Source organism: Diabrotica virgifera, chromosome 5 (genome assembly GCF_917563875.1).
Source record: "Diabrotica virgifera virgifera chromosome 5, PGI_DIABVI_V3a".
Taxonomy (NCBI): domain Eukaryota; kingdom Metazoa; phylum Arthropoda; class Insecta; order Coleoptera; family Chrysomelidae; genus Diabrotica; species Diabrotica virgifera.
This window is the reverse complement of record NC_065447.1, coordinates 245,326,272-246,479,704: the sequence shown is the minus strand read 5'-3', so window position 1 is coordinate 246,479,704 and position 1,153,433 is coordinate 245,326,272. Positions and strand designations below refer to the sequence as shown.

The window sequence follows — 1,153,433 nt, the reverse complement described above, 5'->3', positions numbered from 1 at the left end:
TTTTAGTTCGTATACTTTGGTTCAGGAAAATTAAGTAAAACATTTTTAGTTGTAACGTACGGTGATCGTTATTTAACAATCGAAACCATGCTTGGGTTCTTCCCACGAAAAGCTAAAATATGGTGTCAATATTTAAATTTCGACCAAAAATGGACTCTGATTGTTCTTTCCCTTGTCCCTTCGTATAGAAACTAGAACACACAATATTATAGTTTGTCCAATTTTGACATCCGTTTTCAAATGCATTTTCTAACTAGACTATTTCAATACTCAAATATACAGCCAGCGTTTGCGTTATTTCTTTCTTTACGGGTACAAAATACAAGAAATATGAAAACAGAAAACAGTTGTTAATAATAACCGAGCAATATTCTTTACGTGCCAATTTTATAAATGGCTTTTGTAAAACGGACTTACAAACTCAGAAACTCAAGCGAGAGAGAGGCGAGCTTTCGGTTTTTTATTTGACATTTTTTAAAAGTAGCATGAACGAAACGTAGTTTCCGTCATAAATATACGCTGAAATATTTGAAAAGTGACTTTCCAGAAAAATCTTTTGTTCTGCTTGTTTGACAATATTTTATGGCTAGAACATTATATAGGGGAGTGCAATTAGAAAGAAAACATGCATTGTTTCGGAAAAATTCAAACAAGCTTATATTTTTTTAAAACTTTTTTTGTTTGTTTATATAAATACATGTTAAAGTAAAAAGTTCTACTCGTAGATTTGGCCGCTAATTGTTTATTAATTGTTTAAACAATAACAATTGTTTTGTATAAATAATTTTAAAAATATCGTTAAATTCATCATTTTACTTTGATCACATATATTTCTATTTTGTTTTTGATTATACTGAATCCGAATATGGCATTGCAATTTAAAAATTCTTATACAGAAGCTCTTATACAGTATGTCTGCGTAGCTAGGAACCACATGGAAAATTTATTTATTATCAATTTTACGAAAAAAAGTTATTCTTCATAAAATGCTCTGGATAGTCAAAAGTTTAAAACTCAACCATCAAATATCAAATTTTATCAATTTTTTACGAGTTATGTCAAAAATATAAATTTCGTTAAAGAGTAAAGTTCCTTTATATTTCAGAATATCAAAAAATGCTATTATGAAAAGTTGTTCGAAATTAAAACTATGTTTAAATAAACAATTACATTATTCTAATCGAAATTTTTTTTTCAATTTTTTCTCAAATTATGGATACTCATCATCATTTTATTACAATTATGATAACTATTTTATTATCACTTTACGAAAAAAAATTATTCTTCATATAATGCTCTCCTTGGTCTAAAATATAAGATACAACCCTCAGATATTAAACTTTTTTCATTTTATACGAGGCATGTAAAAAATATGAATTTTTCTTAAGAGTTAAGTGCCTTTATTATTCACAATATTTTAATTAGAAGAATGTAATTGAACACTAAAACAAATTTTTTAATTCCAAACAACTGTTCTTAATAAAATTTTCGATATTGTGAAATTTAACGATACTTTACTCTTGAGTGAAATTCATATTTTTGACATACCTCTTATAAAATTCATTAAATTTGATATTTGATGACTGCATATTAGATTAGATATGATGCAGAGTATTTTATAAAAAATAACTTTTTTTCGTAAAACTGATAATAAAAAAGTTATCAATAGGTTCCAAGTTACGCAGACATATTGTATAAGGGCTAAAAAAATTTTTTTTGCTGAACATTTACTATTGTTGAGGTTTATTATTAAATGTATTTAAGGTAAGTTTTACAGAAAAAAGTTTTGATCACTTTAAACATGATCGGTGATTTTCGGTTTTTGTATTACATTTTTGTTAACTTTCTTAATTTTCTCAAAAAGAAATAGTCTTTTCGAAAGTGAAATAATTTAGTGCATTTTAAAGACTACATCCTAAGCTTCAAAAACGCACTTATAAAACTGTAATAGATCTGCTCAAACTTGAGTAATACCGTCTTAAAGTGGTGGTAATTCTATAAAACTACGAAGATTTCAAAAATTACATTTTTTAAGACGTCATATCATTTGAATTAAATTTTTAAGATTTTTTTTAATGAAACATCATTTGGTACGATGCTTGAAAAGTAAGTTGTGCAAAATTGAGGGTATTATAAGAAAAATTGTATTAGTTACACATTTTAAATCATTTTTAAACAAAATTCATGTAAGGCTCATTTTCCGCCCCCACCGTACTTATGCCCATACATTTTATTTTTTTTATTATAACCATAAGATAGCTTAATTATTTTTCTTTTAGATTCAATTTGTAAAATTTCATTTGATCCATTAGTTAAAGAATTACTTTAAAAAAACTCAACCGTGCACTTCGTCGTACGCTAGTTTACAGTGCGCCAATGTTTGTGAGAAGGGTGACTTTAGCATTATAAATAAAAAATTATAGAAGATACAGATTTAATTTTAGAAAATTCTTTATATAAGGTTTTTTTTGTAAAATTTTCTGAATTTTTCAATGGTCAAGTCAGTTTTGTTCTAAAATTTATATTTTCGGAGTTATTTAAAAAAACATCAAACTTCGTAGTTCATTTGTTTAATAAAAAATGAAGCACCCACTTCTCGAGTAGAACTTTTTGATATGTTGTTTATTAAACATTTCTTAATGAAATTACAAAAAGTTCTATCTTGTTTGTTTTTTTCCGAAGTGAAAATCTATATGCACTCCCCTAATAGTACGGGATCCGAATGGGAGGTCGAAATGTACCCATCTGCTTGCCGGATGAAACATTTTTTTTATTAAATTTCATACATAGACAAACACGACCAGCATGGGTTGCCTATCAAAATCGTGTCATAGCTATCCTTAAGGGCAACGGTGGCAAATTTTTTAAAACACCTCAAAAAAACAATGAATTTTGCAGTGGACATCTGAATTTATCATTGGATCATGGTAAATAAAAAATTCAAAAAGATTTTATTAGCTTATGAGTTTCTCGAGGTAACGCTGTTAAATTTCTTTTAGTTTTAATGATCTTTGACTTTTTAGTATCACTCAGAAGTCAAAACAACGAAATTTTTTACAGAACAAAAGGTGAAATTCAACATATTTATTATTGTTAAACAAAATATAAGGATAAAACAAAAAATATCTCGACAGTATTACCTCAAGGAATGTCTAAAGAAAATATATACAAAATTCCAGATGAGCTGTTCAAGAAGTTTTTGAGTTACAATGTCTACAGGCTTTGAAAAAAACAGTTTTAAGAAAAACGCTTTTAAAGTATTATCAACTTTTATTTTCAATTTTTTTTGTCTGTCAAACCGTAAAGTGATACACACCGGAATATGTTTTTGAATCGCAGGGTAATTTACAAAAGAAAATGAGAACAGCTGTTGACCGTTTCTCACTACGCTCAAGCGCGCTGGCGCGAAGATGCTGCAAAGCGAGTAGAAGGTAGGGAGATAGTGTTGAATATCCCTATCTTCGACTCGCTTTGCAGCAGGTTCTCATTTTCTTTTGTAAATTGTTTCGCGATTCAAAAATATATTCCGGTGTGCATCATTTTACGATTTGACAGACAAAAAAGAAATTGAAAATAAAAGTTGACAATACTTTAAACGCTTTTTCCTTAAAACTGCTTTTTTCAAAGGCTGTAGACATTGTAACTCAAAAACTACTTGACCGACCCACCAGGAATTTTGTATATATTTTCTTTAGACATTACTTGAGGTAACATTGTCTATATATTTTTCGTTTTATGCTTATTTTTTATTTAACAATAATAAATATGTTGATTTTCGCCCTTTTTGTGTATAAAATTTCAGTGATAACAAAAAGTCAAAAATCGTTATAACTAAAAAAACTCGACAAAGTTATCTCTATAAACATAATATAGGCTAATAAAATCCTTTTGAATTTTTTTGTTTACCATAATCCAATGATAAGTTCGGATGTTATTTTTCAATTGTTTTCCTTGGTTTTTTTCGAGTATTCTTTGAATTATACTGAATACGCTTATTTAATTTAAAAATAAAATAATTTTACCATACTTTCAAAAAAAAATTCACAAAAATGTGCTTGAAATGTTGATTTCAACTCCTACGGCCCCCCTTAAGGATAGCTATGACACGATTTTGATAAGTAACTAGGGATGGGAAAAACCTACCGGTTTTAACCTAAAACTGGTTTTTTACTTCGCAATAACCGGTTTTACCGGTTGTTTTTTGTCCCGGTTATAACCGTTTTTTTCTTTTTAAAGTAAAAACCGGTTATTAGGTTTTTACGGTGGTTAGGATTAGGTTAGGTATTATTTTGGATCCCAATTATAATTATTATTCTCAAGTAATTATTCAAAACAAAACCATAATTCAAATTTTATTTTATAAATTGAGAAGCAAACTGAAAGTGCAAACTCACATCAGCCAGAAACAATTAAGTTTTATTATAATATTTCGTTGAAAAGGTACCTATTTGTAATCATAATATTTACATAAGAAGTGATCTGGTTGAAGTAGACGCAAACATCATCTATTTTTCACACTTGACTCTTGATATTGAAAGTGGGTGACTGACTTTTTCTGATTACCAAAAATAATGTTCTGACTATGAATATCGAATTACCGATTACGAATACGAATCTCCAAGGATTTCTCTACGTTTTCAAAACGATACACCCATACAGGAAGTATTAAATGAGTTAAAATATACGTATTATACAAATATATAAACGTGTTAAAAGAAATACATGATAAATTTTTTTTGATGGTAGTAAAAATAAAAGATAAATTGCATTATCCAATTTAGTTTTAAGTAAAATATTTATGTTGATATTATTTTTTTTTAAATCCCATTTGAAAGAGTCTGGGAATTTTTTTTTAAGTTAAAATGGTTGGGTTAAATTGTATATTATTGCAATATGTATATATTAATCTTACGCTATATTATATTTAATAATAATCTATAAATATATAATAATAATAAAATAATAAATAAATATAATAATTAATAGAATAAAATGGTTTTATTGAAAATTGTGTTGTATTTATATTGATATTGATGTTCTTTCGATAGTACTAATTTTGATCATAATGATATCGAGTATCGAGTCGAGTAGTCTAGGCGCCAAATAGAGGTCACCGTGTCACTTTCAATTCTGATGGACAAACTCAACGGTTTCTTATGGATTTTGGGCTGCTGATTACGAATTTCAAAGGGGGATTTCGATCCGAGTGGTCAAAAAATTGTTATAAACAATTTAATTGTTTATGAATTGTTTATAAGGCTCTGGCTCATAAACTAAAAGAGGTAAAAAAAATGTTTCAAGTAAAATTTGTTCCCTAATAAAAAACGAGGGAACAACCGTTTACTAAACTTAATCCGACAATTAGAACTCAAGATATTGTAAAATTAGTGTACAATGCAAATCGCAAATTGCAAAATAAGTATTTTTTCGAAGCTTCACCGATCGTAACTCGGCTTCTACGCATGCAAATGAGCCATATAAGGTGTCCTTTTAAAGCTTAATTTAGAGGCTTCCAAACAAAGTTTGTTAAATTATTTGGTCTTCATTTGTTTTAAAGTTATACCCGTTTGAAATTATAATTTTCTTAAAAAAATTGTACATTAATTTGTTTATAAAGGTTTCAAGCAAACTTGAGCTATAAACATTTATACTTTAAAAATGTATAAACATTCTCAATTTCTTTGCAAAACGAAAATGCAGCAGCTGCATAATACTCTGGTTAAAGCGGAGAGTGCAGGAAGAGTCTATACCGGTTTCGGAGATCTTTTTCCCCTCATCAGTAAACCCATATCCTCTTCTCTCCGCTTTAACCATTTACCATAGCTTAGGGCCTTCCCGAATTGCAAAGAAAGAAATGTCACGGATGAACTAGGGCCATCTACCGGAAAACAAACTAAGTTATCAATCGAAGCAGCGCAGAAAACGACAATAAATATCGCCTCCGTACCACCAGATTGACAACAGGTGGAATACTTTCTTTGGTTACACCTCCTGAGACTTTTACAATTTATAAGTCATACAGGTGCCGAGAAAATTAAGATGAGAGAATTTTAAATAATTCACAACTCATCTACTCAGCATGGTAAAGCTCCAACAAGAAAGATTCCTTAATACTCAAAAGAGTAAATGAATTAAAAATGTATAAACATTCTCAATTTCTTTGCAAAACGAAAATGCAGCAGCTGCATAATACTCTGGTTAAAGCGGAGAGTGCAGGAAGAGTCTATACCGGTTTCGGAGATCTTTTTCCCCTCATCAGTAAACCCATATCCTCTTCTCTCCGCTTTAACCATTTACCATAGCTTAGGGCCTTCCCGAATTGCAAAGAAAGAAATGTCACGGATGAACTAGGGCCATCTACCGGAAAACAAACTAAGTTATCAATCGAAGCAGCGCAGAAAACGACAATAAATATCGCCTCCGTACCATCAGATTGACAACAGGTGGAATACTTTCTTTGGTTACACCTCCTGAGACTTTTACAATTTATAAGTCATACAGGTGCCGAGAAAATTAAGATGAGAGAATTTTAAATAATTCACAACTCATCTACTCAGCATGGTAAAGCTCCAACAAGAAAGATTCCTTAATACTCAAAAGAGTAAATGAATTAAAAATGTATAAACATTCTCAATTTCTTTGCAAAACGAAAATGCAGCAGCTGCATAATACTCTGGTTAAAGCTGCATAATACTCAGTTATACTCAGCTAATTATTTTGCAGGTGTAACTGTTTGACATACATTTTTATGGTGTCAATAACCTAGATTACTAACAGTTCTTGTACAGTGATGCCAAATTTTTAAATTTTATTAAAATAAAAGTTCGCTTATATGGCGAACAATGTAATTTATCCCTTAATCCATACCTTAAAGGAACGCACTATTTTCGGGGACACCCTGTATAATAGTGCAAAGGAAAGAGAGCACGGTTAGCACTCCTTGTTACTGTGCAGTTAATAAATATTTATTTTTTGATAAAATCGGTCCGATCCAGAGTAAGGACCATACACTACCAATGTGGGCGATAGAATTTTTATTAAGTTGGTTAATTCATAAAATGATTAAAATTTTAACACAACGTTGTTAGACCACTACATAGTAAACTTACCACGGCACTGATGCGTCACATTATTCGTTTTCCAGAAGTCGAAAAAAAAAACGTTTTAAAATTATAATAATGGTACATTTATTTATACATTTTAGGGGTTAGTATACAAAATTCAATAATCTGAGACACAACTGTCTAGTGATTTTAGTAATTTTTTTTTTGGAAATTAGTTTGCTAGACGTGACTTTTACTTCTACTTCTACTACACAACCAAACATACGTGCTCATAGCCAATATTATTAATAGTAAACAGATATAAATAACATAAATTTTACGCCAATCACTAATTATTTATTTACACCATAATATAATATATTGATAACAAATGAGAAAATTATTTATTGTATAAAATAAAAATATTTTGAAGAAATAAATTCCACAAAATTTTATGAGTTTAGTATACACTCCCATTATTTCCAATAATTATTTTTTTTAATGAATGAGTAAGTTTATTTGAGCAGTTAATAGTATGAGGTAGGAATTTTTGTGTTTTATTTTTCCTAATACTCTGAATGTGTCAAAATGGATCTCGGTTGAGCGAATTTAGTTTAACACAATTATTAAATAAAAAAATATGAAAAAAATTATTTTAAGAAACGCTTTTATTTAGTTACGAGTTACTAAAATTAAAAATATTATAAAAAAATCAACTAAAAAGCAAAAAATAAAAAAATTGAAAAAATCTAACACATTCGTCAAAGAAAAGCGTTATTTCATCGAATAAACGGTTTTCGCCCCAGGCTTTTATTTAACGAATGCGTTAGATTTTTTCATTTTTTTTAAATTTTTTGCCTTTTAGTTGATTTTTTTATAATATTTTTCATTTTAGTCAATCGTAACTAAAGAAAACCGTTTCTTAAAATTTTTTAAAATTTTTGCCTCTTTGTCTTACACTTTTCAAACATTAAAATATATCGTCATGTTTATTAAAATATGTATAAAACATTTGAAACTTTATTGTTTATCTATGAAGCATAACGTAAACAATTAACGTAAAAAGTGAGCTACAATCTGTAAAATTTCAAGTTTCTTCATTGTAAAAAACAACAGAATTTAAGCATTTTCCGTTAAAATCGTTTTTTATTTAAACAATTAATAAACATAAAATTTTTTTTATTGACTATTCGTGTATTGTTTCCGCGGATTCATATGTCTGCAAATTTTTAGTCATTTGCATTGAAGAAAAGACAGTCAAATTAACGTCCAAAGATTTGACCCAAACGATTAAACTAAAGAAAAGCGTTTAATCAATTAATACGCCAAAACGAATTCTGATGTTAATTGTAGCACAAAACGTCTCTACCGGTGGTTTTTCTAAGACTACGATAAAAACACGAATTTTTTGAATTCGAGTTTTGGTTGAAGTTTTGTTTCGTATCATATTGAAATTTGACACGAATAAGCGCCGATTTTTATATAAACAAATATATGCGCGTTTAAAATTTGAAACTTTATTGTTTATTTATGAAGCATAAGCGTAACGTAAACAATTAACGTAAAAAGTGAAATTATGTATAGTTCATATCATTATAGCTAAAATCCGTAAAAGTTTCAAGTTGCTACATTGTAAAAAACAAGAGAATTTAAGCATTTTCCATTAAAATCGTTTTTTTTATTTAAACAATTAATCATAAAAATTTTTTTTATTGACTATTCGTGTATTGTTCCCGCGAATGCATATGTCTGCAAATTTTCATTCATTTGCATTGAAGAAAAGGCAGTCAAATTAACGTCTAAAGATTTGACGCAAACTATTGAACTAAAGAAAAGCATTTAATAAAAATAGTTACAAATTAAAAGCTTCTTAAAATGTATAAATCTACCGTTATTATTTATGTAATAATGTGGCGCTTACAAATCGCATATTCCAACCAAAAAAATATTTCCCTAATACAACTGTCTAATATTTTCTGTTGAAGTACTCTCAGAGCCTTTCATATTTATTATTTTCCCGTATTTTATCCACGATACTGTCGCTGTCGCCAAGATTAAAGACTTGTTATTACCGGTAACAAAAATTCATTAGTATAATTTCCATAAAAGACCAATTACCTAAATATCCCTCCGAGGCCCTAATTTTATACAACGGTTATTAAGATAAACCTGCGGCATGCAATAAAAATTTATGACAATTTCATGTTTTATTAAAAGTAAGTTTGATGTCTTTGGTCGAAAGTTGCAAAAATGTTCTTGTAAAACGGCCTGAAGGGTTGGATAACAGTTAACAGACAGCTAAACTTTTTCAGTATTGGGGGAAGGATATTAAACCATTGTCATTGTAGCTATTTAAAAGTATACAATTTTTAAGAATAAGAGGGCAATAATATGATGGATGGTTTTTCTGATAGAACTTCAAGACCTTGAAGATATTATAACACATCGAGGATATATAATTTATATTCTAAAATAACATGTACATATAAAATCAGAGTTTGATGTTAATTTTGAGAGTAAACTAAATATAAGTTTATGAGGTTTTTTCCTGTTTTTTAAAATGTTTTTATATACTTGGCTTGGTCGGTGTCACGGACTCCGCAAATTTTGAAATCCATTTTAAAAATAGTTCTAGGCTACCTAGGCACCTGAAATTTTCAGAATAGCTTTGAACTAGTTAAAAATGCAATATTGAACTGCTATTATACAGGGTGATTGATTAGTAGGGTAAAGCTCCGTAGATCCGTTATAGTAATGGATAGCGATAAAAGTTAATAACAAAAATTGTAGCCAACTTTGAGCTTCACATTACAAAATTAGTTAGAATTTTACAGGGTGTTCGATAACATGGTGGCAGATCAAACTTATGTTTTTTTAAATAGAACACCCTATATTTTATTTTATATTCGAAATCTTCTTAACTTCTCCATTAAAAAAATATAAAGGTCTGGTATGTTATACAGGATATTTACAAAGTTATAACAAATTTTATATGAAAATCATAACAAGTTCAACTCCCTGTATAAATAAAAATAAGCACAACGGCAATGGTTTATTGATGCCATATTTTTTACTTATTGTCAAAATTGTCATAAATGACTGATATTCCTGATTTTCTTTATATTGAATACAGGGTGAGTCAAAACGCAAGTACATTATTTTCTCAGTAATTTTTTCTGGAGTATGTACTCTTGTTTGGGTATTATTATATAAACACTGATAATTTTCAATCAGTTGGACAAATTTTAATATTTGATCCGCCATTCTCATAAAATTCCGTCAAAAAAGGTGTTCTAACACTCAAGCGTACTACAAGCGACTGACATCGTTGTACGCCTGGCGCGGCGCGCGGCGGCTTGAAGCTTGTCTGCGTTGACGATTCCGCGCCGCTTACGCTTCGTGTACAGTACATAGATAAATAATATAGTATTACCGGATAGATAGGCAACTCACTTTAAAAATTTGGTTCCTTACGCCATTTGCGTCCGATGTGGTAACTAATCACCATTTGACGGGAAATTCAAATGGACAAGCATTAATTTTATCCGTTTAGCGCCCCCTTGCGGTCAATTTCGTTACTAATGAAAATATCTTCTTATTTTACAAGAAATAATCTCACCTATATTATTGAAATGAAATACCAGAACTTACTACTACTAATTGCCGATATAAATGAGTCAAATTAAATAAATTATTAGAAGAATTTTTTTACTAAGCAACAACATTTTTGTTTATGTTAGTAGTATTTTGTATTTTGACAACGGCACCCGATTTGGGCGTCGAAACGTTAATAAAAATAATTTTTTAATAATATTAAAAATGACAAATAGTTAAAATTGTAAAAATGCCACAAGAAAATAGCTTCAGAACAACATTACTAAGCTTGTTAAAGTATTTTATTTAAATAATATCTAAGTAATACTCATAAATTATTTGGAATTCTCAAGTTAAAAAATATGTTATTTTTGCTGTCAAATTTAGTAAGGAAAAGGGATATAAAAAAGTTAGACGATGTTTTTCTAAATATAGGTACGTGTATTTATTTGTTGTTTCAGATAAAACAGTTATAAACTAATTACTATTTACCTATGCATTTTTCTAACTTTTCTATGATTTGTACACAACAATAATAAACCATGTTTAGTTTTTTTATTAACACAACACCAAAGTTCTTTCGTAACTAAAACAAAACTACACTTTATAAACGAAGGATAAGGAACCAACTTAAATTGAAATTACTAAGAATAAATCGTTAAAGATAATACAATAAAAACTGTAAACTAATAGAAAATTATTTTCACTAACTCTAACTGTCATTACTTTTGACAGTATTGACATTGCCGAGTTAAGCCTCGTTTGATTATTTTATTTGTGACATTCAGGTATGGTGTTAACATAAATGATTGGTTAAAGTCTTCGTGAGCGAGATAGGCTATCATTTCTCTTTATTTAGCTGATCGGTGTGGAAGTGGTGGGGGAAATTCCCCAATTTTTCCATTTAAGATTCCAGGCCATGGTACAGTATTCCATAAAGACACAAGTGAGCAGCACGAAAGCGTATGCTTTTCGTACGTCGCATCTAATACGCGTCTATTAGGATACGCTTCGTGTGCATTATGCCTGAGATATCAAGAAAAAACCACAACTCTACAGTCAGTAAGATCTGGCGTACCTCAGGGGAGTGTACTTGTTCCGATCCTGTATTTTATATCATTTACTCAGCTGATCTTCCTACTAGCAAAAAAAAATTACCATGCAACATATGCAGGTAATACTAAATTGATAATAATAATAATGTCATTGTACAGTTTTCCCAACTCTTTTGTTATTATCAATAAGGTTAACTATTGCAAAATTTACAGACTGAAAATTAAATGGAATATTTATTCAAAAATAAAAAAAATAATATAATAAATATACGCCAGTCAATGGCAGCAAGAATACGATATTACCTCCGAATTCTATCCTACTGCATGGATTTTAATGAAATTTTGGAAATAGCCTATGCTTATCTCCTAATTCAAAGTCTACCCCATGCAAATGTGCGTTTTTATCTTGGGGGTGGTTCCCACCCCTTCTCGGGGGTGGAAAATTTCTGGTTAAAATAACCACGGAAGTGGCTAGAGAACATAATTCTTAGCAAAAACTGTTCTATAATTTTTTTTTGAAAACTCAATACTTTTTGAGTTATTCGTGATTGAAAATTGGCCATTTTCATTGAAACGTAACACCTTTTCGAACGGTTTTTTCCGAGTACCTTAAAAAATATACATCTAACTAAAAAAACTATATAAAACAATTTTGTAGCTTATAAAAAATAAAGAGAATTGTTACTTGTAAATCTTCTAGTTATAATACAAAAAGAGATATAGTAGGTGAAGAGAGTTTGTTTTTTTGCTGCATGCTCAAATCGGTGTATTCAACTTAAAATAACAGAGAAACGGTCGATTTTAGGTGTATAATGCTATCAACATCTTTTGTAGTGCTTGAAAAGATATTTAAAATGAGCGAGTAATATTAAATGTCGATTGCATTCAAACTAAGTGAGATTTGCTACAAAAAAATTTATGACTAATGTATTTTAAGAAAAAAATGAGAAGTATATTTGACTCCTCATCAACCAGAATTTAAATGCATCATTTTTCTTCTACAATACCTTTTATTATAGTGTTATTTCTATGTTCAAAAAGTTGGACGGGTTTAAAATGAATGGTTTTTGTAAAAAATAAGATCAAATTATAGAGCGCATTTTTAAATTTTCTTAAAAATCTTAATTTTTCTCCATGTAACTTGAAAATAATAAGAGATAAAATAATGAAAATCCAAAACAAAATTTTTGCCTAAAAAAGCCAACACTTTTGTTCAGTATCCTTTTTCGTATCTCTTTTTATTTTCGAGTTACATGGAGAAAAAGAAAGATTGTTAGGAAAATTTAAAAATGCGCTCTATAATTTGATCTTATTTTTTTTTCAAAAACCATTAGTTTTAAACCAGTCCAACTTTTTGAACATAGAAACAACACTTTAATAAACAGTATTGTAGAAGGAAAACGATGCATTTAAATTCTGATGGATAAGGGGTTAAATATACTTCTCATTTTTTCTTAAAATACATTAGTCATCAATTTTGTTTGCAGCATATCTCGCTTAGTTTGAACGTAATCAACATTTAATATTGCTCATTTTAAAGGTTTTTTAAGCACTACAAACGGTATTAATAGCATTATACATCAAAAAACAAACTCTTCTTACCTACCATATCCCTCTTTCTATCTTAACTAGAAGATTTATGAAGGAATGAATCTCTTTGTTTTTTTATAACCTACAGAAATATTTTATAGTTTTTTTGTTAGATGAATAGTTTTTAAGGTATTCACAAAAATCCGTCCGAAAAGGTGTCATTTTTCAATGAAAATGGCCAATTTCCAACCACGAATAACTCCAAAAGTATTGAGTAGTCAAAAAATAATTATAGAACAGTTGCTTATAATTAGGATCTCTAGCCACTTCCTTGGTTATTTTAACCAAAAAATTTTCCACCCCCGAGAAGGGGTGGGAACCACCCCCAAGATAAAAGCGCATATCGGTATAGGGTAGACTTTGTTTCTTGAGATCTTCCCTACTTACTTTGAAAATATCAAATAAATCGATGTAGTAGGATGGAATTCGGAACCAAATACCCTCATTGACTGCCCTAATATACCTACTTTCAAATTCATCGTGTGTTTTGTTCAGTCTTATGTTAAATTTTTCAGCATATTATTGAAAAAAGAAATCAATTTTTTTGCATTTTATTGGCAAAAGTTTATAAATTATTTACATAAATTTTTGTATATATTTATGCGCTTATTTAAATGTGCATATTATGTGCTTAACTCTTGTTATTTATTACCTGTTTAAAAAATCGTGTTCTTTTTTTTCAATGTATTATCAAAAATAAAAACATAAGAAAGTAATTCATGCAATATCCAAATTTATTCTCTAACTCAGTTACATTGGATTTATTGTTCTTTTGTCCAAAGCCTGCTCTGTTGAAATTAGAATTAAAAACAGATATGTCCTCCAAAACTCTCTAAAAATAAACAAATGAGCCCCATCAAACACAGAAACAAGTTAATTTGACAGAAGATTTAACATCAGAATGTTGGCAGCACGTACAAATATTTGTAATATCAATTTAATTTCATAGAAATGATCTCAATGTATAATCGCTCGTTTATTCACATCAACTCCGACTGTCATTCAAACTCTGACAATGTTGAACAAGAGGTTTATTACTGAATTGAGCTGAAGCTCTATATTGCGTCGAATACCAACTAACATGGCCGTACGTGCCTCTTTTCACAATGCTTTAGGTATTGTTGTTACGAATCTCATGGCTCTTAGTTCAAATCCCAATTACATGAGAACAGACGAGAGCAGGGTGGATGGACGGAAACAGCGGGAAAGATGGTTATGTATTTATTTGTTATGGCGTTTATACTATACAGGCTGTCACTTCTCGATGTTTCTGCTATAAATTTAGATGCCGCTATATCTAAATACAATACGAGAGGTTTATTACTGAATTGAGCCGAATCTCTACATTGTATCGAATACAAAGCAACATGGCTGCACCTGCCTCTTTTCACAATGTTTTAGGTATTGCTGTTATGAATCTAATGGCTCTTAATTCAAATCCCATATGTTTAATTTTAACATGTGACAAATAATCTTATATTTTTCGCTATATTACTTCGATACATTTCACCCATAATTTTAAATATTTCTTAAGCCAACCCTGAACAATAATATCTAGTACTGTGGTGTATGTGGTATCTATACTGATGATGAATGTGGTGATTTTTAAATCACGCCGTGATCAGTGACCGTGATTTTTAGATAACGGTGATTTTAAACAGTGACCGCGACTAGATGGTTGACTTATATATATTTACAATACCACCAATAAAGTAATCCATTTAAAAAGCAATACAAAACTTTCTTAACAACGCTTTCTCTTTAAATAAAACTAAAAATAACTCTAAAATATCAAGTGAATTTTTGTATGTACTTTTTAAGGATGTTTTTATGAAAGAAAAAAAAATCGTCTGCAATAACATACGTCGTATTTCACAGTTTCTAATTTGACTGTTGGTAAATCCGCATGTTAATAATCGCTGTTCCTCAAATCGCGATCACCGAGAATATCGAAATATTTATTATAACTATTTACTCCATCGTTCTTTAAAATTCGCTGTTCCTAATAATCGCTAGATGTTACGTCACGGTCGTCGTTAATATCATAATATTATATTCTATAAATTAACACATTTTGCGAGGCAGTGAATGCGAACTTGATATCTGATATTTGGTCAGTAGTCACCGTTATTGAAGTTACTAAGGAACGGTCGTTACCAGTGATTTTTAATTCACCGTGCATAAATCACCATTAGTAAGATCACGTACCATTACTAGTATCTAGTTTTACCCCTATCTAGTTTCATTCTTAAGCCGCATCCTCATTGAGTTGACATTGTCGATCGACTCTGTCTATCGACATTGTCGACCGACAAATCGAAAAAGCTTGGCATGTCCACACCAGGTAGGCAGAATATTTGTCGACAGTCGAAACGAAAATGTGTGACGAAGATGACGCCATTATTGTTTGTGCCGCATTTGTTATTATCACAACTAAAAAACGTAAATCATCGCGTAAAAGAAGATTTTGGGTTCGACCAAGTCTTCAAAGTAGAAATCGGTATAGCGGTAGTAATCTGATGGAAGATTTGAAAAAGGATGATATCGATATATTGAATCTTGAATACAGATGTAACGGAGGTTTCAGAAATTTTTTTCGAATGTCGGAAAGTGAATTTGAATATTTGTTGCAAAAAATCGGTCTAAAAATGTGCAAGCAAGACACCAATTGTAGACCTGTGACATTACGATTTTTATCTAGTTCAGATTCGTATCACTCACTGAAGTATCTCTCCAAAATTTTAAAACAAGTGATGACAAGCTTCAATAAATGTAATCACTTTTTCTTTTTCCCATTCCATTTTGCCAACAAGTACAAAACACGAGACTTTAGATAAGGCATACTACGCCGCACGCTGAATTATTTTTACTGTATTTTTAAATGTCGAAGGTCGAAGGTCGAATGCACGTCCACACTTCGGATTCGACTCGACTACCCTTTGATTTTACCGACAGAGCATGGAAAACCAGTCGACACGTCGATCGACATCTTTTGTCGATCGACAAAGTCGATTGCCGCGTACACACTCAGTCGAGAGTGTCGATAGACAGAGTAGATCGACAACGTCGACTCAATGAGGACGCGCCTTTACTTCTCTCTTGACTGTCAATCGCCACAGGCGACAGTTCTCCTCTCTGCCTTCTCCGCTCGAAGGCACTAGACGCGTGGTAAAAAGTACCGCAACTCTCTCTCCTCAGTAGTTAACACGCAAAAATACGGCGAACTTCTCTCTGGGATCAACTATCGCTGAATAAACGCTTTTTTCCTTTGTGAGATAATTTAAAACGCAAAAAGTGACGTGTACACATGTATCCGCTTCAAATATTAGTTAATTAAAAATGTAATTTTTATTACGCTCAATCCCATCTCAACATAATACTTAAAATAAATCAAATTGTTGAAGATAGGTACAAAATTGATAAAATGTATTAAAACAATAATATTATAAACAACACGTGTTTCAATATTATTACTCAATTTTTTTTTGTTTTAGGATATGTCCATGAAGCCAGAGAAAAAAGTAAGTCTAGCTTTTCTGTTTTTAATTTTTATTGTAAGGTTATCTCAGCCTGACCGACCAATTTTTTATGATTATAACGAACATTTTTTTCAATTTAATTTTTTTTGAAAGATTTAATATAAAACTATATTAATATAAAATAAAATTATAAACATAATGAGCATTTTTGGATTAGGATAGGGGCCACACATTTCTCGCCGGAATATTACTCACTATAAAGATTGTTTTAATTTACTTTAAAGATTACAATAAATACTAAGAGAAGAACACTTGAATGTTCATTTTAGATTGATATTGTGTTTTTTTAGTATTGACTTCCAGACCCCATTTTCTATATTCCTCTGTTAGTTTCTTTGCCATATATTCAACATCTTCTTTCTCCTGTGCAATTACAATTTGATAATCTGCATAGTAATATACAGGGCGTCCCGAAAAGATTGGTCATAAATTATACCACACATTCTGGGGTCAAAAATAGTTTGATTGAACCTAACTTACCTTAGTACAAATGTGCTCATAAAAAAAGTTACAGCTCTTTGAAGTTACAAAATGAAAATCAATTTTTTTCAATATATCGAAAACTGTTAGAGATTTTTTATTGAAAATATATATGTATCATTCTTATGGCAGGAACATCTTAAAACAAAATTATAGTGAAATTTGTACACCCCATAAAAATTTTATGGTGGTTTTGTTCATTTAAACCCCCCCAAACTTTTGTGTACGTTCCAATTAATTCATTATTGTGGTACCATTAGTTAAACACAACATTTTTAAAATTCTTTTGTCTCTTAGTATTTTTTCGATAAGCCAGTTTTTATCGAGATGCGGCTTCTTTTTTAATATATTTACATAAAAATATTATGGGGGTCTTGTTCCTTTAAACCCCCCGGATGTTTGTGTACGTTCCAATAAAACTATTATTGTGATACCATTAATTAAACACAGTGTTTTTAAAACTTTTTTGCCTCTTAGTATTTTTTTGATAAGTCACGTTTTCACGAGATGTGGCTTCTTTTTCAAAATATACCTAAAAATGTAAGTTATAAATAAATTTTCAGATTATTAATGTCTCTATAATCGTACTTAACCATATACAAATATGTGGTGGATTCGACAAATATTTAAAATATCTCGATAAACACTGGCTTATCGAAAAAGTACTAGGAGGCAAAAAAGTTTTAAAAATATTGTGTTTAACTAATGGTGCCACAATAATAATTTAATTGGAACGTACACAAAAGTTTGGGGGGGTTTAAGGGAACAAAACCCCCATAAAATTTGTATGGGGTCTACAAAGTTCACTTTAATTTTTTTTAAGATGATACTGCGATAAGAATGCCACATGTCTATTTTCAATAAAAAATCTCTAAGAGTTTTCGATATATGAAAAAAAAAATCGATTTTCATTTTGTAACTTCAAAGGGCTGTAACTTTTTTGTGTGCACTATTATATATAGGTAAGTGAGGTTCAATCAACCTATTTTTGACCCCAGAATCTGTGGTATAATTTATGACCAATCTTTTCAGGACACCCTGTATAATACTGGCGATACACAGTACCCTTGCTTATTAGTCCTTTAGAGCTTAGGAAACCTTTTGATACTCTATTTCCTGTTGTAATTTTGGATGTCGAGTTTCCATATACCTACCTACTTTTTTCAGTACTTGTTTTTTTCTAGTATTTCCCATAGTCAATTAATGGGTATGCTTTTTCTCATGAGGATCTTTCAGTGCGTCACAGTTTTTCGATTTCTTTCTAACGCATTAAATTGTATGTGACAGAAAAAAACGCACGTCGGTGATTACATTTCGTCGGTGACATTTTTATAACATTTATTCTAGTTGTCAATAGATGGCGCTATAATCGAAAATAAAATAATTTGAGAATTATATAATATATCTACGAATATAATCTGAACAATTTATAGGACTATACAAATGAAAGAAAATACCATTTTATAAATGCAATAAACTCAATTGATTTGTTTTTATGCCAAATTGCAAATTAAATGTGACAACTGTCAGATTTAACTAAAATGTCATATCAATAAAATGTATATTATTACGGACTTACCTTTTTTTTCTATCATTTGTGATGCACTGAAAAATGTTCATGAAAAGAAGCATACCAAGTCATATGCCTTCGTTATATCGACCAGACATAAATGGAATGCTTGGGCTCTTGACAGGCTTTTTCTATTACTTGTGTTATACAGAAAACGTTGTCTATTGTGGATCTACCTAATACGTATGGATGGTACTCTTCACATTGAGAGGTCTCTTAATATTCTTCCGCACAGTTGAGTTAGTGTGCTAGTTACGGTAATACCTCTATAGTTTACTGTTATTTTATTGTAAGGTACTAATCATTGACAGTGAGGGATAGTGGGATAAATAAGTCCGGAACTTTTTTCTACAAGTTCACTAATCCCTGGCGTATGCTGATGATGTGGTTCTAATTGCAAGAAGTGGAGAAGAACTGACAAGTACGGCAAAAAGACTGTTTCGGTTTATCGCTAAGATTGGACTCAAAGTGAATATACATAAATCCAAGTACATAAATCCAGTCAAACTGACCAAGAGTAATAGAAGCTGGGGCTATGAACAAAATAATTAAGGCTAAAGAAATATCGCATAATACAAACATAAAAGTATACAAAACGACAATTAGACCCACATAACAATGCTATACTGGGCTGAGACATGGACTATGAATTAATCGATACAGAATAGAGATTGGAAGCCTGTGAACGAAAGGTACTTCGTATAAATTTGGCGGAAAACTAGTTGAGGTAGTGTAAAGAAGACGAACGAACGAAGAACTGTACGAATTGTATGCTAACCCGTCGATATCAAAAATAGTAAGAAAACGCAGACTAGAATGGCTCGGTCATCTAGAAAGAATGCAGGAGGTAGACAAGTTTGGTTGGAGAACACCTGATGGTAAAAAAATGAGAGGAATACCAAGAAAGAAATGGAGTTGGGAATTATAGGTTAGAAGCTGACAGATAATAACACAAAACGATGGAAATAATTCATCCAGCAATGGGCCGAAAAGACCAGTTAGCGCTATAGATGCATATGTTACCGGCAGTGGCGGCTCGTGAGTTTTACAATAGGGGAGGCTCTAACTATAAAAAATGTAGACAAATTTGCACTAGCAAAAAAAATGCACCAAAAAAAGTAATTTAAGGCTCCATTTGTTTCTGACCATTTTTATTTACATTTCACCTTACGGGGACCCTCCCTCTTAGGAAGCGTTCAAGTATTACGTAACGCGATTTTTGAAGATTTTTGACCCCCCTCCCCCCTACGTAAAGCACTCTAATGGGTGTTTAACTATTGCGTAACGCAATTTTTGAAGATTTTTAAACTACGTTTGAACCATTTTTGTTACGTAATACTTGAACGGTCCCTTACCGCATGCTTGCATTGATAACTGAGATGTAGAATAGCTTTTGTAACTAATAATAATATTATTGTTACTAAAAGAACTTTATAAAAACAGGATTAAATCTAAAATTAACGAAATTTTTCGAATTTTAATTCATAATTACCCCACAACGATAGAAGTTCCTTGTAATTGCCGCGATTAATGGAATAATCATCACTTTCATCGTGACTGCGAAAAGCTAATTCTTGCGAAGCCAAATATAGTGTTATATCGATAAGCCTTTTTAAATTCATCCTATTCTCCAAAACCTGATTATTGTAAGTAATTATGGCCTCTTTTTGAGCTGTATCTAAAGCAGTTACTATATTTTGTTTAGCAAAAAGTTTTAATTTACACAAAAAACTTTTTCCTCTTAATAGACCCGGTTAACCAGTCCCATTTATTATACCAGTTAATATTAAAGGCACGATTTTGACGATTACCTGAGGATTTAATAATAGTTAAATTTGGCTGTGGTCTTCCTAAGGTTTTAATAATATAAGCTTTATTATAATATACTAAGGGCCGGTTGTTCGAACGCTAATCAACAATGATCATTATCAAATATTTAATTGCTGTCACCAAAACTGTCAATGTCAACTTTGTTTGGGTTGCTGAAAACATAATTAATTACAATTATGAGATTTATTATTAATTATGTTAATAATTATTGTTATATTAATTGATTATAGACTCCACAGACTTTTTAACAATCCAAACAAAGTTGACATTGACAGTAATTAATTATTTGATAATGATCATTGTTGATTAGCGTTCGAACAACCGGCCCTTAAAGTATTAAAATTATTCATTTATATACATTTTAAATAAACAAACAACGGTACGTAAATTGTAAAAATAACCTTACCAAGCCAATAACAACACAAATAAAAATATATGAAATACAAAAATTCACCAAACACTAATTAAAAGAAATAAAATGATAAAATCACACCAAGAAATACCCTGACTATTAACTTCCTTATAGAATATAGAATATAAGTAAAACCACAAGTGAGCCTAATTCTGGTTTTGCCTCCCTTGGCATATATTTCTGGGTAGTTTGACGTGAAGCGATGTACTATTACGTTTCTCTATCGAGTATTAATGTACGCATAGGAAACTATATCGCTGGTTTCGAGACGTTTGTCGTAACTTAGAACACAACGGAGTCGAGTCTGGCTTCTACCTCCCTTGGTAGGGATATAAGGAGCTCCTCACATCATACAGGTGGGCATATTGATGCATTCCAGATGCGTTTAGTTATAAAAGTGTGCAATAATTTACACTTTCTATTAGTACGAGCGCTTGTTGTTTCTCGTGATTCAAAATAAACAAAACAGTGACATTTCACCAATAATTCTAGAAATATTATGTCCCAGATATGACACAAAATGTGTAAAAAAATTATGGGGAGGCAAAGCCTCCGTTGCCTCCTCTGACGAGCCGCCACTGGTTACCGGCCAAACCCGATTTCAGAAAGAACTAGTTTGGCCTAGGCCAAACTAGTTTGTCCTAGGCCAAACTAGTTTATCGTGATATAAATACACACACTTCAGGCCAAACTAGTTTATCCTGATATAATAAAGACTCACACTTCAGGATAAACTAGTACGGCCTAGTCTAAACCAATTTAGCCGAGTCGAAAGTAATTTAGCGAACATGTAAGGACTTTTACATGCAGATAATTCCCAAATCACGTCCAAACAGGGATGGCAAAAAAGTTATACATCGATATATTGTATCATATGATACATCGAATGAAGATATTGGTACATGCTATAAATCAATTTATTCTTGTATAATTAAATAATATAAAAAATAATAAATAAAAGGATGAGGTTTTATCCAAAAATTGAAAGAAAAGATACACTTACGAATAAAAGAGTACGAATTAATATTGTTTTCACCAATTTTAAAAAATGTGAAAACGTTGAACTATCCACGTCCGTGTGTCCGTCCGTCCGTCTGTCTGTCTGTTCGTGAACTCAACCCCTCCGGCATTATACCAGGTAGAATGACAAATGAGGTGTCAAATGAAAGCTTATAATCCAAGGATGGTACTAAAGGTGAGAACTTTTACCTAGGCTGTCTGTCCGTTCGACCGCGAATATAACTCAATATTATTGTTTGTTTGTTAGGAATAATTATAATTTTAATAAAAATGATTATTTTTCCGAGAAAAAAGTATTTTAGTCAATTTATTATTTATATTAATCCGTACTAGTTCGCTGAATTACTTTCTTGTGACATTTTTTCGTGTTCTCAAAGGAACTTTATAGAAGTAGCTATTGAGTATCTGAAATAAGCACTAATTTTTTTTATTAATTTATTTTCTTTTTCTGTTTGACTAATTTATATTAATTTTTGTCTAACTTGTATTATTAATGTTATTTTTTTGTACTACTGCTTAAAGTTTTATCTTACTTATAGGTGTTATAAATTATGTAATATTTTTATCATTGTACTGTAACTGGGAAACTGTTGGGCAATAAAGCTATTATTATGATTATTATTATTATGAGTTTGCCGTTTTCGTCTTCCATAGCACTCTATTCTCCCAGTCGCCATCTCTGAGGTCTCTATCCATCATATAATTTCCTATGTGAATTTTCCATCTCACAGCAGGTCTTTGTCTCCCTCTTCCTCCCCGCGGGTTCCAGTCCAGTAATCTTTTCGGCCATCTGTGCTCCGGCATTCTTTGTAAATGCCCGTGCCATTTCAGGGCTCTACTTTTACTACCACAACTTTTTTGTAATTGAGCATTCTACTTCTGTTTCGTTTCATATTTCCTCTGTTCTTATTCTATCCTACCTGGTGATTTGTAAACACCTCATAAACTCCAATTCAACTGTTCGTATTTTATTTCGTATTATTGTTATCACTGGCCATTCTTCCGCTCTTGTAGGGTAATATTCAGCATTATGCCCAGGAAAACCTGTTTTTGTTTTCTTTAGTTAGAGTGTTCTTCCATATCACTCCATGGAGTGCTTTCGTTGCTTGTTTTCCCCGTACTATTTTCATTTCTATATCTTTCATACAAGTGCCATCTCGGTTTATCCTTTACCCTAAATACTTTACAACTCTTGAAAGTGTCTTCTAAACTCTACATCAGCAACCGTCTGTAATCAATTATTTTCGACTAGGCTAAACTAGTTTATTCTGATATAAAAACATACACTTCAGGATAAACTTGTTTGGACTGAATTGTGCGTCTTTATATCAGGATAAACTAGTTTGGCCTAGGACAAACTAGTGTGGCCTAGGCCATACTAGTTTATTCTAATGCGCTCAAGACAAACTAGTTTGGACTAGGCTAAACCAGTTTGTCTTGAAATCGGGTTTGGCCGGTAACACACACATACATACTTATTATTTACAATAAATAGTTGACACATTGTATGCAAAAAGGGGGTAAACTAATTGCCGTTAAAACTCAAACCCTCTCTGTACGGAGGGTTAATTTATTCCGCAAAAGTGGAAATATCGTTTTTTTCGTTCTAATAATGGACCGCCGCGCCGCCGAGGTAACGGTTCGCATTCGCCTATTTACCGAAGGCGATAAAGGATAATTTTTTAAAGGATGCGTTCACAAAGCGATGACAAAGAGGCTTAAACATTCGAGTTTAAGCCTCCGTATACTGACTCCCAATCGTATGTGAAGCTGTGGGGCGGAAAATGCGTCTGTCAGGCGTGAGCTGACCCGGTTAGTTCAGCCGATTGATAATTCAGAAGCAACAGGACAGGAATCGGCTGGATAAATACCGGTAAGCGACATAATTTTGCTGATCGAATTACTGGGTATAATAATTTTGTGCAAAATTTAATTCAGGTTTAACTCTAGAAAACAACGTTCTACGTTCAGCATGCAAATCAAAAATGAAACAAAAGAAAATTGTGCGGTCATCGTTATCAGCTTATAAAAAATTACGAACACAAGAAGCTTAACTTTATAGAGAAGTAGTTGAACAAGGAAAGCAGTATAGTTGTTTGTACACTATAGATTGTAGTATAAGGATGTAAGGCAGGTACAGATTGATTTTTTAAGTGGGCTAGGTTAGCAAATGTTACATTTGCTAACCCCTTCTCCATTTATCGTTTAAGAATACATAAGTCTACAGGACGTACTAGTCTAATTTAACATTTATACATTTAGAATTTATACTGGAGAGCAAGACCAATTCGTCAAGTCCCACGATAAGGTTACCATTTGCTAAACAAAAAGATGTTTAAAATCTAATAAAAGACATGATAAATTTTCATATCATCGAAGAGGCTTCGGGCCCCTGGTGTTCACCAGTAGTCTTAGTAACAAAGAAAGACAGATCTACTCTCTTTTGTGTAGACTACAGAAGATTAAACCAGGTTACACAAAAATACATTCATTGCCAATAGATGATAAACAAATAGATTTAAAAAGCTGCTACTAGAAAATAGAAGTATATCCTGATAATGGAGTCAAAACAGCTTTTTCAACTGGCTGTGGTCTTTACAGGTTCTTTCAGATCCTACCATTTTGTCTTTGTAGTTCTCCTTGTGACATCCGATGGAGATGGTTTTAAGGGGACTTACCTGGAAAACATGTTTAGTATATTTTGATGATATAATGATTGTATACAAAACCTTTCATAAGCATCTGAAAAACTTAAGCTAGGTATTTGTCAGATTGAGAAATGCCAATTTAAAATTAAATTATAAGAAATGTTCAATATTTCAAAAAGAGGCGTACTATTTAGGACATATCGTTTCAATACAATGAATTAAAACAAACTCAAACTATTTTTATCTAGAATTGGTGGAACATGTTCAAAAATCAAATTTTATGCAATAATGAAAAAAAAATTCAATTTTGACGATTTTTCAAATTTACATTTCTGTATCTTTGGTCCCTGTAAATATTTCCTTTTGAAAATTTTACTGTATCATCTTTGAAGTATTTAGATAACAATGAGATTTGTCCAAAATGTGTAGACAAATTAAAAGACGAGTTGTTAATTTTTCAACATTTTGGCGTCAGATTTCGTTAGTTTCATGTTTACTTAAAAAAGTTGAGTGTAGAAGTTTTCTGGAAAATTTTAATTCAAAATAAGCAATTGTAATAAGTTATGTGACTTTATAGACGAGCGGCACACCCCAAAAAACGCTTATTTCTCGAGATACTGATCACGGTGTGGTGAATGGCTAATTTTGATCATACTTTATGTTTTTGATGGTGCTGAAAACGAATTTTAGGTTGATTTTGAAGTTTACATGGGGAAACATTGTCAAAATCGCAAATTTATGTAAAATTAAAAAAAATGAAATCATGTTTTTTTGCGTTTGACTTGCTACAACTCTGTTATATTTTAATATTTTTTTCTGAAATTTTTATAGTATATATTTCTTACCTTTCTGAAGACAACGTTTCAATCTTTCTGTCGTATTATCATAAAAGTTATGAATTGCTTAAAGTAAAAGGCGCAGATTCCTGAATTGCAACGTTTAATATTAAAAGTTAAGTGACAAAATTTAAAATTTAGCTTTTTAATCAAGTTTATGTTAAAACATAGAGTACAAAGAACAACATTTTTTATAGAAAAAAATAGTGCAATTTTTATTTTAAAAAAACGTGATTTAATTTTTTTTTATTTTTAGGGTATAATTGCGATTTTGACAATGTTTCCCCATATAAAAATCAAAATAAACCTCATTTTTGTTTTCAGCACCGTCAAAAACATAAAACATGAACAAAATTAGCCATTCACCACACCGTGGCCAGTATCTCGAAAAATAATCGTTTTTTGGGGGAGTGCCACTCGTTTCTAAAGTCACATAACTTTTTTCCTATTTCACATTTTGACTTGAAAGTTTCCAGAAAACTTCTTCATGACCTTTGTTTTAATGCTGTGTTGATTAAAATTATAAACTAACAAGTTTGTCACCCAATTTTTTTAAGTAAACATGAAACTAACGAAATCTGACAACAAATTATTTAGAAATGAACAACTCCTTTTTTAATTTGTTTAAACATCTCGGACAAATCTCATTGTTATCTAAATTCTTCAAAGATGACGCAGTAAAATTTTCAAAAGAAAATATTTACAACCACCAAAGATACAGCGAGGTAAATATGAAAAATTATCAAATTTGATTTTTCACATTTTTGCATAAAATTTAATTTTTGAACATATTCCACTAATTCTAGATAAACATAAACTTCATATTCGGATTCAGCGACCTCGAAAACATAAAGAATGACCGAAATTTGCCATTCACCTATCATGATCGGTTTTTCGATTTCTAAGCCTCAAATTAGGGGTGTGCCGCTCGCCTAATATTCTAGTTCCAATTTCTATTCCCAGTCTTCCATTGGATAATAGTGTTCTCATCTTATTGAAAGCGCTTCTGGCAATCTCTATGCGTGCCGCTTTATTTCAAGGCTGCGGACCCGTTGTTCATTTAGTTCACATTCCAAATAATTGTATCTAGGTACTTTTTCTATAACTTTTCCTTTAACGTAGTATGTTTCTTCTTCAATCTGTTCTTACTGAGAATCACGATTTTTGTTTTCTTGTGTTCAGAGCCATTCCATACGTCTCACAGTAGTAGTCCGATCAACCAAAATTTTGCAGCCCTTCTCTGCTGTCCGCAAGTAGTATTGTATCGTCTGCATATCTGAGATTATTCACTACTATTCCGTTAATTGATATGCCTTCATTGTTGTCTTCTAGCGCCTCTTTAGAGTATATTATAGAGAACGTACAGTTAAAAAATCAATACTGCTAAAATAAAAAATAGTGTGTTGCAAGAACTTCATAGGAGCCTTATGGAGGACATTTTGGGATCAAAAGAACACTTGGCAAGTTTTGAGACAGATTTTACTAGATCAATTGTCGCCGAGATGTCGAACATTAGTGTAAGAAATATAGGGCCGGTTGTTCGAACGCTAATCAACAATGATCACTATCAAATATTTAATTACTGTCACCAACTGTCAATGTCAACTTTTATTGGGTTGCTGAAAACATAATTGATTATAATTATGAGATTAGTTAATCAATTAATATAACAATTATTAACATAATTGATTAACTAATTTCATAATTGTAATCCATAATTATGTTTTCAGCAACCCAAACAAAGTTGACATTGACAGTTGGTGACAGTAATTAAATATTTGATAATGATCATTTTTGATTAACGTTCGAACAACCGGCCCGTAATCTATGTAACGGTAGATAAGATTCTAGAACAAGAAGTCGTGGTAAAATGGCAAATTATCTTTCCAGAGAGCCTTTTGAACGACTTGCAGTGGATAGATATTCTCGGTCCACTTCTCATGACAGAGAGAGGAAACAAGTACTTAGTGCTGTCGCAATATTTTAATGGCCTGAAATTGCACCCCTTTCTAGTTAAGAAGCGACTACACTAGCAGACTCATTCATAACAGACGCCGTATTAAGACATAGAATTCCTTTGGCGTTACATTCTCATCAAGGACGAAATTTTGAATTAGAATCAAACTAAGATCTTATTTTTAAAAATTGCCCCTCCATTGAAGAAGTTACAAATTCTATACTTAACACACTTTTTAATTATTTTACCCTCTTTCTAAACCTTTCTCCATCGATAAGTTTTGTATATGTATTAAAAAATAATGTGAGTAAGAAGTGTATAATGATTAATTATTCTCACCAATTAAAACAAAGGGTCCTTTCTTTTTATCGCATTTAATTATTTTCTGAAGTGGCACAGGGGCTTTTTATTACATACAATGCTTTCACCTTTTGATGTCAAGTATTTTCTAAGCAAGAGCAGCAGTTTTATATCAGGCTTAACGGTGAAATTGTTTTTAGATTTTGTAAAATTTTATATACAGAGTGGGTTTTATGTATGGAAACACTCAATTATCTCGTAAACGGCTTGCACGATTTTTATAGGTTTTGGTAAGTAAGGGTTTTCTGAGGTGGCCGATATTAGAGTGTCAATTACATTGGTGTCAGATTTTTCGTTTTTCTGGAAATCTAATAAACTTTCTTATTTCAAATGGAACACCCTGTATATTTTTTGTGTTTTGAAGTCCTAAAGAAATATTGACTATTTTTTATGTTATATTCCCTATACCTAAATGCCATAATTTCGGAGTTATTGCTACATTTATTAAAAAAAAAAATTTTACACAAATCATAAAAATCAATTTTTTCGGCTCGGATAAATATTACTTTAGATTCTTTGGATCATTGTGAACAAAAAAGATATTTTGTAATTTTTCTATAAAATTAATCGTTTCCGAGTTATAAACCATTTAAAACTGAAAAATCGAATAATAACGATTTCAAGGTTCAAAAATATAAATAAAAATTATTAGTTTTGAAACTGCGTAGTACCCAAATTCAAGTTCAAGCCTTATTTTACCAGATATCGATAAGTAATTTGACCTTGTTGTATACTAAAATATTTTTTTTAGTTGTTAATGAAGCCCGATCGCCCGTCCTCTCACATTGCGCTTTATTAACAAATTAAAAAGCGATGTTTTAGAATAAAACGTACCAAAAACTCCTATGGCCAGCTCCTAGAAAAAAAATAGAGCTTGAATTTAGGTACTTCGTAATTTCTAAAATTATATTTTTTTATTTGTGTTTTTGAACCTTGAAAATCGTCATTATTCGATTTTTTTCAGTTTTAAAGTGTTTATAACATGGAAACGACTGATTTTATAGAAAAATTACAAAAGATCTTTTTTGTTCCCAATGATCCAAAGAACCTAAAGTAATACTTTACCCGAACCGAAAAAATCGATTTTTAAAATTTGTTTAAAATAGTTTTTTAAAATAAATATAGCAATAACTCCGAAACTATGGCATTTAGGTATAGGGAATATAACATGAAAAATAGTCAGTATTTCTTTATATAAAATATAAATAAGAAAGTTCATTAAATTTTCAGAAAAACGGAAAATCTGACAACAATGTAATTGCCACTATAATATCGGTCGCCTCAGAAAACCCTTACCCACCAGAATCTATAAAAATCGTTCAAGCCGTTTCCGAGATAATTGAGTGTTTCCATACATAAAACTCACTCTGTATAAACTAAAAGTCAAACAAAAAGGAATGCACGTCATAGATTTAATGACATCATAATCCACTCTATACATAGATATATATATATATATATATATATATATATATGTATATATATATACAGGTTGTTAGTAAATAAGTATGAAAAATTTTAAGGGGTAATTCTACATGAAAAATTAATACGTTTGCTCTATAAACATAAAATATGTCCGCAAATGCTTAGTTTCGGAGCAAATTTTTATTTCAAACTGCCAATTTATTTATTGCTCTAAGACCAGTTGAACTATGAAAATAAAATTTGGTGACAAATTGTCGAAACCAAAAGACTCCATCTTTTAACAAATAAATGTTTAAAAATTTAATAAAATCTTTGGATTTCTTAGTTCGGAAACAGATTCTCTCTTATACCTATGCCCCATCCTTCTACAATTTACAAGGAATAAAGGGTGATGAATGCGGATACGTGGGGGTCTAAATAGTTGCACTCCACTACACGTCAATTCATCGAGGCAAAGATCAACGAAACTGTCTCCTAATACTCAAAACTTGAGTAAGAACGTAGGTAGAAGAAGGCATTATTTTTATTTTCAATTCAGAGACCATTACCCCCTTTCTATGGCCATTTCGAACCCTTTAGTTCTCATCAGGAAAGTTATCGTAATGATGCTCTGAGCATCATTACGATAACTTTCCTGATGAGAACTAAAGGGTTCGAAATGGCCATAGAAAGGGGGTAATGGTCTCTGAATTGAAAATAAAAATAATGCCTTCTTCTACATAAAATTTGGTGAGTTTTAGGAGGTAGTTATTACGAATTTTTTGACATACAATTTAGAATTTTGTATTCATCATTGGCGCGCTTACGGGCAATGGTCTGAATTTTTTTAAAGAAAAAAATAGTACGCCACTGAGATATTTCGAATTAAAAATTATTTTTAAATTCCACGTCTAATTTATGATAAAAAACCTTTCTTGCCTTTTTTTCATATGATGCACCGTTTTTATGCAGAAAAATAAAACATATAGGCGCGTATTTTTCGTTTCTTAATACATCATCAAGAACTATCCAATATAATAATACTAATCTAGAACAATAGCAGAAAATATTACTAATAAGATTTCAACTAGGTGCAAAGCTGCAAGAAATTTTTAAAATGGCCTCCTTTACAGATAACAGAAGAATTTTATATTCATCATTGGCGCGCGTACGGGTAATGGTCTGAATTTTTTGAAGAAAAAAATAGTACGCCACTGAGATATGTCAAACTAAAAATCATTTTTGAATTTCTCGTTCAATTTACGACACAAAATCTTTCCTGCCTTTTTTTCATACGAGATGCCATTTTTATACAAAAAAAAAAAAATAAATAAAACATCTTAACGCTTACCAAGTGTTTGAGGTAGTATCCATATGAATAGAAACTTAGTTCAAATTCTATGTAAACGTTAAGATGTTTAATGTTTTTGTATAAAAACGGCGCCGCATATGAAAAAAAGGGAAGAAAGATTTTTTGTTGTAAATTGAACGAGGAATTCAAAAATGATTTTTAGTTTGACATATCACAGTGGCGTACTATTTTTTTCTTCAAAAAATTCAGACCATTACACGTACGCGCGCCAATGATGAATATAAAATTCTCCTGTTACCTGTAAAAGAGATCATTTTAAACATTTCTTGCAGCTTTGCACCTAGTTGAAATGGTATTAGTAATATTTTCTGTTATTGTTCTAGTTTAGTATTATTATATTGGATAGTTCCTGATGATGTATTAAGAAATGAAAAATATGCGCCAAGATGTTTTATTTTTCTGCATAAAAACGGCGCATCATATGAAAATATGGCAAGAAAGGTTTTTTATCGTAAATTAGACGTGAAATTTAAAAATAATTTCTAATTCGAAATATCTCAGTGACGTACTATTTTTTTCTTTAAAATAATTCAGACACCCCGTATCTCCGAAACTAAGCATTTACGGACATATGTTTATCAAGCAAACTGGCATTAATTTTTCATGTTGAATTAGCCCTTAAAAATTTTCATACTTATTTACTAACACTCTGTATATACACGGTGTCCCGAAAATTGTTCATAAATTATACCATAGATTCTGGGGTCAAAAGTATGTTGATTGAACCTAACTTACCTTAGTACAAATGTGCACAGAAAAAAAGTTATAGCCCTTTAAAATTACAAAATGAAAATCAATTTTTTCCAATATTTCGAAAAATATTAGAGATTTTTTATTGAAAATAGGCATGTGTCATTCTTATGGTAGGAGCATCTTAACAAAAAATTATAGTGAAATTTGTGGATCCCATAAAAATTTTATGGGGTTTTGTTCCCTTAAACCCCTCCCAAACTTTTGTGTACGTTCCAATTAAATTGTTATGGTGATATTAATAGTTAGACACAATATTTTTAAAACTTTTTTGCCTCTTAGCCATTTTTTGATAAACCAGTTTTTATGGAGATGCGGCTTCTTTTTTAATATGTTTACATAAAAATTGTATGGGGTTTCGTTCCTTTAAACCCCCTAAATGTTTGTGTACGTTCCAATTAATCTTTTATTGCGGTACCATTAGTTAAACATAGTATTTTAAAACTTTTTTCCTCTTAGTATATTTTATATTATAAAAATATAAATTATAGATTTTTCATATTATTACCAGGTCTCTATAATCGTACTTAACCATATACAAATAAGTGGTGGATTTGACAAATATTCAAAATATCTCGAAACAACTGGCTTTTCGAGAAAGTAATAAGAGGCAAATTTTTTTAAAAACACTGTGTTTAACTAATAATACTTTAACAATAATTAAATACGAACATACACAAAAGTTTAGGGGGTTTTAAGGTAACAAAACCCCCAAAAAACTTTTATGGGGTGTACAAATTTCACTATAATTTTGTGTTAAAATGTACCTGCCATAAAAATGCCACACGTCTATTTTCAATAACAAATCTCTAATAGTTTTCGAAATATTGAAAACATTTGATTTTTATTTTGTAACTTCAAAGGGCTATAACTTTTTTTATGTGCACATTTGTACTAAGGTAAGTTAAGTTCGATCAACATATTTTTGACCCCAGAATCTGTGGTATAATTTATGACCAATCTTTTCGGGACACCCTGTAGATATGTATAGTATAACCCAATAAAGTGATCGTACCCCATAAAATACCGCCACGTCAAAGTGGACGAGAGAACTTTCCGAGCTCCGTTATTTTGTTTAGAATGGTACTTCAAGTTGAAGCACGCTTGAAAAATTTGCAATAACTTGCCTTCTGTGGCACACCGAACATTCATTTTTTTAAATCTAGGGTAGCTGGAGAAAATAATAAGACCTGGGCTACTTTCACCTCGCGAAAAAACAATAAATAATTTTCCTATAGACAAGTTATTGAATTTTATTATTATGTAATATACACTCACCGGCACAAAATTCCGCCACCCAAAATTTTTGATTAAGTTTGATTATTTCATTCATAGGAGATTCTGACCAATAAAAAGCTACAGAAATCTGAATTAAATCGATAATTTTTGATAATCTCCCGTCGTTAAGTATATTAAATCAGATGCCCTTCGTTGCTACGAAAAAATACATTCAGTGACATTAATGACAACTAATGTTTTAAAAATTATAAAAGTGATGACTTTCAATCGTCAAATACTTATAAAAACTGTGTGTTTAATGGTACTTACATAAATAAATTACAATAAAATTTTGGTTTTAAACAGTTTTATTCATGAAATAATCGCAACAAATTGCACTCGACCTCTGAAATTAATATAGAATTTCAGAGCTCTTGTGCAGTTATTACTGATAATTTATAACTTTATTATTTGTACTCCGATTTTCAAGATTCTTGCACCAGTTTGTGGGTACATGTATTGATATCGTTTGGTATTATTCCGGTAACTCAAAAATTTTGCTTGGGGCTGGTTTTGTTTCTTAGTCCTGTCATATTATCCGGAGGCATCACTAAAATTTTGTTTTGTGAATTATCCGAATATCTCTTATCTTGTAAGAGCTGTACCATTTTTTGTAAATAAAAACACTGATTGACTCATAAAATAGAGGTTGGATTGATAAGATTAGAATGGCCCGCATGCAGCCCAGATTTCAATTCTATAGAGTATTTATGGGATGAATTAAAAAAAGCTATTCGGCGTCATCCTAGGCCTCCAGAAAATTTGGTACAGCTATGGCCCTGGTAGAGGAATATCGGGCTATTTCCGAGGCAAGGATAACACATCTTTTTTCGATGCCCAACAGATTGCGAGCAGTCGTTGCTGCAAGAGGTGGACATACCTGCTATTGAATTGTTTGGTTTTGTTGTTAATTTTGTTTTGTTTTGTTAATTTTAGTGAGTTTGATATTTTTAATTAAAAAAACCTTCAAAGCAGTGTTTTTATTTACCGCTCTTACAAGAAAAGAGATATTTGAATAATTCAAAAAACAAAACCTTAGTGATACTTCCAGGATAATACAAAATAGCCCGATCAGAGAACGCAAAATTTTACGAAAACCTCCAAAAAAAATAAAGGAAGGATGAAAATTTGGGAATAGGTAGTTGAAATTGTCTATTATTATATGTATAAGAAAAAGTTTACAATTCTACATCCCCTCCATTTTACAAAAATTGGGAAATACGGGGTGAAAATTTTTTTCTCGGGGGTGAAAAAATATACGTTCAAAATAAGTCCGGAATTGGATAAAATGATTAATTCTAAGTAACTTTTGTTCTATAGAGTTTTTTCACTAAGTCAATACTTTTCGAGTTACTTGCGAGTGAATGTGTTCATTTTTAACCAAAAAAAAAAATGTTTTTGGACGGTTTTTCGGAGATAACTCAAAAAGTAAGTATTTTAGCGAAAAAAATATTCTTAGTAAAAATATAGCTTATAAAAAATTGAAAAAAATGGTGTATGCGTGACGTCTGCAGACCCAGTAGAAGCAGAGTTGCAGCTAATGAAATGTAGGTTCTTCTTCGTCAAATTCCAAATCGATGAAATTTCAATGTGAAATAACCAAAAAACGGAGCACTTTTCGGGGAAAATTAATTAAAACTTTTTTAAAGTGTTTAAAAAAGGTTTATTTTTGTTTTTTTAAAAAAAACTTCTTACATTAAAAGTAAGTGAGTTACGCTCAAAATATTGTTGGTCCCTTTTATTTTTTGGTAAAAAAATAGCGAAAATCACCCCTTAATTAGCTTCTCAAATAAAATTAATCGTTACCGCTTTACAAGTTACTTTACTTATGTATTGTTTATATTATCTATAAGTTTTATTGGTTCAAAGTGCTCAGTTTTGAAAAAAATTGGGTTAAAATAAAACATTTTTTTTATTTTGAAAAAAATCGTAATTGTTTATGGAATTAACTTAAAAACAATTAGGAATACCAAAAATCCCAAAGAGTAATAAAATGTACGTTTTGCTTTTCTAAATATTTCTGATTTTTTGTTTTCTTGTTGGACAAAAATTGGTTATGCTATGGCTGTTCAAAATGTGCATAAACTCGTGATTAGTTACTCGTTCAAGCCATTTTAACTACAGCTTTTTCAAAACGAAGCACTTTGAACCGATGAAACTTACAGATCATATAAATAATACATAGACAAAGTAGCTGGTGAAGTGGTAATGTTAAAATTTATATGTGATGTTAATGAGGGGGTGATTTTCGCGATTTTTTTACAAAAAAATAAAAGGGACCAACAATATTTTGAGCGTAATTCACTTACACTTAATATAACAAGTCTTTTTAAAAAACAAAAGTAAACCTTTTTTTAAACACTTTAAAAAAGTTAAAATGAATTTTCCCCTAAAATTGCTCCGTTTTTGGGTTATTTCACATTAAAATATTCGATTTGGAATTTGACGAAGAAGAACCTACATTTCATTAGGTGCAACTCTGCTTCTACTGGATCTACATACCTCATGTGTACACCATTTTCTTCAATTTTTTATGGGCTATATTTTTGTGAAGAATATTTTTTTTGCTAAAATACTTACTTTTTGAGTTATCTCCGAAAAACCGTCCAAAAATAGAAGAAAAGTTGTTTAGAATTAGTCATTTTATCCAATTCCGTTCTTATTTTGAATGTATTTTTTTCATCTTTGAGAGAGGGGTATTCCCCTCCATTTTTTACAATGGAGGGGATGTAGAATTGTAAACTTTTTCTTGTATAATAATAGACAATTTCAACTACCTATTCCCAAATTTTCATCCTTCCTTTATTTTTTTTGGGGTCAGATTGTTCTTTGATCGGGCTAAAAGGAGTATGAAACAAAATCAGCCCTCAAAATTTTTCCACAGAATTTTTTAAAATTAAGAGAAAATACAACGCTTTCATTCACCCCCGTATAATGCCATCTAAGCAAAAATTTTTTGTTACCGGAATAATAAAAAACGGCTACAATACGTGTACCTACAAGCTGCCGTTTGGGTGGCCAAATTTTGTGCCGGTGAGTGTATTAATTATAAATACTCCAAATGTGTTCATGTAAGTTAAAATATGAAACTACGTATTTTTGATGTTTTTGCACTTTCCAAATAAATGTTTGTAAAATCAATATTTAAACAAATCTTTTTGTATTTTACAAAAAGAATTAATAATAATTATTAAATATTTATATAAAAAATATACATTAATTAATAACAGTTAAATAGTTCTTACAAAATAATAGTAAAATTAGACATCCATGGAAAAATTTTACGAGTGAATTTTTACAGGATTTTCCGATTTTTCCGGGAGGTGAAAATAGCACAGTTCCTATTATTTTATCGAGCTGTTGTAATTAAAAAAAAAAGCTTCTGCGTGCCAAAGAATCAGGCATATTGCAAAATTTTTTATGCAAGTTCATCCAAATGTTTAAATGGAAAAACTATTTACAATTTTTGTTTATAACTAAAACCATTAAATTCTATTAAAAAACTAAAAAATAAGTTACTTTATTGACATGCCTTTAAAATGAACTATGGTAAAATTGTTTGGTGAATTTATTTATAAATAAACGTTAAAAAGAGGTAAACATTTTAAAATAGAAATAAAACAACTTTTGCAAAAATGCTTTTACAATTTTCAGTTTTACGTCAAAACAATATGTGATACAATTTCAAAATGGTGCATTGAATATTTTCTAAACAATTCTGTTTGTCTATACCAAATTTGCGAAAATGAAAATGAAAAAATTTTTGCAACGGAAAATACAGAAGGAAACAAAATAATATAATTAGAAGGATATAATCCTTCTCCCAGTATGTAAAAAATAATAATGATTTTATTACACTTTTATAAAAAATTACTTTTTATAATACCACGTTTTTATTATTATTTACAATTATTTTTCAAATAAAAATGCCAATTTTAAAAACAAATAGGATACCGGGAATCGAACCTGGGTCTGCTGGGTGAAAACCAGGTATCCTAGCCACTAGACCATATTGGATGTTAGGTATGGAGATACATACTTGGCATATACGTTCTAGTGCAACAGTATTAAAATAACTATGATTTTTTGGAATAATAAATCGCAATGTATCCATGTAAAAGTATCCAATGTATCTATTGAATATTGCATTGTCATCGAGTTCTTCTGAGCTATTCTGAAAATTTCAGATCTCTAGCTAGTCGGGAAGTATGTTTAAAACCGATTACAAGATTTTTCCCGGACAAAGTGACAAAGAACAAGTGGAGTATAAAACGTTTTAAAAGAGTGTGTGTTCTTTGTTCGCATATAAGAAGGTATACTTCTATTTTATGATTTTAACGAAATAAATATATTTTAAACAGTTTAGTTGTATTTTATTTAAATATTAAATTAATTTTAATACTTACTACTTTCCTTAAAATAATACCACACATTAAAAAAAAAAAAAGAATGTGTGTGTATTTTGTACCACTGGCGAAGCGTCCATGTAACCACTGTTACCGTTGGTACCAGTTAAAAATCTTGCAAATAAATATTTTATGACGATGAATAATTCCATTTATCTATATTTTTACCAATAGAAATATATTATTATATTATGTGTTAATAGTACCTAATTCAGTAAATAGCCAACTACTCGTAGACACACGAAAATATTGGCGAGTTTATGTGACTCAGTTGCACTTTATTATATTCTGTTACCAGTCTCATTTGTGGTCACAATGAATGGTTATCTAGCTGTCGCTCGGGCGGCTCGGGACCGGCTAGTGTCTGAAAATTTTGAAGGAGCGACGGGCGTAAGCGCGCTGTGTATATCAGTAGGGCTGTTACCAGATTTAAATTTGGTTACAGTACCTATAAAAAGTGTGCGTGCAGTTCACCATGGATAAGTGTCGCTGCGTAATAGATCAACTACTTGAAAAGTAATTCTGATTGAAGAAAAGAAAATGAGATTATTGAAAATGAAAGACCTATTTTAAACAATTTAAAAAAGGAATCAAAAAAGTAGTCCGATATTTTAAATTTAATTGGTACAGTGAAAATCCTTGGTTATGTGGTTGCAAGACATTGGCCATGTCTTCTGGTTTCTACACAAAAATGGGTGGACCAGGTTCACGATTTAAATAGTTTTAGAGTTTAAAAAAAGAGACATGAAATGTCTCCGTTACCTACATGTAAGATGTATACCCAATTTGATTCAGTTTGGCAAAACAAGAATCGAAAGTTCTCTTAACCAAGCTTTTAAAGCAAATATTGCTGAACATAATGAGTTTGTTAAAAAAATAGATAGGTATGTCCTTAGCTCACTTATAATAGATACCGTATGTTTTTTGGCCAAACAAGAATTAGCGTTTCGTGGTAATTTTGAGGGCGACGGCTCTGACATTCGAGGCAATTACAGGGAATTGTTAACATTAATTGACAAAAAAGATCAAAAATTTTGCCAATATCTAGAAATATCAACTGTTTATTTTTCGAGAGTTTCAAGTGATATACAAAATGATATTATTGAAGCTACATAAACATTTAGCCATATCTTCATAAAATGTCACACGTCGCCACTGCTTTGTACGCACGTAAAAAATTATACTTCTATTAAATTTAAAATTAAACATTTGTGTAGAAAATCTGACGTTTTTTATATTTTCTAAGATTCCTCAAGAGAAAAGCAATTGCGGAAAAGCTCCAGTTAATAAAAAATGACTTATTACCTTTATTTTTAATTTTTGGTATTATTTTAAGTATTAAAACTAGTTAATATTTAAATAAAAATACAATTAAAATATTTAAAATATATTTGTTTCATTGAAATCCTAATAATAGAAGTAAAACTTCTTATATGCGTACAAAGTACACACACTCTTTTTTTCTATATTAATAAGTCCAAAAATATATATAAAAACTATTTAAAAAGTCAGTACAACTATAAACTCACTTTTGTCTCTGTTCTCACAACTTTTAAAACACAACTTAACAACCATAACCATAAATAAAAATGACAACAACACATTCTTTAGCCACAGTCGCCATATTGAATAATTTTTGACATGTAACTGAAATGCCCAATCAGAGCGAAACTATAACGTATTTGCGCGTAGCGATAATAATTTTTGATGAATTCGCGCACATTTACATTAACTCCCAATCGCGCCTACAGAAGTATAACTTCAAAAAAGTAAAGCAACAACATGAGGTGTTCGACAGGCACGAAGTTCCCAAGCGGTCACCCATCCCAAGGCTTAACCGCGCTCGACACTGCTACGATAAATAGTGGGACATCTTGGAAATTAAAGCACCCTATATAACGCACAGCTGAATGTGGTTGAATTTTTATGTTTGTGGGTCACAGTGTTGCCATGCTGTTTTCTATATATTTCTTTTATAATTTCAATCAATGTTAAATGTACCTACAAGAATAATAGAATAATAACGTTTACTTCTCCGTCATTATACTAGGTAAAATGACAAATGAGGTGTCAAATGAAAGCTTATAATCCAAGGATAGTACTAAATGTGAGAAATTAGACCTAGATTGTCTGTCTCTCAAAAAATAAGCGTTATATTGGGGATTTCTAATGTTGACATTAAAAGTTGCACTATTTTTTTTCTATAAAACATTTTTATCTAAAACTTACCAGAAAACTTCTTTGTACTCTTTACTTTAAAATAAACGTGATTGAGAAGCTAAATTTTAAACTTCGTCAAACAACTTTTGCGATTAAACTTTGCAATGCACAAATCCGCACCTTTTTCATTGAAAAATTCATAACCTTTATCATGATAAGAATAAAAACTTGAGGCAGATACCTTTGTCTTTAGAAATGTTACAGCTATATAGTGTAAAAATTTCAGAAAAAAATATTAAAATGGAACAGAGTTGTAGCGAGGTAAACGCAAAAAACGTGATTTCTTGTTTTTTTTTATTTTTAGGTTAAAATTGCGATTTTGACAATGTTCCCCCACATAAAATTCAAAATAAACTTCATTTTCGTTTTCAGCACCCTCGAAAATATAAAGTATGAATAAAATTAGCCATTCATCCCTCTGTGGTCAGTATCTCGAAAACTAAGCGCTTTTTTGAGGGTGTCACGCTCGTGTATAATATCACAAAAATTGTAACGTGATAATATGAAAAAATAGAGGATACGGCAACGATGTCACAAGTGATGGTCGGATCGAACGCCAAAATCTACACAGACATATTAAGGTGCTTTAATATCTAAGATGTCCAAATAGTGTTACTCCGTCATTTTTTGATACCAAAATGAACTATTTTGACAGACTGCTTTATAATCTTCTTTTCATCATATTTTAATATTTATTATCCTATTCCTATTTATATTATAATAAACATATTTACTAAAATCACCGATATATTTTTTTCACACTTTATTTGCACTGATACATACTTAACTTAAAATATTTAGCAACTAACTTCAAACTAGTAGTAGCGGTAGCGGGTAGATTCTCTTTTATGTTCCCGGAAGATAGATCTACTTCAGGGATGCGACCCTGCCCACGTGAGCCATAATTATCTCCCAATCTCCTGGTACCTGGGAGAAATTATGTCCTAAACCCATTCCCCCACCTAATTACCAAAGTTTCACTTTCCATAGCCTACTCTGTCAGACAGCAGTATCAGAACCAAAATAGAGCGTAAGGGAAATGATCCTGGATCGGTCTATTATTGGATACTGGAGCTGTTAAAATAACCGAACGATTGCCGGTATAAGTAATCGCCCACTTGTTGGTCAACAGCTACGGGTGGAAGAACCGACACGTGGTAGGGCACTTCATTGCCCTGGAGTCGAGAAATAAACTCCGAAGGCGGAAGAGCTAAATTAGTCAACGGCATTGAGATGTGGAAAGCCACGGGATGACTACCACATTAAAGATCCGCGTGGATATCCTTAGTAAAAATCATCATGGACCCACTAGTTGATAATTTACTTAATGATCATGGATCTCGGAATCCAAGATCCGGCAGGGGAGGACAATCAGATTTAGACGACAGGGCCTCTCAGGTCGCCATCAAGGTAAATCCCTGTCAAACAAATAAGAATAACTCTATAGCATTGAAAATTGGAACATGGAACGTAAGAAGTTTATACCAATCAGGAAAACTCGATAACGCTGTGTCGGAAATGTGCAGAATGAAGATTAACATACTGGGCCTTAGCGATATACAATGGCCTGGATCAGGAAAATGTAACACCAGAAATGGAACACTGTATTATTCCGGAAACAACGACCCCAGTCACAAACAGGGAGTTGGAATTATAGTTGATAACAATTCTCGGAAAGCCGTTTGTAACTTTGTTTCCTACTCTGATCGAGTATTAATGCTGTCTCTCAACTCTCATTTAAATCGTAAAATAAATATAATCCAAGTCTATGCACCCACTGCAGACAAGGATGAAAACACCATTGAGACCTTCTATGAACAAATTGGCAATGTCTTAAAGCTAACTAAAAGACATGACATAAATATTACAATGGGCGATTTGAACGCTAAAGTCGGTCAAGGAGAAGTGGATAATTATGTGGGGCGATATGGACTCGGGGAAAGAAATGAACGTGGCGATAAGCTTGTTGATTTCTGTATCAATGAGGAACTCATAATTGCAAATACCTTGTTCAAACTTCCTAAACGTAGACTATATACATGACTATATACAGAAATCAAATAGATTATATTATCGTCAACAGAACATATAGAAATTCTATAATATCATCTAAAACTTATCCAGGAGCGGACATATCCTCCGATCACAACCCGGTTGTTTTGTCTATGAGAGTGAAACTAAAGAAGGTAAAGAGCTCTAGCTCCAATAAAATCATGGATACAAGGCGGCTCAAACAAGACAAGACCTATGCGGAAACGAAATTTTAAATAAACGAGAACTTTAAGGAAAGTCAAAGAAGATAGTGCGGAAACGCTGACTATTGACCAAAAATGGGGAAAAATTCAACATGCCTTAGTATCAGTTGGAAAAGAAACACTCAAACCACTTGGAGAAAAAACAAAATCTTGGATGACAGCAGAAATTCTTGAACTTATGGAGGAACGAAGAAAACATAAAACAAAAGACCCGAATAAATACAAAGAAATTCAGAGAAACATCAGAAAGAAAATTCGAGAGGCAAAAGAGAGTGGCTCTCCGACAGATGCAAAGAAATAGAAGACCTGGATAAAAAGTATGACAGCTTTAATTTACACAAAAAAATCAAAGAAATGACAGGTTCTAGAAAAAGCACAAGAACGAATACCCTTAAAAATGATAAAGGGGATATTATTACTGACGTGAAGGAGAGATTGTGTCAATGGACCAATTACATCCAACAACTCTTTAATGATGAAAGAGGAGAGCTGTCATTAGAAATCACAGAGGATACCGGACCACCAATATTAAGAGACGAAGTCATCTATGCCATTAAAAACACGAAAGAGGGTAAAGCTACTGGACCAGATGATGTGCCCATCGAATTATTAAAACTTATTGATGAAGATGGTATTGATGTAATGGTTGAACTCTTTAATCTAATATATCAGACTGTCACAATCCCCAGACAATGGCTGCAATCGACCTTTGTAGCAATTCCCAAAAAGTCAAGTGCAACAACCTTCTCGGATCACAGAACAATATCTTTAATGAGTCACACACTTAAAACATTTTTGAAAATAATACACAGTAGAATTGTTAAAACTCTCGAATATGAAATCAGTGACACACAATTTGGCTTTAGAAATGGTATGAGCATACGAGATGCTTTGTTCGGCTTGAATGTGCTGGCCCAGAGATGCATGGACATGAATCAGGATATGTACTTATGTTTTGTAGACTTTGAAAAGGCATTTGATAAAGTTCAACATAAAAAACTTGTAGATATATTAAAAAGCAAAAATATTGACAGTCGTGACATGAAAATTATATCTAATATACAGGGTGTAACAAAAATACAGGTCATAAATTTAATCACATATTCTGGGACAAAAAATAATTCGATTGAACCTAACTTACCTTAGTACAAATGTGCACATACAAAAAGTTACAGCCCTTTTAAATTACAAAATGAAAATAGATTTTTTCGAATGTATCGAAAACTGTTGGAGATTTTTTATTGAAAATGGACGTGTGGCATTCTTATGGCAGTAGCATCTTAAGAAAAAATTATAGTGAAATTTGGACACCCCATAAAAATTTTATGGGGGTTTTGTTCCTTTAAACCCCCCAAACTTTTGTGTACGTTCCAATTAAATTATCATTGTCGTACCATTAGTTAAACACAATGTTTTTAAAACGTTTTTGCCTCTTAATACTTTTTCTAAAAGTCAGTTTTTATCGAGATATTTCGAATATTTCTCAAATCCACCACATATTTGTATATGGTTAAGTACGATTATGGAGACTTTGTAATAATATGAACATTTATTTATGATTTAGATTTCTAGGGATATTTTGAACCATATTAAAAAGAAGTCACATCTCGATAAAAGGTGTCTTTTCGAAAAAATACAAAGAGGCAAAAAAGTTTTAAAAACACTGTGTTTAACTAATGGTATCGCAGTAATATTTTAATTGGAACGTACACAAACATTTGGGGGTTTAAAAGAACAAAACCCCCATAAAACTGTTATGTAAACATATTGAAAAATAAGCCTCAACTCGATAAAAACTGCCTTATCTAAAAAATACTGAGAGGCAAAAAAGTTTTAGTAATATTGAATTTAACTAATGGTACCACAATAATAATTTAAATTGAGACGTACACAAAAGTTTGGGGGGGTTTACGGGAACAAAATCCCCATAAATTTTTAAGGGGTCCACAAATTTCACTATAATTTTTCTTTAAGATGTTCCTGCCATAAGAATGCCACATGTCCATTTTCAATAAAAAATCTCCAATAGTTTTCAATATATTCAAAAAAATCGATTTTCATTTTGTAACTTCAAAGGGCTGTAACTTTTTTTATGTGCATATCTGTACAAAGGTAAGTTAGGTTCATTCGAACTATTTTTGGTCCCAGAATATGTGATTTAATTTATGACCTGTATTTTTGTTACACCCTGTATATTGGAATCAAACTGCCAAGGTTAGAGTTGACAACCAGGACACCCAAGATATCAAAATACAGAGAGGAGTCCGTCAGGGTTGCGTGCTGTCTCCACTACTTTTCAATGTCTACAGTGAAGCGGTATTTCAAGAAGCGCTCTCAGATTCAATAGAAGGTATATCTATCAATGGAGAAGTTTTGAACAACTTACGTTTTGCAGACGATACAGTAATAATAACAGATAACAACAATGATTTACAGAACGTAATGCAACGCCTTAATGAACGCTGTCATGAGTACGGACTGAAGATGAATTTAAAGAAAACTAAATGCATGATCATAACTAAATCAGCACACGTAAACATCTAATTAACTATTGAAGATACTGTGATTGAGAGTGTTTATAACTACAAATACTTAGGAACATGGATAACATAAAATGTAGACCAAACCAAAGAAATTAAGACAAAGAAATAGCACATGCATCATTCATTAAACTTAAAAAGTTTCTTTGTTGTCGGGATATAAGGTTAGAACTACGCCTAAGGATGCTTCGATGTTACGTTTTCTCTACTCTTCTTTATGGCTTGGAAGCGTGGACGTTGAAACAAGTCCATTTGAATAAGTTGGCCGCCTTTGAATTTTGGTGTTACAGAAGAATCCTACGAATATCATGGATTCAAAGAATGTCGAACGTGGAAGTAACTAGAAGGATAGGAAATCAACCGGAAATAATACTAACTATCAAAAGACGAAAACTTGAGTACTTAGGACATGTGATGAGAGGGCAAAAATACTCATTATTATAGTATTTTTACTACAAAAACGTTATTACGTAGGTCAAAATTTTTGACGTAAGAGAACTGTCAAAACATTAGAATGTGACTTTTCATTATTGCCGTGTTTATAATAAACATAGCAATAATGAAAAGTCACATTCTAATGTTTTGACAGTTCTCTTACGTCAAAAATTTTGACCTACGTAATAACGTTTTTGTAGTAAAAATACTATACAACTTATTATGCAAGGCAAAATCCGAGGAAAGCGAAATGTGGGAAGACGAAGAACATCCTGGCTTAAGAACTTACGGGAATGGTTTGAATGCAGTAGTGCAGAGCTATTTAGAGCGGCAGTCAACAGGGTCCGCATTGCCATGATGATTTCCAACCTTCGACAGAAGATGGAACTTAAAGAAGAAGAAGAACTTCAAACTGTCGTGTGCGCGTACTTCATACTGTCGTTTTTATAACAATTCACTCTCAACAATTTTCTCAATCGCGCCTAAATAAGTATAACTTCAAAAGGTTACTGAAATTTAATTACATAATCTAACAACACCCGGTTTTTCCTTTTATCAGGATAACTAGCTTTAATGACAGTGAGTCGATTTCTGACATAAGAAATTCTTTGTTTGAGTGTTTTAAAGAGAGTAGAAACAACACAGCAGATCTGGTTTGTTTTTCTTTAATTCTATTGAAGTAATAGTAAGTTAAACTTCATAAAGTAAATAAAGTCGTATTTCAGTAGATAAAAGAAGCATCTGGAACTCCCTGAGGGAGTTTTAAGTCCCAGCGGCTACCAATTGAAGTAATTACAACCTTATATAAAACGATTAGAGCACAAGTAGGGATTAAGTAAAAGAAAAGAAGTATGAAAAATACTTTAATTTTTATTATTTATCCGTAGTCAAGTATCATTTATCTATTCTGACGATGTTATAATTCGTAGCGCTAGATATTTTATAAGTGACTTGGTAAAAGTATGTAGGATTACAAAATTCTAGACCATTCTTGGTAGTTTTTTGCAACTAAATAGAAATAAGACACAAAATTCGATAATAACTAAGCATAAGTAATTTAAAAACGATAAAATTTATGTATTCTTCTTCTTCTTCTTCTTCTTCTTCTTCTTCTTCTTCTTCTTTTTCTTCTTCTTTTTGTATGGTCATGACTCTGTCTGTTTTTCAATGTGCCTCTAGTAAGTTGTCGTCCCATAGTTCTCTTGGTGTTCCCACTGATCGTCTTCCTATTGGGGAACCGTCTCTCGCTGTCCTGACTACCCTATTTGTTGTCATTCGGTTTATGTGGTCATTCCATTCTATTCTTCTGTTTCTTACCCAGTTATTAATGTTATCCACCTTGCGTCACCGTCGTATATCTGTACTTCCAGCTCTGTCCCATAGAGTCTTACCATCGATTTTTCGAAGGGTTTTCATCTCCGCTGTTTCGAGCAATCGTTTTGTCCCCTCTGTGTCGGGTAGTGTTTCTGCCGCGTATGTCATTATTGATCTGATGACTGTTTTCATTCTGCCTTTCATTTCTTTTCCGATATTTTTATTTCTCCATATTGTGTCATTCAGGCAACCTGCTGCTCTGTTTGATCTGTTCACTTGATCTTCCACTTCTGTTTCGAGCCTTCCCCTAGCTAGATAGTGTGATGCCTAGGTATTTAAACGCCATCACTTGTTCTATAATCTGACTTTCCAGCTCCAATTTACGTCTTATTGGATCTGCTGTTATAACCTTGCATTTTGCCTTTTTTGAGGAAATTAACATGTTAAATTGTCTGACGGTTATGTTAAATTGGTGCAGCATACGTTGTAAATCATCTTCACTTTGAGAAATTAGTATTGCATCGTCTGCATAGCAGATTATTTTAAGTTGTTTTTCTCCCATTTGGTATGCTTTTTTAGTTCTTACTTTTGTTATTATTTCGTCCATGATCATATTGATCAATAAATGACTCAAGGAATCCCCCTGCCTTATTTCATTGCCGGCTTCAATTGCGTCAGTTAGTTCATCTTCCACTTTTACTTTTATTGTGTTTTTCTGGTAGATGTTTTCGATCGTTTTAATTATTCCTAGATATACCTCTCTCTAGTATAACAAATGGATAACGTCCTTTAATTTGACCCTGTCAAATGCTTTCTTAAGGTCCACGAAACATAAATATGCCGGCTTGTTGTATTCCAACGATTTCTCTTGAACTTGCCTCATTACAAATATAGCGTCAGTGCATGACCTTCTTGACCTAAAACCTTGTTGTTCTTCTGCTAATGGTATAATTTCATTCAATTTGTTTGATATCACTTCGGTTGTTAATTTTATTGTTGTGTTTAATAAGTTAATTCGTCTGTAATTCTCCGGGTCCGATTTGTCTCCTTTCCGAGATTGGCTTCATGGAGACGATTTCTTACAGTATTATAGCCATGGTTACTTGGTGTGCTCTCTACAATTTTCTTACCAATTTATGTGCTGTAATTATTGGTTGTCGTCTAGCGCTTAACTCTAAAAATCGGTCTTGAGCTGCACTTGTACCGCGCTCACTTCCTAGATAACGTTAGGCTGGACTTTCAATGGGTCTATTGAATAAAAAGAAGTATTTGCTTTTACTTACAAGTATTTAAGTATTTACTTAATACTAATTGAATAAAGTCATTTCTTTAATGCTTTGTTCAATTACTATTAAGTAAATACTTAAATACGAGGAAATAAAAGCAAATACTTCTTTTTATTCAATATACCCAATATACTTAAATACTTGTAAGTAAAAGCAAATACTTCTTTTTTATTCAATAGACCCATTTTGTCACAAAAACGCCGCTACAATTGACTTACATTACTTTGGGATACTCCCATGCGCTCAGATTTTTATCCTGCCAGCCTGCAGCCCTATTTATTTCATCCAAAGTTAAATGACGTCGTTCCATGATAAAAAAAAAACAATACTTTCAATGCAGTAAGGAAACAAGAACTTTATAGCATGAACAAAATCGAACCTAGCAGACTATTTACTGTAGTATAAAACCTATAGTTTGTCCTCTCCTGTTAAAAACTTTGTCAAATCTTCGTTATCACTTTTGCCGATATGTTTTACTCACAAAAATCTACAGGATGAGCAACTATATAAATTTAGTTGAAATAAAATGATCACGTAAATTTATTTTTATTAATTTTATTATGGTATAAAATATCCCTAAACTTTTCCTATGTGTGTATGTAATTATGTATTTGAAACTATTATTAGTGTGCATATTCCGTTATTTGAATAATTTGGCATGTTACAGCAGCCTTTCCTATACCTTACGAAACTCTCCCGAAACAGGTGTTGTATAAGTCCACCCCTGCTTACATAAGCGTTATCTGCCATCATGCGTTCCGCCACGTGTTTGCACCACCTTTGACCAACAGCAGTCTCTATTCTGGATAATCTGATTTCATTAACAAACACACAAAACTTTGATGTTATTCCAGGCGTATAGTTTTTAGTGCCTAGTCTTCCATGCTTTGACCTGCCATCCGTGAGATATCGGCTTATAATATATCGCAAGCGATTGGCTCGAACGGACAATATTAGTCTTTGAGCGACGGATTTTAACGCCTTTTTTGCCCCCGTTGCGGGTCCAACTGACCGTTCCAGTTTGCGTGTCCACTCGCTTATTATTTAGTTAAATTTTCATTCTTAGGTTTGCGTGTAATCAAAGGACTAGCGTCCATCTGGGTAGCTCTTCGACCATGATGCTCGATCGGGCGCAAATGTGCTTAGCAGGGTGGACGGAGAAGTATGACGGGATTTTTACACGGATGGAGGATGTTTCAACATTGAAACTAATCAGGCGATATGTAAAAGGTGGCTTGGGTTTGTTATATTCCGAGCAGAAAGAGTTTGTGGTTATTATACGCAATTTTTTAACACCGTGTTAATTCAAGGGATGTTTATAATAATTCTAGTTTTAAATTATTATTTAAACTTTTTCAGTTTAATATTGTCTTGAATATATTTTACATTAACAATTCTTACTTCGGGAAAATTTTTTTCTGACAGTTTATTATAAACAAGCTGAAAATAAAGCACTATCATAAAGAAAACTTTGTTTATTTACGTATTTTAATTCATAATATGGAAAATTGCTATTATGAAAAGTTGTTTAGAATTAATAATTATGTTTTAATGTTCAATTATATCATTATATTTTAAATGTTATGAACTATAAAGGTAGGTACTTTATTCTTGATCGAAATTTATATTTTTTATATACCTCGTATAAAATTAATAAAATTTTATATATGATGGCTGCATCATGAATCTTAGAAAATGAAGAGCTTTTTATGAAGAATAACTTTTCTTCGTCAAATTAAAAATAAAAGAGTTATAAATGAAAATGTTGTTGGTATCCATAATTTGAGAAAAATCTTCATATATTTTTTTTCATTAGAAGGATGTAATTGCACATATCAGACCATATTTTTTTATTCCAAACAATATTATTTCATATAGTCGGTTCGCTAAACTCGGACACAACTGGCTAGTGATTTTAGTCAATAATTTTGCCAATTTGGCAAAAAACATAATTACTAAATATGTAGTTAATAATTACTAAATAATTAGTAATTTTGTCAATTTTGGCAAAATTCGCAAAAAACAAAAAAATTACCTACTAAAATTAATAGCCAGTTGTGTCGAGTTTAGCGAACCGACTATAATAACAATTTTCATTTCATAACAAATGGAACAGTCCATTTATCATTAGGTACTCCCAGTAGGGGAGGCCGTATACTCGTATAAACCTTTTTAAAGCTGTTAATAAATTATTGCTTTTAAAATATACTCAAATTGTATTTTTGCATCTTATTTATTTTATATAATAATTAAATTCACTATCAAATGTCATTGATATTTTATTATTACTTAATTTAAAATTTAGTTTGACATTCACGAAGTGTCGAACTGAAATGTAAATAACCTATGCTTTGCTTAACAAATCTAGATTAAAAAACTAGCCAACTTACTAGCAACGATTTCAGCTGACGTTTAGTGCGTCGGCAGAAAATAAAAGGATTGTGACGTCACATTTTAGACTTTGAGGTCGATTATCTCGAAGATGGTTAGAGATATCGAAATGCAGTTTTCAGATTTGGATTGAGAAGAAAAAGTACTACATAAGAATCCATCGATAAATCTGATCTGAGTATTGCAGGAGCGGCAACGCAATAACACACAGATTTTGCGAATTTATAAACAAAAACAAGTTTTCGTTGAAAATATCTTATCCTTTAACAGGGGTCTCGAAACACACTTAAACTCTTTTACATTTTGATGCGTTGATTGTATCTGCATAAAGAAAAATAAAAAATGATTTAGGAGGTATGTATTTTTATACAAAAATATTTAAATATATTAAAACCACCATTACTTAGTGTTTACTTAATGTTTTCTGGGTGGTCTGAAAAGACGGAAGTTTACTTCAGCTAACGGCACATTTTTCGCCTTTTTTGCCACCGTTGCGGGTCCAACTGACCGTTCCAGTTTGCGTGTCCACTCGCTTATTATTTAGTTAAAGTTTCATTCTTAGGTTTGCGTGTAATCAAAGGACTAGCGTCCATCTGGGTAGCTCTTCGACCATGATGCCCAATCGGGCGCAAATGTGCTTAGCAGGGTGGACGGAGAAGTATGACGGGATTTTTACACGGATGGAGGATGTTTCAACATTGAAACTAATCAGGCGGTATGTAAAAGGTGGCTTGGGTTTGTTATATTCCGAGCAAAAATTTCTTTTAAACAGTTCGTGGTCATTATACGCAATTTTTTAACACCGTGTTGGTTCAAAGGATGTTCTAGCAATTCTAGTTTCAAACCATAATTCAAAAGTTCTTTGTTTAACTAAGTACTTAATCTTTTATATCCAACAAACACAGAAATTATTAATCATTTTTGCGTTGTCGAGAGAAATGAGAAGGCAATGGCGCAAAGACAAAGCAGTTTACATCTCCCATATATGCAGAGAAATAGAAGGACATGGTTTTCTGGATTAACCGAGAGATTTGTTTCAAAGTAACAAAACTCCAGCAGAAAATCTACTACCTACTACCCTAGAGAACCTACTCTTTTGCTCTCTGAAGCAAAATATGCAATAAAAGAGCTAAAGAGAAATAAATTTCCAGGAATTGACAAAATGCCAGGAGAAATGTTGCAGTCCCTAGATCACAAAGGTTTACATACCATCCACTATATCTGTGTACCGTTTGGAATTCGGGAAAATGGTCATCAAGATGGAGCAACAAGTGGAAAATAACAAAGCAGCTGATCGTATCCAAAAGCTATGTTAAAAAAATATGGTGATGATCAAGAAAATAATAGATAGAATTTAGATAGAAAAAAGGAGGAAAATAGATATGGATATGGTGGAAATAGAATAAATTAAAGAAAACATATCAACAGATAAATGGATTGAAATTTGGAAGAACGGGAAAACACACAAAAGAGAAACAAAATAAAAATTGAAATGAGTGAAATGAATGTCGACAATGAATCAAGTAATCTGTTAACTCAGTTACTAAAATACCAACGGGCGACGCTAGGAAAATATTCCAACAATGCATCTCAGATTACCCATATGAAACGTTATCATTTTTGTACTCTAATAAATACAGAGTATAGTATAAAACAAAATGAAAATAAACGGTTTCGTTTTGATCCAAATCGGGTCTCTTTTCATCCCACGGCACGTGCTTCTAGGTCTACCCGTTATCAAGAGGGCTTTGGAAGAAGACCAATCTGAATCAAAACGTCCGTTATGCTCGGTATAAATAATGATTTTGTTTCAGATTTGAATCAAAAATAAACCGTTTATTAAACGCCTTTCTTTACTTCAATAGTTTGCATCAAATCTTTAGACGTTAATTTGACTGACTTTTCTTTAATGCAAATGAATGGAAATTTGCAGACCTATGCATTCGCAGGAACAATACACGAATGGTCAATAATTTTTTTTATGTTTATTAATTGTTTAAATAAAAAAAGACGATTTTATTGGAAAATGCTTAAATTCTCTTGTTTTTTACAATGTAGAAACTTGAAACTTTTACGGATTGTAGCTAATGATATGAACTACACATAATTTCACTTTTTACGTTAATTGTTTACGTTATTCTTCATAAATAAACAGTAAAGTTCCAAATTTTGAACACTCATATATTTGTTTATATATAAATCGGCGTTTATTCGTGTCAAATTTCAATACGATACGAAACAAAACTTCAACCAAAACTCGAATTCAAAAAATTCGTGTTTTTATCGTAGTCTTAGAAAAACCACCGGTAGAGACGTTTTGTGCTACAATTAACATTAGAATTTGTTTTGTCGTAATAATTAATTAAAGGTTTTGCTTTAGTTCAATCGTTTGGGTCAAATATTTGGACGTTAATTTGACTGCCTTTTCTTCAATGCAAATGACTAAAAATTTACAGACATATGCATTCGCGGGAACAATACACGAATAGTCAATAACAATTTTTTTGTTTATTAATTGTTTAAATAAAAAAAAACGATTTTAACGGAAAATGCTTAAATTCTCTTGTTTTTTACAATGAAGAAACTTGAAACTTTTACAGATTGTAGCTAATTATGAACTATACATAATTTCACTTTTTACGTTAATTGTTTACGTTATGCTTCATAAATAAACAATAAAGTTTCAATTTTTTTGCCGATTCCGACTACTTTTCATGTTTGTACATCATATGTTTTATACGTATTTTAATAAACATGACGATATATTTTAATGTTTGAAAAGTGTAAGACTAAAAAGTAAAAAATAAAAAAATATGAAAAAAATATTTTAAGAAACGCTTTCTTTAGTTACGAGTGACTAAAATTAAACATAGGTATTATAAAAAAATCAACTAAAAAGCAAAAAATTAATTTTTTTTTTAAATCTAACAAATTCGGTAAAGAAAAGCGTAGTGCGAAAACCGTTTATTCTATGAAGACGCGCCAGGCTTTTCTTTGACGAATGCGTTAGATTTTTTTCAATTTTTTGGTTTTTAGTTGATTTTTTTATAATATGTTTAATTTTAGTCACTCGTAACTAAAGAAAAGCGTTTCTTAAAAATATTTATTTCTTATTTTTTTTATTTATTTTCATTTTATTTTAAAATAAAAACTGCCCCGTTGAGGACCCTGAAGTGTATAAGGAGTTTCAAGAATAGTGATACGTCTCATTGGATTAGTTTTGTCACACGATACGCATTAAATTTTAGTACTAAAACAGGATAAGCCTTTGTTGTTTTTATGATAATAGTCCAACTACAAATTTTCTTTATGCCACTGTAGAAACACGTACCGTTCCAATGCTCAAATAAAGCGCATAATATCCGGACAAATAGAAATAAATCCCGGCTAAGTATTCTCCCAATTATCTTAATAGTTCGACAAATAGAGAATATAGCATTGTACCAGAAAATAATGTATTTATATTTGTTTATCTCTTTCTGCCATATGTTCGTCGTTAACGAAACAAACTTATTAAAGTTCGGATTTATCGATTTCGTTGTAACTCGGTGATAATAGCGAAAAGGTTCTTTTTCCATTCAAAAAATGGGTCAAAGTGCTTTGTTACTGGGAAAAATTGTTTTACGTGTAGCAATAAAAGTGTATACTAGGTTTGTTTCAATACATCTGTACGATATAATAAATCACCACTAAATCAATAACACATTGAAACACTGTTAGTCCGTTGAAATGCTACATTCTTTAGGCCATACCTTGAATTTGTTAGAGGAGTCAATTTTATTTTTTTAATGTGTAGGGAAGATCAGTAGAAGCTTAAGTTCAAGTTTTTGGGGTCGTCACCCTTGTCCCCCGGCCGCCATCTTGGAAAAGGTGTGCAAAGGGCTTTTGCGCTATATCTTGTAAACTACCAACCCTACGGAAAATCTAGTAAAACATAAAATGTAGCAAATTAAATTTTCTACAATTTAGTTTTTATGGTTAACGAGTAAGAACTCCTTAGGAGTCCCTTGGATTCTATTGGTTAGTCCTATCAGGAAAAGTGAATCAATCCCTGCCCCCTGCAGATTCCATGAGCTTCCTGACCCGGGAAGCTAGCACCTGCTAAGGGTCCCTTGTCCAGGGTCACGGTTGAAGTCCAGAACGGCATCCAAGGCGACGAAGAATACTTTCGGTACGGCGAAGATGGCGGAGCTGGCAACCCTTGATTTTAGGGATGCCATTACCCCCCCTATTTTTATCATGGCGAATAATAAAACAAACGGAAATGGTCCCCAGGTGGGTAAGAAAATTTCTAAATCCCACACCTCAAAGGTCTGCCTCACTCAGTCTGGGGGAGGCAACAATTCGCTCTCGATAGATTAAATCAAAAACCCACTAAGAAGAACACAACAGAAACCAAAAAAATCTATCAATCTGTCAATAGGGACAAACAATATTAAATCAATGTCCACGAATGAAAAAGTACATGAACTGGAGGAAGAACTAAAAAATATAAAATGGAATATCATAGGCCTATCAGAAACTCGACGAAAAGAAGAAAACCGAATACATATAGCTAAACTCTGGGAATCTACTGTATTATAAAGGAAATGAAAAGAATAGTAATTTTGGAGTATGATTCATAATAAATAAAACCATAAGTAAGCATGTTCAAATTATCAAAGGTATATCAGATCGTGTCGCCTATGTCATACTCAAAATAAGAAGAACATCAATTAAAATTATCCAGGTATATGCCCCCTCGACAGCTTATGATGACGAAGACATCGAACTATTTTATGAAGAAATTTCAAAGGCTATGATATTCTATATAAAGATATTCTATTTGTTTATAAGCCAAAAAATTGTTTATAATTTTAAAATATTCCTGAGGCCGATTAAATAGTCCAATTTCAATTATGTAAAATATATTAGCTAGGTACAGTATCTTTTTATACAAAAATCGTAGTTATTCTTATGTATCATAATTATTGTGGTTATTATAGCGACCGTAAATTTTTAATTAACAATTCGATTGTTGCTAAACTGTTAATTCAATTTCCATCTGCTTCTGGAACTATAATCTATACGAAAAGAGATTTTATATTACCAAGTTATTTAATAATTAATAAACAATTACTTATCTGAAATTTTAGTTGAAAATTAAAGATTTTGTTGGAAAAACCCGCAATTTCCGGGGAAAATTTTCGCCGAAGTAAATCGGGAAAAACACACACGTCCCTATGCAGAATTTAATTACGGTGAATTTTTATTTGGGTGTTTTTGATATAAAGTTAAAATCTTTGGAGTTATAGAGCAACAATTGAAAAAAACACGATTTTCGGGCGCCATTTTGTGTATAAAAAAAGTAGCACACTATCTTTGCATACCTATATTATTAATATGTATATACAATCATAAGATTCGATTCCAGTAATAAAATTGCTGGTAAATATCTTTTCCTTTTATTTTGCTAATTAGCCCAGAGTATTATGTAATTAAATATTTAAGTGTTTTAACAAATAAACGATATTTTCAAATTGTGATAAGAATAAATTATCAAATGCTGCTCAAAATTTTCAAATTAAAAACTTATGGTTTCTATTTGAGTAAAATATAAATACTTCTCTCAACATCAACTGTCCAATATGTATTATTTTTAACGTTTTGACACAATGATTCAAATTATTTTATTAAAAATGTACTGTCTAACAATGATAATTTGGAGAATTCTAATTGGGAAATATTTTTCTGAAAAAAAACTACAGTTTGATTTTATGAATGACACTGAACTGTTTATTTTCGGAATTTTCAAAGTACAATAATTATTCACAAAATTGCAAAGACACGTTTTCACGGTTTATTTTACAACAAAAGTGAAATGGAACGTCATAATAAAAATTTTTACCTGGAGATATAAACTGGCAGATTTTGGAACCATTGCGTCAAAGACAAAACGTGACAAAACTATGTATAAGCCGCTATCTTTTATTAGTTACTGCATTCATATTTATACCAAAATTTTTGAATTTTAAGAGATTATAAAACAAAATTAAATAATGAGATTTCCAAGCTACTTATTTGTTACATGAATATCAAAATATATATATGTATAGTTACAACCAAAATTTCAAACTATATGCACTTTATGCACACTATTATAAAAATATGCAAAATTGGACATTTTTGCATTTTTATGCATAATATACAAAATATGCAATTTGCATATTTGCCTAAGTCTACTTATAGGGCACAAATTGCAGCAACTATCACTTGGTAACACCACTCAAAATCATAACAGAAAATACTTGGAGGATTCCGCATCAGTAAAAGACGCGAAAGAGATTCATCAATAATATTAAAAATTTTGTTCTATATTTTTATGCTAAAATTTTTACGAATTGATGCACAAGAGACACTTTTTAAAACAGTCGTATAAAATCAAATATTACGTACGGTATATGCTTCATATTTCTCCGAAATATCTTTCTCATTCTTATCGTAAGGCCTTACCCTTATAGACATTATTAGCCATTTCCTCCCAACCCTCTAATCCAGCTAATAATCCCCCGTGCAATTTCCGAAAGAACGTCTAGCTTCATTCATAATTGAGTTCCAATACCAAAATCAATTATGAGACGGTTTTCAGTTTCTGGCTTAACATCCCCGAAATAATGCTACAAAATTACGCTACTATAGTATATTTGAGAGTATTTGACAGAAGCAAATATAAGAAATAAATAAATATAGAGTAATTTTACAGGTTATTAAAGTAGCGGAATATACAGGTTGAGGAAATGGTGTGTTGAAGCACGACATATCTGTACATTAAAAAATTTATTATTTATTATCTGCTCACATTTAAGTTATTGTTGTACAGACAAGTTAATTAGGAAAAAGGAAGATTACAAAGGAAGAGGATATAGAATGGGAAACAAAGAAGTAAAAATACTCTGCTACACAGACCACGCAATATTGATAGCCCAAGATGAAGATAGTCTGCAAAGATTAGTCCACAGATTTAACATAAGAACAAAAGAATTCAATATGACAATTTCATCTCAGAAAACTAAAACAATAGTAATCAGTAAAGACCAATCAGATGTAAAATAGAAACTGATGGTATCAGTATTGAACAAGTAATGGAAGTAAAATACCTTGGAATTACATTGTCAAGTTACGGAGACCTGGACAAAGAAGTGAGAAATCAAGTACAAAAAGCAAATAGACTAGCAGGATGCCTTAATAACACTATATGGCGAAACGGACATATTAACACTAAGATGAAGTCAAGAATTTATAAAGCCAGTGTAAGACCAATAATGACATATGCATCAGAAACAAGACCCGATACAGCCACAACACAAAGTGTGATGGTACACGACAACCCTCACGGAATTTTCCTAATTTATTTGTTATAAGAATAAGGTCAATATTATAGTTGCAATTTGTATAATTTATTACGATAGTAGCAAAGTTCAAAGTATTCAACTCATTCGCAAGACTGCAAACACAGCACACGTCATTATTGAAATACGTATAGCATAACCATATATGGTAATACATATGGGCATTGTTTTTAATATAATAAGATATAAGTGGGAAGGTCGAGTACCTGAGACATTCATTGTTGTATCAGTGTGTTCGCTGAACTCTGCTGGCGCGTGGTCAGGGGATATAGTTACCGAGATATGGGTCACCTTGACCTATCCTAACTATAATGTCGGTCGACGTAGTTGTAACTGTACCTTTAACCTTGTAAGAATAAAGATATGTAGAAAGTTTAAGTTTGTTTGTTCGGGAGTGTCTTCGTCCAGCAACCCCCAACATCACATGGCGACCCTGCCAGGATTAAAGAATGGAGTTTTCTGGTTCGCATATAGATTGAGGTATGCAGCTCTACACGTAAGATGGGAAACAACCAGAATAAAGAAAAAGAGGAACAGATCTTCATAAACCAAGCAGGCAACAGCGGAGGTGTGACAGCTGAAACCGGCGAAAACGAGAAGCTATCAATCCCGGGAGTTTTGGGAATTGTATCGTTCAGCCTGGCCATAATCATCGTCGGATGGCTACTGTATCGACGATGGAAGAAGCAGCTTCGACGCCACATCCGACAGGAAGTATCTAAATCAATGGAGATGCTGAGGTTAGACGCCCAGAATCCAGGACCAAATGCATAGACACATGAACCCATATTCGTGAGTAATTTTTCTTTTTAATACAATACAGTTTAACTGCTTATGAAGTAAGTTTGATGACTATTTTTTTTATTTTCATATTGAAATTTTGATTTTTTTTTTATTATATAATTACTCACTTACTTATTTACTGACACTTTAAATATTGACGGTTATCCAATATTATTGATCCTTTTATTTTACTTACATTTATGTTTTATTATATTATTTTATATGTTACATTTTGTTATATTTGATAAACTTAACGGCAATGATAAGCTTTACGAAGTAATTGAGACTTCGAGACACTAGGCCATATACTATTGAGTAACGTAGGCAGGCCAAGCCGAATTTATGTTCGAGGAAAGATTTCAACGTATTCTGGAAGATATAACTATATTAAATAGGAATCTCACAAAAGACACTATAGAACGAAGGAAAAATAAGCTAATCACAGATAAATGGGTGGAAAAACTCAGGACTATCACGGAACAGTTTAGGACGGTGCATAAAATATACAAAGGTGACAGCTGTAAGGCAGCAGAAGACAAATTCATTGCAGATATTATTGCAAAAATTGGAGAAAAGATCGGAAAAGTCCCAACAGAACTACGGAAAAGACAAGTTGAACATAACAACGACAAGATGGGAGAGAAATTCGAACTGAAAACAGCAGGGAACCTGATCCCTCACATAGGAAACACCGAAGAATCAATTAGAGCATTCATAGACGCAATTGAACTGTACGATGAATTTTTAGATGATGAAGGAAAACCGCAACTAACAAAGTACCTGTTGAAGGTGAAACTAACGCAAGCAGCAAAATTACGACTGAAGACCACTTACAACTCAAACGCGGCACTAATAACCGATATTAAAGAAAAGTTTCTAGTAAAACAATCTATCCCTGTTCTGTCAGCGGAGATCAACTCAGCGAAACAAGAGAATAGGTCAATAGAAAAATTTGGAAGAAGTTTAGAGGAGCTCATGGCTAAATTAACAATAGCACAAGCAGAGGGAAACAGAGATGCAGAAGAAGTGCTGGCCAAAGTAAACGAAAAAATTGCAATAAGCGTGTTTACTAACGGTTTAAAAAATGACAAGATAAAGACAATTTTGAAAGCCAAGAACTTTAGCACTTTAGCGGAAGCGATAACAAGCGCAAAGAACGAAGAATCGCGAACTCGAACGGAAACTGCAGGAATGTACCACATGAATAAAACATATAGAGGCGGAAGAAGAAATACAACAAACGGATACAAAAATAGTTTTGACAGGAGAAAAGAAGGTAACAAGACATATAATAATAGAAATACAAATGGAAACGAAGTAAGACAATATCATAACAGAGGTAGGTCTCAAAGAAACAGAGGAGCAGGACATGGTCATCGAGGGAGAAATAATAATTGGTCGCAAGGTAGAAACCCCAGCAACAGAAATTCACCAGGAGCATATTTCGCAACAGAGGAGCAGCCCCGCCAAGAGCAACCACACACAAGCACAATACAAGAAGTAGATTTTTTTCGTGGCCCATCAAATGGAGGCAGATAATTCCACAGCAAGTGGATTAAATTATATTAATGTTTATTACAGAGGAAAACGCAAAAAACTATTAATTGACACTGGCGCAACAGTCAGCGTTTTATTTGAAGAATGTTTAGATAAAAACTACACCGACATAAACAAAACCCGACGTATTAGCTTGCGAGGTGTTACCGGAAAAACTATATATACAAGGGGAACCTTATTGTGTGACCTTGAAATATTAGATAACTCAGAGAAGATAACGTTGACACAGAAATTTGCAGTTATGAAGAGTTTCACAAATAAAGTCGATGGGGTTATTGGTAGCGATTTTTTATACCAATATTTTGCTACAATAGATTACGAATCCTTAAAATTATCGTTACATGTAGAAGGAATGAGAAGAGATTTTAAAATGCTATCTATGGGAGAAATTTATACGATAATAATACCTAGGAGATGTGAAAAATTATTTTTTTTCGAGATCGGGACACACTACGGAGATTTTGTAACTATACCACAGGAGATAGCGGAAGGAATTTTCTCGGCAGGAACAGTCTCAAAACCAGTCGACGGAAAAATACCAATAAGGATATTAAATATCAATGATAGAGAAATAATTGTTAAGAATTTTAGACCGAAGGTCGAAAGATTAGACAAGTTCGACGTTTTCCACATGGGAGAATCAAAACAATCGGTGAGTCGTGCCGAAAGACTTTTGAATATAATAAACACAAAAAATTTATCGCTAGAGGAAAAAAGAGCAATAGAAAAAATATGTGTAAAATATTCCGATGTGTTTTTCTTAGAAAACGATCCATGCACAACGACGGACGTATACAAAGCAAAAATAAAATTGCAAAAAGGAGTATCACCTGCTTATACAAAACCGTATAGATTACCACACGGACAAAAAACGGAAATAAATAGACAAGTAGACAAAATGTTAAAAGACGGGATTATTGAAAATGCAATATCAGAATTCTCATCTCCACTACTTATAGTGCCAAAGAAAAACGATGAAAATGGAAACAAGAAATGGAGAGTTGTGATAGATTACAGACAACTAAACAACAAAATTGAGAATGACAGATTTCCATTACCATGCATAGAAGAGATCCTAGACGCTTTATCAGGAGCAACATATTTTTCACATTTAGATTTATACCAAGGATATTACCAAATAGAACTCGATTCTAAGTCCAGACCGTACACAGCATTCGCAACCGATAGAGGTCAATATCAAATGACACGACTTCCGATGGGGTTAAAGACAAGCCCAGGATGTTTCTCACGAGCCATGACTATGGCAATGTCAGGTTTAAATTATGAAAACATGTTTATATATCTTGATGATTTGATAGTCTTTGGCAACAGTCTACAACAGCATAATCAGAATTTAGTGAAGGTATTAGAGAGACTAAGGAAAGTAAATCTGAAATTAAATCCAATTAAATGCGAGTTTATGAAAAAAGAACTATTATATTTAGGACACAAGATTTCGAATAAAGGTGTAGCACCAGATCCGGAAAAGATCACCGCATTGGAACAATATCCAATACCACAAAATGCAAAAGAAGCAAAAAGATTCGTAGCCTTTGCAAATTATTACAGAAAACATATCAATCATTTTGCAGAAATAGCCGCACCTCTAAATAGACTATCAAGGAAAAATGTAAAATTTGAGTGGACAACAGAATGCCAAAAAGCTTTTGAAAGCCTCAAGACGTCATTATCAAACCCCCCCGTAATGGAATTCCCAGATTTATCGGAGGAGAACACGTTTATTCTACGGACAGATGCATCTGGCATCGCACTAGGAGCAACTTTGTCAAACGGGAATGACAAACCGGTAGCATATGCCAGTAGAACACTTAATAAAGCGGAAATGAATTATCCTACGATAGAAAAAGAATTACTGGCAATAGTATGGAGCATTGCTAAATGGAGACATTACCTTCTACAGAAAGAATTTATTATTTTGACAGACCACCGACCATTGGTGTACCTATTTGGTATGACAAACCCTTCCAGCAGATTAACCAAATTTAGATTGAAGTTAGAAGAATACGACTTTACAATTAAATACGTGAAAGGAGCTGAAAATGTAACAGCTGACGCCTTATCACGAATAGAAGTTACATCAGAAGAACTAAAGCAACTAAATAAGGACTCAGAGAAAAGTATATTAGTGATGACGAGAGCACAAACGAAAAAGCAGGAGGAAATCACCGATTCGAAGAACGAATGGACTGATCAACCAGACGTAGTCGAATTGTTGAAATTCCCGAAAAGTGCGGTAGAGGTAAAACTGATAGACAAGGACGATTGCAAAACAATGAAGCTAGATTCGGCTGAAGAAAATACAAATAGTAGTATATTGTACAATGAAGAAGACGATATTATTTATCTGATTCGAGATTTTCGATCAACGTCTGCACTACGAGCGTCGTTGAGAAACTCGACATATCAAGAACCTCGATCAACGTCTGCGCTACGAGCATCGTTGAGAGCCTTGATTCAAATGTGCGCACAAAAGAATATAAAGGAACTAGTACTAGTAAAGAATAATAAGAATCAGCCAATTATTGAAGAGATAAGAAAGGATCCTAAAATATTTAAAGAAAGAGATATCAAAATATGTATAGTACAAGACAAACAGAATATAGCAGATGAAAAATTAAGAAGAATTATAATTAATGATTTTCACATGTTACCAACAGGAGGGCATGCCGGAATAAATAGAATGTACAAAAATATAAGGAAATATTATTTTTGGAATAGTTTACGAAAAGATATCGAGGAATTTGTGAAGAGATGCGACGATTGTCAAAGACATAAGCATTCTATCATAACCAAACAACCTCTAACTATCACATCGACTGCCACCTGCGCATTCGACACAATATTTATAGATCTAGTAGGACCATTTGAGATGGATGACAGTGGGAATAGATATATATTGACACTGCAATGTGAGCTAAGTAAATACATAGAAGGATATGTAATAAAGAACAAAGAAGCCGAAACAGTAGCCAAGGCATTGGTAGAAAATTTTATTCTGAGGTATGGAGTACCCAGAAAAATAGTCACAGACCAAGGCTCAGAGTTTATGGCAAGAACATTTAAGGAAACATGCTCATTATTGCAAATAGAGAAACTAAACTCAACAGCATATCACCACGAAACAATAGGAGCTTTAGAAAATACTCACAAACATTTAAATGCGTACCTTAGGATACAACTATCAAAATTCCCTACAAATTGGAGTACATGGGTGCAATATTTCTGTTTTTCGTATAACATTTCAGTACACTCAGCAACGGGTTATACTCCGTTCGAATTAGTGTTCGGAAAAATATGTAGACTGCCGACAAATGTTCAAAACGAAATAGAACCCCTGTATAATTTTGACGACTATCCCATGGAACTGAAATACAGACTACAAGTAGCCGCAAAGGAGGCCAGAGAAACACTAACACATACAAAACACAGCAAAAAAAAAATATATGATGCCAAAACGAGTAAAATAACTTATAAACCAGGAGATAAGGTATTAATAAAAAAGGAGCCAAACACAAAACTTAACTGTTTGTTTTCGGGTCCATATACCGTAATTAAAGATGAAACGCCTAACGTAATTATTGAGAAAAAGGGTAAACAAGTAGTCATACATAAGAATAACGTTAAGCTGTATAATATATAAAAAGAATAAGTACTGAAAAGTGTTATAGTGTAAAAGTGTAATAATAGTCCACCATAAGACTTTTACTAGTACTTAAGGTTCAGTGTAAATATTTATATATCTCATTTTTTTTCTTTTCTCATTTTCTTTAATATGTTTGTTTAATTTTCTTATAAAGGAGAGACGTCAGTCAGCATAAATAATATAAAATAGAGATGAAAGGAAATTGTTACTGAAATTCCCTTTCATCTTTTCCCCGCCCAGAGAGATGTGATGGTACACGACAACCCTCACGGAATTTTCCTAATTTATTTGTTATAAGAATAAGGTCAATATTATAGTTGCAATTTGTATAATTTATTACGATAGTAGCAAAGTTCAAAGTATTCAACTCATTCGCAAGACTGCAAACACAGCACACGTCATTATTGAAATACGTATAGCATAACCATATATGGTAATACATATGGGCATTGTTTTTAATATAATAAGATATAAGTGGGAAGGTCGAGTACCTGAGACATTCATTGTTGTATCAGTGTGTTCGCTGAACTCTGCTGGCGCGTGGTCAGGGGATATAGTTACCGAGATATGGGTCACCTTGACCTATCCTAACTATAATGTCGGTCGACGTAGTTGTAACTGTACCTTTAACCTTGTAAGAATAAAGATATGTAGAAAGTTTAAGTTTGTTTGTTCGGGAGTGTCTTCGTCCAGCAACCCCCAACATCACAAAAGACTACTGGAAATGGCAGAGATGAGTAGATGAGAGTACTGAGAAGAATTACAAGAAATACGCTGAGAGATCGAAAGAGGAGCGAAGACATTATAAGACAATGTAACGTACAGTGTATAAACGAATGGACACTAAATAGAAAAAAAAGAATGGAATAACCATATAATCAGAATGGGCGAGGCACTTGTGGTCAAAATAGCAAGAGATAAAAGAATGGGTTGACCGCGCAAAACATGGAGTGACAACCTTCCATAGTTAGATCAATCCGCCAATGAACCAGCAGAATTGCTTATAAAGAGGAAGAAGAAGAAAAAGAAGACAAATTAAGTTTGTAAAAGTGGAAATGAATAAACTAAGTGAACTATGAATAGGTATTTAAAATGAATACAAAAAAACTGACAAGAAATATTGTATATTGACTTTTGAATAAAAAAAAGTTTAATAGATTATTTAGATTAGGACTTTAAACAAAATTATTTCAAAAGCAGTTAGAAAAGGCATAAGAAACTTTAACACTAAACTAATACACTAAACTAATACAAAAATGAATAACCATTTTCAATTTCGTTGCAAAACGAAAATACAGCCGAACCATATTCCAGTCCAATCAGAGAGTGCTGCAAGCACCTCTACCGGTTTCGAAACTTATTAGTCTCTCATCAGGAGGCACATATGCTGCTCTCCCTGATCCAACCAAAACAAACCCCAGCGTGCAGTCCCGGATTGCAACGAACGAAATGGCATAGATGCCCTAGCGGCAACTGCTAGCAAAAGACTAAGTTTTCACTCTAATGGCATATAACATATCCCACCAGAATGAAAACAATGGGAACCTTCTCTGGTTACACCTCCGAGGCTTCTACAATTTGCAAGCCATACGGATGCTGAGACTAAGGAAGATGAGGGAATTCTACAATTTACAATTCACGTCACATCTGCTCAGCGCGGTAAAGTTCCAACGATAAACTAATACACTTCTCCAAGAAATTAACGCACTACCTTAAAAAGGGGTCATTTTGGGTCATATTCTTTAACAATATCGCTGTAGAATAGAGAGGTAAATTGTCATTGTATACCGGGTGTCCCAATCAAACTGTGATTTTTTTTTCAAAGTTCGTGTTACCCTGTGGAATATTCTAGCATTTATAAAATACTGAAATTAAAACCCAACTATAGGCTCATGTTTTCTTAAGATTCTGTTTTTTGATTCATTCGTATATGTTGGATAATAAAAAAGTTAGGTACTTTAACAACTAGCCTTATTTTTCGTCAATACTGGGTGTTTTTAAATAAGTATGGCAAACTTTAAAGGGTAATTCTGTATGAAAAAAAGAATGTGTGTGTACTTTGTACGCACATAAGAAGTTATACTTCTATTAGATGATTCCAACGAAATTAATATGTACCTTAAACAGTTTTTTTATATTTTATTTAAATATTAAACTAATTTTAATACTTACTACTTTCCAAAATTTTTTATTAAAACAATACCAAAAATTAAAATAATAAAAGAATAAAACACACACAAAAACATTGAAAAATGCCACAAAGAAATGATTTCTGAACAATAATTGTTAGCAAACATTTTAACTAAATACGCATTTTCTGAAAAAAATATATAACAAGTGTACTATTGTAAAATTTTTATGGGAAAATTTTAGAAAATAAATTTATATCAGAGACCAAGAGATCATAAAAAGTCACTACAATTATAAACTTGCTTTTTTCTCTGTCCTCACAACAATAAAAACTAATATACACCACATTTGTTTACCCATACCCAACATATTGAACAATTGTTGACAGGTCATTTTAGTTACTCAATCAGAGCCCGCATAACGTTTGAGCTGCGTTCAGGGCCAAGACTTTTGATGAATTCGCGCACATATAAATTTACTCCAAACGCGCCTAAAGACGTATAACTTCAAAAATAATGAAAGTTTGCTTTATAAACGTATGTCCGCAAATTCTTTGTTTCCGAGGTAAGGGGTGAAATTATTCTTACAAACTGACGACTTATATTGCTCTACAACCTGTTAAGATATGCAAATAAAAATTGGTGAGTTTGAAAAGGTAGTTATTGTGCATTTTTGTTGCAATGGTGAACATACAATTCTTAATTGTATGTTAACATATTCACAATAACTACCACCTAAAACCCACCAAATTTCATTTGCATATCTCAACTGGTTTTAGAGTAATAAATAAATCGTCAGTTTGTAAGAAAAATTTCAACACCCCCTATCTCGGAAACGAAGCATTTGCGGAATTACGTTTATAAAGCAAACTGTCAATATTTTTTCATGCACTCCTTATAGTTTACCATACTTATTTAAAAACACCCTGTATTGAAGAAAAACAAGGCTAGTTGTTACAGTACCTAACTTTTTATTATCCAACATAAGTCAATAAATCAAAAAACAGTATGTTAAGAAAACATGAGGCTATAGTTCGGTTTTAATTTCAGTATTTTATAAACACCAGAATATTTCACAGGGTGACGCAAGCTTTGAGAAATAATCACAGTTTTATTGGTACACCCGGTATACAATGACAATTTACCTGTCTAGCAACGATATTATTACAGCGATATTGTTAAAGAATAAGGCTATAACATGTTAAAAAAATCACTTAACCTTTAACTACACGCGCTGGCGTACTTTGTACGCCAGATATAAGAATTCTACTGGAAATATTCCATGATTCCAGTTATAAATCCCAATTGGCTTACTGAAAAGGAACTCCAAGTATTCACTGATGCCGAATAAGGTTTATAACAAACAACTAAGTGTATTTTTTCAAAAAAAAATTAAACAAATCCGCTGTTTTTAAGTGTATTTTCTTGTGGCGTACAAAGTACGCCACGCGTGTAGTTATGTTATAACTTGATGCGCGGGTAGTTAAAGGTTAAATGGGACAACAGGTTTAGAAAATTCAAAACATTAAAAATGACCAATTTTTAAGGTGGTTCGTTAATTTCTTGGAGAAGTGTATTACATTAACTAATATTATAGAACACAACAAAAGCCTAAAATATCTAAAACAAAAGTTGTGGACAGGAATAAGAAATAAATTAAGAAATAAACACGAACATGCCATATATAAACAAGAAATCTTGAAAAACATTGAAGTGTGCTATAGATACTATAGAATATAGAACATTATACAGTTATGAGCGCGCTAATAACCGGCAAAATAACGGAAAAGATGGAAAACATAATACATTGTGGAATAAAAAGAGATAAAACTAGTAGAGGTGGAATTTATCGATATAAACGTATAAATTAACATTGCATTACTTAGTTTCCCACCTTTACACGTTCGTGATAGAATTATTTCATAAAATTCTCCTGTCACAGTGACAGCTGCCATACTCCTCCGACACGTCTAAAAGTGGGAAACTATGTAATGTAATGTTAATTTATACGTTTATATCGATAATTTCCACCTCTACTAGTTTCATCCCTTTTTATTTCACAATGTATTATGTTTTACATCTTTTGCGTTATTTGGCCGGTTATTAGCGCGCTCATCACTGTATAGTCGAGATGATCACATTCCAGAGGTAGAAATCTCAGCAATACAAAATCAGAACAATTTACAGGTGTAACCGAAGAGGTGTAAAAATAACAAAACCTGGAGAAGATGGCACTGTAAGTGAAATGATAAAACTAGGAAGCTAATTTGTAATTTCTAATTGGACGCGAAACAGCCAGAAACAGTGATAGTCATCAACCAAGTACATATCTACTTATTGGTTACTAATGGCGGCACCACACAGTGGCGGATCTAGAAATTTTTTTGGGGGGGGCTCATGGGTCTTAAGGGTAATTTAATTACTTTTCTCTGATGCAATGTCACTTAGTCTTACCAACCCTAGGATAAGTGGTTTTACAATTTTACAATTCGACACCCCTATCGAACAAGGTTGTAACTCAGTTTTAGCGATTTTACAAGAGAGGCAAAAAACGAAAACATGACTTTTTAAAAATTTGTAGCGAAATGATTAGACTGTTTTACACTAATGTGATATGATATTTATATCATAATAAGGGATTACTGTGAGATTTATGTTTTGTAATTTTAATAACTATTTAAAATCTTGAGTTTGATTGAGATACAGATACAACCTTGAGATTTAACATGAGTATTCGTAGAAAAAGGTTGTAAGTCGCGTAACAACCATTTTACACTCTCTGTGTTAAATATTTTTCCCGTTTAACTATTAAAAGGTTGTATGTTTTGAGTTATTTGTAGTATAGCTAGGAGAAAATGAGTTTTTAAGGGATAAATTTAAACAAAATATCAACTAACAGTTTTCACAATTTTAATTGGAAATTATAAAAACAATAACAATAATATTCTATCATTATGAAAAAATCATGGTATAAAATATCTCAAATTTTTCGCATTTTTATTGCGTATCTGTAAATATTTAATTCTAGACCATTTTACTTGATTATTATAGTCTCTTACTATTAATATCTACTTCAAAATTAACATGTGTGTCCTTAAATAGGTTAAAATTTAGAATTTGGTTCTGATTTAATTCAGTTACGGATTTAGGCTTGCCTGATGCTTTGGCATATCGTATCATGGTTATCCATTGGTCTGGAGCATATACGACTTAATGTTTTTTCCTTTTTTCTATAAGGGCATGCATTGAATCACCCTCGTTTTGTGAATGTGCCATTTCGAAAAATACATGTTAATGTTAATATTACACTGTTTCACTATATAGAAGTATGCAGCAAAAACTATTCCATATTTATTTTGTTCACCGCAACTATCAAAATGGAAAAAAGTTTTTAAATCCTTTTTTTTTTCATTTCGATAAATTGACTTATGAGATACACCATATGTTTAAATAATTAATAAATTAAACATACGTGCAACAAAGTTGTAACTCATTTAACAACCTTGTTAATCGTCAAGTATAAAGAAAGTAAATATTTAACATAGGGAGTATCCAGTGTTACTGCCTTTTTCAAAATGGCACACGTAAGTTAAAATACAACTTTTTTCAATGGAGTATTAGCCAAACTATTGAGAATTAAACTATGTCGTTTATATTGACGTGTGCGCAATTTTTTTCTGAATTCGCCTGTGTTGAAATCTGAAAATAGATGTAACTTGAGTTACAACCTTGTTCGATGGGGGTGTCGAATTATGGGGGGTCATGACCCCCGTGACACCCCCCCTGCATCCGCCAGTGGCTACACACTTCACTATGTGCTATTCGTTATGCGGCTACGCTGTATGCGCAAAAAAAATTTGTCCTTTAAAGTGTGTAAAAACTGACAACGGGACGGATAGGCGTATTTGCTATGCGTGCTTACTCGCTATGCGCGCGCATCAAGCGAATATTAACGAACGAACCCTCCATACTTCGTCCTATGCGGTCGAATAAAGCGCATAACAAATAACACATAACGAAGTGTGGTGTCGCCGTTAGGATCCTATATGAAGAAAGGCACATACCATGGATGGCTAGTGACTACTGCCAACAAAACAAGCGAAGAAATTAAAAGACGATAAACCTTACAAATTGGGCATATTATGGACTCAAAAAACAATTCCACTTAAGGAACATCCAAAGAAGAACTAAAATTATTGTAATCAAAACATTGCTGAGGTCGGTCCTCACATATGAGGCAGAAACATGGAAACTAAAGTGGAAGGAACAAAGACTTTTGGGAAAATTGAGCGTAAAATACTCAGCAAAGTATTAGGAGATATCAAGAACAGTGGCGTAAAAGATATCATGAACCAGACGTAATGTTCGTTAAAATACAGCGAGTTAAACACAGAAACACAGGCTGGACACCACATAATACGAATGCCAGATAGTGTTGTCCAAATGCAAGACCAAGACGAGACTTAGAGAGTCTTGGTCTTGGTCTTGCGACAGTACTACTGGTCTTGTTCTTGCAAGTCTCGCAGTTGCCCATTAGCCTATTACATATCTTAGAACAACGTAACAGAGTAGGTCAGTTTTAAGCTTTAATATCACAGCCATAGTAAAAACCAACCAAATTAATAAATATCTAAACATCTGACACCGGGTGGGGTTTGAACCTACGTTCTAAGCGATCCGTGTCTATGTTCCAACTAACGAAAGTTTATTAGGAACTTACGTATTTTTTTCGAGTATTTGCCATTGACAACGTGTGATTTGAAAAGCATTCAATTCGGTGAGAACCCCCTCTGTGGCTCAGTGGTGAGAGCGCCTACCTTTGGATCTAAAGGCCCGAATGGTCGTGAGTTCGAATCTCACCAGGGTCAGAAATTTTTCGTTTATTATAAATTAATAAATGACAATAGTTTCTGTCCTTGTAGGATCGGTACTCACCGGAGGGACCGCAGACGTTCGGATACAATTAGCGTCTCTTTGCAAAGACAATGACGTCGACTTTGCAAAGTAACAAGACACTTACTCAACACACACACTACAGTTGACACTAGGTACCTAAAATTCACCGTACCTACCATGCCAATGGCCATTAGTTGTCGAGGCATTAGCTAAATAAAAAAAAAAAAATCGGTGACAGATGTGCACAATATGAAGGGTCAGAGGGAAAAAGGATGAATGTCAATTTTTGGTCATTTCGAGATTTTTGTGCAATCTGTTAGAAAGAGTACTATCAACCTGTTAATGGACAAGGGGAAATAAATATGATAATCGTCTTAAAATCACGTCACAAGGTTGGACGCAAGGGGTAAAAACAATAAATATGTAACTTTGTTTCTCATTTTACCGAAAATGCTTGCAGATAGACATTCATCGTTCTTTCCCCTGGCCCTTCATATGTTATGCCAGTTATCTTTTTGGTACCGAATACCAAACCGAGAATTATACACTTCTCCAAGAAATTAAGCCACCTCCTCAAAAATGGGTCATTTTGATGTCTCGAATTTCCTAAACCTGTTGTCTGATTTAAGCGATTTTTTAATATTATATAGCCTTATTCGTTAACAATATCGCTGTAATAATATTGTTGCTAGAAGTTAAATTGTCGTTGTATAGGTACCGCATACCTTTTCGGTACTAATGAGTGTACCAATCAAACTGTGTTTTTTTCTCAAAGTTGGCATCATCCTGTGGAATATTCTAGCATTTATAAAATACTGAAATTAAAACCCAACTACAGTCTGATATTTTTTTTAACATTTTGTTTTTTTCATTCTCTTATGTTGGATAACAGTAAAATTAGGTATTTTAACAACTAGCCATGTTTTTCATCAATACAGGGTATTTTTAAATAAGTATGGCAAATCTTAAGGGGCAATTCTTAACAAACGGGTCATGTTACCCGTGAATATTAAATTCTTAATTGTATGTCAAAAATGCGTAATAACTACATCTTAAAATCCACCAAATTTCATGTGCATATCTCAACCGGTTTTAGAGCAATAAATAAATCATCAGTTTGTAAGAAAAATTTTAACACCCCCTATTCCGGAAACGAAGCATTTGCGAACATACATTTATAAAGCAAACTGTCAAATTATTTTTCGTGCATATTACCCCTTAAAGTTTGCCATACTTATTTAAAAACACCCTGTATTGATGAAAAACATGGCTAGTTAAAAATGTACGTAACTTTTTATTATCCAACATAAGCTAATGAATCAAAAAACAAAATGTTAAGAAAATATGAGACTATAGTTGGTTTTAATGGTTATATAGATGATTTTAATTTCAATATTTTATAAATGCTAGAATATTCCACAGGGTGATGCGAACTTTGAGAAAAAAAATACAGTTTGATTGGTACACTCGGTATACAATGACAATTTACCTGTCTAGAAACAAAATTATTACAGCGATATTTATACAGGCTATATTATTAAAATCAAATAAATAAAAAATTAGATTATCAACCACTTAAATCGTACAAGTTTAGGAAATTCGAGACACCAAAAATGACCCGTTTTTGAGGTGGTGCGTTAATTTCTTGGAGTAGTGTATATCAACCAAAGAGTAATAAAATAACAGTCGATTGATAAAACAAATGACCAATTTAATTTAGCTACCTACAGAAAAAAACTGCTATAAATGTCCTTTTGTTTTCCATGTAAATATTTGTTTGTTGAATGCCTCGTAGACAGTATATCGTTACTAAATATTTGGGTATTTGGTTACACGGTATAGCCGGCACGGAATTATCTGTTATTAATCTGTCTCGTTATCGTAATCACACTCAGCATATACATAATAGTCTTATTATTCTATATATATCGATATGATTTGTGGTTTCTAAATTCCTAGAAAACTAATTAAGGAAAAAAATGAACTACTTATTAGCTGGGTATATTGTTTATCAGCATATGAAATATTTTTAAAAAGTTTCGATACATTAATTTATGAATAGAGGGCGGCCATTCTCAAAACCTGGACAATTGATTTCAGAGCGAAGAATGTATGTTTGTTTATGGTATTGTTCGTAAGGCACATAACTCCAATTTTACAATTTTTTTTTTCTTCTCATAGAGTACTTAAGAATGTCAGTTAGACAGGCGTCAAGAAAACAGTATCACAATCTTGTTTATTTGACTAGAAATCATTCATTTCCTCTCATAACTGCTGATACAAAACTAACAACTTGCAATACATTTGAAGAAAATAAACAAAGCATTTTCATTAGGAGCAAAGTTTGGTTGAAATACATATGATATCTTTGACCAATAAATTATATTAGCACCTAACATGGTATAAGAATACTATGCGGCATTGCATATTTTTGTAAATTTTACATGTGTGATATGCAAAACTAATAAACACAGATTAGGTTATTATGACGAATTTAAACCACATTTAAAAAATTAATTTTTCTATTTTAGTATTTTGCATAACACCAGCAGAAAAAAAGCTCATTCTGGCGCCCCCCAAACAGGGGCGCCCGCCTGCATTGCATCCCTTGCAGGCCCGTTATCGGCGGCCCTGCCTAAGAATATACCCGAACTAATATACTTCATAAAACGACCCTCAGTTCTACCTACAAGACGCAAGAATCTTGCAGGCTTAGTCTTGTTCTTGCTCAAATCTTGCACGTTAAGTCTTGGTCTTGGTCTTGCTCAAATTAGGCGGTCTTGGTCTTGGTCTTGGTCTTGCGAAAACGCAAGAACAAGACCAAGACTGCAAGACCAAGACTGATTTTGGGCAACACTAATGCCAGACATGATTGCTAAAAGCTAACCAGAGGAATGCCTGCGGTTACCTTTTCCTACACTCATTCTTTTCCTTAAACAGTTTCCGTTTTTAATTACACCTTGGAATATTCCCAAATATTAAACATCGCCCAACTCTACACTTCTCTTAGTTCTATCCCAAGAGACTCACTTTCGATTGGACATTGGCACATTATTTTTATTACAGCAGCGCTATATACCTGAAAACCCTTTCTATCTTATATCATAAATATTCCTTGAGCTACATGAGTAAGGCGGTCTAGTTTCTTACTACGTATCCTACGTACGTTAAAAAGTATTAGATAGCGTAACGTTGGAAACGTCGTTTTGCTTTTTATAGTTGTTTTTATCGAGTGATGGGTTACTCTACGCCAAAATGTGGTGCTGAAGGTATTTCCTTTTATTACTTCTTTATTTTTGGTTATAAGAACATCGTAGTTTTCTTTCGTAGTTCACCCCGAATACGAATATTTGTTAATGATTTCTGTTAAACTTAATATGAAAAAAAACTATAACATATTATTTACCTTGTTATGTAAAATTAATAATTATTTATTTATTCCTTTTATATATACAGTGTGTTTATTTCATATTTCGAAATAAAAATGGTCAGAATTCGTTAAATATTCTATATTTTAGTGTCAAATCCCATGTTGTAAGAACACGGATTATGAGGGAAATCTAAATATGAGAAACTACCTATATAGGGTGTCCTATTTAACAATTGTGTATTTGATTTACCACGTAGTTATTAATCACTTTGTAGAATTGCGGATACTATCCAATCCTGGAGAATATTATGCCCTACATTTTGTCTAAATACCTTTTTTGCATATTCTGTACCACAATGGAGTTATTGACCAATATCTCAGTAAAAACTCGCCCTGTATATTTACTCTGGGCTAATTAGCAAAATTCATGGAAAAGTTATTTACCAGCAATTTTATTGCTGGAATCGAATTATAAGATCCTATATATTAATAATATAGGTATGCAAAGTCCGCAGATAGTGTGCTACTTTTTTTTATAAACAAAATGGCGCCCGAAAATCGTGTTTTTTTCAATTTTTGCTCTATAACTCCAAAGATTTTAACTTTACACCAAAAACACCCAAATAAAAATTCACCGCAATTAAATTCTGCATAGAGATATGTTTTTTCCGATTTGCTCCGAAGAAAATTTTCCTTGGAAAATGCGGGTTTTCCCAACAAAATCTCTAATTTTCAAATAAAGTTTTAGGTAAGTAATTATTAATCAATAATTAAATAACTTAGTGAGATCAAAGCTTTCTTGGTATAGATTGTAATTCCAGAAGCCGGTGAAAATTAAACGAATATTTTAGCAACAATGCAATTGTTAATTAACAATTTACGATCGCAATAATAACCAAAATAATCATGATACATTGATCAAACTTATAAAGATTATAAAGATGAGATGCTTATTTAATATTTTATCGACAAAATATAAATTTTTCGTTTTTTTGCATAATCTTTAAATTTTGAAAAAAAAAATAGTTATAATACGCTGGTCTAATTAGTAAAGTACAAAGAAAGGTTATTTACCAGCAATTTCATTGCTGGAGTCGAATATTATGATCCTATATATTAATAATATAGCTATGCAAAGTCCGCAGATAGTGTGCTACTTTTTTTATTAACAAAATGGCGCCCCCAAATCGTGTTGTTTTCCATTATTGGTCTATAACTCCGAAGATTTTAACTTTACACCAAAAGCACTAAAATAAAAATTCACCCCAATGTAATTCTACATAGAGGCATGTTTTTCCCGATTTGCTCCGACGAAAATTTTCCTCGGAAAATGTGGGTTTTCCCAACAAAATCTCGAATTTTCAAACAAATTTTTTGGGCAAGTAATTATGTATCAATAATTAAATAACTTGGTGAAATAAAAGCTTTCTTGGTGTAGATTATAACTGCAAAAGCCGGTGAAAATTAAACAAATATGTTAGCAACAATTCAATTGTTAATTAACAATTTACAGTCGCAATAACAACTAAAATAATCATGAAACATTGATTAAACTTAGAAAGATTATAAATATGTGATGCCTATTTAATATTTTGTCGACAAATTATAAATTTTTCATTTTTTTGCATAATCTTTAAATGTTTAACAAAAATAGTTATAAACAAATTAACATTTCTCAGAAATTGTTTATTATATTATAATTTTAAAAAAATGCTTAAAATGCGTATTTCAAAGGTCTTGAAAACGAATGCTTTAATATTTTTTTCCAACCATTTGCAAAAAAGTTATGAAACAGCAAAGTAAACATACGATTACTCCGTTTTTTATAATTTGTTTTAATTGTTTCAAAGCTTAAAAATTAGTTTATGGTACAAACTAATTACTCTAAAAAAATATCAAACATTAGTTCAATGGTTATATATTAATCAAAGATTAAAAATGTTTTTTTTTTGTAATTTTTAGCGCGAAAATAGGCTTGATACAGAGCCGAAGCTTAATTTTATTTATTAACTACTGTACGTCGCGGGCGGTTGTCGCTTCGAGTGAAAATGTTATTAGCTACGGTACTGTATTAGTCTGCTTTCGCGCGTGTAAATTACAAAAAAAATATTTATAATCTTTAATTAAAATGTAACCATTAAACTAATAATCTATATTTTTTGTAAGTAATTAGCTTGTACTATAAACTAACTTTTACGCTTTGAAAAAATTAAAAAAATATATAAACAACATAGTAATCGTATGTTTACTTTGCTATTTCATAACTTTTTTGAAAATGGTTGCAAAAAAGTTTTAAAGTATTCATTTTCAAGATCCTTAAAATACGCGTTTTACCTATTTTCTAAAATTAGAATATAATAAAAACTTTCTGAGACACGTTAATTTGTTTATAACTATTTTTTTTAAACATTTAAAGATTATTCAAAAAAATTAAAAATTTATATTTTGTTGACAAAATATTAAATAGGCATCTTATATTTATAAGATTTCAAAGTTTGATCAATGTATCATAATTATTTTGGTTATTATTGCGACCGTAAATTATTAATTAACAATTGAATTGTTGCTAAAATATTCGTTTCATTTTCACCGGCTTCTGAAACTATAATCTAAACCAAGAAAACTTTTATGTCACAGAGTTATTTAACTATTGGTAGAAAATTTCTTATCTAAAACTTTATTTGAAATTTAAAGATTTTGTTGGGAAAACCCGCATTTTCCGAGGAAAATTTTTGTCGGAGCAGATCGGGAAAAACATGTCTATATGCAGAATTTAATTTCGGTGAATTTTTATTAGGGTGTTTTTGGTGTAGAGTTAAAATGTTCGGAGTTATGGAGCAAAAATTGAAAAAAAACACGATTTGGGGGCGCCATTTTGTTAATAAAAAAAGTAGCACACTATCTGCGGACTTTGCATACCTATATTATTAATATATATAATCATAAGCTTCGATTCCAGCAATAAAATTGCTGGTAAATAACTTTTCCCAAAAATGGCCTGTTCTCCGATAATCAGCCCAGACTAATTATACAAATTCATTCTCGGTGTGAACATTGCAAAATATCCAAATTGCGTAGTATTTTATTCCAACAGTGGCCGACGAGAAAATCCAGAATGCGTTGTGGGTAAACATAAACATATTTGCTCAATCGCCGAGGTAAACATGTTCTTTGGAGATTGAGCAAAACCATAATATTCATAGCCCGACGTGCATAATAGTGATTGCCTGTACATATCGGCTTGTGGGGTATTTAGTCTGCCAAAGCGCCGAAACCTACAATACATACATTATTCAATATTCTGCAAATACAGTGAGTAGCTTACCGAAAATGGCAAAGAAAAACCAAAGAAAAAACATATATGAAAAAGACTTATTAAAAGTACACAGGTAATAATATAATTATATCTTTTACACAGTTCGTGCCACTTATTTACTTTTTTTGTTATCACAATATGAACTACCGCTACGTTTGCAAGCAAATGTGGCTAAAAAAGTCTAACAGTTATTCTTGCAACTACATCTCATATACCCTTGTCTATACCCGGATGACTTCATTGCTTCTTTAGGGACGTTTAGTTGCTCGTCGATGCTATCAATAAATATACTAGGAGATAGTTGCAACTGATTTCTAAAATTACTATTGCTGGAAACATTAATGACAGCTGGATTGGATGACAGACTTACCAATAATTACAAATTTATACTGTAATCAAATGGAAAGAGTCAGAGTTGAACAAGAACTATCGGATGCAATAAATATAACAAGAGTAGTAAGACAATCTATCTCTTACCTCTTACCTCTACTCTCTAATTCGCAATCAGAGAAAATATTTATGGAAATCTTAATGGATGCAACAATCCGCATTGTAGTGCAAAGCGTAACAACATTAGATATGCTCACGACACCTTAGGCAGGATCGCCATATGGTGTTGGAAACTAGCTTGCTAGGACTCTCTTTCATCTATATTCTAGTACCTATATACAAATTGTTGAGTAGGTCTGACACCTGCCCGACTGAATAAATCTAACTATATTTGCTCGCTGTTCGTGTCTGTATGTGTTCGAGTTTAGAGACCAGAAAAGAAGATGCAGGTTTGCATGGCGGTGCATGCACCTAGATAAACAATAGAAATAATAATTAAGTTTACCAAGATAATAATTAATCAAGTTTAACAACCCACCTGTTATCCAAATTAATGGACATCAAATTAATTATAAACCACAAGTGAAATACGTTGGAATAACATTCCAGCAACACCTCAAATAGGATACACACATAAAAAATAATATCACAAAAGCAAAAAATCTCTCAATGTACTAAGAGCCATAAGCAGAGTATGGTGGGGAGCTGACCCGTGCACCCTTTTGATGGCATTTCAGGGACTTGTGAGATCCCACTTAGACTTGATTTATTTATTTATTCACGGGCAAGCCCTATTCCGATATAAATTTTACAGTGTTCTAAATTATATAACATAATTATACAATTATATAACATTAATGTTAACCAATTATATAACATAAACTATCGTAATATAACATATAACCAAGTGGTTTTATAAAAAATAACTCGTATGAGTAATACAGTTACAAAAAAGAAAAAAAAAAGAATAAGATAACATTAGGTCAGTACAATTACAAACAAAAGATATCACCTAAATCAATTCGGAAATGTTGTAAGGTATAACGGTTTTAAGTTATCTAATACATACAGGTCATGTAACACTAATCACAATACAAAAGCTCTGGCCGAAAATATTAAAAAGTTAAAAAGTTAGGGAAGAAATTAGGTTTTTAAAGCGGGAAACTGATATATTAAAAATTTCGAGGTTATTTAATGAGTTAGCTAATCGAAGAGTTCTAGGAATAAATGTGTTGTAAGAATAATTGAATCTATGAAAAGAGACATAAAAGGTTTGCACCTGCCTAGTCGAACGACTGGGGACAAATAGAGATATTTTGGAGAGAAGTTCGGGGCAGTTACACAGCCCGTTGATAATTTTAAATAAAATAATTAAGTCTCTTTGTTTTCTGCGTACCTCAAGAGGAGGTAAGTTCAGTATGCGCTCTAATACAGAATAGTCATAGTATACATGCAACTTACTGGCAGTATATCTCAGAAAATTGTGTTGGACAGCCTCAATCTTCAGTTTATGAGTAAAGTAATAGGGGGACCAAATTGTGGAACAGTAATCGAAATGAGATCTAACCAGGGAGAAATAAAGAGATTTAATAGCTGAGATGTTTGTAAAGTCTCTAGTGGTTCTTTTTATAAAGCCAAGCATCTTCATAGACTTCTGTATTGTACTGTAAATGTGTGATTTATAGCTAAGGGCGGAGTCAAGGATCACACCTAGATCCCTAGTTTCAGAGGCAGAATGTGAGGTCAGATTATTTATACTATATTCGAAGATGATTGGATGATGAGTTCGGTGGAAACGAAGAATATGGCATTTGGATGCATTCAAACACATACCATTTTGCATACACCAGTTAGATAGGCGATCAATATCACCTTGTAGACTAAGTGAATCAGCCTCACATGTGATTATTTTAAAACATTTTAAATCATCAGCGAATAACAAAGTTTCACTTACTTAGAAACAGGGTATTAGATCATTGATAAATATATTAAACAACAGAGGTCCCAAGTGTGATCCCTGTGGTACACCTGAGTTAACAGAGATGGTATGAGAATAGTGATGATTAACCCTGACAATTTGCGATCTTTGCGTAAGATAGCTCTTGAGCCACTTCAATATAAGGCCATCAACTCCGTATAAATAAAGTTTATGAATCAAGAGCTCATGATTAACTTTGTCGAAAGCTTTGGAAAAGTCAGTATACACAGAGTCAACTTGTAAACCCCTCTCAAGAGCATCTGTCAAAAAATCAACATATGTTATGAGACCCAATTCTGCTGATTTTTTGGATGTAAATCCAAATTGTTGGGCCCCTATAATTGGCGAGAAGTCATAACTTAAATAATCGGAAATAATGCTCTCAAAAACTTTAGGAATAGCACTAAGAATACAAATGGGACGATAGTTACCTATATCCGATTTTCGACCTGATTTATATATTGGAGTGACATAAGAGTTTTTCCAGTAGTCTGGAAATTCCCCTGTTGATAAAGACTTATTAAATATATAAAAAAGTGGGCGCGATAGAATGAAGCTGAATGTTTTAAGGAAAGTGGGGGGAATTCCATCAGGACCAGGACCTTTGTTGGTATTGAGTTCAGACAGTTTTTCGTAGATTTTTGAAATTTCAATGTGATAATTAGACACATTAACCAAAGGTGAAATCTGGGTTACATGCGGATGTAAGGATTGGTTAGTATAGACGGAAGAGAATTGGTTAGCAAAAAATTAGCAATATCAGTTCCATTGAAGGCAGTACGATCTCCAAGAGTCATTGTATTAGGTATAGCGTTATTTTCCCTTTTACTACTTACAAATTTCCAAAAGGATTTAACGTTATTAACAATAGAATGTTCGGTACGTTGAATGTAATCAGCATAACACTGTCTTGATAAAAATTTACATCTAGTTCTTAAGTTACTAAATGCTGCATAACTTTCTGGACACCTTGTGCTCTTATATATCTTGTGCACTGATTTCTTCTCGTGAAGCAACTTCTTCAGCTCAGAGGAGTACCAGCATGGATATTTCTTATCACAGATTTTTTTTAGCGGAACAAAACAATCAATGATGGAATAAAAAATGTCGTAAAATACAGAAACCATGTCAGAGAGTACTTTTCCTTGAAGTGCACCATCCCAATTAATTGCTTGAAGGGATGAACGAATTGCTGCATAGTCAGCATGAACAAAGTCATAATAATACTCTTCACCAGATAAATGATCATTTGTGATTTTGAGTGGCAAACTGCATTCAAGCGGAGGATGATGTGTGTCCACTGGAATTAAAGTGTCGATAGCCTTCAATACATCAATACCCAATGGAGATAAAATGAGATCAAGCGTAACTCCTCTATCGTTGGTTATTTCGTTGGTCTGGAAGAGATTGAAAAAAGCACAGATATTGGATATAGTTTCAATAGAATCAGCTTCAGATTGTGTAGCTGTAGGCTGAGGAGAAGCAACGGAACAATAATCATCGACATCCCAAACTGCAGATGGAAGATTAAAATCACCCAATAGAAAAAGATTTGCTCTATCATATTGGATTCTTCTTCGGTGGATTCTTTATAAAACCAGCCAATAGATCAATCCTAAATAAACTGGATTCAATCTTTTTTGAAGGTGTTAGAATAGCTCTTGGTTGTATGAAGTCAACTCCACATGCAGCACTATTAGCAGAGGCAATCTTATTAGAACCATAACATAGAAGGAACTATTAACCATAGGGTTCTTGAAGAAAATTATATGTATACTGAATATGTTATATCCACCCTCTAACTGAATTAATTTCAAGTACCAGAAGAATATTAATAAATAAACCAGCCTTTTGGAGAGATGACAACACACCCTATTTGATAGCTGGTTTAGCTGAATTCCTGCCATATCTCAAGGACATTTAAGGACATAAGTCAAACAACTTTTCATGCTACGAAGTCCCTTATAATACACTGTGTAGAATAGTGAAGACAGTCCCATTGAATCTAAAAAAAAGATCCTATGATCAAAAAACAATTTTTTATAAACACAGAAAAATATAAAGTAACCCATACCTTTATATTCACTGATGCATTGAAGAAAGATCTTACAACACGGTTTGAAATCAGTATACCAGATATCAACATCGAATACTGCTCAAAGTTACCAAATCATCTCTCCATATGTAAGGTGGAGGTCATAGGAATCTATGAGGCAATTAAATTAGCACTTAGGAAAAACTTATTCAGAATAATCATTTTTTCTGATTCAAGCAGTGCAATTGAAAAAAATTGTGCAGTCAAAAATGTATCAGAGTTTTGGCCTATTGAAACAAAAAGACTTATAGTTCATGCAACTGAAAATGGCTTTGACATCAGATTAGCATGGATACCAGAACATTCAAATATCCCGGGTAACGAAGAAGCTGACACCCTAGCTAATATAGGAAGAAATTTGAACATACCAATGGCCATGCCCTCGATGTCCAAGACATATATATATACACTGTACCCTGTATACTGACATTAAGTCTAAAGTGTATGGTGAACTCAGAAATAAATGGAACAACCTAATCAGAATCAAAGACTATCAATACCGAAAAGTACAACCTACCTTTCCTAAAAATAAATGGTTTGCCATTCTTCCATTCATAGATCGAAGACAATATCACTACAATTATTAGGTTACGTACAGGGCACTGTCTAACAAAAGAAAACATGCATAGGATGAACCTGACTGACAATCCCTATTGCGAATGTGGGTCCATAGAAAATCTTAATCACATATTTTTTGAATGGGATAAACAATTAGAATAACTCTTAAACTAATTAATGGATCGGTCTCAAATTTTGATGGTTTGTTAAGTACCCCAATACCCAATTTTGGGTGAAACACTAAAGTTCTAAAGTAGTTTTAGTAAAAGTTATTAACAAATAACGATTTTCACTTATTTTGCAGTTTGCGTAGACACAAATTAACTTTTTAACTTTCAAAAATCGGCACTTTGAAGGTTTTTTAATGTTCTAAAAAATTAAATTTTGTAATTTCATGTCAACTATTTAGCTTTTGAATAGGGTGCAAAAAATCGAAAAAATCGCGATTTTTGCACTAAATTGTTAATAATTAAAAAACGGACGCGAACTCTAGCCAGGAAACAGGTAGGTTTTCTTCATATAGGTCTACAATAACAAAAAAAGTAGTCAGCTACCTGGATCTTTGAGTGTCCCGAGCATGGTCTATTTCTAGCTTATTACCCTGGAGTAATTTATAATGTCTTACGTTTGTCAACATTCATAACGTCCTTCACCTCTCTTTGCCATTTCTTTACTACATCGTGTATCGTGTCTTTTGATTACTTAGCAAATTCAAAAATTACTTTTTGTTCAACTACAAAAATTAAATACCTTAGTTTAAAATGTTATTTACCGAATCTTAAAGTTTAAATATTTAAACTTAGTGTTTTGGATTTTGATTTATGCCTCGAATATTATAGAATTTGCCGCTTTACTGCCTTGTGTAGTCAGAAGGGCGAAAAAACATTGTCTTGTCTTTGTCAGAGGCGGGGAATTTCTGCCACCTGCAGGTTAGACAACTAAATTTTAAAAATAAAAATGTATACCATTTTTATTCATTCAGTTGCGGTGCGAAACCAAAACTGTCTTAATTTTTACTCAGATCAGAGAGTGCAGCCAGCACTCTTATCGACGATTTCACCTCTTGTTAGAGGTTCATCAGAGACTGCATAGGCTGCTTTTCTCTGGCCCAGGCAAAAATTTTCGACATATCCACCTCCCACCGCAACTGACGAGATGGTAGTAGGTGCCTAGCGGCATCTGCTAAATAAAAGACTAAGTTTTTCAACCTAATAAAAATATTTGTAAATTAAATATTTTTAAAAGATTTTTAATTGAAAAACTTTATTGGCCCATTTCTCTCTTATATGCAGTCTCTGATGAACCTCTAACAAGAGGTGAAATCGTCGATAAGAGTGCTGGCTGCACTCTCTGATCTGAGTAAAAATTAAGACAGTTTTGGTTTCGCACCGCAACTGAATGAATAAAAATGGTATACATTTTTATTTTTATATTAGTATTACTCCTATAGAGTAACTAGGTCCATTTTCCGTTGGAACTTTACCATGCTGCAGACGGGGGTTGTGAATTGCATAGTGTAGAATTCCTTCCCTTTAGTCTTCACTGCAGCATCCATGTGCTTGCATATTGTAGAAGCCTTGGAGGTTGTCACCAGGAAATGGGCCAATAAAGTTTTTCAATTAAAAATCTTTTAAAAATATTTAATTTACAAATATTTTTATTAGGTTGAAAAACTGACGTCTTTTATTTAGCAGATGCCGCTAGGCACCTACTACCATCTCGTCAGTTGCGGTGGGAGGTGGATATGTCGAAAATTTTTGCCTGGGCCAGAGAAAAGCAGCCTATGCAGTCTCTGATGAACCTCTAACAAGAGGTGAAATCGTCGATAAGAGTGCTGGCTGCACTCTCTGATCTGAGTAAAAGTTAAGACAGTTTTGGTTTCGCACCGCAACTGAATGAATAAAAATGGTATACATTTTTATTTTTATATTAGTATTACTCCTATAGAGTAACTAGGTCCATTTTCCGTTGGAACTTTACCATGCTGCAGACGGGGGTTGTGAATTGCATAGTGTAGAATTCCTTCCCTTTAGTATTCACTGCAGCATCCATGTGCTTGCATATTGTAGAAGCCTTGGAGGTTGTCACCAGGAAATGGGCAAATAAAGTTTTTCAATTAAAAATCTTTTAAAAATATTTAATTTACAAATATTTTTATTAGGTTGAAAAACTTAGTCTTTTAAACTTAGTCTTTTAGTCTTTTAGTCTTTTAACTAAATTTTAGTTAACCTGTTTCCACGTCACAAGGTGGAAATATTTTCTAAAAATTTGCTAAGAATATGTGATGAAACAAATCAAACAAGAATATAAATCAAAAACTAATCTGTGATTCATCTCCTGGCCAAAACTCTCACGAAATATCGGTTCGTAATAATTTGCAGTCACTGTAAACAGTTGAAAGAGTGCATTTACACGACGAGGAGAGTCCGTTATACAACATGAAAACTTTTTGAACTTTATTAAAATCTTTAAAATAATAATTAAAGAGTAAACACAGTAAACAGTTGAAAGAGTGCATTTACACGATGAGAGGAGTCCGTTATACAACATGAAAACTTTTTAAATTTTATTAAAATCTATAAAATGATAATAACTATATAAAAACATTACCTTATTCAATCTTAAAAATATTATTTAAATTTTAAAAATACAGGAAGCTTCGCACTTGTCTCCAATAAGGCTTGTTCTCACTTGTCAGTTTCGCTGACGCAGTCTGACTGATTCATTAATATAAAAAGCGACGTTTTTATTCACACGTGTCATGTTTTGCTACATTCAGTATGCAGCGTATGCAGTTAGTCCAAACATTTTTTATCATGGTGATGAAAATGGTTAAAAAAATTTGAGACCAGCTGTTCGCGAAGTATGTATGTTTACAATTAGTAAATGAATTACAGAATATTCTAGTGAATCAAAAGAAAAGAAACCGTCGTAGATAGTGGGTCAGGCCCTGGATATTGCGCAGAAATAAATGGGGTGCTAGTGAAACTACACTAAGCATCAAAATTAACGCACCACCTTAAAAATGGGACATTTTTGATGGCTCGTATTTCCTAAACCTGTTATCCGATTTTAGTGATTTTTTAGTATATTATAGCTTTATTCTTCAAGAATATCGATGTAATAATATTATTGCTAAACAGGTAAGTGTCACTGTATACCGAGTGTAAAAATGATAGTTTGTTTTTTCCTCAAAGTTTGGAACACCCTGTGGAATATTGTAGCGTATACAAAATATTGAAATTAAAACTCAACTGTAGCTTTAGGCTTTCTTAATATTTTGCTTTTTTATTCATTCGCTTATGTGGGATAATAAAAAGTTAGGTACTTTAACATCTAGCCATGTTATTCATAAATACAGGGTGTTTATAAATAAGTGCGGCAAACTTTAATGGGTAATTCTGCGTGAAAAAATAATGACCGATTGCTTTATAATCATATGTCCGCAAATGCTTTGTTTCCGAAATACGGGATGTTGAATTTTTCTTACAAACTGACGATTTATTTATTGCTCTAAAACTGATTAAGATATGCAAATGAAATTTGGTAGGTTTTAAGGAGTAGTTATTGCGCATTTTTTGACATACAATCAAGAGTTTTATATTCACCATTGACGTGCATAAGGGATGTATCTAAAATGTTTATACCCGTATGCACGCCAATGGTGGATATAAAATTCTTAATTGTATGTCAAAAAATGTGCAATAACTACCCCTTAAAACCTACCAAATTTCATTGGCATATCTCAACCAGTTTTATAGCAATAAATAAATCGTCAGTTTGTAAGAAAAAATTCAACATCCCGTATCTCGGAAACAAAGCATTTGCGAACATGTGTTTATAAAGCAAACGGTCATTATTTTTTCATGCAGAATTTCTCCGCACTTTCTCCGCACAGTTTGTCGCACTTATTTAGAAACACCCTGCATTGATGAATAACATTGCTAGTTGTTAAAGTACCTAACTTTTTTATTATCCAACATAATCGAATGAATCAGAAAGCAAAATGTTAAGAAAGCCTAAGGCTATAGTTGAGTTTTAATTTCAATATTTTATATGCGCTACAATATTCCACAGGGTGTTCCAAACTTTGAGGAAAAAACACATTATCATTGTTACACCCGGTATACAATGACACTTATCTATTTAGCAATAATATTTACATCGATATTTTTGAAGAATAAAGATATTTTATAATATACTAAAAAAATCACTCAAATCGGACGACAAATTTAGGAAATATGAAACGTCAAAATTGTCCCATTTTTAAGGTGGTGAATTAATTTTGATGCTTAGTGTATATTGAAGGAATTAGCTTTGGTAGACTGTGATTCATATTATACAAACCACTTAAGAATGAAGGAAGACAAATTTTAAGAGATTCTGCAAAAAATTGCTCCAAAAATACAAAAAACCAATACCATCATGAGAAAATGATCAGTCAAAATGATAAAAAGTAGAAAAATGTGTTCTCATGTTCATTATTTGTTCAGTATCACTGAATCAGTTAGACTGCGTCAGCGAAACTGACAAGTGAGAACCCGCCTATAGCGCCTACTGTATCACTTTCTTTATTGTAGACGTATTACGTATTTCTCTATGCTTCTTGCTGGATTTACACTATAAAATTTTGCTAGTACTTAGTCCTAAAGTAAATTGACTTGATTTGCTCCTGAAAAATTTATCTTTTCGAACATACGTGTTTTTCTACAGCCACAATAAGCTAAAGATGCACTCACTGATCCTTCTATATGAGTTTGACAAAGGTTTTGCTCCTATATGTAACAACTAGGAAATGAAGTAATTTATATACCATAACTGATTCAATCAACGAATAAGTTATAGGGCTTTTCATCGATTGTCATTTGTTTCGAGCTTCTGTCATGTGTCACATAGTATTAATATATCTACGCCATACGTCTTTGGTTTGTATCATTGTTATATACAGTGGAACCCCGATAAGTCGGCCCCCGATAACCCAGAAGTCCGGCTAACCCGGACCGATTTTCATCAGATAAACATTTTGATTTTCAATATTTTGTATTTTTCAATTTAATTGTGGCTTATTTCCCATCAAAATAGTTAATTAATTATCAGACAAACCTTTCAACAATAAAAATGTATGTAATATAATATTTGAGAGATAATGTGTATGTATGTAATTTGAACTATACGATATTAAAAATGACTCATAGCACACGCCGCAGAAACAACAGCCACCTGTCTGTAGTACCAATTCCTTTTTATTTCAAACTGTCTGAGCATTGTTTATGAAAGACTATTTAAAAAATTCTTTTATAAAAAATGGTCTTTAGTTTTCACTGTTCTTAAATAACATTACATCGTTGTGACTGTATTGTGTGTCTTGTATTGTTCGCTTCCGTTTGCTTACGTTTGTATTTGGTGTTTTCTTTAGTAATTTTAATGAGTAGGTACTGTGCATATTTATAAATATATTTCATGTTATTTCAATTCTAACGGAGTTTATCTGTAAGTATACCGTATTTTATTAATTTTTACCATATTCTCCGGCTGTCTCGGATTTTCGATAACCCGGATCGGCCGCGGTCCCGATTAATCCGAGTTATCGAGGTTCCACTGTACCAATAGCGTATGACGTAGATATATTAATATTATGTGACACATGACAGAAGCTCGAAACAAATGACTGTGAATGAAAAGCCCTATTAATCATTTATATTATCCGGAGGCAAGAATCATTTACGATCAAGGAAACTCTGTACCCGATTTTCGCTTGCGAACAATAACATAAGACTAATTATTATTCCTTTATTCCCACGAATTATAGAACAATATTATTAACATATGGGATGAAAGGTTTGTAGGCCGACACATTTATGGCACTACTGATATTAAATCCATATGAATTTTAGCCAGCCCTAACCTTATATACTCATAAAAATATGCGTATATAAATTTAACACTTGTCGAACTATAGAGATATAACATTTTAAGTGAAACAACTTGTATTAGTTTAAAAAAATGGATAAAAATGAATTTGGGTCTTACTAAAGCATTGCTTATTGACGAAAAAAAAATATTCTTGAAGCCAAGGCTTGGCTTAATAAACATTATTTGGACTATACACCAGGAAAATCAACTAATGAGGAGTGGTTGGTTAAGTTTAAACAAGGTAAAATGAGCACCGAGGACGATGCATGCAGTGGACGCCTCAAAGAGGCTGTTACTGACGAAAACGTCAAAAAAGTCCACAGAATAATTGTTGATGACTGTAAAGATATATCAAAGGAACGTGTTGGATATATTGTGCATGAATATTTGGGTATGCGAAAGCTCTGTGCAAAGTGGGTGTCGCGAGAGCTCACAATCGATCAAAAACAATAACGAATTGATGATTCTGAGAAGTGTTTGAAGCTGTTCAATCGTAAGAAAACCGAATTTTTGCGTCGATATGTTACAACGAATGAAACAAGGCTCCGTCATTTCACACTGGAGTCTAATCGACAGTCAGCCAGGTGGACTGCACGTAATGAACCGACTCCAAAGCGTGGAAAGACGCAACAGTCGGTTGGCAAGGTTTTGGCATCAGTATTTTGGGATGCGCATGGTATAATATTCATCGACTATTTTGCTTTATTGGACCGTTTGAAGGACGATATCGCGAAATTAGTTTAATAAATCTCCCATTTAAAGAAAAAGACAGTTATTTCATCAAGACAACGTACTGTGTCACAAATCAATAAAAACAATTTCATAATTTTATCAATTGGGCTTTGAATTGCTTCCGCAGCCAGCGTATTCACCAGATATGGTTCCCAGCGACTACCACCTGTTCGCTGACTTCAAGAGAATGCTCTCTGGAAAGAAAATTAGCTCCAATAAAGAGGTAATGGCCGAAACTGAGGCTTATTTTGAGCCTAAAGGTAAATTGTATTATAGAAATGGTTTTAAAAAATTGTATGACCGCTACAATCGTTGTATCTTCTATCGTCCTCGACGGTAACTATATTGAATGATAAAATCAAATTTCATCAATTCTGTTAGCCGTAGAACTTCAATATCTGTCAGCCCAATTATTTATTTCTATGAAAAAAAAACCATACTAACTCTCAAATTAACGAAAATGCTCCTCTACAAGAGCTGTTAAGCCCTTGAGATAGAACTTTCGATCCTTTGGCCAGTGGGGAGTAGAAGAGATATAAAAATAAATAACAGAACCGTAATACCGCGATTTATCAGGCCCATGAATCTGCGGCAACTTGGAGCGATTGGTAATTGGTCGATGTGGTTGGAATAACCAATGGGGAGATTGATTGCCGGTCGCACTGCAGCTTTTCAGCTTATTGTGCTTTCTTCCATTTGTTCTTATGACACCCACTCCAATATAGTAGTGCCCTTCACTAGCCTGTCAAAGTCCATTGGGTTAGTCCCATACACTGTCGGACTTGGTCGGCAGTCTCCATTATATTGCTTGTTTCTTGCGGCCCGAGAGCCTCGCAATTGCACAATAAATGTTTGGTCTCTCTATTGCATAGTCTGCAACTTTGATCTCCGTTATATAGTCCTATCGTGTGTAGGTGTCCTTTTACTGGAAAGTGTCCAGTTAGGAAACATGTAGTGATTTTGAGCTGATTCCTGTTCATTTTGAACATTTCTTCTACTCTTTTTGCGCATGTCTGAGGTATAAATCTCTTCGCATGCTTTTGCGTGGGCATTTCTTCCCAGTATTCTTTGTGCTGTCTTCGTATCCAGCCTCTTAATCGGTCTCTGATTGTGCTTTTGGGCACTCCCAGTGCCGGTTCTGGACCGAAGTATCTTGTTGCTGATCCTCGTCTAGCAAGTACAGATGCGTACGGTGCATAGCTTAAAACGTAAAGTACCTAGTGATCTAGTAAGCAAACAAAAAGTGTAGTGGTAATCACGTTTTTTCCAGACCCAATAATAGTTTAATAGACTTACATTAAGAGCGGCATATTAATAAATATGGTCGCCACATGTCATCAGTTTAACCGATAGGGGAGTGCATATAGATTTCCACATCGGAAAAAATCAAACAAGATAGAACTTTTTGTAATTTCATTAAGAAATGTTTAATAAACAACATATCAAAAAGTTCTACTCGAGAAGTGGGTGCTTCATTTTTTATTAAACAAATGAACTGCGAAATTAGATGTTTTTTTAAATAACTCCGAAAATATAAATTGTAGAAAAAAACTGACTTAACCGTTGAAAAATTCAGAAAATTTTACAAAAAAACCCTCTATAAAGATTTTTCTAAAATGAAATCTGTAGCTTCTATAATTTTTTATTTATAACTCTAAAGTCACCCTTCTCACTAACATTGGCGCCCTGTAAACTAGCGTACGGCAAAGTGCACGGTTGAGTTATTTTAATGTAATTCTTTAACTAATGGATCAAATGAAATTTTATAAATTGGTCATGAAAAAAGAATAATTTAGCTATTTTATGGCTGTAATAAAAAGAAATAAAATGTATGGGCATAAGTATGGTGTGGGCGGAAATTGAGACTTACATGAATTTGGTTTAAAAATGATTTAAAAATGTGTAACTAATACAATTTTTCTTATAAAACTCTTAATTTTGCACAGCTTACTTTTCAGACGTCTTACTAAACGATGTTTCTCTCAAAAAAAATCTCAATAATTTAATTAAATGATACGACGCGACGTCTCAAAAAATGTAATTTTTGAAAACTTCGTAGTTTTACAAAATTACCACCATTTTAAGACGGTATTACTCAAGTCTGAACAGATTTATTACTGTTTTATAGGTGCTTTTTTAAATCTTAGGATGTATTCTTTAAAATGCACTAAATTATTTTACTTTAGAAATGAAATAAACTATTTCTTTTTGAGAAAAGAAAAATGTAATACAAAAACCGAAAATTACCAGTTAAAAAAATGTTTATACAAAGTGATCAAAACTTTTTTCTATAAAACTTACCTAAAATACATTTAATAATAAGCTTTAACAATAATAAGTGTTCAACAAAAAAATTTTTTTTAGACATCTTACTAATTTTTTTTTTAGCTCTTATACAGTATGTCTGCGTAACTTGAAACCTACTGATAACTTTTTTATTATCAGTTTTACGAAAAAGAGTTATTCTTTATAAAATACTCCGCATCATATATAATCTAAGACGCAACCATCAAATGTCAAATTTTATTAATTTTATACGAGGTATGTCAAAAAATATGAATTTCACTCAAGAGTAAAGCACCTTTATATTTCACAATATCGAAAATTGTTATTAAGAAAAGTTGTTTGGAATTAAAAAATATGTTTCAGTGTTCAATTACATCCTTCTAATTAAACTATTGTGAATAATAAAGGCACTTAACTCTCAAGTAAAATTCATATTTTTTACATACCTCGTATAAAATTGCAACAGTTTGATATATGTTAGTTGTATCGTAGATTTTAGATCAGGTAGAGCATTTTATGAAGAATAACTGTTTTTCGTAAAATTGATAATAAACTAGTTATCATAATTGTAATAATATGATGATGAGTATCCGTAATTTGAGAAAAAATTTAACATTGTTTTTCGATTAGAATGATGTAATTGCATATTAAAACATAGTTTTTAATTTCAAACAACTTTTCATAATAGCATTTTTTGATATTCTGGAATATGAAGGTACTTTACTCTTTAGCGAAATTTATATTTTTGACATAACTCGTATAAAATTGATAAAATTTGATATATGACGGTTGAGTTTTAAATTGTTGACTATCCAGAGCATTTTATAAAGAATAACTTTTTTTCGTAAAATTGATAATAAAATAGTTTTGCATGTGGTTCCTAGCTACGCAGACATACTGTATAAGAGCTTCTGTATAAGAATTTTCAAATTGTAATGCCATATTCGGATTTAGCATAATCAAAAACAAAATAGAAACATATTTGATCAAAGTAAAATGATGAATTCAACGATATTTTTAAAATTATTTATACAAAACAATTGTTATTGTTTAAACAATTAACAAACAATTAGCGGCCAAATCCGCGAGTATCATAGAACTTTTTACTTTAACATGTACATAAACTAACAAAAACAGTTTTAGAAAAATATAAGCTTGTTTGAAATTTTCCGAAACAATGCATATTTTCGTTCTAATTGCACTCCCATACACATGAATATTAGTTTCTTACTTTTATTTTGCAAAAAATGCAGACTGTTATAAATTGGGATGTCAATAAAAAAATGTTAAAATAACCATACTATAACTCTCAAATTAACGAAAATGCTCCTCTCCAAGAGCTGTTAAGTCCTTGAGATAGAACTTTCGATCCTTTGGCCAGTGGGGAGTAGAAGAGATATAAAAATAAATAACAGAACCGTAATACCGCGATTTATCAGGCCCATGAATCTGCGGCAACTTGGAGCGGTTGGTAATTGGTCGATGTGGTTGGAATAATCAATGGGGAGATTGATTTAGAATGGGGGGAACAGCGCCAAGAGATAAAAAGAAAATATGCGCTCCACGTTTTTTTTTTTGAATTGTAAAAGTATTTTCGAAGGTATTAAAATTCAATTAATTTTTTTAGGACGATTTATATGAGATTATGAGTCTGTATATACTATATATAAAAAGAATGTGTGTGTACTTTGTACGCACGTAATTTGTGTTTTATTTAAAGATTAAATTAATTTTTACCTACTATTTTCCAAAAATTTTTATTAAAACAATACCAAAAATTAAAAAAAGATTAGGAAACACCAGGATTTGAACCGGCGACCTCTTGATCTCCAGTCCAACCCTCTACCGCTGAGCTATACCCTTTTGTTTATACGGGCTACAAGATTTCTCAGACATAGTGACAAACATACGAAGTGAATTATAAAATACTTTAAATATTACTCATTATCTTATTCCCGAGGTAGACAAGTCCAAATACACAAAAATTATAATAATAGTTATTTATGATATAAATGTTAAAAGCACAATTTTAAGGCACGTATGTGGAAGTTTCGTGTGAAAGATTCGCTTCGCTCATTCTGCAATTCACATGAGTGCCTTAAAAATGTACTTTTTAACACCTACATCATACAATATTTTTTCTACAAACGTCTTATACATCAACAATTATAATTTATTCATTCTCAATTACAGGACAATACCTACAAAAACTTTTACTTGAACTTGACTGACATTCCATTTTTATATTTTTCTTGACATTACATCAAAACTGCCTATACTGTCAATACGTAAATCATAACAACTATAGAATAACATCTACTTTTATTTTTGTATATTCTAACAAATTTTAATAATTTCTTTCTACAAACGTGTTAAAAATGCAATAATACAGTTTAAATTAAATTTAAAAAACCTTTTAAACCACCTTTTTCAAATTACGCAAGTTGTATTATTAATATTAATGTTAATAAATGAAATATAAATATTTTGACGTTTTACAATTTGACAATTCACTTTTAACTGCAGTGCCTTAAAATTTTTAAAGCACTGGTGCTTTAAAGTAGCAATTTTAACGCTCCTATGGAGTGCTATGAATTGCATTTTTAACACGTTTATAGAAAAATATATTTAAAAACACTAATATATCCTTTCCAAACCTTTTCTGGACTGATACATACATAAATTAAAACATTTAGTAACGAACTCCATACTGTCTGTGTGCGCATCATAGAGTTATATATTAGCATAGAGAGAGTGTCATTCAGAGCGAAGTGACGACAACAGCTTTTTTATTTGGATTAGTGCTGTTTCACTCTTACGCATAGTAAAGCTGCTACAGTTGTCCTCCTCTTCCGTGCCTATATTCACACTGAATGTCATCATAGATTTTCGATACAATGTGTTAGAAAGATATGCAGCAAACCAGTCCATGAGATCTTGTCGTCAGGAAGCGCGGAAGGTAGGCTCCCTCTATGTTAATATATACCTCTATGGTGCGCATGCGCGCAGATTAATAAAATTTCACCCTCAATCGCGCCTAAAGAAGTATAACATCAAAAATTATTTATATATTTATTGGTACGTTTTAAAAACGCGTTAAATATTTTACTATTTTTTGTGGAAATAAACCACCATTTTACTTTAAAATAAGTTTATTTGACCTATCTATTTTCACTTTCTTTTTGTATATTCATTTTCCCATGCTGTAACGATACACACGATTCCTGCAGCCCGGCGTTCGGCAGATCAACAGCAGAGAATCGAACGCATTTCCATATCGGCACAACCCCCCCACGTACCACCTCCCCGACGACACCAAGGAATGATGGCTACCGAGAGTGTATTTAAGACGAAGAAGGAGAATCATGAAATCAGTTCCTCTCGGTTTACTGAACCGGGAAGAACTGAAACGGCAGATATGCAATGGAGTGAATTGTAACTCTGCCGAGGTGGACGCGCTCTGTAGTGAAGAGGCGTTCCGCCGGAACTGTCGATCCTCTGGCCAGTGGGGAGTAGAAGAGATATAAAAATAAATAACAGAACCGTAATACCGCGATTTATCAGGACCATGAATCTGCGGTAACTTGGAGCGGCTGGTAATTGGTTGATGTGGTCGGAAAAATCAATGAGGAGATTGATTTAGAACGGGGGGAACAGCGCCAAGAGATAAAAGGACGTTTTTTATTTTTTAAAGTATTTTCGTAGGTATTAAAATTCAATTAATTTTTTAGGACGATTTATATGAGATCTGCATGGGTTGTATAACTCAATATATCTATATAATCTGGAAATTATTTATAGTTACTTTTAGTCCATTTTAAAGTCCAACTCGTTAAAAAATTTATTATTTTAATTGGGAATAAGCCACAATTTTACTTTAAAATAAGTTTATTTGACCTTTCTATTTTCACTTTCTTTTTGTATATTCATTTTCCCATGCGTGTTTACTTATTTGAGATGTGTCAAATTCTCTATTTTTGAAGTTATACTTCTTTAGTCGCGATTGGGAAAATTGTTTTCCCAGAGTGAGGGCATTTTGATATTCATAAAGGGGACACCAGGGGCGTAACAGAAGCCCCCGTAGCGTAAAGCTTGCGGGGGGCCCCAATCGATCAGGGGCCCCATCTTGTCGTCTGATATTATGTAAAAATCTGTTATAGGTATATGATTTTACTTTGTGTGTTTAAATTTAAAAACGTAAATTTCGAAATAGGCGTATTCGGCAAGTGTATCATCTCATATCTAGAAACTTAATCCTTTCCGGTCTCACGAACTTTTATGGTGACGACCATAATCTATAATGCTTTGTAGGTGATTATTGAAAGATTTGAGAATTGCAATTTGCCGAATTTTAGAACAATATTTCTATATTCTATATTTTCCCCTATAATAAATAGGGGAGATTTTCACAATTTTTTACCAAAAAATGGGATTAACTGTATTTTGAGCGTAATTGGCTTAGTTTTGATGCTAGAAAGTTTTGTAAAAAATAAAGCTTCTTTTAAGCACTTTAAAAAAGTTCTAATGAGTTTCTCCGAAAAGTATTTAATTTTTTGGTTATTTTACGTTGAAATATTCGATTTGGAATTTGATAAATAAGAAAAACTTTTCATGAGTTACAACTTTTCTTTTACTGGGTAGAGAGACTTCATTTTTGTTTCATTGTTTTATAAGCTAGGGACATTTTGCTAACAATATTCTGTTCGATCAAATACTTACTCTTGGAACTATTTGCAAAAGATCGCCTAAAAACATGTTTTTTTGTTGAACAATAATAGCTATTTGTATAACAAGGGAGGAAAGTGCTACTTTTCCTCCCGAGAATAAAGTTTACTGCCCGACGCGTAGCGGAGGGCAGTAATCATTCAAGGAAGGAAAAGTCACTTTACTCCCATGTTATACATATGGTTTTTCCACCTTCCTCAAATTATTAACAAGTCTTTTTTCATTTTTACTTAATTTATTTATGTAACTAACCAACAAAATTTATTAAAACTAAAACTAACAAGTAGGTACAAATACAACTGTCAACTGTCAGATATAAGTCAAATTATTAGTGTAAACATTGTTAAACCAAAATAACAATTTACTGTTTTTTACCATTCTGCAGAATACAGGGTGTTTTATAAATAAACGTTAAAATGTATAGATACTTACGTAATAGAAAATAGATATATGGTCGTCAATAAGTTATATTTCATATACGAAAGACCATGACGTCACTTTTACTTTTCCTTCCTAGGGAGGAAAAGTTCAACTTTGCTCCCTACAATCAGGTCCGGAAAAGTATATTTTCGGAGAGGTAGGTGGAAAACATTTTTACTCATAGATAACTCAAAAAGTCTTGAGCTGACCACTTCGGCGGTGACACTGAAAATTACTCGGTATCGCCATATTTTACGTTCATTTACTGGGCTGTAAAACATATAGGTATTTGTAACACATGTCGCATTTAGTAATTTTTTAAAGGGGGCCCATTTAAAATTCTGTGGGGGGCCCGACGGAGTTTGTTACGCCACTGGGGGGCACCCTTTGTATATGTAATAAGTATATAATATAAATTAATAAAATAATACAGAATAGAGATAATAATAACATTGCACTAGGGTTATGTGTTAATGTTACTCTATCTTAGTTGTTATTTACTGCAGTGTTTTGTTTTGCTTAATACAGCATATACTGTTGTTTTCCTCTGTTTTAGTCACTTCAAAGTTATGAATATAATATAGCTAATATGTCTCTAACCGGTACATTGTCAACCTCCGCGGACAAAGCCCGTCAATTTAGTTTATTTAACAAGGAATAATTACGCGAGGGACATATCGACCGCTCCTATGGTACTCTACTAAATGGCAATTCGTCCTGTGTAAACTGCAATACCGGAAGCATTTCAATCTTTCCAGAGCAATTCAACGCTTAATAAAACCCTTGCATATAAGAATAACGGCGACGGGAAAGAAAAAGATTCACGTTTCTCTTCTCATGGGAACGCTATGATGGACGAGAAGATAGAGGCGCGACGCAGTGCGTTACTGAGGAACGGAAATAAACACGAATCAATAGCTTTATACCAATGCTATAGCATTTTATTTTTCTCAAGTTAAAAATTTTAGTCAGATCTATATATTTTTTTTTATTTAATAAAACTCAAACAGGAATCTTATAATTATTGCTATCTGATCAATCAATGATCAATACGCAAGTTAGTTCTAACTACAAAATATTACAAAAAACATAGCTAAGGTCATATTCAGCAATAATCCTTAGGCTTTAATACATACTTAATAGTACTACTAACTAACGTGTACACTATAGCCGCACTTTGCTCTGCTTTTTCACTTAACGCACTTATTTAACTTAGCACTAACTCAAACGGCTTCGTTCTCTTAAGTCTTCTTATCTGGTTGGCGCTGTCTAGGAGATTGATGGCCTCGATATTCACATGGTTGGAGAGTCTTTGTTTATGACTCTTGGCAAACTTACTTATTATCTGACTAACCGTATCCATCTGGAGGTCTCGATGAAGATCACAGTTTCTGAAGTACCATGGAGCGTTGACGATGTTCCGTAACACTTTATTCTGGTATCGTTGTATGATTTGGATGTTACTTTCTTTTGTACAGCCCCATAGCTGTATTCCATATGTCCATGTTGGTTTAAGGACTTGCTTATACAATAACAATTTGTTATAAGTAGACAGAGTGGATTTTTCCCCATTAACCAGTACATCTTTCTGAACTTAATTTCTAATTCTTCCTTTTTTTCCTTGATATGCGCTTTCCAAAGGAAGCTTTGAATCTAATGTCATACCCAAATATTTTGCCGTATTTGCATAAGGTATATGGTTTCTATTTATACTGACTGGGATATGTTGTTCTCTTTTGTTAGTAAAATTGACATGAACAGATTTTGTTTCATTCAATTTGATACGCCATCGTCTGGTCCAGATGTTAATTTGTTCAACAGAGTTTTGTAGCATAGTTGCTGCTTCCTTGTGGTTTTGTCCAACTGCTAGAATGCATGTGTCGTCTGCAAATGTCGCAATTGTGTTTGGTTCTAATGATGGGATATCGCTGGTATAGAGCAGGTATAGCACTGGCCTTAGGACACTTCCTTGTGGAACTCCAGCTTTAACTTCTATTAGTCAGATATATATGTAGCTGAAATATTCTTTGAGTTTAATGTTTAGTCTAGTTGGAAGAATGTGTGTACTTACGCCCGATAACCACTTTTTTCTCAATTACATAGACAGTTTTTATTGCCTAGACTACACAATTTTTTCAAATCTCTCCCTTATAATTAAAAACATCTGGGTAATTATGTCAAACTACAATCCTTTCTTTTAATTATCCCTTCGATTGTTCGTAATGCTTTTCGATTACTAGCTGAAACTATAAATAGGCAAATACCTACGATATCATTTCATACAAAATGAGAGATTATGGATACAGCGGGGCCATGACGAAACTCATCTCCTCGTACCTAAGCGACCGGAAGTTCAGGGTCCGGATAGGACCAGTTCTATCAGAACACGGAATGCCGGAAGCTGGAGTACCACAGGGGGCAGTTTTATCACCCCTTCTGTATACCATATATACAGCAGATGTTCCAAGAACACCCGGAACATTGATCAGCCTTTATGCAGACGACACTGCAATTGCTGCAAAACACATGAACCTAGATATAGCTGTAAGAAATCTACAGACGGCATTGGATACAATAGAAGAATGGAGTATCCAATGGAAAATAGCAATAAATCCAGATAAGACCCAAGCGGTTATCTTCAAAAAGAGAAGAGATAACCCAGAAGAACAGCTAACATTGCAAGACAGACCCATCGAATGGCAAAACGAAGTTAAATATTTAGGAGTCACAATGGACCAAGGTCTTACATTCACATCACATGTCAACGCAACAGTCCAGAAAACAGCAGCGGCCAGATCGGCAATAAGAGGACTCACAGGAAGAAGAAGCAAATTAGCTATGAAAACAAAATTAAGACTGATAAATAGCATTATACTGCCAATAATTACATACGCATCTCTTGCATGGGGTCACATAAGTCAAAGTAACAAAAAGAAGATACAAGCGGCACACAACAACTGCCTCAGAGAAGCTGCAAACGTGCCCAGATACGTCGCCGAACGGTTCTTATTTAGAGACCTAAAACAAATAAGAGTACTGGATATTATGGAGGAAAAAGCCAGAACAAAATTTGCTGAGCTAGAAGACCACCCAAACCGGATCTTGCAAGAGATATTAAGGTATGATGTGTACCATAGATGGAAACATAGGAGACCCAAACAACAAATATTATTAAATATATAATAAAGGCTAGATAATCGTAGCTCTATCAAAAGAAGACAACTTGCTCACCTTTGGCATCTCATTATATTTATTAATGTTGATTTTTATAATTTTCAGACATCCCTCAAAAAAAATATACAAAAAACTTCAAAACGGCTTCAGCCACTAAACAAATCAATAAAATATTAACAATAGGCGAAAGCCACAAAAAAAATATTAGTAACAAAACCCAAAAAAGGGCATGAGGGGCCCACATCCTCGAGCGCCGAGTCGCCGAACTGGACATAGCCCAGAGCGGGGACTCGGCGCCCGAGCAAGCAAAACAGATCGAAGATAAGTCACTAGAGATAGCGGGAATAGAGCGCCTCACGCTGGCCTGCATTGATCGGGGTAGGATTTCATATGGGAGTCCGTGTACCCAAGACTCCCATATGATAAGCACTTTGCTGATTGAGAGCCCCTATAGCGCATCAGAGTGCTATCGGGGGGTAAGTGGATGGTCTGGAGCATTGAAGCGGGGTGGAGTGATTCCTGCTTACGGGAGTTAATCCTCCTCGCCCCAATGAATTGTATCACCCGAATGTCATTCTCTAGGGGTGAGCAAGTCTCTCAGGCTGGGTTAAATCACTATGCTTGCTTGCTTGCTTGCGATATCATTTCATTTCATAGTTTAGTGTCACGATGTCTGCTGATGTTAATTTAAGTTTTTTGAGTAGTGAAAAAACCCACGCTGTGGCAAGTATTGATTTATTCTTTTAATTCATTTAAACATTCTATCATCAATATTTTTCTTTTGTTAAAGGGTTTTCTACGGCTGATCTTTCTTCGTTGGATCTCCACTCTCTACCTGAGACCATAGCATCCTTGTCTTTTTGGTGTCAGCCTTTCAAGAACTGCTCCCTTACCGTATGCTTTTTTGAGAATCCGTTGACTCTTAATAATTAGGGATTTGAAAAAAATATTTCTGACAAACAAAGGATTTTATTTAGTCAGCAAACTTAATACGCAATTGCCGAAATTATTGTTTACGATTTGCAATTAGTTAACGAAATTAGTAGCCCGCACATGCGTAAATATAATAACAAATTGCGTTAGTGTGATATACGGGGTGACAAAACGATTGATTAATATCGGACATGAAAATTAAATATTTGAGATTAAACATCCTCCATATTTTAACACTTCTGTGGTTATTGTGTCGCATTTTGGTGACCCGTTATTTTTCATTTTTTTATTACATCTTTTATTTCTTTTTTGTTTGGTGTATTTATATTGTTCTTTATCATCTCCGAATAATCTTAGCGCTTCTATTTCGTAACGCTGATTCTGTTTATTTAGCAGTTTCTCGAAATATTCGTCATTAGTTCAGAGAAATAAGGAAAAAATATCCTATTGGTGACACATCCTCCTCCAGGCCGAAACCAAATTTTTGAGTAGTATGGACATCTATAATAATAACCTATATGTTTCCTGCAGCCGATTTTGATGATATAAATAGTTAATACAAATGAAGTTCAAAAAACAGTAAATTTTCGATTTTTTCGTCTATTAACAAAAAGTTAAGCATTTTAAACAAATGTAAGAGTAATAAACTCATAAATCGTATAAAAAACTTCAAAAACTTCAATACTAAGCAACTTGGTTGCTTAGAAAATTGCAAAATAAATCATAAATTTTGAGTTTTTATAAATATTCATAACTTATGTAAAAATTAACTTAGAACCTTCTTATTACATGAAATTTTGAGAATTCTGGTGCTTAAATTATACCCTAAATTTCAAAGCAATTGGTGAAATACTTTAAAGTTATTTAATTTGTTTTGCCGAAATTAATATTTTTTGCAACACTATAAGTCAGAAAATGATGAAGTTACAGTAATACTTTGGATAGTTTATGAAAGAAGAAGATTTACACTATTAATTTAATTAAAAAAAAATCCAAAAAATATAATTCTAAATATTGCAAAATTATTTTGCAAGAACATGTGAGTTAAAAAAAGGGCTAACTTCGTCCCTAATTGTCCCAGGACAACTGTTTTTCTTTCTAAAGGTGTATAAAAATTCAGTCTTTCTAAATATGAAAAAATAATTTTTCTACGGGTAACGGTTAAAAAGTTATTCTAATTATTTATAAGTAAGCAAAAAATCGATATGTTTTTGCAAAATAATTTTACACTGTTTAAAATTACTTTTTGTCATTTTTTAAATTAAGTTAAGAGTATAAATGTTCTTCTTTCATAAACTGTCCGAAGTATTACTGTAACCTCATAATTTTATGACTTGTAGTGTTGCAAAAAAAAAATGAATTTGGGATAACCAAATTAAATACCTTTTAAACTATTTGACCAATTGCTTTGAAATTTAAAATGTAATTTAAGCACAACAAGTCTCAGCATTACGTGTAATAAGAAGGTTCTAACATAATTTTTACATAAGTTATGAATATTTATAAAAGGTTTGTTCCAACTCGATACAAAACCGTTCTTGAATCGTTACGCGCATGCGCAATAACGAATAATTATGCGCAGTAACACATTTTTTGTTACTGCGCGGTTCACGAACCGTTCAAGAACGGTCTTGTATCGAGTTGGAACAAACCTATAATCTCAAAATTGATAATTTATTTTGCAATTTTCTAAGCAACAAATAAGGATAGACATATTTAGCGAACGCCATATTGAAGTTTTATACAGTGAGCACGTAAAGGTTGGAATAAATTCATTTTCTCGAGAATGGAAGATTTGGGAAAAAAATCCCGAAACAGGTCAATTTTTATTTTTATATTATGACTTTTTGGCATATATATCATACTAGTGACGTCACCCATCTGGGCGTGATGACGTCATCGATGATTTTTTTAAATGAGAATAGGGGTCGTGTAGTAGCTCATTTGAAAGGTAATTCAATTCTCTATTCAGTAATATAAACATTTACATAACTATTTATACAGGGTGTCTATTTTTTTTAAATTAAATTTATTGATATAAAAAGAAGAATGCATGTAATTTATTTAGTCCAAAATACATTTTACTGTTCTTAGAAAACAGAAAAAAATGTTTATTTGAAAAATAATCATTGCTTTTCCCTTAAATTAAATGTTCAAACTGTCAGGAGGAAGGTGAGTGGCGCTTGAATATTGAATTTAAGCGAAAAACGATACTTATTTTTTAATAAACATTATTTCGTGTTTTCTTATAGCAGTAAAATGTATTTTGAGTTAAATAAGTTACACACATTCTTCTTTTTATGTCAATAAATTTAATTAAAAAAATTTTTTTTGGACACCCTGTATAAATAATTATGTTAATGTTTACATTGCTAAATAGAGAATTGAATTACCTTTTAAATAAACTATCACAGGACCACTATTCTCATTTAAAAAAATTATAGATGACGTCATCACGCCCAGATGGGTGACGTCACTAGTGTGACACATATGTCAAAAAGTCGCAATTTAAAAATAAAAATGGACCTGTTTCGGGATTTTTTTCCAAAATCGTCCATTCTCGAGAAAATGAATTTATTCCAACCTTTACGTGCTCACTGTATATGATTTATGAGTTTGTTATTCTCAAATTTGTTTCGAATGCCTAACTTTTTAGCAATAGACGAAAAGAGCGAAAATATACCGTTTTTTATCTTCATTTGTTTATAACTATATATATCATCAAAATCGGCTGCAGAAAACATATAGGTTATTAATGTAGATGTCCATACTACTCAAAAAATTTTTTTTCGGCCTGGAGGGAGATGTGTCACGGGAAAAATCTTATTTCTCTGGACTATATATGTAGAACGTAATAACTGCTGAGTTAATTATTGTAGGTATTGTTTCTTTAAATAAATACTTCAAGAGAAATTTGCATAAAGTTCATTGACAGCAAGCACATTGAATAGAACCGGGAACAGAAACAATCAAAAAGTTTCTTCGTCTAGAACGCCCCCAACTACCTTATCAAAACACTTTTGGGAAAAAAGTGGCGGTAATTGAATCCCATGTTCACCTTTTCCGCTCTTTCGCATTCGGAGACGGTTTGCGAGATCGGCGGTACGATATCTGGTCCCCCGTCACAAAATGCGATCATTTACCGAGAAAGATCTCTAATGGAACGGGAACGGTCCCAACAATTTCGGGAATAGATTAACTGTAAATACCTTTTCTTGTTATATTACGAAAGTAACAAAAAAGGAAAGTGGTGATAAATTTTGTGTACCGCTTAGTTACAGTGAGTAATTGGTGAAATTGAGCCCTTACGTCCTTAACCAGTATTCATTTGTTTTATTTTAAAGTATTTTTTTAAGACCGACCAGAAAATGTATACTTTCTGGATAATTTTTTAAAAAATCCACGAGGAAAAAAATTTCCTGTAGTTGGGTATATACCATTTATTACAAAAAACCATGAAATCCTTTATAAAAGGTATATTTGTCAAAATCCCTATACAGGGCTACATCATAAAACAAACAGAACTAGTTTTCAATCAGTTGACCGATCATCATCAGTGTTTTCCTAAAATGTGTATAACCTGATAAAATGATGTAAAGTATTTAAAATTTTGACTACGATTTTAAAAAGTTATAGGTAGGGAGCGGATTTTATGCTAAATGCATATTGCATGCATATTTCGCATATTTGAGCACTTTACTAAATTTTGCATATTTTTAAAGAAACATGCATATTTTGTGCATATTTAAAAACATTTAAGTCAAAAAAAAATTAATTTTTTAATTCGACACAAAATATTTCCCCACACAGGCTGTCGTATCTATTAATTCGAGAAAACTACCTGAAGAGAGACGGTTCATTCACTGCCTTTTCATTTTTTCTTAGAAAATACCCGATCTTTACACAAAGTACTTATAGTGCTTATAGAACGCCGTTATAAAATGATTGTAGGATGTTAAAATGATGAAGGATGGTTTACCGGGAAATCCGAATTTTATTTACTTTTATTATATTTAGTACAATTTGTATCCCAATTTAGTAGGTACCTATAATTCTGGTGATTCTTTTAAATCCCCTATTGTTAAGAGAACTTACACATTTAACAATAGATTTACGATTTTCTAACGGAAATTGAAATATTCATGCTTTAGATCAGATCCCGTCTTTAAACGGCTTTAAAACTTTGGAGGACATAATGCGAAATTTTTAATGGAAATTTTGAAATTGATTTTGGTGCAGAATTTTCGTCTTTAACAAGTTATTTTAATGCGCCCCAATTACTTTTGTTGATATTGAAAGGAGTTTTTCAAGTTATAAAAATATTTTATCTGATCAAAGAAAATGTTTCCTCGTGAAAAATTTGGAAAACACATTGTAGTGAATTATAATCGAAGATATATATATATATATATATATATATATATATATATATATATATATATATATATATATATATATATATATATATATATATATATATATAATCAAACAGATGAAATAGAGAATGTGGAAAAATCCCCTTACGAACAATTCACACATCCACCATTTCGGGTTGGGAAAAATTTTTCGAATAGAATCAAAGATCCAAACACCAGTTCTTAGAAATGTGTTTCGCCCTCTTATAAAATGATAAGCCCAGAGAGGTTGAAGAGGGCGAAACACATTTCTAAGAACTGGTGTTTGGATCTTTGATTCTATTCGAAAAATTTTTCCCAACCCGAAATGGTGGATGTGTGAATTGTTCGTAAGGGGATTTTTCCACATTCTCTATTTCATCTGTTTGATTTCGTACGAGTGGTCGTCAAACCATTAACCTTGGATCCTTTGATCACTGAGTGTGTTTCAAGGATCTACATCTCATGTTTTTATATATATATATATATATATATATATATATATATATATATATATATATAATGATATTGTTGTTTTATTTTAAATAGGTAACTATTGGTATCAGTTTTTGTAAAAAATGTGAATAAATTGCATTGTATAAAAAATAACGATTTTATTTGAAAGATAATAAATAAGATTGCCGCCCCCCTGTAAAAGAACCCCCTAGAATAGAATAGAACAGAAAATTTGAGGTTTCTCGAAATGCGCATTTTTTGAATTTTTCTGCATATCTTGCGCATATTTCGTAATTTTTACTGCATATATATGCGCATATTTCATCAAAATTGATCGCATATAAATCCGTTCCCTAGTTATAGGTTATACTCACTTGAATCGAACATGCTAACCACCAAAGTAAAAAATATTTGGGCAAAAACCCTTTAAAATTAATCCGTCGTAGGAACATATAAAAATGATGTGAATATACACATGGATGTTTAAAATATCCAATGTTTCACGCTCGAGGTACCATTGAGCTAAATTTGACTTGTTCATATCATGGCTGTGTGGAAGCAAGTGGCTTTGATAGCGGAAATTCTGAATGGTAATATGACAGAAATGACAGTTCCACAGGAAGTTAAAATTTCACTGTTGGTTTTGTGATATTTATTGTAAAGTTTGTTAAATTATTAACAATAAAAACAGTCACTCCCACTATGGTAAATAATCTGTTAAAATGAAAATGAACTTGATGTAAAAGTTAGAATATTTGTAATGAAAGAGATAGGCAAACCACATTACACGTTGGAACGAAAACTTAATAAACGTTATCAAGCCCTCTTATGTGAACATCTAGGGCTTAGAAAAGTAATTTTATGTTGATATCAAGTTATCGATTTTATTCGAATGATTGGAAGTTGTTATAGTATGTGGAAGTACCATAAAAGATCACAATGGGGGAGACAGAGATGTAGAAATGTCTCATAATCTGGGAGGGACGTATAAGACAAGCTCGAATTCATGCGACTATTTCCCAAGGTCCCTGCAGGCTGCCCAATCAGAACTCTAAGGGTTCGACAGAACAGACCGTCATATGATATAGTTAACCATAGGAGAGAGGCTTGAGTGTTAGAGGTTTATGAGATTATAATGGAAATGTGACATGAACGGGACCCAGAAAGAGTAGTGAGACTATTAAATTTAGTTATAATGCGAATAGATTGGGTGAAGATAGTCATAGAGAAATTATGGATGAAAATTTAGAGATGGAGATGCATGTGGGTGATAATAGCAGATGTTAGTTTGTGTGTGTATCACTGGATAGATGATAATGGTTAATGGGTAGAGATGAATAAGGAAAGAAAATCATTATGGATTGTGCCAAATCAACTGTAGATGTGACTGTAGGAAAGTGATGGAAGTAATAAAGAGGTGGAAGTAATATTGTAATTAAGAAAGAAGATAAGAAAAGAGTTGTCGATGAAGTGGGTGGAAGTCCTGGTTGAACGAAACATGGCGGTTGACACAATTTGTACTTTTTTGTTTTTCTTTGACTATTTCTAGGTCCTCGTACAAGTCCAACTTCAAGAAGTCTCTCTGTGTCTATCTTCGTGGAAAGGTATGGAAGCATAGTAGGTTTGGTTGTCAAATCTCCAGGGAACGCAGCATGTCGTAAGACCTTATGCTGTCTTTTATGAATGAGTTTGCTTATGATGTGTGAATCGTATCCGTTATTGTAAGCTATTTGACGTAGTATATTTAATTCTTTCTTGTAGTTGGATTGTGATAAGGGGATGGATTCAAGACGGTGTATGTAACTGTGAAAAGCAGCAAGTTTGTGTGACATAGGATGGTTGGAAGATGATGGAATAACATGGTCGGTCTGTGTTGGCTTCCTATAGATACTGAATTCGAAGTGGTCTTTTAATCTGGTAATAGTAAGGTCGAGAAAATTTATTGATTGGGAAGACTCTAATTCCATGGTAAATTTAATATTGGGGTGGATTTATATTGGGGTATAGTGTGTTCGACCGTTGAACAGCGAGTATGTGTGACAGTGCTCTCTCCCAAAAATATTGAAACGAGGTATGTACAAGCTACTTTTAATTTAAAGAATCTTTGAATGCGATACTAATAACTACATTGAAGAGATTGAGTTTAATAAATCATCGCAGATATATTAAATGTGCATTAAACAATTCCAGAAATTCTAAAAAATATAAAAATTTTAACATTGATTGTTTAATAATTAAAACAGTAAGTAGCACAATAACCTTGTACAAAGTAAACAACGATTTTTATAACCAAAACATTAACTACTAATAATTTCAATAAAGGTGGACCATACACTAAAAACATTTAATAAAATAAATAATATTATAATGGGAGAAAGTGCAACGGTACAAGATATACTAAATGAGATAAAAATAAACAGAACAGAGATAAAGAATGCTATAGAAGCATCTGAAGCGAGATTACTTATGGAGATAGCAGATCTAAAAAAGAGAAATAGCAAACTTGAACAAGAAAATCAGAAATTAAAACAAGAAATAGAACAGATAAAACGAGATAACAATAAAAATAGTATTGTAGTTTTTGGACTACAAATAACTAAAAAAAAACTTACAGTGGAAGAGATCTGTGCACATATATTTTCATTAGTGGAAATCGAACTCCAACCGGTAGATATAAAAGATTACTATACCTTAGGAAACAAACCTAATAGTCCATTAAAAATAGAATTTCTACACTACTGGATGAAGAGCGAAATCTTACAAAACTGTTATAAACTAAAAGGAAAAGAGGTTTCCATCTCACCAGTTTTAACTAAGACACAGCAATTGGAATCAAAAACGTTAAGAAAACACTTATTTTTGGCTAAACAACAAAATAAAGAAAATTGCTATATAAAAAACAGTAGACTGTATATAAATAATAAAGCCTATACAGTAAAAGATTTAACGGAAGAGGAGGAAGAAAACAACGAGAGACGTTCAAACAGTGCTCCGCCATCCCCATTACCAGAAACAACCGACGCCGACGGTGTGGAGCTCACACACCCATTACAAACAACTACTTGGAAAGAAATTTCTAAACCAGAAGGTAAGGCTGACATAAAAGGGACACCAACTACTTCGAAAAACATAACTAAGCCTTATACTCGTCTTCAAGATCAAAGAATACGAAACAATTCAACTTCTTCTCAGTCCAGGAAATAATTACATATAGGTACTTACTGCTAGTAATAACCTTGTAATTTGTAAAACAGTTTTGCCCTTTGTTATCGTTGTTTAAATATACTTTTTAAATATCGTATCTATAGATTATATATTGTTAATTTTAATATTTTTTTATATATTATTATCTTATATTATATTTAATAGTTGGTAATCCATTATAATGGATCAATTTATAAGAGATGTAGATTTTGAGCCTTTTGATACTCACGAAATAAATGAAATAGTGCAACTAAGTGAATTTATCAAACCGGAAAATAATCAAAATAACTTAAAAATTATTCACCAAAATATTAGAAGCATAACAAAAAATATTGATGAGTTTAGCACAGTGTTAAGTCAACTAAATTCAGACTTTGATTTGATAGTACTTACTGAAACTTTTAAACTATGTGATGTACAATATTACGATAATAATGAATACATATTCTTGTATAGTGATTCAAACTTCAATAGGAATGACGGGGTGGCAGTATATATAAAGAAAACCATTACATTTTCGCATAAAAAGGTAATGATTGGGCATTCTCAAGCAATCGAATTACTTATTCAATTAGAAAATAATAACAAAATCCTAGTTACTTGTCTTTATCGTTCACCATCTGGTGATGTGGAAGAATTCCTTCAATACTTAAAACAATATTTAGAACAACAAAAACAAGAACGGGTAACGAATCATATACTACTCGGGGACATTAATATTAATATTAAGGATACAAATAACGAACATGCTTACGAATATCTTAACTTAATGTATGAATACCAATTTGAATCTATGGTCAACAAATATACAAGAATACAAGGAAAATCTAAAAGTTGCATTGATCATATTTTTTTAAAAGCACAGGGAATTCATGGACAATCTAAGTCAGCAGTAGTGGAAACTTACGTTACTGATCATAAAGCGACTGTTATTTGTTTACCATTTAACCTAAAAAATAGTTATAAAATACTAGTCAGAGAACAACACGTAATCAATCACAAAGAACTAAAAAAAGACTTAGAAAGTTATGATTGGTGCGAATATAATGCCTCTAAAAATGTTAATATTAAATGCAATCTATTATGTGAAATTCTAAATAAACTTATAGAAAAAAACAGTTATATAAAAAAACACAAAAGACGGGAAATGAAGCGTCAAAGTTGGATAACTGCAGGACTGGTTAAATCCATAAACACAAAAAATCTTTTGTATCGTAAACATGTCAAAGATCTTGACAACGTTAACAAAAAAAATGAGTATTTAAATTATAGAAAACACCTGAATATATTAATAAAAAATGCCAAGAAAAATTACTTAGAAATGAAATTGAAAAAAACAAGAATGTTTCCAAAAACTTGTGGAATATTGTTAAAACTTTGACAGGTAAAGAAACTGAAAAAAATATTACAAAAATAATTACACAAGAAGGAACTACTGTAACAGATGGTGGAGCTATCTCTAATTCTTTTGCTCGTTATTTTACAGAAATTGGAGAATCTTATGCTAAAAAAATAATACCACCGACATCGTATCTCCCTAAATATAATAACGTGATGCATTCTATGTATTTAAGACCGGTCTCGGAAAGCGAAATTGAGGGAATTATTAAAACACTTAAAACGAACAAATCACCCGGTATTGACAACATTAGAACAGAAACAATAAGAACTATAGATAAACAAATCACCAAACCGTTGATGGATCTAATAAATTTAATATTTAAAACTGGTGAATGCCCAGACAAATTTAAAGAAACGGTAGTAATTCCTATACACAAGAAAGGAGATAAACTAAGTTTGTCAAATTACAGACCAATTTCATTAATTACTACTTTAACAAAAATCTTTGAAAAATGTCTTAAAATCAGATTAACATCATTTCTTGACAAACACAACATATTATCGTCTTCACAGTTTGGATTCCGTGAAGGTTTTTCAACAAACGACGCAATTATAGAACTCACCAATGAAATATATAATCGAATTGACAATAGCCAACCTACTGCTTGTGTGTTTCTAGATCTCGCAAAAGCTTTCGATACTGTAAGCCATCCAAAACTACTAGAGGCACTAGAAAATAGTGGAATACGCGGCACTGCTTATAATCTACTGAAATCTTACTTGGACAATAGACAACAAATTGTTAGGATAAATAATATCAATAGTAAAAAACTTCACGTAAGATGCGGGGTGCCTCAAGGTACAGTATTAGGGCCACTATTATTCAATATCCATGTCAACGATTTATATAACCTTAATACTGAGGGAAAGATAATCAGTTTTGCCGATGACACTGCAATTTTATATAGCGCAGACAGTTGGGAACATTTAAGGGATAAAATTAATGTAGATATGCACAAACTAATAAAATGGTTTAATTATAAAGGTTTAACAATTAATTATGAAAAAACCTTTTTTGTTCCGTTTTGCAGTTACAAAGTATCACTACCTTCTTATAGTGCTATAACAATTAAAAACACGAAAGGAAATATAATTATAAAATCAAGTAACAATATAAAGTATCTTGGAGTAAAAATCGACTCTCATTTAAGATGGGATGCCCACATAGATCAAATAACAAAGTGTTTGAGAGCCTTGGTTCCAAAGTTCAAATTTCTCAAATCTAAAATAGATGTAAAATATTTAAAAATATTATATTATGCAATAGTTGAATCTAGAATTAGATATGGAATACTTGGGTGGGGCGGTGTACAAATAACTTATTTAAAGAAAGTCGACATCTTACAAAAAAAAATATTGAAAATAATAATTAACAAAAAAATGACATACCCGTCTCATTTATTATTCTGTGATACTAACGTAATGGATACGAGGCAACTTTATATGTATTCCCTGGTATTATACACATACAACCATAAACATATCCTTCATATATTACCTCATCACTATGAGACTCGCACTAAAACCAACCAACACGTACAATTGGGAAATATTAAAAAATCAATAGGACAGAGATCTGCCATGTATTTTGCTCCAAAATTATTTAATCACTTGCCGAACATATACAAGATATATTTTAATACTCTTAATTCATTAAGTATGGTAAAATCTATATTCAAAAAGTATGTATTGAACCTTGATCGTAATATTGTACATAAGTTATTTGATTGACTTAACAAGTGAATGAAATTTAAAAAAAAAAATAAAAAAAAATGATAAAAAAAAGAATGTTTGCAATACAGTGGTTTGTTAAATTTACCCAGTTCCTTTATTTATAATATAAAAAAATAAAAGAAAATAAATAAATACATGTAAGATAATAGAATGTTTGTACCTTGGCATTTAGTATACACATATTATATTCAATAACTAAACATTGTCACACACTATCCCCGTGTTCGACCAATAGGTTTTAACGGGTAGTGAGTAAATGTTTCTTTATTTTCCAGGATTAACATGTAAAGTTAAAATGTAGAATGTAATAATGTAAAACGTAGAATATAAAATTAAAATGTATGTATTTAATTCTTGTACTGTGAAATTAATAAACATTATTATTATTATTTATTATTATTATTTGGTTGATTTTAGAAAGTAATACTTAAGCTGTATTTGAGTTACCTGAGATGATGAGAAAACAATCATCAACGTAACGATACCAATGGAGAATTTAAGGATTTTTCATGATATGTACGGATTCTTAAATGATCCATAAAAATGTCAGCTAGGAGAGGAGATAGGCAACTACCCACGGCTAAGCCATCAGGTTGTCTGTAATATTTATTGTCGAATACGAAGAAGTCTTGAGCTAGACAAAATTGTAGTAATTGAATAATTGAATTGGTGGTAGAAATGGTAATAGAACTTGCTCTTAGAAAATAATGTACCAGATTAATAGTTTCTTGTTTTGGGACTGAAGTAAAAAGATTGCTAACATCAAAAGATAGCATGGTAATGTTTGGACGAAGCTGAATTTGTTGGAGACTGTTGACAAGGTGACTTGTGTTTTTGACTGGGAATCGAGGGGTGAAGTTCGTCATGTTGTTAATAAGATTGAGTATAAATTTTGAAAGAATGGAAACAGGAGTGTTTATGAAGCTAACAACTGGACGAATGGGAATTCCCTTTTTATGTATCTTAGGTAAACCATACAGTCTGGGTGTTAGAGGATTGCTGGGATAATTTTTTGTCCAGAAAATACCGTTTCACCGGTCAAGACTGGTAAATAAATGTTTGAGTGTGGAGTAAAAATATGGTTTTATTGACAGCTACTGATAATTACATTATAGTTGTTGGGTAGGTAACTTTCTATAATAGACTGCCCTTAATGACAGCTACTGATAATTACACTCTAGTGACGTAACTTCAAACAATGACTTACGCACTTGTTGACGAGGTAACTATTTTAAATAGACTGCGACTCAAAATAGTCCCTTTGGCTAATTTATAATCTCATTAAAATATACAAATCATCAATAACTTGCGTGGAAACAAGAACAATGAACTTGCAAACTACAGTTTAATCAAGCTATTGCAAAATTTAGGAAGTTCAAAGGGAACTTCCGGGATTTGGCAATTCATTTAGGTTGCAAAAGGTTCACTGGTCTCTAATAATTAATTATACTTTTATATTTAATAAACTCTAACATGAAGTAAAAACCACTTCTATGTAATTGGTATATTTATTAAAAATTTAAAAATTCCCAATGGATTGAAAAAATGTGTCCAATTCAGAACGTTTTCGGACCTATCAGTCCATCATCAGTGAATCTAAAATAGAATAAGTAATCCCACTATTAAAATTGAAAGATGGTTGAAATTTTGATTAAAAAATGTGGTTCTGATTACTTACTCAAATACTGTTCATCCGTTATAACTTTTTCCATGCGTCACGATTTATTTTCAAACGAATTAAGTCAAAACATAAAGTGAAACGAACGTCGATGTTTATATACATTTTGTATACTGTATACTATATACTACACACATCGGCGTACGTTTTACTTTATGTTTTGATTTAATTTCTTTGAAAATGAATCGTGACGCATGGGAAAGGTTACAGCGGACGAAATATACTTGCTAAATAGCCCCAGAACCAAACAATGGTTAAAATTATAATTCAATCTACATTAGGTTGTAATAAAATTGAACAGGCTAAAAGCCGATGTTAAAAGATATAACCTCCGGGAGCATGGTGAAACTCTAAAAAGAAACTCAATCAACCATCTTAGACCAACGTTGACTACCAAGTGTCAAAAGTTTGTAAAGAACTGTTTAGAGTGACATTGACAGTAGAGAAGAAGATAGTCGATTTTCAAAGGTGTTAAGAAAAGGTCATGATCTAAAACAATGATAATATGACAAAGATTTTAATATCTGAAAATGTCTGACATTTAAATCTATTGTTTTTTAAAAAAGGAAATTGTGTTTTACAAAATTTTAGAATATAAAATTCTTTCACTTTGACTGTTTACTATAAAATTAAACTGATCAAATTGATTAAAAAGGAAGTATTAGCTGCTAGTAATAATGATAAACAAAAAGATAAAAACAGATGATGGCGAGAGAGGAGAAAGAATAAATTTTAAATTGGAATGCTATTATACAAAGAAATTAACATGTTGGAAAAATTATTTATATGATAAATAATACATATAAATAATTTTGCCAACACGTTTATTTCTTTGTATAATAGCATTCCAATTTAAAATTTATTCTTTCTCTTCTCTCACATCATCTGTTTTATCTTTTTGTTTATCATTATTACTAGCAGCTCATACTTTCTTTTTAATCAATTTGATCAGTTTAATTTTATAGTAAACAGTCAAAGTAAAATAATTTTATATTCTAAAATTTTGTAAAACACAATTTTCTTTTTCAAAAAATAATATATTTATATGTTAGACATTTTCAGATATTAAAATCTTTATCATATTATCATTGTTTTGGATCATAACCATTTGTTAAAACCTTTGAAAATCGACTACCTTCTTCTCTACTGTCAATGTCACTCTAAACAGTTCCTTACAGACTTTTGACACTTGCTAGTCAACGTTGGTCTAAGATGGTTGATTGAGTTTCTTGGTAGAGTTTCACCATGTTCCCGGAGGTTATATCTTTTAACATCGGCGTTAAGCCTGTTCAATTTTACTACAACATAATGTAGATTGAATTATAATTTTAACCATTGTTTGGTTCTGGGGCTATTTGGCAAGTATTTGAGTAAGTAACCAAAACCACATTTTTTTAACTTTCAAAATTTCAACCATCTTTCAATGTTAATAGTGGGATTACTTATTCTATTTTAGATTCACTGATGATGGACTGACTGATAGGTCCGAAAACGTTCTGAATTGGACACATTTTTTCAATCCATTGGGATTTTTAATAGTATTAGTAAATATACCAATTACATAGAAGTGGTTTTTTACTTCATGTTAGAGTTTTTGAACTATATGGTATACAGCCAACCTAGGAAACTACGCTTTTTAGTTTATATTTAATAAATAATTATACACGGTGAAACTATAAAAGGTTAGGAAGTTAAGAATATTGTGAGATTACAAATTAAGGGAATAATTTGAGATTGAACATATTGGCCACTGGAAAATAGGAACCGGAAGGCGAAAGATGCTATAAACCGGTGTTATATAATATTATGTAAAGCCTTTTTAATTAATTTTTTGTAATAATATTAATAATTTATACGTAATTCTACTTTGAAGCGTTTTATCCTAATACTCGAACTAAGAAATACTTTAAATTTTCCTTTAAAATATCCATTATCCCTTAATATTCATTGCAGCCGAAAGGCACGAACCGGTTCATTTCCCAAACAATCGAGCACCAACAAAATTTGCAACGGCGAGCACAAACTCAAACTCGAGTTTGGAATTCAAATGAACCGTCTGGATTATTTATACAATCGAATCGATAGTTTATAAAAGATGCAGAAAGGTGCACGGTAATCTAGAATATTCACTATTCCAGTCTTTTTATTCAGTGACTTTAACACTTAATTTAACTTGAAAGAATGAATGAATGCACTTTTTGCTTTAAATGCAATAGAGATAATTCGGAAAAGCAAAAGTTGGATTTTTATAAAAATTATCACTTTTCAGTCATTGCCACTGTGAACCAAAAATTAGGAATATCCAAAATCGTGGGGATAATAAAAAAAAATGGAATATAAGTAAACTGGACAGCGAATCTAAAAGTCGAAAAACAAACCCTGTAGTCTGCTATTGCAGGAATAGCTACCGCTATTCTCTATGCCAGGGGTCACCAATTATATTTCCTGAGGGTCCGTTTCGAAAACCTATGACATCTTCGGGGCCCGGAGTTAACACTACCTGTCTGGTTGTTCCAATGGGTCTAGGACGTTTCATCGCCGCCGTTTCGATGCCGCCAGTTCGATGCTGATGCCGGCCGATTCATCGCCAGTCAATTAATCGCTATCTGATATATTTCCAAATTTTCGACAGTCACAATTATTAGTTATTTTTAGTATTAATTAGGAATTCTAGGAAATGCGAGATATGACGGCGATTAAATGGACTGGCGATGAACCGGCGGCATCGAAACGGCCGGCGATGAACCGGCGACATCGAAACGTCCCATTCCGGTTCCAATTCGGTAAACAAATCAGAAGGGTGCAGTGCTAAATTTTCAGGCAGAAATTGTTTTCAACAGTTTTTTAATAAATCCAAAACATCACCTTTTTTGCACCCGAAAATATGTTTTTAGCATTATTGGGTCATCTGAAACAAAAAAAATTTCTGTAATTTTTCTCAAAACTTGATAGTTTTCAAGTTTTAAACGATTTATAAACTGAAAAATGCGAAAATCTTCATTTTCGAAGCTTGAAAATAAACATTTAATTTCAAGATTCTGTTGAGTTATCGAGGTTTATTTAAATTTCGACCAGTTGTTTTTATTGGCGTATTTAATTAGCACATTGGTAATAATTAATTGAATAAATAAATAAATCATTAAGAAAAAATATGATAATAATAAATTATAAAATTTTAATAAATGTGGAGTATAAAAGTCGAATGGACTCGCATAATTAACAATTAAAAAACAACGGTCTATATTGAAGTAAGTCTCGATTACTCGTTAGAATCTTGAAATTGAATTTATAAACTTTAATTTAGGCACTTGGCAACCTGAAAACTAATAATTTACATATGCGTTTTCAAATCTCGAAAATGCGTAGGTATTTTCACATTTTTCAGATTTTAAATCGCGTATAACTCGAAAACCATGAACTTTGGAAAAAATGACAATCGACTTTTTTTAATACAGTTTTCGGGGCTAAAAGGTAATTTTGAATTTTTATAAAAATATTGTTTTGCCCGGCATCCCGGGCCGCTTTTGATTTGTTTAAGAGGACATTTTTGAACAGGAATCCACAAAAAAAAAACCGAATCAGAAAATTTGTCATTCTTTACAAAATTAAATTATCGTATATAATATCACAAGAGAGAAAATTTTGCCGGCAATATTTTCGACTGGTATGAAAGTTTGTTGCCTGGCAATTTTCGCGAATTAAATTTTGACTTAAATCACGAGACGTCAGTCGAGTGATTTTGTCAAAATTTCATAAGCGAAAATTACCAAATGGCAACGAACTTGAATGAAACCAGGAGAAAATATTGCCGGTAAATAATTTTCTCTCGAATGATATTCGACAAGACTATTTCACGAGACAATTAATGCACCATATCAACGAACTATAATATTTATTTATTTGTTATGACCAGACACTTTCGTGACGGATCTGTCATAATTTTGTCGCTGAGAAATCACGTCGCTAAGGAGTTTTGTCAGTAGGAAATTATCCGTTGCTATGAAGTTTTATCAGTTAAAAACAGTCTACTGAAATAGTCAGTGAGAAAAATTTCATTTTTTATTATGTACAACCTGTCTGAAGTTTTGAGCGAGTTTGGGGCAATTGATTCTCATTGGGGAGTTGAGATATTCATCTGTTAGCTGAGATCTGTACCGAGTTTTAATAAAGTTATACAATAAATAATATACAATTTTATGGCCAAACATTTTCAAAATTGCCAAACGCTATATTCTGAATTTAATCACGGTCCGCCCAATAATTGGTGACCCCTGCTCTATGCAGTAATATAAACATTAAGATCATTATTTATACAGTATGTCCAAAATTTTTTTTTGAATAATTAATTAAACAATTAATTTATTTAAAAATTTTTTTGGACACCCTGTATAAACAATCATTTTAATGTTTATATTACTGCATATGGAATTGAATAACCTTTCAAATGAGCTGGCACACGACTCTTTTTCTCATTTAAAAAATAGTCGATTACGTCATCACCCTCAGATGGATGACGTCACTAACGATATATATGCCAAAAAATCATAATTAAAAAATCGAACAACCACATTTTCACATTTACATTTTTTTCTAATTCTGTAAATAAAGCAGTTTAGAGGGGGGGTCAAAATATAGTGAATACCATTGTACATTCATTGGGGCCGACCGACCGGCTCTGTCCCGTCATATAGCTGACCGACTATAATAACTTTTATTTATATTCAATTTAGAATGTGTGTACTGATTTTCAGCCTTAGTAAATGGATTTAATTACCTCCGCAGGTAAGCAACTTTGACAAGCTGTCAGTACCAACTGTTCTACGTTTCGCTTGACCGACCGCAGTATGTTTCTCTACACAATCACGGTAATCAAGTGTGAAATAACCTTTAGTAAATTCAGAGAAATTTTTCGGCGCTGCCTCTTGGACTATCATCTGTTCACTTTAATTTTACCTGTCATGTCGTGAAGTTTCACAGTTGTGGCTGCATTGTTGTATATGTATTTTATCACCCACGTTTATCTACACTCTACCACTCTACATTGTTTCATTTTTGCTATTATTGATGTTAATTCCACTGACTTAAACGCCTTATAAAAATCAACAAATACCAAGGCTAGGGGTTTGTAGTACAGTACTTAATACTAGCAAATAAGAAGAATAAATGGCCCACTTTGACATTTGATTGTAAGGATCGTAATAAAATTGTTTATTTCATTTCTTTTTTTTCTCTCCAACATGTTCTCTGAGAAATATGATTTGTGTGTTTCTGTGCAAGAGAGAAACCCATTACTTAATCCCGATGCTGGAGCTGCTCTAATTAAACTGTAATAGGCAATATCGGAAGCGCGGTTATTAAGATAATGATTTAGGGCTTTAGGTAAATGAAGGATAACATGTAGTTACCTGATAATCAACTAAAGTCCATGCGCTTGGCTGACTCTCAGTAAATCCTCGACATTTATTTTTGTGTTTGAGTCAATTTTAACATCCATGGGAGGGTTTTGTTATATCTTAATATGTTGAATCTTCGACTAATGAAAGTAAGTTAGCTTGATGAAGTCACAAAATTTGTGACTTCATTTAATGAAGAAGTACTGCGTAAAATGAAAAGAAAACCCGAAATAATTCTAAATATAAAAAAATGAAATATTTACGCCATCTAATAAGGGCACCAAAATATTTATTTGTACAACATATAATGCAAGATAATATTGAAGTACGAAGGGATTTGGGACGCAGTAGATTGCAGAGATGTTGAAAAAGTATCTATTTGTAACAAAGTACTCGTTACTTAGGAATACCGAAAGTAACGATTACTATACAGAGAGGCAAATCGTTACTTTGATTACTGTGATTTCTTCTTACCAATCATATCAGAGCGAGTAACGACTATTGTATCTACAACTTGATTACTTTCTACCAATCGTATCCCAGCGAGTAACGGATGGGACCGGTATTTTACGAGTGTTATCGAATATCGTTATCGGTAAGAAGCTTTTTTAAGGGTGTGAGGGTGAGGAGAAGATAGAAGATGAAACAGAGGGATGTATAATGAAGGTAAAATATGTAATGTATGTCATTAACAAAAATCGAATGCGAGAACCCTATATTTTTATCTAGATCTATATCTATACCTATACAAAATACAAAATACCTACCTACTGAGAAATACGATTCTCGATATGATTACCGGTACTCAAATACAAAAGTAACAAAAGTTATCATAGTAATCAAATCATTTTTATCCCTTAAACAAATCGGTGAAGGTCGTTGTTATATCGGAATACCTATACAAAATACCTACCTACTGAGAAATAAGAAATACGATTTCCGATATGATTACCGGTACTCAAATACAAAAGTAATCATAGTAATCAAAGTAACGAATACTGTAAATGATTACTTTATACAAAAGTAACGATTTGTAACGAATACTCGAAAGTAACTATAATCAAAATCACTAGTAGATTGCTCTGGGCCTAGATTCCGTGCACTGTAGATATCTACAGTCGCTTTCTGTCGATGGCAATTGTCATGAAAATATTTGAATTTTTAGTTTGAATTCAAATATTTTCTTGTTTTACTAAGTGTCACTTCAGCATCAATTAGAGTATAACCTAGCAAAACTAGAAAATAATTCAATTAAAGCTAAAAATTCAAATATTTTCATGACACGTGACATCGATAGAAGGCGACTGTAGATATCTACAGTGCACGGAATCCAGGCCCTGGATGAGAAATTTGAGAGAGTAGTTGGTTTTATGACAAATAAACTATTTACGCCAGCTTTCTCGGCCATAAAAATATGTGAGATGTAAAGGAAAATGCGTCGGAAAATAGAAATCAGGAAAGTGACACTTCTAAGATCAAATTACCCCTTAGATGTCAAAATAAGGATCTAGGCCAGGGGTCGCCAATTATGTTCGCTTAGGGTCCGTTTCGAAAACCTATGACACTTCCGGGGTCCGGATTTAATGCTACCTGTGTCTGGTTGTTCTGATCAGGTTTCTTTGCGGATTCTTGTTAAAAATATCCTCTATAAACAAATCTGAAGAATGATGGGCGAAATTTTTGGTCAGAAATTGTTTAACAATTTTGTTTTAACAAATTCAAAACATTACCTTTTTTGCCCCCGAAAATACACACACCGGCAAAATTAGCCGAACACGTTAAAAATGGGACATGTTTGATGTCTCGTATTTCATAAACCAGTGGTCCGATTTGAGTGATTCTTTTAGTATGTTATAGCCTTATTATTTAAGAATATCAGTGTAATAATATTGTTGCTAAACACGTAAATGTCATTTTATACCGGGTGTAACAAGCATACTGTGTTTTTTTCTTAAAGTTCGGAACACCCTGTGGAATATTCCAGCATATATAAAATATTAAAATTAAAACTCGATTGTAGAATTATGCTTTCTTAACATTTTCTTTTTTGATTCATTTGCTTATGTTGGAAAATAAAAAAGTTATGTGCTTTAACAACTAGCCATGTTTTTTATCAATAAATCCTCATAGTAGGGGAGAAAAGTATGCTAAATTTGCAATTACTCGAGCGTTCTTGTGACCTGGAGTGGATTGTGAAAAGTGGGTGCTACAACCAAAAAAAAGTTAAGTTAAGTTTTCCATAAAGTGTGGGACTCTCCATTTTTCAATTTAATTTTCCATTTCCACCAATCGTTTTTTCCGATTATAGCGCTATTGGGACCATTCTATAGAAATCAAATGTAGGATAGAGAAAGCAAGATCTGCATTTCAAAAAATGGCAAAGTTGTTCAAATGTCATGATTTGTCGATACCCATAAAAGTCAGATTACTACGATGTTATATATTTCCTGTACTGTTGTACGGAGTTGAGTCGTGGACTCTCACAGACGCCACCTGCAAGAAAATTGAGGCTTTTGAGATGTGGCTTTATCGTCGAATCCTGAAGATATCTTATACCGACCACATTACTAATGAGGGTGTTTTGCTGAGAATGAAAAAAGAAAAAGAGCTGTTAATCAAAATAAAAACAGCCAAAATCGAATACCTCGGTCACATCATGAGGAACAGTGAGAGATATGGACTGCTGCAACTGGTCTTGCAGGGAAAAGTAGAGGGAAAGCGAGGACCAGGAAGGCGAAGGATTTCCTGGCTGAAAAATCTACGAACGTGGTTCAACACAACCACTACAAATCTTTTCAGAGCAGCAGTGCGCAAAGTGCAGATTGCCATGATGATCACCAACATTCGAAACGGATAGGCACTACAAGAAGAAGAAGATAGCGCTATTTATCCATAATAGGAAAAACTGTTGCGAATAAAAGTTGCTTATTTTTACGTCAAGGATCCAAATCTTCAATAAAAATTGGGGGCTCCTATTTAATATTTTAATGTAACCCCCCACCTGGTGGGTCGTGTTTGGTGCCATTCGGTAGATTTTTGAAAAATATTGAATAGGTGTATTTTGCAGTTTTACGATCTGATGTCCATTTTGCAAAATATCGCAGGGTTCGTATTTATAATTTTTAATTTACCCCCCACCCCACCTCCGTGGGGTGTCACGAGCCCCCACGGAGGTGGGGTGGGGGATTTAATTTAAAATCTTAAATAGGAGCTCCCAATTTTTATTGCAGATTTGGATTCTTTACGTAAAAATAAGCAACTTTTATTCGACATATTTTTTCCAATTATGGATAGATAGCGCTATAATCGGAGAAAAATGTTTCGAATGGAAAATTAAATTAAAAAATGAAAAGTCCCCCACTTTATGGAAAACTTAACTTAACCTTTTTCTGATATTAGCACATACTCTTCACAATCCAATAGGTTCCCATAACGCTCGAGTAACTGCAAATTTAGTATACTTTCCTCCCCTACTATGAGGATTTATTGATGAAAAACATGGATATTTGTTAACGCACATAACTTTTTTATTATCGCACATAAGTAAATGAATCGAAAAGGAAAATGTTAAGCAATCCTAAGTCTACAATCGAGTATTAATTCTAATATTTTACATATGCTAGAATATTCCACAGGGTGTTCCAAACTTTAGGAAAAAAACACAATATGATTTGTACACCCGGTATAAAATGGTATTTACCTGTCTAGCAACAATATTATTACAACGATATTCATAAATAATAATTCTATAACATACTAAAAGAATCACTCAAATCGGACCACTGGTTTATGAAATACGAGACATCAAACATGTCCCATTTTTAACGTGTTCGGCTAATTTTGCCGGTGTGTGTATGTTTTTAGCGTTTTTGGATCATCTTAAACAGAAAAATTTTGAAAACTCATGTAAATTATGTATTAGTTTTCTGGTTACCAAGTACACCTGGTTCCAAAAAAAACTGATACGACTCTTGACGCGTATTTTGTAGAAAATTGAGCAGTGTATTTTGAAGGATAAATACTTAATATTTACATACTGTCAATGTCACTGCCAAATCTTAAAATTTGTCAGATAGCTTATTCTGTTCCACGGTTATTAGACTTTATTATTAATCTTTATTATTAATACTTTCTCCGCAACTGAGGGTATCTTATCAACTGTATTGTTTTTAAACAATAGATGATAAAATAAAAATATTGACAGTTCAAAAATGTGAACATTATTGCATTGTGTGTGGCCTAAGTTTGGGCTGAAAACTGAAATGTATTACATTTTTACAAAATTTTGGAATATGTTTAATTACGTAGACCAATTTTAACAGTTGCTTTCAATACAGATTTCAATCATCTACAAAAATAGTTTCTAATGTCTTTTGATGTCAAATAATTAGGGAAGCTGGAATTCAACAGTTAAGAATTTTACATTGAGTTAATGCAAAATTGTGACGCATGTCAAAATTCTCAATGTATTTTAATTGTATTCATTTTTTTTCGAATCCTGAGAAAACTAATAAATATTTTTGAAAAATTTAAACTCAGAATGAAAGACTACATTATTACCGAGGGCTGAAAGTCCCTGAAAACTTCTATAATATTTATTTTAATAAGTTACAGGGCTGAAAATAAAAAAAGTGTGATATTTAATTTCAAATATTTCATTCAACAGAAACTGCTTGTTTATTCTAAGGGGCCTTCCGCCCTCGGTAATAATGTAATCTTTCATCCTGCGTTTAAATTTTTCTAAAATACTTATTAGTTTTTTCATGAATTAGTTGTTTGTTGTTGGTTTATTTTATTAATTGTCTGTCATAATCAATATAATGTCAGATCAATCAAATACACTGCTCAACATGGTCAAATCTTACTAAGAGTCGTATCAGTTTTTTTAGGAACCGGCTGTACCTAAATTGAAGTTTAAACATTCAATTTCAAGATTCTGATGAGTAATCGGGGCTTATTTCAATTTAGACTGTTGTTTTTAATTGTTAATTATGCGCTTCCACTCGACTCGTTCCCACCGCGGCGGCGCGTCTCACTATATGGTGCGTATCGCACTATAAGCTTGGGGTATTTAATTAGCATATTGGAAATAATTAATTGAATAAATAAATTATTAAAACAAGAATGTGTGTGTACTTTGTACGCACGTAAGAAGTTATACTTCTACTACATATTATGTGATTTTTAAGACTATACCAAAAATTTAAAAAAATAAAAGAATAAAACGCACACAAACACATTGAAAAATGCCACAAAGAAAAAATGATTTCTGGACGATAATAATTGTTGGCAAAAATTTTAAATACGCATTTGCTGAAAAAAAAAATTATATAACAAATATACTTACAATCATAATATGCATAAAAAAATAAAAAAATAAAACTTGCATCGGGAATTGAACCCTTGAATTTCGTGCCGCTTTGACTCGTAATCGAAGCGTAGACTCACTCGTCCAATCGCACATTATTTATCATGTGGAAAAATACGGTAACTGAACGTTTTACTGTTTGACACTTGTTTTGAAAATTATGTAGTTTAAATTTTGTGGAAGAAAATATAAAAATATAACAAAACAGTAAGAAAACAATATATTAGATGAAGATTGGTAGAACTTTTGTTGGTAATCAAATTAAGTATGTAAATCAAAGCATTACATACCTACTAGATAAATAAATCTACTCCAAAAAATCATAATTTAAAAATAAAAATCGAACCTAATTTGGGATTTCTCTTTAAAATCCGCATTCTTGAGAAAATAAATGTATGTATTTCAACCTAATCCAAATGTATAATTACAATATGATTATAATAAAAACTAGGTACTTCCCAAGAAGCAATTGGACGTAATATTACGACGTCTTAACGTTGGATTAAATGCCCCAACGTTAATACGCGACGTTGCGACGACGGTCAGAAAACCGCTATTTGCACCTAAGTGGGGAATAGAAATACGGGTTGCCTCGACGTCCCACGTCCCCCTCTCGACTTCTCAGCTCGAGAAATTTTATCGTCAAATTACGTTGGTTTTTTAGGACTTTGGTCTTGAAAAGTAATAGTATAATATTCTCTACCACAGAAGTACGGCCGACACACCTAATTGTTACCAAATAGGTTAATAATCTTGGAGGATATTAAATCATCACAAACTAAGATTCATGACGGCCTGTTGATACTTATTTAAGTAGGTTCCTACTCTATTCAGAATATAACCTAAGTGACTTGTATAATTATTTTATTAATCATCTGCCTCATTGCATAATGCGGTCGAAAATTTACAAACGCAAGGAAGTGTACTGTTAAACTAGGTATAAAAATTGCTAAAAACTGAAAGCGCCTCAGAAATTTACAGGTTAAATCGAACAAAACGGTAAAAATAGAAATAACCATCGTAATTATAAAAACCTATTATTATGTCGAGACTCATACAAAATTATCCTTGATTTATATATAAACAAAATTCCTTAATTAAAATCAAATATTCATTAAAATCTAGCAAAAAATTTGCCAAACATTATGTTTCAAAAAATGGCTGAACCATGGGGATCTTTCATTAATGGCGGATTTGACTCGCGACCAAAATTGCACTACATTTTAACTGATTTGGACAAGGACACCCCCTGCCGACCTTTAGTATAACCTATTTTTACGTTGCACACCTCGAATTTACCTATTGGTATACCTAATACGTCCTAAAGTAAGTGCAAACAACCTGGTCTTGACGACAGACTCCCGACGACCGGTCGTCGTCGTGAACACGCCTTAATCTGGTGGTAGATGCTTGTGTATGTACATCAGGCAGCACCAAAGGGTTTTATGAATGCATTTATTAATCTACTTATAGTTGGTTATTTTTATTTGTTGCATATGTTTACCTCATGAAAATCTTTAGTCCCATTTTGAGTAATTAGCTGTTCAGGTTCTGTATGTGCCATTTTCAAAAGTTTAGCTTTTTGTCTGTAAAAGGATGTTGAATGTCTAAAAGCTTTTGATTTCTTTTTTCCATGCATTTCCCCTTCATTTTGAGACATTCTTTTTCTCAAATAACAACTATATATTGTTTAACTATATAGGTTTTTCATTCAATAAATTGTTATTGTTAATATACTGTTTATAGAAAAACTAGAAAAACCAAGTGTAAAAAAGTAAGGTTATGTTATGCAATGTAATATCTGTCATATTATAGTCATACAAGTCAAGTCAGATAGGCCCTAATCAGCAAGAGCAAATTTTTACGTCGTTTTTTAGTTGGAAACTAAACAACCAATTGTCGAAAATTTACTTTACGACGTTGGAAGTCGTCGACGTTTTTTAGTAAATTACAGGTATCTTATAAAAAAACTTTGACTCAGGTTAACGTATACAACTTTACTTAAGTATTACGTTGTTATTACCTACGTTGTATTGTCGTTCTCACCTTCCCGCAAGTACACGCAGCAATCTACCATATACCTACTGAGAAAACACCCGACGTCTCCTGAACGTTGGGTTCGATACTAATAAATACTCTGTAATCCCCGACGTTGAGCAGTCGTTAAATGTCTTCCAGTAAATTACATTGTAGTATAGAGGTTATACCCGACGTCAGCTTAACGTTAAACCTTAACCTAATAATTAACGTTGGTATTCTCAACGTTGGATTGTCGTTGTCGTCTTCCCGAAAAATACCTCTACCATACTCGATAAAACACCAACGTCCTGTGAACGTTGGCATCTATCCTAAAAAATACGTTGTAATTCCCGACGTTGAGTAGTCGTTGATGTATGCCACTTAATTGCACTTATAGTACAGATAGGTTAAGACCGACGTCAGCTTAACGTCAAACCTTATCCTAATAATTGACGTCGTTATTCCCGATGTCGGTTGGTCATCAGATTATATGACTTATTAGCAGCAACGTTGGTCCATAGGAAAAACAGACGTTGTCCTTGGTTAAGGCTTATTCTGAACCAATTTTGTCCTTAAATTTAACGTCCCATTAAGACAAAATTGGTTGCAGGTCGTAAAATTGCTACTTGGGTTACCAAATTAGAATGAGTTTTCCTTGTCCAAAATAGTCCAAAAGTCCAAAAATATAGGTATATGAAAACTATTTAAAAAGGCAGTATAACTATTAACTAACTTTTGTTTGTTGTTTCTTTTCACACAAATTTTAAAACGCAACAACCATAAATAATCTAACTACAGCTGTGCCACAGCCACCATATTGAATAATTTTTGACATGTCATTTGAACATCCAATCAGAACAAAGTTATAATGCGCATGCGCCCGGTCGCTAGGTTTTCCGATATAAAAATTTACCCTCTATCGCCGGTAAAGAAGTATAACTTCAAAAACTACGTTAATCATAAATTATAAAATTTTTATAAATGCCAAATATTTATTGGGAATTCTTCGCATAAGTACGTATAATATGTATAAGTGCGACAGAGACGCACCATGAGGCGGATAATTAACAATTAAAAACAACGGTCTATATTGAAATAAGCGCCGATTACTCGTTAGAATCTTTAAATTGAATGTATATACTTCAATTTGGGTACTTGGCAACATGAAAATTAATAATATACATATGAGTTTTCAAGCCTCGAAAATGCGTATTTTCGCATTTTTCAGATTTTAAATCGTTTAAAACTCGAAATCTATCAACTTTTGAGAAAAATTACAGATCTTTTTTGAATGAAGAAGATGAATTTATTTATTGTGTATTGTTTTGGTATTATTATACAGGGTGTCCCGAAAATATTGATCATAAATAATACCACAGATTCTGGGGTCAAAAATAGGTTGATTGAACCTCACTTACCTATATACAGTAGTGCACACAAAAAAAGTTACAGCCCTTTGAAGTTACAAAATGAAAATCGATTTTCTTTCATATATCGAAAACTCTTAGAGATTTTTTATTGAAAATTAACATGTGGCATTCTTATCGCAGCAACATCTTAAAAAATAATTAAAGTGAAATTTGTGCGCCCCATAAAAATTTTATGGGGGTTTTGTTCCCTTAAACCCCCCAAACTTTGTGTACGTTGCAATTAAATTATTTTTGTGGCACCACTAGTTAAACACAGTGTTTTTAAAACTTTTTTGCCTCTTAGTACTTTTTCGATAAGCCAGTGTTTACCGAGATATTTTGAATATTTGTCGAATCCACCAAATATTTGTATATGGTTAAATACGATTATAGAGACCTGTTAGAATCTGAAAATTTATTTGTAATGTTCATTTTTGGGTATATTTTGAAAAAGAAGCCACATCTCGATAAAAGGTGACTTATCAAAAAAAGACTAAGAGGCAAAAAAATTTTAAAAACACTGTGTTTAACTAATGGTACCACAATAATAGTTTAATTGGAAAGTACACAAAAATTTGGAGGGTTTAAAGGAACAAAACCCCCATAAAATTTATATGTAAATATATTAAAAAAGAAGCCGCATCTCGATAAAAACTCGCTTATAGAAAAAATACTAAGAGGCAAAAAAGTTTTAAAAACGTTGTGTTTAACTAATGGTATCACAATAATGAATTAATTGGAACGTACATAAAAGTTTGGGGGGTTTAAGGGAACAAAACCTCCACAAAATTTTTATGGGGAGGACAATTCTCACTATAATTTTGTTTTAAGATGCTCCTCCCATAAGAATGAGATACATGTCTATTTTCAATAAAAAATCTCATGCACTCTAAAATGCACAGCATTTTACATTACAGTTTAAGTATAAGGGAAAAACTCTTTACAAAATTAAATTATCGGTAAGAAAAATGACATTTTTTATTATGTACAACTTGTCTGAAGTTTGGAGTGAGTTTAGTGCAACTAAACTCATTAGGGGGTTGAGATATACACCGGTTAGCTGAGATCTGTAACGATTTTTAATAAAGTTTATTCTTGAAAAGACGGCTTCGCACACATAAGTTGCGCCAAACATAGTACACAATTTCATGGCCAAACATTTTCAAAATAATTGTCAAACACTATATTCTGAATTTAATGGCGGTCTACACAAAAATAGCCTACAGTCCGAATGCGGACCGCGGTCCGCCAATTGGTGACCTCTAGGGAATGCCGAGTCATACATGCTGTTAAGTGGATTGTGTCTGATAGAAGCACTCCCAAGGAAAAATGAACAAAAAAAAGCCAGCGCTGTTGCTGCTTCTTCTAAAGGGTTTAACGGCAACCACAAAGATGCTCTTACTTTAATAAAGACAGCACTCATTCCCTAAGAATACCCAGACATATCTGTGTCTCATAATGACGTTGGGACAGTAAAATAGGCCCTAAGTAAACTTACAAGGCTTCTTGCGCAACTCTTTACGATGGTAGCTGACTCATGGATGCGCAATAGGGCTTGATATGTGCTGACGAAGAGTCCTTTAAGACTACAAACAACTTTTTGGAAAAAAAGACGGAGTGGAAGGTCGTTAAGACTGAAGAACTCCCAGTTCCATGCGCGTGCTGATATATTTTCCAGAGGCTAAAAATGAGGCTAAAAATGTTTCTTACTCTTCTTCACCACTCTTCTCTGTCCATCGTGTTGTCTGCACCTAAACTTTTCTTTTTCAAGTCCTCTGTACATCAATTTCTAATAGCTACACTCAAAAAAAATTAGTTCGTAATATTGATTAACAGTGATTACTGAATAGTATTTCGTTGTCACAACAATTTAATTTGTTGTTTCAATGAACTTTTAGACATTGACGAATGTATTTGGTTATTGTCACAATGATTGAATAATAATTGTGAGAATAGCTAGAGTACATTAATCAATAACACTCAATTTATTCAGCCAATAACTTAGTTTCGTATATTTAATAAATACTGTTAATTCTGGCAGCAACTCACGTTCTTGATTTCGTAGATGACAAGCAATTACCTTGGTTTATCGTGACAACGTACAGATTTCATTAAAACAATGTACAAATGTTGTTAATATAGAGTAATATATGATTATTGAATATATGTAAATTTATTGTTGTGACAACGAATGCATTAATCAATCTACTACTGCATTTAATACCGACAATCAATGCGTGCATTGTGACAATAATCGTAGTTGTTGAGACAATAAATGTTTTGGTTGACCATTTGAAAGTTAACGGCTTTTCCTTATCATGATACCCCTAGATTCTCTGTGTTACCGAAGTGCCGAATAATAATTGCATTTCGTTTTCAAGTGTAGTCCGTATTAGAAGGAAGTTTTTGTGTGTCTATTATCGTGAAAATTCGGTAGAATCCTGAGAAAGCTAATTATTATTTTTGAAAATTTAAATGCAAAATAAAATATTACCGTATTATCGAGGGTCTGAAGTCCCTGAGAACCTCTATAATGATTATTTTAATAAGTCATAGGGGTGAAAAGGAGAAAATCTAGTATGATTCTTAATTTCAAATAGGCATACCATTTAACAGAAACTTTTTGTTTATTCTAAGGGACTTTCTGCCCTCGGTAATAATGTAATATTTTATTACACATAGTTTTAATTTCTATGTCTGACGTGACCAAACCATCGGAAGGATCTGAATATCCCATTGGCACCCTCCGGGTTGATAAGGAGTCAAAGGAAGAGCTCAAAAGGTCGCAACAGCAGCCTTATTATCTTTTCAAGCAACATTATCTCGTTGGAAGAGGGCAAAACAAAAGAGGTGGGGAATATTGGGGATCCAAAGCCTGCAACCATTACTTCCAAACAGCAAGAGGCCGAAGGGCAGTCTAAACTATACAGGTGGGAGAAATTACAAAAATCCCCGACGGAGGATTGCATGGTAGTCTCCGGGTTGACAAGGAGTCAGAGGAAGAGCTCAAAAGGCTTCAACGGAAGCCTTACTACCTTTTCAGCGAGCTAGCAGGAATCATGGATAAGTGATGGAAAGATACGGTTACTAAATGTTAACGGAAATAAACTAATTTTGACTCAAAATTTAGGTTTCATCAGTTAACCATGGCTTACGGTTTGTGGACATCGGTGTCTTATAGTCTTACGTAGGCTAGATTTTGTCCCGATTTTTTGTCTTTGATATAGATCCAGTAATTTTAGGATCACTATTCTTCTAGAGGAACTCTTCTGTAATTTTATATTTGTACATTTTTTTTACTTTTTGCGCGTTTTAGAAAGCAGATTCCATTTATACGTGGCAACTGATAGTGGGTGTTTCTTTTTCTAGTTCTTTGTAGTCTTGCTTGCTTTTTTCAGTATATCCTTTTTAAAGTTAAACCAAGTGATTCTGTGTTTTTGATACATACAAATTAAAGAAATAAATATAAACAATCAGTCTAGTGTTTGAATGCAACAATTTTAGCATAATATGCATTAGTATGCATTTTACTTCTAACAAACTAATCTACATTGTACATTGTTGACATAGTCTTACGATGCTCAACCGTAAATTCCTATTATCATTGTATACAGTGCAGTTAAAGGAAGTTGAATGGATGTTAATTTATATCTCGAATTGCTTGTATAATTCGGTATTTCCTCTAGAGTTTACGGGAATTCAAAGGTATGTATAGTTTGTTATCAAAATGGTAGTGAATTGTTGGCGTTACCTTCCATTATCATCTGAAGTAGTGTCTGAATATGTGCTCCAAGTTATCTACTGAAAACTTTGTCTTCGTTGGTCATGCTGTTTCATAATTATTATCTTTAGGAAAATTTTAAAACTTTACACTATGATTTTGTAATTTATGAGACACGAAAATTGGATATAAAGTTACTCAATAATGTTTACTCAATGTGAAGGCATATCTTCAATTAAATATACCAATAAAAATATACTCTTCTTCTTTTTAATAATAATAATAATAATAATACTTTATTCATCCTTACAGATTATTTACATAATATAGGACATGTCAAAGTAAAGAATATAGACATTTAAAAAATAGAAAAGTTAAAGACTACCTATACAATATAAACATACACATAAACATAGAAACAACATACTAAGACATAAATTCCGAGACACTATAAAAACATGACTCAATGAGGTAAGTCTTCAATTTATTCTTAAATATTCTAACATCATCTGCCTCACTTTTTATTTTGGATGGGAGCTGATTAAAAAACCTTATGCCGCTATATTCAGGGCTTTTTTCAAACATGGAAGTGTAATGTTTAGGAGCCCTAAAGAAATCTTTTTGTCTAGTACGATAATTGTGTACATCTGAATTTGATGTCAATGAATTAATATTAGCTTTTGTGTACAGAATACATCTGTATATAAAAATTGAGGGAACAGTAAGTATTTGGTATTTTCTAAAATGGTCTCTACACGTATGTCCATATGGTAAATTAAAAATCAAGCGGATTATGCGTTTTTGGGCTATAAAAACTTTTGAGACATTTGTTGCACTGCCCCATAGAACAATATTGTATGACAAATGTGAATAGATGATAGCGTAATAAACATTAAGTATCTGTTCCGTTGTGAATAAGTATTTAAGTTGCAAAAGAGCATAGTATCCAGAACTAATTTTCCAACATACATGATTAATATGTGCCTCCCAGCTCATATTACTGTTAAGATGTAGTCCTAAAAACTTTGTAGTATCAGATAAAGTGATAAAATCGTTGTCGACTTTGATAGAGAAGTTTTCCTTAATTGGAGTTTTTATATAAAATTGCATACATACTGTTTTACTCGAATTTACTATTAAGGAGTTTTTTTCGCACCAAGACGTAAACTCATGGGCTAAGGTATTGAGTTTTAACCTCAATTCCTCAGCATTTTCTGCAGATGTCGCTAAAGTCGTGTCATCAGCATATAAAAAAATATTTTCCGTACTCATATATTTGGGCATATCATTGATATAACAAAGAAATAACAAAGGACCCAGTATTGATCCTTGTGGAACGCCAAGATCAACGTCATACAAATCTGATTGATAATGTCCAATTTTGACATACATCTGTCGACATTCTAGATATGATTGTAACCACTTTAAAAAATTACCTCGAAATCCAAGGCTGTTTAGTTTACAAATTGCTACATTTAAATTTATAGAGTCAAAAGCTTTAGTTAAATCAAAAAAGAGGGCTCCAACAAACTTCTTCTGATCTAATGAATTATAAATGAATTTAAAAAATGTTGTTGATGCACTCTCAGTTGATTTACCCGGAAGAAACCCATTTTGATATGAACTTATTATGTTATATTTACTAAGAAATGACAACATCCTTTTATGAATGCATTTTTCAATAACCTTACACAAGACAGTTGGTACGGTAATTGGTCTATAATTTTCTAACATAGTTGTGTTTCCTTTTTTAAATATTGGGGAAACTATACCAACTTTTAAATCAGTGGGAAAAACACCCATCTCCACAGATTTATTTATTAAATCAGTTAACGGTTGAATAATGTATACGCTCATATGTTTAATTAGCTTTGTGGAAATGCAATCAATACCCACTGAATTTACATTTTTTAAGGATGAAACAGCTTCAGCAACATCGCTGTAGTCTATAGGATAGAAGTAGAATGTTTGGCCAACATTTAAAGTCGTATAGTTTTTAAATTGTGAATCCCCATATTTGGTATTTAATGCATTTTTTGAAAATGATGTAAAGAATACGCCGAAAGCATTTGCCATCTCTTTTTTATCGTTTATAAAACTTCCTGAGTGCTCGATTTTTTCTATGTTGTTATACTGTCCTTTTTTTCCAGTTTTTATATTAACTGTTTTCCAAATAAATTTTTGCTTTTGATGGTTATTTTTGTTATGAAAAACATTCTGGAACCAGTGCTTTTTTGCTTCCTGAATTTTATGAGTATATTTCTTTTTGTCTTCTTTATATTTTAAATGTACATCAGGGTCTGTCGAATTCTTTGTCAACCAGAAAAGGTTTTTTAAATCAACTCCCATCTTCAAGATCTTTATGTAGACATGACTCTGTGTATTTTTTCAATGTGCCTCCAGTAAGTTACAATGTTTTTGTGATCTTTCCACTGATTGTCTTCCTATTGTGGAACCTTCTCCCGCCGCACTGTGGTTCCAAATGCCGAAAAGGTGGTCAGAAAACTTTAAAAAGCATATATATATTGTTCATACACTTCGGAACTACTTTAGTACTGAAGGGCTTTTGGCATCGCTAATTACGAATTTGACTTCTTTTATGGGAATTGAAAATCAAAATGCCGGATCCAGCATGGTCAAATTTGTAAGTTTAAGGTCGCTGAGTACAAATCTACTATTATTTTTTTGAAAAACAAAGGGCCGAAAAAAATTTTATTTTAAACGCAAATTTTTTTGAAATTTTATATTATAAGGGACTTTTGATGTTGTTGATTAATAATAGGTACTTTTCTTTTTTAAATACACTTAGAACCTATTATTTAGGTACAACCGCCCATAAATACGCAACAATCGCCAAAGTCATGTAATATGCGACATTTCACACTTCTGTATTCAAACCACTGCAAGCAATGCATAGGCAGTTAAAGGCAGCTAAACCAAAATGATTCTGTATGTTCTGACTGTACATTTTAAGAATAATATATTTAAATCGCAGAACTATGTACTTTTGAACGTATTTTTGATTATTTCAAGTACAGTCGAACCCGCTTATTGGAATAGCCTTCGTGCCAAGCAAAAATATTTTTATAACCGGGATATTCTAATAACTGATCATTGGTGGCTAGCCGTAATAAGTGTACCTACCGAATATACGTAATAATAGTACATAAGTACTATGTTAATATTATGTATATGTATATATTTTTTGGTCTTTTAATGTCAATAATAGAATAGCGTAACGTATTTATTAAAAAACCAAATTACATTATATTGTGTGGATGCATACAGTAATTAATATGAAACGTATGCAATATATAGATTATGTAAATATTTTCTTATTAATAGTATATTATTCAACGAGCATGTAATGATGGCTATTACTCACGATGATGAAGTTTGCGACACGAGCCGTAGGCGAGTGTCGTAATTCATCAGAGTGAGTAATAGCCTTTACATGCGAGTAGAATACTATACTTTTTCTACGACCATTTTTTTATTTTAATTAGTAAAAAATTTAATTATCAACTACTCGAGATTTAAATTATAATAATTTAAAAAAATACCTAAATGCTATTTACCCCTAGTACGTGGCTGAATAATTGGTTGCCTACTATTACTAAATTCTTATTTATTGTAAAAATACAACTAGAAATAGTCAATATTTGTTCTATTCGTTTCCGAAAAATTATAAGCTTAAATTTTTACCTACTGTCAGTGAATCTAATAAATAGGAAATGGCTGTTGTCGGTGGACCTATTTCATATATATTATACCTAAGTAGTTATAATGTCTATTTACATTTAACCATATATAATATAATAATATAACTATACATAATATGTTATAACGTATTTAACACAATATAACTTGAAAAACAAAAACAATATTATAAGTTATAAATTCCAATTAACATAAACAAAATTCGCTAATGTCATTGTCACTGGGGTGGCGATTGGGCTATGCTGGTCTATTACGCAATCGAATTTAAAGCGGACTGTATGGAAATAATAACAAAAAAATTCTTACCTTATTTTAACTGGTAGGTCGAGAAGTCTTCAGTTATTAGTAAGGTGAAGGAAGGAGGGAGAAAGGGTTAATTTATTTTTTACTATAACTGAAACCGGCGTTTTTTGGCGACACTTGATAACTACAGGAAACGACTTAACAATTCAATTTGTTCTTACTTACTGACGACCACGACTAGTTAGTACTAACGAAAGGTAATTAAAGAGAAAACAAAAAATTTAGTACAATATCTGGGCAAGAAAATAGGCCAGGTACTTCGAATGAAATAAATTTAATGAGGCCAAAACATCCTGCCCCCCCGAGTTTATTTTTAAAATAAACGAAAAATCAACGAAAACTAATTTAATTTTAATATGCTAAGTCTGCACATGAACCCATCACCCTAAACTAAAATTTTAACTATCAAATAAAATAAAAAAATCCTCTCCAGTTTATTGACTGGATAGAGGACACAGTTTAACGACTGGGCGCATGTAACTACCGTGCTTGGTTCGCACTTTTACGATTCGAACAATCCCATCTTTTCCAGGATACAAAGTCTCTATGACTGCCAGAGGCCACTGTAAAGGTGGGATAGTTTCATTTTTTATTATAACTACTATTCCCTCTTTGGGAGGGTTCGAGTTAGTGTTCCATTTTAAACGAGACTGCATAGAAGACAAATATTCTGAATGCCATCTTTTCCAATAATGTTGAACAATGCAATCTAATAATTTATATCTTTTCAAAGTACTCATATTTTTATCAAGATCAATATCCATCGAGGGTAATGACACTAAAGGTTCTGTACATAAAAAATGCGATGGAGTCAGCGCGACTGGATTTTCAGGGTCGTTACTTTGAACACAAAGAGGACGCGAATTCAAAAGACATTCGATTTGTGTCAGAACAGTTAAAAATTCTTCGTAAGTAAGGATTTGATTCCCCACAACTCTATTTAAATGAAGTTTTACACTTTTTATATTGCTTTCCCAAATACCACCGAAGTGACTGCCATCAGGTACGTTCATTTTCCAAGAAATTTTGGTATTATTAAGTTCCTGTTGGAATGCATCTTTATAAGTTTTTGAAGTAGTTAATTGATATATTTCATCGAGGACTCTCTTGGCACCCACAAAATTTGTGCCATTATCTGAATATAAAACCTTACAATTTCCACGACGAGATAAAAATCTTTTGAAAGTGGCTAAGAAACAATCTGTAGAGAGCGAGGAGGCTAATTCAAGATGTATGGCTTTCGTACTTAGACAAACAAACAAACATACGTAAGCCTTTTGAGTTTTTACGCCACGATATTTTCCTATAGTAATGGAAAACGCACCAGTATAATCTACACCAGTGTGTAAAAAGGCTTTTGCCTGATTGACTCTTACGGCGGGTAAGTCAGCCATCATAGGATAGGTAGGTTTAGGATTAAGACGAAAACAACGATTACATCTCCAAATTCTATTTCTGATGGCCTGACGACTAGATAGTATCCAATAATTTGTTCTCAGAAGATTTTGCAACAAATACGCTCCAGCATGTAAATGCAATTTATGGAAATAATCTATTAACAAAATGGTTAAAGGATCGGCTTTGGGCAACAAAATCGGATGTTTTTGTTCAAAACTACATTGGGAGTTGGACAAACGTCCACCTACTCTAATTATTCCATTTTCAATAAATGGATTCAAACGACGTATGGAAGATTTTACAACGAGATTTTGAGAAAGGGCTTTATATTCTTCAGAAAAATGCTTTTGCTGGACAGCTCGAATTAATTCAATTTCTGCAATTTTTAAATCAAATAGAGATATCCGTTTATTTAAAGACAATTTTCTAAGAAATCTCAATACGTATACTGTGGAATTTAAAAGTTTCGACCAACTGGAAAAATATTCAATAAGAGTATACAGCGGAGAAATTACACGAGTGACATTACCAAAGAAGGTTTGTGATCTATATTCAGAATCACAAATCATAATTTCCTGTCCGTTGACAGACTGAATAGGCCAATATTCTGGCTCCAACAGTAACCAATTTGGACCAGTAAACCATGTGGAATGGTTGACTAACGAAGAAGGAAACAAACCTCGAGAGGCGCAATCAACAACATTTTCCTTTCCAGGAACAAAAAACCAATACTCTGACGGAACCATCTTATGAATTGTAACAACTCTATTTTGAACAAATATTTTGAGATTTTTCTCTGAGGACTTTATCCAATTTAATACAATCATGGAATCACTTAAGGCAAAAATTTTATCAATATTATGTCTAGGAGAATAAGTTTCAATAGCATGTGAAAGAAGCTTTGAGAGAAGAAGCGCTCCACAAAGCTCTAATCGAGGAAGAGTTATTTTAGACATTGGAGATACTTTAGATTGAGAGTACAGTAAAGTAATTTTAACTTGACCTGTACAATTAACAACCCTGGAATAAACAATGGCTGCGTATCCAGCAGCACTTGCGTCTGAAAATCCTACAAAAGACAACGACGAATTAGGTGTAACTGCTATATGGCGTGGAATTTGTATTTTGTATAGGACATGAAATTCATTTTGAAACTTTTCCCATGCTATTTCGATTTCTTTTGGTACGGTACTATCCCAATCTACCTTTAGAGTCCAAAGTTTCTTTATCCAAATTTTAAGCAAGAGGGTTATAGGAGATAGGAATCCCAAGGGATCAAACATACGAGCAACAAGTGAGAGCATGTTTCTTTTTGTACAACGGGTCGATGAGGGTATTTCTAACCCAAAACTAAAATTGTCACATTTTTCTTCCCATTGCAATCCTAACACTTTGGAGACTGACTTATCAAATTGTTTGGTTTTGACCAATTGAAGGGGTTCGGGGATTGTCGATAGTAGATCGTTCGAGTTCGACATCCATTTGGTTAATTTAAAACCACCTTTTTGAAACAAATTCACTAACTGAGTGTGTGTAACTATAGCTTCAGAAACATTTGGAAAACTGCTAATAAAATCGTCTACATACATATCTCTTAAAATTGGGATGATAGCACCAGGAAAACTTTTAGATTCGTCATTACATAATTGTTTTATTACCCTGAGACTAAGATATGGTGAGGCTTTTACTCCAAAAGTTAAAGTATTTAATTGGAAAATAGAAATAGGATCATTGGTATCGAATCTCCACAAAACTCTTTGAAACGAACAATGAGATTCAACCACTTTAACCTGCCTATACATTTGTTTCAAATCAGCGACAATTGCGATTGGAAAAAGACGAAAATTCAACAATATTGTGGTAGGATTATTTTGTAATTTTGGACCTTTATAAAGAATTTCATTTAATGACGGTCCTTTACTAGTTTTCATAGAGGCATCAAAGACTATTCTACAAGGAGTGGAAGGGCTATCTGATTTAAAAACACAATGATGGGGAATATAATACGACAACGAATCAATGGTTTGAATGGGAACTAAACTCATGTGCTTTTGGTCTAAATAGTCTTGAAAGATATCACAGTAAAGTTTTCTAAGTTCTGGGTTTGGTGCTAGGCGATTTTCTAAGGACAACAATCTATTTTTAGCAAGAACAAAAGAATCACCCAGTACATTAGGATCATTTTGGAACGGCAATGAAACTGTGTATCTACCATCTGCATCTCTACATACATTTTCTAAAAATAAATTTTCACAAATTTCATCTTCTGATGAACTATTAGTAACAGTGGGCAAATCCTCTAATTCATACATTCTTTCGACCAAGGAATCTAAATTCAACAAAGGGTTACAGACGAAAGACAAATATGTGTGGATTTTTTCAAAATTTGGTGCAGCTGAGCCCATGACTACATAACCTAAACTAGTCTCAATAGCTGATAGAGAATCTTCGCATGACACTCTATTACAACCAATGATATTTGAAAAGACAGATAAGCCTAAAATACCATCTATCTTGCCAGGAAAAAAGAAATTCGGGTCAGCTAATTTCAAGTGTTCTATACTGTTAATACAGTCTTTGTCAACTGGTTGATCTGGCAACTTATTAGAGATTGTGTCTATAAGCAACACTTCTATAGGATATTGTATTTTTTTATCAAAATGGGAAAAGATAACAATGTTGGTTTTACCTACTATCGGGGTGGTTGATCCTCCTATACCAGAAACTGTCAAATTTAATTTCGAATAACTTAGGCCTAATTTTCGGGAACAATCAAAAGTAAGAAAATTAGCAGAAGAACCACTATCTAACAAAAATCTAACCTTGTGAGCACTACCCCATTTATCAACAACTTTAACCATTATTGTCCCAAACAGACTAACAGAACTCGATTCTGATTCATTTGGGATATTTTTAGAATGGCGGACATGTAAACTAGAAGGATTATCAGAAGAACCAGAGGTAGGCTCAGTACTAGTGGAGGGAAATGGAACATTCTCATTAGGCCGAGTAGTATTTGGCTTATGCAACTTGGAATGGTGCCTAGCTTTGCACACAACACAAGAAAATTTTGACGGACAATTGGATACTCGATGCTTTGAAGAAAAACAATTTAAACATAAATTATTTTCCTTCACTAATTTAAATCTGGATTCAAATGGTAGCCCTAAAAAGTGCTTACAGTCTTTAATTAAATGTGGGCCTTTTTTACAAACAACACAATCTATGGAGGAATACGTATTCTGTTCTTGCAAATGAAACGATTTGTTCGGTTTTTGAAACGAAAAATTATTTTTGGAATTCCTTGATCTATCATTTTTAATAAGAGATTTACTACGTTGGCGTAAAAATTTCAATAAATCATCATAAGCGGGTAAATCATTATTATTTCTTATTAAATCAAATGAATCTATGGTATCTTGTGGTAATTTTAACATAGCTAAATAAGTTAAAATATGATCATCTAAATTATCGAGATTTAATCGTTTTAGTGCAGAAACATTAGTATCAAACTTTTCCAAAAATATTTCCAAATATGATGGATTATTAGATTGCAAACCGCGAAAATTAACAATTCGATCCATATAGAGATTAAACAAATATTTTTATCATTATATCTTTCAACAAGCATATTCCAAATAATGTCATAATTATTAGGAATGGGTTCTATTGAGCTACAGCTTTTCAAGGCTTTCCCGGAAATACAACTCAACAAATACTGTAGCTTATCGGACTTGGGATATTCTATTTTGTTATGAACAAATTGTTTGAAATTTTCATAGAAAACAGGCCACAGAGATATATCTTCACCATCAAACTTAACTAATTCAAATTTGGGCATTTTAATAGTAGAATTATTAGTACTATTGGGATTATTACTCAAAACAGCAGGTTTATTTATTAATAATGAAGCTAAATATTCAATATTGGAGTAGAGATCATAAAATGCATCTAAATGCGTATGGTATGCAACGCCAGCATCTGGCTCCATCTCTTGTTTTAATATAACGATATCTTGAACAATTTCCTCATATTCTGATAGAGTTTTTTCGAAAGTACTATATCTAACTGCAAAGTTACGCATTTTTGAGGCATTTTCTGGATCTTTTTCTAAGGCCGACCCGGCATCGTAACATAATTGAGCCCTACGAAAGATAGTTTCACGTTTAGAGCATAATCGCTCCAATTTTAGTTCGTTTTGACTTTTAGGCATGTTTAATAATAAATATTGAAATTCTTTCAAAAAATTATCAATGATGAAGAAATAAAATGGAACAAAACCCAAAATATGTCAAGAATAGTAGTTAGGTGTATATATTTTTTCAACAATTACTAAAATTTTATTAAACTAAATCCAAACAAATTATTTTTAGGTTTGCAAAATATCCAAATCAAATATATTTACTTAATCAAAATCGATTTCACTAAGCGATGGGTTCAGAAGCAAAAACACGAATTCAATGTTCCAACTATAGTCGACCGAAGAACAAGGTTTTTCGATACACGACAAAAAGAGGGTACACTACGATTTAATTAGATTTTAACACGACAAATATACTATACCGATTACAATTATAATTTTAAATAAATTTATCCAATGCGAAAAATACGATAGATCAGATCTTGAACCGGCAAAGCAACAACGAAATTGATTCAAGACGATCCGGCTAGAAGGCCAAACTTATGGGGTGGCGATTGGGCTATGCTGGTCTATTACGCAATCGAATTTAAAGCGGACTGTATGGAAATAATAACAAAAAAATTCTTACCTTATTTTAACTGGTAGGTCGAGAAGTCTTCAGTTATTAGTAAGGTGAAGGAAGGAGGGAGAAAGGGTTAATTTATTTTTTACTATAACTGAAACCGGCGTTTTTTGGCGACACTTGATAACTACAGGAAACGACTTAACAATTCAATTTGTTCTTACTTACTGACGACCACGACTAGTTAGTACTAACGAAAGGTAATTAAAGAGAAAACAAAAAAATTAGTACAATATCTGGGCAAGAAAATAGGCCAGGTACTTCGAATGAAATAAATTTAATGAGGCCAAAACAGTCACTAAATTAAATGATAAACGTCAAAATTTTTAGTAAACAAGATATAAACGTAAAAAATATACTGACATTGTTACAGTTAAAATTCTTTAAAAATTTTTCGAAGTTAATTATTGCATTAAATAAACAAGTTTAAGTAATTTTACTTGCAGTTTATATACGATTAATATTAAAAGTGGCATGCGCCACTTGAATCTAACTTCAGCCCGTGAGTAATGACCAGTGAGTAACTTCAGCCCGTGAGTAATGAATTATTACTCACGGGTACAGTAATGGGTGTTATTATCTATGAAAAAATAGCGAATAATGAGCATGTTATTAAACGGTCGTAGAAAAAATACATAATATACTTAATAAGAAAATTACTTATTTATTCTTGAAAAATAATCGGTAATTGTAGCTTGTTTTTTTGTTACATAAAATACTAGTCACTTTTGCTCCTCTGAATTAAATAAATTATAAAAATTTACAATGGTTTGGCCATTCTGAAAACGTTTTATAACTTTACAAGCGATTAGGATAGCCGAACTGTTTCTTAAAAATTTTATAACATGTAACTGGGTGGCAATATGTATAGTTTCTAGACAAAGGAAATTATTTTACAACTGGATTTGTTGGTAAACGATTGAATTGGTAGTCATAACAACGCGATAAAATATTTATTACCTATCTGACAAACCCAAATAATATAAATAAAACAGCACTACAGGCCTTCGAAGCCCTTGGCGAGAAACCATATATAATAGAATACGTTGTCGTATTCTGGAGATGAACCTCGCTAGGGGTAGGAATACACTAAGTACTCATAATATGTTTATTTAATCACTATTACGCTAGTAACTAGTTGGTGTGCTTAAAGTAAAACCATCTGCGAGTGCATCTGGATTAAGAATGATATTTAATTAACGAATCAATTAGAAAATCACGATGCCTTCGTATATAAGTATATAAACAAATATATTGCCGACTCAGCTTGACCACGACATACGAAACTGGTGCTTCTAACAAATCTAGGTCACCTACTAAAATGTAAACAAATGTGTATGTTTTGGTTTTGTTTCTAGTACATTTAAGAATTAAATGAATATGTCTTGATCTCAATATTGGATGTTGATAAACCTTTACATCCATCCCCTTCGGGAAATTTTCTGACTACATGCAAGGAAGAAAATATTGTTGTGCTCCACCAACTGGTTACTTTAAAAGATTTATAGAAATATATACAAATACAAAATACAAATATAATATATACAAATATGCAGCTTATTACCCTATAAAAAAATTGCCATCAAACATCGTCTATTCTTACTTATTACTTCCTTATATCTCGCGAAATTCTACCCTCAGAAATTGTAATGTATATTTTACCTTTTCCCGATCTAAAATAAAATTATAACTTTAATTCTTACATTTGAACTTACTTTTTAATTATACTTCTTTCACTTTTAAAATAATTATTTGACTTTCTGACCTTTTATATATTCTTCAATTAAAAAAAAATTCTCCGTTTTCTTCCTCTTCTTCTTGACTGGTACTTTACTAATACATATTTTCATTTTCTTTATACTTAGTACTTTCTTCATAGTGTACTATTAAACATATTTATTTATTAAACTCGTATTTACGTCACATATTCTTCCTTTTCTAACCCTTACCTACTTGGCGGGTTTTTCGCAGCTTTAAATCCTTGTATTTGCTTCCGGTTCTTTCTCCACGTCCTTAGTCATGGGAAGGTTTGTTCCAAAAAGACAAAATGGATAGTTGTGCGCTTAAAAAATCTACATTTTGCATCCCTAAATTCCTGTCTGATCCGAACTGCTCAGTCTTGATGAGAGTCGGTTAGCTTCAAAACATGAAATAAGCATGTTAAAATCTTCTGATGTTATTTTGTACCTTTTTCCTTGACAAGAGTTGGTTTTTTATTGTTTGTATTGTTAATTAACTTTGCTTCTAATATATTAAAAATCATTTGTCTCCTTAATTAACCATAAAACATAAATATTATATTTATACCAAAATTCACTCGATATTAAAAAATTGAAATCAAAACTTAAAACAAAATCAAAAACAAAAAGAATTATTATCTAAAAACTTCAGTGTTCAATAATGAAAAAAAATCTAAAGAAAGTGTTAATAAAAATAGACTATATTCTGTTGAAAAATATAATGAAAATTCTCTAAGAAAATCTTAATCCTAACACTAAATCTGATTCTGGGCTAACAATAATTAATCCTACTGTTTCTGGGCAAAAATAATTAATCCTAATATTTCTGGGCTAAAAATTGAAATCCTAATACTAAATGAGTTTCGGGGCCGCGGACCCATAAAATATTTACAAAAAAAAAGGATTAGGAACGAAAACTTGTAAATATACGCTAAATAAATAATATGAGTTTGTGCTATCTACTAAATAATAGTTTTTTCTCACTTATTCGCGCAATTAGTCACTTTATATTATACCGTCACAATGAAAAAGTCTCTATTTCTCTGATTGAAATACAGTCTTACATGACTTGTCAAGTATTCATTCAAAACATATTAACATTATAGAAAATTAGAGTTAGTTTATATTACAAAAAATTTAAAGTAACTTTATATTATACTAATTATCTATATTTTACTTGAAGCAATACCAAGTATTTTTCTTAAATAGTACTTTTTACTGTACAAAAGTCTCTTCAATTATTCGGTTTTCCGTATCATTGTCATTAAATCTTCTTTACATTAATCTTAATAACATGTCCATCATTATGATATTATGATAAGTCTTATATTTACCAATCTTTTTTTTTCTTTTTTCCCTCCAATGGGATTTACTTGTTAATGTATAAACTTCCTTACGTCATTATAGGTAACTTATATGTCTTTATTTTTCTTCTTACATCATTACTTTTACATCATTTTCTTACATCATTTCTTCATAAATTCATTGTATAAAAATTCTTGTATATCCTTGTATATAAATAATTTAATTTCTTTTCCGTAGTCATATTTTAAATTTTTTCGTCTTATGTTTCTTAATCGTTAATGTTTCTTTATCTTGTCATTGGTAAAAAAAAATCTCTAAATCCTGATTCTTTTTTCGTTAGTCTTCGTTATTTCGGAACTCACATTTTCCGTGGAAATTATTTCAATAAAATATTCCTTTCATGTTTAACTTTCATGATTCATGTTCAATTAAAATATTTTGACTCATCGCAAAAAGTTTTTCTACACATTTCCTTGTATATAATTTCAATTGTCCATTTAAATTTTTGCTTTTTCAGCAGATTCCTTCATAATCATAACTCATGCTTTCACGGTCAATCGAACGTAAATATAAATATCATACGCACAATAAAGTCATTATCTTGCATTTTTTTTTCCTCGCTTCTACATGTAAATAAATAGTATATTCATGTAACTAGACACTTATATGCATATTATGTAATTGTAGACAGTTTTAAAAATACTTTTAATTGTTTTATGTGCTGACGCATTGCAAAAAAAATCTTGTTTTATCCTTAAAAATATAAACTTCTATAGATAATCTCTATTTGTAGTTAAGAAAGCTTAGTTAGTCTTTGTAGAAAAAGTAATTTAACTTATTCAATACTCTACTTTACCATTTACTCTACATAGAAATATTAAAAACTTTACCTAATTAATATGTATTTAAATTTAAAAAAATAATTAATCCTAATTTATCCCAAAATTTTATGTATTTACATTATATTTAATAAAAGAAAATTATACGTGTATGTGAGACTGTATGCAATGAAAAAAATAGCTTAAGAGTTACTCACATTCACTATTGACCATTATCCATCGTTTCCATGGTTCCTCTTGCAGCTGGGCGTGGACCCAAGACTCCAACCTTCGTCCTTGTCGACGTCTGCTACTGCGTGGCTGCTCTCCAACTCCATATTGTCCATATAGTCATATATTAATATGTTAATATGGGGATTGGTACTTTACCCCAAATTTCCTCCGTTTTTTCCAATTCTCCATCGCCATTCTTCCTGTTCTCTACCTCAGAAGTCCAGTTCGTCTCTCTCAGGTCGCCATATAATAGAATACGTTGTCGTATTCTGGAGATGAACCTCGCTAGGGGTAGGAATACACTAAGTACTCATAATATGTTTATTTAATCACTATTACGCTAGTAACTAGTTGGTGTGCTTAAAGTAAAACCATCTGCGAGTGCATCTGGATTAAGAATGATATTTAATTAACGAATCAATTAGAAAATCACGATGCCTTCGTATATAAGTATATAAACAAATATATTGCCGACTCAGCTTGACCACGACATACGAAACTGGTGCTTCTAACAAATCTAGGTCACCTACTAAAATGTAAACAAATGTGTATGTTTTGGTTTTGTTTCTAGTACATTTAAGAATTAAATGAATATGTCTTGATCTCAATATTGGATGTTGATAAACCTTTACACATAGTACAAGACATAATTTGAACTTTTAGGAAATTCGAAATTGTAGGTAAAAATTTATTCGTCGATCTGAAAAATATTATTCTAATAAGTGGTATTGTTTTATGGATACGTATTTCAATAAACGGATAAATTTATTAAGGAGTAAATGGAAACGTTTTGGGACCTCGAATTTATATTCCATAAACCGGGATATTTCTATAACCGGTACTCTAATAAGCGGGTCCGACTGTATATTTTTACTGTTTATTCATTAACAAATTTTATGCATTTATTGTTATCAAATTTTTAGTCAACTTTTATCTTACATTAATACTTACTTGAAAAAGAAGAATCTGCTTTACAGCAATAAAATTGATAAACTACAAAACGGTTTACAGCGTTTTCAATATACGCGTTTTTTAGTTTCACTGCTGGTCAAAATAAGGTCGTATTCTTTTCGTCAAGATATAAGAAATCTGACCTGACGCTGGTGGGATGTCCCTACCGGTTTAGTATCATAATAAATAGTTGACGTTACTAATCCCTCAATTGTCTTTGCGACGGGTGGCAATAGTTTTGGAACAGCTACTAGGGCCGTACTTTATATTATTTACAGAACTGACTCGTTACCTATCAATGCAAATAAATTATTAAAATTAAAATTTCTAGACAATGTATTAAAAATTTTGTTTACTGTAGAAGAATTCGTTTAGTCATCTGAAATTAACTTGCTTGGAATCAATTACAAACGATCACAAACAATTTTTATGTCCAATGCGCTCATTACGTGAATTTTATGGAGTTAGATTATAATGTGTTTTATATCGTTTTCACTTTAAACAAAATGGACTTCCGATAATGCAGCTTTCTATCTTTAAATAAAAAAATTAAAGAATCATTATAAAGAGCATTAGTTAAAGATAAGATATACCTCTAATTATTATTCTATAGCTTTACACATAATTCTCGTGCTTATAGGTATTTAGGTAAAATTAAGTATCATTTATTTATCCAGAAAACATACATTATGGAACATTATGAAAGGGGGGCAAACATATTTAAGTTTGACATTTGCACATTCAGGCAGTTATTTTCTTGCATTTAGATAGAAGGTTAGATCGTGAGTATTCAAGTAAAATGTCTGAAGTCGGTGAAGCTAGTGCTAAGTGTAAAACACGTGTGCATTTATCTGATGATATCAAAGAAATTATTAGGAATGTTTATCAAACTGTGAAAGAAGATAATCCAAATCCAGAAGACGGTAAATTCCTCGACTGGCAAATCAAGACAACATCTCGACTGACAAGGATGCCATATACAACAGTGGGAAAATTGTTACGAATAGAATTCAACCTCGTAAAAAGCGGAGTGACTTTTCTACACATAAAGCAGTAAATGAAAAAGACGCTGAGGTAATTAGAAGAGCAATTTACAATTTCTATTCAAAGAACCTAGTTCCAACGCTTAGTATGATCTACGATCAACTTGTTAAAGATTATTCCATTACGTATTCGCCTTCAACTTTATCAAGATTTTTGAATCACATTGGTTTTCGATACAAGAAAATTAATAAGCGATCATCAATAATGGATTCTCCTCGTCTAATTAAATGGAGAAATGAATACTTGGATGCTATATCTAAATTTAGAGATGAAGGAAGACCGATATCTTATCTAGATGAAACATGGTTCGATACCCACGATACTGCTCAAAAAGGTTGGACAGACGATTCTATTAAATGTGCACCCAATTATCCAATTAATAGAGGTCAGCGAATAATTATTCTGAACATTGGATCCAAAAATGGCTGGCTTGGAGGGGAAAGTTTTTTACTATCGGCAAAAAACATTAAAGATTCAAAGCTGGACTACCATGAAAATATGACGAGTAGCTTGTTTAAGGAATGGTTTGAAAAGAAGGTGTTGCCCAATTTGCCTCCAAAAAGTGTAAATGTAATGGATAACGCAACGTATCACATCGAACAAATTAGAAAAATCCCGGTGTAGGTTCGACAAAAAAACAGATATCTGATTTTTTGTATGACAATGATTTGTACTTTGAAGAAACATATACACAAAAAGAAATGTTGGAAGTTCTTCACACAAAAGTGTTTGAGAAACAATTTGTTATAGACGAATTAGCCAAACGTGATGGTCATAATGTATTGCGATTACCTCCTTACTACTGTGTCTTCAACCCCATTGAATTAATCTGGAGCCAACTTAAGGAAAGTTTACGCCGAAACAACTGCTGTCCCAAATTTAATAGCGAATCGGTGTCACATGTTGTAGAAGAAATAAAAAAGATTTCCCCAACACTGTGGCAAAATTGTGTTTCACATGTTATAAAAACGGAAGATCATTACAGAACATTAACCTCACATATTAAACCAATAATTATAACATTAGATAACGATTCTAGTGAAGATGACAGCGATAGTGACATAGAGTTGTAATTTGTATTTATTTTTTTCCGTCTAAACTTCAAATTTTATTTTTCTATATTATTTTCTATGTTATTTTTTATTATGTTATCTTTTTAATTCTGATTTTTGCTACCACTCTTTTAATCTTTTATTGTTATTATCATTAATTTCCTTAATTTCTTTAATTTGTTCATTTCTCTTATTTCATTGTACATAATAATATACATACCTATAACCACTTAGATATAAATACGTAATAAATATAATGATATGATATTTAAATTTATATTTATTATTCCAACCCCATTAAAATATTATATCTACTTGAAGACTTGAATTTTTTTTTGTTAAGGGGATGGGTACGAACTTTCGGCTTTAAGCCGTTACGTTATTACCGAGGGCCGAAAGTCCCTGAAAACTTCTAAAATGTTTATTTTAATTAGTTACAGAGGTGAAAAACTAAGAGAAAATTTAGTGTGATTTTTAATTTCAAATATCTCATTCAAAAGAAACTTTTAATTTATTCCAAGGGACTTTCGGCCCTCGGTAATAAAGTAATTTTTCATTCTGCGCTTAAATTTTTCAAAAATACTTACACATTAGTTTTCTCAGGATTCGAAAAAAATGATTACATTTAAAACACATTGAAAATTTTGACAGGAGTCAAAATTTTGCATTTGTTCCTTTCCCCTTAATTTTAGCGAATCCGCTCCTGGAGAGTTTGTTGTTTGTTATTATGATACTAAATCGGTAGGGACATCCCACCAGCGCCAGGCCAGATTTCTTATATCTTGACGCAAAGAATACATGGCTCACTTGCAGGGTTGTTAACTCTACGGATTTTTCCGTAGATCTACGGATTTTCGAAATTATTTCGGATTTTCAGATATCGACCACATTTCTACGGATTTTTCAGCTTCAGCCATCAAGAAGCTAAAATGAGGATTTTTTTACTCTTAAGGTGTCATTCTTCTTCTTTTTTGGTCTATCAAGTACCATTCTTCTTCTTTTTTGGTCTGTCAAGTGCCATTCTTCCTCTTATTTGGCCTATCAAGTGTCATTCTTCTTCTTTTTGGTCTGTCAAGTGCCATTCTTCTTCTTTTTTGGCCTATCAAGTGTCATTCTTCTTTTTGGTCTGTCAAGTGTCATTATTCTTCTTCTTTGGTCTGTCAAGTGTCATTCTTCTTCTTTTTTGTTTGTCAAGTGTCATTCTTCTTCTTTTTTTGGTCTGCCAAGTGTCATTTTCTGTCAGATTTTTGCACTACGGATTTCTACGGATTTTTGAAGCGCCCTCTACGGAAATATTCAGTTGCGTTGTTAACAACCCTGCTCACTTGTCCCGGAGTTATGAATAAGAATAGGTCCAGTCTGATCCTCATACCTACGTATTAGGACTCTACGATAGTATGAGACAACAACTGTAAACATGAAAATCCTTAAATAGGGACTTTTTTTTACCTCATGACCACGTTTTCAGCATTTGGAACCATCATGCACCGTCCTTATTACCCTATTTGTTGTCATTCGGCTTATGTGATCATTTCATTCTACTCTTCTCTTTCTTACCCTGTCATTAATGTTCTCCACCTTGCATCTCCGTCTTATATTTTTCGAAGGGTTTTCATCTCCGCTGTTTCGGGCAATCTTTTTGTCCTCTCTGTGTCGGGTCGTGTTTCTGCCGCCTATGTCATTATTGATCTGATTATCTGATGAGTGTTTTGTAAATTCTGCCTTTCATTTCTCTTATTTCCCCAAATTGTTTAATTCAGCAACCTGCCGCTCTATCCTCTTAAGAGCGCAGGCGCAAAATTTCTTCCGAAAAATGCGTTTTAAATACATACATTTTTTTCAAATCCTAAAAAAATTAATAAATATTTTTGAAAAATTTAATAGCAGAATGAAAGATTATATTATTATAGGGGGCCGAAAGTCCCTTTGAATAAAAGAAGTTTCTTTTGAATGAGATATTTGAAAATAAAAATCACCCTCAATTTGGTCTCCTTTTTCACCTCCGTAATTTATTAAAATCAATATTATAGAAGTTTTCAGGGACTTTTGGCCCTCGGTAATAATGTAATCTTTTATTTTTTCATTCTAAACAAATTTTGTTTGGTCAGATTTTGTCCTCCGTACTTTAGGGGTTCATTCGATATTCTGATGTAATAAAAATATATTTAAGTCACTAATATAAGAGGGGTGTAGAGTCAAAATTCGCTTTCTCCAAACTTTTCGTTTATCACAAAATGCTAAAAATAAGCCATTAGAGTTATCACACGGATTTAAGTTTCATATTATACAATTAGACCATAGAAATGATTGGTATTACATAATGAATGAAATCCAACTTTCGTCAATAATTAAATTATTGGCTTTCATGCTTGGAGAAAGGGAGTTTTAAAGCAAACTTTTGAACAAAGCAAGTTTTGAAATAAACTCGTTTGGGAACGAGTTTTGGAAAGCAAGTTTTGGAACAATTTCCTTTTTTTGGCGATGAAATTTGTCAGCTTTTGTGTTTTGGTGATAATAACACAACAGTAATTAGCTTGATAGTGGTACAATAGATCTTATAGTTTGCACTGGTATAATAGTTCTTGAAAAATCATGATGTTACAGTAATAATTTTTATGCAAACGCAACTGTTACAGTATAAATATTTTACTTTACTAAAAATGCAAAGGATCGGCTAAGCTAAGAAATATTAAATTTTATTCAAAACCCTTAATCTCCAAGGGGAGTATTCTCCTAGGAAAATGGCTTCTTCCTTCAAATGCTCAAAAAAGTGAATCCATTCACTCATAAATAATATTCTGTAACATAAGGGAACGAAATAAAAACTATTAAAGACAAATTAAACAACAATAATTATAGAAATATCTATAATTTTGAATTAAAATTAGCTTGGTGCAAAAAATGCATAACTTTTTTCAATATTTCTTTGTTTTGATAAAAAGTAAGACGTTTTGTTTTAGAAAATTTTGTTGCAAAAATAGAAAACAACCTCCACAAGGAAAATACATAATTTTTCCTGTAGCTGGCTGTATACCATCAATCACAAAAAATTAATGAAGAATCCTTTGTAAATGGTATAAAACTTTTTTATTAAAATCCCTTTAAGGGCTACGTCACAGAACGTTTTCGATTTTTAACAAAATAATCATCATTGTTAAGAAGAGATTATATAAGCTGAGTCATCAAAGAAATTCCAGGGTGAGATCCCTTTAAATACAGTAGAACCCCGCAAATCCGAACCCCGCTAATCCGAACGTTCGGCAAATCCGAACTAACGGAAAGTGAAAAAAATTTAAAAAATCAAGACAAAAACTTAGAAACATGTTTATTATACAGAGTAAAACCAGGAAATTAAACAATGTAGGATTATTAGTACTTTGATATTTAAAATTTCTTAAAAATAAATAAGTAAGTACTTACTAATTTAGATTTTAGTTGCCATCTAACAGTCGTCACGTAGAGACACATCAACTCGCTTTGCAACCCACGTGATGGGAGTGTCATACTGTGCCCAAGGGCCTAATTCTTTATAAATATTATCCGTCCTATGGAATTTTAAGCAAATATGCGATTATAACATAATTTTATACCATTTAAAGGGTTCTCACCCTGGTATTTCTTTGGTGGCTCAGCTTGCAACTAACCTGTTCTTGACACAGATGATGATTTTGTTAAAAATCGAAAACGTTCTGTGTAGTAACCCTTAAAACTATTTTAATAAAAAAAATTTATACTGTTGTTCTGAAGCTATTTCCTTGTAGTTCAGAGAAATAAGGAAAAAAAATATCATGTTGGTGACACAACCCCCTCCAGGCCGAAACCAAATTTTTCGAGTAGTATAGACGTCTATATTAATAACCTATATGTTTCCTGCAGCCGATTTTGATGATATACATAGTTATAAACAAATGAAAATAAAAAAACGGTAAATTTTCGCTTTTTTCGTCTATAACCAAAAAGTTAAGTACTTTAAACAAATTTGAGAGTGAGAAACTCATAAATCGTATAAAAAACTTCAATATGGCGTTTGCTGAATATGTCTATCCTTATTGTTTGCTTAGGAAATTGCAAAATAAATAATAACTTTTGAGTTTTTATATATATTCATAACTTACGTAAAAATTAACGTAAAACGTTCTTATTACACTGAATGCTGAGACTCCTGATGCTTAAATCATAACCTAAATTTCAAAGCAATTGGTCAAATAGTTTAAAAGGTATTTAATTTGTTTATCCCAAATTAATTCTTTTTGCAACGCTATAAGTCAGAAAATGATGAAGTTACACTAATACTTTGGATAGTTTATGAAAGAAGAAGATTTATAATATTAATTTAATTTAAAAAAAATGACAAAAAATAATTCTAAATACTGTAAAATTATTTTGCAAAAACATGTTAATTAAAAAAAGGGGGGGCTAACTTCGTCCCTAATTGTGCTAGGACAATTGTTTTCCTTTCTAAATGTGCATAAAAATTCATTCTTTCCAAATATGAAAAAATAATTTTTCTACGGGTTACGGTTAAAAAGTTATTCTAATTGTTTATAAGTAAATAAAAAATTCAACGTGTTTTTGCAATATAATTTTACACTGTTTAAAATTACTTTTTGTCATTTTTTTTAATTAAGTCAATAGTATAAATGTTCTTCCATAAACTGTCAGAAGTCTTATTGTAACCTCATAATTTTCTGACTTATAGTGTTGCAAAAAAAATTAATTTGGGATAAACAAATTAAATAACTTTTAAACTATTTGACCAATTACTTTGAAATTTAAAATATAATTTAAGCACCAGAAGTCTCAGAAATTCGTGAGATAAGAAGGTTCTTAGTTAATTTTTACAGAAGTTATGAATATTTATAAAAACTCAAAATTTATTATTTATTTTGCAATTTTCTAAGCAACCAATAAGGATAGACATATTCAGCGACCGCCATAATCTTTTAGACGATTTATGAGTTTCTTACTCTCAAATTTGTTTAAAATGCTTAACTTTTTGGTTATAGAAGAAAAAAGCGAAAATTTACCGTTTTTTGATCTTCATTTGTTTATAACTATGTATATCATCAAAATCGGCTGCAGGAAACATAAAGGTTATTAATATAGATGTCCATACTACTCAAAAAATTTGGTTTCGGCCTGGAGGGGGATGTGTCACGAGAAAAATCTTATTTCTCTGGACTATTGTGGCATTTTTATGATTAACTATTTAGATGGAAAATAAGCCACAATTAAATTGAAAACTAATTTTATTAACGTTTCGAAGCCCAAATCGGGTTTCGTTGTCAAAATACAAAATACTACTAAAATAAACAAAAATGTTGTTGCTAAGTAAAAAAATTCTTCTAATAATTTATTTAATCTGACTCATTTATATTGGCAATTCAGCCGTATGTTATACATTTTAAAGTAGAAGACTTTAAAATGATATGGCCAATATTTATGAGTTGCGTTCCTGGGACGACTTTACTAAAAGATAGTTCATTCGATTACATGAAATCAATCCCAACTCAAGAATATCCGTCACAAAAGAATCATAGCATGTGATCTGTCTTTAAAAAGACAACCAAATGCAACGAATACAGTAAAATTCTCGCGTTAGAGATTCCATAGTAAAAATAAACCTAACAATGAACAAGAAAGAACAAATAATTGCATTTATGAAATACCTTGTGAATGCGAACAATTTTATTTAGGTGAAACATCAAGACCATTACGTTAGAATAAGTGAACATCAGTCTTATATTAAAAATAGAGAATTTGATAGATCTCAAATATGTCAACACGCATGGGATAATGAACATAGAGTTCAGTGGAGAGATTCAAGTATAGTCCTGAAAGAATCAGATAGTAAAAAGAGAAAAATCAAAGAAGCGGCTCTAATTATGCTAAATTAAACCAATTGTGTCGCAAATTCTTCGTTAGAATGCAGTAGGATGTGGTTACCCATACTGAAAGAGGAAGTCAATAGAAAGAAAATACCACGATTAGTAAGTCAATAACATATCGAGTTAGTACAAATTTTATATTTTAGTATTACTTATTGTATATCTATGTATTATTAATATTATTTATTTAAACATATTAAAGTCAGAATTTGGTATTAGTTTTTTGAAAGTAAATTAAATGTAAGACCAAATACTTACGATGTCGGGATAGTATCACGAGGTTTTTTCCTGGTTTTCCCTCGTAATTTACTATGGAATCTCTAACGCGTGAATTTTACTGTCATCGTTGCATTTGGTTGTCTTTTTAAAGACAGACCACATGCTCTGATTTTTTTGTGACGGATATTCTTTGAGTTGGGATTGATTTCATGTAATCGAATGAACTACCTTTTAGTAAAGTCGTCACAGGAACGCAACTCATAAATATTGGCGATATCATTTTAAAGTCTTCTACTTTATAATGTACATCTAATATACGTCTGAATTGCCAATATAAATATGTCAGATTAAATAAATTATTAAAATAATTTTTTTTACTTAGCAAAAACATTTTTGTTTATTTTAGTAGTATTTTGTATTTTGACAACGAAACCCGATATGGGCTTTAAAACGTTAATAAAACTATGTTTTCAATTTAATTGTGGCTTATTTCCCATCTAAATAGTTAATAAAAAATGTATATCTTGTACAAAAGATTTTTCATTACATTTTTTCATTTAAATTTTATTTATTCTTTACCAGTAAATCAATTGTCTTCTCTCATGTATGCATACCATCGCTTTTATTTACCTTTTTATTGTATTGTCTTTCGCAAATGTCGTTATTAGATTGACCCAGCAGGTAGGCCACCGCAATAAACTGGGGCAAAACAGCAATTCATCAATTTGTCTTTATAAAAACGGGAGAGATTTTGCTCTCTTTTGGAGTTAACCGTCAACTCTCCCGGTCGGCGGATATTTTCCGAGAAGGTTAGATAAAAAATATCAAACGTTTAACCTCACATAATTTTTTTGTAGATTAAATCTGCGTAATCAACGTAATTGGGATATTTTTCACGAAACTTCGAAAGCCGTTAATCACACATAGTCCAAGTAATGAAACAAAGAATGGATCGATTTGCATGAAAATTTAAGAATAAGCAGTGGATAGTCCAAGGATCAAAATCTATATGAAGCCGAAAGGTGCTTTTACCATGGGGGTGGTTGCCACTCTATCTCGGGGGTGGAAATTTTTTATTATATTTTAATCGCAAAAGTTGGTAAAAACGTTCATTTTAAGAAAAAAACGTTCTATACATTTTTTTTGATAAAATTGATAGTTTTCTATTTATTCGCTATCGAAAGTGTTAGTTTTATATCGAAAAAATCAATGTTTTTAATAAGTTTTCTGCTAATAACTCCAAAAGTTTCTTTTAGTCAAAACAACTTTACTTAACAAAAATGAACCTTTTGAAAAAATAAACAAAACCGTTTTTTTTTAATTTCTTTAAGACCAATCGTAATCGAGCTATACTTTTTTATATGTTGGCTCTTCTTCGTCAAATGCTAAATATTGTAGACTTAAAGTCAAAAGACGGGAAAACTATGCAATTTTCGAAGACAACTTGTTCACCACCCTAATTAAAATTGGTCATTAACCTTATTTGGTCTTTTTTATTTATGTATTATAGGTTCTAGAATTTGACCGGCTTAGAATTATTAGTTTAAAAAAAATGGAATTAAAAGCGAATAACGAATTTTTGTAGTTTGGAAAAAATGGCATTTTTTTCAGAATAGCAAGATTAGCATCAGATATGCGAAAAAATGTTTAAATATTATATGAAATTGTAGCTTATTTAATTTCCAAGAACCTGGTTTGCAAAAATTTTTTTTAGGGCAAAAATTGAGTGGAGCTATTGAAAATTAAAACTTGTAATAACATGCAAAAACCATCTTCACCAACCCTTTCAAAGTCACCTCTTTTTTGACTGAGGATTTTAAAAAGTTTTAATATTAATAGGCTTATAGATCTTGTAAAAACCTACACAATTATTTTTTAGCAAACTTTCTAAGACAAAAAATAAAAAATGTTACGGTTAAAAAATCAATACATTTTTTTGAAAAGAAAAGGAGAAATCCAATTGGAAGTATAATAATGTAAGTTAGCAGTGTTTTTAGTCATTGGCCTTATTCATTCCTTATTATATTAATTTACTTTAATTTATTATTAATTTAATTTAGGCTAATGAATTTACTTATGTATTATTAATAGACTCTAGAAGTTTGACTGGCTTAGAATTTTCAAAAACTGGAGTTAAAAGCGAATAACGAATTTTTGTAGTTTTGTAGAAAATGCCATTTTCTTCAGAGATACGAAAAAATGTTTCAATATAAAATTGTAGGTTATTTAATTTCTAAGAACTTGGTTTGAAAAAATTTTTCTACGGCAAAAATTGAGTGAATCGTAAATGAGTATATCGAAAAACATTGATTTTTTCTATACAAAACTAACACTTTCGAATTTTATCAAAAAAATGTATAGAACATTTTTTGCTTAGAACGAATGTTTTTATCAACTTTTGCGGTCAAAATATAATAAAAAATTTTCACCCCCGAGGTGGGCAACCACCCCAATGGTAAAAGTGCCTTTCGGAATCATTTAGATTTTGCTTGGACTATCCACTACTTGTTCTCAAATTTTCAAGCAAATCGAACCATTCTATAAAAACTGCGAGGTGAAAAGCTTCGGTTCCTGGCCTAACATATTTGTGGGTCTTTTCTTCCAGCCGCATATTTAGTGCAGTCAATGAGGGAATTTGGCTCCGAATTCCATCCTACTAAATCGATTTACTTGATATTTTCACAGTAAGGTATAGCTCAAGAAATAAATTCAAAATATGCCAAATATTCTAAAATATGATTTTATGTTGGGGGTGGTTCCGTTCTGGAGGTAGAAAATTTTTTGGTCAAAATAACCCCGGTAGTCATTAGACTACCTAATTCTAAGCAAAAAATTTTTTTTTGATGATTCAATACTTTTTGACTTATTCGTGATTAAAAATTTGCAAGTTTCGATGAAAAATTAACACCTTTTAATGACGGTTTTTATTGCAAATAACTTAAAAACTATGCATCTGATGAAAAACAAAATGTAGGTGACATTTTTGTAGATTATGACAAACAAAAAAACAAAGAGATTCGTTTTTACGAAAATTTTCTAGTTGCAATACAAAGCCAAATATGGGAGGGGAAACTAGACTTTTTTTGTGAATGCCCGAATCGGTGCATTCCACTTGATCGATTTTACGGGTGTAATGCTGACAACAGTTTTTGTAGTGCTTGGAAAACCCTTTAAAATGAGTACTGTAGTACTGTCAAATGTCAATTGCATTCAAACTAAGCGAGATACGGTCAAAAAAATTGATCACTCTTATATTTTAAGAAAAAAAAAGAGAAGTATATTTAATCCCGCATCCACAATAATTTAAATTCATCGTTTTCCTTCTATAATAACTTTTATTTTAATGTTATTTCTATGCTAAAAAAGTTGGACTTGTTGGTGCATGGTTTTTGAAAAAAATAAGATCAAATTATAGAACGCATTTTTAAATTTCCTTAAAAACCTTCCTTTTTCTCCGTGTAACTCGAAAATGATGAGATACGAAAAAATGATTGACTACAAAAACGTAGTGTTTTGTTTGACAAAATTTTAATGTTTTTCATTATTGTAGCATAAAAACTGTCACTACTTTAACACTAGACACTAAATAGCACTTTAGAGATATCACTACTTTAAATTAGCTCGAGTATAACCTTTCATACGTCTTTTAAAAACTAAAGATTTTAAATATTATGCCATTAATATGGTTTGATAGTCCATTAAATTTCATTTAAAATAATTTTTGAATGGATAGGGTATCTTTAAAATGAACGAATTTATAATAAAAAACCAAACAACTTTTTTTCAATTTTGAAGCTTACACGAATTTTATTTTGGAGCAGATGTGAATGAGATCTCGGTATACCGACTACTTACTTTTCTTAGCTGCTGTAGAATTGGCATCACTCATACCTACATTAGATACCTTGGACGAGCACATTGGATATTTGCAGCCCACAAAAATACAAAAATCACAGAAGGATGGAAGCCAGATGTATCTGTTGACACTACAGACACACTCTTCTCAACCTTCTTATTAAAGGTCACCTCACATGCTTACTTGTGACATTTCCTTCTTTACTTCTTTTAACAAACATAATCCCTAAACCTGGAACGTATTTTTACAGATCAATGCTACTATGTTACTAAAATGCTACTATGTTACTTGTGACAGTAAGCTCAATTCGTGTAAGTAAAAATGGGCAATATGTAAGTGATTTATCCATGTATCCTTCAGCTATTCAACTACTGGCTAGCCTTTAAAATTGTTAATCAATTAACGTCTAATTTTCCTATTGTATGAACTCATTCCAGCCTAAAAACCGAAATCCAAAAACTGAGAAAACTCGGTCAAGGTTAGCGAAAACAGAGAACATGAAAATAATAAGGGTTAAATATAGGGTTGAAAGTTTCTTCAAATTAGAATGATTTGTTTCGCTGTTTTTGATGCCAACGCAAAGTAATTAAGTTTAATTATATGAAATTCCATTGTCTTATTTCTTATGGTGTCTCATTTGATGTTAGTTTGAGTGCGTGTACGCGCCACCTACAGGGATCGTGTTGTATTTATTCTGTTAGATGGAAGATGCGCGAAAAATCCTAAGACGAATATATGGAGGCATAAATGAACAAGGTTTGTGGCGCAGGCGTTACAACTTTGAGTTGTATCAAAGTTTTGGAGAACCTGGCGTTGCAAAATTCATTAAGTTAGCACGCCTTAGATCGATAGGTCATGTAATCAGACGAGAGGAAGATGCCATAGTCAGAAAAGTTTTTGACCGAAGAGGGCCGATAGGACAACGAGCAAGAGAAAGACCGAGACTGTGCCGAGACTTAGGTACCAAGACAACCTAGAAAATGATCTAAAATCTATAGTAATTAAAGCATAGAGAAGAGTTTCCAGAGACAAAGGCGAATGAAGGATTGTTCTGAAGAAGGCTTTGGCTCATAAAGAGCTGTATCGTCACTGATGATGACAGGATAGTATGTTTCAACACAAGTTTTAATTAATAATATAATTAAATAAATAATCGTTTCGTTGTACAAAGAAAAAAGAGCCCTCTTATTATTTTTCGGTTCGTTCAGAGAGTATCATAAGCATCCTAACCGGTTTCAAACCTTATTAGGTTATCATGAATGAGAGCATAATATATGATTATCTCTGAAAAAACAAAAAATCGGGCTGCCAGTATCGATTCACAACGAAATAACATAATGGTATGGATGTCGTGGCGATATCTGCTTAAGACAAGCGAAAGTTTTATTTTTAATAAAATTAAAATAACATCAAAAATAAGATTTTATTGAGACCAATTTTCTGGTAGCCTTCCTGGTTTTAAAAATGTGTAAACCCACGAAGTGCCGGAGCAAACACGGCTGAAGGAGTTGCATCTCGCCTGTTCAGCGCGCTAAAATTTCAACGAAAAATGGTCCTGCATACTTAGGAGTAAAACTAATATAAATAAATAATAGGGTGGTGCGAAAAAAGTCAAGTCGATAATCCAGTATCGCTATAGTGCGGAAAAGTTGCGATTGATAATTACAAGAAAAAAAAAACAAAAATTATTCAAATCGGGCTTTATCTTCCGATCCCGCAACTGGTCTAAGGATTATGAAAAAATGAAATTTACCTTTTTTTCAGAAATTTTTATTTATTCTCCATGAACATTTTATTTATCGCTATACTAAAATTTATTTACAGTTTGCATGGTTGAGTAATAAAAACAATAGTTTTACGCACTTAACGAGTATCTTCCGATCCCGCAAGGTTAATCAAAAACTATAAAAATTTGAAATTGTTGATGATTTTGATAAATTAAAAAACATTTAATTATCTGATTTTTCTGTTAGATTGTGAAGCTCTTCGCTTGTTTAGATATTGTATAATAATATTTAAACGACCCAGAACTCACAACAAGAAGGTGGTTGCACTTTTTACTCCACCCACACCCTTCTCTCCATACAACCAATGAGTGTATGTTTTTTACATTATTTACATTATTTACATAGTACATTTCTTTTTCATTTGTTTGTGTCCAGCTTTTAAACGTCAACTTTGAATTTTGATATGGTGGTAAAATCTGGCAGCATGGACCTTGATTTAAGTGTTGCCTTGATGAATCCATCTCTTGATTGGGCCCCACATACATTAGACGATACTTCCGTGACCAACTCTACGTACCGCTAGACAGCTTGTGTATGACAGGGATGGTGTTGTACATTCCAGTCTGGCGTGTTGCATGATATAATGTAGGAACTTATATCTTCATTTGAAATGCTTTGAACAACTGGTGGAGAAGATAGTTTTGCAACATTCCAATCTAATATTTCAGTGCAGTCCTAAGCTTTAAAATTTAAAGTAGGAGGGATGAAATTTCTAATACGTTTGCCCTTGGCTTTAGTCTGTCCGGCTTTTAACACTCTCCTTAGCCCTAGCTCTCTAATGTGTTTCCTTTCTCCCTAGAACTTGAAATTTTGAAGCACGGGACTAAACTGAAATAATAGACTGGAATATAATGTTGCAAAACTATTGCAGACTGTTGCAAAACTATCTTCTCCACCACTTCTTCGAAGTGTCAAATGAAGATATAAGGTTTTGCATTACATCGGGCGACATACCAGACTGGAACGTACAAAACTATCCCTGACACACGTAAGCTGATGAGAGGTGCCTAAAGTTGGTCACGGAAGCATCGTCTAATGCAGGTGAGGCAAACCCGTCGGTCGCGACCCCTAGGTCAGTCGATCGATGGCAAGAAAAAATTATCTACCTACCTACCTATTCCCGTCCTAAATATTACGAAAATTCTCAGTCGGTAGATCGCAGAGAATTAGACAGATAAGGCAGACAGTAGATCTCGAGTCCGATTAGGTTGGTCACCCCTGGTCTAATGTAAGTGGGTCTCAATCAAGAGATGGATTCATAAGGGCAACACTTAAAACAAGGTCCATGCTGCCAGATTCTACCACCAAATCACAATACAAAGTTGACGTTTAAAAGCTGGATACAAACATGAAAAAGAAATTTACTATGTAAATAATGTAAAAATCACACTCATTGGCTGGTTGGAGAGAAGGGTGTGTGTGGAGCTAAAAGTGCAACCACCTCCTCGTTGTGAGTTCTGGGTTGTTTAAGTATTGTCATACAAAATATAAATAAGCGAAAAACTTCACAATGTAGGAGAAAAATGAGATATCTAAATGTTTTTTAATCAATCAAAATCATCGAAAATTTCAAATTTTTATAGAATTTGATTGACCTTGCGGGATCGGAAGAGATTCGTTAGATGCGTAAAACTGTTGTTTTTATGACTAAACCATGCAAACTGTAAATAAATTTTACTACAGCGATAAATAAAACGTACATGGAGGATAAATACAAATTTCCGAAAAAAAGGTAAAATTTCATTTTTTTCATAATCTTTAGGGCCGTTGCGGGATCGGAAGGTAATGTCCGATTTTAATAATTTTTATTTTGTTTTTCTTGTAATTACCAATCGCAACTTTTCCGCACTATAGCGATACGGGACTATCAACTTGACTTTTTTCGCACCACCCTAATAAATAATCGTTTCGTTGAAAACCGAAACAAAAGCCGTCTTATTTTTCAGTTCGTTCAGAGAGCATCATATGCACCCTAATCTATTTCAAACCTTATTAGGTTACCATCAGAGAGAGAGAGAGAGAGAGAGAGAGAGAGAGAGAGAGAGAGAGAGAGAGAGAGAGAGAGAGAGAGAGAGAGAGAGAGAGAGAGAGAGAGAGAGAGAGAGAGAGAGCATATATATGATTATCTCTGAACAAACTAAAAATCGGGCAGCCAGTCTCGATTCACAACGAAATAACATGATGGTATGGATGTCGTGGCGATATCTGCTTAAGACAAGCGAAAGTTTTATTTTTAATAAAACTAAAATAACATTAAAAATAAGATTTTGTTGGGACCAATTTTCTGGTAGCTCCTTCTTGCTTTAAAAATTTGCAAACCAACGAATTGCCGGAGCAAACAAGGCTGAAGGAGTTGCATCTCTCTTCTCGCCTGTTCAGCGCGCTAAAATTTCAACGAAAAATGGTCCTGCATACTTAGTTAGGAGTAAAACTAATATAAATAGTATTCGTTTCGTTGTAAAAGGAAACAAGAGCCGTCTTATTTTTCAGTTCGTTCAGAGAGCATCATAAGCACCCTAATCTGTTTCAAACCTTATTAGGTTACCATCAGAGAAAGAGCATATATATGATTATTTCTGAACAAACTAAAAATCGGGCAGCCAGTATCGATTCACAACGAAATAACATGATGGTATGGATGTCGTGGCGACATCTGCTTAGAAAAAGAGAAAGACATTTTTCGTGGAATTTGACCAGGCCGGACAGGCGAGAAGTGAGATGCAACTTTTACATCTCCATCAGCTATCTTTGCTCCAGCACTTCGTTGGTTTGCAAATTTTAGAAACCACGATGGTGTTACCAGAACATTGGTCCCAATAAAGTTTTATTCTTGATATTATTTTGATTTTATTAAAAACAAAACTTTCACTTGTAATGATATAATTGTTTATACGATAAGTTAAATAGGTTACATATGTAAGTTCATGTTGAATGAAATAGCATCATCAGTAGACTTAGGCAAATATGCAAATAAAAAAGGATGAAATATGCGCATAAATATACAGTATTTTATGCAAAAATATGCAGTATTTTATGCAAAATATGCATATGTATCTAGAAAATATGCATGTAATAAAAAATATTTACAATATTTTTTTATTTACAAAAATACTTACAATATTATAAATAAATAACATAAACTTATGTTAACTAGTGGAAATATTTTTCTTACTTCCTCCGCAACTCTGTTTATTCCATGCGCCAAAAAGTGACATGTATTAAGTTTTTATAAAATAGTTTTAAATTTTATCCTGCTTTCACCATATATGGTGCGGCATCGGATAAAATAAGCAAGAATTTATCATTAGGCACAGCAGCAACAAGGAAAAAGTTTGCTAATGCTTCTTGTAGAAACCGTGATATTGTTAGAGCTTTGGTTTTTTCCACTTGCTTACAGGAAATTAAATACGATTTTGGAAAGGTTTCATCGCTAAGTACACCAATCAATAAGTGGACAATGTATCTTCCTGACGAGTCAGTGGTCTCGTTCATACATATGTAAAAGTAATTATTATGGGCCATTCCACGAACATACGCCTGTCTTGGATTCTTTCGACAACGAATATTTTACTGTGCAACATAAGAAGTACGAAAGTAAATGCTGCTAATAATTATTCCAATAAACAACAATGTAATTTGCAATTTACTTGCATTCTTCTTATTTTGCATAGTAAAATATTCGTTGTCGAAGTAATCCAAAACAGGCGTATGTTCGTGGAATAGGGTATACCTACCTATTTCGGCTTTTATGTTGTGGATAACTGAGGAGTATAACAAATTGACATTATTTCTCATTAGAGTTCGTTCACTGGGAATGTTTTGTTTGCAATATTTTTTTAAAAAAGAACTATAGTTTTCATTAGATAATTTTGAAAGCAGTATATTAGAAGATACTAATGCACGACACAAGTCTTCGTTAAAAGTTTCTTGTTAGGTTTGTTTTTTGGAACTTGACTGAAAGCACTTGAACACTGAAGTTTGATATTTTTCACCGAATGTGGTTTTTACTTTTTTAGCTAAATGTTTCGCGGTTCTGACATGCTGATCTGCTTGAATTTTTTTTTAGATGAAATCTAAAAAAGAATATACATATTCTATAGTTGTACCCATTTTTAAAATATTTTTTTTTTATTTTAATGCTCCACTCGGAGTAACATTACAATCTGTTCACTATTGGACCAATGAGTAACTTACTTCTAACCTAACCTAACTACATTTTTCTAAGCTAAAGTCTTACTAATCAGTATTTCTTTAGGTTATATTACCATATCGCCTATTTGCACTGCAATTAACGTGTACACTACCGCACTATGCGCACTACACTATCTCATATGGTTTAGTACCGCACTATGCGCACTACACTAGCTCATATGGTTTGGTTCTTTTGAGTCGTCTGGTCTGGTTCGTGTTGTCAAGTAGATGGAGGGCCTCAATATTCACGTGATGATGGAGCCTATCTTCGTGGTTCCGGGCAAGTCTAGATATAGTCTGTCTAACGGTGTCGATCCCCAGATCATTGTGTATGATACTGTTTCTAATATACCAGGGGGCATCTACGATGTTCCTTAGTACTTTTTTTTGGAAGCGTTGAATTATTTGTATATTACTTTCGCTGGCACACCCCCATAGTTGTATGCCATAACATTTTTAAAATATAAGACTGTAGAAATAAACTAAAAATGAACCGTTTTTGCGTAGCAATTAAAATATCTAAATTAAATCAAATAAAAATTGGTGCAGTAATCTTGAAAATGTCAAAAAATGACTGTGCAAGAAGGAAGAACCCCTAAATATTTACAAGAGGCTCTTGGTCTTTTTTAAAGAAAAAATACTGTGAGCATAACTTAAGGGCACTTAATTAATTAAGTCCAATATATGATATATGATATGTTTTTGTTTTTAGCAAAATTAAAGCAAACCACGCAATTGTTAGAAAAAAATGTTAGCGACCTTTCAGTAGACTATTGAATGATTTGAATTTTAAATAGGTATCCTTTATATTGCAAGGAGTTATCGCAAGGAGTTTAAAAAATGCTTGAAAAAAGAAAAAATACATCGATTTATTGCGAACTAGCCTTGTGTCGGTACTTTTCTTAAACATAATCTCCAATTTTAAAATTTTTGTTTGTACCACCGTGTAAATTTTTAAAACAAAATAAAAAATAATACGTATGTACTTACGGTTTTGCCACAACATGAGCAATAAACTTTATCCATATCCATAGATAGCTCTTTGTAAGGTTTTATCCAAGTTGAAACATTGCTTATTTTCGGCATTTTTAAAGCAAAATAATTATTCACAATTAGAAATACACGTTGTTTACGCCTCCAATTTTACAACAAAAGTCAAACCAAGTGAAACTGACCGTCAAAATAAAAATTTTTACCTAGAGACATAAACTGGCAAACACAAACCCTTAATTCCAGGACAAAACGTGACAAAACTATAAGCCGCTGTCTTTTATTAGTTACTATACCAAGAATTTGAATACCAAGTGATTATAAAACAAAATTAAATATTGGCATTTTCATGCTATCTGTAAGTTTGAATATAAAAATATATAGTTAACATCAAATTTTCAAATTATATGCACTTTATGCTCATTTTTATAAAAATATGCAAAATTTTACATTTTTGCATTTTTTATGCATTATATGCAAAATATGCAATTTGCATATTTGCCTAAGTCTAATCATCAGGACTCGGTAACAGTAAACCAAATGGTACCGATGCAAGGAATGATTTTTAAAGTCTGCACATACATCTTTCCTCAATTTTTGCTAATAGGGCGATGGAAAGAATGAAATATGCTGCATTGATTAGCACATATTTGGGAAGGTTCTGAAGGGTTAAAGTGAAGAATGACAGCCAACAATTCCGTGTTTGATAACTTTTGTTTGTTTGTTTTAAGGAATAAAGATTGTGACGTTATACAGTGATTGATGAGCGAGTTAATAACCGGCAAAATAACGCAAAAGAGAAAACGTATTAAGTTGTGAGATAAAAAGAGATGAAACAAGCAGAGGTCGGAAATTTTGCGATAGAAATCGATAAATTTACATGTTATTGATTGTTTCTCACCTTTAGACGTATCAGAGGAGTATGTCAACTAAAACTGTCACTGTCACAGTGTAATTGCCAAACTCGTTCGATACGTCTAAAGGTGAGAAACAATCAATATAATGTAAATTTCTATCGCTAAAATTCGCACCTCTACTAGTTTCATCTCTTTTTATCTCACAACTTAATGTTTTCCACCTTTTGCGTTATTTTGACGGTTATTAGCTCGCTCATCACTGTATACTTAACGTTTTTATTTAATGTATTAAACAGTTATATTTATTATTACATGTTAATATTTGTTAAATTATTTTTAGTTATTGTGAAACAGACGTTTTGGATGACAAAAGGAAGCATAAATTTCCTGTCTCTTTCAATATCGTTTTTGTTCTGTAAAGACTGTTACATTAAGTTTAAATCTCTAATGCCCGGTTGCACCAACAGATCTTAAGCTTAAGTCGAGAATATCATAAGAATTAATATAATATAATTATAATATATTACAATAAGAATACCATAATATAATAATAGATATAATTAATAATAAGCTAAGAATATAAAATTATGATGCAACGTAAGTGATACTCAAGGAGGCCCTATCTATAAGTAGAGCTTAGCTAAGCTGGAGCTTAAGATCTATTGGTGCAACCGGGCATTAATTTCTGTCAACACCTCATCCAGCTTAGTTCGAATACCTACCTTGTACATGTACATTCCATGTTCCAAAACTCATTAACCTTTTTGGTAAGCTGGGTCGTGAGATTACTATCCTTATTTTATTCCTGTAACCTTCAATTACATTTTCTATCAGATACGAAAGAAATTAAAAACGAAAGAATACTTAGTTTTTAGGAAAAATAAAAAACTGACTAGTTTAGAATCTGGAAAATCTATCAAATTTTGTTCTAATTTTAAATATGACAAGTAGAAAGAAATTAGTAGAGTGAAATGTGATACAGTAACTTTGGATTTGAAAACTATTACGGCCAAAAGGACGTTTTTAAGGACTGAGACTTGTTTTCTATAAGTATCTAAAACTTTCCTATAACTATAAATTGAATGCTGCTGCTCTACTGGTAATAATTTATTAATTTATTTATAAAAATATGTTTATTTTTACAAACAAGACCCCAATTACATTTGTCAAGGCTTATAACTTACAAAAAAAACTATCATATTCGTCATTGGTCGTCGGCAGCCCATGTAAAACACTCAAGACTGCGTCCAGCTCAACGGTATCAAAGGCCTTATGGAAGTCCACAAAGGCAAGGACAAGTGTAAAGGTTTAAAACAAAAACCGAATAAATCCACTAAAAACGATTTTTGGGAAAATATGATTTTTCTGGGACGCAAAGAGTAATTATGTTCTGTTTACCTTGTTCGCAAATACTATTAGAGAAGTCATAATAAAACTTTTCCTACAATATAAATTTAAAAAAGTGATATTTAGTACAAAAGAAAATTTAAACAAAAGTGGATTTATTTGGTTTTGCTTGAAATTACTGGATTTATTTCATTTTGCTCACAACTTTATTAGCAAGAATTAACAAAAGTACTATTTTTATTACTAATACATATGTTGGAAATTCCATACAATTGATTTGTTGTGTAAATAGTTCGAAATCATGTCCCTTTTTTTACCCTTGTCGACGCACGTGTTGTGTCTCGCTCGCATTTTTTCGAAATCCACCTGTGACGAAGAAAGGGACGTTTCAACCACTTTAGGTCCAAAGAATACTTCCCCCGATGAGAAACATTGAGACGGCCCACGCGTAAAGACGTAAAATAGTGACTTCGTCGACGATGTCCCGATTGTAAGTACATACCTAGTATTTTTACCTTATATTTTGTTGTTACCTATATTATTTATCCTGTTATCGTTTTGAGCTATTTAACCACCAATTGATTTGAACATGGGTGTATTAGTAATATGTTTATTGCTCCTATGAGAATTTCCAATAATCTCTACCAATAGAAGCTATTCGAATACACATAGTAAATGGCAGGTGTTGTAATTGTATTGTTTATTGTTTGTTTTGATTTTATTACTCGTTTCGTTCAATACCTGCTAATAACCAATAACATAAATCAAAAGCATATTATGGCGTTTCGTAGACTAACAGCAAATCCAATAGTGCATTTAAAAATGAAGTGCAAACTCTTCTTCTAGACAGTCACACTCCTTTCTTAGCCCTTCTTCTTCCTGAGGTACACATTACTTCCACATAAAAGATTCGTGTACCACAAAAAAGTTTCGTCACTTTTCCACTCCTTTCCAAATTGTTTTTCCATAAGTTGTTGAACACTTTTTGGTGGAATGGTAATTCGCAGGTTGACTTCGGATAGCAAAAATAAAAGACTTTCCCTTTTTGTAAATTGCGCGCCTAAGTTCAGATTGGGCTTCAAATCGATAATGCTGAAAGCATGAAATTAAAATTTTAATTTCTTTAGTTTTTTTAATCTGTTTATTTTCCAAACAGCTTCTTTTTAAGTCTGATATTCCAACAATCTTGTTAAGGTAATTTTGCAGAGGCGAATCAATCAACGACAAAATATCTGACCACAAATATTACATCGTCGCATCTCTAATAACTCCCTAGTACCATCTATTTGTCAAATGAAATATTTGCATAAGAAGATAAAGTAAAAAATACGTATTTTTGGATTTATTTGGTTTTGAACAAAAAGTGGATTTATTCGGTTTTGCATGAAAACATTAATATCACCATTAAAATTCAGTAGGATGTATTCATTTTTGCACATATTATATTTTTATACAGTCCGTCTAATTTACTTACCGTTGCACGTCATTATCTACGTTAGAGATCTAAGTTGACATTGTTGCCCAATTACAAAAAATTCTCGAATTCATTTTAAACCAAATACATCACACAATTTTTGCGGAAGTGGATTATACAGCAAAACAAATTAATATTCAATGTAAATAAATAAAAAATTTAGAAATAGAAAACAAGAATTAAGTTATAATCTTACGTTAAAGGACATAATAAAACCAGTAAATATAATGAAACAAATACTTATAGTAAAGAATATAAACAAATATGAAGTGTCATCACCGCAACTGTTTAATAAATGATACCAATTTATGCCAAAATATCAGCTTCGTTCGATTATATAGTTACAGTGTATTCCGAACAAATGTGCTTCATAAAAACGCTTTATAATCCATTTATCGAAATTAAATGGAACATATTATTGTGCATTTCTTTCAGTTAACATTAATAGAAATCTTTAGATATTATTTCTACGCGTATATAATAAAACATGTCTAGCGGCTGTAATGCCAGTGTACTCGGCAAAGTGATTCTAAAAAAGAACACACCTACCGCCTAAATATTTCGTGTTGGTATCATGTGACGTCACGGGCTATGACGCGGATGACGTGTAACGGTAAGTAAATTAGATCGAGTATACATGTTACTCAATCGATTTTTTAATTACCATCTTAACACTTTGAAGATGGTCATTTTTGTTCCGAATCCACTACGAAAACCGCCCTGTTCTTTATACAATAAGCGATTCAATTACATTTTCTATTGGATAAGAAAGAAATTACATAAAAACGAGGGATAAGATACATATTTCGACATATTATATTAGAGAAGTTTAATATTAGACTATTTCGATTTTCAAATTATGATATGGTTGGAGTCTCAAAGCAAAGCAAAGCAAAGCCTTACGGATACTTATTGGATGTATGCTCGTGCAGTGCGGTTTCCGAATCGTGCGCATCCACACATGCATACGACCATGGGAACGTCTCTTGACAACTGTATAAACGGCGTAATTCCTTTCTGAATCCTTCGGAGATATTATAAGCCACAAGCGTACTTAAGGAGATATAAGAGGTACGGTGTATTTTTTTTTCAGTGAAAACGTTTTACTTAAAAATTTTTAATACAAGTCCACACGTCAAAGTTTATGGTACGGGATCCGAATATAGGTCGATCTGTACACATCTGCTTGCCGGATGAAACATTTTTTTTTATTAAATTTCATACATAGACAAATATTTCGAGCATAGGTTGCCTATCAAAATCATAGATAGATAGATAGTTTATTTAGCTATAAGTTACATAATAATGTTTATAGCAAGTCAGTTAATAGTTATATAGAAATATAGAACAAACAAAATTAAGTATTTAAAACATTAAAATTACATATAAAAACATACAATATAAACAGAAAACGTAATACAAATTAAAATAATTAAAGTAATTGTGGTCATTGTGTTACAGCTTGGGCATTCACACCATCATAATACTCACCCAGTGTATACGGACACATGGTCACTAGATAATCTTTAACTTTGGTTTTAAACCCCGTAGTTGAATTTATAATTTTTAATTTTTGAGGTAATTTATTTAACAATTGTAAACCACAAACAATGGATGATTTCCTGCTTAATTCTAGATGTCGGTATGGTACAACATATTGTCTTATTTCGTGTATTATGTGAATGAATATCGCTGTTACATAAAAAAGTTGTTTTATCGTTATGAATCAGTAGCAGTAACTCGAAAATGTAGATTCCATACACTGTTAATATATTTAACTCCTTAAATAGGCCTCTGCATGAACAACCGTACGAAACACCCGCAAGACATCTGACAATACGCTTTTGGGCTTTGAAAACATCCTTTATACTAGGAGAGCCACCCCAGACAGTTATACCATAACTCATTGTGGACTGTATTTCAGCAAAATAAAAAAGACGAAGATGGTGCTAAGTGTTCTACTCAAATCTCTCAATTGATAACACTTAGAGTTGAGTTTTTTACATACATTCCAACAATGAGTCTTAAACGATAAATGAGAGTCAAAGGTCACTCCCAAAAACTTCACATCACTACAACTTAAAATACTCTCACCATTGATGGCAACACTTAGATCAGGTTTAGTAGAGTTTGCACGGCATATAAATGATACAAATTTAGTTTTTTGAACATTAAACAGAAGCTTCTGATTACTGGACCAGTCAGAGAAGGTCTTCAGTGAATTTGTTATTTTATCTTGCAAAAAATGTATGTCCTTATTACGATATAGCATTGTAGAGTCATCCGCATAAAGTGATACAAATGCATCAGACATTACATATGGTAGTTCATTAATATAAAAGATAAATAATATCGGGCCCATTATGGAACTCTGTGGTACACCATTTTTAGTGACAATCGGATCAGACATTGAAATTTTGGAGTCATGTCTTATTTTAACTATTTGGTGTTGGTCTTTCAGATAGGATTCAAACCAACTATGGGCAACTCCCCTAACGCCATATCTGTACAATTTATCGAGGAGTACATCATGTTGTACATAATCAAAAGCACGACTGAGGTCACAAAAAATGGCAGTCGGATTTTCACTTTTTCAATTGAAATTAAAACTTCCTCATAGAAATTGTTAATGGCTGTGGAAGTAGAAAATTTATTTAGAAATCCATGTTGATGTTTTGTGATAACTTGGTTGATATCTAAAAACGACAAAAGTTGGTTTAGCATCGCATATTCAATAATCTTAGATAGCACTGATGGAACAGATAATGGTCGATAATTTGACATTAACTCAGAATCCCCTTGTTTAATACCGGTGAAATAATGGACGTTTTCAGCATACTAGGAAAAACACCAGTACTGAAAGAAGCATTTTTAATGTGAGCAAGTGGAGTCAAAATGTGAAAAGCAATTTTCTTTATTACTATACCTGATATTTCATCAAAACCACACGATGATTTATTTTTAATTTTATATTTAATTATGTCTTAGATTTCTTCCTCTGTTATATAAGATAGGAATAAACTATTTTGAACAAACTCATTGGATAACTGAAAATTAAAATTTGGTTTAATTATTTTACTAATTAAATCTTCTGGTGTATTTATAAAATAATTATTAAATTTATTTGATATTATATCCGAATCTGTGATTTTAGTATCCTCTATTTTTAGACAGATATTTTTGTGAGATTTTTGTTTGCCATTAAGTTCATTTATGACAGCCCATGTGGTTTTGTTTTTGGTAGAAGATTCATAGATCTTATTAAAATAAAACTGACTTTTTGTTGTCTCAACAAGAATTTTGTGCTGATATTTTTTTGTCTATATAGGGGTTTTAGCTCAGGGTATGATTTACTCAAACTATACAAATCCTTTAGACTATTTGAAGAAGATGTTACTTCTTCTGTGACCCATGTTTTTTTGTTTTTGTAAAGTTTGGTTGTTTTCATAGGACAACTAATATTGAAATAGAACTGTAATTTATCATGAAAGGCATTAAATTTACTCTCAACATCAGTTGCATGATAAACATCTTGCCATATCTCTTTACTTAAGAGATTGTTGAATGTATTTATAGCGCCCTCATGTGTTACTCTGAAAGTATTTTGCACTGATGTCATAGTTAGTTCAATAAATTTTAACCTCAAAAGAAATATATCGTGATCCGATTCAGTATATACATTTACAGCACCTGTACAATCATCACAATTTGTATATCATATCATAGCTATCCTTAAGGAAGGGCCGCAGGGGTTGAAATCAATATTTCAAGCACATTTTTTTTTGAAAATATGGCAGAAATATTTTATTTTTAAATGAAATAGGCATATTCAGTACAATTCATTACCAGAGAACAGCAGTTCTCGTCCGTGGCGAACAACCCCAACAACAATACCCCTACAAGCGACACTATTATATAGACGAAATTTTCGATTTTCTAAATCTCACTGAATTGAAAATTACACCAAATTCCATCTTAAAGTTTAGGAAAAGACTCACCAATCCATATGTCAACTCTCCATTTTGGTCCAAGGGTGTGGATTTAACGGCCCTTCCCATTTAGGGTCTGTTTTTCGTTCTCGTTCCCAAAATTCCCAAAAATTTCAAAAATTTAAGTCCGACCTTTACGGCTTCTGATAGACTGATCATTACATTTTCAACGGATGTCTAATCTCAATTTTTATTTAAAAAGGGGAAAATGTTTGTGAATTTTTATGTATGTATACGATATGTGTGTGGAAAAGTTACACCGATCTGAATTTTTTTTCTGTATTTCAAGAGGGTGTGAGGGCCAATTCAGAACCGGTGTAATTTTTAACTTCTGACTACCCATAAGCCAGCTAGAGGGCTAGGGAGATACAAAATAACATATTTTTTGGGCGTATATATCTTAGGTTCAAGGAGAGACAGGAAAACCGCAAATACACCAAATTAATAGAATTGAGTTAAACTTTCAAATGGTGCTTAAGCTATCAAGCTGAGACATAAACACTGCTCACCATAGCCGAAAAACTGAAAAATTATACTTTGAAAATTTTGGTTTTTCGACAATTACTCAAAATTTCAACCTACGAATTGCGCCAATAACTAAGAGTTTGTAGGAGGTCTCTAGTCGCGTCTAACGGTGTATACCTTATATCTGGAAAAATTTGAATTTTTAAATTATAGGCTTCAAAAATATGATCAAATATATTTCTTATGAGAAAAACGGTTTTTCAAGCTCAATAATTCCTGTAATACGTTCAGTTATCATACTTGATGTTGGATGCATCAGATACTACTTGTCAATAAGTTTCAAATTCATGTTTATTGATCAAAATCAGTTAAGCCGTTCAGAAGTTATAGAGCTCCAAAAGTATAATTAGTCCAGGGAGTGAAACTTTTCACTTCGCAATTTTTACAGAATGGATCGATTTGCTTGAAAATTTGACAATAAGTAGTGGATAGTGCAAGGATCAAAACCTATATGATGCCGAAAGACGCTTTTACCATGAAGTGGTTGCCACCCCATCTCGGGGGTGGAATTTTTTTATTATATTTTGACCGCAAAAGTTGATAAAAACATTCATTCTAAGCAAAAAATGTTCTATACATTTTTTTGATAAAATTAATAGTTTTTGATTAATTGGTTATCGAAAGTGTTAGTTTTATATCGAAAAACTCAATGTTACTATTCAGTTTTCTGCTAATAACTCAAAAATTTTTGTTTTATCAAAACAAATTTACTTAACGAATATACAGCGTGTCTACTTGAGTTGGAAACATATGGGAAACTTTTTTATTATTAATTTTACGAAAAAAAGTTATTCTTTATAAAAAGTTCTGCATGCCCCAAAACCTAAGATTCAATTATCAGATATCAAATTTTCTCAATAATATACGAGGTATGTCAAAAAATATGAATTTCGGCTAAGGGTAAAGTACCTTTATTTCTCTCAACATCGAAAATTCTTATGATAAAAAGTTGTTTGGAATTAAAAACTAAGATGAAATATGCAATTACATGCTTCTTATTGAAAAAAAAAAAAAAATATTTTTCTCAAATTTATGGATACCCAACATCGTTTTTAATTATTACAAATACCAAAACTCGTTTATTATTCATTTTACGAAAAAAAGTTATTCTTCATAAAAAACTTGGCATGGTCTAAAATCTAAGACACAACCATGATATATCAACTTTTATTAATTTTATACGAGGTGTGTCAAAAAATATGAAATTCGCTCAATATTATAGCACCTTTATATTTCACAGTATTTCAATTAGAAGGATGTAATTGCATATTGACACATAGTTTTTAATTCTAAACAACTTTTTTATTAACCGTTTTCAATATTGTGAAAAATAAAGGTACTTTACTCTTGAGTGAAATTCATATTTTTTGACATAACTCGTATAAAATTAATAAAATGTTATATCTGTTGGTTGAATCTTCGGTCTTAGGACATACAGAGATTTTTATAAAGAATACCTTTTTTTCTTAAAAGTAATAATAAAAGAGTTATCGTATGTGTAATGAATAAAAACGAAGTTAGTATCAATAAATTTGAGAAACATTTGGAAAATATTTTTTTCCAATTAGAAGCATGTAATTACATATTTGAGCTTGGTTTTTATTTCCAAACAACTTTTCATAATAAGAATTTTCGATATTGAGAGAAATAAAGGTATTTTACCCTTGGCCGAAATTCATATTTTTTGACATACCTCGTATAATATTGAGAAAATTTGATATCTGATAATTGAATCTTAGGTTTTGGGGCATGCAGAACTTTTTATAAAGAATAACTTTTTTTCGCAAAATTAATAATAAAAAAGTTTCCCATATGTTTCCAACTCAAGTAGACACGCTGTATATCTTTTAAAAAAGAAACAATTTTTTTTAAATCTTTTTTAAGATCAATAGTAATCGAGCTGTACTTTATTATATGTTAGCTTTTCTTCGTCAAATACTAAATAGTTTCAAAGTCAACAGACGGAAAAACTATGCATTTTTCGAGGATAACTTATAGAAACTAATTTTAAATATTTAAAAAGATCTATCTACAGAAATGAAAAATAAAGTCTGTAGCTTAAAAACTAAGTGACTTACAATGAAAAGAATGTCAGTCCCTATTTTTTCAGTCAGAAAGTTATGAGAAACAACCCCCTAATTACCACCCTAATTAAAATTAGTCATCGACCTTATTCCGTATGTTTTATTTATGTATTTTTAATAGATTACAGAAGTGTGACCGGCTTAAAACAATTAGTTTTAAAAAAACTGGAGTTAAAAGCAAATAACGAATTTTTGTAGTTTGGTAAAACATGCCCTTTTCTTCAAAATAGAAAGATTAGCATCAGAGATGCGAAAAAATGTTTCCCATGAAAATGTAGCTTGATTAATTCTTAAGAACTTGGTTTACCAAAATTTTTTCTACGACAAAAATTGAGTGAGCTACAGACAATTAGAACTTGTAATAACATGCAAAAACACCTTTACCAACCCTTTCAGTCACCTGTATTTGCGACTGAGGACTTAAAAAGGATTTAATATTAATAGTCTTATAGATCTTATAAAAACCTACAAAAAAAAATGTTTAACAAACTTTCTAATATAAAAAATAAAAAAGGTAAGGTTAAAAAACCAATAAATTTTTTTGAAAAAAAAAAAAGGAAAAATCCAATTGGAAGCATAATAATGTAAGTTAGCGGTGTTTTTTGTATGGTGTACGTTAAAAACTTATTACCAGAGAACGGAAGTTCTCGCCAGTGGCGCATAATATCCCTACATGCGACACTATTTATAAAGCTTAACGTGTATTCGATAAACATTGCATTCAACTTCATACATTTAATTTATAAATAACTTTGAAAAACTTCTGATACAAGAGTAAAGAACCGCTATACGCCGTAAAAATGAGTGGCGCACACAATATTGCAGCTACAAAAGAGCTGATATGAATATTACGTGGAGCGATAATGTATTTTCATTTTGATGGAAATAAAATTCTAGTTTTATTTTAAAATATGTTACATAATATTTCATAAATTTGAAGTTAAACGCGCCACAAAAGGTAACTTTGACACAATTTGCATTTCAACCTCTTTTGTGGCGCGTTTTACTTCAAATTTAGCAAATAATATGGAAAAATCTTTTAAAATAAAACTAGAATTTTATTTTTCATCAAAATAAAAATACATTATCGCGCCACGTAATATTCATAACTCTTGCTTGGGCAGCCTACGGAGCTCTGAGAGACATATTTAGGAGCAGTATACCGATCGGTTTAAAAAGACAAGTGTTTGACCAATGTGTGCTACCGGTAATGACATATGGAGCAGAGACACTGACTCTAACCAAGGCAACACCGTCGAAAATGCGGGTTGCTCAAAGGCGCATGGAAAGATCCATGCTGGGCGTAACTCTACGGGATAAAATAAGAAATGAAGATCTCAGACAAACAACCGGTATCGCAGATGTTGTAGAACGTATCACCAGGCTCAAATGGAACTGGGCAGGACACGTCGCCAGGCTGAAAGATTCAAGATGGGCACGAAGGCTGATGGAGTGGAGACCAAGAGAAGATAAACGAAGTAGAGGAAGGCCGCCTACACGATGGACAGATGATATCAGGCGGATTAGTAAAAACTGGCAAAAATCAGCACAAAACCGTGAAGTGTGGAAACAATTGGGGGAGACCTATGTCCAGCAGTGGACGTAAATTGGTTGGATGATGATGTAATATTCATATAAGCTCTTTTGTAGCTGGAATATTGTGTGCTTATTCAAGGAAAAATTCAAGGAAAAATATTAAAAAATAAGCCAACGGTGTCAAATTTTTTAGGTGACACCTCAAGATATAATGAATTTTGCGGTGGGCATCAGAACTCATCATTGGATCATAGTAAGCAAAAATTCAAAAAGATTTTATTAACTTATGAGTTTTTCGAAGTAACGCTGTCCAGTTTTTTAGTTTTCCTCAAGGAATGTCTAAAGAAAATATATACAAAATTCCAGGTGGGTCGGTCAAGTAGTTTTTGAGTTTGAGTCAAGTATTGACAACTTTTATTTTAAATTTCTCTTTTGTCTGTCAAATCGTAGAGTAATTCACACCGGAATATATTTTTGAATCGCGGAGTAATTCACCAAAGAAAATGAGAACAGCTGTTGACCGTTTCTCACTACGCTCAAGCACGCTGGCGCTAACTTGCTGCAAAGCGAGTCGAAGGTAGGGAGGTAGGAAGATAGTGTTGAAAATCCCTACCTTCGACTCGCTTTGCAGCAGGTTCGCGCCAGCACGCTTGAAAGTAGTTAACAACGGTCAAAAGTTCTCATTTTCTTTTTAAATTACTTCGCGATTGAAAAAGATATTCCGGTGTGCATTATTTTACGATTTAACAGACAAAACAGAAATTGAAAATAAATGTTGACAATACTTTAAACGCTTTTTCCTCAAAACTGCTTTTTTCAAAGGCTGTAGACTTTGTAACTTAAAAACTACTTGACCGACCCACATGGAATTTTGTATATATTTTCTTTAGACATTACTTGAGCTATCGCTGTCAAAATATTTTTTGTTTTATGCTTATTTTTTGTTTAACAACTATAAATAAGTTGATTTTCACCCTTTTTGCAAAAAAATCGTTGTTTTGACTTCTGAGTGACATCAAAAAGTCAAAAGTCTATAAAACTAAAAAAACTGGACAGCGTTATCTCGAAAAACTCATAAGCTAATAAAATCATTTGAATTTTTTGTTTACTGTGATTAAATAATAAGTTCTGATGTCCACCGCAAAATTCATTATATTTTGAGGTGTCACCTCAAATATTTGCCACCGTTTGGCTTATTTGTCAATATTTTTTCATTAATTTTTTTTTAATAATCTATGAATTGTACTGAATATGCCTATTTAATTTAAAAATAAAATAATTATGCCATACTTAAAAAAAATGTGCTTGAAATATTGATTTCAACCCCTACGTCCCCCCTTAAGGATAGCTATGACACGATTTTTACGGGCAACCCATGCTAGAAATATTTGTCTATGCATGAAATTTAATAAAAACAATGTTTCATCCGGCAAGCAGATGGTTACAGATCGACCTATATTCGGATCTTAGACTATTATACAAACTGACGTCACTGGTAGTTAAAATTTCCATAACATCAACCTTAGAGTTGAAAGTTCCCTAACACAGCTAATAATACGACACCCATACCGAACTGCTTGATTTTTCATAGGCTATAACAGGCTCACAGTTGACGGTGAACACACCGAATATGTGAAAATCAGGCGTGGAGTGAGGCAAGGCTGCATTTTGTCCCCCCTAATTTTCAATCTTTACTCTGAAAGAATATTTATAGAAGTTTTGCGCGAAACTGAAAAAGGTATTCTACTAAACGGGTACCGGCTATATAACAGCAGATATGCAGATGACACCATAGTATTTGGGGACAATCTAGAAGACCTACAAGTCCTCATGAACAAAATCACGTATTACAGTCAAAAATCAACAATATGGACTCAATATAAACGTAAAGAACACAAAGCTTATGATCATCAGCAAGAAAAAGATAACAGGTCAACTCTACATAAACCAAACCTCTGTAGAGAGAGTGAGGCACTACAACTACTTCGACACCATAAGAAATAAAGAATGGACCAACAAACAAGAGATAAGAGCGCTCATCGGAAAAGCTAGATCAACCTTCAACCGTATGGGGGCCTTTTGGTCTCTTGGTAAAAAAGTAAGAATGCTGAGATACTTCGTCTTCTCTGTCCTTTTTTATAGTGTTGAATCGTAGACCTTGAACGGAGCTATGTGCCGAAAATTTTAAGAATTTGAGACGTGGCTATATCGGAGAATTATTCTTAAAATCCCATGAACTGATCGGGTCACAAATGAGGAGGTCCTTAGAAGAATGGGGAAGAACCGAGAGGTATTAACCATCATTAAATCTCGAAAGTTGGAATACTTTGGACACATTATGCGAAATAAATCCAGATATGCCCTCCTACAAGCCATCCTGCAAGGAAAAATATTTGGAAAGCGAGGTCTAGGAGGAAGCACATCCTGGTTAAAGAACCTCAGAACCTGGTTCAACACAACATCTGTGCAACTTTTCTACGTTGCTGCAGATAAAGTGAAGATTGTCATGATCATCGCCAACATTCGTCATGCATAGGCACATCAAAAAGAAGCAGTAACATGCTATTACAATAAGAAAAATGTAATTGTGATTACATTGAGAATTTTAGAATAATGTTGGTTAAATAATCAAAAACATTATAAGAGCCTAGGTGCAATATTTCTGGCCAATGCTTTTAAATGCATTCATTTTTTTCGATTCCTGAAAAAACTAATGAATATTTTTCAAAAATAAGGCAGAATGGAAGATCACGTTATTGCCGAGGGCCGAAAGTCCCATACAATAACCAATAAGTTTCTTTTGGATGTGATATTTAAAAATAAAAATCACACTCCATGTTAATTCTTTTTTCACCCCTGTAACTTATTAAAATAAACAATATAGAAGTTTTAAAAGACTTTCAGGCCTCGGTAATAATGTAATCTTTCATTCTGTGTTTAAATTTTTCAAAAATACTTATTAGTTTACTCAGGATTCGAAAAAAAATATGCATTTAAAAACATTGGGTTCGCTAAACTCAAACACAACTGGCTAGTGATTTTAGTAGGTAATTTTTTTGTTTTTGGGCAATTTTGCCAAAATTGGCAAAATTACTAACTATTTAGTAATTATTAACTAATTAGTAATTATGTTTTTGTCAATTTTACCAAATTGGCAGAATTACTTACTAAAATAACTAGCCAATTATGCCCGAGTTTAGCGAACCGACTATATCTCTATTTTCGTGATTGCTTTGTATACTTCTTTCCTTGTCACGGTGTCATATTCTTATATTGTTGATATTCTTATCATAACGAAATTCCATAAGCTTCCGGTCTAATCTTTTATACAAGTTTCTTATGGAGTCGTCCTGAAGAAGTACATATATCTTCAGTCTTTTATCTGTTGGTGATTTTTTAGGTAGTTCTTGATTACTTTGTAAACGTTGGTATGTCTATGGTAGTTCTAATGCCTATAAACTGGCTCACACTTCTGTGAATCAGTTATATATTAAAAAAATCGTTAACTTAAAAGAAGAAGATGAGTTAGATGATTCTGAATAAAAGAAGACAAAAATTGATAGTCACATATAGAGAACTGACTTTTTATGTTTACTATATATTTTGTATTATTATTGTTTATACGTACATGTATCTTATAAACAATATTCTTTTGCTGAGCAAACTTTGGTAACCTCTGGAAAACAATTTCAGTTACGCAACTGTCTGCGGTAACCTACAAACTCCCTCCGCAGATTTGTGAACGCTTTCAGGACATTATTCGGCTGAGTAAGCACATACAGGAGGCTTCGCTGTAATTGCCATCACACACACACACACACCGTCTAATACTTCAAAAAGGACCAATCATCCGTCTAGAAAATATACATCAATTATGCTCGCACACTTTGTTCAACTATCTGTGCAGAATGATGCCTAAATGCCTAATATAGTTTGCCTTGGATAGTGCTTTCCGATTATTTGCATCAATAAAGCCATGGCGGAATTATTTTTCGCATTAGTGGTTATAATACAAAGGGCCGAATTATACTTATTATGCAAAATACTTTATGCTACTTATACTTTTTACTTATATACGGTCCTTTACTTTTTCTTTTCAGTCAACCTCTTCTTTCTCTTGTTGTGATGCTTGCAGAACTTTTCGGACGTTTCTTTTTTTTTGGCATTCGTAACATATGTGCATTCGTAAGACATTCTAACACTCTGTGCCCTGATTTTTTGTTATTTTGAATCTTTCATAAAACTTCGTTAGCTTCTGGTTTGTTCTTCGGTGCCATTCCTCGTTAGCCTTGTTTATTCCACCAAAAACTCTTCTCAATATCTCCCTCTCCCAAATCTCTCCTTTTTCTTTTTTCTGATTCATTGTCCAAATTTCACATTCATACAACACTGTTAGCCTCATTATTATTTCATAAGTTAGAATATTGGTTGCCCAGGACATGTTTTTTGCCTTCAACACTGTGTTCAATGATCTATTTCTCTATCTTTGCCTCATCTATTTGTAACTGTTACTCCAAGGTACTCAAATTCTGAAAGCTTCTCAAATTTATACTCCCTCTAATTTGTCTTTAGAGCGATCCATTTATTTTCTTCTGTATTTCCTCCCTCATTTCCATATTTTTGGTTTTTTGTTGGTTTATAATCAGGTCATATTTTTTAGCTTCTTCTTCAAAATTTGTGAAAATTTTTCGCCGTTCTATTCTTGAACGTGAACAAATACCAAGTACCTATATGCGAAACCTATGCACTGTTCTCTTTTGTTCAGAATAGAGCCGCTTGTCTGGATCTCACTGTTTGAATCCTTTATTGACGTTAAACTGATTTGAAAGACTTACTTCTATCATGACTTTATTTATCAGATAGCGTCATTTTAACTAATTATATCAGTTTCTCTGATATTAATGTACTCTGTCTTTAAATCAGGAGTACTCAAATTAAACGAGAGATTCACACACAAAATATCATTAGAAAATCACAAAATAATGTTATTTTTTGGTTGATCATATTAGCCTTCGTCGATAATCCATAAATATTATATTATACTGATACGTCGCTAAAGAGTTCTAAAAACAACTGTCGTTTAATAAAAGCAGACTAAAAATACAAAAATTAAAGGAATAACGCAGAAAACACAAAAAATCACCGATATAACTTAATTAACCTATTATATGCAATGCCAATAGTATCAAAATTTCATAAATGTCAATAGTGTCACAATTTCATAATAGTGGCGTAAACTTGCCTGCGGTTGGATAAATTACAAACAAACATTACGGCGCGGTAAATTTGAATTACCCGTCCTAGTTTAAAAACTAGTGCCGAATGGGAAAACAAATAGAAATCTCTTTCACAATTAATACAAATATGATATATTATATCGTAAGCTCTAACTTCTACAGGGTAAAATCTATCTAATACAGGGTAAAATATAGAGCAATCGCGAACCCGGAAGAAGAAGGCACTCATGGCTTCAAAACTTACGCCAATATTTTGGACCAACATCGATCGAGTTATTTCTTGATCAAACTTAATATGATAGCCAATTTCCGCAACGGACAAGGCACATGAAGGAGAAGAAGATAGTATTGCATGTAACTGTTTTTGTATTGTAAAACTATAAAAATCCTTTTAACCACTTAAAGTCCCGTGTTTTGGCGATATGTGGGCAAATTTTCAGTCAAATCGAAGATGATGTATTTTGGGAATGGAGATCATCAGCATTCTCTTTGCCTTATCGCTATGGGGGGTCGGCTTCCCTAATTCCATTTCTAAACACAATTCTATCTTGTATCATAATATCAATGTTAATCCCTTTTACCAACATGTCCTGCCTTATCCTCTCCCCCCAGGTCTTCTTTGGTCTTCCTCTCCTACTCCTTCCAGGAATCTGCACTTCAGCTATTCTTCGTATTGGGTGATTAACGTCTCGACGTTAAACATGACCAAACCATCTTAACCTATGCTCTCTCATTTTGGCATCAATTGGTGCCACATCTAGACTTCCCCTAATATACTCATTTCTAATTTTATCCTTCTTTGTCACTCCACTCATCCATCTAAGCATTCTTACTTCCGCCACATGCATTCGTTGTTCCTCTTTCTTTTTTTACTGCCCAACATTCAGTTCCGTACGTCATAGCCGGTCTTATGGCTGTTTTATAGAATTTTCCCTTCAGCTTCATTGGAATTTTTCTGTCACACAACACACCACTCGCTTCTTTCTACTTCATCCATCCAGCCCTAATAGGGAACTTGCACATTTTTTTTTATTACATCATAATAATGTTCAGTTTTGTATAAAAATGAGATTTCCAAAATTGCACGCTTCAAAAACTCTTAATAAATTAGAAGTACAAATTTAAAGTCTTCTTTATCTTAAAATAGTTCAAACAGCCCGTGACGTCACAGAGTTTAACTATGTGGTTCAGTTTATGGTTATATTTACGTATATTCTTCTTCTTCTTCTTTAGTTTATTGGCCTCCACCTACTTGGGTATTTAGCCAGATCGTCGTCGGGGAATAAAGGAAAAATATTTATATTCTAATGACATTTATCGTATGTCATTGTAATAAAATATACCAGTTTGTTGAGATTGCAGTTTGATACAATTTTTGAAGGAAAGGAAAGAAGGTTTACTATTGAAAATAAAACCATTTTGTAAAAGTACAAATTTTCTATGAATAGTTCAAACGATCAAAAACGTTTGTTACGTCACATAACTGTATTTTCTACTGACGTTTATAATGTCTAATTTAAAATTATATATACAATTGGTGTAGAATGTAAACATACAACCCCGTGACGTCACGATGCGTTTTGGGGTGGCTGGTTGTCTAATAACAAATATTCAGAATTCATATCCGATATTGAACAGAATAATTATACCACCCAGTAGATTGCACGAATTTATTTGTTTTTATATTCACACACGTAGATTATTAGTTTAGATCCAAATTGGTCAATTATCAACAATATAATTTGGAAATGACACGAAAGTGCTGACAAAAGTAGAATTATTTACCTTAATTAAATATACAAATCACGCGGGCATCGTGTCACCAATGACCCAATTTAAGCTTCTATAAAACCAAGATATCTGGCCTAGAGAAAGAGGATTCATCAGTCTACATCAGTCTTTAGCTAATCGCGTATCAGTAATTATTCAGTGTTCGGAAGTACTCCCGGGGTAGAATTACCCTAGTGTCGGTTCTATCAATAAATACCTTTATCGCTATTCGGTGTTTATATCCTTATCTTTATACACTGGTATAAGTTGAATTTTTAGTCGTCTTTAGGGGCCAAACGAAAGACAAACACAACTTTTTTATTTTTGATATAGGTTCTAAATTATGTTCTATTGTGATTTATACCATTTTTTTTAATTTAAAATTTTATGCAAGTTCCCTATTCTACTGCATGCATCTCCATCTATTTCTCCATTTAATTACTCTGTAATTCCGATCCTAGGTACTTAAAATTATTGCTTTTGGGAATGGAGGTAAATGTAAAAAACGTTTGGATTGGAAAAACTTGTTTTGGATCAAAATCGTAATGAAATGTTTGAATGAATAGAATTAAATTCTATTCAAACATTATTTTTTTACACTCCCCAGAAGTTGTATACCAAGTTTCAGACAAATCGAAGATCCAAAAGTTTTTTAGATCAAACATTGAGGGGTTTAAAATGGAATCACCCATACATATAATTTTTATATATTTCTAATATATTATATATATTAGAAAAGGGTTGACTGACACGGTCATGCAATACACTCCTTGGTGGCGTGCCAGAAAAAGTTGAATTTTTAACAGCTCTCTTACGATGCAGGAGAGAGATTTCAAACTACACCAATATCGCGTGCATTCCGGAATTTGTGAAGTTTCCAGTCCCGTTATTTAACGAACCTTCAAACAAAGACAGTTATTCCTTTATGAGATCTTCGACCTGAAAAAACGCGATAACTGTTTATTTAAAAGTCATCAATTTACAAAAACAAGGGGTGGGATATTGATGCTTATTTTAAAAGTTGTTAAAGAAATAAATAGTAGGGATAATATTGTTCTACTCGTAAAACTGTATGTGGCATCTCGGCTTTGTAAAAATTGACTTAAAAAGAAACTACATATACTATAATGTGAAGAGTAAAAATCTACTTTTGTGACTTGTTATACATGTAGAGAAAGAAAACATGCAATATTATTTTATATATTCGTATTAAAAGTACCTTAGCAATAATAATTATAGTAGTAGAATATCTTACAGTAATGGAACATCTTACAGGGGCTACCAGTCATTTGCTTCAACTAAATACAAGAAACCGCATGACTTAGTAGGAAAGATCCTTCATCACTATCAACCTGGGACTTCTCCAAACGGACCGTCTCTCATTATCAATAGGTTCTTGAGAGTATGCTTGAGAATGACAACTACAAGCTATACTAGAACCGCACTGTACTGACAGTGCAAACAGTGGTACACAATAGACCAGATCTCGTAGTAGTGTTAATAAATTAACAAGACAAACAACACTAATTGATGTGGCGATACCTAACAACAATATAATCTACGTGCTAAATTTACTGAAAAGATCGCCAAGTACATAGATCAGGAAATTAAAATACGAAGACAATGGAATGCAAAGTACCAAGACATTACCCATTATTTTGTCTACTATTGAAGTCATTCCGAAGAACCTCCTCGAAAACATAAAAAAGCTGGGTCTGAATGAACATCTCTATAAGATCATGCAGAAAGCTGTACTGCTCTTAACGGGCAATGTGTACGAAATTTTTTGGGAGATACTCCAGCATACCAAGTTACCTAGGACTTATAATATGGAAAGAGTCCCACCAGAGCTCAATTCTTGTGATACCGTAGGTATTTGAAATAAGTAATTTTTTCCCTTAGAGGGAGTGAGAGCCATATGGCTAAATCTGAATAAAATAAAATACAGAATAAAATAAAACAAAAACACAGTCTTAAAATCATAACAAGAACCGATTACAATTTTGACCCGAAATCTACTACATTGATCGCATTTGCTGTGGCTGTTATCTTCTATATGATGTTATACGAAAATGAAAAAGGTCCTATGTAGCAAAGATAAGCTCTTAAAGTACGCCTAACAAAATGTTACGTATACAGTGTACTGTACTATGGACTGGAATCATGGACGTTAAATGTAGAGACGACTTAACGCCTTTGAAATGTGGACCTATAGAAGAATTATGAGGGTCTCCTGAGTAGATAGAGTTACGAACAATGAAGTACTGAGAAGAATAGGTAAAGAGAAGGAAGTTGAATTTACAATTAAAGAAAGAAAACTACAGTATCTCGGACATTTGATGCGGGGCGAGAAGTATGGCATCCTGCGACTCATAATGCAAGGAAAGATAGATGGCAGAAGAAGCATCGGAAAAAGACGAATTTCATGGCTGAAGAACCTAAGAGAATGGTTTGGATGCAGCTTAAAACAACTATTTAGAGCTACTGCCTCAAAAATTAAAATAGCTATGATGATTGCCAACCTCCGTAGCGGAGATGGCACCTGAAGAAGAAGTTATCTTCTATCGTGCATTTCCAAGAGTGTAGATTATATTGATGCAAGTGTCTACTGCCTTTACCCATAAAAACAGCGTCAATGTCCTTGGAAGTTATTACCTTTTGGATTCTGTTTTATCTCGCCTCCTTCACAGTTTTCTCCACTGACAGTTTTCCTTTCACAACATCCAAGCTGATCGAATCTTGGATTTGACAAAACATTATGTCAATGGCTGTGGCTACTGACCGATTTGCTTGCTTCATTGCTGAGATAACTTGCACAATAATTCCATGTTCCTCAATTATTCCTCCCGCTGCTCACATAAAGTATAGGCACACTTACTACACTAGCTTCATTCAAAAAATGAAAAGGTCATGGACTCAAAGTCGCTTTTTAGATAAAATGGACGGCAAGCACAAGTTATTTCCTGTAAAACAATTTCAATGTTTCCGTCAAATGGGTTTATTGATTCTTGGTTTGAATCTGGTGATTCGATTATTCAATAAGATTCTTGAGCTCATAAAGAATTAATATGCCACACCCTTCAAGTTTAACTTGAAGAGACTGTTACTGAATCAAGTCCAGTAGAGTTGCCATCTAGTGTCCGTTATGTGAGGCTCTACCCTCTGGGCATTTCAACCAAAGTGGGGAGAGTCTTTTAAACATCACATCTTTTTAATAACATGTAATCAATTTTAAAACTTTATAACATTTAAAAGGGATTTTGGCTCAGGCATTTACATTAACTTTAATTAACACTGATGATGGAATATTGATTCCGAAAACGTTCTGTTCTGTGATGTAATCCTTTTTTAGGGATTTTAAATGCAATACAATTATTATAATATTTTAGAGAAGGGTGGAGAATTGAAGAAAAATGAAGGTTACTCCCTGCTAAATATTAAAATCGAAATAATAATTTTATGATGGTTGAGACAGCTCGCTTTTTTGTACTAAATTTTTAAAAGATTATATTGCACTACCTGAAATGTAAAACATTTTAGGGTACCTATAAATGGTATTCCAAAAATGTAAGGCATAATAATTTATACAGGGTGTCCCGAAAATATTGGTCATAAATTATACCACAGATTCTGTGGTCAAAAATAGGTTGGTTGAACCTCACTTACCTATACAGTGATGAGCGCGCTAATAACCGGTAAATAGCGCAAAAGATGGAAAACATAATACATTGCGAAACAAAAAGAGATAAAACTCGTGGAGATGGAAATGATCGTTATAAACTTATAAATTAACATTACATTACGCAGTTTCCCACCTTTAGACGTATCAGAGGAGTATGACAACTGTCACTTTGACATTAGAATTTTATAAAATATTCCTGTCACAGACGTCTAAAGGTGGAAAACTGTGTAATATAATGTTAATTTATACGTTTATAACGATCATTTCCACCTCCACTAGTTTTATCTCTTTTTGTTTCGCAATTTATTATGTTTTCCATCTTTTGCGCTATTTTGCCGGTTATTAGCGCGCTCATCACTGTATACAATAATGCAAACAAAAAAAGGCTACAGCCCTTTGAAGTTTCAAAATAAAAATCGATTTTTTTTCATATATCGAAAACTTTTAGAGATTTTTTATTAAAAATGGACATGTGGTTTTCTCATGGCAACAGCATCTTAAAAAAAATTAAAGTGAAATTTGTGCACCCCATGAAAATTTTATGGGGCTTTTGTTCACTTACCCCCCCCCCCCCCCCCCACACCAAACTATTGTGTACGTTCCAATTAAATAAACACAATGTTTTTCAAATATTTTTGCCTCTTAGTACTTTTTCGATAAGCCAGTGTTTATATACCACATATTTTTATATGGTTAAGTACGATTATAGAGACCTGTTAATAATCTGAAAATTTATTTGTAATTTACATTTTCAGGTATATTTTAAAAAAGAAACCACATCTCGATAAAAGGTGACTTATCAAAAAAAGACTAAGAGGCAAAAAAGTTTTAAAAACACTGTGTTTAACTAATGGTACCACAATAATAGTTGAATTGGAACGTACATAAACATTTGGGGGGTTTAAAGAACAAAACCCCTATAAAATTTTTATGCAAATGTATTAAAAAAGAAGCCGCATCTCGATAAAAACTGGCTTATCGAAAAAATACTGAGACGCTAAAACGTTTTAAAAACGTTGTGTTTAACTGACGGTACTACAATAATGAATTACTTGGAACGTACACACAAGTTTGGGGGGGGGGGTTTAAGGGAACAAAACCCCCAAAAATTTTTATGGGATGGACAAATTTCACTATAATTTTGTTTTAAGATGTTCCTGCCATAAGAAAGATACGTGTCCATTTTCAATAAAAAATCTCTAATAGTTTTCGATATATTAAAAAAATCGATTTTTATTTTGTAATTTCAAACGGCTGTAACTTTTTTTATGAACACATTTGTACTGAGGTAAGTTAGGTTCAATCGAATTATTTTTGACCCCAGAATGTGTGGTATAATTTATGACCAATCTTTTCGGGACACCCTGTATTTTAAGATTTTATTATAATTTTATATCGTATCAATATGGTATATTTGGATGAAAATAGTTTCTGTCCTTGTGTGACCGGTACTCACCGGAGGGACCGCAGACGTTGGGATACAATTAGTGTCTCTTTGCAAAGACAATGACGTCGACTTTGCAAAGTAACAAGACACTTACTCAACACACACACACACTACACATGGCACTAGGTACCTAACTGTAAAAATTTACCGTACCTACCATGTCAATGGCCATTAGTTGTCGAGGCATTAGCTAAATAAAAAAAAATATGGTATATTAATTCAGTGTGGATGATACACTGAATCTCAAATATAGACATATGTTTCTATATATCGAAAATTGAATATCGATGATATTTTAAAATATATCGATATATTTAATATATCGATACATCGTTGCCATCCCTCATCGTTACAGTAAACCCAACAAACACATTCCTCGTAACAACTCCCGCACTACTTTTAGTTCAGAGAAATAAGGAAAAAAAATATCCTGTTGGTGACACAACCCCTCCAGGCTGAAACCAAATTTTTCGAGTAATATGGTCATCTACAATAATAACCTATATGTTTCCTGCAGCCGATTTTGATGATATACATAGTTATAAACAAATGAAGATCAAAAAACGGTAAATTTTCGCTTTTTTCGACTCTTACTAAAAAATTGGGCATTTTAAACAAATTTGAGAGTAATAAACTCATAAACCGTATAAAAAACTTCAATATGGCGTTCGCTGAATATGTCTATCCTTATTGGTTACTTAGAAAATTGCCAAATAAATCATAAATTTTGAGTTTTTATAAATATTCATAACTTATGTAAAAATTAACTTAGAACCTTCTTATTACATGGAATGCTGAGACTTATGGTGCTTAAATTACACCCTAAATTCCAAAGCAATTGGTCAAATAGTTTAAAAGTTATTTCATTTGTTTATCCAAAATTAATTTTTTTTGCAACACTGTAAGTCAGAAAATGTTGAAGTTACAGTAATATTTTGGATAGTTTATGAAAGAAGAAAATTTACAGTATTAATTTAATTTAAAAAAAATGACAAAAAATAATTATAGATATTGCAAAATAATTTTGCAAAAACATGTGAATTAAAAAAATGGGGGGGCTAACTTTGTCCCTAAATGTCCTAGAACAGTTGTTTTTCTTTCTAAATGTGTATAAAAATTCAGTCTTTCTAAATATGAAAAAATAATTTTTCTGCGGGTAACGGTTAAAAAGTTATTCTAATTGTTTATAAGTAACCAAAAAATGGACATGTTTTTGCAAAATAATTTTACACTGTTTAAAATTATTTTTTATCATTTATTTTTAATTAAGGTAATAGTATAAATGTTCTTCTTTCATAAACTGTCCGAAGTATTATTGTAACCTCATAATTTTCTGACTTATAGTGTTGCAAAAAAAAATGAATTTGGGAAAAATAAATTAAATAACTTTTAAACTATTTGACCAATTGCTTTGAAATTTAAAATATAATTTAAGTACAAGAAGTCTCGGCATTCCGCGTAATAAGAAGATTCTAAGTTAATTTTTACCTAAGTTACGAATATTTATAAAAACTCAATATTTATGATTTATTTTGCAATTTTCTAAGCAACCAATAAGGTTGGACATATTCAGCGAATGCCATATTGAAGTTTTTTATACGATTTATGAGTTTCTTACTCTCAAATTTGTTTAAAGTGCTTAAATTTTTGGTAATAGACGAAAAAAGCGATAATTTACCGTTTTTCGATCTTCATTTGTTTATAACTATGTATATCATCAAAATCGGCTGCAGGAAACATATAGGTTAATAATATAGATGTCCATACTACTCAAAAAATTTGGTTTCGGCCTGGAGGGGGATGTGTCACGAGAAAAACCTTATTTCTCTGGACTATTTACCTAATCAGGAACTTTAACTGTCGATTCAACATTGCATAACGACACACCACGGCTGTTTAGCGCTCATTATTCCTGTGTTGTCCTGTCATTCTGGCGACCTTGACCTAATATCGATACTTACTTAATTATGGCGCTAACGCTAAACACATAGTTGAGTGATGCAATTGGGTCAACATGTTTACAGCAACTGGGACTACGGACAAAGGACGATGAGGATTACAGAATACACGGTTTCATCAGATCTCTCGTTGGGGGTTGTTCTAGTTCTTACGACTATATTAATTATTAGGTTAAGGCTTTTGTTTTTTTATGTTGTGTCTGTATTTTTTAAATTAATTCAATTTTGTTCATTCAATAGAAATATCCAATACTGTAAGATATGAGAAAAAGCAAATTTATGATTGCTTTTAATATTTACCTTAGTAGAAAAATAATTCTTAAAAGACATTAAGATTATTAAGTGATTTAGAAGACGAGCGAGCTGCAGACCCCCCAAAAATGCATCAAAAACTAAGTACAGTAAAACCTCCATATAACGGACTAATTGGGGGGACGGGATGTCCGTTAAAACCGAAAGTCCGTTCTAAAAATAGGTTTAAAATAAATCAAATTTTTTTATGTAGGTACTGTATTTAGACACAGTGTACAAATTTATAAGTTAAAAAAGGAAAAAAGTTTTGGTGGCTACTTTTTTACTTTTCTACTTCATCTAAAAACTTTCTGCAATACCTATACTCATTTGGTTGACAAAATTATTCACTGATTCATGGGTTGAATAAGCGATGTATTTTTTGGCAAAGCATACAATTATAAATGTATAAACATTCTCAATTTCTTTGCAAAACGAAAATGCAGCAGCTGCATAATACTCTGGTTAAAGCGGAGAGTGCAGGAAGAGTCTATACCGGTTTCGGAGATCTTTTTCCCCTCATCAGTAAACCCATATCCTCTTCTCTCCGCTTTAACCATTTACCATAGCTTAGAGCCTTCCCGAATTGCAAAGAAAGAAATGTCACGGATGAACTAGGGCCATCTATCGGAAAACAAACTAAGTTATCAATCGAAGCAGCGCAGAAAACGACAATAAATATCGCCTCCGTACCACCAGATTGACAACAGGTGGAATACTTTCTTTGGTTACACCAAACCATACAATTATAGTTGCCATCTTCTGAATTTAGAATACTTTCAGGGGGACTAACAGGAGCTTTGTCTAAAATCAATAAACATTTCATCTCTTTAGGCGGTATTACCAGTTTCTTCTCTTGAAATTTTCTCACTGCAGGTACAAAACCAATTTTTGAAAATATCTCTGTTGAACGCCCTATTAGAGCTATAATATGAAACGGGCAGATGATGCCTTTTGATGATTATATCTTTGACAATAAGTACTAGGTTTACGAGATTTACCAACAATAATTATAGAAGTCAATCCATACAATCCATCTGCCTTGGCACAAAGCAGTACCAAGATCGTCATTGTTGTTTTTCCTTCGAGAATTCGATTTTTCATATTTTTTGCATTCAATTTTTTTTACATTTGATCTTATTTTTTGTCCGTTATATCCGAAGTCAGTTAATTAGAGGTCCGTTCTATCGAGATTTTACTGTAACTCCAAAACTCCCCAATAAAGGACTGCTGATCCAAACCAATGGTCCAAGTAATGAAGCTTAAAATAGGACAAAACCTCGCAATTTTTACAGAATGTAACGATTTGCTTGAAAATTTGAGAATAAGTAGTGGAAAGTCCAATGATCAAAATCTATATTATGCCGAAAGGCGCTTTTACCATGGGGGTGGTTGCCACCCCATCTCGATGGTGGAAATTTTTTATTATCTTTTGATCGCAAGTGTTGGTAAAAACATTTATTCTAAGCAAAAAACGTTCTATACATTTTTTTAATAAAATTAATATTTTTCGATTTATTCGCTATCGAAAGTGTTGGTTTTATATCGAAAAAATCAATGTTTTTAATAAGTTTTCTGCTCATAACTCCAAAAGTTTTCGTTTTATCAAAACAACTTTACTTAACAAAAATGTACCTTTTGAAAAAAATAAACAAAAACTTTTTTTAAATATTCTTTAAGACCAATAGTAATCGAGCTATACTTTATTATATGTTGGCTCTTCTTCGTCAAATGCTAAATATTGTAGTTTCAAAGTCAAAAGACGGGAAAACTATGCATTTTTCGAGGACAACTTGTTAAAACTAATTTAAAGTATTTAAAAATATGTATCTCCAGAACTAAAAAAAAACTTCCTATCTCAAAAATTAAGTGACTTATAACGAAAAGAATGTCAGTCCCTATTTTTTTCATCGAAAAAGTGATCGGAAACAGCCCCCTAATCATCACCCTAATTAAAATTATTCATTGACCTTATTAGATATTCTTTAATTATGTATTATTAATAGATTCTAGAAGATTGACTAGCTTAGAAGGATTAGTTTAAAAAAAATGCAGTTAAAAGCGAATAACGAATTTTTGTAGTTTGGTAAAAAATGCTTTTTTCTTCAGAATAGATAGATTAACATCAGAGATACGAAAAAATATTTAAATGTGAAATTGTAGCTTATTTAATTCCCAAGAAAATAGTTTACAAACATTTTTTTTACGGCAAAAATTAAGCGAGCTATTGACAATTAAATCTTGTAATAACATGAAAAAACCACCTTTACCAACCCTTTCAAAGTCACCTCTTTTTGCGACTGAGAATTTTAAAAGGATATAATATTAATATCCTTATAGACCTTGTAAAAACCTATAAAATCATTTTTTATAAAACTTTTTAAGATAAAAAATAAAAAAGTTACGGTTAAGAAATCAATGTATTTTTTCGAAAAAAAAAATGAGAAATCCAATTGGAAGCATAATAATGTAAGTTAGCGGTGTTTTTAGTCATTGGCCTTATTTATTCTTCTTTATTTATGTATTATTAATAGATTCTAGAAGTTTAATTGGCTTAGAATGATTAGTATTTAAAAAAACTGGAGTTAAAAGCCAATAACGAATTCTGGTAATTTGATTAGCATCAGAGATACGAAAAAATGTTTAAAAATAAAATTGTAAGTTATTTAATTCCCAAGAACGAGGTTTGAAAAATTTTTTTCTACGGTTAAAATTGAGTAAATCGTAAATGATTGAATTAAAAAAACATTGATTTTTCGATATAAAACTAACACTTTCGATAGCGAATAAATCGAAAACTATTAATTTGATCAATAAAAGGTATGGAACATTTTTCGCTTAGAATTAACGATTTTATCAACTTTTGCGGTCAAAATATAATAAAAAATTTCCACCCGCGAGATGGGGTGGCAATCACCCCCATGGTAAAAGCGCCTTTCGGCATCGTATAGATTTTGATCCTTGGACTATACACTACTTATTCTAAAATTTTCAAGCAAATCGATCCATTCTGTGAAAATTGCGAGGTGAAAAGCTTCGGTTCCTGGACTACAAGTGTTATCGATTCTTTATATCAATTGAAACAAAAACCTAAATATTTTTTTACGCTAAGCTTTTATATAAATGTTTCTCTATAATAAAACCGTAGAAAAAGGGGAGTCTATTCTACAAATGTAAATATTTCATTTAATTCCACAATTCCAGAATGTCAGATGGTGGATCGGTCTCTCCTCCTCAGCATTCCACTTGTATACGACTTAGATCTACAGACCGAGCAAGCTTTGTAAATTCCACGGCTTCGCGCAATCGTACTTGCGACTGCGTCAGGTGTTTGGTTGTTGATTCTGTTTGAATATTGGTACTGATTCTGTGGTGTGAATTTCTAAAACTTTTAAGTGTGGTTTTTGACCGTTGTGGAATTTAAACTCTTGTTTTATTTTCAAAGTGTTTTTGCTGTACCTAAGTAGAAAATGAATAATAATATTTTGTATTATACTTAAATAAAAAATACAGTATTTTCTGAAATGCTGTTTTCCAAATAGCTTATAAAATGGCTTAGTCAAAATTATAAAGGCTCAGTAAATAATAACAAACAATTACTTGTATTAATAACAAAATATTTTGTAATGATGTTACCTATTTTAAAAAAATCTCCATGAAAAAAAAATAGAATTAATTTCATCATTTTCGTGTCTCATGTGGCGTAGCTACTTTTGCTACTACCCAACGCTTAGCTACTCTACATACAATTTTTATTATTTTATTTAAAAAAACCAATAAGCATTTACTCTGCAAATTGTATATATTTTGCATTGCATTTTCATATAAAAAAACTGCGGTATAAAATAATAATTATTATAATATAATATAATATGTATAATATATTAAAGTTTTTAATATTGCTAATCCAGATTTAGCCATATCACACTCCATCTAAGGGTAAAATTGACTCATCCCAGATACCTGTAGGTATTAAAAGGATTGAGCTCTGATGGGACTCTTTCCATGTTATCGATTCCTAGGTGACTTGGTATGTACATACTTAATTGTAAATAAAAAACAATGTTAAAAACTTAAATAATTATTTTATAATAATAATTATTATATTATAATATAATATACAGCTTTTAATATTGCTATTACACATTATTAAAGTTTTTTTTATTAATAATTATATTAGATACCTAATTATTATGTAACAAGAGAAACAATTATTTACTTAAATTTGACAAATTCTACAAGTAAGTAAGTACGGTTGAGTGAAGCATGGCGCGAAGCCGTGGAATTTATAGGACTAGCTCGGTCTGTAGATCCTTGTTGGCCCTGTGCAGGTTGCCCCGTCCTGCTGAAACCATTGTTAATTTTAAGCTTGTATTGATTTCGAGACCTTTTCCGAATGATATAAAATAGCACTCCATGATAAAAATCTTTTCTACGAAACTGAAAACCACCCTGAAATACCTACCATTAGAGAGTTATCAAGTAAAATTCTATCCATCCGTTATTTTGACACGTAAACGCTATTTTTTACGGTATAAGTTTTAACGTATATGTAATTTTAGAGTTATCAAGTGCTTCACCTTAAAAGTTGGTAGCTGTCAGTCAAATGTTGTATTTGACAGCAATATAAATATAATTCAATTTGTTTAAATTTTTTTCTATTTTTGGTTTCTTTCACCCATAATATCTTGTAATTTTGCCTGGTTTTGTACAATTTGGTACTTGAGGCCAATGACGAAGATTTAGAAAAAAAAATTTGAAAATAAAATGTTTTCCACCAACTTTCCACTAACTCCAAATGTTAGCAGATGGTCAATCAACCAAGAAAACAAAGACAAAACACCTTATTAATGTACAGAAATAAAATTTCATAACAAAGAACAGATTACATAACCACACATAACAGAACTTAAATGTCCGAGTCTTGCCGAATTGGTGCGATTCGCTTCTAACGTTACCGTATTTCAAGCCCGCTATTCGACGTACCGTAACGGAGCCCGTAACGTTAAAATCATTTCCGTGATTCAATCTTCATAATGCGCATGCTCCATTTCTAAAATAACGTTACCGTATTCTCCTAGAAGTACTTGATAACTCTCTATTAACACGATATTCACATACGTTATAACGACGACGTTTCGAAACCACTGAGTACGCATCCGCATTTCAGTACTGCTATATTTCTACTAACCATATTTCTTCTAACCTTTTTAGCGTCAGTTGTAAATAAATTCTTGTTAAACTATACTCAAATTGTATTTTGGAACATCTTACTTATAGTAGGGGAGGAAAGTATGCTAAATGTGCACTCACTCGAGCGTTATGCGGACCTATTAGGTTGTGAAGACTAGGTCCTAAAACCAAAAAAAGTGAAGTAAAGTTTTCCATTTTAGTGGGGACTTTCCATTTTTTTAATATAATTTTCCATTTCCAACAGTCGTTTTTTTCGATTATAGCGCATCTATTATATATAATTCGAAAAAATGCCTCAAATAAAAGTTACTTATTTTTACGTAAGGAATCCAAATCTGCAATAAAAAAGGGGGCTCCCATTTAATATTTTAAAGTAACCCCCTACCCCAGCTCCGTGGAGTTTCGTGTTTGGTGCCATTCGGTAGATTTTTCAAAAATATTGAATAAGTGTATTTTTCAGTTTTTCGATCTGATGTTCATTTCGCGAAATATCGCGGGATTCGTATTTAAAATTTTAAATTTACCCCCCACCCCTCTCCGTGGGTAGTCGTGTTTGGTATCGTTCGATAGATTTTTGAAAAATATTGAGCACATATTTTTTAGTTTTTGGATCTGTCCTTCATTTCGCGAAATATTTGCTTTTTTCTTGTTAAACTTTGTGACTCACTCATTTCCTTACGCCCCTCTCAAATCGTCAGATATATTTTTTTTTCGGGCCCCCCTTAACGAACTCAATTACAGGGTACAAGGTTTCTCCCCATGTGATAATCTGACGCGCTCGAGTAACTGCACAAATCCCCGCTTGGGCGCCCCTACCATTACTTTATATAATAATTAAATCTAGGGTATAAAGTTGGTCAATGGACATGGACTTTAAATAAACAATGTCTCAATAAATTTGAAGCATTTGAAATGTGGAAATATCGAAGAATGCTAAGGGTCTCCTGGACAGACAGAATAATCAATGAAAAAGTACTAAGAAAAATAGAGGACAACAGGGAGATACTGGATTCCATCAAAATAAGAAAACTACAATATCTGGGTCATATAACACGTGGTGAATGATAAGAATTCCTAAAATTAATAAAGCAGGGAAAGATTCAAGGAAGGCTCAGAGAATGGTTTGAATGCAGCTCAACTGAACTCTTTCGGGCTGTAGTGTCAAAAGTTAGACTAGCAATGATGATTGCAAACTTCGTCGCGGTGGTCGCACGTAAAGAATAAGATAGTTGGTCAAGTTGGTCTTCAGAATTATACAGTGCGCCGGAATAAGTGTTACCTCTACCTATTAACTTATTTATTTTTAGCACATAAGCAAAGCGCTCGGACAGGTCGAATTTTAAAATAATCATAGTATATTATAGCGTCAACGTTTCGAACTTTCCGCAATCCCTCTTCAGGTGACAGGCGTAACTTTGATTTTTTCTAATGGGAAAGTACATATGAAAGCTCATTTAAAAGCTCTTGAAATACTGGTTACAAAAATGTATAAAACTTTAATACTTTTACTTCAAAGTCCAAAGTCTACATAAATAAACCGGCTACGATTGAGGCATTGGAGGCCAGTATTACTCGAGTCACTGGCCAAATACCAATCGAAAATCTCGAACGCGTCATCGAGAATTAGACCTTCAAAATGGACCGTCTTAACCGCAGTCATGGTCAACATTTGACAGAAACTATCTTTAAGAAGTAATTGTAAAGAATGAGTCGATTTTACGACAATAAAGATTTTTAAATAAAATTAATTTTTTTCATTGTTATTTCTTTTTTAAAAAAGTACCTCTAAATGAATCACCATTTACATTGTAAATTATGACTCGGGAGTCCTCCTAGTAACATTTAACGTGTCTTGGTTTGTTTATTTCTACTGCATCTTGATTGTAAATTTAGTATAAGCATTTTGTTAATAGAGTCCATTCTTTCACGGTTTTTGCTCTAAATTTTAAAGAACCGCTTGGATTGACATGAAATTTGGCATGCGTATAGCTTACATGTCAAAGAAAAAAAGTGATATTGTGCCGATGTGTGCTTTTGCCCTGGGGGTTACTTTCACCCCCTCTTGTGGGTGAAAATATATATGTCCAAAATTATTTCGGAAATGGTTAAACTGACTAATTTTAAGTAACTTTTGTTCTATAGAGCTTTTTCGCCAAGTCAACACTTTTCGAGTTATTTGCGAGTGAATATGTTCATTTTTCTACAAAATAACCACATTTTTAGACGGATTTTCGCAAATAACTCAAAAAGTAAGTATTTAGTCGAAAAAAACGTTCTTAACAAAAAAAAAAAAAAAAGTAAAAAAAAAATGGTGTACGTGTTAGGTCTCTGGATCTCGTAGAACCAGAGTTATAGCCAATGAAAAATAGATTCATATTCACCAAATTTCAAATAGAATATTTCGACGTGAAATATCCAAAAAATTAAGCACTTTTTGGGGAAAACCCATTATAACTTTTTTAAAGTTTTTAAAAAAGCTTTATTTCTGTTTTTACAAAAAGTCCCTAGCAATAAATTTAAGCAAGTTACTCTCAAAATAAAGTTGGTCCCTTTTGTTTTTGCAAAAAAAATCGGGAACACCAACCCCTAATTAGCAACTTAAATGAAATTAATCCTTACCGCTCCACAAATGATTTTACTTATGTTGTGTTTATATGATCTGTAAGTTTCATCGATTCAAAGTGCTTATTTTTGAAAAAATTTGGTTTTAAAGTAAAATTTTTAAAAAGTTAAATTTTGAAAAATATGTTTTTTTTCAAAATAACTTAAAAATTGTTAGAGATACCAAAAATCTCGAAAAACAAAAAAAGTCAGATTTGCTTTTCTGAATATCATGTATTTTTTTTGTTTTTCTGTTGGACAAAAATTGATTAAGATGTGGTGTTTCTAAATTTGTATACATTCGTGATCAGTGACTCGTTCAACCCCTTTTAACTACAGCCCTTTCAATAATAAGGACTTTGAACCGATGAAACTTACAGATCATATAAACAATACAGGGTGTCCCGAAAAATAGTGCGTTCCTTTAAAGTATGGATAGAATATACAATTTAGAACAAAAAAGTCCTGTACCATTTTTTTCTAAAGTTAACTGTTTCCAAAAAAAAGATTACATTGTTTTCCATATACCTGTATTTTAATGTTCAGAAATTTAGATCACCTGGCAACATCGTACGCGCTACGGAATAATAACAGATAAAGATAAATAGAAGTCGTTTGTGATTTCCAGTATTTAAAATAATCCAACCTAATAGTATGTACTTATGTACTTACTATTTGTTTACTAAAATTATTTTTTGTTAAATGTATTGAAATACCTATTCCGTAATTTTAAACGAATTATACGTCTTTTAACATAAAAACACATCCTTTTAACTGAACTAGTATTATGTATTTAGTAAGCTTTAAATGCGTTGAATGGCGAGGGCTTTAACTGAATTTCATTGGAGTTTACAGTGGAAATTAAATACATCAGATAATGTATCAGTAATTTGTTTATTTATTTGTGAACTAAAATAACTAAATTGTACTTACTTGAAAATAATTGTTATACCTGTAAAGTAACCCACTTTCAAGAACACACGTATTCATACCACGATAAATACAGGAGAGCATTTTTAAAGAAATAATAATAGTATGCCTCTCCATTTAGTGATCTGCCATAAGTAATCAACATAATAACATAATAGGTAATGCACTCACGATTTGAAAACATTGTCGGCATTGACACTAAACAGGATTCTTCCAAACTATCTGTTTACTACACTTGGGACTGTCTACGTTTAAATTTTCGTACCTCACATAGTTGCCACATTTTAATTTGCATACCAAAATGTATTTTAATTTTTTGGTCAAACGGTTGCATTTAGAAAAAAATGTTATAAGAGTTTTTTGTCCTATATGGTGTCCTCTACCTATACCTTTAAGGAACGCACTATTTTCCGGGACACCCTGTATATACACGAGTCAAGAAACTTGTGAAGTCGTAACGATTAAGTTCATTTAAGATACTAATTAGGGGGTGATTTTCTCGATTTTTTTACCAAAACCAAAAGGGACTAACTTTATTTTGAGCGTAACTTGTTTAATTTTGATGCTAAAAATTTTTTTATAAAACAAAAATGAAGCTTTTTTTAAACACTTTAAATAAGTTGTATTGAGTTTTTCCCGAAATGTGCTTGTTTTTTGGTTATTTCACGTTAAAGTATTTCATTTGGAATTTGACGAATATGAACCTATTTTTCATTAGCTACAACTCTGCTTCTACTAGGTATAGAAACGTGATATAGACACCATTTTTTAAAATTTTTTACAAGCTATATTTTTGCTAAGAATGTTTTTTCGACAAAATAATTACTATTTGAGTTATTTGCGAAAAACCGTATAAAAGCGTGGTTATTTTGTTGAAAAAATGAACATATTCACTGCCAAATTACTCGAAAAGTATTGACTTAATGAAAAAACTCTATAGGACAAAATTTACTTAAAATTAGCCAGTTTATCCATTTCCTGACTTTCTTTGGACGAATATTTTTTCACCCCCAAGCGGGGGTGAAAATCACCCCCAGGGCAAAAGCACATATCGGCACAATATCACTTTTTTCTTTGACTTGTTAGCTATGTGTATGCCAAATTTCATGTCAATCCAAGCGGTTTTTTAAAATTTAGAGGTTTTGCAATATTTTGCCGTTAAAGAACGGACTATAATGTTTCTGCATTATCACAAATTTCTTTCTCATTAATTAACTGGAAATACCGTCGAAATGTATTTGCGCGATAGTATCTTCGTTTGTTTACCTCTATAGGTAACATAAGCATGTAGGGATTAGAGTCAAATCAGAATCGGCAAATCCACAGCGTACCTCATTGTATTATGACCATAAAGGCAAATTCCATATGGAAACGCCCGAAACTATTCCTGTCGTTATCGGTAATTGCATTCAGTTGTCAAAATGGTTTGAGGATTCGCTTTGGCATTGTGTCGAATTAGACCACAATTAACCCACGCCACGTGTACATGCAGCTAAAGAAAATTTGTGTACACCGAGAAAAGTTGTTGGGCTTGAAAAAATGGTCGTTAATACAGTTCAGGAAGAAACGTCGATGTTGTGAATGAAGAAACTTGTTATGGATGTCTGAAAATTTGTTCAAAAATGTATAAAGAAATAAAAGAAGGAGAAATATGACCACTAATTGGGATGATGATTTTACTTCTAATTTAGAGTGTATGTAATAAAAGTAAAGTCTGGATTATAAGCATTTTGATTTTTTTTGCTTTTTTTTTGTTTATAATTAGGATTTTTAGTAAAAATGCTTATTCTAAAGATATTTTGCATATCTTTCTTTATTTTACTTCTTATGATAAACAATAGTTAAATTGCATGTATACTTTCTGTCTAGCAAAATTCTATGAAGTATACAGAGCTATAAAACTCTAATAATTCAATAAACCATGAGAATTTCAATCACTTACTTAGGCTTAGGAGATAAACGGGAACAACCATCGTTATGACTGTCCATGTAATAAAGTAATATTTGTCTGCAGTAAATTTATTATATTGTTGTAATAGTTATTTTCCTAACAAGTGCAGAAAGTCATTCTTTTCCGCACGTGACTGCAGTTTGCCGAACGACGCGAAGCGGGAGTTCGGCAAGCAGTCGAGTGCGGAAAAGAGACTTTCTGCAAGAGTTAGGAACAATATTTTTTCTAAGAGTCTTTAAAAAATTACCAAAATCTTAATCAATTAATTTAATTAATATGAAAATATATACACAAATTAATTCTTTGACAAGGTTGTCAAAACCAAACTTTCAATATAATTAGTTAGCATGACGACGATCTTGGTTTCCATGACGATGATTCAAAACGACTGTTATTGTCTACCGATTTGACTTTCGAATATTATGTCAAACCGGAACACAATAAGATATATTTGAAATAAATTAGTAAATAATATCTAAATATTAGTTTATTGCATGTATTATAATTACTTTAAAGCCATATTAACATATCTAAAATAAACCCGCGTGCGGAAAATTAAAAACCGCGTGCGGAAAAGTAACACGCGTGCGGAAAAGTGAAACTTTATAAACTAAAATGCGTGCGCGAAAGTAGACATTTTGCACGCTCGTAGAAAAAATACTTTTCTCAGAAAACATTCTCGGAGAATATTCTAAATAATTCTAATAATATTCTAAATAATTCTAACTTGATACTAACTCTAAACTAATATAGGCGGTATCCAGACCTCGCTGGAATCTCTATCGAGACTAGCAATACTAAATACAATACATTAAGAGCATACAGTAGCGCGCCATCAATATAACTTCGGGAGATTGTACCATACCTTTTTTCGTAAGGTCTGCGAAACTTTGGCAGCAGTGGTAATCTTTGACATTATCTACGATCAATATTTTGATAATTATACTCATAGGCGCGCTAAATGTAAGGAATATAAAACAATTTTGTTATTAGTAAATAAATATGTATAAAAATAAACCAAAATGGGTGAAAATTTTATGTTAACATAGGTATCTGCACGAAATAATAATAATAATAATCATTTCGTTGTGAAGCGAAACAATTTCATTTTCATGGAAAAACAACATTTTATACTTTTTTTATTTAGGTACACAACAGGAGATTACTTCTTATAGGTACTTATATTATTAAAATTTGTGATGGCTTCAATTTCGATGTTCTCATAATTTTGGCACGGTTTTTAATGGAGTTTTTCTTGGAAGCTTGGAAGGTTTCACTTTATTTTGATTAGTTAACTTTTGATTAGTTGACTAGTTAATTAGTTTGATTAACTTTTCCCATTTTGTTAAACTATTTATAATATTTTTAGAATAAAAAATCGTCCTAAAACTTTATATACTCGCATTAGAATTCGAAATATTTTTACGTAAAATATACTTACCTACCTACATTTATCTAAAACTCACAATTAACAATAATCTATTTTTTCAAATAGGCCAACAACTTAATTCTATTACACAAAAATATATAAAAAATAACTATAAATAAACGCTACTTTTCTATGGAACAACAATAACGAGTTCTTAAAATAATACACAACTGCTCTAAACAGATATCCATAAAGATAACAGAACAGATAAGAGAAAATCTGACGCAGGTTTCTCAAAATGACAGTGACAACTTCGCTATGTCACCTAATTAGTTATTAGTTATATGTTCGATTTCTTGTTAGAAAAAAAAATTTAGTAGGTCCAAAATGACACAAAATCTAGGCATGGGATAAAAACGTTTATTTGAAGAAAGTGTATTTTTCGTTCTTCTTAATGGCGGTATAGGCTCGTTTTTTAATATTGTATTTAATTACAGAGTAATTTCCACATACTAATATATTTCTCAAATTGGACTCTGTACCGCCATTGTTTATTATATTACTAATATGTGTGCCAAATACCTCGACAAAATATTCAAAATTACAGCCGCATCTTGGACCCCCTTTGTTGCAACCTGTTAATCGCTACTGTTGCCTCTTAATGCAACATTGGTCATAAATACAAGAAAATTCATATCAGTTGATATTCCATATAAATAGAAACGCACCAGAAAAATAATCGAAAAAACAAAAAGCTGACCTTTAAAAACGATCGGTTGGCAACGAATTAAAATTTGCATCGTGTGTCTTTATCCCTTTGCTGCTAAATAGGCTACCTACCATCTAGGATCCTTAAGAGGATAAGGGTCAAACGAGAAACCGTCGACTAATTGGAGTGAAACCGTGATTAGAAAACTTTTAAACAGCCTCATGAAATATTAACTGACTCTATGGATGACCCTCGTGACACTGCCATGTCTCGTAATAAAGTTACGGGGAGCCAGTAGGGGGAGGTTTTAATCAACTTTGGAGAAGGGAATACAACTTTCAAGTATAAATTATTTCTTGGCGCTAAAAAGTTGCAGCTTGAATAATATATTTATGTACAGTATTCCGAGGTTAAGTGCTATCTATAATTGCATTTCTCAGAGTGAACTTCTTAAACTATATCTACATTAAATGAAAATTTACTATACCCTGTTTTTAAACCTGGAGGAGTAAGCTTAAAAGACAAATTCACACTCAATAATGTCGCTAGAAAAATCACGATATTCATCTTCTTTTTTGGTTGATCATTCTTCAACGGTAATCCATAAATATTATATTACACTAATACGTATCTAAAGAGTTCTAAAAACAACTGTTTTTTTATATAAAAGAAGAATAAAAATCTAGAAATTAAAGGAATAACGCATAAAACACCAAAAATCGCCGATATAACTTAATTAACCTATGAAATGTCAATAGTGTCATCAATTAATATCAGTGGTGTAAACTTGCCTGAGGTTGGACCAATCACGTTTTAATAAAAAGTTTTTAAAAGTGGTAGGTAAAGAAAGTTAGTTTAATATTTAAATAAAATACAAATAACCTGTTAAGTATATTAATTTCATTCAAATCATAATAATAGAAGTATAACTTCTTACGTGTGTACAAAGTACACACACACATATTCTTTTTTTTTGTTACCAGAATAATAAAAAACGACATCAAAATACACGTACCTACCAATTAATGCAATAATCTAAAAAATCGGAGTACAAATAATGAATTTATAGATTGTCAAATTTAATCAAAAATTTTGGGTGGCGGAATTTTGTGCCGGTGAGTGTAAATTAATAAAAATATGACGTTTATAACGTTGCAGTATAATTCATTGTAGATTTTAAACACTAAAATTTCTACAAAAACATTTTAAAAATTATTCCAATGTATTGCTTAGAATATATATACCGATATTAATTTAAATATTATGCATTCAACTCAATTTCAAATTTCTTGGAGCCAAAATCGATAAACCTATTTTGCTTATGGATTGGAAATACCTTTCGGGAAAATTTAAATATGCAAATATTTGCCTAAGAGGTTACAAGTATCCAATGATTCTGTTAAGATCGCACACGTTTCACAATTTTGTTCTCAGGCGATGTTTATACCGTATAAAATATGAATTTGTATGTAACGTTTTCAGTTTAAGCTAAAAGGCATTTTTGTTGCACAAAAGCAACATTTTTATAATACATACATCTATTATCCTAGAATAGTAATAAAGCAAATCCGTGGTAGTAGAAATATTATGCCGAGATCAGATTCTCAGAATTTTTCTTTTTAAGCTTCCTTGTTAAATACTGAACGTTGGCTATCATTACAAGGGCGGATCCAGGGAGGGGGCCATGGGGCCATGGCCACTCCGAGAATTGTATTAGTTTGAAATTGGTTCTTCGGTATTTTAACTCGTTGGATTCGTAGGTTCCCCCTAGTAACCGTTTGAACTACAATTTTGAAAAATCGTAGAGGGTTCTGTGAAGATACAATGTTTATGCAAATGTTTTATAAAGAAATACAGATTCCATTACGGCATCAATGAAATTCCTTAATTATTATAAACAAATTGGCTGTGAATTAAAAAAAAACACATGCCTAACTTTGTCCCTAATGAACCCAGGCTAAATTTTTTATTTGAAAAATTGTGTTAAAATACTAGCTTTTCGAATATATAAAAAGATTGTTCCTGCGGACAATATTTGTAAAGTTATTGTAAATGTTTATAAACTACCAAATTTCAAAAATTTGGCATTAGGATTTTTGATTATATTGATTAATTTTAATTAATACATTTTGATAATATTTCTTCTATTTTTATTTGGAATACTCAGAATTGCCCAATGTTCATTATTTTCTGTCTTATGTTATTGCAAAATAAATGTCTCTGGGATAAATAAATAAAATAACTTTTAAACTAATTAATGGATCGGTCTCAAATTTTAAAGGATTGTTAAGTACTAAAATAACTTTGGGCGAAACCCTAAAATTCTAAGTTAAATTTAGAAAAAAGTTATTAACAAATATCGATTTTCATTTATTTTGCAATTAGTGAAGCAACAAATTAACTTTTTAACGTTCAAAAATTGTTATTTTAAAGGTTTTTCAATGTTCTAAGAAATTAAATTTTGTAGTTTTATGTCAACTATTTAGCTTTTGAATAGAGTGCCAAAAATCGAAAAAATTGCGGCTTTTGCACTAAATTGATATTAATTAAAAAACGGACGCGAACTCTAGGCAGTAGAACTAAAAAAGTAGTCAGCTACCTGAATCTTTAAGTGTCCTGAGAAAATCTTTATTACTCTAGAATTTAGAGAAAGTTAGACCTCGATATTATTAGCGAAACACAGTTGAGATTCAGAAAAGGACTAGACACTAGAGAAGCTCTGTTTGCTGGTAAGCTAGAGATACACGCCTGTTTTATAAATTTCGAAAAGGCTTTTAACATGGTACGTCTTGATTTACTTAAAGATAATCTTGAGAGCAAAGACGTAATATATGGTAGAGATCTGAGCACAATCCTGAATTTATACTGGAATCAGCTAACGAATATGAAAATGGAATACGAAGTTTCAGACGCAATAGGAGTAACACGTGGAGTGAGGCAGGCATGTATACGCCATTACTGTTCAACGTCTATAGTGAAAACATTTGCCAGGAAGTTTTATCAAGCGCCAATTAAGGAATTATATTCAATGGGGAAGTAAGAAAGAATATAAGATATACAGCCGATAGTGCATTATTGTCAAGAACATCGGAAGACCTTCAACTTTTACTTAAGAATATGAAGAGATAATGGAATAAGTACGGTATACAGAGTAATAACAAGAAAAAAAATACATATCTATCTACAAAAACCTTCATTATCTTTCCTCGTTCTCCAACTATCGATTAATTGCAAAGTAAATTTATGCCGAATGGAAAACAACCATGTCAGTTTCTTACTGTTCGCTACCCACTCTTCTTCAACCCACGTATATATTGTGTACTTTAGTGTTCCGTTCCGGTAATGTTGTAAATCAGTCCGAGGGATGTGGAGGATTCCTACACGTCCCTTAATTATTGATTGTTCAAACTCAGGTTTAAACTATCCCTTGACGAATAGTTGTAGATAACTTTAAGTACCTACACAAAAAAAATTGAAGTTAATAATAATTTCGACATATAAAAAAAAACAGAAATTCTAAAAAATGGAAAAAATTTAAAGGGCACTGGTATATTTCTTTTTTAAATTCCATCTTCTATCGAAGGTTGGAAATCATCATGGCAATGCGGACCCTGTTGACTGCCGCTCTAAATATCTCTGCACTACTGGTATATTTATATCATCTGATTTAACAAAAAGTCAGCAGGAAGATCTGAAGATCTTAAAAACACACTTAAAAATTGTAAGAAAAGAAGAACCAGGAAAAAACAGCTATATACGGGGCAACAAACTGTTTATAGACCATCAAAGTTATACGCCTAAAGAACTTGAAGAAAACCCAACTTTTCCGGAGGAAGAGGATATATTTGTCGCCTCAATTGGACAGAAGACCGAAGAAAAGATAGAAAACAAGATAAACCGAAAAATACCCACGGCTAATGAAAAAGAGCCAACGCCAAAAAACATCCATCTGTGTCTGCTGTTACTGGATTAACCAAGCCGCAAAAGTCATCCACTACATCAAATCCTTCATTTGAAGAAAAGAAAAAAATGAAAACCAGGTCAAACGAACACCATTAAATGTGTGTACTATTACATCTACATATGTAATGTAAATTGTGCGGAAATAATTAGTGTGTGCTAGTTAAAAAAAATGGATAATTATGTTAGAGACTACGAAGAAGAAAAAGTGGACACCAAATGTGTAAGTAGTGATAGTTTTAATAAGGATTACGCAGTGACGATAAAAAATGACTTAAAAATAATTCATTGTAATGTTAGCAGTATAGGTAAGATTTTGATAATTTTTGTTTGTTTTTGTCAACTCTACATGTTAACTTTAATATACTAGTTCTTACGGAGACATACATTTAAGATGATATTGATAAAACCCCATTTTTGTTAAAAAATTACGATTTATTATACAATTATGGTGATTTAAACAAAAATGATGGAGTTATTATTTACATTAAATCCTCTATAAAATATGAATATTCTGTTGTACCATTGGGGAACATCAAGTTACTTGAAGTCATTTTAAATTATAATAAAACAAAAATCTGTTTGAGCGCTCTCTATAAATCACCGACAGTAAACATAAATAGTTTTGATCAAGATTTGCATCAATAACTTATAAGTAAAAAACGAATGTGCTTTCATATATTAGTTGGTGATATTAATATTAATATGCTTGAGGATCTAGATCACACTGAAGGATACCAAAATATTCTAGCTTCACAAAATCTCTTATCTTATATAAATAAAACAACTAGACCTAGAAGTCAAATTTGTATAGACCATTTCTTTATAAAAAGACCTGCTGATTACACTAACATAACTTCATTTGTATTTGAAAATAATACTACTTCAGATCATTATCCAATCGCAGTTTCCATCCCTAGTCTAACCAAAACCAAAGAAAACAAAATAATAATAAAGAAGTACATCAACTACAAAAATCTAAAAAAAAAATTTGAAGCAGGAAAGGTGGTTGGATATTTACAATAAAACAAATAAAAATGAAGCGGTTAAACTTTTCATCGACAAAATTTTAAATTTAATAAACAAGAATACAATTATTTTAAAAAGAAATGATCTAAAAACCATTTTTAAAAAGATTGGATGACAGAGGGACTTTTAAAGTCTGTACATGAAAAACATAGATTGTATGATCAGCTAATCCAAGATCCCTCAGATAACTTAAAAAAACAACGATATACAGACTATAAAAATAAATTAAGACTTTTAGTTAAAACTGCAAAAAGAAATTATACAAATAAACGAATTGAAAAAAATAAGACCTCTTCTTCATCACTTTGGAATGTAATAAATTCATTGTGCGGAATAATAAAAGGAAATACAAAAATTGAATCGGTTAAAACCAAAACAGGAGAAATAATAACAGACAGAAAAGAAATAGCAAATGAATTTAATACACATTACAGCACATTAGGACAAAAATATGCACAAAAAATACCCGTTTGTAATGACCAGACTGAGGAAATAGATAGGATAGAAAGCAGCATGTACTTGTATCTCGTTGACCAAACAGAAGTGGTAAATGCAATACAATCTTTAAAAAACAAAAAATCTCCTGGCTGGGATGAGATCAAGACAGAAACCATCAAACAAATTAAGGAAGAAATTATTACTCCTTTAACTTTTCTCATTAATGCATGTTTTCAGGATGGTTGCTTTCCAGAATGTCTGAACATAGGCACAATCAAACCTCTGTTTAAAGAAGGAAATAAAGAAGACGTGATTAACTACAGACCAGTCTCTTTGTTGTCTGTTTTTTCCAAAATATTTGAAAAAATTTTAAAGAATAGATTAGTAAGTTTTTTTGATAGGTTTAGTATAATATCGGATTGCCAATACGGTTTTAGAGAAAGAAAATCGACACAAGATGCGATTTGTAAACTAACATCACAAATATCAGAAGCTTTTGAGTCTAATAAACGTAGTTTATGCATATTCGTCGATCTCTCTAAGGCGTTTGACACGATATCTCACGAGATCTTGTTTAAAAAATTTGAGAAGTATGGTCTGAGAGGAAGGGTTTTGACATTAATAAAAAGTTACTTAACTGACAGAAAACAATTTGTAGAAATTGATGGTGTCAAAAGTGATCCTGAAGTAATTAATTATGGCGTACCGCAAGGGACCGTTTTAGGCCCTCTACTTTTTACACTCTATGTTAATGACATGCTCAAACTAAAAACTGTTGGAAACATAATTAGTTTTGCTGATGACACTGCCATTTTTTATAAGGCAGATAATTGGGAAGATCTTAAAATTATAGCAGAACAAGACTTTAAAATTATAAAAACATGGTTGCAAATAAACAAACTCACATTAAACTATGAAAAAACTAAATATATACCTTTTGCAATATATAAAAATTCTCTGCTAACTTTTAATTCATTAAAAATAAATAAAAAACAACAAATATCTAAAGCAGAGTACATAAAATATTTTGGAGTTTTAATTGACAGGCACCTTAAATTGGACTTCCGCTATTTAAAATTCCGCTATTTAAAAGAGTTTTTGGATGTTGAACAGCTTAAAATGCTTTACCTGTCTCTAGTACAATCTCATCTTGTATATGGGATTTTGGGATGGGGTGGAGTAGCTGATTGCCATCTGGTGACCCTTCAAAATACTCAGAAATGGTTTCTTAAACTAATATATGGAAAACGAAAAACATATCCCTCAGACCAACTTTTTCATGAAACTCAGGTTCTCGATGTTCGGCAATTGTACTGCTTAGAGTTACTTAAAAATATTTATAAAGATAAAATTCCTCTTAAAGTAAAAGTGTCAAATTATGAAACAAGAAGAAAATTGAATGTCGAATGTCTTCACACTTTAAAAACAATCACACAACGGTCAATTAAATATTTTGCTCCAAGAATATACAATCAATTGCCCATAAATTTTAAAAATATCAAAAATTTTTGTTTGTATAAAAAATTAGTTACTGCTTGGGTAAAAGAAAACAGGGAGTTGTGTAACAATTTAATAAATTTAAATTATACTAGATAAAAAAAAACATAGAAATTAGATTAGAAACTGTAAAATAAAATAATGATTTGAAAAAAAAAACAATAAACATAAACTTGTCAGTATTAGACAGATTAAGTCAACAAGCATGTTTATGCTTTTAAGACTTTTTTACGTTTATTTTAGTGTAAGTAAACCGAAATTGTAAATTATTGTACTAACTATTAATTTGAATAAACGTATATTATATAGGGTGAGGCAGATAACTGGCCTATTAGAAATATTTAGAGAACTAAAGGCAACAGAATCATGAAAATTGGAATGAAGGGGTTTTGAACGGTGATCTATTTAATGAAAATATTTTCATCAATTTTCCACTTCCGGTTATACCGGAAGTTGCTTAAAACTTCGTTTTTTTAAATGGAACACCCTGTATATTTTTACATTCTTAGATTCTACTCGATGTCATCTTTCTTAAAATATGCAGTTTTGTAACGCTATACAGGGTAGTTTACAAGATAATTACGTTTTTTTATTAATTTCGTAGCAATTTTCACACCCTGTAGAATTGTAGTAGTTGGATATCAAAAACTCTATTTATGTTAAAATGATTTTTAATATAGTCTACTATTATTAAAAATTATTAGTATAGCTAAATGTTAAATTTTAGTATACAGGGTTGGTCGAAACTCGGAATGAGGATTTTCTGAATTTTCTTAAATAGAACACCCTATATTTTAGTATTGCAATGAAAAGACATTTTATGGTACTTTTTTATTTCTTAAGCATTGCCTATACCTAAATGCTTTAGTTTGTGCTTAATTGTTAATCGGGCCAAGAATGTTAACTAACTAGGGATTTTGATAGCTCAACCATTATTGGCAATTTTAAAGATCAGTCTAGATTTATATGTATTTATTTTCGAAAAATTATTTGTGATTGAATATTTTCACGGCCAACCTAATAAAATTTTACGTATTTTTTGTTGAAATTAATGTTTGGCTTGAATCACCAATAACTCACAAACTAAAGCAGTTAGGTATAGGGAATGCTTAAGAAATAAAAAAGTAGCATAAAATATCATTTCACTACAACAATAAAATATAGGGTGTTCCATTTAAGAAAACTCAGAAAATACTCTTTCCGAGTTTCGACCAACCCTGTAAAGTACAATTCAACATTTAGCTATACTAACAATTTTTAACAATAGTAGACTATATTAAAAATCATTTGAACATAAATAGAGCTTTTAATGTGAAACTACTACAATTCTACAGGGTGTGAATGTTGCTAGGAAATTCAGTAAAAAAACGTAATTATCTTTCAAACTACCCTGTATAACATTACAAAACCTCATATTTTAAGAAAGTAGACATCCAGGAGAATACAAAAATGTAAAAATATACAGGATGTTCCATTTAAAAAAACGAAGTTATAAGCCACTTCCGGTATAACCGGAAGTAGGAAATCGATGAAAATATTTTCATTAAAGAGATCACTCTTCAAAACCCCTTCATACCAATTTTCATAATTCTGTTTCCTTTAGTTCTCGAGATATTTCTAATATTTGCCTCACCCTGTATATATTATATGTACAGTACGTAAATCGTTCTGCTGGACATAGGGAATATACATTGAGAGCATTGTGGCAACTGAGCTAACCTGTGTTTTGAAACTTCTGTTCGAGTACGAGTTTCTGGTGCAATAGAGCTGTTAGAACGAATATAATGAGTGATTTTGAATGCAAGGCAGTCCATAAATAAATCAAAAACAAAGATTATGACTGATACATTAATAATTTTACTTTAATTTTTAAAATATCTTTTATTTAAAAATTAATTTCCAAATTAAACAGACACAGTTTTCCCATTAGATCAAAAATAGTTCTACTACAATATCATGTGTTGACGTTTATTTGTGTCACCCGAAATTAATTGTCAATTTTGAGGTTAATGCCCCTTAATGCTAACAACTATATTGTCATTGAGAGAGCGAAGTTGCCACAATTATCTTAATATAATACAATTTATGTATTTATGTATCTAAATATATACAATGTAGGTTCCCTATGTCCAGCTGAACGATTTACGCACTGTATATTTACTCTATATCTTATTTTATACAATAGAAGGTGAACATTGGTAAGCTCAAATGGGAAAATCAAAAACGAAATCGATTAGATATTAGCTAATCTGAGATATACACATAGGTTTGTTCCAATACAACGAGAAACCGTCCATGTAACGATCACCGTCCTGCGCAGTAAACAAAATAACCCATGGAACGCACGGAATACAGACACAGAACGCATGTAACGTATTATTTTATAGTAACGTGATCGTTACATGACGGTTCTCGTTTGTGTTGGAACAAACCTCTATAGTTTATTTTTAACCTTCTTCTTCTTCTTCTTCTTCTTCTTCTTTCTCTTCTTCTTCTTCCTCTTCTTCTTCTTCTTCTTCTTCTTCTTCTTCTTCTTCTTCTTCTTCTTCTTCTTCCTCTTTATTAGCAATTCTGCTTGTTCATTGGCGGATTGATACCTCTATGGAAGGTTGTCGCTCCATCTTTTGCGCGGTCGGCCGATACTTCTTCTGCCGATTGGTGATTTATCTCGTGCTATTTTGACGACACGTGTCTCCCCCATTCTGGTTATGTGGTTCTTCCATTCTTTTTTTCTATTTAGTGTCCATTCGTTTATACACTGTACGTTACATTGTCTTCCAATATCTTCGTTCCTCTTTCGATCTCTCAGTGTACTTCCTGTAATTATTCTCAGTACTCTCATCTCTGCCGTTTCCAGTAGTCTTTGTATTGTAGCTGTATCGGGTCTTGTTTCTGATGCATATGTCATTATTGGTCTTACACTGGCTTTATAAATTCTTGACTTCATCTCAGTGTTAATATGTCGGTTTCGCCATATAGTGTTATTAAGGCATCCTGCCAATCTATTTGCTTTTTGTACTTGATTTCTCACTTCTTTGTCTAGGTCTCCGTAACTTGACAATGTAATTCCAAGTTATTTTACTTTCAATACTTGTTCAATACTGATACCATCAATTTCTATTTTGCATCTGATTGGTTCTTTACTGATTACTATTGTTTTGGTTTTCTGAGATGAAATTGTCATATTGAATTCTTTTGCTATTCTGTTAAATCTGTGGACTAATCTTTGCAGACTATCTTCATCTTGGGCTATCAATATTGCGTCGTCTGCGTAGCAGAGTATTTTTACTTATTTGTTTCTTATTCTATATCCTCTTCCTTTGTTGACGTTTTTGATGATTTCATCCATGATTAAATTGAAAAGCATAGGACTAAATGAGTCTCCCTGTCTTATTCCGCTGCCTATATCTATAGGTTCTGTAAGTTGTCCATCTATTCTGACTTCCATTTTGTTGTTTTGGTAGATGTTCTCAGTAGTTTTTATGATATCTAGAGGGACTTCTCTATTATACAGAAGATGGATTACATCTTTTAGTCTTACTCTGTCAAATGCTTTCTTTAAGTCAATCAGACATAGAAATGCTGGTCTATTATACTCTAGTGATTTCTCAGTATTTTGCTTTATGACGAATATTGCATGTGTACACGATTTTCCAGTACGAAAACCCTGTTCTTCATCTGCCAAACTTATCCCTCTGATTCATTACGTCTTGTAAGATTTTAGTTGTAAGTTTTAGGGTACTATTTAACAAGTTGATACCTCTGTAGTTTTTTGGCTGCTTTTTATCTCCTTTTTTGAATAGTAGAATTAGTTCGCTCGTTCTCCACTCTTCTGGTATTTTATTGTATTTTATGATTTTGTTAATTAATGTTGCTAGTTGTTCTGTCATTGCTGCTCCACAATATTTCAGTAATTCGTTTGGTATTCCATCCTTACCTGCAGCTTTTCTGTTCTTCAGCTTTTCGAGTGTTTTTCGTACTTCCTGTGCACTTATATTAACATCTTCATTTGTGGTAATTTCTGGTGTTTCCGGTTCTAGCATGATTTGTTCTTCCTCTGCATAGAGCTTTTTTAGATAGTCAATCCATGTATCCTTTTATTTTTTAACCAAGAGGAGTAAACTAAAAAGACAGATTCACGCCCGAGAAAGTCACTAGAAAAGTCAACAAATACATCCTCTTTTTTGGTTGATCATGTAGGCGGCAATCCATAAATCTTATATTATAGGAATATGTCGCTAAAGAGTTCGAAAAAATTATTTTTGAAGATATTCTTCTTTAGCGGCGAATCGATTGAGGGTAAAATTGTACATCAACCACGCGCCTGCGCACACTGACAGTATGTAGTTCATTGCTAATCTTTCAAGATAGGTATGTATGTATCTGTAACCGTGCAAATAAGTCATTAAAAGAATATATTAGTGGTTTTAGGAAATGTATTATTTATTATAATTCTTGTGTTTTTGGATTTGTGTTTCCCTGTAGTAAAATAATAAAATATGTAGGCATAACATTTTTACAGTTTGTCGCCGTGTTGTGTAATTATATCCGAAACTTACGCGTCAATTCAAGTGGCTCGATGGCGTAGTTGGCAGAGCGGTGGGACAGAGAACGGAAGCACACGGAAGGTTGCGGGTTCTAATCCTGGACGATTCATACTTTTTTTTATTTTTCGTTATTTTAATAAAAATTTTTTGAAAGTGGTAGATAAGAAAGTTAGTTTAATTTTTAAATAAAATACAAATAACCTGTTAAGTATATTTACTTCGTTTAAATTACCTATATAATAGAAGAATATCTTCTTACGTGCGTACAAAGTACACACACATTCTTTTTTTTATATAAAAGCAGATTGAAAATTTAAAAATTAAAGGAATAACGCAGAAAACACAAAAATCGCCGATATAACTTAATTAACCTATAAAGTGCCAGAAGTGTCAAAATTTCATAAATGTCATTAGTGTCAAAATTACAAACAGTGGTGTAAAATTGCCTGGGGTTGGACCAATTACAAACAAGCATCACGGCGCGGTAAATTTGAATTACTCCTCCTAGTTCAAAAACAAACCATAGTAACAGATGTATCGGTAAACAGTATATTCAGTCTAGGAAGTGACCACAAGTTAATAAGAGCAAAAATAGTAATCAATAGAAAATTAGAAGGAAATAAACTAATTTTGCAAATACCCAACTACTAAAGAACTTATGCAAAAGAGTACCAATCACCAGGAGTATCTTCAATTAAAAGAAAAAGGCATAAATGCTTTGGAAGAAACGATAAGCACGAGCATAATCACTGCGACAAAAAAAAGCTCATACGAAGCCGAAACCGAAAAATAATAAATTAAAGACTTAATTTAATAAGGTAATCAGAAAGGTAGGTAAATATAGGAAACTTAATAAGGTAATAAGAAAGAGAATAACAAAAGGTATCTGGAACAACAATACCGAAAAATTTGAAAATACCATGGAGAAAAAGATGTGCATGATAGTGTTAAAATCCCTAAATAGCAAAGGCCGACCATAAACACACCAGATAGAAGATAAAACTGGAATCACTATAAATGACAAAACCTAGATAATAAATATTGTTGAAGAGATCTGAAATTAGAAAACACAACAAAAAGATATATGATTACAGCTGGAGGTCAATCTTTTTTGGAGGCAGTTTATAATTTTTTTCTGCAAAACTGAGGAAATAATATTTTACATAAGGCATACTAAATTAAATTTGGACCATAATTTATTTAAATAATTGTAAGTACAAATTGAAAAACAAATTTCTAAAAAATATTATTTGCATTATAAATAACCACTCTAAAACATTTTGTTTTGCAGAAAAAGTTGTGCTCTGGTACCAGTATAAATTAAAAAAAACTTGGTTGATAAATATTAAGTAGTTTATGAGATATTTAATATGTTTATAAAAAATAACCATCTTTTCAATTGCAAAAACGCGGTTGTTGCCGATAGAGTATACAAGCTTTTAAGGTTTCATTTTTTTGCATTTATATATATTTTCAAAAAATGTATTGACAAATCGAAATGTCAATTAAACATTCCTCCAAATGGCGATTGAAAATTCATGTAATTTGTTTAAAATTTGTTTTTTTTAATAACATTGCCGGGATTAAAGCTTTTGAAATTATTTTTCGATATTAGTATTCCTGGTAATTTTTGACACATTCACAAAAGAGAAATGAGTTTCTAGAGCCATTTTTTGCCGAGATAACTTTTCCAAGTTTTAAAATTCATAATGTGTTTATTTATCAATAGTAACATTTAAAAGTACGCAAGTACATCTATTAATCCTACTACTTAACAATGCCATTTATACATAATATGTATTATATTATAATAAAAATTGTAGAATATTTTGAAAATAATGATTTTCATATCACCTTAAATTAAAACTTTTTGCCTGAAAATTGGCGAAGGAGTTGTTTGCAATATATCCGTTAATATCGAGTACTCCATTAAAATGTTACATTTTTTAAGCCGTACCTTGCATTTGTTAGAGGAGTCAATTTTATTTCTTTAATGTGTAGGGAGGATCAGTAGAAGCTTAAGTTCAAGTTTTTGGGGTCGCCACCCTTGTCCCCCGGCCGCCATCTTGGAAATGGTGTGCAAAGGGGTTTCCCTCTATATCTCGTAAACTACCAGCCCTACGGAAAATCTATTTAAACGTAAAATGTAGCAAATTAAATTTTCTACAATTTTATTTCTATTACTTTTTATCGTCAAGTGATCAACAAAAAAGATATAAACAAAAACATGTAAAAAAATTTTAACAAGTTTCTTTTTGGAGGTTATAACTTTTTTTCAGTTCATTTTAAAGTAAAATTACATTATAGCAATTTTGTAGAGGGTTTTTCAGCGAACAATTTCCACTATAAATTTGTTTAATTCTATTTATTTATATAGGTTTTACAGCGCTCCAAACTTGACCAGATTCTCGAATGCTCATAGGGATATAATAAAAACAAAAGTTAGGCTTACTTTTCTATCTATATATATTTTTTATTCATACAATTTATTATGATTTTAACATTCCTATGCTATTATTAATCTGTTTTTGACCTGTCTCCTCACTATAAAACTTATAACCCTAAGCATATGTAGAAACGGCCCAAGAAGTTGTTTGACGACAAATTCGCCGGTTCAGAAGTAGAATGACGCAACCGCATATTGCAAATTTCTTAAGAAGAGCAAAAAATGAATTTTTTATATCAAAATCATAAAGTATGATTAAAATTAGCCATTAACCACACCGTGGTCAGGATCTCGAGATATAAGCGTTTTTTTGGGGTGTGCCGCTTGTTTATGAAGTAACATAACTTTTTTCCTATTGTATATTTTGACTTAAAATTTTCCAAAAAACTTCTTCATGAATTATATTTTATTGCTGTGTTCGTTAAAATTATAAACTAAAAAGTTTGTCACTCAACTTTTTTAAGTAAACATGAAACTAACGAAATATAATGACATAATGTTTAAAAACTAACAACTCCTTTTTTAATGTGTTTAAATATTTAGGATAAATTCCATTGCTATCTACATGCTTGAAAGATTACACAGTAAAATTTTCAAAAGGAAATATTTACAGCAAATAAAGATACAGCGAGGTAAATTTGAAAAATCATCAAAATTGATTTTCGGCATTTTTGTATAAAATTTGATTTTTGAACATGTTCCACCAAATCTAGATAAAAATAAACTTCATATTCGGATTCAGCGACCTCTAAAACATAAAAATAGACCAAAATTGGTCATTCACCTTAAATTTGACTTTCGTGTTCGGCATAACGATTGCTGCCGCTCGACTAATATATAGATAGAAAAGTATTTTTTTTATTGTATTCCTATTAGTATTTTTTTTATTGTATTATATGAGAATTCGAGAATCTGGTCAAGATTGGAGCGCTGTAAAACCTAGATAGTAAATAAAATTAAACAACTTTATAGCTAAAATTGTTCGTTGAAAAATCCTCTACAAAATCACTATGATGTTATTTTATTGTGAAATGAACGGAAAAAAGTTATAACGTCCAAAAGGAAACTTCTTACAAAATTTTCTCATATTTTTATTTATAACTTTTTTGTTGGTCACTTGACGATAAAAAGTAATAGATATAAAATTGTAGAAAATTTAATTTGCTACATTTTATGTGTAATCAAATTTTCTGTAGGATTGATAGTTTAGAAGATAAAGGCGAAAACCCTTTGCACCACTTTTTCCAATATGGCGGCCGGGGGACAAGGGTGGCGACCCCAAAAACTTGAACTTAAGCTTCTACTGAACCCTCCTACACATTAAAAAAATAAAATTGACTCCTCTAAGAAATGCAAACTAAATGTAACATTTTAATGGACTAGAGCTAATTCCAATATTTTAATAATTTCATAATGTTAATTTGGGGTAGTATACTTATAAAGATAATAACATTTGCATGACCATTCTTGCAATACATATTCATTAGTTTGTTATAAACAATATTTTTTTCAAAAAAAAAAATTTTCTCTAATATTGTGATAAATAAAATTTGGCACCAAATATTACCACAAAATAGTAATAAAACAAATTTTTATTTTAGAAATTTAACAAAACAGTAAAATTTTGTTAAAAAAACATAAAAACTTTTTTCTTTGTACAAATCATTGGCAAAATCTCGCAAAGTTAATGTGAATACAAACGAAAATATATAAAAAATGGAGGACAACCTCTTTATAAATATATGTATAAAAGTGAATAAAAATTAACAAATATATAAACAATGTTTAGTGTACTACCTGTTATAAAGATTATAAAATTAAATGTAAAATACACAGGTATATATTTTAATATTGTACAAAGAAAAAACTCTTTAACAAATTTTTAATGCTAATTCAGTATTTTTTGTTAATTTTTTTATAAAAAATCTTTTGTGTCAATTTATATTTATCACATCTAGAGAAAAACGAATTTAAAAAAGAATTGTTTATAACAAATTGACGAATATTTATTGTAAAATTGTCACTTGGATGTTAATATTTCTAAGCATATAAAAGAAAAAAAAAATATTTAAAGAGGTCCATTATTAACGAACATATTGCAAAGTACTACTGCACCACTCTTCATGCAAAAAGTTTCATTGAATGAAAATCATTATTTTTTAAAATTTTCTAAAATGTTAACTCTATGTATAAATGACATTATTGAGTAGAAGAGTTGATAGATGTAATCAGGCACTTCAAAATTTTAGTATTGATACTATTGATAAGTAAACCAATTATGAATAAATTTGGAAAAGCTATCTCGGCAAAAAATGGATCTAGAAAAATTTTTTTTTTTTGGTAAGAGAGTCAAAAACTACCAGGAACACGAATATCGAAAAATATTTTAAAAATTTTTAATTCCGGCGATGGTATTAAAAAAACAAGTTTTAAACAAATTACACCAATTTTTAAACACCATTTTGGAGGGGTGTTTAATTAAAATTTTGATTTGTTAAAAATATACAAAAAAGCAAAAAAAATAAAACCCTAAAAACTTGTATAAGCTGTCGGCAACAACCGCGTTTTTGCAATTAAAAAAATGGTAATTTTTTATAAACAAATTAAATATCTCATAAACTACTTAATATTTGTCAATTATTTTTTTTCAGTTTATACTGGTACTATAACGCAACTTTTTCTCTAAAACTAAATGTTTTATAGTGCTTATTTTGAATGCAAATAATATTTTTTGGAAATTTGATTTTTAGTTTTGATTTACAATTATTTAAATGGGTCAATTTAATTTAGTAAGTCTTACATAAAAGACTGTTTCTTCAGCTTTGCAGAAAAACATTGTAAAAACCTTAATAAAACCATGAATTACCGCATCAGTTAAAAAAGTAAATTTTGTGCAAAAATTACCAATTTTTAATTATTTAAACAATACCCCCTCATATGAATCATATGCTTTCTTAAAAATATCTTTTGTTTGGATCTAAACTTTGGTAAAAAATTTATTCCAACCTGTACGGAATTACATTTTGATTTTATTTTATTTTATTGGGCTAGATACGTGGCACGACAAGACAACAAAACATAGACAAGAAACATTGTTCACTGGAGGCCATGCGAACACACTCGTAGTAGAAGAAGAGCACAAAGACTGTGGCTAGACGACATTAAAGCAAAAGGGGGGAGAAAGTAGCACCAAATATCACAAAACAAAGGAGAACTCATGGGGAGGCCTTTGTCCAGGAGTGGATGCAAACAGGCTAAAGACGAAGAGGAAGACTGAGTGTCGTCTGTTGGAGAAACTGGGCAAGACTCTATTTTAAACACAATTGAATTGTTTGAACTGGGCACGTAAAATACAATAAAGTAGGTTTAATATTTTTAACAGTGTACGAGAAACACGGTCATTAAATCTTGCGCGAGTGTTAACTTTTCTCGTGCTCGAATTGACGAAGGAAACTCCATTATTTGAGAGCTCCGAAGAAGGCTTTTGATGACTTTCCTCTTGTGACTGGACTGGGAAAACTAAAGAACTGAGTTCTAACAAATGTTTGGGATTTCTGAGGATTAATTGTGCGTAATTTGTTTTTTGTGGAAAGGAATCAGCTCGAGCCGCCGTCGTGGAGCGGTTTCTGAGGAGTTGGAATTTCTTCGAAACAACGTTGGTATAATACGGGATAAACGAGGTATGAAATATGTTTTCCTTTTCAAAGGAAAATGAATGTTTTAATGAAATATTCAGTGAAAGCGATTTAATTATTAACATTCTCATTGAAAGTTTAAAATATTTATAAATAACTCAATTAATTATTGCATTAATTACCTGTGATATTTGATAATTTTGGATTTCTATCGTTATTTTATGTATTATATCAAAAAATTTATATAGCGCAGTCAATGAGGGTATTTGGCTCCGAATTCCATCCTACTACATCGATTTACTTGATATTTTCACAGTAAGTAGGGAATACCTAGTTAAAGAAACAAAGTCTACCCTATGCCGATGTGCGCTTTTATCTTGGGGGTGGCTCCCACTCCTTCTAGGGGGTGAAAAATGTTTTGGCTAAAATAGCCACGTTTATTGCATTTGCAATATTTGCAAGCAAAAACTATAATTATTTTTTGAAAACTCAATACTTTTTGAGTTATTCGTGGTTGAAAATTGGCCATTTTCATTGAAAAATTACACCTTTTCAGACAGATTTTTGCGAATACCTTAAAAACTAGGCATCTAACAAAAAAACTATATAAAATATTTCTGTAGATTATAAAAAAACAAAGAGATTTGTTCCTTCATAAATCTTCTAGTTAAAATACAAAGAGGGGTATGGTAGGTAAGAAGAGTTGGTGTTTTGCTGCATGCTCAAATCGGTTTATTCTACTTGAAATAGCAGAGAAACGGTCGATTTAAGGTGCACAATACTACCAATACCTTTTAGAGTGCTTGAAAAGAAATTTAAAATGAATTTAAAATGAGCAATACTAAATGTTGATTACATTCAAACTAAGCGAGATATTCTGCAAAAAAGTTGATGACTAATGTATTTTAAGAAGAAATGAGAAGTATACTTAACCCCTCATCCATCAGAATTTAAATACATCGTTTTCTTTCTACAATACTTTTTATTATAGTGTTATTTCTATGTTCAAAAAGTTGGACTGGATTAAAACAAATGGTCTTTGAAGAAAATGAGATCAAATTATGGAGCGCATTGTTAAATTTTCTTAAAAATTTTCCTTTTCCTCCATGTAACTTGAAAAATATAAGAGATACGAAAAAAAAATACCACACAAAAATGTAGGGCTTTTTCGGATATAAATTTCCTTTTTAGGTTTCATTACTGTATCTCTTATCATTTTCAACTTACATGAAGAAAAAGGAAGATTTTTAAGAAAATTTAAAAATGCGCTCTATAATATGTTATTATAACTGTTAAATAATTAATAAATTATAATTGTTGGAATATCTCTAAATATATTTTATATATTCATTATTCTATTAATAACAAATAAATTATCTATTGGTGATTGTTTTAATAAAAAAAATATACATATCTGCTACCAAATACTACACAAGCAACCCTTTACAAACACTTGATTTACTCTATTTCAGACTTTCGTGCATCCTAAAAAAAATTAATTATTTTTTAAACTCATATTACGAATTTTCTTTCAAAGACATCTTTCACCCTTACAGTGCATCCCCTATATCTGCTTACGAATTTGGAATACTAACTAGCACACCTATCGATTTTATTTTAATTTTATTTTTTGTTTAGGTAACTCTTTTCTTTCTTCGTTTCAAATTGGAGAATTCTCCAGGGATGGAGTTCTAAATCTGGTGCAGCTGAATGGAATAAGAAATCCCTAACCCCGCTGTCATTATTGAAAGTGGATTCCTCCTCTAGACACTTTGTAAAGTAATGTAGACATTTTTATAGTAAAGGAAACGATATTCCAGTGGAAAGCAAAGAAGTCGGCTACTTTTGGATGTGATGGTATTATACGGAATGATGATGATATATGAGATAGAAACATTATAGAGTAGAGTCGCTTAATATTCAATACATTTTTTGTCAACCGCTACTTTTTACAAAAAAATAATTCTAATTTTCTAAAAAAAATTTCTAGTACATTCTTTCACGGTTTTTGCTGTAAATTTTAAAAAACCGCTTGGATTGACATGAAATTTTTGGTATAGGCATAGCTAACATGTCAAAGAAAAAAAGTGATATGGTGCCGATGTGTGCTTTTGCCCGAGGGGTGAGTTTTACCCCATCTCGTGGGTGAAAAATAGATGTCCAAGATAAGTACCGAAATGGATAAACTGACTAATTTTAAGCAACTTTTGTTCTATAGAGTTTTTTCACCAAATCAATACTTATCGAGTTATTTGCAAGTGAATATGTTCATTTTTAAACAAAATAACCACGTTTTTAGAGGGTTTTTCGCAAATAACTCAAAACGTAGGCATTTGGTCGAAATAAATATTCTTACCAAAACTATAGCCTATAAAAAAACGAAGCAAACAGTGTATATATTAGGTCTCTATACCTAGCAAAAGCAGAGTTATAGCTAATGAAAAATAGGTTCATATTCGAAAAATTCCAAATAGAATAGTTCAATGTGAAATATCCAAATATTGAAGCAAGCCCGTACTTGGGGAAAACACATTACAACTTTTTTAAAGTGTTTAAAATAAGCTTTATTTTTGTTTTTATAAAAAATTTCTAGCATCAAATGTAACCAAGTTACGCTCAAAATAAAGTTGGTCCCTTTTGTTTTGGCAAAAAAAATCAGGAGATAACCCCCCAATTAGCAACTTAAATGAAATTAATCTTTACCGCTGCACAAGTTACTTTACTTATGTTGTGTTTATATGATCTGTAAGTTTCATCGATTCAAAGTGCTTATTTTTGAAAAAATTTAGTTTTAAAATAAAATTTTTTAAAATTTAAATTAAAAAAAAAAATGCTTTTTTTCAAAATAACTTAAAAATTGTTAGAGATACCAAAAATCTTAAACAATAAAAAGTCGGCTTTACTTTTCTGAATATTCTGTATTTTTTTGTTTTTCTGTAAGACAAAAATTGGTTAAGATTCGGTGTTTCTAAATTTGCACACACTCGTGATAAGTGACTCGTTCAAGCCCTTTTAACTACAGCTCTTTCAAAAATAAGGACTTTAAACCGATGAAACTAACACATCATATGATCAATACATACGTAAGTAAAAAACTTGTGAAGTGGTAACAATTAAGTTTATTTGAAATGCTAATTAAGGGGTGATTTTTCCGATTTCTTACCAAAAAAAAAGGGACCAACTTTATTTTGAGCGTAACTTGTTTACTTTTGATGCTAAACAATTTTTTTTAAAAACAAAAATAGGAATTTTTTAAATACTTTAAAAAGTTAAAATGAGTTTTGCCCAAGAAAGTGCTTCGTTTTTTGGTTATGGCACGTTAAAATTTTCGATTTGGAATTTGAAGAATATGAACCTATTTTTCATGAGGTATAACTCTGCTTCTACTAGGTATAGTGACCTAATATATAGACCATGTTTTTCACTTTTTTACGTGCCATATTTTTGATAAGAATTTTTTCGATCAAATACTTACTTTTTGAGTTATTTGCGAAAAACCGTCTGAAAACGTGGTTATTTTGTAAAAAAATTAACATATTCACTCGCAAATAACTCAAAAAGTATTCACTTGGTGAAAAAACTTTATAGAACAAAAGTGGCTTAGAATTAGTCATTTTATCTATTTCCGGACTTATTTCGAACATATATTTTTCATCCCCGAGAGGGGGTGAAAGTCACCCCTACGGCAAAAGCACACATCGGCACAATATCACTTTTTTTCTTTGACTTGTTAGCTATGTGTATGCCAAATTTCATGTCAATCCAAGCAGTTCTTTAAAATTTAGAGGTTTTGCAATATTTTACCTTTAAAGAACTTACTATGAGGGAATGTAATGTCCACTGGCATTCATACATATTGCAACTGTGAAAAACGAACCTCTTTCCGAAGTTGTTAATGCTTCAATCTGCTTTTTTCCTTTTAAGCCTATAATTTTAGTATGCTTGTGTTGAACTGCTGTTATCTCGGACTCGTCAACATTATAAACCCTGCTTGGATTAAATTTTATCTTTTATGTTGTTAATGCTCCAATCTGATTTTTTTCCTTTCAAGCCTATAACTTTAAATAACCATGTCCATGAAAATAATAAAGCTGCTGGTCCAGATGAAACACCAAGCGAGTTGGTCAAAGAAAAAAATATATATCTCTTAGTCCAGCTATTTAACACAATCTATTCCACAGGAATCAATCGTGAAATGCTGATATCAACATTTACTTTTTTACCAAAGAAAGTAAATGTCAAAGAATATAGTGATTATCGAACGATCAGAGTAATGTCACATACTTTAAAAATCCTGCTAAAAACCATCTAAAATAGAATACACGCTAAGCTGAAGATGGATATTAGTGATTTCCAGTTTGAATTTCGGAATGGAGTGGCACAAGAGAGGCACTATTTCTTTTTAACGTGTTGACCCAAAGATGCTTGGATGCTAACCGAGATCTTTATCTATGCTTTATAGACTACAACAAAGCATTCGATAAGGTAAACATGACCGACTTATAATAGAAGTACTCAAAAACAAGAACAACTAGGCAACTGTTCAGAGCAGCTAACTGCCTCGAAGGTGGGAACAGCCATGATGATTGCTAACCTTCGTTGCGGAGATGGCACTTAAAGAAGAAGAAGTATCTCAATTTCAGTTCTTACCAAGAAGTGGCCAATTTTTGCATCAAAACTTGCACCTTTGCCTTTGCTTAATCTTTCATTACTTACAATATCCTTATTTTAAGGGTCAATACTGTACACTTTATTGTACCATATTGTACTTTTTGCGAGTTGTCGTATCTAAGCGTAACAAAATTAATTTAAGAGTCATTTAAAGCATACGTACACATACTATCGGAAGTTAAAATTACCGTTTTGATTAAAACATGTTGATTTTCTTTGAAACTCATATTATGCAGATATAAACAAGCAGCGTGCTGGACAATATCAACACTATTAGCTTGGGATCTCTCGGAATATACATAAACAATGAAACTCCTATTGGTATGTAAATGTATTGCAGCTGACGCTTTGTTATTCAATGCAAAACTTTCCGCCCGCGGCAAGCATTTTAGTAAACGTGTCTGCTTTTCTTAAATCTTAATAGAAAATCAGGGTTTGTTTATAATATATACAGGGTGTCCCGAAAAGATTGGTCATAAGTTATACCACACATTCTGGGGTCAAAAATAGTTCGATTGAACCTAACTTACCTTAGTACAAATATGCTCATAAAAAAAGTTACAGCCCTTTAAAATTACAAAATGAAAATCGATTTTTTTCAATATATCGAAAACTATTATAGATTTTTTATTGAAAATGGACATGTATTATTCTTGTGGCAGGAACATTTCAAAACAAAATTATAGTGAAGTTTGTACACCCCATACAAATTTTATGGGGGTTTGGTTCCCTTAAACCCCCCTAAACTTTTGTGTACGTTCCAATTAATTCATTATTGTGATACCATTAGTTAAACACAACGGTTTTAAAACTTATTTGCCTCTTAATATTTTTTCGATAATCCAGTTTTTATCGAGATGCGGCTTCTTTTTTAATATATTTACATAAAAATTTTATGGGGGTTTTGTTCTTTTAAAGCCCCCAAACGTTTGTGTACGTTCCAATTAAACTATTATTGTGGTACCATTAGTTAAACACAGTGTTTTTAAAACTTTTTTGACTCTTAGTCTTTTTTTGACAAGTCACCTTTTATCGAGATGTGGCTTCTTTTTCAAAATATACCTAAAAATGCAAATTATAAATAAATTATCAGATTATTAACAGGTCTCTATAATCGTACTTAACCATTAGGGTGGTGCGAAAAAAGTCAAGTTGATAATTCCGCATCGCTATAGTGCGCAAAAGTTGCGATTGGTAATTATAAGAGAAACAAATAAAAAATATTCAAATCGTACTTTATCTTCCGATCCCGCAAGGGAACTAAAGATTATGAAAAAATGAAATCATACCATTTTTTCAAAAATTTTTATTGACCTTCCGTGTACGTTTTATTTATCGCTATAGTAAAATTTATTTACAGTTTGCATGGTTGAATAATAAAAAAATAGTTTTGCGTATTTAACGAATATCTTCCGATCCCGCAAGGTCAATCAAAATCTATAAAAACTTGACATTTTTTATAGATTTTGATAAATTAAAAAATATTTAGTTATCACATTTTCCTGTTACAATATGAAGTTCTTCACTTGTTTAGATATTGTATGACAATATTTAAACAACCCAGAACTCAAAACGACGGGGTGGTTGCACTTCTAGCTCCACACGCACCCCCTTCTCTCCAAAGAACCAATGACTGTGTGTCTTTTACATTATTTGCATATATACATTTCTTTTTCATCTATTTGTGTCCAGCTTTTAAACGGCAACTTTGTATTGTGATTTCTTGGTAAAATCTGGCAGCATGGGCCTTGATTTAAGTGTTGTCCTGAATGAATCCATCTCTTGATTGGAGCCCACATATACTAGCATTAGATGATGCTTCCGTGACCAACTTTAGGCACCGCTCATCAGCTTGCATGTAGCAGGGATAGTTTTGTCCATTCCAGTCTGGCATGTGCCCGATGTAACGCAAGAAGGATATCTTTATTTGAAACTCTTCAAGGAAGTGGTGAAAAAGATAGTTTTACAACATTCCAGTCGATTATTTTAGTTTAGTCCTATGCTTCAAAATTTCAAGTTGTAGATTGAAAGGAAACGCATTAGAGAGCTAGGGAGAGTGTTAAAAGCTAGACAGACAAAAGCTAATGGCAAAAGTATTAGAAATTTCATCCAATTAAATTTTCAAGCACAGGACTACACTGAAATAATAGACTGGAATGTTACAAATCTTCTCCACTAGGTCTTCGAAGAGTTTCAAATGAAGATATAAGTTCCTGCATTACATCAGGCGACATTTCAGACAGGAATGTACAAAACTATCTTTACCACACGAAAGTTGTCGAGCGGTCCGTAAAGTTGGGCAAGGAAGCATCGTCTGCTAATGTCTAATGTATGTGGGCCCCAATAGAGGTATGGATTAATTCAGGACAACACTTAAATCAAGGCCCATGCTGCCAGATTTTACCAAGAAATCACAATACAAAGTTGGCGTTTAAAAGCTGGACATAAATAGATAAAAAAGAAATGTGCATATGCAAATAATGTAAAAAACACACACTCATTGGTTCTTTGGAGAGAAGGGTGCGTGTGGAGCTAGAGTGCAATCACCCCCTTGTTTTGAGTTCTTGGTTGTTCAAATATTGTCATACAATATCAAAACAAGCAAAGAACTTCTTATTGTAACAGGAAAATGAGATAACTTAATATTTTTTAATTTATCAAAATCATAAAAAATTTCAAATTTTTATAGATTTTGATTTACCTTGCGGGATCGGAAGATCTTCGTTCAATGCGCAAAACTATTTTTTTTTTATTACTCAACCATGCAAACTGTAAATAAATTTTATTATAGCGATAAATAAAACGTACTCGAGGATCAATAAAAATTTTTGAAAAAAGGTAAAATTTCATTTTTTTCATAATATTTAGGTACATTGCGGGATCATAAGATTAAGTCCGATTTGAATAATTTTTTTTGTTTTTCTCATAATTATCAATCGCAACTTTTCCGCACTATAGCGATGCGGAATTATCAACTTGACTGTTTTCGCACCACCCTATTAACCATATACAAATATGTGGTGGATTCGAGAAATATTCAAAATATGTCGATAAACACTGGCTTATCGAAAAAGTACTAAGAGGCAAAAAAGTTTTAAAAACATTGTGTTTAACTAATGGTGCCACAATAATAATTTAATTGGAACGCACACAAAAGTTTACAGGGGGGTTTACAGGAACAAAACCCCCATAAAATTTTTATGGGGTGCACAAATTTCACTTTAATTTTTTTATAAGATGTTGCTGCCATAAGAATGCCACATGTCCACCTTCAATATGAAATCTATAAGAGTTTTCGATTTATGAAAAAAAAGTCGATTTTCATTTTGTAACTTCAAAGGGCTGTAACTTTTTTTGTGTGCACTATTGTATATAAGTAAGTGAGGTTCAATCAACTTATTTGTGACCCCAGAATCTGTGGTATAATTTATGACCAATCTTTTCTGGACACCCTGTATATTAAATACATATATTTATATATACAGGGTGTAACAAAAATACAGGTCATAAATTAAATCACATATTCTGGGACCAAAAATAGTTCGATTGAACCTAACTTACCTTAGTACAAATGTGCACATAAAAAAAGTTACAACCCTTTGAAGTTACAAACTAAAAATCGTTTTTTTCCAATATATCGAAAACTTTTTAAGATATTTTATTAATAATGGACATGTGGCATTCTTATGGCAGTAGTATCTTAAGAAAAAAATATAGTGAATTTTAGACACCCCATAAAAGTTTTATGGGGGTTTTGTTCCTTTAAACCCCCCCAAACTGTTGTGTACGTTCCAATTTAATTATTATTGTAGTACCATTAGTTAAACACAATGTTTTAAAAACTTTTTTACCTCTGTGTACTTTTTCGAAAAGTCGAGTTTTTATCGAGATATTTTGAATATTCGTCAAATCCACCACATATTTGTATATGGTTAAGTACGATTATAGAGACTTGGTAATAATATGAAAATTTATTTATGATTTATATTTTTAGGTATATTTTGAACCATATTAAAAAAGAAGCCACATCTCGATAAAAGGTGCCTTATCGTAAAAATACAAAGAGGCAAAAAAGTTTTAAAAACACTGTGTTTAACTAATGGTATCACAGTAATAGTTTAATTGGAACGTACACAAACATTTGGGGGGTTTAAAGGAACAAAATGCTCATAAAATTTTTATGTAAACATATTAAAGAAGAAGCCGCAACTCGATAAAAACTGCCTTATCGAAAAAATACTAAGAAGCAAAAAAGTTTTAGAAATATTTAATTTAACTAATTATACCACAATAATAATTTAATTGGAACGTACACAAAAGTTTGGGGGGTTTTAAGGGAACAAAACCCCCATAAAATTTTTATGGGGTGCACAAATTTCACTATAATTATTTTTTAACATGTTCCTGTCATAAGAATGCCACATGTCCATTTTCAATGAAAAATCTTTAACGGTTTTCGATATATTCGAAAAAATCAATTTTTATTTTGTAACTTCAAAGGGCTGTAACTTTTTTTATGTGCATATTTGTACTAAGGTAAATTAGGTTCATTCGAACTATTTTTGGTCTCAGAATATGTGATTTAATTTATGACCTGTATTTCCGTTACACCCTGTATATAATGATGTTCAATAAGCGAGTAGAAATATAAATATAGATAAGCAAAATTATTGGCCATAACTCGCAAAGTGAATGGGAATATAAAATGAAATACATATATAAAATGATGAAGGGTCATCATTCTATATATTTCTGGGCAACTATATACACGTGTTTCGGACTACTTGGTCCTCATCAGTATATAGTGTAGCCAAGTTAAAATAGTTGTATGTTAACTTAAGAAAGGATCATTACAGGAGAAAGTATCATTTTTTTTCATATTGTTAGAAGACACTGTCATCGCAAGGCTATAACTATCACTGCCAAGGAGGTAAGGCTACCTGAGGAAATGAAAAGCCCTAACGTTATTAAATAAAATGATGTTGAATAAGCGAGTACAAATATAAATATAGCAAAATTATTGGCTATAGCTCGCAAAGTGAATGTAAATATTAAAGGAAATATGTACAGGGTGAGGCAGATATAGGGCCTATTAGAAATATCTCGAGAACTAAAGACAAGAAAACCATGAAAATTGTTATACAGGGGTTTTGAGGTGTGAACTATTTAATGAAAATATTTTGGTGTCTTTGCTACTTCCGGTTATACCGGAAGTTGATTGTAACTTCGTTTTTTTAAATGGGACACCCTATATATTTTTAAATTTTTGGATTCTCCTCGATTTTTTCTTTCTTTAAATATAAGGTTCTGTAATATTATACAGGGTAGGTTAAAAGATAATTACGTTTTCTTATTAATTTCGTAGCAATATTCACACCCTGTAGGCTTGTAGTAGCTTGACATAATAAACTCTATTTATGTTCAAATGATTTTTAATATAGTCTACTATTGTTAGGAATTATTGGTACAGTTAAATTTTTCGTTTTAGTATACAGGGTTGGTCGAAACTCGGAATGAGTATTTTCTGAGTTTTCTTAAATGGAAACCCTGTATTTTAGTATTGTAGTGAAATGTTCTTTTATGGTACATTTTAATTACTTAAGCACTCCCTATACCTAACTGCTTTAATTTGTGAGTTATTGGTAATTCAAGCAAAACATTAATTGCAACACAAAATATGTGAAATTGTATTAGGTTGTCTATGAAAATATTCAATCACAAATAATTTTTTGGAAATAAATACATATTAATCTAGACTGATACTTAAAATTGCCAATAATGGTTGAACTGTCAAAATACCATCGAAGTTAAGATTGTTGGTGCGATTAACAATTAAGCACAAATTAAAGCAGTTAGGTATAGGGAATGCTTAAGAAATAAAAAAGTACCATGAAATATCATTTCATTAAAATACTAAAATATAGGGTGTTCCATTTAAGAAAACTCAGAAAATACTCATTCCGAGTTTAGATCCACCCTGTATACTAAAATTAAAAATTTAGCTATACTAATAACTGTTAACAATAGTAGACTATATTAAAAATCATTTGAACGTAAATAGAGTTTATTATGTCAAACTACTACAATCCTACAGGGTGTGAATTTTGCTACGAAATTAATAAGCAAACGTAATTATCTTTTAACCTACCCTGTATAATGTTACAAAACATTATATTTTAAGAAAGAAGAAATCGAGGAGAATCTAAAAATGTCAAAATATACAGGGTATCCCATTTAAAAAAACGAAGTTATAAGCAACTTCCGGTATAACCGGAAGTACCAAGTAGATGAAAATATTTTCATTAAATAGATCAGTCTTCAAAACCTCATTATTCCAATTTTCATAATTCAGTTACCTTTAGTTCTCGAGATATTTCTAATAGGCCCTTTATCTGCCTCACCCTATATATACAATGATGAATGGTGATCATTCCCTACATTTCTGGGCAACTATATACACGGCAACTATATACACGGCAACTATATATATTTGGACTACTTGGTCCTTATCAGTATAGTGCAGTGGCGTGCTGGAACTTGTCAAGCGGCCCGGTGATTTTATATAAAAGCGGCCTCCCATCCTCATTTTACCTTCTATTATAAGGATGTTTTACTCGTTATTTATAAAATCAAATAAACAAAAATATAAATGATTTTGAAATCAAACATAAAATATAACTTTGAATTCAATGATTTTTTTTTACTTTGCTATATTTTTTTATTTAAGAATAAGCAATCTTACAAATAGTAAATGACATGTATGACAATATTGTATGTAGTAAGGCAGAAATCATAATTTCCTGAAAAAATATAATATGAATTTGATGTAATTAAGATAAAAGTAAAATAAAATTTTGAGAATTTTTCAGTTATGTGTTAAGTTGGAGTTTAGTAAATCAATTATACAAGAGAGTACAAATACAAGTACAGTGCAAATACTTTCATGTAACAATATTTAAAATGTTAATACAACACAATAATCTAAACATTACTTTATAATTTCCGCATTAAAGTAAATTTTTGAGCAAATTCATAGATTATTTCATCTTTTTTAAGCTCATTCAAAGCTTCTTTTTTCTATAGCCATTAGCATACATGTTTCCAAGCGATCTTGTGTTAAAGTACTTCTTACCCGATTTTTTTATGTATTTGAACGTTGAAAAGCTTCTTTCGCAAGATACTTATGTCACTGAAAAACTTAATAAATGCTTATAATATACTATTTAAATTTGGATAAACACACTGAAGCAAAACAGCGTAACAGTAAGCTATACAATCTTTACACTTTTTAGTACCACATGGAGGTGAAGTTTTCACGATATCAACAACATTGTCATTTGTTACTTCATGTTCATTATCACTTAGATTAATAATCCTTTATATTTTCTGTAGACTGAACATATTCATCATTAACTCGATCTTCTATAATTTCAGTATTTTGCAAAATCCTATTTTTTAATACAATCGATTTATCAGCAAAATCCACGAATTCTTCTATAATTGCAGTCCCAAGTCCCAGATATGGCAGGATAACAATTTCTGAATTTTTCAGTAAATGATTTAAATGCCGTTAAAGGTATACCATTTTTTATTGTATCAAAATTTCTAGGATGTAGAGTGATTGTATCATCATAAAACGATTTGTCTTGATCAAATCGTTTTTTGATACTTCCAATAATTTCGTCAAAATTGTGCAAAACTTTTTTCCTTTTTTTATTCTGCACAGTAGGTACATACATCATACATGTTTGAAGAAAATTTTACAACCATAAATATACTTGTAGGCATGAAAATAAATATTATCTGTAGCAATCTATTTATGTATATAGTCTTATTCAATTATCTACTTAACTTGTATTTTACAATTAAAAAAAATTTAATTTTTTTGAAATGTTTTTTAATAGATACTATTAACCAAATTAGCATTCGATTAGAAACTTAAAAAATATTTTTTTAGTTATATCTAAAATTTTTTGTGAACCTCTTTGACCGGCCTCAAGAGGCCGCGGCCTCTCGGTGATTGCACCGATTCATTTATATGACCAGCACGCCACTGGTATAGTGTAGCCAAGTTAAAAAAGTTGTATGTTAACTTGGGAAATGATCACTAAAGGAGCAATAATTACTATAAAGAAGACACAACTTGAGTTGATACCGCTATCCTAGCCGAAAAATTACAGTTGTCAATAAATAATAAAATACATAATTGGACTAAAAAATTAAAAATCAAACTAAATTAATCTAAATCAATTCACGTTAATTTTACAAATAAAAAAATCCACAGCATTCCAATTAAGTAGAATAAATGATGCCCAAATAACATATGCATCTTGCGCAAAATACTTAGGTTAGGTATCACACTTGATGCAAGACTTCGCTGAAAAGTCCATATTTAAAATAAAAGGTAAGAACTAGGTATCCGTTGCAAAAATGTAACGTTTGTATTAACTGATGAGATAGACCAGTGGTTCCCAACCTTTTAAGTCTGGCGACCCACCTTCTGATGTATATCATATTCACGACCCATCCTTCATCGATTGTAAGCCCGACACATTGGGACCAATTAGTTCCATTTTCGCGAATAAAACTATCCAAGGAATCGAAAATGTTTTGGCCAGTTGTAGTGGTGTTTAGTATGTGGCAAAATAACACTTCTTCTTCAACTGATCCATTGATATTAAACCTTACTAAGCATAATAACTTTGTCAGCAATCTCTACTTTCGTCAGTTGTAAAGAATAAAAGTCAGTTTTTTCATAGCAGATATTAAACGCTCCTTTACTTTAACAGTTCTTTGAAAAAACATCAAAGGTTTATTTACGGTTTCTGGATGTTTAGTTGAAATGTGGTTGAAATGAAGTTTTGAAGGCTTCATACTTTCATTAGCCAATTTCATTCACAAGGTTTAGAAACAAAGGGATACATTGAGGTATAGGTTCTTTTTCCATATCTATGAACGTGAATCCGTATTGAAGGTATTCAGGACAATATTTTCGTAACAGTATCTTCCCTTTCTTAACATTTGAAAATACTTGAGGTACTTTAGTGTCATTGCAAGTAGATGGACGATTAGGCTCACCTTCGCCAGTAGATTTCAGTTTTCTCTTCACACAAGACCCACTTTTCAGCCAGTTTTCCATTGTTAAATAGTAAGTATAAAAAGTAGTGAAAACTTTACTACTTTTTTTAAACAAAAACAACGCTAAAAAGTGTATCAGATCACTGTCGTATATTATTATCGGGCCAATACTAGAGCCACACTGAGAACGAGAACAAGAACAGAGTTTTGGGTCCGAGTAATGTGGAATGTGGGAAAAACCGGTCTGTATGCTACTCAGCTACTGTAAGAGCCACGCCGCGACCCACCTAAAATCCTCCCGCGACTCACTAGTGGGTCGCGACCCACCGGTTGGGAAACGCTGAGATAGACTAAGAGCCGCTATAGGTGAAAATTCTTAATCATTTTAGGCACGACGGGACCCTATAACTTAAATAGTAGAACCTAAAAGAAAACGTTTGAGCACTGTGCCGTCACTTTTCAGTGGCACATGCGTCTACAGTGGCGCATCAAACTTTCCACTTATGGACGGGATACATAAATTAAAAAATACCCTCCCTCATTACCAGAATTTAATTTTTTTCATTTTTTTAAGTTTTATATGATTAAGACATAAGATTCATCGTAATTTTAACCGACCACCCCCTTCTCCCTGCCCCCACCATCAAAAAATTTATTTTTCGATTTTATTTTTTTTTTGGTGGGATGCAATCAATTTTAAAATTTTAAAAAATGTACACGCATAGTTAAGGCTTTTATAAAACACGTCTATTTTTTATAGACCTGTAGGTTGAATGTACATAACCTCAAAAAAATTTTAAATTTTTTTTTTTGAAAAAAAGTATATAACTTTTTTTTGAGGATAGCTGAAGACCTAATTTTTTCTTATTCTTGTGTATTTTATCAAACACTATATTTATAATTTTTTTCAGATTTTTCTGTAACGCTAGTCACCTTCAAAAATCCAAAAAACTGTTTTTTAAGGGGGTTTTGGGGGGTTTAAACGTGTTTTTCTGATTTCTAAATATTCTAAAGAACTCAGTTACTTCAAGTTATATATAACCTATAAAAACAAAATTGATTTGATATATTATGAAGTCTATAAAATAGGGAAAATCCCCCAAAACCCCTCAAAAAACAGTTTTTCGGATTTTTGAAGGTGGGGAGGCTTACGGAAAAAATCTGAAAAAAATTAAAAATATAGTGTTTGATAAAACACACAAGATTAAGAAACAATTAGACCTGCAGCTATTCCTCAAAAAAAGTTATACGCTTTTTTGAAAAAAAAAATTCTTTTAATTTTTTGAGGTTATGTACACTCTACCTATGGGTCTATAAAAAATAGGCATGTTTTATAAAAGCCTCAACTATGCGTGTGAATTTTTTTAAATTTTAAAATTGATTGCATCCCACCAAAAAAAAAAAAATAAAAAACGAAAAATGAAGTTTTTGATGGTGGGGGCAGGGGGAAGGGGGTGGTGGGTTAAAATCATGATTAATCCTATGTGTTAATCACATAGAACTTAAAAAAGTAAAAAAAAATAATTCTGTTGGTAAGTTCTGTTAACTTTTAATTTATTTATCCCGTCCATAAGTGGAAAGTTTGATGCGCCACTGTCGACGCATGTGCCACTGAAAAGTGACGGCACAGTGTGCAAACGTTTTCTTTTAGGTTCTACTATTTAAGTTATAGGGTCCCATCGTGCCTAAAATGATTAAGAAATTTCACCTATAGCGGCTCTTAGTCTAAGAAGACACTCAGCATTGTCCATACATAACAAACAACTGCGCTCGTTGATGCTCCTTGATATATCAGCAATGTCGCCTTCGCAAGGATCTTGAAATGGAAGATGTAGATAAAATTATCAAGAAAGTGGCAGGTAGTCACTAACAATGGCTCCATATGTCATGTAAACATCGAGGATCCAGCTTCTTTATAATACTGGGTTGGAAAGAATGCTTAAACGAAGGCTTAAAACAACCCTTTGAGTAAGTGTCAAGTGTTAACTAGTAGTAAAAGCAGAGAATAATGCTGTGTTGTGTTAGCTAGCTTACAATCAAACGGCCAAACTCAAAATAGAAGACCAGTTAACTGATACAATTGTAATATAACGAAAAATACGACAGGGATGTATTTTATCTCCACTGCTATTCAATATTTATTCTGAATGGGTATCTAAAGAAGCTTTAGACGGTTGTGGGAAAGGAATATTAATAAACGGTGAATGGCTGAAAAACATTAGATATGCAGATGACGTCATAGTTTTTGCCGATAATCTGAATGATTTACAGATATTAACTAATTGCATAACATAAGTCAGTAACAGATACGGACTAGCTCTTTATAGAAAGAAGACCAAATTTATGACAATTAGTAAAAAAACAATACTAAACGCTCTACTTACAATCAACCAAGAGAATATCGAAAGATTTGAGCAATATACATATCTGGGCACGAATTTAAATAGCCAATGGGATCACTCAACAGAAATTAAACTGCGAATAATAAAAGCAAAAGCGGCATTCGTCAGAATGAGACCCATTTTCAACAGTTGAGACATATCATTAAAAACAAAATACTGTCTGTTGACATGCTACATATTCACAGTTCTGATCTACGGAATGGAAGCGTGAACACTAACTGTTGCATCTATGAATTGAGTCGAAGCTTTCGAAATGTGGTGTTATAGGCGCATCTTACATATATCCTGGGTTGACCGAAATAATAATGTGGAAGTCCTGCGTAGAATGGGGAAAGAGTGTGAAATTCTCATGACCATCAAAACTAAAAAATTAGAATATCTAGGACATCTAATGAGAAATCAAGAACGTTACGGCCTTCTCCAACTGATTCTCCAAAGGAAGGTAAACGGTAAAAGAGAACCGGGAACAAGGCGAATTTCCTGACACCAAAATTTACGAAAGTCGTATAACACGACCACCACTGAACTGTTTCGCGCTGCGGAAAACAAAGTCAAGATAGCCATGATGATCGCCAACAAACAGAACGGATAGGCACTTAAAAAAAAAGAAGTGTGTTAACTGTAGCACCTACTTGTTAGATAAAAATACGAGGACACCATAGGGTTAAGCTCTTAGAATTTATGTATGTTTTAGTGATTAAGTCAAAGAAGAATAAATTGATAATTGGTCAACTATCACCAGATTTCAGAAGTGTAAACTTAGCTTGGGTCTTTAATAAAAAAACTATTGTTATAAATAATATATAAATATTAATAAACGGAAACGGGTCTTCATCCCTTCGGTGGAAAGGGCCAACGTCGCGACGCGCACTCTCGCGCATCGGTCCGCTCCGCCGCGACGCCGTACCGTCGACCAGGAAGGGATGCCATCGCCACAGTAGGGAGTTTATCTGTAGCAGCGTCAAGTGCGAAAGCAGTCAGTTTTCCCGAGCGCGTCGTCACAACAGCAAGCCAGATCTTCTTGCCAATAACAGATTTGATCACACAAAGTGTTTAGTTTTGCGCAACATGTGCTATCCATAGTCGCGGCGACTATGGAAGAGTTTTGAGAGTTGAGGCGCGCCCATTTTGTAAGTTTTTAAGTGTTATTTTTGCCCTTGTACCTCTATTTGTTGTATGTTTTCGGTTATTTTTGTGATGTTTTTAAGTGTTTTGGTTTTTTGTTTTGTGTCTGTGTTTTTTTTACAACAGAGTTTTGCTTGCAGGGTGAGATTTTTTTATTTTTTCCTTTTTTGATTATTTTTATATATTTTTAATTTTAAGTAATTTTCTACTTCTATATTTAAAATATACTCTCAAGAACTGTGTTTTTATAAATTTTATTATAGCAAATTTATAATAATTCAAATTTTTAACCAATATGATAAAATTCTGATGGGACGTCATTTTGACATTAGGTAAAACAAATTTTTAATGTGCAGCTGCGATCACTGAATAGTTTACACCTTCCCTTTTTACTTTGTAATATTGTAAAAAAGCAGTGTCGTATGGATTTGATAAATGTCAAAGTGCTTGTCAAAAATTTCGCGCGTATTAAAAAATAACCTAAAAAGCTATTAAACAAATGACTAAGATCCTTTATAAAAGGTATATTTTTAAAAATCCCTAAAAAGGGCTACATCACAGAAATAGTTTTCGATTGGATGACCAATCATCATCAGTGCTTACGTGATCTAACATGCTAACCACCAAAAAGTACAATATTATAAAAATATATGGGCAAAAACCCGTTTAAAATTGATCCGCCATGGAAACATAGATGAAATATGTGATTATCTATGTCATGCAAACATAGATGTTTCCATGGCGTGTCAATTTTAAAGGGTTTTTACCCATATATTTTTATAATATTGTATTTTGCTGGTTAGCATGTTAGATCACGTAAATACTGATGATGATTGGTCATCCAATCGAAAACTAGTTCGGTGATTTAGCCCTTTTTAGGGATTTTTAAAAATATACCTTTTTTTGTAATATATGGTATACAGCCAACTACAAAAAAACTTTTTCCTTTTAGATTTTAAAAAAAGCTATTAATTAAACGCGTCCAAAATGTGTAGAATGCATTTAAATGACGCGCAAAAAAATAAAAAAATCCAAACTCAATAATTTTAGCTTAATTTTATTCAAAAAAACTTCATTCTATTTATAATTTCCATTTTGTGACATTTTGTAAAATAGACTTATTTTATTTTGACATTTTAATTTAAATCAACTTATTCTGGTAACGTCACTTTAACGTAAGATGTGCGTTTAAACGAGGTAAACATTAAAAAAATTGACAACCAAATATGTAAGGGTGTAACTATTCAATGGCCGCAGCTCTACATAGCGCAAATTATGCGTTGTTGGGATTTTGGAGCCCAAAAATACGTATTTTTGAACAAGTATTTTTAAATTTAACATCATAATAAATTGTTGAACAATTTGGGGGAACTAAATTTTACTGAATTTGGGGAAATTTTACTAAATCAAACACTTTATTTAAATTTGTCAAATAAATTACTAGAATAGAAAATATACAATCAGGAATTTTAGCAAAATTGAAAAATAGGTAGTGATTTTTCTAAATCTCGCAAACCTTGATGAAGGGACACTGTGTGAAAAACCAATATGCTAGTTATTAGACAACAATTATTGCCAGTTTTATTGAAAAGCTATATATTTATAGTACTACCATCTATCTTAGAGGCTCATTAATATTCAGCTCAATGAGGTGTTACTGTTCGAGATGTAAAATTCCATAAACAAGGAACCTACCTGTTTTATGAAATGATCCTTTGTTTATGTAATTTCCCACCTCGATCAGTAGCACCCTGCTGAGCTGAATATTAATGAGTGTCTTAGTAAGATGGCAGTACTTTAATTGACATTGCCCTATAATATTTATATTATGAGTAATACTACTCGATAATATTATTTCTGTGTTTCCATTTATCTGTGTTTCGTTTGTCTTTCCCAACTTGGACCTGCCGTCTATTGATCCCTTTGAAGTATGTGGTATCTAACGTTATATTACTGGTAGCTGAAGAGAAGATAAGTAAAACCGTCTTCTTTTTGGCATTCTTTCGTCCAGTTTTGGACCATCTTTGGCCTCTCCCAACTTCATCGATCTCTATCTTGATCGACATACTTCCAATTTGTTTCGGCTATTTTTTTAATGTCATCTACCCATCTGTGGTCTTCTTCGTCTTAGCTCAGGCGAGACTCGATAATCTCTAGAACTTGATCATAAGACCTTTATACCAAACCCTGTTCTTCACTTAAACTCCTGTGGCCTCAACGAAGGCCAACAGTTTTCTTATCGGTAGTTTTAGGATTTCTGGTTCAAATCTCATTTGACCAGTGAAGTCCTGCCTTACATCATCTAGCACACTGCAATGGCTTAGTATGTGAATGGCAGTCTCTTCTTCCATTTCGCACTTTCTTCACCATGGTTCATTCACCTTACCTAGTTTTTATAGGTGATTTCTTAAACGACAATGTCCAGTCACCATTTCAGTGACCGTTTTGATCTCTCGTTTATTGAAGTTCATCAAACTGTTCGAGAGTTTTTTATCAATAATCTTGATTATTTTTTTAGTCTGGATTTGCTCTTGAGTGGTCTCCATTTATTTTGATGATTCCTGATCAACCATTTCTGAACCTCGTTTTTCGTAGCATCTTTAGTGATGCCACAGATCTGTGGTCTTTTTCTTGGCCGTTTACATTTGTAAGGTCTAAAATATTGTATTTTGGTGTTTCAACGTTGGTCTGTTAGTCTAGCAGTGTGTAGGGGTTGCCAACTTCTTGAAAATTTCAAGATCAAGACAAGAAGTAATTTTAGATTTCAAGACAAGACAAAAATTTTATCTCAATACTAATATTTCTTGTCAAGAAAACAAGAAATCTTGAAATATCTTGACTAATAATGAAAACTCTAAAACGTATTTATTTGTGAAAAAGATAATATTATTTTAACATAACATATTCTAGTTTATTGAACACTTTTTTTGCTAAAACGATTTACAAAAATGTAAATTAAAAATAATAATTAATGATACTTACTTAATCCTGTTGAAAGTAAAATTGCAAACTAGATTTTATTGTAAATAACAAATTTAGTACATTTTTAAATCGGAATTGATAAGCCATGAATTAAGGCAGATAACACTTCTCATGGAGTCAACGCCTAGCCTATTTCTTGGCTTCTTTATTGTTAAAGCTGCTCTTGAAAATAGCATTTTCGCAGGTACAGATGCTGATGGCGTTTCGAGAAAATCCTTGGCCATTTTCGTTAATGACGGGTAGATATTTTCGTGTCTTCTTCACCAATCAAGTATATTTTTAGACCAGTATATTCTGACCTAGGCTCATTTATGTATTTTTCAATTTTATACTTCCAATATTGTAAGTTATCATTGTCAGCGTTCTTAAATAGGTAAGTAATATCTAAATCAAATTCGTTATCTTCTTTTTCAGACTAAGTGCTGGCTCTGGTATTGGATTTTGTAGATCATTCTGGGATTTATTAAAATAGTAAGCTTTAAATATTTCTTAAAATTTTTGTACTGGCTCCGCTTGTAGAAGCTTTCTCCAAGATGAACAGGAAAATGCCTCTACTTTATGCCGATGATCCAAAATAAGAACTATACAGTATATCCAATTAGTTTTGTTATAGTGTTTTAGTATTTTATCTCTCGCAGCTTGAATGAAGTAAATTAATTACTCGTCGGTAGTGTCTCTATCAAGTTAATGAGCCCAATATTTCCAGTTTGTCTACAAGTAAGTTTACTCCAATTATCATCAATGGGAGTGTACAATATTTCCCCCTTCGAGCCTTCGAGTATTGAAGAAAGTGTTTTAAAATTTCTCAGATACTGACAAAATTTTCTGATCAGACCCTATTCTTTATCTAATATTTTGCATTTATTTAGATTTTTGATCGGGACTCCCCCCAGTGGCCGTGTTAGCATGCAAAGCAATAAAGAGGTCGCCGGGTAATCACCGGACCGGGTAACCAAGAAATTTCAAGATCTTGAAATTTCTTGAGTCAAGACAAGATATAAAATGTCAAAAAAACGCCAAGACAAGATTTTTTTAAATTTCTTGTTTTTTTTCTCAGGAGAAGACAATAAGTTGTTGTCAAAACAAGAATTCTTGTCTTGTCGACCCCTAGCAGTGTGACCTGCGAGGCTTCATTTGAGTTTGGTAATTGTTGTTATGATATCCTTGAATTTGGTTTTTAAACTTATCCAGTCGTTTATCCTTTCTATCTGACTGTCGTGTACCTAATATTGCCCTTTCTGTTGTGGCTAATTTATCCATAATATTATCCTTGGTTAGTGTCCAGGTTTGACATCCATATATCATGATTAAAAATCCATATACCATGTTAAATTGTAACGCAGAATGTCACGGCAAAAGTAGATCTAGGATAAAGCAAGCCAGAGCCGCTTTTAGAAGGATGTCCAGTCCAAGATATTATGTAACAGAGACCTAGAAACGGCATGGAGGATCCACCTACTTCGCTGATACGTGTTATATCGGCCTTACTTTATGGTATCGAGTCTTGTACTGCGAATAAGATCAATCTAAATCACTTTGAGGTTTTCGAAATGTGGTGCTATAGAAGAATTTTAAAAGTTTCTTGTGTAGAGAAGATCCATGTAGAGAAAACTCCACAATACTAGAACGTCTCAGCAAGACAACTGAGATTATACAAAGCATCAAGAAGAGAAAGCTGGAGTATTTCAGACATGTAATGAAAGGTCCCAAATATAGGTTGCTACAAAATATAATGAAAGGGAAAATAGCAAGCAAACGCAGTCCAGGACGAAGAAGAACGTCATGGTTGAAGAACTTGCGAGATTGGTATGGTGTTGACAGTGGCGGCCGGTCAGGGTCGGCAGTGCCGACCCACACATTTATAGATATAGATTTTTTAAATATTTGTATCTGTGAAATAAAAAAAATCTATCAGATAATACAGACTAAATTTTATTCATGGTTTTTAAAAGAATTTGATCAATCCGAGCGTTAGGTGATCCCTGCGCATAACAGACTTCTCAAAAAATGAATGATCCGAGCCATTTATCTGACTTTTCGGCTAGCCGTCCCTAACTCATCCGTAGCTTGACAATTTACACGTAAAACTCAACGAAATAACAAGTCGATGAGCAAGCGAACATTACTTCTCTCCGTGGGCAATAGCAGATACGGCATGGCAAGTTAAGCGGCAAGTACGGCACATTTCGGTCTGCCGGTCGGTGTTTCATTTGGAAGCATGCATCGGTAGAAATTGTCAAAAATAATCACGCCGTTTTACGTCGTTTAATTGATATTGTAATTTTTTTAAGTTGTCAGGAATTGTCATTTAGTGGACATGATGGATCGAAGCATTTGTTAAAAATAAAAGTAATTATAGAGAATTAATAAAATTGTTTTAGAAATACCTATTTACTTTCTGATTCGAAGTGTATTCGTAATACAGAATGAACTAATACATATAATCAAATAGTTACATTTTGAATAACGTTGTTGAATCTGAGATTTAGAAAACCATTTGCTTTTCACTGAAAGTAGATGAAACTTCTGATTATCATGTCATTCACAATTATCAATTATTGTTGTTCGATACGCATTACGTGGTAATATTTATGAGAGGTTTTTAGGTTTTAGAGATGTGAGTAAAAGCAATAAGGCAAAATATATTTTTGGTGTTTTAAAGAAGAGATTTAAATTTTTTGATACCAAAAATAAATTGGTAGGGCAAACTGGGGCAATCTTATGACGGCGTTGCTGTGATGAGTGGTGGATTGAATAGTCTCCAGGCAAAAGTTAAAACTATTGCATCACAAGCTTTATTTACTCACTATTATGCGCATATAATGAATTTAGTTTTACATGATACGTGTAAAAAAAATAAAGAATATCGTCTTTTCTTGCCAGTTTAGCTCACCTAAACGGATTACTGCTTTAGAACAAATTCGAAAAAAAGCGAACAGTTTGTCAGACGCAATGAAATTTTAAATCTCGGTTAGTTTTATCTAAGCAGAATAGCTCTTATAGTTTTAGTATCTGTAGCAGATTTTCGTGAACAGCTTTTGGAAGTTTTTGATTTTATTATTGAAGGCGATCATTTTGAAAGTAGCGATACCTCGATCCGTGAAGCAATCGGTTTGAGAACTTCTGTACTAATGACTCTTTCAATATTTTTTAAAATATTTTTAAGACAGAGTTTGCCCAAGATATTCCTTGTTGTTCAAAATCAGTCAATTGACATTATTTATTCTAAAAATAGAATACGAAAGCTGGTGCAAAATCTCAGAGATTTTCGTAATGATAGTAGTTTCCAATATATACGCAGTGACATTTTGGATTCGCTTGATATTTCCGAACTACCCCAAAAAAGACAACGACATGATACATATCTCGAAAAACGAGTAAGTATATCTTGAAATTTTGGATACCTACTATTATATGCAAATAGATACTCGTTTTTCGAATTTCGAAGGTTTGCAAATTTTTGACCTCTTTGACGATTTAAATTTAAAAGTTACCTTCGCCAAAGAATTTCCAAGATATTTATTATTACAAGTTAAGTACTTAAAAATTATGCTGGTCCAAATATTTTCAGAAAGTGGGATAAGTTCCACAATATGTATGTATAATTCTATGTAGTAAGTACTGCAATTCATTACAACAAACTGTTTATCACTTTTCTTATTACCACTAATTTCTGCCTAAAAAAAACGGGATTTACCTTGTGTCAAAAGAATCAACACGTATTGTCGAAATACCATGAAACAAGAGAGAATGTCAAGTACATCAAATAAAAAAAAAGCAAAAAACAACAAAATCTCCTATGATGAATTAAGCCTTTTAGTTTGATGGTATACCTATATGAGGAGACAAAAAAACCTTGCCGACCCTGTGGCAGTGAATTAAATTAGGATAGCTATGATGGTAATCAACGTTCTGATAGAACATGGTACATAAAGAGAATAAATATGTCATGAGTTTTTTCAAGTGAGTTTTCCAAATCCTGACACAAGTATATGAACCCACACTAAAAAAAGCTTGCCACGCCTGTGTACAATAAGCAGATACTTAACTCCATAATTAATAATATAATAAAAAAGATATAAAACTAATCTAGTACGATAATGAAGCTAAAGGCGAATTGGAACTTCCGGTCTTCGTTATATGAATTTGATTGCATCTTAACGATCTAGAAAGAGCAGTCTGAGAAACAAATTTGTGCTTATCTACACCAAGTGTCATTTAAAAACTATTATTTGTATGTGCTCCAATGTAAAATATCAGTATGTATACAAATTCTATTAAGAAATTACATAGTGTTTAAAAACAAACAATTAGTTTTCATTAAATAACCAGTTTGAACTATTTTTCACAAAAATTATGACTGTTCTTAGTATACATAGGCGTAACCAGGATGATCCTAAGGGGGGGTTACAGCTACTGGAAAGGGGGGGGTTACAACTACTGGAAGGTCTCTGAAGGGTATGGTGTTATAACCTATGGGGGGGTTATAACCCCCAAAACCCCCCCTGGTTACGCCTATGTTAGTATAAATTATCGTGTTGGGATACCAAGAAATTGTTACCATTTGTTTTTATCACTATTAATCCAGGGTAATAAGACCGTTCGTGACACTTCAACAGCCAGGATACTGAAGTATTTTTTTTACAGGTAATACCTATAAGCATAGGCGGCCATACACACGGGCAGGGGGGGCCGTGGCCCCCCTGGCTTTTCGGGAAAGAAAAAAATTAAATTTATATTAAATAAACGTATTTTTGTCAAAACAATATTGGATAATTTTGAGAGATAAATTGGAAACAACATATTTATTAATAAAAAAAATTCACATATTGGGTAGTTATTAATAGTTTAACAGAAAATCTTTGTGTCTGCGACAGTGGTCTGTATGGAATGTGCATAATACACATTTCCCACAATCACGGTATGCTACTAACGAAAACATTGAAAGAGATTAGAGGCGTGGGAAACATATACACTGTAATTGACACCCAAAATTACAAATTAAATGAATCATTTATAATACTACAAAAAAACCATATCAGCAAGAAATCCGATCTCTGATCGATAATCACTAATGAGCCATTTGTCTTTAACAACTGGTATAAAATAGTAATTATATTTTATATTTTGAAAAAATTCATACTGAAAAATAATTTTTAAAATTCATTGAGCATAGTCAAATTTTAGTTTGCAAAAGTATTTTTTTAGTAAGTAGATTATTTTTAAAGTGTTCATTATGATGAACAAAACAATTTTATTTAAATGAAAAACAGGCGATTTTTCATGATGAATGAGTGTTATATACAGGGTGTCCCAAAAGTAGCGGAAAGGCCGAATAATTCGCGAAATGAACATCGGATCGAAAAACTGAAAAATACATGTTCAATAATTTTCAAAAATCTATGCGATGACACTAAACAAGTCCACCACTTCAACCCCTGGGTGTGGAGCGGGGGGTAACTTTAAAATCTTAAATGGAACCCCTAATTTTTGTTGCAGATTTGGATTTCCCTTGTAAAAATAAGCAAATTTTATTCGAGCCATTTTGCTAATTGTGGATAGATAGCGCTATAATCGGAAAAAACGGTATATTGTGATACCACAGCAAAATTATAGAAACGGTCTAATATGTCTAGAAATATACTTCCAAATAAAAACTAAAAAACACGTGTTTAATATTTTTCAAAAATCTATAGAATGACACCAAACAGGATTTTTCATTCCACACTCCGGAGGTGGGGTGAAAGTTAACTTTAAAATCTTAAATAGGAACCCCCGTTTTTTCTTGCAGATTGAGTTTCCTCCTCAAAAAATCAGTAATATTTATTCGAACTTTTTTAGAATTGTTGACTTGACGGATGGCGCTATATTCGGAAAATGCGATTTATTTGCGCCATCTATCAACAATTCTAAAAATGTTTGAAATATGTGTGCCTTATTTTTCATAAGGATTCTATATCTGCAAAAATAAAGGGGGCTCCTTTTTAAGATTTTAAAGTAAAAACTTGGTTCGACACATACTCATGGTTAGTCTGCTCGCCAAAGTTGAAGGGAAGGCTTTGCAAGCATTGTATTCTTTTCAAACGGGTTTTAAAGAGAGGCCCAACTTTTGTGGTACCCATGACATTTCCATTTAAAAACTTGGTCTAGTGTTTAAATGTATGAATAATTCCTCACAACAGGGTTCAAACTAGGTTTTTTAGGTGGTTTAAACTACAGTAGACTCCCTCTATAACGAGAACTGAAATGGTGAATTAATTATCTCGTTATAAGCGGATCTCGTTATATCAAACAATAATAATAATGAAATTTTTTGATGCCTCTTACGTAGTTTAGTATGTGTCGATGGTCAACCTGAACAGTGAACAATGAGACTTCGCCGCCATAGATTGTAAATTTCCTATAGTATTCAATATCGGTCGATAAACAGGCAGATGTTTATTACAGGTGGCCGAGTTTATTATAGCACTGGCCTCGATAATAAGACAGACGTTGGGCATTTCTATGTACAGGTAGTTAAGGCATTTATTTATTTATCACCATTACAACGCTAAAAACAGGTAAAGACAAGTATTCTTCGATTTAAATTTTCCTCGTTATAACCAAATATGCCTCGTTATAGAGCGTTATAGTTCAATAGGGATTTCATGGGACACCTAATGTACCTCGTTATAAGCGAAACCTCGTTATATCCGTGTTTGTTATAGAGAGAGTCTACTGTATATATTGTCATCCGAAATATACAAAATGTAATGTGCAACATCTTCACGTTTGCTCCCCCCCCTAAAAATTTTTATATGGGCGCCCTTGCCTATAAGAACAAATTGTAACTATTTCCTGCGTAGGATCTGGCGGCAATTTTTATTTATAAACAATTTAGTGTCAAAAAGCGGCTTTTTTCCTTTTTTTTTTCAAATCAATGGAAAACAGTAAGACTTATGGTTTTCTTAGTGTAGTCGGTTCGCTAAACACAGACACAACTAGCTAGTGATTTTAGTAAGTAATTTTGCCAATTTGGTAAAATTGGCAAAAAAAATAATTACTAAATAGTTAGTAATTTTGCCAATTTTGGCAAAATTGGCCAACAACAAAAGGAATACCAACTAAAATCACTAGCCAGTTGTGCCTGAGTTTAGCGAACCGACTATACAGACATCTCCGAGAGAGTGAAAAAAGCTTTAAAATGGCGTATTACAAAGTTTAATACACCCATTCTTTGTTAATATAATTGCGAAAAAATTTGAAATTTCAAAAAAAATAATTTTGCAATAACTATTGTAAAAATAAGTGTACAGCTTTCAAGTTTTTGTCAAATGAGGGTTCTTTGGTGCTAAATATGTGACAAAAATTTCAAAGCGATTCATTGAATTGTTTAAATTTTATTCAAATTGTTTTTCCCAGAGAGCATTCCACAGGTGTTAAATGAAAGAGCATGAGCTATATTTTCAAATATAGCTCATGATATAGATATATATCTGCAAAAGTATCGTCAATTTTTCCTTATAAACTTTTTGAATAACTTTTTCCAAAAAAATCTATTTTCCCGTTTTTACGTGCACAACTATCAAGTAATGTTATGTATATGATAATTGACGAAAAATTGTAATAAATATATATCATTTATTATATAAAAAAATAAAAAAAAGTTTATAAGGAAAAATTGAACATACTTTTGCATAATTATTTATTACTAATAAATGCATTTTTAATTCACTTTTTTTAAACCAATTTGAAAGTTTAGCTCATGCTCTTTTATTTGACACCTGTAGAATGGTTCTAACGTTATTTTTTTCTGACTTATGTTATTGCAAAAAAAAGCTATCTGGGATAAACAATTTGAATAAAATTTAAAATATTGAATGAATCGCTTTGACATTTTTGTCACATATTAAGCACCAAAGAATCCTCATTTGACTAAAATTTGGAAGCTGTACACTTATTTTACAATAGTTATTGCGAAATAAACTTTTTGAAATTTCGATCTTTTTTCGCAATTAAAAACCTTAAATTTTGCATTTTCTTGCACTGATCCCATTTGATACCATAACCTTGATCCAATCAATTGATTCTTAGATTTTCAAAGCTTTAAATCTCGAACAGGGTTATTATTCAAATTGGATCCAAGTGAAGTGCCTTTGTTACGAGGAAGTAATCTTTTTGCAGATGAGTTGTTCAGATATACAATTTTAGCATTATTTTTTCTCAAGAAATCGTGTAACAAGTATTCTCATGTTGATGTCATGCAAAAGTATGTTTCATTTTCATGAATTCAAGGTCCACTCTAATTCATTGATAAGGTATAGACTTGTTGATGCGATGCCTTTGATTGTCCAACATTCTGATGCATAAGGGAAAATTGGAAGGACTAACCATCTGATCAGTCTAATTTTAGTGCCTACACTGATTTTAATGGAATTCTGATAAATACAATCAGATATGCAGACGATACAGTTATTTTAAGTGATGATATAAATGGATTACAACACCTTTTAAATGCCATTGACACAGTGGGAAGAGAGTTTGGCCTAAATATAAACTGTTCAAAAACAAAATACATGGTATTTAGCCGTTTGGCCCATCAAGATTCACGGTTATATGTTGATGGTCATATAATTCAAAGAGTGCCCAGTTTTAAATATCTTGGTTGCCATATTACTGAACAACTAGATCCAGATAAAGAGATAAAATGTAGAATGGAGATAGCCCGCACGACATTTTTAAAAATGAGGTCATTCTTCTGTAATGATATCTTGCGACTTCAACTTCGAAAGCGCATGATTAAATGCTACATTTGGTCAGTCCTCTTGTATGGTGTCGAAGCATGGACATTAAAAATATCCACCATTAACCGTTTGGAGGCCTTTGAAATGTGGCTGCACTGACGTATACTGAAAATACCATGGACGGCTATGCTGACAAATGTGGTAGTCCTTAAGAGAGCAAATGCTACCCGCGAGCTGCTTGATAATATCAAATATAGAAAGATGGCCTATTTTGGTCACGTAGTAAGGGGAGACCGGTATAATATTCTTCAACTTATTATGATGGGTAAAATCGAAGGACGCAGAGGAATTGGTAGAAAGCAGGCCTCTTGGTTGAAGAATATCCGGGAGTGGACAGGAATAAAGAAAGCAGAACACCTATTTAGAATAGCTTGAGACAGAGACAGTTTCGCCATGTTAATCGCCAACGTCAAGGGGACTTGATAGGGCACGTTAAGAAAAAGACACTGATTTTATGACTTCTCATGTTTAGTCAGCTTAGCCATTGCATTTTTTGTTAGTACCTAAATAGTGTCCTATTTTTGGTCACTGTAAGCTCCTGTATTAGTTATAGGGAACATTAGGTGGCTTAAAAAATTGTTGATAATTATTTGTGTTAGATTCTTTTTGGTTGTTGTTGGCTCCATCTATTACCATGATCCTGTACCTGTTTACCTCATTACCTTTTCTCTGTTTATTTTGAGATTTGCCTTAATAGAGATACGTTCTATTCTCTCCGGTAGTTGCTATAAATCCATTGCTGATTTGGACAAAATAGTTGTGTCATCTCATTATCATCATCATCATCATCACATCATCCTCATTATCCAGGCTTCTGCATCCACAGTTGAACATATACCTTCCCTATTTTCTTTCATTTTGCAATCCTTTTGACGTCGTGTGTCCATAGTGTGGACAGATCAAGATGTCTTGCTGAAGATGGGGAAGAAATATCTAGGAGTATCTAGGCCACATTATGAGAGGAGAAAAGTACTCTCTGCTAAGACTAATAATCCAAGGAAAAATCTCGGGAAAAAGAAATGTGCGACGTAGGAGGATTTCCTGGTTGCGAAATTTAAGGGAGTGGTATGGGTGCAGTTCAATACAGTTGTTCAGAGCTGCAGCCAACAAAGTTAAGATTGCTGTGATGGTGGCCAACCTCCGATAGGAGACGGTACTACAAGAAGAAGAAGTCCATCGTGCAGGTGGTCTGCCTCTACTTCTTCTGTCTTCTCTTGATCTCCACACTGTAATGTTTTGGGTCCACCTCCCATCCTTTATTCTGGCTACATGGCCGGCCCAATGCCACTGCAGCCATGTTACTCGCTCTATAACATCTGTGACGCCTCGCCTTCTGATTTCCTCGTATCTGAACCTGTCTCTGTGAGTCATTCCAAGTAGTGACCATTCCGTTTTTCTTTGGGCCACTCTAAGTTTGTTGCTGTGGCCTGAGTTAACAGTAATGTTTCGGCTCCGTAAGTCATGACTGGAAGCACACATTGGTCGAACGTCTTCTTTTCCAAATAATTTGGCAAGTTGCTCTTGAAGATAAACTCTTGGTAAAACTCCATTTGCGGCCCATGCTAAGGTTTCTTTGTAATTCTGCAGTTTGATTGTTCTTGGCACTTTAGATTTCATGCCCTAAGTATTTATATTTATGGACCAATACTATGCTGTTGCGTCATCTGCATATCGTGACTTAATGTTTTTTTTCAGTCTATAGTGACCACCATTTACACTCATCAGTGGCCTTCCGCATATATCCTAAATAATATGTTAAATAGGATTGGAGTTAGTATGTGGTTTGCCGACTTAGGGACACAGAAACTTTCAGTTACTGCCCTATTTACTTATAATATTGTTTTGACAACAGCCTCTGTAATTTTGCAAATTACGAGATACAAGCTATTCCATACGTTGTAGTGGCCTATTAAAACTAATAGGTGTACAACAAAGTTTTAGTACACAGTAATTGCTTTATATGGTCTTTTGCCCTCACGTTTACCCACGAGTCAAGCATTTTCCTGTAAATTATACCTTGCCGACCCCTCGTTCTAACCCTTTACGTCCACAAAATTATCTATAATTTCAAGCAATTCAACCAAAGAAATTCGAAATTGTCGTTTTATGCATAATAATACTTTAAAGCCGTATGTTGGGTAAAGTTTGTGCACAAAAATGACACATATAAATGTATACATTGTCAAAATACAAAATAATACAGTATTATTTTGTATTTTGACAACGGCACCCGACTTGGACACTCGAAACGGTTATAAAATAATTTTTTTGGTAAAATTGTGGCTTATTTCCATTGAAAATAGTTGATTATAAAAATGCCACAAGGAAATACCTTCAGAACAACAATGTGGAGTAATTTTTCATTCTGCGTTTAATTTTTTCTAAAATATTTATTAGTTTTTTCAGGATTCGAAAAAAAAAATAAACACCATGTCCGTGGTGATATTTTCCCAATCGAACATTAGCTATCTTTGTCATACAACACACTCAGTCTAACAGAATGGGTTGGCAAGACAGTGACAATTTTAAATATTCGACACGATTTCAGGAATATTTTGAGTTGTTTATTAAATAATATTGAGAGTGTATTTGATAAATATCCCATCCATAAAAGTATTGTATTGTTCACTTGTGAGACCTCACCTAGATTACTCTTCATGTGTTTGGTCTCCACACTATAACACCCATATTCTAGCTATTGAGAGAGTTCAGCACAAGTTCTTAAGATTTGTTGCATTTAAGCAAAACCAGAGGGTTGATGAAATTAACTATTCTAATATAGAAAAGTCTCTCAGCATAACCTCTCTCCAAATCCGATGCATGCATAAGGATCTAACAATGTTTTATAATATACTACACTCCAATAATTTTGGTCCTCAACTATTGGAGAAAATTAGGCTCCATGTTCTTAGTAGACAAACGAGGCTAAATCAACCTTTTTACATTAGACCCCATCGCACTAACTACGGACACAACTCATTCATGTCCAGAACACATAGGTTTGCTAACCAATATTCGGAGGATTTAGATTGTTATAGTTTTCCAAATGAATTTAAAGCTCAGCTTAAAAACTGTATGTGATAACTTGATGTCCTTGTGTTTTGTAGATTTTTTGTTAATGCTTTTTTATTTATTTAATGTTCCTAGTTGGTATGATAAAAATTTTTAAATTTACTTTAGTTTAGGTTATAAATCTCCTGTGATTAATGTTTAAACTGTATTTTAATTGGGTGATTGCCCGTTGATAAATAAAATAAATAAATAATTAATTTAGACGTAAAATTAGTTATTTATTGTTTATTATTTATGGAAGATCATAGCAGAGAATGCAACAGGATATACTCTGTGCTCCAAGTACTTTGTTTTTAAAGATGTTCAAAATTTATCTAAGCGTTCCATAGTAACAATATATTATTAAAAAATAACTTTATCACTTTTCCTCTTTTCCCGATTTAGTATTAGTTTTTATTGTATAGTATATAAATTATTATAATCACTGAATACATACATAGTGAAAAAATTATCAGTAGTAATTGCACAAGAGCTCTAAAATTCTTTATTAATTTTAGAGATCGAGTGCAATTTGTTGCGATTATTTCATGAATAAAACTGTTCAAAACCAAAATTTTATTGTAATTTATTTATGTAAGTACAAATTAATACTGTTAAACACACAGTTGATATAAAATATTTTAGGGTTGGGAGTCATCACTTTTATAACTTTTAAAACATTAATTGTCATTAATGTCACTGAATGTATTTTTTCGTAGCAACGAAGGGCACCAGACGTAATATACTTGACGACGGGATATTATCAAAAATTATCACCTTAATTTGCATTTCTGTAGCTTTCTATTGGTGAGAATCTCCTATGAATGAAATAATCATATTAATTAACTGAATTAATAATTTAAGCGATTATACAAGTAGGTAACGGTTATCCAAGAACATTCAAAACTATCTCCGAGTTAATGGTGACAATGTCATTGTCAAGAAGTAATGTTTACATCTCCATACCAGTGAGAATTTTACTACTCATAATTTGCCGTGTACAGAAAGAAAAGTAGGGATAGCCGTAAAATATTTGTACCTACGCTCTTAATCGACAAAATATTGATAAATAATTTTCTAATTTAAGAATTTTCTGAATGAATTAGATATAGTACAAATATCCCAAAAATACCTTCCAACGGATGCGGGTGCATTATTTTGTCGCAAATATTTATTCAAACGCCTAAAAATGAGGTAATTTTCCTGCATCTCTATTTAAATTTATTTCTAGTGTGACCTTTGGAGAACGTCCAATATTTCCACGAAACGGAGTCAAAACTCAGTGCCCATTCAATCATAACAAATAATATTATAAATACCGTATTGTCTAAACGGTTTACTTAGATGGTACACAATCAAGGCTTAACAAAATATACTTAACGCTTTAATAACTAAGAGCGATTACAGAGTATCGAACTTGTTTTATTGTGCTGATTTTGTTTTTTTTTTCTACGAGAGTGCAAAAAAGTCTACTTTTCCGCACGCGTTTTAGTTTGGAAAGTTTTACTTTTCCGCATTACTTTTCCGTACTGAGTATTGACAACGTCAATAATAGATGGGGGTAGTTCTTCGTCACTTGATGCCATCTAAATCACTGAATTATTTTAAGATTCATAAGTAAAGAAGCGTGGAAATTTTAAAGTGTGTGACGTGCTTTTTGACAATAATTGCTTTGTTTGACATCGTTGCTATGACTTTAAAATATTAAAACCTGTATTGATATACACCATTCATGACTGCCTAACAGGTATTTAGGCACCCAATTTACTTTAATTCGGGATTATTATAACTTATTAGCGTTATTTTTTAATTAAATTAATTGATTAAGATTTGGTTATTTCTTAAACGCTCGTAGAAACAATATTGTTTTTAACTCTTGCGGAAAGTTTCTTTTCCGCACTCGACTGCTTGCCGAACTCCGCTTCGCGTCGTTCGGCAAACTGCAATCGCGATTTGCTATAATACAGATATTGAAATTGTAATTTATATACATATTAAGGTATGAGAGTAGAAAATCAAAATATAATAGCTTTTGTGCTATTTGGTTACCAACAACGAGGAATATATCCAAGGAAAAAATAAAAGAGTATGTGTACTTTGTGCGCACGTAAGAAGTTCTACGTTCGTTGTTCTCTGGTTATACTTCTATTATTATGATTTCAACGAAATAAATATATTTTATACACTTTAATTGCATTTTTATTTGAATATTAAACTAATTTTAATATTTAAAATAATACCAAACAATAAAAATAATGTCGTCATTTTTTATGAATTGTAGCCTCCCCGTAATTACTACTTTTTCCTTGATGAATCGTAGAAAATCTAAAAAACGACAGATTTTTTTACACAAATTTTTAATTTTCTTTTCATCATACTTTAACAGGTACTAATTATCCTATTCGCAACGAAGACACAAAAATTATAATAAATATATATATTTACTAAATTACCAATATATTTTTTCACGCTTTATTTGCATTGTAGTCTAGGCGCCAAATAGAGGTCACCGTGTCCTTTTCAATTCTGATGGACAGACTCAACGGTTTCTTATGGATTTTTGGCTGCTGATTACGAATTTCGAGGGTGGAATTCGATCCGAGTGGTCAAAAAATTATTAGAAACAATTTAATTGTTTATACATTGTTTATCCCTTTCAGCACGTAGCCACACGATTGTGTGGGTTTGTTTTGAAACGATATAAAACTGCTTAATCGTAAAATCTAGCGTTCATTACGAATGACGATGGTCGTGTAGGTTCAGTATTGTGCTTTGCGCTACCCGACGCGATTGTTAAGTTTATTTTGTTTCGACAGTCACAGCTTGTCTTGCAAAAATGGCGGGTCGTCAGTTCCGTAAGAAATGTAAGTAGGTTTTTGTTATTAAAAAATGTCAATAATAAAATGTAAATGCATGTAGACTACTAACACATGTCTGTAGAAAACACCTATACATGCATATTTTAAAAAATGAATATTAATAACCTTAGAATATCTAATTACATTACTACTAACACGATTGTGTGGGTTGGGTGATCGTTATTGAATTTCTCTTTTTTTGAAGATTTTGACTTTAACAAACCAGAAGATGTCGAGGCATTAATGAACATTATAAATTATGATTCAGAACTAGAAGACCTTAGTGATGACTCAGATTCTGATCTGACGTGGTGTAAGGAGCTAAATAGCCTTCCCAAAAGCCTCGGAGACAGTGATTTCTCGGATTCTGACCAAGAAGAAGATACTCGTGAGAATTCCCTAATTCCAAATAAAAACCCGCCTTTTCAAAATGACACTGAGGTTACTGGTCCTTCCGGTATAAGTGCAGCTCCCGTATTAGATCAACCACAAACTACTGAAGACCTTAGTCAGCCTTAACTACAGCCAGATTTTGCAAAAGATCGGGTTGTAAAAGCAGAACCCGTGCTCGATGTCTTAAGTGCAATGTTTATCTATGTCTCACCAAAGACCAGAACTGTTTTTTGAAATTCCATACAAAATAATAATGTGTTGTAATGTATTAGATTTTTATACCATTTGCTTAAAATGAAACCCAGCCTACACAATTGTGTGGGTATGTTATTTCTAGACACCCTGTATAAAGAATTATTTTATTATTTTTCCTGTATTACTTTACACATAAGAACATAGAGTACAAAGTTTCGAAATATTTGTTGAACATTTTTTGTTACCGTGCTGAAAGGGATGGCTCTGGCTCATAAACTAAAGGAGATAAAAAAAATGTTTCAAATGAAATTTGTTCGTTATTAAAAAACGAGGAAAAAAAAACTTTCACGAAACTTAAATCCACCAATTAGAACTCAAGATATTGTAAAATTAGTGCACAATGAAAATTGCAAATTGCAAAATAAGTATTTTTTGAAGCTTTATCGATCGTAACTCGGCTTCTACTCATGCAAAGGAGCCTTAGAAGGTCTCGTTTTAAAGTTTAATGAATATGCTTCCAAACAAAGTTTGTTAAATTACTTTGTTTTCATTTGTTTTAAAGTTATATCCTTTTAAATTTAAAATTTTCTTTAAAAAATTGTACATTAATTTGTTTATAAGGGTTTCCTGCAAATTTGAGCTATAAAGATTTATAATTTAATTAATAATAAAGATAGAAGAGCTCAAAAGGAACATTTTGAGCTTAAGAAAATGTTCGTATATTTATTTTTGGTCAAGATATCGATATTTTAATAGTGCGCTCTGAGGTGCGAGATTAGTTCACGCGCTAACTTCTCGATGCAAATTATAATTTCTATGTATATATACGTTATCTTCATTTTTCATTTTTGAAGATCCTAATAAAATTTTATCACAATATTAATATAATTAAATTATCATACTGTACCTCGTATCACCTTTCATTCTATTTACTTTGTCTTCTATTTTTTGTACTAAATGAGAAAAAAAAACATTAAAAACTAATATTTCAGAAATAAAACTAAAAAGTAAGTTGATATTATTAATTAATACTATTTTTACAAACATTATCTTTCATGCATCTGCATCGAGGTATTCAGAGAATCTCAGCTTTTTTACATCTGCATAATAAGTTCTTAGAGCAATTTTTACAGTTTCATGGTGGTACTAAGTCTGTTCTTGTAGGCAGTAAAACTAAAACTTTCTGGGGCTTCAGAGTCTAATTTATCTATATGATATCCATATAAAGTGGATCTAGTTCTTTTTCTTTTGCAACATCATCAAGGCACGTTAATTGTGTGTATGCCTGCACAACATAAATGCTCGTCTTATATGCAATGATGATGCTGTAAAAGAACTCGATTCATTTTTATTGGATATCACATATTGGCTCATTTGCATGCGTAGAAGCCGAGTTACCATCGATAAAGCGTCGAAAAATACTTACATACTTGACTGTGAGCCGATGGGCTTCATAGCGCGCCATTAAAATATCGATATCTTGACCAAAAATAAACTTACGAACATTTTAAAAAGCTCAAAATGTTCCTTTTGAGTTTTTCTATCATTATTGTTAATTAAAGTATAAATGTTTACAGCTCAAATGTACTTGAAACCCTTATAAACAAATTAATGTACAATATTTTAACGAAAATTATAACTTCAAACGGGTATAACTTTAAAACAAATGAAGATAAAGTAATTTAACAAACTTTGTTTGGAAGCGTATTAATTATGCTTTAAAATGAGACCTCTAGGGCTTATTTGCATGCGTAGAAGCTTAGTTACGATCGATAAAGCTTCGAAAAATACTTATTTTGCAATTTGCATTGTGCACTAATTTTACAATATCTTGAGTTCTAACTGTTGGATTTAAGTTTAGTAAAAGTTTTCTTTTTCGTCTTTTATTAACGAACAAATTTTATTTGGAACATTCTTTCTTATCTCTTTTAGTTTATGAGCCAGAGCCTTATAAACAATTTATAAACAATTAAATTGTTTATAACAATTTTTTGACCACTTGGATTGAAATCCACCCTCGAAGTTCGTAATCAGCAGCCAAAAATCCATAAGAAACCGTTGAGTTTGTCCATCAGAATTGAAAAGGACACGGTGACCCCTCTGGCGCCTAGACTATTGATACATAAGTAACTTGAAAGATTTAGCGACTAACTTCATACTGTCGGCATGCTCGTACTTCCTACTGTTATTTTTATATAAATTCACTCAACAATTTTCCCAAGTATAACTTCAAAATATATTTATAAATAATACATTATTGATCAAAACTGTCTCCGTAAATAAAGAAAACTCGTATTAAAAATGCACCCCGACCCGACCGTGAAGTGTCACACACTTGACGATCGACCGTGAGATTCCTGGACAGGCCGTGGCCGCGGCAGGCCGGTATCTCCCCTTTAAAATCACATTACCACCCTCTCGGGATATTCGTTACCAGCGAGATTTTCCCGTGTTTATAGAGGAAAACGCCTTTCAAACTTCTAATTATTGTCGAGCTTTTTTAATTAAAGGGATAGCATCCTTGAGACTGACGTCATCTGAAACGCAATCAAATAAATGTGCAAAACGTGGAACGAAAATGTCATTTTCTAATTTGATGAGACTCAAATATGTCAATATTGAGATGTCCTATTACATAAGTGTTTTTTATTATTGTATCACTCTTGGAATGTAATGGCTTAAGTTTGTTTTTATCTTTTTATAGCAATTCCGTAGAAGCATCGGGCAAAAAAATGCAACGAATAGAGATTAATTAAATTAACCACGGTTTCAGATTTAATTTTGTTTCAGAGACCATTAAATCTTAAACTGTGTTTCATTTACCTTTGTTTTACTCACAAATTGAGTATTATTAATCAAAATTCGTTTGATGTTTACCAATAAAAAATCACAATAAAGATGTACTAGAAATAAACAAACCAAGACACGTTAAATGTTACAAGGAGCACTCATAAATCATGATTTACAATATGCAGGGTGATTGATTAGTGGGGTAAAACTCAATATATTCGCTATAGTAATAGATAGCAATAAAAGTTAATAACAAAAATTTTAGCCAACTTTGAGCTTCAAATTTTAAAATTATTTAGAATGTTACAGGTTGTTCGATAACACAGTGGCAGACCAAACTTATGTTTTTTAAATGGAATACCCTATTAACTTCTCTATCACAAAAATATAAAAGTTTGTTATGTTAGACAGGGTATTTACAAAGTTATAACCAATTTTATATGAAAATCGTAACAAGTTCAACTCCCTGTATAAATAAAAATAAGCACAACAGCAATGGTTTATTAATGCCAAATTTTTTTATTTATTGACAAAAGTTTTCAAGAATTGTTGACATTGCTAATTTTCTGTATATCAAATACAAAGTGAGTTAAAACGCAAGTACATTACTTTCTCAGTAATTTTAAATGGAACACCCTTTATTTTATATATCATTATTGAAAAGTAACATTACCGTACTTTAATTTTTATGTAACATTCCCTATGCCCAAATTTATTAGTTTTCGAGATATTTTAATTTTTCAGAGCAAATTTATTTTAGGTGCCTAAATTTATCTAAATTTTAAGTAAGCCATGACTGAATTGACAATTGATTATTACTGATTATTATCAATCCGGTAATCAATGTAACAATGTAGCAAATTAATAAAGAAATAAAGATAATTTATAGTAATACATTTTACAAAAAAAAAACACAACCACAATATGCAACATTTTTGAAACAAATAAAAAATACTTTTTTTATGTAAATGTAACAAATAAAGAAAAAAAATAGTAATAAATTTTACAAAAAATCACACAAACACAAAATACAACATTTTGTGAAGACAATTAAACACTACTTTTGTATCTAAATGTAACAATGTAACAAATAAAGAACGAAAAATAATTTATCAGTAATACATTTTGCAAAAAAAACACGTTTGAAAAAATTAGAAGCTACTTTTAATAAAATATTTTTACTATTTAATTACATAAGGTGTTCAAAATTACCTTCTAACACATTTATGCACGCCTAAAAACGATCATTGAATGAGCAACTTACTCTACGAAGCATTTGTAAATTAACACATCGAAATACACTTTATATTCTATTTTTCATTTCATCCCTTGTTGTTGGAAGTATTTTATAAACTTTATTATTAACGTAACCCCAAAAAAATCAGTCCAGTTTATTAAATTCTGGTGATTTGGGTGGCCACGCTACTGGTCCATTGAAAAATGAAAATATCTCGAAAACTAATAAATTTAGACATAGTTATATAATAATTAAAGTACGGTAATTTTACTTTTCAATAATGATATAAAATACAGTGTGTTCCAGTTAAAATTACTGAGAAAATAATGTACTTGAATTTTGACTCACCATGTATTTGATATAAAGAAAATTAGCAATATCAATCATTCTTGAAAATTTTGACAATACGTAAAAAACTACGGCATTAATAATCCAGTGCTGTTTTGCTAATTTTTAATTATACAGGGAGTTGAACTTGTTACGATTTTCATATAAAATTGGTTATAACTTTGTAAATACCCTGTATAACGTAACATACCTTTATATTTTTGTAATGGAGAAGTTAACAGGATTTTGAATTTAAAATAAAATATAGGGTGTTCCTTTTAAAAAAACATAAGTTTGGTCTGCCACTCTGTTATCGAACACCCTGTAACATTCTAAATAATTTTGTAATGTGAAGCTCAAAGGTGGCTAAAATTTTTGTTATGAACTTTTATTGCTCTCTATTACTATAGCGGATCTACTGAGCTTTACCCCACTAATTAATCACCCTGTATATAAATTGTAATTCGCAAATCATGATTTACAAAGTTTATACATTGTAAATCATGATTCGGGACTGCTCCTTGTAACATTCAACCTGTCTTGGTTTGTTTATTTCTAGTACATCTTTGTTGTGATTTTAGCATAGATACATTTACATCATCATCATCATTCTCTTTGCCTTATCCCTATGCGGGGTCGGCTTCCCTAATTGCATTTCTCCACACAACTCTATGTGTGTGAAATGCATATGATAGATTCCCCATGCCTATTCATTTATCGTCCGTTTTTCTGATGTGGTGGTCCGTTTTCCAGATTTTTCAAATGTTTCCTACTATTTCCAAATATTTTCCTAATATTTTAGTTAGAATTGGTCAAAATATTTGTAAATAATTTACATCACTGGTATTAGAAATAATAATTATATTTCTGAACCTATTTCTTTGTGGCATTTCTGTAATTAACTATTCTAATTGGGAAATAAGCCACAATTTAACTTGAAAAAAATAATTTTATTAACCTTTCGACTTCCACTTCGGACGTCGTTGTCAAAATACAAAATATTAATAAACTACAAAATATACAAAAAACTTATCGCATCTGATGGATATTCTTGAGTTAAAGTTAATTTCATGTAATCTAATGAACTATTTTTCAATAAACTCATCCCATGAACGCAAGTCATAAATATTGGCAATATCATTTTAAAGGCTTCTACTTTAAAATTTATAAATACATATATCGCACTTCCTCTCAAAGAGTGCCTTAATTCAAAAAAATTTAAAATCGGTTTTATTGCACCAACAGTTTAATGAAATTATAAACTCCTATCTCACAAAGTGTCACGTCTATGAGTCAAGCATTTATCGTTAGATGACACTAGTGTCATTATACGATTATCCAAAATCAACGACGTACCGAACACAAACAATGTCACATATCGACTTGTGCAAAGTATTTGTCCATCTAAGATGTGTATATAAAGCGTCGTTTGTCGCGTAACACAGTATATGTGATTACTTTATTCAAAACAATCTGCGTATGTGCTCAAGAAAAGTGACACATTTATCACTTATTTATCTTTCTTTTTGCAGTATTTTGTGTTTAATGTTATTACTTGTAATTTAAGTTACATTATTAAAATATAAGGCTGTTAACCAGATAATAATAATGATATTATATTCTGTATTGCAAGTGTCACTTTTGATAAATAATATTTTGTAAATTTTTCGTTATTTTATCTGTATAGTGTCACAACTCAAAAAAAAAAGAATGTGTGTGTACTTTGTACGCACGTAAGAAGTTATACTTCTATTACGTAATAATATGTACATATTATGTGATTTTAACGAAATTGATATAATGTACTTTAAACAGTTGATTTATATTTCATTTAAATATTAAACGAAATTTAATACTTACTACTCTCCAAAAACGTTTATTAAAACAATACCAAAAATTTTAAAAAATAAAAGAATAAAACGCACACATTGAAAAATGCCACAAAGAAAAAATGATTTCTGAACGATAATAATTGTTGGCACAAATTTTAAATACGCATTTTCTGAAAAAAATTATACATATAACAAATATACTTACAATCATAAAATGCATAAAAAAAATAAAAACTTGCATCAGGATTCGAACCCGCGAATTTGGGGACGCTTTGATTCGTAATCGAAGCCTAGACTCACTCATACAATTACACATTATTTGTCATGTGGAAAAATAGGACAACTGAACGTTTTACTGTTTGACAGTTGTTCTGAATTTACCTAATCAAATTATGTAGTTTAATTTTTGTGGAACAAAATATTAAAATATGACAAAGCAGTAAGAAAACAATATATTAGATGAAGATTGGTAGAACTTTTGTTGGTAATCAAATTAAGTATGTAAATCAAAGCATTACATACCTACTAGATAAATAAATCTACGCCAAAAAATCATAATTTAAAAATAAAAATCGGACCTAATTTCGGATTTCTCTCTAAAATCCCCATTCTTGAGAAAATAAATGTATTCCAACCTAATCCAAATGTATAATTACAATATGATTATAATAAAAACTACTTACCAAATTAGAATGAGTTTTCCTTGTCCAAAAGTCCAAAAATATATATGAAAACTATTTAAAAAGGCAGTAGCACTAGTAACTAACTTTCGTTTGTTGTTTCTTTTCCCACAAATTTCAAAACGCAACAACCATAAATAATCAAACCACACATAGAGAAATAAAAACAAAATTCTTTTTATTTCTCTATGAAACCACAGCTGTGCCACAGCCGCCATATTGAATAATTTTTGACATGTCATTTGAACATCCAATCAGAATAAAGTTATAATGCGCATGCGCCCAAATCGTAGGTTTTAACCTATAAAAATTCACCCTCATATCGCGCGTAAAGGAGTATAACTTCAAAAAAACAAATTTTTTTAAATATTTTTAATACAGGTACTTAATGTCCGACTGGTATATTATTTGACAAATAATGACATGATTTCGAAGTCAGTTGTTAAGTATGATATAATGCCCATTAATTTTTCAAAATATAGCCCTAGAACATGAAAAATAAATAAAGGGTATTAAATTTAAATAACTGGTTAAATACTGCCAAGTTGACAAATAACAACCTAAGTAAAACTATGGTTACCACACTTACGTTACGACTATTGCTGATAAATGTACTTATTTAAAAAATTAATTAACTCATAATTTAAAAATAAAAATTGGACCTAATTTCGGATTTATCTCTAAAATCCCCATTCTTGAGAAAATAAATTTATTCCAACCTAATCCAAATATATAATTACAATATGATTATAATAAAAACTACTTAACAAATTAGAATGAGTTTTCCTTGTCCAAAAGTCCAAAAATATATTTATATGAAAACTATTTTAAAAGGCAGTAGAACTATTAACTAACTTTTGTTTGTTGTTTCTTTTCCCACAAATTTCAAAACGCAACAACCATAAATAATCAAACCACACATAGAGAAATAAAAACAACATTCTTTTTATTTCTCTATGAAACCACAGCTGTGCCACAGCCGCCATATTGAATAATTTTTGACATGTCATTTGAACATCCAATCAGAACAAAGTTATAATGCGCATGCGCCCGGATCGTAGGTTTTAACATATAAAAATTCACCGTCATATCGCACATAAAGAAGTATAACTTCAAAAAAAGAAATTTTTTTAAATATTTTTGATACAGGTACTTAATGTCCGACTGGTATATTATTTGACAAATAATGACATGATTTCGAAGTCAGTTGTTAAGTATGATATAATGCCCATTAATTTTTCAAAATAACGCTTTACCCTAGAACAGGTAAAATAAATAAAGGGTATTAAATTTAAATAACTGGTTAAATACTGCCAAGTTGACAAATAACAACCTAAGTAAAACTATGGTTACCACACTTAGGTTACGACTATTGCTGATAAATGTACTTATTTAAAAAATTAATTAACTCAAAATTCATTTTTTTGCATATACAAAATAATTTAGTCGGACATTAAACGTTGAAGGCACCACGGGTATTATAGATAATAACGCTTTAGGTCAACGTATATCCCTCGGGCCAAAGTCCCTCGGTATATACACCATTGACATCAAGCGTTATTATCCTTATAATACCTTTGGTACCTTAACATCTATAATACGCTATATTATAGAGCTTCAAAAACCATTGTAACCAATTAAAATTGTTTTATTCTAATTTTAAAAGTTTTTGAATTAAACCCGAAAATGTTGTAGGACAAACTTAAACGTTTATGACACTCTTTGAGTGAAGGTGCGATATGTCTGAATTGCCGATATAAACGAGTCAGATTAAATTAAATTATTAGATTTTTTTTTTACTAAGCAACAACATTTTTGTTTAATTTATTAATATTTTGTATTTTTACAACGACGTCCGAAGTGGGGGTAGAAACGTTAAAACATTATTTTTTAAAGTTAAATTGTGGCTTATTTCCCAATTAGAATAGTTAATAATTATTTATTGAAAAGCGAAAAGTCCCAGATAAAAAATTTATTAAAATAATAATAAATAATTATCTAAATCTGAAAACTTTTCTTGTTAAAACTTCTTTCTTATCTCTGATTTTTACAATTTATAAGACAAGAGACGACGAATAAAGAAAGCTAAAGTGCTCTACAATATATGCTCTTATTTATTGATTGTCACATTCCGCTTTCATTCGTCTAGAAAACATGGAACAAATTTAATTAATACTCTTTTAATGATTAGTCCAGAGAAATAAGATTTTTTTCGTGACACATCCCCCTCCAGGCCGAAACCAAATTTTTTGAGTAGTATTGACATCTATATTAATAACCTTTATGTTTCCTGAAGCCTAAAGTATCAGCATTACGTGTAATAAGAACGTTCTAAGTTAATTTTTACATAAGTTATGAATATTTATAAAAACTCAAAATTTATGAATTATTTTGTAATTTTCTAAGCAACCAAGAAGGATATACATTTTCAGCGAACGCCATATTGAAGTATTTTAAAAAATTTATGAGTTTCTCACTCTCAAATTTGTTTAAAATACTTAACTTTTTGGTAATAGACGAAAAAAGCGAAAATTTACCATTATTTGATCTTCATTTGTTTATAACTATGTATATCATCAAAATCGGCTGCAGGAAACATATAGGTTATTAATAGTCCATACTACTCAAAAAATTTGGTTTCGGCCTGGAGGGGGTTGTGTCACCAACAGGATGTTTTTTTCTTATTTCTCTGAACTAGATGTAGATTGTAAATAAACATAATTATATAAAAAAAATTCGTCTCGAAAAAACGGTCAGAAAGAAAGTTCCTAGTACCTACTCAAATCTGAGTAAAGATAGTCTTTAGTCAGATACTCAGATCAAAATTATTACTCAGATCTAAAGTCTTTCCGACCGTTTTTTCTAGACTCTAGACAAATGAAAGAGGAATGTGACTGCATATTGCAGAGTCCTTTTCGCTTTCTTTATTCGTCGTCTCTTGTCTTATAAATTGTAAAAGTCAGAGATTAAGGATGTACCAGAAAGAAGTTCCGACAAGAAAAGTTTTCAGGTTTAAATAATTATTTTAATAAAGTTTTGTATCTGGAACTTTTCGCTTTTCTTTAAGAGATGTCGCTACAGCGTCCTAAAGGTAAAATTTAAACTATTTTTGAAATTCCACTTAGAGGCAGTTTGTTTTCGTTTTGATGCAGAGGTGTGCACGCAGCTCCACTGAGGACGTCGTAAGACAGAAACAGCTGTCTGGAGATTGTGCATCGCCTCTAAATCGAAAGGAAATATAAACTGAATTATATAGGGTGAGGCAGAAAAAGGGCCTATGAGAAATATCTCGAGAACGAAAGGTAAGAGAATCATAAAAATTGGAATACAGGGGTATTGAGGTATGAACTATTTAATGAAAATATTTTGGTCTCTTTGCTACTTCCGGTTATACCGGAAGTTGATTGTAACTTCGTTTTTGAAGTTATACCTCTTTAGGCGCGATTGAGGGTGAATTTATATTGATCTGCGCGCATGCGCACTCCGACAGTATGGTATTAGTCGTTATACGGGCTCTGGGTGTTGAAATGATCTGTCAATAATAAATAATTGTTCAATATGAAGGTAAACAAATGTATAATATATTAGTTTTATTGTTGTGAGGACAGAAACAAAAACGTTTATAATTGTAGTGACATTTAAATAGTTTTTAAAAGCAACAGGTACGTAATAATTGTAAATGTATCATAGGTACCTACCTATTTGAACCTACCAAAATACATAGTATGTAATACTGTTATTTACATAATTTGATTACTATCAAAATTTCTATCAATGTTCACCTAATATATTGTTTTCTTACGTTATGTTTTGTTGTATTTTTTCAATTCTAAATCATTTCAGTTCAAAATCAAAATAATTTAATTGAATTCAAAAATGTCAAAAGCTTAATCCGTTAAGTTAGTCGATCTTCGCACATAATGACACATTGCCTCCGTGGCGAAGCGTTTAAGGCGAATGAACCCCAATATACCAACCGCGCTGATAGCTGGTTCGAATCCCAATAAAAACTTTTATTTTTTTATTTTTTTTATACATTTTATGATTGTAAGTATATTTATTATATAATTTTATTTTCAGAAAATACGTATTTAGTTAAAAAAATTTCCGATAATTAATGTTCAGAAATCATTTGTGGCATTTTTAATGTGTTTTTGTGTGTTTTATTCTTTTATTATTTTAATTTTTGGCACTGTTTTAATAAAAATGTTTGAGAAGTAGTAAGTATAAATTAGTTTAATATTTAAATAAAATATAAATAAAAAGTAAATTAATTTCGTTTAAATCATATAATAGAAGTATAACTTCTTACGTGTGTACAAAGTACACACACATTCTTTTTTTTTAAATTGGACACCCTGTATATTTTTATATTTTTGGATTCTACTCGATGTCTTGTTTCTTAAAATATGAGGTTTTGTAATATTATACAGGGTAGTTTAAAACATAATTACGGTTTTTTATAAATTTTGTAGCAAACTTCACAACCTGTAGAATTGTACTGATTTGATATCAAAAACTTCATTTATGTTCAAGTGATTTATAATATAGTCTGTTATGATTAGAAATTAACAATACATCGAAATGTTTAATTTTAGTATACAGGGTTGCTCGAAACTCGGAATGGTTCTCGAGATATTTTTAATAGGCCCTTTATCTGCCTCACCCTGTATATTGATTGTAACTTACTCATATCACTCTACCCTTCGATATTTCTTTTTTATTTTTCTTTTTGTGCCACATCGACCAAAAAGTATGCCTTTGATAAATTATCAATCCGGTATAAGTCATGTTCAATGGCTTGTCACAAATACCATTTTCCACAATGAAAATAAATCCTTTTATTAGTCGGAATCAATCATTGGACAATTCATTTAATAAATGCTTGACAAACGTATCAGATACAGATGATCGATATTGCGTAGGGTGGGGACAGAAATCGAATAATATCGCTGTATGAAAATACAAATATGATAGGATGTATTGTACAATGAATTTTTTAGTATTATTAGCGTGATTGTGTGGATTAGATTTGGAAATTTAATCAAAAAGGCTTTGGCATATTCAGTAATATGCAATGAGGATGAAATGACGAAGAAGAATGATATAAATAATTAAAAACCTATTTAAAAATCCATCTAAAAATAGAACATTTTAATCAAATTTCTGCAGATTTTGACCTAAATTATAATAAAGCAAATACTAAAAATTCAAGCAAAAGCACATTCAATAGATGGCGCTAGGGTTATTTCTCCCTTTTTTACAAATTAATTTCAGTTAAAAGTTTATTCATATATTATAATAATAAAATCAAGTATTTTATGGAACATTACCAACCTGACCAAGAGATCAAAATAATGTTAGGGGATATAAACGCAAAAATAGGCAGAGAAAAGTACGTAATACCGGTGGCAGGATAGTCCATATGCCGTTACAAATGACAAAGGATCACAATTAATCGATTTTGCGACAGGCTTCAACTTATTTAGTCATTAAGAACGCCCATTTTGATAGAAAACAGGATCCACAAGGCAACATGAAGATCAAACAACAGAACATATTTAGTCAAATAGATCATATTGATTTATGGAAGATATTTCAGCACCATAAGGAAGTGTAAGAACTATGAGAGCACCAGCTAGCGACAAAAAACATTTTCTCATGAAGCCCAAGCTCAGAACAAGAAATTTCAACACAAACAATAGATAAACAGTCGAGGATCCAAAGGTCAAATATGTCGAAGCTGGAAGAAGAAGATAGGGAAAGACAATGAGTGGAATGCATAAAACGTAGTAGATGCTATTGCTTCAGCAAAAATTATCTACTTTGTAGCATTTTCTTTTACATAAAAATATGTACTTTTGTTGAGAAGACCATACTGCACAACAGAAGTACCTACTACTGACTTGAAGTATCTACTACTAAGCGTAGCGCCAGCCGTGTCTGCATTTGGTGCCGCCCAAAATCCCGACAGCCAAAATCCCGACAGCCAAAATCCCGACGGCGAAAACACCGACACGCCAGAATCCCGACAGGCCAAAATCCCGACATGTAAATTATTATGTATTTTAAAAGAAAAAATTATTTAAACACTTCATTTTATAATATAAAAGCTATACTTACTGAAATGGAAGGTTGTAAGTGACAAGATAATCTCTATTATATGAAAGTAAACTTGAATTCACGATTTGATTATACATTATTGGACTATATATTGGCAAAAAAAATAATTTATTTCATATACTTATGTTAGAAATTTTATTTAGAGAATTAGTTCATATATTAAATGGTAAATACTTTAGTTTAATAACAAAAAATAAAAAACAGATGGCCATAAACAAAAAACAAAAAATAAATGTAATTATATATTAAAAAGAAACTTATCAAACCTGTCGGGATTCTGGCCTGTGGGGATTTTGGCCTGTCGGGATTCTGGCGTGTCGGGACTTTGGCCGTCGGGATTTTGGCTGTCGGGATTTTGGCTGTCGGGATTTTGGCTGTCGGGATTTTGGGGTAGACCCGTCTGCATTACACCAATCGTGATGGAACTAGTTTTCCATGTGCTTGTGATTTGTGAATTCACATTTTTACGTACCTAATTATTAGAATTGTAGGTACATGAGTAAAAATGAGTGATTCAGATTCCGAAGCGACAAAAGAGTTACGCGAGGATAAAAATGAACAATTGTTATTTGTTAATCTTCTTGAGAATTAATAAATTTTATTTGATAAAAGAATGACCCCAAAAATTAAATATCTTCTTCCTAGCTTGTAGATTTTTCTACGACGCACATTCATAAGTGCTGCCATGTTGTAACAAAAAACATCTACGCCGAAGTCGTCCATCCGCCAACTTCACCTAAACTGAAGCAAATACTACGAAACTAGCAAATACTTCAAGAGCGTAGTACATTCTTCTATGTATCTGGTAAATAGTAGCATATGCTACGGAGGAAAGTAAATGCGTTGTAAGTGTAGTAAAAACTTCAAAAATGCAGTACATACTTGAAGCATTAGCAGATACTACGTATGCATTCCACCCAATATTTACTAGAAACAGGAAATAGGTTTGAGGTTTTGAAAATCAATAAAACTGAAGATATAATTCGAATGCTGGTCTTGGTACCCATAAAAATGTGTTTGTAATAATCAAGTTCTGCTCTTGACAAAATTGTAATAGACTTTCTCGTTGCGATTTCCCAGACCATACTTTCCCTCATACTTTCCACTTTGCCTTTTTCCAATTTTTAGATCACCTAGGCCTATCGTGATTTCTCTAATTTTCTCTATTTTTAGTGCAACTTCGATACAGTAAAATAATTCCACTCCTTCTTCGTAGGCATTTGCGGTAGAAGCATACACTTGTATCAGGTTTAGTTTAGATTAAAAGCACAGAAAAAACAAAAAAATACAGGTTCCAGGAACATGTTAGTGTGAAAAACTATCCTTGCAGACATCAGGAAACAAAGATGACTGAAATTATCTACTAAATACAGTATGTAATGGCACAATAACAGTTCAAACACACTTTAAAAAAATTGGAAATACCATCAGGTGTTTATAATATTAAAAAAATATTTTTGAAACAATTTGAGAATATTGCAGAACAATTTTAATCATTCCTTTGTTCTTGGACTAAAAAGTTTAACTTCAAATTAAAATAAATATAAAAATACAAGCAAACAATTTCAAACCCTTCCTGTATTTTTGTTTGACTGTTTTATTACTTTCTAAATTAACTTCACTTCCAAACCTGTGTATATCAAATGAAAAGTAGCTTTTGTTAATGAAAAAAGTTGTATTATTACGTTTTGTATTTTTTTTGGCGGCCCACTCAATAATGAATCGAGTTTTAAGAGCTCAAACTCACGCTCATATAGAAAATACCGAGAAAATCGCTTAAGGCCCAAATAAGCCAAAATGAAACTGAATAAATTATTTTAGAGCGAGTATAAACACATCAGTCAAACTCCCCCAAGCTTGACTTTATGCTAAATTCAAAATAATCTTAATAATCTTTAGTTGGGTGTTATGTATCACTTTACGCCATATTTTAAATTTGGAAACATGATCAAATATCAGAGTTCATTCATTTTTTTACATTTCAATAGATAGCAGAGTGCAAAAATCTACGTTTCGTCCAAATAAACAAATAAAGCGTGTCATTTTTTAAAATCATTATAGTTTGTTAAAACTCGATTTTTTGTGAACTACACTAGATTTTTTACACAAGGTTTTTCTATTATCTTCCCTTTTGTGAATAAGTTTAATCTGAAAATTCTCCAGAAATTTACCCTGGAAATTTCGAATGTATCTCTCTTTTTATTTTTTTAACATCGTTTCTACAGAAACATGTTCTTTATTTTCACTTATTTTATATGTACATTATAATGTCTCGAATTTTAAACTTACAATCCTAGAAGATCTTCAGCCTTAGGATGTGGTCTAGATATACATTGTGAGACCTTTACTTCATTATACAGGGTGTATCATTAAGAATGTCCAATCTCTGAATTGTAGATTTTAGACCTCAAAATATTAAGATTTAACCCAAATCACTTAAATCAAAATATGGCTCCTTACTGAGTTACACGGTGTTTTATTTAAAAATTTAAAAACTATTTTTACCCAGTACTTTAAAACAATTGAAGTATCCTTATCATACTTGACATAAAGTGTGGCTACTGTACACCCTAATTAATTGTGATAAATAAACATTTCTAGCTACTACCAGAGGTATACGACAGGGAGTAGTGTCAACGACAATACTTTCTATGTAAATAATATACTCTTAATTGGTAACGATAAAGTCATTAGTTTTAGAGATATTTGAAGTTAAATATGAAACGGCACAGTTATTTTGATTAATGTATTTTGTGGCTTCATTTTTAACTTCAAATATCTCGAAGACTAATGATTTTATCGTTACAAATGGAGAGTATGTTATTTATATAAAAAATATTGGTAAATCTAAAAGTTACACTAAAATAGCTATTCCGTCAGTGTCGTAGAATTTGGGAAAGGTCAACTAGTCAATTTCCCCTGTCGTACGGCTCTGAAGTCAGAAAGGACTATTTAACATAATTTAGTAGGGTGTACAGTAGCTACACTTTCTACCAAGTACTATAAGGATATGTCAAATGGTTTTAAAGTACTGGGTACAAATAATTTTTAAATATTAATCACATGAATCATATCATAAATTAATTAAAATGACTGTGCCGTTTCATGTTTAACTTCAAATATATCGAAAACTAATTACTTTAGCGTTACCAATCAAGAGTATACTATTAACATAGAAAGTATTGGAGAATCGAAAAATTGCGCTAACATAGTAATTCCCTTAATGGCGTAGCATTTTGGAGGGGTCAACTATTCACTATCACCTGTTGTACGCCTCTGGTAGTAGCTAGGAACGTTAATTTATTACAATTTAATAGTGTGTGTAGCAGCCACACTTTCTGCCAAGTATGATAGAGATACGTTAAATAGTTTTAAAATAGTGGGTAAAAACACTTTTTAAATTAAAAAAAAAACACCCTGTAACCGTTGATTGAAATATTAATCTGTAACTCAGTAAGGAGCCATATTTTATTGAAGTGATTCGGGTTAAATCTTAATATTTTGAGGTCTAGAATCTACAATTCAGAGATTGGACATTCTTAACGATACACCCTGTATAAACTTTTTCTGTTTTTGAAATTTGACTTGATTTTTGTCTCACTAATACACAATGCGTCACACACACATTTATATATAATAATAGGGGTTGACCTGTTCGCAAAGGAACTCACCATCTAAGTCTCTGTGCCTTTATCACTCCTATTATATTTATTTGGTTGTATAATCCATTTAACTCATCATTTGATCTTCTTGTTCATAAATTATCCTTTACTATTCTTCCATATTACATCTTCCTCAGGATTTTCCTTTACCAGATTTTCTACCTCAGTAAATTTTGTTTATTTTTTGCCATGTCTTACTGTAGTATGTTACTATTGGTTCTATAGTTGTTTTGAATAACTGTGTTTTTCCTTTCCTGATAAAAACTTGCTTTTCAAAATTCCATTAAGCGCATGTACATTTCTATTGCTTTTCATTATTCTAGCTTATATTTCTTCCTTAATGTGAGGTTTACGTGATATTATTATTCCTAGGGGCGTAAATCTTTCTACCATTTCGAATTTGTATGCTTTTTCTTCTTCTACTTCTAATTAACTTTTTCTCTATTTATGAACTGACATCTGTCCATACCATACATTTTGCTTTAGCTTAATTTGTGTAAGTATAGCCCTATTTTCTTCGCAGCTTTTACTATTCTCTGTACTATCTCCTGTAGTTCTTTTTTTCGTTTTGCCAGCAACACCACAACTGAATATTTGCAGGGAAATTTATTCGATTTGAATCCTAAAGATTATTTTTCTTGGGTTACTTGAAAAGTATAATTTATAAAACAAAACCAGCAAGTCTTGCAATATAAGGTAGATAATTATCGATGAATTCATATTAATTTCTAGAGAAACATGGAGACATGTAATAGTCAGCACTCCACCATCGTTTATAATACTGCCAAATTAACAACGAAGGACATTTTGATCAAGTGATTAGGTAGATATTATTTTAGCAATGTATACAAGTTAGTTCAAACCGTTTCTCAAATAATCTTTTCTCTACTGAAATCAATAACATCAAGTGAACTAAAGTCCTAATACCGGGCAAAATAAATGAAATAAGGAAGTCCCATCTTAGCTGCCCAGATAAAATTTATTACGTAATAAAGTCGAGATAAAATCTTAACTAACTCATGATAATATGAAACTATATTTGTCAGGATTCCCTCTTCCATTCTCCTTCTACAGCCGCCTCCATTCACCAAAAGACAATAAGATTAATTCCTAATTTCGTGCTATTCAGTAAATTCTAATTAAAAAAATCCTCCAGTTGCGCCATCTATTATGTGGGAGGAACAAACCCCCACATAATACTTGACAAATTATAAGAGGTTTGTGTAGGTAGTCGCAATTTGCGGATTTGATCGACGTGTTTACCGCAATAGCAAAATAATTATCCACTCGATGAGCCACTCTACTATGCGGCAGAAATATAAAACAACCAAAATTTAACAAGGAAGTCGCTGTAGTTGGCTGTATACCATAGTTGTAAAAACTTACTATTGAAGAACTTCGAATGTAGAATGAAATATTATATGTTTATTAAAAATTTTGAAACTATTCAAACAGATTAATAAACTACATAAGAACGTTTTTGATCCTATCAGATCATCATCAATGAGAACGTCTAAGTACATCAGTATATGGAACTAACTACAGAAATGGATCAAGAGACCGTTAAATTTAATGATTTATGTATTTAAAATAATGAACATAACGACATTAGGTCGATCTTAAAATAATTAAAATTATTAAGGGGATATACATAATACATATCCCATCTCGAAAAATGCGTGGCATTATGGTGAGAGGTGAGTACCAATCACCCAACCCAACCCTCTTACCATAGTGTTACGCGTTTTTAGAGCAGGGATGTGTATATATATACCCTTAATATTTTGTTGACTACTCTTAGGTTTATCTATCGGATATTACCTCCCCTACATATGTGCTGGATTTTAATATACCTGGTATATGTTTCCATTCTTCATTCAACATTATTTTCAGCTCTTGAATTGTGTCTGGCAATGCTTGCCTCTATTTAATAGTTTTTCCTAAAATGTCCCGTGAATGGTGTAATTGATTCATGTCAGGACTCCCTCCAAAAACGGGAATTCCGAGAGTATTTAGGTAGTCCACGACGATTCGCGCAGTGAATGGTCGTGCATTATCCTGCATACAAAAGAAATTATCCCCAACGAATGAGAAGTAGGAGACCACATTGCCTCCAGACATTATCGTATTTATCTGTCTGTTGTTATGGTTCCATGTTCGATGAAACTTAATTCGGTGCGTCCCTTGAAAGAAATGCCCACCCATACCATAACACCTCCAAAATATAGACGATCGAAACATACTCACTGCTGAGAAATATCACGTAAGGAAACATAAAGGAAAAACTAAAGTTATACCAGCTATTACAATATTCACAAGAACAAATATTACGTACCAAGAAAAATTTCTGACCTTCACGAGCTCCACTCGCGTCTTTACCCCCCGTAGTATCAAATTTTTTGTTGACGATATCCAAAGCAGTTTCAATTTATACAACAAACACGGCGTCATTTACATGAATCCGTTTAAAATTTCACGCCAAGAAAATTTGTTCTTCGCACCATATTGTGCTGCAAATTGTTTCTGGATTCCATTTATTACAGCTCCCCGGTTATTCCTACCGACATCATAAATATTTACATACCAAATTCAGTTAATGTTGAATACGCAATGTTCATATGGACAGGGTCTGATCTACGATTTTTATTTTTGTACACTTCTGTTATTTACCTACCAGTTAAAAAATAATTAGCAAAGATCATAGGGACCGTTTATGACGCTGCTTTTTGTTCTATGGATTGGAAGCATAGACCTTCACTGAAACAATGTGAAAGAGGATTGAGGCTTGAGTAATGTGGGCTTACCGCAAAATATTGAGGATATCGTGGATGAACAGAGTAACAAATCAAGCGGTAATGCAGCGGCTAAACAAAGAAAGAGAAGTACCGAATATCATAAAAAGAAGAAAACTAGAGCAGAATAAAAAAGTATACCATTTTTATTCAGTTGCAATTCGAAGGCAGAACTAATATTTTTCAATATTTTAATATTTCTTATAGGTTGAAAACTTTGACTTTCAGTTGCCAGAAGTCGCTAGACACCTACTCAATTAACGTCTGTTGCAATGCGGGGATAAGCTCTCGGAGTTTCGTCACTTGGCGCAGAGAGAAACAAACCTACTCCTCTCTGATGATGACTCCAAATAGAGTCGAAAATCGTCAATTTATAGTGCTGGTTTGCGCTCTCTGTTCCAAGTGAAAAATAAGACAGTTTTGCCTTCGTATTGCAACTGAATAAAAATGGTATACATTTTAAAACCTTTTTATATACTTGGCTTGGTTGGTGTCACGGACTCCGCTAATTTTGTAATCCATTTTAAAAATAGTTCTAGGCTACCTAGACACCTGAAATTTTCAGGATAGTTTAGAACTAGCTAACAATGCAATATTTAACTGCTATTATACAGGGTGATTAATTATATAGTGGGGTGAAGCTCCGGAGATCCGTTATAGTAATGTATAGCGATAAAACTTAATAACAAAAATTGTAGCGAACTTTGAGCTTCATATTAAAAAATTAGTAAGAATGTTACAGGGTGTTCGATAACATAGTAGCAGACCAAACTTATGTTTTTTTTTTAAATAGAACACCCTATATTTTATTTTATATTCGAAATCCTGTTAACTTCTCCATCACAAAAATATTAAGGTTTTTTATGTTATACGGGGTATTTACAAAGTTATAACCAATTTTATATTAAAATCGTAACAAGTTTAACTACCTGTATTAATAAAAGCAAGCACAAGATCAATAGTTTATTGACGTCATAATTTTTTATTTATTGTCAAAATTTTCGTAAATGTTTGTTTTGCCAATTTTCTTTATATTGAATACAGGGTGAGTCAAAACGCAAGTACCTTATTTTCTCAGTAATTTTAAATAGAACACCCTGTATTTTACATCATTATCGAAAAGTACCCTTACCATACTATGTATAATTTTTGTATATTCCCTATGTGTAAATTTATTAGTTTTCGAGATGTTTTGATTTCTCAAAGCAAAATTATTAATAATTACGGGTCTAAACCTTTTCAAATTTTAAGTAAGCCATGGCTGAATAATTGTCTAAAACTTACAATTTACGATTACTGATTATCAATCTGTAATTAAAGTTAACTACAATTTTTGTTATTAACTTTTATTACTATCTATTACTTACATCTATCTATCTATCTAGTTAGCCTTCTTCGGTCCATCTTTGGACATAGGCCTCCCCAATCCTTTTCCATTCTTCTCTGTCTGTCGCTACAGTTATCCACCTAGAGCCCACGTGCTTCTTGACATCATCTGCCCATCTCATTTGTGGTCTTCCTCTGCTTCGTTTATATTGCCACGGTCTCCAATTTATGAGAATTTTGTTCCATCGGTCTTCCTTTTGTCTTATAGTGTATCCGGCAAATCTCCATTTCAACTTTGCAACTTCTTGTCTAACATCCCTAACTTTGGTTTTCACAAAGAAGCTTATGGATAAAAGAAGAAAGCTTGTCGAAGAAGGCAAAAGGAAATCTATAGAATATGTAGAAATCAATAAGACAATAAGCAAAATGATAAAAGAAACTAAGAGAAAAGAACAAGAAATAAAAATAGAAGAAGTAATACAGAACAACAAGAATATGAAATGCTTAAGACCGAAACTCGGCAGATTTGAAATAAACAAAATAAAAGACGTAAACGGAGTAGAAACAAACATTAAAGACGACATCATAAATATAATCCAACATTTCTACTCAGAGTTATATAAAACAAAAAAGGAACCATCAGAAGAAATAAAAACCCAACTTAACTCGAAAATAAAAAATGTCAATTCAGAATTACAGCCAGAAATAAGCAAATCAGAAATAAAGAAGGCATTGAAAGAAATGAAAAACAACAAATCGCCTGGAAAAGATGGAAAAGCTACAGAGATGCTGAAATATGGTGGAAAAGTGGTAATTAATACTCTCTATTCCCTTTTTAACAAAATATTAAAAGAAAAAAGAATCCCAAATAACTGGAAGGAATCCGTAACCATTATCTTATACAAGAAAGGGGACAAAGCAGATATAAAAAACTACCGTCCTATAACACTCCTCAATGTAATGTATAAGCTCCTAACAAAAATTTTAACCAACAGATTGACGACAAAATTCGACGGATACCAATCGAAAGAACAAGCTGGTTTTAGAAAGGGATTGAGCACAAGTGATCATTTATTAAGTATGAAAATCCTTATAGAACGAGCAAATGAATACAACATCCCTCTATATGTAGCGTTCATAGATTTCGAAAAGGCTTTTGACAGTGTCGAACATTGGGCAGTGAAAAGTTCTTTGATTAACAGCAGAATTGACCACAGATATACAGACCTAATAGCCAATATATATAAAGATGCCACAACAACAATTAAAGTATACGAAAGAACACAATCAATTCAAATAAATAGAGGCGTAAGACAGGGTGACACAATATCACCGAAACTTTTCAATCAGGTTCTGGAAGATATCTTTAAAAGATTAGAATGGGAAGAAAAAGGTATAAAAATTTGTGGACAACGCTTGAACCATCTAAGGTACGCCGATGACATCGTATTGATAACCGATAAAAAAGAAGAATTGTTTGAAATGATGAAAGAACTGGACATAGAAGCCGGAAAGATAGGCCTTAATATGAATTACAGCAAGACCAAAATCATAACAAATACAGATGAGGACATCACAATGAGGATCGGACAAGATGAAATAGAACAAGTTCATGATTATATATATCTGGGTCAAATTATAAAACTTAACAAGGAAAACCAAACAGCAGAGATCAAAAGACGAGTTAGACTGGCATGGGCGGCATTTGGAAAACTAAGCTACATCCTTAAAAACAAAAGATATCCACAACATCTTAAGACCAAGGTATACAATCAATGCGTACTCCCTGTTCTCACTTACGGTTCCCAAACGTGGACGTTTACAAAAGCAAACATGGACAAGATCATAAAGACGCAAAGAGCAATGGAAAGGCAAATGTTGCACATAAAACTATTGGATAAAAAGAGAAACGAGTGGATAAGAGAGAATTACTTACATAACGGATTTAAAAAGCTTTACCCCACTGACCAATCACACTGTATGGATAAATCGTTTTTTTTTTAAATTTCAAACTATTTTAAAAAATGTGACTAATGCAATGATATTTTAAAGTACGTTAATAAGTCGATATCTACAAATTAATGGTGCCTCAGTGGTATTTGACTGCAAATCGAGAGGTCTCCAGTTGGAACCCGGCTGTTGCCTATCTTTTTTTAATTGTTTTAATAGATAATTAAAAGTTTATATACTTAAAATTATATTGTACCATTTTAAATAACCGTGGTATTATAAAAAATGCTATTTTATACTAGTGTAATTTTTGGAATGATAATTATAAATAACAGTTAATACACCTACTAAAAATTCATATTTTATAAGTTAACTATTCTTTCCAAACATGTTGTGTCCTACATAATAATTATGTACATGTACAATAACAAAACCGTGATATTATAAAAAGTACTTTTTATTAGAGTGTAACTTTTGGATTATCAAGCATTTTATCGTTAAATCGTTTATCGTTAAATTATTTTATATTCATTCCTATAAATAATAAAAAGGTTTTATTATAAAAAAGTTCTTTTTCATAAAAGTGTAATTATTTATTTTATTTTATATTAGTTTTACTACTTTGAGTAACTAGGTTCATTTTCCGTTGGAATTTACCAGCTGGACACACGGGGTCGTGAAAAGTTTTTGAATTCCCTCTTGTCTTCTTCGCTTCAGCATCCATCTGGCTTGCAATTTTTAGAAGCTATGGAGGTGTTACCAGGATAATGGTCCAATAAGTTTTCAATTAAATTTCTTTTAGGAATATTTTTAATATTTTTCAATATTTTAATATTTCTATTAGGTTGAAAACTTTGACTTAAAACTAGAATACTTTGTCCACGTGTACGACTCCTGCTGGATAGTTGTCTACAGAATGGGATAGTTCACCTGTCAAGGAGAGAGGAAGACGGCAATGGGTGAGTTCAACTATCGAGAAGAGTGAAGACGATCCGAGGATAGATGCAACAAAAATGTATCATCAACTCAACGTAAATACGGGATATTTAGGCGTTCCATCAATCAGTTTGTCACCCTACCTTAATAGAACAATGTCGGTTTCTTATTATGATTCTGAAACTATTATATTTCTTTCTTTAATCCAATGAATTGCACCCACTTTTTGTTAAAGAAATTTATTAATGCAAACGAAGAACTTTGCGTTAAAAGTAGTTGGTTCGATGTTTTTCTTCTTTTTGCGCAAAAAGAATTGAATACTGTCCTGGTGTCTAGATCGCTATGTCCATACGGTAACAGCTGAAGTTGGAATCCAATTTGAAAAGTGAATTAGGACCTGCCCGGGATAGGTAACCTAATATATTCAACAAACAAGATATTTGATAGCAGTTTTACAAACTTTATCGATCGGCGAACATGCCGTAGATTGTTTGGCAGAAAACAATTTTGGAAGCAACAAAAATTTAAATTAGTAACTCCAAATTCCGGGGACACGAGGGGAGGTTTTTGTGAAACAACATATTAGCGGTTGGAGCGAGGTTTACAGCATGTTATGATTATAAAATAATAAACCACTAAATGTATAAACGCGGTCGATAAAGCCGCTGATGGTGTATGAAATTAGGTTTATCGTTAAAGTGATATTTTTGCTATAATAACAAAACATGTTGAATTAGCTTGTGACATATTACGACGAGCCAACCAAGATTATGGATTGGTTTACAATATTCGTTAATATTCGTGAGATACAGTTCATCTGGTTTGCAAAAGATTTTTGACATTCTAACTTGGATCATTCTTTGGAAATGTCATAAACATATAAGCCTTTGTTGTGCTGTTACTACTGCATTCTTCTAACCCTTTATTTGTTCTTCGTATGCACTGCTTGTTTATCATCCCCTCCCCCTCAAATGAATAATTTCAAGTAGTTGGTGTCCTGTATTTCTATATCATCTTTTTCTAGTACCGACTCCACTAATGAAGGTTGACTGTAATCATTGCAAATCCGTCTTTCTTAATCTTCTGCTTTCTTAAAAGCGTGTTTGTGTTTAACCCGGTCCAGTCACCAATGATTTTCAACCAGTGTAACGGTATGTCTTTCAGGAAGACATACTCAGTAAACCACAAGTTAAAAACAAAGTCAATATGTTTAAGATATTTATGTACAGTTCAAAATAAATAAAATAAAATATAATTCTATCTTCTGCAAAGGAAAAATAACGTTATACTTATTACTGTCATCGAAACATAATAGTAATATTAAAACGATACAATACCCAACACAATATCGAGTATACATATATAATAACAATCTCGCTACATGGAATCAACCTATCTACACAATCATACCTGGAGACATCGCATTTCAATCCAATGCATAACATATAACAGCGACATACAGTCACCTGTCCATCGTTACTACCGCTCACTGCGGTAACGGTTCCGGAGGAACGCCACGTCAATACTGAGGCGCCTATCCAGGAAAAGTACCACCTCAAACCGGTGCATCTCTGCCATTGAGCTATTCCTAATTCAATACGTTAAGAATAACTGATCCTATGATTCTCCTCATCGTCTTAAATACGCTCTCCGTGCCACTTCTCCTTCAGTTTCGTCTAGTAAATTTCTTCATTTTCAAAAAGTCTGGTCTTGATTGCCCTATTCTTGATCCAATTTCTGATTTTGGATTTAGATCTTCCGTAATCCAGACACCTCAGTATTTCATTTTGTCAACTCATTCAATATCTTCATTTTTTATCTGGATCCTTGTAATGACCTTGCCCCTCTTACTGATAACCATGGTCTTTGTTTTCTTTATGTTTATTGTTAAACCAAACTGTTCCCCAGTATCGCAAACTGTGTTTAGTAGCGTCTGTACGTGTGCCCTGCGATATATTATCATGCGATAATGACTGTATCGTCAGTATAACAAATGTTATTTATAAACTTACGTGCATAGAAATCGGCCCACTTAAAAATTAAGTCATTTTTGGTGTCTCGTATTTCCTAAACCTGTTGGCCTATTTAAATGATTTTTTGAACGTAATATAGCCTGATTCTTTAACAATACCACTGCAATAATATTGTTGCTAAACAGGTAAATTTTCATTGCATACCGGGTGTACCAATCAAACTGTGTTTTTTTCTCAAAGTTCGCATCACCCTGTGGAATATTCTAGCATTTATAAAATACTGAAATTATAACCTAACTATAGCCTCAGGTTTTCTTAACGTTGTGTTTTTTATTCATTCGTTTATGTTGGATAATAAAAAAGTTAGGTACTTTAACAACTAGACATGTTCTTCATCAATACACGGTATTTTTAAATAAGTGCGACAAACTTTAAGGGATAATTCTGTATGAAAAAATAATGACAGTCGGCTTGATAAACGTATGTCCGCAAATGTTTCGTTTCCGAGATACGGGATGTTGAATGTTTTCTTACAAACTGACGATTTATTTATTGCTTTAAAACCAGTTAAGATATGCAAATGAAATTTATTAGGTTTTAAGAGATAGTTATTACATCCCGTATCTCGGAAACAAAGCATTTGCAGACATACGTTTATAAAGCCAACTGTCATTATTTTTTCATGCAGAATTATTTCATAAAGTTTGTCGCACTTATTTAAAAATACCGTGTATTGATGAAGAACATGTCTAGTTGTTAAATTACCTAACTTTTTTATTTTCCAACATAAACCAATGAATCAAAAAGCAGAATGTTAAGAAAATCTGAGGCTATAGTTGGGTTTTAATTTCAGTATTTTATAAATGCTAGAATATTCCACAGGGTGATGCGAACTTTGAGAAGAAAACACAGTTTGATTGGTACACCCGGTATACAAAGAAAATTTACCTTTTTATCAGAAAAAGAATCAGGCTATAACATGTTCAAAAGATCACTTAAATCGGCCAACAAGTTTAGGAAATATGAGACATCAAAAATGACCAAATGTTTAAGTGGGCCGATTTCTATGCACGTAAGTGTATATTCACCATTTATCTTCACCCTTCTGTACAGTTTTCAAGTACATGTGTAAATAACTCTTCGGTGTATATATTAAACAATAATGGTAAAAGTACATAGCCCTGTCTCACTCCTCACATCCTCGCATTTGTTGCGCATCCGTGCTATTTCTATCTAATGTTACCAAACCCTGTTGGTTCCAGTAGAATTTTATATCATGTCTTATTAAATTATACAATTATTCATTGAAGCTATTTACTGACATCAATTCACGTAAATTCTTAGATATTTAATAAATACAAATTGTTTTTCTCTATCAGTGTTATCAGTATCAACACAATATTAAGCCTAACGATCGTTGATTCATGATACTTGAATTTTAACGTAATATATTAAGGAGCGCAACGTTGCCAGCTGAATTTGCTTTTTTGTGAACTAATCAAATTGATTAAAATTAATATTGAAATTGAAAACGGTTGACTTTAAAAAAATTTTAGCAGATGTTTTTGTTTTAAATGGTGCACTCAGCCCATACGTTTAAGGATTGCACTATTTTTCGGGACACCCTATACATATATCTATAAAAACCAGAATGAAAAAATATACAGAACCTACCCCCCAAAAAAAACTAATTGTACCTACAATGTAGGAGCAACTGTCGGACATAACAAACTGTAATAAAATTTGAATTCGCATTGCAAGACCCTCGTAAACTTATCACATTTAATGTATGTGAAGAAGTACATTATGAATTATGCACTTGAGCAGTCCTACAATGGTTAATAAAGGGTTAATATTTAAAACCAAATAAAAAATGCATCCGACAGAAAAGCTACCGAAATCAAACGACTAAACAAAACAATCAACTATGATAAATTATTCGTTCTTTAACCACAATCAAAACGGCCAACTAACGTTCAAAAGGATATTCGCTTTCTGCTAAACTTGTTGCGGACAAATCCCGAAACTACATAATTCGAAAAGGTCAACCTGGGACATAAGTTCAGTCCACGATTCTCGATGATAAATCATTACTGGCTGACTTTTCCCTCGGCGATACAGAGGTAAAAATTTTCCATTTCCAACATAACTCATTTCTAATTTGATTGCCATTATTTCGAGGTCGTTTTAATGTCTGGGTAATTTTGTTATTGACAGTTATTCGTTTACGTTTATGGCAATTATTATCTTTGCATCTGGAAGACATGAATGCCTTGTCTATTCGATTTAAAAGGCTACCTCGGTAAGATAGGCAATTTTGTTAATTTTTTTATCTAGGTCAGCGTTTCTCAACCTTTTTGAGTGATGTACCACCTACAGTTATTTTTATTATTTTTGGTACCACCTATATTTTTAAATTGTATTATCAATAATTACTAAGTACTAATATTTTAATTTTTTCTGTGTTTTGTGTACCACCGCCAATAATGATATGTACCACCAGTGGTACATGTACCACAGATTGAGAACCTTTGATCTAGGTGATTAAAAAATAAGACTCAGCGCAATTTTATCTAGCCACACTCTCCTCCAATACCTACCACCAAAACAAAAACAAATTTCAAAAATCGATTTTTTTAGGGGTATTTGGGAACTTTCCCTTTTATAAAGGGTGTCCCGAAAATATTGGTCATAAATTATACCACAGACTCTGGGGTCAAAATAGGTTGATTGAACCTCACTTAAATATATACAATAGTGCACACAAAAAAAGTTATAGCCCTTTGAAGTTACAAAATGAAAATCGATTTTTTTCATATATCGAAAACTCTTAGAGATTTTTTATTGAAAATGGACGTGTGGCATTCTTATGGCAGAAACATCTCTTAAAAAAACAACAGTGAAATTTGTACACTCCATAAAAATTTTATGGGGTTTTGTTCCCTTAAACCTCCCCAAACTTTTGTGTACGTTCCAATTAAATTATTGTTGTGGTACCATTAGTTAAATGCAATATTTTTAAAACTTTTTTGCCTCTTAGTATTATTTCGATAAGCCAGTGTTTATCGAGATGCGGTTTCTTTTTTAATATGTTTATATACAAATTTTATGGCGGTTTCGTTCCTCCCCAAATGCTTGTGTACATTCCAATTAAACTATTATTGCGGTACCATTAGTTATACACAGTGTTTTTAAAACTTTTCTGCCTTTTATGATGTTTTTGATAAGGCACCTTTTATCGAGATGTGGCTTCTTGTTTAATATGGTTTAAAATATACCTTAAAAATGTAAATTATAAATAAATTTTCATAATATTATTACCAGGTCTCTGTAATCGTACTTAACAACATACAAAATATGTGGTAGATTTGTCAAATATTCAAAATATCTCAATAAAAACCGGCTTTTCGAGAAAGTACTAAAAGGCAGAAAAGTTTTAAAAACATCGTGTTTAACTAATGGTAACACAATAATAATTTAATTGGAACGTACACAAAAGTTTGGGAGGTTTAAAGGAACAAAACCCTCATACAATTTTTATGGGGTGCACAAATTTAACTATATTTTTTTTAAGATTTTCCTGCCATAGGAATGCCACCTGTCCATTTTCAATACAAAACTGTAATAGTTTTCGATATATTGGAAATAGTTATTTTTCTACAACCACTATTCAAAGTGCACTTTTCTGCACGGTTTTATGTTAGCAAACTTGATATTTTCTCACAGTATAAGATATTTGACACTAGTGTGCAGAAAAGTGACGTTTCTGTGCCGCAAAGTGACGTTTCTGTGCCGCAAAGTTCTTTTCTGCACAGTTGACTACCTCATTCTGAGTAACGTTATATTCTGTTTACATCCGTGGACTACCGCATTCTGAGTAACGTTATATTCTGTTTACATCCGTGGTTAAACTTTAGACAAATATATAACCTATAAGACAATTATTATATTTAACTATAGCATAGAAACTAAATTATGGATGTTACAACTGTTTTATTTTACAAGTATATTCTTATTAAACATTTTATAATTATCAAATAACCAATAAGGATTTAGCAACCTGTGCAAGAGACGTCGAATGAAGAAGGTTTTGTGTAAATCCGTGACTGCATAAATATAATGTCAATAATGTGTAATAATTGTTTAAATTTAAACAAATTAAGGCAGTGTATTAATTTTTTAACTGATTTCTGTGCAATTTATTTAGGTATAAGGAATTTAAATTGATTAGTAGGTATTAATTAAATACAGTTTAAAATTTATCACATAGGTACCTATTATAATTAATCGTCGTTTGGAAATTGTGATTTTTATTTTTAGGAAAAACTGTGCTTGTAGAAAAAGTATAGTGTGAAACACGTGCAGAAAGGTAATTTCTCACTCGTTTGAATTGCGGCACTCGCTTGCGCTCGTACCGCAACTTTTCAAACTCGTGAGAAATTAGTACCTTTCTGCACTTGTTGCACAATATACTATTTCCTAACAAGTGCAGAAAGTCATTCTTTTCCGCACGCGACTGGAGTTTGCCGAACGACGCGAAGCGGGAGTTCGGCAAGCAGTCGAGTGCGGAAAAGAGACTTTCTGTAAGAGTTAGGAACAATATTTTTTCTAAGAGTCTTTAAAAAATTACCAAATCTTAATCAATTAATTTAATTAATATGGAAATACATACACAAATTAATTCTTTGACAAGGTTGTCAAAACCAAACTTTCAATATAATTAGTTAGCATGACGACGATCTTGGTTTCCATGACGATGATTCAAAACGACTGTTATTGTCTACCGATTTGACTTCCGAATATTATGTCAAAATAATTTTATTTCATCGAATTGTCGCGTTAATTTCATTAAAACAGGAACACAATAAGATATATTTGAAATAAATTAGTAAATAATACCTAAATATTAGTTTATTGCATGTATTATAATTACTTTAAGGCCATATTTACATATCTAAATTAACACGCGTGCGGGAAAGTAACACGCGTGCGGAAAAGTGAAACTTTCTAAACTAAAAAAATGAGTTTTTTTCGTTTAAATCGCTACAGGTAAAAATAGGGCAATTAAATATGTTATTTATAGTGTCCTTCTTTTAGTAGATGAGCAAATATTTAAAATGGCAGTTTTTGAATTTTAGTCCGATCCTTTGTTGCTTCGGAATTTTCAAAATAAAATTAAAATCTCGAAAATAAAAAAATTGCTATAACTTTTGCGAAGATGACCTTAAGACTTTCATATTGCATAAAAAGTTGAGTTAAATAGTCCATATAATGCACAAAAATTTTTAAGACGATTCGTGAATTAGTTTAAATATTATTCAATTTGTTTATCCCAAAGAGCTTTTTTTGCAATGTTATTGTTCAGAAAATAATAACGATATAGCAATTCTGTGGAAACCGCGTGAAAGAAGAATAGTTATGCTTTCAACGGATTTAAAGAAAATCATTAAAAAGTCATTTTTATCATTCCGAAAACATTTTTTTAAAGTAGGGTCATTTTTGGCTTATAAACAATTTGAATAACTTTGTCATTATTGATTCTAGACTAAATCTATTTTGGGACTTGAAAATCTGGTATTTTTACACGAATTTAAAAAAAAACCTTTTCGCTTAGGTTAATCAGGGTCAAAGTTAGCCACTTTTGTTATTTAATTCACAGCTACTTTTTTTATAACAATTAAGCAACCTAACTAGTGCCATTTTGAAGTTCAAGATATATAGTTTATGAGCAAAGTTTGACTAAACTTTGAATGTCAATAAAGTGGTTAATAAAGCTTTAAAAATTACGTCCTAACGAAATCGATTCTTGGTCGGAGGAGGGGAATAATTATTAAAATTCGTACACTCAACAAATGAAACTGATTCTTCAAACATCCTCCAATTAATATTTTATGAGCTTGTTGATGGATTTTGATCATAATTTTTTAAATTTGTATGTACTCGTAGTCTTGTAGAGTACGTTATGTACACATATCCCCACCTAACATCCCAAAACATCCCCTTCTCACTCAGGGATATGAAAAATAGATTACGACCGATTCTAAGACCTACCGAATATACATGTATAATTTCATAATAATCGGTTAAGCGGTCTCGGAGAAGTATCGCAACTAACAGTGTGACAGGAGAATTTTATAGATGCAAATATATAGATGGCTATTAAAAAATAGGGGTTGGTGATAGAAGAGTGAAAATTAAGGGTTGTATGTATTTTTAATTCTACACCATAGAAAATTAAAGTAGACAATTTTGTCCAAAAAAATAAAAAAAATAGTAAGGGGGCAACACCCCTTATAATTTATGGTCACGAAAAATAAATTAGAACCTATTCAACTGTGAATTAAATAATAAAAGTGGCTAACTTTGACCGCAATTAACCTAGGCAAAAAGATTTTTTTTTGAAAATTCGTTTAAAAATACCAGCTTTTGAAATCCCAAAGTAGTTTTAGTCTACAGTCAATATTAAAAAAGGTTTTCAAATTGTTTTTAAGCCAAAAATGAATCTAATTTAGTAAAATGTTTTCGGAATGATAAAAATGACTTTTTATAGATTTTTTTAAATGATTGGAAAATATAAGTGTTCTTCTTTAATATGCTTTTCACAGAAATGCTGTATCGTTATTATTTTCTAAACAATAACATTGCAAAGAAAAGCTCTTTTGGAAAAACAAATTGAATAAAATTTAAACTAATTGACGAATCGCCTTGAAATTTTTTATACATGATATGTACTCGTTGCCTCAACTTTCCATGCAATATTAAAGTCTTAAGTTATTTTTCGCAAAAGTTATAGCAAATTTTTTATTTTCGAAATTTTAGTTTTATTTTGCAATTAGCGAAGCCACAAATGATCGGACTAAAATTCAAAACCTGCCATTTTGAACCCGTGCTCATCTACTAAAAGATGAATACTCTAAATAAGATATTTAATTACTCTATTTTTACCTGTAGCGATTTAAACGAGAAAACTGCAATTTCTGACCTTTATTTGTTAAGGCTATGGGTACATAATTCGCAAATATTTTACGTGTATCCCTACTTTTTCTGTCTTTACACGGCAAATTACGTGTAGTAAAATTCACACTGGTGTGGATATGTAAACATTACTAGAATGTCATTCTACTTGAAAATGTCATAATTAATTTAAAGAGATGGCTTTTGAATGTTCTTTGATAACTGTTATTTTTATAATTGCAAATTATTAATTCAGTTAATAAATGTGATAATTTTTTCACTAACTATGTTTTCAGTGATTGTAATAATTTATTTGTACAACAAAAACTAATAATCAATCGAGAAAAGAGGAAAAGTGTTAAAGTGATTTTTTAATAATATGTTGTTATTTTGGAACGCTTACAATTTTGAACATCTCTAACAACAAAATACTTGGATCACAGGATATATCTGATGTATTCTCTGCTTGGATCTTCCACAAATAATACACAATAAATAACTTTTTATTAAGTTCACGTCTTAAATCAATTATTTATCAAATACACTATATATCAATAATATTTAATCAATTTCTCAAAATATTCCCGATGCAATGTCAAATATTTAAAATTGTCACTGATTGTCAGTGTCTGACTCTGACTGACAATATATGCTGCCAATATTATATTCGGTTGAGTGCGTTGTAAGACAAAGACAGATATGGAAAATACGGCATTGTGTTCATTTTTTTCAAATCCTGAAAAAACCAATAAATATTTTTGAAAAATTTAAACGCAGAATGAAAGACTAATTATTATTGAGGGCCGAAAGTCCCTTAGAATAAATAAAAAGTTTATTTTGAATGAGATATTTGAAATTAAGAATCACACTAAATTTTCTCTTAGTTTTTTCACCCCTGTAACTTATTAAAATAAACATTATAGAAGTTCTCAGGGACTTTCGGCCCTCGCTAATAACGTAATCTTTCATTCTGCGTTTACATTTTTCAAAAATACTTATTAGTTTTCTCAGGATTTGAAAAAAATGAATCCTCATTTGAATAGCATTGCAGCCGAAAATACGTACCGATCCTCTTAATAAAGGTTAAAAATAAAATAATATAAACATGTGAACGTCGGTCGAGACTATTAGGATCCTGGACAACCTGGATATAGTGAGAAACCTCAAAAGAACAAAGCCTTTTGAACTGGTGAATTAAGCGACAGTGCAAAGCAGAGTAATGTGTGGGAAATAAGCTACATATTAGTTTTAATGAACCTAGTTAAAGTATTAGAGCCTAAGGGAAACTAGTGAGTAAAACCTTAAATTTAGGAAAAACTTTAATTCAAGAACAAAATTACTCATTTATTAAACTGTTTATCAAATTTTAATAGTATGTAAATAAAAATAATTGTTTCATTTTCTTTTACAATGGGTTCGACGCTCTTACTTTTTTTTTCACTTTTTACCATTTTCAAATGCTTTGGTCCTGTAGTCCAGGGCCCATCTGTTTTGAGATGGACGTTGAGAGGTGACTCAAGTTTTTTTGCAGAAATTGCTTGAAAATAACTCAAATAATAATTATTTGAGTTATCCTCCCTCTCAAAAAGGTCCGGAACATTGTTTAAATAATCAAAATGTCAAAAAATTAAGGAAAAATTCGATTTTTTTATTCGTTTTTGATTATAACTTTAAAAGTATTCACTTCCGAGAAAAAATGTACTGACATAATAGTTGCGTAATTAAATTACCTATAATATAGAATTGGTTATAAATTTAAAAAGTAGTCACCCTTGTTGCAAAATAGCAATAATTGCAAGAAAACCATTCAAAAATAAGTATCCGCATTTTACGTTTTTCAACCGTGTATGCTACATTTAGGACCTTCATATTTCACCCAGAAAAACTTTATAATACAGTAAAATAATTCTGTAAATTTTATTAAGATCGGTTCTATAGATTTTGTAAAATAAATTTTCAATCCAGCTTTCGCAAAAAAAATTCATTTTTTCAAAATGTTACAGGACTGAAAATAAAGTAGATAGCAAGTTGAAATTTTTTTTGCTTATAGAAGTGTACTGTAACTTTCATTTGCAATTTGCAAAATTAAAATCGATGAACCACCACGGCGTCAGGAATTTTTTTAAATAAACATTAATTATTGGTGCTACGCGCAGGACAGCAGTGTTCGATTCACACAAGTTGATTTCCACCAAAATTTCTTCCAATCTTTATCTAATATATTATTTTCTTACCCTATATTTTGTTGTATTTTAATATTTTAATTCCACAAAAATTAAACTAATTTTATTATTGTTTGTAAAATATTGTTTAAACAATTGCATATGTTTAAAAATAATAAACTTTTATTCTCCAAGTTTTTTTTTTTTTTAACTAAGTTAATGGCACTGGCGTAGCCAAAAGGCCAGTCATGTTTTCTTATAGTTTTATCAACCATTGCTTACTTATACTTACATTTATATACGTGATACATTGAGTAACAATAATTTGTATACAATACAATATTGGTATGTTAGTAAATGCCTAATGATTTTGTTTGCATATTTTTATTATTTTTTTGTATGTATTTTTTTTGTTTTTTTTTTGGTTTTTTTTTAAATTTTTTTATTTCTTTTCGTTTTATTAGGATTTATGTATTTTTTATTGTTTTGTTTTTTTATATTATTATTATTATTTTTTTATTTTTTAGTACATATTTTATTTTGTTGTTTGTCTTTTTTATTTATTTTTTTAATTATTTCTTCGGTTTAGGCTTACAATGAAAAAATTTTTTTTGTCTGTCGCAATACTGCTTACAATGTAATGTTAGTAGATTTTATATACTGATATATAATATTATAAATACTATTATCCTCTAATGTCAATAGATTTGAAACTGCAGAGGTTATAATGATACCAAAAGTAGGACAAGATAACCATGAATTAACATCATACAGGCCAATCTCCTTACTATCCATAATCTCAAAGGTGTTTGAAAAATTACTACTACGAAGAATGAACCATATAATTGAACAAAAAAATATTATTCCAACTCATCAATTTGGATTTCGTGATAAACACTCCACAATTGACCAGATCCATCGAATAGTAACTGAAATAGAAAAAGCACTGGAAGGGGACAAAATTTGTTCGGCAGTATTCCTGGATATCGCAAAAGCATTTGACAAAGTATGGCACGACGGTCTGTTAATCACAAACCATACATACTTATAGACGTTTCACGACCATGTTAATCTTTCGGATCGAATTAACGCCATCTCTTGATTGGAATGGGAACTAAATTGACAAATTTTAGTTACGTGAGAATTTCAAATTATAAATTTTGCAGGATTTTTGATGAAATTTCGCAGGAAATTAAAACAACAGAAAGACAATTCAATGTTTTATTCCATATTTTACTGAAAACTTCAAATATTCCAATTTGTTTTCAAAATGCTAAGGTGTTAAACACTACTGCTATGTGTCACGTGAAAGCACTGATGTGTATCGAGTTGAATGAAAATTTTTGAAAGAATCTTGTACATAGGATGATTGTTTAGATAAATATTACCTTATAATCTTTTACAAACTTCCAAAAATATATAGGTCCGAAATGTTGATGACACTATTGGAAACTGTTTCAGGATCTATTATATTGTTTTTTTTTTAATGTGGAGAAACACAACACGCGATGGTCAATGTAAACTAAAAATTCTACTCATAAAAACGGAGAGGAGGTTAATACAAATGACTAAAATTGTGATTAAATCTAATTAAAAACGTAACACCACTATAATAAAATAATTAAGCCACAAACTGTAAAATAAAAAGTAAATAACAAATTAATTTAATTGTCAACTGTCAGTTGTTACATATGACAAGAGAATTGACTCACAGCGACATCTCTGGATTGGAATGGTAACTAATTTGCTGTCTTGACCTTGACAATTTACGTGAAGCGTCTATGAGTATGTATGGTTTGTGCTGTTAATGAAGCTAAAGAAAATATTTCCTATGCAACTCGTTGAAATATTGAAGTCATACCTACACCAGCGAACATTTAGAGTTAAAATGGAAAACGAGTACTCTGAGTTAAAGCAAATAAATGCAGGGGTTCCACAAGGTAGCGTTCTTGGACCAATACTATACCTTTTGTACACATCTGACATTCCGGAGAAGGAAAACATCCAACTGGCCACATTTGCTGATGATACAGCAGTCATGACAATAGGAGCAACTATAGAGGAATCTACGATTAACTTACAAAATGCAATTAATGGTATAGAAGGCTGGTCCAAAAAATGGCGTATAAAGTTTAATGAACAGAAGTCAGTTCATATTAACTTCACTAACAAGAAAATCAATAATCTTCCAATTATCCTAAACAACACCGTTGTTCCTAATAAAAAAACAGCGAAATACCTGGGTTTAAATCTCGACGTCAAACTAAAATGGAAGGAGCACGTTAAAAAGAAAACTGAACAGATGAAGATAAAGTACATAAATATGTATTGGCTAATTGGTAGGTACTCTCAACTTTCCATCCAGAACAAAGTACAAATTTACAAACAGATATTGAAACCGGTGTGGACCTATGGCCTACAATTATGGGGCTGTACCAAAAAAAGTAATTACCGAAATTTAGAAACGCTCCAGAACCGAATATTAAGGAATATTGTATGTGCTCCTTGGTATGTTCGGAACGACGATTTGCGTAGAGATCTTAAAATCGAATCTATTCCAAATGAAATCAAGAAAGTCGCCAGGAGACATGAAGACAGGCTCCATAAGCATCCCAACCATGAAGCACTTCAGCTTCTTGTCAACGAACCCCAGATGCGAAGGCTCAAGAGGACTAAACCGTTCGAGCTCGTGTAATGTGTGAAGTTGTGCCGGGCTTAGTTAGTGTTGTGCATTGTATTGTAGCCACAACAAATACGTGAGCAATTAGTGAAAAGCAGAGTCAGTGCTGTGCTGTGTAGCCACAACAAAGAAGTGGACATTTCATGTAAAAAAAAAAGCTAGGATGGACCAGGTGACATCTAGTTTACAAACATTTTTTAGGGAAATTAGGTTAAAGAAAAAAATACTGATTAATCTTGTAGATTAGGTGTATTTATATTGTTTAAATAAAAAAAAAAAAAAAATACTATTATCCTCTAATGTCAATAGATTTGAAACATTTATTGGAAATTTCATATTGTAAGATATTAAATTTTGATAAAGCTTGTCAATTTCTAATTTTTTTAAAGGACATTCTAAAATAATATGTTGTAAATCGGCAAGTTCATCACAAAGACATTTATTATTATCTAACAAACCTATTTTACATTTATACACGGGAAATAAGGCATGATTACAGCGCATTCGACTTATAATCCGAATAATTGAACGATTACATATATTCTCAAACCATGGTTTGTCCCTTATTTTTGGTTGTATATTCTTAAAAAACTGTCCCTTCTCTCCTAATTCATATTTTAGCTGCCAATTTTCCTTTAGTTCCTTTCGAAAAATTGGAATAAAGTCAGACTCTGGTATTTTTGATCCGAGTATTCTTCCATTTTTCGCACCATTTTTTGCTAAAGAATCCACTTCTTCATTTTCTTCTATTCTCCAAGTTAAAATATATGAACAAAGAAAGTTTTTGCTAAAAAAGTGTTATTTCAAAGGATAGAGTATGTGTTTTATTTTGCAATAAACAAATTTATTTATTTATATCGAAATGTAATAAAACTTAAAATGTATCAATCATTATCAAAGGTTATTGGAATGCCCAATCAGAGCAAACTATCCGCTGTCCTGCGCGCAGCACCAATAATTAATGTTTATTTAAAAAAATTCCTGACGCCGTGGTAGTTAATCGATTTTAATTTTGCAAATTGAAAATGAAAGGTACAGTACACTTCTATAAGCAAAAAAAATTTCAACTTGCTATCTGCTTTATTTTCAGTGCTATAACATTTTGAAAAAATGAATTTATTTTGCAAAATCTATTAAACCGATCTTAATAAAATTTACAGTATTGTTTTACCGTATCATAAAGTTTTTCTGCGTGAAATATGATGGTCTTAAGTCTAGCATAAATGGTTGAGAAACGTAAAATGCGAATAATTGTTTTTGTATGTTTTTTTTCGCAATTATTGCTATCTTGCAACAAGGGTGACTATTTTTTAAAATTTTAACCCATTCTATATTGTAGGAAATTTAATTACGCAACTTTTATGTTAATACAACTTTTCTCGAAAGTGAATACTTTTAAAGTTATAATCAAAAAACGAAGAAAAAAATCGAATTTTTCCTTCATTTTTTGACATTTTAAATATTTAAACAATGTTCCGGACCTTTTTGAGAGGGAGGATAACTGAAGTATTATTATTTAAGTTATTTTCAAGCAATTTCTGCAAAAAAATTTGAGTCACCTCTCAACCAATTATTAGTCCAACCATATTAGTCCAAATGTACTAATATTTTTACAGATGCGCCCTGGTCTACTGGTCTAGATACATTATATCTGTATGAAAAGTGTGTTACAACATTTTTATATTCTCAAATTTACAAAAATCCTCAAATTTATTGGTTTTACTTCGAATAAAAACTCTTGTTATCATCTGTTATTTTCAGCACAAACCCATCGTGCTTATTATACTAACTGCCTCTATGTAGAACTAATTTATGGCTATGACATGTCGTATATGCCTTTTTGTTTTATGCCGTAGATCATAAATTAGGAGGGAAAATACAGGAAAACCGAGAGAAAACGCTTTGTCCTATTGTATTAGCTGGAATATATATGTTGCGCAGTGCATTTTATTTGCTGAAGTGACCGATTTATGATCTGAGGGTTCATTTTTTGAGTAGTTACGAATAAATAAATCGAAGAATGAGTATCAAATAGAAAGAAACAACGAAAATCAGATTTTGAGCACCATTGGAAATAGTCTTGTTTTATAAGTTGTAATATTTTTTAAAACCTTTTTATATACTTGGCTTGGTTGGTGTCACGGACTCCGCAAATTTTGTAATCCATTTTAAAAATAGTTCTAGGCTACCTAGACACCTGAAATTTTCAGGATAGCTTAGAACTAGCTAACAATGCAATATTTAACTGCTATTATACAGGGTGATTAATTATATAGTGGGGTGAAGCTCCGTAGATCCGTTATAGTAATGTATAGCGATAAAACTTAATAACAAAAATTGTAGCGAACTTTGAGCTTCATATTACTTCAACTTTGAACTTCAATTAGTTAGAATATTACAGGGTGTTCGATAACATAGTGGCAGACCAGACTTATGTTTTTTTTTTAAATAGAATACCCTGTATTTTATTTTATATTCGAAATTTTAGTAACTTTTCGATTACAACAATATAAAAGTTTGCTATGTTATACGGGGTATTTACAAAGTTATAACCAATTTTATATGAAAATCGTAACAAGTCTAACTACCTGTTTAAATAAAAGCAAGCACAAGGTCAATGGTTTATTGACGTCATACTTTTTTATTTATTGTCAACATTTTCATAAATGTTTGTTTTGCTAATTTTTTTATATTGAATACAGGGTGAGTCAAAACGCAAGTACATTATTTTTTCAGTAATTTTAAATAGAACACCCTATATTTTATATCATTATCGAGAAGTACCATTACCATACTAATTTTTGTATAAAATTCCCTCCCTATGTGTAAATTTATTAGTTTTCGAGATATTTTCATTTTTCAGAGCAAAATTATTAATAATTACGGGTCTAAATCTTTCCAAATTTTAAGTAAGCCATGGCTGAATAATTGTCTAAAACTTACAATTTACAATTACTGATTATCAATCTGTAATCAAAGTTGGCTACAATTTTTGTTATTAACTTTTATTACTATCTATTACTTATAACGGATCTACAAAGCTTTACCCCACTGACCAATCACACTCTATGGATAAATCGATTTTTTTTTTAAATTTCAAAACTATTTTAAACTATTTTATAAAAAACTATTTTAAAAATGTGACTAATGCAATGATATTTTAAAGTACGTTAATAAATCGATATCTGCAAATTGATGGTGCCTCAGTGGCATTATACTGCAGATCGAGAGGTTCCCAGTTGGAACCCGGCTGTTGCGTATCTTTTTTTAATTGTTTTAATAAATAATTAAAAGTTTATATACTTAAAATTATATATACCATTTTAAACAACCGTGGTATTATAAAAAATACTATTTTATACTAGTGTAATTTTTGGAATCATAATTATAAATAACAGTTAATAAACCTACTAAAAATTCATATTTTATAAGTTAATTATTCTTTCCAAACATGTTGTGTCCTACATATGTACATGTACAATAACAAAACCGTGATATTATTAAAAGTACTTTATCTACTCTATGTCATTTTATGTATAAGTTTTTAGTTTGTGAAAACTGTCATTATTAATAGCAGTGCGTGAAGAGTTTAAAGTGTGCGTGAAGTAACAATGTATTTTAAATGGGATTTACTTTTTCGCACATTTTCAATGGGTTTTTTGGCACACTTTCATATAATCAAATATCCTTAACTTTCGCCTTGTCATGGTGAGGACAATATGAGCAATGACTTACAACAAAATTTTTGACAGTTTTGTGGTTTGAAAGTATGATAGTTAGGATTTTTAAATGTCAAAGTTCTAAAAATTGTAGAATAGAAATGAATTCCAGTGACGAAGAGTTACAGTTGTTTTATTTGTTTATCGTGGATAAAATATTGTATGAAACTGTGCGTGAAGTACTTTTGCGAACTTACGCGATGTATATCACTCGCTCCGTTGTCGCTCGTGCTCTAAAAATCGCGTGCGTTTGCAAAAAGCATACTTCACGAACTGTTTCATAAACACCTATTTTTATTAGAGTGTAATTTTTGGAATTTTAAGCATTTTATCGTTAACTCGTTTATCGTTAAATTATTTTATATTCTTTCCTATGAACAATAAAAAGGTTTTATTATAAAAAAGTTGTTTTTCATAAAAATGTAATTATTATACAGGGTGTAACAAAAATACAGGTCATAAATTAAATCACATATTCTGGGACCAAAAATAGTTCGAACGAACCTAACTTACCTTAGTACAAATATGCACAGAAAAAAAGTTATAGCCCTTTGAAGTTACAAAATGAAAATTGATTTTTTCGAATATATCGAAAACTATTGGAGATTTTTTATTGAAAATAGATATGTGGCATTCTTATGACAGGTGCATCTTAAAGAAAAATTATAGTGAAATTTGTGCTCCCCATAAAAATTTTATGGGGGTTTTGTTCCCTTAAACCCCCCTAAACTTTTCTGTACGTTCCAATTAAATTATTATTGTGATACCATTAGTTAAATTCAATATTTTTAAAACTTTTTTGGTTCTTAGTATTTTTTCTGTAAGGCAGTTTTTATCGAGTTGCGGCTTCTTTTTTAATATGTTTACATAAAAATTTTATGGGGATTTTGTTCCTTTAAACCCCCCAAATGTTTGTGTACGCTCCAATTAAACTATCACTGCGATACCACTAGTTAAACAAAATGTTTTTAAAACTTTTTGCCTCTTTGTATTTTTTCGAGAAGGCACCTTTTATCGAGTAATGGCTTCTTTTTTAATACGGTTCAAAATATACCTAAAAATGTAAATCATACATAAATTTTCATATTATTACCAAGTCTCCATAATCGTACTTAACCATATACAAATATGTGATGGATTTGACAAATATTCAAAATATCTCGATAAAAACTGACTTTTCGAAAAAGTACTAAGAGCCAAAAAAGTTTTATAAATATTGTGTTTAAGTAATGGTACTACAATAATAATTTAATTGGAACGTACACAAAAGTTTGGGGGGGTTTAAAGGAACTAAACCCCCATAAAATTTTTATAGGTTGTCCAAATTTCACTATAATTTTTTCTTAAGATGCTACTGTCATGAGAATGCCATATGTCCATTTTCAATAAAAAAATCTTTAATAGTTTTCGATATATTGAAAAAAATCGATTTTCATTTTGTAACTTCAAAGGGTTGTAACTTTTTTTATATATGCACATTTGTACTAAGGTAAGTTAGGTTCAATCCAACTATTTTTGGCCCCAGAATATGTGATTAAATTTATGACCTGTATTTTCGTTACACCCTGTATATTCCAACTTATAAAAAAATAGAGGAATAAAAATAGATCAGATGGGGAAATGCTCAATCATCTGTGTTTTGCCGACGATGTAGTACTTATTACCGAAGATCTTAATGAAGCACAACAAATGCTACAAGAACTAGAAAACGTATCCTCAATAATAGGTCTAAAAATGAACATCAGTAAGACCAAATTTATGACAAATTTAGTTCCCAGCGAACACCTAACCATCCAAAATCAAGCACTAGAATTGACAGAAAAGTACATATATCTCGGTCATGAAATCAGAATAAGCAAGGACCTGCAAGCAATCAGACCTGCGAATTTCAACTACAAATAACACTTGCTTGGGCGGTCTATGGTACACTAAGAGATATCTTTAAGAACAACATCCCGATAGCTATGAAACGGAAGACATTTGACCAATGCGTTCTTCCTATTATGACATACGGAGCAGAAACTCTCACGCTCACAAAAACAACAGCACTAAAAATACGAGTAAAAATAAAAATAGATGGGGAAATGCAATCATCTGCGTTTTGCCGATGATACATTACTTATTACATTACCGAAGATCTGGGTGAAGCACAACAAATGCTACAAGAACTAGAAAACGTATCTTCAACAATAGGTCTAAAAATGGACATCAGTAAGACCAAATTTATGACAGATTTAGTTCCCAGCGAACACAGCACCATCCAAAATCAAGTGGTAGAAGACGCATAAAACAACATCAAAAAATGTTACTCTACATCCTACCAGATTGAAAGCAATGGGAACCTTCTCTGGTAACACATTAGAGGCTTCTACAATTTGCAAGCCATATGGATGCTGAGACTAAAGAAGATGAGGAGATTTTACAATTTATAATTCACGTCCCATCTGCTCAGAGCGGTAAATTTCCAACGAGAATGGTTCCCTTCGTACTCCAATCAGAGTAAAAATGTAAATCAAAAATGAATAACCATTTTCAATTTTGTTGCAATACGAAACTACAGCCTCATCATTATTCTAGTTCAATCAGAGAGTGCAGCAAGCACCTCTACCGGCTTCGAAACTTGTTAGTCTCTCATCAGGAGGCACATATGCTGCTCTCTCTGACCCAACTAGGACAAAACCCCGACGTGCAGGAGGCTCGAACCGTCGATCGCAAATCCACTAAACTTGTCGATTGCCTGCGCCTCAGCGAACTGGACCGTCTAGACCGACACTCTACATTCTACCAGATTGAAGACAATGGGAACCTTTTCTGGTAACACCTCCGAGGCTTCTACAATTTGCAAGCCATAGCGGATGCTGAGACTAAGGAAGATGAGGGAATTTTACAATTATAATAATGCGGCTGTAGTTTTGTCCTAGTTGGGTGCAATCCGTGACTGCACGCCGGGATTATGTCCTAGTTGGGTCAGAGAGAGCAGAATATGTGCCTCTTGATGAGAGAATAATAAGTTTCGAAACCGGTAGAGGTGCTTGCTGCACTCTCTGATTGAACTAGAAAAATGATGTGGCTGTAGTTTCGTGTTGCAACCAAATTGAAAATGGTTATTCATTTTTGATTTAAATTTTTACTATGATTGGAGTACGAAAGGAACCATTCTCGTTGGAACTTTATCGCGCTGAGCAGATGGGACGTGAATTATAAATTGTAAAATTCCCCGATCTTCCTTAGTCTCAGCATCCGTTATGTCTTGCAAATTGTAGAAGCCTCGAAAGTGTTACCAGAGAAGGTTCCCATTGTTTTCAATCTGGTAGGATGTAGAGTAACATTTTTTGATATTGTTTTATGTGCTATTAGATTGAAAACTTAGTCTTTTGCTAGCAGTTGCCGCTATGGCATCTCTGCCATTTTGTTCGTTGCAATCCGTGACTGCATGCTGGGGTTTTGTACTAGTTGGGTCAGAGAGAGCAGCATATGTGCCTCGTGATGAGAGACTAATAAGTTTCGAAACCGGTAGAGGTGCTTACTGCACTCTCTGATTGAACTAGAATAATGAAGCGGCTGTAGTTTCGTGTTGCAACGAAATTGAAAATGGTTGTTCATTTTTGATCAAGTGGTAGAATTGACAGAAAAGTACATATGTATATCTCGGTTATGAAATCAGAATAAGCAAGAATACTCAGACCTGCGAATTTCAACGACGAATAACACTTGCTTGGGCGGCGTATGGTTCACTAAAAGACATCTTTAAGAGCAACATCCCGATAGCTATGAAACGGAAGATATTTGACCAACGCGTTCTTCCTATTATGACATACGGAGCAGAAACTCACGCTCACAAAAAACAAAGCACTAAAAATGCAAATGGCACAAAGGCGCATGGACAGATCGATTCTCGGCGTGACAAAAAAAAGACAAAATAAGGAACCAAGTGCTAAGGAAAAGAACATGTATCACTGATGTCGTCGAACGTATAGCCAAGCTGAAATGGAATTGGGCAGGTCACATAGCGAGACTAAAAGACTCAAGATGGACCAGAAAACTAATTGGCTGGTGCCCAAGAGAAGATAAACGCAGCAGAGGACGACCGCCAACACGCTGGATGGACGACATTAAACGAAAGTCCAAGAAATGTCAACAAGACGCACATAACCGTGGAGAGTGGCGAAAAATGGGAGAGACCTATGTCCAGCAGTGGACAGAAGAGGTTGCATGATGATGATGATAAGTTGTAAGAGATAATTCAGTAAATTAGATAAATCATTCGGTAGATTGTAAAAACAGACCTCTGCGGAATTTTTTATTAAAGCTTTATTTTCAACACTTATAAGATTGAGTTTCGTTATTTTTTGACATAGAATGGCACGGAGTAGTTTGCAGATTAATTCTTGTTTCCAGACGGTATCGTATAGAGCTGATAGGTCAATGAAAGCAACGGTTTTTTAGCCTTTTCTGAAAAACTCATTAGTATGTATTCTTAGGGATAGGATCGGATCTGTGCAACTACAGTTAGCCTGCTTAGTTACTGGGTATCAATTTAAATATATTTAAATTAAAACGGGATAGTTCCCGGGTTTTAGTTAATTAGCTTTTTTGGCAGACGTAAGTAGACCAAACAGTTGTTTGAATATCTTCGTGTGGGGATTCTTCATGTTCCTGGAAGTTATCCATGAAAATAGGGTATAAGCCGTTTCAATTTTACAATTTAACAATGTAAATTGCCTTTTAAATCCAACCACTGTTTGATTCTTCGAGTATTAAGCAAATATAAGAGTTCACTGAGGATGGACAGACAATTGCCATCGCGTCCTATCATTACAATCATCCTCTGTCAATCCTCGTTCGCTCATTGATCTTCGAACTCCTTCCATCCACGATTTCTTTAGTCTTCCTCGTTTCCTGTGTTCCGGTGGTATCCCTTTTGCTACTTTCTTTGGTAGTTTTTCTTCTAGCATTCTTGAACATGCCCATATCATATAAGCTGTTTTCTATCTATGCAGTCGGTCACAGTTTCTTTTAGATCCATTTCTTCCATAATTGTGTTGTTTCGAACCCTATCAAGTTTCGTTTTTCTAGCTGCTCTTCTTAGTGCATCCATTTCTGTGGCTTCTATTTTCCTTATTTAATGTTCTTTCAGACGCCATGTTTCATATCCGTACAGCAGTGTGCTTTTTATCATTGTGTCATATATTCTCAATTTTCTTTGTTTTCCTATTTCAGTACTTCATAATATTCCATTCAGAGATTTGATTATTTTTCTAGCTTTATTTATTCTACTGTTTATCTCTGCATCATCCGTGCCTTCTTTGTTAAAATTTATTCCCAGGTATTTACATTCTTCACATCGTTTTATTGTTTTATTGTTTTCCAGTTGCAGGTCAGTAGTTTCCGTTCTTACGCAGAGGTACACCATCTTTTCCATGTTCATTATCCAACCCCATTTTTCAAATTTCTCATTCAATTTTCGTGTCATGTACTCGAGATTTCCTTTGCATTTCGATTTCCACTGGTGGAGAGCTTTACCAATATAGATTTTAAAAAGTGTCGGTGATATGCAGCACCCCTGTCGTAGTCCTTTATTGACTCTGAATGGTTCCGATATTCTGTTGCCTAATTTTATCTGGGCTTCCATGTTGTTGTATATATTCTGAATAGCCTTTGTGAGTGTATGATTGATTGAAGTTTCCTGGAGTACCTGCCATAGTTTGGAGATAGGTATGTTATCATATGTTTTTTCTAAATCTATGAATGTAAGGTGTGTTGATCTATTCCGTGCTAGGTGGTTAATGTTGGTAAAGGGTCTTGAAGACGAGATGGGTTGTCGAGACCCAGATTGTATTAAAACTCTAAGCAATGCCCACTGTCTCCTGACAAATAATTCAGGATGTTCTAGGAATACAACTCAGCTCTGCCAAAAAATCCTACTTTCACGCCCTCGAAGACACAAATGTGTCGTATAACCACTGGGTACATGGCGCACAATGGATGCGCGTTATCGAGCAGACGAGAGGGGGTGAAAGGCGAGTCTCCGGCGCCTGAAAACTGGAACTGCTCGACTATGGGAATAAACCCAGGCAGAAAATTCTGGTCCTCTAGGTTGGGGGGTTGTGACGATGGGGTTGCTCCTATTCCGGTGGTGATGTTGACGGAATTGATTGAAATGAATGTAACAAAACGAACGGTAAATATTTTATTTATGTTGGTACAAAAAGGTATTGCGCTTGGTTTAGGAAAAGGGCCGAACGATTGGTGTGTGAATCGTTCACCAGCTGTGTCGTGACTAAAAAGAAAACCACAACGATAATCTGTTTATGTTCCTTCCCTCTCACCAGATGACAATAAATCATTTAGGTCTGGTGTATACTTTTGCAGTTTTAAGAAAACGCCCTTGAATGCATTAGTGAGTTGTTGACACAGTTGTCTGATATAGTACTTAATTTATGAGGGTGCAGTTTGTTACACCGCACAAACGAAAAACAGATGGTGAAGGATACATTCCGTTTTTATTTACATGTGGATTTTAAATGACTAACGTCGTTTCGATTTTGAGAAAAAATAATTAAAAATTAAGAAAAAAATAAAATTAGCAGAAATAGTAATTATAGCGTAATGCTATATACCCCCTTCCGAGTGACCAAGACGATAGATAATACATAGTATATACATATTATAATGAAAATTGAAAAATGAAAAAAAAAACAATGCAAAGTTTATTCGAGGAGAAGGAAAAATTACTTAATTCACTGTGAACCGACATTTTCTTGGTAACTTCCGGTAAATCTTGCTTTTCTCCCCGGTCTGTTGTTTGTTTTGCTGGATACTGTCATTTTTTCTGTCTCGTGATGGGTACTTTCGTGAAGCTTCTAACGCTCTTGAAAGCAACATTGATAAATTGACAGCCGATTTAGCTAACATGCAAATCCAGCTAGCTAGCTTGTCGCAGGCTCACGTCAAAAAGACAAGGGCAAAAAAGCCCAAGGGCAGCCTCGGAAATACAGATGATTTGATTTCCTGATTTTAATATGGCTTTAATATGCATTTTACAATGCATTTTAATACGGCTACGATATCTCGACAGACATCAGCCAGACATTTCTTAGCATATTTGCCAAAGCGAAGTAAATATTCTGTACCTATCATTTTTATCGGAACCCGGTGCCTTTCTGGTCTTTATTTCGATATTGGTAAAATGATATTTTTTGGGTTAAATAAAAGCAATAAAAGGGATAGCAGAGGATACCTCCAATAATTATTTGCACAAGTTGTATGAAAATTAGGGCAAACACGTGGTTCAAATTTACCTGAAATTAAATCAAACTGTAGGATATACAACGACCACAACCATGCATTTCATAAATTATTGATAACATTTAAAATATAGTAAAATTAATACAAAACAATAATTTATCTATATTATATAAATATTTACAATATAACATTTTATTATAATTTATCAAGCTGCCCCCAAACCGTTACAACAATTTAGCTATAGGTACACATCAACTGATTACACAAAATATATTTTATTTGCCCACAGCAAAATATTTAGACGGTATTGAGTAATGTATATAAATAATTGCGATCTGTGTGTTCTGATTTATCTGATGGCTATTCATGGATAAATTTCCATTGTTGATGTCATTTTCCACTATGCATAAATCAAAAGCGTCATATTTTATAAGTTGATGAGTAATGTTCAAGCTGATAATTCAATACGCAGTAGCATATCGACGAAAACAAACAAATAATGTTGCAGTGGAAAGCTTAAGGTTTCGATGATACCACGGGGTGATATTGGATTTGTGCGGTGATTGATGGAAGGATTATATTAAAAAATATGCGGAGCGGTTATAATATATTTAACTAAACGCTATATTTATGAGTTTAAGATTGAACATTATGTATGTATCGGTGGTACCGACTGTTTTAAATTATGCAAACATTTTAAATTATTACCATAAACTTGATAGACGATGTTATAACGTGTAAGACGACTTCGTCTTCATTCCAGGGTTTACGGTTGGGTCTAACCCTAATAACACCAAACATTACATGTATGTTCCTAGAATGTACACATAGGATATTGAAAACATTCCTGGAATATCTTCAAAAGCGCAGGAATATCCCCTAAATGTCCCAGGAAAGTCCTCTGTCGTTAATATATTCTGCATTTTAAACATTCCTTGAATGTCTTGGTGGAACATTCCATGAATGTCTACGAATGTTCTTTGGACATTCACAGTATATTTTTTATACATTCCCTGGATATAGTCGCTGATGTGGCATAATACCTCCGATTTGTTTTTTCATGAGTTTTGTAAGAGACTAAAAACTTTTTTACAGACACCTCGTATTTTCATATTTATATTTTTTGACATGTTTTGTAGTAAATTCAACTATCTATTTACTACAAAACATGTCAAAATTTACATGTGAAAACTGGAGATGACCCTAAAAATGGTTTTTCGTCTCCTACAAAATTCATGAAAAAGCAGATAGGAGGTATTGTCACATCACCGACGATATACCAGAAGTATATGTAGCCATACCAAATAATACATCATTGATAAATATAAACATTTTTATTGCACAAAATCTTGTCATATATTTTTTCCCATAATCATCACTACGATGATGATTCATTGTATTGAATTGTACATTACAATTACAATCTGGTAATAACTGACCAATGGCGGTTTAACCAGGCGGTTATAACTGGTCAAAAAAATCGGTTATTCCAAAAACCGGTTTTCGGTTTTTTAGTCAATAGCCAATAGCTTATATTTATATTGAGCTTTAGTTTGCGATACTACATTATAATCGATGCCAATCCATATCGGTATAGAAATCAGTCATCAATGTTCAAGTCAAGATCTTGCACTGGAATGATCAGGATAAGTGAGTTGATTAAAATTATAGCTACATGTCTTGGTCACGTAATGAGTCAGGAAATATTTCACTTCTTTCAACCCATAATATAGGGTAATATCGAGGGTAGACGAATAACAGTACATTAAAAGTGCTCTTGGTTTGGGAACATTCGAGATTTGATTTGATAGCTTGGCCCGTCAAACGAATTGTCGAGGAAAACCCAAGAGGAAGACAAATTTGCTATAGGTTTTGTCGATCTTCGATTGATAAAGGCAGTTGAAGTAGAATAATGAAAGATTACATGGGGTCCGCACAAATAATCCCCGGACAAATAATCCCGGACAAGAAATCCCCACAAATTATCCCTGGACAAAAAATCCCCGGACAAAAAATCCCCGGACAAATAATCCCCGGACAAAAAATCCCAACAAATAATCTCGGACAAATAATCCTCACCAATTTTTTTGGACAAGATATCCCCACAAAAAATCCCGGACAAAAAATCCCCAAGAAATATTTGCTGCCGAATAGTTCCCTGAAAGTTTTCCCCAAATTTTACCAAATTTCGAATTCTCGTTGCATGCTGAAAACTTCAAAATTTACATGACAAAAGAGTGTGAGTTTTTTCAAAAATCGTGGAAGATATGGGGAATGAGCTAAGGCCCCGTTCTCTTGACAGGCGCTTGAAAACGCGCGATTTAATAACGTCCGATTACAATTACGTAGGTACATTTTACTTAAGACCGTTCACATGCTAACGCGCGTTTTAGGTCATTAACACGCGCGTTGGCATGTGAACCGTCTCAAGTAAAATGTACGTAGTTGTTGTAATCGCGCGTTATCAAAACGCACGTTAAGTGCCTGTCATGAGAACGGGGCCTTAGCTTATTCCCCATATCTTCCACGATTTTTGAAAAAACTCTCACTCCTTTGTCATGTAAAATTTGAAGTTTTCAGCATGGAATTGGAAATCGAAATTTGGTAAAATTTCGGGAAAACTTTTAAAGAACTATTCGGCAGCAAATATTTCTTGGGGATTGTTTTGTCCGGGATTTATTGTGGGGATATTTTGTGCAAAAAAAATTGTGGGGATTATTTGTCCGGGATTTTTTGTGGGGATTTTTTGTCCGAGAATTATTTGTCTGGGTATTTTTTGTCCGGGAATTTTTTGTCCGGGGATAATTTGTGGGAATTTTTTGTCCGGGATTATTTTTGTCCTAGCTTCGATTTACACCCACTTATTTACTAGGATGGCACTTCGCGCTCCCTGCAACTGCTTCAATCGATACATATAAAGCGCCACTGATTGGAGCACCGAGGCGGAGCGCGCTCTGTTGCACGGTCCGGAAGCGCCAACGTGTCCACTATGTGGAGCAGTTGCAGGAGCGCCAACATAGTGGATACTTGCCTTAAGACATAATACAGTTTCTAAACAAATCATAAATATGACTGACCCTTGTATTATGCAGTAATCGAAAATTTCATCTAAATAATTTTTTTTATCAAGAACATTTTATTCATATAAGATGTTTAGCAATAAAATCAATAATAACTAATAGAATTATACAGGGTGTTTGGTAAAGAATGGGCCATAGCTTAACCTTAGATTCCTAAGGTTAAAATAGGTCGATTAGGGCTAACTTACCTTTGTACAAAAGTTGATAATAACCGAAATACAGGGTGTCAAAGTTAAACTTTTATTTTATTTATTTTTGAATATTTCCTGACAGGCATGGGACAACAACACGAAATTTGGTAGGTGGTGCTGGTATTTTACAGCCTACTAAATTATGCTAAACGAACGTTTCTGGCTACTACCAGAGGCCTACGACGGGGGAACGTGAATGGTTGACCCTTTCCAAATTCTACGCCACTGGCGTAGAATTTCTACTTTAGTGCCATTTTTTTATTCTCCATACTTTCTATGTAAATAACGTACTGTTTATTCGTAACGATAAAGCCATTAATTTTCGAGATATTTGAAGCTCAAAACGAAGGAGCATAATACATTAGTCAAAATAAGTGTGCCTTTTCATTTTTAACTTCAAATATCTCGAAAACTGATGACTTTATCGTTACGAATGAAGAGTATATTATTTGCATAGAAAGTATTGGAGAATCTAAAAATTATGCTAAAATAGCAGTTTCCTCAGTGGCGTAGAATTTGGGAAGTGTCAACCATTCACTTTCCTCTGTCGTACGCCTCTGGTATTAACCAGAAACGATTATTTAATATAATTTAGTAGGGTGTACACAGTGTAGAGTACCTACACTTTCTGCCAAGTATCATAAGGATATGTCAAATAGTTTTATAGTACCGGGCACACATAGTTCTTAAAGTTTTAAATAAAGAATAAATTTTATTAAAAAAAGAATACTTTAAAATACATTGACATATCCATGTCATACTTGGCAGAAAATGTAGGCACTGTACATCCTACTAAATTATGTTAAATAATCGTTGCTGGCTACTGCCAGAGGCGTACGACAGGGGAAAATGAATGGTGACCCTTCCCAAATTCTACGTTACTGATGAAACTGCTATTTTAGCATAATTTTTAGGTTCTCCAATCCTTTCTATCCAAATAATATACTCTTGATTCGTAACGATAAAGTCATCAGTTTTCGAGATATTTGAAGTTAAAAATGAAAAGGCACACTTATTTTGACTAATGTATTATGCTCCTTCGTTTTGAGCTTCAAATATCTCGAAAACTAATGGCTTTATCTTTACGAATAAACAGTACGTTATTTACATAGAAAGTATGGAGAATCAAAAAAATTGCACTAAAGTAGAAATTTCGCCAGTGGCGTAGAATTTGAGAAGGGTAAACCATTCACGTTCCCTTGTCGTACGCCCCTGGTAGTAGCCAGAAACGTTTGTTTAACATAATTTAGTAGGGTGTATAGTACCAGCACCACTTACCAAATTTCGTGTTGTTGTCCCATGCCTGTCAGGAAATATTCAAAAATAAACAAAATAAAAGTGTAACTTTGACACCCTGTATTTCGGTTATCATCAACTTTTGTACTAAGGTAAATTAGCTTAAATCGACCTATTGTATTCTCAGGAATCTAAGGTTAAGCTATGACCTATTCTTTACCAAACACCTTGTATAAACATGGGCATTTAAAACACTGTTCATCATATATGATGACTGATCCTTGTATTATGTATTAATCGAAAATTTCATTTAAATAATTTTTTTTATCAAGAACATTTTATTCATATAAGATTTTTAGCTATAAAATCAATAATAACTAATAGAGTTATATAAACATGGGCATTTAAAACACTGTTAAAGATCACGCCATCGTACACTTCGGCCACTGGCATTAAAGGCCTTTTTAGATACAAATTAGATATCAGTTCTTTAGAGAAACGATCGGAGATAAGAGGTTTGCGTTGCGTTCGACTGTACGCTTTTGTTTGCTTGTTTCAAATGTACAATTTCCTGTTTCACTCCCATTATTTTGTAGCAGATGACTATCACGAACTAGGAATACAATCAACACGAACAGGTCCGGCACTCGATAAGTCTATAAGTCTATTGTCTATTTTATGTGTTCAGAAAAATGGTTTACTTCTTTATGACGGATAAATGCGACTTTGTTTATTTTTGAAGTTATACTGCTTTAGGCGGGTTGGGAGTAAATTTATATGTGCGCGAAATCATCAAAATCTTGGTACCCGGCGCAGCTTAAACGTTCTACGTCCTCTGATTGGGTAATTACAATGACCTGTCAACAATTGTTCAATATATCGGTTATTTTATTAATACGTCAATGGTTATGGGTAAACAAATTGTATGTAGTCTATTAGTTTTTATTGTTGTGAGGACAGACACAAAAAGCAAGTTTATAATTGTAGTGACTTTTTAAATAGTTTTTAAAAGCAATAGGTACGTAATTTTAAATGTTTCAGTATTGTAATTAAATATTAGGACCTACATACCTATTTGGAAAATGTAGGTACCTAGCTAGTATTTACCTAGTACCTAGCTATTTGATTACCAATACAATTTCTACCAATCTTCATATCTAATAAATTGTGTTTGCGTGTGTTTTATTCTTTTATTTTTTTTTAATTTTTGGTATTGTTTTAATAAAATTTTTTGGAAAGTAGTGAGTATTAAAATTAGTTTAATATTTAAATAAAATATAAATAAACTGTTTAAAGTTTAAAGATTTCGTTGAAATCATATAATAGAAGTATAACTTCTTACTTGCTTACAAAGTACACACACATCCTTTTTTTAATTTGGCGTACACAAAAATGAAGATAGTTCTGGAGACACATCGTACCTTTAGTCTAGAGGCAGGGCTGTTTCGTCTTTGATCAAAGTCTACGAAGTTTCAGTGTCTTCTTCTTCTTCTTCTTCTTCTTCTTCTTCTTCTTCTTCTTCTTCTTCTTCTTCTTCTTCTTCTTCTAATGGCGCTACAACCCTTTGTGAGTCTTGGCCTGGTTAACGATGTTTTTCCATTCTGCTCTGTCGGATACTTTCCTTCGTCACTGCCTGATATTCATGGTTTTAGTGTATTCTTATGTACCTGTTTTGACCTGCTAAAACTTTTGACGAAGTTTCAGTGTATTTTTATGTATTTTGACCTGCTAAATTCGAATTTAATTTAATTCTAAACTTTTTCGTCAGAAATAACGGGAATTTGTTATAAATAATTTAGTGTCTCTTTACCGGAGAAACCATGTCCAAACCCAAAGCATTCCCATCTCTACCCTTTACTCCCTCCACACCTAACCAACTCGCCAACACGTACTAGCCAAACGTGGCGTTTTAATGGCTAAAGCCCGAAAGGCAAATTTCCATGAAAGACGAAACTACTGAACGGCCCTCAGTCTCCGGTGGCTCCAACACCCCCAGCCAAGTTAGCGGGTGGAAAAGGGTTGGGGCAGAGGGTGCTAAGAATCCCCGGAAAAAACAGGCTACCACAAAGAACGACGAATGCATATCACCTCATACAATGTTAGAACTCTTATATCGGACCAGAAGATGATGAAACTGGAGGAAGAGCTAAAAACAATAAAATGGGACATCATCGGCTTCAGCGAAATCAGACGAAGAAGAGAAACCCAAATTACTCCTAAAGGTGGAGTAGGACACTCCAAATGGTGGAGTAGGATTCATTATACATAGAAAGCACGGCCAAGATATAACTAAAATTAATAGCGAAAGTCCCAGAATTGTGTACCTCATCTTCACACTAAATGCAAGATATAACCTTAAGATAATTCAGACATATGCTCCAACGACTAGCCACTCGTATGAAGAAATTGAAAAATTTTATGATGACCTACAAACAGCATTACATACTACACCAGCATATTACACAATAATTATTATGGGCGACTTTAATGCGAAAATGGGCTTTAAACAAGATGATGCAGAAGTAGCAATGGGCAAGTATGGGTACGGCGAAAGAAATGAAAGAGGGCAAAGACTGCTTAACTTCTTAAAAATTTATCCAGGATGAACTCTTTCTTCGATAAAAAGCCTCAGAGTAAATGGACATGGATAAACCCAGATGGCAGTGTCAAAAATGAGATAGATTTTATCATAACGAATAGAAAAGAAATAATTAAAGATGTTGAAGTACTTAACACATTTTCGATAGGAAGCGACCACAGATTAATCCGAGCAAGGATACAATTAAATGTCAACTTGGAAAGAACAAAGATGATCTTCAAAACACGAAAGAAGAATTGGATTCCCCCAGAAAACAACGACCTCTATGAAGATATACTAACCAGACGTATACAAGACGTAGTAGAGAAAACGAAATAGAAGACATCGAACTAGCAAATAATCTCATAACGAAGGCACTAAAAGGAACCGAAAGGGAGTGCTGCCCGACGGTGGTGACCCATAAAGAAAAATTAAGCCAAAATAGCAAAGAGTTACTAAGTAAAAGAAGACAACTGACGAAAAAATACGACTCCAACTACACAACACTAAAGAAATTAAATAAAGATATCCAACAGTACAAGAGAAATAACTCAAATAATTCAAGAAAACTAAAGTTTAAAAGTTTTGCGGCGAAATACGAATAACATTGGCAACAAAAATATGTACAGAATAAGTAAGAAAGACAACAACATTGTTACGGATAGAGCCGAAATCCTTAAGGTTGTCGAATCGTTTTATCGCGAAATGTATGAGAGCACCAACGCAAGGCAAGATCAGGCCCTGCCCAAAATGACAAATCAGGGATCAGAATTAATCCCAGAAGTAACACCATACGAAATTAAAAAGACACTTTCAGAAATGAAAAATAATGAATCCCCTGGCGATGACGAAGTAGTGATCGAGGCAATCAAACAAGGTGGAAATAAAATTATCCAGGTTTTGGTCAAACATTTCAATGAATGCATTTACCAAGGAAAAACCAAAAAAAAACCAAGGAAAAACCAGACGTGCGAGCTCCCACGTCGCATAGGATTAGCCTGGACAGCGTTTGGTAAACTGAGCTATGTATTTAAATCGGACTTACCCATATGCCTGAAAAGGAAAATCTTTGACGAGTGTGTATTGCCTGTACTCACTTATGGAGCGGAAACATTAACACTCACAAAAAAGGTAGTGAACAAGATTCGCATAACTCAGAGGGCTATGGAGCGCCAGATGTTGGGTGTCTCCCTGAGGGACCGAATCCCAAACGAAGAAATACATCGTAGAACAAAAACAACGGACGTCGTCGAAAGAATCGCGTCCCTCAAGTGGAATTGGGTAGGACCACGCGTGTCATGCCACGTTCTCTTGGATCCCAGCTTTACTAATTCGAATAATATTTGTTGAAGTTGTTGTTAGGTACTTTCGGCAAGACAAAACTATGTAAATATTCTGCTGATTAGCATATCCTACACGCCGATCCTGGTGCTTTACAAAATATAACAAGCCATATATTACATGATGCTAAACCGGATAAGAACTACCACTAATTCATTAACTAATGGAAAATACTAATAAACACATTAAGAAATTATAGTAGCTTGCAAATGAGACGGGACTTTAAATTTATTGTGCCGGGTTTAGCCTTTATTGTGCCTTTCGAATATACAGTCAATTAAATTCAGCGATAGAGCCTTTTAAATGGAATATTAAAACCGTCGATGTGTATTGATCATTTTAATTAATTAGCCAATGGACCTGTTAATAGAATTATTTGCATACGATAAATTGTTTAAAAATAAAGAATGGTGAATTATGGAGCGAGTGCATTAAATGGTATTTGACAGCGCGAGCCTTTTGAGCGTCAATTCGATAAATAATAATCAAATAATACATAGCATAATAGAATATTTATAATAATTATAAATCTAATTTAACTAATAATATTCTAATAACTAAAAAATCGTAAAAAATACAAAATTACAAAAGTTTTGACAAAAAAGTTAGTTCCTTCTCTTATCATATCCAGTTCATTCGCCATTTAATACCATTGCCAAATCAAGGGGACGATCTAATATTCCGTCAAAGATTTGGTACAGTTTTTGAAGTGAAAACTTCTTTAGCGGCGTTGTGTACTTTTTGGATGGGGAAAAGCATGGAATTCGCGACCGTTATCGCATCGCAGAAATAAATTCTGTACGTATTACGTATATACAATACATTATGTGTATGTTTATATAAATAGTATAAGACGCACGCAATGCTTATACAGGGTGTAACAAAAATACAGGTCATAAATTTAATCGCGTATTCTGGGACCTAAAATAGTTCGATTGAACATAACTTACCTTAGTACAAATGTGCACGGAAAAAAAGTTACAGCCCTTTGAATTTACAAAATGAAAATCGATTTTTTCCAATATATCGAAAACTATTAGAGATTTTTTATTAAAAACGGACATGTGGTATTGTTATGGCGGTAGTATTTTAAGAAAAAATTATAATGAAATTTAGACACCCCATAAAAATTTTATGGGGGTTTGGTTCCTTTAAACCCCCCCAAACTTTTGTGTACGTTTCAATTTAATTATTATTGTAGCGCCATTAGTTAAACACAAGTTTTTAAAAACTTTTTTGTTTCTTAGTACTTTTTCCAAAAGTCAGTTTTTATCGAGATATTTGAATATTTGTCAAATCCACCACATATTTGTATATGGTAAAGTAGGATTATGGAGACTTTGTAATAATATGAAAATTTATTTATGATTTACCTTTTTAGGTATATTTTGAACCATATTAAAAAAGAAGCCACATCTCGATAAAATATGCTTTATCAAAAAAATACAAAGAGGCAAAAAAGTTTTAAAAACACTGTGTTTAACTAATGGTACCGCAGTAATAGTTTAATTGGAACGTACACAAACATTTGGGGGGTTTAAAGGAACAAAACCCTCATACAATTTTTATGTAAACATATTAAAAAAGAAGCCGCAACTCGATAAAAACTGCCTTATCGAAAAAAATACTAAGAGGCAAAAAAGTTTTAAACATATTTAATTTAACTAATGGCACCAGAATAATAATTTATTTGAAACGGACATAAAAGTTTGGGGGGTTTAAGGGAACAAAACCCCCATAAAATTTTTATGGGGTGCACAAATTTCACTATAATTTTTCTTTAAGATGTTCTTGCCATAAGAATGCCACACGTCCATTTTCAACAAAAAATCTCTAATAGTTTTCGATATATTCGAAAAAATCGATTTTCATTTTGTAACTTCAAAGGGCTGTAACTTTTTTTGTGTGCATATTTGTACTAAGGTAAGTTAGGTTCATTCGAACTATTCTTGGTCCCAGAATATGTGGTTTAATTTATGACCTGTATTTTTGTTACACCCTGTATAATGTAGGTATAGCACTTCTTTTGAAGAGTATGTATTATACCCTCGGAGATCGCTGGAAAAATTTACACTCAAAATAACAAAATTTAGTTTGGCAACACTGTTAATGTTGATAGTAACATATCTCTTTTGAGATAAACAGAACTGTAATTTAGTCCAGACAAATTAATATATTTTTTTGCCAACAAAAATCAGATTTTTCAACCAAATAATCTTTCAAATATGATGTGCAAAATACTTTTTAATTGGGTTCTGCTAATGAGCTTGCTTTTTTTGTCATTAAAGTAGAAAAAACTTATAGCAATAGTAGCAATATTTAGATCGCATTGTTCATCTGATTTTCCTCTTCATTGTTATTGTCATTCTCTTCTTCAATGTTATCTTCCAATACTTCACTTTGTTGAAGTTTACTGTAAAATTGGTGATGGCATGGTTGTACGAATTGCAAAAGTGATCTAATATTAAGTTTTGCTTGACTTAATTTTCTTCGTTCAGTGTAAAGAATGCCTAAGTTTAAAGAAGCTAGGTTTACACGTCGACCTTTCAATCTCTTATTTATATTTACTGAATAAAGTTGCATCAATTTGTTATGTGTGTATTTGAATTCCACAGCTCCTGGATGGTTTTCAGTTTTATTTTTAACCACTCTTCTTTTTCTTCATCTTTTTTACGTCTTACCAGATTTTGTTCTAATGCATCCATACTGTTGAAGTCCTCATGAAGTCCTTTTCTTAGGATCAGATTGTCTCTTCTTGTTTTGAGACTCTTCCTGTCCTCTGGTATTTTCTTCATCTGTAAAAGACACAAAATATTAATATTTTTTATAAGTAAATATTTTACAAATAACATTACTTTTTATGTTATAATCCATAAAAAACACTTTTAAACACACATTCACTATGCATAAGACAGACAATTTTCATTCTCTTTTGCTAAAGTGAACTATGTGATTTTATATTTTTTTACAATTGCCATACAAAAATGATGAGATATATTGCTTCATTCTAATATAGGTAGGTAAAAACTATGTTCTTACGTTGGTACAACTGCTCATATTTCACAAGCGCTCCCAGCGGACACCGCAAGAGATAAATTCGCACATGGTTCACTTTGGCAACAGAAACATTCCAAAACATGACCATACTTTTATAATGATTTATATTAATAAATATTATTATCTTACTCTACCTGATTCCGTAATATCCGAATCAGAACTTGGATGGTAATCATCTGAAGACCCACTACTGAAATAAGCCACTTCATCTTCACTAGAATTTCCATCAACAATGTGATGACGAAATGAACTATGTGCACGGAAAGCCATCTTGGACTGGATGATGGTTCACTGTGGCATATGACTACCAGTACTACCAATCTTTTGCTAAATAGAATTTTTTAGTTTCCAGCTGATGTTTGCTTTTATTCACATAGTTCATTTTGGCAAAAGTTTAAAATAATAATTGGTCTTATAATGACAATGAAAAATTAAAAACAAATAAAATGGACATAGTTCACTCTGGTATAAGACCCTCCAAAATATATCAATATTATTTAATCAACAACTCAAAATATTCCCGATGCCATGTCAAATATTTAAAATTGTCACTGATTGTCACTGTGTGACTGACAATATGCTGACAATATTCTATTAGACTGAGTACGTTGTAAGACAAAGATAGATTTGGAAAATATTACCACGGACATTGTGTTCATTTTTTTTTAATCCTGAAAAAACCAATAAATATTTTGAAAAATTTAAACGCAGAATGGAACACTAAATTATTACCGAGGGCCGAAAGTCCCTTAGAATAAATAGAAAGTTTATTTTGAATGAGATATTTGAAATTAAAAATCACACTAAATTTTCTCTTAGCTTTTGACCCCTGTAACTTATTAAAATAAACATTATAGAAGTTCTCAGGGACTTTCGGCCCTCGCTAATAACGTAATCTCTCATTCTGCCTTTAAATTTTTCAAAAATACTTACTAGTTTTCTCAGGATTTGAAAAAAAAAATGAATCCCCATTTGAATAGTATTGCAGCAGAAAATACGTACCCATCCCCTTAAAAACTCATGGCGTCCTCGAATTTAAACTGCTGGTCGTTAACTAAGACAAAGTGAGGTCAACCACAGTCTTGTTCTGTAAACGTAACTTCCAACACATTCTGAAAGTGCACAGGGTTAACAATCTGGTTACGACTCCCATTGGGTAGAAACCGCTATCTTCAGAATATACACGACGAAGTAGCTTGACGGCTGAGATCGAATAGGGAAAGAGGGGAGCTGATGATGCATGCCCGGAAATATCTGAAAATTAGCTGCAAGTATAAAACCTAAGGTGTTTGTAGAGAAGACTTAATTTATAAAAGATACCTTTTCTTTGTTCGTTATTGATTCAATCTTGGGTTTATTGATGTATAGACTGGTTTATGAATATACTGGTTTTTAAATAGAAACCAACTTGTATGAAATGTATTTTATCCATAATTAATATATAAAAACAGGTGTAGGAGCAACTCATAATTTTTTTTTCCATCACTTTTTAATCACTTTATAAAAGATATAGTCCGTCCGCTGTAACTTTTCCCATGCGGTACGATTCATTTTCCATCAAATTAAGTCAAAACATAAATTGAAACGAACGTCGATGTGTATATACATTTTGTATACTGTATACTATACATATACTACACACATCGGTGTACGTTTCACTTTCTGTTTTGACTTATAAATTTGATTGAAAATGAATCGTGCCGCATGGGAAAAGTTATAGCGGACGGACTATATCTTTATAGATAATATGTATTTTGCACGAGTGCATTATCCAACTCCACTGATTTAAAAAAAGGGGAATATTCATTCCAAGAATTTACTTACTTAGTAAAAAAAAGCTTAATCGTACATTCAAACCGTCTGCAAGTTATCGACAAATATGGGATAAATGTAGAGGAAAATAGCGAGTGAGCAAATCCTAATGGAGAGATAAATCTCTGGGAGGGCGATTTATTTTTACATTCTTGTTGATTGATGAACAGTAATAAACTTAAAAACCAACCGTTGTCAATTTGTTTCCGCACTTATTCTTTTTTAAAATTGTTTTCGACGTTCTAAAAGGGCTTGAAAAACGGTCAGTCGGTATGTGAAGGCAAATATTAGTCGAAGGGTTGATTGAGGTTGAATTATAATTGGATTGTGTGCGTGTGATTGGGGTAAATTCTTTGACATTTGTGGCGAACGAAAATTTCAACGAAAAAAAAAAAAAATAAAAAGCTAGGATCTCATTGGACGTGGTTTAATATCGCTTATTACCCTGTTGCTTTAATCGATCTTATTTAATTGAAATGATAAAGTTGTTGCTGATGTTACTCCATACTGACTATATCGGTAAATGTGGAGATGTGTACTTCATCATCATCCAACCAATTTACGTACACTGCTGGACATAGGTTTCCTCCAATTTTTGAAGTTATACTTCTTTACGATCGAGAGTGAAATTGTATAATGCCGGGCGCATGCGCACACAGACAGTATGTAGTTCGTTGCTTATCTTTCAAAATATGTATGTATCAGCGCTGTCAGCGCAAATAAGTCATTAAAAGGATATACATATTAGTGTTTTTAGTAAATGTATTATTTATTATAATTTTTGTGTCTTTGGATTTGTCTGCCTCGGGAATAAGATATTTTATAATAATAGTAAGTATATTTAAAGTATTTTTGTATACTTCACTTGGTCTAATAAATTTGTCAGTATGTATGAGAAATCTTGTAACCTGTCAAAGAAACCTTCTTAAACATCAGTAAGAAAGCAGAACTAATTTAACTGACAATGGCTAGTGTGATTTTGCCGAAACCTCACAAAAACCAAAATTAGTTAACAAAACCTGGAAAACCACAGAAACACAATTTAACTCCTGCGTAAACTTAACTCAAAAAGTATTTGATACCTTTCCTCTCATTTTCACTGTATTTATACCTCTGTAACTACATTTTAATATTATTGTTATCATTTCTATGAGAAGTGTTTATTCCTTTTTTTTTCAGTCCTAGATCTTTTAGTGCCTTATACCTAACGTACTTCTTTCAGAGCTTTCATATATTCGTTTTATTTAATAAAAATTAATAGACCTCCTTTTCATGTTGATAATTCTTTGCTTGCAGCTCATTTGAGACAAAAATATTTGCTCCTTGTATAGATCTAATCGATTTTAAAATTATTTTTTCCTTTTACTTACATCAATTTTTTACTGATTCGTGATAACGCATCATATGTCTCCGTCATTCTGATTTTTCATACACCAAATTATCTAATGCTTTGTCACACCCTCGTTTTCCAGCCATTTCGGCTAAACAAACAAATTATGGGTTGAAGCCGCCTACAGCGCCCTCTGCGAACCCCTCAGAATACACACAGTCACCTTCGTAATCGTCCCATCTGTCAAATAAGTCAAAACAAACAAAGACGGGGCCTTAGGACGACGGGCACTCCTTATTACCCACCCCAATTAACCTGAAAATGGGGTAAGATATCTCGGACTGTGGCTGTAATGGACTTGTCGCATTTGTAGAATTTCAAACACTTGTAGTTGTACAGAGATTATCCAAATGTTATCTAGATTGTTTAATTTCGTACAAAATAATAGAAAGAAATAATACAGATTTGTAAATAAAATATCTTTGAACTTTAATTATAAGTTTCATTGTTTCTTTTTTATGTGTCATGTTCCTTTTTTAGCTTTAGTTTCTTGTTTAGTGTTGTTTAAACTGCTATATTATCTTCTTCTTCTTAGCCTTATATCTTCCATTTTTGGAGATTGGTATCTACCAACTCCTTCCATCGATCCTTAGCAAGATACTTCCAATTTGTTTCTGCTATTTTTTTGATGTCATCTACCCATTTTTTTGATGTCATCTGTGGTCTTCCTCTTGATCGTCTACATTATTTGTAAGGTGTCCAATTTTGTATTTTGGCGCTGTAATGATTTTTTTGTCTAGCAGTGTGGTCTCCTAAACTCTATTTGAGTTTGGTAATTTTTGTTGTGATATCCTCAACTTTTGTTTTTGATCTTAGCCAGTCGTTCTTCTTTCTATCTTATAGTCTTATATCTAACATTGCTTTTTCCATTTGCCCTTTCTGTTTTGGCTAGTTTATTCATCTTTGCCTTAGTCAGTGTCTAGGTTTGACACCTCTGTCATAATAGGAAGAATGCACTGGTTGAAAATTTTGCTCCTCAAATATTGAGGTATTTTGGGATTCTTATGTATCCAAATGCTAGTTTTTGCTCTTGATTTCCGCAGTGTGGTTTTCTTTGTCAAGTTATAGAACTTGGCCAAGGTAGATATATTCTTGGACTCATCTATCTCATTGCCGTATATAGTTATATGTCAAGGATTGTCTGTGTTTGTCATTGTGTTGTTTTTGTCATACTCATTTTTAAACCGTTATTGGGAACTGTCTGCGAGTTCTTCCACCATAGTTTGGAGTTCTTTGAATATGTTCACTATAATCACCATGTCGTCAGCGAATCTGAGGTGATCTATTTGTTGTCATTAATGTTGATGCCATATGTGAACCAACGTATATTTTGATGCCATCTTCTAAAGTATCTGAAAATAATATGGCCAAGAGGTTTAGAATTTTTTTGTTGGATAGTGGGTCATATTAAAAAAGATGTCACTACTTGAGCTATTCAATGAACTATTTGAAATTATGTAGAATCCGCTACAATAATAACTTAAGTATTTTTTTCTACAACCGTGTTAAAAATGCAATTTTTAGCACTCCATACGAGCGTTAAAAATGCTACTTTAAGGCACTAGTGCTTTAAAATTTCTTTAAGGCACTGCAGTTTGTATTGACCATATAGGCAATTTTGATGTAATGTCAAAAAAATATAAAAATGGAATGTCAGTCAAGTTCAAGTAAAAGTTTTTGTAGATATTGTCCTGTAATTACGTTTGTAGAAAAAATATTGTGTGATATGCGTGTTAAAAAGTACATTTTTAAGGCACTCATGTGAATTGCGGAACTCGCTATCGCTCATTCTGCAAACTTTCACATACGTGCCTTAAACGTGTACTTTTAACACTTGTATCATAAATAACTATTACACATTTACTGGGCAATTTAAAAAAAATGGCGGTATTTCCAACCCTTGTTGGCAAAATCGCCAACCTATTATTTGGAATACAATACGGTCTAACAATCGAACATTATACTTCAAAATTATATATTTGCTGAAAAATAACAATAAGTAAGTATTTAAGAACAATAAGGACAAATATCGCACCATCAATGCAAAACTATCACAACTCAAAAATTTCCATTTTTTGTTTTTTTATGAATCTGTAATGGTAATGGTTAGTCTAACATAATGCAAGAGTATTATAACTCAAAATTTAATATAAGACATTATTAAGCAATATTAATTTTGAGTTATAATACTCTTGCATTATGTTAGATTAACCGCTACCATTACAGATTCATAAAAAACAAAAAATGGCAATTTTTGAGTTATGATAGTCTTGCATTGATGGTACGATATATAATTGAACATATTTTGATAGTCCAAGGCAGTTCTCATGTAAGTATCACAAACAAACGCTACATAATCTTATATCGGCTACTCTATCCTCGTTACACGCCTTGCAAAGCCAGTTTTCCTTGGTAGGTACTCGAAGAACCTTTCTTGGATACATTAGGTAAATTGGGTTTCTTACGGGTGGTATTGGTTTTATCGGTGTCGAACAGGGCCCGGATTACGAACACTCGATACGAATCGTATCCGCCATGTTTTCCCATAAGGCGCTACGGTAAAACATGGCGGATACGATGCGTATCGAGTGTACGTAATCCGGGCCCAGATCTTTTGTCACAACCTGCGCTCTACTATTAACAGCGGCTTTACTTTTTGCTCGTGTAGATTTTTGTACCATATCTGGAGTGGTTAGCATATCTGAAAATGAAGTGTTATGTTTTTTTTCATCTGATGTTTTCATCTCACTTAACTCTATATCCTTCTTCTTACCAAGGCATCCTTCTCCAAGTACGGATGGTAATAACGCCAACGCGTTATTACCATCCATTGAACTTGGCGATATTACTGACATGCACATAAATTGTCTGTAATTTGGTTTTCGAAGATAAGCAAAACTACCTTAAAGCTCTGAAAGAAAGCATAATGTTATTCCTTAGGAAGCATCAATTATATTACTCATCAATAACGTCGCTCCAATCTAATAAACACAAACGATGTAAAATTATAAACGGTACTCTTTCTACACCGAACACTGATACTCAACTGTCCTAAATCCTAAACATCGCTGGCGAATCTAAGGTCATCTCAAACATGATCACGTGATTTATAATACTGTGAGGAACATATTCATGTTGCCATTTATTATTTAGCAAACGTACTTTCTGAGAAATCACGAGTTGGCGATATTACCAAGCTGGCGTTGGCGTTATTCCCTGCACATACCTTATAGTTCATTCGTTTTCGAGATGAATAACGACGCCTGATTCGTGGGTTTTTCGTGTCGTCGCAGTTTGTCGTTTGTCATAAATTAATTTATTCTATAATATAAATTAATTTTTAACCAATAACAAGCTAAAACGACACGAAAAACCCACGAATCAGGCGTCTGAAACTGGCGTCGTTACTCATCTTGAAAGCGAACGAACTATATTAGCTGATTTTCCTGGAGCTACACTTACAAACCTAAGTGGACCAATCATGGTATTAAGCGTATGCGTCAGTATTAGTACATCCACTCGCTCATCTCCCAACTATAGAGGACTGAATTCATTCTCTCAGCAAAAGATACGTCTTGCGCACGATAGACAGTTCCAAAATCAGAGCTAAATTGGCCCTGAAAACTGCTTGTCCGATTCCTTGTCAGACGTCCTAAAAAACGTTCCATTGCCTCTAGCTAAACTTATACACGTGACCGATAACCGACTTCTAGTTAAGTATTACGACGTCCTAGAAGAAACTCGCCTAAGATATCGCAGATAACATAAGCTGCAAGCCAAAATGAGGTGCTTTCTTCTCAAGGTTTGATCGGCATCTCATACTTTCACAAAGTTACTTGACTCTTACCCTCTAAGTTATTTCATACCACATTCTGCCACTCCACCATTAGCAAATGACGTTGCTCGTCCCCGTCCTAAACTGTCGTAACAAAAAAGGTAGCAGACCTACCTTTTTACCTACCTGTTTACATTTTTTGTATAACGGACTCCCCTTGTTAAGTAAATTTTACTCTTCCATCTATTTCACGTATCGTGATGACAATATTTATCATTTTACTATAGAGAAAAATTAATACAACGCCAGTATAATTTGTACAATTTGATCAAAATAAAATTCTGTTATCAAGCTCTTTATTAGATTATCTTTTATTGCTTTAACTATTACAGATACAATTTATTTAAAAGCTTATAATCTAGGTGCGTGAATTTCTGTCAAAATTTTAAATTTTTATTCGCCTTGGCTGTACAAAAATCCTCCCTTATTTATATATTTTTCTTTTGTGCTTAAAAACGCCATTTTTCCATTTTTATCCTCTTAACATTTTTTATCTCCCTGCTGCAGTCAGGCCAACTCTCAACAAATAGAGCACAAACTTTGACGAAACAAACGCGAAGCGCCCGACGTTTATCGTGGAATGACCCTCATATATTTTTTTGCACAAAAAGGTTTTTATCTTTCTTTTATTATCAGATCTTAATAATGGGGGTGTTGAATGTGTCAAAGAGGAAAAGGTGAGAATTTAAAAGAACGGAGTTCTTGTCTTCAGAATGGGAGGGTGTTGTATTTTGTGAAATTGCGAAGGTTTTTTGTTTTAGTTGGGAAGTTATTTTAAAATTTGCTAAAGATTTTTCTGAATTCATTACTTTGAATTAATGCTTGCTCAAACTATGTCTAACCATATTAGATCAACATGCATGTGCGAAAAAACGTCTACACTTGGATGTGAGAGGTGGCATCCTGATTTTTGCAGAGAAAGTTCGACGATAACTTCAATACTAATAAGTCAAGATGAGGTTGGAACTAAAATTAGAATAATTATTTATCCGATGCGCTTTTTAAGATGGAAGAATAAAGCAGCAGTACGATAACTTCAATACTAATAAGTCAAGATGAGGTAGGAACTAAAATTAGAATAATTATTTATCCGATGCGCTTTTTAAGATGGAAATACTCTACAGGGAATCTATAATTTCATTCACGACTTGTCGTTCACCGTGATAATAATCCTTAGCGAACTAGCTTCTTTTATATCCACAAAAGTGAATATAGTGCTTCTACACAGGTGCTCTGATGAGAATAAGTTGAATTCGAAATACGTATATGCCCTATTCTGTAATCACTCATGCACTCAGGTCGTCTCAGGTTGCACTTGGGACCTGCATAATTCGCTTAGACAAACTTTACAGTATAGTAAAATAGTTATGTCTATTTAGTAGTAGATTCTGCTTAATAATTTTGCAATATATTTTTTTAAATAGTAATTTTTTACAATCTTGCACAACAAAAACTACACCATTATAACTTTAGCAATTTTTTACATATATAAAAAACTCTATGTATCTAACCTACCCATAGTATTGCGCAATAGTTATTTATGGAACAGTTCGTGAAGTATGCTTTTTGCGAACGCACGCGATTTTTAGAACACGAGCGACAACGGAGCGAGTGCTATAAATCGCGTAAGTTCGCAAAATGTACTTCACGCACAGTTTCATACATTATTTTTTTATCTACGATAAACAAATAAAAAAACTGTAACTCTTCGTCACTGGAATTCATATCTATTCTACAATTTTTAGAACTTTGACATTTAAAAATTCTAACTACTTTCAAACCACAAAACTCTTTCAAAACTTTTGTTGTAATTCATTACTCATATTGTTATCACCATGACAACGCGAAAGTTAAGGATTGTCACCATGACAACGCGAAAGTTAAAAACAGTGCGAAAAAGTAAGTCCCATTTAAAATACATTGTTACTTCACGCACACTTTAAACACTTCTCACGCACTGCTATCTATAATGAGAGTTTTCACAAACTAAAAACTTATACATAATATGACATAGAGTAGATAAAATTATTTTTCACACACTTCGCAATATTTATTGTGTTGCACAATAAAAATCAAAATCAAAAATGATTGACACAATATATTGCGCAACCATTCAATGTGCTGTACAGACTATTAATATATTGTACAATGTCAATTATTGTGCAATATATTGACATTAATATTGACCATCTCGACCGTCTAGGAGGCGCTTTAGAGCTATTTAAAAAAACGTTCTAATGGCAGTCCCCCTTTAAGACGAGATCCCATGGAATTCCATGGAATTTGGCATGGCACGCTTCGCAAGTTTACGTCGCCAAAGATAAATGGAGAAAAGATAATAGTGAAAAGAATAGAGAGTACAGTTGGCTCCCCATGTTACTGTCAAATTAATAAATATTTACTTTTTGATAAATTCGGTCGGACTATTTCGATGTAATGGTAATGTGTCCATTCGAGTATCAAAAGAACACCACCATAGTCGTAAACGATGGATTGGTAGGTACCTAGTCTGTATCAGCTATTTTCTGTCTGTATTTGCTATTACATATTTTCTACTTTTCTTGGCAGGCCACGCCACGTCCCATAGGAGCTCAGCTTTAGACGATCGATGTTCACAAGAAATTTAGTGCGCCAATTTTTATAATACTCGTACTTTTATACACATTTTTTTGTATTAACGAATATCAACTAGAGACCGAAAAAAACTATATACCTACTACAAAATTGACTACACAATTTGCAATAATAGTTCACCCAGAAGTTCCGTAGTCGGATGAAATCCGCTCGGGGGCCCAATTAAAAGAATTCCAGATGCGTTTTCTTTGTTTCTTCTATTATATGGAATCTGCGGAATTTCCCCAGCGTGGAGGAACACAAGCGATGGCAATTATGGGACTGGAAAGCTGTTTGGCTGTCTAGGATTTTAACGTTTTTAAAACTCAGCTCGGCCGCAAATTACTCGGCTCACAAACGAATAACAGTGTTTGATTGTTAGTAACAAAGAAAGTTTAGAAATCTTTGAATCTGAAAGGAAGGGACTAAAAATGTAATGTCTATATATGTTTAATAACTAATAGTGATAGTGTCCCTTTGTTTAATAACTTTCTACTTTGATGGATTTATTAGATATATCGTATAATTCGTCAATATTTCGTTTACTGACACCTAACTACTATCGAACAATAGAATTTTTGTGGATACAATATTGTCGAACAAATAACAATAGCGTAACAAGTGTCTTTGGTTGAAATTCTAAATACCTTGGGCAATAAAATTATACACCCATGCATCACATCATACTCGATAAACAATTTTTTAACCAACCACCGAGACAATACCAAAAGTAAATTTGTTGCTGATCTGTTGAGAAGACGGTGGTGTCTTTCGCTACGTGGTAGGAGCCTCTATACTCCACATCCCACGAGGAGACTCAAGGTTTGAGTAAACATTATTTCATTTTTAGAGCAGTCCATGTTGCTTTAACGTCAATCTGTACCAAGTTCTCTACCGTTTCTATTTTCTTTTCAACCTTAATACTATTCCTTTTTTCTGTTGAGAGTTTTTCTTTTGTAAGGTATCTACTTTTCTTATCACTTTTTATCTTTAGGTATAATTTTCAGAAATATTTTTAATCCATTCAATGGATTTTAGATTAAAAAGAAAAAAAAATTAACTGGATTCTGATCGCTGTGAATGTTGGCTTCATAATATGTTGTAGTAGAATTTATGTAGTTCTTAAAGTATCAATCGAGCAATATGAAAAAATCAATTTGATTTCCAACAATTCTATCTTCTCTGTCTGCAGGTGATTTCCAAGTCTACTTCTTCCTTCTAGGATGTTGTTTGAAGAAGGTGTTGTGTATTAAAATATTTTTCTCTACGCAGAATTGTACAAGTTCATCTCTCCTTTTGTTTCTGGTACCGAGATCGTATGCTTCTATATTGTCTCCTTCAGCACCACGACCAATTTTGGTTTAAAATCACCCATGATCATTGTTATCTCGCCTCTTTTTGCCAGTAGCACTATTTCATATATTATGTTGTTATACAATTTTTCGATTCCTTGCTCTGCCGTATCACTTGTTAGAGCATAGACTTGAATAATATTTAGCTTTCTATGGGTTGTTCGTAATTTTAACATTGATAGTTTCTTATTTAGAGTGATCACGTTTGACTGACTGCGCAATCTTTTCTGATAATGATTTAGTCCAGTCGGGTTAGACGAATAACAGGCTTAACATTGCATTAAGAGCTAACCCAAATTTTATTTTTCTAATCTTTAGGGGGGGTCAATAGTAGTGCAAATTTAAAATCTCGACTGAATTCCGCCGTTCCGTTAGCTGCCATCTTGATTTTAAACGATAACCGTTTTGGCTCAATATCTCCGCCATTTTCGACAAAAAGCATAACAACCAACCAAAATTGTTGAAAATGTGATTTTCTATCATTTCGTGTTATGGCGGAAAATAGTGACATTTAGAGCATAATTATTGAATTATCTGGTTTATTATTAGTTTTACGACAAAAATGTTCCTATACAAAAATAGAGAGAATTAAATTCTACACAATTTTATTTTTTTTTTTTTAAATTTTTTTGCTAAAGTTAATATTTAAGGTAGTACGTATGCGATAATGGCGCGAGCGTAAGACCTGATTGATTTTGTAGCAATTGTTTTAGTTCAATATCTACGCCATTTTCAACTAAAATTGTTCCAAATATGATTTCCTGCAATTTCTTTTTAACAATTTTTTCATGCAGTTGATATTTTCTGAGGTTAGTGGGAAAATAGTAAAAAGTGGTGGGAGGAGCATAATTACTGAATTGAATCTTGTTTCCGAGCTGCCCCAAATTTTATAATTCTATCCTTTAGGGAAGATCAATAGTAGTGTAAATTTAAAATCTCGACTGAATTCCGCGGTTGCATTAGCCGCCATATTGATTTTATAGGAGAACCGTTGTTGCTTAATATCTCCGCCATTTTCAACTTTTCAACAAAAACGGTAGGAACTAAAATTGTTGGAAACACAATTTCCTACAATCTCTTTCCAACAACTTTTTTATGCGATAATATTCTCTGAGTTAAGGGGGAAAATGGTGGAAGAGGAGGGGAAGCATAATTATTGAATTGTCTCATTTATTATTAATTTTACGACATAATTGTACATAAAGAAAAATAAAGAGAATTATATTTTATACAATTTTTGAAACCTCCAATGAAACACCAACCAAACTAAGTACATAAAAACATAAAAAATAACTTATATGCATTAAGTTCACTTAATTTTATTAACTATCGGGTTTTATTGGTTAAACTTGTCTGTCGATAATTAAGTTTCATGTCAGCTAACATATTTTAATAATTCAACACTTATTTAAAAATTTTGGAGCCTGTTGGGGAGAATTTTTTCATTCTCCCCCCTCATAGAACCGCCACTGATTCTCTCGAAAAATTGTAGTAAATCGTAATTGCAACAATTTCAGTCCTTACACTTTTTGTCGAAAATGGCGGAGATATTGAACAAAAACAATTGCTAGAAAATCAATCAGGTCTTACGCTCGCGCCTTTACCGCATACGTACTACCTTAGGCAGCTAACGTAATGGTCAAAGGACATCGCACACATCTTATGGAGAATATAATGTCACTCAAATTCAATAAAATTTATACGATTAGATTCGTTTTAATATAACGATCAATTCTTATCATTGCGCCAACTCCTAATTATGATTAATTACGGCGCAAATTGCAATTAAAGTTTATCGAAATCACATTTTTGGAGTCCATAAAATGTTAGTTTACAATCATTATTGCTCTGATAGGCTATTGATTATGTTCAAAATAAGAGAGTTAAAAGGAACTACAACGTTAACGGGATTTTATTGTCTCATATGGTCAACGGACCTCTATATTTGAAAAAATTGCGGAGTGCTACCATTTAAATGGGTGCGTTTTTGAGAAAGGGGTGAATTAGTCCCTAGGCACAGGGTGAATTAGGGTAAGTTCTAATCACTTTTGGTACAATCACGTCTACAGTAAAATGGTTCCGGGTTAAATTTACTATCGTAATATCACATTTTAAAGTAAAAAATATTTTTATTTACAAAAAGATATTCAAAAGAAAAGCAAGAAAAAAACACGAAAGAAAGCAATTTTCTTTTTTGCCCCATAACTTTTTTCCACAGCGATATAGGTATAGGCATTGCTTCAGTGAAAAAGAATTTCAATCCTTCCTCTATAAAATGAAGTTTGGTAAAAGTCTTTAGGATTTAAAGTTTCTGAGATAGGATTTTTCAAAGTTCGCCGCTCACAATATTTTTGGGCCATTTTCCCTATTATTTCTCAAACATTGTTCTATAACTTTTTTCTACGCATTTCTAGGTATATGCAATGGTACATTTAGTAGAAAGAGAGGTCAATTACCTTTAGAACGGTCTCCAGTATAAGGTCGTAGGCCTATTTTTAAACCAGTTATGATTTTTCAAGATTTTATACTTTTATTGATTTTTGATATTTTTTATGATTATTTTTAAATTTCTCATTATGACTTTTTTCTTGTACATTTAGGTATATACATTCTGGAATAAAAAAAGCTTATTTTCTTTACTTTAAAATGGTGTATTGCAATCACCTCTAGGACTATTTTTAAACAAGATATCCGTAGGATATCCAAGGGTATCCGTAATTTGAGAAAAATTTTTTATTTTTTTATTTTTTTTTTTTTAGTTAGAAGAATATAATTGCATATTGTAACATAATTTTTAATTCCAAATAAATTTTCTTAATAACACTTTTCGATATTGTGAAATATAAAGGTACTTTACTCTTGAGCGATTACACTCTCTCGCTCTCTCTCTCTTGGACTCTCGTACACTATTGATAAAATATTATATCTGATGATTACATCTTAGCTTTTAGACTATGCAGAGCATTTTATAAAGGATAATTTTTTTCATAAAGTTAATAATAAAAAGTTTTCCCTATGGTTCCAACTTAGTGGGACCTATTGCATGTGTGTGTATATGTCAAACTTTGAAAAGCATATCTTGTTTAAAAATAGACCAAGAATTTTTTACAATACACCATTTTAAAGTAAAGAAAATAAGCTTTCCTTTTTATTGCACAATGTATATACCCAAATATACAATAAAAAAAGTTATAATGAGAAATTTATTTAAAAATAATCGTAAAATATATCAAAAATCATTAAAAGTATAAAATTTTAAAAAACCATATCTTACTAAAAAATAGTCATACAGCCTTCTACAATAGACCATTTTAAAGGTAATTGCCTTTTCTTCCTACTAAATGTAATATTGCACATACCTAAAGCTGCGTAAAAAAAGTTACAGAACAATGTTTGCGAAGTAACAAGGAAAAAGGCCCAAAATTGTTGTGAGTGGCAAAATTTGAAAAATCATATTTTGGAAACTATAAATTATACAGACTTACACCAAACTTCATTTTAAAGAGGAAGGATGGAAGTTTTTTTTCTGTGAAGCAATGCCTATACCTATATCCCCGTGGAAAAAAGCTATAGGACAAGAAACAAAAATCCTACCTTTCGTGTTTTTTTCTTGCACTTCTCTTGAATATATTTTTGTAAAAAAAAATATTTTTGACTTTAAAATACGATATTTCGATAGTAAATTTAACCTGGAAAATTTTTCCTGTAGACGTGTTTGTACAAAACGTGCATATAACTCACCCTAATTCGCCCTGTGCCTAGGGACTAATTCACCCCTTTCTCAAAAACGCACCCCTTTAAATGGTAGCACTCCGCAGTTTTTTCATATCTAGACGTCCATTGACTATATGAAACAATAAAACCCCGTTAACGTTGTAGTTCCTTTCTAAAATACATAATCAATAGCCTATGAGTGCCATTCATAACAGCTTAAATCCCGCTGGGCCTAAGCGGATTGGTGAAACTAATCCGCTGATTTATGGAGTACCGAAAATCTGGGTATTTTAAAATATTTTTTCTCTCTCTAACTTATGTACCTACCCATTTGATTTCAGATTTATTTATATCAATTTCTGCTCTTATTTTTGAAAATAGAGAGTTGGCGCAATGATAAGATTTGATCGTTAATTTAAAACGAATCTATTAGTATAAATTTTATTGAATTTGAGTGACATTATATTTTCCATAAGATGTGTGCGATGTCCTTTAGTCAAGATTTTAAATTTATACTACTATTGACCCCCCCCCCCTAAAAATTATAAAAATAAAATTTGGGGCAGCTCGTAATGCAAGGTCAAATGATATCACGACTGGGCTAACTTTGTCGATCCATATCTATGTTCTGAGTCAGTTCCTCCTGAATAATAGATGTATCTATCTTTTGATTTTTGTTGTTCTAAACCAGGCCATCTCACTTCACTCATCCCCAAAATCTGTATTCTCATTCTTTTTTTATTCCCCATGTTACCTACGGATAATTTTAATTTGTCGTTTGAGCGTATTTCTTTACGTCAAGGTTTGAATTTTACACCTCAGCGACCCCCCAAAAGAATAAAGAAAACAGAAATTCGGCCTTAAAAGTTTGGCAAAAATACAAGCCCCTCAAAAGCTTATTATTTTCACAACAAAGCGTCCGGTCCAAACAAATTATGGGTTTTCCGAACAGTTGAATGTGTACGGTAAAAAATTTCAAGGATGAAAATCTCCATTTCAAAGACGAAAATCGTTTTTCGCTGAAACGAAGGCCCGTGCATTCTTCTAGTTTTCTTTTGTGGGATATCAAATACGTAGTTCTTGTTCAGGAGGCAAAAGATGGAGTATTTTTGAAGTCTCTGCAGTCGTATTATTTTATTTCTGCTCTACCTACTTACTCGCATACTTTATGAGAGAAGTATCTAGTCAGTGGCGGCACAATTTTCTACATTAAACATCGAAATTGATACTCTCTTTATCTACGATTATCTCTCCATTGTCATTAACAAGTTTGCTTATTCTAAAAACAGAAGAATAAGTAAACTTGTTAATGACAATGGAGAAATAATCGTGGACAAAGAGAGTATCAATGATACCTGGAAAAATTACATACGAAATTTATTTTTGATGAGAGGGAAAACCAGTCCCCAATACTTACGGAAACAGGACCACCTATACCAGTGGCAGAAATAAGAACAGCCATAATATCACTAAAAGAAGGTAGAGCTCCAGGACTAGACGGAGTACAATCTGAATTTCTTAAACTTCTTGATGATCAATCTTTAAGAATACTATGTAAAATCTTCAATAATATCTATGGCACAGACAATATCCCAAAAGATTGGCTAGTTTCAGAATTTATTACCTTACCAAAGAAACAGGGAGCAAAAAAGTGCGGAGAATATAGGCTAAAAAGTCTAATGAGCCATACATTAAAACTTTTTCTTAAAATTATATATCGTAGAATATACAAGCTATGCGAAGAGAGAATACAAGACACACAGTTTGGATTCATGAAAGGTGTCGGTACACGAGATGCACTGTTTAGTCTACAGGTATTATTTCAAAGATGCAGAGATATGAGTTGTGATATTTACACCTGCTTTGTGGACTACCAAAAAGCATTTGATACAGTTCAACACCGAAAAATAATGGATGTTCTAACAAAAGCCCAAATGGATGATAAAGATCGGCGTATAATAAAAAATTTATACTGGAACCAATCAGCAACAATAAGAACGCATTTTGGAGGTCAACCAACGGAAGCGATCTAGATTCTACGAGGCTTTAGACAAGGTTGTATACTTTCACCTATATTATTTAATCTATATTCAGAGGAAATATTTAGTGAAGCCTTGGAAAATTTCGAACATGGAATACTTCTAAATGGAGAACGCCTAAACATCATCCGCTATGTAGACGACACCGTTATTTTTGCAGACAGTTTGAACAGTTTACAGCAACTAATAAACAAAGTAAATGAAGTAAGTGAAAGATTTGGACTTCAAGTAAATATAACAAAAACTAAATTTATGATCAATAGCAAAAATAAAATTAGGGACGCCCAACTACTTATCAATAATACTCCAGAGGACCGAGTAAGGCCGATGTCACATTATGCGTTTTGACCGGATGCGGTGAAAACGCATCCGTTTCTAATGCAACCGGACCGACCTGTCACACTATGCGTTTAGTCTGGTGCAGTTTGTAAGCGCGTACCGATGATTCAAAACGCATCCGTTTCCAACGCAACCGGACCGAGCTGTCACACTATGCGTTTTCACCGGGTGCGGCGAAAACGCATCCGGTCAAAACGCATAATGTGGCATCGGCCTAACAGTATACCTATCTTGGAACAATAGTAAATGAACAATGGGATCACTCACAGGAAATAAAATATAGAATAGAGAAGGCTAGGAGTGCATTCGATAAGGCCGATGTCAGATTATGCGTTTTGACCGGATGCGTTTCCGCCGCAGCCGGTGAAAACGCATAGTATGACAGATCGGTCCGGTTGCGTTGGAAACGGATATGTTTTGAGTCATCGGTACGCCCTTACAAACTGCACCAGACTAAACGCATAGTGTGACAAGTCGGTCCGGTTGCGTTGGAAACGGATGCGTTTTCACCGCATCCGGTCAAAACGCATAATGTGGCATCGGCCTAACATGGCCAAACTCTTTAAAAGCCACAACCTTAATCTGGAGATAAAAGTAAGGCTCCTACGATGTTATATCTTCTCAATATTGTATTACGGAGTTGAATCCTGGACACTAACTGAAGCAATGGGGAAAAAACTTGAAGCCTTCGAGATGTGGCTATACAGGCGAATCCTAAGGATATCATGGACGGACAAGATAACCAACGAGACCGTATTACGAAGAGTGGCAAAGAAAGAGAGGTGATGTATACCATTAAAAGGAGAAAGTTAGAATATCTCGGACACATAATGAGAAACGACACCAAATACAGATTACTGAAGGTAATCCTTCAAGGTAAAGTATTCGGAAAGCGAGGAATTGGGAGAAGAAGAATATCATGGTTAAAGAACCTGAGGAAATGGTTCTCCACAACAACAACTAATCTATTTAAAGCATCAGTTAATAAAATAATTATAGCCAGAATGATCGCCAATATTCGAAACGAATAGGCACTAAAAGAAAAAGAAACATCGAAAATCCCCTTTTTTTTAAACAATCATCGTGAATATATCAACACGAAACCCCAGCCGCATTATATTCTAGTTCAATCAGAGAGTGCAGCAAGCACCTCTACTGGTTTCGAAACTTATTAGTCTCTTATCAGGAAGCATATATGCTGCTCTCTCTGACCCAACCAACCCCGGCGTGCAGTTACGGATTGCAACGAGCGAAATGGCAGGGATGCCCTAGCGGCAACTGCTAGCAAAAGACTAAGTTTTCAATCTCATAGCAGATAAAACAACAATAAAAATATTACTCTACATCCCACCAGACTGAAAACAATGGGAACCTTCTCTGGTTACATCTCCGAGGCTTCTAAAATTTGCAAGCCATAACGGATACTGGACTAATGGGAACCTTCTCTGGTTACACATACAAGTCTCTGGTTACACCTTTTAGTCTGGTGGGATGTAGAATAATATTTTTGGTCTTGTTTTATGTGATATTGAAAACGGTTATGCATTTCTGATTTACATGTTTACTCTGATTGGAGTACGGAGGGAACCATTCTCGTTGGAACTTTACCGCGCTGAGCAGATGTTACGTGAATTATAAATTGTAAAATTCGTTATGGCTTGCAAGTTTTAGAAGCCTCGGAAGTGTAACCAGAGAAGGTTCCCATTGTTTTCAATCTGGTGGGATGTAGAGTAATATTTTAGGTGTTGTTTTATGTGCCATTAGATTGAAAACTTAGTCTTTTTCAGGATTATACTTTAATCTTTCCACTGACCTCTGTGTTCATTGCCCCATGCGTGTTGACATTTATTTGAGATCTATCAAATTCTCTCTTTTTAATATAAGACCGATGTTCACTTATTCTTACGTTTAATGAATGGTCTTGATGTTTCACCTAAATAAAAATATTCTGGTATTTTTATATATACAATAATTATTCTTTGTTCTTCCTTGTTCATTGTTAGGTTTAGTTTTAGATAAAATACTTAGATCTCAATGTGTTTGTTGTTTTGAATATTATCCATATAATTTTCCATATTTATTATCCATATAACATTTACATCGTAAATTTTTCTGTTGGTTACATTTTAAATTTTTAGTACAAACTGTAATTAACAAACACTGACATTGATAATTTAATATAATATGGCGCTTTCTACACCACTGTGTAATTTTAAGACGCAAAGCCTACTCATGTTATAATACCAACGAAAACTCATAAGAGCCTTTATGAAGTGAGGAATTACCTGAGAGCCAAAGAGACCTGAAAGCTTTTTAAGTTTTGTAGTCTTTCTATTTTACTAAGTTACCAAGCTACTGCTTATTTTTGTAATAGTAAATAAATAGTAAATATGAGAAATACTGCAATGCATTAAATAAAATAAAAATATTTTTATGTATAGTCTTTCTATTATGCTCTTCAAAATACAAACTTTTGTGAAACTAAACAAATCAGTCATACATAAATATTTTTTATATAAATATAATACAAAGTGTATTTCGATGTGTTAATTTACAAATGCTTCGTAGATTAAGTAGCTCATTCAATGATCCTTTTTAGGCGTGCATAAATGTGTTAGGAGGTAATTTTGAACCCCTTATGTAATTAAATATTAAAAATATTTTATTAAAAGTAGCTTCTAATTTTTTCAAACATGTTTTTTTTTGCAAAATGTGTAACCGAAAAATTATATTTTGTTCTTTATTTGTTACATTTTTACATTTATATACAAACGTAGTGTTTAATTTTCTTTAATGTTGTATTTTGTGTTTTTGTGTTTTTTGTAAAATTTATCACTAATTTTTTTTTGTTTATTTGTTCATGTTGTGGTTGTGTTTTTTTTTGTAAAATGTATTACTAATAAATTATTTTTATTTCTTTATTTGCTACATTGTTACATTGATTACCTGATTGATAATCAGTAATCGTCAATTGTCAATTCAGTCATGGCTTACTTAAAATTTAGATAAATTTAGACACCTAAAATAATTTGCTCTGGAAAATGAAATTATCTCGAAAACTAATAAATTTGAACATAGGGAATGTTATAAAAAAATTAAAGTAGGGTAATGTTACTTTTCAATAAGATATAAAATACAGGGTGTTCCATTTAACATTACTGAGAAAATAATGTACTTGCGTTTTGAATCACCCTGTATTTGATATAAAGAAAATTAGCAATGTCAATTATTGTTGAAAATTTTGGCAATAAATAAAAAAATATGGCATGAATAAACCATTGCTGTTGTGTTTATTTTTCTTTATACAGGGAGTTGAACTTGTTACGATTTTCATTCAAAATTGGTTATAACTTTGTAAATACCCTGTATAACATAACAAACCTTTATATTTTTGTGATGGAAGAGTTAACAGGATTTCGAATATAGAATAAAATATAGGGTGTTCCATTAAAAAAAAAAACATAAGTTTGGTCTGCCACTGTGTTATCGAACACCCTGTAACATTCTAACTAATTTTGTAATGTGAAGCTCAAAGGTGGCTAAAATTTTTGTTATTAACTTTTATTGCTATCTCTATTACTATAGCGGAGGTATTGAGCTTTACCCCACTAATCAATCACCCTGTATACTTGACGACGGGAAATTATCAAAAATTATCAGTTTAATTTAGATTTCTGTAGCTTTCTATTGGTGAGAATCTCCTATGAATGAAATAATCGTAAAATTAACTTTCTTATAGTTGAAAACTTTACAAATCATTATTGGAAAAGAAAACTCTCCGCCTTTGGCAGATGCATTTATTAATACGAACTTATTTCAAACCGATATTGTTCAACTTAATAAAATGCCATTGTATAGATAAAATTTCGATTCTATAATTGAAAAATCTACCACCATATTCCCTCAGTATTCAGATTGTAATATTCTGAATGTCCTCGGGTCGAACTTTACTACAATATATACATATGAAAAAATCGGAGCGATATACAGCTTTGGCATTTTTGTTTCAAGCATTAATCATATTAAATGTACAGAATCTAAAATTACTGTTCCATTTTTACCGCCGATTCCTTTGCCATCGAAAAGGCATTAAAATGGTCTGCCACTCAAACATGCACGAATGTAGCAATAATAATTTCAGACTCAAAGTCAGCATTACAGGCTATTAGGGGTCACGCATTAAATCAATTCCGAAAGGCCTAAATTTTGAACATAAAAAAATTAAATATTGACATTAAACTATTTCAGTTTATTAAGAGACCTTATTGTTTATTTGGACGACAGAACATTGGGCATTAAACACATATATTTAATTTAAAAGATTTAAATGATGCTTTCAAATTTAATATCAGTTTTAAATGGGAAGCTGATTACAAAAGAAATGCAAATAAATCTACAAATCATTATTGCAGCATTCACCCTAAACTGAAAATAATGCAAAAACTGCAAGTCTCAAAGTGCTGTATTTAGAAATCTATTTATTCGGGTGTTTTTAGTGCTAAATGCCCTGATTTATTTATACTTCGGGTATTGTTATGTATGTAAAAATATCCGTTACTTGACGTTACATTACATGAGTTACACTACATGATAATTTAATGATTTATGCACATGTTCATACAATTATATCAACTTTTTAAATTTTTGGATTGACCATTTGCAATAGTTGTTCAAATTATTCGGTATTTATTTTTAAATGGTTTTTATATGTTATATATCTTAATCTTCATTTTTATTACTTCACTTAGAAAATTAGACGAAGCTCCAAACGCCTCATGTATCAAATTAAGAATCCAAATTTTCCTTTTTTTTCTTTTTTATTTCTTTTTTCTGGATCTCAAGCTCATGTATTAACATTATCAGCAGTCAGCAACCACTTGAATACCCTCCATAATCACTTTAGCCATCTTTGCAATGGTTATTTGTTATTTTATTTGACGTCTAAGTAATTTACACGATAAAAGTAGCTTCCAAGTAGCGCGCGCAGCGTCCAAGTTGACTTGGACTAAGTACACTTGGATGCAACTTGGATCGTGTCACCCCGTCTTAAGAAAAATTTTTAGTATTATTGTTATTAGTTTATCAGTAAATACTTACAACTAAAATTTACAATCACTGAAATTTGTAATTTTCTTCTATTTTTGTACTAATAATTGTATATTTCTCTAAAGGTAAAATTTAAAATACATTATCATTGACTTTCTATGCACCAAAATACTGGTAGATTCGTAAAATATACTATATTCTCGTTGAGTATACCTAGTATACATCCGCCATATTAAAAACTCTTAAAATAATTCCCAGAAAACCGATGTGCTTGATCATGTTTTTGAATATCGATACTCTCTACCTTGTTTTCATTTTTATCAATTCTGTTGACACTCCCAAAATGTTAATTGAAAAATGGAAAACTTGTTTACAAATTAGTCGAAAAGCAGCTGCGCGTTATTTGACATTACAAACTCTAATTCAATTTGTTTAATCAAATAATAATCGAATTAAATGAAGTACGCCCTATTGGAAGCCAGGATAGGCCTTATAGCATCCGCAGTTTATGTTGCAAATTTTTATTCAATTATAGCTCTTGCAAAAACTATATTATACAGAGTGTCCAGAACTCGCCTGACAAACGAAGGCAAGAGACTCCTTTGAAAATTTTAAGACAATTTAACCCAAATCACCTAGTCCGAAAATGCTTCCTTAGGGAACTAGAGCTCTTTGAGTGTTAGTTTTTTTAAAAACCTCTAGAACGCTTCTGTTTAGAAAAGCAAATTTATCGCTTATTTATCTTCCAGAGATAAATCGATTCCATCAATTTCGAATTTCTAGTACCGATCATAGGCGTCAGTTTTGGGTAGGGCAAGGGTTTTTTATCGCATAAGTTTTTTGTCTTTAACTTTTAAGCATTTTTGACACTGGGCTATTAAATTGTGAGGTGTTCTAGTACTAAAGGTGTAGTACTAAAAGCTATTCTTGTTTTAGGTCGGTAGGATGCACCATTTTCTAGAAAAATCGATTTTAAAGTTTTTCATTTTTTGATTTTGAAAAAAATTAGAAAAAAAAACTATTTTGAAAAACGAAAACTGGTACGTTTATTTATCTTCCAGAGATGAATCGATTTCATCAATCTCGAATTTCTAGTACCCGTCATAATATGCGTCGGTTTGGGTAGGTCAACGGTTATTTTATCGCATCTTGAGGTATTCTAGTACTAAAAGTTATTCTTGTTTTAAGTTGGTAAAATACACCGTTTAAAAAAAAATTAAATTCAAAAAGAAAAAAAATTTGAATCAATTTTTCTAGAAAACGGTGTATCTTACCGACTCAAATAAAGAGTACCATTTAGTACTAGAATACCTAAAAATGCGATAAAAATAACCTTTGACCTACCTAAACCGACGCAAATTGATGCCTTTGAGATGTGCTGTCGGAGAAAAATGCTGCGCATATCTTCGATGGCTCATAGACAAACCTTTCCATTCTTAACCAACTCGACATTAGCTTTGTTCGCGCTGGACAACCCGAATGTACCCAGAGGGAGAACGCCTGCGCATTACAAAATCGAGCGTTCGCGGAGGTCGAATTTTTCCCTCTGAACACCCTCCGGATTTTTAATTCGGTGTTCGCGCAGTACAGAAAAAAGATCCTGAACGTGTCCTGGATACCCTCTCGACGTTCGAGGATTTTGTTTCGGATTTTAAGTTCGCACAGGCGCACAAAATATTTGGGAAGAATTTCTTGACATTCTGACCATTATGTGCCATTATTCTGTTTTTACTCCGTCAAATTCTTAACCTAAAATATTGTTTTGTTAAACAACTTGTAGATGTAGATTCTGATTTTTAAAGTTTTTAAATTATGTAACGTGTTGTATCATTTCAATATTCTTCAAACAAATTTTAATATTTTTTATATCAAAGCTTTTTTAGTTGTTTTTGTCAATGTTTTCCATTTAGTACGTTTATAAATAAGTAGGTACCTTTTCTAGTATTATTATCTTATTACTTTTCATTGGATATTCGATAATTATCTATTACGGTAGTATTACAATAAATTGTACTCTGTTTTTACTTAATTTCTTTTATCTAGATGAGCTTATAAGTACCTACATATTCTTGTGGTTTATTTATCAGTTTAATTTATGAGATAAAGTAGTCTCTTATTGAATAATGAATCATAAACAACACATCAAACTTATTCTGAAACTATTTCTTGTGTCTTGTTATATTTCATTATTTTTGTGATGTAATAAACCACAACCCAATGCCACAACCTATAAAATTCAATATATCAAAATTGGAAATGATTGCTTTACTAAATTATTCCTTCCTTCAGATAATGCTCAACCGCCAGGAAGTTAAAGGTAATTTTTATATCTAAATAACAAGCTGCAATTTCCAAGTATCTCAACAATCTGTTACTCTCTACAAAAATTTAAGATGGATTTCGGCGTGGAAATACCATATTATATTGTCGAAATAATAAAGACGCTAATCAACTTTCTAACTTCAAGAAAGGCATTGAATAGAAAGTTAATCCTTTGCCTGTTGCTGTTATTCTCTTTCTCCTTGTTGAAATACAAATTTGTTGCATTTGCATTTTTTGTTGACATTGATTTCGAAATAAGAAAGGGACAAGAAAAGGCTTCCTTCTCTAACCTTAATGTATGCAACCCGTCATTACATTACGAATCCGAAAATTGTTCCCGGAGCGAAAAATCCTGAACATGTCCAGGATAAGTTTACGTTGACGCCTGCCCATTGGATACTCTGAATACGTTCGGGTTGCACAGCGCGAACACTGCTATTAAAAACAAGCTGTCTCCAATATATCTGCAGCGAATTTAATAGATCTTTGGCCACGTGGTTCGCAGAGGTGACGATAATTTAGAGAGATTGTTTCTAGATTCCTGGAAACATTTCGGGTAGAAGACCCATAGAATGGCTACAATCAGATGGTGCTCCTAAATTCACAATTCGCGGGTCACTCAGAGCAGAAATACTTAGAGCAGCTGAAGATAGATGCCAATGGAAAAAATTTGTTAGGAAAATTAGAGGAAATCACTATCGTCAGTAATATCAAAACGATAAAAGCAACACTCAACGAAAAAGGTACGTAATATCAATAAAAATGTTAATTCAGACAACAAACGCAATACTTAAAATTTGTCCAATTCTTGGTTTTATTGTAACAACAAAACGATGTTCATCAATTCATTATTTTCGTTAGTTGAGCCAATGTATTACGTTTATTGAATGGACGAACATTCATTATGTATACCATAATATCATTTTATTGATATTACGAACTCAGTTCATTGAGTCAACGAACACTATTTATTGAAACAACAACGTCGTTAATTGACCGACGAAGACAATTCGTTGTGCCAATAACAGTGTTATTTCTCCTAACGTATTTCGTTTATTTCTACAATTATTTCCGTTTATTGTTACAATTAATTCCGTTCATTGGCACAATAAATACGGTTATTCTTACAAGCAATTCTATTCATTCTTACAATCAGTTTCGTTCATTCCTACTATGAACGTATTTTATATTAATAATTACTGAATGCATTAGCCCAATGTATCATATTAATTGATTAATAATAATTTTTTAAATCCCCTTTTTTGTCCTTAACCTTTAGGACTTTCCACTGTGTGATTTCTCATAATTATTATATCGCTTATACAGTGCACTGGAATAAGTGTTACACTCCCCCCCCCCCTTATTAACTTATTTATTTTTAGTACATAAGCAAAACGCTCAGACAGGTCGATTTTTAAAATTATCAAAGTATATTATAACATCAATGTTTCGAACTTTACACGATCCCTCTTCAGGTGACAGGCGTAACTTTGATTTTTTTAATGGGAAAGTACATCATGTGACAGCTCATTTAAAAGTGTTTGACATGGTGATTTCAAAAATGTATAACACTTTAATCATTTTTGAGAGCGCAGGGGCAAAATTTCGATCGAATTATTTTTAAACGCATTCATTTTTTTGGAATCCTGAGAAAACTAATAAGTATTTTTGAAAAATTTAACGGCAGAATAAAAGACTACATTATTACTGAGGGCTGAAAGTCCCTTAGAATAAACAAAAAGTTTCTTTTGAATAGTATATTTGAAATAAAAAAATCATACTAAATTTTCTATTTTTCACCCCTGTGACTTATTAAAATAATCATTATAGAAGTTCTCAGGGACGTCAGACCCCCGATAATACTGTAATATTTTATTCTGCGTTTATATTTTCAAAAATACTAATTATTTTTTTTCATTCAGGATTCGAAAATTCATTTTCAGTTCATCTTATAAATAACATCACAAGACAATATTAAAAGTAAACACTTACAAACATAAGACACTGACAAGTTTATTTTTAATTAGAATGTTCTCCCGTATTTACCTTATCAGAAAAAACTTACTTTTATTCAAATATAAAAAATAAGTAATATCTTATCCTTATCTTCCTTCTACTACGGACTACACTTGGAAACAAAATGCAATTATTATTCGGCACTTTCAAGAAAAAGCCGTTACATTTCAAATGGTCAAACAAAACATTTATTGTCTCAACAACCACGATTATTGTCACAATTAACGCATTGATTGTGGGAATTAAAGGCAGTAGTAGATTAATTAATGCATTCGTTGGCACAACAATCAGTGTACATCTATTCAATAATCATATATTACTCTATATTAACAACATTTGTACATTGTTTTAATGAAATCTGTACGTTGTCACGATAAACCAAGGTAATTGCTTGTCATCTACGAAATCAAGAACGTGAGTTGCTGCCACAATTAACAGTATTTATTAAATATACGAAACTAAGTTATTGGCTGAATAAATTGAGTGTTATTGATTAATGTACTCTAGTTATTCTCACAATTATTATTCAATCATTGTGACAATAACCAAGTACATTCGTCAATGTCTAAAAGTTCGTTGAAACAACAAATTAAATTGTTGTGAGAACGAAATACTATTCAATAATCACTGTTAATCAATATTACGAACTAAATTTTTTGAGTGAAGAGAGGGAGGGAGAGGAAGAAGAAAATTTAATATGATAATATCAATAAACAAGACAAAAAGTATGGTTTATTTATGTATGGAGTAGAGTTGCACAAGTTTGACTTGAATGTTTGAACTTGACTTGAGTTTGACTTAATTTCAAGTCAAACTCAAGTCAATCCTTCTGACAAATATTTCAAGTCAAGTCAAACTGGTCAATTGTGCAGGTTTGAAAATTCAAACTGTTTGTCAAACTAGTTTGAAAGAGTTTGAAAAATAATTTATTTAGTAGATATACTTTTTTGTCGAGATAGACATGTTAGTTGCCAATTAAGATAAGAAAATTAATAATACAATGAGTGACACACAAAAGCCAAAATTTTTAATATGTTTTAATTTAAAACTTTTAAATGTAGATATTTATTTTTTTCGAATCCTAAAAAAAAATAAGTATTTTTGAAAAATTTAAACGCAGAATGAAAGATTACGTTATTACCGAGGGCCGAAAGTCTCTTAGAATAAATAAAAAGTTTCTTTTGAATGAAATATTTGCAATTAATAATAACACTAAATTTTCCTTTTTATGTTCACCCCTGTAACTTATTAAAATAAACATTATAGAAGTTTTCAGGGATGTTCGTCCCTCAGAAATAATGTAATCTTTCATGCTGCGTTTATTTTTTTTTAAATTCTTATTAGTTTACTCAGAATTTGAAAAAAATTAATACATTTAAAACACATTGAACATTTTGATAAGCGACATGTTACGCCTATGTCTATAAAATGATTTGGAATTTTTATGACTTTCTTTTATTAAACAAGGCATTTATTTATCTTAGGGCTAGTTCGAAAAAAATATGTACCACAATACAAAAATATTCGTTGATATTTCTTTAAAATTCAAAACTAACCATAGGCTTATTAGACCTGGATCCCGCGTACCAAAAAATAGTTGATTAATAGCAAGCTGAAAATTTGTTAATAGCTTAGCGGTGTCTAGTCGGACAAACTTTGATGTACGGGAACACTGGAACAGGGGAAATTTTAATTGTGGAACAGTTTAAAAATTTGGAACGTCAGATTTCGAAAATGTCCCATGTATTTTGTCGGTAAGAACATCCGATTGATTTGTTACCCTTTCATTAAACTCTCATGTAAAATCAGACTGGTATTACTAACCAACATGATTCCTGTCATTTGACATGTTCTTCGTGTTCCACTCATTAAAATGCCCAGTTGGTGATAAACACCAGTCTGATTTTTGCATGATAGTTTAATGAAATGGTAACAAATCAATTTGAAGTTCTGTCCGACAAAATATATGGAACGTTTACGTAGTCTGACGTTCCAAATTTTTAACCTTTTCCACAATTAAAACTTCTTCTGTTCCAGTGTTCCCATACATTAAAGTTTGTCTGACTAGACACCGTTAAGCTATTAACAAATTTTCAGCTTGCTATTAATCAACTTTTTTTTGGTACGCGGGATCCAGGTCTATATGGTTTTATATCTACAATTTAAATTTTTTTCGGATACAGGTTACAAATGTTGGGTTTAAATTTAAAAAAAATTAATGTATAAATATGCATTAAGCTTTCTTAATAATTATCCTAACTGGCGCGTTTATTGGGTTTTATTTGTCTGTCTGCGGTTTAAATATCATATCAGCCAATACATTTCAATGTTTATTGAAATTTGTCAAAATAATTGTTTTGGACCTTGTTGGGAGGGGGATGTCCCCTACCGCTCCCCCCACCCCGTTGATCCGCCACTGAACAAATAAAAGCGTAGGCGGTCTCATAGTCTCATTTAAAATTGAAAATAAACACGTTGCGTAATATTCAAACTTCTCAAACTGTTTGAAGATGTTGGAATTCAAGTCAAACCTAAAGATATCGAAATCAAGTCAAGTCAAACTTTTTTATACAAAAAGTTTGATTTTCAAGTCAAGTCAAGTTTGTTTAGTAAAATCAAACTAGTTTGACTTGATGCATCTTTAGTATGGAGGGGTATTCCTAGGATTGTTAATCATCCAATTACATTTTAAATCATAAGAAAAAAAATTAGGAAAAACTTATGTACTTAAACAGATAAAACCTGTACAACAGCCACAGCCACAAGAGTCAGATGGTAGGAACCAGAATACTATAAATACCACAAAATAAACCAGTAGAGTACCGAAGAATGCTATTATAACCTCGATATTCAATAAGAAGACATCCACAGTGTATAAGGTCCAATCTTCTGTTCTGTTCCATTTCTGCCCCACTATTTAAGGTTCCTAGGATTGTAATTTACGTTAAAAAAATCCCTAGATCGTTTAACTCCTGGATACAACCCTGTACTCAAACTAGCGTATTTTTAGCGTGAACAGTTCATCTAGTGTCAAATTAGCGCGTCGTATATACATACATTATTTTTGATTAGATTATTTTGTTTCAGGAATTTCCCGACTACTTTTAAAGCCGTAATGGAAAATTCGGTAAGTCCATTATATTCACTAATAAATATTCAAAATAATAAAGTCACTATTTCTTTGCATCTTTATAATGAAAAGTGATAGTTTAGAGCTTGAAGATAGCAGTTATTTGAGTTTTATTTAGAAATATAGAATTTAAAAAAATATAATATATGTGAGTCGGTCATTCAAAAACGACATATATCCACATTTTGCCAAAAATAACTTCATAACATATTCATAAAACTGGTACCAGCCTCTACTATTTTGTGAAAAAAATCACACTATAGGCGTTGCATATACAGTAGAGCGTCGATTATCCGAACTAATTGGGGGACATGGGTGTTCGGAAAACCGATTTGTTCGGATAATCGAACTAGATTGATATAGTCATACATTTTTATCTACAAGTGACTAAAAGCCATATTTATATACCTACATATTTATTTATATCTTGATAATGACAAATAGCAATTAAACAAAAAAGTGCAGTCTTTGCAACAACATATTTTTGGATACAATATTGATGAAAATTGAAGATATTTTAAGCGTTAATTACTAACGCTTGCTCGGCACTCGAGTGCGGGGCGCGGGAGTCGACAGTTCGGATAACCGGTCGTTCGGTTGATCGACGTTCGGATAATCGACGCTCTACTGTATGTATTATATAAGTAAGTACCAAACCAAAATAATTGCCCCCTCAAACAATATATTGCATTTAGAATGGGTTTTCTTAAAAGTACTTCAGCGTGAGAAGTTCGCTTTAATTATTGTTTGTTTTGGAGTGGCCATTGGCGCCAACGAAATATTATGTATATCATCTTTTCTTATATCTGGTAGGGTTTGCTGATATATGAGGAAATAAAATTTATATTTAAGGTTTTTAACAAACGTCAAATTTTTTGTCGATACGACGTAAACATTGTACCTATATAAACCACTGATGTGGGCACATCACTGAAAGAAACATAGTAAATACACATAGTAAATACATAGTAAGACGTCTTTAATGAAGATATATGTTTGTCGATAAAGAAATATATGTATCCAGAGCAGTATTAAGAAAGAAATATGCTTTGCCGATACGATATAAAGGCTGTAAGAGTTACCAAATTACTTAAACAACAAAGAAGATACTGAAAATAATCAAACGTGTTATCTAAATTTGTCATTACGAAGTTGTAAGAATGGTATGATTTAAATAAATGACTGTATGTAGAAGAATATTAGATCAAATTTATTAGATTCCCTGTATAATTTAATTTATTTACTTAATCAAGAACAAATTCATTGTCCCACTTTCGTAGTGTATGTCAATAAAATTCCCCGTTAGCGCTAATGAAGTATTCACTTTAAAACTGAACATATCAACCCCTAGGCCTATAGGACTTAAAACCACCCCAAAACCAGCCAAACATAAATAATTTGGAATCTATATTTAGTTTTACTATAAAAACATGTGTCGCACTTTATTGTTTGGAAAACTGAAAAAACTAACCCTACGGGTCAGAAAACCGCCCCCAGCCCAATTAATAGTAAAAAATTCGGAATCTGTACTTAGTTTTACAATAAAAGCATATAAAGTCAAAATTTGGTGTTAGTTTTGAGAGTAATCTAAATGTAAGACCAAATACTTACAATGTCGGGATAGTATCACGAGGTTTTTTTTCTAGTTTTTCCTCGTGATTTACTATGGAATCACTAACACGAGAATTTTAGTGTTACCGTTGCATGTGGTTGTCTTTTTAAAGACATATCACATGCTATGACTTTTTGTGACGGATATTCTTGAGTTAAAGTTGATTTCATGTAATCGACTGAACTATTTGTCAATAAAGTCGTCCCAGGAACGCAACTCATAAATATTGGCAATATTATTTTAAAGTCTTCTACTTTAAAATTTAAAATCTATGTCTGAGTTGCCGATATATTTTTTACTAAGCAAAAACAATTTTATTTAATTTATTAATATTTTGTATTTTGACAACCACGTTGAAGTGGAAGTTTGTGGCTTATTTCCCAATTAGAATAGTTAATTACAAAAGTGCCACAAATAAATAGCTTCAGAACAATATAAAAACCTTTGTCGTACTATATTTTTTGGACAAACTGAACAAATCAACCCTTACGGGATTGACACCACTTCTAAACCAGTCAAGTATAGAAAATTCGGAATCAGTATTTAGTTTTTACTATAAAAACTATATTTTTTCGAAAAACTGAACAAATCAACTATCAAAGGGATGAAATCACCTTAAAATCTGTCAAAAAGTAGAAAATTTGGAATCTTTACCTAGTTTACAAAGAACGTTAAAATAAGTGTATATATGTATGTATATTATTACTGTATACCACCAGGTTACCGCAGGCATGTCGATTTTTCGAATGACGCTAAAGAGGATTTCGGACCCATACCGAGCGATAAGAAGTGTTCTCTTCAAAAGATACTTCAAAAGCATCAAAATTATTATCTACATTTGTTATTACGAACCTCTAAGGATGGTATGACTTAAATAAATGACCCTAGCAGAATATTAGATTAAATTTAGATTCCCTGTATAATTTAATTTATCCACTTAATCAAGAACAACTTCATTGTTCCACTTTCGCAGTTATGTCAATAAAATTCCCCGTTAACGCTAATGAATTCAAATTTATCACCCAAAAGCACATAAAAACAAGCCCTAACAAAAGATTCCTTGTAATTCGCGGGGCCCTAAAAAATTGGGATATTAATTAAGACAAAATCTCAATTAAAAACTTCAATTAAGTTTTGGTACGGATATAATGCCCGGACAAAATGAAACTTGGCGCAACTTTAATTTGTAAAAATTAAAGCAGTCTTCAAAGTTCCTCTGCCAACAAATAACAATCCTGCTTGTTTTTTCGATTGAGATGAAAGCTTAAACAAAATTTTAATTAGTAACAAAAGCATATCCAGTGGACAATTCAAACCCTCGCGACAGGGTTGTCGTAGGCCTAAAATAAAATTCGCCTTTTTAGAGACATCGAAATATAACTTGGTAACAATTTTTAACTGGCAACCATTTTGACAGCTGTCAACTGATTTATGTCAAATTTGTCCACGCAAATTAAAGCGCGTATATGGGCTAGCAAAAAACAATTGACACAGTATTCGCTTTACATTGAAATTTTTTACGCTATTGACTTTATATTGCTATTGACTTATATTTATGCTATTGAATTATACTTTCAATTTGTTGTTTTAAGGCTCTATTTTACTTTTTATTTATTGGTTATTAAATTGCTTTAATAGTTATTTATGTATAAGGGCATTAAATAGATGTTTATACCCTAAGGGCGACAATTTTCTAAACTCGAGGGCCTCTGGCCCGAGTTTATATGTCGCCCGAGGATATAAACATCTAATAATGCACGTGGTGCATACAAAACTTTATGTCATACCGGTTCATTGCATCAATTAAAGTTTTAATTTTATTTTATATTAATTAGAAGTAATATTGTATCGCAGCAGGTATTTAGTACCGTTGCTAGGAAAGTGATGTTGGTTAGCAATTTATTATTAACGCAAACAAAGTTTTTCTATGTGACATTGTCAAAAAAAAGTCAGAAGGCAAGGGAATTTCGATATTTCTTAGGAAATATTTAAAAAAAAGCCAAAAAAGCGACTGAGAATCTGTTACCGAAAAATCCAAAGAAACGTACGACAAGGTATAAGCTAAATTTCAACAATGGATGGCAGAAAATAACACTGAATGCGTAAATGTTTGATTTTTGTTGTTTCCTATTGCAATAATTCCTTTTTCTACAATCACTTGATAAAGAAGACTTTTTCGCTTGTCAATGGCAACGAAAAGTTGACGTTTACTGATTACCGTCACTTTATCGCTCTAGCGCGTTAAATTTTAAAAAACGCGCGTCGTCCGTAGCAACCATACAATACAAACAAATTGAACATTCATACTGATAAACAGTCCGTGGCAACCATAGATCGATACAATACAAACAAATTGAATATTTAAACTCATAAAGTTAATGATTTAAAAACAGTTTCATTTTATTATAGGTTTGTTCCAACTCGATACAAAACCGTTCTTGAATCGTTACGCGCATGCGCAATAATGAATAATTATGCGCAGTAACAAATTTTTCGTTACTGCGCATACTCGTAACCGTTCAAGAACGGTTTTTTATCGAGTTGGAACAAACCTTAAATGATTGTAGAAAAAATGTTGTATGTACTACAAGCAAAAAGTGACATTATTACTTTCGATTAATTACACGTCGCTCATTACTCTCAAGCAATAATATATCACTTTTCGCTCTTAAGAGGAAAGGAACATTTTGACGCTTGTCAAAATTTTCAATGTATTTTAAATGTAATAATTTTTTTCGAATCCTGAGAAAACTAATAAAAGTGTTTTTGAAAAATTTAAACGCAGAATGAAAGATTCCTTTATTACTGAGGACCAAAAGTCTCTTAGAATGAATACAATGTTTCTTTTAAATGAAATATTTGAAATTACGTATTTTTTATGGGAAATAAGCCACAATTTTACTAAAAAATGAATTTATTAACGTTTCGAAGCCCAAATCGGGCTTCGTTGTCAAAATACAAAATACTATTAAAATAAAACAAACATGTTGTTGCTAAGTAAAAAAATTCTTCTATAATTTATTTAATCTGACTCATTTATATTGGCAATTCAGACGTATATTATACATTTTAAAGTAGAAGACTTTAAAATGATATCGCCAATATTTATGAGTTGCGTTCCTGGGACGACTTTACTAAAAGATAGTTCATTCGATTACATGAAATCAATCCCAACTCAAGAATATCCGTCGCAAAAAAATCATAGCATGTGATCTGTCTTTAAAAAGACAACCAAATGCAACGATGACAGTGAAATTCTCGCGTTAGAGATTCCATAGTAAATCACGAGGGAAAACCAGGAAAAAACCTCGTGATACTATCCCGACATCGTAAGTATTTGGTCTTACATTTAATCTACCTTCAAAAAAATTAATACCAAATTCTGACTTTAATATGTTTAAATTATAAATAATATTAATATTACATAGATATACAATAAGTAATACTAAAATATAAAACTTGTACTAACTCGATATGTTATTGACTTACTAATCGTGGTATTTTCTTTCTATTGACTTCCTCTTTCAGTATGGGTAACCACATCCTACTGCATTCTACCGAGGAATTTGCGACACAATTGGTTTCATTTAGCATAATTAGAGCCGCTTCTTTGATTTTTCTCTTTTTACTGATCTCTCTCTTTGATCTGATTCTTTCAGGACTATACTTGAATCTCTCCACTGAAATAATTAATATTAACGAAACGTTAATAAATTCATTTTTTAGTAAAATTGTGGCTTATTTCCCATAAAAAATACGTAATTATAAAAATGCCACAAGGAAATAGCTTCAGAACAACATTAAGAAATATTTGAAATTAAAAATCACACTAAATTTTCTTTTAGTTTTTCACCCCTGTAACTTATTAAAATAAACATTATAGAAGTTTTCAAGGACTTTCGGCCCTCGGTAATGACGTAATCTTTCATTATGCGTTTAATTTCAAAAATACTTATTAGTTTTCTCAGGATTCGAAAAAAATGAATCCCGTTTAAATAGAATTAAAGCCGAAAGTTCGTACCCATCACCTTAATACATAAATAACTATTATGCCCGCGCGGGCATAAAGTATAACATTATGTGGTTCGTAACTAAGTGTAGTACGTTCTTTGAAGGTAAAATACAGCAAAACCTCTAAATTTTAAAGAACCGCTTGGATTGACATGAAATTTGGCATACACATAGCTAATAAGTCAAAAAAAGTGATTTTGTGCCGATGTGTGCTTTTGCCCTAGGGGTGAATTTCACCCCCTTTTGGGGGTGAAAAATATATGTTCGGAATAATTCCGGAAATGGATAAAATGACTAATTCTAAGCAACTTTTGTTCTATAAAGTTTTTTCACCAAGTTAATACTTTTCGAGTTATTTGCGAGTGAATAATGTTAATTTTTCTACAAAATAACCACGTTTTCAGACGGTTTTTCGCAAATAACTCAAAAAGTAAGTATTTGGCCGAAAAAAAATTCTTATCAAAAATATAGCACGTAAAAAAGTGAAAAACATGGTGTATATATTAGGTTACTATACCTAGTAGAAACAGAGTTATAGTTAATGAAAAATAGGTTCATATTCGTCAAATTCGAATCGAATATTTTAACGTGTCATAACCAAAAAACGAAGCACTTTTTTGGTAAAAACTAATTTTAACTTTTTAAAAGTGTTTAAAAAATGCTTATTTTTGTTTTCAAAAAAAAATTTTTAGCTTCAAAAGTAAACAAGTTACGCTCAAAATAAAGTTGGTCCTTTTTTTTGGTAAGAAATCGGGAAAATCACCCCCTTATTAGCATTTCAAATGAATTTAATTGTTACCACTTCACAAATTTTTTACTCGCATATGTATTGGTCATATGATCTGTAAGTCTCATCGGTTCAAAGTCCTTATTTTTGAAAGAGCTGTAGTTAAAAGGGCTTGAACGAGTCACTTATCACGAGTGTATGCAAATTTCGAAACACCGAATCTTACCCAATTTTTGTCTTATAGAAAAACAAAAAATACAAAATATTCACAAAAGTATGTAAAGCCAACTTTTTTTATTGTTCAAAGTTTTTGGTATCTCTAACAGTTTTTAAGTTATTTTGAAAAAAGGAATTTTTTTCAAAATTAAAATTTTTAAAAATTTTATTTTAAAACCATTTTTTTTTCAAAAATAAGCACTTTGAATCGATGAAACTTACAGATCATATAAACACAATATAAGTAAAATAACTTGTGAAACGGTAACGATTAATTTCATTTAGGTTGCTAATTGGTGGGTGATCTTCCTGATTTTTTTTGCCAAAACAAAAAGGACCAACTTTATTTTGAGCGTAACTTGCTTACATTTGATGCTAGAAATTTTTTTTATAAAAACATAAATAAAGCTTTTTTAAACACTTTAAAAAAGTTGTAATGTGTTTTCCGCCAAAATGCTTCGTTATTTGGATATTTCACATTGAATTATTCTATTTGGAATTTTTCGAATATGAACCTATTTTTCATTAGCTATAACTCTGCTTCTGCTAGGTATAGAGACCTACTATATACACCGTTTTTTTCACTTTTTTATAGGCTATAGTTTTTCTAAGAATATTTGTTTCGGCAAAATGCTTACGTTTTGAGTTATTTGCGAAAAACCGTCTAAAAACGTGGTTATTTTGTTGAAAAATGAACATATTCACTTGCAAATAACTCGAAAAACATTGATTTGGTGAAAAAAGTCTATAGAACAAAAGTTGCTTAGAATTGGTCAGTTTATCCATTTCGGGACTTACCTTGGACATATATTTTTTCACCCCCGAGATGCGGTGAAACTCACCTCCAGGGCAAAAGCACACATTGGCACCATATTATTTTTTTTCTTTGACATGTTATCTATGCCTATGCCACATTTAATGTCGATCCAAGGGGTTCTTTAAAATTTACAGCAAAAACCGTGAAATAATGTACTAGTAATAAATACACAATATTAAACCGGTGCGGTGTGACATAAAATAAACGGTGCCACTTCGGTATGCGGTCTACCGTCTAATATATGGTCTACGGCAATTTAGCTGATTCGGCATGCGGTCTACGTACAAAAACAAATTAGAGAAACTATTACAAACATTACTATTTTATTATTACTAACAGCTTCACTGTTCAATTGGTAATTATACAAAGAGTCTATATTCTACCACATCCAATACTATTACTTTATCGTACTATATACGTAGTATAGTATAATAGATAAAGTTATAGGATCGTGCAAAAAAATTTTTTTCAGATTTCACTTTTTTTCGACGTTTTGAGTCCCCCTGAGTCTAAAAAGCAAATAAAAAAAAACATGTCGGAAGTATGTACGTACGTACGTACGTATGTCGCCACCGCCCAGCAAAAACTGCTGGACCGATTTTGATGAAATTCAGTATGAGTAAGTTTAAGAGAATTTTGTCGAGAAACTAAGCTTTTAAAAAAAATCTCTCAAAGGGGGGCCGAAATAGGGGGGTTATTTAGGGCCCATTTTTGCAAATTTTGACAGAAATAAATGAAATTCAACTCAAAGTAAGCTCATCGATAGGTAAATAAAAGTACGGAATTAGGGATTCCAATGAACTGTCAGTGGTGGCCAGTGGATGGCTAAACTGACATGGCCATAGACATAGATAAGGGGGGTGGTCATCGCGTATCTAATGTTTACATTAAATATTGACAAATTTGTAAAGAATATCCTGTTTGGTTTTGTTTTTTTGTTAATTGTGTAGCGAAATCTGTGAAATTGTGATAGCAAATTAAATATGAAGTGGTTTAATAATTGGATACGCCTATGGATGACAGTTTTGCCATCCAGCAGCCATATTATATCACGTGATTTGGAATGCCTAATTTGACATTTCCAAATTCAAAATGGCGGCCAAAATGGCCGACCGCCCACCCGACACATTTCCCTATCTATCTAAAAAGTTTTTGAAGATAAGTTTAATTTGAAAAAGTCGTTATATAGCCTAAAGATGGGGCTATAAGAAAGATGTTATCGTTTTTCAGAAAAAGTTACGGGTTGCCTATATTTAAGGGGTCAAATTTTGACATAAATTTGAACTAGATTTTCTCAAAAATGGCTCCAAGGAATTTTTTTATTTTTTGATATATTTTGATATCCTATCAGTAAATTGAATGACATTAGCCATATATCTTAACTCCCCATAGGAGGGGAGTTATGAATTTTTTATAAAAAAATATTCGAGTGCCCGTAACTTCCTTCTTAATAGAAACTAAAATTTGAAATTTTGCAGACATATATGGTATTTTATTATCTATTATCACAATAAATTTTACCAAAAACATGGCTTCCGGTTGAACCGGAAATGAATAAAACATCTTAATTTTTTTGATACGCCCTGTATATTTTAACACATTTTGAAAGAATGCAAAATTACCTTTCCAATGACATAAAATTTATTGCTGTAGCTCAAAAACTCGAAAAGTTACGGTAAATAGAAATTTTGCTATAATCTTATGTGTGTCCTCTCTCACGCGTTCATAGCAGAGCATTATTGTAGGGCAGTCAATGAGGGTATTAGGCTCCGAATTCCATCCTACTACATTGATGTACTAGATATTTTCACAGTAAGTAGGGAATAGCTCAAGAAACAAAATCTACCCTATATACTATGGCGCTTTTATCTTGGGGCGGTTCCCACTTCTTCAAGGGGGTGGAAAATTTGTTGGTCAAAATAAGCACGGAAGTGGCTGAAGAACCTATTTCTAAGCAAAAACTGGTCTATACTTTTTTTTGAGAACTCAATACTTTTTGAGTTATGCGTAGTTGAAAATTGGCCATTTTCATTGAAAAATGACACCTTTTCGGACGGATTTTTTGTGAATACCTTAAAAACTATGCATCGAACTAAAAACTCTATATAAAACATTTTTTAGATTATAAATAATAAAGAGATTCGTTCCTTCGTAAATGTTCTATTTATAATACAAAAAGAGATATGGTAGGTGAAAATAGTTTGTTTTTTGGTGCATGCTCAAATTGGTGTATTCAACTTGAAATAACAGAGGAACGGTAGGTTTTAGGTGTATAATGCTACCAACACCTTTTGTAGTGTTTGATAAGGCCTTTAAAACGAGCACCGTTAAATGTCGGTTACTTACAAACTAAGCGAGATATGGTGCAAAAAATATAATGACTAATGTACTTTAAGGAAAAATGAAAAGTATATACATTTAACTCCCCATCCACCATAATTTAAATGCATTGTTTTTCTTCTCAATACCTTTTAATATAGTGTTATTTCTACTTTCAAAAAGTTAAACGGGTTTAAAATGAATGGTTTTTTTAAAAAATGTGATCAAATTATAGAATGAATTTTTAAATTTTCTTAAAAATCTTCCTTTTTCTCCATGTAATTCGAAAATAAAAATATTTCACCCCTGAGAAGTGGTGGGAACTTCCCCCATGATAAAAGCGCCATAGTATATAGGATAGACTTTGAATTAGGAGATTGGGCTACTCCCAAAATTTCATTAAAATCCATGCAGTAGGATAGAATTTGGAGATAATATCTTGTTCTTAATCTCGCGCATTGACTGGCGTTATCGAAATAGAATGAAATGCAAATATTGTAAACTATTAATTTCTCAGAAAAATGAACTAATTTGAAATGAAAGTATGACTATAATATTCTATTGATTTATGCAATAATCTATACATCTATAGTGTGTCCCCGAAATATGGCATCGAACATTTTCTCAAATGCAGGAATTAATGATGCGTAGAACCATAAAATACTTTTAAGTACAGTAGGTGTTTCTAAAATATCAAAATAACGAGTAACTTTGTTATTTTTATAGAATGCCAATATCTAGTACCATAACGATAATAGATCGGCACGATAAAGTTCTCGGGCGGCCCTTCCGTCCAGCGTTTTTTAATATTAAATATCATGCAACCGCAGCGCAGTAAATATCGGTTTTTGCCTGAAAGGAGGAAGACCTAACTCTTCGGTCTAAACCCAACTTACGGGTATTAGAGTGAGAGAACCGCAGGGCAGGAGGTATTTGACCGCTGCGCGCAATCACAACCCACCCTTTTTATTATCACTAAACGGTCTTTTCAGCGTTTTAAATTAACACTCAAGGCCCATTTCGTTGATTCAAGTTTATATAGGCAACCCAAATTACACGCCGCTAATCCTCGGTTCGGGATTTAGACAGAATAACACGTGAAGTGTGAAGTAAAGCACAAGTATGACAAGTAAAGTAAAGTATAAATATAAATAATAAATAAAAAGTTTGTAATAGTTTCTCTAATTTGTTTTTGTACGTAGACCGCATGCGGAATCAGCTAAACTGCCGTAGATCGCATATCAGACGGTAGACCGCATACCAAACTAGAAACTCTGCCGTAGACCGCATACCGAAGTAGCACCAAATAAACATTGTTTCAGTTCCTATGTTGTTTTTTTTAATTCGCTTAAAATGATAAGAAATATCATATGCTTCCATATAAGTTCTGTTGTGTGTACTTCGTGTACAACAAAGCTATGCTGTAATAAATCTATTTAACATTTCTTTTTATTTTTGAAATGAAACTCCAGGCTCTTATTCCCAAGCGATTCCTAGAAATCAAACCAATCAATATTCTTTGTTTGTGGACAGCAAAACTTGCTCTGTCTTTCCACTGCGTTCCCAGATGATTACAAATCGTATCAGCGAATGTCAGTTTGGAAAGCAGATAACTGGTTTGTAAGTGGCATCTTAATAAATATATGATAATGTAATTCAAAAACTCACAAGTTTTGTAATGGAAAGTTATAACGGATTAAGCCACAATTGATTTTAATGGAAATTGCATTTTTCTACGGCCGTGCTAAAACAGTCACTTTCTCGCACGCATTTTGTTTCCGAAAGTTGCACTTTCCCGCACGGCGTGCGTAAAAGTAAATTTTCCAGCACGGCGTGCAGGAAAGTAGAATACCTTGTAATACGGCATTATAATATATTATACTACTTGTAATAAACTAATGTTGTTCTGAAGCTATTTCCTTGTGGCATTTTTATAATCAACTATTTTCAATTTTGTTTATTTTAGTAGTATTTTGTATTTTGACAACGAAACCCGATTTGGGCTTCGAACCGTTAAGAAAATCATTTTTTTGGTAAAATTGTGGCTTATTTCCCATTGAAAATAGTTGATAATAAACTAATATTTAGATATTATTTACTAATTTATTTCAAATTTATCTTATTTTGTTCATGTTTTAATGAAATTAACGCGATTATTTCATTCATAGGAGATTCTGACCAATAGAAACCTACAGAAATCTGAACTAAATCGATAATTTTTGATAATCTCCCGTCGTTAAGTATATTACGTCAGATGCCCTTCGTTGCTACGAAAAAATACATTCAGTGACATTAATGACAATTATTAATGTTTTAAAAATTATAAAAGTGATGACTTTCAATCGTCAAATATTTATAAAAACTGTGTGTTTAATGGTACTTACATAAATAAATTACAATAAAATTTTGGTTTTGAACAGTTTTATTCATGAAATAATCGCAACAAATTGCACTCGACCTCTGAAATTAATATAGAATTTTTGCTCTCGTGACACTTTGACATAATTTCACTCGCCTTCGGCTCGTAAAATTAAAACTGTCAAAGTGTCACTCGGGAAAAATTCAATAATTTCAGAGCTCTTGTGCAATTACTACTGATAATTCGTTGAAATAGAATTATTTTGACATAATATTCAAAAGTAAAATCAGTAGACAATAACAATGGTTTTGAATCGCCGTCAATGAAAATCGTCATGGAAACCAATATCTTCTTCATGGTAACCAATTTGAAAGTTTGGTTATGACAAATTTGTCAAATAATTAATTTGTGTATTTTCACTTCTAAATAAAAATTGATATTACACTATTTTTTGGGGCTTTTTTCTAAACGTACGGCCCTAGAAAAAATATTGTTCCTAACTGACCGTTTACCTGAACGACGCGATAGCGGAGTTCGGGCAAGCAGTCGAGTGCGGGGAAAACACTTTCCGCATGAGTTAGGAACAATATTTTTTCTAGGGCCGTACGTTTGAAAAAAACCAAAAAATAGAGTTATATCAATTTTTATTTAGAAGTGAAAATACACAAATTAATTCTTTGACTAGATTGTCAAAACCAAACTTTCAATATAATGGGTTACCACGCCGACGATATTGGTTTCCATGACGACGATTCAAAAACCATTTTAATTGTCTACTGATCTGACTTTTAAATATTATGTCAAAATAATTTTATTTCATCGAATTATCAGTAGTAATTGCACAAGAGCTCTAAAATTATCGAACTTTTCCCCGAGTGATACTTTGACAGTTTTAATTTCACGACCCGAAGGGGAGTGGAATCATGTCAAAGTGTCACGAGGCCAAAAATTCGATAATAATTTTAGAGATCGAGTGCAATTTGTTGCGATTATTTCATGAATTAAACTGTTGAAAGCGAAAATTTTATTGTAATTTATTTATGTAAGTAAAAATTAGTACAATTAAACACACAGTTGTTATAAATATTTGACGGTTGAAAGTCACCATTTTATAATTTTTAAGACATTAATTATTGTCACTAATGTCACTGAATGTATTTTTTCGTAGCAACGAAGGGCATCTGTCGTAATATACTTGACGACGGGATATTATCAAAAATTATCAGTTTAATTTTTATTTCTGTAGCTTTCTATTGGTCAGAATCTCCTATGAATGAAATAATCGCGCTAATTTCGTTAAAACATGAACATAATAAGATAAATTTGAAATAAATTAGTAAATATTATCTAAATATTAGTTTATTGCATGTATTATAATACAGTGCGTCCATAAAGTAAAGCATAAATTCGTTATTTCGTAAACCAGCGACGTAAAAGAAAAATCCCGGAACAGGTCGATTTTTATTTTTAATTTCCGATTTTTTGGAATATATATCATACTAGTGACGTCATCCATCTGGGGGTGATGACGTAAGCGATGATTTTTTTAAATGAGAATATGGGTCATGTGATAGCTCATTTGAAAGGGTATTCAATTCTCTATTCAATAATGTAAACATTAACATAATTATTTATACAAGGTGTTCAAAAAAACATTTTTTAAATTAAAATAATTGAGACAAAAAGAAGAATGTATGTAATTTATCTAATTCAAAATACGTTTTAATGTTGCCAGAAAACAGGAAAAAATGTTTTTTTTTGACAAAAAAAATATTGTTTTTCGCTTAAATTCAATGTTAAAGCTGCCACCCACCTGCCTCTTGCCAGTTTGAACATTTCGTTTAAGCGAAAATCAATGTTTATTTGTCAAATAAAATTTTTTTCTGTTTTCTGACAGTAGTAAAACGCATTTTGAATTAAATAAATTACATACATTCTGCTTTCCGTCTCAATTATTTTAATTAAAAAAATGTTTTTTTGCACACCCTGTATAAATAATTATGTTAATGTTTACATTAGTGAATAGAGAATTGAATACCCTTTTAAATGAGCTATCACATGACCCATATTCTTATTTAAAAAAATCATCGATTACGTCATTACGCCCAGATGGATGACGTCACTAGTATGATATGTATGCCAAAAAATCGGAAATTAAAAATAAAAATCGACCTGTTTCGGGATTTTTCGCGAAGGTCGCCGGCTTATGAAATAATGAATTTATGCGTTACTTTATGGACGCACTGTATATTATAATGCCATATTGCAAGGCCGTGCGGGAAAGTCCAACTTTAGGAAACGAAATGCGTGCATGAAAGTGGCTGTTTTAGCACGGTCGTAGAAAACTAACTAATTTAACTGATGTTTGAAGTTTAGATTTCCACTCTGGAAATGGTTTTTAAAAAGGATTATCTTAAAAATTGTGCGAAAAATGTAACAAAGAAATTGTTAAGACTAAAATTTTTAACCAATTTGTAACAGCATCAGTTCTTCTTGAAACAGACTCTCAAAGTTGCTCCTAGAGATAATACTACTTTTCCCATGTTTTGCTTACCAATTGTAATTTAGTTGTTGATCGTTTCAGCGTATCCTTCTTTGTTGAAACTTTATTTTTTTGTTTTGTTACTTTTGTGAGTTTGATTGTTTCTGTTCAACTTGAATACTAGCTTGTCTTCTAGTATCCATCATGGTTCCACTTTCCATAATCGATAGTGAAGGAAAACTGTTATTTTGGCTTGTGATCTCATTCTTTAGTCGGCTCTCTCCTCTCCTTTTTGTCGTTTCCTCATTACTGTGAATCGTGATTTCCTTCGATACTCCTAACCAATTTTCTCCATTGGCCTCTGTCTTGTAATACTTTGAACTTTTTTGCAGTATATAGGTAAACATGTCAATTTTAGTAATTTTGCCTATGAAATTCTTTGATATGTTTATAGATGATTTAGAGTTCTTTATAAATCTCTGGTTAGGACTTATTGGTGCCCTTTTTGAAGTTTCCTAGAATTTAGTAGATCTTGTTTCCTTTTTATCTTGCTGTCATCTATCTATTATTTGTATTCATACCCACCCCTAATAAAGCTCACGAGAATGAGATTTTTATCCACGTACGGATAGCTATCATTATGATCTTTATAAATTATCATCATCATCATCAGTGGCGTTACAACTCTTTATGAGCCAAAGCCTTCTTCAGAACAATACTCCATTCATCCCTGTCTTTGGCAACTCTTCTTCATGCTCTAATTCCAATAGATTTTAAATCCTTTTCTAAGTTGTCTTGGTACACCTAAGTCTCGGTCTTCCTCTTACTCGTTGTCCTATCGGCCCTCTTCGGTCAAAAACTTTTCTGACTATGGCATCTTCCTCTAGCCTGATTATATGACCTATCCATCTAAGGCGTGCTACCTTAATGAATTTTACTTCCAAACTTCCAAACAACTATAAAACTTCTATACAACTCAAAGTTGTAACGCCTTAGGATTTTTCGCTCAAAACGTTTAAGTAGTTCTTGGTCAAACTGTGTAAGTGATCAAGTTTCTGAACTATATGTTAGCACTGGCCTTATTAGTGTTTTGTAGACAGTCAACTTAATTTTTCTAGGTATTTTTGAGGCCATCTGTCTTCTTAAGCCATAGTAACACTTATTGGCGAGCACTATTCTTCTTTTAATTTCTTCACTGACATTGTTATGTTTAGTTAGTAGCGAGTCTAAGTATATGAAGGTGTCGACATCTTCCAGTTCTAGGTCGTCAATTATTATTCTTGCAGGTTTCGGTTTGCTTGGCCTACTGCAACACACTCTTTATAAATTATATTACATATATTAACATTTTTAAATACTTTCTCATTTTTAAATACTTTCTCAAAAGTCGTCAACATTCCCATTGTGATTATTATTTTTTTAATGAATAATTTTATGTCACCTGAAATTAAAATAGATTTTTATGAAACCGTTCGTGAAGTATGCTTTTTGTGAACGCACGCGATGTTTGGAGCACGAGCGACAGCGAAGCGAGTGCTATACATCGCGTAAGTTCGCAAAAAGTACTTCACGCACAGTTTCATACAATATTTTATCTACGATAAACAAATAAAAAAACTGTAACTCTTCGTTACTGGAATTCATTTCTGTTCTAAAATTTTTAGAACTTTGACATTTAAAAATTCAAACTTCTTTTAAACCACACAACTGTCAAAACTGTTGTTGTAATTTATTGCTCACATGTCATCGCCATGACAACGCGAAAGTTAAGGATATTTGATTATATGAAAGTGTGCCAAAAAACAGTGCGAAAAAGTAAATACCTTATAAAATATATTCTTACTTCACGCACACTTTAAATCCTTCACGCACTGCTATCTATAATGACAGATTTCACAAACCAAAAACTTATACATAATATGAGATAGAGTAGATAAAAATTGTTATCCAATTAATTATCATTTCTACTCGTTATAGAACATAATTAGGTATTATTAAACGCATTTAATTATTTTGCCTTAAGGCTGTTCTAACTATTTCGAGAACAACCCTGTCTTCAAGAATTCTCAAACTCTAATTGACGAGTACATCCCGAAATTGCTGACAAAAAGTTTTTGTTTGTTTCGAACAAAATGGTGGATTGTCAAAGTTTCAGGGTAATTATCTCTAATACAAAATAAACTACCATAATAAATTATACTACTTACTTTTGCGAAGCAAATTAGAGAATTTTTTGTACGTACGTAATAAAATATGGATAATATTTTTGAAACGTTTGCACTAGCAGAGACAGCTTTTTTTTTCATCTTTAAAGGGAGGGGGTCTGGAATCTTCAGAAGACATCTCAGTCCAGAACGCCACCTGACTGACCTACACCTACTTACAGTGCAGGATTCATTCTTCGTAGCCCCAGCGATAGTTCCTGAGGTACTTTAAAATCACACTCTCGTCGTCGAGGCTGCGCCGAATGCCTACCTACTAAACCAGACCCTCCTCTGTCATCCAGCGCTCCGAAAGCTGAATAGCCGCTGCAAGGTCGACATCGCTTCCGAAGCACTTTATCTTCATTTTTCCACATACTGTAACCAAGTAGGCCCTTCCTTTTCCCCGTTTCCCTCTTTTTTGGTCCCAAAATTGGGTTTTTTGTTTGTATGGTTTTTTTTTATTTTTCTAAGAGCTTCTTTACCACAGTCTGTTTCATACAATCTAACTCACCTATTCGCCTCTCATCAAAACTTATTCCCTCTACCTTCTACTTACAATATATTTCCCTCTCACCCCTATCGTTGGTACACCTATCGTTGGTACAGCTGTTTTTCCTCCTCTTCTTTCTTCTTGATCACCACACGGATATAGTTGTGTATACTAGTCCAACCAGATTTATTTTCAGTCATTCTCTCAATCATTTCTCGCACTGTCACAAAATTCACACCTGTCTCTCTTTCCATTATGTTCCTTTTTATTATCCATCTGTTGCACTCTAGCATCGTATGTGTAACGGTGTCCGGGTGTCCGCAGTATAGACATTCATCAGTGTCGGCCTTTCCAAACCTAGAGAGGTAGGCTCTAAAACACCCGTGTTCTGTGAGCACCTGCGTCAGGAAATAATCCAGTCGCCTGTGACCACAGTTCATCTAATATTTCTAGTTAGGGAGCAGCATCTTTGTCCACTGTGCCACATGCACCGTGTTGTTCCATTCTTTCTGCCATCTTTCAATTGAGACAGCTGGATCCCAGAGACAGCTAGAGTGCTATTGTAGAATAATACTCCAACTAACTATAGTCTACGCTTCGCCTAGCTCAATCTCTCAGGTGTAGGTTCGTATTGTCTTAACCAAAGATATGAACAATGGAAGTAAAACAAATCATATTGTATTATCATCATCATTCAACCCGGATCTATCCACTGCTGGATATCGGTCTCCCTCAGTCTTTTCCATGTATTTATGTTTTGTGCTGTTTGCATCCAATTTTTGTCGATCCGTTTTATATCATCAGACCATCTGGTTGGCGGACGACCTTTACTCCGATATGCTTCTTGTCTTGGTCTCCAGTATATTATTCGTTGTGCCCATCTGTTATCCGACATTCTAGGTATGTGTCCAGCCCAGTTCCACTTTACGGTCATAATTCTTTGTATGGCATATGTCACTCCTGTTCTTCGTCTTATTTCCTTGTTCGTAATTCGATCCCTACGAGAAATGCCTAACATTGGGCGTTCTATGGCTCTTTGGGTAACACAAATTTTATTTCTTACTTTCTTGCTTATTGTTAAAGTTTCTGCACCATATATGAGTACTGGCCACATACTCAAAAACTTTTCTTTTGAGACACATAAGCAGTTCTGACTTAAGGACATAGCTCAGTTTGCCGAATGCCACCCAAGTGAGTCCTATGCGGCGGCTTAGTTTACACGTTTGATTATTTCTTCCTATGCGTATCTCATGTCCCAAGTACTTATAAGAGGTGGTTTCTTCAATGGGCATGCCATTTACTGAAATCTTTTCGCTTAACACAAGATTTGTTATGATTTGTGTTTTGTATGTTTGATTTTTAATCCAACTTGTAAGGAGGCTAGATATAGTTTCTCCAGGTGCGATACTGTATCATCGATGCTATCAGCAAAAAGAGCAATATGGTCAGCGAATCTCAAATCACTGAGTATTTCTCTGTTGATATTAATTCCTTTTTCACTTAGATTTGCGTTTTCAAACATATGCTCTAATAATATTGTAAACAATTGTGGGGAAATTGTGTTTTCCCGTCGCACTCCCGATTTTATTTTAAATGCGTTGGTCTATTTATCTGCCAGTTTCAAGCTTGCTGTCGAATTTTGATAGATGTATTTGATCATAATTATATAGCGATGATCTATACGACACTCTGTTAAGGCTTTTAACATTTTTTTACGACTTATGGGGTCAAAAGCTTTTCGTAGTCAACAAATATCAGGACTAATGGTTTGTTATATTCAACACTATTTTCTATGAAGTTCTTAATCACTTGTAAATGATCATTCGTGCCATATCCTGCTCTAAAACCTGCTTGCTCTTTTGGCTGATAGAAATCCAACTTACTGTCTAGTCTGTTGGTAATAACTCTTGTGAATAACTTATATACTTGTGACAGCAAGCTAATGGGTCGGTAGTTTCTAAGGTCGCTGATATCTCCCTTCTTATGGAGTAAGATGATTTCTGCGTTGTTCCACTGTGTCGGTGTTATCGCACAGACATTTATTGAACAATTTAGCAAGTGACAGTAAAAGTTTATTCTCTCCTAGTTTTATGCTTTCAGTCATTATTTTGTTTTGACCTGGGGATTTATTGTTCTTCGTCTTTTGAAGCGCATTTAAAAACCATAGTAAAGTGATGATATTCTATGTTTGCAAGTAAACCCTGCCTATAACTTCACAAATTTATGTTTTACGTTGGCCCCCGACTTGGCGCAATGTCTAACGATAGGCGTCTTCCAACATTAAATAACCTGTTGGGTGCCACTGTGTAACGTTAGCACTACCAGAAACAGTTAGGGCATTATTGTAGAATAATACTCCAACTAACTATGGAAGCCTACCGTCTACGCTTCGCCTAGCTCAATCTCTCAGGTGTAAGTTCGTCTTGTCTTAATCGAAGGTATGAACAGTGAAAATTCAGAATGGGGCAAAGAAAGTAAAAAAACTACCTAATAATATTTATGTACCGTAAAAAATATAGTAAAGTGATGATATTTTGTGTTTGCAAGTAAATAGTCCTGTCGCCAGGGGGGGTACAACGGCCTCCTGTATTCAGATGGACTTACCCAAGTTTTTATTATGTATTTTGGCCCGTAGAACACGAATTTTTTGGGTAACAGTTGATCCGGATGTCGATAAGATTGTTATAAACAAAGAAGTTGAGGAATTACATAACAGCGATTTCTCGCTAAACAAAACATGTTTTTGTATTTTTTGGGCCATTCTAACCAAAAAATGTTCCTACAAGTTTTTTCGTAGGATGCATAGTTTTCGAGATAAAAGCGGTTGAACTTTCAAAAAATCGAAAAATTGCAATTTTTGAACCCGAATAACTTTTGATTAAAAAATAAAATAGCAATTCTGCTTACCGCATTTGAAAGTTCAAGTCAAATTCTATCGGCTTCGAATATATACATTGCTAAAAATTTATGTGTTTATTGCTAAAAAAAGCTATAAACACATAGTGTTTCCCGTGCCTAATACATGCGTTTACATGCATGCTATGTAGAAATAGCCTCGCTTGCACTTGTACCTACTCTACCTACTCGTTCGATTTTAAATGAGAAATCATTGAAAACATCACTCCAGCACTAGGTGTTTATACTTTTGTTTAACAATAAAATAATAAATTTTTAGCAATGCAAATAACTAAAACCGATATACTTTGACTTGTACTTTCAAATGCGGTAAGCAGAATTGCTATTTTATTTTTTAATCAAAAGTTATTCGGGTACAAAAATTGCAATTTTTCGATTTTTTGAACGTTCCACCGCGTTTATCTCGAAAACTATGCATCCTACGAAAAAATTTGTAGGAACACTTTTTGGTTAGAATGGCCCAAAAAATACAAAAACATGTTTTGTTTTGCGAGAAATCGCTGTTATATAATTCCTCAACTTCTTTGTTTATAACAATCTTATCGACATCCGGATCAACTGTTACCCAAAAAATTCGTGTTCTACGGGTCAAAATACATAAAAAAAACTTGGGTAAGTCCATCTGAATACAGGAGGCCGTTGTACCCCCCCTGGCGACAGGACTAAAACCCTGCCCATTAGTGCCCATAGCTTAACAAAATTATATTTTACATTGGCGCCCAACGTGGCGACAAGTGTAACGATAGGCGTCTTACAACCTGTAATAACCTGTTGAATGCCAATGTGTAACGTCAGCACTACCAGAGATAGTTAGAGTGTAATTGTAGAATAATACTCCAACTAACTATAAGAGCTTCCGTCTACGCTTCACCTAGTTCAATCTCTCAGACGTAAGTTTGTCTTATCTTAGTCGAACATATCAACAGTGGAAATTAAGATTGGGACAAATGAAGCAAAAAATTAACCAATCATATTTATTTATCATAAAAATCATAGTCAAGTGATGATAGTTAGTTATGGTATAGATAGATTGCTTGCTTCTCTCAATGATGAAGATGGCTGTTGTTGGCTCCAGATGAGGTGTGTAGGCCTTAGATATTGACCATGTTAGTATCTTGAACAGGCCATTAAGTTTTTAAAAGTAGCTGCAGGTTTAGTTCATCGTCGACGATGATGTTCAATTTCTAATGTGGTACCACGATGATGTTCAATTTCTTATGTGGTACCACGATTCTCAGGAAACTCCACTCATGTAGATAGGGCATATACCACCAAAGGGTGAACAACAAAAAATTGAGAGGCGGGTAGAAGATGTTTCGTAAAAATACATTATTATCTACCAACTAGATCTCGTTTTCCTTATTTAAACTCTGTATAACTCATAAAAATCTATTCATTCCTAAGTTTTATCTACACATAACGACTTGTCAAGAACTTTCAAAGTTATTGGCTCAAAAAGAAGTTTCATTTATTTTCAAAAGGTACATGGAAAGATGTCGATAACGCAAAAGTGATCTCCCGATATTTCACTATTATCGCATTTTCAGAAGCTTTTACTGGGGTATCGAGGATACTAGGTATTACCAAAGTTGAGCAACTTGTTAGAAGTTTCTCAATGACATCGGGTAAAACACAAAGAGGCAACTTTCTTGGTAAACTCGAGACATTGGCGTATCCTTGAGAACTTTGTAATATATGCTACATGAAATGATCAACTCCGATATTTTAAAAAGCTTTAGTATTCACAGAATTATAAAAGAGTTTGTTATAGCCCAATAAATGACCGTTTTGGAGTGTAATTTCCAGGGGCAACTCCGAATTGCATGAAAATTTGGATTTAGGTTCTATTTACCCTAAACTTCAAAGTTGAATTTGTGCCGTTGGTTGCTTTAACTGGGGGGGGGGGGTGACATTTACCCCTTCTCGGAGGGTGAAAAACGCGTGTTTAAAATGAGGTCGGAAATGGATAAATTGACTTATTTTAAGCACCTTTTGTTCCATAAAGTTTTTTACGTAAGTCAATACTTTTCGAGTTATTCGTGATTTAAAATGTTGATTTTTCGACAAAAAAACTACGTTTTCAGACCGTTTTTCCAAATAACTCAAAAAGTAAATATTTTATAAAAAAAAATGTTTTTAGCAAAAGTGTAGCCTATAAAAAAACGAAAAAAATGGTGTACCAGTAAAGTCTACAAATTGAGTAGAAGCAAAGTTATAGCTCATGAAAAATACGTTCTTATTCGTCTAATTCCAAATCGAATAATTCAACGCGAAATCACCGAAGAAAAAAGCGTTTTTTCGGGAAAATCTATTAACATTTTTGAAGTATCGACAAAAAGCTTATTATTTTTTTTTACAAAAGTTTACAGCATCAAAAATAAATGAGTTACACTGAAAAAAAAGTTAACCCCTTTTTTTTGGTAACAAAAATCGAGAAAACGTCCCTCTATTTAGCACCCTAAATGAAATTAATCGTTTGGCTTTACCATCTATTTTAATTTTATGTGTATTGTTTATATGATCTGTAAGTTTGATTGGTTTGAAGTGCTTATTTTTGAAAACATTTTGTTTTATAGTAAAAAAAAAATCTAAAAATTTTTGAAAAATTTCATTTTTTCAAAATAACTTAAAAAGTATTAGTGATAAGAAAAATATTAAAGAGTAAAAAAATGTAGGTTTTGCTATTATAAATATGCTAGTTTCATTTTGTTTTGCCGTAAGACAAAAATTGGTTAAGATATGGATGTTCAAAATTTGCATACACTCATGATTGGTAACCCATTTAAGCTTTTTCAATTATAACCCTTTCAACAATAAACACTTTAAACCGGTGAAACTGACAGATCATATAAAAAATAGATAGGTAAGTAAATTGTTTGTAAAGCGGTAGCGATTAATTTCATTTGGGGAGCTAAACACGATGAGATTTTTATTATTTTTTACAAAAAAAAAGAGAGCCAACTTTATTTTGTGCGTAACTCGCTTATTTTTAATGCTAAAACTTTTGTTACCAATTAAAACAAAGCTTTTTATAAACATTTTAAAAAAGTTTAAATGGGGTTTTCCCGAAAAGTGCTTCATTTTTCGGTGATTTCACCTTGAAATATTCGATTTGAAATTAGACGAATAAGAACGTATTTTTCAAGAGCTACAACTTTGTTTTTATTTGATTGATAGACTTTACTAAAACACCATTTTTTTGGGTTTTTTTATAAGCTACACTTTTACTAAGGATATTTTTTTCGATAAAATATTTACTTTTTGAGTTATTTGCGAAAAACCGTCTGAAAACGTAGTTTTTTTGTTGAAAAATCAACATTTTCAATGGCAAATAACTAGAAAAGTATTGACTTACGTAAAAAACTCTATAGAACAAAAGTTGCTTAAAATCAGTCAATTTATCCATTTCAGGTCTTATCTTGAACGTATGTTTTTTCACTGTCACCCCCTAAGTAAAAGCAACCAACGGCACAATTTCAACTTTGAAGTGGAGGGCAATTAGAACCTAAATCCAAATTTTCATGCAATTCGGAATTGCCCCTGAAAATTACACGGTATCGCCGAATTTTCCGTTCATTTACTGGGCTATTACTAAAGAATGATAAATTGCAACTCAGATTTAAATACCTTTCCAAAATTTCAGAACACTTCATTTAGAACGGACTTAGGTATAGGGAATGCTTAAGAAATAAAAAGGTACCATAAAATACCATTTCATTACAATACTAAAATACAGGGTGTTTCATTTAAGAAAACTCAGAAAATACTCATTCCGAGTTTCGACCAACCCTGTATATTAAAATAAAACATTTCGCTATAATAATAATGTTAAACAATAGTAGACTATATCAAAAATCGTTTGAACATAAATAGAAGTTTTGATGTCAAATCACTACAATTGTACAGGATGTGAATATTGGTACGAAATTAACAAAAAAACGTAATAATTATCTTGTAAACTACCTCGTATAACATTAGAAAACCCTATATTAAAAAAAAAGACATCGAGGAGAATCCAATTATAATCTAAAAATATACAGGGTGTTCTATTTAAAAAAAAAACATAAGTTTGTGCCCCTCTGTCATTACGGGTGGTCCTGTATATTTGAGAGTATTTTTAAATTATGGTCCTATCTGTTCTCCAAATTTTACCTAAATAACTTTTTTTCGTATCTCTTACGACAAACGAGTAATTGGACTTTGTCACACTAATGCCCCAACCTGTATATGGTCTGCCCAATTTCCATAATATATTTTTGTTTCTTGTTCCTACATCCTCAGTCCATACTGCTTAGACTTCTTCCAGTTCTTGCCATTAGCACTACATCGTCCGCAAAAGCCAGAATCTGGCTTCTGTTGCTCTATCTCCTTTCTTACGGCAAGCGAAATTAAAGATAAATTACCCGGGATCTGTCAAAACGAATGACATCAACAAAGTATTGTCAGCTTAAAGTTCTATACCTCCAAAAAAGATTACCTTATATTAGTTAGTTTATACCGCAATAGTTTGGTCACTTCGTTATAATATAATAATTTGCTCCATTATACTCACATACACTTTAACAGGCTCTATTGTTAGAGTTTCCGCAACAACCCCAATATAAGACCCTAATATAAGACCAACAAGGACCGATGATGGGAAAGTTTACAACTTGCGAACAATCAAACAAAAACTGCGTCCCTTTGTGAATTGTATTTAAACGACTTAAACGTTTCTTTACTTTAAGAAGATTAATTAACCCTAAAGGAGTATTTCAATACAATTTGCCTTGGCCCGCGCTGATACAGGATTGTTAATTAATAATTGTGTAGGAAGGGAATGTTTTGCTACTTATAAAGTGTAATACCATAATCGATTTGCTAGACATACACCTTCCAGATATACAAGAAAGGGACCAGAAATTAATCCAGAATCAAAATTTAGATAATATTCTAATAAATAAGATAAAACAGAGTGTCAACAGAAAAATGACATGTTCTAGTGCACATACTGGTTCAGACCACACTCCTCCAATAGCTGGGATCAAAGTAAAGCTAAACAAATTTCAAAATGTTACAAAATAGCAAAAGTAAACATAACATAATATGATATATTATAGATATATTCAAAGGGGTGGCCTTTTGGCCTATACCACTACGGCCTTTTTTATCTATAGTGATCCTCTAGTCCTCGATTATAGTCTCTAGCCTGACCCTTTGTAAAAAATCTAATAGCTTCGGGACTGAACCTTCCATGTATCTTGTTGACGGCAGATCTTCTCCTAATGCAAAGAACCGCACATTTGCCAGGCTGTCATACTGACAGACAATGTGCCCTGCTGTATCTTCTTCCAGGTGACAGAATGACTTTCTTCCAGCTGACTGCACACTGCACAGGTCATCATCTGACAATCTCATCAGCTTCAACTGCTTATTCAACTTACACTGCCCAGTTAGCACACCTACTATGGTTTTGACTGTTTCCTCTTTGCTTATTAGGTCTACCGTGAATTTTGGCGAATGTCCTGTAATGAACTGTTTCGCCTGTCTTTATCCTGATGATTTTCTCCACCATTTCAAAGATTTGTGAGCTACCTACTTTCTTGTAGCTGTTCTGGTTACTGCCTTGGCAACGCTGCAGAAGGGTTCAGGTCCAACGAATGGCATTGATGAGCCTTATTTGGCCGTTTCATCTGATTTTTCATTGCCCTTATCAACCTCGTGTCCCGGTTTCCAGGCTACCGTAACCTAGCTACTGTTTCTACTGTCTCCTAGTTTATTTAAGGCACCCACACACTCCTATACTACCTTAGACTTGGCCTTTACATAATTGAGTGCCTTAAGCACTGCCTGGCTATCTGTGAAGATGGCAATTGAACGGAACGTTCTTTTCTGCCTTGCTATTTCTTTCACGCAGTGATGAATTGCTGTTATTACTTTAAGAAGATTAATTGGCCCTTTAAAGGAGTATTTCAATACAATTTGCCTTGGACCGTGCTGACACAGGATTATTCATTAATAATGGTGTAGGAAGGGAATGTTTTGCTACTTTTAAAAAAGTGTAATACCATAATCGATTTGCTAGACATATACCTTCCAGATATACATGGAACGTTCATGGTTTTAAGATCCCTCTTTACGTCGTCGTCTATCCATCTATCTTTTCAGGGGCCTTCCTCTTGTTCTGTTTGCTGCGGACTTCCATTAATGGATTACTTTACAACAATCTGACATTATTTCTAGTTGACCAAGCCAGTTTAGTCTTTGTGACTCTACAAATCTAACAATATCTGCGCTCTGCATTAGTTTCACATCCATATGTGACCACTGGTCTAATTACTATTTTGTAGATTCTAAGCTTAAATTCACGATTTAGTAACTTATTTTCATTAAGTCTTTATATGCATAAAAGCACTTATTACCGCTAAGAATCCATGATTGTATTTCTTGACTGATGTTGTTGTTGTCATTTATTATTGAATTTTAAAACTCAAAAGGCAGATATCGAGCACTGAATTTATTAAATCTTGCCCAAGTATACTTTCGCTATCTAGAGCATGCTCAGGGGCATTTGAAATAAGTAAAGAAAACGCCATTGTAGAAGAGGAAAAAGTTAGACACTTCGACAAAAAATCGAAGGTGATGTGATAAAAAGTACAAAAACGTTTCTAGACTTACTTCGTCAATAAAAGAAGGTATCCTCGAATGTCATTTAATTAAAATAAATAATTTGTTGGCAAACTTAAATTAACATCTAACTAAACACTGTATAAGGGACAAAACAGATAAATTAAAGTGTCAGTAGGTACTACATTTTGCAATATGGAGGCAGAATGAAGTATGAAGTAATGGAGTACTTCATACTTCATTCTGCCTCCATATTGCAAAATGTAGTACCTACTGGCACTTTAATTTATCTGTTTTGTCCCTTATACAGTGTTTAGTTAGATGTTGATTTAAGTTTGCCAACAAATTATTTATTTTAATTAAATGACATTCGAGGATACCTTCTTTTATTGACGAAGTAAGTCTAGAAACGTTTTTGTACTTTTTATCACATCACCTTCGATTTTTTGTCGAAGTGTCTAACTTTTTCCTCTTCTACAATGGCGTTTTCTTTACTTATTTCAGATGCCCCTGAGGATGCTCTAGATAGCGAAAGTATACTTGGGCAAGATTTAATAAATTCAGTGCTCGATATCTGCCTTTTGACTTTTAAAATTCATATATTCGAGCATTCAACCATTTCCTATTTTTTATTGAGCCTAGGTAGGGAAAAGTGAAGGCGTATTCGTAGGTATGGTTATCTACCTTCAGATTCTGATGTTGATTCGACTTGGTGCACTACATATATTTGGTTTTGCTTTCATTTATATAATATACCAAATGTAGCAGCTTCTCGTTTCCTTTTTATAGCTTTTTCGCTTAAAACCCTTTTGTTGCGGCTTATTATGGCGACATCATCCACATATGCGCATATTTGCATTGATCTTATATTAATACAGCCGTTTACATCCAATTTTCTAACAGCTTCTAAAGTTAGATTAAAAAGTGTTGTTGATAAGACATCACCTCACTGTGTACTTAATGTCTATCAACATGATATTTTCAATATCAAATGCTTCCGTCATATCTTTATCTATTCTCACCATAGCTTTGGAACCCTCAAAAGTCATTCGTCTAAGTTTAACTGACTTATTGGGTATCCTTAACATATATAGTTGCTTTAGCATCTTTTGTCGATCTACTCCATCAAACGCCTTTTTGAAATCGATATACAAGTTGTAAATAGGTATGTTATATTCAACACATTTCATGTATACCTCTCAACATATATGTATTTGTATATATATCTTAAGATATTATGGATGGACAAAATAAAGTGGCGGTAAAAATATTAGTAGGTTGGTTAATTCTCACAATGATAAAAATTAAATTAAAACGTAGTTTGACCATAAAATTACCACGACACTGATCGTAACCTCGGTTGGACAGTTGACAGATCTTGAAGCGTGTCTCTTTTCACAGGACAATAACTTTTAGCATTTGGTGTTATCTTAATATCTTAAGGGTAATAAATACCAAATTTTGACAGAAATTTCTCTATTTCACGTTGCGTTTAATCTTTTTTACGTTGGGTTGAATCCCGTCTTCAGTTTATATCTTGAGCGCCACGTTCCGTCAGTTTTCTGCTTGAGACGGTTTTGGTTTCGTTTTGCAACTAAATAAAAATGTTTATTCATTGTTATAGTTCTTTACTTTATGATCATCTTATAGTACTCGCAATAGCCATAAAAAAATCTTGCGACCCCTATTCATGCACATAAAAGCATTTCGCACCAAACCAAAAACCAACAATGAGTAATCTCTCATAAACCGAAATAAACATTCGAATTTGCAATTCCGTTTCAACACTAATTTAAACACTTTCGACTATTGGTATTTTATTATTCATAAAGCTAAATGAACGATTGTAAACGAAATTCAAGCTAAACATATAAAACTGTAAAACTATTACATAAAACGCTTGATGAGTTCTAAAATCTAAATGTAAATGCCGAAAAATTAAATTTCGCTGTAAAAGCTTTGTAAATGTTAACAAAATACTTTTCAAAAGCTTAATGTAGCCTTTTTCGTGCAATAAAAACTCATGCAACATGTTGCATTATCACTCAATTTTTACTGTTATTAAAATAATATATTATGCACTTTCTACATACCAACTTCTCATGCGAAGACTACCTATATAGAGAGATAAAACATTCTTTATAAAAGGTATAATATGCATTTATAGTTATTTTGAGAGTTTAAATGAAACTCAAAAATGATTGAAGAACTAAAACAGGTAATAGAACAAGTAGGCATGAACAGAAACTTTCAAAAAACCAAATACATGAGATACGAGGTAGTTTTTAGCTGTATATATTTAGGGCATGAAATTAGAATAGGAAAAGATAATCAAACTTGTGAGATCCAGCGTCGTATAGACTTGGGATGGGCAGCATTTGGCAAGATGAAACATATTCTAAAAGGAACGCTACCGATTTGCTTGAAGAAAAAAGTTTACAACTAGTGCATACTCCCTGGTGTTAGTTTTTACTGAATCTCACCCCACCATGGCGAAAAGGGTTTAATTATTATCTTTTGCCTGATTGGACATAGGTGAATATTTTTGGACCACCCGCGTATGTCCGAAAGCAGAGAGATGTCCTTTGATATTAACAAATTTAGGGCAGCTGGTTCTAAGATTTATTTGGTCTGGTTTTATAGTTACTAATAAACACGATATGAAGGGTTATGTAAATGAGAAATAAAAGTGTTAAGCGAACAAAACTTTTATTAACAACGAGTTTAACAAATGCACGGCATTAACGATTAATTGTCTTAGTAGCGAAAGAGAGAGTCTTTATTATACACATTAGGTACCGTCTTAAAATTTAGCGTGCGAGGTAATTATATCGAGCGGGAGAACAACAGAGCAACACACGAACTAGTCGCCTTGTACCTTGAGAATGTACTGCCAAAATTCTATTCAAAATCACTGCATTAATATCTTAATTTACACTTTTCTGCCTGAAAAAGGGCGACACACATGCTTTTCTTAGTTCGCAATACTAGATGCCTTTTCTAATAGCAACCACATGTGCATTATCTTGTATGCCTACATAACACAAACTTTTAAGAGAACTAAAATATATTTTCAACCCACATACAGATTGTCCCAAAAATTTACAAGAAAGATTTACATTAAGCGAATTAATTTAACTGTTGTTTTCACAACACTGCCGGTAATAACATATGGTTCCGAAACCATAACTTTGACTAAACATTCATCAAATAAATTGAGAATAACCCAAAGAAAAATTGAAAGAGCAATGTTGGAAATACCAAGATTAAGGTATGGTACCAAATAGTATAGTGAGAGAGTGATCAAAGTGACAGATGTCATAAAAAAATTACACAAGCCAAATGGAGATGGGCTGGACATGTAGCACGTTTAAATGATAATAGGTGGACCTACTCATAGAATGGAGACCTAGAGAAAATAAAAGATACCGAGTAGATCACCAAAAAGATGGATGGATGACTTGAGAAAAACAGTTGGAAATTGGATACAGAAGGCACAAGGTAGAGAAAAATGGAAGAATATGGAGGAGAACTATATCCAACAGTGGATGCAAGATGTTGAGGAATGATGATGATGGTGATGATATTTATTTAAAAAGAGCCTCGTTCTAAATCACAGGAAGGTTTTCGGAATAAATATTCCATCTCAAGTGCACCTACAAAGGTAAACATGTTTAAAGCTACGGAATACATGGGGAAAACCATTTAAATGTTACTAAAGTGATATTAGATTACAAGATTGCTACTAATTTTATAGGATGTTAGAATTTTAACAGATTCACTTCATGGCAATCCACGTGAGTTACTGGTTCGAAGACGTGTTCTCCAATCGGACCTCAGGTGGCAACTCAAGGTAGTTATTTATGTGTAAATTTTCCGGTGTTAAACAGTCTTCCTTTAATTTGGTTCATGCTTGACATTTTTAGGGTCCACACTTCTTCTCCATACATGTGTCCGAGGTTGGTAATACAACTTAATGACTTCAGAGCTTTTAGAGCAGTAGTCAATAGTTAGGATAGCCATGCTGGTAGCCAACATCCGTAACGGATATGCACTGCAAGAAGAAAACATTATCAACAAATAAATAGTCTTTTTTTTTTTTTTTTTTTTTTTTTTTTTTGGCTTTAAGGTAAAACCCACACAGCCAGATACAAATTTTGTAATAAAAGAGAGGGCAAGGATTTGACACAAGGATTACACTCTTCTCGCCCAGGGGCCGATCAGGGCATTTTATAAACAATCAAAGGTAGGCCTCGGATAGATAAGGTACATATACATTAAGGAAAGACATAAGGTAGCAGCAAAAGGTATTATTAAATTTGTATTTTTGTTATTCTGACGAAATACAACAGACAATCGTAAATTTCTTTTCTGTTTAAAGCAAGAAGATGCATTATGTTAAATGGGCTTTCAATGTTCAATTTTAGAAGTTTTCTGAACAGCTCATTGGATTGAGCCCTATATTTTTGGCAATCAAAAAATATGTGGTCCAGGTCACCGATTTTATTACAAAATTCACAAAGATCACTCTCAAGTATTTTGATTTTATGTAAGTGTGCTGGATAACACGCATGACCAAACTTCATTCTACTAATAGTGGTTATGCTTTTGCGATTGTAATCGAACTTATTGTACCAAGGTTTTTTCCTCAATTTGGTTTCTATTCTGGTGTAACGTGTTGGATTTGTAAATGTGTATTCTTGCCACAAGTAGGACCATTTTCTCATCATTTTATGTTTTGATATGTTTATTTGTTCATCCGTAGTTAATTGGCAATTTATCTGTTCCCCCATTTCTATGCTTTCTTTGGCAATTTTGTCTGCAATTTCATTGTTTGTTATTCCTACGTGTGCTTTAACCCAGAAGAATTTTATAAATTTATTTTGATCTTGTAATTTTTTAATAATTGTTTGAATGTTAAAGATAATATCATTTGTTGTGTTTGAGTTGGATTTTAGAATTTTAAGAACTGAAAGTGAATCGGAGAAGATAATGGCATTCTGTTCCTCTTCCTGTTGTACATATTCTAGTGCTTTTAGAATTGCTATTGCCTCGGCTGTGTAGATAGATGTATTTTTATGTAGCTTATAGTGTTTTTGTATACGTTTAGGTATTACGAAGGCACAACCTGTGCCGTCAGTGTTTTTTGATCCATCAGTGTATATTGTGACATAGTTTGGATGTTGGTCTAAAATTTGATTAATAACTATGTTATTAGATGATGCTAATTCAGAGTAATGGGGTATATTCACATCACATACAACAAAGTGAACAAAGTAATCGATCTCTACCTTTGTTTGTGGTTGTAGGGTCGCGTTTCTTAATGCTTCACAAATAGGAGGAGAGTTCTTATGTATCCAAAAAGGCTTAGTTAAGTCGTATTCGTTTAACTTGTATATGCTACTAATGAATGGTGAATTTTTCTTTAGTGATTTAATAATCATTTTTTCAGCTAAAAATGATCTTCTCAATTCTAATGGAGGTTCGATTGCTTCAGCTCTTAATGGTTCAACTGGTGTAGATTTCATTGCTCCCAGACATATTCTAAGTGCTTTGTTTTGTATTATGTCCAGCTTACGTAGATTGGTTTTATTGGCCGTTCCATAAAGTGTACAACCATAATCAATTATTGATCTTATGTAAGCTCTATAGAAAATTAGTGCTGTTTGAGGTTCTGCTCCCCACCAAGTTCGCATGATGGATTTTAGGAAGTTTAGTCCTTTGTTACATTTTATCTCTATTTGTTCAATGTGTGGTTTCCAGGTCAGTTTTCTGTCTAATATAACTCCTAAGTATTTGGCATTGGTATCCACTGGAAATTCTATTTTATTTATTTTAATTTTCTGCATTGGTTTCACATTATGCCTGGTGAAGATAACGACTTTGGATTTTTCAGCGGAGATTTGTAGTCCTAAATCATTTATGGATCTTAAAAAGAGTTCTGTGCTGGAGTTTAAACGATTGATGCATTCATCGAGGTGTTTGCTACGTGTATAAACAACAAAATCATCGGCATATTGTATCATAGTTGCTGTAGATATGGAGGAGTGTAAATTAGTGGTGTATATATTGAAGAGTAGTGGTGCAAGAACAGATCCTTGTGGCAAACCTAAATTTGCAGTTTGGTATTTCACTTGACAGCCATCACATCCTCTGAGTCCTACTTGCCTGTTTATATACAATTTGCATATGGTGTTAGCAACTTCTTGAGGTATTTGTAATTGTATCATTTTTTCCCGTAGAATGAACCAGTTGACATTGTCATATGCACCTTTAACATCTAGAAACATCGTGCTATTGTAATCATTTTCAGTTAAACATATTTGTATGTCTGTAACTAAGTGTGTCACCGCATCAATGGTGCCAAACCCTTTTTTAAAACCGTATTGTGTGGTTGGCAGAGAGCCAGTTGTATTTAACCACCATTCCAGTCGGTTTTTAATTATTCTTTCAAAAATCTTGAGTATACATGGCATAAGTGCAATAGGTCTATATGAATCGCATAAGTGGGGGTTTTTGTTTGGTTTGTGTATGGGTATTACAATAGTCTTTTTCCATTCTTCTATACATTCCCCATTAATCCAGATGTCATTTAGGATTTTGATTAGAAACATCTTGGCATTGTTTGGTAGTTGGTATATCATAGGATATCTAATATTATCATAACCAGGTGATGTATTCTTTCTATTTTTTATGTTGTAGTTTAATTCTGGCAGACTGATAGGTTCACAGAAGATTTTATGATTGGTATTATTTTGTTCTTGTTTTGTGAAAATGTGTGATGTATCATTCAAGGCATTAGCTGGCGAAATTTTATCTAGAAATTGTTCTTGCCATTCATAATTCCCCGATGTATTAACTTCCCCAGATCTTCTATTCATTTTTCTGGCCTGTGTCCATATAGTTGTCAATGGTGTATTTTTATTTAAGTCTTCACACCAGTGCTGCCAATATAATTTGGCTTTATATTTTAAAAACTTCTTGGTTTTTGAATTTTCGTTTTTACATTTCATATAGTTTTCCATGGTGCTTTGTTGCTTATATGTTTTGAGCATTTGTTTTCTTTTTTTAATGGCATCTTCGCAGCTTTGATCCCACCATGGTGGAAGAGAGGTTTTTTTGCTCATTTTAAAAGGTTGGTAGATGGGTATGGAGGCATTGGCTGCCTTATTTATCCCTTCAACTAATAAGTTGTACTTATGTTCTACGCTGTTGTTATTTTTAATGTGTTGTGAGAAGTATGTATCTGCAATTTCTTGATATAAGCTCCAATCTGCTTTATTTAGGTTCCATTTTGTTTTAGGTTGTATTATGATGTCTCTACTTTCCATTCCTTTATTAATTTCTATAATAATTGGAAAATGGTCTGAGCCCAGTACATCAGGAAAGGTTTCCCATGCACAATTAATTGCTATGTCTGGAGTTGCAAAAGTTAAATCCACGACTGAATTATTCCCATTATTTGTGAACCTTGTGGGGTCTCCGGTATTTAAAAGTACTAATTCTGTGTTGTCTGAAGCGGTTATTATTTGCGTGCCTTTGCTGTTATTTTTGTAAGATCCCCATGTTTGATGATGCGCATTGAAATCTCCTCCAAAAATGCTATTAGACTTGGTACAGTTAAGAATTGCCTCCCAGTCTGCAACTGTTGTTCGTATATCTGGTGGGCAATATATCGAGAAACATGTTAGTGTTATTTCACTGTTGTCCAATATCTGTATTCCACACATCAAAATATTTTTGTTAAAATTTTTTGTAATTGAAATTTCTTCAAAACGAAATACATTTCTGACAAGGATTGCGACACCAGCATAACCATCATGGCGATCTTTACGTATAATTTTATAGCCTTTGAAATTATATTGTTTATTTGGCTTAAACCATGTCTCTGAAATTAAGGCAATATCGATGATATTTTCATTTAAACATTTAACTAAACTCAATTTATTAGCTACAGCCGATTGCGCATTCCATTGTAAAATCTTTATCTTATTTTTTATTTTATTAGCCATTATTTAAGTTTGTTATATTTAATAATTTTATCATATATGTAAGCTCTATCTAATCTTTCTAAATCGTTAAAAGAATCAAACTCTTTGAGTACACTTTTTAAAAAATTGAAAAACATATTAATAAATTCATCTGTGTTAGGATCAGAATCGGAACTGTGTAAAACATTTGGTGGCAGAGGGTTTTTTGGTCCAAACTGAAAAGGGAACATTTCTTCAGCTAAAGGAGATTGGGCTTTCCTCTTTTTATATTGAGAAGAAGTTTCAGGTTGACTTGGCATTACTTTTTGTGTTTGTTGTTGGATACTGGATGTGGATGGTTTGGAAATATTATGTCTGACATTGTTTTGCCTTGGAAGGGGTGGAAAACTTTCATTATTTATCGTACCTAATGCTTCAAACCTATTCGTTGTAGTAACAGCAGATGTATATGATCTTTTAAGACTGTCCTTTGCTTCCAAAAAAGTTAAATTGTTTTCTGCCATGTGTCTTTTAATTTCGTATTGTTCTTTAAATTTTGGACACTGTTTGGATATGGATTTGTGCTCAAAGTTTTTACAGTGTATACAATAACTGTCTTGCGGGTCTCTACAGTTATGATCATCGTTTTTCTCTTGTGAGCAGTTAATACATCTCGTTTTTGTACTGTTGCAATTACGAAAAATGTGTCCGTGATGCAAGCACCGGTAACATTGAACAACTCTATGCACATACGGTTCTACGGAACAGGCCACGCTGTTTATATATACATATCTAGGTAAAATATTGCCTTCAAAAGTAAGTAATACCATTTGTCTAGGTATATATGCTTTTTCTCCGTTTATATCAACTTTCCTTTTGAGTCGAGTAACTTGTGTTACTGATATATTGGATATTATATTTTCGAAAAGATATTCCTCACTGAAAGCAGTATCTACGTTTCTTATAATTGCTTTTCTTTGTAGCAGGTTATTTGGAATGTATGCTTTTAGTTGTTCCTCTTTTAAATTCTCATTCTTAACTAGATAATTTGCATCTTTGGGGCTTTTAAGTTGTACTCTTACCCTATTTTTTCCTACTCGGTCGATGCTAAGAATGTTTTTAATTCCTAATTTTTTATGAAAAAGGTGACCTACCTGCATAGGGTGAATTTTTCCAATCTGCTCCTCATTTATTTTCTCAATGAATACATATACCTTATCTGTATAGAGATATCCTTTTTGTAGATTGAACAGCTTGATTTCTTTTTCTGGATCTTTGGTCTTTTCGCGTTCTTCCTCCTGGTCCATGTTTTGGGTTCCCCCTTTATCAGGGGGAGAGTTTTCATCCATTATTGTAAACTCCCACCATAAACACACAAAACAAAAACAATAACAATAAACACTTCACAACACTGGGTTTTTTATTAATTTAGCCCGGTATGAAATTAGTTTATTATTAATTGTCACAAAAAACTTGTCTTAATCACTACTTAAGCACCTGTAATTATACGTGTACTCGATATGAATGATCGTACGAGACTGTTGAAAATAAATAGTCTTACTAATTTTTAAGTGTGTTGTGGCGTAGTTCTTTATATGTTCCGATTTTTTTGCCCTAAACACCATTTTACTTCAATTATTATAAATCGATATGATTATCTATAAAAATTGGATCGACTATCCATAAAAATTTTCTCAAATCTCCCAGACAATGTGTTGGGAGTCCTCATCTCTCTAATAAATGATTATTTTGAGAAAGGTAAATTTCCAGAGTGCCTAAAGACGGCCATCATTATTCCTCTTCATAAGGGTGGTAAAAATCTATTGCCTGCAATTATAGACCTATTGCATTACTACCGGTACTCTCCAAAATTATTGAAAGACTCATAAAAGCCCGACTTATGTCCTTTCTCGTTGATAACAAGATTTTATCACAAAATCAGTTCGGCTTTTTAAATAATAAATGTACCACCGATGCCATGTTTTCTGTACTACATGAGGTTTATCAAGCATTAAACAATAATCTCCACACTTCCACTGTTTTTTGTGATTATGCCAAAGCTTTTGATTGTGTGAATCACGATATTTTGATAAAAAAACTAGATTTCTATGGAATTCGAGGTATTTCTTTGAACTGGTTTCAATCTTACTTGGAAAATAGGAAACAACTGGTTAGAGCAAATGATACAGACTCTAGTCTCAGAAATGTTGTATGTGGGGTACCACAAGGTTCAGTATTGGGTCCTTTACTTTTCCTTATCTTTATTAATGACATCACTAGTTTAAAAATCGATGGAAAAGTTTTTCTTTTTGCTGACGATACCAGTATCACTTGGAGCAACTCAAATATCGCAACTCTTCATGCTACTATAACTTCTGATCTACTCACAATAAAATCCTGGTCAGATTCTAATTTACTCTCTTTTAACGTAGATAAAAGAGTCGCATTACCCTATAAAGGAACTCTTCAACCCTTACCTCTTCATAACAGCCAGATCAGTATCGTTGATTCTGTTAAGTTTCTTGGTATTTTTTTAGATAGCAACCTTAAATGGTCCCTTCATATCGATGTGTTAAGCAAGAAACTATCCTCAACTTGCTTTGCAATAAGATCTGTCTCGAAGGAAATGGATTTAGCCTCTTCCAAAATAACATACTTTTCATTGTTCGAGTCCCATCTTCGATATGGTCTGCCTTTTTGGGGTTTTGGTACAGCTGCCCAATCCGATGTTATTTTTAAATTACAAAAAAGAGCAATCAGATATCTGTTTGGCCTCAGAAGAACAACACATTGCAGAAGCTACTTTAAAGATCACGGAATTCTAACATTACCTTCTTTATATATTTTAGAAACTGTTTGCTTAATTCGTAAACATCTACATGTCTTTCCAGAAAGACCTAGACATGACTATTCCACCAGAAATTCTACTTTTGACATCTATTTACCGATCCCGTCCAGTGAGTTAGTAAAGAAATCTATATTATATTCTGCAAAAAAACTATACAACCATCACCCTCTACAACTTAAATCTGCAACATCTTTCCCCAAGTTCCGTAAAATGACAAAAGCCTATTTATCTGAAAGACCATATTATTCAATAGCAGAGTTTCTTAACCAATAACTAAGAAATTACAGTATTCTTATGTATAAGTAGAATCTTAATCTATATTTGAGTGTCATATGCAGCAGCATAACTTATTAAATCACTTATAGTATTTTTACTACAAAAACGTTATTACGTAGGTCAAAATTTTTGACGTAAGAGAACTGTCAAAACATTAGAATGTGACTTTTCATTATTGGCATGTTTATAATAAACATGGCGATAATGAAAAGTCACATTCTAATGTTTTGACAGTTCTCTTACGTCAAAAATTTTGACCTACGTAATAACGTTTTTGTAGTAAAAATATTATATTAAATTTCTTAAGGTAGATTACGCAATTTGCAATTTTCTTTTAAATTTTGCAATAGATTGTTACTGATTTTTATTTGACTTTATTATGTTTTATTTATATTGACGATTTGTATAATTTTAGTAAATTGTATTTGTTATTGTTTTTATTTATGATTCTTTTAAGCTTTGTCTATAAAATTGTTAAATTTTTCATGACAATAAAGCATATTTCTATTCTATTCTATTCTATATATTTCTTTGTTTTCCCCTGTATTGTTTTAAAAATATCCTTTCCCAGTTTGCAACGTGCTCATATACAGAGTGGGCCAAAGAAAAGAGCCCACGTCGATATTTGGCAATATTTATTAGATTTTAAGAAAAGGACGAAGCAGGTCGATTTTTGATCTAAGGGGGCACATTTTTACGGTACATACATCTGTCATTTGTCAACCCCCTCCTTTCCACTTCCTCCACCCTTATTTTTAAATACGGAATATGGGTCGTGTGCTAACTCATTTGAAAGGTTATTCAATTCTTTATTCAGTAATATAAACATTAACATAATCATTTATACAGGGTGTCCAAGAATTTTTTTTAATTAAATTAATTGACACAAAAAGAAGAATGTCTGTAATTTATTTAATTCAAAATACATTCTACTGCTGTCACAAAACAGAATAAAATGTTTTTTGATCAATAAACATTGCTTTTTTCTTAATTTCAATGTTCAAGCTGCCACCCATCTGCCTCTTGGTAGGTTGAATATTGAATTTAAGCAACAAAGCAATGTTCATTTTTTTTTGTTTTCTGTCAGCAGTAGAATGTATTTTGAGTTAACTAAATTACATACATTCTTCTTTTTGTGTCAATTAATTTAATTCAAAATAATTTTTCTTGGACACCCTGTATAAATAAATATATCAACGTTAATATTGCTGAATAGAGAATTGAACAACCATTCAAATGAGCTAGCACACGACCCCTATTTCCTATTTAAAAATAACGGTGGGGATGTGGAAGGGAGGGGATTGACAAATGACAGATGTATGTACCGCAAAAATGTGTCCTCCTTAGATCAAAAATCGACCTGTTTCGTCATTTCCCTAAAATCTAATAAATACTGGCAAATATCGAGGCGGACTCTTTTCTTTGGCCCACTCTATACATATATACGTATACTGATTGTGAAATAATTTAACCTTATGTATGCGCCTTCAATGGGAGCAACAGGGAGCAACATGGGAGAGACGTATTTAATACGTATTGAAAACGGTATAGAAGATAATATGGAAACACCGGGCCACCAAACCAATTCGTTTCGTACATAGGTTGGAAAAGCGTTGCCAAAGTAGAAAATTAACAGAAGAAATTAACAAAGTAGAAAAAATAATATATTTAATTTTTTGTAAATGAACGTAATAAACAAATTATTTAAAAGATGCTTATGCAGATCTGCTTATACAGATTTCCTAATATATATAAGCAGGGTGAATAATAAATCAGGTTATTAATTATTTTCGCACAAAAAGTATAATAAGTCTCCCTTAAAGAAAATACAAGAAAGAAAAAAAAAACAGTTCAAATTTCTAAACCTCCCTATAAATTTGCTCCCGAATGTAATAAATTAGGCGACTCATACCTGAACCACCCCATTTTTTCTCGTCGAAGAAGGCTTCCTATTATTCTCGTAATATAGTCAATTAGAGGCCTATGTCTGAGAGTCCGATTTACTCCGTGGTGTGTGTTCTTCCACAATTTGGGGGCTATCAGAGCCGAGCGTGGAGTGGGAATTTACGTAATAGATCTTGGGGTTGGTAGAGCAGAAAAAACTCGTGGATCAAGTAATTAATTGGAGCAGATCGATTGTGAGTGATGGGGATCCGTTTTGACGTAATTCCCGTGGGGTGTATGGATCTTTTACTGATTACAATGGGAGATTATTACACAGTGTTTTCATCAGGAGCTGTATACTGAGTGATGTTCATGGTAAAAAAATACAAGGATTGTAAAATACAGGCATGTATGAAATTATTAATATAATTTTAGAGTCGTGGTAGAGAGGGATTATAATAAACAAAGAATATTATATGGTGATAAAATCTTACCAAGTCCTGTTCTGCAACTGTTCATTGTTCGCGTTTTGATCAACACATTTGCCGCTTTCACACGCAGATTAATTGGTTTATGTTGTGCACGATTTTAATGGGTTTTAAAGAATTCGCGATTATTTTATGTCAAATTACATTCTTAGACTATTGCAAAGAGAGTAAGAACGTTTGTTAAACGATATATAGATGTGTTACATAGCGGAGCTAACACAAGATCGATCTTTACGCTTGGGCTGGTAGCACCAGAAGGATTGATGTGTCTTCAGCGCGCGGTGAGTGTCACTTCGACGGACAAGAAAGAGAAAGAAGAGGAAGTGGAAGACATCCTTAGTAGGATATTAGTAAGGGATGGATTAAGGGATAGTATAAAATTGAGGATGAAAATTACTGAAATCATACAGCAAAAATAATGTAAGAAAATTTTGCATGTGAAAAACTGAACAAGCATCATTTGTTGCATTTCCATTGATCTTGAGAAATAAAAGGACTAATACAGCACTTGTTTCCTGTAAATTTTAATAAATAGCTGAGGCTTCTTTTGTCTTAATACATTACTCAACTTTTCGGAATATACCATGGCCATAAATAACCTGTTTAATGACTTCTTGAGGAACTGAGCTCCAAGCAAGTGAATTACATGTCTTGGAGACACGGATCTATTAAATTTGACACAAACCTTCCACCCTACACATCCCATACAGGGTGTCCCAAAAAATAGTGCGTTCCTTAAAATTGTGGGTAAATGCACCATTTAAAAGAAAACTTTTTTATAATTTTTTTTTCTAAAGTCATCTGTTACCCCAAAAAATTAAAATAATGTCTTTTACTAAAATTTACATTTGGCAACACCGCTCTTTTATTTATTTTGACACAGCGAAGATAAAAATATACAATAATTGTAAACACAAACAGTCATACCATAATCACCTGTAACCCCAGAATAGGTACATCGTACTGTTGTGATATTGTCATGACTTCGATCGCGAGTATCATGATATTATGTTAATTATGTTTAGTGCAAGATTTACAGCAAGGCTATTTACCTCAAAAAAAAAAACAAAATCTTCAGAGAACCCGAATTTCTGCGTAAAGTGTTGTATGCCGATAAAGTTTATTTTACGAATGGTGTGTTTAACTTTCATGATTGCCAAAAGTATGAATTTGTGGGCTGGGATTATTTATAATCATATGATTGAACCATTCGAACTTCCCAGAAGATTGAATGGGGAAATGTATTCAAATGTTTTGCAACATGATCTATCGATACTTCTTGAAGACGTAGCTTTATTGTAATAAAAAATTTTCATGTAAGTTAAAACACTATACAAACCTTATTTATTAGATATTTAATAAACACAAGTATTCAAGTATTTTATCAATACATATTATGCCTATGGTCGATGATTCATTATAGTTACTTACAGTAAAATTATTTTAATACAGAAGAAGGAACGCAGCGTTGCCGACTGTATTTGCTTTTCTGTGGACATTAATCAAATGCATTAAAATTAATAAATTTTTTTTTGAAAACTTTTGAAAAATTTATCAGACTTTTTTGCTCTAAATGGTGCACTTAGCCCATACCTTGAAGAAACGCACTATTTTCCGGGACACCCTGTATAATATAATATTCAATGGATGAGAGATAATATTCATTCCTATTAATTTTTATACCTGATTTTCAGCTTGTATAAAGCCTTTTTCCATTTGTACTCTTCTTCTTTTAGTGCTATCTCCACTAGGGTTGTTGGCAATCACTTTGTTACTATAAATTAGGAATAAACTGTTATAAAGATTTGTTTTAAGTTGATACCATTCTCTTAGTCATGTGTCACTGTCCTAACTAAGAGTTGTACCTACTAAAGTAAATTGCCACATAAAACATTGATGTTTTAAAATGGTGGTATACCATTGAGCACTATCAAATTTCTATACATTTCGAGGAGAACCAGGTTAGCAAAAAAAGTTTAGATTGGTTGTAGTATTTCACTACTTTATTTAACTGATCTTGAACCCTTTCGAATACGATTCCTCAATGGCTGATAAGTGGTACTTATGGAGAAAAGTGCTGTAAAGTCAGCATATAGAAGGATGGATTCTGATCTGTTAGTAGAATGACGTAGATGTGATGTTAGATGTAGAATGGTAGACAATTGGTATTACAATTGAGCTCTGGGGGACTGTTTGCAGAGTAAAGAATGTGGAGAATGTGGAATTGTGTGAGACTTTAACTTGGATCATCCTATTGGAGAGATAGGAATCAATGATGTTTAGAAAGGAGATTGACAGTCCAGATTGATGGAGTTTGTCAATTAAGCCTATGTACATACCTTCTAGAGGTCTAGAAAAATGCTGCTGGGTTGCTAAAATTGTCTAGGTTGCTGCTTCAATTCATTCAGTATGTGTGGAGCGTCCAGCTTTGAATCCAAATTGGAAATCTTGGATGATGTGGTGTTTTTCTAGGAATTCTACGAGTCTCTGGGTCTGTTTAGGAGAGAAATTGGTCTATAGAATTCTGTGCTGCTTAGGAGCTTCCCTGGTTTATAAATCATGAATATGCTAGCCTTTTCAGGATTTAGGAAAGTTATCCAGCAAGAGGCAAGCATTGATTATGTTAACTAGCAGCGGAAGTATACTCTCAGAACGTTTTTTAATGTCATATGGGTGTCATGGAATATGTTTTAACCGAAATTACACATCTGTCTGATGGTGTCCTTTTGTAATGAGACCACTATCGGGAGATCTTCTTCCTTTGGTGCCTATTTGTTTCGAATATTGGCGATTATTTTTGCTATAATTATTTTATTAATTGATGCTTTAAATAGATTAGTTGTAGTTGTGAAGAATAATTTCCTCAGGTTCTTTAACCATGATATTATTCTTATCCCTATACCTCGCTTTCCGAGGTACCACTTTTGCCTCTCGGGATAGTCGAGGGTTAGTGAGTAGTGTCTTTACTCTCAGTTCGGTTTCCCGTCTAAATTGCTGTTTGAAGTTTTGGTTTTCGGGGGTAATGAAAGCAGCCTGGAGTACGCTTTTAAAATTATCTTGTGGATTGTTAAGAATTATGTTGTTTACTCGGAGATTCTGAGTGTTTTTGAGGTTTTGGTGTAGTTAATGCTAGAAGAACCTCGCGTCCATTGTCCTTGTTTTAGCTTTTCAACCTCCAGCCTGATTGACGTCGAGAGTCAGTTGTCTGCTGTTTTTAATCCAACAGGAGCTCAGATTTTATTGATAATTTCTGATTATTAATTTATAAAATTGGCAAATTCTTTATATTATATTTAGTTTTGAATAATTTTTAATTTGTAATAAGTACATTTAAGATTACTTTGACGTTGATTGATATTATAAGAAATAAAATTACCCTCTCATAATATTTTTTGCACAAGATTCCACCAATACGCTAAAGTAAGCAAAAAAGCAGTTTTAATCAACTTAATAACATAATCCAGTCGGATCCTGCCCATCTTTCTCCCGATATAAATAAACTGGTAGAGTCGATGGCAAAACGAAAAGCTATTTTATATATTGGGACTCGAGATGTATTGAAAAGCTCTCCAGGCTTTGGCTGCAGTTTCTAGCGAACATGGCGTTTTTACTGGGATCTGAATTTTTTAAAGACTACAATAGATAAAAGAACTATTCGTCTATTTAGAATCTATACTGGAGTTTTACGGACATTAAATATTGATATTAAGAATTTACTTGCTTTTTAAAGTTTAGTGAGTCTAGAATTGACAAACGATATAGAATTTTTTCCTCGATAAAATGCAAAATAACTCCGGAATATACTAAATTTGCCTCTTGAAAATATAATGTTATATTGTCTTCAATAAATGGCATTTTTGAATTAAATACTTCTTATCGCTCGGTATGGAATTTTAACTGAACTAAAATCGTATTTGGCGTCATTAAAAGTCGTGACGCGAGTGGTAACCGTGCGGTACACCATACTATACACACATATACACTTATTATTTATTTATTTATTATTTATATTGTCAACAATTATATAGGTACGTTATCATCATCATTCTCTTTGCCTTATCCCTATGCGGGGTCGGCTTCCCTAATTGCATTTCTCCACACAATTCTATCTTGGGTCCTATCAATGTTAATCCCCTTTACCAACATGTCCTGCCTTATGGTCTCCCCCCAGGTTTTCTTTGGTCTTCCTCTCCTACTCCTTCCAGGAATCTGCACTTCAGCTATTCTTCGTATTGGGCGATTAACGTCTCGACGTTGAACATGACCAAACCATCTTAACCTATGCTCTCTCATTTTGGCATCAATTGGTGCCACACCTAGACTTCCCCTAATATACTCATTTCTAATTTTATCCTTCTTTGTCACTTTACTCATCCATATAAGCATTCTCATTTCCGCCACATGCATTCGTTGTTCCTCTTTCTTTTTCACTGCCCAACATTCAGTTCCGTGCATCATAGCCGCTCTTATGGCTGTTTTATAGAATTTTCCCTTCAGCTTCATTGGAATTTTTCTGTCACACAACACACCACTCGCTTCTTTCCACTTCATCCATCCAGCCCTAATTCTACTGCATGCATCTCCATCTATTTCTCCATTACTCTGTAATACCGATCCTAGGTACTTAAAACTATTGCTTTTCACAATCATTTCACCATCCAAAGATACCATTTTATTTGTAGTAACTCCATCTTAAATGAACGTTCCAAATACTCTCTTTTTGTCCTACTAACTTTTAAACCTTTTTCCTCCAGAGCTTGTCTCCACTGTTCCAGTTTTTGTTCTAAGTCTCTTTCACTATTTCCTATTAACACTACATCATCAGCATACATTAGGCACCATGGAATACTACCCTGTAGTTTCGCTGTTATCTGGTCCAAAACTAATGAGAATAAATAAGGACTAAGCACCGAGCCTTGGTGCAATCCTACTTTCACCTGAAATTTATCAGTCTCTCCCACACCTGTTCTAACACTAGTCGTTACTCCCTCATACATATCTCTCACAATCTTTACATATTCGCCAGGGACTCCTTTCTTATTGAGTGCCCACCACAGAATCTCTCGAGGAACTCTATCATATGCTTTCTCAAGATCAATGAATACCATATGAGCGCTGGTCTCTTTATTCCTGTATTTTTCCATCAGTTGCCTTACAATGAAAATTGCATCTGTTGTTGATCTGCCCTGCATAAAGCCAAATTGATTATCAGATATTTCGGTTTCTTCACGTATCCGTCTATCAATTACTCTCTCCCATATTTTCATGGTGTGGCTAAGTAGTTTTATAGCCCTGTAATTTGTGCATTGTTGTATGTCTCCCTTGTTTTTGTAGACAGGTACTAATATACTGCTTCTCCATTCGTCTGGCATTTGTCCAACTTCCATAATTCTATTAAATATACCTGCTAGCAAACTTATTCCTGTCTCTCCCAATGCTCTCCATACTTCCCCAGGAATATCATCTGGTCCGACTGCTTTTCCTTTCTTTATTTTTTGAAGCGCTTGGACCACTTCCTCGTTTGTTATCCTGGTAACCATTGCTGTTACTGTCTCCGTTAACTCCACAGGCTGTCTGTCAAATTCTTCATTTAATAAACTGTCAAAATACTTTCTCCATCTCTTTTTGACATCCTTTTCGTGAATTAGTATTTTATTATTTTCATCTCGGATGAATCACATCTAATCTGATTAAAATCTCTTGCTTTCTTTGCTCTCTGTTTGGCTATTTTATATATCTTTGCTTCGCCTTCCCTGGTATCAAGTTGATCGTATAGGTTTGAATACGCTTCTGCTTTAGCTTTTGCTACCGCTACTTTCGCTTCCTTTTTGGCGACCATATAGTTTTGAAAATCTATGTCCTATCTGGTTTCCTGCTACTTTTTATATAATTTTCTCTTCTCTTTTATTTTTCCTTGTACTTCATTTGACCACCACCAAGTCTTTTTATCCTCAAACTTCTTTTCTGACGTTTTCCCAAGTATTTCAATAGCCGTCTCTCTAATAATATTGGCCATTTTTCTGCAAATTGTGTTAGGGCTTCCTATCATGTTCCAACATATTTTCTCTACTATTCTTTTCCTGAATAGACCTTCCTTCTCATCTTTTAGCTTCCACCACTTGATTTTTTGTGGTCTTCTCCGATATTTTTGTTTAGTTTCGCTTTTTTACTTCGATATCCAGAACAAGCAGCTTATGTTGTTGGCTTACTGTCTCACTAACTATTACCTTGCAGTCCTTGCATTCACGTATGTCTTCTTTCCTTATCATGAAGTAGTCTATTTGGGATTGATGTTGTCCACTTTTGTAGGTAATAAGTTGAGTTTCTCTCTTTTTAAAGAATGTGTTAACAATCGCCATATCCAATGCTGTTGCTAATTCTAGCATGTCATCTCCAGCTTCATTTCTAGTTCCAAAGCCTAATCCCCCATGTATTGTTTCATATCCTGTCTTGGCTTGGCCCACATGTGCATTGAAATCACCTCCCATTATAACTTTCTCCTCTGCTGGAATATCACTCAGTACGTCTCCTAATTGGTCATAGAAAGCTCTTCTTTCATTCTCACCCTCAAATTTCACTGACATCATTCTATCACTCGTTCTTACAACTTATACTACGTTATCTTTCCTTTCACTATCAGCAATTATACCAACTCCATTTCTAGTGTTACTACTCCCTACATACCACAATTTATATCCATCACCTAGTTCTTTCGCCCTTTGTCATCTCCACCTAGTTTCTTGAATACAAGCAATTTGAACTCTTCTTCGTTTGAGCGCATCCACTAACTCCAGACTCTTACCTGTAAGACTACCCAGATTCCAAGACTTTATCCTGATTTTTCTAACCTGCAATGGTGTTCCTCCTGAGATAGTCCTTACCCGGAGATCCGAATGGAGGCTCATTTTACTTCCGGAATATTTTACCTCAGGAGATGCCATCATTTCAGTATAAGTTTTTATTGCGTTTGGAGAAGGTCTTTTCATTATTATGGCCTGAAAAGGTTTTTGGATATTTGATGCCTGAATGCTTTTTCTATCAGCACCATACCCTGCCCTATCCTGCACGTTTAGCCAATACACCACCAATGCAACCAAAGTGCAGTATTACCCCACACCCGCCTGCATTTTTCTGTATAGGCCAGGATCCCTACTGTAAGGACTGCCCTATAAGCCAATGTATTGTTGCCCGTATCCCGCCACTAGGAGGCACGTACTTCATTCGGGATACTATATAGGTACGTTATATTACAATAATATTTTTAAAACTAAATTTTATATAATTATTATATATAATTAATATTATATAGAATTATATAAAATATTAATTTTGTATGTATCAACAAAGTATAATACTAATAATTTACATTTGAGTTTCACTCACGGGAGTAAAATTAACTCTACCATCATCGTTGGAATCGAATTAAATCGAATCGAATAGAATCGAATCGGATTGAATCGAATCCAATATAATCGAATATATAAGAAATATCCAATTCTGTCGGCACTACGCCACGCTCTTTTTTTTCTAATAATCTGTTACTAAAATGAATGTTATAGTCCAGGCTGTATCTTCGCTAACTATTCTGATTCGTTTTTTTGCACAAACCTTTTGCGTTTTCGAAAAAGAGGTCCTTATAACAAATCCACAGGGTTCCAGGCGGACCCGTGCTGGAAAAATTGTTTAAATATTTATTATTATTTATATTTAAATAATTACACTGGGGAACAATTTGAAACTTAATTTCTGTTGAGTTAGATTTTTTAGCTGTTTTCTATAGAATTAGGCATGCTGATTTCAAAACTGTTTTTAGTTTTCTTCTATCACGTCACGTTCTTTTTCTATGTGGGTGGGGCGCCTGGTGGGGGTAATGACGCTCTGATAACTGCAATTTGTCTAGACTTGCCTGTTAAATTCAGTTATATCTGTTATACTGTGGTGAAACGTTGTGTGTCGGTTAGCAGTATTTAGTATTTTGTTACTGAAGTATATAGAACTGCTTAGTGTGTTTGAACTGAAACGTTTCCTCATGGTTACCTCTGATCCTATACGTCGTAAGTGCGAAAACAGCCCCGATTCGTTTTGTTATATATGTGGCAGTTTTACCATTCCCAGTCAAAAGACAAACATTAGTACATTTGTCAGACAAGCATATTTTGCCTATTTTAAAGTGAAACTTGGTGATCAAGATAAAGTATGGGCGCACCTCATAAAGTGCATTTTTCCGGGTTTACGGATGTGGACCAAGGGAGAACGTGCTAAACTTCCATTTGGTATACCTATGATTTGGCGTGAGCCCATAAGGTCATTCAAGTGATGTTACTTTTGTATAGTGAAAACATCAGGATATAACAAGAAGAACAAATGTAAAATAGAGTATCCTAGTTTACTGTCAGCTATACGCCCAGTGCCGCATTCAGCCGAAAACCCCGTGCCAGTTTTCAATGAATTTCCCTCTTTGGAAGAAAAGGAATACGGATATGGTGCAGATGAAAGCGACTCCAACGATGAAGATTTCGAAATTGAAGATGACTCCGTACGTAAGGGATTCGAACAACAAGAGCTAAATGATTTGTTACAATATTTGGGACTATCCAAAAAAGCTTCAGAGCTCTTAGCATCACGACTCAATGAGAAAAACTTGCTTGAAAAGGGAGCCAAGGTATCCAATTTTCGAACACAAGAAAGGGCATTTCTGGAATATATTCAAACTGAAGGTGGATTTGTGTTTTGCCATAATGTAAGTGGTTTAATGGAAGAATTGGGAATTTCAAACTATAACGCATCTGACTGGCGACTGTTTATAGATAGCTCAAAACGAAGCTTGAAATGTGTTCTCCTCCATAATGGAAATTTATTTGGTTCTGTTGCATCATGGAAGCACGGTACTCAGGTAGATAGGATGTACATATGATGGCTGACTATTGTTGGAGCATCAAGCGCGAATGTACACAAACTGAACACTCCAGAAAAAGCCATAAACGCAATTTTTTTTCTTAATTTGTAAGTAATGTTCATTAATTAAACAATTTTATTTGTATGAACTCGATTCAACTTAAATTAAATGATTTGTAAACTGTATAATTGGTACGTTTTTATTTTATGTTCCTTTATATGCATGATTTTTGAGAAAATCTTTATGATTTTTGAGAAAATCCTTTAGTTTTAAAAGTTGACGTGATAGAGAAAATCTGAGGTTATTCTCAGATTCAGACGCCAAAAATTAGTGCAAAACAAGTGTCAGATCTAACTCAACAAAAAATGTGTTCCCCAGTGTTATTAATAGCACCCCATACGAGCGTTAAAAATGCTACCACAGCATAATAAACGAAACCAGCAAGGACACTCCCTGATGCCGCCTTTGAAGTTGAAAAGTACAGGGTCGCCATTTTTCGCGTAGTACATCTCAGTGGTGATGTGATGTGTTGGTTCATCAGTGTTGCCGATGTCACCAACTTTATTACCCGTAAGAGATTCTTTTTGAATAATTTCTGGAATTTATGCAAAAAATTAACAATACAATCGCCATTCATCGTCAATATTTTGTGTTATGTCCCAATTATTGACATAATTCCCACAGGCATACGTATAAAATTATGTTAAAAAATATGAATGTCATAAAAGTTGAGTAAATCTGATAATTATGTACAAATCGGCAACACTGTCGATTTTCTACATTGTCTGGTACTACGCACAAAATGGCCGACGATCTGCGCAGTAATAGTGCGCGAACTTTTCCCGCCTACTAGTGTGTCACTGCTGTTGCGTTTTCTATGCTGTGATGCTACTTTACGGCACTAGTGCTTTAAAATTTTTAAGGCACTGCAGTTAAAAGTGAATTGTCAAATTGTGAAACGTCAAAATATTTATATTTCATTTATTAACATTAATATTAATAGTACAACTTGCGCAATTTGAAAAAGGTGGTTTAAAAGGTTTTTTTTTTAAATTTAATTTAAACTATATTATTACATTTTTAACACGTTTGTAGAAAAAACTATTAAAATTTGTTAGAATATACAACAGTAAAAGTAAGATGTTATTCTATAGTTGTTATGATTTACGTATTGACAGTATAGGCAGTTTTGATGTAATGTCAAGAAAAATATAAAAATGGAATGTCAGTCAAGTTCAAGTAAAAGTTTTTGTAGATATTGTCCTGTAATTGAGAATGAATAAATTATAACTGTTGATATATAAGACGTTTGTAGAAAAAATATTCTATGATATATGTGTCAAAATAGTTATTTATGAAACAGTTCGTGAAGTATGCTTTTTGCGAACGCACGCGAAGTTTAGAGCACGAGCGACAACGGAGCGAGTGCTATACATCGCGTAAGTTTGCAAAAAGTACTTCACGCACAGTTTCATACAATATTTTATCTATGATTAACCCGCGAGTAGTCGCGCGGTGAGATAGAATCTCAATTTTTATCCTTTTTCGCGATAACTTGATGAAAAATTTTGCAATTTTGAAAAAATTTCGTAAGTGCCTCGAGGAAGGGTGTAGTAATGCGTAGGATTTTTTTTTTCTTCTTCTTCTTCTTTTTGTGGAATGTATGGCTTTGGGGAGAGCCAATTAGCTTTAACCCGCGAGTAGTCGCGCCGTTAAATAGAATCTCACATTTCATCCTTTTTCATAATACAGTAAAACCTGTCAGTAACGGCCACTAAAAATGAAAGAACTATTGGCCGATATAGAAAGGTGGCCGCTATTGCCAGTTTTTGTTGTCTACATATAATTGGTTTGGGAAATTTTTAAACTGGCCGTTAGGATAGGTGGCCGATGTTGGCAGGTGGCCGTTAACACAGGTTTTACTGTACAGTAAAATTTGTCAGTAACGGCCACTAAAAATGAAAGAACTATTGGCCGATATAGAAAGGTGGACGGTATTGCCAGTTTTTGTAGTCTACATATAATTAATTTGGAAAATTCTTAAACTGGCCGTTAGGACAGGTGACCGATGTTGTCAGGTGCCCGTTAACACAGGTTTTTTTAATAAAATTGTTAGAAATATATATTTTCAATATAAAAAGTAGATAAAAATAGTAAAATATAAAAATTTGTTTTAAATTCGTATTTTGAGATAGAATCTCACACGCGACTATCGACGTTACAGAAGTGAGCGCGACTACTCCCGGGTTAACAAATAAAAAAACCGTAACTCTTCGTCACTGGAATTTATTTCTATTCTACAATTTTTAGAACTTTGACTTTTAAAAATTCTAACTTCTTTCAAACCACAAAACTGTCAAAACTTTTGTCGTAATTTATTGCTCAATATGTCATCACCATGACAACGCGAAAGTTAAGGATATTTGATTATATGAAAGTGTGTCAAAAACAGTGCGAAAAAGTAGGTAAGTCCCATTTAAAATACATTGTTACTTCACGCACACTTTAAACACTTCACGCACTGCTATCTATAATGACAGTTTTCACAAACTAAAAACTTATACATAATATGACATAGAGTAGATAAAATAGTTTTTGTGAAACAGTTCGTAAAGGATGATTTTCTTTAACAGGATTGTGTTTTATAAATCAAATTTGCTATTTCAGTGGCCGATGGTATGTTAGTAATAAGCCCTCGAAGAAACGTCAACCTCACCACTCAAAATCATCATCAATTGCCCAAAAATATAAAAAGTATCGAAAACCTCCACTTTTCACCCTCCGTAACTCTGGAACCGTTGATTTTATAACAATTATGTATAGGACCTTTTTTGTTTTAAATTTTATGTAGAACATTTTTGTATAGAACATTGTTTACGCTAAAGTATAATTTTAGAAGTATTGACGAGAAACTTAAAAAAACTACTAATTTACCGACTTCTCTCCCATCTCCCCCCCAAACCGGACGCTCAAAATGGTGTAACTTCTTACTGAACCATATGTGGACCATATAGAACAATTTGGTGTAGGAGGAAATCTTTTATTTTGGATGTCTGGGTTAGGCCTTTTTTTGGACCAATTATACTATAATTTTAGAATTATATATTAAATTATACTATAATTTATAATTACTCCGTAACTTTGGAACCGTTCATTTTAGAAGGATTATGCATGGGACCTTTTTTATTTCAAATTTAATGTAGAACATTTTTGTATGGATAGTTGTTCATGCTGAACCGCACAGTTTTAGAAATATTGACGAAAAACCTAAAAAAACTACGAATTTACCGATTTCTCCCCCCTCTCCCCCCAAAACCGACGCTCAAAATAGTGTAATTTTTGTCTGAACATTATGTGGATCATATATAACAATTTGGTGTTGGAGGATAACTTTCACTTTGGATGTCTGGGTTATGCCATCTTTTGGATCAATTCTATCATACTATTATTTCTAATTATTAACAATGAGCATTAAGTGCGTATTAGGCGGCCGTCAATGGTGAGTGCGAAAGAGATGCACCATTCCGGCCGTTCAGGGCGCTCTTTTTGAGTAAGTTTGTGCAAAAAAATCGAATCGGAACAATTTACATAACGGGGACGGCGACAGAGCCTGGACTATTAAGTATTTATTTTATTCGTATAGGTACTTGTAAATGCCGGTCCTCGAATGAACATCTTCATGAGTAATATTGGTTTTTGAAAAGAACTTTATTCTTTTAGTGCTTTTCTATCTCTCGGAACACCGTCTTTTTCCATAGCGGACCGAAATGTCTTAACACGACTGATTTTTATTGAATTATTGTCCACTTAGAAGAAAACTGAGAAGTTTTCTAATTCGGTTATATTCCCTACATCGAATAAACTTGATGAAAAAAAAAAAAGGGATAAAATTGAATTATTTTTGTGACATAATAACGAATATAATCACTAGGAACCTATAATATAAACAAGGAATACATGATAGTAGGGGAGGAAGGTATGCTAAATGTAGAGTCACTTGAGCGCTTTGGGGACCTATTGGGTTGTGAAGAGTAGGTTCTAAAACCAAAAAAAGTTAAGTAAAGTTTTCCATTTTAGTGGGGACTTTCCATTTTTAATTTAATTTTTCATTTCCAACAATCGTTTTTTCCGATTATAGCGCCATCTATCCATAATTCGAAAAAATGTTTTAAATAAAAGTAACTTATTTTTACGTAAGGACTCCGAATCTGCAATAAAAAAATGGGGGTTCCTATTTAAAATTTTAAAGTAACCCCCCACCCCACCTCCGTTTGGTGCCATTCGATAGATTTTTCAAACATATTGAATAAGTGTATTTTTCAGTTTTTCGATCTGATGCTCATTTCGCGAAATATCGCGGGATTCGTATTTAAAATTTTGAATTTACCCCCCACCCCTCTCCGTGGGCAGTCGTGTTTGGTATCATTCGATAGATTTTTGAGAAATATTGAGCACGTATTTTTTAGTTTTTAGATCTATCGTTTATTTCGCGAAATATTCGCTTTTGTCTTGTGAAACTTTGTGACTCACCCATTTCCTTACGCCCCGCCCAAATCGTGAGATTTTTTAAATATACACTGTTTTGCATGTACTAACTTACCTTATCTTAGTCTGATGATTTCGAGTTTTTCTAAGGATAGATTTTTTTTCGGCACCCCTTAACGAACTCCCCTGTGTTTAGAGCCAATATATGGTAGAGGTACATCTACAGGGTACCAGGGTTCTCCCCATATGATAATCTGGCGCGCTCGAGTTACTGCAAAAATCCCTGCTTGGGCTCCCCTATCAAAAATAATTATTAATTTTACATAATAATATGCTAATATGACTATACTCAGTGGCGTAGCGTGAGTGTCGGCTGCCCGGGGCGGAGGACAATTTTGCCGTCCTCTTATTTAGGTATTTTAATTTAATGTATATTATACATTACATACATTAATTATAGAGAACTTTTCGGCGAGAACAGTCATCATTATTTTGCATTATACAGGTTAGATTTTAAATACAAAAGTTTATCTAAATTTTACAATCACGTTTATTAATTCTCTGTCAATATTATCTGCAAAGCATTTACTTTCTGGGCGCACAATCTTATGTCAGTCCCCTTGTTTGTAAATAATTTTTGTGCATCATTCACTTCATGTAGCACCGGTTGCCACAGGCCCAAAAAACAAAGAAAGGAAAATGACTGCATCGAAACTAGTAAAGCACCTGCATCTCTGTACTAGTGTTTAAGCTTTCACCTGCCTCTGTCAGTTTTTCCAAAGTGACAAAAATATCTTTGTAATTATGCCATGTCACATTTACGGCATCGTCTCTTGCACTCCTCCGCGTGTCTTGAACACTTTTCAAGAAGATTTTGCCTGTAGCTTCTATCTGAAATTCCTAACGATGTGTCGATGAGGAAAAAAAAAGAATAGCAAAGTTCTAAAGTGCCGAAAAAAGTTACTGGATTCACCTCAACTGAGGCAGCGTGTAAACAAACCAGATTTAACGAATGCTTTGAGCAAGGTTCGAATTCAGCTTTAGAGTTTATTTCTTGAATTCTTTGCTGAACTCCTGAATACTTTCCAGCCGTAACAGCAGCATTATCATATGCTTGGCCTCTACAGTTGTTTATATCTAGGCCATCAGCTTGAATCGTGTCCAAAATCATCTTTGAAATTCCTTCAGCAGTTTTGTCTTTAGTTTCAATGATATCTATAAAAGATTCCATTACTTTTACTTCCTGATTTTCAATTACTACGTATCTTAATACCTGACTTGTTTGATCTTTATGAGAAAGATCTGGAGTGCTGTAGTACCTCGAGTAAACTTTTTTATTTGTCCGATGATATGTTGGCGAACATTATTTCCCAAAATGGCAATAAATTCGTTTTGTATTTTTGGTGACATATAAGTGATTGAAATTTTGCTACACATTTTAGAACTTACAAGATGTTCACGAAGTACAGGATCGTATTTTGCAATTAAATTAACCAATTCTAAAAAGTTTTCTCTATTGGTACTGGTGTCGTTTTCTATATGTCCACGTAAAGCTAAATTTCGTCTGGCAAGAAATCTTATAATATCAAATATTCTGGATCAGAATTTCCTGCCATTTCTTTATTTCTTTTACCACTGTCTTGCTCTTTTTTGTCAATAGTCCGTCCTTTTTGTCCGCTCTCCAACTCCTTCCATTTGCAATAATTTTGGATGTATAGTGCACTTGATTCATGACTTGAAAGCTTAGGATTTAATTTCCACCAAGTAAAATCCATCAGTTGAGCAAACTTTAGATCCATTCAGTGTATTTACGTTCTCAAATAAACGACAACAAAAGCAAAATAATGATGCTTTAGATTTAGATGGAGAATAAGCCATCCAAGTACGTAAAACTTTTTCGCCGTTAATCAATGTACGGTAAAACCATTCCTCAGTAAGCCGTCTTGTATCTCTTTTTGATTTTAAAGATTCCGTGCTCCTTTCAATCGGTCCGAATTTATAGTTGCGATAAAAATATAAAATGGTTCAAATATTTACAAAATATTTTTATTATTTATTGTTAAATTTGGCCACCCCCTAAAAAGTGCCGCCCGGGGCGGACCGCCCCTGCCGCCTGCACTACGCTACGCCACTGACTATACTTACTAGAAATAAACAAACCAAAACACGTTGAATATTACGAGGAGCACTTCCGAATCATGATTCAACCTGTATATTCAACGTGTCTTGGTTTGTTTATTTCTAGCGCATCTTTATTGTGATTTTAGTAAGTATAGTCATATTGTTTAGCACATTATTACAGTCGAAAAAATGAAAGAATACCCATGAACGATCACATCAATCACTTATTTTGTAAATGAAGTAAAAGTCAGACTTACTCTCAATCTTTATTATAACTTCCGACGATCGGTTTCGCTCTTTAAAATTTGTAGAGCATCTTCAGGTCAAAGGTAACAAGTTACAAAATACTACAAACAAAAACCAGAGTTAGGACATTGTCTGGTTGTAAAAGATGCTAAAGATCCATAAGATCAAGCCAATGTTGAATAACATACATACAAGTAGCGAAATAGCATACCAATGCACATGCATGCAATCATGGGGGGGTGGTAAAACTTCCCCCAAGCGCACAAACATGTGCAGAAGTATGCTATAATCATGCAATCATAACGTGTCGTACTTACATTCGGATACAAGGTGCTAACCAACTCAGTATTCATTATCATGATGTTTCTGTTGAAGTTATGTTAACGGGATATGGTGGAATAGACGGAGGATGCAGCAAAGGTAAACAAATTTATGGGATTTAGGAATTCTTGAGGGTGATGAGATAGTTGGTGTAAGTCAACCAACAAATCTGTGCCTGTTATAATGTTTGTGTAGATCAAATTAGTGAATGACATATATACAATTTTAATGTGTGTTGATTTTAAAGATTTTGTTTTAATTTTATTTATATTTATATATATTAAATAATTCTATTTATTAGTAGATGTAAGTTGACAACGTTTGGATCACAAATGTAGCGAGTATTTATTGTGTATGTAAGAACTGGATGTGCAGTTGCAAACTGAATATTTAAGGTCCTTACTTTATCTTTGACGAGTACTGCTCATGTAGGATTATTGTTCGCCTAAGAGTAGGTAGATCGAAAGCTTCAAATTGTAGTTAAAATGCTATATTAGCCGTCATTTAATAAAAAGCAATAAAAGTAAAAATGTGAATGTGAATTAAAATATGAATTAAAACAACAATGTAGGTAAATAAAACATTATAAATTAAAGGGTGGAGAATTGGAATAGAAAGTAAATAGGAATATAAATGTAGTAAGAAATAATTGGTTGTGAATGGCAACTATGTTTTAAGTGATATAAGCTATGGATAGATATTAATAATCTATTGAACCAGATAAAGGAAAACAAAAATAAATAACAAACGTTTGTTATAGAAAAAGATAGCAAATACAAAATAAGTGATTGATGTGATCGTTCATGGGTATTCTTTAATTTTTCCGACTGTATGTAAATTTACCTCTCTTTACTGCGAGGTACGTGACTTCACCTGGCCCGGTGGCAATTTTACAAAATATACCCGCCCTCAGCACAAGCTCCACCTCCTACGCATTCGTCATCCAGAACTGTAAGAATCCTACCTGCTCTCAACACATCGTACTAAATACCCGATTCCAGCACATTTCGACACCCCCATCGAACAAGGTTGTAACTTAAGTTACAATTATCTTTTTTCAGATTTCAACACAGGCGAATTCAGCAAAAAATGGCGCACACGTCAATATAAACGACATACCCGTGTTGAGCTGGCCCCCCCCACTTGCAAAAATTAAAAAACAAAGAGCCCTGATTTATGAGCTATTTATGAGCTCTCATATTCCGCAAACTAAAAATTTTGAGCTCGTTCCACTGAGCAGGAATTTAATACCCTAGTGGGGGGGGCTGAGTCAGCCCCCCCACTACTTAAAAATAGGAATCTTGAATCGGTTTTTGCGGCAGAATTACGAGCTATTTATGAGCTCTTGAAATTATATACTTTCGATTTTTGAGCTCATCCCCTTCACCCCCAAACAACCCTTTAATTGATTTAACTTAAGAGAAAGATGCTGAGAAAACTTAAAATATATCGTATTGCGGATATAATTCATATAGCTTATATACTCTAAGAATAAACTATTAAATCAAGAGCATTTCGATTATTCAGCTACAACCCCTTCGCAAGAAAACCACCCTATCTTCCCGGCTTAAGAGAAAGTTGTACTTAAAATGCATTAAACTAATTATTTGGCGACTACATATCATTTAATAATTTATAACCTTCCAAATTACGCGCATTTAGATCAGTAAATTGCAATTTATTTTGTATAGTGCAGTCACTGAAGGTAAAAATCAACGATTACCTTCAATTTCGGTGAACCTTCATCGATTTTCACGAAAATTGGTCAGTAGTTAGAGGATACGTCAAGAAACAAAGGTGACATGGTACCACCTTGCGCCTTTACCCTGAGGGTGGATACCGCCCCTTCTCGGGGGTGAAAATTATTTTATAAAAAATAAATGCACAAATCAATAAAAGAACAAATTAAAAGCAAAATTCATTATATAAGTTAATAAAATAAGTCAATACTTTTTAAGTTATTAAAGATCAAAGATTTTAATTATTTGTGAAAAAAATGCATGTTTTGGAGAGGTTTTTTGTAAATCACTGAAAAACTTTAAGTTTTTACAAAAAAGTTAATAGTAGTTTAATTCGTATAGCTTATATTCTAAGAATAAACTCTTAAATCACGCGTCTTTCGATTATAGAGCTACAACCCCTTCGCAAGAAAACGACCCCATATTCCCGGCTTAAGAGAGAGTTGTTCTTAAAATAATTTAAATTAATTATTTGGCGACTACATATCGTTTAATAATTTATGAGCTTGCAAAATATACGCATCTCAATTATTGAATTGCCATTTTCTTTCCATAGTGCAGTCACTGAAGGTAAAAATCAAATATTACCTTCGATTTCGGTAAATCGCCATTTATTTTCACGAATTGACAATAACAACTTGGGGTTTTAGCCTGGGGTATATGTCACCCCTTCTCGGGAGTGAAAATAACTTTATTAAAGATAACCCCACAAATCGAGAGAGGGACAAATTGTAAGCAAAATTTGTAAGCAAAATTTGTTATATAATGTGATTAAAATAAATCAATACTTTTTGAGTTATTAAAGATCAAATATTTTAATTTTTGGAAAGAAAATGCATGCTTTAGAGCGATTTTTCATAAATGACTCAAAAACTGTAAGTTTTTACAAAAAAGTTTTCATCACTAAAATTGAAGCTAATAAAAAATATAATAAATTGCTTACTTGAAAAACCCTTTAATGTTAATTTAAAGTAAGTTATTGGTAATTAAATGTATATTTTTTTCCGCGACTGTTCAAATCTAAGGGTTCAAGCTTAAATAACGGGAAAGAGATGCATTTTATAACACTTAGGTACTAAATACTTGTCAAAGTACTTAGAAATACCTATGAAAAATAAGATCCAGAAAAAGTTGATAGTATCAAAATCCGCTCACCAATTTTCGTGAAAATGAATGGAAATTTACCGAAATCGAAGGTCATAGTTGATTTTTACCTTCAGTGACTGCACTATAGAAAGAAAATGGCAATTCAATAATTGAGATGCGTATATTTTGCGAGCTCATAAATTATTAAACAATATATAGTCGACAAATAATTAATTTAAATTATTTTAAGTACAACCCTCTCTTAAGCCGGGAATATGGGATGGTTTTCTTGCGAAGGGGTTGTAGTTCAATAATCGAAAGGCGCGTGATTTTAGAGTTTATTTTTAGAATATAAGCTATACGAATTAAACTACTATTTACTTTTTTGTAAAAACTTGCAGTTTTTTAGTGATTTACAAAAAACCTCTTCAAAACATGCATTTTTTTCACAAATAATTAAAATCTTTGATCTTTAATAACTTAAAAAGTATTTACTTATTTTATTAACTTTATATAATAAATTTTGCTTTTAATTTGTTCTTTTATTGATTTGTGCAGTTATTTTTTATAAAATAATTTTCACCCCCGAGAAGGGGCGGTATCCACCCTCAGGGTAAAGGCGCAAGGTGGTACCATGTCACCTTTGTTTCTTGACGTATCCTCTAACCACTGACCAATTTTCGTGAAAATCGATGAAGGTCCACCGAAATTGAAGGTAATCGTTTATTTTTACCTTCAGTGACTGCACTATACAAAATAAATTGCAATTTACTGATCTAAATGCGCGTAATTTGGAAGCTTATAAATTATTAAATGATATGTAGTCGCCAAATAATTAGTTTAACGCATTTTAAGTACAACTTTCTCTTAAGCCGGGAAAATAGGGTGGTTTTCTGGCGAAGGGGTTGTAGCTCAATAATCGAAATGCTCTTGATTTAATAGTTTATTCTTAGAGTATATAAGCTATAGGAATTATATTCGCAATACGATATATTTTAAGTTTTCTCAGCATCTTTCTCTTCAGTTAAATCAATTAAAGGGTTGTTTGGGGGTGAAGGGGATGAGCTCAAAAATCGAAACTATATAATTTCAAGAGCTCATAAATAGCTCGTAATTCTGCCGCAAAAACCGATTCAATATTCCTATTTTTAAGTGGTGGGGGGGGGGGCTGACTCAGCCCCCCCCACTAGGGTATTAAATTCCTGCTCAGTGGAACGAGCTCAAAATTTTTAATTCGCGGAATATGAGAGCTCATAAATAGCTCATAAATCAGGGCTATTTGTTTTTTAATTTTTGCAAGTGGGGGGGGGCCAGCTCAACACGGGTAAACGACCCAGTTTAATTCTCAATAGTTTGGCTATAGTCCGTTCTTTAACGGTAAAATATTGCAAAACCTCTAAATTTTAAAGAACCGCTTGGATTGACATGAAATTTGGCATACACATAGCTAGCAAGTCAAAGAAAAAAAGTGATATTGTGCCGATGTGTGCTTTTGTCCCGGGGGTGCTTTTCACCCCCTCTTGGGGGTGAAAAAGGATTCGTCCAAAGTAAGTCCGGAAATTGATAAACTGACTAATTTTAAGTAACTTTTGTTCTATAGAGTTTTTTCACTAAGTCAATACTTTTCGAGTTATTTGCCAGTGAATATGTTCATTTTTTCAACAAAATAACCACACTTTTAGACGGTTTTTAGCAAATAACTCAAATAGTACGTATTTTGTCGAAAAAACATTCCTAGCAAAAATATAGCCTGTAAGAAATTTTAAAAAATAGTGTATATATCAAGTTTCTATACCTAGCAGAAGCAGAGTTATAGCTAATTAAAAATAGGTTCATATTCGTCAAATTCCAAATGGACTACTTTAACGTGAAATAACCAAAAATGAAGCACATTTCGGGGAAAACTCATTACAACTTATTTAAAGTGTTTAAAAAAAGCTTCATTTTTGTTTTATAAAAAAAAATTCTAGCATCAAAAGCAAACAAGTTACGCTCAAAATAAAGTTAGTCCCTTTTTTTTGGTAAAAAAATCGGGAAAATCACCCCCTAATTAGTATCTCAAATGAACTTAATCGTTACGACTTCACAAGTTTCTTGACCCGTGTATGTATTGTTTATATGATCTGTAAGTTTCATCGGTTCAAAGTCCTTATTTTTGAAAGGGCTGTAGTTAAAAAGGGTTGAACGAGTCACTCATCACGAATGTATGCAAATTTAGAAACACCAAATCTCAATCAATTTTTGTCTAACAGAAAAACAAAAAAATACATGATAATCAGAAAAGCAATGCTGACTTTTTTTGTTTTTCGAGATTTTTGGTATCTCTAACAATTTTTAAGTTATTTTGAAAAAAAGCATATTTTTCAAAATTAAAATTTTTAAAAATTTTACTTACAGATCATATAAACACAACATAAGTAAAATAATTTGTGGAGCGGTAACGATTAATTTCATTTAAGTTGCTAATTAGGGGGTGGTCTTCCCGATTTTTTTTGCCAAAACAAAAGCAACCAACTTTATTTTGAGCGTAACTTGCTTAAATTTAATGCTAGAAACTTTTTATAAAAACGGAAATAAAGATTTTTTTAAACAGTTTAAAAAAGTTATAATGGGTTTTCCCCAAAAAGTGCTTAATTTTTTGGATATTTCACTTCGAATTATTCTATTTGAAATTTGGTGAATATGAATATATTTTTCATTGGCTATAACTCTGGTTTTACGAGGTCCAAAGACCTAACGCGTACACCATTTTTTTTACTTTTTTACATGCTATATTTTTGCTAAGAACATTTTTTCGACAAAATACTTACTTTTTGAGTTATTTGCGAAAAACCGTCTAAAAATGTAGTTATTTGTTGAAAAATGAACATATTCACTCGCAAGTAACTCGAAAAGTGTTGACTTGGCGAAAAAGCTCTATAGAACAAAAGTTAATTAAAATTAGTCAGTTTATCCATTTCCGGACTTATTTTAGACTTATATTTTTTCACCCCCAAAAGGGGGTGAAAGTCACCACAAGGCAAAAGCACACATCGGCACAATATCACTTTTTTTCTTTGACATGTAAGCTATGCGTATGCCAAATTTCATGTCAATCCAAGCGGTTCTTTAAAATTTAGAGCAAAAACCATGAACTAATGGACTACTAATAAGAAGTTGTGTTTTAAGTTACGTATGCCATTTTACTCCATTTTAGCTTGAAGAAGGCAGTAACACTGGATACTCCTTATGTAAAATATTTACTTTCTTTTTACTTGACGATCAACAAGGTTTTTAAATGAGAGTCAACTTTGTTGCACGTATGTTTAATTTATAACGTATTCAAACATGGTGCATCTCATAAATCAAATTATCGAAATAAAAGTAAAAACGGATTTATGGAGTTTTTTTTTCTTTTTGGTAGTTGCGGTGGACAAAATAAGTATTGTACGGAATGTTGAAGGGTTGGTATACAATTAACCCTTATAGTCCTTATTTAAATAATTACTGCTTCATCTGCTACAACATACTTTATTTACAAGTCTTTGAAGTGTATTATAAACAATAACATTATATCAGCCAAACCATTTCGCAATTCTACGTACAATAATATAATTCCTTCTCTCGTGTTTTGTCGTCTATTTTATATTTTATTCTTAACTCAAAACAACACGTCTTATGGGTTCACCTGAGTTCAATGTCACTTCACTAATACATATCTTATAAGGTTATTTAAAATTAACTTAAAACATATTATCTATATAGATTGTCCTAATGATATTACAGTATCGAATAGTGTTTGCTACTAGAGATGCATCAAGTCAAACTAGTTTGATTTTATTCAACAAACTTGACTTGACTTGAAAATCAAACTTTTTTTGTAAAAAAGTTTGACTTGACTTGATTTCGATATCTTTAGGTTTGACTTGAAATCAAACTTCTTCAAACAGTTTGAAGTTTGAATATCATATTGGCTGTTTATTTCCAATTCTATGTAATTGAGAGCGTACGGATTTTGTTGTGACTTATTTGGATAGGTCTGAATCTGTACTCTGCTGCTCCGCAAATTAGTTTGTAGTTGATATTTAGACGTCCATGTTTGGCTTTTTCATTACGTTCGTTTTGAAGTGTGTGGCTTTGGGAGATAATATCTGAATTTGGATATTTTTCGGTTTAGAATAAGTACCAGAACAAATTGAGTCTGATATTAAAGGTATTCCCACTGCAAAAATTAAGAGAAAAAATCTGTAGTCAAAGTAATATTAATTAAGAAAAATAAATATACTGATTTATTTGATGTTGCAGCAGGTGATTTCAAAACACTGAAAATTGCAAAGTGCATACATATAGTCCGTCCGCTATAACTTGTCCCATGCGGTACGATTCATTTTCAATCAAATTAAGTCAAAACAGAAAGTGAAACGTACGCCGATGTGTGTAGTATATAGTATACAGTATACAAAATGTATATACACATCGACGTTCGTTTCAATTTATGTTTTGACTTAATTTGATTGAAAATGAATCGTACCGCATGGGAAAACTTATAGCGGACGAACTATACTTCAATTATCTAAAAATAAAAAACACCATGTTATTGTCATGTTAACAGTTATTAAGAAACACAAAAATAAACCAAGCGACATTTTGTCTATTAAGGGTTTTCAGTTTTGCATAACAAGACTATATTCATAACTGCCATTCATAACTGCCATAATATATTCATAACTGCCATTCATAACAGTTTCGCAATTTTGTAGACTAAGCGCCGACTAACCGTCTTTGAACACAATAATTTAGAAGTTTCGGTCAAAAAATTATGGAATTTTTTTAAAGTGAAAATGTTGTGTTTGTATATAATTAATGTTGTTCGGAAGCTATTTTCTTGTGGCATTTTTATAATAAATTACTTTTAATGGGAAATAAGCCACAATTTTACCAAAAAAATGATTTTATTAACGTTTCGAAGCCCAAATCGGGTTTCGTTGTCAAAATACAAAATACTACGTTAATGAAATCATTTTTTTGGTAAAATTATGGCTTATTTCCCATTAAAAGTAATTAGTATATATTATTAAATTGGAAAATACAAATAATCTATATAAAATCTCTATATTATATCTAACGTGCTATGTACTAAGAGTATAGTATAAGCGTTGATTGAAATATTGATATTACCTCAATCAACAGTCAGAAAATGGACCTTTCGGGATTCTTCTATATTTTGAATTTTGAATGTTTATTAATTATTTCTGTACTAAGAGTATAAGTCATTAGCCTGTTTTTCATGTATAAATATTGATTTTATTCCAAAAGTACAACATTTCAAAAGTCTGCTTTGTATTAAGAGTGCAAGTCAACGTATACTGTTAGTACCTTCCGCTTTCACTTACGCAGCTTGACTTTGACTATACTTCTTCACACCACATGTTATGAGATTCTGGGTCGTTTGTATTGAAAAAATGTAGATAATCCAAATTTGACCATAAAATTTCTAGGAATTAACATGCTTAAAAAGGGGTTGGTACGAAAACAGATTTTTGAGGTTCTTTGTTTTCTTCCTTTTGAACTCCTAAACCTTTTTTTATGACTTTCGTTCTGTCGTTGAGGATGGTGCCCATGTTTATTGTTATCGGTTATAAAAGCAGAAAATTATAAAAATAGCTAGATCCCATTTAAACCAAAAACTGTTCATTTAACTAAAAAGTAGGTACAATATAACTGTCAACTGTCAAATACTTGTAAGTCAAATTATTAATGTAAACATTGTTAAATCAAAATAACAATTTACTGTTTTTTACCATTCTGCAAAATACAGAGTGTTTTATAAATAAACGTTAAAATGTATAGATACTTACGTTATAGAAAATAGATATTGTACAGGGCGTCAATAAGTTATATTTCATGAATGAAATACCATGATGTCACTTTTACTTTTCCTCCCTAGGGAGGAAAAGTACAACTTTGCTTTTCATAATCAGGTCCGGAAAAGTATACTTTCGGTAGAGGTAGGTGGAAAAATAGTTTACTGTGAAAGTGTCAGTGTTCTATTTTACATAATTTTTAAAAATGAGTAGAGGGAAATTATTGGAACTAAAGGATGATTTATATGGCACTCAATGTATTATTAAATTTCTTATCTTAATTGGCAACTGACATGTCTATCTCAACAAAGAAAATATCTACGAAATAAATTATTTTTCCACCTACCTCTACCGAAAGTATTCATTTCCGGACCTGATTGTAGGGAGCCAAGTTGTACTAGGGAGGAAAAGTAAAAGTGACGTCATTGTATTTCATTCATTATTGACGCCCTGTACAATATCTATTTCCTATTACGTAAATACGTAATATCTATACATTTTAACGTTTATTTGTAGAACACCCTGTATTTTGCAGAATGGTAAAAAACAGTAAATTGTTATTTGGATTTAGTAATGTTTACATTAATAATTTGACTTATATTTGACAGTTGACAGTTATATGTATCTACTTGTTAGTTTTAGTTCTAATAAGTTTTGTTGGTTAGTTACATAAATAAATTAAGTAAAAATGAAAAATGACTTGTTATTTGAGGAAGGTGGAAAAACCATATGTATAACATGGGAGTAAAGTGCCTTTTCCTCCCTTGAATGATTACTGCCCTCCGCTACGCGTCGGGCAGTAAACTTCATTCTCGGGAGGAAAAGTAGCACTTTCCTCCCTTGTTATACAAATAGCTATTTCAAACTCTTTCAAACTAGTTTGACAATCAGTTTGAATTTTCAAACCTGTACGATTGACCAGTTTGACTTGACTTGAATTATTTGTTAAAGGGATTGACTTGAGTTTGACTTGAAATTAAGTCAAACTCAAGTCAAGTTCAAACATTCAAGTCAAACTTGTGCAACTCTATTTGCTACGTACTTATATGTAGCGAAAAAGTTTAATATTAACAGTACACATGTATTTTTAGAAATAGCACATTCACAAAACGAGGGTGATTCAATGCATGCCCTTATAGAAAAACAGAAAAATCATTGAGTCGTATATGCTCCACACCAATGGTTATTGTCCAAGTAAAAAATACTGTAGAATAGCTTTAAGCCGGTGAAATATGATATTCTTCAAATATAGATGTTAGGTCAAACGTTTAAGAAGCGGCCCTTTGTGAAAGCATCTGTGTTTTTACGGCCAGACCTCCCGCATATCTATTCACAAGTTTCGTGCAAAAGATTAGTTTTAGTTCGGTAGCCTAGCAGTGTATTAGTACTGGAGTGTACGTGTGTTAAGTGATACGAGTGTTTTGTTTGCTGTAATTATTTTGAATATTGGTTTAGTATTTCGTTTGGAGAGTGTCAAGTGTTGATTATTGTAATTTAATTAATGTGAATAGTGATGTGGCGCCCGTGGGATAATGTAAATATCGCGTACGATAACGCTGATATTGTAGAAATTGCCAGTGCTAGTGTGAATGTAATTACTAAAAAAAAAGAGATCGTAAAGAAGATTCGAATGCATTTAAATGCAGAAACACAGCAAGTATGTTTGAATGTATACAAAAATCTACGTACGAAATTCGGCTTCGATGAAACACTATTGGCACAAGCCACCTCTGATTTAACAGAAATTCCACTTTCTACTGTATATAAAATAGTTAAAAATGAACCCTATCATCGCAAGAAACGATGTGACTACAAATTTTCAAGACCTTTAAATCCTTCACTTGTAAAACTATTGAAAACCACAATATACGACTGCTACAAAAGCAATGAAATACCTACAATAGAAATAATAAGAAAGAAATTGGAAACAACCGGTCGAAATATGAACTGCTGTGAGAAAACTCTTCAAAATTGGATAAAAAAAATGGGCTTTAAGTTCAAAAAAATAAATAAACGTCAAGCAATTATGGAAAGCCAAAGAATAGTCAACAGACGTAATATGTACCTAGAAGAAATTACTAAATATAGGCAAGAAAATAGGAGAATTTATTATTTAGATGAAACTTGGTATGATACCCACGATACAGTAAAGAAAGGATGGACAGATGGTTCAAGCATGTGCATACCAGAAATGCCTGCAAATAAAGGCTCGCGACTAATTATTGTACATTGCGGAGGAAGTGAGGGATGGGTTCCGAATGCTTTAAAATTATGTGGGAAGAAAATGGAAGATTGTAACGTTGACTACCACAAGAATATGGAAGCTGACATTTTTGAAGATTGGTTTGAAAACTCGCTGATCCCAAACTTGGAGAAAAACAGCGTAATAGTGCTTGACAACGCTTCCTATCATTCCCGACAACTCACTAAAATACCAAATACATCTTCAAAGAAAGCTGACCTACAAAATTTTTTAATGGAAAATGATTTGTATTTCGAAGATTTTTACACAAAAAAACAACTTATTGAAGTTCTACACACAAAGCAATTTAGAAAATTATACGCTCTAGAGAGTATTGCCGAAAAGCATGGACACACTATATTGAGACTTCCCCCCTACTTTTGTGTTTTCAATCCTATTGAGTTAATTTGGGGACAATTAAAACCAAGTATAAGGCGTTCAAATAAATTTCCTAAATTTGACAAAAAGGTAATTGAGATCATTAAAAAAGAAGTAGCCAATATTACCAAAGTAGACTGGCAGAAAAGAATCGCTAAAGTGATCAAAGTGGAAGAATATTATAAGAAGATTGGGCACTTCCACATTAATGGTGGAAATAAATTTATTATTGAATTGGGCGATGATAGTGACGAAGAAAATACGGAAGAAGGAGAAAATGAGTTAAGTGTATCAGTATTTTAATTGTTGTGTTGTGCAATTCATTTTCCAAGCATAAGTGTACTAATGAAAAGACTCGGTTAAAAAAATATTTTTAGATTTTGTATTTTTAATAAAAAAAAGAGCGGGGACATGCTTGCATTTTGTGCTGAATTTTAAAGTTTTGAACTGTATACCTAAAGTAATTTTAGATCTAACTGTGTTTTTATAAAGTTCTTTTAGTATCAGTAATTCTAACAATAACAAGATTAATTATAAAAGCTATTCTACATCAGTTATTAATGCAAGCGTGCGGTAAGAGGGAGGTCCCTGTGAGGTTAAATGTTATTAAAAAATTGATAAAATTAATTTTAACACATACAATATTATGTCCTGCTTTAACGGTATTTACCTAAGTATAAATAAATATTTTTAACTACATATTTAATTACCAGAAAACACCAGCTGCCGGCCTAATATTAAAGAAGAACAACCCAAAGAAAGCTACAAATCTTACCTATTACACTATATAGATTGCTTGAACTATAACCATGATACGATATGCCAAAGCATCAGGCAAGCCTAAATCCGTAAATGAAATAAATCAGAAGCAAATTCTAAATTTTGACCCATTTAAGGGCAAACATGTTAATTTTGAAGTAGATATTAATAGTAAAAGTATAAAGTAATAAACTAAAATGGTTTAAAATTAAATATTTACAGATACGCAATAAAAATTCGAAAAATTTGAGATATTTTATACCATGATTTTTTCATAGTGATAGAAGTTGTGTTGAATATTATTGTTATTGTAAAATTTATAATTTCCAATTAAAATTGTGTAAACTGTAAGTTGATATTTTGTTTAAATATACCATAAAAACTAATTTTCTCCTAGCTATATTGCAAATAACTCAAAACATACAACCTTTTACTAGTTAAACGGGAAAAATAATTAACACGGAAAGTGTAAAATGGTTGTTAGGCGAGTTACAACCTTTTTCTACGAATACTCATGATTAATGTCAAGGTTGTATCCCAATCAAACTCAAGATTCTCAATAGCTAATAAAATTACAAAGCATATATCTCACAGTAATCTCTTATTATGTTATAAATATCATATCACATTAGTGTAAAAGGGTCTAATCATTTCGCTACAAATTTTTAAAAATTCTTGTTTTCGTTTTTTGCCTCTCCTGTAAAATCGCTAAAAATGAGTTACAACCTTGTTCGATGGGGGTGTCGATTTGGTGACATTCTAACCTTTTAACAAACTATTATGCAGTAATTCTGAGTGTGGTCGTCAGTTTATTGGTGGTCATCGTTTCACCTAAATACGTACGAAAAATGTATTTTGATGTTATTTTGAATAAGATAGGTATTTGAAATTAAAAATTACACTAAATTTTCCCTTTTTTTACCCCTGTAACTTATTAAAATAAACATTATAGAATTTTTCAGGGACTTTCGGCCCTCGGTAATAATGTAATATTTTACTCTGCGTTTAAATTTTTCTAAAATACTAATTAGTTTTCTCAGGATTCGAAAAAAAAAGAATGCATTTAAAGAGCATTGCAAGCAAATTTTGCGACTACCCACTAAAATTATGTTTTATCTGTAAGTTTTAGTGCACGTTTTAATGCAGGTTAAAGAATAAAAAATTTATCAAAACATCAAACTGCATTATTATTTCCTCTGAGATTTCCTCTCTGGGTAAATTTAGTAAAATGTGTTGATATCGGTTAGGGATACTTACGGTTCTGCATGACGTATGCGTAGTATAGCCCAGTAAATGAACGGGAACTTCGGCGATACCGTGTAATTTTCAGGGGCAACTCCGAATTGCATGAACATTTGGATTTAGGTTCTACTTACCCTCCACTTCAAAGTTGAAATTGTGCCGTTGGTTGCTTTTACTTGGGGGGTGACAGTCACCCCTTTTCGAGGGTGAAAAACATACGTTCAAGATAAGACCGGAAATGGATAAATTGACTGATTTTAAGCAACTTTTGTTCTATAGAGTTTTTTACGTGTCAATACTTTTCGAGTTATTTGCCATTGAAAATATTGATTTTTCGACAAAAAAACTACGTTTTCAGACGGTTTTTCGCAAATAACTCAAAAAGTAAATATTTTATCGAAGAAAATATCCTTAGCAAAAGTTTAGCTTATAAAAACCCAAAAAAATGGTGTATAAGTAAAATCTATCAATCAAATAAAAACAAAGTTGTAGCTCATGAAAAATACGTTCTTATTCTAACAATAAAACACTGAAAACGTTTGTTTTCTATACTTCCACAAAATTTATTACAACTATGTGACTACAGCTTTTTCGGCAAAGTGCCTTTCTCAAGTGATATAGTTTACAATGTGTTTGCCTTTTTAAGTCTTCAACTGAAGAGGTTGATGAGTGGGGAGCTGTTTGTCTCGAGTTGGTCATTCAGAATTATATCTGTATTTTTCAGTTTATTAATTTCCATAGATTCTAAAAAAGATAGCTTAAGGCCTTTATTTTGAATATGCAGAATTTGAAACTCTTCATTGAAAGAATGATTATGATCTAGAAGGTGAAGTGCGTATGTAGAAGTGTCTGTTTTTCTATTGTTGAGAGCCTTTTTGTGTTCTGCTATCCGTTTGTCAAAAGTTCTGCCAGTTTGACCGATGTACGTTTTCGGACAGTCACCACAAGTTAGTTTGTACACACCACTCTGTAGTTGCTTTCTCTTTCGGCTTTTATTGTTCTTAATATATTTGCTTAAGTTGTTGTTAGTTCTGAAAGCTGGTGTTATGCCTTTCTTTTTTATGTATCTGGCTATTTTTGTTGTTATCTTGCCAGTATATATGAGAGAGCAGAAGGTATTACTGGGTTCTTTCTGTGGTGGTGGATACACTAATTTCAGGGCTTTCTTATGGAGTTTTTGGTTTAAAATGTTGTTAACTGTTTGTTCGTTATAGCCGTTGTTTACTGCTATTTGTTTAATGATGTTTAGTTCTATCTCGAAGTTATTTTTTGTCATGGGAATTTATGTCAGTCTATGTATGCTATGGTAGGCTGCTAATTTGTGTTGTGTAGGATGGGATGATGAATTGTGTATAGTTGTGTCAGTATGGGTATTCAGTATGGGTATGGATATTCAGAACGTATGACGTTCTTATTCGTCTAATTCCAAATCGAATACTTCAAGGTGAAATTACCGAAAAATTGAGCACTTTTCGGGAAAAACCCATTTAAACTTTTTTAAAGTGTTTATAAAAAGCTTTGTTTTAATTGTTAATAAAAGTTTTAGCATTAAAAATAGGCGAGTTACGCTCAAAATAAAGTTGGCCCTCTTAGGTCTGAATCCCGCGTATGAAAAAAAAGTTGATTAATAGCAAGCTGAAAATTTGTTAATAGCTTAATGGTCTAGTCGGATAAACTTTGATATATGGGAACACTGGAACAGGGGCAGTTTTAATTGTGGAACAGGTTAAAAATTTGGACCGGTCAGACCACGAAAACGGCACATTTATTTTGTCCGACAGAATAGACTTAAACTCTCCGAACAGAGATTAAACTCTCATGCAAAAATCAGACTGTTATTTATCACCTGTCATAATTCCTGTCATTTGACATATTCTACATGTTCCACTCATTAAAACGCCCATTTGGTGATAAACAGCAGTCTGATTTTTGTATGAGAATTTAATCTCTGTTCGGAGAGTTTAAGTCTGTTCTGTCGGACAAAACAAATGTGCCGTTTTCGTGGTGTGACCGTTCCATATTTTTAACCTGTTCCACAATTAAAACTGCCCCTGTTCCAGTGTTCCCATATATCAAAGTTTGTCCGACTAGACACCCTTAAGCTATTAACAAATTTTCAGCTTGCTATTAATCAACTTTTTTTTCATACGCGAGATCCAGACCTATCTTTTTTTTTTGTAAAAAATCATGAAAATCTCGCCGTGTTTAGCTCCCTAAATGAAATTAATCGCTACCGCTTTACAAACAATTTACTTACCTATCTATTTTTTATATGATCTGACAGTCTCACCGGTTTAAAGTGTTTATTTTTGAAAGGGTTATAATTGAGAAAACTTGAACGGGTCACTAATCACGAGTGTATGCAAATTCTGAACAGCCATATCTTAACCAATTTTTGTCTTATGGAGAAACAAAATAAACTAACATAATTATAATAGCAAAGCCTACATTTTTTTACTCCTTAAGATTTTTCTTATCACTAATACTTTTTAAGTTATTTTGAAAAAATGAAATTTTTCAAAAATTTTTATAAATTTTTTTTAATTTAAAACCAAATGTTTTCAAAAATAAGCACTTCAAACCAATCAAACTTACAGATCATATAAACAATACACATACAGTTAAAATAGATGGTAAAGCCAAACGATTAATTTCATTTAGGGTGCTAAATAGAGGGAGGTTTTCACGATTTTTTTTTACCAAAAAAAGGGGCCAACTTTTTTTTCAGTGTATCTCGTTTATTTTTGATGCTGTAAACTTTTGTAAAAAACAAATAATAAGTTTTTTTTCGATATTTTAAAAATGTTAATAGGGTTTTCCCGAAAAACGCTTCTTTCTTCGGTGATTTCGTGTTGAATTATTCGATTTGGAATTAGACGAATAAGAACGTATTTCTCATGAGCTACAACTTTGCTTCTACTCAATTTGTAGACTTTACTGGTACACCATTTTTTTCGTTTTTTCATAGGCTACACTTTTGGTAAAAATATTTTTTTCGATAAAATATTTACTTTTTGAGTTATTTGGGAAAAACTTTCTGAAAACGTAGTTTTCTTGTCGAACAATCGACATTTTAAATCGCGAATAACTCGAAAAGTATTGACTTACGTAAAAAACTTTATAGAACAAAAAGTGCTTAAAATAAGTCAGTTTATCCATTTCCGGCCTTATTTTAAACACGCGTTTTTCACCCCTCGAGAAGGGGTGACTGTCACCCCCCAAGTAAAATCAACCAACGGCACAATTTCAACTTTGAAGTGGAGGGTAAGTAAAACCTACATCAAAATTTTCATGCAATTCGGAGTTGCCCCTGGAAATTACACTCTAAAACGGTCATTTATTGGGCTAGTAGGCGGAGTTTGTGCTGAGAGCGGGTTTGTTTTGTAAAATCGCGGCCCCGTGAACGGAAAAACAAAAAAGCTAACGCAGCAGTTTAAAATTCTAATATGATGAGACTTAGACTGGAATAAGCTGGTGTCTGATCTTCCTTGATTGCATTTTTGACTTCCTTGTCTACAGCTGTTTACCTTCCAGTGTCAGTTGTGAGTGGTCAGGAGCTTTATATTTGGTTTTATTTGTATTCATTTGCACTGTCTTTTTTTGCTTTCATTGTTAGTTATTTCCAAAAGGACTTGAATTTCTTATGGCTAGTAGTATTCCTGCATTTTGTCGCCAACATTGCTCAATGTTTACTCGGACCAGTTATTTAAAAAGGCACTTGAGAGACAGCCATATAGAATAAAAATCAACGGGAACTACTTAATGTGATTAGATATGCAGACGATACAGTAATTCTGTCAGATAATATCTAAGATCTCCAAATTCTGCTTGATCGTATTCACGAGGTAGGAGAGGAAATGGGCATTAAAATAAACTCAAACAAAACCAAATTTTTTAGTATTTAGTCGTGACTCACATCCCGATGCAAAGCTTCAATTAAATGGAGTCCAAGTTGAGAAAGTTCACAAAATGACATATTTGGGAACTGTGGAAACGGACTAACTATATGCAGACATAGAAATAAAACGTAGAATAGCAATGACTAAAACTACTTTTATGAAAATGAAGTCATTTCTTTGCAATAATCATCTCAGTTTAGAACTAAGACAAAGAATGGTCAAGTGCTATGTTTGGTCCGTACTTTTGTATAGTGCAGAAGTGTGGACGCTAAAAGTATCGATCATGAACAGAATTGAAGAATTGGAAATGTGGATTGTGCAGGAAACTAGTTGTGGACTGTAGAAGATATTTATTTTAACATAGGTCGAATGATTCATTCTTTAATTACGCTACAAGTAAAAACTAGACAAAATAGATAATTCTAAAAAAATGTCTCTCATTAATTAATTAATAGGGCATTTAGATTTTCACTTCGGAAAAAATCAAACAAGATAAAACTTTTTGTAATTTTATTAAGAAATGTTTAATAAACAACATATCAAAAAGTTCTACTCGAGAAGTGGGTGCTTCATTTTTTATTAAACAAATGAACAGCGAAGTTAGATGCTTTTTTAAATAACTCCGAAAATATAATTTTCAGAAAAAAACTGACTTGACCATTGAAAAATTCAGAAAATTTTACAAAAAAAACCTTATATAAAGATTTTTCTAAAATTAAATCTCTAGCTTCTGTAATTTTTTATTTATAACGCTAAAGTCACCATTCTCACACACATTGGCGCACTGTAAACTAGCGTTGGAAGAAGTGCACGATTGAGTTTTTTTAATGTAATTCTTTAACTAATGGATCAGAAGAAATTTTACAAATTGGACATGAAAGAAGATGAAATAAGCTATCTTATGGTTGTAATAAATAGAAATAAAATCTATGGACATAAGAACGGTGTGGGCGAAAAGTGAGCCTTACATGAATTTTGTTTAAAAATGATTTAAAAATGTGTAACTAATACAATTTTACTTATGAAACTCTTAAATTTGCACAACTTAACCCTCAATAATCTTACTAAACGATGTTGTATTCAAAAAAAATCTCAAAAATTTTATTCAAATAATACGATGTCTCAAAAAATGCAATTTTTGAAAACTTCGTAGTTTGACAGAACTCCCACCATTTTAAGACGGTATTATTCAAGTTTGAATAAATCTAATACAATTTTTTTGCTATTTTTTTTAAAGCCTGGGATGTAGTCTTAAAAAAACACTGAATTATTTTAGTTTAAAAATGAAATAAACAATTTATTTTTGAGAAAATTAAGAAAGATAACAAAAATGTAATACAAAAACCGAAAATTACCGGCTGAAAAAATGTATATACAGAGTGATCAAAACTTTTTTCTGTAAAACTTACCTAAAATACATTTAAAAATAAGCTTCAACAATAATAAATGTTCAACAAAAAAATTTTTTTTTAGCTCTTATTCAGTATGTCTGCGTAACTTGGAACCTATTGATAACTTTTTTAATATCAGTTTTACGAAAAAAAGTTATTCTTTATAAAATACTCTGCATTGTATATAACATAAGATTCAACCATCAAATATCAAATTTTTTTAATTTTGTACGAGGTATGTCAAAAAATATGAATTTCACTCAAGAGTAAAGTACCTTTATATTTCACAATATCGAAAATGTTTATAAAGAAAAGTTGTTGGGAATTAAAAACTATGTTCCAATATGTAATTATATCCTTCTAATCGAAAATTTGTTTTTTTTTAAATATTCTTTCCAATACATTTTAATTTTTAATATTATTGTGAAAATTTTTGTTTATCTTTTTTTTTAAGAATGAAATTCCATATTTGTTTGATTGGATTCTACTTGTTTTTCATTTAAATATCCGTCATTTTGGATCCGGCATTTTGGAATTTAAATTTTTAATCTTTAATTCAGATTCAAAAACCTGTTGAAAATATAGACAATAAATGTTTTAGAAAAATGTTCTTTTTTATGTTTTTTCATAAAATCCGAATTTTAGATCCGCCATTTTATAGTTTATAATGTTAACATTTAAGTTAGGTTTATCAAAGCACTCAAAAATAAATATATGTAGAAATAAATACATTTTGTAAAGAAATTATGATTTTACAACTATTTTTAAGTTATTCGCCATTTTGGATCTGCCATTTTATAATTTAAATTATCAAAATTTGATTCAGGTTCAGCAAGCTCTCAAAAATATCCACATATATGCAAACAAACACGTTTAATCTAAAAATTCGGATTTTACAACTACTTTTTAAGGATTTTTAGGAAAAAATCCGCCATTTTGAATCCGCCATTTTGAATTTGCAAATTGTAATGTCAGATTCGGGTTCAGCATAATCAAAACTAAAATAAAAACATTTTTTATCAAAATAAAATGTTGAATTCACCCATATTCTTAACATTATTTATACAAAAAAAATTGTTATTGTTTAAACAATTAATAAACAATTAGCGGCGAAATTTGTGAGTAGAACTTTTTACTTTAACATATTTATAAACTAACAAAAAAAGTTTTAGAAAAATATAACCTTGTTTGATTTTTTCCGAAACATTGTATCTTTTCGTTCTAATTGCACTCCCCTATAATATTGTTTCGGATAGCAACCCGATAGATCCATTTATCGTCGGCTGTAATCACCGCTTCACATTCTAAATGAATCCACACGTTTATGAACGGGATTGGACACTAATGAAATTCTTAACATGGATTCATAGACGGATGCTGAAGATACCCTGGACAGCACGAAAAACTAATGACGAAGTACTAAGGAGGGTCAACAAAGATAGAGAACTTCTAAAGACTGTTTTTCGAAAAATGTCTTATCTGGGACATATAGTCAAGGGAAGTCGATATAAAATATATTACAACTGATCCTTAAAGGCAAAATAGAGAGCCGTAGAGGTGTAGGAGGAAAACAGGTTTCTTGGTTAAAAAGCATTCGTGAATGGACTCAGATATAAAACGCAGGACAATTATTCCATATTGCCAGAAGATCGAGAAGCCTTCGCAATGGTGATCGCGAACGTCAGATAATTCTGATATGGCACGAGAAGAAGTAGTAGTATTCCTATTCCTGTATTACTAGTATTTTATTTTTGAACTTATACTTCTTTACGCCCGATATGAGGGTGAATTTTTATATGTTAAAACCTACGATCCCGGCGCATGCGCATTATAACTTTGTTCTGATTGGATGTTCAAATGACATGTCAAAAATTATCCAATATGGCAGCTGTGGTTTGGACGGTTGACGGTTTGGTTATGTATGGTTGTTGCGTTTTAAAATTTGTGGGAAAAGAAACAACAAAGGTTAGTTAATAGTTATACTGCCTTTTTAAATAGTTTTCATATTATATTTTTGAAGTTATACTTCAAAATGTTTTAATTTATGTATGTATCAGTCCAGAAAAGGTGTGGAAAGAATATATTAGTGTTTTTAAATATATTTTTCTACAAACGTGTTAAAAATGCAATTTTTAGGACTCCATAGGAGCGTTAAAAATGCTACTTTAAGGCACTAGTGCTTTAAAATTTTTAAGACACTGCAGTTAAAAGTGAATTGTCAAATTGTGAAACGTCAAAATATTTATATTTCGTTTATTAACATTAATATTAATAATACTTCTTCTTCTTCTTGACTGGCTTTACAACTCGGGGTGAGTCTTCGCCGCATCCACTATGGCCCTCCATCGTCTGCGATCTTGCGCTTCAATTTGCCATTGTTGTACCCCAATACTAGATAGATCGGTTTCAACATCATCCTTCCATCTTTTTCTGGGACGGCCCACTGATCTTCTACCGTCTGGTCTCTCGAAGAACACTATCTTTAGCACTTTGTCTTCCTCTGATCTTACTACATGACCTGCCCATCTTATCCGATTAGCTTTTATATGTCTGACGATGTTTTCAGTACCATATAGAGTCACCAATTCAGCATTGCGGCGTTTTCTCCACTCTCCTGTCAATTCATCTCTTTGAGGACCAAATATCATTCTGAGGACTTTCCTTTCAAATATCAGCAATTTATTTATTTCTCGCTGATGTAGAGTCCATGTTTCACTCCCATATGTAACAACTGGGCGAATAATTGACATGTACACTCTTAATTTAGATTGTCTTTTCAGCAGCTTAGATCTTAATAATGATGATAGGGAGTATAATGCTCTATTTCCCGCAGCTATTCTTGCTGAGACCTCTTTTTCGATGTGATTGTCCTCTGTGATTACTGCTCCCAGATATTTAAACTCTTTTACTACTTCAAAGTTGTGGTCATTAATAGTTACGTTCTGCCTAACTGTTGGTCTTGGATTTTTGGTCACCAGCATATATTTCGTCTTCTCTTCATTTATTCGAAGGCCCAGGTTACCTGTTTCCACCTCGAGCTGTGAAAACACCTCTCTTACGTCTCTTGTAGAATGAGCGACTGCATCTAGATCATCGGCAAAGGCCAACAACAGTTTTGATCCTCGATTTGCGAATCCCCCTGTTAGTTTAGACGATATTTTACTTATTGCGTATTCTAAAGCCAAATTGAATAGCAATGGTGATAAAGGGTCTCCTTGTCTAAGCCCTGATGTTATACTAAATGGCATCGATGTTCAGTTTCCTATCTTTACCTGTGCATATGAGTCTGCCACGCACATTTGAGTGAGCTGCACTAATTTTCTTGGTATTCCCATTTCTAGCATTGTTGACCTTCCACTTCGAAAGCCGCATTGGTAGTCGCCTAGAATATCTTCCGAATACGGAGTGAGTCTCTTTAGTAAGATAATTGATATAATCTTATACGCTGTACTAATAAGCGATATGCCTCTGTAGTTTCTGAATTGCTCTTTATTTCCCTTCTTATGTATGGGTATTATAACGCTTCCATTCCATTCTCTAGGTATTTTCTGCTGTTGCCATACTCTGAGAATGTCATACAATTTTTGATGTAAAACGTTTCCTCCTTTTTTTTATCAATAATACAACTTGCGCAATTTGAAAAAGGTGGTTTAAAAGGTTTTTTATTATAATTTTGTGTCTTTGGATTTGTCTTCCTTGGGCGTAAAATAATAAAACATCTATTTTTATATTTCACTTGTCACCGTGATGTATAATTATGTATATCTAAAAGGTAAGTAGCGTGCGGCTTGATGGCCTTGTTGGTAGAGAATTGGACCAGAGATCAAAAAATCGCGAGATTGTGGGTTCAAATCCCGGACGATTCATATTTTTTTCTTTTTTTTTTTAATATTTGGCATTGTTAAGTTTTGGTTCATTTTTGGTAATTATTGTTAATTTTTTGTATTGTAACTGTTAAGTAGATATATTTATTTCGTTGAAATTATATTATAATAAAAGTATAACTTCTTACGTGCGTACAAAGTACACACACATTCTTTTTTTATCTATAAAATCTATAAAACAGAAATCTATAAACTAATGTAGTATTTTCTCGCTTACGAAGGAGCTTAAAAATTTGCCCACCTTCCTCCCACCTTTGTATGAATTAATAACTAAGGGCTTATTTGAAATATATTCACTGAATGGAAGAACGGCAAATAGCCGAGGGTTGTTGTTTAGAGTTAAGGAAAATAATTAATATTTTACTCCTCGTCGCACGCACCACTCAACGCTTAAATAAAAGAAAAAGGCGGTTTAACAATATTTTCACTAAACGCACGTAACCGCTGTTTGTTTACGCTGTTGAGTGTTGTTTTATACAATAACCGAAGAGCCAAGGTGTTACAAAACGACAAATTATTCATTCCTTTATCCAACAAACAATTTATCGCTTTTATTGTACATGGAAACATGGACAGAGATGGATTAACCACATAGGTATACATAAATATACAGTTACTGACTTGAATCTGTTATTCCCAAGGTTTTGTGCATTACACTATATGTATACAGGGTGAGTTTTTAGGGCTAAATTGGTCGATAATTCCATTATAGTACAGAATACCCAAATAATAAAAAAATACAAGTAAGAACTGAAAAAGGAGTTGAAACAAATAAAAAATGGAAAAACAAATGGACGTGGAGACATTCCCATCGAGTTGGTGAAACATGGACAGGATGCTCTTTTGGAAATCTTAGTGAATATTTTTAATAAATGCTTAATTGAAGGTCAAACGATTCCAGACCATTGGAATCTGGTCCACGATAACCCCAATTAAAAAAAGGGAGACAGAAAAGAGGGCGGCAATTTGCGAGCCATTAGCGAATCTAACTCGCTTGGAACGTTAGGTCGTATATTAAAAAGACGAATAGAAGAGGAGTATAAAGAAACGGAAGAACAAAGTGGCTTCAGAGCAGGAAGATTGTGCGTGGACAACACATTTACCCTTCAACAAGTAATTGAAAAACAAACAGCTCGAAACCTCCCTACGCATGTGGTATTTATAGATCTAGAGAAGGCTTATGATACTGTCCCTTTAAAACTTTTATTTAGTGTCTTGACGAAAATGAACCTTAGTAAAACATATCTAAAAGCACTACTGAATATCTATAAAAGTCCTCAAAGCACGGTAAAAACAAAAAATACTTTCTCAGGGGTAATTACAATAACGAAAGATTTGAGACAAGGATGCTGTCTTTCCTCTACCCTATTCAAAATATACATCCAAGAAGCACAACAACCACAAGTCTTTTTAGAGCAGCAGTGTGCAAAGTACAGATTGCCATGATGGTCGCCAACATCAGAAGCGGATAGGCACTACAAGAAGAAGAAAAAGCACTGCAAAAGTGAGACAAAAATGTGCGGGAATGGGGTTGAAGCTTAACAACCATTATCTGACAACGCTGTTCTTTGCATATGCTCAAAAGTACTAATTGCGAGCTGTGAAGAAGATACAGATAATATGCTTAGAAAGATCAAATATGAATACTAAACATGGAGGATGATTATGAATATGTCAAAAACAGAATATATGCGAATAGGCAGTGAAGACGAAGGCCGGATTTGGAAATTAGACAAATGAAAAGGTGCCAAGAATACAAATATTTGGAAAGTATTATCTGCAGTAAAGCAGTGTGAAACAAGGCAGAAAGAGTGTTCAGATTCTGAATTCGATAACATTGGTCCAGCAGAGCTACTTTGAAAACTAAAACGACAATTTACAAAGTAATTGTAGAGCCCACTTCTAGATATGGAGCAGAATTTTGGCAAACGACAGAAAAAAGAAAGAAAAAGTTGACACGGTTGAAATAGACTATCTGAAAAGAGCTTGTCTTTTATCAAGAGCAGAACGTATGCCGTATACTGAAATTAGAAGAAAACCAGAAAGAGTCCATAAAACTTCGGAAATAATAGAAACTAGACAGCTAATAAGGTATGGACACGTGCAACGAAGAGACGACAACAGATGGCCAAAAAACGCTATGGAATATAATCAAAGTAATAGAAGGAAACGAGGAAGATCAGCCAAGTCTTGGATACAAGATGTTATGGAAACCATGAAAGACAGAGTCATTGATAAAGACACCTAGCCCGGCCGCACACCAAAGAAACATGAAACGTAAATTACGTTTCATGGAAATAAACCACTGCTAAACAAATATATATCCGGCCATTTATGAGACTCTCCGAAAATAAAAATGTGTCATGAGCATGAATCACACTCGTTTCATTAGTAGGCGGACTTTGAGATTTTTTTAGCAGTGTTTTCTTTTCATGAAACATGTTTTTCGTTTCATGTTTCTTTGGTGTGCGGCTTGGCTTAGAGAGGTAGAAATAGATGGCGATCGAAATGCAGGAAGCTGCAGTCCCTGTACGATCGTGTGTGTAGACGCTTATATTGTACCAGTGGCGACGCGTGACTTTTTCTAAAGTGTTACCAAAACCAGACGCAAAAAATTTTATTTAAAAAATGAAGATAAGACTAAATGTATATATAGCTTCAATAATATCATTTTGTATATCACTTGAAACTCTCGAAAAAACAGTTGATGTTTCTAGGTGTTGGCAAAATTTTTGATCTTTTTTGGCAATTAATGTTAACAATTCCCTGTAATTGCCTCGAATGTCAGAGCCGTCGCCCTCAAAATGACCACGAAACGCTAATGTTTGTTTGGCCAAAGAACATACGGTATCTATTATAAGTGTGCTAAGGATATACCTATCTATATTCTTTAACAAACTCATTATGTTTAGCAATATTTGCTTTAAAAGCTTGGTTAAGAGAACTTTCGATTCTTGTTTTGCCAAACTGAAACAAATTGGGTATACATCTTACATGTAGGTAACGGAGAAATTTCATGTCTCTTTTTTAAAACTCTAAAACTATTTAAATCGTGAACCTGGTCCACCCATTTTTCTGTAGAAACCAGAAGACATGGTCAACAATACAGTCTATTTCACTTACAACCACATAACCATGGACTTTCACTGTACCAACTAAATTTAAAATATCGAACTACCTTTATTGATTCCTTTTTAAATTGTTTAAAATAGGTCTTTCATTTTCAATAATCTCATTTTTTTTCTTCAATCAGAATTACTTTTCAAGTAGTTAATCCATTACGCAGCGACACTCATCCATGGTGAACTGCACGCACACTTTTTATAGGTACTGTAACCAAATTTAAAGCTGGTAACAGCCCTACTGATATACACAGCGCGCTTACGCCCGTTGCTTCTTCAAAATTTTCAGACACTAGCCGGTCCCGAGCCGACCGAGCGACAGCGAGATAACCATTCATTGTATGCAGTATAACCATTCACAAATGAGACTGGTAACAGAATATAATAAAGTGCAACTGAGTCACATAAACTCGCCAATATTTTCGTGTGTCTACGAGTAGTTGGCTATTTACTGAATTAGGTACTATTAACACATAATATAATAATATATTTCTATTGGTAAAAATATAGATAAATGAAATTATTCATCATCATAAAACATAAAATATTTATTTGCAAGATTTTTAACTGTTACCAATGGTAACAGTGGTTACATGGACGCTTCGCCAGTGTATTGTACAAACATAGAAAAAGAGGATAAATCAAAAACTTTCTACAGGCCCTTTTATCATGCTTCTTATAACTGCCATGATTTTATAACCAAAACGCGAAAGAAAGACAACGCAAGAAACCAGTGGTAACGCGTGACTTTTTATAAAGTGTTACCAAAACCAGATGCAAAATATCTTATTTAAAAAAATGAAGATATGGCTAAATGTATGTATATATAGCTTCAATAATATCATTTTGTATATCACTTTAAACTCTCGAAAAAACAGTTGATGTTTCTAGATGTTGGCAAAATTTTTAATCTTTTTTGGAAATTAATGTTAACAATTCCCTGTAATTGCCACAATTGTCAGAGTCGTCGCCCTTAAAATGACCACGAAACGCTAATTCTTGTTTGGCCAAAAAACATACGGTATCTACTATAAGTGTGCTAAGGATATAAGTACCTATCTATTTTTTAAACAAACTCATTATGTTTAGCAATATTTGCTTTAAAAGCTTGGTTAAGAGAACGTTCGATTCTTGTTTTGCCAAACTGAATCAAATTGGGTATAGTATTTTTACTACAAAAACGTTATTACGTAGGTCAAAATTTTTGACGTAAGAGAACTGTCAAAACATTAGAATGTGACTTTTCATTATTGCCGTATTGATAATAAACATAGCAATAATGAAAAGTCACATTCTAATGTTTTGACAGTTCTCTTACGTCAAAAATTTTGACCTACGTAATAACGTTTTTGTAGTAAAAATACTATATACACTTACATGTAGGTAACGGAGAAATTTCATGTCTCCTTTTTAAAACTCTAAAACTATTTAAATCGTAAACCTGGTCAACCAATTTTTCTGTAGAAACCAGAAGACATGGCCAACAATACAGTCTATTTTTCTTGCAACCACATAACCAAGGATTTTCACTGTACCAACTAAATTTAAAATATCGAACTACTTTTTCTGATTCCTTTTTTAAATTGTTTAAAATAGGTCTTTCATTTTCAATAATCTCATTTTTTTCTTCAAAACTATACAAGGAGAATTACTTTTCAAGTAGTTGATCGATTACGCAGCGACACTCATCCATGATTAACTGCACGCACACTTTTTATAGGTACTGTAACCAAATTTAAATCTGGTAACAGGGTTACTGATATACGCAGCGCGCTTACGGGCTTACGCCGTCGCTCCTTCAAAATTTTAAGACACTAGCCGGTCCCGAGCGACAGCGAGGATATAACCATTGTAACCACAAATGAGACTGGTAACAGAGTATAATAAAGTGCAACTGAGTCACATAAACTCGCCAATATTTTCGCGTGTCTAGTAGAATTAAGTACTATTAACACATAATATAATAATATATTTCTATTGGTAAAATTATTGGTAAATGGATTTATTCATCGTCATAAAAGATTTATTTGCAAGATTTTTAACTGTTACCAATGGTAACAGTGGTTACATGGACGCTTCGCCAGTGCAAGAAACAAACCATAGATCCCGAAAATACAATAAGAAGTTTTCGTTACATAAACTTTCAATTAGATTGTTGAAAGCACAAATCTGTAAGTTCTGCTAATAATAACAGGCCTAGGCTATTATCCCTTTTATTGTATACCTCTAGGCAAACGTAACAGCTGTTAGTTTTCCGAATTGGCTCGGGTTCGGTGTTCTAATCCAGATTATATTGGTAGGGGAATCTGACGCAAAACCAAGAGTGTGGTTTTTCATAAAGTCAACTGGAGTAATGATGATTTCTACATAATTTAGGCCTTGTTTAAATAGGACGGTTTGCCAACGTAAACGTCGCGATTAACCTGTTTAAACGTTGGTAAACCGCGAAAAAATCATCGCGGTTGCATATGTACGATGATGAGCGGTTGCATTTGTTCCTATGGTAACTTGAACCGCGGCGGTTGGGTTTTTCAGGTAAACCGCGACGTCGACGTTGGCTAACCGCCTGCATATAAACAAGCCCTTACTATACAAGGCTTTTTTTATTACACACTTATTCCGCAGTGTCCTATTTATAGACCACTGATTCTATTGATAGAAGAATCTGACGCAAATATAAAGTACGGTTTTTGACAAAGTCAACTAGAGTAATAACGATTTGTACGTAATTTACTATACACGGTTTTTATTAGCTTTACCTTTACATACTTATAATCCGCTTTAGGCCAGTGTCCTATTTATAGGTCGCCGTACTATTTATAGATCATTGATTATATTTGTAGAGGAGTCTGTAGTAAGACCAAAAGTGCGGCTTTTCATAAAGTCAACTACAGTAATGACGAATTGAATATAATTTAATATTTCTAGATCAGCGGTTCTTAAACTTTTTGAGTCATGTACCACCTACAGTTATTTTTATTATTTTTGGTACCACATATACAGGGTGTAACAAAAATACAGGTCATAAATTAAATCACATATTCTGGAACCAAAAATAGTTCGATTGAACCTAACTTACCCTAGTACAAATATGCACACAAAAAAAAGTTACAGCCCTTTGAAGTTACAAAATGAAAATCGATTTTTCCGATATATCGAACTATTGGAGATTTTTTAATCAAAATGGACATGTGGCATGACTACGGCAGGAACATCTTAAAAATAAATTATAGTGAAATTTGTGCACCCCATAAAAAATTTATGGGGGTTTTATTCCTTTAAACCCCCCCAAACTTTTATGTACGTTCCAATTAAATTATTATTGTGGTACCGTTAGTTAAATACAATGTTTTTGAAACTTTTTTGCCTCTTATTATTTTTTAGATATAACAGTTTTAATCGAGATGCGGCTTCTTTTTTAATATGTTAACATAACAATTTTATGGAGAATTTGTGCCTTTACACCCCCCAAATGTTTGTGTACGTTCCAATTAAACTATTATTGCGGTACCATTAGTTGAAAACAGTGTCTTTAAAACTTTTTTGTCTCGTTAGTATTTTTCCGATAAGGCACCTTATATCGAGATGTGGCTTCTTTTTTAATATGGTTCAAAATATACTTATAAAAATCTGTAATTTATAAATAAATTTTCATATTATTATAGGGTCTCTATAATCGTACTTAACAGTATACCAATATGTGGTGGATTTGACAAATATTCAAAATATTTCGATAAAAACTAGTTAGAAAAATCACTAAGAGACAAAAAAGTTTTAAAAACATTGTGTTTAACTAATGGTGCCACAATGATAATTTAATTGGAACGTACACAAAAGTTTGGGGGGTTTAAAGGAACAAAACCCCCATACAATTTTTATGAGGTGCAGAATTTTTTTTTAAGATTTTCCTGTCATAATAATGCCACATGTCCGTTTTCAATAAGAAAACTCAAATAGTTTTCGATATACATATTGGAAAAAATCGATTTTTATTTTGTAATTTCAAAGGGCTGTAACTTTTTCTGTGGGCATATTTGTACTAGGGTAAGTTAGGTTCAATCGAACTATTTTTGGTTCCAGAATATGTGACTTAATTTATGACCTGTATTTTTGTTACACCCTGTATTTTTAGAGTGTATTCTGAAGACTTACTAAGTACTACTATTTTAAAAAAAATTTCTGTTTTGTGTACCACCGCAAGTAATGAATTGTACCACCAGTGGTACATGTACCACAGATTGAGAATCGCTGTTCTAGATCATTGAGGATTATAAAATTCGCTAACTGCAAAATTAATTAACTTTTTTAAACTCATCGTGATATACTGTAACGTTATAAAACACACATGTTTATTATTTTTCTTTAAATAATTATTTTATTCCAATTTCTGTCGACTTTATACATTTGTTGACTCTTTGTTTTATTGTACCATTTTCCTTCTAAAAATAGTTACCACTCAACTTTTCTATGACCTAAATTTCCTCTTTAATCTTTATTCTTTAATTTTAATTTATGTCAGTTCTATTTCCATTTACTCTTGTATTGATACCTTCTTCTTCTTTTTCTTCTTCTTGTATTAGGCCTCTTGGCCTGTTCTTAACCGATTTTGAGCTTGTATTCGTAGCTGTGATGTTGACTGCCAGCTACCTCGCCACCTTTTAAAGGGCCTTCCTATTGCTCTCTTGCCTGTTAGCTTCGAATCCCTGGTTATACGGGCTATTCTCTCGCTGTCCATTCTCGTCACATGCTGATTCCACTCTCGTCGTCTCTGTCTTCCCCACCGTACTGTATCTTGTATGCTACAGAGATCTCTTATTCTGTAGTTCGGTATTCTGTCTCTCAGTGTTTTCCCTGTTATTGACCTCAACGTTCTCATTTGTGATGTTCTCAGTATACTCTTGGTTTCTGCTGTGTCACATCTCGTTTCTATCGCGTTCGTCATGATCGGTCTTACACACATGATTTGTATATGCGTACTTTCCCTTCCAGCCTCATATCTTTGTTTGACATCCCTCAGACATCCTGACACGTAATTGGCTTTATTTGCTCGCTTTCGGACGCTCTCTTTAACATCTCCATAACTACATATTTCGACTCCCAGATATTGGAATCTCGAGACTTGTTCAATCAGTTCGTTGTTAATTACTAATTTGCATCTTAAGGGTTCTCTTGAGACTACCACGGATTTTGTCTTAGCTGTTGATATTTTCATGTTGTAGTTCTTCGCCATTCGCCAGTTGAAAGTTTGTGCCATTCGTTGTAGGTTATCCTCGTTATCGGAGAAAGATTGCGGCGTCACCATAACAAATGATTTTTATTTTGTTTTTCTGCCATCTTATATCCTTTTCCAGTACCTTTAATGGTTTCTATGATTTTGTCAATTACTAAATTAAAAAGCAATATGGGCTCAAGCTATCTTTTTGTCTGATTCCCGAGTTGATTTCTACTTCCGATGTTAGTTCATTCTCGACGTTTATTCTGGTTTTGTTCTTCGTATTAATGTCTTTAATTATCCTTATCATCTTGTTGGGCTGATTTTTCTCCTTTAGCAATCTTAGCACATCTTTCAATCTTATACAATCGAAGGCCTTAGTCAGATCTATAAAGCACATAAATGCAGGTTTATTATATTCCAGTGCTTTCTCAGCAATTTGTCTGGCTATGAATATGACGTCTATTGTCGACCTATTTTTTTTCGAAAACCTTGTTTTTCCTCACTAATTGTGTATTCTTCATTTATTTTATTGGCAAGTATTTTTGTTAAAAGTTTAGCAGTTGTGCTCAGCAAGGTGATGGTACGGTAGTTGCTAGATTCATACCCCGTACATTATACAGGGTGTCCAGAAACGCTACCGACAAACGAAGACAGGAGATTCCTCAGATAATTTTAAGACAATTTAACCCAATTCACCTAGTCCGAAAATGCTTCTTAAGGGAGCTATAGCTCTTTGAAGATGGCGTCATGAAATTAGTTTTTCTTAAATACCTCCAGAACGCTTCTATTTAGAAAAACGAAAATTGGTATGCTTATTTACTTTTTAGAGATGAATCGATTCCATCCAATGCAAATTTCTAGTACCGGTCATAGGCGTCCGTTTTGGGTAGAGCAACGGGTATTTTATCGCATAACTTTTTTGTCCTTTACTTTTGTGCATTTTTGACACCGGATTATTAAATTGTGAGGTATTCTAGTACTAAAAGGTACTCTGGCTTTAAGTCGGTAGGACACACCGTTTTCTAGAAAAATCGATTTAAAAGTTTTTCGTTTTTGGAATTTGAAAAAAAATTGAAAGAACTTTTCAACAAAAAACGAAGTATTTTACCAACATAAAGTTTTTTTTTTTTTTTTTTTTTTACCATAATCATCACTACGATGATGATTATTACAATTACAATCTGGTCATACTTGACCAATGAGCAATTTTAATCTAACCTAAATTATTACTGTTCCTTAAAATTAAGAGCTTGCCCTATAGCGTCTCTTAATCTAACCTAACAAGATAGTGCACTATTCTAGCATACACACTAACGCGCACAAGCACTATGCTCTGCTTTTCACTATCACCTATCACTTAAACTAGTTCATAAGGTTTTGTCCTCTTCAGTCTTCTAACTTGCCCAGTAGTATCGAGGAGCTGGATTGCCTCAATATTCTCGTGCATGTGAAGTCGTTGCTCGTGACTTCCTGCCATCTTCTTGATGATTATTTCCACAGTTTCCATTCCTAGGTCCTTATGGAGATCACTGTTTGTAACATACCAAGGAGCATCTACAATATTTCTTAGTATTTTGTTCTGGAATCTTTGTATTACTGTTATATTACTTGGTCTAGTACACCCCCATAGTGGGCATCCATAAGTCCATACAGGTCTCAATATTTGTTTGTAAATTAGTAACTTATTATGCATCGACAGTGTGGAGTTTCTTCCAATTAGCCAATACATTTTTTTATATCTTATATTTAGTTCTTCCCTTTTTTTCTTAACGTGCACCTTCCAGCGTAGTTTTGCATCTAATGTTATACCCAAATACTTAGCAGTATCTGCATATGGTACTTGGATATTGCTGATTATAACTGGTATATATTGTATTTTTTTGTTGGTGAAATTAACATGGACAGATTTAGCTTCATTTAGCCTGATTCTCCATTTTTGTGTCCACTTATAGATTTGGTTAACTGCTATTTGGACCTTGTTGGTCGCCTCTTCACTTGTCGTCCCTACTGCTTGAATAGCTGTATCATCAGCAAAGGTGGCAACTGTGTTGTTTTCCAGTACAGGTATATCACACGTGTATAGTAGGTATAGGACCGGACCCAACACACTGCCTTGTGGAACACCTGCTCTAATTTCTTTTAAGTCTGAAAAACAGTCTTCTTGCTTAATTCTAAAATGTCGTCCTTTTATGTATGACTGTAAAAGTTTTGAGTACTGTATAGGTAAAAAACATTTTAGTTTGTATGTTAAACCTTCATGCCAGACTTTATCAAAAGCCTGTGCAGCATCAAGAAATACAGTTGAACAGACTTTCTTTTCTTCTAGGGATCTTTCGATAATATTTGTGATTCTGTGCACCTGGTCAATTGTTGAATGCTTATTTCTAAATCCGAATTGATGTGTCGGTATCAAATTCCTTGCTTCAATAATTGGTTTTATTCGCTTAAGGAGCAGTTTCTCAAACAGCTTCGATATTACAGGAAGCAGAGATATCGGTCTGTATGACGAAACCTCATGTGCTGGTTTTCCTGGTTTAAGAATCATAATGACTTCCGCCATCTTCCATATCATTGGTACATATTTTCCAACATAAAGTAAGAGTAACTTTTAGTACTCGAATACCTCATAATTTAATAATCTAGTGTCAAAAATGCTCAAAAATTCAAGAAAAAAAAAGTTATGCTATAAATTAACTGTTGCCTTACCCAAAACGGACGCCTATGACCAGTACTAGAAATTCGCAATTAATGAAATCGATTTATCTCTGGAATATAAATAAATGTACCAGTTTTCGTCTTTCTAAACAGTTTTTTTTTTGAAATTTTTTTTTAATTCAAAAAGCGAAAAATTTTCAAATCGATTTTTCTAGAAAACGGTGTGTCCTACACATTTAAAGTAAGAGTACCTTTTAGTACTAGAATACTTCACAATTTAATAAAACAGTGTCAGAAATGTATAAAAGTTAAAGATAAAAAGTCATGCGATAAAATAACCGTTGCCCTACCCAAAACGGACGCTTATGATCGGCACTAGAAATTTGCAATGAACGGATTAGATTTATATCTTGAAGATAAATAGGCGTACTAATTTTTGTTTTTCTAAATAGAAGCGTTCTGGAGGTATTTAAGAAAAACTAATTACCAAGACGCCATCTTCAAAGAGCTCTAGCTCCCTTAGGAAGCATTTTCGGACCAAGTGAATTGGGTTAAATTATCTTAAAATTATCTGAAGAATCTCGTGTCTTCGTTTGTCGGTAGAGTTTCTGGATATTATTTCTGCTATTTACATTAAGTCATTTAAAATTCTTTGTATTGACAACTCCGATTTCTGTCATATCAGTTTCGCTTCGAAGTGATGAAAGTAATAATGTTTATTCTGCAGCTTTTCTGTATTTAAAGTGGAGATTTAGCTCATAAACCGATGAATCTTGGGTTTTTGTTCTATATTTGAATCCGTCTTGTTCCCCTTTTTGGTGGGATAACGAAACCACTCAGTGCACCTCACCTGTAGCAAGCTACAATCCAATACCATAGCTGCTATCATGATGAAGCCAACATCTACATTAAAACATCAAAATTGCTACGGCTTCAGCTTACATTCAGAAGTGACAAGGGCACAGTAACGACTGCATAAGTACCATTTTGAGATTTTAATTTTTGTAAAGCTTTAGACAAGATTTGCTTTCTATTAATGGCGTACAGTCCGTCTAATATACTTACCGTTGCACGTCATTATCTATGTCAGAGATCTAAGTTGACATAGTTGCCAAAGTATAAAAAAATCCTGAATCCATTTTAAATCAAATAGATCACATAATTATTGCAAACGTGGATTATACAACAAAACAAATTAATATCGAATGTAAATAAATAGAACGAAAACAAGAATTAAAAAATAATCTTATGTTAAAGTAAATAATAAAAACAGTAAATATAATAAAACAAATACTTATAGTAAAAAATAAAAACAAATATGAAGTGTCATCACCGCAACTGTCAAATAAATGTTACCAATTTATGCCAAAATGTCACCTTCGTTCGATTACAGTTACAGTGTGTTTCGAACAAATGTGCTTCATAAAAACGCTTTATAATCCATTTATATAAATTAAATGAAACATATAATTGTGTATTTCTTTAAGTTAACATTAATAGAAATCTTCAAATATTATTTCTACGCGTATATAATAAAATATGTCTAGTGGCTGTAATTCCAGGGTATTCGGCAAATTGATTCTAAAAAAGAACACACCTACCGCCTAAATATTTCGTGTTGGTATCATGTGACGTCACGGGCTATGACGCGGATGACGTGCAACGGTAAGTAAATTAGACGGAGTATACATACACCTGAGACACAAAGCTAGCCGTAGCCTCAACAACAAAGTTGTTATCTCAATTGTCTTTTTATATTTTTATGACTAACGTTGATAGGTCGGTAGGTACCTATCAGCTTAAACAGAAGAGCCTTTAATCAATGTGTCCTGGCTGTTCTTACATATGACGTAGAGACACTTACTCTAACAAGGATATATGCACGAAAACTATAAGTGACGCAACGTAGAATGGAAAGATCATTGTTGGGCATAACGTTGAGAAATAGGGTAAGAAACGAAGAAATTCGTGGAAGAAGTAGAGTAGAAAACATTATAAAACACATAACCAAAATTAAATGGAAGTGGGCAGGACACGTCGTTAGAATGATAGGTAGACCAAAAAATGTTGGAGTGGAGACCGAGAGCGGATAGACGAAACCCGGGAAGACCACCTACAAGATGGACTGACGACATAAAGAGGATTTGCACCAGCTGGATTGCAGCAACGCCAGATAGATCTGAATGGAAGTTTTTCGAGGAGGCCTATGTTCAGCCGTGGACGATTATGGGCTGATGATGATGACTAAAGTACCATTTTATTGTTGAATAATTAGCACCCAATGATACAGATAGTGACTGCACTGTTATACATCGGTTATTTTATTAGATTGGTACAATAAATTCAATTTTTGTTAGGTAGATATCTATATTTCAGAGGGAGTGAGTATTTATATTAGAGTTAACACATTTAGTATTAAGTTCACCACACTTTTCTGGTTAAAGAAATAAAATACAGTTTTTGATTTTTTAACATGAAGTTGTATAGTTTCTATCTGTAAATATCTCTATCAATAGTTTATTAACAAGTTTTTTTTTTGTTGCAGGTTTCCCATAAAAAAGATTCGTTCTAGGTAAGTGCGACAATAAAATTTTAAAAAATTTAAAGGAAAGAAATAATTAATATTAGATCATCCACCCTATAGTCCTGATTTAACGCCTTGTGATTTTCACATGTTTGGGCCACTGAAAAAGGGGTCAAAATGTCGCAACAGAATTCTTTAAGCAAGAGCCGTAAGATTTGTTTAAATAGGTTATACATAAGTTTGTGTAACATTGGGATATCTGTCTTAATTGTAGTATTAATTATTTGTAGAATATTGTTTATTAATTTTAATAACAATTAATAAACAATTAGATCTACGTACGCTTACAGATTAAAAAATTTTAATGTATGTATACGAGTATGCATGCATCACCCACATTATCGACAAAACCAAAAGCTCTAAGCTCAGTTGGAAATATGCCAGATTAAAACCTCATCACTTTTCCCAATAAATTGATGAATGCGAGATTTTTTAGTACACGTTGAGCTTCTGTCGCTAGTTTCGTTGGAGGATTCTTTAATATTACACCACGCCAGTGAATAAATAAAGAGTTGATCTATGCTGAGGGATTTTCAGTTATAAATAGGTGCAGAATGTTTTGAAAACGTGGAAGGACTACGAGAATAGGATTTTGGATTATTATGGTTGATGTATTTTTAATAAAGTGAGCCATTTATAGAAGATGCAATGTATATTTACTCTTCTATAAAATCGTGCCAGGAAATTTTCGTCAAAATACTAACAATATCAATTTCTACTTTAAAAGGAAACAATTTATAGTTAGTATAACAAAATTAGTGAGAGATACTAACATCGTGTTCCACTTAATAGACATATATCAAAATCATATTGGTTTTTTGCGGGCCATTTTGTACAAGAAACCATTATTAATTTATTTATTACTCTCAAAAGTACAAGGCACTACTAGACCAGGGCGCATCTGTAAAAGTATTAGTACATTTGCACGTTGAGAGGTGACTCAAATTTTTTTGCAGAAATTGTTTGAAAATAACTCAAATAATATTTGAGTTATCCTCCCACTCAAAAAGGTCCGGAACATTGTTTAAATCATCAAAATGTCAAAAAATGAAGGAAAAATTCGATTTTTTTCTTCGTTTTTTTGATTATAACTTTAAAAGTGTTCATTTCCGAGAAAACTTGTACAAACATAAAAGTTGCATAATTAAATTTTCTACAATACAGAGCTGGTTAAAAATTTTAAAAATAGTCACCCTTGTTGCAAAATAGCAATAATTGCGAAAAAAACATTAAATAACAAGTATCCGAATTTTACGTTTTTCAACCATTTATGCTACAATTAGGACCTTCATATTTTACACAGAAAAACTTTATGATATAATAAAATAACACTGTTAATTTCATTAAGATCGGATCAATAGATTTTGCAAAATAAATTTTGCAATCCAGCTTTTGCAAAAAAAATCGTTTTTTCAAAATGTTACAGAACTGAAAATAAAGCAGACAGCAAGTTAAATTTTCTTTTGCATAAAAGAATACTGTACCTTTTATTTTCAATTTTCAAAATTAAAATCGGTTAACTACCACGGCGTCAGAAATTTTTTAAATAAACATTAATTTGGTGCTACGCGCAGGACAGCGGATATTTTGCTCTGATTGGGCAGTCCAATGACCTTTGATAATTATTGATACATTTTAATTTTTAGTACATTTCGATATAAATAAATAAATTTGTTTATTGTAAAATAAAAACACATACTCTGTCCTTTGAAATAACACTTTTTTTAGCAAAAACTTTTTTGTTCATATATTTTAACTTGAGAATAAAAGTTTATTATTTTTAAACATACGAAATTGTTTAAACAATATTTCACAAACAATAATAAAATTAGTTTGATTTTGTGGAATTAAAATATTAAACTACAACAAAATATAGAGTAAGAAGATAATATATTAGATAAAGATTGGAAGAAATTTTGGTGGAAATCAACTTGTATGAATCGAACACCGCTGACTTGCGCGTAGCACCGAAAATAATGTTTATTTAAAAAAATTCCCGACTCCGTGGTAGTTAATCGATTTTAGTTTTGCAAATTGCAAATGAAAGGTACAGTACTCTTTTATACGCAAAAAAAATTAACTTGCTATCTGCTTTATTTTCAGTCTTGCAACTTTTTGAAAAAATGTTTTTTTTTGCGAAAGCTGGATTGCATAATTTATTTTGCAAAAATTATTGAACCCATCTTAATGCAATTTACGGTGTTGTTTTACTACATCACAAAGTTTTTCTGTGTAAAATATAAAGGTAAAAATATAAAATGTAAAGTTTAGCACAAATGGTTGAAAAACGTAAAATGCGAATACTTCTTTTTTTTATGGGTTTTTCGCAGTTATTGCTATTTTTCAACAAGGGTGACTATTTTTATAATATTTAACCAATTATATATTGTAGAAAATTTAATTACGCAACTTTTATGTCAGTACAATTTTTCTCGAAAATGAATACTTTTAAAGTTATAATCAAAACACAAAGAAAAAAGTCGAATTTTTCCTTCATATTTTGACATTTTGATTATTTAAACAATGTTCCGGACCTTTTTGAGTGGGAGAATAACTCACATATTATTATTTGAGTCATTTTCAAGCAATTTCTGCAAAAAAATTTGAGTCACCTCTCAACGTCCATCTCAATACAGATGCGCCCTGGACTATACGTGAAATGGGAATTAGTGAAAAATTAGTAATAATATAATAATAAAAATAATATAGCTAATAATAATAACTAGCCATTCAGGATCAGGTTATACCAACCAAAAATTACCTATAATAATACCTTTGCCAAGCAAAAGTATTCCTATAACCGGGATATTCTAGTAATCGATCATTAGTGCGTAGTAAAATTTGGGGACCTTAAATTTGTATTCCTTAAACCGGAATATTCCTATAACCGGTATTATAATAAGCGATTTCGACTGTATATGGAATGAGTAGAACAAGAATACATACAAGGACAATACCTGACATTAATCACAGAAGAAAAATATTTATTCGAAGTAGAAAGAAATCCTAGCCAGGACTATAGAGATTATGAAGATCGAGAACAGGATAGGCCAAAAATCTTTCCAAATAATCAAATGTCTTGTGCGAAGATGCAGGTGTTGTTGTCCTTACACTTTTCGTCCTGGTGCCTTTGTCTCGCGCACCAGTCATAGTTCGGTGGTTTTCCCCTTGGGAAACTGAATTGTCTTTCCTTAGGGAAATGGTTTAACTTTTTATATACTTATACGAAGGACCACCCCAAAAGCTTTGGGACAAATGAAATATACAAAAAAAAAAGGTTTTCACTAAGTCTATTTACTAAAGAACAATTACAATAACGAAATTTTGGACGCCGATGGCTTGCTTGCGATAGCTCAATAAACGCACTATGAGCACAAAAACATAAAAAAATTGATACTAGTTACTCAACACTTATTAAGAGTCCGGTTTGCGCGGAACCGAGAGCGTTGAGCTCACTCCAACTGTATGACTGTTCCGTCTGGCTCTTTCAACTGTACTGTCTTGGTCTTGTCCGAACACAGGAGCAGCCCCATCCCCATTTCCTCGCAAAGGTCTTCCTTGACCTTCAGATTTTCCTTTTTTGGTTAAAATTTACGTCAGCCTTCTTTCTTGTGAATCGGGCTGCTTGGGAATTTTGGATAACAAAAACTGATATATAAGAATTTCTAAATACTGTCATTGTTATAATTCTTAAGAACGCATTAGGATTATATTTGGAAAGTTAGTTTGCAAGCAGTTACCGGCATCTGTATGTATAGATTATTGAATTTTAGGAAAAAAATTTATAAGTACCGGGTGATCAGTTAAGGGTAGCGAGCGGCCATATCTCATAAGATATTGGTCGTATAGAATTGAGAAAAAAAAATCATGGTAAAAGTCGCCAAGAGAAATTGCTGGAAATTATTTTCGTCCGCTAGAGGGCGTAACAACCAACACAAAGTAGAAAAATGGGATTTTTATAGAATTTTGTCCAATGAAAGTTTATCGATGATATCATTTTCATATTAACAGACCATTTCCCTACATTTTTTGTCTAAAACGTTTTGTTCTATCTATTAAAATAAAGCGGTGGGGGAAGTTCAATTGTTTTTTTAAACAAACCAAGATTTCTTCCGTTTCTTTTGACCGATTTTAGAAAACTTAGGCTCATATGAAAGAGCATAATTTGCACTACAAAACTCTTATTTGGTTTTTAATTTTTGACGTTTTCTGTCGCCGCTAGATGGCGTTAACTGAAATGGTAGCAAATTTTTGAGTTTTTTTCAAAAAAAAACAAATGTAATGATATATTAATTTTTATATATTTTAAAAGAGGATAAATTTCTCTATAATTTAATGAAAATAATTTATTATCTACCTTTTTTTGAACCGTTGATATTGACCAAAATATAATTTTATTACATTAAAAAATGGCACGCCACTGTTTTTTATCAAAATAAAAATCAGTTTTGTAATCTCTTATTAGTTGCTAACAAAAAGAACCTCTTGACTTTTTTTCGTTAGACAAACGGTTTTGGATTGAAAAAATAAAATAGGTTTACATACTGATAATTATAAGGTTCAAAATTATTTTTAAATATTACATCTCACAATAATAAAATTATTACCTATTATTTTTATCATTAATAATTATTTAATTAGCGAGAGAATGCATTAGTTCATAATTTATTAATAATAATTATTATTATTTCATAAATTAAATTAAAAATCAAACTTAACTAACATCGCATTTAAGCGAAGCAGGCCATGATCTACGAAACTGAAAATAAAATGAAAGAAAACACCAAATTGTCAATCACGCTGATATTTATTTTGACAGTTCCTGCCATTGACATCTAATTTAATGTTATGTAAAAAGTATTTTTACAACAAATCATGCCTTTTACGAATGAAGAAGCCTTTGATATGTTGAGAATTTATTTTCAATGTTTTGTAAATGCGGCGATTGCTTCTAGGCAGTATGCACTGCGTTATCCCCTCGGAAATTGAGGCAGCTGTCAACTCCACCCAGAAGAGATTGGACCAGTGCATTCAAAATAACGGACAAGATTTTGAACATTTACGACAAAATTATTAATTTAGTTTTAACGTTTATTTTTAAAGTTCTGTGTTCTTGTTTTTAGTGTTACTGCTCTTGCTGTTGTTGGACAGTTTTATTAAGATTTTTTTCCAAATATGTAAATTAGTATGTTTCGAGATATGGGCGCCCCATGTAAACATATCTTATTTTTTCAATCCAAAACCGTTTGTCTAACGAAAAAAAGTCAAGAGGTTCTTTTTGTTAGCAACTCATAAGAGATTATGAAACTGATTTTTATTTTGATAAAAAACAGTGGCGTGACATTTTTTAATGTAATAAAATTATATTTTGGTCAATATCAACGGTTCAAAAAAAGGTAGAAAATAAATTATTTTCATTAAATTATAGAGAAATTTATCCTCTTTTAAAATATATAAAAATTAATATATCATTACATTTGTTTTTTTTTGAAAAAAGCTCAAAAATTTGCTACCATTTCAGTTAACGCCATCTAGCGGCGACAGCAAACGTCAAAAATTAAAAACCAAATAAGCGTTTTGTAGTGCAAATTATGCTCTTTTATATGAGCCTAAGTTTGCTAAAATCGGTCAAAAGAAACGGAAGAAATCTTGGTTTGTTTAAAAAAAACAATTGAACTTCTCCCACCGCTTTATTTTGATAGATAGAACAAAACGTTTTAGACAAAAAATGTAGGGAAATGGTCTGTTAATATGAAAATGATATCATCGATAAACTTTCATTAGACAAAATTCTATGAAAATCGCATTTTTCTACTATGTGTTGGTTGTTACGCCCTCTAGCGGACGTTTGACAAACTCTAAAATAATTTCCAGCAATTTCTCTTGGCGACTTTTATCATGATTTTTTTTTCTCAATTCTATACGACCAATATCTTATGAGATATGGCCGCTCGCTACCCTTAACTGATCACCCGGTATATATCTTAAAACTAATATACCGTGTGATACAAATTTAAACTAATATTAGACAAAGACATTGTTGTTTAGCAACAAGTCTGGGACGTGATTCTCGAATAAAACACGAAATTCGACTACATTTATCAAAATGCTACGTCTGGTGGACTCTTCTCTATGCAGTTGAGACATGGACCCTTAAAATATCAGCCCTAAATAAATTGGATGCCTTTGAAATGTGCATCCTGCCGAGAATCCTCAATTTTCATGAACATCGCATACTCAAACGAAGAAATGCTACATAGAATAAGTAGAGAACGAGAACTTTTCAACACAGCAAAATGCTAAAGATTTCATAGACATCGCGCATAACTCAAACGAAGAAGTGCTACATAGAATAGGTAGGGAACGAGAACTTTTCAACACAGTGGAAGTTAGATAAACATCATATCTATGCCACATACTGGGAAATTGTTATGATATTTTACTTATTACATATTCTAAGGCCAAATTGAATAGCAACGGTGATAAGGAGTCTGGGAAATAATAAGTATCTACCAATAGGCTCACCTAATAGCGAAAGGAAAGATTGAGGGAAAGAGAATTAAGAAGAAAAATACTATCGTGGCTTAGAAACATACGACAATAGACAGGGCTAAATTATGAGCAGCAGCAGCAAATAAGAATAGCTGAAGATAGAGAAGAGTTTGGAACTGTATTGGCCAACTTCCATTGAGGCTTTAAGAAGAAGAAGAAGAACGTGTAGACTACAGTTTTTCCTGTTGTTCAACGATTAATACACAATTTACTAAAATTTCAAATATTATTCGCCTTTCATTTTATTTGAATAAATGACTGTGCCTATTCACCACAGATACACGCACACAAATGCGACAACCTCTATTCAAATATTAACACCCTGTCAAAGCCTCAAAGGATGTATTAAAGTTTTGCGTCGTCCCAACTGCGGAGGTATTATTTTTAAATAAATTAGGGAACTTTTGGAGCTATCTGCAGAAACCCATCGCCTGAAAAGATATTCCAGTTTTGTACGTGAGGATTAAGTGTTTGAAACACGCTTTTTAGCAGGTTTTACGTCACCGAGCCTTGTTGGAGGAGAATTTACGGCACAAAGACGGTTTTTGTGCGAAAAACTTCCGAGGATCTGTAAGGTATTTGGCGGATGTATAATATTGTAAAAACGACGTAATTCCTGGATAAAACATTGCTTTATATTTGTTCGCGAATTATCTTTCGCGTAGATATTTAGATTTTCTATTAGTTTGTTCTGGTTATAATTCCCGAAGAGATAGTATTAAGATAATAATACTATCAGAACATGACACTAGGACCTAGGACGTTCATAAAGAACGTCCTAAAAAAAGAGAGAGCGACTGTATCTGTCATAAGATGCTGGTTACAAACAAAATCTGAGGGTATTTACCCTATTTACCTGTAATAAAAGTGGGAGAGGGTTTACACACTATGATTTAAAGGAGATTTTACGAAGGATAATAAAACAATTTATTGAAGAAAGACACATACACATATAGCACAAACAAACCATACTGAAAGAGGAAGTCAATAAAAAGAAAATACCACGATTAGTAAGTCAATAACATATCGAGTTAGTACATATTTTATATTTTAGTATTACTTATATATCTATGTATTATTAATATTATTTATAATTTAATCAACATATATATTTATATTAAAGTCAAAATTTGGTATTAGTTTTGAGAGTATATTAAATGTAAGAACAAATACTTCCGATGTCGGGATAGTAGGAAGGTTTTCCCTCGTGATTTACTATGGAATCTCTAACGCGAGAATTTTACTGTCATCGTTGTATTTGGTTGTCTTTTTAAAGCCAGATCACATGCTATGATTTTTTTTTTGTGGCGCATATTCTTGAGTTGGGGTTGATTTCATGTAATCGAATGAACTATCTTTCAGTAAAGTCGTCCGAGGAACGCAACTCATAAATATTGGCAATATCATTTTAAAGTCTTCTACTTATATATGTCTGAATTGCCGATATAAATGAGTCAGATTAAATAAATTATTAGAAGAATTTTTTACTAAGCAACAACATTTTTGTTTAATTTAATAGTATGTATTTTGTATTTTGACAACGACCCCCGATTTGGGCGTCGAAACGTTAATACAATTATTTTTTTCAATTTAATTGTGACTTATTTCCCATCAAAATAGTTAATTATAAAGATGACACAAGGAAATAGCTTCAGATAAACATTATTAGATAGAGAACAAAACATACATAAATAAAATGTGTAGATGGAACACTAGTGTTGATCGAGAGAAACAAAACTACTATAACAAAGTACTTACAAAGAGAAGTCATTCGCGATGTCTGTGTATGTGCACTGTATTGTCTGTCCAAATTCACACTACGCTACGATCCAGGCTGCGGAGGCGATGTGGTAACGGTGGGTTTTACTGATACAAGGGTTGTACCAGCAAAACGAAGCGAGCTTCTAACACTTTGGTACACAGAGGGCACTATACTTGTGATTGTATAACACGTGGTGACAGATATGAACTCCTAAAATTGATTATGCAGGGAAAGATTCAAGGAAGGCAGGCGCGGATCCAAGGGGGGGTCAATGGGGTCAATTGCCCCTCCTTGAGACTTTGCCTGGTGTCGCCTTTTTTAAAGAAAGAGGTAATTACGATTGAAAATAAATAGTGAGTTTTGTGTCCTGTTGACAACTGAATAACGGAATGAAACATAAAACAGAATTCCTTCTCCAAAGTACGTGTTCTCGGTCTTATTGTGTGGTGTCGAGTCTTGGACTGTGAATAAAATCGATCTACTTACCTAAATCGCCTTGAGGCTTTCGAAATGTGGTTCTATAGAAGAATTTTAAAAGTATCTTGGGTGAAGAAGATTCGAAACTCCACAATACTAGAACGTCTCAGCAAGACTACTGAGATTATAGAAGGCATCAAGAAGAGAAAAGTGGAGTATTTTGGACATGTAATGAGAAGTTTCAAATATAGGTTGCTACAAAATATTATGCAAGTGAAAATAGAAGGCAGACGCAGCCCAGGACGAAAAAGCACTTCGTGGTTGATTTAGGGTGGCAGTGAATAAAATTAAGATAGCTATGATAGTAACCAACGTTCTGAGAGGTCATGGTACATGAAGAAAAATAAAGTAACAGCCCATACCGAAAAAGAATCCTGAGTACGCGAGTGAGGAGAAATTTTTTATTTCATTGCCCCCTCCTTGCAAGGTTGCTGGATCCGCCGTTGAAGGAAGGCGCAGCATAGCTAGGAGAAAAATGTCCTGGCTGAGAAATCTCAGAGAATGGTTTGGATGCAGCTCAACTGAACTCTTTCGGGCTGTAGCGTCAAAAGTGAGAATAACAATGATGATTGCCAACCTTCGTCGCGGAGATGGCACGTAAAGAAGAAGACTTGTTGTGATTGATTGCTCTTCTGGACTTTACTGAAGCACCATGGAACGGTTGAGTCAAACAGCGGGGACGCAGGAGGGAGGTTGACCGTCCTTATCTTACACTTTTGAGAGGCGTAAAATTCGTTGGTGGAATTTTTGAGGGAGCAACAAGCGTGTTGCAACCACCTCGTATTGAAGCACACTTGACACTGAGCTTAAAAGGGCGAGTTGCTGGTACTTGGGGAGTGGAGCGGGTGGTACCGGGATAGAAAGTTATTTCAGAAACCACATGTTTTTTAGGCACATCACATTAAAACTAAATGTATAACTTTATTATTTGTATTCCGATTTTCAAGATTCTTGCATCAGTTTGTAGGTAATACATGTTTTCATGTCGTTTGTTATTATTTCGGTAACAACAATTGTTTGCTTAGACGACATTATACGGGGGTGAATGAAAGTGTTGTATTTCCTCCTAACTTTAAAAAATTCTGTGGAAAAATTGGAAGGCTGATTTTGTTACATATTATTTTTGTATTATCCTGGAGGTACCCCCAAGATTTTGTTTTTTGAATTATCCGAATATCTCTTTTCTTTTAAAAGCTGTAAATAAAAACACTGCTTTGAACTTTTACTTAATTAAAAATATCAAACGCACTAAAATTAACAACACAAAACAAAATTAACAACAAACCAAAACAATTCAATAGCGGGTATGTCCACCTCTCGCAGCAGCGACTACTCGCAATGGGTTTGGCATCGAATTAATAAGATGTGTTATCCTTGCTTGGGGAATAGTCCGATATTCCTCTACCAGGGCCATAACTGTACCAAATTTTCTGGAGGCCTAGGAGACAGACATTTTTAATTCATCCCATACACGCTTAATAGGATTGAGATCTGGGCTGCATGCGGGCCACTCTAATCTTATCAATCCAACCTCTATTTAAGATATTTATTTTTATGAGTCAATCAGTGTTTTTATTTACAAAAAATTGTACAGCTCTTACAAGAAAATAGCTATTCGAACAATTCAAAAAGCAAAATCTTAAAAATATCTCCAGAATAATATAAAAGGAGTTTTATTTATTTATTTATTTATTTATAGTACTATACAATTGACCTGGCCTCTTGTGACTAATCCAGGTCGTTTCCTGATGGGATTACAGTAGTTTATTACAATATTATTACTTTAAGAATTTTTTCTATTTGACTAATTAACAATAGCCCTAATCTACTACTAATTATGAAAACTAAAAATTGTAAACAATTCTAATAAACAATTCTAATGAACAAATAATAACAACTAAACAAAAACTAATAAACAAAAGGTAAATTATTACTTTTTTTTTGAACATATAATTTTTATAAAAGTGCTCCCATTTCTCATTCTCAGATGAGAAATGCCAGCACTATTCATCTAAAAATAGTCACGAATAATTTTAAGTGCAGGTCTAATCGACTTTATGGTATTCTCAATGGTATTTCGGTGAGCCTCAGACCATTGAGTTTTAAAATTTCAGGTTTTTAGTTTAATTTTTTTTTGTTTGATTAATATTTTTTTTTGATTTTTGATTTATTTTATTTTATTTTATATTTGATATTAATTTTTAATTATTTATTATATAAATATTTATTTAATTATTCCAATATTTTATTTTATATTTTTATATGTAATTTTAATTATTTTTTTTTGTATAATTTCTTATTCAAATTCATAGAGGTTGAATATTATTTACTTGATTTCTTCTTCGTCTAATATTATATAATTCTCATTGTTTCTTTGATATTATGTCCGCTAAATTATTTAGTGTATTAAATAATCCTTCATTTTGTATTATATTTTCTATATTTATGCCAACAAGGTCCCTTCTCATTCTTTGTAGTTCTTGTGTATTTGTTTGTCTTTCGCAAATAAATACTATGTGTTCTGGTGTGCCTATTTCTCCACATTCACAATATTTATTGTCTTTTAAGTTAAATCTATGTAGGTGTGTAGGGTACGGACCGTGCCCTGTAAGAAAATGGATTAATCCTTTTTTTGGGTTAAAATAATTTGGTATATTATTTAAATTTGGAATAAAATTCTTCTAATTCTCTTTTTGTTCTGATTTCTATTCCCATTAATTGTATTATTTTTTCATAATTTTCTTTTCTTTGCCAATATCTACATGCACGTTTTTGTGTTTCCAAGTGCATGGACATTACACCAGTCAATACTGTTAAAGCTGATGTTGCTGTAGTACTGAAGGCTCCTGTCATTCTAACAAGGAAACCTCTTTGTGCTTTATTCAGGTTTTCAATATTTGTATTATTTGTTAGTCTGTGTGCCCATACACTTGCACCGTACCCTACAATTGAGGCAAGTATCGTACTCAGGTATACACGCATATGCTGGAACGGAATTCTATACTCCCTTTGTGCTAGGCTTGCAATGCAATGCATGATTTTCGCTGCCTTCTCACAGACGCTATTTATATGGTTTGTAAAGAGTCTTGGTTCATCGATTATGATACCAAGATATGTAGTTATTTTTGTTCTTTTTATTGTTTTCCCCCTTATTTGTATACTTGGATTTCTTTCAAGTCTTCCCTTTATAAGGCTATATGTTGCTTTTGTTTCTGATATAGTTAGTTTAACTTTTTTCATCCATTCATTTATATTTTCAAGTACTCCATTTGATTTTATTTCTAGTTCTCTTCTTGAATTAGCATAAGATAGAATAAGCATTCATTAGAATAAGCAGCAAATCATCCGCATACGCTATGCTCCCTAGAACTTCAGGATCCACAGCTAACCGTTCCAGCAGTTCTTCTAACATTATGTCCCAAAAAATAGGTCCACGCACTGAACCTTGTGGACAACCTTTAGTTATATGTCTCGTCTTTTTATCCATTGGACAACTTAAGCTGGCATATCGGTCCTGACAATAGTTTCTGAAACTTCCGTACAAGTTTCTGGGGCAATGCAATATAAAAGGAGTAACAAATTCACAGCCGTCCAATTTTTTCAGAGCATTTTTTTAAAGTTAGGTGAAAATACCAGGCTTCCATTCACCCCCGTATAATGCCATCAAAGCAAAATTTTTTTTACCGAAATAATAACAAACGACACCAAAATATGATATATAAATTGTCAAACTTAATCAAACATTTTGGGTGGCGGAATTTTGTGCCGGTGAGTGTATATAAATAACTAAACAGAAAGGAAACTCATTTATAAGGTCCAAACTTTACAGTTTGGGTTTAATTTATCCACAAAATCCAATTTATTTTTTAAAATAACAAAATAAACGACTTAAAAACCCAATATGCACAGAAACAAACTTCTGCTACATTAGAAATAATAATGACAAATGGTTCATCTTGTCTGTGGTATTTTTCCACTCACTCTAATAATAAATCTGGTCGTTCTCGGTCAAGTAAGTTCAAGATCACTCGGAAATGAAATTTATTCCGATGCAAGCGATAATGTGTATTTGGATTTTGTATAAATATTTAGACTGTCACGAGTCACGAGCTGCACTTTTGCAGTGTAAAGTGTCTGCTACAGGAATTTAAATAGACTATTGGAATTATTCTCTCTAGGGCGATGATATACAGGGATTGCAATGATCTATGAAATCTCTCATGAGCGCCCATATAAAAATTTTTCAGGGAAGGGGGACCAGACGTGAAGATGCTGCACATTAATTAAGCTTTGTCCATAAAATTTGTATTTTCATTGACAATAAAGCATATTTCTATTCTATTCTATTCTATTACATTTTGTATACATTGGATGACAATATGTATATAATTTCAAGCACCCGAAAAGCTAAGGGGCAACGGCTCCCCTGCCTATGGGTATGGGTGCCTGTGAAATCTCTTGAACATTTAATTTAAGCCATAAAAATTATTTTGAGGAGTTTTGATTAGACGTTTTGAAACCATGTCCTATTACCATTTTAGTTATTTTGTAAGTATTTTAAGTTGAATTCATGAAGAGGATAAGATGAAATTATTGTTATCCATATTTGTCATTCTTTAAGAGAAAAAAAATCTTCTCTAGAGTGTTAAAATTTAGCGATACTATAAAGCTATTTATAAGAATGGATGGTTCTTCATCCGTTTTAAATATTTAATGTCACTATCACTATCTGGGAAGGCAAAAATAATTTTTTTCTGAGGAAGCACCCTTCTTTTTCAATATCGGCAAAATTGCAGATAGAGAAGGATCCAATATCTGCAAAACTGGGTCTACAGATCTTACACCTCTAGATTTTTCCTATGGGGTTTCCTAAGCGACCGGAGGTTTAGGGTCCAGTATTGAGGAATTATATCTAAACACGAAGCTCCAGAAGCTGGAGTACCAGAGGTAACGGTTCTATCACCGATGGCATATATACAGACGACCTTCCAAGAGCACTTGGAATACTACCCAACCTATATGAAGGTGACACTCTTACCGTGCCAAAACACAGAAACATGGATATAGCTGTAAGAAATCTTCAGGCAGCACTGCATACCGTAGAAGAATGGAGTATACAATGAAAAATAGCGATAAATCCAGATCTGACTCGGGGTTATCTTAAAATAAAAAGATAACCCAGAAGAGCAGCTCACAGTGCAAGAAAGATCCATCGAATGGCAGAATGAAGCTAAATACCTAGGAGTCATAATGGACCAAGGGGTAACGTTCATACCAAACGTAAATGCGACAGTCTCAAAATATTAGGGTATGATGAAATGATGAGTCTTCGATAGATGAAAGCACAGAAGACCAAAACAAAAAACGTTGGCAAATATCTTAATTTTAAATGATATTGTAGCTCTATTAGAAGAAGACATCACACTAGCCTTGCGAGATCATACCTTTCATAACATGATTTTTCTTTCAGGCATCCCTCAAAAAATGCTGCGAGTACCAAAAAAATTACTAACAAAAGACGCAAGACAAAAAAATACTAAATGAAACCTAGAAAACGCTCAAGGGGGGCTCATACACTCGAGCTCTGAGTGGATGAACTGAGCCTGGCCCGGAGTGGGGATTCGGTTCCGGAGCAAGCAATGCAAGCAATGAGGAGCACACAGTCACGCAGATGCACTTTGGACAGGCCCGTTTAATAAAGGGAAGCATCCACCCACAGGTCCGCATCGTACGCATCTGATTAATTTTTCATATTGCGTCCACTGTATCGGCAGCGATCGCATTACCGATGCCACTACCTGCTAGGGTAGACAAATTACTAAGGTAGACTTTAAAATTGGTTGTTTATTGAATTTAATAATTAATTTATGCATATTAACCATATTTATTAGTATGGTAAATATGATGTTTTAATGTATCTGTTTAGTAATAAGAAATCCTCAAAAACGTAAAATATATATAGTTTTCTTTTTTAAATATCTACAAAACGAAACATACTAGGTACATACAACCTGATATCAAAAGAAAGCCTTTTAATATTTACTACAAAATGCAATACTAATATACAGGGTGTCCATTTAAAAAATGAAAAAAAATTGTATTTGCAAATAGTGATCACATTGTATATTATATTGATATATCTATGTCAAAGATATTAAATTATTTAAAAATAACACTATACTGGTAAGACTCTCATATATCATTTTAAATATTTGGAAAATTATTAACTTTAGACCTATAAAACCTTATACAAACTCTACATATTAAAAAAAAACATTCAAAAATGATTTGTAAACATTCTTTATCGGCATAGTAATAGGTTTGTTCTAGCAAACAGCCAAACTAGTCAGAAACCGTCAGCAAACAGTTGGTCAGTGAGAAAACATAATACAGTCACCAGTGCTATCCGCTCTACTCGCGCTGGTCCACTATTCGGTGATGGTTTCAAACCGTTTGAAACTGATGCTAGAACAAACCTATTATTACAGCTTACACACCAATTCTCTCGGTAGACCGCCAGCTATAGCAGAAACACGACGGTAGACCGCATAGTAGCACCCACTTTCTAACTAATTATACATTTGGATATAAAGGAATGCACAAAGCTGTTACAATTTGATTTAAATGGAAAATAGTAACTATATCAGTGAAAGTTTCTTTAAAGATTAATTAAAGTTGCCTTTCTGAAATCGGTAAAATACTTTCTGTGTTTTTAAACTGTACTTGTAACACACTTTGCTTGCTTTTTCATCTTTTGTGAGGGACAATCAAGTCTTGCATCTTTGCAAAATAAAAGTTAAAACTGAGTTTACTTGTTTCATTACGAAGAAAACGATCGTCAAAAATGAAAATTAGCCGTAGATTAGCTCCCACTGGGCCAAGCGAAATTCCGAACAAAGTGCGTGGGGTGCGTCCACTAATAGTCGACATTCCGAATGATTCATCGGCACGCATCGCAAAAGTTGCCTCTCGAAGTAACCCTTCGGCATTACCGGTGATGCGATCCGTACGATGCGGATCAGTGGACGCAGTTACATAAGTTTTTGTACAAGGCAAACCAAAATCCGTTGCGTACGATGCGGGTCTGTGGACGCTTGCATTAAATACGAAGGATTATTTGCACACGGACTCGGCGCTGATTTCGGAAACCAGCGTCAACTATGGGCGCGCCCTTACGTTGTACCACATAACTCGAGTATCCCATTCCTTTTCATCTAAGCTTTGATTTTGAAAGAGTTTTAATTTGAAACCTCTTCCGATATCATTTTTTAAATCTTGACTGGATTAAAAGTACAGTATTATACTGCAGCTGCTTCTGTTTTTTATACAGGTCAGGATCCTTATTGCAAGGACCCTCATATATAACTTTATTGTTGCCTGTATTCCCCCGACAAACTAACAGGTGCTAAACCGAGGGTTTTAATAACTTTTTCTTCTACTTGCTTTTTATGGCCCTTATTTTCTCATCCTTATTGTACGGTCTAAAAATTAGGCTTGTTTAAATTTTGTCCTACTAAATAAAGGAATCCTGTCTGCAATTTAAAAGAGCGAGTTGGAAGATATCCAAAAACTTTTTAAAAAATTGCAACGACACGGCAAAGTAAATCCCACCCTCAAATAAATCTTCCTCTGAACTTTTCGTTGTCATTTGGGAGACCCCTTTAACACCTCGTTAAATCTGAGTCTCTCCCACGGGAGTCAAATTCCACAATTTAAAAAAACTTAAGAAAAAAGCGAAAAATTACTTTTTAATTTGAAAAGTTCGCCGTTATATTTCAAAGGGAATCTAACCTGATAACCGAGAACAACCCATTTACTTTTCAATAGATAAAACTCTTTGTGAGATTCAGCCGGAAAAGTTATAAATGATTCTCGCAAATATATAAAAGTATTCCCATGTTTCCGAAATGGCCGACGATATACAGGGTAATGGTTTAGAGATTTCATAAAAATAGAGGATGTAGTGGAGTTTATATCTGACCACTCCCCAATTCTACTAACTAATGAGCAAATTGCTGCCATTGAAGTGAAACCCACGTTGACCAATAAATTTACGGACTGGATAAACTTCCAATCAGGAATTCTTGAGAAAATTGAGTTCAATGGATTTATTCAAACCAAAGAACAATTGGACCGCGTTATGTAATAGCGGATTAAGCGCCAAAATGTAGTTTTGAGATAAATCGGTTTAAAGATTTTAAATTTGTTTTTGATACTATTTCTAAAATATAGTACTGATATGTTTCATATTTAATATATTAATGAAAATGTAAATAGACTTTTACATGTGTTTAAAATTTTTTAAAAATAATTTATATTTTAAAAGTTATTCGATCAAATGTCGCTTAATACGTTAATGATTTTTTAAGATATGCATGAGTTAAGATCCGAATACCGGATTAAGAGACATATTTGGCGCTTAATCTGATGTTGCCTAACAAAGGATGTCTTTTAATTCGATATCTTAAACGTTAGTAAATATGTTATGTTTTGTAATAAAGAATTAACCGACTATTCATGGCGCTTGATTCGTTATTACACTTACAAAGATGCGGATTTTTGTTTATGAGAATGGATTATGTACCATTATTGGCGTTTAGTTCGATATTACAAATCCTAGTGTGGATTTTTTTAATAAAATAAAAAATGTCGCTTCATACAGGCAATTAAAAACAGCTTTTTTTAAAATTATTTTACAAAAAACATATTTTTATACATAGATTTGCACCCTAGCTTCAAGATGGCACTCTTATCTCGATTTTGGACTTTTGGCGGTTAATCCGTTATTACATAACGCGGTCCAATTGGAACGAGAAACTGAGCTGTTTATGATAAATATACAACAGGCTGAACGGAACAAGACTCTTAATCCTAAGGAAAACAGTAGCAAACAATTACCCCAAAGAAATTAGAGAGTTGATTCAGGAAAAAAGAAAGTATATGAAGGTATACAGAGGACGCGATAACTACTACAAAGAAGTTCAGAAATTAATGAGGAACATCGATACAAAAAAAACGCATATATTAATTTGACCTCATCAACGGTGGGATACTAAAAAAATTACCTAGAAATGCATCTTTTAGACGTAGATATGTTCCCATTCTTTGAATATCTGCAGAGGTTATAATGATACCCAAAGTAGAACAAGATATCCATGAATTAATATTATACATGTCAATGTCCATACCTACTATTCATAATCTCAAAGGTGTTTGAAAAATTGCTACTACGAATAATGAACCACATATTTGAAAAAAAAAAATACTATTCCGAAAAATCATTGGAAGGGGATAAAATTTGTTTAGCAGTATTCCTGAATACTACAAAAGCATTTGACTGAGTATGGCATGGCGCCCTCTTAATGAAGCTAAGGAAAATATTTCCTATGCAGCTTGTTGAAAAATTGCGGTCATACCTACACCAGCCAACATTTAAGAATTAAAATGGAAAACAAGTACTCTGAGTTAAAGCCAATAAACGCAGAGGTTTCAAATTGAAGAGTTCTTGGACCAGTGCTATACCTTTTGTATACATATAATATTCCGGAGAGAGAAAACATTCAATTGGCCACATTTGCTGATGATATAGCAGTCCTGACAATAGGAGCAACTATAGATGAATCTACGGTAAACCTATAAAATGCAATTAAAGGCATAGAGCGCTGGTCAAGAAATGGCGTATAAAGTATAATGAACAGAAATCAGTTCATATTAACTTTACTAATAAGCCAATCAATTATCTTCCAATTATCTTAAGCAACAGCATTGTTCCACGAGAAAACAGTGAAATACCTGGGTTTAAATCTGAACGTCAATCAAATGGAAGGAATGTGTTAAAAAAATGAACAGTTGAAGATAGAGTACAAAAATATGTATTGGCTGATAGGTACTCGTAAGTTGATACTCTCAATTTTCCATCCAGAACAAAGTACTGATTTACAAACAGATATTAAAAAATGGGGCTGTACCAAAAGTAGGGGTCTCCAACTTCTTGAAAATTTCAAGATCTTGTCTTGATCTTGTCTTGATTTCAAGACAAGACAAGAAGTTTTATGTCAATACCAAGATTTCTTGTCAAGAAAACAAGAAATCTTAAAATATCTTGACTAATAATGAAAACTCTAAAATGTATTTTTTGGTGAAAAAGATAAGGTTATTTTAACATAACAAAATATATTTTAATTTATTGAACACTTTATTTTATTTTATCTCTCGCAGAAAGAGCAATGGGAGTGTGCAATATTTCTCCCCTGCAGGGGATTGTGCAAGAGTATTGAAGCAAGTGTTTTAAAGCTTCTCAGATACTGACAAAATTTACAAATCAGAACCCATTCTTTATCTAATATTTTGCAATTATTTAGATTTTCGTTGTCCCACAATGTAGTTAAAGCATTTTTTACACTTAAACCCCATGTTAGCATCTCGAAAGTTTAATGCCATTTTGTAGGTACATCTAATTTTGGCATAGTCATCTTACAATAATTTATAGCCTCGCAAGCAGTGTTAAGTTTAAGTTGCATTTGCTCTGAGTGTTTGATCTTTTTTGAAGAAGAATTTAATTTTACTTACAGAAGAATTGAAATCTAGAGCAGAATCATTTCTATCATTTTACACTTCGATCTCATCCTCCAAATAATCAAAATCCTTTTCGATGTCTAACTGTTTCAATTTGGTTCAATAATTTTTATGAAATCCTGGACAGCTAAGTTTAGAACAGGTATGTGCGAACCATGATACTATGACAGGACCTTGTCATAGTATGACAGGTCTTGTCATAGTATCATGTGTGCGAACCATACAAAATGCTTATTTTAAGCATGCAAGTACACATCAATTTTTCGTTAGTCAGGAAACAAATGCAGTTCGGGGACTCCCCCCAGTGACAGTCGAGGCCGTGTCAGGGAAAACACCGGATAGGGTAATCAAGAAATTTCAAGATCTTGAAATTTCTTGAATTTTTCTCAAGACAAGACAAGAAGTTGTTGTCAAGACAAGAATTCTTGTCTTGTCGACCCCTACCAAAAAGAATAGTAGGAACGCTCCAGAACTGACCACCAAGGAATACTGTAGGTGCTCCTGGGTATGTTCGAAATGACGATTTCGTAGAGACCTTAAAGTCGAATCCAAATGAAATTAAGGAAGTCGCCAGGAGACATGAAGACTAATGAAGAGGGGCTCCAGAAACATCCTAACCATGAAGTACTTCAGCTTTTTGTCAACCAACCCCAGATGCGAAGGCTCAAGAGGACTAAACCGTTCAGCTTGTGTAATGTGAGAAGTTGTGCAAGCCTTGGTTAGTGTTGTGCATTGTAGCCACAACAAGGACGTGAGAAGTTAGTGAAGAGTAGAGTCAGTGCTGTGCTGTGTGGTCAAAATAAAGAAGTGGGCACTTTTCATGCCAAAAAAGCTAGGATGGACCAGGTGACATCTAGATTACAAATAATTTTAGGAAAATTAGGTTAAAAAAAATGTCGATTAATCTTGTGGATTAGGAGTATCCTTATTGTTTAAAATAAAAAAGGAAAATATTTCAAAGGGAATCTAACCTGATACTGTTAGAACAACCCATTTACTTTTCAATAGATAAAGTTTCATCCGGAAAAGTTATAAATGATTTCCGCAAATATATAAAAGTATTCCCATGTTTCGTTTGTCGGCCCATTTCATTCCGAAATGGCCGACGATATACAAGATAATGGCTTAGTGTCAAGATAAAGCTCTGGAAATTGTTTCGTACCATTTTTTTCGAATCCCTAAATAAAAACACGCGATTTTTCCTAAAAGTAGAAAGGCAACGGGGTGTAAAGTCAGAGAAATAGTGAGCCATTATTGAAATTGTAAACTGTAAATTTCGCCTTTTAAACGAAACAAAGCGCAAACCGAAATTGGAACACAAAAGTAGCAATTTTTATGCAAGTATTGGTTTTATCGTCAAAAGTAATAGGTGCTGGCAAATATTTTGGAATATTTTTATATTCCAGACAAGGTGGCCGGATAAAAATTAAACAGAGGCATTATCAGGAACTGCGACAACTTCTTCTTCTTTTAGTGCCTATCCGTTTCGGATATTGGCGACCATCATGGCAAACTGTACTTTGCATACTGCTTATCTGAAAAGATTTGTGGTTGTTATGTTGAACCACGTACGTATATCTTTTTTATTTAAACAATATAAATACACCTAATCTACAAAATTAATCAGTATTTTTTCTTTAACATAATTTCCCTAAAAATGTTTGTAAACTAGATGTTACCTGGTCCATCCTAGCTTTTTTTTTACATGAAATGCCCACTTCTTTGTTGTGGCTACACAGCACAGCACTGACTCTGCTTTTCACTAATTGCTCACGTCTTTGTTCTGGCTACGATACAATGCACAACACTAACTAAGCCCGGTACAACTTCACACATTACACGAGCTCGAACGGTTTAGTCCTCTTGAGCCTTCGCATCTGGGGTTCGTTGACAAGAAGCTGAAGTGCTTCATGGTTGGGATGCTTGTGGAGCCTCTCTTCATGTCTCCGGGCGATTTTCTTAGGCTAAGGCTCCACGGGCGAGAAATTCACGCTAGCAGTAGCCGTAAAACGAACTTAAGGTTCCACGGAACGGAATAGGAATAGCCGAACTAAACCGACTACGCACAAGTCCTGTAGTCGGTACAGTTCGGCTATTCCTATTCCGTTCTGCGGAACCTTAAGTTCGTTTTGCGGCTACTGCTAGCGTCAATTTCCAGCCCGTGGAGCCGTAGCCTTATAATTTCATTTGGAATAGATTCATTTTTAAGATCTCTACACAAATCGTCATTCCGAACATACCAAGGAGTACATACAATATTCCTTAATATTCGGTTCTGGAGCGTTTCTAAATTTCGGTAATTGCTTTTTTTGGTATAGCCCCATAATTGTAGGCCATAGGTCCACACCGGTTTCAACATCTGTTGGTAAATTAGTACTTTGTTCTGGATGGAAAGTTAAGAGTACCTGTCTATTAGCCAACACATATTTTTGTATTTTATCTTCAACTGTTCAATTTTCTTTTTAACGTGCTCCTTCCATTTTAGTTTGACGTCGAGATTTAAACCCAGGTATTTCGCTGTTTTCTTATTAGGAACAACGTTGTTGTTTAAGATAATTGGAAGATTATTGATTTTCTTGTTAGTGAAGTTAATATAAACTGACTTCTGTTCATTAAACTTTATACGCAATTTTTTGGACCAGCCTTCTATGCCATTAATTGCATTTTGTAACTTAATCGTAGATTCCATTATAGTTGCTCCTATTGTCAGGACTGCTGTATCATCAGCAAATGTGGCCAGTTTGATGTTTTCCCTCTCCGGAATGTTAGATGTGTACAAAATGTATAGTATTGGTCCAAGAACGCTACCTTGTGGAACCCCTGCATTTATTTGCTTTAACTCAGAGTACTTGTTTTCCATTTTAACCCTAAATGTTCGCTGGTGTAGATATGACTGCAATATTTCAACGAGTTGCATAGGAAATATTTTCTTTAGCTTCATCAACAGACCGTCGTGCCATACTTTGTCAAATGCTTTTGCGATATCCAGGAATACTGCTGAACAGATTTTGTCCCCTTCCAATGATTTCTCTATTTCAGTTACTATTCGATGGATCTGGTCAATTGTGGAGTGTTTATCACGAAATCCAAATTGGTGTGTTGAAATAATATTTTTTTGTTCAATTACGAACTTGTTCGATTCAATTACGAACATTGTTACGATTTTTGTTCATTCTTCGTAGTAGTAATTTTTCAAACACCTTTGAGATTATGGATAGTAAGGAGATTGACCTGTATGATGTTAATTCATGGTTATCTTGTCCTACTTTGGGTATCATTATAACCTCTGCTGTTTTCCAAAGGATGGGAACATATATAAGCCTAAGGGATGCATTTATTAGGCTTTTTTAGGTAATTTTTTTAGTATCTTACCATTGATCAGATCAAACGCGCTTTTTTTGTATTGATGTTCTTGATTAATTTTTGAAAATTTGAATGGTGAAAATATCCACCATTAACCGTTTGGAGGCCTTTGAAATGTGGCTGCACAGACGTATTCTGAAAATACCATGGACGGCTATGCTGACAAATGTGGCAGTCCTTAAGAGAGCAAATGCTACCCGCGAGCTGCTTGATAACATCAAATATAGAAAGATGGCCTATTTTGGACACGTAGTAAGGGGAGACCGGTATAATATTCTTCAACTTATTATGATGGGTAAAATCGAAGGACGCAGAGGAATTGGTAGAAAGCAGGCCTCTTGGTTGAAGAATATCCGGGAGTGGACAGGAATAAAGAAAGCAGAACACCTATTTAGAAGAGCTCGAGACAGAGACAGTTTCGCCATGTTAATCGCCAACGTCAAGGGGACTTGATAGGGCACGTTAAGAAGAAGAAGATTAATTTTTGAACTTCTTTTGTAGTAATCAGTTGTATGTTAACAGAATCATTAGCTACTCGTTCATCGTCTACATGAGTTTCCCCAGGGTTTGGGTGAAATATGTTTTCTAAATAATCAGCAAACGCGTCCACTTTCTCTTTGGGATTTCTTGCCCATGTTCTGTTTTCTTTTGGTAAAGGAGGTATATGCTGAACTGGCTTATTTATCTTTTTGGCTGCATTCCAGAGGGAGTAATCGGTGCATTCATCATCAGTTAGTTCTCCCAGGTACTTTCCTAATTGTTTCCTACTGTTTTTTTTTAGGATTATAGGTGTCTGGTTCCACGCTGTTTGCTGGATTTTTATCATAAATAGTTCGGTTTCTCGTTCCAATTGTTCTATCGTTTGAATAAATCAATTGAACTCAATTTTCTCATTAATTTTTCTGATTGGAAGTTTACCCAGTCCGTAAACTTATTGGTCAACGCGGGTTTCATTTTAGCGGTAACAATTTGCTCACTAATTGTTAGTAGAATTGAAGAGTGATCAGATATAAGCTCCTCTAGATCCTCTACTTTTATAAAATTTGTTGCTACCCCTCTGGATATAAAAAAAATGTAGGAGGTCCGGGATTCTGTTTGCATCACTTGGCCAGTAAGTGGGTTTCCCAGTAGAGTGCCATCTACAATTGTGTCGGGTCACAACATGCTGCAATTCTTTACCTTTAGGTGTTGAGAGTCTGGAGCCCCAACAGGTATTTTTGCATTAAAGTCTGCGCCAATTATGTGTTTTTCACCCAAGGTTGATAAGAAGTTAGCATAGTCTTCTCTTTTGAGGTTATGTCTAGGAGGGAAATATGCAGCTGCAATGTTAAGTGTGTATTTCTTAGTTAACGCATATTTTTTAACCAGGAAATCCTTTACCTTCCTGGTTCTCGTTTTTCTTCTACTTTTCCCTGTAAAATTAGTTGCAGCAGTTCATATCTCTCCATATTCCTCATGATGTGACACAGGTATTTCCACCCACGGCACCAGGTATCTCGAACACCATTGCCGTCATGAAATTCGTGCTCAGTGACCCCCAAAATCGCCGGGTAGTGGTTATTGACTGATTTTGAATGATTATAACATAAAACTCTAGGCGACGAGTTTCACTTTGGGCACCAGGTACCTGGGAGACCATCGCCGACATGAAATTCGTATTCAGCAACCCCCAAAACCTCCGAGTATAAAAGTTGAACTCATTTCCGACAATATTTCCCGAGTTCTAAATTTTTCATTTTCCATCTCTTTGAGATGCACTTTGAAAATTCATTTTTCTTATGCCTAAAATGCAATTCTCATCTCCCGGAGATCTAATTATTTTACAAAATTTCCTGATACTCTCCCGAATCGAATGCAAAAAGTTGCATGATGATTCATCTTCTTCTTCTTCTCCTTAAAGTGCCTATCTGTTCCGGATGTTGGCGATCATCATGGCTATCTTGACTTTGTTTACCGCAGCGCGGAACAGTTCAGTGGTAGTGGTGTTATACCACTTTCGTAAATTTTGAAGCCAGGAAATGCGTCGTCTTCCCGGTCCTCTTTTACCATTTACCCATGATTCATCTTACTGCACAAAATTCCTAGGTTTAATGCTTCGTTGCTTACCCTAATTTGATTTTGGCTATTTTTATTGTGGCTCATTTTCTTTTTTGTATTCTTAATAAAACACTATGATTAGTGACATGGTTATTGATGGATTCGACCGTTACTTGATGGAAGTTCATTTTATCTCACAATAAAACACTGAAAAACGTTTGTTTTTCTATACTTCCACAAAATTTATTACAACTATGTTATTACTACAGCTGTTTCGGCAAAGTGCCTTTCTCAAGTGATATATTTAACTACTACTATCATTGTTTGATTTGCGTGTATAGATATAATGCTATGTGGAAATGCGATCAATGATTGTCCCCGTTTAGGATTTTGTCCTCTTCAGGGTTTGTAGTGAATGTATAGTGTTGGCAGCAAAAGCAAACAGTCCGAAAAACACACTGGGACAAGCGCCGTGTCCTGGTGTTTTTGGATCCTGGGTTATGCCGGACGGTGGTGTCCAGAAGGCTAAGAAGTCAACAGAGAAGAAAGTTTGATGGATTGTTGTTGGTTCCATAGACATTTACGTGTACTGTCCGTGCTTTGCTCTCGACCAGTCTCCCTAGAAACCATATATATTTAACAATGTGTTTGCCTTTTTAAGTCTTTAACTGAAGAGGTTGAGGAGTGGGGAGCTGTTTGTCTCGAGTTGGTCATTCAGAATTATATCTGTATTTTTCAATTTATTAATTTCCATTGATTCTAAAAGTGATAGCTTAAGGCCTTTATTTTGAATATGTAGAATTTGAAACTCTTCATTGAAAGAATGATTATGATCTAGAAGGTGAAGTGCGTATGTAGAAGTGTCGTTTTTTCTATTGTTGAAAGCCCTTTTGTGTTCTGCTATCCGTTTGTCAAAAGTTCTGCCAGTTTGACCGATGTAAGTTTTCGGACAGTCACCACAAGTTTGTACACACCACTCTGTAGTTGCTTTCTCTTTCGGCTTTTATTGTTTTTAATATGTTTGCTTAGGTTGTTGTTAGTTCTGAAAGCTGGTGTTATTCCTTTCTTTTTTATGTATCTGGCTATTTTTGTTGTTATTTTGCCAGTATATGTGAGAGAGCAGAAGGTACTGGGTTCTTTCTGTGGTGGTGGATACACTAATTTCAAGGCTTTCTTATGGAGTTTTTGGTTTAAAATGTTGTTAACGAACAAACGAACAAACAGTTAACAACATTTTAAACCAAAAACTCCATAAGAAAGCCTTGAAATTAGTGTATCCACCACCACAGAAAGAACCCAGTACCTTCTGCTCTCTCACATATACTGGCAAAATAACAACAAAAATAGCCAGATACATAAAAAAGAAAGGAATAACACCAGCTTTCAGAACTAACAACAACTTTAGCAAACATATTAAAAACAATAAAAGCCGAAAGAGAAAGCAACTACAGAGTGGTGTGTACAAACTAACTTGTGGTGACTGTCCGAAAACTTACATCGGTCAAACTGGCAGAACTTTTGACAAACGGATAGCAGAACACAAAACGGCTTTTAACAATAGAAAAACCGAAACTTCTACATACGCACTTCACCTTCTAGATCATAATCATTCTTTCAATGGAGAGTTTCAAATTCTACATATTCAAAATAAAGGCCTTAAGCTATCACTTTTAGAATCAATGGAAATTAATAAATTGAAAAATACAGATATAATTCTGAATGACCAACTCGAGACAAACAGCTCCCCACTCCTCAACCTCTTCAGTTAAAGACTTAAAAAGGCAAACACATTGTTAAATATATCACTTGAGAAAGGCACTTTGCCGAAACAGCTGTAGTAATAACATAGTTGTAATAAATTTTGTGGAAGTATAGAAAAACAAACGTTTTTCAGTGTTTTATTGTGAGACATGGTTATTGTTAGATATCTTCAGGATTCAACGATAAAGCCACATTTGGAAACCCAAATTTTCTTGCAGGTGGCATCTGTGAGAGTTTACGACTAACTCAGTACAACAGTATAGGAAAGATATAACATCGTAGTAACCTGATTTTTATGGGTATTTATAAATCATGACATTTGAATCAGGGTTGGCAAAAATCATGGTTTTTCCAAAAAAAAAACAAAAAAAAAACAAGTTTTTTGTTTAAACCAGGTTTATTTGATACAAAGTATAATAAGTCTAAATACTTTAAAAAAGAATAAATTAATTTATAAGATAATATGTAGTAATATACAATGAAAAAATAATTAACACAACATTTATTTTCATTTACATAAACACAACATTAGTGTAACAAAAAAAAATATCTTTGAACGTAATAGTGTTCAAAATATCTGAATTCGAAAGTAAAAAAATACAATTTATTTATTTTAATTTTCTTCATTTGCCGCAGTTGTATTAAAAACTTTAAACAAAAATACCAGTTTGGAGGCTCAGTAAAAAAACCAGTATTTTTGAAGTTATACTTCTTTACCGGCGATAGAGGGTGCTTTTTTTATATGTTAAAACCTATCAGCCCGGCGCATGCGCATTATAACTTTGTTCTGATTGGATGTTCAAATGACATGTCAAAAATTATCCGATATGGCAGCTGTGGTTTGGAGGTAAAGGTAAAGGTAAACAAATGTATAATATATTAGTTTTATTGTTGTGAGGACAGAAACAAAAAAGTTTATAATATTGTAGTGACTTTTAAATAGTTTTTAAAAGCAACAGGTACGTAATAATTGTAAATGTATCATGGGTATAAACCTACCTATTTGATCTGCCAAAATACATAGTATGTAATACTTTTATTTATATAATTTTATTACCATCAAAATTTCTATCAATATTCACCTAATATATTGATTTTTTACTCTATGTTTTGTTGTATTTTTTCAATTCTAAATCATTTCAATTCAAAATTAAAATAATTTGATCAATTTTCAAAATATCAAAATATCACAAGTTTAATCCGTTTAGTTAGTCGATCTTCGTAAATAATGTCACATAGTGTCCATGGCTAAGCGGAGAAGGCGAATGAATTCCAATACCAACCGCTCTTATCAGCGCTGGTTCGAGTCCCAATAGAAACTTTCTTTTTTGTTTTTTTTAATACATTTTATGATTGTAAGTATATTTATTATATAATTGTATTTTCAGAAAATACGTATTTAGTTAAAAAAATTTTCGACAATTAATGTTCAGACATCATTTGTGGCTTGTTTAATGTGTTTGTGTGTGTTTTATTCTTTTATTATTTTAATTTTTGGCACTGTTCTAATAAAAATGTTTGAGAAGTAGTAAGTATAAATTAGTTTAATATTTAAACAAAATATAAATAAAAAGTATATTAATTTCGTTTAAATCATATAATAGAAGTATAACTTCTTACGTGCGTACAAAGTACACACACATTCTTTTTTTTTAAACAAGTTGGTTTTAACCTGCCAACCCTGATTTTGAATAGCTTAGCCATTTTTTCAAATACAGATCTTGCTTTCTCTATCCTACATTTGATTTCTAGGTAATTAAAAGGGTAGTGTATGTTTTTACTCTTTATATTTTTTCATATTTCACACTGATTCGCCGTCCAAATTACTGTTCCTTCTTAGGGTGCGTTCACTACGGAGATTAAAGGATGGTATCCTAGCCTAGACCATGGTATCCTACTCTTCATATTTGTGAATTCTCGCATTTAAAATAATGCATTTATTTTACATAGCGATCAGTAATATAGTTTTGATCGCCAGGTAAAATAAATGCATTATTTTAAATGCGAGAATTCACGAATATGAAGAGTACGATACCATGCTCTAGGCTAGGATACCATCCTTTGGTCTCCGTAGTGAACGCACCCTTAGAGGTCATCATCCATTTTGATTTCTTAATGTTTAGTGAAAGTCCATATCTCTGTGAATCTATTCATTAACCCCTGGAGAGTTTAAGAACTGTCAGCGAATACCACTGTTGTATTGGTGAAGCAGAGGTGTTGGTACTTAATCTTCTTTTTTGGTCCGTATTAAATAAAACTGTATTTCAATTATAATTACATTATATTTACTATTGTGTTTTCAATTTTATCAATCAAAAGCAAAATAAAAATTAAATTAAATTTTTTTTTAAATAACGCGGGCACATAAATTTGATACACCCTGTATATTGAGCTGTAGATATTTCTTAAAATGTAGTTTGGAGGTAAGTAGATTTCTCTTTTAATGAGCTTTCCGATGAACCATTAAAGACTTTTGTGAATAATTAAAGTGAAAATAACGATGTATTTAGATTTAAAATGGAAAAAGATTGTTTAGGGTATAGTTAATTATAAATTTCTCGAAATTGATAATTGAAAAGAAAGTTGGAATTTTAATATCTTTATTTCAACGCGAGTATATGTTGGAGAGTTTCTCCGAAAGTAATTAGGATTGTCGGAATAATTTTGAAAATGACTGTTTTGTTTGTCGAATGGAAAAGTCGAGGTTTCTGATTCTTAGAATGTGGAAGGGGAAAAATGGATTGGATGATTGAGAGAGTTTGAAAAAGAAGTCATTATGTTTTTGGCATCGCTAAGGAGCGGTTCGACGGGTTAAGTGGATAGATAGTTAGCAGATACCAGTGGCTGTTTGAGAGTGGAGAATAGTGTTGAAAAGTGGAACGAGAGACAGATCAAATTGAGACGAAATACCTCTTTGATTCTGTATTATTGTGAGAAGGAGAGCAGAGAATTTTTGGAGTTTTGTTTGAATCGAGTACGTGTCAAAAGAGACCCGGCTTGTTTGGAGAATTGGTGCTGGTATGCTGATAGTTTTGAAGCTGGACAACGGAGAGAGACTTTGATGAGTAGCCTTTAACATAGTCAACGAGGGAGAGCTGTTTGGGGTCACGAGAAGACATCCGAGTGAGTGAAGCAAAAGGTCAGTCAATTTATGTGAAAGAGATTTTTATGTTCGGGAACTAAATTTTTGAGTAAAAAGCGTATGAATTAAAATTCCAATATTTCAAAATATAAATAGTAAATATAGGTAATCTTGCGAAGACATAAATTTGTTTTGTTTAGTTTGTTTTACCAAAGTCATCGGGAACAAACCGATAAATTGTTTTTTGTTAACTATAATAAATTTAAGTGGTAAAAATTTCATTCGGATATCTGTGTCCACAGGTTTTTAGATTCGATAGATTTCAGAGTATTGATTTTGATAAATAAAAGACAATTCTGTATTTTTATCTTAATATTTTGCTTTATTTCTTTTCCCTATTTTATCCCGATTAGGATCAACTGAGAGATACTGAACCCACGAGAGAAGATAAGTATAACGTGAGATAATTTGGATTTTTTTTTAATAGTATAAAAAGGCACCCTGAGATTTTTTATTCAATTTTTATGTATGATTTGCGACAATTAAATAATTAATCAAATAAATAATAATTAATATAAATTTAATAAGAAGCAGATCATAACATTACATATCACACAGGGTGGCGAACCACAACCGTCAGCAATTAACAATATGGATATATTCACCATATTTCGCCATATTCACGTCTTATAATAAATACGAATAATGATGTCTTTACACCTTAGTCTGTTTTTATACACAACAAACTATAACAATACCACGCAGAGTTCAATCTCGTGTTTATTTATTTTTCGTGGGTGTTTATAAGGTTAATATATACCTAAGTTAATAACAATGATAACATTATTCAGAATTTAGGTGTAAAACATTTTGTCTCAAAGTTGGATTTCTGACGATCAGCTGCTTGTTTCACCTTTTCATTCATGTTAAACATATCATGTTTTGTTGCAATAACATTTTTGAAAAACCCAGTAAAATCCTTTGATAGATATGCTAATATTTTGGTATCATTTTCTAATTTTCTCCTTACTTTTTCGATATGAAAAAGAATAGTTATCTTTTCACTCCTATAAAAAAATCTTTGTTTTAGTTTGCATCACGAGCACATTTTTATTCATTGTATACCTTTCCTTCCAACTACAGTAAATATTTGTAGTAATGAAAAATTCATCACAATCATAACCGTGAACAAGATACCAGCACAGGTTTATCAGCACGGTTTTCGTTAAGTCAATAGCAAATATTTGTGTGGCTTTATTTTTAGGATATTAGGTAAAACAGAATTTCATATATACCTATTGATTGCTGAAATCACAAATATCAGCTCAATATAGATTACATAAACAAAGATTGAGTATTTCGGTTTATGTATACGAGTCGATATGTTTGTAATGTATTAATTATGATCTCTAACATGAGTTTAAATGGTACATCTATTCTTCTTCTTCTTTAAGTACCTTGTCCTCCCAGAACATTGACGATCAGTCCCATGATTTTTAGTTTGTCCACAGCTGACCTAAATATTGTCATAGTACCTACTCACTCCGTATAGTCCTGTCACCAGGGGGGGTACAAAGGCCTCCTTAATTTAGATGGACTTACCCAAGTTTTGTATGCATTTTGACCCGTAGAACACGAATTTTTTGGGTAACAGTTGATCCGGATGTCGATAAGATTGTTATAAACAAAGAACTTGAGGAATTACATAACAGCGATTTTTCGCAAAACATAATATTTTTTTGTATTTTTTGGGTGATTCTCAGCAAAAAATGTTCTTACAAGTTTTTTCGTAGGATGTATAGTTTTAGAGACAAATGCGGTTGAATTTTAAAAAAATCGCAAAAGTGCAATTTTTGAACCCGAATAACTTTTGATTAAAAAATAAAATAGCAATTCTGCTTACTGCACTTGAAAGTTCAAGTCAAATTCTAACGGTTTTGATTATTTGCATTGCTAAAAATTAAGTTTTTATTTGTTAAGGAGGGGGTATGGTTTGAAATCAACATATCAAGCACATTTTTGTGAATTTTTTTCGAAACTATGGTAGAATTATTTTATTTTTAAATTAAATAAACACATTAAGTACAATTCAAACAACATTTAAGAAAAAATTAAATCCAAAATATTGAAAAATAAGCCATTGGCGACAAATTTTGGCAGGCAGCTAAAAAAAATTGATTTTGCGGTGGACATCAGAACTCATCGCTGGATCATACGAAACAAAAAATTCAAAAAGATTTAATTAGCTTATGAGTTTCACGAGGTAACAACGTCTTTTTTTATTTTTAATGATTTTTGAATTTTTAGTATCACTCAAAAGTCAAAAATACGAAATTTTTGATAAAAATTTTGTGAAAACCAACAGATTTAATATTGTTGAACAAAAAATATGCACAAAACGAAAAATATCTCGACGTTGTTACCTCACGAAATGTCTAAAGAAAACCTATGCAAAATTTCAGGTAGATCGGTCAAGTGGTTTTTCAGTTACAATGTCCACCGCATTTGAAAAAGCAGTTTTGAGAAAAATGCGTTTAAAGTTTTGACAACTGCATCTTCATCTTCTTATTTGTCTGCCAAATCGTAAAGTGATGAACATTAAAATATGTTTTTTAAATTGCGGAGTAATCTACAAAAGAAAAGGCAAACAGTTGTTTAACGTTTCTCACTACGCTCAAGCGTGCTGGCGCGAAGCCGCGGCAGAGCGAGTCGAAGGTAGGGATATTCAACACCCTGTATCTCTGGTAATTTTACTCCGATTATTTTGAAATTTTCAGAGAGTATTTTTAAAAGTATGCACTTTTATTTGAAATAATAAAAAAATTAAACATTTCAAACCATACCCCCCCCCCCCCTTAAACAAAGCCATAAGCACATAGTGTTTCCCGTGCCCAATGCATGCGTTAAAAATGTACGTAATCTACGTAGAAATTGTCTGTATGCGCGCCTACTCGTTCGATTTCAAATCAGAAATGCATTGAAAACATCATTCAATCATTATGTGTTTATAGCTTTGTTTACCAATAAAAAAATTAATTTTTAGCAATGAAATTAATCAAAACCGATAGAATTTGACTTGAACTTTCAAATGTGGTAAGCAGAATTGCTATTTTATTTTTCAGTCAAAAATTATTCGGGTTCAAATATTGCAATTTTTCGATTTTTTGAAAGTTCAACCGCGCTTATGTTGGAAACTATGCATCCTACGAAAAAACTTGTAAAAACATTTTTTGCTTAGAATGACCCAAAAAATACAAAAAAATGTTTTGTTTTGCGAAAAATCGCTGTTATGTGATTCCTCAAGTTCTTTGTTTATAACAATCTTATCGATATTCGGATCGACTGTTACCCCAAAAATTCGTGTTCTACGGGTCAAAATACATAAAAAAACTTGGGTAAGTCCATCTGAATTAAGGAGGCTGTTGTACCCCCACTGGCGACAGGACTAATACCACTGGTGGATGTTCCTAAGCCTGGATGTTTTTCTGAGTCCGGGGCCGCGCTTTCCCGCTATCTTTCTCTATCTACGTGGGCAAAGTACTCTAGCTTTCTTCTATTTATGATATTCAGTACATCTCTTTCTTCGTTTAGCCGGTGCAGGACTGCTTGATCCGTTATCCACGAATCAATTATCGTTATCCACGATATCCTCGATATTCTGCGGTAAGCCTATATTTCAAAAGCCTCAATCCTCTTAAGCATTGTTTTCGCGAGGGTCCATACTTCTATTCTATAGAACGAAGTTTTGAACACATATCAGAGTAATAAGCGTGATTAGCGTGATTTCTCTCTGTTGGTTAGTACCTTTTGCATTTTACTAAATGATGTTCTCGCTTGTTCTATTCTGCATTTGATTTCGTGTGATAAGTGTTGGAATTTACTTTATACTCAACTATAATATATTTTTGTTTAAGTGTTAGAATGAACACGTGAAATCTTTCTTCATGGGTGGCTCATTTCTCCGAATTCATAAAGGTCAGGCCGATACCCTCTTACGTAAAATTGCATAAAAGTATCATGTTACAACACATGTGAATGGGAGAACTGTGTTTTAGTTCGGTTTTGTATTTTAGTCTGTAAGAATATTGTGAAGGAGAAACATCTTAATTTCTTTCTTTGAATATTATTTATAATACGGTTCGGTTAAAATAAATAGTTTTTACTTTTATTTGTACCTTTTATTATCTTCTATTTCTAATAATAAGTCCCATTATTCTTTCATCCAGACCCAGCAGCCTCAATACTTGTATGCATGTACTCTGTGCACCATATCTTCATTTATTGTAATATCTGTAAATCATCCCTGTCCGTTGCTAGCAGAGCTGTATTATCAGTGTATCTCAGATTGTTGATGACTATTCCATTGGCAATTATACCCTCTGTTCTGTCTTATTCCTTCTCTGAAGACCTGTACTGCATACAAATTAAACAGAAGCGGGGAGAGCACGCAACCTTATTAGCATGTCACAAGCATGTCTGGTTGTTAATTCTGATGTCAGCTGTTTGATTCCAGTACAAATTGGCTATTATCCGAGTGTCTCGTCCATTGAGGCCTATCTTCTTTAGTAGTCCTTATTCTTATCTAGGGGCACAGTTGGATATTATTTGTTTAACTACCTTCAACTTTAGACATCAGTCTATTCTGAAATTTCTTTACTACTTCAATGTTGTTTTCTACTGGTCTCGTTTGTTTTCAATTGGTAGCGTATAATTTCTTCAAAGCATCCAGTTCATCATTTTAAATATTATGTTGAGTTTTTTTTTATTTTTGTAATATCCAATTGTTTTTACCTCCTAACTGTGACCTGTTTGTTTATCTAATTTGTCTAAATATAATGTCTTGATAAGTCCCCAAACTTGACGCGAATGAGGACATCTATATCCTCCCTGTAATAATATTTACTTTATTTTTTTACTGCAATAATACTCTTTTTTCTTTCTATTAATAAAAATGTTGAGACCGTCTGAGTGGCTAACGCCTAACCTAAGAAAATAAAACTTCAACATAAAAAAAAAATAAAATATTTAAGACCTTGTTTTAATATCATTTAAAACGTTTAGTACTACCAAAAACCGCCCAGATTTTACGCCTTGCAGTTTATTTTTACTAGAAAATCCAATAAAAGTTTCAAAAGCTTTTACCTGAGATATCACTTAGCATCCCCTGATATTTAAAAAATGGAGCAGAGAGTCTTTGGGGGAAACGTATGGATTAGTATTCATGATAAAATATATGAATAAAAAATGTTGAAATGTTGCTGTATTCTAAACTTAATATTCAGGAAAACCATCGCATTTTGCATATCATTCCTTTTTTTTAAATATTAATGGAAAGTTACCCTGAAATAACAACGGGAATGGGGAAACAATTTCAAATTTTGTTTTACTTAAATTAATAAATTTGCTTTAAGGGCATGGGCGCAAATATTTTACGGCTATCCTTACTTTTTCTGTCTTTACACGACAAATTACGTGTAGTAAAATTCTCACTGGTCTTCTTCTTTACGTGTCATCATCGCGACGAAGGTTGGCAATCATCATTGCTATTCTCACTTTTGACACTATAGCCCGAAAGAGTTCAGTTGAACTGCATCCAAACCATTCTCTGAGATTTCTCAGCCAGGACATTTTTCTCCTACCTATGCTGCGCCTTGAATCTTTCCCTACATAATTAATTTTAGAAGTTCATATCTGTCACCACGTGTTATATGACCCAAGTATTGACGTTTTCTTATTTTGATGGAATCCAGTATCTCCCTGCTGTTCTGTATTCTCCTTAGTATGTACTTCCTCATTGGTTATTCTGTCTGTCCAGAAGATTCTCAGCCTTCTTCGATACGTCCACATCTCAAATGCTTTCAATCTATCGAGGCATTGTTTATTGAGAGTCCATGTCTCCACACCATAGAAAAGAACAGAAAATACATAACATTTTAGTACTAGCTTTCTAAGATTTGGGCTGAGGTCTTTACTACATAATATTTGTTTCATATTAGTGAATGCACTTCTAGCCTTTTCTATTCTAATTCGGATTTCTTTGGTATAATCGTTTGTTTCACTAATGTTTGTCCCTAAATAGTTATTGTCTCACTGGTATGGATATGTAAACATTACTTGACAAATGTCATCATTAACTTTAAAGAGATGGCTTTTGAATGTGCTTGTATAACTGTTACTTGTATAATTGCATCATTAATTCAGTTAATTAATATGATAATTTTTTCATTAACTATGTATTCAATGATTGTAATAATTTATATACTGTACAATAAAAACTAAGACTTAATCGAGAAAAGAGGAAAAGTGTTAAAGAGATTTTTTAATAATATATTGTTACTATGGAACGCTTACAATTTTGAATATCTTTAACAACAAAATACTTGGATCACAGTATATATCCTGGTGAATTCTGTGCTTGGGATCTTCCATAAATAATAAACAATAGAAAACTTTTTATTAATTTTACGTCTTAAATGAATTATTTATCAAATACACTATCGATATTATTTAATAAACAACTCAAAATATTCCTGTATGGTGCCTTGTATGACAAAGATGGATTTGGAAAATATTGCCACGGACATTGTGTTCATTTTTTTCAAATCCTGAAAAAACTAATAAATATTTTTGAAAAATGTAAACGCAGAATGAAATACTAAATTATTACCGAGGACTGTAAGTCCCTTATTAGGATAATTAAAAAAAATATTTTGAATGAGATATTTGAAATTAAAAATCATACTAAATTTTCTCTGAGTTTTTCACCCCTGTATCTTATTAAAATAAACATTATAGAAGTTCCTAGGGACTTTCGGCCCTCGCCAATAACGTAATCTTTCATTCTGCATTTACATTTTTCAAAAATACTTATTAGTTTTCTCAGGATTAAAAAAAAATGAATCCCATTTGAATAGCACTGGAGCAGAAACTATGTACCGATCCTCTTAAGTGAAAGCGTAATTAAGGACTTCACTTCACATAAGGTGCCCAAAGCATTCCAACTTTTTAGATTTGATGGTGAATTAAGGACGGATATATAAAAACAGTAAGTATTCTAAAAAGGAAGAAAAGAGAAGATTAAAAACAGTAATAACGGAATCTGCTGAGGAAACTGTCTAAACAGCCAAAAGATAAAGAGATGCTAAATGATATGATGATAAATGCAGAACTGCAGTAGAGGAAAAAATGGAAGGTCCTACTTCAAAGAGACACAAGAAATAACTGGGAAATTTATAACGAGAAGATAATAAAAGCGAAAGAAAGAGCTTTGAAAAAACAACTATAAGAAATCCTAGAACATAACATTTTCTATAAAAGAATAATAGAAAGCACACAGTTATTTAGACAAAAATTGACGATATGTAAACACAAAGAAGGAGAACTAATAACAGAGATGCAAAAAATTGTAAGGAGCCGGAAAGAATGTTCTTCTTTCACCAAAACACCTCGGCATTCGTGACTCTATCCACTCAACTTATTCTTAATATCCTTGTGTTAGCCCATAACTCTAAGGAAGGCTTCTAATCTGTCCGGAACATCTTTCTTTAATGTCCAAGCCTCCAACCGTAGCATCTCAGAACAAAACGAGACAACATATTTTACTGCGGAGCAGCACATTGTAAATTCGAGTTATAAGGTTTAGGTTCAGGTTAAATGGTTCAGTTAATAAAGAAGCTAAAACACAATAATGCTCCAGCAATGGGTATGGTCGTAATCTAGCGGGAATTATTCAAACATGGAGGATCCGAACTGTGGGGAAGAATTTATTAACTAATAACAATAATATGGACCAAAGAATTGAAAAAGAACTAGAGGGAAGATAACTCCCTCCAGGTCTATGGTTAAACAGAGAAGAACGGCGATTAGGAGTCGGAAGGCGTCGGAGAACGTTGTAAACCGGTAGTAAAAAAAAAGAATGTGTGTTGTGTACTTTGTACGCACGTAAGAAGTTATACTTCTATTATATGATTTTAGCGAAATAAATATACTTTTTTGCACGATTGATCATTTTTGACTGTTTACCGTGACAGATTTTACGTCAGTAGGTGACATTTACTAGCAACTCGACGGTAAGTAATCCAACTCGACGGTAAGTACTCCAACTCGACGGTAAGTAATTCACTTACCGTCGAGTTAAAAAATCTCTTAATTTTAATTTATTTTTTGAAAGAATAAAGAAAACTAACGAATTATTTATTAATATTGAAACTTATGGTACAATTTGTTAAATTATTTAATGAAATCCCACTTGTTTGGGCTGTGGTTTCACTTCTAACAGAAACTCCTGCAGAATCGCATACATGAGTAGTATTACTAGTATTGCACAATATTTTTTCGGCAAAATCTATTTTATTTTGAAGAGAATCTTCTACATAGCTTTCTGCCACTGTCGATGAACGCCAACCTCCATGACGCTTTAATCCGAGGACATCAACACCTTTATTAGCCAAAAGCGTTGCTGATATCCTCCTGAACGAATGGCCAGTATAGTTCTCGGGATTAGGCATTAAGAATTTGGCAATTTGAGAAGGCCAGCCCCCGATTGTCCCTTTCCCTATTACTTGAGCACAACATTTTCCTTTGGCGTATCTTAAGAACAAATGATTTGATTTTACATGTAATGGACGAAGTTTTATATACTTTTGCAGAATTTCTAAATATGGAATTTTATCGTCTGGTTTATTAACGACTGTAAAAGTACGCTAAATGTTCGTTTTTGTATTGGGTACTTTTACAATCATTAAACCATCGGTTTGTTGGATGTCATTCATAGAAATATTATATAATTCTTCTCTTCTACAGGCACCAGATATTCCCAATATCATTGCAACCTACAAATTATGAAAAAATCTTCATTAGAGTATTTCTTTTACCTAAACTAGCTTATATTACCTTGTGATCTAGAAATTCTTCATCCGGTGCTTCCATCTGAAATTTTTCAAATTGCTCCCGTGTAAAAATGCTCGCTTTCTTAGGCCTATAGCCAACATTTTTTCTCTTCAAATACGCGATCAAAGTTGAAAACTTGGAAATATCAATGCCATCATAGAGAAAAACGGTGGATTTAATCATTGAATATTCTGCCCAGAGCCTTCCAGGAGCTTTCAACTGCATATGTCTTTGAACGAAATATGCCAATAGAGTCTTTTCTTCGATTCTTAAATTCTTGCCTTCGCACCATTTTTTAAAACTTTGGTAGGTATTTTGATAACGGATTTTGGATTTTTCGGGAGTAATTGCGGAACACCCTTCTTCCCAAGCCCGTTCAATTTCTTCAAATTCACTTTCGCTCATATTTTAATTTATAATAATCAAAATTGTACTTAAAATTATTGACAACTAAATAAAAACTCAATTCTCCATTGTTGTTATGCACCCTAGTTACTACCTAACAACCAAAGTATCTATCTTGATAAAATGAATGAAACTAGTCAATATGACAAAAATGTTTAATTTTATAATTTATAATGATATCAATCGTGCAAAAAACGTTATAAGCATGTCGAACGTTAAGGGTAACCGATCTCAGACAATAATTGGAGTCGTCGCTCCGGTCCTCCTCCAAACAATTGTCTTCGATCGGTATAAAACCCTTACCGTTCTCCATACTTAATATACTATTTTGCACGATTGATCATTTTTGACTGTTTACCGTGAAAGATTTTACGTCAGTAGGTGCCATTTACTAGCAACTCGACGGTAAGTAATCCATTTCGACGGTAAGTACTCCAACTCGACGGTAAGTAATACACTTACCGTCGAGTTAAAAAATCTCTTAATTTTAATTTATTTTTTGAAAGAATAAAGAAAACTAACGAATTATTTATTAATATTGAAACTTCTTAGGCCTATAGCCAACCTTTTTTCTCTTCAAATACGCGATCAAAGTTGAAAACTTGGAAATATCAATGCCATCATAAAGAAAAACGGTGGATTTAATCGTTGAATATTCTGCCCAGAGCCTTCCAGGAGCTTTCAACTGCATATGTCTTTGAACGAAATATGCCAATAGAGTCTTTTCTTCGATTCTTAAATTCTTGCCTTCGCACTATTTTTTAAAACTTTGGTAGGTATTTTGATAACGGATTTTGGATTTTTCGGGAATAATTGCGGAACACCCTTCTTCCCAAGCCCGTTCAATTTCTTCAAATACACTTTCGCTCATATTTTAATTTATAATAATCAAAATTGTACTTAAAATTATTGACAACTAAATAAAAACTCAATTCTCCATTGTTGTTATGCACCCTAGTTACTACCTAACAACCAAAGTATCTATCTTGATAAAATGAATGAAACTAGTCAATATGACGAAAATATTTAATTTTATAATTTATAATGGTATCAATCGTGCAAGAAACGTTATAAGCATGTCGAACGTCAAGGGTAACCGATCTCAGACAAATATTTGGAGTCGTCGCTCCGCTCCTCCTCCAAACAATTGTCTTCGATCGGTATAAAACCCTTACCGTTCTCCATACTTAATATACTATAAACAATTTATTTTAATTTTATTTAAATACTAAACTAATTTTACTGCTTACCACTTTCCAAAAATAAAAAAAAATAGGAATGGTCCGGGATTTGAACTCAAGACCTCTCGATCTCTAGCCGAATGCTATACCAATCAGGCTACGAGACCTGTGTTTGTATCGTTTCGGACATAATTACAATTCTAGTTTTATTTTAAAAGATGTTTTCATAATATTTGCTAAATTTGAAGTAAACGCGCTACTAAAGAGTTTCAAAATATAAACTCTATCAAAGTTACTTTTTGTCACGCGTTTTATTTCAAATTTAGCAAATATTATGGAAACATCTTTTAAAATAAAACTAGAATTTTATTTTCCACCAAAATGAAAGTACATTTTCGCGCCACGTAATATTCATATCAGCTCTTTTGTAGCTGGAATATTGTGTGCGCCACTCATTTTTACGGCGTTTAGCGGGTTTTTTTATTCTTGCATCAGGAGTTTTTCAAAGTTATTTATAAATTAAATGTATAAAGTTGAATTTAGTGTTTCTCGATTCCATGTTAAGCGTTATAAATGGTCGCCTTTCTAGCATTATCTCTCAAATGATGTAGTGTCCATCAAATGTACACTAGATTTCTTTTTTATTTGAAATAAATTGAAAAAAAATATTGGGATGGCCGGTAAATGAACTCGGATTGCCCCATCAAATTTACCGTCGTAACTACTTAAACCATTTCCGTGATAATGGTTTTATAATATTGTGATTATATTTTGAAGCTTGATAATTTCGAAACGGCTTAACTGATTTTGATCACTAAACATGAGTTTGAAACATATTAACAAGTAGTAGGATATCTGATGCATCCAAGGTCAAGTATGATAACTGATGGTATTTCAGGAACTATTGAACTTGAAAAACCGTTTATCCCATAGAAAATATATTTGATCACAATTATGAAGCCCATAACTTAAAAAATTTGAATTTTTCCAGATATGAGGTATACACCGTTAGATCCGTTTAGAGTCCTCCTACAAACGCTCAGTTACTGGCGCAATTCGTAGTTTGAAATTTTGAGTAATTGTCGAAAAACCAAAATTTTTGAAGTTCTACTTCTTTACGCGCGATATGAGGGTGAATTTTTATATGTTAAAACCTACGATCCCGGCGCATGCGCATTATAACTTTGTTCTGATTGGATGTTCAAATGACATGTCAAAAATTATCCAATATGGCAGCTGTAGCGCAGCTGTGGTTTGGACGGTTGACAGTTTGGTTATGTATGGTTGTTGCGTTTTAAAATTTGTGGGAAGAGAAACAACAAAGGTTAGTTAATAGTTATACTGCCTTTTTAAATAGTTTTCATATTATATTTTTGAAGTTATGCTTCAAAATGTTTTAATTTATGTATGTATAAATATATTAGTGTTTTTAAATATATTTTTCTGCAAACGTGTTAAAAATGCAATTTTTAGGACTCCATAGGAGCGTTAAAAATTCTACTTTAAGGCACTAGTGCTTTAAAATTTTTAAGGCACTGCAGTTAAAAGTGAATTGTCAAATTGTGAAACGTCAAAATATTTATATTTCATTTATTAACATTAATATTAATAATACAACTTGCGCAATTTGAAAAAGGTGGTTTAAAAGGTTTTTTATTATAATTTTGTGTCTTTTGATTTGTCTTCCTTGGGCGTAAAATAATAAAACATCTATTTTTATATTTCACTTGTCACCGTGATGTATAATTATGTATATCTGAAAGGTAACTAGCATGCGGCTTGATGGCCTTGTTGGTAGAGCATTGGACCAGATATCAAAAAATCGCGAGAATGCGGGTTCAAATCCCGGACGATTCATATTTTTTTCTTTTTTTTTTTATATTTGGCATTGTTAAGTTTTGGTTCATTTTTGGTAATTATTGTTAATTTTTTGTATTGTAACTGTTAAGTAGGTATATTTATTTCATTGAAATTATATTATAATAGAAGTATAACTTCTTACGTGCGTACAAAGTACACACACATTCTTTTTTTAAAGTTTAGTTTTTTAGTTTTCAGCTATACTGAGCCGTGTGTATGTCTGCTCCTAACCGCTTAGGCACCATTTGAAAGCTTAACTCAACGCTATTGATTTGGTGTATTTGCGGTTTTCCTGCCTCTCCTTGAACCTAAGATATATACCCCCAAAATATGCCGTTTTGTACCTATCCAGTACTATAGCTGGCTTATGGGTGGTCGATAGTCAAAAATACACCGGTTCTGAATCGACTCTTACCCCTCTTAACACAGAAAAAAATTCAGATCGGTGTAACTTTTCCACAAACATACATACACACGTACATACAAACATTTTCCCCTTTTTAAATAGAAATTGAATAAAATTTCTTAGGTCGGTAACTTTTGAATGGTATAACCGATGTTCAAAATTAAACATGCGTTAGAAAGGCAATGATCAGTACTATTAGAAGCCGCAAAGGTCGGACTTAAAGTTTATAAATTTTTGGGAGTTTTGGGGACGAGAACGAAAAACAGACCCTAAATGGGAAGGGCCGTAAAATCCACACCCTTGGACCAAAATGGATGATTGATATATGGATGGGCGAGTCTTTTCCTATAAATTAAGATGGGATTTGGCCCAATTTTCAATGCAGTCAGATTTTCAATGCAGCCAGAAAATTGAAAATTTCGTTTATATATAGTGTCGCATGTACACAAGGCTTGTGCGCCACTGGCGAGAACTACCGTTCTTTGAGATGCATAACTTAAAAGATTTAGCAAGTAAACGCCACACTGTCTGTGTGCGCATGTGCGCAGAATAATGAAAATTCACTCCCAATCGCGCCTAAAGAAGTATAACTTCAAAAATAGTCATTTCTCATTAATTTCTCCTTCTTTAATTTCTTTCGGGATTTCTGCTAAATAATGTTCATTATTTGCGTAATTTGTGAATCGATCAAGAAATCATCTTCAGAAATTATAAGAATGCCGCCGCCCGAGTGTATTTATGACGTATTTGAGTATATCATAAGCATAATTATTATGCAATTACTATAATAAGCAGAAATCAGAATCACAACAGAACCATATTCGCAGCAATAAAATTACCTAGTACACAGCCATTTATCTGGCTGGCATACCACAGTCATTTTAATGAATTTAGTATCTCAAACGGAAGTGTAATAATGCACTAAGAATCTCTAACGCCGGAGAATAATAAAGGCAGATTCCCTTTGACTCGAGTATTGTACAAAAGGAATTCTTTTCACTTTGGGTAGACATAAACGTCGAGGGCTTTTTCTGTTTGTGAGTTAAGAAAAAGAACTGGCTTGTGGCACTTGGGACCTCAATTATTGCAAAGGGAACTGAAGGGCGAATATTGCCTTCAGGCGATCATTCCAAATTACACACATCTCGACAAATGCCCCAAGTTAATCTTGGTTTAAGGTGAGTGGTGTTCGAGAAATAAATGCAATTAATATGGGGTTAAGTTGAGCATATACAGAGAGGGGCAAAATTATGGAATATATTCATTTTTTCGAGAATAGGCGACTTTGGAGAAAAATCCCGAAGCAGGTCGATTTTTATTTTTAAATTATTATTTTTTAGCATAGGTATCATACTAGTAACGTCATCCATTTGGGCGTGATGACGTAATCGATAATTTTTTTAAATGAGAATGGGGGTCATTTGAAAGAATATTCCATTCTCTATTCAGTAATATAAACATTAATATAATTATTTATAAGGATGTCAAAAAAATATATACTTACTTACTTAAGCCGTCCTCTTGTATGTACCTTACGGTGTCGAGGTAAGTGGAGAAATCAGACGTCTCCATGCCTTTCGGTCAGTAGCTAGTCTTTCTGTTCTCTCCACCCAATATTTCTTTTTACGCAAGCCTTTCCAATATTTGCGTTCCACGCTCTTGCTGGCCTGCCTCTTCGTCGTTTGTTGTCAGATACCGCTTTCCATACCTTCTTTACAGTTCTACCTTCACTTATTCTCGCCATATGTTCGAACCACGATAACTGTTTCGTTTCAAGTCTGTCTATGGTCCTTCCAACACCGCACCTTTCACGTATGTCTTCATTTCTTATACGATCACGTCTGGTCACCCCGGATACCGCATGTAAATACCGCATTTCGCATGCTTGAATTTTACTACGGATGTTGTCGTTCACTGTCCACTTTTCACTACCGTAGAGTAGCACCGGCTCGTATACAGTTTGAAATACTTTCATTTTTGTTTTCAGGCTTATTCCTTTCTTCCTAATAAAACTTTTATTTAGTGCATAGCATAATTTTGTTGCACTCATTACCCTGCTGTTTATTTCTGGTTCTATATTTCCTTGCCCATTCATTATTGATCCTAGATACTTGAAGTCCTCTACTTGTGTAATGGTCTCATTATTCAGCTTTACATTTATATTTTCTTGAGTTTTCGATATTACTAAAGCGTCTGTTTTTTCAATAGTTATTTTCATCCCAAATTTCTTAAAGGCTTCATTCCAAACATTCATATTCATTTGCAAGTATTTTTCTGATTTTGCCACAATTACCAGGTCATCGGCATATATCAACTCTGACACGTAAACTTGTTGAAGTTTATACACCCCAACCCTAGTTCTTTTTACCTTACTCCTGCATTCTTTTGCAATTTCGTCCATAAGAGTGATGAATAACAAAGGACTCATAACTCAACCTTGTCTTACACCTGTCCTTGTGTAGAATTCTAGAGATGAGCGATTGTTGGTTCTTACATTATTACGTATACATTTATAAATAATATATACTTTTTATTGCTTGGATTTACTTCGGTTTCACATTTCTACGGTTTAATATTTCCCAGATCTTGTTACGTGGCGCCCGATCAAATGCTTTTTCCAAGTCCACAAAACAGAGAAACAACTTACTGTTATGCTCTAGGGCTTTTTCTGATAACTGTCTCACCGTGAATATGAGATCATATCCCGCGTAAAGCCGCATTGGCTGTCATCCAGTGTTGCCTCGATATTTTCTCGCAGCTTTTTCTCTAGTATTATTTCGTAGATTTTACTAGCAAGTACCAACAATGATATGCCGCTGTAGTTAGAACACTTATGTTTATCACCTTTTTTGTGTAATGGTAGAATAGCTGCGGATGTAAGGGATAGTGATGCGCAATACATAGCCTCTCCTATTCAAATGTCAACCTCACCTGCCCGTGAGATGATCTCGATCATGATCATCCGGTACATCCTGCTACATAACAAACGAGGCGCTGACGTCCGAGTGATTGCCGGTATAAGCAATCCCCCACTTACTGACCAACAGCTTCGGGTGGAAGAGTCGGTAAGTGGAAGGGCACCTTCTTGTCCTAGAAATGAGAAATCATTTCTAAAGGCGGACGAACCAGGCATGGTCAACGGCGTGAAGATGCATAAGGCAACGGGAAACCAATGCATTAAAGGCTCATAGAGCATCCCTAGTTAATCATCATGACTAACAACATAACCAAACACTCTACTGATCATGAAACTCGGAAAACAAGATCCGGCAGAGGAGGAAACTCACAAGACTGCAAGGCCTCCCCGGTCGTCAACATACGAAAACCTTGCAAAGTAGCGACGTGGAATGTTAGAAGTCTACATCAAGCTGGAAAAGTACATAGTGCCGTTAATGAAATGGAAAGGCTGAATGTAGACATTTTAGGAATCAGCGATGTCCAATGGCCCGACTCAGGAAAGATGAAAATCAACAATAAAACAATATACTATTCAGGAAGTCAAGACGGTTCACACAGATATGGTGTCGGGATAATACTAAACAAACACATGGATAAAGCTGTAGTAAATTTCATTCCATACTCCAACAGAATTATCCTCTTACAATTAAATCAGAATAAACCCAAATTAAACATAATACAAGTTTATGCTCCGACTGCGGACAAACCAGAGAGCGATATTGAAACTTTCTACGAAGACCTAGACAATATTTTAAAATCCATTAAAACGCAGGATGTTACAATTATAATGGGAGATTTTAACGCAAAGGTTGGAGACGAAAAAGTAGAAGAATGTACAGGAGGATATGGTCTGGGCAACAGAAACGAAAGAGGTGACAGGCTTATCGAATTTTGCCAAAACAATAATTTTGTCATAACTAATACATTGTTTAAAATGCCAAAGAGAAGACTATATACCTGGAAGTCACCAGCAGATCAAGAAGGGAGAATTGTAAGAAACCAAATAGAATATGTATTGATTAGACAAAGATACAAGAACGCAATTATATCTTCAAAAACCTATCCAGGTGCCGACATAGGATCAGATCACAACCCAGTAGTGACCAAAATTAGGCTCAAAATGAAAATAATAAAACGCAGAACAACAGATGTAAAAATCGATACAAGTAAACTAAGAAACCCACTCATAAAACAACGCCTGACAGATGAAATTAATAACCGTTTAATGAATGTTAAAGAACAAATCCAGCAAAATACTGAAACAGAGACAAAATGGTTATTAATAAAGACAGAAATAGATAAATGTCAAAAAGAAATTCTTACACCAACCAGATACAAAAAGAAACAATGGATGACGGAGGAAATCTTAGATTTAATGGAAGAAAGACGTCAGCATAAAAACAAAGATAATCAGATGTACAAAAATGTGGATAAACAAATAAAATCCAAAATTAAACAGGCTAAAGAACAATGGTTAAAAGAACAATGCGCAGAAATAGAAGAACACCAGAAAAGACATGATAATTTTAACACACATAAAAAAATTAAGGAATTAACGCAGATCAACAGAAAAAGAAAACCGGGATTACTAAAAGTTATAGATGGGAAACTTGTGTTGAGTACTAACGAAAAATTAAAGAGATGGACAGAATACATAAATGAATTGTTCAAAGACAATAGAACAGAGCAGATGGAAGTCGAAGTAGAAGATGATACGGTTTTGAAGATATTAAAAGAAGAAATTAAATCGGCATTAAAAAACAGCAAAAATGGTAAAGCAGTAGGTCCAGACCAAATCCCAGTAGAAAGCTTAAAATGTATAAATGATGAAACCTTAGACATTATCGTAGACTTGTTTAACACAGTGTACATAACAGGAAACATACCAAAACAATGGTTACTCTCAACCTTTTGTGCTATCCCTAAAAATACAAACGCTAAAGATTGCAGTGAATACAGAACAATATCATTAATAAGTCACATTCTCAAATTATTCTTGAAAATAATACATGGTCGTATAAACAAAAAACTAGAAGAAGGAATAGATGATAGTCAGTTTGGGTTCAGAAACGGACTAGGAACCAGAGAGGCGTTATTTGCTTTTAATGTGTTAGCTCAAAGATGCATGGACATGAATGTGGATGTGCATGTTTGTTACGTTGATTTTGAGAAGGCTTTTGACAAAGTAAGACATGAAAAATTAGTCCAAATTCTAAAGACAAAAAACATAGACAAAAGGGACTTACGAATAATAACAAACCTTTACTGGAATCAAAGAGCACAAATTGTAATAGATAACGAACCCAGTCCAGAAATTGAAATCAGGAGAGGAGTTCGGCAGGGATGTATTATGTCTCCATTACTCTTTAATGCATATAGTGAAGCCATTTTTGAAGAAGCATTGCTATCTCAAAGTGAAGGAATAATAATTAACGGAAGATCTATTAACAACATAAGATATGCAGATGACACCGTGATTATAGCAAGCTCTGCTGAACAACTCCAACTACTACTGAACAAAACAAACAATTTCTGTAAAGAATATGGACTAAAAATGAATATAAAAAAGACCAAATACATGATAATAACTAAGAAAACAAACATACAAACAAGCATACATTTGGGAAATGTACCGATAGAAAGGGTTGATAAATACAAATACCTAGGAACCTAGATTTCAGAGAAAAATGATCAAACAACAGAAATAAGGACCAGGATAGAAATAGCAAGAAATGCGTTTGTAAAAATGAAAACAGTTCTCTGCAACAAAGACCTTAGCTTAGAACTGAGAGCAAGAGCTTTGAGATGCTACGTGTTCTCGATACTACAATATGGACTTGAAAGCTGGACATTAAAGCAAGAACACATAAATAAGCTACAGTCATTTGAAATGTGGTGTTACAGAAGAATGCTTAGAATAGCATGGACACAGAGGAAAACGAACACGGAAGTACTGCGAGAAATGGGTAAAGAATGCGAAATAATAAACACAATAAAAATAAGAAAGTTACAATATCTGGGACACGTAATGAGGGGACCGCGATATGAAATGCTAAGACTGATAATACAGGGAAAGATAAGAGGAGGAAGGAGTATAGGAAGAAGGAGAGTGTCATGGTTAAAGAATTTAAGGGACTGGTTTAGATGCAGTTCTATAGAACTCTTTAGAGCAGCGGTGGATAGAGTAAAGATAGTGATGATGATATCCAACCTCCGATTAGGAGACGGCACTTGAAGAAGAAGAAGAATAGCTGCAAGAGTCCAATCTCTAGGTATGCATCCGGTACGCCAACAGCTCCTTATGATCTTCCATAGTAATTGTAATCCTTCTCCTTCCATATATTTAATTAGTTCAGCCTTTATATTTTAGTGTCCTGCAGCCTTGCCATTTTTTTATTTTAAAATTGCTTTCCTGTATTCTTCATATGTTATGTCATCCTCATCTTGTTGTTCGTTTAAATTGTACTCCTCCCTGTCATTATCTATTTCGTTGTTATCTCCCATTAATAATTCCATAAAATGTTCTCGCCATCTTTCGGTAATCTCTTTATTTTGTAATAATATGTTACCATCTTTGTCCTATAAACCTGTTACTCCGTTTGATTTCTTTTTTTTTATTTAGATTTTTTAGGGTCCTATAGAGCAACTTCGCATTACCCTTACTATCACTTTCCATTTTATTTCCAAATTCTTCCCATTGACAATTCTTAGCTTCTTTAATTTTATTTTTAACCAGTATTCTTTGTTCCTTATATTCTTGATCATTACTTTCACTTTTATTGTTTATATACTTTTTCCACAATTTTTTCTTCTTCGAAACTTCCCCATTTTATGTCATTATTCCACCAAGCTGTACCTTTCAGATATCTTCCTTTCGTTACACTACATACTTTACTCCCAGTTGCATACACCAGCTCCTTAAAAATATTCCACAATATTTCTATATCCTCCTCATTTTTCCAATTTGTTTTTCGTATTTCTTCATTTAATTTACGACAGTATTCTTTCCTAATATCTTCAGACTGAAGTTTGTATACTTTAATACTTGGTTGTTCGTAGCGATTTTCTTCATTTTTAATATTAAGTGTCTGTTCTCTCCTTGTCTTTATTTTAGCTTCAACGAGAAAATGATCCGACCTGATCTCATAACCTCTTTTAACACGGACATACGCTACTTCATTTTTATATCTGTTCTGTACTAATACTAGGTCAATAACGGATTTTTCGTTCCGCGAATCCATCACTCGTGTGAATTTATGAATCTCCTTGTGTTGAAAAAATGTGTTACTAACTTGCATATCATTCATGATGCAAAACTCGATGACTCTTTGTCCATTATTATTCCTGACTATTTCATCATAAGGTCCTATAGGGTAGTCAAATATTTAATAAAATATATATTTTAAATTAAAATAATTGACTCGAAAAGAAGAATTTATTTAATTTATTTAATTAAAAATACATTTTACTCTTGTCAGAAGACAGAAAAATGTTTATTTGATAAATAAACATTATTAGTCGCTTGAATTAAATGTTTAAAGTCAGATAAGAAGACTTAAACAAAAGGCTAACAACAAAAATTGCCGAACTTAAATGGAGCTTCGCAGGCCACACTGCTAGACAAAAAGACCAACGTTGGAATGCAACAATACAACACTGGAGACCTTACGAAAGTAAACGACCAAGAGGAAAACCACAAATGAGATGGGTTGATCATATTAAAAGAGTAGCCGAAATAAATTGGAAATGTTGCTCAGGATAGAGACCGATGGAAGGATTTAATAGGGACTATGTCCAAACGTGGACGGTAGAAGGCTAAGAAGAAGAAGAAAACTTAAGAGAATGAAGCCGTTCGAGTTAGTGGGATAAGTTAAATAATAAGTAAAAAAGCAGATCAAAATGCGGCTAAAGTATACTCGTTAGTTGGTAGTGTTATTATGAATTAGGATTATTGGTGAATATTACCTTAGAACAGTCTCCTGTGGTATCTATTAAATTAAGATAGAAATAACGTGCTTATTGATAGTAATTTAATAGTGATCAGATAGTAGTAATCCTAAGATTCCTGCTGAAGTTTTACTAAATTTTTTTTAGCTCCATTTAATTTACAATCTGTTATCAATCGTAATATTAAGTAAATTTTTTGACAATAATTAGAAGAAAAATGACTTGCAGGAATTCTCTCCAGTGAGAGGCTTCCTTTAGCATATAGTTAACAAACAAAGTTAATAATGTTAACTAAATAATGTAAATGTTAACTAATTTTATTTAAATCTGTTTATTGAGTCTGTAGGCTTAAAACGCTTTAGTCGACGCACTTCATCGTTGACATTAAACAGTTCGCGCACTAAGTCATTAGAGTGAGCACTAGTTTTGTTTTTGTATTTTTCACTGTACTTTGTGACTTCAGTTTTTATGGATTGAACTTGGAGGTCTTTTTCTATTATGTTGTTCGAAACATACCACGGAGCATTGGTTATAATTCGAAGAACTTTGTTCTGGAATCTTTGTAAGATTTCTAGGTTTGAATTGCTAGCAAAACTCCATAATTGAATTCTATACGTCCATATTGGCTTCAATACGGCTTTATAAATTAAGATCTTATTTGTGAGATTTAATTAGATCCGGCCAATAAGCCAGTCAAGTTAATCCTCCATGTTAATCTTCTGTCAAGATGTAAACCTAAATATTTTACTTCAAATCTCTGAGTAAACATTCGATTATTTAATAACACTGCTGAGCATATACCTCTTCTTAGTGTCAAGGTAAAATGGATTGATTTGGTCTCATTAACTCGAATTTTCCATTTTTTAACCATGCTTGGATATTATTAAGGCTGGCTTGTAAGTTTCTTGAGGCAGTTACTGGATCATGATGTGAGGCGAGTATTACAGTGTCATCTGCGAAGGTTGCTGTTATTGTAGTTCTTGAAGTTAGTAGATCTGCAGTAAAAAGCTGGTACAACATTGGTCCTAACACGCTGCCTTGCGGTACTCCTGATTTTATTTGGTATAATTCTGAATATTCTGAATGGCATTTAACTGAATAGAATCTGTCACATAAGTAAGACTTTAGAAGTTCATAATATGGATGAGGCAATAGGTTTTTTAGTTTATAGAGTAGACCTTTGTGCCAGACTTTATCGAATGCTTGGTTTATGTCAAGAAACGCTGCTGAGCAATGTCGCTTATTTTCAAAATCATTGCTGATATGTTTTACTAATCTATGGACTTGCTCTAGGTTCCATGTTCTTGTCTAAACCCAAGCTGATGTTCTGGTATGAGATTTTTGCTATCTAGTATTGGCTTGATGCTTTTCATTATTAATTTTTCCAGCACTTTGGAAAGCACAGTCAGTAAACTTATTGGCCTATATGATGTTAATTCCTCTAGTTTTTTTTTCTGGTTTTAAGATCATAATTATAACTGCCATTTTCAGTTCTTGCGGAAAATAATTTGATCTTATTATTGCATTAAAAATTTAACATATTGCCGTTATTCCTTTCTTTGTTAATTTTTGAAGTATCCTACCCGTTATCAGATCATAACCAGGAGCTTTTTTAGGATTAATTTCTTTCATTATTACATCCTTAACTTCATTGTACTTACATTTCGGTATATGCAGCTCCATTTGGTAAGGTTCATTTAGTACTCTATTTATTTCCTCCAATTTTTTAGGTGTTGACTCCAAGCTGTTTGGTTGAAAGACTTGTGACCATGTTATTTCTTCCCCATTTACCATTGTTTTTTCTTATTGGTGGTATTGGTGTCTGAGGACTTTTTAGTTTCCTTGTGGCTTTCCATAGTGAGTAGTCGGTGGCTTCTGTTGGTGTAAGCTCTTCTAAGTATCTTTGTATAGAATCATTTTTTTACTTCAAGTATTATTTTTTAGTTCCCTTGCTGCTTTATTAAATTTATTTGTTTTACTAAATAAAAAAAAATAAAAAAAGACAATCGAGAGAAAAATGTTCTCGTTCCCAGAATAAATCGTACTCCTAAAACTAACATCCGATACACTCTAATAATACCCCTTGTCACTCCAAACAGCTACAAATTGCGCATCCAAAATTGAAAACACTTCTCAACTTCAATTTTTAATCCTGTTTACACTTAATGAACGTTTTTCCTCGACTTTCGGAGTCGCGTTTTTCGAGTTTAAATATTTGATTCGGCTGCCAGGATTAACAACCTAACCTAAAAGGTTTTAGAAGTAAAACACGTTAATTCTGTTCTATTTTTGCCGTTAGTTGAATGTCATTAAAGCTACAATCAATCAATAAAGCTATTAGCTAGCCGCGTTTAAATAATTAAAAATCTTATCTAAAATTCTATCAGTTTGTACTGTTAATAAAAAGGAAAACTAGTTGTACAAATTTAGACAATACCCAACAATGAATATTAATTTTTCTTTGGTATTTTCTACTGATAAATGATACGATTCGTGAGATTAGCGGTAATTACACGAGTGCTCTAAAATTATCGATTTGTATCGCGAGTGATACTTTGACAGTTTTACCTAATTATGTCAAAGTGTCACGAGGGCAAAACAAATCCATAATTTAAGAGCTCGAGAGAAATTCGGTAAGATTATTTCATGAATAAAACTGTCTTTTTAAATGATTTTAACTAATATTTTATTGATATCTTCACCTGAATATTTGCTAAATCTGTTTTTTGGTGTTCTCTGTGACAAGTTATAAAACGTTAATTGTCATTAATATCACTAAATGTATTTTTGCGTAGCAACGAAGGGCATCTGACGTAATACATGACGACAGAAAACTATCGAAAAAACTTATCAGTAATAATACGAAGCAAGTTTTCAATCCTAATAGCAAATAATTAATATTGAAAAATATCAAAAATTACTAAAAGATTTTTAAATTGAAAACTTACTGGTACATCCCCATGTATACGCCTCCAAGACTTCTACAATTTGCAAGTCATATGGATGCTGCAGTAAAGACGATAGGGAAGGAATTCTAAACCTTGCAATTCAAATCCCCCGTCTGCAGCTGGCTAGGAACTGAAAGATGCACCATAGTTACTCTACTGAGTAATAAGAAAATAAAATAAAAATGTGTGTACCATTTTTATATATTCGGCTGCAATACGAAGGAAAAACAATCTTACTTTTTAATTAGAATAAGGAGTGCAGCCAGTCCCTTTAACTGCAGTTTTCTGCTCTTACTGGAGCGTCATCAGAAGGAACGTAGGCACTGTTCTCCTTAATCCAATCAAATCGCATCGAAATGTTTTCCCAAATATTGCAGCCAAAATGATGGTAATGGGTGGCTAGCGCCATCTGGCCGTAAAAATACGAAGCAAGTTTTCAATCCAAATAGCAAATAATTAATATTGAAAAATATCAAAAATTACTAAAAGATTTTTAAATTGAAAACTTACTGGTACATCCCCATGTATACGCCTCCAAGACTTCTACAATTTGCAAGTCATATGGATGCTGCAGTAAAGACGATAGGGAAGGAATTCTAAACCTTGCAATTCAAATCCCCCGTCTGCAGCTGGCTAGGAACTGAAAGATGCACCATAGTTACTCTACTGAGTAATAAGAAAATAAAATAAAAATGTGTGTACCATTTTTATATATTCGGCTGCAATACGAAGGAAAAACAATCTTACTTTTTAATTAGAATAAGGAGTGCAGCCAGTCCCTTTAACTGCAGTTTTCTGCTCTTATTGGAGCGTCATCAGAAGGAACGTAGGCACTGTTCTCCTTAATCCAATCAAATCGCATCGAAATGTTTTCCCAAATATTGCAGCCAAAATGATGGTAATGGGTGGCTAGCGCCATCTGGCCGTAAAAATACGAAGCAAGTTTTCAATCCTAATAGCAAATAATTAATATTGAAAAATATCAAAAATTACTAAAAGATTTTTAAATTGAAAACTTACTGGTACATCCCCATGTATACGCCTCCAAGACTTCTACAATTTGCAAGTCATATGGATGCTGCAGTAAAGACGATAGGGAAGGAATTCTAAACCTTGCAATTCAAATCCCCCGTCTGCAGCTGGCTAGGAACTGAAAGATGCACCATAGTTACTCTACTGAGTAATAAGAAAATAAAATAAAAATGTGTGTACCATTTTTATATATTCGGCTGCAATACGAAGGAAAAACAATCTTACTTTTTAATTAGAATAAGGAGTGCAGCCAGTCCCTTTAACTGCAGTTTTCTGCTCTTATTGGAGCGTCATCAGAAGGAACGTAGGCACTGTTCTCCTTAATCCAATCAAATCGCATCGAAATGTTTTCCCAAATATTGCAGCCAAAATGATGGTAATGGGTGGCTAGCGCCATCTGGCCGTAAAAATACGAAGCAAGTTTTCAATCCTAATAGCAAATAATTAATATTGAAAAATATCAAAAATTACTAAAAGATTTTTAAATTGAAAACTTACTGGTACATCCCCATGTATACGCCTCCAAGACTTCTACAATTTGCAAGTCATATGGATGCTGCAGTAAAGACGATAGGGAAGGAATTCTAAACCTTGCAATTCAAATCCCCCGTCTGCAGCTGGCTAGGAACTGAAAGATGCACCATAGTTACTCTACTGAGTAATAAGAAAATAAAATAAAAATGTGTGTACCATTTTTATATATTCGGCTGCAATACGAAGGAAAAACAATCTTACTTTTTAATTAGAATAAGGAGTGCAGCCAGTCCCTTTAACTGCAGTTTTCTGCTCTTATTGGAGCGTCATCAGAAGGAACGTAGGCACTGTTCTCCTTAATCCAATCAAATCGCATCGAAATGTTTTCCCAAATATTGCAGCCAAAATGATGGTAATGGGTGGCTAGCGCCATCTGGCCGTAAAAATACGAAGCAAGTTTTCAATCCTAATAGCAAATAATTAATATTGAAAAATATCAAAAATTACTAAAAGATTTTTAAATTGAAAACTTACTGGTACATCCCCATGTATACGCCTCCAAGACTGGAGGATGTACCAGGGGGTACATGTATACATGTGTACATATACATGGGGATGTACCAGTAAGTTTTCAATTTAAAAATCTTTTAGTAATTTTTGATATTTTTCAATATTAATTATTTGCTATTAGGATTGAAAACTTGCTTCGTATTTTTACGGCCAGATGGCGCTAGCCACCCATTACCATCATTTTGGCTGCAATATTTGGGAAAACATTTCGATGCGATTTGATTGGATTAAGGAGAACAGTGCCTACGTTCCTTCTGATGACGCTCCAATAAGAGCAGAAAACTGCAGTTAAAGGGACTGGCTGCACTCCTTATTCTAATTAAAAAGTAAGATTGTTTTTCCTTCGTATTGCAGCCGAATATATAAAAATGGTACACACATTTTTATTTTATCAGTAATAATTACACGAGAGCTCTAAAAGTATCGATTTGTATCTAGAGTGATAAAGTCTCAGATAAAATCCCAGAAAAGTTAATAGTTTTTAAGTTATAAGCGATTTAAAATCCGAACATGCGTTTTTTGTCATTTTTCGGATTTTCAATCGCTTATAACTTAAAAACTATTAACTTTTGAGAAAAATGACAAGAAACTTATTTTATTTAGAATGTCCCAAAGAATCTAGAAAAAATATTTTTCGGAGGAAAATAGGATATTTTTGAAACGGAGCGCACCGCACCGGCAAAAAAATCGGATAAACACGCATATTTTACAATTAAAAAACAACGGTATAAATTAAAGTTAGACGCGGTCACTCTTCAGAATCTTGAAGCTGAATGTTCAGTCTTCCATCTAAGTATCTGGCAACCTCAAAAATACTAATTTAAATATGAGTTTTTAAGCCCCGAAAATGCGTATTTTCGCATTTTTCAGATTTTAAATCGCCTATAACTCCAAAACTATCAATTTCTGAGAAAAATTACAAGATACCTTTCTTGTTTAGATTGACCCAAAAAATCTAAAAATATATGTTCTAGAGCAAAAAAACATGATCTTTTTTATTTGTTTAAAAAAATTGTTTAAACAATTTTTGCCCAAAAATTCCGCCCGGCACCCTTCAGATTTGTTTAAAGGGGACATTTTTGAATAGGAATCCACAAAGAAACCGAATCAGAAATTTTTTTCAGACGGGAGCGGTCTCACCACATGGACTGTAGTAACTATTGTGTTTTTATATCGTCAGCCATTTTGGTTTAATGCACTGTGTTTATTAATTACGTTTTTACCAAACTTATTTACGATCTCGGTAAGTTCTTGTGCACAGGAATAAGTCTAGAAATTTAGGTTTTATACTTAATGATTGGTTTGATATTTATTGTGTAATATTACTTGCTGGTTTCCCAAATATTTTATTGTTTATTCACTTTATTTAATTTGTTCGGTTAATCTAGGTCGTTGGTTAGGTATTTATCGTAACTTCAATTTATTTCACTTTCATTGGTATATTTAGCTTTGATTAATTCATTGTATTTTCTGTTAGTCAGGCTTATGCCTATTTATTTGTATTATTTTCATCTTTGACGGTTTCAATTTAGTGGTACGTAGCAAGCGTACTATAATAATTTGGTAGAAGTCTCATGTAAGTTGTACCAATCATTTGGTAGAAGTCCCATGTAAGTAACATTGTTGTCTCATGTAAGTAAGAGATACTTATATAATTTTGTAACCGGTAACATTATTGTTGTTATCTTAGATGCAACTTTTGTATAACTTTGTCATGTTAGAGTTACAATATATTCAATTTGGTTTAACTCAGAAATTGTTAAAATCTAGTAGTTATTGTTAATAAATGTTGATTCATTTTGTATATCATTTATTCTTATTTCCTTTATATTTTCGTATACTTATTTATTTAATATTTGACAGCAGCGTAAGATACCTGGGAGAATGATCGAAGATCATTTTCTTGGCGCCCATGATTTCTTAGTGTTATTTCTTCTTCTTCTACGGCACTACAGCCCAAATTGAGCCTTGGCCTCCTCTATTTTTTGCTTCCACCCTTGCCTGTCTGTGGCTGCTCTTCTCCATACACGGGCTCCTAAAAGGGCTTGTGCGTCGCAGTTTATTGTGTCTTCCCAGCGCTTTCGTGGTTTCCCAACCGGTCTCTTTCCTTGCATTCTAGCATTCAGTGCTCGTTTTGGTAGACTATCCTCTCCCATTCTTATCACATGTCCGGCCCATTGCAATCTTTGTATTCTAATGAAGTCTGACAGGGGCGTTTCCTTATAAAGTTGATAAAGCTCGTTGTTGTATCGACTTCTGAAGATTCCGTTTTTAACTTCTTTCCGTTTCCTGAAGTGTTATTTAATTTGTTCTTCTTTAGCAATTATTCTTCTTTATTTATTTTCAGAACATTATTCTGATCTTAGTATATACCTTTTCTAGTCATCATTATCTACTTTGAGCTACCGTCTTCGACAGGCATGCAAATGAGCCGTATCCATCCTTGAGTGTCAAGTAGTCGTTCTCTTGCATCTCTAGCTAGCCCAACTCCATTCAGTTTGCCTCTGTCTATTCATACTTTTATTATTTAAGTCCATCTGTTCTACATCTCATCATTTTCCCCATACACTAATACCACTGAAAAAGTAGTATTTTCTTTCTATCCTCAGTATTTTCATTACTTCAGCTTCTCCAACGAGAAGCTATTTTCTGTTTATTTTCATTTTTGTTCTATTAGCTAACATTTAAGTTTCGTTTAGTTTCTTTTTTCTGTTTCAATATTATTTCATGAATAAAACTGTTTTTGAAATCATTTTAACTAATCTTTGATTGATATCTTCGCCTGAATATTTGCTAAACCTGTTCATGGTGTTCTATTTGACAAGTTGTAAAACATTCATTAATTGTCAGTAATGTCACTGAATGTTCATTTTTGCATAGCAACGAAGGGCATCTGACGTAATAGTTGACGGGAAATTATCGAAAAAAATTATTGCTGTAATTTTTATTCTTGTAGGTTTCTATTGGACACAATCTCTATGAATGAAATAATCCTCTAAATATTCCAAAACATTTTTATAATATACGCAAAAAGCATACGCAACGTTTTAACTGTAAAGAGAGTGATATTAATAAACAACTATTCTAAATGGAAAATAAGCCACAATTTAACTAAAAAAGTTGTGACAACTGCATCCGGATGGACGTCGAAACGTTAATAAAATCATTTTTTAGTTAAATTGTGGCTTATTTCCCATTTAGAATAGTTGATTACAAAAATGCCACAAGGAGATAGCTTCAGAACAACACACAATGTTAATACATTTCTAATCCTATATAGTGTAATCCGATGAAAGACAAATAATATTAGGTTCCAGTAAAACAATCCAAAAATCCTTACCACCTAATTCGTCCCTGTTATTATAGGTGCACCCCATGTGGCACATACATAACTGAATGACCCTTCAGAATGAATAAATTAGTAGGTCTTAACAATAAAAAGGATAATAAGGAATACATGAAGCTCTCACGGATTTGACAGCCTCGTTACGTGGATTTGATTGCATAAACTCCATATAATAAACGCGCGGTTGACTAATACGTGTAATATTCTTTTTTACTATGTATTTGCGAAATGGTTTCGCAATAAACTTTTATACTTCAATAGCTGCGAAGTTAATAAAAAAGTCGGGTCGACGGTGTTTGGGTTATTTTTAAGGAGCAAATAAAACACTGTCTGGATGAATGTGTCGGGGCTTGCAACTTTGTTATATTTCTGTAAACTGCAGGAAGTTTTTAAGATAGTACAATTTTAGAGAACGTAAATGTATTTCGTAATTTTGTAATCCCATAAAGCATTATTTTAATGTATTTATTTGTTATTTTAAAATTATGTATTACAGCCAAACACATAAAAAGGAAAGTACTTTTCAGAGGTTTCTTATTAGTCCATGTGGTGAGACCGCTCCCGTCTGAAAAAATTTCTGATTCGGTTTCTTTGTGCATTCCTATTCAAAAATGCCCCCTTTAAAAAAACCTGAAGGGTACCGGTAAACAAATACAAAAGATCACCTATTTTGCTCTGGAGTACGTTTTTAGGTTTTTTGGGCCATTCTAAACCAGAAAGTTATCTTTTGATTTTTCTCACAAATTGATAGTTTTAGAGTTATAGGCGATTAAAAATCTAAAAAATGCGAAAATATGCATTTTCTAGGCTTAAAAACTCATATTTAAAATAGTATTTTTGAGGTTGCCAAGTACTTATATTATAGTTTAAACACTTATTTTTAAGATTCTGCAGAGTAATCGGGACTATCTTTAATTTACACCGTTGTTATTTAATTGGTAAATATGCGTCTCCATCCTATTTTTTTACCGGTGCGGCGCGCTCTATTTCAGCAATCTCCCTATTTTCCTCTGAAAAATTTTATTGTTCAAATCTTTAGAAGTGGTCAATAGTAAAATTGTATGAACTTAAATAGTTGGAAAAGCTATTCCCTACAATTGTTTGCAAATTTTTTCGTGCGGTTGATATTTTCCGAGTTAAGGGAAAAAATAGTGACAAAGCATAATCGTTAAATTATCTCATTTATTATAAAATTTACGACAGTACAAAAGTGTACAAAATCAAATATAGAGAGAATTGTATTTTATATAATTTTTATTTTTAATTTTTTTTAAAATCAATATTTAAGATCGTAGGTTCATTTCTGTTTATGGTCTGCTATTGATAACATCAGCTTCTAAGCTTAACTAACCTTAACTGTTGTTTGTAGCATAACAATTAAAGAAATCACAATTGTATAAAATATGTTTCTCTTCATTTTTGTTAGGGTACGTTTCAGTCGTAAAGTTAATAATTGTATTTAGTCGCTATTTCTCCCCTTAACTAAAAATATTGACCACACGAACAAATTTCCGCACCATTTTTGTCGAAAAGTTGAAAAAGTGGAGATATTAAGCAAAAATGATTCTTCTTTAAATTCAAGATGGCGGCTAACGCGGCAGCGGAATTTAGTCGCGAGTTTAAATTTACATTATCCTTGTTAAAATAATAAAAATTTTGGTAGCTTGCCATGTAAGGTTAGGCCTTTTTTTCGTCTATTTTTCGTCTAACTCGACTGGACTATTTTTATTTTTTTACCACATGTATTTTTTAACGTATTAGTTTTAATCGTCTGTACTTTAAAATCCGGTCCTATTTAATTAAACATCTCCATCCTGAGCTTGAGATCTAAATGTTTGCATAATGTAACATCATAACACTAAATTTTGAACTATATTGAACTTGTTTTACGTTTGAACAACATTAAAACAACGTCGAACTTAATATTTAACGACAACAGTCACCGTTAAACTTAAATAGAAAGGAGGAACACATATAATAATTTAAAGCATTATTACAAAAGTTACATAAAACAATTAAAACTATCTCATCCATCCGACTGTGTACATTTTCTTATTAAAGAAAATTGGGGTGGAACTCATTGCTGTCTGGGGGGATTCCATTTTCTCCGCGAATCTTACGTATTAGTATGGGGGTTACCGTGACTTTTCAATTCTCATGGGCCCACATAAGTTTTTTTTATGTATTTTTGGTTGCTGATTACGAATTTCGAGGGTAAATTTCTATCCGAGTGGACAAAAAATTATTATAAACAATTTAATTGTTTATAAATTACTAATGATTTTGCCCATTTAAAATCAATTGCGTTCTACCGTCATTGCACTCAATTTTTTGTGACATTCTTCTATTTTATCGTATCCCCTTTCAATTTTTTCTGACTTTCTCCATTTTTTTCTGATTTCCTCAATTTTTCTGGCACCCTCTAATATTATCTGATACCCTCCATTTTTTCTTACTCTTATTTTTTTATTTTATAACTCGAGAAGGGATGGATTGATTTGGCTACTCTTGATTTAGAAATATTTGTATAAGTCTAAGGAAGATCTTTACAATCCCATCAGATATCAAATTTTATTAGTTGTATAGGAAGTGTGTAAGAAACTGTTCTCCTTGCTAAAGAATTTCTCTATTTTTGACAATATCGAAAATAATATACAGAAAATATGTATATAATTAAAAATAATTTTAAAAGATTCTTTACTTTGAAACGAAATACGACGATGACTACCCCAGCTAATTGAAATCTTCTTCTTAAAGTGCCTATCCGTTCCGGATGTTGGCGATCATCATGGCTATCTTGACTTTGTCTACCGCAGCGCGGAACAGTTCAGTGGTAGTCGTGTTATACCACTTACGTAAATTTGAAGCCAGGAAATGCGTCTTCTTCCTGGTCCTCTTTTACCATTTACCTTCCCTTGGAGAATCAGTTGGAGAAGGCCGTAACGTTCTTGATTTCTCATTACATGTCCTAGATATTCTAATTTTTTTGTTTTTATGGTTATGAGAATTTCACACTCTTTCCCCATTCTACGCAGGACTTCCACATTGGTAATTCGGTCAACCCAGGATATACGTAAGATGCGCCTATAACACCACATTTCGAAAGCCTCGAGCCGATTCATAGATGCAATAGTTAGTGTCCACGCTTCCATTCCGTAGAGCAGAACTGTGAAGATGTAGCATTTCAACAGACGGTATTTTGTTTTTAATGCTATGTCTCGACTGTTGAAAATGGGTCTCATTCTAACGTATGCTGCTTTCGCCCTTATTATTCGCTGTTTAATTTCTGTTGAGTGGTCCCATTGGCTATTTAAATTCGTACCCAGATATGTATATTGCTCAACTCTTTCGATATTCTGTTGGTTGATTGTAAGTTGAGCGTTTAGTATTGGTTTCTTACTAATTGTCATAAATTTGGTCTTCTTTATGTTAAGAGCTAGTCCGTATCTGTTGCTGACTTCTGTTATACGATTTGTTAATATCTGTAAATCATTGAGATTATTGGCAAAAACTATGGTGTCATCTGCATATCTAATGTTATTCAATCATTCACCATTTATTAATACTCCTTTGGCACCACCGTCTAAAGCTTCCTTAAATACCCATTCAGAGTAAATATTGAATAGTAGTGGAGATAAAATACAGCCCTGTCGTAATCCTCGATCTATTGCAATTTTATCTGTTAACTGGTCTTCTATTTTGATTTTGGCCGTTTGATTGTAATAAATGTTCTGACCAATAGAAAGCTACATAAATCTAAATTAAATCGATAATTTTTAATAATTTCCCGTCGTCAAATATATTACGTCAGATGCCCTTCGTTGCTACGAAAAAATACATTCAGTGACTTTAATGACAATTAATGTTATAAAAATTATAAAAGTGATCACTTTCAACGGTAAAATATTTATAACAACTGTGTGTTTATTTGTACTTATATAAATAAATTACAATAAAATTTTGGTTTTGAACAGTTTTATTCATGAAATAATCGCAACAAATTGCACTCGATCTCTAAAATTAATATAGAATTTTTGCCCTCGTGACACTTTGACATAATTTCAGTCGCCTTCGGCTCGTGAAATTAAAACTGTCAAAGTGTCACTCGGGAAAAATTCAATAATTTTAGAGCTCTTGTGCAATTACTACTGATAATTTTTAGATCTTTGTTGTCAATTCCAATTTCTTGCATTAGAGTTATTAATTTGTCATGTTTTACTCTGTCAAATGCTTTCTGGTAATCTATAAAGCATACGTATATATCACAATTTACATCCCTGTATCTCTGAAATAGCACTTGTACAGCAAAAAGGGCCTCCCGTGTTCCCAGAGCATCACGAAATCCGAATTGTGTTCTTGTTAGGTGTTCCTCGCACTTTGTATATATTCGTTTGTGAATGACCTTTACAAAAGAAATGTTTTAAGTAAGTGGCTCATAAGGCTTATAATTCTATAGTCTTCGCACTTTCTCGCATTGGGTTTTTTGGAAGATTTATAAAAGTTGATTCTAGCCATTTTTGGGGAATTATGCCTGTGTCATATATATTGTTAAATATTTTTGTCAACCATTTTATGCCGTCGTAGTCCATAAGTTTTAATATATTTGAACACTCAAAGATCCAGGTAGCTGACTACTTTTTTAGTTACTGTAGACCTATAGGAAGAAAACCTACCTGTTTCCTGCCTAAAGTTCGTGTAAGTTTTTTAATTATTATCTAACAATTTAGTGCAAAAATCGCAATTTTTTCGACCTTTAGACAGGTAGACAGGTACAGTATCCACGGCACAGTTTTTATCCATCAGAGGCCTAGCCCTGCATCAATTTTAAATTTAATATATTATGTTGTTTGTCAACAGTAGCTCTTCTATGAGGTGTTTACACCTGTAAGACGAAGCTCTGATGATGGAATTTGGTATGCCGAAAGTACTTATAAATACTTTACACACTATCAGTTTTTGAAAACCTACACCTGTTACCGTTTTGACTTTTAAAAAGGCTAGAGAATATAATCTAGGACCAGAGTACCACAATAAATCCGAAATGGTCGCAATGTAATATGCCATAATGCCACCTCTCTAAATATATCTATCTATCTATACGTCAAAGCCTAGTTACGTTTGAAAAAGCTTCGAAGAATACTTACGTTGCAAATATTTTGCACTAATTTTACAATATCTCGAGTTCTAATTATTTAATTAAAGTTTAACGAAGGCCATTTTTTTTGTTTTTTTTTTCAAGAACCAATTTTATTTGAAAAAAATTTTTATCTCTTTTAGTTTACGTGCTAGAATCTTATAAACAATTAAATTGTTTATTACGATTTGTTTGACCACTCGGATCGAAATCCACCCTCGGAATTCGTAATTAGCAGCCAATAATATATAAAAAAACTTAGGTGCACCCATTACGGTAACCCCAATTTTGCCCCTCAACTAATTCACTTATTAAAGAAAATTGGGGTGGAACTCATTGCCGTTTGGGGGACTCGATCTTCCCCGCTTATCTTACGTATGCAAATTACGTCTTTCTCATGTTTACTTGATAAAAGTGCGATACTCAAATGGGCGGTTAGTGAGTTGTTTGTACCGCAAATTAACGGACCGCGATACTGTTTTTCTGGCCGTGGAATTGTCCTCCCACTTCGGTCGGCGAAAATCCGGGGGTGGTTTTAATTTAAATACGAAACGCTTAGTTTTATGCATATATTATGAATAAATCATCAATGAATATGGCACCTTCCTTCAAATAGTGTCACAACTAAAAAAACCGGTTTTATTGCACCAACAGTTTAATACAACTACAAAATCTTATCTCAAAAAGTGTTACGTTTATAGTTAAAGTATTTGTCGTTAGATGACACTAGAGTCATTATAATATGATTAACCAAAATCAACGGTACACCGAACATAAACAGTGTCACATATCGACTTGCGCAAGGCATTTGTCCATCTAAGATGTGTATAAAGTGTCGCTTGTCGAGTTAAGACAGTATAATATGTGATTACTTTATTTAAAACAATCTGCGTATATGCTCAAGAAAAGTGACACATTTATCATTTATTTATCTTTCTTTTTGCAGTATTTTTTGTTTAATGTTGTTCCTTGTATTTAAAGTTACACAATTAAAAAGTATAAGTCTGTTAAGCAGATAATAATAATAATAATATTATATGTACACTGTACTACAAGAGTCACTTTTGATAAATAATATTTCGTAAATTTTTCGTTCTTTTATCTATATAGTCTCACTATAATCACAAAAAAATTTGTTTTTAAATATTTTTAGCAGAATTAATACTCTATTTTGTAGGGCTTCAAAAACCTTTGTAACTGACTAAAATGGTTATTATTATAATTTTAACAGTTTTTGAATTAAACCCGGAATAGTACTAGCACAAATCTTAAACGTCATTTTTACGATTGTTTGCTTTTTTGACTTATTATGACACTGTTTGAGCGAAGGTGTGATATGTATTCTCTTCTCAAGAGCTTAAAATATCTTTTAAAAAAATAAAACTATGAGGGCTTTTTTATATGTTAAGAATAAGCCTCTAAGCCCATTACTATCAGATATATTTATGAACCAACTTGAAACAACAATTTCTAAACACCCCGTATTTAAACAGTTCTTATATTGGTGGAGATACGTGGATGACATACTAGCCTGCTTTACAGGAACTAACAGACAACTTGACCAATTTCTATCATACATTAATTCACTTCATAGTAATATTGAGTTCACAATAGAAACAGAACAGAATAATTCCATAAACTTTCTAGATGTAACTATTACCAGACTACACAACATACATGAGTTCTCCGTATATCATAAACCTACCCATACTGACAAAACTATACACAATTCATCATCCCATCCTACACAACACAAATTAGCAGCCTACCATAGCATGATACATAGACTGACAGAAATTCCTATGACAAAAAATAACTTCGAGACAGAACTAAATATCATTAGACAAATAGCAGTAAACAATGGCTATAACGAACAAACAGTTAACAAAATTTTAAACCAAAAACTCCATAAGAAAGCCTTGAAATTAGTGTATCCACCACCACAGAAAAAACCCAGTACCTTCTGCTCTCTCACATATACTGGCAAAATAACAACAAAAATAGCCAGATACATAAAAAAGAAAGGAATAACACCAGCTTTCAGAACTAACAACAACTAGCAATACATATTAAAGAAGCAAACATATTAAAAACAATAAAAGCCGAAAGAGAAAGCAACTACAGAGTGGTGTGTACAAACTAACTTGTAGTGACTGTCCGAAAACTTACATCGGTCAAACTGGCAGAACTTTTGACAAACGGATAGCAGAACACAAAAGGACTTTCAACAATAGAAAAACAGACACTTCTACATACGCACTTCACCTTCTAGATCATAATCATTCTTTCAAAGAAGAGTTTCAAATTCTACATGTTCAAAATAAAGGCCTTAAGCTATCACTTTTAGAATCGATGGAAATTAATAAATTGAAAAATACAGATATAATTCTGAATGACCAACTCGAGACAAACAGCTCCCCACTCCTCAACCTCTTCAGTTAAAGACTTAAAAAGACAAACACATTGTAAAATATATCACTTGAGAAAGGCACTTTGCCGAAACAGCTTTAGTAATAACATAGTTGTAATAAATTTTGTGGAAGTATAGAAAACAAACGTTTTTCAGTGTTTTATTGTGAGATATGAGGGCTTTGTTGAACTTTAACTTTAAATGCTGTGTTTTATTTCTTTCCCTATATTCATTTTCTACTTGCCTTTTTCTTCATCGTTGGACTCTTGTATATGTCTGAATTCTTCTTTGTGTTGCTCCTACACACTCTTCCTCGTAACAGTGTGACCATCCTTCTGGTTTAAAATAACTACTGTTGCTACCTGATTTAATATAGTTTTTCAGTTTCCTAAAAACACATAAGACGAAGACCGCCAAAGATGTCACAATTTCAATAAAAGCTATAAAAGCTGATGCTCCCAAGGAGAAGTCATCCTCCTTACAAAATCTACATTCACACTTTCTCTCAGTCCGATTTTGTTCATGTGCCCTTTAGGCGACAGTGTCCTGTTAGAAGACCTACTATAATTCGAATATTATTCCTATATGGCACATCTCTATAGTATAAATTTCTGGTTGGAAGATGGTAGAGTAATTAGCTAGGCTTTCACTAAGGCTTAGCCTTGGTTTTCCTTGGTATACCCCAGCTCCAACTTCTTTAACTACTTTTAGAGCCGTCAGTATACCAGAATTGACCTGCCATTATGGGATTCATTTTATTTGACTCTCAGTCGACTCTTTCTAGAAAAAGGACGGTAAACAGCTTTTTGAAGTTATATTTAGGTTGCATGGCATCTGGTGCAATTTCCATCTTTATGTGATCTTTAATTATCTCTTCAGAGTTGACCCTGGTATCCTTTTGCCTGGCTTCCGACGTCTTATCCGCCTTTTGTATGCTCCGACCTTCCTCAGCGGTAAAAAATTGTAAAACCGTGGCATTTTGAGAATCAACACCGGTATTAATGAAAATTTGGATTTAAGCTCGGTTACCCTCTTCATTAAAATCTACCATATGCCGAATCGGGCTTTTGACCTGGGGGTGAAAACAACCCCATATAGGGGATGAAATTTTTTCAATCAAAATAACTATGGAAGTCGATATATTGATCAATTCTGAGTAAATTTTGTTCTATAAACCTTTTTTGCAAAGTTGATATTTTCCAAGTTATTAGCGATTGAAACTATGTATTTTTCATTGAAAAAACTAACGTTTTATAACCGTTTTTCACGATTAACTTAAAAAAATTTAATTTTATAAAAAAGTCATTAAGAACAAAATTGTGGCTAATAAAAAAACAAAAGAGATTCGCGTCGGAAAGACCTAGGTAAACCCAATAACAAGTTATTGCTCTTTAAAGGATGGTTATTTTCGAAGAATCTTGAAATGGAAATCCTTCAATCTCAAATAACTCGAATGTGGTGCAATTTTTTGGGCAAACTTAACAGACATTTTTTAAAGTTCAATAAAAACCCTTTTAAATGAGCTCTGATAAAAAGTTTTTTTTTTGCTTAAGAACTGACTGATTTATGACGTAAATAAAGTAGCTCCCTGCCTTTTTTTTTGAAATGTAACAATTAAACCCTCGCCATTACAATTCTAATAGAAATAAAGAGCTTCCCACTTGAATTTAAATTTATTTAGATATAATTGGTACGATCCATGTGATTTGATCGGTTTGAAATGCTTAGTTTAGAGAAAATAGTTGATTAAATCAAAAATAACATTTTTAAAATACAAAAAAATACGTTTTAAACCTAAAAGTATTCATGATACAAAAACAACAAAATTTTCACATTTCACATTTTCACACGACAAAATTTTCATCAAAAAAATCCTACAATTAATACTTGAGACACGTTTTCATATTATGAATACTCTTAGGTTTATTTAAGGAAAATGCACTTTTTTTAATTATAAAAATGTAATTTTCGATTTAATCAACTATTTTTTCTAAACTAAGAATTCCAAACTGGTCAAATCACTTGGATCGTCAATTATACCTAAATAAAGTTAATTTCAGGTGTTATGCATTCAGTTCTTATGCAAAAAAAAAACTTTCATTAGAGCTCATTAGAAAGGTTTTTTTAATGAACTAAAGGATGTCTGTTAAGCTTGTCCAAAAAAATGCACTACATTCGAGTTATTTGAGATTGAAAACCTTCTTCAAAAGTAACCATCCTTAAAGAGCAATAACTCAGTCGTTATTGGGTTTACATAAGTCTTTCCGGCGTGAATTTCTTTGTGTTTTTAAAAGCTACAATAATTTTGTTCTTTAATTCAAATTATCAAAATTCCACGAAAAAATGACTGTTGATTGGACTACTTGTAACAATTTTCAACATTAAAGATATTAACGCATTAACTAGCCAATAAAAACCAATAGATTCTCCTATAATGTCAAATATTTTATCAAAATTTCCAACATACTACATGTTTATTACCCCAAAACATCAACATACATAAATTCCACAATTAAAGGAATTTATGGCCTATAATACTCGATTTGTTCGTCCAAAATTCAATTCAAACTAAAATTTGAAAGATTGCCATGATTCTGTACGTCAACTGCTGTCTAAATAATGAATGACTGTGGTCGTCTATGCAATCTATTTTTGTAGAGCTTCCTTGAAATACCTGATAGACTAGCAATTAAAAGTAACATTGGATGTTTTTCAATGTTTCACCACAAAAATGAAATGTTTATTGTACAGAGTGATTCAAAAGAACGGATTACGGTGCTGTAAAAATAATTCAAAAACTATTACATATTTACACTTAGGTATTTGATTATTTAATTGTTTTTTATTTAATATCAGTCTGTAACGTTGTCGTTGTATTTGATGCTCCAGGTAACAAAATACAGTCGAAGACAAGGGTTCGCTTTTTAAGACATTTTTATTTAGAATCAAAACATACAAAAGATAAGATAATATTAGCCTTAATTACTCGTTAATTTCGTTAATAAAATATATTTTTCTACAAACGTGTTAAAAATGCAACTTTTTCCACTCCATAGGAGTGTTAAACATGTTACTTTAACGCACTAGTGCTTTAAAATTTTTAAGGTACTGCAGTTAAAAGTGAATTGTCAAATTGTGAAACGTCAAAATATTTATATTTCATTTATTAACATTAATATTAATAGTACAACTTGCGAAATTTGAAAAAGGTGGTTTAAAAGGTTTTTTAAAATTTAATTTAAACTGTATTATTGCATTTTAACACGTTTGTAGAAAAAAACTATTAAAATTTGTTAGAATATATAAAAATAAAAGTAAGATGTTATTATATAGTTGTTATGATTTACGTATTGACAGTATAGGCAGTTTTGATGTAATGCCAAAAAAAATATAAAAATGGAATGTCAGTCAAGTTCAAATAAAAGTTTTTGTAGGTAGTGTCCTGTAATTCAGAATGAATAAATTATAATTGTTGATATATAAGACGTTTGTAGAAAAAATATTGTATGATATACACACCCAAACTTATATGGAATCACCATGTGTTGTAAAGTAATATTTATTTCTCTTGAAAAAACTTGTTATTGTTGCGAAGAATAAAGGTTTTTATTAAAAATAAACAAATATATAAGACAATCAGATAGTACAGCTCGGTACGGTATAGATTATTTGCTTGAGTTGCAAATTAAACGAAAATAAATAAACTAACTTTTGCGTCCAAAAACGAAAATATGCCTGATGTGGGGTTATAGAACTTACAACGAGGAAAGATTGAGAAAGTAATGTTCTCAGAGGGACATAGCTGTAGAGCTAGGCGTAATAGAGGGCGTTCTGTCCAAATCCTATGCTAGGCAACAGGAACTAGGAAAGCTCAAAAATAAAGCAAAGGAAAGTCGCCAAAAGTAATAACGGCTCTCCAAGATCGTTTAATTATCCAATCAGCTGGAAGACACCCAACCATTTCTCATCTGCAGCTCCAAAGGCAGCTTTTGGATGCTACAGGTGTAACTGTTTCAGTTGAAACGATAAGAAGAAGAGTTCGTACCAAGAAGTATACAGCAGGAGACAGTTATGGGTTCCCGAGTTATCCAGGCATTACAAGATTGATCGCCTAAATTGGTGTCTTCACCACCAAAACTGGAACATTGGAAATTGACAAAATGTGCTATTTTCGAAAAAAGTCAGGATGTGTGTAAAATCAGATGACCCATGAAATCGTGTACTTAGAGGCCAAGGAAGACAAACAAAAAGAAGAACTGTCAGATCTGTTCATAAATATACAAGGGGAAGTGTAATGTTCTGAAGAGGAATTGTGATCCGTAAAAAAACTCCGGTAATTTTCATCCAATCAACTTTAACTGCTCACAGATATGTTGATAACTTGTAGTCAGACTCTGGAGAGGTGCAACAGGAGAAAATTTATTTTATTTACAGACATCATTGAAGCAGAAGTTATCCCTTGTTTTGAGTGGCCCGGCTTGCTCACCCGAGCTTAATCCTATAGAGTATTTGTGGGATATGCTTAAAAGAAAAATTAGAGCTTGCCGGGATAATCCACAAAACACCACACGGCTAGTACAAGCTGCTCTTAAAGGATGGAGCAACCTACCACAACAAAATGTCGATAATTTGATTAGGAGCTTGCCCACACAAACTGAAGCTTGCATAAGGACTAGAGGTGATAACACTGACTACCACAAAATACAAAAAAAAAAAAATAAAAACAATTTAAACATTATTCGTTTTACATTGAAATTTGTTATGCTATTGACTTTAAAAAAACTACTTTCAATTTGTTTGTTAAATACTTTATTGTTTTATTTAATTGTTATGTATTTGTTATTAAATTGCTTTAAAATAAATATTGTTTACCTTTATAATATAAAAGGGGCTTATAAGGAGAGGACATCTCGCTCAACTCGCCAGGGGGAAGACATGTAAGGAAATACGATCAATGATCGTATAGGATAGGTAAAAGGAAAAACCGTCGGATTCGCTCAACGCACCAAAACGAAGGGGAAAATGGTCGGGATAACTCACCTCTTATACCTTTTTGTTGTTTATTATTCTTCGATCAACGCTCCAAGATTACTAATCCAACTAGGCTTTTCGTTCCGTCTTTTATATCGTCCAAGACGGTATAAAAACACGTTTTGCTTAAATCATTGGCGTACTCTAGACGATAAAATTATTTTATCGTCACAAGTCGTTTATATACTCTGTGCATTAGTAAGACATAGGTGACATGAACAGTAGAATCTCGATTATCCGTCAGGGCACCGGACCAAGGGTATGACAGATAACCGAAAAGACGGTTAATAGAACAAATTAGAAATTTATAGTACAACTCTCAAATTTCATTTGTATGGTTTGTTTGACAATATAAGAGTGATTTGTATTCGTACAATCGAATCAATCTAAAATATTCTGAAATCTTTTTTTGTTTTACTGTTGCTTCACATTTTGCGACGGCTGAATTTCTTAATCCGTATAAGATCATGCAATCTACTTTATTGGCTTCTTTCTTGTTGAGAATACCACTCGATGAATTATTGCATATTCGATGGAGCTTCTCTAGATTATTTACGCAAACCTTTGTCAGTTACAATAGGTTCATCAACATAGCTGCAGTCAAATTCCAAGTCTGTGTCAACTTCTGAATCTGTTTGGTCCGCCTGTGTTGCCATTTCAACGATTTCTTTATCTGTCAGCAATGGATAGCCGTTTGTGTCCTCACCACAAATCAAATTAACTTTTTTTTTATTATTTCACATTAAAATTTTTGCTTATGTAGTCAATACAACTTCTGTATGTACCCTGACGGTTAACAGAGCTGACGGTTAATGGAGAGACGGATAATCGAGGTTCCACTGTATTTTAATATTTTAAACCTCTGATAAACTAAAAATATCTAACATATGGTTCGATAAAAAAACTATTTGGCCCTAATGTTATGTCTGAAAAAAATGACCGAAATTAGTTCTGGTTCGGACGCTTGCAGAACAGCAAGAATAAATGAAAAATAAACAATCAACGAAATATCAAACTTCCGAAATAAATGTAGTTTAAATTAAAGTCGTAGACGACTACTAATGCCTATTTAAATTCAGGCATATTAATGCTAGATCGTCCGGTAATTTATATTTTTTAATCTGAATGGCAGTTTTAGTTTATGTAAAAACGAATAAAATTTATTCAAAATTATTCGGATTCTACATTATGGAAATATCGAAGATGTCGTACAGTATACGGACAGTGAATAATATATGAGTAGTAAAAGCTTGTGTTTCTATATTTACTTCTTGAAAAAAGATTAATTCATAATCAATACTACCACTTTACGTGGATATAACGATAAAGAAAGAAATGTTGTGCAATACTGGAATAAACTACTGATATTTTATTTCAATTAAATAGACTAACAGCCTTTTTGTTAAAAAGGTTTACTTCTTTGTGTACCGTGCTCGTATTCAACCGTTGGCTATCGTCGTATTAACAACGGCAACAAAAAATGATCAACAAAAATTTCGAAACTTTGTACTCTATGTTCTTATGTCTAAATTAATACAGAAAAAATAATAAAATAAATATTTATACAGGGTGTCTCGAAATTCGATACCCACACAATTGTGTAGGTTGGGTTTTATTTTACGCAAACTGTGCAAAATACTAATACATTAGAACACATATATTATTTGGTATCAAATTTCCAAAAAGAGTTCTGGTCTGTGTTGAGACATAGGTAAATATCACATTTAAGGTATCTACATGGGTTCCGCCTTTACAGCCTGACCTGCAAAATTTTGCTGTAGTTATGTAAGTGGTCAATATTTGGCCAATCTTCGTACCCACATAATCTTTCATCTTCAGCTGGTTGTGCAGCTCGATCATTTTATGGCCTGATTTATGTTTCGTTTTGTGTTTTTTCTTCCTGTTCGACCTATTCTTCCACTTCTTAATCTGATCTTTTTCTTTTAGGGACGCTAGTAAACTCTCGCCGACTTCCATTCTAAATGCAAGAAGATCTCGTATTTTTGATTTCGGCATATTATTTGCTCTGCAATCTTCGGGTATTCCATCCAAGCATTTACTATGGCTAAATCTTAAAAATCAAGTCTGACTTTTAATGTCAACTTTTGGTTTTTATCCAGATTCTATAATATTCCTATAAGTTCCTGGTCGCAGATATCTACTCCACCCATATTATTATTGTAAGTTTTTATGGGAGCTGCAGTTACACCGGAAGTACCAGGAACCTCAATATCATTTCAGGAAGATGGGTTTTTGTTGTGAATTAGGGAATTCTCACAAGTATCTTCTCCTTATTGGTCAAAATGCGAGAAATAGCTGTATCAGAGGCTTTTGCGAATGCTATTTGGCTCCTTATTCCACGTCGTATCAGAATCTGAGTCATTACTAAAGCCTTTTAGTTCCAAATCTTCAATAGTAGTGTTCAGTACCTCCTCGATATCTTCTGGTTTGTTAAAGTCAAAATCTGCAAACAGAGGGAACGACAATAACGACCACCCGATCCACACAATTGTGTTGGTAGTGATGTAATTGGATATTTGAAAATTATTAATATCATTTTTAAAAATATCCATGTACAGGTGCTTTAAATAAACATGTGTTAGTAATCTACAGCCATTTACATTTTATTATTGACATTTTTTAATAACAAAAATCTATTTACATTTCTTACTGAATTGACGACCCCCTTTAGTTGCAAGACAAGTTGTGATTGTTGAACCAAATAAAATTCAAAAATCGTGTAAGGTAGCGCAAAACACAACACTGAACCTACACAACCATCGTCGTTCGTACTGAACGCTAAATTTTACTAGGTAGCAGTTTTACGTCAGTTCAAAACAAACCCACACAATTGTGTGGGTACGTGCTGAATGGGATATGAAAAAATTCCTCGACCGTTCGACCTGTTAGTCCAGAAAGCCACTGCGCATCCGCTAGGAAAAATATTTCGATTCGGATTTTTTGCACAATCTTACTCAAAAAGGACCCGTTTTAACAAATTTGCATGTTGCCAGGACCAAAAGTGGGTCAAAAATTTTTTAAACGTTTTTCTTTTGTTTTTTTCCTAAAATTATTTTTTTTTGCATGGAACAAAGTTTTTCTAGGTTTTTGAATCATTCCAAACAGAAAAGGTCTTTAGTGACTTTTCTCTGAAGTTGATAGTTTTTGACATATAAGCGATTAAAAATTGAAAAATTGCGAAATCGGCCATTTTTAACCTTCAAAAACTATGTGAAAAACTTAAAATTTGAATGTTGCCAAGGTAGGTAGATATTCTTTAAACATAGATTGATGATATCCCGAAGAGTTTTTTGCAATACAGTATTCAGAACTCCTATGTTTTTTAATTTCTAATCACGCGTGCGCGACACTATTTTTCACCGTTGCATGTGTATACAGTATGGTGCAAATGAAAGGAATGAAAAAACCCGAAACAGGTCGATTTTTATTTTTAAGTTAAGATATTGTGGCATATATGGTATACTAGTGACGTCATCTGTCTGGGCGTGATGACGTAACCGATGATTTTTTTAAATGAGAATAGGGGTCGTGTGGTAGCTCATTTGAAAGGTTCTTCAATTCTCTATTCAGTAATGTAAACATTTACATAATTATTTATACAGGGTGTCCAAAAAATTTTTATTAAATTAAATTATTTGACAAAAAAAGAAGTAGAAGGACACCCTGTATAAATAATTATATAAATGTTTATATTATTGAATAGAGAACTGAAGACCCTTTCAAATGAGCTAGCACACGACCCCTATTCTCATTTAAAAAAATCATCGATTACGTCATCACGCCCAGATGGATGACGTCAATAGTATACCATATATGCCACAATATCATATCTTAAAAATAAAAAACGACCTATTTCGGGATTTTTCCTTAAAGTTGGCGGTTTACGAAATAACGAATTTATTCCTTTCATTTGCACCATACTGTCGGTGGAAAATAGTGTCGCGCACGCTTGATTAGCAATTAAAAAACAAAGGAGTTTTGAATATTGTATTGCAAAAAACTCTTCGAGATTTCATCAATAGATGTTTAAAGAATATCTACCTACTTGGCAACATTAAAATTTTCAGTTTTTCACATAGTTTTTGAGGGTTACAAATGGCCAATTTCGCAATTTTTCAATTTTTAATCGCTTATATGTCAAAAACTATCAACTTTAGAGAAATGTCACTAAAGACCTTTTCTGTTTGGAATGATCTAAAAAACATAAAAAAACTTTGTTTCATGCAAAAAAAATATTTTTTGGAAGAAAACAAAAAAAAACGTTTAAAAATTTTTGACCCACTTTTGGTCCTGGCAACATGCAAATTTGTTAAAAGGTATCCTTTTTGAGTAAGATTGTGCAAAAAATCCAAATCGGAATATTTTTCCTAGCGGATGCGCAGTGGCTTTCTGGACTATGTCCATTGTCTAATATTACGCAGCCAGGATAATTATTTTCTTCCAACCCTGCGTTTTCCTTCGATTTTGCCTTGAATGATCAACCGTAGTAGCGATATTTAGGTCCTCTCATGATATGCGCGAAGTATTGAACCTTTTGCATTTTTATGACTGATCAATTCTCGCTTTTTGTGTATGGTCTCCAACACACGTTCGTTGGATATGTGTGCTGTCCATGGGATTCTGAGCATGCCACGGTAACACCACAACTCGAACGCTTTTAATTTGTTGAGATTCTTTACTTTTGTTGTCCAAGTTTCACATCCATAAAACAAAAGGGACCAGATGTAGCCCTTCAATACTCTTAGACGTGTGGTCAATGAAATACTTCTACTGCACAATATAGAACTCCAGTTAAAAAAAGTGGGAAAGTACAAACACAAAATCGATGAATTTTGGAGGTTTAATCTTGTATTGTATTTACTGATTTTCCTGGTTTAGAGAATCTTAGATATTTAGGAATTATAGATATATATTGGACATTGAGTGCTGAATTTATGAGATTAGTTTAGCTTTGTTTGCGATGCTGTTTTAGGCTTTATAAATGTAATTTCTCTAGTCTTTTCTCAGTGGTAAATCAAATCCCATCGGCTTTTTAGAACTAACACTATTTTAAATTAGTTTGGTGACTTCATGGTCTACACATATGTAAAATTAGATATGCTGATGATACAGTATTAACAGCAGAAAATTTTGCAGATCTACAAAGAATTTTAGATAAGGTTATTGCAACTAGTGAATAATTTGGTCTGTGACTAAACATAAAGAAATAGTTATTTTCCTAACTAGTGCGGAAAGTGATACTTTCACGCACGAGACTGCCGTTGGCCCAAACGACGCGATAGCGGAGTTCGGGCAAGCAGTCGAGTGCGGGGAAGATACTTTCCGCATGAGTTAGGAACAATATTTTTTCTAAGGCCGTAGGTACGTTTGGAAAAAAGCCACAAAAAATAGAGTTATATCAATTTTTATTTAGAAGTGAAAATACAAAACTTAATTCTTTGACAAGGTTGTCAAAACCAAACTTTCAATATAATGGGTTACCACGATGACGATATTGGTTTCCATGACGACCATTCAAAACCATTGTAATTGTCTACTGGTCTGACTTTTAAATATTATTGTCAAAATAATTATATGTCAAAATAATTTTATTTCATCGAATTATCAATTTCATTAAAACATGAACACAAAAGATAAATTTGAAATAAATTAGTAAATAATATCTAAATCTTAGTTTATTGCATGTATTATAATATATTATAATGCCATATTACAAGGTATTTTACTTTCCCGCACGCCGTGCGGGAAAATTTACTTTCACGCACGCCGTGGGGGACTTTCGGAAACGAAATGCGTGCGTAAAAGTGGCTCTTTTAGCACGGCCGTAGAAAAATAAAATTTATGGTAATATCAAAGAAAAATATTAGAAACATCAATCTACACGAAAATAATAATACGATAGAATGAGTACCAAAGAAATCAGAGTTAGAATAGAAGTGCATTTAATAATATGAAACAAATATTATGTAGTAGAATCCTCAGCCTAAATCTTAGAAAACAAGTACTAATGTGTTACGTATTTTCTCTTCTTGTGTATGGTGTGGAGAAATTTACTTTTAATAAACAATGTCTCAATAGATTTGAAGCATTTGAAATGTAGACATATCGAAGAATGCTGAGAATCTCTTGGGCAGACAGAATAACCAATGAAGAAGTACTAATAAGAATAGAAAACAGCAGGGAGATACTGGATTTCATCAAAATAAGAAAACTAACATATTCGGGTCAGAAAGATGCAGAGAAAGATTCAAGAAAGGCGTAGCATAGGCAGAAGAAAAATATCCTGGCTGAGAAACCTCAGAGAATAATTTGGATGCAGCTCAACTGAACTCTTTCGGGCTGTAATGTCAAAAGTTAGAATGATAATTGCCAAATTTCGTTGCGGAGATGACACGTAAACAAGAAGGTGACTTCATTGGATTATTACTATCCACTTCTTAGTTCATATCCTTTTCTTCGTCATTTTTGATTTAATAAATGTTAATAAGTGTACTGATTAACTCAATAAACAATATCCGTAATTTGATTGCTGACTATTGAATTTTATCCACCTTTATATTATCTGTTGTTATAAAAACTTCACGAATATCTGTCTCAAACTCTTACAAACTTCTCCAATTCTTCCCCGAAACTCAGAAATTCGTTTACCTTCTTAAAATACGAGGACAGGAAAGTTTAATCCGGCACATAGAAGCGGCATATGTTAAAAATTTATGTAAAAACATTCCACCCCGAGGCTATAAAACTGTAAAGGGCCAACGCGTTACAACACGCTGCCTCCAACTTCAGCTCCGAAATTTTTCAGCCTCATTCCGCCCTCGCGTCTAATCAGCTTGCGTGTAAATTACGAAAAAAACGTACGAAAGGAGCGGGAACGAAAAGGGTTTTCAACAGTGCTGTCCTTAAAAATTACAGAAAATAAAATAATTTAAATCGAATAATATAATTTGTTTTGGATCGCCCAATAAAAACAAAATTTCCGAACATATATTTTTATACAGAGTATTCCAAAGAAAAATTGACCCCCCTCCCAGTTACTCATAAACCAAGAGTTTCTTCAGAATTAAAAAAAAAACTTGTCAAATTGTATCGCAAGGGGGACGAATTTTCATGTAAAATTCGTCCCCCTTTCCATACCCCGCATCAACTCTAAGTTTTTTTTAATAGCAGGTATAGTCGAGTGGCATATCATTTGAAAGGTTTTTTTTTCTCTACAGGACCCTCTAGTTGTTTTTTAATTTGCGGAATAAATGTAGCTATGACTTTACGACTGGTCGTTCTTTAAAACTCCTTTATTGTTCTTTGGTTAGACCACATTTAGATTATGCATCATGTGTTTGGTCACCTCAATATAATTGTCACATTAATAAAATCGAACAAGTTCAGCGTAAATTCTTACGTTATTATGCTTATAAGATGCATCTCACTGGTCAAAGTTATGAGTCTTTACTGCAAATTATTCAACTTGAGTCATTACAGAGTCGTCGTCAACATAACGATCTTTGCTTCTTATATAACTTAATTTATGGTCATACATTCTGTATCTCACTCTTAAATAAAATTGGTCTACGTGTACCTTCAAGAACCACCCGTTCTGTGACCACCTTCCACGAAGTCATTAACCGTACAAACTATGGCTCAAGTTCCTATCTCTGTAAAACTATAAATTAGCAAACACATTATCTTCGCATGTTGATTTCTTTATGAACGATTTTACTGCGTTTTCTACACAATTACATTTATATTTAACTTAATGTTCTAATTTCATGGCTGATTTGTCAATTACTATTATTGTGTTTGTTCTAAGATAAATTGTATTTATTAATTGCAAAATGTTTTAGATATTTAGATTTTTTACTTTATATTATAGGACTAGCTCTCAATTGTTAAATGAGAGCAAGTAATTTGTTTGTTGTTGTTTATTATGTATTTAGAGTATTAATTGGGTTGATTTGTCTTTCTGTGCTTTCGGTTTCACGTCACGGCTAATATATATTTATGTTTAAACAATTTTTTTTTCGTTAATTTTGGACCTTATTAGTGGGGAAATTTCCTCATTTTCCCTCCCTGAAAATCTGCCACTGGCCAGAGAACATTTTTAACATCTGTTTTATCGGGAACATCGTCGTGAATAATGTTTGCAAGGCTATAATCATATATATTAGATATATAAATAATCATAAACATTTCAATATTCATTTCAGTACTGTTTATTTTGTCGCATACTGTATATTATACGCTATTATTTGCCATATAATTTCAAATCACGACTATTGTATTAAGTTAAAATATCATCGTGAACGATGTGTTTTCTTTTGCTAAAAGGGACTCATGTTTTTCAGTATTATTGAACCATTTAATAAATTCCCAAACACGTAGAAAAAAAGATGTACCTGAGGACACACGCTACTGACCTAAAAAGACAAAACAGAGGATGAAAAACTGTTCCGGCGTACGTAACTTTTCCCTTCGTTTTCTTTATACATAAACGTAAAAACGAGATTACCTTTACGACCATTTCCAACAAAAAGGCCATTCTTGTAGCTAAGCACGTTGTCCAGTCTGATATCAGATACTGATCTCCTTTTTTGTAAGACACACGGACGATATAAAATGAATGTAATTTTATTAATAGTAGAATCAATATAGTTTTTGGCTGGAACTTTTCATAATTTCATAAATAATTATTTTTCGTGCATTTTTTCGGTTCTTTTGATTTGCGAGGTTAGATTTGCCATTTTCTCTCCGGAATATCCTCAATATTAAACAAAATCCCATTTTTTTGTATTTCTCCCACGATTTTGGCACATAAATTCAACTGCAGGTCAATACATATCGATTTTTAATAATTTTTTTTAATAATAATTTTTTAATATTAATTTCTAATACCGGGATCAGGTTTGTCATTTTCAGACCAGAACTTGTTCAAAATACGACAAATGATCTTCTTTTATATTTCTTCCCATGATTTTAGTAGATACATAATCTCTATTGCATGTAAATAGAGAACGATTTTTCATCTATTTTTTCGTTTTTTCTACTAGCAGAGTCATGGTGGCCATTTTCAAACCGATACATACTCTAAATTCGAAAAAAATTGAATTTTTTGGGCGATTTGTTTCATATTTTAAGCATATTATCTCATCTAAATGTGACAAATAACGATTTCCGTTTCCCTTCCCTTTTATTCGAGTGATGGTTACCATTTAAATATTTCATTTATTTAAAAGTTATACGATAATCATATGTTTAATTTCTTGTTATTACCGGAGGGACCGCAGACGTTTGGATACAATAAGCGTATCTTTGTAAAGACAACAAAATCGACTTTATTAAATAACAAGGCAAGTAATCTGATTGCCAAATCAACTGCACCATGTCAATTTCGTTAGTTGTCGAGGTATTTAAGATAAATAAAAAAAATCATATTTGATCTTTGTCGATCTAGACGGTCCAGTTAGCTGAGGCGCAGTCGATCGACAAGTTTAGAGGATTTGCGATTTGCGATCGCTGGTTCGAGCCTCAGCTAGGTCATGAAGTTAATTAAACGCCAACGCCATAGTATAAAACTCAATAGAGTCTAGGGCTTGGTCTGGAATATACTGGCGTCTGATCGGCCTATGGAGGAGCGGTAAGGCAAGGGATAAGGGCTTGCGGCTTGGTGATACTCCTCCATAGATCCCTACCGAAGAGCGTGACGCCTAAGAACGGTGTATATATATATATATATATATATATATATATATATATATATATATATATATATATATATATATATAGTAGTGACATAAAAGTTAACAAAATAAATGCATGTGCACTAACAGAACATGCTATAACATTGAAACATGAGTTCAATTTCGAGGGTTCCTGTATTTTGGCAAGGGAAACAAACCACTGTAAACGCGTTTTTGTGGAAATGTGTTGCATAAAATCTAGCAACTCATGTATAAATAAAAAATCAGATATAGAAAAACTTAGCAACATATATTGTTATCTACTTGCGCAACACTAAAAACCAAAACATAAAAATACTTGTTTGTTTTACAAAACACACATGGACGTATAATGAGTTGCATACTCTTAAGTACAGTTAGTGAATTTGAACACACCTTGTATGGGCCTCTGATGTTTTAAAAAGAACCACAATAATCATAACACTTAATTACTTTTTTATTTGATACTTTTTAATTTGATTGTTTCTTCTTTCTGTTCTCTATGTGTCAGAGTTTTTGACTTACATTATCAGTAGGTTAACATGACAGAATAATTATTGTATTTCTGCTAATTATTCAAAAATTTTAAAATGTATTGTGTCCTTTGTTTTCTGTTTTCAATATTTGTGTTAATTTGAAATGTTGAGCATCATCAAGCTTCTCTTTAATAATCTCAACGACTAGTAGGTTTACTAAAACAATGTAATATTTTAAAATACTTACATTTTTGTTTTATATTACAGAGTCTTGATAAAGGGGTCAAACAACCCCGAAAGCTAGACAAAAAGTCAAAAGAGTGTTTCTTTGATATCCTGGCCAAACTTCTGACTGCAACCCTAATAAACCACTTGTTTGTTATATATATATACATATATATATATATATATATATATATATATATATATATATATATATATATATATATATATATTTCATCTTTTATTTTAAATTTTTATTAATAATAAATAAATTTTATAACCCCCTCTGTGGCTCAGTGGTAAGAGCGCCTACCTTTGGATCGAAAGGTCCGAATGGTCGTGAGTTCGAATCTCACCAGAGGCAGTAATTTTTCGTTTATTATAAATTAACAAATGAAAATAGTTTTTGTTCTTTTGGGATCGGTACTCACCGGAGGGACCGCAGACGTTCGGATACAATTATTAGCGTCTCTTTGCAAAGACAATGACGTCGACTTTGCAAAGTACCAAGACACTTACTCAGCACACACACACTACACATGACACTGGGTACCTGACTGCAAAAATTCACCGTAGATACCATGCCACTGGCCATTAGTTGTCGAGGCATTAGCTAAATGAAAAACAAATAATAAATTTTATAAAATTAGAAAATAAAATATTTTCAAAATCAGATAACAATAATTTAGATTTTACTATCTTATCTCGCTATAGCATATATACCTACATTTTGTAGTTTAGGCTAGTTTTATACTTTATGGTTAAGGCTGATAATTGAAGATAGAAAATAACTTCAGAATTCAAGCTTACAAAAGAGCTTTTTAGAATAATTAAAGTGAAACAATAAAAAAATAGAAAACAACACAAAAAAATTAATTTAAATTGATTTTGTAAACATATAATTAAATAATTAAATATAATTGCCAATATGAAGCAAAACATTCCTAAGTCCTAAAATAAAGAAAATATATTTATTTTATCTCTTTATATATTTATCTACTATTTTATTTCTTCTTTCTTTTGAAACACACCAAATTTTTAAAAAAGAGTTTTCATTACATACATGCTCTTCCATTATCTCTATGACAAGTTTGTGTAATTGTAAGTACGTCCCCTATTTATTCCTTTGGTCTCTAAGTAAAACACACAGTCCTGAAATTATTTAAAACCCTTAAATATCTCTTATCTGTTCTTCAAATTTCTAACTTAGAACTGTGTGCTTTTCAGTTCATAATCAAGACAGTAATTTAATTTAACTTGTTAAATTACTAATTGTCCCATTTACTATAGCAAAATGATTTAAAATATTTAACACAGTCACAAGAGTAGCACAATAATTAAAGACTTGCAATTTAGCACAGCATTCTTATACAAACGTCTTAAAATTTTAAAAATGCCTTTTGGCAAGTGAATAGTACCTTGTTCTAGCATTTATTTTTTCTATTAGTGATCATTTTCATGAAACCTGATACTTAATATAATCTCTATTATAGTATAAAACCGTTGAGGATTTCCCAGGGAAACAAATGTAAAAATTGGTGGAGGTAAAAGTGCCGCCACCAATATTTGAAATAATAGAATTATCAAACTGCCTTCTTTCCTTCTTTCCAAAACCGTTTTCATAATTTAATTTAATTTAATATTTGCCGAGATACTATGTGTTTATAAGCAAAATTTTTTTTTTTTATTTTAAATTATTCCTGATGCCGCTTAAATAGTCCAATTTAAATTCTGTAAAATACATCAGATAGGTATAGTGCTTTTTATACAAAAATCTTATTTATTCTTATGCATCATAATTATTGTAGTTACTATAGCGACCGCAAATTTTTAATTAACAATTTTATTGTTGCTAAACTGTTTGTTAAATTTCAATCGGCTTCTGTAAATATAATTTACACAAAAGTTGCTTTAATATCACCAAGTTATTTAATGATTGATAAATAATTACTTACCTAAAATTTTAGTTGAAAATTAAAGATTTTGTTGGAAAAACCCGCATTTTCCGGGGAAATTTTTCGTCAAAGTAAATCGGGAAAAACATGTCTCTATGCAGAATTTAATTACGGTGAATTTTGATTTGGGCGTTTTTGGTGTAAAGTTAAAATCTTTGGAGTTATAGAGCAAAAATTGAAAAAAACACGATTTTTGGGCGCCATTTTGTTTAAAAAAAAGTAGCACTTTATGTGTGGACTTTGCATATCTATATTATTATATAGAATCACAAGATACGATTTCAGCAATAAAATTGCTGGTAAATAACTTTTCCTTGTATTTTGCTAATTAAGAGTATATTTATCTAATTTAACATTTCATACGACCAATTTAACATTTTACAGGCTACCAAATTATACAATTTATGGTAGTTTTTTAGCAATATCGGTAATGTGTTTTATTTATAGAATTTACATCGGTTTGCATTCAATTTTGTAATATATTCCGTGAAATTTTCCGTCGTAAATCACTCCTTGCATTCCAGCTGAACCTATTCGGCTTCGGCTGAAGCATACTCGAAAGACTGTCTAATATTAAATTGGCGGATCCCTTATTTCCACTTTAGATACACAGTCAAAATAGAGCATTCATAGAGTTCCTGGCTACCAGATCTTAATTTCAGATTAAGTGGTCTTCTCTAAAGGACTAACAAGTTACATAATGTTGTCTATTTATAAGGGTGTTTATAAGGGATTATAAATTAATGTCTAGGAGATTATGCATATTCGCATAATACTGGAATGTTTGTGAAACATCTCAATTTTCATTTGAAAAATCTCTTGGTGAAAAACCAAAATGGATAAATTTCTAGGATTTGGTTGTTAAAGGGCAAGTATGACTTAACTTTCGCCATTATTTATCAAGTTCTCTCAAATTATCTGCAGAAGTAAACAATTATTTGAGAAAAAGTAAAGCATGTCAGCAATAGAAGGAATAGTGTTTTTCATTTTGAGGTCAAGAATTACTTCATATTTTAGCATCCTTATACACTTAAATGCTTCTCTACCATTAAAAGGAAATCTTTGTTACACTTGTTTAATCGCAACCATATAAAACTATAACAAAGGATTCAAATAAAGTAAAAATAAAATTTATTGACTAATTTTAATCAGACTACAGACCAAAGGAAAAAAACAAGCATTCAGCAATAGAAGGAATAGTCTTTTTCAATTTGAGGTCAAGAATTACTCCATATTTTAGAATTCTCATACACTTTAATGCTTCTCTGCCATTAAAAGTAAATCTTCGTTTCATTTGTTTTACCGCAACCATATAAAACTATAACAAAGGATTCAAATAAAGTAAAAATAAAATTTCTTGGCTAAGTTTAATCAGACTTCAGACCAAAGGAAAAAACAAATTTAAAATGGCAAAAGTTTAGTCAAATAAACTAAAGTTTCAAAAAACCAAAATATTTCCATATACTAATGAGAAAAGCCCAATACAAGCAATAATATGCACAAATCATCACCAACCTTCATCAGAAAAGCGATAAGAAGTCTTCTAAAGAAGAGCAGATGCTGAAAATAGATCAAAACATCAGAAGAACGGTGTATACAATCATTGAGGACTCAAATAAAGGAAATATGATATCCTTAGCCTTGGCTAAGTTTAATCAGAATACAGCATAAAGAAATAAATAAGTATAAAATGGTCAAAGGTTGACCAAAAAAGTATAAAAAAAGTTTCAGAAAACGAAAAAAATCATCAAGATATAGTTTGAGAAAAATGAGAGTAACAAAATTAATGAAACCTGAGAAGAGAATAAAAATACCACAATTCATTTCTTAATTATTATAAATGATGAACAGTTAAAAGAACAGTGAGCAGAAAATACAGCTACTTTAGGGAAACAATGGCAAAACTCTAGAAATACTGTAAAAAAACTAATATACAGGCTGTCCCCGAAAATAGTGCGTTTCTTAAAGGTATTGTAAAATGCACTATTTAAAAGAAAAGTTTCTTTTACATTTTTTTTCTAAGGTCATCTGTTGCCTCAAAATAAACAAACGAATAAAAATAAAAAAATATGAGAAAAATATTTTTAAGAAACGCTTTCCTTTAGTTACGAGTGACTAAAATTAAGCATATCATAAAAAAATCAACTAAAAAGCGAAAAATAAAAAAAAATTGAAACACATTCGTCAAAGAAAAGCGTGGCGGGTCTTCATCGAATAAACGGTTTTCGCCCTAAGCTTTTCTTTAACGAATGTGTTAGATTTTTTCAATTTTTTGTATTTTTTGCTTTTTGGTTGATTTTTTTATATGTTTAATTTTAGTCACTCGTAATAAAGAAAAGCGTTTCTTAAAAATATTTTTTTCATATTTTTTTATTTTTTACTTTTTGGTCTTACACTTTTCAAACATTAAAATATATCGTCATGTATATTAATATATGTATAACACATATTATTATGATGTACAAACATGAAAAGTAGTCGGAATCGGCAAAAAATTTGCAACTTTATTGTTTATTTATGAAGCATAACGTAAACAATTAACATAATGCATAATATATATAATCAAATTCCCTTCTACCTATTGGTGTCGGGATTACAATAATAACTTAGATATTGTGTACAAATTTACGCCACTGTCTTCTATTTTGTGCCAATACTTTTGCTTCTTTCCAGGATTTGCCTCTCTTTTGTAGAACTTTTCCAATAGCTTGGTCCCATGTTTCTCTTGGTCTTCCTCTCTTCCTCTTGATATTTACTTTCGCTTCCCAAATCATTTTTACCGGTCTTCTATCGTCTAGTCTTTGTAAATGTCCCCACCAGCTGATTTGTCTTTTTTCTATGAATTCTAAGATTGATTCCACCTCCAGATCCTCCCTTATCTGCTCATTTCTTACCCTGTCAAGTCTTGTAACTCCTCTCGCTCTTCTTAGGTACTTCATTTCCGTCGCTTGTATTCTGCACTTCTGCCTCTCTGTTAATGTCCACGATTCACAACCGAAGGTGAGTATGGGTCTATATATTGCCTTAAAAACTTTCAATAATGCATCATACATAATTCAATTAGCATAAAAGTGAAATTATGTATAGTTCATATAATTAGCTACAATCTGTAAAAGTTTCAAGTTTCTTCATTGTAAAAAACAAGAGAATTTAAGCATTTTCCGTTAAAATCATTTTTTATTTAAACAATTAATAAACAAAATATTTTTTATTGACTATTCGTGTATTGTTCCCACGAATGCATATGTCTGCAAATTTTTAGTCATTTGCATTGAAGAAAAAGCAGTCAAATTAAAGTCCAAAGATTTGACCCAAAAGATTGAACTAAAGAAAAGCGTTTAATTAATTAATACGACAAAACGAATTCTAATGTTAATTGTAGCACAAAACGTCTCTAGCGGTGGTTTTTCTAAGACTACGATAAAAACACGAATTTTTTGAATTTGGTTGAAGTTTTGTTTCGTATCGTATTGAAATTTGACACGAATAAATGCAAAATATACAGGGTGTTAGTAAATAAGTATGAAAAATTTTAAGGGCTAATTCTACATGAAAAAATAATACCGGTTTGTTCTATAAACATATGTCAGCAAATGCTTCGTTTGCGAGATACGGGGTGTTGAAAGTTTTATTTCAAACTGCCAATCTATTTATTGCTCTAAAACCAGTTGAGGTATGAAAATACAATTTGGCGTGTTTTAGGAGGTAGCTATTGCGCATTTTTTGAAATATAATTAAGAATTTTGTATTCATCATTGGCGCGCATACGGGTAATAGTCTGAATTTTTTTAAAGAAAAAAATAGTACGCCACTGGGATATTTCAAATTAAAAATTATTTTTAAATTCCACGTTTAATTTTTCATAAAAAACTTTTCTTGCCTTTTTTCATATAATGCACCGTTTCTATGCAGAAAAATATAACCTCTTGGCGCGTATTTTTCATTTCTTAATACATCATCAAGATAACTATCCAATATAATAATACTAAACTACAACAATAACAGAAAATATACTAATAATATTTCAACTAGGTGCAAAGCTGCAAAAAATGTTTAAAATGATCTCCTTTACAGGTAACAGAAGAATTTTATATTCATCATTGGCGCGCGTACGGGTAATGGTCTGAATTTTTTGAAGAAAAAAATAGTACGCTACTGAGATATGTCAAACTAAAAATCATTTTTGAATTCCTCGTTCAATTTACGACAAAAAATCTTTCTTACCTTTTTTTCATATGATGCGCAGTTTTTATACAAAAAAATAAAACATCTTAACACTTACAAAGTATTTGAGATAGTTTCCATATGCATAGAAACTTAGTTCAAATACTTTGTAAACGTTAAGATGTTTTATTTTTTTACATAAAAACGGCGCCGAATATGAAAAAAAGGCAAGAAAGATTTTTTGTCGTAAATTGAACCAGCAATTCAAAAATAATTTTTAATTTGACATATCTCAGTGGCGTACTATTTTTCTCTTAAAAAAATTTAGACCATTACCCGTATGCGCGCCAATGATGAATATAAAATTCTTCTATAACCTCTAAAGGAGGTCTTTTTAACATTTGTTGTAGCTCTGCACCTAGTTAAAATCTTATTAGTAATATTTTCTGTTACTGTTCCAGTTTAGTATTATTATTGGATATTTCTTGATAATGTATTCAAAAAATGAAAAATACGCATCAAGGTGTTTTATTTTTCTGCATAAAAACTGTGCACCATATGCAAAAAAGGCAAGAAAGGTTTTAATCATAAATTAGACGTGAAATTTAAAAATAATTTTTAATTCAAAATATCTCAGTGGCGTACTATTTTTTTCTTTAAAAAAATTCAGACCATTACCCGTAGGCGCGCCAATGATGAATACAAAATACTTAATTGTATGTCAAAAAATGCGTAATAACTACCTCCTAAAACTCACCAAATTTCATTTTCATAGCTCAACTGGTCTTAGAGCAATAAATAAATTGGCAGTTTGAAATAAAAATTTCAACACCCCGTATCTCGGAAACTAAGCATTTGCGGACATATGTTTATAAAGCAAACCGGCATTAATTTTGCATGTAGAATTAGCCATTAAAATTTTTCATACTTATTTACTAACACCCTGTATAAACAAATATATGAGCGTTCAAAATTTTAAACTTTATTGTTTATTTATGAAGCATAACGTAAACAATTAACGTAAAAAGTGAAATTATGTATAGTTTAAATCATTAGCTACAATCCGTAAAAGTTTCAAGTTTCTACATTGTAAAAAAACAAGAGAATTTAAGTATTATCCATTAAAAACGTTTTTCTTTTACTTAAACTATTAATAAACATTAAAAAAAAGTTTTATTGACTATTCGTATATTGTTCCCGCGAATGCATAGGTCTGCAAATTTTCATTCATTTGCATTGAAGAAAAGTCAGTCAAATTAACGTCTAAAAATTTGATGCAAACTATTGAAGTAAAGAAAAGCGTTTAATAAAAAAAGGAAACAATCGACATAGAGAGTATTAAAAATAAACTTTTGTTTTTTTTTGTTTAGAAAACTAACGATATATCGTTGGTAAAATTTAAAAACAAAAATAATAATTTTCAAAAACAAAATTCATGTCTCCAACCCTTGAGGACATCACTCGTATCCAAACAGATATTTTTGCAGTGTACTTGAAGTGACTAATTTGATCATATATCACTTTACTAGAGCAATTTTAGAACGCCGGGCCAGGAATAACGTTATAGCATACTCTTTGACGTTATTTATTGGCAATTGTTTTCAGCACTAGAGGAACATACCACAATTTTTGTAGAACTGGAATATATACGTCCCCCAGATATCTCTGTGACAGCTATCGCGAAATCGTTTCAACACTTTTTAATAATTTATGTGCTGCTGTTATCAATATTTCAGTGTTTTGTTTTTTGTAAGTTTTTAATATTAATAGATTCGTTTTTGTTTCAGATTTAATGATTGATATCATTAAGTGATTTGGTAAGTACTGTCGTTATATTTTAAAAAATAATAATAACAGTTAAATTAGAGGAATCGTGATTATATCAGTTAATTAAAGAAAAATAAAGGAAATAATAAAAATTATTGGATAGTTCGCAAAGAAATATCAAATAGCAATACTTTATATTGATAGACCACAGATATGCAATCGTGGCTGGAAAAAATGGCAAGGTGCATCATTAGTCATTAAAGAAAAAGAAATCAAAAAGAGGAAAAACAACGAAGCATCCTCATCTTACTTCACGAAAAAATGTGTCCCCAACTCATTAAAACAATTTAGTAGGCTCTGGTTACTAATACTAAGAGAAGAAGTCAGTAACAAGAATATACCAATATTATTGAATAAATAAAAGGGCAGACACACAAGGGCAAAAATCAGAGTTTGATATCAACCAAAAGGGTCAAAATACCAGGATCAGATTGGCTAACTCAAAACATGGTTGTTTTCCTGCAAGTGCAAGGCAAAGTAAGACACTTGTCAAACTAGTATAATATTGCGCCAATTAATAAATATCAATAGGTTAAAAGGACCTCCCTATTTTTTAAATAATCTTTTTTGAAAACGGTTATCAGAATGGGAACTCAAAACCAACGAAAAATATAACTTTTTTTGCTGATATATAGCAATAATTGAGCTGATATATAGCTATCAGAATTTCATTTGGTTTTTTGAAAATTTTTCATTTGCGAGCGAAAGAGTAATTGCCTTTGAGGGCGTGGTTGAAATTTGCTTAAATCTTTTTTATTCGTTTTGAAATGATGAGTGGAAATTGACTAATTTTTTGATTGGTAAAACTGGACTTGGTTGAGTAGGATGGAAAAATGGGGAGAGGGAATGAGTTTTGGGTTGTGAGAGAGTTCGGAGTAGTCTAGAGGAGAGATCAGTTCTGGTAGTCTAGATTAAGAAGCTGGTGCCTTTCCGTCAGCAGGCTCTTTGCCTTGCGCAATCTTGATCTGCGCGCATGCGCACATCTACAGTATGGTATTGTCGTTATACGGGCTCTGAATGGGTGTTGAAATGATCTGTCAATAATTGTTCAATATGGAAGTTATCGGTAAACAAAAATATTGTATATATTAGTTCTTATTGTCGTGAGGACAGAAATAAAATCAAATTTATAATTATAGTGACTTTTTAAATAGTTTTTAAAAGCCGCAGGTACGTAATTATAAATGTTTCAGTTGTATTTCAATAAAAAATTATCTTCATACCTATCTATTTGGAAAATGTAAATAAAAATAATGTAGTTACCTATTAGTAGGCAATGCTTTAATTTACATAATCTGATTACGAACAAACTTTCTACAAATCTTCATCTAATATATCGTTTTCTTACTATATATTTTGCTGTATTTTAATTCGACAAAAATCAAACTAATAATTTAATTCATATAAATAAACAAAATGTCAAAAAGTTTATGTTGTAAACGTTTAGGTTGTGTATATTCCCACATGACGTATACACGAATGTGGTGTAGTGGGAAATCCCTTCAACTCTCGTACGGCGCGGTAGACGTGAAGTGGGTTCAAGCCCCAAGCAAGTTGATACTTTTTTATTTTTTTTTATATATTTTATGATTGTAAGTACATTATTATATGATTTTTTTCAGAAAATACGTATTTAATTAAAATTTTTAGCAACAATTATTGTTCAGAAATCATTTGTGTCATTTTTCAATGTGTTTGTGTGTGTTTTATTCTTTTATTTTTTGAATTTTTGGTATTGTTTTAATAAAAATTTTTGGAAAGTAGTAGAGAAACTGTTCAAAGTATATTGATTTCTTTGAAATCATATAATAGAAGTATAACTTCTTACGTGCGTACAAAGTACACACATTCTTTTTTTCATAAGTTTAATCAATAATAATAGTACATATACAAGTATTGCATACAATAAACGAACAATGGAATTTCATCTCTAATTGATATAATTGTTATAATATAATTATTATATTAGAGATGAAATTCCATTGTTCGTTTATTGTATGCAATACTTGTATCTGTACTATTATTATTGATTAAACTTATGAAAAAAAAAAAAGAATGTGTGTACTTTGTACGCACGTAAGAAGTTATACTTCTATTATATGATTTCAACGAAATCAATATACTTTAAACAGTTTCTCTACTACTTTCCAAAAATTTTTATTAAAATAATACCAAAAATTAAAAAAATAAAAGATGTCACGACACATAACGACACTCATTTTGACAGATAAAGTACAGCTATTAATTATGAATAGCTGTACTTTATCTGTCAAAATGAGTGTCGTTATGTACCGTGACAACAAATGTGCTGTAACATCAGGACACTGTTTAACACTTTAACTGCCGCATGGATGGCTATGGATCACCCACGGATAAAGAACACAACAAGGTACTTTCGCTATTTTTATTTGTTGAACTCTTACGTTTTCTCACCAATCGGTAAAATGATTAAAGACTTTTTTAACAACTTTGCTAAATTTTTATGTTTCAATAAAGTAAGAATTGTGTTTAGTTATTAAATTTTCTTTACCAATCTCTATCCTTATAAAGTAATCACCCATGAACGTAGCATACGGTAAGTTCAAATATTTCAAGTAACCGGCATTCTTAGTTTTATATTTTTTTTTTCATGAATAAGCATATATTATTTTTTCTTTTTGAAGTTACACTTCTTTACACGCGATATAAGGGTGAATTTTTATAAGTTAAAACCTACGATCCCGGCGCATGCGCATTATAACTTTGTTCTGATTGGATGTTCAAATGACATGTCAAAAATTATTCAATATGTCGGCTGTGGCAAAGCTGTGGTTTGATTATTTATGGTTGTTGCGTTTTGAAATTTGTGTGAAAAGAAACAACAAACAAAAGTTAGTTAATAGTTATACTACCCTTTTAAATAGTTTTCATATACATTTTTGGACTTTTGGACTATTTTGGACAAGGACTCATTCTAATTTGTTAAGTAGTTTTTATTATAATCATATTGTAATTATACATTTGGATTAGGTGGGAATAAATTTATTTCCTCAAGAATGGGGATTTTAGAGAGAAATCCGAAATTAGGTCCGATTTTTATTTTTAAATTATGATTTTTTGGCGTAGATTTATTTATCTAGTAGGTATGTAATGCTTTGATTTACATGCTTAATTTGATTACCAACAAAAGTTCTACCAATCTTCATCTAATATATTGTTTTCTTACTGTTTTGTTATATTTTAATATTTTCTTCCACAAAAATCAAACTACATAATTTGATTTAAATTCAGAATAACTGTCAAACAGTAAAACGTTCAGTTGACCTATTTTTCCACATGACAAATAATGAGTAATTGGATGAGTGAGTCTAGGATTCGATTACGAATCAAAGCGTCCCCAAATTCGCGGGTTCGAATCCCGATGCAAGTTTTTATTTTTTATTTTTTTATGCATTTTATGATTGTAATTATATTTATTATATAATTTTTTTTCAGAAAATGCGTATTTAAAATTTTTGTCAACAACTATTATCGTTCAGAAATCATTTTTTCTTTGTGGCATTTTTCGATGTGTTTGTGTGCGTTTTATTTTTTTAAATTTTTGGTATTGTCTTAATAAAAATTTTTGGAAAGTAGTAAGTATTAAAATTAGTTTAATATTTAAATAAAATATAAATAAACTGTTTAAAGTACATTATATCAATTTCGTTAAAATCACATAACATGTAATAGAAATATAACTTCTTACGTGCGTACAAAGTACACACGCATTCTTTTTTTAATTATGGCGCTCCCTGAGCAATTAAGTTTCAATTTTATTTAACATTTATTAACAATTCACACCCCTAGATCTCTGAAGACTTAGAGCTACCGAGGTACATCAAAAAGTTAAGTAGCACCACCAAGTATATTTTTATATTTTGTTAAATTTGTCATTTTACATATTATTTGTTTTGCCTTTGTTATCCATAGGCGTGCTACATATAAATGTCGCACATTCGTGGGACTGCTATAACATCTATACCATTCTATTAGGTTTATAAGCCAGGAAATTTTTTGTTTTCCTTTGGATCTTTTACCCTTAAATTTACCTTGCATTATGAGCGTTAGAATTTTATATTTCGCACCTCTGGTAATGTGGCCTAAATAAGCTTTTTTGATGTTTTTAATAACGTTGCAATCCTTTTGTAGCCTTTTTAACACAGCATTAGTAACTCGTTGGATCCATGGTATTTTCAAAATCTGTCTATAGAACCACATCACAAATTAATAGTATGTAAGTAATTTTTCTAACAATGGTCTTTATTTTACTGCAGATATTTGCAATTGTATTTGTTTTTACCCCTCCGTTCCTTAAGTTCTTAATTAATATGAAATTAATATATAAACAGTAAAATACAATATATCAAAACATTATTTATTTTTCACCCATTTGCAATCATCCCGATCAACTGGCTGTAGGGTAAATAACAAATAGCATCATTAGAGTTATTTGAATAGTCATAAACGAAAATTTACGTTCATATTATTATTCTATTTATTTCAGAGTGGTAATGTATTTGGAATTTCACAATTTCAGTTATTTAATTCAAAGGTATTTTAAACTAAACGAACCAATTTACGCAAATGTCGAGTTTTGTCATTGAAATTCAAACATCGCTGACCACATTGATTCTTATTTCATTAAATAGTAAAATCAACAAATCAAGCAAATAAAAGGGAACATATTGTTGTTTATTTGGATTTATGTGAGTACCTATGACTGCGGACGCTAAATCCATTTATAGGTAGTGGAATTTCTAAAACGATATGACCTTGAAAATATCTACGCGTCGGCTCCTCCAAAATTATTAAAATTTGTACAGTCGAAACCTAAATTTGTACTCTGCGCATGGATGAGTCATAGCCTTTTAGACAATCAACTGTCTACAAATATTACTATAGTCTAGCAAATAAACAAACAACAAACAAATTAATGTAACTGGCCAAAAGTAACCGCAATCACGTCTTCTTCTTCTTTTGGTGCTGTGTCTGTATCATCATGTGTACAATTTTCTGAAACTTTTCTCTATCGGCTGCTGCAAGAAATAATTCTTCTATTGTGGAGCCACACCATTGTCTAATATTACACAGCCAAGTTTCTTTCGACGAATCCATCTCTTTCCCCTTCACTTTTTCTTGTATTATAATGCGAAGCAGATGGTATTTAGGTCCTCGAATTATATAGCCGAAGTATTCTGTTTTTCTCCTGTTTATGATGCTTATGAGCAGACGTTCTGAATTCATCATTTGAAGAACGTCCATGTCTCACAACCATGCAATTGGATAGACCACACATAACATTTCAGGACCTTCTTGAGTATATTCATCGACAGGTTTCTGTTACATAGAACTGATTTCCAGGTCATAAAAGCCTTACGTGATATTTCTATAACATACAATTTATTTATAACTCAGAGAAAACTAAATCATACTGACCATATTATACGCATCCTTTTTTCCCTACTGATACTCTTCCTGGCAAAAGTCATAGCGATATCTATACCATACGATTTACGTATGTGATCACGCTTATGGCTCATTTATAATATCAGTATTTATCTCTGATAAACAGTCTTTTTGTTTCAATAATCTTTGGCGAATGTTTGCGATCATCATGTCGCGGAGTTGTGGGTCATGAAGAAGACCCCCATACGGTTGACGGTTGATCTAGCTGGGTTATGTCAACCTTAATTTCAAAAAAGACAACCTCCTTAACGCCTTAGCGGTTATACATTATATTTTAACACAATTTATTTAATAATAATCTTTTTTAAACTAAAAAGGGGTAGTTCCCTAGGTTGGCTGTATACCATATAGTTAAAAAACTCGTAACATGAAGTAAAAACCACTTCTATGTAATAGGTATATTTATTAAAGATTTAAAAAAATCCCAATGGATCGAATAGAATATGTCCAGTTAAGAATATTTTCGGACCTATCAGTCCATCATCAGTGAATTCAAATACTTGCTAAATAGCCCCAGAACCAAACAATGCTTGAAATTATAATTCAATCTACATTATGTTGAAGTAATATTGATCAGGCTAAACGCCGATGATAAGAGATATAACCTCCGGGAACATGGTAAAACTCTATCAAGAAACTGGATCAACCATCTTAGGTCAACGTTGACTACCAAGTCTTTTTTAAAATGATTTCCATAAGGGAAATCGAAACGTCAAATTTTTTCGGTAAAAATGTATTTGTCATTACAATCGACTGTGGTCAATGCCATATAAACACAATATTTAACCCAATAAAAAGCAAAAACCTCTGTTAGCTTTATTTAATCTCACCATAAAACACTTTTTCTTTCTTTTTGTTGATATTGTGGAAAAATATTTTTTATCGCTTAGAGAATCAGATCCATCAATCTCGCATTATATCTTTGACATATTTAATATTCCACCCATAATATCCGTTGCAGGTGCTCGTACAGGAAATACAAGCTTTAAAAAGTGTGATGGATTAAATTGTGCATGGAAGTTTGTAAAGGGTGTCGCCTTTTGGCGACGTTACAACTTTTTTCAATATAAAATATGAATATAGAAGCGTATTAGTTCGATGTTGTGCTATATATACGATATATTGGAAGGTATCGAATATATCGAATATATCAAGTGTATAAAACTGGTTCAAAGCGTACGGTGAGGATTTTTGTTAACATTCAACTGACAAGGTTGGTTCTAAATTTGAATGAGATTTTCCTTACAATTGAAGTGGTTAACATTAGTAAATTATTTAATAACTATTTAAGGTAACTAACTTTATCCATTTTTTACATAGACTTCAGATAGCCATAGATTGATAAAGAATTTGGTGGTCATCTGGCAGAAAACACAAAGATGCTGAGGAAAAGGAGGACGAAGTAGTGGAAAGCTTACCTAAAAATCTTATCTGGGATAACGAGAAATAAATTGAGGGAGTAGTAAATGGAATCAGAGCAGGAAAAGGAAAAGCATGTGGAGAAATGATAAAGTATCTAGGACAAAAGGGAAAGAAATGCGTATGAACAATTTACAAAAAAGCTTGGAAAAATAAAATAATCGCTCGTGGAATGGAAAACTGATTTAATTGTACCAATACATAAAAAAGGAAAAGAGACCCAATGCGAAACATGTGGATATTAAATTTTTATTATTCCTAATGGAGAAATAATCATAGTTGAAACATATTTAATAAAAGTTTATGTACCTGAAATATTCACAGTGGCAAAAAATGGCTATGGTATAAGGGAAACAATATCCTACAGACTGCGCCAATTATATTTAATATATTTATTTTGAAATTATGAAATCATAAAAACAGAAATGTTATGGACAAACTTACAATAAAAGTACAAGCTAAAAATTATAATTAGGGCTACATGATAATTGGGGCTTACAACACCGGAATTCCGGGATCCCAAATACCAAGATCCCAGATGATTTTTGTCCGGTATTCGATACCGGTATTTATAATAAAAATACCGGTATTTCGGTATTAGCTTAATTTATACAAAGTGAATTGATGCACAATAAATTTTCTTCTAAGATATTTTTTGCTATTACAAGAAATTATTTTTAAAGATAAACAACCAATATCATTGTAAAAAATATTTATTAAACACGTTTATTACACATACAAGTCAAGTATAGGGTCTTTCTAAAATCGTGAATGTCGTTAATTTAAGGCGAAGGGTTATATCAACTTCTACAACCAAACTATTAAATCTCGTATCTCGTCTATACAAATACATAAAATGAGTTATATAAAAATTCTTAAATATATAAAATTAGATTACTTTATTTTATAAATAAGCCATAAGATTTATTAATCAGAATTGTTTATACATTTTCAGATCTATTTTTCATTTTTTTGTGTATTGTGGTGTATAAATTAGGCTCACTTATTTTCTGAATTATTAATAATAATTGAAAATATATAGCGGTATAAATACAGAGTAATCTATATAAAATATTTGTCACAGTAAGTTAATCTTTGTATTAATATATTTTACAGTTAAATTAATTTACAAATAGCAAATTTCATAAGTAAAAGTACTATCCTATTATATGCAAAATTTATCCTAGAATCAAATATATAGTTTTTCTATTTGCACATTTTTGTGTCTATCTATTCCTACTCTCTATGTAATGTTATAAACAACATCTACTCATTCCAATACAAAATTTAATAGGTTTCATAATTATTTAATAACAAGTCGATATAACAACTGAGGATGGTAGGTATAAAAATATAACGTGTATATTTTTTATTAATAATACCGGTTTTAACACCGGGATCCAGGTATTTGAAATTTTAAATACAGTCGAACCCGCTTATTGGAATAGCCTTCGTGTCAAGCAAAAATATTCCTATAACCGGGATATTCTAATACCCGATCATTGATGGCTGGTAGAAATAAGTGTACCTACTAAATAGACCTACATAATAATAGTACATACTGTGTATGCACCTACATTTACAGTATATTTATATGGTTTTAGGTCCTTATATGTCAATGATACAGCAGTGTAACTTATTTTATTAAAAAACCAAATTACATTTTCTGTGCATAAATCCATTAATAAGCATGAAATGTGTGCAATATGTAAACATGTATTAGTCCTGTCGCCAAGAGACGTAAAACGGCCTCCTTAATTCAGATGGACTTACCCAAGTTTTTTTTATGTATTTTGACCCGTAGTACACGAATTTTTTGGGTAACAGTTGATCCGGATGTCGATAAGTTTGTTATAAACAAAGAACTTGAGGAATTACATAACAGCGCTTTTTCGCAAAACAAAACATTTTTTTGAATTTTTTGGGTGATTCTCAGCAAAAAATGATTCTACAAGTTTTTTCGTAGGATGCATAGTTTTACAGATAAACGTGGTTGAACTTTCAAAAAATCGAAATAGTGCAATTTTTGAGCCCGAATAACTTTTGATTAAAAAATAAAATAGTAATTCTGCTTACTGCATTTGAAAGTTCAAGTCAAATTCTATCGGTTTTGATTATTTGCATTGCTAAAAATTAAGCTTTTATTTGTTAAACAAAGCCATAAACACATAGTGTTTACCGTGCCCAATGCATGCGTTTTAATGTACCTAATCTACGTAGAAATTGTCTGTATGCCCGCCTACCCGTTCGATTTCAAATGGGAAATGCATTGAAAACATCAGTCAATCACTATGTGTTTATAGCCTTGTTTAACAATAAAAACATTAATTTTTAGCAATGAAAGTAATCAAAACCGATATAATTTGACTTGAATTTTCAAATGCGGTAAGCAGAATTGCTATTTTATTTTTCAATCAAAAGTTATTCGGGTTTAAAAATTGCAATTTTTCGATTTTTTGAAAGTTCAACCGCGTTTATGTCGAAAACTATGCATCCTACGAAAAAACTTGTAAAAACATTTTTTGCTTAGAATGACCCAAAAAATACAAAACAATGTTTTGTTTTGCGAAAAATCGCTGTTATGTGATTCCTCAAGTTCTTTGTTTATAACAATCTTATCGAAATCCGGATCGACTGTTACCCAAAAAATTCGTGTTCTACAGGTCAAAATACATAAAAAAACTTGGGTAAGTCCATCTGAATTAAGGAGGCCGTTGTACCCCCACTGGCGACAGGACTATATACAGTGATGAGCGCGCTAATAACCGGCAAAATAGCGCAAAAGATGGAAAATATATTAAACTGTGAGATAAAAAGAAATAAAACTAGTATAGGTCTTAATTTTAGCGACAGTAACATATAAATTGACATTATGTTGATTGTTTCCCACCTTTAGACGTATCAGAACAATATGCCAACTCAAAATGTCACGGCGACAGTGTCACTTCTCAAACTTGTCCGATACGTCTAAAGGTGGGAAACAATCAATATAATGGCATTCTATAAGTTACTATCGCTAAATTTAACACCTCCACTAGGTTCATCTCTTTTTATCTCACAACTTAATATGTTTTCCATCTTTTGCGTTATTTTGCCGGTTATTAGTGCGCTCATCACTGTATATTATCTTATTTAAAACGCATACGCCAAAATTACCTCTCATTTTTTTTGAAAAATCTTTAAGTTATACAAATTAGAAAAAATTACATTGAATTGGCCCTCCAGAAATCTTCTTATAATATTACAAACGGTTACTACTTGGCAAATTGGATGGAATATCCACAAAATCGAAAAAATCTTCATCTTTTGCCTCATCTTTCGCTTTAATATTGAGTTGGGTGGTTTCATTGTTTAGTTCTGAATCTTCAGTATCTTCGAAAACCGATATATTATCGTCAAAAGAAACAACTCTTAAAATATTCGTCCTTTATTTTGTCGAATTCTGTGTTTTGATGAATTGGCAGGCAAAAAACGGATTGTTAAAATATTCAAACTCATGTCGGGTTTATGGACAGGGCAGTTATCAATAAAAGAGAACATTTCTATTCTTGTCTGCCATTGTATTGTCGAAGTCAATAAACCATTAACCAATAAAATTTATAACTGCAATGAGGTGGGTCGCAATATAAATTTTTACAAGTTTTGTGCGACAAGTAAAAGTAGGTATTTTATGGCCTGTTGTATTTCGTAAAAGGGTCCAACTGGTGCATCATAAAGTATTTAATATTTGAAAAATATAATAAGTAAGACATAATTTTAATTTTTTTGGAAAATATAAATAAAAGTTGTTCGTCCACTTGAATAATATTCGATTAAGCGATAATAATTCATTAAGACGTATTCCTATAAGCGGATAAATTTATTAAGAAGTAAATAGAAACGCTTCGGGACCTCAAATTTCTATTCCTTAAACCGGGATATTCCTATAACCGGTACTCTAATAAGCGGGTTCGACTGTACCAAATACCGGTATTGAGATTTTGGCTCGGTATTGTAAGCCCTAATGATGGTGAACCCATGAAACTCGCTTCTAAAGTTTAATACACACTAGTACTAGATGGTTTTACTTTGCTAAAAAGAATAATTTAAATGAGATTAAATGAGAGGAAGTGATATTATGATGACTAAATGATGACTTTAAAGCAATCTCAAAAATACAACAAATAAAGCCCGGTTATGGTATAATTCATGAAGCAATTATCTAGCTAGATAAACAAACATTTTATTTTGGTAATTGTAGAAATGGCTCAACAAATTGAGCCATTTTTGTCATTTACATCTACACCATAAACTAGCATAATAACATATAATTTCAAACGTACAAATACTATATTACAATACATATTTCGACCCACATTGGACAATTTCTTGTCAAAGATACGGACACGCAAGTATCAATTATAATACATTAAGAGAAAGTTGCTACGTAGCTATAAAGCTGAATTCCTCAATATAAAAGCCGGAAATGGATCCGAAAGCGATTTAGGACCCTCACGCACCTTTGAATAATGTACAAGATGGATGTACCTCCGACAATGAAAAAGGTTAGGTAGTAGTCGATAGATGTTAGTCTATTCTTGGAGTAATTTGTGTTTAAATTAAAGCGTGTGAGGTTTATTGTGTAGATTTTGTGGCAATGGGACTGATCGTGTTTTAATAATTGAATGTGTAGGTATCATTTTATTGAGGAAAATAAGTGGAATAAAAGCTTTATTACCCTTTGAAATAACTTTTTCCGTTATTTTTTAATTTGCGGTTTCCTTGTTTTCTTCGTCTTATTTTACTAGTACTTTTACTTGTACTTTACAACAACTTTTACTTGTTGTTTTTATTATTTTATGGTCGTATTCTTAAAAAAAAACGAAAGATCATTGTAAAATAGAATAAATACAATAAGATTTAGAACTATACCTTGAGTTAGGCCTTGTACCATACCCAGCATTCTAGATAATGAAAAATTTATCTTAGCACATCGGTACACAAAAGGTTCGAAGCCTCTGTTGTTAAGTACTGGTAGATTATGGGCGGGGTCGTTCTTAGAGGTGATAAACACAACAAGGAATATACAAAAACAACATAAAAGAAACAGGGGAGAGAACGACTCTTCGAAAGAAAAAGGGCGCCACTGATTTTAAATATTTGCCCCACGTTGGGCGCCACTGTTACAGAAAATTAATTTTATCTTACGGAAAAATAAATGTAAACGCTACTATTACAGAAAAATATCAACTTTACTATACTCTTTTTAAACCAGGAGAGTAATTCAAATTTACCTCGCCATAATGCTTGTTTGTAATTGGTCCAATTATGATTAAGTTACATTGTGCAATTGAAAGTGCTTCAGAGTTTTGAGTCTTGTTTCAAGGATTTTGTGTTCTATTTGTTAGAACCGACCTGAAGTAATCTTTAACAATTTCACTTTTCAATTGTATTTTTAAGAATGTTGTGATTCCTAGTGTTGTTTATGGATGCAAAGAGATGGTTTTTTCTTTTTAATATCCTCTGTATCTGTATCTACTTATATCTGGTCTACCTAGTTGACCTAACCATATTAACTGTTTCTTCTTGACTTCATCTCTAGGATGTCATTTTTTGCCCCATTTTCGGTTTATCTCTTCATTGCGGATAAGCAAAGTAAAAATAAGGCTTGTTTTGATTTTTTTTGAATTGTAAGAAAAAGATGAGTACGTTGCAATATTCTATTCTTTAGAAAGATATTTTAGTTTCTAATTTCTTAGAGTACTTTTTTTCTAAAAATTTTTTTCGGTTAAGTTGCAAAAGATTATTTTGGATCTATATATTTTATTTTTTACAATCTACCACGTATTTTTGGAACCCGCTGGTAAAAACTTTTTTTGTGTTTTGCATTTATGTCGGTTTGATTTCACGACGACGTCATTATTACAGTTTTTATTAAAATATAATACAGTGATGAGCGCACTAATAACCGGCAAAATAGCGCCAAAGCTAGAAAACATAATACATTGCGAACCAAAAAGAGATGAAACTAATGTATATGGAAATGATCTTTATAAACGTATAAATTAACATTCCATTACATAGTTTTCCACCTTTAGACGTATCAGAGGAATATGACAACTCTCACTGTGACAGTAGAATTTTATAAAATACTCCTGTCACAGACGTCTAAAGGTGGGAAACTATGTAATGTAATGTTAATTTATACGTTTTTAACGATCTATTCCACCTCCACTAGTTTCATCTCTTTTTGTTTCACAATCAAATATGTTTTCCATCTTTTGTGCTATTTTGCCAGTTATTAGCGCGCTCATCATTGTATACAAATCATACGGATAATGTCCATACCGATTTCATCATTCCCAAAGCTCGTCAACAAAGTTTTCCGAACATAATTACTTCTTATTTACACATTTTTATCGCGTTAATCACTCCAAGCTACCTTAAAAGCATCTTATACAAGAACTAACCATTAATTTTAGTTTTCGTCGACTCCAATTCATTTCCGTACCTAATGATTTAAGTCTTCTTCTTAAAACGTACACTTCTCATTCCCTAATGAGACTAAATTATGTGTCGCGGTTAGAATGGGCAACACCTAGTTCGTCGTTTGTTTTTATTAGAGAGATAAGTCACATCTGCAGGCGACAGATCGTTCGAAAGATAGAGGTGTGGATTCAGCTCTTTTGAGTCAGTTTTTTTAATATTCAGAGACGTGTTAAATACCTTTATTCCACAAAACAGTACTAACAGTATACAGTAAAGGTAATTAGAAAAATTAAAACAGAAAATATGAAAAGCATAGTGTGGATATAGGAGCAATGATGCCGAAAAACTGTGGCAACAAATGGCAAAATCATGCAGAGACAGCAGAAACTAGACAGCTAAAAAACTACAAGATAGACAGAAAAAGCGAAATATTACGAGTCAACCAGAAAAAACAGAAAGTAAAGAAAACTATACATCACGACGATAAAATATGGAAATATGGAAAATTTTTATTATGAAAAGTTGTGTTCAGAATTAAAAATTATGTTTTAGTGTGAAATTACATCATTCTAATTTAAATGTTGTGAATTATAAAGGTACTTTACTCTTGATTGAAATTCATATTTTTTTATATACTTCGTATAAAATTAATAAAATTTGATATATGATGGTTTCATCATAAATCTTAGACCATGAAGAGCTTTTTATGAAGAATAACTTTTCTTCGTCAAATTAAAAATAAAAGAGTTATAAATGAAAATCTTAATATCCATAATTTGAGAAAAATCTTCAAATATTTTTTTCCATTAGAAGGATGTAATTGCACATAATAATATATTATAAGACCATAATTTTTTATTCCAAACAACATTTTATATATTCGGTTCGCTAAACTCAGACACAATTGGCTAGTGATTTTAGTCAGTAATTTTGCCAATTCGACAAAAAAATAATTACTAAATAGTTAATAATTACTAAATAATCAGTAATTTTGCCAATTTCGGCAAAATTAGCAAATAACAAAAAACTTACCAACTAAAATCACTAGCCAGTTTTGTCTGAGTTTAGCGAACCGACTATAATAACAATCTTCATTTCATAACAAATGGAACAGTCCATTTATCATTAGGTAGCCCTATTAAAGGGGAGGCCGTATACTCCTATAAACCTTTTTAAAGTTAATAAATTATTGCTTTCAAGATATGTACACTCAAATTGTATTTTTGAACATCTTATTTATTTTATATAATAATTTAATTTACTATCAAATGTTATTGATATTTTATTAATACTTAATTTAAAATTTAGTTTGACATTCACGAAATGTCAAACTCAAATGTAAATAACCTACGCTTTGCTTAACAAATTCAGATTAAAAAAACTAACCTACTTACTATAAACGATTTAAGCTGACGTTTAGTGTGTCGGCGGAAAATAAAAGGATTGTGACGTCACATTTCAGATTTTAGGTCGATTATCTCGAAGACTGTTAGAGATATCGAAATGCCGTTTTCAGATTCGGATTCAAAAGACAAAACTACATAAGAATCCATTGATAAATCTGCTTTAAGTATTGTAGGAACGGCGACGCAATAACACAGACTTTGCGAATTTATAAACGAAAAGTTTCGTTGAAAAAAGGAAATACGAACAACAGCAATATGAAGAAACATTTAACAAATCGGTGTCAAATGAAAAGAGAGGCTTCAGACCTAAGGCCGATGCCACATTATGCGTTTTGACCGGATGCGGTGAAAACGCATCCGTTTCCAACGCAACCGGACCGACCTGTCACACTATGCGTTTAGTCTGGTGCAGTTTGTAAGCGCGTACCGATGACTCAAAACGCATCCGTTTCCAACGTAACCGGACCGATCTGTCACACTATGCGTTTTCACCGGATGCGGCGGAAACGCATCCGGTCAAAACGCATAATGTGGCATCGGCCTAACTGCGTATCTGTACTCAGAGCAGGTAATGTACATTAATAATCGACGAAGGGGAGCTGCTACAAACGTGGCAAGAATATTTCAAAAATTTATAAACATACACCAATCCTTTTATCAAGAGGAAGACCATGGGCACATGGATGGACGTACTGGTAGAGAATCCAAACACAGACGAAACATTGGCAACAATTAAGAAATTGAAGAATGCAAGATCTCCAGACTCCGACACTATATCGGTTGAATTTCTTAAGTACGGAGGATAAACTTAACATAGACAAAATTACACAAACTAATAACACTTGACAGGGAATGAAGAGAAAATACCAACAAAATGGCACGAAAGTGTAATAATGTCCATCCATAAAAAGAGAGACAAAATCAATTGCTCTAGTTATAGAGGTATGGTGTATTCCACGAATATACGACTGTTTTGGATTATCGCGACAACGAATATTTTAGTGTGCAACATAAGAAGTACGGAAGTATTTTGCTCTAATAATTACTCCAATAAACAATAATGTAATTTGCAATTTACTTTCGTTCTTCATATTTCGCACAGTAACATATTCGTTGTCGCGATGATCCAAGAGGGTCGTATATTCGTGGAATGGGGTATACCTCCCTAACATCCTGTAAGTAGGCTATTTTGCCAAAAAATATTAAACAGCTAAGCTGTAACAATTTCGAAAAAGTTATGAAAAAATATATGCTAAAACATTGCTTTTACTGCTCAAAAGAATATATGACTCATTGCAGAAGATCCACTGAACTGCTTACTGTGACTCTGCCACAAAATATTTTATGTTAATCTGTGTTCGGGTTTGTGATATTTTTTAAAAGTTACTTTTTATATTACTTTGTTATATACCATGTATTTTTGACTTATATTTAAAAACATCTATATGTAATCTAACCATTGACTTCAAAATCATGGACGACCCATTGTCGAAATGGAAGCTGGTTGCGTACTCCGCAAAAACCCTCACCGAATTAACCACAATTTCAATTTAAATATGTTGATTGTGACGTTTTGATTTCCATTTCTGAAATTAATCGTTCATCATCATCACACAGCCAAATTTGTCCACTGTCGGACATAGGCCTCCTCAAGATGTCTCCACCCTTCTGTCCTGTGCAGCTGCAATCCAGTTCGCTATTCTTTTAATGTCGTCGTTCCATCTGGTAGGTGGTCTTCCACAACTTCGCTTGTCTGCCCTTGGCCGCCACTCTAAAATCTTCTTTGTTCATCTGTTGTCTCTCTGTCTTGTGACGTGTCCTGACCATTTCCACTTCAACTTCGTAATGCGTTTTATGATGTCCTCCACTCCAGTTCTTCGGCGTAACTCATCATTTCGTATTTTGTCTCTCAAAGTTAGGCCAAGCATGGATCTTTCCATTTTGTTGTGCCACTTGTAATTTTTTTATTGATACTTTAGTCAATGTCAGTGTTTTAGCTCTATAAGTAAGCACCGGAAGTACGCACTGGTTAAATGCTTTCCTTTTTAGCTTTATTGGGATGTTTTTCTTGAACACGTCTCTTAGTTTGCCATACGCTGTCCACCCTAAAGCTATTCTTCTAGATAATTCGCATGTTAAGTTGTCTCTACGTGGTTGTTCTCTCTAACATAGACGAAACGTGGAAAGAAATAAAAGGTCACATTTCGATAGCAGCAGAAAAAGTAATAGGATACAAAGAAATAAAAAGGCAAAAATAATGGTATGACGAAGACTGCGAAACAGCAACCAAGGAAAAAAACCTAGCTCGAAAGAAATGGCTGAAGACAGGTAGAGAAGAAAATCTGGAAGAGTATAGAAGGAAAAGAAAGACTCAGATACTTGCTGTACAAATAAAAAAAGACATGGATTGATGAAGTAATAGAAGAGTTGGAAGTAAATAACAAGAATAATGTAAAGCTTTACAAATGTATAAAATCACAAAACAAGAAGAAACCAACAGTTAAGATTGATGCCAAAATATGGGAGAAATACTACGAAGAGTTATGTAAGGCGAGAGAAAGTTCTCTCGAATATACAGAAGAAACAGACCTTGATGATAAAATCGAAATCGAAAAGCCGTCATATGAGGACTTTTTATGTGTAATAAGAAATCTAAAACAAAAGAGAGCAACAGGCCCAGACGGAATCCCAAATAAGCTAATAAAACGAGGCGAAGAAGAACTACAACGGAAAATATACGACCTAATAATAAGGATTTGGGAAGAAGAAAGAATTCCCGAAGAATGGAAAACTGGTTGGACATTTCCGATTCTTAAGAAAGGGGACACCACAAAATGTAACAACTATAGAGGAGTAACACTGTTAAACATCTGCTGCAAAATATTGACATCATTAATCAGACAAAAACTCTCAAAACACATTGAAACTAAAATAGGAGACTACCAGCACGGATTTAGAGAGGTATGGTCAACAATAAACGCAGTTCACATAATCACACAGTCAATTGAGAAATGTTACGAACATGATATCGACTTGCATATCCTTTTCATAAGGTCTTTTCCAACCAACAGTCAAACTGGTCAGAAATCGTCAGCAAACAGTTGGCCAGTGCGAGAACATAATGCAGTCATAAGTGCTATCCCCTCTACTCGTATTGGTCGACTATTCGCTGATAGTTTCTGACTGGTTTGACCGCTAGTTGGAACAAGCCTATAGACTCCAAGCAAGCCTTTGACAGCTTAACAAGACCCGACCTAATAAAAGACATGAAAAACCTAGATATACCAATGAAACTTATAAAGCTTACGAAAATGACAATGAAAGGATCGACTGCAGCAATAATTACAGATAACGGAATCACCAAAAATATAAAAATAGCAAGTAGAGTACGACAGGGCGACTCTCTATCAACGTCACTATTTAATGTCGCTATAGAAGAAACAATAAGAGCTACAGAAATAAAAGGTACGATTATAACATCGACTTCGCAACTTGTGGCGTATGCTGACGACATAGCATTAATTAGCAGAAACCTAAACAGTTTAAAGGAAGAATTTATGAATTTATGCAAAAAGCATCCAAAAGGAGTTTAGAAATAAATCAAAACAAAACAAAATACCTAATATGCTCAAGAAAAAACCCATTTAATATGATAAGCTTAAATATTGGTGAATATGAATTTGAAAAGGTAGAACATTTTAAGTATCTTGGAGTCTCAGTTAATGGAACTAATGACAGAAGTATCGAAATTAATGAAAGAATTCAGGCAGGAAACAGAACCTACTGGAAATACAGTAACTTCCTTAAAGATAAGAAGCTTACTCAGAATACAAAACTGAAAATTTACAAAGCAGCAATTAGACCAGTAATCACATATGGTGCTGAAGTAATGTGTCTGACACAAAAAGAGGAAGAAAGATTGAGGATCCTTGACAGGAAAATAATTCGGAGGATAGCAGGACCACTAAACTTAGGTAATAATGAATTTAGGAAACTCATTAACCACGAAGTAAGAAAACTTCTGAAAGGAGAAGACATCGTCAATTCCGAAACCGGGCAAATCAAACGATAAGCCAGAAAACTACCGCCCCATAGCTCTACTCAGCATGGTATATAAACTATTAGAAAAGCTTCTCCTCAACAGAATTAGTCACAGGATACTAGAAACTGTCCCCATTGAACAAGCTGGCTTCCGCCCTCATCGAAGCTGTACGGACCAAGTGCTGTCATTAACAACTTTTATAGAAGCTAGTTTTCAAAAGACAGCAACAGTATTTATAGATCTAACAGCAGCATATGATACTGTTTGGAGACAGGGATTAATATATAAACTGGCCCGCATTATCCCCTGCAGAAAGATAATTAACCTCATTGACAACATGCTGACCAACAGAGCCTTCCAGGTTATAATGGGAAAGGAGACGAGTAGACAGATGAAACTTAACAATGGTCTTCCACAGGGTTCTGTCCTTGCCCCTTTACTTTTCAGCCTCTATATTGCTGACATGCCTGAAACCGAATCTCGGAAGTTTGGATATGCTGACGACTGGACCCTTGCAACAAGCCACCAATCTTTAGAAACTACAGAAATCACTCTCACGAATGACTTATCCATCCTCAGCGAATACCTTAAGAAATGGAGACTACAGCCAAGTACTACAAAAACTGAAGTATCAGCTTTTCATCTAAACAACAAGTTAGCAAACAGAGAATTACGAGTGTATTTTAATAACAAGCTGTTAAAACACAATAAATATCCGAAATACCTTAGGGTTACTCTAGACAGAACGCTCACATTCAGAGAACACCTGACGAAAACAGCAGCAAAATTGAAAACACGCAACAATATAATACAGAAACTCTGCGGCACTACATGGGGGTCCACAGCATCAACATTAAGATCCTCTGCTCTTGGCCTGATTTATCCGGTGGCAGAATACTGTGCTCCAGTGTGGCTAAATAGCAGGCATACCCACCTGGTCGACACCCAACTAAACCGTACTATGCGTATGATAACAGGCACAATTAAGCCCACCCCTACAATGTGGCTACCTACCCTTAGTAATATAGCACCACCCAACCTACGCCGCGAACATGCATTGGTTAAAGAATATAACAAAATAATGGACAGTCGCCAGCTTCTAGTCCACAACGACATCCCCGATATTCTTGGAAACCGTCTCCGATCCAGGTTACCCCCTCTACAATCTGCTCAAGCGCTGCAGCAATCCAACTTTGACTTAAATACCCGATGGAGAGAAGATTGGGAAAGTAGGACAGATCCGCATTACCATAGTCTACCGGACATCATAGGGAAACCTGGCGAATTTGAACGTCCCCGTAAGATTTGGGCAGCCCTTAATCGAATTCGAACAAACTGTGGAAGATGCGCCGATTCCCTCCACAGATGGGGTAAACTCCCCTCGCCTTCTTGTGACTGCGGCGCTGCAAGACAGACGATCAGTCACATTGTTCAGGACTGCCCACGCAGAGCATACACAGGCGACCCTATAGACTTTGTAATGGCAACCGAAGGGTCAATCGAATATATAAAAAAATTGGACATCTGTTTGTGATGCATTGTATAATGCATAAATCTAAATATATTCTGTGATATACTTAAGCCATACGCTAAATAAAAAAAATAAATAAATCGTCAGATTTATCAAGGCAGAGAGACTCAGATGGATGGGACATATAGAAAGGAGGAATCCAGAAGCCGTTATCAAGAAAATTTCCAAATGGAGACCTGTATCAGGCAGACCACGAGGAAGACCCAAAACTAGATGGGAGAACCAGATAGTGGAGGACCTTAAGAAGATGGGAGTCAGAGAATGGGTAACCAGAAGCAAAAACAGGAACGAATGGAGGAAAATTGTAGAAGATTTACCGCGACAAACGAATCGGAAGAACCCAAAGAGGGCGGCAATCACTCCGCTATGAGTGTAGATGCCATGATGATGATAATGATGGTTGTCTCTACTTACAGTCGGAAAAATCAAAGAATACCCATGAACGAACATATAAAACACGCTGTATTTTCCTGTCAACATGTCGCAAAGAAAACTGCCCAGCGCAATTACATGTAATAATAATTATTACATGTACCTGTGCTGGCCAATTTTTTGTGTGACACGGTGACAGGAAAATACAGCGTGTTTTATATGTTCGTTCATGGGTATTCTTTCATTTTTTCTACTGTATTTGTATTTCATGGCCCAGATAGACGTATTTGTCAACTGTTTGGACATGGCAGTTTTCTAGTTTTAATGGTTCGCTAGGTACTAAATTGGTCATCATTTTAGTTTTCTCAAAATTTATTTCCAACCCTACTTTTTGAGAAACTCGTTGTAGTTCTTGCAGCATTTCGTGGGCTTCCTTTAAGTCGTCGGTTTTTAGAACTGAAATTATTCTTTGGTGAAGGATAAATTATAACTATCTTTCTATTATTTTTGAGAAGTGTGTTTTTCTAAAAGATTTTGTTATTTTTCCAAGTTTTTTTTTATGCAAGTTGTTCAGCAAAAGCAGTTGTTCAGTTTACTCGCAGTTGTTACCAATCCCTGATCTCCCCACCCATCTCTATAGGCGTCGCTCCAAGACTGTTATCATTTTTACAGCGAGGCGTTAAATTCGTCATTTTCCTGTAGACTAGACGGCGAATTTATGATGAATATAGAGATAGCAGAGACCGTATTTTACAATATTATAGCGGGAGCAAATGATTTGGGGCCGAGGGATTAGATGTCTAAGTAACGTCTGGATGAAAGCAAGCAGGTGTTTCGTTAGGAGCAATCTTTTCAAGTATATATCGATTGGTGCTGGCTGGGTTATTGATATAAAAGTGTATCAGTTATTTACAAGAACACGTGTCAATATACGTTTTTATTTATTACAGGTCGTGCCTTGTACACATAGCTATAAAAAACGACCGCTGTCAAATGTAAGCATATAGATAACTTTTCTACGAGGCTTATTCAGTTAAAACCTATCTTTTCTCAAAAAAATGTTTGTCAAATATATCTGCAAATATTTACCACCACAATTATATCATAGATAGATAGATAGATAGAATTTATTCACCCACAAAGTTTACACAATTCTTACAAAAAAAAATGTATAAATCTTATCGGACTATTCAAAATTTTAGTACAATAGAGTATAAAATATAGTAAAAGTGCACATGATTAAAATAAAACAGTGATTACAATAAAATAAATAAGAAATAAATAAAAGTTACAAATAAAAATTTTAGAAAAACTATTGTTGCAAAAATGTTAAAAATTTAAAAATCCATCAATACTGTAAAATGTGTTGTCCATTAGAAATGAATACACAGTTTGGCGAAAACCTTTATGTGAAGAATTACTGAGAGTTAATAAATTTTATTGTAAACTTTTATTCCAATATATTTAGGTGCATGTTGGGATACACCTAATCTAGAGAAAGGTTGTTGAAAATTTGATTTACCTCTAGTATCATGTGAGTGAATGTCCTCATTTCTGTCAAACTTGAGCTTGTTTTCCTCAATGTGCAATATTAATTGGAAAATTAAAATGCTAGTTAGTGTTAAAATATTAGACTTCTTAAATAATAGCTTGCAACTATCCGAAAATGGAACGCCATACATACTTCTTAAAACTTTCTTTTGAGTTATAAATGCCCGTTCAAAATGAGATGAGCAACCCCAAAATATTAAGCCATACTGAAGTACAGACTGGATTAAACTGAAGTAAATCATTTGCAATATATCAAATGAGGCAGCTTCTCTTAAATTACGCATTATATAGCTACATAGATTTACGTGAGTTTCCCATGTAAGTTTATGATCTAGGTTTACCCCCAAAAATTTCGTTGTAGTATAACTTTATACTGATTTGCCATCCACATGTAAATAAAAGTCAGAATTTGGAGTTAAGTTTTTTGGTAAGAAACGCATAAAATGTGTTTTTGTTTCGTTGAACTTGAGTCCATTAACTTTACAATATGTACTAAATTCAGCAGACGCAACATTGGTATTTTGCACCAGTTGTGTGGGTTCACTGTGAGTTATGAGAATATTGGTATCATCAGCATACTGAACAATTTTATCTGGCATTGAACAAAACGTGTTTAGGTCACTTACAAATATAATGAAAAATAAAGGCCCCAGTATTGAGCCTTGAGGTATACCCATCGTACACTGAAGTGGCCTCGACGTTACATTATCCACTGTGACTACTTGAGTTCTATTACTTAGATAAGAAAGGGCCCAATGGCACCTATGTACGCCGTTGCTCCCGCCTGGCGGCGCTAGTGTAGTTGGAGGTCAAAGTTTTGACTATTCGTGAAGTTTGTATATGGTGTTTTTGATTACGATTTAATAAATAATAAATTATGGCCGAAATATACGGATCTTGGAGACTGTGCGTTGAAAAACGAATTGAGAAGGGATGCGAGAGTTACTGGAAAAAGGAAACACTTATCGAATGATAAACTATATTAATCATCGTCTCAATGTTTTATTTCTATAGCTCAGAAGGTATTTATTTGGTATTGATTAACTCCCCACACGAGTCTGACAACTGTGTATAATATGATATGTGCGATCTGCCTTACTTTTTTTATCAATTTAAGTCACAATTAAGTGCGCTCAGTATTAATTTTTGTGTTTATCTTATTTAAAAATGTGATATTTTCAAAATATGGCTGCCATGACAGTTGCGCATTTGGTGTAAATTTGGTTTAAGCATGGGGTGAGCGCAGTTGATTCTGCAATGTTGTCTTATTTAAAAAAAATATAATTCCTTATGGAAATATAGAATGTGTTAATTTAATTAAGTATAATTATTTGGGTGTTTGTCTACGTGAAAGGCGACCTTAAATTTAAGGTGAAATTAGAAAAAATTAGGGTTAGATTTGATCAGGTTATGTTTTAGTCACTAAAGAATATTTGAATGGTACTAGGTCACTTTAATTTTCAGTTATTAACTTATTTATATTATTTTCGATTAAATTAGGTTTGCTCAGGTTATGTTTTAGTCATTTTAAAGCATATTTTAAATTTAATATAAGTATCGCTAAAATGTTCAGTTATTAACTTTTTTATATTATTTTCGATGACGCTAGGTTAGGTTTGGTCAGGTTATGTTTTAGTCACTAAAAATATTGAGAACTTGAGAAATATTTAAAATTAGTAAGTATTTCAAATTTTTCTATATTATTACTTCAAATATAATTTTTTTTACACGTTCACTCCATAAAAAACGATTGTAGATGTGGCAACAGTGTGAATGTATATAAAATTGCATATCTTAATCCGTGCGTCTATAATAAATTTTGATCTGAATTTTATAGTGAAGTATTCTATTTTTTACAGTCGAATCTGGGGGCAATACTTAATCTGTTTCAACAAAATGTTTATTGCAGACACGTGCATTTATTCTCGGCACATATTTATCCCTTCTTATTGCTACAATCCACTTTTTTCTCATCAGAATATCTTTGGGAAACCTGTGTACTGATGTTCTCGATGAGCACAAATGCACAGCACAACATTGAGGGATTTTATTTTCTCAAGTTTAATTCACACAGCGAAACAAATATGCAATGTTTACTTGGAAATAGATTGATTTGAAGTATTGACGTAAGTTGACATGACCTCCAACTACACGAGAGCCACCTACGTTGAGCTTTCCAGATTAGCTGCCATTGTATGGTATACCACGTACTCCAATAACCTGCAATTTTTGCAATAAGAGTTCACGATCAACCGTGTCAATGCACGACTAAGGTCATAAAAAAAATTTAATACATTTAATTTATCATTTAATGCTTTATAAATAAATTGAAGACAGTCAGAAATAGAAGTATGTGTAGATTTCTTTTTTCTAAACCCGTTTTGAATAACAGGAAGAATTTTAAAATGTTCTAAATAATCTGTTAATCTATTTGCATAGGCTGTTTCAAATATTTTAGAGAACTGACTTGACACACAAATCAGCCTATAGTTTGCAATATCCGTTGCAGATCCTTTATTTTTAAAAACTACATATATCACAACTACAATCATATCAAGCACATATTCCATTGTTTCACCAACCAATTTACACCTGGCTCAAAGAAAGCCTGTGACTGTTGCCCGAATTCATTTAGGGCATTTTGTATTTCTTCGTCCAGCTGGAAACGATTACTTTTTAATAAGAAACTTATTAGTCTCTCATCAGAAGGCACATATGCTGCTCTCTCTGACCCAACTAGGACAAAACCCGGCGTGCAGTCACGGATTTATTTTTATTCCTTAGGGAAAAGAAAAATAAATGTGATTTTGACAAAACTAAAATCCTAAAAAGTACAATACAATACAATGCAATACAATAGAAAAAGAGGGAACTGCTGAAGTCTATAAATTAAATAAAACAATAACGCAATACCTAAATGATAAAAAAGATGTCAAAAATTTATACAAAATATACTTTAATTTATTCTAAAATAAACAAAAGAATAATATTATTACGTGATGCCATATTCTGCGAATTTTATAAAACTGTATTTTGCTGTTTGCCAATTTCAGTTTTGTAAAAAATCAGATATTCTGATGTAGACTCATAAACAAAACAAAACCAGTGTTTTATCCTATTTTCCCAAATATGATCCATCAAAACTTCCGAAATAAATCAATCGTGGTAGGCTGCGTGTACGTGTTCAATAGAACATTATTTACCGAATGAAAAGGAAAAAATCCGCAAAAAATATGACTGAATTCATTGTTGTTCTTTATTGTTGCAAAATGTATTTACACCACCGGAGGTGATTTTATTTGAAAATCAATTAACTGACTGAGACTGCGAAAAACGGGAAATATAGATTGAAAAGATTGAATGTATAGAACTGCATGCAGAGCTGGGGTTGTTGGGTATTTAATTAGGGCAATTTCTATCATATGAGATTATTGATCATAGAAAAATATTCTTCTTTTTCCTCTTTATAAGCAATTTTGCTTGTTCATTGGCGGATTGATACCTCTATCAGGTACTCGGAAGGTTGTCACTCCGTCTTTTGCGCGGTCGGCCGATACTTCTTCTACCGATTGGTGATTTATCTCGTGCTATTTTGACCACTCGTGTCTCCCCTATTCCGGTTATGTGGTTACTCCATTATTTTTTTTTATTTAATGTCCATGCGTTTATACACTGTACGTTACATTTTCTTCTAATGTCTTCACTCCTCTTTCGATCTCTCGACGTATTTCCTGTAATTATTCTCAGTACTCTCGTCTCTGCCGTTTCCACTAGTCTTTGTGTTGTTGTAAAGCCTTACACTGGCTTCATAAATTGTTGACTTCATCTCAGTGTTAATATGTCGGTTTCGCCATATAGTGTTATTAACGCATCCTGTGAGTCTATTTGCTTTTTGTACTTGATTTTTCACTTCTTTGTCCAGGTCTTTGTAACTTGACAATGTAATACCAATACGCCAGAGTAATAAGACAAAAATATACCCTGTTCGTGACACTTCAGCAGCCAGGGCACTGAAGCGTTTTTTCGACAAGTAATACCTACAGGAACAAATTGTAACTATTTCCTGCGTAGGATCTGGCGGCCATTTTTATTTATAAACAATTAACTGTCAAAAACTGGCATTTCTCTCTTTTTTTTTCAAATCAATGGAAAACAGTGAAACCTGTAATTTTTTTATTACAAATACCTTTGAGATTATGGAAAAGCTTTAAAATGACATATTACAAAGGTTAATATACTCATTTATTGTTAATATAATCGCGAAAAAAGGTCGGAATTGCAAAAAAAATATTTTTGCAATAACTGTTGTAAAAATTAGTGTACAGGTTTGAAATTTTTGTCAATTAAGGGTTCTTTGGTGCTTAATATGTGATAAAAATTTCAAAGCGATTCATTCAATTGTTTAAATTTTATTCGAATTGTTTACCTCAGAGAGTATTTTTTTTGCAATAACATAAGTCAGAAAAAAATGACAGTAGAACCATTCCACAGGTGTCAAATGGAAGAGCATGAGCTATATCTTCAACTTGGTTTAAAAAAGCGAGAAAAAAAATGCATTTATTAATAATAAATAATTATGCAAAAGTATCGTAAATCTTTCCTTATTAGCTTTTTAAATAACTTTTTCCATAAAAATTAACTTTTTTACCCTGTTTTAGGTGCACAACTACCAAGTAATGTTATTTATATCATAATTGGTCAAATATTGTAATAAATATAAATAATTTCTTATATAACAAAATAAAAAGTTTATAAGGAAAGATTTACGATTCTTTTGCATAATTATTTATTACTAATAAATGCATTTTTTATTCGCTTTTTTTAAACCAAGTTGAAAATATAGCTCATGCTCTTCAATTTGACACCTGTGGAATGGTTCTAATGTCATTTTTTTCTGACTTATGTTATTGCAAAAAAATGCTCTCTGAGATAAACAATTCGAATAAAATTTAAACAATTGAATGAATCGCTTTGAAATTTTTATCACATATTAAGCACCAAAGAACCCTTATATGACAAAAATTTCAAAGCTATACACTAATTTTTACAATAGATATTGCGAAATTATTTTTTTTTGCAGTTCCAAAATTTTTGGCAATTATATTAACAATAAATGAGTGTATCAAACTTTGTAATACGTCATTTTAAAGATTTTTCCATAATCTCAAAGATATTTGTACTAAAAAACCATAAGTTTCACTATTTGCCATTGATTTGAAAAAAAAGGGAAAAATGCCATTTTTTGACACTTAATTGTTTATAAATAAAAATGGCCGCCATATCCTACGTAGGAAATAGTTACAATTTGCTGTTATATTATTACCTGTCGAAAAAACGCTTCAGTTCCCTGGTTGCTCGAGTGTCATGCAAAAAACCTTATTACCCTGGACTACAAGGTATTTTACTTCCATTACTTGTTCCAATACTGATACCTTCAATTTCTATTTTACATCTGATTGGTTCTTTACTGATTACTATTGTTTTAGTTTGCTGAGATGAAATTGTCATATTGAATTCTTTTGCTGTTATGTTAAAGCTGTGGACTAATTATTTGCAGACTATCTTCATTTTGGTTATCAATATTGCGTTGTCTGCGTAGCAGAGTATTTTTATTCCTTTGTTTCCCGTTCTATACAGGGTGTTTCATTGGGAAAGTAAGATACGTTAACTGTAGAAAGAGGACACTTGGGCGGTGTCAAAAATACCATACTTAATGGGTCTTACTCCATTAATAACAAAGATACTGGGTGTTTTATCCATTTTGCCATTTTCGTAATTGGTTCATAAATTTTTAACCACACTGTATATTTATTTTATATTTGGCACGCAAATATCATTTAAGGCGTACAATAAATTAATTTATTTACAATTGTAAAAAATCCAGGTCCGGATTAAAAAATATTGGAAAAATATTCCGACCCCAAAACAACACCCTGTACATTAAATTTTTTTAAAATGGATTTCTCAGTTGAAAATAGGATAAAAAACTAAATTCAGTGGTATACTTTGAATTTTCGGCAAAATGATTTTTCTGGTGAAATTTGGAATTTGAATTCTGAAATTAAGTGAAATGCGAGAGCTCTAAGTAGAAAAAAATTGAAATACAGCTTATAACTTGTCAACCACACTGTATATTGATTTTATTTTTAACACGCGAATATTCTTTTAGGTGACCACTCAATTAATTTATTTACAATTATAAAAAATCCAGGTCCGGATTAAAAAATATTGTGTAAATATTCCGACCCAAAAAAACACCTTGTATATTAATTTTTTTTAAAATGGATTTTGCATTTGAAAAGAGGATGAAAAACAAAATTAGTGGTATACTTTGAATTTTCGGCAAAATGATTTTTCTGATAAAATTTTGAATTTGAATTCTAAAATTATGTGAATTGAGAAGCTCAAAGTAAAATAAATTAAAATATGACTTAATTTTAATTAATACCTTTATTTAATCTAAATTGGTAAAATATTAACATTTGCACACATAAAAATAATTTTTGATGACCCCCTCTGTGGCTCAGTGGTAAGAGCGCCTACCTTTGGATCGAAAGGTCCGAATGGTCGTGAGTTCGAATCTCACCAGGGTCAGAAATTTTTCGTTTATTATAAATTAATAAATGAAAATAGTTTCTGTCCTTGTGAGATCGGTACTCACCGGAGGGACCGCAGACGTTCGTATACAATTAGCGTCTCTTTGCAAAGACAATGACGTTGCGTTTGCAAAGTAACAAGACACTTACTTAACACACACAGTACACATGACACTAGGTATCTAACTATAAAAATTTACCGTACCTACGTATAAAAAAATAATTTTTGATGATGGTAATTTTGAATAAGTAATTTAGTTTTGAATAGTTGTTATGCTGCAAATTTTCGCTGTTTTGTTATAATTTTTAGCTATTTTGTTGATTAAAGTGATGTATTCTTTATTGACCCTTTATTATTTATTCATTATTTAAAGATGCATATTCGCCAAAAGCTATTTTTCACACATAATAAAAAAACACTAAAATATTAGCATTTTACCAATTTAGATTAAATAATTTTATTAATTAAAATTAAGTCGCATTTTAATTCTTTCTACTTAGAGCTCTCGCAACTGACATAATTTCAGAATTCAAATTCAAAATTTTACGAGAAAAATCTTGTTTTTCATCCCCTTTTCAAATGCAAAATCTATTTTAAAAAAATTTAATATACAAGGTGTTTTTTTTGGGTCGGAATATTTACACAATATTTTTTAATCCGGACCTGGATTTTTTATAACTGTAAATAAATTTATTGATTGGACACCTAAAAGAATATTCGGGTGTTAAATATAAAATCAATATACAGTGTGTTTGACAAGTTGTAAGTTGTATTTCAGTTTTTTTCTACTTAGAGCTCTCGCAATTCACTTAATTTCAGAATTCAAATTCAAAATTTCACCAGAAAAAGTTTTTTATCATCTTTTCAACTGAAACATCCATTTTAAAAAAATTTAATGTACAGGGTGTTGTTTTGGGGTCGGAATATTTTTCCAATATTTTTTAATCCGGACCTGGATTTTTTAAAATTGTAAATAAATTAATTTATTGTACACCTTAAATGATATTTGCGTGCCAAATATAAAATACATTATACAGTGTGGTTAAAAAGATGAACCAATTAAAGAAAGGGCAAAATAGATAAAACACCCAGTATCTTTGTTATTAATGGAGTAAGACCCATTAAGTGTGGTATTTTTGAGACCGCCTAAGTGTCCTCTTTCTACAGTTAACGTATGTTACTTTCCCAATGAAACACCCTGTATCCTCTTCCTTTGTTGACGTTTTTGACGATTTTATCCATGATTAAATTGAAGAGCATAGGACTCAATTAGTCTCCCTGTCTTATCCCGCTGCCTATATCTCTAGGTTCTGTAAGTTGTCCATCTATTCTGACTTCCAATTTGTTGTTTTCTTAGATGTTTTCAACAGATTTTATGATCAAATCCACAAGAAAAAGAAAGAATATTCCCGAGTTGGCTGTACAAAATCAATCACAAAAATTTTATTGAAAAAATCCTTTGTAAAAGGTACAAAACTTTTAATAAAATCTCTTTAAAGCTTAAGGGCTACATCACAACAAAATGTTTTCGATTTTCTTACAAAATCATCATCAGTTTTATAATAAACAGGTTGAATGCTAGCTGAGCTACCAAAGAAATACCAGGATGAGAACACTTTAAATGGTATGTAGTTATATTACAAATACATATCTGTTTAAAATTCCATAGGATGGATATATTAATAAAGAATTATGCCCTTAGGTAAGGTATGAACCTTCCCATCACGTGGGATGTAAATTGAGTTGTTGTCTTTACATTACGACAATTTGACGGCAACTCATGTCTTTGCACAGGCCACAAAATTGATTTTTAAAACTGTAGAACCATTGCTCCCATAACTTCGTTTCCAAAGAGCAAGAATTATTCGAGAAGCGAGAGAGATTGCAAAACCACCGAACTGTCTTAATAAAAAGGATTACGTCACCAGTTTGCCTTCGATATGGAGACCTCTTCTGAAGAAAACATCGACCGCTTCACCTTTAAGTAAAATTTCCCGTGTTAATAGTCTTCGCACATTAAACACAACATTAAAACATTGTAACGGGTAGCTGTTTCAGGACGACCGACTCAGTAAAACACAGGTTAAAAATAAAGTAAATATATTTAAGATAATTATATACAGTTTAAAACAAATAAAATAAAATATAATTCCGTCTTCTGCATAGGAAAAACAATATTAAACTTTATTACAGTCATTTAATCATAATAGCAACATTAAAATGATACAATAAACAGCACAATATATACAATAACAATCTCCCTACGTTAAATCAACATAGCCATATATTCTGTTCCGGATATAACGCATTTCACTTCAATGCGGCACGTAGTCACTCGTTCCTAGCTACTACCGCCCACTGCGATAACGGCCATGGCAAGACTCTACTTCACCACGGTAGCGTTCGCATAGGCATAGTTTCACCTCACAAACGGTGCACTTTTGCCCATCCAGCTAGTGCTAGTTCAACACGCTAGCAATAGTTGTCGAGCCATTGCTAGTTCAACACGCTAGCAATGACTGATCTTCTCATTCTCCTGGCTCCCCTTAAATATGCTCTCGATGCCACTACTCCTTCTGTTTCCCCCAGCGGTGCTATGCGCCAACACGGCTGCTCCTACGGTTGTCTCTGGTAGACCGGCCCATCGCTGGCATCATATCATTACAACATTATTAAACACAATATTATAATTAACAACCAAAGTGATAACAAACAAACTGAATGAAATTATAACTTTAGCAGAAGAACAACAAGGTTTTATGTCAGTTTATAATGAGGCAAGTTCAAGAGAAATTGTTAGAATATAACACACGGGCATATTTATGTTTCGTGGACCTAAAGAAAACATTTGACAGGGTCAAATTAAAAAACGTTATCCATTTGTTATACTTAAGGGAGGTACCTCTAGGAATAATTAAAACGATCGAAAACGTCTACCAGAACAACATGTCATAATAAAAGTAAAAGTAGAACATAAAATGACTGACCCAATTAAAGCTGACAATGGGATAAAACAAGGTAATTCCTTGAGTCCTTTATAGTTCAACTTGATCATGGATGAAATAATAAAAAAGTAAGAACTAAAAAAGGATACCAAATGGGAGAAAAACAACTTAAAATAATCTGCTATGTAGACGATGCAATACAAATCTCTCAAAGTGAAGATGATTTACAACTTATGCTGCGCCAATTTAACATAACTGCCAGAAAATTTAACATGTTAATTTCCCAAAAAAAATGCGTGGTTATAACAGCAAATCCAATAAGATGCAAATTGGAGCTGGATGGTCAGATAATAGAAGTGATGGGGTTCCAATATCTAGGCATCACACTATCTAGCTACACAAGGCTCGAAACAGAAGTGGAAGATCAAGTGAATAAAGCAAACAGAGCCGCAGGTTACCTGAATGGCACATGAGAAATAAAAATATCGGAAAAAAATGAAAGACAGAATTTACAAAACAGTTATCAGACCAATAATGACATACGCGGCAGAAGCACTACCTGACACAGAGAGGATAAAAAGATTGCTCGAAACAGCGGAGATGAAAACCTTTCGACAAATCGATAGTAAGACTCTATGGGACAGAGCTAGAAATACAGATATATGACGGATATGCAAGGTGGACAACATTAATAACTGGGTAAGAAACAGAAGAATAAAATGGAATGACCACGTAAGCCGAATGACAACAAATAGAGTAGTCAGGACAGACAGAGACGGTTCCCCAATAGGAAGACGATCAGTGGGAAGGCCACGAAAACGATGGAACGACAACTTACTAGAGGCACATTGAAAAAACAGAGAGTCATGTCTATAAATAATTACACCTTTATAAAAAAAGAACTTTTTACAATAAAACTTTTTTATTATTTATAGGAAAGAATATAAAATAATTTAACGATAAAATGCTTAAAATTCCAAAAATTACACTCTAATAAAAATACTTATTTATGAAACAGTTCGTGAAATATTAGATATTTAGAGCACGAGCGACAACGGAGCGAGTGCTATAAATCGCGTAAGTTCCCAAAAAGTACTTTACGCACAGTTTCATACAATATTTTATTTATGATAAACAAATACCTACCAAAATCCTAACTACTTTCAAACCACAAAACTGTCAAAAATTTTGTTGTAAGTCATTGCTGATATTGTCATCATCATGACAAAGCGAAAGTTAAGAATATTTGATTATATGAAAGTGTGCCAAAAAACCCATTGAAAGTGCGAAAAAGTAAATCCCATTTAAAATACATTGTTACTTTACGCACACTTTAAACTCTTCACGCACTGCTATCTATAACGACAGTTTTCACAAACTAAACACTTATACATAATATGACATAGAGTAAATAAAATACTTTATAAAGTAACTCTCTATGTCGTATTATGTATAAGTTTTTAGTTTGTGAAAACTGTCATTATAGATAGCAGTGAGTGAAGGATTTAAAGTGTGCGTGAAGTAACAATGTGTTTTAAATGGGATTTACTTTTTCGTACTGTTTTTAACTTTCGAGTTGTCATGGTGACAATCCTTAACTTTCGCGTTGTCATGGTGATGACAATATAAGCAATGAATTACAACAAAAGTTTTAACAGTTTTGTGGTTTGACAGTAGTTAGAATTTTTAAATGTCAAAGTTCTAAAAATTGTAGAATAGAAACGAATTCCATTGACGAAGAGTTAAAGCTTTTTTTATTTGTTTATCGTAGATAAAATATTGTATGAAACTGTGCGTGAGGTACTTTTTGCGAACTTACGCAATTTATAGTACTCGCTCCGTTGTCGCTCGTGCTCTAAAAATTGCGCCCGTTCGCAAAAAGCATACTTCACGAACTGTTTCATAAATAAATATTTTATAATATCAAGGTTTTGTTATTGTACATGTACATATGTAGGACACAACATGACAAAATATGAATTTTTATTGGATGTTATTATGGTGAATTAACTGTTATTTATAATTTTATGATTCTAAAAATTACACTAGTATAAAATAGTATTTTTTATCATGACACGGTTGTTTAAAATGGTATATATAATTTTAAGTATATAAACTTTTAATTATTTATTAAAACAATTTAAAACAAGATACGCAACAGCCGGGTTCCAACTGGGGACCTTTCGATGTGCAGTCTAATGCCACTGCGGCACCATCAATTTGTAGATATCGATTTATTAACGTACTTTAAAATATCATTGCATTCGTCACATTTTTAAAATAGTTTGAAATTAAAAAAAAAAATCGATTTATCCATACAGTGTGATTGGTCAGTGGGGTAAAGCTTTGTAGATCCGTTATAAGTAATAGATAGTAATAAAAGTTAATAACAAAAATTGTGGCCAACTTTGATTACAGATTGATAATCAGTAATCGTAAATTGTAAGTTTTAGACAATTATTCAGAAATGGCTTACTTAAAATTTGGAAAGATTTAGACCCGTAATTATTAATAATTTTGCTCTGAAAAATGAAAATATCTCGAAAACTAATAAATTTACACATAGGGAATGTTAAACAAAAATTATAGTACAGTAATGGTACTTTTCTATAATGATATGAAATACAGGGTAATCTATTTAAAATTACTGAGTAAATAATGTAATATAAAGAAAATTAGCAAAACAAACATTTACGAAAATTTTGACAATAAATAAAAAAATATGACGTCAATAAACCATTGAAATTGTGCTTGCTTTTATTTATACATGTAGTTAAACTTGTTACGATTTTCATAGAAAATTGGTTATAACTTTGTAAATACCCCGTATAATATACCAAACCTTTATATTTTTGTAATCGAAAAGTTACAAAGATTTCGAATATAAAATAAAATACAGGGTGTTCTATTTAAAAAAAAAAACATAAATTTGGTCTGCCACTATGTTATCGAACACCCTGTAACATTCTAACTAATTTTGTAATTTGAAGCTCAAAGTTCGCTACAATTTTTGTTATTAAGTTTTATCGCTATATATTACTATACCGGATCTACGGAGCTTGACCCCACTATATAATTAATCACCCTGTATAATAGCAGTTAAATATTGCATTGTTAGCTAGTTCTAAGCTATCCTGAAAATTTCAGGTGTCTAGGTAGCCTAGGACTATTTTTAAAATGGATTACAAAATTTGCGGAGTCCGTGACACCAACCAAGCCAAGTATATAAAAAGATTTAAAAAAGAAGAAGAAGAAGAAGAAAAATCTAATAAATTAATTATAAATAAACACTACTTCCCTATGGATCAAAAATACATAATATGTATGTTTCCGTGATAAGTCCTGCTCTAATACGTTGCGGCATTTCCTTCCTTGGTATCCCTTACCCGCTGCCTCTGGTATTTGCACGAAGTCAATTCAGGTCGAAATACACGTTTAATCGAAACAAATGAAGCAAGTGAAATGGCGCTTTTCATTCAGTAGAAATGCAATTAAAAATGTCCCGGACGCTAGAGAATCGCTGATTAGGTTTACAAACGTATACATCCGGGCGACTAGCTTTAGCCATTTCCCATTTGAAAAGTGCAACAAAATTTGCATCTGCTGCGACATTTTTGAGGAAATTGGGATATTGGATGGGTTGATGTCTCTTTTGGCTTGTGGGTAATGCGATTTTTAACGTTTGGTTAGTGTGTTTTTCTCTGTTGCTGTTAGTGTTTTAGTTAGGTTTCAGTTAATTTGATTCTTTAAAATGTAATTATGTAAAATGTTGACTGTGCGATGTTTAAAAGCTGTTTAAAAAAGTTTTAATTAAGATGCCACAGTAGCGCGTCATCAATATTAAAAATCCACAAGGAAAAAGTTTTCCTGTAGTTGGTTGTATACCATGTAATACAAAAAAATAGTAAAATCCTTTATAAAAGGTATATTTAAAATCCCTAAAAAGGGCTACATCACAATCACATAACTAGTTTTCAACTGGTTTACCAGTCTTCATCAGTGCTTACGTGAAGTTTACATGCTAACCATCAAGATATAATTTACAAAAATATTAGGATCAAAGCCCTGTAAAACACAGCTCAGATGTTACCTGGGGCATATTAGCAAATATTTCAAACATTCATGCTTAAGTCAGTATTTTTAATCGATGTTTCTTTGACGGATTAGTTTAACAGTGGGCCATATAGATCATCGCTATATAAACATCCTCCCTACATAGCCTCCCTAAATAGCCTCCCTACAAGTTGGATTAACAATCAACCACGCAAAAACACATCGTGACAAATCTTGTGTTAAGCTAAAAGATTTCAGTAAATGGCATGCATATTGAAGAAACTACCTCTTTTACACTTGAGTCCTCGAGTCTTTACCCGTACGTCATTAATACCTGGCGAGATAAAACACATATTGTTTATCTAGCATCATTCTCTTTCACGCATAAAACTAATGAAAAACCAGCTACCGCCTGTTATTAAGTAAAAACACATGATATTTTTATGAACGATCTAGACTCAGTACATTGAAAATAGATAAGTACAAAAAAGACGATTGGGGATGTTTTCACATTTTAAGTACAATTTCTAACGTTTTGGTTTGTTTACTTTTGTGGCTGTCAGTTTGTTGAATTTTTGGTGTTATTTTGTCGAAGTTTTGCATTTTGAAGTTTTTTGTAGTATACAAACAGTTGTTTTTACAACTAATTTTATATTGGAGTTTTGAAATTTTATCGTAAGTTTATGTTATTTTACGATTAATTTTGACAACGTACAAAGCTAACCTCATTGACACAGTTAAGGAATGCTTGTGTTTACTGTTCCGCCAAAGTGAATAAAATAACAACAAAAAATATGTTATTGAATTTTTTTATAAATTATTTATTTATTTATTTATTAATGATAATAAAATAATTTATTAAGCTACTTCAAATGTAGCTGTAATTATGCACCAACATTTTAAAGCAGAACTTAAATTTGACAGTCTATTTATTTGATAACGTCAAATTTTATACTGTAATCCGTGATCGGAGTAATACCCACTTTCTGTCACTTACTGTTGCGTTTAGTAAATTTCCGACTTATTTCGTATGCTTTAAATGATGACGCACGGGTAAAGACTCGTGGACTCAACTGTAAGTAATTAGGTCATCAGATATGCATAGGAAGAGATAATTAAACGTGCGAACTAAGCCGCCGCATAGGACTCACTTGGGTGGCATTCGGCAAGCTGAGCTATGTGTGTAAGTCACAACTGCCTATGAGTCTCAAAAGAAAACTCTTTGATCAGTGCGTGTTGCCAGTACTTATATATTATGGTGCAGAAACTTTAACAGTAAGCAAGAAAATAAGAAATAAAATTTGTTTTACACAAAGAGCCATGGAACACTCGATGTTAGGCATTTCTTGTAGGGATACGGATACGAAGAACAGGAGTGAAAGAGATGCCATAAAAAGAACTATGGACCTTAAGTGGAACTAGGCAGGGCACATAGCTAGAATGTCGGATAACAGATGGACACAGCGAATAATACACTAGAGACTACGACAAGAAGCATATCGGAGTAGAGTTCGCCCGCCAACAAGATGGTCTGATGACATAAAACAGATCGACAAAAATTGGATGCAAACAGCACAAAATAGGATACATGGAAAACACTGAGGGAGACCAAAAGTGAATAACCATTTTCAATTTCGTTGCAACACGAAACTACAGCCGCATCATTATTCCAGTTCAATCAGAGAGTGCAGCAAGCACCTCTACCGGTTTCGAAACTTATTAGTCTCTCATCAGGAGGCACATATGCTGCTCTCTCTGACCCAACTAGGACAAACCCCAGCGTGCAGTCACGGATTGCAACGAACGAAATGGCAGGGATGCCCTAGCGGCAACTGCTATCAAAAAACTAAGTTTTCAATCTAATAGCACATAAAACAACATCCAATAATGTTATTCTACATCCTACCAGACTGAATACAATGGGAACCTTCTCTGGTGACACCTCCGAGGCTTCTATAATTTGCAAGCCATAACGGATGCTAAGACTAAGGAAGATGAGGGAATTCTACAATTTATAATTCACGTCCCATCTGCTCAGCGCGGTGAAGTTTTTTTTACTGATGGAGACCTATATCCAGCAGTGGATAGACCCTGGTTGAATGATGATAATGATTACTTTACTTCCATTAAATATCAGTTCACATTATATTATTAGCTTGTATTTCTTATTCAAGATAAAGTTCGTCCCTGTAATAATCACATTAAATTTCCTTTGGTTTGTGTTTGCTTAAAACAATGCATACACAAACTGAAAACGAACCTTCTTCCAGCCACCATCCGAAAAATAAAGTGTAGTCTTCAAACAGCATTAAACAAACACTTCAAAGTAATTCCCCAGACCTTTTAAGTTGGGTTAGTTGTTCGAAGCGTGGGCGTATCGTTAAAGACAGAACGCCAGGTACAAAAGAGGTTTGCTAAATTGAATTGGACATCCAGAATTGTGAGGGTGAGTAGTTTCAGCTCGATGCACAACTTACGGGCTTTATTCAGTCGTGGTCGACCACGCTTTTCAAAGTTTTTGAACTCATACTACGATGGAAGGCGATGAGGGTATTGCTCTTTCTCTCAACATTTTTACCTAGCTATAGAAAGTGATCTGGCATGATGAAGATTGATTCTAATAAAAGTTGCCGAGTTAGAGAAAAGTACGAAGTTTTATCCAATAGGTGTTAAAGGCTAGTGTATTATGTCGTTTTATGCAGGGTGTAACACAAAGGCAACACAAAAAAAACAAACTTATGGAGATAAATACGGAAAGAAAAATCTGGAAATTCATAGGAGAAGAAGCAGAAAATGTACAGAAGTTTTGCTATCTGGAAATAATGATTGACGCTAATGGAGGAATAGAAGAAAAAATTAATGGAAGAACAACTAAAGCCCAGAATGCGATATATTTGCTGAAGAAAACAATGGAGTCCAATAAATTAACAATCAAAGCCAAAATCAGGATATTTAATACAAAAATGTAAAGAGAATTTTGCTATATGCAGCAGAAACTGTGAAATTAGAGAAAAAGATTACGTACAAAAGGTTTAAACATTTGTAAATAGATGCCTCAGACGAGTATTGAAAATATATTAGCCAAATCGGATAAGTAGTAAGGAACGTTGGAGAGAAACTAATCAAGAGACGACGATAAATAGACGCAAATGAAAGTTTATTGGACATCATCATTATTATAAGTGGCTCGATAATCCGCTGTGGATCTTGGCCTGCTCGCAAAGAAGTCACCACTCCTGTCGATTCCTGGCAACTTCCCTCCATCTTCTAACCCTTAGAATCTTTAAATTTCTTGTGCCCTCTAGTTTTAAAAAATGTCAATATCTTTGTGTACTCACCAGTTGTTATCTGACATCCTAGCAATATGTCCAGCCCATCTAAGTCACTGTACTTTAATTTCACAATATCTGGATCGGTGTATAACTGACATAGTTAGTTTATTGGACATACATTAAAGAAAAATTAAGATGATATAACCAAACAAATCTTGGATTACCAACCAACTGGAAAAAGAAAACAAAGCAGACCAATTACATCCTGGAAAAGAAATATTACCAAAGAGCTAGAAGACAACAATTGAGGGGGACAGACGTAAAAGGGTTTAAGTGCAGTTTTGATAGTTCTGAGATAATCAGTTTCTTGAGTTTTATAAATTCTAGGAGTCATTTAACTAAAATAAAGTGCAGATGTTAACTACATATTAGTAATCTTTTTATCCCAGTTATTATCCATAGTGTAACTACAACTGGCACGTTGCATAATACTTAATTAGTCTTCAAAATTAGTCACAAATCTAATATTTATTCACTTGATATTAATCCTGTATTAACATGTGTTTACACATTACAGAATACTAAAAGTATTTTTGTGGTAAAATGGTTCAAGCGCACTTAAACCCGTTTATTACTATTTGATTTTACGGAATACTAAAAATAGTTTTGTGGTAAAACGGTTCAAGCGCACGGTTAAACCTGTTTACTACCAAAACAAATTGCAATTGTTTTCAGTTAACTAAGTGTAATGGCGATAGATGGAGACTGTAGGGCGAAATATGCTTAAATCGTTTTACCACCAAGTTCTAATACCATTTAAGTATGCGAATCTGTACTTAGAGTGAAATTTAAAAAAAGTGCACTTAAACCCTTTTACTTCTAACCCCCTCAATTAATATGGATAGAGGTGAAAACTCTAGCCAAAAACAGAGATAAATTGAGGGGGACTGTAGAGGACCTATTTTTCAAACGAAACCAAGAGAAGTAAAGTACAATTAATAGTTCTGGATCCCGCGTATGAAAAAAAAGTTGATTAATAGCAAGCTCAAAATTTGTTAATAGCTTAAGGGTGTCTAGTCGGACAAACTTTGATATATAGGAACACTGGAACAGTGTGACAGGTGATAAATAGCAGTCTGATTTTTGCTTGAGAGTTTAATCTCTGTTCGGAGAGTTTAAGTCTGTTCTGTCGGACAAAATAAATGTGCCGTTTTCGTGGTCTGACCGTTCCAAATTTTTAACCTGTTCCACAATTAAAACTGCCCCTGTTCCAGTGTTCCCATATATCAAAGTTTGTCCGACTAGACACCCTTAAACTATTAACAAATTTTCAGCTTGCTATTAATCAACTTTTTTTTCATACGCGGGATCCAGACCTATTACTTACTTACTTTACTTCTCTTTGTTCCGTTTTTAAAATAGGTCCTCTATATTCCCCCTCCATTTATCTCTCTTTTTGGCTAGAGTTTTCACCCCTATCCATATTAATTGAGGGGGTTAGAAGTAAAAGGGTTTAAGTGCACTTTTTTTTTTAATTTCACACATATATCAAAGTTTGTCCGACTAGACACCATTAAGCTATTAACAAATTTTCAGCTTGCTATTAATCAACTTTTTTTTCATGCGCGGGATCCAGACCTATAAGTAACAAAAAGGAAGGTCATAAATTAAATCACGTACAGTGGAACCTCGATAACTCGGATTAATCGGGACCGCGGCCGATCCGGGTTATCGAAAATCCGGGTTAGCCGGAGAGCATGGTAAAAATTAATAAAATACGGTATACTTATAGATAAAGTCCCTTATAAGCAAAATAATATGAAATATATATGCACAGTTACCTATGGTTGTATAGAGTTTAGTATAGATAATATAGAGTATTATTAATTTCTAGGTAAAAAAACTCAGTCAGTTTGGTTGTGTCAATAATTTCGTCTGGTCCGCTTATGTAATTTAAGAACAGTGACTATTTCATTGTTTAAAAAACAATTTTTTAAAAGACAGTTGAAAATAAATAAAGGAATAACAGGTGCCTGTTGTTTGCGATAATGAATGTCGCTCTGCCGCCGTGTGCATGAGTCATTTTTACTATCATATAGTTCAAATTACACAGATACCCATTATCTCCCAAATATTATATTATGATTGAAGGGAAGTTTTACCAATGAAATTCGATATTTTTAAGACATTCCAGAAGCGGCTGCAGATAAAATGTGTTAACATAATACATACATTTTTATTGTTGAAATGTTTGTCCGATGAAAATCGGTCCGAGTTAGCCGGACTTCCGGGTTATCGGGGGCCGACTTATCGAGGTTCCACTGTATTCTGGGACCAAAAATGTTTTGATTGAACCTAATTTACCTTAGTACAGATATGTACTTTTATAAAAATTCACATATTATTTTGAAGTTACAAAATATAAATCAATTTTTTCCAATATAGGTATCGAAAACTATTAAAGATTTTATATTGAAAATTGACATGTAGCATTCTTATGGCAGGAACATCTTAAAAAAACAGTGAAATTTGTCTACCCCATAAAAATTTTATGAGGGTTTTGTTCTATAAACCCCCCAAACTTTTGTGTAAGTTCCAGTTAGATTATTATTGTAGTACCATTAGTTAAACACTATATTTTTAAAACTTTTTCGCCTCTTAGTACTTTTTTGATAAGCCAGTTTTGTCGAGATATTTTGGTATTCCATAATGTTGTTAGCATATTCCTCTGGATTTTTGGGTCGCATTTTTTTTACTTATAGGCAGTTAATACCCCTTGTTGGAGACCCACGTTTCTTTATGTATTTTCTTCTGTTCGAACGTTGTTGATTTTATTAGTAGGTTGTTGCATGTTATAAAGTCTACACTAAATTACAATAAGACATGCACTGCATGTAAACAACGATTTTACTTGTTATGTAAAGCTGTTCCAAATCTAACTACTTGTTCCATAGTAACAGTATATTATTAAAATAATTTTTCTCTTTTCTCGATTATTAGTTTTTATTATATAGTATATAAATTATTGTAATCACTGAATACATAGATAGCGAAAAAATAATCATATTAATTAAATTAATGAATAATTTACGCCATTATAGAAGTAACTGTTATCCAAAAATATTTAAACACTTAGCCAAATAGCCATCTTGTTCGTTTCTGGTGACGACATCGCTGTCAATTACTGTTTAGATCCAGTGCATAAAGCGGCAGTTTCACATAGCAGTTCACTGTTATCACAGCGACTGTTAGGTAGGCGTGGTTTGACTGTCACCTTTTCTTCGTTGTGAATCATACTACTTCGATCGCAGTAGATTGCTACAAGAATTACTGCGATAAGTAGAAATAATTCTAGTTTTGCTATCGCAGAAAATTCATGATAGCCAACCAACGGGAATGATTACAGATGATATTTATTGTCCAACAGTGCCATGGTTTTAATGATTCGGTTAAAAAATTATTTTCCACGTCAAAGGGAAGTCTGTTAACGGTGTTTTCATCCAATATCTTTTTTACTGTATATTCGTTTCGCCAACGAGGATACCGTTTTTCCATAATATTTTTTTCTTCAATAATAATAAATAAGTAGGGGAGATCGGGTACAATTGTAACGCGGTACAAATGTAACATTGCTTCAAAACATCTTGTTTCTGGTCGACTAGAGCTGGCAACGCTGCATGTGAGAAAGTATTTAGTGGTGTAATGTTGACCGTAGTTTGGCGATGTTAAGTGAGGGGGTTACGTTGTTAGACGAAAATATTGGTTTTTACGCCAGGCGAGTAAAATTAATTAAATTTTGTTTTTTGGATAATCGCTCTAGTTTTAGAGTTATTGTTTAGAAAGGGTGGCATAAGAATTCAGTCATATTCTACATTTACCAATATTTTTATTAAATTGAGATTAGATTTCGTGATCTGTTATAAAATTCTGGCAAACCATTGGCATGTCGTTGTGGTACAATTGTACCACTTAATCAAACAAATGAAATAGAGAATGTGGAAAAATCCCCTAACGAATAATTCACACATCCACCATTTCGGGCTGGGAAAAATTTTTTGAATAGAATCAAAGATCCAAACACCAGTTCTTAGAAATGTGTTTCGCCCTCTTCAACCTCTCTGGGCTCATCAGTGAAGATGAGAGGTTGAATATCTTCAGACACATTCCAATCAAAAAACAACATTCGAGTCCTAGACATAGCAGGAGCGTAAATGTACGCCCAACCTGACAATGAGAGTCTCAAGTTTTAATTCCCCAATTACTTAAAGTAAGATAATGTTTTTTTTTTTTCATAAACATTAGCTTACTTTAAGTAATTAGGGAATTAAAATTGAGACTGTCATTGTCAGGTTGGGCGTAGATTTACGCTCCTGCTATGTCTAGGACTCGAATGTTGTTTATTGATTGGAATGTGTCTGAAGATATTCAACCTCTCATCTTCACTGATGAGCCCAGAGAGGTTGAAGAGGGCGAAACACATTTCTAAGAACTGGTGTTTGGATCTTTGATTCTATTCAAAAAATTTTTCCCAGCCCGAAATGGTGGATGTGTGAATTATTCGTTAGAGGATTTTTCCACATTCTCTATTTCATTTGTTTGATTTTGTACGAGTGGTCGTTAAACCAGTACCTGTGGATCTTTTGATCACTGAGTGTGTTTCAAAGATCTACGTCTTTTGTTTTTTCGTAAACATTAATTGTACCACTAGTAACGGGTACATTTGCAACGTGTATTTCCCATACCGGTATATTCATACACATTACATAATGTATGTATCACTATGTATGTGTGTGTATATATAAATAAATATATAAATAAATATAATTATTAATAACGTAGGTATACAGGGTGTTTCATTAATAATTGTCCATATAGTAACTGGAGAAACCTTAGCACAAAATACGAAGATTTAACCTAAAACACTTAAATAAAATGTGGTTCCTTACTGAGTTACAGGGTGATTTATCTAAAAATTTAAAAATTATTTTTGCTCAGCATTTTAAAACTATTCGACTTATCCTTTTCATACTTGGGAGAAAGTGCGACTACTAGACACACTAATAAATTAAGATAGACAAACGTTTCTACCTACTACCAGAGGCGTACGACAGGGGATGGTGAATGGTTGACCCTTCTCAAATTCTACGCCACTGGAGGAATTACTATTTTAGTGCCATTTTTAGATTCTCCAATACTTTCTACGTAAATAACTTACTCTTGATTGGTAAAGATAAAGTCATTAGTTTTCGAGATATTTGAAGTTAAATATGAAACGGCACAGTTATTTTGATTAATTTATGATATGATTCATATGATTAAAATTTAAAAATTATTTATACCCAGTACTTTAAAACTATTTGGCGTATCCTTATCATACTTGGTAGAAAGTGTAGGTACTATACACCGTACTAAATTAAGATAAATAAACGTTTCTAGCTACTGCCAGAGGCGTACGACAGGGGAGAGTGGCTGGTTGACCCTTCCCAAATTCTACACCACTGACGAAATTGCTATTTTAGTGCAATTTTTTGATTTTGCAATACTTTTTATGTAGATAATATACTCTTCATTCGTAACGATAAAATGATTAGTTTTCGAGATATTTGAAATTAAAATGAAGCGACACAATACACTGATCAAAATAACCGTGTCGTTTCATTTATTAACTTCAAATATCTCGAAAACTAATGAGTTTAGAGTTACGAGTGAAGAGTATATTATTTTTATAGAAAGTATTGCAGAATCCAAAAATTGAACTAAAATGGCAATTTCGCCAGTGCCGTAGAATTTGGAAAGGGTCAACCATTCACTTTCCCCCGTCGTACGGCTCTGGTAATAGCTAGGAACGTTTGTTTAACATAATTTAGTAGTTGGTACCGTAACTATACTTACTGCCAAGTATGAAAAGGATACGTCGAATAGTTTTAAAATTCTGAGCAAAAATAATTTTTAAATTTTTAGATAAAACACCCTGTAACTCAGTAAGGAACCACATTTTATTTAAGTGTTTTAGGTTAAATCTTCGTATTTTGTGCTAAGGTTTCTCCAGTTACTATATGGACAATTATTAATGAAACACCCTGTATATTGTAAATGTATGTGTCTGTTTTGGAAAACATTTTTGATTTATATGTTTGATTTTATTTCAAGTAGTAGTAACTAGGTCTTTATATAATATTTAATTCTTTATTGGTTTACAAGACACCTGTTTATAATAAATATTTATTTTGAGAATAAGTTGGATAAAATTCCATGATTTTGACATTGTTACGTTTGTCCCCTTTATGTGTTACAATTGTCCCTTGAATGGGTACAGATGTAACACCTGTTGTTAAGTTAAAATTCTGCATTTTTCTAGTTACCTGATCAATAAAACTTAAAAAATAAAATTGGAGATTGAAGTCAAATGTTCAACCTAGAGTCCTCTATGTTTATATCCCACTTATATAGAACCCATTTTTAAATAAAAAAAAAAACAAGTAAAAATTGCTACAATTGTACCCGACCTCCCCTAGTTACACCATCTACAATTTTTTTTATTCGGCGCCATCTTTAAAAACTGACTGTTTCATTTGGACATACGGGTAGTGAATCAGTAGGTAGCAGTAAAACTCATCGCAGTAGATATTTCCCCACCGCTAAAAACCGCTGTAATAACAGTGAACTGCTATGTGAAACTGCCGCTTTAGCCAGGCGAATAAACTGTAGTAACCTTGTTTCCTTATCGTTACTGATATGAAAACTGGTTACGTTTATAATGTTGGCACATGTTGGTCTGTATTGCTCCCAACCTTTGCGTTGAAATCTGCTGAAAATCTCAAAAGTTATTTTAACTTAAAATGTAAGATTTGTAAGCAGTGTAGTCTTCTTCTTCTTCTTTAGCATGTTTGTATCCACTACTAGACAAAGGCCACCCCATGAGTTCTCTACTCTTGAAGTTCGTACACGAAATAAACAAATTTACTGATTTTTCTAAGAAAAGTTAAAACTTCGGCAGTTTGTATCTGATTTTCAATAACAGTATCTGTCTAATCGTTTTTATTATAGAAAAGGTATACTATTTAAAATAATTAAGTTATTAAGTCATTGAAAAAATCCTAACATTAAAAAGTGCTGTTCAAAGTGACTATTTACCATTTGAAGCAAAAGCTTCGAAACCTCAAAAAAAAAAACAATAAAGAAAAATGAAATTCTACACATCCCTGGCCGATGGCTATTTTATCTGGTGCTTAAAGTAGTGTTTTAATAATGAATCTCCACAGGCTTTAGTTTAATCGATATACACGGCCAACCAAGCGTTTTTGATAGATCGTCAGGTTTTCAATATGTTCTCGTCGATTTTATATGTATAAAAAAACAAGTAGTGCTCTGCAGAAGCGTGTATTGTTGAGAGCTTTTTGAAAAAACATTTTCACCTAAAAAGCTCCATTTTAAAATTTTATGAACTGCTGTTGAAACGATGTTTTATTAAAACGCAAAAAACACCTTTATTTATTTATTGTTTTTTCTTTTCAGATCATTACAAGTGAACCGATAGGTAAGCATTTTTTATTAACGAGTATATTAACCACATATTAGTATTTATATAGGTATTTAAATAATTTAATGCAAACAAGTATACAGTGAGTGCGCTACTAACCGACAAAATAACGGAAAAGATGGAAAACATAATACGTTGTGAAGTAAAAAAAGATAAAACTAGTAGAGGTTGGAAATTATCAATAGAAACCTGTAAATTTACAATTATTTATATTGATAGTTTCCCCCCTTTAGATGTATCGGAGTCTAACTGTCACAAAATTCTGTTGTTTTAACAAAATTCTCTTGTCACAGTGGCAGTTACCAAACTCCTCCGATACATCTACAAGTGGGAAACTATCAATGTAAGTAAATTTATAGGTTTCTATTGATAATTTCCCACATCTACTAGTTCCATCGCTTTTTATTTTACAACGTATTATGTTTTAATGTTTTCCGTCTTTTGCGTTATTTTGCCGGTTATTAGCGCACTCATCACTGTGTTTCACCTTTTTTTTTATCCGGGTTTTAATGTTTCTCTAATAGAATATTACACATGCTATTTAAATACACTTTTCTTCAAATGCTACAGTTTATCTTTCGCTGCTACATTCAAAATTGCGGAATAATCTTCTTCTTCGTTAAGTATCAGGTTCTTTTAGAACGTTGCAATTATTTCATGATCTTTATTTTGTCTATCTCGAAATAGTAATCTGGTGCTAATCTGCTATCATTAACGTATATTTTTAAGGAACAAAATTGATAGCAAACATAAACAAAATTGAAGGAAATGTATTAACTAAATAATCATTCAATTGCCAAAACAAAGAAAAAGTGTAAAACGCCCTTTTAAAGAATGAAGCAAAAGTTTAAGCCCGAACAGGCAGCAGAAATACTTAACGCTGTAATGAAGGATCAGACGTGGAGTGAGACAGGGATGCGTGTTGTCGCCAATTCTTTTTAATGCCTACTCGGAAGAGATCTTGAAAAAAGCTCTTGGGGGTGAAACAGCTGGAATAAAGGTAAATGGAGTTCCCATTAATAACATTAGGTATGCGGATGACACTGTCATCTTAGCTGAAAATATTGGGGATCTTCAGAGGCTGGTGACCAGAATAGCAGAGTTGGGACAAGAATACGGGCTAACAATGAATGTCAAGAAGACAAAGTTTATGAGAATATCGAAAACTCAAAGAAATAACGAAAATCTCTTCATAAACGGATCCAATATCGAACGAGTCGACCAATATGCATACCTTGGAACAATGATCAACTCCACAGGAGATTACTTACAGGAAATCAAAATCAGAATAGAAAGGGCTAGAATAAATTTTAACATGAGAAAAGTGCTCGGCACAAGAGATTTGAAGTTCAAGCTAAGAGTTACGTTGTCTAGGTGCTACGTTTTCTCGACTTTGTTTTATGGAATGGAAGCTTGGACCTTGAATGCTGCATGAATGAAAAAACTAGAATCATTTGAGATGTGGGTGTACAGAAGAATTCTGAAAATATCGTGGACAGAACACGTCACAAACAAAGAGGTCCTGAGAAAGATGAATAAAGGAATGGAAATCCTAAATACCATCAAAACAATAAAATGGGAATATCTCGGACATATTACACGTGGAGAGAGATACAGCTTGCTCCAATTGATTATGCAGGGAATGATTCAAGGAAAGAGAAGCATAGGGAGACGCAGAATATCGTGGCTGCGCAACCTGAGAGAGTGGTACGGATGTACATCAAATGAACTTTTCAGAGCAGCCGTCTCTAAAATACGAATAGCTATGATGATTGCCGACCTCCGCCGCGGAGATGGCACTTAAAGAAGAAGTAATGAAGAAACTGAAGATTTTCGTAATCAAGTATTTTTATCAATTTTTGTTTTATGTGTTCATCAATGTTCTCCCAGCATTGTTTTGTCTTTTCGATCGCTCAATCTTCGAACTTTTAGATCATCATCTGAATCATTTCGTCATGCATATAGTTTTTTACTTAGCTATTTTTCATTATAAATTAATAAAATATATTTTATGGATAGCACATTATGAGAAGAGTGCTTGAAGAATGGGAAAAGGCATCTCAATAAATGGCTGAAAAATAAACCACCTGCGGTTCGGTTTTCAGATGACACATCCTTTCTTGCAAAGAGTAAAAAAAAGTTAACTGATCTCATAAGACTAAGAGAAAATGAAAGTCAAATATTTGGTTTGCAGTAAAACATATCAAAGACCATGATCATGATAGTGGATAGGGTACATAACCACAATGTACCGGTTGTGAGCTCATAGATCTAGGATTATTGATCACAAACACAGAGTCACTACTAAAAGAAATAAAACGTAATGTGATCTAGCAAAAGTAACGCGAAGGAAATATGGCCAAAATATGTGAGGATTATTGTTGTTTATTTGGGTTTATATGACTGCAAACACTAAATCCATTCGCCAATTTTACTATTTTTTATTTTATTAGTCATTTTTTCGTATCTTATCCTAAAACTAATACAAATGTTAATCTCTAATAAACAATTCTACTAATAAATAATTATTTTTTTATTTATTTTTTTTTAATAATTTTTTGTAATATATTTTTTTTATTTTTTTTTTCTAAATGATGTTCTCAGAGTTCCCCAGCAAAAGCTGCAATATTCTTCTTTCGCCCTCTACTTAATTCGAAAGCTTTTTACTATGGACTGTCCAAGTTCGTCATTCATTTTTACTTATATTTTTTTATTATATTTTTTTTATTATATTTATTTTTTAATAATTTTTTTATATATTTAAAAAAAAAAATTTTATGTATTTTTTTATTTTTTATTTTTTTTATTTTTTTATTTTTTTATTTATATTTTTTTTCTTTCCTTTTTTTTTAGTATATAACAATTTACAAGAAATACTTAGTCTATATTTTACAATTACAATTTAAGTTTGATATCTAAAATATGTGAGGATTCTCAAAGGGCCTAGTCGGATAAGATGATGAAAACTGCCCCCAACTCGATTCGAATTCCATATAGGTCACCGTTTAGCATATATAGTGAAACTCACTTTCTGAAATATTTAGCCCCCTAGGTGGTCATGTGACCCACCTAGAACCTAATTAAGGTTCTTAGGTTTTTATTTTTCATCTCAGTTGCATCGAGAACTAGCGAAAAACTTTAAATAAAAAAGTTGTAAGCTTTAAAAAGTTCTGTCTGAAAAAAATTTTTCTTTTAATTTTTGGCGGGAAATTTAAATTTTAGAACGATTTTAAAATTTTAAATGAGTATAAAAAAATAACTAAGACATTCGTTTTCACGAAAAAAATATATAACGTGTATTTTTGGATAATGTTTCATCTTGAATTTTTTCAAATTTTTAAAATTGGTGAAACGCACCTTTAAAAATAAAAAACCGCATTTTTTTCGGTTTTTTTTTTCGTTTTTTGATACAATTTTATACATATTTTTCAAAAAAGGTAACACCGTCACTAGAATAGGTAAAAAACTGAAAAATAATTGGAGTTTGCTTATTAAACATTTTTTGTAACGCCATCCATTTTTAAGATACAGGGCGTTGAGAAAACAAAATTTTACACAGTTTTTACGATTTTGCCGAAACTACTGGCAACATTGTAATACAACTTGGCGGGTTTTAAGAGGTAGGTATTGTGCATGTTTTGACATACATTTAAGGATTTGATATTCATCATTGGCGCGCATAGGGGTAATGGTCTGAACATTTCAAAGAAAAAAAAGATAGTACGCCACTGACATATTTCAAATTAACAATCATTTTTGAATTCCTCGTTCAATTTGCGATAAAAAACTATGTTCTCATTTTTTCATACGACGCACCGCTTTGCTGCAAAAAATAAAATATCTTAACGCTTCCAAATTATTCGAATTAGCTTTTAGGGTGCGCCAAACCTCTGGTCTTCTTTGATTACGGCTAAACTATGAGATATACAAAAAAATGTTTATTACAAAACTAATGTGTATCAAAGAGGTCTATAATTTAAAATTATTTTCAATTATACATGGTGAGTCAGAACGACGGTATGAACCAAAGTTGTATTTTTTTAAATGGAACACCCTGTATATTAAATCATTTTTAAATATATTATTTAAAAATATGAAAAATTTGTATAAGGTCTTATAGGCCTAAAGTTAATAATTTTCGAAATATTTACATTTTTATTGAGAAAAATGGTAATATTTATAGGGTTGTGGATTATGTTTCCAAGGAAATAAAAATTTAGGTGATAGATCAAAGTTTTTAAAATATAGTGTTATTTTTAAATAATTTAATATTTTTTACTTTTAGCCATAAAATATACAGTGTGATCACTATTTGCAAATACAAAATTTTCTCATTTTTTTTAAATGGGACACCCTGTATATTAGTTTTGCGTTTTGTAGTAAATATTACAAACTTTCTTTTGGTATGAGTTTGTATGTACCTAGCATGTTTTGTTTTGTAGATATTTTAAAAAAACTATAGATTTTACGTTTTTGCGGATTTTTTCTTTAAAAATTTTTTTGCAAAAAAAAATAATTATAATCTGGTTTTAGAAACATACACTAAAATATAAAATATGAAAATAAAAACGTAATTAAAGATTAAAATAAATCATATGCTAGTACAATTCAATTGAATTTAATAACTTTAAATTATTTTACAAAAAATATTTTATCATATTAATGAATACATAAATTAGTTACTAAATTAAATAAACAACCAAATTTTAAATCAATCGTAGTAATTCTTCTACCGCAGCAACTTTCCTGTACCAAATTAATTGTTAGTTATATTGTATTTACGAGTAAGATCAGTTAATAACTTTTTAATTTACCTACATCTTGAGAACGTATAAAGTATGCTTTGAAACAAATGAACGTTATGGAAGTATATTAAGAAGTAAATAATATCTATGTACCTACTCGTGTCAAAAAAGCTGGTAATAATTTCTAATGGTTTCGCTCAAAACAAATGTCATATCCAAAAATTTTTCGGTTAAAAAATTAAAATTTAACATATAAAAAATTGTTACAAAAATTTCAACTACAAAAGTATTACCAGTTTTTGTGACACCAGTAAATACTATTTATATTAATAAATAATTTGGCTGATACATTTAACATTCATTTGTTTCAAAGCATACTTTATAATAATTTTTATATTCTCAAGATGTATGTAAGTAAATTTAAAAGGTAAATTAAAAGTTTAACTAAATACAATTTAACTAGCAATTAATTTGGTACAGGAAAGTTGCTGTAGTAGAAAAATTACTACGGTTGATTTAAAATTTGGTTGTTTATTTAATTTAGTAACTAATTTATGCATTCATTAATATGGTAAAATATTTTTTGTAAAATAATATAAAGTTATTAAATTCAATTGAATTGTACTAGCATACGATTTATTTTAATCTTTAATTACGTTTTTATTTTCATATTTTATATTTTAGTGTATGTTTCTAAAACCAGATTATGATTATTTTTTTTGCAAAAAAATTTTTAAATAAAAAATCCGCAAAAACGTAAAATCTATAGTTTTTTTAAAATATCTACAAAACGAAACATACTAGGTACATACAACCTTATACCAAAAGAAAGGTTGTCATATTTACTACAAAACGCAAAATTAATATACAGGGTGTCCCATTTAAAAAAAATGAGAAAATTTTGTATTTGCAAATAATGATCACACTGTATATTTTACGGCTAAAAGTAAAAAATATTAAATTATTTAAAAATAACACTATATTTTAAAAACTTTGACCTATTACCTAAATTTTTATTTCCTTGGAAACATAATCCACAGCCCTATAAATATTACCATTTTTCTCAATACAAATGTAAATATTTCGAAAATTATTAACTTTAGGCCTATAAGACCTTATACACATTTTTCATATTTTTAAATAATATATTCAAAAATGATTTAATATACAGGGTGTTCCATTAAAAAAAATAAAAGTTGGGTTCATACCGTCGTTCTGACTCACCCTGTATAATTGAAAATAATTTTAAATTATAGACCTCTTTGATACATATTAGTTTTGTTATAAACATTTTTTTGTATATCTCATAGTTTAGCCGTAATCAAAGAAGACCAGAGGTTTGGCGCACCCTGTAATGGATTTATGTAGATGTAGAAACTACTAGAAGTTCGAATACTTTGTAAGGGTTAAGATGTTTTATTTTTTGAATAAAAATGGCGCGTCGTATGAAAACATAGGAAGATAGATTTTTTGTCACAAATTGAACGAGGAATTAAAAAACGATTGTTAATTTGAAATATGTCAAATATTAAAACTTAATTTATGTCAAAAATGCCGTGACCCGTCAAAATAGCCCGGTCAAAACAGCCCCGTCAAAAAAGCCCCGTCAAAATAGCCCGGCCACAAAATAGCCTCGACAAAATAGCCCGCAAACAAAATAGCCCCGACAAAATAGATCGCACACAAAATAGCCCCGGTCAAAACAGCCCCGGCTAAAATAGCCCCGGCTAAAAGAGCCTCTTAGAAAACACCTCCAATAAAAAGTTTTACCTTTTAACGGAGTACCATTTATTTTAGATCACTATTCTAATTGGGAAATAAGCCACAATTTACTTAAAAAAATTATTTTATTAACGTTTCGACTTCCACTTCGGACGTCGTTGTCAAAATACAATATGTTAATAAATTAAACAAAAATGTTGGTGCTCAGTAAAAAAATTCTTCTGATAATTTAATTTAATCTGACTCATTCATATCGGCCATTCAGACGTACAGTATGGTGCCAGAGTCGGCCCGTGGGTAATATTTCTCCCGTGCGAATTACTATTATGGCGCCCCCCTAGGGGGCAACTGGTTTTCAAAAGTTCCACTTTATAGGAAAATCATGGTTGTAAAAGTAAAGTAGGTAGTATATAACATGTTTTATTTGAACTTAAGTTGACAAGTTATACAATTAGATTTTATTTAAAAGTCCTGAATACAGTTTGGAAAATGGTTATACAAATTTAATGACTATGGTTATTTATCAAACGTAATAATGAAAAAATAGTTTTAAATTAATAAGAATTGAACTTGAAATTGAATTAAACTTGAAGATGACAATGTTGAGCTTTGGAAATACAGTGGTAGGCCTTGTAAAGCAATGAGACATGACATTGTGTTTTTATGGTTTAAGTTTAACAAAGTTAACTTTCCTAAATTTTCTCTGGGCAAATTCATTTACAATTGCATTAACATCAATATTCTCGAGCACTGCAAACTCAATTGATATCAAAGCTAGTCACACCAATCTGTCTTGCGACATGGAAGACCTCAGATAATTTTTTACTATTTTCAACTTGGAGAAACTACTTTCTCCACTCGCGGCAGACACTGGGAGAGTAAGAAGGATTCGTAGTGCTACACACAGGTTAGGAAAGCTCTCCACAAATCCGTTGTCTGCTAAGTAGCTCAACATGTCAACTGGGCCTTTGATTTTGCCTTTGTCTTCTTTTTCGACATTCTGAATCATGCTGTTGACAAGTTTTAATTCAGAATATAGTTAAAAGACCATCAATGTCACTGTGCTGGCCATCAGTGAGAGCAGTGTGTAGGTCCTTGCAGCATTTTAATAAGGTTTTGTCATTACTTGTGGTCTTTGAATGTAGAAACCCAAATAGTTGGTGATAGTTTTGAAGCTGCTAAAATCTGTCTCCTAGAGAAGAGATACACTGATCCAAGACCGCGTAGAAGAATTTAGTTTTGAACAAGATATCAAGATCAAGAACTGTTTCTTCACTTGATTCATAAGAAATCATTTTCTTCTTTTTCTCGGCCGCTGTTCACTTTCTTTAGGGAATGCTGGGTCAACTTCAATCATTTCGGCCACTTCCCTGCAATCGACTAATATTCTGTTGAATCCTGCATAACTCCTTGTTTCTTGAAAAAATTGCTTCGTTGAAGAAATCAAAGCAAGAGAGTTTGCTATGTCCATGTCAACCTCTTGAAGTTTCTTGCTTATGAGGTTTATCTTAAACAAAAGCATATGACACGTTACTAAGCAGCAGATGAATCGGAAATCTTTCAGCTTTTTGGCCAAACTTCTAGCTGTATTTCTTGCATATGCGTCTAGCCTTTTTTGGTCTTGACTACATTCAAAAAGCGCGTCATAGATTTCCTTAAGCTGATATCTCAGTGGCACAACCGCATTAATTCGAGTCTCCCACCTAGTCTCACTCAAAGGTTTCAGGATCAAGTTTGTTACGTGTTGTTTCAGAACATTCCAACGATGTGGTGATGCTGCGAAGAAATTTTAGACCTCCTGGATGATTCTGAACATTGAAATTATTTGTCTATAATAAAATTAAAACTTACTAAGGCTTTCTGAAATATTACAAATTCATCATAAATGAATGAATAATTTGCAAAAAAATTGACACAATTTAAATAATTTATCGCATTTTAATTTTTTTTGGGGAGGGGGAAATTCGCCCCAAACCCTTGGCGCCCTGTGCGGGCGCACGGCTCGCACGGCCCTCGGGCCGGCTCTGTATGGTGCAAATGAAAGGAATAAATTCGTTATTTCGTAAACCCGCGACGTTAGGAAACATGCTGAAATAGATCGATTTTTATTTTTAAATTACGATACTCTGTTATATATGTCGTACTAGTGACGTCATCCATCTGGGCGTGATGATGTAATCGATGATTTTTTAAAATGAGAGTAGAGGTCGTGTGCTAGCTCATTTGAAAGGTTATTTAATTCTCTATTTAGTAATATAAACAATTACATAATTATTTATACAAGGTGTTAAAAAAAATTTTTAATTTAAATTATTTGACAAAAAAAGAAGAATGTATGTAATTTATTTAATTTAAAATGCATTTTACTGTTGCCCGAAAACAGAAAAAATGTTTATATCACAAATAAACATTGATTTTCGCTTAAACTAAATGTTCAAACTTCCAAGAGGCAGAGAAGACAGGACTCGAGTTCTCTGAAAAGACCATTTTTATTTAATGTGGTTAAGATTTAGTTAAGATGTGAATAGAGAATAATTACCATTTTCGAAAAACGTATTTTTAAGGGATTATTTCATGATGAATTCTGAAGGGCGCTTTTTTGACGGGGCTATTTGGTCGGGGCTATTTTGACGGGGCTATTTGGTCGGGGCTATTTTGTCGGGGCTATTTTGTCGGCGGGCTATTATTCCGCGGCTTTTTTGTCTGCAGGCTATTTTGTCGGAGCTATTTTGTGTGCGGGATATTTTGTCGGAGCTTTTTTGACGGGGCTATTTTGACGGGGTACCCAAAAATTCACAACAACTACCTCTTAAAACTCGCCAAATTTTATTACAATGTTGCCAGTAGTTTCGGCAAAATCGTAACAAATGTGTAAAATTTTGTTTTCTTCAACTTTCTTGAAAATGGATGATTACAAAATTTTTTTATTAAACAAACCCCAATTGATTTTCAATTTTTTACCTATTCTAGTGACGGTGTTACCTTTTTTGAAAAAAATGTATAAAATTGTATCAAAAAACGAAAAAAAAAAACCGAAAAAATGCGGTTTTTTATTTTTAAAGGTGCGTTTCACCAATTTTAAAAATTTTAAAAAATTCAGGGTGAAATATTATGCAAAAATACACGTTATATATTTTTTTCGTGAAAACAAATGTCTTAGTTATTTTTTTATAATCATTTAAAATTTTAATATCGTTCTAAAATTTAAATATCCCGCCAAAAATTAAAAAAAAAATTTTCGGACAGAACTTTTTAAAGCTTACAAATTTTTTATTTAAAGTTTTTCGCTAGTTTTTGATGCGGCTGAGATAAAAAATTAAAACATAAAAAACCCTAATTAGGCTCTAGGTGGGTCACATGACCACCTAGGGGGCTAAAAATTTCAGAAAGTTAGTTTCGATATACATTGTATATGCTAAACGGTGACCTATATGGAATTCGAATCGAGTTGGGGGCAGTTTTCATCATCTTACCCGGTTAGGCCCTTTCACGAACTATAGAAATAAAGTTAATCAACTGCTTAATATGCCAATGCTCATACAGGAATGTGAATCTTGGAACCTTAAAAAGATAGACGCCACTGAAATGTTCTGTTGGAGAAGAATAATTCAATCAATCAATTTTACAAAAGATAAAGATAAGCAAACGGCTTTCTAGCAAAGTTCATCTTAAAATTAAAATAATTTGGACATGATTTGAGAGCAGACACAGAAAGCATTGAAATACTTATTATTTAAGAACATCTAGAAGGCCGAAGATCACGAGGAAGATCCTCAAGGAGATGAATCGAACAGATTACAGAAATTATGTAAAAGACCTATGCATGAGTTAAAATAAATGATCAGAGAGAGAGAGATCTTTGGAAACGGTCAGTACATGACATTATCATCATCATCATCATCATCATTTGGTTCTACAACTCTATGTGAGTCTTGGCCGCGTTTACTATTTCCCTCCATTGTTGTCGGTCCTGAGCAGCTATTTCCCATTGCTGTACTCCCATTTTGCGTAGATCACTGGCTACTGCGTCCTTCCATCTCTTTCTTGGGCGATCAACTGAGCTTTTTCCATCGGGCCTTTCCCAGAATGTGGCGTTCAGAAGTCTTTCGTCACTTGATCTTAGCACGTGACCCGCCCATTGTATTCTGTTTGCTTTAATGTAGCGTACTATGTTTTGATCTCCATATATTGTCTGGAGTTCATCATTGTGTCTTCTTCTCCATTCTCCTGTTGTCTCGTCTCTGCAAGGCCCATAGATAGTCCGCAGTATCTTTCTTTCAAGTACCAGTAATTTTGTCGTTTCCCGCTGATTCAGAGTCCATGTTTCGCTTCTATACGTTATTGTGGAACGAATTATTGTCTTATATATTCTTAGTTTTACTGGTCTTGAGAATATTTTTGATTTAAGTAGGGTCATTAATGAGTAATATGCCCTGTTTCCTGACTGAAGTTATGCCTTAATATGCCTTGACCTGTCAAGACTGAAGAATGAGAGAGAGAGAGAGAGAGAGAGAGAGAGATTCACTACCACTCTCAATTTTTATTATAATTCATGTTATTTTTTATATATACAAACGGGTTCCGCGGCTTCACATTGTTTCTTTGAGCACTTTGAGCAGTACTTGTTTTTATGATTGGTAGGTTGGTTACCTTACCAATCACGCTCTTGATTTTATCTACTCCGCAGTTACCCGAATTGAACGACACATGAGCCGAATGACAACAAATATAGTGGGAAGGACGGCGACAGACGGTTCTCCAATAGGAAGATGATCAGTGGGAAGACCACGAAAACTAAGGAACTACAACTTACTGTAGTCATATTGAAAAAACAGACAGGGTCCTATCTACACAAAAAGAAGAAGTTTTTTTCTGCATTTATCTAAATGACAGTGGCATTTTCAGTAACGTGCCATATTCAAGCTGGGAAATGAAATTTCCAGCGGACTGGGAAAGTAAAAGTAGGCAAAAAGTCGATTTTTCACTGTTTTAAATATTATAAACCCGTGTAACTAATCGATTATAATGTAGCTCATGGGGTGGCTAGTAGAGGATACAAACATGCTAAAGAAGAAGAAGACTACATTGCTTACAAATTTTACATTTTAAGTTAAAATAACTTTTTAGATTCTCAGCAGAATTCAACGCAAAGTTTGGGAGCGAAGCAGTATATAAGTATAATTGAATTAAACTTACGCATTCGTTTTGTATACAAAGTTCACAATACTCTATTAGAAATACTAAATTTCCCAGAAGATACAAGCTTCGATTTTCCCAATTGGTAGATTTCCCCTTTAGCGTAGCTTCGATTCTAATCCATAAAGTTTACATTGAAAAGCTCTCTCAAGTTTTCCAGCGGTTTACTTACTTGTCAGAAGTGTCGTTCGTATCCATTATGATTAACTTGTTAAAAAAGTTGTACAAGTACTTACACAGAAGTAAGCATAACACGATTAAAACAAATGTTTTACCACGGCTATATTTTGTTATAAAAGTTAACTTGGGATAATGTTGTGACTGGTGTTTTAAATCGTTGGATGGAAAAAAGAAAATATTATATCTAAATTAATTAAGCACGTCGATTAAATGTATTTCTAAGATAATTTAAAGAACTAATTAAGAAATAACGAGAATCTCTTCATAAACAGAACCAATGTCGAACCAATATGCATATCTTGGAACAATGATCAACTCCACAAATGAGTAATTCCAGGAGATTAAAATTAGAATACAAAAGGCTAAAGCGAGTTTAAAAAAAATGAGAAAAGTGCTCTGCACAAGAGATCTGAAGTTAAAGCTAAGGCCGGTCGCCCATTGGAAGCGTAGTCGCGCGACTCGTAGGTAGCGCGTATACGTCCGTGTATGTGCGATCATGCGACTGAGCGACTGGTATCATTCACTGCAGACGACTGTATACTACTTAGTTCGACGACTACTTAGACGAAGGTCAACTAATACGATGGACAGAATATATAAAGGAATTATTCGATGATGAAAGAAGCGAACTAGAAACCCTAGATGACATGAGCGGTCCTCCAATAACTAGAAAGAAGTGCAATAAGCTATAAAGAACGCAAAAAACGGCAAGGTAATTGGACCAGATGGGATTTACGTAGAAACGCTAAAGCTTTTAGGTACCGAGGGCATTAAGATATTTACGAAATTATTCAACTTAATCTACGAAAGTGGAAAAATTACTAAAGATTGGCTTAAATCCTCATTTGTTGTACTACCAAAAAAACACAGAGCCACAAAATGCAGCGACTATCGCACCATCAGCATAATGAGTCATGTATTGAAAACTTTTTTCAGAATAATTCATCAAAGAACATATAGAAAAATTGAGGAAAGGATCTCAAGTACTCAATTCGGTTTACGCTGTGGCCTTGGAAGGCGTGATGCACTATTCGCAACCCAAGTTTCAATTCAAAGATGCAGAGATGTAAATCATGACGTTTTCATATGCGCGATTGATTTTGAAAAGGCCTTTGATAAAGTTCGCCATGAAAAAATGCTACATATTCTCAAAACTACTGGTCTGGACGGTAGGGATATTAGAATGATCGCAAATTTGTATTGGGGCCAGGCTGCATGTGTTAGGGTTGGGAATCAGTGCTCGGAAGAAGTAAAAATCAAGCGTGGAGTTCGACAAGGCTGTATATTGTCACCAATGTTGTTTAATCTTTACGCTGAAACAATCTTAAATGAAGTGTTGGAAAACCCAAAAGAGGGAATACTCATTAATGGTATGCTTATGAAAAATATCAGATATGCAGATGACACCTTGTTGCTGACAGGATCAATTGAACTTCTTCAAGCGTTATTGAACCGAATGGTGGCATTCTGCGCGATATATGGACTCAAACTCAACGCAAGAAAAACAAAGTTTATGTTTATTAGTAAACAGGCAGCCGTAAATAATAATAACTATAACGTAACAATCGGTAATGACTCAATTGAACGAGTAAGTAATATTGTATATCTGGGTGCTCATATTAATGAAAGCTGGAACCCTAGTACAGAAATAAAAAGTATAATTGCCAAAGCAAGAACAAGTTTAATGAAATTTAAGAAAATCCTGTGCAGTCATGATCTAAATTTGGAACTTCGCATAAGAATGGTTCGATGTTATATATTCCCAGTACTTCTTTACGGAATTGAATCATGGACCCTGACAGAATCGCTTTTAAAAAACCTAGAAGCATTTGAGATGTGGGTCTACCGCCGTATTCTGAAGATCAGTTGGGTAGAAAGAGTCACAAACGAAAGGGTTTTGCAACGTTTGAATAAAAGTTGCGAAGTAGTGAACACCGTTAAAAGGCGCAAATTGGAATACTTTGGTCATGTAATGCGTCACCCAGAAAAATATGACATACTTCACCTTGTCATGCAAGGTAAAATAATGGGAAAAAAAAGTGTGGGCCGCCGTACAACTTCTTGGCATAAAAACCTACGCCAATGGTTTGGGAAAACTAGCACTGAACTATTTCGTGCGGCTGTAAATAAGACAATGATTGTTAATATGCAACATGAGAGCCAACGATCGACAAACGGTCTCGGTACCTTAAGAAGAAGAACATAATAGATGCTTCATTTTCACAAATTTTGCCCTCTATTTCTATACGGCTTTTAATATCTTGTGTTTGTTCTGCGTTTTGAATAACCAATGTCCCTAGATATTTTTATTTGCCAAACCTTTCTATCCGGATATTATTAATATGGCGTGCCTCGTTGTCTTTTGGATGTTTTATAATGACCATGAATTTTGTTTTCGTTAAGTTTATAATACCATACACTTTTCGTTTAGCTCGTCCAGTATGTTTGTAAGACTTTGTAGTCTGAAAAATATACTAAAATTTGTAATTTGCTTCTTATAAATCTGGAAAGAGAAATACTTTTAAAATTGCAACCCAAAACCTTCGAAGAGAATAAACAAAATCCAAAGGTTTATTTTGATTGATATTATTGCCAAAATACACTAGTTTGTGAAAATATACTTTTTTAAAAACGATTTCAGGAGTGGAAATCTAAACTTCAAACAGCAGTTAAAACTTTAATTTTTATTACAATTATTTTTTAGTGGTTTAATTCCATATAAACATAATGTTTAATTTAAACATACCACAACAACACAGTTTTAGAACATTTGTAAAACTGTTAGTATAAATTACTAATTGATATTGAAATTTCGCTAATATTATTAACACAATAGCACACTACAGATGTAATCTCCCTGTTATTTCTCTTCGTCAAAATACGCCTACACCGTTGGCTTTAAATCCCTCTGTTACATTACCGTATTTACAGTAACATAAAACACGTACATTATTAATTAAAAAACATTCTCTCCCGATCCATAACACCGTTCCCCTTTTTTGTATTATTTACATTTACATTCATCAATAGTCCAGGGCGCATCATTTTTGAGATGGATATTTTGAATAAATTGCTTGGAAATAACTCATATAATAATAGTTGAGTTATCCTCCCACTCAAAAAGGTCTGGAACATTGTTTAATTAATCAAAATGTCAAAAAAAAGGAAAAATTCGATATTTTTCTTCATTTTTTAATTATAACGTTAAAAGTACCTATCCATTTCTGAGAAAAGTTGAACTAACGTAAAATTGCGTAATTAAATTTTCTACAAGATATGATTTTTTAAAAATTGTCACCCTTGTTGCAAAATAGCAATAATTGCGAAAAAAAAAACCATAAAAAACGTAAAAAAATAAAAAAAAATATTTGCATTTTACTTTTTTCAACCATTTATGCTACGTTTGGGACCTTCATATTACACCCAGAGAAATATGATGATATAATAAAACAATACTGTAAATTTCACTAAGATCGGTTCAACAGATTTTGCCAAAAAAATTTTAGAAATACAGCTTTCGCGAAAAAATATGCAATTTTTCAAAATTTTACATGACTGAAAATAAAGCAGATATGGTCCTTTTCATGAGCATTTTTAAGTGCGTCACAAATGATAGAAAAAAAGGAAAGTCCGTGATAATACACATTTATAACATTTATTCTAACATGACATTTTAGTTAAATCTGACAGTTGCCACATTTTATTTGCAATTTGGCATAAATACAAATTAATTGTGTTTATTGCATTTATAAAATGGCGTTTTCTTTGATTTTTATAGTCTTATAAATTGTACAGATTATATTCGTAGATATATTATATAATTCGTAAATATTTTTTTTGATTATAGCGCCATCTATGGACAATTAGAATAAATGTTATAAATATCTGTAATCACCGACGTGCTTTTTTTCTGTCACATAAAATTTAATGCGTTAGAAAGAAATCGAAAAACTCTGACGCACTGAAAGATGCTCATGAGAAATATTATAGCAAGTTGAATTTTTCTACATAATAGTGAAAGGTACACTGCAATTTGTAAAACTAAAATAAAATCGGTTAATTAGAACGGATTCAGAAATTTTTTAAATAAACATTAATTTTTTGTGCTACGCGCAGGACAGCGAATACGTTTGCTTTGATTGGTCATTCCAATGACCTGTCAAAAATTATCAAATATTGCGGTTGTGGACAAACAAGTGTGTTGTTGCTAATAATTGTTATTTTGTTTAGTTTTTATTGTTGTGAGAACAGAGTCAAAAGTAAGTTTTTATTTGTAGTGACTTTTTAAATAGTTTTTAAAAGCAACAGGTACCAAGTAATTTTTGCAAAAAAATATGAGTCATCTCTCGACATTCAAATGTACTCATATTTTTACAGATGCGCCCTGGACTACAAAGCATAAAAAACGCAACAATATTTTTACGACGCCCCCAACCGACATTTTTTATACATGAAAAACAGTACACATGAACAGTGTGTCGTTATCGGACCCCAATTTCCAATAATTTATAGCACAGAATTCAGCATGCACAGCACGTGATGCCCGACTCTAATTTTAATTGAGTTCTTGGAAAAACGGAAGCAGTTTGGTGTTTTATTAGATTAGTTACGGATACACATATATGCGGTAGTTTTTTAATAATGGTTATCAGATAGTGCAAATACCTAGGTATCAATATTTCGCACGATGGAACATTAGACAAAGCCATGTGTAAAGTATCTTAACAATACAATATACATATATGTATATCAGATAATTAACAATAAAATATATATTAGTGCAGTCACTGAGGGTTTTCACCTCCGATTTCGTTGAACCTCCATCGATTTTTATGAAAATTGGTGAGTAGTTAGAGGATACCTCAAGGAGCAAAGGTGATATAATGCCAACTTGCGCTTTTACCCTGGGGGTGGATGCCACCCCTTCTCGTGGGTGAAAATTATTTCATTAAAAATAATACCAAAAATAGATAGAGGGACAAATTCTAAGCAAAATTTGTTATACAAAGTTATATTAATATAAATCAATACTTTTTGAGTTATTAAAGGTCAAAGATTTTATTTTTTCGTAAAAAAATGCATGTTTTAAAGCTGTTTCTCACGTATAACTCAAAAACTATAAGCTTTTACAAAAAAGTTGTTCTTACCAAAATTAAAGATAATAAAAAATTGAATACATTTCTCATTTAAAAAACTACACTTTTGGTAATTCAAAGTAAGTTATGGGTAATTGAAGGTATATTTTTTTCGACGAGTACGCAAATCTAAGTATTCAAGCTTAAATAACGGGAAAACGATGCATTTTATAAAATATACCTACTAAACACTTGTCAAAGTACTTCGGAATACCTATCAAATGAGCTCCATAAGAAGTTAATATCATCAAAATTAAGCAAGTTATGGTGAAAATAAGAGAACCCTTTGGATTTTTTTTGGAAAAAGTGAAAAATAAAACATTGCCATTTCCATAAAAATTAAAATTTATAGAAATTCTTACAAGAGTTTCTTTATATTAGCATAAGTAATGATTTTGACAATTTTGACCGGTTTAGAATACATATTTTTGAAAAAAAGATATAATTTAAAAAAATCAGAATTTTTCAGATTATCGTTATTTTCATTATCTTTCAATAATAACTCCAAAAATACTCAATATACGAAAAAATGATATATAATCAAACTTTAGTTTTTTCTGTATCAAATATTTTACCCGTTTTAGTATTTCTGTAAGGTACAAAATAACCGAGATAGAAACGTTTTAAGCTTAAATATTGCCTGCGAGAACCATGTAACCGGGCAATTTAACCTTTTATTTTTAAAAAAGTAAGGGGTCTCAAAGATTAAGTTCAACTTGGTTTAAAAGCCCTTAGTTTTTACTTTCAAATAGTTTTTAGGCGAGTCTCATGTCTAAAAATTAACTGAGTTATTTAAAAAAAAGACAATAATATTTTTGGAAAAAATTTTAAAAGATAACTTTTGAAAAAATTTTGGAGCATAAGCTCATCTGATAGATATTTTTAAATACTTTGACAAATGCTCAATAAGTTTGTGTCATAAAATGCATAATTTTCCCGTTATTTAAGCTTGAATACTTAGATTTGGGTAGTCGCCGAAAGAAATATACATTCAATTACCTATAACTCACTTTTAGTTAACACTAAAAGGTTTTCTAGTAAGGAATTTATTTCATTTTTTATTATCTTCAATTTTGGTAATAATAACTTTTTTGTAAAAACTTATAGTTTTTGAGTTATTTATGAAAAATCGTTTAAAAACATGCAAATTTCTAACGAATAATTAAAATCTTTGATCTTTAATAACTCAAAAACTTTTAATTTATTTTAATAATTTTATATAACAAATTTTGCTTATAATTTGTCCCTCTACCGCATTATGGGGCTATTTTTAAAAAAATAATTTTCACCCCCGAGAAGGGGTGGCATCCGCCCCCAGGGTAAAAGCGCAAGTTGGCACCATGTCACCTTTGATCCTTGAGATATCCTCTAACCACTCACCAATTTTCATCCAAATCGATGGAGGTTCAACGAAATCGGAGGTAACAGCTCATATCCACCTTCAGTGACTCCACTATATGTATATCAGATAATCTATCAGTACAATGTATATCAGATAATTTTAAAAATCCGAAATTAAACCATTTTACTTACTTATTCCTCTTCAGTCCATGCAAAGCATAGGGCGTCAACTGTCTGCCTCCATTCGGTCCTATCCTTTGCACTGATCTTTATTTCTACCCAGATTTTCCCCATAGTATTAATTTCTTTCTCGACACTTCCTTTCCACGTTTCTACGGGTTTACCTGATCTTCTCTTTCCATGTGGTGTGTATTCTAGAGTGAGCTTCCTCGCTATGTCTGTGTCAGGTGTCCTTAGTGTGTGACCCATCCAACTCAACTTCCTTTTGCATATTGTCTTAGATATAGGTTCCTGGTTAGTTCTTGTCCATAACTCTTGGTTTGATATGTTGTTTGGCCAGTAAATGTTAAAAATCTTCTTTAGGCATTTATTTATGAACACGTGCATCTGTCCAATATATTTTCTTGTCACTTTCTAAGCTTCTGCTTCTTATAGTAGCATAGTGTTCACGTTGCTGTTAAACAATCGTACAGGGCCCCCGTAACCGGGCGTGCAGCGCGTGCGGCGCACGCGGGCGTAACCCCGAAGGGGCGCCAAACCAAAGGTTTGGTAAATAAGAAATATTTATTTTAAATGAGATAATCATTTTTTATGTACAATTTTATTTATTTCATGAACAGCTAGAGAAATCTCAAAAATCAAAAGTTGTGTTATTAGGTAAAAAATAATTATTACTTTTCCTGACCTGACTGTAGGGAGCAAAGTCGTACTTTTCCTTCCTAGGGAGGGAAATACGTCGTGGTATGTCATTGATGAAATAACTTATTGACGTCCTATACAATATTTTATCTATTACGTAAGTATCTATACGTTTTACCGTTTATTTATAGAGCACCCTGTATTTTGCAGAATGGTAAAAACAGTAAATTGTTATTTTGATTTAACAATGTTTACATTAATAACTTGACTTATATTTGACAGTTGATAGTTATACAGTACGTACTTGTTAGTTTTAGTGCTCTAATAAATTTTGTCAGTTAGTTACATAAATAAATTATAAATTATATAAAGATTCCTAAAATTTGATATTTGATGGTTGTATTCTGAGTTCTAGATAATGCAGATCTTTTTATGAATAACTTTTTCTCGTAAAATTAATAATCAAACCGTTTCCCATATGATTCCTAGTTATGTAGACACCCTATATAAAATTTGTTTGAAAACTTTGAAATGACAAAATATTATTTAATTGTTTATTTACTTAAACGTATATTTTTAATTTAATATACAGGGTGCTTCATTAATGTAGCGCAAAAAAATTTAAGGAAAAAGGCGCAAAATGTCGCCTGTCAAAATTTTCAATGTGTTTTAAATGTATTAACTTTTTTCGAATCCTGAGAAAACTAATAAGTATTTTTAAAAAAATTAAACGCAGAAGGAAAGATAACGTTATTGCCGAGGGCCGACAGTATCTTAAAATAAACAAAAAGTTTCCTTTGAATTAAATATTTGCAATTAACCCGGGAACAGTCGCGCCCTTTTCTGTCACGTAATCGGTCGCGAGTTAGATTTTATCTAAAAAACGAATTTAAATACCAATTTACAACAAATTTTTAGTTTATAGTATTTTTATTTACTTGTTATGTTACAAATATTATTTCTAACAATTATTAGCTAATTATTTAGCTATTATTTAAAGCTAATTAATTCTCACGAAAGCCATAAATTCCAAAAAAAAAGAAGATGAAAAAAAAAAGAAAGAATACCCACGCATTATTACACCCTTCCTCGAAGCACTTAAATGTTAGATTTTTTTAACGGCGCGACTGCTCCCCGGTTAAAAATCACACTTTCTCTTTTATTTTCACGAATATTGAATACATTGCTTCAAATACAAGTCAATCCACGATTATTTAGTCGCAAATGGATTGACTTGTATTTGAAACAATGTGTTCAATTTACAAAACAATCGCGGTACTACAAATCGCAAGTGGAGTCCGGCGCTTAGTTATGAAAATAAACATTAAAGAAGTTTTCAGGGACTTTCGACCTCAGTAATAATGTAGTCTTTCATTCTGCGTTAAAATCTTTCAAAAATATTTATTAGTTTTATATAGTAGATTTAAAGGGCGCCAAAATATGTCCCGCACGCGGGCGCCAATCAGCCTTGCGGGGGCCCTGCAATCGTATTTTGGGTTTACTTGTCATCTGGCGTGAAGACAATATATATTTTTAGCATGATATGCTAAATATTGTTGAATGCGTTTTGAGCTATTCCTATTCTCCGTTTTACGTCCTCCTTCGTCCCCCTTTGTTGTTCAAAATACTGCCCAAGTAGTTAAATTTCTCTACCGTTTCTAATTCCGTGCCTCCCAGTGATATTCCCATTTCTCTTGGTGTATTTATTTTCATTATCTTAGTTTTTCTGACGTTTATGTTAAGTCCTTCTGCCCTTCTTCTCTGCCTCTGCTACTTTTTCAGTTTTGCCTTGCATGTGTTGTCTTTTTTCTGTTAAAAGGCATACATCATCTACAAATTCCAAGTCTTCAAGTTGACTAAAAATAATCCATTTTATTATTTATAAATAAATCGATCAACAATAAATTCAATCACACGTTGAATGTCGTAAGTAGAAGACGTAAGGTATAGTAAACAAACTCACACATGCACTATTACAAAGCTTGCAGTATTATATAATATTGCCGGATTTATACTCAGCTATTGCCACTGCTACCGCTGCTGGCGGAAATACTGCCCGAAATGCGATATCGACGCGAGTGAGGTGTTCACATCAGTTCCTCGCCAATGTCCCCACAACTCATTAAAGAACGACTCACAAGAATGGAATGTGACGACAGCATCGTCTTGCTCCCTTACGTATATAACGTATAATTACTAACATAAAGAACACTGGCAACGCTGAGTGTAACAGAAATAGATTTTTGGAAAAGATCAGCAGGAATATCTAGAAGAGAAAGGATTTCTAATGAACGGATTAGAGAAATAATGGGAAACAAACAAACAACGAGATGACTTATCAACAAAACAACTTATATCTGGTTCGGATATATACAAAGAATGGTTAAACTTCTTCTTAAAGCTCCATCTCCTATCGGAGGTTGGATATCATAATGGCTATGGTCACTTTGTTGGTTGCTGTTTTGAACAGTTGTAATGAACTACAGTTAAACCATTCTCTAAGGTTCCTCAGCCAGTAGATGCGTCTTCTTCCTATGCTTCTTCTTCCTTGAATCCTTCCTTGCATAAAAATTCTCAGCAATTCATATTTTTCTCCTCTGTTAATGTGACCCAAATATTCCAGGTTTCTTGTTTTTATACTGTTCATAATTTATAACATTAAACGTCGTAGCACTTCAACATTGAACCCACTGAATTTTCAATATTTTTCTGTAACACTACATTTCGAACGCTTCTATATTTATTATGTGTTGTCTCTTCAATGCCCAAGCTTCCATTCTGTATAGTAATATAGAAAATATGTAGCATTTTAAACCCTCAATATGAGAGGCAACTGAAGGTCTTTGTTTGTAAGCAGTGTCTTCATTTTTATAAATGCTTGCCTTGTAGTTTAAATTCGGACTTTAATTTCTTTGCTTTGGTCATTTTTGTCATCAAGCCAGGTTCCAAGATATTTGTATGTCTTTACTTTTTCTATTTGGGTTGGCTTTATCATGGTTATCAATGTTCTATGAATGGTTAAACAATGAATACCAAAGAGAATACTAAAATGCAACCAGAGGGAAAGCGGAAACGAGGTAGACCGAGAAAAAATTGGAGCGAAGGAATAGACAAAGAGCTGAGAGAAAGAGACATAGAAGAGGACATATGGAACATCAGGACGAAGTGGCGATTGGAAGTCGAAAAATGGCGGAGAACGTTGTAACCGACATGTAGTAGTAGCAGTATCAAATATGTAGTGCAACAAGGGAAAGATAACAAGTTCTACTTTGGGACTGAAAATTGTGGAAATTTACACACCGCTGTAGGACATTCGGATATGAAATTTAACAACATTAACAAGAATGCTTCCACGCGTACATATATTTATAAAAGGCAAACGACTGATGACTCGAGATTTCCAGGCTAGTCAGTGTCAATGATAATTGAAGACCTAAGTGGAAGAAGGTGGTATGTTACAAAGCCTAATGAGCAGTTAAATTTTTATTCCTCTACCTTTATCATAAAAATATTGTTTGTGTTATTTAGCTTTATTTATATTGCTATAAGCATTTCTTTACATAATATAATGTTGATAGTTTGTTTTTGTTTTTAGTATTTTTTCCAAAAAATAAATAAAAACTGTACATACCGCCTTCATCCATTCATTTTAGTTTGTATGTTGCATGAAATAATACTCTATAATCAAAAATTGAAGAAAAATATTCTCCGTAAAAGGTATATTTATTTTAGGGTACTAAACCCCCAAAAAGGGCTACAAATACAAAACAGAACGTTTTCGCTCTAAAGAGAGCATCATCAGTGTTCTTTGCAAGCTCTACATGCTAAGCCACCCAAAATAACCTTAAAATGTCGACTAAAAGTTTTACATTAAAATGTTATATGCTAAATCCTCTAGTCTAAAATCTATAATCAGTTTTACAGAAATTTATGTAATTGAACACAAAATAATCTTCTTCATGTGCCGTGCTCGATTATCGGGCGTTTTCTATCAAATTGGCTATATGTTGGCTATATCGTAACTAATCTTGTTCGGCAGTTCGGAAAAGGGATGCAGAGGATCTGTTAAACCATTCTCACAGGTATCTAAGTCATGACGGTCTTCTTAGATCTGGCCCCTCTTCTTCCGTCTACCTTGCCTTGTATTATTAAATGGAGTATATTATACAGAGTGAGTTTTATATATGGAAATCCTCAATTATCTCGGGAACGGCTTGCACGATTTTTTATAGATTTTGGTGAGTAAGGATTTCCTAATGCGGACGATATTATAGTGGTAATTGCATTGTTGTCATATCTTCCGTTTTTCTGGAAATCTGATGAACTTTCTTATTTCAGATGGAACACCCTGTATATTTTTTGCGTTTTGAAGTCCTTAGAACTACTGAATATTTTTCGTGTTATATTTCCTATACATAAAAGGCCAAATTTAGGAGTTATTGCTACATTTATTTAAAAAAAAGTAAACAAATTATAAGAATTAATTTTTTCGGCCCGGGTAGACATTATTTTAGGTTCTTCTTTTCATTGGAAACAAAAAAGGACTTTTGTAATTTTTGTCTTAAGTTATAAAGTGTTAATCGTTTCCAAGTTATAAACAATTTAAACCTGAAAAAAACGAAAAATGTTTCATACCTCCTTCCATTCATGAATCGTATTTTACATGTTACATACCACCTTCATCCACTAGAATATCTCTTATTAAGCTTTTTAGAGGTACAGTATAAGTGTCACATGATGGTGAAGTTGTGAATACCCCCTTCTTCCACGTAGGTCTTCAATTATAAACGCCACCCAACCAAAGTTTAGTGGCTCAGCTTGTGATCAACCAGTTCTAAACACTGATAATGATATTTTAAATATCGAAAACGTCCTGTGATGTCGCCCTTAAACGGATTTTAATAAATTTTATATTTTATAAAGAATTTTTCATAAATTTTTTTGTGATTGATGGTATACAGCCAGCTACAGGAAAATCCGTTCCTTGTGGATTTTGTTCGTTCTGTAATATACTATTTATCAACATTTTTATCCACTTTCAGCCTAAAAAGTTATAATTAACACACGGCCCAGATCTTTATCGTAAAATAAAAAACTCCAGGAAATTCCATGAACGTATTGTAGTATATAAAAGCAGTAGATCCGTTTTTTGTATCCAGCTGTCTCTAAATCAGCACAGCGCAGCGGAAGGGAATACAATACACGATGTGATATACTCTTGAGAAATACAAGATTTCATTGGTGGAGGAATGTAGGTTACTAGTGGTAGTCTCTAAAAGGAATCCAAGAAAAAATACATAAAATGTAAAGATTTTACACTGACTAAAAATATAATAAATGGTTGGCTTAAAATATAGTTTTGTTTTTTAAATTCAGTGGAACCGCGATAAGTCGGCCCCCGATAACCCGGAAGTCCGGCTAACCCGGACCGATTTTCATCAGACAAACATTTCAACAATAACAATGTACTATCCGTTGCAAGATAATTCGGATGGAGTTCCTCAGATTATTTTGTGCTTGATATCGGCCCAGTCTTTTAATCTGGGGAATTTCATCGGAATTATCTTGCAAAGGATAGTATGTAATATAATATTTGAGAGATAATGTGTATTTGTGTAATTTAAGCTATGTATACGATAGTAAAAATGACTCATGGCACACGGCGGCGGCGGCAGAGCGACGGTCATTGTCTCGGATTTATCGGAAACAACAGGCACCTGTTATTCCTTTATTTATTTCAAACTGCCTTAGCATTGTTTAAAAAAGACTAAAAGACTATTTAAAAAATTCTTTTTTAGACAATGGTCTTAGTTTTCACTGTTCATAACATCGTTCCGATTGTGACTGTATTGTGTGTAGTACAGTCTTGTATTGTTTGCTTCCGTTTGCTTAGGTTTGTGTTTGCGTGTTTTTAATAATTTAGATGTGTAGGTACTGTGCATATATTTATATATTTCATGTTATTTCAATTATAACGGAGTTTATCTCTAAGTATACCGTATTTTATTAATTTTTACCATATTCTCCGGCTAACCCGGATTATCGATAACCCGGATCGGCCGCGGTCCCGATTAATCCGAGTTATCGAGGTTCCACTGTACTTAATGATATATTTTATTTTCTTGTAAAACTGGTACCTACTCTGTTTTTAAAATCTTTGGTACGAGATAGTCTTAGTAGTCCTAGTATTTTTAAGTGAGGAATAACAACCTATGTTAGTTATTAATACAAAAATGTATACACTTAGCACTGGAAATAAATGACGGAATATAGATGTGATGTAGACGGGACTTACCACAAATAACCAAAATATATTCAGATATTTTGAACATATAACTAGAAGAGAAGACATTGAACGAATGACAGATGAAGGCAACGTAGAGGGCAAAAGATCCAGAGGAGGAAGATCTCCAGTACGATGCATCGTACCATCGTCGATTTGGTCCAACCATCGCTATGGTTGGTCCAAATAAAGAACATGACTGGTTATTCATTATCTAAAGTAAAGCAACATGCACAGAAGAGAGATAATTGGACAGAAATAGAAACAGAAATTGGAAACAAATTCTATGACGTTACTACATCCTTACGAAGCAGAAAAAATAGAAGAGGAAATGAGACAGTGTCATAAACTATGAAGGTTAACAGAGGTTACAGAGTGCAAGGGTCTATTTTTTCACCATTAATATTTAATAGGCCTGAAGCCCAAAGTCGTTAGCCCTGAATGATATAACTAACTAGACCATGAAATATGGTGTCTTTAATGCTTAAACGGGGACAACGGCAGATGAAACAGGAATATCAATGGGAAAATTTAGTTTGGAAACAGGAACGAACGCGGTGAAACTTTACTTAATTTCCTGCTGGAAAAAAATCAAATCAGCTTAAAATGAACAGCTTCTTCTACAAAAAAGAACATCGGAGATCGACGTAGCAGACAACGAACGTAAAAACTAGAAACGATATAGATTTTATGATCACTAACAAGAGGCAAATTTTTGGAGCAGATCAGTTGCAGTTTACATTCCCAAATCAGTTTCAACAGGTAGCGATCACATAATAGTAAAATTGTCGATAAAAATAGACCGAAGTAAAGAGAAATACATCTCAACAGAATTAACATCCTAAATGGCATTATAATAGAAAGTCAGAAGATACACTGCCAAAATGATTCATATAATGAAAGAATGTCTCCACACAAAAACATTAATGGAAAAGAGGTCAAAATGAAAACGTATAGATGCAAAGAATTCCATACACTTGGAGAAATAATTAAAATAATACAAAACTCTAATAGGAAGGACAACCGATAGCATAAAAGTGAACAAATCCAACAAACGCTTAAAGATAGCAAGAGCCTCAAAATTCTAAGGATAAAATTAACAAGTATCATCACCGAGAAAGAAGCATTACGGATAGAAGAAGACTTATATACAGAATTATACAAAAGTCAAGAAAATCATGACAAGCAACTAATAGAAAAGTTAGAAAAATCAGGAAAAATATTAGTCAATCAAGGATCGGAATTCGCAGGGAAAGGAAAAGGGAAGGAAGGAAACGAAAATAAATACAGCTCCCGGAGAATATATTATTGGTATAGAAACCACAGAGATTAAAAGAGACAGACTTTTAGAGAATATAAAGGAACTATTCAACTTATGTCTACACTAAACTGAAACACATACAAGATGTCACAGTGCACTTACCATTTTATTACACAAAAAAATATTAATAGTTATTTTCCTAACAAGTGCAGAAAGTCATTCTTTACCGCACGCGACTGCAGTTTGCCGAACGACGCGAAGCGGGAGTTCGGCAAGCAGTCGAGTGCGGAAAAGAGACTTTCTGCAAGAGGTAGGAACAATATTTTTTCTAAGAATCTTTAAAAAATTACCAAATCTTAATTAATTTAATTAGGTATGAAAATACATACACAAATTAATTCTTTTTTCAAGGTTGTCAAAACTTAACTTTCAATATAATTAGTTAGCATGACGACGATCTTGGTTTCCATGACGATGATTCAAAACGACTGTTATTGTCTACCGATTTGACTTTCGAATATTATGTCAAAATAATTTTATTTCATTGAATTTTCGCGTTAATTTCATTAAAACAGGAACACAATAAGATATATTTGAAATAAATTAGTAAATAATATCTAAATATTAGTTTATTGCATGTATTAAAATTACTTTAAGGCCATATTAACATATACTTCGTCTAATTTACTTACCGTTGCACGTCATCCGCGTCATAGCTTGTGACGTCACATGATACCAACACGAAATATTTAGGCGGTAGGTGTGTTCTTTTTTAGAATCACTTTGCCTAGTACACTGGAATTACAGCCACTAGACATATCTTATTATATACGCGTAGAAATAATATTTGAAGATTTCTATCAATGTTAACCTAAAGATATACACAATAGTATGTTTCATTTAATTTGTATAAATGGATTAAAAACCATTTTTAAGAAACACATTTGCTCGGATCACTCTGTAACTGTAATCGAACGAAGGTGACATTTTAAAATAAATTGGTAACATTTATTTGACAGTTGCGGTGATGACACTTCATATTTGTTTATATTCTTTACTATAAGTATTTGTTTTATTACATATACTGTTTTTATTATTTACTTTAACGTAAGATTATAACTTATTTCTTGTTATCTATTTCTAAAGTTTTTTTTATTTACATTGAATATTAATTTGTTTTGTTGTATAATCCACGTTTACAATAATTATGTGATCTATTTGATTTAAAATGGATTCAGGATTTTTTTGAACTTTGGCAACTATGTCAACTTAGATCTCTGGCGCAGATAATGACGTGCAACGGTAAGTAAATTAGACGAACTATATCTAAATTAACACGCGTGCGGAAAAGTAAAAACCGCGTGCGGAAAAGTAACACGCGTGCGGAAAAGTAACACGCGTGCGGAAAAGTGAAATTTTCTAAACTAAAATGCGTGGGCGAAAGTAGACATTTTTGCACGCTCGTAGAAAAAACATTTTTTTTAAGAAACGCTTTTCTTTAGTTACGAGTGACTAAAATTACAAATATAAAAAAATCAACCAAAAAGCAAAAAATTAAAAAAAATTGAAAAAATCTAACACATTTGTCAGAGAAAAGCGTGGCGCGTCTTCATCGAATAAACGATTTTCGCCCTACGCTTTTCTTTAACGAATGTGTTAGATTTTTTAAATTTTTTTTATTTTTTGCTTTTTAGTTGATTTTTTTATAATAATTTTAATTTAAGTCACTTGTAACTAAAGAAAAGCGTTTCTAATTTTTTTTTATTTTTTACTGTTTAGTCTTAGACATTTCAAACATTAAAATATATCGTCATGTTTATTAAAATATGTATAAATCATATGATGTACAAACATGAAAAGTAGTCGTAATCGGCAAAAAAATTGAAATTTTATTGTTTATTTAAAAAGCTTAACGTAAACAATTAACGTAAAAAGTGAAATTATGTATAGTTCATATAATTATCTACAATCTGTAAAAGTTTCAAGTTTTTTTCATTGTAAAAACAAGAGGATTTAAGCATTTTCCGTTAAAATCGTTCTTGTATTTAAACAATTAATAAACATAAAAAAAAATTATTGACTATTCGTGTATTGTTCCCGCGAATGCATATGTCTGTAAATTTTTATTGCAGAAAAATTTGCAAGAAAATTTGCATTTGCAATTTGCATTGCAGAAAAATCAGTCAAATTAACATCTAAAGATTTGACCCAAACGATTGAACTAAAGAAAGCGTTTAATTAATACGCCAAAACGAATTCCAATGTTAATTGTAGCACAAAACGTCTCTACCGGTAGTTTTTCTAAGACTACGACAAAAACACGAATTTTTTGAATTCGAGTTTTGGTTGAACTTTTGTTTCGTATCGTATTGAAATTTGACACGAATAAACGCCGATTTAAATATAAACAAATATATGAGCGTTCAAAATTTGAAAATTTATTGTTTATTTATGAAGCATAACATAAACAATTTACGTAAAAAGTGAAATTATGTATAGTTAATATCATTAGCTACAATCCGTAAAAGTTTCAAGTTTCTACATTGTAAAAAACAAGAGAATTTAAGCATTTTCCATTAAAATCGTTTTTTATTTATTAAACAATTATTAATAAACATAAAAAAAATTATTGACTATTCGTGTTTAAAAAAAGGGCGACTCAAAAAATCTGGAGGAATTACCTGTTAAACCATCTCTACAAGTTATTCACAAGAATAATAACAAATATACTGGAAACAAAATTAACATTTTTAGCAACCTAGGGACTAGGTAGGGGGTAGGGACCACTTCCAGTGCATAAAAGTTTATTATCGTGCTTCAATATTGACTTCTTATATCATGAAATAATATTCCATATACTTACGGTGACCATATGTACTTATTTAAGTAGGACAGTACTTCTTTTTAAATATTGTCCTAATGTACTTTAAAAACTTTCTAAGGACACGCGAATGTACTTATTTTTTCTAAAAAATGAATATTTTTATGTTTTACTACTTTTTTAAACAAATTTCTTTGTATAATATTCCAGGTATTGCAGCTTTTGTGTCTTGATAGTTTCCAATATTGCCTTTCTTTTGTTGACTCTTCTCATGACTTCGTTGTTTGTTACAGGCTCGGTCCATGCTATCTTCAGGTACCTTCACCCACAGTTCAAATGCTTCCAACTTTTTAGTAGTCGACGCGTTAATTGGCCATGCTTCTACCCCGTAAAGCAGAGTCGAGAAAATATAACACCTTGCCTGCCTAACTCTCAAGTCTTAATTATTTCAGTTCTCTTGCACAAACTACCTTTCTCATTTTATTGAAGTTGGTTCTTGCCTTCTCTATTCGAACTTGAATTTCTTTGGAATAATCGTTTGTGTGATTAATTATTGTGCCAAGATAGTTGTAGTTTTCAACTTGTTCTAAAGTTTTACCTTTAATTGTCAGGCTTTTATCATTATTTTGGGTTTTTGTCCTCATCCTCATAAACTTAGTTTTCTTGATGTTTTCTGATAATCCATACTCAACTATCTTGTTCATTAGCTTTTGGAGGTCTTGGAGGTTGTCCGCTATTATTATGATAGTGTCGTCCGCATATCTAATGTTGTTAATTGGCCTTCTATTTAGGTACCTTTATTCCTGTTGTTTCTCCATCAAGAACTTTTTTCATAATTTCTTCAGAGTATGCATTTAATAGTAGTAGTGACAATACACACCCCTGTCGCATTCCTGTTATAATTTCGAACTCTTCTGATGTGTTCTCGTTAATGCGTATGTGTGCCTGCTGTTTATATAGATTTGTTATAATTCAAAGGACATTGTATTGTAATTGTTTTGCTTTGAGGACGTCCATTAGCTCTTTGTGGCGGACTTTATCGAAAGTCTTGTTGTAATCTATAAAACAGACGTACATATCCTGGTTCACATCCAAGCATCTCTGGATTAGTAGTGTAAATCCAAAGTGGGTTTCTTCAATATCCATATCAAGTGTTTGGTAAATGCGTTTATGAATGATCTTTAAAAACATTTTAAGTGTGTGAGACATCAGGCTTATGATGCCGTGGTCGTACACAAAATTTTACTGCACAAGTGAAACATTTTTACACAAAATGTGTAACCTACCTAGAAAACTGGAGTACAAATGTTCATGAATTTAAACTATTCAAAAGCATAGATCTAAAGCGGGCTCCACACTCTGGGGGAAGTTACTTCGCCAAAGTTGACCGAAGTCCGAAGTACCCTCTCTACACACTCGTTCTACTTCCCGAAGAAGTGCGATATCGACAAAGAGCGGTGCGATACCGACAAAGATCCCTTTGACCAGACCGACAGAGAATGGAAGTAGAACGAAGTGAGGCAAAGTTACACAAGGTGGCCGTCTTCTCTCTCGTACTTGTTGAACCTCGATTGACTTCGGCGAGAGTGTGGAGCTCGCAAGAAGTGAAATAACATGGAAAGATGTTTGTTATTCTGTCGAAGCTTTTAAATTGTATATCAAGGCAACCATGTTAAATGAAGATCAACTCTTTGACGAACTGGGAATTTTGAAGACGTGGCTACAAGTGAAAAAATTGCTGAGTGGAACAGAGAAGAAAAAAATAATCAAGATCGATGGCTTAAAGTTTTTAAGTGTGTAGATCAATTCAAACTGAAAAACTTACAAATATCATGCGAATTTATTTTTTGTATTCCAGGTACTAGTGCGGCTATCGAGCGTTTATTTTCTGTAATAAATAATTATTATTGGACGTCGGAAAAGTCACAAAAATGTCCATATCCACTCTCAAGGCAGCGATGCTGGTATACGCAAATTTTGATGAGATTTGTATGAAATGTTTCATTTACTTCCGTCGAAGACGGACCTTCTTAAATTAATTTTAAGTTCAGAAAAATATGAATGATGCAAAAAACCGGAAAGATGAGGCTATTCCAGGTCCCTCATCGTAAAACTCTTAATTACAGGCTTGTAACTTTTTTAAAGTTAATGTAATGTGTTATGTTTAGTTTAATTGATATAATTTTTTATGTTTAGCTACATAGTTTATTTATTTTTAATGCCAAAAAGCTAATTTGTCCAATAACAAGATACATTTTGCGTTTTTAATACATTTTAGTTTTTTGTACTTTTTTTTCTTTAAAAAGATATGGTCACCGTACATATACTCCAACTTCTCAACTGAGTTTCCAAATCTGAGTGCACACCACTGAGAGACGCTTGCGGCGAAAATATATCGTATAGAGTAGGAAATAATTACAAAGTATGCCTATTTGTTCCATTTATCGTAAAAAAGGCACCCCCGAGAGAAACACTCACGACTAAATAATGCAACATGAGGAAATTAGTTAGAGCTAGAGAACATTTTTTAGATCGGATTTTTTGTTCTTCGTTTTGGATTTATGTGGTTCCTAAAAATATGATAAGACTGCAATGAAATTAAAAATAAATTTATGAACACACTTTTGTGTTGTATTTTATGTTCTAAAAAATTATTTCTTTTTTTTTTCAACTTAACTTAATATACGAGGGTTGATGTATTAATTTTGAGACATGGCACTACTATAATTTGACTTATTTGCTATTAAGTTTAAAATATTGTGCTACTAAAAACAGTATAAGTTTACAATAAACAATATAAGTCTGGATCCCGCGTACTAAAAAAAAGTTTATTAATAGAAAGCTGAACATTTGTTAATAGCTTAACAGTGTCTAGTCGGACAAACTTTGATGTACAGGAACACTGGAACAGGGGAAGTTTTAATTGTGGAACAGGTTGCAGGTTTCAAACGCCAGACTACGAAAACGTCCCATGTATTCTGTCGGACAGAACTTTCAATTGATTTGTTACCTTTTCTTTATTCTCTCATGCAAAAATCAGACTGCTATGTACCACCAATATAATACCTGTCATTTGACATGCTCTACGTGTCGGAATTATTAATTTGCCCAACATATTTATTGGACAAACATTTTTTCATATATTACATATAGTTTGCTATTGAATAAACTAAAAAACAACCTGCTAGTCTTCACAATCATAAACTTGTCAGGATGACACGTTCCGCAATTAAAATCACGTTCCACAGTTAAATCTTCCCCTGTTCCAGTGTTCCTACCCATCAAAGTTTGTCCGACTAGACACCGTTAATCTATTAACAAATTTTCAGCTTGCTATGAATCAACTTTTCTTTGGTACGCGGGATCCAGGCCTAATAGTTCAAAAAACATGGATATTTTTAAAAAATTTTGGGCTTAGCCAATCAGTCAGAGTATTTATATAACATAGCACCATATGGATTCTAGATTCGTAGTTGTGTCTTGGTAGTCTTCCTCTGCATCCATATTATCTGTTCTTTTTTCATCTTCTGTCAATCTTTTCTGTATATTTTTATGGTGGTTTTTGTGGTGCCATATTGTTGTTTTATATTTATTCAACTGTTGCATTTGTTCAAAAATCCATGTCTCTTTATTGCATCCAGGGTTTTGTCGCTTCTTGCTTTTCTGGTTTCTTGGGATTATTTGATCATCACTTTTTATTATGATGTATTATGCTGTGTTTCATGCTATTATATTCCTTTTCTATATCCTTATTGTTGTAAATTCTTAGTTTCTGTCCCAATTCTTTTATATACTTTTGTTTTATTTCTTATGTTTTCGTTTTCGCAAGTACCACATGGATTATTTGATTGCCCTCTGTTCTTACCAGTATTATCCACGTTATTTTGTGTTCTCTTTTCTCTATATATTTTATAGTGACTATATAAGATATCACAGAATTACATAAATCGTTGTAATTAAGGCCATCGAGTACAATAAACCAGCATATCTATGTTTTATAGACCTGACAAAGGCATTCGATCGTATTCAAGTCGAAGACCTCTTACACCTACTCTATAGAAGAATTATACAAACCATCGAAAACATCTGCTTCCATAATTGAATACAGGCGAATATAAATGGAAAACTAACACAGTTTATACCAGTATAAAGCGGAGTCAGATAAAGTGACTCGTTATGACGTTATGCCCACTGCTCTTTAATATAAAAATGGACGAAATAATAGAAGCAGTACGTAAAGGTCATGGTTACAGAATGGCGAACAAAGAAATCCAAATATTATGATATACAGATGACGTCGCCGAGACAGAAGACGATTTCCAAAGATGAACACACATCTTCAATAAAACAGCCAAGAAATACAATATGATAATATCATCAGAAAAAACCAAATGTATGACATTTAATACCCATTACGATGTAAAATCGAAATTGATGGGAAAATAATAAAGCAGGATGCAAGGTTTTGATCGGGGGTTGATCGGGTTTTGATCCATCAAGGGTTTGATGGATGACGGAGGAAATTCTAGAGTTGATCAATGAAAGAAGAAAAAACAAAACCATTAATAAGACCCGCTATAAACAGCTTCAAAATCAAATAAGAAGAAAAATTAGGGCGGCTAAAGAAACCTATTTCTCTGAAAAATGTAAAGAAATAGAATAACTGCAAAACACATATGACAACTTCAACCTACATAAAAAAGTCAAAGAACTAGCCGGAATAGGATATAGAAGAACCTCAAATATATTGCTCGACAAAAATGGAAATATTATAATGGAGACAAAACGAAAACTACGACGATGGAAAGAGTATATCGAGGAACTATTTTATGACCAGAGAGAAGCTAGTACATCCGTACATAGCCAAACGGGAGATGTAGATCCAGAGATAACCAAATCAGAGGTTAGTCAGGCAATAAACTCTATGAAAACCAATAAATCTGCTGGTCCAGATGAATTGCCTAGCGAGCTGATAAAGTTGGTCAACGAGAAAAACCTGGACATAATAGTAGAACTGTTCAACGCTATCTATACTACAGGAATCATCCCTAGAGAAATGTTGACATCAGCCTTTGTGTGTTTGCCAAAGAAGGTGAATGCAAAAGAATGCAGTGACTACCGAACCATAAGCTTAATGTCACATGCCTTGAAAATTCTATTGAAAATTATCCACGCCAGAATACACTCTAAAATGGAGCTGGATATTAGTGACACTCAATATGGGTTCCGCAATGGTATGGGTACCAGAGAGGCATTATTCTCCTTCAACGTGCTGACACAGAGATGTTTGGATGTTAACCATCCTCTTTACGTCTGTTTTATAGAATACAATAAGGCGTTTGATAAAGTAAAACATGATCGACTCATGGAAATCCTAAAAAATAAAAACCTAGATGAAAGAGATTTAAGACTAATAACACACCTCTATTACAATCAGCGAGCAATAGTAAGAATTGAAAAAGAAACATCTGAAGAAATGGAAATAAAGAGAGGAGTCAGGCAAGGCTGCATACTATCACCTCTATTATTGAACGCTTATTCTGAAGAGGTAATGCGAGAAACTCTGGAAGATGAAACAGTCGGCATAAGAGTAAATGGAGTCTTAGTTAACAACATCAGATATGCAGATGATACAGTAATAATAGCCGATAGTTTACAAGACCTGCAAAGACTCATGAGTAAAATAGTAAGGTGTAGTAGGGAGTACGGACTCTCTCTCAATATCAAAAAGACGAAGTTTATGAAAATTAGTAAAAACAACCATAATACTAACGAAATCTTGATAGTAGAGGGCCAGCAGATCGAAAGAGTAAAAAAGTACACTTACCTAGGAACACTTATAACAGAAAATAATGACTACACTGCAGAAATAAAAGTCAGAATCGAAAAAGCACGTTCTAATTTTATAAAAATGAAAAAGGTCCTATGTAGCAAAGATTTAACATTAGCTCTTAAAGTACGCCTAACAAAATGTTACGTCTACAGTGTTCTATACTATGGAGTGGAATCATGGACGTTAAATGTAGAGACAATCAGACGACTTAACGCCTTTGAAATGTTGTCCTATAGAAAAATTATATGTGAAACCTGGATCATGAAGGTTAACATGATGAACAAATTAGAAGCCTTTGTGATGTGGTCGTATCGTAGAATGCTCAGAATATCTTGGGTTCAACGCATTTCAAACAGAGAAGTCTTAAACAGAGTAGGTCAAGGCGAAGGTGACTTAATGAAGATGATAAAAAAGAGAAAACTTGAATATCTGGGGCATATAATGAGAGGTAGCAGATACAGGATGCTGCAGTTAATACGCAATGGAAAGATCGACGGAAAAAGAGGAATTGGTCGAAAGAAATATTCATGGCTCCGAAACCTTCGTCAATGGACTGGCTTATCAGCAGATCAATTGTTACATGCCGCACAAGATCGAGAACGATATCGGCAAATTGTTATGGAAGCTACCCACGCCTAAAAATTTGGGCACGGTACTTAAAGAAGAAGAAAAATTATGAGGGTTTCCTGAGTAGATAGAGTTACAAACAATGAAGTACTGAAAAGAATAGGTAAAGAAAAGGAAGTTGAACTTACAATTAAAGAAAAGAAGCTACAGTATCTCGGACATGTGATGCGGTTCGAGAAGTATGGCATCCTACGACTCATAATGCAGGGAAAGATAGATGGCAGAAGAAGCATCGGAAGAAGACGAATTTCATGGTTGAAGAACCTGAGAGAGTGGTTTGAATGCAGCTCGAAACAACTATTTAGACCTACTGCCTCAAAAATTAAAATAGCTATGATGATTGCCAACCTCCGTAGCGGAGATGGCACCTGCAGAAGAAGAAGGTTTTGATATCTGGGAATAGATATAACCAGTTACGAAGATGTTGAAGAAGAAGTACGACAACAAAGCTAAAAAGCAAGTAAAGCGACGGGATCTCTTAATGACACAATCTGGAAGAACAAACACCTAAGACAAGCCACAAAAGCAAGAATCTATAAAGCAGCAATTAGACCTATGTATATTGACATACACGGCGGAGACAAGACCTGACACATCTAAAACGAGGCGACTACTAGAAACAATAGAGATGAAAATACTTCGACGAATATCAGTGAAATGTTTGTTGGATAGGGAGAGAAGTGACAAAACGGAAACAGGAGTGGAACGAACACATTAGTAGAATGGCAGAGGATGGGATAATACGAATAGCACGAGATAAGTCACCAAATGGACGAAGAAGTATTGGCAGACCAAGAAAAAGATGGTGCGATAATTTAAACAATTTAGGAGGCTATTATTAAAGAAGAAACAAGCTTTAGAGCCTATATACAAGAAAGAGAAAGAAGAAGAAGTTGTAATTATCCTCCTTACACAAAAACTGGTACATCGAGTTATTATGCATTCCCAAATGGAGTATAGTGTAACCTGTTAACAAGTTTCAATTTGTAATGTAAGCAATTTAATTTGATCTTAGCTACACACCAAAACATCCTAGCAGCATAAAAGCAACCCTATCTTGTTTATTTTTAACAGAAAATTTTACGAGAAACTTGAGCTCATCTTTATTCCGAGTAGGTACCTACTAAAGTTCGGAAAGTCGATTACTGTTTTTGAATAAGGTAATGGGCAGAGAATGAACTTTGGAATTAGTTTAAGTTCGATTAGTTTCCTAACTTCAATAATCGAGCTAAAACTCACTAAAGTTAAAATATTTTGATCATGCTCTTTTGCGCCGCTGCTGCAGGTTTCTTTAAATAAATTACGAAAAAAGACTAACGCGGGAAAATACGTGAATGGACATTAAAATTTATACTCTACATATATTGCTGGGGCCACAGTAACATCTAATGCCGTTAATTAACGCGTTATTTGACTAACGCGTTAGGTGTAGCCATGATTTAGCGCGCTAATTTGTTAATGCCATTGTTAATGCCGTTAAATGTTAGGCGATAGATCGGGTGTCCGTTTCTTTCGACACTACAAAGGAGTTACTCCGTTACTTATCGCATTGTTGTGGCTACACTTGCACTGTTTCAACAAGTTCTAGCTTGCAGCGCAGCAGAGTAATTTGTTTTGTGAAATACGTAGATACTATTCTTCGAAAATGGAGGAGAGTAATGAGAAAATATTTACATTTTTAACAGTGTTTGAAACAGAACCTTGTTTATGGGATCCCCGACAAAAATCACATAAAAAATCGTGGTGTTCATGGTGACGCTTGGCGTCGAATTGTGCAATCACTATCTTTTCCAGCGACGGTAGAAGATCTGACAAAAAAAGACACATTAATGGGATACCATACAACCCATTTAAATAAATATAAAAAATCGTTAAAATCTGGCATGGGAACGAATGAGGTATATAAAACAAGCTGGTTTGCATTTTATCTCATTACCATGTTCGTTTCTGTGCATTTTTATCATCCACCATCTTCTTTTGAGTCTTGGTTTTTGATTGATCCGTTTATAAAATAATAAATTCATAAAACAATAAGCACTCACAAAATATGGCAGCGTAGCAGCTTCGACTTCCATCTTGAAATTATTGGATTCAAAACGCGTTTTCTGCTGAATACGCGCTAAAATAAGTGTGGCCAGTCACTTTAACGCGCAGTTTATTCCATCATTTTTGGTGTGTTAATTAATACGACAATGGACGTTAGACGTTCACGTTACTGTGGCCCAGCATAACAAATACACATACATACTTTTTTAACATCAAGTAAACTTCTTCTTCTTCGAGTGCCACTGCTATAGGATATTGGCAATAATTTTAGCAAACGTTTATCTATTTTTTTCTGCTTTATTAAATCTAAGTCCATGCCTGTGCGATTTTAATAAAAGTAGCAAGCTTATACCGGACTACTTCTGCAACTGCCTTGCAGAGCTCATAAATGGTACGCTTCCCATTCCCTCCTAGCTGAAGAAACAGGACCTCTATATAACAAAGACAACGGTCATCTATCTGGAAATAAAATCCGAAATACATAAGATCACACATGCTCCAAATATGGCACAATTAGGTAATGGGGGCATAAACGCCAAAGAATCAATGGACTAAAATGTTAATACCTGATATGATAACATGGTTCGAATGTAGGTTCAGAAGGTTAAATTATTATTTTACACAATTTCTCACTGACCATGGCTCATTTGGATCGTGAACCTGTAGAATAAATAAATAAGACCACATATGATTTGTGTATAGACTGTGACGTCATAGATGACGCAGTACAATGCATTTTTGCTTGCACTATTTTCCAAAGAGAATGTAACAATCTAATATCAAGGCTAGAACAAAGAAGCTTACAATGCTCTTCTTCTTCAAGTGCCATCTCCTCTACGGAGGTTGGAAATCATAATAGCTATTTTAATTTTTAAGGCAGTAGCTCTAAAAAGTTGCTTTGAGCTGCATCCAAACCATTCTCGCAGGTTCTTCAGCCATGAAATTCGTTTTCTTCCGATGCTTTTTCTGCCATCTATCTTTCTTTGCATTATGAGTCGCAGGATATACTTCTTACCCGGAATCACATGTCCGAGATACTGTAGTTTTCTTTCTTTAATTGTAAGTTCAACTTCCTTCTCTTTACCTATTCTTCTCAGTACTTCGTTGTTCGTAACTCTATCTACCCAGGAAACCCCCATAATTCTTCTATAAGTCCACATTTCAAAGGCGTTAGGTCATCTCGTTGTCTCTACATTTAACGTCCAACGTACATGATTCAACTCCATAGTATAGTACACTGTATATGTAACGTTTTGTTAGGCGCACTTTAAGAGCTAATGTTAAATCTTTGCTACATCCCTAATAACACAAAACATTCCATGAATGTTCCTAGAATGTACTCACAGGACATTCCAAACATTCCTGGAATGTCCCCAAATGCACACGAATGTCCCTGGAAAGTCCCTGGAATGTGCTGTGTCAGCATTTTAAATATTCTTAGAATGTTCTGTTGGAACATTCCATGAATGTCTACGAATGTTCTTTGGACATTCACAGTATATGTTTTAGACTGAATGTCTTGTTGGAACATTCCATGAATGTTCTTTGGACATTCACAGTATATTTTTTAGACTGAATGTCTTGTTGGGACATTCCATGAATGTTGGAACATTCCATGAATGTTCTTTGGACATTCACGGTATATTTTTTAGACTAAATGTCTTGTTGGAACATTCCATGAATGTCTACGAACGTTCTTTGAACATTCACAGTATATTTTTTAGACATTCTCTGAAATATATCGTCAGTGCTGTGACAATACCTCCTATATCTTTTTTCATGAGGTTTGCAGGAGACGAAAAACATTTTTTAAGGTCACCTCCTGTTTGCATACGTAAGTTCTGGCTTGTTTTGTAGTAAATAGATAGTTAAATTTACTGCAAAACAAGTCAAAAAATATATGAAAACAGGAGGTGGCCCAAACAAGTTTTTAGTCTATCTTACAAATCTCATGAAAAAACAGATAGGAGGTATTGTCACATCACTGACGATATGTGGCCATACCAAATAATGCATCCTTGATAAATATAAACATTTTTATTGCAAAAAATCTTTTCATACATTTTTTTAATGTAATTTACTGATATTCCTATAAAAAAATGTGTCACATTTGCTTTGTAAACCTTTCTTTTGCCTTTCATAGCCACATATTCCATTTCCTTCCTGGTTTTTTGTAGACCACTTCTCTCAGCTGATTCTAAAAGAAAATAAAATAAATGGTAATTTTTCTATCCTTTACAATTAACAATCAGAAGAAATATTTACAGGTAATAATATGCATATAATAATAATAATAAAATAAATAATAAATTAAATAATATTTAAATAAATAATAAATAATATTTAATAAAGAAAATAATAAAACATTTTGTATTTTGACAACGACGTCCGATGTGGAAGTAGAAACCATAATAAAGTTATTTTTTCAAGTAAATTCTGGCTTATTTCCCCATTAAAATAGTTACAATAATTACAAAAATGCCACAAAGAAATAGCTTTTTCACAAACTAATAAGTATTTTGTTTTATTATATTTATTGTTTTTATTATTTACTTTAACTTAAGATTATAACTTAATTGTTGTTTTCTATTTCTGATGTTTTTATTTATTTGCATTCAATATTAATCTGTTTTCTTGTATAATCTACTTCGCAATAATTATGTGATATATTGGACTTAAAATGAATTCAAAAATTTTTTGTAATTGGGCAACAATGTCAACTTAGATCTCTGATGTAGATAATGAAGAACAACGGTATCTACAGTTGGAAAAATGAAAGAATAGGGCTTTTCATCAATTGTCATTTGTTTCGAGCTTCTGTCATGTGTCACATAATATTAATATATCTACGTCATATGTCTTTGGTTTGTATCTATTATTGTATATACCAATAACGTATGTAGTAGATATATTAATATTATATGACACATGACAAAAGCTCGAAACAAATGACTGTGAATGAAAAGCCCTATAGGGCTTTTCATTCACAGTCATTTGTTTCGAGCTTCTGTCATGTGTCACATAATATTAATATATCTACGTCATACGTTATTGGCATATACCCATGATACACACCAAAGACGTATGACGTAGATATATTAATATTATGTGACACATGACAGAAGCTCGAAACAAATGACAATCGATGAAAAGCCCTATACCCATGAACGATCACATCAATCACTTATTTTGTATTTGCTATCTTTTCTATTTTAGAACAAATAGAAAATGATATAAAAACATTAAAAATAAAAAACTGGAGAAAAAAAGCACGAAACAGATCAGAGTGGAGAAGAATCCTGGAACAGGCCAAGACCCAGAAAGGGCTGTCGAGCCAATGATGATGATGATCTTTTTCTATAGGTAACAAACGTTTGTGATTTATAGAAAAAGACAGCAAATAGGGCTTTTCATCAACTGTCATTTGTTTCGAGCTTCTGTCATGTGTCACATAATATTAATATATCTACGTCATACGTCTTTGGTTTGTATCATTGGTATATGCCAATAACTTATGACATAGATATAGTAATATTGTGTGACACATGACAGAAGCTCGAAACAAATGACTGTGAATGAAAAGCCCTATACAAAATAAGTGATTGATGTGATCGTTCATCGTTATAGGGTTTTTCATTCAGTCATTTGTTTCGAGCTTCTGTCATGTGTCACATAATATTAATATATCTACGTCATACGTTATTTATATAATCAATGATACAAACCAAAGACGTATGACGTAGATATATTAATATATGTGACACATGACAGAAGCTCGAAACAAATGACAATGAACAAAGCCCTATATTGCTTTTCATCGATTGTCATTTGTTTCGAGCTTCTGTCATATGTTATATAATCTGTGTATAATATTAATACAACACGGATTATACGACATATGACAGTAGCTCGAAACAAATGACTGTAAATGAAAAGCCCTATTCTTTAATTTTTCCAACTGTATATTGTAATTGTATTCTTAATTGGGTTAAGTATATTACCTGTGTGATATAAGCTATTGGAACAGCACAGTCTCTCAAACGGTTGAAAGTGAAGTTCTGTCAATATCTTTTTCTAAAAAATGTTTTGAACATACTGCTCTATTAACAAATCTGATCAATACTTCATGCCTTCTTTGCAGGATCTTCTGGAAAGCTAAAAATACAAAATATATGCATTACTGAGCATTATTAACAAATTTTAGTTTTAAATAAAAAATATGATTAATGAACTCACAAAATATTATAAAAAGCAGCTTAGAAATTGTTTATTAGTATAGTCGTTTCCCTAGCCACAACTGGCTAGTGATTTTAGTAGGTAATTTTTTTGTTTTTGGCCATTTTTGCCAAAATTACTAACTATTTAGTTATTTTTTTGCCAATTTTACCAAATTGTCAAAATTATTTACTAAAATCACTAGCCAGTTGTGTCTGAGACTAAGTTTAGCGAACCGACTGTACTATTCATACTGTGTATTCATTAGTTGGTACTATTATAGTGTGTGGTCTACCATCCTGTTTATAAACGCATACATTAGCAAAAACGCAAAAAAAAATTTAATTTTACAAATAATCCGTTTGTTATTAACTCTATTTACTATTTTAGTTAGGAATAAGCAAGTTTGTGGCTTATTCGCAATTATTAAAATAATAAATGGATATTTTCTGAAATAGGGGCATGCCTTTGTTTACATATACTAACCTTTGAAACATTATTCCTGCAGATTTTTTATCTACATTGCTTCTGCTACTCCAACTGATTTTATGCACTATATTAATAATACTATTAAAGTTATTATAAAAGTATCCGAATTAAAAAATATTCTTAAAAAGCACAAATAAAAACAAACAACGATCACGCACGGCAAGGTGGCCAAGGCCAAGATGCATGTCAAGATGGCCGAAGCACCGAAGTCTGAAGTGAGGTCATTGGTCGTTTTTAGTCACGTGATGCCCTCTCTAAGCACCATGCACAAATACATGCGCCGTGAATTTGAAAATGAACATATAGGAACATTGGTAGTATGTTCACAGAATGTCTTATGGTAACATTCCACGAATAATTTAATCAGATGTTCACCGAATGTTCCCTAAATGTCCAGGACATTCAAATATTGATAGAACTTTGGTAGTCCATTCCTGGAATGTTGTGTGTTGTTAGGGATAGGACCGTTTTCATTTTCATAAAATTAGAACGTGCTTTTTCGATTCTGACTTTGATTTCCGACTTACGATGTTACTGTGACCTAATTACTGCAGTAATAAAAAAACAAGCTGAAAATGCGAGCATTATCATAACGAAAACTTTGTTTATTTACGTATTTTAATTCATAATATGGAAAATTGCTGTTATGAAAAGTTGTTTAGAGTTAAAAATTATGTTTTAATGTGCAAGTATATCATTCTAATTTAAATGTTGTGAACTATAAAGGTACTTTACTCTTGATCGAAATTCATATTTTTTATATACCTCGTATAAAATTAATAAAATTTGATATATGCATCATAAATCTTAGACCATGAAGAGCTATTTATGAAGAATAACTTTTCTTCGTCAAATTAAAAATAAAAGAGTTATGAATGAAAATGTTGGTATCCATAATTTGAGAAAAATCTTCAAATATTTTTTTCCATTAGAAGGATGTAATTGCACATATAAGACCATAATTTTTTATTCCAAACAACATTTCATATAGTCGGTTCGCTTAACTCAGACACAACTGGCTAGTGATTTTAGTCAGTAATTTTGCCAATTCGACAAAAAAAATAATTACTAAATAGTTAATAATTACTAAGTAATTAGTAATTTTTACAATTTTGGCAAAATTGGCAAAAAACAAAAAAATTACCTACTAAAATCACTAGCCAGTTGTTTCTGAGTTTAGCTAACCGACTATAATAACAATTTTCATTTCATTACAAATGAAGCAGTCCATTTATCATTACCATATTACTTCCATTAAAGGGGAGGCCGTATACTCGTAAAAACCTTTTTAAAGTTGTTAATAAATTATTGCTTTCATCTTATTTATCTTATTTTATATAATAATTAAATTCACTATCCAATGTCATTGATATTTTATTAATACTTAATTTAAAATTTAGTTTGTCATTCACGAAGTGTCAAACTCAAATGTAAATAACATATGTTTTGCTTAACAAATTTATATTAAAAAACTAGCCTACTTACTAGCAATGATTTCAGCTGACGTTTAGTGTGTCGGCAGAAAATAAAAGGATTGTGACGTCACATTTTAGACTTTGAGGTCGATTATCTCGAAGACGGTTAGAGATATCAAAATGCTGTTTTCAGATTTGGATTCAGAAGACAAAACTACATAAGAATCCATTGATAAATCTGCTCTAGGTATTGTAGGAGCGGCAACGCACTAACGCACAGACTTTGAGGATTTATAAACGAAAAGTTGTCGTTGAAAAAAAGAAGACGCTAGAAAAATCGAGACAGGAATAGGGTGAATAAAGTAACAAATTGCATATAGTGCGCTTATGGGCCCTTACAGCCTCTCTTATACACTTTTCCTCTCGAATTTTCAGACTGCGCAAGACATTCCAATGTTTCGTTCGACGGTTGAACTCGTCAGGAGTACCTTGCCCGAAGAAGGGGTGGTCTTTAGTTGATAGGTGCCTGGTAAAGGGGGCATGCCAAGCTTAAAACCCATACTCTGTATGTTATACGCTAGTCTGTGTTCCTTTCCGGATCGAATCACCCAGTACCAGGGACATCTTCTCCAGAATTCTCCAGCGCCCGTCGATGGCAGTGGTAGCTTGTCGGTGAGAGTCCGGGAATTAGTAAAGTAACAGTACAGAAGAGTAAATCAAATTCACCAAGGAAGAAGAAAGTAACAATTCACTTTCTTTTCTGGATGTGCTTATCACAAAAGAGGATTCAAGATTATGTAACCAAAGTTTACAGGCAATCGAATAACACCAACAGGTATTAAGATTGCCGCTCAAACCACAACGTAAGTAAACATCAAAAAAGGAAATATCAAATCATCAAAAAGGGAATTACCCTTGGTCATTTATTCACAAGATGGTAACACCCATTATAGTTTTCCTTAATACGTCTTCTTATTGTTAGGCCCAATTTAACATTTTTTGTCATTTTTCTCAATGTGTTCGTCTCCGCCTTTATTACCTTATCTATTACTGATTGTGCACCTATGTTCTACTTGTAGTTTTATTTTATTTTAATTACTGTGTTAAAATCTTACTTTTAGTAGTACTTACTAAAGCTGTATAATAGTTATCGATGTAAAGATAGGTCCAAACAAGAAAATATCCAACTAACCTTAAAAATGCGTAAAAGTATTGTCCTTGAATCGACATTCGTGGACAATTTAACTAAAATCTCATTTTCTCCACTAATAACCGCAACCAAAGCAATCCCTCGAGTCAAAATTAAAATGTCGCTTCTAATATCTTTCGGATGTAGATTCCATCGCACCTAGTAGGAAATAATGTCGTCATAGGGAAGCAAATTGACAGTGACTTTTAGGCGTATGTACGTGAGTGAGTGTGTGTGAAAGTTATGAGAAATTTAGGGAAAATGGAGCGGCGGTTTGATGGGTCTCGGTAATGGGTCGCAGGAAGGAGTCATTGGCGTTACTCAGGACTGGAGGATGATGAACAATAAATTAGGACGGCGATCTTCCTACTTTTTGGAGCATAATAAGCAATATAAGGAATTACAAATCAAAGGAACACCCATTAATGTGGGAAAAAAAGAGTAAAAGCAGTGAAGAAATTAAAAGAAGAATAGTGCTCACCAATAAGTGTTGCTATACCTTAAGAAGACAGATGGCCTCAAAAATACCTATAAAAATTAAATTGACTGCCTACAAAACACTAATAAGACCACTGCTAACATATGGCTCAGAAACTTGGTCACTTACTCAGAATGACCAAGAACTGCTCAAACGTTTTGAGCACTCGCTTGCGCTCGTACCGCAACTTTTTAAAATCGTGAGAAATTAGTACCTTCCTGCACTTGTTGCACAATCTAGTATTTCTTGATTGAAAATAGGATACCGTAGCTTTCTTTTCAAGCAAGTTTTCCTCACGCAGTTGGGATGCTAAAACATCTGAAGCTTTTTTGGATGGTCTAGAATTTCGTACTAAAACATTCAACCTTGCGATAAAATCCCTTAAGAACGAAATCTTCTTCATTTTTCAAAATTTTCATCGTTGGGGTAGCTTTGATTTTCACTAGACTCATATTATCGTATTTCTAAAGAGAGTTATTGAAAATTGGCTCTGAGATTTCGGCTGAATGAAGCACTGGGCACATAGCTGATGGTGAACTAGGATAATAAATTTTATATTTGTTTTTATTGTTACATCCTGACATTTTCACTGTACAAAAGTAAAATTCATTTGAATTCGCTTCATCCAAGGGAGAAAGTTAGTGTCAACCATAAGAAAGTTAATAGTGCTTCTTATCATCCATGTTAGCTTGTGGGGTATAGAAAAAACTTGAAGTTGTAGAGAAAAACTAATTACATTTTGCAACCTGCTTAAATAAAAACCTAAAAAACAGCTCAAAAATCAAACTCAACAGATTTTTTATTTTTCAAATTGTTTCCCAGTATTATTTATGTGTAACATTTTCATATATGTAAAAAATACTATTATAGTTTTCGCTGTGTTATTTCAATAATTTTTACCCTTAATTTTAAATAATTCATAAGCAAGCCAACCATGAATAACAGTTGTTAGTAGTACCTAGATTCACCCCTTTCTAGTTTATCCCTAGCCATAAAGATATGTTTACACATTGCAACGGGGATTCTATCTCTTCACTGTTAACCAGCAAAATAAATATCTCTCTCTTGATTGTCGACCATGGGTGGCGAGGATTTTCCTCTCTGCCTTCTCCACTTGAAGGGAATAGACACTTGGTAAAGTACGCAATTCTCTCTCTGTGCTAGTTAACACGCGAAAATTCCGCGAACCGGATTCAACTATCGCTGAATAAACGCATTTTCTCTCTGTGAAATAGTGTAAAACGCTAATCCGTTATAGACAAATCGCTAATCCGCTAAAAACAAATAAACCTTGTACGAGATTAACCCCGTGTTAAACCAGCATATGTGACGTTGATCGATCCGAGTAAAACAGTGACTTGGTTAAGATTTATATTAAGAGATAAGGTAAGATATTGTCTGTAAATCATAATTCCTCTCTAATCTCCCTGCACCAACAACCTAATAGAGTCCACACAACTCTGAAATTATATTCATTCCACATTATGCCTCTATTGTACATCCTGTATACTTTTTAACCATATGAGATAAAAACCGTACTACTACGTGTCTGTAGTAAAGCTATCATAAGAGAGATCAAGTCTGATTTATTGATTTCTCATACTCAAAGAAAATAAACAACTCCACACGTGGAAACATAAAACTTAACTTGTGCCAAGAACTACAAAGCTGCACTCGAAATTGGTTATAAAAAACTAAAATTGGCACTAACTCCCTCGAAAATCAGCACTGCTGCATTCTTTTCGATCTATTTGATCGTATTGTCGCGCAATATGAACATCTCCCAAATACTCAGAAGTTCTCTCATAAACTGGCAGCTCTTTAAACAGCTAACAGAGTTGCCAAAACAAAAATCGTAAAAAGTGAGTGTGATGATGTATTGGTTCCGCAAGAACTCGGTTTATAGTTTGAATATTTAAAGCAAATATACAACTATTTGTTTTTATTTGAATATTTGTATGCAAGGTCAATAACGGAAAAACAATAAAAATAACAAATTTAAATATTTTTCTACAACCACTATTCAAAGTGCACTTTTCTGCACGGTTTTATGTTAACAAACTTGATATTTTCTCACAGTATAAGATATTTGACATTAGTGTGCAGAAAAGTGACGTTTCTTTGCCGCAAAGTGACGTTTCTGTACCGCAAAGTTCTTTTCTGCACAGTTGACTACCTCATTCTGAGTAACGTTATATTCTGTTTACATCCGTGGACTACCGCATTCTGAGTAACGTTATATTCTGTTTACATCCGTGGTTAAACTTTAGACAAATATATAACCTAAAAGACAATTATTATATTTAACTATTGATTGGGATAAACCGTAATCGTACCCCCTCCTAACTGCCAAAGTGTCATGGCCGCCGTCGGGACCTATTGTGCTGACATTTACAATGTTTACATATAGAAAAGTTTGTTTTTTTCTGCTTATAATGCCGTTTTCTAAAGATATTAGTGAACAAAATCGATTTGCTAACAATATTTAATATATTTTAAATGTGCTAAAATTGGATTCAACAGCAAAAGTCGCATAAATAACATATAAATAACGAATTTGTTTACCTATTACAAATGGGGTTATGTGGTTGTAACTGTTTATTTTGGGAATAAAATGAAAATGATCAATTAAACGACTGGAAAACTGTAAGTATTACAATTAAAACATGTTTATCCTATCACAAGAGTTCACTTCATTTTAAGAAAGCTAATTATTATTATACAATAGACATTTATAAACTGCCATGTACTTTTAAGGTTACCTTTGATCTGTTTTCAAAGCTTATGATTAAATGTTACCTCTTTATTAATTAGATTTGCCAACAAAAGATGCATGATTAAGGCCAAATGCAATTCCTTTGCTAAAGTCATAAAAAAAGTACCAATACAGTTAAAAAAATTATTTTAAAAAGGTCTCTCAAAAGACATGAAAATATACAACAACTCAAAAAACTAGAGAATGTAAAGAAAGCCAGGTTATTGGAAATGGAATTCCTGTTTAATTGAAAGCCACTAAACTATCCAAGACTTTTCAGAATCAAATGTGTCAACTTGTAAAACGATTCTTCTGACATTTTTAGTAAAAACCAGATTATCCTCAAGAAAAATTCTGTTTTAAGTGAAACTCAAAGTCATATATATAAATATTATTTTGTGAATGTGTCATCTTTGAATGAAACAAATTTTTTACCTAAACAATTAAATGTATGGATCTAATTAAAAACAATGCTGAATCAAGTACAGTAGAAATACAATCCTTTGAACTTCTAAATGTGATTGTTAAAAGTGTCGAGATAGCTACTGCATAGGGATTCGAAAGGGATAGACTTGTTATGAACGCACTTGATCATGTACTTCTTACTGTTATAAAGTTGAAACAAAACTTATTTTATGCTTTTTTATCAGTCACTTTTAATTGTGTATCAACTTTACGTGGTACATCGTGCAAAAATTGCTAAAATGCAAACATTATATTTATTTTCTGTGTTACATTGGATACTATGATTGAATGTCTTCCTCTTTTAGATAGTAAAGTGAAGAACATCTTGAAGTTCCAATGATGTTTCAAGATGAGATAAATCGAAATAATGGTTGTATGTTAGAAGGACAGAGAATACGAAGAAATGTTATTGCTGCATACTTAGTGTAGTGAAATACAAACTTCAAACATTATAATATATTTTTTTATTTCAAACATTTCATATGATTATGAAAGAACATCTTCCTCTTTAAAACAATGAAGAAGTGAAGAACATAATAAAGTTCCAACGAAAATGATTCCAGATGAGGAAAATCAAAATAATGGTTGTATGTTACGTGTATAGAGAATACGAAGAAATGTTATTGCTGCAAACTTAGTGTAGTGCATTAAAAACTTGTTGTCAAATACAAATCAATTTATTTCATACTTTTATAATATATAGTGGTACAATTTTATATGTGTTCAAATAAAAATATTAATAAATAAAATACAATAAACACAAATCATGCATATCTTACAATGAATTACAAAATCAAAAATTAATTACAAAAATATCAAAATAAATCTAAAATATTAAAAAGTAACCCATAATTTTTATAGTACCTACATACTTTGGTTGGTACTCTAATAATTTGGAAATCCATTAAAGTTTGTAGATGGAAATTGCAGGTATCTAAAAAATATATAAAGTAACTCAACAATCTCTTTTCAATTAGGGTTGCAGTTGATAAAGATGAATGACCCTTGCTCGGGAAATCAAATGTATCTAAAAAAAATTAAGTAACAGCTTTCTAACAAAACAATCTTAGCACTAAACGGAAACAAAGATACTGGTAAGTATTAAAACATTTTTTGAAAAATCTTTCTGAAAGTGAAAATAAAGACTACTCTCTATGGGAACAACTAAAACTGGGCATGCTTTACAAAAAAATGTATCCAGAACAAACTTCTTCTCTATAAGGCAATACTACGACAAGTCTGGATGTACAGGATTTAATTCTGGGGAACTGCCAGTAACACAAATATGCAAAGACTACAAAGATTCCAATCCAAAGTCTTTCATGATGTCCGATTTTTTTAGTACCACTACCAAATATCACGCTAAACTTAAAATTCTTACAATGAAGATAGCTAAAGCTTGAGTACACATAGATATATCCAACGAAATAAATAAAAACATTTAATGTATGTAAAATGTATGTTAGTCTTCTTCCACTTGCAGAAGATATTTTCAGTTGTTTGTGCCACTGTGAACTTAAGATCTCTAATATTAACCGATGATAAATTTATGAAAACTGATTTTAAATATTAAAAACTTTCAGAGATATTTCAATTTTCGAAACATCTTATAAAAGAGTGAAAAATATTCAGAGACACCTTACAGCCATAAACCAGAGTAAAACTAAAATATTTAATGTTTTTGTATAAATTAATATTAATATTTATGAACTTTTTAAATATATCTTTAAAAATTTTATGATAAATAAAATGTTTTTGAGTAAAGGCAATATTTTTTTATATGGTAATAGAAAAGATTAATATTTGAAATCATATACAGCATCACATTTTATAAATTATAATATTTTTATTATAAAAATAGTAATACAGTGTGTCTACGGATGGGGTGCCCAAGAGGAAAAACTTTTTTATTTTCAATTATAGCGAAAAATGTCATTCTTGATAAAAAGTTTTGCTTGTTCTAATAAAACCCCATAAAATGAACTAAAATTCAAGTTTTTCAAATCCTGCTTATTTTTATAGCCAATTTTATGTAAATCCCTATAAATTTTTGCACTAAGTTCGAAATTGTAACAATAATAACTTGGGAGAACAACCCTTTCACTTCTCTGGATTACGAAGCCAGACTTTGTCGTTCTCCTTGAATCATCCAATTATTTATTAATTAAATAATTATTAATACAACAATTTTAATAATGAAATTTATCACAAGATAAATTCTTTATTGAACGCTTAACATTGTCAAAAAAATTGACAATTCGCAAATTATTTATCGAAGTTGATAGTTACTAAGCTACATTGTGGCTTGGCAACACTAGATTATTGTTAAGATTTCAAACTTAGTGCAAAAATTTACATAAAATAGGGATTTACATAAAATTGGCTACAAAATTAAGCAGGATTTAAAAACTTGAATTTTATTTCGTTTTATGGGGTTTTAGAACAAGCAAAACTTTTTATCAATAATGACATTTTTCGCTAAAATTGAAAATAAAAAAGTTTTTCCTCTTGGGCACCCCAACCGTGGACACACTGTATATAATTATAATACTAAAGTCACAATAAAGATGCACTAGAAAGAAACAAACACAAGACATGATGAATGTTATGAGGAGCACTCACAAATCATGATTTACAAAGTTTATACATTGTAAATCATGATTCGGGAGTGCTATTTGTATCATTCAACATGTCTTGGGTTGTTTATTTCTGGTGCATCTTTATTGTGAGTTTAGTATAAGAGAATTACAAGTTTTATGTTAAATCTTCTGAATCAAATTTTTGTTAGGTATCATGTCACTCTTACTAATTTTATCCCATAAACACTTTGAAATAATACATTTTTTAGTTCCATGACTGTTATCAATTGTTGGATATCATATTGGCTACCATATTCGCTATTGTGGCTTTATTGACAGCAGCTCTAACTAATGATGATGGAGTCGATTTTCCATACTATGGTCTTAGATTGTTCAGCTATGATTGTGAGATTCTACCAGAACCACATTTACCTTGGATCTTTCTCTGAATTATCAAATGCAAAAGTTCATATTTTTTAGGGTGTTTCATACCTAAGTATTATTGACCTAAGTATTCCAGCTTGTGTCTCTTTAGTCAAATGGAAATTATTATATGAAACTCTACAAGAACACATTCATATTATAATCAATTAAGTATATTAATTTTAATCACAAATGTTTATTGGTTGAGAGAGTGACTTTTTTACTTATGCTCATTCAAATATTTTTACTATTTTCTGTTAGTTTTTTAATAGTTATTTATGATATAAGTGTTAAAAGTACACATTTAAGGCACGCATGTGAAAGTCTGCAATTCACATGAGTGCCTTAAAAATGTAGTTTTTAACACACATATCATACAATATTTTTTCTACAAACGTAATTACAGAATAATATCTACAAAAACTTTTTTCTACAACTGTGTTAAAAATTCAATTTTTAGCACTCCATAAGAGCATTAAAAATGCTACTTTAAGGCACAAGTGCTTTAAAAATTTTATGGCACTGCAATTCGTATTGACCGTATAGACAATTTTGATGTAATGTCACAAAAATATAAAAATGGAATGTCAGTCAAGTTCAAGTAAAAGTTTTTGTAGATATTGTCCTGTAATTACGTTTGTAGAAAAAATATTGTATGATATGCGTGTTAAAAAGTACATTTTTAAGGCACTCATGTGATTTCTTAAACTTTCACATGCGTGCCTTAACCCTTAAACGCCCAAGGGTGGGTAAAAAATGTCCACCTAATGCGTATTCCCTTGTAACTTATTTATTAGGTACATGTGTAAAAATTTTTCAAAAATTATTTATTGTTACAAATACAGCCCTTTATCTAATGTTAATTTGGTTTTACCGATATTTTTGAAAATAAAAGTAATATCTTGAGTTAAATATGGGTGGTCATAAAAAGTACACCTTTTGTAAAACTTGTTACTAAAGGTTTCTCTATAATTTCTCGTTGGTAGGAACATAATCCATATAATTATCGACGTATAATTACATTATCGACATAATTCTCCGCCAATGAGGAGGCTGAAAGGAAGAATGTGGAGAAAATCGACAAATTTGAATTAATGGCAGTTACTGGTATGTTAATTTTTATTTATATTGTAATTTTGTTTTAAGGTTTGTAAATTGTTTATATTAATATTTTAGAAGATGCTGTGTTTCTTAAGCATCAGATTCTTAAGTTTAATCCATTTCCAACAACTCTCAATAAATATATTAGCTATTTTCAAGGTGGACATTTTTTACCCACCCTTAGGCATACATGGGACCTAAAAAAGGTTGGGCGTTTAAGGGTTAAATGTGTACTTTTAACACTTATATCATAAATAACTATTACTTGAACTGACATTCCATTTTTATATTTTTTTGACATTACATCAAAATTGCCTATACAGTCAATACGAACTGCAGTGCCATAAAAATTTTAAAGCACTAGTGCCTTAAGGTAGCATTTTTAACGCTTGTATGGAGTGCTGAAAGTTGCATTTTTAACACGGTTGTAGAAAAAATAAATTTTATGTATATTTTATCTAAAAAAGTATTTAAGCACTTAAATATTTTTTCAAAAATAGAGTATTTTTATGAACTTCTTTAATTCTTTTTTATTTTAACTTTAATGCAATCTGTTATCATGATAACAATATGACAGATATAAAAAATGACACAGTGGGAACTACACTCAGGGGTGAGAACTCTTTACATATTTATATTAATTTAGTCTACATTACCATATTTCTGACTTTTTTACAAATTAGTAACTACTATCTACTTCCCAGTGGTGTAGAGATCTGTAACTTTTCTTAACCCTCTAGTGCCCTAGTTTGCCTCAAGGCGGACCATAATAAAAATTTCCATGCTTACTATTTAAGTATTTTATAGCTGCAATACCGAAACCAGACTCTGGACTAGATCAGATAAGCATCCAGCTTTTAAAAGTTTGGGTGATCAGACAGATTTTTACCCTATAATTTTCAGTTTAGCATGATATTTGGTAGTGGTACTAAAAACATCGGACATCATAAAAGACTTCGGATTAGAATCTTAATAGTTTTTGCATATTTGTATTACTGGCAGTTCCCCAGATTTAAATCCTGTACATCCAGACTTGTCGTAGTATTGCCTTATAGAGAAGAAGTTTGTTCTGGATACATTTTTTTGTAAAGCATGCCCAGTTTTAGTTGTTCCCATAGAGAGTAGTCTTTATTTTCACTTTCAGAAAGATTTTTCAAAAAATGTTTTAATACTTACCAGTATCTTTGTTTCCGTTTAGTGCCAAGATTGGGCGCGTTCACCAGATGCAAACGTTGGCAATCAGTTTGCGCTTTATGGTTCTGAACGACTTGCTAACGTCAAACATGTTTGGAAAGCGGTCGCCATTTTTGCAAACATAAGATATTTAAGTTGAACTTTGCAAACGTGTTGAAATATGGCCGGGAATTTAAATTGTATATACTGTAAAATATATTGATAAGGGTTTTATATATAAAATAAAGGCTACTGAAGACATTCTGCTACGTTATTATCTATTAAATAAATTTTCTTTTTTCCTTTAATAAAAAAAATAAATTCAAAAACGTATTTATTGAGAAAATTTATTTTAGGTTACGTTCAAACCAAGCAAGCAAAATGTCAAATTTTAACCTAAACAACCAACCGTTCAGTTCGCTGTCAACAAGTTTAGAATCAAAGCGCAAACATTTGTGAATGTGTTTGCATCTGGTGAACGCAGTCATTGTTTTGTTAGAAAGCTGTTACTTAATTTTTTTTTTAGATACATTTGATTTCCTGAGCAAGGGTCATCTTTATCAACTGCTACCCTAATTAAAAAGAGATTGTTGAGTTACTTTATATTATTATATTTTTTAGATACCTGCAATTTCCATCTACAAACTTTAATGGATCTCCAAATTATTAGAGTACCAACCAAAGTATGTAGGTACTATAAAAATTATATGTAACTTTTTAATATTTTAGATTTATTTTGATATTTTTGTAATTAATTTTTGATTTTGTAATTCATTGTAAGATATACATGATTTGTGTTTATTGTATTTTATTTATTAATATTTTTATTTGAACACATATAAAATTATATCACTATATATTATAAAAGTATGAAATAAATTGATTTGTATTTGACAATAAGTTTTTAATTCACTACACTAAGTTTGCAGCAATAACATTTCTTCGTATTCTCTATACACGTAACATACAACCATTATTTCGATTTTCCTCATCTGGAATCATTTTCGTTGGAACTTTATTATGTTCTTCACTTCTTCATTGTTTTAAAAAGAAAGATGTTCTTTCATAATCATATGAAATGTTTGAAATCAAAAAATATATTATAATGTTTGAAGTTTGTATTTCACTACACTAAATATGCAGCAATAACATTTCTTCATATTCTCTGTCCTTCTAACATACAATTATGTCGATTTACCTCATCTTGAAACATCATTGGAACTTCAAGATGTTCTTCACTTCACTATCTAAAAGAGGAAGACATTCAATCATACTATCCAATGTAACACAGAAAATAAATATAATGTTTGCATTTTTAGCAATTTTTGCACGATGTACCACGTAAAGTTGATACACAATTAAAAGTGACTGATAAAAAAGCATAAAATAAGTTTTGTTTCAACTTTATAACAGTAAGAAGTACATGATCAAGTGCGTTCATAACAAGTCTATCCCTTTCGAATCCCTATGCAGTAGCTATTTCGACACTTTCAACAATCACATTTAGAAGTTCAAAGGATTGTATTTCTGTAACTGTACTTGATTCAGCATTGTTTTTAATTAGATCCATACATTTAATTGTTTAGGTAAAAAAATTGTTTCATTCAAAGATGACACATTCACAAATATGACTTTCGAGTCTCACTTAAACAGAATTTTTCTTGAGGATAATCTGGTTTTTACTAAAAATGTCAGAAGAATCGTTTTTACAAGTTGACACATTTGATTCTGAAAAGTCTTGGATAGTTTACTGGCTTTCAATTAAACAGGAATTCCATTTCCAATAACCTGGCTTTCTTTACATTCTCTAGTTTTTTGAGTTGTTGTATATTTTCATGTCTTTTGAGAGACCTTTTTAAAATAATTTTTTTAACTGTATTGGTACTTTTTTTATGACTTTAGCAAAGGAATTGCATTTGGCCTTAATCATGCATCTTTTGTTGGCAAATCTAATTAATAAAGAGGTAGGTAACATTTAATCATAAGCTTTGAAAACAGATCAAAAGTAACCTTAAAAGTACATGGCAGTTTATAAATGTCTATTGTATAATAATAATTAGCTTTCTTAAAATGAAGTGAACTCTTGTGATAGGATAAACATGTTTTAATTGTAATACTTACAGTTTTCCAGTCGTTTAATTGATCATTTTCATTTTATTCCCAAAATAAACAGTTACAACCACATAACCCCATTTGTAATAGGTAAACAAATTCGTTATTTATATGTTATTTATGCGACTTTTGCTGTTGAATCCAATTTTAGCACATTTAAAATATATTAAATATTGTTAGCAAATCGATTTTGTTCACTAATATCTTTAGAAAACGGCATTATAAGCAGAAAAAAACAAACTTTTCTATATGTAAACATTGTAAATGTCAGCACAATAGGTCCCGACGGCGGCCATGACACTTTGGCAGTTAGGAGGGGGTACGATTACGGTTTATCCCAATAGCATAGAAACTAAATTATGGATGTTACAACTGTTTTATTTTACAATTTTATTCTTATTAAACATTTTATAATTATCAAATAACCAATAAGGATTTAGCAACCTGTGCAAGAGACGTCGAATGAAGTAGGTTTTGTGTAAATCCGTGACTGCATAAATATAATGTCAATAATGTGTAATAATTGTTTAAATTTAAACAAATTAAGGCAGTGCATTAATTTTTTAACTGATTTCTGTGTAATTTATTTAGGTATAAGGAATTTAAATTGATTAGTAGGTATTAATTAAATACAGTTTAAAATTTATCACATAGGTACCTATTATAATTAATCGTCGTTTGGAAATTGTGATTTTTATTTTTATGAAAAACTGTGCTTGTAGAAAAAGTATAGTGTGAAACACGTACAGAAAGATAATTTCTCACTCGTTTGAATTGCGGCACTCGCTTGCGCTCGTACCGCAACTTTTCAAACTCGTGAGAAATTAGTATCTTTCTGCACTTGTTGCACAATATACTATTTTGTACTATTTAGTGAGCTTCAGTGTCAATGGAGAGGAAATATTATAATCGTGAGGAAAATTTTTTATGATGTGAGATTTTTTTACTGAAAGTCTGGGAGATTTAATTTTTTTAAAATAATAGTGATTAATTCATGCATAGAAGATTCTGAGCAATAGAAAGCTATACAAATAAAAATTATAGCGATTATTTTTTATTGATTTTAACTTCCAATCGTATAGTAAGATATTTGATCACGTGTTTAATTCTGTCCAATCTGATTAAAATTATACTGAGAATTATCTACTGGAGAAAATTACCGATAGAATTTTAAGTAGATTGTTTCTGTTTAATGGCAAACAGTTTCCTAGTTTTGACAACTGTCACATTTAAGAAAATATCCATAATATACGTATTAAAAAATAATCTTACGAATACCACACGACAGTAAGAATAAATAAGAAAATAATGCTTCATTTTTACTCAAATTTGTTGTCATTGGCCAATAGCCACTCGAGCCCTGCGGGCTCTCGTGTCTATTGCCCGACAACAAAGAAATTTTCGAAAAACCGTCGCATTATTTTCAATTTATTCTCACTCTCTTGTGATATTATACCCGATAATTTTTGATAATATCCCGTCGTCAAGCATTACGTCAGATGCCCTTCGTTACTACGCAAAAATGAACATTCAGTGGCATTATGGCATTTATGTTTTACAACTCTAATGTCACAGAGAACATCAAGAAACACGTTTAGCAAATATTTAAGTGAATATAACAATAAAAGATTAGTTAAAATGATTTAAAAATACAGTTTTATTCATGCAATCTGAGCGAATTACACTCGATCTCTAAAATTATTATCGACTTGTTGCCCTCGGGACACTTTGACAGAATTTCACTCCCCTTCGGGTCGTGAAATTAAAACTGTCAAAGTGTCACTCGGGAGACATATCGATAATTTTAGAGCTGTCGTGCAATTACTATTGACAATTTAAGAAAATGTGGAAGTAGTGGCGCCTTTTGAAATTCCTGCTAACTTTTTGGCCCATTGAAAACTTAAACCTTTTATTCTCATAGCCAATGGATCTGTACCTCAATGAAGCTGTACGGACCAAGTCTTGTCATTTACAATTTTTATAGAAGCTATTTTTCAAAAGAGACAAAAAACAGCAACAGCATTCGTAGATCTAACAGCAGGATGTGATACTGTTTGGAGACAGGTATTCATATATAAACTCGCTCGTATTATCCCCTGGAGAAAGATAATCAACCTCGTTGACAACATGTTGACAAACAGAACCTTCCAGGTAATAATGGGAAAGGAGACGAGTAGACATATGAAACTTGATAGTGGCCTTCTACAGGGTTCTGTTCTTGCCCCTTTACTTTTCAGCCTCTACATTGCTGTCATGCCTGCAACCTAATTTCGGAAGTTTGAATATGCTGACGACTGGACCCTTGCAGCAAACCACCAGTCTTTAGAATCTACCGAAATCACTCTCAGCGAATGACATATCCATCCTTAGCGAATATTTAAAAAAATGGAGATTATAACCAAGTATACTACAAATACTAGACTAAAAGCTTTTCATGTCAACAACAGTCTGGCAAACAGAGAATTACGAGTGTATTTTAATAACAAACTGTTGAAACAATAAATATCAGGAATACTTTGGGGTTACTCTAAAATCTAGACAGAACGCTGACATTCAGAGAACACCTGACGAAACCAACAGCAAACCTAAAAACACGTAACGATATAATATAGAAACTCTGTGGCACTACATGGGTTTTACACAATGAACTGTCAACACGGATGGAATGGCCCCGTCCCATTCAAATAGTGAAGCGAGATTGCCACCAACATACAAGAGAGAGGTCCTAGAGAGAGAGAGACAGAGAATGGGCAGGAAAATTTGACAGGCCGTGTAATTTGAGTTGCCTATATAAATGGATCCGATTGAATCTACTGACAGTTCGTTGAATGGACCTCATATTTTAACTTTAAGGCTGATTGGCAGTACATATTTCAAAATTTAAATGCTTTTTTGTATGTACAGAGTAAACAGAGTACAGAGTACCATACTTGGTGTTTAAATACGTTTCAGAATTGTTATTTGTATTTATCAAAACAAATACTTTCCTAAAGTATTTGGGAGTTAAATAATTTTAAAACTATTTAAATACTAAATTAGTAACTGTTTTATATAAAGTGAAGAAGTCCTTGATTATGTTACTTTTATATTTAGAACGGCGTCATGATATATTTAATAAATATAAATAATTTTATTGTGTATCACTTAATGATAATGACAAAAAGACAGATTAAAACCAGTACTTCTTTTAACGAAGAAGAGAGTTCTGACGTATTTAAATACAAAAAAGTATTTAAATTTGGAAATACTGCCCATCAGCCCTGATACCAAGTTAAAAAAAAATATGAAGTCCATTTCTCCGATTTAAGTTGATATAGGCAACTCAAATTACACGGCCTGTCAAATTTTCCTGCCCATTCTCTGTCTGTCTCTAGGACCTCTCTCTTGTATCGTGGCCGCATTAGTTTTCTTCGTGCCTATTCCATCCGTGTTGACAGTTCATTGGTTTTACAGCATCAATTCAAAATATTTATTTATCAAAATCGTCTGCTCTTGGGCTGATATATTATGCGGTAGCAGAATATTGTGCACCGGTCTGGTTAAATAACAGGCATATTCACCTGGTCGACACTTAGCTAAACTGTACTATGCGTATGATAAAAGGCATAATTATACCCACCAGATATTGAAAAGGCTTCTGCAAAATGAAATATTGAGTGGAGAAAGGCAGAGACTAGCTACTTACCGAAATGCATGGAGACGTCTGATTTCTCCACTTACCTCGACACCGTAAATTATAAGAGGACGGCTTAAGTAAGTATTTTTAAAGTATTGTTTGAATTTTGTAAATAAAAATAAAGAATATTATTTTAAAATATCGTAAAACAAAATTTTGTTTGTATCCTTGTAACAATTTTGCAATATTTATGTAAAGAAAATATGATTTCCAAAACGTAAAATTTACGACACGCGCCCTATCATGTGACAATAAAGAGCGCATCCGCTGCAAAGTTAACTATATGCTTCAAGAAACCTTTTCCACTACAAAAACATTTTTCAATTTTCTTTCATCTCATAAAACTAAGCAAATGCAAAAATTTAATAAACCAAAATGGAGTGCGATAATCAACTTATTTAAATAACATCGCGCGTAGTCAAGCCCTCATCATTATAAAAAAACTCTTCTCGTTGGATATTTCCGACGCACCACACCTATAATTCTTTTCCGCCCCACTAAAATTTGCATAGTAAAAAAAGTCAAATAAGAAAATGGGCCTAACCTTGTGTTCCAATGTAAATTTTATCCAACATTGGCGTCTGGGCAAAAAGTTACTTGGGGAAACTTTCTAAGGCCGAATAAAGAGACTGGAAACAGTTTAAGGCAAATATTTAAATTTTTTCTTGCAAGTGTTGTTGTTTTAATTGGTTTTGTAATCAAAATTTTCCAACACCTCTTTGTAAGTCAAGGTTTATAGTCCGTTCTTTAACGGTAAAATATTGCAAAACCTCTAAATTTTAAAGAACCGCTTGGATTGACATGAAATTTGGCATACACATAGCTAACAAGTCAAAGAAAAAAAGTGATATTGTGCCGATATATGCTTTTGCCCTGGGGGTGGTTTTCACCCCCTCTTGGGGGTGAAAAAATATTCGTCCAAAGTAAGTCAGGAAATGGATAAAGTGGCTAATTTTAAGTAACTTTTGTTCTACAGAGTTTTTTCACCAAGTCAATACTTTTCGAGTTATTTGGCAGTTAATAGTTCATTTTTGAACGAGTCACTGATCACGAATGTATGCAAATTTAGAAACACCAAATCTTAATCAATTTTTTCTAACAGAAAAACAAAAAAATACATGATATTCAGAAAACCAAATGCTGAATTTTTTTTGTTTTTCGAGATTTTTGGTATCTAACAATTTTTAAGTTATTTTGAAAGAAAGCATATTTTTCAAAATTAAAATTTTTGAAAATTTTACTTTGAAACCAATTTTTTTCAAAAATAAACACTTTGAATCTATGAAACTTACAGATCATATAAACACAACATAAGTAAAATAATTTGTGGAGCGGTAACGATTAATTTCATTTAAGTTGCTAATTAGGGGTGGTCTTCCCGATTTTTGAACTTTATTTTGAGCGTAACTTGCTTAAATTTAATGCTAGAAACTTTTTGTAAAGACAGAAATAAACCTTTTTTTTAAACACTTTAAAAAAGTTAAAATGGGTTTTCCCCAAAAAATGCTTAATTTTTTGGATATTTTACGTCGAAATATTCTATTTGAAATTTGGTGAATATGAATCTATTTTTCATTGGCTATAACTCTGGTTATACGAGATCCAGAGACCTAACGCGTATACCATTAGTCAGTTTACCCATTTCCGGACTTATTTTGGACATATATTTTTTCACTCCCAAGAGGGGGTTATTTTATGATTAACACTGATTGGTATTTTTTTTCTAGCGTTCCCTCCTCTATTATCTAACTGTCAGATGTTCAAAGTCTTTTTTCTGGTGTCTTCACTCGTCCAATAATACCTAGTTATTGCACTACTCTTATCCAGAAACTTAATCAAGTATCATCCATGGTAACAAGATTCTAAATTTTTCTAAGTATTTAAATAGTATTATCTCTAATACTACTGGTTATATTGCTCTATATTATTATAATTATGACTTTCTTTAATAACATTTTTTTTACTATCTTTGTTCTAAATAGACCTTTTTTCTCCTCTTTTAAAATCGACCACTTGATATTTTTGTGGTTTGTTTTGGTTTAATTTCTTAAATTAATTAATTATTTTCCGAATTGTGAATTTTTATTTTTTGAACACTTGAGATCCACTTTGGAAAATGTATTTTCCGCCGACAACAATGCCATTTTCATTTGTCCCTCATGCTAAGTGGTCAACAATTTTCCTGAAGTTCTCCCAAATTGAATGCAAAAGGTTTCATAACGATCCGTCTTACTTTAAAAAAGTTAAAGGTGTAATGCTTTCTTTCCTCGCCTATTTAGATTAATCACTTACCAAATCGACTATTGAATAATAAAGAATAGATCTGAAATAGTTATTGCTTTTATTCTGATTCAGTTATTTCAATATTACAGTTCTTGTTAAATATTATTCATAAAACGTGAAAAAGCGATTGAATCGAAAAAATGTAATCATTTAAAGCAACATTTGAACAGTAGAATAAAAATCGTCCTTTTTATTTCCGCACTATAATTTTATAAAAAGGACCAGGGAACGATAAGGGGTCAAGTGTGGTAAGCTATTACATTTGAATCCGAGAGTGAATCAAATTGAATTTGGCGGGAGATAATAGGATTTCCAATAAAATCAACAGAAACACGTCCTATATATTTTCTAGGTTGAACATGATAGGAGATTATGTTTGATAAAAAACTATATTGATAATAAAACAATATAATTTATTATTAGATTATCAATTTTAACTATATAATTTAACTTATTTATTTTTAATTAGCATATGGCTTACATCACAAACAGATGTCTAGGTTTTTTTTATATTCTATTGACCTTTCGGGAGTCATTACAAAGTGTGTAGGGTCTCCTTTGTACGCTCTAGAGGAAGTATAAGTTTACCCCATCTGTAGAGGGAGTCGGCGCATCTTCCACAGCTTATTCTGATCCGATTAAGGGATGTCCAAATCTTACGGGATGTTCAAATTCGCCAGGATTTTCTATGATGTCCCGTAGACTATGGTAATGCGGATCTGTTTTACTTTCCTGTTCTTCTCTCCATCGGGCATTTAAGTCAAAGTTGGATTACTGCAGCGCTTGACCGGATTTTCACATGGTAGACGATTTCCAAAACTTTCGGGGATGTCGTTGTTGATCCAAAATATTGTTGTATTCTTAAGGGTGGGTAAGCCGTCCTCTTATAATTTACGGTGTCGGGGTAAGTGGAAAAATCAGACGTCTCCATGCCTTTCGGTCAGTAGCTAGTCTGTCTGCCTCTCTCCACCGAATATTTCATTTTGCAGAAGCCTTTTCAATATCCGCGTTATTTACTACAACACTTTAAATGTAATGTTTAAAAGGATCTAATTATTGGCCACAATCGACATTGTCATCCTTACAATAATTGCACACCAACTCAATGACAGTACGTTTCTTGCATGTAAATGACTGACAACAAACACTTCTTCATTGTATCTTGTCTTACCCAACCATGTCCCAAAAATCTATCAAAAAATGTATCAATCAGTATTATTATTCAAAAAATTAATCTGTCTTCTCACTGATTTAGGAACGGAAAGACGAAAAGGAAATGCACTTACAGTCCAGTACCAATCTGGAGCAATTGGTTCTATTCCCCTATTCCGACCTTTGGCTTTCACAGGAAGGTTAATACTTTTCGTTGAATACCACTACCACTGTAAGCTAAAGTTTCACGCACTGCGATGTTCAGACACCAAAAATCAAAAAGTTCTATTACTTGATGTGTAAAATGTTCTTTCCTATCCGCACATATTCTACTGACTGCGCCAATTATAACTTTAAATTGCAAAACGTAGTTTTTAAAAACTAATTTATTTTGAAAATTCGAAATCAGAACAGAAGTGTTATGGACAAACCTGTATTAAAATAAAAGCTAAAAAAGTTTATTATTTAAAAGTTTCTCTATATATAATATAATATTGCGTAGTTTCTGGTATAGTAGAATGTGTCGAGTTTGTAGAATCTAGTGTCGTAACACATAGGAACTACTTATGAAAAACATGAAAAAGTTTTAGGTTTTACCACTTTTTACTCGTTTCTGCATTTATACATAGAATTTGGTTAAATAGAGATATTTCAATAAGGCGTAGAAAAATAAATTCAATATTTTATTTTTTTCTAAAAGTAAAATTAGTTTTACCTTTATTAATTGGTTAATTTTTGTTTCAGATTGATTTATTAATATCATCAAGTGATTTGGTAAGTACCAAATTTGTTTGTCTACTTTAAATGTTGGTATATATGGGCATATAGAGCATACAGGACATAAGAAAAAATGTTTTTGACACAACAGTAAATGTTGAGCGAAGAAAGAAATTCAAATTTAAACCATAGGTGTTGTAAATCAACTAATTAAGCCGATAAATGGAATTTAAAGTTTAAAAGTCTTTTTAAATTAATAAAATAAAGAATTGGACCAAATTTAAAAATTTAAAGATTGGTGTGCAGGAAATGGCAAGGACTTTAAAACAATATATTAATTGACCCTATTGCTATTAAAAAATGTTGGGTTGGTTTTTATCCTGGTGTAGGGGTGAAAGTAAAATAACGGAAAATATCGAGAAAATGTGTCCCCTTTAAACAAAAATTGTCATTGGGGTTTTTTGGGGTTTTAAAAATGTTCTCATAATTGCTGATAATGCTTGTTTCGTTTTCGTCCTGCCACCCTGAATATATTTATTTCTTAACAATAGTAGTAGGTAGTTTGGGACATAATATCTAGCACATATTCAAAAACTGTTGTACGTGCATATTTTTTTCCTATTAAATCACTATCAAAATATGTACTCGACTACTACACTCACCGGCACAAAATTCCGCCACTAAAAATTTTTGATTAAGTTTGACAAATATTTATAACTTTATTATTTGTACTCCGATTTTCAAGATTCTTGCATAAGTTTGTAGGTAAATGTATTGATATTGTTTGGTATTGTTCTCGCAACGAAAACTTTTTGATTAGACGGCATTATATGGAGGTAAATGGAAGCGCTGTATTTTCTCCTAAGTTTAAAAAATTCTGTGGAAAAATTGAAGGGCTGAATTTGTTTCATATTTCTTTTGTATTATCTATATATAATCTTTTGTATAATATATATATATATATATCTATATATAAATCTGTAAATAAAAAAACTGCTTTCAAGGTTTCTCTCTCTCTCTCTCTCTCGTTCCATCCCTCCTTGTGGAGTATTGGGCGCTTATGCGTTTCTTGGCCAAAAGTTTAAGATTGCTATCTGGCCGGGACAGCGCATCTTCTTTTGTTTTTATTTTCTGGATAAATTGTGAACTAATTCCCTCCACTCTCTTCTATCTTTTGCTCTCTTTTTGACTTCGCCCCATCTTAGTCCAATTTTTTCGTGTTTTCTCGTTGTTGTTCTTTTTCAGCTGTTATCTGGTCTGCCTCTCTTTCTTTCCCCCTCTGGTTGGTATTCAAGTGCTTGTCTTGCTATGCTGTTTTGGTCTTTCCTCAAAGTGTGGCCGATCCATTTCCATTTTTTTCCTTGACTGTAGTAGATGTTAGTTTGCTTTGTCCTTTCCTATTATTCTGTATTGTTCTGTATTAGTTATTTTGTTTGGCCAGTATATTTTCAGAATTTTTCTTAGAGATTTGTTTACAAATTTTTGTAGTTTTTTAGTTGTATTTTCGTCCTGTTTCCATGTTTCTGCTCCTTAGAGCAGTATACTTTTAATGCAACGATTAAGGATTTTAATTTTTGTTGTTTCCGATATTTCGTTTGTTTGCCAAATTATATTTAAAGCGTTGAATGCGTGTTGAGCTTTTGTTAGTCTGGTCTGTATATCCTTTTTACACCCCCCGCTCCTTTCTATGACAGATCCCAGATATGTGAACTTGTCTACCTCTTCTACTTCTTTACCGTTTATCATTATTTTATTTTTTGGATGGCTTTGAAGGTGTAGTTATATAAAAATATCAAACGCACTAAAATTAACAACCCAAAACAAAATTAACAACAAAACAAAACATGTTTACTCTGATTGGAGTACGAAGGCAACCATTCTCGTTGGAACTTTATCACGCTGAGCAGATAGGACGTGAATTATAAATTGTAAAATTCCATAATAAAATATGGCTTGCAAATTGTAGAAGACTCGGAGGTGTAACCAGAGAAGGTTCCCATTGTTTTCAATCTGGTAGGATGTAGAGTAACATTTTTGATGTTGTTTTATGTGCTATTAGATTGAAAACTTAGTCTTTTGTTAGCAGTTGCCGCTAGGGCATCCATGCCATTTCGTTCGTTGCAATTCGTAATTGCACGCCGGGATTTGTCATGGTTGGGTCAGAGAGAGCAGCATATATGTGCCTCTTGATGAGAGACTTATAAGTTTCGAAACCGGTAGAGGTGCTTGCAGCATTCTCTGATTGAACTAGAATATGATGCGGCTGTAGTTTCGTGTTGCAACGAAATTGAAAATGGTTATTCATTTTTAAAACAAAACAATTCAATAGCGGGTATATTGCAGCAACGATACCGCGCAATCTGTTTGGCATCAAATAAATAAGATGTGTTACCCTTGCTTGGGGAATAGCCCAATATCCTTCTACCAGGGCTATAACTGTACCAAATTTTCTGGAGGCATAGGATGACGGTGAATAGCTATTTTCAATTCATCCCATAAATGCTCGATAGGATTAAGATCTGGGCTACACGCGGCCATTGGAATCTTATCATCCAACCACTATTTGAGATTTTTGTTTATGAGCATACGAAAGGACTATGAAACAAAATCAGCTTTTCAATTTTTCCATAGACTTTTTTAAAACTTGGATAAAATACAGCGCTTTTATTTAGCCCCGTATAATGCCATCTAAGCAAACCTACAAACTGATGCAAGAATCTTGAAACCGGAGAACCTTCAAATAATAAAGCTATAAATTGTCAAACTTGATCAGAAATTTTTAGTGGCGGAATTTTGTGCCGGTGAGTGTATATTACCAATTTTACTATTATTATGATAGTGATTTTGATTATAGTTACTTTCGAGTATTCGTTACAAATCGTTACTTTCATTACTTTGGTTACTTTTGTTACTTTTTTATTTGTTGTATTTGAGTACCAGTAATCATATCGAGAATCGCATTTCTCATTACATATTTTGTATTAGTATTAGTAGGATACTTTGATTACCATTAGGGGAGTGCAATTAGAACGAAAACATGCATTGTTTCGGAAAAATTCAAACAAGCTTATATTTTTCTAAAACTTTTTTTGTTAGTTTATGTACATGTTAAAGTAAAAAGTTCTATTCGCAGATTTGGCCGCTAATTGTTTATTAATTGTTTAAACAATAACAATTTTTTTTGTATGAATAATTTTAAAAATATCGGTAAATTCATCATTTTACTTTGATCAAATATGTTTCTATTTTGTTTTTGATTATGCTGAATCCGAATATGGCATTGCAATTTGAAAATTCTTATACAGAAGCTCTTATACAGTGTGTCTGCGTAGCTAGGAACCACATGAAAAACTTTTTTATTATAAATTTTACGAACAAATTTTACGAAAAAGAGTTATATTCTTAATAAAATGCTCTGGATAGTCAAAAATCTAAAACTCAACCATCAGATATCAAATTTTATCAATTTTATACGAGTTATGTCAAAAATATGATTTTTTTGCTGAACATTTATTATTATTGAAGCTTATTATTAAATGTATTTTAGTATCACTTTTTATGAACATTTTTTTAGCTGGTAATTTTCGGTTTTTGTATTACATTTTTGTTATCTTTCTTAATTTTCTTAAAAATAAATAGTTTATTTCATTTATAAAGGAAAATAATGTAGTGCATTTTAGAGATTACATCCTGAGCTTTAAAAAAGCACTTATAAAACTGTAATAGATCTGTTCAAACTTGAGTAATACCGTCTTAAATTGGTGGTAATTCTATAAAACTACGAAGATTTCAAAAATTACATTTTTTGAGACGTCATATCATTTGAATTAAATTTTTGAGATTTTTTTTGAATGAAACGTCATTTAGTAATATGCTTGAAAGGTAAGTTGTGCAAAATTGAGAGACTTACAAAAAAAATTGTATTAGTTACACATTTTTAAATCATTTTAAAACAAAATTCATGTAAGGCTCATTTTCCGCCCACAACTTACTTATGCCCATACATTATATTTCTTTCTATTATAACCATAAGATAGCTTAATTATTCTTCTTTCATGCTCAATTCGTAAAATTTCATTTGATCCATTAGTTAAAGAATTACATTAAAATAACTCAACCGTGCACTTCGCCGTACGCTAGTTTACAGTGCGCCAATGTTTGTGAGAAGGGTGACTTTAGCTTTAAAAATAAAAAATTATAGAAGCTACAGATTTAAGTTTAGAAAAATTTTTATATAAGGTTTTTTGTAAAATTTTCTGAATTTTGTAATGGTCAAGTCAGTTTTTTTCTAAAATTTATATTTTCGGAGGTATTTAAAAAAACATCTAATTTCGCAGTTCATCTGTTTAATAAAAAATGAAGCACCCACCTCTTGAGTAGAACTTTTTGATATGTTGTTTATTAAATATTTCTTAATGAAATTACATAAAGTTCTATCTTGTTTGATTTTTTTCGACGTGAAAATCTATAATATGTACTCCCCTATATGATTACTTTTGTATTTGAGTACCGGTAATCATATCGAGTATCGCATTTCTAAGTATTTCGTATAAGTATAAGATCCGATAATATATAACAACGGCCTTCACCGATCTATTTAATGGATAGAAATTCTGGATGGATGGGAATTCTATAATGTTAAAAATTATTAAAAACAAGGGGTGACTGACATAATTTTGTCCAGACTAATTAATAATTAAAAAACTTTTTTTTGTAAATTTTTTTATAAATTCTACTAATTTTTTGGCCCGGGCAGATATTATTTTAGATTTCTTGGATCATAACAATAAAATACACATAGACCAAGACAATTAGAAAAAAATAAATTATTTTTAGGGAAATAGTGAAACAGGAAAAAGTTTTCAATAGAAAAATGGGTGGATATGCAAATAAAAAGAGTGTGTATTTATTATTAAAATTTAATGTGTTGCATTTTTATTTTCAAAGGAACTAAGATCTGTAAAATTGTGTGAATTATTTACCTCGACAAATCGTATGTATAGACATCTGTTTCTGGGTGCGTGCTTTGTTAAATGATATACCTCCCTCTGTTTCTGCTACTTCTCAGCGCCCTGTAATCCTGTAAAACTCTTCATAGCCTTCGTCCTTCATAGATAAAATTTTAGTTAACTGTACTGATACCGAACACTCGTGGAATACCGGTCCGATTCCGATATTAACCGATTGTTGCAGATACAATACTCAAAATAGGTACTCACTCTGATACGATTGGTACGAAGTAACAAAGTAACCAGAGTAATCAAAGTAACGATTTGCCTCTCTGTATTCTGTATAGTAATCGTTACTTTCGGTATTCGTAAGTAGCGAGTACTTTGTAACGAATAGTTACTTTTTTAACATCATTATTATATGAGCATACACTCATTATTTTGTAGCCGAAAGCTAAGAGCTCCATTGTGCGAAAACTGATTAGTGACTACGCACCGGTTTAGTGATGAATAGCATTAGCTAATTAGATTTTATTAAAAGAGAAAATGACGGCGTTAATTTTATCTTTTTAATCTTTTAATCCGTTAATTCCGCCGGCAGATCAATCGCTATAATCTGTTTAAAAAAAAAGGCACAATCTCTACCATTATCCGAATATCCCTGTGGGATGTAATTTGGATAAAACGTGGAACGTATTAAAAATGTTTTTTGGGGATGCTCAAACACTATGGGGTCCGAAATCTGATACAGCTGATGAATTAATGATATGTTTACTCTCTCTGTCAAAAAATTTAGCTTTGTAGAAACGAAATACATATACATGAATAATGCTTTTATTTCCTTCAGGCTTACACTTAATCCCAGGAAATAGAGAAATAAAAAATAGTTGAAAGACTGATAGGTTTGTATACACTTGAATGAATCGAGGAAATAAAAAATGTAGTATATCAAAGTGTGTAAATAATTTATTTCTTTAGCTGAGCGCTTTCGACATAAACGTCATCATCGGAGCTAATGGTGAATTGTTAAAAAAGTACCGCTACAAAATTGAGGTGTTAACATTTGCATCTTGTGAAAATAAATTTTGGTTGGATATGCTATGTCCTCCGTACAACCCCAAACAGCAAAAACAGAAAAACGGCCACATTACACGTTACACACACGTTTTCTTTTTGTGTTCGTGTAACGTGTAATGTGGCCGTTTTTCTGTTTTTGCTGTTTGGGGTTGTACGGAGGACATAGCATATCCAACCAAAATTTATTTTCACAAGATGCAAATGTTAACACCTCAATGTTGTAGCGGTACTTTTTTAACAATTGACCATTAGCTCCGATGATGACGTTTATGTCGAAAACGCTCAGCTAAAGAAATAAATTATTTACACACTTTGATATACTACATTTTTTATTTCCTAAATAGAGAAATATTTATAAATATTAACTAGAAAAAACTAAAAAAATATATATATATTTTAGCATAAAAAGAACCACAGAAGACGACCTCCTAAAACTAAAAAAGAACACTTTTATTGGCTTTGGATTGCTTGTTCTATTCAGTTATCTTTTCTTTCTTGTAATATGACTATGTCCTGTTTCTTCTGTTAAAGTCTTTGCTGCGATCCGGAGTTACAGCTCTCGTACCATCGTTTTTTGGGTCTTCCTATGGATCGCTTGATGTTATGCTTCTGTGTCTTCGCGCATTTCGCCATACGCTCTGGGGCGATCCGATCTAAGTGGTCTCTCCACATGCGTCGTCGTGCTCTTGTCCATCTCACTACGTCTTGAACGCCTAGCTCTCTCAATGTGTCTTCGTTTCGTATTCTATCTATATGAGTGTGATACCTCTTATGTATCTTAGGGTTTTCATCTCTGTTGTTCTCATAATTTGTTTGGCCTTTGTTGTCTCGGCCATTGTGTCAGCTGCGTATGTTAGTACGGGCCTAACACATGTCTTATAAATGCGGACTTTGCTTTCGGTGCTAATATATTTATTCCGTCAGATTATGTCCCTCAGAAAACCAGATATTCTCGCTGCCTTCGTTGCCTGCTGTTTTGTTTCTTTCCACAGATGCCTGTCGCTAGATATTTCCACACCCAAGTATCTACAATCCATTACCTGCTCGATTATATGGTCGTCCATTACTAATTTACATCTAATTGGGTTCTTGGATATTACCGTCGATTGGGTTTTCTCTGTGGATAGTGTCAGGTTATACTTTTCGGCGGTTATTTTAAATTTTTGTAGTACATCTGCGTAGCAAAGTATTCTCATGGTTCGGTTACCCATTTTGTATCCCTGATTCATTTTGTTAACACTGCCTATAACTTCATCCAATATTAAATTAAATAGGGATGGACTGAGGCTATCCCCTTGTCTAATGCGGACATTGATTTTGATTTCTTCCGTGAGCCCGTGTGTGGTTTTTATTCGTGTTTTGTTGGATCTTTTGAGCTCTTTGATTACGTTTCTATACATATGAGCTATGTTTTTCTTTCCAAGTATAGTGAGCACGTCCTTCAATTGTACTCTGTCGAATGCCTGTTTCAGATCTACAAAGCATGTGAACAGGCTTGTCGAATTCTATTGATTTATCAACTAATTGTCGCATGATGAAAATACCGTCTATTGTAGAGCTGTTTTGGCGGAAACCTTGTTGTTCTTCCAATACACCCACTTTCAGTAAATAGTTGGTAAAATATCATCATAATATCATCATAATTGACACCAAAATTCATATTGTAAATATCATAAATTAGCTGGTTAATTAATTAAAATCACAAACAGTCAGATAAAATATAGAATTAGCATAACTCACAAATTATCATATGTAAAAACAAGCTCACTTACCCATTGTAATAATTGGCAGATAGAAAATCGGCATCGAAGCTCATTGGTAAGTTGAAAATCGGCGAAGAAGAGCGTGGCTTGGTATCGCGACGATAATAGCCTGTATCGGAGAATAGGCCATTTTTGGGAAAAGTTATTTACCAGCAATTTTATTGCTGGAATCGAATCTTATGATTGTACATATTAATAATATAGATATGCAAAGTCCCCAGATAGTGTGCTACTTTTTTTATAAACAAAATGGCGCCCGAAAATCGTGTTTTTTTCAATTTTTGCTCTATTCTCCAAAGATTTTAACTTTACACCAAAAACACCCAAATAAAAATTCACCGCAATTAAATTCTGCATAGAGACGTGTTTTTTACGATTTACTTCGACGAAAACATTCCCCGGAAAAAGCGGGTTTTTCCAATAAAATCTTTAATTTTCAACTAAACTTTTAGATAAGTAGTTGTTAATCAATAATTAAATAACTTGGTAACGTAAAAGCACTTTTCGTATATATTATAATTACAGAAGCTGATGGAAATTGAATGAACAGTTTAGCAACAATTGAAATGTTAATTAAAAATTTACGGTCGCTATAATAACGGCAATAATTGTGATGCATAAGAATAACTATGTTTTTTTCATAAAAAGACACTATACCTATCTAATGTACTTTACAGAATTGAAATTGGACTATTTAAGCGGCCTCGGGAACATTTTGAAACTATAAACAATTTGTTGGCTTAAAACAAATAGAATATCTCGGCAAATATTAAACTAAATTAAATTGTGAAAACGGTATTCGAAAAACAGCGGCAGGATGCTTCTTTTAAAAGAAAAAACGTTCAATTATGACGAGTGGTTCCTGAGATACAACCGGTCAAATTTGACCGAAATTTACGGCAAAGATATAAACAATAAGATCATAATTTTCAAACCATCACCTTTTTATTTTTGTCCTCTTTCTCCTCACCAATTTTCATATTTTTAGAATCCTCATAACATATATTATTATAATAAAAACTATCGATAATACGTGTGAAAACTGCCAAAAATAGCAAAATTCCAATCAAAAATTAGGTAGGAGAAAATGTAACCCTCAAAGTTCAAAATCGGTATACGTTAAAAAAAATGCATTTTCTCGGCTTCCCATGGGGCAATTTCCTTCATTCTTTTTTTGTTCCCAAGTAACTCGAGTAGAGCCATCGAACTAACTCATTATTAAATGTCAAACTTGCTTTTGTTTTGTTATAATAAATTAATTTATTTATTATAACACAATATTTTAATTCGTTTAAATAAAAATTGTTTAAATAATTACACAGCTTTCAAATGAGAATACTTATGTTTTTAACTTTAAAAGGTACACTTGTAGTAAGTTTATCTAAAAAAAAGCCTACAACTGGAAAAAATATGTAATTTTCTGTTCTTATAAATAAATTAATCTATTATAACAAAACAAAAGCAAGTTTGACATTTAATAATGCGTTAGTTCGATGGCTCTACTCGAGTTATTAGGGAACAAAAAAAAAATGAAGGAAATTGCTCCACGGGAAGCCGAGAAAATGCATTTTTTTAACTTATACCGATTTTGAACTTTGAGGGTTACATTTTCTCCAACCTAATTTTTGATTGGAATTTTGCTATTTTTGGCAATTTTCACACGTATTATCGATAGTTTTTATTATAATAATATATGTTATGAGGATTTTAAAGATATGAAAATTGGGGTGGAGAAAGAGGACAAAAACAAAAAGGTGATGATTTGAAAATTATGATCCTATTGTTTATATCTTTGCCGTAAATTTTGGTCAAATTTGACCGGTTGTATCTCAGGAACCACTCGTTATAATTAAACGTTTTTCTTTTAAAAAAAGCGTTCTGCCACTGTCTTTCGAAAACCGTTTTCACAATTTAATTTGGTTTAATATTTTCCGAGATATTCTATTTGTTTATAAACCAAAAAATTGTTTATAATTTTAAAATATTTCTGAGGCCAATTTCAATCCTGTAAAGTACATTAGATAGTGTACATTGTCTTTTTATGAAAAAATCATAGTTATTCTTATGCATAATAATTATTGTCGTTATTATAGCGACCGTAAATTTTTAATTAACATTTTAATTGTTGCTAAACTGTTCATTCAATCTCCATAGGCTTCTGGAATTATAATATATGCGGAAAGGGCTTTTAATTTGCTTTTATATTACCATGTTATTTAAATATTGATTAACAACTACTTATCTAAAAGTTTAGTTGAAAATTAAAGATTTTGTTGGAAAAACCCGCTTTTTCCGGGGAAAGTTTTTGTCGAAGTAAATCGGAAAAAACACGTCTCTATGCAGAATTTAATTTCGGTGAATTTTTATTTAAGTGTTTTTGGTCTAAAATTAAAATCTTTTGAGTTATATAGCAAAAATTGAAAAAAACACGATTTTTAGGCGCCATTTTGTTTATAAAAAAAGTAGCACACTATCTGCGGACTTTGCATATCTATATTATTAATACATACAATAATAAGACCCGATTCCAGCAATAAAATTGCTGGTAAATAACTTTCCTTGTATTTTGTTAATTAGCCCAGAGTATAAGGAAGAATTCTTCTGCGTTAAAATGGAGATGCGCTGACCGCTACGTCTTTACTAACAGAGGAGATTAACCTGGTACAAACATGTCAGAAGGGCAGACCAAAATCGTTGGATAAAGAGAATAACAGAGTGGAGCACGATAGGAAGAAAGAAGAGAGGCAGACGCCGAAGATCCTTCAGAGATAGAGATGCATCAAGTCAAACTAGTTTGATTTTACTCAACAAACTTGACTTGACTTGAAAATCAAACTTTTTGTACAAAAAAGTTTGACTTGACTTGATATAGTTTGACTTCAAATAGTTTGAAAAGTTTGAATATTACGCAACGTGTTTATTTTCAATTTTAAGTGAGACCGCCTACGCCTTTATTTGTTCACTGGTGGATCGGGGGGGGGGGTGGAAGTAGGTGTAGGGGAAATTCTCCCTCCCAACAAGGTCCAAAAAAATTTTATTGGCTGATACGATATTTAAACCGCAAACAGACAAATAAAACCCAATAAACGCGCCGGTTAGGATAATTATTAAGAAAGTTTAATGCATATTATTTATACATTAATTTTTTTTTAAATTTAAACCCAACATTTGTTGCCTCTATTCGAAAAAAATTTAAATTGTAAATATAAAACCATATAGACCTGGATCCCGCGTACCAAAAAAGTTTATTAATAGCAAGCTGAAAATTCGTTAATAGCTTAACGGTGTCTAGTCAGACAAATTTTGATGTATGGGAACACTGGAACAGAAAAAGTTTTAATTGTGGAAAAGACTAAAAATTTGGAACGTCAGACTAGGTAAACGTTCCATGTATTTTGTCGGACAGAACTTCCAATTGATTTGTTACCATTTCATTAAGCTCTCATGCAATAATCAGACTGGTGTTTATCACCAACTGGTGGGCATTTTAATGAGTGGAATACGAAGAACATGTCAAATGACCGACAAAATACATGGGACATTTTCGTAATCTGACGTTCCAAATTTTTAAACTGTTCCACAATTAAAACTTCCCCTGTTCCAGTGTTCCCGTACATCAAAGTTTGTCCGACTAGACACCGTTAAGCTATTAACAAATTTTCAGCTTGCTATTAATCAACTTTTTTTTGGTACACGGGATCAAGGTCTAATAATCCTATGGTTAGTTTTGAATTTTAAAGAAATACCAACGAATTTACAGCAATACCAGAGAACAACGACCCCTGTTCTCCGGCAATACTAACTTTTGTATTGTGGTACATATTTTCGAGTGAACTAGCAGCTTGGTACCACATGTTTTTTCGAACTGGCCCTAAGATAAATAAATGCCTTTTTTAATAAAAGAAAGTCATAAAAATTCCAAATAAGTTTATTTTGAGCTGTCTATTGAAAAACTAAATAGTCTTATTTTATTGTAACCCTTAAGGACATAGGCGTAACATGTCGCTTATCAAAATGTTCAATGTGTTTTAAATGTATTAATTTTTTTCAAATCCTGAGAAAACTAATAAGAATTTAAAAAAAAAATTAAACGCAGCATGAAAGATTACATTATTTCTGAGGGACGAACATCCCTGAAAACTTCTATAATGTTTATTTTAATAAGTTACAGGGATGAACATAAAATGGAAAATTTAGTGTTGTTATTAATTGCAAATATTTAATTCAAAACAAGCTTTTTATTTATTCTAAGAGACTTTCGGCCCTCGGTAATACCGCAATCTTTCATTCCGCGTTTAAATTTTTCAAAAATACTTATTAGTTTTCTCAGGATTCGAAAAAAATAAATATCTGCATTTAAAAGTTTTAAATCAAAACACATTGAAAATTTTGACTTTTATGTGGCACTCATTGTATTATTAATTTTCTTATCTTAATTGGCAACTAACATGTCTATCTCGACAAAAAAGGATATCTACTAAATAAATTATAATTCAAACTCTTTCAAACTAGTTTGACAAACAGTTTGAATTTTCAAACCTGTACGATTGACCAGTTTGACTTGACTTGAAATATTTGTCTGAAGGATTGACTTGAGTTTGACTTGAAATTAAGTCAAACTCAAGTCAAGTTCAAACATTCAAGTCAAACTTGTGCAAATCTATTCAGACATGAAGTAGACGAAGCAATGGAAAGGAGAAATCTACAGGAAAGGGACTGTCAAGACAGAAAGAGGTGGATAGAGCGATTGAGTGAAGGAATACAGTAAAAACTGTGGAAATCCCTAGTATACAGTAATGAGCGCGCTTATAACCAGCAAAATAACGCAAAAGGTATTAAGTTGTGAGATAAGAAGAGATGAAACTATTATAGGTGGGAAATTTAGCGATAGAAACCTGTAACTTTACATTATATTGATTGTTTCCCACCTTTCGACATATCAGAAGAGTATGTCAACTAAAACTGTCACTATTACAGTGGTAGTTGTCAAACTCGTCCGATACGTCTATAGGTGGGAAACAATCAATATAATGTAAATTTACAGGTTTTATCGCTAAATTTTCCACCTCTAGAGTTTCATCTCCTCTTATCTCACAACTTGATATGTTTTCCGTCTTTTACCTTATTTTGCCGATTATTAGCGCACTCAACATTTAAATAATTTTCATTATGAATGGTCACAGCAAAAGCTAATACATAATATGTGGTTTAAATTTAATAATCATTAATATGTCTCTACTTATCAACCGCCTGAACTTTGACGATATTAACATTTCAACGACAACTATTAAACAAAGTTGAGAATCAACTCGAAATTTAATATCTTCATAATATTATACTCAATATTCAACTTTATTACATCTGATCAAATGTTGGCTAGCTTGGAAACCATGTTTATATTTTAAACAAAGATTACGCTTGTGATGGATAAAATGGGATACATTGAGGTCAATCGATATTTGATGATTGCTGGAAATATCAATTTCCCACAACAAAGTTCTGAACTAACTGCAGTTTCTATCAAATATACCGCACAAAATCAATTTTACATTAAACCAGTAAGTTTTACCGCTAATATATTTTGAGGTAAATAGTGTTTATCGGTAATATTTGACGTGTAAGTCAAAATTGTTTAAAATAATGTTTAAAGCTTGAAGTTTAACGAAAATTCGTTTCGTCCAATCTGATAGAGGGTAGAGAAGTGTAAGAAGGAGACGCGTTTTCTGGTTGAGGGACCTGAGAAAATGGTTTGGTTGCATCAAGACAACTGTTCAGAGCAGCTACCTCGAAGGTTAAAATAGCCATGATGATTGTCAACCTTCGTTGAGGAGATGACACTTAAAGAAGAAGAATCTAAATGTATTTATTTTGAAAATCCACAAGGAAAAATTTTCCTGTAGCTGGCTGTATAACAAAAAAATTTTAATGAAAAATCCTTTATAAAAGGTATATTTGTTACAAAACACTTAAAAGTTTACATCTAAATCACAGAAGGTTTTCGATCTACCACTGGCGAAGCGTCCATGTAACCATTGTTACCATTGGTAACAGTTAAAATTTGCAAATAAATATTTTATGACTACTATGAAATAATTCCATTTATATTTTTAAAAAATAGAATTATTTGTTAATAGTATCTACCTAATTCAGTAAAACAGCCAACTAGAAGCACGAAAATATCAGTGAGTTTATGTAAAATCGGTTGTACGTTATTATAATACGCCCTTACCACAGTATATAGATAGAGGTTCCCTCTTTATACTGTGCCCTTACTTACCGTGCGCCGCGCCGTTATTTACCACTTCTGTGAGTGGCAACGATGGTAGGATCTTTGTATCGGTCAGAGGACTGGATCGTCTCTGAAAATTTTGCGGGCACGATGGCTCTTAAGCCGCTGTGGATTAGTATTCGTGTTACCAAATTTTAATTTGGTGACACGGCTAGGTAAGGGTCGGTAGGTACGTTATGTCCCGGTTAGCTAATCGGGACAGAAAATACCGACCGTAAGAATATCAGACTTAATAAATGCAATTTTAATTATTATTATAATTATAGGTAATAATTATAATTCCATTTATGAAGTCTGTTATTCTTAGGGCCGGTATTTTCTCGATTAAACTCCGGTTAGTTAACCGTACCGGCCCTTTGGATTCGATTATTGCATAATATGCATTATTAATTATTAGTTTATAACTTGTAACTGTACTTGCTTACTATACAGATAACATATCTATACCTTTTTATCCTATACAGTGCTAGTCAAAAGTCCGTACCCCCCTCGTATCTTTTGAACGGTTATACCTATAATAGTGAAATTTGGAGGGAGGAAATAAACGGACGTGAGCTTCTTAACTAGTCATAACAGGTGACGTAATAGTGACATATGACTTTACAGCGCCACTGTGACAGATAATTTTAAATGGGACCTTATGGCAAGTGATACTTCATTTGAAAGGTATTGAAAATACCTATTCAGTCATACTAATTTTTTTGGGTTTAAGCTGATTTTGATTTTGGTGAATAAATGAAATAAATATAACTTTGTAGTTTCGCATTTAATTATTAAAAATTCAAATGTCCGCCCATGGTTATTTTGTCAAAAAAGTTGACATTTTTCAGCTGTCTAGTAGTTTTTACGTCAACGTCAACCTTTTTGACAAGTAACCATAGGCGGAGGTTTGAATTTTTATTAATTAAATGCGAAACTACAATTTTATATTATTTTATTTGTTCATCCAAATGAGCTTAAACTCAAACAAAATTATTATAGCTGAATGTGTATTTTCAATACCTATCAAACGAGGTATCGCTTACCATAGGGTACCTTTTAAAATTATCTGTCACAGTGGCGCTGTAAAGTCATCTGTCACTTTTACGTCACCTGTCATGACTAGTTAAGAAGCCTACGTCCGTTCATTTCCTTCCTTAAAATTTCACTATTATAAGTATAACCGTTCAAAAGATACGAGGGGGGGTACGGACTTTTGACTAGCACTGTATAAATCATATTAATCGATTTTAATTACTTGTCGAAATATATTAATTAACAACAACATTATTATATGACATATAATAATATTGATTATACAGTACATTGTAGTGTATAATCAATAAAATAAAAATTATTTAATATTTTAGGCTAAAAATGACAAATGAATGTAATGATTAGTATACTAATTATACAATTTGGATTTTTTAATAAAGTATAAAGGTGATATAATACATATTTTACCTAAAAACAACAAATATGTTTTTAGTTTGTAGATACTTTATATAGTTTCTTAAATTTTTAATTTTTTAATTTTATTTCTGTATTTCATCTATTTTTATAATGGACCTGGATTGCGCGTACCAAAAAAAAGTTGATTAATAGCAAGCTGAAAATTCACGGTGTCTAGTCGGACAAACTTTGATGTATGAGAACACTGTATATATAAAAATATTTATAAAATACTTCTGGTTTTGGTAACACTTTAGAAAAGTCACGCGTCGCCACTGCGATCTACATATTATATTCATCAGTGCTGATACAGGCAAATCATAAATATGCTGAGTGGTCGCTGTCATTTATTTGTAATTCTTCGCTAATCTAAGCTAATTTGTAATTCTAAGCTGAATCTGCCTGCGTGCAAACATGGTCTCGAGAGGTAATAGTATTAAGGAGTACTTTTTTAAGCTTATTATTCTAAATTGTTGTGACTTTTTCTTTTAACTACTTATTTCACAGTTAGTTTATTTTAGAATAATAAATTAGCAAATAACATTTAAGTAAGGTAAACGCACATAATAAAAGCATTCCTGCTATAAATGTAAGACTTAGTGATTTTTAAAATAATTACTCTACTTAATATCCCGTAACCTGGATATAAAATACTCCGCAAGCTCTTTTTATTACAAAAACGGTTCAATGGACATTATGCCCCAGATACGCCTGATGAAAATCAATTCTTTAAAATATTTAGAGCGCTCGCCTGTTGATATTAAGCCGGTTTATAAAAATATATTTTTAAAGAAAATTGATATAATATACAGGGTGTCCAGAAACTCTACCGACAAACGAAGGCAGGAGATTCCTCAGATAATTTTAAGGCAATTTAACCAAATTCACCTAGTCCGAAAATGCTCCCTAAGGGAGCTTGAGCTGTTTGAAGATGGCGGCTTTTAATTAGTTTTTCTTAAATACCCCCAGAACGCTTCTAGTTAGAAAAACGGAAATTGGTACACATATTTATTTTCCAGAGATAAATCGATTCCATCCATTGTGAATTTCTAGTACCAGTCATAGGCGTCCGTTTTGGGCGGGGTGACGGTTATTTTATTACATAACTTTTTTATCTTTAAATTTGAAGCATTTTTGATACTGGATTATTAAATTGTGAGGTATTCTAGTATTAAAAGGTAATTTTGCTTTAAGTTCTTAGGACACGCCGTTTTCTAGAAAAATCGATTTGAAAATTTTTCGTTTCCAGAATTTGAAAAAATTAAAAAAAACGGTGTATTTTACCAACTTAAAGCAAAAGTAACTTTTAGTACTGGAATACCTCATAATTTAATAATCTAGTGTCAAAAATTCTTAGGAAGTAATGACAAAAAAGTTATGCGATAAAATAACCGTTGCCCTACCCAAAACGGACGCATATGACGGGTACTAGAAATTCGCAATTAATGAAATCGATTCATTTCTGGAGTATAAATAAACGTACCAGTTTTCGTTTTTCTAAATAGTTTTTTTTATTTCTTTTTTAATATTCAAAAAACGAAAAATTTTCAAATCGATTTTTCTAGAAAACGGTGTATCTTATCGACTTAAAGAAATAGTACCTTTTAGTACTATAATACCTTACCTTTTAATAATGCAGACTCAAAAATGCTTAAAAATTAAAAACAAAAAAGTTATGCGATAATATAACTGTTGCCCTACCCAAAACGGACGCCTATAACCGGTACTAGAAATTTGCAATGGATTGAGTCGATTTATCTCTGGAAGATAAATACGTTTACCAATTTTCCTTTTTCTAAATAAAAACTGGAGATATTTAAGAAAAACTAATTACCAAACGCCATCTTCAAATAGCTCTAATTAGCTCCTTTATTAATCATTTTCGGACTAGATGAATTGGGTTAAATTGTCTTAAAATTATCTAAAAGGAACCTCCTGTCCTGTCTTCATTTGCCAGTAGAGTTTCTGGACCCCCTGTATTTAGGTGTATGTTCAGAGATAGGATATTCCCGTGACTTTTACTCAACCAGATAGAGGTCCCGTTATTTGGGAAGGGCTAAAAGGATGTATATTACTGCGCATCTAAAAATGGTCCAAGCCGTCTACAAAGTTGGTTACTGACATTGAAATTTTGCTTCTGAGTATCGAAACTATCTAATGCTAAGACGTGGCTTAGGAAAAACTTCAAATTTTGTGTTCTATACAAGTCCAATAATATGCAAATAAGTGCCATCCAAGAAAGAGAGGTACCAAGGTAAGAAAGTACCAAGAAAGAGAGGTTTTAAATACAATTAAAGTTAGAAAGCTGCAATATCTGGGACATATCACGAGGGGAGCGTTATAACTTTTTGCAATTAATAATACAAGGCAGAATATAGGGTAGAAGGAGGCGTGACAGAAGACACATCTCCTGGTTAAATAAGTTGAGAGTTTGGTTTAACTGCACCTGATCTCTTTGGAGTAGCGGTATCGAAAGTGTGCATTGTCATGAGTCATGATGGTTACCAAGCTTCTTAGAGGAGATGGCACATGAAGAAGAATTCCCCAATCCTCATGTAGTGGGTTGAGTTAAATTTTTGATATTAATAACAATTTAAGGCAAGAAACGCACCTTTTTGAGTGCTTTCGTCTCAAAGTAAAGGAGTTTGAACGAATTGGGAAATAATTATTTAATAAAACACGTTTAAAGTTTTAAAATGACGATTTATGAACCTTAATTTACTAATTTGTTGATTAGAAAATAGCAAAAAATCTAAAAAGTTCTTAATTTTTAATAAATGTTAGTAACTCTAACCTACAACTTTGATATTAGACGAAAAGTGGGGTCTTTACCTATAGTATTAAATGTGGTTAACATTTCATAGTGATTCATAAATTAGCTTAAAAGTTATATTCTAACTAGGGTTTAGTGGCCGATTAATGTTCATAAATTACAGTACGATATGATTAGTCGCTACAATGTTACTATACAGTGTGTTGTATTTAAGATGAAGACAGCCCTAGATTTCCGCTATCAAAATAAATACAGATTTGAAGCTTTTCACTATCATACAGGTTGAAGGTTTACATTTTTTAAGATACTCAACTGAAATTTAAATTTTAAACGCAGCTTACTGCAAATCCACAAACAGTAAATGTTAGATATTTTGCTTCGTGTTAGAGATATCGGAAAAAATTATTCGAAAAAGTAGTTCCAAATATTATTCTACTCCTACATATTAAATTTCATAACAAAATTTTAGGTTTCAGGGTCCAAATTACAAATAATGAATTAGCTAGAAACTAAAAGTGCGAATTTTGTCATGAAATTAAGTATGTAGGGTAAGAATAATGTTTGGAAATACTTTTTCAAATAACTTTTTCCGATATCTCTAACACGAACCAAAATATCGAAAATTTACCCTGTTTGTGGATTCATAGTGCGTTTAAAATTTAAATTTCAGTTGGGTATCTTAAAAAATGTGAAGCTTTAACCTGTATGACTGTGCAAAACTTCAAATCTGTATTTATTTTGATAACCGAAATACAAGGCTGTCGTCATCTTATATGCGACAAACTGTATTATTTTATCTTTCTAGACCAGGGCACATCTATTAAAATATTAGTACATTTGGACGTTGAGAGGTGACTCAAATCTTTTTGCAGAAATTGCTTGAAAATAAGTCAAATAATAATATTTGAGTTATCCTCCCTCTGAAAAAGGTCCGGAACATTGTTTAAATAATCAAAATGTCAAAAAATGAAGGAAATATTCGATTTTTTTCTTCGTTTTTTGATTATAACTTTAAAAATATTCATTTCCGAGAAAAGTTGTACTAACATAAAAGTTGCGTAATAGGGTTACCTATAATACAGAATTAGTTAAAAATTTTAAAAATAGTCACCCTTGTTGCAAAATAGCATTAATTGCGGAAAAAACATACAAAAACAAGTATTAGAATTTTACGTTTTTTAACCATTTATGCTACACTTATGACCTTTATATTTCACCCAGAAAAACTCTATGATACAGTAAAATAGTACTGTAAATTTTATTAAAATCGGTTCAATAGATTTTGTAAAATAAATTTTGAAATCCAGGTTTCTCAAAAAAAATTCATTTTTTCAAAATGTTACAGGACTGAAAATAAAGCAGATAGCAAGTTGAAATTTTTTTTTCGTATAGAAGTGTACTGTACCTTTCATTTGAAATTTGCAAAATTAAAATCGATTAACTACCAAGGCGTCAGGAATTTTTTAAATAAACATTAATTATTGGTGCTACGCGCAGGACAGCCGATAGTTTGCTCTGATTGGGCATTCCAATGACCTTTGATAATGATTGATAAATTTTAGTTTTTATTACATTTCGATATAAATAAATAAATTTGTTTATTACAAAATAAATACTTATACTCTATATTTTGAAATAACACTTTTTTTAGCAAAAACTTTCTTTGTTCATATATTTTTACTTAGAGAATAAAAGTTTATAATTTTTAAACATATGCAATTGTTTAAACAATATTTCACAAACAATAATAAAATTAGTTTCATTTTTGTTGAATTAATATATTAAAATACAACAAAATATAGAGTAAGAAAATAATATATTATTAGATAAAAATTGGAAGAAATTTTGGTGGAAATCAATTTGTGTGAATCGAACACCGCTGTCCTGCGCGTAGCACCAAAAATTAATGTTTATTTAAAAACTTTCCTGATGCCGTGGTAATTAATCGATTTTAATTTTGTAAATTGCAAATGAAAGGTAAAGTACACTTCTATAAGCAAAAAAAAATTAACTTGGTATCTGCTTTATTTTCAGTCCTGCAACATTAAAAAAAAATGAATTTTTTTTGCGAAAGCTGGATTTCAAAATTTATTTTGCAAAATCTGTTAAACCGATCTTAAAGAAATTTACAGTGTTATTTCACTATATTATAAAGTTTTTCTGGGTAAAATATGAAGTTCCTAAGTGTAGCGTAAATGGTTGAAAAACGTAAAATGCGACTAGTTGTTTTTGTATGTTTTTTTCGCAATTATTGCTATTTTGCAACAAGGGTGACTATTTTTTAAATTTTTAACCAATTCTGTGTTGTAGGAAATTTAATTACACAACTTTTATGTCAGTACAACTTTTCTCAGAAATGAATAGTTTTAATCAAAAAACCAATAAAAAAATCGAATTTTTCCTTCATATTTTGACATTTTGATTATTTAAACAATGTTCCGAACCATTTTGGGTGGGAAGATAACTCAAATATTATTATTTGAGTTATTTTCAAGCAATTTCTGCAAAAAAATTTGAGTCACCTCTCAACGTCCATCTCAAAACGGATGCGCCCTGGACTATTCGTATACTTGAAATTCAGTTTTTAATAAGCTAAAATATTTTTGTTACAAAACCTGCATTTTTTTCAAATTCTAACTTTACAATACTTTTATTTGAGAAAAAAATTGAGCTAGCTATCAAATAACTGTCTCGTTTTTATCCCTCTAATTCATTATAGCCTTTATTATCCACTTCGTTTCAATTGTGTAAAATAAATTCACTCTGGAAAACTTTTTCGCTCAAATTTCCAAATAACTCGATCTTACAGTTATGGCTCCAATGCCTACTTTCCGATAAAAACTAAAAAAAAAAAGTACAAATGAACAAATCGATAAGACGGTGCAAGCGGACGGAATACAGATTTTTACGGGGCTTTTATATTTGTAGTTTTTATTATTTTAATGGATTGTAAAGCACCAGTTATACAGAGTGGTGGGTCAAAAGTCTGTAATAGATGAAAATAAGCAATGCTAGAAGGCGTCTATTTTATGTTTCTCCATGTTTTTCTGGATATTAATTTGGGGGTTAGGTGGAAGAGCAGGTGTATGTTGCTGTCTTCTGACAGTAATATGCAAACTGAATCTCGCCCTACAAATAGATTATAAATCATTATTTTATAATTTGTTAAATATTAATAAAGACATTATCTTCGGACTAGACAAGTGCCGTATTTTAAATATAGTCAGAGGAAAACCACGTGTACCATGTACAAATATCTTGGAATAAAGCAGGCTCGGAAATTTGACTATAAGCAAATGAAAACTGAGTTCATACGAAGGGTAAAACAGCTGCTTCGTTCTCAGATTAACAGTAACAATTTATTTAAGGCACTAAACACCTACGCTTGTTCCGCCCTTAGCTACTCATTTGGTACTGTTAAGTGGACCAAAACGGATATAGAAAATCTTCAGCGAAAAGTACGAACACACGTCACAAAGGCACAAAAACACCATTTTCGAAGTGCAGTAGAAAGAACGACACTACCCCGGTAAAGACATTCCAGATTTAGCCATACGGCTCACACTCCCTTAAGGGGAAAATTGACTCATCCCAGATGGTGTACCGTCAAAAGGACGCGGAAAAAAGGACGCGCGACAAAAGGACGCGGACAAAAGGACGCGTGACAAAAAGACGCCTAGGAAATAAGGACGCGCGACAAAAGGACGCGTACCAAAAATGGACCTGTGGTCAAATACCTCTCTCACTCTAATACCCGAAAGTTAAGTTAGGACCGAAGGGTTAGGTCTTCCTCCTTTCCCTAACCGCTGCGCGCAATTGCAGTCTGCCCGATGTATTATACCCTCGTTATTGTTGTATATCGAGTAAACGACCGAGTCAAGATTTACTATAACCTTCTTGGAAGAAAGTAAAGCCTAATTATTGCTGTAATATAATAAGCAACTGGGAGATTTCGGTAGAATTTAAGTTTTTCTATTACATAAGTACATAAATATCCATGCTACATTTACATTTTTGATACGCGTCCTTTTGTCGCGCGTCCTTTTTTCCGCGTCCTCTTGACGTAGATTCATCCCAGATACCTACGGTATCAAAATGATTAAGCTCTGGTGGGACTCTTTCCGTGTTATCGAACCCTAGGTGACTTGATATGCAGGTGTATCTCCCAAAAATTTCATTAAGACTCTTTTTAAAAAGACATTGATTATTATTATTAATATAACTTTATCGACAATTCTTTGACTTAACTATGCAACGCATGCTGGTTTAGTTTTATAAATTCTATTTTTCAAGTACATATCCCAATAAAAATAATCTTAGGATTCAAATCTGGTGAACGAGGGGCCCTTCAATACTACCTAATCTACCACTCCATCTTGCGGAAAATTTATAACGCCGAATAATGATCACAAAAGGAGCGGTAGCTCCGTCTCCCAAGAGGGATAAACGGGAAAAACCCAATTATTTCAGAAAAATTCGGGTCATTTATTATATAGGGTGTCCCAAAAGTAGCGGAACGGTCGAATATTTCGCGAAATGAACATCGGATCGAAAAACTGAAAAATACATGTTCAACAATTGTCAAAAGTCTATCGAATGAGACCAAACACGATCCTCCACTTCACCCCCTGGATGTGGGGTGGGGGGTAACTTTAAAATCTTAAATGGAAACCCCCAGTTTTTATTGCAGATTTGGATTTCTTATGTAAAAGTAAGCAACTTTAGGTGTAGATGGCGCTATAATTGGAAAAAAACAATTTATCGTGATACCATAGGTAAATTATAGAAACGGTCTAATATCTTAAGGAATACACTTTCAAATGAAAAACCAAAAAACATGTGTTTAATATTTTTCAAGAACCTATCGAGTGACACCAAACACGACCCCCCACTCCACACCCGGAAGGTGGGGTGGGGGATAACTCTAAATCTTAAATAGGAACCCCCGATTTTTATTGCAGTTATGGATTTCTCATGAAAGAATAAGTAACATTTATTCGAAACATTTTTTATAATTGTTGATAGATGGCGCTAATAAATTGTATTTTTTCGATTATAGCGCCATCTATCAACAATTCTAATAAATATTACTTATTTTTTTATGAGGAGTCCAAATCTGCAAAAAATTGGAGGTTCCTATTTAAGATTTTAAAGTCATCCCCACCACACCTACAGTGGGTTGAGTGGGGGGTAGTGCTTGTTGTCATTCGATAGGTTTTTGAAAAATTTTAAACACATATTTTTTGGTTTTTCGGTCCTCTGTTCATTTCGCGAAATATTCGACAGTTCCGCTACTATGAGACACTCTGTATATATACAATAATATATATTATACAATGTAGTAAATAAACAGTTTATTATGTAGTAATGTAGTAAATAAACTGGCTTTTCGACATCTATTTTTTGTATGACTTTGTGGACCTTATATCAATGATTTTTTAAAAATATTCTGGTTAATATTCTACGTACGTCCCTGACTAAAAGCTCCTGGTATAATTATCTCCCGTTCCAGACTTGCACAAAAAGTTTACTCTGTAGCCAGTTTCTTATATTCACGAATGCCGTAATTTTGGTACCCAGTGCTCTAAATCATAAAAAGAATAGTATGAATCGTTTAAAATAGGCTTTTTTATTGGCTGATATCTGCAAAATATAACGACCAGTTATATAAGTAAGAAAAGTAGGTTTTAAAAATGTTATAAATAGCTGTACGTTCTTTAAATCGTGAAATAAATATTAATAAATAATTGTAGGCCTGAACTTAGTTGACTAAGTACACCTAAATTTAGTCTCGAAGTTTTTCATCGCTTTACCATAGTAAATCTTTAAAATAATTATAAGAAACATAACCAGTAGTTTAGTTATTAGTTGTGATTTGATTGCCGTAAGTACTGTTATCAATATATTTACGGTTTCATCAAAATCTTATAGAATTTCAATCCAGTCATTTTGTAAATTCAAAGGTGTTTAACAAAAAATTGTTTTTTGGCTTATCTTCGATAAGTTAAATACTTTGTAATGGACAGAGTCGTACTGACCCAATTACAATATAATGAAACGAAATAAGAAAATTAAAATAAAAAGTATTTAACAATTTTATCCGATGGCTGGTACTTCTGACTACAGGGGTCCTCCAATGTTACCCGATCAACAAACACCATCTTACTCTGCAATTACCAACAGAAATCAGCTACATTCCCTTCGAAACTACAAGCCGTTATTATCCCAGCAGTAGACACACTAAAATTAGAAGACTACGTTACAGCAATAGGATCACTAGTACAACCCAAAAATGTACTTTTTTCATCACGAATTTCTAACGGCAGAATCTGCATCTACCTTTCCAGTAAAGAAGTTGTTGACACTTTTTTAACAGACCACGGAGGTATAAAAATAGGAGATAATGTTATCAGAGCAAGAAGACTAGTCACTCCTGCTAATAGGTTACTGCTGTCTAGTGTCTGTCCGTCTATTCCTCATCACATCCTTGAAAAATATCTTGCCAAAAAGGGCTTTCATCTTCTTTCACCGATGTCTTTCTTAAAAACGGGAATTCAAGTTCCTCAATATAGTCACGTATTAAGCTTTCGTAGGCAGGTGTACTATACACCTGTCGACAATCTTGTTATTCCTGAATCAATTCTCATTGACTTCGATTATACATCTTACCGAATCTATCTTTCTGATGGACTCACTTGCTATCTCTGTCATCAATCTGGTCATATCGCCTCAACATGTACCTATACGGCCATCCAGTCAAACCCGTCCATACCTACATCCCAAACTGACCAAGACTCTATTTCTTTCTGTAATGCAACAACTGAACACAAAAATCACTCTGTCCAGAATCAAACAGAAAACACTGGTGAAGTAATGGATTCCCAAGAACTCCCTACAGAAATTACTATACCGAAACGTTCTCATTCTGAAATATCGTCTCCAGTTAATACACCACCGGTAGAAAACGCAGAAATAGATTTTACAAAACCTAAAGCAAGATCAACAAAAAAAGCCAAGAGTCACTAAATCTGATACAAAAACTGTAGAAACAGTTTCTACTGAATCACTTATCCAACCTGCAAAGGAATTTATTGATAAAGCTTCAACCCTGTTTGAATTAAGCTATATAGAGATAGTCAGCTTTCTGGATGATGCACACGGTTCCCCCAATCCATTAAGTATCGCACAAGAATACACGAAAAACATAGCAGGACTATTGGCAATGCTAACAGAAATCTACCCCAAACTCGAAGACAGACCCATTAAATCTAGAATTACACGAATAAAGAAGAAAATACGTCGTCAACTAAATCTAGATCGAACTCAAAAAGATAACTCCGAAGATACAGATGTTTCCCAAGAAAACCTCAATTAAAAAAATCAATAAATGTGCTACGCCTGTGACACCAATATAACTGTAGGTCACATTGTTATAGACTGTCCATTATATCATCGGCAAAGACAAGCTACTGGAGTACCATGTGATATAAAGGGTGCGTTAAACAGTGCGGATTGTGAAAGAATCATTAGGTTTTTAAAGGAAACTAAATTATATAACCAAATATAAATGCTACGTTTCAGAACAATCATAAATTAAAATCAACTTTGTAAAAACTCTGTAAAAAAACTTTGTAAAAGAGTTTATATTTTGTATCAAATTAATATATATCTATCATTGTACCACCGCTAATAACCTTTTATGGTTGATGCGGGTTATTTCAAATAATAAAAAAAATAATTGTAAGTATTGATAAAAATTTAATTATGCATAAAATCAATAACCTGTCATTATCGTGGTATTTTATTTTTAGTATTTCTTTGTTTTGAAATTAATATAGATAGACGTCAAAGAAAAAGTCGAAAATTAGTTAGAACAGGAGAAGATGAGCGGATTTAGATAAAAGTTAGAAAAGTCTAGAATAGAGAAAAGTTAGAATAGATAACTTTCCTGATATAAAATTTATGTTGTTTCATCCTAAACCAACTATCCTTTGAAGTGAAACTGGAAAGAGATAAATGTATGTAATAAGCAAAACCGAATTTACTAAAATATTCATTACAATTTTCACAAATATAGCACAACAAAGAAAATATACAATGTTAAAATGTAATACATATAGTTGGTAAAAAGTTGAAAATAAAAGGTCCTAATGAGATTTGATGGTTTAAAAATAGAATAACCTATCAGCTTTTATGTTTGTACCTACTGTTCATTGAAAATTTAAATAATTTCTGATCTTGGTTGTTAATTCCAGCTTCTTCTAGTATTCAAATCATCCTGACGTGTTGTACTCGATCAAATGTGAAATAAAAAAAATCCATTATTTTTACTTTTTAAAGTTATACTTTTTTAGGTGCGTTGGTTGGGAGTAAATTTATATGAGTGCGATTTCATCAAAAGATTTGGTCGTGGGCGCAGCTTAAACGTTATACGTCCTCTGATTGGGGAAGTACAATGACCTGTCAACAATTGTTCAATATTTCGGTTATTTTATTAATACGTCAATGGTTATGGGTAAACAAATTGTATGTGTATTAGTTTTTATTGTTGTAAGGACAGATACAAAAAGCAAGTTTAAAATTGTAGTGACTCTTTAGTTAGTTTTTAAAAGCAACAGGTACGTAATTATTTTAAATGTTTTAGTATTGCAATAAAAAATTAAATACCTATTTGGGAAATGTACCTACCTAGCTAGTAGGTAATGCTTTAATTTACATAATTTGATTAGCAACAAAATTTCTACCAATCTTCATCTCGTATATTGCTTTTTTAGTCTATATTTTATTGTAATGTAATATTTTCATTCCACAAGAATCAAACTTATTTGATTAAACTAAGAAAATAAGCAACTGTCAGAAAAGTTTAAAACGTTTAGTTGTTATATCTTCCCACATCATTTATATGTCTCGGTAGCTAAATTCTGCGTGCGTTGAGTTCAAAATCTAACAACCTGATAGACGCAGGTTCAATCCCCAATGCAAATTTTTATTTTTTTTATAACTTTTATGATTGCAAGTATATCTATTTATTATATTTTTTTTCAGAAAATACGTATTTAGTTAAAATTTTTGTCAACAATAAATTATTGTTTAGAAATCATTTCTTTGTTTAATTTTTCAATGTGTTTGCGTGTGTTTTATTCTTTTATTTTTTTAATTTTTGGTATTGTTTTAATACATTTTTTTGAAAAATAGTAAGTATTAAAATTAGTTTAATATTTAAATAAAATATAAATAAACTGTTAAAACTATATTGATTTCGTTGAAATCATATAATAGAAGGATAACTCCTTACGTGCGTACAAAGTACACACATATTCTTTTTTTTACGGTTATATGTACAGTATTTTTCTACTATAAATTTCATATTGGAATAACTGCTGTTGATAACTACTAGCCTACGTGATCTAAGAATATTTTCTCATTTAAAAAATATCTGAAAATTTATCCTTGTCACCGAAAGTTGACTGCGACTCGATTCATCCATTATTTTTGACAGGCCTCAAAAAACCTCATTTACACACAAAAACTTTTCTTATTCGCTGCTGCGTTTCAAATAAATATTTCACGAGTTCCATAGGATTTCCGTCACGGCCTTTCAACAATGAATTGCATCTCAGGGGTTTCAATCTCAATATTGACTTTTCTTCATGTAAATACCCTGAAATGTTTGGGAGTCATTCACGACATGCAAAATACACTTCAATTTCGAGGAGAATATTATATGAATCACTTTCAAATATACGGGTGGAATGACTTTCAATGATGTAATGAAGTTTCCAGAACGTGTTTTGTAGTTTCCGAGATTCCAGGATTTTGCTGCGGTTACATGCTTCTGGAAATAAAGTAAATAGTGGCTATTCTAGGAAATCAAATATGCAATTAGTCAATAATCAAGAAAACACATTTATCAAACTTTTAGTGCCACGAAAAAGCAAGAGAACTTTATAAATCCATTTCACTCTTAACCACTGACGAGGATGTTTCAGGACGTAGACTCTGACATGCGGTTTGTCATACCGTTGCCTATTTTCCATTGTTTTCGATATGAATTTGTCTTGTGTCGCTGTATTTGTTTTTTACATCAAATACGGAATAATTCTTTGCACTACTGTAGAATAAAATACTGCTCCAAATAAAATAAACTTTATTTTTTCAAGAAAATTATGAACGCATACCCAATATTAAAAAAATGGTGGAGGTGATTACAAAATCGTTTATAAACTGAATTACAAAAAAACTTGTGTATTAATAACTAAAATAAAAGAATATGAAAAAAAAATTTTTAAGAAACGTTTTTCTTTAGTTACGAGTGACTAAAATTAAACATATTATAAAAAAATCAACTAAAAAGCAAAAAATAAAAAAAAATCGAAAAAATCTAACACATCCGTCAAAGAAAAGCGTGGCGGGTCTTCATCGAATAAACGGTTTTCGCTCCACGCTTTTCTTTAACGAATGTGTTAGATTTTTTCGATTTTTTCTATTTTTTCTTTTTGGTTGATTTTTTTATAATATTTTTAATTTTAGTCACTCGTAACTAAAGAAAAGCGTTTCTTAAATTTTTTTTTTCGTATTTTTTTATTTTTTGCTTTTTAGTCTTACACTTTTCAAACATTAACATATATCCTCATGTTTATAATATGTATAAAACATATGATGTACTAACATAAAAAGTAGTCGGAATCGGCAAAAATTTGAAACTTTATTGTGTATTTATGAAGCATAACGTAAACAATTAACGTAAAAAGTGAAATTATGTATAGCTCATATCATTAGCTACAATCCGTAAAAGTTTCAAGTTTTTACATTGTAAAAAACAAGAGAATTTAAGCATTTTCCATTAAGGTGATACAGTACAGATCAACAGTTTGCAAAAACGCGTTCCCAGATTGCGGCTGTAATTTTGTATATTTTTTCGAGATATTTGGCACACGTATTCGTAACATAATAAAGAATGGCGGTACAGAGCCCAATTTGAAAAATATATTAATATGTGGAAATTACTCTGTAATTAAATATAATATTAAAAAAACGAGCATGTACCGCCATTAAGAAGAACAAAAAAATACACTTTCTTCAAATAAACTTTTTTATCCGATGCCTAGATTTTGTGTCATTTTGGAACTACTAAAATTTTTTATTTCATCAGTAGTTCCAAAATGACACAAAATCTAGGCATCGGATAAAAAAGTTTATTTGAAGAAAGTGTATTTTTTTGTTCTTCTTAATGGCGGTACAGGCTCGTTTTTTAATATTATATTTAATTACAGAGTAATTTCCACATATTAATATAATTTTTAAATTGGGCTCTGTACCGCCATTCTTTATTATATTACGAATACGTGTGCCAAATTTCTCGAAAAAATATTCAAAATTACAGCGGCAATCTTGGAACGCGTTTTCGCTACTTGTTAATCGCTACTGTTTCCTCTTAAAATCATTTTTTTATTTAAACAATTATATATATATAGTGACTGTACACCCCGATATGGGGCTAAGTCGCGTAAGCTTTCTAGATCCTATTTCTTAGGGAGGATCAGTCCCTTTTGCTTATGTTATCTTCTTAACGATTTCCCTCCATTTTTTCCTATCTCTAGTTTTTCCCCGCCATTCTCTGACTCCTGCGTTTTTTAAGTCTTCTTCAACTTCTTGCAACCACTTTGATCTTGGTCTTCCTCTTTTCTTTCTTCCTCCTGGATTCCATTCTATCATAGCATATGTCACTGCTTCATCTCCTGCCCGCCAGATGTGACCTAACCATCTAACTCTGCATTGCTTTATTTTGGTCACGATATCTTCTTTTAGTACTTTCTTAATCTCTGCATTTGTTCGGCTTCGATATTCATTTTGCTCTGTTCTGATTGGTCCCAGTATGGTTCTCATGATCTTTCTCTCCACTATTCTTAAGTTTTCTTCATCTTTTTTAGTCATCGTCATTGTTTCTGCTGCGTATAATAATATTGGTCTAATTATGGTGTTATACATTCTCATCTTGGTTTTAATAGACAGTATTTTGCTTTTAAGTAGTGTTTTATTTGCAAAATAAGCTTTATTCGCTGCCAATATTTTTTCTTTTATTTCTGGTATTCTTTCACCCGTTTTGCTTATTGTCACTCCTAGGTATTTGAAATGTTCTACATCTTCAAACTCTGAATTTCCTATTTTGGTTTTTCCTTTTATTGCTGGTTTCCCTAGTCTTAATATTTTCGTCTTTTCTTCATTTAATGTGAGTCCCATTGTCTCCCCTTTCTCTTTTATTTCTTCTAGCATTTCTTTCATTATGTTTCTATTTTTTGCAATAATAACAATGTCGTCTGCATATGCAATTATTTGTCCACCTCTTGTTCTTAGGTTTCCTTTGTTTATATTTCGTAGTACATATTCTAAAGCTAGATTAAACAGTGTCGTGGATAAGGCATCCCCTTGTTTCACTCCTTTATTTATAATGAATTCATCTGTCTCGCCTCTTTGCGTCTTTATGCTAATTTTGGTAGTTCTCATTGTCATATTTATTAATTTTCTGAGTTTATGTGGGATTTTTAATTTTTCCAGGGCAATCATTAGTTGTTTTCTCTTAATCGAATCAAATGCCTGTTTGAAATCGATGAATAGCATTTCTAATTGCAGTTTGTATTCATTTGCTTTTTCCATTATTTGTTTTATTGTGTGTATAGCATCTATTGTTGATCTTCCTTCTGTGAATCCACATTGGTACTGTCCCACTCTCTTCTTCGTGATCTTTGACAATATTTTTCTTATTATCGAAGTCAATATTTTATATGTTGTGCTTAGTAGTGTTATTCCTCTATAATTTTCACAAATTTGTTGGTCTCCCTTTTTATGTATTGTTATTACCTGCCCTATCTCCCAGTCCTCTGGCATCTTCTCTTCCTTCCATATATTTTTCAATAGTGATAGTATTTTTTCCTTCAGTTCCTTTCCTCCATATTTTATAAGTTCCATGTTAATTTCGTCTTTTCCTGGAGCTTTTCCATTTTTGCTCTTCTGTATTATTTCCTCGAGTTCATCTATTGTTGGCTCTTTTGAGACTGCAATGTGTATTTCGTCTGCTTCTTCGTCCACCGTTTCCTCTTCTTCGTACATTTCTTCTCCAGTGTATTCCTCCGTCAAGAGTTCTCTGTAGTGATCTGCCCATACCTGCCTATATTCATTGTCTTCTACAATGACTATTCCCTCTTTATTTTTTACTCCGTTTGTTTTACCTTTGTATTTTTTGGTTTGTTCTTTAATATTTTTATAGAAATGTTTCGTGTTTCTATTTGTTCTTTCCTGTTCTATTTCTTGCATCTTTTCATCTGCCCATCTTCTTTTATTTTGTCTTATAATTTTCTTAGCGTCCTTTCTTAATTTTTCATAACTTTCTCTGTCTTCCTCTTTATCCGTTCTCAGCCATTTAATTCTTGCTTGCACCTTTTGTGCTGTTAGTTCTTTACATTCGTTGTTATACCATTCGTTTTTTGTTTTCTTCTGGTGTTTGCCTACCTGCTTTTTTGCAGCTTCTTCTATTGACTTTTTGATCATGTCCCATTCTGATTTGATGTCCTCTGCTTTATATTTCTCTCTTATTTGCACTGTTACTTCTTCTTCATATTTTTTTCTAATATCTGCATTCTGCAATTTATTGACATTCCATTTTTTCTGTTGATTTTTCTGTTTAGTTTGGATTTTAACTTTTTGTCTTATGGTGGCTGCGACCATATAGTGGTCTGAATCCGCACACGCACCTCTGAAAGTTCTCACGTCCTTCATTGAAGATTGTTTTCTTTTGTTTATTAGTATGTGATCAATTTGGCTATACGTTTTCTGATCAGGTGACCTCCATGTTACTTTATGCATTTTAGGGTGTTCAAATTTTGTTGAGCTTATTATCATGTTTGTTCTTGTTGCTAGGTTACATATTAATTAATTAATTTCCACATATTAATATAATTTTTAAATTGGGCTCTGTACCGCCATTCTTTATTATATTACGAATACGTGTGCCAAATTTCTCGAAAAAATATTCAAAATTACAGCGGCAATCTTGGAACGCGTTTTCGCTACTTGTTAATCGCTACTGTTTCCTCTTAAAATCATTTTTTTATTTAAACAATTAATAAACATAAAAAAAATTATTGACTATTCGTGTATTGTTCTCGCGAATGCCTATGTCTGCAAATTTTCATTCATTTGCATTGGAGAAAAGGCAGTCAAATTAACATCCAAAGATTTGACGCAACTTATTGAACTAACTAAAAGCGTTTAATAATAAAAATAGTAAAATATTGTTGACAGCAGTTAAAAGTAGAACAAATGGATAAACTTGCTGCCATAATAATAGCTAAAAATACACTGGATTGCTTTTAACTATAGAAACGTAAACCATACACAAAGACTAAACCATATAGGTCTGGATCCCGCGTAGGAAAAAAAAAGTTGATTAATAGCAAGCTGAAAATTTGTTAATAGCTTAAGGGTGTCTAGTCGAATAAACTTTGATATATGGGAACACTGTAACAGGGGCAGTTTTAATTGTGGAACAGGTTAAAAATTTGAAATGGTCAGAACACGAAAATGGCATATTTATTTTGTCCGGCAGAACAGACATAAACTCTCCGAACAGAGATTAAACTCTCATGCAAAAGTCAGACTGCTATTTATCACCTGTCATAATTCCTGTCATTTGACATATTCTATATGTTCCGTTCATTAAAACGCCAATTTGGTGATAAATAGCAGTCTGATTTTTGCATGAGAGTTTAATCTCTGTTCGGAGAGTTTAAGTCTGTTCTGTCGGACAAAATACATGTGCCGTTTTCGTGGTCTGACCGTTACAAATTTTTAACCTGTTCCACAGTTAAAACTTCCCCTGTTCCAGTGTTCCCATATATCAATGTTTGTCCGACTAGACACCCTTAAGCTAATATCAAATTTTCAGCTTGCTATTAATCAACTTTTTTTTCATACGCGGGATCCAGACCTAATACTAAAACTACAATAGGTAATAGTATATTATGCAACGAGCATGTAATGATGGCTATTACGCACGATGATGAAGTTTGCGACACGAGCAGTAGGCGAGTGTCGTAATTCATCAGAGTGAGTAATAGCCATTACATGCGAGTAGAATACTATGCTTTTTCTACGACCTTTTTTTATTTTAATTAGTAAAAAATTTAATTATCAACTACTCAAGATTTAAATTATACCTAATAATTTACAAGAATACCTAAATGCTATTTAACCCTAGTGCGTGGCTGAATAATTGGTTACCTACTATTACCAAATTATTATTTATTGTAAAAATACAACTAGAAATAGTCAATATAAGTTCTATTCGTTTCCTAAAAATTATAAGCTTAAATTTGTACCTACTGTCAATTAACCTAATAAATAGGAAATGGCTGTTGTCGGTGGACGTATTTCAATAGTTATAATGTATATTTACATTTAACTATATCTAATATAATAATATAACTATACATAATATATTATAACATATTTAACACAATATAACTTGAAAAATAAACACAATATTAGTTATAAATTCCAATTAACATAAATAAAATGAGCTAATGTCACTGTCACTAAAATAAATGATAAACGTCAAAATTTTTAGTAAACAAGATATAAACGTAAAAAATATACTGACATTGTAACAGTTAAAATTCCTTTAAAATTTTTTTGAAATTAATTATTGATATAAATTACAATAATTATTGTATTAAATAAACAACTTTAAGTAATTTTATTTGCAGTTTATAAATATACGATTAATATTAAATGTGGCATGCGTCACTTGACTCTAACTTCAGCCCGTGAGTAATGACCCGTGAGTAACTTCAGCCCGTGAGTAATGAATTATTACTCACGGGTACAGTAATGAGTGCTATTATCTATGAAAAAATAGCGAATAATGAGCATGTTATTAAACGGTCGTAGAAAAAATAATATTACACACCGCTTGAAGGTACACAAATGGTGTTCTACTAGTCTAAGATACGATATAAGGTCGATTTGCACCGATCTGTTTAATGGATAATAATTATTGGATATGTAATTTTGCATATTAACAATTACAAAAATCAAGGGTTGCCTGATCTAAACTTGTTCTAACTATAATTAATTAATCATTAAATAATTACACAGTTTTTTTATAAATAAAAAAAAATTCGACCCGGGCAGATATTATTTCAGATTTTCTAGGTCATTCTAAACAAAAAAGGTCTTTTGTAATTTTTCTCTAAAGTTGATCGTTTTCTAGTTATAAACAAATTAAAACTGAAAAAAGAACGAAAAATGACGATTTTCAAGGCTCAAAAACATAAGTATAAAAATATCATTTTTGAAATTACGAAGTACCTAAATTCAAGTTCAAACCTTAATCTATCAGCTGTTGATAAGGCTTTTGGAATTATTTCATTCTGAAATATTGTTTTTTAGTTGTTAATGCCTGTCTCCCCATAAGAAACCTTCCTCATTAACAATTAAAAAAATATGTTTTAGAATAAAACATGGCTAAAATTCTTATCGAGACCTGATAGAAAAAGGTTTGAACTTGAATTTATGTACTTTATGATTACAACAATGGTATTTTTTTACTTATGTTTTTGAGCCTTGAAAATTGTCATTATTCGTTCTTTTTTCAGTTTTAAATTGTTTAGGACTCGAAAAGGATCAACTTTAGAGAAAAATTGCAAAAGACCATTTTTGTTTAGAATGATCCAAAAAATCTTGAAATAGTATCTACACGGATCGAATTTTTTTTTAAATTCATAAAAAAAATTATTTTTTTTTATTAATTAATTAATTATAGTTAGAACAAGATTAGATCGGGTAACCCTTGTTTTTTGTAATTTTTATCATGCTAAATTACATATCCAATCATTTTTATCCATTAAACAGATCGGTGCAAATGGACCTTATATCGGATCCTCGATTATAAGATATAAAGTAAACCCACTATCAACGTAATATAAATATAAAAGCTTAACAGAAATAGACAAGAATAAAATTGCCTAAGGTATTTAGCTATTATTTTATACCGTTACAATTGGAAGAAGCTTGCGTGTCTTTCTTAAGGGATGTAATTGCTATCTAAAAACTCCCCAGGCAACCCTTTGCCTTCGAGCTTTTAAGTAAGACCTTTGGAATCGTATTTCACCAGCACCGAAATTTCAAAGTGAGACCTGCAAATGGTAACGGTTGGGTTACACGAGATTATGTTTGGCTTTTGTTCTAACGTTGTAACCAAAATTTTGTTTATGTTCGGTATGTTTAGGTTTTTAAAAAGTCAATTTTATTTAGATAATTGTTACGATAGGTATAGGTATGTAAATATTTCGTTAAGGAATTTATAAAGTTTGTCAAGGAGGCATACAACATTTATTTATTATTTATTCCATAAAAATTTTGTCAGAGGATCTGGAATTATAATTTTTTTTTGTGATAAGTTTAGTTAATTATGGTAGGGGAGCCCAAGCGGGGATTTTTGCAGTTACTCGAGCGCGTCAGATTATCACATACGGAGAAACCTTGTACCCTGTAAATGTAACCCTACTACAGGGAAGTTCGTTAAGGGGGGTTCGAGAAAAATCTATTCTTAGAAAAACTCGAAATCGTCAGATTAAGATAAGGTAAGTTAAGTACATGCAGAGCAGTGTATATTTAAAAAATCTGACGGTTTTAGCGGGGCGTAAGGAAATGGGTGAATCACAAAGTTTCACAAGAAGAAGCCAATATTTCGATAAATAAACGTCAGATCGAAAAAATGAAAAATACGTGTTCGATATTTTTCAAAAATTAATCGAATGATACCAAACGCGAACCCCACGGAGAGGGGTGGGGGTAAATTTAAAATTTTAAATAGGAACCTCACAATATTTCGCGGAATGAACATCAGATCGAAAAACTAAAAATACATTTTAAAATTTTTGAGAAATCTATCGAATGACATCAAACACGACCCCCCACAGATGTGGGGTGGGGGGTTATTTTAATTTACCATAATTACCATAGGACTTAATTTACCATAGAACGTCTACCAGTCAAAAGTGAAGCATTGGAAAAAAATTTGAGAGTAAGAAGCTGATAAGTTATCTAAAAACCTTCAAAATGGCGTTTTCAAAATATTTCTTCGATACTCATCGGAGGGGTCGCAGATGTTCGGATACAATTAGCGTCTCTTTGTAAAGACAATGACGTCGACTTTGCTAAGTAACAAGACACTTACCCAACACACACAGTACGCATTACACTAGGAACCTGATTGAAAAAATCCGTTCAGAGAAATAAGGAAAAAAATATCCTGTTGGTGACACAACCCCCTCCAGGACGAAACCAAATTTTTTGAGTAGTATGGACATCTATATTAATAATTTATATGTTTCCTGCAGCCGATTTTGATGATATACATAGTTACAAACAAATGAAATCAAAAAACGGTAAATTTTCGCTTTTTTCGCCTATAACCAAAAAGTTAAGTATTTTAAACAAATTTGAGAGTGAGAAACTCATAGATAGTATAAAAAACTTCAATATGGCGTTCGCTGAATATGTCTACCCTTATTGGTTGCTTAGAAAATTGCAAAATAAATCGTAAATTTTGAGTTTATATAAATATTCATACCTTTTGTAAAAATTAACTTAGAACGTTCTTATTACAGGGAATGCTAAGACTTCTGGTGCTTAAATCATACCCTAAAGGCTATAGCGGGATAAGATGGTAAAATCTGCACTCGGCTGGATTCTTAGTTGGGGTTGGGCAATCGAAAGTACATAATTCAAAAACCCCCTAACCAAATTTTTAGCTCCCTATGTGACCCCATGTGTCCCCTATCGAAAAAAATGTGTTTTTTCGAAAAAAATTTTTTTGGAGCGATTTTTTGCTTTAAAAAATGTGAAAAAAATTGTCAATGTACATTATTATACCCTAAATCCCACTGATTTTTTTCAGATTTTTTGGATCAAAATTGACGCCAGAAAAAATTTTTGAAGTTTTCAAAAAATTTTTAGGTTATGTAGGTAATTTTTGGCTAGCTCCGACAAAATTTTTTTTAGTGTATTTTTTTCCGTTCTTTTGAATGGCAGGGATAATTTTGCCATTTTCTCGCCGGAAATTACTCAAAATTCGAAAAAACACATTTTTTTGGTTACCCCCCTCATATTTTTAGTGTTTACTGAGCGATCTTTTCTTTAAAAAATCTGAAAAAAATTATGAACATACATTGATGCCCAAAAATATACTATTTCTTTTTTTCAGATTTTTTGGATCAAAATTGAAAAATTTTGAATTTTTCAAAAAAATTTTAGGTTATGTAGGTAATTTTTGGCGAGCGCCAACATAATTTTTTTTAGTGTATTTTTTTCCGTTCTTTTGAATGGCTGGGACAGTTTTGCCATTTTCTCGCCGGAAATTGCTCAAAATTCGAAAAAACCCATTTTTTGGTTCCCCCCTCAAATTTTTAGTGTTTACTGACCGATCTTTCCTTTAAAAAATCTGAAAAAAAAATTATGAACATACATTGATGCCCAAAAATATACTGGTATTTTTTTCAGATCTTTTGGATCAAAGTTGAAAAATTTTGAATTTTTCAAAAAATTTTTAGGTTATGTAGGTAATTTTTGGCTAGGTCCGACATAATTTTTTTTAGTGTATATTTTGCCGTTCTTTTGAATGGCTGGGATAGTTTTGCCATTTTCTCGCCGGAAATTGCTCAAAATTCGAAAAAACCCATTTTTTGGTTCCCCCCTCATATTTTTAGTGTTTACTGACCGATCTTTCCTTTAAAAAATCTGAAAAAAAATTATGAACATACATTGATGCCCAAAAATATACTGGTATTTTTTTCAGATTTTTTGGATCAAAGTTGAAAAATTTTGAATTTTTCAAAAAAATTTTAGGTTATGTAGGTAATTTTTGGCTAGGTCCGACATAATTCTCTTTAGTGTATATCTTGCCGTTCTTTTGAACGGCTGGGATAGTTTTGCCATTTTCTCGCCGGAAATTGCTCAAAATTCGAAAAAACCCATTTTTTTGGTGCCCCCCTCATATTGTTAGTGTTTACTGAGCGATCTGTTCTTTAAAAAATCTGAAAAAAAATTATGAACACATTGATGGCCAAAAACGTACTGTTTTTTTTTTATCAGATTTTTTGGATCAAAATTGAAGCTAGAAAAAATTATTGAATTTCTCAAAAAATTTTTAGGTTATGTAGGTAATTTGTGGCTACCTCCGACATAATTTTTTTTAGTGTATTTATTTCTGTTCTTTTGAATGGCAGGGATAGTTTTGCTATTTTCTCGCCGGAAATTACTCAAAATTCGAAAAAACCCATTTTTTTGGTTACCCCCCTCATATTTTTAGTGTTTACTGAGCGATCTTTTCTTTAAAAAATCTGAAAAAAATTATGAACATACATTGATGTCCAAAAATATACCATTTTTTTTCAGATTTTTTGGATCAAAATTGAAAAATTTTGAATTTTTCAAAAAATTTTTAGGTTATGTAGGTAATTTTTGGCGAGCGCCGACATAATTTTTTTTAGTGTATTTTTTTCCGTTCTTTGGAATGGCTGGGATATTTTTGCCATTTTCTCGCCGGAAATTGCTCAAAATTCGAAAAAACCCATTTTTTGGTCCCCCCCTCATATTTTTAGTGTTTACTGACCGATCTTTCCTTTAAAAAATCTGAAAAAAAAAATATGAACATACATTGATGCCCAAAAATATACTGGTATTTTTTTCAGATTTTTTGGATCAAAATTGAAAAATTTTGAATTTTTCAAAAATTTTTTAGGTTATGTAGGTAATTTTTGGCTAGGTCCGACATAATTTTTTTTTAGTGTATATTTTGCCGTTCTTTTGAATGGCTGGGATAGTTTTGCCATTTTCTCGCCGGAAATTGCTCAAAATTCGAAAAAACCCATTTTCTGGTTTCCCCCCTCATATTTTTAGTGTTTACTGAGCGATCTGTTCTTTAAAAAATCTGAAAAAAATTATGAACATACATTGATGCCCAAAAACATACTTTTTTTTCAGATTTTTTGGATCAAAATTGAGGCCAGAAAAAATTATTGAATTTTTCAAAAAATTTTTAGGGTGTGTAGGTAATTTTTGGCTAGCTCCGATATAATTTTTTTTAGTGTATTTTTTCCTTCTTTTGAATGGCTTGGATAGTTTTGCCATTTTCTCGCTGGAAATTGCTCAAAATTCGAAGAAACCCATTTTTTGGATTTCCCCCCTCATATTTTTAGTGTTTACTGAGCGATATTTTCTTAAAATAATCTGAAAAAAATTATGAGCATACATTGTTATGCCCAAAAACATACTGATTTTTTTTTAGATTTTTTGGATTAAAATTTTACTCAGGGAAATTTTTTGAATTTTTCAAAAAAAATCGTTTATGTAAGCCATTTTTGACGGACTTCGAAATAATTTGTGTATTTTTTTTTTTCGTTCTTTTGAATAACTGGGTTAGATTTGCCATTTTCTCTCCGGGACTTCCTCACAATTCGAAAAGAGCCATTTCTTTGTGTCCTCCTATGTGTACACATAAACTCAATTGCATGTCAATAAATAACGATTTTCCGTTATTTTGAATAGCGTGATCAGGTTTTTTGAGAAGAGAAGGTAGCCATTTTGAGAAGAGAATATGCATAAAATACGACAAACTCCCTTTGTTGATATTTTTCCTATGTTTTTAGTAGACAACCTTAACCCTTAACTATAGGTACATGGCTACCTTAATTACATTATGTATAGATCAATTCATAGATATTTCTTCGTCTTAGTTGTGTTTTCCGATTTCTCAATTGAAATTACCATATTAATATTAGCTTTTGCGTATTTATTAATTAACTTAAGGTAATTGAAAGTTAATTTTTTGATAGGCTAGAGCACCTATTTTAAAAAATATATCAATATTATAAATATTTAAATATATATAGACATTATTAATGTTATTAATAAGTAATTATAAGTAATTAATAAGTAATTAATAAGTAATAAGTAATTATTAAAAACGTTTTCACAGCATGAAATATGCCATACAGTTATAGGCAAAGGTTTATTTTCAACTTTATTTGATTTATTAATTTTACTTTTCAAAGGTGTAAATTAAATAAAATTATTCGTTAAAAGTTACATTTTAAATAAGCAAATTGCACCGTAATCAAGTTATTTCCATAAATGTAGCTTACTTACTAAATAAGTATGTGAATATCTACATACATATTTATATTTTCAATCCATGATATACATAGATAGAATAATAATACAATAATACTATAGGTAAGCATAAGCCAATTCGTGCTCGATTTTCCACGTGCTGCGCACTGTGCCGGCGAGAAAATGGCAAAACTATCCCAGCCATTCAAAAGAACGGAAAAATATACACTAAAAAAAATTATGTCGGACCTAGCCAAAAATTACCTACATAACCTAAAAAATTTTTGAAAAATTCAAAATTTTTCAATTTTGATCCAAAAAATCTGAAAAAAAAACCAGTATATTTTTGGGCATCAGTGTATGTTCATAATTTTTTACAGATTTTTTAAAGGAAAGATCGGTCAGTAAACACTAAAAATATGAGGGGGAACCAAAAAATGGGTTTTTTCGAATTTTGAGCAATTTCCGGCGAGAAAATGGCAAAACTATTCCAGCCATTCAAAAGAACGGAAAAAAATACACTAAAAAAAATTATGTCGGCGCTCGCCAAAAATTACCTACATAACCTAAAATTTTTTTGAAAAATTCAAAATTTTTCAATTTTGATCCAAAAAATCTGAAAAAAAAACCAGTATATTTTTGGGCATCAATGTATGTTCATAATTTTTTTCAGATTTTTTAAAGAACAGATCGCTCAGTAAACACTAAAAATATGAGGGGGAAACCAGAAAATGGGTTTTTTCGAATTTTGAGCAATTTCCGGCGAGAAAATGGCAAAACTATCCCAGCCATTCAAAAGAACGGAAAAAAATACACTAAAAAAAATTATGTCGGAGGTAGCCAAAAATTACCTACATAACCTAAAATTTTTTTGAGAAATTCAATAATTTTTTCTAGCCTCAATTTTGATCCAAAAAATCTGATAAAAAAACAGTATGTTTTTGGCCATCAATGTATGTTCATAATTTTTTTTTCAGATTTTTTAAAGAACAGATCGCTCAGTAAACACTAAAAATATGAGGGGGGGGGGAACCAAAAAAAGGGTTTTTTCGAATTTTGAGCAATTTCCGGCGAGAAAATGGCAAAACTATCCCAGCCATTCAAAAGAACGGGAAAATATACACTAAAAAAAATTATGTCGGACCTAGCCAAAAATTACCTACATAACCTAAAAAATTTTTGAAAAATTCAAAATTTTTCAATTTTGATCCAAAAAATCTGAAAAAAATACCAGTATATTTTTGGGCATCAATGTATGTTCATAATTTTTTTCAGATTTTTTAAAGGAAAGATCGGTCAGTAAACACTAAAAATATGAGGGGGGAACCAAAAAATGGGTTTTTTCGAATTTTGAGCAATTTCCGGCGAGAAAATGGCAAAACTATCCCAGCCATTCAAAAGAACGGAAAAAAATACACTAAAAAAAATTATGTCGGCGCTCGCCAAAAATTACCTACATAACCTAAAATTTTTTTGAAAAATTCAAAATTTTTCAATTTTGATCCAAAAAATCTGAAAAAAAAAATAGTATATTTTTGGGCATCAATGTATGTTCATAATTTTTTTCAGATTTTTTAAAGAAAAGATCGCTCAGTAAACGCTAAAAATATGAGGGGGGTAACCAAAAAATGGGTTTTTTCGAATTTTGAGTAATTTCCGGCGAGAAAATGGCAAAACTATACCTGCCATTCAAAAGAACGGAAAAAAATACACTAAAAAAAATTTTGTCGGAGCTAGCCAAAAATTACCTACATAACCTAAAAATTTTTTGAAAACTTCAAAAATTTTTTCTGGCGTCAATTTTGATCCAAAAAATCTGAAAAAAATCAGTGGGATTTAGGGTATAATAATGTACATTCACAATTTTTTTCACATTTTTTAAGGCAAAAGATCGCTCCAAAAAAATGTTTTTCGAAGAAACACATTTTTTTCGATAGGGGACACCTGGGGTCACATAGGGAGCTAAAAATTTGGTTAGGGGGTTTTTGAATTATGTACTTTCGATTGCCCAACCCCAACTAAGAATCCAGCCGAGTGCAGATTTTACCATCTTATCCCGCTATAGCCTTTCAAAGCAACTGGTCAAATAGTTTAAAAGGTATTTATTTTGATTATCCCAAATTATTTTTTTTTGCAACGCTATAAGTCAGAAAATGATAAAGTTACACTAATACTTTGGATAGTTTATGAAAGAAGAAGATTTATACTATTAATTTAATTAAAAAAATGACAAAAAATAACTCTAAATACTGCAAAATTATTTTGCAAAACATGTGAATTAAAAAAAGGGGGGCTAACTTCGTCCCTATTGTCCTAGGACAATTATTTTTCTGTCCAAATGTGTATAAAAATTCAGTCTTTCCAAATATGAAAAATAGTACATTGTTTACCGGGTAGGAAAAGCTTAACATTCCTGGACGACTGTGAAGATTGCTAAGTCGAGGCGCAAGCCGAGACTTAGCAACACAGAGTCCAGGAATGTGGCTTTTCCTACGAGGTAAACATACTATTTTTCCGCAAATCGTTTAAAATTCGACAGATATTGATTGATTTAAAAAAAAAAACGCGATAATTTTATTCCCAAATAAATGGTGCTTTGAAATTCCTAATAAAATTACTTGGGTTACTATGGAAACGTATTGAGGTTGAATTGTCAATTTATGTAGAACACTAACAACTGTACGGAAATATCATTTCCTTACAGTAAGGAAATGACATTTCCTTACAGTAAGGAAGTCCTGACTTTTTCTTCAAGAAATTTTGACAGGAATGTCAAAATTTCCTGGCGATTTGCGGAAAATAATTTTTCTAGGAGTAACGGTTAAACAGTTATTCTAATTGTTTTTAAGTAAGCAAAAAATCGACGTGTTTTTGCAAAATAATTTTACACTGTTTAAAATTACTTTTTGTAATTTTTCTTAATTAAGTCAATAGTATAAATGTTCTTCTTCCATAAACTGTCAGAAGTCTTACTGTAACCTCATAATTTTCTGCCTTATAGTGTTGCAAAAAAATGAATTTGGGATAAACAAATTAAATAACTTGTAAACTATTTGAACAATTGCTTTGAAATTTAAAATATGATTTAAGCACCAGAAGTCTCAGCAATTCGTATAATAAGAAGGTTCTAAGTTAATTTTTACATAAGTTATCAATATTTATAAAAACTCAAAATTTATGATTTAACTTGCAATTTTCTAAGTAACCAATAAGGATATATATATTCAGCGAACGCCATATTGTTCTTCTTGTTCTTCTTTGAGTTTCTTACTCTCAAATTTGTTTACTGCTTAAATTTTTGGTTATAGACGAAAAAGGCGAAAATTTACCGTTTTTTGATCTTCATTTGTTTATAACTATGTATATCATCAAAATCGGCTGCAGGAAACATATAGGTTATTATTATAGATGTCCATACTACTAAAAAAATTTGGTTTCGGCCCGGAGGGGGATGTGTCACGAGAAAAATTTTATTTCTCTGGACTACATGCTAATGGCGATTATTAGTTGTCGCTGCATTAAGCTAAATAAAAAAGAAATATTTCTGTTGTTATTTATTGCTCATAAAATTGTAAAATAAATAAGAAATTTCGGTTTTTTACAAATCTTATTAACATTTTAAAAAGTAACTTATATTTACGAATTAAAAAAAGAAACATCGAAATCCTTAAACAAAAACCAAAACACAGTTAGCAGCTCCTTCACCATCCATTGCTTCCGCGAGTTTTAAAATGGGCCGATTTTAAAAACCACGTTTCTATGCCGCTTTTTAGACGATTTCGTTGAAGAAAACCTTTTTCGAATTTGGTACGTTAAAACTTTAAAATATTATATTCTTTTAACTAACGCTATTATTTTCTCAGTTGTTATAAACAATGCTACTGTGAATTAAAAAAAGGCTTAACTTCGTCTCAAATTGTCCTAGGACAACTTTTTTTAAATGTTTAAAGAAATGCAAGCTTTTCAAATGCAATAAAATAATCTTTCTGCAATAGTTACCAAGTTATTCTAAATTAAAACAACGACGTCTAAAGAAGCGAAGATCTGAAACTTCTAACGTTGAAACCAAATTTGTGGTGACAACCTAAATCTGTGCTTTCTACAATTTACAAGGCAAACGGACGATAAGTGAATAGACTAGGGGTAATCTAAAATATGCATTCTTCAACAAAATGTATCTTCTCTACCGAGGACAAATTGAACATCACTATTATGTACTATTTAAAAATCTGAAACACTTCATGAACTAGAATATTTGTAGTTCTTGGTATAGTCCTAAACTACTCCAATATAATGTACCTCTTTTTATGATTATTCCTTAAATTTACATTAATCTTTCCATCCCCTGTTGTCATACAAGACTCCTTTGTTTCGTCAATATCCTTTTTTGCCTTCATTGTTTACTTCTAAAATAAACGAACTAATTTTTAGAAACTAATTTTTCTCTTGTACATAGTAGCAATCTGGGCCCTTGTACTCATTCAGTTCATGTTTACATAATGCCTTCATTTGCGCTACTTTTACGGAACATTTGTACAGGGTATTTACTTTCAGTCTGAACAAGAATTAGTACTAATTTTGTACATTTTTCATAAACAGTCGGTCCGTTAGTTGCCGGCAAATACTGTTGGCTATTAGCAGTAATATACGGCCACATTAAAGCATAATGGCTCAAAGCTTAACTGCTCATTTCTTAAGAGCTTGCTTCACTTTGCCACGCTTCTGACTTGTTAAACAATTTCGACGTTAGTCCTTCATTATAGACCAGGAACTAAACGCTTTTTACGTTTGCAAGTGAAATAGTTAAAGTAGGGGAGTGCATATAGATTTTCACTTCGGAAAAAATCAAACAAGATAGAACTTTTTGTAATTTGATTAACAAATGTTTAATAAACAACATATCAAAAAGTTCTACTCGAGAAGTGGGTGCTTCATTTTTTATTAAACAAATGAACTGCGAAAGTAGATGTTTTTTTAAGTAACTCCGAAAATATAAACTTTAGGAAAAAACTGACTTAACCATTGAAAAATTCAGAAAATTTTACAAAAAAAACCTTATATAAAGATTTTTCTAAAATTAAATCTGTAGCTTCTATAATTTATTGTTTATAACGCTAAAGTCACCCTTCTCACAAACATTGGCGCACTGTAAACTAACGTACGGCGCAGTGCACGGTTGAGTTATTTTAATGTAATTCTTTAACTAATGGATCAAATTAAATTTTACAAATTGGACATAAAATAAGAATAATTAAGCTATCCTATGGTTATAATAAAAAGAAATAAAATGTATGGGCATAAGTACGGTGTGGGCGGAAAATGAGACTTACATAAATTTTGTTTAAAAATGATTTAAAAATGTGTAACTAATACAATTTTTCTTATAAAATTCTCAATTTTGCACAAGTTACCTTTCAAGCATCTTAGTAAACTATGTTTCATTAAAAAAAATCTCAAAAAATTAATTCAAATGATACGAACGTCCCAAAAAATGTAATTTTTGAAAATTTCACAGTTTTACAGAATTAACACCACTTTAAGAGGGTATCACTTAAGTTTGAACAAATCTTTTACAATTTTATAGGTGCTATTTTAAAGCTTAGTATGTAATTTTTAAAATGCATTAAATTATTTTACTTTTTTTACTTTAGAAATGAAATAAACTATTTCTTTTTGAGAAAATTAAGAAAGATAACAAAAATGTAATACAAAAACCAAAAATTACCAGCTAAAAAAATGTTTATACAAAGTGATTAAAACTTTTGTCTGTAAAACTAAGCTTCAACAATAATAAATGTTCAACAAAAAAAAATTTTTTTAGCTCTTATACAGTATGTCTGCGTAACTTGAAACCTATTAATAACTCTTTTATTATTAGTTTACGAAAAAAAAAGCAAATGCATACATCACATGACGGTCACATGAGATGCCAGATCTGAAAGTCACATGTGAGATCGGTCCAGATTAGCCCATAATATGAGCCTAGCAATTACATAGGTAAAAAATATAGGTAAAATTATTCCCGTGTGTCTACTAGCATGTCGCTTACAGTATATTATATACATAACAGCCTCGGCTGATATTTTGCATAAGAAATTGTGATTTTCATCTCTTTGCAAAAACCGTTTTGTTTCATGTTCATAGATTTCCTTTATGAAATAACAATTACCTTTTGCCAATCGTAGAGTAAAGTCCGTATTTCTCATTACCTGAACTATAGTATTAAATTCTGGTATTGTTTGTCGACATCTTAGCAGGTAAGCTTCTTACAATTCCAAAATACACGAGCACAATTCGGTGCAAGTTATAAAACGATCGTTAACGTGGGTATATATAAAGTTTCCTCAAGAGCAAAGACAACATTGCGGTACAGAACTTTATTAAATTATTGAAGAGACTGTTAAGTAGCTTGGAAAGTACTAGAGTAGATTAGTTTAGATAGTCTAATTAAAATAACACAAACAAAAGAAACGGAAAGGACTTTTAAATGTAAATAACTTTTTGTAAAATAATTGGAGTAAAATAATAATAGGTCTGGATCCCGCGTATGAAAAAAAAGTTGATTAGTAGCAAGCTGAAAATTTGTTCATTGCTTAACGGTGTTTAGTCGGACAAACTTTGATGTACGGAAACACTAAAACAGGGGAAGTTTTAATTATTGTGGAACGGGTTACATCCTAAACACCACAAGTACATCCCTTGGACGTACCCGGGATGTACCACTAGGACATTCGTACGTTCTGAGGACGTACGTTTCAGGTCCTGGGACATGCGCGGGACGTACCGAGGACGTCCGATGTTACAAAATCATCCGTGCCCAGGCCGTCCGACCAAACTCTCCTGGGGACGTCCGACTAAAACCTCCTTGGGACGGTCGCTCAAAACCTCCTTGGAACCTCCTACTCCGACCAAACCTTTTTAGGGCATTATGTAAAATGTTTTCAGAAATTTTAAACATGGCGTTTAATTACTATTAACCAATGTTGAAAAATTCTAAAATTATTTTATATAAATTTACTCATAATTTTTAAAGATGAAATCTGCATTTAAAATGGAAAAACACATATTACCTATATATCAAACAAATTTTTATTAAAATTTAACAAACAATAAGACGTCTTTCTATTTTCTTCTTTGCTTGCTTCTCCAAATTTTGATAATTCTACCTACAATCGTAGATAAAAGAATATACCAAGTTCCTACCTTATATAAAAGCTCATGCCATGGTTAAAATCGGGTTCTTGCTGAAGTATTGTATCTAACTAGCTGGACAAATCCTTCTTCTGTTTCCATTAGAAAATTAATCTTTTGTGCAAGTGCAATAAATAGAACCTAACATTTCTTTCTATAACGGTTAATCTACCCCCTATCCTATGACTGGCCAGACAGGGTTCTACGCTTGACATAATATGACACCGTTGCCGTATCCTCAATTTTTTCACAAAAATAACCACATCACATAAAGTTACATTTAAAAATAGTTGCTTCAATAGTTTTGAAGCACCAAAAAAATAAAGTTTGGAAAAGTAAATAATACAACATCAGTGTAAATACTGGATAGAAAAAACTTAAAAGAAACATTTTAAATCAAAGTTAATTAAAATTGTTACAAAAAAGATAAATAAAGATCAACTGTATAAATGTTTTTAAATCAAAAGTTAATTTAAATTCTTTTTATTAACGATTACTATTAAGACATTAATTGAAATTGAAATTATTCAGTAGATTATATTCAAAGTTAACTAACACTGTTATAAAAAGGAAGATCAAATGATAAATGAAGATAAACTCTATAAATTTTGTTTAAACTATAAATCTATCTCTATAATATATTAAACGTTCTTATACAATCTTATTATTCTCCTATATTATACCATTGATTGGAATTATACAAGACAAACAAATAAAGTATGGCAACACTGCAAATGCAAAATAACTGAAGGCTATTAGATCCATTCCTGAATTTGCCTGGATTCGTAATTCCTAGGGACGTCCGTAATCGTACTTCCTAGGGACATCCGATTAAGGTCCCATTACATTCGGACTTAATTGGGACCTGAAACGGACGTCTTCGTGATGTCATGTGCTATCTGGGATGTTTCGAACGTCAGACTACGAAAATGTTCCATGTATTTTATCGGACAGAACTTCCAATTATTGATTTGTTACCCTTTCATTAAACTTTCATGCAGAAAACAGACTGCTATATACCACCAATATAATTCCTGTCATTTGACTTGTTCTACATGTCGGACTTATTAAAATGCCCAACATATTTGTCGGACAAACATTTTTTCATATATTACATAAAGTTTGCTACTGAATAAACTTAAAAACAACCTGCTAGTTTGCACTATCATAAACTTATCAGAATGACACGTTCATCATCCAGCCTCAAAAGTCCACTGCTGAACATAGGCCTCCTCCCCTCGTTTTCAACCCCATCTATCCTGCGCCGCCCTCATCCAGTTTTTATTTACCTTTCTTAAGTCGTCAGTCCATCTTGTAGGCGGTCGACCGACGCTTCTCTTGTCTTCTCTTGGCCTCCATTCCAATAACCTCTTCGTCCATCGCCCATCTGTCATTCTGGCTACGTGTCCTGCCCATCTCCACTTCAACCTGGCTATCCTCCCGATGACGTCAGTCACCTTTGTTCTTCTCCTGATTTCTTCGTTTCTGATTTTGTCTCGCAGAGTTATTCCTAACATTGACCGCTCCATTCTTCTCTGCGTGACTCTTAGTTTGGTAGCCGAGGCTTTAGTTAAGGTAAGTGTTTCTGATCCCTACGTCAAGACTGGGAGGACGCACTGATCGAATACCTTTCTCTTTAGACATGTGGGTAATTCACTTTTAAAAGTTTCTCTCAGTTTTCCAAATGCTGCCCACCCAAGACCGATTCTTCTCTTCAGCTCATGAGTTTGGTTATCCCTGCCAATCGTAATTTCATGTCCCAGGTATTTATATCTATCTACGAGTTCTATTTCCTTCCCACCAATACTGATGTTCTGGTTGGGTACCAAATTTGTCATTATTTTTGTTTTTGAGATGTTTATATTTAAACCTACATTTTCTGTAGCTACAACGAGTTCTTGTACCATCTCTCTTGCCATACCTAGATCCCCAGCTACTATGACTATATCATCGGCGAAACGTAAGTTGTTTAGGTATTCTCCATCTATTTTTATTCCCTTTGTCATCCAATCCAAACTCTTGAAAGCATGTTCTAAGACCGTATTAAAAAGTTTAGGTGACATTGGGTCTCCTTGTCTAACCCCCCGTTCTATTTTTATGCGATTACTGTTAGTATGTAATTTGACAGTGGTTGTTGCCTGTAAGTATATTTTGTGTAATAATTTTGTATACCTATACAAGCCTGCATTCTTTAAGCGCCTGTAATATTTTGCTAAGTTCAACTGTGTCAAAGGCTTTATGAAAATCGATAAAAACTAGAACTAGGGGTTTATTGTATTCCACTACTTTCTCTATCAGGGTTTTTATACTTTGTAGATGGTCATTTGTTCCGTAATTTTTTCGGAATCCTGCCTGTTCTCTTGGTTGATAAGTCTCTAACTTTCTTTCCATTCTCTTAACTATTATTCGCGTAAATATCTTATATAAATGGCTGAGGAGGCTAATCGGTCTGTAATTCTCTAAATTGGCTTTGTTTCCTGCTTTGTGTAATAGAATTATAGTAGCGTTGTTCCAGTCTGTTGGAATATTGGCGTTGTGAAGGCAGATATTGAAAAGTTGTTTAATTTTTTCAAGTAGTATATTTCCTCCAATTTTTAGTGCTTCTGATACTATTCCATCTTCACCTGGGTTTCGATTATTTTTCATTTTCTTCAGAGCCTCTTTGATTTCTGATTTTGTTATATCGGGCATTAAATCTGATCCTTGATTTAATACCCCCGTTTTTACTGTAATTGGAGGTTGCGCATTATCATTTTTTTTCTTGATTTGTATAACTCTGTGTAGAACTCTTCGACTATTGTTAATATTTCATCTCTGTTTGTAGTTTCTTTTCCAGTTCTGTTTCTTAGTTTGTTGATTTCTATTTTTCCTTTTTTTACGCTTACGTTCTTCAAAACTTTCATGTTCTTATTTTGCTCTATTGCTTGTTTTGTTTTTTCTACATTGTAGTTTTCTTATGTCTTTTCTTATTGACTTTGGGATAGTCTTATTTATTTGATTTAGCGCTTCTTTGCTGGAACTTGTATCTCCTTTCATCTGTCGTCTTAGTTCTATAAGGGTTTTAGTAGGTTGACTTAGTTTTTCATCTTTTTGGTTTGTTGGGCAGTATTTAGTTTGAGCCTGTTGTATTGTGGTGATTATTTGCTTGTTCAGTATATTAATGTCTGTTGTTGTTGTATCTTTCAATGTATCATTAATATATTTTTCGAACTCCTGAATATTAGTTGGTTTTACCCATTTCTTTGGGTGTTTCTTATTTATCATTTTGAGTCTTTCCTTTTCGATCGATATCGTTATTTTAGCTCTTACTAACCTGTGATCACTGCTTGTGCTGAACTGGTTTAACACATTTACGTCTTTAAATAATTCTTTTTTATTTGTTAAGAAATAGTCGATTTCGTTCCTTGTTTTTCCATCTGGACTTTCCCAGGTCCATCTTCTGTGTTTTTTCTTTTTAAAGAAGCTGTTCATTTGATAGAGATTGTTTTCCAAAAGAAAAGTTAACAGTTGTTTGCCTCTATCATTTCTGCCTTCGCTTCCAAAATTTCCCAATATTATTTCAGAGGGGTCTTCCTTGGTACCTATTTTGGCGCTGAAATCACCGCCTATTATTAAGAAGTGGCCAGGATTTTCCTTGATTGCACAGGATATTTGGTCGTAGAATATTTGGACTTCTTCATCTGAATGACACGTTGCACAATTAAAACTTCCCCTGTTCCAATGTTCCCATATATCAAAGTTTGTCCGACTAAACACTGTTAAAAGAATTTAACTAATTTTCAGCTTGCTATTAATAACCTTATTTTTGGTACGCTGGATCCAGACCTATAAGTTTTAATTTTCCTGAAGTTATAGATCGGAAATTAATCATTTTACTCCTGGGTAATTATTCTAACGTAATAATCCTTTGACAAAGTTAAATATTGTGTTTGCCACAATTGATTGTAATAAAAATAACATTGTTAACTCACGTTTGACTTTTCAATTCCCACTCAGAAAATCGTTTTCAAAAAGGATTATTTCAAAACATGATGAGTTGTGAGCAGAGGACATATTGCGGTAGAAAACCTTATTCAATTATTGAAGAGACTGTATATTAGTTTAAGCAGACAGTTTTAAATCAGGCTTTTAATATTAAAAGTGAAGTACGACGGGGATGGTTCTTGTCGCCCCTGCTTTTCAACGTTTACTCCGAAAGATTTTTTTAAAATGAACTTTATGAAAAACAATAAGGAATAAAATTGGGAACGGTGAAATCGTTAATAATTTTCGATATGCAGATGGCACAGTACTCCTAGCCTCTACTCAAGAAGGTCTGTAAACATTACTTGCTATTGTCGTTGAGAGCTGTCTGGACCTGACTATACGGAAAACCAGAATACTCATAATAAGTAAACAACAGAATATAAAACCGTCTATACAGGGTGTCCCGAAAAGATTGGTCATAAATTATACCACAGATTCTGGGGTCAAAACTAGGTTGATTGAACCTCACTTACCTATATACAATAGTGCACACAAAAAAAGTTACAATCCTTTGAAGTTACAAAATGAAAATCAATTTTTTTCATATAACTATCGAAAACTCTTAGATTTTGTATTGAAAATGGACATGTGAAATTCTTATGGCAGCAACATCCTAAAAAAATTAAAGTGAAATTTGTGCACCCCATAAAAATTTTATGGGGGTTTTGTTCTCTTAAACCTCCCCAAACTTTTGTGTACGTTCCAATTAAATTATTATTGTGGCACCATTAGTTAAACACAGTATTTTTAAAACTTTTTTGCCTCTTAGTACTTTTTCGATAAGCCAGTGTTTATCGAGATATTTTGAATATTTGTCGAATCCACCACATATTTGTATATGGTTAAGTAAATACAATTATAGAGACCTGTTATAATCTGAAAATTTATTTATAATGTACATTTTTAGGTATATTTTGAAAAAGAAGCCACATCTCTTGATTAAGAGGCAAAATTTTTTTTAAAACACTGTGTTTAACTAATGGTTCCACAATAATAGTTTAATTGGAACGTACACAAACATTTGGCGAGTTTAAAGGAACAAAACCCCCATAAAATTTGTATGTAAATATATTAAAAAAGAAGCCGCCTCTCGATAAAAACTCGCTTATAGAAAAAATACTAAGAGGCAAAAAAGTAGTAATGATAATTATTTTCAATATTAATTTGAGGACTTCAAAAATATTTGGTTATGTAAAACCAAAAACACATTAATATACCTATAATTTCCCTTGAATGAATATTAAATAAAATCGAAATAATCTACATACTTCACTTAATGAGTTCACTAAGGAAATTTAACAATGAACCTAATATTTATAATATTCCATAACAAAAAACATCCCAAGGCTAACAAAAAATTATTATAAAAAAGAACCCTCACCGGATGATTCCTATTCAGGATTCAAGAGGAGTTGTGCCACACACATATCTCCCTACTCCAGACAACCATTGGTGGTAACTTTTCACTTTAATTAAACTTAGTTGAATAAAAAACATTTAAATGGAAATCAACCCGCCATTTTTGTCTAACCTATTCGACAGCCAGCAGCCAAGTGTCGATCATTCCTCTCTCCTTCAAAGAGGAGATTGTAAAATTACCACGGAACACGAATTAAACGTCAAGGAACTATTCAACAAGTATGTTCCGTAGACGCCGAAGTGTGACGTCACGTAAGTAGTCCTTTACGAGAAAATTAGAGAATTTGAAAGTAATCAACAGAAAATAAATTATACAATAATTAAAGAGTTCAAAAATGATTCCGTAACTTATCGAACTGTTACAGTATCTTTCAGCCAACTTTACGTATGGCTGATCATCGTCTCTTACGTAAACAGATCTAAAACCACCATACAACCCTAAAAAGAACTGCTCTTATGGTTCCAGTAAATGACCATTAGTTAACTTTGTCAATTGTTGTGCAAACTGGTGTAGATGGTTGTTTAATTTTCCATTAAAATTATGGTTTATTGCCATTAATTATAGCAGATGATAATAATTTTTTGTTTATTTTTAACCACATATAGATAAAATCAAAACCTTAAAACATAACCGTTTTTTATACAAGAAAAAAGCAATCTATGTGAATTTTTGCCCCATGTGCTCGAGACGTATTACCTCTATTACATAAAATCTGCTCCCGAAGAAAATAACTGCTCCCATATCATTCATACCTCTGTGTTATCAGAAAAACATCGGAACCCCCGTTCGCTTTTACGATTTTCCTCAGGATCGTCTGTCAACCCGGCACAGCCAGAACATTTCCCTTACTATCTCCTCGAGAGTTTCCTGCATCGAGTATCCAGCGTTTTCTCTACGCTCGGAAAATTCAGGACATAAATAAAAAAGGCCGTAGTTTTTACGAACACAGATGCGACATTAATGCCCGCGTGTCTCTCGAAAAGTTAATAAAAAGTTAACAAATGCTTCGCTGTACGCCCGAGGAATTTTTAAAAGAAGTGTAATCCTACCTAGGATCTGACTCGTGGAATAGTAGCTAGCAGATTTCTATTACAAGTTTTCAAGGGATGATTTAAGTTATCTAGGTTTACTTATGGAAATTCAAACTTTCTAAAATTATTTTATGTGCGGTATTACGTGTTCTTAAACCATTACATTTTCTTGTAGCCTGTGCTTACACACCGTCACGCGACTGATAAATGTTATTTTTACTTATTTATTATTTAGTCACTAACTTATACTTAAATAAAAAGACTTACTTTATATTATTTTATTTACTACACTGACTTTGCAAAAACTTTAGAACAATAAACACTTAACATTTAATTCATTAGAAATATTACAATATTTATTTATTCGGTAAAACAAGAACCGCGGATTTATTAGACTGTCCCAAACATACTTTTTGTTTCTTTTTCTTTTCTAGAATACAAAAAAGAATATTTACACAGACAGGTAATAAATTATCTCCGTAGCCTCTAAAAAGGATGTTTACAGGTAATTAAAAGGTTTGTTTACAAAATTTAAATTATAATAAATAGGCCGGAATATTCGGCGGTCGAGAAGCGTCACACTACATTCACTGCTATTTGTTTACGAAATTCTTTACTTTTAATAGAAGTGTATACCATACCTTGTAATCTAGATTATGAAGAATTAATCATAAGATACCTGTACATAATAGGCTCGAAGTCTATGCTGCTCAGTACCTATTGGTAGATTATGAGCGGAGTTATTGAAAGAGGTGAGAAACACAAGAAATAATGGATATAAAATAATAAAAAAGAAACAGGGAAGAGAACAGCCCTCAAAAGAAAAGGGCGCTAATATTTTTAAGAGTATGAATCCAAAAAAAAAAAACAGAAATAAGAAAATAACAATGTCAAATACGCGAAATAACAGAAAATAAAATATAAAGAACACGAAAGGTATCAAAAAGTAGATTGGATCTTGAAAACAAGTCGAACTTCACTCACTGGCTCAACTCAAAATTAATTTAGATCTAAAATATTTCTTTTTATAGAAAACATTTAAAGAGGGGAATATGTACTGTTACTTTGTGTGTGGTTTGAGCGGTATAGAAGTTCATATAATAGACCGGGCAGTATCGTCGCCCCCGCTAGCCGGGGGAAATTATTCCGATTCGATTTCTTTGCACAAACTAACTCAAAAAGAGGTCCTTATAACATATCCACAGGGTGCCGGGCGGTGCCGTGGTCGAAAAATTGTTTAAACAATTTTTTTTAAACAAATTCACAAAAATAATTTTTTCATTTCGAATAATATTTTTTCAGATGATTTGGGTTATTTTGAGCAAAAAAAGGTCTCTTTTGTCTGTCATTTTTCTCTAAAATTGATTGTTGACGAGTTATATGCGATTAAAAAATTGAAAAATGCGAAAATGGCCATTTTCAAGTCTTAATAACTCGATTAAAAATTATTATAATGAAATTCAAAAAGTGACCAAATCTTTCAAACCCCTTCTTCAAGGTTCTGAAGAGATTTGTGTTATTATTTTATTACAAAGCTGCTATTTTTAATTATTAACAATTGGAGCTATAGTCCAACTGTATCGCCGCCACCGTTAGCGAAACTATTTCTATTAGATTTTTTTGCACAAACTTACTCACAAAGAGGTCCTTATAACACATTCACAGGGTGTCGGGCGGTGTCGTGGTCGAAAAATTATTTAAACAATTTTTCTTAAACAAACTCACAAAAATAATTTTTTTATTTCGAACAATATTTTTCAGATGACTTGAATTATTCTGAGCAAAAAAGGTCTCTTGTGTTTTTTTTTTAAATTGATTGTTTTCGAGTTATGGCCATTTTCGCATTTTTCAAATTTTCAATCGCTTACATATAACTCGACAACAATCAATTTTAGAGAAAAATCACAAGAGATCTTTTTTGCTCAGAATATCCCAAATTATCTTAAAAATAATTGTTCGAAGTGAAAAAATTATTTTTGTGAATTTGTTTAAAAAAATGTTTAATAAGTAGTTATTTATGAAACAGTTCGTGAAGTATGCTTTTTGCGAACGCACGCGATATTTAGAGCACGAGCGACAACGGAGCGACTGCTATACATCGCGTAAGTTCGCAAAAAGTACTTCACCCACAGTTTCATACAATATTTTATCTACTCTTCGATAAACAAATAAAAAGACTGTAACTCTTCGTCACTGAAAATCCTAACTACTTTCAAACCACAAAATTGTCAAAAATTTTGTTGTAAGTCACTGCTCATATTGTCATCACCATGACAACGCGAAAGTTAAGGATATTTGATTATTATGAAAGTGTGCCAAAAAACCCATTGAAAATCTGCGAAAAAGTATATCCCATTTAAAATACATTGTTACTTCACGCACACTTTAAACCCTTCACGCACTGCTATCTATAATGACAGTTTTCACAAACTAAAAACTGATACATAATATGACATAGGGTAGATAAACAATTTTTCGACCACGGCAGCGTCCGGCACCCTGTGCCGAACCTATTTTTGAGTAAGTTTGTGCAAAAAAATCGAATCGGAATAATTTCACTAACGGGGGCGACGATAAATCCTGGACCATAGCGCTACTTGTTAATAATTAAAAATAACAGCTTTGTAATAAAATAATGACAAGAATCTCTTCAGTACCTTGAAGAAGGGGTTCGAAACTTGATTTGGTTACTTTTTGAATTTTATAATAATAATTTGTAATTGAGTTATTAAGCCAAGAAAATGGCCATTTTCGCATTTTTCAAATTGTTAATCGCATATAACTCGACAACAATCAATTTTAGAGAAAAATGATAGGAGCCTTCTTTTTGCTCAGAAGGACATACATTATCTAAAAAAAAACTTGTTCGAAATGAAAAAATTATTTTCGTGAATTTGTTTAAAAAAATTGTTTAACCCGGCACCTGCCACGTGGCTTTGCAGGGCCAAGGCGCCAACTGCCACGTGGGGTGCTCACAGCACCCCTTAAAAATTTTCTGTGATCTATTTGTTTAAAAAACAAAATAATGTGTTGAGTAACAAGAATATAAAAAAACATGTTTTATTAACTTATTAGCCACTAATATGTTATAAAAGTTAAAAAATAAAATGAAAAAGGTGTTATAAGCAAATTAGCAAGTATCAAGCCATAATAAATGAAGTCAAGTAAAATATCTAAAAAAAATTAAGATTTATTGGGTATAGGGTCCATATTAATAATTTAAATCAGTTATTTCAATAAAAAATGTAAATTTGACTTGTTTATCAAAAATACAAAAAAAATTTAAAACTTAAAGTGCCAGATGATGACACCCCAATTCAATTTTAGTGCTATAAGTTCAGAATAACACTAAATAACCACTTCAAACACTAACACATCTATGCTATATAATATTATAGAAAGCTACTATGACGCACAGCTCCGTTACCAAACTTGAAATACCAAATATTTGATAAAAATGTGTTATGGGGAGCTGGTAGCACCCCACGTGGCAGGTACCGGGTTAAACAATTTTTCAACCACGGCACCGTCCGGCACCCTGTGGATATGTTATAAGGACCTCTTTTTGAGTAAGTTTTTGCAAAAAAAATCGAATCGGAATAATTTCGTTAGGGGGGCGACGATACTGCCCGGTCTACGGACTGGGACGTCTCGCCGTCGCCGTTTCGCCGTCGAGCCACTTCGCCGTCGAGCCAGTTCGCCGTCGGCCGTTTCGCCGTCGCCATCCCGGCATTGGTTAAGTTTACAAGAACGTGATAACATACTAACTTTTTTTTTATACTAAATGTCGCAAGAACGTGACAACATACTAACTTTTTTTTTATACTAAATGTCAGTGTAAATAAAATGCTGATGTTGCTAGTAAAACCAAGTTATATTTTCGTATTCAACTACACATTGTTTTCGTCTGAAAAATAAAATATTTACAGTATTAAAAATATGACTATTATCAGATTCCCGGAAATAAACAATATTGAGAAAAGGGATTTCAATTTCAATTGTTTTTACTGTATCAAAAATAAAAAACTTCATTATGCAAAAGTGATAGTATATAATCGTTCGAAAACCATTCAAAACTTATATACAAGTAATGGCGACGGCGAAATGGCACGACAGCGAAACGGCGACGGCGAAATGGCTCGACGGCGAAACGGCGACGGCGAAATGGCGACGGCGAAACGGCGACGGCGAAATGTCCTAGACCCCCCGGTCTATACTAACGGCATATTTTCGTTTGAACCTTCTAAGGGACAAAAAAGATTCAAACCAACCAATGGCACTATATTTGCAAACAAAAAGGTGTTTTGGCAGAGTTGCTTGATTTAATAACGTTTGTACAGATTATTACGGTATTACAGTAAACTACCTAACTGTAAGTCAGAATATATAAGTGGATAGTCTTGCGAAATGATCTCATGGGAAAATATTTACTGATATGTAAAATGATGTACGGAAAAAAATAAAAAAAATAAAAATAGCGAAATTTGGACAATATGTCACTAATTAGAATTTTGACACCTTACAATAAGTGTTATGCTCATTTCAGGATCTTTTATTTGTATTCCATTTTGCCAAGTTTTTTATTTATAAGGGACAATGGATACCAATCTTTACCTAATATAGGTATTGACATAAAAAAATCGTTTTAATTTCTTTCAAGTTCAATTTGATAAAGGAAATTCCAGAGTTAATGATTCCACGATAGAAATCATAAATAAAGGAGGGTTTACATTACTAATGAATAACGAACGTGGTTCACACTAAAAAACAAGCGTTATCTACGCTTTTGTGCAATACGTTTCGTGAGAAACGTTATTGTGTTTACACTAGGCACGAGAGTTTTGTGTGTTAGTAGTGGACATGGCATCGTCATTTGTATTAGAGCAGCGATTCTCAATCTGTGGTACATGTACCACTGGTGGTACAATTCATTACTTGCAGTGGTACACAAAACAGAAAAAATTTTTAAAATAGTAGTATTTAGTAAGTCTTCAGAACACACTCTAAAAATACAGGGTGTAACAAAAATACAGGTCATAAATTAAGTCACATATTCTGGAACCAAAAATAGTTCGATTGAACCTAACTTACCCTAGTACAAATATGCACACAAAAAAAGTTACATCCCTTTGAAATTACAAAATAAAAATCGATTTTTTCCAATACATATATCGAAAACTATTTGAGTTTTCTTATTGAAAACGGACATGTGGCATTATTATGACAGGAAAATCTTTAAAAAAAATTCTGCACCTCATAAAAATTGTATGGGGGTTTTGTTCCTTTAAACCCCCCAAACTTTTGTGTACGTTCCAATTAAATTATCATTGTGGCACCATTAGTTAAACACAATGTTTTTAAAACTTTTTTGCCTCTTAGTAATTTTTCTAACTAGTTTTTATCGAAATATTTTGAATATTTGTCAAATCCACCACATATTGGTATACTGTTAAGTACGATTATAGAGACCCTATAATAATATGAAAATTTATTTATAAATTACAGATTTTATAAGTATATTTTGAACCATATTAAAAAAGAAGCCACATCTCGATATAAGGTGCCTTATCGGAAAAATACTAACGAGACAAAAAAGTTTTAAAGACACTGTTTTCAACTAATGGTACCGCAATAATAGTTTAATTGGAACGTACACAAACATTTGGGGGGTGTAAAGGCACAAAATCTCCATAAAATTGTTATGTTAACATATTAAAAAAGAAGCCGCATCTCGATTAAAACTGGTATATCTAAAAAATAATAAGAGGCAAAAAAGTTTCAAAAACATTGTATTTAACTAACGGTACCACAATAATAATTTAATTGGAACGTACATAAAAGTTTGGGGGGGTTTAAAGGAATAAAACCCCCATAAAATTTTTATGGGGTGCACAAATTTCACTATAATTTCTTTTTAAGATGTTCCTGCCATAGTCATGCCACATGTCCATTTTGATTAAAAAATCTCCAATAGTTCGATATATCGGAAAAATCGATTTTCATTTTGTAACTTCAAAGGGCTGTAACTTTTTTTTGTGTGCATATTTGTACTAGAGTAAGTTAGGTTCAATCGAACTATTTTTGGTTCCAGAATATGTGATTTAATTTATGACCTGTATTTTTGTTACACCCTGTATATGTGGTACCAAAAATAATAAAAATAACTGTAGGTGGTACATGACTCAAAAAGTTTAAGAACCGCTGTATTAGAGGCTACTATTACAACCTGCATGCGTAATAATAGCTATTGTGTCTTTAGTATATGTTTGGCTGTAAAATTTTCAATTTCAAGCTGACCAACAAATCTTTCTACTGCTGCGTTTCGTGAGTCCTTCTTTTTATACCTTGCGTAACAATCATTTCAGAGTACAACATTACTTTCATACAATTCTTCAAATCTATATACGGCCTCCCGTTCATTACCACGCTCATTTTTGAGGGTAATAGCACGTGCCTAATCAAGTACAAACTCTCTACGACTGTCCTTAGAGCGTGAAATATTTAACATGTTTAATGTCTATCGTGTTGTGGCGTAGACCATTCGTGAGACAATCGTGCTGCACGAACATCTGTTTACATTAGTCGTGTAGCACGGGCCAACTACGTAAGCGTGAGCCACGTTCGTTATTCACTAGTAATATCAACCCGCCTTTAAGGTAAGATAAGCAAAATCTTCCAAAATTTTCTTATATTCAGTCAGGTTTAATTTTAAAATTCTTGCCCTAAAGGAGTTCGGCCTCTAGGTTATTTAATAAAACACTTTGATTTAAAATTATAGTAAATATTGGCACCCAAAAAAATCGTTTATATTATACACCGCACACTTGTAACAGTCGTATTTAGTTCTTCAAATTAATATCAATAAAGTCGTCTTGGCCGACTTACTCACAAAATTTTCCCAACAATAAAAAATTTTCAGCCGACATATTTCCCGCTTCTGAAAAAGGCATATAACATCTTATCTAACATAACCCCGGAACATTCCGAAGGCATGTTTTCCCTAATATATCAAGCCTAAAAGTATAACTTTTCCAAAGTTAAGAGAAATGCCAACTTTATTAAAATAGTTCGGCAACTTAATTGCGCGCCAGCGAAGGTTTCACGCGCAGTTCCCATGAATCTTCTTAATAAATCAAACTTTGAAAAAGCGGAAAGAAAAACGAGCTTACAGTTAATGCCAGAAATGCTGCAAGCTCGTGTTTGATTGATAAATAAATGGACAAAATAGAGGCGTACTGATCGCTGAAGCGTGTGAGTTGATTTATTTCGTATTTATGTAAATTTGACTTCTCGATTTGATCTTCAATATTGCTTTAAAGTATGATCGTGTAAAAATTCCGAATAAGGATGGCGCAATTTAAAAAATAAATGAATGGGAAAAGAAATGTTTTTGAAGTGTGTGGAACCTTCAACGCAACGCAATCTGATCGTCTTCCCTTGGACTGATTTTCTTTCAAATGATGCTGATTTTTTTTTATTTTCTTTCTTTTTCTGATTAGTGCACTTATCTTTTGTCTACTATTTTAGTTTTATACTATAAAACTCTTCTTATTGAACCCTGTTTTTGTAGTTGAATTTACTTTTTTCATTCATAATCTTCAAATTTCGTCTCTTATCTAGTTGTTTTCTTAAAAGACGACCAAGAGAATACAACAGAACCAGAGGCATACCTCAAATCAGATTAACTGATGACATCAAAAGAATAGCTGGTCATAAAATTTATCCATTTTATCCATTTGTATCCATTTAGTGGATACAAATCCAAAGAAGAAAATGAAACTTTAAATCCGACAGTACTTTGACCTTCAGTATTTCTGGTCCGTCTTCTTCACTTACTATCTGTTGTTGTTCTGGTCTCATGTAAATAAATAGTTTATTTATGTACTTATACCAAGTTGCCCAGGAAGCACTGTAACGATGGCAGAGTCAGCGCTTACCGCCAGCTTAATATCTCTCTGCACACCTTCACTCCCACTGACAACCTACCACTACTATCGATGTGCACTAGAGACGGAACATCTCCAAAGGTATAAAACGCCGTAAATCACCAAATTTACAAATGGTGAGGATTTCGGAAGGAGCATTCGCGGACGATGTGTTGGTAGTTGCAGAAAGTGAACAAGACCTCCAAAGTTATATGGAAATCTGGAATGAACACTAAAGAGTTACGGAATAATTTTGAATAAATAGAAAACCAAAGTATTGAAGATAGGGGACAATCAAAAATGAACATTTCAATTGAGGGAAAAAAATTAGAACAAGTCGACATGTTTGAGTGTTTGGGCACCAAGATAGAGGATTCAAGAGATGAAGAAATGGAAATAAATTCAAGAATAGAAAAAGCTATAAACGTACTATCTAATGAACAGAGGTTTAATAGTAAAACGAGAAATTTCACGGAAAACCAAGATGAATGTATAAAAGACGATATTCAGACCAATCCTCACTTTCCGCTGCGAATCGTGGGTATTAACAAATAGGCAGAAAAGTAAATTACAGGCCACCGAAATGAAATACTTGAGAAGAGTGAGAGGAGTAACGAGAAGAAACAAAATTAGAAATAATGTAATACGGGAAGAGCTAAACATCCAACCCTTGGTCTCATTTATCGAACAGAAACAGCTAAGTTGGTAGGGATATCTGCAGCGTATGGAATACCAACAACAGGTTAGAAGAGTATGGGAAGCCAAAACACGAAAGAAGGCAAAGAGAGGAAGACCTAAAAAGACCTAGGACAAAACGGTTGGGGACCTGCTGGTAAGAAGAGGAACCATTTGGAATGAAGCAAGAAGAATGGCAAAAAATAAAAAAGAATGGCGAAAATTTGTATACTAGTAATACTATACTGACTGCCACATACCATTAGATGGTATAAGTGGCTTCTGATTATGTATTATGTATATAAATCACCAGAAAGACCAATCTTCCTGCCCATCTGCGATCGATTTTATTGAACGATCGCTTCCACTCTTTGTCCAATATCGAGTAGTCATCGATCGGCCTCTAACATAGAGTATGTATTGATTATTTTTTCCGGTTTTTGAGTATGGAAAAAGATAATATCGTCATTTGCCTCATTCAGCTTAGTATGGCCAATATTTATTTTTCACAAGTGTTAACAGCGAACACAATAACACAACTTTATTTGTGTGTATACAGTGATGAGCGCGCTAATAACTTGCAAAATAACGCAAAAACTGGAAAACATATTAAGTTGCGAGATGAAAAGAGATGAAACTTGTAGAGGCTGGAAATTTAGCGACAAAAACCTATAAATTTACATTATATTGATTTTTTCCCACCTTTAGACGTATCAGAGGATTATGTCAACTAAAACTGTCACTGTCACAGTGGCAGTTGCCAAACTCGTCCGATACGTCTAAAGGTATGAAACAATCAATATAATGTAAATTTATAGGTTTATATCGCTAAATTTCCCACATCTACGAGTTTCATTTCGTTTTATCTCACAACTTAATCTGTTTTCTAATTTTTGCGATATTTTGCCGGTTATTAGCGCTCTCATCATTATAGAAATGAACAGAGGAATGATTCACGTGACATTAAATAGCATATAGAGAAGGCTAGATCTGCGTTTGTTAAAATAGGAAGAACGCAAAAACCCATTATTTTCCAATAAAAACTAAGACTCGCCTTCTTCTGTGCTATTTATTTTCGTTTTTCTGTGCGGGGTAGAATCTTGGACATTAAACAAAATATCACTCAAACAACTGGGTACTTGCGGTGTCGTGCTACAAAAGAAAATTGAGAATCTACTGGGTGAATTGTGTATCAATGAAATCATGAGAAGCCTCCAGTAATAGACCAGGACTAATCTGTAAAAAAACGTGTATTTTTGGATGTGAGAGGTGGCATTCGGATTTTTGCAGATAAAGTTAGGTGACACCTTCAGTAATAATAATTGACTTATGCTCCTCAAATATGCCCGGAACATTAATAAAAAAATTAAAATATTTAAAAATTTTAAAAAACATCGATTTTTTTCTGTTCTCTTTGCTCATAACTTTAAAACGGTTCGTTTTGGAACAAAGTCGTAGAGAAATAAAATAAAGATAATTGAATTTTGTATGATATACGACTTGTCAAAAATGTCTTAAGGTATTACCTTTTTTCTGCAATATAGCAATAAATACAAAATAAGGGGGCAAAATACGCCAGTTGTTATTCAATGTTTCTTAACCACTTTGGTGGCACTTAGAACCTTAGTAATTCGCTTAGAAAATTATTATAACTTACTTAAATGGTCTACCAAATTTCATTAAAATCGACCTAATAGATTTTGCATAATAAATTTGCAATATAAATGTTTTTAAAAAAGTTCAAATTTTTTAAAATCTTTCTGAACAAAAAGTAGACTATTTAGAAGTAGTCTAATTTTTTACATTATAAAGAGGTGCTCTACCTATCTAATACACTTTACAGAATTAAAATCGGATTATTTAAGGGGCCTCAGCAATGTTTTAAAGTTATAAACAATTTTTTGGCTTATAAAACCATAGTTTTGTTTAATAATAAAAAAAATTAATTTTTAGCAATGCAAATAATTAAAACTGGTATAATTTGACTTAAACTTTCAAATGCTGTCAGCAGAATTGCTATTAGTATGGTATAGTTAGACCCAAACCCAGACATCCAAAGTGAAAGTTATCCTCCAACACCAAATTGTTCTATATGGTCCATTTAATGATCAGAAAAAAGTCACTCCATTTTGAGCGTCGGGTTTGGGGGGGAGAGGGGGGAGAAATCTGTAAATTCGTAGTTTTTTAGGTTTTTCTTCAATAATTCTAAAACTATGCGGTTTAGCATGAACAACCCTCTATACAAAATTGTTCTACATTAAATTTGAAATAAAAAAGGTTCTATGCATAACCCTTCTAAAATGAAGGGATCCAAAGTTATGGAGATAGTATAGTATAATTGGTCCAAAAAAAGGCCTAACCCAGACATCCAAAGTAAAAGTTTTCCTTCAACACCAAATTGTTCTATGTGGTCCACATATTGTTTAGTAACAAGTTACACCATTTTGAGCGTCCGGTTTGGGAGGGAGATGGGGGAGAAGTCGGTAAATTAGTAGTTTTTTTTAAGTTTTTCATCAATATTTCTAAAACTATGCTTTAGCGTAAATAATTTTCTATAGAAAAATGTTCTACATAAAATTTAAAACAAAAAAAGTTCTATACATAATTGTTATAAAATCAACGGTTCCAGAGTTACGGAGGGTGAAAAGTGGAGATCTTCGATACTTTTTATATTTACCGATTTCTACCCCCTCTCCCCCCCAAACCCGACGCTCAAAATGGTGTGACTTTTTTCTGAACATTATGTGGACCATATAGAACAATTTGGTGTTGGAGGATAACTTTCACTTTGGATGTCTGGGTTTTTGATACGATACATTGCCCAAAAAATATAAAAAAGTATCGAAAACCTCGACGTTTCACCCTCCGTAACTCTGGAACCGTTGATGTTATAACAATTATGTATACAAGATTTTTTGTTTTAAATTTCATGTAGAACATTTTTGTATACAACATTGTTTACGCTAAAGCATAGTTTTAGAAATATTGACGAAAAACTTAAAAAACTACTAATTTACCGACTTCTCCCCCATCTGCCCCCAAAACCGGACGTCAAAATGGTGTAACTTTTTACTGAACAATATGTGGACCATACAGAACAATTTGGTGTTGGAGGAAAACTTTTACTTTGGATGTTTGGGTTAGGCCTTTTCTGGACCATTTATACTATACTACCTTCGTAACTTTGGAACCATGCATTTTAGAAAGATTATGCATATAGCCTTTTTTATTTAAAATTTAATGTAGAACAATTTTGTATAGAAGGTTGTTCATGCTAAACCGCATAGTTTTAGAAATATTGACGAAAAACCTAAAAAACTACGAATTTACCGATCTCTCCCCCCTCTTCCCCCCAAACCCGACGCTCAAAATGGTGTGACTTTTTTCTGGACATCGTGTGGCCCATATAGAACAATTTGGTGTTGAAGGATAACTTTCACTTTCGATGTCTGGGTTATGTCATCTTTTGGATCAACTATACTATACTATATATTATGTTTTAATCAAAAGTTATTCTCGTTAAAAAATTGCAATTTTTCGATATTTTGAATGTTTCACTGCGTTTATCTCGAAAACTATGCATCCTAGGAAAAAACTTGTAACAACATTTTTTGCTTAAAATTACCCAAGAAATACAAAAAAATGTTTTATTTTGCGAAAAATCGATGTTATGTAATTCCTCAAGTTCTTTGTTTATAACAATCTTTTCGACATCCGGATCAACTGTTACCCAAAAAATTCAAATTCAAAACGGGTCAAAATACATAAAAAAACTTGGGTAAGTCCATCTAAATAAAGGAGCCCGTAGCACCCCCTCCTGGACACAGCACTAATTTGTTTATAAGCCAAAAAATTGTTTATAACTTTAAAACATTCTAAATTGTATTATTTCTTGTTGGCAACATGAATTAGTTCATAGGCCACACGACAACAAAGTTAATTAGTCAGCTAATTTAATGTTCATTGCCAAAATATAGCTTATAAATTACGACAAATAAACAAATGAAATATCCCGCACATGTTTAAATATGATAACAAATTGGTTAATATGATGTACGGGGTGATAAAAATAGACTGTTCAATATCGAATATGAATTCTGAATATTTGTTATTGGACAGGAGTGCTTCTTTATATGTAAAAAAATTGACAAATCTTTGTATGTTCTAGTTTTTTTGTGCAAGAATTTAAAAAATTTTAATTTTTTAAAAAAAGTTTAGATTGCAAAATTATTATGCAAAATCTAGTAAGTCAATTTTAATGAAATTTGGTGGACAGTTTTAGCACATTACGAAAATTTTCTAAGCGAATTAGGAAGATTCCAAGTGTAACCTACCTGATGGAAAAACATTGAATAAGGACAAACTTGTTTTGCCCCTTATTAAATTAAGACATTTTTAACCAATCGTATCTGATAGAAAATTTAATTATCTTTGTTTTATTCCTATACGACTTTGTTCCAAAATGAATCATTTTAAAGTTATAAGCAAAGAAATTAGAAAAAAACGAAATTTTTTGAAATTTTTAAATATTTTATTTTTTTTTTTATTAATGTTCCGGACATATTTGAGAAGGAGCATAAGTCAATTATTATTAACGAAGTTATCACCTAACTTTATGAGCGGCCGTGGGTAACGGCATAAACGCTGGCCTCATACGCCAGTAGACGTGGGTTCGATCCCTGCCAAAGACAAACCATTTTCATTTCCAATAATGACACGAGCCGTCTCACCGTGCCTCGGAGAGTACGTTAAGCCGTCGGTCCCCCTGGGCTAGTGTACATCGACACTAGTTACTTGAAACAGGGTTAAAGATGTAATTGGCGCTGGAATTATCCGAAAGGATCCCCCGGCAAAAATGCCATACGATATTATTATTATTACCCAACTTTATCCGCAAAAATCCGAATGCCACCTCTCACATCCACCTAAAAACAGATCCTTCCTGGTCTATAAGGAATATGAAATTATTACTGTAGCTTATGTTGAAAGGACCAGTACAAGGAAGAAAAGGTCAGGGCAGGTCATGAACATCCTGACGATAATCTTATAAAGTTGTTTTTACTATCTATTACTGGACTATTTAGAGCACCGACAAATAAAGTGAAAATAGCCATGATAGCTTGAGAAAAGGATAATAAACTAACTAACTTTTCAGTAGGTACTATAACTTTAATTTTTAAGATAATGCTCCAACCAAACCCATTTTTTGAAGGACTGCCTTTAACGATTGGTATTTTTTAAATCATGTAGTTGAGTAGTATTCATCTCATCTACGTATCAGATACATTAAACTATATTAAATAGTTTTGAATCTAGTTTACTCTGAAATTTTATTTGTGCAGCATTTTCTATCCAAAATTGCTGTTGCTCCTCCTTCGTTATCAATATTTTAATCAAATTTCCTATGCGAACTTTCCCAGCGTCCTATTTCGAGGAAACAGTCACCCCCGGGAATAAAATGTTGTTTATATCTATCGTATAACCCACATTTCAATTATCTTCTTGTTTAAACTGTTAAACCTAACACGAAACATACAATTTAAAGTGATTCTCTGTGTGTTCAATTCGGAAAGAATTGCAACCTATTTCTAACGTTCCGACATTCATTGCATTTTAAGGGTTGAAATCCTGGTAACGAAGTAATGCTGAAAAATGGAACCATTCGTTGCTATACGACATAAACGACTTTATTCTAGTAAAGTGACAAGCTTGTAATGTTATTGCTACCGATATTATTCCTGGAAATGGATGTGGACAATGATATACGATAACAGAAATTGCGGTTATTGTAATGTGAAAAAGTGAACATTGAACGTTGATTAATGGGATGTTACAGATACATTACCTTAGTTGTTGTTGTGCATGATAAAACACTAAACATAAATTAGGATGTTTTGTATGTATTAAAGGCCAGTTTTTTGTTTTTAGTATCGTAAAGCGTGTTGATATTTCATAGTAGGGGAGGAAAGTATGCTAAATTTGCAGTTACTCGAGCGTTATGGGGACCTATTGGGTTATGAAGATAAGGTCCTAAAATAAAAAAAAAAAGTTAAGTACTGTTCTTACGATGTCAGTTGGACCAGTATAAAAACAAAATTCGACACCGATTGTCGGCACCGTTTGTAAAACATAGGCGGCGCAATAGAAATTAATGAGTAAACTTTTATTTTTAAATTATGGTTCAATATTTGTTAAACAGTAATAATGTTGTTAACTGTTCACATTTCTTTATGAAATTGACACCAAAGATAATTAAAAATACATAATACAAATGAAATTTAACGTGCTTATTAATTTGAGAACTAAAGAAATAAGACTACACTTTGAATATACACATAAAATACATGAAAACGAACAATTCCTCTTCCAGTCGAATTGTCTAATTCATGACTAATGAAGAGATCACTTTTACTACTGTATAGTATTTTTACTACAAAAGCGATATTACGTAGGTCAAAATTTTTGACGTAAGAGAACTGTCAAAACATTAGAATGTGACTCATTATATCCATGTTTATAATAAACATGGCAATAATGAAAATTCACATTCTAATGTTTTGACAGTTCTCTTACGTCAAAAATTTTGACCTACGTAATATCGCTTTTGTAGTAAAAATACTATACATAGGACATATTTTTGACAAGTTGAAATATATCACTATCCGTGTGTTCAGAACTTGATTCGACACTTGTCGTGTTTATAACTACCACACCAATATTGAAAAAGAAGTGAAAGGCGCAATTTACACAACAGTTATCAGACCAATAATGACATAAATACGCGGCAGAAACACGACTTGATACAGAAAGGACAGAAAGAATGCTAGAAACAGCAGAGATGAAAATACTTTGAAAAATCGATGGGATATGGGAAGAGGTAGAAGTGCAGATATACGACAGATATGCAAGGTGGACAACATCAATAACTGGGTAAAAAGCAGAAGAGTATAATGGAACAACTACATGAGCCAAATGACAAAAAACAAAGTAGTAAGGACGGCGAGAGACGGTTCCCCAATAGGAAGACGATCAGTTAGGTCTGTATCCCGCGTATGAAAAAAAAAAGTTGATTAATAGTAAGCTGAAAATTTGTTAATAGCTTAAACGGTGTCTAGTCGGATAAACTGTGATATATGAGAACACTGTAACAGGGGCAGTTTTAATTGTGGTTAAAAATTTGGAACTGCCAGACTTAACCTCTCCGAACAGAGATTAAACTCTCATGCAAAAATCAGACTGATATTTATCAGCTGTCATAATTCCTGTCATTTGACATATTCTACATGTTCCACTCATTAAAACGCCCATTTGGTGATAAATAGTAGGCTGATTTTTGCATGAGAGTTTAATCTCTGTTCGGAGAGTTTAAGTCTGTTCTGTCGGACAAAATACATGTGCCGTTTTCGTGGTCTGGCCGTTCCAAATTTTTAACCTGTTCCACAATTAAAACTTCCCCTATTCCAGTGTTCCCATATATCAAAGTTTCTCCAACTACACACTCTTAAGCTATTAAAAAATTTTCAGCTGGCTATTAATCAACTTTTTTTTCATACGCGGGATCCAAAACTAAGTGGGAAGACCACGAAAACGATGGAATGACAACTTACTGGAGCCACATTGAAAAACAGACAGTCATGTCTACACAAGAAGAAGAAGAAGGAAAAGAAGAAGAAGACATTAATATTGGTGACAAAGCAAGATAATATTTTTATTTTACTTGAACTTGAGCTACACAATTTTTCCAAATGTCACTTTTGACTTGTAAGTATATATATTGTATTAAAACAGAAAATAGTGAAGAATTACCAAGAATGATGGAAGCACTAGATAGTGAATCGACAAAGATGGGACTGAACATCGCTTACAGTAAAACAAAAGCCATGACCAATCAACACGGAGAACCAATAATTACAGCGGCACAAACAAGAATAAAGCAAGTAAAAGAGATATTCTAGGACAAATCACTAAATTAAATAAAAAAAATCAGACCGAAGAAATAAAAAAAAATAATAAGATTGGCCTGGGCATCACTCGAAAAACTGTCTTTTATTCTAAAGAAAAAAAAAATACCACCAATACCTAAAATCAAGAGTCTTCAATCAATGTACACTCCCTCTCCTCATATATGGCTCTTAGACATGGACACATACAAAGGAAAATATGGAAAAAATAAAAATATGAAACATGAAAAATTCCATTAATTACATTATCCAATCAGCGGACTGAGCAAATTGACGTCATTAAATCTCGCATAATATATGGGACATCCTGTATAAACAATACAGTTTCAGTATAATACAATACAATAAAATTGAAAATTGATCATTAAAAGTATATAATACTTACTTACAAATGCAATTTAATGTGCTTATTCATTTTTTAAGTACTAAAGAAATGAGACAAAAAATGTATTATAAAAATAAAATAATTGTAAGTTATGACGACGACACTGTTTATTTAGTGTTTATATTGCTTGCCGCCTTTGAAACATGAGAAGGTATTTTGACCAGATAACGATATGATTTGAGCCTAAGCACTTCCGAACAATTTGACCAATTACTCTTCAGTATTGCCCAATAAGATACGTTAGAAAGTAGTAAGCCACACCCGCGTCCATGTGGACTAATACAAGGAGTGATCAATTTTGAAGCAAGCAAATGTTTATATGGTTTATCTTTATTTCTATGCTCTTCGTAGAATTATTGACCGGACCCCAAAAATGCTTCTGGTCCAACTGACATCGTAAGAACAGTAAAGTTTTCCATTTAAGTGCAGATTTTCCATTTTTAATTTAATTTTCCGTTAAAAACAACAATCGTTTTTTCCGATTACAGCGTCATCTATCCATAATTATATTCCATATATCCATCATAAAAGTTACTTATTTTTACCTAAGGAATCCAAATTTGAAATAAAAAATGGGGCTCCTATTTAGGATTTTATCCCGGTGGGGTCGTATTTGGTGTCATTCAATAGATTTTTCAAAAATATTGAATACGTGTATTATGCAGTTTTTCGATATGATGTTCATTTCGCAAAATATCGCAATGTTCCTATTTAAAATTTAAAATTTACCCCTGCCCCTCTTCGTGGGGGTTGTGTTTGGTATTATTCGATAGATTTTCAAAAATATTGAACACGTATTTTTTACTTTTTCGATCTGACGTTTATTTCTCAAAATATTCGCTTTTTTTCTTGTGAAACTTTGTGACTCGCCCATTTCCCTACGCCCCGCTTAAACCGTCAGATTTTTGAATATACACTGTTCTGAATGTAATTAACTTACCTTATCTTAATCTGACGATTTCGAGTTTTTCTTCGGACGCACTTAACGAACTCCCCTGTATTAAGAGCCTGATATGGTAGAGGTACATTTACAGGGTACTCCTCTTGTAATAATATGACTCGCTCGAATAACTGCAAAAATCCCCACTTGGGCTCCCCTACCATCAGTGAGTTCTTTATTAATGTATCTTTATAATCACGGCTATATGGTTTTAGTAATCAACCATATTCATTTGTACATAAAGTTATATATTTTTACATTGTAATGTCCAGTTCCATCGTATAGATAGAGGGTTTTTATTTGGGAAACCAAGATATGTTAACTAACAAAAGGGGACACTTGGAGGTCTCAAAAATTTCATACGTAACGACTCTTACTTTATCAATAACAAAGATACTGGGTACTTTATCTATTTTGCCAACTTGTTATTTGGTTCATAACTTTTCAACCACACTGTATATTTTGTTTATATTTGGTACGCGAATATTTTTTAAGGTTTTCAATCGATTTATGTATTTATAATTATCAGAAATTTAGGTCCGGATTAAAGAATATTGGAAAAATATTCCAACCAAAAACAACAGTCTGTACATTAGACTTTTTAAAAATGGATTCTTCATTTAAAAACAGGATAAAAAACTCATTTAGGCAAATTGTTTTTTTTTTCCGTAAAATTTTGAAATTATGTAAATTGCGAGAGCTCAAAGAAGAAAAAAATTAAATTTAAATGCGACTTTAATTTAAATTAATACCATTTTTTAATCTTTGATAATTAGGCTATTGATTATGTTCAAAATAAGAGAGCTAAGAGGAACTTCAACTTTAACGGAGTTTTAATATTTCATATGGTCAGTGGACATCTAAATATGAAAACACCGCAGAGTGCTACCATTTAAAGGGGTATCATTAAAACGGTTATACTTATTTTTAGTTTTTAACACTGATGATGATTTTTAATAAAATAGAAAACGTTTTGTGATGTAGCCCTTAAAGGGATTTTTAATAAAAAAATTATACCTTTTACAAAGGATTTGTTTCCAATTTTTTTTAATATTTCCGTTAGATCTAAGTATTTTATATTAAATCCGCACCACTAATATTATTTCCATTATATTTTATTGATCACATTTTAGATTGCAGATTTTACAAAACGCCTCCTCTAATGATGCTATCGTATTACTGTAAATAAATTAAGGTAACATCAACAAGAGCTGAAAGGACAAGGGCCCAAGTCGCGAGAAAATTGATATCCCTCCGCGCCCTTCGCATCTACCCTGCCCGAAAGCAAGCAACGTATAAACAAATTACTCAAGTGAAATATGATCTCAGTTCGGCTAATGTGTGAACTTGGATGCTGTGATGCTGTAGGCGTATTGATCGTTCTATGTAGATGCTTGCGCCTCATGAAAATTTAAATTTTTCCACCTCATTTCACATTAATCTATATGCAGTAGGTAAATGGGCAAACGCAGTGACTATATTACTTCTAGTCACGATCCTTTAGTTGATTTACGATCAGGGTAGAGCAAGAAATACCAAAAAAAAAATCGAAAATATTGCACTGATTTTAGATGATAGAAAGTTGTATTGCAAAATTGAGTTATTCATAAAAAATATAGTATAATCTACTTGGCACTAAAAATAGTTCCCTTTTTCCACAAAAACTGCCTTTTCTAGTTTAATTTTTGTGCATTTTTGTAAACGATACCCTTTTCAAGGTCCAGCAGTAATCAACCATCATTCTAGATAATATCTCATCTTTATTGGTAACGTGGCTCTATCTTCTTTATGTTTTGATGCAACCTGTTCCCTTTTCCTCGATGACAGCTCCAAAATTTTCGAGAAAATAGACGACATCGGAATCTTCAGAATGAAGATTGGCAGTCATATTGCATCCCAGTTTTTTTTAAATTTTCAACGATGTTGACTACAATCTCTTTGTAGTTTGCAAACGCGTTGTTTTGTAATGAAACTTTATATGACTTCTGCGAAAGAACTCCTGCTTAAAATTTATCCTGCATCAGTGTATTCTGCATCTAGAACAATTTGTTGTATTTTTAAATTTGAATTTTGGGGTCTACAAAAATTCCTTTGTAGGTCCTAAAATTCAGAAGCTCAAGATTCTCATACGTTTATTTAAATGCAATTTTACCATTGTGCAACAGACAGTCTGCCTCTAGACTTCTCTTAGAAGAATCAATGATGTGGAATCGTAATTTTCAGCTGCCAGTTTCATGAGAACTTCAGGAATATTATTTATTATGATACACCAGTGAATTCTCTCTAGTACAGTGACACAGTACTCTTAGCTTCTACTCAAGAAGATCTACAAAAATTACTTGATAGTGTCGTTGAGAGTTGTAAGCAAGCAGGTCTGGATCTGAACTTACAGAAAACCAAAATACTCGTAATAATAAGTAAACAGAATATAAAACCATCTAATACCAAACTTGAGCAAGTTGATCAAATTGTTTACGTTGGATATCAATTAAATTGTAACGCAGAGTAACAGATTACTCAAGTAAAATAATTATGATTCTAGTCTAATTTTAGCCTAATGTGTGAACTTGGATGCTGTAGGCACCGTATTGATCATACATGTAGATACTTACGCCTCATAAAAATTTAAATTTTTCAACCTCATTTCACATTAATCTATATATAACAAAACAACAATGAACCCACAATGGAACATGGACGAAATGCAGAACACAGAGAAACATCAAAAATATATAGAACAACTTGAACAAACCTTGAACTCTGAAACAGTTTACAATGATATAGAAGAGCTGCGGGAAACGACTGCCGAAATAATAACCAAGACAGCTGACAAGATCTTTGGAAGGAGTAGGCAGAAGAGGGCAAAAACATGGTATGACGATGAATGTCGGAGACAGCTGAACAAAAGACAAACAGTAAGGAAGACATGGATACAACTACAAACAGGCAAAAGTAAAAAGGAATACGACGACTGCCGAAAATAAAAACAGGAAAAATGATACGGACAAAGAAAAGAAACTATGAACAACAAAAATATGAAGCTATGGAGAGAGACCTACCCAAACCAGGCTCCAGAGAATTCTATAAAGCAATCTCCACTGAGAAAAGAGGACATGGAACCAATTCTATTCATACACTGAGAGACAATCAAGGCCATATGATAATCGACGATAAAGAACTAACAGAGGAATGGAAAGGGTATTTCAGGGACCTTCTAAACATCATACAGGAAGAACAGCAGAAAGAAGAGATCTATATAACAGCAGACATGCCCGTCGAAAATCCCTCTTCTGAAGAAACCTGAAAGGCCTTAAATAAGCTGAAAAATCACAAAGCACCGGGTACGGACGAGATACCAGCAGAATTTCTGAAATATGGTGGAGAAACAGTACATCGCCAAATCCACCATTTAATAGCACAGATATGGTTAGAAGAAAGGATACCAGAAAAATGGAAGGAAAGCATCATAGTGCCCATCCACAAAAAGAGGGATAAAATAAAATGCGCGTGTTACAGAGAAATTTCACTCTTAAACACGGCATATAAAATCCTATCAAATATCATTCTTAGTAGACTAACCCCTTATGCTGAAAATGTCCTAGGAGAATATCAAGCCGGTTTTAGGACAAACAGATCCACAATAGATCAACTATTCACACTGAGACAGCTTCTAGAAAACGGATGGGAGTATAACAGACCCATACACAATCTCTTCATAGACTTTCGACAGGCAGATGGCAGCGTAGAAGGAAGCCAAGTATGGAATGCCATGGCAGAGTTCTCAATACCAAAGAAACTCATTCGGATGACTAAAGTCTGTATGGAGGGTGGAATATCAAAAGTACGTGTAAATAATAAACTGTCTGACAGCTTCGAAATCAACAGTGGACTCAAACAGGGTGATGCGTTATCTCCACTGCTTTTTAACCTTGTATTAGAGAAAGCCATGAGGCCCGCCGAAATAAAAACAGAACTGCTATCGCTTCAAGGTCCCAAGTTATTACTAGCATACGCAGATGACATTGATCTCGTTGGAGACTCCATCCTATGCACAAAAGCTATTTTCAACAAGGTGGAAAGAGCAACAAGCGAAGTAGGGCTGAGGATTAATGAAGAGAAGACCAAATATATGTGTATAAATAGAACGACACGAAGAGACAGGATAGGACAAAATGTGTCGGTCAACACCTTCAATTTCGAAAGAGTACAACGTTTTAAGTATCTGGGGGCCATAATCACAGCTGACAACGATGTAACTGAAGAAATAAAAGAGAGAATCCAATCAGCAAATCGCTGTCTATTCGCACTAGATAAGCTTATAAAATCAAAAAATCTTACAAGAAGTTCCAAGATCAAAATCTATAAATCCATCGTCAGACCTGTACTAAATGGTTGCGAAACGTGGACCATGACCAAATCAAACGAAGGAAAGCTCAGACGTTTTGAACGAAAAATACTTAGAAAAATTTTCGGGCCTCACCACGACATTAACAGAAACCAGTATAGGATCAGAACCAACTTAGAATTAAAAGAACTCTCCAATGACACCGATATTGTCCAAGAAATTAAATCACAGCGACTAACATGGGCAGGCCACGTGCACAGACTTCATAACGAGAGACTTGTAAGACTGGTATGGGAGGAGATTCCTACAGACAAAAGACCACCCGGACGTCCCAGAATGCGATGGAGAAATATAACATCCAATCAGATCTCCGAAAAATGAACATTCCAATTGACCCTAGGTTGATGGAAGACCGAACAAATTGGAAGAAAGTTGTACAGTCAGCTAGGACCCACCCAGGGTTGTAGCGCTACGTGATGATGATGAGTAGCTAAATGGACAAACGCAGTGACTATATTACATCTAGCATCGATCCTTAGCTAGCTGATTTACGATCAGGATAGAGCAAGAAAACCCAAATAAAATCGAAAATATTGCACTGATTTTAGATAGATGATAGAAAATTACATTACTAAATTTACTTGTTCATAGAAAAACAATGCAGTATAATCTATAAGGGAAAATCATTGAATTTTTCGAAAAAAAAATCGTTTTATTTTTTCGCAAAAACTGCGTTTTGTAAATTTTTGTAAGCGAGCCCCTTTTCAAGGTCCAGCTGTAATCAACATCATTCTAATATTCCATCTTCATTGGTAACGTGGCTCTATCTCCCTTATGTTTTGATAGAACCTCTTTCCCTGTTTCTTGCTGAGATAGCTGCAAGATTTTCGGGAAAATAGACGACGTAGGAATCTAGAGAATGAATATTGGCACTCATTTTGCATCCCAGTTTTTTTGTAATTTACGACGATGTTGGCTACAAGTTCTTTGCAGTTTGAAAACTTGTTTTTTCTAATGAAAGTTAATGTGACTTCTACGAACTATGCATCAAATACATCCTGGATCATTGTATTCTGGAACAATCTGTTGGATTTTAAAACTTGAGTTTTGGTGTCTACAAAAGTTCCTTTGTAGGCCCTAAAATTCACAAGCTCAAGATTCTCATACGTTTCTTTTAGTGTCATTTTACCATTCTGCAACAGAGAGGCTGCCTTTAGGCTTCTCTTAGAAGAATCAATAAAATTTATTTAATAACCACCATGATGTGGAATCGTTATTGTCAGCTGCCAGTTTCTTGAGTCCTTTAGGAATAATATTAAAATATACCAGAGAACTCTCTTGAGAAAAATTATTTCGCAAATAGTCTTTCAGCATTCTTATACTACCAACAATTTACTAAAATTACTGAAATTTACTAAACGCAACAGCAAGTGACTTGCTGTTGCGTTTAGTAAATTTCAATTTCCGACTTATCATCGAATTATTTCGTATGCTTTAAATGATGACGCACGGGTAAAGATTCAGGGACTCAACTGTATACACCGTATTGTAGACAAAAGTTATAGCTTGTTTCTACGATAATGTCTTTTTGAGGGCATAAATTCCAGGTTGTAGATGCAGGCGTACTCCAACGCAAATAGCTGATATAAATCATCTCACAGGCAGCGGGGATTCGGATTTTGGTGAGGTAATCGGAATAAATGAGAAAACAATTGGGACACATTAATTGCGGTGGGTTGGATTACACGAGAGGGATGCCGGTGCAAATTTAAATTAACGCGAAAATTAACCCTTTGTTCTTTGGTGGAGGGTAGAAATGTATAGTTATTTGTAATTTTTCACTTTGATGTCAACAAGTTTATAATTTAATTTTCGAAGAGTTTATAAATTCAGTGACGGTTCCATTCATAACAGCATATGTGCACAAATCAGCAATAGCATAGTACAGACACTGAAGCATTTGATTACCCATTTTTTTGTAATAGGATGAATTAAGAGACTGTAAAGAAGGGATGAAGATAAACGGTGAAAATATAAATAACATTTGTCATGCTAACGATACAGTCATTATTGCTGAAAGTGAGAAAGACCTACATACGCTACTAAATACAATTTGTGACACTGGAGTAGAAATTGGTTTAACAATAAACACAAAGAAAACATAAGCCAAGGATATCAATCAGTAAGAGGCGTAAAGTCATAACAAGGATGCAAATAAAAAAAATGAAGATATTGAATAAATGGATTCAAGTGAAATACTTAGGAGTCTATGAAGATCTAAATTCGAAATCCGAAATTCAATCAAAAATTTTTTTAACCTCCCAATTTATTTACAATCTGTAAAACAAGTTACAATGAGTAAATGTTGTGACCACTAGTGTAGGTGACTTGGAGAAAATGATTCATTAATCATTTTCTTTACAAATATTTTACATAAATATAAAATTGTTTGTCTCTGAGAATTACGGCACATATAACTAAAATCGCGATGGTAAATCACTAGGTATATTTCGTCTAAGTCTTCGTCTGACTGGTTGTCTCATCAGGTTTCTGACTAGTACATTTGGATGTTGTGTCAGTCTGCCTTCGTATTTCTGTGCGAAGTTAGTAATTTCTTCTTTTACTGTTGCAATTTCTAGATCGCGTCTAATAATATTATTTGCCACATACGATGGGGCATTTGTGATTATTCGAAGAACCTTCGACTGGAACCTCTCCAAGATTTCGATATTGGAGTTTGATGCAGTAACCCAGATTTGGATCCCGTAACTCCCTATTGGCTTCAAAATTGCTTTGTAGACAAGTAATTTATTTTTCATCGAAAGTGATGATTTGTGACCCATCAGCCAGTATAGATTGTGTAATTTGAGACCAAGGTGTTACGCTTCATAAAAATGTGTGTTCTCCAGTTTAATCTTTGGTCTAGGTGCATTCCAAGGTATTTGACTCTTGCTTGCTGTTTTAGTTGGTGGTTGTTGATATATACAGGTGGGTAGTGACTTTTACGGTTTCTGAAGGTAATATGAACCGACTTTGTTTCATTTGTTTAAAAACGCCACCATTTTAGCCAAGTTTGCATTGTGTTGAGGCTGGTTTGCAGAAGTTGAGAAGCTATCCGTGGGTCCTGATGAACTGACATCACTAATGTGTCATCTGCATATGTAGCTGTCATGCTTTGAAAGTTTGTTGGTAAGTCCGCTGTGTACAATAGGTATAACACTGGCCCCAGAACACTGCCCTGTGGAAATCCGGATCCAACTGGAAATAAAGACGTGCGCTCATCTCTATATTGTACAAAAAAGTAACGGTTATGGAGGTAGGATTTTAAAAATAGGAAGTGAGTGAGAGGAAGCATTTTTTTTTAATTTGTATAGAATTGTAGGCCTGTGTGCCAGACTTTATCGAATGCTTGCGAGATATCTAGAAAGGCGGCAGTGCAGCACATTTTGTCTTCCAATGCTCGATTAATAGTTCTGCATATCCGATGAACCTGTTCTATGGTTGCGTGTTGGGATCTGAATCCAAACTGCTGTGCAGGGATTAGTTCTCGATCTGATAGGAGTGGTTGAATTCTTGAGAGTATCAGTTTTTCTAGGATCTTTGACACTATCGGCAGTAAGCTTATGGGTCGATATGATTTGACATCTTCCAGAGGCTTACCTGGTTTGGGAATTAGTATAATTTTTGCCACTTTCCAGAGGAGAGGAAAATATTCGGTTCCTAATACTGCATTGACTAATTGAGTGAGGTAAACCAAGAATATATCAATCAAGAATAGCCTTTTTGAAGATGAGGAAATTTCTGAGTAACCAAAGACTCGATCTGCAAATCCGATATCGGATGGTAAAATGTTATATCCATTATATTCTTATTTATGGTGCCGAAGTTTGTACTGTTAATGTTAATGGACTGAAAGACATTTGAGACTGGACCAGATTAAACACACAGACGCTTTAAAAAAGCGATGGCGAATTTGCAATGGTTATAGTCAACCTTCATTAGTGGAGTCGACCATGAAGAAGAAGATGGATTAGCGTGAAATGTCAAGTGTAGCTGGAAAGTAGCCCAAAAAACAAAAGTTACATAGTTCCGATGTGTGCTTTTACTCTAGAGGTGAATGCCGACCTTTTTGGGAGTGGGATTTTGTTTATCAAAATAACCTTACCATTCATAAATCGACGGACAACTTCGTAGAAAATAATGTTCTACGAGTATAAGAATTTTTTTGTACAGTCAAAATTTTTTGAGAAATTGGCGCCTAAATGCAGATAAATAAATATCAAATAGATTCATATTCTTTATGTTTTTTTATGGGGCATAAAAGGGGACTTATGCCTTCTTGAAGTTAAAGTCCATTTTAACAATATGTAAAAGGAAAAATTTGGAAAAAATTAATATTATTTATTTTTTTATACATTTTAATAAAATTGGTAAAAGTTGTACAACGGACTCCCCTCTTCGCGTAAATGGAACCTTCTAACTGTTTAATGGAACTGCGAATTACGTACCGCTATTTCGTGTTTCGTGGCGCTACTTTTGTGACGCTTGGCACAGCATTTTTCTATAGAGAAAAATTGTAGAAGCGTCGCTTCAAAAATCATAATTTAAAAATAAAAATCGACTTTTTTGTGAATTGGTCTCCAAGGTAGCTTATTCTTAAAACATTAAATTGACTCCATTTTGCACTCATATTGTTTATTACTTAAAATGTTTCATAAAAGAATATCTCTCGTGCTGTAATTTCTGTTAAAAAACAACAAACATTTAATTTTTGTTAGCGTTTTAGTCACATTTCTGCAAAAACAACTTTAGTCATCCTGACGTAGTTTCAAACACACTCAGAGAGTAACTTTTTGCCAATTGCGTTGTTAATGTTCATTGCCTTTTACAATATTTAACTTCGTCAAAATAATTTCCTCTTTTAGCTCCCAACACCCAAGAAGAAGTTTGAGATTATTGTATAAACGAGAATATTGATACCTAGTCAGATTAATTCACAATACAGTGGAACCCCGATAAGTCGGCCCCCGATAACCCGGAAGTCCGGCTAACCCGGACCGATTTTCATCAGATAAACATTTTGATTTTCAGTACATATTTTGTATTTTGACAATGACACCCGTTCTGGGCGTCGAAATGTTAATAAAATTATTTTTTCAATTTAATTGTTGCTTATTTCCCATCAAAATAGTTAATTATTAGATAAACATTTCAACAATAAAAATGTATGTATGTAATATAATATTTGAAAGATAATGTGTATTCGTGTAATTTGAACTATACGATAGTAAAAATGACTCATGGCACAAGCCGGCAGAAACAACAGGCACCTGTCTGTAGTATTCCTTTATTTTTTATTTCAAACTGTGTTAGTATTGTTTAAGAAATACTATTTAAAAAATTCTTTTTTAATCAATGGTCTCAGTTTTCACTGTTCTTAATACATAATACCAAAACATCGTTCCGATTGTGACTTTATGAATACAGTATTGTATTGTTCGCATCCGTTTGCTTAGGTTTGTGTTTGCGTGTTTTTAGTAATTTAGATGTGTAGGTACTGTGCATATTTATATATATTTCATGTTATTTCAATTCTAACGGAGTTTATCTGTAAGTATACCGTATTTTATTAATTTTTACCATATTCTCCGGCAAACCCGGATTTTCGATAACCCGGATCGGCCGCGGTCCCGATTAATCCGAGTTATCGAGGTTCCACTGTATTACAGTTTTAAAGTGTTCCCAACATTTATGTAAAAACATCATTTTCACAAAGTCGTAAAATTTACGACACGTGCCCACTCATGTGACATTAAAGGGTGCGCCCGCTGAAATGTTAAATTATTATAAAGATTCAAGTTACATAATATACAATTAACACGGTTGAAAAGAAGCGTGGCTTTTAGGTTATGTAGACAAACAAGCCAAAAAGAATATTCGTAAGAAAGATACAAAAAATTAATTACTACAAATATGAAAGGACATCAATATGTACTCGCCCTAGAAGAGATTTAAATTTAATAGAAAAGAGTTTTGGAAATAAAACATCACTTTAAATAGATTCAAAATCAAAAGGCGTTTGAATAAAATATGACCTTTAAAACGTTACAACACGACGATTCCATAATTTTGCACTCTATTGATTATTATTTAAAATGTTTCATGAAAAAATAACTCTCATTTTGCAATTTCTGTTAAAAAAACAGCAAACATTTAAGTTTTGTTAGCATTTTAGTCACATTTCTGCACAAACAACTTTAGTCGTTCGCATCATCCTAACGTAGTTTCAAACACACTCAGAGAGTAACTTTTTGCCAATGACGTTGTTAATGTTCATTGCCTTTTACAATATTTAACTTCGTCAAAATGATTTCCTCTTTTGGCTGCCAACACTCACTTCAACGTTCAGTTTAATGAACCAGAACATACGTCCAACTCGCTTCGTCATTTTAATGGAATTATAGAAGTTTCCCTAGACTACTCCTCCTGGTTGTACTTACTCGAAATATGAGCAAGGGCTCGGTTCATTTAATCAATTAGGGCAGTGAGCTCCCGCTAAGAAGGCCCTTAGGGCTTCCGTTGAGTATATCGTACGGTTGAAAAGTTTTAATGGTGAAATTGGAAAATATGATAGAAAAATTGTTTACGTTTTATTTTCAAGCTAAAAATTTGCTTGAAACCGCAATGTAAACAGCGGCATCCATCGTAAAGTTATAGACCTGGATCCCGCGTACCAAAAAAAGTTGATTAATAGCAAGCTGAAAATTTGTTAATAGCTTAACGGTGTCTAGTCGGACAAATTTGATGTATGGGAACACTGGAACTGGGGAAGTTTTAATTGTGGAATAGGTTTTGGAACGCCAGACTACGAAAACGTTTCATGTATTTTATCGGACAGAACTTCCAATTGATTTGTTACCATTTCATTAAACTCTCACGCAAAAATAATACTGGTGTTTATCACCAACTGGGCATTTTAATGAGTGGAACCCAAAGAATATGTCAAATGACATGAATCGTGTTGGTTAGTATCCAGATCCAAATAGATCGTTATGATTTCTACAGTTATATATTGTGAAAAATTGAATTTCTTACTTTTAACAAGATCCTCTGGGGAATGTATACAATTACCGGTAAAAGTAGGAAATAAAGGGTTTTTAAAGAATATTTCCTATATTTACAGTCGACTGTGGTGATTGTAAACAATTACCAATAATTGTGTACAATTACCAGATTATCTACTTTTACTGTAACATAGATATTATTGCAATCGCAAGGTATTTTATAGATGCAGTTTTTTGATCTCTCTTGTGTGTTTTGTTTAGGTTTTGTTTTGGTCACACTGGATCTGAATATTAATATGGGATGTCTTGAATGTTGCTGTGGTATACTTATTTTTTACCCTTTTCAATTTTTCCGATATACCCTTTACATATGGTATTTTTCATCTTTAAATCTCTCATTGAAAGCGTTCTTGGATTGCTTATGGTGTTTTGTTGTTTCCTTTTTTCAATCTTGTGCAATTCCTTGTTTATCTATTCCTTTATTCCTGTCTATTTATTCCCAAATCTGTGTTTAAATAAAGCGCATTTCATTTTACATTTTGATTTTATTTGATATAAATGACATTAATATTATAATTGGATGTAACTCTAGGGTTTTTTGTTTTTATTATTTGTATTGCCTGGTTGGCTGAACAGGCAGGACATATCCAGGCCCCGGACTGTACATTTCCAGAACTGGAACTCGCCTGGAACTTTTTCAGATATTAATTTACGTTAATATTACTATATAGTGAACAAAGGCCTTTATCATTATTAACATTATTAGATTTTTACTTTTATATCTATATAGAAACAATATTCGGTAATAATTGTGGTATTGAATAATATTTTTCTTAATTTTTTTTTAAATATTTGTTAAAATATAGCCCTCATCAAACTTTACATTGAAAATGTCAAAACCAAAATGTCACCTGAATCACAATGGTGACTAGGCTTCTACTGCGAGGTATATTTATGTGATTTCATCATAGACATATTAACAATAGACCAGGCTAGGGATATGGCACTCAATGCATCGGGGTGTAACGCCAATATCAAGTACGGTGGTCTAGCTATCTTTGTCTGTCTATACGAGTGTGAGCGTATCTACCAAGAGGTGGGAGTATTGGAACGACACAGACACAGAAGCGGCGGTCATCATATGCTAGAGAGAGAAAGCTAAGCGCCAGTAGAGAGAGATAGATAGACCACCGACTCAAACTGCTCCGCGTTACGCTATTTTTCGGACTTGCCTAAAATATGTGTTGTTATATCTATCGATTTCATGTGTAAGGAATGAAAGCGTTTTTCTTATAACGTGAATTCGCGGTGTTCAAGTACTTGAAGGGGATACGAGAAACGATCGTGCGAGAATAACTGAGAAATATTGCAACCTTTTTAAATAATTCATATTGTCAATTGAAATTGTCAAATTGACGTATATTTCATACCTACTGTCATTGAAGAAGAAACATTATATATTGCTCCACAATATTGATATGATATGCAATTATTATATCCATAAAGGTAAATTTAATTAATTGTATTTTGCTTGCAGTACTGCATTTTAATATCTAAGTTTATTTACTACATACAATTGTTTACGTTTTAATAACATAACCTGAATCTTATTTTTGCTTCTTATTATTTTTTTGGGCTATGGCGTTGACAATTTTTCAGTAACCAGAACTAATATAATTGGCCAATATAATTAAAAGTGCGAATAATGTTGTTGAGCGTAGAAACCAGAGCTTTGCCGAACTTGCACGGTCCCAATAGGAGTATTTTTTAAACAAGGTCCTTTATCATAACAAATAGAACCCCCTCTGTGGCTCAGTGGTAAGAGTGCCTACCTTTGTATCGAAAGGTCCGAATGGTCGTGAGTTCGAATCTCACCAGGGTCAGAAATTTTTCGTTTATTATAAATTAATAAATAAAAATAGTTTCTGTCATTGTGTGGTCGGTACTCACCGGAGGGACCGCAGACGTTCGGATACAATTAACATCTCTTTGCAAAGACAATGACGTCGACTTTGCAAAGTAACAAGACACTTACTCAACACACACACTACACATTACTGAGTTAGTGATAAGTTATAGTCTCAAATATCATTATGAAATTGACTGGCCAGTTGGTTGTGAAAACCAATGCCAATAAAACACAAAGCACTCACACACATCATAAAAAATAATAGATATATGTTTATTGTAGTTTTTGTACTTTATTAAAACATAAACATCATAGCTGTTTATTCTACTAGAAAATGCTAATGACTACACAGAAAATGGTTATATATGCTATTCCACGAATATACGACTGTCTTGGATTATCGCGACAACGAATATTTTAGTGTGCAACATAAGAAGTGCAAAAGTAAATGGCTCTAATAATTGTTCCAATAAACAACAATGTATTTTGCAATTTACTTTCGTTCTTCATGATTTGCACAGTAAAATATTCGTTGTCGAGATAATCCACAACAGTCGTATGTTCGTGGAATAGGGTATACATAGGTATAACAATCACCTACATGATATACAATGTACCTGTTGTACCTGTTATAAAACCCGGAATGCGCATGTTATACAAGACAAATAATTATTGCAATTTGTGTAAATCATCGGTTCTATCATATTCATTAGCATGTAGTAAAACGTTATTACTAAACGTATTTACATGGAACCAATGTGTAAAGTTTGTAAACGAGGCATAATAAGATTTGCCATTCTACCAGCTGCACGACGCTTTTGCTAATATAAAACTTACTTTATACATTGTGATTTTGTGGATGGCTCTATATTATAAAAAGTCTAAATAATAAGCTGTTAACATTAAAATATACAATATGATTATAATATGTCATTTTGAAAAATTTAGAACTTCTTTAGAAATTTCTTTATTAACAATAATATTTATCGTTTCAGATACCTTAACATAATCGATTAACATCGTGAAAAAAGTGGTTTCCAACACCCAAGAGGCACTGGGAGACACATGTGCTCGGCTGGTGAGCCGCCCCGACGTAAGGGGCCATGCCATGCGAGCTAGTTTGCCCCAAGGTACCAAAAGCCATCAAGAATCAAGGTCCCCACATTCATGTACACCAATTATTCCATACTGACGGTAAGTCTTAAGTACTCTATAATTTTATATTCAATATATTACCTATATTCAAAAATTCAATTGTATAATCATACATAGTCAGTATAGTTTTAGACAGAGACGAAAACTTCAATTGTTTCAATGTAGATATTACAGGACAAATATTAATTATAGAACATTTCATATTGTACCTACACATTTTTAAAATGTAAAATTACATAGGCACTGGACGACAAAACTTGACCAATATTCGAACTCGGAGATCAGAGTATACGCTGTGAGTCTCGCTGGTATCGCCAACTAGCGGATTACGACTTCAACTTTTGCTGGAAATTTAATGAGAAAAGTATTGCGAATAATAGCAAATAATTGTTTCAAATTTATTATTTAATTCTTATCGTGTAATATTTACAATGTAAAGAAGTAATTAGATTATTTTTTTTTAAGATTTTGCTTACTATTTTGACGTATTGACTGGCGAATATTAGTTTCCTTCTTTCCTACTTCTGATACTTTGACAATTATCGTGTAGATGGCGCTTAGATTAATAGATTAATTACTTATAATTTATAAAATGTATAAACGTCAAATTTTAATATTTAAAGCGCAAGTAAATTTAAGGTTAAAATATTTGCGACAGCTTTGGCCAAATAATATGTTTTGATATTAATATTTTTAATTTCCATGTTTTAAATTAATCACTTTGACATTTATGTCAAATTTCCAGCAAACGTTCAGTTACTTGTAACTACTGGCGCTCAAGAACTATTAAATATCCCCTCTACCTACGAGCTCACAGCGGATACTTTAAAAAAAGGTTATTTTTGCTTGGAATCCGTAACCTCAAAAACGGTCAGAAACCGTAGACATAATAAATACCTATGTAGACTGCGCTGCAGTCTAAATTGTTCTCCCAGTGCGACAGAGATTGTGTTTGTATTTAGGGTAGGCATCTCTTTCTCATGGGCGGGATTTATCAAATCGACGGCAGTGGGCAGTGCAGGGGTTTGTCGAATTGCTACGAAAGTTAACTTTAGCTAAGTTGGTGGCATTTTTTTTAATATTGTACGTATAGAGATTTATAAGAGATTTCGAAGTGTTTAATATTAAAGAGTTTAATTGTTTCCGCATTTACGTTGCCGAGTCTTATAACTTTTATTATTTTTAAATTTAAGACTTACACCTCATAATAATTAAACTCTACGCCCATGTTTCGCTGATGTGCACATTTTTGCCAGCACATTAAACTAGATTAAAACATTTTTTTTAAAGCATATTTGCTTCTTTGGTAACGATTAACAATGGTATTAATTTAATATTTATTGTTTGAATACATCAGTTGAAATTATTTCTATATTATTTGAATGTGAAATTTTACAAATAGTTATAATTAATTAATTAAGACCAATCGTTTATTGATTATGAATTCTGTTAATTTAGTTAATTTTAGTTTACTTCTGTTAATTTAGTTAATCAATTTTAATGTAATTTTAATGCGAATAAAAATATTTACAGTTTAGCCAAACATAGGCGTTGCATTTAAATTTTTCGAAAGGTATACTAGTATATATTTCAATAAATTTTTCTTCACAAAAATGTTATTACAATGGAAAGATAAATAATGGACGGACCAGCAAAGTTTTATGTTTTACATACTCAACATCTTCCTAGCACTTATAAGATTTTTTCCATTTGTAGTGTCTTTGTTTCTTGATATCACCAATTTCAATTTATTTATTATCCAGTTTTCATTGATGTAGTTTGCACACTACTACTCTGAAAATATTTGTGGTTGTTGTGTTAAACCACGTACGTCGATTTGTTAGCCAGGAAATCCTTCGCCTTATTGGTCCTCGCTTTCCTTTTACCTTTTCCTGCAAGGTTAGTTGCAGCAATCCATACCTTTCACTGTTCCTCATGATTTGACCGAGGTATTCGATTTTGGCTGTTTTTGTTTTGATTAACAGCTCTTTTTCTTTTTGCATTTTCAGCAAAACACCCTGATTAGTAATGTGGTCGGTATGAGATACCTTTAAATTCGACGATAAAACCAAATTTAAAAAGTCTCAATTTTCTTGCAGGTGGCGTCTGTGAGAGTCCACTTCTCAACTCTGTACAACAATGTAGGAAAGATGTAATATCGTAGTAACCTGATTTTTATGGGTATTGATAAATCATGTCATTTGAATAGCCTAGCTATTTTTTGACATGCAGATCTTGCTTTCTGTATGTTACATTTGATTTTTAGGAATGCCCAATTTTCATTGACATTCGTACCAACGTAGGTCTTTATTTTTACTCTTTCTATATGTTGACCGGTCCACTGATTCGCCCAAATTGCTGTTCCTTCTTAGATATCATCATACATTTTGCTTTCTTAATGTTTTCATTAATTTTTCTGTTCATTAACTGTTAGTGAATACCATAACTGTTAGGGCTTCATAACTGTTAGTGAATACCATAGTGGCGTCTGCGTATCCTGTATGATTGATACATTCTACGTTAATAATAATCCCGGATTCAACATCATCTATTTGTTCTTGAAAGATTTCCTCAGAGTATAATATGCTGTGATGATAGTATACTTCTCTAACCCTACAACTAAAATGCTTGTTTTTATTTGCTTGCTTTTTTCTCAAACATTTATAGTCCCCAAAAACGTTCCTTTACTTTTGTAAAGTGTTCTATATCGTAGAAATCTACAAAAAATCGCTTGGTGAACCGAAAGGTAAAGATATTTTTTATATAATTTATCACTATGTCGCCCACATAAATTGAATTTTAAAGAAAAATGAACTGAATGAACATAACAGCATATCTAGTTAAAAGATCTAAAATCAAAATCCGATATCTTTGCAACGGCTAGTACACCACTTCTCAACCCTTTCTTTTTAACTCTGCACCAAAACCTTACTATTAATGGTTTTAGCGACCTTTCTTGTCCTAAAGCTAGTGGACCGAGGATTTGCCGCAAAATGATTAATGGGGTTTTCTAAAGACCTCGTGTTCCTGCTGAAGTGCTTTATGTTTTAAGATCCGCCGCGGCATTAGATGTGACATCGGAAAAATGGCCGGTTTGACAGAAAAAGACCCCCGGAGTATACTTGTTGAAACCAAGAGAGGAAATAAAATATGAAATAAATTTATAAAAATAGGATAAATGGTTAAAAATTTTGACACAAATAAATAATACTGGGGATCTGATTTCTACACGACAAATACAATGATAAATGATTTCCAAGCTGTGTTAACACATTTATTAGCAATCTGCAGTTTAACCAACAAAGTTTTTAGAGGAAGAACTGCTATTTTTATTTTAAAATTAGTAAATTTATGGAGTTCCTTTTACTAAAAAAAGATATATAGATAGATTCAACAAAATGAAAACAGCATTGGGAGCATTCACCTCATAATGGTCATATCTATAGAATTGCTCAGATGCTACTTATTTTTCAAGTGTCAACTCCGCGACGGTGGTTTCATCGTTGCCGTCAAGGTCCAAGCTTTCATTCCATAAAACAAAGTCAAGAAAACGTAGCACCTTACCAACCTAACTCTTACCTCCACCTTCAAATCTCCTGTGCAGAACACTGTTCTCATTTTGTTAAAATTTGCTCCAGCCCTTTATATTCTGATTTTGATTTCCTGGAAATAATAATTTGTGGAGTTGATCATTGTTCCAAGATATGCCTGTTGGTCCAATCGTTCGACATCATTTCCGTTTATGAAAAGATGATCTAAAATATTTTAATGTTGTTTAAATCAGGATCATTGCCAATTAAACTACTAACTGTGTCACGAAATTCGAGCCACTTTTCAGAACTTCCATTAAGTTTTGGTAAATCAATAGATGGCAATGTGATATCTGGTGATATGTACTCTCAAATGCAGCTAGCCAAATACCCAAGTAGGTGGAAGCCAATAAACCAAAGAAGAAGTAGAAAAAGACATACATAACTTAATAAAACTAGATTAGTAAGAACGTTATACGTACAATTATAACTAAGTGAACCAGCTCTTAAGCTAATGTCCAAAGGTGAAAATTATCTATAAGGGTAATGTACTGTAATATAAATTATAGGTTTCTAGCGATAATTTCCCACCTCTACTAGTTTGTTCTCTTTTATTTTACGACATATTACGTTTTCCATGTTTTCATTATTTTATTTTATTAAAATATGCAATTATACTCGTATGCTCCTAAATCTCCAAATACTGCAAGACATAATATGCATTTATGAAAAACATTAGAAATCCGCAGCAATATTTGCATATGCTTTTTGTATATAATCCAGTCTCTAGATCCTATTACATAATAAATCTTATGTATAATTCTTTTTATTTGTATCTAAACATTCTACTTGAATATTATGAAATGTAACTATTCTTGACGGTGATATATTGTTTACAGGCATGTCAAATGGTGTATTTTTACTTTCTTACCTGCACGGAAGTGCATAAATTGATTACTTCTGCTACTGAATTATTTATTCAACTCAATAAAAACTGCTCCGTACATGCTTTTTCACATGCTATAACCAAGTTTATGTTAATTTCTTTACTAACTAAAGAAACTAGGTAAAATGCGATAAAATTGGTATAAACCTAGTTTGGTACATGGATTTCTATTAAAAGTTAATTCCAAGAGGACACAAAATGTCTACAAAGACAAAAGTATGTCAATTACGATTCGAAGATAAAGTTGGAGATAGACGTGGCCAATATAGAACAAAAATATCCGTGATAAAAAATTTTCGTTCGGTAAACATAGACCCAGAACAACGAATGCAGCAAAAGTATTGTCCTTTTCATGATCATTTTTCAGTGCGTAACAAATGATAGGAAAAAGGTAAGTCCGTGATAATACACATTCATGATATTTTAGTTAAATCTGACTGTTGTCACATTTTATTTTCATTTTGGAATAAAAACAAATCAAATGTGTTCCTTGCATTTATAAAATGGTATATTCTTTGATTTGTATAGTCTTATAAGTTATACAGATTATATTTATAATATTATTATCTAATTATAAATTTTTTTTATTATGGCGCCATCTATCGACAACTAGAATAACTAGAATAAATGTTATAAATGTCACCGACGAAATGTAATCACCTACGTGCCTTTTTTTCTGTCACATACAATTTAATGCGTTAGAAAGAAATCGAAAAACTGTGACGCACTGAAAGATAATCATGAGATAAAGAATATACAGGCTCGGCCAAAAGTTATGGTTGGTATAGCAAAATTTAATGCGATATCTAACAAAGATATACCATCATGTTTTCAGCGAATAGACAAAAATATCAATCGTACTTCCCCTTGTCCTCCCCACCACATTGTTCATGCACGCCCACCAGCGAATGTCAACACGAAACACGATTATTACCGATCCGTATTATAGGTAAAACGCAGGGTTGCTATTATTACATATTTGAATTAAAACATTAAATTGATTTAAAAAATTGGACTGAATTGGGTGAAGATATTAAAAATGAAACACTAGTTGACAAATACTGGTACAAACTTTCTCAAAATCATGGGAAATTTACAGATTCGCAGTTTTATTTGACGAAATTGTAACATAATTTCCGATAAAACACGATAATTTTGGCAACATAGTACCATAATCCTGTCAGTTACTGACACCGCTTCTCAAAGTTGTTGTGCTTTAGTATTGCCAACCAGAGGGACATATCCCTATTTGCGGGAATTTTTAACATAAAATTTGATAATAGGGAAAAAGTTAACCCAAAAGGAAATTTTTGCCCCAGTCCAAAATATTTGAAAATTATTCAACATATCTTCTCAGATTTTGTAAACAGTAAGAAATTTTTTCATAAAAGTGTAAACTTTTAAGGTAAGTTGAGGGAAAAAGTTTGCCGACGGTTGGCAACACTGGGCACATAATGTGCTTAAAGCGACGCGAAGTCCGTTAGCTATTTCTTTTTAAAGGTAGACTTCGAGGTGTTAACATAAAAATTAGGAATTAAGTATAAAATTAGGAATTAAATAGAAATATGCCGACTGTTTATACAACTGAAGAACGAGTACAAATAGTAAAATTGTACTGTCATCCGAACCGTACAATACAAGACACTATCAATGAATTCATTGTAGCTTTTCCAAATAGGCCAATACCTGCCGAAAAAACTGTATTGGCACTTATCCACCACTTTGAAAAGTTTGGCTGTAGGTACTCATGGCAGGTGTAAAACATGCTGCCCACCAGATCAACCTCGCGAAAAGAAAATCTCTCAAGAACGAGAAACTAGAGAAATTCAGGTCTGTCCATTGGCAGAAGCGACGCCGTGTTCTAGTCAACAAATCGCCGATGAAGTTGATTTGAAGGCAAGAACAGTGAGGAATATTTTGAAAAGAAATAAATACCATTGCTATAAAGTGCAGACGACTCAGGAAATATTTCCTGATGATCATTTTAAACGGATGGTTTTTTGTGAAGAGATGATGGAAAGATGCAATAGAAATAATAAATTTTGAAAAATATTTTACCTATTTACAGATGAGTCCTCCTTCACTATTCACAAAAAAACATAATTCATCCGTTGTACGTTATTGGTCTCAGGGAAATAAGCATTTGAGTGTGTCTGTACGTACGACGTACACAGTATCCACAAAAGTTAAATGTTTGGGTTGAAATTTTGGGAGACCATATTATTGATCCTTTTTCATCGAAGGGAGTTGAAATGCTGTCAAATATCTTGAATTATTGCAAAATCAAATTATTACTGAACTTTGTACGTCTTCGAATTAACTTCAACGAACGATGGTTCCAACAAGACGGTTGTCCTGCACATAATGCAAATGCAGTTAAACATTATTTATCTTTAACTTTTGGTGAACGTGTCATTAGTACAGACGGTACAATAAAATGGCCCCCTCGGTCACCCGACTTAGCTCCCCTAGATTTTTATTTTTGGGGGATGCTAAAGAACAATTTGTACGAGCATGAGTAACTGAGAGAAAATATTATCCAACTTAGCCAAAACATATCGGCAGATGAACTCAACGCCATGAGAAATGCGTTGTATAACAGATTTGGTTATTGTTTGCATGAAAATGGTGGATTGTTTGAACAGGGCCGGCGATAACGGGCCTACAAGGGTTGCACTGCAGGCGGGCGCCCCTGTTTGGGGGGCGCCAAAATGAGCATTTGTTTCGGCTGGTGTTATGCAAAATATTAAGATAAAAAAAGTCATTTTTTAAATGTGGTTTAAATTCGTCATTATACCCTAATCTGTGTTTGTAAATTGTGCATATCACTATCACACATGTAAAATATACAAAAATATGCAATGCCGCATAGAAATAGTCTTTCCATGTAGTAGATAATATAATTTATTGGTCAAAGATATCATATTTCAACCAAACAACTTTGCTCTTAATGGGAATGCTTTGTTTATTTTCTCCAAATTTCTTGCAAGTTGTTAGTTTTGTATCAGCAGTTATGAGAGGAAGTGAATGATTTCTAGTAAAACAAACAAGATTGTGATACTGCGTTCTTGCGGTTTGTCTAATTTAAGTATTATGTATTTTACCTTTTAATTTAGGTATCAAGTTAAGGATTAATTCCATAAAAACATATTTAACATAAACATTTTAGTATTATTTCATGTGAATATAATGCAGAATAGTTTGGCAGTTGTATACTCTGCATCTGCAGTTAAAGAATCCAGTGTTGCATTCAATTAATATAAAATTATATTTGTTAAGTACTCATTACTATTATTAAATTACAGTTTCACATTACTAAAGTTAAATTTTTATTTTCATAATCTTAAGGTTTTAAAGTTATTATTTTTAGGTAGGTAAATAAAAATGGATTCAAAAAAAATTATCAAAAAAGCCGAAAAAGAAGAAATGACAAAAAAACTATCTTAGTTCTCTTAGCCAATTTCTTAAAAGAGTTAAAGTGATGTTGTTTTGTCAGATGATGGGTCCAATAAAACTGTACCGAACTTTATTTACCGGGGACATTTGCGGATAGCGGGACACCGACTTAGTCGGTGCCCGGAACACACATTTTTAGGACACAATTCTAAAATCAAGCATTAATAAGCCGAAAAGCTCTTCTAGCTACCTACCCCTAAAATCAGGTAGTTTAACCATATAAAGTAAACCGAGGTAAACAGAGGCCCAGGGCATCCAAGGTAATGTTTAGTACAAAGCCTTCGCATTCGTTATATACTGCGACCGCGACGGGAGGGGGATGGTGGTATAGCTTGGGGGTCAGATAGATATCACTCCAGGTTATGGGCCGTCAGATAGGTACAACTCCAGGTTACGCAGTGTGACCGGTTTGATCTTCGGACATGTGGGTCTCACTGTTCCATTAGAACCCACATAATGTCCCCGAGGCTGGGGCTGTACGAGTATCTGTGTGTATGTGATGTGGGGGGGGGCGCCTTTGCTAGTTTTGCAGGCGGGCACCTTATACCCTAGCGCCGGCACTGTGTTTGAACATTTACTTCCCTAAGAATTTAATTTAGTTTATACTTTCTAATTGTTTGGAATTATTTTTAATTTAAACAGTAATGTTGGAATTATTTTTTATTTGATTTAATTTTTTTAGAACAAATTTTATCTTTTCTAATTAATTTTTATAGAGTTAATTGTATTTTATTTCATTTTATAGAACTAATTTTTATTTTAACACCTATTAGGTACCTACCTCCAAAAAATCTTAAAGAAAATATGGTTTCAAAGATATTACATATTTAGAAAACACCAAATAATATCTTATTTTACATAAAAAACGTAATTTTTCTCCAGTTTAAATTGAATTCAACACACGTTCCCTTAACAGACGAATGCATACTAAACTTTTAAACTTTAACCTTAACCTTTAACAGGTTAGACACAAGTTCGGCTGTGACCACACCCACCTGTGAATGATATACACAACGTTGCCAATTAATATTTTTCTGAAACTTTTTTCTTGTGGCATCTTAATGCAATTTGAGTACTATTGGAAATCAGGCAAAATTTGAATTTAAAATATAAGTTTATTTTGATGTTTAGATTTATACTTCGGAAATCGTTCCTAAATACAAAACATTAAAAAATTTTATTTATTTAAAACGATTTCCGAAGTGACAATCAAAACAAGTAATTGGACTTCGTAAGTCCTAGGTTTTCACCTAAAGTGATCGAAAGTAGAACCTAAAGTCGATATTTAAAATCGACGCAAAGTTATAACTTTGCGTCGATTGATATAAGATTTTACTAATTTGTCGATTGAGTCATTTTTACTAAACTTTCGGTCATAATTATTGTTTAAACAGAACTTAGGTACCCTTCAAAACCGGAACTAAAGATTCAAGCTTGAATTTTCAATACGCTTCGATTGACATGTTACATGTATAATTTCTGCGACTATAATATGGGACTTCCGGTTAGAACTTTTTTAACCGGAAATGATTTAAACACTAAATGTATACGTTTGTTCTTATCTTGCTCAGGTACGTCGAATATTATATCGCTTCCGGTTAAAGCTCTAAAACCGGAAGTCCGAGGTCAAATTTGTCATCTTTAATACCATCTTCGAGTTATAAGCTTTCTTTCGACACCTCACTTGTCATTCTAAACTAAGGATATTCGCGGACGGACGGACACACAGTCTGTCATGAAACCGGAAGTACATATTTGTTCTCGTCTTGCTAAGGCGCGTCGAATAATATATTGCTTGTACTATTCCAGTGACTTCAAAACAGTAATTCCGGTGGCATTTCTAAAATCGGAAATACTAGGTAAAATTTCTAAACTTTAGTAACATCCTGGTATTATAAGCCTTTCATTTAATACCTCATTTGTCATTCCACCTGGTACAATGACGGAGGAGTTGTGTTTGCGGTCGGAGGGACGGACATGGATAATTCAAAGTTTTCACATTATTTCAAAATTTGGTGAAAACAATATTTCTAAGCGTATTTTAAAGAAAAATTGTGGCATATTCCCAATAAAAATAATGAGAGGTCATTTAAATCAATTCGCCCAAATTTGATTGTCATAAAACTTTGTTCAAATGCCGAAAAGACGACATGCAACAGGTCAAGTAAAAACAATAAGTTTGGCAACAATGTGAAACCTCTCCTCTCCAGGTACTTCCACTACTGAAGTTTTGGATAATATTAGGCGGACCTAATATACCTACCTCTTTTTAAAGTAGCTGTTTTCCACTCCCTCTCACGTAAGGTCAATACCAACCATGAAAATTTGCCGACTCGGTATATTATGCAAACGAGCTTTTAATGATGGTCATGTAGTGAAGTGAGTGTGAGGGATACGACATGAACCGCGTAGCCGTGATTTCATTATCAAGCGTACTATCATTATTAACCTGTACGGGTCCACTGCTGAACATAGGTCTCCCTCAGCTCTTTTTATCTCTCTCTGTCTTGTGCTGCTTGCATTCTATTAAAGAGAACACGCTTCAGATCGTCGGTCCATTTGGTTGGCGGGCGTCCTCTGCTCTGTAGTGTTTCTTATTGTGGCCTTCACTCGACACTACGTTTTATCCATCAGTTGTCTGATAACCTGGCGACGTGCCCTGTCTAATTCCACTTAAGCGACCCGATTGTTTCGACAGCTTCTCTTGTTTTTGTTCTACGACGTATTTCTTCGTTTGGAATTCGGTCTCGCAGGGAGACATCCAACATCTGGTGCTTCATAGCCTTCTGAGTTACGCGAATCTTGTTCACTACCTTTTTTTGTTGATACATTTATATTTTAAATATTACAATTAATTAAAATTCATTTGAGGTGATAATTTTATTGCACTTGTTGATAAGGTCCCTGACGTCGATATCCTGGCTGTTATTTTGGTCTAGTCTAGACTGTCTTCTAAGAGCGAGAAGTATGTCAACAACAACAAATTTCAAACTTTTTGGAACAATAATTCGCCCAGTGTTCACTTAATGATCAAAAACATGGGCAATGACGACTTAATATACAGGGTTACTACGAATCTTTTAAAGATTTTATCAATTGCAAAGATCGTAAAATCCATCAAAATAAACCGCCTAGAATGGGTGGGTCTCGTTATGCGGATAGATGACAGTGAACCTGCTGAATTAATCATGGTAAATAGACGGAAGTCAGAAGAAAAAGAGGGCAGCGAGTTAAACTCAGATATCTGGACGATATTCAGAGCGTACAAGAAAGATGAATGATTGGAGTAAGTAAGGGGATGGAGAAGAAAAACACTCGAAAGGGAAGAATGGAAGATTGTTTTTACCTTTAACTACACGCGCTGGCGTATTTTGTACACAATATATAAGAACTCTGCTCCAAATATGTTTAAAAAAATCAATGTGTGTGTGTACTTAGTACGCACGGAAGAAGTTATACTTCTATTACTAATTGCAATACTTAACTCTTTCCAAAAAAAAATAAAAAAAGACAGCAATTGTCGGCATTTGAACCCGGGACCTTTCGATCTGTAGACTAATGCTCTACCAACCAATACACTACGACGCGACGGTATTGTTTTGACGGTTTCTTGGACGTTATGACAATTCACGGTAACAAATAGACGAGGTGAAGTATCAAATAAAAAATGTTTTAATAATACGTTATCTTACTCCCGAGGAAGACAAATCCAAAGGCACAAAAATTATAATAAATATATTTACTAAACACACTAATATATCCTTTCCACACCTTCTTTGGAGTGATACGTACATAACTTACAATATTTAGCAAGGAAGTCCATACTGTCTGTGTGCGCATGCGCGCAGAATAATAAAAATTCATCCACAATCGCGCCTAAAGAAGTATAACTTCAAAAATTTAATTTTTGACCTTGTTTATCTATCTAATCTATCACTGGAATGTGCTTTAAAATTGATTTTAATTTCGTTATAATCGGCGTTCTGAGAAGATCGTAATTACCAATTTATTATTTGTTGTTTCCTGTGGTGTACAAAATACGCCACGGTTGGAGTAATTTCAGTATATTTTTCAATTGTTTTTTATGGCATTGTTATGGCATAAAATATATTTTTATTTATAAACAATACTTTTCTCATGTAAAAAATCACATTTCAAAAATTTTTTTATTAGTAGATAATTTTATTTTTCAAGGGATCAGATTCCATTTTAGAAATCCCAATTGGCTTACTGAGAAGGAACTACAAGCATTCGTTGATGCTGAATGAGGTTTATAACAAACAACTAAGTGTATTTTTGCAAAACAAAAATAGACAAAACCGCTGTTTTTAAGTGTATTCTCTTGTGGTTTATAAAGTACGCCACGTGTGTACTTATGTTATAACTTGATGCGCGGGTAGTTAAAGGTTAAGACAGGTCAATGCTTACGGAGGACTGTAGCACCAACTGATGATAAGGAGATCGAAAAGCTTGAGCTTCCAGAACAAGACCTGACTCATTCGGTTGTGAATATAGATACAATTTGAACATTTTCAAAGAGAGAATCAACCAATAAGCAAATTTGGAAGAACTTCAAGATAACTTGTAAACAGCTTAGCAGTGAAATTGACAATTTTACGGTAGATATTTATGCTGAATGTAGAAACAGTTCAATTAGAGCTTAAACTTTAAATAGCAGTAGAGAATTTACAATGATTGACGAACAGCTTTACGACGATTTGAAAACTTTAAAACATAACCTAAAGCCCGCACTTCACTCTCGCCGAAGTCGATCGAGGTTCAACAAGTACGAGAGTGTAGACGGCCACCTTGTGTAACTTTGCCTGACTTCGTTCTACTTCCATTCTCTGTCGGTCTGGTCAAAGGGATCTTTGTCTGTATCGCACCGCCCTTTGTCGGTATCGCACTTCCTCGCGAAGTAGAACGAGTGTGCAGAGAGGGTACTTCGGACTTCGGTCAACTTTGGTGAAGTAACTTCGCCGAGAGTGTGGAGCCCGTTTAAGATTGAAGAATACGATAGAAATTTTTATCTTCCCAGTTGTTACTCCTTTTTATCTAGTATGAAACTAATGACTTTAATAGAAAAAAACTTTGCATTGTTGGAATTATTAAATTTCAATAAACAAAATATCGTTTTATAGGTTAATAAACCTCTCTTGAATATTTTTGTCTAAATGCCTGCATGAATCAGTCAATCAATCGTTATCTCGAGTGGTTTTCACTGAAGTAGACTAATTTTTAAAAGGTGGTATTAATTGTGTAAATATGTCGAATAGACATCGAAAACAAAACACTGGTTTACCGTGGAAGAGAAAGTACCAAGTGTTATTTTGTGACTGTTGTTTTTCAAAAAAGGTTTGGAGATGTCACAGACGTGCTCAGAGTAAGACTGAAAAAAAAAGGATCAAAGGTAAGGTTTGTTGTTGTTTCTAAAATACAGATACGGATAATTTTAACCTCAAAAATAGCATAATTTGATTATGCTGTGAGTTTGGTATGTGATTGCTGTGTGATTTGGGTCATATTAGTTATAAAATCTTAGTTATCCGGTCGAAATTGGTCAATCATCGTTATGTGTGGATGATTGTTGTATCCTCTATCATGATTTTTGTCTTTACGATGATTAACTGCAGACCAATCATTTGACTTTCGTATTCAACCAGTCATAATATGAGATCAATTCACTGTTTTTGACTTTTTGCAAGAAGGGCTGAGTCAGCTGCAAAACTTAGATTGTTTATTTTTTGGACATTTATTGAGATGTCCTTTTCCTATCCTTCAAGCGCTCTTCTCCTAATATGTTCTACATATATGTTGAAAAATTCTGGAGACCGTATACCTACTTGTCTGAAAACCTTGTTCTGGATGGGATTCATTTGAGAGTATGTGAAGCACTTTAACTCTTCCAGTAGTGTGTTTGTATAGTTCAGTTATAAGTGAAACTAACTGTTGTGGTACGCCTGAATGTTAGTATCTACCATAAGTGTTGCCAAGTGACCTAATCAAACGCTTTACGATAATCTATAAACCTAGTGGGATATTGAGTTCCCTAGATTTTTCTATTATTTGTTATAATTTCAAGGTGTTCTCGAGTACCTCTACCTTTGATAAATTCAGTTTGTTCTTGGGGTATTTCTCTTTGTAGGAAAGTTTTCACTCTCTCATTGATTATGCGTAGTATTATTTTACTGGCATGAGAGAAATAAGAAAGATAGTTCCATAGTTGTCACATTTATGGAAGCTGCCTTTTTTATGTATTGTCGTTATTGTAGATTTTGTCCAGTCGTCAGACCATTGCATTGGTTAGAATGCATTGCATATTTTGTTGTGAAGCAATTTTATTCCGATTTCTTCTGTATCTGTGAGCACATCTGCTGTTATCATATCTGGATCTGATGCTTTATTGTAGGTACTTAAGTTTACTGATCTTCAACTAATTTCATTCTCTAGTATATTAGGTACATCTTCCATTTCTTCAGGGGTTTGGTGAACAAGTACCTGTTGTTGATCATCTTTATATAGATCCCGGCAATATAATCTCCATGGATCTCCATCTCCAAATATTAAGATTTTCAGTTTAGCATTTTTATCATGGGTTGTCTTCCATACTTTAACATTTCTAATACTATTTCCTCTTCACCTGGAGCTTTTATGTCTATTGTGTTTTTATTTCTTCCTCTGGTATATCTGATATGTCTTCAAATCCAACATTTTTACTATTTTTTAGGTGTTTTTCGTCTTTACCTGGTGGTACTTTTGCTTTTGACTCACATAATGTTTGTAGTCCAGGGCGCATCTGTTTGGAGATGGACGTTGAGAGGTGACTCAAATTTTTTTGCAGAAATCGCTTGAAAATAACTCAAATAATATTTGGGTTATCCTCCCACTCAAAATGGTCCGGAACATTGTTTAAATAATCAAAATGTCAAAATATGAAGGAAAAATTCGATTTTTTTTATTGGTTTTTTGATTATAACTTTAAAACTATTCATTTCGGAGAAAAGTTGTACTAACATAAAAGTTGCGTAATTAAATTTACTATAATATAGAATTGGTTAAAAATTTAAAAAATAGTCACCCTTGTTGCAAAATAGCAATAATTGCGAAAAAAACTATACAAAGCAAGTATTCGCATTTTACGTTTTTCAACCATTTATGCTAAACTTAGGACCTCTATATTTTACCCAGAAAAACTTTATGATTTAGTAGAATAACACTGTAAATTTCATTAAGATCGGTTTAATAGATTTTGCAAAATAAATTTTGCAATCCAGCTTTCGCAAAAAAATTCATTTTTTAAAATGTTGCAGGACTGAAAATAAAGCATATAGCAAGTAGAATTTTTCTTTTTCTTATAGAAGTGTACTGTACCTTTCATTTTAAATTTGCAAAATTAAAATCGATTAATTACCACGGCGTCAGGATTTTTTTTAAATAAACATTAATTTTTGGTGCTACGCGCAGGACAGCGGTGTTCGATTCACACAAGTTGATTTCCACCAAAATTTCTTCCAATATTTATCTAATGTATTATTTTCTTATTCTATATTTTGTTGTATTTTAATATTTTAATTCCACAAAAATCAAACTAATTTTATTATTGTCTGTGAACTATTGTTTAAACAATTGCATATGTTTAAAAATAATAAACTTTTATTCTCTAAGTTAAAATATATGAACAAAGAAAGTTTTTGCTAAAAAAAGTGTTATTTCAAAGGATAGAGTATGTGTTTTTATTTTGCAATAAACAAATTTATTTGTTTGTATCGAAATGTAATAAAAATTAAAATGTGTCAATCACTATCAAAGGTCATTGGAATGCCCAATCAGAGCAAACTATCCGCTGTCCTGCGCGTAGCACCAATAATTAATTAATTAATTTAAAAAAATTCCTGACGCCGTAGTAGTTAATCGATTTTAATTTTGCATATTGCAAATGAAAGATACAGTACACTTCTATATGTAAAAAAAATTCAACTTGCCATCTACTTTATTTTCAGTCCTGTAACATTTTGAAAAAATGAATTTTTTTTTGCGAAAGCTGGATTGTAAAATTTATTTTGCAAAATCTATTAAACCGATCTTATGAAATTTACAGTATTGTTTTACCGTATCATATAGTTTTTCTGGGTGAAATATGAAGGTCCTAGGTGTAGCATAAATTTGTATGTTTTTTCGCAATTATTGCTATTTTGCAACAAGGGTGACTATTTTTTAAATTTTTAACCAATTCTATATTGTAGAAAATTTAATTACGCAACTTTTATGTCAGTCCAACTTTTCTCGGAAATGAATACTTTTAAAGTTATAATCAAAAAACGAAGAAAAAAAATCGGATTTTCCCTTCATTTTTTGACATTTTGATTATTTAATCAATGTTCCGGACCTTTTTGAGAGGGAGGTTAACTCAAATATTATTATTTAAGTTATTTTCAAGCAATTTCTGCAAAAAAATTTGTGTCACCTCTCACGTCCAAATGTACTAATATTTTTACAGATGCGCCCTGGTTTATTGATAGTAATTGTCTATCATTATGGTTATTTTATGAATTTCTGCAATTTACTCGTTTTCATCATTAATTGGTTTTGTAATTATATTTCTACCTTTGCTTGTTTTCTTCTTCCACCTTCGTATGGCTTTGTTCACTTGTAGTATTTCATTTAACTCTGTTATTTTGTAATTCCTTGTCATCTCTAGACTTTTCTTAATTGCAGAGGTCGGGGCAATAAGGGACCTAAGCCTCATTTGAAAAGGTTTGAGTAAATCACGTTTAAAGTTTTTGACAAAATCTTGAAATCATATTTTTATATTTTATAATGTTTACCTTAGTTCCTTATATGCATAATAAATTATTAAATATATTTTTTCAAAGAAAGATACAAAATGAAACTGCATTTTTTAGAAAAAATTTATTAAACAAATAAATGAGGCGCTCAGAGCAACAGTGGCCTAACCCACATCACACAATTTTACCAAATCGCTTTTACTACATTAAAGTTATGCATTAGTTAAGTATTTTCAGATGCATATTGGCTTAACGACCTTCTACACCTTCGTTGCGGGGTATGCCTCTCAGAGGAAAGGGGGAAACTTATATGTAAGCGAAAGTTGGTAACAATGCATTTATAGCAGAATACTCAAATCATATGTTTCAGTATTGAATACTTTATAAAAATAAATTATAATAAATTACGGAAATTACGGAATAAATTGCGGAATTAATTATAATAAATAAATTAAAAATAAATGATACGGTAAACAATCCTCATTTTTTAATATGTTATTCCTTACAAAAAAAGAATGTGTGTGTACTTTGTACGCACGTAAAAAATTATACCTCTATTATATGATTTCTTAAAAATAAATATACTTTAAACAGTTTGTTTTAATTTTTTTTAAACACCGAACTAATTTTGTGCTTACCGCTTTCAAAAAAATAAAAAAAAGTATAGGATTGCACTGGATTCGAACTCACGACCTCTCGATCTCTGGCCGAATTAGTCGAGGCATTGAAGCACAAAAAAAGGCCTTACTCTCGATTTTTGGCGCAGTAAGACGGATTTTAATGCAGTTTGGTGCGTTGTATTCGTGAGAATGTCAGGAAATTTTGTGAACTATTGTAATGAATAAGAAATCTGAAATTGCATTTGTGCATAAGAAAAATTCATTTCAAAAGTGCATTTTGAAATAGACAATTATTATAAATTTGCAACCCGGTAAATAGTTGGGCAACATCCAGATTAATTATTTTAATTATTTTTAATTATTTTTAATCATTTATAAGTCCATATAATAATAGTCTAAGATGTTAATAACCATTAATAATAAACAAAAAAAATTTCCTTATGTGGTAATCGAACCAAGTACTAACAGGTCCGTAGCTAAATACACATACCGCTAATCTACGCAGACACTTGCTAGACAACGGCGATATTAGGTATAAACAAAACAAATTGGTAAGTAAAAATTGTAAAGACAATTACTACATACTTAAATGTATTATAAAATTAATATATTCCTAAATTTTAGAAGAAACATTCGTAAATAGGTATTATTAATATATATTAATGTTACTAAATGAAATATAAATATTTTGACGTTTCACAATTTGACAATTCACTTTTAACTGCAGTATCTTAAAATTTTTAAAGCACCGGTGCTTTAAAGTAGCATTTTTAACGCTCCTATGGAGTGCTATAAATTGCATTTTTAACACGTTTGTAGAAAAATATATTTAAAAACACTAATATATTCTTTCCACACCTTTTCTGGACTGATAAATACATAAATTAAAACATTTAGTAACAAACTCCATACTGCCTGTGTGCGCAGATTACTAAAATTTCACCCTCAATGAAATCGCGCCTAAAGAAGTATAACTTTAAAAAGGCAGTATAACTATTGACTAACCTTTGTTGTTTCTCTTCCCACAAATTTTAAAACGCAACAACCATACATAACCAAACCGTCAACCGTCCACCGTCCACACCACAGCTGTGCTACAGCTGCCATATTGGATAATTTTTGACATGTCATTTGAACATCCAATCAGAACAAAGTTATAATGCGCATGCGCCCGGATCGTAGGTTTTAACATATAAAAATTCACCCTCATATCGCGCGTAAAAAAGTATAACTTCAAAAACCTTTAATTTAAGCACAAATAATTTAAAATCCTAAATTTGGGTCAAAAGTTATTAACTTCTTAAGGATTCCCATAAGAGCCCGTGTTAAAACTTAATTTTGTCCCTTAATATTAATTAAACGGCACGGTAAAACAATTTTTTAAAAATCAAATCTTAGTTATTTGAAGTAAACTATAACATACTAAAATTTCATGCAAATCCATAATTCTTTGCCGAAGGTGTAGAACGTCTTTAAACAATTATTGGTTGATCTACTCTGCATCTGAAAATATTTAAATAAGGGATAACTTTAATGTAATTAAAGCGTTTTGGTAAAATTGCTGGATGTGGGTTAGGCCACTGTTGCTCTGAGCGCCTCAAATGTGACTTATGACCTTTTTGGAAATAAAATGAATCAATCTGAACTCAAGAATATACCTACAATATTATTTTTTTAATCGGTTTCATCATCCCTGTCTACTTCCTCTGCTTCATCAACTTGGTTATAGTCTTGTTCAATGTTACTTGTACTGATTCCAATAATACTGAGGTAAAACTGCTGGTTTATGAGAGGAATATATTGTAAAAGTTCCTTTATATCCTGAATTTTTTTGATGCCCAGTACTATTTTTCCTCCATATATATATATATATATATATATATATATATATATATATATATATATATATATATGGATTCCGACTTTAGGAAGCCAAAAACGCTATATCGCACCGGTCATACGAAGCCCGACACCTCCTTACGAAGCCCGGATTCGGGCTTCGTAATTCTTTAATGTTATTTCCCCAAAAAACGTACTTTACACCATCTCTCGATATTTTAACCAAGCTCAGAACATGTGAATACGCTTGGGCTTCATATATATTCGGACAAATTTTAGAAATGTACCATAGGTAGCTCTGAAATCATGATTAACAATACGAAGCCCGGGCTGCTTATGCCTGGAATTATTATCAAAACATACACTCGTAGTTCATGGTATCTACCACCAGTTTGCGCTGCGAAAAGAAGTATATACTCTGTAGAAGTTCAGCAGCGTTAGGAAGCCCACATTGAGCTACCGATTATAAGAAGCCCTGAAGTTTGGCAACGTTTTTGCATATTCCTCAAAGTACTATTAGCTTGTAAACATTTTTATTATTACCTGGCAATGCACATTTTTTGTATTTTTGGGTCGTTCATCGTCATTAATCTTGTGTACTAAGACTCCCGAGAACAGATTATGGTAATTCTTAGCATTACCTGTACACAGTAAGATACCGACAGAAAAAAGATTTAAAAATTGAATCGCAAAAGAATTATTTATTTTAATTGATACAATTAATACAAATTAATACTTTGTATTACTAATTTACTATTTTAGTTTGTAATAAGCCACATAATTTGCTACCAAATAGGAAATTAATATGACAAATTAAATTATTGTTTTTTTTTTATTTAAAAAAGGTTAATGCCTCGACAACTAATGGCCATTGGCATGGTAGGTACGGTAATTTTTAACAGTTAGGTACCTAGTGTAATGTGTAGTGTGTGTGTGTTGAGTAAGTGTCTTGTTACTTTGCAAAGTTGACGTCATTGTCTTTGCAAAGAGACGCTAACTGTATCCGAACGTCTGCGGTTCCTCCGGTGAGTACCGATCCCACAAGGACAGAAACTATTTTCATTTATTAATTTATAATAAATGAAACATTTCTGACCCTGGTGAGATTCGAACTCACAACCATTCGGATTTTTCGATCCAAAGGTAGGCGCTCTTACCACTCAGTCAAGGACGGAGTTAAAGTTATTATTATTAAATATTACTTTATAAAATTAAAAATAGTCATTCTTATGAATTATGCGTATTATTCTGATTCTGATACGATGAACACTTGTTTGATGGGTCTGAGCCACACAATTGAGGGTTAGGCCACTGTTTCATTCGTATTTTTAGTATTTGTCAAGGCAACAATACATTATGTAGTGCCATATTGCCAAATATAGAGCTAGATTGTGTAGACCACTGTTGAACCATATATCCAATTTTTCTGCTTTTATTGATGTATTAATCTAAAAATGCTCAATTTGTGGACTGTGCCACTGTTGCTCTGAGCGCCTCATTTAATACAAATACAAAATATTTAATACAATAATGCATATAGATTTTCCCTTCGGAAAAAATCAAACAATATAGATGTTTTTTAATTTCATTAAGGGAATGGGCACGTAGTTTCTGCTGAAATGCTACTCAAATGGAATTCATTTTTTTTTTTCGAATTCTGAGAAAACTAATAATTATTTTTGAAAATTTTAAACTCAGAATAAGAGATTACGTTATTAGCGAGGGCCGAAAGTCCCTGAGAACTTCTATAATGTTTATTTTAATAAGTTACAGGGCTAAAAACTAAAAGAAAATTTAGTGTGACTTTTAATTTCAAAATATCTCATTCAAAATAAACTTTTTATTTATTGTAAGACTTTCGGCCCTCGGTAATAATTTAGTCTTTCATTTTGCGTTTAAATTTTTCAAAAATATTTATTGTTTTTTTTTCAGGATTTGAAAAAAAATGAACACAATGTCCGTGGTAATATTTTCCAAATCTTTGTCAGTAGTAAATAGAATATTGCCAGCATATTGTCAGTCAGACAGTGACAATTTTAAATATTTGACCTGGCATTGGGAATATTTTCAGTTGTTGATTAAATATTATTGATAATGTGTTTAATAAATACTTGATTTAAGACGTGAACTTAATAAAAAGTTATTTATTGTTTATTATTTATGGAAGATCCAAAGCAGAGAATACACCAGGATATATTCAGTGATCCAAGTATTGTGTTGTTACAGATGTTCAAAATTGTAAGCGTTTCATAGTAACAATATATTATTAAAAAATCACTTTATCACTTTTCCTCTTTTCTCGATTGATTATTAGCTTTTGTTGTACAGTAGATAAATTATTACTGAATACATAGGTAGTGAAAAAATTATCAGTAGTAATTGCACAAGAGCTCTGAAATTATCGAATTTTTCCCGAGTGACACTTTGACAGTATTAATTTCACGACCCGAAGGGGAGTGAAATTACGTCAAGTGGCACGAGGGAAACAATTCGATAATAATTTCAGAGATCGAGCTGCAATTTGCTGCGATTATTTCATGAATAAAACTGTAAAACCAAAATTTTATTGTAATTTATTTATGTAAGTACAAATTAGTACAATTAAACACACAGTTGTTATAAATATTTGACGATTGAAAGTCATCACTTTTATAAGTTTTAAAACAGTAATTGTCATTAATGTCACTGAATGTATTTTTTCACAGCAACGAAGGGCAACTGACGTAATATACTTGACGATGGAATATTATCAAAAATGAGCAATTTAATTTGTATTTCTGTAGCTTTCTATTGGTCGGAAATATGAAATAATCATATTAATTAACTGAATTAACAATTAAGGCAATTAATTATACTAGTAAAAGTTATCCAAGAACATTCAAAAGCCATCTTTACAGTTAATGATGAAGTTGTCAAGTAAAGTTTACATATCCATACCAGTGACAATTTTACTACACGTAATTTGCGGTGTAAAGACAGAAAGAGTGGGGATAGCCTTAAAATATTTGCGAATTATGTACCGATGGCCCTAAGAAATGTTTAATAAACAACATATTAAAAAGTTCTACTCTAGAAGTGGGCACTTAATTTTTTATTAAACAAATGAACTGCGAAATTAGATGTTTCTTTAAATAACCCCGAAAATATAAATTTTAGAAAAAAACTGACTTGACTTGAAAAATTCAGACAATTGAAAAAAACCTAAATATAAGATTAAAATTTTTATAAAATTAAATCTGTAGCTTCTATAATTTTTTATTTATAACGCTAAAGTCACCCTTCTCACAAACATTGGCGCACTGTAAACTAGCGAAGTGCACGGCTGAGTTATTTCAGTGTATTTCTCTAATTAATGGATCAAATAAAATTTTACAAATTGGACAAGAAAGAAGGAAATTAAAAGAAGGAACAAGAAAGAATAGCTTAATTGGAAAGTAGAACAATTAAGCTATCTTATGGTTATAATAAAAAGAAATAAAATGTATGGGCATAAGTACGGTGTGGGCTGAATTTTGTTTAAACATTATTTAAAAATGTGTAACTAATAAAATTTTTCTTATAAAGCTCTCAAATTTGCACAACTTACCTTTCAAACATCTTACTAAACAATGTTTCATTCAAAAAAATGCCAAAAATTTAATTCAAATGATATGACGCAAAAATGCAATTTTTGAAAACTTTTACGTAAGTTTTAAGGATAAACGTAGTTTACAGAATTACCAGCACTTTAAAACGGTATTACTCAAGTTTGAAAAGATTTTTTACAATTTTATAGGTGATTTTTTAAAGCATTTGATGTATTTTTAAAATTTACTCAATAATTTTATTTTAGAAATGAAACTATGAAACTATGAATGAAACTATTCCTTTTTGACAAAAATTAAGAAAGATAACAAAAATGTACCTAATACAAAAACCGAAAATTACCAACTAAAAAATTGTTTATAAAAAGTGATCAAAAATGTTTTCTCTAAAACTTACCTAAAATATATTTAATAATAAGCTTGAACAATAATAAATTTTCAACAAAAAAATATTTTTAGCTCTTAAACATTATGTCTGCGTAACTTCGAACCTATTAATAACATTTTTATTACCAGTTTTACGAAAAAAGTTATTCTTTATAAAATACTCTGCATCGTATATGATCTCAGATGCAACCATCAAATATCAAATTTTATTAATTTTACATACGAGGTTTTACATACGATTTTACATTTTGACATACGAGGTATGTAAAAAAATATGAATTTCACTCAAGAGTAAAGTACCTTTAGATTTCACAATATCGAAAATTGTTATTAAAAAAAGTTGGTTGGAATTACAAAATATGTTTCACTGTTTAATTACATTCTTCTAAATGAGATATTGTGAACTATAAAGGTATGGTATGTTTAACAGTAAATGGTCGAGTTCAATTAGTTACCACTATAAACATCCTGGAATAACCGATAATAGTATAAAAGGTCCGGTTTCAGGTAAAATTTAAATATGTTTTCTGGTACAATTTCTTTTCTTTATTATGGGATTACCGTCTAGTCAGTGTTAATTGTCAAAAGACCAACTCTGTCTACCTCGGTTGCTTATCGCTCCGGGTGGGTCTTAACAATGGGCCAGGTCAGATAAATTTAATAATATTTACGACCGCACTAATTGAACTCAACCATTTACTGTTGAACAAACCATACTGAACTGTTAAGCAAAAGTCATATTTGTTTGATATCTGATGGTTGTTTTTTGGACTTTAGACCAGAATAGAGTATTTTATGAAGAATAACTTTTTTTCGTAAAATTAATAATAAAATAGTTGAAATAATTGAAATAAAATAATGATGATGGGTATCCGTAATTTGAGAAAACATTGAATTTTTTTTTCAATTATAATGATGTAATTATAATCAAACATAGTTTTTAATTCCCAACAACTTTTTATAATACCCATATTTTGATATTCTGGAATATAAAGGTACTTTACTCTTTAACAAAATTCGTATTTTTGACATACCTCGTATAAAATTGATAAAACTTGATATCTGATGATTGGGTTTCAGATTTTAGACTATGCAGAGCAATTTATGAAGAATAAACTTTTTTTCGTAAAATTTGTAATAAAAATGTTTCAAATATGGTTCCTTGCTACGCAGACATAGTGTAGAAGAGCTTCTTTATAAGCATTTTCAAATTGTAATGCCATATTCGGATTCAGCATAATTAAAAACAAAATAGAAACAAAATTCAACGATATTTTTAAAATTATTTTAAATTATATAATTTAACATGATTGTTTGGAATTAAGAACTATATTCTGATATGCAATTTCATCCTTCTAATGGAAAAAAAAAATTTTGAAAATTTTTCTAATCAACATTATTTTTAGTTTTTTATTTCAATTATGATACATATAGATATTTGTATAACAAGGGAGGAAAGTGCTTCTTTTCCTCCCGAGAATGAAGTTTACTGCCCGACGCGTAGCGGAGGGCAGTAATCATTCAAGGGAGGAAAAGGCACTTTACTCCCATGTTATACATATGGTTTTTCCACCTTCCTCAAATAACAAGTCATTTTTTCATTTTTACTTAATTTATTTGTGTAACTAACCAACAAAATTTATTAGAACTAAAACTAATAAGTAAGTACAATATAACTGTCAACTGTCAAATATAAGTCAAAATAAAAATGTAAACATTGTTAAATCAAAATAACAATTTACAGTTTTTTACCATTCTGTGAAATACAGAGTGTTTTATAAATAAACGTTAAAATGTATACAAACTTACGTAATAGAAAATAGATATTGTACAGGGCGTCAATAAGTTATATTTTTATGAATGAAATACCATGATGTCACTTTTACTTTTCTTCCCTAGGGAGGAAAAGTACAACTTTGCTCCCTACAATCAGGTCCGGAAAAGTATACTTTCGGTAGAGGTAGGTGGAAAACTCTTTTATTATTCATTTTACAAAAAACAGTTATTCTTTATAAAATGTTCTACAGGGTCTAAAACCTAAAATACAACCGTCTAATATCAAATTTTGTCAATTTTATACGAGGTATATAAAAAAAATATGAATTTTCCCAAGAGTACTTAAATAATATACCCTTATTTTTCACAATATTGAAAATTGTGCTTATGTAAAGTTGTTTAGAACTAAAAACCATAATTAACCCGCCAGTGGTCGCTATATGAGATTTTCTCTCACGGTTTCAGAAAATTGCACAGAATTTTTTTTCTGGGAAATTATAAGATCTGTAGTTCCTTCTAGTCTCCTAACTATCCTCCCTCGACAATCTAATAGAATCGTCCGCTTAGATAGTGACTCAGTTGACCTAATATCACCCAATTGTTGAGTCAGCGCGCTTCAAGTGAGACATTCTCTCATCAAGCGACCACCCGCGTTACGAACTGTACATAAAAATTAATTTTATTTTGGCACTTAAAACCTAAAATAATGTAAAAAAAATTGTAATTGTCATCAATCAATTTTTCCAGAGCATTCTTGTTATATTTGTGTGCTGTGCCGTAAATTATCAAGATACGGAGATTGATTAATATTGGTTTAATTCCGATTATTTCTTTTTATTTTATTATATTATTATCTATATTATGTTACATTTTTTTTTCTTATTATTAGTTAAGAAAAAAAGTTTAAAAACTGTTTTAAAAACTTTATTTTGTAAAAAAAGGTAAAATTTGGATATGTGAGAGAAAATCTCACGCGCGACCACTCGCGTAACAATCTACCTAGCGACCAATGCCGGGTCGCTAGGTTGGGAATCTATCTTTGGTTGGGAAATAAGCCACAATTAAATTGGAAAAATAATTTTATTCGCGTTTGGACGCCCAAATCGGATGTCGTTGTCAAAATATAAAATATTACTAATATTTACTCGGTAATATTTTGTATTTTGACAATGACATCCGATTTGGGCGTCGAAACGTTAATAAAATTATTTTTTCAATTTAATTGTGGCTTATTTCCGAATCAAAATAATTATAAAAATGCCACAAGAAAATAGCTTCAGAACAACACTAAAAACCATCTTCCAATATTCCATCCTTTTCATTGAAATATTCTGAACTATAAAGGTACTTTATTCTTGATCGAAATTTATCTTTTTTGACATACCTCGTATAAAATTAATCAAAATTGATATAAGATGGTTGTATTTAAGGTCTTTGGCCATGCAGAACTTTTTACAAAGAGGATAACTTTTTTTTCGTATAATTAATAATAGACCAGTAAGGATCTGTTTTTAGATGGATGTGAGAGGTGGCATTCAGATTTTTGCGGATAAAGTTAGGTGATAACTTCGTTATTAATAATTGATTAATGCTCCGTCTCAAATATGCCCGGAACATTAATAAAAAAAATAAAATATTTAAAAATTTCAAAAAATTTCGTTTTTTTTTTCTAATTTTTTTGCTTATAACTTTAAAACGATTCATTCTGGAACAAAGTCGTTTAGGAATAAAACAAAGGTAATTAAATTTTCTATCAGATGCGATTGGTTAAAAGTCTCTTAATTAATCACCCTTGCTGCAAAATAGCAATAAATATAAAATAAGGGGGCAAAACAAGCCTGTTATTATTCAATTATTTTCCATCACTTAGGTTACACTTGGAACCTTCCTAATTCGCTTAGAAAATTTTTGTAATGTGCTAAAACCGTACACCAAATTTCATTAAAATTGACTTACTAGATTTTGAATAATAATTTTGTAATCTAAACTTTTTTTAAAAAATTAAACTTTTTTAAAATCTTGCACAACAAAAACTAGTGTATACAAAGATTTGTCAATTTTTTTACATATAAAGAAGCACTCCACCTATCTAATGCACTTTACAGAATTAAAATCGGATTGTTTAAGCAGCCTCAGCAATGTTTTAAAGTTATAAACAATTTTTTGGCTTATAAACAAATTAGTCCTGTGGCCAGGAGGGGGTGCTGCGGGCTCCTTTATTTAGATGCACTTACCCAAGATTTTTATGTATTTTTTGACCCGTGGAACACGATTTTTTTGGGTAACAGTTGATCCGGATATCAATAAAATTGTTATAAACAAACAACTTGAGGAATTACATAACATCGATTTTTCGCAAAATAAAACACTTTTTTATATTTCTTGGGTAAGTCTAAGCAAAAAATGTTCTTACAAATTTTTTCGTAGGATGCATAGTTTTCGAGATAAACGCAGTGGAACTTTCAAAAAATCGAAAAAGTGCAATTTTTGAACTCGAATAACTTTTGATTAAAAAATAAAATAGCAATTCTGCTGACAGAATTTGAAAGTATAAATCAAATTATACCGGTTTTAATTATTTGCATTGCTAAAAATTAATTTTTTATTATTAAACAAAGCTATTTGTTTATAAGCCAAAAAATTATTTATAAGTTTAAAACATTGCTGAGGCCCCTTAAATAATCCGATTTTAATTCTGTAAAGTGTATTAGATAGGTAAAGCACCTCTTTATATGTAAAAAAATTAGATAACTTCTAAATGGTCTACTTTTTGTTCAGAAAGATTTTAAAAAATTTGAACTTTTTTAAAAACATTTAAATTGCAAATTTATTATGCAAAATCTATTAGGTCGATTTTAATGAAATTTGGTACACAGTTTAAGTATGTTACAAAGAATTTCCTAAGCGAATTACTAAGGTTCTAAGTACCACCGAAGTGGTTAAAAACATTGAATAACAACAGGCATATTTTGCCCCCTTATTTTGTATTTATTGCTATATTGCAGACAAGGTAATAAGTTAAGACATTTTTGACCAGTCGGATATCATACAAAATTCAATTATCTTTATTTTATTTCTCTACGACATTGTTCCAAAACGAATCGTTTTAAAGTTATAAGCAAAGAAACAGAAAAAAATCGACGTTTTTCGAATTTTTAAATATTTTATTTTTTTTATTAATGTTCCGGCCATATTTGAGAAGGAGCATAAGTAAATTATTATTAACGAAGTTATCACCTTACTTTATCTGCAAAAATTCGAATGCCACCTTTCACATCCAAAAATAGACGTTTTTTCACAAATCCTTACTGGTCTATAATAAAATAGTTATCATAATTGAAATAACTGAAAATAATGTTGTATATCCATAATTAAAAAAATTCAACTTTTTTTTAATTAGAAAGATGAAGTGGAACATTAGAATATAGTTCTTAATTCCAAACAACTTTTCATTACAACAATTTTTAATATTTTGAATAATAAAGCTACTTTACTCTTGAGTAAAATTCATATTTTTTGACATAATATCTCGTATACGGCTTAAAAAAAATGAACTGATGGTTCTATTTTTAATTTAGACCATGCACAACTTTTCACGTTGACGAACAGAACGTCTATACGTTGAATTTTTCCCTATTCTACTTTGCAAAATACATATAGTGTCACAACACTTGCTTATACATTTGACACAGTGTCCGTCAACGTGTTAATTGGACACACTGTACAAAACAATTATTGTTATTGTTTAAACAAATAATAAACAATTAGCGGCAAAATCTGTGAGTAGAACTTTTTACTTTAACATGTATATAAACTAACAAAAAAAGTTTTAGAAAAAGATAATCTTGTTTGAATTGCTCCGAAACAATGCATCTTTTCGTTCTATCTTGACTCTTCTAAAATGCTTCGTATAGATTGCTGAATAGAATTGGGCTTCTTATAACAGGCAATATGACGACTTATATATACATATAAGGATCTCGTAGAACAGTAGTATTATTTAAACGTAAATTAAAACATGGCAACATCGTCGGGCTTCGTATAATGCGTAATCCATATACACTGTGAACGCGTTTATACGAGTGGGCTTCGTAAGACTGTAGGAATAAGACAGTGCTACAATCCCCTTACCCCGTAAACCGCGGGCTTCCATTCATCGGCAGGTTGTAGCGGGCTTCCTATCATTTGTGAGCCATATATATATATATATATATATATATATATATATATATATATATATATATATATATATATATATATATATATATATATATTTTTAGCTTTATTTGTCACCAAACTTTACAACCCTCTTACCAACATTTACTTCATCAAACGCACCATTTGGAGTGTGTATAATAAATATGGAATTTGGGTGTTCTCTATCGAACCAAGAAGGGACCAAGCCACCTACTCAATAAAATCCTTTTTTGGTTTTAAAACGTTTTATTGACAAACGAATTTAAATAGAATATTAGTCTTAATGGCTCTTTATCAATAAAAACATTTAATGGCGCAGAAGTAGAGGCCGCTCACCTACTCGATGGACGGATCAAGTACAGGAAGCCAGTGGAAAAACATTCTCTGAATCCATGAGGAAAGCTCAGGACAGAAGTCGATGGAAAGAGATAGTTGCTCGTATTATAGGGAATCACGACACTCAGCAATGAGGAAACGACTGAGGAGGAGAATTTAATGGCTACGTTTTACTAAAAAAGTAAATTTAATGTTATTATAACTTATTAAGACACAAGCCACATATCCTACAGCAAGAAGGTCTCAGGCCACTAAAATGTTTACTTACTTTTTCGGAGAAGATTCATCACTTTCACTGGAACTCGTGTGCGGAGAATATTCTCGATCCTTTACAGAATCGTCAAAGTCAAAATCCGAACCTGAAATACTGTATTTTTCTTTATAAAATAATTGTTTTTCTTTCAACACTCTTCGATCACGTGTGGCCATGCTGATTTTACTGTGGCTTATGACGTTCTTGCTTAAAAAACTTTCATGATTTTGCAAGTCGGCAACAATGTCGTTATAGCCTGGTGGCCACATCTATTGCCCAATAGCCGTAAAACTTCGCTAGTGGCTTGAGACCATTGTTACAGAGCCAGTTTTACTAAAATCTTCAAATTTAAAAAAATGTGGCTTAGGTCCCTTATTGCCCGAGCTCTTCAATTCTTTTGTTGATTTCTGTTATTTCCATTTTATTAAGTGTTCGGTCTTGCACAAGTTGTTGTATGGTATGTTAAACAGTAAATGGTTAAGTTCAATTAGTTACCACTATAAACAGCCCGGAATAACCGATAATAGTATAAAAGGCCCGGTTTCAGGTAAAATTTATTTTAGGCTTTATTATGGGAGTACCTTCTAGTCAGTGTTAATTGCAAAAGACCAACTCTGTCTACCTCGGTGGCTTATCGCTCCGGGTGGGTCTTTATAATGGACCAGGTCAGATAAATTTAATAATATTTACGACCGCACTAATTGAACTCAAACCATTTACTGTTGAACAAACCATACCTATATTTTTTTGCATCTTATCTCCCAGAATAAATAATTTCCAAAATAAAATAGTTATTTATGATATAAGTGTTAAAAGTACACGTTTAAGGCACGCATTAAGGTACACATTCACATGAGAGCCTTAAAATGTACTTTTTAACACGCATATCATACAATATTTTTTCTACAAACGTAATTACAGGACAATATCTACAAAAACTTGTACTTGAACTTGACTGACGTTCCATTTTTATATTTTTTTTTTGACATTACATCAAAATTGCCTATACGGTCAATACGAACTGCAGTGCCTTAAAAATATTTTTTCTACAACCGTGTTAAAAATGCAATTTTTAGCACTCCAAACGAGCGTTAAAAATGCTACTTTAAGGCACTAGTGCTTTAAAAAAAATTTAAGGCACTGCAGTTCGTATTGACCGTATATACAATTTTGATGTACCTAATGTCAAAAAAATATAAAATTGGAATGTCCGTCAAGTTCAAGTAAAAGTTTTTGTAGATATTGTCCTGTAATTACGTTTGTAGAAAAAATATTGTATGATATGCGTGTTAAAAAGTACATTTTTACGGCATTCATGTGAATTGCAGAACTCGCTTTCGCTCATTCTGCAAACTTTCACATGCGTGCCTTAAACGTGTACTTTTAACACTTATATCATAAATAACTATTAAAGCACTATGCCTATATAACGCCTTAAAGTAGCATTTTTAACGCTCGTATGAAGTGCTAAAAATTGCATTTTTAACACGGTTGTAGAAAAAAGGTATTAAAGTACCACCTTAAATAATGCTGATGTTGATTTATTAAAAAACGATTGGTCTCGACCCACAATATTTTATTTTTCAGATTTTCCTTTCCTAGCAGGAAGGTTATAAGCCCTTTTCCATTTTATCAATAAGGGTTTTTACCTTCAACAAAAAGTGTCTAAACCGATAAAAGGTTTGTGTTCGCGTCCGACTTCGCAAAAATATCGAGACGTCCTTACGCTTTGTAGGTATCGAGAAAAACAGTCACATCTGATTCCGAACTAAGCCCTACTTCAAAACCCTTCTGGTCTAATTCGTGACGTATCGATTTCCTGAGGAAGATACTGGCTGAAACCGACACCCCTTTCTTTCTGCTTTTTCGTACAGTTTGTAGAAACTTTAAAGCTTATAAAATGTGAGGTGGATTATTACAATTTTTTTGAACAGGTTAGATAGCGTAGGGGAATCAATATTATATAAAAGATTATTTAAAAAAAACTTGGGAGAATGTACATATAACCTAATTTTATCAGGTCATCTACGTCTTTTCAAAAAATTTACATACTTGGCCTAGATCTTGTAGTCCACAGCAAGTGTGAAAAAAATTGAAGGTGGTGTTACCCTAGGGATATCCAATTCTGACTGTTTTTGTGTGATATTTTGTGTTATTTATTTTTGTGTGGTATTATTAATGATTGACTCATATTTCTATTGTATTCTATGCTAGTTGTCATAGGCATATTTGCATATCTGGTATTTCTCAAAGACTTTGTTCTTGATGTATGTATGTTACATGCTTGTTTAAAATGACACTTAGTGGTCTTGCAATTTATTCCACGTAGAAATTGTTGCAGTCACAGGGTATTTTATAGACACAGTTTTTGGATCTTTTTGTGTGTTGTTGGGTTTGGTTTTTGACAAAATAGATTTAAGAGTGTTGGTTTTTGAGACCTTTCTGGTCTGCAGAAGATTTGAGAATAAAGAGACCTGATGGTGATGAAACGAAGTTCATGATAAATAAAAGAAGAAGAGATAAATCGCGGATGGTAAGAAATAGGACGAAGACAGATCTTTAAATGATTATCAAAAAGGAAGCAAAAGTAAAAGTGGCAAAAACCAAAACAGAAGCACACATAGAGCTAAGAAAGCAAAATATTTTAAGCACATTCGATGTACCAAGACAAATATAATAAAACACTCTTTTTGACAGTTTATTAAGCAAAAAAATTAAAGATTCTCAACCAATTTTAGGGATTAAAAAAAGAGATGAACCAGATGATATCACTGAGAAGTCTGGATAGATTCTAAGAAACAGGAATAGTTTGAATAAATATCGGAAGTTTACAATGCGATGTTCAAGACGTAGAGGTTGGAGGCGAAAACCAAGAATTCATTGTAATCAATCGTAATTAATCGCCAAGACAGAGAAGACTATCTCCAAAGATTAACACATATCTTCAATACAACAGCCAAGCAGAAAAAGCCAAGCAGAAAAAGTTAAATGTATGACAACATCTAAATATCCACTACGATGTAAAATCGAACGTACTTTGACGGATATCAGGGAAAAGTCTGTTGGATAGAGAGAAGCGAAAACATACGAAGATAATGTAGAAGATATAAATGGAAACGGAAACAGGAGTGGAACGAACACATTCGTAGAATGGCAGAGGATAGGATAGTACGAATATCACGAGATAAGTGACCAAATGGACAAAGAAGTATTGGCAGACCAAGAAAAAGATGGTGCGATAATTTAAACAATTTAGGAGGCTAATATTGAAGAAGAAACAGGTTTTTAAGCGTAGATACAAGAAGGAAGAAGAAGAAGAAGACTTGTAATCAACAGTTTATGGGAAGAGAGTATGATCAACTATTTAAGATTGTAAAAATTAAAGGCCAGCAGGAAGGAGATTACCAGGAAGACACCATAGGGAGGTATATGACAAGTCATTGTCAAGAAAAGACACATGGTAAAATAAAAGTCTGGTAAATGTTTCACACAAAGTGTATACAAGAAAAAATTAATTATATTAGATAGATTATGGTTTATATTAAAAAGAATAAAAATAAGTTCGTTTTTTAATATATATTTTGTTTTCTTTATTATACATATAAACATTTTTTTGTGTCCACAATATAACTCCACTTCATCTTACAGTTCGGTTAAACTGATCATAAAACTCATCTGAAGGTATATTGGAGTACACAACCTTATCTAAATATCTGTTACGACTTTTCTGTTCTTCTGCCAATTTAAGATTTTCCTCGGCAAGCTTCTTTTTTCTTTCTTTTTCTTTGAGTTTCAGTTCTTGATCTAACATGTAAATGCTCTTCTGCATACCATCGGTGTAGGCATCCATTTCTCTATTTCTTCTTTTTTCTAATTCCCTTAATTCTTTTTGCTGCTCTATCTGTTGAAGTAATTCCTTCTTAAAAGCTGCACGTTCAGCCGCCGTAAGACCTTTGTAACAAGAAGTGATTTTTTTGCCAGGAAAATTACTTTGGGCAACGTCTGGATTTTCTGTCATTAAATCACTGTTTAAAAAGTTGCATATATCTGCTAAGTCGTCTTCTGTTATTTGTTTTTCAGCTTTTTGTTTTTCACAAAGTTTTTCGCTGGCTAATGCTTGGTTAAATTTGACTGCAGCCTCTTGGATCTTTTTTCTACACATAATTTCTAAAGAATCAAGCTCCAAGGCCCTTTGGTCTCTAGCTATCATTGCTGCTATGTAAGCATCTTCGGCCTGCTTTTGTTCTTTATCTGCACCAACTTTTTCCCGAATTTGTTGTTCTAAGTAAGCTTTAGTTTCTTCGTTTTGCATTTTGCGCCTCTCTTCTGACACCAAATCTTCTCCTTCAAACTTTTGTGCCGCTGAAATACCCAACCGTGGATCGTCATCATTAACTCTACAAGGCAACTGCTTCTTCTTTGCATCAGGATCATTCAGATCAAACTCTCTTCGATCTTCTGGACGCTGGTGCAATCTTCTAAAATTAATAATCTCTTCTTGCACTCTTCTACGTTCTTCACACTCTTTTTGCTCAAGTACCATAGCAATTTCGTCAGCTTTTTTAAGTTGTTCTTTGAATATTTTGTCAATGTTTCTTTCTTCGTCATTTCTTTGCTTTTTCTCTTCTACTTGGTGCTGCAATGCTAGCGCGTCGATTCCTATAAGTCTGGCACGGGGATTGAAGATTCTTTGCTTTCGTTCTTCTTCTCTAGCACGACGTTGTTCTATTTTGGCAGCCTCTCGCCGATCTTTTTCCGTTGTTATAAAAAAATTTAACATTTTTAAACCAAAACTGAGTGTATAATCGTAAATATGCCAAAAATGACAAACGTTGATTACTCGGAAAGTCTACAGCTAGCTTTGACATAACTTCGTTTATGCGAGACACTGACAGTAATATTACACTCATAATACACACTTTTATATGGCAACTGGGGCATGGTTTTATTAAAGTCTATTTGAATTGTAATGTAAATAACTTGTTTATTTCTCGCTGCACAAAAACTAATACTTCACTCACGTTTACTCGGTAAAACGTTATTTTAAGCGTTTGTAAAGCGCTGTTTTCAAAAATAACTTTAGTGGAAGTGTTTTTAATGTAGCAGCTACCGAACTGTTTGCATTTCGCCTGGAAAATATTCCGGCACAACGAGAGGCGGGCATGATTGTTTGATCAATGAACGGTCGGAGTTTACCAAATCTGGCAGAAGTGCATGTGATTTTAATGTACAACACGTTACTAAAGTTTGGTACAGATTTTATTCGGAAAAAGAAAAAAATATTTTTACAAATTTTACTGTGCTTTTTATATTTTCAATTTTATATTTTCTATAAAAAAGCTCGTAGAATAACAGTAGCGTTTAACTCTGAATTGCACATTGTATTTGTAGACCTCCAAAGGCATAGAATGATGTCTCAGTCATCAACCTGTGGAAATTAGTGGAAAATCATGGAAAACTACTCTTCTTCTTCTTCTCGTTGTCCTTATGGCCTATAAGAGCGTCGAACTTTGGTATCACCTATTTACCTATTTACCCATTTCTTCCACGCCTTCCGGTCTCCTGCCATTTCCTTCATCTGTTGCACTGTTTTCCCTCTCTTTGTCCCGATTTACTCGATCTGCTCCATCCACCCCTTTCTAGGTCTGCCCCTTTTTCTTTCCCTCTGTCTTTTGGCATCTGTCAACTTCTTTACTAGTCTGTTCTCGTTCATCCTAGTTATATGTCCAAACCAAATCAGTTTTTTTTTTCAATTTTTTTCTCTATTGGTTCCTGACTTAGCACGTTTCTGATGTTTTCGTTCCTTTCCCTATCTATCTTCGTCTTTGCAGCTATTTTTCTCAGCTGCTTCATTTCTGCTACATTTATGGCAATTTCATGTCTTTTATTTGTGATCCATGTCTCGCTTGCATATAAAAGATTTGGTACTGTGATTGTATTATATACTTGTATTTTTGTTTCCTGGCTGATTTCCCTTTTTCCCAGTATCGTATTATTAATCGCATAGTATATTTTCGTAGCTTTCTTTGTCCTATTTGCAATTTCTAGGTCTAGCTTTTCGGCATTCGATATTATCGTGCCCAGGTACTCGTAGGCCGTCATCCTCTCCAATTCTTGTCCTTTACAGAGCACTCGTGTTTCGCTTTCAATTTCCTGCTCCTTCTGACCTATTTTCATCGTCTTGCATTTGCTGATGTTTATTTCTACTCATAACCGTTTAACGTCGATAAACTACTTCGACAAGGATGCTGTCTATCACCGACCTTATTTAAACTTTTTATAGAAAAAATACTAAAATACTAGAACAAGAAATGTGGAAAATTGGAGTAGAAACTGACGACAACTATATCAATGGCCTTTTGTTTGCCAATGTTCAAATAATTTTAGCAAAAGACAAAAACGACTTCATTTACATAATGAAGAATCTAGAAGAAGAGGTTGAGAGGTGGGATTTGAAAATCAATTAGGATAAATTATTGTACTACATGGTAATTGCAAACAGGGCTGAAGACCTGGAGATAAATATCAACTCAATAAAACAAACAAATGCATATAAATATTTGGGAGGAACTTTAACAAACACAGGATCAGATGAAACTGATATAATAAATAGAATAAAAAAAGAAAATACGATAAGCCGGCAATTACACTCGATTATACAGGGTGTCCAGAAACTCTACCGACAAACGAAGACAGGAGATTCCTCAGATAATTTTAAGACAATTTAGCTTAATTCACCTAGTCCGAAAATGCTTCCTAAGGGAGCTAGAGCTCTTTGAAAATGGCGTCTTGTAATTAGTTTTTCTTAAATACCTCCAGAACGCTTCAATTTAGAAAAACAAAAATCGGTACGTATATTTATCTTCCAGAGATAAATCGATTCCGTCCATTGCCAATTTCTAGTACCGATCATAGGCGTCTGTTTTGGGTAGGGCAACGATGATTTTATCACATAACTTTTTTGTTTGTAACCTTTAAGCATTTTTGACACTGGATTATTAAATTGTGAGGTATTCCAGTACTAGAAGATACTCTTGCTTTAAATCGGTAGGACACACGGCCTTCTAGAAAAATCGATTTGAAAATTTTTAGTTTTTTAAATTTGAATAAAAATTGAAAAATTTTTTAAAAATAAAACGGTGTATTTTAACAACTTAAAGCGAGAGTAACTTTTAGTACTAGAGTACGTCATAACTTCATAATCTAGAGTCAAAAAAGCTTAAAAATTAAAGACAAAAATGTTATGCAATAAAATAACCGTTGACCTACCCAAAATGGACGCATATGTCCCATACTAAAAATTCGCAATTAATGAAATTGATTCACCTCTGAAATATAAATAAACGTATCAGTTTTCGGATTTCTAATTAGTTTGTTTTTGAATTTTTTTTTTGGAAATTCAAATAAAGAAAAATTTTCAAATCGATTTTTCTAGAAAACGGTGGATTCTATCGACCTAAAACAAGAGTACCTTTCAGTTGTAGAATACCTCACAATTTAATAATTCAGAGTCAAAAATGCTTAAAAATTAAACATAAAAAAGTTATGCTATAAAATAACTGTCTCCCTACCCAAAACGGACGCCTATTACCGGTACTAGAAATTCCCAATACATGAAGTCGATTTACCTCTGGAAGATAAATATGTGTACCAATTCTCGTTTTTCTCAATAGAAGCGTTCTGGAGTTATTTAAGAAAAACTAATTACAAGACGCCATCTTCAAAGAGCTCTAGCTCCCTTAGGAAGCATTTTCGGACTAGGTAAATTGGATTAAAATATCTTAAAATTCTCTGAAAAACCGCCTGTTTTCGTTTGTCGGTAGAGCTTCTGGACACCCTGTATAAATGGAGTGACGGTACTACAAGCAAAACTAAACTAAACAAATCTTTAAACAATAGTGGAAAGCTGCTCAGTATATGGTTAAGAGACGTAAATGCCAAAAAAAATGGATAACAATAAATTCAATGGAAATGATGTTTTGGAGAAGAAGCTGAAATAAAGCGAGAAATGAACGAATTAGAGAACTAATGAATCTGAAGGAGACACTAAATGATGAAATACAAAAACGAAAATTATTGTTGTATGGACCTATGCAAAGAATGGACGATGAGAATACCGCTAAGAGCTTGGAAATTAAAACCAAATAGAAGGAGGAAAAGAGAACGTTTTAGATTACAGTGAAACGAAGAAATAAAAACAGAAATGGAAAAAAGAGACCTCACGAAAAAGATCGTATATTATACGACAAGAAGAAATGGCAAATAAATTTTACATGCATATGATAGTAGGATTGTACAAAGGTTCGGTGCTTAGTCCTTATTTATTCTCATTAGATTTGGATCAGATAACAGGGAAACTACAGAGTAACATTCCCTGGTCCTTAATGTATGCTTATGATTCAGTATTAGTAGGAAATAGTGAAAGCAATATAGAACAAAAACTGGAACGGTGGAGACAAGCTCTTGAAAAAAAAAAGGTTTAAAGCTTAGTAGGATAAAAACAGAGCATTTGAAGTAATTTTCGTTTGAAGATGGTAGTAAAATGATGGTGAAATGGTTGTGAAAAGTAATAGTTTTAACTACCTAGTATTGGTACTACAGAGTAATGGGGAAATAGATGGAGATGCCTGCAATAGAATTAGAGTTGGATAGATGAAATGGAAGGACTGAATCTGAAGGTAAAATTCTATAAAAGAGACATAAGATCGGCTATCATGTACAGAACTGAATGGTGGACAGTTAAAAAGAGAGAGGAACAACGAGTGCATGTGGCGGAAATGAGGATGCGTAGATCGATGAGTGGAGTGACAAAAAAGGATAAAATTAAAAATAAGTATATTAGGGGAGTATATTCAGATGCTTTGGTCATATTCAGCGTCGAGACGTTAATCACCCAATACGAAGAATTGCTGAACTGCGTGTTCCTGAAAGAAGTAAGAGAGCAAGAACAAAGAAGTCCTGGAGAGAAACACTTAGGCAGGATATGAACCCTTTTAAAAAACAAAATTTTTAACAGAAACGTAAACCTATAGCTATAACCACATTATTATATAAATAGGAACCTAGACATTTATTAAACGCTTTTCTTTACCTCAATAGTTTACATCAAATTTTTAGACGTTAATTTGACTGACTTTTCTACAATGCAAATAAATGAAAATTTGCAGACATGCATTCGCGGAAACAATACACGAATAGTCACTAAAAAATTTTTTGTTTATTAATAATTTAAATAAAAAAACAATTTTAATGGAAAATGCTTAAATTCTCTTGTTTTTTACAATGCAGAGACCTAAAACTTTTTCGGATTGAGCTAATGATACGAACTATACATAAATTAACTTTTTACGTTGACTTTTTACGTTATGCTTAATAAATAAACAATAAAGTTTCAAATTTTGAACTCTCATATATTTGTTTATATATAAATCCGCTTTTATTCGTGTCAAATTTCAATACGATACGAAACAAAACTTCAACCAAAACTCGAATTCAAAAAATTCTTATTTTTATCGTAGTCTTAGAAAAACCACCGGTAGAGACGTTTTGTGCTACAATTAATATTAGAATTTTCTTTAGTTCATAAACGCTTTTCTTTAGTTCAATCGGTTTGGTCAAATCTTTGGACGTTAATTTGACTGCCTTTTCTTCAATTCAAATGACTAAAAATTTGCAGACATATGCATTCGCGGGAACAATACACGAACAGTGAATAATTTTTTTTTGTTTATTAATTGTTTAAATAAAAAACAATTTTAATGAAAAATGCTTAAATTATCTTGTTTTTTACAATGAAAAAACTTGAAACTTTTACAGATTGTAGCTAGTTATATGAACTATACATAATTTCACTTTTTACGTTAATTTCTTTCGTTATGCTTCATAAATAAACAATAAAATCTCAATTGTTTTGCCGATTCCGACTACTTTTCTTGTTTGTACATCATGTTTTATACATATTTTAATAAACATAATGATATATTTTAATGTTTGAAAAGTGTAAGACTTAAAAGTAAAAAATAAAAAAATATGAAAAAAATATGTTTAAGAAACGCTTTTCTTTAGTTACGAGTGACTAAAGTTAAACATACTATAAAAAAATCAACGAAAAAGCAAAAAATAAAAAAAAATTGAAAAAATCTAACACATTTGTTAAAGAAAAACGTGGTGCGAAAACCGTTTATTCCATGAAGACGCGCCACGCTTTTCTTTGACGAATGTGTTAGATTTTTTCAATTTTTTTTATTTTTTGCTTTTTAGTTGATTTTTTTATAATATGTTCAATTTTAGTCACTCGTAACTAAAGCGTTTCTTTTGAAAACAGGTGTTCAATGTAGAGACTTTTCCTTCATTTTAACATAATTCGTTTTGTCCTTAACCTTCTTCAAATTATCCAACTCTAAGCACTTTAGCCGGTGGAACTAAAATCTTTCCACTTTCTCATTTGCCCAATACGTTCTCCGACAATAAGACGAATAAGTCCGTATGTTTGGCGTGCAACTAAGACAAATAACCGAAATTGGTCGTAACAATATTACTAAAGTTGGGAAACTAGTTTTCAAGTGTTTGGAGCGTGAATGGGGAAGCGATGGTTAGGTACGTTATACCACTAATTCTCAAGAACCTGCGCAAATTCAATTAGAAATAGAAATAAAATAGATCTTGAAGTAAATCAGTAATTAGATATAGGTATAATTGAGTGTTCGAAATGACGCCTTTTAAAATTGATTTTACCTTGTTAGTCCATTCTTTCACGGTTTTTGCTCTAAATTTTAAAGAACCGCTTGGATTGACATGAAATTTGGTAAACGTATAGCTTACATGTCAAAGAAAAAAAGTGATATTGTGCCGATGTGTGCTTTTGCCCTGGGGGTGACTTTCACCCCCTCTTGGTGTTGAAAAAATATATGTTCAAAATAGAATAAACTTTTGTTCTATAGAGCTTTTTCGCCAAGTCAACACTTTTCGAGTTATTTGCGAGTGAATATGTTCATTTTTCAACAAAATAACTACATTTTTAGACGGTTTTTCGCAAATAACTCTAAAAGTAAGTATTTTGTCGAAAAAAACGTTCTTATCAAAAATATAGCCTATAAAAAAGTTAAAAAAAATGGTGTACACGTTAGGTCTCTGGATCTCGTAGAACCAGAGTTATAGCCAATGAAAAATAGATTCATATTAACCAAATTTCAAATAAAATATTTCGACGTGAAATATACAAAAAATTAAGGACTTTTTGAGAAAAACCCATTATAACTTTTTTAAAGTGTTTAAAAAAGCTTTATTTCTGGTTTTACAAAAAGTTTCTAGCATTAAATTTAAGCAAGTTACGCTCAAAATAAAGTTGGTCCCTTTTGTTTTTGCAAAAACAAATCGGGAAGACGACCCCCTAATTAGCAACTTAAATGAAATTAATCGTTACCGCTCCACAAATTATTTTACTTATGTTGTGTTTATATGATCTGTAAGTTGCATCGATTTAAAGTGCTTATTTTTGAAAAAATTTGGTTTCAAAGTAAAATTTTTAAAAATTTAAATTTTGAAAAATATGCTTTTTTTCAAAATAACATAAAAATTGTTAGAGATACCAAAAATCTCGAAAAACAAAAAAAGTCAGATCCTTTTCTTTTCCTCCAGTGCTTTTCTGAATATCATGTTTTTTTGTTTTTTTGTTAGACAAAAATTGATTGAGATTTGGTGTTTCTAAATTTGCATACATTCGTGATCAGTGACTCGTTCAACCCCTTTTAACTACAGCCCTTTCCATAATAATAAGGACTTTGAACCGATAAAACTTACAGATCATATAAACAATATATACACGAGTCAAGAAACTTGTGAAGTCGTAATGATTAAGTTCATTTAAGATACTAATTAGAGGGTGATTTTCTCGATTTTTTTACCTAAACCAAAAGAGACTAACTTTATTTTGAGCGTAACTTGTTTAATTTTGATGCTAGAATTTTTTTTATAAAAAAAATGAAACTTTTTTTTTAAACACTTTAAATAAGTTGTAATGAGTTTTCCCCGGAATGTGCTTCATTTTTGGTTATTTTACGTTAAAGTATTCCATTTGGAATTTGACGAATATGAACCTATTTTTCATTAGCTATAACTCTGCTTCTACTAGGTGTAGAGACGTGATATATTCACCATTTCTTTAAATTTTTTACAGGCTATATTTTTGCTATGAATGTTTTTTCGACAAAATACTTACTATTTGAGTTATTTGGGAAAACCGTCTAAAAACGTGGTTATTTTGTTGAAAAAATGAACATATTCACTGCCAAATAACTCGAAAAGTATTGACTTGGTGAAAAAACTCTATAGAACAAAAGTTACTTAAAATTAGCCAGTTTATCCATGTCCTGACTTTCTTTGGGCGAATATTTTTTCACCCCCAAGAGGGGGTGAAAGCCACCCCCAGGGCAAAAGCACAAATCGGCAAAATATCACTTTTTTTATTTGACTTGTTAGCTATGTGTATGCCAAATTTCATGTCAATCCAAGCGGTTCTTTAAAATTTAGAGGTTTTGCAATATTTTACCGTTAAAGAACGGACTATGTCGGTGCCTGTTCGAAGCATGTGTATATATCGATACATTTTTGGCAAAGTAACGTAAGTGACATTTTTGGCGAAAATCATGTTTTTCCATTAAACTAACACTATTATTGTTTAGAAGGTACTGCCAAAGTGTAGTAAGCCTAGAATTACTTTAAACATAATAATATATGTATAGGCTTACCACACTTTGGCAGTGCCTTCTGAACAATAATAGCGTTAGTTTAATGGAAAAACATGATTTTCAAAAATGTCACTTACGTTATTTTGCCAAAAGTGTATCGATATTATGCAATTATTAATATTTCTGGTTCAAGTGGAATTTAGAGAGGGATATGATATCATTTTTGCAGTTTTAACAAGTTCTAAGTACCTATATCCATTATCTCTTCCATTACCCTTGTCCTCCTCCTCGTTTCTTGAGATCCTGTCTTGCCTTGCTTCTACTAACCTTAGTTTCATGATCCCCATTCTTCTGGCAATATATAATTTAGGTATGTTCAGTTTACTTTTTCTAATAACCTGTCTTTTATATGAACTTCTTCTAGAATTAACCGATTGGTTCTGTGTTATGTCCAGGACACGCGGATAATTCTTCTGTAGACTTACATTTTGACTGCTTCGATCTTACTACTATCGATTTTTTTGGAGTCCTGGTTTCAGTTGCATATGTAGTAATGAGAAATTCCTTGTTTTTATTCGGTCTTTTCATATTTTAATTAATTTAGCTATTGCATCTCGGGTCATTGCTAGTCAAAAGCAAATTACTTACAAAACTTACAAGGCGGCACTGATGTCAGTGTGTTTATACGCGTATCATTAGGGCTAACGAGATTTATTATTGAACCAGATATTAGATATTTTTAGTCTTTCTCTGAATTTGAAAAATGTTTCTCTGATTTGCATTCACTTTTGTGATGCGTTATTCTTTGTTTTAACCACTGCGATGTTTGCCCTATATACTGCCCATCACATTCGAGACAAGAAAGTTGGTAAATGAGATGACTCTGATTTAGAAATGGTGTCTGATCATTAAGCTTCGAGTGTAAGCTGTAATTGGATACGCTATTATATACGATAAAAGAATTGTTATTTTACAAACTCTAAATTAAGTCCAAATTATTTTTGTCTTCTTCCCGATGTTGGAAATAGGTTTACCAACATCACAATATGAATTGTATATTTTCTTACTGAATTTGGTAACTACTAATTTTGATCGCGCTTTTCTAGTGATTTATACTTTTATATTGTTACATATAATATGGTATAGCTAGCAGAATAAAGTCCCTTTATCATTTCTAACCCCTATTGTGTATAAAGAATTCCATAAATATTTAATCTTAACTTTCTGTAATCGTAAATTTTTGTTAGCTCTCTTTCCTTCCATATTCTCTATTCAAAATTTGTATAGTATAATTATAATGTAAGTAACCCAATTTTCCATGTTAAAACACGATTATTAGATAAACACCTGCAAAGGTTTACAAATATATCGTTTATCTTCATTGTCAAAACCCCGAAACCCTTCATTCCTATTACCATACAAACAGGGACGGCCTGAAGTTGTTTTAAAATGAGGTGTGGTTCTTCGCAGACCCTTATCTCGGTCGTGACGCATTGCTTGTAATGCGAGACAAATCTGACAGCTGCCAGGATTGGATTTGTTACGGAATGTAAGTGACATTTTGTGGAAATTTAATTTAAAAAAAAACTAGTGTTTTAGTTACTACTATTTTGATAAAAATAAAATCAAATAATAGGTAGTGACAAAAGTGTTTTTTTTAATAATATATAAGAATATGTGCGTTCTATTCATAATGGCTTGATTACACGTAACGAGTACAGTGGCGAGACAGCAAACTGTTACTAGGCCGAGACACTGGTGAGGGCGAGAGATGGTTTATACGTATTTGGCAATTTTTGAATTTGGAGGCGAGGCAGTTTAGTTTCGATTCACAAAACAAGGAGTAGTGTACTTATGGATTGTAAGGCTAACATTAAAAATATATCAAACGGCTTATACCACTGCTTATACAAAAATTGACGGATATATTATCAGAAGGAGATAAGCGTCTTTGGACTATAGACAATGGATTTTAAGAAGACCAAATCTCGCTGCTCCCGATTTCTTCGATTCATTGATTTTTTTATTTCTTGTCTACAGGGTGATTGATTAGTGGGGTAAAGCTCAATAGATCCGCTATAGTAATAGATAGCAATAAAAGTTAATAACAAAAATTTTAGCCACCTTTGAGCTTTACATTACAAAATTAGTTAGAATGTTACAGAGTGTTCGATAACACAGTGGCAGACCAAACTTATGTTTTTTTAAATAGAACACCCTATATTTTATTTTATATTCAAAATCCTGTTAACTTCTCCATCACAAAAATATAAAGGTTTGTAATGTTATACAGGGTATCTACAAAGTTATAACCAATTTTGATTGAAAATCGTAACAAGTTCAACTCCATGTATAAATAAAAATAAGCACAACAGCAATGGTTTATTGATGCCATATTTTTTATTTATTGTCATAATTTTCAAGAATTATTGACATTGCTAATTTTCTTTATAGTAAATACAGGGTGAGTCAAAACGCAAGTACATTATTTTCTCAGTAATGTTAAATAGAACACCCTGTATTTTATATCATTATTGAAAGGTAACATTACCGTACTTTAATTTTTATATAACATTCCCTATACCCAAATTTATTAGTTTTCGAGATATTTTCATTTTTCAGACCAAATTATTTTAGGTTTAGGTGTTTAAATTTATCTAAATTTTAAGTAAGCGATGACTAAATTGACAATTGACGATTACCGATTATCAATCCGGTAATCAATGTAACACTGTAGCAAATAAATAAATAAAAATAATTTAGTAGTAATACATTTTACAAAAAAAAAACACAAACACAACATGCAACATTTTTGAAACAATTAAAAACTATCTTTTTATGTAAATTAAACAAATAAACAAAGAAAATTAGTAATAAATTTAAAAAAAAACACAAACACAAAATACAACATTTTGTGAAAACAATTAAACACTACTTTTGTATGTAAATGTAACAATGTAACAAATAATGAACGAAACATAATTTATCAGTAATACATTTTACAAAAAACATGTTTGAAAAAATTAGAAGCTACTTTTAATAAAATATTTTTAATAGTTAATTACATAAGGTGTTCAAAATTATCTCCTAACATATTTATGCGCGCCTAAAAACGATCATTGAATGACCTACTTATTCTACGAAGCATTTGTAAATTAACACATCGAAATACACTTTGTATTCTATTTTTCATCTCATCCCTTGTTGTTGAAGGTATTTTATAAACTTCATTATTAACGTAACCCCAAAAAAATCAGTCCAGTTTATAAAATTCTGGTGATTTGTGTGGCCAGGCTTCTGGTCCATTGAAAAATGAAAATAGCTCGAAAACTAATAAATTTAGACATAGGGAATGTTATCTAAAAATTAAAGTACGGTAATGGTACTTTTCAATAGTGATATAAAATATAGGGTGTTCTATTTAAAATTACTGAGAAAATAATGTACTTGCGTTTTGACTCACCCTGTATTAGATATAAAGAAAATTAGCAACATCGACCATTCTTGAAAATTTTGACCATACGTTAAAAAATATGGCATTAATAAACCATTGCTGTTTTGCTTATTTTTATTTATACAGGGAGTTGAACTTGTTACGATTTTCATATAAAATTGGTTATAACTTTGTAAATACCCTGTATAACATAACAAACCTTTATATTTTTGGGATGGAGAAATTAACAGGATTTCGAACTTAAAATAAAATATAGGATGTTCTATTTAAAAAAAAACAGAAGTTTGGTCTGCCACTCTGTTATCGAACACCCTGTAACATTTTAACTTTAAACACTTTAAGAGTGTGTCTAATTAACGAGATGGTCCTCTAGTGCTCACCTTAGTTGTTGTTCCCAGTGTCGTTTTCGTTATTTAGCTGTTAATTAATCTAAAAATCTCCCTAAATTCGGACCTGTCTTGGGAATTTTAAATTCGGACACGTACACCTTGCATCAACTAACAAAATTAAAACTAATACGTATGAGAAAGGTGTTCGGGCCGCTCCCTTTATAGCCCTTATCCTTTCGTCCGCCGCTCTCCTTTTGCCGCCTTTTTCCTTTTTGTCGTCGACCGCCTCGCGATAGCATCCCGATGGCGGCGAATTGGGTCGAACGCCGCCGCGGCGTAACGTTGTAAAAAGTTTTCACATCAAACTTGTAGGATACCGCATGATAACCAGGTCGAATGTTAGAAGAAGAAATAGTTTGTTTTATATTAAGAAGACAGTTATCAACCGAGATTAAAAAACGAACAATTCATTGAGTGATTGCATTAGAAACTAAAAAGATTAGAGCGAGCGCAAAGAGAGAAGAGGAGTCTTTAAAACACAATGTAATAAAAAAGAACCGTTGCTAGGAGTCGAAATAAATGTGGGAGTGGTTCTTTTGGACATTGTCACTAGCACGTAAGCAAATGTCCAATCACAAATTAATCCCTTAATTTGTAATTTCACATTAATCTTAACTTCCTAAATTTTTATAGTTTCACCCTAATCACCCTGTACAATTGTGACACATATCGAGAGTTTATTCAACTTTCTGCAAACTGAATAAATTGCCAAATACAGTAGAACCCGATTGTCTGTGCTCCAAGGGACCTCACGTGGCACGGAAAATTGAAAAGCACGCATAATCCGAACATATTATATTTGTGCGCAGGAATAAGTGTTACCCCCGCTTATTAACTTATTTATTTTTAGCACATAAGCAAAACGCTCGGACAAGTCCATTCATAAAACAATCATAGTATATTAGAGCATCAATGTTTCGAACTTTACGCGATGCCTCTTCAGGTGACAGGCATAACTTTGATTCTTTTATATAGGAAAGTACATCATGTGACACCTCATTTAAAAGGTTTTAAAATACTGATTACAAAAATGTATATTACTTTAATGCTTTTTGAGAGCGTCGGCGCAAAATTTCGGTATATGATATATAATATGTAAACACATTATATGTACTACTATCAAAAGATACCAGAAATAATGCATCTAATAAGTTTAAACTAACCATAGCTAAATCTTCTGATGTATTTTCCTTAAGTTCAAATTATCGATAAGGTTCGAAATTCGAAGGTTCAAGTCTAGTAGAATATTAGCAGTTTCCTCGGCCACCTGATTAGTTACTCTTTTGATTGATACCGTCCCAACATTTTCTTAGTCTTGACTCTCATTTCCATGAATCAGATTGAAATGTGCTTTTATTTTCTCAAGTACTTAGTCGTGAAAAATTAGAAATCCGCTTTCCTAGCACACATTGTCCCAGATATTGTTACGTCCTCCGATCTTTTCTGCAGAAACCACAGGGTTGGAAAGTGTTTCATTGAGTTAAAGTCGATCTTGATCGATTAAAGTCGAACTGATTTCCTTGCACATATGTTTTTAAAGTCAGACTTAGATTTGAAATTTTGTATTGTTTGCTTGTCAATTTCATAGATTCCTGGTAATAATACCAAACTTTCACCTTTCCAATACTGACTAAAGTCTCTAATATTTGTTATATCGTATATAGAGCTTCGGTCAAGCAATTTACGTTGGCGATATTTCGGTAAAACCTCAAAAATGCAATTTAAGTAATGGAAAATCATAGCACGGATAATTCGCAGCCCGGATCCTCTCCTATTTTCGATCTTCTTTTGTAGGATTAAGAGTGGTATTTCATATTTTGCTCCTCTTAATATGTGCCCAAGGTAACTAATCTTGCGTTTCTTAATTATTCCAAGAAGTTCTTTCTCCACGCCGGCTCTCTTAAGGAGACCATCGTTTCGAATTCTATCCACCCACAGTATGCACATGCACATCATTCTTCTCAATGACCACATTTCAAATGCTTCAAATTTGTAATTGATATTCTTTTAAAAGTCCACGCCATAGAGCCATAAAGCAATGTGGTCAACACTTGACCATTCAGTAGTAAGTTCCATGCCATAAAGCAATGTGGTCAACACTTGACCATTCAGTAGCGTATTTCAAAATTTAGGTTTTGATTACATAGGAGCGGTCTGAATTTCATAAAAGCATGTCTTGTCGGGTTTTTATTTCATTTTGTGGATCCCATTGATCATTGATTGTGGTGCCAAGGTATTTAAAAGTTTTCACGCATTTTATACGATCGTCACCTATGCATATTTTTGGGTCTTCTGGAGGGTTTCTGCTAATGACCATATATTTTCTTTTCACAATGTTGATCTTGATTTCATAGTTTTTAGCTAAGCTATTCACCCTATCTAATAATAACTGCCGATCTTCCAAATTGTCGGTAATAATCACTGTGTCGTTCGTGTAGCGTAGTTTGCTAATTGGTATGCCGTTCAGCTTAATGCCTAATTCCGTGACTTCTAATGCTTCCGCGAATATATTTTCCACATATAAATTAAAAAGCATCGGAAGGAGTATGCAGCCTTGGCGGACACCCTTCTGGATCCCAAATTCATCCGTATATTGGTCTTGATCTTTGTCACTTGGTTACAGTATAAATTTTAAATAATTTTGATCTCCTTCTGGTCAATGTTGGCCTTATGTTAAGCATGATATCATGATATCATGCTTAAAATTGTCAAGTGCCTTCTCGTGGTCTATGAAAGTGAGGTAGACATCTTTTCGTTTATATAAGCAGTTTTGTATGGTGTTCAAACATAAATGTCGCACTACGTGACCGAAATATTGTAACTTTAGAAATTTTATCGTTTTTTTGTTATATCTCTACTCTTTTCATTCGACGTAAAACTATTTCATTTAGTATTTCATCGACCCAACATATCCGTAATATTCGTCGTTAGATCCACATCTCAAAGGCCTACAATTTTTTCGTTAGTGTCTCTGTAAGGGTCGAGGTCTCCATGGCAGCCTATTTTCTCTACTATCTCCGATAATCATGATTGTTCTATCTCGATAGTAATATTCTATCTCGATAGTAATATTCTATCTCGATTCTATCTCGATAGTAATATTTATATTTTAGACTTACTTAACATTTCATCTCTTTAAATATTTACTGATAAATAAAATTAATCTGTATACAACATTATCTTCATTACATAGTAGTTTCTAGATCAGAAAACTGATACAACGTGACTATATTTCAAAGCAATATCGATTCAAATATTGGTTTTAGATCAAGGGTCCCAAATAAGACGGTATTCAGAATGTTTGCTGTTGTGGAGACAAACTAAGCTTCGTGTCGTTGAATTGACAATTGACATGCATGACACAACTGCATTGGACAGTGTCTAATTGCAATCGGTGTACTCGAGAGGCGTGATTAGATCGCCTAGCAAATTTCGTAGTAATGTTAATTATGTGATGTTAAACAGGTAGATATACAGGTCACTTGAAGGGCTTCAAACGTACCCACGCCGGATAATCAGGGTGTATGTATAAGATGGGGCTTAAATCAACAATATCTGCCATATAATCGAATTGCTATATTCTGCCAAGAATAGATTGTGTACTACAGGATGTAACCAAGCGCTCTTGATAAAAGAAAGAATTTATTTGGCATAAATCATGTTATTTAAAATATACATCAGTACTACATTACAGTATATTACAGAAATCGCATTTACTAGAAGGAAGACACGATAGTTTGAACGTGCATAAAAAAATCAAAGAGTTGTACTTATACTTAAAAAGAAAAGATAGTTTGGTTAGCAAACTTATAGTAGGGGATCAAAGTATGCTAAATGTGCAGTCACTCGAGCGGTTTGAGGACCTATCGGGTTGTGAAGAGTAGGTCCTAAAACCAAAAAAAGGTAAGTAAAGTTTTTCATTTTAGTGGGCGCTTGCCATTTTTTAATTTAATTTTCCATTTCCAACAAACGTTTTTTCAGATTATAGCGCCATCTGTCCATAACTCGAAAAAATGTTTCGAATAAAAGTTACTTATTTTTACGTAAAGAATCCAAACTTGGAATAAAAATTTGGGGCTCCTATATAATATTTTTAAGTAACGCCTAACCCCACCTCCGTAGGGGGTCGTGTTTGGTACCATTAGATAGATTTTTCAAAAATATTGATTAAGTGTATTTTGCAGTTTTTCGATATAATGTTTATTTTGCGAAATATTGCTGGATTTGTATTTCAAATTTTAAATTTACCCCCCACCCCTCTCCGTGGGGGATCATGTTTGGTATCATTCGATAGCTTTTTGAAAAATATTGAATACTTATTTTTTAGTTTTTCGATTTACCGTTCATTTCGCGAATTATTCGCTTTTTTTTGTGAAAGTTATTAACTCACCCATTTCCTTACGCCCCGCTCAAATCGTCAGATTTTTGAGATATATTGTACAGTCTTTTGCATGTACTTAACTTACCTTATCTTAATCTGACCATTTCGAGTATTTTTAACGATAGATTTTTTTTCGGGCCCCCCTTAACGTACTCCCCTCTGTTAATAGCCAATATATCGTAGAGGTACATCTGCAGGGCACCAGGTTTCTCCCCATATGATAATGTGACGCGCTCGAGTAACTGCGAAAATCCCCGCTTGGGCTCCCCTACCATTATTTTGTAGTTAAAATATAACCATTTCTAAAGGAGTTAGACATGGCTGCTACGATTTCGAAATGGCCTGGTTTTAAGACTAATAACTTTAAAGGAGCTGTAATAGAAAATTGTGAAAAAATGTATCAAGATGAAGACAAAGCTTATTATAAAAGATTGAATGAAAGCAACTTTTATAGAGTAAAATCCAATGGACTCAAAGAAAAGATTGGCTAATATACAACACAATTGTTAAAGCTGTTTATTGTTACCCGTTCAAATTATTTTCAATTAAAAAAATAGATTAACTGACTTTGGATATACCGACTGGAAACATTTGAATAGTTTGCTCGAATCTCAAAAAGGAAGAAAATTTCTTCTGAACCTTACGGTTAATTACAACAAGGTCATCATTAATTGGGGTTATAGACGCTGACTTAAAAGAGCAAGTAGAATGCGAAGCTGACTATTGGGTAAAGGTTCTAAGAAGAGTTGTTGTCACCATTAAATTACTTGCTTTCAAGGACTAGCTTTCCGTGGATAAAATGAGGATTTAACGTGTCGTCATAAAGGAAATTTTTAAGTTGTCGTGTATACTTGGCTAAATTTGACAACTTTTTAGCTGAGCATTTACAGCGGAATGCGAATAAAGGAAAAGTTTCAGTTAGCTATCTGTCTCACCATATTTGCAATGCATTCCTGGAAGTGATGAAAGCAAAACTTGTAGAAACTTTTGGCTCTGTAAATGCTTTACTTAAAAACTACGGATCCATCAAACATATTTTTTCCAGGTAATCAACAATAGAGACGAAAAATCAGCAGTTAGAAATGAAGCCAAAGCACTGCAGAATGTAATGGATAGGTATCTTTGAGATAGCTTTATTGACACTGATTTGGGCAGGAATTTTGGAACTAGTGAATGCAACAAGCAAAACGTTAAAAACTGGAAAATTGGAGTAGAATTAATGTCATCTCTTTTGAGCTTTGTTGGAGACAAAAGTAAGAAATAAGTTTAGCGAAATTTAACTAGAAGCCAAAACTTTCTTTTGCGAAGGCGTGGATATCTCAAACATATTCTGTACAACTTACCTTCAAAGAACATAGAAAAGGAAAACATTTTTCGATGAAGCAGGTGAAAATGGAACAATTTTAAAGGGGCGAGAGAGATTCAGAATTGAAGTATTTAATGTTATATGCGACAATATTACTCAAGATCTTTTAAAGATAACTGATTGCTACAAAGATGTAACATCAGCTTTTAGATGTTTTTTTACACTAGATAAAGAAGAAGTCAAGACGTCAAAAAATACCTTATGCGAGAAACGTAAAAAAGATATTGATGAAACCAAAGAGAACTTGTATAATGGAATGACTCACTTTATAACGTTATGCCAAAATTTGAATAAACATTTGAAAAATTTGGTGGGATCCAGGATGTAAAGGCAACTTTTCCCAATATTTTAACTTTACTGCAAATTTATTTGACGATACCAATTTCTAATGCGTCAGGCGAGCGGTCTATTTAGGCTTTAAAAAGAATAGATATATTTAAGGTCAAATTTGGGTCAAGAAAACCTAGACTCATTATCACTATTGTATGTAGAAAATGAAGAACTGGAGCAACTGAATTGTGATAGTATAATATGGCAGTTTGCTAATGCCAAGGCAAGAAAAAAAGTAATCTAATTTTTGTCTTATGTATTATTGTCTTGTGTTTTCTTGTTAAAGAAACTGAAAACAAATGACAATGAAGGGGGCCTTAAATCTCCAGTGCTCAAAGTTTGGTTAAACCGGCACTGATGGCTGCATTATTTCGCTTTTCAACCTATATAATATGAAACTAAAGGCCTTTTAGAGCCACTGGTAGAGTACAATGAAATCGTCAAGATTGATGTAAGTAAGTTCGATAAGCAAATGATATTGTTACACTGCCCGAAAACATCAATGATTTACAGATGATGCTCAATATTTTTTGAACATTCTTTACTATCGACTCTACTTTAACCTCTCTTATAATATTGTTTCTTACCCGATCTCTTCTACTTGCTCCCTGTACTCTTCGCAAATATTTCATATCTGCGTCCTGTAGCTTATGTTACCTTAAACAAATCTATTATACAACTCCTTTCTCGTGACGTTAAGTTCTTTTGCTGATATGTTTTGGATAAGTTCAACTATCTAACAATAAAACACTGAAAACATTTGTTTTCTATACTTCCACAAAATTTATTACAACTATCTGACTACAGCTGTTTCGGCAGAGTGCCTTTCTCAAGTGATATAGTTTACAATGTGTTTGCCTTTTTAAGTCTTTAACTGAAGAGGTTGAGGAGTGGGGAGCTGTTTGTCTCGAGTTGGTCATTCAGAATTATATCTGTATTTTTCAGTTTATTAATTTCCATAGATTCTAAAAAAGATAGCTTAAGGCCTTTATTTTGAATATGCAGAATTTGAAACTCTTCATTGAACGAATGATTATGATCTAGAAGGTGAAGTGCGTATGTAGAAGTTTCTGTTTTTCTATTGTTGAAAGCCCTGAAAGCAATGAAGAAATCCTGAGACTTTTTAAAGAACATGCGATATCAGAAGTTGTAATAGTGTACAAATTAAGATGGTTGGGACATTTCGGAAGAACGAAAGAAGACAGATTACTAAAAATATTAATAAATATAGAGATGTGTGACCAATGAAGAGAAGATCGACCAAAAAATGATGGTTATATGAAGCAAAAATGGACCTTAAAGAGATAGGTGTTAGAAATTGGAGAGAAAAAACGAAGGACGGCAAAAGAATGAAGAGGAATTGTTAAGCCGTGTGTGTAAAGGGCCTGCATTAGCACGGTATAGAATTAAAACTATTTAGAAACAAATTACAGTTAAACTAACAATATATTTAACAATCATTGTAACTCATTTCCAACAATAATTTTGCAAATACAATATTCAGTGTTTGAATTTTCGACGGACTGGCCTATATTCTTTTTCATTTAACTTTGCAGACCTCAGTCACAGTATGTGAATAATTCAAATGTGAAAATCATGTCCTCTCGAATCGAACTTGTATGCATATTTTTAGATTTGAGCGCATATTTGGGTTGTCATTTCCAACTTTCCGAGGCAAAAGTGATTAGTTTTGCAGATGTTCTCTCTTTGGTTGAGTTTGCACTGGAGGGACCAGTGCAGTGTTAGATATATTATTTCAAAAGTTTGATTAAATAGAGGACGTTTATTTGTTGGTTTTAAGTGGGGTAAATATGAGAAGAACGACAAAGTATAATTATTATTCTTGATAATAAAAAGAGTGCAGATAGTTTAGATAGTTTACACACTATAATATCACGGATATCACGCATCAGTAAAGGATATGGACTCTCCCTTTCTCTTGTTGTTTCCTCATTACTGAGGATCGTAATATCCTCCAATACTCCTAGCAATCAACTTGTTACAATAGTAACTTGGTCTTTATCTTCATCTGCTGTTGGGGTTCCGCAGGATGAGTGGCATCTTGGTATTCTTCCAGAACTTTTTTAGAATGATGGGTACCTCTGCCATCCACGTGACTAAAGAACTATAGAATTCACGACAAACGTGATGTGGAAAGACTTTTTTAATATCAAGTTGCTTAAGAATGGAAATTTTTGTCCGATCAGTTGTTCAATATACAGTATAAATTAAAGAAATATGGAACATAGCTTTTTAAGACACAGTGTTTGAACTGCATTTGAGATAGTGGACCAATATAAAAGTTCCAGACATTAAAACCAGCAATCATAGCAACATTAGCATTGGCATGTAGAAAATATCTTTGAACTAGAACCTCCTACTTCTATCTCTCTTTTTGGGAGTTTACTAAAATAGCGAGCCCAGCCGAATGAGCCGAAAGTACATAATCGAACTTAAGGGTCCGCACCGCGCCAAGGAATAGAACCGAACCGAACCCACTACCTACATGCACAGACAAGGCGATTGCAGATACGCGGTACGAATGGGTTATTATTTTTATAAGTTTTTGGATATGTATTTAAAACATATAGTTTAACCTAAAATATTTATTTTAATATTTATAGTGCTAAATATTTCATGTGTATCTATTTATGGATAATGATGATTGGCATTATACATAATATTATGTATATTGTTCTAAAGCTATTTTTTTGTGGCGTTTGTGTAATTTATTTTTCTAAATGGGAAATAAGCCACAATTTAACTTAAAAAATGATTTTGTTAACGTTTCGACCTCCACTTCGGACGTCGTTGTCAAAATACACAGTATTAATAAATTAAACAAAAATGTTGTTGCTTAGTAAAAAAAATTTCTTCTAATAATATCATTTATTCTAACTCATTCATATCGGCAATTATTAGAAGATTTTTTTACTAAGCAACAACATTTTTGTTTAAATTATTAAAATTTTGTATTTTGACAACGATGTTCGAAATAAAAGTTAACAAAATAATTTTTTAAGTTAAATTGTGGCTTATTTCGTATTTAGAATAATAAATTACATAAACGCCACAAAGAAATAGCTTCAGACAATATTTTAGGTGAAAAAATATGTTTAAATAGGTACGTATCCATAAACTTAAACTTATAAAAATAAAATAATCTATTCGTACCGCGTATGCACAAAATGCTAGAAGGATCTGCAAATTCTGCAATCGCCTTCTACATGTAGTCAGATCGCCGGTCGGTTCGGTTCTATTCCTTGGCGCGATCGCGAGGCGGACCCTTAAATAGGAACCGGTCGTGTAATAATTCTTATACCTGATTCTGACCTAGAGGTGGGCTAGAAGTATTTGCAATCATGTAACGGTAACCCATCGTAATTTTTACCTGTGATTGTGATTTAACAGAGCAACAAAATAGTCGTATTTTAAACTCCTAATTAAAAATGTTCAAAAAAATTCAACAGGTGTTATTATTTTGTCTAGGTAGGAAACAATTTTATTCAAAAAGTAGTTTTTGTAATGAAAATAATATTGCATTAATAAATAATTTCATATTTTTTTCATTATCTTAATTGTTATTAGAAAATCTAACAAGAGCATAGGCGCCAAATTTCGGGCCAATGCTTTCTCAATGCATTCATTTTTTTCGAATTTTAAGAAAATAATAAGTATTTTTGAAAAATATAAACGCGGAATGAAAGATTACATTATTATCGAGGGCCGAAAGTCCATTAGAATAAAAAAGTGTCATTTAAATGAGATATTTGAAATTAAAAATCACACTAAATTTTCTCTTCTTTTACCGCTGTAACTTATTAAAATACACATTATAGAAGTTTTCAGGGACTTTTAGCACTCGGTAATTATGTAATTCTTTATTCTGCTTTTAAATTTTTCAAAAATACTTACTAGTTTTATTAGGATTCGAAAGAAATAAATGCATTTAAATAGCATTGTCCCGAAATTTTGCGCCTACCCTCTTAAAAACGAAATACAAAGTAAACTTTAAATACCAGTATTTGCTACAAATACTTATTAGTTACTATTTGGTACTTTTAAATTAAAATTTCAGAATAGCAGCCTTTTAGCCTTTTTATAATTAACTCGAGTTCTTCAATCAGAAATAATTAGACCAGCTTTGGAAATAACCGTTCGCAAGGCACTGATGTTCCAATGACACTAATTCGTTCTTGAGCTACTTGTGCATGATAAGGAAAAATATATTTATTTTCTCTCCGCCATTTTAACGAATCTTCATTTCGCGGCAACCGATCGCATTCCCTAAATCTTTGCATTTCTATTATTGCCCTGCTTGTCGTAGTGCTTCGTGGCTGATCCTGCGATCCCATAATATCATCCGGATCTGCAGATGTTTTCTCATGTTCTAATAAAATTTGAGTTGTAAATCCTTTATCTTTTTGTTCCATTCTAAGTTTTTCTGCAATAAGAGCGATTCTATTTTCTGTGCTATTTCCGCATTTGTTGGATCCTTAAAAGGAATTAGTCGAAACCTTATTCTGCCAAGAAAAGTTGAAATCGACAGTTATCGACAGTTTAATAAAATACTCATACATTGTTGAACTAGTGTTTACGTACATATTTGTTATGCTTATAATAGCCTTAACAATTTCTTCTAGCTGAGAAGATACAAATCTTTCCAACATATAAAATGTCGAATTACAACATGTATGTGGAAACATCTTGCAGTAATTTGAGAGGATTCCCGTTTCCTGGATTTTTTCAAAATCTAAAAGTTTAGCAGTTGCTTGTAGAACTCTTTTTAAAGTGGCTAATGGTATTTTTTATTTTGGTTAAATTTTTAATGATTTTCTTATATCACTTTTGATAACAACATCTGAGGTAGAAGTTGAAACGTCAATAAAATCATTTTTTTAAGTTAAATTGTGGCTGATTTCCTCATCCTTTAAGCCATCGTTCACAATAAAGTTTATTTATTGTGTGTGCAAAGCATTCAAAATGTTTCATTTTCACATCATTTTGTACCACCTTTAACATTTTGTGCATTATAGGAAACAATAATGTATTAAAATTTTGTTTTCTACGTTCTCCAAGTTTGATAAGACAGCTTTATCTTACAAATATTGCATGATGCATAATTATCATCCACTTATATAAAAACGTTCCATAAACTACTAAATTTTTCTGTTTTTGTTTGGCACTAATGGCATGGTATGCGTTCTAATAGCAAACCCAATTTTGTAATAGTGACCTAAACAAAATAATAATACGTGTAGAATTTTACGATGGTCCACAGTGGTAACACTTTTTATTAGGAGTTTAATATACGAATATTTCGTTGCTCTGTTAAATCACAATTGAATCGGTCATTGCGAAAACAATCTAAGACCATATTTTGGGTAAAATGACGACGCTTTTCAACGCCATTAAATTTACATATAAATATATACATAAACATTTAAACTTGTTTTGCCTTTCAGAAAGATTCATTTATAACCCATAATACTTATACAGAGAGCACGTAAATGTTGGAATAAATTAATTTTCTCGAGAATGGACAATTTTGAAAAAAAATCCCGAAAGAGGTCAATTTTTATTTTTAAATTACGACTTTTTGTCATATATATCCTACTAGTGACGTCACCCATCTGGGCGTGATGACGTCATCGATTATTTTTTTAAATGGGAATAGGGGTCGTGTGATAGCTCATTTGAAAGGTAATTTAATTCTCTATGCAGTAATATAAACATTTACATAATTATTTATATAGGGTGTCCAAAAGAAATTGTTTTGAATTAAATTTATTGACATAAAAAGAAGGATGAATGTAATTTATTTAGTTCAAAATACATTTTACTGTTCTCAGAAAACAGAAAAAATGTTTATTTGGAAAATAATCATTCCTTTTCGCTTAAACCAAATGTTCAAACTGTTAAGAGGAAGGTGGGTGGCGGCTTTAATATTGAGTTTATTAAAAAAACAATATTTATTTGTCAAATAAACATTTTTTCCTGTTTTTTCTGACAGCAGTAAAATGTATTTTAAGGTAAATATATTACACAAATCCTTCTTTTTGTCAATAAATTTACATAATTAAAAAAAAAATGTTGGACACCCTGTATAAATAATTAGTTAATGTTTATATTACTGAATAGAGAATTGAATTACCTTGCAAATAAGCTATCACACGACCCCTATTCTCGTTTAAAAAAATTATAGATGACGTCATCACGTACAGATGGGTGACGTCACCAGTATGATACATATGTCAAAAAGTCGCAATTTGAAAATAAAAATTGACCTGTTTTGGGATTTTTTACCAAAATCGTCCATTCTCGAGAAAATGAATTTATTCCAACCTTTACGTGCTCACTTTTAAAATATTGTATTATCTCGGAATATCCAACTATTAATGAAAATATTTTTACGTTTCCCTAAAAGTTTACACATTGTAACATGTATTGTTTTCACAATGACTGATTCAGTTACAGACAAAAATCACAATGAATAAAATATCACTATCGTAAATTAGCCCACCTCTAGACTCGTTCGGTTGATTTAAAACAGAATGAAATGGTAAATGTAGGCGGGCTATTGCATTTACGTAGCTTAGTTCAGAATCCAGTAGTCGACTGAAGTATTGGACTTGTATAATATAATAATTATTTGAAAATATTTTGTTGGCCAACCGCCTAGAGCCGAAATACATGTATTGGCTATGATCCGTTTAAATATCGCTGGACCTGTATGTGCCGCTTTCTTACGTGATTTCTAATAACACATCTTAATCGCATCAGTTTTTTGGTGTTGTTATACATGAAGAGTCCAAGTTTCTGCCCCGTGTAGTGTAGGAATATTGAGAATACAAGTACATTTAAAAATGAGAACTGAATAATTAAATAAAGATGCGAAAATTACAATATTATCGCCATTTGATGAGAGGAAGACAATAGCTAGCAGATTTTGCAGAAGAGAAAGATTTTAGGAAAGTAAAACGCTGGAAGGCGACAAATATTATGGCTACGCAAACTCAGAAAGTAGTTTAATTGCTCATCTTACGAGACCTTTAGGGCAGCTGTGAACAGAGTTTAAATAATCATGATGATTATTAACCTTCGAAATAAGGCAGCACTTTAAAAAGAAGAAGAAAAGAAAAAGAAAAAATACTGGTACATTTCTTTAAAAATAAACAAAACAGAGCGATGATATAATACTGAAAAACTGCATATAGAAAATGCATTCTTGTGCATGTCAAACAGACAATCAAAAAAATTCAGAACTCGTCAATTATCGGCGGAAATGAGTTCAATTTTGTTACTCGGGGGTTTTTGGGGTCGCTGAAAACGAATATGACGTCAAAAGTGATCTCCGGAGTACCTGGTGCTCAGGGTATCTACTGTGTACCTCGTCTTGTGGAGTTTTCGGCAAATTCATTAAAAATTAGTCAAAAATCATTACTTGGGAGGTTTTGTGGCCGCTAACGGCGAATATGACATCGGAAGTAAGTTTCGGAGTACCTGGCGCACAGGGTACCTACTGTTTACCTTGTCTAGTGGAGTTTTCGGCAAAAAATGTATTAAAAAATTAGTCAAAAATAATTACTCGGGTGTTTTTGGGGTCGCTAACGACGAATATGACATCGGAAGCGATCTCCGGAATACCTGGTACCCAGGGTACCTACTTCTTATGGAGTTTTCGGCAAATTCATTATAAAATTGGCCAAAATCATTATTCGGGGTTTTTTGGGTCGCTGACGACAGAGTACATGGAACCCGGGGGTACCTACTGTTTACCTCGTTTTCTGGAGTTTTTGTTAAATTCATTAAAAAACTTAGTTAAAATTCATTACTTAGGGGTTTTTGGGTCTCTGACGACGAATATGACATCGGAAGTGATCTCCGGTGTACCTGGTGCCCAGGGTACCTACTGTTTATTTCGTAACTAATGATGTTTGACTAATTTTTTAATGAATTTGCCAAAAACTCCAGAAAACAAGGTAAACAGTAGGTACCCTGGGTACCAGGTACTCCGTAGATCACTTCCGATGTCATATTCGTCGTTAGCGGCCCCAAAAACCTCCGAGTAATGATTTTTGACTAATTTTTTAATGAATTTTAATGACAAGGTAAACAGTAGGTACCCTTGGCAACAGGAATCTGGAGATCACTTTTGACGCAATATTAGTTTTCAGCGACCCCAAAAACCCCCGAGTAACAAAATTTAACTCATTTTCGTCGATAAATGACGAGTTCTGATTTTTTTTTATTGCCTGTTTGAGATGCACTATAAGAATGCTTTTTTTGTATGCAGTTTTTCAATATTATATCATGGCTCTAGTTCAAAAAGTTTCCTGGCGCATTCACGAATCGAATGCAGAAAGAATTATTAAGATCCGTCTTGTCCTTTTTTTTCAGAGGTAAGGCCTATTTTAGTGCTTTGTTGCTTCGTCTATCTTTATATATGAATTTTTTAACATTTTTTCCGTTAAAGAGTAAGGAGGAAAAATAAGATTTTCTATTTAGTTCTAATTAATAACAACATTAGTCGGAGAGATAGAAGCGGATTTTGTGCGTGTTAAGTAATATGGAAAAACTATACGGGGATATGTTGAATTAGTTGTGTACATGACTTTCACCAACGGCCGGAAACCAGAGTTGGGGCCGAGGGTAGTTATAAGGGGTCAAAGTCGCGGATTTTATTATTTTTTTATGACGCTCATGATCGAGATAGTGCACCAAAATTTGGGAATAAGTAGGCCATGACGTAAATAAGTAAAATCTCTAGGGGCGGAACGCTGCGTGGCCGGCAAAGGGGTGGGGGTAGGGGTGAATATAAAAAATATAAAGGGTTTTTTGCGACGTTCGTGATTGAGATAGTGGACCAAATTTTGGGAATAAGTAGATCATTACATTACTAAGTAAAATCCCCAGAGCCGGAAACCGGAGTTGGGGATGAGGGTAGTTATAATGGGTCAAAGTCGCCGTTTTTATTATTTTTTATTGTGACGCTCATGATCGAGAGAGTGCACCAAAATTTGGAAATAAGTAGGTCATGACGTAACTAAGTAAAATATCCAGGGGTGGCACTCTGCGTGGCCGACTAAGGGGAGGGGCAGGGTTGAATACAAAAAATATAAGGGGTTTTTTTGCGACTTTCGTGATTGACAGAGTGCACCAAAATTTGGGAATAAGTAGACCATGACATAACTAAGTAAAATCCTCAGAGCCGGAAACCAGAGTTGGGCATGAGGGTAGTTATAAGGGGTCAAAATCGCAGTTTTTATTATTGTTTTTGTGACGCTCATGATTGAGATAGTGCACCAAAATTTGGGAATAAGTAGGTTATGAGGTAACTAAGTACAATCTCCAGGGGTGGAACGCTGTGTGGCCGATAAAGGGGTGGGGGTAGGTGTGAATATAAAAAATATAAGGGGTTTTTTGCGACGTGCTAGATTGAGATAGTGCACCAAAATTTGGGAATAAGTAGACTATGACTTAGCTAAGTAAAATCCCTAGAGCTGGAAACCAGAGTTGGGGATGAGGGTAGTTTTAAGGGGTCAAAGTCGCAGCGTGTATTATTTCTTTTGTGACCCGGCACAACATTTGTCCCCCACGGAGCGTTCCGCCCCTGGAGATTTTACTTAGTAGTGTCATGATCTACTTATTCCCAAATTTTGGGGCACCATCTCGATCACGAACGGCAAAGTAACTCCCATATATTTTTATACTCACCCCTGTCTACCACCCCTTTGTACTCCAAGCAGCATTCCGCCCCTGAAGATTTTACTTACTTACGTCATAACCTACTTACTCCCAAATTTTGGTGCACTATCTCCATCATGAGCGCCACAAAAAAAAATATAAAAACCGCGACTTTTACCACTTATAAAGTTATGTCATGGTCTACTTATTTCCAAATTTTGGTGCACTATCTCAATCACAAACGTCGCAAAAAACCCCTTATATTTTTTTATATTCACCCCTGCCCCACCACTTTGTCGACCACGCAGAGTGCCACTCCTAGAGATTTTACTTAGTTACGTCATGACCTACTTATTCCCAAATTTTGGCGCGCTATCTCGATCATGAGCGTCACAAAAAAAAATAATAAAAAACGGAACTTTGACCCCTTATAACTACCTTCCTTCCCCACTCTAGTTTCCGGCTCTGGGGATTTTAATTATTTATGTCATGGTCTACTTATACCCAAATTTTGGTGAACCATCTCAATCACGAACGTCGCAAAAAACCCGTTATATTTTTTATATTCACCCCTACCCCCACCCTTTTGTCGGCCACGCAGCGTTGAGCCCCTAGAGATTTTACTTAGGTACATCATGACCTACTTATTCCCAAATTTTGGTGCACTATCTCGATCATGAGCGTCATAAAAAAAATAATAAAATCCGCGACTTTGACCCCTTATAACTACCCTCGGCCCCAACTCTGGTTTCCGGCCGTTGGTGAAAGTCATGTACACAACTAATTCAACATATCCCCGTATAGTTTTTCCATATTACTTATCACGCACAAAATCCGCTCCCAGCTCTTAGACTACATACCTACTCCCTCTGTTTTACTGCAGAGTAATTTATTAAAACTAATTTAGGTTGCTTACTCTAATAAATCTTCTCAAAAATTTAATTTAATCTTTTGACATGCTAAAGCGGTTTGTCAAGACTTGTAAATTGATTCGTCAAACAGTTTGTCTGTTGAAATATGAAATATTTTAGGGTCTTCAATAAATATTTCCAAGAAATTTGTTAAGAATTTATCGTAAATTATTTCAGTTATTAAAGACGTATTAATAGAGTTTGTGAGGTTATTAATGCAAGTAAAAAATTCAATAAAAAAATTGTTCTCTTCTGAAATTATATTACTAATGTCATATATAATATAATAATAATAATAAACCGACTTTTATTTCCAAAAAAATAATAAGTATAACAAAAATGTACATTCTCTAAAGTAGAGGGCGAAGTTTATTTTTGCTGTGTTCTAAGACACAACAAAAATATTCTTCCACTTAACCCCAGTGTAATAGTAGTCTTATGGTTCTAACAAAACAGTAGTAAAGAATATAATATTGAACAGTAAGATAATAAAAAATGCACCTCACAAGGAAGACGGACCCACTTACTTTTTTATTACTATGAGAAAGAGAAAAAAAATCACGGCACCTTAATTTTGAATGTATAGGAGACGGCGTTTAAGCAAGAATTTAAATTTTGGTATGTTACATGTTTTTAATGTAGATGGAATCTTATTATATAAACTGCTGATTTGATAACTATAAGAGCGTCGATAAAGCTCACTTGAAAAAGGAGGAATAGTCAACAATCCCCTATTTCTTATATTTATATTGTGAACATCAGAGCGATATTTTATTTTTCGATGTAGGTAAGATGGTTTTTTATTTACAATTACTTTATGACAAAGAGTGAGAAAATGATGTTTTCTTCTATTCTCCATATTTAGCCATTTAGTTTCTTTTAATTTATGCGATACTCTTTATCGCCTTCTTATACCAAAAATTAAACGAAGACACGAATTTTGAACTTTTTGGATCTTATTTTTATATACTAGAGTTAAATTTGGTCCATACAATACATCCGCGTAATTAAATAATGATAATACAAGTGTTTCACAAAGCTGTTTTTTCATATGAATTGAAAATAAATGGCGATTTCCATAAATCATTTTAATATTACAGTAAGCGCGTTGTATCAGTATATTTACATGTTTCTGAAACCTTAGTTCGGAGTCAAGAGTTACACCTAAGTTTTTTGCAGCATTTACAACTTCAAGTTTTTCATTGTTTATATAAATGTTAATTGAATTTATCAAATATTGCCGATGATGCTTATTACCAAATAACATTACTTTTGATTTCGTTGGATTAATAATCAGGCAGTGCTCACTTGCATAATCAATAAATGCTTTTAGATTGTCATTAATAATTTTGCAGGCATTTTCCACATCATCTGGCTTAAAATTTAAATACAATTGGGTATCATCAGCATATAAGTGCACGTTGCAATTCCGAATTTTGGTTAAAAGTTGAGATGTATATATAGAAAACAATAAAGGTCCAAGGATGGAACCTTGTGGAACACCTGATTTAAGTAATAGAAAGTTTGAATTTACACCATTGATATAAACTTGCTGCTCTCTAAATTTGAGATACTGTTCAAGAAAAGTACTGGATTATTAGAAAATCCTATATATTTTAACATGCTAATTATAAGATCGTAATGTATGGTATCGAATGCACGACTGAAATCTAATAACACTAACACTGTGCACTCACCTTGATCTACTCCTTTTAAAATATCATCAGTAATATGAAGTAAAGCAGTAGTACAACTATATCCTTTGCGGAAACCTGACTGAATAGAAGGAAGTAATGAATTAACATGTAAATATTCTTTAATTTGTGTTTCCAAAGCTCTTTCTAAAACTTTCGACAGGGTAGGCAAAATACTTATTGGTCGCAAATCTTTAAATTCAAATGCCTTATATGTACATGCCTTAATTGTACAGGCGTCTTTATTCATTTTTAATCAATAAAACCTAGATATCTCTATCTTAGCGCCCGGTATAGATTTCATATTTGTACGTAACTTATAGATTGGTGCTCCAATCTCTTTTCAATTATCCCTGCACCGCAGAGGTACATTTACCTCGCAGTCCCATACTCCACATTTTATATTCAGAGCTAACAGGGTTTATTTCTGTTAACTCTATATTCACAATATATAATAGGCTATTAGGGTCTCAGATACGCCATTACCGGAACGCTCCACTTCGCGCAATGTTGCTATACAAACTTAAACGAATAGCTAAGGACTGAATTATTGCAGGTGTACTTTTAATTCCGTCCTAGATGGGATAATTTGGATGTAGAAGACATGGCAATACCTTCGGGTTTTTGCTAAGTAGGTCACTCTGAGGGAGTCGAGATTTTTAAGGCCTTCAAACATTTTCTAGGTCAAGTATCTTTATTCTGCTTTAGAGAAGTATGAAATGTGACCCGTGTCTTTTAAAATTTAAGACTTTTATGAGTTTAATAATAACGGTTTTATATTAAATAGTGGACATTTTGATGAAACTGTTAGATTTTTACGAGAGCTAATAAAACTGGGAAAACATACTCTAAGCATCTTTTATATAGGTTTTTTATTGGCTACCACAATTAAATTGTTAGAGTATCAGATATATATATATATATACATACATATATGTCGATATGTTGTCAATATTTGGAGGGAAAAGAGATAGATTATTGCGAGGTAGAATCTAGACTAAATTCATTATTGACATTCAAGCTTTTGTCAGTTTCAAGAAGGAACAAATAGATCTCTGTTAATTGCTTAATATCTGTTCTTTTATTAATTGTTTGTTCATTCTGATAAATAAATGATATTTCAAGAAAAGTCTTTTTGTGGTAGTTCTTTTTATTTGCCAAAATTTCTATAGACTCAAAGTCAATATTATGGCCTGCATTCACAACATGTGTAGTTAAAGAGCACCTGGCGGTATATAGTCTACAATCACTTTTATGAGAGGTAATACGTACTTTAACTCATCTAGTGGTTTGGCCAATGTATTGTTTGTCATAATCATAATTCATTTAAATTAAATCAGACAATAGCTAATATACCAATCTTTGGTGATCTATCGTTCATCCTTGAAAATAGGTTATTAATAGTTAACACTGGTTTACTAGCAATTTTGATGTTTAACTGTTGTTTTACAGAAAAGAAAAGATGAAAATCCAGATGAAAAATTTATTAAAAATAAATAATAATTTAAAACTGGAAACCTTTGTGGAAATATTTTCTGGTAACATACTTAATATCTGAGTTTTACAATTTATAAGAGAAGAGATGACGAATAAAGAAGGTGAAAAGGACTCTACAATATTCAGTCACATTTCGCTTTTATCTGGGAAAAGGTCCGAAAGATAGTTCCTAGTACTCACAATCTGAGTAAAGATAAAAGTGAAAGGCAGTTTATGTTTCCTTTCGATTCAAAGGATCATCCCCAGATAGCTGTTTCTCTCTCTAGACGTCGTCAGTGGGGCTACATTTTTTTTTGTTATGCTTTATTTAACAATCAGAATACATTAGCCTCCTATAAGTTAAAGTGTTGGCTTGGGAGCTGGGCCCGTCATTGGCGTAAAGGGACTCCCTCCAATGAAGGAGTCCTAGATAGTCTTCATGTCAGCTGGCCATAATCTCTTCAACCTTCTGGCAATTGGAGCTTGTACCAGCGGCTGTAATACTGCGTTGGGGTGTGTTTCCATTTTCTCGTGGTGTTTGTTGTACCTATCTTTAATGACATCTGTGATGAATGGAACCTTCAGATCTTCATGTAATGTTAAATTCGACACGAACCAAGGTGCATCTGTGATCATGCATAGTATTTTTGACTGGCTCCTTTGGATCATAGCAATATTAGATTTGCTTGCACATCCCCAGACTTCGATACCATACATCCATATTGGTTTGATTATGGTGTTGTATATCAGCAGTTTATTTTCCAAACTTAGTTTTGATTTTCTACCTATCAACCAGTAGAGTTCTTTGACTTTCATGTCTATTTTTTTTTCTCTTCTTTGTTATGTGCACTTTCCAAGTAAGTTTAGAGTCTAGATGTATGCCGATATATTTGGAAGAGTTGTTTTTAGCAATAATTTTGTTATTTATGTATAGTGATGGACACTGATCTTTTCTTGTAGTAAAGTTGACATGGACGGATTTAGCCTCATTTATCTTAATTTTCCATTTTCTTACCCAATTTTCTAGGTTTGCTAAGTCATTTTGTAGGGTGTTGGAAGCTTCTACTGGATCTTGGTGAATTGCTAAGATGACGGTGTCATCCGCAAAGGTTCCTATGACAGTGTGTGGAGACGTAGGAATATCTGATGTGAATAATACATATAGAATGGGACCCAGGACACTACCTTGCGGAACTCCGGCCTTAATTGGGAATTTTTGCGAATATTCATCATTTACTTTTACAAGAAACTGTCTGTCGTGAAGATATGATTCGAACAGTCGATAGAAGGATAGTGGAAAAATTTTAGATATTTTGTATAAAAGTCCATCATGCCAAACCTTGTCAAAGGCTTGGCTAACATCCAAGAATACTGAGGGACAGTATTGTTTTTGTTCTATTGCTAAATTTATTGAATGTGTTATTCTGTGTATTTGCTGAACTGTTGAGTGGCCTTGTCGAAAACCAAATTGGTGTGATGGAATCCAATCCTCAGGGAGTACTTCCTTATTTATTCTTTGAAGTATGAGTCTTTCTAGTAGTTTTGACATAACTGGCAATAAGCTGATTGGCCGATAAGATGAAACTTCGTTTGGGTTTTTGCCTGCCTTCAGTATTAAAATTATTTCTGCTGTTTTGAGTTGCGTCGGCCAGTAGTTTAGTCTCAGGATAGCATTGAAAATGTACATCATGAGTATGACTCCTCTGCGTGGCAGTTCTTTTAACATTTTGGAGGTTATTTTATCGATCCCTGGAGATTTTGTTGGATTTAGGAAGTTTAGTTCATTTTGAACTTCCTTTACAGAAAGTTGTTTGGTTGCGGGTATGTTGTTTGGGATATTTGAGAGATGTCTAGCTATTTCGTCATCAACTACATCACAGTTCGGTGTGAATACATTGGATAAGTATGCACCAAATAGTGAAGCCTTTTCTTTATCGCTTCTTGCCCATATAGCTGCAGGATTGCTGGAGTCACGTACAGGAGAATTCTGCATTTGAGGCTTGTTTTTGAATTTGCATGGTTTCCAGATGGAGTTATCACTTCGGTTAAGACCCTTCAAATATTCATTAAATGAACTTTCACGCAGTTCTTTAATTTTTGCTTTCAGTCGACTACTGGCTCGGTTGTACACTGTCCTGTCAACAGGGGCTTGCGTGCGTTGTAATCTAGCTCTTGCTTTTCGTTTTAGAGCTATGAGTTCCTTCACTTCTTTAGGTACAGAAATGTCTTTCTTTTGGATGGTGGGACGAGGAGTGGCTTGTTGTACTGATTCTATTAGGAAGTCATTAAAAGTTGTGATCGCCCCTTCGACTTCATTGGGTTCCTTTAGTCTGATGTCGAGTTTTACTTTTTCTTCAATTCTTGTACGATATTCTTCCCATTTGGTTTTCTTATTATGTAGTATTGTGCGAGTTTTTCTATGTAGCGCTGCTGTTCCTATTGAAGCTATTATCGGAGAGTGGTCAGAAGAAAGATAATAGCTTGTTATTACGTCTAAGTAAGGAGCTGGTAACCCATTTGTCACAAAAAGTGGGGCTACATGGCTTCATATTTTTTTACAATTCGTTAAATAATTTACTAATACGAATAGGTTAATACGAATGGTAAAAAGCCAGTAGTAATTTCGTCTTAAACGAAATAATTATACAAAAAATCCAAAATGATTATCTATATAATATTAGTTAGACCCGTAGTAATCTATGGTTGTGAGACCTAAGTAACGATAAAAAAATATTAATAGCAACTCGAGATTTTCGACAGAAAGGTAGGTACTGGGAAAAGTATACAACCCGCTGCAATAGAAAGACAGCACATAATATAGAAATAGGCGAAACGAAGAGATTAATGAAATGAATGAAGGGCACGATATTGCAAAATTTGTTAAAAGTCAAAGACTATGATGGCTGAAACACGTCGAGAGACAAGAAGATACAAAATCAATAAAGAGAAGGTTACAACGGAAGACGAAAAAAGAAAGACATAGAACGAGATATTTGGATGATGTGGAAGAAAACCTGAAAACTATGAATGTAAGACAATTGAGAAGAAGGGTAGACGAGAGGTTTGAATGGATAGACATAGCAAATTATGTTAAAATACCACATGGAGCTTCAGAATAAATTATCAAGCAGTATTCAATTCTTCTCTGACACCACCTTGTTCTCTGAATTGATGTAATATATCAAATTTTGGCGTTAGTAGAATATTCCTTTTTCATATAATGGTATTATTTTTTAATCGCTTTATTTTGTTTTCAAGTATATTCATTGAAATATATACACGGAATAATTAAAAGCTCTAAAAAGCTAACATCACTTGACGCGCCATTCTCTGACGATTTCTAAAGGGCTTATTTAAAATTCCTTACTTAACAAAAACTATTAAAAATAAGCGCGACACTTCATACGACACTAACACTTGAAAGGAATTGACTGAAAATTTCAGAGCGCCGAAATTATGCACCTCTTTGAAATGGATTTGATTCCGTTCACTTAGTTCATTAAAATTCAAGAGTCTGAAATGAAATATTCAACATTTTTGCCTAATTCTCACAATTAAAATTTCAAATTGTCGTAAAATTGCCAAGAGGGGGATGTTTTAGTTAATGTCCAATTTATATTTCGACACTTTAAATATTTAATCGAGTTAGAGATTTTAGATTGCTCAATTTGTGGCGAAATAATAGAGCAAGGAATGTCTTCGGCGAAAAACCGTAACTAATATAATATAGATAGGAGAATAACCATATAAAAAAGCGAAAAAACTAAAATATCGTATAGAACCACAAAAATATAAATGGTCGTCGTTAAATGATAAGAAACAAGCTGAAAATGCGAGCATTATCATAACGAACACTTTGTTTATTTACGTATAGATCTGGATCCTGCGTATGAAAAAAAGTTGATTAATAGCAAGCTGAAAATTTGTTAATAGCTTAAGGGTGTCTAGTCGGACAAACTTTGATATATGGGAACACTGCAACAGGGGCAGTTTTAATTGAGGAACAGGTTAAAAATTTGGGACGGTCAGACCACGAAAACGGCACATGTATTTTGTCCGACAGAACAGACTTAAACTCTTCGAACAGAGATTAAACTCTCATGCAAAAATCAGACTGCTATTTATCACCAAATGGGCGTTTTAATGAGTGGAACATGTAGAATATGTCAAATGACAGGAATTATGACAGGTGATAAATAGCCGTCTGATTTTTGCATGAGAGCTTAATCTCTGTTCGGAGAGTTTAAGTCTGTTCTGTCGGACAAAATAAATGTGCCGTTTTCGTGGTGTGACCGTTCCAAATTTGTAACCTGTTCCACAATTAAAACTGCCCCTGTTCCAGTGTTCCCATATATCAAAGTTTATCTGACTAGACACCCTTAAGCTAATGACAAATGTTCAGCCTTATATTAATCAACTTTTTTTTTCATACGCGGGATCCAGACCTAGTATTTTAATTCATAATATGGAAACTTGCTATTATGAAAAGTTGTTAAGAATTATAAATTATGTTGTAATGTGCAATTGTATCATTCTAATTTAAATGTGAACTAAATATAAAGGTACTTTACTCTTGATCGAAATTCATATTTTTTATATACCTCGTATAAAATTAATAAAATTTGATATGATGGTTGCATCATAAATCTTAGACCATGAATAGCTTTTTATAAAGAATAACTTTTCTTCGTCAAATTAAAAATAAAAGAGTTATAAACAAAAATGTTGTTGGTATCCATAATTTGAGAAAAATCTTCATTTATTTTTTTCCATTTTAGAAGGATGTAATTGCACATATCAGACCATAATTTTTTATTCCAAACAACATTTTATATAGTCGGTTCGCTAAACTTAGACACAACTGATTAGTGATTTTAGTCAGTAATTTTACCAATTTGGCAAAAAAATAATTACTAAATAGTTAATAATTACTAAATACATAATTAGTAATCTTGCCAATTTTGGCAAAATTGGTAAAACACAAAAAAATTACCTACTAAAATCACTAGCGACTTCATTTCATAACAAAGGGAACAGTCCATTTATTATTAGGTACTCCCATTAAAGGGGAGGCCTTATACTCGAATAAACCTTTTTAAAATGGTTAATAAAATATTGCTTTTAAAATATACTCAAATTGTATTTTTAAACATCGTATTTATTTTATATAATAATTAAATTCACTATCAAAAAATGTCATTGCTATTTTATTAATACTTTATTTAACATTTAGTTTAACATTCACGAAGTGTCGAAACTCAAATAATGTAAATAACCTATGCTTTGCTTAACAAATTCAGATTAAAAAACTAGCCTATTTACTAGCAACGATTTTAAGCTGACGTTTAGTGTGTCGGCAGAAAATAAAAGGATTGTGACGTCACATTTTAAACTTTGAGGTCACAACAAGTATTTTGTTGTTAAAGATGTTCAAACTTATAAGCGTTCTATAGTAACAATATATTATTAAAAAAATCACTTAAACATTTTATTCCTCTTTTCTCGATTGAGTATTAGTTTTTGTTGTACATATAAATTATTACAATCACTGAATACATAGTTAGTGAAAAAAATATCACATTTATTAACTGAATAATTAATAATTTGCAATTATAAAAATAACAGTTATCCAAGAACATTCAAAAGCCATCTTTTTAAATTAATGATGACATTTTCAAGTAGAATGACATTCTAGTAATGTTTACATATCCATACCAGTGTGAATTTTACTACACGTAATTTGCTGTGTAAAGACAGAAAAAGTAGGGATACCCGTAAAATATTTGCGAATTATGTACCGATGGCCTTAACAGAACCTAACGGTACCTACTATTATTGAGTTTATCGTTAGTCTTTTATAGTAAATTAGGCTAGAAAAAAATTGCTGATTGATCATATTGTTTGATGAGATCGTATTGTTCTAAGCATCTAATGGTAGGGGAGCCCAAGCGGGGATTTTGGCAGTTACTCGAGCGCGTCAGATTATCACACGTGGAGAAACCTCTACCATATATTGGCTCTTAATACAGGGGAGTTCGTTAAGGTCAGTCCGGAAAAAAAATCTATCCTGAGAAAAACTCGAAATCGTCAGATTAAGATAAGGTAACTTAAGTACATGCAAAAGAGTGTATATTTCAAAAATCTGACGATTTGAGTGGGGCGTAAGGAAATGGGCAGGTCACAAAGTTTCACAAAAAGCGAATATTTCGCGAAATCAACGTCAGATCGAAAAACTAAAAAATACGTTTTCGATATTTTTCAAAAATCTATCGAATAATACCAAACACAAGAGGGTGGGGGATAAATTTAAAATTTTAAATACGAACCCTGTGATATTTTGCGAAATGAACATCACATCGAAAAACTGAAAAATACACGTATTCAATATTTTTGAAAAATCTATCGAATGGCAGCAAACACGACCTCCCCACGGAAGTGGGGTGGGGGGTTACTTTAAAATATTAAATAGGAGCCGCCAATTTTTATTGAAGATTTGGATTCTTTACGTAAAAATAAGCAACTTTTATTCGAGACTTTTTTTTTGAATTGTGTATAGATGACGCTATAATCGGAAAAAGGCATTGTTGGAAATGGAAAATTAAATTAAAAAAATGGAAAGTCCCCCACTTTATGGAAACCTTAACTTAACTTTTTTTATTTTTAGCATACTTTATACTTTCCTCCCCTACCATAATTCGTGTCTATTAAATAGAAAAAAATTTAATGATTATTTTTGCCCTGATCACAAAAACGTTATAATAAAACTAGTTCAACAAAAATCATGTTAAAAGTTTTCATACCAAACAATTCATAAAGTTTTATTTTGTTTTACACTAACGGAAAAAATATTAATTAAATCTTGACATATTGTAATTTTTATTCTTTTTTTTTGTATACATAAAGTTAAAGACTCACCCGGTTCTTCTTTCATAAAAAACTCTCTTTATCATTTAGCTTATTCAAAGTCACATTTCTGCCCTAGAACCGTATTTCTCGAGTGTTATGGAATCCGGCCTGAGGTTGGAGAAAACGGGAACAGCTTGGAAACAAAACACTGGGTTATTCTGGAATAGAGATCTAGAAAAAGCTTTCATAGATCTAGAAAAAGCATTTGACAGAACCCTGCGGACAGAAATCGACAAAAGCCTAATGAATAGAGAAGTAGACACTAAACTCAGAAAAGCTATTATCAGCCTATACAAGAAACAGAGTAAGAACAGATAATATGGAATCCGACTAGTTTAGAGTCAATGATGGCTTACGACAAGGAGGTGTATTAGGCCCCAATATGTTGAATATTGTTCTGGATAATGTAATAAAGAAAACGAGAGACCAAACATTAAAAATATATGTTGGACATAGAAATTTCGAAATGATACAAATAGCAAAAAACGCATTTGCAGATGATCTTGTGGTGTTTGGAAGAGACGAGGCCGCACTAAAGAGAAACCTCCAAATATGGAGGGATAAACTTAAAAAACGTAATCTGAGGATTAACGAAAGTAAACCAAGGTCATGGTATGTGGGAAAACAGATAAACGTACAAAAACTAAAATCAATAACGACACCTTAGAACAAGTTGAAACCTTCAAATATCTGGGAGTCCAAATAGAGAGTAGAGGTACACAAGAAACTGAGATAAACACTAGAATAGCAAATGCAAATAACCACACCTTAGAACAAGTTGAAACCTTCAAATACCTGGGAGTCCAAATAGAGAGTAGAGGTACACAAGAAACTGAGATAAACACTAGAATAGCAAATGCAAATAACCACACCTTAGAACAAGTTGAAACCTTCAAATACCTGGGAGTCCAAATAGAGAGTAGAGGTACACAAGAAACTGAGATAAACACTAGAATAGCAAATGCAACCCGAATATACCATTCAATTAAGAGCAGATTTCTATCGAAAAAAGAAGTATCTCTAAAAGCCAAGGTAACAATCTACAACACAGTTTTCGTACCTATCCTAACATTTGGATGTAAAAGCTGGACGCTCACCACCAGACTAGAGAAGAAACTGCAAAGCATGGAAATGAAGTAGCTAAGGAGAGTAGTAGGTGTGATCAGGATGGATAGGATACGGAATGAGGAAATAAGAGAACGTCTTAAGTCATCAATCAATAGAGAAAAAAATCGAAGAAGTCCAGCTGAGGTGGTACGGCTACATGGTTAGGATGGATAAAGGAAGATCAGTGAAACAAGTTTGGGAAACGAGAAGAAAATTCAAAAGACCGAGGGGCAGGACCATGAAGACCTGGGACGATGAAATTACCGCCATCTTAGGCAAAAGAGAAGTCACGAAGAAACAAGCGAAGAACATGGCAAGAAACAAGAAGGATTTGAGGAAGTTTGTGTACGAAAAAAAAAATCCATGTTTGTCATGGTCACAAAATGTTATAAAATGACTGCAACAAAAATCGGTCAAGAACTAGTTTTCGCTCTAAACACAGTTTCATAAAGTTTAATTTTTTTATTCTAACATAGAAAATATTAATTAATTCTTGACATATTGTAATTTCTTTCGTTTTCTGTATACATAAAGTTAAAAACTCACCCTGTTCTTGTTTCATAAAAAATCTCGTTATCATTTAGCTTATTCAAAATCACATTTCTGCCCTTGAACCGTATTTCTCGAGTTTTATGGAATCCGGCCTGAGGGTGGAGGAATCGGGAACAGCTTGGAAACAAAACATTGGGTTATTCTGGAATAGAGATCTAGAAAAAGCTTTGATTGATCTAGAAAAAGCATTTGACAGAAACCTGCCGACAGAAATGGACAAAAACCTAATGAACAGAGAAGTAGACACTAAACTCAGAAAAGCTATTATGAGCCTATACAAGAAACAGAGTAAGAACAGATAATATGGAATCCGACTAGTTTAGAGTCAATGATGGCTTACGACAAGGAGGTGTATTAGGATGTTCAATATTGTTCTGGATGATGTAATGAAGAAAACGAGAGACGAAACATCAAAAATATATGTTGGACATAGAAATTTCGAAATGATAAACTTAAAAAACGTAATCTGAGGATTAACGAAAGAAAACCAAGGTCATGGTGTGTGGGAAAACGTACAACAAACGGAAACGTACAAAAATTAAAATCAATAACCACACCTTAGAACAAGTTGAAACCTCCAAATACCTGGGAGTCCAAATAGAGAGTAGAGGTACACAAGAAACTGAGATACATACTAGAATAGCAAATGCAACCCGAATATAACGTGTGATCCAAAATTATTGTCACCATAGGTTGCACTGAACGACAGAGATAGCTATACAGTGCATGTCTATTATTAATTCAGATATAATTTCCAGTTTACGTCAACTTTGACAGATACTTGTCAGTGTACATATGTCAACTTAAAAAACACTATATTTGAACACAAAAAGTAGCAGAGGAAGCAAAATTTTAACTTAATACGAATTAAGAGGTCTTGAGATGGGTATATTTTCAACGTGTTTTTAATCGTTATTCTTTATTTTAGAAAGTCAAAGTGATCATAACAACACTGAATATAGCCGCAGTTGGTCATGACGTCACACTCCGGCTGTCTTTCAGATTAAAACAAGACATACGTAATTTTTTCCACGGATTGCTTTGATCCCAATAATTGTGGATCGCTCGTTACCATGCAATTAAGAGCACATTTCTATCGAAAAAAGAAGTATCTCAAAAAGCCAAGATAACAATCTACAACACAGTTTTCGTACCTATCCTAACATTTGGATGTGAAAGCTGGACGCTCACCACCAGACTAAAGAAGAAACTGCAAAGCATGGAAATGAAATAGCTAAGGAGAGTACTAGGTGTGAACAGGATGGATAGGATACGGAATGAGGAAATAAGAGAACGTCCAATCAATAGAAAGTCCAATCAATAGAGAAAAAAATCGAAGAAATCCAGCTGAGATGGTACAGCTACATGGTTAGAATGGATAAAGGAAGATCAGTGAAACAAGTTTGGGAAGCAAGAAGAAAATTGAAAAGTCGGAAGGGCAGGACCATGAAGACCTGGGACGATGAAATTACCGCCATCCTAGACAAAAGGGAAGTCACGAAAGAACAAGCGAAGAACATGGCAAGAAACAAGAAGGATTTGAGGAAGTTTGTGTACAAAAAAAAATGTTATAATAAAATTACTGCAACAAAAATCGGTCAAGAACCAGTTTTCTGTCTAAACACAGTTTCATAAAGTTTAATTTTTTTATTCCGACATAGAAAATATTAATTAATTCTTGACATATTGTAATTTCTTTCTTTTTTTTTTGTATACATAAAGTTAAAGACTCACCCGGTTCTTGTTTCATAAAAAACTCTCGTTATCATTTAGCTTATTCAAAGTCACATTTCTGCGTTTGAACCGTATTTCTCGAGTTTTATGGAATCCGGCCGGAGGGTGGAGGAAACGGGAACAGCTTGGAAACAAAAGACTGGGTTATTCTGGAATAGAGATTCGCACGATAGAGTTAAACGATTTGAAAAAGGGGTTGAAAGGTCTAGTCATTGAATTATTCGTTTGGGAAAATATGGGCCTTTTGGCACTTAAGAAAACGAGGTTATTGGGTTATCTATTGAAGTATGTCGAGGATTTGAGTTTATTTGTTTTTTACGAGTGTTTAAGTGGGCAGGGAAAATAAGCTACAAACAAAACATTTATTATGCAATAATCTAAAAAGTGAAGTATACTATATAAAAAGTAGTCGTATTTCTTTACTCTCGGGACTGACACAAAGGCTTAAAATATCAGTTTATTGGCAAGTTTCCTTCATCAATATTAATTTTGTTAAGTGCCATTTAATGCCGTAGCCCGAACACGAAAAAATAATTATTTTCGCATTAAATGTTGACTATAAACTTCCAAAATATATGAAGATAAAAAACCAATTAACGAAATGAGTTATCTAGTGTACTACCCACTCATTTTCCTCATCTTATATATTAAGAATGGAGGGGTTGTTAACCCTAGAAATTTATTTCTTGTCAGGATTAACGCTGTAGATATTTTATGACCTCTTATTTAATTTATATAATCTTATTATTTAATTTTTTATTTCGAGCTTCTAAGATAATCGTAAATTGGTTTTACGTTACGACAGACATTAAGTAAAAAAATCCCTTCGAATATAATGGTGGAAAGGCTTGTAAAAAATTAAACTGGAGACAGATACAGGCGTAGACCTCGGTATTAAAAATGTTTTTGGGGTTGTTAACTCGATTGCGAACACTTTTAAGCGCAATAAGCAGTAATCTGCTTTTTTTAATACTTGCTGCTTTAAATTTTTTTTGCTCTATATCTCATAAGGATTTAAAAAATAAAACAAAGTGAAAAAGGTCAACAAAGTGTTATAGTCCAAGTAATGAAGCTTAAAATAGGACAAAACCTCGCAATTTTTACAGAATGAATCGATTTGCTTGAAAATTTGAGAATAAGTAGGAATAAGTAGGATCTTTGGACTTTCCACTGATAGTCCAAGGATCAAAATCTATATGATGCCGAAAAGCGCTTTTGCCATGGGAGTGGTTGCCACCCCATCTGGGGGGTGGAAATTTTTTATTATATTTTGACCACGAAAGTTGGTAAAAACATTCATTCTAAGCAAAACACGTTCTATATATTTTTGTGATAAAATTAATAGTTTTCGATTTATTCGCTATCGAAAGTGTTAGTTTTATATCGAAAAAATCAATGTTTTTAATAAGTTTTTTGCTAATAACTCTAAAGATTTTCGTTTTATCAAAACAACTTTACTTAACAAAAATGTACCTTTTAAAAAAATAAACAAAACCGTTTTTTTTTTAATTTTCTTTAATACCAATAGAAATCAAGCTATACTTAATAATGTTAGCTCTTCTTCGTCAAATGCTAAATATTGTAGTTTCAAAGTCAAAAGACGGGAAAAATATGCATTTTTCGAGGATAACGTGTTTAAACTAATCTAAAGTACTTAAGAATATGTATCACCACAAATATAAAAAAGTCTCTAGCCCAAAAATTAAGACATAATGAAAATAATGTCAGTCCATATTTTTTTCAGCGAAAAACTGATCGGAAGCAACCGCCCTAATCACCACCCTAATTAAAGTTAGTCATTGGCCTTATTCATTCTTCTTTATTTGTGTATTATTAATAGATTCTAGAAGTTTGAGTGGCTTAAAATCATTAGTTTTTAAAAAACTAGAGTTAAAAGCGAATACCGAATTTTTGTAGTTTGGTAAAAATGTCATTTGCTTCAGAATAGAAAGATTAGCGTCAGAGATACGAAAAAATGTTTAAATATGAAATTGTAGGTTATTTAATTCCCAAGAAGTTGGTTGGAAAAAATGTTTTCTACGGCAAAAATTAAGTGAATCGTAAATGAGTACAATTGATAAAACATTGATATTTTCGATATAAAACTGACACTTACGATAGGGAATAAATCGAAAACTATTAATTTTATCAAAAAAATGTATAAAACATTTTTGATTGGAATGAACGTTTTTATCAACTTTTGAGGCCAAAATATAATAAAAAATTTTCACCCCCTAGATGGGGTGGCAGCCACCCCCATGGTAAAAGCTCCTTTCGCCATCATATAGATTTTGATCCTTGGACTATCCACTACTTATTCTCAAATTTTCAAGCACATCGATTCATTCTGTAAAAATTGCGAGGTGAAAAGCTTCGGTTCCTGGACTATTAGAAAAGACAGTTTCATTATAATCGGTTGTTAGGGTTGTGTCAAAACTTCATGAACTTTGCAAATACGTATGCCCCAAAAAAAGGGTATCCTAAAAACATGGCTGGTACACCTCGAGAGACAAGAAGATACAAAATATTTCTTTCTCCCCTTCCTTTTACCTTATCAGGTTATCGTATCAACATAAAATCAACAAAGAAAATATTACAATGTCATCAGACGATATTACATCGTAATTATCATTCAGCCTATACTTGTCTACTGCTGAACTTAGGCCGCCCGTAGTTCACCCCACAAATCCCTGTCCTCAGCCGCTTGCATTAAATTGTGGTATATCAGCTTCGGATCATCTGTGCAACTTGTTGGTGGTCGTCCTTTATTTCGAAAGATGTCCTGTCTGGGTCTCCGCTCGAGAATACGTTTTGTCCATCTGCCGTCCTTCGTTCTCGCGACGTTTCCTGTCCAGTTCCATTTTAAGGTCGATATTCTTTTGATTGCATCGGTTACTCCCAATCTACGGAGCAATTCTGTGTTAGTTATTGATCTTGTTCAATTTTCACATGTCAAAAATACACTGGGGTGCAAAATTAACCGGACACCTTAAAGATGGGTCATTTTTGATGTCTTGAATTTCCCAAACCTGTTGTGGGATTTAAGTGATTTTATAATACGTCTATAGCATTATTCTCTAACAATATCGCTGTAATAATATTGTTGCTAAACAGGTAAATTTTCAATGTATACCGGGTGTACTAATGAAACTGTGTTTTTTCTCAAACTTCGCATCACCCTGTGGAATATTCTATCATTTATAAAATAGTCAAATTAAAACAGAACTATAGCCTCCATGTTTTTCCAGTATTCTGTTTTCTGATTCATTCGCTTATGTTGGACCATAAAAAAGTTAGGTACTTTAACAATTAGCCATGTTTTTCATCAATATAGGGCATTTTTAAACAAGTATGGCAAATTTCAAGGAGTAATTCTACATGAAAAAATAATAACAGTTTGCTTTATGAACCTATGTCCACAAATGCTTCGTTTCTGAGATAGAGGGTGTTGAAATTTTTCTTACAAACTGACGATTTATTTATTGTTTTAAAACAGGTTGAGATATGCAAATGAAATTTGGTGGGTTTTAAGACGTAATTATTGAAAATTTTATGACATATAATTAAGAATTAATTATTCACCATTGGCTCGCATACGGGTAATATGAGCCGTCATATTACCCGTATGCGCGCCAATGGTGAAAATTAAATTCTTAATTGTATGTAAAAAAATGTGCAATAATTACATCTTAACACCCACCAAATTTCAGTTGCATATATCAACCGGTTTTAAAGCAATAAATAAATCGTCAGTTTGTAAGAAAATTTTCGGCACCCCCTATCTCGCAAACGAAGAATTTGCGGACATACCGTTTATAAAGAAAACTGCCACTCTTTTTTCAAGCTGAATTACTCCTTAAAATTTGCTATACTTATTTAAAAACACCCTGTATTGATGAAAAACATGGCTAGATGTTAAAGTACCTAACTTTTTTATGGTTTAATGTAAGTAAGCGAATGAATAAAAAAAATGTTGATAAAACATGAGGCTATAGTTGGATATTAATTTCAGTATTTTATAAATGCTACAATATACCACAGGGTGATGCGAACTTTGAGAAAAAACACAGTTTGATTGATACACCCGGTATACAAGTAACATTTAACGGTTTAGCAATACTTCTATTACAGCAATATTGTTAAAGAATAAGGCTATAATATATTAAAAAAATCACACTTAAATCGGACAACAGCTTTATGAAAATTCGCGACATTAAAAATGACTAATTTTTAAGGTGTCCGGTTAATTTCGCACCCTAGTGTATTATATTTTTTACTCTGTTAAATCTCTTATTACAACCCTTAACTTTAAATAAGTACCAGGCCAATCCTGTCCTTTCCAGTGCCACCTAGTTCATCCACTGCTAATTCCATACCTTCCAATAGACAATACTTGGACACTTGGAATCGCGACAGAAGAAATCTTTCTTTTTTCTCTAGTGCCTTTCGAAGGGTCAACTCGGGTACCGCTCATCTCTTAAAGGTATAGCTTTTCTTTTGGGCTGAAACGAACAATCAAAAGTCGTGCACGAACAGTTAATCCGCGAGTGACGGCATACACGATTTCGCAGCAGTCAAAACGAGAGGCACAAAATATCCATGATATTTATATAAATATCAAAATATCGGATATATATGATATATATCCGATATATATCCAAAATGTGATATTTATATGATATTTATGATATTTTGGAAAACATTTCAATAGAGAAACTAAATTGACCAAAATAAGAGTCTATAGAATGTAACAGTATAAAAGATATATTTTTACTTAAAAAAAATAAATAACTAATAAAAGATATATTTTTACTTAAATAAAAAATACAAAAATTTTTGTCAAAAATACAAACGTACTTATGGTAGTATGTTACATAAGGCATATTACACAAAGTGATAGGCGTATCCAAGTAACAATTAAATTAACTAAAAATATTGAAAACATTAACATAAACATATAGGTATTTCTATTTTTCCAAAATAACTTAAAATTCTGAACATTTAAAAAACAAAATCATTTAGAAAATTAGTTAAGATGAAGGTTCAACATTGGAAGTGTCTGAATCAAAACCAGTAAAGCACCCAAGACTTAATTCTGCCTCTTCATTTTCCCTTCTTTCAGTTTCTTCTTCACGCCAAATCCATTCCAAATTGTCATTTTTTTGGTATGAAAAACTGTTTAAATATTCAAACATGAATACAAATTTAGCAGCCTTTTCTGTAAATTATTTATCTGGAATACCTAAATTATTTCGTAATTTGAAATGCACAAGTCCAAAGCTTGAAAAGCACCTTTCAATGCCTGCCGTTGAGGCTACTGCTGTAAGTAATTGGTTAATTCGTTCGAGAAATGTGTTTTTATTAGGCCAAGCAGATTAAGCGATTGGAACAGACTTCCACCATAATAATGGAGATGTTTTTTTTTTAATTTGGACCATACATGAAAGACGGAAAAGGTTTAGACTTCGAAGTTAGGGCCATTACAAACGGAACAAAATATGTATTGATTGAATTTAAAGCCTGTTCTTTTTGTTCGGCAGTAAGTCTTTCTCCCAAAAAGCGATGGTCCAGTAAGTTTGTCAAACAATGAGGCGAACCTAGAGCCATATTCCTCCTTTTGTAATAAACGTTCTTAATTTGAATTGGTTGATCATTCAGGTCTTGACACCAATTGTCGTTAAGTCTCGTTGCATTCTATCAACTGCCACTGAAACAGGATGCAATATTTCTAGAAAGTCCTTAGCATTTGCCACAATGCCTTCTTATGTAAAAATTAGTACGAAATAAAATACTGATATATATCACGATATTTATAATATAAATATCATGATATATATCACGATATATATCGTGATATATATCAGTGGATATATATCCTCGCGCCCTGGTCAAAACGCGAGGCACGTATAACGGGAACAGTCAATTCGTGTGTGACCGGCTTTAGCGCTCGGGACAAGGTTTCACAGTTTGGTAAGACTTTTTATCTACATGTAAATATTGTCTGTTTATACTTCCACCTGAACCAGTAAACCAAAAATATCCTTATTAACTACAGTCCATATATCATACCCTCTGAGAGTATATTTATACTCTCACATATGTACAAGCTTTATCGTACAGGTCTCTCAGCGTTAATCCCAACATAGACCGTTGCATTACGCACATTGCAGCACACATTAATCAAAGACCTTTCTCTTTAAGTAGATGGGAAGAGCTAATTTGAAAATATCTCTTAGTTTTCTATAAGCCGCCCAAGTCAGCCCTATTTTACGTATTAGTTCATTGGTCTGTTTATATCTACTTACGTGAAATTCATGCTCTAGACATTTGTATGCTGATGTTTGTTCTATACTTGTTCCAGCTATGTTGATGTTCTCACTCAGAACGAGATTTGTCATCACTTGTGTTTTTGACTCAGGATCTTTAAAGCCACTTGTATAGGGGCATGGTAGAGCCTTTGGCAGATTTCAATGGCATGTTCAATGCGATCTGTTATCAGGACTATGTCGTCCGCGAACCTGAGCTAACTTAGTTGCTCTCTATGTATGTTTATGCCCTTTCCGTTTAGGTTTGCAAGCTTACACATGTATTCGGGAAACATACGGGAAACCAAAATAATCGTAATAAGTAAACAACAGAATATTAAACTGACTATATAATATGTGAATAATATCAAACTTGATCAAATTGTTTACCTTGGATACTAGTTAAATTGTATCGCAGAGAGTAACGGTGAACATATTTGTAGATCCAGAATACTTTTCACTGTTATACACTTGGATGATAACAATTCCCAGCAAACTAAAATACCTGAAATTATTATCTTCCACTTAGTTTCTTAGTTTAAAACACTTATATTAAATGTGTAAAAAGGTTTTAATAAAAAAATTGGTGATTAACACCGTTTCGTATTATACAGTTGGCATTTTATATGAATGATAAAACTTTATCACTATCCATCATCTTTATAGCCTCCCATATAAATAGAAACTAAAATCCTCTTCCATTTATTTTAAATCTCCCACCGACATTTTGTAGTTTTAAAAAGTATTACAACACTAAAGTAAGAAGCATTTAAGCTTTTATTTGTCAGGCCATTATCTGTGCACTCGTGCACTACTTTTAAACTCTTTATCCGACTGAATGTTCAACGAATACGAAGAAAATGTTTTAAAATCATTATAAAGCTGGGACATTACGGTTTTATCGCGAAATTTCGTGTGGAAAATTAAACTTTTTAGTGGAAGATGATCGTAAAGTTCTAGAAAAGTATTCGGTTTTAATTAAGACTGGAGGTGGATGAACACATTAAATGGCGAATTAAAAAATACGATCATGTTAGATAGGAATTTAATACAACAAAATGAATTTTCCTCAAATATATCGCTGAAAAATAACTTATAGAATATTTGAGTGATAAATATGGTGATATAGAATATATGAGTGATTTGAATGATATGGTGTGGTATGGTACATAGCTTCAGACACTTAGACGTCCTATGGGGGGTCCATTGTATCACCCCTATCTTACAGACCAGGTCCATAAGAACCTGGTCTTTGGTGTTTCTGGGACTCAGGCTGCACCGGCACCCATCTCTGTCAGAATCAGCAGGGTCTGCAAATCTGAGCTTATCCTGCCGATGCCATCCAGAACGTCTAATCCCCAGAAACCTTATGGCCTCACAGAAAGCCATAAGTCTCTTCAAAGAAAAGTCGCTCAGCTGGCTCGGCTGCATAGATGCCGATCTCAGGATCTGCCATCTCTGATAGGCCAAGGTTCCCTCCTCCTCATTAAGTAGACGGCAGGGTGAACTATTCGCCAATCCAAGTAGATGAAGGTGCCGTCGGAGTCTACAGTGGCTGGTGAGTATACTAAGCACCAGGGAGCATCTTTACGATCTGGAAGAAGCAGTTGGGCTGTGAGAATTTTGGCTGGCCCCACTATGTGGAACACAAACATCCACAACTGGTCTAAAAGTCCTGGAACCTCCGCAGAAGAAGCTCCCTGAGACTACCCCGACCAGTACTGAAGGGCACCCCAATAACAGGTTCGGGTTTCATAGGCAGAGTTAATAAGCCCTGTTTTACCAGGTCGTCAGCCCGTTCGTTGCCTACCACACCTGTTTGACCCGGTACCCATACCAACGTAACTCTGTGGGTCAGAGCAACATCATCCAGTGTTCTCTTGCACTCAAAAACTAGCTTAAAGCTGATCATGGGCGCTTCCAAAGTCCTTAGCGCTGCCTGGCTGTCAGAGCAGATAAGATGGTTCTGCCTGACCAAGCCCTATCTGTAATCTCTTGAGCACATACCAGGATCGCCAAGATCTTGGCCTGAAACACTAATGCATGAGAGCAGAGACCCTGGCTAGATTCAAATCCGACTCCACCACCATACAGGTGAGCCCATTCTGACAGATTAGTGTGGGTTCTCGTTCTACCCACTCATTTAGGTCAGGAAATTGAACCAAGAAGGAGGATCCAAATCGAGGACTCAAATTGAGGGGCCATGCTCTCCTGTACCATGAAAAGCACAGGACATCACTCGATAGCCTGTCTCCAAATGTCACAATGGACCATCCGCCCATTTATTCTCAACCAGTATTTAGAGCAGTTGAGACGATAGGCTGCCATCATGGCTTCGTGCTCTACAGTGAGATGTAGAGGAGGTCAATCCAGCAGAACCACAAGAGCTGCTGTGGGAGTGGTCCTCATGGCTCCTGAGATGCCAACGCTTGCCAACCGCTGGAGATGAGCCAACTAGACCTTGACTGAAGACAGTCAAGCACGGGGCCACCACACGATGGCCGCATATGTCAGTATAGGCTTTATCATGGATGAAGAAATGAATATACCAATCCATGATAAAACCATGCCACAGTCAGACTCAACGTTGTCAGCCCTGACAGTCAGGTGTTTTTACAGAGCACATGTAGACGGTTTGAGGAAGTCTAATACAGTCGATACAGTCGAAAAAACTAACATCAGTCTGAACCTCATTAAAGCTGTAAAAAATCTATACCAACATAATATAGCAAAAGTTAAGCTAGGCAAGGAAATCTCGTCAGGATTTGAAGTGAATAAGGGTCTTAAACAGGGCTGCTGTCTATCGCCGACACTATTTAAAATATATTTAGAGCAAGTTTTGAAATCCTGGAAAAGGAAATGTAAGAATATGGGTATACCGCTAAATGATGATAACATGCTATACACTCTATGTTTTGCGGATGATCAGATTCTTATGGCCCAGGATTATCACGATATTGAATATATGACCCGAAAAATCATAGAAGAGTACCGGAACTGGGGTTTAGAAGTGAATACCAAGAAAACGGAATATATGTGCGTTGGAGGTATACAGCAGGATCTAGCGTTGGAAAATGAAATAACTATTAATCACTGTCAGGAATATAAATACTTGGGTCTTACAATTACACAAGATGGAACGTTGGACAAGAATATCCAAGAAAGGTGCACACAAGGAAGGAAAGCTATCGCATTATTGAACAAAATCCTATGGGACCAAAGTATCTCCAAAGAAAATAAACGTAACATCTATAACAGCATTGTTAAGAGCATTATAACATACAGCAGCGAAGTTTGGCCACTTAAAGAAAAATCCGAAAATATGCTCAGAACAACTGAAATGGACTTCTGGAGAAGATCTGCTGGTATATCAAGAATACAAAAAATCAGAAATACAAGAATATTGGAGATAATGGATGTAAAGCATACAATAATGGACGATATAAAAACAAAGCAACTAAGATGGTTTGGCCACGTACAACGTATGGAAGAAGACAGATTACCCAAGCAAGTGCTACGATGGGCACCAAAAGGACGGCGGAAGAGAGGAAGACCTAGGAAAAGCTGGATAGAAGGAATCCATAGGGAAATCGGAGAAAGAGGCTTGAACGAAGACATGTGCTACGATCGAGAGCAATGGCGATTGGGAATCGGAAGACGTCGTAGAACGTTATAAACCGATTATATATATATATATATATATATATATATATATATATATATATATATATATATATATATATATATATATATATATATATATATATATATATATATATATATATATATATATATATATATATATATATATATATATATATATATAATACAGTCGAACTCGCTTATTGGAGCCTATTGCCTCCGAGCCAATCAAAAGTATTCCCATAACCGGGATATTCTAATAACCGATCATTGGTCGCTAGTAGAAACGTTTCGGGTCCTCAAATTTTTATTCCTTAAACCGGGATATTCATTTAAGAGGTATTCTAATAGGCAGGTCTGACTGTAATTGCTTGTGTTAAATTTAAAGAATATGTTGTAAGGGACACACTGTATTATAGCATCTTCAGGCAACTAGATGCCGCCCTTGGCGCTAGTAGTAATTTATTCATCGAAGTCAAACCTCTCGGCGGCGGCAGCGGCGGTGGCATTATAATCCTAGAGGTATTCATCATTTCCTATCTCCACGCCATAACTCCAGCTAGTTTTCATACAAATTGACTGCTTAAGCCAAGATTTGATACCATCCTCATCCTATACCGAACTGCACATTAATTATCGTACATACATAGAGAGAGAGAGTAGTTGTCAATCGTGCATCAGCTAGCAATGATCAGCCTGTGCCTGTACGTCGTGCGTGAGTTTTCATAGGAAATCAAATTACGATAGATCCATTGTTGTTGTGTTGTATACAATGCCCTTAGGCTGTTATGCGGCGCCATGTTTGTTGGGATAGACATGTGGGTCACTTATCTTATTCAATAGATTTTACCACCAAACGGTTCTGAATATTTAATAAGGAAATATATACCCTCTATTATATTATCTACATGTATATACGCCTGAAAAACTCAGGTTTTATCTCCAACAGGTCCATTTATGCCAGCCTCCAACAGATGGCGACAAAGTTATTACAATATCCTTCACAAATAAATTTCAGTTAAAAATGAATCTATATTATATTAAATTAATGGGATTGGGTATGTTTTTATAGAATTATATATACAGGGTGGCCGACGAAACTAAACAAAGGCACTATTAGGAACTATGACCAAAGTTTTGAAAAACCCATGTAGTGATATTATGACCCTCTGTGTAGTTAATATAAAATATGTTCTACGCCTAATTTTGAATAACCTTATTACTCTTTTAACTCGTATTAACCTTACCAAGTAAAAGACAATAAGTAAACACGACATTGAACTAGACGTGTGGTTGTTATAGTTTGACGGGTGTAAATACAGAATAGTAAAAGAGTCGGTGATTCATATTTTGTTATTAGACGCAAGCATGGCGTAACCTTATTGGGATAGGTCTTAGATATTATTGTAAACAAGTTGTTATGAGTTAGTCACGTATTGTGAATTGTTAATATATTGTAACTGAAGTAAAATATAGGTTTATTCAATAAGGACCAAAGAAGCAGAATAATTACCTAGTTTTCATAGAAAATCAAATTACGATAGATCCATTGTTATCGTGTTGCATACAATGCCCTTAGGCTGTCATGCGGCGCCATGTTTGTTAAGATACGACATGTGGGTCACTTATCTTATTCAGTAATATTCACCACCAAGCGGTTGTGAATATTTAAGAGCACTTAAGAGGAAATATATACCATATTATATGCATACGCCCAAAAAAATCCATGTATACAACACAAAAAAAATTCAGTGTTTTTCTCCAACAGGTCAATTTCTTCAGATCTCCAACAGATGGCGTTAAAGTTATTACGCTATTATTCACGAATAAATTTCAGTTAAAAATTTATCTATATTATATTAAAATAATGGGATTGGGTATGCTTTTAGGTTTATATATACAGGGTGACCGGACTAAAACTAAACAGAGACATTATCTAGAACTACGACAACATTTTTCAAATCTCCAGTGACAGGTCAATTTTTTATTAAATGATGATACTTTCTACGTAGTCCAGGGCGCATCTGTTTTGAGATGGACGTTGAGAGGTGACTCAAATTTTTTTGCAGAAATTGCTTGAAAAGAAATCAAATAATAATATTTGAGTTATCCTCCCTCTCAAAAAGGTCCGGAACATTGTTTAAATAATCAAAATGTCAAAAATTGAAGGAAAAATTTGATTTTTTTCTTAGTTTTTTGATTATAACTTTAAAAGTATTCATTTCCGAGAAAAGTTGTACTGACATAAAAGTTGAGTAATTAAATTTCCTACAATATAGAATTGGTTAAAAATTTAAAAAATAGTTACCCTAGCTGTAAAATAGCAATAATTGCGAAAAAACCATACAAAAACAAGTATTCGCATTTTACGTTTTTCAACCATTTATGCTACACTTAGGACCTTCATCTTTCATTCAGAAAAACTTTATAATACAATAAAACAATACTGTAAATTTCATTAAGATCGTTTCAATAGATTTTGCAAAATAAATTTTGCAATCCAGCTTTCGCACAAAAAATTCATTTTTTCAGAACGTTACAGGACTGAAAATAAAGCAGATAGCAAGTTGAAATTTTTTTGCTTATAGAAGTGTACTGTACCTTTCATTTGCCATTTTCACAATTAAAATCGATTAGTTACCACGGCGTCAGAAAATTTTTGAAATAAACAATAATTTTTGGTGCTACGCGCAGGACAGCGGTGTTCGATTCACACAAGTTGATTTCCAACAAAAATTTCTTCCAATCATTATCTAATATATTATTTTCTTACTCTATATTTTGTTGTATTTTAATATTTTAATTCCACAAAAATCAAACTAATTTTATAATTGTTTGTGAAATATTGTTTAAACAATTGCATATGTTTAAAAATAATAAACTTTTATTATTTAAGTTAAAATATATGAACAAAGAAAGTTTTTGCTAATAAAAGTGTTATTTCAAAGGATAGAGTATGTGTTTTTATTTTGCAATAAACAAATTTATTTATATATATCGAGATGTAATAAAAATTAAAATGTATCAATCTTTAACAAAGGTCATTGGAATGCCCAATCAGAGCAAACTATCCGCTGTCCTGCGCGTAGCACTAATAATTAATGTTTATTTAAAAAATTCCTGACGCCGTGGTGTTAATCAATTTTAATTTTGCAAAATTGCAAGTGAAAGGTACAGTACACTTCTATACGCAAAAAAAAATTCAACTTGCTATCTGCTTTATTTTCAGTCCTGTAACATTTTGAAAAAATGAATTTTTTTTACGAAAGCTGGTTGCAAAATTTATTTTGCAAAATCTATTGAACCGATCTTAAAGAAATTTACAGTATTGTTTTTTGTTTTTTAAGTCTAGAATAAATGGTTGAAAAACGTAAAATGCGAATACTTGTTTTTGTATGTTTTTTTCACAATTATTGCTATTTTGCAACAAGGGTGACTATTTTTTAAATTTTTAGTCAATTCTATATTATATCAAATTTAATTATGCAACTTTTATGTCAGTACAACTTTTCTCGGAAATGAATACTTTTAAAGTTATAATCAAAAAACCAAGAAAAAATTCGAATTTTTCCTTAATTTTTTGACATTTTGATTATTTAAACAATGTTTCGGACCTTTTTGAGAGGGAGGATAACTCAAATATTATCATTTGATTTATTTTCAAGCAATTTCTGCAAAATAATTTGAGTCACCTCTCAACGTCCAAATGTACTAATATTTTTACAGATGCGCCCTGGTCTAACGGTATTTTCAATTATTTTATTTTGACCCCTGACTCATTGTAAGAATTACCCCAACATGATTATTGGCAGTGATGGTCAAATAATATATCGTTTTAACGCTTTTTTGCAACTTCCTATATTATATTAGTATTTACATTTTTAAATCCGGTTCAATACTTTATTTACTTTATTTTATTTATTTAAAAAGACTTTTAAACATTAAATTTTAACCTGCTTAATAAGGTAATTTAGTGCGCCAATGGTTTAGATTTTAATTCCTTTCTTCGCTCAACTTCTTTTGTCACATTTGTCACACTAATAGTAAATGGTATGATATAAACACATAAAGAAATGTAAAACTAGAGAAGTACCTTGTGATTATTAGTTGTAAGCATTAATTTGTAGTGTTTGAAAATTCACTACCATGGTTATTCCATTCCGGAAAGGGTAGATCGATTTTCGCTGTATTGTATGAACAATAAATGTGCTAATATGACAGCTCAGCAATTTAATGAACAACATCAAGATAGCACAAGATCAAGTAAATAGAGCAAACATAGCCAGGAGTTGCCTTAATGAAACATGTAAAAATAAAAATATCGGTAAAGAACTGAAAGCAAAATTTACCAAATAGTCATCAGACCTATGGCATACGCGGCAGAACACGACCTAACGCAGACAAGAGAAAAAGAATACTAGAAAGAGTAGATATGAAAACCCATAGAAAAATCGATGTTAAGTTACTACCAGACAGAGCTAAAAGCACCGATATAATATACATAAGCCGAATAAAAATAAATAGGTCAACAAGAGACGGTTCCCCAATAAGAAGAAGATCAGTGGGAAGACCATAAAAAATATGGAATGACAACTTACTGGAGGCACATTGAAAATCATACAGAGTCATGTCTACAGAAAAAGAAGAAGATGAAGAAGAGCTAATAAACTAATTTTTTGAGCTTTTAAGTCTATGTTTCTCCAAGGTAAGCCGTCGTTACCTATAAAATCATACATTATTTTCAGTTTATTGGGTAGTAGTCTTCAGAATCTCTCCAATAATATTGCAGCAATAAAAAACATCTGTATTTGTTATAAAATAAAATTATATTAAATTAGGTAATACAAAACTGACTAAAGTTCATACAAAGCCCTCCTTTCAGTGCATCATAGTTTGTCAAATTCTCTCTCTCGTGATTATTTTAATGAACACCAAGGATTCAGATCCGGAAGATTCTGCGTAGACGCCGTATTTGTACTGAGACAAATCATAGAAAAGGCCATTGAGTATAATAAACCAGCATATCTATGTTTTATAGAGCTGACAAAGGCTTTCGATCGCATCCAAGTTGAAAACGTTTTACATTTACTGTATAGAAGAAACATACCAATCAATATTATACAAACCATCGAAAACATCTCTTTTCATAATCGAATATAGGTAAAGATAAATGGAAAATTAACGCATTTTATACTAGTACAAAGCGAAGTCAGGCAAGGTGACTCATTAAGGCCGATGCCACATTATGCGTTTTGACCGGATGCGGTGAAAGCGCATCCGTTTCCAACGCAACCGGACCGACCTGTCACACTATGCGTTTAGTCTGGTGCAGTTTGAAAGCGCGTACCGATGACTCAAAACGCATCCGTTTCCAACGCAACCGGACCGATCTGTCACACTATGCGTTTTCACCGGATGCGGCGGAAACGCATCCGGTCAAAACGCATAATGTGGCATCGGCCTAAGCCCACTACTCTTTAATATAATAATGGACGAAATAATAGAAGCAGTACGTAAAGATCATGGTTACAGAATGGGGAACAAACAAATCCAAATATTATGTTATGCAGACGACGACGCATTAATCGCCGAGACAAAAGACGATATCCAAAGATTAATACACGTCTTCAATACAAAGCCAAGAAATACAATATGATAATATCAGCAGAAAAAACCAAATGTACGACAACATCTAAATACCCACTACGATGTAAAATCGAAATTGATGGGAAAATAATAAAGCAGGAAGCAATGTTTGGACATCAGAATAGATATAACTAGTTACGGAGATGTTGAAGAGAAAGTACGACAACAAAACTTAAAAGCAAGTAAAGCGGCGGGATCTGTTAATGACACAATCTGGAAAAACAAACACCCAAGACAAGACACAAAAGCAATAATCTATAAAGCCGCAATTAGACCTATATTAGCATACACGGCGGAGAGAAGACCTGACACATCTAAAACGAGACGACTACTAGAAATAACAAAGATCAAAATACTCCGACGGATATCAGGGAAAAATCTGCTGGATAGGGAGAGAAGCGAAAGCATAAGAAGATCATGCAATATAGAAGACATAAATGGATGGGTGACAAAACGGAAACAGGAGTGGAACGAACACATTAGTAGAATGGCAGAGGATATGGTAGTACGAATAGCACGAAATAAGTCACCAAATGGACGAAGAAGTATTGGCAGACCAAGAAAAAGATGTTGCGATAACTTAAACGATTTAGGAGGCTAATATTTAAGAACAAACAGGTTTTAAAGCCAACATACAAGAAGGAAGAAGAAGAAGAAGAAGTGATTATTTTACATAGAACTTGGAAAATTATGTTCCTCTTCGTTGATGGATATTGTATGTATTGATGTACAATTGTCATTCTAGGATAATATATTTCGACATTTCTCTGGTTGACGCACTGAAAGCAGGATTTGTTATGATTATGAACTTTATATTGAAGTAACAGCTAAAACTACTGGTCTTCGACATATAAAATGCTCTGTTTTCTATGTACTATATCTAATTTTTTTAAGTCTCTATATCTGTTATATCGGTTTCATTTCAACGTTTTGCCTTCTGTGTGTTTAAAATAACTTTTAACAATTTTGGATTCATCCTCCTGTGTATAAAAATGTGCTTCCGTTAAGTTTTAAAAAAGAAAGCAAATCTATATTTATATAGTTACAGTTTTAATTTAAATTCTGAATTGGACAAAATACTTAATATGTTATTATTTTGTTGCAGAGCTGGAGAAAGGGATTCCTCTCGCAGCGCAGACAAGTTACTGCGCAGAGCTGGAGGAGTTGCGGGAGTTGCTCCACTTCCCTGAAGAGGTTGCCCTTCGCCTGGCCGACACTGAGTATCAACTTTTTTATCAGGTAAATAATATGGCTTATATGTATATAAGAGAGATGTTATTTGTTGTGTTTACTCTTAAACCAAAGACTTTTTTCCTCGTCAAAATTTTTCCATTGCTTTTTCCAATTTAAATCATTTGTCTTAGTCCCCTACTATTTCTGTTCTTTAAAACTACAAATACTCCGTTATCTACTTCCTTGCTTTAAGTTCTATTTCTTTAGTGGCCTTCCCCAACTCTTCAAATTCTCTTCCACAGTTTTTTTTCTTTCCTCCACTAACACTATATCATCTGAAAAGAGCAGAGCATGGAGCCTTCTCTTACTTTCCCTGTCATGCGTCTCCATAGCTCTTGTCTAGAAACTGTGTCTTACACCTTCTAAAAACCTATAAATACCAATTGTAGCTCTGCTCTTTCGCCGTCTTTTTCTATCAACTGCCTTAAAATCAAACAGGGTATCCGACCACCTTCCATAAACCCAACCTTTTCTTCTCCTATCGACGTCACTGTCCAATCAGACTAGATGTATCCGAGATGAAAATAATAAAATACTAATTCACGAAAAGGATGTCAAAAAGAGATGGAGAAAGTATTTTGATAGTTTATTAAATGAAGAATTTAACAGACAGCCTGTGGAGTTAACGGAGACAGTAACAGCAATGGTTACCAGAATAACAAACGAGGAAGTGGCTCAAGCGCTTCAAATATTAAAGAAAGGAAAAGCAGTCGGACCAGATGATATTCCTGGGGAAGTATGGAGAGCATTGGGAGAGACAGGAATAAGTTGGCTAGCAGGTCTATTTAATAGAATTATGGAAGTTGGACAAATGCCAGACGAATGGAGAAGCAGTATATTAGTACCTGTCTACAAAAACAAGGGAGACATACAACAATGCACAAACTACAGGGCTATAAAACTACTTAGCCACACCATGAAAATATGGGAGAGAGTAATTGATAGACGGATACGTGAAGAAACTGAAATATCCTATAATCAATTTGGCTTTATGCAGGGCAGATCAACAACAGATGCAATTTTCATTGTAAGGCAACTGATGGAAAAATATAGGAATAAAGAGACCAACGCTCATATGGTATTCATTGATCTTGAGAAAGCATATGATAGAGTTCCTCGAGAGATTCTGTGGTGGGCACTCAATAAGAAAGGAGTCCCTGGCGAATATGTAAAGATTGTGAGAGATATGTATGAGGGAGTAACGACTAGTGTTAGAACAGGTGTGGGAGAGACTGATAAATTTCAGGTGAAAGTAGGATTGCACCAAGGCTCGGTGCTTAGTCCTTATTTATTCTCATTAATTTTGGACCAGATAACAGCGAAACTACAGGGTAGTATTCCATGGTGCCTAATGTATGCTGATGATGTAGTGTTGATAGGAAATAGTGAAAGAGACTTAGAACAAAAACTGGAACAGTGGAGACAAGCCTTGGAGGAAAAAGGTTTAAAACTTAGTAGGACAAAAACAGAGTATTTGGAATGTTCATTTAAAGATGGAGTTACTACAAATAAAATGGTATCTTTGGATGGTGAAATGATTGTGAAAAGCAATAGTTTTAAGTACCTGGGATCGGTATTACAGAGTAATGGAGAAATAGATGCAGATGCATGCAGTAGAATTAGGGCTGGATGGATGAAGTGGAAAGAAGCGAGTGGTGTGTTGTGTGACAGAAAAATTCCAATGAAGCTGAAGGGAAAATTCTATAAAACAGCCATAAGACCGGCTATGATGCACGGAACTGAATGTTGGGCAGTGAAAAATAAAGAGAAACAACGAATGCATGTGGCGGAAATGAGAATGCTTAGATGGATGAGTGGAGTGACAAAGAAGGATAAAATTAAAAATGAGTATATTAGGGGAAGTCTAGATGTGGCACCAATTGATGCCAAAATGAGAGAGCATAGGTTAAGATGGTTTGGTCATGTTCAACGTCGAGACGTTAATCACCCAATACGAAGAATAGCTGAAGTGCAGATTCCTGGTAGGAGTAGGAGAGGAAGACCAAAGAAGACCTGGGGGAGACGATAAGGCAGGACATGTTGGTAAAGGGGATTAACATTGATATGACCCAAGATAGAATTGTGTGGAGAAATGCAATTAGGGAAGCCGACCCCGCATAGGGATAAGGCAAAGAGAATGATGATGATGATCGACGTCACTGTCCTTAACCTTGTATAGTTAACCTTTAGTCGCATTTGGATATTCTTCGTTTTATTAAGACTATTTAAGCAATACCAGATGAAACAAAAAGGAAAATAAATTTATTCATGCTTCTTGGTTTCAAAGAAACCAAAAACAATGTAACGAAAAACTATCAAAATAAAATTGTTTATAAAAAATAACTCAAATACGTGTAATTTTTAATTACGTTACTAGTTGTATTATTATATTTACATATAAATGCACTCTTTTCATTTAAATATTACAAAATTTAATACAATGTTTAATGCATACAATTATTTTCATTTAAAATATATAGGCCTGGATCGCACGTACCAAAAAAGTTTATTAATAGCAAGCTGAAAATTTGTTAATAGCTTAACGGTGTCTAGTCGGACAAACTTTAATGTTTGGGAACATTGGAAAAGAGGAAGTTTTAATTGCGGAACGTGATTTTAATTTTGGAACTTGTCATCCTGACAAGATTTATGCTTATGATTTTATAATTTCTTTATATGACACATGAAATAGCTACTTGTATAACAAGGGAGGAAAGTGCTACTTTTCCTCCCGTGAATGAAGTTTCCTCCACTAATCATTCAAGGGAGGAGAAGGCACTTTACTCCCACGTTATACATAATATGGTTTTTTCACCTTCCTCAAATAACAAGTCATTTTTTCATTTTTACTTAATTTATTTATGTAACTAACCAACAAAATGTATTAGAACTAAAACTTACAAGTAGGTACAATATAACTGTCAACTGTCAAATATAAGTCAAATTATTAATGTAAACATTGTTAAATCAAAATAACAATTTACTGTTTTTACCATTATGCAAAATACAGGGTGTATTATAAATAAACGTTAAAGTATATAGATACTGACGTAATAGAAAATAGATATTGTACAGGGCGTCAATAAGTTATATTTCATGAATGAAATACCATGACGTCACTTTTACTTTTCCTCCCTAGGGAGGAAAAGTAAAACTTTGCTCCCTACAATTAGGTCCGGAAAAGTATACTTTCGGTAGAGGTAGGTGGAAAAAATATTTTTCCACCAAACATGTTGGACATTTTAATAAGGTAGACACGTAGAACATGTCAAATGACAGGAATGATGTTGATAATAAAATTTAGCAGCCTGATTTTTCCATGAGAGTTTAATGAAAGGGTAACAAATCAGTTGGAAGTTTTGTCCGACAAAATACATGGGACGTTTTCGTAGTCTGACGTTCGAAACCTGTAACATGTTCCACAATTGAAATTTTCCCTATTCCAGTGTTCCCGTACATCAAAGTTTGTCCGACTAGATACTGTTAAGCTATTAACTAATTTTCATCTATCTATTTACGGGTACAATTATGTTACAATAATTATTCAATTGTTAACAGCATCTTGCCGTATTGACCTACTTATTCCCAAATTTTGGTGCACTACCTCGATCATGAACGTCACAAAAAAATAATAAAAACCGCGAGTTTGACCCCTTATAACTACCCTTGTCCTCCACTCTGGTTTCCGGCTCTGGGGATTTTACTTAGTTATGCCATGGTCTACTGATTCCCAAAATTTGGTGCAATATTCCAATCACGAACGTCGCAAAAAACCACTTATATTTTTTATATTCACCCCTGCCCACTCCTTTGTCGGCCGCGCATCGTGCCACACCTGGAGATTTTACTTAGTTACGTCATGACCTACTTATTCCCAAATTTTCGTGCACTATCTCGATCATGAGTGTCACAAAAAAATAATAAAAACCGCGACTTTGACCCCTTATAACTACCCTCGTCCCCCACTCTGGTTTCCGGCTCTGGGGATTTTACTTAGTTATGTCATGGCCTACTTACTCCCAAATTTTGGTGCACTATCTCAATCACGAACGTCGCAAAAAACCCTTTATATTTTTATATTCACCCCTACCCCACCCCTTTGTCGGCCACGCAGCGTTCCGCCCCTAGAGATTTTACTTAGTTACGTCATGACCTACTTATTCTTCAATTTTGGTGCATTATCTCGATCATCAGTGTCAAAACAAAATAATAAAAGCCGCGAATTTGACCCCTTATAACTACCCTCGTCCCCCACTCTGGTTTCCGGCCGTTCGTGAAAGTCATTTACACAACTAATTCAACATATCCCCGTATAGTTTTTCTATATTACTTATCACGCACAAAATTCGCTTCTATCTCTCCGACTATTTTCATCATAAATTCCAGTTGGAAAGCATTCTAAGTTACCACGATCTGATCGTCTGCAAAACTATGAGAGAAAATGGTGCTGCCATTATCTGGAATACCCATTCCGCCACATCTCTTCTTCCAGCTTCTAAGTGCTCCCTCAACATAAAAATTAAACAAAATACAAATAAACAAAACATACAAATTTTCAGCTTGCTATTAATAAACATTTTTTGGTACGCGGGATCCAGACCTAATCGTCTATGACAAAACCGCACCATGTAGTTATTGTAGCAGTTAAATATCCATCAAGAGCCAGCTTTTATGCAAATAACTCATAGAGATAATTTAAATTGAATGCTATTAAAATGAGAGCAGGTTTAGTGAATTTAACCTCCCGCTCTGGCTCTGTTCTGTGTGGTCTGTTCAATTTTGATGATTGTCCTGAACTTTATCAATACGTATTTTGGCAAACCGCGTATTTCAATATTAACTTTTCCCAACAAGGGAATGTTCTTCCTTCCTTTTAACCTATTTGTTCTAAGCACATAAAACGTTTATACAGGTCAATTTTTTATTTCTATGTCGGTTTTTTATTTTTATATAATTTCTTCAGGACATAAGCAGGGTAAGCTAAGTAGATGGAAGAAGCATTTTAAAGTGCTGCTTAATAAAGAACCGGATGAAAGTGATGAGGGGTAAGTGGAAATGGTAGAGGAAGTTAATGACTCGGCGGCAACAGTGGAGACTCCAACTGCGGAAGAAATAAGATATCCCAAGTAACACCGAACGGGTTTATTAAGTCTTTTAAGGATGCTTTAAAACTGTAGAATAAAACTAACATTAAAACCATTTGGTTTTTAAGTAACCCTTAAGGTTACAATAAAACCGTTTTCAGCATAAAAGGGCCCACTCTGAAAGAGGTCAATAAAACCAAAAATAAAAACCTTCTTAAAACTTTGTTTTCTTAAGCAACTGGTTTTAAAGCTGCTGTGAAGGTGCTTTTAAAATCATGTTAAAAGACACTTTAAGTGCAGGCAGTTTTATAGCAAACTTAAAAAGGTTTCTTAAATGGAGACTTTTAAAGACAATTTACTATATTAAATGATTCTTTAAACCGATATACTCTACATAGGTCAACAGATTTTTACATGTGTTATGATAGGTAGATACGTATTTGTAACCATAAAATAATAAAAAGTACTTGATTATTTCGGACAGTCAGGGTAGAAAAGCACCCAACTTTATTGATAATGTTAACAAAAATAGGTCTAAATAACTCACGCGCCCTAAAATTTCTGAATTTTGACGAATAAAAAAATAAAAATAATAAAAAACTTTAAATATGAAAAATATTAATTTGAAAGAAAAATAATTTTATCTACAATTTTAATGTTTTAATGTTAAAATAAATCGAATTTATGTCTTTAAGTCGCTTATTTATGATTTTTATGTAATCTATCATGGCTTTCAGCATCTCCAGAGAGCAATATGGCCGAAAGCCAAATAAAACTATTTGATCTATCGACATAGAATTGTTAAGATCAAATGGTTTTATTTTATACCTTTTCAAGAGCATAATATCCTACATAAAACAAGGTTGTCTTGAAATTAAAACGGTTTAGTTTTAATGCTGCTGTCAATAATGCCACTCGGTTTTAATGTGAATCTAACTTAAAATCGAGGCGTCGTAGTGCTGTGTGTGTTGTATTTTTGTTTTAAAATGACCAGTCCGTTTATATTTTAAGTACTTGCGAGTTATTTCTTCCGTACTAACTGTACTTCCAGTTTTTACAACACACTATACCACTGTTTCGCTCTAAAACAAATGTTCGACCATTTTGGACATGAAAGAAGGGGGAATGAGTTTAGTTTTATTGTTTCTAACAAGAAGCATAGTTTAGTCTTTACGATATCCAAATTGATTCAGTTAAGAGCGTTTGGTTTTAATATAGCCTACTAATTGCTTTTAAGAAAGCAACTTTAAAGAAAACTAAAAAAATAGTTTTAAGACATATGTTTTACTGACATAATAGTCTTGAGATCAGTTTTAATAGTAGGTTTTTTTAGTCATATTAGGAGAATCTTTAAAACTGCAATAAAATTAAAAGGTAACAAACTAGAATCTAATAAAACCAAATAGTCCGGAAGTTCTTCATAAAACTGATTAGTTTTAAAGTTAACTGAGAATAAACCATTTTAAAACTACAATAAGACAAATTATCTATTAAGATTAATTAGTCTTATTTGATACTCTTATTAGATAATTTAAAACTAGCGACAAATGCTTAACAGTTTTAAAGATTTGGCAGTATATCTACAAGGTAACTTTAAAACCATTATCTTCTTATTTACCACAATAAAACCTTTATAAACCTTAAATAAAACCAAAATTTTTTTATTGTGCTAGTTGGGATATCAGATATAGCATCAGAAACAACAAAAATGCAGGCAGCAATGATTTTACTGCAGAGTTAGTCTAGCATGGGGGACAAGCACTTATAACGCGGATACGTAGCCTACTGACGAAAATCTGGGAGTGAAAGAAAATTCCGGAAGTACGGAGAGAGGCAATAGTATCTCCTATTTATAAGAAGGGAGATAGAGCAGTGTGCGAAAACTACAGGGGTATCACTCTTCTAGATGTAACACATAAGGTACTCGCCAGAGTCATAAGAAGCACACTGACTGGAAAGGCACTTAAACGAGCAGGTTGATGAATACCAGGAATGAATAACTATTTTCAATTTCGTTGCAACACGAAACTACAGCCGCATCATATTCTAGTTACATCAGAGAGTGCAGCAAGCACCTCTACCGGTTTCGAAACTTATTAGTCTCACATCAGGAGGCACATATGCTACAAACATGGACAAACAGGGTCAGAGAGAGCAGCATATGTGCCTCCTGATGAGAGACTAATAAGTTTCGAAACCGGTAGAGGTGCTTGCTGCACTTTCTGATTGAACTAGAACTAGAATATGATGCGGCTGTAGTTTCGTGTTGCAACGAAATTGAAAATGGTTATTCATTTTTGATTTACATGTTTACTCTGATTGGAGTACGAAGGGAACCATTCTCGTTGGAAATTTACCGCGCTGAGCAGATGGGACGTGAAGTCTCAGCATCCGTTATGGCTTGCAAATTATAGAAGCCATAGAGATGTAACCAGAGAAGGTTCCCATTGTTTTCAATATGGTAGGATGTAGAGTAATATTATTTTATGTGCTATTAGATTGAAAATTTAGTCTTTCACTAACCGGAAAATTTGAAGTTAAAATGGGATTAAAGCATGGGAGTATTCTTCAATTTTACAACAAAAGGTATGATAATTTAGGAAACAGGAGCCAGCTCCTAGCCTTTGCGGACAATGTAGGGTTAATGGCAAGGACTGAAATAGACCTGCCGAGGATTTTCAAATTCTTTGAAGCAAAGGCTAAGCAGTATGAATTGATTATTATTAAGCAAAAAACAAAGTATACGGAAATGGATCAGACCACATATAAAGACACACAACTGAAGACTACCACAAACAATAAGAGTATTGATGGATTCGACCGTTACTTGATGGAAGTTCATTTTATCTAACAATAAAACACTGAAAACGTTTGTTTTCTATACTTCCACAAAATTTATTACAACTAAGTGACTACAGCTGATTCGGCAGAGTGCCTTTCTCAAATGATATAGTTTACAACGTGTTTGCCTTTTTAAGTCTTTAACTGAAGAGGTTGAGGAGTGGGGAGCTGTTTGTCTCGAGTTGGTCATTCAGAATTATATCTGTATTTTTCAGTTTATTAATTTCCATAGATTCTAAAAATGATAGCTTAAGGTCTTTATTTTAGATATGCAGAATTTTAAACCCTTCATTGAAAGAATGATTATGATCTAGCTAGAAGGTGAAGTGCGTATGTAGAAGTGTCTGTTTTTCTATTGTTGAAAGCCCTTTTGTGTTCTGCTATCCGTTTGTCAAAAGTTCTGCCAGTTTGACCGATGTACGTTTTCGGACAGTCACCACAAGTTAGTTTGTACACACCACTCTGTAGTTGCTTTCTCTTTAGGCTTTTATTGTTCTTAATATATTTGCTTAAGTTGTTGTTAGTTCTAAAAGCTGGTGTTATTCCTTTTTTTATGTATCTGGCTATTTTTGTTGTTATCTTGCCAGTATATGTGAGAGAGCAGAAGGTACTGGGTTCTTTGTGTGGTGGTGGATACACTAATTTCAGGGCTTTGTTATGGAGCTTTTGGTTTAAAATTTTGTTAACTGTTTGTTCATTATAGCTGTTGTTTACTGCTATTTGTTTAATGATGTTTAGTTCTATCTCGAAATTATTTTTTGTCATGGGAATTTCTGTCAGTATGTATCATGCTATGGTAGGTTGCTAATTTGTGTTGTGTAGGATGGGATGATGAATTGTGTATGGTTGTGTCAGTATGGGTAGGTTTATGATATACGGAGAACTCATGTTTGTTGTGTAGTCTGGTAATCGTTACATCTAGAAAGTTTATGGAGTTATTCTAACAACAATTTCTAAACAACCCGTATTTAAACAGTTCTTATATTGGTGGAGATACGTAGATGATATACTAGTATGCTTTACAGGAACTAAGAGACAACTTGACCAATTTCTATCATACTTCATAGTAATATTGAGTTTACAACAGGAACAGAACAGAGTAACTCCATAAACTTTCTAGATGTAACGATTACCAGACTACACAACAAACATGAGTTCTCCGTATATCATAAACCTACCCATACTGACACAACTATACACAATTCATCATCCCATCCTACACAACACAAATTAGCAACCTACCATAGCATGATACATAGACTGACAGAAATTCCCATGACAAAAAATAACTTCGAGATAGAACTAAACATCATTAAACAAATAGCAGTATACAACGGCTATAACGAACAAACAGTTAACAAAATTTTAAACCAAAAACTCCATAAGAAAGCCCTGAAATTAGTGTATCCACCACCACAGAAAAAACCCAGTACCTTCTGTTCTCTCACATATACTGGCAAGATAACAACAAAAATAGCCAGATACATAAAAAAGAAGGGAATAACACCAGCTTTTAGAACTAACAACAACTTAAGCAAATATATTAAGAACAATAAAAGCCGAAAGAGAAAGCAACTACAGAGTGGTGTGTGCAAACTAACTTGTGGTGATTGTCCGAAAACGTACATCGGTCAAACTGGCAGAACTTTTGACAAACGGATAGGAGAACACAAAAGGGCTTTCAACAGTAGAAAAACAGACACTTCTACATACGCACTTCACCTTCTAGATCATAATCATTCTTTCAATGAAGAGTTTAAAATTCTGCATATCCAAAATAAAGGCCTTAAGCTATCTTTTTTAGAACCTATGGAAATTAATAAACTGAAAAATACAGATATAATTCTGAATGACCAACTCGAGACAAACAGCTCCCCACTCCTCAACCTCTTCAGTTAAAGATTTAAAAAGCCAAACACATTGTAAACTATGTCACTTGAGAAAGGCACTCTGCCGAAACAGCTGTAGTCACATAGTTGTAATAAATTTTGTGGAAGTATAGAAAACAAACGTTTTTAGTGTTTTATTGTTAAATAAGAAGGTGGCGGAGTTTCAGTATCTAGGAGTAACCCTGACAAATAAAGGGGAAGGAAGCCAAAAAATTCAGAAGCAAATTTCGAGAGGAAGGAAGAGTGTCGGAGCCCTACACAAGCTACTAAGAGCAAAAACACTCTCCAGAGAGGCAAAGTTGAGACTGTACCGAACAATGATTCAGCCCACAGTCCTTTACGGAAGCCCGGAAGAGAAACATGTGTTATGAACAAAAATCAGGGAGATATTATGCTGAACATCCAGAACAGAAGTGGAGTATTCTAAGGAGCATATTCGGGAGAGTAAAATACGATGAAAACCGCTGCTGAGGGGGGAAGGGAAAAAGAGAAGAGAAGAGAAGAGAAGAATATATTATATTATACTCTTCTGTATTTTACTCTTAATCTACGACACCACAATATGTCAATAATTATTTGAATGTCTCACACTATCTTCTATATTATTTATTACTCCCAAATATCTATCTAAACTACTAATTTTAAAAAAATTACTTTTTTAACTTTTACCACCTCAACTTTTGCTGCCTATTTTTTGTGTACAACCTAAAAAACAAAATAATATCTTTCGGAAACATTTCAGAATCCTTAAATTCTCGAACTCTTCGTGAAAACTACTTTTTACTCACATATTCTTTGTAAAATGCACATATTTTTCCCCCATATTTTCTATTTTACATTTTACCTCACATTAACCGTATTTGAAGACTTTATAATAAGCGCCGCTACTTGAAAAAATTCTAAATGGATCCATTGTCATCCGGAGCCAGTATGTTTATGGTAATAATGTAGGCAGCAGATTATTCCAATGTTTGCCATGGACTGGGCTCTACAGACTCCACTTCAATTAGCCGGCACACAGGGCGGCTCCGGACTAGAATAGCATTATGCATTATTTCGTGAAATACTGTTAATTAGTTTGGAAATTTCAAAAGGCTTTTGTCACAGCTTATTGTGCGATGCCGAACGGTTCAGTGGAGTAATATATTTTTCCGGGGTGTGTGCGTTTTAAACAGGTCTTTAAATTTGTTTAGCCCGTTTTAAACATCAAATTACTATTATAATAGTCCAGGAACCTTTCCAGGCTTTTTACCTCGCAGTTCCTACAGAATGGATCGATTTGCTTGAAAATTTGAGAATAAGTAGTGGTTAGTCCAAGGATCAAAATATATATGATGCCGAAAGGCGCTTTTCTAGCAATATATTATAGATATCACTATGGGCCTTTTCAATTTCATCAAGCAGCACCACACTATATTGATTGTTAGATACAGACTCTGTGAGTAATCCACCCTGATCATAACCTACATATCCAGGAGGAGAACCAACCATCCTTGATATCGCATGAGATTCAATATATTCACATGTCCTTGCAAAATAATTTTGCAATATTTAGAATTAGATTTTGTCATTTTTTTAATTAAATTAATAGGGTAAATCTTCTTCTTTCATAAACTATCCAAAGTATTACTGTAACTTCATCATTTTCTGACTTATAGTGTTGCAAAAAGAATGAATTTGGGAAAAACAAATCAAATAACTTTTAAACTATTCAACCAATTGCTTTGAAATTTAGTTTATGATTTAATCACTAGAAGTCTCAGCATTCCATGTAATAAGAAGGTTCAAGTTAATTTTTACATATTTATGAGTATACATAGTTATGAATATTTATAAAAACTCGAAATTTATGATTTATTTTGCAATTTATTTTCTAAGCAACCAATAAGGATAAACATATTCAGCGAACGCCATATTGAAGTTTATTATATGATTTATGAGTTTCTGACTCTCAAATTTGTTTAAAATGCTTATAGACCAGTAAGGATCTGTGAAAAAACGTCTATTTTTGGATGTGAAAGGTGGCATTCGGATTTTTGCAGATAAAGTTAGGTGACACCTTCAGTAATAATAATTGACTTATGCTCCTTCTCAAATATGCCCGGAACATTAATAAATAAATTAAAATATTTAAAAATTTCGAAAAACGTCGATTTTTTTCTGATTTCTTTGCTTATAACTTTAAAACGATCCGTTTTGGAACAAAGTCGTGGAGAAATAAAATAAAGATAATTGAATTTTGTATGATATACGACTAGTCAAAAATGTCTTAACGTATTACCTTTTCTGCAAAATAATAATAAATACAAAATAATGGGGCAAAATACGCCTGTGGTTATTCAATGTTTTTAACCACTTTGGTGGCACTTAGAACCTTAGTAATTCACTTAGGAAATTCTTTGTAATATACTTAAACCGTGTACCAAATTTGATTAAAATCGACCTAATAGATTTTGAAAAAAAATTTTTAATCCAAATGTTTTTAAAAAAGTTCAAATTTTATATCTTTCTGAACAAAAAGTAGACCATTTAGAAGTTGTCTAATTTTTTTACATATAAAGAGGTGCTCTACCTATCTAATACACTTTACAGAATTAAAATCGGATTATTTAAGGGGCCTCAGCAATGTTTTAAACTTAAAAACAACTTTTGGCTTATAAACAAATAGCTTTGTTTAATAATAAAAAAATTAATTTTTAGCAATGCAAATAATTAAAACCGGTATAATTTGACTTAAACTTTCAAATGCTGTCAGCAGAATTGCAATTTTATTTTTTAATCAAAAGTTATTCGCGTTCAAAAATTGCAATTTTTCGAATTTTTGAAAGTTCCACTGCGTTTATCTCGAAAACTATGCATCCTACGAAAAAACTTGTAAGAACATTTTTTGCTTAGAATTACCCAAGAAATACAAAAAAATGTTTTATTTTGCGAAAAATGGATGTTATGTAATTCCTCCAGTTCTTTGTTTATAACAATCGTATCGACATCCGGATCAACTGTTACCCAAAAAATCGTGTTCTACGGGTCAAAAAATACATCAAAATCTTGGGTAAGTCCATCTAAATAAAGGAGCACGTAGCACTCCCCCCTGGCCACAGGACTAATTTGTTTATAAGCCAAAAAATTGTTTATAACTTTAAAACATTGCTGAGGCTGCTTAAACAATCCGATTTTAATTCTGTAAAGTGCATTAGATAGGTGGAGTGCGTGCTTCTTTATATGTAAAAAAATTGACAAATCTTTGTATGTTCTAGTTTTTGTTGTGCAAGATTTTAAAACATTTTAATTTTTAAAAAAAAGTTTAGATTGCAAAATTATTATTCAAAATCTAGTAAGTCAATTTTAATTAAATATAGTGTACGGTTTTAGCACATTACAAAAAGTTTCTAAGCGAATTAGGAAAGTTCCAAGTGTAACCTAAGTGATGGAAAATCATTGAAAAAGGACAGGCTTGTTTTGCCCCCTTATTTTATATTTATTGTTATTTTGCAGCAAGGGTGATAAATTAAGACAGTTTTAACCGATTGCATGTGATAGAAAATTTAATTATCTTTGTTTTATTCCTATACGACTTTGTTCCAAAGTGAATCGTTTTAAAGTTATAAGCAAAAAAATTAGACAAAAAACGAAATTTTTTGAAATTTTTAAATATTTTATTTTTTTTATTAATGTTCCGGGCATATTTGAGAAGGAGCATAAATCAATTATTATTAACGAATTTATCACCTAACTCTATCCGCAAAAAAATCTGAATGCCACCTCTCATATCCACCTAAAAACAGATACTTGCTGGTCTATTAACTATTTGGTAATAGACGCAAAAAGCGAAAATTTACAGTTTTTTTATCTTCATTTGTATATAACTTGTATATATCACCAAAAGCGGCTGCAGGAAACATATAAGTTATTATTATAAATGTCCATACTACTCAAAAAAAATGGTTTCGACCTGGAGGGGGTTATGTCACTAACAGGATATTTTTTTCCTTATTTCTCTGAACTAAGAAGCCAATAAGCTAGTACTGAGAATTGGAACTCAACGTCAAACGGGTAACGGCTAAAGAGAAGAGCTAGCCAATTTTATGCAGAGGTTAAGGATTACTGCACTTTGCAAGAAACTCATTGGAAAGGTAGTAAATCGAGAGATCTTGAAGATCTATATTATTTATTGTGACACTCTCTTACATATCAACTCTGGCCGTATTATCTGGTTAATTGAAAAAATATTTAAAGGATTTTTCTTTTGCAGGTCCCACCAATCGACTATCTACGTCAGGTGACCTTGGACTTGGGAGGAGCTACAGGAACATCCGCAGAAAGTCTTCCTGGCAATACCTCCGCTAAGAGATCATCTGTCTCGACTCTAATTAAACGCTTCAACGAAGTAAGTGACGATTTTTTTTACTATAGGTATAGTTTAAAGAGCCATCATATCAAAAACATAAATCTACAAAATTAAAAGTTTATCGTTAGCTTAATCTGTTAAATAACTCTCCAGTTGTAAAAATAAAAATATTATTAGTGTTTTTTTATAGGCCTGGATACCGCGTACCAAAAAAATTATTGATAGCAACCTGAAAATTTGTTAATAGCTTAACGGTGCCTAGTCGGACAAACTTTGATGTATGGGAAAATTGGAACAGGGGAAGTTTTAATTGTGGTACGTGATTTTAATGGTGGAACGTGTCATTCTGATCCTGTCCAGTTTATGATTGTGAAAACTAACAGGTTGTTTTTAAGTTTATTCAATAGCAAACTTTATATAATATATGAAAAAATGTTTGTTCGACAAATATGATGGACATTTTAATCAGTCCGACACGTAGAACATGTCAAATGACAGGAATTATGTTGGTGATAAATAGCAGTCTGATTTTTGCATGAGAGTTTAATGAAAAGGTAACAAATCAATTGAAAGGTCTCTCCGACAAAATACATGGGACGTTTTTGTAGTCTGATCGTCGAAACCTGTGACCTGTTCCACAATTAAAACTTCCCCTCTTCCAGTGTTCCCGTACATCAAAGTTTGTCTGACTACACACCGTTAAGCTATTATCAAATTTTCAGCTTGCTATTAATAAACTTTTTTGGTACACGGGATTCAGGCCTAGTAGCAATCATTAGTAATTTGTGAATTAGTGTACCTACTCATAGTATAAGTAATAAAGTGTAAGGTAATGGAATCAAAATGCTAAGATATTTAAAACTGGTAATAATGAAATTTTAATTCAGAAAACCTTGAGGTGTTTCACCCTGTACAATCCATAATCGACCACAACTCTAGTATATCCTTGGAAAGTTCCATTTTCTCTTCCTAATATCTTAGTGTGCTATTTCATAGAGGAATTCATAACCTTATCAGTGGAAGCGCGTTCCACGACATATCCTGAAAATGCAATAAAAGCCTTCGTTCTACAATAAACCGGAGACGACCAAGACGATTACAGTGTGTGTTCCAAAAAGTAACCTAGAAAAAATAAATAATAAAAAATACAATGTTAGGAAATTGATATATAACATACAGAGTGAGTTTTATGAATGAAACGGCTCGGGCAATTATCTAGTAAACAGGCGTGCACCATTAGATTTTGTGCTGTAGCCGATATTAAAGCTTATTCTGTAACTACAAATCGAATAGAAATGAGTAAAATCGAATAGAGGACAGCAAGTCGGATCGGAATTTGTAGGACTTGGTATTTTGTAACTCAATATCTCAACCTCTACTATCGAAGCGTTGGTTAGAAATTGATTTCGACTACACAAGCCCTGTCGAGATCACATTTCGACATCTTAATTGGTATTGACGCTTGTAGCCCAGTAAATGAACGGGAAATACGGCGATACGGTGTAATTTTCAGGGGCAACTCCGAATTGCATGAAAATTTGGATTTAAGTTCTACTTACCCTCCACTTCAAAGTTGAAATTGTGCCGTTGGTTGCTTTTACTTGGGGGGTGAGAGTCACCCCTTCTCGGGGGTGAAAAAACATACGTTCAAGATAACACCCGAAATGGTAAACTGACTGTTTTTAAGCAACTTTTGTTCTATAGAGTTTTTTATGTAAGTCAATACTTTTTGAGTTATTTGCGAATAAAATTGTTTATTTTTCGACAAAAAAACTACGTTTTCAGACGGTTTTTCGTAAATAACTCAAAAAGTAAATATTTGATCGAAAAAAATATCCTTAGCCAAAGTGTAACTTATAAAAAACCGAAAAAAATGGTGTATCAGTAAAGTCTATCAATCAAGTAAAAACAAAGTTATAGCCCACGAAAATTACGTTCTTATTCGTCTAATTCCAAATCGAATATTTCTAGGTGAAATCACCGAAAAATTAAGCACTTTTCGGGAAAAACCCATTCAAACTTTTTTATAGTGTTTATAAAAATATTTATTTTAATTGTTTATAACAGATTCTAGCATTAAAAATAAACGAGTTACGCTCAAAATAAGGTTGGACCCCTTTTTTTTTGTTAAAAAATCATGAAAATCTCCCTGTGTTTAGCTCCCCAAATGAAATTATTCCCTACCGCTTTACAAAAAATTTACCTACTTATCTATTTTTTATATGCTCTGTCAGTCCCACCGGTTTAAAGTGCTTATTTTTGAAAGGGTTGTAGTTGAAAAAGCTTGAACGGGTCACTAATTACAAGTGTATGCAAATTTTGAACAGCGATATTTTAACCAATTTTTGTCTTACGAAAAAACAAAATGAAACTAGCATAATATGTATAATATGTATAATAGCAAAACCTACATTTTTTATTCTTTGAGATTTTTCTTTTCAGTAATACTTTTTAAGTTATTTTGAAGAAAGGAGATTTTTCAAAAATTTTTAGAAATTTTTTTTTACTATAAAACCAAATTCTTTAAAAAATAACAACTTCAAACCAATCAAACTTACAGATCATATAAACAATACACATACAGTTAAAATAAATGGTAAAGCAGTAACGATTAATTTTATTTAGGGTGCTAAATAGACGGAGGTTTTCACGATTTTTTTTAACAAATAAATGGGCCAACTTTTTTGAAGTTATACTTCTTTACGCTCGATATGAGGGTAAATTTTTATATGTTAAAACCTACGATCCCGGCGCATGCGCATTATAACTTTGTTCTGATTGGATGTTCAAATAACATGTCAAAAATTATTCAATATGTTGGCTGTGGCAAAGCTGTGGTTTGATTATTTATGGTTGTTGCGTTTTGAAATTTGTGTGAAAAGAAACAACAAACAAAAGTTAGTTAATAGTTATACTGCCTTTTTAAATAGTTTTCATATATATTTTTGGACTTTTGGACTATTTTCGACAAGGACTCATTCTAATTTGGTAAGTAGTTTTTATTATAATCATATTGTAATTATACATTTGGATTAGGTTGGAATAAATTTATTTTCTCAAGAATGGGGATTTTAGAGAGAAATCCGAAATTAGGTCCGATTTTTATTTTTAAATTATGATTTTTTGGCGTAGATTTATTTATCTAGTAGGTATGTAATGCTTTTATTTACATGCTTAATTTGATTACCAACAAAAGTTCTACCAATCTTCATCTAATATATTGTTTTCTTATTGTTTTGTTATATTTTAATATTTTCTTCCACAAAAATCAAACTACATAATTTGATTAGGTAAATTCAGAACAACTGTCAAACAGTAAAACGTTCAGTTGACCTATTTTTCCGCATGACAAATAATGAGTAATTGGATGAGTGAGTCTAGACTTCGATTACGAATCAAAGGGTCCCCAAATTCGCGGGTTCGAATCCCGATTCAAGTTTTTATTTTTTTATTTTTTTATGCATTTTATTATTGTAAGTATATGTATTATATAATTTTTTTTTTCAGAAAATGCGTATTTAAAATTTTTGCCAACAATTATTATCGTTCAGAAATCATTTTTTCTTTGTGGCATTTTTCAATGTGTTTGTGTGCGTTTTATTCTTTTATGTTTTGAAATTTTTGGTATTGTCTTAATAAAAATATTTGGAAAGTAGTAAGCATTAAAATTAGTTTAATATTTAAATAAAATATAAATAAACTGTTTAAAGTACATTATATCAATTTCGTTAAAATCACATAATATGTAATAGAAGTATAACTTCTTACGTGCGTACAAAGTACACACACATTCTTTTTTTTTTCAGTGTAACTCCTTTATTTTTGATGCTAGAAACTTTTGTAAAAAACATAAATATAAAGCTTTTTTAGATACTTTAAAAATGGTAATAAGCTTTCCCGAAAAGTGCTTAATTTTTCGGTGATTTCGCGTTGAATTTTTCGATTTGGAATTAGACGAATAAGAACATATTTTTCATGAGCTAGAACTTTGGTCTTACCCAAGACTTAACTGATACACCATTTTTTTTTCCTCTTTTTATAAGCTGTACTTGTGCTATGAACATTTTTTTCGATAAAATATTTACTTTTGGAGTTATTTGCGAAAAACTGTCTGAAAACGTAGTTTTTTTGTCGAAAAATCAACATTTTCAATCGCGAATAACTCGAAAAGTATTGACTTACGTAAAAAACTTTATGAAACGAAAGTTGCTTATAATCTGTCAATTTATCAATTTCCGGGCTTATTTTAAATACTCGTTTTTCACCCCCCGAGAAGGGGAACTGTCACCCCCCAAGTAAAAGCAACCAACGGCACAAATTCAACTTTGAAGTGGAGGTTAAGTAGAACCTAAATCCAAATTTTCATGCAATTCGGAGTTGCCCCTGAAAATTACACTTTAAAACGGTCATTTATTGGGCTATTGCGCATTCGCATTATTATTGTTGTTTTGACGTATATTTGTTAAAATAATTAGCGATTTTAATATGTGTTGTTATTTATTTAGATAATTGTATATTTAATTTTATAGACCAATAACTTTACAGCATCAAGGTTAATATATGAGTCCGGTCCATGGTAACATGGTGTAACATGTGTACATGGTAACACAAACTGCTTACATTTCAGTCTTGAAAAATCATCTTTTTCAAAGTAATCTATATCCGAATAAACTTGAACATAAGCAATAAGTAATAGTATATTGTGCAGTTACATTAAAGAATGAATCAGTGAGTTATTATTATTTTATTTATTCAAAACATTACAAAGCATACCGTATGTAAGGTTAAGTGACAGTCGAAAGTCCAGTTATCAAAACCAGTTCTGATTCTACAACTGGTTTATAATTATTAATGAGTTTAACAAATGATACCAGATCCAACCACACAAATTTGTCAACAATCATGACTGACGATCAACAACCTTAAAACAAAACACCATACTCCGCTGTGATTAACAACACTTCAATTCAGTTTCCTTCTAAGAATCAAGCAATTTCGTTTAATACGCTACCCGATACTAATATAGAAGAGTACTTAATTGCACTTGTTGAAGTTGTTCACCCACAGAATATTTTATTTTCATCAAAACTATCAAATAACAGAATATGTATTATCTCTCCAACGAATCCTTGGTTGAAAAATTTATGTGCGGTCCAGCAGAAATAACAATAATTAAAGGCGAAAATCTAAAATGTATAATAATATTTTCCAATAAATCTAAATATGCCGGACCATTTAAATTTCCCTCAATGAAGAAGGGACCTATTGTTATTCTGTCTCTTCTTATTGTAGCTCATACATTAAGTTTTTGTGGATACTGTGTGTGGGTATTCGCGCATTCAACGAGGATTATTAAGTGAACAGTAAACGCATAAACTTCGCAGATCAGCAACAAGGTTTCCATAGAAGAAGGTCGTATACAGATGCAATATTCATCATTGTACATATTATGCAATAGTCGTCATAAAACAGATTACAGAGAAAGGATTAAAACACAATAGAATTGTATTCCTATATTTGATTGACTTAAAGTAGGTATTTGACAGAGTAGGAGTTAAAGATGTAATGTATTTGTTGTATAAGAAAGAGATCCCGCTAGATAATATAAAATCAGTTAAAAACGATTATCAAATCAATAAGATGGAAGTCAGAATAAATGGACAACTTACGGAACCTATAGATACAGGCAGTGTAATAAGTCAGGGGGATTTACTAAGCCATCTGCTACTCAATGTAATCATGGATGAAGTCATAAAAATGCGAATAAGAGAAGATGATACAGAATATTATGAATTCTATTACGCAGATAATGCAGAGAGAGTTTTATAATCATGTGATCGTATAGAGTAGTTAATGCTCTCTTACAGAACAAGTAAAAACTTCGTTTGTATAACGGCATAAAAAGTTTATTGAAAAACTATTAAAAAGTCATCCAAAAGGATTCGCAAAACGTTTTGATTTACATTTCGAAAAACTGATGTTAGTAGCGACTCTATGTCGATGTTAAAAGATAAATTTAAGAGTGCTCAAAGGGCAACGTGAGTCACTGCTTGATGATAACGTGTGGTTCTTGCCAGTTCAATGGACACAGACCAACCATTGTCCATTGAACTGGTGTCCATTGAAGTGACAAGAACCACACGTTATCATCGAGCAGTAAATCATGTTGTCCCTTGAGCACTCTTTTTATCTTTTACCATCGACTTACGAGTGGCTACTAACATCAGTTTTTCGAAATGTAAATCATATTTCTCGATGTCACCTATTCTATAAGGTTGCTAGTTTCATCTTCTAAGCAGAACGCACTGAAGATGATCTTGTCTAGATCGAAAACGTTTTGCGAATCCTTTTGGATAACTTTTTAATAGTTTTTCAATAAACTTTTTATACCATTATACAAACGAAGTTTTTACTTGTTCTGTATGATTTTTAATTATGGTGTACAGCCAGCTACTGGGATTTTCTCATTGATTTTGTTTTAATGCTCTCTTTTCAAGATTACGAGATCATTTAAAAATTTTATTCACTGTAAACAATATAAATAAAGGCCAAAAAAATTTTAGCTGTGTACAACCATTGTTTAAAAAAGAATAGTTGGTCAACGCAATTAATAAATTTGTTTGATTCTAATTGAGACAGTCACCAGATGTCACCACCATTTCTGTTAGGGTCGCAACGTCACGCGTAACTACGATAAATAAAAAATATAAATATAAAATGCATAGACACCCAATTGGATACGATTCTATTCATAACACACCAACTCGCATACATACTAAGAAAATAAATATATGGAAGAATACAGGGTGTTAGTAAATAAGTATGAAATATTTTAAGAGCCAATTCTACATGAAAAAATAATGTTGGTTTGCTCTATAAACATATGTCCGCAAATGCTTCGTTTCCGAGATAAGGGGTGTTGAAATTTTTAATTCAAACTGACAATTTATTTATTGCTCCAAGACCAGTTGAGCTATGAAAATGAAATTTGGTGAGATTTAGGAATTTAGAAACGTTAATAGAATTATTTTTTCATTTTAATTGTGGCTTATTTCCCATATAAATAATTAATCATAAAAATGCCACAAGGAAATAGCTTCAGAACAACATTTAGGAGGTAGTTCTTGCGCATTTTTTGACATACAATTAAGAATTTTGTATTCATCATTGGCGGGCATACGGGTAATAGTCTGAATTTTTTTAAAGAAAAAAATAGTACGCCACTGCGATATTTCAAAATAAAAACTATTTTTAAATTCCACGTTTAATTTTTAATAAAAAACCTTTCTTGCCTTTTTTTCATATGGTGCACCGTTTTTATGCAGAAAAATAAAACATCGTGCAAAGCTGCAAGAAATGTTTAAAATGATCTCCTTTACAGGTAACAGAAGAATTTTATATTCATCATTGGCGCGCGTACGGGTAATGGTCTAAATATTTTTAAGAAAAAAATAGTACGCCACTGAGATATGTCAAACTAAAAATCATTTTTGAATTCCTCGTTCAATTTACGACAAAAAATCTTTCTTACTTTTTTTCATAAAGGAGGTCATTTTTAACATTTGTTGTATCTCTGCACCTAGTTAAAATCTTATGAGTAATATTTTCTGTTATTGTTCCAGTTTAGTATTATTATATTGGATATTTCTTGATCATGTATTAAAAAATGAAAAATACCCGTCAAGATGTTTTATTTTTCTGCATAAAAACGGTGCACCATATGAAAATAAGGCAGGAAAGGTTTTTTATCACAAATTACACGTGGAATTTAAAAATAATTTTTAATTCGAAATATCTCAGTGGCGTACTATTTTTTTCTTTAAAAAATTCAGATCATTAACCGTAGGCGCGCCAATGACGAATACAAAATTCTTAATTGTATGTCAAAAAATGCGCAATAACTACCTCGTAAAACTCACTAATTTTCATTTTCATAGCTCAACTGGTTTTAGAGCAATAAATAAATTGGCAGTTTGAAATAACAATTTCAACAGCACGTATCTCGGAAATGAAGCATTTGCGTACACATGTTTATAGAGCAAATCGGCATTATTTTTTCATGTCGAATTAGCCCTTATAATGTTTTATACTTATTTACTAACACCCTGTATTTTTGGAAATTGAATTAACATGGTCATGCTATTATATGCATAATGTATAGTAGCATAACATCATTAATTCAATTTCTAAATATATTCTTCCATATATTTATTTTTCTTAATATGGTTGCGAGTTATGTTGCGGTGTGTTATTAATAGGGTCGTATCCAACTTGGTGTCTATATATTTTGGATTTATCGCAGTTTACACGTGACATTGCAACCCTGGAAAAAATGTTGGTGACATCTGGTTACTGTCTCAATTAGAATCAAACAATTTATTCATTACGCTGACTCACCATTCTTTTTTAAACAATGGTACAGCACAGCTACTAATAGGTAGCTGTCAAATGTATTGATTGAAATGTATGTATATATATTATATGTCTACATTATATGTCAATATTATATAACACGAGATAATAGGTCTCCATCATAAATCATTCAATATCGGCAGTTTACATAAACCTAACAACGGGCTGTAAGGCTCTGAATTTTCCTCTGTTATTCAACAAGAACAAGTTTTATATAGGACATAAAGAATATTACATCATCATAAAATATTGTTAGGGGCACCATTTTGCTTTAGAACTTATTATAGGGGAGGATTCTTTGGAGTGATAAATTCTGGGTCATATACAGAGAAGATTGTTCGAGATAAATTCAGTATGTTCAATTTTGTTTAATTATTTTAATAACTTGCGATATATACCTACGTTCAAACAGAGATAGCACATGTTATTTTCATAATATTTTTCATACGCATATATTTTGAATTAATTTCATATGAATAATATGAATGAACCCCGGGGAAGAGGGTGTAGTCATTGAGACAATAATTAAACCAGTAGGTCTACTTTTGATGTCACAAATCAAAACACTTTTTAATCTGTCTTCATAATGAACACATTCCAAATAAATTGAACAATTCGGTTACAATCCTCCTTCACAAAAAAGGAGATAAATAATTATAATTATATAATAATATAATAAATTATGGTTTTGCTTGTTTTCGATTCAGAGGGTTGCACACCCGCTAGACAGGCTGTTTCTACCATTTCAGGTGTCATCAGTAGCTTTTGTTAGCGTGCACACCTCTGAATCGAAAAATAGCTTCACCATCATTTTAAAGGGAATCTGAAAAATAATTCAAATTTCTCATTAGACGCGATACAGCGACATCTCATAACAAATTGAAGAGTCTCAGATGCAGAATCCACCAATTTAATAAAAATTAAAATGGTAAATAGTAATTTAAACCTGAGACTTTTCGCGTTGAAAGTTCTTACTGGTACATCCTTAATCTGCGACTTTTTCAATTAATAACACAGCAGACGACGAATATAGAAAACGAAAGGGAAACGATCACATTCCGCCTTCATTCGTCTCGGAAAAGGACAGCAGAGGAACTTTCAGTACTCAAACCGAGTAAAGGAAATAAAATAATAAATGATGGTTTTGCTTGTTTTCGATTCAGAGGGTTGCACACCCGCTAGACAGGCTGTTTCTACCATTTCAGGCGTCATCAGTACCATTTCAGGCGTCATCGAAAACAAGCAGAACCATCATTTATTATTTTATTTCCTTTACTTAGTTTGAGTACTGAAAGTTCCTCTGCTGTCCTTTTCCGAGACGAATGAAGGCGGAATGTGATCGTTTCCCTTTCGTTTTCTATATTCGTCGTCTGCTGTCTTATTAATTGAAAAAGTCGCAGATTAAGGATGTACCAGTAAGAACTTTCAACGCGAAAAGTCTCAGGTTTAAATTACTATTTACCATTTTAATTTTTATTAAATTGGTGGATTCTGCATCTGAGATTCTTCAATTAATTATAATTATATTTTGAAAGCTATAGACCCATTAGCTTAATAATTCAAGTTTTTTACTCGAATACTGACAAACAGATTGAAAGTTAATTGAAAGTTAAGTTAATTAAAAAAACAAAATGCATAGTTATAACAGCAAATCTACTATGATATAAACTGGAACTGGAGGGTTACGTAATAGAACAAGTGATGGGGTTTAAATATCTAAGTATTACACTACCTAGCTACGAAAAGTTTGAAAAAGAAGTGAAAGATCAAATCAATAAAGCAAACAGATCCACATGTTGCTTCAATGAACAAATAAGGAAAAATAAAAATATCGGAAAGAGATGAAAGGCAGAATTTACAAAATAGTCATCACACCAATAAAATGACATACGTGGCTGAAACCCGATCCCATACACAAAGAACAAAAAAATGCTTGAAGCAGCAGAGATGAAAACCTTTAGAAATATCGATGATAAGGCACATATGGCACAAAGCTAGAAGTACAGATATACGATAAAGATGCAAATTTAAGAACATCAAGAACTTCTATTGTTACAAAACTGACTTCTATGGTATTTTAGGCACTAATGTTTAGTTTTAGTTGACTTTATTTATTTTTAATAAGTTATTGCTAAACAAATGAAAAACACTGAATTTATATCCTTTATTTTACGAACTACAATATCTAATTTATTTATTACACTAAATCTACTAATTTATCTAATTACAAATTCAAAAATTATACCGCGCCCGTTACATATCAAAGTACACCGACGGTTTCAAATTCACAACTAACTGCTAATTTCGAAATCCCTCTTATTTATACAATGCTTAATCATCTCGAATACAAAAGAGTTATCCAGAATAAACGAGTATTTACATAATAACTTAAAGCACGTAAAATCGAATTTACTAGTACAATAACAAAAGACCAATTATTAACAAAAGGTATGTAAACAACTCGATCGAGACCTTTCTTTAAATTAGGGTCCCTCATAAATCATTGTATAAAAAGGTTACTTGGTAAACATATTTGGCGTCTGTTAGGCCGGGAGCTGAAAACAATCGGGTGACATAATTATGTCACAGTATGAAAGAGAAGAGTAGAATGGAATGCTCATATAAGCCGAATGATAATAAACAGAGGGGTAAAGTCGGTTCTGCAAGGCACATTGAAAAACAGGCAGGTCATGTCTACACAAAAAGAAGAAGAAGAACTGTTGTTATTATATCCATATAGAATCTAAAACAATTGATAGATAGCGGTTAAAGTCACTGTCAAAACACAATATTTTTGCACATTTCAACGGTTATAACTTGTAAATACTTATTATGTTTTCTACCTTTCGATCTCCACCTCTTTCGGTCGGTCCATTCCTCCTACTTAAGGCTCTATCTCTTATTATTCCTTTGATTACTTCTCTTCATTCCAATGCTGGTTTTTCTCTCCTATTAACCATAAAAGTTATTTGGATTCTATTGTATCTACAGTATTGTAAATCCTTCCTGTTCTCATTCTTACTTCTTTATTTGGGATGTGATTAAATATGGATATCCGACATGCTCTTTTATATGGTCCATTTCTACTACTTTCAGTTTTTTCTTCTCTTTCATCGTCATTCGCCAACTGTACGTCAAAATTGGTTCTACAACCGACTTGTAGATTGTCATTTTGGTTTGTAAACTAATTTTAAGAGACCAAAGTAACCAGTTTAGTGTTTGTACGTACCACAGTTTGGCCCTGTTGTATTTTCTGCTGGATGTACCAGATTAGTGTTTCAAAACGTGGAGCTCATGCCCCACAGGTGGGCAATTTGATTTTTAAGGGGGGCAATTCAAAAATTGACTCGACACTAGTTTAATCCTTTCGCAACTGGCATTTAAATGCAATGATAGGTTTCGGTACCAAAAACGAAAAAAGCAAATTCTTAAATAATTGCGGTAAATAATTATTATATGTACATATAATTTCGTACAAAATATCAACTGTATTTTGGCGCCGTCAAGTAAACTTAAAATTTTGGAAAGAAAACAACATTAAAGTTTCTATTTACTGCTGATACTTCAACTAATAATAGTGTTCCTGAGGATAGTTATCAAATTTATTTCTTTATTAATCGCTTAAACAGGAAAAAATCATAGTACAGGAGAGACTTTAATAACACCATCAATAGCAGCATTTCTTAAAGGTTTTTGAAAAAAAATGACATATGTAAAAGATGTGCAACTCAGTAACAATACGGTTAGCAGAAAAATAGGCGAAATGAATGAAGATAAAAACAACTTGTTAAAAAGCTAAAAACAAGAAATTTGTCAGTGAAAATGGATGAATCAACTTTAGGAGGCAGTGAGGTAGTATTGATAATCACAGGCCTACAGAAAAAAAAAATTGTTTTGGTGCCGTGAATCCTTAAGCTGATTTTTATTATATTAGGGGCGATAAATCGAAATATGGATTACATTTTTGTGTATCAGCTCTAGTTTTATGGATATGACAAAATCCGAAATTAGAGCTTTAATATTCGAGATAATGAAGAATGTGCTATTCAAAGGAATGTACATTGTTAATTAAACTTATTCCTAGTATATATTTGTTGTCCTCACTCTATTATGCCTTATTTATGTAAGAAATAATACTTTAATATCGTTACATTACTATTATATAAGGAAATAAAACAGCTTGGAGAGTATTTTTAAACTTTTAAAATGATACATTTACCACTTGTAAACCCATTCAGCCTCCACCTAATAATGGCTCATAGCCCATGGACCATGCTTCGCCTACATAGGAAGGAAGCTTCCCCAGATAAGTATGGAAAAACTTAAAGCTGGAATCTTTGATGGACCAGAGATCAGACTCCTTACAGAGGATCCGGCTTTTGTGGGGTCAATGAATGAGGTAGAGAAAAACCTCGGCTTTCATTTGTGGATATTATGCAAAATTTTCTGGAAAATCACAAAAGTGAAAACTATGCTGCGCTGGTAAACCGTTTGCTGAATAACTTCCAATCACGTGGATGGAATATGAGCATCAAAGTCAACTATCTTCACAGCCACCTGTACCGTTTCGCTGAAAACTTAGATGACACCAGTAATGAGCAAGGTGAGAGACTTCACCAAGAGATAACAACCATTGAGGACTGCTACCAAGGAAGATGGGGCATGGACAGCCTATGGAAAACTCAAAGACGTCTTTAAAAGCGATATACCAATTTCTTTAAAACGTAAAACATGTGACCAATGTGTGTTGCCTGTGGTGACTTGTGGTGCCGAAACTTCGACATTGATAGCTACAACTTCTAAAATGCTGCAAATAGCTCAGAGGAAAATGAAAAAGTCAATGCTGAGTATATCACTTCGTGACCGAGTTGGAAATTAAGACTTAGATTAAGAACATGAGTTACCGATGTAATTTCCCGAATTGCCACCCTGAAATGAAACTGGGCCGGGCAAGTCGCCCGAATCAGTGATTGGAGGTAGACGAAGAGATTACTTAAGCGGAGGCCGAGATTAGACAAAAGAAGTTAAGGAAGACACCCTACTCGTTGGACTGACGATCTTAAGAAAATGTCAAGAAATTAGATGCAAAGTGCTCAAAATGGAGAACAATCGACAAAAATTAGGGAGGGCTATGTCCAGCAGTGGACGCAAACGGCTGGATGATGATGAAATGGCTTAAAATATACGTATTTTGTAATTGTTTGGTTTTGATTTTAATTTAGTATATCCATATCAGCATATTCGTATTTTAATGCATAAAAGCTGGCATGACCTACGTTATCTTGAAAACTAGAGCTGATAGAGCAAAACTAAGGCCATATTCGGAATCAGCACCCCAAATATACCCAAAATCAGCTCTAAACACTTCGGCACCAAAAACACTGTAGGCCTGTGAATTAACGTAAGATATACCGATCAGTAAAGGACAGTTCGTTGAAAAATTGTTGTTCTGTAAAAGACTAGAAAGCACCACTAATTTCAAAGTTATATATCATAAGCTAAAAAACTGCTGATGTCAGTGATATACCAATAAAAATATAACATCTTGTACTGCCGATGGTGCTCCTAATATATTATGGGAAAGACAAATGGCTGCTAACACTATTAAAACTAATGCCAAATGTGAGCGTCTCTTCAAGTGAAGAACAAAATAAAGACCCCATGAGACTTTTACTTCATACTGAAGTAAAATGGCTACCTAAGATGCTAGAAAAGATTTGCGGGACTGTTTAGTACTTTTTGAAAAAGTTTTAAAAGTTTCAGTGACTCCAAAAATGTGAAGTAACTGATACCGCTTTACTTGTTATTGCCAATCATCTCAATATTCTATCCACTGATTTGAGAAAGATTGTCTGATATAATTAAAATACCCGTGTTGAGCTGGCCCCCCCCCACTTGCAAAAATTAAAAAACAAATAGCCCTGATTTATGAGCTATTTATGAGCTCTCTTATTCCGCAAACTAAAAATTTTGAGCTCGTTCCACTGAGCAGGAATTTAATACCCTAGTGGGGGGGGGGGGGGCTGAGTCAGCCCCCCCCACTACTTAAAAATAGGAATATTGAATCGGTTTTTGCGGCAGAATTACGAGCTATTTATGAGCTCTTGAAATTATATAGTTTCGATTTTTGAGCTCATCCCCTTCACCCCCAAACAAACCTTTAATTGATTTAACTTAAGAGAAAGATGCTGAGAAAACTTAAAATATATCGTATTGCGGATATAATTCCTATAGCTTATATACTCTAAGAATAAACTATTAAATCAAGGGCATTTCGATTATTGAGCTACAACCCCTTCGCAAGAAAACCACCCTATCCTCCCGGCTTAAGAGAAAGTTGTACTTAAAATGCGTTAAACTAATTATTTGGCGACTACATCTCATTTAATAATTTATAAGCTTCCAAATTACGCGCATTTAGATCAGTAAATTGCAATTTATTTTGTATAGTGCAGTCACTGAAGGTAAAAATCAACGATTACCTTCAAGTTCGGTGAACCTTCATCGATTTTCACGAAAATTGGTCAGTGGTTAGAGGATACGTCAAGAAACAAAGGTGACATGGTACCACCTTGCGCCTTTACCCTGAGGGTGGATACCGCCCCTTCTCCGGGGTGAAAATTATTTTATAAAAAATAACTGCACAAATCAATAAAAGAACAAATTAAAAGCAAAATTTATTATATAAAGTTAATAAAATAAGTCAATACTTTTTAAGTTATGAAAGATCAAAGATTTTAATTATTTGTGAAAAAAATGCATGTTTTGAAGAAGTTTTTTGTAAATCACTGAAAAACTGTAAATTTTTACAAAAAAGTTAATAGTAGTTTAATTCGTATAGCTTATGTTCTAAGAATAAACTCTTAAATCACGCACCTTTCGATTATATAGCTACAACCCCTTCGCAAGAAAACGACCCCATTTTCCCGGCTTAAGAGAGAGTTGTTCTTAAAATAATTTAAATTGATTATTTGGCGACTACATATCGTTTAATAATTTATTAGCTTGCAAAATATACGCATCTCAATTATTGAATTGCCATTTTCTTTCTATAGTGCAGTCACTGAAGGTAAAAATCAACTATTACCTTCGAATTCGGTAAATCTCCATTTATTTTCACGAATTGACAATAACAACTTGGGGTTTTAGCCTGGGGTATATGTCACCCCTTCTCGGGAGTGAAAATTACTTTATTAAAAATAACCCCACAAATCGAGAGAGGGACAAATTGTAAGCAAAATTTGTTACATAATGTGATTAAAATAAATCAATACTTTTTGAGATATTAAAGATCAAATATTTTAATTTTTGGAAAGAAAATGCATGCTTTAGAGCGATTTTGCATAAATGACTCAAAAACTGTAAGTTTTTACAAAAAAGTTTTCATCACTAAAATTGAAGCTAATAAAAAATATAATAAATTGCTTACTTGAAAAACCTTTAATGTTAATTTAAAGTAAGTTATTGGTAATTAAATGTATATTTTTTTCCGCGACTGTTCAAATCTAAGGGTTCAAGTTTAAATAACGGGAAAAAGATGCAATTTATAACACTTAGGTACTAAATACTTGTCAAAGTACTTAGAAATACCCATCAAAAATAAGATCCAGAAAAAGTTGATAGTATCAAAATCCGCTCACCAATTTTCGTGAAAATGAATGGAGATTTACCGAAATCGAAGGTCATAGTTGATTTTTACCTTCAGTGACTGCACTATAGAAAGAAAATGGTAATTCAATAATTGAGATGCGTATATTTTGCGACCTCATAAATTATTAAACAATATATAGTCGACAAATAATTAATTTAAATTATTTTAAGTACAACCCTCTCTTAAGCCGGGAATATGGGATGGTTTTCTTGCGAAGGGGTTGTAGTTCAATAATCGAAAGACGCGTGATTTTAGAGATTATTCTTAGAATATAAGCTATACGAATTAAACTACTATTAGTTTTTTTGTAAAAACTTACAGTTTTTCAGTGATTTACAAAAAACCTCTTCAAAACATGCATTTTTTTTTCACAAATAATTAAAATCTTTGATCTTTAATAACTTAAAAAGTATTGACTTATTTTATTAACTTTATATAATAAATTTTGCTTTTAATTTGTTCTTTTATTGATTTGTGCAGTTATTTTTTATAAAATAATTTTCACCCCGGAGAAGGAGCGGTATCCACCCTCAGGGTAAAGGCGCAAGGTGGTACCATGTCACCTTTGTTTCTTGACGTATCCTCTAACCACTGACCAATTTTCGTGAAAATCGATGAAGGTTCACCGAAATTGAAGGTAATCGTTGATTTTTACCTTCAGTGACTGCACTATACAAAATAAATTGCAATTTACTGATCTAAATGCGCGTAATTTGGAAGCTTATAAATTATTAAATGATATGTAGTCGCCAAATAATTAGTTTAACGCATTTTAAGTACAACTTTCTCTTAAGCCGGGAAGATAGGGTGGTTTTCTTGCGAAGGGGTTGTAGCTCAATAATCGAAATGCCCTTGATTTAATAGTTTATTCTTAGAGTATATAAGCTATAGGAATTATATCCGCAATACGATATATTTTAAGTTTTCTCAGCATCTTTCTCTTAAATTAAATCAATTAAAGGGTTGTTAGGGGGTGAAGGGGATGAGCTCAAAAATCGAAACTATATAATTTCAAGAGCTCATAAATAGCTCGTAATTCTGCCGCAAAAACCGATTCAATATTCCTATTTTTAAGTAGTGGGGGGGGCTGACTCAGCCCCCCCCCCACTAGGGTATTAAATTCCTGCTCAGTGGAACGAGCTCAAAATTTTTAGTTTGCGGAATATGAGAGCTCATAAATAGCTCATAAATCAGGGCTATTCGTTTTTTAATTTTTGCAAGTGGGGGGGGCCAGCTCAACACGGGTAATTAAAATTTATTTTGAACATGGATGATGCAGCCAATGTTAGAGGATTTACCTGATATATCAAATGTGCAGTATCAACAAGAACTCAAAGAAGAAAATATTGAGTCAGGTAAAAGTGTATTTAATAAAAAAGCAAGGAAACAGAAATCAAATATCCAAATTCATCTAAATGTGCAAGAAAATTATTGCTACCATTTTCATCTTCATATTTAGCTGAATGTGAATTTAGTGCTGTAAATGATTTTCTGGTAAAAAAAAAGAAATCGGTTGGATATAACACAACGTGAAGACTTGAGACTGAACCAAATTGGAACCTAATATAGAATCTCTGTGCAGCAAGCAACAAGTACAAGAATCTTACTAAATTAAAATAATAAATTAGTATAGGAAAATATATCAACAATTAAATGTTTTAATATTAAACGTTATATAATGTTAGATACGGGGGGGTGCATAAAATTTTTAAGAAGGCTAAGGGGGGCATGACCCAAAAAAGTTGGGAAACACTGGTTTAGATGTTCGTTCCTTCGCTATGACTGTTTCTAGCTATTTAAATTCTTCGCATTTTTTTATATCTCTAATCAAGAGTTGTGGGTCTCTTTCTTCGTCCTTTATTCTAAGACATTCTGCTTTGTTTATATTGATTGTGAGTCCCTAATTTTCCTATTCTTCGGTTAACTTTCGAAATATATTATAATACATGTCCTCCTAATCATTATCCTTAATCACTTGATTGTCTACGAAGAAGAGATTTGTTATTGATATACTTTTTTCAAGTTCAATTCCCATTCCTGTGTATTTTCTCCTCCAGTTGTTTAATTCTTCATGAATATAGATTTTAAATAGAGTTGGGGAAAAAACCTTCGCCTTTTGTGACAGGAAATACGTCTGAAATGTTATTTTCCATTTACACGGTACTTTTTGCATGTTTGTACATGTTCGCTATAGCTTTGATGTATGCATTATTTAGGCATTACTAGTTTTATTTACTTCATTTATTATAAAAATTATGCCTCGTGTAGAATATACTATCACACTGCGAACATTAACATCATCATAAACTTTATCTCCAACATAAAAATTCTCAGCAAAATCTGGATTGACAAAACGAGCAGAGTGTTAAATTTTATGCGGTTTTTTAATTCCGATTTTTAGATTATAAGTCTGTCATAACAATATTGTTTAAAGCCACTAAATCTGAGATTAAAATCTCTTCATTTAATGAAAGTAGGGCAAACTTGAACATATCGGTTTTGTATGGAAGTTGATAAGTCAAAGTTGTCAAGTCAAAGTTGTCACTTGCGGTGTTTTAGTTACTTTTAGCAGTTTCATAACCAGGAACAAAATAAACTTACTACATAAATTTTAATACATACATACACAATCGGAAACCTCTTATACCCGTAGGTGTCGAGGTGTACAAGCTCTCTTAAATTTTGTCTACAAATTTACGCCACCCTTTTCTGTCTCTAGCTAGTTCCTTTGTCTCACTCCATATCTTCCCTCCTTCTTCGAGAATCTCGTTTATGCTTTTGTTTCATGTTTTTCTTGGTCGTCCTCTACGGTTTTCCCTATTTTCTCGCTTCCCATATCTTCTTCACCTGTCTAGTTTCGTTCGATTAAAACAGACTAGAAATATGCTTTATTGTTAGGAAAAATTTAACAATTTTATAGACAAAGCTTACAAGAATCATAAATAAAAACAATAACAAATACAATTTACTAAAATTATATAAATCGTCAATATAAATAAAATATAATGTGAAACAAAAAACAGCAAAAATCTATTGCAAACTTTAAAAAAAATTGCAAACTGCATAATCATCCTTAAGAAATTTAATAAGTTAAGCTGCTGCATATGACACTCAAATATAAATTAAAATTCTACTTATACATAAGAATACTATAATTTCTTAGTTATTGGTTAAGAAACTCTGCTATTGAATAATATGGTCTTTCAGATAAATAGGCTTTCGTCATTTTACGAAACTTGGAGAAAGCTGTTGCTGATTTAAGTTGTAGAGGGAGATGGTTGTATAGTTTTTTTGCAGAATATAATATAGATTTCTTTACTAACTCACTGGACGGGATCGGTAAATAGATATCAAAGGCAGAATTTCTGGTGGAATAGTCATGTCTAGGTCTTGCTGGAAAGACATGTAGATGTTTACGAATTAAGAAAACAGTTTCTAAATTATAAAAGAAGGTAGTGTTAGAATCCTGTGATCTTTGAAGTAGCTTCTGCAATGTGTTGTTCTTCTGAGGCCAAACAGATATCTTATTGCTCTTTTTTGTAATTTAGAATACCATCGGAATGGGTAGCTGTACCAGAACCCCAAAAAGGAAGACCATATCGAAGATGGGACTCGAACAAAGAAAAATATGTTATTTTGAAAGAGGCTAAATTCATTTCCTTCGAAACAGATCTTATTGCAAAGCAAGCTGAGGATAGCTTATTGCTTAACACATCAATATGAAAGCACCATTTGCTATCTGAAAAAATACCAAGAAACTTTACAGAATCAACGATACAGATCTGGCTGTTATGAAGAGGTAAGGATTGAAGAACTCCTTTATAGTATAATGCTACTGTTTTAGTTATGTTAAAAGAGAGTAAATTAGAATCAGACCAGGATTTTATTGTGAGTAGATCAGAAGTTATAGTAACATGAACAGTTGCGATATTTGAGTTGCTCCAAGTGATACTGGTATCATCAGCAAAAAGAAAAACTTTTCCATCGATTTTTAAACTAGTGATGTCATTAATAAAGATAAGGAAAGTATAGTACCCAATACTGAACCTTGTGGTACCCTACATACAACAATTTTGAGACTAGAGTCTGTATCATTTGCTCTAACCGGTTGTTTTGTATTATCCAAGTAAGATTGAAACCAGTTCAAAGAAATAACTCGAATCCCATAGAAATCTACTTTTTTTATCAAAGTGTCGTGATTTACACAATCAAAAGCTTTGGCATAATCATAAAAAACATTGGCAGTGAGTAGATTATTGTTTAATGATTATTGTTTAATAAACCTCATGTACTTAGTACAGAAAACATGGCATCGGTGGTACATTTATTATTTAAAAATCCGAACTGATTTTGTGATAAACTGTTATTATCAACGAGAAAGGACATGTTCATTCTGATCATGTGTCCCCACCATTCCAGTTTCTTGTCTTCTGCTTTAACCTTTAGGGATTTCCTTCCTAGTTCTTGTCTAATGTCTTCGTTTCTTCTTCTGTCTGTTCTTCTAACATAAATTTTAATATTATCAAAAGTTAATTTGAAACGTACGTTTTAGGAATTGATTATTTAAATTTTTATTTGGGTCCACTTTTTCAAAAAATTTGGTAGTTGGAAATATTTTTAGAACCACCCAAAACCGTAGCCTATTTTTATACCATCTAGTAATAACAGACTAGTTTGATATAATTATTTTATTGAAACAAACATTCAGAGACCAAATAAATAGACGGTTTCGTTTTGATTTAATTCAAGTCTCTTACCATTCTCTGGCATGTGTTTCTAGGTTTACTCATTTTCAAAGAGGCTTTGTAAGAAGACTAAACTGAATCAAAACGCACCGACGACTGGTTGGAAAATATATTTAAATATTCTACCAACGTATGCCTTTAGCAACCTCTAACGAGGAAAGATGAAGTGCGTGTCGATAACGATTAAAGCAAATTGCGAACCTGAGGTATATTCACGCTATCGGAAGATGCTATAGTCCAGAGTAATAAGGATTTTCTCGGGACACTCAAAGATCCAGGTAGCTAACTACTTTTTTGGTTATTGTAGACCTATAGGAAGAAAACCTACCTGTTCCCTACCTAGAGTTCGCGTCCGTTTTTTAATTATTAACAATTTAGTGCAAAAATCGCAATTTTTTCGATTTTTTGCACTCCATTCAAAAACTAAATAGTTGACATAAAATTACAAAATTCAGTTTTTTGGAACATTGAAAAATCTTCAAAATTCCGATTTTTGTAAGTTAAAAAGTTAATTTGTTGCTGCGCAAAATGCAAAATAAATAAAAATCATTATTTGTTAATAACTTTTACTAAAACTACCTTAGAACTTTAGTGTTTCACCCAAAGTTGGGTATTGGCGTACTTATCAAACCTTCAAAATTTGAGACCGATCCATTAATTAGTTTAAGAGTTATTCTATTTGTTGAAGTTATACTTCTTTACGGGCGTAATGACGGTGAAATTTTATATGGCAAAACCTAGCGACCGGGCGCATGCGCATTATAACTTTGTTCTGATTGGATGTTCAAATGACATGACAAAAATTATCCAATATGGCAGCTGTGGGACTGTGGTTTGGTTATAATGTATGATTGTTGCGTTTTAAAATTTGTAGGAAGAGAAACAACAAACAAAAAGTTAGTTAATGGTTATACTGCCTTTTTAAATAGTTTTCATATTATATTTTTGGACTTATTTACATAGAAGAGATGATTGTTGCATGCCAATGTGAAAGCTCATCAAACTGTGACTAGTGAGTGCCGCAGATCTCGCTTATTCAAAGCTAAAGAATCTTTCACTGGTACGTATTTTATAAATAGTTGATCAAATTTTGTTATGATATTTGAACATAGCCACTTTGCACGACGCAAGTGATTGCGAAATTTATTAGTCGTTATACGGGCTACGATACCTACCTTGAACCTACCAAAATACATAAGTAGTATGTAATACTTTTATTTACATAATTTGATTACCATCAAAATTTCTATCAATATTCACCTAATATGTTGTTTTCTTACTCTATGTTTTGTTGTATTTTTTCAATTCTAAATCATTTCAATTCAAAATCAAAATAATTTGATTTACATAAGTTAAAAATGTCAAAAGGTTAATCTGTTTAGTTAGACGATCTTCGCACATAATGACAAGCTGTCTCTGTGGCGAAGTTTTAATGCGAGTGAATCCCAATACAACGCAAATACCAGCCGCGTGGTAACTTGGTTCGAATCCCAGTAGAAAATTTTATTTTTTTATTTTTTTTTTTTATACATTTTATGATTGTAAGTGTATTTATTATATAATTTTATTTTCAGAAAATACGTATTTAGTTAAAAAATTTTCCGACAATTAATATTCAGGAATCATTTGTGGCATTTTTAATGTGTTTGTGTGTGTTTTATTTTTTTATTATTTTAATTTTTGGCACTGTTTTAATAAAAATGTTTGAGAAGTAGTAAGTATAAATTAATTTAATATTTAAATAAAATATAAATAAAAAGTATATTAATTTCGTTTATAATCATATAATCATATAATAGAAGTATAACTTCTTATGTGCGTACAAAGTACACACACATTCTTTTTTTATGTTGTCAATGATATTTTTTACCCCAGAAACCTTTATATGCAATAAGATAAGACAGAAAATAATGAAGATAGGACACTTCTGAGAATATGTTTTTTATTTACACCTAATTTGTTTATAATAATTAAGGAATCTCATTAATGCCATTTTAAAGAATGGGATTTGTATTTTTTCTTAAAAAATTTGCACAAATATTGTACATTTACAGCACCCTCTACGATTTTTCAAAAATGTAGTTCAAACGATTACTAGGGGGAACCTACAAATCCACCGAGTTAAAATACCGAAAAAGCAACTTCAAACTGATATAATTTTCTGTATCTCCGGATCAACTCAATGGATTTTGATCTTTTTTTTTTAATTTGTATGTAATTTCTACGTAAATTACAAATATGCAATTTGTTTATAAATTTATTAATTAATAAACAGTCTAATTTGTTTAAACAATTCTTGAAAAAATATTTTTTTACAAAAATCTATTTTTGTAATCATAGTATCATTAATTATTATAGAAAAAGTTAAAGTACAGTTTAATTCATAAATGATTTTTAGTACATAACTATTTATTGAAGATAATTTATTTATTAAAGTATATGGGAGAGTTGGACAAAACGGGATACCATTCTTGTTTATATTTATTACGGAAAAAATATTAAAGAAATTATCATATTATTATTTTTTATATGTATAACATTTATTGAAGCACACAAAAAAAAATATCTTTAGCTATTTTTAATGACTGGAAAATAGTAAAGAAAAATATTTATTAAAGTCCTGCACATCCCGTTTTAGCATACCACGGTCGGATAAAACGGGATAGGTTCACAATATTTAATTTTTTGCATAAAATTATCTAAAAAGTATATTTAAGTAGATATAAGTCTGCAAAGCAAAATTTACCTTTGAAAAAACAATATCTTTAGTAGTCAGAAACTTTAAAATAGGCCTTTTTTATGTTTTATTGCAAAATGGGAAATAAGACCTTTTATTTAGGACTAGGTACGTATGTCAGAATAAAACTCACATAAAAATATGTCGTTCTATTCTGCAGTATGAGAACACGCTTTATCGCTATTTAAAAAATTGATAGGCCAACAAATAAATAGGTGGATAAAACGGGACCTAAAAAACTGTATCCCATTCTATCCAACTTATAAGTGTCCCGTTTTGTCCAACTCAGACATTTTTCAAAACAAAAATGGCTCCTTCCTAAACGTGAAAGTAAAATTAGATAGACTACACATGAGAATATTCGTTAATGAGTGCTTAATTAAATGTAAAAGTCACCGGAATTATATGTTTAGATATGTAGGCAATATAATGTAGAAAACAACGCACTAAAAAGTACAAAGTACCAAAAAAATAGAGTCAAACAATTCTAACCACAACAACTTTTCATCAAATTGTGGCATCGAGGTAAAACGAACTGAGAATATTAAAATGACGACTGAGAACAAGTTTTCGTCGTTGTCCGATTGAAAGCAGCACTATTTGGGTCTCTAAGCCAGGTATCCCGTTTTATCCGACTATCCCGTTTTATCCAACTCTCCCTTACCTTACTTTTTTCTATGATTAATAACGATAGTACGATTAAAATCATGGATTTTTGTAAAAAAATATTTTTTCAAAAATTGTTTAAATAAATTAGATTGTTTATTAATTAATAAATGTCTAGACAAATTGCATATTTGTAATGTACAGAAAAATTACATATATGTTAAAAAAGAACGATCAAAATATATTCAATAGATCCCGAGATATAGAAAACGATAGTAGTTTTAAGTTGCTTTTTTTAGTTTTTGAACTCGTGCATTTGTTGGCTCCCAGCTCAACCTTCACTTACCACTACTAGTCACCAATTGAACTACATTTTTAAAACTTCGTGTAAAATACCAGCTTTTCTAATATGTAAAATGATTTTTTTTACGGACAATATTTTTAAAGTTATTCTAAATGTTTTTAAACTACAAAATTTTACAAATTTGGCATTAGGATTTTTGATAATAGATAATTTTTTATCTTTTTTTAATACATTTTGACACACCAGTTGTCTACTTTCATTTGGCATACGCAGAATTGTCATATCTTCATTATTTTCTGTCTTATGTTATTGCAAAATAAAGGTCTCTGGGATAAAGAATTAGAATAACTCTTAAACTAATCAATGGATCGGTCCCAAATTTTGAGGGTTTGTTAAGTGCCCCAGTACCCAACCTTGGGCGAAACACTAAAGTTGTAAGGTAGTTTTAGTAAAAGTTTAAATAAAAGTTTTAGTAAAAGTTTAAAAGTAGGCATTTTGAAGGTTTTTTAATGTTCTAAAAAATAAAATTTTGTAATTTTATGTTAACTATTTAGCTTTTGAATGGGGTGCAAAAAATCGAAAAAATCGCGATTTTTGCATTAAGTTGTTAATAATTAAAAAACGGACGCGAACTCTAGGCAGGAAATAGGTAGGTTTTCTACCTATAGGTCTACAATAACCAAAAAAGTAGTCAACTACCTGGATCTTTGAGTGTCCCGAACATGGTCTATTTCAAGCTTATTACTCTGGGGTACTAGGAATCTATTTCGATAAATTTTACAAAATACCGGAGGTAATAATAATATTTATCACAAAAATAGAAACATTAAGTTTATTTTTTCTATTTAGCTAATGCCTCGACAACTAATGGCCAATGGCATGGTAGGTACGGTGAATTTTTGCAGTTAGGTACCTAGTGTCATGTGTAGTGTCTGTGTTGAGTAAGTGTCTTGTTACTTTGCAAATTCGACGTCATTGTCTTTGCAAAAAGACGCTAATTGTGTCCGAACGTCTGCGGTCTCTCCGGTGAGTACCGATCCCACAAGGACAAAAACTATCTTCATTTATTAATTTATTATAAACGAAAAATTTCTGACCCTGATGAGATTCGAACTCATGACCATTCGGACCTTTCGATCCAAAGGTAGGAGCTCTTACCACTGAGCCACAGACGGGAAAAATTATTTGATTTACCAAAATTTTTAAAATTATGCCCTAATTTTGGAGCGCAGTTTATAATATACGATTTTTGAAATGGGCAGTACACCAAATAAATAATATAATCCCTGTATTTAATATTTAAATATTATTTAAATTAAATTAAACCTCAGTAACCCCTAATCCCCGGTTGTGTCGTCACTTTTTGATTTTTCCTTTGTGGAACTTCATTGCCTCGTCAGCCGCTCGGAATCCAACATTAGACCGTCACACAGACATGGCGGATAAAGAAAAAGAAGAAGATTGCCAGCACGAGACTCAAAGCAGCGTGAAATTTCATTGTTGGTAAATAATGAAGTTGGTGAAGGTTGTGGGAGATTGAGTTCCTTGTAAGACAGCTTATTGACATTGCTTACATTATATAATATAGGTTTAATTTACAATGGAGGAGTGATACAGGTGGTGGAGTTTTAGAGAATAAAACGGTTTTCATTGTGTTTTAGCCAAAAAGAATAAGTTCGATATGAATTTTATTAGAAATAAACTTAGATTTTTGAAATACCTCAGATTTAATTTTCTATTTTCTACAAGATTCTACGAGACTTGTTTAATTGAAACTCATCTTTGGCCCAGAAAAAAATTATTGGTAAATAATTGATGGATTCGACCGTTACTTGATGTAAGTTCATTTTATCTAACAATAAAACACTGAAAACGTTTGTTTTCTATACTTTCACAAAATTTATTATAACTATGTGACTACAGCTGTTTCGGCAGAGTGCCTTTCTCAAGTGATTTAGTTTACTATGTGTTTGCCTTTTTAAAGTCTTTACCTGAAGAGGTTGAGGAGTGGGGAGCTGTTTGTCTCGTGTTGGTCATTCAGAATTATATCTGTATTTTTTAATTTATTAATTTCCATAGATTCTAATAAAGATGGCTTAAGGCATTTATTTTGAATATGCAGAATTTGAAACTCTTCATTAAAAGAATGATTATGATCTAGAAAGTGAAGTGCGTATGTAGAAGTGTCTGTTTTTCTATTGTTGAAAGCCCTTTTGTGTTCTGCTATCCGTTTGTCAAAGGTTCTGCCAGTTTGACCAATGTAAGTTTTCGGACAGTCACCACAAGTTAGTTTGTAGACACCACTCTGTAGTTGTTTCCTCTTTCGGTTCTTATTGTTCTTAATATATTTGCTAAAGTTGTTGTTAGTTCTAAAAACTGTTGTTATTCCTTTCTTTTTTATGTGTCTGGCTATTTTTGTTATCTTGCCAGTATATGTGATAGAGCAGAAAGTACTGGGTTCCTTCTGTGGTGGTGGATAGACTAATTGCAGGCTTTCTTTTGGAGTTTTTGGTTTAAAATGCTATTAATTGTTTGTTCTTCATAGCCATTGTTTACTGCTATTTGTTTAATGATGTTCAGTTCTATTTCGGAGTTATTTTTTGACATGTAAACTTCTGTCAGTCTATGTATCATGTTATGGTAGGCTGCTAATTTGTGTTGTGAGGATGGGATGATGAATTGTGTATAGTTGTGTCAGTATGGGTAGGTTTATGATATACGGAGAACTCATGTTTTTTGTGTAGACTGATATTCGTTACATGTAGAAAGTTTATGGACTTATTGTGTTCTGTTTCTATTGTAAACTCAATATTACTATGAAATGAATTAATGTATGATAGAAATTGGCCAAGTTGTCTGTTAGTTCCTGTAAAGCATACTAGTATATCATCCACGTATCTCCACCAATACAAGAACTGTTTAAATACGGGATGTTAAGGAATTGTTGTTTCAAGCTGGTTTATAAATATATCTGATTACCCATCTTAGAGGATTATCTAGAGGGCTTAGAGGATTACCCATAATAAGTCCTGCACTGTAATATACACAAACAACAGTGCAAGACTTATTATGGGTAATCCTCTAAGCCCATTGCTATCAGATATATTTATAAACCAGCTTGAAACAACAATTTCTAAACATCCCGTATTTAAACAGTTCTTGTATTGGAGGAGATACGTGGATGATATACTGGTATGCTTTACAGGAACTAACAGGCAACTTGACCAATTGCTATCATACGTTAATTCACTTGATAGTAATATTGAGTTTACAATAGAAACAGAACAGAATAATTCCATAAATTTTCTATATGTAACAATTACCAGACTACACAACAAACATGAGTTCTCCGTATATCATAAACCTACCCATACTGACACAACTATACACAATTCATCATCTCATCCTACACCAACACAAATTAGCAGCCTACCATAACATGATACATAGACTGACAGAAATTCCCATATCAAAAAATAAATTCGAAATAGAACTGAACATCATTAAAAAATAGCAGTAAACAATGGCTATAACGAAAAAACAATTAATACAATTTTAAACCAAAAACTCCATAAGAAAGCCCTGAAATTAGTCTATCCACCACCACAGAAAGAACCCACTACCTTCTGCTCTATCACATATACTGGCAAAATAACAACAAAAATAGCCAGACACATAAAAAAAAGAAAGAAATAACACCAGATTTCAGAACTAACAACAACTTAAGCAAATATATTAAGAACAATAAGAGCCGAAAGAGAAAACAACTACAGAGTGGTGTCTACAAACTAACTTGTGGTCACTGTCCGAAAACTTACATCGGTCAAACTGGCAGAACCTTTGACAAACGGATAGCAGAATACAAAATGGCTTTCAACAATAGAAAAACAGACACTTCTACATACGAACTTCACCTTCTAGATCATAATTATTCTTTTAATGAAGAGTTTTAAATTCTGCATAATCAAAATAAATGCCTTAAGCTATCTTTATTAGAATCTATGGAAATTAATATATTAAAAAATACAGATATAATTCTGAATGACCAACTCGAGACAAACAGCTCCCCACTTCTCAACCTCGTCAGTTAAAGACTTTAAAAAGGCAAACATATAGTAAACTAAATCACTTGAGAAAGGCACTCTGCCAAAACAGCTGTAGTCACATAGTTATAATAAATTTTGTGGAAGTATAGAAAACAAACGTTTTCAGTGTTTTATTGGTAAATAAATATATGTACAAATAATTACGACTACAATCACGGCACATGTCCCATTGATTTGTCAAACGACGTATACTCTGCTTAAAGAATTCTTGTGGCTGGCAAGAAGAAGTCGAAGAAATGCCGAAGAATACTTTTGCGGGATTTTGCACTTCTTCACCCGACTGCAAAAAATTTCCTGTTAACGCCTTCTTCACTGGTACAAAGACATGTAAATCACAAGGCGATAAATCCGGACTGTAAGGTGGATGATCACCAACACCTATGTTCATTGCCAGAAATATTCTGAAACTGCTGTGATTGAAATTCGACGATTTTCTCTAATCAAGTCATCCACACATGCCGCATTCATGTCTGTTGCTGACCTACTCAATGCACCTAGTAGCGGCTTATCATTCATCCTCTGTCTTCTTATCTTAAATTCTCGACACCATTACTTGACAGTTAGATACGCAACGCAAGCATTTCTTTACACTACTTGCATTCACAAGTAACTTCAGCCGATTAAAACAGAATTTAATTAATAAATTACATAATTAACCCTTTCAGTAATGTTGGGTACAATTGTACCCATTAATTTGAATGCATATATAATTCTACAGGAATCTGTAACTTAAACCAGTTTACTGTTTAACTTATTCTAACAGTCAACTTATTCTATAAGTACTATACTTCTGCATTTTGTACCCAGATAGCGCATGGATCGTTTTATTTTAAAAGAAAAGTAATGTTCAAAAGCAATATGGTTGCAATTGCATTGTTGGTAAGAGGTAAGTGTACTTGTTTCTTCAAATATCAGTTTGAATAAAAGTCAATCGCGGTTTATGTTTCAGTGCAATATTACTTCTTACTAATTGTGGATGTATTTTATTGAAATTTTACGTTTTCAAATAGAGAAGTGTACCTCAAATTCGATGGGCACAATTGTACACAAAAAGTATTATTTTTATTTTCAGAGTAGAACGCCTCCAAAAAAATATTTAACGGAGAAGGAAATACTAGAAGAGCTAGAAAAACTGTCCGACATAGAAGGATGTGTTAGTGATGACAATGACTGCGAAGATTAAATACAAGTAAGACAGAGACTTAGACATATGATGGATGATGTCTCAGAAAATCAAAACGAATGGGAGAAGGAAGAAAAGGATAATGGTGAAGAAAACGAGGATGATATTGAACAGGGCGAAATCAATGACAACTATAACTTCATTACTCTGAAAAAATATGTATAGTCCTGTCGCCAGGGGGGGTAAAACGGCCTCCTTAATTCAGATGGACTTACCCAAGTTTTTTTTATATATTTTGACCCGTAGAATACGAATTTTTTGGGTAACAGTTGATCCGGATGTCGATAAGATTGTTATAGACAAAGAACTTGAGGAATTACATAACAGCGATTTCTCGCAAAACAAAATATATTTTTGTATTTTTTGGGTCATTTTAAGCAAAAAATATTCCTACAAGTTTTTTCGTAGAATGCATAGTTTTCGAGATAACCGCGGTTGAACTTTCAAAAAATCGAAAAATTGCAATTTTTGAACCCGAGTAACTTTTGATTAAAAAATAAAGTAGCAATTCTGCTTACCGCATTTGAAAGCTTAAGTCAAATTATATCGGTGTTGATTATTTGCATTGCTAAAAATTAATTTTTTTACTGCTGAACAAAGCTATAAACACATAGTGTTTCCCGTGCCTAATACATGCGTTTTAACGCATGCTACGTAGAAATTGCCTCGCTTGCACTTGTAGCTACTCTACCTACTCGTTAGATTTTAAATGAGAAATCATTGAAAACATCACTCACGCACTAGGTGTTTTTAGCTTTGTTTACCAATAAAATAATAAATTTTTAGCAATGCAAATAATCAAAACCGATATAATTTGACTTGAACTTTCAAATGCGGTAAGCAGAATTGCTACTTTATTTTTTAATCAAAAGTTATTCGTGTTCAAAAATTGCAATTTTTCGATTTTTTGAAAGTTCAACCGCGGTTATCTCGAAAACTATGTATCCTTCGAAAAAACTTGTCAGAGCATTTTTTGCCTAGAATGACCCAAAAAATACAAAAAGATGTTTTGTTTTGCGAGAAATCACTGTTATGTAATTCCTCAAGTTCTTTGTCTATAACAATCTTATCGACATCCGGATCAACTGTTACCCAAAAAATTCGTATTCTACGGGTCAAAATAAATAAAAAAAATCTTGGGTAAGTCCATCTGAATTAAGGAGGCCGTTGTACCCCCCCCTGGCGACAGGACTAGTATTACTGAGGTGCAATTTGATAATATTGAACATTTTTCAGAGCACCCACAGCTACCTTTACCTTTAAGGTGAAAAAGCGCTAGTTGTACAGGAAAATCAAGATAGAAATTCCAGAGGTGCAATGTCCATTTGCGCCTTCAAAAGGAAAGAAATTGCATTCTTATGTTTCATATGCGCTAGTTTTTCAGATTTTTTGGGTAGTTTTGGGTACAAATGAACCCATAATAATTATTTTATATTATATATCCATGCAATATTTTTAATAATGGTAAAAAAGTGTAATATGATCTGTTTTAAGTACAAAAATTGAAGAAAAATCTTCTGTGTAAAAGGTATATTTATTTAAAACCCCAATAAAGGGCTACATTAAAAGACAGAACGTTTTCGCTCTAAAGAGAGCATCATCAGTGTTCTAAGCCTAAAATAAGTAGGTACAACCATAATTAGTGAAGACAAGAGTAAAAATTTAAAGGTTGACCAAGATAAAAAAAAATAAAAAATTAGGGTATACTTGCAAGTTCTACATGCTAAGCCACCAAAAATACATGAGTTAAAACCCTTAAAATGTCGACCAAAAGTCTTACATTGGCATATTATATATCAAACACTGGCGATGGGTGAAATTTAAACAAGATATACCTCAAAGCATCATATGACTATACCACGTGTATGTGGGTGGTTAAGTTGATTTCTCTGTCTTCACAAAGAGAAAGGTAAAAGCCAACTAATTACAGGTGACAGGTATGAAAGAGTTTCTGACTGATGACAGTACGGGACAGACGGTCCAACATGAAATTTTGTGAACTAATATGTAGTTAGGTACACTAGCCAATAGTTTTAAAAATTTATTTGTGGTAAAATACGATGATAACAACAAACATCGTGTGCTGGGATTACAAATATTCACTATTAAGATAACAAGAATAATATACGGAGTGAACATAACGTTATTTAAAACCAATTGTCAGCGGGGTTTAATAAGTGTATTACTAAAGATAGGAAACCAACCATACACTTATTCTGTCAGTCTATAACTTCGAAATAGAGCGGAACATCATTAAACAAATAGCAGTAAATATTGGCTATAACGAACAAACAATTAATAAAATTTTAAACCAAAAACTCCATAAGAAAGCCCTGAAATTAGTCTATCCATCACCACAGAAAGAACCCAGTACCGTCTGCTCTATCACATATACTGGCAAGATAACAACAAAAATAGCCAGATACATAAAAAAGAAAGGAATAACACCAGCCTTCAGAGCTAACAACAACTTAAGCAAATATATTAAGAACAATAAGAGCCGAAAGAGAAAACAACTACAGAGTGGTGTCTACAAACTAACTTGTGGTGACTGTCCAAAAACTTACATCGGTCAAACTGGCAGAACCCTTTACAAACGGATAGCAGAACACAAAAGGCTTTCAAAAATAGAAAAACAGACACTTCTACATACGCACTTCACCTTCTAGATCATAATAATTCTTTTAATGAAGAGTTTCAAATTCTGCATATTCAAAATAAAGGCCTTAAGCCATCTTTATTAGAATCTATGGAAATGACCAACTCGAGACAAAGAGCAATCCACTCCTCAACCTCTTCAGTTAAAGACTTTAAAAAGCAAACCCATAGTAAACTAAATCACTCGAGAAAGGCACTCTACCGAAACAGCTGTAGTCACATAGTTATAATAAATTTTGTGGAAGTATTGAAAACAAACGTTTTCAGTGTTTTATTGTTAGATAAAATGAACTTCCATCAAGTAACGGACGAATCCATCAATTATTTAAAAGAAAATTTAATTTTTTCACTTCAAACAACCGTTTTACGTATAAAAATCGATGAAGTAAAATATGGGTCGGGCTGTTAAAGTATTTTATTTAAGTATCGGGCCATTTTGAAACAGCAAATATTATTAGGAGGGAGCAAATAAGCAGCCGATCCTCATTAGCCACTTAATGAAAAACCGATAAATCGCTCTCTGCTCCAATAAGTATCAATCTGTCATTATCACCCTGTGTTAATTACGTTTCTATTATCATTTATCTAATGCGCCAAAGGATACACCAAGAGCTCCTCTAGCAAATTGCCGAAATTAACGTCAGACACGGTGTACTATCTGGCGTATCATGAATAGAATCAATCTCAAGTTGGGTGTAAGTTGCCGGATATAGGGAAAGTTTGTTCTTGTGTGTGTATGGCATGCGGTGATTACTTTATGGATTGTATGATTACCACACACGGAGCGTGGGTAATTGGCCTTAAATGATTTATATGTTAGATCTAGAAAATATGAAATTAAACATAAAATAATTAAAACAGCAAAAAATATTAATAAATAAATTGATACTAAAGTGGGTAATTTGAGTAGCCCACTTGGCCTAAAAATAAGCCAAGTGGGCTACTCAAAAATTAAATTATTTAATTAACCCCTTCAGTACTATTTTTTAGCAAACGAAATAGCTATTTGTATAACAAGGGAGGAAAGTGCTACTTTTCCTCCCGAGAATGAAGTTTGCTGCCCGACGCGTAGCGGAGGGCAGTAATCATTCAAGGGAGGAAAAGGCACTTTACTCCCATGTTATACATATGGTTTTTCCACCTTCCTCAAATAACAAGTCATTTTTACTTAATTTATTTATGTAAATAACCAACAAAATTTATTAGAACTAAAACTAACAAGTACGTACAATATAACTGTCAACTGTCAAATATAAGTCAAATTAATAATGTAAACATTGTTAAATCAAAATAACAATTTACTGTTTATTACCATTCTGCAAAATACAGAGTGTTTTATAAATTAACGTTAAAATGTATAGAAACTTACGTAATAGAAAATAGATATTCTACAGGGCGTCAATAAGTTACATTTCATGAATGAAATACCATGACGTCACTTTTACTTTTCCTCCCTAGGGAGGAAAAATATTTTCCTCCCTAGGGAGGAAAAGTACAACTTTGCTCCCTACAATCAGGTCCGGAAAAGTATACTTTCGGTAGAGGTAGGTGGAAAAATATTTTTCCACCTACCTCTACCGAAAGTATACTTTTCCGGACCTGATTGTAGGGAGCAAAGTTGTACTTTTCCTCCCTAGGGAGGAAAATATTTTTCCTCCCTAGGGAGGAAAAGTAAAAGTGACGTCATGGTATTTCATTCATGAAATATAACTTATTGACGCCCTGTATAGTATAATATCTATTTTCTATTACGAAGAAGTATCTATACATTTTAACGTTTATTTATAAAACATCCTGTATTTTGCAGAATGGTAAAAAACAGTAAATTGTTATTTTGATTTAACAATGTTTACATTAATAATTTGACTTATATTTGACAGTTGACAGTTATATTGTACCTACTTGTTGTTTTAGTTCTAATAAATTTTGTTGGTTAGTTACATAAATAAATTAAATAAAAATGAAAAAATGACTTGTTATTTGAGGAAGGTGGAAAACCCATATGTATAACATGGGAGTAAAGTGCCTTTTCCTCCCTTGAATGATTACTGCCCTCCGCTACGCGTCGGGCAGTAAACTTCATTCTCGGGAGGAAAAGTTACACTTTCCTCCCTTGTTATACAAATAGCTATTTCCACCTACCTCTACCGAAAGTATACTTTTCCGGACCTGATTGTAGGGAGCAAAGTTGTACTTTTCCTCCCTAGGGAGGAAAAGTAAAAGTGACGTCATGGTATTTCATTCATGAAATATAACTTATTGACGCCCTGTACAATATGTATTTTCTATTACGTAAGTATCGATACATTTTAACGTTTATTTATAAAACACCCTATATTTTTCAGAATGGTAAAAAACAGTAAATTGTTATTTTGATTTAACAATGTTTACAATAATAATTTGACTTATATTTGACAGTTGACAGTTACATTGTACCTACTTGTAAGTTTTAGTTCTAATAAATTTTGTTGGTTAGTTACATAAATAAATTAAGTAAATATGAAAAAATGACTTGTTATTTGAGGAAGGTGGAAAAGCCATATATATAACATGGGAGTAAAGTGCCTTTTCCTCCCTTGAATGATTACTGCCCTCCGCTACGCGTCGGGCAGTAAATTTCATTCTCGGGAGGAAAAGTAGCACTTTCCTCCCTTGTTATACAAATAGCTATTTTGCCTAAAATGTACTTAAAACCCATAAGGAAAAATTTCCTGTAGCTGGCTGTATACCATTAATTACAAAAATTGAAGAAAAATCTTCTGTGTAAAAGGTATATTTATTCAAAACCCCAATAAAGGGCTACATTAAAAGACAGAATGTTATCGCTCTAAAGAGAGCATCATCAGTGTTCTAAGCCTAAAATTAGTACAACCATAATTAGTGAAGACAAGAGTAAAAATTTAAAGGTTGACCAAAATTAAAAAAAATAAAAAAATTAGTTTATACTTACAAGCTCTACATGCTAAGCCACCAAAAATACATGGATTAAAACCCTTAAAATGCCGACCAAAAGTCTTACATTGGCATATTATATATCAAACCCTGGCGAGGGGTGAAATTTAAACAAGATATACCTCAAAGCATCATATGACTATACCACGTGTATGTGGGTGGTTGAGTTGATTTCTCTGTCTTCACAAAGAGAAAGGTAAAAGCCCACTAATTACAGGTGACAAGTATGAAAGCGTTTCTGACTGATGACGGTACGAGACAGACGGTCCAACGTGAAGTTTTGTGAACTCATGTGTAGTTAGGTACACTAGCCAATAGTGTTAAAAATTTATTTGTGGTAAGATACGATAATAACATCAAATATCGTGTGCTGGGATTACAAGTATTCACTATTAAGATAACAAGAATAATATACGGAGTGAAAATAACGTTATTTAAAACCAATTGTCAGCGGGGTTTAATAAGTGTATTACTAAAGATAGGCAACCATAATACACATTATGTCAGAAAATAACTTCGAAATAGGACTGAACATCATTAAACAAATAGCAGTAAACAATGGCTATAACAAACACACAATTAATAAAATATTAAACCAAAAACTCCATAAGAAAGCCCTGAAATTAGTATATCCACCACCACAGAAAGAACCCAGTACCTTCTGCTCTATCACATATACTGGCAAGATAACAACAAAAATAGCCAGATACATAAAAAAGATAGGAATAACACCAGCTTTCAGAGCTAAAAACAACTTAAGCAAATATATTAAGAACAATAAGAGCCGAAAGAGAAAACAACTACAGAGTGGTGTCTACAAACTAACTTGTGGTGACTGTCCAAAAACTTACATCGGTCAAACTGGCAGAACCTTTGACAAACGGATAGCAGAACACAAAGACACAGAACTTTCAACAATAGAAAAACAGACACTTCTACATACGCACTTCACCTTCTAGATCATAGTCATTCTTTTAATGAAGAGTTTCAAATTCTGCATATTTAAAATAAACCCCTTAAGCTATATTTATTAGAATCTATGGAAATTAATAAATTAAAAAATACAGATATAATTCTGAATGACAAACTCGAGACAAACAGCTCCCCACTCCTCGACCTCTTCAGTTAAAAACTTTAAAAAGGCAAACCCATAATAAACTAAATCACTTGAGAAAGGCACTCTGCCTAAACAGCAGCTGTAGTCACATAGTTATAATAAATTTTGTGGAAGTATAGAAAACAAACTTTTTCAGTGTTTTATTGTTAAATTTTCTTTTCCTAAAGTTGCATATCTTCTTTTGATGTTGGCGACCACATTGACCCATAGATTTTTACGGCTGTTGCCATCTTTCCTCTTTCAGACAACGTGTCCAGTCGTTTCTATCTTGCCATTCTCCATATGCAAAATCTCATCTTTCCGTGGCCTTCTATACTTCATCTCTCCATGATCTTCGGGGTCTGCCCCTTATTCTCTTTCCTATTGGGCTCCAATCTTTGATATACACCTTGTACCGTTTTACCAAATTAATCTGGGAGAAAGCCCCAACAGGAAGAAAGTCCTTAGAACATCCACGAATGCAATGGAGAGATAACATATGGTCAGATTTTAGAACAATGGGCCTACAAATTGATCCAACTATCATGGACGGTCGTTCAAGATGGAAGTGAGTTGTGAAGTCAACCAAGACTCACCCTGGGTTGTAATGCTACGAGAAGAAGAAGTTTTCCTAATTGTTAATATATTGCCAACAGTTATTAACAGTGTGATATCTCTGTAGTTGTCACTCTGGAGCTGGTCGCTTTGTTTATGTAAGGGACATATCATGCCTTGAGGCCTTTCACAAGACATGGTCTTATTTTGTCAGACAAGAAGTAAAAGTTTAAGCAGTGTCTGTAGCAAGGCGTAGCCACCATTCTTGTAGAGCTCACTGCAAATTTGATGACTTGGGCAATCTTCTCAGTGAAATCCTTCATATGTGTTGAACAGATTCTAATATTTTGATAGGCTAGAGTGTTATTTGCTCTTAGATATGATGGCCATTAAATTTTGCGTCGAAAAATTTAACCCATCTATGTAAGACTGAGGCTGTATCATTTAGGCTATTTCCCTCTCCATCTCTACAGCTCCTTATTCTTGGCTAATCTCTTTTTTTTTTCTCTTCTTAGGGTCCGATATTCATCCTTGGCTCTTCATGTGCATCCTGCTTGCTTTGTATCTTCTTCTTAAAGTTCCATCTCCTAGCGGAGGTTGGATATCATAATGGCTATGGTCACTTTGTTGGCTGCTGCTCTGAACAGTTGTAATGAACTACAGTTAAACCATTCTCTAAGGTTCCTCAACCAGGAGATGCGTCTTCTTCCTATGCTTCTTTTTCCTTGGATCCTTCCTTGCATAATAACTCTCAGCAGCTCATATTTCTCTCCTCTGGTAATGTGACCCAAATATTCTAGTTTTCTTGTTTTTATACTGTTCATAATTTCTAACTCCTTATTTAAACGTCGTAGTACTTCAACATTGGTAATCCTTTGAACCCACTGAATTTTCAACATTCTTCTGTAACACCACATTTCGAACGCTACTATTTTTCTTATATGTTGCCTTTTCAATGTCCAAGCTTCCATTCCGTATAGTAATATAGAAAATATATAGCATCTTAGAGCCCTCAATCTGAGAGGCAACTGAAGGTCTTTGTTTGTAAGCAGTGTCTTCATTTTTATAAATGCTTGCCTTGCAGTTTCAATTCGGACTTTAATTTCTTTGCTTTGGTCATTTTTGTCATCAACCCAGGTTCCCAGATATTTGTATGTCTTTACTTTTTCTATTTGGGTTTGCTCTAGTATTAACCTTTCATTTCCATGTTGTGTTTTTGAGACAATCATAAATTTAGTTTTTTTCTTGTTTATTTTGGGTCCATATCGAATGCAATAATCGTTAATTCTATTTAACAATTCTTGTAGCGACGCAAGGGTGTCTGCTATTATAACGGTGTCATCAGCAAATCTTATGTTATTTACTGTTCTTCCGTTGATTCCGTTCTTCCGAGTTCTTGTCAGACCGTTCGTTTTTTACCTAACTTGAGATTAATTCTATTCATGATACGCCAGATATTAGATTTATCGGTTTTTCATTAAGTGGATAATGAGCTGCGTATTTGCTTCCTCCTAATAATATTTGGTGCTTCAAAATGGCCCGGGCACTAAAATCATTAATACTTAGACGAAATAATTTTATGGACCATATTTTATTTCATCGATTTTTTGCGTAAAGTGGCTGTTTGAATTGAAAAAAGTAAATCTTCTTCTTCTGAGGGTCCTGTCTTGTGATATTGGCAATTACATTTAACTATCTTATTTGAATCACAGCATATTGAACTAAATCAGATGACATCTCATTAGTCCATTTCCTAATATTGGCCAACCAGGATATACGTCTGCATCCTCTTGCTGTCAACCTTGCTTTGTAGAATCAACTGTAGAAATTGCTATTTTTATTATTACGCATAATGTGTTAGTTGTATGGTGTATATGTGAGGCCCCTAATATACCTCGGTAGCAACACATTTCGACTGCCTCTAACCGTTTTATGTCATTTTCTGTAATTTTCTGTAAGGCTCAAGCTGTACCTTCCGTAGAGGAGAACAGTAGAGGCTTAACACCTAAAAAAAGAACTTTTATGCGTATAGTGAGACTTGAAGATAAATTACAGAGAATCTTCCTAAGACCATTAAAATATCTTTTGGTTTTTTCCATAAGTCTATTTCATAGCTATGATCTCAGGTATCTTTTATTGGAGCCCAGGTAGCATATTTTCTTCACTCTTTCTAAAGACCTATCATGTATTTTAATTTGGGAACTTTTGTTGGTACAGTGGAACCCCGATAAGTCGGCCTCCGATAACCCGGAAGTCCGACTAACCCGGATCGATTTTCATCAGACAAAATAAAAATGTTTTCACTTTGACTGAGTTTTTTTACCAAGACATAAACAATAATGTATAAAACTGTACGTAATTTAGATGTACAGGACATAAGTATTTCATTTTTTTGGCAATTATAATTAAGTTTATCTGTAAGAGTACCGTATTTTATTAATTTTTACCATATTCTCCGGATAACCCGGATTTTCGATAACCCGGATCGGCCGCGGTCCCGATTAATCCGACTTATCGAGGTTCCACTGTACTCTGTTAATACTCATGCCCATTATTTTTTTTCTCACAATTTAATTTTATGCCGTCTTTGTAACATATTTTTACATCATTATCCATCATCCTTTGGAGCCCTTACGTACTATCTGTCAGCAATACGATATCGCCTGCATATCTAACACTGTTTATGTTGGCTATTCAATGTAATACCATCCTCTGATTCATTCAAAGCTTCTCGAAAGATGTTTAGAGTATATGTTAAATGTCTTATCCCATTGTCAGCTTCAATTATGTCACTTAGTTCTTCTTCTACATTTCCTTTAATTGTGTTGTTCTAGTAAGTGGATAACGTCTTTTAATTAGATCTTGTCAAATGCTTTCTAAAGGTCAATGAAACACAAATTTGTCGGTTAATTTTATTCTAATAATTTCTCTCATTGCCTCATTATAAATATAGCGTCGGTGCATAATCTTTCCGACCTAAAACTCTATTGTTCTTCTGCTATTAATTTTGTATATTTTGTTTGTTGTTACTTTTGTAGTCAACAAGCATGTTCATGCTTTTAAGACTTTTTTAAAACTGATGGCTTTAACAGTTTATTTCCTTCCAATAAAACGTTTGTACTTGATGCAAAAGTAAAACTAAAATAAAACAATGTAACCATTCAATATACCATCGAATGAATATCTCTCTGATTTTAATACGTAACGTCGATATAATAAAGTCATCTCAGTAATCAGCATCTCATTTAAATCCTAAGAAAAGTCCGTATTCACTTTGTCGCCAATTGGAACTCCACCGAATTCATTCGAGTTTTATGAATGCTTTCAAATTAAGCTCAAATCGTCTCCTTGGATAATATCCCACGTCCCACGCACGAGATTTTACGCTGGAAAGACTCCGACATCGGGGATGAGGAATCGTCATCCTGGAACTCCCGACAAACAAGACTAATTGCATGGATGCTGTAGCGTATTGGCTTTTTACGTATCACAAAACGCGGAAGAGGTTTTTTATATTAAAGGAAAGAATCCGTTTATTGTTGAAATATTTAAATATTTAAAATGGTTTTACGGTTCTATATACAAAGGTCCAAATTAGATCAGTATAATATGTGGGCTGTGAAGATATTATATCTTTGATTTAAGACTCTAATTGAAGAGTGGAAATTAGAAAGTGGAAAACTTTATAAAGATTCAAAAAAATTACTGGGGAACATTTTTATTTGGTATCGTTATAATAACAGCTATTCTTAGTACCATTGGGTAGCCATTAGTTTTTTAATCACATTAAATGTGAATTTTAATATTTTAAAGGGTTTTCTCCATGATACATTTATAACCTATAATAAGACGTAAGTTGTTAAACATTGTATTTATAAAAAATCTCTTGCATTAATGTTTTTTATAGGAAGCTCTGAAAATAGCATGTGCCATTGGAATCAAAAGGCCAATATAAAGATAGAAGAACAAGAGTCCGAGAATATTCATATAAAGAGAGGGGTAAGACAAAGTTGTGTTCTGTCGCCGCTACTGTTTAACGTGTAAAGTAAAGCCATATTTCAGGAAGCGATAGCGGAACTAAATGATGGAATCTCTATAAACGGAAGAATAGTAAATATCAAAGATTCGCTGATGACACCGTTATAATGGCAGACACCCTGGAATCGCTACAAGGATTGTTAAATAGGATTAACGATTATTGCATTCGATATGGACTTAAAATAAACAAAAAAAAAACTAAATTTATGATTGTCCCAAAAACACAACATGGAAATGAAAGGTTAATACTAGAGCAAACCCAAATAGAAAAAGTAAAGACATACAAATATCTGGGAACCTATGTTGGTGACAAAAATGACCAAAGCAAAGACCTTCAGTTGCCTCTCAGATTAAGGGCTCTAAGATGCCACATGTTTTCTACATTACTATACGGAATGGAAGCTTGGACATTGAAGAGACAACACATAAGAAAAATAGAAGCGTTCGAAATGTGGTGTTACAGAAGAATATTGAAAATTCAGTGGGTGAAAAGGATTACCAATGTTGAAGTGCTACGACGTTTAAATAAGGAGTTAGAAATTATGAACAATGAACAGTATAAAAACAAGAAAACTGGAATATTTGGGTCACATTACCAGAGGAGAAAAATATGAGTTGCTGAGAGTTATTAGGCAAGGAAGGATCCAAGGAAGAAGAAACATAGGAAGAAGACACATCTCATGGCTGAGGAACCTTAGAGAATGGTTTAAGTGTAGTTCATTACAACTGTTCAGAGCAGCAGTCAACAAAGTGACCATAGCCATTATGATATCCAACCTCCGATAGGAGATGGAACTTTAAGAAGAAGATGCCGAAAGTACCTACTTAGCTGATTTTGATAAATATTTTTACACACTATCGAAGTTATTTGAAAAAATACACCTGTTGCCAGTTTGACCTATATTAGCAAATCTAGTCAGTGAAGCAAGTTATCGGAGAGGCCTTAAATTCATCATCAAGAAGCCTAAAAAAATTTGGGTCAAATAAAGGTGATCTTTTGTATTTGTTTAAATAATTGTTTAAACAATTTCTGCCCAAAAAATCCGCCCGGCACCCTTCAGATTTGTTTAAATGGGACATTTTTGAATAGGAAGCCACAAAGAAAGCGAATCAGAAATTTTTTCAGAGGAGAGCGGTCTCACCACATGGACTAGATACGATATAGAAATGTAGAATATTTGTATGACTGATGAGGTAATCTTAATGTCGTTTATTTAAGGCTACTTGTTTATGATAACAGCTCTGAAATATACCGTAGCCACTTTTGTTCTGTTTATCAGCTTAATCCTCAATCACCCCTCCCTCATCTACGGTATCCATAGTGCATTTCTTCCCTTAATTATACCAAGCAACGCTTGAAACTTCATTTGTCATAGCAGTGAATAATTATCCTGTGGAGTTTCTCCGTAATTACGGTGCTCTTAGCTCTCATGGTTTAACTTTCGTTAATTTATTCATCGTTTTAGCAAATTTTGGCGTTTTGCATAAATTACTTTAACTTCAAATCCCATTTTATTCCCGAAATCTCGAAAACATAAACTTTATTGTGGATTTTAATTTAGTTAGCAGTTCTTAGGCTCTTACTCTTTTCAAGAAATTATTTTTTGAATTTTTGAAAGGCTCATTTCATTTAGATAGGAATAAAATATATAATATACACGGCAGTCCGAAAGTCTGATAACGACTAATCTAAATGGATTATCTGAATGGTACAAAAACCATGATACGCCTATTCTGCAATATGAAGAATTACAGTTTGATGCTTAGAGATGCTTTTTAATGAAAAAGTGCGAATTATTATTTTGATCATAAGGGGCCACGCCAATAGAAAAATATTTTGTGTCAATAGATGATTTTCAATTATGTATAAAATTCTCACTTTTGTGATAACCCTTGTCCATTTGACTTGGATCATTACAAGCCAAAGTAAACTCTTTGGTCATTTTCATGTCTTCTTAAGATATGAACTATGTCGTACATCTCCTCAAGGTATATAAATAACAAATGTAGTTCTCTTTTCTTCTCGTCATATTTCTTTATTAACTGTTCCAAAACAAACAATGCAACAGTTGTCCTCCTTCTTATCATAAACCAAAACTGTTCTTTTCTATCCATGTTTTCCTCATTAACCTACGCTCCACATTTTTTTCCCGAATTTTCATTGTGTGCGACAATATTTTGATTGTATGCCCACCGAGATGCATCAATTATTATTAATTGATTTACCCTTTGAAGTTGTTTCAATAATATTGAAATTTGAGCTTATTGAGCCCTATCTTCTTCATTTTAATGCTGGATGACAACATCAAATGCGTAAAAAAAAAGAGGATACAGAATAGGTAATAAAGAAGTTAAAATACTCCATTTCTCAGATGACGCAATATTGACAACTCAAAATGAAGGTAGTCTGCAAATATTAGACCACAGAAGGGCCTATTTTACCACTAGACCCGTGAGGCACCTGCCTTGGGCCCGCATTTCACTGGAGCCCGGAAAGATCACCAAAAAAAAATCTTATCGCAATAGTAAAACAAATTTTCAAAATTCTTTCATTTTACGAACATGAAATGATAAATGATGACTCCACTGTTGATTTTCAAGCGACTTGACCTGTCACAAGTACATACATCTCCGTCATCTCCTATAGCAAACGACAATGTCAATAACTCTTTTTCTAGCAATATAGAGGATTGGCCGAAACATTTAAATCTGGAATTTTGATAATATCTTATAAATGATCGACCGAATCAATATATTAATAAAATTAAAAAAAAGTGGATAACTTTCCACTTTTAATAAAAGTGGATAATAATAAAACCAGACATTTTCAAAATGCAATTTTTTAAAAAAAGAAAACTAATGGTGAAAAATTTTTTGCGAGTAATTAGTGTACAGTCCTAAATGTAGCTGTGTTTATTGTTACGTTTGTAATCTGATTTCCATAAAAATTATTGTTTTTCTAACTTTCGATGGGTATAATGTCTGGAAAAATATCAATCGGACAGTTATTCAACATGAGCGAAGTCCTGAACATATTTCATCAATTTGGTACGTTAATCAAGAGAATTAGTACAGCAAGACAAATTGTAACGTTAATAAGAACAAGTTATTTAGAAGAAAAGGAACATTGGAAAAACATTCTTCAACGAATAATAGCAACCATTAAATTTTTGTCAAAGTACGGTCTCTTGAACCATTCAACATCCAAATTATGTATTTACAAAAGGAAATTACATATATACAGTGTGTCGTATTTAAGATGAAGACTATATTTTGGCTATCAAAATAAATACAAATTTGAAGTTTTGCACAGTCATACAGGTTGAATGTTCACATTTTTTAAGATACGCAGCTGAATTTAAATTTTAAACGCAGCCTTCTATGACTCCACAAATAAGGTAAATTTTCGATAGTTTGCTTCGCGTTAGAGATATCGAAAAAAGTTATTTGAAAAAGATGTTCCAAATGTTTTTCCAACCCCACATACCATATTTCATAATAAAACTCGCACTTTTAGTTTTTTTCATTATTTGCAGGCAGGATTCTAAACTTAATTGGCTTACTTTAAATTCATTTAAAAAAGTTATTATTATTAAATTATATTTAGTGGCCCGAAAATTGTATAGTGCCTCGGGCCTGATTTGAAGTAAAATAGTCTCTGATTGAACATAAGAGCAACATACTTCAATATGACAATCTTATCTCAGAAAACTAAAACAATAGTAATCATAAAAGAACCAATCACATTTAAAACAGAAATTTATGGCATCTGTATTGAACAGGTAATGGAAATAAAATACCTTGAACATAAAATGTTCAGCTACGGAGACTTGGACAAAGAAGTGAGAAATCAAGTACAAAAAGGAAATAGACTAGCAGGATGCCTTAATAACACTATACGGCGAAACCGACAACACTGAGATGAAGTCAAGAATTTAGTAAGCCTGTAACATTAATGGCAAATACCCAAGCCTCGACGGTGGGCGCCATTTTGTATAACATTAACACGTCAAATGCTAGTGAAACATTGATGGAAAACAAAATTTGATAAGATGTTGATATGTCATATAAAGGGATGTTATACAAGGAAGAACATGGCCTCAGTAGCTTAAAATATTGGGCGCCACTGGTTACCTTATGGGAACCAAAAATATACAAAAAATAGACTTATTAAAAGAAAAGATAGCTAAATCAAAATAAAACAAAAAACATAGTCAATATAAAAAATATACAAAATACTTATAACGTAACTTACTTCATTTACTCTATACTCAGCAAATTCTTTGTTGTACTTACGATACAAGAGAGAAGGGAAAGAGAAATAATAAAATTGTATTTAGCAAATCAAATATTATTTATTAAAACAAAAATAAATTATGAATCTGTGATCTCATGGTGTTACAAATAGAGATCGAGATTACCAAACAAAAAAATGAAAGAAAAGTTTTACATAACAAAAAATAATACCTTGTACCATCATTGTTCTGATTCTTCTTGGTGATTGTTAAGTCCAAGACGCGATTTCACTTCACTAAAGTCATTTTATAAATTATTGATACAGCAACAGTACATAATTAATGAAACCATAGTTCATAGAAAAATTTTTATAGAAAAATTCAGCACTGTATGCATTCCGCATTCTCAAAATAAATGGGCACTACTCGAACAAAATATTTAAAAAGATTTGTTTTCTAGTTCATTAACCGGATTTAAAATTATACAAAAATAAAAGCAGCTTCATGCTTTAAAAGAAAACTTCTACTTCTGCTTGCATGTCAAGATAGATGGTACCAATAGGGGTACGAAAATATCGCGTTCGCTTAAAAACAGCTGAACGCAGTGGCCTGCAGATTGCTTAAGCCATACTGGAACAAACACTAACCAAACACAAGAACTTATGCAATACAATTGCACAAACTTAAACTGGAACTTCAGTACTAATTTTATCGGTAACCGCATTTGCGGCCCGAGGCACCGACAACTTCTTGACTTGTCGATAGCTCTAACCAAAACTGAAATTCATTTCTTGACGGCACTAACGGAACTCTCTCTAACTCTCTGAACTCCTAACCTCGAACAGATTCCTCAACAAAAACGCCCTTTCAAAAAAAATCATGCAATCCTCCCATTGACAATTCAACGGCCAATTAACAAACTTGACACTCAATCAATCTGAATCTTGTCCAATAGAAAATTGCAAATTACGCTCCAGGTTAATCCCTCTGGAGTATACCAAAACAGCTCGACCAATCACCAAAAAAAAACAAACAAGCAGAGCTCAATACTTCGTACGGCCCACTTTTCCCATCAAAAATGCTTAAGTCAGCTCTAACACATCTGGTCCCGCTGAACACTCTCATAGCCTTTATTTCTAAACCACTTATCCTTTAGATAAACATACAGCGACATTCCAACTCAAGTGGACAGATATCCTTCTCAAAAAAACATTAAATTCTTTTGATAACTAGCCGAAGATAAACAAAAAAAAATCAGATGATCCAATTCCACGCTTAAAATCATGAGAACCGTACGATCGACAAAATACACAATATTTAACATTGTGAGAAACGAATTACGTAATACTCCGAAACACAACACATGAATCCAACGATTCTAACATACAGGGTGAAGCAAAATTAATAGTAGGGATTCGAAAACGTTAATGATTTTCGTACCCGTTACAAGCCAATATAAGGCCAATAATCACGTGTGCTCATAAACCAGACCTGGCATAGCTACAACACAAAGACTAATGAAAACCGCAGAGATGAGAGTAATGAGTATAACTATTGGAAATGCGCAGAGAGATCGAAAGAGGAATAAAGACGTTAGAAAAATGTGACATATAGCGTATAAACGAATGAACGCTTAACAGAAAAAAATATTGAAATAATCTCATAAGCAGAAAGGTGAGACACGTGTAGCCAAAATAACAAGAGATAAATCACTAATCGGTAGAAGAAGTATCGGCCGACCGCGCAAAAGATGGAGTGACAACCTTCCATAGAGGTATCAATCCACCAATATACAAGCGGAATTATTTAATAAGAGGAAGAAAAAGAAGATATAAAAAAAATTGTTCCATTTATTTATGTTGTTACCCTGTATAATCGCACAAAACTAGTTTTAGAATATAAAAATTGGTATTGGGTTTTCGGATTTCTATGTCTCTTACTATATTAAAAGGACAAAAACAAAGACACCATGTAAAGATTTCTTTGCTGTTCCTTTGGCATAACATACCACAAAATAGTGAATGCAAATCTTGTAACTTCTCGCTATAGAATATTCAAGGAACATCTTTCTTTGAGTTTTCCCCTTTCGAGGAGTATAATTTGCATGCATAAAGTGGATGCTATTTCTGCAAGTGTATCTGAATTTAATTCGAACGTGAAACACGTGAAGCTAATGGGCACCGGAAGCGGAAGCCAGTAGCAGGGAATGTTTCGGGCCGGATGACGAAGAAGGGAAAGAGCTTTCGCCGATAGTGCTCCGCTGCTTCGGTTCGGTGACGAAAAGGGTACGTAATTACGATTCGAGGAATATTCGGTTTATCTGGCTTTAAGCCTGCTGGATTATCTACTTGTGAATAGATACTTTTCAAGACAGTTTATTACAATTGTGCACAAAAATATATTTTTATCGGTTTTCAATTTAAATTATCTAATCAGAAAATAGTTATTTTCCTAACAAGTGGAGAAAGTCATTCTTTTCCGCACGCGACTGCAGTTTGCCGAACGACGGGAAGCGGGAGTTCGGCAAGCAGTCGAGTGCGGAAAAGAGACTTTCTGCAAGAGTTAGGAACAATATTTTTTCTAAGAGTCTTTAAAAAATTACCAAATCTTAATCAATTCATTTAATTAATATGAAAATACACCCGACACCTTAGGGCAAATGGGTTTAGGATTATATATATAATATGAAAATACATACGCAAATTAATTCTTTGACAAGGTTGTCAAAACCAAATTTTCAATATAATTAGTTAGCATGACGAGGATCTTGGTTTCCATGACGATGATTCAAAACGACTGTTATTGTCTACCGATTTGACTTTCGAATATTATGTCAAAATAATTTTATTTCATCGAATTGTCGCGTTAATTTCATTAAAACAGGAACACAATAAGATATATTTGAAATAAATTAGTAAATAATATCTAAATATTAGTTTATTGCATGTATTATAATTACTTTAAGGCCATATTAACATATCTAAATTAACACGCGTGCGGAAAAGTAAAAACCGCGTGCGGAAAAGTAACACGCGTGCGGAAAAGTAACACGCGTGCGGAAAAGTAACACGCGTGCGGAAAAGTGAAACTTTCTAAACTAAGATGCGTGCGCGAAAGTAGACATTTTTGCACGCTAGTAGAAAAAATTAATTTAGTAAAATCCTTTATAAAAAGTATATACAGGGTTAGTCGCCACTAACGGGACGGAAGATTACGGCGAAATGGTAAAAGATTTGAAATTTTTTTAAATTAGTAGTTTGTAAGTTGATAAAATCTACATTTTAAAATTATTTTGAAATATACAGGGTGTCCCAATAAATGGCGGCGTATCAAAGTTATATTTTTTCTTATGGAACACCCTATATTTTATTGAATTTTTTAATTGTCCGCAAAAAATAAGGTATAGTCTCATAAGCCTTCCCTATACCTATGTACAGAGTGTTCTGAGTTATGTTGAATTTTCTTAAAATGTAAAGTTTTAAAAGAAGGCTTATTCTCAAGTTATTTAAGAAACTATAAAAAAATTACTTTTACATTTAAATATTTGGATATTGGTTGAATGTATTTCATGATTAATTGTTACACATTTATTTACAAGTGTTCAAAATTTACAGTTTTTGGAGTGTCTGATAGATTCATTTTGTGCATTCTTGCAGGTGTTAGAACACGATTTGACTTTAGCCTATTAATAGTTTTAATAAAATTTCGGTTGGACTCTGAAGAAAACCACCTTTTTTGAAGAAGTGTGGGTTGCCAATGTTTAAAGGATGACTCTCTTTCTGATTCCGTATAATTGGCTTGCCATTTTAATTTGAGCCAATGTTTACTACATACATCTATATCTGATACCGGTAGAATGTTGATGTCTAGGTTTTCTCCACTTGATAATGCTTCTTTTGCCAAGGCATCTGCTATTTTATTTCCCTTTATCCCTGAATGGCCTTTGATCCAACCGATAATAGCTTCCCCTCCGAGTTTTGAAACCTCGTAGTACAATTTTAAAATCTCTATATCAAGATGAGTTAATTGCTTGGATTTATTAGTTAAACATAATCTTTCTACTGCACTTTTACTGTCTGTAAATATTACACAGTTCTTCAATTTCTTTGTCAAAACGTGAGAAAGAGCAAACTTTAAAGCCAGCATTTCGGCTGTGTAGATGGTAGCTTCATCAGGTATCTTATATTTATACTGTTGTCCAGAATACTGTTGGTGTACTGCGCATGCTGTGTTATTTCCTTTTTTGAGCCGTCGGTAAACAAATAATAATAATTAGGCCATCTCTTCTGAGTTTCTACGTTAAACATGGGACCTTGGACATCACTAAGAAATTCTGTCTTGATTTTTATTGAATAAACAGTAAATTGATTTTAAAAATAATATTTATAGTCACCCTCGATTTTTAAACTGTACGAAATAAATGTATGTTTACTGTATCATAATGAAATGAAAATTATGTCTAGTTACTTGACCATTATTATGAAAAATAGGTATATTGGTCTGTATATAATACATTAAAAAAAATCAGGATCGTCTATAAAGTCTAAAGTCCATAAACGATAAGTTAAATATTTATAATCCTGCTTGGTCTAATACTGGTGTATTTGAGTTTTATACGGATAATAGTGGTTTCTCTTAAGTATTCTAATAGTCGTTTGACTGATTTACAATTCACTCGAAATGTTTTCTTTGCTAGTATTTGGGTTTTCCGTAACAGAAAGCAGGACATCAAGCTCCTTGACGTCATCACAAATAACTGGTTTATTTTTATTTAACCTTCCATATGCAACATTACCAGTATCACGGAACCTATTGAAACCTCTCAAAAACGGCCTTTTTGGGTGTCTTCTATCAGGGTCCTTTTGAGTGTAAACTTAAGAAGGTAACAGACAATTTCGCAAATACTCCCCAATGCACCATGTATGGTGTGTAATATAAACATGTACCATGTAGATCTATCCTTTCGTAGATAACGTGATTATTCATTTTTAGCAACAATTAAATTTGAATATCATACACGGACGTTTATATTTTTGATTATTTCATTCATAGGAGATTCTCACCAATAGAAAGCTACAGAAATCTGAATTAAATCGATAATTTTTGATAATCTCCCGTCGTTAAGTATATTACGTCAGATGCCCTTCGTTGCTACGAAAAAATACATTCAGTGACATTAATGACAATTAATGTTTTAAAAATTATAAAAGTGATGACTTTCAATCGTCAAATATTTATAAAAACTGTGTGTTTAATGGTACTTACATAAATAAATTACAATAAAATTTTGGTTTTGAACAGTTTTATTCATGAAATAATCGCAACAAATTGCACTTGACCTCTGAAATTATTATAGAATTTTTGCTTTCGTGACACTTTGACATAATTTCACTCGCCTTCGGCTAGTGAAATTAAAACTATCAAAGTGTCACTCGGGAAAAATTCAATAATTTCAGAGCTCTTGTGCAATTACTACTGATAATTACCAGACCGTACTGTCATAAAATGACGATGTCATACAATGAGATACATCTTTTGTTTGAAACTCGATTTACAGATTAAGAATTTAAATAAATGTAAATTACGCGAAAAGTATTAGACATAGGTATAATATACCATTCGAAAGAGGTGACTTCGTTTAGTATAATGGTGTATTAATATATATGGTGTTCCATTTAAAATAAGCATCATATGGCACATTCAATAATCCAATAATAGAACTGTAAATGTTGAACACCCTGTAAATAAATGTGTAATAATTAATCATGGAATATATTTAACCAATATCCAACTATTTAGATGTAAAAGTAATTTATTTATAATTTATTAAATAACTTTAGAATAAGCCTTCTTTTAAAACTTTACATTTTAAGAAAAGTCACCATAACTCAGAACACTCTTTACACAGGTATAGGGAAGCCTTATGAAACTATACCTTATTTTTTGCGGACAAATGAAAATACAATAAAATACAGGGTGTTCCATAAGAAAAAATATAACTTTGATACGCTACCATTTGTTGGGACACCCTGTATATTTCAAAATAATTTTAAAATGTAGATTTTAGCAACTTACAAACTGCTAATTTAATTTTTTTTTCAATTCTTTTACTATTTAGCTGTAATCTTCCGTCCCGTTAGAGGTGACTCACCCTATATTTATTAAAAAGCCCTTAAAAAGGTTACATATAACTTGCCGAGTTACCAAAATATGTCAGTGAAAACTTTATAAAATAGTACAATTATTATAAAAAAATTACATTGTTTTGTATAAGTGATGGCTAAAATTGTCCTAGAAATACCACCACACATCATAGGATACCCTACATCAGTGGTGCTCAGACTTATACTGTGTGGGATCTACCACATAAACTGCAAGCGTCCAGAGATCGACTGCTAGTAAAAAACAGCAGTTTTGAAAATAAAAAAACTTTGTTGTACATTTCTATTTGATAAAAAGTTGTAACTTCAGAGAGTTGTAATTAAAGTCATGTTTTTCATCCTAATTTTATTTGGATGTTGATGCATGGCACTGCATAATATTCACAAGATTTTCATATTATGATGGTACAGAATTACCGAGGGGGAGATGCAAGCATGATGAGATATGTTCGTCAGTTAGCCGATTATGATACTTTGATTTCACTACCTTCATTTGGGAAAATGCAGACTCACAAGTAGGTTGATCCAAAGAATGCTATAAGCTTCAGAGCTATTTGCCTCAAAGATGGATATTTGTTATACGGTATGAAAGACCAAAATTTCTTATCAGCCGCTATGGACTTAAAGTGTATATAAGTATCCGAAATTATTTTCAGTGCCTCATTTTGGATGGAAATGATCTCCATATTGAAAGTAATTAATATTTCAGTGGCAATTTTGTCCACGTCTTCACAAGAAAATGGATTAGACATTAATGTTACAATATCTGTCAGTTTCTTAAAATCAGCCAAGCATCTTTATATATACAGAGAGAGTCTGTAAAGTGGAATAAATTCAATATCTCAAATACTAATTGTTTTTTTGGAAAATGCTCAGACCCGTCGATTAGTATTTCAAATTGTCCTTTTTGACATTCAATAATAATGTATACAGGGTGTCCCAATTTAGAGATATGACGTCATCGTCGATTTTCTTAAATGGCAACACTGTCATTTTGATAGCTAATTTGATAGGGTTTGTAAAGTTATACATAACTGCAAAATATCAAATTTTTATTCTCTACCATTTACAAGATAATAGAAAATAACAAAGTTATATCTGTAATTTGGAATATATTCAATAATTAAAATACTAACTGTTTTTTTGAAAAATGCTCAGACCCGTCGATTAGTATATCAAATTGTCCTTTTTGACATATAATAATAATGTATACAGGGTGTCCCAATTTAGAGATATGACGTCATCGTTGATTTTCTTAAATGGCAACACTGTCATTTTGATAGCTATTTTGATAGGGTGTGTAAAGTTATACACAACTGCAAAATTTCAAATTTGTATTCTCTACCATTTAGATGATAATAAAAAATAACAAAGTTATGAAAAAGAAGTAACCAACTAATAATTGAATTTAATTATTTCAATAAATTAAGCAAAAACTCATAATGTTGTCCTCAATTATTGTCAAATTGTCAATGGGCAACGTTATGAGCATTTGCTTAATTGAAATAAATAAATTCAATTATTATTTGATTACTTCTTGTTCTTCATAACTTTGTTATTTTTTATTATCTTGTAAATGGTAGGGAATAAAATTTTGAAATTTTTCAGATGTGTATAACTTTACACACGCTATCAAAATAGCTATCAAAATGATAGTGTTGCCATTTAAGAAAATCAACGATGACGTCATATCTCTAAATTGGGACACCCTGTATACATTATTATTATATGTCAAAAATGATAATTTGATATACTAATCGACGGGCCTGAGCATTTTTCAAAAAAACAGTTAGTATTTTAATTATTGAATATATTCCAAATTACAGATATAACTTTGTTATTTTCTATTATCTTGTAAATGGTAGAGAATAAAAATTTGATATTTTGCAGTTATGTATAACTTTACAAACCCTATCAAATTAGCTATCAAAATGACAGTGTTGCCATTTAAGAAAATCGACGATGACGTCATATCTCTAAATTGGGACACCCTGTATACATTTTTATTGAATGTCAAAAAGGACAATTTGAAATACTAATCGACGGGTCTGAGCATTTTCAAAAAAAACAATTAGTGTTTGAGATATTGAATTTATTCCACTTTACAGACTCTATCTGTATATATATATATATATATATATATATATATATATATATATATATATAAAATATATCTTTATATGGGATAAAATCCTTTCTGTTCATTTGATTAATCAATTAATCAATAATAACAATTTGTTGACAAAGAAATGTACTGCGTTCATCATATCGATAATTGTTATTTTCACCCTGTAGTTCCAAATTAAGGAGGTTCAAATGATTTGCTAAATCTGATGCGAAAGCCAGATCACTGAGCTTTTCGTTTTAAAGTAAATTTTCCCCTCGTTCTTCTAGAAAAGAAATTATTTCGGGACTAATTATTTCAACCACCTCACATATGTATGCAGAGGTAAATTAGTGTCCATATCTTTTTCATTTGTATTTTTTCCGTGAATCGCGATCGACTTCAAAAACTTTGCTGATCGACCGGTCGATCGCGATCGACTCTTTCAGCACCGCTGCCCTACATCATAGAACACCCTACGTGGTTTACTCACGTCCATAGGTTATGTCCTCACATTATGGATGGTAATTAACAACTAAATTGCTGTAATTTTCTGCACATAATCTTCTTCTTTTTATGCCGTGCTGTACGTGGGATTCTGAGCCTACAACGGTAACCCCATAAATTTAACGCTTCTAGTTTATTAAGATTTTTTATTTTTATATTGTCAAGGTTTCACATCCATAGAATAAAACGGACCAGACGTAGCACTTCAATACTCTTATGCGTGTGGTCAATGACAGACTTCTACTGCACATTACAGAACGCTACTAAAGCCTTTTCGAGCAAGTTCTATTCTGGTTGAAATTGCCTCATCACTTTCAACTTCAACCCTGCGGTCAACCAGCTACCCAGATATCTAAACTGTTCCACCATTTTCAGGATTTTGTTATCTAATTGTAGTACTGAGACTTCGAGATTAATTTTTCACTGAACAGAATAGACATAAGAAAGACTGACATGGAATTAAGAACAAGATGATATAAATCCGACACTGCCAGAACAGAGAAACTATTGAATAGGGAGGAGATAAAAATAGTATGTACTTAACAAATTCGCTTACATATCGAGCAAAATGTAACATAAAGATAAAATCTTATCTATAGGAAATAATCGAATAGCCGAAAAAGTAAATAAATGAAATAATCCAAGAAAAAACGATACAAGAAGCATCAGCTTATTGCGAAATCTCCTAATGAGGCATCAATCCAGCCTTAAGCATTGAATTTATTCTGGTCTATAAACAATAATATAATTGTTCATAGATAGTAATAGTATAATAACAATAACATAATTGTTTATAGAGTAAACTGAGTCATTTACGCAGTAGTAACATTATAGTCTAATATTCCAGCAGATCAGCAGCTTGAATATAAATCAGACAGGTCGTGATCAATTAATTTTATATAAATATTGAAATTTCTGTTTTAAAGTCACTCGAAATCTAATAATGAAAAGTGTTGTTACTGTATTAGTTGTACCTTTACAAGGGCATTTTTAAAAAGCACCTTCGGGAGTAACAACGCTTAAGTGGCGCATTCAGTAGGATTCGTGGGAGAGCCTCCATATCTTCCTTGTTTGTGGCCTATGTTGTTGTTAAAGGCCCATGTTTCATGTCTATATATCAGAACTGGCAATACATACTGATGGAAATTAATACTGTTTGTAATCTTTCAAATGCTGCCCATGCTAAGAAACATCTTCTATTTTAATTAGCCTTTAGGTTGGCCTTGATAGTTCGATTTTTCATCCTAAAACTATTTCTAAATTATAAAACTTGTCACGCACGGGGAGCTAAACAATAATATCATCATCATCATCTTGGTGCTACAGTCGTTAGAGGGCCTCGACCTTCTCAAGCTTTCTACGCCATTCTGTTCTGTCCCTTGCTTGCATTTTCCGGTTCCTGGAAAACTATAATATATATTATAAATTTATTCGCCCAACATGCACCGAATGTATCCTGAACTTACCCAGAGGGAGAACGCCTGCTTTGGGGCATGCCGCGCGAGTAAATCTATAATATGTAATATAGTTTAGCTCCCCAAGCTTTATTGTCCAGTGCTATATCCCTAGTTAGGTATATCTAGAGATTCGTTTATTAGATATTTAATTTTTGCTAGATTTACTTTTAATCATATTCGTTTTGGTTTTGTATTTATGGACCTGGATCCCGCGTACCAAAAAAAGTTAATTAATAGCAAGCTGAAAATTTGTAAATAGCTTAACGGTGTCTAGTCGGACAAACTTTGATGTATGAGAACACTGGAACAAGGGAAGTTATAATTGTGGAACAGGTTAAAAATTTGGAACGTCAGGCTAGGAAAACGTTCCATGTATTTTGTCGGACAGAACTTCCAATTGATTTGTTACCTTTCCATTAAACTCTCATGCAAACTACAGACTGGTGTTTATCACCAACTGGGCATTTTAATGAGTGGAACACGAAGAACATGTCAAATGACAGAAATTAGGTTGGTGATAAATATCAGTCTGATTTTTGCATGAGAGTTTAATGAAAGGGTAACAAATCAACTGGAAGTTCTGTCCGACAAAATACATGAGGCGTTTTCGTAATCTAACGTTCTAAATTTTTAAACTGTTCCACAATTAAAACTTCCCCTGTTCCAGTATTCGCGTGCATCAAAGTTTGTCTGGCTAGACACCGTTAAGTTATTAACACATTTTCAGCTTGCTATTAATCAACTTTTTTTGGTACGAGGGATCCAAGTCTATTAGGTCTAGTAGCATTTTCTGCAATAATTATTATTCTGTCTTTTGCTATCCAAGCAAAATCACCTGTTTTTGCCAAGTTTTTGCCGTCTTTCGTTACTCCTTACTCATTTATTTGCCCATTAAGTTAGTTCTCTAACTCCAAGAAATCGAAATGTCGAAAAAAAGTAAAATGTAATAATTCTCAATAAAGTCAATTATGGTTTACTCCCATATACAGGGTGATTGGTTATTAGGGTAAAGCTCAATAGCTCCGCTATAGTAATAGATAGCAATAAAAGTTAATAACAAAAATTTTAGCCACCTTTGAGCTTCACATTACAAAATTAGTTAGAATGTTACATGGTGTTCGATAACACAGTGGCAGACCTAACTTTTGTTTTTTTTTTTTAAATGGGACACCCTATATTTTATTTTATATTCGAAATCCTGTTAACTTCTCCATCACAAAAATATAAAGGTTTGTAATGTTATATAGGGTATTTACAAAGTTATAACCAATTTTGTATGAAAATCGTAACAAGTTCAACTCCCTGTATAAATAAAAATAAGCACAACAGCAATGGTTTATTGATGCCATATTTTTTTATTTATTGTCAAAATTTTTAAGAGTTATTAATATTGCTAATTTTCTTTATATAAAATACAGGGTGAGTCAAAACGCAAGTACATTATTTTCTCAGTAATGTTAAATGGAACACTTACTTTAATTTTTATATAACATTCCCTATGCCCAAATTTATTAGTTTTCGAGATATTTTCACTTTTCGGAGCAAATTATTTTAGGTGTTTATCTAAACTTTAAGTAAGCCGTGACTGAATTGACAATTGAAGATTACTGATTATCAATCCGGTAATCAATGTAACACTGTAGCAAATAAAGAAATAAAAATAATTTATTAGTAACACATTTTACAAACAAAAACACAACCACTACATGCAACATTTTTGAAACAAATAAAAATTATATTTTTATGTAAATGTAACAAATAAACAAAGAAAATTAGTAATAAATTTTACAAAAAAAAACACAAACACAAAATACAATATTTTGTGAAGACAATTAAACACTACTTTTGTATGTAAATGTAACAATGTAACAAATAAAGAACAAAACATAATTTATCAGTAATACATTTTGCAAAAAAACATGTTTGAAAAAATTAGAAGCTACTTTTAATAAAATATTTTTAATATTTATTTACATAAGGTGTTCAAAATTATCTCTTAACACATTTATGTACGCCTAAAAAGGATCATTGAATGAGCTACTTACTCTACGGAGCATTTGTAAATTAACACATCGAAATACACTTTGTATTCTATTTTTCATCTCATCCCTTGTTGTTGGAGGTATTTTATAAACTTCATTATTAACGTCACCCCAAAAAAATCAGTCCAGTTTATTAAATTCTGGTGGTTTGGGTGGCCACGCTGGTCCATTGAAAAATGAAAATATCTCGAAAACTAATAAATTTAGACATAGGGAATGTTATCTAAAAATTAAAGTACAGGTAATGTTACTTTTCAATAGTGATATAAAATACAGGGTGTTCTATTTAAAATTACTGAGAAAATAATGTATTTGCGTTTTGACTCACCCTGTATTTGATATAAAGAAAATTAGCAATATCGACCATTCTTAAAAGTTTTGACAATACATTAAAAATATGGCATTAATAAACCATTGTTGTTTTGCTTATTTTTATTTATACAGGAAGTTGAACTTGTTACGATTTTCATATAAAATTGCTTATAACTTTGTAAATACCCTGTATAACATAACAAACCTTTATATTTTTGTGATGGAGAAGTTAACAGGATTTCGAATTTAAAATAACATATAGGGTGTTCCATTTAAAAAACATATGTTTGGTCTGCCACTGTGTTATCGAACTCCCTGTAACCTTCTGACTAATTTTGTAAAGAGAAGCTCAAAGGTGGCTAAAATTTTTGTTATTAACTTTTATTGCTATCTATTACTATAGCGGAGCTATTGAGCTTTACCCTACTTATTAATCACCCTGTATAATAATATTTACTTCAAGGATATTTTCATAAAGAATACACATAAAAATTTTGCTTAATGAGTTTCACTAAAGTTTTCAAAATTAATTAATACTCGAGTCTCTTCTCTCCATTGTTGCGTTAAGATAAAACATAATTGTCAAATGTATATCTTGACAGACTCAACCTCTGCGACTTTACCATCCAACTATTAATACAGAACGACAAGATTTACAGCGCAGATTTGAGTTGGTTTCATTAAATTTCAGCTGAAATTTCATTTATCTGTGCGGTATCTCGACATCAGCGATATTTTACCGCTAAACATGGCTCTACTCCGAAGAAGTTGAATTTATCACCGCCATATCCGAAGTACAAAGAGTTAAAATGGTTGTATGATTAACAAAATGGCGATATTTTAATGTATAATGGCATTTAACTGGTATAAAAATCCCATAATGTTTCTAGGATTCTTCTTCTTCATAGAAGAAGTACATTACAGTACATAGACGCTTTTTATTTGTTGAAAAATTGTTGTAAATAAGCAGGTTTCCGTGGTAAACTTTGGGTTAACTTTTTACTGTAATGTTGTAGTATCATATTCTTTTAATTAAAACAAGATTTAGAAGAGTATATGTACAGCAAGTGAGAAAGAAGACATATTTCTCACGAGCGCAGAAGTTTGTTGGCACGAGCCGAGGCACGTGACGAGTGCCGCAAATCAAGCGAGAGAGAAATATGTCATTTTCTTACGTGTTGTACTGTTTCTATGTATGCGTTTTTGTCAAGAGTTCAAACTTCAAAATGAAATAATTTAGGTGCTTTTAAGTATATTATATGCCTGAATTTAAATAAAACACATATAGACATGTAGGTATAGTCGGTTCGCTAAACTCAAACACAATTGGCTAGTGATTTTAATAAGTAATTTTGCCAATTTGTTAAAATTGGCAAAAAACAAAAAAAAATACGTACTAAAATCACTCGCCAGTTATGTCAGAGTTTAACGAACGGACTATATTTAATATTCTTAATATTTATATACTTTGTTTATTTAAAATTATAATTAACAGTTATATTTGAACAGTTCTGAAAGGTAATTCCTGATAAGTTTTGCTTCAACACATTTTGTTTAATAATAATTGTGTTTGTACTGTGCATTGTACATATTACCATGGAAACGGCGATCATATGTATTTAAAACCAACGGAAAACTCGTGAGAAAAAATATTTCTCACTGCAATGGCCGACTTTTCTCACTGCGTGAGAAATTGTTCGTTTTGAGTGTATGTAAGTAGTAAGAGAAGTTGTACATTGTATAGCATCCATAGAAAAATCTTGCTTTAGTATTCTTTTGGGTGAGAGATAATTAATATGTTTGGGATGTTAAATTTCAAAGGTTCGTCAAGGACATATGCCGAAACGCAACCGTATATCAATTTGTTGATGGATGTTTTAAGCCAACTGAATTCATATAAAATCAAAACAGATTTGCGTGTTTTGAAACTACTTGACTTGAGCTTTCGTCTCATATTTTATGTTTTTTTTTAAATTTTTTAAGTCAATGTGCAACTTATTGAAAAACGGCTTCGAAAAATGCTAAAATTACCTTTTTTCGGCATTGTTAATTGTTTATTTGCATTTTATGCTCAAAGAAAGCAATTTTATAAAAATTTACCAGAAAAACTTTCGTATTAAAATAGTCCAAATTATATAAAAAAAAGTGGGTTCTAAGCGAAAAATAGTATATTTTTGTACTTTTTCTGTGGATGCGTCAAGAGTTCAAACTTCAAAATTAAATAATTTAGGTGCTTTTAGGTATATTATATGCCTAAATTAAAATAAAATACATATACACATAATATACACTGTGTCCATAAAGTATGGAACAAATTCTTTTTTAGCTAAACAGAGAAATAATCCTGAAACACGTCGATTTTTTATTTGAATTTACCGTATTTTAAAATAATATTCTAATATACAGGGTGAATTACTTTCGAGTAATGACGTCACCGTCATTTTTTTTTTAATGGAACACCCCCATTTTGTCTCAATTTTCGGATTAATCTAGCTGAACTGATTCCAAAAATGTATCACATGTTGATTCAAATTGGTACAAGGTGGACAAAAATACAATAGTTTTATGTGTGTTCATAAAGTAACGCGTTAGTTAAATTAACAATATTATCAAAAATACTTATCGTCTAGCGGACAGAATATGATGAAATACATGACTTTATAAATGTTCGAACTGCAGCCCTTGTGTATTTGACAGTAACCCAAACGTTGCTTGTACAAATTCTTTTTGAACCTTGTTTATTGTGTCTTGAGAAATATTGTTTATTGCTGTCCGAATTCTCTGTTTGAATTCTTGAATATTTGCTGGTTTCGTTTGATACGCAACATTCTTCAGATGGCCCCACATAAAATAATCCAAAGGATTGAAATCTGGTGACCTCGCTGGCCATTCAATAGGTCCACGTCTACCAATCCACCTGTTCGGAAAAATTTCATCTAGGTACCTTCTAACATCTGCAGCATAATGTGGAGGTGCACCATCCTGTTGAAACCATAAACTTTCATCAGAACCTCCAGGATTACGTCTGCTGGGAAACAAATTACGTAAAGTAGGTACGAGATACCCCCTTAAAAACTCAAGGTACGTTGCCCCGTTTAAATTACCTTCGATAAAGTAGGGTCCGATGATTCGATTTCTTTCAGTTCCAGCCCATACATTTGCCTTTTGCGAGTATTGTGTATGATGCTCACGCATCCAGAGGGGGTTTTCTTTTGCCCAGTATCTACAATTCTGACGGTTAACCTCGCCATTTAACGTGAAAATGGCCTCATCAGAAAAAATAATGTTTTGTACCAAGAGAGGGTCTCGGTGGCAGTTATCCATCATTGCTTCGCAAAATTGAATTCTTCTATCGGGATCATCTTCATTTAATTCCTGCACAAGTTTGATTTTATAAGGATGCCATTTTTCAAGCTTTAATAGTTTGTGTACCGTTGTTTTGCTAACACCGATATCGCGACTAACTTTACGCACATAAGTGTGCGCATCTTCATCAAAACTAAGTAAAACATCTAATGCTGTATCAGAATTTGCAGAGGGACGACCTGATTTCCGTGCATTTTCAGCCGTACCAGTTTCTCGAAAATTATTTTCAACCTTACTGACTGTTGAACGCGTTATAGGTCTTTCTGGGTATTTATCATTAAACAAATTGCACACTTCGATCTGAGTTTGTGATCTGTCTCCATACCCAATCATCATAAGTATTTCAATTCTTTGCTTTACACTTAACTTCATTTCTACTTCAAATTAAATCTAAGCAATAATTAAAAAATATACCAAAAATATTGTAGTATTAAACTGTCACTGAACATCAATAAATTACTAATCAAATAATGACATTTAACAAAAACATATCATCAAATAGGTATTGTGATAATTACTTTCTTTTCTTTGCTTTAGGAAGAACTTAAAAAATTTGTGACTGGCTGAATGGCAAAAGCCTGTGCAAAAAAAAATAGCCTACTATGTTTCTTTTAAATTGATAAGAAATAATTTCTTTCATATTCTGTCCGCTAGACAATGAGTATTTTTGATATTGTTAATTTAACTAACGCGTTACTTTATAAGCACACACAAAACTATTGTATTTTTGTCCACCCTGTACCAATTTGAATCAACATGTGATACATTTTTGGAATCAGCTCAGCTAGAGTAATCCGAAAATTGAGACAAAATGGGGGTGTTCCATTTAAAAAAAATGACGGTGACGTCATTACTCGAAAGTAATTCACCCTGTATATTAGAGTATTATTTTAAAACACGGTAAATTAAAATCAAAAATCGACGTGTTTTAGGATTATTTAATCGACATACTTTACGGACACAGTGTATGTAGTTATTTTATTCTTAATATTTGTATACTTTATTTATTTAAAATTATAATTCACAGTTATATTTGAACAGTTTTAAAAGGTAATTCTTGGTAAGTTTTGCTTCAACACATTTTGTTTGACAAAATAATTGTGTTTGTATATATGTTACCATGGAAATGGCGATCGTGTGTATGTAAAACCGGTAATGGCCGACTTTTCTCACTGGAATGGCCGACTTTTCTCACTGCGTGAGAAATGTTTCGTTGTGAATGTATGTAAGTAGTGAGAGAAGTGGCAAATTGTATAGCATCCATAGAAAAATATTTTTTTATAATTTGTTTAAAATTTGTTATAAATCAAAATAGGTTGCCATGGACAATTTTCAGTAAACTTTTATTCGCATTATAATCTATCGATTAAAGTAAGTCTCAGCTTGTGGGTATGAAATCGACCTTTTTCGACAAAATCCACCCTCCTATAAACCTAGAGCTATGTACGTTACGTAACACTTTTTTGGCGATAAAAGCGATTAGATTTCCACAAAAGCTACCCCGTATGCGTTTTCACCGTTAGATAACGTCCATAATAAAAGGACTGCGTTGTATTTGATGCTTTTGTAAATACAGATGTTTCTAGCAGTCTGACAGAGCGAGAAACGCTGACAGCAACGTTTTGTAATGGGAAAATCTAAAAAGAAGGCTGAGGCGAGGCCACACGGATATTTGCTCGAACCAAGAAATTCAAATAAAAATGTGTAGTTAGGCGGTTTTACCAAGAAGATGAAACATAGACGTGCACACTTTAGTTTTTCAGTTAGTTTTTCTTGTGCATTTTATAACAGACAAATGATTTTTGTCACTAAAAACGAGTTTCTAATATTTTCTAAAGCATTCTACAGAAATAAAAAAATTTTCAAAGATAAGAAGATAAGCCGAAATACAAAAATGAAAATCTACAAAACGACCATAAGACCAATAGTGCTATATGCTTTGGAGACATTCACATTAACAGCAAGAGAAGAAGAGCAGCTGAAAGTTTTTGAGAGAAAAATTATGAGAAAAATTCTGGGACCAAAGAGGGAAAACGAAGAGGATGCAAGGCAATGGATGAACCACGAAATACAAGAATGGATGGGTCAAGAGAACATAGTAAGAGCAACAAAAGCACAGAGAATTAGATGGTATGGACACATAATGAGAAGAGAGAAGAACAATCCGTTAAGAGTTATAACCGAATGGATACCACCAGGTACAAGAACCAGAGGCAGGCCTAAACTCAGATGGAGACAACAAGTGGAAGAAGACTTAAGAAGTATGGAAATTAGAAATATAGGAAGCAAAATCAGAGAGAGAGAAGAATGGAGAAAGGTAGTGGAAACAGCGAAGTCACACCAGCAATTGTAAAACCAAAGTCAGAATGGGATGATCCCCCACAAAAAGGATCTTCAAGTGAAAACAGCTTCAGCTTCCTCGGGAGCGTACAGCTTGTATATATATATAATATTTTATAAGATCGACCAGAAAATGTACACTTTCTGGATAATTTTTTGCCCAGAAAATACCGTTTTGCCGGTCAAGACCGGAAAGTGAACGTTAGGTACCAGCGAAAGGTCCCTATGAGAGAGAAACTTTTGAAGGCCCAGAACCTTTCTGTGGAATCACTAAAGATGCTACGAAAAACAAGGTTCAGAAATGGCTGATAAAGAATCATCAAAATAAAAGGAGAACCACTCAAGGGAAAATCCAGACTAAAAAAATAATCAAGAATATTGATAAAAAACTCTCGAACAGTTTGTTGAACCTCAATAAACGAGAGATCAAAACGGTCACTGAAATGGTGACTGGAGATTGCCGCTTAAGAAATCACCTATACGTAGGTAAGGTGAATGAATCATGGTGCAGATAGTGCGAAATAGAAGAAGAGACTGCCATACACATACTATGCCATTGCAGTGTGCTAGGTGATGTAAGGCAGGACTTCACTGTCAAATGAGGTTTGAACCAGAAGAGATCCTAAAACTACCAACAAGAAAACTGTTGGCCTTCGTTGAGGCCACAGTACTTATTAGAGTTTAAGGAGAAGAACAAGGTTTGGTACAAAGGTCTTATGACCATGTGCCAGAGACTAACGAGTCTCGCCTGAGTTAAGAAGAAGAAGAAGGTCCCTATATTTTATTTTCTAAACGGCTATTTTTTTTAATGGGAAGTGTTCAACCCAAGTTGTAGGATTTCATTCTGTGGGAAAAACCCTTAGCAAAATCGCGTGTTACCTTAAATTAGAAAATCCAGGCGAATTCACAGGTCACTGCTTTCGTCGAAGCTAAGCAACTCTATTAGACCGAAAAGCACTTTACCGAAACCTCACTAGACCGAACAGCATTAGACCAAAATGATACAAAAATTAAAGACGATTGCAGTAAATTATGCTAAGATTTTTTATCTACGACTGATACATAATATATGTATTATACTTGTGGTGTTTGCAATATAATGCCATATAATAATCCCTTAGGGATTAAAAATGCGGGATTAATAGCTATTAATCCCTCTGGCACAACAATCACAAAATTCACCACGGAAACAAAATAATCAACCTCAAAAAGAGTCACTGTCAAACGAATAGTATATTTGACAGTTTGTGTTGAGATGGACGAAAATGAAGAATCTTTTAATTGTACACCACCAGAAATTGTAGAACTAGCTACAGCAACAGCATCTACCTTAATACCTGAAACATCGAAATCCATTTATAATAAAACAAATAAAGTTGTTCATTAAAAAGCTTAAATTAATTCATTTGTCGTAGATAAAGTAGAGTATACTACTCGCAATAATGGCTCTCATTCCCTCGGAATGTTACTCCCTCGCCGCTAACGCGGCTCGGTTCGTAAATATTCCTCGGGAATAATAGCCATCATTATTGACTCGTGGTATAATCTACTATTATATCTGTCTTTTTGTTTATTGTATTTTTTCTGTACTATTTTATATATAGACTGTGTAAATTGTTACTCTGTACAGTCGGATATGAAAAAATTTTCATCCGTTAAACAAATTAGTCAAGGTAAAAATAAATTAAGGGTAGAGTGACGTTAACACCATTTTAACTGTTTATAATAACCATCCAAATAACATTTATTTGTAATTACATTAGTCTTATCTCTTTTACAGCGACAAGTAAAAATAACTGCCTTTCGGTCTTCTGCTGTTCGGTCTAGTGATGTTTCAATAAAGTGCTTTTCGGTCTAATGAGTTCGGTCTACTGCTTTCGGTCTAATGCTTTCGGTCTCTTTACAGTAAACCATTTAAAACGGCACGGAGGATGGAAATCTTCTACTGTAACAGAACGTTACCTTGAAGATTCTTTAAAAAATATATGATATAGAAAACAAAATAAATGCAAGATATTCCAAAAACAGTAGACAGGAAACCAATTTTGTTAATACCACTACAAAAAATATAACAATTCCCATCATTTCAGACACATCTTACCTTCAAATATTTAACATTCACAACTGTACATTTAACATAAATATTTAAAAGTAATGTACCTATTTATTCAGTTTATGCAGTTATATTCAGTATCTAGTTTTAGTATTTGTTAATCATTTTATGTACCAAATCAGTAAAGTTACTCTTTATCGAACGAGTCTGATATTATGAGCAGAACGAGCGTATCGGGTGGGGCGAATAACAGACGAGACCGATAAAGAGTTTTTACATATAAAATTTCATCGCCAACAATTTGATATTGGTTTTAACACTTACTTACAATTTAAAATTTAAGAACTTTTTAAATTTTAGACGTCATAATAATTTCATGACAGTGATGACAGATAACTTTTGCAAGATGGTTGCTTTCGATTTTTAATCGATAGTTATCAATATTGAATAATTAGTTAATCGGTAAAGTTTTGATTTATTTTATATGAATATAATTACAAAATACTACAGAATTTGACATTGAATAACTTTTTGACATAAATTCAATTGATAATGTTGCAAATTGTGTACAATATTTTTAATAATTAAAGTAAATCAATTTTAAGTTCACTTAAGTACTCGACATTCGGTTACTGCCATCGACCACTTACATTCAATTTCGGTTTATTCATAATTAACTATTTAGATGGAAAATAAACCACAATTAAAGTGAAAAAATAATTTTGTTAACGTTTCGACGGCCAAATCGGGTGTCGTTGTCAAAATACAAAATACTACTAGATTAAACAAAAATGTTGTTGCTTAGTAAAAGATTCTTCTAATTTATTTAATCTGACTCATTTATATCAGTAATTCAGACATATGTTATACATTTTAAAGTAGAAGAGTTTAAAATGATATTGCCAATATATATGCGCTGCGTTCCTAGGACGACTTAACTGAAACGTTAATAAAATTATTTTTTCAATTTAATGTGGCTTATTTCCCATCTAAATAGTTAATTATAAAAATGCCACAAGAAAATAGCTTCAGAACAACATTCGCTTTATTTGATTAATCGCGGCAGGTAAAGTAAAATTATTCTTTCAGTACAATAAAGTGTTACTTTACTGCCGCAAATGGCGGCAAATGAGTACAATAATGAACGACTTTAGTGACTGTTGGCGATAAAATAGATAAACTCAAATAGCGATCTTAAATTGTTTATAAACTGTTTATAAATAAAATATGATCTTTATTCTTTTGCACATTTTGTTTATTAGGTATAGGTCTGGATCCCGCGTATGAAAAAAAAGTTGATTAATAGCAAGCTGAAAATTTGTCAATAGCTTAACGGTGTCTAGTCAGTGGCGTGCTGGCCATATAAACAAATCGGTGCAATCACCGAGAGGCCGCGGTCTCTTGAGGCCGGTCAAATAAGTTTTTCATAAAAAATTTTAGATGTAACAACTTTTTTTTAATTTCTAATCGAATGATATTAAAACATTTCAAAAACATTTTATTTCATTTGAAATATTTTCATTTGAAAAATATTGCATTAATTCCAGTTGTCTGTTTTATACACACCCTGTATTTCAAAACGGTTAAAATTAAGAGGTTCAATTGAGTCATGAATAGGCATTATTCGGCGGATAATAATTGTTTTCGGTTATGCTGAGTGGACAGAACCAGGCGGTGTATGACGGTTATCTTGAAATTAGCGAGGATAGATTAGAAATATATATGTATAATTTATAATATTTTCTATAAATGGAAAAACAACTTAAATAAATCTGCTATGCAGACGATGCAATACTAATGTCTCAAAGTGAAGATGGTTTACAACGTATTTCTCTCTCTTGTCGTTTCCCCATTACTGAGGATCGTGATTTCCTACAATATTCCTAACAATTTTATTCCATTGCTCTCTATATTTAGCTGCTCTAAGAGCTTCGCATAATGAGTTTCCAGCTGAATTCTTTATTTGGTCGGACCATCTAGTTAGTGATCGTCCTCTTGACCTTCTCCCCGGAACGTTTCCAGAAACAATTAATATCTCCAAACTATCGTCACCTCTGCGAACCACGTGACCGAAGAATTGCAGAATTCGTTGCAGATATATTATGGAGAGCCTTTTTTTTTAATTTCGAGTTGGTTTAGAATGGAAACGTTTATCCTATGAGCTGTCCAAGGTATGCGTAGCATTTTTCTCCAGCAACACATCTCAAAGGCATCCGCTCTCAAAAGCACCACACTTGGACTCAAAGAGTCCAAGTATCTGCCCGTATTGAAATATTGAGAATACAAGGGCATTCACCAGGCTCATCTTGATATTTTGAGAGATAAATCTGTCTTTCCAAACTTTAGTTAGGCGACTCATCGCATTTTTTGCCATACCAATACGTCTACGAACTCCTACTTCACAGTTACCATCGTTTGTTATACTAGACCCGAGATAGACAAAGGTATTTACTATCTGGTATTAATGTAACATGTTAGTCAGTTGAATAGTGTCGAATCTGTCGAACACCATTCTTTTTGTCTTAGCTTTATTGATTTTCACAGCAACTTTATTGCTTTCATACTTAACTCTTCGCAGGAGATCAAACATTTCTAACAACGTATGCTGCACCAATTTAACATAATCGCCAAAATATTTAACATGTTAATTTCCCCCAAAAAGACAAAATTCATGGTTATAACTTATAACAGCAAATCCAATAAGATGTAAATTGGAGCTGAAGGGCTGATAGAACATATAGGCATCACACTAGCTACGGAAGGCTCGAAACAGAAGTGGAAGATCAAGTGAATAAAAATATCGGAAAAGAAATGAAAGGCAGAATTTACAAAATAGTCATCAGACCAAGATAGATAGACAGTTTAGAAGTACAGATAGATTTATAGAAGTACAGATATACAACGGAGATTCAAGGTGGACAATATTAATAACTGAATAAGAAACAGAAGAATTGAATGGAATGACCACATACGCCAAATGACAACAAATAGAGTAGTAAGGACAGCGAGAGACAGTTCCCCAATAGGAAGACGGTCAGTGGGAAGATCATGAAAAATGTATGGAACGACAACTTACTAGAGGCACATTGAAAAAACAGACAGTCATATTTATACAAATATAAGAAGAAGAAGTATTTTTGTTTTATAAATAAGAAACAAAAATTCTGATAATAGAAGGTAAAATAAGGATTGGAGGCCGCTTTTCTATAAAATCACCGGGCCGCTTGAAAAGTTCCAGCACGTCACTGTGTCTAGTCGGAAAAACTTTGATGTAAGGGAAAACTGGAACAGGGGAATTTTTAATTGGGGAACAGTTTAAAAATTTGGAACGGTCAGACCACGAAAACGTCACATGTATTTTGTCCGACAGAACTTCCAATTGATTTGTTATGCTTTCATTAAACTGTCATGCAAAAATCAGGCTGCTATTTATGACAAATGACAGGAATTATGACAGGTGATAAATAGCAGTCTGATTTTTGCATGAGAGTTTAATGAAAGGGTAATAAATCAATTGGAAGTTATATCAAATAAAATACATGTGACGTTCTGGTGATCTGACCGTTTCAAATTTTTAACCTGTTCCACAATTAAAACTTCCCCTGTTCCAGTGTGCCCATATATCAAATTTTGTCCGACTAGACACCCTTAAGCTATTAACAAATTTTCAGCTTGATATTAATCAACTTTTTTTTTCATACGCGGGATCCAGACCTACTATTGTTATCGCCAAATTTATCAAAAGCAGTTGTTTTCATTGTATCAGAGAGTGACACGAAAAAGTTTTTTTGCTAATTTTTCTGGTGTTGTAAAATATTTAACCCTTAATTACTGCACACAAAATCTTACAATATATCAGAAATAAACTGTATCTTATTATAAATATTGAATTCGTAAATGTTGATAACCCTAGTTGAATCTATTATAGTTGAACATAAATATAAACATAAGCTGACATTGATAAGTCACGACAATTTGGATATTAATAGGTATAAATACCACTACGTACTTATTATAAATAGAAGGTTAATAATAGTGGTATTATTATTATGTATTTAAGTTAGCTATAAATCATGCTAGTCAATACTTTGTTATTGTTTATATTTATGGTCCGTTACCGTAAACAAGTTAGTAAACCAATATAATGAAATAAAATACAATTCAGCTTCTAGATGTATTGGCCTTTTCATGAGAATTTTTCAGTGCATAACAAATGATAGGAAAAAGGGTAAGTCCGTGATAATACACATTTATGACATTTATTCTAACATGACATTTTAGTTAAATCTGACAGTTGTCACATTTTATTTTCAATTTGGAATAAAAACAAAGCCAATGTGTTTCTTGCATTTATAAAATGGTATTTTCTTTGATTTGTATAGTCTTATAAATTATGCAGATTATCTGTAATATTATTATCTAATTAAAACAAAATATTTTTTTATTATGGCGCCATCTACCGACAACTAGAATAACTAGAATAAATGTTGTAAGTGTCTGTAATCACGGACGTGCCTTTTTTTCTGTCACATACAATTGAATGCGTTAGAAAGAAATCGAAAAACTGTGACGCACTGAAAGATGATCATGAGAAAAAGAATACTAGGTTGTTCAGTATGTTTGGCGGTTCAATAAGAGAGGGCGTTACTACTAGCCTAATTTTTCTTTGTTTTGTTGGTATGATCGAAGCGAAGATCGGTGGGATATGCGCATTTTATCAATGAAATTCCAGACATTCCAGAAGCCGCTACAGATAAAGTGTTTTAAAAACCCATTAATCATTCAGAATTAGTCAAGGAATATTAGTACAGTTAAAATAATTAAGACGATAACTGGGGGATAATGATTTAATGAGTGAAATTTAAAGTTTTTTCTACTTTAATGGCAAAAAAGCAAGCTCATTAGCAGAACCCAATTAAAAAATTTTTTGCACATCATATTTGAAACATTATTTGGTTGAAAAATCTCATTTTTTTTGGCAAAAAAATGTGTTAATTTGTCTGGACTAAATTACAGTTCTGTTTATCTTAAAAGGGATATGTTACTATCAACATTCACACAGTGTTGCCAAACTGAATTTTGTTATTTTGTGTGTAAATTTTCCCAGCGATCTCCGAGTGTACAATACACCATCCATATGAACGTGTTTGACGTTTCATTTAAATATGTTAATTCATTTCTTGTTTAGAAGCCATTTAGTATGGGCCATTCCACTAACATACGCCTGTTTTGGATTACTTCGACAACGAATATTTTACTGTGCAACATAAGAAGTACGAAAGTAAATGGCGCTAATAATTATTCCAATAAACAACAATGTAATTTGCAATTTACTTTCGTTCTTCTTATTTTTCACAGTAAAATATTCGTTGTCGAAATAATCCAAAACAGGCGTATGTTCGTGGAATAGGGTATATCAATATGTCACAGTATTTTTTACAATGGAAATAATCAAGTATTTTGCAGTGATTGAAAGTTTATTTTTGGAAGGTTTAAAAGCAAAGGAAATTTACGAACGAAGATTAAAAGTGTATAAAGACTATTTGCCTTCAATTATTACAGTAGAACGATTAGTTGCTGAATTTAAACGTGGTCGTTCAAGCCTTGAAGGCGATCCACGTCAAGAACGCCCAAAAACAGCAACAACACCAGAAATCATAGAAAAAATACAGGATATGGTATTGGAAACTCGTCGAGTAACTGAAAGTGACTTAGTAGAATCCCCAGGCATTACATTGGTCAGCGTAAGCAATATTTTGGCCGCAGTATTGGGTCTCAAAAAGTTGTGGTTACAATGAGTTCCGCATTTGCTAACAACGGAATACAAACACATTCGAATGTAACTTTCTCAGCTTAATCTCGAGTAAAGTAGATTTTGTGCATCAATTCATCACAGTGAATAAGACTTGGTCTATAACCATGATCCTGAATTAAAACAAGAGGCTAGAGAGTGGTATAACCTAGTTAATCGGCTACAAAACGAGTTCGTATCCAGATATTGTCCAAGAAGATTTTAGCATCAGTTTTTGGGATGTGACAGGAATTTTTTTGTGGATTACTTGCAGACTGATTGTAACCTTTTAGACTAGCTGAAGGAAAAAAAATCGTGAAAAAAGATCAGTTTGGCAAAAGAAAAAAATCCTTTTTCATCAGGACAATCCTCCTCCTCAGTCGTTTCCTCATTGCTGAGTGTCGTGATTCCCTATAATACGAGCAACTATCTCTTTCCATCGGCTTCTATCCTGAGCTTCCCTCGTGGATTCAGAGAATGTTTTTCCACTGGCTTTCTGTACTTGATCCGTCCATCGAGTAGGTGAACGACCTCTACTTCTGCGCCCTTCAACGTTTCCCGAAATTATAAGTCTCTCAAGATTATCATCACTTCTTCTTGCAATATGGCCGAAAAATTTTAAGACGGTGGAGAGGCAAATAGAGGAAAGTCGAGTCTGAATATTAAGCTCTTGGAGGATTGAGTGATTTGTTCTGTGTTCCGTCAATGAGATCCGAAGCATTCTTCTCCAGCACCATATTTCAAAGGCGTCAATCCTTTTTCTGTCATCCGATTTCATGGTCCATGTTTCGGATCCGTAATTAAATATGGGAAAAATTAAGGCACGTACTAATCTTATTTTGGTGTTCTTCGACAAGGAGCGATCTTTCCAGATTTTCGATAATCGACTCATAGCGTTTTTGGCCATGCCTATTCTCCTACGTATTTCTGTTTCACAAGATTCTGTATTACTGATGTAGGATCCTAGATAATTGAACTCGTTAACCACTTCAAACTGGTCTAAGGCTCCTGTTGTCTGAAGTGAATTTGAATAATCTACTATCATAATTTTTGTTTTTTGTTTATTGATCTTGAGACCACATCTATTGCTTTCGGCTTCCACTAGCTGCAGCAGGCTGGACATTTCTTCTTCGGATGCAGTTATTCATTTTGTATCATCTGCATATCTGAGATTTGAGATCTTCTTTCCTGCGATAGAAATACCGCCATTCCATTTGTCGACGATGTCGACGATTTGTTCCGTACGACGATGTTCAGGACAATGCACCGTGTCATATGATGATTTTACCAATGGCTAAATTCCATAAATTAAGGATCGACTTTCTGAAGCATCCACGTATTAATCAGATTTGGAAAGCGTTTTTCATCAAATGATGAATACATAACAGCTGTGGAAGTGCATTTTGCAACCTCTAATTTTCCCTTCAGGGATGGAATTTATAAATTGAAATCTGACTGTAAATTGAAGACTGTACTGAATAATAAAGTGAATTTCAAGTCATAAAATTGTGTTTTTCTTATTGAACCGCAAAACTTATTGAACAACCTAGTAATTAGTACCAATAATAATTGTAACAACCCGTACCACCATTATTTATTATTACACTATTCCATCATAGTTTGAATCTTAAAATTGTAACTTTTCCGCACATTGTATACCATTTTCATTTCCTTTTATACTTCTTCGAAACTTCCGCCGTTTATTCCGGTCCAATAGAGCACAGCAACGCCTATGTTGTTTTAAAACCGATCCAGCCGGAAATACCGTCCACAGGAGCACGATTCGGCAGTGTCCTGACACTGCAAATTCGTGAATAATAAACTAGCCTCTTGGTACTTTCGGCGAGAGGATCTCGAGGGCAGCTGCAGCCTGTTGTGACCACTACATTTAAATGGAAAATTTCCTCCAAGTTGCCCTGTTTTCAACTTGGGGCTCGCAGGTGAAATATAGCTGATGTGGAGATAAAACCAATGAGTAAAACTTCATTTTGTAATTTAGTGTTCAAGGTCTTGGACGTTTTCTTTTATTCAGGTTATCTTATGTAGTTATGGTCCCATTGTATAAGAATTTATTAAACTATGTTAAGAAGAGAATTGTTCTGGATATAAATTTATAAAATACAAACATATGAGGTTGTTCTAAATGCAACAAACAAAATGTGAAGTACTTGTATTAGATGAAGAAACTGGCTATTAAAAACCATAAAATTAATATTGTATGCATCAAGCGAGTTCTGTTTTAAAGTTTGGAAACAAAAAGAAGTCACACGGGGCCAAATCTAGAGAATACGTTGTACGGGTTAAGAGTTCTTAGCACAGCTCGACCAAGTTGGCCATGGTTACGGCGGAGGTATGTTGTCATGGTGGAAAAGTACTTTCTTCTTCGCCAAATATGTCTAATGATTCGCAATCGTAGAGTCCTGTGACTGTTTTGCCTTTCCCCAGATAGTCGATGAAGATCACACCTTGTGAATCCCAGAAAATGGTAGCCATCACCTTTCCAGTCCAATAGAGCACAACAACGCCAATGTTTTAAAACAACAAAGCAAACTATAAGGAGATCGACAAGCATGTTGCCTATTAAAAGACAGATATCTAGAGAACAAAAATAGGAAGTATGTTCCGTACGACTTAGATATTAGATGAAAAGAGAGATAGGAAATAGGGGACAACGAAACAGGGCGCTAATTACGTTTTAACGGCAAAAGCAGGTAAAAAAAATACAGAATATAATTATCAGTAGTAATTGCACAAGAGCTCTAAAATTGTTGATTTTTTCCCGAGTGACACTTTGACAGTTTTAATTTCACGAGCCGATGGCGAGTGAAATTATGTCAAAGTGTCACGAGGGCAAAAATTCTATATAAATTTTAGAGTTTAGAGATCGAGTGAAATTTGTTGCGATTATTTCATGAATAAAACTGTTCAAACCAAAATTTTATTGTAATTTATTTATGTAAGTACAAATTAGTACAATTAAACACACAGTTGTTATAAATATTTTAAGGTTGAAAATCATCACTTTTATAATTTTTAAAACATTAATTGTCATTAATGTCACTGAATATATTTTCTCATAGCAACGAAGGGCATCTGACGTAATATACTTGACGACAGGAAATTATCAAAAAGTATCAGTCTAATTTAGATTTCTGTAGCTTTCTATTGGTCAGAATCTACTATGAATGAAATAATCAGTAGTAATTGCACAAGAGCTCTAAAATTCTATATTAATTTTAGAGATCGAGTGCAATTTGCTGCGATTATTTCATGAATAAAACTGTTGAAGACCAAAATGTTATTGTAATTTATTTATGTAAGTACAAATTAGTACAATTAAACACAAAGTTTTTATAAATATTTGACGCTTGAAATTCATCACTATTATAATTTTTAAAACATTAAATATCATTAAGTCACTGAACGCATTTTTTCATAGCAACGAAGGGCATCTGACGTAATATACTTGACGACGGACAATTATCAAAAATTATCAATTTAATTTAGATTTCTGTAGCTTTCTATTGGTCAGAATCTCCTATGAATGAAATAATCAATGAAGGTGTAAAGGATTAACAGATTGCTAAAGGAAAATATTCTATTTTGATAGATAAATGCATTGGTTAGTGTCTAATTCCAATTTGTGTGCTCGAGAGGCGTGATTAGATCGCCTGGCAAATTTGGCTCCACCAAGGTTAATTATGTCATGTTAAACAGGTAGACATAAAGATCACTTAAAGGAACTGAAACGTTCTGGTTTGTGGATCAACCGAGTGTAAGCACAAGATCAGGATTACATCAACAACTTCTATAATATAAGTGAATTACTATAAGCTACGGAGCATCAGAAAATTAGAGAAGCGAAAGAAAAAGAAGCAATGAAGAAATGCCAAGAAATCGAGACACTACAGTCAAAGTACGATAGTCAAAATGTACACAAGAAAGTTAAAGAACTCACAGGTGGACTAAGACGGAGACAGAGAGGAAAACTAACTGGCTCTAACTGACGGAAACATCATTTTCGACAAACCGAGCAAAATTAGAACGTGGAAAGAATATATCTAGAAAATCCATTTGCAGACCAAAGAGATAAACTTAACTTAACTTTAATAATACCATTTGAGTTAGAAGAAGAGAGGTAAATGATGGACCAAGAATATTACAGCAGGATGTTTATTCTGCCTTAACACAGCTAAAGGATGACAAAGCAGCAGGTCCCGATAATATACAAGCAGAACTACTCAAACTGATGGACAACGAATCAATAACAATAATCACAAAGATATTCAACAACATAATAAACAATTCTGGAGAAATACCAACAGAATGGCTAAAGTCTGAGTTTATTGCACTTCCAAAAAACCAGGAGCCAAAAAATGCGAAGAATACCGTACGATAAGCCTGATGAGTCATCTCCTAAAATTGTTCCTAAAGGTAATCCATACGAGAATTTACAAGCTATGTGAAAATCAAATTTCGCCCAACCAGTTCGGATTCATAAATGCTGTTGGTACGAGAGAGGCTTTGTTTCAATACAAGTCTTATTCCAGAGATGCAGAGACGTCAATTGAGACGTATACGTATGTCTGGTTGATTACTAGAAGGCGTTTGATCGAGTACAACACGCCAAGATGACGCAAATACTAAAAGAAGCAGGAATTAACAACCAAGATCTGAAAATAATTAGAAACCTTTACTAGAATCAGACTGCAAACCTCTAAGTTGACGGTGAACACACCTAATATGTGAAAATCATGTGTGCAGTGAGGCAAGGCTGCATTTTGTCCCCCTAATTTTCAATCTTTACTCTGAAAGAATATTTATCGAAGCTTTGCACGAAACTGGAAAAGGTATTCTACTAAACGGGTACCAGCTAAATAACATCAGGTATGCAGATGACACCATAGTATTTGCAAACAACCTAGAAGACCTACAAGTCCTCATGAACAAAATCACGTATTACAGTCAACAATATGGACTCAATATAAATGTAAAGAAGACAAAGCTTATGATCGTCAGCAAGAAAAAGATAACAGAAAGTCTACTCTATATCAACCAAACCCCTGTAGAAAGAGTGAAGTACTACAACTACCTCGGCACCATAATAAATGAAGAATGGATCAACAACCAAAAGATAAGGGCGCGCATCGGAAAAGATAGATCAATCTTCAACCGTATGGGGGCGTTTTTCAAGAGCCACAACCTTTCTCTTGGTAAAAAATAAGAATGCTGAGATGTTTCGTCTTCTCTGTCCTTTTTCATGGTGTTGAATCATGGACCTTGAACGAAGATATGTGCCGAAAATTGAAAGCATTTGAGATGTGGCTATATCGGAGAATTATTAAAATCCCATGGACTAATCGGGTCACAAATGAGGAGGTCCTTAGAAGAATGGGGAAGAACCGAGAAGTACTAACCACCATAAAATCTCGAAAGTTGGAATACTTTGGACACATTATGTGAAATGAATCCAGATATTTTCTCCTACAAGCCATCCTGCAAGAAAAAATATTTGGAAAGCGAGGTCCAGGAAGAAGAAGAACATCCTGGTTAAAGAACCTCAGAACCTGGTTCAACACTACATCTGTGTAGCCATCCTTGTATTCTTCAAGTGCCATCTTCGTTCCGAAGGTTGGCGATCATCAGGGCTATACGTATTTTCGAAACTGCTGACCGAAACAATTCGTTGTTGCTACAGCTATACCATTCCCGTAGATTTTTAGCCAGGAGTTTCGTCTTCTTCTTATGGACCTTTTTCCTGCTATCTTCCCTTTTTCGCCTCTTGTAATGTGTCCCAAGTATTGCAGTTTTCGTTTTTTGATCGTAAATATGACTTCCTTTTCTTTACTCATTCTTCTCAATACCTCGAGGTTTGTGACTCTCTCCGTCCATGATATTCTCAAGATTCTGCGATACATCCACAGTTCAATGCCTCTAATTTTTGGTATCAATCTTTTTCAGCGTCCGTGACTTCATTCCGTAGAACAGCACAGAAAGTACGTAACATTTCATCAGGCGAAGTTTCATTTCAAGGCTCAAATCTCTTCCACAGAACACTCTCTTCATTTTAGTGAATATGGATGTGGTTTTTTCTATTCTTATTTTGATTTCTGCTGAGCTATCGTTGTCTTCAATTATAAAAGTGCCTAAATATTTGTATTTGCTAACTCGATCGATAATTTCATTGCGTAAATATAAATTTTGGACATTTCGTGTTGATTTCGATATTACCATAAATTTAGTTTTCATTATGTTCAAAGATAGTCCATATTCTTCGCTGCAGTCTGCTATCTTATTCACCAATGTCTGTAGCTGTAACTAATAAAAGTTAAGGACATGCAAAACAGTGTATATTTCAAAAATCTGACGATTTGAGCGGGGCGTAAGGAACTGGGTGAGTTAAAAAGTTTCAAAAAAAAAGCGACCGATCGAAAAACTAAAAAATACGTGTTCAATATTTTTCAAAAATCTATCGAATGATATCAACACGGAGAGGGCTGGGGGGTAAATTTAAAATTTTAAATACAAATTCCGTGATATTTCGCAAAATAAACATTAGATCGAAAACTGCAAAACACACTTAATCAATTATTTTGAACAATAAATCGAATGGTACCAAACACGACCCCCCACGGAGGTGGGGTGTGGGATTACTTTAAAATCTTAAATTGGAGTCCCAAATTTTTATTAAAGATTTGGATTCTTTACGTAAAAATAAGCAACTTTTAGTCGAAACATTTTTTCGAATTATGGATAGATGGCGCTATAATCTAGAAAAACGAATGTTGGAAATGGAAAATTAAATTAAAAATGGAAAGTCCCTACTAAAATGGAAAAGTTTACTTAAGATTTTTTTGGTTTTAGGACCTACTCTTCAAAACCCAATAGGTCCCCAAAGCGCTCGAGTGACTGCACATTTAGCAAACTTCGCTCCCCTACTATAACTTATAATAAATTTTATGGGAGTATTGAAAACAAAAATGTTTTCAGTGTTTTATTGTTAGATAAAATGGATTTCTAGCAATTAAAGGTCGAATCCATCAATTATGGACAAATTTTTATTAGCTTTTATAAACTTATTTTGAAATAAACAAATTTATGTAAAAAGAGACCCAAACAGATTATGTTAATATTAATATCACAATATTTTCTTATAACCGTCTAGACAGTCATTAAAAACACGCACCTTTACGTTATTTGTTCAACTCTGCCCCTCAACTGCTATATCTTCAATCGGTTCTTTTGTCATAAACACTCGTGAACACAAAAGTTTCCAACAAATGACTCCGAAACTTCGGCTAACTATATATCCCACTCATGTGTATAAACGGCGATCGAGGGAATTGTCCTTTTTTATTGCGAATTTACTTGCACGATAAATTGTTTTCTAAGCTGCCGCTGGAACGAGAAGCTCGACATTATTCTAAGCTTTTAATGGATGCAACTATCACGTACTGGTCAGCAGTTTTAGTGAAATTAAATCAACTTTGATTGCTGTTTTAGTTGATGTACATTTCAGCGATTAAGAGACGAGTATGTTTCAGTGAATAAGAGATAAAAATATTATTTTACTAGGTAAATGTGAGCGAGATAATAATACGTCGCAATATACAGTGATGGGCGTGCTAATAACCGGCAAAATAACGCAAAAGATTGAAAACAAAACATACGAGTAAACAAGCAGTATAATGTAAATGTATAGGTTTCGATAGCTAAATTTTCAACCTGTACTAGCTTCATCCCATTTTATCTCACAATTTAATGTGTTTTCCATCTTTTGCGTTATTTTTCCGGTTATTAGCGCATATATATAGAATACCAGGGACGATTTGGTTAAGGGAAGATCAACAAACGAACAAATTTTTATATTGAAATAAATCCTGATCAATTGCTATGAATACAACATTCCGGAACAAGTACTGTTCATTGATTACAAGGCTATTTTACGATACCATAGACAGAAATAAAGCTTAAAGAGTTCTAAGTACCAACAAAAATAATAATATTAGTAAAAATGATACTTGAATAACCATTTGTCATGTAAAATTACGATTGTTTTAACGATATAAAAATTAATTTTTATGTATTAATCTTTGTGGTTATCCTGCTACGTTGTAAACTCAAAAAATTGTGGTGATTTGAATATGTTTTTATAACAACCTGCAATAATTTTACAAACTTAAAATTTTATTTTAATATACGAAATAACTACACAACCATCCTGCCTCTTTGTAAATAGCTTTATATTAACATTCTTTGAGATATGTGCAAAATGGTATGACTCAGAAAATCGTGTAACATTCCACGAATTTTCTTACACTTTTTTTTTAACTATGTATTGTAAAATAGGTGTAACTAAACATCCTGCCGTTTTGAATAATGTCTACTTAAATTATTTATTTTATAATAAAATTTATTTTATGACTCAGAAAATCACGGAACCAGGGTGAAAATTTTCCACAGAATTTTCCAAGGGACAAGTGCAGTTAAACATTAGGAGACGTCATGCCAACATTTTTTTCTACGAGCGTGCAAAAATGTCTACTTTCGCGCACGCGTTTTAGTTTAGAAAGTTTTATTTTTCCGCACGCGTGTTACTTTTCCGCACGCGTTTTACTTTTCCGCACGCGTTTTACTTTTCCGCACGCGTGTTAATTTAGATATGTTAATATGGCCTTAAAGTAATTATAATACATGCAATAAACTAATATTTAGATATTATTTACTAATTTATTTCAAATATATCTTATTGTGTTCATGTTTTAATGAAATTAACGCGAGAATTCGATGAAATAAAATAATTTTGACATTATATTCGAAAGTCAAATCAGTAGACAATAACAGTAGTTTTGAATCGTCGTCATGGAAACCAATATCGTCGTCATGCTAACCAATTATGCTGAAAGTTTGGTTTTGACAACCTTGTCAAAGAATTAATTTGTGTATGTATTTTCATATTAATTAAATTAATTGATTAAGATTTGGTCATTTTTTAAAGACTCGTAGAAAAAATAATGTTCCTAACGCTTGCCGAAAGTCTCTTTTCCGCACTCGACTGCTTGCCGAACTCCCGCTTCGCGTCGTTCGGCACACTGCAGTCGCGTGCGGAAAAGTATGACTTTCTGCACTTGTTAGGAAAATAACTATTTCGATCATTTTCGAATAATTATGATTAATTTATTAAGTTGACATTACTCAGAAAATTATGAAAATTTCATTATTTTCATTACCTACATGTTTGTATATCTACATATACTCCCTTAGTCCTTTTGCAACCCTCCTGCCCAAACACTTTTCCATAAAATTGATAGTATTTGGTCATTATATGGATATGGCAGGACTCAGAAATTCATCGCAATTCCCCATTTTTTTCCTCGTGGAAAATCTAATTTTCACATGAAAATTTGACAGAAAACCCGTAGATTTTTTCATAAATTGAAAGTACCTTTTCTAACCTTCCAGTATTGCAAAGAGCAGAACTCAGAAAATCGTGGTTGAACTCTGTTAATAAATCATTTGTGTTAATAAATCATTTGTGTTAATAAATCATGTTAATAAATGGTTGAATGTCTAAACATAAATCATTTGTGTTTTGAGGAAATAGTGTTTTGGAAAAATCATTACTTCCTTGGTCTACACAAAGAAGTGATTTACATCCTTCACTGCTTCACCGAATAACATAATAACCAATCATCTATTACCGTCGTGGAATTAGAAGAAGAAGGAAGAATAATAAATCTTAACTAAAAGCATCCTGATTTAAAAGCATATCTAATAAATGAATTTTCTCTTCATATTATGTTCTACATAAATTTCAAAATAATGTTTAAGTTAAAAACCAAATAAAAAAATACAAAGCAGCTCTGCAATTATTTAAGCATTCTCCTAGAACCGTATTATTTTTTTGGATAATAAAAACCGAGATAAAATATTCAAAGCTCCAAGTTATACCGGCCTTACATAGTTCCCATCCAGCATAAAATTGCTGGAAATTAAAACGAGAAATGTATCATCTATATGCGCTTTTCCACGAACATTCCCATTACTTTCTTTGTTCATTTGAATTTAATTTCATGTTTTAAAAATTCCTTGTGCTATCTATAAATACAACGGACGAAACGAAAAACTTTTATTATTTCTATGCAATATTTTAACCTTTCATCGCCGGGCTTTTTTACGCGTTGAGAAGTCAACTGTTACAGAAAAATATAGGCCACTTTTTGTTAACGTCGTTTATTAAAACGTCTCAGCCGGAAAAGAGCGCGGAGGCATTTTTCAAGATTTTTCAAGTTTTTTCGTCTAGCCGGCTAGGGAATTTTTTATCAGAACTTTAAACATCATCTTTGGCTTGAAACTAAACAGGCTACATAATTATATTTTATTATCTTGAGATATATCTTTATTTATTTATTTGTAGTCAATTATCTATTAATGTTATAAATATAAGCTTCGTATTTGTTTCCATTTCCCCTGACTTCTTCGTTTATCGTTGCAGTTGAACTCTTGATACTTTCGCAGTACATATTTTGATCTTCCATCTCTATATCTTTACTTAAGCCGATGTATGAATACATGTGTACTATTCGAATACATGTGTAAGCGTGCACATCTAGACGAAAAGAGCATAAATATAAATGGAGAGCAACTTAGTCACCAGACCAATAACCAGACGAATGAACTAATACGTAAAATAGGATTAACTTGGGCGGCTTATGGAAATCCGTGGAAATCTCCAGCAGATACCTCCCATAATATCGTAAGAAACCAAATTGACTACGTAACCATCAGCGATCATTACAGAAATGCAGTAAAGCCTGTAAAAACCTATCCTGGTGCCGATGTGCCATCTGATCACAATCTATTGTTAGCCGAAATAAAATTTAAATTTAAACGGATAAAACAACAACAATCCTCTAACAAACTGGATACCGATTTTATTAGAAACAACAGTCAGGGGATTTCAAATAATTTAGAGAGCAATTTTGAGAATAGCCAACAACAAGAATCTATCGAGGATCATTGGAACCAAATCAAAACGATTATAAGCAACCCGACTCCAAACTTCAAAGAGAAAAATCAAAAGACGCAACAGTGGATGAACGATGAGATTTTGAATTTGATGGAAAAAAGACGCAAATTTAAGAACCAAAACATCGAAATGTATAAATGCAATAATAAAGAGATAAGGACTAAAATACGAGCCGTAAGAGAAACATACTTTGAAAAGAAATGTTTAGAAATTGAAGAGTTGCAGAGAAAGCATGATTCATTTAATATGTATAAAAAAATAAAAGAACTCACCGGTCAGAACAAAAAACATGCAAATAACATCGTTGATAGAGACGGAAAACTAATTAGCACTGATTTGGATAAAATAGACAGATGGAAAGACTACATTGAGGAACTGTTTAATGATGAAAGGCCCGAGCTTGAAATTAACGAAGTCGTTACAGGACCTGACATAACTATGGACGAAATTGAACAAGCAATAAGGTTAGCAAAGACCAGAAAAGCGACGGGACCAGACGAAATACCGGGTGAAATAATAAAGCTCTTCGAAAGTTCAGGTAAAAGATTCTCTCTTTCACCTTTTTAATAAAGTATATCAAACTGGCTATATACCAACGGATTGGCGGCTGTCGACTTTTGTGACGATACCTAAAAAACAAACGCGAAAAGATGTAGTGACTACCGAACCATTTGCTTGATGAGTCATGTTTTAAAGATATTTCTACGAATTTTGCAATCTAGGATGTACCAAAAAATAGAAGAACAGCTTGGTAATACACAGTTTGGATTCCGCAGTAACCTTGGGACCAGAGAAGCACTGTTTAGTATTCAGTTTATGGTACAGAGATGCAGAGATGTCCAAAATCCGGTTTATACGTATTTCATTGACTTTGAGAAGGCCTTTGATTGGGTAAAACATACTGAAATGATTGCTATTCTTCAGAAAGTGGGTATTGATGGTAAAGACCTACGCATTATCAAAAATCTTTACTGACATTAACGTGCAAACATCAGGATTGGCCAGAACACGTCTGAAGAACTTCAAATACGAAGAGGAGTAAGGCAGGGCTGCATTTTGTCCCCACTAATATTTAACATCTATTCTGAGTTTGTTTTCAATAAAGCAGTGGATGATGCTCAATGTGGTATCAAAATGAATGGGTCAATATTAATAATTTGAGATATGCGGATGACACGGTGTTAATTTCTAGCAATTATGAAGAACTTCAACATCTGAATAATAGGATTACTACAACGTGTGATGAATATGGACTCAAGCTAAACACTGCAAAGACCAAGGTAATGGTTGTCAGTAAGACGCCAATACAACCGGAAGTAGTAACAGCTTATGGTGAACAATTAGAGAGAACTAACAGTATCACCTACATTGGTTGTAATCTAAATGAGAACTGAGACATGAGCAAAGAAATTAGAATGCGTATAGAGAAGGCCAGAGCTGCATTCTTTAAGATAAAGAAACTTTTATGTGGAAACAACCTTACTTTGAATCTTAACATTAGATTAGTGATATGTTATGTGTTCTCTACTCTTGTGTACGGTGTCTAAGGTTGGACTTTAACATATACTCTTCTCAAGAAATTGGAAGCCTTTGAAATTTGGATATACCGAAGAATCCTACGAATAAGTTGGGTGGATAGAGTTCGTAACGAAGTTGTTTTGCACTGGATAGGAAAAGTCACGGAAGTCGTCAGAACAGTTAAAAATCGAAAACTTGAATACTTTGGCCATGTTATGCGATACCCAGAGAGATATAATATACTCCATTTAATAATACAAGGCAAGGTAGACGGAAAAAGAGGGCTAGGTCGAAGAAGAACGTCATGGTTTAAAAACCTTAGAGAATGGTATAGATCATCTGCATCCCTTTTCCGAGCAGCCGTTAACAAAATTTCTATAGCCAATTTGATAGCCAAGGTTCGATAATCGAGCACAGCACATGAAGAAGAAGGCTTATGGAAAGCTAAGAGACGTTTTCAAATCAGCTCCCCCATCTGCTTAAGGAGAAAGATTTTTAATCAATATGTGCTGCCGGTTCTAACCTATGGTGCGGAAACGCTAACGCTCACTAAGACATCCACAATCAAAATTAGAACAATACAGAGGGCAATGGAACGGTTTATGTTGAGATTAACCCTAAGAGACAGAATAACCAACACACAATTGCGCCGTAGTTCGGGAGTTACCGACGCAATCAAAAGAATATCGACCTTGGAACTGAGCAGGACACGCTGCGAGAACGAAGGACGGCAGATGGACGCCTTTCGAAGTCGAGGACGGACACCAACAAGATGGACAAGGCCTACGTTCAGCAGTGGACAGGTATGGGCTGAATGATGATGAATGAACTAATTTATATATTTATATGTGACATAAAATATGTGATGTAAGAAATACTGTAAAAGAGTATACCAGTAAGTTTAGACGTCAGAAAAAGCACTTTGTGGTAGCAGATTTTTAACACCCTTTGCTATAACCCGTTATGCTACAAGCCCATGGTAATGCTTTGGATTTGGATATGATTTCTCCGTGAATGGAAGACTGGAAAAATCCATGAACTTCCGTATTTAGGTCTTCTATTCCTGTAGTAGATTTATCTCCTCTATTCCTGTAGTAGATTTATCTCCTACCAGGATCGCAAAAAGTATCCACTCGTTACTCTATTATTAAGAGTAATTCAAGCAAATTTATGGTTCCATAAAATAGTACTTCATTATTACAAATACAATCTTTAAAATTCGCGATTCTAAAGTGGTTAGTTACTTGTTTTAGTGGATTTTGTAGGATTTTCCAGTTTAAATAATATAATATAAGGTCAAAAGAAGGTAAAAAGCCAAAACGCGCAAAAATCCTTAAAAAGTATTAATTACAAATCATGTATTGCTTTACGTGACGAATTCGATTGTTATTTGATGGAAGATAATTTTGTCTAAAAATAAAACGTTGAAAAAATTTTTTTTCTATACTTTCACAAAATTCTTTACAATTATTTATTTTCACTGATTATCACATTCCAATTAATTTTGCTTTTATTTTGGCTCTCACACGAGTTATCAAAAATCAGTTACACAGTGGTGTATATAATGTTACATGTAGTGACTGCCCAAAAACTTACATGGGTCAAACAAGTAAAATCATTAACAAAGGTATAGCGGAACAAAAATGTCTTTCAATAATAGAAAAACAGATTCTACGTACCTACGTACGATTTATTTTAATGACAAGTTTCAAATTCTCCATATTCCAAACAAAGGTCTTAAGCTGTGTTTATTAGAATCGATGGAAATTAATAAATTAAAAAATACAGATATATTTCTGAATAATTCACTTCAGAATTATATAAGCCTAACACCCAATAAAAAATAGTAAATAGTTCTTTCACTGCTGTTCTCAATTTATTTTCCTCCTGAAAATATGCAGACATCGTTCTAGATATCCTTTTTTTAGACCAAGACACCTTATCCCGGATAAAAAAAAGTACGAATTTGTCACACTTTCCTCTATATTTACATTTCATAAAAACTGGGAAAGTAACAGTCAAAGAAAAACACTCATGTAAATGTGTTCTTTTTTCGAAGTTGTAACAAATATTAATGTCATCACTTTTTCTTTCCAAGACGCATAAATCTGAATGACTTTAAATATTTTAAGCTTTTTTATGAAAAAAATTCAGCGATTTCTCTAGTAAAATAACTTATAGAATGTTTATGTATGATACGGAAAATATGGCCTATGGTATTTTTTATATTTAATAGTATATTATTAAGCTTTGGTTTTAAACCAAGAAAAGTAAACTAAAAAGACAGGTTCACACCCAAGAATTTCACTAGAAATATCAACAAATACATCTTGGTTGATCATATCGGGCTTTGACGGCAATCAATAAATATTACATTATACTAATACGTCGCTAAACAGTTCTAAAAACCTCTATTTTTATATAAAACCAGACTAAAAATCTAAAAATTAAAGGAATAACGCAGAATATACAAAAATCGCTGATATAACTTAATTAACCTATGAAACTAATAGTGAGAAAATTTTATAAATGTCATTAGAGTCAAGATTTGATAACAGTGGAGTAAACTTGCCTGAGATTGGACCAACTACAAACAAGCTTTACGGCGTGGGAAATTTGAATTACTTCTCTTGGTTTAAAAACAGACTATAGTCTATGTGTGTGTGTGTGTATGTGTGTGTGTGTGTGTGTATGTGTGTGAAAAAATGGCTTGGATGCGGGTCCGTTAGCCACAGATTTTTATTTTATTTTTACCTCAATTTATTAGTTTTGTTTTATTTTTACCTTTTTCACTTAACTGACTATATTTGTTTCTTTCAAGTAGTTTACGAGTAATTTAAATATTTCCATTTTATGACAACTTAGTAGATATTCTATACTAATTGGAAAATGAACTTTTGTTTGTCGTAAATTGTAATATAATTGATTTATATATCTCTCGTTACTTTTGCATTCAAAGAAAATATGGTTCAAATGTCTAATCGAAACATTATCACAAAAACAGACTGATGAATTAACTATTCCTAATTTGTGCAGATGTGCCTCATCTTTTCCGTGTCGAGTTTTTAATCTGACGATAGTAGAAATATCTTGATTTGGCAGGTTATACTTAAATATGTATTCAGGTGGCGGAGGAAGTTCTTGATGTAAAGAAAAATGTAAATTTTTTTATGCTTGAAATATTTTTCCATTGTTTTTTCCATATTTTATTTATTCTATCTTTGACGTCATTTATTGCATCTGTCAATAAAATCTGAGTTAGGATTTCACCATTTTTTATTGCATCTTTGGCCAACTCATCCACTTTCTCATTACCCAGTATACCGGCATGCCCTTTTGCCCATATAAATACTACTTCCACTTTAGACAAATTATTTTTTATATTACATAAAATTTTTGATTTGTATGAACTAAAATCAGTGTTTTCAATTGCATATATTGCAGATCTGGAGTCTGTTATTATCACAGCTTTTTCCATGTTATTCTCTTTGATCCATTCTAGAGCTTTTTCGATGGCTATAATCTCAGCTGTAAAAATACTACTAATACTAGATAATTTATAATTATTATGTTGATGGATATTTTGCACATACAGAGCACATCCTACTCCTGTTTGATTTTTAGAACCATCTGTGTAAATTACTGTATAATCCACAAAGTCGCTCAGTATAGATTTTACTAAAATATTATTTAAATGATTTGATTCTGTATATTTAGGATTTATGATTACTGGTTTTTTTATCAAAGTTTTATACGAAAATTTATAATTTGGTAATAACTATAGTCTATAGACTATTCATAAGAGATTTGATCTCTAAACACGAGAGAAACAAGCAAATTTACAGAGAATTAGATTAAATTGGAGCCCTTGATTTATATAGCTCCTTACAAATTCCTGTTAATAATTATACCGCTTGAAATAAAATTGAAAAACTTTAAATGCTCTATAACGGACTCCTCCCGTCGTCGCGTAAATTGACTTCTCCTATATTTATTATTCATACGAACCACGAACCGGTATTTCGTGTTTCGTGACTTTTATGATAATATGAAGGATTGTGTACACGTCTCTTTTATTATCTTATTACTAACATGTTGATTTTGGTTTCAGGTGAGCGCCTGGGTGACACAACTGATAATCACCCAACCCACCCACGATGCCCGTCGTGCAGTTCTTTCTTGTGTCCTTCGGGTCGCCTTATCCTCATGGAATATCGGCAACTTCAATGGAGCCATGGAAATCATTGCCGGCCTCAAGTAAGTACCTATTTGTCAATTTTAGCTCTACAAATATTCTATTATTTACCTATATCCGTATGTAATATAGTTTCTTGACCTATACACGTGAGTAAAACAGTTTATTACTGTTTAGTCCTGTCGCCAGAGGAGGTATAACGGCCTACGTTATTCAGATGGACCCAAGTTTTTTTTTGTATTTTGACCCGCAGAACACAAATTTTTTGGGTAACAGTTGGTCCGGATGTCGATAAGATTGTTATAAACAAAGAACTTGAGGAATTACATAACAGCGATTTCTCGCAAAACAACTTTTTTGTAATTTTTGGGTTATTCTAAGCAAAAAATGTTGTGACAAGTTTTTTCGTAGGATGCATAGTTTTCGGGATTAAGGCGGTTGAACTTTAAAAAAATCGAAAAATTTGCAATTTTTAAACCCGAATAACTTTTGTCAAAAAAAATAGTAATTCTACTTGCCCCATTTGAAAGTTCAAGTGAAATTATATCGGTTTTAATTATTTGCATTGCTAAAAATGTATTTTTTATTGTTAAACAAAGCTATAAACACTCAGTGTTTGAGTGATGTTTTCAATGAACTTCCGTTTAAAATCGAACGAGTAGGTAGAGTAGGTACAAGTGCAAGCGAGGCAATTTCTACGTAGCATGGGTTAAAACGCATGTATTGTCCACGGGAAACACTATGTGTTTATAGCTTTGTTTAACAATAAAAAAATAAATTTTTAGCAATGCAAATAATCAAAACCGATATAATTTGACTTAAACTTTCAAATAGGGTAAGCAGAATTGCTATTTTTTTTTCATCAAAAGTTATTCGGGTTCAAAAATTGCAATTTTTCGATTTTTTACTTCAACCGCGTTTATCACGAAAACTATGCATCCTACGGAAAAATTTGGAAGAACATTTTTTGCTTAGAATGACCCAAAAAATACAAAAAAATGTTTCGTTTTACGAGAAATCGCTGTTATGTAATTGCTCAAGTTCTTTTTTATAACAATCTTATCGACATCCGGATCAACTGTTACCCAAAAAACTCTGTGTTCTACGGACCAAAATACATACAAAAAATTGGGTAAGTCCATCTGAATAAAGGAGGCCGTTGTAGCCCTCCTGGGGACAGGACTAGTTTAAAATTGTAATAATTTTAATTCAAAGAATATTTCAATTTTGTAAGCATTTCTTCTTCGTTAGCAAGCAGAGACTTAAAATTTATCGGTATAAATAAAAATATAGTAGTATATAGACTAAAAATATTAAGGTATCCGATCCCGCGAAGGGATAAAGGCAAAGAGAAAAATGAATACTCGTTGCAGTTCCAGTTTGTGAATCCACCAGAATTTCGACAATTGGTACATCCGCCAAAATTTTAACTAAAAGTTTTTCCATAGTATTTACGTTAGACCATTGGTACATAATTCGCAAATATTTTACGGCTATCCCTACTTTTTCTGTCTTTACACGGCAAATTACGTGTAGTAAAATTCTCACTGGTATGGATAATTATGTAAACGTTACTACTTGAAAATGTCATCAATAACTTTAAAGAGATGGCTTTTGAATGTTCTTGGACAACTGTTACTTGTATAATTGCAAATTATTAATTCAGTTAATAATATGATAATTTTTCCACAAACTATGTATTCAGTGATTGTAATAATTTTTATACTGTACAATAAAAACTAATACTCAATCAAGTAAAGAGGAAAAGTGTTAAAGTGATTTTTTAATAATATATTGTTATTATGGAACGCTTACAATTTTGAACATGTTTAACAACAAAATACTTTTATCACAGAATATATCACGATGTATTCTCTGCTTGGATCTTCCATAAATAATAAACAGTAAATAACTTTTTATTAAGTATACGTCTTAAATCAATTATTTATCAAAACAATCAATATTACTTAATCAACAAATCAAAATATTCCCGTTGCCATGTCAAATTAATAATTAAAATTGTTACTGTCTTGTCATTATATTCTATTTGACTCAGTGCGTTGTATGACAAAGACAGCGAATGTTCGATTTGGAAAATATCACCACGGACATGGTGTCCATTTTTTTCGAATCCAGAAAAAAGTAATAAACATTTAAAAAAAAATTAAACGCAGATAGAAAGACTAAATTATTTTCCAGGGCCGAAAAACCCTTAGACTAAAGAAAAAGTCTCTTTTGAATGAGATATTTGAAATTAAAAATCACACTACATTTTCTCTTAGTTTTTTACCCCTGTACTTATTAAAATAAACATTATAGACATTTTCAGGGACTTTCGGCCCTCGGTAAGAAGGTTTTGATGCTATTTCCTTGTGATATTTTTATGATTAACAATGTATATGGGAAATAAGGCACAATTAAATTGAAAAAAATAATTTTATTAAGGTTTCGACGCCCAAATCGGGTGTCGTTGTCAAAATACAAAATACTACTAATATTAAACAAAAATGTTGTTGCTAAGTAAAATATTCTTCTAACAATTTTTATATAATCTGACTCATTTATACTGCCAATTCAGACATATATTATACATTTTAAAGTAGAACTTTAAAATGATATTGCCAATATTTATGAGTTGCGTTCCTGGAAACGTTAATAAAATTATTTTTTTCAATTTAATTGTGGCTTATTTTCCATATAAATAGTTAATCGTTAAGAAAGATTCGAAAAAAATGAATCCCATTAAAATAGCATTGGAGCCGAAACTTTGTACCCATCCCCTTAACAGTGATTATTGGCCAAAACGTTATTATTTATTATGGTTACTTATACTTAACTATGGTTACATTTATATATTTATTTTATATTTACGAAGCTCTACGTCGAAAAACAAAAAGTCCAAAATATAGAATTGCTCTGTATACAGAATGATCAACTTTTATGACAATAGGAGGCAGCTGAAAGCTTGACCTTTTTAAAAGTAGTTATAGATATCCAGGGCCTTCTATAAAACTAGATAGCATGAAATATACACAAAATAATAAAATAGATAGTAAAAAGAAACAGATCAAAAGAGGGGCTCTAATTATGCTAAATGAAACCAATTGTGTCGCAAATTCTTCGGTAGAATGCAGTAGAATGTGGTTACCCATACTAAAAGAGGAAGTCAATAGAAAGAAAATAAGAAAATAACATGTCGAGTTAGTACATGTTTTATATTTTAGTACTATTTACATATCTATGTATTATTAATATTATTTATAATTTAAAACAACAGATGTACAAATTAAGGTCAGAATTTGGTATTAGTTTTGAGAGTAAACTAAAGTAAGACCTAATACTTACGATGTGGGATAGTATCATGAGGTTTTTTTCTGGTTTTCCCTCGTGATTTACTATGGAATCTCTAACGCGAGAATTTTACTGTCACCGTTGCATGTGCTTGTAGTTTTAAAGACAAATCACATGTTATGATTTTTTCTGGCGGATATTCTTGAGTTTGGGTTGATTTCATGCAATCGGATGAACTCTCTTTCAGTAAAGTCGTCCCAGGAACGCAACTCATAAATATTGGCAATACCATTTTAAAGTAGAAGACTTTAAAATGTATAATACATGTCTGAATTGCCGATATAAATGAGTCAGATTAAATAAATTATTAGAAGAATTTTTTACTAAGCTACAACAATTTTGTTTAATTCATAAATATTTTTTGTATTTTGACAACGGCATCCCATTTGGACGTCGAAACGTTAATAAAATAATTTTTTTAGTATAATTGTAGTTTATTTCCCATCAAAACTAGTTAATATTTTATTTGTATTTGTTTTTTATTTTAAAGAGCCAATTTCTAGTCCAATGTTATCTCTCAGCAAACACCGTTAACTAATTGGCACATTTCAGCAGCAAAATTGTCTCTCCCTCTTCCTTCCTAAGCTCCAGAGCAAATCCCCTACAAAAAGTAAATCAAAGATATCAAAATCGAGGCATTTATAATTCAGAATCGGCGTGAAATCAATAAAGAATTTGACTCTGAAGGGGCCGAGAGCTCTTTATCAGCTGACACCAGCACGGTATCAATCGCTAAAATAACTTTGGATTTTCGTTTACAATGAAAATTTCCTGACTTCCTGCTGAAGGAGATTTTCGATTTAAATTAAAAATTTGTTTTTTGTCTGTATTTTCATTTGTAATTTTTCTAATTTAAATAATGCTGCCATGAAGAAAAAATATATATTGGCGACTTTAAATGAAATAATTGCAAAATCGTTACAAAATTGGTAATGAAAATCTATTTTTAAGTGTGTTACCATTTAAGATGGTTTTTCTATTTTTGCACCTACAGGAAGATGAAAAATGAACTTTAAATTTTATTTATATATACAAAATATCAAGCTTAAGTGAAAACTTCGTAGACCAGGGCCGAAGACATTGAAAATGCAAAAAGTAAAAAAAGGTAGACAGGATAAAATTTATTTTCATGAAATTCGGTGAGAACTTCTTAGTTTCGTCTTTCTTCTTGATCAGGGCCAAGAATCCAAGGGATTACTTTATTTTTTTAGGACATCAATCTTGTATTTACCTTCTGGTGTTCTTTTGGTTTTTATTTCTGGCTAATTTCATTCTTAGTTTCGCCCTGACTAGCGTGTGGTCTAACCCCACATTAGCACCTTTTAAGCTCCTGATATCTTCAGGGGCGTCATTTGAAATTTTTATTGGGGGGGCAAGCATTATATATTACAATATATTATATGTGATGTAATGATGAAAATTGATGTATTTTTTGTAAATTTCAGTCATTTTCATGGTCAGTGGTGGGCAGATGCCCCCCGACCCTATCAAATGACACCCCTGGACATCTTGCAAACAACTTTTCCATTTATATTCAACTATTACTATTATATGTTTTTTTTTGGTTCTTGTACCTCCCTCATGAGATATTTTCCATATTTCCTTACGTATTCTCTTATGTTTAAAGATAAGTCTAGTACTTCCACCTAGCACAAATTCATTTTGTATGAATGAGTGAATTTCCATTGTCGTTTCTCTACCCTATTTCCTCATTTCCCATGACTTGTTCATATTTTGTAATATCATTGCCTATTTTAGCATTAATGTCTCTGATTATTATTTTAATATCTCTTCTATATTTATTAATAATCTTTTTATACCTTGTTTGTAGTTGTTCATAAAATTTTTCATTCTCTGCTTCGTCGTCTTTATTTGTAGGAGTATATTATAAGCATATACAGGGTGTAACAAAAATACAGGTCATAAATTTATTTGCATATTCTGGAACCAAAAATAGTTCTTCTTCTTCTTCAAATGCAAATCCACTAATGGATGTTGGCGATCACATTTTCCATTAACTCTCTGTTTCTTGCAATGTGGATCAGTGATTGTATGTCGGTAATCCCTGTCCATTGCCTTATGTTTCGGAGCCAGGACATTTTCTTGCGTCCTATTCCTCTCTTGCCTTCAATTTTACCCTGGATTATAAGTTGAAGGAACTGGTATTTTTCGTTTCGCATGATGTGACCCAAATACGCCGTTTTTCTTTTCTTGATGTTTTCGAAAAGCTGACGTTCTTGGTTGATTCTTTTAAGGACATCCACATTTGTGACTTTCGCCGTCCATGGTATCTTTAGGATACGGCGATAAAGCCACATTTCGAAGGCTTCTAATCTGTTTATATCCCTCGTTTTGAGTGTCCAGCCCTCTATGCCATATAGCAGCACCGACCACACGTAGCATTTAGTAAACCTTAGTCTCAGTGTAAGGTCGAACTCTGAGCAGCTCAGTACCTTCCTGAATTTTACGAAAGCTTGTCGAGCTTGCTCAATGCGACATTTTACTTCCCTGTCCGATGCCCAGTCTTCAAAAAGCCACGTTCCTAGGTATTTGAATTTGCTCACTCTCTCAATGGACTTAGTATTCAGTGTTATGGTGGAGTTTTCAAATGCATCCAAGTTTCTGGAGATGATCATGAATTTGGTCTTTTTGGTATTAATCTCTAATCCCATTCGCTTACTGTATTCTCCGATTATAGTGACAAGTTGTTGAAGATCTGCTATGTTGTCGCAAATTAAGACAGCATCATCAGCATATCGTATGTTGTTGATTAATACTCCATTCACTTTAATTCCCATCTCTGCATCTTCCAAAGACTCTTGAAATATGACTTCCGAATAAATGTTAAATAAAAGAGGGGAAAGCACACATCCCTGCCGAACACCCCTTCTTATATGTATGGATTTGGATATAGAATTGTCTATTTTTAATTGTGCTGCCTGATACCAGTACAAGTTTTCAATGCATCTTATGTCTTTTTGGTCTATATCAAGCTTCTTGAGGATCTGCATTAACTTGTGATGTTGGACACGATCAAACGCTTTCTTGTAGTCTAGAAAGCACAGGAATACGTCCTTCCTCTGATCGTAACAATTTTGGACCAACACCTGTGTTGCTACTATTGCTTCTCTTGTTCCCAAACCTTGCCTAAACCCAAACTGAGAATCACTGATGTCCCATTCACATTTTTTGTATAATCTTTGATGTAGTATTTTTAAGAATATTTTTAAAGTGTGACTCATCAGGCTAATGAGTCTGTGATCCTCACATCTTTTTGCATTGACTTTTTTGGGTAGGGGAATAAATGTAGAGAGCAACCACTGCTGAGGATAGCAACCAGTTTCATAAATAAAATTAAATATTTTATGTAGTGCTGAAATTCCCCTTTTATCTAGTAGTTTGAGTATTTCTGAAGGGATTTCATCAGGTCCAGGTGCCTTATTGTTTTTTGAATATAATATTGCCTTTTCTATTTCCTCTTTAGTAATTGAAGGGCCAGTCAGCTGGTCGTCTGTATAAACTTCACTCATGGGTCTTTCGTCATGAAAGAGCTCCTGAATATAGTTTTCCCATATATGAATTTTCTCTTTTTCACCTAGCACTACCTGGTTATCCTGATTAACTATAATAGTTGGTCTTCGTTTTCTGTATTTTCCAGCAGTCTCCTTAAGCTTTTTATGTAAATTCCGATCGTCGTGCTGTCGTTGTAAATGTTCTAGATCGATACATTGTTGCTTAAGCCATTCATTTTTTGCTATTCTTATCTTTGCTTTTATTTGCCTGTTAATGTTTTTATACATATTGCTGCCATCTGGGTCATTCTTGTGTCGTCGTCGTTCATCCATTAGTAATAGTATTTCTTCTGTCATCCATTTTTGCTTCTTGTTCTTTGGTTTGTACCCCAAGTTGCTTTTCATGATGTCTGTTACAGCACTTGTAATCGTATTCCATGTTGGTGTTAGATCTTCGGTAATGTTTGTCGTCAATATTTGAATTTGTGTGTTTATTTCATTACTTATTTCTGCTTGAATCATTGGATCTTTCAGTTTATCCAATGCGATCTGTTGTTGAGTTTCAGGCTTGTTTTTGCATGAAAGAGCGATCATTATGACGGCCACTAATAATGGTCAGAAGGCACATCTGCTCCAGGATATGTGCAAGTTCTTTTGACAGTTGTGCTGAATCTACCGTTGATGAGAATGAAGTCTATCTGATTTCTTATTATGTTCTGAGCTCTATCGGCTGGAGATTTCCAAGTATAAAGGCGACGGGGGTGGAGTTGGAACCATGTGTTGGTAACTCTCATGTTTTCTTCCTGACAAAATTGTACAAGTCGGTCACCCCTTTCGTTCCTTGTTCCAAGACCATAAGGTCCAACTACGTCTTCAAAGCTGCCTTTCCCTATTTTGGAATTAAAATCTCCCATAATTATGTTAACATCATGTTTCTTTGTCAATTTAAGCAATTCTTTGATTTCACTATAAAAGTTTTCCACCTCTTCATCTGCTGCATCTGCAGTTGGTGCATAGACCTGTATGATGTTGAGATTATTTGGCTTCGCTTCAAGTTTTTACCAAGGCTGTGCGGTCGGAATATGGTACAAACTTAGTACAAAAATAGTTCGATTGAACCTAACTTACCTTAGTACAAATGTGCACAAAAAAAAGTTACAGCCCTTTGAAGTTACAAAATGAAAATCGATTTTACCCAATATATCGAAAACTATTAGAGCTTTTTTATTGAAAATGGACATGTGGCATTATTATGTCAATAGTATCTTAAGAAAAAATTATAGTGGAGTTTGGAAACCCCTCAAAAATTTTATGGGGGTTTTGTTCCTTTAAATCCTCCCCCCCCCCCCAAACTTTTGTATACGTTCAAATTTAATTATTATTATAGTACCATTAGTTAAACACAATGTTTCAAAAACTTTTTTACCTCTTAGTACTTTTTCGAAAAATCAGTTTTTATCGAGATATTTTGAATATTTGTCAAATCCATCACATATTTGTATATGGTTAAGTACGATTATGGACACTTGGTAATAATATGAAAATTTATTTATGATTTACATTTTTAGGTATATTTTGAACCATATTAAAAAAGAAGCCACATCTCGATAAAAGGTGCCTTATCTAAAAAATACAAAGAGGCAAAAAGTTTTAAAAAGACTGTGTTTAACTAATGGTACCGCAGTAATAGTTTAATTGGAACGTACACTAACATTTGGGGGTTTTAAAGGCACAAAACCCCCATAAATTTTGTATGTAAACGTATTAAAAAAGAAGCCGCATCTCGATAAAAACTGCCTTATCGAAAAAATACTAAGAGGCAAAAAAGTTTTGAAAATATTGAATTTAACTAATGGTACCACAATAATAAATTAATTGGCACGTACACAAAAGTTTGGGGGGGTTTAAGGGAACAAAACCCCATAAAATTTTTAGGGGGTGCACAAATTTCACTATAATTTTTAACTTCTAAGGGCTGTAACTTTTTTTATGTGCATATTTGTACTAAGGTAAGTTAGGTTCATTCGAACTATTTTTGGTCCCAGAATATGACTTTAATTTATCACCTGTATTTTTGTTACACGAAAAAAAAGAGTTGGGAAGACGAAGTCGATGAGGATGCCAGGAACTTCCTTGGAACGCGTTTATGGAAATTAACAGCCGTAAATCGAAATTATTGGAGAAGCTTGTTGAAGGAGGCCAAGGCTCGATTTGGGCTGTAGTGCCATTGGATGGATGGATTTTTGTTACACCCTGTATATTTACTACTACATACTATGTTACAGTATCATGCAGTCAGTGTCGCTTAAATAATCCTTTCCGATATTGGCTCTCACTCTGTTAAATCGTTTCTTCTATTTTAGGTTAGCAGAATCAGGATAATTCATTGTTTAAAATTTATATCCACGTTAATTTTAACTAAATTCGCATTAATTTACATACACCGATTAAGAAGTCACCATATTTTATCAATAAAATTTCCTTTATTTATTTTTTTCATTTCACAAAAACCTACCAAATAAATCACATAATGCCAGTTCTGCAGCAATATTATTTATTTTTGCTCTCGATAGAAAATAAACCTTTAAAACTCGAATGTAAAAAACGACTAAATATACACCAAAATTCCCGTTATTGCGTAGATTGTACAAACATTTTCAAAAAAACATACCCATTTCAGTTTCAATTTTGCAATATAAATGAGTTTATTTGTGTGTTTTTTATTGACTGCTTGTTGGATATACCATTTATATTAAAATAAATTGAAATCACGCCAATAGGTATATCGCAAATTTCCAGGAAATATGGTTTAGCTGTTAGGGCGTGATTTGTTGTAAAATAAATATGGTTATTTAATGAAACGTATCACATTCGGCAAACTACATATTTATTATTAAAGGCTCGTAATGTTTAACAATATTTGATAATAATATTACCCATTATACAGGGTGTCCAGAAACTCTACCGACAAACGAAGACAGGAGATTCTTCAGATAATTTTTTAAGATAATTTAACCCAATTTACTTAGTCCGAAAATGCTTCCTAAGGGAGCTAGAGCTCTTTGAAGATGGCGTCTTGTAATTAGTTTTTCTTAAGTACCTCCAGAACGCTTCTATTTAGAAAAACAAAAATTGCTACTCGTATTTATCTTCAAGATATAAATCTAATCCATCCATTTCAAATTTCTAGTACCGATCATAGGCGTCCGTTTTGGGTAGGACAGCGGTTATTTTATCGCATAACTTTTTTATCTCTAACTTTTATGCATTTCTGATACTGGATTATTAAATTGGGAAGTATTTTAGTACTAAAAGGTACTCTTGTTTTAAATCGGTAGGACACACCGTTTTCTAGAAAAATCGATTTAAAAACTTCTCGCTTTTTGAATTAAAAAAAAAATAAAAAAAAAACTGTTTAGAAAGATGAAAACTGGTACATTTATTTATATTCCAGAGATAAATCGATTTCATTAATTGCAAATTTCTAGTACTGGTCATAGGCGTCCGTTTTGGGTAGGTCAACAGTTATTTTATAGCATAACTTTTTTGTCTTGAATTTTTGAGCATTTTTGACACTAGATTATTAAATTATAAGGTATTCGAGTACTAAAAATTACTCTTACTTTATGTTGGTAAAATATTTAATTTTTTGTTGAAAAGTTCTTTCAATTTTTTTTCAAGTTCCAACAACGAAAAATTTTCAAATCGATTTTTCTAGAAAACGGTGTGCTCTACCGACTTAAATCAAGAGTACCTTTTAGTACTAGAATACCTCACAATTTAATAATCCGGTGTCAAAAAAGCATAAAAGTTAAGGATAAAAAAGTTATGCGATAAAATACCCGTTGCTCTACCCAAAACGCACGCCTATGACCGGTACTAGAAATTTGCAATGGATGGAATCGATTCATCTCTGAAAAGTAAATATGCATACCACATTTCGTTTTTCTAAATAGAAGCGTTCTGGAGGTATTTAAGAAAAACTAATTTCATGACGCCATCTTCAAAGAGCTCTAGCTCCCTTAGGAAGCATTTTCGGACTAGGTGAATTGGGTTAAATTGCCTTAAAATTATCTGAGGAATCCCCTGTCTTCGTTTGTCGGTAGAGTTCCTGGACACCCTGTATAATTTTAATTTAATTTACTAGATTTATTAATATTTTAATAATTTTATATACATAAAATGTACGAACAGGGATATTTACACCTACTCTATTTGTCTCTAAATTATAGAATATGTACAGTCCGTCTAATTTACTTACCGTTGCACGTCATTATCTACGCCAGAGATCTAAGTTGACATAGTTGCCAAAGTATAAAAAATCCTGAAACCATTTTAAATCAAATAGATCACATGATTTTATTTTTAACGTGGATTATACAACAAAACAAATTAATATTCAATGTAAATAAGTAAAAACTTAAGAAATAGAGAACAAGAATTAAGTCATAATCTTTTAAGATTTGCAGTGCAAGCGTTTTTGCGCTGCATTGTTAATAATTAAAAAACAGCTCCGAACTCTTGGCATGAAGCCGGTAGGTTTCTTTGTTTATGTCTACAATAACAACTAAAAAAGTTGTCAGATACCTCGATTATTCAAAGTCGTGATAAAATTAGGTGAAATTTATATTTTTATAGTAGAGGATTTTTTTATAGTAAAGTAAATAATAGAAACAGTTAATATAATGAAACAGATACCTACTTATAGTAAAGAATATAAACAAATATGAAGTGGCATCACCGCAACTATCAAATAAATGTTACCAATTTATTCTAAAATGTCACCTTCGTTCGGTTACAGTTACAGTGTGTTCCGAACAAATCTGCTTCATAAAAACGCTTTATAATCCATTTATACAAATTAAATGAAACATATTATTGTGTATTTCTTTGGGTTAACATTAATAGAAATCGTCAAATATTATTTCTACGCGTATATAATAAAATATGTCTAATGGCTGTAATTCCAGTGTACTAGGCAAAACGATTCTAAAAAAGAACACACCTACCGCCTAAATATTTCGTGTTGGTACCATGTGACGTCACAGGCTATGACGCGGATGACGTACAACGGTTAGTAAATTAGACGAAGTATATTTCAATCTATTTTTAGCGGCAGTTAAAGTTACAGGAATGTATTAGGAATCATCATCATCATCATCATCATAGTATCAAACATTAAATCAAATATTAAAATAATCTTTAAACGATGTGGCTGAAATAACGATATAACATCTAGGTTACACTAACAGTTCGCCTTTGACGTCCTTCTAAGTTGCTCTTGTGTTCAGTTGTCAGTTGGCCATTGGGATCCAATATGTGAGGTTTTAATCCTCAAAAAAACTCCAACCAGTTGGGAAGAGTCCTGTGTTGCCCTGGGTAATATCCAGGCATATCTGCAACATCTTTAAACTTGTGTATTAACATGTAACATAACCTAACTGTTTACATTTAAAGGGATTTTACCCAAAACATTTTGGTGGCTCAGGCATGCTATTTTTTGTTAGTATGACCTCTTGTTTTTTAAACCTTTGTCAACTTTTCAACTTTTTTTGTAATTAATTAGGTTATACTTAATTTTAGGGCTTTTAGAAACACTGATGATGGATTTCTTAATCCGAAAACGTTTTGTTTTAATGTAACCCTTTTTTAGGGTATTTTAAATATACATTTTACAACAAATCTAGTATTTTTGTGATTTATGGTGTACAACTAGCTACAGGAAGTTTATTTTCCTCGTGGATTTTGGATAATGCTTGCTTACAAAGCTTATTTCTCTCTGTCACAAGTGTTGATGTCGCAAGAAAAAGTAATGAAGGATTTCAATAACAGAAAAGGCGAAAGAACATACAGAAATCATATAAAAAAAAGACAAGTTTCCGGACTAATAGTGAAACCTGAACTAACAGTTGATATAATATGAAAGTTTATTCCCAAACAAACACAAAATACTAACCGAATTAAATGATAGTCCAACAAAACATAGTAGACCGGGCAGTATCGTCGCCCCCGCTAGCGCAATTATTCCGATTCGATTTTTTTGCACAAACTTACTCAAAAAGAGGTCCTTATAACATATCCACAGGGTGTCGGGCGGTGCCGTGGTCGAAAAATGTTTTAAACATTTTTTTTAAACAAATTCACAAAAATAATTTTTTATTTCCAAAAATTTTTTTAGATAATTTGGGTCATTCTGAGCAATAAAGGTCTCTTGTCATTTTTCTCTAAAATTTTACTGTTGTCGAGTTATACGCGATTAAAAATTTGAAAAATGCGAAAATGGCCATCTTCAAGGCTTCATAACTCGATCAAAAATGATTATTATAAAATTCAAAAAGTGACAAAATCAAGATTAAAATACCTTCTTCAGTGTTCTGAAGAGATTTTTGTCATTAATTTATTACAAAGCTGTTATTTTTAGTTATTAACAATTAGCGCTATAGTTTAACTGTATCGTCGCCCCCGTTAGCGGAACAATTTCGATCAGATTTTTTTGCACAAACTTACTCAAAAAGGGGTCCTCATAACATATCCACAAGGTGCCTTGCGGTGCCGTGGTCGAAAAATTTTTTAAACAATTTTTTTAAAAAATTCACAAAAATAATTTTTTCATTTCCAACAATTTTTTTAGATAATTTGGGTCATTCTGAGTAAAAAAGTTTTCTTGTAATTTTTCTCTAAAATTGATTGTTGTCGACTTATATGCGGTTAAAAATTTGAAAAATGCGAAAATGGCCATTTTCAAGGCTTCATAACTCGATTAAAAATGATTATTATGATATTCAAAAAGTGACAAAATCAAGATTGAAATACCTTCTTCAGCGTCCTAAAGAGATTTTTGTCATTATTTTATTACAAAGCTGTTATTTTTAGTTATTAACAATTAGCGGTATAGTCCAACTGTATCGTCGGCCCCGTTAGCGGAATTATTTCGATTAAATTTTTTTGCACAAACTTACTCAAAAATAGGTCCTTATAACATATCCACAGAGTGCCGGCCGGTGGTCGAAAAATTGTTTAAACAATATTTTTAAACAAATTCACAAAAATAATTTTTTCATTTCCAACAATTTTTTTTAGATAATTTGGGTCATTCTAAGCAAAGAAGGTCTCTTGTAGTTTTCGTCTCAAATTGATTGTTGTCGAGTTATACGCGATTTAAAATTTGAAAAATGCGAAAATGGCCATTTTCAAGGGTTAGTAACTCGATTAAAAATTATTATTAAGAAAGTCAGAAAGTGACCACATCAAAGTTTAAAACTTTGTTTTGTTTATTTATTTTTTTTTGCGAATGTTATTCAATTTTTCATCAACTATCGCCAAGTTAAATGCATAATATTTTATAATAGAATCAATCACGGCAATTATTCTAATTCATCCTCTTCAACAATTAAACAACATAATTTTAATAACAAATAGGTAAATGAAAAATTTTTTAACAAATAAAATAGTCATATTTAGGAGATAGGATATTTCAAATAAATCCAAAAAATTATATAGACATATATATTAACAAATAAATATAACATAAAAATCTAATCGAATAGTTCCGCTAACGGGGGTGACGATACAGTTGGACTATAGGACTATAGCGCTAATTGTTAATAACTAAAAGTACCTGCTTTGTAATAAAATAATGCCAAAAATCTCTTCAGGACGTTGAAGAAGATATTTGAATCTTGATTTTGTCACAATTTCATAATAATAATTTTTAATCGAGTTATGAATCCTTGAAAATGGCGATTTTCGCATTTTTCAAATATTTAATCGCGTATAACTCGACAACAGTCAAGTTTAGAGAAAAATGACCAGAGACTTTTTCTACTCACAATGACCCAAATTATCTAAAAAAATTGTCGGAAATGAAAAAATTATTTTTGTGAATTTGTTTAAAAAAAATTGTTTAAAAAATTTTTCGACCACGGCACCGCCCGGCATCCTGTGGATATGTTATAAAGACCTCTTTTTGAGTAAGTATGTGCAAAAAAATCTAACCGAAATAGTTCCGCTAACGGGGGCGACGAGACAGTTAGACTATACCGCTAATTGTTAATAACTAAAAATAACAGCTTTGTAATAAAATGGTGACAAAAATCTCTTCAGGACGTTGAAGAAGGTATTTGAATCTTGATTTTGTCACTTTTTTAATTTCATAATAATCATTTTTAATGGAGTTATGAAGCATTGAAAATGGCCATTTTCGCATTTTTCAAATTTTTAATCGCGTATAACTCGACAACAATCAATTTTAGAGAAAAATGACAAGAGACATGTTTTGCTCAGAATGACCCAAATTATCTAAAAAAAAACTTGTTGGAAATAAAAAAATAATTTTTGTGAATTTGTTTAAAAAAATTGTTTAAAAAATTTTTCGACCACGGCACCGCCCGGCACCCTGTGGATATGTTATAAGGACCTCTTTTTGAGTTAATTTGTGCAAAAAAATCGAATCGGAATAATTGCGCTAGCGGGATACTGCCCGGTCTATAGCAAAAATGATTATGGTAAATACTGTTGTTGTGCATTGTAAACGACATGCGACATTCGTCGCTACGAGATGCAAACAAAACATACATTTTTGACTGCAAAAGACTAAATTGATTATCTACACACGAACTAATTCCGACGGTTCAGCATTTTTTAATGCCTTGTCATCGAGGGATTAATATTGTGTGCGAAAACCGAGCTGGAAATTGGAATAAATTTGAATGCAAACATGCATTCTGCCCCAATGTGGCCCATTAGTAACAGGAAAATCAATAACTGGGAGTATTTATATGTATAAAGAAGTAATTCCATTTTCCTTGTTTGTATAAGCGTTCAATAGCGAAACAGTGTTATTATTTTGTCATTATCGTGAAAAATCGTTGTGTAGTTCGGTAGAAAACTTATGTAGAATGTATGGATTTGGTGCCCATTAGCCTAAATACAATGACACAAAAAAATCACATATACTTCGTCTAATATACTTACCGTTGCACGTTATCCGCGTCATAGTCAGAGATTTGTTAAAGATAGACCGGGCTAGTCATATGCCACTCAATGCATCGAGGTGTAACGCCGACATAGGATTGAGTGATCTAGCCACATTTGTCTCTCACATGCGCGGAATCGCTTGGTTAAAAGAGATAGATAGACCACCGATCGACTGTTTCCATGTTGTTTCCGCGTTACGCTTTTTTGGTGAGTATGCCTTGTCTACGCTTAATATGTCAATGCTCATAGCCCGAGACGTCACATGATACCAACACGAAATATTTAGGCGGTAGGTGTGTTCTTCTTTTAGAATCATTTTGCTGAGTACACTAGAATTACAGCCACTAGACATATTTTATTATATACGCGTAGAAATAATATTTGAAGATTTCTATTAATGTCAACATAAAGAAATATACAATAATATGTTTCATTTAATTTGTATAAATTGATTATAATGAGTTTTAATGAAGCACATTTGTTCGGAACACACTGTAACTGTAATCGAACGAAGGTGACATTTTGGCATAAATTGGTAACATTTGTTTGACAGTTGCGATATTGGCACTTCAGATTTTATTTTATTCTTGACTATAAGTACCTATTTGTTTTATTATATTTATTGTTTTTATTTACTTTAACGTAAAATTATAACTTAATTCTTGTTTTCTGTATCTAATGTTTTTATTTATTTACATTGAATATTAATTTGTTTTGTTGTATAATCCACTTCGCGATAATTATGTGATCTATTTGATTTAAAATGGATTCAGGATTTTTTATACTTTGGCAACTATGTCAATTTAGATCTTTGACGTAGATAATGACGTGCACCGGTAAGTATATTCGATGGACTGTATATTCATTTTAGACGAAGATAAAAAAATCAGTAACCGAAATACATTATAACTCCTATATTTTTTGGGCTTGGACGACAATGCTATATTGTGATAAAAAATACTCTTACCTGCACGTAAACTACCATATCGGACAATTCCTTCGATATTTGGCTACTTACTGGAATTACAGCCTCTAGACATATTTTATTATATACGCGTAGAAATAATATTTGAAGATTTCTATTAAATGTTAACATAGAGAAATACACAATAGTATGTTTCATTTAATTTGTATAAATTGGTTATAAAAAGTTTTTATGAAGCACATGTGTTCGGAACACACTGTAACTTTAATCGAACAAAGGTGATATTTGGCCTAAATTGGTAACATTTATTCGACAGTTGCGGTATTGACATTTCAGATTTGTTTGTATTCTTTACTGTAAGTATTTTTTATTATATTTATTGTTTTTATTATTTACTTTAACGTAAGATTACAATTTAATTCTTGTTCTCTATTTCTAATGTTTTTATTTATTTACATTGAATATTAATTTGTTTTGTCGTATAATCCACTTTGGCAGTAATTATGTGATCTATTGATTTAAAATGAATTCAGGATTTTTGGATACTTTGGCAACTATGTCAACTTAGATCTCTGACATAAATAATGACGTGCAACGGAAAGCAAATTAGACGGACTAAATGTATATAAAAACTAAAAGTTAAAATCAATATTATTACAATATTTAATATTAATTAAAGCCATACTGAAGCTCATATGGACATATGGCATTCAATTATGGGGATTTGCCAGCATCTCAAACTTAGAAATAGTACAAAGATTCCAGAATTATATTCTTCGAATTATATCCGGGGTATATATCAAATAACCTAATATAGAAAGACCTCAAAGTTCAATCCATCAAAGCTGAAGTCACAAAGTACAGTGAACGATACACAAACAAAACTAGTGCTCACTCTAATGAGTTAGTGCGCGAACTGTTTAATGTCAACAGGCTTAAAAGCCAACAGTAGCGCGACATCAATATAACTTCAGAAGATAGTAGCACACCTTCTTCGAAAGTTCTGCGAAATTTTGGCAACAGTGCGTCGGGGTTATTTGACATAACTTGAATATTGTGACATTATACTCATAGTTGCGCTAAATGGAAGTAATAGAAAACAATTTTATTATAAGTAAATAAATATTTATAAAAATAAACCAAAATGCAACGGCTATTACACTTAGAAATCTGACGCAGATTTGTCAAAATGGCAGTGACTATTTCTCTATGTTGCCTAATCAGGTATTAGTTATAATATGTTCGATTTCTTGATAGAGATAAAAAATTTTAATAGTTCCAATGTGACACAAAATCTAGGCATGCGATGAAAAAGTTTATTTGAAGAAAGTATATTTTTTTGTTCTTCTTAATGGCGGTAAAGACTCGTTTTTTATATTGTATTTTATTGTAAAGTAATTTTCACATTCTAACATATTTCTCAAATTGGGCTCTGTACCGCCATTCTATACTATATTACGAATATGTGTGCCAAATATCTCGACAAAATATTCAGAATTAAAGCCGCAATCTTGGACCGCGTTTTCCGTTTTTGATAACGCTCCTGTAGCCTCTTAATGAATAAATTCAGTTAAACTTACATTATTAATTTCTTTGTTAATTATAAATTAAAGGAAGCTTCTCAGTGGACAGGCATGTCATATTATAATAATTGTATTAAAATTTACTTACTGTTATGAGTGATAATATTCTAAATTTAATGGAGGTAAATATAAAAAAGAATTATTATCAAAATTAAACTCACCAGTTTTCCGTGTTGAATTGCGACGCTACTTACTGGCTCCAGCTTTCGACGTCATCTCTGACGTCATCTTCAGGGCTTTGAAGTGTCGTTATCCCGTCGATGATGACGTGGTTCGCTGTAGTAGGTGGAGGTTGGTGCGAGGAGATTGGTAGGTGGAGAGTGAACCAATCCTTCAACTATCAATGGTCCTTCAACTATCGAGAAGTGGCATTCAGGGCAGGGGTTTCTTTCGGCCTCCAGCAGAATAGACGGTTGTAGGCCGGCGGAAACTACTTGCTTTTGATACCACATGTCATCAGTTGAAGAAACAAGCAGGATCGAGAAAGAAAATCTATTATTAAGCTTCTTGAATAGTTTTGAAATGTTTATTTATTTATTTATAAAATCCACAAGGAAAGGACAAATTTTTTCCTGTTGTTGGCTGTATACCATCAATCACATAAATTGGAAAAAAAAATCCTGTGTAAAGGTATAATTTTTTCGTTTTTTATCTTTGTTTTAAATTTCACACTTTTTACAAAGGATTTTTTTTCAATTTTTATTTATTTATATTGTTATGATTCCCAACAGCACACAGGTCGGTCCCTGCTTTCTAGAATATTGGAGAGTTGACGCGAAGCCAGTGCGGAACCGGTTTTTATCCTAGAAGGGTTGCGAGGCGAGTTGGCGCATCATCTTGTCTGAATGTGTTCAATTTGATGTTATTCTATGTGTTCCAGGCCCGGTCTAGGATATTGGAGAACAAAGTCAAGGAGTATATAAATAGAAGATCGAATTATAGCCATTCGCTGATATTTTGATGTTAAAGCATATCTTTTATTGTGCAAATAAGTTAAAAAGTGAAGACTAATAAATTAAGTGTTTTTAAAAAATTTTGAGTCTTTATTTCCGAAGAAATAAACACTTCTATTGCGACCAGATTCTCGTTACTCCTCTATTCCTTTGCTGTGCAAGTATTAGAAAGCACGAATACAGGAGTTGCCAGAAACTGGTCTCAATAGAAGTGTTTATTTTTTAGAAAATAAAGCTTCGAACTTTTTTAAGTAGATGTCACTACAGCGTCCATATTATTTGTTTCAATTCGGCATTGGAAGACAAATTATTTCTCTTTTCGTTCAGACCAGACCATATTATATACCTCTCTGATGATCCCTGATGAGGGTGTTTCGTTCTACTCTCGTCTTTATCTACTCGCCCTAACCCACGGTACACGTACAGACGGTATGCAGAGGCGCATCTCTCTCGCTGGTGTGACGTCACGCGCGAGGAGAATGTTTTGTAAATGCATATCATTTTATGAGATACGTTCCAGTTTTATCAAATTTGAAATGATAGCGTATGATTTTTTGATTAAAAATGATTATAAGAAAAAATTGTTTTATGTATTATTATTATTGCTAGGGATCTAAAATTTGTTGTCACCTAAACATTGTTCATTAAAAATGTATTCGACTATTTCATTCATAGGAGATTCTGACCAATAGAAAGCTACAGAAATCTGAATTAAATCGATAATTTTTGATAATCTTCCGTCGTTAAGTATATTACGTCAGATGCCCTTCGTTGCTACGAAAAAATACATTTAGTGACATTAATGACAATTAGTGTTTTAAAAATTATAAAAGTGATGACTTTCAATCGTCAAATATTTATAAAAACTGTGTGTTTAATGGTAATTACATAAATAAATTACAATAAAATTTTGGTTTTGAACAGTTTTATTCATGAAATAATCGTAACAAATTGCACTCGACCTCTGAAATTAATATAGAATTTTTGCTCTCGTGACACTTTGACATAATTTCACTCGCCTTCGGCTCATGAAATTAAAATGGTCAAAGTGTCACTCGGGAAAAATTCAAAAATTTTAGAGCTCTTGTGCAATTACTACTGAAAATTATTTTCGGGGAAATACGTCCAAATATAATAAGCCTTGATTATTAATTCAAGAATACTATAAATACTTTTTTGCAGTATTGTCTTAATAACCCAATAAAATGTTTTCTCTTTTAAATTGCCAGGTAATTAAAAAATATTTTCAAGAAAAGAAAACATTGATGTTATAAATAATATTATTAGTTATGTGGAACTTCCAAAAAAATAAATAAAAAATGCAGACATTTTATAGAATAATTTATTGCAAGAGAACAAAAAAAAATAAAATATTTTAAAATTGGTTAATTTTGAGATTTTCTTCTCTAGGCTCCTTTGAGCATTTTTAAACTAATTTTTCAATTTAACTCTCGTAGCCTAATATAACTTCGAGTTTTAGCGAAGTAAAGGACAACTTCGTAAGGCACTGATGTAGTTGTTATTTGTGACATTATTGTATCAGCTGATTTTTGAAAAATTTTCTCCTCTTTAGATAAAGAGTTACTTACTTACTTTACTTTACTCCTCTTGATTCCATTTGGAACATAGGGCCTCTACAGTCCCCCTCCATTCATCTCTGTTTCTGGCCAGGGCTTTCACTTCTTTCCATGTTAACCCATTGTCTTCTAGCTCTCTGGTAATATTTCTTTTCCAGGATGTCATTGGTCTGCCTTGTTTTCTTTTTCCAGTTGGTTGGTAATCCAGGGCTTGTTTGGTTATATCATCTTCATTTTTCCTTAATGTGTGTCCAATAAACTTCCATTTGCGTCTGTTTATCGTTTTGGCTATCGGCTCTTGATTAGTTTTTCTCCAAAGTTCCTTGTTACTTATCCGATTTGGCCAATATATTTGCAATATTCGTCTAAGGCATCTATTTACAAATGTTTGAACCTTTTGTATAATCTTTTTCTCTATTTTCCAAGTTTCTGCTGCATATAGCAAAATACTCTTTACATTTGTATTAAATATCCTGATTTTGTTTTTGGTTGTTAATCTATTGGACTCCCATGTTTTCTTCAGCATATAGAACGCATTTTGGGCTTTAGTTATCCTTCCATTAATTTCCTCTTCTATTCCACCGCTAGCGTCAATTATGCTTCCCAGATAGCAAAACTTCTGTACATTTTCTACTTCTTTTCCTTCAATGAATATACCCATTTCTCTTTCCGTATTTATCTTCATAAGTTTGGTTTTTCTTGTGTTAATCTCTAGTCCTATTTTTCTTGCTTCTTTTGTCACCTTTTCTGTTTTTTTCTGCATATGTTTTCTTTTTTCGGACACCAGACATATATCATCTGCAAAGTCTAGATCTTCAAGCTGACCGAAAGCATTCCATCTAATTCCTGTTTTATTTTTCGTTGTCTTCTTCATGACCCAGTCAGAGTTACCCAGACCCAGATAAAGAGTTACCATGCATCTTATGGAACACCGTCTCCAGTTTCAGAGCCACTTCCCACAAATCATCATTTGGATGTAAAAGAGAACCTCTAAAGTCAGCTTGTATCCAGTCAGAGGCTCTATTCATGTCTCTATTAATGTTGAAATTAATTGTTAATCACATGTTGGAAGCTGTGACTGCTCAGTATCGGCTCTATGTTCTTTTTATGTGCTAATGTACAACTTGAAATACTGTTGATGATTTTATAATATCTTCCACCTCTTCACTACGTCTTCTTTTTGTGATTCTCAGTGTTCTTTCCTCAAATTTTGGCTTTAGGTCAGTATTTGATGAGCCTCCAGTTAAGTTTAGAGTAGGTACTGAACCTTGTAGAGATTCATCAGCTTTTAAATGACGAGCATTCTTTGGATAGTAATTCAAAAGCCTTTGTTTCAGAGGAATTTTATAATTTTTTTCTTCAAAATGTATTGAGCAAATCGTTACTGAAAAAATTTAAAGTTACTTTATACATAAAATATATTATTATAGATATAAATATTTATTTAATACAGCTCTTTCTTGATATCTTCTTATTACTTATTTTTGATATTATATCAATTTCTTATAAATATGCATTTTATAATTAATTCCAAACTTAACATTTTTTAAATTAATTTTATCTTCTCTGCCACAAGGGATTATCCATTGTTTCGACAAATTATCTGTCTTTGGAAAGCTGAAGTATTTTGTTTTCGTACCTTTTGTACTTTGATTACAGTTTTTGCAATTATAGACGGCACAATTCGGCATTGTAAATTTATGTCAGACCCACACGATACCAAAAACAATACAAATAATAAATTGAATGTTAGTACGTTCAATAATATCTAATAATTAAAAGTAACAAAATAGATTCTCCGCTCCGTAAAACTATCAGGTGTAAAGAATTTCACAAATGCATGTAAAAATGTATCTGCAAGTCAAGTGGCAAGTGTGTGGGTTCCTCGAAGCTGACGTCGTGAGCGAAACGGACGGAATTAGGCGCCAAAATCGGCATACCCTCTGTGATCACTTCCCGTAAAAATTTGTTTAGTACTGTTACGTCGCGTCGGTACATAATATGTTTTTGTTCTTAGAGAGGATGTAGTTTATTTCGATTTTAGTTTTCTGGTCAGGGCTAATCCATGTCCATTTACGTTGTTTAAATTTTTTAAAGAAATAAGGAAAATATTTTTTTTTGTTTAGTAGTTAAAATAAATAACAGTCTTCTTTAAACTTCAAATCACAGTACCTTTTATATAAATTACCTAAAGACTCATTCCTCCTAAGAACAAGCAATCCTTAAAAGAACCAAGCCTGGGGTTACGCAGGAAAAAGTTTCATTTAAATTTATTCAAAGCAGGAAAAATTGTTATAGCGCAAAAGAAAAACGACTTTAATTAAAGACACTGAAAATTTCAATGACAAAACGTTGCTCACGAACGGTGAGGTGAGTTAAGAGAATAAACAAATCCACGCTCTGATTAAAAAAGATAATTGAATGTAACAATAAAGCTCTACTGAACGCTTCGGTTTTTTAAGAAATACAGAGGAAATATTTATTTTAAAACTCGAAAAAGTGGTGGAGTTCTCTTTTACAAAATGTAAAAAAAATAATACAAAAATAAATATTCACGTAGAAATTTTTTTTCGTAGATGAATTTTTTCCCACACACCTTTTAATTCTAAATTCGTTTCAGTCATCCGTGAATCATAAATAAAGTTAGGATTTCATGTAATTTTAAATTCTTCTTCTGTTGGTGCCTATTCGTTTCTAATATTGGCGATCATTCTGGCTTTAATTATTTTATTGACTGATGCTTTAAATAGATCAGTTGTTGTTGTGAGGAACCAAAACCATATCTGGTACGGTTTTGGAACGATTTATTTTAAGGCCAATATTTTGTACGACTCGTTCTATTTGATTTAATGCCTCTATTTAGCCCTATTCTGTAACTTTTAACAAATCGAATAGAAATGACCAAGTCGAATCGTAATTATCTGAAATCGGAATGTTCGATATCTATCGCGTCGTTTTCGTATTTGGATTGGCATTCTCTAACTTTCATTTCAAACGCCAACTTCTATTTGACGCGCTCAGGAGGTGATGGCAACCCCGCACTGAAAAGTGAAATAAGTGTTCTGTGACGTTAAGTCATTGGAAATGCTAGTGCGGTGCGAAGAATTCATCGAAACAGAAGAAATTTTGATTTATTTTGATTAAGTTTGACAAATTCAACACAAGAATAAAAATTGCAAGCGGAACATCAAAGAAAAAACACCTGCTGAGCATTTAAATTACATAGTAGACTTTATCTCTGAACATAAAATATTATTTCACGGTAAAAGTAAGTTTATTCCCTAAAAAAAATTTTGGTTTTTCGTTTGAAACACACTAGATACGTTTAAATCTACACATTCTGCCAGTAAATTAATTATAGTAGCAATTCTTAAAGTGTTTAATGATTTCTATTAACCTTGATGCTGTATAATTATTCGTAAATAAAATTAAACATACACTTACACTGGAATCCCGATAACTCGGATTAATCAGGACCGCGGCCGATTAGGGTTATCGAAAATCCGGGTTAGCCGGAGAATATGGTAAAAATTAATAAAATACAGTATACTTACAGATAAACTCCGTTAGAATTGGTATAACATGAAATATATATATATAAATATGCACAGTACCTACACATCTAAATTACTAAAAACACGCAAACCCAAACGTAAGCAAACGGAAGCGAACAATACAAGACTGTACTACACACAATACAGTCACAATCGGAACGATGTTATGTTATTTAAGAACAGTAAAAACTAAAGACCATTGTTTAAAAAAGTTTTTTTTTAATAGTATTTTTGTCTTTTTTAAACAATGCCAGACAGTTTTAAATAAATAAAGGAATACTACAGACAGATGCCTGTTGTTTCTACCGGCGTGTGTCATGAGTCATTTTTACTATCGTATATTTCAAATTACACAAATACACATTATCTCTCAAATATTATATTACATACATTTTTATTGTTGAAATGTTTATCTGACAATTAACTATTTTGATGGGAAATAAACCACAATTAAATTGAAAAATAATTTTATTAACGTTTCGACGCCCAAATCGGGTGTTGTTGTCAAAATACAAAATACTGAAAATCAAAATGTTTATCTAATGAAAATCGGTCCGGGTTAGCCGGACTTCTGGGTTATCGGGAGCCGACTTATCGGGGTTCCATTGTATCTAAATAAATAACAACACAGACTAAAATCGCTAGTTATTTAACAAATATACCTTAAAACAACAATAATGATACCAATGCGCAAGAGACCAATTTCGATGTCGAATGTGATCTCCACAAAGCTTGTCTAGTCGAGATTAACTTCTACCCAACGTTCCGATAGTAGAGGTCGGGATGAGTTACAGAATACCAATTCTTAAAAATTCCGATCCAACTTGCTGACCTCTATTCGATTTGACTCATTATTCAATTTGTAATTGCAGAATTAGCCTGATTATCTCTGTATTTATAATAGTCTCCCGTTTTATACCGCTGACGTGGCTTTGGGATTATAGCAGGGTAGTCTGCTATATCTTGGGCCTTCAGTATACAAGGAAGGTAACAGGGCCAGTGCTACGCTTCAACCGCCTGTTATTACCCATGGTTTTGCCCAAGTACTCATTTTACTCAAGCTGAGTCGACCTGGGGCCCTACAGATATTTTAAAAATGTCTAGTTGTTCTTGCCGGCACTAGAATTTGAACCCCGGCCTACCAGCACGCGAGCCAAGTATACTACCGCCTGAGCTACGCCGGCCACTTATTACGCCAGTCAAAAGGAGCAAGAATAGGATATAACCTCCGAATTATATCCTACTGCATGGATTTTAATGAAATTTTGGACCTAGCCTCTACTTATCTCCTAATTCAAAGTCTACCCTATGCCGATGTGTGCTTTTATCTTTGGGGTGGTTCCCACCCCTTCTTAAGGGTAGAAAATTTTTTTGTTAAAATTACCACGGAATTCGCCAGAGAACCTAATTCTAAGCAAAAACTGTTCTATATTTTTTTTTGAAAACTCAATACTTTTTGAGATATTCGTGGTTGAAAATTGGCCATTTTCATTGAAAGATAATACCTTTTCAAACGGTTTTTTGCGAATACTTTAAAAGCTATGCATCTAACTAAAAAACTACATTAAACATTTTTGTAGGCTATAAAAAAAAACACTTGCCTTCATAAATCTTCTAGTTATTATACAAAAAGAGATATGGTAGGTGAAACTAGTTTGTTTTTTTTTTTTTGGTACATTCTCAAATTGGTGTATTCAACTTGAAATAACAGAGAAACGGTAGATTTTAGGTGTATAATGCTACTAATATCTTTTGTAGTTCTTAAAAAAACCTTTAAAATGAACTATATTAAAGGTCAATTACATTAAAACTAAGCGAGATATGCTGTAAACAAAATTGATAACTAATGTATTTTAAGAAAAATGAGAAGTATGTAATTTTAACCCCCATCCACCAAAATGTAAATGCATCGTTTTCCTTCCACAATACCTTTTATTATAGTGTTATATCTATGTTCAAAAAGTTGAACCGATTTAAAATGAACAGTTTTTGAAAAAAAAAAGATCAAATTATAGAGAGCATTTCTAGTTTTCTTAAAAATCTTCCTTTTTCTCCATGAAACTTGAAAATGATAAGAGCTACAGTAATTAAAAGTAAACAGGAAATTTTTATCTGAAAAAGCCCTACATTTTTGTGTAGTATCTTTTTTTCATATCTCTTATCTTTTTCGAGAAACATGGAGGAGAAGGAAGAAAATTTAAAAATGCGCTCTATAATTTGATCTAATTTTTTTCAAAAACCTTTCATTTTAATCCAGTCCAACTTTTTGAACATAGAAATAACACTATAATAAAAAGTAATGTAGAAGGAAAACGATGTAATTAAATTCTGATGGATGAGGGGTTAAATATACTTCTCATTTATCTTTAAAATACATTAGTCATCAACTATTTTACAGAATATCTCGCTTAGTTTGAACGTAATCGACATTTAGTACTGCTCATTTTAAAAGGATTTTTAAGTACTACAAAAGTTATTAGTATCATTATACACCTAAAATCGACAGTTTCTCTGTTATTTCAAGTTGAAAACACCGATTTGAGCATGTAGCAAAAAAACAAACTCTTCTTACCTACCATATCCCTCTTTGCATTTTAACTAGAAGATTTATGAAGGAATGAATCTCTTTGTTTTTTAAAAACCTACAGAAATATTTTATTTAGTTTTTTGTTAGATGCACAGTTTTTAAGGTATTCCCAAAAACCCGTCCGAAAAGGTATCATTTTTCAATGAAAATGGCCAATTTTCAACCACGAAAAATTCAAAAAGTATTGAGTTTTCAAAAAATATTTATAGAACAGTTTTTGCTTAGAATTAGGTTATATAGCCTCTTCCGTGGCTATTTTAACCAGAAGATTTTTCACCCCCGAGAAGGGGTGGGAACCACCCCCAAGATAAAAGCGCACCTCGGCATAGGGTAGACTTTGTTTCTTGAGCTATTCTCTACTTACTGTGAAAATATCAAGTAAATCGATGTAGTAGGATGGAATTCGGAGCCAAATACCCTCATTGACTGCCCTATATCTCTGTATTTGCATATTTTTATTAATTATTGTTCCTCGAGTACTGACTGGTGCATCTCTTATTATTTGTTAAACATTATGTTGAAAAAGATTCAGAGCGATAGTGTATGAATATATCAAATCTCAATTTCCCACAATTCACAACTCTCCGAAACCAACAACTCCTTTTTGGCGATCCTTGTACAGACACAAATTAAAACGTCCAAAACTCATTAGTTACTTGCCTGAATGAGTTTTTTCTTTTAGGAAGTTTCGATAATGTTCTAATTGAAACGCGTCGCAAAAATTTGATCTAAAGAAAACGGAGCTCTGAATCAGAAGAGGAGAAAGCACTCACTTTTTTCATTAAATCAGCAAACCGAAGGGAACCGATGGAGACTCATTAGAAAAATGGATATTGCTGGAATTTTTATTCAATCTGGCATTGAAGTGCCAAAAGGTATTCGGTTACAGAATCCATTAGAAAATGGCACGGAGATGAAAGGTAAAAAGCCAAGAAAGATCAATGAGTGAATTATTAAGGACACAATGAGAGACAAAAAGTGAGTTTTTTCCACGGTGTATGAATATTTTTTAAACTTGTATTAGTCCGTTCTTTAACGGTAAAATATTGCAAAATCTCTAAATTTTAAAGAACCGCTTGGATTGATATGAAATTTGGCATACACATAGCTAACAAGTCAAAGAAAAAAAGTGATATTGTGCCGATATGTGCTTTTGCCCTGGGGGTGGTTTTCACCCCCTCTTGGGGGTGAAAAAATATTCGTCCAAAGAAAGTCAGGAAATGGATAAACTGGCTAATTTTAAGTAACTTTTGTTCTATAGAGTTTTTTCACTAAGTCAATACTTTTCGAGTTATTTGGCAGTGAATATGTTTATTTTTTTTCAACAAAATCACCACGCTTTTAGACCGTTTTTCGCAAATAACTCAAATAGTAAGTATTTTGTTGAAAAAACATTCTTAGCAAAAATATAGCCTGTAAAAAATTTAAAAAAATGGTGTTTATATCACGTCTTTACACCTAGTAGAAGCAGAGTTATAGCTAAAGAAACATAGGTTCATATTCGTCAAATTCCAAATGGATTACTTTAACGTGAAATAACCAAAAATGAATTTGGTTATTTCACGTTAAATTAAAATGAATTAAAAATAATGCACGTTTCGGGGAAAACTCATTACAACTTATTTAAAGTGTTTAAAAAAAGCTTCATTTTTGTTTTATAAAAAAAATTCTAGCATCAAAATTAAACAAGCTACGATCAAAATAAAGTTAGTCCCTTTTGGTTTTGGTAAAAAAATCGAGAAAATCACCCCCTAATTAGTATCTTAAATGAACTTAATCGCTACGACTTCACAAGTTTCTTGACTCGTGTATATATTGTTTATATGATCTGTAAGTTTCATCGGTTCAAAGTCCTTATTATTGAAAGGGCTGTAGTTAAAAGGGGTTGAACGAGTCACTGATCACGAATGTATGCAAATTTAGAAACACCAAATCTTAATCAATTTTTGTCTAACAGAAAAACAAAAAAATACATGATATTCAGAAAAGCAAATCTGACTTTTTTTGTTTTTCCAGATTTTTAGTATCTAACAATTTTTAAGTTATTTTGAAAAAAAGCATATTTTTCAAAATTTAAGTTTTTAAAAATTTTACTTTGAAACCAAATTTTTTCAAAAATAAGCACTTTGAATCGATGAAACTTAGAGATCATATAAACACAACATAAGTAAAATAATTTTTGGAGCGGTAACCATTAATTTCATTTAAGTTGCTAATTAGGGGGTGGTATTCTCGATTTTTTTTGCAAAAACAAAAGGGATCAACTTTATTTTGAGCGTAACTTGCTTAAATTTAATGCTAGAAACTTTTTGTAAAAACAGAAATAAAGCTTTTTTTAAACACTTTAAAAAAGTTATAACGGTTTTTCCCCAAAAAGTGCTTAATTTTTTGGATATTTCACGTCGAAATATTCTAATTGACATTTGGTGAATATGAATCTATATTTCATTGGCTATAACTCTGGTTCTACGAGATCTAGAGACCTAACGCGTACACCGTTTTTTTTTACTTTTTTATAAGCTATATTTTTGCTAAGAACGTTTTTTGCGACAAAATACTTACTTTTTGAGTTATTTGCGAAAAACCGTCTAAAAATGTGGTTATTTTGTTGAAAAATTAATATATTCATTCGCAAATAACTCGAAAAGTGTTGACTTGGCGAAAAAGCTCTATAGAACAAAAGTTACTTAAAATTAGTCAGTTTACCCATTTCCGGACTTATTTTGGACATATATTTTTTCACCTCCAAGAGGGGGTGAAAGTCACCCCCAGGGCAAAAGCACACATCGGCACAATATCACTTTTTTCTTTTGACATGTAAGCTATACGTATGCCAAATTTCATGTCAATCCAAGCGGTTCTTTAAAATTTAGAGCAAAAACCGTGAAAGAATGGACTATATCTTTATTGCTCAAAATATAAATTAGAAAGAAAAAATAATGTGAAATAAAAAAACGGCGCCTGGCACTTGGAGAGTGACGACAGAAATGACCACACCTTATAGCGCGTTATCACTGGTTAATGTGGGTTAACCTAAGAAAACTAATAAGTATTTTTGAAAAATTTAAACGCAGAATGAAATATTGCATTATTAGTCCAGGGTAATAAGGTTTTTTCCATTACACTTCAACAGCCAGGGCACTGAAGCGTTTTTTCGACAGCTAATACCTATAAGAACAAATTGTAACTATTTCCTGCGTAGGATCTGACGGCCATTTTTATTTGTAAACAATTTAGTGTCAAAAAACGGCCTTTTTCCTTTTTTTTTTTCGAATAAATTGAAAACAGTAAAACTTATGGTTTTTTTAGTACACACATCTTCGAGAACATGGAAAAAGTTTTAAAATGGCGTATTACAAAGTTTAATATACTCATTTATGGTTAATATAATTGCGAAAAAAGGTCAAAATTGCAAAAAAATAATTTCGCAATAACTATTGTAAAAATTAGTGTAAAAGCATATAGTTTTTGTCAAATGAGGGTTCTTTGGTGGTTTCTATCTATGTGACAAAAATTTCAAAGCGATTCATTCAATTGTTTAAATTTTATTCAAATGGTTTATCCCATAGAACTTTTTTTTGCAATAACATAAGTCAGAAAAAATTATGTGAGAACCATTCTACATCTATCAAATGAAAGGGCATGAGCTAAGTTTTCAAATTAGTTTAAAAAAGTGAATAAAAAATGCATTTACTAATAATAAATAATTGTGCAAAAGTAACGTCAATTTTTCTTTATAAACTTTTTGAATATTTTTTTTTCAAAAAATTTTCTTTACCGTGTTGTAGGTGCAAAACTACTAAATATTGTTGTGTATATACACTGGCGGGCAAAAAATTTAGGTCACTAGATGAATTATACATTTTGATGCCTCGAATTTCCTAAACCTTTTGTCCGATTTGAGTGATTTTTTAGTATCTTATAGCTTTATTATTTAAGAATCTCAATGTGTTAATATTGTTGCTAGACATATAAATCTCACTTTATACGGGGTGTAACAATCATACTGTGTTTTTTCCTTAAAGTTCTGTACACTCTGTGGAATATTATATCATAGATAAAATATTGAAATTAAAACTCAATTGTAGCCTTAGTCTTTCTTAAAATTTTATGTTTTGATTCATTTGTTTATGTTGGATAATAAAAAAGTTGGGATGTTGAATTTTTTCTTACAAACTGACAGTTTATTTGTAGCTTTAAAACCGGTTGAGATATACAAATGAAATTTGGTAGGTTTTAACAGGTAGTGATTGCGCATTTTTTGACATACAATTAAGAATTTTATATTCACCATTGGCGTTCATACGGGATGTATCTAAAATATTTATACCCGTATGCACGCCAATGGTGAAAATAAAATTCTTATTTGTATGGCAAAAATGTGCAATAACTACCTCTTAAAACCTACCAAATTTCATTTGCATGTCTCAACCCGTTTTAGAGCAACAAATAAACTGTCAGTTTGTAAGAAAAAATTCAACATCCCGTATCTCGGAAACGAAGCATTTGTGGACATATAAGCAAACGTTAGTGCATTTAAAGATGGCAGGAAGAATGGAACAACATGGAGCATGTGGCACAGTCTCTAGGTTTGGAAAGGCTGACACTGATGAATGTCTATACTGCGGACACCCGGACACCGTTACACATACGATGCTAGAGTGCAACAAATGGATAATAGAAAGGAACAGAATGGAAAGAGAGACAGGTGTGAATTTTGTGACAGTGCGAGAAATTATTGAGAGAATGACTGAAAATATATCTGGTTGGACTAGTATACACAACTATATCCGTGTAGTGATCAAGAAGAAAGAAGAGGAGGAAAACAACTGTACCAACGATAGGGGTGAGAGGAAAATATATTGTAAGTAGAAGGTAGAGGGAATAAGTTTTGATGAGAGGAGAATAGGTGAGTTTAGATTATATGAGACAGACTGTGGTAAAGAAGCTTTAATATAAAAAAATATATACAAACAAGAACCCAATTTTGGGACCCAAAAAATGGGAGAAACGGGGAAAAGGAAGGGCATCCTTGCTTACAGTCTGTGGATAAATGAAGGTAAAGTGCTTCGGAAGCGATATCGACCTTGCAGCGGCCATTCCGCTTTCGGAGCGCTGAGTGACAGAGGAGGGTCTGGTTTAGCAGGTAGGCATTCGGCGTAGCCTCGACGACGAGAGAGTGATTTTAAAGTACCTCGGGAACTATCGCTGTGGCTACGAAGAATCAATCCTGCACTAAGGTCAGTCAGGCGGCGTTCTGGACTGAGATGTTCTTTTGAAGATTTCAGACCCCCCTTTTAAAGATGAAAAAAAAGGTACTTTAATAACAACTAGCCATGTTGTTCATCAGTAACTCAGGGTGTTTCTAAATAAGTGCGACAAACTTTAAGGGGTTATTCTGCATTAAAAAATAATCACAGTTTGCTTTATAATCGTATGTCCGCAAATGCTTTATTTTCGAGATATGGGATGTTGAATTTTTTCTTACAACCTGACGATTTATTTATTGCTCTAGAATCGGTTGAGATATGCAAATGAAATTTGGTAGGTTTTAAGAGGTAGTTATTGCACATTGTTTGACATACAATTATGAATTTTATATTCACCATTGGTGTGCAAAAATGCGCAATAACTATCTCCTAAAACCTACCAAATTTCATTTGCATATCTCAACCGGTTTTAGGGCAATAAATAAATCGTCAGTTTGAAAGAAAAAATTTAACATTCTGTATCTCATAAACGAAGTATTTGCGGACATATGTTTATAAAGCAAACGGTCATTATTTTTTCATGCATAATTATCCCTTAAAGTTTGTCGCACTTATTTAGAAACACCCTGTACTGATAAAGAACATGGCTAGATGTTAAAGTACCTAACTTTTGTATTATCCAACATAAGTAAATGAATCAAAAAACAGAATGTTAACAAAACCTGAGGGTATAGTTGGGTTTTAATTTCAGTATGTTATAAATGCTAGAATAGTCCACAGGCTGTTGCGAACTTTGAGGAAAAAAAACACAGTTTGAATCGTATACCCGGTATACCATGAAAATGTACCCGTTTAGCAACAATATTATTACAGCGATATTGATAAAGAATAAGGCTATAACACACTAGAAAAATTGCTTAAATCGGACAACAGGTTTAGGAGATACGAGACATCAAAATTACCCATATTTTGGGGTGACCTTTTTTTTGATGCGCAGTGTATATTAGTAAAATTAAATGCATGCAGGGATATTAACTGCTTTATCAAATGCAAAGCACATTACATCATTATCAACTGATCTAATAATGCAAGTTGTGAAGGAGAATTTAGTGTGGGAAGAAGTACGAAATCAAACACATGACAGGAAAACGTAACGACAAATATGCCAAACTCAACCCAAACCGCCTCTCATTTCAAAGTAGGAAAGCTTAGGACTAAGTAAGTAAGTAATAAAGCAACCAAAATTTATTTACAAAAAAACTTGAAAAACATTAAAAAAACTTGAAGCAAGGTCCACACTTCGAGGCGTAAAACACTGTAATAATATTTTTATTTTGCACTCGGCTTGCTGTGAAATATTTCAAACAAGATCCGAAGTTGAATTTTTATTTAATAACATCCTCCAACAACTTATCCAATTACATTTGACACATAAAAATAACAAAACTTTTCAAAGCAATTTCTGGAATACGTGAAAGTGTCACTTGAAGTTCACCGCTTTTCGATACACAATGAAAGAGTAAGAGAGGTTGAAGTTTTTTGCAGCCTTTTCTTTCAGAATCAGATTTACTACGAATCGAACAGAGCGCGTCTTTTTATAATCTTAAAATGTTCTGGAAAAGTGCAACAACTGCTGCTTTTTAATCCAAATTCCACTATAAAGGTTGAACTTTTATTTTATTGCATCTAATGAAAAAGCTTGCTGTCACAAGTATATAAGCTATTCACAAGATTGATTACCAACAGACTAGGAAGTTGGATTTCTGTTAGCCAAAAGAGCAAGCAGATTTTAGTGCAGGATAGGGCACGAATGATCATTTACAAGTAAATAAGAACTTAATAGAAAATAGTGTTGAATATAGCAAGTCATTAGTCCTGATATTTGTTGACTACTAAAAAGCTTTTGACACCATAAGGCAATGTTAAAAGCCTTAACAGAGTGCCGTATAGAGTATCGCTATATAAAAATGATCAAATACATTTTCTATCAAAATGCGACAGCAAGCGTGAAACTTGCAGATAAAAGGACCAACGCATTTGAAATAAAACGGGGAATACAGGGAGACATAATTTCGCCAAAATTGTTTACAACATTATTAGAGCACAGCATATGTTTAAGAACGCAAATCTGAGCCAAAAAGGAATTAATGTCAACGGAGAAATTCTTAGTCGTTTGAAATTCGCTGACGATATTGTTCTGTTTGCTGACAGCATCAATGATGCAGTATCGCAACTGGAGAAACTATACCTAGGGCCGGTTGTTCGAACGCTAATCAACAGTGATCATTATCAAATATTTAATTACTGTCACCAACTGTCAATGTCAACTTTCTTTGGGTTGCTGAAAACATAATTGATTACAATTATGAAATTACTTTATCAATTATGTTAATAATTGTTATGTTAATTGATTAACTAATCTCATAAATTGATCAATTATGTTTTCAGCAACCCAATAAAAGTTGACATTGACAGTTTTGGTGACAGTAATTAAATATTTGACAGTGATCATTGTTGATTAGCGTTCGAACAACCGGCCCCTAGCCTCCTTACAAGTTGAATTAAAAATCAACCATACAAAAATACATATGACACATCTTGTGTTAAGCGAAAATATTTCAGTAAATGGCATGCCTATTAAAGAATCCACCTCTTATTAGGGCATGATATACGCATAGGAAGAGATAATCAAACGTGCGAACTATTGAGATAAACCCAAAAAGCATTTTTGTCTATAATTATTAAAACAAACAAAAAAAGTATTTAAAACATATTTGACAATAATTAAAAAACTATTTTACACTTGTATATACAGTGCGCTGGAATAAGTGTTACCCCCTTTACTAACTTATTTATTTTTAGCACATAAGCAAAACGTTTAGACAGGTAGATTTTTAAAATAATCATAGTATATTATAGCATTAATGTTTCGAACTTTACGCGGTCCCTCTTCAGGTGACAGTAATAACTTTGATTTTTTTTAATGGGAAAGTACATCATGTGACACCTCATTTAAACGCTTTTGAAAGACTGATTACAAAAATGTATAATACTTTAATCCTTTTTGAGACCGTAGGAGCAAAATTTCGGTCGAATTATTTTGAAATGTATTTATTTTTTTCGAATCCTGAGAAAACTAATAAGTATTTTTGAAAAATTTAAACGCAGAATAAAATATTACAGTATTATCGAGGGTCAAAAGTCCCTGAGAACTTCTATAATGATTATTTTAATAAGTCACATGGGTAAAAAAAGAAAATTTAGTCGGATTTTTAATTTCAAATATATCATTCAAAATCAATTTTTGTTTATTCTAAGAGACTTTCAGCCCTCGGTAATAATGTAATCTTTTATTCTGCGTTTAAACTTTTCAAAAATACTTATTAGTTTTCTCAGGATTCGAAAAAAATTAATGCGTTTAAGAACAATTCGATCGAAATGTTGCGCCTACGCTCTTAAAGACGATTAAAGTATTATACATTTTTGTAATCAGTACTTCAAACGCTTTTAAATGAGCTATCACATGATGTACTTTCCTATTTAAAAAAATTAAAGTTTTGCCTATCACCTGAAGAGGGATCGCGTAAAGTTCGAAACATTGATGTTATAATATACTTTGATTATTTTAAAAACCGACCTGTCCGAGCGTTTTGCTTATATGCTAAAAATAAATAAGTTATTAAGGGGGGGTAACACTTATTCCAACGCACTGTATGTGCAAAATGTTTATAACAATTTTTATAGCAATATGTATATATTTTATAACAATTATAAACAATTGCTTTTCTCGCGTCAAAGTTACTTTTTTTGATAATTTGGATTATTTTAAAACGAAAGTTATTCTTGTATTTCTTCGTAAAATCCTTTCTTTAGGGAGAAAATGCAAGTAAATAATTGAAATTGTCGAAAAAGTCCATTTTACCGTTTTTTGACTAAATAGTAAATAAACTAACTTACGCCATATAAAATCAAAATGGAATTACGCATATTAAAAATACTTGACAGGATTTTCATCTCATATTATGTTTTTGTTTATTTAAATTCAATGTCCAACCTATTGAGGAATGGCCTCAAAAAATACTAAAAATAGCGTTTTTTAACAAGTTTTTCCATCGTTAATTATGTATAATATATTAAACTTGATTTTTTAACCGAAAACCTGAAACTTTATTAACAAAATAGCATTAAGAGGAAACAGTAGCGATCAACAGGTAGCGAAAACGCGTTCCAAGATTGCGGCTGTAATTTTGAATATTTTTTCGAGATATTTGGCACACGTATTCGTAATATAATAAAGAATGGCGGTACAGAGCCCAATTTGAAAAATATATTATTATGTGGAAATTACTCTGTAATTAAATACAATATTAAAAAAACGAGCATGTACCGCCATTAAGAAAAACAAAAAAATACACTTTCTTCAAATAAACTTTTTTATCCGATGCCTAGATTTTGTGTCATTTTGGAACTACTAAAATTTTTTATTTCATTAGTAGTTCCAAAATGACACAAAATCTAGGCATCGGATAAAAAAGTTTATTTGAAGAAAGTGTATTTTTTGTTCTTCTTAATGGCGGTACAGGCTCGTTTTTTTAATATTGTATTTAATTACAAAGTAATTTCCACATATTAATATATTTTTCAAATTGGGCTCTGTACCGCAATTTTTTTATTATATTACGAATATGTGTGCCAAATATCTCGAAAAAATATTCAAAATTATAGCCGCTATCTTGGAACGCGTTTTGGCTACCTGTTGATCGCTACTGTATCACCTTAAGGCTATGGGTACATAATTCGCAAATATTTTACGTGTATCCCTACTTTTTCTGTCTTTACACGGCAAATTACGTGTAGTAAAATTCACACTGGTGTGGATATGTAAACATTACTAGAATGTCATTCTACTTGAAAATGTCATAATTAATTTAAAGAGATGGCTTTTGAATGTTCTTGGATAACTGTTATTTTTATAATTGCAAATTATTAATTCAGTTAATAAATGTGATAATTTTTTCACTAACTATGTTTTCAGTGATTGTAATAATTTATTTGTACAACAAAAACTAATAATCAATCGAGAAAAGAGGAAAAGTGTTAAAGTGATTTTTTAATAATATGTTGTTATTTTGGAACGCTTACAATTTTGAACATCTCTAACAACAAAATACTTGGATCACAGGATATATCTGATGTATTCTCTGCTTGGATCTTCCACAAATAATACACAATAAATAACTTTTTATTAAGTTCACGTCTTAAATAAATTATTTATCAAATACACTATATATCAATAATATTTAATCAATTTCTCAAAATATTCCCGATGCAATGTCAAATATTTAAAATTATCACTGATTGTCAGTGTCTGACTGACAATATATGCTGACAATATTATATTCGGTTGAGTGCGTTGTAAGACAAAGACAGATTTGGAAAATATTACCACGGCATTGTGTTCATTTTTTTCAAATCCTGAAAAAACCAATAAATATTTTTGAAAAATTTAAACGCAGAATGAAAGACTAAATTATTACCGAGGGCCGAAAGTCCCTTAGAATAAATAAAAAGTTTATTTTGAATGAGATATTTGAAATTAAAAATCACACTAAATTTTCTCTTAGTTTTTTCACCCCTGTAACTTATTAAAATAAACATTATAGAAGTTCTCATGGACTTTCGGCCCTCGCTAGTAACGTAATCTTTCATTCTGCGTTTAAATTTTTCAAAAATACTTATTAGGTTTCTCAGGATTTGAAAAAAATGAATCCCCATTTGAATAGCATTGCAGCCGAAAATACGTACCGATCCTCTTAACAAATTTCATCACTTATTGTTTATAAACAATTGAGCTGTGATAACATATCTCTGATTCTCTGGGTCGTACTAACGTCTTAAAAAAACATATCGCACCTTGAAAACAAAAGTGGCACTATACTGAAAACATCAATTTTTAGTTATAGCGACCATCTGCATTACTTTTGACTAAACGCTCCTATTGCAGAGACTCCTGTTCTAATATCTCGCATAGTTTTTCCTAGAAGTCGCTAGTGTCACTTTTGACTTTTAGGTGTTTTGTCAAAGTGGTAATTTAAAAAGTGGCACTCTATCCTATCAGTTTCCGGCGGATTGTTGAGGGAGAAGCACGTCGTGGTAAGTAAAAAGTGACATTTTTTCTTTAGTGCCGGTTTTCATGTAAATTATGTACAGTTGTTCTGCCTAGTTAATGGATGAAAAACTGACATTTTAAGTATAGTGTCGGTTTTTGAATAACCTGAATGATTAATAGTCCTGTCGCCAGGGGGGGTACAACGGCCTCGTTAATTCAGATGGACTTACCCAAGTTTTTTTTATGTATTTTGACCCGTAGAACACGAATTTTTTGGGTAACAGTTGATCCGGATGTCGATAAGATTGTTATAGACCAAGAACTTGAGGAATCAAATAACAGCGATTTTTGGCAAAACAAAACAATATTTTGTATTTTTTGGGTCATTTTAAGCAAAAAATATTTCTACAAGTTTTTTAGTAGGATGCACAGTTTTCGAGATAAACGCGGTTGAACTTTCAAAAAATCGAAAAACTGCAATTTTTAAACCCGAATAACTTTTGATTAAAAAGTAAAACAGCAATTCTGCTTAGCGCCTTTGAAAGTTCAAGTCAAATTATGTCGGTTTTGATTATTTGCATTGCTAAAAATTTATTGTGTTACTGTTAAACAAAGCTACAAACAACTAGTGCGTGAGTGATGTTTCTATGATTTCTCATTTAAAATCGAACGAGTAGGTAGAATAGGTACTAGTGCAATCAAGACTATTTCTACGTTACATGCGTTAAAACGCATGTAAAAGCACGGGAAACCCTACGTGTTTATAGCTTTGTTAAAGAATAAAAAAATAAATTTTTACCAATGCAAATAATCAAAACCGATATAATTTGACTTAAACTTTCAAATGCGGTAAGCAGACTTGCTATTTTATTTTTTAATCAAAAGTTATTCGGGTTCAAAAATTGCAATTTTTCGATTTTTTTAAAGTTCAACCGCGTTTAAAATTTTCCAATATTTTTTACTTAAAATGGCCCAAAAAATACAAAATATTGTTTTGTTTTGCCAAAAATCGCTGTTATTTGATTCCTCAAGTTCTTGGTCTATAACAATCTTATCGACATCCGGATCAACTGTTACCCAAAAAATTCGTGTTCTACGGGTCAAAATACATAAAAAAAACTTGAGTAAGTCCATCTGAATTAACGAGGCCGTTGTACCCCCCCTGGCGACAGGACTATAAGTTCTGATATCAACGAATTAAATAATAGCATTTTTCATTAAGTGCCATTTTTTTCTAAGGTGTGGAATGAGATTCTACTGTTTTTTGAAACTCGATAATCAAATTTAGTTTAACCTCAGTATTTTAGTAAAAATAATAGGACAATCATGCTGTATTTTAATAAATACAGTAAATATTAACTTGACTTTTTATTCTAATAATCAGAACTTTTATGTAAAACAAAAGTGGCACTAAAAGGAATTTTTTTAAATATTTTTTTCTAAATTAGTAGTTACATTATTAACTTGACTTCTTCGGTAAAAACTAACTGTACTTTAATCAAACTGTTAAATAACATTAATTATAGTATTTAATTCGGTTATTTTAGTTCAACATCCATTACCGAACTGTTCGAAAAACTTTAAACGGTCATATTGAAATATCTAGATTTTGGGATAATGTCACTTTTGTTTTCAAGGTGCGAGATATGTTTATTCATAACCTTAGTCCTGTCGCCAGGGGGGGTACAACGGCCTCCTTAATTCAGATGGACTTACCCAAGTTTTTTTTATATATTTTGACCCGCAGAATACGAATTTTTTGGGTAACAGTTGATCCGGATGTCGATAAGATTGTTATAGACAAAGAACTTGAGGAATTACATAACAGCGATTTCTCGCAAAACAAAACATCTTTTTGTATTTTTTGGGTCATTTTAAACAAAAAATATTCCTACAAGTTTTTTCGTAGAATGCATAGTTTTCGAGATAACCGCGGTTGAACTTTCAAAAAATCGAAAAATTGTAATTTTTGAACCCGAATAACTTTTGATTAAAAAATAAAGTAGCAATTCTGCTTACCGCATTTGAAAGTTTAAGTCAAATTATATCGGTTTTGATTATTTTCATTGCTAGAAATTTATTATTTTATTGTTAAACAAAGCTATAAACACCTAGTATGTGAGTGATGTTTTCAATGATTTCTCATTTAAAATCGAACGAGTAGGTAGAGTAGCTACGAGTGCAAGTGAGGCAATTTCTACGTAGCATGCGTTAAAACGCATGTATTAGGCACGGGAAACACTATGTGTTTATAGATTAGTTTAACAATAAAAAAATTAGTTTTTAGCAATGAAAATAACCAAAACCGATATAATTTGACTTAAACTTTCAAATGCGGTAAGCAGAATTGCTACTTTATTTTTTAATCAAAAGTTATTCGGGTTCAAAAATTACAATTTTTCGATTTTTTGAAAGTTCAACCGCGGTTATCTCGAAAACTATGCATTCTACGAAAAAACTTGTAAGAATATTTTTTGCTTAAAATTACCCAAAAAATACAAAAAGAAGTTTTGTTTTGAGAGAAATCGCTGTTATGTAAATCCTCAAGTTCTTTGTCTATAACAATCTTATCGACATCCGGATCAACTGTTACCCAAAAAATTCGTATTCTACGGGTCAAAATATATAAAAAAAACTTTGGTAAGTCCATCTGAATTAAGGAGGCCGTTGTACCCCCCCTGGCGACAGGACTACCTTTCAAATGGTGTATTATTTATATACCGGGTTGTGAATTGGAAAACGGGCCATAGGAAACTCAATGTAAAATTCTAAACTGTTGAATTCCTGCTTCCCTAATTATTTTACATCAAAATTCATTAGAAACTATTTGTAGAGGATTGAAATCTGTTGAAAACAACTGTTAAAATTGTTCTACGAATTAAACATATTCCAAAATTTTGTAAAAATGTAATACATTTTTCAGTTTTTCAGCCCAAAATTAGGCCAACCAGAGTGCAATAATGTGTCACATTAAAATTATTATTTTCACATTTTTGAACTGTCAATATTTTTATTTTATCATTTATTTTTTAAAAACAATACATTTGATAAAATAAATACCCTCAGTTGTGGAGAAAGTATTAATATTAAAGACTTTTATTCAGTCAATGGTGTGAGCCTTGTCAGTTAAATAGTATCGTGTGGCTTAACTTCTAGACACATACCTACTGTGGCAAATGTATTATATTTTTCAAAATTTTGGAATGCGTTTAAATCGTAGAACAATTTTAAATTTTGATTTTAATACAGATTTCAATTCTATACAAATATTCTCTCATGACTTTTGATGTAAAATAATTAGGGAAGCAGGAATTCAACAGTTTAGAATTTTACATTGAGTTTCCTATGGCCCGTTTTACGATTCACTAGCCGGTATAATCTGTCAGACGAAAATGTTACTTAATTCTGCATCAATTATTTGTAAGTAAATAACTAAAAATAAATACGCTTTTTTTAAACGTACAAATTTGAGAAATTATGAAAAGGATCAATGACTTTTTTCTCAAATAGAATGGTTTAAGGGAATATAAAATAGAATTGTTTTTAACAGAGTCTACTCAATGTTGAGTACTCAATGATCGGATTCATCTTTTGCACATAAAATAACTACATAAAAATTCACATTGTGCAAAATGTGCTTAAATATTTTTGTTTATTTTAATAATTCTTAATAATTGAAAAAAGTGATTACTTTCGGGTTTAATTAATAAAAACTTATTTGTTTATAAACTTTTTTAATCTAGAGAATCTCATTTTAAAGAGCGAGTATTTTCAAGAAAGTCGTCTGTTGAACATATTCATCTACAACGTCTAATTTTTTCACAATATTGAAATAAATGAAAAAAGTCTCATTTTTCGATATTTATGAGATGGTACGCCTTTTCTGTTGACTTCCCCAAGATATTCGATATTCCAGTTGAAAAATAGCGTCCAGTAATTTTTATTAATCAGATTTTCAGAAAGCTGTCCTGTTGTAAATGTAACATAAGAATTTTTTTGTAAATTTACTTCAAATAAGAAGTTATCCAGATAGAAATAATATATTTGTTTTAAAAGATCCTGGCCTATTGTTACACCCTGTAGGATCGTGGTTTTAGTACCGACTTCGGCGTAAATAGTTGGTTTTATTACTAGGAGTAGTGTAACCCGAGTCAATTCCAGAAACGGTCTTATTCATAAATTTTATCTCTTAATCTGCCACGTGTTTGACCTGCCACGTTTATTTTAATTAATAGCAAATTAAAATGGGGGTTGTACCTACGCTTGTAAAATTTATGATATAAATAGAATAAATAATTGATTTTCAATGAAACGGTAATTAGGCTGAATAATAGTTTTATTACATAGACAAAGTGTTTATAGTATATTAAGTATGGAGAACGCTAAGGGTTTTATACTGATCGAAGACAATTGTTTGGAGGAGGAGCGGAGCGACGACTCCAATTATTGTCTGAGATCGGTTATCCTTAACGTTCGACATGCTTATAACGTTTTTTTCACGACTGATACCATTATAAATTATAAAATTAAACATTTTCGTCATATTGACTAGTTTCATTCATTTTATCAAGATAGATACTTTGGTTGTTAGGTAGTAACTAGGGTGCATAACAACAATGGAGAATTGAGTTTTTATTTAGTTGTCAATAATTTTAAGTACAATTTTGATTATTATAAATTAAAATATGAGCGAAAGTGAATTAGAAGAAATTGAACGGGCTTGGGAAGAAGGGTGTTCCGCAATTATTCCCGAAAAATCCAAAATCCGTTATCAAAATACCTACCAAAGTTTTAAAAATGGTGCGAAGGCAAGAATTTAAGAATCGAAGAAAAGACTCTATTGGCATATTTCGTTCTAAGACATATGCAGTTGAAAGCTCCTGGAAGCCTCTGGGCAGAATATTCAATGATTAAATCCACCGTTTTTCTTTATGATGGCATTAATATTTCCAAGTTTTCAACTTTGATCGCGTATTTGAAGAGAAAAAATGTTGGATACTACTAATGTAGTGAAACCACAGCCCAAACAAGTGGGATGTCATTAAATAATTTAACAAATTGTACCATAAGTTTCAATATTAATAAATAATTCGTTAGTTTTCTTTATTCTTTCAAAAAATAAATTAAAATTAAGAGATTTTTTAACTCGACGGTAAGTGAATTACTTACCGTCGAGTTGGAGTACTTACCGTCGAGTTGGATTACTTACCGTCGAGTTGCTAGTAAATGTCACCTACTGACGTAAAATCTGTCACGGTAAACAGTCAAAAATGATCAATCGTGCAAAAATTTAATTTTTGGACTGTAATTTCCTGAAATTATGAAAATAGTTTTTCAAACGAAATAATTGAATATTATATAAATTATAATTATTTATTTAAATTAAGTAGGTACCTCGGCAGCTAAAGTATATTTAGTTGCTGTAGTAATGAAAATATGAAACAGTTAATTTCTAAATTGAATTAACAAAATAACGTGTTAGGTATTCTTTTTCTCATAGGCATATTTGAGTGCGTCACAGTTTTTCGATTTCTTTCTAATGCATTAAATTGTATGTGACAGAAAAAAAGGCACGTCTGTGATTACAGACATTTATAACATTTATTCTAGTTGTCGATAGGTGGCGCTATAACCGAAAAAAATTATTTACGAATTATATAATATATCTACGAATATAATTGTACAATTTATAAGACTATTTGCGGTGTGCAAGTAAGTACTTGGAGGGGATACGAAAAACGATCGTGCGCGAATAGCGGAAAAATATTGCAACTTTCTTAAATAATTCATATTGTCAATTGAAATTGTCAAATTGACGTATATTTCATACCTATTGTCATTGAAGAAGAAAAATAAATAAAAGGGATTTGGCAGGAAGAGGTCCTTATAAAATCTATATAACACACCGATACTGAGGGAAAGAGACATATTATACTGCGTGCGGGTGAAAACATGATTTATTGATGGAGCGCATCTTGTGTTTTCGTCAAAATCAAAATGAACTGATGATCACGATAACATGAATACAGAGTTGTTTGTGAAAGGGTTGAAAGAAAAACTGGTTCCACGTTTACATGAACCATCTGTTATAGTTTTGGATACTCATACCATTAAGAAATTTTAAATAAACAATTACCAAATTCCTGGACAGTACATAAAGTAAAAGAAGGGTTAAGAACTGAAAATATTTCATTTGCTCAGGATTCTTTCAAGCCAGAATTACTACAGTTAACCAAAAGGAATGAAAAAGCAAAAATATTTATAGTAGATTAGATTATACATACTTTTGGACATAATGTGTTAAGATTGCCCCCTTAGTGAATTGTAGTGGATTGCCCCCTTAGTGAATTGTAGTGGATTGCCCCCTTAGTAGATTATTAAGTTAAAATCCCATTACATATACTTAGGAAATATGCAAAGCTTACCACCATAAGTAGTAATACTGCTACTCCTGCAAGTTGAGAAAAAAGTGTGCGTAAATGTGAAAAGTTAAGAGAAGAATGTTGGATGCGTGGAAATCGCATCAAAGCAATTAACCGAGTTATCATTTACAATCCAAATAAAGATTCCGACGACAGTGATTTTGAATATGGATCTAATTCTTTATTACATTGTAGTATAATATGTTTTCAGTTTCATATAAACAGGATTTTTCCTTGTCTTCGAGAGTCCTTAAAATATTTTGATAATTTGCTATTTAGTCCAGGGCGCATCTGTTTTGAGATGGACGTTGAGAGGTGACTCAAATGTTTTTGCAGAAATTGCTTGAAAATAAATCAAATAATAATATTTGAGTTATCCTCCATCTCAAAAAGGTCCGGAACATTGTTTAAATAATCAAAATGTCAAAAATTGAAGGAAAAATTCGATTTTTTTCTTCGTTTTTTGATTATAACTTTAAAAGTATTCATTTCCGAGAAAAGTTGTACTGACATAAAAGTTGCGTAATTAAATTTCCTATAATATAGAATTGGTTAAACATTTAAAAAATAGTCACCCTAGTTGCAAAATAGCAATAATTGTGAAAAAAACATACAAAAACAAGTATTGGCATTTTACGTTTTTCAACAATTTATACTAAACTTAGGACCTTCATATTTCATCCAGAAAAACCTTATGATACAGTAAAACAATACTGTAAATTTCATTAACATCGGTTCAATAGATTTTGCAATCCAGCTTTCGCAAAAAGGATTTATTTTTTCAAAATGTTACAGGACTGAAAATAAAGCAGATAGCAAGTTGAAATTTTTTTTGATTATAGAACTGTACTGTACCTTTCAGTTGCAATTTTCAAAATTAAAATCGATTAATTACCACGGCGTCAGAAAATTTTTGAAATAAACAATAATTTTTGGTGCTACGCGCAGGACAGCGGTGTTCGATTCACACAAGTTGATTTCCACCAAAATTTCTTCCTATTTTTATCTAACATATTATTTTCTTACTCTAGATTTTGTTGTATTTTAATATTTTAATTCCACAAAAATCAAACTAATTTTATTATTGCTTGTGAAATATTATTTAAACAATTGCATATGTTTAAAAATAATAAACTTTTATTATTTAAGTTAAAATATATGAACAAAGAAAGTTTTTGCTAATAAAAGTGTTATTTCAAAGGATAGAGTATGTGTTTTTATTTTGCAATAAACAAATGTATTTATTTATATCGAAATGTAATAAAAATTAAAATGTATCAATCATTAGCAAAGGTCATTTGAATGCCCAATCAGAGAAAACTATCCGCTGTCCTGCGCGTAGCACCAATAATTAATGTTTATTTAAAAAAATTCCTGACACCGTGGTGTTAATCGATTTTAATTTTGCAAAATTTCAAATAGGTACAGGACACTTCTATAAGCAAAAAAAATTGCAACTTGATATCTGCTTTATTTTCAGTCCTGTAACATTTTGAAAAAATGAATTTTTTTTACGAAAGCTGGATTGCAAAAATTTATTTTGCAAAATCTATTGAACCGATCTTAATGAAATTTACAGCATTGTTTTATTGTATAATGAAGATTTTTAGGGTGAAACACGAAGGTCCTAAGTGTAGCATAAATTGTTCAAAAACGTAAAATGCGAATACTTGTTTTTGTATGTTTTTTTCACAATTATTGCTATTTTGCAACAAGGGTGACTATTTTTTAAATTTTTAACCAATTCTATATTGTGGGAAATTTAATTACGCAACTTTTATGTCAGTACAACTTTTCTCGGAAATGAATACTTTTAAAGTTATAATCAAAAAACCAAGAAAGAAATCGAATTTTTCCTTAATTTTTTGACATTTTGATTATTTAAACAATGTTCCGGACCTTTTTGAGAGGGAGGATAACTCAAATATTATTATTTGATTTATTTTCAAGCAATTTCTGCAAAAAAATTTGAGTCACCTCTCAACGTCCAAATGTACTAATATTTTTACAGATGGGCCCTGGTCTAATTGAACATAATGTTAAATACTCTGGGCTAATTAGCAAAATACAAGGAAAGTTGATTAAAAATTTACGGTCGCTAAAATAACCACAATAATTAAGATACATAAGCATAACAACTATGATTTTTGTATAAACAGACACTGTACCTATCTAATGCACTTTACGGTATTGAAAATGGACTATTTAAGCGGCCTCAGGAATATTTTAAAATTATAAACAATTTTTTGGCTTATAAACAAATAGAATATCTCGGGAAATATTAAATTAAATTAAATCATGAAAACGGTATTGGAAAAAAAGCGGCCGGACACTTCTTCTAAAAGAAAAAAAGTTTAATTGTGATGAGTGGTTCCTGAGATACAACCGGTCAAAGTCGATCGGCATTTATGGCAAAGATATAAACAATAGAATCATAATTTTTGAACCATCACCTTTGTATGTTTGTCCTCTTTCTCCACACAAATTTTAATATCTTTAAAATACTTATAACATATATTATTATAATAAATACTATCGATATTACGAGTGAAAATTGCCAAAAATAGCAAAATTCCAATCAAAAATTAGGTTGGAGAAAATGTAATCTCAAAGTTCAAAATCGGTATACGTTAAAAATGCATTTTCTCGGCTTCCCATGGAGCAACTTTCTTCATTCTTTTTTTTTTGTTCCCAAGTAACTCGAGTAGAGCCATCTAACTAACGCATTATTAAATGTCAATCTTGCTTTTGTTTTATTATAATAAATTAATTTATTTATAAGAAAAGAAAACTACATATTTTTTCCAGTTGTAGACTATTTTTAGATAAACTTAGTACAAGTCTACCTTTTAAGGTTAAAAACACAATTATTCTCATTTGAAAGCTGTATAGTTATTTAAACAATCTTTATTTAAACAAATTAAAAAAATTTTGTTATAATAAATAAATGAATTTATTATAACAAAACAAAAGCAATTTTGACATTTAATAATGCGTTAGATGGCTCTACTCGAGTTACTTGGGAACAAAAAAAGAATGAAGAAAATTGCTCCATGGGAAGCCGAGAAAATGTAAAATCAAAGTTATTCTTATGTATCATAAGTATTATTGTGGTTATTATAGCGAACGTAAATTTTTAATAACCAATTCAATTGTTGCTAAACTGTTCATTTAATTTCGATCAGCTTCTGGAATTATAATCTATACGAAAGGATCTTTTATATTACTAAGGTATTTAATTATTGATGAACAATTACTTATCTAAAGTTTTAGTAGAAAAATAAAAATTTTGTTGGAAAAACCCGCATTTTCCGGGGAAAATTTTTGTCGAGGTAAATCGGGAAAATCCCGTCTCTATGTAGAATTTAATTACGGTGAATTTTTATTTGGGTGTTTTTGGTGTAAAGTTAAAATCTTTGGAGTTATAGAGCTAAAATTGAAAAAAAAAAACACAATTTTCGGGCGCCATTTTGTTTATAAAAAAAGTAGCACACTATCTGCGGACCTTGCATACCTATATTAATAATATTTACAGCCATAAATACATTCATAACTTTTCCCAAAAACGGCCTATTCTCTGATAATCTGCCCAGACTAAAACCAAAAATTTTAGTAAACAACATGGTGTCTACGCTACTAGTAAATGATTAAAAATGCCATACATAAAATATACATGCATATAATATTATGTATAGTTAGTTTTATTGTTTTTTATCCTATAAATCCAGGTAAAGCATAAGAAAATTTAGTAAATGCGATGCACTAATGAAAATGAAAAAAATAAAAAAACAAATAACATACAGTTCAGCCACCAGCATAAAGTTCTTTATTAAAATTTGTTGTCAGGACATTTTAAATTGGACTCCAGGAAACCGCAGGTAATAAAGGCCGCAAATCCTTTGAGTCCTTTTGTTTAAAATATAACTACATTCGCAAAAACACCCACATCACAGTAATTCCTGGAAATGAGTCCTTTACGTGGGCGACACATGAAAATATGGAATTTTTTATGATAACTTTACCTCCTTAATGGCATATTAAACGCACATGGACAAAGTTGTGGCAGATAGTCCAGGCTGTATTCTCGCCCCCGTTAGGTAAATTATTTCGATTCGTTTTTTTTTGCACAAACTTACTCAAAAAGAGGGCCTTATAACAAATCCACAGGGTGCTAAGAGGTACCGCGGTCGGAAAATTGTTTAAACATTTTTTTAAACAAATTCAAAAAATATTTTTTTTTTATTTTGAACCATTTTTTTAGATTCCTTCTTTCATTCTAAGCAAAAAAAGTCTATCGTAATTATCTCTAAAATTGATTTTTGTTGAGTTATATGCGATTTAAAATTTGAAAAACGCGAAAATTGACATTTTCAAGGCTTAATAACTCGGTTAAAAATAATTATTATGACAATCAGAAAGTGACCAAATTAAAGTTTAAAGCCCCCTACAAGATCCTTAAGGATTTTTTTCATTATTTAATTACTAAGCTGTTATTACAATATTTTTACTGAAACTAAATAATCTAAAATTAAAAGAAACTGCGATCTCTTGCGGTATTACAAAAGTAAGAGATCATGTTTACCAAAAAGGATTAAAAGTTTACAAAAAAAAAATAATACCTTGTCATCATCATCATCATCATCAACCCATAGTCATCCACTGCTGAACATAGGCCTCCTCGAAAAACTTCCATTCACATCTATCCTGCGCTGCTGCAATCCATTTGGTACAAAGCCTCTTTATGTCTTGTGGGTGGTCTTCCCGGGTTTCGTCTATCGGCTCCCGGTCTCCACTCCAAGATTTTTTTGGTCCACCTATCACCTCTCATTCTCGCGACGTGTCCTGCCCACTTCCATTTAATTTGAGTTATGTGTTTTATAATGTCTTCTACTCTATCTCTTAACGTTATGCCCAACAATGAACTTTCCATTCTACGTTGCGTCACTTGTAGTTTTCGTGCAAATGTTTTTGGTGGGGTAAGTGTCTCTGCGCCATATGTAAGAACAGGCAGGACACATTGATTAAAGGCTCTTCTTTTTAAGCTGATAGGTATATCTCCTTTAAAAATATCACGTAGTCTTCCGTATGCTGCCCATCCCAGAGTTATTCTTCTTAGCAGTTCACCAGTTTAATTGTCTCTGCTAATTTTTACCGTATGTCCAACGTATATGTAGCTGTCAACAACTTCAATTTCGACGTCTTCTACCTTTAAAGGATGGCTCGGAACTAAATTCGTCATCATGCTGGTGTTTTGGTAATTAATATTTAGACCTACCTTACGTGCTGCATCGCAGAGTTCATTCAACATATCATTGGCAGTTTTTAGGTGATCTGAAATCAGAACAATATCATCTGCGAATCGTAGATGACTAAGCATCTCACCATCGATATTTATTCCTTTATTTTCCCATTCCAGTTTTTTCAAAGCATGTTCAAGTACAGCAATGAACAAATTAGGCGACATGGTATCTCCCTGTCGAATACCTCTCCTAATATATATCTTATTGGTAGGACAATGTTAGTGCGAGTGAGATGCACCACTGGACGGTCGGAATGGTGCATCTTTTCCGCACTCACCATTGACGGTCGCCTAATACGCGTTTAGTGCTCATTGTTAATAATTAAAAATAACAGCTTAGTAATAAAATAACTACATAAATTTTTTCAGGATTTTTCAGGGAGGTTTTAATCTTTGATCTGGTCACTTTCTGAATTTCATAATAATAATTTTGAACTGGGTTTTTAAGAGGAAACAGTAGCGATCAACAGGTAGCGAAAACGCCTTCCAAGATTGCGGCTGTAATTTTGAATATTTTTTCAAGATATTTGGCACACGTATTCGTAATATCATAAAGAATGGCGGTACAGAGCCCAATTTGAAAAATACATTAATATGTGGAAATTATTCTGTAATTAAATACAATATTAAAAAAACGAGCCTGTACCGCCATTAAGAAGAACAAAAAAATACACTTTCTTCTAATAAATTTTTTTATCCGATTTTGTGTCATTTTGGAACTACTAAGTAAATCAAAAATTTTAGTAGTTCCAAAATGACACAAAATCTAGGCATCGGATAAAAAAGTTTATTTGAAGAAAGTGTATTTTTTGTTCTTCTTAATGGCGGTACAGGCTCGTTTTTAAATTTTATTTAATTACAGGGTAATTTCCACATATTAATATATTTTTCAAATTGGGCTCTGTACCGCCATCCTTTATTATATTACGAATACGTATGCCAAATATCTCTAAAAAATATTCAAAATTACAGCCGCAATCTTGGAACGCGTTTTTGCTACCTGTTGATCGCTACTGTATCACCTTAAGCCTTGAAAATAGCCATTTTCGCGATTTTTTAATTTTAAATGGCATATAACTCGACAGCAATTAATTTTAGAGAAAAATCACAAAACACCTTTTTTGCTCATAATGACCCAAATAATCTAAAAAAATTGTCCGAAGTGAAAAAATTGATTTTTTAAAATGTTTAAAAAAATTGTTTACTAAATTTTCCGACCATGGTACTTCCTGGCACCCTGTGAATTTGTTATAATATGGATCCATTTTTTAATAAGTTTGTGCAAAAAAAACGAATCGAAATAATTTACATAAGGGGGGCCAGCATACAGCCTGGACTATTGTGGCAGAGTGAAATGAGCTGCTGGGGTAGTATATGTGGGTTGTGAAAATAAGTTCCAAAAAAATTAAAGTAGACATTATTCTCTTAATTGTAACAATAAAGAGGACATTCTCGGGGCAATGTATTTTGGGCTTTAATGCTTTTTTTAACGGTGTTTCCAAGTTTTGAATTAATTAATTTAATAATACATTCACTTTATTACTAAGGCTTTTAATAACCTAGAATATTATATAAACCTATACTCAAAATCCGTCATTGTGGGTTTCAAGCTCGGATGAGCAATGAGAAGGGTGAATTCCTAATGAATCGATATTAGTGGTAGGATATATATAGAGGAGTGCAATTAAAACGAAAACATGCATTGTTTCGGAAAAATTCAAACAAGCTTATATTTTTCTAAAACTTTTTTTGTTAGTTTATATACATGTTAAAGTGAAAAGTTCTACTTGCAGATTTGGCCGTTAATTGTTTATTAATTGTTTAAACAATAACAATGGTTTTGTATAAATAATTTAAAAGTAAATAAACATAAATAAATATATACAAATATAAATAAATTTATAAATAATAATAAATCATCATTTTACTTTGATCACATATGTTTCTATTTTGTTTTTGATTATGCTGAATCCGAATATGGCATTACAATTTGAAAATTCTTATACAGAAGCTCTTATACAGTATGTCTGCGTAGCTAGGAAATACATGGGAAACTTTTTTATTATCAATTTTACGAAAAAAGTTATTCTTCATAAAATGCTCTACCTGGTCTATAATCTAAGATACAACCATAAGATATCAAACTTTTTCAATTTTATTCGAGGTATGTAAAAAATATGAATTTTTCTTAAGAGTGAAATGCCTTTATTATTCACAATATTTTAATTAAAAGGGTGTAATTAAAAACTGAAACATATTTTTTAAACTAAAAAGGGGTATTTCCCTAGGTTGGCTGTATATTATATAGTTAAAAACTCTAACATGAAGTACAAACCACTTCTATGTAATTGGTATATTTATTAAAATATATTATTAAATACATATTTTTTAATTAGAAATAACTTTTCTTAATAACAATTTTCGATATTGTGAATTATAAAGGAACATTACTCTTGGGTGAAATTCATGTTTTTGTCGTACCTCGTATAAAATTAATAAAATTTGATATTTGATGGTTGCATCTTAGAGTATATACGATGGAGAGTATTTTATAAATTTTCGTAAAACTGATAATAAAAAAGTTCTGCAGACATACTCTATGAGCTAAATTTTTTTTGTTGAACATTAATTTATTATTGTTGAAGCTTATTATTAAATGTATTTTAGGTAAGTTTTACAGAAAAAAGTTTTGATCACTTTGTATAACCATTTTTTTAGCTGGTAATGTTCGGTTTTTGTATTACATTTTTGTTATCTTTCTTAATTTTCTCAAAAAGAAATAGTTTATTTCATTTTTAAAATAAAATAATTTAGTGCGTTATAAAGACTACATCCGAAGCTTTAAAAAAGCATATATAAAATTGTAATAAATCTGTTCAAACTTGAGTAATACCGTCTTAAATTGTTGGTGATTCTGTAAAACTACGAAGTTTTCAAAAATTACATTATTTGAGACGTCGTATCGTTTGAATTGAATTTTTGAGATTCTTTTTTTAATAGAACATCGTTTAGTAAAATGTTTAAAAGGTAATTTATGCAAAATTGAGAGTTTTATAAGAAGAATTGTATTAGTTACACATTTTTAAATCATTTTTAAACAAAATTCATTTTTAAGTCTTATTTCCCGCCCACACCGTACTTATGCCCATACATTTTATTTTTTTTTATTATAACCATAAGATGGCTTAGTTATTCTTCTTTCATGTCCAATTTTTAAAATTTCAGTTGATCCATTAGTTAAAGAATTACATTAAAATAACTCAATTGTGTCCTTCTCCGAACGCTAGTTTAAAGTGCGCCAATGTTTGTGAGAAGGGTGACTTTAGCGTTATAAATAAAAAATTATAGAAGCTACAGATTTAATTTTAGAAAAATCTTTAATAAGGTTTTTTTTGTAAATTTTTCTGAATTGTTTAATGGTTAAATCAGTTTTTTTTCCAAAGTTTATATTTTCGGAGTTATTTAAAAAAACATCTAATTTTGCGGTTCATTCGTTTAATAAAAAATGAAGCACCCACTTCTCGAGTAGAACTTTTTGATATTTTGTTTATTAAACATTTCTTAATGAAATTACAAAAAGTTCCATCTTGTTTGATTTTTTCCTAAGTGAAAATCTATATGCACTCCCCTAATATTATGCCAGGTCTCTGCTGTCATTAAATACCAAGAAATGCTCTATAGTATTTTACAGGAATTTGCGACTATTTTGAATTTTAGGAAAAAAAGTTTTGACTTAAATGGTCCGTTCTTCTGAGAAAGTTTTTGTTTTTATGAAAGTTTCAATATTTGAAGCGCTGTCAAAAACAAGCAAAAATATGTTTTTTTTACATTTGTTATGGTACAATATACAATATACAATATACAATATACAATATACAATATAAAATATACAATATACAATATACAATATACAATATACAATATACAATATACAATATACAATATACAATATACAATATACAATATACAATATACAATATACAATATACAATATACAATATACAATATACAATATACAATATAAAAAAATATGCAATTATTAGTGCAAAAATACAAGAAAATTACAAATTCTATTGTTTTTACATTGTAGGGGTAACTGTTATTTTTAATCGGTCTAAATTAACTATATCCTTGCAGTATGCTCATTTTTTTAATTTGTTTTTTTTTTTTTTGTTGCAGATCCAACAAACTCAAGCCGTTCTGGCTATCCATCACCGAAAAGGAAACGTTGCCGGTGCTGGACTTCCTGTCGGCGGCGCTCCTTTCCGCAGAATACGACCGTGCCTTAAGTAGGGCGCTCGCCATGCCCGAGTGCCCGGTGGTGCCCTTCTTCGGCGCCTTCCTCAGGGAGCTGCGGGAGATCCTCGCAGCAGCCGAGGCGGGCGGAGTGGGGCCGCCCGGAGATCATCTTCCGCCCGCTGGGAAGTCGCCCAAGGCCGCACAAGGACATAGGGACCAACATCATCAGCAGAGACAAGTGGTAGGTGAGAGTGCAATAATTTTGTCTTTGTTTTGTCTTCAACATACGTGAAATTATTAAAATCATTTCAGAATTGTGGGCAGTATTAGAAAGTGAGGTTCAAAGAAATTGAAAGAGGTAGTTATGTTATACAGAGAATATCTAAAGCTTAACACTTATCACTGTTTCACTCGCGTAAAATGGGATTGAAAAGTTGCTATAATCGTTGTATCGCCTTCGAAGGTAACTATATTGAATAATAAAATCAAATTTTATCAAAAAGAAAATTCGTTCTATGTTAGCCTACGAACTTTTCAGCCCAACGATTATTACCAAAAATACTTCAACAAAACCGTTCTGAAATGCTACTTATTGTAATTTTCTCTCTGATTTTCTAACTGTAAATTCTGTAACTTTTCACAATACCGGATTCATATAAAATCATTTCGAGTTCCCGTTGACTCGGAATAGTTAATAAGAATATATCTCAAATAAACCGCGTACCGTTAACATCCATTATCCTTGGAAAATTTAGGAAGGAAGCCTACTCGGATTTTCATTAATAGTCAGAGTAAGAGTCAGAGACGGCAGATTAACTTCCCTGAGTGGCTTTGAATAATTCAATCTTTGTTTTCGGAATATTAGTTCACCACTAACCACAGCAGGTATATTTTAGTTTGCGCTAATTTATTGTACTATAAAAGCAGGTAAGTTCCTGTACAGGATGTCCGATATTGCGAAGAAAATTCCTGAAAACTTAAGACTGAAACCCCTATGGTAATGTACTTCTTCTTCTTCCTTCGTGTATGTAGGCTTTAAAGCAGGGGTGGGCAAAGTGCGGCCCTCGGGCCGCATGCGGCCCTTTATACATTTTTTGCGGCCCGCGGAAAAGAAGTGAATTATTTTCATTTAAAGATTTTTTTTAATTATTGCTAATATTAATAAATAAATATAGATAATGAAGCCATTAATTAACACTTTCGCAGCGGGTGATTTTTCCGCAAAATTTTCAACATAACGCGGGCAATTATTTGGGTTTCCGGCAGAGTTTTGTCGGCTCCCTGAATGAAATCCACGAAATTTCAACAAATGGAAACGATATTTTTGAAGTAGTCTGGAACTGTTTGGAAAATTTTAAATTAACGCTGTAACCACCTAATAAGTGTAACAACTCGCAGAGCACCAAATTTAAGAGGAGCAAATATTGTAATGTTGAGAAAACTTATTACGTCCATGAACAATTTTCAGAACATCAGTTATTATTTTTCACTGCTTAATCCATGAGCAGGTATTGTGCAAAAATGTTTTGCAAGTAGTCAACGCCAACGTCATTTCAATTATAACTAATATTGTTAATTATTCGTTCAATAGGATTAAATCATCGTGCATATTTTTATATTATTTAATTCTTTCAAAGAAAACAAAAACAATGAAGGGAATATAAGATTTTTCAAATTTATAACTTTGTTTATTTTGATTTAAATGACGCGTGTTTCATATTACGTATGATGCGTGTTTACATCTATTTAAGCACGGAATTTCCCTTCAAATATTTAAGTAACTAATAGCAATGTGAAAATAGAATTTACTATTTTATTTGGAAATAAGCCACAATTTAAGTTTGAAATTAAATTTATTTTAGGTTTCCATTTCCACTTCGGATATCGTTATCAAAATACAAAACATTAATAAATTAAACTAATTAAGTAAATGCTTAATTTATTAATGTTTTGTATTTTGATAACGATTTCCGAAGTGGAAATCGAAACGTCAAATAAATTTAATTTCAAACTTAAATTGTGGCTTATTCCCAAATAAAATAGTAAATTGCATAAGATGTCACAAGGAAATAGCTTCAGAACAATATTAGGGAAAAAAGAAATAGGTTCATAGATAAAATAAAGATAAATAAATATATAGATAGGATAATATTTAAGGGAAATACAACGCTTAATTAAGTGCGAATTCTGTTTAAGGGGGAGGGGTTCGGTTTGAAAAATTTGAAATTTTTGATATTTTTATTATTTTAAATGAAAGTACATAAATAAATAAATAAATAAACTTCAAGAATACTCTCTAAAATTTTCAACTTGACCGGATCACAGTATAAAGAGGGACAGTAGAACCACTCTCCGAAAAATTGGAAGTAAAATATGTAGTCGCGCATGGCGACCGCGCAATGTTCTTAGTCGGTTTTGCCCCACTCTCGCATTGCTAGTCGCATAGAAACGTACGGGTTTTAACGAGGAAAACCCGCATCCACCACTGGTGAATTACCAATTCCGTACTGCCGGTATTACTTCTTGAGATCAAAGCGCCGACAGAGGAGTGGTTTTACTGTGGAACCTCTATATACTGTGACCGGAGTAAAATTACCGGAAGTAAAGAATGTTTAATATCCCTACCTTCGACTTGCTTTTTAGTGGCTTGAGCGTAGTGAGATACGTTCAACAGCTGTTCCCGTCTCTTTTGTAAATTACTCTGCGATTCAAAAACTTATTCCGGCGTGCATCACTTTACGGTTTGATAGACAAAAAACAAATTGAAATAAAAGTTTTCAAACCAAACGCGTTTTTCTCAAAACTGCTTTTTTCAAAGGCGGTGGACATTTTAACTCAAAAATTACCTACTTGACAGATCCACCTGAAATTTTTCATAGATTTTCTTTAGACATTTCGTGAGGTAACTCTGCCGAGATATGTTTTGGTTAACAATAATAAATATGTTGATTTTCACCATTTTTTACAAAAATTCGTTATTTTGACTTGTATTTTGAGTGATACCTATCAAAAACTCAAAAATCGATAAAATTAAAAAACTCCAAAAACTCAACAGCGTTAACTCGAGAAACTCATAAACTAATAAAATATTTTTGAATTTTTTGTTTCATATGATCCATTGATGAGTTCTACTGCAAAATCAATTTTTTGGGGCTGCCTGTAAAAATTTGCAATTTGGCTTATTTTTCAATATTTGATCTTGATTTTTTTTTTGAATAATCTTCTATCTAAATAAATTATTTTATTTTATTTAAAAATAAAATAATTCTATCATAATAATTTCAAACAAAATTCAAGAAAAGGTGCTTGATTTCAAACCATGGCCCCTCCCCCTTTAAAAAAATTAGTAAAAACCTAAAAATTCGAACATTTTAAGGTAACAAATATTGCGGCCGTTGGTAATAGACCAAAAATATTTTGTGGCCCTTACTAAAAGATGTTTGCCCACCCCTGCTTTAAAGCCTGTTTCTTCTTCAATATTAGCCTCATTCATTTCTCGTGTTATTCGTACTATCCTATCATCTGCCAATCTACTAATGTGTTCGTTCCACTCCTGTTTCCGTTTTGTCACCCATCCATTTATGTCTTCTATATTGCATGATCTTCTTATGTTTTCGCTTCTCTCCCTATCCAACAGACTTTTCCCTGATATTCGTCGAAGTATTTTCATCTCTGTTGTATCTAGTAGTCGTCTCGTTTTAGATATGTCAGGTCTTATCTCCTCCGTGTATGTCAATATAGGTCTAATTGCTGCTTTATAGATTATTTCTTTTGTGTCTTCGATAAAACTTAAACGTCTAATAAATTTTATTCGACGAATATTGATTTATTTGTTGTTGGTGAAACCAGCCCTAAGGGTCTTAGGCTCACCAGTGGCGTAGCGTAGTGGGGGCAGCAGAGGCGGTCCGCCCCGGGCGGCACTTTTTAGGGGGCGGCCAAATTTAATAATAAATAATAAAAATATTTTGTAAATATTTGAACCATTTTATATTTTTATCGCAACTATAAATTCGGACCGATTGAATGGAGCTCGGAATCTTTAAAATCAAAAGCAGATACAACACGGCTTACTAAGGAATGGTTTTACCGTACATTGATTAACGGCGAAAAAGTTTTACGTACTTGGATGGCTTATTCTCCATCTAAAGCATCATTATTTTGCTTTTGTTGTCGTTTATTTAAGAACGTAAATACACTGAATGGATCTAAATTTTGCTCAACTGATGGATTTTACTTGGTGGAAATTAAATCCTAAGGTTTCAAGTCATGAATCAAGTGCACTACACATCCAAAATTATTGCAAATGGAAGGAGTTGGAGAGCAGACAAAAAGGACGGACTATTGACAAAAAAGAGCAAGACATGGTAAAAGAAATAAAGAAATGGCAAGAAATTCTGATCCAGAATGTTTGATATTATAAGATTTCTTGCCAAACAAAATTTGGCTTTACGTGGACATATAGAAAAAGACACCAGTGCCAATAGAAAAAACTTTTTAGAATTGGTTAATTTAATTGCAAAATACGATCCTGTACTTCGTGAACATCTTGTAAGTTCTAAAATGTGTAGCAAAATGTCAATCACTTATATGTCACCACAAATACAAAACGAATTTATTGCCATTTTGGAAAATAATGTTCGCCAACATATCATCAGACAAATAAAAAAAGGTTACTCGAGGTACTACAGCACTCCAGATATTTCTCATAAAGATCAAACAAGTCAGGTATTAAGATACGTAGTAATTGAAAATCAGGAAGTAAAAGTAATGGAATCTTTTATAGATTTTATTGAAACTAAAGACAAAACTGCTGAAGGAATTTCAAAGATGATTTTGGACACGATTCAAGCTGATGGCCTAGATATAAGCAACTGTAGAGGCCAAGCATATGATAATGCTGCTGTTATGGCTGGAAAGTATTCAGGAGTTCAGCAAAGAATTCAAGAAATAAACCCTAAAGCTGAATTCGTACCTTGCTCAAAGCATTCGTTAAATCTGGTTTGTTTACACGCTGCCCCAGTTGAGGTGGATCCAGTAACTTTTTTCGGCACTTTAGAACGTTGCTATTCTTTTTTTTTTCCTCATCGACACATCGTTCGGAATTTCAGATAGCAGCGACAGGCAAAATCTTCTTGAAAAGTGTTCAAGACACGCGGAGGAGTGCAAGAGACGATGCCCTAAATGTGACATGGCATGATTACAAAGACATTTTCGTCACTTTGGAAAAACTGACAGAGGCAGGTGAAAGCTTAAACACTAGGACAGAGATGCAGGTGGTTTACTAGTTTCGATGCAGTAATTTTCCTTTTTTTTGGGCCTGTGGCAACCGGTGCTACATGAAGTGAATGATGCACAAAAATATTTAAAAACAAGGGGACTGACATAAGATTGTGCGCTCAGAAAGTGTAAATGCTTTGCAGATAATATTGACAGAGAATTAATAAACGTGATTGTAAAATTTAGATAAACTTTTTTATTTAAAATCTAACCTGTATAATGCAAAATATTGGTAACTATTCTCACCGAAAAGTTATCTATAGTTAATGTATGTAATGTAAAGTATACATTAAATTAAAATACCTAAATAAGAGGGCGGCAAAATTGTCCTCCGCCCCGGGCAGCAGACACTCACGCTACGCCACTGAGGCTCACCGAATTACCATTGGGAATATCATACAAATCGAATAGACCTGCACTTGAAATTATTCTTGACTATTTTTAGATGAATAGTGCTGGCATTTCTAATCTGAGAGAGAGAGAACTGGGAGCACTTTTATAAAAATTATAATATGTTCACGAAAAAAAAAATTAATATTTAAAATAGAAAAAAAATTCATAATTATATTTTGCTTATTAGAACTTTTATTAATGGTTTATTAGAATTGTTTATAATTTGTAGTTTTCAGAATTAGTAGTAGATTAGGGCTATTGTTAATTAGTCAAATAGAAATTTTTTAAAGTAATAATTATTAAATAAACCACTGTAATCCCATCAGGAAACGACCTGGATTAGTCACAAGAGGCCAGGTCATTTGTATAGTACTATAAATAAATAAATAAATAAATATGTAAATAAATAAATAAATAAATAAATAAATAAATAAATAAATAAATAAATAAATAAATAAATAAATAAACAAATAAATAAATAAATAAATAAATAAATAAATAAAATTGACTACCATCAAATCACGAAAGTTTTAATACTTCGGACACATAACGCGAAATAAATCCAGATATGTCCCTCTACAAGCATTCCTGCAAGGAAAAATATTTTGAAAGTGAAGTCCAGGAAGAAGAAGAACATCCTGGTTAAAGAACCTCAGAATCTGCTTTAACACAACATCTGTGCAGCTTTTCCGCGCTGCTGCAGATAAGATAAATATTGCTGCAATGACTGCCAACATTCGCCACGGATAGGCATACCAAGAAGAAATATCTATTATCTTAGCATGCTGGTTCCATTCTCATCTTACCTATCTTCTTCATCGTAAATTATGGCAGTATCTTGTGATGTCATTTTAAGCCGAAAATATCCATTGAGTTTTAAAATTTCAGGTTTTTAGTTTGTTTGATTAATAAATTTTTGATTTATTTTATTTTATATTTGTTATTAATGTTTTATTATATAAATATTTAATTAATTATTCCATTATTTTATTCTATATTTTTATATGTAATTTTAATTTTTTATTTTATAATTTCTTATTCAAATTCATAGAGGTTGGAGTTTTACTTAATTTCTTCTTCGTCTAATATTATATAATGCTAATTGTTTTTTTGATATTATGTCCGCTAAATTATTTAGTGTATTAAATAATTCTTCATTTTGTATTATATTTTCTATATTTATGCCAACAAGGTCTCTTCTCATTCTTTGTAATTCTTGTGTATTTGTTTGGCTTTCGCAATTAAATAATATATATGTGTTCTGGTGTGCCTATTTCTCCACATTCACAATATTCATTATCTTTTAAATTAAATATATGCAGTTATGTAGGGTACGGACCGTGCCCTGTAAGAAAATGCATTATTCCTTTTTTTTTGGATTAAATTAATTTGGTATATTATTTAAATTTGGAATAAAATTATAAAGACGTCTTGCTTTAGGGGAATTATCCCATTCGTTTTGCCATTTTCTATTTATTATTTCTTCTCAGAAACCAAGACAGACAGAAGAAGTAGAGGTAGACCACCTACACGATGGACCGACGATATCAAAAGGATTGCTGGGAATTGGTGGCAGAAAGCCCAAAATCAACAAAACTGGAAGAGGTTGGGGGAGGCCTATGTTCAACTTTGGATGCAGAAAGCTGGATGATGATGATGATGATTTTTTTTATTCTCTTTTTGTTCTTATTTCTATTCCCATTAATTGTATTATTTTTTCATAATTTTCTTTTCTTTGCCAGTATCTTCATGCGCGCTTTTGTGCTTCCAAGTGCATGGGCATTACACCAGTCAAGACAGCTAAAGCTGGTGTTGCTGTAGTACTGAAGGCTCCTCTCATTCTAACAAGGAAACCTCTTTGTGCTTTATTTAGTTTTCGATATGTTTATTATTTTGTTAGTCTGTGTGCCCATACACTTGCATCGTACCCTACAATTGAGGCAAGTATCGCACTCAGGTGCGCATATGCTGAAACGGAATTCTATACTCCCTTTGTGCTAGGCTTGCAATGCAATGCATGACTTTCGCTGCCTTCTCACAGACGCTATTCATATGGTTTGTAAAGAGTTTTAGTTCATCGATTATGATAAAAAGATTTCTAGTTGTTTTTGTTTTTTTATTGCTTTCCCTCTTATTTGTATAATTGGTTTTCTTTCAAGTTTTCCTTTTATAAGGATGTTGTTTTTTTTCTAATATAGTCAATACATCTCTGCTCTTGTCCACTCTTCCGAGCACATCCTCATTTGTGACCCGGCCAGTCCACGAGGTTTTAAGAACTTTTCGACATAGTCACATCTCAAAAGTTTCTGAACATATCTTCGTTTAAGGTCCATGATTCAATACCATAAAAAAGGACAGTGAAGAGATAACATCGCAACATTTGTAGCTTTATGCCAAGAGAGAGTTTGTGGCTCTTGAAGATGACCCACATCCGGTTGAAGTCGAATAGTTGTAGATTCATTATTTTTATTATGTACCAAGATAGTTGGCCTTCTGTTATTTTTTCTTGTTAATTTTCATGAGCTTTATCTTCATTACGTTTATATTAAGTCCATATCGTTGACTGTTACAGGAGATTTTGTTCATAAGGACTTGTAGGTCTTCTAGGTTGTTAGGTCGGCTGATGTTATTTAGCCGGTACCCGTTTAGTAGAATACCTTTTTCAGTTTCGTGCAAAGCTTCGACAAATATTTTTTCAGAGTAGAGTCTGAGGATTAGAGAAGACATAATACAGCCTTGTCTCATTCCATGCATGTTTTTTACATATTTGGTGTGTTCACCTACAACTCTGAGGTTTGCAGTGTGATTCCAGTAAAGGTTTCTAATTATTTTCAGATCTTGGTTGTTAATTCCTCGTTCTTTTAGTATTTGCATCATCCTGGCGTGCTGTACTCGATTAAATGCTTTCTCATACTCAACCCGACATGCGTATATGTCGTAATTGACGTCTTTGCATCTCTGGAAGAAGACTTATATTGAGAACAAAGCCTCTCTCGTATTAACAGCATTTATGAACCCGAACTGATGGGTGGAGATTTGTCTTTCACATAGCTTGTAAATTCTCTTTGCTTATGGATTATCTTTAGGAAAAATTTTAGGAGATGACTCATTAGGCTTATCGTACATTCTTCGCATCGTTTGGCTCCAGCTTTTTGTGGAAGTGGAATAAACTCAGACTTCAACCATTCTATTGGTATTTCTCGAGAGTTGTATATGTTGTTGAGTATCTTTGTGATTATTGCTATTGATTTGTTGTGAATTAGTGAGATATTAATCTGAATATTCTGAATATTGTCGATCGGACAGCTCAGTGGGACTAGCGGCTGACCGCACTTCACTTCGCCGCGATGAATGCGAGTTCAAGCCCCAGCCAGGTCAAAGGAAAAACAAAAAAGGCTAACGCGTCAGTATAAAATTATAATATAATTCTGAAACTTAGACTGGAATACGCGAGCGTCTGATCGGCCTATGAGGGAGCACACGGCAAGGGATAAGGGCTTGCGGCTCGGGGACACTCCCCCATAGATCCCTACCGGAAGGGCGTTGACGCCTAAATACCGGTGTATATATATAATCTGAATATTTCAATATTTAAGACCAACAGGTACCAAACCACCACGAAGGCCCTTTAAAAGATGGTGAGATACGTGGCAGTCTTCACAAACATACTAGACTCTTAAAACTGATCTGATCAAGTTTACAAACTCAAGAAAATATAAGAAGAAGAAGAAATAAATTATATTAAGCAGTGTATTATTAGTTTATTATTTCATTAAACCTGGTTAATTTTGTTGGATTTTGCTGTACCTAGTTATTGTTTTGGAAACTGATTAAAGTTTTCAGTGACAATTTGGCGTCGACATGGGGATTTGAATTATTGCGCACAATATAGTGTGGTATGCCGCTAATGTTATGGTTTATGGGAGAAATAAATGGATTATTTGCTCTATAATGTCTAAAACTTTACTATTTTGACGTAATATTGAATTTAAAATTGCTTTTTCGAAGCGAGCTTCAGTTTTATCATATTTTTGGAGAATGGTGTATTAGTCCAGAGAACTAAGCAAAAAAACACCTTGTTTGAAGCTTCTAGTAATCCAGGTATTGATGATAATTCATGTTTTAGTTTTGGTATGTTAAAACAACGTTAATTTTTTTTTTCGTACATTATAAGCATATGTGTTGCTAATAAATTTATTAAAAAAGTAAAAGACAAATAAGAGTCCAAAGGTACTAAGATCCAAATATAAGATACAAAGAAATACAAGAAAATTAAATTTATATTCAATAAAATCAGAATAAAATATAAGAAAAACTAGAACAAAATGTAGAGATTCATTGTATATGTCGTTCTTTTCTTCTGTTTCATTTTGCAAATAGTTTTGATATACCTACCTCTTTTCAATATCAGTATTTTTCACTTATTGCTACTATTGTCGTATTCCGTTTCTGCTTTTTATTTTCCTTTTCTTGCCTGCTTTGCCGCAATTTGGATTCATCTGTACTTCAGATAAAATAGGAGTCCAATAATACCATAATCATAATTATTATTCTCGCTTTTAATCAAAAAACTTTGTTTCTTTTCCTCTTCTTTTCTGACCAATGGGTTTATCAAGGAGGTTTTTGTAACTGTTTCAGTATGTTCCATCTACATTACATGCATTATCACATCTCGGATGTCCTATGTTGAATGTAGTTTACGATATCTGGTTCCTGGTATATATCCTGTAAAGTTATATCGTCTTCTTCACGCTTCATTATCAATCACCGCTTCAAACATCCTAACATGTTTTAGCCAGTTAGTGGCTAGATATTTGTTTTAGAAAGTTCAGACAATTCCCCCTGGTTTAGTACTCTTAGCTCGTTCCTTGCTCTAAACCATTGTGTTCTATTTACAGATTCTTAAGCTGTCTTATATTCTATAAATTGGTGGTGAGTATTTATCATATTCCAGTGTTTTTTTTCAAAAATTTGTCTTAGGGTTACAATCTGATGAATTGTCGATTTACAATGTCTGAAACCAGCCTTATGTTTTCCTATTATTCGTTTTATATAAATATGGTACCATACGCTGACATAGTTTAGTGGAGAATATTTTCTATGCTGCATTTAGATGCGTAATTCTTCTTTGTTTAGAGGTGGTTAGAGCATTTAAAGCTACCTACTTTTTGTTATGGTGCAAAGTATTCCAATCACTGGGGAGGCATTTCTGTGTCCATATTTCCTTGTTTATACAGTTCAGGTGGGAGATTCTGGGTGACGTATTTCTGGCTAGTTTTATAACTTCAAGAATTGTTGGTGGTTCCTCTTCCCTCTTGTCTGTTCCGCTTACCTCATTTCTTTCGTCTTCCAGGTTGTGTTGTTCTTCCTCTAAATTAAATACCTAGTTAAAATATTTGACTCATGATTTAATATATCTTTCCTTGTTGTTCATAGGAAACCATTTAGACTCCTGCATTGGTTTGTAGTTGCCTTGATTTCTTTTCTATTGATGTTAACTTCCTAATAGATTGGTATGGTATAGTGGGACAGGGCCCACTTATGTGCCCTTCAGAAACTTAGACTTCCTACGGCGGTTCCTAATGGATTGCTCTGAATTCTTTCCATCAGAACTCATCAGAAAAACAAGGTTAAGACTAAATTAAAAAAAATAGACATTATACGGCAAGAGTGATGGGTGAGATTGATTTGGGCCCAACAACATATAGGCACACCAAGCAATAAGAAGTAATCACTTCAAAAATTGACGTGACTTTATTGTGTTGGATGCCTTTTTAACTCCAAAATAATTAGAGAAAATTTTAAAGACTATGATTCACCTGAACACACTAAAACTTTATACCCCAACCTTTAGTTTATCCCAAAAAATATACACACAAAAAATTGACCTCCAGCCAATTTATCACCAGTCAATTACTATCGATTATTATTTTTAATGGCACAATTTAATATAAATTTGTGGAAGTAATTTTTTATATCTATACATTTCGGTTGAATTTTTTGTGTAAACACATTAAATATTCGTGTTTCTTTATATACAAAAAGTTTTGTCGTTCGTGGCTTTCAGTCAAACATTTTCCCATTATGCACCACACTTAATATTCGTCACATCAGTCAGACAACGGCTTAGGTACACACAAGTTAAGCGTGGCATAACCTGTTTAAGGGCAATGGATGACGAAATAATAAAATAATAAAAGAAACAAAAACAAAAGTCAGACCACTATATTTACATAGGGTTTAGAAATCTGAAAAGCACTGTGATAGCAGATTGAACATTTGCCGACGATGTAGTAATTTAAGCATCGACTGAAGACGAGTTACAAAGAAGCGTAAAAACATGGAACACAGTTTTAAAAAAGTATGAACAAAGAAAAATCGAAGGTAATGGTAATTGCCAAAGAAAGAGAGGATGTACATGTTCAGATAGTGGATACAGAAATTAGACAGGTACAATCAGTAAGAGTACTTGGGAGTAGCCATTAAAAAAACAGGTAGACAGGGAGCTGAGATCAATAAAAGAATTGATAAAGTGAATAGATTGTACAACGCAATACGAATAACAATTATTAACAGGAAAGAAGGATCGAAACATAAGAGAATATAGGTATTTAAGGCTATATACAGACCAGTACTTACATATGGATGTAAATCCTGGGTACTAAATAGAAAACAGGAAAGTAAGATACAGACAGCAGAGATAAGGTATCTACCTGAGTTCAAGTCGCTAGAACGGATAGGGTAATAAATAACTACATAAAAGAAGAACTGAAAATCGAGGCAATGGTGGAGTATGTTGAAAAAAGACAATTAAGTTGGTGGGAGCATTTACAACGAATACAGAAAGAGGTACCAGTTAAAACAATATGGGAAACGAAGGTGCAGGGGAAAAGAAGTAGAGGAAGACCTAGAGAGATATCGAACGAAGTCATGGCAAGGATTCTTAACAAAAAAAAGTACCATGGACCGAAGCTAAGGCTATGGCACAGGACAGGAAGCGATGGAAGAGATTTGTGCACTGTTAACAGAACACACATCATACCTACACCCGAGAAGGTAGAAGGGTCTAAAGAGTATAAATATATGTTACAGTTCAAGTGTATTATCCAGTTGGAGTTGACTTTTCCTAGTTCGAGTCGACTCAAACGGCTGGTTTTAGTAAAAGTTGATTATAAATATAAAATGAAGATTTTTATTCAACATTTACTAGTAAAAGTAGACTCCAACTAGTTAAAGTATACTCTTCCCAATGCCATTTAGTAAAAGTTGATTCACACAAACAACCGATTCTAGAAATTAAATGTTACTGTATATTATGTTCAAATCGTGATATTTATAGTCCAGGCTGTATCGTCGCCCCCGTTAGGTAAATTATTCCAGTTCGATTCTTTTGCACAAACTTACTCAAAAAGAGGTCCTTATAACGAATCCACAGGGTGTCAGGTGGTACCGTAATCGAAAAATTGTTTAAACAATCTTTTTTACACAAAAAAAAATTCACTTCGGACATTTTTTTTACATCATTTGGGTCATTCATAGCAAAAGAGGTCTTTTGTGATTTTTTTGTAAAATTTATTGTGCTCGAGTTATACGCGATTTAAAATTTGAAAAATGCGAAAACGACCATTTTCAAGGCTTAATAACTCAGTTAAAAATTATTATTATGAAAGTCAGAAAGTCACCAAATCAAATTTTAACGACCCCCCTACAAGGTACTGAAGAAATATTTGTAATTATTGTATTAATAAGCTGATATTTTTAATTATTAACAATGAGCGCTAGGAGCGTATTGAGGCGGCTGTCAATGTGAGTGCGACTGAGATGCACCATTGGACGGTCGGAATGGAGCATCTTACTCGCACATTGACATTGGCACTCACACATTGACGGCCGCCTCAATACGCTTTTAGTGCTCATTGTTGATAATTAAAAATAACAGCTTAGTAATAAAATAATGACATAAATTTCTTCAGGATCTTGTAGGGGGGCTTTAAACTTTGATTAGGTGACTTTCTGACTTTCATAATAATAGTTTTTAATCGAGTTATTAAGCTTTAAAAATGGTCATTTCGCATTTTTCAAATTTTAAATCGCGTATAACTCGAAAACTATCAATTTTAGAGAAAAATCACAAGAGACCTTTTTTTTCTCCGAATGACCAAAATATTCTAAAAAAATTTGTCCGAAGTGAAATACTTAGTTATTTATAAAACAGTTCGTGAAGTATGCTTTTTGCGCACGCACGCGATGTTTAGAGCACGGGCTGGCCGAGTGCTATACATCGCCCAAGTGCGCAAAAAGTACTTCACGCACAGTTCCATACAATATTTTATCTACAAAAAAACAAATAAAAAAACTGCAACTCTTCGTCACTGGAAGACATTCCTATTTTACAATTTTTTAGAAATTTGACATTTAAAAATTCAAACTTCTGTCAAACCACAAAACTGTCAAAACTTTTTTTGTAATTTATTGCTCACATGTCATCACCATGACAAGGCGAGAGTTAAGGATATTTGATTATATGAAAGTGTGCTAAAAAACAGTGCAAAAAAGTAAATCCCATTTAAAATACATAATTACTTCAGGCACACTTTAAACCCTTCATGTACTGCTATCTATATTTACAATTTTCACACAATAAAAACTTATACATAATATGAGGTAGAGTAGATAAGAATTATTTTTGTGGATTTGGTTAACAAAAATTGGTTAAACAATTTTTCGACCGCGTTACCGCCTGACACTGTGTATTTGTTATAAGGATGTATTTGTTTGAGTAAGTTTGTGCAAAAAAATCGAATCAGAATAATTTACATAACGGGGGCGACGTTACAGCCTGGACTATTAATTAGTTGAAACGGTCAAAACAAAGAGACGCACACTCATCAAAAATCCACGTGAGATTATACTCGTATAAATTGTATAATCTACTTTTACTAACAAGGGTTGGGAAGAGTCAACTTCAACTAGTAAAAGTTGATTTAAATTTTTCAAATCAACTTTTACTGCTCGTTTCAGTTGGAGTTGACCGTGACCCGTCAAAATAGCCCGGTCAAAACAGCCCCGTCAAAAAAGCCCCGTCAAAATAGCCTCAACACAAAATAGCCTCGACAAAATAGCCCGCACACAAAATAGCCCCGACAAAATAGCCCGCACACAAAATAGCCCCGGTCAAAACAGCCCCAGCTAAAATAGCCCCGGCTAAAACAGCCTCTTATACACAATTACATAATTATTTATACAAGGTGTCCAAAAACTTTTTTTTAATTTAAATTATTTGACTAAAAGGAAGAATGTATTTAATTTATTTAATTTAAAATGCATTTTACTGTTGCCCGAAAACAGAAAAAAATGTTTATATCATAAATTAACATTGATTTTTGCTTAACTTTATTGTTCAAACTTCCAAGAGGCAGGAAAGGCAGGACTCGAGTTCTCTGAAAAGACAATTTTTATTTAATGTGGTTAAGATAAACATCTGAATAGAGGATAATTACCATTTCCGAAAAAATGTATTTTTAAGGTATTATTTCATGATGAATTCTGAAGGGAGCTTTTTTTTCGGGGCTATTTTGTCGGGGCTATTTTGTCGGCGGGCTATTATTCCGCGGCGATTTTGTCTGCAGGCTATTTTGTCGGAGCTATTTTGTGTGCGGGATATTATGTCGGGGCTATTTTGTCGGAGCTTTTTTGACGGGGCTATTTTGACGGGGTACCGGAGTTGACTCGAACTAGGAAAAGTCAACTCTAACTGAGAATCAACTTAAACTGTAACATATACATATTATTTAATAGACACACAAAAAATTGTCTTTTACAGCCAATTTATTACCAGCCAGTCACAATCGATTATTATTTTTAATGGCAAAATTTAATACAAATGAACTTGGGCAAGTAATTTCTTATATCTACACATTACGGTTGAATTTTTTGTGTAAACACATTAAATATTCGTGTTTAGTTTTACTCAAAAAATTTTGTCGTTCGTGTCTTTCAGTCCAACATTTTCCCATTATGCACCACACTTAATATTCGTGACATCAGTCAGACAAAGACAACGGCTTAGAGCTTAGGTACACATAAGTTAAGCGTGGCATAACCTATTTAAGGGCAATGGATGGAAACGTCGCGATTTCACTAGAATTACCCCTAATCTCGTTTACTCCAATCCGATACGTTATTAGACGAGCTTCTCAGAGAAAGAGACCACGCTGTAAGCTAATAATCGACTACATAGTTCAACAAACCGTTAAAAGCATGGGTGTGGACCTGAAATGTTTTTTAAACAAAGATAGAATATACCTATGTTGTGTACTTTAATTTTTAACAAAAAGTAAAAAATTAAAAGAGCATGTCTTGTTAGTTTGCTTTTTATTTAATAACGAAGTCGTTTATCCAATATAAAAGCATTATATAGGCTATTGATTATGTACTATAGAAAGGAACTACAACGTTAACAGGGTTTTATTATTTCATATGGTCAATGAATCTCTATATATGAAAAAACCGCGGAGTGCTACCATTTAAAGGAGTGCGTTTTTGAGAAATGGGTGAATTAGTCCCTGGGCACAGGTTACATTAGGGTGAGTTCTATGCACTTTTGGTACAAACACGCCTACATAAAAATTGTTCCTGGTTAAATTTCCTATCTAAATATAACTTTTTAAAGTCAAAGATACTTTTTTTTACAAAAATATATTCAAAAGAAAAAGCACAAAGAAACCCAAAAGAAAGAAATTTTGTTTTTTGTCCCATAACTTTTGTCCACGGGGATATAGGTATAGACATTGCTTCACAAAAAAAAAACTTACATATTTTGTCTTTAAAATGATGTTTGGTAGAGGTCATTAAGATGTACAGTTTTCGAAATATGATTTTTCAAAGTTCACCACTCACAGCAATTTTGGGCAATTTTCCTTGTTATTTCGCAAATATTGGTCTGTAACTTTTTTCTACGTAACTTTAGGCATATGCAATGGTACATGTAAGCCCGACCGCACATCAAAGAAACATGAAACGTAAATTACGTTTCATGGAAATAAACGACTGCTAAACAAATATACGTCCGGCCATTTATGAAACTCTCCGAAAATAAAAATGTGTCATGAGCATGAATCACACTCGTTTCATTGGTAGGCGGATTTTGAGATTTGTTTAACAGTGTTTTAGTTTCATGAAACATGTTTTTCGTTTCATGTTTCATGTTTTTCGTTTCATGTTTCTTTGGTGTGCGGCTTGGCTAAGAGGAATAGAAATCAATTACCTTTACAATGTTCTACTGTATAATGTTGTACGACTTCTTTTAAAGAGGTTATCTTTTTCAAGACTTTATACTTTTAACGAGTATTTATATTTTTTACGATTATTTTTTTAACTTTCTCATTTAACTGTTTTTTTTCTAAATTTAGGTATATATTATATATAATAAAAAGAAATCATATTCTGTTTACTTTAAAATGGTGTATTATAACAAATTCTAGCATTATTTTTAAATAAGATATGCTTTTTCAAAATGCAATAAGTAGGTACTTGCAACGAATTTTGATTTTAGGATTATTTTTTAAATTCCTCATTATAACTTTTTTATGTGATTGTGTGTTATGATTGAATCTTATTTTTATAGGTAATACTCTGGATCCACTTGACTCGGCCGGGCAAACTTCAAAATATGGGTTAATTCCAATATTTACTGTCAAAGCTCCTGCACCACAAGCTTTGCTTGAAAAAATAGAATGTAAATGTACCAAAGGATGTACAAAAAACTGCGGTTCAATATTCTGCAAAGGGTGCATGTGCAAATGTGCATGGGTACTATTTGTGGGAACTCTAAGATAACTGAGGTGTCAGAGGAAGATATTGAAAAAAGTTATAATGAGAAATTTCAAAATTAATCGTAAAAAATGTAAAAAATAATATTTCTTTTATATTAGGTATTATATAATATATAATATATAATATATAATTTATAATATATAATATATAATATATAATATATAATATATAATATATAATATATAATATATAATATATAATATATAATATATAATATATAATATATAATATATTATATATAATATATAATGTATAATATATAATATATAATATGTTATATAATAATATTACTTTAGTTTTATATTATATTATAAAAAAAATCGTTAAAAGTATAAAAGCTTGAAAAACCATAATCTCTTTAAAAAAAAGTCGTACAACGTTATACAGTAGACCATTTTAAAGGTAATTGATTTCTATTCCTATTACGTGTACCATTGCATATACCTAAAGTTACGTAGAAAAAAGTTACAGAACAATATTTGCGAAATAACACGGAAAATTGCCCAAAACTGCTGTGAGTGGCGAACTTTGAAAAATAATATTTCGAAAACTATAAATCCTAATTACCTCTACTAAACAACATTTTAAAGAAGAAATATGTAGGTTTTTTTTCTGTAAAGCAATGTCTATACCTATATCCTCGTGGACAAAAGTTATGGGACAAAAAACAAAATTTCTTTCTTTTGGGTTTCTTTGTGCTTTTTCTTTTGAATATATTTTTGTAAAAAAAAATATCATTGACCTTAAACAGTGATATTTAGATAGGAAATTTAACCAGGAACAATTTTTATGTAGATATGTTTGTACCAAAAGTGTATAGAACTCACCCTAATGTAACTTGTGCCCAGGGACTAATTCACCCGTTTCTCAAAAACGCACCCCTTTAAATGGTAGCACTCCGCGGTTTTTTCATATATAGATGTTCATTGACCATATGAAATAATAAAACCCCGTTAACGTTGTAGTTCCTTTTAGCTATCTTATTTTGAATATAATCAATAGCCTAATAGGAGGTGTGGCAAAATGGATTACTGTTTTATATTTGGTTCTGTTATTATATTATTGAAAGCCCTTCTGTGTTCTGTTATACGTTTGTTAAAGATTCTACCACTTTGACCGATGTAAGTTTTTGTGCAGTCATTACATCATCGTCATCAGGTCTTTTCATTTCGGGTGGAATGTTTGCCGCTCTTAGTTAGAGCTCTCTGATTCGCTTATTGCAGTGAATAATTCTGCATTCCACTTGTATGTTGTCAAAGTTTGTTATATGACTTGGCTTTCGTTACAATTTTCTTCCACTCATTTCGATAATATGTGCATAGTTCCCTCCAGTTTCTCACTTCCAGAATATGATGACCTATCTCTAATGATATAATAATGTCATATCTCTAATGACCTGGTCCTCCTATCTCTCTCTGGGCCTTGCTCTTGGACTTTCAGTTCCTGGTTTCATCGTCATCAGGTCTTTTCATTTCGGGTGGAATGTTTGCCGCTCTTAGTTAGAGCTCTCTGATTCGCTTATTGCAGTGAATAATTCTGCATTCCACTTGTATGTTGTCAAAGTTTGTTATATGACTTGGCTTTCGTTACAATTTTCTTCCACTCATTTCGATAATATGTGCATAGTTCCCTCCAGTTTCTCACTTCCAGAATATGATGACCTATCTCTAATGATATAATAATGTCATATCTCTAATGACCTGGTCCTCCTATCTCTCTCTGGGCCTTGCTCTTGGACTTTCAGTTCCTGGTTTCCATCTGGTAAACTTCTTAATCAGTAGGTCGTTTTTCCTTCTCTCTATGTGTCCCAGCCATTTCAGTCTCTTGCTTTAATAAATCTAACTATATCTTCTGCCTTCATTATGTCTTTTAGTTGATGGTTAATTCTTCTTCTCATTTCTCCATTGTCTATTCTTATCGGGCCCATAATCCGTCTGAGGATTTTCCTTTCGAATATTCTCAACTTTTCTTCATCTTTTTCCGTGAGGTACATTGTCTCAGCTGCGTACGTAACTACTGGTCTGATTGCAACACTGTATATTTTCAGTTTTGTATTTCTGGATAAGTTCTTGTCCTTCATAAGCCTATGTATGATATTTCCAGTATGTTTTGTTGCCTGTTAGTATTCGTTCCGTTACTTCTTCACTTCTCTTGTTTTGGCCATCCACTATTACTCCCAAATAGTCACTACATATAAGTTTTTATTCACCACTATTCAAGTGCTTTTATTGGCTGTTTTGTTTTTAATATATGTGCTTAAGTTGTTGTTTGTTCTGAAAGATGGTGTCATTTCTTTCTTTTTTGTGTGTTTAGCTATTTTTGTTGATATCTTGCCTATAGGTATATGTAATCGAGCAGAAGGTTTTGGGTTTTTTCTCTGATAGTGGAAAGATTAATTTAAAAATATTTTGTAAGCCAAACTAACCAATAACTTTATGGTAAGGGAGCCCAAGCGGGGATTTTTGCAGTTACTCGAGCGCGTCAGATTATCATATGGGGAGAAACCTGGTACCCTGCAGATGTACCTCTACCATATATTGGCTCTTAACACAGAGGAGTTCGTTAAGGGGGGCCCGAAAAGAAAAATCTATCCTTAAAAAAACTCGAAATTGTCAGATTAAGATAAGGTAAGTTAAGTACATACAAAAGAGTGTATATTTAAAAAATCTGACGATTTGAGCCGGGCGTAAGGAAATGGTTGAGTCCCAAAATTTCACAAGAAAAAAGCGAATATTTCGCGAAATGAATGACAGATCGAAAAACTAAAAAGTATGTGCTCAATATTTTTTAAAAATCTATCGAATGATATCAAACACGACTTCCCACGGAGAGGGGTGAAGGGTAAATTTAATATTTTAAATACGAATCCCGCGATATTTCGCAAAATGAACATCAGATCGAAAAACTGTAAAACACACTTATTCAATATTTTTGAAAAATATATCGAATGGCACCAAACACAACTTCCCATGGAGGTAGGGTGGGGGGTTACTTTAAAATCTTAAATAGGAGTCCTCATTTTTTATTGCAGATTTGGATTCCTTACGTAAAAATAAGTAACTTTTATTCGAAACATTTTTTCGAATTATGGATAGATAGCGTTATAATCGGAAAAAACGATTGTCGGAAATGGAAAATTAAATTAAAAAATGGCAAGCGCCCACTAAAATGGAAAACTTTACTTAACTTTTTTTGGTTTTAGGACCTACTCTTCACAACCCAATAGGTCCCCAAAGCGCTCGAGTGACTGCACATTTAGCATACTTTGCTCCCCTACCATTATAAGAAAGCCTTGAAATTAGTATTTCCCCCACTAGAGAAAAACCCAGTATTTACCTTCTGCTCGATTACCTATACATACAGGTAAAATATAACAAAGAATTACACCTGTACAAAAAAGAGCTTTTTTTATAAAACGTTTTCATTACTTATAGGGCCCAATAGAAAATTATACTATTTTGTTGTTTCAATTTCTATGTCATAAAAGAATTTTGTAATTGACTTTAAACTCATATAAATCAAAGAAAATGTTTAACACACAACTTTAAGAGGAAACAGTAGCGATCAACAGGTAGCCAAAACGCGTTCCAAGATTACGGCTGTAATTTTGAATATTTTTTCGAGATATTTGGCATACGTATTCGTAATATAATAAAGAATGGCGGTACAGAGCCCAATTTGAAAAATATATTATGTGGAAATTACTCTGTAATTAAATACAATATTAAAAAAACGAGCCTGTACCGCCATTAAGAAGAACAAAAAAATACATTTTCTTCAAATAAACTTTTTTATCCGATGCTTAGATTTTGTGTCATTTTGGAACTACTAAAATTTTTTATTTCGTTAGTAGTTCCAAAATGACACAAAATCTAGGCATCGGATAAAAAGTTTATTTGAAGAAAGTGTATTTTTTTGTTCTACTTAATGGCGGTACAGGCTCGTTTTTTTAATATTGTATTTAATTATAGAGTAATTTCCACATATTAATATATTTTTCAAATTGGGCTCTGTACCGCCATTCTTTATTATATTACAAATACGTGTGCCAAATATCTCGAAAAAATATTCAAAATTACAGCCGTAATCTTGGAACGCGTTTTGGCTACCTGTTGATCGCTACTGTATCACCTTAAGGGAAATATTGGAAATTATTTATTTATCAAAATATATTTCATATGTCTATTGCCTACTTGGTTTTCAAATTTAATTTGGAATTCCAGATCCACTACGAGGTGATATATGGCATTTTGAGTAAGCAAACAAGCAATTTGATTCAACCCAGTCTGTGAGACTTGTTCACTAATAAAAATAACGTCCGGGTGCAACAATTCATTGAAGCGAGGTGTATTAATTCGTGTCATACAGGAATCACTTCACCACGCTCCAATGCCCCAGATCATTCCTTTCAGGATTCCTAATTCACCTATAGCCCCTATAGGTGAATTACTAAAGGAGTTGGAGATATTCGTCGGAGCAAGAGTAATTTTACGAGCTAACATTAATGTCGAAAAAGGACTAGTTAATGGGGCTATGTAGTGTTGCCCAAAATCGGTCTTGGCCTTGCAGTCTTGGTCTTGTTCTTGCGTTTTAGCAAGAGCAAGACCAAGACCAAGACCGCCTTATTTTAGCAAGACCAAGACCAAGACTGACTGAAATTTCAAAAAAAGAGAAAGTATACTTTTCCGGACCTGATTGTAGGGAGCAAAGTTGTACTTTTCCTCCCTAGGGAGGAAAAGTAAAAGTAACGTCATGATATGTCATTCATGAAATATAACTTATTGACGCCCTGTATAATATCTATTTTCTATTACGTAAGTATCTATACATTTTAACATTTATTTATAAAACACTCTGTATTTTGCAGAATGGTAAAAAACAGTAAATTGTTATTTTGATTTAACAATGTTTACATTAATAATTTGACTTATATTTGACAGTTGACAGTTATATTGTACCTACTTGTAAGATTTAGTTCTAATAAATTTTATTGGCTAGTTACATAAAATAAATTAAGTAAAAATGAAAAAATGACTTGTTATTTGAGGAAGGTGGAAAAACCATATGTATAACATGGGAGTAAAGTGCATTTTCCTCCCTTGAATGATTACTACCCTTCGCTACGCGTCGGGCAGTAAACATCATTCTCGGGAGGAAAAGTAGCACTTTCCTCCCTTGTTATACAAATAGCTATTACTTGTGTTTTTGAGCCTTGAACATCGTCATTTTTCGATTTTTTTCAGTTTTAAATTGTTTATAACTCGGAAACGAATAACTTTAGACAAAAACTACAAAAGACCTTTTTTGTTCCATATGATTCAAAGAATCTAAAATAAGTCTGCCAGGGCTGAAACAATTGATTTTTATAATTTGTTTAATTTTTTTTTAAATAAATATAGAAATAACTCAGAAATTACAGCATTTCGGTATAGGAAATATTACATGAAAATTAATTAGTAGTTATTATGGTTCAAAATGCAAAAATATACAGGGTGTTCTATTCGAAATACTAAAGTTCATTATATTTTTAAAAAAACGCAAGATCTGGTAACAATCTGTAATTACCACTATAATATCGGCCGCATTAGACCTTTACTCACCAAATTCTATAAAAATCGTTCAAGTCGTTTCCGAGATATTTGAGGCGTTCCATACATAAAACTCACTCTGTATAAATGTTATATAATTAAACTGCGTGTATAACTTTGTATTAATTCTTGTTAAAAAAAAGTCAATCTTAAAATTTTCAACTAATAGCAAACAAAAATTTTCAACTAATAATATGTATATAATATATAATAGTGTCAAAGCTATTGCGTACTGTGCTGTAATTTAATTTGTATTTTTTTTATTTTTTATTTGAATAAATGGCAAATTGTAGAACTCTTTTATTCCATTTCATTTCATATACCTAATGTGAGAGTCCATCAGTCTAGATAAGTTTATGTCATTTGTTTGATTTTTTGTGTTTTCACCATGTTTTAGCACATGTCAGGTTATTAAATATGCAAACGTTTATTAAGAAACAGACTGACTCCCGTGGGACATGGTAGATAGCCCAGTTAGTTAGAGTATAGGCAGGGATAGTTTAGATCGTGGGTTCAAACCCACCTAATGTGAGTTGTTTATTAATAAATAGCAATATGCTAGTGGGTAACTGCGAGACTTGCAAGACTCTTGCTGCAAGACCAAGACCAAGACTGGGAGTGCAATACCAAGACCAATACCAAGACCAGGTGTACTGGTGCAAGACCAAGACCAAGACTGTCCAAGTCTCGTCTTGGTCTTGCATTTGGGCAACACTAGGGCTATGGGTAACAGTGTTGAGATTGTGTGACCTCTATATCGCCGTGATCAAATGTATTCGATATATCCACAAACAAAATATTGAATCATCAAATGTCAAAAATGCTTAAAAATTAAGACAAAAAAGTTATGCAATAAAATAACCGTTTACCTAACCAAAACGGACGCATATGACTGGTACTAGAATGTCGCAATTGACGAAATCGATTTATCTTTGGAAGATAAATAAACCTACCAGTTTTCCTTTTTCTAAATAAAAGCGCTCTGAAGATATCTATGAAAAACTAATTCCAAGACGGCATGTTTAGAGAGTTCTAGCTCCCTTAAAACTCGATATATCCATGTAATAGTAGTTAACTATTGCATTGTTAACCAGTTCTGACCTATTCTGAAAATTTCAGGTGCCTAGGTAGCCTAGATGTATGTTTAAAATGAATTACAAAATTTGCCGGACATAGTGACAAAGTGACATAGCTACAAAGACTAAGCCAAGTATATCAAAAAGTTTTAAAATAGCCAAACACATAAAAAAGGAATAACACGAGCTTTCAAGACAAACACTAACTTACGCAAATATATTAAGAACAATAAGAGCCAAAAGAAAAAGCACTTAAACATTGGTGTATACATTCTTATATGTGACTGTACAAAAACTTACATGGATCAAATTGGTAGAATCTTTAACAAACGTATAGAAGAAAAACAGATTCTACGTACACACTTCACCGTCTAGATCATAATCCTTGCTTCAATCTTGAAATATTGCCTTGTTATTGGTCTTACGTAGGTGCTGGTCAGTACAGGATGGATGTTAGTTACCTAGGGTTTCCGAGAACCCTTTTCGCTTTTCAGTTTTAACTTGTATTGAAGGGAATTTTGTTGTTAGTTTCCAGATAGTCTTTCCCGACGAGTCTTTTTATTTATTTAATTGTCGGCACCGGTATAATATTTTCCAGTGCAATAAATTCCCTTTTACCTATACTAATCTCGGTGGTAATATTTTCAACTACCACAGATTCTTCTTTTTCAGTATGTTCTTGCTTAACCTTCCGTTACTCGCGCAAATTTTTTGTGATCGAATACTTGCGCACAGTGCAGAAGACCGGGTCCAAAAATATGGGTTAGCAATGTTTAAAAAATTTTCTTTTTCCAAAATTGTGTACAATTTATATTATTTAATGAATATATGATCATATAATTTTGTAGATATGCGTTTGTGTCAACATTATATTACTTTAATAAAAAGTAATTTTTTTCATCATTATCTTCATGCGTTTCCTCGTCAGTCGACACTTCATCAAATAATTTTAATAATCTTTGCTTCTCCTTCTCATAATCTGTATCTAAATATAAATAAACAAATATATAAACATTTGAAAATAAGAACAGGATCCTAAATTACCTTGCTAATTTAAACTATCGATATCTGATTTAAACACAAAAATTTGTGCACAAATACTCACACCCGGTGTACGGCACCGTGTTGCCTAATATGTAATAAAAGTACAATACTCTTTTTTACACTGCACGTGGACTTCACCCACGGTTGACTGATGAGTGAAGAGGTATATCCAGCAGCAATTCAAAATCTCCACTACAATCAGAGTTATAGGAAGTTATTTAGAGGGCCGGTCTCATGCACCGTATGCGAGTAACGGATGGTTAACGCCTCACTAGAATGACTTTCAAGTGTCCTATTAACGTCTTATCTAACGGCTTCAAGTGTTGGGTATCCGAGTAAGGAGGCAAGCACACTATAATATGAACAAAATGCTGCCTTATCAACCGTGTTGGTAGTTTAATTTTCATTTATATTATCAATAATTTATAAAGTTCGACCATTTGTATGGTGTCCGTCTAATACTAAACATCATCAATGGTGCTACAGTCCTATGAAAAAGCATCGACCTTCCAAGTCTATTACGCCAGTCAGTCCTATCCATTGCCAACTGTTTCCAGTTTTCTGTGCCTATTTTTCTCCCATCCTCATCTACACCATCCTTCCATCTGAATTTTGGCCTACCCCTATTTCTACTTCCCACAGGTTGTGACATAAGGATTCTTCTAGGAGGGTTGTTTTGCTGTGATCTTGCTACATGTCCTGTCCATCTTAGTCTTCCTATTCTTATAAGAGATACTACGCCTTTACCACCAAATATAACACAGGATTTTTGTGATGGTTTCACTTTTTCAATAAAATGTAGTAACTACTGTGAGAATATATGAGTTTGAATCCACCCACTTAAATGATACCCAATTTTTTAAGCAGGAGGAGAACTTTTCCAATAAACAATTGTGTTTTTTCAGGGAAAAATCAGATATGGTGGAACAAAAATTCCTGCGACACTCAAACATAAGACTGCTGTGACCACCATAGAAATTACTTCTTTCTATTGAGGTTAAGGCTTCTACCTACTGTGAGCCTCTAAGTTCAACAATATATTGTACTTTAGACTGAATAATACTTAATCCAGTTTCATGTACCTTGAATACTCTATCGGTTGAATATCTATAACGTTTTGGTAACGTTCCTTATGCCTTTGGCTCTATGGAATGTACGTTTAAGTAGGCTGTCTGAAAGAAATCCTGTCCTTGTCTCATTTTAGAACGAAATTTAACCATTTTCCGCCAGAACCCTCATTCTCTCTTTTTTTCGGTTTGTAAAAGGCATTTGGAAATTTATTTAAGGTAGTCATCTGATACGCTATCCTTTTAACTTCATTAATTTCTTCTTACTTAACCCATACATTATCCCATAAAACTCTTTTTTATAATGTTACATGTTAATGTTTTCCAAAAAAAAAAAGAATGTGTGTGTACTTTGTACGCAATTAAGAAGTTATACTTCTATTATATGATTTCAACGAAATAAATATACTTTCGAACAGTTTATTTATATTTTATTTATATATTAAACTAATTTTTACTTAGTACTTTCCAAGAATTTTTATTAAGGTGATACAGTAGCGATCAACAGGTAACCAGGACGTGTTCCAAGATTGCGGCTGTAATTTTGAATATTTTTTCGAGATATTTGGCACACGTATTCGTAATATAATAAAGAATGGCGGTACAGAGCCCAATTTGAAAAACATATTAATACGTGGAAATTACTCTGTAATTAAATACAATATTAAAAAACGAGCCTGTACCGCCATTAAGAAGAACAAAAAAATACACTTTCTTCAAATAAACTTTTTTATCCGATGCCTAGATTTTGTGTCATTTTGGAACTACTAATGAAATAAAAAATTTTAGTAGTTCCAAAATGACACAAAATCTAGGCATCGGATAAAAAAGTTTATTTGAAGAAAGTGTATTTTTTTGTTCTTCTTAATGGCGGTACAGGCTCGTTTTTTTAATATTGTATTTAATTACAGAGTAATTTCCACATATTAATATATTTTTCAAATTGGGCTCTGTACCGCCATTCTTTATTATATTACGAATACGTGTGCCAAATATCTCGAAAAAATATTCAAAATTACAGCCTCAATCTTGGAACGCGTTTTCGCTACCTGTTGATCGCTACTGTTTCCTCTTAAAACAATACCAAAACTTTAAAAAAAAAATAGAAAACACCCGGATTCGAACCGGGGACCTCTTGATCTCCAGTCGAACGCTCTACCACTGAGCTATACTCCTTTTGTTTGTGCGGGTGCGGACGACAAGATTTCTCAGACATACTGTCAAGTGGACCAAGTGAAGTATAAAAATACTTTAAATATTATTTATTATCTTATTCCCGAGGTAGACAAATTCAAAGATACAAAAATTATAATAAATATATTTACTAAAAACACTAATATATTCTTTCCACGCCTTTTTTGGACTAATACATACATAACTAACAGATGAGACTTGGACTCTTCGCGCATGCGAGCGCCCAAAAATTTATACCATTGAGATGTGGTGCTGGAGAAGAATGCTGCACGTACCTTGGACAGCTCATAGGACAAACGTTGCCATTCTAAACCAACTCAATATTAAAAAAAGGCTGTCCACAATTATTGTGGATTCGTTGCAGACATATTATATGTCTGCAACGAATCTTGAAATTCTTTGGTCGCGTGGTTCGCAGAGGTGACGACAGTTTGGAGAGATTAATTGTTTGAGAAAACGTTCCGGGGAGAAGATCAAGAGGACGATCACCAACTACATGGTCTGACTAAATAAAGCATTCAGCTGGAAACTCATTCTGCGAAGCTCTTATAGCATCTGCAGATAGAGACCAATGGAGAAACATTGTTGGGAGTATTGGAAGAAATCACGATCCTCAGTAATGGGGAAACGGCAAGAGAGAGAGAGAGAGGGAGAGAGACATACATAACTTAAAATATTTACGTGAACACATGCGCGCAGAATAATAAAAATTCACTCCCAATCGCGCCTAAAAAAGTATAACTTCAAATAAAAAAATATAAGAAAAAATTTTTTAGGAAACGCTTTTATTTAGTTACGAGTGACTAAAATTAAAAATATTATAAAAAAAATCAACTAAAAAGCAAAAAAAAAATTCAAACACATTCGTCAAAGAAAAGCGTGGGGCGAAAACCGTTTATTCGATGAAGATGTGCCCCCACGCTTTTCTTTAACGAATGTGTTTGAATTTTTTTTTTTTGCTTTTTAGTTGATTTTTTTTATAATATTTTTAATTTTAGTCACTCGTAACTAAATAAAAGCGTTTCCTAAAAAATTTTTTTTATATTTTTTTATTTTTTACTTTTTAGTCTAAGGGCCGCGTCCCACCATCAAATAATTTGATCAAACTGGTTTGAGCAAACTGAAAGTGACAGTTAGTGACGTCACATCCTGAGTGTTCATTGTGGATAATAATGAAAAATTTTAATTTTAAATAAAGTACAAACAAGTTAGACAACTCAATACAAAAAATTTGATCAAACTAGACTGATAGTGAGAGCACAGATTTTTAGAATTTCAAAAAAACTGCAATTGTGACGTCACTTTGACGTACTTCCCGAGTTTGCTCAAACTGTTTGATCAAATTATTTGATGGTGAGACGCGGCCTTAACAGTTTTCAAACATTAAAATATATCATGTTTATTAAAATATATGTATAAAACATAACATGATTAACAAACATGAAAATTAGTCGGAATCGGCAAAAAAATTTAATCTCTATTGTTTATTTATGAAGCATAATGTAAACAATTAACGTAAAAAGCGAAATTATGTATAGTTCATATAACCTAGCTACAATCTCTAAAACTTTCAAGTTTCTTCATTGTAAAAAACAAGGGAATTTAAGCATTTTCCATTAAAATCGTGTTTTTTATTTAAACAATTTTTTATTTAAACATAAAATTTTTTTATTGACTATTCGTGTATTGTTCCTGCGAATGCATATGTCTGCAAATTTTCATTCATTTTCATTAAAGAAAAGGCAGTCAAATTAACGTCTAAATATTTGACACAAACGATTGAACTAGAGAAAAGTGTTTAATAATAAATTACATACATTCTTCTTTTTTGTCAAATAATTTAATTAAAAAATTATATTTGGACAATGTATGTACAACTAATTATATAAATTTTTATATTACTGAATAAAGAATTGAAATGACCTTTCAAATGAGCTATCGCATATCCCCTATTCTCATTTAAAAAAATCATCGATTACGTCATCGCGTCCAGATGGATGACGTCATTAGTATGACATATATGCCAAAATATCGTAATTTAAAAATAAAAATCGACCTCTTTCGGGATTTTTCCTTAAAGTCACCTTTTTACGAAAAAACGAATTTATTCCTTTCATTTGCATCGTACTGTATAAACAAATATACAAAACTCATTGTATGAGTGTTCAAAATTTAAAACTTTATTGTTTATTTATGACGCATAACGTAAACAATTAACGTAAAAATTGAAATTATGTATAGGTGATCTCATTAGCTACAGTCCGTAAAAGTTTCAAGTTTCTGCATTGTAAAAAACAAGTGAATTTAGGCCTTTTTCCATTAAAATCGTTTTTTTTTTATTTAAACAATTAATAAACATAAACAAACATTTTTTGTTGTCTATTCGTGTATTGTTCCCGCGAGTGCATATGTCTGCAAATTTTCATTCATTTGCATGGAAGAAAAGGTAGTCAAATTAACATCCAAAGATTTGACGCAATCTATTGAACTAAATAAAAGCGTTTAACAATCTTAAGATAACATGCTAAGAATTTATTTTGTATACAAAAATATTTTATTATATTATTATTCACAAGTTTATTTTCATATTTTCTACACCCACTACTGTAAATTGGTGTAACTTACAAACAAGGTTGGGGTACAAGTGTACCCCAGGTAGCATTCCAGGGTTCAAGTCGCCTTTTTACGAAATAACGAATTTATTCCTTTCAGTTGCATCGTACTGTATAAACAAATATATGAGTGTTCAAAATTTCAAACTTTATTGTTTATTTATGACGCATAACGTAAACAATTAACGTAAAAAGTGAAATTATGTATAGGTTATATCACTAGCTACCATCGGTAAAAGTTTCAAGTTTTTACATTGTAAAAAACAAGAGAATTTAGGCCTTTTTCCATTAAAATCGTTTTTTTTTTTATTTAAACAATTAATAAAGATAAACAAAAATTTTTTGTTTTCTATTCGTGTATTGTCACCGCGAATGCATATGTCTGCAAATTTTCATTCATTTGCATGGAAGAAAAGGTAGTCAAATTAACATCCAAAAATTTGATGCAATCTATTGAACTAAATAAAAGCGTTTAACAACACTTATTTCTTTTTTTTTTGCCCTGATTTTTTATTTTATGTACGCCTCTGTATGCACAGGCAAATCGGATATCGAATTGATATTTCCACCCTTTCTATCCCTTTTTCTGTAAAATCGTTGTTCTAAAACAATCTAGTCCATATTGAAAAAAACCCTCCCATAAACTCGATAAAAAATGAGATTTTACCATGCTCTTGCTGCATGGTACATTAGAGATCCGCTTTATCGTAAAAGAAGACGACGAATATTCGCCGAGGCGGAAAATAATTCGGAGAAATCGGAAGAAAAATATTAGGCAACGTTTTCTAGGCATGTGTGAGCCGTGTCAATATTAAACTCTTTTCAAAGAAAACAATTCTATTGTTTCTATTTTATTTTCAGTCGAATACCGAAGTTTTATAGTTTGCGTGATGTAATACTACACGGACGTTGAAATTCTATACCCTATTTTCCAAGTTTATTGCACGTTATTATTATACTGACATTTCTACTCAGGCTCACATTACAACTCACTGATAAGAAATTTCTTATTAGTCCAGAGAAATAAGATTTTTCTCGTGACACATCCCCCTCCAGGTCGAAACCAAATTTTTTGAGTAGTATCGACATCTAAATTAATAACCTATATGTTTCCTGCAGCCGATTTTGATGATATACATAGTTATAAACAAATGAAGATCAAAAAACGGTAAATTTTCGATTTTTTTCGTCTATTACTAAAAAGTGAAGCATTATAAACAAATTTGAGAATAAGAAGCTCATAAATCATATAAAAAACTTCAATATGGCGTGTACAAGAATTCATGTGTACTCAGTAGATATATCTTAAAAACATCCTGTAATTATCTACGATAATTACTTTCAGTTATGTATGTCATCATAACAATATTACAACCTTCATTCGATTATACAAATATTGTTATCCTAGATCACGATTCACTAATAATTGCAGAGTCAATTATAAACACTTTTCATGGTCGATGCTGAATAGGCATTTCTAAATATATAAACAGCAAAACTATAACAAGGGAATTCTTATTATTATATGAGACATTCGTCATTCTATTTTGGTGATCAGACGTAATATTTCCACATTAAAGATAGTGTCTCTTTCTACACGAGACGTTCTTTGGGTGCGGTGCTACCAGCTTATGCTCATGCGAGTGTAAATAAAACAACTCAACAAGTAAAAGCGTATCAATTATTCCACCCCTCGGATAGGGGATAACCATCCTCACCGGGAGAAGATAGCCTTAATGCCAGGGCTGTCATATGGCGATCCAAGACCAGGCGAGAACTCAGAACTAGCAGTCTAGAACGAGAAATGGGAAAACACGTCAATGTTCAGGCACCTAGACCACCTTAGACAACAGTGTGGTATGTAAAATGGATGGAGACATCAGGCCGACGCGGAGCTGAAAAGGGAATAGTATGGAGATGGAACATCGTGGGACAATGGAAAATGGACAATGCTATGGAACGTGCAGCGAGGACTTGTGATACGAACAAAGACGTGTAAAAGTGGTAAGTCCATATTAGCTATTTTTATGGTATTTCCTGATTAATATAAAGTATAAAGTATAAACATTATGTGCTACCTTAATTACATTAATATATGTTTCAAGTTTACCTATTTTTACTTAATTATTCTATTCTATTACCAATATTTATCAATATACAAAGATTTTTTTTACCCTCATATTAAGTTATTATAGGATGCAATGATACAATTTTATATAATTTTTTTTACATATTTATCAACGTATACTTTATCCTTGCTGACTTTTATTCATTTATTATTTGACTACTGATTTTTAGTACATCTTTGCAATTTTTTATTTTAATATTTGCTATCGTAAATATACCTATCAAAATAAATATACGATATATAACAAATATACGCTATATGCATAATACATTTAAATTATTATTCTAACTACTTATTTACAAGGGTTAATATAACGTTATTTATTTTTGAATTTTTATTACCACTGCAATTTTTACATATTTTTACCATATATTGACGTATTATTTTATCTCCATATTTTTTACTATATATCTATATACTACATATCTATATACACCGTAAGACTATCGAATTTATATTTTCGCTAAGAAGTGCAGAAGCTGGAAAAAAGAAAAAAAATTATGTATAAATGAGTAGCAACAAAGTTACTTGGGAAGATTTTGTCAAAATAGTTGAGGAAATTGCACAAGAAATAGACAGGCAAAGCAGAAGAGTCTTAAAGAAAAAAGTTCCGAAATCTAAGGACATAAAGGAAGAAGTGACGACACAGCTAATTAAAGCTTATAACAAGTTCACGCAATTGACCAGGAAAAACTGGGAAGCACTTTCGGACAAACAAAGGGAATCGTGCAACAAATATTTTGGAAAAATCAGAGACAAAGTTATACGATCATTTCAAGCAGTAAATGTGAGAACAGTGGTTCCAAGTTCAATACATCAACCAATCGACAAGGAAGTTGAAGAGGAACAAAGCGATGAGGAAATAGAAGAAGGAAAAAGCGACGAGGAAGGAGAAGAAGAAATAATTAACGACGGAATAAAAGAGGAAAAAGGTGACATAAAACAAGATATAACAATATTAAACATGGCTTTGACAATCACTGAATTTTTGAATATCGCAAGCAAGATATTGCCCAACGAGTTCGATGGAAGCGCAGGGAAATTACAACCATTTTTAGACGCATTAGAACTACTTGGAAAATTGGCAGAAGGTCATGAAGACACAGCTGTAACGCTAATAAAAACGCGACTCACCAATAAGGCTAGGAACCTAATAACCACAGAAGATACGATTCCACGGATAGCTGAAGCACTAAAGAAAGAATTAAAAGGTGATAATCCGAAGAATTTAATAGCCAAATTAGCCAAAAAAAGGCAAGGGCATAGAGATGCAGCAGTGTACGCATCTGAAGTGGAAGAGTTAGCAGAACAATTAAAAGTAGCATACATAGCGGAAGGAATGCCACTTGACTTAGCAAAGAAATATACGACGGAAGCAGTAGTAACAACAATGAAACGAAACGCTAATGCAGAGAAAGCTAAGCTAATACTGGAAGCAGGTAACTTTACATCACCGCAGGAAGTAGTATCTAAATTTTTGTCGATCGATACGACTGAAGAAAATGCACAAGGAAGAGTCTTAAATTATAGGACAAACTACGAGAATAAAGAAGCAGAGACAATAGCAAGAGGAATCTTTGATCATTTCATACCAACATACGGACTCATGAAGCAAATAAGAACAGACCAAGGCACAGAGTATAAGAACGAAGTAATGCAGGAATTAACAAAGCTATTAAAAATAGAACACAACTTTTCAACGGCATACCACCCACAGTCCATTGGAAGTTGCGAAAAACTACACAGAACGTTGAACGAGTACGTAAGAGCATTCATAGACGAAGACAGAGAAAATTGGGATGTGTGTTGCAGAATGTTCACATACTGCTACAATACAACCCCTAACGCGTATCATGGATACACACCGTTCGAACTGTTATATGGCAGGAAGGTTAACCTACCGGAAGACCTTACACATGAGATTCAACCATGTTACAATATAGATGCCTACTACAATGAGTTACGATACAAACTACAAAGCGCACACGAGAGAGCCAGAACCTTCTTATTAAAACACAAAAAAGAGCGGCAAGAAAAGAATAAGCTCAAAGCAACACCACAACACTTTAAAATAGGAGACCTAGTCCTTGTAAAAAGGGAAGAGAATGGTAAGTTTGATAGTCTTTATGTAGGTCCTTTCACGATAACAGAAGTAAATAACGTTAATTGTAAAATCAGAATAGAAAACAATAAAATCAAGGAAATACATAAGAATAGATTATATGCTTACAATCCGAAAACACAGTGAGTGACAAGTGTTACGAAACAATGTTGTTAAAAGAACATTTTATATTATTTATGTATTTGCGTAGGCTTAGGAAGTTTGTATATAAAATAAATTTTTTGTATTGATTACAACACAGTATGGGTTGGTAGCACGACTTGCAAATTTCCCTCCCCGTAGTCGGAAAATTCCTAAAAAGGGAAGGTGTACAAGAATTCATCTATACTCAGTAGATATATCTTAAAAACACCCTGTAATTATCTACGATAATTACTTTCAGTTATTTATGTCATCATAACAATATTACAACCTTCATTCGATTATACAAATATTGTTATCCTAGATCACGATTCACTAATAATTGCAGAGTCAATTATAAACACTTTTCATGGTCGATTCTGAATAGGCATTTCTAAATATATAAACAGCAAAACTATAACAAGGGAATTCTTATTATTATATGAGACATTCGTCATTCTATTTTGGTGATCAGACGTAATATTTCCACATTAAAGATAGTGTCTCTTTCTACACGAGACGTTCTTTGGATGCGGTGCTACCAGCTTATGCTCATGCGAGTGTAAATAAAACAACTCAACAAGTAAAAGCGTATCAATTATTCCACCCCTCGGATAAGGGATAACCACCCTCACCGGGAGAAGATAGCCTTAATGCCAGGGCTGTCATATTTACTGAATATGTCTATTCTTATTTGTTGCTTAGAAAATTGCAAACTAAGTCATAAATTTTGAGACTTTATAAATGTTCATAACTTATGTAAAAATTAAGTTAGAACATTCTTATTACACGAAATGCTGAGACTTCTTGTGCTTAAATTATATTTTAAATTTCAAAACAAGTCATCAAATAATTTAAAAATTATTTAATTTCTTTATCCCAAATTCATTTTTTTTTGCAACACTATAAGTCAGAAAATTATAAGGTTACAGTAATACTTCGGACAGTTTATAAAAGAAGAACATTTATATTATTAATTTAATTTAAAAACTGACAAAAAGTAATTTTAAACAGTGTCAAATTATTTTTCAAAACCTTTTTTTTTTGCTTACTTATAAACAATTAGAATAACTTTTTAACCGTTATCCGTAGAAAAATTATTTTTTCATATTTAGAAAGATACACATTTAAAAAGAAAAACAATTGTCCTAGGACAATTAGGGGCGAAGTTAGCCCCCCACTTTTTTAATTCACATGTTCTTGCAAAATAATTTTGTAATATTTAGAATTTTTTTTGTCATTTTTTTTAAATTAAATTAATAGTGAAAATCTTCTTCTTTCATAAACTATCCAAAGTATTACTGTAACTTCGTCATTTTATGACTTATAGTGTTGCAAAAAAAATTAATTTGGGATAAACAAATTAAATAACTTTTAAACTATTTGACCAATTGCTTTGATATTTAGGGTATGATTTATGCACTAGACGTCTCAGAATTCCGTGTAATAAGAAGGTTCTAAGTTAGTTTTTACATAAGTTATGAATATTTATAAAAACTCAAAAGTTATTAGGTTTGTTCTAGCAAACAGTCAAACTAATCAGAAAGCGTCAGCAAACAGTTGGTCAGTGAGAAAACAATACAGTCACCAGTGCTATCCCCTCTATTCGTGCTGGTCCACTATTCGCTGATGGTTCAAACCGTTTGAAACTGATGCTAGAACATACCTAGTATCTATTTTGAAATTTTCTAAGCAACCAATAAGCATAGACATATTCAGCGAACGCCGTATTGAAGTTTTTTATACAGTTTCTTACTCTCAAATTTGTTTAAAATGCTTAACTTTTTGGTAATAGACGAAAAAAGCGAAAATTTACTGTTTTTTATCTTCATTTGTTTATAGCTATGTATATCATCAAAATCGGTTGCAGGAAACATATAGGTTATTATTATAGATGTTCATACTACTCAAAAAATTTGCTTTCTGCCTGGAGGGGGTTGTATCACCAACACGATATTTTTTTTCCTTATTTCTCTGAACTATATATTTTACACATATTATTTTATAATTATAAGTCACATTTAATAAATTTTTCACGAGCGTTGAAACAACGTTTACAGGGTTGTGCAAAATCACAGAATAACGTTGAAACACTTAAAAATACATACATATTTTACGATATCAGGAGATTATTATTATAGAGAAATATAAATATTTACACAATAAATGGTTTCGTTTTGATTCAAATACATACTCGAATATAGTTTTTAATTCCAAACAACTTTTCATAATAGCAATTTTCAATATTGTGAAAAATAAAGCTATGTACTCTACTCTTGAGTGAAATTCATACTTTTTGACATACCTCTTATAATATTCAAAGAATTTGATGGTTAAATCTTAGGTTTTGGACCATGCAGAGCTTTCTATGAAACATAACTTTTTTTCGTAAAAGAAATAATAAAAAAGTTTTCCATATGGATACAACTTACAGACATACTGTATAAAACTTCTTAAGACATGCTGTCTAATATATTATATTGCACATTTAAAAATTCTTGTCTTTAAATTTTGTACGCAGTAATAATTAAAACCTGAAATCGCTAAATTTTGCGCACCATATTCCAACCATTTGTCATCCTTAGAGCAATTAACTCAAAAGCTGTTGTAATTACATAATGGTGGAATGGCCCTAATAACGGAGCAACATCTTTGTTCCAGTTCATATCAGATTATAATGGAGAAGACCACCATTTTACGACCATCGGTCCTGGGGGACTTATCAATTTGGAGAAGATCTACCGCACGCAAGCAGTCATGGACCATATATCTTTGTGCCATCAACATTATCATAGTAGGAATCGCCTTTCGCCCACTTTTAGCCTCATCGATTATCTTAAGTGAGTATAAGTGTTCTTTCTTTAATAAATGTCTTTTTCTCTTCTGAAAATCTATAGGGTTTTTCTTAAAAGAATGGATGGAATTTTGAATACGTGTCAAATATTATATTAATAGCCCAGTCAAACAAAATCTTATTACATACTAATAAAAGTATAAAAGGATTTTGTATTAGGTTTCAAATTAAGACGGTCTGTAAATCAAATTTTGGTTGAAAAGAAATGGTTTTTCATAAAAGGATCTTTTTTCTTTTACATTGACTAAACATTTTAAATAAAATTTTTAAAGATTTAAAGAAGAAACATGTATTAACACCTAATTCCATAAAATATGATCTCAATTCCATAAGATATGACAAATAAAAAGGTAGCACTGGCAGAGTTTCTAAAATCAGATGGAACACGACTTCTACGGAACACAGAAAGAGTATGAAGAATGATCAGAGAGCAAAGAAGGAGATGAACGAATTAATAAAAGAGAAACACATTCAGAAGGAAACATAGGCAAACTACTTTCGATCTCTATTTACTAAAGGGGACGATAATGAACCACCAACACCTGAAGTTACGACAAACGAAGAAATAAACATCGAAGAGGGAGAGCTAAAGGAAGCATTAAGAAAATTAAAAAATAGAAAATCTCCAGGAGAGGACAGCTATTAAAACTAATACAAAAAATAATAGAACAAAACAGAATACCACAAGAATGGAGATCAAGCATCCTAATACCTCTCTTCAAAAAAGGAGACAAATCAGACCCGGAGAATTACAGAGGGATTAACTTATTAAACACAACATTAAAATTAACAACAAAAGTGATAACAAACCAATTGGATGAAATTATAACATTAGCAGAAGAACAACAAGGTTTTAGGTCGGGAAGGTCATGCACTGACGCTATATTTATAATGAGGCAAGTTCAAGAGAAATCGTTGGCATACAACAAACCGGCATATTTATGTTTCGTAGGCCTTAACCCGGGAGTAGTCGCGCTCACTTCTGTAACGTGAATAGTCGCGTGTTAGATTCTATCTCAAAATACGAATTTAAATACGAATTTACAACAAATTTTTATTTTATAGCATTTTTATTTACTTGTTATGTTAAAAGTATTATTTCTAACAATTATTAAAGCTAATTGGCTCTCCCCAAAGCCATAAATTCCACAAAAAGAAGAAGAAGAAGAAGAAGAAAAAGAAGAAGAAGAAGAATAAGAAGAATAACAAAAAATCCTACACATTATTACACCATTCCTTGAGGCACTTACGAAATTTTTTCAAAATTGCAAAATTTTTCATCAGGTTATCGCGAAAAAGGATAAAAATGTGAGATTCTATCTAACGGCGCGACTACTCGCGGGTTAAGAAAGCATTTGACAGGGTCACATTAAAGGACGTTATCCACTTGTTATACTAGAGAGAGGTACCTCTGGGAATAATTGAAACGATAGAAAACATCTACCAGAACAACACAATAAAAGTAAAAGTGGAAGATGAACTAACTGACCCAATTGATGCCGGCAATGGGATAAGACAGGGGGATTCCTTGAGTCCTTTATTGTTCAACCTGATCATGGACGAAATAATAAAAAAAGTAAGAACTAAAAAAGGGTACCAAATGGGATAAAATAATCTGCTATGCGGACGATGCAATCCTAATCTCTCAAAGTGAAGATGATTTACAACGTATGCTGCACCAATTCAACATAATCGCCAGAAAATTTTAGCATGTTAATTTCCTCAAAAAAGAAAAAATGCATGGTTATAACAGCAGATCCAATAAGATAAAAATTGGAGCTGGAAGGTCAGATAATTGAACAAGTGATGGAGTTTAAATACCTAGGTATCACACTATCTAGCTACGAAAGGCTCGAAACAGAAATGGAAGATCAAGTGAATAAAGCAAACAGAGCCGTAGGTTGCCTGAATGATACAATATGGAGAAATAAAAATATCGGAAAAGAAATGTAAGGCAGAATTTACAAAACAGTCATCAGACCAATAACACAGAGAACGCTTCTACGCGGTAGAAACACGACCCGACACAGAGAGGACAAAAAGATTGCTCGAAACAGGGGAGATGAAAACCCTTCGAAAAATCGATGGTAAGACTCTATGGGACAGAGCTAGAAGTACAGATATACGACGGAGATGCAAGGTGGATAACATTAATAACTGGGTAAGAAACAGAAGAATAGAATGGAATGACCACATAAGCCGAATGAGAACAAATAGGGTAGTAAGGACAGCGAGAGACGGTTTCCCAATAGGAAGACGATCAGTGGGAAGACCACGAAAACGATGGAACGACAACTTACTAGAGGCACATTGAAAAAACAAACAGAGTCATGTCTATACAAAAAGAAGAAGAAAAAGAAGACTTTTTATTTAATTAGTGTACCGGGAAATCTTTTATAAAGCATTGGAATCTCAACAATAACTTCATTCTAAAATTATCCCCCTTGGCTTTACAGTTATGCCAACCCCGAATTTTGGAAGCGAATTCTTGGCTGGTTGGATGTCTCAATGCGTTTATCATGGGATTCCGGTGTCCGACGATGGAATCCTAATAACCAAACACCCTTTCGCCCACCCCCAATCACTCCACCTTTCCACGCTGCTAATTGGATATTCCCCGTAAACCCGAGATGATTCCGCTCCGAAATTCAAATACTCCAAACTAATTAGTGACTTAGGTAATCGATCGAAGCGCCGCCGTTTAGAGAAACTTGATGCCAATGTAAGATAATTGTCATATGTTGCTGGATTAGGTGGTGAGAAATCTGTAGCAAATGGTTCGAATAGTTTGTCGTTTGTACAGTTCTTCCACTGTATCTTTGCACATCGTCATCATTAATATTACAGAAAATAAACCAAAATATGTGATAGGGCAGTCAATGAGGGTATGTGGCTCCGAATTCTATCCTACTATATCGATTCACTTGATATTTTCACAGTAAGTAGGGAATAGCCCAAGAACCAAAGTCTACCCTATGCCGATGTGTGCTTTTGTCTTGGGGGCGGTTCCCACCGCTTCTCGGGGGTGAAAATTTTTTTGCTTAAATAACTACGGAAGTTGCTAGAGAACCTAATACTAAGCAAAAACTGTTCTATATTTTTTTTTTCGAAAACTCAATACTTTTTGAGTTATTCCTGGTTGAAAACTGGTCATTTTCATTGAAACATAACACCTTTTCAAACGGTTTTTTGCGAATACCTTAAAAACTATGCATCTAACTAAAAAAACTATAAAAAACATTTTTGTAGCTTATAAAATAACAAAGAGATTCTTTTCGTTATGAATCTTCTAGTTATAACACAAAAAGAGACATGGTAAGTGAAAAAAACTTGTTTACTTGGTGCATGCTCAAATCAGTGTATTTAACTTGAAATAACAGAGAAACGGTCGATTTTAGGTGTATAATGCTACCAGTAACTTTTGTTGTGCTTGAAAAGACCTATAAAATAAGCAATATTAAATGTCGATTACATTCAAACTATGCGAGATAAACTGTAAAAAATTTGATGACTACCGTATTTTAAGAAAAAAATTAAAAGTTTATTTAACCCCTCATCCACAAGAATTTAAATGCATCGTTTTCCTTCTACAATACATTTTACTATAGTGTTCTTTTTATGTTCAAAAAGTAAGGCGGGTTTAAAATGAATGGTTTTTGAAAAAAAAAAATAAGATCAAATTATTGAGCGCATTTTTAAATTTTCTTAAAAATCTTCCTTTTTCTCCATGTAACTCGAAAATGATAAAAGATGCCAAAAAAAGATGCCATACAAAAATAAAAGTTTCTTCTAGATAAACTTTTGATTTTATTTTTTATAACAGTATCTCTTATCATTTTCAAGTTACATGGAGAAAAAGAAGATTTTTAAGAAAATTTAAATATGCGCTTTATAATTTGATCTTATTTTATTCAAAAACTGCTTTGAACTTGAACCAAAAACAAACAAACTCTTTTTACCTACCCTATCTCTTTTTGTGTTATAACTAGAAGATTGAAGAAGGAACGAATCTCTTTGTTTTTTTATGAGCTACAAAAATGTTTTATATATTTTTTTTAGTTAGATGAATTGTTTTAAGGTATTCGCAAAAACCGTTTGAAAAGGTGTTATATTTCAATGAAAATGGCCAATTTTCAACCACGAATAACTCAAAAAGTATTGAATTTTCGAAAAAAATTATAGAACAGTTTTTGCTTAGAATTGGGTTCTCTAGCAACTTCCGTAGTTGTTTAACCAAAAAATTTTCCACCCCGAGAAGGGGTGGGAACCGCCCCCAAGACAAAAGCACACATAGGCATAGGGTAGACTTTGAATAAGGAGATATTTTCAGGCTATTCCTAAAATTTCATTAAAATCCATGCAGTAGGATAGAATTCGGAGGTAATAACCTGTTCTTGCTCTCATTGACTGCCCTATGAGCCAAACTTACGTCCGTTATAAGAATGAGAAAATGGCTAATACTACAATGGACTTTCTATAAATATTTTAAAACTAAAATGTAAGAAAACAAAAGAGACAGTCGCACGGATTCCTTTAGAGAAGTTAAGTAACATGGAGCAAACATATAAATAAAACAAAAACCCTTACAAAATATTTAATGTTACCCCGTTGAGGTGGTTTTTGTACTTTTTAAATAACTAAATGTCAATTTAGAGGTTAAAACATATATTGTAGGGCATTCCAACAGGCTGTCAACATTAAATTAATATAGCGACTAGGAGGCAAACATAATATATAATTGATGGATTCGACTGTTACTTGATAGAAGTTCATTTTATCTCACAATAAAACACTGAAAACTTTTGTTTTCTATACTTCCACAAAATTTATTATTTACAACTATGTGACTACAGCTGTTTCGGCAGAGTGCCTTTCTGAATGATATAATGTACAATGTGTTTACCTTTTTAAGTCTCTAACTGAAGAGGTTGAGGAGTGGGGAGCTGTTTGTCTCGAGTTGGTCATTCAGAATTATATCTGTATTTTTCAGTTTATTAATTTCCATAGATTCTAAAAAAGATAGCTTAAGGCCTTTATTTTGGATATGCAGAATTTGAAACTCTTCATTGAAAGAATGATTATGATCTAGAAGGTGAAGTGCGTATGTAGAAGTGTCTGTTTTTCTATTGTTGAAAGCCCTTTTGTGTTCTGTTATCCGTTTGTCAAAAGTTCTGCCAGTTTGACCGATGTACGTTTTCGGACAGTCACCACAAGTTAGTTTCTACACACCACTCTGTAGTTGCTTTCTCTTTCGGCTTTTATTGTTCTTAATATATTTGCTTAAGTTGTTGTTAGTTCTAAAAGCTGGTATTATTCCTTTCTTTTTTATGTATCTGGCTATTTTTGTTGTTATCTTGCCAGTATATGTGAGAGAGCAGAAGGTACTGGGTTCTTTTTGTGGTGGTGGATACACTAATTTCGGGGCTTTCTTATGGAGTTTTTGATTTAAAATTTTGTTAACTGTTTGTTTGTTATAGGCCGAAACAGCTGTAGTCACATAGTTGTAAATAATAAATTTTGTGGAAGTATAGAAAACAAAAGTTTTCAGTGTTTTATTGTGAGAGCCAACATATATGTTAATCTGTTAGTCATTAATGTGTTTTAGATCAATTTAGTTACGTTTCTTTGTAATTTTGTTTTGTACAAAGATTAATTTAACATTTAAACTGGAATAATTAGTTTAAAAAGATAATATCCCCTATTCCTGTTGTGTATTGGTATGTGTAATGCGAAGTAATCGTGATAAAATTCAGTTTTATCGGTTACCATCAGTCAGTGCTACATTTTAAGCATAAAACTGAACTAAATAAGTTATCACCTAAGAGACAAAATGACAAAAACAATGGTTAAATGCTATAAAATGTCCTATAAAAATGCTAAATAACTAACTATGTCCATGTTACTTAAGCTTGGAAAACTTGAGGGAAAATTAATCTATATTATTTATTTTGCCAATCTTTTGAATTGACCTTGCCCTTACCGGAATCTTCAAGATGGACAGAAAACTGTAGTGAGTGTAAACTGATTGACAGAAACCGATTATCTTTTGGCTCAATAAAACAGATTGAATTTTATTTCTACAACCCATTTGAAATAGACTTACATGTGCAACCCATTCATCATTTAAATAAAAAGTGGTTCTTTATCTTCTTTATGTGCCATCTCCTATAAAAAGGTCGGCAATCATCATGGTAATTCGCACTTTCGATACCGCTGCTCTAAAGAGATTAGCAGCAGATCTCTTAAGAGAAATGCGTCTCCTTCTACGGCTACTTCTACCCTGTGGTTATATCTTATATAAAAATAAAACCGTCAAAATTGTGTACTGTTATGATCTGCTTTCTCTTACTTTTATATTAATTAGAATTTATTTAATTAATTATTCAATTGTCGCAAATCATACATAAAAAAATTAAGAAAAATCTCAGGGTGCCTTTTTCTCATAAAAAAAAATAACTAAATTATCTTAGGTTATACTTATCCTTTCTCGTGGCTTCAGTATCTCTTAGTGTTGATCCTTATCGGGATAAAATAGGAAAAGGAAATAAATAGAAATACCATAAATAAGCACATACAAATACCTTTATTATCAAAAGCAATGCTCTGAAAATTTATCAATTAAATCCTGTGGGCATAACTGTCCAAATGAAACTTTTACCATATAAATTAATCTAATTCAAACAAATATTTATCGCTTCGTTCTTGATACTTGATACTATTAATAAAACAAGCTAAACAAACCAATTTAGGTATTCGCAAAACTACTTATACTTCCTATTAAATTTTTGAAATGTTGGAATCTTAATTCATATGCTTTACGCAAAAAAATTAACTTCTAATTATAAAGAAAATCTATCACATAAGTTATTGACTGACCTTTTTGATTCACACACAATGATGTCTCCTCTTGACCCAAACAGCTCTTCCTTGTTGATTATGTTAGGATGCCAATTAAAGCCCTCTCCGTTCTCAGCATCAATCCAGCAGTATACCAGCAACTATTTCTCCAAAACACGAGCCAGGCCTCTTTTGACCAGTACTCGTTCAATAAACTCCAAAACTCTCTCCTCTCTTTCTCACAATGATAATCTCCTGAGACCCAAGTATCTTTTTTACTTGGTATCACAAATAATTTTAATAACCATAGTTCTTGTAACTTACTCTCTTGGACATTACAGAATCAAAGAGGTATGTCTTCTCAATTTGATTTGTCTCTCGTTCCACTTTTCAGCTATTCTTCACTATCAAACAACCACTAGTACTTGCTTCTGAACTACTCACGATAACTTTTGACTGCTCTTCTCGGATGCCGGTCACATCATCTTCCTATTCCAAACTGTCTTAACATTCAAACTTCTCTCTCCCCATTCCAAATTGCCAAGCTAATCAGAAACATTTCTCTCTCCACATTCCTCTTTTTTCATTCGAAAAAACCCATGCATTCTTTCAACAAATACTCCTACTCATCATAATTACTTTTCGGGAATTCTACAAATATTCTTGGGCTTAAACAAAAGGACTTAAAATTCCAAATTTCTCTACCTTATTTTTCTAAAAACTAATAATTACAATTACCTGTGGATTTTGCCTTTCTTGTAACAAAACAATCTTTTTAAAATTATAATCCGAAATAAATTGTCTTTTTCACTTCACTTTATTTACAAATGTCTTTAATTCTTCAGGGAAAAACTCATTAAGGATAAACCCACTGCGTAAACGCTAACTTCTAATAAATAGTTACAAATAAATATACACGGTGTATCAAATTTATGTGCCCGCATTATATTAAAAAATTAAATTTTTATTCTATCTTTGATTGACAAAATGATACACAATAGTACATAGTTTGTTTTCTCTTCTTTCAGGTCATCTGCCATAAACGAACAACGCGTTTTAGCGTTCGGACCCCCGGAAAAAGTCGAACTCGACGCCGAATATGACTGTGATGTAGACGATTACCACCCTGTACAGCCGCTCGTGCACGACCATGGGGTAACTTTCGTGTGTTTGTCGTCACCCCTGACGAAAATTGACCAACACGTTATTCAGGTAAGCCAAATAAGATATTTCTTATTTCCATTCATATCTAGTAACAGAGGAACAAAAGTATTTTTGTTAAAGTAACATGTCTCCTAGTCACCACATCCCATCCATTATCTCTTGTGGACATTATTTCTTCTTCTGTCATGCTTTAATAGAATCGCAAGTGTTGTTCATACTGTTTCCCTCGATTTGTCCATCTCTCTGTTCTGTCCGACGTGTTCTCGTTAATGCCCATTATCTTTTTTAGTTGTTACCGTACTATTATTTCGGTTTCTTGGTTAGTGACTTTATATATCTCTCTCTTAAGTCCCGACCCCTCGGAGGGAGTGTAGTGGTCATCGTGATGTTGTGTATTAGTAGTTTTAGTGTCCGTCTCTGGTTAGTTCTTTTAACTGATGTCGAGGTCTTTTGCATATACCTGTAATGTGGTAGATACATCTTCTTGGGGAGCTTTGGTCCTTAATTCATTTTTTACGACTTTAATTTGATTACAATATACTTTGTTTACTGGTACTCTAACTAGGAGTATAAACATCAACAATAATTAGTAACGACCTAGCCCAAGCATATCGCATTCGCCTTTAAATTAATAATTACTTACTACCATCATCTAGGTATATCGCCAGGGTTATTGTTTATATACACCTTTAAATAATAACATGCATGAAATTTCAATGTTACTCAGAGTTACTAAATCCAAGCATCTTTTATACAGAGTGTTCTAATGCTACTGCAGTAATATTCTTCTCCAACAGAAAATTTCAGTGGCATCTATCGTTCTTCTTTCCTCTTGTCATATGTCCAAGATTCACATTCGTGTGTCAGTATTGGGAATATGGGAATATTAAACAGTTGATCAACCTCATTTTTAGAATTCGTGAAATTTGAAAGTCCTTCCACGTTTGCTAGAGCATATCTACGTTGTATTTCATACAGAAGTAAAAACTTCGTTTGTATAATGGTATAAAAAGGTTTTATTAAAAAACATTAAAAGTCATCCAAAAGGATTTGCAAAAAGTTTTCAATCTGGATCAGATCATCCTCAGTGCCTAGAACGAAGTATTGCCACGTTAGAATGAACAAAAGGTTAAAATTGTGACTAGTTAAAGAAAAATGTGGTAATACTTACGTTATGCTTAGTACATGAAACTAGCAACTTTTTGAAATAGGTTACATCGATAATTATGGTTTACATAATAGTTGTATGATATTTATATATTTATATCGATGTTAAAAGATTAAATGTGTTAGGAGTGCTCAAAGGGCAACATGGTTCCCTGCTCGATAAGAACTTGTGGTTCTTGCCAGTTCAATGGACACAGACCAACAAAAGTGAAGGAGATGACAATCCAATTATCAGACCGAAGTGACATGACAAGACAGGTAGTCAATTTTTGGTTATGAATTTCAAATTATCAGTGTTGTTTAAAATTTGGATTATATATTAGTAACTGATAAAAGTGAAATTTAAATTATAATCAATTAGATTTTATTGTAAAAGTCTAAAAGGCAACTCTCTACTCTCTGTTACAGAAGGAACTGTTGTTAGCGTTAAGTTGATACAATTATTAGTCATAGTAAAGTCAATGACGTCATTGGTGACAATTTTGAGAAAGAAGACGAAAATTTGATTTAGTTTGAAATAAAAGAGAAGAAAATTATTTAATTTATTAAATTTAAATTTATTAAATTAAATTTAATTATTAAATTTAATTTTCTTCTCTTTTATTTCAAACTAAATCAAATTTTTGGTCTTCTTTCTCAAAATTGTCACCAATGACGTCATTGACTCTACTATGACTAGTAATTTTATCAACCTAACGCTAACAACAGTTCTTTCTGTAACAGAGAGTAGAGAGTTGCCTTTTAGACTTTTACAATAAAATCTAATTCATTATAATTTAAATTTCACTTTTATCAGTTACTAATATATAATCCAAATTTTAAACAACACTAATAATTTGAAATTCATAACCAAAAATTGACTACCTGTCTTGTCATGTCACTTCGGTCTGATAATTAGATTGTCATCTCCTTCACTTTTGTTGGTCTTTGTCCATTGAACTGGCAAGAACCACAAGTTCTTATCGAGGAGGAAACCATGTTGCCCTTTGAGCACTCCTAACACATTTAATCTTTTAACATCGACTTGGAGTCGCTATAAATATCATATAACTATTATGTAAACCATAATTATCGATGTAACCTATCTAGTTTCATGTACTAAGCAGAACGTAAGTATTACCACATTTTTCTTTAACTAGTCACAATTTTAACCTTTTGCATTCATTCTAACGTGGAAATACTTCGTTCTAGGCACTGAGGATGATCTGATCCAGATTGAAAACGTTTTGCAAATCCTTTTGGATGACTTGTAATAGTTTTTAATAAACTTTTTTATACCATTGTACAAAAATTAAGGTTTTTACTTCTGTATGATTTTTGAATTATGGTATACAGCCAGCTACTGGGATTTTCTCATTGATTTTTTTTACGTTGTATTTCTTCCTGTATAACCTAACCTTGTGTTAATGATCAATGATCCTAGATATAAGTATGGCTCACAACCACAAACCAGTCAATTGTGGTTATGTGTGGATGATTGTTATGTAGTATGTATATCCACTACCATGACCTTTGACGTTGATATGTTTAACTGCAGACCAAATATTTGACATTCGTGTCAACCAGTCGCATCATATATATTAATACTTCTTGACTATTTGCAAGAAGGGCTGTGTTATCTTTTCTCATTCGAAAAGCGTTCTTCTCAGAATATGCTCCTCATATATGTTAAATAACTGTGGAGACAGTGTACATCCTTGTTTGAAACCTTGTCTGATAGCTTGTGCTGGATTCAATTTTTATATCAATAATAATTGTGTTAAAATCAGATTTTTTCTCGAGTCGTTTTGATCTCAAGACCATTCTACATATCAGCAGATTGTGGTCCGTGAGAATACCGCACCAGAGTACATTTTTTATGCTTTTATTATGGTTTTATATCTTGTTAGTACAGCTATTTTATCATCTATCGGATTTCTTATGTTCTCAAGTGAGTCGGCGGGTGATTTCCTATGTCTATATTCAAAGAGTGGAGAGCTTGAAGAGCGTATTACTTACCACCAGGTATTCCTGGAGAAACGTCTAAGTCTATCGCCTCTATCGTTTCTTTCCCCTAAGCAGATGTTTCTCACGATCTCATTCAGCTGACCCCTGTCAACCTTTGATTTGATATCTCCAATCAACCCCATCACCAATGTTTCTTCATGTTTTTTATTTTCATTCATCATTTTTTACTTCCTGTTGCTTCTTAAGGGGAAATTCTCCATTAATAAATAATGGCAGATTGTTATATAAACCTATGTCTGCAAATGCATCGTTTCCGAGATACGGAGTATTGAAATTTTTCTTACAAACTGACGATTTATTTATTGCCCCGAAACCGGTTGATATACATATGCAAATGAAATGTGCTGACTTTTAAGAGGCAGTTATTGTCCATTTTCAACGAAAACTTTTCGTTTATAAATTTGCAAAAGTCTGTGTGTTATTGCGTTACCACTCCTGCAACACTTAGAGCAGGTGTATTGATGGATTCTTATGTAGTTTTGCCTTCTGAATCCAAATCTGAAAACGGCATTCCGATATCTCTAACCGTCTTCGAGATAATCGACCTCAAAATCTAAAATGTGACGTCACAATCCGGTTATTTCCTACCGACGCACTAAACGTCAGCTCAAATGGTTGGTTAGGAAGTAGGCTACTTTTCAAAAAGCTAAACATCAATCTCAATAAGTTACGAGTAGACTAGTAATAATTGTCTAGTAGTTTTTCAAATGTTTGACATTACTCTTCCAGAATTGAACAAGCGCTGTCGTATTTTTGTGTGACTATAAAAAAATCATTTTATTACCTACCTTCTTACATCTTACATCAAATATCGAATCTTGTGTAAGTAAACCGTTTATTCCTTTAATTTATTTGTAAATTCAGGTTATATATTGTACTTAACTATATAAATTATTTTTGAAATTAAAAACCATTGACGTAATGCACAACAAGGTACCTATATTATGTGACTTTTGTATTTAATGAATTTGAATAATTTTAACAATATTTGGTTATTTTGAATTATTTAATCTCAATTTGTTCAGCAAAGCATAGTTTATTTACATTTGAGTTTGACACTTCGTGAATGTCAAACTAAATTTTAAATTAAGTATTAATAAAACATCAATGACATTTGATAGTGAATTTAATTATTATATAAAATAAATAAGATGTTCAAAAATACACTTTGAGTATATTGTAAAAGCAATCATTTAAAGTAGGTATATATTTACGAGTATACTGCCTACCCTTTATGATAAATGGTCTGTTCCATTTGTTATGAAATTAAAATACAGGGTGTTCAGAAACTCTACCGACAAACGAAGTCAGGTTCCTCAGATAATTTTACCCAATTCATCTAGTCCGAAAATGCTTCCTAAAGGAGCTAGAGCTATTTGAAGATGGCGTCTGGTAATTAGTTTATCTTAAATATCTCCAGAACGCTTCTATTTAGAAGAACGAAAATTGGTACACATATTTATCTTCCAGGGATAAATCGATTTCATTAATTGCAAATTTCTAGTACCGGTCATAGGCGTCCGTTTGGGTAGGGTATCAGTTATATTATCGCATAACTTTTTGTTTTCAATTTTTAAGCACTTTTGAGTCTGGATTATTAAAGTGTAAGGCATTATAGTACTAAAAGGTACTCTTACTTTAAGTCGATAGGATACACCGTTTTCTAGAACAATCGATTTGAAAATTTTTCGTTGTTTGAATATCAAAAAAAATTTCAATAAAAAAAACTATTTAGAAAACACAAAATTGGTACAATTATTTATATTCCAGAGATGAATCGATTTTATTAATTGTGAATTTCTAGTACCGGTCATATGCGTCCGTTTTGGGTAGATCAACGGTTATTTTATCGCATACCTTTTTTGTCTTTAATTTTTAAGGATTTTTGACATTAGATTATTAAATTATGAGGTATTCTAGTATTAAAAGTTACTCTTGCGTGAAGTTGGTAAAATACACCGTTTTTTTTTTTTTTAATTTTCAAAATTTTTTTCAAATTCAGGAAACGAATAATTTTCAAATCGATTTTTCTAGAAAACGGTGTGTCCTACAGACTTAAAGCAAGAGTACCTTTTAGTACTAGAATACCTCACAATTTAATAATCCAGTATCAAAAGTGCTTAAAGGTTAAAGACAAAAAAGTTATGCGATAAAATAACCATTGCCCCACCCAAAACCACCACCCAAAGTCACCATATATGGAATCGATTTATCTCTGGAAAATAAATATGTGTACCAATTTCCGTTTTTTCTAACTAAAAGCGTTCTGGAGGTATTTAAGAAAAACTAATTACAAGACGCCATCTTTAAAGAGCTCTAGCTCCCTTAGGAAGCATTTTCGGACTAGGTGAATGTGGTTAAATTCTCTTAAAATTATCTGAGGAATCTCCTGTCTTCGTTTGTCGGTAGAGTTTCTGGACACCCTGTATAGTCGGTTCGCTAAACTCGATACAACTGGCTAGTGATTTTAGTAGGTAATTTTTTTTAATTTTTGCGAATTTTGCCAAAATTGGCAAAATTACTAATTATTTAGTAATTATTTAATTAGTAATTTTTTTTTGAATATTGACTAAAATCACTTGCCAGTTGTGTCCGAGTTTAGCGAACCGACAGTATATGAAATAATATTGTTTGGTATAAAAAATTATGGTCTGATATATGCAATTCTAATGGAAAAAAATATTTGAAGATTTTTCTCAAATTATGGATACCAACAACATTTTCATTTATAACTCTTTTATTTTTAATTTGACGAAGAAAAGTTATTCTTCATAAAAGGCTATTCATGTTCTAAGATTTATGATGCAACCAACATATTATATAAAGGTTTATTAATTTTATACGAGGTATATAAAAATATAAATTTAGATCAAGAGAAAACTACCTTTATAGTTCATAACATTTAAATTATAATGATATATTTGCACATTAAAACATAATTATTAATTCTAAACTACTTTTCATAATAGCAATTTTCCATATTACGAATTAAAATACGTAAATAAATAAAGTTTTCGTTATGATAATGCTCGCATTTTCAGCTTGTTTGACATACAATTAAGAATTTTATATTCATCTTTGGCGTGCATACGGGTAAATGTCTGAATTTTATTAAAGAAAAAATATTACCCTTCTGAGGTAATTCAAATTAAAATTCATTTTTAAATCTCTCATTTTTTAATGTATGAAAAAAATCTCTCTTGACTATTTGTTATATGGGGCGCCGTTTTTATGCAAAAAAGTAAAACATGTTGACGCGTAATTTTCATTTTATTAAAGCGTTAAAATGTTTTATTTTTTGCATAAAAACGGCGTTCATATAAAAAAACAGGCAGGAGAGATTTTTTGTCACAAATTAAAGGAGGAATTGAAAAATTGTTTGTTATTTAAATATATCACAAGGAAAAATTCCTGTATTGGCTGTATACCATAAAACACAAAAAATAAAAACCTTATCTTGTAAAAGGTATATTTAAAATCCCTAAAAAGGGCTGTATCACAACAAAACGTTTTCGGAATCAATATTCCATCATCAGTATTATCACAGATTTACATGCTTTAAGCCACCAAAATGTATGGGTAAAAACCCTTAAATTGATATTAAACAGTTGGGGTTACATTATATTTTCTGATTTTAAAGGATGTTAAAAATATTTCCAGATTAACCCCTGGCATCACATGACATCAACCATATTGGTTGGGAAATTGTAGGCAACTCTGCCAGTTGTCACCTAAACTCTGCCACGTAAGGTTCTACCTACAATCTCCCAACCAATATGGTTGATGTCATGTCTTGTGATGCGAGGGGTTAATCTGGAAATATTTTTAACATCTTTTAAAAGCAGATAATATAATGTAAACCCAACTGTTTAATAGCAATTTAAGGGTTTTTACCCATACATTTTGGTGGCTTAAAGCATGTACACCTGTGATAACACTGATGATGGAATATTGATTCCGAAAACGTTTTGTTGTGATACAGCCCATTTTAGGGATTTTAAATATACCTTTTACAAGATAAGGTTTTTATTTTTTGTTATTTAAATAATATCAGTGGCGTACCATTTTTTTCTTTAAAAAATTACGACCATTACCCGTATAAGTGCCACCGATGAATATAAAATGGTTAATTAATTTACATCTTAAGGTGATACAGTAGCGATCAACAGGTAGTAAAAACGCGTTCCAAGATTGCGGCTGTAATTTTGAATATGTTTTCGAGATATTTGGTACACTTATTCGTAATATAATAAAGAATGGCGGTACAAGGCCCAATTTGAAAAATATAATAATATGTGGAAATTACTCTGTAATTAAATACAATATTAAAAAAACGAGCCGGTACCGCCATTAAGAAGAACAAAAAAATACACTTTCTTCAAATAAACTTTTTTATCCGATGCCTAGATTTTGTGTCATTTTGGAACTACTAAAATTTTTTATTTCATTAGTAGTTCCAAAATGACACAAAATCTAGGCATCGGATAAAAAAGTTTATTTGAAGAAAGTGTATTTTTTTGTTCTTCTTAATGGCGGTACAGGCTCGTTTTTTTAATATTGTATTTAATTACAGAGCAATTTCCACATATTAATATATTTTTCAAATTGGGCTCTGTACCGCCATTCTTTATTATATTATGAATACGTGTGCCAAATATCTCGAAAAAATATTCAAAACTACAGCCGCAATCTTGGAACGCGTTTTCGCTACCTGTTGATCGCTACTGTTTCCTTTTAATGTTATAACATTCGCAATAACTAACTCCTAATCCAAACAAATTTCATTTACTTTTCAAAGACAAACCCTAGAATATTTTTAACAAGTTTTTTCACTTGGATATTCATATTCGAGGATGTACCTAAAAAAAACTCATCCAGATGGAAAAACACCAATATGTTAGAAAGGGCTGTACACCGGAATGATACCTTTTCATGCACCACCAGAAATGACCTTGACCTACTTTTTGAAATTGGTATTGATCATCCATAACCTTTCGCCACCCCGCCATACATACATAAATAAATAATTAGCGTCACATACACTGCTCAAAAAAAAGAGACCAAGGGAATGCCGTTTTCTAAATTTTATTCTGAAAAATATTTTTCTTAAAAAAGAGTAGTTTAAATTGTTCAATATGTTGAAACCATATTTGTTGCTTTTAATTTCCTTGTTCTTTTCTTTTTATTTCTATATTATCTACCTATCTTATATTTATTTGTTTACTATTGTTTTTCTTTTTATTTGTTTAGTACTTTAAAATTGAAAACTGTTTGAACCATTGATATTAATGAAGTGGTAGATTCTGATTCTTCTTCTTCCTCTTTCTGAATACAAGCAATTCAATCAGAATAATTTTTTAAAGTAGAATAGAATAGAAATATTAGTATAAGAGCTGTGAGACATTTTTGAGTAGGTATTTTAGGCAACCTGAAAATTTTTCAGGTGACTCTTCTATGATAGCCTAATACAAAAATGTCGGTCTGGCTGGAGGGTAGCGGTTACTTTCCCCAAAAATCCCCCCCAAATTTAAAAAAGGGTAAAAATTGTTATTACAAAAAATATCATTGATATGACTTGAAAGTAAATTTAAATATTCAAATATAAAGAAAATAAACAGGCCAGGCGATTTGAGGGCGATTTTAACTCTGCAAGATACTTGCATGGGCGCCCCAGGATTATTTTCAGGGGGTGCATCTGAACTTCAGAAGATTTCATCTGAATCTGTACATATTATTAACAAGTATAAAATATACAACTATACATGCATAGCTATGTACATTCCTTCCGGACAGGGAGGTGCAATTGTTATTTTGACAGGGTATCTTTCTCCAGGCAAAAGAAAGGCAAAAGAAATACTCAACACTATGAAGGAAAGAAAAATGAGCTAAAATAAATATTCATTCTCTTCTCCTTCGTCAGACTCCCCTCGGGACTCAAATTCTTCTACCTGATCTGTAAATAGTTGTAATATGTATTTAGAATTAATGAAAAATTACCAATGCTTAATACTTTTCCTTATATAACCAATCACATCACGTTTTTATTTTTTAGTGTAGGTAAGACCAAAGTAGCTCATGTTTCTTTCCTTCATAGTGTTGAGTATTTCTTTTGCCTTTTTCATCTTTATTAATGTTTCCGTGTTTATTACGTGTGTCCATGATATATTTAACATTATTCGATAACTCCGCATCTCAACAACGGCAAGTCGTTCTTCAGATGCGCCCGTGATTGTCCAGGCTTCGACTCCGTATAAAAGGACGGAGAGTACGTAACAACTCAGCTAGCTAATCACTAATTAATTTTTATTTAATTCTAAATACATATTACAACTATTTACAGATCATGTAGAAGAGGAATCTGAGTCTCGAGGGGAGTCTGACGTGGAAGAAGAGAATGAATATTTAAGCTCAGCTGAGGAGTTTGAAGAAGAAGTACAAGATTCGGAAACAGAATTAATTTAGTTTATAGTTTTATACTTTTCTACCTATATATTTATAATAATTAATTTGTCTTTTTCTATCATATTTGCAAAATCTATTGTATAGTACGTATTATTTTCCTTTAATTAAGAAAAAGTTACTTAAAAAACTATAATATATGATAATAAATACTCTAACGTTTCGAGGAACAACAACATGGATAACGCCAGGTCACGTGATTTTTCTCGAGGGAACGGACTCGCTCAGCTACAACAGAGGACGCAAACAGCTATCGGTATACGCTCTTTCTCACACTGCTGCTTATCTATAGCGCTTTTCATTTATATGCACGCGTAATTTGTTTGATCAACTGGCAGTTGGAAAATTTCACCAAAAAAAAACTGTCTTTTTTAGAATATTTATTTTTAATATTAAAAAATACCCTGTCAAAATAACAATTGCACCTCCCTGTCCGGAAGGAATGTACATAGTTATGCATGTATAGTTGTGTATTTTATACTCGTTAATAGTATGTACAGATTCAGATGAAATCTTCTGAAGATCAGATGCATCCCCTGAAAATAATCCTGGGGCGCCCATGCAAGTATTTTGCAGAGTTAAAATCGCCCTCAAATCGCCTGGCCTGTTTATTTTCTTTATATTTGAATATTTAAATTTACTTTAAAGGCACGTCAATGATATTTTTTGTAATAACAATTTTTACCCTTTTGTTTAACTTTGGGGGGGGGGGGGATTTTTGGGGAAAATAACCACTGCCTTCCAGCCAGACCGGCATTTTTGTATTAGGCTATCATGGAAGAGTCACCTGAAAAATTTTCAGGTTGCCTAAAATACCTACTCAAAAATGTCTCACAGCTCTTGGACCATATGCTTTATTGTCATGAAAAATTTAACAATTTTATAGACAAAGCTGACAAGAATCATAAATAAAAACAATAACAAATACAATTTACTAAAATTATATAAATCATCAATATAAATAAAACATAATAAAGTGAAATAAAAACCAGTAACAATCTATTGCAAAATTTAAAAAAAAATGCAAATTGCGTAACATGCCTTAAGAAATTTAATAAGTAATTTAATAAGTTATGCTGCTGCATATGACACTCAAATATAGATTAAGATTCTACTTATACATAACAATACTGTAATTTCTTAGTTATTTGTTAAGAAACTCTGCTATTGAATAATATGGTCTTTCAGATAAATAAGCTTTTGTCATTTTACGGATGTTGCAGATTTAAGTTGTAGAGGGAGATGGTTGTATAGTTTTTTTGCAGAATATAATATAGATTTCTTTATTAACTCACTGGACGGGATCGGTAAATAGAAGTCAAAGGTAGAATTTCTGGTGGAATAGTCATGTCTAGGTCTTGGTGGAAAGACATGTAGATGTTTACGAATTAAGCAAACAGTTTCTAAAATATATAAAGAAGGTAGTGTTAGAATCCTGTGATCTTTTTGAAGTAGCTTCTGCAATGTGTTGTTCTTCTGAGGCCAAACAGATATCTTATTGCTCTTTTTTTTATTTAAAAATAACATCGGATTGGGCAGCTGTACCAAAACCCCAAAAAGGCAGACCATATCGAAGATGGGACTCGAACAATGAAAAGTATGTTATTTTGGAAGAGGCTAAATTCATTTCTTTCAAAACAGATCTCATTGCAAAGCAAGCTGAGGATAGCTTCTTGCTTAGCACATCGATATTAAGGGACCATTTAAGGTTGCTATCTAAAAAAATATCAAGAAACTTTACAGAATCAACAATACTGATCTGGCTGTTATGAAGAGATAAGGGTTGAAGAGTTCCTTTATAGGATAATGCTACTGTTTTATCTACGTTGAAATAGAGTAAATTAGAATCGAACCAGGATTTTATTGTGAGTAGATCAGAAGTTATAGTAGCATGAAGAGTTGCGATATTTGAGTTGCTACAAATGATACTGGTATCGTCAGTAAAAAGAAAAACTTTTCCATCGATTTTTAAACTAGTGATGTCATTAATAAAGATAAGGAAAAGTAGAGGACCCAATACTGAACCTTGTAGTACCCAACATACAACATTTTTGAGACTAGAGTCTGTATCATTTGCTCTAACCAGTTGTTTCCTATTATCCAAGTAAGATTGAAACCAGTTCAAAGAAATACCTTGAATTCCATAGAAATCTCGTTTTTTTTTTATCAAAATGTCGTGATTTACACAATCAAAAGCTTTGGCATATTCACAAAAAACAGTAGCAGTGTGCAGATTATTGTTAATGCTTGATAACCCTCATGTGGTGCAGAAAACATGGCATCGGTGGTACATTTACTATTTAAAAAGCCGAACTGATTTTGTGATAAAATCTTGTTATCAACGAGAAAGGACATAAGTAGGGCTTTTATGAGTCCCTCAATAATTTTGGAGAGTACCGGTAGTAATGCAATAAGTCTATAATTGCAGGCATTAGATTTTTCACCACCCTTATGAAGAGGAATAATGATGGCCGTCTTTAGGCACTCTGGAAATTTACCTTTCTCAAAAGAATCATTAATTAGAGAGATGAGGAAGAATTCCGTGGGAAGTATTACTTGGGATGTTGGATCGATAGCAGCCTAAATCCTGATCTAGAAATAAGATCGATAATAGAACAGGCCAGAAAATCATTCGAAAAAATCAAAAACTGCTTTGTGATTCTCAAATAAAACTTGAAATTAGGCTACGTTTATCCAAATGCTACAAAGATAATTTCGGCTTGCATCGATTTAGATAAAAATTTGGGATTAGGATCATCTCACCCTGTACTTTATATTATATATCCTGCTTAAGGGCGTTGATTATTTTTAGGGGTGTAAACTAACCCTTATTGTCAAAAATTATATAAAAACATTGTAAACTTTAATATGGGTAAAATTTGGTTTTGATTGGTTAAATAATGATTGTTTTATACTTTAGGATATAATATCATAATATTTCAACCCTTAAAAATCACCCATAATAACATTACAGTTTTTATAAATAGATATTTTAATAGGTCTATACAGAAAAAAAAAGTAGAATTAAAGAATTACAAAAACATTTATTTATACAAAAATACGAATTTACAAATATGTACAAATACAAATAGTTTTTTAGTCATCTTACAGCATACAAACCGGTTCTGTGGTATTATACATACATTGAAAATTATCCATACGCGGACTATCCGAATTTTTCGAAAAAAAAAATCGTTTTATAAACATATCTCCTTCATTTTTGGCGGTGAAAAGTTTTTTCAAAAATGACTTTGTAGGATTTTTGAGAGTTATAAGACTGTGTAAACTAAATTCCGTAAGATCCCTCAGTTTTTAATTAGGGTGGGTTTAAAGGGCTCGAATAAGGGGGTGTTTGCTCGTAATTAGAAGTTTTAAACAGCTATATCTCGCTAACTGTTCACTGTAATGAAAATCTATGCATAAGGAAATTTTAGCTGTTAAAAAAGCTACAATTTAGTATTCTATCATTTTTTTCGTATCTCCAGTATTTTCGGAGATATTTTGAAGTAAAAGGTGAAAAATGGGAAATTCCAAAAAAATTGTTTTTCTTTAAACTCCAATTTTTCTAAAATTAGGCCTTTTAAATAGGTCAGACTTCTTGGGTGTATTGATAATACAAATATAAAAGAAACTACAGAAAGATGAATAACAATTTTTAATCAGGAGGGTAGTTAGGTTGTTATGTATATGGTGTAAACGTTCAGTTGGTGTATATTCACACATGACATATACGCGAAGGTGGCGCAGTGGGAAATCGCTGTGACTTTCGATCAGCGGGATCGACGGGAAGCGGGTTCGAGCCCCAATGCAAGTCTTTATTTTTTTTATACATTTTATGATTGTAAGTATATTATTATATAATTTTTTTCAGAAAATACGTATTTAATTAAAATTTTTGGCAACAATTATTGTTCAGAAATCATTTCTTTGTGGCATTTTTCAATGTATTTGTGTGTGTTTCATTCTTTTATTTCTTTAATTTTTGGTATTGTTAAAAAAAAATTTTGGAAAGTAGTAAGTATTAAAATTAGTTTAATATTTAAACTAAATGTAAATAAACTGTTTAAAGTATATTGATTTCGTTGAAATCATATAATAGAAGTATAACTTCTTACGAGCGTACAAAGTAGACAAATTCTTTTTTTTTATTTTTCCGAGTATCGAGGAGTTAGACCGATGCCTCAATCCCCAACCTGGAGGACCAGGATTTTACATCAGAGAGTCCTTCTCTTAGATAGGTTGCCTTTACTATGGCTGAGGAGTTATATCTACCCCCCTTTGATCCTAGATAAATCCCTTAAATCAAGGGGTTGCCACGGCCACCATCCATACCGTACCGAAGGTGATCTTTCTTCTCCGCCATGGCTGCCGTTGTGGTCTTCATCCGTAACCCTGGACTTATTCTTATGGTGCCTATCCGTTAGGGATGTTGGACACTAACATGGCTATTCTGACTTTGTTGACTGCTGCCCTGAAAAGTCCGGTAGTGATTAAGTTAAACCATTTTCGCAGGTCCATCCGTAACCCTGGACAAGGGTACCTAAACAAGTACTAGTTTCCCGGGTCAGGAAATCCCTGGAATCTACGGAGGGCAGGGATTGATTCATTTCCCTGGTAGGACTATCTAAAGGAGTTCCTACCCGCTACCCTACCACACAGCAGGACTTGATACTAGATGGAGGAGAAACAATCAGTAAATGTAACGAATATAAATACCTGGATATGAAAATCACGAATGACGGACACTAGACGGAGCCATTAAAGAACGAAATATTCAGGACAGGAAAGCAATTACGCTTCTAAATTCAGTAGCCTCGGACAAGCAGATAAACAGTCAAAACAAGAAAAATATCTATAATGCCGTAGTGAAGTAAACTTTTTTGTAAGAGTATTTTAAAAAAATTTCAAATAAATGTTTCTTTCGCTCTAACTTTACAAAAATCTACGCGGGACTAAACAATATATGTAATTTCAAAATAAAACAAAAATTTAGTTTCTAAGTGCTTTGGTTACAGAGCTATATGACATAATGTTAACATTGTCGTTAAATGGGACTTTGGATGCCCTTAAAGGTAGAAAAAAAACGCTTCTCATTTAAAATGAGCTAATATTCTCGGTTTATCATTGTAAGACGGAAATAAGAACGCAGATTAAAGAAATAAGGCGATCTGCGGGATGAGCAGCCATTACGATTAAACTGTCAGGTGAGGATTAGAAACCAGCAGAAGGCTGTCAGTTATGTTAACGGTACAAATAGCTACCCATTCCTCTAAATCTTTTTACGTAATTCAGCTACAGGGGCTCATCGAGAGGTGAATTAGCGATATATCAATAAGATATGACGATATGAGCTACGCGCTTCCGAAGAAATCCTTTTTGGTAGAAATTGATCCTTTCGAGTTTCACTCAAAAGTTGCTGAGGTATTTTCTCAATTTTTTACGATATTGTTCTATGTTTTACGGTATTGAAGCTATTTTATTGAGGCATCTTAACGCAATTTACTATTTTTGTCGGGAATAAGCCACAATTTTACTTTAAAATTAAGTTTATGTGACGTTTTCTCCAGGGGCGTAACAGAGGCCCCCGCAGCATGAAGCTTGCGGGGGGCCCCAATATGTCAGGGGCCCCATCTTGTCGTCTAATATTTATGTAAAAATGTGTTATTGTTATATTATTTTACTCATACATACGCAACGTTTTTTAAGCAATGTAGTATTGAAAATGAAGTTTTCCATCTGATAGATATGTATTAATAAAATTGTAGATATATTCACTTATAGTAGTGCACGAAGAAAGTTGTGCATCTCATAGAATAATACTATGTAATACTTGATGTAATCGTTTATTAATTTTCGTTCTATTTTATTCTATACAAATACAGACGAAAATTGTAAGTTGTCATAAACGGTGCATGAATACACTAAATAGTCCAGTAAATGATCGTTTTGGAGTGTAATTATCAGCGTCACTACGTATTTTTTTGACAATTTAGATTTAGGTTCTACTTATCCTACCCTTCAAAGTTGGATTTGTGCCGTTGGTTACTTTAGGCTATTGATTATGTTCAAAATAAGAGAGCTAAAAGAACTACAACTTTAACGGGATATTATTGTCTCATATAGTCGATAGACCTCTAAATTTGAAAAAACCGCGGAGTGCTACCATTTAAATGGGTGCGTTTTTGAGAAATGGGTGAATTAGTCCCTAGGCACAGGGTGAATTAGGATGAGTGCTATGCACTTTTGGTACAAAGACGTCTATAGGAAAATTGTTCCAGGTTAAATTTACTATCGAAGTGTTACATTTTAAAGTCAAAAATATTTTTATTTACAAAAATATACTCAAAAGAAAAGCAAAAAAACAACACCAAAGAAAGCAATTTTGTTTTTGCCCCATAACTTTTTTTCACGGGGATATAGGTATAGACATTGCTTCAGCAAAAAATAAATTACATTCTTTCTCTTTAAAATGACGTTTAGTAGAAGTCCCTAGGATTTATATTTTCGAAAATAGGATTTTTCAATATTTTGGAAATTGTAAATCACAGGGACTTCTACCAAACGCCATTTTAAAGAGGAAGAATGGAAATTCTTTTTTTGTGAAGCAATCCCTATACCTATATCCCCGTGGAGAATTGTTATGGGGCAAAAAACAAAATTACTATCTTTCATGTTTTTTTCTTGCTTTTCTTTTGGATATATTTTTGTGAAAAATCATGTTTTTTACTGTAAAATGTGATATTTCGATAGTAAAATTAACCTGGAACAATTTTCCTATAGACTTGTTTGGAATAAATGTGCGTAGAACTCACCCTAATTCGCCCTGTGCCTAGGGACTAATTCACCCCTTTCTCAAAAACGCACCCATTTAAATGGTAGCACTCCGCGGTTTTTTTAAATACAGAGGTCCATTGACTATATGAAACAATAAAACCCTGTTAACGTTGTAGTTCCTTTCTAAAATACATAATCAATAGCCTACTTCTACTTGAATGGATAAATTGACTAATTATAAGCAACTTTTGTTCTATAGAGTTTCTTTATGTAAGTTAATACTTTTCGTAAGTTATTTGCGAGTGAAAATGTTGCCGTTTATCGCAAATAACTCAAAAAATAAGTATTTTTCGATCTAAGTAGACATTATCGAAAAATTATCAGTAGTAATTGCACAAGAGCTCTAAAATTATTAAATTTTTCCCGAGTGACACTTTGACAGTTTTAATTTCACGAGCCAAAGGCGAGTGAAATTATGTCAAAATGTCACGAGGGCAAAAATTCTATATTCATTTTAGAGTTCGAGTGCAATTTGTTGCGACTATTTCATGAATAAAACTGTTCAAAACCAAAATTTTATTGTAATTTATTTATGTAAGTACAAATTAGTACAATTAAACACAAAGTTTTCATAAATATTTGACGATTGGAAGTCATCACTTTTATAATTTTTAAAACATTAATTGTCATTAATGTCACTGAATGTATTTTTTCGTAGCAACGAAGGGCATCTGACGTAATATACTTAACGACGGGCAATTATCAAAAATTATCGATTTAATTCAGATTTCTGTAGCTTTCTATTGGTCAGAATCTGCTATGAATGAAATAATCAGTAGTAATTGCACAAGAGCTCTAAAATTCTATATTAATTTTAGAGTTCGAGTGCAATTTGTTGCGATTATTTCATGAATAAAACTGTTCAAAACCAAAATTTTATTGTAATTTATATATGTAAGTACCAATTAGTGAAATTAAACACACAGTTGTTATAAATATGTATTTGACAGTTGAAAGTCATCACTTTTATAATTTTTAAAACATTTGTCATTAATGTCACTGAATGTATTTTTTCGTAGCAACAAAGGGCATCTGACGTAATATGCTTAACGACGGGAGATTATCAAAAATTATCACCTTAATTTGCATGTCTGTAGCTTTCTATTGGTCAGAATCTCCTATGAATGAAATAATCGTAAAAATATTTTTAGCAAAAATGTAGCTTATAAAAAAAAACAAAAAAATGGTGTATTTATGAAGTCTTTCGACACAGTAAAAGCAAAATTGTAGCTCATGAAAAATTGCTTTTCGTCCAAAAATTCGTCCAATTCCAAATCGAATATTTCAACGTAAAGTAACCAAAAAATGAAGAACTTTTCGGGGAAAACTCATTAAAACTTTTTTAAATGTTAAAAAAAAAGCTTTATTTTTATAGCATATTTTTTATAGCGTTTATAGCAAGTTTCTAGCATCAAAACTAATCGAGTTACGCTCAAAATAAAGTTGGCCCCTCTCTTTGTTAAAAAACTTGAAAATCTTCCCCTATATGATCTATAAGTATGATCTTTTTTAAAAATAACTTAAAAAGTATTAATAAGGGCGTATTCAGAGAGAGGGCCAGAACGCAACGTTAAAAAAAATAAAAATTTAAATATTTGCAGTTCAAATGTTTTTAGCTTTGTGCTGAAGGGTAGTAAAGTTTGTGTTGAACGAGGTTAAGTATGAGCTAATTTAAGCTATGCATGTATCATAAAAAAGTTCATGCAAGTTCATGCTTCCCCCCGTCCCTCGGCCTTAACTGTATTTTGAGCGTAATTCGCTTAATTTTGATACTCGAAACTTTTTTTAACACTTCAAAAAGGTTTTAATAAGTTTTCTTCGAAAATTGCTTCATTTTTGGGTTTTTTTACGTTGATATTATCGGTTTGGAATTTGACGAATAAGAACAACTTTTCAAGAGCTACAACTTTGCATTTAGTGGGTCGATAGAGTTTCATTTTTTATAAGCTATATTTTTGTTAAGAAAATTTTTTCGATCAAATACTTACTTTTTGAGTTATTTGCGAAAAACCTTTGATGAGAACCTTTTTTATTTTGCAGATCCTTCATCACGGCAGCACCTGCGTGATGTGGGAAGGCTTCGAAGGCCCATCGCCCCCATCAGGAGTCAAAGGTGTCTTGCTCTATCTGCGATTAGACCGCTCATCGACGACCTTGACGTGGGTGCGACCAAGCTGGAGCGGCCTCAAATCGGGAGTTGCTAGCGACTCCACGGATCCTTTCACTACCGACTTCAACCTGTCTTTCAATCCGGAAGAGACTTTGGCGCCGGGGTTGCTCACTAAATTGGCGTTGCAAGCTGCAGGTGAACAGAGTACGGGGGCAACGTTGGACGATGGGTGAGTTGGATCAGTTATGCAAGATTAAAAATTAGTCAATTATATATACAACAGCGCTATTGACATTGTAGGCCACTGGTTACCAAAAACTTGTCAACCAGTGACGTTGCGCGCTAGCTTTCTTTTACTTTATCTCTGATACCTCGCATTTTTAACAGCCGGCAACCCTAATTTGCAGCAAAATTTTTAAACGGCAACCTTATATTTGTGTTGGTAGGCATCATTACTTGGTCTCCATTCCAGTATCCGCTTTGTCCATCTGCTATCTGTCATTCAAGCCACGTGGCCTGTCCAGTTTCATTTCAGTGTTGCTATTCTCTCTACTGCACCAGCCATTCCTGATCTTTGTCGTAGCTGGCGGATAGGGATCTTGTTTTGTAGTGAAACGCACAACATAGCACGTTCCATCGCCATTTGAGACACACAGATCTTTTGCACTGTTTTCCTTGTCATACACACATTTACTAGTCAAGATACATACTGATTAACGGTTTTTTAAGGCATATTCGTATGTCAGACGATTTGATAATATGGTTCAGCTTGCCGAAGGCTGCTCAAGTCCCCATGCCCTTGTCTTGCTTTACATGATTAAATTCAGAGAGACAATTTCCGTATCTGACTGCTTGGTATCTATCCCTTGGATACGATTTAATTAGTTCCATAGGAGTTTCTGTGAGACCGTAAGAATGCAGTTTTTTCAGTAAGATATCATGAGAAACACAGTCGAAGGCCTTTGAAGGATCACACAGCATTACGGCAGTTTGGTTATGCTTCTCTAGGTCGTCAGCTATGCCACTCATCACATCTAAGAGAGCCTGTGATGTGGAGCGATCCTTTCTAAGCCTTATTATTGCGAGCTGATACAAAAGTTATTGGTTTCAAAGTACGATATTAGGCGTTGCTTCAGAATTTTTTCAATTACTTTACTGAATATGGAAACAATAGGAATTCGTCTATAATTGTATAATACAGGAAGATACCGATCGCCTTTTTTTTAAATAGGAACAATTTTGGAATGTTTAAATGAAGTTGGGAATATCCCGATTAAAAAATTTATTAATGAGATGTGTTAAAAGTTTAGTAATTATTGAACAAGTATTTTTTATAAAAGATGCATTTAACTCATTTGTATCCAAACAATTTGAATTTTTTAATGAATTTATAACCCCCGATACTTCTTGTTGAGAAGTTGGAGATAGAAAAAACGAGTTCGATGGAGCTGGGAAGTTTTGATAGTTCAAGATTGTGTCGTCTGGTGTATTAGGAAGGGTATTTTATAACATTCTCAGCAATTTCAACAAATAGTTATGGAAAGTGTCACAAGGTATATTAGTTGTTACATTGTGAACTATTTGTTTTGTTACGCTAACAGTTATTATGTTCCAACATGTTTTGGATCTATTCTTTGAAGTTAATATTAATAATTTATAATTAGCCATCTTTCTCACTTTTTCAACTCGGCATTGTAATACATTTACGTCATGAATGAAATTTTTCTTCAAAAATAATTACTATTAACAGAGCTGGGCCAGGTACTGATAAATTGTACTTGGGTACAGAGTACAGGGTATTTTTCATATTTGAGGAACGAGTACAGAGTACCCAGTACATTGCTCCAGATAAGTACTCAGAGTACAATACTCAAAGTACAATTACCCGAATTTCTCGGGTACTTATTTCGAGTACATTCGAATATAGAACCCGAAAAAGGTAAGAAGGTAATAATTATTATCTCTGCATCTCTAAACATATTTATGAGTTATGAAAACATAAAATAACGTATAATTCTAACTGAAATAAAAAAATAAGAATTTTAAAAATAAATCATCGATTAATAGTCAGTATAACACCACTCACACTCACTGATTAATTTTATTGGCTTTTAAGATAACTAATTATTCAAAATTTTCATCAGTTAGAGCATTTCTTCAAGGGCTATTAATTATTGTAGCATAAGAGAATAGGCATTCTACAGGCGCAGAGAAAGGCAAACATGTATTATATCTTAGAAAAACTTTTTTAATTATAGGAAACTCATTTAATCTTCCCTATCTAGTTTTTCGCAATAATCAAAACAAGTTAGTTTTGCAGCAGCGTTAATTACTATCTTTTTCAAAGCGTCCAAAGAAAATTATGTATTTTTTAAGACATACCAACGCAATTTAAACTTAGTATGGAAAATTACGGATATAATGGCCTCTTCCGATGACAAATTAAGTATTTCAGAGAATCTTTTCTCCAAGCTCTGCATACATATTTTTAGAAAAAAATCACCGCCGAACTCAGTGTTTAAAGTTTTAACTTCTCATAAGTACCCATAATAGACAAATTCTTCTCCTTGCAGAACATCGAGGGTTGTAGCGAGAGGTTTCAAGACCATACAGCACTCCTTTAAGTACAGCAACTAAGTTTCTTTAAAGTTTTTTTATATCAAGCCTTTGAAAAGCTTTTCTTTCGGTAGCTTTTGTTTTTCGGTAGCTTTTCTTTTTCACTGAAAATTTGCAAAACCGAGTTATAATAAGAGTTCCGTCTTGTTAGAGCTGGATAACTTTTCACGAATGGACTGATACTGAATACGGCGTTTTTGCGTGTTGCTATTAATTTGCTCTCCCACACGCAGCGACAAGTGTAGACTTGCAAAAATACTCGGAAAATGTACTCCGTACCAAGTACCGAGTACTTTATTGAAATTGTACTCGGATATTGGGTACCGAGTACCCAAAATGTACTCAGAGTACAAAATTCGGGTACTTGTACCCGGGTATTGCCCAGCTCTGACTATTAATTTAATTTAAACTATTTTTAGCCACTTTTTGACTGGCAACCGGTTATCAATGAAGTCTCCTATCCTTAAATTTATATAAAAGTGTGATTTTAATTAATTAACGTATGAACATAGTGATTCTGCAATGGAATCTCGACTAGTAGGGATCTCGACTAGTACTGTATAACTGAAATAGATTTCTAGGACACTAGGTAAAATAAAAGGGAACATTTATAGAATTTGGATTCTGTGTTGAATGGATGAAGTGCAACCTGTTAACATCAATCAATGAAACTCCGTTTCACGAACTAAATAAAATTCCACACCCTAAATGTCTATTCATAAAAGGTAATCCAGACATTTCTCGGTACGAAGAATCATATTCGAGGAGGCGTTAAGCTAGTTTGATTGGATTTCCTGCATGAAGGACACAGATATATCCTTCGCTAGTGACATAAATTCATTTTCGATCCAGGACATACAACTGATTGCCTCTTTAGCTGAGTGTAACAATCAAGGCTACGAAAAAGAAAATGCAATAATCCATATCTCGAGGAGGAAAAATTAGGTTTGTCTTTCATTCCATTTATTTGTTCTCTAAAGTTTATTATGAATGTATTGAAAGAGAAATAGAACTCGAGAAAATTTTCTGTCGTTTAAATGATCCGAGAGTTCCGATAATATTTATATATTATTGAAGTTATACTTCTTTAGGCACGAGGGTGAATTTTTACATTCTTTGGCGAAGTATGGTATTAGTCGCTGCATCTTTTAAGTTATGTAGCGCAAATAAGGTGTGCGTGAAAAGAATATATTATTAGTGTTTTTAGTAAATATATTTATTATAATTTTTATATCTGTGGATTTGTCTTCCTCCTAATAAGTATTATTGAAAATGTTTATTTTCAATTAATGTATCTGTCAACGTGATTGTAATTATGTCCGAGAAATGATCGACTGAAAACAAAAACGGTGGTAGCTGATCGGTAGAGCATTCGCCTAGGGATCGAGAGGTCTCCTGTTCAAATCCGGACAAAGTCATATCTTTTTTTTTTTAAATTTTTGGTATTTGTTCAATCTCAAATTACTCCCTTAATTTGTAATCTCACATTTTTTCTTAACTTCCTAAACTTTTATAGTTTCACCGTGTATAATTGAAACATTGGGAAACATCGAGTAATATTTTAATAATTAGAGTCCATTCAACCTGCAAACTTAATAAATTGCCAAATAATATATTTTCCAATTGAACTTTATAAGTTTTGCAATAGCTTCCGTTAAACTATAGTTGCATTCTTTCAACATGCAAAGTCCGTAGTTCGGTTGTCATGCAACTTATTGATGAATTGTATATTTTGACGAGAAATTAACCAAAGGGACTATTTTGGGTTGCAGTCTAATTGAAATAGTTACCTCGTTAACAAGTGCGTAAGTCGTTGTTAGAATTTACGCCGAGAGTAATTATTATCAGTAGCTGTCATTAAAGGCAGTCTACCATAGAAACTTACCTGAACATCATCTATAGTGTAATTACGTAGCTGTCAATAAAACCATATTTTTACTCCACACTCAAACATTTATTTACCATCGTCGATCGAGAAGAAGCGGACAAAGGAGCATTACAAAACAATTCGATCCTAAGATCTACGTCGAATTGTCCAGTATTCTTTTTGTTCTTTCTAAAATTAGTTTAATATTTAAATACAATACAAAAAAACTGTTTAAAGTAGATAGGTATATTGACTTCGTTGAAATCATAATATGAAGTTAGATTATATTATAATAGAAGTATAACTTCTTAGGTGCGCACAAAGTACACACACATTCTTTTTTATATTTACTATACAATACTTAGTTTAAATGTAGAACTTCCGTCAGACAAATGTTTTTTTGAAGTGAAAACTTCTTTAGGGACGTTGTGCGATTTTTGGATAGGGGAAAAAGCATTGAATTCGCGACCGTCATCGCGACCCTCATCGCTTATGCTATATATTATGTGTCTTCTTCTTTAAGTGCCATCTCCGCGGCGGAGGTCGGCAATCATCATAGCTATTCGTATTTTAGAGATGGCTGCTCTGAAAAGTTCATTTGATGTACATCCGTACCACTCTCTCAGGTTGCGCAGCCAGGATATTCTGCGTCGCTCACATATTATGTGTATGTATATATAAATTGTGTAGAGGTATTTAAATTTAAAATAAATGTAAAACCTATTTTAGGATGGGAAAAAGGATTTATTTCGCGACCATCATCGCGACCGTCATCGCTTTGGCGAAAAAATTTTTGTACATATATAGGGATATTTTGTGTTTGTATATATAAATTGTATAGAAGTATTTAAATTTAAAATAAATGTAAAACCTATTTTAGGATGGGAAAAAGGATTTATTTCGCGACCATCATCGCGACCGTCATCGCTTTGGCGAAAAAATTTTTGTACATATATAGGTATATTATGTGTTTGTATATATAAATTGTATAGAAGTATTTAAATTTAAAATAAATGTAAAACTTATTTTAGGATAGGGAAAAAGGATTTATTTCGCGACAGTCATCTCTTCTGCGAAATAAATTTTGTACGTATATTTATTATGTGTATGTATATATAAATTGTGTAGAAGTATTTAAATTTAAAATAAATGTAAAATCTATTTTGGGATGGGAAAAAGGGATTGATTTCGCGACCGTCATCGCGACCGTCATTGCTCCGACGAAATACATTGTTGAAATGAACACTTCTTTAAGGACGTTGTGCACTTTTTAGATGGGGAAAAAGTATTGAATTAGCGACCGTCATTGCTTCGGCGAAATAAATTTTTGAAGTGAAAACTTCTGAAGAAACGTTGTGCCCTTTTTAGATGGAGAAAAAGTATTGAATTAGCGACCGTCATTCCAACCGTCATTGCTTCGACGAAATAAATTTTTGAAGTGAAAACTTCTTTAGGGACGTTGTGCACTTTTTAGATGGGCAAAAATATTGAGTTTACGACCTTCACCACTTTGTCGAACAAAATTTCGTGCGATATTATGTGTTTGTATACATAAATAGCATAGAACGTGCGCAACGCGTATATAATATAGGTATAGTACTTCTTTTTGGATGATGAAAAACGTTGAGCTCGTAATTTATATACCATAAGAAGTTTTCACTTCTGTCGGCACTCCCATGAGTGCTTTAAATTTTTTTTTTTTATTTAGCTTAAATGTCTCTCGACAACTATGCCATTGACTTGGTACAGTTGATTTTGCAATTAGATTATAATGTATAATGCATAGGGATAAGGCAAAGAGAATGATGATGATTATAATGTAATGTGTAGTGTGTGTGTGTGTTTCGAGTAAATGTCTTGTTACTTAGTAAAGTCGACGTCATTGTCTTTGCAAAGAGACGCTAATTGTATCCAAACGTCTGCGGTCCCTTCGGTGAGTACTAATAAAAATATTGTGAGCATGCGATTGATCTTTTAAAATAATTTTATATAATGTTAGTTATACATTTTCATAATTCATTGGAAGTGAATAACCATAAAACCTCTAGCTACTAGAATGGCACAGGAAGTATTTATTATTATGATGGTCCAGATTTAAGCCACATGGGATGTTCTTACTCACTCTAATATTAGTCCAGGTCATAGTAGTTGCCTTACAGTTCTCGCTATTAACACTACATCGTCCGCAAAGACCAGGACCTGGTTTCTGTTGGCATAAATCGTACCTTTCGTTCGCATTTCACTCGATAAATATTACATCTAACAAGGAATTGAAGAGTACTTACTGTGGACAGCGAATCTCTCTGCTTTAAGACGCTTTTAACTTCAAATTTTCTTGTTAGGCTAAGGCTCCACGATCGACAAATTTACGCTAGCAGTAGCCGTAAAACGAACTTAAGGTTCCGCGGAACGGAATAGGAATAGCCGAACTGAACCAACTACGCACAAGTCCTGTGGTCGGTTCAGTTCGGCTATTCCTATTCCGTTCCGCGGAACCTTAAGTTCGTTTTACGGCTACTGCTAGCGTAGATTTGTCGCCCGTGGAGCCTTAGCCTTAGGCTTCCTGTACTGTACTGTATTTATACTAGTCTGATCATCTTTTCCGGAATTCCAAATACCCTTAGAGCCTGGTACATACGCCTTCTTATCACAGAATCGTAAGCTGGTTTGAAATCTATAAAGAGGATTTTAGGTTTAACCGTTGCTCTAAAGTACCGATCAGAATCATTTTCAACACGAATATTTTGATCTATGGTGGATCTGCCCTATTTGAATTCTCCCTAATATTCACCAACCTGCTCGTTTAAGTGCCTTTCGAGTCTGATTATTATGACTCTGGCGAGTACCATACAAGTTACATCTAGAATAGTGATACCCCTGTAGTTTTCGCACAGTGCTCTATCTCCCTTCTTATGAATGGGGCATGCTATTATAGGCCTCTCTCCATACTTCTGGCAATTCCTCTCGCTCCAAGATGTTCGTCAGCAGGGTACATATTGGCACTTTCTATAGTGGAATTGAGTTTGAGGCTCCTAGAACACAAGGGGTCTAAGTGACAATTTTATAAAATTGGGTTGTAAATACAAAAATGGACTTCCAAACACATAGAAAACAAGGTGGCTTCAAACTTTCTGCATAAACTAACAATAAAATGATCAAAAATGACACGTCAATAAAAACATGCTAAGTAGTACCTACCTAATTTTTTTAAATTCGTCTAGAACCTTTCACATAGTTTTCTCAAAACTTGGTACTTGTGGTGACAAGGACCTTACACCACAAGGACCCCTTGTGGTGTAAGGGCCTCGTTTTTGATCTGTTTATCTGTTTATCAGATTTTGCTGCATCTAGCTTTAATTCATTTGAGGAAATTTGTTAATTCGCAATAAACGATTTTTTTTTTTAAATCTGCCACAACTGTCGGTGAGAAACAAACCATTTGTATTGTATAAACGTTAAATAAATTATAAAAAATTCAAAGAGAATATATTAAGAAATAAATACATGGTTTCAAAAAAACTACTTTACTAAGAAATTTTCATCCTTCACGTAATACAGAAAAAGCCACGTCGTCTGTAATGTCCTTGATACAGTTGAGTCCAGGAATCTTTACCCTTTCGTCATTAATACCTGGCGAGATAAAACACATATTTGATAACTCAAATTTTAACCCGTAATAGGAGCAGTAGCTACTTTTCTGTTGCTTTTAGTAAATTTTAATTTCCGACTTATCATCGACTTATTTCGTATGCTTTAAATGATGACGCACGGGTTAAGATTCAGGGACTCAACTGGACGTAGAATCTCGTCGACTTTTCGGTACGGGAACTTCTCGTAGGCCTTCACCGCCTCCGTTTGGCTCTCTAATTTAATTTGTTCGATTCTCCCGTTTTTTATTCTCTCCTCTAGCTCGGCATTGTTTGACTTTGTCGAATTTCCAGCCAGAACGTTCTTCTTTAACTGCTGGAAGCTGGACGTGATCCATTAGTTGATGCTGGTCCATAAATATGTGTATATATACAGCGCAACATGCCTCAAAGGCCCATGACTTGGAATATTTCCACAGTTTTCCTTTATTTTCCGCTGTCCATGGTCGCAGTTCTCCAATTTGTTATCGCTATTGTTTCAAGGTCTTCCTCTTAAACCTTTTCCGTGGTCATCCATTTCTCTTCTTTCCTTCTCCTCTCAGAAGTGAGTCCTTTGCCCACCTTCTTTAATGACCTAACCAACTAAGTTTCTTTGTTCTGACGATCTAGCTAATTTCTGTTTTCCGGTACAGCTCTCTGATCTCTGCAGTTTTTTGACTCCTCCAAACGTCTTCAGCGTCTTTTACTCCCCGGAATATCTTTCTTAGAACACTCCGCTCCCAGATGTTCAGCATATTTTCCAAATTTTTGTTCATAATCCATGTTTTGCTTGAGTGAAGGACTCTGGGCTGGATCACTGCTCAGTATAGTCTCAATTTTGCCTCTCTGGAGATGTTTTTTGCTCTTAGTAATATGTGTAAAGCTCCGAAAGTCTTCCTTCCTCCCGAAATTCGCTTCTCAATTTCTTGAATTTCTTCCCCTTTACTTATTAGAGTTACTCCTAGATACTCAAAATCCGTTACCTTTTTGAAGCAATACTCCTTACCCTCGTTGTTTGTGGTAGTCATGAGTTATGTGTCTTCATATGTGGTCTGCCCAATTTCCATATACTTTGTTTTTTGCTCCTTAATAATCAGTCCATACTGATTCCAGTCCAGCCTTTTCTTCAAAGAGTTTGAAAATCCTCCGCAGCTTCTTTCAGTTCTTGCCATTAACACTAAATTGTCCGCAAAAGCCAGAATCTGGCTTCTGTTGTCATAAATCATACCTTTCTCTCGTATTCCACTTTCTCTCAATATTGCCTCCAACAAGAAATTGAAGAGTACTGTGGACAGCGAAACTCCCTGCTTTAATCCCCTTTTAACTTCAGTTTTTCTTGTTAGGCTTCCTTCTATCCTTACTCTATTGTCGGTCTTCATTAATGTCATTTTTACTAGTCTAATCATCTTTTCAGGAATTCCAGAATTCCAAGTACTCGTAGGGACGCAAATACAGACGCCTTCTTATCACAGAATCGTAAGCTTGTTTGGAATCTATAAAGAGGAGGTTTAGCTTTAACTTTTTCTGGTACGTACTGCTCTGAATCATTAACAACACGAATATTTGATCTATGGTGGATATGCCCTTTTTGAATCCTCCCTGTTTTTCACCAACCTGTTCGTTTAAGTGCCTTTCCAGTCTGCTTCTTATGGCTCTGGCCAGTTCCTTATATGTTACATCTAGGATAGTGGTACTCCTGTAGTTTTCGCACACTGATTTATTTCCCTTCTCATGAATGGAACATACTATTTCCTCTCTCCATACTTCTGGCATTTCCTCTCGCTCCCATATTTTCGTCAGCAGGTTACATATTGACACTTTCTATAGTGGAATTTAGTTTCTGTTGTTTACCTGATTTTGCTGCATTTAGCTTTTATTTATTTCACAATTTGAGGAAATTGGTTGCTGTAGAATATTTTTAACCAAATGTAATTACGAGAGGTGAATCAAATATGAACCGACCTCTGCTAATAACTTTTTATTGAATTATAATTACAACAATTAAACAATACCTCATGTTTCTATATACATTCCTTCCTTCTGCATGCATTTTTCCCAGCGGCTAGGGAGTTTCTGCATTCTATTTTCATAAAGAGGATGAGGGAGGGTATCTAACCAATTACTCACGAATTGCTCCACTTGATTATCATCATCAAAACGCGCTCCTCCTAGTGCATCTTTTAATGGACTGAACATGTGGTAATCACATGGTGAAAGATCAGGACCGTATTCAGGATGTTCAACGAGAGTCCAATGCATTTCCTCTATTTTTTCTTGTGTTAGGGCAGCTGTATGTGGTCGGCGTTGTCGTGCAAGAGCAACACATCTCGTATAGGACATCGCCCGTGTTTTGGACCTATAGGCAGCTCTAACACGATCGAAAAGACTACAGTAATAAGCGGCAATAATGGTTCGTCTCTTATGAAGAAAATCCAGCAACAAAACGTCACCATAATCCCAAAACAGTCGCTAAAACTTTGCCTGTAGACAAACGAGTTTTGGACGTCACTTGATGACTTTTGTTTTGCACGGCATCTCATCCTTCACGAACTTGTCTGTGCCAAAATTTCACTTGTGTACTGGACAGTGTTGATTCCCCATACTGATTTTTTAATCTTCGCCAAATTTCAGCGGGACCAACATTTTCTTTTGAAGGAACTTGATAACAATGCATTGTGCAACCGAACATGGCACTACTCTCTCGCTCACCGCAACAGTAACTGACTGCACGTCATTAGAGAGCAGACGGTAGCGCGCAGTCACACATTAGACTAACCGTCTATAACCTTCCACCACAGGATTAATTTAGACATATTCACCAGTTTATGCTAAGCGAGGACGGAAAGGTCGGTTTATATTTGATTCACCCACGTATTTAGAGGATGAACGAATTTTTTGAAAGTCTTCCACAACTCTTTGTGGAAAACCAACTATTTGTATTATATAAACGTTAGATAAGTATAACAAAACTCAAAGAAACTTTTATTTAGGAATAATTACAGTTTAAATACAAACTACTATGCTAAGAATTTTTCATCTCTCCCACGTACATCCTGCATTCAGATGCTGCAACGGTTATCCACGTCGTCTATAATATCCTTGATACGTAGGATCTCGTCAACTTTTCTGTAAAGGAACTTCTCGTAGGCCTTCACTGCCTCCAGTTGGCCCTCTAATTTGATTTGTTCGATTCTCTCGTGTTTTATTCTCTCCTCTAACTCGGGACTGTTTGACTTTGTCGAATTTCCAGCCAGAACGTTCTTCTTTAACTGCTGGGAGCTGGACGTGATCCATTCGTTGATGCTGGTCCATAAATCGGTCTGAATAAAAATATGATCGATTAAACCGTGATTTAATGGTTAAAAGGCAAGATTTTTTATGGCGGTGTGTTTCCACAGGGAAGGCGTGTTTTTCCGGGGTTTATTGGTAGTTGCGGTTGGGTTGGGACATAAATATGTGTTTTGTTGGACAAGGTTCACCTCAGGGGGCAATAATTGTTGGTAGATAGTAATATGTAACTCGTGTCGTAACTGTCGTACTCACATATTTATACAGGTTGTTTCTTTGGAAAAGCAACATACGTCAACTGGAAAAAGGAGACACTTAGGCAATCTGAAAAACCCCCTACTTAATGAGTCTTACTATCCACTAAATTTCGTTTTTCATCCTCTTTTCAAGTGCAGAATCCATTTTTAGTTCAGGAACCGAAGCTTTTCACCTCGCAATTTTTGCAGAATGGATCGATTTGCTTGAAAATTTGAGAATTAGTAGTGGATAGTCCAAGGATCAAAATCTATATGATGCTGAAAGGCGCTTTTACCATGGGGGGTGGTTGCCACCCCATCTTAAGGGTGGAAATTTTTTATTATGTTTTGACCACAAAAGTTGATAAAAACATTAATTCTAAGCAAAAAATATTCTATACATTTTTTTGATAAAATTAATAGTTTTCGATTTATTCGCTATCGAAAGTGTTAGTTTTCTAACGAAAAAATCAATGTTTTTCGATATGTACTCATTTTCGATTCACTCAATTTTTGCCGTAGAAAAATTTTTTAAACCAAGTTCTTGGGAATTGAATAACCTACAATTTCATATTTGAACATTTTTTCGTATCTCTGTTGCTAATCTTCCAATTCTGAAGAAAATGGCATTTTTAACCAAACTACAAAAATTCGTCATTCGCTTTTAACTCCAGTTTTTTAAAAATGAATCAATCTAAGCCAGTCAAACTTCTAGAATATATTAATAGTACATAAACAAAGAAAAATGAATAAGGCAAATGACTAAAAACACCGCTAACTTACATTAATATGCTTCCAATTGGATTTCTTCTTTTTTTTTAATATATTAATTTTAACCGAAACTTTTTTATTTTTTATCTTAGAAAGTTTGGTAAAAAATAATTTTGTAGGTTTTTACAAGATCTATGAGCCTATTAATATTAAAACTTTTTAAAATCCTCAGTCGCAAAAAGAGGTGACTTTGCATGTTATTACAAGATTTAATTGTCAATAGCTCACTCAATGTTTGCCATAGAAAAAATTTTTGCAAACCAGCTTCTTGGGAATTAAATAAGCTACAATTTGATATGTAAACATTTTTTCGTATCTCTGATGCTAATCTTTCTATTCTGAAGAAAAAGCCATTTTTTCCAAACTACAAGAATTCGTTATTCGCTTTTAACTCCATTTTTTTTAAATACTAATCATTCTAAGCCCGTCAAACTTCTAGAACCTATTAACAATACATAAATAAAGAATACCAAATAAGGTCAATGACTAATTTTAATTACGGTGGTGATTAGGGGGTTGGCTGGGGGGCGGAACAAGTTATCATCGAAAAATGCATAGTTTTCCCGTCTTTTGACTTTGAAACTACAATATTTAGCATTTGACGAAGAGGAGCTAACATATAATAAAGTATAGCTCGATTACTATTGGTCTTAGAGAAAATTTAAAAAAACGGTTTTGTTTATTTTTTTAAAGGTACATTTTTGTTAAGTAAAGTTGTTTTGATAAAACGAAAACTTTTGGAGTTATTAGCACTTATTAACTTATTAAAAACATTGATTTTTTCGATATAAAACTAACACCTTCGATAGCGAATAAATCGAAACTATTCATTTTATCAAAAAAAGTATAGAACGTTTTTTGCTTAGAATGAACGTTTTTACCAACTTTTGTGGTCAAAATTTCCACCTCCGAGATGGGGTGGCAACCACCCCCATGGTAAAAGCGCCTTTCGGCATCATATAGATTTTAATCCTTGGACTATTCACTACTTATTCTCAAATTTTCAAGCAAATCGATCCATTCTGTAAAAATTGCGAGTTTTTGTCCTATTTTAAGCTTCATTACTTATACTATTTAAAAAAAATCTAATGCATAGAGCATTATAGTCCAGGAACCGAAGCTTTTCACCCCGCAATTTTTACAGAATGGATCGATTTGCTTGAAAATTTGAGAATAAGTAGTGGATAGTCCAAGGATCAAAATCTATATGATGCCGAAAGGCGCTTTTATTATGGGGGTGGTTGCCACCCCATCTCGGGGGTGGAAATTTTTTATTATATTTTGACAGCAAAAGTTGATAAAAACATTCATTCTAAGCAAAAAATGTTGTATACATTTTTTTGATAAAACTAATAGTTTTCGATTTATTCGCTATCGAAAATGTTAGTTTTATATGGAAAAAATCAATGTCCTTCTATAGTACACTCATTTACTATTCACTCAATTTTTGTCGTAGAAAAAATTTTTTCACACCAAGTTCTTAAGAATTAAATAAACTACAATTTCATATTTAAACATTTTTTCTTATCGTTGATGCTAATCTTTCTATTCTGAAGAAAATGGCATTTTTACAAAACTACAAAAATTCTTTATTCGCTGTTAACTTCAGTTTTTTAAAAACTACTCATTTTAAGCCAGTCAAACTTCTAGAATCTATTAATAATACACAAATAAAGAAGAATGAATAAGGCCAATGACTAAAAACGCCGCTAACTTACATTATTATGCTTCCAGTGAGATTTCTCCTTTTTTTTTTCTCAAAAAATATATTAATTTTTTAACCGTAACTTTTTTATTTTGTATCTTAGAAAGTTTGGTATAAAAGAATTTTGTAGGTTTTTACAAGATCTATAAGCCTATTAATATTAAATCTTATTAAAATCCTTAGTCACAAAAAGAGGTGACTTTGAAAGGGTTGGTAAAGGTGGTTTTTGCATGCTATTACAAGTTTTAATTGTCAATAGCTCACTTAATTTTTATCATAGAAAAATTTTTTTCATACCAAATTCTTGGGACTTAAATTGGCTACAATTTAATATTTAAACATTTTTCCACTTCTATGATGCTAATCTTTCTATTCAAAAGAAAAGGCCATTTTTTCCAAACTACAAAAATTCGTTAATCGCTGTTAACTTCATTTTTTTAAAAACGAATCATTCTAAGTCGGTCAAACTTTTTGAACCTATTAATAATACATAAATAAATAAGACCAAATAAGGTCAATGACTAGTTTTAATTAGGGTGGTGATTACGGGGTTGCTTCCGACCACTTTTGCGCTGAAAAAAATAGGGACTGACATTTTTTTCATTATAAGTCACTTAATTTTTGAGCTAGAGACTTCTTTTTTATTTCTAGAGATAGATATTTTTAAATTCTTTAAATTAGTTTTAACAAGTTATTCTCGAAAAATATATATTTTCCCGTCTTTTGACTTTGAAACTACAATATTTAGCATTTGACAAACGAGAGCTAACATATAATAAAGTATATCTTGATTACTATTGGTCTTAAAGAAAATTAAAAAACACGGTTTTGTTTATTTTTCAAATAGTACATTTTTGTTAAGTAAGGTTGTTTTGATAAAACGAAAAGTTTTGGAGTTATTAGCAGAAAACTGATTAAAAACATTGATTTTTCGATATAATACTAACACTTTCGATAGCGAATAAATCGAAAACTATTAATTTTATCAAAAAAATGTATAGAACATTTTTTGCTTAGAATGAACGTTTTTACCAACTTTTGCCGTCAAAATATAATAAAAAATTTCCACCCCCAACAGGGGGTGGCAACCACCCCCATGGTAAAAGCGCCTTTCGGCATCATATAGATTTTGATCCTTGGACTATCCACTACTTATTCTCAAATTTTCAAGCAAATCGATCCATTCTGTAAAAATTGCGAGGTTTTGTCCTATTTCAAGCTTCATTACTTGGACTATTAAAGAAAACCTTTCATGAAATATAAAACGAAGCCAAACTGAGTGGAATGGAAATAAATGAAAATAAAACACAATGCATGTACGTAAACAAGAAAAAGAAGACACAAGTGAGAGAACTGACAATAGACGCACACAATGTCGAAGAGGTTGAAAGGTCCAAATATTTGGGAGTATTAGTCAACAGAAGAAATGAAATTGTAGATATGAAAAGAAGAATTCAAGCTGGAGATAAGAAGATAAGCCGAAATACAAAAATGAAAATCTACAAAACGACCATAAGACCAATAGTGTTATATGTTTTAGAGACGTTTAATTAATTCAACATTAACAGCAAGAGAAGAGGAACAACTGAAAGTTTTTAAGATGTAAATTAAGAGAAAAATACTGGCACCAAAGAGGTAAAACGAAGAGGATGCAAGACAATGGATGAATTACGAAAACAAGAATGGATGGATCAAGGGAACATAGTTAGAGCAATAAAAACACAAAGAATTAGATTATATGGACACATAATGAGAAGAGAGGAGACCAATCCGTTATAACGAAATGAATAGCACCAGTAAAAAAAAAACCAGAGGCAGATCTAAACTGAGATGGAGACAACAAGTGGAAAAAGACTTAAGGAGTGCCTATGGAAATTAGAAATGTAAGGACAATCAAAGATAGATAAGAATAGAGAAAAGTATGTAGTGTAAACAGCAAAGTCAAACTAGAAACTGTAAAACCAAACCCAGAAAACTAAACCCCCACACATAAAGGATCTTCAAGTGAAAACAGCTTCAGCTGTCTCGAGAGCGTACCTACCAGTGTTGCCAATCGGCGGATAATTATCCGATTTGCGTACCTTTTTGAGAGTTCTCGTATCTTCTTCGTATCTTTAAACAAATCGGATATTTGCGGATATTTTTCGTTGTATCTACCATCGACTAAAACTTTCTCATCCATATATTCCCAACACCAACAACACATTAATTTTGTTTGGTTCCACCCAAATTTTTATAAGTAGCCTATACTGGATGAATGTTAGTGACATCCGATACTTTTCATCTTTTGACAAAAGGGACATGTGCCGATTCTTTTGTTTAGAATTTAAATGCACAAGTGCATCCACTTAAGGCATGCTAATCCAATTCAAATTTCAAAAACCGTCTGCCCTCCGATGTTATTTATGAGTTTTTAGTTTTTAGTCTTTAAACTTATGAAAGCTAATTCACGCACGATTTAGTTTTATTTTCATTTTATATAGTGCAGTGCTTAAGTAAACGTTTCCAGATTTCTCGGACATGAGATGTAATTAAATCTAGTTCTTTTTTGTAAAGTTCTATCAAATCTAATATCTTAAACAAAACCATTTCATCAAAACATTACTTACCTAATTATATTTATGATTTTTTTGAGGAATGTAATGGTACTATGCAGAAAAGAACTTTCCGGCACAGAAACGTCACTTTTCTGCACACTACTATCAGTTATGCTGTGAGAAAATATTAAGTTTGTTAACATAAAATTGAGCAGAAAAATGCATTTGGAAGAGTGGTTGTAGAAAAATCTACTTATTTGAAACTAGTAATATCTAGATATCTACTAATTAACTCAAAAATCCTTCAAATTTTTTGCCTACAAAAATTATTTAGTTGGGCATTAACGTTGAACGCACCACGGGTATTATGGATAATAACTTTGATACCTTAATAACTACAAGACTGTCAAATACATCTCTATTTTTTTAGTTGTAATAAATCTTTAGTTGTTAAAAGAGCGTAGGCGCAAAATTTCGGACCAATAATCTTTAAACGTATTTATTTTTTTTTTTTAATCCTGAGAAAACTAATAAATATTTTTGAAAAATTTGAACGCAGAATAAAAGATTATATTATTACCGAGGGCTGAAAATCCCTTAGAATAAACAAAATGTTTCTTTTGAATGAGATATTTGAAATTAAAAATCACACTTAATTGTAACATATTAGAATAAAAATTATAGAAATCTTCAGGGACTTTTGGCACTCGTTAATAATGTAGTCTTTCATTCTGCGTTTAAATTTTTAAATAATTCTTATTAGCTTTCTCAGGACTCAAAAAAATTTATGCATTTTAAAAGCATTCACCAGAAATTTTGCGCCTATGCTATTAATGTAGCTGTAGTTTATTTTGTATTGATTTATTTATTATTTATTTTCCAGTACCTAGTTTTAGGTAGTTATTACGTTTTATTAAAATAATATTTAAAAGTCTTTTTTTACTTAAATAATTATAATAATAGTTATTTATGATATGTGTTAAAAGTACACGTTTAAGGCACGCATGTGAAAGTTTGCAGAATGAGCGATAGCGAGTTCTGCAATTCACATGAGTGCCTTAAAAATGTACTTTTTAACACGCATATTATACAATATTTTTTCTACAAACGTAATTACAGGACTATATCTACAAAAACTTTTACTTGAACTTGACTGACATTCCATTTTTATATTTTTTTAACATTACATCAAAATTGTCTATACGGTCAATACGAACTGCAGTGCCTTAAAAAATTTTTAAAGCACTAGTGCCTTAAAGTAGCATTTTTAACGCTCGTATGGAGTGCTAAAAATTGCATTTTTAACACGGTTGCAGAAAAATTAATATCACGATCCAAATAATGAAATATTTAGATTTATTTATTTATTTAGAATTTAACACTTACGATAATACAAAATACAAATAATATAATAATAGTAAGTAAATAGTATTTACATACATGGATTAAGTGATAATCAGCTAGGATACGAGATTTTCATCTATAAACGAAAATTTTTAAACTGTGACTGTGAAATAGAGAATCCAGTAGATTAAAGGGCCGGTTGTTCGAACGCTAATCAGAAATGGAATCAACTGATCATTATCAAATATTTAATTACTGTCAATATCAACTTTGATTGGGTTGCTGGAATAAAACATAATTTATTACAATTATGAGATTAATTGATTAATTAATCAATTATGTTAATAATTGTTACGTTAATTGATAATTAATAATTAATTAATCAATCAATTATTTAAATATCATAATGATAATTGATTACAATCAACCGATTGGCGTACGAACAACGGATTTTGTTATTTGATGGTTGTTAAGGGGACTAAAAGAATAACATTGGTAACATTGATTTTAATAACAGAATAATTTTTGACCTAGCGTACCTTTTCGTGACAAATCGGATATTTTTCTAGCTATCATCGGATAATCTAGAGAAATGCGATTGGCAACACTGGTACCTACAGCGTATTTCAGACATGCAATGCAGTGTACTAGTATAGGGCCATGCTAACTAAATGAGAATTTTCTAGACAACGTTGCCGTTCTTCACGGCAGCGGCCGTGAAAGGTAATATTAGGCAGGTACTTGTAGAGGATTATCGCTATTAACTGTTACGGAATACAAAAGAAGGATTTATTTATGATAATTCACAGAATGGACTAACCATGGCAAACCCGCTTGCAATTTACAACCATACTGATTCTAAAGTTTGAAACGCAGGGTAGATTATCTACAGGGTGATTGATTAGTGGGGTAAAGCTCAATAGCTCCGCTATAGTAATAGATAGCAATAAAAGTTAATAACAAAAATTTTAGCCACCTTTGAGCTTCACATTACAAAATTAGTTAGAAGGGTCCAGGGTGTTCGATAACACAATGGCAGACCAAACTTATGTTTTTTTAAATGGAACATCCTATATTTTATTTTATATTCAAAATCCTGTTAACTTCTACATCACAAAAATATAAAGGTTTGTTATGTTATACAGGGTATTTACAAAGTTATAACCAATTTTGTATGAAAGTCGTAGCAAGTTCAACTATCTGTATAAAAAAAAAATAAGCACAACAGCAATTGCTTATTCATGTCATATTTGTTTATTTATTGTCAAAATTTTTAAGAATTATTGACATTGCTAATTTTCTTTATATCAAATACAGGGTGATTCAAAACGCAAGTACATTATTTTCTCAGTAATGTTAAATAGAACACCCTGTATTTTATATCAATATTGAAAAGTAACATTACCTTACTTTAATTTTTATATAACATTCCCTATGTCCAAATTTATTAGTTTTCGAGATACTTTCATTTTTCAGAGCAAATTATTTTAGGTGTGTAAATTTATCTAAATTTTAAATAAGCCATGACTGAATTGACAATTGACGATTACTGATTATCAATCCGGTAATAAATGTAACAATGTAGCAAATAAAGAAATAAAAATAATTTATTAGTAATACATTTTACAAAAAAAACAATCACAATATACAACATTTTTGAAACAATTAATAACTACTTTTTTATGTAAATGCAACAAATAAACAAAGAAAATTGGTAATAAATTTTACAAAAAAACACACAAACACAAAATACAACATTTTGTGAAGACAATTAAACACTACTTTTGTATGTAAATGTAACAATGTAACAAATAAAGAACGAAACATAATTTTTCAGTAATACATTTTGCAAAAAAACATATTTGAAAAAATTAGAAGCAATTTTTAATAACATATTTTTAATATTTAATTGCATAAGGTGTTCAAAATTACCTCCTTATTTATGCACGCCTGTATGCAAATTCCTCCAAAACACATTTATGCACGCCTAAAAACGATCATTGAATGAGCTACTTACTCTACGAAGCATCTGTAAATTAACACATCGAAATACACTTTGTATTCTATTTTTCATCTCATCCCTTGCTGTTGGAGGTATTTTATAAACTTCATTATTAACGTAACCCCAAAACAATCAGTCCAGTTTATTAAATTCTGGTGATTTGGGTGGCCACGCTACTGGTCCATTGAAAAATGAAAATATCTCGAAAACTAATAAATTTAGACATAGGGAATGTTATCCAAAAATTAAAGTACGGTAATGGTACTTTTCGATAGTTATATAAAATACAGGGTGTTCCATTTAAAATTACTGAGAAAAAAATTTACTTGCGTTTTGACTCACCCTGTATTTGATATAAAGAAAATTAGCAATATAAATCATTCTTGAAAATTTTGGCAATACGCAAAAAAATATGGCATTAATAAACCATTGCTGTTTTGCTTATTTTTATTTATACAGGGAGTTGAACTTGTTACGATTTTCATATAAAATTGGTTATAACTTTGTAAATACCCTGTATAACATAACAATCCTTTATATTTTTGTGATGGAGAAGTTAACAGGATTTCGAATTTAAAATGAAATATAGGGTGTTCCATTTAAAAAAACATAAGTTTGGTCTGCCACTGTGTTATCCAACACCCTGTAACATTCTAACTAATTTTGTAATGTGAAGCTCAAAGGTGGCTAAAATTTTTGTTATTAACTTTTATTGCTATCTATTACTATAGCGGATCTATTGAGATCCCCACTAATAAATCACCCTGTATAATGTGTTGATTTTGGGGCGGAATATTTTTCAAATCTTTTCTAATCCGGACCTGGATTTCTTATAATTATTAATAAATTAATAGATTGAATACCTTAAAGAATATTCGCGTGCCAACTATAAGGAAAATGTACAGTGTGGTTAAAAAGTTAAGAACCAAATAAGAAGCAAAATAGATAAAACGCCCAATATCTTTGTTATTGATGAATTAAGACCCATTCAGTATGGGATTTTTGAGACCGCCAAGTGTCTCCTTTTTAACGTATGTTACTTTCTCAAAGAAAACCCTTTGCAGAACACACAGAGTTTAACATAGATAAATAGTGTTAAAAACAAATAGGTAATAATATTTTAAGTACTTATGGAAAAGTCAATAAGAAGAATAGAATATAATAGAAGAAAGTCAAAGAAGAATATCCTTGCCTGCTAACATCAGAGCATGGTATAAGAAAAATATTAGAAAGACCATAACACAACTATTCCGTATAGCAACCAACAAAATCATTATAACCAGAATGATCGCCAATAGTCCACAGTACATCGTCCTTTTTGGAAGATGATTACAAAAGTCTCAAAAATGGTCAGGGCTGCTTTATCCATTAGGCAATATAGGCAGCTGCCTAGGGCGGCAAATTGTGAGAGGGCGGCACAGGGGCGTCATTTGAAATTTTGATTGGGGGCAAGCATTATATAATATACAATACATTATATATGATGTAATGATGAAAACTGAAAGCATTTTTTGTAAATTTCAGTCATTTTCAGATTCAGGGGGGCAACTGCCTCCCCTAACCCTACCAAATGACGCCCCTGGGGCGGCAAAAATACTGTACAAAAAATATTTGTATTTAAAAATTAAAATCGAATAACAAATATGTATATTCATCATTCATCCATCAATGAAATAGAAGGGGGCATTCGTTTCTAAATAAGTAAAAGAAATTGCATTCATATCAAAAATAAAACAAACATAGCATTCTGTTATCTTAAACCTAACACTATTCATCCAAAAAGAACGGAAGTCATAAATTTCGTGATTATTGGGCCGCCAGAAGCTCGACAAAGACGGTGAATTGACTGAACACATCAATATTGCACATATTGCAGAAACTAAAGATTACAGTAGGAATCGAGTTAGAGTTGGGATTTTCAAACTGTATTATTACAAGTAGATAACATTCGTGTCGTCGCACTGATATAATACTCCAGCCAGGGAAATAGGCAAGAAATAGACCATGTTCGGGGCAATGAAATATCAAGGTAGCTGACCTCTTTAGTTATTGTTGACTTGACCTATAGGATGAAAACCTACATGTTTCCTGCCTAGAGTTCGTGTTTTTTAGTTATTAACAATTTAGTGCAATCAACGCGATTTTTTCCATTTTTTGCACTCAATTAAAAAGCTAAATAGTTGACATAAAATTACAAAATTTATTTTTTTAGAACATTGAAAAACCTTCAAAATGACGATTTTTGAAAGTCAAAAAGTTAATTTGTTGCTTCGTAAACTGCAAAATAACTGAAAATCGTTATTTATTAACTTTATAACTTTTACTAAAACTAACTTAGAATTGTAGTGTTTCACTTTACTCAAAATTGGGTATTGGGGTACATAACAAACTCCCAAAATTTAAGACCGATCCATTAATTAGTTTAAAAGTTAGGTAGTCTATTTGTTTATCCCAGATACCTTTGTTTTGCAATAACAAATGACAGAAATAATGAAGGGACAATTCTGCGTATGCCAAATGAAAGTATAAAAGTGATACTATCAAAATTTATTAAGAAAAGATAAAAAATTATCTAATATCTAATAACTTTAAAAATTTTGTCCGTAGAAAACATCTTCTTACATAGGTATTCGGAAAGATGATATTTTACTCGAATTTTTAAAAATGTAGTTCAAATGATGACTGGTCATAGTAAGTGCAGGGGGAGCTTCTGCGTTGATAGCACTAAATAGTTAATAATTAAAAAACGAACGCGAACTCTAGGCAGGAAACATCGACGCTGCCAAGCCAAAACGGCATAAACGCCAAAATGACCACTTTTTAGTTAGCTGCACCAAAAAATAGGATTTTAATTTCCGCACCAGACAGTCAACGCGGTATAAACCCAGACAAAGTGAAATAGGGGTAATATTGGTTTAAATTTTTTATAAACGCCAGTCTAGTCACGCACGTCAACACCGACGTGAACACCGATTGACATAATCGCCAGTGCCCGTAAGATTAGCATTGTGTACATTTCGGTCCAGTAATAATAGTAAAGGTATGTATTTTTACAATTTGTATGGATAAGTAACATGATATTACTTACCTCTGCAATATTTTCAATTTGTATTGATTTTTGAAGCGTAAATACACTGAAATTCTCTAAAAACTATGAGGCGTTTATGTCAAAACCAAATATTTACATCGTGGTTGACACAAGCGCCATTCCTCAATGGTATTCTTATGGAGGTTTCCTATTTAAAAATTGCGCAAATAAAAAGTTTATTTTAAAATTTTCTATTGTAACTTTGTACTAGTGTGATGAACAATTCATTTTGTATTACAGCATATAGTTCAAATTAATTTTATATAGCTAAAAATGGCGATCGATTTTTGGCGTTTATGCCATTTTTCTGTTGCAGATGAATAGCAGAAGTAAAAAAATAATGGCCTTACTAAATAACAATAAAACATATACCAAAGCAGTAAAAATGATATACAGACTGACAATAATTCCCCTATGTTCCCCTTAGAGGTTTATGATATTTATAGTGCCAACATTGCAGAAGCTTTTAGCAATGACATTATCATCTTTGAGGAACTACCAGACGTTGCAGTAGAAGAAGAAATATTTAGTCACGATCTCACATCATGTTTCAAAGCAGCAGATAATGGTTTGGGTTCCGCCGTTATAAGTAGTGATCAATATAAGGAAAATACAAGCAATCAAATCAATAATGAAGTTGAACCAAATATTGACAGTGATTATGAATTAGAATCCGCAATTATTAGATATCCGCTTCTATTGGCGAATTATTTACTTTTAAGTATTTCATCCTAGCATCAAAAACATGTTTAAAGAATTTAGGGTATTGCTTTTAACTTAGAATGGGTTTAAAAAAATAAAGCCTATCAAAAATCTTCGTAATTTCATAATTTTTCTTGTTGGCATAAACGACAATTTTTAATTTTCCTTTTTTTTTATTAATGGCATATATCCCTTTTAAGCGCCATATTGGCTAACCTTACAACGATGCGATCGACACAAACGCCAGAGGTAAGTTTGGCATATTCACCAATGTTATATCTTGATTGGACATAAGCGCCATTTTCTAGTTTTTAATTTATTTCAGACAGTATTTTCAGCTACATTCATGTTTGCAAAATATTAAAATTTGAAAAAAAATCATCAATTTTTTTGAGTCACTATGCAGACAAGCAGAATTGGTAAAAATAAAAATAATCAGTTTTTTGTGTTTCCTGAAAAATCAAGTTAATGTCGTTTAGGCCGTTTTGGCTTGACAGCGTCGACATATAGGTTTTCATCCTATAGGTCAACAATTAAAACAGTTGTCAGCTACCTGGCGGGAGCCGAAAAATGCACGAGTTCAAAAACTAAAAAAGCAACTTCAAACTAATACCATTTTCTATATCTTGGGATCTACTCAATGGATTTTGATATTTCTTCTTTTAATTTGTATGTACTTTTGTGTACATTACAAAAATGCAATTTGTCTAGATATTTATTAATTAATAAACAGTCTAATTTTTTTAAACAATTTTTGAAAAATAATCAACAGGTAGCGAAAACGCGTTCTAAGATTGCGGCTGTAATTTTGAATATTTTTTCGAGATATTTGGCACACGTATTCGTAATATAATAAATAATGGTGGTACAGAGCCCAACTTGAAAAATGTATTAATATGTGGAAATTACTCTGTAATTAAATACGATATTAAAAAAACGAGCCTGTACCGCCATTAAGAAGAACAAAAAAATACACTTTCTTCAAATAAACTTTTTTATCCGATGCCTAGATTTTGTGTCATTGGGGAACTACTAAAATTTTTTATTTCATTAGTAGTTCCAAAATGACACAAAATCTAGGCATCGGATAAAAAAGTTTATTTGAAGAAAGTGTATTTTTTGGTCTTCTTAATGTCGATACAGACTTTTTTCTTAATATTGTATTTAATTACAGAGTAATTTCCACATATTAATATATTTTTCAAATTGGGCTCTGTACCGCCATTCTTTATTATATTACGAATACGTGTGCCAAATATCTCGAAAAAATATTCAAAATTACAGCCGCAATCTTGGAACGCGTTTTGGCTACCTGTTGATCGCTACTGTATCACCTTAAGAAATAATGACAAAAAAATTTTTCGTCTTAAAATAATTTTAAAATCAATATACAAGTTGATTGATTAGTGTGATAATGCTCAGTAGATCCGCTATAGTAATAGATGGCAATAAAAGTTATTAACAAAAATTGTAGCCAACTTTGATCTTCATATTACGAAATTAGTTAGAATGTTACAGGGTGTTCGACAACATAGTGGCAGACCAAACTTATGTTTTTTTTTTAAATGGAACACCCTATATTTTTTTTATATTCGAAATCCTCGTAACTTATCCATCACAAAAATATAAAGGTTTGTTATGTTATAAATATAGGGCTTTTACAAAGATATAACCAATTTTCTATGAAAATTGTAACAAGTTCAGCTCGCTGTATAAATAAAAATAAGCACAACAGCAATGGTTTATTGGTGCCATATATTTTTTTGTTGTTTGTGAAAATTTTTAAGAATTGTTGATATTGCTAATTTTCTTTATATCGAATACAGCGTGAGTTAAAACGCAAGTACATTCTTTTCCCAGAAATTTTATATGGAACACCCTATATTTTATATATTCGAGATATTTTCATTTTTTAGCCCAAGATATTAATTAGGATGTTCGATTTAAAATTAATGCAAAAATAATGTACTTGCGTTTTGAATCACCCTGTGTTCGATATGAAGAAAATTAGCAATATCAACCATTTTTATAAATTTTGACAATCAACAAAAAAATATGGCACCAATAAGCCATTGCTGTTGTGCTTATTTTTATTTATACAGGGAGCTGAACTTATTACGATTTTCATAGAACATTGGTTATAACTTTGTAAATACCTTGTATAACAAAACAAACCTTTATATTTTTGTGATGGGGAAGTTAAGAAGATTTTGAATATAAAATAAAATATAGGGTAATCAAACAAGCTTACATTTTAGAAAAATATAAGCTTGTTTGATTTTTTCCGAAATAATGCAGGATTTCGATCTCCATTGACTCCCCTATGAAATAAATTTATTTACCCTTATTGTTAAAGTATCACTTATAGTAATATTGTCAAAAAAAAATGCATGGCGTCTTTTTATAATAGTAATATGTAACATTACGCTTGATGTAAAATAAAGAATATTTTTAATACATTTCCAAACAATACATTTCTTATTTAAGGGACCGCTCAAGTATTACGTAACGCAGGTTGGGGGGGGGGTGGTCAAAAATCTTCAAAAATTGCGTTACATAGGGGGAGGGGGGTCAAAAATCTTCAAAAATCGCCTTACGTAATACTTGAACGCTCCCTAAATAAAAAATTCTGCTTGCATTTTTTTTTTTCGCAAAAATGGTATATTTTTGAAGGGCGGCTACCAGAGAATTGCCTAGGGCGGCAATTGACCTAAACGCGGCCCTGAAAATGGTTTTAACTGCTTCGTTTGAGCGAGTCTACCACTTTCTGAAAAATTTTAGAGTGCAGGTTGGACGCGTTTTCGTGTCCCGCGTCATTAACATATTTACGTTGTCGGACTAACGAAACGAGGCTGTGAATTTGTCGGACAAGAGATCGACAATCTTTATTAAATATTTATTATTTGTTAAATATAAGTACTTTCAATTGAAAATTAAGAGTTTTGTAATAACAAAACTACCGCGCTAGAGTGACATCTTGCGGATGTCGGACTCTACGATCACGCCTCTTTTTTGTCTTTTTGTCATTTTAACGTATATTTTTTTGATTAAAATTAAAATTTCTATAGTTTGCAATAACAAAACCTACAACATATTTAGGCGTGGAGCGTGCGGAATCAAACAAAGCAGTTAAAACTATTTTTAAGACTTTTGTAATCATCCTCCAAAAACGACAATGTACTGTGGACTTTCGGAACGGACAGGCACCCTATAAGAATAAGGAAAAGTACAAGAGCAGTTTTAAAAAAACACCATATTAATAGCCCAGTCGGGATAGCATTTCACCTTGCATTAGGAGCTGCCCCAAATTTTATTTTTCTAATATTTAGGAAGGGGCAATATTAGTATAAATTTAAAATCTCGACTGAATTCCACCGTTGCGTTAGTCGCCATCTTGATTTTAAACGAGAACCGTTTTTGCTCAATATCTCCGCCATTTTCAATTTTTTGACAAAAAGTGTAGAAACTGAAATTGTTGAAAATACGATTTTCTATAATTTCATTTATTGTAATTTTTTTCGTGCGGTCGATATTTTTCGAGTTATGAGGGGAAAATAGTGACAGTTGTAGCATAATTATTGAATTAATGAATTATCTCGTTTATTATTAGTTTTACAACAAATATTTACCTATACAAAAATGAAGAGAATTAAATTTTGTGCGATTTTGATGCCGTTTATTTTTTTGATAAAATCAATATTTAAGGTAGTACGTATGTGGTAAAAGTACGAGCGTAAGACCTGATTGATTTTGCAGCAATAGTTTTTGTTCAATATCTCCGCCATTTTCAACTTTTCGACAAAAACTGTAAGAACTGAAATTGTTGCAATTACGATTCACTACAATTTTTCGAGAGAACCAGTGGCGGGTCTACAAGGGGGGAAATGAGAAAATTCCCCCCAACAGGGTCCAAAATTTAAAAAAAAAATTGTTGGAACATCACGATATATTAGCTGACATAAAACTTAAAATATCGACAGACAAATTCAACCAATAAAACCCGCTAGTTAATAAAATTAAGTGAACTTAATGTATATATGTAATGTCTTTTTATGTCTTTTATATACTTAGTTTGGTTGATTTTTCATTGGAAGTTTCAAAAATTGTATAAAATATAATTCTCTTTATTTTTGTTTATGTACAATTATGTCGTAAAGTTAATAATAAATGAGACAATTCAATAATTATGCTTCCCCTCCGCTTCCATTATTTTCCCCCTTAACTCGGAGAATATTGAACGTATAAAAAAATTGTGCCAAATAAATTGTAGGAAATTGCATTTCCAACAATTTTCTTTCCCACCATTTATGTCGAAAAGTTGAAAATGGCGGAGATAGTAAGCAACAACAGTTCTCATTTAAAATCAATATGGCGGCTAATGTAACCGCGGAATTCAGTCGAGATTTTAAATTTACACTACTATTGATCTCTCCTAAAGGATATAATTATAAAATTTGGGGCAGCTCGGATACAAAATTCAATTCAATAATTATGCTCCCCCCACCACTTTTTACTATTTTCCCATGTAACTCGGAAAATATCAACCGCATGAAAAAAATTGTTAAAAAGAAAATGTAGGAAATTATATTTTGAATAATTTTAGTTGAAAATGGCGTAGATATTGAACAAAAACAATTGCTATACAATCAATCCGGTCTTACGCTCGCGCCTTTACCGCATACGTACTACCTTAAATATTAATTTTAGCAAAAAAATGAAACAAATCAAAATTGTGTAGAATTTAATTCTCTTCATTTTTGTACAGGTACATATTTGTTGTAAAACTAATAATAAACGAGATCATTCAATAATTCCATAATTATGCTCTAACTGTCACTATTTTCCCCTCATAACTCTGAAAATATCGACAGCACGAAAAAAATTATAATAAATGAAATTATAGAAAATCGTATTTTCAACAATTTCAGTTTCTACACTTTTTGTCAAAAAATTGAAAATGGCGGAGATATTGAGCAAAAACGGTTTTCGTTTAAAATCAAGATGGCGGCTAACGCAACAGTGGAATTCAGTCGAGATTTTAAATTTGTACTAATATTGACCCTCCCTAAACATTAGAAAAATAAAATTTGGGGCAGCTCCTAATGCAAGGTTAGGCCTGTTATTCGTCTAATCCGACTGGACTATAATAACTTGTAATTTCACCGCAATACTACATTACATTTTGTTTCCCTAGATTTGATAGAAAATGTCACTTACCTGTACTGACGTCACCTTGTCATCCATTTCAACAACCTGCCTCACCAAATCTCTGAAACATTCTCGAGCAACTTTCTCCTTCTCCTGCCATAAGGGCAGCTCGCAACTCAATGTAATCACCTCCTTCTTAACTTTCTCTAACTCGCATTGTTTTAGATCAATCTCACTTTCGGTTTCCTTCAACGATTTCTGAAGATCGTACTTTTTACCCGACAGTTGTGTTATTAATTTCGCTCGTCTTTCTTGTTCGACCTTATTTTCCGCCATTAGTTTTAATTGTTCGGAAATATTATCCATAATAAACAGAATAAATATACGTCCGTACCTATCTAGATTTACTTCATTAATAATAATAATCACTATATCGAGTTGACGTATTTGACAATATGACGTCTGATGCTCATTTGTTCCCCAATGGTATCTGGATGGTTCAGGTGTTCATAACAAATTATAATTTTGTAAAACATGCCTGAAAAATGATACGATCATTAAAAGTAAAACAGAAATAATTATTATTCTCAAATGTTTGGAAAAGGTTGAAAATGTAAAGCGTAAAGCTGTAACAATATCGTAGTAATTTAATGTAAAATATTGTTGTGTTACGTCATAATGTATTACACAATTGACAGAGCGATGCTGCCGCTTTCACAGTTTTGTCTTATGATTCTTTCATAATTTTGTCCATTATAATAAAGCACAAGTAAATAGTAACACATGATTTTTTAAATAAAAGGAAAAATAGTCAGTGGATCAATAAAAGGCTGAATATTAAAACATTAATCTTTCTTCTTTATTTTTTTTTATTTTTCATGCTCGGTGTTTGCTTTGTTGTCGTTCTGTAGGGTCGTAGCTACTGCAAAATCGCAAATTTTTTGCCATTTTTTTTGTATTTTATTTCTTCTTCTTCTTCAAGTGTCATCTCCCTGAAGGAGGTCGCAATCATTATAGCTATTCGGACTTTAGAGACGACTGCTCTGAAAAGTTAATTTGATGTACCGGGTGTCCCAATAAGAATGACTATCCTTCCATATCTCAGGAACCGTTTATAGCACAGCTTTGAGAAAAAAATATTTATAACAAAAGTTGCCTCGGGAAAAGCCTGGAAATTATTTTCATAATTGTAGGTCCACCGCTAGAGGGCGTAATTGAATATCAAAAATTAAAAAATCAAAATTTTACAAAATTTACCTAATGAAAGGGCACTGGAAATCCAATCATCATATTATTTATAAAATTCTGCGCATATTTGATTTACAAGTTTAAGTCTACCTTTGCAAATAAGAGGTGGGGATGAGTGGGAACCTTCTTCTGAAAAAATGGCTGTAAGTCCGGTTCTGCTAAATCGAATTTTGCATACTTGGTCTTGTTGAAAACATCTCTTCTTCGTCATTGTAAGAGCCTTATTTTCGAAATAGCCTAATAAGTAATATGCCAGCTAGTACAATATGCAATAGAATATTAAATACAAGTATGCATTTTTAATCCTGTATTACAAAATTAGATCAAATTTGCAATATAATACCGAAAACCGTATGTCGATACCTTTTTTCTTTCTCGAGATATCTTCAGAAACGTGTAAATTTTAAACAACTGTAATGTCACCGGTAATCGAAGTTAAGGAAAAGTAGTGTGCTATGCAAAAAAACAAAGAAACATTTTCCAGATGTAAACGAATATAATGAATTAAAAGAACAATAAGACAAACAACACTATAAAATATAACAAAGAAATAAAAGCAACTACTTACTTAGTGACGACCAAACTGTTCAAATTTTTGCCCATCATTTTCGATGCAAACATTTTTACTCTTACAAGAGTAGATTGACAATTTCATTAAGAAATGTTTAATAAACAACATATCAAAAAGTTCTACTCGAGAAGTGGGTGTTTCATATTTTATTAAACAAACGAAGTTTGATGTTTTTTTAAATAACTCCGAAAATATAAATTTTAGAACAAAACTGACTTGACCATTGAAAAATTCAGAAAATTTTACAAAAATAACCTTATATAAAGAATTTTCTAAAATGAAATCTGTATCTTCTATAATTTTTTATTTATAACGCTAAAGTCACCCTTCTCACAAACATTGGCGCACTGTAAACTAGCGTACGGCGAAGTGCACGGTCGAGTTATTTTAATGTAATTCTTTAACTAATGGATCAAATGAAATTTTACAAATTGAACCTAAAAGAAGAATAATTCAGCTGTCTTATGGTTATAATAAAAAGAAATAAAATATATGGGCATTAGTGCGGTGGGGGCGGAAAGTGAACCTTACATGAATTTTGTTTAAAAATTATTTAAAAATGTGTAACTAATACAATTTTTCTTATAAAACCCTCAATTTTGGACAACTTACCTTTCAGCATCGTACTAAATTATGTTTCATTCAAAAAAAATCTCAAAAATTTAATTCAAATAATATGACGTTCAAATAAATGTAATTTTTGAAATCTTCGTAGTTTTATAGAATTACCACCACTTTAAGACAGTATTACTCAAGTTTGAACAGATCTATTACAGTTTTATAAGTGATTTTTTAAAGCTTAGGGTGTAATCTTTAAAATTCACTGAATTATTTTACTTTAGCAATGAAATATACTATTTCCACCTACCTCTACCGAAAGTATACTTTTCCGGACCTGATTGTAGGGAGCAAAGTTGTACTTTTCCTCCCTAGGGAGGAAAATATTTTTCCTCGAAAAGTAAAAGTGACGACATGGTATTTTATTCATGAAATATAATTTATTGACGCCCTGTACAATATCTATTTTCTATTACGTAAGTATCTATACATTTTAACGTTTATTTATAAAACACCCTGTATTTTGCAGAATGGTAAAAAACAGTAAATTGTTATTTTGATTTAACAATGTTTACATTAATAATATTTGACATTTGACAGTTATATTGTACCTACTTGTTAGGTTTAGTTCTAATAAGTTTTGTTGGTTAGTTACATAAATAAATTAACTAAAAATGAAAAAATGACTTGTTATTTGAGGAAGGTGGAAAAATCATTTGTATAACATGGGAGTAAAGTGCCTTTTCCTCCCTCGAATGATTACTGCCCTTCGCTACGCGTCGGGCAGTAAACTTCATTCTCGGGAGGAAAGGTAGCACTTTCCTCCCTTGTTATACAAATAGCTATTTCTTTTTGAGAAAATTAAGAACGATAACAAAAATGTAATACAAAAACCGAAAATTACCAGCTAAAAAATGTTTATATAAAGTGATCAAAACTTTTTTCTGGAAAACTTACCTAAAATACATTTAATAATAAACTTCCACAATAATAAATGTTCAGCAAAAAAATTTTTTTAGCTCTTATACTGCGTATGTCTGCGTAACTTGGAACCTATTGATAACATTTTTATTATCAGTTTTACGAAAAAACTTTATTTTTTATAAAATACTCTGCATCGTATATAATCTAAGATGCAATCATCAAATATCAAATTTAATGAATTTTATACGAGGTATGTCAAAAAATATGAATTTCACTCAAGAGTAAAGTATCGTTAAATTTCATAATAACGAAAATTTTTATTAGGAAAAGTTGTTTGGAATTAAAAAATTTGTTATAGTGTTCAATTACATCCTTCTAATTAAAATATTGTGAATAATAAAGGCACTTAACTCTTAAGAAAAATATATATTTGTTACATACCTCGTATAAAATTAAAAAAGTTTAATATCTGATGGTTGTATCTTAGATATTATACCAGGAAGAGCATTTTATGAAGAATAACTTTTTTTCGTAAAAGTCATAATAAAATAGTTATCATTAATTGTAATAAAATGATGAGTATCCGTCATTTGAAAACAAATTGAAAAAAAAATTTTCGATTAGAATAATGTAATTGTATATTTACACATAGCTTTTAATTTCAAACAACTTTTCATAATAGCATTTTTTGATATTCTGAAATATAAAGGTACTTTACTCTTTAACTAAATTCATATTTTTGACATAACTCGTATAAAATTGATAAAATTTGATATCTGATGGTTGAGTTTTAGATTTTTGACTATCCAGAGCATTTTATAAAGAATAACTTTTTTCGTAAAATTGATAATAAAAAAGTTTTCCATGTGGTTCCTAGCTACGCAGACATACTGTATAAGAGCTTCTGTATAAGAATTTTCAAATTGCAATGCTATATTCGGATTCAGTATAACCAAAAACAAAATAGAAACATAATTGATCAAAGTAAAATGATGAATTTATTAAAATTATTATTACTAAACAATTGTTATTGTTTAAACAATTAATAAACAATTAGCGGCCAAATCCGCGAGTAGAACTTTTTACTTTAACATGTATATAAACTAACAAAAAAATTTTAGAAAAATATAAACTTGTTTGAATTGTTCCGAAACAATGCACGTTTTCGTTCTAATTGCACTCCCCTATGAATGGCGTTTCGTATTCTCTAGATTCTAGATAATGTTTTCTCCTCGATTAGTGGGCCTAGCAGCAAAAACAAGGTCTTTAATCCGTCCCCATAAATAAAAGTCTAAAACAGTTAAATCTGTTGCTATTCAATCTACTCTTGAAAGAGTAAATGCTAGCATCAAAAATGATGGGCAACAATTTGAACATTTAGGCAGTCATTAAGACTAAGTAAGTAGTTGATTTTATTTCTTTGCTATATTTTATAGTTTTGTTTGTCTTATTGTTGTTTTAATTAATTGTATATGTTTACATCTGGAAAATGTTTATTTGTTTTTTCCATAGCACACTACTTTTCCTTAACCTCGTTTACCGGTGACAGTAACAGTTATGTTTAAAATTTACACATTTCTGAAGATGTCTCGAGATAGAAAAAAGGTATCGACATGCGGTTTTCGGTATTATGTTGCTAATTTGGTCTAATTTTTTAATACAGGATTAAAAATGCATACTTGTATTTAATATTTTCCAAAGGAAACTAGATTTCTAAAAATAATTAAATACCGCCTCCTAGCTTGCATATTACTTATTAGGCTATTTCGAAAATATGATAATTACATTGAAGAAAAAGAACTGTTTACAACAAGACCAAGTATGCAAAATTCGATTTAGCAGAACCGGACTTACAGCCATTTTTATATAAGAATGTTCCCACTCACCCCCACCTCTTATTTGCAAAGGTAGACTTAAACTTGTGAAATCAAATATGCGCAGAATTTTATGAAGAATACGATGATTGGATTTCCAGTGCCCTTTCATTTGGTAAGTTTGGTAAAATTTCGATTTTCTAATTTTTGATACTCAATTACGCCCTCTAGCGGTGGACCTACAATTATGAAAATAATTTACAGGCTTTTCCCGAGGCCACTTTTGTTATAAATATTTTTTTCTTAAAGCTGTACTATAAACGGTTCCTGAGATATGGCCGAGAGCCATTCTTATTGGGACACCCGGTACATCCGTACCATTCTCTCAAGTTGCGCAGCTACGATATTCTACGTCTCCCTATGCTTCTTTTTCCTTGAATCTTTCCCTGCATTATCTACAGGAGCAAGTTATATCTCTCTTCACGTTTAATATGTCTGAGTTATTCTATTTTTCTAGTTTTAATTGTATTTAAGACTTCCATTTCTTTATTCATCTTTCTCAGAACCTCTTTGTTTGTGACGTGTTCTGTTCATGACATTTTCAGAATTCTTCTATACACCCACAACTCGAACGATTCCAGTTTTTCATTGATGCCGCATTCAAGGTCCAAGCTTCCATTCCATGAAACCAAGTCGAGAAAACGTAGCATCTAGCCAAACTATCTTTTAGCTACAACTTCAAATCTCTTGTGCAGAGCACTCTTCATATTTTGTTAAAATTTTCTTTGGCCTTTTATTCTGATTTTGATATCTTGGAAGTAATCATTTGTGGAGTTGATAATTGTTCCAAGATATGCATATTGGTCCACTCGTTCGAGATTGATTCCGTTTATGAAGACTTTCTGGTTATTTCTTTGAGTGTTCGATATTCTCATAAATTTTGTCTTCTTGGCGTTCATTGATAGACCGTATTCTTGTCCATACTCCGCTATTCTGGTCACCAGCCTCTGAAGATCCCCAATATTTTCGGCTAAGATGACAGTGCCATCCTCTTTATTCCAGGTGTTTCACCCTCAAGAGATTTTTTCAGGATCTCTTCCGAGTAGGCATTAATAAGAATTGGCGATAACACATAACCCTGTCTCAGCCCACGTCTGACTTCAATTTCCTCTGACAGCTGTTTGTTAACATGTACTTTGGTTTGCTTTTGATAGTAAATATTAAATCTATTTATTTAGGTATATATTAATTTATTCACCTCAGGGTAGAAGAGGTAAAGATTATATATATATATATATATATATATATATATATATATATATATATATATATATATATATATATATATATTTAATATTAACATAGTTTATTGTTACAGCTTTTTGGATCTAATAATGGTAAAGGAAGTCCATCTGGGAGGACGAGATGCGGAAAAAGACGCCGAGCTAGCGACGATGGCTAGAAAATATGGCCTCAATCACGAACCAGGCAATGAATGCGCCTTAACCATACTTTACGGATATGGTTTGAGTGACAACCGTCTGCTGTATATTGTTTGCCCACCGGTTGTTTGTAGGTTAGTTCCATCATATTTTTGTTTTTTTTTAGAATGTCGTTATCATATTTTTACTTCAAAACTTTTCTCGGTAACCAGAAAGAATTTCAAGATAAATATTCTAATTGGGATGTAGAAGGAAAATGAGAAGACAGAAGAAATAGGAGGGAATAAAGATGAGCGTATTGCAGAAATTAAATACGATGGCCAAAAATAGAAATGTATGGAAAAAATGGGTAAAGCAAGAACGGGAATCCCAACCTGACGCCTGAGAAAGCGTAAGGATATGAGAAGAAGAAGAACACATGTATCGATGAGAGTAGATTTAAGGCTCTTGTCTTTGCCAGTACATATAGCAATTGTTTGTACTGGGGCTCACAATGCTGGCGCATTGTTAAACCACTGTCCTACCTATAATTCATAATTCATATACCTTCATTTCCAATAATGACACGAGCCGTCTCACCGTGTGTCGGAGAGCACGTAAAGCCGTCGGTCCCCTGGGCTAGTGTACATCGGCACTAGTTACTTGAAACAGGGTTAAAGATGTAAATGGCGCCGGAACTGTCCGAAAGGATCTCCCCGGCAAAAATGCCATACGATATTATTATTATTATTACCTATAATTTACTTTTTTATTACAGAGTCTGGTTTAGTGGTCTCTGCTGGTTAATAAAAGGATTAACAAGGCAACAAGAACTCTGTGATAGAAGATTACTGTGGTTACGGGAGCAATACATGCAGCTATATCACGAAGATGGATACTGCTGTGGACCACTAGCTGCAGATGCCATCCGAGTAAGGATTTCCTTTAACAAAAATAGAATCTTTGTTTTACTTGTTTTGTTTTCAGTCCTTTGGAGGCAGGGACTGGTCCATTGCTGGAGTGACAGGAGGACAGGTTGGGGAATCTTCGGGAGCATTGAGGAGAGAAGTTTCGATGAAGATCAAGAAGAAACAGCTGCTTAGCAACCAAACATTTAAAGTAAGAAAAATGTTTAATTTTACTTATCTATTTACATGTTCAATAATGGTTAATTTCTTTATATATATACAAGAGGTTTAAAACCTCTTTTGGCATTGGACAATTCCTAATTTCCATTCACGTTTTTTACTTCGTTGTCCGTCTCTAAGTTCTTTGGAGCTCACTGGTTTTCTCTCTTCTTTCGTCCATGGTTCTTTTGGCCTCTTTGTCTCTTCTGTCTACCTTCTTCTTCTTCTTATAGGGCATGATCTGGTTTATTTTTTCATTCCAGCTCCCTTAATGTCGATGTTCATCTATCATACCACTTCTTCTAGGTCTTCTTAGTGATATTTTGTATTAGGTTTATGTGTTTTGCTCATTTCACGATTCTTTCTGGGTGCATTCTTGACAGGACATCTAACCTGGACTCCAGTTTCTCTTAACATATCTTCATTCCTTATTTTATCTCATATAGAATTATTATGACTTTTGACGATTGATCCATTATCTGTCTTTCTTCTTTTGTCATATATCGTTCATTTGTCATACATCAACTCAAGATTACCTTCAGTCTCATATTAATTTTAGGATAGAAGTCTTCGTGCTCAATTCGTAGAACCCACCACGATGTGCATGGAGAGCAGCTATTGGAGAAACCCCACGCATCATCGCCAGTCTACGCCTACTACCTTTCCGGATCACCAACACGACGTTGCCAGACATCATAGTTTGGGCCAGTTGGCGTATAACTCATCCCAACCAAAATTTGACAGGTAAAGTAATACCAGCTATCTAAGATTCATTAATGTTAAACTTAGCGAGGTGCTATTGTTGGAGGTGTGGAATTCCATAAACAAGGGATCTATCAATTTTAGAAAATATCCCTGGTTTATGTAATTTCACACATTAAACAATAGTACCCTGCTGCATGTACAAAAATCGTTCTCCCACTAATATTCTTTAATGATTCTATTTTTGTAGGGATAGGCATGGCTCAACGGAACATCTATGGCATGGCAGACATCCGAGAGTTGGCTCAATATTGTACGATACTCAACTGGATTTTGTAGATTTTGTTACTCTTTTCCGTTCTTTCAGGTAAGTCATTTTGTTACTAAAATAACCTACTATACTGTGTTCGTCTGCAAGATAAGCTTCGTCAAAATATTAATAGGCTTTAGCACGTGACACTAATTGCGAGATCTGCTGTACAGAGTTGCAGTAAACCAAAGCGTTCACATTTTAATTAAATCCGAAATTAAGTTTAAAACCTTACATTTAGTAGTACATTTTTTTTGTCAAATGCTAAAAATTAATAGTAATTTACAGTAAGCAACTTACTAATTTATTGTAGGTAAACAAATTATTATGAAATATAAATACATATAATTTTGTATATCTAGAAAAAAAATTGAACCTAACTTGAAAAACTGTTTTTTCACTGTTATATTAGACCATTTAAAAGATATGCTTAGCATCATGTGTTTTGTTTTAGTTTACTAATTAGGAAGGATCTACGGGATCTATTCGAACAACTAGCAATATCTTACAGAAGTATGGCTGTGAATACTAGTAAAATTAATGGCGTGAAGTCCAAAGTGGCCCAACCAAAGAAACCACAAAAGTTAGGTAAGTTTTTTAAATACTAACATATTACTAAATAACTAAATCTGAGCTTCTTTGATGTGGTTTTAAAATCTCTACAGTAAAGATGGTTTTTAATGAAAAAGAGCGAATGTTTTAATAATGAGGGGATACGGCGACAGAAAAGATCTTATATTGAAGTAGTCAACTTGTTCAATAACACTTTCCCAAACCTTTTCCTGTCCATAAGGCGACGCGAAGGACGATACAAATAAATTGTAAAGTGCTTTGGGGAAACTGGACGAGTAAAAGGTGGCATTCGAACAGGTAGACCGCAAACTGTTATAAAATAAAAATGAATAACCATTTTAAATTTCGATGCAACACGAAGCTACAGCCGCATCATATTCTAGTTCAATCAGAGAGTGCAGCAAGCACCTCTAGCGGTTTCGAAACGTTTAGTCTCTCATCAGGAAGCACATATGCTGTTTTTTCTCACCCAACCAGGACAAACCCCGGCGTGCAGTCACGGATTGCAACGAACGAAATGGCAGGGATGCCCTGCCGGCAACTGCTAGCAAAATATTAAGTTTTCATTCTAATAGCACATAAAACAACACTAAAAATATTAATCTACATCCCACCAGATTGAAAACAATGGGAACTTTCTCTGGTTACACCTCCGAGGCTTCTAAAATTTGCAAGCCATAACGGATGCTGAGACTAAAGAAGATGAGGGAATTTTACAATTTATAATTCACGTCCCATCTGCTCAGCGCGGTAAAGTTGTAACGAGAATGGTTCCCTTCGTACTCCAATCAGAGTAAACATGTAAATCAAAAATGAATAACCATTTTCAATTTTGTTGCAACACGAAACTTCAGCCGCATCATATTCTAGTTCAATCAGTTTCGACACTGGTAGAGGTGCTTGCTGCACTCTCTGATTGAACAATAATATGATGTGGTAGTTTCGTGTTGCAACGAAATTGAAAATGGTTACTCATTTTTTATTTACATGTTTACTCTGATTGGAGTACGAAGGGAACCATTCTCGTTGGACCTTTACCGCACTGAGTAGATGGGAAGTGAATTATAATTTGTAAAATTCCCTCATCTTCTCTAGTGCATCCGTTATGGCTTGCAAATTTTAGAAGCTTCGGAGGTGGTACCAGGGAACGTTCCCATTGTTTTCAATCTGGTGGGATGTAGATTAATATTTTTAGTGTTGTTTTATGTGCTATTAGAATGAAAACTTAGTGTTTTGTTATAAATTACTAGACTACTACCGAAGATAACAGTTTAGTAAGGTAATGATGAATAATATTGTAACTGACGAGAACTTCGTTAACAAGATAAGTCTTTCCGACGAAGCAATATTTACACTGAGTGGGAATGTAAATCGCCAAAAATTTAAGGTATTGGAGCGAGTTAAATCCACACTGGATAGGTACGTGACAGCCATACTTAAAAACCACAAAAATTAATGTATGGACAGGTATAGTGTGTACTCAGTTAGTTCAGCCGTTTTTAGAAACAAAATTGCACCTACCCTGAAAAACAAGTTTGGAACCAATTTTCGTAAGATGGAGTCGAATAGTTTCAGCAAGACGGAGCTCCAGCCGTTTTTGGCATAAATGTTCGGCGTTATTTGTATAAGACATTTCCAGAACAACTAATTGGTAGATTAGGTAGTATTGAATGGCCTCCTCGTTCACCCGATTTGAATCCAAAAGATCCAGCAAGTATTGCAGACCTAATCTATGTATTTATAGACATTTCTCTTACAGGCTTACTAACGAGAAATAGCAAAGCAGAGTTAGAGGGTGTCGTAGTTAATTCTCAGAAAAAGATTTTCGATGCAATCGCCGCTGCGAGTATCTTCACGAACTGTGCAGGAATTGATACGAACAATTCACAAGTGATAACGATGTCCACGTTTACGAAATTTTTGGAAACACGGCAGATGGAAGTGATGACTGACGAACAAGTCAAAGCCTTAATATCGGTAAGTAGTGGCAAAGTTGTTATATAACTAAATATCATTTGTTGTTCTGAAGCTATTTCCTTGTGATGTTTTTGTAATTAACTATTCTAAATGGGAAATAAACCAGAATTTAATAAAAAATGATTTTATTAACGTGTCGAAACGTTAATAAAATAATGTTTTAGTTAAATTGAGGTCCATGTCACCAGCCCCCCCTTTTTCGATTTGAGGGTCAAAAAAAAGCTCATTCGTTTGTATTGCGTTAGTACTGGATTGTATCACCCTTCATTCGTTTGTACTGCCCCCACCCTTTTAAATCTGCCTGGAGGGGCTGGTGACATGCCATCCCCTCCTTTTTCGATTTGAGGGTCAAAAAAGACCTCATTCGTTTGTATTGCGTTAGTACTGGATTGTATCACCCCTCATTCGTTTGTACTGCCCCCACCCTTTTAAACCTGCCTGGAGGGGCTGGTGACATGCCATCCCCCCCTTTTTCGATCTGGGGGTCCGGAATGGGTATGTTCGTTTGTACTGCGTTAGTATCGGATTGTATCGCCCTTATTTTGTTTGTACTGCCCCCACCCGTCTAGATTGGCCTGGGGGGGCCAGTGACATGCTACCCTTCACTCTGCACTTTTTGCCTTCTGAATGTCGAAAATAGGCTATTTCGTTTGTACTGCGTTAGTACTGGATTGTATCACCCTTCATTCGTTTGTAATGCCTCCACCCTTTTAAATCTGCCTGGAGGGGCTGGTGACATGTCATCCCCCCTTTTTCGATATGGGGGTCCAAGATGGGTATGGTCGTTTGTACTACGTTAGTATCGGATTGTATCGCCCTTATTTTGTTTGTACCGCCCCCACCCGTCTAGATTCGCCTGGGGGGCCAGTGACATGCTACCCCTCTACTATGCATTCTTTACCATCTGAATGTCAAAAATAGGCTATTTCGTTTGTACTGCGTTAGTACTGGATTGTACCGCCCTTATTTTGTTTGTACTACCCCTAACCCTTCTACATTTAAAACAGAGAAGGGTTAGTGCTAGGAGTAAGGACACAAAATCAGCCAAACCTTGCACATAGTAACACCGCGGGTGTAAAATTTGGTAAATTCGTCAAAAATGAAACGAATTAAATTTTGAAACTGAAAAACAGGCTTGCAAACCACTCTCCACTCTCCATGGGGAATGGAAATTTACCCCCTCAGATGGATCTCGGAGTAGTAGCGATTTGAAAAATTGTACATGTATTTGTTGGAGATATTTTGAACACCATTTTCAATCAGAAATCAGAGCAGCGACCTTGTCTTTTCCTACTAGGAAGAAATTTATCCATCCCTCAATAAATTTTACAGTTTCAGACGCTATCGATATGAAAATCAAAGATCTTTTGCGGCGCATTCCGAAATGCACTCTTCGTTGTACAATTTCAACCTCTCTGGATAACTGATTAACTGAAACATACATACGGCAGAATTCAGTGGAATCGAAAATTATTAAAAGTGTTTGGAACATTAAGTGAAAAATTCCCACAATCAATATAATTCTTACCATCTAATGTCAGAGACCAGATAACAATAATTGCCGCTTCTATGTTATGGCAATTTGTTTTCTAGAAAGGTTTGTATTGTTCGTTGATGATTGCAATAAGATTCAGAATTTCCGTATTTCATTTGTAAAATAAATATAGTGTCAAAAACTTGCTTATATATTTGACGCACTGGCCGTCAACGTGTTAATTGACTCTACAGATTCAGTGCCAAAACGAGACATTTTTATAGAAAAATATTTGCAAGTATATTAAATGCCAAACTGACCTATTAAATAAACAATGACATTGCAATTTTCGATTTCTACTATGGAATTATCGCTGTATAGACGAGGGCGGATCTGTTTTGAGGTGGATGTGAGAGGTGGCATTCCGATTTTTGCAGATAAAATTAGGTGACAACTTCAGTAATTATAATTGACTTATGCTCCTTCTCAAATATGTTTGGAACATTATTAAAAAAATTTAAATATTAAAAAATTTCGAAAAACATCGATTTTTTTCAACTTTCATTGCTTGTAACTTAAAAACGATTCATTTTGGAACAAAGTCATAGGGAAATAAAATAAAGATAATTGAATTTTGTATGATATACGACACGACTGGTATAAAATATCTTAAATGATTATCTTTTCTGCAAAATAGCAATAAATACAAAATAAGAGGACAAAATAAGCCTCTTTTTATTCAATGTTTTTCAACCACTTTGGTTGCACTTAGAACCTTCGTATTTTACTTAGAAAATTCTTACAACATACTCAATCCGTCCACCAAATTTCATTAAAATCGACATAATAGATTTTGCATAATAATTTTGCAATCTAAATTTTTTTAAAAAAAGTTCAAATGTTTAAAAACTTTCTGAACAAAAAGTAGACATGTTAGAAGTTTGCTAATTTTTTTACATATCGAGAGGTACTTTACCAATCCAATACACTTTACAAAATTAAAATCGGATTATTTAAGCGGCCTCAGCACTGTTTTAAGGATATAAACAATTTTTTTGCTTATAAACAAATATAGTGAGGACGTTTGAGTTGGAATAAATTCATTTTCTCGAGAATGGGCAACTCTGGAGATAAATCCCTAAACAGGTCGATTTTTATATTTAAATTATAATTTTTGGGATATCTATCATACTACTAACGTCATCCATCTGGGTGTGATGACGTAATCGGTGATTTTTTAAATGAAAATGTGGGTCGTGTGTTAGCTTATTTGAAAGATTATTCAATTCTTTATTTATTACATAATTATTTATAGAGGGTGCCCAAACTTCTTTTTTAATTAATTGAGACAAACCGAAGAAAGTATTTAATTTAGTTAATTCGAGATATATTTTACTGTTGTCCTAAAACAGAAAAAAATGTTTATTTGATAAATAACAGAAAAAATGAATTTATTTGTATTTAGTAACTCAAACGTCCTCACTGTATTTGTTTATAAGCCAAAAAATTGTGTATAACTTTAAAACATTGCTGAGGCCGATTAAATAAACCAACTAAAGTTCTGTAAAATGTATTAGATAGGTAGGGCGTATCTTTATATGTAAAAAAATTAGCAAACTTCTAAATATTGGTCTACTTTTTGTTCAAAAAGTTTATAAAAAATTTTATCTTTTTAAAAAAAAATTAGATTGCAAAATTATTATGCAAAATCTATTAAGTGTATTCTATAGTCGTATATCATAAAAAATTTAATTATCTTTATTTTATTTCCCTACGACTTTGTTCCAAAATGAATCGTTTTAAAAACGATTGAAAAAAATCGATGTTTTTCGAAATTTTTAAATATTTGAATGTTTTTATTAATGTTCCGGACATATTTGAGAAGGAGCATAAGCCAATTATAATTACTGAAGTTGTCACCTAATTTTATCTGCAAAAATCGGAATGCCACCTCTCACATCCACTTCAAAACAGATCTGCCCTGGTCTATACAGCGATAATTCCATAGTAGAAAAATCGAAAATTGCACTGTCATTGTTTATTTAAGGGGGTCGTCTAGTGTCTAGGCGGTATTTTTAACGCTTTATTGTAATTTTTTTTTAGAAAAGGATTTAAATAAAATAATCTATCATTTTTATATCATATTTATTAACATTTTAACAAACTTTATGAATTTTTTAAAGTCGATATAGTGTTTTTTTTTAATTACATCAGCCAACAGGGACACATATAAAAAAAAGTTTCTCAACTGCTGCCATGATTTCGGCTGTTTTGCTTATCTGAAATCAAAAAATCAAACACCATTTGAATTGTGAGACTTCAGGCTCTACATGGAACTATAATAAAGTCGGTATTTCAAAAAATAATTGTTTTGCACACTTTACAAAAAAAAAAAATAATTTTTCCACTTTTTTGGGAGTCTATTTAGCTATTAAAAAAATCTAACAAAGCAATCTCAATTATTTTAGTTCACTGTATAGCTAAAATACATATAAATATATATGTTATAAAGATACTGTGAAAATTTGAGCAAAATTGGTTCAATAGTTTTTGAAATTTTATGGCAGCAAATTGAAAAAAACGTGTTTCGGGAAAAACGCGTTTGAAAGTTAATAATAAAAATATGATCTCACCATCAATCTGCTATACCTGGATCATACAGTTCACCTTCTTCTTCAAAAAAGTCCTGCAAAGCCGTTTTATGTTCTCTCTTTAAAACCCGGGCTTCTTTTGCGAAATCGCTCAAGCGTCTCTCTGAACGGTCGATGAGAGAACTGTCACGTGACAGCGCTGACACGCCCCGCTGAGCGAGCTCCCGTGCTATCCGTATACCTGCTCCGATATACGGTTGTAACTTTTAAACCACTTTCAATTTCGAAAAATCCTTTTACCCACGTCTTCTACACATATTTTAGATAAGATTTATGCAAAAAAAAATAAATCGATTTTTTTCACCCGAGACACTAGACGACCCCCTTAATAGGTCAGCTTGGCATTTCATATATTTGCAAATATTTTTCTATAAAAATGTCTCGTTTTGGCACTGAATCTGTAGAGTTAATTAACACGTTGACGGACAGTGCGTCAAATGTATAAGCAAGTTTTTGACACTATATTTATTTTGCAAATGGAATACGGAAATTCTGAATCTCATTGCAGTCATAAATGAACAATACAAACCTTTCTAGAAAACAAATTACCATAACATAGCAACGGCATTTATTGTTATCTGGTCTCTGACATTAGATGGTAAGAAAGATATTGATTGTGGGAATTTTTCATTTAATGTTCCAAATACTTTTAATCATTTTCGATTCCAATGAATTCTGCCGTATGTATGTTTCAGTTAATCAGTTATCCAGAGAGGTTGAAATTGTACAACGAAGAGTGCATTTCGGAATGCGCCGCATGAGATCTTTGACTTTCATATCGATAGCGTGTAAAACTGTAAAATTTATTGAGGGGATTGATAAATTTCTTCCTAGTAGGAAAAGGCAAGGTCGCTCCTCTGATTTCTGATCGAAAATAGTGTTCAAGATATGTCCAACAAATACATGTACCATTTTTCAAATCGGTAGCGTAGAACTACTCCGAGATCCATCTGAGGGTGTAACTTTCCATTCCCCATGGAGAGTGGCTTGCAAGCCTGTTTTTCAGTTTCAAAATGTAATTTGTTACATTTTTGACGAATTTACCAAATTTTACACCCGCGGTGTTACTATAATAGTTTTGGCTAATTTTGTGTCCTTACTCCTAGCATTAATCCTCCCCTGTTTTAAATGTAGAAGGGTAGCATGTTACCGGCCCCCAGGCCAATCTAGACGGGTGGGGGCGGTACAAACAACATAAGGGCGATACAATCCGATATTAACGCAGTACAAACGAACATACCAATCCTGGACCTCGTGATCGAAAAAAGGGATCCCCCTCCAGTCAGATTTAAAAGGGTGGGGCAGTACAAACGGATGAAGGGCGATACAATCCAGTACTAACGCAGTACAAACGAAATAGCCTACTTTCGACGTCAGACGGCAAAAAGTGCAGATTAGAGGGTTAGCATGTCACTGGCCCCATCTAGACGGGTGGGGGAGGTACAAACAAAATAAGAGCGATACAATCCGATACTAACGTAGTACAAACGAACATACCCATCTCGGACCCCCATATCGAAAAAGGGGGGGATGGCATGTCACCAGCCCCTCCAGGCAGATTTAAAAGGGTGGAGGCAGTACAAAAGAATGAAGGGTGATACAATCCAGTACTAACGCAGTACAAACGAAATAGCCTATTTTCGACATTCAGAAGGCAAAAAGTGCAGAGTAGAGGGTAGCATGTCACTGGCCCCCCAGGCCAATCTAGACGAGTGGGGGCGGTACAAACAAAATAAGGACGTTACAATCCGATACTAACGCAGTACAAACGAACATACCCATCCCGGATCTTCAGATCGAAAAAGGGGGGGATGGCATGTCACCAGCCCCTCCAGGCAGATTTAAAAGGGTGGGGGCAGTACAAACGAATGAAGGGTGATACAATCCAGTACTAACGCAATACAAACGAATGAGCTTTTTTTTGACCCTCAAATCGAAAAAGGGGGGGATGGCATGTCACCAGCCCCTCCAGGCAGATTTAAAAGGGTGGGGGCAGTACAAACGAATGAAGGGTGATACAATCCAGTACTAACGCAATACAAACGGATGAGCTTTTTTTTGACCCTCAAATTGAAAAAGGGGGGGCTGGTGACATGGACCTGTTAAATTGTGGCATACGAAGTCTGGCTATTAAATAACGAGACTGCTTATGAAAAAGAGTTTTATTTTAAAAAATATTCTACAATCGAATGCTCTCCTTCAATATATTCCCCTTCTCTCGCCACACACCGTTCCATTCGTTTTTCCATTGGCCAAAGCAATGCTGGAAGTCTTCTTTTGTTAGAGCTTTTAGCAGCTCCGCCGTTTTTCGTTTCACCTCTTCCATCGACTTGAACCGGATTCCTTTTAAGACATACTTGATCTTCGGAAAGAGGAAAAAGTCACAGGTTGCTACATCAGGCGAGTACGGCGGGTGTTCGAGCACTGGAATGCACCCGTGTTGAGCTGGCCCCCCCCCACTTGCAAAAATTAAAAAACAAATAGCCCTGATTTATGAGCTATTTATGAGCTCTCATATTCCGCAAACTAAAAATTTTGAGCTCGTTCCACTGAGCAGGAATTTAATACCCTAGTGGGGGGGGCTGAGTCAGCCCCCCCCCACTACTTAAAAATAGGAATATTGAATCGGTTTTTGCGGCAGAATTACGAGCTATTTATGAGCTCTTGAAATTATATAGTTTCGATTTTTGAGCTCATCCCCTTCACCCCCAAACAACCCTTTAATTGATTTAACTTAAGAGAAAGATGCTGAGAAAACTTAAAATATATCGTATTGCGGATATAATTCATATAGCTTATATACTCTAAGAATAAACTATTAAATCAAGAGCATTTCGATTATTGAGCTACAACCCCTTCGCAAGAAAACCACCCTATCTTCCCGGCTTAAGAGAAAGTTGTACTTAAATGCATTAAACTAATTATTTGGCGACTACATATCATTTAATAATTTATAAGCTTCCAAATTACGCGCATTTAGATCAGTAGATTGCAATTTATTTTGTATAGTGCAGTCACTGAAGGTAAAAATCAACGATTACCTTCAATTTCGGTGAACCTTCATCGATTTTCACGAAAATTGGTCAGTGGTTAGAGGATACGGCAAGAAACAAAGGTGACATGGTACCACCTTGCGCCTTTACCCTGAGGGTGGATACCGCCCCTTCTCGGGGGTGAAAATTATTTTATAAAAAATAAATGCACAAATCAATAAAAGAACAAATTAAAAGCAAAATTTATTATATAAAGTTAATAAAATAAGTCAATACTTTTTAAGTTATTAAAGATCAAAGATTTTAATTATTTGTGAAAAAATGCATGTTTTGAAAAGGTTTTTTGTAAATCACTGAAAAACTTTAAGTTTTTACAAAAAAGATAATAGTAGTTTAATTCGTATAGCTTATATTCTAAGAATAAACTCTTAAATCACGCGTCTTTCGATTATAGAGCTACAACCCCTTCGCAAGAAAACGACCCCATATTCCCGGCTTAAGAGAGAGTTGTTCTTAAAATAATTTAAATTAATTATTTGGCGACTACATATCGTTTAATAATTTATGAGCTTGCAAAATATACGCATCTCAATTATTGAATTGCCATTTTCTTTCTATAGTGCAGTCACTGAAGGTAAAAATCAACTAGTACCTTCGATTTCGGCAAATCTCCATTTATTTTCACGAATTGACAATAACAACTTGGGGTTTTAGCCTGGGGTATATGTCACCCCTTCTCGGGAGTGAAAATTACTTTATTAAAAATAACCCCACAAATCGATAGAGGGACAAAGTATAAGCAAAATTTGTTATATAATGTGATTAAAATAAATCAATACTTTTTGAGTTATTAAAGATCAAATATTTTAATTTTTGGAAAGAAAATGCATGCTTTAGAGCGATTTTTCATAAATGACTCAAAAACTGTAAGTTTTTACAAAAAAGTTTTCATCACTAAAATTGAAGCTAATAAAAAATATAATAAATTGCTTACTTGAAAAACCCTTTAATGTTAATTTAAAGTAAGTTATTGGTAATTAAATGTATATTTTTTCCGCGACTGTTAAAATCTAAGGGTTCAAGCTTAAATAACGGGAAAGAGATGCATTTTATAACACTTAGGTACTAAATACTTGTCAAAGTACTTAGAAATACCTATGAAAAATAAGATGCAGAAAAAGTTGATAGTATCAAAATCCGCTCACCAATTTTCGTGAAAATGAATGGAGATTTACCGAAATCGAAGGTACTAGTTGATTTTTACCTTCAGTGACTGCACTATAGAAAGAAAATGGCAATTCAATAATTGAGATGCGTATATTTTGCAAGCTCATAAATTATTAAACGATATGTAGTCGCCAAATAATTAATTTAAATTATTTTAAGAACAACTCTCTCTTAAGCCGGGAATATGGGGTCGTTTTCTTGCGAAGGGGTTGTAGCTCTATAATCGAAAGACGCGTGATTTAAGAGTTTATTCTTAGAATATAAGCTATACGAATTAAACTACTATTAACTTTTTTGTAAAAACTTAAAGTTTTTCAGTGATTTACAAAAAACCTTTTCAAAACATGCATTTTTTTCACAAATAATTAAAATCTTTGATCTTTAATAACTTAAAAAGTATTGACTTATTTTATTAACTTTATATAATAAATTTTGCTTTTAATTTGTTCTTTTATTGATTTGTGCATTTATTTTTTATAAAATAATTTTCACCCCCGAGAAGGGGCGGTATCCACCCTCAGGGTAAAGGCGCAAGGTGGTACCATATCACCTTTGTTTCTTGACGTATCCTCTAACCACTGACCAATTTTCGTGAAAATCGATGAAGGTTCACCGAAATTGAAGGTAATCGTTGATTTTTACCTTCAGTGACTGCACTATACAAAATAAATTGCAATTTACTGATCTAAATGCGCGTAATTTGGAAGCTTATAAATTATTAAATGATATGTAGTCGCCAAATAATTAGTTTAACGCATTTTAAATACAACTTTCTCTTAAGCCGGGAAGATAGGGTGGTTTTCTGGCGAAGGGGTTGTAGCTCAATAATCGAAATGCTCTTGATTTAATAGTTTATTTTTAGAGTATATAAGCTATAGGAATTATATTCGCAATACGATATATTTTAAGTTTTCTCAGCATCTTTCTCTTAAGTTAAATCAATTAAAGGGTTGTTTGGGGGTGAAGGGGATGAGCTCAAAAATCGAAACTATATAATTTCAAGAGCTCATAAATAGCTCGTAATTCTGCCGCAAAAACCGATTCAATATTCCTATTTTTAAGTAGTGGGGGGGGCTGACTCAGCCCCCCCCACTAGGGTATTAAATTCCTGCTCAGTGGAACGAGCTCAAAATTTTTAGTTTGCGGAATATGAGAGCTCATAAATAGCTCATAAATCAGGGCTATTTGTTTTTTAATTTTTGCAAGTGGGGGGGGCCAGCTCAACACGGGTCTGGAATGCCTCTAGCGGCTAAATAACCCTTCACAGACAGCGCGTTATTGCCTGGTGCGTTGTCCTGGTGCAAGATCCACGACTTGTTTTTCCACAACTCCGGCCGTTTCGTACGAACTCGCTCTCGCAGCGTTGCCAAAACTTTTAAATAGTAAGTTTGGTTTACAGTTTGACCCTCTGGAACCCATTCAGTCATCACGATGCCGTTAATGTCTAAAAAACAATTAGTATGACTTTAAATTTTCAGATTAGCACAGGAGTTTTCCAGTGCAGGGATTGTCGCTTAGTTTCAACATCGTATTTGAATATCCAGATTTCATTGCAAGTGATGATGTTTTCCATTAATTCAGGCTCTTCATGTAACCTCTAAAGAAAATCTGAGCAGATCTGTTGACGGACGAGCTTTTGGTCAGGGGTCAAATTTTTTGCGACCAACTTCGCACAGACTTTCTTCATGTTCAATTCGTCATGTAAAATTTTTCTGACAGTTTCTTTATCGGCGTTTACAGTCTCAGCAATCATCCGAATGCTCATACGACGATCTCGGAGCACAATTTCATTTATTTTGGTCACTGTTTGCGGAGTTGAAACAGAGACAGGTCGACCTGGACGTTGGTCATCTTCGGCGCTCTCTCGGCCTTCAGAAAACCGTTTATACCATTCGAAAACACGCGAACGAGATAGAGAATTCTCACCATAGGCCTCTTTCAACAAATTATAGCACTCAGTCGGAGATTTTTTTTTCAATTTAACGAGAAATTTCACATTAATCCATTGCTCATGTTTTTCGTCACACATTGTTATCGGCACGAGAAAAAAACACGTTCTTTTCTAACCTCTACAGAAAAAATACTACTACAGCGACAAAAACGTGTTTTCGTACTGAAAGAGTAAACACTTCCAGCTATCCAATTCTGTATTCGTTTCCCACTCTTCCCCTCTAGGAGCCCTTCTGCGCGCGCAGTCTCTTTATTTAATAGCCAGACTATTTCTCATTTAGAATTGTAAAGTAAATATCATTTTTTATTTAAATATTCTATGCAGTGACTTTGGAGAACATTCCAGAACTGTGGGACAAAGCTTAGCGTGTACAGATCTAGTGGATGAGTCTTCTTCTTCACGTGCCTTATCAAGTCCTCTTAACGTTGACGATGAACACGGGAAGACTCTCTCTCTGTCTTGAGCTATTCTGAACAGTTCGACTTTTCGTATCCTGGACCATTCTATGAAATTCTTCGACCATGAGGCCTGTTTCCTATCAATTCTCCTGTGTCCTTCGATTTTACCCATCATAAGTCTAACAATATTATACTGTTTTCCCTACATTCTAAGGTCACAGCTATCTTGATTCTGCTCTGTTACGGTAACATTTCAAAAGCCTCTAAGTGGTAACGAGGGACCGCATCGTTGGAAGTTTTATATTTCCATAGAATGAATTACCTTACAATTTAAACATCCTATAACATGATCAGAAATAATGTAATATAATACCCATTCTATAACATTTTTAAAGAGTTTTCACCTATGCATTTAGTGTAGTGTAAAATTTTAAAATGAATCCACGGCTTAGACTGGAATATGCTGGTATCTGATTGGTCTATGGGGGAGCGGTAAGGCAGGGGATAAGGGTTGCGGGTCGGTGATACTCCTCCATATATCGCTACTGGAGGACGAGGCACTTATACATATACCGGTGTATGTTTAAATTTAGTGGCTTTAAACATGTATACCTTGTAGCAGCACTGAAGATGAAATTTTCTCAAAAACAATATTCAATTAAACAATCATCATCATCTTTGGCTTTTACAACTCTTCGTGCGTCTTTGCAGCGTTTACTATTGTCTTCTGTTGTTTCCAATCCTGTGCTATTATTTCCCATGGTCTCACTTCCATCTTCTCCAGGTCTTCGCTGATTGCGAAGATTGATCTTTCCACCTTTTTCTAGGCCGTCCTGCCGACCTTCTACCGTCTTATCTTTTCCAAAACACATTACGAATCAGTCTGTCGTCATCACTCCGTACAACGTGACCTACCCATCTTAGTCTATTGTCTTTTATGTATCTCACGATGTCAATTAAACAATAGCATGATGTAAATATACATTTTTTTTTCAGAGACACGAGCCTGATGCCACATTACGCGCCCAGAATTGCCTCTCCTTCGAAGGGTTTGCTCGGTACCTCATGGACAAGGAAAACTTTAGTTTCGTTTCAGAAAGGGAAGTTCCCTTTGAGAGCAACATGACTCGCCCCCTATCTACTTACTATATAGCCTCGTCTCACAACACCTACTTAACTGGTCATCAACTGAAAGGAGAATCGTCGGTAGAACTTTACAGTCAGGTAAATCTAAGCTCCATCTAATATCCGTTTTAAACATTAGAATCAGTATGGTTGTATATTGAAAGCGGGATTACCATTCTGTAAATTATTATAAATAAGTCCTCCTTTAGTATTTCACAGCAGTTAACAGCAATAATCCTCTAAAAGTACCAGCCTAATACTACCTTTCACAACCATTGCCGTTGAGAGCGGCACCATTGTCAAGAAAATTCTCATTTATACGCCAGTCAATGGGAGCAAGAATAGGATATTACCTCCGAATTCTATCCTAGTGCATGGATTTTAATGACATTTTGGGACTAGCCTATACTTATCTCCTAATTCAAAGTCTACCCTATGCCGATGTGTGCTTTTATCTTGGGGGTGGTTCCCACCCTTTCTTAGGAGTGGAAAATTTTTTGGTTAAAATTACCACGGAATTCGCTAGAGAACCTAATTCTAAGCAAAACTGTTCTATAATTTCTTTTGAAAACTCAATACTTTTTGAAATATTCGTGGTTGAAAATTGGCCATTTTCATTGAAACATAATACCTTTTCGAACGGTTTTTTGCGAATACCTTAAAAACTATGCATCTAACTAAAAAAACTATATTAAACATTTTTGTAGGTTATAAAAAACAAAGAGACACTTGCCTTCATAAATCTTCTAGTTATAATACAAAAAGAGATATGGTAGGTGAAACTAATTTGTTTCCGGTACATTGCCAAATTTTTTGTATTCAACGTGAAATAACAGAGAAACGGTCGATTTTAGGAGTATAATGCTTCTATTACTTTTTGAAGTGCTTGAAAAGACCTTTAAAATGAGCTGAAGTTTCATTAGATTAAAACTAAGTGAGATTTGCTGCAAACAAAATTGATAACTAATGCATTTTTCATTTTCCTTCTACAATACCTTTTATTATAGTGTTATTTCTACGGTCAAAAAGTTTTACTGGATTAAAATGAATGGTTTTTGAAAAAAATAAGATAAAATTATTGAGTGCATTTTTAAATTTTCATAAAAATCTTCCTTTTTCTCCATGTAACTTGAAAATGATAAGAGATACAGTAATGAAAAATAAAAGGAAATTTTGATCTGAAAAAGCCCTATATTTTTGTATGGTACCTTTTTTCGTATCTCTTATCTTTTTCGAGTTACATGGAGAAAAGGGAAGATTTTTAAGAACATTTAAAAATGCGCTCTATAATTTGATCTTATTTTTTTCAAAAACCATTCATTTTAATCCAGTCCAACTTTTTGAACATAAAAATAACACTATAATAAAAAGTATTGTAAAAAGAAAACGATGTATTTAAATTCTGATGAATGAGGAGTTAAATATACTTCTCATTTCTTCTTAAAATACATTAGTCATCAACTTTTTTGCAGAATATCTCGCTTAGTTTAAATGTAATCGACATTTAGTATTGCTCATTTTAAAGGTCTTTTCAAGCACTACAAAAGTTATTAGTATCATTATACACTTTTAATCGACAGTTTCTCTGTTATATCAAATTGGATACACCGATTTGAGCATGCAGCAAAAAAACAAACTCTTCTTACCTACCATATCCCTCTTTGTATTTTAACTAGAAGATTTATGAAAGAACGAATCTCTTTGTTTTTTTATAGCCTACAGAAATATTTTATATAGTTTTTTGTTAGATGCATAGTTTTTAAGGTATTCGCAAAAATCCGTCCGAAAAAAAAATTTTCAATGAAAATGGCCAATTTTCAACCACGAATAACTCAAAAAGTATTGAGTTTTCAAAAAATAATTATGAAACAGTTTTTGCTTAAAATTAGGTTTTCTAGCCTCTTCCGTGGCTATTTTAACCATAACATTTTTCACCCCCGAGAAGGGGTGGGAACCACCCCCAAGATAAAAGCGCACAGCGGCATAGGGTAGACTTTGTTTCTTGAGCTATTTCCTACTTACTGTGAAAATATCAAGTAAATCGATGTAGTAGGATGGAATTCGGAGCCAAATAACCTCATTGACTGCCCTATTAGTTTGTATTGGCCCTATCCTTCGTACACTGACTCTAATGTCTGACATGCGGTATAGTGACCTTTAAAGAAGGGAACATAGAATGTCATAGTACAATTAGATTTGATCCATTTGATTATCACATTTTTTAGGTTTTACTGACAGGCTGTAGATGTGTGGAGCTCGACTGTTGGGATGGAGATGATGGATACCCCATGATCTACCACGGACATACTTTCACCACCAAAATTCCTTTCAGTGCTGTAGTAGAGACCATTGACAAGAATGCCTTCGTGACGTCTCCATATCCGATTATTTTATCGATAGAAAATCACTGCTCTCTACAACAGCAAAACAGAATGGCTCATATTTTCCTGGTAAGTAGGTATATCTTGTAATTATTACGCTAATAATTATTATCCCTACGTGGACAAAGAGTGACTTTAGGTGATAATAAGTTGATAGTTAGTATACAAGAAAGAACAATACATCATTGGGGTAGAGTATGAATACAAATACAGATAGATGGATAGATAATAGATCGATATAAGAGTTTGGCCAAAAAAAAACAAGAAATACTGAATTCTAAGAAACTGTAAAATGGGGGCCAATAAATCTTAACCAAGGATTCAAATTCATCACAAAAATTATTACATCATTACACAACATCAAGTCAAACAAAGAATTACAAAGTCATGCTTCTCTATCGAATTCGAAAAGTTATATCGTCATTTGTGACAATATGAAATCTGACGATATGAGACATCTGTTATATGACGATATGACAGGCTCGCATCTCCTTACACTTGACTCCAGTGTAAATACAAATACTCCTACAATAAAAATATTAATAACTATATAGACACCCATACAACTCCGAATCGGAGATGGCCGTAACCGTTCACTACACGATTACACACATCCTGTTTAATTTCGAGCGGAACATCTCTTCACTACAGATTGGCCTACCTGTTCACTACACTGGTTAGCCAGGAAGTCTAGAGCTTTATCGTCGCAAGACGATAAAGCTTCTTATTATTCAACGATTCTTATTATTCGACGATAAAGCTTCTTATTCTTATTATAAAGCAAGACGATAAGGTTCTTCCTCGGTTCTCTTCTTAAATACCATTTCGGTGTCCCCACACCTGTCTGACTCGGAGTAGAAGTGGAAATGAGTGGGGTTGCGCTGGTATCGAAGCGCGTACGGTTCTCTGCTGTCGAGCTGTTGAATGTTGAATGAATATAGAATATATAATACAAAATGAAGAATTATATTATAATACATTAAATAATTTAGCGGACATAATATCAAAGATAGAATTATATAATATAAGACAAAAAAGAAATCAAGTAAAGTCCAACCTCTATGTGAATTTGAATAAGAAATTATAAAATAAAAATTAAAATTATATATAAAATTATGGAATAAAATAATGGTATAACTAAATAAATATTTATATAATAAAAAATTAAAATTAAAAATTAAAAATTAAAAATTAAAAATTAAAAACTAAAAATTAAAAATTAAAAATTAATAATTAAAAATTCAAAATTCAAAATTTAAAATTCAAAATTCAAAATTCAAAATTCAAAATTCAAAATTCAAAATTCAAAATTAAAATTAAAAATTAAAAATTAAAAATTAAAAATTAAAAATTAAAAATTAAAAATTAAAAATTAAAAATTAAAAATTAAAAACTAAAAATTAAAAATTAAAAATTAAAAATTAAAAATTACCAATTAAAAATTAAAAATTATTAATCAAACAAAAAAAATATAGCTAAACACTTGAAATTTAAAACTCAATGGATAGTTTCGGCTAAGGGTCTGAGGCTCACCGAAATACCATTGTGAATATTATACCTACAAGTCTAATAGACCTACACTTAGGGAGCTCGCAAACCAAAGCAATATCCCTACATCGCATAACATACATTGCGGAAAGATACGCACTGAGTGTCACATCTGGTTTTCGGTGAACGAAATTCTACCGAAAGTCACCGAAGATTCACCGAAAACCAGATGTGACACTCAGTGCGTATCTTTTCGCAATGCATCCGCATGCCATAATATGCGATGTAGGATATGGCTTCGGTATGCGAGCTCGCTTACAATTATTTCCAACTATTTTTAGATTAATGGTGCTGGCATTTCTCATCTGAGAATGAGAACTGGAAGCACTATAAAAATTTTACTTTCACAAAAAAAATTTAAATTATATTTTGTTTATTAAAATTGTTTAGAATTGTTTGTTAAAATTGTGCATTCTAATTATTTATTAGAGTTATTTATAATTTATCATTTTCAGAATTAGTAATAGATTAGGCCATTATTAATTAGTTAGATTAAATTAGAAAATTGTTAAAATAAAAATTATATGTATCAACTACTGTAATCCCATCAGGAAACGACCTGGATTAGTCTCAAGAGGCCAGGGCATTTGTATTAACTATATATAAATAAATAAATAAATAAATGTTGAATGCGGGGCGGAAAGATATCGTTACAGCATAGAAAAAATTAAGTACATAAAAACTCGAAATACGAGTATCTTGATACAGCCAAATCAAAATTTGAGGGCAGTTATTTCTGGAAAAATGAAACGCTACAGCTGTAAATGGATATAATAAATCCATGATATTTATGTAAAATATGATCAAATAGATCACAGTCTTCATGTTTTTTTTTTCATCTTCTAGAGGATCTTCGGAGACAAACTAGTGACCTCATTTCTATTCGACTCGGACTATAGTGATGAACCATCGTTGCCTTCCCCGGAGCAGTTGAAGAATAGGATACTAATAAAGAATAAGAAGTTAATAATGGACGTACCGCCACCACTGACTTTTGCAACCATGTCGACACCAATAAGGCCGGGAAGTGGAGGGATGCGGCACTCAGTACCTGGACGGACCAGCTCGATTATCAGTAATACAAGCAGCAGTTCGTTTAACGATGACTTTAGTGATGATGATTACGATGATGAAGATGACGAAGACAATATTGATGGTAAGTTTGGTTTGCTTTATAATTAGATTTTGAAATTTGCACAAGAAATAATTTTTTTCATTTAAGTTTTTGTAAAAGTTGGCATTGACTTATCGTCTTCTCTAGGTGCCGTCTCCGCTTCGAGAGTTGGCAATCATCAATGCGATTTTTGCTTTTGAGTCCGCGGCTCTAAATAATTCGTTGTTACTACATCCAAACCATTCCCTAAGTTACTTCAACCATTAGCTACGTCTCCTTCCTATGGATCTTTTTCCCTGGATTTTTCCTTGCATAATGACCTTGAGTATTAGCTATTTATTTCCTCTCATCACATGTCTCTTCACATGTCAGTTTTCTTCTTTTAATTATTAGAAGTACTTCTCTTTCCTTGTGCATACGTCTCATTACCTCCACGTTGGTTATTCTATCTACCTATGAGATCTTCAATATTCTTCGGTACATCCACATCTCGAATGCTTCCAGTCTCCTCACGTCAATTTTCTTCAGTGTCCACGCCTCCATCCCATAGTATAATACGGATAGCACATAGCACCTTAACAGTCGTATTTTTAACTCAAGGTTTAAGTCCCGACAGCAGAGGAGTCTCTTCATTCCTGCTGCTATTGCTTTATCATATTACTTTATCATTGATATATTATAGGTTGAAAAGTGTAGGTACTAGTACGCTAGCCTGAGCCAAGCCGTTTGTTTGGATTCACCAGCGACTTTGTCCCCTCAAGACTCACGTAAAATCGTCTATTTTTCAATAGTGTTTCCCCTATTTTGAGGAGTTGGTAGTCCTTAAGACTGGCGAAAATTTCTGCGTAGGCTGCAGCAGGTTTCTATGGTTGACGGTGTCATACGCGGTGCTTAGGTTAACGAGAGCTAGGCCTGTCATATTTTTTCTTCAATTTCGTTCTAGATATGTTCCATCAGAGCTAGAACTTTGCTCATGTAGGTCTGAAACCAGCTTGCTATGGTATGATTTTTGAATTAACCGATTTTTCTATGCGGTTCACGATAAGTCTTTCATACAGCTTATATAGGTGGCAAAGAAGCCATATAGGGCGGTAACTCTTTGGAGTTTCTGGATCTTTCCCAGATTTTAGTATATCTAAAACTTTTAGGTATTTGGAATGTCGTTCGGCAGTTATTAAACTAACGCACAGGATCCAGCTTTTTGCCACGGTACCAAAATATTTAATTTTCTCCAGACATATAATATCATCGACTCCTGGGGCTTTTACATGTTTGTGTGAATTTAATTCTTTCAGACCTTTAATGCTGAAAAGTGTGTCAAACTGGCTGCACATGGATTCGCTCCCGGCTTCAGGTAGGAAGACCTAACCCTTCGGTCATAACTTAACTTTCGGGTATGAGTTTCGGAGCGAACTCGTGTACAATAAAAGTGGTTTTATAGGGGTTGGGAGCGAACCCATGTGCGCCGGTCAAACTACCTTCTTTTAATTATTGGCGAGCGGTTGATTCCTGTTTTTTGCGTGTGGTATTGTTTGTCGTTAAGAAGTAGTTGGTAGAATATCTGGTCGGGGTAACTTTCTAAGGCCCTTTGCTCACCTTTGGGTTGCAATAGACTGTTGCCACAGTCTATTGTTTCCTCGTTGAATGGATCTTTGTTGAATAGTCTTTCATATCTGTTTATATGTGCTTCGAAATATATCGGAGAGAACTAGCATAAATTGTTTCCAACAGCCATTAATATGTGATGCTTAAACACCCTCAGCAAGATTTGTACGAGGATTAGGTAGTGTTAAGGTGTTGGACCGGGTTTCGAGTTCGGTATCCAGGTTGTCAGATTACTCAGTCTAGTGTCGGACTTTTTGAAGTTGAAGCGTCTTCGTATGGATATCTCGGTTATTTTTATGGTTGCATTCTGTCGATAACACCCTAGCATTTTTAATGTTGACGCTCCAACTTCTTACTTACTTACTCTTATATTGTGCCTGATATTTTCCAGAGAAACCAATTCATGGTATCAACATCACTGACTCACCACGACCATACGGAGTGCCTCATGCAGTATCCAAGACGAGTTCACAAAAGAGAGCTGCGCCAGATGATAAACTGAAGAAGAAAAGCAGCCAAATATCCAAGGAATTGTCCGATATGGTAGTTTACGTGCAGGTAAAATTGTTTTTTTTTTATCACATGCTAACTCGATTTTTCGCTGCATTTACATATATTCTAGTGGTTTCATATTTTGTTTCATCCATAATATGAATCTAAACTGACTGATATTTTGTTTCATCCATAATATGAATCTAAACTGACGTTATAAACACACTTCTATCTACATACTCAGTAAAAACAACTTGTTTTAGTCAAAGTCAAACAAATACTAACCTCTACACGAATGTTATACATGTCTGCATATGACGGCTAAAGCCGTCATTCGCACCTGACAGTAGTAACGATATGACGTATTTAGCCGTCATCGGAATTCAAAGGGTTAACTGATAAAAGATCATATAAAATAACAAAAGACAGCCGAATTAAATATCTTTTGTAATGGAAACCAACCAGCCAATTATAAAGGCTGTAATGCTTACCACTAGTTTTACAACAATCCAGTAGAAAACAACAACTTTAAATTACTACACTCCACTTCAAACGCATCGAAAAGCGGTAAACAAAAAAAGTACAATTGTGGAATAATAACTCCCCGAATATTACTTATTGTTGAGTCGCGATCTAGTTCTTATCTTATTATTCACATTCATAAACCTTCTCGTAAAGTTTACAGCAACTTTAATAGAAAGTTTTTGTTCTGGTATAAGTTGCTCAACAAGAAACTTTCTTCATTTCCTGCTTTGCATTTTTAATTCGAAACCGCTATGAGGATCGTTGCAATTATACCTTGGACGAGACCGGAATTAGGTTGGGCTTAAAAAGTATTTCAATTTCGTTAGCATACTGATTGGTAATCTATTTTATCGACGTCATGGCTAATTATGCTCTTGCATTTTATCTAAAACAAAGGGATTTCACTTCGTTCAATTTTAATCGTTCAATAATATTGCAATTTACTATTTTAATTGAGAATGAGGCGGCACAATTTTACTTTAAAATTAAGTTTGTTTGACATTTCGATTTCTATTATTATTATTCCGGTTTATTATTAAAAATACAGGAAAAATACAGGAATAAAGAGACCAACGCTCATATGGTATTCATTGATCTTGAGAAAGCAGAGATTCTCGAGAGATTTCTCGAGAGATTCTGTGGTGAGCACTCAATAAGAAAGGAGTCCCTGGCGAATATGTAAAGATTGTGAGAGATATGTATGAGGGAGTAACGACTAGTGTTAGGACAGGTGTGGGAGAGAATGATAAATTTCAGGTGAAAGTAGGATTTCACCAAGGCTCGGTGCTTAGTCCTTATTCATTCTCACTAGTTTTGGACCAGATAACAGCGAAACTACAGGGTAGCATTCCATGGTGCCTAATGTATGCTGATGATGTAGTAGAAAATAGTGAAAGAGACTTAGAACAAAAACTGGAACTGTGGAGACAAGCTCTAGAGGAAAAAGGTTTAAAACTTAGTAGGTCAAAAGCAGAGTATTTGGAATGTCCATTTAAAGATGGAGTTACTACAAATAAAATGGTATCTTTGGATGGTGAAATGATTGCGAAAAGCAAGAGTTTTAAGTACCTAGGATCGGTATTACAGAGAAATGGAGAAATAGATGGAGAGGCATGCAGTAGAATTAGAGCTAGATGGATGAAGTGGAAAGAAGCGAGTGGTGTGTTGTGTTACAGACAAATTCCAATGAAGCTAAAGGGGGGAAAATTCTAATAAAACAGCCATAAGACCGGCTATGATGTACGGAACTATGAATGTTGGGTAGTGAAAAAGAAATAGGAACAACGAATGTATGTGGCGGAAATAAGAATGCTTAGATGAGCATATTGTGCTCATACTCACTAATGCCAGAATGAGTATAATAGGGGAAGTCTAGGTGTGGCACCAATTGATGCCAAAATGAGAGAGCATAGGTTAAGATGGTTTAGTTATGTTCAACGTCGAGACGTTAATCACCCAATACGAAGAATAGCTGAAGTGCCGATTCCTGGAAGGAGTAGGAAAGGAAGACCAAGGAAGACCTGGGGGGAGACGATAAGGCAGCGCATGTTTGTAAAGGGGATTAAAATTGATATGATCCAAGATAGAATTGTGTGGAGAAATGCAATTACGAAAGCCGACCCCGCATAGTGATAAGGCAAAGAGAATGATGATTATTATTATTATTCCGGTTATTTATAGCGTCCATCGCCTTCTGGTTCCCAAATTCCAGCTTCTTCGGTCGTTCCATTCACCAAGGTGAAGGTTTGCCTTCACCTTGCCGCAATTCACATTGCCTTCTGAATGCCGCCTAGCTAGAATTGTTTCGGACTTCTTCTCGTCGTTCTTTCCCTTGGCATCCATTTTAAAATTTGTTTTGGGGCCTGTCGTCCTCCATTCTTTCCACATGACCATACCAGATCAGTTGTCTCCTTTGAAGTTCGTCTGTGATGGTTGACTTGACTCCCATTATATTTCTGATTTGGTCATTTTGTATTCTTTCAAGCCTTGATTTTCTAGCCGATCTTCTCCAGAAGTCCACTTCCAATGCAAGTAGGCGTCGTTTAAGTGATTTAGTAAGTTGGCATGTTTTGCATCCATAGAGCACTGTACTTTTTTAAGTTAATAGCCCAAGAAATGACGGTTTTGGAGTGTAATTTTCAGGGGCAACTCCGAATTGAATGAAAATTTGGATTTAGGTTCTACTACACTCCACTTCAAAGTTGAATTTGTGCCGTCGGTTGCTTTTACTTGGGGGGTGACAGTCACCCTTTCTCGGGGGGTGAAAAACACGTGTTTAAAATAAGCCTGGAAATGGATAAATTTACAGATTAAAAGCAACTTTCGTTCTATAAAGTTTTTTAAATAAGTCAATATTTTTCGAGTTATTCACGATTTAATACTTTTCGCGAGTCAATACTTTTCGATAAAAAAAACTACGTTTTCAGACCTTTTTTCGCAAATAACTCAAAAAGTAAATATTTTCTCGAAAAAAATATTCTTAGCAGAAGTGTAGCTTATAAAAAATAACGAAAAAAAATGGTGTATTAGTAAAGTCTATAAATTGAATAAAAGCAAAGTTGTAGCTCATGAAGTATACGTTCTTATTCGTCTAATTCCAAATCGAATAATTCAACGCTAAATCACCAAAAAATTAAGCACTTTTCGGAAAAAGCTTATTAACATTTTTAAAGTATCTAAAAAAGCTTTATATTTGTTTCTTACAAAAGTTTTTAGCATCAAAAATAAACGAGTTTCACTGAAAAAAAAATTGGCCCCTTTTTTGGTAAAAAAAAAATCGTGAAAACCTCCCTCTATTTAGCACCCTAAATAAAATTAATCGTTACCGCTTTACCATTTATTTTAACTGTATATATGTGTTGTTTATACGATCTTTAAGTTTGATTGGTTTAAAATGCTTATTTTTGAAAAAAAAAATGGGTTTAAAGTAAAAAAAAATTTGTAAAAATTTTTTAAAAATTTCCTTTTTTTCAAAATAACTTCAAGAGTATTAGTGATAAGAAAAATTTTAAAGAGCAAAAAAATGTAGGTTTTGCTACTATAAATATGCATGTTTCATTTTGTTTTTCCGTAAGACAAAAATTGGTTAAGAAATGACTGCTCAAAATTTGCATACACTCGTGATTAGTGACCAGTTCAAGCTTTTTCAATTATAACCCTTTCAAAAATAAGCTCTATAAACCGGTTGTGAGACTGACAGATCATATAAAAAATAGAAAAGTGAATAAATTGTTTGTAAAGCGGTAGCGATTAATTTCATTTGGGGAGCTAAACACGGGGAGATTTTCTTGATTTTTTTACCAAAAAAAAGAGGGCCAACTTTATTTTGAGCGTAACTCGCTTATTTTTATTGCTAGAAACTTTTATAAACAATTAAAATAAAGCTTTTTATAAATACTTTTAAAAAGTTTGAATGGGTTTTTCCCGAAAAGTGCTTAATTTTTCGGTGATTTTACCTTGAACTATTCAATTTGGAATTAGACGAATAAAAACGTATTTTTCATGAGCTACAAATTTGTTTTTAATCGATTGATAGATTTTACTGATACACCATTTTTTCAGGTTTTTTATAAGCTATACTTTTGTTAAGGATATTTTTTTCGATAAAATATTTACTTTTTGAGTTATTTGCGAAAAATCGTATGAAAACGTAGTTTTTTGTCGAAAAATAAACAATTTCAATCGCAAATAACTCAAAAAGTATTGACTTACATAAAAAAAACTCTATAGAACAAAAGTTGCTTGAGATCAGTCAATTGATCCATTTCCTGTATTATCTTGAACGTATGTTTTTTCGCCCATGAGAAGGGGTGACTGTCACCCTCCAATTAAAAGCAACTAACGGCACATTCTCAACTTTGAAGTGGAGGTTAAGTAGAAGCTAAATCCAAATTTTCATGCATTTCGGAGTTGCCCCTGAAAGTTACACGGTATTGCCGTATTTCCCGTTCATTTACTGGGCTATAAAGATGAAATGTTTTCTTTAATTATATAGTTCTTTTGACCATAGCATCGAGTTTGGGCATATAATCACACGTTTCCTACAATTCTATAATTCTTTCTATTCTATTATATTCTAATGTCTTTCTATAATTATTTGGGTAACATTTTTTGTCTTCTTCTTTGAGTATTTACTATGTGTCATCTGGAGACTTACTTTTTCGGTTAAATTCTCTTTTTTTATCAAGCGGACACTGGCTTTGAACCTGTAGTTCGTTCAAAGCATCTTGGAGTTCTTGTAATTATGCATTTAACTAATTATTCTGCTTTATTTGTTTATTTAACTAATTATTCTGCTAATAGTTTTTGCATTATTTTCCGTTTCATTTTTACTAATCGCTAGTGGCTCCTTCAAATGAGCATTAAGATTCCACAGTATCTTTTTTTGTGTTTAATTGTAGGAGGTTGATTTCTTGAAGAACTTCTCGTATATCTACTAGTATTTCTTCTGACCTCCTTCTTTGGTTCTTCCTTTCCTTGCTTGGGATCGGCTTCTACAATTATTTTGCAAATGTTCTATCCTTGTGCTTGTGGTGAGTTTTAATAGGAATTCGAAAACGGCAATTCTTTTGTATCAAAGAAAAATTCTTTACCTATATAAAAATCAAATAAGTATAGACTCTTTCATATAGTCAAGCAAATTTTGAAGTCGGTTGTTTTGAACATACATAAAACATAAGAAGAAATGTTTAACTTATACACTTGTTTTTGTTCCAGGCTATAAAATTCCGAGGTTTGAACACAATATCTCCCAGCAGTTCAGTGAAGCAGCGTCAAAAAGCCATAACGTGCTCTGTCAGTTCAAGCGCGACATCTGGTATCAGTTCAGCATCCAACATTAGCTCAGGAACCACCAGCGAATCGGACAATACCATCTTCGAGAGCGAAGTTCAAAAACCCCGCCCTAACATGCATCTACCCTGCTACCAGTGCTCGTCTATTAACGAAAATACGGCAAAGAAACTATGCAGGTATACAAAGTACATATCAATAATTGGTTATCATCACAATTGAGCCCATCAGAATCAAAACCTGCTAAATCCTAAATTTTTCGTTCTGCTAAATCCAAAGTACAAATTTCTGAAGATGAAAGGAGCATGCAGAAAAATGACAAATTAATGTGTCATTTTATGATATTTATCAGGGTCGTGCGGTCCAGTCGTGGGAAGCATTGCTTCCCTTGGTTTCCGTAGGTAATATCGTACCAACTGAGTAACTGAGATTATTAAAAAAAAATTGAACAAACACATAAGCAGAAGCAGGATTTTAAGTTGCATACGAGAATATTAATGCCTGGTTGCACCAACAGATCTTAAGCTCCAGCTTAGCTAAGCTCTACTTATAGATAGGGCCTCCTTGAGTATCACTTACGTTGCACCATAATTTTAGATTCTTACCTTATTACCAATTATATCTATTATTATATTATGGTATTCTTATTGTAATATATTATAATTATATTATATTAATTCTTATGATATTCTCGACTTAAGTTTAAGATCTGTTGATGCAACCGGGCATTAATTATGTAATACAAGCAGTAAGTAATAAAAAAGAGACAAACGTATTTTACTCTATTTTTGTCATACATAGTGTGACCAACTAGCCCGAAAAATCCGGGACATGGCCCGAATTACGAAGTCGTGTCCCGGCGTCCCGGAAAAGGCTATTGGGCCATCCGAATTTTCAACGTTTTGGTAAAATTATATTATGAAATTTTGAATACGTTATTCTTTTAAGAATTCACATCAAATTGAATTGGTGGGACGAAAAAAAGTGAACAATTTCTAGAGTGTAATACTAATACCACATCCAAAACGCATGCATTTTATATCGTGGTATTATAGTTGTACGAAAACTAAAACGGTGGACTTTTTTTCGTTCCTGTATTATAATTATCGTCTTCTGAAAAAAAAAATGGCCCGATTTTCATTGAAAAGTCCCGGATTTCAGGTATTTTTTTCAGTTTTGTCCCGGATTCGACTGAATTGGAGTTGGTCACACTAGTCATACAGTAAATAACAAAGCAATGAAATACTCTAAAAGCAGCGCTGCATGCTGCATTTCTAGCTTTCGTTCCGTACGCGTACCCATAGGCCATGATCGTATTTCTACGTTGGTATTCGGAGTCATGTCGGCAGATAATCTGATTTCAAATTTGCTTCTCCTCAGCCTATGTAAAAATCACCGGGGTTATACACGCAGAGTAGCGAGTACAAATTTCGGGCATATCTTCGCTTATAAGCAAGTTTGTCAACTGCATACAAGGAGCTGTTTTCGTGAATTTAAATGGGATTTACCAGCATTTGACAATGACGGGCTTCGTCGACTGATTTTGTGGAATTATGAAGATTGATTTTATTTAATTATTTATATAAATAAACATAATAGAATTATTTATATTATAAATACTAAAATATTTATATAAATATATGTATTAGGGTTTTGGAGAATGGCGAAAATGTGAAAAGTGGGATACAGAAACCATAAGTAGCTCGAGAGGATTTTTGGAGTTTTTTAACTTTGCGTTTTTCAGAAATATTTACATTCTCAGATATTTTATTTAATGTATTGCAATGCAAGATAAACAAGATTGGTTTCTGTGTAAAAATAATTAGCGAATTTAAAGATGATAAAGATGATTAACAAAAAGAGAGAGATGACTTTGAAAAATGTTGTAATAATATGATGGCAAGAAGTTTTGAGCCTAAAAGGAACGCATGCGCACTGATAATGTTGGAGATGTCCAATAGTGCTACCGCCGACTATTACAGTCTATAATACTATCAGATATAACTATAACCGTCGGTCTTGACGGTCCAGTTAGCTGAGGCGCAGTCGATCGACAAGTTTAGTGGATTTGCGATTTGCGATCGCTGCTGGTTTGAGCCTCAGCTAGGTCATGAAATTAATAAAAGGCCAACGCTGTAGTATAAAACTCAATGGAGTCTACGACTTGGTCTAGAATAAACTGGCGGTTGATCGGCCTATGGAGGAGCGGTACGGCAAGGGATAAGGGCTTGCGGCTTGGTGATACTCCTCCATAGATCCCTACCGAAGGGCGTTGACGCCTAAGAATGGTGTATATATATATATACTATCAGATTTTAGATCAAATATGCCAACGAATTAAAAATAGGTTTAAGAATTTTGATGACCGAGACTTTCGTTCAGGTAGAAAAATTCAATTACATTATAAATAGGTGTTTTTCCAATTTTTGTATAAATTGCTTCTCCTGTTTAAAATTTCACCGCACGCCTCTGATATTTATTAATTGAGAAAATGCCGGATAGTTTTTGGAAAATTTACATTTTTAATGTTTTTTAGCCTCCTGACAAAATTTTAAAACATGGACCTAGTTTTGATTCTATAGGCCTCAATTATACAAATTAACCTCAATTAGCCTCAATAATACAAATTAACCCTTAATTACTGACGTGGATGTTTCAGGACATGGACTCTGACATGCGGTATGTCATACCGGTGCCTATTCTCCTTTGTTTTCATTATGAATTTGTCTTATATTACGGTATTTGTTTTTTTATGTCAACTATGGAATGATTCTTCACCCTGCTGTAGAATAAGATGTTGCTTCAAATAAAATAGACTTTATTTTTTCAAGAATCACAATTAAAAATTGGTGGAGGTTCTTACAAAATCCTTTATAAACTGAATTACAAAAATCTTGAGTATTGACAACTAAAAAATGGTCAAATAATTTTGATAGCAGCTAGATAGAACAACTCGATGAACTTACTGCCATACTAATAGCAGAAAGAATACACGGGACTGCTTTTAACTATAAAAACGTAAACACTGACATGCGGTACGCGATACCGCCAGCAAATTTTACGACAACGTAGCTCAAAGACTAAACCATACTAAAGGATGATTCTCATTAGACGTGCAAGGAACCGGCAAGGCACGTGCTCGGCAAAGATTGTTTCGAAAAGAACGTCGCATGCCTGGCACGCATAGTGTGAATTACATCCCGTGCAGTGCATAAGATTTTATGTAAAATGTATCTTGCCGAGCCGATGCCTTGCCCATGCCGAGCACTTGCCTTGCGTTATAATGAGAATCAGCCTTAAAGCTGCAGCAGTTGAGAGCAGGTACGATTACACACCACTTAAAGGTGCTCAGATGGTGTTATAGGAAGCTCTTATAAAACACGTTTTACAACAAAATATATTTTGGGTGCGGTATAACAGACCGTGTTCAGCGGTTAAGGGTTAACTCTTTGTTTATTTCTAGATTTATTAAATGTATAATACAAAAAGTGAACTATTTGATTTTTACATTATGATATTTTCAACTTTTACAGAAAACAGCCACTGGCATTGGTAGCTCACACACAGACTCAACTGATGCGGACTTATCCAGCTGGAATGCGAATCGACTCCTCGAATTTTAACCCTGTCATATTTTGGTCATTTGGCATACAGATGGCGGCACTGAATTATCAAACCGAAGACACACCAATGCAGCTCAATACGGCTCTCTTCGAAAATAACGGCAAATGTGGTTATGTCAGTAAACCAAACGTTATGTGGGATCGACAGCACGTGATGTACAGGAGGTTTAACCCTTGGGATAAGGTAAAAAAATTGTTAACTACAGTTCTAAACGTATATCGTGTTTCCATTCCTAAGTTCTTGTGAAGGTCACTTTTTGCCACGTACCGAGGAGTATTTACAATGTTTCTCAGTATTTTGTTTTAAAAGTTTTGTTTTATTATTAAATAAAAATAGACGGTTTCGTTTTGATTCAATTCAAGTCTCTTGTCATCCTCTGGCATGTGTTTCTACCAGGTTTACCCGTTATCAAAGAGGTTTTGCAAAAAGACTTTGTATTATTGTTATATTGCTTTTTCTAGCACACCTCCATAGTGGGCAACCATAAGTCCATACAGGACAGGTCTCAATATTTGTTTACAAAGTAGTAACTTATTATGGATCGACAGCGTGAAGTTTCTTCCAACTAGCCAGTATATTTTTTATACCTTATATTTAGTTATTTCCTTTTTTTCTTGACATAAGTCTTCCAGCTTAGTTTGCCTCTAATCTTATACCTAGATACTTAGCAGTATCTGCATACGGTACTTGGATATTGTTGATTATATCTGGTATATATTGTATTTTTTTGTTGGTAAAATTAACATGAACCGATCTAGCTTTATTCAGCCTGATTCTCAATTTTTGTGTTTATTTATGGATTTGGTTAACTGCTATTTGGATCTTGTTGCTCGCTTCTTTACTAGTCGGCCTTACTGCTTGGACAGCCGTATTATTAGCAAAGGGGCAACTGTGTTATCTTCCTGTACGGATATGTCACACGTGCATAGTAGGTATAGGACCAGACCCAACACACTGCCTTGTGGAACACCTGCTCTTAAACCTTCATGTCAGACTTTATTGTCATTGCAGCATCAAGGAAGACAGTTGAACAGATTTTCTTTTCTTTAGCGATCTTTTGATAATATGTGTGATTCTGTGCGCCTGGTCGATTGTTGAGAACTTATTCCTAAACCCGAATTGATGTGTCGGAATCAAATTGTTTGCTTCAATAATAATTGATTTAGTTCTCAGGAGAAGTTTCTCAAACAGATTCAATATCACAGGGAGCAATAATATGACGAGACCTCATGTATTGGTTTTCCTGGTTTTGGAATAATAATTACTTCGGCCATTTTCCATATCATTGGTACATATTTTAGTCTTAATTCATTAATTAGGTTTGTTAGTTTTTGGCACAAAAGCACTTCTTTTGATATGGTACCTACGTCGAATTTCTTTCTCTAATTGAACATGTTCCTCCCATCTCCCTTAACCCTCTTGACACGCATTTGGTTTGAATGTTTTTTCAAGATATATAACAAATAACTCTGCTTTTTGTATGTTATATTTCGCTCAGTTTCCATTTTCTAGTTTAATAGGCGGAGAGTGGAGAAGAGTAAAGGTCTTTTCAGCCTTTCAGTAGCTTTCCATAAGGAATAATCAGTACTACCATAATATGAACCATTCTTTACTTGTAGGACAGTCCTTTGAAGAGCTCTTTTTGCTGAAAAATTCTTTTCAGCTTTCGTTTTTCAATTATCGTGTTTCTTAGTTCCTTTGGATAATTGTTTCCTTTTATCCTAGGTTTAAAAGTAGGAGTGTTTTCTCATGCTGGTTGCAAAATATTGTTCACCAACAATTCTGCTTCTTTAGCTGATTATTTTCTTTCCAAGGCTCAGCTTAAAACTTGTATCAAAACGTGTCTCCCTAATAAATTTGATTAAATCATTATTTTTTAGGAATTTGATGGAATTCACTCCTCCCAAGTTGTTATAAACATAGTTTCCGGTCAGTACGTCGGCCAAAACAACGTCAACCTTAGCACTTACGTCGAAGTAGAAATCATAGGCATCCAAATCGACTGCAACAAACAGAAAACCAAAATCGTACAAAAGAACTCCCTCAACCCAATCTGGAACGACACGTTTCATTTCAGAGTCATGTTCCAAGACTTGGCCTTTCTGAGGTTCACGGTGATAGACGCAGCAAGCAGTCATCTACTGGCGCAAAGAATCATGCCTTTGAAATGTCTAAAGCCGGGTTATAGGCATATAAGACTGAGGTCGTCGCAGAATAAATGCCTCAATATGTCGACGTTGTTTATTTACTCGCGGATGGAAGAAGAGAGTTTGGAGAATACCGAGCATGGTGACGGTAGATCGGAAAGACCTAAACAACCTGAAGCTGAGGCTTCAGAAAGTGCAGGATCCGATGGAACCTTTTTAGGCAAGTAAAATTATAGGTATAAGTTATGGGATGTATCAAAATTCAAGCGATAAATTAAAGCAGATGACTGTACTTATGTATTTTTTCTTTATTTTTATTAGACTTGTTTGTTGTTTTGTAATTAGCCTATCTTGCTTTCTTCTCTCTAGGCGTTTCTAAATCCACTCTTATTTCGGTAGCGTTCCTTCCATTTCAGTTATTTTCCACATTCTCTATAATACTCTTCTTGCCTAAATTCTTTTATACGTTTATTTCTCATCCTTTCCCAGTAAAATAGACAGATGGAAAGGGTAGGTATAGGAACTGTTTAGTGATGAAAGGTCCGATCTTAAAATTAAAGAAGTAGTGATGGGACATAACATAACTATGGACTAAATTGAACAAAAAATAAGATTGGCCAAGGTAAGAGACAACCAGAACAACTAAGATATCCTGAAGCTATTTTCTTGTGGCATTTTTGTAATTAACTATTTTTTCCGTCGACCGTTCATTTATGATCAATTTTAAGACCCTCAAAATCATTGATTACCTATGATCCTATTGATAACCATTGATCACCCCTATTAATGAATGATTTTCTATTAATGAACGATTTCATTATAGGCAACACAACATACATTGCTGGCATAAATTAATTAAACGCTCTGTGATTGGCAGTAACCTGTGGTGTAGGCAACCAAACATATACCTATTTATATTCCCACTAAAAAATTTAAAATCAAGTAGCCGCTGTTAGTACTATCTCTGTCATTGTATGTCATTACATATTTACTTTATTGTTTAAAATTCTATGTATTTGAAAAATCAAAAAATGGATATATCTTTATTTCTGAAAAGTACGGTCGACGGAAAAGTTTTGTAATGAACTCTTGAATTAAAATGGCGATTAACAATCTCGAACATTAACGCGCTCGCTCTGCTCACGCGTTAAAATATCTCAATTGTTAATCGCCCTTATTACCTAATACCCTTGTTGGTTAAATAACTATTAATGGGAAATAAGCCACAATTTTACTAACAAAATGATTTTATTAACGTTTCGACGTCCAAATCGGATGCCGTTGTCAAAATACAAAACATGTTTAATTAACTAATGTATCAAAATACAGAGAAGAGTCCGCCAGGGTTGCGTGCTATCTCCACTACTCTTCAATGTATACAGTGAAGCGGCATTTAAAGATGCGCTTTCAGATTTAAATGAAGACATATCTATCAATGAAGAAGTTTTAAGTAACATCCGTTTTACAGAAATACCGAGTGAAATAATAAAATTCATCGAAAGTTCAGGTAAAAAACTCTCCTTCATTTTTTAAATAAAATTCATGAAACTGAGTATATACCAACGGATTGGCTATTGTCGACTTTTGTGACGATACTGAAAAAAAGCAAATGCGAAGAGATATAGTGACTACCAAACACCAAACCATCAGCTTGAAGAGCCATGTTTTAAAAATATTTCTTCGAATGTTGTACTCAAAGATGGAATGGAATAACCTTGGAACCAAGGAAGCACCATTTACTGTTCAGGTTGTGGTACAAAGATGTCGATCATCCACTTTATATGTGTTTTATTGACTTTGATTCCTTTGATCGAGTAAAATATACTGAAATTATGGCCATTCTTAAGCAGGTAGATACTGATGAAAACGAGCTACGTAATATAAAATAGTATCAACGTATAGACATCAGGATTGGTCGGAATATTCTGAACAGCTTCAAATACGGAAATGAGTAAGACAGGGCTGAATGCTGAATTTTGTCCCTACTAATATATAACATCTATTAGAGGTAACAGCTTATGGAGAACAACTGGAGAGAACCAATAGTATCAATTATCTTGGTTGTAATCTAAATGAGAACTGGAACATGGGCCAAGAAATTCGAGTAAATACTTATAGAGAAGGCCAGAACTGCATTTTTTTAAGATAAAGAAAATCTTATGTGGAGACAATATCACTTTGAGGCCTTTTTGAGGTTCACGATGATAGAAGCGGCAAGTAGTCATCTACTGGCGCAAAGAATCATGCCTTTGAAATGTTTAAAGCCGGGTTATAGGCATATAAGACTGAGGTCGTCGCAGAATAAATGCCTCAATATGTCGACATTGTTCATTTACTCGCGGATGGAAGAAGAGAGTTTGGAGAATACGGAGCATGGTGACGGTAGATCGGATAAACCTAAGCAGCCTGAAGCTGAGGCTTCGGAAAGTGTAGGATCCGATGGAACGTTTTTAGCTGAGTAGTATGGGTTAGGTTATGGGATACATCAAAATTAAAACAGACTGTATCTATTTTTCCTTTACTTTTGTTAGACTCTTGTGTTTTAATCGTTTAGGTTTTCTCATGCTCAGAGCTTCTCTGACGTTATTTTTACACATTCTTCTCTCGGTATTATTCCTTCCATTTTTTTTTTCAGTTGTTTTCCACGTTCTCTATAATCGTCTTCTGGACTTCAATAATTTCTTTTATGCGCTAACTTTAAAAGGAACAAAGTTTCTAACTCTGCACCTTTTGGATATTCTTCACAACATCGTTGATAGAAACGGCAAACTGATTACCACAACGTTAATAAAATTTAGATATATATTATCAAAATAGACGTTTAGACATGTAAACCAAAAAGAGTTTACTACTTTTTGGGTACTCTTGTGTCAAATATCTTTTATAATGCTAGAAATTATGTTAAGAATTAGGTTATGTTAACAATTTTATTCTGCTTGTTTTGCACTGGGAGTGTGCTTGCTATAAATATTGTATTCTAAACATTTTTAGGTATATCTGGTACTCCTTTATGCGTCAAACGCAGGATGTTTTTCCTGATGGTCTACGGAGTGGTATCAGAAGAACCTTACACCATACTCAAAATTACGCAAGAAAGCACAACTCAAGACGTGTTGCTTCTTTGTTTACAAAAAGCAGGAGTCAGTCCTGCAAAGGTAAACGATTACATTTTGGTAGAAGAAGTTGCACGCGGTTGGGAGAAAAAAGACCATAATTTGCCAGCCACGCAAAGGATTTTGGATCTTCATGAGAGGCCACTACAGGTAAGCAAAGTTTTAAAAGCTCAGAAACTCAACGAATTTGACAAATAGATGAAAACGTCTTGATGTATTTCACAATTTGTTTATACAAACTGTTTAGTGTTTGATTAGATATAGTCCATTGAAGAAGTGCTAAAATCGGAGATATGGCCGCAAATCAGGTGCATTAGGTGGGCAGCGGGGAAACTGTGTTGTCATTTACATGGCGTATATCTAATTTTTGAAACTGGTAACTGACATTTTGGACTGGATAAATTGACAAACTGGATTTCTGACAGATAATCAGGAAAACATAGTATTGGAAATAGAATAAAAAATGGATATTTCGATATTTGGATTAAATACGTGGAAAAAACTTTTCAATATGTACGAAATAACACTGGCATCACAACAAACACCAATTGCGAATCTGAACCTCCACTTACAATCGAAGAAGTAAAGTATGCCATCAAAAGAACCAAAGATAGTAAAGCAGTAGGCCCTGATGATTTTCATTCAGACTGCAAACTGGACGAGGAAACCTACTGGCCAACCGAACGGTTCAACTGGCCGCTTATGCCGATGATATTAATATTATAAGTAGAACATCAGCAGGAGCACAGGAAACATACGCAGTGTTAACAACGCAGACAAAAAGGCTAGGTCTGGAAGTTAACACAGAAAAAACAAAAATAATGATACAGACGAGAAGAAATATAGTCCCACAAAACATTATACATGAAGATGACATTGAAACGGTTGGAAAGTTTACATACCGGGGAGTAGAAATATATGCCGACAGATCAGAAGATAGAGAAATGCGGAAGAGAATAACGCAGGCAAAGAGCTTATTTTGCCATCTCCCACATATTTCGGTCTAAAAAAATCCACCGAATTACAAAGATGAGAATCTATAAAACCTTAATTCGACCAATAGCATGCTATGGCAGTGAAGCATGGGTCCTGAAAGAAACATCCAAAAACAAACTGGACACATTCGAAAGGAAAGTACTGAGGATAGTACTATGACCTGTGAGGAAAAAGGGAATATTTAGAAGTTTATACATTAACGAGTTTTATCAACTTTATAAGGAAACACCCCTGTCAGACTTCATTAGAATACAAAGATTGCAATAGGCCGGGCATGTGATAATAATGGGAGAGGATAGGCTACCAAAAAGAGCACTGAATGCTATAATGCAGTGAAAGAGACCGGTTGGAAAGCCAAGAAAGCGCTGGGAAGAGAAGACACAGTAAACAGCGACGCACAAGACCTTTTAGGAGTCCGTGTATGGAGAAGAACAGCCACAGACAAGCAAGGGTGGAGGTAAAAAATAAAGGAGGCCAAGGCTCAATTTGGGCTGTAGTGCCGTAGAAGAAAAAGATGAAGTAAAAAAAAAACAAAATAAACGCTCAACTTACAATCAACCAACAGAATATCGAAATAGTCGAACAATATACCTATTTGGGCACTAATTAAAATACCGTCTGTTGAAACGCTACATACTCACAGTTCTGCTCTACGGAATGGAAGAGTAGACACTAATTGTTGCATCTATGAATCGGCTCGAAGCTTTCGAAGTGTGGTGTTATAGGCGCATCTTACGTATATCCTGGGTTGACCGAATTACTAATGTGGAAGTCCTCCGTAGAATGGGGAAAGAGTGTGAAATTCTCATGAGCATCAAAACTCAAAAATTAGAATATTTAGAACATGTAATGAGAAATCAAGAACGTTACGGTCTTCTCCAACTGATTCTCCAAGGGAAGGTAAATGGTGAAAGTTGACCGGGAAGAATACGCAATTCCTGGCTTCAAAATTTACAAAAGCTACAAGATAGGCATAATGATCGTCAACATCCAGAACGGATAGGCACTTGAAGAAGAAGAAAATATCTAATTTAAACCTAACAGTGTGTATATGGTGTATATTTATGTAATTTTTGTATTAAAGGCGCAGTCTCAATGGAAAGGCGAAGGCCGCTTCATCCTCAAAAGAATGGGAGACGATCCAAGCAGCCGCGCGTGGTTGTCCTCCATTCGCAGCGTTGCCAACCGCGAACGAGAAGCTCGCAAGTCGGACGGAGCCCCCAGCAACGCTTGGGAGATCAACGACACGTTCCTAGTCTGTATATACAACGTTTCCCCCGAAATACCCTACGCCATACTCAAAGTACCGTTGAATGCCTGTTCGCAAGACGTGCTAGCGCAGGCGCTAGTCAAAGCACGACGACTCGAGGACCCCATGAATTTCGTTATAGTTGAAGAGTTGGAATGGGGAGGCGGAGGTCATAATATTCAGCAGCGAGCGCTGACAGACTTTGAAAATGTTTATAGGTAAGGTATAAATTTGAAGCTATTATATATAAACATCATCAGCCCGTTTTAAGTCCACTGCAGGACATAGGCCTTCCATGCTTGTATCTAGAGTGCACGGTCTTGTGCAGTATGGATCCAAATTTTCGTCGTCTTCCGCAGATCATCTTGGCATCGTGTAGGTGGTCCTTCTCTGTTTCGTTTATCTCTTGTTGGTCTGTATTCAGTTAGCTTGTGTATCCGCCTTCCATTCTTCATCTATGCCACGTGGCAATTCCATCTCCACTTCAATCTGCAAGGTCTCTCCACAACATGTGTAACTCTGGTTCTGTTTTGTAGGTCTTCGTTCCTGATCGTGTCTTTTATTGTTACTCCTATCTTCTAACGCTTCATCCTTCTTTGTGTTATTGTCAGTTTTGAAGCATTGGAGAAGGTCACAGGCTGGGCTTGAACATAACCTTTTCCAAAACCAAAATCATGGTATTCCACAAGAACCCCCATAAACAAATTACACCCAACATACAAATAGATGGTATCACCCTTCAAACTTCCCAAAGCTTCATATACCTACCTGGGCAGAGAGCTAAATAGTCAGCTAGACCACTCAAAAGAAATTAGAAGACGCATTGAAATGACACGCTCTGGTTTTATGAATATTCGTAAAATGTTCTATAACCCCAAGCTATCAGTCACAATAAGATTGAGAATACTAAAGTGTTACGTGTGGTCTCTACTAGCTTATACACTCACCGGAACAAAATTCCGCCACTAAAAATTTTTAATTAAAATGTTGAATGGGCTGCATATGTGAGTCCATATTAAATGAAGTAAATAAACACAGACGTACTCACAATCATTTAATTTACTTCGACGACCAGTTTCGATCTCTACAACATACAGATCATCTTCAGGTCGGCGTTACAAGTAGTTAAATTAATGATGCCGTTACAAAGGCATCATCAAAGCATCCCTTGTAACGGCATCATTTAACTACTTGTAACGCCGACCTGAAGATGATCTGAATATTGTAGAGATCGAAACCGGTCGTCGAAGTATTATTCAATGATTGTGAGTAAGTCTGTGTTTCTTTACTTCATTTTTAATTAAGTTTGACAATTTATAACTTTATAATTTGTACTCCAATTTTGAAGATGCTTACATCAGTTTGTAGGTATTGACATCGTTTGTTATTATTCCGGTAACAAAAATTTTTTGCTTAGATGGCATTATACGGGGGTGAATTGAAGCGTTGTATTTTCTCCTAACTTTAAAAAATTCTCTGGAAAAATTTAATGCCTGATTTTGAGTATACTCCTTTCGTATTATCTCGGAGCTATCCCTAAAATTTTGTTTTTTGAATTACCCGAATATTTTTTTTTTGTAAAAGCTTTAAATAAAAACACTTCTTTGAAGGTTTATTGAATTAAAAATATCAAACGCACTAAAATTAACAACACAAAACGAAATTAACAACACAAGACAAAATTAACAACAAAACAAAACAATTCAATAGTGGGTGTGTCCACCTCTCGCAGCAACCACCGCTCGCAATCTGTTTGGCATCGAATAAATAAGATGTGTTATCCTTGCCTGGGGAATAGCCCGATATTCCTCTACAAGGGCCATAACTGTACCAAATTTTCTGGAGGCCTATGATGACGTCAAATAGCTATTTTCAATTCATCCCATAAATGCTCGATAGGATTGAGATCTGGGCTGCACGCGGGCCATTCTAATCTTATCAATCGAACCTCTATAATAAGATATTTATGTTTACGAGTTAATGAGTGTTTTTGTTTACAAAAAATTGTGCAACTCTGACATGAAAACAGATATTCGGATAATTCAAAAAACAAAATCTTAGTGATGATCTTTGAGGATAATATGAAAGGACTATGAAACAAAATCAACTCTTCAATTTTTCCACAGAATTTTTTAAGGCTAGGAGAAAATATAACGCTTCCATTCACTCCCGTATAAGGCTATCTAAGAAAAAAATTTTTGTTACCGCAATAATAACAAACGATATCAATACATGTACCTACAAACTGATGCAAGATGAAAATCGTAGTACATAAATAATAAAATTATAAATTGGACGGCCTCTGTGTAAAAGGTAATTAGTCATTTTTCGGATTTTTTTATCATGTGATATTCATTGTTTTACCAATGTCTAGCTCTGTGCAAAAAGAAACAAGCCCACTTCCACTGAAAGGCTACATTTTTTACGTGTAGAATGTAACAAGTTGAATATGAAAAATTTAATTTGTGCAAAAGGAAATAAGTGGACTTTTTACCTTCAGGGCAGTATTTGAATTTATCACCAGAATCACTGCCTGGTTGACTAGTTTCCAATCAGTAAAAGTACATAAAGTCATTTTATAATAAATTTAGTATTTTTGTGCCTTTTTTTTTTGAAAAATGGCTTTGGCAGAGCCAATTAGCCAGACTTGTTTCTGATTGATTGCAGATTCATAGTCATACATTTCTTATAACATAAGTACATTCTACAATTTTATTTTTATAGATACATTGGTACATTGTGTAGCTTTTTTTTATTTTGTTTTTTTTTAATTATTTTACTGTTTTTTTTAATATATATTTTATTTTGTGCGAAACACTTTTTTTTTACTTCTTTTTTTTCTTTTCTTTTTTATTTTTGTTCCTTTTTTTTGCCTTTTTTTTGTTTATTTTTTTTTGTTATTATTTTATTTTGTGTTTTTTTAATATTATTTTTTTTTAATTTTTTCAATTTTTTTTAATTTTTGTGCCTTAAAGTTGCTGAAAAAAAAGAAATAGTGCCTGAGTAAGTCTGTGTCAATAGTAACAAGTAAGGAAAATATTGTGCATTTTGTAGCAAGTCGAAAAATTTAATTAAATTAAAAGTCCAACTATAAAATTTTTTAAAGTTCAATAAAAACCACTATTTTGTATTGTTTTCTGAAAAAAATTAAAAATTTATTCGAAAAAAACCCAAGAACCGTTTTTTTCGTTTCCTCAAAACCAGGAAATTGGACTTGTTACCTTTTGCACAGAAGCCGTCCTATTTTCAAACTTAATCAAAATTTGTTAGTGGCGGATTTTTATGCCGGTGGGTGTATTAGGCTTAAAAATATTTTTGTCAAATTTGTAGTATTTGTACTGATATCTTTACTGTTATAGCGCGCAGTCCCATTGGCAAACGATAGGACGCTTCATTCTCCAAGACCGTTCCAGCGCAACCCCCACGTCCTTACGCAAAAACAGGATAACCTCAAGCCTTCGTCTTGCCACTCTGGACAGGATAAGCAGAGGCTTAAACGTAGCCCGAAACGTCGCCTCGAATAGTATCAAGATGCCCGTGCAGGTGGCGCTCAGCGACCCCACCACGTCCAAGTGGAAGAGCAAAACCGGAGAAGACTCGAAAGGGGGCAAATCCAGTGCCCGGAACAAATCGACTTCGGACAAAGACTCTACGGCCACGGCCGCTAAGAAGGCAGAAGTGACTCGTGAAGTGCATTCGGAGGGGGAAACTTTGAGTGACGAGGACTCTAAGGAGTCGGACTTGATGTCGACGATGTCGCGGTTGAAGAAGGTTTCGCTAAGGAAATTTAAGGAGTGGAAATCGTGACTCCTGGACTAAAGACTCCTTAGTTGTTTTGATTAATTTAGTGATTTTGTGACCTTAACTTTATATCGATGACTAAGATTGAGAGGGATATGAAATATAAGAAAAATAAAGGTAGTTTATTAACAATATTAATAAAACAGAAACTAATATATACACTATTGACCAATTTAAGAAAAAAAATTAAACAAAAATGGCATTACTTTTTAAAACTTAGTCAATTAAATGTCGAGCATTTCTTTTGTTTCTCTATCTCTCCTGTGACGCTAGAGCCCAAGTTGGTCCCTGGCCTCCTCCAGCATCTGCCTCCAAGTATGTCCCTGGCTGCTCTCCTCCAGTTATCCATCCTCAATATCTCTTTAGCAGCGGTTCTGGTTCTTACTTCTTCTATCCACTTCTTCCTTGGTCTTTCTACTGGCCGCCATAGTTCCGATAAGCGTTCTGTTAGGTGTTCCGTCATTGTTCATTCTTATGAGGTGACCTGCCCAGCGTAATCTTTGTATTTTTGCGTAATTTGCTATAGAGGGTTCTATATAATATTGGCATAACTCGTGGTTGAACCTTGTTCTCCATATGAGGCGCTCAGAGCAACAGTGGCCCAAGTCACAAATTGAGCATTTTTGGAGTAATATCTCAGGCAACCAAATAACGTTTACAAAACGTTGAAAAGACGTCATGATTATCACCAAACCACGTCAGTTTATCACGTTTTTTCGACGTCGAAAGTCACGTGAATTTGTCCCACCATAATTGACGTCATTTTTATCACGTTTTGAATACGTGATATCAAAAACGCAGTTTTTATGTCGTTTTTTAGATTATTTTTCATTTTATGGTTTTAAAGATACACAATAATTATTCGTATGGGCATTGTTGGTATTGCAATTTTTCATTTAACCGGTTTAAATTTAGCCCATAGGCTAAAAGTAAAACCAAATGGAAGACTCTCTAAAATATATAGAATTACATTATCCTCAATGCAACATACCTATATTATATAATTTTTACTTTTTATATATACTTATTGTGTCAAAATTGAAACAACATAATAAGTACCTATAAACGAATAAATTTATTAACAAATTAATTTAATTAAACTCGATAACACATTAACGGAAAATAAACACCAAAACAAATTAAAACATAACCTCAAGCAGTTTTCAAGAAGAATTATTGCATTAAACTAACTCACTTGAGGAAAACGAATGAAAATCTCTTAATTAACACGTTTCTTTAACTAAATATTTAAGCTTCTCCCAATTTTGTGACGTCGCACTTGGGCTGTCTGAAATGAAAACGTGTGTGTTTTTAGACGTATTTTAACGTCAATAATCTTACGTATTTAAAATCACCTACAAAAGACCTTTATACGACGTAATCTTCAAACACGTGTATACATTCAACCAAAAACGTCACTTGGTTGCCTGGGATATCAATAAATGCAGCAACATTAAATCTTCGGATTAACAAGGGTCTACACAGTACACAACCTACCTCTATATTTGACTAAATGGCGCTACATAATTTGTAGCACCATCCCATAAGCATAATGTAAATATGAATGCAAATATTGCATTTATCCCAAAACTTCGTTTTTGGGGTTAGGCCACTGTTGCCCTGAGCGCCTCATATACCATTGTCGCAAAAGGGTCCCAATATCCTTTATAATATATTTCTTTCAAAAGTATCAATAAGGTTTATTGTCCTTTGTGTTATGATCCATGTTTCTGAGCCATATATTGTTATTAGTCATATGATGGTTGTATACATTCTAAACTTCACTTTCCTATGGATGTCTTTGGATCCAAACACCTGTGACAGAGAACAAGCATTACAGTTTTTCAGATGTTTTATCAGCAAGCATTATCCGGTCTCGTATTTTCTTCTCGTTGCTGTCCTCAGTTATCTGTACACCCAGGTATGTGAGCTGTTTTACTACATCAATATTGGCGTCATCTATTGATTCTGCAAGTTTCGTTGTTTTCTTGCTTGTATTAGGCCTTTAGTTTTATCTACGTTGACGGCTAAACATATTTCTTTCGCATTTTCTTCAAGCTCCACATAAAGTTCTTCGATGTCTCTTGCGATTCTTACCATCAAGTTTACGTCATCTGCGTACATTACAATCTGCTTATATAGACTTATTAAATAGTAAATTTTTTGGGATTACATCATTTTTTTATGACATATTCCATACATATTTATATTAAATAGAGTCGGTGCCAGCCCATCTCCATGTTTTAGCCCTTTAGGTATCTGTCAATTGATTTCATACTCCATAATTTTTTTCTAATTCCATTTCAGGCACAAATGTTTTCATGTAGTATCATGTAGTAATGTCTACTACATCATAGTTTAAGTGAAATAAAAATTTTATAAGAGGTCCAACTCCATTTCCCTTCAGGTACTTAAAAACACTGGTTTCTATCATTAGGATAGGATATTAGGCAGTGGATTACTATCTGTCCCCTTTTCAGATATTTTTCAAGCCACTTTTTCTTCTTTCTTTCAATCGTCTAGGTAGCATATTTTTTTTTCAAAACTTTATTCTTGTACCTCCACCACGAAGTGTATCCTCCACCTATCAGGTTTTTTCTGAAGACCACCAGGTAGTTTCTTTTTTCTAATTCATTGCGTTTCCAATCTCATTTAGCCGTTTCCATTATTGACTATGCCATTTCAAATCACAAACATTACTAATGCGGTCCAACATCGTCCATACACCCCAACATCTACAAAAATTTCTGGAAACGATAAAATATAACGAATATATGGTTTGTGATAGGGATTATCAAATCACCTAAGATTTATAATTAGTACCATTTAATTAAATAGACATGGAACACAAAAGAGATACTGGATTTTGGACAGTTGGCATAAATAATTGATGAAAATGTGTATAAAATCCCTCTTAATATTCGTCAACGATGTTCTATATGATAAAATGGTTTCTATGAAATGGCAGCTTTTCTTTGTAAAATAGTTTGGTGGGCAGGCAAACTTGTTTCTTGTTCGTAACAAGCCTGTTACCTCATTTACGTTATTTATTATTGTACATAAGAATAGAGTATTTAAGTATATATAGCGATCTTTCTCTAGTCAAACAAAACAGTAGATCATTTGGTTTTGTAAGGAACAATACAGTTCAGAAGCGTATGAAAATAATTTTGGTTTTTTAATCTAGCCATATCCTTCCGACTGCGCCAAAATTCTTAATGTTTAAAGTCCCTAAGTTACATTTATTTTGGCTAATAATAATGTGTAGAAGTATAGTTATATGGAACGTTACCAAAGATGGAGCTGTGCAAGATCGTAACTTTAAAGGGGTCAGAAACGAACAAATATAAAACGAAATGAAAATGAACCAATTGTGAGGAGATAGAGGATAACATGGATATTGGATAAGGAGAAGAAGCATATTGGTCCACTGGCTTGGTCGAACGTGCCATCTGTTTAGTTGAACGTTCCATTCTTTTTTATTTTTCAAGTTCGCGCATTTAGGTGCGGACTCACTGCAGACTTCTTGCTGACTTAGCGCTGACATGACGCTGAATTGATGCTGACTGAATGTTTACATGTAATGCGATGTGTTGACAAATGAAAAAGAAACTGAAGAATGTAATGGCTTTAACCAGAGGAATTAAGAAGACGATATAGCGCCATCAAAAGTATCTAAAGGAATAAATGTTTCCATAAATCATAAAAAATGGTTTTGTTTTAAAGCTTTTTTAAACTTGTCGATTTTTGGTTTCATATGCTGAACACATGTATTGTTCCAATCACATCCCATCTACGTTGACAGGCAAATGTACTTTGCGCCATAAAGTAGCTAGACTTCTAAAAGTTTTTGTCTGCCAAACCACATTTTACTCATTCAAAAACACCTTAGCAAAAATACATAGATATAGCGATATGTAGCAACTAAGGTTCATATTCTACAGGAACTAAATATTTTGCTACTGTATCTAAGAACGTATTTTTCAGTTTTAAAAAGAGTTTAGCACGAGAATATAATATAATCAGTAACCCTCATATCAATATTTCATGAAGTCTTTCAGTATTATTTGTGGAATGGGTAATTTTTTTAAGACCAGAAGAAAAATACCGGTGTTTAAGAGTTGTTGTCGAAATATTGCTACGGCTTAAGCGTCAGTACACAACTGTAAGTAGTTACGATTACTATTAAAGTTCTAGTAATTTATTTATTTAAAACCCTTATTTTTGGTTTTCTCATAAGTACTAGCCTATTAAATTCTAATCAGTGAGCTACTGTTTACCTTTGTTTTTCTCCGATATCCAGTGCTACTTTTTACCTGTTAAAATGTCAAAACATGTCACTTCATGAGGACAGGTTTTTCCTGTGAATCTCTTAATAATTGCAATCAGAAGCCATCCAGAAAATTAATCAGAACATTTTTCGATTTGTTTAAGTTATTATTGAATTTACTCGGCTTTATGAGGCCTTTATAAACAAACAGCTATTCTAGTACAGACACGTATCTGTTGTTGTTTTCTCTTTTCATTTAACTTCATTATAAAATTGTCATTGAGTTTCTTTATCTGCTCTTTTTTTTTGTTAGGAAAAAGTAACATTTTTGATACCGCAATACGTTAAAATTTTGGCGCCCAACGTGGGGAACGAAAATGTAATAAAATAATAATGAAAACGGTGTTATTAAATATCAAAGACAATCAAAAGTAAAAAGCAACTCAGCGATTAGAATTACATAGGCTATTACTTACGGCAATAATAATGTATTTAAATAAACTCATCAAATAAAATGAATTGTAATAGTTCTAGCAATCCAAAATGTTCATAGTGGTATAGTGACGTTTCTCACTTAACAAGATAGGTATTGGTATTAAAGAACAATATAAGGGCGAGCGGTATTCAAGTGTTTTAGATCGCTTTACAAGAATCTGGAATTATTTCTGCTCTACTATTATGGAAAATGGTCAAAAATTACTTAGAATGTAACAACTGGGCCCTGTGACTACTAATCCCGGTCCCTACTAGTCAAAAGAATATTATGTCAAAGTTAAAACAGAAATATAAATATTTTTTTAAGATGTAAGGCACAAACAACATTAACACAAGCATTACAAACAATAATTCTAACATTTTTCTTTGCTGTTTCATTTAACAATATTTCCTCAATTTTAGAGCAAAAATACGTATTTCGAGTTTCTGGCTCAGCGAGCCTAAAATACATGTGTTTAAGTCTAAACTTTCAAATAGCACGGTCACTCTTTGCTATTTAGTTTTGTTAAGCGCCTTTTTGAGGATTTTCTGCTCGCGTAGTGTCACGTAGAATTATGCCAAAATGAAAATTTTCGAGATGTCAAACGCTTTTATTTTCAAAGATAATCTAGTGTACAATATACGTGAAGCATAATATACAGGGTGTTTCGTTAAGAATTGTCCATATAGTAACTGGAAAAACCTTAGCACAAAATACGAAGAATTAACTCAAAACACGTAAATAAAATGATGCTCCTTACTGAGTTACAGGGTGGTTTATTTAAAAATTTAAAAACTAGTTCTATCCATTACTTTACAACTATTTAACATATCCTTGTCATACTTGGCAGGAAGTGTAGGTTCTGTACACCCTACTAAATTATATTAATGAGAGTTACTATATCGGCAATTCTTAATAAGACACCCTGTATATAGAAGCTTTTCACAATTGTGATTAATCAGTATCATGACAACAACTTTAACACTTGTTTAATTTAAACCTGGTCACTTTTAGCGTCTTAACATATATACAGGGTTATTTCTATGTCAGTGTAAGATAAATTTTGAAAGTTTTCATCGTTTTTTTAACTTATTTTTAGTTGGTTTTGATGTTGAGATTAAGCACATAATAAGGAAATCCTGACCCGTTCTTAGGGTTTGACTTTTTTATGTGTATCTGTCTAGGATTTTATACTTTTTATATAAGCGAATGACAAAAAACGCTTCATGACAATTTTTTGTAAGTGCCGGATTTTAAGTTGGTTCCGGCACGATTTTTTTTCGTGGAAAAAAGCTTTAAGGAAACCCCAGGAATGCAAATTTTTGCCTTCCAGTTTAGTTTTTGTTGATTTTTGCAGAAACTCGGACAAATTGATAATTTTGTAGAATATTTGCTTACAGGCATTATTATTTTTCCTTAATCGTTAACCACTTATATGCGGTATGCCATACCCCGCCGAAAATAGTTTGTTGTAAAACTTGTTTTATAAAATATTCCTCTAGTCCGTCCCACCTTGACTTTACAGTATAGGGAACATATGCAATGCAGCCCTTATGAGAGTTTTTAGTACGTTGATGCCGATTTTATCAAAAAGAATTTGTAATCGAACATTAGAGATATTAAAAAAACTGTTTTAGAAAGGCAATCTACAACATTTTAGGATCCATATGCGTAATAACTATAGTACAGTCGAACCCGCTTATTGGAATAGCCTTCGTGCCAAGCAAAAGTATTCCTATAACAGGGATATTCTAATAACCGATCATATGTGCATAGTAAAAACGTTTTGGGATCTCAAATTTCTATTCCCTAAACCGGGATATTCCTTTAACCGGTATTCTAATAAGCGGGTTCCACTGTATATCAAACAAACTTAAACGCATACGAATAAATGCTCAAATTTACTAAAAACCCTTATAGAAAAATTAATGTACAAATTTTTTAAGAAAATTATAACTTCAAACGAGTATAACTTTAAAACAAATGAAGATAAAGTAATTTGACAAACTTTGTTTGGAATTCTACTAATTAAGTTTGAAAAGCTCATTTGCATGCTTAGTAGCCGAGTTACGATCGATAAAGCGTCGAAAAATACTTACTTGACTGTGAACCGATTTTGCGCCTCATAGCGCGCCATTAAAATATCGACATCATGGCCAAAAATAAACATACGAACGTTTTCATAAACTTAAATTGTTCCTTTTGAGTTCTTCTATCATAATTGTTAATTAAAGTATAAATGTTTATAGCTTAAATTTGCTTGAAACCCTTATAAACAAATTAATGTACAATTTTTTTAAGAAAATTATAATTTCAAACGGGTATAACTTTAAAACAAATGAATATAAAGTAATCTAACAAACTTTGTTTGGAAGCCTAATAATTAAGATTTAACATGAGATCTTCTATGGCTCATTCGCATGCGTAGAAGCCGAGTAACGATCGATAAAGCTTCAAAAATTACTTATTTTGCAATTTGCAATTTTCATTGTGCACTAATTTTACAATATCTTGAGTTCTAATTGTTGGATTTAAGTTTAGTAAATGCATTTTTCTTCGTTTTTTATTAAGGGACAAATTTTATTTGAAACATTTTTGTTTATCTCTTTTAGTTTATGAGCCAGAGCCTTATAAACAATTTATAAACAATTAAATTGTTTATAACAATTTTTTGACCACTCGGATCGAAATCCACCCTCGAAATTCGTAATCAGCAGCCAAAAATCCATAAGAAACCGTTGAGTTTGTCCATCAGAATTGAAAAGGACACGGTGACCCCTCTGGAGCCTAGACTATCTGTAAATCGTAGTAAAGAAAGACGTTCTCACAAATTTTTATTGGCTCATTCATTACTCTATAAATCGTTCAATATGTTCAAATGTTTGTTTATTTGTGTAAACTTTAACATAAAAATAGTTGATACGGATACTTAACACTAAGAATACAAAAGCTAGCAATTTGTTGGATTTTCTGCATTATTTGTTGATAATATGTTACTTATTAGTGCTACTACTTTTATTATTGTTAAAAATTAGAAAGAATAGATTATTATACGGAAAAATCAAATATTACATAATTACAGAATCTTACCTATATAAAAACTTAGGTATAATCTATCAATTAAACCATATCTGACGTTGAGTTGATTTTAACCCAGGGAAGTGAGATTTATCTGGACTTTGAATAATCTAGATATCTGACAACTTTTATAGGTATTGCAGACCCATAGAAAGTAAACCTATCTATTCATCAATAGAAAGCAACAACAGAATATTACCTCTGAATTCTATACTACTGCATGGATTTTAATAAAATTTTGGGAATAGCCTCTACTTATCTCATAATTCAAAGTCTACCCTATGCCGATGTGCGCTTGTATCTTGGGGGTGGTTCTCACCTGGTGAAAATTTTTTTGGATTAAATAACTGGGGGCTAGAGAACCTAATTCTAAGCAAAAACTCTTCTATAATTTTGTTTTGAAAACTCAATACTGGTTGAGTTATACGTGACTAAAAAATTGCCATTTTCATTTAAAAATGTCAACTTTTTGGACGGTTTTTTTGCGAATATCTACCTTAAAAATTATGCATCTAACGAATAAAACTGTATAAAATATTTTTGTAACTTATGAAAAATCGAGATGAAGAGATTCGTTTCTTTATGAGTTTTCTCGTTATAATTCAAAAAGAAATATGGTAGGTGAAAAGAGATTTTTTTGGTGCATGCTGAAATCGGTGTATTCCATATTAAACAGAAAACAGGTCGATTTTAGGGATATGATGCTACCAATATCTTTTGTAGTACTTAAAAAGACCTTTAAAACGAAGATTACGTTCAAACTAAGCGAGATTATGGTGCAAGAAAATTGATGACTAATTTATTTTAAGATAAAATATATTTAACCCCTCATCCGCCAGACTGAAACGCATCGTTCTCCTTCTACAATACCTTTTATTATAGTGTTATTTCTGTGTTCAAAATGTTGGACGGGTTTAAACTTAATGGTTTTTGAAAAACCTAGAGCAAATTATAGAACACATTTTCAAATATTCTTAAAAATCTTCCTTATTCTCTATGTAACTGAAAAATAATAAAGAGATACAGTAATGAAAGAAAAAAACAAACAATTGTTATCTGAAAAAACCCTACATTGGTGTACTGTATCATTTTTTTGAAGTTATACTTCTTTAGGCGCGATTGGGAGTGAATTTTTATTATTCTGCGCGCATGCGCACACAGACAGTATGGAGTTCGTTGCGAAAAGATTTAAGTTATGTATGTAGCAGTCCAAAAAAGGTGTGTAAAGAATATATTAGTGTTTTTAGTAAATATATTTATTATAATTGTTGTGTCTTTGGATTAGTCTTCCTCGGGAGTTAGATAATACTTTTATTAAAACATTATTTTTATATGTATGTACAGTCGGAAAAATAAAAGAATAATTTTTTAATTTTTGGATTTTTGAAAAGTGTTAAGTATTAAAATTAGTTTAATATTTAAATAAAATAAAAATAAACTATTTAATGTATTTTATTTCGTTGAAATCATATAATAGAAGCATAACTTCTTACGTGCGTACAAAGTATACACACACACATTCTTTTTTTGTATCTTTTATCATTTTCGAGTTACATTGATAAAAAGGAAGATTTTTAAGAGACTTTAAAAATGCGCTCTATAATTTGATCTTATTTTTTTAAATATGCATTTTAAACCCGTCCAACTTTTTGAACAAAAAATATCACTATAATAAAATGTATTATAGAAGTAAAATGATGCATTTAAATCTGGTGAATGCATCCTCATGAGGAGTTAAATATAGTTCGCGCATTTTATCTTAAAATAAATTAGTCATCAATTTTTTTGCACTATATCTCGCTTAGTTTGAATGTAATCGCCATTTAACAGCTCGTCTTAAAACCTACAAAAGGTATACGTAGCATTACACCCCTAAAATCGACCATTTCTCTGTTATTTTAAGTTGAATACTTACACCGATTTGAGCATGCACAAAAAAAGCGTTTTTCGCCTACCATATCTCTTTTTGTATTACAACTAGATGATTTATGAAGAAATGAATCTCTTTGATTTTTCATAAGCTACAAAAATGATATATATAATTTTTAAGATATTCGCAAAAAACCGTCCGAAAAGGTGTAATTTTTAAATAAAAATACCAAATTTTTAACCACAAATAACACATCTTTAACTCAAAATAACCACTTCCGTGGTTATTTTGACCAAAAAATTGTCCGCCCCTAGAAGTCGTGGGAACCACCCACACGATAAGAGAGCCATAGGATATAGGGTAGACTTTGTTTCTTGAGCTATTCCCTACAAATTGATGCAGTAGGATGGAATTCAGAGCCAAATACCCCCACTGACTGCACTACGCACGGCAGTAAACAGATAGGTTTTCTTTTTAGAAGTTAACAATAACTGAAACAGTTGTCGCATACCTGGATTATTCGAAGTCTCGAGCAGGGTCTTTTTTCTGCTTATTTCCCTGGAATATCTCATTATCCGATCGTTTTACGTTCACGGACATATCTATCCGTATTGGAATGAACAGAATCAAATTTTACAGTATTTATCATGTTCAAACATTTTACGCTATTGTACATTAACATATTGATGTTATTAAAATATATTATTATTATGATTATTATAAATAATACGAAAGAAACTATACTTATACCTACTGTTAATTTACAGTACAAATTTAAGATGATTGTTTTTATGTAAAATTGTTATATTTAACGATTTATAAAAATATATTGCGTTAAAATTTCATATCGACTCTTTTTATTTTATCCTCTTGTTGAAATAACCCTCACTTGCTATGGCAACTCCTATATTCGCGGTGTGCAAGTACTTGGAGGGGATACGAGAAACGATCGTGCGAGAATAGCGGAGAAATATTGCAACTTTCTTAAATAATTCATATTGTCAATTGAAATTGTCAAATTGACGTATATTTCATACCTACTGTCATTGAAGAAGAAAAATTATATATTGCTCCACAATATTGATATGATATGCAATTATTATATTATGGTAGGGGAGCAAAGTATGCTAAATGTGCAGTCACTCGAGCGTTATGGGGACCTATTGGGTTGTGAAGAGTAGGTCTTAAAACCAAAAAAATTTAAAAAAAGTTTTCCATTTTAGTGGGCACTTGCCATTTTTTAATTTAATTTTCCATTTCGAACAATCGTTTTTTCCGATTATAACGCCATCTGTCCATAATTCGAAAAAATGTTTCGAATAAAAGTTACTTATTTTTACATAAGGAATCCAAATCTGCAATAAAAAATGGGGACTCCTATTTAAGATTCTAAAGTAACCCCGTATTCGTATTTAAAATATTAAATTTACCCCCCACCCCTCTCCGTGCGAAGTCATGTTTGGTATCATTCGATAGATTTTTAAAAAATATTGAGCACATATTTTTTAGTTTTTCGATCTGTCATTCATTTCGCGAAATATTCGCTTTTTTCTTGTGAAATTTTGGGACTCCCCCATTTCCTTACGCCCGGCTCAAATCGTCAGATTTTTAAAATATACACTGTTTTGCATGTACTTAACTTACCTTATCTTAATCTGACAATTTCGAGTTTTTTTAAAGATAGATTTTTTTTCGGGCCCCTCTTAACGAACTCCCCCGTGTTAAGAGCCAATATATGGTAGAGGTACATCTGCAGGGTACCAGGTTTCTCCCCATATGATAATCTGACGCGCTCGAGTAACTGCAAAAATCCCCGCTTGGGCTCCCCTACCAAAGATAATAAAGGCTGGTAACCTTCAAAAATCCAATGAGGCGCAATTTGGAAATGAAAGTTGGTGGCAAAAAAGTTCAAGAATATGGAAATTTCAAAACTTACAGAGATTGGATTCCGCGATGCTTTATGTACACGGGAGGTACTTTTCGCTGTACAAATTCTGATTTAGAGATCTCAACTACAACGTACAGTGTACAGATTCTAAAGGTGCCGGTGGGGGGTTGGCGTCTATGCGCAGTATTATAATCACTGTCTGAGAGAGAATCTACTCCAAATAATGAAATATTATAAAGGTAAATTTAATTAATTGTATTTTGTTTGCAGTACCTACTGTATTTTAATAACTAATTTTATTTACTACATACAATTGTTTACGTTTTAATAACATAACCTGAATCTTATTTTTTCTTATTATTTTTTTGAACTATGGCCTTGACAGTTATCCAGTAACCAGAACTAATATAATTGGCCAATATAATTATTAAAAGTGCGAATAATGTTGCTGAGCGTAGAAACCAGGTGTCGCTTTGCCGAACTTGCACGGTCCCAATAATTTACAAATAAGATTTTCACACTTTACGTAAAACCAAAAACATGTTTTGGATATTAAACAATACAATTTTGAATTTTTTTTTATTTAGCTAATGCCTCGACAACTAATGGGCATTGGCATGGTAGGTACGGTGAATGTTTGCAGTTAGGTAGGGGAAAGGTAGGTAAAGTGGAATGGGTGGGTAAAGCGGAATAAGCTTAAAATTTAATTTCAAAATTGGCGGTTTTTGTTGTAACTCCTACCACAATATACCTTTTGACATTTGGCAATATTTACTTCAATATGGCGCACTTTCATTGATATGTTCATGTGAGTTAAACAAGATCATTGTTTTTTAACAAAAAGTTGTAATATTTGGTGACTAAGACGAAATTTCTTATCAGCAACAGGTAAGTTTTTCTAACCGTATTTATTATCTATTGTATAAAATGGTTATTTGTGGACATAAATACTCTTTCTTTAACTTATTAGCACGTTTGGTTAGTAGCTATCGTGTTTGTACAGAAAAAATGTTGATGCGGGTAAAGTGGAATGAAACGGATGCGGGTAAAGCGGAATGACGTTCCACTTTACCTCCTAAAAGTTTAACAATGTTATTAAGTGACAACATTTTTTTAGCATGCCTAATTTTTACAAACGAAAGACTTCGCAGCAGAGTTGGGACGAGAAGGCAATGGCTGAGGCTCTAACTGCATGTCAAGGTGGTTTATCAATTCATTCTTCTGCAAAACAATATAACATTCCATCGACAACTCTTTTTAGAAGATTAAAGCGACCACCAGAAGAACGTTTAGTGAAGCAACTTGGACGATTCCGTTGCGTGTTCACGGTAGATCAAGAGAGGATGTTGGTAGACTATATTCTTAAAATGGAAGAACGCCTGTTTGGGCTAACTATTTCTGACTTAAAATATCTTACCTACGAGTTTGCCATACGAAATAACATTGAACATAGATTCAATAATGAGAAGAAAGAAGCTGGTAAAGTATGGTTGCTTGGTTTCATGAAACGGCACCCAGTTCTTTCACTTCGACTTCCAGAAAAAACGTCAGCAGCGCGAGCGTCAGCATTTAACGCAGTTAGTGTCGGAAAGTTCTTTGATTTATTGGAAGACTTATACCAAAAACACAACTACAAACCTAACCGCATCTATAATTGTGACGAAACCGGAATCTCTACCGTGCCAAATAAGCCTTCAAAGATTATTTCAAAAAAGGGGAAAAAGCAAGTAGGAGTTTTATCATCAGCTGAAAGAGGTACGCTTACAACTGCAGAAATTTGCTTCAACGCTGCAGGGGAATACATCCCTCCTGCTCTTATTTTTCCACGGGTGAGACATCACTTGACATTCGACATTGGAGTTCCTCTGAATACCAAAATTTTCACGCATGCTTCTGGATGGATGCAGACCGAAATCTTTACGGCTTGGTTTCACCATTTTATTAAATTTGCGAAGCCTACCTCCGAGGACAGGGTTTTACTAATTTTAGATGGCCATTCAACCCACATAAAAAACATTGAAGTCTTAGAGCTTGCTAAGAAAAACTTTGTAGACATCCTGGTGCTACCACCACATTGCACACATCGACTTCAGCCACTGGACGTATCATTTATGTATCCCATGTCGACCTTCTATGAACAGGCAGTGCGAGTTTGGCTGCGAACCCACCCGGGGAAAGTTGTGACGATTCATGATGTCGGTCCTCTCTTCGGAGAAGCTTACTTGAAGGCAGCTAGTATGGCAACAGCTATCTCAGGATTTAAGAAGACGGGTATTTGGCCGTTTGAGAGACCTGATCCAAACGTTTTCGTGGCTGCAGATACAACTGATCGTCCTAGGCCTCTACTCGCTACATCTAACCTGCCATGAGCGTCCACTCCAGTGTCAAATGACATTCTCCTCCATAAGACTATTGTTAGTCCTGCGGATATTTTACCTATCCCACGGGTCGCTTCAAATATCGAAAATCCAACGAAGAAAAGGGCTCGATTAGGAAAAACTGTAGTAGCAACTTCTACCCCTTTTATTGAAGAGTTAAAGAGAAGGCTCCGACCCCAAAAAATCCAACCAAGAAAGTTACGAAGCAACTATTTCAAAGCGACAGCGAAGAAGAAGATGATGCAAACATCAGCATTTATAGTGACACCGACAGCGGTTCAGAGTTGGACCTAACAGTTCAAATTCCTACCATAAAAACAGAAGATATTAAGGAAGGAATATATGTAGCTGTAGAGTACAACGGACAAACATTTCCCGGTTTAGTAATTTCAAAATCAGGTGAATCAGCGTCTGTAAAGTGTATGGAAAGGACGCAAAAATATTTCAAATGGCCTAATAAAGATGATGTATTAGATTACAACATTAAGGACATTAAAATGATTATTAATGAACCAAAACAGTTAAGACGAGGGTTTTTCAATGTTCCTGAGCTCTGTTTATATGCTTAGTTGAATAAATAATATTAATTCATTTTAAGTTTTTGTATTCCGCTTTACCTCCAATATGGCGGGTAAAGTGGAATATTACACCACTTTTACTTTTGACGTTTTTCTCCGAAGTGGTGATATATTAGTTTAATTTCTTAACAGTACTACGTAGGGCTATAACGTAAGTGGCTCCTTCCATAAACTCAAACTTTTAAGACGAATACTTCTACCGGGATACAAGCTTGAATCGGTAATTATTCCACTTTACCTACCTTTCCCCTACCTAGTGTCATGTGTAGTGTGTGTGTTAAGTAAGTGTCTTGTTACTTTTGCAGAGTCGACGTCATTGTCTTTGCAAAGAGACGCTAATTGTATCCGAACGTCTGCGGTCCCTCCGGTGAGTACCGATCTCACAAGGACAGAAACTATTTTCATTTACTAATTTATAATACACGAAAAATTTCTGACCCTGGTGAGATTCGAACTCACGACCATTCGGACCTTTCGGTTCAAAGGTAGGCTCTCTTACCACTGAGCCACAGAAGGGGTAATTTTGAATTAAATATAGTTTAAACTTTTCGATTTAAACCATTTTATTAACGTAAATAAGTTAATATTTTATTGAATTGTTATTGTCGGACGGTCAGAATAAGTCCGTATTTCGTCCAGTACGGACGGGCTTCCAAAGGAAGTTCAAATTTATTCCATACGAAGTATGTCCAACGTCGGACGTCCGAAGGACGTTCATATTTATTCCACCCGGAGGACATCTAGTGGGTATCGAAATTTTTACTGCGCCATAGTTTTTTGTTAACATTTAATTTTAGGTACGAGTCCGGGTTGACATAATATATAGGGTGTCCCAAAAGTAGTGGAACGGTCGAATATTTCGCGAACTAAACATCGGATCGAAAAACTGAAAAATACGTGTTCAATCATTTTCAAAAATCTATCCAATGACACCAAACACCAACCCCCACTACACCCTGGAGGTGGGGTGGGGGGTAACTTTAAAATCTCAAATGGAAACCCCTAAATTTTCTTGCAGATTTGGATTCTTTACGTAAAAGTAAGCAACTTTTATTCAAGACATTTTTTCGAACTGTGGATAGATGGCGCTATAATTGGGAAAAACGATTTATCCTGATACCATAGGTAAATTATAGAAACGGTCTAATATCTCGAGAAATACACTTCCAAATGAGAAACCAAAAAAACAGGTTTCTAATATTCTTCGAAATCCTATCGATAAATACCAAAAATGACCCTCCAACCCACCCCCTGGAGACGGGGTGGGGGTAAATTTAAAATCTTAAATAGCAACCCCCACTTTTTATTGCAGATTCGAATTTGTCATGAAAAATTAAGCTACATTTATTCGAAACATTTTTTAAAATTGCTGATAGATGGCGCTAATAAATCGTATTTTCCAATTAAAGCGCCATCTGTCAACAATTCTAAAAAATGTTTCGAATAAATGTTGCTTAGTTTTTCATGACGAATCCGAATCTGTAATAAAAAGTGGGGGTTGCTATTTAAGATTTTAAAGTTACCCCACCTCCAGGGGGTGGGTTGGAGGGTCATGTTTAGCGTTATTCGATAGGTTTTCGAAAAGTATTAAAAACCTTTTTTTGGTTTCTCATTTGGAAGTGTATTTCTCGAGATATTAGACCGTTTCTATAATTTACCTATGGTATCAGGATAAATCGTTTTTCTCAATTATAGCGCCATCTATCCACAGTTCGAAAAAATGTCTTGAATAAAAGTTGCTTACTTTTACGTAACGAATCCAAATCTGCAAGAAAACCTAGGGGTTTCCATTTGAGATTTTAAAGTTACCCTCCACCCCACCTCCAGGGGGTGTAGTGGGGGTTGGTGTTTGGTGTCATTGGATAGATTTTTGAAAATTATTGAACACGTATTTTTCAGTTTTTTGATCCGATGTTTAGTTCGCGAGATATTCAACCGTTCCACTACTTTTGGGACACTCTGTATAATTAATACGACAGTATTTATGAATACTACTCGTTTATTTAGCGTTGGTACATATTACGTAAACAATAACTAATTACATGTTAACCATAATGCCAGGATGCCATGCCACATGCTAATATGAAAGTAGTTCGCGCATGCGTGTAAATAATTCTTCGGCGCGCGCACCTCGGGATTGATAGTCAGAGAGCTCGATACATCACGTTTAAGCAAAAAGAGTGACTTTTTTCATTTATTATTATCCCGGTTATTTATAGCGTTCTTCGCCTTCCGATTCCCAGTTTCCAGCTTCGTCGGTCGTTCCATTCACCAGGGTGAAGATTCCTTTCCGACATTGCCTTCTGAATGCCGCCTAGCCAGGATTGTTTTGGCCTTCCTCTCTTCCTTCTTTCCCTTGGCGTCAATTTTAGAATTTGTTTTGGCAGTCTGTCGTCGTTCATTCTTTCTACATGGCCATACCAGATCAGTTGTCTTCTTTGAATTTCTTCTATGATGGTTGACTTGACTCCCATTATATTTCTGATTTGGTCATTTTGTATTCTTTCAAGCCTTGATGTTCTAGCCGATCTTCTCCAGAAGTCCACTTCCAATGCAAATAGGCGTCGTTTAAGGGATTTAGTAAGTTGGCATGTTTCGCATCCATAGAGCACTATACTTTTAAAGATGGAGTTAGAGATAATATGTTTTCTTTGATTAGATAGTTTTTTTGACCATAGCATCGGGTTTAGGCATCCAATCACCCTCTTTCCTTTCACGATCCTTTGCTCTATCTTTTTTTTCGGTGCGCCCACTCTTGTTGATTGTTGTTCCCAAATATACATATTCCTCACAATTCTTGATTGTTTCTTGTTCGTTAACTATTAGATCTTCTACTTCAGTCCCGATGCATAAGTATTTTCATCTAATTTTTACTACTATTACTACTATTACATAAAATCGGGCAAGTTGTCCCCATAAACGAAATTATACCACAACACCAATTCGGATTTAGACGTGAACACTCAACCATACAACAATGCCACAGAATAGTAAATATAATTAAAACAACTCTTGAAGAAAAAAAGTTTTGCGCTGGAGTGTTTCTCGATATACAACAGGCATTTGATAGGGTATGGCATCAAGGTCTCTTCTATAAACTAAAATTACACATACTTACTTACTTTCCGTGTCCGGAACACCAACAACTTTAAATTCTGTATTTCCAATGGTTGGCCACATAGATGGCCCTGTCATTTGCTATAATTAAGTCTTGTTCTGTGCAGGTCTCTCTCATCTCTGTGCATGATAGTAGATGCCGGCTGGTCTGAACCGCGCCACAGTCGCAGGTATCGTCCTCCTGGTATCCCCATTTTTTCAGGTTACTAGCACAACGTGAAACGCCGGTTCTTAGTCTGTTTAGCGCTTTCCAAGTCGGATACGGTAAATTGTGTCCAGCAGCCATTTCCTCCGAGGGAGGAAAATGTGTCGCGGTAGCTGACGCTTGCCATAGGTGTATTCGGCGCGTCTCTGGCGCTTCGGGGATGGATCTTGATGTTTTCAGGAAGCTTTTCCGAGATCTTAGTCTGCTTGGCTGAGTTTGGTGGTCATATCGTCGTACTAGAACAATACTAAGACAACTTAAAAAATATAGTTTCGAGTAAATTGAGTTTTAAATTTCCTCCATAGAAAGTATGAAATAAAAATATTTTATATCAGTTTATTGCATTGTTTCTTACGAACAGATTTATGGCCTTAATGTTCTTGTATGTTATTAGGAATTATAACATTGAGTCAATTAGCCATAAATTCCTTATCGTGGGGCATACCCAAAATGAGGGTGACTCTAACATTCCTGCACAGAGTCTGACAAAAAAGAGCTTTACTGAGTGGACCTATTTCAACTCCACAGGAAATGGCAATGATCATAAAATTAGCCAAAAAACAGGAAAGCCATACATGGTTAATAATCTTCAATTTTCTGATATTTTAGATTGGAAAAAGTTTAGCATGAATTTTACAAGCTTTTCTAAAAATTCAATTGGAGAGAAAATACTCTGGAGCAATATTAAGGTACTGTGAATGACCAAAGAAAGCCCAAAGCCCAAGCCCTATTTGTTATTGAGTGTGTTTAGAGTTCAATTGAAAATTTGAAATAATAAATAATAAGAATAAACTGAGATTTTGTAACATGTCCCCCCCTTACACTTTAAAAATTTTTGATATATACAATTTATCTTTGCTAAGTTTTGAAGTTGTCCTAGTATTGTATTTATGTTTTGTAATAATCTTTAAAAATATCTTTATTTTTCTTCAGCTTTTCCTAGTATTTCACCAATTCTATTTTTTAACAATTAATTTTGTTACTATTATTAGCATTTAAAAATATCCCACTGTTACACTATCTTTTGACGCACTTGGCCACTTTGTCTTGTTTCATTGATTTTTCAAGTTATTTTTACACAATTATTCGCAAAAAATGCAGTAGGTATTGTAATTTTGTATTTTTTATTGAAACTTCAAGAAATAGCAAACATAATATTATTACAAAAATTTATAAAATGAAATCAAATATTACCAAAATTATTTATACTAAAATTCCACTCAATAAACAATAATAAATTGAAAAAAAAAAACTTCCGCGAACATTTTTTAATCGCTAACTTCTTGATCTTGTTGTTGACCTTTCTTGTACGATTTTAGATTTTTAAAAACATCGTGATGTTCAGCAGGGATATGTCGGATTAAACTTAAAAGATCTTCTTAAAGGGAATTTTAGGGCGTTCCATATAAGCTGGAGCAATATTGTCAACTTCATTCATTCGAACGTTAATTTGTTTAAATGAATCGGTACCAAAGGTTTCCTTGTAGAAAATATTATTTCGGCTTTCTTTGGTCACTCGCAGTACCTTAATATTGCTCCAGAGTATTTTCTCTCCAATTGAATTTTTAGAAAAACTTGTAAAATTCATGCTAAACTTTTTCCAATCTAAAATATCAGAAAATTGAAAATTATTAATCATGTATGGCTTTCCTGTTTTTTTTGGCTGATTTTATGATCATTGCCATTTCCTGTGGAGTTGAAATAGGTCCAGTCAGTAAAGCTCTTTTTTGGCAGACTCTGTGCAGGAATATTAGAGTCACCCTCATTTTGGGTATGCCCCACGATAAGGAATGTATGGCTAATTGACTCAATGTCATAATTCCTAATAACATACAAGAACATTAAGGCCATAAATCTGTTCTTGTTTTGCCCTCCGCAATTGTCTGAGTACAATGTTCGTAGTAAAATGAGTCGGAGAGCAACTTGAACTGACCAGAGAAAGTAAACAACTTTACTGTAACTGACCGAATCATCCACGAATTCGTAGGTGAGCGTGGGGATATACTCGGACATTTACTCAAATAATCCTTATTTTTAAAGCTTAGTTAGGGAAATACAGGGACAACTTAAAAAAACAGGTTAATTTAAAATTTTCTTTGCCACACTCGGTGAAATAGTCGGACAAGTTTGCTACTAACTAAGACAACTTAAAAACACAGATATGTTAAAAAAATCATAATGCAGATGTGGGGCTAGACTAAGACATGTGGGAATGTCCGGGTATTTCACCACAACTATGATTAGAAAAGGCAAATATTAATCGGATAATAAAAAGGTATTTTAAGATATGTTCCTTTTAATCCAGGTATTTCCAACAAATCAACTAGTGCAATATTAGGATATTGCTCATAAACACCACAAAGCAGCCGATTGAACAAATCTTAGTATCTCTCCAGACAGCTTATGAAATTTTACATCAGGTAGAGCAGATAACTCAAAAGTCAAATATTTGAAGATATCCTAGTATTGTTCTAGCGCGACGATATAAGGGGTGTCTTCGGTCCGTCTCCTGCTTTTTCCGTTCTACCTCTGACGTGACCTTCCTCCTGATAGGTGGTGGAGCAATTCCAGCAATGGGGTATACCTCTTCGATAGGTGTCGGTTTCAGGCAACCCGATATTATACGGACCGTTTCATTTAGAGCCACGTCGACGTTCTTTGCGTGAGCAGAGTTTGCCCATACTGGTGCTCCAAACTCCGCGGCCGAAAAACATAATGCCAAGGCAGAAATGCGGATAGTGTGTGGTTGTGCTCCCCATTTTGTATTAGTTAGCTTGCGGATATTATTTCTGGCACTTACTTTCTTCTTGACATCTTGACAGTGGTATCGGTAAGACAGAGTTCTATCCAGACGGACGCTAAGGTATTTTGGCGTCTTGTTGTGTTCCAGCATCTGACCACGCCATTCCACCTCCAGCGACCTTCGGGCATGCTTGTTTCTCAGGTGGAAAGCACATACCTGGGTTTTTGTGGGATTGGGTTTCAGATGGTTTTTATCATAGTATAGAGCTAAGTATCCCAGGGCATCTGTCAGTTTCACTTCGACTTCATTGAAGGTTCTTCCCTGAGCTGCCACCGCTGTATCATCAGCGTAAATAAATTGCCTTGTTTGTTGGTGTATGGGTTGGTCGTTGGTGTATATGTTGTATAGAATCGGCGCGAGGACACTTCCCTGTGGTAGCCCATTTTTTTTGGTCCCTCCACTGACTGTTCTTGGACTGGAGCGGTACTTAGAAGCGTCTATTCTGGAGGAGACATTTCACTAACCTTGTTAGTCGGAAATCCTTTGTAGTTTCGTAGAGTTTTGCGAGTAGCCGTTGATGGTTAACTGTATCATAGGCGGCAGTTAGGTCTATGAACGCTACTCCTGTTATTTCCTTCCGTTCAAAAAACACAGACCACTGGCTCAAGCGATGGAAAATAAATGTTAATGCCAGCAAATCAGTACAGATTGCTTTTAAAACCAGAAAATCTACATGTCCTCAAGTTTCTATAAATAATACTCCGATTTCCATCAAGCCAGTTGTCAAATACTTGGGATTACATCTGGATGAAAAACTCATATGGAAAACGCACATTAAAATTAAACGTAAACAATTAAATCTTAAACTAAAAAATATGAACTGGCTATTTAACAAGAAGTCTCAGTTATCTCTTGAAAATAAACTGCTTCTGTACAAAGCTATACTTATACCAGTTTGGTCTTACGGAATAGAACTATGGGGCTGCAGTAAACCTTCAAATACGAAGGTACTCCAAACATTCCAATCCAAAATTCTCCGTATGATAAGTAAAGCTCCATGGTATGTATCCAACCAGACACTCCACAATGATCTGGACATCCCACTAATCAAGGACTTAATAAAAAATCGTTCAATAAAATATCAAAATCGCACCACTGACCACACCAACGACTTGATAAATAATTTATTCACCCAACCACTTGCTGAAAGAAGACTAAAGAGAATATGGCCAGACGACCTACCACAATAAAGAATCATACGTAGCGAACCGTCACTGGATGGTACCTAATTCACGTTAATTTACTTTCAGACTATTTACTTATTACTTTGTGTTTAGAGTAGATTGTAAAAATGCAGTATATCAAAAAAAAATCTTATTTTTATTTTTATACTTTTTTCATCCATGTCAATATTATGAAAAAACTACGCATTGTAGATGAAACCGTTCAACAGATGACTTACTTGCTCTCTGAGATGAGATGTTCTAAATTAAAAAATGTTTATAAGCAAAAAGTTATTACAAATGAAATTCGAAAGTAAACATTATTTCAATTAAAATAGGAGTAGGTTGAACGCTCGAATATACAGTATGGTGCAAATGAAAGGAATAAATTCGTTATTTCGTAAACCGGCAACTTTAAGAAAAAATCACAAAATAGGTCGATTTTTATTTTTAAATTATGATATTTCGGCATATATATCATACTAGTGACGTCATCTATCTGGGCGTGATGACGTAATCGATGATTTTTTTAAATGACAAAAGGGGTCGTTTGCTAGCTCATTTGAAAGGTCATTCAATTCTATATTCAGTAATATACACATTTACATAATTATTTGTACGGGGTGTCCAAAAATAATTTTTCAAATAATAAATTATTTGACAAAAAAAAGAAGAATGTATGTAGGTAATTTATTTACCTCAGAATACATTTTACTGTTGCCCGAAAACAGAAAAAGATAGTTATTTCAGAAATAAACATTGCTTTTCGATTATATTCAATGTTCAAGCCAGCTCCCGTCATCCACCTGCCTCTTGGAAGTTTGAACATTCAATTTAAACAAAAAGCAATATTTTTTTGTGATATAAACATTTTTGTCTGATTTCTGACAGCAGTAAAATGTATTTTAAATTAAATAAATTACAATTTATTGTCAAATAATTTAATTTAAAAAAAATGGACACCCTTTATAAATAATTATGTTGATGTTTATATTACTAAATAGAGAATTGAATAACCTTTCAAATAAGCTAGCACGCGACCCCTATTCTCATTTAAAAAAATCATCGATTATGTCATCACGCCCAGATCGATGACGTCGCTTGTATGATATACAGTATGTCCCTGTAAGTTGTATCCATATGGAAAACTTTTTATTATTAATTTTACAAAAAAAAGTTATTCTTCATAAAAAGCTCTGCATGGTCCAAAACCTAAGATTTGACTATCAAATATCAAATTTTTTTAATATTATACGAGGTATGTCAAAAAGTTTGAATTTCATTCAAGAGTAAAGTAGCTTTATTTCTCACAATATTGAAATTTGCTATTATGAAAAGTTGTTGGGAATTAAAAACTATGTTCTAGTATGCAATTACATCCTTCTAATTGAATTTTTTTTTTTTTGAAAAATTATGGATAACCAACATTATTTTCAGTCATTTCAATTCAGATAACTCTTTTATTATTAATTTTACGAAAAAAAGTGATTCCTAATAAAAAGTTCTGCATGGTCTAAACCCTTAAATACAACCATCATATGTCAAATTTTATCAATTTTATACGAGGTATGTCAAAAAATATGAATTTCGCTCAAGAGTAAAATACGTTTATTTTTCACAATATCGAAAATTGTTATTATGAAAAGTTATTTAGAATTAAAAACTATGTTTCAGTATGTAATTACATCCTTCTAATTGAAATATTCTGAACTGTAAAGGTACTTTACTTTTGATCTAAATTTATCTTTTTTGACATACCTCTTATAAAATTGATAAAATTTGATATAAGATGGTTGTATTTTAGGTTTTAGACTATTCAGAACTTTTTATTAAGGATCACTTTTTTTCGTAAAATTAATAATAAAAGAGTTATCAGAATTGAAATAACTGAAAATAATGTTAATTTTCAAAAAAAAATGTTTTTTCAATTAGAAGGATGTAATTGCATATTAGAATATAGTTTTTAATTCCAAACAACTTTTCATAATAGCAATTTTCAATATTGTGAAAAATAAAGCTACTTTACTCTTGAGTGAAATTCAAATTTTTTGACATACCTCGTATAACATTCAAAAATTTGTATATCTGATGGTTGAATCTTAGGTTTTGGACCATGCAGAGCTTTTTATGAAGAATAACTTTTTTTCGAAAAATTAATAATAAAAAAGTTTTCCATATGGATACAACTTACAGGGACATACTGTATATGCCAAAATATCATAATTTAAAAATAGAAATCGACATCTTTCGGGATTTCTCCTTAAAGTCACCGGTTTACGAAATAATGAATTCATTCCTTTCTTTTGCACCATACTGTATAAAATTTATGGGAATAAAAGGCAGATCCAAGGCGAACATCCAAGATGATGTGAAATAAAAAATTACAATAACGTAGACTTACTTCGTCAAATCAGAAAGGTATCCTAATAACAGAATGGCGTAACATTTGTTTAGTAAGAGAGATGGCTTGGCAAATTAACACATAACATAAAACACACACTAGACAAACTACAAAACAGATCAAAAATGAATAAATACCTTTAGTTCCTCTTAAGTCTAAAGAAACTGTCATTCATTGTTCCTCCAGTTTCGCCGTGCAAATGATAGTACCTACCGCCATAATATATTTTTTAAAGAAGTAGGTAAAGCATTGAAATTAGTTTAATATTTAAATAAAATACGAATAAACTGTTTAAAGTATAGTTATTTCGTTGAAATCATATAATAGAAGTATAAATCAATGCATACAAAGTACATACAAATTCTTTTTGTTTTTTTTTTCAACTGGGATAAACAAACATAGATCTGTTTAAAAACTACTCTACCGATCGGCCCAATATTTTGTACAAATAGTAAATACATAAAAACTCACATTGTGAAATGTGTTTTAAATATTTTTTTCTTTATAATAATAACAATAAAAAATTGAAGAAATGCTTACTTTTGGGATGAATTTGCAATAACCTTTTTGTTTATCAAAATGTTTTACTTTAGAAAATCTCAGAAAAAGGTTTTCAACTTTCAGTTTTTTCAAAATATTAAAATGAATGAGAAAAGTCGTTTTCTTTTTAGTCAAATTACCGTCCAATCAAATCATGAATAGTTCCACACATTAAACATTAGCGAGATCATCAGCCAAATTCGTCCACTTGCTGGACATATGCCTCCCTTCCTTTCCAGTGTTCTCCACACTGGGCCGCTTGCAGCCAGTTTCCTGCTACTCTTTTTATATCGTTGATTTATCTGGTCGGTGGTCTCCTTGGCTTCTTTAATAGTTTCTGGGCCTTCATTTCACGATTCGTCTTGTCCACCGTCCATCTTTTGTTCTAGCTAAGTGCCCTGACCAGTCCCACTTAGCGTCGCAGCTTTTTCAATGACGTCTTAAACTCCTGATCTTTGCCTGATTTGTTGGTTTGTTATGTAGCATGAAGGCTCACGTTCAGCATTGCACGTTCCGTGACTCGTTGTGTAACTCTGAGTTTATTCGCGGATTTTTGCGTTAATGTTAAACTCCTCCATCAGACCCTACTTGGAACACAAGTAGACATGCAAGATGAAATGGGCATGAACTACGTAGAAGAGAAAGAAGTAGATAATGGAGTAGAAGCTCCAACTATAGAGGAAGTTCTCGAAGCTATTAAGGCCCAGAAAAACAATAAAGCTCCGGGAGCTGACGAAATACCAGCAGAACTGTATAAGGTAGCAAGTCACATCCACGCGCTCATCAAAGACATATGTCAAGAAGAGAAAATACCAGACGACTGGAAGAAAAGTATAGTATGCCCGCTATATTAAAAGGAGACAAACTCCAATGCAAAAACTACCGTGGAATCTCTCTACTATGTACAGCATATAAAGTCCTCACGTATATTATAAACCAGCGGCTCCAACCACTAGCAGAAAATATTGGAGAGTATCAGACGGGCTTCCGATGGGGAAGATCGACACTGGATCAAATATTTACAGTCAAACAGATCTTGAGCAAATTATGGAAACACGATGTTAATGTTCAGAACGTGTTTGTAGATTTCAAACAGGCATACGACTCAGTCAAAAGGAACAAACTATACTATACCTATATTTGCTGAATTGGCAATACCACAACCACACAAGCTAATAAGACTCATTAAAGCCACAATGGATGAAACTCAGGCATGTGTACGAATACAAAATCACCGGAAAGACTTTTTTAAAATTTCGCAGGGACTAAATCAGGGAGATGGGCTGGCCCCAACATTGTTTAACCTGGCACTGGAGTATGCGGTTAGGCAAATGCAAACTGGACGAGGAAACCTACTGACCAACCGAACGGTTCAACTGGCTGCTTATACCGATTATATTAATATTATGAGTAAAACATCAACAGGAGCACAGGAAATATATGCAGAGTTAAAAACACAAACAAAAATGCTAGGTCTGGAAATTAACACAGAAAAAACAAAAATAATGACTCAGACGGGAAGAAATATAGTCCCACAAAACATTATACATGAAGATGACATTGAAACGGTTGGAAAGTTTACATACCTGGGAGTAGAAATATAGTATGCCGACGGATCAGAAGATGGAGAAATACGGAAGAAAATAACGCAGGCAAACAGAGATTATTTTGCCCTCTTCCAAATATTTCGGTCTAAAAGTGTCCACCGAAATACATAGATGAGAATCTATAAAACTTTAATTCGACCAATAACATGCTATGGCAGTGAAACCTGGGCCCTGAAAGAAACATCCAAAAACAAACTCGACACATTCGAAAAGAAAGTACCTACTGAGGAGAATACTAGGGCCTGTGAGGGAAAACGGAATCTTCAGAAGTCGATACAACAACGAACTTTATCAACTTTATAAGAAAGCACCCCTGTCAGACTTCATTAGAATACAAAGATTGCAATGGGCTGGACATGTGATAAGAATAGGAGAGGATAGGCTACCAAAAAGAGCACTGAATGCTAGAATGCAGGGAAAGAGACCGGTTGGAAAGCCAAGAAAGCGCTGGGAAGACACAGTAAACAGCGACGCACAAACCCTTTTAGGAGTCCGTGTATGGAGAAGAGCAGCCACAGACAAGCAAGGGTGGAGGCAAAAAAAGAAAGGAGGCCAAGGCTCAATTTGGGCTGTAGTGCTGTAGAAGAAGAAGAAGTTAAAGTTCTCCATCAGTTTGTACAGGCAAACTTATGGATGAAACCATTGGTTATAAACCTTTCGCTTAAGGCACATGGGAATTGAACTTTTTAGAATATGAATTAGTTTGCCAAATGCTGCCATGTCAGCCCTATTCTCTTTTGTATTTCATGTGTTTGATTGTCTCTGCTTATTTTGATCTCGTGTTTATTTTGAAACGATCTCGCGGTCTCTGCTCATTAGCGATATACAAGGGCGATTATTGAAAAATGTCGTAAACTGTAGGGTTGGAGCTTTTCTTTATCAAAGAAAATATGCGAAACGACATGAAATCATTGATTTAGCATGGGGCTTTTAGCAGCAATGCTCAATTTTATCTTCTGCTTCAATTTAAAAGCAGTATGTAGGTACAGCCGGTTCCTAAAAAAACTGATACGACTCTTAGTAAGATTTCATCATGTTGAGCAGTGTATTTGATTGATCTGACATTATATTTATTATGGCAGACAAATAATAAAATAAACAAACAACTGATTTATGAAAAAACTAATAAGTATTTTAGAAAAATTTAAACGCAGGATAAAAGATTACATTATTACCGAGGGCGGAAAGCCCCTTAGAATAAACAAGCAGGTTCTATTGAATGAAATATTTGAAATTAAATATCACACTTTTTTTATTTTCAGCCCTGTAACTTATTAAAATAAATATTATAGAAGTTTTCAGGGACTTTCAGCCCTCGGTAATAATGTAGTCTTTCATTCTGAGTTTAAATTTTTCAAAAATATTTATTAGCTTTCTCAGGATTCGAAAAAAAAATGAATACAATTAAAATACATTGAGAATTTTGACATGCGTCACAATTTTGCATTAACTCAATGTAAAATTCTAAACTGTTGAATTCCACCTTCCCTAATTATTTGACATCAAAAGATATTAGAAACTATTTGTAGATGATTCAAATCTGTATTGAAAACAACTGTTAAAATTGGTCTACGTAATTAAACATATTCCAAAATTTTGTAAAAATGTAATACATTTCAGTTTTCAGCCCAAACTTAGGCCACACACAATGCAATAATGTTCACATTTTTGAACTGTCAATATTTTTATTTTATCATCTATTGTTTAAAAACAATACAGTTGATAAGATACCCTCAGTTGCGGAGAAAGTATTAATAATAAAGATTAATAATAAAGTCTAATAACCGTGGAACAGAATAAGCTATCTGACAAATTTTAAGATTTGGCAGTGACGTTGACAGTATGTAAATATTAAGTATTTATCCTTCAAAATACACTGCTCAATTTTCTACAAAATACGCGTCAAGAGTCGTATCAGTTTTTTTTGGAACCAGAAGTGTACATATAAGTAAATAAAAACAGGTATAAATTTAGATAATTTGTGGAGCCCCTTTTCTCTGATTACATAGGCGTAACCAGGGGGGCTTTGGGTATTATAACCCCCCACCCCCATTGGGATATACAGCTGGTTCCAAAAAAAACTGATATGACTCTTAAAGCGTATTTTGTAGAAAATTGAGCAGTGTATTTTCTTCTTCTTCTTCTTTTTGTTTTTGGTCTCGCTGCAAGGCGATTATCAGCACGATTTATAGGCGATCTTGATGTAGTCTGGCTTTAAGCCATATTAAAATCACTGACTATGTTCTTGTAAAAAGCTTTTGGTGAGGTGTGATATAGTGAATATGAGTTTAATTATATTTAATTTATTATATTTTGAAGGATAAATACTTATTATTTACATACTGTCACTGTCACTGCCAAATCTTAAAATTTGTTAGTTAACTTCAACCTAAAAATGGCTGTTTGTTTGTTTATTCTATTATTTGTCTGTCATAATAAATATAATATAATTTCAGACCAATCATACACTGCTCAAAATTATCAAATCTTACTAAGAGTCGTATCAGTTTTTTTTGGAACCAGCTGTACTTTGAGCTTTATAATACGCCTGACACCATACCCCCATAGACCTTCCAGTAGTTGTAACCCCCCCCCTCCTTAGGATCATCATGGTATGGTTACGCCGTTGTCTGATTACCTATACAAGAGCAAAGAGCACAAATATAGTATTTTTACTACAAAAGCGATATTACGTAGGTCAAAATTTTTGACGTAAGAGAACTGTCAAAACATTAGAATGTGACTTTTTATTATTGCCACAAACCATACATACTCATAGACGTTTCACGACCATGTTAATCTTTCGGATCGAATTAACGCCATCTCTTGATTGGAATGGGGACTAAATTGACAAATTTTAGTTACGTGAGAATTTCCAATTATAAATTTTGCGGGATTTTTGATGAAATTTCGCAGGAAATTAAAACAACAGAAAGACAATTCAATGTTTTATTTATAATTTTACTGAAAACTTCAAATATTCCAATTTTTTTTCAAAATGCTAAACACTACTGCCATGTGTCACGTGAAAGCACTGATGTGTAATATTGAGTTGAATGAAAATTTTTGAAAGAATCTTGTTGGATGATTGTTTATAGTTTAGATAAATATTACCTTATAATCTTTTACAAACTTCCAAAAATATATAGGTCCGAAATGTTGATGACACACTTGTCTATTGGAATACACTGTTTCAGGATCTATTATATTGTTTTTTTTAATGTGGAGAAACACAACACGGGATGATCAATGTAAACTAAAAATTCTACTCATAAAAACGGAGAGGAGATTAATACAATTGATTAAAATTGTGATTAGATCTAATTAAAAACGTAACACCACTATAATAAAATCATTAAGCCACAAACTGTAAAATAAAAAGTAAATAACAAATTAATTTAATTGTCAACTGTCAGTTGTTAAATATGACAAGAGAATTAACTGACAGCGACATCTCTGGATTGGAATGGTAACTAATTTGCTGTCTTGACCTTGACAATTTACGTGAAACGTCTATGAGTATGTATGGTTTGTGATTATTGCCATTTTTATTAAAAACATGGCAATAATGAAAAGTCACATTCTAATGTTTTGACAGTTCTCTTACGTCAAAAATTTTGACCTACGTAATATCGCTTTTGTAGTAAAAATACTATAGCAATATAACGAGTGATCCAAAATTATTGGGATCGCAGCTATCTGTGCAAAAAATTACGTATGTCGTGTTTTAATCCGAAAGACCGCCGGAGTGTGACGCAACGCCAACTGCAGCTATCTTCAGTGTTGTTATGATCTCTAATAATCTCTTTCAACAAAGAATTGGAAAGTTACTCAAGCTCAAGAACTTTTAATTCGTATAAAGTTTAAATTTTGCTTCCTCTGCTACTTTTTATGTTTAAATATAGTGTTTTCTAAAATTATCTATCATAATTGGGTCTTATATTTCTGTGAAATATAGTTTTTTAGCGATATTCCCAAGCATCGGCTAGAAACTTGTGACCAAGTATTTTGTAAAATAAAAATGGTAATGTGCTTTACCCCGGACTGTAAACAATATAGTGAAAATGGTAGATGTAGATACTTTGTGTTTCCAAAGGATCCGGCTGAAAAGAAAAGGTGGATTTTATTACTAAGGTAAGAAAATATAGTGAAAAAAAAAGAATTTATTTTATCGCGTTATTATTTAATTCACAGGAAGAATCTGTCCATTCTTTGGTTTGCTCTTGCCAATGTCAATTCTGACCGAGAAATTTTTGAGCATAACAAATCCAAACAGTTTCTTGAGGTACAACATAACATCTAAACGAAAAAGAGCAAAGTAAGTAGTTTTACATGTGTTGAGAGATCTATTTCAATGTATTTAAATTTGGTAGAAATCAAGTTCAAAATGGGACACAGTTAGTACTTTCCAGAAGCTTTTACCAGGACCCAGTACTTCTTGTGAAGAATCAACCCTTATCAATAAAGGAAAGAAAGCAAAGTAAGTAGTTTTACTTGTGTTAAAAACTTATAAATTTACATTATCTTTATTATTTCCCACCTTTATACGCATCGGACAAGTTTGGCAACTGTCACAGTATATATACTAAGGATGTCCACAGTTTTCACTGTATTTCTTCACTCAACTGTTCTCTCCATCTCTTTCTCTCTTACCAGTCCCCTTCCTATAGATTTCTTCTCTCCATTGCTTTGTTCACTTCATCTCTGAAGGATCTTCAGGGTCTGACTCTCTTCCTTTTTCCTATCGGTCTCCACTCTGTTATTCGGTTTATCCAACGATTTTGGTCTGCTCTTCTGACATGTCCATACCAGGTTAATCTCTTCGGTTCGATGTAGTCTATTATGTCCGAGTTCACTCTCATTCTTCTCTTTAGGCATCTCTATGTTATTTATTCTATCTCTCCTTATTACTGTGCAGCATCTCCTTGTCACTGTCACTGTGATAGTGACAATTTTAGGTGACATACTTCTTGGATACGTTTAAAGATGGGAAACGATAAATAAAATGTAAATTTATAGGTTTTTATCACTAAATTTCTCACCTCTACTAGTTTCATTTCTTTTTATCTGACAACTGAATATGTTTTACATCTTACAATTAAATGTTATGTTTATATGGGATTAGCCACAGTTGTTATCGAGGTTTCTCAATAACAACAATTGATGGTTGTACACACCTTTTCAACAAATTTCTTTGAATCTTCTTTTGATAACAATTTTCAGAGTGGAAATTAAAATGTTAAGTATTTTTAGGAAAAATATGTAATTGTCATTACCAACTGGGGCTAATCCCATATAAACATAACATTTAAAAACATGCCACAAGTCAACAGTTTTAAAACCCTATCTATTTCAATGTATTTAAATTTTGCAGAAATCAAATTCAAAACGTGGACAGTCAGCAGTTTCCAGTAGCCTTTACCAGGACCCAGTACCTCTTGTGGGTCAACTCTTGTGGAACTCAGTACCTCTCATGGATCAACCCTTACATATAAAGGAAAAACAGCAAAGTAAGTAGTTTTACTTGTATTAAAGACTTATAAATTTACATTATATTCATTATTTCCCACCTTTAGACACATCGGACCAGTTTGACAACTGTCACTATATATATATACTACATTCGCTCTCGCGAGATTTTTTTTGAGACATTCGGAATAGGAAACCTACAACACAAAAATTCCTACCTCACACTGTTAACTGCTAAAATCAACTCAAATCAACTTAATCTTTCATTAAAAAAAGAAGAATTATTAGAAATAGTGGGAGTGTCTACTAATCTCATAAAATTTTGTGAAGTTTATTTCTACAAAATATTTTTATTTTGTACAATAAATAATTTTCTCATTTGCTACCAATACATTATAATGGTTTAAATAAATAAATATTGATTGGCGTAAGGTTTATGTTATTTTTATGTCTGTTTACTATTAATAATATTGGATATGAGCAGGTGCGTTGGTTTTGTAGTAATTTCCAGTCACTTCTGACAACTGAATTTTTCAAAAAAGAAATTACTAACGTCAGTGTCAAAAAAAATCTCGCGAGAGCGAATGTAGTATACTAAGGATTTCCACAGTCTCCACTGTATTCCTTCACTCAACTGTTCTCTCCAGCTCTTTCTGTCTTACCAGTTCCCTTCCTGTAGATTTCTTCTCTCCATTGCTTCGTCCACTTAATCTCTGAAGGATCTTCGGGGTCTGACTCTCTTCACTATGTTATTCGGTTTATCCCACGATTTTGGTCTGCTCTTCTGACATGTCCGTACCAGGTTAATCTCTTTTGTTCAATGTAGTCTATTATGTCTGAGTTCACTCCCATTCTTCTCTTTATCTCTATGTTATTTATTCTATATCTCCTTGTTACTCTGCAGCTTCTCCTTGTCACTCTCACTGTGGCAGTCACAGTTTTAGTCGACATACTTCTCTGATACGTCTAAAGATGGAAAACGATAAATAAAATGTAAATTTAGAGGTTTTTATCGCTAAATTTCTTACCTCTACTAGTTTCATTTATTTTTATCTCACAACTGAATATTGTGGGCGTACTGGGAAAATCCACTAACTCACAAAAGTAAAGTTTTGAGAAAAAAAGTGCCTTCTTAGGATTTATATTGTCTTTTATTTCACCAGCTACTTCCTTCGGGGATGTTGGTCTGATTCTCTCCTCTGTCGGATTAGCCTATATCGATATTTGATCATTATTTTGGTCATCATGCGGTTTTAATGTATTTTATAAATATGTGGCAAATCTCTCTGCCTTTTGCTCATTACCAGCTACCGTCTTCTAGTTTAATGGGTGGAGAATGGGTTACTGGTCTTTTTAGCCTTTTTGTTGCTTTCCATAGAGAGTACTCCGTGCTACTATCATCCGTTAACTCTCTCAGGTAATAACTGATTGACTCATTTTTTAAATTTTGAATCTCTCTTTTAAGTTTTTGACTAGCATTGTTTAAATTTGTTTTATCTTGGGGTGCTCTGGTTTGTTGCCACTTCCGTCTAAGTTTTCTTTTCTCTTTAATTAACTTTTTAATTTGTTTCGGATAGTTGTTTCCTTTGACGTTTGATCTTATAGTAGTACTTTCCCATGCTGATTTTTGTATATTTTGTACAAGCAACTCAACTTCCTCATCTAGTTGTTCAGGTTTTTTTAATGGTACTGCTAATTCAATTCTATCTTCAAGGATTGATCTAAAACTTACCCAGTCTGTTAGTTTATTTGTTAGTATTGGTTACAATCCTTTCTGATAATCGTGTCACTCACAGTGAGTATTATGGGTGAATGATCTGAATTCATATCCCAACCTTCATTAATATCTACATAGTTATATGAAATATTTTTTATAATAAATAAATCAATTAAGTCCGGTATTTTGTTTGTATCTGTTGGCCAATAAGTCGGTCTACCTGTTGATATTACTTCACATTTCTGTTCTTTTATGGCTGCCAGTAACTCTTTTCCTTTAGTTGTTGTTAATCTTGATCCCCATTGTGTGCTTTGCATTAAAGTCACCTCCAATGATATATCTTTTTTGCAAACTTTTCAAATATTCTACATACTGTTCTTTTTTAATGGAATGCCTAGGGGGGCTATAAATTGAGCTTACATTAACTTCGCAATTAGTTTTGAGTTTGACACATACCGTAGTTGCTTGTATGTGTTCTGTTTCATATTTTAGCTCCTCATAATGTTCAATGTTATTTTTTATTATTAGTGCGCTGCCTCCTTTTGCTGCATTGTCAGAATTGCTAAATAGAATTAACGATTATTGCATTCATTACGGACTAAAAATAAACAAGAAAAAAACGAAATTTATGATTGTCTCAAAAACAGAACATGGAAATGAAAGGTTAATGATAGAGCAAACCCAAATAGAAAAATTGAAGACATACAAATATTTGGGAACCTGGGTTGATGACAAAAATTACCAAAGCCAAGAAATTAAAGTCCGAATTGAAACTGCAAGGCAAGCATTTATAAAAATGAAGACACTGCTTACAAACAAAGACCTTCAGTTGCCTCTCAGATTGAGGGCTCTACGATGCTACATATTTTCTATATTGTTATACGGAATGGAAACTAGGACATTGAAGAGACAACACATAAGAAGAATAGAAGCGTTCGAAATGTGGTGTTACAGAAGAATATTGAAAATTCAGTGGGTTCAAAGGATTACCAATGTTGAAGTGCTATGACGTTTAAATAAGGAGTTAGAAATTATGAAGAGTATAAAAACTAGAAAACTGGAATATTTGGGTCACATTACCAGAGGAGAAAAATATGAGTTGCTGAGAATTA

At 32.5% G+C, this 1,153,433-nt stretch overlaps 6 protein-coding genes, 1 long non-coding RNA gene and 1 other non-coding gene across 9 annotated transcripts; 3 read left to right on the top strand and 5 right to left on the bottom strand.

Moving 5' to 3' along the window:
• Nucleotides 1–110,456: 110,456 nt before the first annotated feature.
• LOC126885601 (uncharacterized) lies at nucleotides 110,457–140,243 on the bottom strand. The gene is made up of 3 exons (XM_050652203.1): nucleotides 139,841–140,243; nucleotides 136,560–137,531; nucleotides 110,457–110,509 (listed from the first exon to the last, which is right to left on the bottom strand). Exons 1-3 carry the CDS (start codon nucleotides 140,241–140,243, stop codon nucleotides 110,457–110,459), a joined length of 1,428 nt encoding a protein of 475 aa, XP_050508160.1.
• Nucleotides 140,244–238,473: 98,230 nt separating this feature from the next.
• LOC126884758 (1-phosphatidylinositol 4,5-bisphosphate phosphodiesterase epsilon-1-like) lies at nucleotides 238,474–1,129,300 on the top strand. 2 transcript variants are annotated; one of them, XM_050650976.1, is made up of 31 exons: nucleotides 238,474–238,650; nucleotides 346,347–346,386; nucleotides 438,684–438,710; nucleotides 528,261–528,290; nucleotides 574,959–574,980; nucleotides 639,242–639,271; nucleotides 725,534–725,732; nucleotides 818,775–818,908; nucleotides 832,969–833,103; nucleotides 921,134–921,279; nucleotides 975,455–975,755; nucleotides 1,012,632–1,012,810; nucleotides 1,020,690–1,020,873; nucleotides 1,039,333–1,039,631; nucleotides 1,074,826–1,075,023; nucleotides 1,075,647–1,075,800; nucleotides 1,075,856–1,075,987; nucleotides 1,076,555–1,076,739; nucleotides 1,076,948–1,077,064; nucleotides 1,077,462–1,077,595; nucleotides 1,079,340–1,079,557; nucleotides 1,091,248–1,091,475; nucleotides 1,093,602–1,093,826; nucleotides 1,096,152–1,096,461; nucleotides 1,098,416–1,098,582; nucleotides 1,103,758–1,104,011; nucleotides 1,107,366–1,107,639; nucleotides 1,109,337–1,109,823; nucleotides 1,112,595–1,112,866; nucleotides 1,114,797–1,115,179; nucleotides 1,118,321–1,129,300. In XM_050650976.1, the coding sequence occupies exons 7-31, from the start codon at nucleotides 725,642–725,644 to the stop codon at nucleotides 1,118,766–1,118,768; spliced, it is 5,655 nt and encodes a 1,884-aa protein (XP_050506933.1). In that variant the 5' UTR covers nucleotides 238,474–238,650; nucleotides 346,347–346,386; nucleotides 438,684–438,710; nucleotides 528,261–528,290; nucleotides 574,959–574,980; nucleotides 639,242–639,271; nucleotides 725,534–725,641; the 3' UTR covers nucleotides 1,118,769–1,129,300. The 2 variants fall into 2 exon arrangements, with proteins under 2 accessions (XP_050506933.1, XP_050506932.1); XM_050650975.1 differs by lacking the exons at nucleotides 528,261–528,290; nucleotides 1,112,595–1,112,866; nucleotides 1,114,797–1,115,179; nucleotides 1,118,321–1,129,300 and having other exon boundaries at nucleotides 1,109,337–1,109,952.
• On the top strand, nucleotides 256,211–257,005 carry LOC126884760 (uncharacterized). The gene is made up of 2 exons (XM_050650978.1): nucleotides 256,211–256,325; nucleotides 256,525–257,005. Exons 1-2 carry the CDS (start codon nucleotides 256,298–256,300, stop codon nucleotides 256,836–256,838), a joined length of 342 nt encoding a protein of 113 aa, XP_050506935.1. The 5' UTR covers nucleotides 256,211–256,297; the 3' UTR covers nucleotides 256,839–257,005.
• On the bottom strand, nucleotides 615,011–618,170 carry LOC126884761 (uncharacterized). The gene is made up of 3 exons (XR_007698148.1): nucleotides 617,694–618,170; nucleotides 616,994–617,147; nucleotides 615,011–615,189 (listed from the first exon to the last, which is right to left on the bottom strand). It is a non-coding gene; the product is annotated as an uncharacterized LOC126884761 (long non-coding RNA).
• On the bottom strand, nucleotides 758,969–760,458 carry LOC114335089 (RIB43A-like with coiled-coils protein 2). The gene has a single exon (XM_028285247.2). It carries the CDS (start codon nucleotides 760,181–760,183, stop codon nucleotides 759,041–759,043), a length of 1,143 nt encoding a protein of 380 aa, XP_028141048.2. The 5' UTR covers nucleotides 760,184–760,458; the 3' UTR covers nucleotides 758,969–759,040.
• Trnas-gga (transfer RNA serine (anticodon GGA)) lies at nucleotides 1,002,899–1,002,970 on the bottom strand. The gene has a single exon. It is a non-coding gene; the product is annotated as a tRNA-Ser (tRNA).
• LOC126884759 (uncharacterized) lies at nucleotides 1,050,545–1,068,712 on the bottom strand. The gene is made up of 2 exons (XM_050650977.1): nucleotides 1,068,402–1,068,712; nucleotides 1,050,545–1,050,831 (listed from the first exon to the last, which is right to left on the bottom strand). Exons 1-2 carry the CDS (start codon nucleotides 1,068,696–1,068,698, stop codon nucleotides 1,050,571–1,050,573), a joined length of 558 nt encoding a protein of 185 aa, XP_050506934.1. The 5' UTR covers nucleotides 1,068,699–1,068,712; the 3' UTR covers nucleotides 1,050,545–1,050,570.
• A 1,699-nt stretch (nucleotides 1,129,301–1,130,999) lies between the features above and the next one.
• On the top strand, nucleotides 1,131,000–1,132,849 carry LOC126885318 (uncharacterized). Its single transcript, XM_050651844.1, has 2 exons — nucleotides 1,131,000–1,131,231; nucleotides 1,131,461–1,132,849. Exon 2 carries the CDS (start codon nucleotides 1,131,462–1,131,464, stop codon nucleotides 1,132,710–1,132,712), a length of 1,251 nt encoding a protein of 416 aa, XP_050507801.1. The 5' UTR covers nucleotides 1,131,000–1,131,231; nucleotide 1,131,461; the 3' UTR covers nucleotides 1,132,713–1,132,849.
• Nucleotides 1,132,850–1,153,433: the final 20,584 nt, after the last annotated feature.

What these genes read in the sequence shown, in the direction of transcription:
- LOC114335089 (XM_028285247.2), bottom strand. Translation starts at nt 760,183, where the DNA reads ATGTTAAATTTTTTTATAACAACGGAAAAAGATCGGCGAGAGGCTGCC.
- LOC126885601 (XM_050652203.1), bottom strand. Translation starts at nt 140,243, where the DNA reads ATGCCTAAAAGTCAAAACGAACTAAAATTGGAGCGATTATGCTCTAAA. An exon ending in TGAATTAGTTAAGTTTGATG is followed by an intron (nt 137,532 to 139,840) that starts GTGAAGATATAT and finishes TGTTTCAAAAAG; the next exon opens with GTGGTTTTAAATTAACCAAA. An exon ending in TAGATCACAAACCTTCTTTG is followed by an intron (nt 110,510 to 136,559) that starts GTAATGTCACTC and finishes CATCTATTTTAG; the next exon opens with ATTTGAGAAATTTGAACTTT.
- LOC126884759 (XM_050650977.1), bottom strand. Translation starts at nt 1,068,698, where the DNA reads ATGGATAATATTTCCGAACAATTAAAACTAATGGCGGAAAATAAGGTC. An exon ending in ACAAGGTGACGTCAGTACAG is followed by an intron (nt 1,050,832 to 1,068,401) that starts GTAAGTGACATT and finishes ATTTTTATTCAG; the next exon opens with ACCGATTTATGGACCAGCAT.
- LOC126884758 (XM_050650976.1), top strand. Translation starts at nt 725,642, where the DNA reads ATGCCATGCGAGCTAGTTTGCCCCAAGGTACCAAAAGCCATCAAGAAT. An exon ending in TTGACCAACACGTTATTCAG is followed by an intron (nt 1,020,874 to 1,039,332) that starts GTAAGCCAAATA and finishes TTTATTTTGCAG; the next exon opens with ATCCTTCATCACGGCAGCAC. An exon ending in TAGCTGCAGATGCCATCCGA is followed by an intron (nt 1,075,801 to 1,075,855) that starts GTAAGGATTTCC and finishes TTTTGTTTTCAG; the next exon opens with TCCTTTGGAGGCAGGGACTG.
- LOC126885318 (XM_050651844.1), top strand. Translation starts at nt 1,131,462, where the DNA reads ATGCCTAATTTTTACAAACGAAAGACTTCGCAGCAGAGTTGGGACGAG.
- LOC126884760 (XM_050650978.1), top strand. Translation starts at nt 256,298, where the DNA reads ATGGCGGGTCGTCAGTTCCGTAAGAAAT. An exon ending in TCGTCAGTTCCGTAAGAAAT is followed by an intron (nt 256,326 to 256,524) that starts GTAAGTAGGTTT and finishes CTTTTTTTGAAG; the next exon opens with ATTTTGACTTTAACAAACCA.